Source organism: Phalacrocorax carbo, chromosome 3, assembly GCF_963921805.1.
Source record: "Phalacrocorax carbo chromosome 3, bPhaCar2.1, whole genome shotgun sequence".
NCBI classification, from domain to species: Eukaryota; Metazoa; Chordata; class Aves; order Suliformes; family Phalacrocoracidae; genus Phalacrocorax; species Phalacrocorax carbo.
In genome coordinates this window covers 99,077,846-100,231,278 of record NC_087515.1, presented here as the reverse complement: position 1 = coordinate 100,231,278, position 1,153,433 = coordinate 99,077,846, and the positions used below count along the sequence as shown (strand labels likewise).

The 1,153,433-nt window shown below is 38.2% G+C and overlaps 5 protein-coding genes and 2 long non-coding RNA genes across 14 annotated transcripts; 4 read left to right on the top strand and 3 right to left on the bottom strand.

The window, feature by feature from the left end:
• Window positions 1-68,964: 68,964 nt before the first annotated feature.
• Window positions 68,965-89,435, bottom strand: LGSN (lengsin, lens protein with glutamine synthetase domain). Of its 2 annotated transcripts, XM_064448637.1 has the most exons (4): window positions 89,406-89,435; window positions 81,324-82,320; window positions 72,594-72,772; window positions 68,965-70,345 (listed from the first exon to the last, which is right to left on the bottom strand). In XM_064448637.1, the coding sequence occupies exons 1-4, from the start codon at window positions 89,433-89,435 to the stop codon at window positions 69,146-69,148; spliced, it is 2,406 nt and encodes an 801-aa protein (XP_064304707.1). In that variant the 3' UTR covers window positions 68,965-69,145. The 2 variants fall into 2 exon arrangements, with proteins under 2 accessions (XP_064304707.1, XP_009498529.1); XM_009500234.2 differs by lacking the exon at window positions 89,406-89,435 and having other exon boundaries at window positions 81,324-82,404.
• Window positions 89,436-172,810: 83,375 nt separating this feature from the next.
• LOC135312653 (uncharacterized) lies at window positions 172,811-173,892 on the bottom strand. The gene is made up of 2 exons (XR_010372296.1): window positions 173,796-173,892; window positions 172,811-173,234 (listed from the first exon to the last, which is right to left on the bottom strand). It is a non-coding gene; the product is annotated as an uncharacterized LOC135312653 (long non-coding RNA).
• A 187-nt stretch (window positions 173,893-174,079) lies between these two features.
• LOC135312652 (uncharacterized) lies at window positions 174,080-182,231 on the top strand. The gene is made up of 2 exons (XM_064447855.1): window positions 174,080-174,214; window positions 182,094-182,231. Exons 1-2 carry the CDS (start codon window positions 174,176-174,178, stop codon window positions 182,187-182,189), a joined length of 135 nt encoding a protein of 44 aa, XP_064303925.1. The 5' UTR covers window positions 174,080-174,175; the 3' UTR covers window positions 182,190-182,231.
• A 274-nt stretch (window positions 182,232-182,505) lies between these two features.
• PTP4A1 (protein tyrosine phosphatase 4A1) lies at window positions 182,506-189,310 on the top strand. The gene is made up of 5 exons (XM_009502677.2): window positions 182,506-182,645; window positions 184,205-184,297; window positions 184,675-184,805; window positions 186,423-186,497; window positions 187,712-189,310. Exons 1-5 carry the CDS (start codon window positions 182,541-182,543, stop codon window positions 187,827-187,829), a joined length of 522 nt encoding a protein of 173 aa, XP_009500972.1. The 5' UTR covers window positions 182,506-182,540; the 3' UTR covers window positions 187,830-189,310.
• Window positions 189,311-203,535: 14,225 nt separating this feature from the next.
• Window positions 203,536-254,989, top strand: PHF3 (PHD finger protein 3). Of its 7 annotated transcripts, none has more exons than XM_064447849.1 (17): window positions 203,536-203,676; window positions 222,182-222,336; window positions 222,565-222,638; window positions 222,900-223,061; window positions 224,124-225,942; window positions 236,762-237,089; window positions 238,107-238,284; window positions 240,691-240,841; window positions 240,960-241,116; window positions 242,158-242,274; window positions 244,757-244,888; window positions 245,344-245,476; window positions 245,865-246,060; window positions 247,683-247,830; window positions 249,200-249,289; window positions 250,547-250,742; window positions 251,929-254,989. In XM_064447849.1, the coding sequence occupies exons 4-17, from the start codon at window positions 222,920-222,922 to the stop codon at window positions 254,106-254,108; spliced, it is 5,967 nt and encodes a 1,988-aa protein (XP_064303919.1). In that variant the 5' UTR covers window positions 203,536-203,676; window positions 222,182-222,336; window positions 222,565-222,638; window positions 222,900-222,919; the 3' UTR covers window positions 254,109-254,989. The 7 variants fall into 7 exon arrangements, with proteins under 7 accessions (XP_064303919.1, XP_064303921.1, XP_064303917.1 ...); XM_064447848.1 differs by lacking the exon at window positions 203,536-203,676 and adding an exon at window positions 213,377-213,510; XM_064447847.1 differs by lacking the exons at window positions 222,182-222,336; window positions 222,565-222,638 and adding an exon at window positions 213,242-213,510 and having other exon boundaries at window positions 203,543-203,676.
• A 1,999-nt stretch (window positions 254,990-256,988) lies between these two features.
• Window positions 256,989-1,145,760, bottom strand: EYS (eyes shut homolog). Its single transcript, XM_064448569.1, has 43 exons — window positions 1,145,532-1,145,760; window positions 1,140,159-1,140,329; window positions 1,087,141-1,087,245; window positions 1,086,731-1,086,870; window positions 1,079,340-1,079,506; window positions 1,069,666-1,069,961; window positions 1,057,411-1,057,515; window positions 941,652-941,774; window positions 927,988-928,092; window positions 902,906-903,028; window positions 901,402-901,515; window positions 900,112-900,225; window positions 899,546-899,659; window positions 880,912-881,109; window positions 878,408-878,529; window positions 837,483-837,604; window positions 806,207-806,466; window positions 795,833-795,929; window positions 794,679-794,786; window positions 793,861-794,006; window positions 767,934-768,105; window positions 767,344-767,422; window positions 750,502-750,701; window positions 673,979-674,103; window positions 667,405-667,529; window positions 658,239-658,488; window positions 578,941-579,122; window positions 577,100-577,191; window positions 561,437-561,587; window positions 524,654-524,766; window positions 501,620-501,849; window positions 451,229-451,393; window positions 435,616-435,769; window positions 390,842-390,950; window positions 387,112-387,332; window positions 324,135-324,307; window positions 309,404-309,586; window positions 299,115-299,281; window positions 298,772-298,916; window positions 291,923-292,097; window positions 284,546-284,718; window positions 268,763-268,924; window positions 256,989-259,381 (listed from the first exon to the last, which is right to left on the bottom strand). The coding sequence occupies exons 1-43, from the start codon at window positions 1,145,758-1,145,760 to the stop codon at window positions 258,183-258,185; spliced, it is 7,704 nt and encodes a 2,567-aa protein (XP_064304639.1). The 3' UTR covers window positions 256,989-258,182.
• LOC135312651 (uncharacterized) lies at window positions 775,968-780,714 on the top strand. The gene is made up of 4 exons (XR_010372295.1): window positions 775,968-776,222; window positions 776,377-776,413; window positions 777,796-777,949; window positions 778,929-780,714. It is a non-coding gene; the product is annotated as an uncharacterized LOC135312651 (long non-coding RNA).
• Window positions 1,145,761-1,153,433: the final 7,673 nt, after the last annotated feature.

Below are 1,153,433 nucleotides of genomic sequence, written 5' to 3'. Positions count from 1 at the left end.
AAATGTGCTCCTTCTAAAAAAGCAATACTTGGCTTCCCCCCAAAAGCAAGCTGTTCAGGACATTATCACTCATCTAAAATGGAAGGATAAACTGAGAATAAGAAAAGATTATATAATGATCAGCGTGTCTGTGCATGGCCTGTAAACTGAAATGGGAGCTTACCTCAATGAATACATTAGCTGCTAAGTCTTAGATAGAGTGTCCTATGTAAAGACTTGCTTTGGCACTCTGCCATATTTCTTTTCTTTTGGAGCAATGCACTCATCATGACAGCCACATATTAAATCAGACACTGTCAAACAGGAGAAGGTTAGATGAGAGCAATAAAAATTATTAAAAGCTCAGAAACTAGGACTGATGAAGAAAGGTTAATAAACAGGACTGTTCAGACTGGTAAAAGATGGATGAAGGGAGACAGAATTGGCTACAGATGCATAAGGTGATGTAAAGACACGAACTAGGATCTGTTATGTCCCTAGTGAACACGGAAAGAAAAAGTAGTAATAGATTTAATCTATAAAGGACAATCAGATTAAATAAAGCTATTGATCAAGTATGGCAATTGAAAAGCATTTCCAGGAAAAAGTGTAGTTTCACCATCCCCACAGATTTTGGGTTCAGGAAAGATGTTATTCTTTTCAGGTTTGTTTAGAGATATCTAAACTAATCCTATCTTGTTTTCAGGGAGTGAAAGAGCACTTCTGCAACCCAAACCAATTCTGTGATTGCTGAATTGTAAACTACTTTATTGCTGAAACAATTCTGGTATGCTAATATCGTCCCTGCATTATGTTATCTGATAATGTTGAGACTGAATGCTTGAAGGTACTCACTAATTTTATCGATACATGTACAAAATACAAGCATTTTCTGGGACAGATGCACCTTTTTTGATTTTTACAGCTTCAAAAACACTTACATGTAATTGTTATTTGCCAGGTTATTGTAGCCACCAGCAATGCATTAATATGTATAAATTTGACTAGCCTTTCAAACAGATTTGACCTTTTTACCTTAGTAGTCATGCGCTTCTAAAGCATGCTCAGAATACGTTAATTATCTTGCCCACCTGAGATTTACGTACTTTCGATAAAGCCTTTAATTTCCTGTGAGAAAACAGTAGCAAAATCAATAACTATTTCTAGTTCCTATGCTTACCTGGAAAGAACCATTATTTAATATACAGAAAAGATAGCCCAGCATTTTGGCCTGTGAGAAAATGATAAGTCAGTGTCATATATCTTTCTGAGACAGTCATCTCTTCAAATGAAACTAATGTAAATTCACTTCTAGGACAGCAAAGGTAAAGATTCTGGCAAAACGGAGTGAGCACTGGCAAACCATTGTGACAGTTATACATGCATAGAAGATTTTGCTGCTCTTTTCATTTAGCTAAATAACCTTTAAGTTATTTGTCAAACAGGTTTATGAATTTACCTTTATATCCTTATGCATGGTCATGTTGTTTTCTGGATATCATGAAGAATATTCTGATTTGCTATGCTTTCTCTAAACATGAACTGAGTAACACTTGAAAGAAATATTAAACTGTATTAAAGTTTCTGAGTTAATTTCATAAAAACCTATAGGAGTTTCTTGTTCCATTGTGGATAGGTTTTATGTCTTTTCTATTAATGCCAAATCTAAGATGATTAATATTAAACACGATTGTCTATAGTTATCCTTTTGAATATTTTCTCTTAAATAATAAAGAATATTAAGCCTTCTGAACATAATCTCCATTTTGCTATCAGGCAAATTTCCTAGAATTTGGAAAAGATTCAAGTTCACTCAAATTCCTAATGATTTTTTCATTACCAAATGTCACATCAGAGCCTAATGTTGGATTCCTTGGAGCTGTTGGAACCAGATACATAAGAAGTTTAACGTCACAGACAAGAGAAGCCCATTTGAACTTATGGCATGTGAAATACAACCACAGTTGTGAAAGGTTTAGCCTTTTCACAGAGTCACAATTTCACTTGAAAACTGATTTTAATGTTGTTGTTTTTTTTATTATTTTATGGGGATCAGTTTGAATTATAAATTAGTAAGTACAATAGTACTTACTGGTTTGGTGTGTGTATATTTTGTATTGTCCAAGCCCATGTTCCAGACACATATGATTGTAACATTTTTTCTTGTCACCTTATTGAATAATAAATACCAGGTTTATAGATTAACCAGTATGATAAAGTCACTGATGTTTTTGTGTTTTAATGGTATGCATATGATAATTTTTGTGGCTTAATAAAATGAGGGGAAAATGTGTGTGAGGGTACACCAGCTGTAAAAGGGAAAGAACAAATACAAACATACATTAAAAGGAAATCCTTAGAAGCCCTTGGAAAAATTATTTATACTAATGACACTTGAAAGAGATGCCTTTCATGTATGAAATGAAAAGAATGAACAATGAATAGAACCTGCTGCTTACGAGAATACATACTTCCCGAGATGGCATTAATTTGTTTTTGATTAAATGGAAAAACTGTTTGAAGTCAGGACTTGCCTTAATGAGAACTTGCAAAATCAAATGATAAAATACTAAACTAATAACTCTAACACATTTGTAGGTATCTGAAATACAGAAATAAGATAGTAAATGAATACATGAAAGCAATGTGTTACCCTGTCTAACATCACTGATGCAGTGAAAGTTTGACATATTTTTATAATTATTTATGATCAGGTATTACACTACTAAGAATGTTCTTTTTCAAAATGTACACTAAAAAAAATTTTGAATATTTATTGAATTCATTTTATACAGCTCTGTAAAGATTCTGCTAATATAACCCTCACTTTCTGTACATTTTTGGCTGTCATTATAATCATAGTTTTTACTGTAAGGTAATCATGTACCCCACACAGCCATTTGAACTTCTGAGGTTCGTCACATTTGGATATACAAGTAATAGCCTTAATAAGGATAGGGTTGGGTTGAGACCTTACTACTTAAAATACTGTCTAAGAGAACGAAACCCGTGTTAAATAATAACATTTAAGTTCAGAAGTGCTATTAATTCAGGAGTTGTGCAACTTGTTGAAACTTCTGATTTTGAGGTTAATCAGTCCCTGCAGCAAAAGCTGGCCGGACACATGATTCCCAGAGCTCTCTTGGAAAATATTTCTGTAATATTTTATAGTATTTTTGAGATAGGCTGTAAATTGCTGAAATAGTGAAGATTTTTCCTTGTTACTGTAGCAGTTATTAGTGGAAGCTTGATGATAAACCCATTCAGTGGTGTCCCTGTGCACATAGACTCTACCCCTGCGCCTGCCCACCTACCTACATACCTATGTACCTGTTAAAGTTGTCAGCAGAAAGTAGCAGGATGCCAAAAGCAAGACACAAATGTAATTATGGAGACCAGTCTACTCAAGCATGCAAATGGATGAGTGCCTGTTACTTTGCCTGTGCAAGATGACAATAATCTACAGAAACTCAACTAAATATGCACATGGCATAATGGGACATACCTGTAGTGAATAACCAAATGAGGCATATATTTAATTCACAATGAATTCTCCTACAAATGTGATACAGCCCCTTATTCACTGGCTATTTATTTGTGTGTTCTGTTTATAGACTCTCCATTTAAAAGTAATCTTTTCTTACTTAACTTAGTCCCACTGACCTGTTTTTACATTTTTCCTAACAAGATCACATATTTGTCCAGGGATGGCTATTCAAAGGTTGAAAAGCATGTAAGATCAGTGTACTGTATTTGTAGACTGTTTTTTTAACCTTCATACTAAAAGATGTGGAAAACTGACATCTCAGAACATGAATTTTGATCTAATCTTTATTAGCTGGCAAAGTATGCTGATCCATTGTCCCTGTGAACTGCAAAACCAAAGAGAAAAGTGGAAAAGTGACATGCAATTCAAATCTAAGCTTTCAGCTAGCTAATTTCTGGAATAGAAGGAATTGCTAGGTAGGGAATATAAGGTTTATGTTTTCAGCTGAAACTCTTTAACGCTTTCTGTAAACAGAAAAAATGGCACCATAGGTATGTTTCAGTATGGGGCTTAGGAAAAAAAGAAACATCCTTTTTGGCCTTCATATGGAAATTAAATCAGTCTCCATCCTAAGGGATATCTAGCTTGTTACCCATGTTCTCTTTTCTTGCCTCTAATGGAAAAAAAAGAGTTATTCCCTCTGCTTTATGAAAGAAGTTGATTCAACTGCACAGAGTGCAAACAATTTCCACAGCACTATGTTAGATGGAGGATAAAAATATCAAGAACTCTGTGAATTTTTCTTCAAACCTGCCATTTCCACTTTGTTTCACACAACAGAAACTTTCCCTGAAAACTCAAAGATCTATGTGTTCCAGGGACAAAATTTTACCATTAGATTAACACTGAATCTAATTACCACCAGTTTAATTTGGTTCAGCTATATATAGGGACTGCCTTCTAATGTGCTGAGCAACTCTTCAGCAATGTTGTCAGATAACATTGATTACTCCTGAACTACCCAAAAGTAGTGAACATCTAGCAAGATATAGTCTTGGGGGTGGGGTGGGGAGAGGTGGGGAAAGCACCCAGGAAAATAAAAGGATGCTGTAAGCCAGACCTGAGATCTCTTAATTAATGTGAAAAGAAAAAAAGTAATGGATAATGAAAACTTGAAAGGAGTAACAATCATTAAAACATCTGAATTCTGCTGTTGAAATTATTTCTATTATGATGTCACATGGCCTAAAAGTTAGACATTATAGTGTATTCCCTAAGGATGTTTCATAATATATTCTTGCCAGTATGAGAATGAGAGACAGAAAGGTGCTTGGGAAAGAAGGAAGTCTTAAATGTAGCAAACTAAATAATCAAAGGTCTGCTATTGACCAGTCCATGTGTCTAGAACTATAGAGCAGAGTATGTATACCACCAGACTTTGGACACATAACTTAATTTGTCTGTCTCCCTTGGCTTCATTTATAACTGAAGGAGAGCGAGACCCTCCTTCAAAAACTGATTTAGGGTAATAAATTTCAATGGCCCAGGTCTGATTAAAAAAGGCTGTGGCCAAATCATGCAAAGTGCAAACTGGTATAAATTCTCCCTTTCAGCTGAGATACATTCAAAGCAATGCATAAATAAGATGGCTATTTGAGGTGCTTAAGGTTTAGCTGTACATATACTGCCCAGAGTAACCACCTGGCAACACTTCATTTCAGTGGAAATGTGTCATTCAGGCTCTTCTTCCTTAATCTCTCTTGATTTCTGCCTCAGGTATCCAACTGATATATGAAGAAAGGGAAATATTCCTGCTTCCCGCTAAGATTAGAGGAACCAGTGGAAGGAAAGCCATGCATCTTTAGTACTGGCCTGGGGCTGGGGGCTCTGTGATCACCTTCCCCCTTCAGTGCATAGCACAGAGCTGGAGACTGGAAATAGTAATGCTTCCTTTTCCTTGGGGTCTGTGAGATCCTCTCGTAGAGATGCTACATGGTTAGGCATGATCATCACAGAAAAGGGAAAGGAGGACCTTTAAAGGTCCCTTCCAATACAAACTATTCTATAGTTCTATAGTTCTATAGTTCTATGACTGTTCATACAAAATTGTGTCAGATGGCCTGGAAAGACACAGCTCTTCACCTGAACTTGATGGGGGACTGATAAAATGTCTCATGCTTCCCTTTCTGTAAAGTTTCCCTGGAGTTGTAAGGCACTTAAATTAGCTGCCTACAGATCCTTTCCTAGCTGCTTACATATCTTTTTAGCAAATTGCTGGAAAATTCTGTTCAATATAAAGCATTTAGGGGAGGGTGGAAGACTTGGAGCACATTGTTGTACACTTTGGAGAAGGAAACAGATGAAACTTTTGCTCATATACTTCATTGTGAGAAACCATCTATGTTTGAAACACAAAACCTTCTATCCTAAGTCCCTCTGGACAGTCAAAATCTATCACTGGGAGGTTTCTTACCAGAATGATAATGCAGAAAGGACTAGTGGACTTTCCTAAGGGTAAAGGAGGCAAATCCTGACTAACCACAAGATATCAATGCCCCTATTCAAATGTACGTGAATCACTCCGTTTCTGCAAAGAAAAAAAAAAAATTCTACTAGTCTGCTTCTTGTTGGGGAAAAAAGAGCATTGAATATTCTACGCTGTTGGAATAATTTCTAATACAAAGTGAAAACTTGGTTTATTTCTATCTGTGAAACAACCCATTGCTAGGAAGTGTCTCTTGTACCATATGAATGAGGAAAATGAATGTCTCATTAGGGTTAAACAACTCAAAAGGAAAAATTGTAATTATACCAATTTTGTGAACTTCCTTTAGTAGCCATAATAGTAAATGGCTGGTAGACAAAAAGAAGAAATGAAAAATCCAAGAGATAGTACAAAATGACAGAGTGAGAATTACAAAGGGAAGAAGAGGAGAATAACTACAGTGAAGCAATTAGTGTGAAAGACAAGTCATCACTTATGCCTAAAATTCTTATTTTAAATCTTATTTTAAATCTAAACAGTGATAGTTGTTATAATTGCTTAAGGACCATAAACTTGCCAGCAGGTCAGGTTATACCTGACCTATCTGTCACTGATGTTAAAGGAGCCTGTATATACATGCCAGAGTACGTATGCATTCCAGAAACACAACTTGCTAAATTTGTCAGATTAGAAAGCTTCAAAATCACAAAATCACAGAAACACAGAATGGCAGGGGTTGGAAGGGACCTCTGGAGATCACCTTGTCCAACCCCCCTGCTTGAGCAGGCACACCTAGAGCAGGGGGCACAGGAACACATCCAGGTGGGTTTTGAATGTCTCCAGGGAAGGAGACTCCACAACCTCCCTGGGCAGCCTCTTCCACTGCCCTGTCACCCTCACAGGAAAGAAGTTTTTTCTCATGTTTAAGTGGAACATCCTGTGTTCCAGCTTGTGCCCATTGCCCCTTGTCCTGTCGTTGGGCACCACTGAAAACGGTCCAGACCCATCCTCTTGACATCCACTCTTCAGAGATTTGTAAGTATTGATAAGATCCCCCCTCAGTCTTCTCTTCTCCAGGCTGAACAAACCCAAGTCTCTCAGCCTTTCCTCATAAGGGAGATGCTCCAGTCCCCTCATCATCTTCATAGCTTTCCGCTGGACTTGCTCAAGCAGTTCCCCGTCTTTCTTGAAGTGGGGAGCCCAGAACTGGACACAGTACTCCAAATGTGGTCTCACTAGGGCAGAGTAGAGGGGGAGGATAACCTCCCTTGGCCTGCTGGCCACACTCATTTTAGTGCACCCCAGGATACCATTGTCCTTCTTGGCCACAAGGGCACATTGTTGGCTCAGGGTCAACTTGCTGTCCACCAGCACTCCCAGGTCCTTCTCAACAGAGCCGCTTTCCAGTAGCTCAGCCCGTACTGGTGCATGGAGTTGTTCCTCCCCAGGTGCAGGACCTTGCACTTGCTCATGTTGAATTTCATGAGGTTCCCCTTGGCCCAGCTCTCCAGCCTGTCCAGGTCTCGTTGGATGGAAGCACAGCCTTCTGATGTAGCAACCACTTCTCCCAGTGGGTTTAAAAACGTGTCAGAGTTTTAGCTGGGATGGAGTTAATTTTCTTCACTGTAGCTGGCGTAGTGCTGTGTTTTGGACTTAGTATTAGATTAATATTGATAACACACAGATGTTTTGGTTGTTGCTGGGTAGTGCTTACACTAGTCAGGGACTTTTCCAGCCTCCCATGCTTTGCTGGGTGCACAAGAAGCCGGGAGGGGAGGGGACACAGCCAAGACAGCTGATCCAAACTGACCAAAGGGATATTCCATATCAAATGTTGTCACGCTCAGTATGTTAACTGGGGGGAGCTGGGTGAGGGAAGCAGTGATCATGGCTCAGAGATCAGCAGCATCAGGTCAGCAGGTGGTAAGAGGTTGCATCACTTGTTTGTTTGGCATCTCCCCCACTGAGGTTTTGCCTCTCTCTCTCTCATTATTTTCCTTTTCATTATATTATTATTATGGTTGTTATTATTATTATTACTGTTACTGGTTTTTTTAATTATTAAACTGTTCTTATCTCAACATGTGAGTTTTCTTACTTTGATCCTTCCAATTCTCTCCCCATCCCACAGGGATGGGGAGAGTGAGCAAGCTGCTGTGTGGTGCTTCGTTGCTCACTGGCGCTAAACCACGACAAAGTGAAATTAAAAATACAACATGGTACATACTTGAAAGGAAGACAAAAGATTGTGAGCAAGCTTGTCTCTAATACGAATGCACATTTTTCATGTTAATAAACATACCTTCTGGAACATTCTATTTTTAAGCCCAATTTTCTTGCTCTGCCAAATCACTGAAAGACCAAAGGCAGTCTAGTTGAATCCCCAGTCTGTGTTTGTGTCACTACCACCTAGTCTCAACAACGCAAGCCAATGGAACTAAAAATTCCATGCACCTTAAAAAAAAAAATGTATTCTCATTAAGAGAGTAAAACTGCAAAGAGGGGGCTTGTTAGCTGATCCATGCTTAGGTCAGTTAGGCTAACAGACCACCTGACTACTACCAAACACTAAGGCAAGTTCTTGCTAAACACAGCTCCAGAGTCCAAAGAATAGATGCATAAGCTGCAGATGCAAAGAAAAAGTAAAAACAAAAAGCAGGAGACTGCAGTCACTGTGATATACACTTTATTTTCTGCTGTCTGTTAGGGTGAGTTCTTTAATTATTTGGTTAATCTCATTGCTTGATTCCTATTTGTAAAGAAATAACTATTTCTTTGGGTCTGAATATAGCCAAAGTAATGCCATGTTATGTATGTAGTAGACTCTATTTTGCTTTAATGTATAGCCATATACTGGATTCTCTTTCTTTCTTACTAACCCTTTATATGAGGAAGAAAAAGCAGCAAACTGAGTAATATCCTTGATTATTGTGGGTAGAATACCATAAATAAGTACATGTGAGACAAGAAAAACAAATGGTAGGGAAATATTATGATAAACATGGCATTGCAGAGGCAGAGTTTCTCAGGAAAGCAGTTAAAGTAAAAAGAAATCTGTTTTATTTGGATATTTCAATGACAAAACCACTTAAAGATAGTTGATCTAATGTTAGTAACATTGACCTGTAGTAACAAACAAAAAAACCCCAACAAAATGTTTAGCATAAACAGGGCAGGAATTGAACTCTGAAGAAGTATCAGTCATGTTATAAGAATCCTTCCTTGTCTTGCAACCAGAGACCTGGTCAACAGAGCTGTGAACAAGTTGCCCATCTTGTATAAAACAAAGTATATTTGGCGTTATTTAATATAGCTCTAAATCAGAATATTGCAGACAACTGGAATGGTCTGGGATAAATCTGTCAGTCCAGCTAGCTACACTAACATGTTATTGAGCTAGATGCACAAACAGAATAAAAAGAAAGTCCTTGCTCCAAAGAATTTAAATCTACATTTTAAAAAAAAATAGAAAAAAAAACTGATAGAGCATGAAAGTACAGATTCAATGAAGCAAAGAAGAGGCTGCTTAATGATTTAACATGTCCAAAATAGAACCCACCCAGTAAGGTTGAGGAGTAAATTCTTGATACTGATCCATGAATCACATGTAAAATTATTGCCCAAAATAAACGCACACAGAAGAGCACACAGCAAACTGTCAGCAGGTCAGCAATGATCAGAAAGGATAAGCAGACAGAAGGAACAGGTTACTAAGAAGAGGTTACCACACCTAATAGATAACTGAGGTATGTGAACATTTTCCATAACTGAGCAATGTCTCTCCGTTGTCATGCCAACGAAGTATCCAAGCAGAATTGACAAATGCAAAGCAAAAGAAAGTTATTGTATGGGCTATAGAAAAAGAATGAACATATCTAATAAGCATTCTGTTTTACTGCACATAGCGATTGTAAACACTCATTGCCATCTTATCAGTGTTTGGAGATGCAAGAAGGGAGGCTAAGAGGAAGCACAAGCAGGAGTACTGGAGTTTATATGAGCTGCAGTACTAAGCCTGCAATTTTGTAAGAGGTCTGCTGGAGACAGGAGAACCAAGGGCTCTGCAATTCTATTAGCACAAGTTGATGATGGGCATACTACCTCTCCTGCCAGGGAAGGTGCTGCATTGGTGCATAATCCCTCTTTTTCCTCATCCCACCATCATCATGACTATATCTGTGTGGCTTCCTGCCTTTCAAACAGACTGACTGACCTGGAAAAGTGGTAGATACTGGTATTTTACGCTGCTGTGATTTTCGAACCAGATAATAACCCAAACAAACAAACAAAAAGACATGAAACATATTTTGGGGAAAACTTAAACCAATAAAAGGTAAATATGAGTAAAAAAGATAAAGAACAGCTGTTATTTGCTGATTCGGAGACAAGAGATCCGTATGTGTTTATTCTAACTGCAGTTGCTGAGGAGCTAAAAGATACCTTGGTATAGTTTCTTATTCATTCTCTCTCTCCAGAACAGGAAGCAGAGACATGAAAATGCACCTTGAACATAAGAGTCAAGTAACCATTAACAAGATATCACATATTCAGCCTCCTCAGATTCTTATTCTGGTTCCCCTTAAAAGACTGTAAAAACCACCCAGGACCTTGAAGCAATTCTTGCTTAAACTCCAAGACAGGTGATTGGTAAGATCCCCTACCAGGCTGGAAACACAGCTGAGAGTATTTTGGCAGTGATGAAGCACAGCCACAATTTGGTAGGGTGGCCTCCCGACTTACCTGGGAAGACTTCAAGCTGAGGCGAGAATTGCTGTCATTGCTCATTCAGCTGGCCAAGTTATTGCTGAATACAGTATGTACCTATATAGATTAAATGCAAGAAATAACCTGTTCCTTTTGCAAAGGAATTATGGAAAAGAAAAAGAAATGAGCTGTACAGACCAAAATATTACCGTGTTGGATGTTACTGGACTATGGAGGAGGAAACAGATCAGTGGAAATAAGTTGAAGTTAGTAGCTGGTCTAATCATTCATCAGACTTCCACATGAGTCTCAAAGGGAAAATACCCAAAGTCAGAAAGGTTGAAGTTGTGCCACAGATGGGCTCTGGGCCAGGTGTTTATATCACAGAACTGTGAATAAAGTAAAACTATTTTTTTTGTCTGTCTCACCTTTTTCTTCAGTTTAGAGTTATACTAAATATATCTTTTTGTTTTGCTTTCCTTCATATATAAACATGATCACAACTACAAGTCCCAAACAACACATTTTTTTCATCCTAAGTTAATGTTTACTTGCGTGTTATGGTGTGGCCAATTTTAAAATTTTCATAGGGATGAAGTAACCTGTTTGAGCTACTGTAGAGCTATTTAGGAAGAGGTTTATGTATGTTGATTCATCAAAGATGAACCTTTTGCAGCTCTTCCACCCTTCTGACAAATAGTTAATGGTTCCTATCAGAGACTTCCCTGTTTCCTGATGTCACATAGACTGAAGTGCCTGGCAACCTCAGTTGGCGAAGTAAAAGGCTGCCCCTAAATCTGGGACCCCAGATCTTCCTCTATATAGGATTCAAAAATGCAACTATTTTAATGGAATGTCTCAGGATTTTCTGTTGAGGAGCTGAACTTTGAAAGCATCGAAGGCATGAGAATCCCAGTTTGATGCCAGGACAAACATTTTCCAGGCTTCTTACCATGAATGTGGCAGTCACGGGGGCTACACCGTACTGCCGTGTTTGAGTGAGTCGGTGATGCTTAGAGAAGCAAGAAAGAGAAATTTTTAATGCCACACATAAAAGCTTAAACTCTGTTCTGAGAGCTGTCTTTTTTTTAAATCTTGGCTTCTTCTAGCCATTTCTTCATTACACACTTTTGTACACCTTATTTTGCTGTGAATTAATTCATGATTGCTAATACATCAAGTACATTTTCTTTTAAGAAAGTTTTCTTTTTGGGACCTGCCCTGTAAATAGGGTTCCTCTGATGTTCAATCATGTATGCACAGCATTCGTTTCTATCATAAAATACACGAGATCTATAATTTTAGCTTTGATGCATGACTGTAGAAGTACTAAGATTTAAAAGCCTTGAGGTCATGTTGAGTTCATTATAGGGAGCTGGCAGCGCTTCTCCCACCAGCTAAAAGAAATTTAATTACTGACATCTACAGGAAACAGTTGTGTTGACTTTGAATACTATGATTTCCTTTATAACCTAGCTAGTTATAATTTCTGTACTGTGCGCTTTCCCTGAATGGATCTGGTACTTCAGTCAAGCTTTTCAGCAAGAAATCATCTTAACAATCATCTTTTCTTTATTTTCTTATCACAAGAATAAATATTAATCTGATGCTTGAAAGATTTCTGAAGCCTGATGTCAGAATTTCAAAGGTCTTATTTATTTGAGATTTTTCAGCCAAATATCTGTTGCTTTCCCTCTTTCCTGACTCTTTGGCTGATGTAGAAAACAATCACTATCTATGTGAGGTGTTGTTTATTCTATTTATAAAATATATAGCATTTTTCATCGGAGTGAGGTTGCAACATTATAAATGTGTTGCAAGGCTTTGAGGTGACAGTTGATTGCTCCAAATTAAATAACTTTTTCAGGAGACTTTTCTTGGTTATGTCTAAGAGGAAAACTTTAGCCTAGTCTACTTCTCTCAAGGAAAGAGAGAAGTATATATATGTTTTATATATAAAAAGTCTGGCTGACCTTGTTATATATACTTTTAACTACTAAGTCCTCTCTCTCAGGAATAAACCCAACCATTGAAAGTCCAGCCAAAGAAAATGTCCAAGTGCTGGTATTGAGAAAGGAACTGTAAAATAATTTTCTCTCAAGCCAGCGGGTAGGGAAAAAGTGGGACTTAAGAACTCATTTGTGGGTGTGTGCATGTATTTGCTTTCTGTAGCATCTTTGGGGATCTCAAGACATTCTTTGGCATCAGTTCAGCACAGGCTGTACGTGTTTTGAATAGGAATGGATGTAAGTAGTTCCTTATTTTTAAATATGCTGCTTTTCTGAAATGGGCCTTTTGTGAGTGTAATGAGAATATTGATCAGACTGAAGTTATATTTAATTCCTAGATTAAATTTCTGTCTTTACCTTTAACAATATAAGTGGAATTTCAACAAAATCAGTTGCTCTGTAATGCGAATGGCATGCATACTGACAGTCTTCAGAGTCTGTTAGTAGCTGTATGTCTGATCTGACAAGCCAATTTGGGCAAAATGCCAATTGACTTTAATGGGAGTTTTGCTTGTGTAAGAATGTAAAATGAGTCTCTTTATGATTATGTGACATTCTGAATATCCACTAGCTTAAAGCATTAAAAAAGCTTGCAGAATACTTTTGCAGTAGCAGCTAATCGAGGGCTAAAATAATCCTTGGTGTAACTTAGCTGGGTGATTGGAATTTTACTCCATGTGCATTTCAAAGGATAAAAAAAAAAACCAAGATGAAAGTAATTTCTGAGCTGTATTTTATCCTACAAGACATCCAAGTCCTATTGCCGGTCAACGTTGACCTGCAAGCCTGATCATTCAGTGGAGTAGATATGAACCTGACAGTTCCATGGCGCAACAGCACGTCCTGGGATATTGTGTGTAAACATTTAATATTTTGACAGAAGGTAGCTTCAGATTTTCTAAGCTGTTATTTACCCAGGCTGAACTCTCCACTCATTCTGTGTATTTGAGTAACTGCTCTACTAAACCACATTCCAAGACAGATTATACATCCTGATGTGGTACTTTAAAGCCCAGTAAATATATACAAGGTTTCTAGAAAATCTGAAGAGACATAAATTAAGAACAGATTAAAAACATGCATTCTTCAGTGTTTCATTCAGTACAACCAAGAATTTGAGACTGATGTCAAAAATAGAAGCAGCTTCCTATCAGCTATGTCTATGTACATAGGCAGGATGGTTACTCATCTGGAAACTGTTCTCTACATACAACATAAGAGGGAAAAATCTGCTCTCTGCATTTGCATTTCTACTGATGGAAACAATTCGTTCACATTGCAGTTGTCTTTGGCCACGTGCACTGACGTTTTGACTAACATTTGTACACTGATATTGTAGTTTTGCACTCAGTAAACCATGCTTTCAATCCTAATGTTTGGTCTGCAAAGACCTTCAAAGGCTTTTGTACCTTCTCAGATCTCTGGATGATTAGCAGCCAGCCAATATTTGGGAAAAAGGAGAGAGGATTAATAAGTTCTAAGATAAAAGGAACTTATGCTTCCATCCAGATAGGAGAAAAGGTATGGGATGTATAGCAGGAGAAGCAGGAACATAAAATCATGACACATAGTCTTTTTGGAGAAAACTTTAGATAGCAGTGGTTAAAAAACAGACAAAAGATGAGAACTTACCAATTTGTAGTGACCTACACACTGAGGATTGTGTGGAAGAGAGAGGAGGGCAAATCTAAAGGAATCTCAGCCGTATTCCTTTTGCCCAAAAGAGGCAACAGGCTTTAAAGGGAAGAAGGTAGCCTCTAGCAATAGCTTGGATGGTCAAAATACTGCAGTCTTCTGTAGAGAATATCCCTGCCACAGCCAGGACTGCAAGAGGTAGCCTGGCATTTGATGACAGTTGAATGTCAAAATACAGCCACTATCCTCCTTGGATGCAAGCATGCAATGTAGAGCATATGGAGGGATCTGAATTTCCAGGAGTTAAACCAAAATCTCTCTTAGTGTTTCAAAATTATCACTAAACCATTGGGAGTGGTTGGAGATGAGGGCATCCTATTTACAATCTATTTAACTATTGCTGAAAATTAACATAACATTTTCAAAAATATGTTAGAAATCCAGTATTTTGTTCCTGGTTGATAAAGTTAATTCAAAGCCCATCATTGTTTGTGCAAAGTTCAGGTTACTTTTCCCATCTGCATACTTTACATTTATTGATGTTGAATTTTATCACTTACTGTCAGAGATCCTTTGCAACTTTTCTACGTCAGTACTCATTTGTATCATTCTGGGTATTTTTTGCATCATCCAATACCTTTTTCTAAGGCTATTAAAGAACGTGCTGTTACACAGATCCCTGGGATTACACTGGTGTCCTTCCTTCACTGAAAAAACTGTCCCTTACTATCCGTTTGCCAACACTGGGTTGCGAGTTTGAAAGAAGTGAGCTTGGAAGCTGCTACACAGGGATTTCTGAAAGAGAGAGAGTTGTTTTGGGCTGTGTCTTGAACTACAGGAATATCTTGGATGTGATGTCATTGCCTGAAAGATATTAGTATTTGATCCATGCCAGAGCATCTGGAGATGGAAGGAAACTAGACAGTAATAAGAAATGGAGAAGTGGATATTAGATAGAAATCACTGTTTGTAAGAGGAGTAGATATCGCAAAAGAACCAACCACCCTGGAGTTTAATGATGAAAGAAGTGAATGTAAAATGTGAACCAAGAGGGATGCCAGATATAATTAAGTTATGGATGGAGAAGCAAACCCACTTTTGCATGAAGTCCAGTTAAAATAAGAGATAGTGTAAAGGCTTGGATAAGGTCAGAAAGAATAGAATAGAATAGAATAGAATAGAATAGAATAGAATAGAATAGAATAGAATAGAATAGAATAGAATAGAATAGAATAGAATAGAATAGAATAGAATAGAATAGAATAGAATCATTTCAGTTGGAAGGGACCCACAATGATCACAGAATCACAGGTTGGAAGGGACCTTAGGGATCATCTAGTCCAACTGCCTGACCACAAGTTGAAACATATTATTATTGGCATTGTCCACATGCCTCCAACACTGACAGGCTTGGAGCACCAACCACCTCTCTAGCAGCCCTGTTCCAGTGTTTGTCCACCCTCCTGGAAAAAAATGTATCCCAATATCAAGCCTCAACCTCCTCTGATGCAGTTTTAAATCATTCCCATGTGTCCTGTCACTGGATACCAGGGAGAAGAGCTCAGCACCTCCCTCTCCACTTCCCCTCCTCTGGAAGCAGTAGAAAGCAATGAGGTCACCCCTCAGCCTCCGTTTCTCCAAACTAGAGAAACCCCTAGATAAAATGGTCTAGGGCCTTTCAGCTTGGAAATAGACAGATGAGGGGGAATATTATAAAAGTATACAAAATCTTGAAGTTCACTAGAGAGTGTTCACGAATCATAACTCAAGAGTTAAAGGTGAGAGAGTAGCTATACAATATAAAAAATTGTTGTCATACAATATGGCTTTAAATTATGAAACTCATTACTGCAAGGTGTTACTGATGCCAAAAATATAAGATGAATCTATCAATTGCTGTTAAACACATATGTAGATACAACCTCAGACTCAGGAATCCCTAGGCTTGGAGTCCAGAATACAGCAAGCAGAGGCTGGTCCTGCTCTTTTATTTCCCTCCATTTCAATTTCAAGTGGCTGTTGCAGAAGATGGGATATTAGGATAACTAGATTTTGACCTGATGCAAGTTTTCAAAATCCTAAAAAAAAAAAGTCTTAGAGGTATTAAAAATAAGGAAATGTTTGACATTACTGTAAATTGGAAGAGTCTTAAAAGCAAACGGGAAAACCATAATCATTACTAGGAAATACAGGTAGAACATTCAAACTCTTACCTCAAAAAGGAAAAATTAATTACATGTACCATTCAAATGAAAGGAATACAAAAAGGAGAATTTCCATCATGCTGTATGTCCCATCATGTTTCTATGAAGTTCCATGTACATCACACTTCTGTCCTTTTGTCTCCCGTGCCATCTTTATCTGTAATTGTTCTTTTGTTTTTTCAGTTTTGTTGGGGTTTTTCTTCTCTTTTATTTGTTGGTTCTTCTACTTCCCACGCAGTTTCTTTCACATCATCTTATCCTTCCATCACACTGCTCCTTTTCTCTCCTCATTTAAAAATCCATCAAAATGGTATTACATGTGACTGCATTTTTAAGTAAGACCTTAAGTCTTTTTATCTGATTTCATCTGATATAGATGCAGTCACCCTTGCATTGTTAGTTGACTCACTTCCTGACTCTGACAGAGAGATCTATTCTTCCTCTTTTGCTGTGTTTTTGGTTTTGCTTTTGTTTTTTTCCAAGACTATTACTTAGTTTTCAGAATAATCTGGGAAAAAAATTAGTAAATACATGGATCACTATGCACAAAACATCTTTATAATTAAACTTAGTACAGATTTTTTAAAAACTTCATTTTTTTCCTGCAGATTACTGTTAAAGAGGTTGAATTTTGCTGGGTTTATCTACTGTATCAATGTATTGAAGGGAAGTAAATCTAGACTGGTTTTTTCCCTGGAAAAGACTTCTGGCAGTTCCTTTCAGGGATGAGTAGAAAAAAAAAATAAAATGGAATAGTGCAAGGTGAGACCTGCTTTGCTCAAACTACTCCCCAAGATACAATAGAAACAAGTTAGCTTGCACGACAAAGCTCAGGGTATTGACCATCTGCATATTGACCATCTGCTGAAATCTCAGACCTAGTTAAAGAGTAAGAATAGACCAATGAGTTGTTTTCCACCTCAGTTATATGGAGACACAGGTTTCATAATAGATAGTAATAACAAAGAAAGTATCTTGCCAGCCTGTGAGCTATGACATAATCATCAAAGAAACTGTCACTGCACAAATCTGGTAATCAGAGTAGAATCTAGCACAAGGACTATCCTTAAATCAGTAAGGTGATACCAAACTTACAAACAAGCTTACAAACCTTCCATGGGATAGACTTAGCACAGTCTAGTTATTACATTGTCTTAGCTGGGGAACAGAATGATACTGATTACAAACCTGGTATCTACTTTGATTGAAAAAAAAAAAAAAAAAGTATTTCAGTCTTGTGCAACAAAATGTTTGCATTTGCATGGTTGTAACAGCTGGAGGCCCCAAATAGGTGATACTGTGCTTGATATTTTGTGTGTTATTGATGCTCCAGTGGATTATTGATTTATGTATATTTTATTTGAGAGGAAAATAATAGTGTTGCAAAGTGCTAAATTCCTACCAAGTTTTTTTTCATGTGCTATCCCAACATTTAAGCATCAAAAGCCATAATCAGCCACTCAGAAAAAAGTGATCCTGGATCTCGGTACCTCAGCAGAGAATGGAAGATGTAACAGTAGAATGACAAAAGCAGGCTTGGGGCTGTGCAAACTGTCAGGAAAAGGAATGTTCAGAAGGTCTTGATCTGTAAAATCTGTTGTTGTCACACTCAGGATTGCTACAAAACTATGAATTCTGTTGAACCTGAGAACTGTAAATGAATTATTCACATACTGCATTGCTGAGAAACATAGCAAATCAGTGTATCATGCTTACAAATACTTTACATATCTTGAGTTACCAGAGGATATTCTCTTGCCCAGTAGCAAAAAGCTAACTCAGAATAGGCTAAGTAAAGATGGCTGGTTAACTGTAAATTGACCTACCCTCATTCTTATTTTTTTCTTTGTCCTGAATAAACAAATTTCAAGCCTTAACAGATAAAAATCAAGCCAGGTCTATGACAGTATTTTGGATGATCTTATATCCAAAGTATGCTGTAGCAGAGAAGTCAACAGGAAATGAAACAGTAGTAAAGATGGTTGACACAGGCATTTCAATGTCTTAAAGACGGATGGAGAAGAGCTACTAACAAGGGAATACTCCAAGATACATCTGATAAAGATTATTCTACTCAATCTTTTCCAGACAGAGATAGAATTAGCTGTTTTAAAGTAATCTGTTAAAATTTATCAGGGAAGGATTAAGGGGAAATATGTATATATAGGAATGTTGATATCCTATGAACTCCCAGGTGAATAAAAATATTTTCTTCCAAATATGATAGTTTTTATCAGTGTAATGAAACACTGACAGTACCCAGAATGAAAGAGATGCAGGTACCAAGTTATGCATATCATGCTAACTTGCCTGAAAAACAGAGAACCTCTAGCCCAGAAAGTGAGTCTTGAACTGTATCATTGTGCCTTTGAGAAAGGGGTCTCTTGGCCTTGGGCTGTTGGGTTTGTCTGGAATCTGAGTGTGACAGAAAGGGCTGGGACGAACCTTACAGCTCATGCTCATCCTATAACTGGTATTGCTTCCTGCTCCTTTCCAGACCAGGACAGACCTTTTGATTTTTTCAGATGTAATTCTTGGATTCATTTTGGGAGCCTTGAAATATTTGTCTTTGTTCTGGATGTGAGGAGAAGAGCAGGGCCAAAGTTCTAGGGGTTTTTTTGTTTGTTTTGCAGTATAAACTTAGAAAGTAAATATAGTGTGAAATAGAAATACTGGACAAAAATGTGGAATGTAAGAACAAACTTTATTCAGAGATGGTCAGAAGAGATCAAGAAGTGGTGTCTTACAGAAACAACTATGAAATCTTCTCTGTGATTTTTAAAACTGGTCCAGGTCTCTGAAAATCCCTTGAGTTTATGGATAATTTTTTTGTACCAAATGAGTTTGCATATTGCTAGTTATAAAACTAGAAACCATATTATCAACCGTGAAACTATATAATTAGTTTCTTTATGGACCTGCAGTTTTTGCTAGATAAAATAAAAACTGTCACCAAATGCAGATGCCATTACGAATATGACAGGTCATTTATGGAAAAAAGGTTGTGTAGAATAACATCTGATAATTTGTTGGAAACATTAGCATATAGATGGCTATGGGATGTGTGAAATATTATCAGAAGAATTCTAATCTAAATTGCTGCAATGACCAAATAGGATTTAGTGTTTTGTTACTATAATGCTCATAAGAGTTCAGACTTAAACAATTTATAGACCTAGCATTCAGCTGTGAATAGAACCATGCACTCTTTTTCCCTCTTAAAATATTGAGAGCTGTTGAGTTGAGAGCATAGATTACTGTTATTATACAAAGATATGTGATCAAGTGTTCAAAAGTCACTAATAATCCTGAGGAGAAATGATGATTTTTTGCTCCAAGAGGTTTGTATAGCAGAGGCAACTTTTTATTTCTACTGTTTGGCTAAGATTGGTAGGAGTGCTTTTACAATTCCTGCATCCCGAAGATCAGGTAAATATTTCCTGAATAGGAAAAGTGTTTTTCCATAACTCTGCTCCATTAGGGGTTATGTTAGAAAGTAAAGAAAAAACCCTCTAAGAACTCCACAAAAGCCCTGGTAGCAAAAATAATACTCTAACAGCTGCATAGATGTATGTTACTTTGGTCTTTTGCTCCAAAACTCAACATGGGAAAGTAAAGCCCTTTGCCCAAATGCCAGTGTCTGTGGCCAAATAGCAAAATTAAAAAATCCCACAATGCATGGAAGCTAAAAAAATGATTGACATAAATTCTGCCTGCTAAATACGTTGTTCCATCTCCTCCAGGACTATGCCTTTGAATTGGAATTTCTCTCTATCGGTTTGTTTGGGTTCTGTGGGCCTTATAGTCAATACTAATATACTTGCATTCCTTCTTTTTTAAGTAAGCACACATTCTTTCCAATGTCTGCAAATACATAGGGAATATAATCTTCTGCAGCTAAGCACATCCTAAAAGAGCTTGCAGACTAAATACGAAGAAACTAGATTTCATCTTGCTTATTTAAAAAGGAACCTCCCTCTAAGCATGCCTTTCAGTAATGGGAAATAGGGATTAATTTCTCAATAAATGAAGTAATTTCACATATTTGCATGTAAGTGGGTCAGAAAATAAATTTAACTAATATGATGGACAGGACCTAGTTCTGAGCTGATCTGGGGGAAAACTTAAGGTTTTTAATTATGAATGTAATTTACTGTGATAAAATGTAATAACAGTTTCTGATTTTTTTCTAGATTAAAAATCATTAAAACACTCAAAACTTTTTCATATTAGTGTTGCATTAATGGTAAGAGTCTGAGGACTGGCTGGGGGAGACCCTATCATTGAATCATGAGGTTCAGAAAGGACCCCCTTGCTTTCTAAACTCCTTCTCCGAGCGGAGTCTAGGTGCGGCTAAACCCAGTCTTAGTCTCAGACTTGGTCAACGGTTTATTTTCTAAGGATTGTAGAAGTAACCATTAATCAGGGTATTTGTTGTTAATAACTAGTTTGCCAGATGCCCTGGTGGGTAGCATTCAATGAGAACGATCACGGCTAGATTAATGAATAGTAGAATTTATTAAAGCAACAGACACACAGGTTCTTTGGATCACCGGTGATGAGATTGCTGGTTATAAGACACACAGAAATACTAAGATGATGAGTAACACTGCTAGGCTACAAATGCATTAAGCAAATATGAAGCATTGGAGACTTAAAGTGAAGCTATAGAGAGGTTTCTAAGTTTTCCCAGGGAAATACTTGGTATAACCAGATGTTTTAATCTTACCCAAAGGTGTCCCAGTGTGGGGGGAAGGAGGCTCAGCCTGTCGACTGGTCCCAGAAGTCAGAGTGGTATGTGATGGTATCTTCCCCAACACCCTCTTTCTCTTCACACATTTTATACTATTTTTTACCTTTCAGGTGGAGCTTGAGTGACTCTAGTTATACATACCTTTATTAACATTGGTGTAAAATTTCCTCACTTTACTTTTAAAAGCAGAGACTAGAAGAAATTCAAAGCGCATGCCCAGTGAGGGGTAGTTGCACCTTAGAGGTGGGTAACTTCCGGGATGGAGGGGTGTTTTGGTATTACAATGATATTATAAAGAGCAAAGTTCACCAAAAGGACAGCATTTTGTCAAAAGTATGACAGACTGTTGGCCCAGGGTGGCAAATATGCAGTGTACCAGCTCCATGGTACCTCGAGTTCCCATTTATCACACAGCCTGGCCATGATGCCTCTGCACCACTCCACCCTCTGGAAAACTCCTCTTAGAGTCAGTACACCAAGTTCTCCTGGCATTGCTGACATCTATGGTTACTAGGGACCTTCCATGGAATGGATTCCTCACAGAGCAGCTGCACCTTACCCTGACTGCTTCTTCAATGCTGTACCCTATTTCCAAAACGTAAGTTGAAATTCTAGGTCACCTCCAGCAATTATTCCACAATTAGTTCCCTTATTTAGGGTAGGAAAATGTTTTTTTATAGAAGAAAGAGTGGTAGAGGATATGTGGTGGTTAGATTTTTTGTATTGTTTTTAAGGATCTGGTTAATTACTGAACTAGACCTTACATAAGATAAAAGATGATAATCAGACTTCCAGGCATGCATCTCAAGTACATCCTGTGTTTGTTTTCTTGGAAAAACACCTACCTATACTCCAGCTAGAAGATATTTCAGATCATTAACAATGCAAAATTATTTAGGGACACTTCCTTAATTAATTAGGACCCAAAGACTGCCCATTCTGAAACTATTTGGCCGCATTGACTGTCTTAAATGTACGGATCCAACTGTTTGACTCTAAGATTATCAATACCTCAAAGAATGCAGCACCATGTGATCTTTGAAAAGCAAGGATGTTCTCTAGAAGTGATATTGTCTCCCCTGCCACAGCAGTAATGTCTTAAACTACGTGTTCATCCCTACCAAGTAACTTAAAGGAATACAAGATGAAAAAGCCATATCAATCTGTTATTAATTTGAATTACATTACATGTTCTCCAAATTCCGGACTTCTAATGATGACTCTGCATTACATGGGGAATAAGGGAAAAAAAAGAACTTGAGCCAGTAGCTAGAAACAAGGAATTGTGAAGTTGAGGCCATAAAGATGAACTTAGACACTGTTTCATGTCTGTCCTTAAAGTAAGCATATGAATATAAAACGAACATTTTCATTCCTTTCTGACTAGGTCAATTAATTGCACTGGTTGATTGTTAAAATGAGTGTTAAGTGACTTCTGTCTCAAATTTTCTAATACAAGAGTAACACAAAGTAATTTAACTTGATTACTTGCTGTGTTAATTGGTGGTTTGATCATTTGAATACATTGATTTATTGATTCAATTTTAATTGTGACTTTGATTGTCACAGTTATGATCATCACCCTGTGCCACTTTTAATTAGCTCTCTGAAACTGTAGTATATCAGATTGATAATGTGTTTGTTTAGTTTTATTAGAAGGATGAGCAAGCAAATATAAAAACCATAAAAAGTCCACAGGTTTGTATTTCCTCTACCAAATTACCACATGGGTCATGTACTCAAGGGCAAAGACGATATTAATGTACTTGCAAACTACTTGGCTCCCCTTTGAAATTAATATTAAGTTGCTCTTATTTGACTTAGTCAACAGAAATGAGAATGGAATATGCTTCTTTAATCTAAAGATTAGATCATGTAGATTAAATATTAGGTATCTAGATATTTCACACTGTTTTCTTTGGACTATTTTAAAGGAGCCTGGTTTGGGATCAAAATATTTTTTAATAAAATTTCCATTTTACTCAATGTTTTTTCTTTTTTCTGATCAAGTGAAAACTAAAATTGAGACATCTTTGGGTAAAATCTCTGAAATCTTGCTGAAACTTTGAGTTTGAAAACATGAAACATTTTTATCAATGCAAGATTTGAAAATCAGCATTTTGAGAACATGGGTTTCTCTTAGAAAATAATTCACTGTAGTCATGGATCTAAGAAATATCAGGAAAAAGAAGCTGGAATTTCAAATCCAGCCAAAACACCATTTTAATCCATTAATATTGCTTTTATGCCTCAGCCTCGTCATTATCAACAAATATGTTACATATTTTCTGTATACAAATATGTATATATATTTTGCCTCTTCATGGAGCATAGCTATGACTCCCAGGAGTCTAAGCACACTCCAATTATTACCCTCAAACAAATAACTAGGAAATGCCTGCTTCCTTTCAAATTTCAAAACTGTGAGTAATCTCCTGGCTTTAGGTGCCAAAGATAAGTCTGGAGAGCACCTACTCCCTTTCCTTCATCGTTAGCTTTTCTAAGACACAGGAGTCATGCAAGAAGCAGGGCCAGGACTGCATGGTGTCTCCCGAGTTTGCCTACAGGCCTCATGCAAGAGCATTCCAAGCACAAGCCTAGTAGACATTTTCCACAGGACAAGAAAAATACTTTTTTCTCTTTTACATATTTAAATATGTCTTTAAAACTACACGGATTCAACAGACAAAATTATAAGAAGACTTTATTTCAAAACATCCTGTGTCCTGGTAGCTTGAGCACTCTCATGGAAATGGGAGACCTGAGTTTTAAAACTTAACCAGGGTGAGAAATCCTGAATCCGGGTCTCCAGCCGATAAAATGAGACTGTTGTTGAGAAGGAATGAGTACTTTATTACCACTAAGTACCTCACTGGCACTCTGACTTCAGTACATTCATAGCACAAATATTAGAGCAGGAAGCACAAACAATAGATCAGGTAGGACTGGGAGAAGAGTATTTACCTTGTGTTTCCCATGAAGCTTAAGTCTGAAATAGGTGCCATGTAACTTAACCATCGAGACCTGGATGCTTTCACACACCTCAACAAATAGATACCAGTATCTAATGAACTTCACTGATTGAAATTTCCCTATACAGAAAGTGTCGTGGATAGATGAGTGGTTCCAGACATTTATGTGGGGTTGTGTATCTAAAATGGCAGGTAGTTGCCCACATAGTCCAAGGGACAGCCCTGTGGCACAATGGTGAATGCACCCAGACCCAAAACCAGAGTTTTTCTGTAAGGCAGATAAGACACCAATAAAGACACTGACTTCTTGTTTGTAACCTCACAGAGATCTTACTGTCTTGGGAGCTGAGCACCTTGTCCTCTCCCTGTGCTGTCCCCATGGCGGCTGAAATGTGCAGGGTATGGGAACACTCTGAGCACCCCTGGCATGTAACCAAGGAGTAGTTCGTGGTGGCCACCTCCTGCTGCACTCTGAACCCTTCAAAGGGTTGTGAGGAAACATCTGAAGATGTGTTTCTTCCTGTTGTTCGTATTATTGAAATATTTGTCAGCTGCAAATGATGACGGGCCAGGGTCAAGTTCTAACAGCGACCTCAAGATCTATCACTTATCAAAGTACAACAGCACTGTTATTTATTCAAAGAACCCTGAAATTTTGCCTAGTTGCTAAATGAGAAACGCTGCATCATTACAGCATGATTATGCTGTAGTTTTGGTTTACAACTTTTGGCTGGATTACAAGCTGAAGATGAAAGGAAAGTATTGTTTCTGAAGACGTTAGCAAGTCTATCAAGATATTTCTCTTTTCTTTCCATTCATTTATATTATTTCATTATGCAACGTTAAAGCACCAATTAAGTCACAGAAAAGGTTCTAGGTCCTCATGATTATTAATCTTTGCTTTTCAAAGAACTAACTGAATTACTGTGGTATAAAGCCAGAACATTATTCATGAGGCTGTGGCTGAAACAGCATTTCTTTCAATCTTCAGCAAGATCAACCATATCCTTAATGAACAAGAGCAAATGGGAAATAAATCCAACAGAAGATTTTGATATCAAATTTGAAAATACTACAGTCTATCAGTCTGGGCAAAAGAATTGCATGAAAAAGAGAAAATTTGAATTATGCATGCTGAAAAGAAAGAAGGAAATGCATCCTGGTTGCATGAAAACATTAGGAATTCTGTGATGATCCACTTGGCTGTATTCACCTCACAAATATTGTTAGGCACACCTTTCCTACTTCATAGCATATCACGTCAGGTAAGTATAACTGATTATTACGACTGCATGTTAAACGAAACCCTACTTCAAGTTTACAGGAACCCTTGCTTTATGTCCTTGAATAAAATCTCACTGATTTTATTAGTGACCCTCTAGTATATTTAGAACAGTATGCAACAAATCTGAGACTGTAAATGAAAAGAAAAATAATTTCTCTCATTTTAAGAGACAAATTTAGGTATAATTTTTGCATTACGTTGTTTCTGTTAAGGCAGTCCCTGCTGGAATGGTTCAGTGCATGATTTAATCTGAAAATCTACTTTTTTCTCAAATTCCTTTCCATAGTAAAAGTTAATTTGCCTCCATGATGACCATTTCTGCAGCATATGCACCATGCCATAATGCTACACTACTTAACTGCTTTTAGCACCCACAAGTACACAGGCAGGCTATGCATGTCAGTGGCACTCAGTGCTACATTTCCACCCCACATATAGATGGAGGTGAATCCTTGCCCCTGCTGTAGGACTTCCATATGAAAGCTGGGAGGGGGCAGATACCCCTGCAGGGCTGAAGGGGAGGTTTCTGTCCCCTTCACTCAGGCAGACAGGTTCTCCTGGAGACCTCCAACTACACACAGTCTCTGCACTAGCTGTATGGCATTTTTCTGTACTTCTGTGAGGACTTTACTACAATGTATCGGAACCTTAGACAGAAATTAGCACCCATGTAAAGAAAACTTGATCATACCCTTCAGTTTATTAATTGCCTTTAATTACCACACTCACATTTGTCAACAGCAGCTGGCTAGTCTATGCTTCACTCAAAAGGTATTTTTATTCACCTGCATTAACACCCCAATCACTTCTTTCTGTTAATTGTGTTTTGTCTGTACTGCAGCAATGCTACAACGGCATCAGGGCCCCTTTCTGTTAGGCACTGTGTACTTTTTTTCAATGTCTATTTACTTGACAGAGCTTGCCACACAAGTACAACATCGCAAACGGATACAACAAAGCTTGGAGAGTCCTGAGGTAACAATGAAATTATTATAATGTAAGGAAGGAAAAAGGCTCGTGTCAAACCAGCCATAAACCTAACCAGCTAATCTGAAGACTGCAATCGTATGAAATCTGTATGTGAGGGGGGACCACACTAACAAGATTCTGCTTGCTGGTTTGTCTTGGAGGGTGTTGCTAAAGCCATGTTCCTATTCCTTTGCAGAGGAGTAAAGTTATGCCAGTTTTCGTAACTTTGAAGGAGATGGAATAGACTGATGAAATGAACAGGTTTAGAAGGAACTTCAGTCAGTGTCGCTGAATCTGCAGCTTTCATAGGAAAATAAATTTTAGCCCACATATTTCATTCAGTTCTATTGGTGAACAGTTACCTTGACCATGGACAGGAAGACATAGAACATGTTTGTATGTCACTCAGATTTGTCAGCTGGAGCACATTAATCATTCATAGCTGCTTTGGCAAACCACCAAGGAAGCCTTACTCTCAGACATGTGCAGTGCTAATCTCACCAGAAACTTTTGTATAAAGCAAATAATTAAATAGATGTGAAGTAAAAACAGGAGACAACATAGATGCAGAGCTGTCACCTATTAGATTCTCTCTGTGGTGAGCCCAGCTTCCTAAGCAGTGTTTGTTTTTAAATAGTCTTTGCTTCTATGCTTAGGTAGAGTCTGTTACTAAGACACTCTATTAAGAAGAGAAAGAAAAAGAAAACTCTTGTATAGGGTGGGGGTGGGGGGTGTCCAGCTAATTTGTGTAATAGTGCTACATCATTTGTACCCAATTCAGTGACAGGCTTGTAAAGGGACTTTATCACACTCTGTGCCTGCAACCAATTAAGGGGAAAAGGGCCTTTGTTCAGCTAATCATCTGAGTGTTATCAAAATGATCCTTCTGGGCCCCATTTGGAAGTCTAAATACCTCTGGCAGTTGAAGTGTAGTGCATGTAAATAATTATGTTTATAAATATAGCTAAACAAATGGAATTGCTAGTGATCTGGTAGCTTGCCAATAAACTCTTGCTCAGTGAATTCGCTGAGCTGAGAACAAGAAAGAAGATGCTGTAATCGGACAGCATACGGCAAAGTTATGTTTAAAGTTTCCAAGAACTGTTCTTTTTCTGACTCACATTTAAATGATGTGCTATAGACACAGAGGGTATATAACCCAGCTTGTGGTAGAAGACAGATGTTCCAGGCAACAAGAAATTAAAGGAATATACTGCAAGTATCTGACTTTGTGCTTTTCTTTGTTTTTTTATGCCTCAAAAGTAATACCACAGATGTCAAATGTAGGACTTTAAGTAGTTTACTGATAGAAGTCATTTTACATTCTTTAATAGAACACACCTCTTGTTTAAAACAATTCAACGAGCTTCATGAATTAAACATGTTGCAACTGCAGGGTCTCACTTGATTTTTGTTTACTTCTACTATCTACTATTATTACTACTAGTAATAATATCTTTATATGCAGTAATATATGACGTACAAACATCCATTTATTTTTGCATCAGAAATAGCCAGAGGTGAGTTAAAATCAGAAAGGCAAGGAAGTAAAAGCACTCTGCACAAATATTTATCAGACTGTCATTTGATCTGGAGTGATGGTTTACAGGTCCAAAACTTTTTTCAGTGCATATTTTGGAAACATCGGTGGATTTTGGTATTCAAAGATGTGAAAATTCACTTCCACTTAAAATGCTTTATTTTCTAAGTGCTTGAGCAGCACCTTAAACAAACAATTTCTTTTTCTATTTGAATAGAATTTCTTCAAAAAAGTCATCTGCTTGTGAAATGTAAATAAACAAACTAATAGTTTCAGAGAATAAAGAAAACCTGGCCACATTCTCATATCACTTATATTTTGTGGAACTGTGATTAAAAATAGTGCTTGCAGAAATAAGATTTACAGCATGACACCAAATTCTGGTCACCCACAAAAGGCTACACTGGATGAGAAAAACGACCCACCATTATCCTATCCCCAGCAGTAGCCATGAACACAAGCCTAGGGAAAAGCAAAAACAGACTAAGCATTTATGGTATCACCCATGAGTACACTCAGCCCCTTCCTGTTTTTTGCTCAGGGTGGTTCGTGAGACTGATGTGGATTGTTATTTAGTTCTTGTCATCTGACCTCTCTTCAAAGAGCTTGTCCAGTAACCTTTGAATCCATGCAAAATATTTGCTTCCACAAAATCCTTTGGAAAGGATTTCCATGGGAGTAAGACCCACTGCAGTGCCCTTGTTCTCCTACTGACAGAGGTAACGAACAGTTTCTAAATATGCTCTCTGTGTCTCCTATCATTCTGCAGATTTCTGTCAGATTCCCCCTACATCAGCTCTGTCTGGGCTGCAGCAGACACTTTGAGTCAATCTTGCCTGACACAGAAGCTGTTTCCTACTTCTGATCATTCCCGTCCCCTTTCCCTGAATCTTTTTTAGTTCTAATACAACCTTTATTAGAACAAGGGGATCAAAACTGCACACCATGGATGGGGTATGGGAGAACTAAAAAATTTACTCCAGTGGCACAATTATATTTTCTGGATTGTATTCTGTTCTTTTCCCTACAATTCCTAACTCTGGATTTTGTTAGACAGCTACTAAGCACTGAGCTGATGCTTTCAGGGAACTACAGGACAGAACCTCAGATCTTCCTCCTGCGTGGTAACAGCCATCTCAAATGCCTTTTGACCAAATGCATTATTTTACATAAAACTGAGCTCTGTCTTTTATTTGTGTGCCTAATCATAATATTTCTCAAAGTCTTTTGCAATTCTTCACAACCTGCCCTTGTCTTGTTACTCTGAATAATTCCAAATCACCAACAAAGTTTCTCCCCTCACTTTACACCTTCCTTTATAGGTCATTACCATGCAACATCTTAGGCCTGTCCAGACTTCTTCTGCCCAAGGTGATACGACACACTAGGATGGAATAAGTTCCTAAACTAGTCCTTTTCCAAGTCACTTCCTAATAAAACTGTCTCCCGTCAACCTTTTCTATCTGTTCTCATAGTTATTCTTGTTTGTTTCTGGACAAAGTCAGCACATGAGAAGAAAATATATTTAGCAGGCTGCTTGTGAGGAACCTTCATTCCAGGCTCTGGTGATAAGTGGCTTTCCAATTGCAAGTTCTTGCAAATGCATTTGGTACATTGTAGACACACTTAATGGTCTGGGAATGTTGCCTTTAAAATCGCAGTATGAAGATTGTGACTTTTGCTACTGAGGAGACAGTAGTTAGTTACTTTCCATCTTTTAAGCCTTGGACCAGTTTTGGTGCCATTGGTTGAGACAAATAGTTCTTGAAAACCTCTAAAAGAGCATGTGCTGGAAGAGCTGTTATTCACCAGTATTAACTGTGGTTAGTTATTATATTTATTAATTATTCTGGTCAACATTCATATGTACTTCCTTTTTTCATGGGTTTCTTCAGATAGCTGATTAGATCAGTTTTCTTGTCTCATTTTATGTCAGTATAACCAGCCAATGTTATTCTTTCTCTTTGGTTCTTCTGTGTTACTTTTGTAAGAGAATTATTTTCTGTTTCTTCTGTTGATTTTGACAAATTTTCCTGGGAGAAGTGTAAGGGCATAATCCAGTAAGAATTTTTTTGGAATTAGAGACTACTATAGTTATTTACAACTCTGTGTATTATAAAATTATGTATAAAAGTTCATCAAACTGCAATTAAAATAGAAATGCTGGAAAAAATCTGAGATAAAGAGGTCTACAAATGCAGAATGTCAAAGGAACTTTGCAGGGCATCTGGCATTGGTGCTGCTAAAGTTATTATTGTTGTGTAATCTTATGATACATTTTTAGCTATTGATTTTTTTTTCTCCCTGTAAAGATATAATATATAAATTGTCAGGAATATGATGAGGAAAGAGCCCAATATTAAGAAAAGAAAAATCTTGGAAAATAGTACCCCCTTGACATTTTGTTGCAGGAGAACACTGATTTTACCTGTCATGAAATGATAACTCCAGAGGTCACATCAGATATTGAGAAGTGACTGAATATAGAAGAATTCAGTGTCACTTATCCATCTCATTCCTTCAGAAGCTGAACAAATCCATAGGTCAAGTTTTTCAAAGAAGGGTTACAGAGGTCCAGTTCAAAAATATATATACACTGAATTAAAGGTCTAGACATCTGTACTAACTCCTAAATTCCACGAGATATTACTGAACTCAGGCAGAGTTTCCAAGGTGAGCATACACAGAACTGAAGCCTCATTAACCTGCTTTTCAAAAGATTGACCATTCAGCAGTTCCCACTGAAACTAACAAGGCATGCTGAGAACTTGGCATTTCTGACAGTGCCACTTTCTATAAGTCCAGCTGTGAGTCAGGACTTAAGTTAAAGATCTTACAATACATTCCCAATATGCAAAGAGATGATGTGGGAATCTGCGATTGCATTTAAAACATCTTTACAGATGTTTCAGAGCTGTTCGTCCATACTGCATACCATCTTCATTTAGTGTGTTAACTCTTAAAACTAGATTCCTCTCTTCATTTCTGCCAAACACTATATTCATTCTCCTAATCTAAATTGAACTGTGTGATGCAGCAAAGTACATTTCCTCAATGATAACTCCAGACTTACATAATTTTCTCACATCCCAAGGTCTAATGTGAAGGATACAGCATGAAGTAATGCTGCTTTTATAGATGGGAAAGTAAAATTAAGATAAAAATACCATTACTTTACTTCAGGGGAAAATGTAATTGCAAGGCTTGAAACTAATTTGAATATTATTGGAGAAACGGGATGACTGTGTGCAGAGCTCTGCAGGACACGGCAAATATACTTGTTACTCTCTCCCCTTTGAAAGATGCAAAGGTAAAACATGTTAGCCTTAAAGTGGAAGGCATTGGGGGTTTTTTACATTATTTTTCTCATTCTTCACCTGAGCAAGATAAGAGTAAATTTTTTTTTTCCCTGGAAAAAAAGAACAATTTAAATCAAGTTTCCTATCAATAGGAAGCTCTAATAAAGATAATCAAGACACAAATTTACAAGAAATAAAGTAGTCAATGGATAGAAAGCTTCAAGAGCCATAGTTCAGCTACTGACCTGTCTGTTTACATGATAAATCCTTATTAGGCTGTCATCACTATAGCCTCTGAAAAAATCAAAACTGTAATATGCTTACCCTCTGTACATCTCAATCAAAGATGGAAGTAAAGAACTGAGCTATGGGGAGGTTAAAATTACCTTCCTAAGGTCACACAAGGCATCTGAACAGGGACTTTCTCACTGTTCTTCTGATTTTTCTGTTTAGGCTACAATCTCTTGGGATTAGTGACTGGTTTTTTTCTAAATCATATATATGGTCTAACATAATGTGACCTTTGTGCAAGTCTGTATTAAGTGCCAGTCTGCTAGGTGTTAACATGGTAAAATCCTAAACAGTATAATTTATCAGAAAATGAGAGAGAAAAAACTGTAGAGGGAAATTAGAAGTCTTAATTTAATTTTAAATGTTCACCTTTTAATTACTCAAGAGAAAAATCAATTTAGATAATTCCATGCTTCATTTGCTTTGGAACATATAATTTTAAATGTTTTGTCTTGTATGTTGTCTCACTTTTTGTACTACTTTTACTAGAAAAGTATAGAAGTTAGAAAGAATATGACAAACTTATTTTACTTTGTTCAAAACTTTTTCACAGAAAGAGAAAGAAAAAATGTAAGTTAAGTCTATTTTTCTCTCTAGTTTTACAAGTTTCCCAGGCTTTCTAGTGGGAAGAATGAAGAAAAGGGAAATTTGAAAATATTAGAAATAAAATTACCTCATTATTTTTAGAAACACACATTTTCAGAATTCCTTCATCAGATATGAAAAAAGAAACGTTGTGAGAATTAATATTTTTCAGTAACTTTTTGTTTCAGTTAAACTCAGTGTTTATGCTTGTATTTCTTGAAGTAAATCTCAGCAACATTTGATAATACTGATGATAATGAAAGCTGTTTCATGTTAATTGACTGGCCCTGAGCTAGTTTCATGACAAAAATTATTCAGAGAAACCAATAAAGTATTCTCTTTTAAAGTATTTCAGTCTTCCTTTGTCTCCTGCCTTTTCTTCCCAGCTCTCAGTCAGTCCCACCCATGCCCTTTGCTGTGCCAGAAAACTGATTGAAGGTCACACTGCACACCAGATCCTGGACTGGAGGCACACCAAGAGGGTAGCATAATACAAGCATGAGACCAAGGGATACCCTTTGTGCTGTGAAACCAAGATGTTAAGTTATTGTTAAATAAGTTATTGCAAGTAAGTATTCACCTTTTTTGTCCACCCAAATAGCATTTGCCCCAACACCAAGCGTCTGAAGTTTGGGCTACTCTCCTAGGCTCTCTCTATACGCACTGGAAAGAAACAGATACAACAGATTGTGTACCACCTGCAAGTCAGGCTCTGCAGTACAGAGGGAGTGATGGCCTGCATTCTAAATCCACTGTCTTAGGATAGATGAATAAATCTTTCAAGACCCATATTTCTCTTTATAAAAAATTATTTACAATTAAATGTGTAAAGTAGGTGAGATAATTTCCATCTATCACATCATTCTTGAATATAAGGTTTTGATGGATGTTTATAACCGTACGTATGTAAAATACATGTATAATCTTCAATGTGTAGACAAATAAGAAAAAGAAAGACGCCCCAGTCCCTGGCTTAGGAATATCCCGCTAAGGAGATGACATATAAATTAGAAAGAGAGGAAATAAAACCAACAGACTAGTAAAGTCATATATATCTTTAATGTTGGTAATTCAGTTCTTCTGAGTTGAAATTGTCTTTGCATGTTTAAATATTAAGTGTTTGGAGTCTACACATTTGAAATGCAGCCCATTACCCCTTCTGTACTGCAGAGCCTGACCTGCAGGTGGTACGCACAAAGCTTGCACATGCCCAGCTTCTACACCGAAGAACAGAACTGCAGCAGTGTTCATGGGCATCTGCACAGGATACCAGATTTACAGAATCAAAATATTATGATTATTGGTGCATATGAGATAAGACCATCATAATATTAGTCATGGCATAGATACATGAAAATGCAGTTCGCCCTCCCGGAGCATGATGTAAGGTTACAGGAAGAAACAGTGGGAGGTTACATTCAGGCAGATGAGGCTTATACACAACACCAAAACTATTTTGGTCAATGTAATTGGCTTAATCTATCAACATTGGTTCAAAAACTGCAGGCATTGAAGCAATCACCCTTTACTCCTCCTCAAATCTATTATCAACAGAGGCTGAAATGGTAAGAGGTTCTCAGTGTTGCACTGCCATACCTGCATGGTGCCTGAGATGTTTCTCCCAGAAGCACTGAAGTGGTGAGGCAGGCAGAGCAAAGGCAGGACCTGCCTCCCCCCGGGCAATCATGCCGTCCATGTGCAGTCTAAGAACCCTTTATAAAATTATGCTTCTTCCTTGTGCACAAACAGAACAACAGTTGCTTTATGTTTCCTGAGGACAATCAGTACAGCGAACGTCTGGTGCACAGAGATAAATATACATGTACGCCATCCAGCTTGTTCCTTTGTTCAAAATGGATAATAACAATATGAGCTCAGTGTTGCTTGATAAACTCAATCAAAGCACTCATTAAAGACAAAATATCCTGAGTTCTGATAAATATTCATAATTCTCAGTAAGTCAAAGTAGGCTCTGAGAAGAACAGTGCATACCTTTAAGGGTATTTTTATGAGTGTTTTGATTCCCTAACAACATTGTCTTAAAGAGACTCCTTATGTCACTCTGCACAAGGAATGAATTTTACTCTTTATAATTAAATCTATTTAAATTTACTGAAGATTAGTCCATTTTTTAGTCACAATAAAAATTATATTCTAACATCTTCCTTCTACTTAGCCTAGCAAGCAAACTGAATAATTCTCCTCTGAGATATATTTATATAGAGAAAATAATTCATTTAGCTGTAAATGCAAACAAATTATTCTGCCAACATGATCTATGGAAAGGAAAGCCAGAAAAAAAAAAACCAAAAACAAGAAGTTGTCTCAGATTTCAAACACCTTTGAATTCCAGAATGCTTTGATGAACGTAATGTAAAAGCACATGCCATCTGCAAAATTCATATTTCCTATAGACTGATTGACAGGGAGAGTGGATAGTTGGTTCCAGACCATGTGTGAGTGGGTGGCAGATTTTGTTCTCCACAATATATTTAACAATACCCACACTGACATTTTATAGCATTATCATGCCAGCACATGGCATTATGACTAGAAGATTAAAAAACATTTAAAGCATTTAACTGACTTAATTCCAGCAACTGACCTTTGCTGACATTACTTAAATGCTGTTTTTCAAAGAAAAAAAATGTAACTTCAGTTGTTCACAGTCTGTCAGTGTTTCAAATTACTTCAGGAACAAATCCTTTTTTTCAGAAAACTGGCAACTTTCCCATTGGCCTGCATATAGGGCTGGTGAACAAGCTCAGGCGCTGAAGGAGAAAAAGGAGATGTTGATAATGCTGTGGGAACACCTCTAGCAAAAGGTTGCTCTTCTTCTGCTGTCCTCTACCTAATCTGAAAGTTCAACATATTGCCAAATTCTTTCATCAGAAACCCAACTACATCCCCAGTTTTTCCTTCAGCTGTTTTGGTCTAATAACACTGTTTGACATTTCCAGGTGTTTGTTCTGAACTGTGTAACAACTTCTGAGCTGCCTCTCCTCCAATATCCTACTGGGAGAAAACACAAGTGCCCCAGCAAGTGCCGTTTATTGTAGCATTTCAGACACAAATGGAATAATTAAGCACAATTTTAACTGTTGGTGGGAAGGTATTACGTGGTTATTTAGACTAAAAATTAAAAGAATCGTCCCTATTTTTTTCATTCAGAATATCAGATTTTTAAATAGATTCCTAAAAATGGAGGATGGTGGAATGGATAGTTCGATAGTTCCTCCTAGTTACTGTAACTGCTTTAATTTCCTTACTTTATCTCATGTGTTTTTCACAAACAAAAAAAATCATGAGTAAATACCAATCCAGTTTCTCCTGGCATCCTTCTGGTCCTTTCTCTTGTGGTAAAACTCAAAGAAGCCTTTTTTGCCATTCATTCATCTGCATTTTCTTCTGACAAATACTTAAAGTATATTTTTAAACTTTAATCCTAGTTTAGAAAAATTTATATTTTAAAGGCTAAAGTAAAAAATACATTAGAATTTCTGTGCCTTAAATGTTTAGTGATAATTAACATTTTTCTAAACCTGAGTATTTGTGTCTGCAACGATCAACCAGGTTGACACACATAGCATCAACTAGCATTTCTAATACCTGCACAGGTCATTACACATCCTATTTAACCCCTAACAACAATGATTTATGTGCATGATCTTCTTTTTCATTGTCCTTGTCCACCACCATAAACTGTTCTGTCTTCCTAGAGAACTGTCCACTTTGGTAAAATTTTCTTATCTAAAACTAAACAGAATTCAATTTATCACACTATTTAAAAAGAGCATTTGGGTATGCAGAAGCAAGTAACTTTTCCAAAGAAAAATAAGGGCAATCAAAGGCATGAGGATGGGCTGTCTTCCTGCTATTCTTCTGCTAGGGGCGAAACAGATCTTCAGCTAACACCAATGATGTGGAAGGTTTAACATTTCCTCATAACTTAAGAAGGGCTTGTTTCTCATTTTTCTTTAAAATTTAAGTCAGAAATTAGTCTGCTAATTTAAACAGGTAATTTAAATGAGCCCTCATTTTTCATTTAAATGAGTGCCCTACTCTGTTGGATGTGTATCAGCAAAAAGGAGGACCCTTTGTACCGACAACACCTAGATGAAAATACAGAGGTATGATTACTGATGTTTGTATGCTTCAGATTTAATAAACACTGCATAGCATCTTGGCATTAAAAGCTGTGCTTCCTGGTAGCTTTGTCTACGTTAAGCTAAAGTTATTGTAAAACATAGTGATTTTTCAACCCCATGGCACTTTGAAGTGTATGTTAGTACCAGGACATGCATCCTCTTTTGAAATCTGTGTGGGATCTCTCTCTACCTGCTGTGTTTAATTTCAAAATCCAATGCTATCATTAGGGAAAAAGAGCTGTCTCCTCTTTTGTCAATGTGCTCTTGTTCACACCAATTTCATCAAAAACCTTCCACAGTTCTTGCTATAAATTGATCCTGTGTAGCCCTGCCTGACCTTCAGACCCTACAAAGTTATGTTTTTTAAAAGTTTAAAACCTTGTGCTATGACAGATCTAAATAACCAGGGACACATTTGGCCCTGTTGTAATTCCATTGAAACTGTTTCATTTACAAAATGAATGAGTTTTTACAGAAGCAGTGCATTTTTCTAGCAGTTAGTGCATCCTTGCTCACTCCAGTATTGTGCAGAGCACAAGCTGCTTCATTCATTTGATTCATTTGACTGGAAAGAAAGGAGAAGAAGAAGGAAAAGAAAACCTGGTCTCACCTGGTCTCACCTGGTCTCACCTGGTGGTTGCTGCATAGGCAGAAACACCATTTGAGAGTTTGTTCAACTTGAGAATTTGTGTATTTGAGAGTTGCTAAGGTGGCAGAGTTGGAAGCTTTGCTGGATCTTCATGGACCTCACCACTGTAGACAGCCTGTACTAAGTTATATCCTGGAACCCATCTTGCTTTTCAATTTATCTTATTCTTCAATTTATATTTTCATATTTAAGTGCAATCATCTGTTTATAATACCTGCTTCTACAGGAAATATTTTTAAATATCCTTTTCCTAATATATTCCTTCCTTAGACTTCTAGATTTAAAAGCTGCTGTTAGGTACTGCTGTTCAGCAGTTTTCCTTAATAGAGACAACGTTTGTTTGGCCACTCCCCACCTGACTTTGATAAACTCTCTAAGTAGGCACATTTCTGTGTTTCAACTCCAAACCTGGGAATTTCCAAACTTAAATACACGGTTTGGGTTTTACCTGTTATTAGGAGAAAGATATTTTTATGATAACACAAGTATTATCAGGTAATGATTTTGTACAACATTTTTTTAAAACACATTTTTACCAGAAATTAAATACCTTGTTAGGCAAAAGCAGAGTAGGGAAGGGGCTGAACAGAAAAATGTTCTTGAATATCCCAGCATGGGCAGAGCAGCTTCTACAGCTCCCCTTACTGATGTCCTCCAAATACCTCATGTGAGCACTGCATTCCTGGGAGAAAAAATATGCAGCCTGCAAAGTACTCTGAGAAAACCTTACGCTGTCTACCTAAAAAGTAAGAACTCTTTTTCTCTGACTCCAGAATGTTTCTGGGTGAGGAAACATGATTAACATGGCTCTGAATAATAATTATAATAATAACAATAACAATGATAAAAATAATAACAACAACAACAATAAAAAATGAGGTCTGAAAATACATTATAGGTAAGAACTGATTCTGAATCTGTTGTAAAGACGTTGTTAAAATAAAACCCTGGAGTTTCTTCAGATGGCTCTGTAGTGAGTTTTATGGGGTACAGTCAGACAAACAGCATTAACTTCATTGGTCTGCTGGGCTAAAAATATCAATATTGACCTAACTCCACAGTTCTGATTAGAGAGGATTTCAGTGACAGTTTACCTGGAATTACAATACTGGATTCATGCCCACTGTCTCTGCAAAGTCAAAATGGCACCACAGACTACTAAACATGGCTGTTCCCATATCAATGGATCCATGCAATATTTGCTCTTACGTTTGCTTTGAGAATGTCACAGTGACACAGATGGTGCAATTAGGTGGTTGGCTCTGCTAAGTTGCATCTGCTTTTATGGCTTCACAACATAATGTCTCTGGCCATTTTATTTCTTGTTATGTCTTTTTTCAACTGGTGAAAAAGTACTTCTTGTTGTTTGCATTGCAGTACTTCTATGGCTGCAAAGTATGTCTTTACAGGAATATAGAGCCACTTTTTTATTTACTGCTGCTAATGGGACCATACAACTTTTACTGTCAGCTGGAAAATGATGCCACAGTGTGATGTGTGAAACAAAATTGCATTTTGCACACAAATGCTTTTTCTCAGTGAACTCAAAGTCTGCAATGACAAATGTTCTGGCTAGTAATGGCAATCTACCTTTTTGAATTAAAATAGAATATGTGTTTTAAAAAGGAGTTAAGGAAAAAAGAAAAGATAAAATGTGTTAAGTGCTGTGGCTAAACAAAAGTTCTGGTTTCCAGGTGAAGCCTTTTGGTTTATTTCCCTAGACTACAGGGACGTTTTGACTGCCCTCTGTCATCAGCTAAGAAAAAGGAGCTCGTTATTTTCACAATGGCAGTCCAAGCTTTCCCAGACCTCTGGAATGACTGATCCAGAGGTTAGTAGACACAGCAGGACTCAACAGGGATTTGGAAAAAATTGAGAGCTAATGAAAGCCATAGCTTGAACCAAAGATCAAGGATAAGTCTGTCTAGGTTTGAGAAGACTTAGAAATTCTGATCACTAACAGAAACTTTGTCAGCCCTGGATAACCTGGGAATGAGCCCTTGATCCTGGGAAAACCCTTGCATTTGGTGCAACTACTGGAAGTAAATGTCTTTAAGGAGATCATGCTCAAATTTCCTCCCCTTTAGATTGCTAATAACTAATCAGAAGCTTTTCCTTAATGTTGTGTCTTTTTCCCAAATCAGACAATTTTCCTGTGTCAATCAAAAGACTTTTCTGATCATATCTCAGCCCTCTACAAAACTCTGGGAAATATTCATTACAGTCTATTAAAATGTAAAATGTAAATTAGAGTTAAAATACCAATCAGAAGAATAACGTATGTGATTTTTTAACACCCTTTGCACAAAACACATGTAAATTCAGCAATTAGTTAAATTTAGCTGATTTTTTTTCTTTTAAGACTGAATTGATAACAAAGATCCCTCTTTCAACATTTCTTTTGTCAATCAATCTATTTAAAAATGAAGAGGGAGACTCTCAATGAAATCATATAGCCTATTGCCTTTCCAACTTTTCCTGCAGTTCTTCAAATGAAAATATTATTTCAGAAGTTTTTATATTGCTTTAAAATTGTACAGAACAGAACACAGGTCACCTGATTCCCATTTCACAGATAAACCACACGTAGCCTGCATTCAGATTCATACCCTAGTGTTTGATAGATGTGTCTCACTTCTCTCTAACACATGCAACTTTGGTAGTTGTAGCAGTGGTAATAGGGAAACATCATTTGTCTAAAATGCAGAGAAAAGGAAGTCTATATGTCTGACTGGTAGCAAAGTTGGACACATGGAACACGAAAATCTGTGTACTTCCTTTTTCCTTTATACCCCACAAACACATGAACAGATCTCCCTGCTCTTTCTCAGACCATCTAAGTGTTCATTCAAGACCAACTCTATGCTTTCTTGTAGTTTACCTTGCATCTGTATGCGTTTACTTTTAATAGGAGAATCATGTCTATTAATTGCTTCTCAGAATCAGCATCCACAAAACACACTGCACACACAAGTCCAAATCCAAAGAAAACTAAACATATATCAAGTTCCAGACTCTAATGTAAAGGCACAAAGAAAGAGTATTCAGGCCTCACCTCTTAAATGTAAAATTTTGTAAAACGCATATTTAAAAATATATTCTCTGCATGTGTGTGTGTGATATACAGTATGATACCTTCATATTGTGTCATATAATTTCTCCAGTCTTTATGAATGACAAGCCAATTAGCATGGTTATAGACCAGGGAAGTAGACACTAGCAGATAGTATTTTTCTCCACAATGTGAACTGCAGGTGTATTTGTTTTTCAAAATACAAAATATTTTATTTTTTAAAACAGCCAAGAAACTCAGAGAAGGTATAAATGGCCACACAGGTCAGAAATACATGTGTCCAGTATGTTATTGGACATACATATGGCCCATACGCTCCCCCTACTCAACAGCACAGGGGCAGGAGGTAAGATGAAAAAGCTCGTGGGGGAGGTAAAGACAGGGAGATCACTAACCAGCTCCCCTGTTACAAACACCTTGACACCTACGCCTATATGGTATGTGAGTGTGTAACAGTGTGTGTGATGGGACAGCCAAACTGATAATGCTAAGGAGGAACTCCAGGACAGCCATTAATCAGATTAAACAGTAACTATGAAATTAGAAAGAGCATACTGAAACGGCCTAAATAGTATTGTAAAAGAAACATAAATTTGTAGGTGTTGGGAGAGGCCTTGGAGCTGGGCAAAGATTAATGACCCTGGTTGGACATTGCCAGGCATCACCCTACGGCATCCCCATCCCTGCCTGGGCCAGTCCAGCAGCTCCCCATGGGGTACCCTGTACCCAGCCAGTGACCCAGAGCACACAGGTGGTGAGGGGGCAGCCCTCCTCAGTATGCATGTGGGACCATGTGGGGCACCTGTCCATGACCCCAAGCAGAGGGTCACCTGGGGGACCTGCACCCACACAGAGGGGAGGGAGGGGTATCTGAACTGCCGGAGGGTGAACGGCTGCACGTAATATAGGGGGGGGACACATTAGTTACAGAAAGGTTTTCGGAAATCTGTTGGGTTATATTAACATTTTTCAAGCAGCTGGGATTGAGGTTTATCTATTGTGTTGCCAATATCGAACCTGAATGTATAGTTCACTGATTGCCAGTTAACTCTGTCATTAATAAATCAATAAACCACTTTGATCATGATTTGATTTAAACCACTCGAGTTGAGTAGCTTTTCCCTGTGACATATATGATCTATTGCTACACTGTTTCAGAGGCCTGAGTCCCACAGAGGAGGATACAGGACCACGCTTATATCCATAAATAAAGGCTTTTAGCTCAAATGGTTCGGCAGTGGCAAGGTTAAAAATAGTGGAATACGGAGGGTATAAAACTCTAGAAAACAGAACCTCTTGTTATAACACCACTGCTAGGGAGAGCAATTTCAGAAAAATTATACAGCATGTTTTGCAAACAGCAAGACTCCATATGCTTAGTAGTTACTATTTTTTCAGTTTATTGAAATACCACATTTTCCACCTGCTATTCACTCTCAAGCTAAAAAGTTTGTGACTATTTTGGCTTCCGTAAGGACAGAATGGATCTCAGTTACTAGTTTTGAATGTTGGTGCTTCGTTGCCAAGTATGACTTCAAACACTCACAGACAAGTTTGGTTATCAAATGCAACAAAGATATACAATGGTAACCACCAGGTAGAATAGACAGGTTAAACTGAAGAGAGGGTATTACAGCAAAATCTTCAGTTTACACTAGGGACAAACCACTCCTACAGCAGGGCGCAGAGTCAGCCCAACAGAGACATTAGTTAGAAGGAATATCTGAACTCAGATTTCTCACTCAGAAAAAAATTGTGTATGAAAAGTTGTCTGAATATTTATCAGGGAGAAGACTCAAAAAGACCAGAAAGAAAACTGAATTTTAGAAAATTAAATACTAAAAAGGAACAAAAATTATATGGAAAACTTCTGCCCTGAATCATTCCTAACAGAATAAGGTTTCATGTGAACAGACAAAATTTCCCAGTGCTTCCAAAACACAGAAACAGAGACATCCCAACTGGCATGCCTGATCCTAAGCAGAGGCTGTGGGGCAATTTGTTAGTCTAGGCAGAAGTGCACAGCAGGAACACACCATGGAGAGCCGACTGAGAAAAGCCCATTGGGAAATCCCTTCTTGAGACCAACTCGAACCAACTCTGCTCTTTAAATCCACTCTTTTCTGAACTATGTAGGCCATCGCATCATCCATAACACATAGCTCCTATGATAGTGTGATAAATAATATGGAAAATTCTGATAAATGTACTATGCTCTGTCATGCTCTGCGTAAGAACAGAACAGTGTGTGCAATATAGAATTAGGTCTGGGAAGGCAGAGTTTTTCTTTGTGTTATAAGAGTTGCTTTTGGAAACTGTTGTTGAAGAGGATTCCAACACAGCTTAAATTAGGACTGACCTTGTTGAGAAAGAAAATTTGCAAAAGGTTGAAATTTTATATTTTTTTCTAGTGTCACTGACACATCCATCTTCTTATTAAGGAGCATAAGATGGGAAAGGATGCCCTTAATTCTCTGATTCAGTTCCTTTCCTTTGCAGACAACTATGCTGCATAATCACTTTCAGACTTTATCAAGCTCAAATTTATTAAGAAATTTGTTAATTTTCTTGTGCTCAGTACTCCTATAAGGACAGATCCAACTTTCAGTGTTAACTGGTAATAGACAAAACATCACACAGTTCATGAGTATTGTTTTTCCTCCAGTTTCATCCTCCAAATTACAGACAGGTCTCTCTCATGCTGCCAGTCTTCTTCTTCCCTACAGGTTCTGTAGTTAAAAATGGCTCTTCTGTGTTTCTCTTTCTTCAGCAAGCTACATTTCCCTCTGAATTCCTTCAAGTTTTTCCAGAATTTTTCAACCACAGAGATTTTTCAATACATGGCACCTATGCTCAGTTTCTTTGCTCTCCTGGGGATTTACCTCTCCCTAAACTCTAATGTTTTACAAGAAACTACCTTTACCTGGAATGCATTATCGTCATCTGTGTGGTTTATTTAGACACTGATGAAAATAATTAACCTGTCACAGGTAGACATAACAGCACTACTCCCTTCTCATCTCTTTGCAGCTCACCAACCAAAAACATTAAGAGACATTTTAGGGTAAAGACAGGTAAAATAAAAAGACAGAATCATGCCAGAAAGTCAAACTGGAATTCATGAAATATATAATGCTCATAATGCATATTGATTTTACCGTCCCATCAAATAAGAATACGACATTGGGATGTCACTAGGATGTTCAAAAAAGGTTTTGCAAATAAGAGTTTTAGAAGGACTTTTCATAATCCTTTCTTGTCTCAACTTTGTCAAATCCAGATGTGCACGTCAATATCAGAAAAGTAAAGAATTGTACAAGTGTTTTTTCTTGAACCCAGTGGGAAATATAGCTTAATCAAAATTTATTATAATTTTTATTACCCTTTCACTGATTATTTATCCATATCAATAGAAATAGTAATATCTATTTTTAAATCATTTAATTTATTTTGTAATTTGATCAATTAATCAATTCTTTAAATCAAATGTATCAATTTCTTCTCTGAAAGTTTTAAACTGCTTCTAAGACCCCTACAAAAGAGATTACAAAAAAGCAAAAGGAACGGAGGGAAATTCATGTATGCTAGACAGCACCATATGCATGCAAAATATTTGAAGTTATCTGCAATTCTACTACAAAGCCTTTAATAATCAGCAAGTAGAAAAAGTTTGAAAAACACTTAGCTATACAAAAGTTAACAAATCCCACTCCTTCCTGGAATTAGCCATGTAGCAAGTAAAAGAAACATACATCAGGAAAGAAATAATTACCAAAAATATATTAGCACTATTTTAGTGTAAAAGAAATTAATTACGAAGCAAAGGCTATTTTAGTATGTAATATTAATACTACAAATCATAGAGTCATAGAGTCATAGAACAGTTTGGGTTGGAAGGGACCTTTAGAGGTCATCTAGTCCCACCCCCCTGCAGTGAGCAGAGACATCTTTAACTACATCAGGTTATATCAACTTATATCGCTACGTTGGTGTGCAACACTCCTTGCTACTCTATGAAGTGTGTATTTGGAAACTGGTAGCCTAGAGTTACTCAGAAATAGAAGGTATAAAATATACACACTGAATGAGAAATAGTCATGGTCACAAGAAAAAGCTGACATTAGTCTTCATGAATCCTACAGCTCTCTCTTCTGTTTGCACCCAAGCCAGCCACTAAAGCGAGTTCTAAGGCTTTTGATTCATTATTCAGAGCGCTGGCTATTGTTGGTTCACCAACAACACATGACAGATCACATCTCACTTTGTAACTTCTTGGAATGAAAAACATAGGGAAATTGAGAAGAAAAAGTATTTTTGTGGAATTTTAAAAGAATAAGTTGCATTCCCTTTTCTCTTATGCACAGGCAATGGAAGGATTTCCAGCTGTATTCCACAGTCCTGAGCTGGTCTGTGTTCATGTATTCAGGAGAGAACATTGCTCCTCTGAAAGATGTCATTTTCAAAACACTTTCTCTTTGTCTTAATAAATGTGGACAGGTACTTTGCTCTCCATTTTATGACAATGATGTTTGAAAACTTGGAAAGCATAAATCCTAACACAGGTTGCCCTCAGCCCACTCTCCACATCACCTACCTACCTCATCTTTGCTTGACCCAGACACAACAAAATGCCAAGCTCTGAAAGTTCACTTATTTGAATTAAAAAATTACAATGAATCCTGACAGAATAAAACAGGTCATCTCTATGAACTGTACATTTCAGTCACCTTAATAAAAAGACTTTTGAAACCTTCACACCTGTGAGAGAAACATTACACTCATGCTTCATGGGTGAAATATTGCGTATTTATAATGATTCACTGAGCCATATTCAAGCATTCTGGAGTGACAGAGGTAGCTGGACTATTTTTTTTCCCGAGCACATATGAGAACAGAGCTGAAACATGGTGAGCACAATTTATGATCATTTTAATAAGGAATTCAATAGCTTTGCTACAGTGATGTTATCAACACTGTGACTTTAATTAGGGAAGTGCTAATAGAAACTTGCATATTGCATGGTTATTTAGATACCTTCATCATTTTTTTTTTAAGAAAAACATAGGTTAAATTCCACATTAGATTTTGGCAGTTTGTTTCATGTTCTAGACATTTAACACAAATGCAGATCTTTAAAGCTGTGTTTATCAGTGTGCAAAGTATTAAAAAAAATTGAAAGAAGATATGGTGGAAGATAAAAACTGCCTTTTTCTGGCATGCTTCTACATATTAACATTTTTACTTTCTGCAAAACCATAGACATATTTATCTTTCATGAGCTACCACAGAAAAGATACACATAGACAAACCAAAGCACTCTTTGCTGAAGATCAATCAGTTGTATGATGCTGCAAATCATTATAAATATTAAGGATAATTTGTTGGTCATAGCCTAATGAAGAAAAGTGCCCTGCAGTGCCTTTCCCAGCTGAAAACTTGAGTATTTGGAAAATAGGGTGATTTGGAGCTTTATTGTCTTCTTAATGTCTTGTCTGACATTTTTTCAGTAATGCACAGAAGAGTATAATTTAGCAGGACATATATAATTTAAAAATAAACACACTTTTTATTTGGATTGCCATTATTGATCCAAATATCGGGTCTCCAGTCCAAATACATCTAGCTTTATAAGGAAAGTTATGGTATCTTACATGTGTACTGCATAATTCAGTAACAAAAAAGCACTAAACAGAATTTGCTGGAGCTGAAATAGTACTGACAGAATTTTTACAGATTGCCTTCAGCAATTGAGTGTAATGACATTATTCTTATCAGATCTATATAAAATATACAGGTAGATTAGATGAGCAGGATTAATCTGTCCAAATGAAGATGCTTACAATATGAATGTCTGAATTCAAACTAGACCTTGTGGGATCTCTATGTAGTGGATGGAGATAAAATAAATACAGTAGGGTACAATACGTCTAATCCTGAACCTGAAATCTGTAACAGTTCAGATGCATCAAAATCAAGAAGGAAAAGGAACCAGGACAATCAGGTTAGAGGTAGAGACCCACATTTTGTACTTCTAAGGTAAGATGAGATGGCTGATGTCCACCTCATACAGAAAGGACCAAGACTGATCTAGTCCAGCTACATACCTCAACTTCCCTGAAGCTGGAGCCCAGAAGAATTCATTCAATGGAGAAATTACTCAAAACAGCTCCAGCTGAATTCTGGGAGCTATTGATTCCCATACTGTTTTTTTAAAGAGAATTCAAAATTAATTTAGATCTAAAGGAAAGTAGAACTGAAGAAAAGAGACTAAGGATGAAAAAATATTCCTCAGCTCAAGAAAACAGCTTTGAGAAATAAAATATACTATATGTCCCATTAATACTCTTCACTGCTGCTTTCTTCCACAGATACACAATAATGACCTCTGAGTTACACAGTTTAATAAACTGGGGCTTTATACTGATCCCCAAGCCAGAAAATTGGAAAAACATGGAAAAATGTCTGAAGACATAGGCATATTCAAACTTTTGTGAAAGAAAATAAATGAAAGTAAAATTTCCAGTTGGTCTATGTAATGGTAAGCCTGACAGGACATCAGCACCACTTTTCTCATTCAAAACTAATGATCAAAGACTTTTATTTCTGGCTAGCCATGGAGAAATTAGGACCAGCAGAAAGAGTTTGTGTGCTCAGTAGGCTCGCTGAGGCTTGCTAGGATTGGTAGCATCAGGTTCTGGGCTAGGCCGGTGAAGAGGCTGGGTGGAAATGATACAAATAAACACTGAACTCATTCGCTGAAAAGAGCATCTCCATCTCAGCTGCTGAGCAGGGGGATGAATGTCTCTAATCTTGACAGTAGCAATTCAGTCTGCAGTTAGGACATTCATGAAATATCACTGAGAACCAAAACACACATAAATACACATTGTTCCTAGAAGGGTATGTTATGTCAGTAAATCGACACTGGACACCATTGCTTATCTCGTATGACAGGGATTTGCATTAGCAGAATAGAGAAGACCTGATGTAAATTTCCTTAGGCACAAACCCTGAATTCTACCTACCCACTCTAAAGGTTAGTGACTGAAATACTTAGCACTATGCTAAATACTATGGTTTTTGGTTCAAGCAATTTCTCCTATATGTCAGAAGTGAATGCGTGGTATGTGTACGCACATGCGTGTTTGTACACATGATCCTTTCAAGCAAAGGATTTTGCTAAGAAAGCTGAAAAGGAATTTGGCGCTGGCAGACCTTCTGGAGGAACAGGAGAAAAAGCACTTGTATAACACTAACAGTAATTGCAATTTATTCCATTCCTGCCTTGGGGTTCCTAGGTGCATTTTAGTGAATAAAGTCACCGATAAGGCAGTATGTGCTGTCCCTGGGTTGAAAGCATAATGTATTATCACCAGGAACAGAATCCTATTTGAGATCCAACTTTTCTGACAAACTCGTTAGTCTGGTTCTTGCAAATATTTAAATATTAGAGATGCTGACCTGAGATACAAACTTGAGAGGCCATTTCCTGTTATCTTTGCTCTATCTTCCAGCTTATCATATGCAAGTGAGACTGTACTTGAATACATTTTGAAAGCATCTGTCTTTTCATGGAACAACAGAATTAAGCTCTCTCCTTTTATCAGTAAAAGACCACACTTCTACTACATAGCAGTCACGTAAAACTTTTCTTTTATGAACATCAGAAAGAGCGTACAATGTGCAGAACCTACCATGGGAAACACAAAATGTTCATTCCCCCTCTTCACTGCAGAGATTGGAAAGAGGTGGAAATCCATCCTAATTTAGAATCTGCTTTTGTCTTCCTAACATTTTACACTCCATGTGCTGTAACTCTCACTTTAAAGCCTGTCAAGCTTGTTTACAGAGCATCATCCCTAGAGCAAGCAAGATAACCAGAGCTAACCAGTTCAGCAGTCAGGGAAGAAAAGAATCTCAAATGTAGGATGATGGGGTTCTGCAGGGTGAACTTGGATTCCTTAATCACTTGGTATTTTCTCTCAGGGGGAAAGTTTCTCATCTATTCCTTTTTCCCCCTTTTCTTACCCACAAAGAATGCAGCCTTCTTGTCTTCTGATGCCTACCCTTTCCATCCTCCCCCACTCAGGCATCTGAATATAGTTCTTCTATAAAGTACAAGCAATAAATTCAAAGGAGGTATAAAAAAAAAAAAAAAGAAAACGGGAAGATTCCATTTTCCCAAGCATTCCACTGATCATTTTCCCTCAAATGTCTACATTTTTTTCTGTCTGTCCCTAGTTGCTCTCATGGCCTTGTTGCAAGCTTTTTAAGAGCCAAAGAGCCGGCCAGCTGGCTGCAGACAGAGCCTCACCTCCATCTGCCTCCTGTAGGTTCAGCCCTCCCTCAGAGAGATGGATTGCTGAATTGCAAGTCTACTGTGCCAGCCTATTGTGCAAGTCTATTGTGCCTTTGCAAGTATGGTAACTTTAGGGAAAACACTGTTGAATATGAGAGACAATTTCAAAATAGAGCTGTCTGAAGCATTCTATTTAATTCAGTAAAATGTAACTGCAAATGGTATTCATTAAAAAAAACTTCATAAGGTGGTATAAAAAAATCAATAAAAAAAAATTTCCCTAGTTCAGTTGCATCATTAGAAAGCTATACTTTTTGGATTCGTATCTATGGGACTTTACTAGTTTGATCCTAATTCAATCTTATAGTATTCTTCCTTAAGGAAAGCAAGAAAATTGACAACAACAAGAGGAAAAAACCAACAGTGTTATAAGGTCCAAAATACACATTTTACAAAAATACAAAGTCTCAGAACGTAATGTTCAGTTCCAAATTGTTGTAAAATATTATGTCACTGTCAAGGCAATAAACTCTAACAATGAGAGACATTAAATTTCAAAAGGTATATTTTTCAATCATCAAATTACCTGTTTTCTTAATCATTTTGTCAGGTAAGGCAAAAAGGTATGTCTGATGCAAGGTTTGAGGCTGAAATACCTCTACTAATATAAACAAAGCTAACGCATAATAATAAATGCATAATAAGAGGTTCCAAGGCCATACCCTTCAAATACAAAAATCAAGAAGGATAAAAGAAGAAAAATACTATTTTTTATTTCACCATCCTCAACATGAGATTGAACATATGATATAAAATGAGCTTTTGAACATATGATATAAAATGAGCTTTTATACACAGAAACCTACCCAGTTCTGAAAATGTGTTTGTTTAGATTTCCAAGCTAGTACAGAGGAGCACCAGGTCTCCTGGCAGAAGAAACAAGCATGCCATGCCGAGAACTTTTCACTGATGCATAAAGTCCCTTAGCTCTATCTAGTGGATGGAAAGGCACATACTGCTTTTCTTTTAAGAGCTGCTTAGTGCTTTTGCTTGCATATTTGAATGTAACATAAAGACCTTCTCTTTTCACTTTGAATCTAGTTATACTGTCTATCAATGCATTCAAACATTAGCATAACTGGCTGTATTATTTTAGAGGAATACTTCTGTTTTCCTTTCCTTGCCCCATGCAAAAGATAGGTCTTAGCAAATAATAGTAAGGTGGGTTTATAGAAAGAAATAGTATTTTATTAAGCAATAGATTTTATTGGACAAAACCAGGACTTTTTTAGTCACACAAGTTCTTCTCTGGAGCTAAACCAAACTTATATTTTGGACCAAATCAGATCTACACTCCAAAAGTATTATTTTTCTCTTTTTTCCTCTCTTTTCTTGCATTACTAGTATACGGTCATAAATGTTTTGTTTACAAAGATATTGTTTGATTCCTCCATACACAGTCTTGCATAAATGTCATGACTATGTCAATAATACAAATATAATAAATAATTGGAGGGTTTTTTTCTACTTTTCTTAAGGCAATTTAATATGGCATCCTTTTTCATCATTTTGATATACCTACACAGACACAATAAAAGACAATAGGAGATGAAAATGTTTAGACATGTCTATTAGATGCTAAGAGACCCTCTTGAAACTTCGCTGCAAATCCAGCCCAGGCTTCCAACTACTCCTACAAACCCTTGTGTGAGCAGGTGGATGTGCATGTGGGTTTCTGTGCCTGGAGCACAGCAAGGTCAGGCCATGCAGAGCAGCCCTCACTGTGGGCTCAAGGGATGGCAAAAGGCCTGGTGTGGGATGAGAAGGTAAGACTTTGGTCAAAGTAAGGGATCCTTTAATGTCCTGGGGGAAAATATCACCTTTCTCATTAAATTTGAAACTAGTTGACAAGTCCCCTCATAAAAGCAAGAGGAGTCCAATGAGATTTCATGTGAGGTCTCTCTACATCCTCCTAAGCAAGTATGCTCAGTTCTTAACATAGTATTTGTTACACTAAAGGATGTGGGAGCTAAAGTATTGTTGGATTTCTTGTACCATTTCATTGTCATTGTCACGCATTGCACAGGTTTATGTATATCTGGGGCCTCCAAAATAAACTAATGAGATGTTTGCCACATGAGCTATTTTTTAAAGCCTGCAAGAAACTTATACTTGTGCTGAATGTAGCTGCCAACTTGTTTACTGGAGTAAGAAATAAGTGTTTCTCTTCTGAGGACTCTTGTTTAACTCTGCACAATGTTTGGCTTTTTGTTTTGATCTGTAAATCCCTCTATAGTTGAAACTTCGCGCACTGCCACAGCATTGATCTACTGAAACATTTTAACTAACTTTCTTTAACTTTCCCACAGAAAGGCTTTCAATCTAGAACAAGTTTGAGAAGCCATCAAATCCTTGATGCATTGCGATATCAGCGAAGGACTGGTGCTGTAAAATTCTTGGAAGTGTAAGTGCAATGAGAACCACTCAGATCTAAATAAACCAGGACTATCTCAGGAAAGGAAAAGAGAAGTGAAGGGAAATGAAAGATCATAGACTTAGCTGACATTAGAAAAAGATTTATTGTCAGCTATGACAAGAGATGTTTCTAAGTTAGATGTGTCTTCTGGCAATATAACATATCCAGCTGCACTCCAACAAACTAAAAAGCATTAGCAATTTTTTTTCCCCTGGCATAGTTACATTTACTTTAAGATTTATAACTACAAATATTACAGAAAACTGTACTGCTAAGTATTGTGATTTATTTTAGGTGATTTCTTTAGACCAACTGACATAGCTTACAAATAATAGGCAAATTTTATCTTCAGAAATGAATCATTATTTTCAGTATAAAAGTTTATCTAACAAAGATATCCCTTCTCCTCCCAGAGTTCATACCCTCACAGATACAACACTAATACCTGTAACTAGTATCACCATTTCAGAAAAAGATCCTAGCATGGACCTTGCCTTAAATCTGTATTTTTAAACTTTTTTCCCTAGTGTTTTTCAAACTATAGACACTCTGAAAGGTTTTCAAGTGGAGGTAATGGTTCCTGTAGAGCAAATTTTACCTTAAAATCCTTAATGAGCTTTAGCAGACTTTTGTTTAGACCAAAGATCTTGAGAGTCCCATGGAACCACAGATATGAGTTAGATTAACCTGTTTTGAAACAGTAGACATATACATCACAGTTTTCATAACATGCAGTTTTACCTACAACCAATCACAAAATCACGGAATCATAGAATGGGTTGGGTTGGAAGGGACCTTTTAGAGATCTTCTAGTCCAACCCCCCTGCAGCGAGCAGGGACATCTTCAATTAGGTCAGGTTGCTCAGAGCCCTGTCACACAGACTCACAGAACGGTAGGGGTTGGAAGGGCCCTCTGGAGATCATCTTGTCCAACCCCCCTGCTTGAGCAGGCGCACCTAGAGCAGGGGGCACAGGAACACATCCAGGCGGGTTTTGAATGTCTCCAGGGAAGGAGACTCCACAACCTCTCTGGGCAGCCTATGCCAGTGTTTCACCACCCTCATTGTAAAAGTTTTTTTCCTTATATCCAGTCTAAATCTACCCTCCTTTAATTTAAAACCATTAACCCTTGTCCTGTTACAACAGGCCTTGCTAAAGAGGTTGCCCCCATCTTTCCTGTAGTCCCCTTTTAAGTACTGAAAAGCCACAATAAGGTCTCCCCACAGCCTTCTCTTCACCAAACTGAGGAACCGCTGAAGATTAGAGAGCAAGTAACTGGCAGAGATGAGAAGAGGCAGCCTGGTTTAGTACTTAATTGTACACCACTCAAGTCTTATCATTAATTATTGGTTTTGCCTGAAGCTGAAGAGAATGTTAGAAAAAGACTGGTGAGAGCACAGTGCTATCTTGGGAGGGGATGCTGCGAAAAAAATTTACTACAGTGAAGATGCTATTATGCTGGGGGTGCGAACATTTCTGTTCTGTTTAGTGCAAGACCGATGTCTATAGGGATCATATCAACTTTAACATGTGGTAATATTGTTAATAATACTAATATTTATCTATCCTGCTAATATTGTACACGCATTCAGATCTTGTTGATTTAGCTTGCTTCCTAAGCCAAAAAACATATACATATTCATACTCTCAGGTTTATATAAGCAACTAATTAATATTAAAAGCTAGAATGAAATTAGGAATATTACCACAGTTTTGCAATTCAATGATCTTACAGTCAAAATTCTACAACATAGGGAAGGGTTGTAAAGCTGGAAACGTTAGAAATCTATTTTGATGAAAAATTCCAACATTCCTAAGACATTTTTATTCTTCGGTGGAGTTTTACAAACAATGTTAAAATTCTAAATATAAGTAGATAGCAGTAATTTATTCTGCATAGACTGTCACTTAATTGAATTGTAACTAGCATAGTTGTGGCTACACCCTGAGGACCCTTTGAAAATGAGGAATTAACCCATCAGATTATTTCTTCTCAATTAGGAGAAAAAAGAGTGCAAAAGCCTCTACAAATCCTGAATCCTTTTGTTGACAAAATGAAGTAGCTGTGCATAATGCATAGGTACTGATTAGACATTTGTTTGATTTACTGCAACACTGCTACTTAACAGTTTGCAATGCATCAGCCGCCTGAATGGAGGCTCAGACTGTTATGTGTCTGTGTAGATAAATTTTATCTTCACCATTGTGAAAACCTGCACTAGGAACTCCCAGAAAAATGGAGTTTCTGGTCTTCGGCCGAAACATTTTTGACATTTATTTCTCAGACCTTTATATGACGATTCGTTATATTGGTGAAGGGATACCATTTCACCCCCACCTTTTTGAATTATATAAATAGCTACACAGATTGTAGGCCGTATATTTCTGTCTCCAGGTGCTATCTCTATTGTACCTTGCCTATTAGGATTTAGTCATTACTAAAAACCACGGGCTTCATTCCCAAATTGTTTATGATTGCAGCTTCTCTTCTTGCTCGCCTCCAGACACACAACTGCAAATACAGTAAAAACCAACTGCATTTCTTATAACACTCCCTTATATCTCCTACTATCGCTCTGCTTCCAGTTGTAATTCCTGATTTGCAGACTACTGCTGTAGGCAGCCCTGCAATACAAATAATGAGTCATACAGAGCAGTATAAAGTGCCTAGGCAAGCATGTGAAATAAGTTACACGCTCAGGAGTGCTGCAGTCAGTGAGGCAATATGTAGGCTTTAGACAGTGGCCATATATCTAAGGTATAGCAGAAGATATAAGCCCTTTCTCACCTAGTCAGACTGCAGCTGGGGAGGATGTAATTCGTTATGGGAGCCCAGGCAATCCCAAGAGGGCAGTAACAATGAATCAGCAGGAACAGCCTGCCAAAGGGAGATCAGACAAGAGGTCCCTGTCTAAACTACGCTGATAGAGGGGAGCCATTGCATGGTAGGGAATGAACCCCTTCCATTGAACATGAAATTGTTCAGCAATGAGGAGAAGGGGAAAAAGGAAAGAAACTCTCTCTTTAAGGTCAGTGTACATGTGGAAGAGGATATATTGTATTGGCACAGTTCTGAGTTGCAATTTATACGGAAAAACTAGCATATCTGATTCCACCCTCTCTCTAAGACAGATATGCTAATGTAGGAACATCTAGCAACGTCCCATAGGCATGGTCTTCAGTGCTATATCTAAACTGGTAACTGCAAGACATCTTCCAGCCACCAGTTCCTAGGCCACACCCTGTGTTATCATTACTGGGATGTTTACTGATGTGCACCAGCTTCCTCTCATCCTGCTTCATCTCAATTTCTGTGGGATGGCAATCTGGGCATCCTCTGCCAGAAAGGGACCAAAGCATGTTTTAACCCTTTCCCATTCTGGATGATCAGGGAACAAGGACTCTTGTCCTTTTAACTCTTGTAAACACAGACATATATATGAGTCATGACTCGTATTCACTTACCTTTTAATAGGGAAAATGTAATCTACTCTGCCAGCAAGCACAAAAATCACTCCTCGTCACACCTCTGACAACATCACTGTGTCAGCAACACTTTATAACACTACAGCTGGTATTTGTTCCGTGCGGTTTCTGGAGACCCAGAGCCACCCCTCAACGATGCAGGAGCATAAAAGATAAGAGTCTGTGCTATAAAGAGCGAGTATGGCAAAGCCTGTCCTTCCTGACTGTCATCCCTTGCACTAGACTCACCTGAAGATCTGATGGTGTATCTTCAGTTTGCTGTGTAGAAGAAAACAACTAAGGTGACCATCCATGAAGATGAAATTAAGGACAGAACTGTTTAGTTAAATTCAGTTATTGCCATGGTGTATGTACAGAGCAGCTCTACTCAAGTAGGTAGATTTAAACTGATGTAAAATAAGGATAAGTAAAACAAGGGACAAGCCTCCAAACACTAAGGAGGCTTCCCACTGTTGGTTAGTGCAGTGTAAAATGAAGGCATTCAGGTGAGGATTTTGAAACAAAAAGGCCTGAAGAAATAGTACCCTTACACAGATCAGAGAGGATTTTCACAGTATAAGGTCTGATTTGCAAAAAGCTGAGACCATAGCCTACTATGTCAGGAATCATGTTTAAAGCATCAGATGAGCTAGAATAAATCTTCTTAAAGCTAATAATTGCTTTCATTGTTATAATTTACTCAGCAAAATGACACATTGGTTTTAAAAAAATCAGAAGGGTGGGGAGTTTTTCACCTCTGTCTTTAGAAATGTAAAATCTTGCAAGGCAATAGCCTAGAGAGGTGAAAAGAAACCTACAGGTTAAAAGAAATCAAGGCACTGAATGCTGTAATTATTTTGGGTTGCTGCACTAAAATAAATAAGATTCCGTCTATCTCACTGGAGGTGAGAGTTGCTTTCTGTAAGAATCTTACTTTTTTTTTTCTGAAGTCTCCACATTGAAGTTCTTAATTATAATGTCTGTTCAAACAGGTTTTAGGATTAAATACACATACTTGGTAACTACACTATAACAGGTGAAAGAAACTTTTCTTAAATGAAAAAAGCATCATTTGCTTCAAACAGAACTGTAAGATATCTCTGCTTGCACTGTGTAGAGAGGAATGGCTATAGAGTCACTCATCCAAAATCCTGAACAAAGATAAAAAATGTAGTCAGTTATTATGCACTCAGCAGAATAGCTCTTAAAAATAAAAATGACAAGCAGGTATGATTAAAAGAGGATATTTTAAAACCTCTTAATTTTACATAACTTTTAACAGTATAATTAATTATAAATATGATAATTAATGGCTCTGATTTTGATTGGTATAAGAGAATACATAAATATTAAAAAGTAATATTCTTGAATGGAAAAAAAATGCATGCATAAGACACAGTGGTCCACAGACAAAAGACTACGAAAATACTGTTTTTATTTTTCTTTTTTCCAAGACCAGGATCCAGAAAAATAGAAGGAAGTCAATGAGAATAAAAACAATCTTAAAATTCTTTTCTTTATTAATAGGTGGCAATTAAATTTTATGATTGTTTTAGGCTTGATACTCTGCTGCTTAATCATGCCTTTCTTCATGTTCCCATCCCCGCTTGTAATGTTGCTATAGGTAAAAAATATTTTAATGGTTTTGTTACAAACAGGCTCGCTTGAATAATTTGGCCTTACTAAAAAAAAGCTATTTAAATATTAGTAGTACCTTAAGTTTTGCAAGTCAGCAAGAGACACTGCAAAGTTAAACCTCAGACTAATTTCTTCTATTACCCAAAAATCTTTAAAATAAAAGCCTCTTTTCTTTTTACGACTCATAGAGGTACACCTGTAGCCACCAAATAAACTAAGCTGGATACAAATGTGAATGCCATAAAAAGTGTGTGTCTTCTCCCTTAATCTCTGAAATTGGGCCAGTAAAAACCGCAAAAAATCAAACTGTATCGTCATTCCATTAGATCTCACATCAAAGAAATAAACCTCATGGGAGCTTTTGGGAAACATTTTGTTGCTACAGAAATTGTACACTGTACTCTGAAATTTGCCAGACAGGCATATTCACATGGTGGCAGGTTGCACAGAACTGCTGGAATAGTCATCTATTTAATGAGACAAAATTAAGATGGTGACAACATTTGACTGTTAACTTGGATATGTGCTGTTTGGAGTTTCCTGGTCAAATTTAGATTTGATTATCTAAATATTTCTTGTCCTCAAAATAAGATATGATGTGACAGGAGCAAGCTGTATGGACCTTCCTTCTATTTATTTTGTTCTGTTTATATGGGAATTTGTCCTGTATGTGACTTTGTAAAAAGAATCTCTAACCTCATTTTTAAAAGGAATTATGTGTCTGATGTCTGGGGAAACTATTGTGCTGAATCCAGCAGCCCAAGGGAGGTGATGCTGCCACAGCTCCATGCCACAGGTCCAACCACTAGCAAGACTGAACATATATACCCAGTAGGCACACACACACCCATGCAGAGCACACATACAAATCTCCTCAGACATCCCTGAGAGAGGCCTGGACAGAGTATCCCTTCCTTTGAACCCCTAATTTGGGTTCTGTCGTGGTTCAGCCACGGTTGGCAACTAAACACCACACAGACGCTCACTCACTTCCCCCACCGCTGTGGCATGGGGGAGAGAATCGGAAGAGCAAAAGAAAAAAAACAAAACAAACAAACAAACAAACAAAAAAAACAACCAAAAACCACCAAAAAACAACCTTGTGGGTTGAGTTAAGAACAGTTTAATAATTAAAATAAAATAATAATTATAATAATGATTATGATAATAACAATAATGATAATATAATAAGAAGGAAAAGGGAAAAAAGGAAAAAAAAACAGAAACACAAATGATACAACCGCTCACCACCCGCCGACTGATGCTGCCCATCCCCGAGCCATAATTGCTACCCCCCTCCCCCTGGCCAGCTTCTCCCAGGTAACACACTGGGCATGACGTTATATGATATGGAATATCCCTTTGGCCAGTTTGGATCCACTCTCTTAGCTGTGCCCCCTCCCCTCCTGGCTTCTTGTGCACCTGGCAGAGCATGGGAGGCTGGAAATGTCCTTGACTAGTACAAGCGCTACCCAGCAACAACCAAAACATCTGTGTGTTATCAACATTGTTTTTCATACTAAGGCCAAAATACAGCACTGTGCCAGCTGCAGTGAAGAAAATTAACTCTATCCCAGCTAAAACCGTGACAGGTTCCCACTTGCCTTTGTGCTCTGTGGAGATGGGCCTCTGGTGGGCTGATAGCTCCTAGGATGGGCCTGGGAGGACCCAGAGCACTGTATTATTTGGGCTCCCCTTCATGTGCCATTGCCTTTCTGTGCTGCTTTAAGGGTGTGCAGATGAGCTTTTAGCACGACATATATGTGCCATTGTTCACAGAAACTAATTTGTATCTGGTAGCTGATCAGCCTCAGGAAGTGCCACACTGAGGATGTACGGAAGCACAGAAAGTCTTAGTAGGGTTTGCCTTTGGGATTCTCTTTGTTCCTAGAAGTTTTTGGACACATGACAAATAAACCTCTGCCATGAGTCTGCCAGCACAGTCCCCAGCCCCAGGACTGCGACAAACAAGCCAACATTTCAAGATCTCTTTCAATGTAATTTCCACAACTCCACGATTTTATGGAGCAACATGTTGCCAGCTCACACAGTGCACCCAGGGAGACACAGCACCCTCTGCTATCACAGAAGGATAATAGTTGACCTCTGTCTTTTCACAGGATTTGTGGCTTGAAACAGTGGATAAAATGGGCCGATATTGCATGATGTTTCAACAGGTTTCAACAAAACCAAACAGGATTTGCTTTTGCATGCTGCAATTTTTGAAGATGCACGAGGAGGTACATAAATGGACAGCATATCTCTTACAACCAGTAAGAGCTGCATGGTGTATTCTGACAGGATGGATGCAAAGACCTGTTCCCCTGCTATCAAGAGAAGCGATGGTGGCAACATCCATTTCTGTTCATTACAGTAGCAAGGTGGATAGCAGACTTTCCAAGTATATACTTCCTTCTGGGCAAGTAGCCCAGATCCACAAAACCAATCCAGTGATACTTTGTGGCATCTAAAGACCAAATGAAAATGATGCCAGGTGACATTGGCATTTCCCCAGTCATTCCACAGAGTTGCTTCTGAAATCAGCACTGAGCATTCACTTTGTGTGGTACAACAAGAAAAATGACAAGACAGAGGTGTTACTGGCATCCAAAATGCTTGGTATAAAGAAGGCTACCTGTAGGCTACAAGAAATGGCCTGTATGGAGTCTAGATTTTAGAATACATTAATGCCTTTTCTTTTATATGAAAGATAAATAAACTAAACAATGTATAGATCAATAGATACTGCAAGTGATTTTGTCTGGGTACTGATCCAAATGACAAACCACACTGTCATTCCTGGAGTCAAGCACAGAGGCAAGGGGATGGAAGCAGCATTTCAGCTGCAAGGCAACACCCATGGGATGAAGCAGGAAGCTTTTGGCTTCTCAGATTCAGCAGGATTCAGCCGAAGTAGCAGCTGAGCAGACGAATAACTGCTATCTGCAGGATGCCATTGCAGTGCCTGCCTTTATTGGCTCTTCGCTGAGTTGGTATAAATCACATGCCAGTCCTATAGCATGCAGTGTCTCTTCCAGTGCTTAGAGTCAAATCTGTTTTAAAACAATAGATTAAGTTGTCATTTACACGTAAGGGAAATCCAGAGGAGCTGAGTAACCATTGGTCTCTATGTAGCTTCTATACTAGTGTCTGGTGTTTCAGCACAATGATGTCATTTGACACTGTTGGTGATGTGTACTTCAAGGTCAAAAACATGCTCTGAGTGGGGAAGCTCTATCAACATACTGAACTTCCCAAAGCTTTGCAAGCCATATCCAAAATACTTCCACTTGGAAACTAGGTGCATCCTTCCCACCCACTTCTTTGTTGGTTGGTCACATGCCAGGTATTCAGTTGGGTGAAGGATGAACCCTTTTGGCTGAAACAGCCATATGATCTCTAATTGGTTTCTTTTGCTTTCTCATTATCAACATCAGCTTTTCTTTCTCATTCAGCTGGCTTTATTGGTGCCTGTCTAGCTGCATGAATTTTCCCTTTCTCCTTCCAACCCCCAGTACATCAAACTTACAGTGCAAACACTTCTGAAAGCATATATCTTTAAGAGTAGTCCCCTAAGTTTTCAATGACATTATTATGAGAGGAAAATGTTAGTGACTATGATCTGAAACTACTCATCAAGACAAAATTAAAGTAAGCTTCAAACTGATGTTTTCACAGTGTGTCTCGCAAGTACTGTTTTGCCAGAAGACTTGACTGAATGGAAAGTATCCCCAAAAGAGAACTGAAAGTTTCTTTCAACTTTTTACTTAATGAATGCATATGCTGCTAAGGCAACCTACAGATCCCCAGGATCAGTTCATCCTCACTGTCAAGTGAGGTCAGCAGTGATGGAGCAATGTGCAGAATACCTACACTAAAGAGACCATCTCACTGTCCTTGGATGTTCAAAATTCTTTTGTTAATATGTCTCCATGTGGTGCAAAGCTACCATGTTTCCAAGCAGCATTGTGAGCATCCCAAAGGAAGCACAAATCTGAATCAACAAAAGGTGGCCACATTCAATGTACATCCTCAAAGTCAAAGTGATTTGCCATTTTCCTTAACTTTACCTGTCAATGACAGATGCCACCATATTATTGCAGCAATAATAATAGACCAAATAAAGAAAGGTGCTTGATAGACCTTGCTGTAACTTAGTGATTTATCATATATCACATGGGAGCTTAAAGGTGAACCCTATTGTGAATCTCCATGATTTAGCGTATACTTTAGTGTATAAGAGAAGCTTAGCATGTAATTCTGTTGTAAATTTCTATTGATTTGCTGTACAGTATACAGAATCTTATGGTAGCTTCATTGTGAGACTCTTCTTACTTCCAGTATCATGCAGCTGTAACCGTAAATTCAGTGTGAAACGCTCTGATTTACTAGGGGGCACAGGGGATTTCACTGTGCAGCTCTGTTGTGACCCTCTAATGATATGCTCACTGAGTCCTGCTGGAGAATAAGCTGGACTTTAACAATCCACTGATGCTGCCATGTAGCAAAGGATGCCTGCAGCCAATGAAATGTCTAAATATAAAAAGCAGCCTCTAGAGCACTGGATTAAAACACATTTGCTGCTAATCAATCCACTAATAAGGTGTCATACAGGAAAGATAATTTTCTCCAAGATATCTAATTCCCAGACATAGGCAGTATACTATGTGTGCTTCACATCTCCCAGTTTTCAAAACCCTCAGACTTTTCCACCTTTTCCACAAAAATCCTAGTATTACTAATGCGACTCATCATTATTTCCCCTCAAAAAACTCCAAGATTTTTAGCTAATGCACTGTCTTTCACCTAGGATTGTCTTGGGCCAGGGGCACAAGTATGCAAATCACTCTTTGTGGGTTGACTGTGGCCAGCAACTAAGCACCCATTTATTCACCCCTCCACCCCCCATCATGATGGGGAAGACAACCGGAAAAGCAAACACAAGAAAACCTCTTGGGTCACATTAAAGACAGTTTAACAAGTGAAGGAAAGCGGGGAAAAAAAAGCCAAAACATTGTAAAGGCAATCACTCATCACCTACCACATGCAGATCAATGCCCAGCCAATCTCCTAGCAATGGCTTCTTTGGAAAGACTACCTCCCAGATTTATTGCTGAGCACAACATCATATTGTACATGATAACCCTTTGGCCGATTCAGTTCAGCTGTCCCAGCTGTGTCCCCTCCCAACTTCCTGTCCACCCCAGCCTACTCACTGGCAGGGCAGAGTGAGAAACAGAGAAAACCTTGATTATGTGTAAGCACTGCTCAGCAGTAGCTAAAACGCTGCTGTGTTACTAACACTGTTTTAGTCACAAATCCAAAACCCAGCACCATATGGGCTGCAAGGAAGAAAATTAACTCCAGCCCAGCCAGACCCAGCACACTGTTGAACAATGTATAAGAAAGCAAGTTTCAGTTAGGTTGTCCTTAGCCTCAACTTTAAAGCCACTGCAACAGATCTTAAACAACAAGACAAAGAAAATAATATAATATTTTAGTTGCTCTTTGGAGATGTCTATCTCTTGCCACTAAGTAACCTGGGACCTATGAGAGCTATGCTCCTAACTGTGCTGGTTTTGGCTGTGAGAGAGTTAATTTTCTTCGTAGTAGCTAGTATGGGGTTGTGTTTTGGATTTGTACCAAAAACAGTGTTGATAACACAGGGATGTTCGGGCTACTGCTGAGCAGGGCTTACACAGAGTCAAGGCCTTTTCTGCTTCTCACCCCATCCCACCAGCGAGCAGGATGGGGGTGCACAAGAAGATGGGAGGGGGCACAGCTGGGACAGCTGAACCCAGCTGACCAACGGGACATTCCATACCATATGACATGGCATGATGCTCAGCAAGTAAAGCTGACGAAAGAAGAAGGAAGGCAGCGGACATTTGGAGTGATGGCGTTCGTTTTCCCAAGTTACTGTTACACGTAATGGAGCCCTACTTTCCTGGAGATGGCTGAACGCTGTCTGCTCATGGGAAGTAGTGAATGAATTCCTTGTTTTGCTTTGCTTGCACATGTAGCTTTCGCTTTAAGTATTAAACTGTCTTTATCTTGACCCATGAGTTTTCAAACTTTTACCCTTCCTGTTCTCTCCCCCATCCCACCAGGGTGGAGTGAGCAAGCGGCTGTGTGGTGCTCAGTTGCCGGCTGGGGTTAAACCACAACACTAACTGAGGTATACAAATTAAGTGCCTAAAATTCAGTGGGATTAATCTGTGCCAAATAGCTTTGAATTCAACTTAATATTCTACAGAAAGAACTAGTAGAATGTGTATGGGAGAGCACATAACAATGTTGTATTAACTGCAATCATGTAAGTGGTAACAGGGTCCATCTCAGGTATACAGTAGCTTTATGAGCCAAATGGAAAAAAAAGCAGTGAAAAACTAAGGACATAACATTTACCAGGATGGAATATCATAGGCAGTATGAGATGGTAGAAAGCACTATTTGTGGATGTTATGATGAGAGTTTAGTGTCAGCAAAGAAACCAAAAAGCACCCTTAAATTACGGAATAAATTGAGCAATTGTTGCATACCTTCAATCAAAGAAAATTGCTCTGTAGTTGCAAAGTCATCAAAGTGGTTTCTCACCTTCAACCAATCATTATTCATCCAGGAGCTGGTCTCCTGACCACTACTTTCTGGATTTTTCTTAGGTGATGAATTAGAACTTACACAGAGCACTCTCACTGACTCAACCCTCCTCACATCTTTCTCCCCCGGCTCTAGCCTTACATGTGTAGTGGAATTGCTTGTAAATAGTTCCTCTATCCATTACTTTCTTTACTGCCATATCCTGGGACCACGTTAGTCTGTTTTCCACAGATAGTGTATAAAAATGCTTCAAAACAGCAGAGTTTCAGACCAAGTAAATTAATGCTTTGCAACAACCTTGCAGGATCAATTTTTCTTTGAAACATTTAAAGAATTTTGAACATATTTGAGCTCTTTAAAAAAATCAAGAATATATTGCAATAAAACGGTTGCAGGAAGTGGATTGTTAAGGCTGCTTCTGCAACTTTGTGAAGAAATTTAATACATGAAAAATGTGATGTGGGGAAGCAGACTTGCAGAGCAAAGCCATATACATAAATGTAGTCAAAAATTACTTTAAAAGTGTCTACACCATGTGATGATTGATATCTAGACTGTATAGCTAAATCCCAATAATTAATCCAAAAGTTTTGGGTAAAGTTAGGTTTCTGCTCAAGAATAGAAAGCTGGTTGGAACAGGTGTGTCTAGGGTGCATTCATTGGCTGTATATGATTTTTCTTCAGCAGACAGGAAAAAATTACTTCGAAAGGAAGGGAATTGGTATTGGTAAAATGGCAGTCCCTAGAAGCAAGTAGGCTTCCCAAAGCTTTTTAATAATATACTGGAAGTATGAAAGAACTTCCAGTGGCAGCATACATTCAATTACAAATACTGAATACTGCCATTAAATTACTTGTGTTTTTGTTGCAATGTTGTTAAAGACTACATAAAGATGATACACATATGCATACACACACACATATAGACATACACCTTTTACTAGATTAAGGCTTATATAATGTTAAGAATGAAAATAATATTTTGAGTCTTATAGTGCATCCTTTACTGAAAAGGCTGCACAAATTCAGCAGCTAAGTTTAGCTTAAAGTTAAAATTAAATTTAACTAAGTTTAATTAAACAAATTACAAAGTTATGTATTAGCTTTCAGCTGTTATACTACCCTTTTTTAAAAATATTATTAGTACATATATAAAATATATAGGTATATTTTAATGTGGTATTTTTCAGCACAGCATGAGCGCTTGAGATTCCCAGAGGAAAGTTGCGCAGTACACTGCTGCCCTCTGGCTGGAGCCTGAAAAAGGATAGACTGAGTATCTGTGTACACAATGCCAGAAGCTTGACATGCTGGAGAAATGTTAGTTAGTAAATCAAATTCTGTTTTCATATCTCACAAAACCTGAAGCCTTTAGATGCATGGCATTTCCAAACTCAAAATATGCTACCGTATAGAGCACTCTGTAGATTTTGTGTTATGTTCTGACACTATATCACAAAATAGATCAAGACATGATGTGTAACAAGTTGAGTGAGATACCTTCATTGTTCATCGCACAACATAAAGTTTACCTGAGCAATGATAGCACAGTGTTTCAATACATTTTCACTGTGTTCTGTGTTACGAGCACAGTCTAGCAGTCTGTTCCACAATTACACAGCAACATGAGACCCCAGCTTATTATACCCATAAACATCATGCATCTAAGACCGTACTATCTTGGTACATCATAAATTACACTTCAGTGTCCTTTATCAAAATTCTGCCAGTTGCCACAGACATCCACCTGGTACCTGTTAAAAGCATGTTGGTGACATGAAGATCACCAGTACTGGAGACTCTGCAGTTTTCCTAAATGTCAATTCTGTTGCTTCATTCTCCTTAACACTATGAAGTTTTCCAGATTGCCTAGTCTAAACCTTCCTTGATACAAGTCTGTTCTAACTGCAATGGACAGGGAGAAAAGATTATATTCTGCTTCTTAGCAGCATCTCTTACATGCTTGAAAACCATTATTAACCCCTATACCCTGTCTCCTCTTTCTAAGCTAAACACAGTCATTCACTTCTTCCTAGTAAATTGGTCCTAGACTTATGATCATTTGCTCTGGTCCCCTCTGATTTTCTCCAGATATTCTACATGTGTTTAAACTGTGGCACCTCATTATCAAATCCTGAGATGAATTTAATTGAGCAAAAGGATCAGTTTCTGGTTCTTGCAAGCTATACCCCTGTTTATATTTCCTGATCTGCCTCAAATTGCTGAGCTGGTGAAATGGAACACAGCCCAGACTCCTCGCTGAACAAACATGTACTTAGGCTCTTCACATCCTTGTCTCAAAGTAGTATCTTGCACTTACCCTTGTTCAAGTACATTTTTTTTCCAGAACATTTCTCCAATTTGTTAACACCATTTTTCATTTTTATCTTGTCCTCTAACATAAGTGGAGAAAAACCCCCAACTTTGATGCTTTCAAAAACAGTAAGCCTGTTCTTTGTTTCATTAGCCAGGTGATTAAGAAAAACAATGAACAATGGACTCCAGGACAGATGCCTGTCAAATCCTATTCTATATATCCTTCTATTTTTACGGGCAAAACTTTTTTAATTATTCATTTCTCTTTTTAGATTTTTCTGTAAAATTTACTTCATTTGCTGTTCCACTGAAATTATACACTGAAGTATCTTCATGCTTGCTACTAGTCTCAGACCAGCTGTTGTTCTTGTTAATAAATTACTTTTTTAAAGTATCACCTAAATTTACAATCTGTCTCTCATCAAACTTATAGTCTTGCTTATAATATGAAGTGGGAGTTTTTCCACAGAAAGTGTACCCCAGGTTTTTAATGAATAATAACTCAGAGCACTTATCTATATTCTATTTTCTTTGAAAAGATTTGTTGATGTATAGTAATGATGCAAATTCTAAATACATTATACAACTTATGCACTATGGAATATTCTTCCATAAAGCCTATATGCCTTAGCTAATATTGATAAAAAAGTTCTCTAACTTTTCTGATAGAAAAAGTCCTTTCACTATTTTGAAGGAATGTTTATTTAATGATTATTAATGGTATTGATCAAAAAGCATAGCTAGCCTAGCAACTGTTTATTTACCTGCATATATTGAATTACAGACTACCATAATGCTTTTACCATGCTGGCATTGCAAAATGTATGTTAAAATGCTTAGGAGTTTATAGCAACATTCCTCGTAATTCGTCTCCATGTCTCCAGGAACCAAGGCCTGGAATGGACAGACATGTAGAAAAAGAAAGCAGTCATGACATAACACAATGTCAAAAGTAATACCACTTTGTCAACAAAGATATAGTCTGCTTAAAGCTGAAAAGATTAAATATGCTTTATTAATATCAGAAATTTCTTATATAAAGCTTTGCAACATCTGACTGTAGCACGCTGGAAAATCAGCAGCGCTTATGCAGAACTACAGATTTCAAATATCTTTTTAATGTATAGCACTGCACAAGTTTAAATTTTCTAACTAGAGAGGCTCAAAACATTCATCTTGAACCTGTAGAACAGTGAAGAGTATTTTCAGACAACACTTCAAGATGAAATGTTACCAATATAGTAGTCAATAGTAATTGATTTCAGTTGACCAGTACAAAGTAGTTATCTTTTTCTTGTTGCCTTTCTAAAGAATATGCACGAAAATTTGGTTGGAGATGCATACAACTTTAAAAAATCATAACTGCTTATTTAGGACACACAAGCTTCAAGCTGCATTTTTTAACCTTATTTAAAAAAAAAAAAAAAAAAAAAGCATTCATTTGCCAGATACATGAAATATTTTTATTTAATCATATAGTCACTGTCTTTTCAGAGCCTATGTCATTGAGGACTACTTAGAAAATACATCATGTAGATATATCTCATATATTACCTCGCTATAAGATAACCTGTAGAACATCAACTCTAGTTGGTTTTTGTTTGTAAATAATGTCTTTCTATAACCGAATTTAATCAGACAGTAGGATGTATAAGGCAAAAAGTTTAGGTTTGATGTTTTTATTTCTTCAATGTTGTTATAAGAAAACAATAAGGATAATACATATATATAATGAACTTAATGTTTATTAAATTCAGTTATAGGTGTTCATTATATACTGTCTCTTAAGAAGTGACTGTATACAGTAACACATAATTATAAATCCAAGATGACAAAGTTTCATACGAACACACACAAAAATTTATTTGAAAGTTAGCATAGTAAGCAGCAGCATGGCTTCCTATTAATGTATCTAAAATATTAAGAGAAAAATACATGTTTTTATCTGATACTTTCATTCATTTACCATCCCTATAATCAGGTCCAGAAGAAGTATAATGTAGAATGTGAACCTAAATATCTTCTGAGATTTCAGGTTAAAAATGTGGTTGGTGTTATGCCAGGGTAGCTTTCCAAGTCCCAAAAGAAATGAAGAAGCAGTGTAACTCCTTTTTATAAAGCATTTAATTGAGAAGGTTGAGTTAACTTATGCTTTGTTTAATATGTTTTATTTTTAAAAAAATAATTTGTGGAAAGAAAGATACCAATTTGAAATTGGATTTTAGAAACTCCAGTGTGGGAATTTGTTTCCATTTCAAAATCACCTTCTAGATAAACTTTAAAATTAAGATCGGTATGCCTGTAGCTGCTTAAGACATGTTCCATAGCCATTTCTGGTAGACCTTTATTTAGCCAGGGTATTTGCTACCATACAAAAATCCTATCACATTAACACACATCATGCATGCAGTAATGTGCTGTATTACATCCTTGCCAGTTGAAGAACAGGGAAAGCTATTAACCTGGGTGACTGTTGGAACTAAATAATGAGTATGGTAAGTAAACTGTCTGTGCAAGGAAAGTATTTTTATGAGTGTTTTCTGCCAAGAACTTGTGAAGATGAGAGTGGGAAATAACCAGAAAGAGAAAACAGAAGACAAGTAAGAAGAGAGACAGATTTCCAGAGCCTCTGAAGAAGTGTTGGGGCAGGAAAAGAGAAGCATTATTTCAGAATAGGAAGTTCTGCTTAAGTGCAAGACCAGACGTTCCAAAGCAAATCAGCCTGGAGCAGAGAAAAACAGTCCCATGATCTGGGGCACCCAAAAAATGTGTCAGGTGAGTAAAGGAGAGAAGCAGATGCACCCACCAACCACAGACTGAGTGAGACAAGAGAATGCGTTTATCATGATTCCTTAGATTATTTATTTCCTCTTGCTACCCAAGTATAAAGTGGTTTCTTCTTTGGAATCCTACAAAGTTTTAGCATACCAGGTGCTGAATCCTCTGTAGGGGAAGAGTGGAAGATCCATCAGTAGACAACTAGCACATTTCGATTCGCACTTTCTAGTTCTGCAAGTTGACAGAGGCATTGACTGAATCTTGTTTTCACTCCACTGACGACCAAACACTTTCACTCACAAATACCTACATTTAGATCAAAATATTGTGGCAAGATAAAGTTAGAAATCACTGTTAATGTGGAGGTGGGGTATGATGCAAGAGCTATCTTTAAAAATAAAGGATGAGAGCAGCAATGGTAACAAAAACAGAGAGCAAATCTAAAACCCACCTCCTGCCATTCCAAAAAAATTTATTTGTCTTTACACCATCTGCCATTTCTAATTTTAGGATGAGTCTTCTCTTTCTCTGTTTTAACCACGATTTTCCAGTCTCTGAATTCACATCTTCACTCATTCTTTCTGGTTTTAACTTACTCTTTCTGTTCCTCTCTTCACAGTCATCTTCCTCACCCTTGATACCATCAGGTTTCTCAATAAAGTCCAGTTTAAGCTCTTAATTCTCTGGCTTCTTTCCCTCTTTTTCCTCATTTGCCGTTCAGCTCTGAATTAACCCATTAACTATCAACAGACATAATACCATCTCCTTTTGTATTGCACAGTGGCCTGACACTCTTGGTTTTCTACGAATCATTCCCTCTTCAAGCCACCATTTTATTTATTTTAATATCTGTATCCACTAAAATTCTTGCAAACTTCATTCAGCAGCAGAATTCCTGATGTATAAATTATTTTATAATTCTTCCTGTCTTCTTATTTATGCCCATTAAGATACTGATTCCTGACTCTCAGGTTCTACAGCCTCAGTCCTTCCCCTCTCTCTCTCCAACATTCATCATTCTAGGCTAAATTTTAATTCAAACTCAGATTCTCCTGGTTTAGCAACCCTTCAGCTACTGAATAGGCTGGGAGAAATCCTATAACCATGCTGAACAAGAAATTCCCCTCCTTCCTCAGTTCTCCTGTCCCCCCGCACCACCCCCCTTATTCTTACTTTCCTGCACATTATACAGTCCTATTACAGTTGTAGGGTTGCTCTTCTCCATTTCACCTTCTCTTTTCTTCTTTCCACCAGCAGGTCAGTTGACTTAAATTGAAGAAAAAAAATACTGTTTTTAAAAAGCCTGTTAATGTTTTTTTCACTAATATCAGCTTTGCACTGTCCTGAATGTACACAGACAATAAAATGTAATCACCACGTGCTATACAAAAGAGGAAAAAAAATCCCAAAGCACTACAAACTTTTTAAAGTATATTTACTAATTAAAAGATTCTTAGCCATTCACTGTATGCAATTACATGTCATCACTACTGTAGCGTGCTCCTTCTAAATAAAATACCCCAGGCATTTATTCCTTTCACTATCCATTTCTTCAGTTTCTAACTCATAATGTTTCATGGCAATAAAATATCGAATAAAAGTTTCGCCTAATGCTTCCTTAATGCACGAATCTTTCTCAAGTGCAAGAAGAGCATCTTCTAGTTTCAGAGGGACTGATGAATGCTTCGGATCAGCAATGTGATTTTCTTCTTGGAGCATATCATCATACCTAAGTCCTCTCCTTACTCCATCTAGACCCGCAGCAATAGTAGCAGCAAGCACCAGGTAGGGGTTTGCTGTAGCAGAACTTAATTTATTCTCTATATGGGTGCCTTTTCCACCATGACATTTGACATTAAAGGCACAGGTGTTATCATTATATGCCCATTTTGCATTTACGGTCTCTTTTGATTCTTTACTATACTTAGAATAAGGTTTACGGCAGCTGGTGGTAGGAGCCATCAAGCAGCTGATTGCTGCTGTGTGTGCCAAGAGACCTGATAACCAATTTTTTCCAATATCTGAGAGCTCCTCAACTCCATAACCAGCAGAAAACAAATTCTTCTGCCCATTCAAATCCCACAGGCTATGTGACAGAGCCCCTGAATTGTAGAATCCCGATTCTGAGAAAAAACTAACCACGTAGTTATACTTCTTAGCCACCTCTTTAATGCCTGTTCTAAACGTGAAGGCACTGTCAGCAGCATCTATGCCAAATGCTGGATGAAAAGTGATCTCCATTTGCCCAGGCCTACTGGAAGAGGAAAAGCTTTCGATGTTGGCACCAGCATAATACATTCCTTCAATAAGCTCCTGAATGAAAGTCTGGTCATGGTTATTTAGTATCGTGGCTGCAGGAAAGGATATTGTCTTCGAATTTACAACCTCAGTAATGCCATAAATGCAAAACTCATAAGTGAAGGCAGAGTGTAGAGAAAAGCCATTGTCCTGAAGCTGGCTCAGCTGTTTCTTGGCAATGTGCCTCGGTGCGGTCATTAGCGGGTTGCCCAGCACGGTGAAGGAATCACATATCACTCTTGCAGTCTGCTCAGTCCAGGGCAGAATTCGAAATGTTGATAAATCAGGGTTCAGGATTACATCACAATTAAAATTGGTTGCATTTATGTAATCCAATTCATTGTCTTTTGGATTCAGTGTCAGCTCAAGATAACTTCTGGGCATGGCAACCCCATGAATTGCTTTCTCCTAAACACAGAGCAGAATGACATATTACCAAATGAGAAAAGAACTCAACAGTATTTTTATATATGTAAAACATAAAACTCAGTTTCTCAGTACGAATAATAGCATTTTTCCTAAAAGAACACTAAAATGCCCTGATCACTAAAGTGGAGGGCAGCAGCCAGTTACTGTTACAGTTACAGAAACAGAAACTTCTACAAGATTGATATGAAAAGCCTGGTATCAAGTATCCCAATGGCCATTTTTTTTAATTTCCACAAAAAAAAAAAAAAAACTGAAAAAAATAATTCAACATCTATCTTGCATAGTCTTTATACAATTATGGGCTTCACCAGTTAGGTGCAAACTTTGCACGTCAAACTTCTATCCATAGTTACTCCATAAGGTGTTCATATCCTCTGAGTGTTTGCTTTACATAGATCCAAGTGACCACACAAGACTCACAGCAATACAAATTCAGGCTGTGACTTCTTTTTAAATGCCATAACACATGCGTCACCATTTTTCAGATGCAAAGTTTAACTGAAAATTCTCACTTTCTGGACTTAACAATTTTGGAGATAAAATACAGGGAAGCACTCCCAAGTGAGAAATTAAGAATAATTTCAGTGCATTTCAGCGCTCCCCTTCTAGATAGCAAACGGTATAAAATTATAATTATACTCTTTTCTCCATTTGAACAGAGAGATTCTCCTCATGCAAATGAAATGTAGATAGGACCCCAAGGAAGGATCATCTACCTTCAAACAAGCACCTTTACAACTTACCTTACATTCAAACTTTAGTTGATGAAAACTGCAATTATGTCAAGTTCTATCAAGTGAAATCTGGCTCATGTTTACATCTTACCTTTATTTTTCTAAGGGAAAGGATTACCACCTGAGTGAGCAGAGGAGACAGAACAAACCTAAAAAGGAGCAAGCTCAGAGCTGAAAAAAACCAAAGTTTTGCCTATCCAGATGGAAAAATGTTGAAATACTTAAAAATGCGTAGAGTGGCTTCTCTTAAAATAAATAAATACAAAGTCTGTCTTCTCTTAAGTAGGTGGCAGTCCAGTGGTAGCAATTCTCCCTGTGTGACACTCATAACCAAAACTGCACAGTATGATGAATACTGCTCCAAGATGTCTAAGCTGTCCATTTGACACTGAAAAGTTGTTGAAGGTGATTACCCTACAGTACTACCTCTCCCCCCTCCAATGCCTCAGCCAAAAAGAGTATTAAAAAAAAAAACCAAACACCAAAGAAATTACTCAGTCACTCTGTATGTATACATGTGTGTGTGTACACATACACAGTTATTTATTGTCCAAAAATTTAGACTGTCATCCAAAGCTCCAATTTATTCAGTTGGTAAGGTAAACACAAAAGACGTTTTTGAATAAGCTGATCTAGGCATTTGCCTAGATCATAGCAACTGAAACAAAAGTTGCAATTAACCTATCACCCCGCACAAGAATTAAAATGACTGAAAGTTTATTTTCATTAAATCCAAATGACATCTGAAAGAGCAAATTGTATCTAGATGATACAATTGCTGTTTATCCATATTTAAAAGGGAAATAATGAAAACATGGCTTAGGCTTTAGAAAGAACTTGAAACAAAGTACTCCAGATCTTTCCATGTTCATAGCTTTTTTGGTGATTACTCAGTAAAGCTTTAAATATTTATAGTGATATGGGAGTGAAGGTATAATATAGTTACGTGCATGAAGTATCACAGAAGCAATATACTGAAAAGGCTGATAGGTCAAGGATAAACACAGTGAGGATTGCTTCCTAATTTGGTTCTTATTTCCTGAATCATCAATAGGGCAAATATTGCTATTAAGTCATCCTACAACCCAACAGTATTTTCTTATATGATTGATGACTACAAAATTTCTCACAGCTAAAGTGATTTTCAGTCAGCTTTCTTTTAGAGTTTACTCCTTTCTTTTTGCAATTTACTGATGTTCAGTAAAACAAAATCCTACAAAGCATTGAACCTGAAAAGATAATTCTGAGGAAAGAGGTTATTAGAAGTTCAAAGAAATGAAATTAGTAACCTTATTTAATTAGATTTACAGAGGAATAGAAAATTGCAGTGATGAAAAACATCCAGATCCTTTGGGAACATTAACAAGTGGGGGGAACAGATGATTTTTTCTAAGTTTGAGTTTCTGCCTGCACTACGAAAAAAAAATAAAATAGAAATTAAGGACACAGCCATGAAAATACATAAAGGTACAGCTAGAAACCAGAAAACTTACGTGAAAAAAGCGAGACGGAACATTCTTTGATCTTGACACACCATGGAGGTCTGTTGATTCAAATCTGACAAACTGTACATTGTCCCTGGCCATCTGCTGCTTAATAAATTCAATATGAGAGAACAGGTGAAGGAGAGTTGGAATTCCAAGGCCGTTTACATCAGGCTCTCTGCTGGATGCTATAAGTGAAGAGGAATGTTCACATCAAACAAAATAATGAATGCTGGAATACAGGCTGTTCTCCTAAAAAGAGCGATAGTGCGAAACTACAACATGAAGTGTAAAAACAAAAATAAGAAAATTATATGGATCACTAAACATTTCTGTAAATAAACACACTTTTTCTCCCCTGAGGACTTATATAAAATGCCTTATTTTTTGGAATGGCCTATAACTTCTATGTTTTTTCATGTTGATAAAACAACACAGGGTAATCACATGGTAAAGCCAGGAATTCCTGAGGGATACCTCAGCTGGTTTGTTGGGTGTTTTTAGGAGCACAAATAGCAGCTGATTACATATCTCCCACTGAAAGCTGATAGAATTCACACGTTATATTTCTTCATTGACTTTGAAAAGAACATGGATACAAAAATGTGATAAAAAGGGCACTTGTCTTCTATGAAAACTTTCTCAAGACCTCCTGAGGAGACCTTCAGTCTTCACCACCACAGGTAGCAGACTTTTAGGAGAAGTTAATTCATTTATGTGTTTGCTGTTATGGAGTTGTCTTCTTAACTATATTACAGCAGCTGTAGGACTCTATAAAATTCTTGACATGAAAGCAGTAACATCTGCGTATAAATTCTGTAACGGAGCAGAGAGCTGGGCACAGTATCTTCCTTTCATAAACTTCTTGATCTCTCAGCCTGCTTTTCTTTTTGAGTGTCTCTGTATTGCTATTATTTGAGTTAAACTACCTAAGGTATTAATTTCCATTTAGTACAATAAACTAGCTAGACAGATGGTAACATTTGAAAGTAAGACATGAAAAAAATGTGAAAAAATGCTTCTTTCTACATTTCTGGGATGGAAGTCCTCCATTCTTCCAAGAAGGCTGAGAATATGATCAGATGAGTTTTTGTAAATCTTTCAGATCCATAGTGGAAGATCACCAACAGTAAGCATTCATCACTACCCTTCAAGCAGAAGTTAAAAGCTTCATGCTGAGGCACTGCACAGGTTGGCAGGAGCACTTTCAATCTCTCCAGTACCAAAGTACCCAGACTGGAGTATATCTCCTTTAGCAGTAGCCAGCAGGAACAAACACATCTTTTCTGACATCTCCTTAGGGGCAAGTAGGACTGCCAGCTGCGAGGCTGTAAGGAGGCTCTCCAGCTAGCCCAGCACAAGGCTGTGTGATTATTCCCTGAGAAAGCAGCATACTCATCCACAGTCATAGACTTCTCAGAGCCTTTGAATATTACTGGAGCATCCTCCAGCTTCAGATGGCAAGGAGGTGACAAAGATACTTTAGGTCAGTAAAGTAAGAAGACGTTAAGTAATAACAGTGGTCCCTGAGGAATGACAGGACAAAATTTTAAGTAAATATAAGAGCCTATAGGAAAACAGAGTAAAAATCAAAAAGGTAGAAGGAAGAAAAAAAGAATTTTATCACATCCACTTCTCCTTATGACATCTTTCCCTTTGGTCTGCTTCAGCTGTAAGCTGCTTATGAAAATAGCTTTTTCCTCTGTCTTCTAGAAACACTAAGGCACTATGTCCTTAAAAAGATGTGCATTAAATAAGAAAGTCCTGTTCAACTATTTTGCATAACACTCACTCTGTTACAGACGCTGCCAAAAGACAATAGCAAGCAGAGAGGATATGTAAACTGGCCTTATTTTGTGTATGTCATCCAAGTAACAGTTATTTGAATACCACTTCAGGCATGACGTAAAGTTGTTTCACAACCTTTACTGACATTTAGCACATTTGACCCCTTTATGAACCTGACTATCAATTAGAAGTTTATTAACAGCTAATAAACTGAGGCTATTTATTATATTGTTAGAGTTTAAAAAGATTCTGAAAATCTTCCTACGGTAAGCATTCATCGCTTTTATGTGAATTTTGCAAGTATTTCTTCTAATGTTCTAAAATGTTGCCTGTTAAATTTGCATCTACTGAACAAACACTTTTCAGGTAAAAACATATCATTCATGAAAGACAACAGCTTTAACTCTCACCCAAATAATTATTTACATCAGTATTCCTATGAGAAATAAATTATATAAAATCAATATGTAAGAAAAACACAAATGTGATATGCATACATATTAATGATGTATGAATTTGTTTAAAAAGTAAATCTACAAATATACTTAATTTAAATGTCTACCAATGGTAGGTAGTTTTCCAAATTATTTGAATAAATGCATAAATACATAATTAGATTATATGAATTAACATAAATTAATAGAAAAATCCCATAAAGTAATGTTTTAAAGAACATTAAGTAAGAAAAAATTATTAACTAAAGAAGTAAGAATTTATCTTCTCCAGTTGCATTTGTTATAATTAATGACAGATCTTTCTAAATGATGAGACTAAAACTTATATATTGGTCTAATATTAGTCTAAAATTAGGCTATATGCTAGTCTAGACAGCCCACTAGTCCAAAGACTGATACTTATTAATTTACAGTGGCCTTTATCCAAAATCCGTTAGTCAGTAGAAGCACTGCCATAGCTTTCACATACTTTTTACAGGCAGTTCACCTTTTACATAATTTGCATATTTCCTTTCCCATTGAAATAATAAGTTTCTGTAAATTGTGTGATAAAAAATATCATGACAATATTTCTGACTGATTTTGGAAATATGAAAGGGGAGTTGTTTCTTAAATAATATTTAATGAATAACTACTGACAACATCTACTTTTCTCCAGCACTGGTCCCCAAAATATATTTTCTTGGTAGCCACTTAATAAATCATTGACAAACTAAGTCCATGATGACTAAGGCTGGGAAAGGTATAGTAGGGAAATGAGTACTGTCTTTTCCGTTTTCATACAGTCATTTTCCAAAGCATTAGTTACTGGAGATGAGGTAGTTGGTAAGTAAGTGTTAGACGAGCCTAGTTGATTTAGATAGACAGTCTGAAAGTATTACACTCTTACGAGGGAGGATTGTGTTAATGAGTATATCTGTTTACCTAGCTCTCCGGGCCTCCAGAAATAATGGCACCTTGATTTTATTTTCAGAAAATCTGTTATGGAAACATGTATGTAAATGTCACAAAATGCTTAGATTTTGGTTCAGATTTTCATTTAAAAAACCAAATATAAATCCAGACTTTCTTAAAGCAGAATGATATATACAGATTCTTAGATATCTATATCAAATCACTACTACACAGAAGTTCATTTTTCTGTAGTTCTATCTGTATTGCCCATTTAAGTTACCACTGAGAAACAATTAGTATTACTTGTGGGTTTTTTGTAATTAATGTATCTACAAATATAAACATATTATCTTCACAGATTTAAAAAATATGAATAACACAAACCTAAAAATATTACCAGAAATTACAAATTATACAGATGATATTGTTGTTGTTGTTGTTATTATTATTATTATCATTATCATTATTTCTAGTGGAAGTGTGGTGTCTTTCTTAGATTATTAATATTGAAATCATTCATATTGCTGAGGGCAGCTAGGGCAAATAGTTAACATCAGCATTATCTTCTCAGCAACAGAAAAATGCCACGACAGAAGAAAGTGCACACGTCCCAGATCAATCTGTCATTATCTGCTTGTTCAAAGAAATCCTTTCCCATGGTCCCTTATTAAATCACACCACATTTAAAGCAAACAATTTCTCAGCTCTATAAGAGGAGACTGTGCCAAACTGATGAAACTAAAAGAACGTGCTACATGTAGCCAGGGGACTTGGCAATGACAGGAACAAATGTAGTAATATTGGAAACTCTTTAGTGAGGAACACGACCACCAATTTAATGTAAGGCAATAACAGCAGACACCAGCAGGTAGACTCTAGATACAAATCATGCACTGGAGAAGGAGATGTGTTCCCATCAGCCCTCCTCCAGTTTCTTCCTCCCACTCTGTCTCCAGCTGTGCCAGATGTGCTCCCTCCTGAAGTGACCCTGCTGCAGCCACGCAGCAGATGCGCACCCTCCTCCTGCCCTGTGAGACAAGGTCTGGTCACACCTGAGTCTCACGCAGCGTCAGAGCACACATCCCTGTGCTCTGTGGCATGTTGTGGCACTTGTTACTATCTCAGAGCAGTAGGGAAATGAAAACACCTTGCAAGCATAGGAATTCCTTTGCCAGTCAAGACAGCTTTTCATCATGCTAGGGCTGTCTTTGGTATTGGCTATTAACAGGAAAGATAAGATGTTCTTTGCAAATCAATCTGCCTAAAGAGAATGGGTTTTGCAGTTCCTCACTAAAAAGGTAGTCTTGTGGTTAGGAACAGAAGGGTCAATATCCACATTTTTCTTAGTTTCTTCTTCGTCCTTAGAAATGTAACACAGGGCGCTCTGAAGATCTACGTGAATTTTGACCCCCTTTATAAAAACTTTGTGCTGATGATATCTACTGGCAATGAGTCCCACAGGGTAATCACACATCTACACCCTTCTAACTCCTATGGAAATTCCTATCAGTACTCATTTAAATATCTTTACAGGACTCTGGTTTTTGTATTTAAGAAGAGACAGTCTACTTGGTTTGTACGGTGTGTTACTTAGTGTTCTCATTTTTGTCTTCAAACATTAACAGTCTCTATTTCTCAAACTTCATATCACAGCTTTTCCTGTGCTAGACATCATTCTTATTGCTAGTATTTAGAGATTCTCTTTCCAATTTCCATCTGTTTTTTAGCATGGTAAATAGAAATGAGTACTGGGTTACATTTGAATAGTACTTTTGAAATGAATAGTGGTCAGAAGCATTTTGAGATGAAAACTTTATGTAATTTACACTTCTTTTTTACCCGAAAAATAGTTTCACAAAAAATGTTTACTGGTAGGTCAGTAAAGTATTTGATTTCTGCAGTAAAGTACATAACAAGGTGTTTCCTAACTCTTCTTTTTGCTCCCCTACAAAACCCCTAACTGGGGAATAAATATGTAAGTATACCAGAAACCTATCAAAGCATGGAGACAGACCAAGATGTACAAAGGGAATTTGAAGCCTCAGGTGACAGCCTGATTCCCGTGCGTTGCTCACCTACAGCTACCTGGAGGTACTGTTGTCTCATAAGGTCCAAAAGAGAGCTTTCCTCTAAGCCTGTGTAGTGGCACCAGGCTCTGCAGGTCCCTCTGACTGCAAGCAGTGCAGGTGGCTGCTGAAGCCACTTGCAGTCCCTGACTCTGGCAGCCCGCTGTGACAAAGACGACCCCAACAGAGTGGTGTATCATGAACCCTGGGAACTTCACTTGGTTTTAATATTTTCTTTGGCTTCTTCTCTGGCTACCATAGTATAAATGTTCCAATTCAGTAGCATGCAGAGCAGCATGTGATAAGGTCTGAGTTCAGAGAGTTCAATATACACTTACGCTATGTGCTATATATATTATACATACAGTACCTGCACACATTCTTGTGTGTGTATATGTACATGCTATGAAGTGTTATATAATGCTACATACATGAAATTTCACCTGAATTTTTACTGTTTGGAAGCCTCGCTCTTCTTCTCCCAAGAATGCAGGCACCGAACAGCTTAAGAAGCACGTGGTTGTTAATGACTACATACAAATTTGCAGAAGTGCACATCATTATCATATATAGATACTTATGCAAATAAAATTCATAAATTCATGTTAGTGCAGTCACTATATTTGCCTAATTAGCTACATGTGTTAGTTTCTATCTTTCCATGGTAATGAGTTAAATTAAAAGAGCTTCAGCTTTAGCTCAGCTCCAGTTTCACTGACACTGTCCAAGTAATATTTTTCATATTGACCAAAATATCTTGTATGTCTGCCTCTTTTCTACTGTTTTTTATCTATGTCCGATCACGTCTTTTACAAAAGACCTGACAAAAAATACACAAAATGCACATGCAGTAATATTTCCACAATTTACAATCAGAATTTTGGAAAAAAAAAAGGTATGGATTTATTATTTTAGAGAGATGCTAACCATGTAGCTAACACGACTGTATTTCAGTTCTCTGCATTACACTGAATCACTAAAGCTCAGCCGCATGTCTTCACCGTTCTACTGCTGCCCTCTAGAGATTATCACTTAACTGTGCCCTTTTAGAACAATAAGGTATATTCCTGCTTTGGCCATGGCATCCAAGCATGCATAGTGCTCAACATAGTGACTAAATGCACTGGGCACCGTTTATGCAATAATTATGTATATATGTATAGTCATGTAACTTCAATGCTCCCTTACTTTGTATTCCATATTAAAGAACCAAAGAGAGAGAGACGACAATTTACTTCTTTATGTGCATTTTTTAAATCAAATGTTTGGAAATTTTTTGGATCAAGATTTCTAGTTTGAGCAAGTTCAAATACTTGAAAACTTGCAAAACACAAGAGGTTGTATTTCAGATCTACTCAGTGTCGATATACGTTTAGATCCAAGACCTGTTCAGTACTTTGGTAACTAAAATATTTAAGATAATATTTTAGTCACAAAAATAAAATATTTAGGATTTTATCTTATCAATCTTAATAAATTATCAATGACAGCAATGAAATACTCTTTATGCAAAGGCTCGTTAAAGACTCCAGAATGTTATCTAAAACTTTCTTCTCTTCAGTTAAGTTACTGAATGTATTCAATGAAAACTAGATTTCAAGCACATATATTTCTAATTAAGTAGAAACTACTTCTGTGCATTCCATTTCCTAGTGGAAAAACACACTGAACCCTACAGTTTGTTTGGTCAAAACTAAATGGAATCCAAACTTCATGAGATTTCAAAACTCTTGGCTATGGATATGTTTCTGATGGGACAAAATAGTTTCCCCCACTTCCCTTCATAGTTATTTCTCATCTATAGTTCTCTTACAGTCATTGTTATTGCCAGTGATACAGAGTAGGTTTAACCACAAGTAGCTTCTATGTATTTCAGAGTTAGGCAAATAATCTAAACTAATCATTATGGGACTTCTTCCCCATTGAGTGGAAAGAGATGCCCACCTCCAGAGGTCAGTTTCTCATCACCTCCTAATACCTCTTTGAAGACAAAATGCCTGTCTTTCTCTACTGACTAGGTAATAAACTCAGATTAGCCACTTCGCTTTAAGTGGCTAAAATCAGGTTGAAATCTCCCTGTGGAATTTACAATTAATCTCATCAGTTCCAAGTACCTTGTAAACGGTGTTAAGACAAAAATAGGTATTCCTATATTTTAAAATTTATTTGCTGGTTTTGCAGACAATGAGAGAACAGTAGTAATCTAAATCTGACAATGCATTTCACTAGCCTTTCAGTGATGCTAAAAGCAGTATAATCTGGAAAGGGAACAGCACCAAGTGTGGGCTGAGAACTAATCCTTAACCCCTTTATTCTAATAGATATGAAGAGAGAGTGGTTTGAGTGCAAAATATCTTTTCAAAGCTTTATATATCTCATGCAGTTCCATGAGTTAACACTGATAATGTTCATGGATATCTTGTTCAGACTTGTTCAAACTGGGTAACACAATATGTCTACTGACAAATCCTGCTGTAGCTAACAACATTTGATATATTCAGATTGTCTGTTTTCAGAGTATGTATAGCAATATTTCTACCCATCTGAAAGAAGACTTTAAAAAAAAGCAGGATAACTTAATGTTGTTGTACAAGTTTAATTGCTACCATTGCTACCAGTTAATGATGGACAAGGTATTTTATCAATGAAGAGATAAGATCCATATTTCTTGTATCAGTGAGGTAAGTTGGAGGGTAAGATATCTATACTGAAAAGCTCATAATATGTTCTGAGCCTCATGCTCCTGGAAATTTATTAATCTTATATCTGTTCAATTGGCAAATTGTTGTTTGTGTGCTTCTTGTAATAGACACAAAACAATGAACTGCTCAAGCCCATTACATTATCATAGCTAATAGTAGCTTTCAGTTTGCTGATCCAGCTAGCCCAGAAGTACAGCCTTTACAAAGAAAGGTGTTTTCTGTGCTGTGGTTTCTTCTTTTCAAAGAAACCACAGAGTATTAGTGGCAATTAATTGGCTCCATAAACACTTCCAAAATGGACTTATTGAACAGCATGAAGATAAGTGGGAGTTCTCTGCCTCATTTGCTTTTCTTTCCCTATAGTTCATATTAGATGTTTTTGCATTCCAGTCCTCTCATAGAATGGATAATTGAAAACATCATCCCTACATGGGAGCAATTTCCACTGCTGGAAATGTTAACAAAAAGGAAATTTTAAGAAGCCCAGAAGCCATCAGAGCTTTACAGTGTCTAGCAGACCTCTGGGAAATGTTGCCTGAGCTCAGTTTAAATGAGGAAATATTTCAGTTTTAGCGAAAAAGACATGACTACTTGTGCATGGCAGTTTTTGGCAGGCAGCTGGGCTTCATAAATGCCTTACTTTAAAAAAAAAAAAAAGCGAGCAGCTTAGGTGTAGAGTACAACTTCTGATCTGTCCTAATCATGCAGAAGCCACAGGTGTCAATTCTCTCATGCACTAGCTCTGACTAAAGTTTGCAGCTTAACAAAACCCCACAAAAAAACCCAGTAGCATTCTCTTTAACAGGACAGCAGGTGATGTTTAAATATCCTTACCGGCGTAGCCTGCGGAGGAGTCAAACTGAATCTCAGGAGCCATGCTTTCTGAATGTGTAGAAGCTGCTGGTAGTCTCAGAATAAGTTGTTCCACATCGCTTCCCACTGGCGGCTGCTGATCAGACCCAGCAGAGCTGAGGACCAGGAGAGGTTTGTTCTGCTGCCCCACTCCTTCCTTGTGGAAGCTGCGGTACTTTCGATTCTCCTCTCCAATATGAGGACTATAAGTCTGAAATGGTTGGCCCCGCTTGTCATCTATTTTCTCCCGGGCCTTCGTATTTTTCTGAGAAAAAGGGCCACCTGCCTTGCCACTATAGTTGGGCCCATAATCAGGCAGACGACTTTCTCTCAGCAGGTTTTTCGACTCTTGCAAACTTTGTTTAGAAATGTCAGGTGTCCCTGTGAAGGACTCTGCAGTACCACTTCCTTGTGTGGCTGCAGTACTGCCCAGTGACCCCATCTTTGTTATGTGAAACTTGATATCTTTTTCTTCCATTTCACCCTGTTCTTCTTGCTTACTCTCTGCCTTCTTACTGCCGTCTCCCCTGCATGCTGCCTCTGCGCAACCAGCTTTCCCTGCGCTCCTTGCAGGTTGCACGCCCATGGGTAGCTCCGTTTTAGTTGGTGTTTCTATTTCTTTGTGCATTTTTCCTATTATTCTTTTCCCAGTGTCAGCATTTTCCTGGATTTCTCGTGTTTCTCCAGACATGCCTTCTTTCATGTCACTGCCAGCATGGGAACTGTCACAACCCCCTCTGTCCTTTTGTACTGGAGGAAAGCTAGTCAGGTTTTGAAGCGGCTGGTCTGATGGTGGTTCTGAGCAACCAGTGGTTGCTTGAAGATGACAAGGATCTGGGATTTTTGAGGTGCGGGACAGCTCCATCTTCTCATTTTCTAAAGGAGAAACATGCTTTGTAGGACCTTTGACTCCCTTTTTCTTTCTGAAACCACATATATTGTTGCCATCAACTTCTTCATTGTCACTTTCAGATGTGTTCTGTAACCAGCGATAAAATATACAACCAAATAACATGCATGAATGAAACAGAACATGACAATGGAGTACTACCACCAGCTGCATTTTCGTTGTAGCATTTCCATTACATATTGCTGATAGAGGTGTCTGTAGACACTTACTGACCCTCAGATTCTGCTATTTTGATTTTTTAAATTCTCACAGAATTCTTTTTCTTATGTTTTAGAACAAAAGTGTTGAAAATGCCTTCATAATATAGTTTTTAGGCAGATTAAAATATAAGACACAGTACACCATGTAACATCATTTGTCAAACATGTGCCCTTTAAATGTGAAAAAAATGTATTCAAAGATTACATTTAAGTATATTATTGCTCATATTAAAAGCATTTGTATCTATAAAGGGAATTCGTTGCCCTGAAACACAGAACATTGGCAATTCTTATAAGTATGGGAAGCGAAACCTGAAAATAGACAGGTTTTAAATGAATTTCAGGATCTAATTTGGCCAAATAACTGAACTTCCAGGGCAGCGGTCAAAAAGACAGAACTGCACACAGCACTCGAGGTGAGGCCGCACCAGCGCAGAGCAGAACGGGACAATCACCTCCCTCGACCGGCTGCAATGCAGGGCTTGATGCACCCCAGGACACGGTTGGCCCTCTTGGCTGCCAGGGCACACTGTTGGCTCATGTTCAGCTTACCATCGACCAGAACCCACTTTTTCCTCTCTGCAGAGCTGCTCTCCAGGCTCTCATTCCCCAGTCTGTGTGTACAGCCAGGGTTGCTGTGCCCCAGGTGCAAAATCCAGCACTTGCCCTTGTTAAACTTTGTATGGCTGGTGATTTGCTTGCTCTCTAATTTGTCTAGATCTCTCTGCAGGGCCTCTCTGCCCTCAGGAGTGTCAACAGCTCCTCCCAATTGTGTGTCGACACCAAATGTAATTAGCATTCCTTCCAGTCCTGCGTCCAAATCAGTTACGAAGACATTAAAGAGTACTGACCCTAAGATGGATCCCTGCAGAACCCCACTAGTGACTGGCCACCAGCTCGATGTAACCCCATTTACTAGAACCCTTTGAGCCCAACCCATCAGCCAATTGCTCATCCATTACATTACACGTTTATCCAGCTGTGTGCTGGACATCTTGTCCAGAAGGATACTGTGAGAGACAGTATCGAAAGCTTTACTGAAATCCAAAAAGATCACATTGACTGGCTTTCCTTTGTCAACTAGGTGGGTGACCTTTTCATAGAAGGAAATCAAATTTGTTAGGCAGGACTTTCGCCTTGTGAACCCGTGCTGGCTAGGACCAATGACTATGGTGTCTTTCAGGTGTTTTTTTATAACTCCCAAAATAATCTTCCTCATGATTTTACCGGTACACAAGTGAGACTGACGGGCCTATTGTTACCAGGGTCATCTCTGCTGCCTTTCCTGAAGACTGCGACAATATTTGCCTGCTTCTGGTCAACTGAGACCTCTCCAGATTCTCAAAAGCATGGAAAAGTCATTGAGAGAGGTCTCGCTCTTTAAGTACCCTTGGATAAATCCCATCAGGCCCCATTGACTTATAGGGATCCAGGTGAGGCAGCAAGTCCTGCAAAAGTTCATGGTTGATTGGGAGTTTATCATTCCCACAGTCATGGTTCTCTAGCCCAGGGCTCTGGGGGTCCCTGAGCCCACCATTGGTGTTGAAGACTGAGGCAAAGAAAGCATTAAATGTCTCTGCCTCAACTATGTCCCTGCTTGTGAGGTGACCGTTCTCATCAAGCAATGGGCCAATGTTACTTCTGGCCTTTTGCCGTAAATGTATTTTAAAAAGCCATTCTTATTGTCCTTCATGGTACTAGCCAGCTTCAACTCTAACTGAGCTTTCGCCACAAGTATTTCCTCCCTGCAGTGGTGAACAGCATCCCTGTAGTCCTCCCATGCTGCCATGGAAGTATATTGCTTCCACTGGCCATATACTTTCTTCTTAATCCTTATTTCTGGAAAATATCCCTGGTCAGCCAAGCCAGCCTTTTGCCTCACCTGATTGACTTCCTACTTTGGGATTGCCTCATCCTGTGCTTTTAGGAGGTTCTACTTAAAAAGAACCAGCACTGATGGAACACAGCACCTTCAAAAGCTTTTTCCCAGGTGACCTTACTAAGCAATTCTCTGAACAACCTGAAGCCTGGTCTCCTCATGTCCAGAGTTGAGGCCTTGCTGGCAGAACTTAGAATTAGCCATTCTAAATGATTTCATGAACACAAGGTACCATCCCCACTTTATAAGCTTTACCAAAACAAATTCCTTCTGAATAGAGATGAGTAGGATAAGGACTGACCACTTGTAAACTTGTTAATGGAAACATTCATTTGCAGTAGATGTCTAATAACTAATGTGGCTATAGTGGCTACTATACTATACTAGGTTATAGTATTCTGCAAAGGGTTTATCCACCGTAAGGAAATTGAGACTATTGTACTGCATTTTGATCATAGACCTGAAAAAGATACTGCAGCCATTCCTCTCAAACAAAACCAGTGAACATTTTTACCTTCAAATAAAAAAAAAAAATATATCTTACAGAGACCAACCTATGCTTTACTTAAGATCCTCAGCACACGGCACACGTGACTTTGTGCATGAGAATGACTCTTCATTTCTACATAAACTCAGACAATTATGAGCTTTCGTTTAGAAACCATTAATAATACTTTCTTCAGTGAATTAAACAGTGCCAGATTTGTTACAAGGTACAAATACAGGATCCTTTCATATAAAAAATTGTCATACACATGAGTTATGACAAAGTCTTACTGTTTATTAGTTCATGTGGTGTCAACCAGCAGAAAAGGCCTAGTACTTGTGCACAGGGGGGAGAGCACCCAGGAGATAGTACTTAAGAATTATCTCCTTAACATTTTATTTCTAGCAAGTTTTGTTTACAGAAGACAGGGATGATTAAGTAAAATAGCAGCTTGAAAGAATTACACTACAAGTGAGCTGGATACAAATTGTGACTTAATTTCATGGAACCATCTGTCCTGCTGTGCCAAAAGGAAAGCAAAACTGTCATGGCATTAATATGGCAAAAGTTTGGATTATTTTTTATTTCATTGCTGAATGTTCCTACAGTTCTGTTGCTGCGTGGCAACCTTAACAGGAAATACTAAAGCTACTTGAAAGTTCTTTTAGCCAGTACTTGTTCCAGCATCATTCAATTTTTGTTTGCTTGTTTTCAAATATTTACTGCTACCCTAAGTCAGAGGTCTTGAAAGTTTCAAAATTTGCTTTTCTTTGTTAGGAAGTGAACACTTGGGTGGTGAGTCAAATATCCTTGCCAGAAGGATTAGGTCCAAAATATAAAGTGTGGGCCAGTTTATGCAACAAATTTGAGTTTCAGATTTTCTTTCTAAAAGATGTATCTGATGTTAACCATCATTGATAGGTATTGGTACACCCCCACGTTCTGATTTCCATCAGGACTTATTGCCCTAGTGCTGCAAACTCGTGCTAGTACACTGATCCCCTCTGTACTGGGAGTTTGAACCTGGTAAGGTTTCTGCAGAGGTAGACCAGTGCAAGTCCTACAACAGGCAGCAGGATTAGGGGTGGATCAGACTTCATTTCCCATTATGGATGTGGAAATTATGGATAATCTCAATTTATACAAATAACAGCTTTGCTTGTCTTCACTAGATCCTACTGTATCACTTCAGGTACACATGAGCCTAGACATCTATGACTATCAACAAAGCATAAGGGCTACACTTGCTCATTACAGCAGTGTATTAGGGCACCATGCAGGGCAGGAAGAGGAGAGAATAGAAGACAGTTTCAGCAAGCACATATTTCAGCACAATGCAGGTGAAACCGCTTGTTCTACTTAACCCAATTACATGTCACTTCTGGCAGGCCATCAGGCTTCTACAGCTGACAGACATTTTATATCTTGTGGTAACACAGAAAACATACATCTAAAGCAATTTTTCTTAATCAGTTTGTGTTCACTTCTAGGCTTTGTACAAGCTCTGAAGTGGAACATTAACTGTATCATGAAATACAGCACTGCCAAAAGGCAGTTCATCTGTAAACCTGCCAATCGGCAAGCTAAGAACATTTGGAAATGTAAAGTGTTGCCTTTGGGAGGAATAATAAGTGCTAAGATTTCTGGTGTGTGAAACGCAGGTGAAAATCCAAGGCAATTATTGAACTTTTGCCTTAAAAGGTTTTTATAGGTGACTGAAAATACATCTGTAATATTCTGTGAGACAAATTCAGAGCGGCGGAGACGACCTTCTATTTTTCTCCTATTTTTCTCCTTTTTTGTTTGCTTCATGACCTCAGGCAAGACTGCAAAAGCTATCGGGATTTATAAACCTCTCTCAAAAATGTATTGACAAAGAGAGACAGGGAAATAAGAAAAAGAAACTCACATTATAGCATTTGAAAGGAAAAAGAGGGAGAAAGGGACTTAGTTTAGAAGATGCTCTGAGTAACCATAGATGAATAGCTGCAGAAGGATTTCTATCACAGAAAAAGATGAAAGAGGCAAGGTGCAACTCTAGCAGGAGCTTTTATATATCTAATCAACAAGATAACCCAATGCTCCTGCTACTGGCTACCCAGAACAGTGATGCAACCACTCAGCAAAATGCACTGGGGTCTCAGTCACATTCTCAATTTCTGTTTTGTTTCAGATTATTCATATTATTTCAGCCATTATTTTAACTGATTGTTAAGAGGTCAAATTGTGATTATCTTCCTGAGTTATTACTAAAGATTTTTCAAGAACAAAAGATTACTTTTGCAAAGAACATAAAAATCTGGTATAACTAGGAATTAGAAAAACATGGGAAATCCTCCTAAACAGAAAAGCCAAAAATATGTATGGTTTGGTTGGCTGAATTTTTCATTTATGAAAAGTTAAACTGCTTCACTTAGGTTTGACTTTGTTTTTTTCTATCATATAAAACAATACTGAAAAACTGAAACAAAATGTTTCCAATATAAAAATATTGTTCAAATTGTATTGACATGTGATATTATTCACACTGTTACTTTCAAAAGTAACACAGTTTCTTAAAGTATTTCAATCGCTGTGGAACTGTAAATGCTGAGGAACTTTCTCTGACCCACTTTGGCTGTTACCAGGTTACCCTTTACAGCTCCTCTAGGTTGGTATGTTCAAGTTTAATTAATCTTTTCATGCGGTAATGAATCTCCAGAACAAGAAGTCATGTCTTAACAAGAGATTTTGCTTAAGACCTTAGACAGCAGCGCCCATAAAGCAAGTATGCCTGTGCCCAAGTGCGTTCTCTGCCCTTTCCTCTGATGCATGGAAAGCATTGCCCAGCTGCTCACCCAGTAACCAGGCAGTGAAAGAGCAGAGGATGCAGGAACAAATTTTCTACTGCTGGGAATTAATGCAGCTTCACTGGAGTCACTGGAGCTACCCAGGTTTGTACCAGGAGGGAATCTGGCCCACGGAGTCATAGGGAGCACAATACAGACAATTCCAGGGAGTAGCTCCAGGCACAGAGAGAGGTTTTGGCTCTTGCCCGGCACTAAAACAATGTGTGCTATGATAAACAGACACTGATGCCTTGTAAGCTAGAGACATGAAGATCACAGCACATTGTCAAGATATTGCTGTGACCAATTTCTCTCGTAGTGACCTTGTTTGATGAAGCGGTTCTTTGAGAGTGATATACTGCCGCAAATACCTCCCAGTGAAGGACCTGCAAGTAGCATAAATATTAGGTATATGTGATTATTCTGCTGTTAAGGTGAAGCACAAACTTACCGTAGGTCACAGGAAGATGTGTGGTAATGTTAGGAGCAGAAGCAAAGTCTCCTTCCTTCTTTGAAACTTTTAAATATACTCAAGATTATTAACATACTTCATGTGAAAATGAATGGAATCAGTTTAGCTCACAATCCTGTGTCACATTTTCACATTATTTTCACATCTGTCATCTGCCTTTATCTGTTATTCCCATCCAAAGCCTTCATACTATACAAGCAACTATTAGATGAGCTTCTCAAGGTCGTTGATTCTCTTGCTGTTTCAAAGCAGCAGAGTTGTCCTTGTGGCAAGGTTATGTGCAAATACTTTCCCTTGGACTATGCCACCTACACCATGTAAAAAAAAATCCCTAAGTAAGATAGTCTCAAAATGAAGAAGCTGATCCTGCCTTCACAGTGATTTGGGACCACAAAAGCACACTGGTGGTGTCATCTCCAATTTGCAGCAGTGTAAATGAGTTCTAAAAGCAGGATCCGTTTAACAGTTGACTAATCCTCAGGAAGACATTTGCAAGGGAATGGACTTAATGATCTACAAGACTTTTATGTCTAATTTCTATGACTCATTTCATATACAAAGATGGTCTAGGATGCAGTCAGTGACTCAAAGTAGGTGCATCTCTGACATATAAAGTATCTATTTGCTCACCTTGATAAAAATGTCTAGTAACCTCAGGAAGTCTGCCTGCACCATCAATTGCAAGCCACATTACATCTTTCTCAGTATTTTTAATGAACTGTTTTAATTTCACAATTTTACAATGAGATCTTCTGGACACAAATCAAAATAATAGGTACTTTTTTTTTTTTACTTTATTTAAAGCATATAATACAACTTCAGGACCAGAATCTGTTTTAAAAGGCACTCCTACAGAAACTGAGCAGCTCCACATAGGTCAGTAGCCTGAACCAAGAGTGTTACTTTTTAATTCAGGTCAGACTCTGGTCCACAGATTGTAGTGCTTTCATTCACATTACTGAAGCCAATCCGTTTTCCCACAAATATTAATGGGATCAGATTTTTGACCTTTATTTCTGTTACTTTTGATAGAGTTATAAATGAAAGACATAGGAAGTTAAAATGTGTCAGGTTTGCTTCCTAAAGCAAATGGTTTTTCAGCTTAAAGAAGAAGCCTTTCTTTGACTTGCATTTGCTTCAGAATTAGACCATGCTCTATAAACATGCATTAAGAGCCTTGCACGCAATCCACAATGAAGTATTCACTCACTTGAAATCTTGAAGTGGATGCAAAAAGTATTTTATATCAGCGTATCTGCTCGGAAATCATTCACAGTCAGTCTCTTACCTGCTGAGTAAGATCTTCCTTTTTGTTCATGTCCACTTCATTCTAGCTCATGTCATCATTAGAAATGGCCTAGTAAAAATCTAGTAGAAAGACATCCCGTATTTATAGGCACAGATACAATAAAGGTTAGTTAAAACAGAATTGCTGTACAGTTCTTTTCTCAGAAGGCCATGCAGATGATGAACCATAAAGAACAACCCCAACATGTCATGGCCAAGAGCACCACTTTCTGGAACAGTGTTAAAGTAGTAAACTGACAAATGCACATTACTAGCTGCCCGTCTGTGTGGAAACAAAGACAACTGAGCATAAAACTGTTTTGCTCAACTTTTCTCCACACAAAAGGCTTTTGTCCTGTAACAAGCTATTTCTGTTCTGGAATAGAAGCTATTGTTAGGCTCCTTAGAGGTAGAATCTATATTGGGCATTATAACAACAGTATGTTATTGGGGCACATGGACAGGGATTTGAAAGGCACAGCACACTGCAAGAACAACGTGCAGTCCTAGCCTGTTATTCTAGGTTCTTGTATGTTGTCAATTAATACTGGTGGATCTGGTTGCATTATAATTGGGGTAAGGGGTCTTTTTTGTATTACATCTCTAAAAATATTTCAAAGATTAGATAGTTAAGCTTGTTTTTCTTAGTTAAACTTGTTTTTATTATGCTTTTGTTATTTATCAGATTTAACGTCACTTCAAAGCACCATGTTTAACTGACCTTTCATTCATTCAAGTTCCTTTAGCTGACATAATATTACAGGATGAATGTATCATGTGTGCTTAGAGCAGCCCTTCCCAACAACTGGTCATTCAGTAAACTCAAGTAAGCATCATGTTAAGAATGGCATTTAACCTTGCAAAAATGCAGGTTTGGCAATTTTTTATACTACTAAAAAATAAATAAATTTTTTAAATGAGTTTGTTAAAATTACTCCATCAAAATAATGACTATGGGTTAGGAGTTATAGTTCACAAAAATCTTTGGCGTCTCCAGTGAAATTCATAAATACAGGTGCCCAGGTCCCAAAGTATGATTCTGAAAATCCTTCTTCATTTTGGAGGCACTGAAAGGCCACAGCTCCTTACTTTGTGACTCCATCTGTAGAATTTCTGTAACTGCCCCTGTTCTGAACTGCACCACTTGTCACAGAGCAGAGCAGGCAACAACTGAAAGTTTCTTAGTATTCAGGAAATTGTCTTACTCGCAAGACTTGACATTTTGTCAAGCAGACATTAAAAAAATCAACACCCAGCACACTCCATAGGACTGGGCTCCTGCAAGACAGGTAGGATGGAAGTCAACATTTTCCTTGCAGAATACTTTTTACAAAAATGTTGCCCTCAGACTGTCATCACACAACAGTTAGCACAATTGCACAGATGCCTTTTTTAGGCAATGTACAGGTGTTATGGACCTATATCTTGCCATGGCACAGTTGCTTGTCAGTCTGTGTTATGATGAGCTGTGCCAAGCGGAGAACAATTCAGAGCAGGACTACTCAGATCAAGTAGTCTGAGAAGCAGAGGCCAGGCAGAAACAGGCCTTCTGGCTCTCCAGTTTTTCATTTTAAATGCAAACCTGAACAACCTCAGCACATATTTTGAAAACAACACATTTTGGGTTTAAAATCTTATTTGTCAGAGCAAGATAAATATTCCTCACAAGGGTGGTCAAACACTGACACAGGTTGCCCAGAGAGGCCATGGGATCTCCATTCTTGGAGATATTCAGAACTTGACTGTACAAGGCCCTGAGTAACCTGATACAACTTCAAAGTTGGCCCTCATTTAAGTGGTGGATCAAACCTGATGACTACCACAGATCCTATCCAGCCTAAATTGTTCTATGATTGTACATCTGGCTCATTTTTACATATTTTTAATGAACTTCATTTCATTTTTGCCAGTACAAAACATCTTTACCATACTTTATTCTGTTCTGCTAAACAGAACATAAAACCAAGAAAGAACAACTTGTGCCTTGAAGAGTGTAGTTTCTGAGGCACCACTCTGGCAAACACCATTACTAATGAATAATCTTTTCATCAGCACTGGAAGGATCAGCTATTTCCATCTCAAGTGCCTATTAGATCCTCCTAAAAAGAACGTTGTTTTGTTTCATTCTGTTTTCTGGACAGAGTGAAATAGGACATGGAGAGGGTTCTTTGCCAACACGTGCTTGCAAGAGGCTGCTAGTATCAGTAGAACTGTGCTGATCAGAGAAGTTGAGAATCTGATCCAGAAACTGGTGGAAATCCATTTCACATCTACCACAGTACATGGACTACTGCAAAGAGCACAGTTAGTTCAGTAATACCATACTCCCACCTTTGGCAAATAAGTTAAACCAGGCCAAATCTACTGTATCTGAATGAGGAATATCCAGGGTTTTGTAAAGAAACTGGCTTTTTGTATGGATTCAGAAAGACATTTTCTGTCAGTAAGCTTTTGCAAAAAAAACTGCTTTCACATGGATGTGGGAGTATCGTTTCATAAAAACAAACCTCTCTACAGTCTTTTTCCAAAAACAGCTCCAGAGAGGGAGGCATCCTAAGAGGGAGAAGTATTCTGTTACTGTCTAACAGAAAGAAGGGAAGATAAAATGAATGGGACTATGCTGATTTTACATTTATCACTGAATTCCATGTGAGAGGCATTTCTGTTAAAGGTAAGTGTATTATAAAGTACAGAAAAGTTTATAATTGTACAGAAGTCTTTCATAACTATACTTATCTATGTCCAGAGTGCATGGCCATTGTTAAATGAGGCAACAGCCTCCAGCATAAAGATGCAAAGTTAAATGGCCTAAAAAAATAAGGTGGGAAGAAAATTTTTGTGTTGGCCACCAAAGAAAGGGTCAAAGAGTATGGAGTGATGGCTACTGCATGATCAGAGAAACACTTTCAAGAAACATTTGCACCACCCTTATCCCACTGACCTTGGTTCCTGGCAGATGAATGGGCTGCAGCAGACCTGCCTCTCAGGCTCTTCCTTTTTCAGCTGCTTTTCTCATCTTCCCTCCCCTTTTCCTTTTCCAGATTTTTCCATTTTCCAGATTACAGAAACACTTTTCCCAGTCTTTAATCCCGTCAGGTAGGTGTAGCAAAATTTAGTTCATATTCCTTGTTAAGAAGCCTTCAGATGGTTTCAATCTTAACATTAGCATAACTCTGTGCTAAAATTTTTTTTTTCCAGCCTATACTGGCTACAAATCATATTTATCATTGTTATTAGTAAATTCAGTTCCTCAAGGGTATGTATCATGTAGTCTAATATTTTGATAGCTATATGTTCTTTGTAACATCATTGGAAAGGGAGCCTCAGAAGAACAGCCCAGAAGAGTGTTTTCCGGAGGAGAAGCAGAGGTTTGCACAAAATCACCCCTTTCTTTTAGAATGTAGTACTGATTTTGTGAGTGTGAGTAAATATTTAATTGAAATATGCTGAGCTTCAAACACAGTTTATCAAATACTAATCTAAAAACCTAGACACTTCAGAAACATGACACAGACCAAACATCACAAAAGTGATCACTTAATATTTTAACTTGAGATACTTTGTATGCACTGTCTATGATGAATAAGTGGTAATGAGAAAGTACAAACTGCTCATTATCCCATTAGCAGCTCTTCAGCAGCAAAAAAAGAGATACAACTTCTCTGATGACAGCTAGTGTGACAAATAACTGCCAATTCAGGGGAGCTCTCTGCTGGCAAGCTGCCAGCAATCTTCATACACATAACTTCACCATCATTGTGATTTAGAGCTACCTCTGATGCCAGCTACAGTTGTCAGGGTTTTTTTCATTTATTTTCCAAAAACAAGTTTGTACTCTCCTCCCATTCAAACTGGTTTTCCAGAAGGGCAAATTTCTGTATACTCTGAATGAACATTGTTTTAAGCAGCAAAGAGTCAGGCCTCAGGGCACCCACCAGGAAACATTTTTTTCTCCCCACTAAGGCAGGTTACTTTCAACTGTTGATTTCTGTGGATCCCCTTCAATGCCTAAATTGTTCAAAAGAAACTTTAGTGGATACAGATTTTGTAGCTGGGATAGGCCTTGGATAGTGCCTAATGCTTCTCAGGTTGGAAGAACCTGAGAAGAACCTCAAGGTTACATCCTGTCATCTGTTCATAGGCATGGAAAATTTCTCAGTATAATTTTATCACTTCTTTTTATCACCTAAATTTTATAGGATGTGGCCACCTCCATTTCTTATCCTGTCAGGCATGCGAAAAGACACCTGTCTACCTTGACTGGCCTCAAAAGTAGTCCTCACCTTAAAGACAGCTAAAGGAGGTAACTAAAGGTTAACAAGAGAAAAGAATTCAAATAGAAAATTGTTTCCTCCAATTTCAAGAGCCTTAAAAATAAAAGGCCTTTTAAAGACTTCTAGCATTCTTATAACATGCGGAGATTTCCAAACTGGTGCCAGCTGGCTAGTGCCAGCTAACATCCATGCTACACAGTACTGTACAGATATACAAGCTAAGGTGGACTTTTTTTAAAGACCTATCTCAGGAGCTTTTGAGAACAAAGACCCTTGACCTCCCTAGTTCCAAGGCTGGCAATTACATGGCCAGCAAAAGGAGATATTCACTAAGTCTCTCCCTCACCACCATAAATGTATAAAATTCTGTACTAATACCTAGAGGCTGCATTACAGACCTGAAGACGAAATTCAAACATCAAAATCCCTTCAGGAAAATCTAACCTAATGTGTTCCTTCAGCAATAGGATATATAACTGGTTTTACCTCTAACTCTGTTCCTTGCCATCATTATTGAAAAACATTGTAGGTTATCTTGTTCAAAGTGTCTTCACCATTTCTTCACAGCTGACATAAAATATTATTCAGCATCAAGATTTGCAAGAGACCTCAGATAGTCAAATTCCAGTTTATATTGCCACCTAATTAAAAAAAAAAAACAACAGAAACATTATTAGAGCTTGGAGCTGTACTGATCCTTACCTAGTTACAGTAGCTGTCTTTTTGCTAGGTCCTCTTTTAGAATTTCTGCATATGGTTTTCTCTTCCTGCATTCTCACAAGTATACCTTCCCTATGTGTGACTGCATTTATCCAGTATCCCCCATTTATTGCCCAGTGATTTATACTCCAGTTAGGTAACCAGGCATACCCCAACTAAGCGCTGCTCACTCCTTTATTTGTAGGTGCCAAAAGATAGGCAAAAATGGTACTCACAGGCAAGAATAGGACTGAGAAATTGGCCTAAGATGTATTAGAAGTTAATGAAGTTAACTTTTACATCAGTGGCATGTATAAGAAATCTTCTCAGCAGGTAATAAGAGATTATTTTATATTTTATATATTTATTTTATAATTACAGTTGTCAGAAAGGTTGATTATTTGAAACTGTAGCATTATTTGTGTTTCAAATGAAGCCTTAATATATGCTTTCCATAATTTCAGAATTAAAATGAAATGTTAGACCTTATTACACCTTTCCCAGTTCTTGGACTTTTATATATCAAATGTGCAAACAAAATGCAGGGACATTTTACTTATTTTACCCTTGCCAACATGTTGTCTGAAAAGCAGATCTGTCACCCTGTGTGCAATGAGTCAATAATCACACACTCAAAAGAGACATTGCTAATTTATTTCAAGGTTGCACAAGCCTGGGTGCTCAGTGGTTTTCCACAAATCAAGCACACCAAAGCCAGCTACCTAATCATATTTATACAATAAGTTCTTACATATTCTACCTATCTAATATATATTCATTCTAATCTACAAAAGTTATATAATGGCACTGAGTCAGTCTTCTTGGCTCCACTTTGGATTCATCCACGCCTGCTTTCCTCTCTTCAGGGGTCTTTGGTGATCTTGACGGATGAGGTATCCTAACCCTTGTTACATAAAAACAACTTAAAGCTATTTTGTCTTAGCAACTCTCATTTTTCTTCTAAAAAGGAATGCTTGTCATTAATTAAATGAGTGAGCTGATGGCCAAGACACCCCATCCGCAGCCTTAGATTAAATATTAACAATGCTTAATCAAAAAGGAAAGCATCCAGATTCATGCTAACTAATCATATACTATACCCCTTAGATTCACACGAACTAAACATATACAACACTCCTTGTATCCAAGGAGGAGGTTGTTCTCTCACAAACACATCTGATTTCTTTTCTACACTGAAATTTTAAAATTACTATTCAAATTATAAAGAACCACAGATGAGATCATAAAGAGTCTGTCAATTTGTGAGTCAAAGTGATAATCTTACACAAAAAGACAAGTCCTTGTGAGTTTGTATCATTCCTAATAAGAGAAATCCAAATATTTTTTCATCCTTTCCATTGCTTCCTCTGTCTTATTAAGTGACTGGAAATTATTCTGTTTCTTTTGTCTATTGCTTTATTTTTTGCTTTCATTCTCTGCCAAAAATAGGATTTCTCTTCCAGTTTGGAAGCCAGTCTGTTCTTCATATATTAAATAGAGCCTTGCGCCAAAAGTTTTTCCTCATAGGCCAGCTTTTACTTGCAAAGCATATGCTACTGTACTTGCTCCTGCATACAGCTGTCACTGTAATAGAATTTGAAAAAAAAAAAAGTTACAGAATAATATTAAGGGTTTTAGACAGGCAATGAAGAATATTAAATTGGAACCAAAATAAGACCATAGCTAGAACAAGAATTCCTGTCCCCTAGCTCTGCCCAGTACACCTTCCTCCTCCTCCTTTGCCACCACGGTGGCAACATATGCTCACTCTCCTGGCAGTCACACACTGCCACCAAGCAGATGTTGCAGTGGGTGAACAGCCACAGAGCCATGCAGCAGCTAGAAAATTGTGTTCATGGTTTCCCATGCAGCCTCCATCATGGCACCAGGCAATAAGGCTGCCTCACAGCTCATCACACCTACCCCATGCTGAGGCATAACGTGTGACAAGGTCTGCGGAGGGAGACCAACAAACAAGGCACAAGACACTCCTCCCAATGAACCTTATGGCTGCACCTGGCTCTGCAGACTGTAATTAGCAATTAATCTGGATTAAATTAAATCCAGGTAATGCTTGAATTTCTACTCCTGCAAAATATGTCTTTATGACCATCAGTAACAGTAAACTGTGATGCTGTCTAGCTATGACACATTCTCTGAGGTGAACTGGAGGAAGCTGCACAACACAAACTGCACAACAGAGGCACCAACTCCATCTTCTGCAGCAGCTGAGATGGATTTTCCATATTAATTTCCCGTGCAAGTTCCTGGCAGAGGTAGCAGATTTTACTTGATTTATCAATACAGCAGTGTCACAGGCTGAGGACCTGTAACTACAGACCTTTGCATCCTGCGTAAAGTTTTGATAATTGATTCCAGAACTGTGCTAATTCAGGAGGCCATTAACCCATGTTGGAAGAAGGTTAGACAGTTACCACCTGCTGTCAGCAAGGACCATGACCAGTGCATCATGATTTGACTCGTTACTTGCTACCACCCTCGACAGCTTTTTCTTTTCCATATCCAGTCTTCAAAAGCCTTTTCACATTTTGCCTACCAACCCCATTTTAGCAGAAGGTTGGGAAAAATTCATCATCCTTTTACAGCCTCTATGGCCTCTAACCTCTTATGGCCTCTATGGCCTCCAATCCCTTATAGCCTTTGCCTTTGTTCACGTCTACCATACCCTCCAGGTAAACACCACAAAATGCCTATCATGCCTTAATCATTACAATTTTTTCAGAGTTACCCCTATATACATTGCCCTGCCTGATGCAGAAACAGGAGCAAAATTACGCTTAGCAGCCTTGGCCTTCCACTTAAACTTAGGAATGGAGTTTAGATGTGCCTCTGACACAGCTTCCAAATTCTCCCAGGTTAAACCAAACAGCAGACTGCAAGCTGCCATTTAAATGCGTAACATTACAATGAGAGGTGCTCCATGGCACTACAGCAGCAAAAGGAGACACATCCTTCAAGTACAGCAGGAGCAGACTGATCCAAACTCTGTGCAGTGGGCAAATATTTCTGCCTGCCTGGTAGATGACTTGTCAAGTACTTTTGCTGAGGAAATAGCAGCAGTTTCATAGCAGACAATTGTGCCAATCATTTAAAATAACGACTTATGCCATAGGAAAATTAGGAAATCTAGTATGTAATCTGAGACTTTTAACAATATACATGCAAGACATTCTCCAGTTCTGAATTTTCTAATTGCCTGTCCAAAAAGTATGTGCATATATATATATGATTAATAAGGATAAATTAATTGTCTGCTACCTTAATTTGTAATTATAAACTGGCACGCAATAAAAAAAAAAGTACATATTTGCCCACATTATACACTTGTTTTTAAAAAAAAAACTTTATATCTGCTGACTTCAGGGTCTTTCTCAGGTAACATCTGAAATCTTAAAACAAACCTAAGGGAAATTATATTTAAGATTATCTCTGGAAAAATTTATAGTAGTTTATAGATGGAAAGGAATTCTGTACTGGGTGATCATGCTTACTTTAAGCTTCTGCAGTTCTGCTAATTAAAACATGACCCCAGCTTTATTAGCCTAATTGCCTAGATCTTTTGATGTGTTTGTGCTATTGCACTATAACTGCAGTAATCTTTATTTTTATCTCCTCAGTAAATCTGTCCACTATGAAAATAAATCCTCCTTTACATACACAGAACTTGCACACATACTCCTTGCATACACAGAACACTCTGGTTTACTTGTTGTACTCATATATACTTATTCCTCTCTCCCTAGTAGACCATTTGTGTTGTTCAGACAGAAAGCAGCATGTACTTTTCATTTGTTCAATAAAGTATACTTACCTAGGGTACAGTAGGTATGGTTTCAGTTCAACTTGTGCCTGAATGGGTCTAAATATATAATTCTACCCTCCATACCAATTCCCTTAACAATCGTGTTCAAATGCTTCAAAGCTGAGTCAGGGGAGATTCAGACTTGACATTAGGAAACATTTCTTTACCAAGAGGATGGTCAGACACTGAAACAGGCTTCCTAGAGAGGTGCTCAATGCCCCAAGCCTGTCAGTGTTTAAGAGGCACTTGGACAATGCAGAATCACAGAATCCCAGGTTGGAAGGGACCTCAGGGATCATCTAGTCCAACCTTTCTGGGAAGAGCACAGTCTAGACAAGATGGCCCAGCACCCTGTCCAGATGACTCTTAAAGGTGTCCAACATGGCCGAGTCAACCACTTCCCTGGGGAGATTGTTCCAATGGGTGACTGTCCTCACTGTGAAAACTTTTCCTCTTGTGCCCAATCGGAATCTCCTCAAAAGCAACTTGTATCCATTAAGAGCAACTTGTATCCATTTAATGCCTTTAATAACATGCTTTAACTTTTGGTCAGTCCTGAGGTGGTCAGGCTGTTGGACTACATGGTCATTGTAGGTCCCTTCCAACAGAAACAGCCTCTCCCTCTCCTTCTCCCTCTCCCTCTCCCTCTCCTCTCCATCAGGCCAAAAGCTGCTGTTTCTAAAGGAATAGGTGACAAAGGTGCATAATCTTCCTTGTTAAACTTGTTCCACTTGATGTAAACTGATTACAAAATTTTTGGGTCAGATAAAGAGAAGAAATATAAGCTTAATTCTATATATCACTAGTGTAAGACTCCTAGACAGAGGGAACACCAGGTTTAATCTCTGACTTGGTAAAAATTATATATTTTATATTGTTGTTTTCTATCTAGCTTTTCTGCCAAGCAGGTTTTGAATTCTATTAGCACAGAATAGATGGTGTGGGGTGCTTTCTGTTTGGATGTTATTATTTCAATCCAAGGGGATTACGCTGTGATCTCAGTCACACCAGCAGGAACCCAGTGATATCTACAGGATTTTGCTGAAATGATTGGGATGACATTAGTAACTACACTCCAAACCAAACAGTTCAGTTTTTTAAATGGTTATATGAAAAACATACATCAATGACCTTTCTCTTCCAGTCCGCATAAACTGTGGTCTGAGAGAAGTAAGGGAAAATCAGAAAGTCATTCCAGGTTTAGTTGCACTTGGACATATAGTCTTCAAATTCTTTCCTAAATAGGACATGAAAACTAAAGCAATCATAAGAATACAGGGGCAAACTGACCACAGCTCTAAAAATGTAATCCTAGTTATGTGAGTTTAAACAAAATTAACCTCCAAAACCTAGTTTTTTCGAGGGATCACTGAAAGCAGAATATGGTTCTGATTTACTTATAGAGAATCAACAGTATCAAGCAATTCCTATGTTTTCCTGAATTCCCATAGGGAACAGTGTAAACGCATATTATTAACAGCACTCTATAATATTATGAAAAGTGTCACAATAGCTTTTGCATTTTCTTGGAGCCCCAGTGACACTGGGCAAGATAATTTAAGAATCTCCACTTTCATTTAAAAAATGTATTTCTATCTCATGTTTTCAGGGAAGCCTTGAAAACAAGCCAGCACCAGAGGAAACAGTTTCTTTGAGAGTTTCGTGGTCTAGGGGGACTTTTTTGGTCTTGATTTTAATTTATTTCTTGTAAAACCCTGTACTAAACTACCCTTAGCTATGACTTTTATTTTATGGTGTCCAGATTCAGTTGTACACAGCTTGCCATTGACATTAGTGGGCCTGCCTCACCGATTTCAGTGGCCCATTTGACACTATTTAGTCCACTCTGACCTCATCTGCACTGATCTGGGCTAGACATGCTCTGTATTGCATGTGGACAGAAATTCTTCTGTTAGATTTTATAGTCTGGCACAACAGCCAGCTCTGCTGTACCAGGGTCAGCTGAACTATGGAATGATATGAGGATGTTAAGCAAAATATAAACCCCAGGCAAATTGCCTGGTTTAGCAATAAAAATGCTAATTCTTTCTATGTGAAGGAAAAGCTACTTACAATGCGTACTAGTGGGGTCAACGAATAACATAAAAAAGGTCATAGCTGTGTCAAAATCCCTTTCATCTGATGACTTGTATGTATAGATAATACTGGACCCCTTTTATCTGCAAGCTGCATAACGATTGAATTTTTGATTCTTCAATGTCCTGTTCCCAGTCATCTGAATATTGTGCTTTTTTATCCATCTTCGTGTGTCTATAAAGAGGTGCTCAAAAGACCCAAAGAATATCACAGTGATGTTGAACATTTAATATGATTCTACTCATATAAAGGGGATTTTTACCACATGAAGCAATGGTTGTTTCTAAGCCTGTTAAAAGCGCTCACGCTCTTAGATGCAGCGATAAACAGTAACCTTTATGTTTTCAAGGTTGAGCTAGGGAATTAACTGCATGTTTTTGATAGCTTTAATGAAAGTCATGTGGCTAAAATGTTATTCAGCTGTCTACGATCACCACACCTGAGCCTGGAGAGAGAAAGAGCAAGAGGACCAGTGAAAAGAAGATGTGACTGTCTAGTTGATGAAAATGTCCATCCACAGTCACAATGTTTATTCTTTATTTATTCATAACTGTGCTTGGGATGTTTTTTAATCCTAACCATAACTTTAGAAACAAGCTCTAAAAAATACCCTGACACAGACACTCAGCCTCACCCAAACCACCATGACTGAATGAACTTGCTTGATTACGTGGGAAAAGGTGAACAATTATAGACCATTTACAGAATTTAAAAGACGAGGGTGCTATGTCTTGTAAAGCACTGTATCAAGCAGCTCAGCTTGTATCAGATCCACAGTTTCCATACTGATTATCAAAAAATGGCCTAAGAAGTACAGCATCTGAAAGCAGGTCTCCATAATGCCTTTCTTCAAGGTAGGTACATAATCTCTCCTTGCCTTTGTACAACTTTAAAATCACTTTTCCTTTTATGGAGGAATCTTATGGAAAAGATTCTTTAAAACACATTTTTAACCATGTTCAGCCAGAGTTGAGACTCAATACCTAAAGTTACAGCAATGCAGAACAGGTAAATTTTTGCAACCTACAATACACACTCTCAAAATCTGAATTGACTCCACTGGTGCAAATGGCAGCAGCACTAAGTGCACACAAAGGTGTACACCAGTGACTGGGCATGATCACAGCTAAGTCTGCAGCAATGCAGGTGGAAAGAACATAGTTATGGAGGACATGAGAGCTGCTAGTCTATTAGGCTTTCTCTGAGTCATTTTCCCTTGTTTCTTCTCAGCAGGCAGAGTATCTATTAAATTCTGCTGTCTCCTCCAGCAGTGTTAGAAAATGTTCTCAGGTGATAGATTAATCCCACTGAAGCCAGGAGAGCTGCATGCAGCTAAACCTAACAGATTTTTAGTCAAACATTTTCTGTATTTTATATTTTAAAGACGTAAAGTAGTTCAAAACATATTGATGAAAAAAGATGAGAATATAAGTTAATCTTGTAGGAATGAGACATTTTCAGTCATTCTATGGAAATCTCTGGCAGAATGGCCTTCCAGATAATTAGGCAGAAGGAAGAAAAGAATACTAAAGTCCTAACCTTTCAATCCCAATTCGTAATTTAACCACGTCAATAAACAGAAAATAGTTGTCATGTTCTCTGTTTACATTAGGTGGCACCATCCTCACAGATTTATGGTTTACATCAAAAAACTGTAAAACATTCATTCTGAAATTGAGTATGAAATTCCTTGATACAGTAGGTACTTGATTTGCAACCAACAGGAACATCTTACATTGTTTAGACACAAAAAAGTACTTAGTTTCAGCATAAAAGAAATCTCTATTACTGAAAAAAAAAGCTACAAGGAATAGCTAGCAGGAAAGTAGAAATGCCAAGGGATTTTACTAGTAAACCTTGTTTTGTAATCAGCTTATTATTAAACCTGCAATGCTCTCTCCATCTCTAAACAGGTTCTGTTCTCAGAAGAATAATAGCTAAAACCCACTTATGATTCAACTTATTTAGCTGGGTTATGATAATTTGCCAGGACCCTTATATTCTTCAGTTATTAATGGAGGAATTCCTCAAAAAAATTGAGAAATTGCCAGTTCCATTTTGTAACATTCCTCACTATTTCACAGTGTGGTTTTCCCCTTGCTAAAATGAAGTCAGAACTTCTAAAACACTTTTAGAAAAGGAATGAAGGAGGGGGTAAATGGTGACATCAACTGACTTCAAATTCTATTAAGATCAGCCTCTTCTCAAATCACCTACATGTCAGGTAAGACATGGACTTAGGTGTGGATATCCAATGCCTCTAGGTAGTACCTGAAAATGAATGGTGATGGGTAAGAAGGTTCCCTGCCCCTGAAGAAATTAAAACTTTATATATTCTTAAACACATTTCTGCAAAATATTTTCACTCTGACATACTTCAATACTTTTGTAACAGTATTCCAGCTGGCTGTAGTCCTATTTCCATATTGTTAGTCTTCCGTCACATTTGAGAATCTCATCAGAAACTAATTCCTACAAGACTCATGACACTAGTGTTCCTGGTCTCAAGGAAAACTCTTGGAATAACTGTACTTGAAAGCTTGGGGTTTAGATTTGCCAAAGTTAGAAAAAAAAAATACAAACAGATATCAACAGACGGCTGGGAACTGTCTAAGTATTTCAGGAACTCATAAGGGGTATGACTTTCTATTTCATTGCTCCCTAACAGCTCATGCACTCAGTTTAAGTAACCCCTCTTTCATGGCCTAAGAAGTTAGGGCCAAATTTCTAAAGGCAATAGATGCCATTTGAAATTTTCATCCATACATCTTATTGCTCTTATTGCTGATGATCCTCTGATACCAAATTTCCCCTCAGTGCAAGCTCATGCCATTTATCAGTGCTCACAGAGACAGGTGACCCAAACAGCCTGTGACTTAAATGGAATTTAGATAACAAAGTTTTTTTACAAATCTTCTGAGGGCCCAATATGCAATTTTAGATACCAGGTAAAAACGGCCTCTGAATCCTATTACAGCTGGTGCTAGTGGGAAGGGTTTTCATAAGCTTTAAGATTTGACTCAGTAATGTTAAACATCCTTCCACTCTGTTTATTTCCAGATAAAAAAAAGCTATGCTCATTTGAAGTTATGATTCGGGGTAGGTGATTTAGGTTAAAAAAGCATGTTAAGGTATGGAAGGCCCTAAATCCTACGCCTTAACTGTGTCTTGGGATGACATCAGGCCAAGGGCAATGCAATTATTATTGAATGCATCATAGTATTTCAGTCTCAGGTAAGACTGGACTGATTACAAGACACAGTCACATTGGGTTTTTTGCTTATATTGCTACTTAAGAGCTGAATTGAGGATAACCAATCTATTTATTAAAAAAAAAACTTGCCTCAAATAACAGAAACAAAAATTAGTAAATGTTGATAAAGAACAAAGAAAAAGTTTTTCTAATGGTCTCAACGCATTGGTATCAATGTTAAAGAGTTTTCAAAGAACCACAGCAAAATCTTGCTGAAAATACTTTTGGACAACAATGGTTACCAGGTGACTTTAAAGTGCCTTTCTGAGTTCCTTCCTATTGTCTGTAAGGGTCTTTACAGAGCAGATGTAATGAGATTTATATAATCATAGAATCATTAAGGTTGGAAAGACCTCGAGAATCATCCAACCATCAACCCAACACCACCATGCCTCCTAAACCATGTCCCTGAGTGCCATCTCTACAGGTTTTTTTAACACCACCAGGGATGGCAACTCCACCACCTTTCTGGGCAGCCTGTTCCAATGTCTGACCACTCTTTCAGTACAGAAATTCTTCCTAATATCCAATCTAAACTAGTTACTTGGGAGAAGAGACCAACACCCACCTCACTACAACCTCCTTTCAGGTAGTTGTAGAGAGCGATAAGGTCTCTCCTCAGTCTCCCCTTCTCCAAACTAAACAACCCCGGTTCCCTCAACCTCTCCTCATAAGACTTGCTCTCCAGACCCTTCACCAGCTTCGTTGCCATTCTCTGGACATGCTCCAGCAACTCAGTGTCCCTTTTGTACTGAGGGACCCAAAACTGAACACAGTATTCAAGGTTATAAAAGTTACAAGTAGTCTGGATATGTTTTCAGTAGAGCAAACCACAGTAGTCATGGAAAGCAGATTTACTCGCACACACCTGTGCATATCCTACACCCATACCAAGGTAATAATACTGTCTACACCTAGAAGGAGGAGGACAGAATCAGAGGCTTTTTCTGTAGTGTACTGTTACTGGGACTGTATCTGCAACTGTAGAAAAGAGATCTGGCTATAGAAAACAACCATTTGAGTTAAAAGTAGTTAATATGTACAGCAGCACATACTGCAGCTGAGAATATAATGAATGTTTACCATCATTGTGCTGCAATTTTGCACATGTACTTGAGTCAGGCAATATCAGCAAATTCCACAAATGCCATTTATCATTTTTCATACTTGAAGCAAACATCCTCAAGGTTGAACCACTGAATTAAATACTCATTATCTATAATAGGAAAGGAACTGGACAGAATGAAGTTAAGGCCTCTAATGCCTCATAATACATATACTTAGAATTTCTTCCTTATCCATTGAAATACCACTGGTTCAAGACTACACAAATAGATTTATTTATTGTCATTACTGCTCTTTTAGTCAAGCCTGATGATTCATACCCTGACAGACCTCCAGACAACGGTATGGAAACATCCACGTGCACAACAGGTGAACAGGCAGAAGACATATAATGAAATCAGTTTGGGAGGCCCTCTAATTGTGGCCTATCACTCTTCCTTCCTCCACCAATAAGCCTGACACAGGTTTGGTACATGCCAGGTGGCATTCCACTGAGTCATGCCTTGGCACAGTTCAGGGTTTAGCACAGGCTAATAAGTGACTTAGATAAGAGAAACTTATTTTAGAAGGCACGAGAGATTAGACATAAGGGCATGAGTCATGCTGTTACAGTTAACCACAGGATCCAAGAGCTTTATTTGGCCATATTCATATACTGGTTTACAGTTAGGCTGACAGTCCAATGGGGCAAAAGGAGGTAGAGATGGTATAGCACACAGGAGGCTATAAAATGTTCTAGCCTCCTACAGCTCTTCAGCCTTTAGGCTATGAAATGCCTATGAACTGTGCCATGAGTCTTTGAAAGAATTCAGTTGCCAGATTGTTTCCTGCAACTCTGATAATGGTGAGGGACTCACTCCCCTGTGCCATAGTCCAGAGCATATTTAGCACTATTTAGTCCATATTTTACAAATCTTGAGCCTTCCTAATAAGTTGAACAGCATTGGCATAGATTGCTAAATAAAGGCTTTGTGTAGATGTAATTTCTGACCAATGTTCCTCATTGCCTCATCGGGCCAGTTCACACCTTCCATGCTTCTGCCTTCTCCGAGCTGATTAGTTACAGTATCATAGGCAAGCTCTTCTTTCCCATATCCAGTCCATAGGTTCAAACTCCCACTCACAAACAACTCCCTCTACCCTGTAGCTACTTTTAATAATGAATGAATACTGTTTGTAGACACCTGCTTGCATCTTCAGCAAGTACCTGACTGTCCTTCTAAATAGGATCCAGGGAGAGTATGAGGAAAGGCTCCCTACCTGCTTACATGAGCAAGAAGAGGTGCCAAATCCCCACTTCTTGCTTCTGATTCAGTCTAATCTAGAAGACAGGGTTTTTTCCAGTGATCCATAGAACAGGCTGATCTAGTCAAGCATAAGGATGCCAGGTGTAGGAGCCCAAGGTAAGAGTCATTACAAAGCCAGCAGAGAGTAACCTGACCTTGTAATAATGAGACAGTGACTGTGCTGCTGCCAGGCTACACCTGCCTAGAAACAGGTTTAACACGAAGAGTGTTAAATGATGTGCTTAAGCACATCATTAGTGTGATGAGTGTTTGCAGTGTGACCATTCTCATTCTGAGATGTGGGAGAGAGAGAAGAAGCTTCTGCTCAAGTAACAGCTGCTCCCAAAGCTACGCAGGTCTGCTCTCACAAAATTCCCTGCTCCTGTTTGCAGAGGAGCACCAGAACCTAATACTCTTCACCACACACCGCCACAGCATCTGCAGGTTCAAGAAGATACCTGTTGGGAGGGCTATGGAGAGTGAATGTTCCCTCCTTACTGGTTCTAGGAGAGAAAGAATAGGGTCAAATGAGTGCCAATGATACTTTGTATCAGGGCAAAAATTGGTTATATAAAATAGAGCCGTTTTTGTAAATTATTTCTTAGAAGCTAGGTAAATACATTGTTACTAACCACCAAAATCATTGGTCACTACCTATGTGGCCTGGATTTATAACTATGAATTTTAGGTAGAAAACTCATCACCTCACTCCTTATCTTCCATGGTAAACAAAGCTTCCACTTTGACTCTCTCCCGAGACATACCAATATACAAACAATACTGGTTAGTAAAAATATATTTTTCTGATGCTATTCACATGAAAGTATTGTATATGGAATGACGCAAATATATCAGGTAAAGCCTCAGAATAAACACAATTCCAGTACAATTAAACTTCACGCAGTGTAATTCAATCTTTTTTCATGACAAAAAAAAAAAAAAAAGATCATTTTTTTAGATATATCCTACAGAAACTAAGGTTCATTGCAAACTTCACTATGCAAGATGAGTGTCCACTGCCTTGCCTTCTCCAGTGTAAACACACAAGTAAGGGAGGCCTACCAAAACAAAACACCATTCAAAATATACAATTTGATCCTTGAAAAGGAGGTAAAAAAGGAATTAACTACTGGCAAATGATATAAGCATGCTCACTGAATTGCTTGATCTTGTGCTCCTTATTGCAGTGTTGAGGTAATAGAAAAAAAAATCTTTAATAAGCTACATAGAAGACAAAACACTATAAAGATACAGGATGACCATTTTAAAACTTTCCGAGTTAGGAAATCAGAAATTAAATAACACTAGAATGAAAGATTTCTATGTAGACTTAATTGGATATTCTGGTATACATGTAGTATAATACATTCTTTGCATTTACAGGAAAACATCCTAACTTCTCCCTTTATGTTTCCACAAGTATTTGTTTGTACCGAGAGAAAGGACAATCTCTAGCATCTTGAGTTCCAACCTCTGGAGACAAATATGGTCCAACAACTTTTCTGCTATTCCTTCTTTAAGAGGTTCCTCTTGTAACATCTCTCTTTCTATCACCTATCTCTCTTTCCATAATTCAAGGTACTGCACTCCTTTCCTTCTTCTCCTAGTCCTAGTCTATATACCCAGCATGTTTGTTCTAGTGTCTTTACCCAGTCATCCTAGTTCTCTACTCCCAGGCTCATTTCTGACCCTAACACAGAGGGTCCCACTTTTTTCATAGTCAGTCTCCAGGAAACCTTTAGCTTCCATTATGAAGCTGTGCCTGCAGCTGCCACCTTCACTTTCTTCCCCACAGACCCTCTCTCACCAATTTCCTTTTCTGCAATTCTTTCCTTCCTCAGCCAATCACTATTCTATGTTCCTTCCCCTTCTACATACAGAAAGCCAGTACAGGGGTAGAAGAGGCCCAGAACATGAAAGGTTCTCCTGAGTTCCCCCAAAGTCATTGATTGAAGCATAGTTTGTGGGGAAAGTACACATAACACATAACACATCTGGACAGCTAAGGGTAAAGTAACAGCTTAAAGTAAAAATGAAATTTGCAACAATCCTTAGTTTCTCTAGGAGGTATCTAAAAGCCTAAAGTAATAGCTTTCTCACATCTTTCCTGAACATGTACAAATTGCAATTGACATAATTATTAAGACTTTGAAAAAAAATGGGAGGATTTTCACAGGTGTGATGGAAGGCTTGTTCTTGACACAAGAGCTATCCCTCTGCCAAACTTAAAATCCCTACTTCAAAGCAGGGAGGTGCTGGAGCATTTCAAAGAAAAGACCTCGAAGTACTAACATGAGCAAAGTGGCATTTTGTTCCTAGGCTCATTCACTGAAAGAGATGAATTTTTTGGCTGAAATATTACAGAATTCAGCCAGGGGCACAGGAAGGGTATGACAAGTTTTGCCTTAAGCTCAGTGTTTCAGAAAGGTATAAACAACTAAAACCAGTATTATATGACGGGAATGAAGCCTGCCTTCACTGGTACTTTCAGTGGTGCATAATAAGCTGTGCTGCCAGCACTATGTGCAACAGACAAGAGTTCTGACCCTGCTTCTTCTCTTTCTATTATCGAAGCAGGGAAGAGGATCTTTTAATAGAAATACCAGAACAGTTCAAACCGTCATTAATGACCCATTCCATATAATATTCATTTCTCCTCCACCTAGCATTCCATTTTAATTAGGAGCTCAAGAAACAACCAGGAAATAAACATCATCTCAGGGTATTCCTAGCAGACCGCAGTCCTCCTAAGCCGTGAGGGACAGGGAGAGATGCGAGGAGTGAGAGATGCATATCAGTCCTTCCTGTATGCCAGCTGAAGTCAACGAGATGTACCTGCCACTATGACTCAGCAACAACAAACCTGCAATTTCCTGCAGGCATTGGGCATTTGACATCAGAATGACTCAGCATCCATACGGAGAGTCGAGGAGTCCTTTGTACAGCTGCACCAGAGCATCTTCAAAAGTATTTAGGAGAAATAACTAGTTTTCAAGGTCTCCTTTTTTGTATAACTTTTTTAGTTATTGCAGTAACCTTCCTGTGATTGTTTCGACAATGAGATACTGCTGCACAGGGCTGGCTGTGGCTCCATGACTCTTACAAAATAGTATTGCATGTCCTTCTCTGAGAATTTCTTATCACACCATCCCTCCCACCAAATCTTTGATATTTGGCAATACTAAAATAACTGAACACACAAATATTGTAAGGTAGGAGTCATCACTGAATTCTGGTGAAAAGAAGCTGAGCCACATCTTACAGGCTGGGCATTTTTCATGCCTGTAAATAAGAAGCAGAACACACTTTGCCCAGTGAACAGCCTGACTTCAGCACCAGACCAATCAGCCCCACAGTTGCTAGCACAACCACACAGCGAGCTCAAGGACCTCCACCTCTGAGTGAGGAGTAGGAATGTGTGCTGCTTCTGGCTGGGATAGTGTTAGTTTTCCTCCTTGTAGCTGGTATAGTGCTGTGTTTTGGATTAGGCATGAAAATAATGTGATTACACACTGATGTTTTAGTTGTTGCTAAGCAGCGTTTATAGTAAGTCAAGGACTTTTCAGCTTACCGTGCTCTGCCAGTGAGGAGGTGCACAGGAAGCTGGCAGGGAGCATAGCTAGGACAGGTGATCCAAACTGGCCAAAGGGATATTCCATACCATATGACATCATGCTCAGTATATAAACTAGGGGGTGTTGGCCAGGGGCAGTGATCGCCACTTGGGGACTGACTGGGAGTCAGTCAGTGGGTGGTGAGCAGTTGCATCAATTGTTTTTCCTGGGTTTTGTTTCTCTCTCTCTTTTTGTTGTTTTCTTTTTCATTACAATATTATTATTGCTATTGTTATTATATTTTATTTGAGTCATTAAACTGTTCTTGTCTCAACCCACAAGTTTTCTTACTTTAACCCTTCTGATTCTCTCCCCCTTCTCGCTGTCGGGGTGGCGGTGAGCGAGCAGCTGTGTGCTGCTTAGCTGCCAGCTGGGGTTAAACCATGACAGAATGGAAAATATATGCTAAAATGAGCAAGATCCCTTCACCCGTGTATTGAAAGGAGGCCACAGCTACCCATCCTCAATCAAGAAGTCCCACACAGAGAACAAATTCACTCCACAGAAGAATCACTGTGTTTCTCGTTCTCCTTCATACGGCCATCTAAGCACTAGCACATGGGTTCATATTCCCAGAACAGATAACAGGCTCCTATTGTCCAAAAGTCAGATCTGTCAAGTTTTGACATCAGTGATGTGAAAAACAACTGAGGGTTCAAACCTGATGATGGAGATTCTTACACTGTCACGTAACAGAAGTTGTTTCACACATCTTTTCAAGCCAACAACTAAGGAATTAACTTCAAAACTAATATGCAAAAAGAATATTACTTAGGTTGCAAGTTCTTTTGCTGTCATTTACTTTTTTAGGTGCTGCTGCTCCTAAGCAAGCTGTGCTTGTGCTGTTAGCTACATAGATACTGGTCAGCTTCGGTCCAGATGCTGGAGAGTCATTTTAGCAGTCACTCTAGCAGCCGCTTTAGTCGCTTTAGTCTGCTTGACTTAAAAAGTACAGATGAGAGCTAGTGTGCGACCATCGTCGGGAACTGAGATCTGACACTGGAAGTCAGGAAACATCAGATAAATTATTTCCTGGCAACCTTTATACTGTTCCCTCATGCAATTACATTTCAATATACTCTTTAATTATGTAATCACATCTTATTCTTCCCCTTTTTTGCCTCTTACATTTAATGTAGAAAATGAATTTGCATGGTAACTAAATTAAGGTTTTGGAAGCAACTGTAGGTGTAGTGATCCCTAGCTTCTGTGCAGCTTGACCCTTCATCCTAAATTATATTTTTGGCATAGTTTGTTTTTTTTTTTTATATGTGAGTTTATATGAACTCATAACATCAAAGCCAGGTGAATTTTGGTGTCCTTCACCACAGCTTTGCAAGTGGCTAGCAGAGGCAGTCTTTGCTTTTCATGCATCATGAGCTTGAGCTCCAACGTGCATTGCTTTGTGAAAAGCTTCAGTATTTGGCTGGTTTCTTTCCAGAAGAAAATTGTTTCTACTAAACACTAAAATGTGATCATTTTTCATGTGAGATGTTGCATTTTCACTGAAAATCATGGAAGAAAATGGGATACGAGCAATTGAGCTGCGGTTCCCACAAGGCATGAAAGTAGCATTCCACATATAAAAAAAACAGTTTTAAACATAAAAGTTTGAGGCTGAAAATTGATGAGGTCAGGTTCAGACCTTCGGCATCCAATATTTCACCAAAAAGCCAATATTTTCTTTGAGGGAAGAAAGTCAATCCTCCTACTAATTCTGTTTCCAAGTGGTAGCCAGCACTGTTTGAAAATGTTACTTGGCAATGGCAGGACAGGAGAGAACAAATGAAACAAAATTCTTTTCTCAATGTACTTTAACTTGCATTTGGATTTTAAGAGAAGAAACTGTTTCTAGCTTTGTTTACTTAGCCTGTTTCAGCTCTTTTGTTTATAGTTTTAATGAAGTTCTAGGGGCAGGATGAACCTCCTCAAAGAACACTGTGTTTCTCTCCCTGATAGTCAATTGCTCCAGGGACTGAAAACACAACACCATGCTTTACTTTTGGCAATTTAAGAAGCTTTAATTTTTGCTGTTTATGTTTAATGCCTGTTTAAAACTTCTTTCCAACACACCACTGACCAGACCTGAAAGCTTTTTTGCACTGTCCTGAAAGAGTTTATTCATTCTGTTTCAATCTATGGATAGCTAATGTGGTCTCAATCTTAGGTTTGCTCTTTTTTGAACTAGGTGACTCATCTGTCATGGCTACTTCTATTCCGGTCTGTGCATATCTTCAGCCTCTTTTTCTGGGTTTGCCTGCAGTTTGTGCTTGGTTGCCTTCAGGCAGATGTTCTTCATTTCGGGTCCTCTTTTCACTCTCATAAGTCAGCCTAAAGTGAGAACATAAAAGAGACCAAATAATCCAGGAATGTGATGAAAAAAAAAGCTTTCTTAGAGGTCATTAACCTGTGAACCTATTTATTCAGTCAGGGAGATTCAATGCTACCAAGGAACACGGGAAATATTTGAGACCTATTAAGTTTTACTATGATATAAAATTTTGGTTGATGGGCTTTTGTATTAAATTCTTTTATGAATATTTAGGAAAACAGATTTTTCACTGTACAGCCCTGAGACTTCGTTATGGCTTGCACCAGACATCCTGTGCCTGGAGCTAATAAATAGCTGCAATATCAAAATTTAAAAGGCGATACTATGGATTCCTATGGGAGTCCTCCTTTCCAAAAGCCCTTCGTGCTACTGAAATGACTTTACCCCACTAAAATCAAGATTTTTTGAGAAGTGGCTTGATGCAGATTGCTGATACTATCTCATTGATGTATTAGTTTATGGGACAGGGAACCCACCGCACACAAGAAAGACCTCTAACTAATCTGTTCAAGAAATGACAATTAGTAATTGTTTTTGTTTATCTGAAACAAGTCCAGTACTGTGCACTGAATAAGGCTCTTTCAGAGAATGACCGTTGCTTTGTGGAAACATTTTTTGAGAAAAGCATTCTCCTTTTACAGTGTGGTTACAAGGGTTTTTTTATTATGGCTCTCATTTTTATTATTATGAAAATAAACATTTACATGAAAACAGGATCTTTATTCTTTAAGAATTATTCATAACATCACCACTTTCTTGCATTCATTTAATTATTTTCATCCTTGAAGAGCAATAAAACATCTGTTAGTTACTACTAACTAGTTACTATCTACCATAATACTATAGCATAAATCCTTTTTCCATGAACATCACAAAACATATATGTGACATTGCAGTAAACTGTCACGAAAAATACTATTTTCACATACATGTTTTCAATAATTTTACATGGGAGATAAATGAGTGCCAGAAGTAGAACTTTCACACAAATGTTTCTAATAAAAATTATAAAGGAACGGCACAGCACAAAACTTACCAACCTTTGCTGCTTTCAGACTACTTTTGTTTCGTGCAATCCTGCTTTGGAGTCTTAATGTCATGTGTAAACAAGTCTAGGATGCAGGAATATGAATATTGTGTGTAGAAGATACTAAAGGAAAAAACCCAAACCAATAATTTTTATTTTTACTAGCGACTTGTTCTCATTTTGTTGCACGAGTTGGTGCAACTATTTCAAAACTGCCACAAATAAAGAAGCATTGTTAGAAATTAATGTTCTATGAGAATAAAACATACTGTTAATTTTTAGTGAGCAAAATAACATTATGAAAATGCCTCCATTTTTGACATTTTTGTGCCTTATGAAGCTTCAGACATTTAACATTAATTTACAGAAACATAATACTGTAATCAAAGCTACTGTCCTTTTAATCTTCACTTTCACATAACGAAGGTCTTTAACCCAGTTTTTAATTTTCAGGTCCAGTCTTTTCTTTTTATGAATACAGACTAACTGCTGCCAAGGATGTAAGGGGGAAGTACAGGCCATATCATATGTTCTCTTTATGATGTTTCCTGTTAATCAACACAGCATAATTTAATCACCTAAAAAGAGAAAAAAAACCTTAAACAGCTGTTGGTGCTGGAAATCCACATGAAAAAAATGGGTGATGCATCATAATGTAATGTTTTCTTTACATTTCTCAGTACATCCTCTTACATATAAAGCAAACATTTCATCATCCATGCTCTTTCCTTTTTCTTTACTAAGGCAGGATTTCCATTTGAAGAAAGATTTCCACATGATTTAAAGAATCTTTTGGACTTTTCAAATAATCCCTCAAAAGCTTACCAAACTCCATGTCTACAGTCTAGTTCCAGAGGTATCAAGGAGGATCTTCCGGTTAGTTCTTCTTTCCCCAAAATGCTCTACGTGCTTGAAAAACTAAAATCCTTTCTGTGTATACCTACTACTTCTTCATGTACTGGCCCTCTGAAATTCACCTGCCTAACAATTTTGCCTGTGACTTTTGAACCATAGAATGATTAATGTATTCTGCAGAAAAATGGTTCTTTTTCATGGAAAAAAAAAATTATTTAGCTCTACATGAAGATAAAATTTTGGTGCACTGAAATGTCTGTTTCTGAACTTTTTTGTTGTCATGTAAATTAATGTTCTCAGCCTATCTCTTGCCAGTGTACCTTCTCTAGAAATTCTTCCACTGTTGCTGATTTGTAAAGATAATTTTCCTACCAAGTTTGTAATTCACGGCCAGCTCACCAAGTGGTGCTTTATCATAGAATCGTAGAATCATAGAACCATTAAGCTTGGAAAAGACCTCTAGGATCATCAAGTCCAACCGTCAACCCAACACTACCACGTCTCCTAAACCATGCCCTGAAGTGCCACATCTACATGTCTTTTAAATACCTCCAGGGATGGCGACTCCACCACCTCTCTGGGCAGCCTATTCCAATGTCTGACCACTCTTTCAATAAAGAATTTTTTCCTAATATCCAATCTAAACCTCCCCTGATGCAACTTGAGGACATGCTAGTGACCTGGGAGAAGGCACCAACACCCACCTCACTACAACCTCCTTTCAGGTAGTTGTAGAGAGCAATAAGGTCTCCCCTCAGCCTCCCCTTCTCCAAACTAAACATCCCCAGTTCCCTCAACCTCTCCTTATAAGCCTTGTTCTCTAGACCCTTCACCAGCTTTGTTGTCCTTGCTTTCTGGCTGTTTAAGGTGTGGGACACTCCCAGTGAGCAGGTCTGAAAGCACATGCTGACCCTATCTAAATCCTTACCAAGTTGAAACCTGGGAATGCCTCAGCTCCCCCCAGCTTCCACCTGAAAGCAACCTGTGTACCTGAGCTAGAACACATTCCCTCTGCATGGCAGCAGCACCCCAACCTGGGCTGTGGGTCCTCCCAGAGAACAATCCCCCTTGATCAGACATAGCTGAAGCCTATGCATGTGCATGAAGGAGGAATTTGGTTAAAACAGCTCTTTATGGCAAACACAGTTTATGCAAAATCTGAATGTTCCATGGAAAAAATATTTTTTAATGAAAAACACTGAAACACTAACTCTAACTATGGCTTCAGGGGCCTTGTTGTCTAGAAGCTACTACCTTGCTTTGTCTCCTGTGAAGCTTCCTGGCCAGACTATATTTCCCAAGATTTACTGGAGACATCTCTTACTAGAGTGAAGAATGGCATTTCTTTATCAGATCACAGGTTTCATCTGATGAGTTTTTTATTCTATTCCTCTTTCCCCCACTATTAGACCATATTTCTGAGGTGGAGGACTAGGGCATCCAGGGCTGAAAATCTTTTAGAATTTACAAAGTCTTCAGGCACTGCCGGGGCTTGGAGAGCCGTGAGTTGCAGCTCACTGTGCTTTCCCTATGGTAAATTCACAGCATCAGCTGAGCACCCTGTCTGCTTTAGAGCACCTGAGTGCTGCCTTGCTCCAAAGATTGGATATAAAATAGAAAGCACACAATACATTTTCTTGTGCCATGAGGCTCCAGCACACTGTATAGCTTAGCCATGCATCTGGAAGTCCTGGATCCACTTACATATAACAGCTGCACAGTTCCCCTTTAATGAATCCAGGTCCCAACAGCCACAGAAAACAAGCGGAATATTTTAACCTGAGATTGAGGTCCAGAGATTAATAATACCGCTGATGGGCAAAGCCCACTTGCCAATGATTTTTTACCAATTAGGAGGATTAACAGAGAGAATAGTATTAAATTCAACTCCTTTCACTGTTTAGTTAAACTAATCATTAATTCATTACTATCCACTTATCTTCTTGATGGGTCACTCTCATCTGTGGCTGAAGTGCCACATATTTCAGTCTGACTCATCGCTGTTTAAGTTCTGAATTGTTCTGCCTCACATTGTTTTCAGCTACGTTGCTAGTCTTTGCTTACTCACATTAATAGCTTTGCCATGGCCTTATGCCTCCCTCCCCAGTACCCTCCTGGCCCCTGTGGGCACAATCCAACATTTGTGGTCTGAGGCAGACTGGAAGATTTACTCCCTCACCCACGAAAGAGGAATCCTTGATCCTTTGGAAAAGCCAGTCACAGCTTTATCACTCCTTGCTGCTGAGCGTACACTACAGCTGATGTAAAAAAGCCTTGGAAGGTGCTTGAGAACCGAGCTGCTGGCAAGGCAAAGAAGTGGCAGTCACTCCCCGCCCCCTCCAAGAATTCAAATTCTGCAAGGGGGATTTTCCTCTCATTTAAGCCTGAAAACATTCCTAAGAGGAACAGTTTGTCCTCCAGTTGGCATAATGTTGCACTAAACATTTCCCACTTACTGTTCTGCAAGCTGTTAAGCTTCCTGTGAAAGCAGTAAGATACCACAGAAGCACTCTTTTGTAAACAGAGTCCTACATCATTTTATTAAAATACTGTGGCAATACTTATCTGGGAACAAAACAAGGGGAAGTTGCATCAGTTATGTGGGCTGCAAATGGGGCAAGGGGAACTATTATCCTAAATTAACACAGAAAAACAAATTATATTAAACCAGGAAGCCTTTTACAAGGAACAGAATGTTGAAAGAAGAAAATACAACTCTAATGCTAAGCATAGGATATAGGTTATACAGACAGAAAGGAAGGAAGGGTGTAATTTGAGAGTAGTCCTGACATGTAATTACAATGGAGAATAAAGAGAAGAAAAACAATGAAAGTTTCAATAGGCCCTGAAAAAGGCATAGAAATAAAGGAGAAATGCACTTACAAAGATTCTGGACAATATTCCAAGTCCCTTCTTTTCTCACTGCACAAGGACACCAGCAGCACACTGGGCAACACAAGTCCCTTGCTTGGCTAGGGCAATTGCTATTTCCTTACTGAACTGTAGAGCTAATTTGCATCCTTGAATCATAACCTTATTAGCTATGCACTTTACGAGCACCCTACTGCTAACAGTCTAATTACAACACAAGAATTAACAGATAAATGCAGATGAACATCACTCAGTGGATCTAGGTGATCCTTTCTAGTCTAAGATACTCTTAGAAATGGGAAAGGACCCTGAGACATTATTGTTCACCATGACAGACATTGGTTGAAGAACATCTGCACCCAAACCACCAACATCTGCACCCTGACTGCCAACAGTTTTTAAAGGTTTCTGATTTTCTGAATGGGTCTCATGAAAATTAGCAGAATAAGCATCCCGTACTTCTCTGTATCTCTGCAAAAAGTGAGCAGGCTGACCCTGCTCAAGAGGTGGCAAGTAAGCAACTTGTTGGAACAAACCAGTTAAAGAACTACACTGCTTTGCAGAAGATTAAACACACCCAAATCTTCTCTCTGATACTGAAAACAGAGAGACCAGAATGTCCTATGTCTGTACTACCAACCACTCTTGCTCTTCAAAGTGTGGTAGCTGCTTCCAGACTGCCTAGAGGGAATAACTTCTATTCTGTACTAACTCCCGAGGAGTGCCCAAGAACTGTTGGGACAAGTCTGAGCTGATCCAGACTAAACCAGGGACCAGGTGCATGATCTAGCACTACAGATGAGCTTATTACTCCAGAAGATTTAGCGTAAGAGATACCACCTATAGCACTAACCTCAAGGAAGTAATGAGCAAGAATTAACTGAAGGAGAACAATGGTGCTTTCAAGAACTTACTGCAAAAGCACATTAACTGGACTGAATGTCTGTATGTGCCAGAGGCAGAAAACATATTGATACTCCAGAAAGCAAACTCCTAAAGGAGCTTTTGTTCAGCAGAACACTGGTTGGAAGGGCAAAATCAGGACTCTAAGCATAGAAACGATTTTCTTTTGTCTGTTCCTACTGCAAGGCAATGGGTTTGTTGAGAGCTGCAGAGGGGGAGGCTGAGGAGGAAGACAAGGGCATCTCTATTTACACACAAACAATATTGCGCTTAAAGTGCCTGGTTTACATAATCAGTTTGTCCTCCTGTTTGTACAAGCTGTCCAGCTAGACTACAATACCATCCCAGGTGCTCAGGTGAAAAGTGGTTGCAAGTCATTGTTCTGAGAAAACACTCTGAAACACAGAGCCCAAGGCTGTGACATCAACCGCAGACCTCTGCGTACCAAGACTGGATGCTGGTGAGTCATGGCATGCATAAAACAGCAGCATTTGAGAAGCCCTTCATAACCAAGCCTGGTAAAATTTTTTGTTCTTAATTTTCAATTAACTCAAATTAAGTTGGTATAATTGGGAGAATCGGACTTGTAGCCTGTTTATAAGTGTATTTTTACATTATAAAATAAATTAATTTTCTGTTTCTGAAATTACATAAATGAGCATTACTTGTTTCTAAATGAAGTGATGCTGCATTTCACCCAGTAAAGGAGCCAGACCCTCGTTTGTTGGTATTTGTTCTGTGTCTGGGTTGAGAAAACAATTGACACTCTTAAATTCTGCCCCAAATGAACTTTTGTGCAAACTTGTGTCTTACAGCACAACTGAGGCTTTACATCAACACGCTGAGTCAGATCCTGCCTTAAGCCACAACTGGGTATATGTTGCCATAATAGAGACCATAGTTTGGCTGCCTCGCTCTTTCTTTTTTTCAGATAAACACACCAACTCCAGTTCTAATCTCCTGGACTGCAAGATAAACTCAAAACAACTTGTTGTATGTCAAGGGAGCTGGTCTGGGGTGGCAGTGGAACGGGGCTGTGCTGCGCAGAAGTGGCATGAGAAGGAGCACGCTCAGCAGCATAAGGCATGTGTTGCTAGGCAACAAAGTAACCATGGTTACCTGCATCCCAAGCGACCCACGGATTTCCGAGATTAGTCATTCATCTGGGAAAACACTTTTAGAAGAAATAAAAATGAATGTACCACAATACAACACTGTGTCTGCATAACTATTGTAGTAATACGAGATGCAATTAAACAGATCTTACTTTACTGGGACCCGTTTGCTCTGCCTCACACTCGGAGAGATCTAAGTCACTCACTTCCAAATATTTGGGGCTGCAGCATTAGCGACACAACCAGACCCTTGGCCAGGGGTCAAATGTTTTTAAAGTCTTCATTATGGAAATACTCAAGAGAGCTTAAAATGCTACAGGAAAAGCAGTAGAGTTCTTTACATACAAATTGCCCATAAGATTGACTGTTCCTTCACCAGAAAAACGTCATTGGTGTTCAGTTGGTATGTATGATTGTTGATTAACATCAAAGCTGCCAGTAATCACGTGCCCACACTAATGCTTTCACACTTGCAATCTTATATGTACTGGAGATTTCCACAAAGCACAGGGTACTCAGAGAGAGCAGTGTCCAAAAGGCCTGAATCAAGCCACAGCACCAGGGACAAAGAGAAGCCAGGGTCACCAACACCTTCCCTCCAGCACTTGCAGGAATGTGAGTGTGTGGAATACACCTGCATGATTTTAACAAAGCCAGAAAACCTCCAAAATCCTTGCAGTCCGTGGCCACTACACCCCTGAGCAAAATTCCCTCCCAGATCCAAGCCTGGGAACCCGTTCAACCCTGTATTTATGTGTCTTATTGTACACATCACTTGAGATATTAGTATAACCAATCTTTTTCCTACCACTTCTTTCACCTAATGCTAAATAGTTGCATCAGTAAAATCAATCTGTAGTTAGCATAGGCATTCATAGGAGCATGGACTGGTCCTTGCACAAGGGATATACTCAAAGTGATTAGCTTAGTCATTTCTTATAGGGGCTTGTAAACCAATTATTGATTCCTGGGTGTTTGGGGGATGCTAATTAGAATTAGAGTTTACAACTCTCCTTACTACATCAGAAGAAATTGTAAAAACATATCAAGGAGCTCAGCTGGTATTTAAAACATAATCTTTCTTAGCGTCTGTAATATGTTGGCTACTTTAAATATGGATGTAAAGCAGTGAACAAGTGAAGTAATGATAATACACATGCTATATGTAACCTATCTTGCCTTGATTAAAGTAGTTTACTTTGTTTACCATTGGAATGAGGCAGCCCCTGCAACTTTAATCTACTTATTCAACTTCTTTATTAAAATCATGCTTTTCAGCTGTGATCACTAAGCCAAATAATACACAGTGTGAGCAAAAAGCTTATGAAAATCTGTATAAACTATTTTGATCAGTCTTAACCAAAAGTTGAATTGGGCTTCAAACAATGAGCCTTTTTTTCTATGAAGCCTTTTAGGAAATCCCATTGCAAATATTCTTAAGCTTAAACGGTAGCTACTGAGGCTACCATTTGCATACTAGAAACATTAAATTTGATTTACTGTGCATTGCAGAGAAACAGAGGAAAAAGTAGGAAAACTGACTCAGTGGTACATTTGCAATACCAACAGAGTCATACACTACACTTTGATCAATCTTGTGGTTGGGCTTCAGTGATGTTGGTTTCCTTGGTCATAGGCGTTTGGAAAGAGCTCCATAATTTCATAGACTTTTTGCTTTTGATGCCTAAATGTACATGCACATCTATACAGTTTCCTTGCAAACACTCTCACGCATGGTTGCACAGTTAGCAGATGTTCTGATATAGTAATCAGGAAACATTTTTTTCTCAGTCAGAGATGTGAAGAAGGAACAAAGTGACTTAAGCCCTAGCAATGAGGGGTTGCTTTGTAAATGATGTATCAAGGGAAGAGAAAAGTCTTAGATGAGATAATTAGAATTAATATATCTTATACTAAGGTGACAACCATCTAGGAACAACCCAAAGAAAGACTGGAACAAGACGCGCTATAATGGAGGCTTATTATCAAAACCTATTTGATTTAGAAGCTGGGCTGCAAACTTCATAACAAATATATTTTCACGTGACTGCCCAGACTTTCTGCTTTAGACTGGCTCAGAAATGCCTTGGCCTTTCTCACAGTGTTACTGCATTTCTTCTCTCAAACCCAGCCAAAAGCAGAGGCAGAGCAGACTGCAAAAAAAAAAAAAAAATGAAGGAATAAATTATTTACTAAGCAAAACAAATCTCTTCCTGAACATTGAAGCTAATAAAGCTTGGTTTCCTGTAAATCTGAGCCTTGCACTTGATTGACTTTTGCCAGATGTAAGCACTTGAAGCGCTGCTTTTCACACACCGTGCTGTCCGAATGAAGTTTTTCATTCCAGGCTCCAGGCTTCTTTTTCATGCACATTCTAATAGATTATAAATTTCTACTGCGGACTTTAATTAACAGACTTGCTTTCTTCTAACTGTTCATTTCTTTGCATAAAACTTGGAGCTTAATTATTTTTGAGATCTCTACCATTTTGCCAAATGTAATAGAAATAAGTCAGGACTTTCCAGTTATTAGGGAGGATTCAGAATATCACCATATATGCAGAGTAACATCAGCACATACAGTTGTATAAACCTCTTTTCTGTTTGACAAAAAAAAAAAAAAAAAAAAAGGTGGATTCCAAGATTGGTTTGACTGCATTAAACTGAAGATTGCTATATTAGCCTGGGTCTGCACTGCAAAAGATTCAGATCTGGATTTGAAATGTGAGGGTTCTTGGATCTTAGGACCTGGAGCTGCCCATAGGACTCCACAAATCTGCTTTGACTTCTTTGTGCCATTATCACCTGGGAAGTTTTTGAAGGTAGATTCATGGTTCAGATCCCCCAGTGGCTGCTATTAATCTCTCGATACCTAAACAATCTCAAAAAGACAGAAAGCTTTTTCTCCCATTTTCTCTTCATTATTAATCTATTCGCTGAAGTGTTGGTATTGCTTCTGAATGCTAAGGAGGAGCACCTCTTGGCTTGCTAATGAGGACAAACACAACACAAGTATTTTTGCGAAATCCTAACAACTGTGACTAGCTTTAGAAGAATTTTCTCAGGTGATAAAATCAGTTCTTTATATAAAGGGGTGTTGAACTTTCCCAGATGAGGAAAGTTTGTGTATGTTTGTTCTTGGACAGCACTGCAATATTTATTTTTGAATGCAGCGTTCGAGCACACAGTTCACACAATGTGATCTAGTACAAGTGCTTTTACATTTCAAACTGCATTAAATGGATCATATCTCACCACTACTGAGCTCGTGGCTGAGCAGATAATAGATTTGTCCCCAAAGGAATGCCTGCAGTTATCTGTTAGTTTTGATTTTTCTTAATAATTTATTTCACCACTTAATGTCCTTCAATTTAATAGGCTTGTATCAGTAATAAACTGCATTTTTAACATCTGTTTCACAACATTTTCCCCATGGGCTACAATGAAGTCCAGCAATATTACACATAGTTTGTGAAATACAAGAGTTCATGGACAAATTCAAGTAGACTAGAATCACAGTGGCCAAAATCAATCTCACATACCTACAGTCTGGATTTTGGGGCTGAATGTGCCTGGACCAGAAGTGACCTCTCATGCTGCTGAGATTCCCTCACCTGCAACCACTGATAGAGGTGCTGGGCTGGAAGGGGACCCTCAGGCCTTTATCTATACCCAGTTTGCCCACATTTTGTGCCTTACAATGTGCACTAGCCTGAGAGGGAAAACAAGAGGGCACATATATCTACAGCCTTTTTGAGACAACATTTCTCATTCTGGTTCCTGGTGTGGCCTTTGCCAGTGCAATAAATATTTAAGAGACATGGGATAAAAAGCACAAACTGTATCAGAAATAGATATTTCCCTATTCCCCATGAATTTTTCCTCTTCTTGGCTTCATGGATTTTTTGCAGTCTTTTCTGCACCGTGGTCCAGCTTCATCCACACCATAGGTTATCCAGCAGCCAGGTGCTCCCCAGACTCTAAGACAAGGAAGGTGTGGTTTCAGCATTCCCCAGAACGGGTGATGACCAAGGTCTTGCATTTCCTGGACAAGTACTCTAATTCTGGGGCTGCTGAGCAAAGGTAGGTATTCCTTCAAAGGGAACTCAGGACTGGGAAACCCCAACAGGATGTGCTTTCCTGCTGTGAGTCCCTCCATGCCAGAGTTTTAGCCATTGAACAAAGAGTAGAGTTGGTGACTAGGCTGTGCCCAGTGTCCATCTTGATGAAAATACTTTTCTAAATCTCTGGAAACCTCTACCTTTTCTTCAGAGGTCAAAAGCAACTCTGGCTCACATAACACAATGGAAAATTGCCAGAGATTGGCTCCTCACTGACAGGCCTCCTATAGCGGCAAAGTAACAACCACCCATCTAAGATATTTAGAAACAGTAAGATGTGGTGACAAATCAATAGAGTGGTTTTTACTGTCCATTGGAAAATATTACATAACACAAATCAAACCTCAGTTAGACTACAGGAAAAAAAACTTACAAAAAATTGTCCGTTTTGCTAAGCTCATTTGACATTGATTAGAGTTTTGTAGGTTGTATATTGGGGCTTCATTTGTGCAGGTTGCTGACCTTGGCAGGAATGTGCATGGCATCTTGTAAGAGTACAATCTGACTTACTTAGCTCTGATGTGATCTTTCCTTTCTATGTGAAATGCCAAACAAAACCAATAACTGAGTCAAAGATAGACCCTTAAGCTTGATATTTTTGCTAATTGTGTTTAGCTATCTTTCTGAAATTCTTTTTCTCTGTGTAATTCTCTTGCAGCTTCTGAAGTCACTAAAAGTAATACAACTACATCATCACAAATACTATCTACCCATGGCAGCACATGCCATCTCTGACATCACACACTAAATCGTTTCATGATATCTTCCATGAATAGAAAGTGTTAATGCAACATTACTGAAGGAAGAATTTTTAAGAGGTGATAAGTCAGATTAAATTTTCATTGGTATTTCAGTGAAATGAATGGAAGATTTTATATTTGTCCTGATATTTTATTCTTTATAAACATGAGTAGCACATAACAGAGACAAGTAAATAGTCCACTTCTGTATATGAAAGCATGTATCTAATATGTATTTATTAATATCAAATATCCAGACACATATAAGGAAGAAGGAGGTAAAAAATTGCCAGTTCTCCCAATCTAGCCATCTTAAATTGCAAGACAGACTCACAGATTTCACCTCAGAGGTGATACTGAGAAGTCTGGAGGAGGAACAATTGGCAGTTGAAATTTATTTTAATCAAATTGCAATATATTTATTGTTTCATATTCCACTTTGATATAGCTTATTTTCTGCTTGACATGTCTGTTAAACTGCATTTCAGAACTGTTCTCAGTGAGAATCTGAAAGTACAGATTACTCACCTCCACCTAATTTGCTAATGCCAACATCAAGTACATTTGTATTCCACTATATTTGCACCACACCTGAAACAAACATACCTCAGGTCACAAAGCATACAAAAGCTAAAAGGTAGCATTACAAAGCTAACGAATTAGGTAACGGTGAACTTTCATGTAGGTGGTTGAAAACATTGACAGTCCCAAGTTGGTCTGTCTCTTGGAGGTTGCTGACCCCACAACCCTGCTGTGGGAGGAATGCTGTGAGCAATCTCCAATTTACTTCAGGCAAAGGTCTGGGCTGGTAAGCGGTACTGTATCACCAATATCACTGACTACCTCTTCAATCTTGCCTGAAAGTAGATTAGAAAATGAATACACAGCCTTTTGGCAGCCAAGTCGTAAAAAACTAGGTAGTACATTTGGGCCCCTTAACGTCTTCAGCTGAGACAGGTAGATTCAGAAGGGATGATTGCTTATAGCTTGAATAATGCCTTTTATTTAATTTATATACCTCATCTAGAGTCTGAGCTTTCTGAGGGCAAAAGATTTGTATTGGATGCATTTTGAGTACCTTTGAGATCAGTACAGAAAATATTTTTTTGCTAAACAATCACCTCCCTTTGCTGTAAGCTTTCTAAAGCTTTTTTCTTGTTTTATTAAGGCAAATAGGAGCACACGTGGTCATATTCATGGGTTGTGACAGGATGTGGTACAAAGAACTTCCCTTCCAGGAATTAAACAGTGGTGCAAAGCTGGGGTATCATTTTCTAAGTCACCTGAACACACATGCCCACATCCAGGCACAAAGATACAGTGCACTCCAGGGCTTACAGTAGGACAAAGCAGCCAACATTATTGATGCAGAAACTGATTAGCAAAAAGCAAAACAAAATGCTAAAGAAACTTCGCTGGTTCTGGAGGCCAAAGAAACTAATTTAGGACAGCTTTCCTTATCATTCCCACTTGAATATTGAATTGTTCATAAATGCTTTTGCCATAGCCACATCCTTGGACAGCATATACTGAACACTGCAGCAAATACTACACTTAGCAAATGAGCTACACTTAGCTCATTTTATTACTATTTCTTTTCAGCTGGAAATACGTTTTTTTAATCTAACATTTCAACATGACAGTATTAAGTTATGCAAAGCAAACAATTAGTTAATAAAAAGTTGCACTTAAGCATTCTGTGTGTATTTTTGCTAGCTCCCTATTTTTCCTTTTTTTTTTAAACCAGCAGAAGACTATTATCTCTCTGCAAATCTTCTTTTTTATTTTGCAATTTTGGCAAAAATTTCCTCTTGAAATTACCAGTTCTAGCTACAAACATAGATGAAATACATGCTCAGGCATGTAGAGAAGTAGCCACCATGGGAAGGCAAACTGGGAGACCGGGGTGACTCCAGCATAGGTAGCACCTCACCAGCAGGGCACAGTCCCATGGGGCTGGTAGCAGGGCCCTTCAACAGCCACAGACACAGCAAGAGATGAACCAGGTCCAGGATCCATCCAGGGAGCTCAGTCATGAGCAAAGGAGACAGAGCTGAAGACAGGTTCAGATATACATCTCATGAGTCCATCCAGGAAACTAGTCACTCACAGCATAGGTCTAAAGTCCACCCCAGAGATGGCACACCCACACCACAGCTCAGCCTTCAGGACAGAAATGAAGGACAGAGAACCCCAGGGCAGAAGGTGGGGGTCCCAGGTGAGGCTAGTCAAGGCCATTAAGTCTAATTAGTGCTCTCAGGGCCCTGACATATCTCACCATGAAGTAGCTATAATGCATATTACAAGTCCTTCCTTGCTGCAGCTTTTTTACAAGAATAAAATTTTCTGCCCAATGGTTAAACCAGTATCAGTGGGATCAAAAACATTTTGTACAAGTCTGACAGTAGAAAGTTTTATCTGATGTTATGGGGTTTTTTAATCTATCTTGAAAACATTCTAAAAAACTATTATGTGTCTTAGTACTAGATATATTCCAACACTGGCCATCATTTCTTATCTTGCCAGGTATTAAACTATTATTATTTATCCCTTATAGGTATTTCAGTTAAGCTCTATGTTGCAGGTGCTGTATAAAATAGAAAACCTTCTACCCCAGCAGAAATTAGTTCCTGCCCACAGTAAGCTTAGCTCGAGGCACTACAGTAAATATAAGTTGCAGAAAAAAATGGAAAAGGAAAGACAAGGGAAGTTAGGCTGTGTGTTAAAAAAAGACAGCAAAATGCATCTGCATCATTTTGGTTTAATTCTTCAGTTGGAAATCACACCTAATTATCAGAAATCCCCTTTGGCTGTTTATCTCCAGTAATATTTCTGGAATACTGTTTTAGCTCAGCATAAAGTTCAAGCCACATAATTATTGTTTTATTTCTTTGCCATCAAATATTTTCTAGTAATAAGAATTCCTGTCACTGAATTTAAAACAAAACTGTTTTTCTTAATTGCCCTAGGATCTGACCTAGCATTACCCAATGTGCTCTCTGCTTACTGGCTAAGGCAGTGTCTTGTAATAATGGGAAATGTATACAGATCTGCTTTTTCTGAAGAGAAGCAGCCAAGGAATGTGAGACATATAGCAGATATTCTGCTTTTCTGTGACAAGCTGGGGACACAGATATCTCTGAGGTATTCTCTCTTAAATTCTACAGATCTGTTAATTTGGGGGATGAATTATATATTAGTCACAAAGTTTTAATATATACAGAAATTATTTATTAAAAATAAACACTACAATGTCTAGCTTAAGTATCTGGTCACCCCACAACCTTCTGTTAGATACCCTGATTTCATAAATATCCTGTAGAAAGAGGTATTAATATAGATAATGGAATCACCCCCACCTCCCAATGTATGTGTGAAAAGGAAGTTTTCTGAAGTCAGCCAAAAATGAGCTGGTCTCTCCTTTGGAGATTTGGTGCCTTTCTCAAGCCTGCAGTTAAGTTCATTTATCCCCAGGTATCAAAAACTCAGGCTTATCTGTGGAGGGTTTGTTTTTGACATAGTCTAAACAGCATAAGCCCTGTAACAACTTGTAAGATGATATTAATTAATGCCCTGAAATCTGAAATAAATTAATTCCATTTTTGTTGGGACCTCTACTTACTTTGTAGTCTTGTGTTCCTATATGTGTCGGCCTTATTCCCACACATCATCCACATAAGTGAGTGATCTATCCATATCAGCTGTACCTGACCAGAGGGCAGAGAGCTTAATGCACTCTTCCTTACAGCAGGAAGAAAATCCTAGTCAAAAGCAAGGCTTTTGGACCCTTAATACGAAGGCTTTACTATAGTTACTTTTGGCAGGAGGAGGATCAAGTACGCTTTAAATCCCAGGACTGGACATTGGTCCCACAAATAAATATAAGCAGGTCAAAGGAGTAGCTCCAAAGTCCAGGCCAGCACAACCATAGATGTCAGGTGACATTAAGGAAACTAGGAATCCTTAAAGTCAGCTTGTATCCTCCAAAAATACCAGTAACCAGAACAAGGGCAAAAGTTACTCAGTTTTAGATTCAAATTACTGCAGGCTGTGAACTGCTGACCTGGTTGGGCATGTAACTGGGGTTAGAAAACATTCCTCTGTATAACCTGAGGAATCTGAGGAAATCTGTATGCTTTTCTGAGGGAAAAATATATGTGAATTCTTACAGGTCTCCAAAATTGTTCCCTGGTATGAATCAAGCAATTTTTTTCCTAGTTTTGCTTCTGAATACAGTATACATACCCATTTTCTGCCTCTCCAAAAGCTGTGCAAGGCAGCCTGGCAGTCTGTGCTAAATGAGAGGCAAACAAGACTCTGTGGTGCATGGCTGGGGACTTAAGCCTTTCTAAAGTGAACACGGATTGTCTCAAGGGAAGAACGTATCATGGCTAAGTTCTTTTATATCAGCTAATCCTTTCAGAAACCACACTGAAAGTCAAGAAATGAAACTGAGTTGCTATACCTTGGTCCAGATTTTCACAAAGAAATAACCCTTCTTTCTAATCCTCATGCAAATAATAATACAAGGGGTAGCTGCAAGATACAATAATTGATTCTAATAGGAGGCTCAGCTGGTTTTCTAAATGTAGGATTTTACATGCGAGCTCAGGAATCAGCGTCTGAGATAGCATGAAGCTTTTAGCAAATTACGTTGTTTCCTAGTGTTTCTTTAACCTCTTCATTTTTTTTTCTTCTTTCTTTACTCTCATTTCAGAACAAGCCATATGTACATGCAGTGTTTAATAACATGGATTCTTTAGTTTTTCATGAGTCTGTATTTTTCCTCACACATATGCAAAGGACTACAGATTTATAAATCAAAAGTCTGTGAATTCTGAAAGTTTAATTCATTTTAGTGTGAATTCTGAATCAATTAAAATTTTACTGAAAGCATAAAATTTAGTTTTCCCCTTTCAGTATACTCTTCATAAGTCTGTCTTCCAACCAGGCAGCCAAAACAATATCTTGTGCTGTAACCTCCACATGCTCTCATCTATACTGATATTAAAATGAAGATTCTGTGCATATTGGCCAGGACTGTTTAGGGAATAAGGAATGGGCAGAGTTGGGAATTGCCCCGAATACTGATTGAATAGCAAACTGGTAGGAATTTTCTGGATGCCAAACACAGTGACTAGAAAAATACTGGATGCAGCATCAAAGAGAGCACTTTAGCTTACAAATTATTTGTGAAATATCTGAATGTTAAACATGTTTGGATAAATTAGGATTACTCTGGTAACAGAAACAGACTACATTCATCAGAGAGCTTATTTAGCAAGGATGCTACTTTGTCAGCAAGTCCTTATCTGTGGAAAGAGTTATTGAATGTGCCTCATTAATTTTTATTTTATTATTCTAATCTCAAAATTTAGTGTTGACTTGAAGTCAACAATTCTGCTCTATTCTTGTAACGAAATTCTATCTTGCATAACAAGACTTTGAATCATACGTATATTCAAATATATCCAAGTTTAGGTGCATAACTGAAGTCTAAGAGGCAAAACACAACCATAATGAGGCTCCAGATGTTCAATAGAATTAATGAAGAATAAGTACCTAGACTTCTTTATGTTTCTTTTATGTTGGGTGGTAGAGTAAGAAGCGGTGCAGCTTTATTACATATTTCTATTCTGATGTATTTTCTTCTATAAATCATATTGAATTTCAGCCCCTTGAAACCCTCATTTTTATTTATGTATATTTTAACAGACTACACCTTTAAGAACATGCCAGTTACAGATATTTAAAACTGTTTTGTTCTTCTAAGATGTCATCCCTTATGAAACAATCTCCAATTCCCATTCTCCATCTAAACCTTCCCTCAGTTCTGTATTTTTCACCCAAGCATAAAAATTTCTACTCATAACCAGCTCATATTTGACAGACACCATGCACAACATTCTGACATCTTTTCACAGACTAAAAAATTCTGTCTCCACAATAGCTCTAAAGATGGGTCATAGTAAATTTTGTCTATCACTCAGAGATTAAATACTGTCTTATTTCCAATTAAGAATGGCTATCAGCCAGTAAAAATATGAAGAAAAATATTAGAAGGTTTGGCAAGATTTCATCTGCCTCTTTGATTAAATTTAGGTATCCCTTGACTTGGTAATTTTCACACATTGAAGCTGAGATACACTTGGTTCCTATTTCCTGCAGTTAAGACTATAAAGATTTACATTTTGTGACATCGCTGCCTCTCTGTTATCCCACAATCCCAAATGGATCTCTGTTACCAACATACACTGCTGTGTCTAGCCTATAACATTAAGGAGCAAAAAAAGAGGCCAAAATACAGCTACAGGAAAAAAAATGTCTCTGCTGGGGAAACACAATACCTTGTGGAGCCAAGACTATAAAATATAGAAACTGTAGTCTCGGTGTCCAGTAAAATGGGAAGAGATTCATCAAAATCTCATTCCAGCCTCGCTTCTCATCAGTTTGCTGAGTCCTTTTATAGGGTACTTTTCCAAGAAGCTATTCAATCTTAGGAAACTACTTCTGTCTTCACAATCAAGAAATATTAGTGAAGATTTGCAGTGAAATGGTTACTGACTTTTATCTCTGGTTACAGTAGTATCCAAGTCCTCTAAATTGGTAGTTACTGTAGAACTGTAGACACTAGCTACCTGAAACTTGATTTTTAAAAATATAGTTTCCAGCTTTCCTCCTCCCATGTCAATCACCAACATGGAGTTTGGAGTATTGCTTAGCCCACTGTCCTCCACTGGAACCACAGAAAGGTCGTCAACTGAAAACATTGCTCAAAAAACATCCTCCTACTACTTCCCTGAGATTTTCTTCATGATAGATTAGACACTAATAGGTGTCAAGCCTGCACTTTTTGGCAGCATAAGCATGGCTGAATCCTAACCCCTGATCGAGATCTATGAATTATTTCTATTATCATGAGCAATAGGCACCTGAAGGAATTAGTACTGAAGTCCTCAATGAATTTAGATTTTCAAGAAGTTCATGTAAAGATTCTTTGACAAAAGATTCTTTTAAAAGAGGAGTTCAATGTCAAGGGAGGAGGAAAAAAAGTCCTCTTCCGGATTAGTAACTGGTCAAAGAACTATCAATAACAATTATGAATAAAGAGTAGATTTTTCACAAAGAAGGAAGGTACCAGCAGAGTCCTTCAGATATCTGTGTATAGACATGTGATATTAAGCATATTCTTAAATGATCTGGTTAGGGGTAAGCAGTGATGCAAAAAAAGCTCCAAGTGGTGCAAAATTAATTACAAGAGTCAGCACTGGAACATACAAGGGAAGTTGCAGAATGGTCTTATGACACAGAATATCTGCATGATAGAATGGCAAATAAAATTCATCCTTGATGAATGCAAATGCATACCTGTCATCATGAAGGGAAACAAACCATAAGTTGACAAACATAATAATAGATTTCAAATTACCATGAGGAAGGTGATCCTGAAAATATATCTTATGAAAAGCTCTCTGAAATATTTTTCCAATGTTCAGAAGTGATCCAAACAAAAAATAGAATAGCAAGGACAATTATGAAAACAGCAAAGAATCAAATGGAAATAGGGCACTCTGATTCTACCCCCAGAGAAGCACAGTAAAATGAGAAAAGAAGGATAATTGGGGATTTGGAATGTTTCTGCACGGGGAGAGATCAAATAAACTAAGACTCTTCAGTATGGAAAATAAATAAATATGGGGAAATTGGAGAGAAGTATTTAGAAACTGTGAAAGGCATAGAGAGGGTGAATAGGGAATAACTATTCACTGTTTCCTATAACGCAAAGACAAGGTGGAACAAAATGAAATTAACAAGCAACTGGTTTAGAATAAATAAAAGGAAGTATTTTTCATCTGACACATAATTAAATTTTAGCACTGACTGCCATAGGATGTTGTGAATGCCAAAAGTATAAATGGACTCAAAAAGCAATTAGATAAAATTAATGGAAGAATTCATGAAAGACCTCCATTCTGAAAGTCCCCGAGTCTCAGATTGCTGAAAGCTATAAGTGTATAACCACGGGAAAAATCATTCTGTGCTTGCCTTGTTTTATTGTCTTTCCCAAAGTATCTACTAGTAGCCATTGTCAAGAGACAGATCAGTGAGCTAGGCAGATGTTTGTCCTGATCTAACAAAGTTGTTCTTATACTTTGGCACAATGATTCAACTTTTTTTTCATTTGAAGTATGAACTTCACTCCTATTCTAAAGTAAGCATGTTTTAAAACAAAAGTTGTGGCTGGATTTTTTATCAGTGGTTGGATAGTAGTTGCAAGCCAGTGATGAAATTGCTTGTTTGATGCTGTCCTAACTGGCAATTTGTAGAAGATCGTGTCATTTTATGGCTGTTTCACTCTTATATGATAGAATAGATGGGGTCAGTCTGATTTCCAGGGATGAGATGACTGCATCCTAAAGCCATATTCACAATTAAAACTCCAAACAAAAAGGACCTTGATTCAATATACTGCAGCCCTCTTCTTCACAAAAAGGTTTGTCAAGCGTTGGAACAGGCTGCCCAGGGAAGTGATTGAGTCATCATCCTTGGAGGTACTTAAAAGACCTGCGGATGTGGTATTTAGGGACATGATTTAGTAGTGGACTTGTCGTTGTTAGGTTTACAGTTGGACTAGATGAACTTAAAGGTCTTTTCAACCTAAATAATTCTATGATTAGGAAGGCACATTGACTGGGGTACATCACAATGCTTGCACTGACAACCATTGATTATGTGCAAGGTCTTAGGATGTGCTTCTGTAAACCCTCAGTAATGTAACTGGAAAGTAATTTTCTGAGAATGATTGATACTACCCCGGTTTATTCCCTGCACCTATCAGTCTTCAGGACTGGGGCCCTCCTCTAATTTTAATTAGTCTAGAGAATGAAAATTTCAGAGACCATTTCTCCTTTCAGAGTCTATGGAAGGGCTTCAGTCTAGACAAAAGTAAGTGATGTGCAGGTGATAGTATAGGGAGTATCAATGGAGCCCATGTTAGTGGATTTCATTAATTCCAGAGGTGAAGCTGAACTAGAGTTTTGCCTATTCATTTAATATGTGTTTTCCTAATGGGTAAGGAGGTGCTGTACTGTTAAATAGCCAAGGGAAGGTGATGGAGTAGTCAGGAAAAAAGAAAAAAGAGAAGCAGAGGTCTTTTCACATCTTTATTACTAATGCTTTAGTTTATATTATGTCCCCTGAATGTAGTGGAGGATTTAGAAACCATTGAAAACTAATAATTAGTTCAGAAAAGACAATACTACTGAGGTTTCATGCTGATAATAAACTATTTCTGGTCTGTTATTTTTTACGCTGTAGCTTGTAGCTCTTTTTAATTTCTCTTCATGTTTTGTGTATGAGTGTACTTCCTCCTTGACTACTCTGAGGAATTTAAACACTGTAGTCATTATTTTGTGGAATATCCCTGTTTTTCATCAGCACTATTAAATAATGTTGCTTGGAAGCCAGGCAGATTACTGGACATGCGGACTCTGAGGCATGTCATGCTCTGTAGAAACGATCACTAGTGGTTCAAATAGCACAGATGATAAACCAGATACAAACAAGCAATGGATTTTAGATCCCTGCCAAGGAAAGATGTAGATCAAGTTCAAATGGTTACAACATTGACAAATCCACAACCGTGAGGTTCAACGAGAACAGAACAAACAAGCCTATTTTCTAATAGTTTAACATGTTTTAGTTGCTAAATGTATTTGGAGGAGGCAATCTCTTGATAGCTGTAAAATTCTAGATGGTCTGAGATATGACTACATGCTTTCTGCTGGTTTGCTTTAGTCAGATTACTGCACAGACAGTAATTCAGGCACCAGATAGTTGTAAATTTGCCAACAACGTCAAATCTTTACTTACTGCTGAAATGAGTCTATGAAATCTGAAGTCCAGATGAATAGGGAGCAGAGGGATGATGGCAGGAACTGCTTACGCAGACGTGGTGCTGGGGATATGTTTCATGGTGATCAGCATCTGAAAGAAATCAGCAAGCAGCTAATTGTCTGTAAATTACTGTATTTACCAGTTCAGCAGGGCAAATTCTAACCTAATGATATTTAAATTCAATATGCCTGCTACACAACCAGACAGACCATAAATTAATTCTTTTTAAATTACAGCTTTCTCACTACAAAAAGCAAACAAATAAATGAGATAAAATAATGTTTTAATTTGCTCTTTCAAAGCTAAAAGTTCATCGTTTGTAGTGTTTACACATTGATGGACTACTGAGGTATAGTGTCACTCAAATGCCACCTAACAATGCTGCATACAAACTGAAAAGGACAGATTTAGCTGGAATCTTGAAAGACGTTTTCACTCCAACTGTCCATTTCTGCCCTCTCGTGAGTTAACTGCTAACTTAGTGCTAAGTGGCAAAACCAGCATGCCCACAAATATTTTGATCATATTTTTCTGGTTTTGGTTTTACCTGTGACTTAGAACTAAAGCGCATCTGCAAAAGGAAGGGATCAGTTCTGCTCTGTAAATTTTTAGGAGGCTGACACAGCTATGAAATTGGGAATAATTTGTTTATATCCTATTTCTCGTTCCCTAAGGTTATGAACGCATCACTTTCTATCATGCTCCTGCCTTGAATCTTCCCTTTGTTCTGAAACTAGTTGGTTTGCCGGTCTAGTATTTCAATCCTGCTATGTCTTCTGTAACTTCAGAGGCACACAAATAAATTGTTTAGTCCTCTAAATACCATGGAAGTGTTTCTGCTTGTTCTTTTGCTACAGTTTATTGTCTTTGCCATGTCATACTTGCCTACTCAAGCTCTTTGCAACCATGTTTCTTTCCCAACCCCTAAGCAAGAGAGTAATGCAGCCACCATTCCTCCCATTTTTTTCCTGGTAGGTTATTAGTACTGAGGTGTTTGCAATCACCATCAGTTGGCAACACATCTTGTTAGAATTTATGAGACATGAAATATCTCAATCCCAAGGCAGGTCTCCACTGCACATTTTGATAAAATGCTAATAAACGTAACCATACATTCTGAGTAGATGGTAAATACAGTAAGATATAGCTTCATGCTGATGTCTTTCAGACACTGATACCTCACCCAGAAAAGCTTCCTTCTAAATAAGTTCCTTGCCTAAGCACAACTGGATCAGCCAAACCACAGCAGTTCCATGATAATATCGTACACTGAACAGCAAAGACTCTGAGATACAGAGCTGGTCCAATGAAAGTGTATACTTCTGCTGCTGCCTTTTATCTGTGTCCCCTGTATTAAAGCCATATTCAGAATAGTCATCTAGTGCTTTCAAGTTTGATGCCCTAAGTGCAGAGGAGGATTTAATGAATGTTTGAAGCTGTTACTGACTTTAGCTGTTTGCCTCACTTCTCTGAAGGACCACCATGGACACCCGAGGGATCTCAGGAAAGAAAGAACATTTTAAGGGTCTGCAGGAACTCCTATCAGATCTTCCAAGTTATGAGAAGATGGCTTCATCCTTCCTGGGGATGAAGACCTTGTTTCTGGGTCTGTTAATGGATTTCCTGAATAGCGCAGGAGCATCTCCTAATGAGTACGGTTATTTTCTACAGTGGTAGCTATTTGCTACCAAGGAAAATTAGCTTCAGTGTTTACAGGGGGCTCTACAGCTAGCCCAGGTGGGCAGTACTGTTGGTCTTCTTCTATGAGCATGTATATGCTTTGGTTTCTAACTGTTTTCCATTTTATGGACACACAACTGGGCTCAGGGTGTTCTGTGAACAGGGTCATCTTATCAGTTGGACTTATATTCTGCTTCTAGAGATACATTTATGAAGTTAGAGCTACGAAGGCCAGCCCAGAATCCTACCCCAGGCTCCTTTTCATCTCTGGAGCTGTGGCCTGTCTGTGCAAAGCCCACATGTACCCTATATATCAATCTCCCTGTCACATTACGGCCACTGAATGACTGACTTTACAGACTGAACAGGCTTTCCTTCACAGACAGGCACCAAGCTCTTTACTACAGCTCTTCACTCTCTTCCACTTGACCTATGCTATCACCTCTGGAAGTTTCTCTCCTCAAGGAGAATCAGTTAATCTCCAGGTAAGGAACAATAACCCCCTCCCTACAGAAGGATATCCAGCAGACACAAACGTGTTGCAAATCATCTCATGGTATGCACACTTAGCAAAATTTTCCTTTTCCACTGACCCACTGATGATAATATTTCTTGCCTGGGTGTTTGTCTTTCCTTTCAGTCCCATGTTTTGAAACATTACTAGTCATATGTGTCCAGTCTTCTCGTGGCTTGAGCAAATAGGCATTTTCATATCCTTACCTGAAACAGACCAATTGCCCCCCTTGCTGTGCCAGGGTTGACCACAGTCTTACGTATTGCAGAATATCAAGGAGAAAGACACTCCTGAGCTCACAGCAGAGCATGGCAGGAAATTAAAACACTTACCCAAGTTCTAACACAGGCTCAAGTACAGAACTGCTAACAGCCATTCATTCTTCCTTAACATGTGATACACAGGAACATCACTCTCCCCATTTGAAACTTCCACATCCATTCACAATAATCTGCTAACACTCATTTTTCTCTTTAAAAAACTCAGAAATTGAGTGGAATAAAGATGGAACCAGCAGAGGTGGTGATGAAGCTAGCAGGTCCCAGCCAGTCAGTCTGTCTGGACTGCTCAATTTCCGTGCTGTAAGTGACCTGCTGAGCTCAGCGGTGATGCAGTGGCTGGGCACATGTCAGTACTCACATGCGTGAAACAGAAATATCACCTGCCAAAGTCCTTCTAGCACAGTGTTTATGCTTTCGGTACAGCCCAGGTGGGAAGTTATATAGAAGCAGTGGCGGTGCAGCTGCCTCCTGGGGCAGCAGTTGAGCTCTGAATCAAAAAACAGACAGAAAAGTGCCGGATATGGCAGATTTGTGGAAAGTAAAGGGAAGGCTAGACACAGGACAACCCAAAAGATCGCATAAAATACACAAGAAAAATGGGCACAAAAGCATAATATATGATCTTTTCAATCCAGGCAGTGAGCAGTCATGACCTGACCTTGCAAGTACATGTTGAACTGGCCCTAATCTGTTCTACCAGATAAACTGGATCTGCACAGATATGGCATAACTGCTTTTATCATTAGACTTCATAACTATGTCTAAAATAAAATAAATCCTATGTACTCAAATCTGCAAGTTTTATAAATTCATGTTACAATTCCACCAGATACAAAATACTTTGTCTTATTTTAATAGAACACTCTAGATTCATTTTTGTTGAGACTTATACTTACTGAAGAATATAACATGAGAAAGAGCTTTTGCTTTCATATCTCTTTTAAAACATCAGCCTGAGAGATTTTTCACTGACTAACAAACTGTGTACATATATATACATATATACATACACATACTACTATATAGACATGATAACCTCCTGACATTGCGGGAATTTCAGCATCCTATAATTGTGACACATACATGATACTAACAAAACAATTATGAAACAGTCCTGGACTGCATCTCAGAAGGTCATTTAGACTTTCTCTCTCCTGCAGTGCAGGATCAGCTTTGTCACACTTCATGAAGTTAGTCTACTCTGTCCTTAAAAGCTTTCAGTGATGGATATGCCTTGGTCTCCATAAAAAAAGAAAAAAATAAACCTCAGTACTAAGGTTGGAATTAAAACATTACATTTAAAAATCTTCAAGATGGAGTATAGCCTTTTTTTCCCTTTTTGTTTATGCTTTATTATAACAAAGTTCGGTACATTGGGTTTTGCTTAATTTGAGGATTAAAACCAATAGTCCTGAACAAAAAAAGGACTTGGGTGGTATTGATTACAATGACATAAAATTCCACTAGCCTAAATCCCAGTAGAAAGAGTCAGAAAGACTCTCATTTACCTAATGAGAAGTGCATTTACTACAATTTTTCAAATTTTTCAGATTTCTATTTACTAGAGTCTTTCTACTAACTGTAAATGCTATCCTGAAGTCTCTTTCAGATGGGTGAGGTGAAGCTGGTGGTAAGAGACAGGCAAGTTAATAAGTTTAACTATTCCACAATTAAAATTGCTTGGCTACCCCTGTGAAGTGAAAGACAGCTTTACCTTCATGATTGCTCCAACAGTGGAGAGTTGTAACAGAAATACTAAGATTGGTATGATTGAATTACACACAGGAAAGTTTGTGTGCAAAAGCACCAAAAGAAACAACAGAGCAAGAGGTAAAACAAGGGCCTGTGTTGATGGCTGCTGTGTTAATGGTAGGAGTCTGAGGAGTGGCCAGGGAGAGACCCTACCATTGAGTCATGAGGTTCAGACAGGACACAGTTGCTTTCTAAATTCCTTCTCCGAAAGGAGTCTAGGTGCGGCTAAACCCAGTCTTAGTCTCAGACTTTGGCAATGGTTTATTTTCTAAGGATTGTAGAAGTAACCATTAATCAGGGTATTTGTTGTTAGTAACTAGTTTGCCAGATGCCCAGGCCGGTCGTGTTCAATGAGAACGATCACGGCTAGATTAATGAATAGTACAATTTATTAAAGCAACAGACACACAGGTTCTTTGGATCACTGGGATAAGATTGCTCGTTATAAGACACACAGAAATACTAAGATGATGAGTAACACTGCTAGTCTACAAATGCATTAAGCAAATATGAAGCATTGGAGATTTAAAGTGAAGCTATAGAGAGGTTTCTAAGTTTTCCCAGGGAAATACTTGGTATAACCAGATGTTTTAATCTTACCCAAAGGCATCCCAGTGGGGGGGAAGGAGGCTCAGCCTGTCGACAGGTCCCAGAAGTCAGAGTGGTATGTGATGGTATCTTCCCCAACACCCTCTTTCTCTTCACACATTTTATACTATTTTTTACCTTTCAGGTGGAGCTTGAGTGACTCTAGTCATACATACCTTTATTAACATTGGTGTAAAATTTCCTCACTTTACTTTTAAAAGCAGAGACTAGAAGAAATTCAAAGCGCATGCCCAGTGAGGGGTGGTTGCACCTTAGAGGCGGGTAACTTTTGGGATGGAGGTGTGTTTTGGTATTACAATGATATTATAAAGAGCAAAGTTCACCAAAAGGACAGCATTTTGTCAAAAGTATGACAGACTGTTGGCCCAGGGTGGCAAATATGCAGCGTACCAGCTCCACGGTACCTCGAGTTCCCATTTATCACAGAGCCTGGCCACGATGCCTCTGCACCACTCCACCCTCTGGAAAACTCCTCTAAGAGTCAGTACACCAAGTTCTCCTGGCATTGCTGACATCTATGGTTACTAGGGACCTTCCATGGAATGGATTCCTCACAGAGCTGCTGCACTTCACCCTGACAGCTTCTTCAATGCTGTACCTTTTCTAAAAATATAAGTTTAATTTCTAAGTCACCTCCAGCGATTATTCCACAATGGCCAAGGACAAAACTGTTAGCAAAGACTGAGGAATGTGGTTTTGTCAAAATCAGAGGGCCCATGGTCTGATAACAGGAGGATGGCAACAAGTTACACCCTATTGTATTATTCCTGTTCCACTCATCCTAACAGCAAAGCAGATTATAACCTTAAAAGTACCTCAAATGAGGAAACAAATACAATGGGCAACACATTGTCTAAGATTCATGGAAAGTGAAATTACATTTTAAAAGAATCACCCTACAGTAATTTTTTACTTCTAAATGGTATTGAAAAGCAGTCCAAATACCTGTTTGCTATCACCAGTAAAGAGGAAGCCAAGAGAGGTAGTGAGGAACCAACACCCAATATCCTTTTTCATCCACCTAACACACAGACGATCCTTGCCAGATCACTTCGACATACACATCTCTGTGCTTGTGAGTATGTGGGTATGAGAGTTAAAACCTAGGGCTGACTGAAATCAGTTTTGTTTAAAATAATTTTCTGTTAATTTCTCATATCGAGTTTTTTTTACATAAACTTCCTACAAAGCTGAACAGAAAAGGGACGTTCATACTGAAATAGTTGTAAATGGCCCCCAAAGACAGACCAGTTAAAATAAAATGTATAATCACTTGAACAAGTAACTTCAAGAAATTTGTTGCTTCTGTGAGTGCCTTGACCATGAAGCAATACAGTCATAGTGCTGACAATTATTTCATGATAAGAGAATCATTATTATCACTTCTATTAGCTATGTTTTAGAAAGTAGAGCTAGAGCTCTGATTGAATTTGGAGGATCTCGTATCTTTATTGCAGTTAGGCATATCTGGACCATGGTTTTCAGACTAGATCCCTCTGAAGTCTTAACAGCTGTTTTGGGTAGGTTTCGTATCCTAGTACAGCAAAGGTAGAAGCCAAACACTGAGCTGCTTAAATGGGGCAGTGCAGAAATAAAAACTCTGAGCACCAAGGAAATGGTGCTGAAATGAAGCACGTACAGCCACCACATTAAGGTTTTGGATGTATGACTGCATCAAGTAGGAAATTAGATACCTAAATTTAACTTCTGCAGCTTGTTAGTTAGCTAAACTAGTCCAGTTAAGCTGTGGAACTGTTTTATTTGCTAGCAAGCCTTAATGTCTACTCTAAGGTGAACTGACCGGCTCTTTAGACTCACTAACTGTGTTGATTAAATTTCCATCAACTATAATGGGGCCTTAGGTATGTCTGCATGTGTCTAAACATAAAAATCAAAATTTAAGGCTCTTAATGTCTAGCCAAGTATCACTTTCATGCATATGGCTTGCTCTAGATGCCATTGGTCTTTCTTTGTATGTGACCCTAAATCCTATTTCTGCAACAGTTTGTTTATAAATGTCCCTGTTTTTCCCATGAGCAACAATATTTTTACTGTGACAAATTTGTAATTTTTCTCACTCTGTTCAAATAACAGCATTATATTGTTAATTAATACCTAAAATATATAATTCTTAAATTAAAGTTTGATTTTGTGTAGTAGAACTGTTTCACACAGTTAAAAATTGGCATATTAATAACTGCTCTAGTTGTCTGATGGTGTCCATGATTAGCTTAACAGGATACCATACTCTGATTTCCTGAAAGATTAACAATGTACAGACTATGTGCCATGGAATTCAGTATATCTGGAGCATTTATTTACTGTTTAGGTCCCATAAATTTTCCATTATTTACAGATAGCATACTGTGGAAAAATGTTCAGAGATTTCTATTGCAACAGATCATATTGCATTTTTCTTTTGTAGTGAGAGCAAACTCTTGGTCTTGGAAGTCCTGACAACAATGATATCTGAAATCTTCTGTTTAGTCACATAGCAACATTCATATCCAATGATAAAGTAAATTTCCCCCACATTTGGCTGCCAGTAGTTTCAGTGCTAAATAAAATACTCCCAGTTTCCAAAGAATGAGACTAAATCTGCCCTTTTTTCATGCTATTCTTGCTTGTAAGCTCACTATGACTATACAGTGTTAGAGTAGAAGTAGAAATAAAGACTTTGGGGTTTCTTAATAGCAGTTCTTTGATGATGACCGTTCAGACCTGTGCAGTCCCCTAACTTTCATTTCTGTTTTTCTTTGTGTGTGCTATAATCCAGACTCTCATCTAATTCAGCATGAAAAGAAATGTTAACAAGTGATGTAGATGTCACAATGTTGTTTTTTAAATCTATTTTACTCATCGTAAATATCACTAAGGTGTTGATTTCTGAATGAAGTCCTGGTTATTCTTCCTGCTGTTACACACAAACACCCTTCAAAACTTCATTTTGGTTGTGTTTATGTTTGCCTTGGTTTGTGTTTGTGTTTATGTTGACCTGATTTGGGTCACTTTACAGAGCTCCAGGAAGAAGCATCTGCTTTGTCCCCTCCCAGTGGTTATGGTGTGAAGTCAAGGAAAAAGTGCTGCACAGGCAGTGCAGGAGGAGCAGTCCCATGGAAATACTTCCTCCCAAATAGGCACCCCTTCTCCATTCCCTTAACTGGAGCTGGAACCTGTGGAGTTTAACAGAGGGCTTAGCATCCTCCCACCCACACACCTTTGACAGAACTGAACCTGAACCAGCTCTGAGCAACCTGATCTAGTTGAAGATGTCCCTGCTCACGGCAGGGGAGTTGGACTAGAAGACCTCTAAAGGTCCCTTCCAACCCAAACTGTTCTATGATTCTTTGCCTCTTTGCTGATTACAGCACTGTCATCTTGGATACTCCTGCATGTTTTTAGTCATGTTTTATTTCTTTTGGTTTACATCCAAAAGGCATATGTCTAAGTGCGAGGGAAATGAGCTCTAGCAGTGGTATGGACAGCCCATATATATCCTGGCTGTGGTGTAGACAAATTTTAAAATCCCATCATCAATTTTTCACGTCTGTTAGGAGAGCTGTGATATAAAAAACATCTATGGAAAATATAAGATGAGTGGCAGAACATGAAAGTCTCTTCTTTCTTGCTTGCGGTAACAGATTGGGGATATCCTGTTTCCATTTAGTTCTGCCAAAAATGCCAAAAGTCACTACATAAATTAACCTCCAGATAGGTTTTCATTAGCCTAAAGGCTGAAGTGATTCTTCCTTTGTTTTGATACATCAGTATCTGTTAATATTTAATACCTGCCTACTGTGATTTCTTAAATAAGTGGTTTTTTAAAAAATTGTAGACTTTATCCTCTGCTTATATAAATCAGTTTTAGTGACTTGTTCCGTTTTGCCCAATACTACAGCTGAAAGTCTTACTTCTCAAAGTTTGTGCAAAATACAAAACATACTGAAACAGAAATCTAGGCCTAACTCTCCTATATCCCAGTTTAAAAATACTGCATTTTCTTGTCTCTGTACCAGTGAATAATTACATTATAGAAATGAAACTGTTTCAGTGTGTTTTTATTCTCTCCTCTATACTCTGTTAATTAAGGTGTTCTCACATAAAAGGGGGAGACTGCTACAGATCCTGATATATTAAAATAAAAATCTGAATATATGGGGTTTTTCTCATGAGTGCCCCAACTATTGCTTTTTTAGAGGGGATGTGTATATCCACTACCACATAGACTATCAAAGTCTTTATCATCCATCAAAAAGGCACGAGAACATCCTTTAAATTGGTTTCCTAAGAGAAGACATCTGGGAAGATGTCTGGTTTGGCAATCCTGTCAGGAGATAGTTTTCAGTGTAGGTCCCCAAGCAACGCAGTGACATCCAGCATAAGGAGGCAGAAGGACCTCAGTGGCAGAAATTCACACAGTACACAAATTGCAGGATTATGGGTCTGCAAAGCTGAGGAAGTTGGGACTACCTGAGTAAAAGACTTTTGCATTAAGCATCTTTTGGTACTAGACCTCTGCCTCAGATAATGGAGAAAACTGTAATCTACCCACCTTGCAGGAACGGTGAGGAAATAAACACCTTAAAAATTTCAAGGCTCTGAGACCAACTGATAAACAGTCTTTCACATAGCTTTCTAGGATGACTCATTGTGTTCAGGACTTATGAGAAAGTGCTTAGTCTAAACAAATAGACAATGCAGAATAGTGGGGTGGAAAATATACAGGTGGCACAGAAATATTCTGAGGAACAAAGCCACCATTTTCAAGTATAAATCCTCAGAAGCCATGCACACAGTGAAGGAAGCAACTTGTCTGAACGAAGGTGCTCAGAAGTGTTGGCTCCACCAACACAGACTGCCGCTTGTTATTTATTTCACGTTTAATTCTTGTTTTAGGACTTAAGTGAGCATTCAAGCTTGAAAATGTCATCTGTTGCTCACTGATGCTGCTTCAAACCAGGAGTAAGATAGGTCAACCAAGTCATGCTGTGAAATACTCACACATAGTAGCTGTTCATAGAGCCAGACTCCCAGGTATCACAATTACTATTCATTATCTAAGGAGGCATTAGAGCATAAAGCACTTGTTACACATGGGCATCAACTGATCACTTTGGGCAAAAATTTCTCCCAGGAAAATAGCAAACATGAGGGTCTGTGTTAAAATAATCGAAAGACATTATAGCAATATTCTCTTTCTCTTCCTTTTTCCTCTTCTTTCCCTCTCTTTAGTTTCTTTTCCGCGTTGCTTGTTCCATTTTTTTATCTCATTTAACCTCCTTCAGAAATTGCATTCCCAAGCAAGCCTTCTATTTCCCTAATCCTCAGTGAGTAACTCCTATGGTGGTGTAAATCAGGCTTTGAAATCAGTGTACTGAAATCCTCCTGTGACTGACAAGTCAATGGATCAACTGTATTCAGATTTCTGAAGGCGGTATTTCCTATCTCTGACTGACAGAATGAGTTCAGGATGGATTTCAACCTCCTCTCATATTTTTTTCTTCTTGTAGCCCAGCTCAGATATTTTTTTTAAACTTAACACCTTATAACATTACAATTTCTCAGTTCTCTTCCTTTCCTCTTCCTGTCTTCTTTCCCCAATAATGTCTTCCCAGCATCATCTCTTAGCTCCAGGTTTTTTTTTCTTTATAAGAAAAAAAACATATTAACTTACACTATTTCTTTATTGTTCTTATTTATATTTAAGAAATAAAGCTCTCTGATAGTACAAGGAAGAACTTTTTTGTTTGAATAGACTCACGTATTTTTAGAAATTATTGACAAAGAATGATACAGTATTTCACTATCTTCATTTATGTAGTTCACAAAACAATGTTATGTATGTCAGAATATGTATCAAAACATCTGGTTACATGTACACCATACATATACATATACGTATATATGCATGGAAGGATGGGCACATGTATGTATGTGTGTAGATATATAATATAATTTTACTGGACTTAGCAAAGCCTTTGACACTGTATCCCACAGCATTCTCCTAGAGAAGATGGCAGGTCATGGCTTGGACAGGTGTACTTTTTGCTGAGTAAAAATCTGGTTGGATGGCCAAGCCCAGAGAGTTGGTAGTGAATGGAGCTAAATGCAATTGGCAGCCGGTCATGAGCAGGGTTCCCCAGGGCTCAGTGTTGGGGCCAGTCTTGTTTAATACCTTTATCAATGATCTGGGTGAGGGGATTGAGTGCAACCTCAGTAAGTTTGCAGATGACACCAAGCTGGGCTCGAGTGTTGATCTGCTCAAGGGTAGGAAGGCTCTGCAGAGGGATCTGGACAGGCTGGATCAATGGAACGAGGCCAATTGTATGAGGTTTAACAAGGCCAAGCACTGGGTCCTGCACTTTGGTCACAACAACCCCATGCAACACTACAGGTTTGGGGAAGAATGGCTGGAGAGCTGCCTGGCGGAGAAGGACCTGGGGGTGCTGGTTGACAGCCGGCTGAACATGAGCCAGCAGTGTGCCCAGGTGGCCAAGAAGGCCAACAGCATCCTGGCCTGTATCAGGAATCGTGTGGCCAGCAGGAGTAGGGAAGTGGTCGTGCCCCTGTACTCGGCACTGGTGAGGCCGCACCTCAAATACTGTGTTCAGTTTTGGGCCCCTCGGTACAGGAAGGAGATTGAGTTGCTGGAGCGTGTCCAGAGAAGGGCAACAAAGCTGATGAAGGGTCTGGAGAGCAAGTCTTATGAGGAGAGGTTGAGGGAACTGGGGTTGTTTAGTTTGGAGAAGGGGAGGCTGAGGGGAGACCTTATCGCTCTCTACAACTATCTGAAAGGAGGTTGCAGCAAGGTGGGTGTTGGTCTCTTCTCCCAGGTCACTAGTGATAAAATGAGAGGAAATGGCTTCAAACTGTATCAGGGGAGGTTTAGATTGGATATTAGGAAAAAATTCTTTACTGAAAGAGTGGTCAGACATTGGAACAGGCTGCCCAGAGAGGTGGTGGAGTCGCCATCTCTGGAGGTGTTAAAAAAACGTGAAGAGGTGGTGCTTCAAGGCATGATTTAGGTGGCAAGCAAGCTGGGAGAATGGGTTTAGAAAATGCCCAGACAGCACAGACAGAATATGTATTCTCTTGATGAAGGAGTCCCAGGAGGAACAGCAGAGATTACACTTGACACACACTGGTTATTAAACTACATCTCAGGGTTTGTACCAGAAGTGTTTTTGCCAGCCATGCTTCTGTTAATAAAGACGAACTGCAGTAGCTACCTTACTTAGTAATTCTACTGGAAAGAAAGTTAATTAGATTATATGAAAAATATGAGTTCATGGATGGGGATCAGAGAGTCTCGGTTGGTGCGATATTGCCGCCGGTGCACTGTTGTGGTGGTGATCAGCACCTGTTGTTCTTTGGCCATCAGCAACCCCACAACAGAAGGGTCCTTCGAGAGGCCAGGCAAGGTAGACAGCTGTTTAATTTCCTCCATCTCCAAGGCAGCTACACCAAAAGCGTACCTGTACCCTTTTGGGTCCTTGAAATACCCCCTCCTGAGGTAGTCTAAGCCAAGGATGCACAGAGCCTCGGGACCAGTCACAATGGGGTGCTTTTGCCACTCATTCCCAGTTAGGCTCACTTCGGCCTCCAATACAGTTAGCTCTTGGGATCCCCCTGTCACTCCAGCAATGCTGATGGGTTCTGCCCCTATATAGTTTGATGGCATTAAGGTGCACTGTGCGCTGGTGTCCACTAAAGCTTTATAATCCTGTGGGTCGGACGTGCCAGGCCATCGGATCCACACAGTCCAGTAAGCCTGGCTATCCCTTTCCTCCACCTGGCTGGAGGCAGGGACCCCCTAGTCCTGATCATAGTATTCATCACTCACTTCCTGTAAATATGAATCACAAGTGTCTTTATTAAGATCAGACAGAAAATCAGCGCTTCTGCTCCTTTGTCTGGGGAATTGTTTACTGGAAACTGGAGCAGCAGCTCTCCTGGAGAAACTCCCGAGTGATTGTATTCCCTTGCAGCTCACGTACCTGTGCCTCTAGGGTCGAGGTAGCTTTTCCATCCCAATTCTTCATGTCCTCTCCATGGTCATGCAGGTAAAACCATAGGGTGCCCCGTCGTGAGTATCCCTTCTCTTGAGCAAAGGGGCGCTTACTCCTAATGGCTGAGATACTGGTCCATACTGGTGGGGAGGCGGACCTATCTTCTTTGAGTTGCTGGACCTCTCAGGACAGTTTCTCAACAGCAGAGACAAGCAAGGAAGAGATATTTGCTTCATACTCCCGGAGTTTATCAATCAACTCAGCCACCGTTGGTGTCTCATCATCTTTCCAGGACATGACTGCCAATGAGTTTGCATACGAGGATGGTGCGCTCTGTACAAACTTCCGCCACATGGGTCATGTGCACTTGGCTTCATCTGGATCTTTGGACGACTGTTGATCGTCCAGGTCACCATAAATCACCTCAAGCATGGCTAGTTCCCTCAGGTACTGGATACCTTTCTCCATGGTGTCCTGGTTTCAGCTGGGATAGAGTTAAATTTCTTTGTAGTAGCTAGTATGGGGATGTGTTTTGGATTTTTGCTGGAAACAGCGGTGATAATGTGGAGATGTTTTAGTTGTTGCTAAGTAGCAGTTACACTGGTCAAGGACTTTTTCAGCTCCCCGTGCTCTGCCGGGTGCACAAGAAGCTGGGGGGGACACAGCGGGACAGCTGACCCGAACTGACCAATGGGATATTCCATACCATAAGACATCATGCTCAGTATATAAAGCTGGGGAAGAAGAAGGAAGGGGGGACATTTGGAGTGATGGCGTTTGTCTTCCCAAGTAACCGTTACGCGTGATGGAGCCCTGCTTTCCTGGAGATGGCTAAACCCCTGCCTGCCCATGGGAAGTGGTGAATGAATTCCTTGTTTTGCTTTGCTTCCGTGCGCAGTTTCTGCTTTACCTATTAAACTGTCTTTATCTCAAACCATGAGTTACCTCACTTTTACTCTTCCGATTCTCTCCCCCATCCCACCAGGGGGGAGTGAGCGAGCGGCTGCGTGGTGCTTGGTTGCTGACTGGGGCTAAACCACGACACATGGTCATCCATTTTCCCAGGTGAAATACAATATCTTCTTTGAAGGGGTACCTTTCTCTCACACCTGACAGGAGTCACCTCCAGAGGCTGAGGGCTTGTGTTCCTTTTCCAATTGCTTTATCAATGCCCTCTTCCCTAGAGAGGGATCCCAGTTGTTTGGCTTCCTTCCCCTCTAATTCCAGATTACTGGCCCCATTATCCCAGCATCGGAGTAGCCAGGTGATAATGTGCTCACCTGAATGATGCCCGAAATCTTTCCATACATTCAGAAACTCACTCAAGGATAGGGATCGGGTAGTTTCCATTTCTTGTATACATGCTTCCTCTTCCTCCTCCTCTTCTTGTGATGGCTCTGTTTCTTCATAATCTCTTTCTAAACAAGTTGACTTTCTCTTCCAAGATTTCTTCCTGAGTATAGGGGCAACAGATACTGGCACATGTTGGTCCTCTGGTTTCGCTGCAACGCTTGTCACTGGGGTTGGAGTAGCTGCAGTGTCTGTCGTGGGGTTTGGGTGGCCGCAGTGCTTGTTGCTTTCCTTGTCTTTGTCTTTTTAGGTCCAGAGACTCTCTTCCCCTTGGGAGTACTGAATAGTGTTAAATAGGGCTCGATAAGCATGAGCCAGGCCCCAGCACATTGCAGTGATTTGTATCTCTCTGGAATTGCCAAGGTGACAACATACTTCCTCCAAATATTCTACTAATTTTTCAGGATCTGCACTTGTTCAGGGGTGAAGTCCCACACCACGGGGGGTGCCCACCGCCTTAGGCATTTGCCCATACTATCCCACATACCCTGCCACACATAGCTATCGAGCCTTGGGGCAGATCTCTGGATTATGTTCTTAACTTGCTTATTAACCTTAGACAGAACTGACACCACCTGCCAAAGCAATACCAACAGATGTATCTTAACTACCCAAGGATGTTCAAGATACTGAAAAGTAGTTGTAATGAAGGAGGAGACATTATATAAGATGGTAGCTAAGGTGCCATTCTGTATTTCCTCCATAAAAAACCTCTCAGAGGAGGAGGTATAATTGCTAATTGTCTCCATGAGGTGGTAGCTGAAGTACAGTAACGGCTTCCATGCAAGACCTAAATAACCAATAACGGTCAAGGCCAGTGTTTTAGTAACAAATCTCCTAGGCAAAACATCTCTAATCACTGCAGAGCACAGCAAACTACAAAAACCAACAGCAATTTTTAACATGTACTTTACAATCGGCTTTGTAAAGACTGGACAAACTAATATTGAGAGCAGATGAATCAATGCTGTGACCAGCAACTGTTATTATCTCAAACCCTTCGTGCCCCACATTGGGCGCCAAAATAGACTGTCGTGGTTCAGCCTCAGCTGGCAACTGAACACCACGCAGCCACTCGCTCACTTCCCCCACCCCTGTGGGATGGGGAAGAGAATTGGACGAGCAAAAGAACTTGTGGGTTGAGATAAGCACAGTTTAATAATTACAACAAAATAATAATTATAATAATGATTATGATAATAATGACAATCATGTTAATATAATAAAATAGAAAGGAAGGAAAAAAAGAAAAAAAAAACCACAGAAACACAAATGATACTGCCGCTCACCACCCGCTGACCGATGCTGCCCATCCCCGAGCCACGATTGCTGCCTGCCTCCCCCGGCCAGCCCCTCCCCGTTAACATACCAGGCATGATGTTACGTGATATGGAATATCCCTTTGGTCAGTTTGAATCCACTCCCTTAGCTGTGCCCCCTCCCCTCCCGGCTTCTTGTGCACCTGGCAGAGCATGGGAGGCTAGACATGTCCTTGACTAGTACAAGCGCTACCCAGCAACAGCCAAAACATCTGTGTGTTATCTCAACATTTTTTTCATGCTAAGTTCAAAGCACAGCACTATGCCAGCTAGAGTGAAGAAAATTAACTCTACCCCACTAAAACCATGACTCATGGGCTGAATATCCTGGGGATAACTGGTCTTACTGTTAAAGACTGAGGCAAAGAAGGCATTTAGTAACTCAAAAGGTATGGATGCATGGAGCTGTTCTACAGGTTTACTGCTACAACTATATCAGGAAATCTTTCCAAGCCTAACCAAGCTGACGACTCAAGCCAAGGTCTGATTCCATACTCAGTAGGAAAAGATAAGCACCTCCTGGATGACATATGTCACCCATTTGAAGATAGCTTCACAACTATTTCTTCCCATGATAGTTCGAATTTAAACAACCCATTTCTCTCCATCCCAGCTGTTCACCTCTGTTTGTGTGCTGCTCCCATTGTTCTGTTGGTTCATTTATTTGTGTGGCCATGGATGAACCAGGTTGAGAAGATAATCCAAGTTAAAAATAAACCAGGGAAAAAAATTTACTATTTTAACCCAGTTATTTGCTTGATCCAGTTCACCAGCTTCAGAAAGGAAACTAAAGAAAATTTTGCTTTCTTTTCTTTTTTTTCAGAATGTGCCTGCATGCTGGCACACTTGAAAGCCACTCCGGATATATGGTCACTTCATGTTAAGTCTTCTGCAACACATTTCCAACCCTTAAACACAAGGATATAAAGTCTGATGGTAGTGGTGAAGAATTTACCAAAAGACAACATGCTTGGGTCATTCCCAGAGATTGAATTAATGGACAGCAGGGATGATATAGATCACTTAGATCTAATACCTAAAATACATTTTTAAATAATTCTAATATTTGCAACTATTTTTCTACAGTAGCTATAAACAAATTATCTATTTGAAATGTGTTATAAATGTCATTTAAGTATTCATGTTTCTTTCTTGAAGAAAAAAATGGAAAGTTCTAAAGCATTTTATATTTTCCATTTAGATGTGTGATGAAAAAAAAATTACAAAAATACGTTAAGCTATTATTTTAGAAGTTCATTATTAAGATTATAATAAAAAAAAAAAACAAGGAATTAAGAGGTCTTCGACTAGAGTCTGTCAAGAACATCTTGAAATCAGTGGAAGGGAAGACAGTTTTTCTATTAAAATCTTCCTGGATTTCTATTCAGATAATGCTTCCTTGAAATTAAGGTTATTATTTTCTTCAAAATATATAACAGTAATTCATATGTGAATAACTTGTACAAATGTGAGGAAATATTTCAGCTATTTAAACACATGTTATGGTCATACTATAAAACTCACATTTAGGAAAACATATAAATATTTCAACAACTGCAATAAATTATTGTAAGCAGTAGGTAAGCCTTATCTGTTGTACATAATTCCTGATTCCTTGGGATCAATACCTTCAAAAGAAGGTTAATCTGTTTTCTATAAAATTTATTTCTAAAATTGTACAGTTTTGCATATTTATTTTTAAAGCCATACAGTAACATGTATCACTTATCAATATTCTACTGATATTATTTCATTAAGTGACTTTGTTGTTTAAAAAAATTAACCATTTTCAGAAGAATATGGGTGAGGCAGAAAGGGAGCTAAGGCCTCTTGTATGTTCCTTCAGAAAAAGAAGCTAACTCCACGCAACTCTCCTTAGAGTTCATAGAAGCCTTGACAGAAGTCAGTAATGCCTATAACGCCAATCATTTCACAATATGCCTAATATTTTTATCAGTTCCTGAAATTAATAATTTCACAGGAATGTAATTAATTTTAAAATTAATTAATGTTTGCGTGAGACCAAGTGGACTAATCAGGTTATCAGCAAAGACAACAGACTGAATGTTTTCTGTGAGAGACTAAGAAGTCACAATTCAAAGGAAGGATATAGGGAAAGTAAGACAGCTGCTGCTATGACAAAAAGCCACTGCAATGTATGTGCATGAAAGATTTGACTTAGCTCCAGATACATACAAAGTCCAAGATGTCATCTGATACTTTTAATTTCCAGATTAGTAAGAAAATAAAGGCAACATAAACAGGATAAGAGTCATCCTAGTCTTGCTAAGACACTCTTGTGCTTGCTACAGCAGAAGTAAGGCAAAAGTCAGAGTCCTGACTATAATTCTTCATCAAAACAGATTTTCTGGACAATGGAATTTGCCTAGAGGGACAAGACACTCACAGATATTTAGCTTCTTACTTTAGTGTACAAACAGAAAAAAAGGGGGAAAATATGCTTCATTTATCATAACCTGAGCTTTTTTTTAGTTCAAACTCATGACTGTTCTGTCCTCTTTATTGGCATACACTTAAGTATTATCTTCATATCTGACTTATAGTTGAAAATAGAATAGAAACTGTCCTAACAGGGTTAATTCCATGTAACTTCATTAAAATTAGTTCACTCCTCTCATTTGCCCCAGTTTTTAAGTCATGTATTTTCTTCTATAGCACTGAAATAACTCCTGATTTACACAATAAAAGTGCACAAGAACTCTGGTCCTTTAGCATAGGATTGTTATCTTATGAGCATCAGTGGATTTAATTCTAAAAGTTATATATATCACTTCTCCATGTGCTTTAGCTGAGGGATTCATCTGGTTTTGGAAAATAAATATTTGATGTAAATTAAATTGCTTATCTGGGATTTCTGATTGTCAGGATGCAGATAATTGAAGGCAAGTTGGAAAACAAGCTGGGCTTTCTTCTAGAAAAACTGCCAGAGTGTGTCTGGAAAAGCAACTACACGTAGAAATACTTGCTAAGTACTTAACGAGGCAAAAAAGCCATACTTCATTACCTCATTTTTAGCTGTTCAGTATTCACTACATTTATATTAGGCACTACACATTTCTTAAACAAAGAAATTATTTAAAATAATTTTTATTTGACATTATTCTGATTATTTGATATCACTTTTGCACTGATGCTATTTCTTAAAAAAAAACAAAAACAAAAACAAAAACAAAATTATTTTGGACTTGTGTAATTTAATGCTGAATGAGGCCTCTAGAATTACTGGAAGGGCAGGTGGCTGAGATAACCATAGCCAATATTTTCCAACAGAAGTTGGATCAGTTATTTTAAATTTGCCCAACAAAAGCTCTTTAAGCTGACAGTTTCCATACCAGAAATCTGGCTGAGCCTGGAAACTTAGAAAATGTTAGCAAAAACACTTTAGTTATTTGTGTTATCTGTCTTCCCCTCCTCCACACTTTGTGCCACTCTTTTAATCTTGAGCAAGATATGGATATTTTAAGAAGGACCTGTCGCTCTTCCTGTGAAATACCATCTCAAATGGCCACATTATAAAGCTTTAAAGTGCCACTCACATGCCCATAGAGACCTGTGAGAAACAGCAGTCAAAAGCCTTAAAAATTCTGTACTCACTGAACGCATTAAAGCTTTACAAGGCTTGTAGTGATGAGTAGGCTGCTCCTGCACAAGCTCCACAAAGTGAATGACTGAGCTTATACACGGAGTTTCGGAAATTTTTCCCTTTCCTGGCTGTCCTCAGCTGCTCTGCCTCAGAGAGGTTCTGGTACAAGAAGTGAAAACTGCAGCCACATAGGCTGACTTTTAAAGTGTTAAACACTCAGACTGTAACAGCTGTCAGAGGGACCTCTGCTCTAGACATACGAATTGCTAAAAATACCACCTTATTTGAAAAATGAGGCCTCAGCCTTCTCAGTTAGACACATGAAATTAATGGATCCCTTTGACCTTAACCCCCCCTATTTCAGCTTACCACATATCGAACAGGGAGAAAATACTCCATTATTTCACATGGGCATTGGGAAAATAAATTAATGAATTTTTGTGGTGATTTCAGATGCAAGCAATACATTTCATAGAAAAATCTGTGAGAAAGGTAATGATTCAAAGAAGAATTAAAACAGCGTGCACTGCCAGCTGTAATGAATTAGGCCATATATTAAATACGTGCTTCTATATTGTGTCCTGCTCTGGAGCCCTCAGCACAAGACAGACATGGAACTGTTGGACGAGGTCCAGAGGAGGGCTACAAAAATGATCCAAGGGCTGGAGCATCTCTTCTGTGAGGACAGGCTGAGAGAGTTGGGGTTGTTCAGCCTGGAGAAGACAAGGCTGCAGGGAGACCTTATTGTGGCCTTTCAGTACTTAAAGGGGGACTATAGGACAGATGGGGGCAATCTCTTCAGCAAGGCCTGTTGTGACAGGATAAGGGTTAATGGTTTTAAACTAAGGGAGGGTAGGTTTAGACTGGATATAAGGGAAAACAACTTTTACAATGAGGTTGGTGAAACACTGGAACAGGTTTCCCAGAGAGGTGGTAGATGCCCTGTCCCTTGGAACATTCAAGGTCAGGTTGGACGGGGCTCTGAGCAACCTGGTCTCTGCTCACTGCAGGGGTGTCAGACTAGATGACCTCTAGAACCCCCTTCCAACCCAAACTATTCTATGATTCTATGATTTTCTATCATAATACATAGGCATTTGGATGCCAAATTCATATTGCAGAGGCATTTTTTATTCTGGTACTTACAAATTTTTTAGTGCTTGGTTTCTTAACCTTATTCACATTTTATGTTTGTCTATAGTCTTTTAAAAAGTGGATTTTGCTGCTGCAGCACTTTAAATTTGTAGTTAATGGCAAATTCTACAGACTGAACAGAAAAGGACTTATTTATGGCTGCCACAATTTTTTCTCCCTGTAGTTGTTATTAATTACTACTGACTGTAGTTTGCTTTTACAGTCTGTTTTCTCACTGTATGCCCTACCTTGCATGTTTGTAACTCTCGTGAGAGCTGAAGAGTCACTTCAGAGACAATGTCCCTCATTGCTTTGCAACATGCTCACTGCTATGTAGTTGTTACCTTAGCACAGAGCTCTGTTTATAAACATTTTAACCTTTCAGTTGCTGACCATAATGAAAAATAAAATGCTGATATAGTAATGGAGAAAGGATTCACTCCCAGATTTTTGCCAACAGGCTATGAAATCAGATAAATGAACAGCAGAATAGATAACAGTTTACCATTTCTTGTCCTGTTTCACCTCTAAGGTACATTTTTATAGACCAGTGTGTTTTAGCATCTCTTGACTCTGAGGAAGGTTAGAAATTTCAGACTGTGCTACATGTCAATACACTCAATTACATTTTTAACTGTTGCCAGCTAAAATCAGGCATATAAATATGTCCTTGATGTTAAATCTAGAGATGTGAAGGGGATTAGCAGGAATGTATTTTCTACTTTTTGTCACTGGTTTACTTTTACAGGTGTGGCCCTCAATTAATGAAGGAATAGATTTACTCCATAAGTGCCATTTTTACATAAATATAGTCCCAGGAAAGTTATAGCTTGACATTGTAATTAGAATTTGAATAAAGTGGGAATGGTAATATTCAATAGCTTGATAACAATAGATAGAAAATACAACATGTCTATACATTCACTCCAATACCATGATTAAAGCCAACGTGGAAAACACCACAAATAACAGATGCTGTGGCAAATTCTGCATATCGTCAGAAAGAAGACTTGAACTGTTGTTTTATTTGTATGCTGTTCAAGCAGGTAGATGTCTAGAAAGAGCCTTTTAAAAAACAGCATAGCTAAAAAGACCGAGTCTGGGCATTGTGATAGACAAATAGGTCACCAACAAAACAGCAACCAAATGAATGTAAAACAGAAATAATCCTGAAGATGAAAACTAGACCAAAAAACTCAGGGATCCAGCAGAAGCAATCATTTAAATCCTAAGAAAAAAAAAACAGGTTATGCAAAACAATTTCTCTAAGAGAGGTCACTATAAATCCAGATCAACAAAGATTAAAATAGCAGCAGGAGAAATTCACCATAGCAAATCAATTTTACAAAGTAAAAGTCCTTTATCTCAGTTATAAACTAGAGACAAACTGAAAGCATGCAGGAGAAAAAATACAAAAGAATAAATGCAATTTGGTACAATATATCAAAGTTCAGTCTAGAATACCATCCATATTTTAGTAAGTTTAAAGATCACAAATGTTACGAGAGCCCAAAACTTTTGATGAATCCTGAGATCAGGATAATTGGGTGTACCAAATATAACATGCACATTAGAAGCATCCCAAAATCCCAGTGAGAAAAAGAATCCCATGAACAAAGAATATCTGAAATCACAATCACCTTTCTAAGCAACACACTATGAGCAAGATAGAGGCTGACCTTGTTTTATTCACTGGAGCTTCTATGCGATAGAAATGGGGTTTTTTCATTACATTTGTTGCACTGCTGCAAGTTTGTTCATAATGAAGGTCCTCAAATTATGTGTGTTAGGATAGCATTCAAATACATGTGTAGGCATTAATTAGACATAGCAAGCTGCTAGGGACCAAATACAACATCACTGTTCCTTACACATCGCATAAAAGAACAGCTTTTGAACATCACAGCCTAAATTTAATAAAAGTTAAAATTCAGTTAACTGTGTACTGCATTGTGGTTCCCATGTTATATCAATAATGGCAGTATGTTTTAAGCTTTCCTACAAAATACATAGAGACAAATTTGTACTACAGTCAGGAGAGAGTTTGCATCCAACATTTCAAGCACCATAACAAAAATGTTCTATCTTCTGTCCTTCTAAATGCTTTGTCAGAATTCCTGAAAGATAAAAATTACAGGAGCTTTTAAAATATACTGAAAGATAGAAGTACAATACTGTTAGTATTTTTCTCTATAAATTCACTGTAAATGCTAGACGTGCTGCTGCAGGCCTGACTTGATCTTGTTTCTAATCTGCCTGTACTTTTCATTTTGTGACAGTATTATCCAAAAACTATTCCACCTGTACATTTTTCTATTCAATATCTGAATCAGATAATGATTGTGATTCCTTCAAGTAATTGTAATATTTGCAACTCCAAATAGCTGCCATCAGTTTTACAAAATACCAAAAAAAGCTAAGTAGACAGGATGGACATAAAGAATTCTGAAAGGTCAAGCTCTAAACCCAAGTTTTAAAGAACCTTTGTGTCACCTCTACAGTTTTCAAAAGACAGTGAGAATGGAATTTGAGTAAGCTTTGCCACATGCTTTCTTAACTTCTTCTGATTTACATAATGAATATACAAAATTGATGATGAGTTTCACCGAGATTACTCAAACTGATTGGAACTAAAGGATCTAGTGTCAACTATGCACATATATATGCATTAGTGTTTATTTATTCTTTTTGTATATATGAAAGCAGGTGGTTCAGACTAAAGCTTTTGAAGCACTGACACAAAAGAGTGACTCGGATTTGAAAAATGGAAAAGAAAGAGTTCTTATGCCTTCAATAATCCTTTACTGAGAACACTATATTTCATTATGGGGTTTTGTTTATATAAAAGATCATTTGTGTTTGTATAGGTAGCCATTTATTATTTATTGTTCCCTATCAAAATTATCCTCAAATACTGCCACTTTCAAATCACATGATAAAAATTAATAAATTATCAAGAGATACGGAATAAGCCCATAACAAACAAGAAATTACTGTAAGGTTTAGACCTGCTAAGGATTTGACTTCTTAGAATCAGTGATTCAGTCATAAAAGCAAGGATATTCAAAGATGACTGAAAAAATTGAACAGACTCCTTTTGAACCCTTTGAAAATTGGAGGTATGATCACTGAGCAGATCAGCATTTGTTTTTCTCTCATACATTAATGATTTAGCCAATCAGATTAGAAGACAGCAACAACAGAAAAAAGCAAGAGGTTTAGTAACAACACACATCTCTTATGACTTCGATTAATGCAAAGGTACTTAAACATAGTACAGAAGTAGCAGCAAGGTACATAAGTGAGGGTGATTGTAAAGAGCATTGGACAAATTCAGCTCATGGGGTAATGTATATTTGTAGGATGTGCTTCTAAACCACAAACTTCAGAAACGGATTACCTACAAGTTTCCTGCCCCATTCTTCTCTTTTTTAATAATCATTGTCTATTTACATCTTACTGACTGAAATTGTAAGGTCCTGTCTCAGTAAGCTCTGACCTCAAGAGAAAATCTTCAGTGGATTATCTGCAAAAAGTCTCCTTTGATTCTTCAAAATTAATTCAGTGTCCTAACATCCACGGTCCACTCTTTCAGTTACTCAACAATGTATACAAATTATGCTGGTCTTGAACTATGTCAGTTCTCTGTGAATATCAATATTTGTAAATTTGTTTATTTGCAATTATCAGATAGCAACGTCAGTGGTTTTGTTTAGTAATTAGATGAGAGTAAAAGTTTACCTAATCCTCACATATATCAAAAAGGAAGTTTACCCATTTTTTCTTTCCCTTCATGTCATTGTTCCACTTTTTTATTCCATTATTTCTTTTAAGAAGCTGGATAGCTGAATTTAATATTTCCCTTTGCCTTTCTCATCTTGGATCTCCAAATCACTAGACAGTGACAAAAGGCTATTGGCAATTATTAACTGGGAATTGTCTGTACTTGTTTTACATTTTAAAAGTGCTGTATAAGTCCCATTATTCTTAAATGTCCTTTTTCAAAAATTGAGAAGCTATCAAATTCTTAACTATCTTTTTCTAATCATATCCATGGAAGTGTTAAAAACAGTAACAGCTCTGATGCTGACTCATCCCCCATTGCCTCCGAAGGCATTTGTGCTGAATGAATATGAACAGTAGGTTTAAAAGGTTATTTTGCCCATGAACTGTGCAGTAATGCATTGCTTTTAATTCCAGTTCCAGAAGGTTGTAAATCAAAACTGCAAACTCCTTTTCCATAATTTTAAGAAGGGAATCAAACATGCCTGACAGTTATTGTGTTGGTATGCTCAAATGAGAGGCAAGTATCTTGCCAATTTTGAAGAGTTTTGACTGATTTAAGAATTTCTTCTTTAGAAAATCTAAAAATATATCTCTTTTAATATATAGTTCTGTAACATCTATTCAACAAAAGTAGGTGGTGCGCTGGGTTGCAGGTTTCTGTTCTGGTAATAGAATCTAATAGTTTGGTGGGAGGTCAACTTGACACTAAATCAATCTGCTTCTACCTAGTGTTTCTACAACAGCTTATCCCAGCGTATCCACAGTGAGTGAAAAAAGCTTGTCTTTGTTTTCTTTTCTTTTTTTTCTTTTGTCTTCTTAAAAGTCAACATTTGCGAGGTAATAATTCCAGGCCAAATTGCTCCAAACCAAATACCATAAGTGTTTTGTCTTAGTGGCATATGAGCTGGAGAAGAATTTTCGTCTAGAAAGTTTTGGAATGACACCATTTGCAAAGAGTAACTAAGACTGGAAATGTGAGGTTCCCTACTCCCTTGTGCACTGTTTTCTTTTTCCCTAGAACAAAAGAAAGGAGAAACAGAAAAATAATATCTGAGATGCTCATTTGCAGGCATAAGCAGACTACCTAGAACTGTACTACATTTTCTACCACTGCAAGGGTGTTGGAAGACATGTTTTTTTTTCCATAATGCATCTACCTGTCCCACTCAAATCCTTACTCTCTCCTCAAAATAACTCAGTATTCTAAGAAACACCATTTGGCTTTCTCTGGTAAACTGCTTGTATTTTCTGGTGAACAACCTGTCCTATTGACTAATTTCTTATAGCTAAAATAAAAACCAGTACTCAGCTTTGCTTTGATCAAAAAAAGGTCACTTTAACATAAATTGGTTTGTTTTTATATGTAAGAAGAGATAAATCACTTGAAGCTGGGCCTGTGTCTGAGAGACTTCAGTCCCTAAAATACCAGTAGTATTACAATCATAAAAACAGGGCTTTGTAGAGGCCATCCTAATTTATCTAAAGTACTGCTCCCCTGACACTGTCATTATATGAACAAAAAGCTCTCCTATTCTCAGCTCCCACCTGCAGTATATAAATAGCTGTGGTGCTCTGTGGAAAAACAGGTTGCAAACAAGATGGAAGGAACCAGTAGTGGGAAATAACCTACCTTTTTGCTGGGGTCTAATTATTGTTTGTATTACTGCAATGACCAGAGAGTCAAAGCACTTGAGTGTTTGTGCTTTAGAAATGAACTATGGTTTTTTTCTCTTCTTTGGGATTTTGTGGAAATGATTCATAAAACAATATTAAAGTGAAGTCCGGTAATGGTAAATCAATCAAAAGAATAGTTGAGATTAAAAATAATTTTCCTCATTTTTTTCCACACTACCGCTCCTTCAGATTTCTTCAGGCAACATTTCTGCCTGGCACTGTCATGGGATGAGAAAGCTTGGTGGGTTGAGGGCAAAGGAGCACATAATGTCACTATGGCAATTAGGAGGTGCCCAACACCTTCCATGGCAGCAGTAGTACAAAGAGGACCTACCAGCTACAGCCATTGGCCCACAGCCCGTGAGATCTGGCCTGCCTGAGGAAAGGCACTGTCAAATTACACTTTGTCTGGCCAAGATCTGTGGCACAAAGAACAATTTGTATAGGAAGCAATGATCTTAAAAGTCCCAATAAAAAAAAAGATTGGACTTCTGCCAAGCAGCATATTGGGATCTTTCAGAGCTTTTCAAGAGATAAGTTTCTTCTTGCAAGGGAATTGCCCCACACATGTATTCTTCTTCCTCCTTGACTGTGTTTTTAGAAAGATGTTATTAACCTTGCAAAAAGGCAGCAAAACCCAATAAGCCTATAGTCACAGTTCTTCCCTCAGAAAGCTCACCATAGTGTCTACCAGGTCTGCTCCTAAGAATGAATAGCACCTGCCTTTCCAATACAGTTTGTTCCTGTGCCCTCCCTCCCCCTGGTATTTTCAGCTGGAAACGCTTAGCCTAAAATCACATTATATTCTCTATTCAAAGACAATGTGAAAAGAGACCCAAGAAAAATATTTAAGCACTTGGTAGGAGTAGGTTTCAAAACTAAGGATTTGGCATCCATATGACATATATAGCACATAGCAATATGTGCCTCAGAATGACAACATAAAAATTTGACACCCTGCTGCCCAGACAATAAAAAAACCTGAGGATAGTGACATGTCTGAAATACATCCTCTCCAGAATGTTGCATGTAATACCAGACAACAGTAAGGCATTCCAGTCCACTCGTGATCCTGTCTTGCTTGAGAGTAGGCTGGAACTGGATTTATTTCTTTCCTTCTAGACTGCAGTCGAATACTTTCTGCATAACCATCTTGAGGCTAACACACTGCTAAGGGAATCACTGCCTTAGGTTTAAAATTTGTCTTTAATCTCAAACCCATGCTTCCTATTTTCTAGAGAATTTTCTAATTGTCACACTATCTGTAGGAGGTAAATAAGGTTCATAACATATTTTAAAAGGAGGCAGAGTGCGATTTATGAACTTAGGAATTAGTCAGCCAACTGCAGTTCTCTCAAAAATACTGCAATAAACAACCAAACAATCTGAAGGTCTCTAAGGCATAGCCTAAGAGATTTGTAGGGGATCCCCTATATTAAAACAGTTTAATTTCCTTCTGAACCAGGAATAGGCCTGTGGATAGGAGAGAAGCAGAAAAGATCATATGCTCATGATACTTTCATGAGACTTTATTTCAAACAATCAAAGGCAAATATCTTAATGAAACTAAATTAAGAAAGATGCAAAGTGCTTTGGAAACCATTTTAACTGTTTTTAAAGGTAAATTTAAAATTAATTGATCATTGTCCGAAGGGAGGGATGATTGAGTATAAAACCACAAAAATGTTCCTTACGTTAGGTACTATTCAGTAATGTAAAATCAGTAAATTAGATCATCAAATAAAAGAGTAATTTATTAGAGTTGTAGTCTTCATTAGGTTTTGGAGAGTGTATAAGCAGATTTAATGACAGAATTAGAATTAGAATGCTTGAACAAATTGGAGAAAAGATCAGTACATTAAAAAAAGAAGACAAGTTCAAAGTATTAGTCTGTTTAGGGTTTACTAAAGTATAACTGCAAGTTGACTGGCAGAATTTCTTCAGAAAAGAACCTGGCAGTCACTGTGGTTCATAAGCCAAGGTGAAAAAACACTGCCTAACTATTGTGAAAAAATAAAATGTACTGGGATGCATAAATTATGCTGTTGCAGACAATGCTATATGAAGTGGCGTTTCTGCTCCCACAGACACGGATAGATGCTTGAGTTGAGTACTGCATCCTGTTTTGGGCATCTAACTTCAAGAAAGGAGTTGGAGCAACAGGAGCAGTACAACAGGCAAAATATGTACTTTGGAGCAAAAGACTGAAGGAACTAGGTTTGCTTAATTTCAGAAGAAACCTAAACCTATAGAACTCTAGCAATGATTTAGGCAGCCATTTCACTAGTTGCTCTATAAAATGACCAAAACTGTGTCTGAAGCACTACGAAGTATTAGTTTCCTTCCATTTTTGTCCCTCTGAGTGAGAAAACACAAACTGAAAAGGTTTGCTTTTGGGGTGGCCATATCATCCATTTCTAAGACTGCAAGGAAGTGATTGCCTCTGGGTTTCCACTTCTTTCTCCTACTTACCATGTCTGGCTTACTTGCATAAATAACCCCATCATTAGAAATGTAAAGTTGGCAGAAAATGCACAGAAGAACACAGGCTGAAGCAGATATCCCAGACCTCAAAACAGTAAATGGAAATGAAAACAGATTGGGGTGGGGGGGGAAGTAGTAACTTCAGGCTGAAATGCAAACAGGAAGAAAAAATTAATACCAATTTAATATTTAAAATATTTTATCTACACTTGGAAATATAGTTTAAAAGATCAGTTTTAGCCCTTTATAAGTTAGGGGAATATTAATTGAAAACCAAGGTACTTATGCAGCAAATCTGTTTTTAACCAAACAACTAACTACTACCAACAGGAAGGAGGGCACTAGCGAAGTCTTGCTTTTGATGTTTAATCCAGCAGAGGAACTTTGACAAAGGGTCATTAGAAATATTAATGTAACTATTAATTTGAACTTGGGGTTTTGTATTATATTTCATATTTAGAAAGGCCTTCATACAAAAATAAGAAGTTACCATATATTTTATCCAGTGAGCAGAAAAACTGTTTACTTAAATCAAGCAAATTTTATTTTGTATTATGGGACCTCCCTCCCAAATTAGAGGGAGATCTCAGACATTACTAATCAACAAATATAATTTGTTACAGACAACAAAATGTGTGGGAAATGGTGCTTCCTAAAGTCTGTCTTTAATGTTAAAAGGCATAACAAATGTAAACTCTTTGTTCAAAATCATACTTGAAATCTTTTATTTTAACACCATGTACATTTGAAACTGTATTTTCAGATGAATGTTTAAAGACTGACCTATTGCCCCTTTTGGATAAACAGCAGAAGACAAGGATTGAATTTGGCTGAATGCCCTCACCAGAAGGCAGTAATCAGAATTAAAATTCCTCATTTTGTGTCCCACTAACTAAAATTATGTCCATAGTTCAGGTCAAGTATATTCACAGCACAGAACTTCATCAACACTACAGTCTAGGGATTTGTCTCTTCTAAACTGACATTAAACTCATTGCCAGCCTTTTAGTGTTCAGTCTTATGCTGAATTGCTTAAAATATGTTTGAAAAACACTATACATCCTTGTTTTTTTAAATCCAGCAATAAGAAATAAATCACTGGTTGTTAATGTACTATCCTGGAATGTTGGAGACCTCTGTTTAAATCATTATCTAGAAACAGACAGACCTAACTTAAAACCAGGTTCCTGTTTCTTTAATCACTGGTCTATCCTGGACCATCCTGGACCACCGATGATACTGTTCCACTATGGATATAATGCATAAATAAGCAGTGAGTCAGAGAGAAAAAGAGCAAGAAGGTAGACATTTAGCTAATAGGTGTGGCACATGTGTTCCAGCAAATGTTTTTACATCTTGTTAGAGAGTGGAAGAATAACAGGAGAGAACAGGAGGCCCTAGTCACTCACTATATACTAGAGATGCGCTGCAGTCTGAGGATTAAGGGAGTCTTCTGAGAGATGCAGGCTCTGATCCCAGAAGATGGAAGAGAGTATATATTTAAGGTCTTGTAGCCTCAACAAGTGCACTGACCCTGCAGTATGCAGCCAAGACCGCAATATAGTTGCTTTTGGAAACCATATGAGGTCCTTCATTTATTTTGTTTTTCTTAAAAGTACAAAAATCATTTCAGGTCAAATGCACCTTTTTATACTGTAAAAATGAAATTCATATGATTTCTGTTCCTTATGGTTTCTAAATGTTTTCAAGGTAAGGATAATAAAGAACTAAAACAGGTGCCTAAGAGGTTGTAGTATCCCAAATATTGGAGCATGGTCAGGAAAGATTAGAAGAGCATCTGTCAGAAATTACATGCACTGATCCATAACTCTTTGGCACAGAAAAATGGACTATGTGACTTCCTGAGGTTCTTAGCTAGTGCCATTTTCCTCTGATCTTCCGTCCTTCAGAAGGGATCAGACTGGTTTTAATCTTAGCAAAAGCAGAAATTTTTCCCACAGGTTTAAAGATCACAATTTCATTTGAAATATAAGAAATTTAGATTCAATTGCGTAATTTGAAATATGGACATATGTTCTTAGAGCTTGCAAGTACTCTACCTGTCATTTTAAATTGGTACTCTAAATACAGTATCACTGTTTAACTTCAGGATGATGAGTTAAGAGAACGTACTGAAATCTTGCAGAACAAAGGTAGAAAATCACCTCCTGTGAAATAGTAGATGAATTGTGTCAGCTAACTGAACGTATTTATCAATAGTCACATTTGATTGTGCCACAATTCTATCAGTTTTCTACACATTAAGTATTTTTTAAGAAAGGTCATGATTCCTGCATTACCTTTCATTGTATTTTAGTCAAATCAGAGAGAGATTGGTAGCTTCTATCTTGTACGAACAGTGCTTGGTTCTGAACGCTTCTGTTCAAGCCCAGACTTACTGAATCGCTATCAGGTGGAGAGGCTTCAGAAAATGTATGCTTCACAGAGCTGCCTTATAAGCCTAACAACACAGGCAGCAGAGGTTTTCAGGCTTTTATTTGCATTCACTGAGCAGTATAATGTGCTTGTTTTCAGAGGGTAGCTCCAAAGTTTGCAGCATTAATTCCTAGAAACAGTGTCTGCAGAGTCCTGATATCACATTGCCCAGACTTTTGAAAATGTCTCTAGACTTTCTTGCTTGCTTACAGATGTTTAAATAAAATTAACTCTTTAAATGTATCTTGATGCTTAGATATCAGGAGTTTCGGAATTTTATGATGTTTTCTGCAATGGAGTTTATTTAAAAAATGGAATTTCTAATAAAATGACAAGCTAAAAGAAAGATGTCAGAAAATTTTAGAATCTGGTTTCTTTAAAAAGTATACTTTGTGTAGTGAAAATATAAAAGTCTGCTTCTAAGCTTCTTTAGTTACTCTAAAGCACTGCAGAAAAAAAATTATCAGTTTTACATTCATCTTGTCTGTATCCTAAGAATTTTCTTCTGCTGCTAATGAGAAAGACTTTGCTTGGAGTTCCTTTTGGTGTACTGAAATCTTTCAAAAGTGTCTGGGAGAGGCTTTGCAGGAAATAATGGCTCTGTTGGCATCTCAGAGAGCTACTTCACCTCCTTCTGTCATTGCAAATATTGTTACATTTCCTGAATTCCTTGTTGTGACCTATTTAGTAAGACTTGGCACTTAGCTCCGTACCTTTCTCCTCCTTTTCCCTCCCTTCCAAAGGCCAGCTTCAAGGACATGAGTTTCACTATGTATGATTACCCACAGCGGGTATGTCCACAAGACATAGTATTTTCACATCTACTAAGGCAACTTTAATCCAAACTACCTCTGATTATCTACAATTCCATAAACCAAGTATATCCTGAATACTCACCAGTGCACTTGCTTACTTCAATAGTTATGACGGTATATCCCAGTTTATCTTGTGCCCTTCTGAGTGGTGTGTCTTTAGGAACAAAGGAAACGTACTATTTCTCCCTTATGGCTCTAAGAACAGAAGATACTTAGCTTGCCACCACACACACATGGGGTACTTCTGGCCCCTATAGTTCTTACTGTTCTCCATTTGCATCATAGACACATTAAATGTGCTGCCTTCAGTTCTAAATGTTTATGTTATGATGGAGACATCCATGCGATGCTTGATGCCTTTTGGGCAATACAAGAATGCGAGAAGATGCTGAAAAATCAGAGAAATGACTAACACAATATTTTTATAACAAATTGGAAAGCCATGGAAAACTGATGCAATTGTTACTCTATCCCCAAGTACACACTAGTGTTTCAGGCAGGAATTGTGCAATTCTGCAATGGGAACATTTAAACACAGATAGGGAATAGCTGCAGTGGCTCCAGAACTTTGCATGGTGAGACTACACCAACGCTGAATAGAGCAGGATAATCACCTCTCTTGACTGGCTGCTTATGTTCTGTTTGATGCACCCTGGGATGTGTTTGCCCCCTCGGCTGCCAGGGCACACTGCTGGCTCCTGTTGAGCCTGCTGTCAACCAGCACCCCCAGATCCCGCTCTGCAGGGCTGCTCTCCAGCCACTCCTCTCCCAGTTTGTACTTCTGCCTAGTGTTACTCCATCCTAGGTACAAAATCTGGCTTGTATTTGAGCATCGAACAGAACTTCAACAAACTTTCTGTCACCAGCTTTGGCTTCAATCTTTCAATTTTTAATTCAAATCTCAGAATTAAAATTAAAGGTGACAATTTTTACCAATAATGAAATTCCAACCGCTAATGACAAGATGAACTTTGAGTCTAGTGACAGTACAGCATACCAGTTGACAGAAGAATATACTCAGTTATACAAATGGACCTGTGAAGTTTTCCTGTCTCAATAACTTGTTGATATTTTGCTACACAAAAAAAAAAAAAAAAAGGAAAAATCAATGAATGTTCCTCCTTAGCAATGGAGGGGAAAAAAGCCAGGAGCAGTGTGGAGAGGATGCTGTACAGGCAATGAGTGACTCATAGCTGCATTAAAGAATAAGGAATAAGGAAGTCTGGGAACTTTTCTACAGATGTTTTCATGAAGTCATTTAATCCATACAGCCCTGGAATACTGAAAGCTAATGGTACTTTTTCAAAAACCTCCACATTCCCACAGTCTGAACAGACTGAGCAAGAGAGCACTGTTTAGTTCTGCCTGCAGCACTAACAGCACAAGGCAGTAAAATCTGTAGTTAACATTTTTGAGTGAAACCATAAATGAACTTTCACACTCATCCAAAAAAACTTTTCAAAAGGGAATAGTTATGAGTCCTTGTAATTGCCATATGCTCTTGTAATCGCCATTAAAATGTCAAATATATGATTATTAAAGTACTGGTTTAGCAGTCTTCATGAATAGCATTGCTGAAAGACAGTAACAAAAAAACCCAGAACTAGATTGCAGTTTTTTAACAGCAGATGTATAGGATCTTTATGCCACAATTTTCTTCATACACAGTCATAGCAAATATGGAAAGCATTATTAGCGCCAAAGGCTCTGATCATCATCCCTATGGTTAGGCTCTGATTTGCCCCCTAACATGTTCTCAGAAAATATTCACAGGCTGTCAGCTTGAACGGCTGGCTGAGATAAATGCCACAATACATCCAGAATGTCAGATCATTGGACTGTTTTAAAAGGAGTGTTTGGAGAAAATTTAACTTAAACGAAATCAAAAAGGCCCAGCTTTCCTAATGTATAGGCTTAATCTACTTCAATAGGAATAAATAAGTGGACATGTTGTAAAACTGCATAACAACAGAGCAATATTGTGCAAGTTTTTTTTAAACTATTCAACTTTAGGATTACTCCTGTAATACTTAAATCACCATCTACTTGGATTATGTGTTTTCCCAATATATGTTTTCCCTGAATTTTCCCAATAAATAACTGAAAAGGGACTTCACAATATTTGGTTGTATTTGTGAAGTATCCATAGCAGTTCTCTACTCCTTCTAACCAGTCCATGGCCAATGCATATAATGAGAGTTCTAGAAAGAAACTGAAATGACCTTCACTTACAAAATCAGAAGCAGTTTTAGGAGCTGAAAATGGGAAACAACTCTCATTATCACTACAGCATATACACAAGATCTAGCCCAAGATCATGATGCTATACCAGAAACCTGTAGCATACCACACATTGTATATCAAGTGCCTTTTTACATTAATGAGCGAAAAGGTCTGTACTAAATCCTCATAATAAATTCAGAGTGTTTTTTATAAATATGCATGGACAAAGAAACCGTATAAATATGAAGAATCCACTGCAACTCTTTCCATTTTGACAGTGCACTAAAGCAACACATGTAAAGTTTCTACAGTAAGCTTAATTCTGTATCACTCTTCAACCACATCATTTTACTCAAAACCACAGATACATCAAATATACCTCCAGTACATCAGCAGAAATTTCCATAGCAGCAAGGTTTCCCCCTCTAGCATAGACCACACGTCTGTTCCATCAATCTTCTGCTAGAACAGTGTTCCACAAGCACTATATGCCAGCAGCAGAGGGCTTGAACGTATGCTGTAACCATGTGGGCTCAGGCTATGGAAATAGAACAGGCTTCCTGTTGCGTGATTGAGCAAAACCTGGATACAGGAAAGAAATGAACTAATGTTTAACAATCATGAGACCTTTTAAAGGACAGAACAAAAGGATGCAGATCTGTTGAAAATAGATTTTGACTGAAGATATCCATCAAAAATAAAGAGGAAACTCTGCTAGAGGGGGGAATAAACAAGACCAAGCCACAGAAATGAAGCTGACATAGTAAATATTGACAAGAACAAGAAGCTAAGTAATTTAGAACTATTACATATACACATCGAAATGATCATCAGTGGAAAAATATAAAGAAGCATTCAGTTAAGTTGTAAGTATTGATGAATTTTAGAAACATTAAAAGCAGACTTTCCAGGTAAGACAAAATTTAAGAAATCATACACCTCCTTTGTGTTATAAGTACCATGAGCAGTTTGGATTAGCTAAATAAACTCAAATAAAGGATCTTCTGTTAAAAGTCTGCTTTTCCCATTAAATTTTCCCCTCAAGACATGAAACCCCATATTTTGTAGTTTATGACATCCTTTGTATCAGTGTATAAAATTTCATGCAGTTATTCCTCTACTGAAACCAGTAACTTATATTTGTCAGAGCACGTAATTTGTCAGACATTCCTCATCCATTCCACCTTACTATTCAAATTAAGAAACCTTTAGAAGCCTACATTTTCTCCTTGTGAGATACCACTGATTCTAGTTTTTTAGTTAAACAGGAAAAGTTCTTTACACATCTCACTAACTTCTTCCAGTCTTTCTTTGAATATTTTTGCAGCTTTGCATTCTTACCAATACATCACTGTCTCTTCTAAGACATGGCTGTGCATCTATCACATCTCAAACACAAATTTTACAGAAACAATTGGCACTGCCCTGCAGTCTCTTCCACTCCTGTACCCTGTTCACCAGAAAATCCAAAGATCACAGAATTTAAAAGACACCACTGCACTGAACCTAATCTGAAGAGGGAGGAGAAAAAGGGCAAAGAGTAGGAGCAGGAAGTATAAAGGAAGGAGTAGGTAATAGGGCACCTGAAAAATGCAATACACAGGCTCCAGACACATTGGTGGGGGTTTCATATCAGAAAACAGGGTAACTTGAGAGGCCTCTGGTCAACAGAACTGCTCACATATTGGGTTTGCATGACAAGGTTTTGGTAGCAGGGGGCTAAAGGGACGGCTTCTGTGAGAGGCTGCTAGAAGCTTCCCATGTCCAACAGATCCAGCGCCAGCCAGCTCCAAGTTGGACCTGCTGCTGGCCAAGGCCGAGCCCATCAGCAATGGTGGTAGCACCTCTGTGACAATGTATTTAAGCAGAGGAAAAAGTTGCTGCACAACAGCAATTGCAGCTGAAGGGAGGAGTGGGAATATGTGAGAAACAACACCACTGGCACCAAGGTCAGTGGTGAAGGAGGGGGAGGAGGTGCTCCAGGTGCCAGAGCAGAGACTTCCCTGAAGCCCATGGTGAAGCCCATGGTGTGGCAGGCTGTCCCTCTACAGCCCATGGAGGTCCATGGTGGAGCAGATATCCACCTGCAGCCTGTGAAGGTCCCCATGCTGGAGCAGGTGGATGCCTGAAGAAGGACTGAAGAGGACTGAAACATGCCTGAAGGATGCCTGGGAAGCCCATGCTGGAGCAAGCTCCTGGCAGGACACATGGAGAGACGAACCCATGTTGGAGCAGGTTTACTGACAGGGCTTGTGTCCCCAGGGAAGGGCTCCACACTGCAGCAGTTTGTAGAGGACTGCCTTCTGTGGAAAGGACCCCACACTGGAGCAGGGGAGGAGTGTGAGGAGGAAGAAGCAGCAGAGACAACACATGATGAACTGACCACAACCTCCATTCCCCATTCCCCTGTGCCACTGCAGGGCAAGCAGAGAAAATTGGGAGTGAAGTTGAGCCCAGGAAGAAGGGAGGGGTGGGAGGAAGGTGTTTTAAGATTCGGGTTTATTTCTTATTATCCTACTTTGATTTTGACTGACAATAAATTAATTTCCCTGAGTTGAGTCCATTTTGCCTGTGACAGTAATTGCTTAGTGATCTCCTTGTCCATATCTCCACTCAAGAGCCTTTTGTATACTTTTTTTTTTCTCCCCATCCAGCTGAGGAGGGGTGTGATAGAGCGGCTTGGTGGGCACATGGCATCCAGCCAACATCAACCCACCACAACATGGTACTTCAATAGTTAGTATTGAAGTTATTAAAGATAAAAATTTCTCTACCCACCTCTCAATTTCATGTTCTGTATCTAAGGATCAATAAGGATAATTTTTACTGTTACCACAGCACTTCCCTGGGAGTTCATATTGACTTACTTGTCCATATAATCCCTGGACTGCTTTTAGAGTAACAGAAGCATTCTTAAAAACGTATATAAATCTCGTGTTCCTGGCTCTAGCTGTATGACTTTGCATGTGTCTGTACTAAAACACATTTTTGAGTGAACACAAGTTACTAAAAAATCTAGATTACTCTGCATAGCTATGTTGACATCATTGACACTTGATATTCATCACTTTGCATCAGTCACACTTGTTTTTTTCAGTGATCGTTGATTACACTCCTTTGATAAAACTCTTCAAAAACATGAATATCTAGTGTCACAGCTATGCTGTTACTTTTATGCCAATCTTGTAATCTTATCAAAGCATTAAGTCAGCTTTCTTTACAATAGCTATTTTCCGTAGAATTACACTGATTTGCATTAATTAAATTCTTATCCTTTATTTCTTTTTTATTTTAATCAGGTTAGTCATGTGTGAGTTTGCTATTAGATGACAGTCTAACCCAGTCATAGTCAACTCACTTCACCTTTTTAAACACTGGCATGACATTGGCATAAAAACAGCTTTCAAAAATTTCACCACAAAAAGCTACAGTTAAATCAGCAAATCAAAGATCTAACCAGCAAACCCTGAAGTATGAAAGTTAATTCCATACAGATAGGCTAGTAACAGACATGACATCAATATTTATACAAAATCCCAGATTCCATTCAAATTTAAAATAGGATAAGTCCACATAAACACAGTGAAACTACATCCAACTGATACTTAAGCAAATTCAGATTCTGATATTTCTTTCCAGTATACAATTGTTTGGCATTCTTTTGCCCTCATGTTATGATACAGAAGACCCCCATAAATGTCAGTGACAAATTACTTCTGTCTAGAGGGACTAAGGCAGTTAAATGTCTGCAAAAGACAAGCGCATTAAGAAACAGTATTTTTATTTAGTCTTTGAGTAATATTTATATTAGTTCATACATAAAGATATATATTTCAAACATAAGAGTAGTATTTTATAGTTTAACTTTTGCAAATCCCTCAGAAGTAAAATTCTCAAACCAGACCACATGTACTAGCAAGAAATTAATACAAACCACTTCAAAGTGATGCATGGACACTGTGTGACTGCATGTTGAAGACTACTTCCTGTTCTGGTCCCTACAGTTAAAAAATAACAGATTTTTTGTAAGTACAGAAAGGTCAACAAAGATGATCAGAAGTAAAAAATTGCTTCCTAATTATACTAGGATTCTCTTTCTTGACAAAAATGGCTAACAAAGCATCTAAAGTATATACACTTTTACATAAAGAAAGTGAATAGAGAATTTTTTTCACTGTTGTACTTAAGAGAACAGGGCAACATCAAATTATAAGACATTACAGAACAGCAGGTTTTATAAAACAAAATAAGTAATCATAAGGTATAACTTAGCATTTTGATTTTTGAAACCAGTATTCTTTAAATTGGTTGGTTTAATGCACAACTTCCTATTAAAACTTTCAAAAAATATTTGTAATAGTCAACTAGGTAAGTGCTAGACATTCAGGCTATGCCCAAATTTTATTTTTGACTCACACTGCTTTAAAAATATATTCAATCTTTGTCCTATCATAGTCTTTTGTCATAAAAGTTGTATTAATCTTCCTAATACCACAATAGTGAGGATCATATCTTTGCTTGTCAAACTGTTAACATCAGCCTTCTGAATTCGTCCCACAGATTTCTCTTTACAAGGATCTTTTATTCTTATCTTTAAAGTTCTTCAGGAGTCTTGTCTCTTTTGGTCACTTTCTATCTCCTCAATCCACTTTGTGTCATCAGTTCACTGGCACCTTTGTAGCTGGCACCTTGTAACTATCCACTTGTCAATTTCTCCTATAAATGTCTTTGACTCTGTCCCTGTTACATGAAACATGGTTACTTTGCTCTAAACAAAGTATCTCTTGTCATCTTAGAGCGTAAGACACAGGGACTGCATCTAGTGCCAACTAGTGTGACATAATTAACCACAACTAGGGGGTCCAGATAGGGCCTATCCTAATAGAAATGAATATTACATAGTTAAAATGACTCAAGCCCCCATGCATTTCTAGACTAAAAGCTTTCTGAGCTAAATCCTTTCTTCCTAGGGAATACAATTTCAAAGAAACTGCCAGTTACTCGTATTTCCAGTGTAAACTACTGTGCTACACTACTGAAAGGATGTTGCAGCAGAAAGTAATTTGACCCTAAAATCCTGATGAGTTTAATGTGCAATGAAACAGTACACAAAAGCTTGCATTGATGGAGGGAAAAAAAACACTAACCAAAACAAAACAAACAAAAAAAACACACACAAAAAACCAGCAAGGATTACAGCAGGTAAAGAGCTGTTTAATCTGTCTCAGAACTCTATCCAGAGCAAATTCCTCAAGCTTTATTGACAAGAGAGAGAAACCATGTTGACTTTTTCTCTTTTTTCCCCAAAGCCCTCCTAACATTCTAACCACCAACAAATAAACAATATTCCAAGCATCAACTTTGGGGTCATTTTCTTATTTTATAGGATTCTGAACACGTTTTCAAGAAGTTTTGCATGGAGAAGTGGAAACAGCTATAAGTTCACCAGACGCATGCTCCAAGTCAGTCAGTCAATACAAAAGGCAAATGTAAATGAATACAGCCCAGATGTATTTATAGACCAGAAAAGCTGCATATATTATCCTAGTAGAGATATGTCTGCTGGTCAGAAGTTAGCTTATGCCCACCTGAAGCCAGGTGGAGTGAAAGGCAATACAGACATGTTCTGAATATCATATCTCTCATGTTGGTTACCATTAAAACCTCCTCTGTCCAAACCATGGCTTCTGCAGTTAATAGAAAAATAGAAAATTTGGCCAAGAACACAAACCAGTCATGCCTTTGTACAAGTCAATACAACCTGCTGAGATTCAGAATTGAGCTGTTTATTGTATAGATCAAAAACAACTTCTGCAGACTCTTGTAATCTCTATAGTAACAAAAACATAACACGCAGAAGAAAGGCTTAATCAGTTAAATCTAACTAGAACAGCATCAGACTAACTGAAGCTAAAAATAGCCTGTTATTTCATAAAGCCAGCGCTGACCCACATTAAGGTGTTTTCCAGGTTGACGTGTCCAGCTGGGGCCTGACTCCCATGCCTCCATCCGCCACGCACAGCAGCGATGCCACCGGTGCTTCGCACCGCCAGGTTTCACCCGCGACACGCCTGCCTCTCGGCAGCGCCCGTGTCGTGGGAGACAGCGTTTCCTAGGAGCGAGAGAGAGCGCGGGGCTGAGAGGGTCCATGTTGTTTCCCACACCACGTCCGGCCTACCGGCCTCCCATCTGTAAAACCAGAAATCGTGGGTTTATCTCGACTTAAAAGCACGGAACAATCCGCGTGCAAAACGCGCCAAGGGCTTCCCGTTGGCGTTAAACCCGCAGGGAGAGGTTTCGCAGCCCGGACGCGACGGGGCTGAGGGCTCACAACGCCAGCAGAGCCGCCGCTGCCCCGCCGCCGCTCGTCTCCGGAGGGCCGCAATACGCCGCGCCGCGCCCAGCCGCCCGGACGGGGAGCGGCGCTCCCGCCTCAGCCCACCGCCGCGCCCCGCGCCCCCTCCCGCAGCCCCCCGCCCCGGGGAGAGCCCGGTCGCAGCCGGCGGGCCGTCCGCCCTGCACCGGGGCCGCGGGGAAGGGTCTCGAACTCGGCCCCCAGGGGAGCAGGAGGCCGCGCCAGGCGCGTCCGGTGAAACCACTGGCAACTGCCAGCGGGAGGGGCTCCAGCGCGGGGTGGCCCCTGCCCGGCCCCCGGAGGCGACCGCCGCGCCTCCCCGCCTGCCGGCGCGTCCCGCTCTGCCCCCGCCGCGCCCCTCCCCGGCCCCGCCGCCACCCGCTCCATTCACGAACCGGTTCCCGCCGGCTGCCTCCGCCTCCCGGCTCCCGCCCGCCTCCGCCCAGCCTGCCGGCGCCACGCCCCCTGCTGGCCTCGCTCCCGCCCCCGACGCGCTGGCGGCCTCACCGATTGGACGGGCGCGACGCTCGTCGCCGACGTGCGTGAGGGAGGGGCGGGCCCCGGGGGCGCTGTGGGGGAGGCGGCGCCGAGTGTCCCTGCTGGTGCAGTCGCGTCCGCCCCGCGCAGCCCGCAGAGCCGCCCGCCGCCCCAGCTGTATGGTCCAGCCCCGCTTCTCCGCCGAACCCCCTCCGGCAGCTCCGCGGCCTCCAGCGCCTCCGCGTCCTCCCGGTTCTGCTCCTCCTGCCCCCGGCGGTGGCGCCCGCACCCCGGCTGTATGATCAGGCTACAGTCTTCAATGAGTAACCATATTCCTGTGAGTGCCGCCCGGCCGCCCGCGTCCCCCTCCCCGCCCGCCTCTCCCGGCCCCGCGCCCCGCCGCGCCCGCGCCCCGGCGGCTGCCCGCCCCTGCCAGGCTCCCGCGCCTCTCCTTCCCCCGTCCCGTCCCACCCCATCTCCCCCCCCCTCCCCCGGTCTCCTCCATGTTGTCTCTTTGTTCTGTCGCCCGGGCCAAGCCGGCTCCGGGCGGCTTCTCGCAGCGCCGGCCTGCGGCTCCCCTCGGGCGGGCCGCGGGAGGGACACGCCGGCCCGGTTGCGGCGCGGCGCGGCCCGGCCTTCCTTCCGCCCCCGGCGCCCCACTCCTGCTCCCGCCCGCCGGTGCCCCTCGCTCCCCGCTCTGCCGGGGGAGGAGGAGAAGGAGGAGGAGGGGGCGACTTCTCCGCGGCTCCCGAGCGGCCCGGCCCGGGCACAAAGCCGCTTTGTGAGCCTGGCTGCCGCCGGCCCCGCCCGCCGGCCCGGCCTCCCCCCGCCGGTGTCTGTCTGTCTGGTAGCGGCTGTCCGGCCGGCGGGACCTGGGCAGGGCAGAGCCCCCGCAGCCGGGGCTCCCGCGGCCCTGGGCCGGGCCGGGCTGGCGGCGGGGGCCGGGAGCCCCCTGCCGTGGGGAGGCCGGGGCCGGGCGGCGGCTACGGGGGACAAGATGGCTCCGCGTCGGGAGCCTGATGGAAGCGTGATGCGAACCCGTGACCCGCCGCAGCCGGGGCGACGGCACGGCCCGCGGGGCGCTGTCGCGGCCGGAGCGGCGTCCCCTCGCCGGGGGGGCGGCAGGCGGCGAGCAGGAGCCCGGGGCGCTGGGGGCGGCCGGAGCCCCGGGCTAGCCGGGGCTTGCCCGTGGGCGCCCGCCAGCCAGGTGGTGCGGCGCCGAGCGCGGCCGGGCCGCGGCGCTGGCTGGCTAGCTGCGGGGCGGGCTGGCGCGGCCGGTGCTCTCCCCCCGCCGCGGCCCCACGCGCGTGGCCGCCAGGGCGAAGGCGACCGAGCGGCTTCTTTGTCTCCGGCGTCCTCGGGCGGGGAGTCAGGACCGGCTGGGAGGGAGGACGTGAATCCTTTCCAAAATGAGCTTTATGCAGCAGAGGTCGGGTATTGCCCGGACTCGCGCACGCAGCCGGCCTTGTTCGCCTGGGCTTTCAGGTGGCTCCTCAGCGGGGAAGAGTCCGCAGGGGAGTCATTTGAGTATGCCTTGAAGTGGATATTTCTGTAAAAGCCAGCTATTAACTCTCAGCAGCTCACGAATGCTGTCAAATTCCTTAATTTTGACGGAATCTGCTTTTAAGACCTTGTTATCTGCCTTTTCAAGGAAGGTATTTCCTTCTGGAGGCGAATCACAATTCAGCGTCAAAAGTTTTGCTTTCTTCACATGCTTGCTTTTTTGGTTTTTTCTTCCCCCCGCCCTAGTAATCTCAGTGTCTGTGCTGCCTAACATCGCTGATCACAGAGCACAGTGTATTTAAGCACAAACAATGCAAGGCTTGCTGGTGGTAGTATGCCCTGCGAAAGAGAGAAGCAAAGAAAGACAAAGCATTGTCAAAATCAAGTAACTATCATATGGTAATAGTAGAAGCAGGATTAATGATGTTAATACGTAGGTCTTAGTTGCTGTCTGGTAGCCAGCAACACATGTTGTAAATATTATGAGCTGACAAATGCCCAAGTCTTTGTGGCACAAGGTGTTTCTTATTGCTGCTGGAGACAACTTTCCAATATGTCTACCTGCACCTGCAGAGTCTTTCCAAGGTGGTGACTCAGAAGTATGAACACTGTCTCCTTGTAATCTCATAAAACTGTCAAATCAAAAAACCTGAAGATGGCACTTAAATGTCAGCTCTTATTCCATTGATGGAACAGCAAAGGGTTTTGAAATTGTCTTAAAGGAACAGAATTGTTTCAGGGGGAAAACATGGAAGAAGCAATACAGAAATTGCACAGCCATGGGAGGAAATGTGAGACTGAGAAAGAAAAATGAATGACAGATGTAACAGGAGCCAAGGGAGAAGGATGTCATTGTCTTACTGAAACCAAATGTGTCAGTAAGAGAGTAAATAAATAGAATTTGGCCTTATCGAATAACTTCTATCTTGTGAAACCTTCCTGTTCTGACAGAATACATGCCACGTAAGAATGCTGGATCCATCCCAGCATGTAGACTGACTGTAAGTGATCACTTCTCTTAAAGATTAACCAGAACGCCCAGATCAGGGTATTACTGAATTCTAAACTAGTAACAGATTATCACCTTATATTTAAAAAAAATTAAAACTCACTCTGCCAGATCAGTACAAGAGGTATCTCTGTGTTAAAAGTAAGTCCATAACTCCTTACAGCTTTCTTCACAGACACAGTGCCTTGTTTGGCACTCATACATTTATTAGACTTGATAAAGTGCAGCAATAATTGTCTTCACATATATATGTTAAATTTCATATGTTATTGCTTAAAGTAGAATGGAATAATTTTTGAGAAGGACGACAGGACTTACATAGTAGACTATTGAAGCAACAGTGTTAAGTCATTTTGAGACTCCTTGCTTTCAGAAATTCAGAAACAGATGCGTTAGCCAAGAAGGTGGGATGGTTTCTGTGATGTCTTATTTCCCCCAATATCTGTTCAGGGTTTTTTGCATAGGCTTTTTTCATGGTCCAAGCAGAAGAGCTAGGAAGACAGTCACATGGCCTCAGTTTCATCATCTCTGGAAGTTGCACTGGCTTGTTATACAGGAAGTTTTGAGATAATTTTTTTTCTTCCCCTAAACTGCATACTTGAGCCACAAGAAACATCCGTCCTTCACAGAGCATGTTGTAACAAACTTATGATAAACCTTTGCAGTCTACCATCTGTGATAGGTGAGTGTATTAGGCCATGGGTCGCTTTCTGTGGTCCAAAATGGGTAGTGTTATCACTGGTTATCAGAATACAGGTACTCATGTGCCCAGTAGATAGGAGGTGCATCTTGTCAACACTACGTAATGAAGGTGTGCATCTACCTTGCGTAATGGCTCCACGTGATTTGTACCCCTTAACCTCCCACTCTTCCTGGTCTACCTTAGCAGTTGCTACTTAGGCCTTGAGTACTAAGAGAAAGTCAGGAGTGTTTGTCCCTCTGTCCTTCAGTAACTTTTTGTCAGGTAGCAAGTTAGAACAATGAACTCACTTGCAGGTGTTCTTAATTGTACTATGTAGTTTATTTTAGTCTTCTAGTTTTGATTCTGTGGTTTCTGTGGGTGTGTGTGTGGCAGGTCTTGACTTCAGAGAACACAATCCCATGTAGCTGATTCTGGGTGTAAATGTTTCTGGTCTATAAGTAGGTGGATTGAGCAACTGTGAACAGTCTTGCCTATCTTCTGAAGGTAAAAGTGTCATGTAACTGTGTAAAAAGTACTTTTGTTTGCATGCTTCTCAAGATGCTACCAAGTTGTGAACATGTCAACAGTATGGGGATGACCTTACCGCCTCTCTGCTTTCCACATATCGGTAACAATCTAATAGATTGCTTTCATACACAGTTTTTGCCAGACATGAGTGATTGTTTGAAACTGAGACAATCGGCATACATGCGACTCTGCTTGTCAGAAAGAAGAGCGTGAATTAAAAATGTTGTTTACAAGATGTCTTCCTCTTGCTTGTATAAACTATTCTCTAACTTCTCCTAGCATAAAAGATAGTAGGTGGTGCAATCATAATTAACATAACTTTGTCCCATTTTGGACAGGATACTTTCTCTTAATAGGTGGTCCTGGCATATTAACCCTAGCTTTGTTTTCCAGTTTTATTTTGATGGATTTCACAGTCTAAATGGTGTTTGGCTTTCTGTTACTAATAGAAACTGTTGCTTCTGTTTCCAAAATCCTTCAATGTTAACTTTCCTCAAGGAAAACTCACATGTACATTGACAAGAATATGCTGGAGTACCGAACTTGATGGTACAATGAGTTGTTGTCATTCTGTTAAAGAAACTTCAATGTACAATACTATGCATTTGAGTTTCACTTATGCAGCCTTACGCTTTTGTACACTGCCTTGACTTTTTGATAACTACTTGGTAGGTAACCAAAAAAGCTCGCTGTCTGAGACAATACAGCAATCTTAAAGTAATTTTAAAGCTGTATTTCCAAGCTTGTCAAAAGTTGCTCACATCAAGTTCCCCCTAAGCCCAAGGTAGTCTTAATTACTACAACACTATTTTTATAGCCGATTTCTTATCTTCCAGGTCTTTTTGCTGAAGATGGGTGAAGCCTTATACTCTGGCTTAATGCCATAACATAAACAGCATGCCAATCTACTACTTGCGTTTAATTTTCATTTGGCTCTGGGAACAGAACTAAACTAGGTTGGCAAAGCTGTCATAGGATAGTACAGCATGTTGCTGCCTTAAGGAGTTCGTCTGCATGTGGAGCTTTCTGGCTAGCAATGGTGACAAGTGATGGCATTCACATCAAAGGAAAGTGTGAGCTTTGCTCCTTTATAATGTGGCAGCAGCAGTTGCCAAGGCAAACAGTGAGACTCAAACACATGCTTGGTTAGGTCCTTAGTTGTGTGAATTAGTAAGGTGCTGATGTGTCTAATTGCTAACTGTTAAGTCAGTATTAACGAAATGAATTCATTTGTAGGGGTTAATTACACATAGAACTCAAACTTAACATTGTGTAAGTGTATATGCATATATAAGTATTAACTTTGGTTAGTCACATCTAGAAATTTGGTGCACAGTTCAAATACTTATACAATCTGCATTTAAAAAGTAGGTTTTATTACTTAACTGATGCCTTGCTGCCTGCTCTCCTCCTTACCCTCGCAATGAGTTTGTCTGGTATCGTATTGAGTACTCCTAGTTGTATACTAAGGGCAGCCTGCCTGCCAGGCTGGATGAATCCTGATTACTACATACTTCCTACTTGCCCCGGTATGGGGTCATGTTAACTGTTTCAAATTACTCTACATTCTTTTCGCTCCAGATTGAAAGGTCTTTTCTTTACCCTAGTGACCCCATTCTATCTCCTCGAGCTCATTTGTGTGCTTTTCTATTTCTGTTTCTGACAGCCTCCACTCCCTCATCCTCTACCAGGGAAAAGGACAGGCTAGGATTCCTCTTAGCGGTCTTAAGACGAGATAAACATGAGATCTGCCAGTGCATGCAAAAAGCTGCACAAGACCTTGTGCAGCTGTATCTGCTTAAAGCTGTCCTGTCCCTCTTTGCTGTTCTGCTTCTTAGCTTATTTAAAGTCACTTTCAATTAGTTTAAGCTATCTTCAGTTCTTTTTTTTCAGTTGCTATTTTCGATGTTCCCTTGGTCTGGTCCTAAGAGTCTTTTTAATGCATACCTACCTCCTGCTAGGGCATGGCTGGTGTGTCAGATGATGATTCTTGGAGTTCTTCCGAGTCTGAATTTTCCTGGTTCCTGTTACTCTGTTGACCTTTGCCTTCAGAGGATTCTTCTTACTCCTTTTTCATGCCTATTATATTTAGAGTTTTCACAGTCCTTCAATTTATTACAAAGCTGAAAGGTTTTTTTTTGCAAGTAACTGGCAAACTTAATCCTACAGTCTTTACAGAAATGGTGATAGTATCTCTGAGTGGCAGCAAAGTGCATGTGAAATTGTCCTGCTAGTTTCTTTCTGCTAACTTATTTCTTGTACTGGTTAGGAGGGTTTTGGGGTTGTTTTGTTTTTTTTGCAAAACGTACCTGTGATTAAGGTGCATCTTTAAAACTTCTTACCAAGAAGCTGTCTGAAAACATGAAAAGGATGCCTGGAGGTGTTTGGTCTGCTTTTTCTAAAAGTCCATTGTAACACTGTGTGATGCAGCTCTACCCATCTGCTACAGCCCAAATTCTTAATTATTTTTATCTCTACTCCTTTACTGAACTTCCCCTTCTCTGGATTTAATAACGGAGCAATGCCATGTCTACAACATAAAACGCTTGCAAGTCTTTAAATTGTAGGTGGCTTTAACAACTCCTTGACTGCTAAGATAACCTCTTGGAAAAGTCAGCATTTACTAGCCTATCAATCTGTTGTGATTTCTGCTTAATACTAATCATTTTTAGATAGACATGCTGTAGTCTTACGGTATAGGGTTTAGTGCCTGCCCTGGAGTCTTGGTCTGACTCCAAATCCTAGATGCCAGTCAGCAACCATGACTTATTTGCATGTAGCTTTTTCTTCCTGCCCTTTTGTAAAGTGTTTTAAGACATTGGCTGTTACCAGGACTTATTGTACAGTTGTCTTTAGGACCCGATCTTTTTGAATTTGCTTTCTCATGGTTGGGAAGCTTTTCAGCACAGGCTGGTTTTTCTTGGTCCTTTGAATGGAACAGTTTGAGTGTAGAGCACTGAAATACTGTCTTTTCTCCTTATTTCCTCATGTACACTTGCCCTGATTATATATGTGGATGCATGCATAGAGCTGGTAGTTGAAAAAAATCTGAATGTTTCTACAATGAAATTACATCTTCTGTTTGCTGGAAACTAGGAATCACATTTTTAAGAAAGTAAGTCTGTGATAGCAATTCTGTAACACTGAATGCTCAGCTAACCCATTTCCAAAGTGTCTTGGGCAATGTTTTGTTTGGGCATGGAAATGCATGGATTCTTTCCAATGTTTGGGGTTGACTAGACAACATAAGTCACTTTTTCTGCTAAATAGTTGTAGGATCAGTGATGTTTCTCTCTAGTACCTAAGTATATTTAGTGGGGATTTGGGTCAGCTTGTACCGATCTTTTTGGGAAACAAAACTCTTCTTCCTTTCTGTTCCCTAGGCAGGTATCAGCAGCAGCACTGGAACCGCGGCTGTGCAGAAAACTAACTTCTCTGCCCTAAGGTTCCACGGTGCATAAAAGCATATATTCTTGGCTCATTTGCACAGCAACCTCTGCAAATGAATACACAACTAAGAGCATCTACACAACTCATCAGCTATCTACTTCCTAGTTGTGCGTCTTGCAGTAACTTTATGTGTAAATTTAACCATAGCAAAGTAGTACACCACGGGACAGGAATAACCTGTTCAATAAACTTACCTGTATGTGTTTTTTAACTAGACTATCTTGGTATATTAATAAAGTCATGGTGTAGAAAGGCAGTTAAAGGCAAGCGAAGGTTGCCGTATGCCTTCAGTATGTGAAATGTTCCTTAGTTAGAAATCTGTGTGCCTTGAAAGTCTCAAAGCATGTTCAAAAGCTCACATTGTTTTGTTAGACTGCAAAGACTTTGCATTTGCTTTCAAGGCCTCGTATTTGAGACAGGTGGATTTAGGTGCACTTTTTTCTACTGGCTGATCTGTATGTGAATTAATGATGTTTATATGCAAAGTAGATCTTTAGCCTTTAAGACAAGCAATTCTGTGTCTGTGTAGAGAGTGGTAGTTTTGTTTAAACACTAGAAATTTTCTTATGTTCAGCTTGAATATTCAAGGAATCTCATCCTGGCCTTCATGGGACTGCTTAAGGTTAGTGTAACTTTCATCGGTGTTGCAACGTGTCTCAATTCAGAACAGAAAATACAGTTGTATTGGGTATACTGGAGAAGCTATGCTTTAAGTACGGGCGTTCTTAAAACTTGGTCTCTTGTTGCTATGTTTAGCACATCTGAATTGGTATTTTAAGAAATCTCAGGTTTTCATGTTGAAACAGCCCTATATGGAAACTTTGTAGTAAGTAAATATATTTATTTTCAAGTAACCCTTGCTAAGAAAGGTAACTGGATTCTTATGCAAACCTAATTCCTGGATTGAAAAATAAACCTTATGAAACTGCTTAGTTGCTCTGCTTTTATTTTTTCGTTTTATAATGCTTGGTGTCTTCAAAATAACCTTGTTTCACCTGTGCTCATTATGCTTTCCTCCCTCCCCACCCCTTCTTCTCTTTACAGCAGTTCTGTGGTGTTCTTGGTCACACATTTATGGAGTTTCTGAAGGGCAGTGGAGACTACTGCCAGGCACAGCACGACCTCTATGCAGACAAGTGAACTGTAGAAATCCATTACTACTCCACCAAGAAGCCCCCCTAAGAGTGGTTGACCAGGATAAGAAGTATTGAATTGAAATTGGCAGAGCATTTAACAACAGAATTCAGACCTGGATGGGGTAAACCTCAGTGCACTGCCTTTCTTTTGCCTCAGTATTACTGGATTGAAGAATTGCTGCTTCTTGTTAGGAGGTTCATTTCATTTCCCATTGCTCCCAAATTCATACTTCCAAGCACTGAGAATTTCACGTGGAGTATAGTGAAGTAGACTTCAGTTTCTCTAAATCACTTCTATATTAGAATTTTTTTTTGAATCCTTTCATAATCTTGTTGCATGTTTAACTAAATCAATATGGCCCGAATGAACCGCCCAGCTCCTGTGGAAATCACCTACAAGAACATGAGATTCCTAATCACACACAATCCAACCAATGCAACCTTAAACAAATTCATAGAGGTAAGATCAGGACAGAATTCTTACTGATGTGGGTTTTTTTAATGCCTGAACAGCATGCTATATTAACAATTTCCTTCTTTACTAGTTGGTAACAGCTGTGGAAGCTATATGAAGAGGGACTAAGACTGTTCATATATTGACTTTGTTTCAGATACTCATGCCATGCTTTGAAGACCTACAGGCAAATCTATTCAGATATACTTGGGCATTGACAAAAACATGCATCTGAAAGTGAAGCAAAGAAACAATTATACTGTCTAGTACATTGTACATTAAGTACATTGTTTAGGTCTGAAAACAAGAATTATCTGGCAGAGTTATGTATAGAACAATACAAAGATCTGCTAGTAGTAGGAACTCATATGGATTCATCTAAAGTGGTGTAATGTGTCCTTGCACCTATTTGCATAGTGATTAAAAAAGTAATAACTCACTATACATTGTGAATCAGAACCTTAGGAACAAACAACAGGATTGCAATATGCTTTCACTGCCTATTTCCCTTCAGTATTAGCAGATCATGGTTCTAGTGTAGTTTAAGAGAATCCTCTGAGTGTCATAGTGTCTACTTCAGCGAAATCTGTGGTAGTAGGCTTGCTCTGCATCCAGAGCTGCTGAAGCTGCTTTAAGTGTTTTGGTACATGCTGAAATTCTCACCTAAACCTTGCATCTAGCATGCTGAAGCTACAAAGTGCACAGTTAAAAGTATGTGCATGTATGCTAACAATAGGTTCTTCCAAAGTTACCTTCTGATAAGGTCTGAGTTTGTAACATAGTCATTAGCAAGATTTTAGGTGTATTATACCTCTATCTTGCATACAGTGTGGAATAATTTACAAGAAGCAGAGTGACATAACATTTGCGTGCCTTTATACTCTCACAACTAGGTAAAGTTTGCTTAGGCTATGCTTCAGTCATTACCATGACAGTTACAGTGTGAATGATGGGTTGTTGCAGAGAGAAGGAAGGAGTGTCTTTTTTCTTTTTTTTATTTTAATAAATAGAAGTTAATAACAAAATGGAGAGGTAAATGTTGTTACCGTCTTGTTATGATAACTCAGACACTGGAGTAAATTCTTTCCCTGTGTTCACAATTCTTATCAGTAAGAGGTGTTACAAAACTGTTGTTTAAGTAGAGGGAGAGAAGGGGAGGATTTAAACCTCACTCAGAATCCTTTTAGTGACATATTTGGCTTTGCAAACCAGGGAACTTCCTGGTCCTTTAAAAGGAACGATTTTTTTGGAGATGAACCACTTATTTCATCAGTGCTTATCTGGATTTGATTTTAAAAGAGAAAAGTCGGATCCAACATAACAAAACTTAATCTTTAGAAATGTTTGCAGAAGAGCTCAAAGGTATCTCGCATTAGCGCACACAAGTTTTCCGTTATTTGAGCTTTCTGTGTTCTTCACAAGGTGGCAAGCATTTGTGCAAGTTTACTTACTGAAACTTTTGGAATGAGTTAATAAGCTAACCTATTGAGAAAATTAAATGGTAAGTGAAGTCAGTTTATTCCTAATGCTGGTGTTCTGGGGTGTTTTTTTTTCCTGCTTCCTAGGAACTTAAGAAATATGGCGTTACCACAGTGGTAAGAGTGTGTGAAGCTACTTATGACACTGCTCCGGTGGAAAAAGAAGGCATTCAGGTTTTGGTGAGTAGTGTAGAAGCAGAGTTAAAGAACAGCCCACCCCCTCACCTCCCCCAAAAAATTTTCTTTCAGCACCGCCTTATTAACTTCTATAGAGTATTCCTGCAGCTGGTGGAGGCAAAAGCTGTACAGACATCCTCTTTTGTCAGGGAAAAAATCCTGGTTTTAGCAAAATCATTTACTTAATAAAAACTGATTGAAAGGAATGTATTCCTAATATTGCTATAGTTATACTATTAAAAAAACAATAAGGTTGAGTTGTTCCCTTAGCTGTCAGCTCTTTTGTCCATTGTTTCCCCTACTTTTTTTTGTATACACACAGCATACAAGCATAAAGATTTCTGTCTTTATGTATTTATGTATGTCATGCTATATTCTAGGATTGGCCCTTTGATGACGGTGCTCCACCATCCAACCAGATTGTTGATGATTGGCTAAACCTCCTTAAAGTTAAATTTCGTGAAGAACCTGGTTGTTGTATTGCTGTACACTGTGTTGCTGGTCTTGGAAGGTGGGTAAAGTTTTAAAGATAGGTTGAATTGCCATCCCTGGTCAGACTTGCTAAAAGTACAAAACTTTATTTGAGGCAAATGTAAAATAGTCACATAGTACCGGAATGACCTCACACTTAAAAGTAGTTCAGATGACAGGAAACTATTATATGTATATATTAGACATAAATGCCTTTTAGTCAACAGATTATGCTAGTATCACAGCCCCTGTACAAAAACTACTGAATGAAGTAAACAAATATATTCTTGTGCCAAACATATTGATGATTTTCCCACTGATATTTTTTGTCTTCCCCTTTTTTTCTGAAGGGTTTGGTTTTTAGTGACTCACCTGTAAGTTTCTTCTTCATCCCTATTTCAGCAGTATTGTCAGTCTCCTTGTACCAAGGGTATTGTAACCATTAGCCACAAACAAGCGGGGTGCTCTGGCACATCAAGACCAACTTTCATCCCTGTTGTGGGATGAAGTGTTCTCCAAAGTCCCAAAGCTCTGTTTCTGTATCACTTCTAACACCGAGCCTCAAAATTTTTATGGATAATGCTAAATATTCTCCTCTTGGACCTGTTCCTTCCGTCTGCTGCCACTATCTTAAATACAGTTCCAACAGCTGTGAGAACATAATGGTCTTGCTGCTATTGTTCTAGACTACCTGGGAACTAGATCTGTTCAAAAAGCAGTTGCCATGTTCTAGTCATGCATTTCAGCATTTCCAATATAAAATGGAGGTTTCTGGTCTTCCTGTCCATTAGCCTGGCTTATCCACTGTTTGCCGTTATGACTTCACATATAACAGAGTTGACTGTAGTGGTGAATGCTACCAAAACAAGTCCTCTCAGCTGCTTACAATAATATCTGGGGGTTTTCCTCAAAATTGGGCAGTTAACTAATTGAAAAGAAGATCCTAGCTCTTTATCATGTGAGGTTTTTTAAATCCCTGAACGTACAAAACCACTTAAGCTTGCTACTAGATGCGCAAGTCTGTTGCTAGTGTCTGGCTTGCAGTTTTGTTTTGGGGGTTTTGGGGTTTTTTTAGCCATAAATTGTTAATGTGTTTCAGTTTGGTTTGTGTCAAGCTTTCTTAACTGAAAACTGTTCTGTCAGATGAAGGATACTGTTGCAAGCAAGGAAATCCTAGGGATTGGGCAGCATCCTGTGGATTGCATCTGTTCCTAAAACCTGTGACACTAGTTCTAGGACCTGTCAGGTCCAATCAGAAACAACATCTCTTCTGATCTCTGCTTTGGGCTCCTGACTGCTTCTGAGGATGCCTGTTTGTGGGAATACAAAGTCGTATGCAATTCTTCCCCAGAATCAATTGGCTTTGAAACAAATGGGTAAAGATTACTTGTATTTTATTCCTGCTGTCCTCTCCTATACCTAAAGTCAGATGAACAAAGCTAAGGTTGACTGGAGTTAATTTAAACCCATTTCGTAAGGATGGGTAGCTTGAAAATATATGGTATAATGGCTCAGTTAATGTAGAAATGACTTCCACTTGTCTTTTTTGCTTCCTCAGGGAAGAAACATCAGATAGACACAGAAGGGCAGAAGAGGGTACTGGAGAAAGTACATGCTGGCAAGTGCTAAACTGAAATTATTTTTTTTTTTTTGCCAGAGCTCCAGTCTTAGTTGCTCTTGCACTGATAGAATGTGGAATGAAATATGAAGATGCAGTGCAGTTCATAAGACAGTAAGTATGGAGCTAACATCTAGCTGTTTCCAAGATTTCACACATTGATATAGCCTTGGGCACTAAAGGAAGTTTTGCATGCTGTTCTTGTCTTACTTTTTTTTTTGTAAGGTATTTAGTACATATGAACTTTCTAACACATACTGCATACAGTTAGTGTTGTAAGACTTGTCCTGTGGGATGGGTATTTTCTGTTTCTGTGGAAACCAGAATTGGTAAGTAATTATTTGAGCAAGTTTAACAACAACAACAGAAAAAAGCAACCAAAAAAAACCACCCCTAATCTTCAGTTATGTCTGCAGAGTTGTCCTTTTGTTGTTTGTACGTATGGGAGGCAGAATACCTTTAAAATTTAAGTTCTGCCTGGTAGCTAGAGCTAACATTCACATTTGTGGATCCTTTCTTCTGTATTAGATCAAAGTGTGCTAAACAGTTCCTCCTAGTCTTTTCTGGTAGTCTACTGAAGAAAATACTTCCTTGGATTTTTTTTTTGTAAATGTAAGTTGGACAAGAACAATTTTGGTCTCAATGCCTTAACTTTGCAGGTTTCAACTATATTTAAAAGAAGCTGCAGCTCATATAAACAATATAAAAATACTACTTGCATAACTGCTAAGCCTTTAAAGAATTAAATTCAGCTTGTACATCTTAACAGGCTGGTGTATATAATGTGAGGAATATGAAGCCAGGTACATATTCCAAACACTCAAAAAAAAAAAATGTACCCTTCTTTCACACACTTCTGGTTTAAGAAAACAAAGCAAGATCAATTTCTGTCAACTTCTTATTACGGGGAGTTATAACGTTTATGTACTTTCTTAATATTGTACTATTCTTCATAGATATTTTAAGAGACTGAACAACTTCAGCTTTCTTAAGACTGTATCACATCTGCTCTATAGCTTCCTTTTGAAGTTTCTTCTAAAGATCTTAATGTAAGATCTTTGGCTTATGTATATCAGTGGCTAAAAGCTAAAACACTGTCTAAAATGCTATGTACTCCTTCGAGCGTGTGGTCCAATGAGGTATTTGTGAAAGGAAGCTACCACCCTCTTTCCTGGCACGTAACTTTTAATTACCCTTATTTTGGTTACAGTCTTGACTTAACGGTGGTTTTTTTAAGTGACCTAATAATATTTTTCTCTGGTTGGTGATATTATTTCACTGGGCAGTAGATTAATGTTCTGTTTAAAATATTTTTTTCCTCCATCTAGGAAGCGGCGTGGAGCTTTTAACAGCAAGCAACTTCTGTACTTGGAGAAATACCGCCCCAAGATGCGCCTGCGTTTTAAAGACTCCAATGGTCACCGAAATAATTGTTGTATTCAGTAAAGCTCAACAGCCTATAGTACTTCTTTGGGATTAAAGGATGGAAACTAGAATTAAGCAGACTGCATGCCAAAGACATGAGTCTGATAGTTTTTAGTAGCAAAGGAAGCTTCCTTAGGAGTATTTAACAGGCTAAAGGCTTAGTAGAAATGCAACTTGTATGTTTAGATAAATATCCATCTGTTTGGAGACCCAGTAAATGTTTTTGCTGTACTCTGTTTCTGAGCTGTCTCCTTGTTCATCAATTACCTGCTCAAATATCCTTTAATCATGCCATTGAGTCTTACCCACGTAGTTTCAACTACTAAAAATTGGGGTACTAAAATCAATCTGTAGAGAGATTAGGTGCCAAAATACCCAGCATATCAGCTACATGTCTTTCCTTATAAATGAGCATAGCTCTGATGATGTGAGAACTACCAGCTTATCTGAACCTTACTATCTTTTTTTCTACAGTCATTTCAATATTGAAGAATATGGCCTCTGAGATAGTCTTGCCTGCTCACTGTATGTTTTGTCTCCCACAATCGCACTAGAATATCAGGATTTGCACAGTCTGTCTTTTTTAATACTATGAATTACAGCAACTTTTTACCCCGGTGTCTGTACTTTTTCTGTTATCTGAACTTCTCCATTTTACAAATCATTACTCTCTGGTTACTCATTTAGAAAATCTTTTAAATTGTACAGAAGCACACAAGTCTTTAATGTCTCCAGACAAAAAGCCTTACATTAAAATTAATGTTGGCACTTCATGTGCAACTTTAAGAGGGCCTGAAAAGGTTGGGAGGGGCTATTTAATATTTCTAGTAAAATGTTGCCTTTGTCTTGTGCAGGAAGTATAGAATATGCCCTTTACTTCAGTAAATATTTTTTTAAAATGTAGAAATGCTTTGTTATTGTAGCTAAAAATTCTTAATCAGAAAATTTCTGAAAAATCTTGTAGTTTCTTTTACTGTACCTATTGAAAGTTGTTTACCAACTATTGCTTTGTTGACAGTGTGATTTCTTTTTTTTGTTTTTTTCCTCCTTGAGTTTCTGCTATGACTTGGGCAGACCTCTGTAATATTTTGTATGCCTTTCAAGCTGCGTAACTTAATATTTGGATACTTGATAATTTGTTTTATTATGTAATTGATAAAATGGTGATGTGTATTAATGTTAGTTCAACCATATATTTATACTGTCTTGGGAATGTGTGGTTATAGTTCTGTGGGAGAAATAATTTTGCCAGTGTTCACCAGCTTGTAAAATCTAGTGCGAGAGCTTAAACATCTAAATAAATACTGAAATGCACTTACGAAGTTTGCTGAAACGCTCATGACTTTCACTTATTTTTGTGTACTTTGTCGGTAATCTTGAGGTGCCTGAATTCAGAATCTATCCAGGCATCTGTTTTCTTTTTTTTGAATTTGGGCCTGAATGTCCCCTTTGCTGTAATGTTTGCTGTTTGTTTTACTCAAATAAATGTGGACAAAAATTAATAGCAGAAGGTACGGTATTTCTTTATGTAGTTTACTTGTGACTGCCCTTCCCCAGTACTAAAATAGGTTACTTGCTTAGTGTTCCTCAGACTTGGAAGTTCTTATCTTTTTTTTTTTTTTGCAATAACTCATTTACTTTCAAGCAAATGCAGAAGAGTATTCATAGTTGTAAAGTTTGGAGAACACTTGTATCAGTAGCATCAGAATTTAATTAGAAAATAGTATGATACACTGCTTCACCATCAAGATGAAGCTATGTCTAAGCAGAAGATGTCCCAAAAGTTGTGTGAGTGAAGACCTGTGCAAGTTTGACTTTCTGGAGAGAGGTGACCAAACTGCCTGCTGAGAAGTGCAAGATGCTCTTAGTAGCTACCTGAGGTGCTGTTCTTGCTGATGATCATAAGCTCAGGACCATATCTGCTTAAAATTGTGCTCTGATTAAACATATCTTGCCTTTCAGAATGGTGAAGTGGGATGCTATGTACAGCATAAACTTCAGTGAGACTTCTGAGGGATTGCTTTTGGAAAGTTATTGTCTCATTATAAAGAGCAGTTTGAAATTACGTATGATTTTAAAATGCCTGAAACTGAATATGATTTAGCTTAGTATGTAAAGTAGTTGAATAAACTCTTAACTAGTTTAGTTAAGCTTTCCTTTGGAAGTTAAACTTGGTTTAAAGGGTATTTTGATTAAAGGAATACAGCTTCATTTGGCTGAGGAAATAAGGCCTTTTCTTTTGGAGCGATGTCCAAAGTCACAATCCAAGTGATGACAGTCTTGACTGTCAAGATAGACTAGACTTCAGGAGCAATGGTAAAGGGAAAACCCACAACAATTCTGAAACTCAGAAGTTCAGTGAGCTGACAAAAATCATAGAATGATTTAGGTTGGAAAGGACCTTTAAGATCAAGTCTACACATTAAGCAACCACTACCAAATCTACCACTAAACCATGTCTCTAAGCACTTCTACATGTCTTCTAAATACCTCCAGGGATGGTGACTCAACCACTTCCCTGCGCAGCCTGGTCCGATGCTCAACAACCCTTTCAGTGATGAAGTTTTTCCTAGAATCTAACCTAAACCCTGCCCAGGTACAATGAGACGATTTCCTCTCATCCCATCACTTGTTACTTAGGAGAAGAGATCAACACCCATCTTGCTACAACTTCCTTTCAGGTAGTTGTTTAACACAGATCAGTATCCAAATGCCTGTGAATTTTTTACTTATTTAAAATTAGGGCAATTTTTTTAATATAGATCAGATTTTGCTGTGTCTCCACAGGATTTACATAGGTAGGGAAGGCTTTGTTTAGGTTAAGAGCTCTAACATTAGTAATGGGAGCTTGGTCCTTTGAACTCTAAATTTGAGGCTGGGCTTGACTTCAGTTGATTTCAGTAAACTGAGATTTCTAAACAGGAAAAACTTCTGCAAAATGAGTGTGTGTCTGTTTAAAGCAAAGATAAGTCAACTTCTGAACTGTTTCCACATTTAGATGTGAATCCCTAAGGAACAGAAAATATATATTCCTCTTTTGTTGAACAACTCTGTTAGGTTTTACGGACTGAAATGTTGACCATACTCAAAATGTGAAGAGAGCAGGTGGAAGTATATAAAGCAAATTAAATAAAGCTGTATGTAATTTACATGCATTTACAAATAAAGGGGAAGAAAAAAAATTGAATTATTGTATCTTCACTTAAGGCTGAAGCCTTGCACGGAAGATTGGCTCTACTGTTACATCTAATTCTAGATGCTTAGAATGACTATATAACTGTTTTGTCCTTTCTTCAAGAGTTACATTGTGGCAGTACTTAATTACATGATGGCACATTCTTGTCTGTCTACTACACTGTTTTGTGCGGTGGGCCTAATGGCTTGGGTGAGTATGTTTTGTAAATGGTGGTAGTATATAGAATTCCTTAGCATGTAGCAGAAGTTAAATATTTATGGGAAATGGGGGGAGGGGGAGAGGGAGAGCATGATTTTGCAATTAATGCAGCAGAAAACTGATGGGTTCTTTATATTGTTCTGTATTGTAGTCCCTAAATAATGCTGGGGAAAGACAGTCAAACAATATATTCTGTAACCGGATGTCCAAAACCAGGTATAATCTAGGATTTTTTTTCATCTGATTTTTAGAAATGCTGAGCAGTCAGTTTCAACCAAAGTCTGTTAAAAGTGCACTTAAAATATATATGAAATTATGTAGCACTACATATTTCTGAACAGTCCTGCCTGAAGCATTTCAGACTGAGTACTCAAAACTAGTTAGTACTTCAGATCGTTAATCTCTCTGGTCTTCAGTTCTCCCCGCATAAAAGTCCATTCATTCCAGTCCTCACATAAGGAGGGCAGTTGTGGAGATAAGCAGTAATTTCTGAAGTAATCAGACCCATCTGTATTATTACAGAAGAAACAGTAGGAAAATGGGTAATTCTGTATTGAGTATAAATGCTAGGTTAGACTTAAGAATTTCTTTGGCCATAAGAAAAGTAGTAAAGCACTGCACGTTCGTGTGACAATTGTTCATTCTTGCAAGTGAGATGGGGGAAAAAGCGTGTGTAATTAAGTATTTGTACAGACTAAGGTTTCATAGATGGCCTTGTATCGTATTTAAGCTTCTGAGTGCTTGACTGCAGCATTAATAATGTGGTTTTTCAATGTTTTTTTAAATGTGCAACATAATCTAGATAGTTACTGAGGAAGTATTCAAAGCAATATTTTAGTTTGTTGGGATTTTGCTGTATCATTAAGCAAGTATTTTCTGTACGTATGGGGGAGGTTCTCAAACTGGTAATCATAGTAATCTATTTGGAACAATATCTTTTTGTACATATTTATGTAAACCCTACCGAGGTTATCACCACTATAATGAAAAAATATTTGTACTTCACAAGCTGAATTCAAATCTTAAAATCAGGATGAAATTTGGTGGATTTTTTTAGTAGGCAGGCAGAACTCACATAAACAAATAAGGCCTTTTACATGTTAATGATGGAGGCTTCCCTTACACTCAGTGGAAGGGATTCTGCACTTTTCAGATAACTAATCATATGTTAAGAGATACCTAAAATTATTAGATGACGAGCTCTCTGAAGGTGCAAGCATAGTCTGTAAAGGGAGCATGGGACAGCAAATTCAGTTTGCAATGATCACAAAATCCCAGAATCACAGGTGGAAGGGACCTCAGGGATCATCTAGTCCAACCTTTCTGGGAAGGGCACAGTCTAGACAAGATGGCCCAGCACCCTGTCCAGACAACTCTTAAAGGTGTCCAATGTGGCCGAGTCAACCACTTCCCTGGGGAGATTATTCCAATGGGTGACTGTCCTCACTGTGAAAAGTTTTCCTCTTGTGTCCAATCGGAATATCCCCAAGAGCAACTTGCGTCCATTCCCCCTTGTCCTCTCCATGTGACTCCTTGTAAAAAGGGAGTCTCCATCTTCTTTGTAGCTACCCCTTAAGTACTGGGACATGGTGATGAGACCCCTCTCAGCCTCCTTTTCTCAAGGCTGAACAAACCCAGCTCTCCCAGCCTATCCTCATATGGCAGGCTTCCCAGTCCTTTGATCATCTTGGTGGCCCTTCTCTGGACCCCTTCCAGCCTGTCCACATCCTTTTTGTATAGCGGGGACCAGAACTGTACACAGTACTCCAGGTGTGGCCTGACAAGCGCTGAGTAGAGCAGGATGATGACTTCATCTCTGCTGGTGATGCCCTTTTTGATGAAACCCAGCATCCTGTTGGCCTTCTTGGCCACAGCAGTACACTGTTCCCTCATGTTGAGCTTTCTGTCCACCAGGACCCCCAGGTCCCTTTCCACAGAGCTGCTCTCCAGCCAGGTGGATCCCAGTCTGTGCTGCACTCCCGGATTATGTTTTCCCAGGTGCATGACCTTACACTTGTCCTTGTTGAACTTCATAACGTTCTTGCTGACCCACTCTTCCAGCCCATCCAGATCTCCCTGCAGAGCAGCTCTCCCTTCTGGAGTGTCTACTTCCCCACTCAACTTGGTGTCATCTGCAAACTTCATCAGGCTACACTTGATGCCGTTATCCAGATCACTTATAAAGATGTTGAATAACATTGGGCCCAATATTGATCCCTGGGGAACTCTACTTGTGACAGGTTGCCACTTGGAAAAGGAGTTTTTTACCACCACCCTTTGGGTGCGGCCTGTCAGCCAGTTCCCCACCCACTGCACAGACCACTTGTCTAGGCCATAATGCATCAATTTCTCCAGGAGGAGACTGTGGGGGACCATATCAAAGGCCTTGGAGAAGTCCAGGTAGACCATGTCCACGGCCCACCCCATGTCAACCAGGCAAGTCACTTTGTCATAGAAGGCCACCAGGTTTGTCAAGCACGATCTGCCTTTAGTGAAGCCACGTTGGCTTTTCCCAATCATGTGCTTCATTTGACTTGTGGTGGCCCCCAGGAAGATTCGTTCCATAACTTTCCCAGGGATTGAAGTAAGGCTGATGGGCCTATAGTTACCCAGATCCTCCCTCGAGCCCTCCTTGTAGATAAGGGTAATATTTGCCTTCCTCCAGTCCTCTGGGACATCCCCCGTTCTCCATAACTTCTCAAAGATTATGGAGAGTGGCCTTGCAATGATGTCAGCCAGCTCTCTCAACACCCTCGGGTGTATGGCGTCAGGGCCCATTGATTTGTAGGGCTCAAGCTCCTGTAGTAATTCGTGTAACTAACTCTTCCTTCACTGATGGTGGGTTGGTGTTTGGATCAACCGGCAATTTTGTTCCCAAAGCCTGGGACCTGACAGTGCTGGTAAAGACAGAGGTGAAGAAGGTGTCGAGGACCTCTGCCTTTTCAGCCTCATTGGTGATTGACTCTCCTTTTCTGTTTAACAGTGGGCTTATGTTTTCCTTCATTTTCTGCTTATGGTTGACATACCTGAAGAAATCTTTCTTGTTATTTTTCATGTCTACAGCCAGTTACAATCTGAGTTGGGCTTATGCTTTTCTAACTGCATCTCTGCACACTCTGGCAATGCCCTTGTAGCTCTCGATGGATAATCCTCCACTCCTCCATCTCTGGTATGCTTCCCTTTTGGATTTCAGTAGATCCAGGAGGTCATGGTTGAGCAGTGGGGGCCTCTTGCTCTGCTTACTTCCCTTTCTTTTGTGGGGGATAAATTTGCTTTGTGCTTCCAATAAAGAGTTCTTGAAGAACTCCCAGCACTCACTAGCTCCTTTGTCTTCCATGGAAGCTTCCCATCGAATCCCTCCCAGTTGAGCCCTGCGTGAACTGAAGTTTGCTCTTCTAAAATCGAGAACCCTTGTCTTAGAGCTGACTTTCAGCACACTCAGCAGGATCCCAAACTCCACAATATTGTGGTCACTGCAGCCAAGGCTATCACTAACTGAGATATTACAAAGCAGGCTTTCTCGGTTTGTGAATAGCAAGTCCAGCAGCGCCTCCTTCCTGGTTGGCACATCTAACATTTGTATCAGGAAACAGTCCTCTCTACATTCCAGGAACTTGGTGGATGACATGCGAGCTGCCGTATTGTTCTTCCAGCAGATGTCTGGGTAGTTGAAGTCACCCATCAGGACCAGGTTCTGTTGGCCAGAAGCTTGCTTTAGTGCCCCAAATATTGCTTTGTCGGCTTCATCATCGTGGTTAGGAGGTCGATAGCAGATGCCCACTGTGAGGTCCTGCTTGGAGATGACCCCTTTGACTTTAACCCAGAGGCATTCGATAGAGCAGTCGCAGTCACCATAGTTGACTTCAATATATTCAAGGTTTTCCTTAATGCAGAGTGCAACTCCTCCACCTCTTCTACCTTGCCTGTCCTTACAAAAGAGCCTGTAACTGTCCATTGCGATCACCCAGTCATCTGAGTTGTCCCACCATGTTTCAGTTACTCCTATGTAATACTTTTCTGAGTGGGCACGGAGCTCCAGTTCCTCCTGTTTGTTACCTCGACTGAGTGCATTTATATACATACTCTTGAGGTGATTCCTCTTCTGTTTCACCTCTTGGGAGACAGCTAAGGAACCTTTACCACCACACTGCTTGGCCTGACTTACTCCCCCACTGGATGTGCTGGTGTGAGCGTTTTCGCCATGGATCCCACCCCCCAAGTCCTTCAGTTTAACGCCTGCCTCACCAAATTAGCCAGCCTACTGCTGAAGATTCTCTTACCCATTTTAGACAGACGGATTCCATCCCTCCCTAGCATGTTGTCATCATTGAAGAACACCCCATTGTCATGAAAGCCAAACCCCTCACGGTGGCACCAGCCACGTAGCCAGGAGTTGATACACATTATGCGCCTGTTTCTGGCTGCTCCTTTCCCTCAAACTGGCAAAATGGAAGAGAAGATCACCTGGGCATCAGTGTTTTTCACTTCCTCCCCCAGGGCTCAAAAGTCTTCCCTGATTTTACACAGGTTATGGCTCTCAGTGTCATTCATGCCTACAGGAAATAGTAATAGTGGATAGTAGTCTGTTTTCCTGATGAGTTGTGGCACCCTCTCAGCAACATCTCGGACCTTGGCTCCTGGGAAGCAGCACACCTCTCGTGACTCCCTGTCAGGTTGGCAGATGGGTGCCGCAGTACCCCTTCAACAGAGAGTCACCCACCATGAGCACTCGTCGTTTCTTTTTACGATGTCCACTGTGTGTTGCTGGTACAGTTTCCCCTTGTGGGGGACTTTGCAGACCTTGCTCTTGGGTGTCCTCAGTCATTAAGGCTTCATACCTGTTTCTGATTGTGATGGTGGAGGGTGCAGGCTGATGTGGAATCCTGCCTCTGTGAGTCACCAGGGTCTGCCACAGGAACATGATTCTGAAACCACCTGTCTCTCTCTGCCTCAGCTCCTCTAATACTGCGCAGCCTCTTAACCGTTTCCTGCATTTCAGCCACCTGACGTAACAGGTCATCAACCTGTGCACACCTTGGCAGGTACTTACCTTTTCGTCAGGAGAGGGGTTGGGGGAGCTGCCGCAACCCACTGCCTGTACTGGTGTGTCCTTTCTTACCAGACCCGTCTGGGTGGATGAGTCTGACATCTCAGGGGCTTTTGCTGCACGAACAGTGGTTTTAGCTCTGAGGCAAGTACTGACCATTTCGCCAGAGACCAAAGCACTTGCCTGAGATGTTGATATCTATAGATGGATTAAATAAATCTCACCTAACTTTTCTAAGTGCAGTAGTTCAAGGTATCAGGTAAAGTATTGGGTATTTCTCTCAACATACCCTGCTCTTATTGTGTAATAAACATCAGCAATTATAACCTGATTTGATTTTTATTTTTATGGATTTATGCTAGAAGTAACAACAGCGAGCCTTATTAGGCATTATTTTCCTCTTGATGATGGTCTGTATGAATGCTGTTAATTTTTACAGATATTGTCCTAATGGATTCTGTCCTCAGAGCATTGATAATTAATTATCTCAATACCGACACAAGTTACTTATCGGTGGAAAACATCTTTGCGAGGTAATAGTGGTTAAATAGTGATCTGACAAGAAATGATAAGGACAGTGCCAGAAGATCAAGTTGCCTCCTTCAGTTTCTGATTCCAATAAGAACTCTTTCAAAGCATAGCTGAAGAAAACCAGACACCAGTGTGTGGATACATGGGAATGCTCAACATAGAAATACTCAAATAGTAGAAGACATTCAGTCTCAACACTACATATAACCTGTGTTGGTGTAACAAAATAACTAAATACGTATATGGAAAGGGTATTTTTAGTGGGCTGGAGTCTTAATTCAACTTTATTGCTGGAGTAACAGCAGTATGAGGTCCTTATCCTTCACATAAATTTGCACATGAAAATACTTTGTCAGCAAGTTGCACAGATGTTTGTTCTGAAGAAGACAGAATATGCATTACATTTGGGCTTTGGAAGAGAAATAATTGAAGACAATAAACGCTTCTTCCCAGTCCACAGGACCCTAGTTATGACAGTGATTCAAGCAGGACAGTGCCACTTCAGCTTTGTCACACACTTGATTGGCTGGTACTAACAGAGGGCTACAGGCTACTTAGTTTGCCTTCTTCAATTCCCCCGTAAACCTGTGCGTCACAAGGTAGGTCATACAAACCCTGATCTTACCTTTAACATTTCAATTCAATTCTACAACTTTCAATTCATCCTAATAAAAGCACATAAAGACAATGGGGGCATAGTAGGTTTGCAGAACCGTGAAGGAGTTCCCTTATACTGCAAGTACCATCACCTCTGTAAGCTTGATATACAAGGTTTTCTATAGTACCCCCCCCATCCCATGGATGGGCTACCATACTCTCATCTCCACCATTTGGTATAGCAGGATTCTCACTTCACATGGATGTGAATACTTCACATGGAAGAAATTCTGAGGAGCTTTATTTCTAGTTGGAGAGACTGGAGAATGTCAACCTCCAAATTCAAAAAGTACTGACTCTTCACATTTCAAGTTCAGAGGCAAGAGGTGCTGATACCATGGCATCCAGTGATAGGATGTGTGGGAATGGTTCAAAGCTGCACCAGGGGAGGTTTGGACCAGACATCAGGAAGTATTTCTTTACTGGGAGGGTGATCAAACACTGGGACAGGCTTCCTAGAGAGGTGCTCAATGCCCCAAGCCTGTCAGTGTTTAAGAGGCATTTGGACAAGGAAGCTAATAACATGCTTTAAATTGGTCAGTCCTGAATTGGTCAGGTAGTTGGACTAGATGGTCATTGTAGGTCCCTTCCAACTGAAATCTATTCTATTCTATTCTATTCTATTCTATTCTATTCTATTCTATTCTATTCTATTCTATTCTATTTGTGTACCATGGCAAAGTCAGAGGCAGGCACCCAGGGGCACAGTTTTTAGTCTCTATGTAGCTAAGGCTGGGATTGAACCATGCAACTGCAGTTGTCTCCCTACATACCCAACCTCTGCCCCTGAGGAGTGCTGGGAACAGAGGCCCGTCTGTGTTGGCAGGATGCTGAGGCTAGGAATGGATGTACTGCAGAGCTGAGTGGGGCACAGCCAGCATCGCTATGAGCACTGCATATCATATAATATTTGTGATGCATAGCTTGAGGTTCCCACTCATTCAGACTGCAAACATAGTACTGTACAGCTGGAGGTTAGCAAGTTCAGTATCTATACATAAGAATGGGAAAAAAATTAGTAGGGCAGCTTTGGGCCTGTGATAGTAATTACAGCTTCTGAGGGGGAAAACACAGGTGGAATAAAATGCAGAAGGGATTTTCCAGAGGTCATTATGCCACATGAGAAATTATTAATTTGGAGAAGGAGATTTAGTAGAATGGTTTTAAGGTAGAAAAAGCAGTAGACAATAACAGATAATAATGGAAGGCTGGAGAGAGGTTGAGTGGAATTTCTCAACAATTGATTTGGGAACTGCACTTTTTTGTATATGTATATATAATAATAAATATATAATACATAATATGTAAGCCTATATATAATATATAAAAATATATAGATATAATTAGTTAATACTATTACATAAGGCCTGGAATATGATCAGGAATTGTGCTGAGGAAGATCAGAATGGCACAGACAGTCCTGTTATGTTTGCCCAAGACAGATGAATTCAAACTAAAGCATGTGTGCTTAATAAGATTTCTTCTCCAGCAGCCTGGAAGGACTTTTAACAATATCAAATTCAAACTTTGAATCTTTTAAGGTCTTTCATTTGATTTTGCTTTCCAGAGTGATGTATCATATATCCTTCATTCATAAATGAATTCATTTTATTGTGTTTTTCCTTAGTCTTTATTTACATTTATCTTCATTTAGAATCATGGGATTAATAAAAACTTCGCTTATTTATGTACAGTGTCACCTTAAGGTCTCTTGGTTGTGTGCTCTGATATTCAACAGAACAGCCCCACAATTCAGCAATCCCAGTAAAAAGGCGTATTGCCAGTCTCTATTTCTAGCACCACGCTTGTGCCCCTGCTACTTCATGCAATATCACACTTGTTGGCAGGAAAAACATTTAAGACAACTGGTTATTGAACAGGGGTAGAGTGTAGAGATGAATGGAGAATGTGTGCAAAGGAAATACAATGCTCAACCTTACTGGAAAAGTGGAGAGGAAATCTCACAAGTCAGAAACCAGCCTTACAGAAATTTTGTACAGATTTTTAATGCAAAATATATCATGTACACACTACAAAATATATTAATAAAGCCATAGGAATACATATAGGAAATTACTTATATGAATAAAATTTTCTTAAACTAATAATTGATGCTTTCTCAGATCTTGCCTTATAAATACACAGAAAAAATCTGATAAATTATCAAATGAGCATTTATTCAAAATAAAATTATTTTTAATTATAATTTACTACCACATGATTGTCTCCACAGAAGATAAAAATTAAGGTAAGCAGTACTGGAGTAAAATCTCAGGTATTCAGAGGATTAGTTACTCTAGGAGCAGTTCCACAGGCAACTGCCCAAACTAGTTTGGAAAATAAGTCTCAATGGCCTGTTTTGTGCTAGCTATTGTAGTCTGTTTTCCTCTAGCGCTCCAAAACTTCCTTCAAGGAATTTTTTTTCCTGGTTTACACAAATCTTTGCAAATAATTACAATTCTGCCTTGTTTTCTGGGATAAAATGTCTATTTTTTTTCAGTCTTGAATCTCTGTATTCCATTGGCTAATTCTTAATAAATAGCTTGTAACTTCTGTATGTGTCGTATCTCTACTAAGATCTACCCTTAGTCATACATTCAATGGGTAAACATCCCTTGCCTTCAGAACCTCGCTTTTGTTCACCAAGCTGTTCTGTTAATTTGAAAAGCCACAGCCCCTTTCGCCTGTGGAACTGAAAGGTTTTCTGCTGCTTTCTAGTGTATAACATGCAACTGCTGTTTGAGCCAATGACTGGCAGCTGCTAACTAGTCTTTATGTGGGGAAAGAGAATGATCTAATCTTAAACTTGGTGGAAAGTGGGTAAAGTGGAACATGTTACAGTTCCTGTACTAACTAAAGCAAGGGAAGGTGGACAATGAAAGGAAAAATAGTGCCAAAATCAGATATTCGCCATAAAAAACTGCACATTTTCACTATGGGACTAGAAAATTTTAGATTATTGGCTGTTATTGTTCTGCGTTTCAAGAAGTCAAAGAATTCTTATTACAAGAAAAAAAACATAGAAAAGATCTGAAGAACTAACAGTTTTAAATTTTGCTAAGGACAGTAGTTCACAATAATTTACATCCAATAGGCTTCAACTGAGCTAACTGCGGAGCTTCCTGAACTATTCGTACTGGTAAATGCTGGGTGTTGTGAACAGGCAGTCTGCTGTTCACCCTGGGAGAAATCATGGCAAACGTGGTATAAAAGGAAGTTATCTAATTATTAAGAGGTGCAAATCTAATGACTTTTCAGAAGGCAGACAGCAGAAAAAAAATAAGCTTGTTCAGTGTTGCAAATCCAGTTGATAAATGCAACCGCTGCTGTAGTAGATATACTTTAATTTCTTTCAGAGGTCTAATTCTGCTTTGTATGACATTCTAGGAAGTTATGTAATTTACAAAATAACTGCAACGCTTGGGTTTTAAAATAATTTAGATCAAGTATCTTGAGAAAATTCAAGCCAAAACAGATGTTCCTGTGAGACTTTGCTTGAAGAGTTATTGGCCTACCTGCTGTAACATATCGCAGCTTCTGACAGTGGCAAATACTACCCTGCAGCATGGGAGAAAAACTGTCCAGCTAAGCGTATGAAGCAATCTAACACCTTTCTACATTTTTGGCAGCTGGAGAACTAGCAATTAACACTCAAAAGCGAGCCATGTTTAAGACCAGTACGGTATCTGACTGTGTATAGCATATTTTCAGAGATACCGTTTAGAAAAAAACATGGAAGGGCAGGGGAAAGCTGTAAGGAGAATCATTCAGGAACCTCTGGGAAAGAGTTTGTGGCTGAAAAGAGACTTGGAACTATAAGCAAAGAAACCGCCTTCTGCTGCTGCTGCTTTCTCTTGTGTTCAGGGCACTAGTAGACTGTTTCCTGAAAATAAATAGGTTGCTTTCCAGTAGAAACAACTTGCAAGATCTGTACTATTACCAAGCAGCTCATGTGGAAAGGGATGACACGATAAAAACATTGCTAGGAAAGATAGCAGATGGTGCAGTTGTAATTGCGTGTAACTGATCTGTCGTTGTACACAAAGACCTCTGTAATGCCTATTACACTGCCCAGCGTGGTGTTTCCCTGTTTTTTGTTTGGATTTTTTTTTTAATGTTAAGTTAAACAACATAGGTTGTGATTGCCCATAGGTGTGCAAGCTCACTATGTATGTTACAGGCAATTGTGACTATAAAGGGACTGGTGCAGCATGGGTCATGGAAGGAAAGTATATAAACTCTGCTAAGCTGAGCTGGGTCACTGGAGTTACGTGACTCTTGCAAGTGTAAAGAAAGAACTGAATAGGGCAATGAATAATGATCAGATTACTAGCAGTGCTTTGTCTGGTGCTCCTGTCAAAAGTAATGAGATCAAAAGGCTTGAACGCCAGAAAATTTTTGCAATGCAGTGGGATGCAAATGTGTTTAACTGAATTTCACTTCAGACAGTAATTTCATTTCTTAGTATAATCTTTACAATATATCAGTTTCAGTGCCTTGTTGAAAGACTGTGCCTGAAAAGACTTTGGAGAAATTAGTGCAATCAGCCCAGTAGCCCAGTTCCGTGCCATCGTAAGAAGGAGGTATTTTTTTGGAGATGCTTGCCTTGGAAAGGAGAGAGAATTTCTGAAACTGGGAAAGCACAGGAAGAAAATAGGAAAAAAAAAATTTGTGGTGATTTGCATCAAGGTGATCTAAGAAGGACAGAGAGAAAAATGTTCAGGTGGGTTAAAAACCTGTGTCCTGCTTCAAAAGTGTTACTATCTTGCTGCAACTAACCTGCATAGTGGCTGAAAACGTCACTGTGCCGCTGTGCCTTCAGCTCAAAGCCTCCTTACTTACTGCGATGGTAGCAAGAGAAATATTTATTTCAGCCTTTATGGCACCACAGCAGGCCCTAGAGAACACGCACCTCGAAGACTCAAAACAGAACTAAAAAAACCACAGAAAACCCAAAGGAAAACCAACCTATTTTAACTTCCTCACCTTTATGTTAACTCTTTTTGTCCTGACATCGTAAAATGTTTGCATTTCGTTACAGAATATGAGGAATATGTAAAGGCAGTATTAATATATGGTCATTCAGAAGATTTATTTGTTAGAATTTGATCATTAGAAATAATGTTCAGAACCCACTTCTCTTCTGGGGGTGCGTTTAATTTGAAGCTTGGTATATGCCATAAAACCCCACTACCGCACTTCATGCTGACCATCCGGCTGAAGGAACAACGACATGTGCTGCGTTTAACTCACGCTGCGAGGCAAACTAGAAGCCGTCCGTTCCTCGGGTAACCTTATGTAGACATTGCGTTACTGCAGGCTCTGGCGACCTGGTGAACTCACACGGGGAGAGCCTCTTGGTGGGGACCCGTGCCAGCGCGTGCCGCAGGTACCTGCGGCGCACGTGCGGAAATTGTTATTGGAAAAAAAGGAGGCCAAGGGGAAAACGCACGTGCCGAGGGGCGGCACGAGGCACGTCTCCCCGGGACTGGCGGCTCCGGGGGCTGTTCCCGCTCCGCCCGCGGTAACCGACGAAGCCGGCCCGCCGGGAGCTGCAGAGAACGGCGCGGGGCCGCCGGCGGGCAGGACGGACCCACAGCAGCAGGTTGCGTACCCAGGGCCGCACCGCGGCGGGCGGCGGCTGCTCCCTGCGGACCGACGCCAGGGGGTGGCACACGCACCGGCCAGGTGCTTCGGGTTGTTTCGGCCCCCAAACCCCGGGAGGGCGCTCGGGACCCCCCGGGAGGGGCGCGGCGGCCGGCTCCGGCTCCTTGGCGGGGGTTGGCGCGGCTGTGTCACGGGGCGGCGGGTGCCGCCGGGAATATGCGGCACCAAGCACCCGCACGACCCCGCAGCAGTGCCCGAACCCTCTCCCCGCCGCGGGGGCGCGCTGCCGGCCACCCCCGCCCCGTCCAGTCCCGGCGCCCGCGCATGCGCGGCGGCGCACCCTCTCCTCCCCCCCCCCGCCGTAAACAGCGCCGTCACGTGAGCGGCCGGGCCCGGCGCGGCGCCGCTCGCCTGACGCCGCGGGGGCGCGCCTAGGGGGCAGCGGGCACGCGGCCGGCACCGCCAGCCGAGCCAGGCCGAGGCGAGGCAGGCCGGGACCAGCGGAGCCGGGGGAGGGGAAGCCCGCGCGCAGCCCCGCGGCCTGTGGGAGCGGGGGCCGCCCTCTCTCCCTTCGCTGCGTCCGCCGCGTCTTTCCTCCGCGGCTCCGGGGCAGTGCTGGGCGGCGGAGCGGGGTGAGTTAACGCCGCCGGGTCGCGGCAGGGGAACGGGGGAAGGAGGGGGGAAGGAGGCGAAGGGGCTCGCTGCGCTGCGCGGCCTCGCCCTGCCTTCGCCGGGGCGCGGCGGGCGGCCAGGCGGGGCCGGGCTGGGCTGGGCCTGCGGTGGCGGTGCTGTCGGGGCCGCGGCCTGGCTTGGCCTGGCCCGGCCTGGCGGCGAGGCCCAGCGCGGCGGGCCAGCCCGGGTGGGAGCGCGGCCTGCTTCCGCCGCGGCGCCGCCGGCACAGGCTGGGGTGCGGAGGCGGCGCTGCCACCGGCGGCGGCGGCCTGTGTTGCAGCGGCGGCCCGCGGCCTGGGTGTGGGTCCGGGGGCGCTCCCCGGGCGAGCCCCGGCTGCCCCACTCCGCTCGGCCCGGGCGCGGCCCCGCGGCGCCGACCCTGCGGAGACTGGGCCCTGCGGGTCCTGGCCTTCTTGTCCTGCCACCGGGCATGGCGCTCTGGCTTTGGCCTGGCTGCCTGCGGTGGCCTCTCCCGGCCCTCACCCTGCCGCAAGCTGCCTGCCCGGGGCCGTGCTGCCGCCGGCTTCTCAGCACCGCCTTCCCCGCCCCGCGTTTGCTGGGCCGTGCCCCTTCTTGGCAGTGCTTGTCCCTTCCCACTCCTTGAGCCGCTAATGCCTCCTTGCCCCATATAAACCTGAGGAACAAACACCAATTTAGACCCTGCTGTTCTTCCTGCTATTGGTCTGACCTGTTCTGGGCTCCTCCTCCTGTCTCTCAAACTTAGCATCATCAACAATTTCTGTGTTTAACTCTTGTGTACAGTACCCACTGTAGGAAGTGCGGGAGAGAACGTGGGCATCGGTGTTCCCCGGGGGATTCAGTGGCCTGGTGGTATTTCCAGATCCTATTCTTGGATGAGATGCTCTTTCTGAGGCAACTTGTCCACACTTCTTGCTTGCTACTTGAATGCAAATAATTAACATAAGGCTTTGGAAGAGCCATTGCTCCTGTGATTGAGGGTGTGCTTTATATATGGTCCACACAATGGAGACCCGTTGTAGCCATGAGGTGAGGGATTGGAAGAAGAGCACTCTGTGCTAGGTTGAGTAAGTAGAAATAGCCTGCAGAATGAAGTGTAAAAGTGAGGAAGGGAAGGCAGGAACGTGGGATGGCAACAGCCGTACCATACCAGTTGTGATGGTGTCTTTTATGTAGCTGTTAATCCATCATGTAATTTCTGTACATTTGCTTTTATAAAAATGGATGCTAACATCACGACAGAGTGGAAATATTGTCCGGTTAAATGTTAGGATGGTAAGCATCTGGCATCTCTTTAACACCACAAATTTGCAGGTTTTTTTGCTTAATAAATTAAGGTTCAGGGCACACTGTAAGGGAGATCTTGAAAACCTGGATTTTATGTTTCTTGGAATAATTTAACTTTGAGTAGTCTTTACGCTTAGTGTGTAGCCCACAAAGAAACTGCTGCTCAGCTCTTTTTTTTCTTTACTGAGTAGCTTCTGCTTTTAATTTCTGTAGTTAGCTTTAAAGATGATACATAAAAATACAGAGTTCTGAACACCTAGGTTTTTTTCAGCTGTCATTGCCTGTTAGTCATTCAGTTTTTATATGCATTTTACATTTGCAAACCCTCAGGAATTTCAAGCATCTGAAAGGGCACCTAACTACAAACCATGTTGGCTAGATCTGATTCAACATAATTAACGGCAGTAATTCAGCACAGTGGTAGTGTGTTTCTAAGAAAGCAAAAGCTCTAAAAAAACCTGTAATTATTATCTGTTATGCTTCTGTGACCTCTTCTTTGAAGGCTTAGTTCTACCTCATGGAGTAAATACACTCATGTTGTGCAGAGAGCTGAGCCAATGTAGGCTGTATGAAATTTTTTAGCTGTTTTTTTAAATGGAAGTTTGTGTTTTTAAAAAATTAATTTTCCCATGTCAACTTAAATATTGTTAAATCCAAGTCTTAAGCATACTGAGAGGAGATAAATTTATTTGTAGGAAATCATAAACTTTCATTGTTTCATTATATTATTCTGGCATATTATGTCAGAAACTTCTTTTGTGGCAAGGGAATATTTTTGAAAGGTAATATTGTGAAGTAGCAGTGACAAAATCCACTAAATTGGGATATGAGTGTTTATTATATAGCGGCAAAAAGTAAAAATTATGGACAGCTTATGACATCTGCTGGAGCAGTGTCAGTATAGCTGTGTGATGGATGGTGTATTTCTGTGGAAAACTTCATGAAGCTTAGCCATTAAGCTTATAAGTATTTCTGAAAAATCTAATTCTAATGTGTGTTTCCGTATGAATCATTATCAGAGAGAGACTGACAAATCCAAAAGGTATTGCAATTGAAATTACTCTGTCTGGGGTGACTAACAAATAATCGGTGTAACCTGTTACACAGCTTAACATTTATACTATGTTCAAATGAGGGGTTAAAATAATAAATAACAAATAATAAATAGGGGATTAAAATAAGGTAACAGGTGGCATATGGATACTTATGGGTTGATGTTTCTGGTGTATAGCTTTGTTGGTGTACCTGGGCCTTCTTTACAGCAATATTGATGTTTCAAATAAACCTGTTGAATACATGTTACTGTTAGACAGGTCTTTGACAGTGTCCTGTTTGTTGCGAGACGGGTGAAGGAGAAAGATCAAACTTGATTATGGTCAAAGGCCAAAGCTCAGCAAACCATATTCCATCCAAGGGATGTATCCTTTTTTGAGAAAGGACACTGAAATTTTCTTTAACAGTTCCAAATGCATTTTTGGGGCTATATTGCAATGCATATGTTCGTAAATCAAATTGCTTGTCCTGTCAAAAATCTTTTGTTGGTTAATTTAATTCTTGAAGACTGCCCTAGATGGTGGGATTTGAGCCAGTGTGAACCAGAGTAGACAGTGCACTAGCATGAGTGTTGTAAAGTTGAAGTTTTCTTATCAATTCTGCCACTGATGCACTGTCTGGAATTGACTTCCTTTTTTATCACATGATGTGTTTAGACTGTGAGCTCTGTTAGCCAGAATCTGTTAACACAGAGGACCTGGGTCTCGGTTCTGGCTTTTGGTGCCATAATATCCATAAATGTTGTAAGAACAAATGCAGGTTCTAACAGTTAAAACATGGACACGTGGCAACTTAATGTTAGTTTTCAGTTAGATGCTTGTGACCTTAAACTTTAAGGTTTTGTATACAAGGAAAGAGGGGATTTGATTGTAAAACTTGCCTCTGCTTAGCGTCAGCACTTTGAAATTACATTGATTGGTAGGTGGGTTTTAAGTGTCAAGGTGTCGGTGAGCACATGGGGTTGTCCAACATCACAGCTCTGTGAAAAAGGTATCAAGTTGATGAACTTGATACCTTGAATGCTCTTTTTTGGTACAGTAATTACCAAAAGACTCAGGTGAGGGATTTTTTTTAACTGCCTGTGTTGTTAGCTAATTGCATGTCAGTTAAGGTGCAGTTTCCCTCTTTTGCTGAAAAGTTTTTGACAGTTACTGTTACTTATAATTTGATTCCTCTGTGACAGGCTGAGTCAGCTTTTCACATCTGTTTTGGCATCTAAGGTGTTATTCATCCAAATAGGGCAGTTCCTTTTGTATACTTTTCTGACCAGCATTTATTACTACTACTTGAAGAAATACAAGTAATATGGATTTTTTTATTTAATGGAGTCTATTACTGTTATGACTAGTCCTTGCTCTTAGTCATTTGGTGTGCGTAAGCTGAAGGAAGGTGTTTACAGGACTGCAGGCCAAGTCTTATATTTTGAGTGTTGCAATGTTTCCAACACTAGTTCAGTCAATAACTAGATTTACAAAAGCTTTTAAAAGCACTATCCAGATTCAGTGAATTGGAAGGAACAGATGCTATTCAGAAAGGTACATAAATGAAATGGAAGGAATTGTGATGTTACTATGCTGCCTTCAGCAGCTTCAGACTCACTGATTCAGGTAGGCCAATAGAGTAGATAAGATCTTCAACACCTGGGATTTTGAGTATCCTAAATAAGGAGTGTGAGGTTTTTTTTCCTTTCTTTGATTAGGTTCCTTCAGACTTTTTTCCCCCTTGTTCCCAATTTAGGCAATTTAAAAAAAAATTTTCTATGTAGAAATATTTTATTTTTCTGAAGTCCAACTTCTGAGGATGAGATTTCTTTCTAAATTGTCAGTTATTAAAAATACAGGAATTTCTATTTTATATTTATAGGTATAAAATATAAGCTAATACATGAAAGTCAAATTTAAAATGTAAAATAATAAGTGAAAGTCACCCTCTGGGCAGAGAGGGAATGAGAGAAAGTAATTACAGTGAATGCTATTTAAAAGTATGAAACCTAACTTTTGCTTAGTAAAATAAATGGTGTAGGGACACTATTAAAGCTGAATAAAACATGTGTAAAGGAAAATAATAAAATAACAACACAAATATAGCTAATGGAAATCCAAATATGTAGTTGGAAAATTAAACACCCCTGGTGTTTAAAGGGAGACAATTTAGAATGCAGTGAAAGACAGAGTGTGTTTGGCCTGTACATCAGCTAAGAAACACTCAGGATTTCTACTGGTATATACAATTTGTGATCACCTCTGCTTGAGGTGGATTTTGGATAAGGTGGTAGAGACATGCTGATGCAGTTGGATATCTTTGCTAAACTGTTCTGATAAGAATAATACAACAGCAACTGAAGTAATTTTTTGCCTCTTTCATAGACAAACTAAAAAATGAGAAATCTTAAAGATGTACAGTATCTCTTGTCCAGATATTAGTCTTCCTTCCCTTCCAAGATGAGTTTGAAAGGATATGCTTGAGATCTCTCTTCTTTCCTTAGCAAGTGATCATTCTGCCTATTTATCTTTTAATTTCAGACAGTAATTTAGAGCTGCTGGAGACGTAGAGATAAAAAGTAGTAAATGGGGAGAAGGTAAATATCTGCCACATGAGATCCTACAACACGTTTATTTCATACCAGTATTTGTTGGGATTTGAGGCAGTACGATGACATACCTAACTTAAACTAATTTAAAAACTAAAGAAATGAGTTTTATAAGCTGGAAAAGAAAATTATTTGAGAGCATGAAGAGAATAATAGAATGATAGAATTATTTAGGTTGGAAAAGACCTTTAAGGTCACCTAGTCTAACTGTTAACCTAGCACTGCCAAGTCCACCATTAAAACATGTCCCTAAGCACCACATCTACATGTCTTTTAAATACCTCCAGGGATGGTGACTCAACCACTTCCCTGGGCAGCCTGGTCCAATCCCTGACAACCCTTTTGGTGAAGAAGTTTCTCCTAGTATCCAGTATAAACCTCCCCTGACACAACTTGAGGCCATTTCCTCTTGTCCTATCACTAGTTACTTAGGAGAAGAGACCAACACCTCACTGCAACCTCCTTTCAGGTAGTTGTAGAGAGTGATAAGGTCTCCCCTCAGCCTCCTCCACACTAAACAACCCCAGCTCCCTCAGCTACTCCCTCCTCATAAGCCTTGTTCTCCAGACCCTTCCCCAGCTTTGTTGCCCTTCTCTGGACACACTCCAGCACCTCAATATCCCTCTTGTAGTGAGGGGCCCAAAACTGCACACAGTACTGGAGGTGTGGCCTCACCAGTGCCGAGTAGAGGGGCACAATCACTTCCCTCCTCCTGCTGGCCACACTATTCCTGATACAAGCCAGGATGCCATTGGCCTTCTTGGGCAGCAGTGTGCCCAGATAGCCATGTTCAGCCAGGTGTCAACCAGCACCCCCAGGTCCTTTTCCTCCAGGCAGCTCTCCAGCCACTCTTCCCCAAGCCTGTAGCGTTGCGTGGGGTTGTTGTGACCCAAGTGCGGGACCCGGCACTTGGCCTTGTTAAACCTCATACAGTTGGCCTCGTTCCATTGATCCAGCCTGTCCAGGTCCCTGTGCAGACCCTTCCTACCCTTGAATAGATTGACATTCCCGCCCAACTTGGTGTCATCTGCAGACTTACTGAGGGTGCACACGATTGAGATTTTATGGTAAACATAATGTGAGAGAAGTTCTGGAAGTTGTGTTTAACTGACATTTCCTCTTCAATAGGGTTAATTTTAGTGATGGATCACTTAATAATGAAAGAGTTTGGTTGGTGGGTTACTTCTGTGAGTACCTGCTGTTGCAGTGGGGAGGGATGATTGAAACAAATCAATCTCAGGAGTATAAGAGAAATGCACTTTATTTAAGGAATTGAGGGGAATACTCTTTATACATTTAGCTTTTCTTGATGGTCAGATCTCATTGCACCCACGCTCCTGTATCTTGCTGCGCTGTGTGATGTAGCAGTCTCAGTACATGCCCCGCTGTTCCAGGAGCCAGCGGGTGGGAGAAATTCTGTGTCTGGAACCTGGCTGGGATTTCCTCCTCTGGCATTTGCTCTTTTGCCTCATTCATGAACGCTCCTCGCTGGTTCTCAATACATGAGACTTTTCATATTCTGTTGCTTCTGATTAACTACCCAGTGGGAAAACATTTTTGAATTATTGCGGGATGGGAGTACGCTTGGTACGTGCACTTTTGCTGTGAGTGATGCCAAGCCATTGGCCTTTAGGGTTCAAGTGGAGGACACAGCTGTGTTCCAGGGGAACGATACATTCGTCGTCAGAGCTGTTAGAGTTATCTTTGGAAATAAATGACCATGAAAAACTTCACTGTGTTTTTACCTATACCTCTGGCTATTTTTCCTGGTGTTCAGTGTTTCAAATGCAAAATAAACTGTTCAAAATTCAGGCACTTCAGGTATTGTAAGGGAATAATTTTTTATTTTGTATCAACTGTTCCTAACAATTGGCTGTCCAGCAAGAAGTGTGTCTTTCATTGTGGGTCCTGTAGATTCTACACTTCATGTATTAGTTCATCTAGTAATGCTAGAAATAATTTTCTAAACTTGGTACTCTAAAAGTTATGCAAAGAATTGATGGTGATTTCTTGAACCAGGTAAAGCAAAATTTTTTGTGCTTTACTGGGATAACCTCTCTAACTATTTTTAAGACTGTAGAACAAATTCTTTAATCGTAGATTTTGTGGTGGTAGGAATTTTATGCATAACCATTTTGTTTATATCGTTACAATGACTTTTTGATCCAGAATTTGGATAGAGCTTATACTTGGTCATAGACTCAAGTTCTAGAAATAAACCTTTCAATAAAATTCCTCTTGAATTTTCTCTAATAGCTAGTTAGGTGCTTTTGAAGGTGGCTGTGGCCATTGCGTGTATAGTTGCTTGGACAATTAGTTATTTTGCAGTGCTTTTAGTGTTGTGAATGGCTGCATGGTAGTCTTGCAAAACTGTAGGTATTCTTTTTCATCACACTGCTGAAGCCACAGGTTAATTTCTGTCAGCAGTGATTTTTGTTGCAGTGCTAACGTTCTGCTTGAGCTTTGCTACTTAACACTGCTCTTACTGAAGTGGTCAGCACTGCTTTGGTAACAGCAGTGTTAGTAACAGTTATATGAATGTTCCCCTCCTGTCCAGAAAAAACTTGAGATGTAATATTGCATATATGCCTAAAGCCCCTGCCACTCTTCAGTTTTGGGTACAAAAGGTTTCTTGCAGTAATTCGTGGGTGTTCTGTTGCAGTGTTATTGGCAGTTAAGTGTCAGGGTTCACCATTGTTTTATCCTGCGTCTGTCACTTCTGTACTTGTGTCATGCTTATATGAAAAGAACCTGTTGTTACAGGAAGGTGTTTTAAAATACTGGATTGGGGTATTTATAGTTATTTACTTATGTTGAGACACTGCAGCTCTTGTAGTTTATCCAGTATAGTATAGTTGTAACTAGATGGCATAGTAAAAATAGATTATACAGTGCAGCATAGCACTTCCTGTGTTAGATTGCTGCTTTATTTGTTGCAAAATTTGAAAATTATTTTGACAACTGTGAAAAGAATGTGGACTGCTATAGGTGCTGGTTGGCCTGGTATATATGTAGATGCACTGCATTGCTTGATGAAAAAATATTTTTTTGGTTAGGGAGCTTTCAAATTATTATGTACTTGCTGCTGTAAGACTGTTACGTGCTTACTAAATTCACCTGACTTGGCCTGACTTTCCTTCTTGCTGGGTGTTTGGTCAGTAGGGTGTTGTGTATTAGACTGTTGTCACAGTTAATGTGTAAATACTGTAAAGACACCATGCTCTGCAAAGACATAGTGCCATACCTGACTATTGTTTTCTTCTGAGCTGCACTATGGGAGAATGAAAGAGACTGTTGTGTTTTCAAAACAAAACATCTTTCCTGCTCACCTCTGGGTTTTGTAAACTTGTGAAATTAAATAAATTGGATAAATAGGGTTGAAACTGTAGCAGAGCTCGGATGTGTGTGGCTAGGATTTTCCCTGTTGATTGCTAAAACAGAAATGTCCCGTTGATGTATATAAGGAAGCATACTTACTGTTCTAGTAAGCATGAGCAGGTACTGGATTTATTTAGTGGCAGATTGCAGGAACAGAGATATAGGAAGTAATTCAAGCACTACAAACTCTAAATCTCACTTTTCCTTTAATTAATGAGTTCATTAAAAAAAAAAAATCCTGTCTAGCGTGTGGGAGGAGGGTGATGAAGGAAGGAGCAGGAGAGAATGTACATCCTTTTTCTGCTTCCAGAAGCTTGAACAGCTTTGTGTGTGCCAGAACTGGTCTCCCAGACTTTACTGTATGCCAAATTAAGCCAGGCACTACTGTATTACTCTGTTTTCCTTGCTCCATGACCATATTGTAATTATCTCTCCACTCTAAGTATATGCTTATGCTAAACTTCTGAACAAACATTTTGCTGACTTTTTTTGATTCTGTTGTGTAGTTATATATTCTTATTAGTTGACTCTCTGCTGCCGTAGTTGCATTTCTGCTATATTGCAAAAGAAGTGATTTAGAAAATAGTGAATTCCTTCCTGTAGAACATAGGTGCCATCTTTGAATGCAGTTTCTTAAGTTTTACATAAACTTCAAAATTGAAATTTCTAAAAGCCTCTTGGCCCTTTTGAAGCGAGCTCTGAATTCTCATACTTGATTGAGGTCAGATTTTCATATAAAATTTCTGTAATTTTGTTGAATGTAATGATAGGTGAAAAATAGTAGTGATACGGCCTTGCAGCTGAAAATAATTATTTGATGTGATGGACTTGGTAGTTCTTCTATGAATGGAAATATAGTCCGTCTCAATTTTGGGCCTAGTAGGTCAGGCGCTCGGTTTTCTCAGCTCCACTGGTGTTAGTGGAAGCTGACCTCATCTTTTTACATTTAAAGATGCGTGCTCACAATGCTGCTAAGCAGGTTCGATTGTTCTTGATAGTGTAGTTTATATTAACTTAGCATGAGATTTCTTTTTAAGACTAATCAGTTAGAGAATTGATTTTTACATATGCAGTGGGCCATACTAAGCCGTAAGCAGATTTTTTTTTTTTTGGTTACAATTCTAAAATACCTTAAGCATTCTTTATAAAAAACAACAGCCAAAACAATTTGCTGGTTTCTTAGGTGTTTTACAATTTGTAGCTTATTTTCTTATGGTATTTTTCTTGTCTTTCTATAGGGCTGAAAGACACACAGGAGTCTTCATGGATATAGTTGATACATTTAACCATTTAATTCCTACTGAACACTTAGATGATGCCCTATTTCTAGGATCCAACCTGGAGAATGAAGTCTGTGAGGATTTTAGTACAAGTCAAAATGTCTTAGAGGATTCGCTGAAGATCATGCTCAGCGATAAGGATCCTATGCTAGGATCTGCAAGTGCCCAGTTCTGTTTGCCTGTTTTGGATAGCAATGATCCCAATTTCCAGATGCCTTGTTCAACAGGTAAATGTTACAATTTTTTAAGATTACGATTTCAAATGCAGTTATACTCTAGTACCAACCCATTTTCATAATGTAGAAATAATAATTTGGGATTTCTGTCTCCTTCCTGCCCTTTTTGTTGTGCTGCTTACATGCCTGGCATGTAAACCATGTGCAGCTCTTTTTAACAATAGAAGAAGGCTCCTAATCTGGATCAGAAGTAATTTAGGCTTTGTCTTGAGTATATGTAAATTATTCCCAATTAAAGCCATTATTTGTTTAGTGTAAGTACTGTGCCTGATCAGTGAAGTTACTAGTTGTCTTCAGAAAATGTAATAATTCTGGATTAGCAGGAGGAGCATGAGAGTTGTACAAATTACTGCTCTGACCTCAGGTTTATTCTGTTGTTGCTAGACCTTCTGGTACTGGGCTGATACTGGATTCTCGGTGTTCTGCTTTGGTTGGCTTCAGACAAAACCCTGGAATGAAAATACAGTTCTCTTTTACTGTTTGGAAACACCTGATTTGGAACCAGTTTAGAGCAAAGTTTTAAATAAAAATAATCTTAGGAGTTGTGGAGTAGTTTTGGAAGCTCAAAAAAAAGTCATCCAGTCCCTAAAATTATTTCTGTTGATTAATAGTTGGAATATGTACCCTGAATTTGGTGTAAGAGACAAAAATATACTCTAAGTTTAATAGTTTTTTATTTGACTGTATATAATAAAAAATACCTAAAACCTAAAAATAATAATTTTTTTAGGTTCATTACTGAAGTGTTGTAGATTAATGCAGATAACTTTGATTATATCAACATTTAGTTTTTTTCTAGTAACTTCTACAAACAGTTTCTGAAAATCTTGATAATTTCCTGATACAGTATGTATTTTGCTTCTACTAATAGACTAAATTCTCATCTTCACTAAATTTAGTAGTATAACAATGTGGACAACTGTAAATCAAAGGTGATATTGACTGAGGCAATGAAAAAGTGGACTGCAAAGCCAAAACAAGAAATTTGATCTTTTCACTACTTCAGTAGAACATCATTGAGGCCACCCTTAATGTTTTAATTTGTTCTTGCTGTAGTCTGTATCCTTATATGTTTTTGTCCGTAACCCAACAAAATTGTATCACTCTTAATGTGCGTAAGACTGTACAATGTATACAACTAAAAAAATTACTCCTGAGTTTTTTCCTTCCAGTAAAATAGTGATGCAGATTCTTGTTTCACACTGCATCCTGTGCATCCTCCATTAAACAGATACTGCATTTAAAATATTTTAATTAACTCATAAGGTACAGCTGGACATTTTGGAGGTTACGGGGAGACTTTTGTCGGCTTTTTTGGCACGTATTTCTCCTAAAAGTGATCAGCAGTGCAATAATTAATACTACTGATAATTAAATAATAACAGTTTTTAAGGCTGCTGTCCATTCAAATAAGTGAGCTGGCTCATTTATTTGGGTTCTGTTATTTCAGGCTGTCTGCAGAGTAAGGTAATCAACTGATTTGATTTACGCTAGGTTCATGAATTTAATGTTTTGGGTTTTTTTTTTTAATCTGAAGGCAAGAGCAGAGCCACATATCAGTAAGTAAATGAAAACATGCAGTTCGGAATTAATGTAGTAGATATCGAAAAGGCGATGGAGTGTTCTTGCTGTTGCTTGTTCTTTGTAGGTCTTGATAAGAACTGTCCTTATTCAGAGATAGTAGGACTGCGGTATGTATTTAAATTATTTATTAGTTGAGAAAGATTATCAGTTTGAAGCAAAGTTTCTCTTCTTGTCTGTCTTCTTTGAGCAACCATATAGCTCATGATCGGTTTGATTTGTCTGGGGCTGTTCGTGATCTAACAAAGTTTATGTAGTCTGCTGGTAAGAATGCAGTTGTGCAAGATGATAGTACCCTCGGTAAGAATTACCCATACAGAGGCTGTTTTTTCCAGACAATATGCGTGAAAGCTTATCTCTACACCAACGTCAATTGTGTAAAAAAGAAAAAAGCATGACTAGCCCCAGAAAACTTGCCTTACTTACATCCTTAGAGCTACAACACCATTGGTGTGTCATGCAGAATGATAGTTTGCTATATTTTGATTGTTCCAGTTCTTCCCTGCCCCCGCCTTCCCATAGCATTTCACTATGAATATATTCTGCATTGCATGAAACGGTATGGTAACAAAATGGTTGGTTGTTGGCTCTTCTCTTATGCTTCTAACCCTAGTGGAAGGTTATCTTGTTTTGCTAGGTTTATGTATACTTGTTATCTGTTTATGTTAAGCAGGGCAAGACATAGGAAATTCTGAAAGCAGATGGTTGTATTTCTTACACTTTTTATTTCATTTCTGAAGAGTTAATTTTTTTCAGAGGCACAAATTCATTTACCATAATTTGTTTTAGACCTTCAAGATGTATTTTGCATAACCCGTACTGAGATCATGGAACAGTTAAGGAGCAAAATGCTCATGGAAGTTAGTTCAGAGGGCCATCAAAGGCGTGCTGCTCCATGAATAACTGGAACATACTCTATTCTGTTCAGTTTTTAATGTGGTGAAGATTTCATGCTACAGCTTATTTGATTGCTGTGAGCAAGCTGAAGAGATAAAGGTAAAAACAGTTGGACTGAGGAGGTGATTTGGCGAAAATGGTATTGGGTCTCACCGATAAAGTGGAGGAGCAGAAGGCATGGCTCACTAATACTTGTTTGAAAGCCTGGTTTGAGCAGAGTTCAAGAATATTTGTAAACCTATGCAGAAAACAAGATACTATCTTTATGTACCTTCAACACAAAACTTGTACCATGTTCTAAATATGAAATTTCTTGCGTGAGTGACAGGAGCTTTGAGAAAGGCTTGTTTCAGGCCTGTTTACCCACATACCAAATTTCTCAGGATTGTGACAACATTGTATCTGCTTTACTTCAGAGATCAGGTCTTTTTGTCTAAGAACCCCTTCTGTCTTGCTCTTAACTTGGAGTGTGTGTTTGTTTTCTGTTCTTTTTCTTACTGCTGTATTGACATTGGCTTTTGTTCTACCCTCTTTAAAACCATTTCCCCTTGTCCTGTCATGACAGGCCCTGCTAAAAAGTTTGTCCCCATCTTGCTTATAAGCCCCCTTTAAGTATTGAAAGGCCACAATGAGGTCTTCCTGGAGTGTTCTCTTCTCCAGGCTGAACAACCCCAGCTCTCTCAGCCTTTCTCCATAGGAGAGGTGTTCCATCCCTCTGATCATTTTTTGTGGCCCTCCTCTGGACCTGCTCCAGCAGGTCCATGTCTCTCTTGTACTGAGCATCTCAGTCAGCAGTACTGCTATATGCAAATAGCAAGGAGCATGAGAATGGGTGTCTGTTGTCCTGTTGATAGGAAGAACTATATCAGTACCAGTAAAGTAGTCTTGTGTTAATGTCTCGGCCCGAATCCGGTTTGTGTTGGATCTAAATGGTTTCTTCAGTTGGATGACGTTGTTGGTCTTTGTCTACTTGGTCAGCTTGCTCTGTAATTGCCACTGTGTAATAGAATGGGGTTGTCTTGTTCAGCTTTGATTGACCAGTTACATGTTTGGAGAAGACAAGAAGATTATTTCCTGGTGATCCTGGTAATGCCTTTGAGCAGAGGTAGAGCTAACTCTTTATGACTGGCTCACAGGCTGGAAAGGGTATGGGTCAAATTAACAGATGTTATGCTGAAATACTTGTAGGATGTGTTTGTGGAGTGACTGCTAAACTGTAAAGATGTAGTTGGGTTGTTGGTTTTGTGGGGTTAGACTGAGCAGATTGCTGCTCTTATATCGCAGTTAGGAAGCTTTCTGTTATGTCGGTGAATCAAGGTACAAGCTTTTCGTAACAGGGGCCATATATTGTCCTGAAGTAGGTATTAGCAGATGGATGTAGTGCCGATAGTGGAAGTGGATATAACTGCACTCTTTGCAACTTAAACGGCAGAATTTGACAAAATGAGGCTTTTGAGAATTAAATGAAACCCAAGTTCTTGGAACAATCAGAAGTGTCCCATATCTGTTTTAGGCGTCTCTTTGTTTCTGTTCATCAGTGTGGTCAGGTGGCAGTTCTTCCAAGACCTGAATGACCAGCATAGGAGGGTAGATTATGTAGAACAGCTCTTGGGCGTCTTTAATATTTGGGCGGTGTGAGTGGTTGTGGATGTGTGGTTTTGGGGTTGCCTTCTTTTTTTCCTTTCTGAGCAATTCCTTGATCAGAAGTGGAAACTGAAGTTTAGGCTATGACATGACTCTTGAGAGCAACACCTTTTTTGAACTTTGGATGGTACCCTAGTGATAAGTGTTCTGTTTTGTTCTTTTGTGTCTTGCTGGAAGCTTATCCACTAGTTTTGTAAGCTTGTGAGCATAGCAGGTCAGACTGGTCACATGCCAGTGAACTAGATAACCAACATTCATACTAAATTGGTATTTCTCAGCTATCATGAATTCGGTAGCTTTTCAGGATGTCATTTACTGGGGCAGTTTGATTTATTATACATGTAATAGAGGGAATGGAATTTAAATTGCATATCATCTGGAGACATTTGTGGATTTCATAATAAAATCAAACTTTTAACCAATTTAGTTTATGGATATGTTTATCAAATCAGGTATTTCTTACAAAAGATGAGGAAGACTGACCCTGTAAGAGGGTACAAAGACTGTTGGGGACATCTTTTTAATGGACCTTTTTTCCCTGTCCCTCTGGATTGCCGCTGGGAAAGTGTTCCCCCAAGTGCAGTCTGTTCTTTCTAGTTTTAGCCTGTGTTTTCATGAGCACTGTTGAAAGCAGCATTACCTCTCTTAAAATTGAAATTACCTACTGAATCTTTGGAGCCAAACCAATTGTTCTGACATCAAATACTTCTTTTCTTCATCTAGTGTCCTGTCTGGCTGTGTTAGCCATTTCAGGCTCTTTTCGCTAAAGCCAAATACACATGATTTTACCTCCTGCATGTGAAGTAATTTTGAATGTAACCTTCAGATTGTAACCCAAAATTGGGTCTACAATTGTTTCTCTCAGTTTTCTTACCTCTTTATGCCTTCCTTCCTTCAAGCTGTCCATGTGAACAGTTGCACAGTGTCTTGTGACCAAGGTAGTAACTTTCCTGTATAAAAATTTTACATTATTGGTATTATATTGAGAACTTGGTATTATATTAAGAACTTGGAGAATGTTTATTTTGCATGCTTTTTTGTTCTTAGGTAACAAACTACCAGTTTTCCCTATTTTAGGTCCTTCTGAAGAGTTTAGGTTTTTATTCCTTTGGATCGGTTTTATGAAATTTAATGGATGGAGAGAGGTTGGATCTGTAATAGGATTTGCAAGGCAGTTTATGTATTTATGAATCACAGAGCTCATCTAAAGGCTCTCTAAATCAAATTATTTTATTAAGAAGAGTGCTTGGCTTGATGCTGTGTTTTTACTTGTTGGAATTTGCGCTTTACTACTCTTTTTTTCCAAAGTAACGGGCTCATTACTTTGAGCTTTATGAGCTAAAGAACCATAAATCAGTAGTCCTGTGATGTAATGCCACCTTTTTTTTTTTTTTTTTGAAATGGGGGTTCAGTCCTCTGTCAGGATAAATGCTGTATTAAGTTTATTAATCAACTGATTTTCATAGGTTTTAATTCTAAAGACAGGAAAAATCCCTCTTTACAATTTCGAGATTAATGGAGAATGGGAGTAAATGTTTAGTTAGTATTTCACACGGTATTTATTGTGTTTTTTTTCTTGCACTGGGCAGTCAGTACAAGGTACTCGCAGGCAAATTCTCAGTTAAACAGGTTACAGGCTTACAGAAAAAAAATCCATAGAACAGTTGGAATTTGGTGTTTTCTTATGCAAGTTATCAATGATCTAATTTATCTTGAAAATATTTTCTTTAACAGCATTTTTAATTCTGTTGTTTGAACATATGCATCACAAATGACAATAGGAAAAAGGTTACACCATCTTCATTTACAGTCTTGAGACTTAGTGATATTGTTTCAGTATCAATATATATGTTTCATTGCTTTACTAGACTTTATTAGTTCTTAAGTAGTATAAGTAAGATTATAAATTCTTACGTAGACATGTGTTACTGCTTTAGACTTTTTTTTCATTGAAACGTGATGTTAGGTTTTTATGTTATCATCGGCATATGACGTGGTAGAAACTTTAAAACATTCATCCATTTCCATATAATTTGTGATGCGTGTCAAATTAAAATATGGAATCCACCAGGGACTTGCTCAGTCCCGCTGTTAGCGTGATTCAGGTGGATGTAGCATTTACCACAACACAAAACAGCAATAACAGTGGAGTTCTGTTCCAGGGCTAACATCTACAGGAAAAAAAAAAAAAGTATTTCTACACTTGATATTTACCTTGACCAATGTGTCAAAGACTTGAATATTTCTGTCAAATTTTGGCTGAAAATAATCAAGGGAAGACTTATGTTAATAAAAATAAAGGTTTTTAAATTTCAAAGGTTTTGATTATGTTTTTAGGAGTATTTTATTCTCCTTTTCTCCTCTTCCCCCAGCAAATAAGGCTTGTTTTCCTCAGTTTTACGTTGCTGGAGAATTAAAACATGGTCACACTTTTGTTTTAACACATGGAAATTTTTTACTTCAAATTTGCAAGTCAACTATTTTTACTATATGTTCTATTTTGTATAACATATATAAAAATGTGTCAGCATGGCAGGGTAGTTTGGAAATTTAAATACTTTACAGGTGACAAAGACTCAAAATATTAAGTCAACAGCCACTGGTGCTTCTTCCAGTATAAATATGTTCAACATGATTCGTATTTTCCTTATTTGCAGCTTGTTCAGTTGTACACTGGTGTACAACTTTTCTATTCAGATATGTTTTTTCTTTATTTTTTCCTTTCTTCTATCTTTTATCCTTCTGTTCAATCTCTATATTTATTACTGAGATAATATTTAGATATTTATTACTAAGATCGCCTATATCTTTCTTTTTAGTTCTATTGGGTTTTGCCTTTGTTGGTTTACTTTTCCTAGTGCTGTTTCTCTACCTCCACTTCCCTTTCATAATTTAATTTCCTAGTATCCTCTGTATCTATTGCTATTCTCTGTCACTTTTTCTCTTCCCACCAGGGACTGTGTCGAATGTTCCTCATCCGGGGGCCTCATGGGGCTGTACTAGCTGAGTTATAGCTCAGGTGGTTTGAAATTAGCAAGGTTCTGTGCTTCAATTTCCTCTGTAAAATTAAAGCTACAGCACAGAGTCTTGTAAGTATGAAAATACTTTAATTCTAATATTTCAAACTGTCTGTTAATAGTAGACTGAATGTGTCCCTTTTGTTATTAATAAAGGAGGGTGTGTAAATTCAATAACTTGAGCAACAACATTGTAAAACCCCACTAAGCCTCTAATAGCAGCCCTGAAATCTACTCCAGAGTCATTTCAGAAGTTGTCAAAGTAGTTTTTGTCACGTTGTCTTCAGTAGCTTAGTAGTTTAGTTCTACACTGAAGAAACAGAAGAGGATCTGAAAGGAGTTTCCTTTGTCACAGTCTGTTCCTGAATACCAGTTCCACGTTTTATAGGAACACTCTTCAATGAGAATTCTAACGTCAAAGTGCGCTGCTGTTGGGAGAGCATAGTCTTTGACAGTGTAAGAATGGGCAGCTGGAGTTAGGGTGAGGGTCCATCTTGCTCAGTGTTCTATCTTGGACGATAGCTGATATTAGATACTTAGGAGAAAGCGAAGTCTGACAGGGCAGTTACAATGTTGTCTTTTTGCCAGTGTGCCCTTTGCCCCATATGTAGCTTAGAGCAAATAAGTGATTAAGGAATATTTGGATGAGTGGAGTAAGACCAGTGTTATCAATCCTCTGCAGCTTTTACGTGATACCTGTGTATATATGTACACATGCACAGGCATAAGGGTGTGTCTGTGGATTGGCAAGCAAAAGCTGCCAATAATTTCTGGAAACACACTTTCCCTGTAAACTGATGTATACAATGCAGTAACTAAAAAATATGGTTAAAATAAAGTTACTATTATGTCATAAAATGACAAATTATCAGCTCAAGACTCCTAGCTTTCAGCTTCTGACAGCCATCTAATTACGGAGGTCCAGAGTGCCGACTATCTGGTGCCAAAGTCAGTCTTCCTTAAGAGGCTGTTTAAAACGTTTCTAATATTTGAACTTTAAAATTAACAGGTTGGTTGGGTTTTTTAACTATTCTTCATGACAGGTGATTGTGGATGGAATTACAGTATTGATAGACCTGATTATTTGTCACTGTTTAGCAGTGTTTTACAACTTCCAATTTTTGTTACTTTAAAAGTATGCTCATTTATTGTAGTGCCTTCACAAGCGCATTATTTTTTTACGTTTCAGTAACATCAGACTTGAAAAGGAACAGGAATTGACACATATTCTGAGACAGTCTAAAAATTCTGACAATTTTTAATTTCTGTTCTTGCTTATTTTGATATCTAAGATAAATTTACTGATTTAAATCAGTTTTAGGTAAGCAATTTTTAGAAATTTTTAGATATTTCTGTCATGTGAGTGAGTTTATCTTAAAAATGCTTCTAGGTAGGTGCCTGAATAGTGAAAAATAGGCATACTTGGTTGTTTGGAGTCTGTGTTGTATTTGTCAGAGCCTCCTACATGTTTTGTAAAATCACTTGGGTGTTTGGCTTGATCTCACAGATTTCGCATCCCACAGGGACCAGGATTCATTAATCACGTAGGATCTTTGGGATAGGAGAGGCTACCATTGCAGAACCAAACTTAGAGAAAGTGAGGAGAATGGCTGGTACAGTGGCCTGACTGCCTCTTAGGAAACCTATTTTCAGGAGCAACCTCTGGGACCCTTCTCAGGTTAGTGGAGGATAGGAATTCGACAAAGACAATGTTCTCTGACTCTCCTGGGAGACTAGTGCATGCTGCACTCAATGTTCTTCCAAAAAGGGGTTGCAGATGCAGATATGTGATGTGGGTGGGGCTTAGAATTTTAAAATTGTATCCTATGAGAAAACTGTGATTTTAAACTCTTTGCACTTCTGGATCAGCTCTTTCTGCTGTTTATCTTTCTTCACTTTTTCTTAGGTGGGAAGGGACAGTGAGGGACAGCTGATCCTCTAAGACTGGGGACCTTCCTGTGGCAAAAAAACAATAAAAATGTGAGTCCACCAAAAAGCTATAAGGACTATCTACAGAAATTTTAAGCTTTGGGTGATAGCTTCTTCTACACTGAAACTGCCTCACATGGGAATTTTCTGTCTTGCCTTTCTTCATTTTTTCCCCTTTTGTTTGTTTTTAGATGACCAATTTATTTATTTATTTTTCCCTGTCTCTTCCCTTGTCTTGCTCAGCATTACAGCTGCAACTTTTCTTGATCATTTTAAGTTTTAGGCTCTTCCTTGTTTGTTTGTTTTTTCCAGTTATTGGTCTTGATGATATTATGGATGAAGAAGGCGTTAAAGAGAGTGGTAACGATACCATTGATGAAGATGAGCTTGTTTTGCCTAACAGGAATTTGAGGAGCCGGTGTGAAGAAACACCCGTCACATCACCAAGAAAATCACCACGTTTAATGGCACAAGGTGATAATTTATAAACTTAAAGTAAAGCTTTGCTATTTGGTTGTTTGAATTCAAGTACAGACACTTCCTTTTTTATAAACTGGAGCTAGAAGTTGGCATCCATAGGGTACTACTCAATTTGAATTGCTCTTTGTTAAATAATTCATGTCTTCTCTATGGCCTGTGGGCCTAAAACTCGTTTTTGAGATTTTGATCCTTTTACCTGCATCACGTTAGCACTGTGGTTCTTCACCAATAAAAACATGTATTTGCAAACAGCATTGGACTATTAGGTTAGCATGGCTCTTTATTTCCCATTAAAATTTTAATTCTGTTTATTTTTATTTGTGTACTTTCTTTTTGTTTTAAATTGGATTATACAGTTGCAGGCATAAAATCTTTCATCAAAATATCTCAATATGCTTAAGTATTTTAATCAAGTATTTAAATTCTATGTGGTAGCTGATTGATTGTGGTTAGGGTTTTTCTAACTTGTTGAACTGGTGGAGTTACTGACAGCTCTGCTTTTTCCCCTATATAGAGTAGGCTGAGTTACAAAGACAAAATTACTTAATAGGGAAGTCAGAATGTAAATAAGAGCCTGTGGTACAAAGCTTGTAAATGCGCTGTTTAAAAAGGCACTGGAATTGTTTCTTGATTAGAAAATATAAGAGATGTCATCAAGTCAGAATGTGACTGCATCTCAGTTTCATATACTGTGTTCACTAGGAGCTTTGTAAACTTCACAGCTATCATTCTAATCACAATATAACTAACTTGTGCAATTTTTACTTGAGGTAGAAAAGTAGCCTGAGTTTTGATTGTCTTTTTATCATTACTTCTGTTTTATATATGCTATTCAGAACTTTCATAGCCCTTAGAATAATGAGATTTCACATCCAAACTGGCAGTGTAAAATTGAAATGCAAGTAGTTTATAACTGTTTAAAGTAAAGAGCTGGGGATTTCTCTTTGTGTCCAGTAAGCTAAGGCTCAGGCTAAATCAATTCTATTCTAGGTAAGTCTTGTGTTTGCAAAGAGGAGGACGCAGTATACCTAAGACATTTTCTTTTTCCCTTCCTAGAACCAGTACGGAGTTTGCGACAGAGCACGCTAGCCAAACGTTCAAATGTTGCACCTGTTGTTAGTACTAAGAAATCATCTGTAAAAGGTGGATCTGCTCCAAAGACCGGACAGAAACAAGAGAAAAGTCCAGCTAAAGAGACAGATGTCGCTGCACCCTTGAAAACAGAACAGCCTAGAGAAGTTAGGCGTAGTACAAGACGATCAGGACAGACAGAAGGAACGGCAGCAGCAGTAACAGCATCCCAAAGTAATACAAAAAGTCTTCCTGGTCCTGAAGAGGTGAATGAAATAAAGTCTAAAACCCTTGAGCAGGCAAAAGTTGAGGAAACATCCCAAGAGTTAAGTTGTACAAATTTAGCAGGTCCCTGTTCTCTTCCTCCTGGAGAAACAAAGGAAATAACAGAGGTTGCAACAAAGACTGAATCTGGGAATGTTGAGTCAGTTTGTTCAGTATCTGCAGATACTGAAGTTACTGGAGTTAAAAATGAAGCAAATGATATGATTGATTCAATGGGCTCTGAAACTTCTTCAGAAGAAAAGACTGAAAATAAAACAGAAGAATCGGAGAAGAAAACAGATGAGCATGATCAAAGTGGCCTAACTGGAAAAGCTAACGATCCATCTAGTGTTTGTGTGAATCCAAGTGAAATTTGTGAGACCTTTTCAAATTTGTCCAGCTCTGTAGAAGAGGGGGTTGATTGTAGTTTAAGTTCCCACAATGTGGAAGTTCCTGATGAAAATACATCTGTAAAGGAATGTGTAACAGAACCTGTAGATCATGACAAGGGAGTGGAGAAAACTGTAACTTCATCTGAGAAACTATTGGACAGTACAGAATTTGATAATAAAAACTTCAAAAGTGAACAGTTTACTTCTGCTGACCCAGGAAATAGCATTTTAGACAGCGCTGTTCTTGACCAAACAAGCCAAAACACACAGCAGCAGATCAGCAGTACTAAAGTAGAAGGCCCTGAGGCATCAAAATTTCAGAATGATGATAAACAAAACATTTCATCAAAATGTGAAAAGAATGTTAGGCCCCGGCATAGTAAATCTATAATACAGAATAAGCAAAATGTAACTCCAGGTACTCGACAGAAATCAGGTACAGTGCAACAAGAAATAACACGTTCAAGAACAAGAGCTGGCCTTACCGTTTCAGGTCTTCACAGTCCATCTTCAGCAAGTCTGAAGCGGAATGCAGATGAGCAAGAGAGTAATCAGCATCCAAATAACCCAGTTAAAATTAGGAAGAAACAATGTGATCTGGGTTTGAAAGCAACAAGCTGTGTTTCAGGGATGACTGGAAAAAAGCAGACCAATGCAACGCTGAAGAAAATACCCCGGGTCCAGGCTTCTGGGCAAGTACAGAAGTCATCAATTCAAAGAGCAAGTGAGAAATCTCCCACTCATCAAAGCGGTTCTAAAGACACCCACCACTCCATGCATCCATTATCAGGGCATGTTTCGACTCCTGGTCAGAAGCAAGCCCAGGGTCAGAAACACCAGCTTGCAACTGTGGTAAAGACAAATAGCTCCACAAAGGAAGAGGCAGAGGCAAAAGATCCCTCCATTACAGAATATCTGAAGGAGGATGATAAAGAAAAAAATAAATCAAAAAGAACTGATAAGAATCTTCAACCTCGCCAGAGAAGAAGTAGCAAGAGTCTTTCACTTGATGAACCTCCGTTGTTCATTCCAGATAACATTTCAACTGTTAAACGGGAAGGCTTGGAACATGCCTCTGCTAGTGAAAGCAAATATGTTTGGGTGCCCAGCAAGCAGTGTGGCTTTTGCAAAAAGCCACATGGCAACAGGTGTGTGTGGATTTGTGTCTGAGGAATTTATTATTGGTCTTAGAAGATAATTTTTTTTCCTCTCTTACCAAATATATCATACTGCTGGTGCCAAAACAAAAAGGCGTAACTTCATAATGGAAGGCTGTGTATTATACTGTCAGTTAGCTTCCTTTGCACTCATACCCTTTTATTGGTGGTGGTGGTTTTTTTTTTCTCTTTTAAGTAGAGCTTTATAAACTAGTTTGGTAGTTTAGCCAAAAATTTTTACTAGAAATGTTTTATTATATGAATACATTTTTGAATGTGTATTTCTGCTATGTTGTTAAAACATGTACTTTAAACTTGACTTTTTTTTCATAGAAAAGAAATAAGACCAAGATGTCTGTGTTCCAGATTGTAATTTTCTTCTTTCCAGAGACCTCTTAAGTTGAAGGATCACTGTCAACCAAAAGAATCAAATAGTTGTTTGCATGTGACTTATCATTTGGTAGAAATGTGTTTCTAATACCTAGAGATTCAGAGGTTTTTTCCAATTTGTATAATCACTGCTGTGAGGCTTTCATGTAACGGGAGTAATGAATTAGTTGGGAGGGGGAGGAGGGAGAATATTAGTCTCAAAAAAACCCTGTAAAACTGCCATGTGGGCATCTCTGAAATTGCCTTTGACTTAACCTAATAATGGGGTTGCATCTGAAGTTGATAATGTCTCTCTGTGACGAAAGTTATTCTTCCACACTGTAAGTGAACTGAAAAAGGCCACTGGGTTTCACTAATGACATATCAATCCAAGAACAAGAATTCCTTTATTACTGCTTCTTATTTTCTGGATTTAATATTGAAATATTTCTTTGTAGTTGCAGTTTTACCTGCAACTTTTCTTTTTCTTTTTTTAAAATTAATTTCAAATCAAAGACATTTCTGATTAGTCCTTTGCTAATGTGAGAGAAACTTTTAATAGCAATTTTCAGTGAGTGTGCTTTAGAACTCCATATATTGGAGTGAAATATGGAACAATTTGGTGCCTGAGGTTTTTGTAGCATTCATTCATATCTAAGAAGAGCCCTTGTGATTGTTATTGACTTATTATATCATATTTAGAAAACAAATACATAAAACTAATTTGCACATTTACGGAGCAGCTATAGTAACAGCATCAATGTGGCCTATTAAGAGAACTAATGCTAGGTTTGCTGTGCATGGTTGGTGAGAATTACCTGATTGAAGGGGCACTCAAACCAAAACCACACAGTTTGGGTGGTTTGTTGTGTGGGTGTTTTTTGATAATTTTTTTTTTTTTAAATCCTTTTATTGTTAGCATTGTCCCTTTACCATTCACGTCTATATAATAGTGTTTAATTTTACGCAGTTTGCATTTCCTTAGTTTTTATCTTCTCATGTGTTACTACAATGGTACATGGGTAGCCTGTATTTTAGTGAATTTTTTTAATTCAGAAAGGCTGCTTCTTGATAGGAAAATGCTTATGTAGATATTTTTAAAGCAAAATATGTATATTGGGGTTTTAAACTGCTTTATATCTGTTTAAGCTTTGAGTTGAACTTTTCCTGTTTACTTTGTATTTTTGCTAACATTTTAAACATTCTGTGGGTTTTCTTACTCTGAATGTCTTGTCAGAGTTCAGAAGGTCTTTTTTTTTTTCTTTAATAATACAAAATGGATCTAACCAATACCAGGAAGATAAACAGCAGTGAGGCAGAACTAAATCTGCTTATTTTAGTTTATAAAGTCAAAGTAATGCTCCAGAAGATATACATACTGTGCATTGATACAAGATTAAATGCAACATACCAGTTTTGCATCACCAGCTCAAACTGCTGCTAGAAGAATAGCGTAATGTATGGATCACTAGCTGAGCTCGGATTGAGAGAGCCCATGAATTGCCACAGGTGGTGATTATGGGCATCCTCATGTTTGTAATGTCAGTCTTGTTACTGATTTTTTTTTTAAATATGTCTACTGTTGACACAGCCAACAGTTTCAGTGGGAAAAGATCAGATTTGCTAAATGTAGAAAGACGCTTAGTACATAAACACAGAATTTTTGTATATAAAATGTGGCTGAGGCGCAGTAGCGGAGTGAGGAAGCTTGCGGTGTTGAGCCCCATGCTTAATAGAAGACTTAAGACTGTCAGTCCAGCACTTTTTATCATCACTTATTCTAAAAAATGAAGTTTTAATTTGTTCAAATTACTTTTAATTTGTAGTTGTATGCTACAAATAACTCTCGAACCTTTCAGATTCACTCGATGTCATTAAGATACAAGAGGAAGCAAAACTCGTATCTCAAGTGCCTTGGCAGCTTTGTACTTGTTTAGTTGTGCAAGAACAAGAAAATGTTTTCAGTACAGTGCAAAAAGAAAAAAAGCTTAACATGATAAATTTCACTTTTATCACTTGGAAAAATATCAAAACTATCAAAATTGACTATAGCGATAAGGTTTTTTCATTCACATTGTGGACTGCTTTTCAAGGAGTTTTTGTTTCCCTTTTGTAATAGCCTAGCTGGCCAGCCTGTTTCCTTTCTCTCTGCTCATTGTATAGGAGAAAAGGAGAAAATGCCAGACACAAATATTGTTAAATGACAGTAAATTCCACAAATGTCAAAGGCAGAGCTAAGATCTGAAACAATATTTGTGTTTATATCCTGCTCTATGGTTAATTCAACTGGAAATTTTTATCAATGCTGCAGTACAAATTGCGTAGAAAAAGAAGTTGAACTGAAGTTGCAGCCCTGAGTTGGGAAATAATGTGCATAAGACCTTTGCAGTATGTTGTGTTAATGAAACACATTTAGAATTCAGGCTGCAAAGCAGTCATTACTTGAACCTTTTTGTATTCCCTACAATAAATGCAAAGCCACTAACTTGTTGATAATGTAATACTAAGCTTGGAAAATTGATTCAGGTCAAAGATAATGTGTGGAGATCGTTTCATCAGCCTTGTTTGTGTACAGAATCCCCAAAGAGGAGTACTTACGTAGGCCTTTCGCATCTCTGGAGAAATCTTGCTGTGCCTGCTAGAACAGTAGGAGGAGGATGGTACTTCTATGTTGTTTTATTTCAGAATCAGCATCTGACAGATGGGTTCAATTTATATCTGTAAGAATACATGCAATAATTTCCTGACTGCGTGCAAAGTCAAAGTGTGCTTACCTTGCACTGCACATACAATGCATTTGGCTGGAAAGGAGGAATCCTTTTTTACAAACATGTGACTTACATGATCAAAAAAAAATTTACAAGTTATAATGTGTCTTGCTTTATGAGAGGCATGACTGTTTTTTTTCTGTTAAAAGATAATAATTCTTTGGCACAGATTTGAACTGTCACTATTCATGCTCTGATTTCTACTTGTCTGGATGCTTATAAGCTGGAACCAGTTAGTTGTTTTGTATTTTGTATATTCCTTACCCAGAGAGTGGGTGGTCAGTATTTGGCTTTGGGACTGATTGTTTCAGTCTACTTGATGTATTGTGTTGATTCCCATTGAGATTTACCCTTGCAACATAACTAAAAAACGATTATTCTTTCATGTGAACACTAAACCCTATGTTTCTGGGCAAGTCAGATAATTATGCTGTAACTTTTTGTACTTAGTAATTTTCAGCACATCGGAAACAGGTGGTTGGTTTTTTTTTTATTCCCCAGTGCAGTTTGAATTATTGTTGTTACTCATTATAGCATTGCTTTGAAATCGTTTAACTTTGCCATGGTGTTCCCATATTGCTGTCAGATGTTTTCTCATCAGCTAATAACATAAATCATACACATACATTTTCATTAATCTGTTTATAGGTGTAATGTGTATGGATATGCATATCACAGAAAAAAATGTAACAGACTGAAGTTACTACCTCAACTTCTTAATGAGTTCAAGTGATGTTGAAAATACTAAGCTTGTCACAAACAATTGTTGTTTTTCCTGAAGACATATCAAGGGTTTTTAAAGATAGTAGAAGAAAAAAATAATATTTAATTTCTTGGCATGAAGCTAGATGAAGATGGTAGATTTGCAGACATTAAGAAATCTGCTAACATAAGATTTCTTATTCTGTGCATCATATGCATCCTTCTGGTATAAGGGTTCATACTGTAAATTTCTCCATTTTTTATTGTAGGTGTTCAAATTCCCCGCAGGCTGGAGGGCTGAACTCATTCCTTTCTTGTACAGATAGACAAAACCTAATAGATAATTTGCAGTTTGTCTCCCTTGTCTTCACTCCATCTTTTTAATGGGAGAAATTCCACCAATTTCTGATTAATAATTCATACTACATAACTTGAAACATTCTGTTCCTAAGCAAATTTTCTAGAAAGCATTATATCACGAGGGAAGTTGGTAGTTTTAATTTGTTGCTGGTGACTTTCTGTTTTGATTTCTATGATTCTAGTAAGGGTTTTTTAATTGGCTGTGGGAGTTCGGGCATTCTCTTTTGTTTTGTGGGTTTTTCCTGTTTGTTTTTATTTCTTTATTTTATTTTTTTTATTTTACTGTTGCTTGACATTTGATCATGCATTTTGCGTAGTCAGACACAAACTGGCCTTGTCAGAGTGCACAGAAAAATTGTGATACAAGACCAGAATTTTACTTAGGGTCTCTTTTTTTCCTGTCGTTTCAACTCTGCTTTAATAGAGAGGAAAAGTTAGTACTATTATAAAAGGCAATTAATTGGAAAGCACAGGAGTTGATTTAGCAAAGACATAGTATTCCTGATCTCTTGCATACATGTGGTCACTAAAAAGTTTCTGCACAACTCTAATACAGAAAATTACTTCAGCTGATGGATGAAGTTTAAAAAAAAAATCTGAAAACTGTCTTTTTTCTATAGTAAAGACTATTGTTAGAACATTTGTTCTTTGAAAATAGTGCTAATACTTCACTAAACTATTCTGAAACCAGGCTATTGTATAATTTGCACAACCAGTACAAAAGAGAATGGTTGAGGAAGGAGATGAAGGCCCCAAACTTATAACTACCCTTAATTTACACGTGCATTTTTTTTTAGGGGTGGATGCATATACAGCAAATGAATCATTGTTGTGACAACATTCTTCACAAGAAACAGTAATTAGAATAATTATGATGCCTTCGTTCTAGTACATGTTCATTGAATATTATGAGTATGTGACACTGCAGATTATGCAAGATGTCATCAATTTACAGTCATGGATGATGCTTTTAAGTTTTCTGCCTCTGTTACTGCTTTCTTTCTCTGAAAAGCCTTCCGATGTTAAAAGCTATCATCCATGTCCACCCACAGCTATAGAAAAACTGAATGACAGTATAAACAAAATAGCATTGTCATGAATAATTAAAGAATGGAAGGACTTCAATGGGTTTTATATTTACAGCTGTATCATTTTATTAGTACTTTTTTATATGGATTGTATTACTTTGCTGCAGTATTGGTAGGATTGTTATTAAAACCAGTACCATAAGGGAATCAGGCAAATGGATAGCATGAGTTGTCTTAAATACATAGTTTTAGAAAGTATGTATGTATATGTATGCAGTTTATAGAACATATGATCCTGATCCTGCAAGATGCAACGTGTGCATAGAATCCACTGGTAATAGAGCTTCCCTTAAGGATTAAAAAAAAAACCAAAACAGATTTGAGATTTATTGTACCAATGTTTTTTTTTTTTTTTTTGGTTTTGGGAAGTTCAGTGATTTTGATTTTCTTGTTTTGTTGTTGGGCATATTTCATGCATTCACCTTTAGTTCAAAGAGCATAGGGTTGCTTGTCTCCCTGCTTGTTTCCTTTTTGGAGAGGTTCATGTAGCATGAAAACCAAAGAAAATTACACCTTTAAGGCAAAAAGAAACTTACATTACTTAAACTGGGGTATTGAAATGTAGTACTTAGGAAATAAGTTTGCAGTGTCTCTTTTCTATGCTGCGAATTCCATGTAAAGACATCTGCTGATAGCGTTTCTATGAAGATGGGTCGTTCTTCTTTCTAGAAGATCAAAATCTGAAAAATCACATCACCTGTGTTAGACTTGTACAAAAAGCAAACGAGCAACTGCTCGTGTGTATGTGCTCTGACAAGGTAGTGCAATTTTTTTTTTTTTGACAAACACTCGTTTCACTTGAGCTTTGAATCAAGCCCCTACTACTTCACTGATGTGGAACATAGGCTCTGCTAAAGCTGCTGTGAATATCTTCTCCACTAGTAACATCTTTATTAGCTGAAGGAAAAATAGTTGCCTCCATGCAGTGCCTCTGCTTTATCATTGAGTGGACTGTAGCATCAATGCAGATGAGGCACAGTTGTAATGTTAATACAAATTAACAACAAATTTTATAGAATATTGGTGAACAGTGCCATTAAAGGGGGAAAAATGCAGGTGTGGGACATGCTTTAAATACTCAAGTCCTTCAAAGTGCATGAACAGTGGTTTTACTCTTAGGTGAGTTCAGGGCTAGGGTGTTGTTTTGAATAGTTTCTTTTGCATTTTTTTTGGTCAAGATTTCAGTCCTGTTGGTGTGTTACACAAATGCAAAGGACTAAAGAGAGGGAATTATTTCTGAAGTAAATTATTTTCTGTGGCAATGTACCTCACATCATTAATCTTAAAATGCTGTTTACTGGCCCACACTGAACTATTCTGACAGCTCCCAATTTTTTGTCTTTCATTTTACTCAAGTATAGCTTTACAACAAACAATTGTTTTATAAGATGGTTTCCACCCATTTTACTTGTAAAATCTTATTTCACAGTAGTGGCTTTCTCTGGAAACTTGCTTTTGATACATACATTGAATGTATGTAAATTAATTTTAAAACGTGGCCTGTGTATTTTGAAAATAATCCAAGCATGAGATTTTCATCCAACAGATTAATTTACTACAAATAACACACCAAGGAAAAATCTCACAATCCTAGGAGAGCTTCTAGAAGGTTTTCATTTGGATTGTGTCTCTTTCTGTGTGTCTCGTATATTACTTTCTGATATTAAGGTGCATCTTTTCATGCTGAGGTGTGGACTATCAAGAGGATTCTTTAAAAGGAAAGAAACAATAACATACTCTATGGAAAGGTCCAAGTGAAGTATAGTACTGTATGCTGTTACATGTCTGCTCTTTCTAGATTTCTCTTAAAATTTTGTTTTTGTATTAGAAGTCCGGTGAAAGCAATTCTGTTATTGAATGTGGCATGATTTAATATTTTAAAACACATTTTTCTTTCTCTTTCAGCTTTACATCTTCCAATCCAGCCTTACAACATGGGTAAAACTCCTGCACTTCAAACTTGAAGCAGTCTGCAGTCAGAAACTTTGGTGTTTTAATAGTCCAAGATATCAGAACCTCTTCAGTCACAACTGACAGCTGTGCAAGAGGACATCCTTGATCCTTCAAGCCAGGCTTCAGTTTCCCTTGACTCCTCCTTTTAGTCTTTGAGCATTGCCCGTTACCCAGTTATAACTGCTGTTACAAATCATAACTGTTTTGTGTGCAGATGGGTGAAATAGATAAAGTTGTAATTGTGGCCTTATAGTAAAAAGGCTTATTTACACTACTGTTATCAAAATCAGTATGCTCTCTCCCAGCCTCAGAAGTCAGTCTTGCAGTTGACTAGTGTGAAAAATACTAGTAGAAACAGTGAACTTTTTAGGCAGGCAGCACCAGTATTTTTATTACCATTTTGTACAACTACAGTTAAGCAAGACAACTGTAAACACTACATTCTATTTTATAGTACAGGCTTCACGGACGTTTCCAGAATCTCTTTGTAGTCTCAGTTTCTGAATCCTGAATTCTGAAGTTTAATTGTGTGCCTGTATATAGTGTAATTGAAACTTTATTAGACTGGAACGAAGCCAAATGGATATTCCATCTTCAGTAGTTTGCTTAAGATGGCTTGAATGATATCTGTCTGTCTTGGTGTATATTCTTAGTGAAAAATGGTCTGTTTCTGAGCTGAATTCATACAGGGTTTTTTACTTTTTTTTTCTTGATAGACCTGAAAATAAAGATGTAAGACTGGATGTCTATCTGGTGCTTTCCTCATCATACACTATCCCTATTGCCCACTTATTATGTGTGAGCTAAGCTGAAAAATTCCCTGTGCTGTCAGTTTGAAGTTGAAGATGTGCAGCATGCAGCATCTTGTGTATTTTAGTCTCCGGAGTTCATCTCTGCTTTTTTGCAAATTTAGCCTCTCTCCTAAATAATCACAATTTTGTTTTGGTCGCTAAAGGTTGCAGTCTGCCTTGCTTGTTTAACAAATGCCCGAAGTTCCAAACGGGGGGGAAAAAAACCCCTTTTTTTAAAAATAAAAATTCAAGTAGTAGTTGTGGCTTCAAGATTCTTGATTTCCCTCTATTTTTGGCCAAAAGGCATTAATTCATTAGTACATTAAAGTATCCTTTAACCTCTGTAGAAAATCTTACGTTTGGAATTTTTGTAACCAGTTTCAGTATTCCCAAATCTTTAGTAATATTTTCCTGCTGTGGTGTGAGATGTTTTTTATGTAAAGCATCCTCTTGTGGGTCCTTGTAGTTGTGAAATAGGCACTTGTGCTCTATTTCCTGCCATCATGCGTTTGGCTCTGGGCTCTCAGAAAGGAGCAGTCACCTTTGTGCTAAAAGTCCCATCGCTGCTCTGTGGTTTTCCTGTTGTGTTTATGAATGTTATGGTATTACTCTGGTAAGAGCATCAGAAGCCGTTGTCCCCTAATGTTACAGTTCTTTTATCTTCACTTTGCTGGAATGTGGGCCTGGAAAGATTGAGGTACTGCCAAAATGTGAAGGAACCTCTGCCTTCCTAATTGAAATTACTAAATAGATGGGCAGATACTGTTTGCTGGTCATGACTAATACCAAAAATGTACTTGCAGCTCAGAAAAAAGAAAATATAAAAAGATAAGACAGTTTTCTTCACAAACTAGATTAAAAACTGGTTTATTCAAATCTAGCAAACGGCATCATAGGCTAGTGAAGCTGGAAATGACATTTTTCTCAAACTGCTGGAGCTTTAAAGCTTCTCACACTCATTTTGCATCAAAATACTGTTTACTTCAGCAGAATTTAATCCTGATTTATTTTGGGTAAGCAAGGACAGAACATAAAGCTACAGTGTTTTCTTTCCTTCTCTTGTCTTTCAAACAAACACCTGCTGTTAAATAGATATTTCATCTCTTGAGATACCTGTAGTTTCTTGAATATAGTACTGGCATCAAAGCATCTGGAGTGTTCATCTACAGTTCTGGGGAATGAGAGTTCCTCTAAGCAGGTTCTGTAATATTTATATGGTTTTGCAAAGTAGGTAAGTCAGCAGATAGCAGATCCTAGCTTTAGTAGGAACATAGATACATCAGGAATAATTTTCTGTAGAATCATCTTATGAAAGAGATTTATAGGATATTATAGAGACATGGTTTGCCGGTCAGTGTATTTAGCTTGTGGAATATAATGCTGAAACAACCAGCATTTCACTGAATTACTTCTTAAATCAGGTCTGCTATGGAATTTAAAAACTAATAATTCAGTAAATTTTTCAGTATTAACCAAAGCACTCACACTTTTCATAATACACTTGCAGTCTTTCTGGATTTTCTTCATCCAGGCAATATATGTCATGGTACATATATTTATTATATTTTATGCAAGCATAAAAAAAAATAAAAGGGGAAAGAGAACTTAAGTGGATAATGCAGGAGATCTTGCTACATTATTTGAAAGCAGATCTTTAGTAATGATTCATTATTATAAGAAAGGATTGTAAACAAAAAAAAAAAACAAACCCCAATATCCCCCACAAACTACCAGTTAAGTCTCCTGAAATAGATTTATTGAGGTGTTTAACCTGTCTAACTTTGAAATTCCACATCCTTCCAAAATAGTTCCACTGGAAATTGTACCTTTCAGTGCAGTTAGGTACTAGTGATACCTAATGAAGTTTTCAAAATGCTTCTGCAAAATAGACGGAAATTATGGTTTTATTTTAGGTCCAGTAACTTTTACACTTTGAAAATCTTTTCTGTACCTGAAGTTACTTTTACCTTCAAAATAATGGAACAGTTTGTGACTGTCAGATGAAAAGTATCCTTTAGATGATAATCATTTTAGTGTTTGAAACATTCATTAAACTTTTAGCTCTGAATCAAATAGCTGAAGAACACAAAGTGGGATGTACCTTATTTAAAACCAGCCAGTCAGTCACTGTGAGCTAGCCAGATGTAGTTGGGAGCCAAACTCCTGGCCTTGTATTCACTAGTAGTTCAGTATAGTGGTCTAAGGAATGTGATGTAAAATACCATCTCATTCAGAGTGTCTTGATATTTCTGTACTGATCATATTTATCAAAACACTCAGTCATCTCTTACTGCTGTGGAAGACTGCAGTTGATACATTTCTGCTGTAAGGATGATGATCACATTGGAAGGAAAGCAAGGATAATAAGCTCTTGCAGGAAAACTTTTGAATCTTAACAAACAAAAGTTTATTGGTTTTGGGAGTTGTAGATTTTTGGTTGGGTCTGTTTTTTTGTTACATTCCTATACGTTTTTTTAAAAATAGTAGTCTGAAAAAATCCTGTTGATAGGATTTGGGGCCAGGTTAGAAAAAAAATATTGAGGTTGTGATATTCTCTTGGACTATTGCAAAAGGCAGAAAGGCAAAAAATGTGTTTCACAGGAAGATCGTACCATGTCGTAAGGCTGGAGTTGGATGTAAAGCTTCAAAGAAAATCACTTACCAGGTAAGAAGGAATTGTTGAGATGCACAAATCAAAGCAAGTATAGAACATTCTGTTTCAGGTGCTGTATGGTCTTTTGTAGCCTCTACACTGACTGACATCTTATTTTGTTTTCAGGTTCATGGTAGGCTGTGGTAGATGTGATGACTGGTTTCATGGTGATTGTGTTGGACTGAGTCTTTCTCAAGCGCAGCAGATGGGTGAAGAAGATAAAGAATACGTGTGTGTGAAATGCTGTGCTGAAGAAGACAAAAAAATGGAGTGTGTTGATCAAAGTATACCAGATACTCAAGTGAAACTTGAAATCCATAGAGAAGAAAAAACAATTGAGTGTGAAAAACCAGGAATGTCGAAGCAAATGCCTACTTGTAATCTAAATGTACCAACTGAAAAAACAAAGCAAACAGAAGACACTGGGAAGCACAAAGTCAAAATATTCAGACGGGTGAGTTGTATTTAATGCTTAAAGTTTTGCTAATCGTTGGGGGTAGGAGGAGTTTCCTCCTAATGCCCTGCTATTTAAAATACCATATTTCAAACATTTCTGTAAGTTTTATATTAAACTTCTCTATTATTATTTTCAGAGTTACTTCATTTTCTAACTGACTTTTTTGATATGGTACTGCTAAACTCCTCTGACATTGATCAGGGTCATGCACATGTCATATGTGTGCGTGTATTTACACCTTATATATAGGTGTATATAGAAATGGTGAAACTGCATTTTTCTTATTTCTAAACATTTTTACAGGATGTCTGCCAATTTGCTGTATGATATAAACCACATCTCTTTAACATATCTGTAAAACAGTATGAAAACTGTTTTAGTTTCAGTTTTGATTATTCTAATGTCAGACTCTGTATGTGGAAGAAAATGCCTAAAATTTTAATTAGGGCCTTTCTGCTTTCTTTGTCTCATTTTATTAACCAAAGTATAATTTGCAAGAGCAGTGAGATGTTTTTATTACAATTCTTTAGACTCTTTAACTATATAGTCTCATATTCGTCATAACTTAATCATCTGTAATAATTTTTGTCTTAGTTCTGAATAGTAGTACTGTAATTCTGACATGTAAGCTATTCTGTTTGGAAACCACATGTAAACCAAAATTAAACGTAAGTGACTTCCTGTGGATACGTGGCTAAAACTGGTTAAGAGGTACTCATTGGTATCCCTGACCTTTCAAAATGTCTGAAAATATGGTGGTTTTCAACATAGAGCTTAACTGCAAACTGCCCATGATGTGTCTTTGGCCAATATTTCAAAGTGATTGTTAAGCAATACTTGGCAGTATTTCGGGATGTTGTTCAGTAACTTTTAAAAAAATGTTATACAACAGTGCATACATCCAGGGAATTTGTTATACAGTACACTTTAAAAAATGGAGAAAATATGTGTAATTACGTAGTGGTTCATTGTAGCATTTAGTAGTGTGCTAACATGTGTAAATGTTTATTTCAGGAATCTGGTGATGTGAAGAACTCATCCGAGTCCAGGGACTTGGATACTAAAAAAGGCCAGCACGTTCCTGCTCGAAAAGGATCACAAACTGCTGTAATTCCTCGGCGGTCCCCTGAAGATAAAAATGAAAAAATAAGCAAAGAGTCTCTTAGTGGTGTTGAAAGGTCAACGAAATCAGGTAGTGAGGTTTGGTGGAGTACTCCACGCTGTATTTCGCATAGATGTTCAGTGAAGAATGCTGACTTTTGTTATAGTAACAGTTTTTCAAACCACATGTGATAGTGATCTGAAGAGCTGTTAGCTCTCATGATCTTTATGATCTTAATTTCTCATTTCTTTTTAAATTTTATTTAGCTGGTAAATGTTTCCTGTGTAGATGTGTGCATGTTTCCTGTTTGAGTAGTAGAGGATGCTCATGTAATCAAGAATGGGGGAAGTACACAGAGACATCTCTGTACTAAACTTTATTTCACATTGCAGAGAACTGTGAAATACTCTTCCATAAAATACTGTGGAAAAACTTAATGTACATAAAAGCATGTTAATTGCTATATGAATTATATTTTGGCTTACTGATGTCTCTTGCACAAACTGACAAAAAATTGTATTGACTAATGTCAAAGGGGGACGTTATATTGCATACTGAGCCATCAGATTTTCATCTAAGTTATAATTGAAAGGTTGAAGGGATGTATTTCCTCTCCCAGCAATATCCATCCCCTCCCCAGCTCCCTTCTGGGAAGCATTCTTCTAAGATCATGGCAATATGAAATCGTTGTCATTTGGGACTGAAATCTCAGCAGCAAAGGTAGTGAGATTTTGTGAGAGAACTGTGTCTTTAACTCCTAAACTCAAGCTTTGAAATCTTGCCTTATTAAAAAAAAAAATCAGCTCTTCTGGTCTGATACATTCTAGAAACTCTTTTTGGTGGAAGAAAACTATTGAAAATGTCAGGGTTAAATGTAAATCTAAATGTAAGTATTTAATACTGAATGGTATCTTTTAGACTTCCAGTACCTTGTTCAACTTTGAAATTCTGAGGCACAAAATAATTGACATCCTTTTTTAACTGCAAATTACATGGAGTGAAATGAGTCTTTGGCATCTGTGAAATAATTGAATTGTTCTAAAATATATTAATTCAACTAGGAGATGACAAAAATGTTTTTACAATGACAATTTCAGAATAGGAGTTAATGTTAAAAATTATTTTTACCGGGGGGAGGTTTGGCAGTCTCATTTAGGACAATTGGCATAAAATTATTAAGCAGCACATTTGTCTTAATCTCTTAACTGCTTTAAATTATGCTTATAGTGGCATTGTTTATTGCTAATCTTGCCCATCACTTCACTGCTACAGAACTGTGTTTTCAGATGGTTGAAACTGCCAAAATGTTGCTGGTATGTGGAGGTTTTCCATTGCCCCTGACCCCATCAGGCTAAAACTTTGAAAAGGCTTTAGTCTGGTTCTTCACCATCCTTCTGAGGAGGACAGGAGAAAAAAAAAAAGGAGCAAATAAAAGCATTGTTAGAGCTGCTTCGCTTAACAAGCTGAACATACTCATCATTGAGATCACAGTGCAGAGTGGCAAACAGCCGTCTCTGGTCGGTTCCACCTTGCTGGTGAGGAAAGGGAAATCAGTAATTTTGATAGGGGTCACAGTTGCATTTATGAGAGAGTTGATGATCCAACCACATAGTCTGCCCAACAAAAAATCTGTCTTTTTCTGGCTACTTGAAAGTGTAGTTAGTTTGCTTCTGGTATTAATGTATTTTAAGTTGCACTCCACAGGTGAAAGTAATAATACAGAAATACTTTTTATTGTCAGACACTCAAGCTGGATCTTTCAGTCTTGAATTTGTTTCTTTTTTCAAAGCAGAAAGTGAATTAATATTGTTTATTTCCCATTGCTTTCATAAACAGAAGGCTACTGCTCTAAGTTAGTGACATGCTCACAGGCTGAGACAAATGAGCTTTCAGCTGACACTGAAAATTTAACTTTGAAGACTTTTGGGTTTTTTGCTTTAATGATTTTAATTTGCTTAGGAAATTCCATTATTTGTATTATTTATGACACAAGCCTTGTCACCTGAATCAGAAGCTGAGATTATTATAATGGAAATAATTTTGATGGCTATCAATTTTCTGCATCAATTTTGATTGATGCTGAAATTTTAAAGTGAAGTTTAATATACCTGTAATATGTGCTTCCCAGTATATTATTTCTCAGTTTACTTATTGAAAAATTAATGCATGCTTTTACAAAAGTTCAGAGTCAAAAATCCTGCTTAAGATCAAGCTAGTAAGCACTGTATGGTGCAGAAGAAAATACCTTAATTTAAAGAGCAAAAGTCCTGTTTGTTTCTGCTAAGAAAGTTTTTTCTTGATTAATCCATGTAATACAAAATCCAAACCAAATAAGGGAAAAAACAACCAACCAACCATCCTGTGAGTCCATTCCTTGTCCTTGAAGGTCAATTCTTAGCAGTTTAAAAATAAAGCTTAATGGCATTTAGCAACAGTAAAAATTTATAGGGGTGGCTTGAGTAGCTTACAATTTTTTAACTGTCTGTGTTTTGATAGGTGTTCATGAGAAACAAGAAATTAAGAAAAAGAAAAATGAGAAAGGTTCCGTTAGTGCAACGCACCTGCCAGCTGTGCCAGCATCCAAGCCTTCTGCTGATCAGATAAGACAAAGTGTCAAGCAGTCTCTTAAGGAAATTCTGATGAAAAGGTAAAGATACATTATTAAATGAAATTAGTAATTTGTGTTTGTAATTCTTTTCTTTCAGAAGGCAGAGAAAAAAATATTACTTGAAGCATTTGGCAATTTCCCTTATGTTTTCTCACAGATTGACAGACTCCAGTTTAAAGATTCCCGAGGAGAGAGCAGCAAAAGTTGCCACAAAGATTGAAAGAGAGCTGTTTTCTTTTTTTCGGGACACTGACTCAAAGTATAAGAACAAATACAGAAGCTTAATGTTCAATCTAAAAGATCCTAAAAATAATGTATGTATTACTTGTCTCTTGTGCTTTACAGAAATCTTTTATTTGCTGTATATTAAAGGAACAGTCTTCTATGTAGATACATTATTAATCCTTTCACAGTCTATCCTGTTTATTTTTTTTCTGTAGGTTTCCTCATCTCAGTGATGTTGTTTGTCCTCTTGTGCACTCGGTGTTCTCTGTGTTTCACTTGTTCTCCACTATTAATTCTTCAACTCCTTGCTCCCAGTGTACTTTTTATAGTGGGGATTCAAAGTGTAGTGGATACAGCTCGCTTACTGTCTTTACCACTGATCTGTTGTTTGGGTGTCCCTGTCCTCCCGTAACTCTTTCCTGCTTCCTGTAGTTATTTTTGTTTCTGTCCAGTAGCTTGTATCACTGTGCTTTTTCATACCCAGATTTCTCAAGCTTGGTCTTCACTCTCTTTTCTGCTTTCTATGAGCCCATTATTCAACATCATACTCACCGTCTCAACTTCTTCTATGTTTTGTCCTTTCATCAGTTATTCTGATCAAGTTGCTTTGTCCATACTATTTTACTATTACAGTCAGACAACTATAAATTTTATGAAAAGGCTAACTTCTGTCACTGACTTCCCTTTGCTCATACTGCTAAATTATGTGGGGTTTTTTACCCCACAGGAATTCAGTTCAGTCAGTCAAGAAGCATAGACATCCTCTTTAATACTAGTGTCTTTCTGCTGTGTAATACAGGGGATTTGCAACTGTACAAAAAAAAAAAAAGTCTGAGTTACTGCTGCAGTGGGCATAAACTCACTTTCTCCTTTGGAACAACAGTTAATTATACATCTGATCATTAAGGGTATATGTAGATACATTCTGTTATGTAGAATAAATGGAGCTCTGGAATTAAGCTTTTATGTTATAAAATCCAGTACTGCTTCCTACAGTGAGACAGAACTACAAAACCACATGATCCGTGTAGCTGTACGGAGTATGTTGTATGTTGCTTCTCTGCTTTGTTTCCTGATGAGAGCTGGTTTTTGTCTTGATAGCTGTGGTTAACTTTTCTTCTTTCTTCTAGATATTATTTAAGAAAGTGCTGAAAGGAGAGGTTACTCCAGACCATCTAATAAAAATGAGCCCAGAAGAACTGGCTTCCAAAGAACTGGCTGCTTGGAGACAGAGAGAAAACAGACATGTGAGATTTGTCAACTTCTGTTGTTTAGTCAACTGCATAAGCATATTTAACTTCTGTTTTCAGGTTAAGTGTATGTAGAGAGAACAAAATCCATGTTGCACAAAGCAACTCTTGACTAATCAGGAGGATCTTTTCTAATTTATTTAGTATTCCAAACCCAAAGGTGGTGTTAGGACAGAAGTGAAAGAAGTGTAGTAAGTTCCTGAAGGGGGGAAACCATGCATTTTCCTTTGCCATGCAACTTTGTTGCTGCTTGCTCACTCTTTCTTCTGTCTCAGGAGTGAAGGCTTCTTTGTCCTTATTTCCAACAAGATTTTAAAGCTCTTGCTGGAGCTTTATAGACACCAGTTCTTAGAAGGGGAGAAAGATCTCTTTGGACAAACCAAACTGAACTGGTGTTGTTTATAACTTACATACTGACGGAGCGTGACAATTCATCTATGAAGTAGAAAACATGAAGCTGAAAACTTGATCTGCCAGTCTGAAAAGCAGTCTAAAGGGAAAAAAACAAACCAAAACAACAACAAACAGAACAAAGTGTAGGAAGTTTTAGATTAGTTAAGAGCATTACTTTTCTTGAAACAGAAAGTCACACTTTATTTATAGCTGTGTTGACAATTTAGAAGGAGAAACAGGAATATAAGGAGCTGTGTAATTTTCATAGAGGATGTTTTTTTCTTAGATATATTATCAAGTTTATTGGGCAGGTAGTTTGATAATAGTTAACTGCAGCCATTTAGAAATGTCCAGCTTACTGCATCAAGTTTTCTAGTTTACAACATCTGGATTTGTGTCCGCAGCACCTCTGGTGTTCATATGCCACTTCATAGAACTGAAAGGCACAAAATTTGGGTAGTGTTGACCGGTTTGAATTTTGTATTTGGGTTTTATGATACTAGGAATTGTGGGTTATATCAGATGACTTCATGGCCTCAGGCTGTGTCAGGGGAGGTTTAGATCGGATATCAGGAAAAATTTCTGTACTGAAAGAGTGGTCAGGCATTGGAACAGGCTGCCCAGAGAGCTGGTGGAGTCACTATCCCTGGAGGTGTTAAAAAACCTGTAGAGGTGGCACTTCAGGACATGGTTTAGGAGACATGGTGGTGTTGGGTTGATGGTTGGACTTGGATGATCCTAGAGGTGTTTTCCAACCTTAATGATTCTATGGTTCTTTGACTTCAGACAAAAAATCAATGAACAGGTAGTGTAACATAGAATATATTAAAATTCATCCTCTTGCATTCTGGGTGCTCGGAATGAAAGAATATCCAGTGATAACTGATTCAGTACAGTGGGCTGCTGTTCTTGAGACTGTGACTTGCATTGCAGCATTAATTGTTCCTGGTTTTTACCTTTTCTTTGCATATTGCAACTAGACCTGTTTATGAATCATGACAACTTTTTGCTAGTTCCTATGCAAAAACAGCTGTTGAATTATTCTGTTTCCAAAGTTGTTTTGAGGGTCTTAGAAAGGCATGAGAAGTTTGTTTATTCTGCAGCTATATAAAGCCCATCTTTTATAGTACAGCTTCATTACATTTATTTTACAAACATCAAGCAAATACTGAAAACAGACCATGCAAAACAATATTCCACTGCTGTGAGGAACAGCTTCAAAACAAAGCATATACTGCTCAAAAATTACTGAAGAGTCCTAAATATTTCAGAGAAATACTTCAAAATTTCTAGAATTCGGAATGGAACACAACATGTAAAATAAACAGCAATGTATCATTTGGCTATATTTTTCATTTTCCTATTTAAGCAAGACTTTAATACTTTTATTTAGTTTTTTTTCCCGAAGTTTTCCCAGTGTGTTCAAAAGTAACTGTAGGCATTTGGCAGACAGATAAAGCAATGATAGAATCCTTGTTTCCTTATGAAAGCAGGCTTAAAGTATTGGGGACAGCCAACACAAACCATTTCTGGTTTAAGAAGTAGAAAAATGCTTTAAGAAGCGATTTTAGAAATAATGGTTTATGTTTTATTTTTTGCGACTGAGCAAAGCAGTAGTGCTGATCAGAATTAACACATCCATTACTTGAATAATACATTTAAATATTGTTATTGAGGTAGAGCATTATGTTTATGTACTCAGAAACAAGCTCTTGAAAAAGGATAAAAATCTATATGTATTTATGCCTATGTTGGCCCTATTATTATTGGAAAAGAGTTGGTGTGGGTTTTTTTTTTCCTTTAACTCTTGGAAAATCAGAATTACCTGTCTTTTAATGTAGTACTGGAGGTCTGCTTTATAACTTTTTTATATACTTGCCAGGTAACTACTCGCTGTACTGAAGGTGAGGTTAGACTGACTGCTTGTGCGTTTGCTTTATGAAACTACTTGACACTTGCAAAATAAGAATGTTTTCTTTTTTTTTTCTAGACCGTTTCCTAATTGCAGTCCTATTTTCTGTTATCTTTGTAGATTTCCAAATTTTATTATATGGAAGTAAATATAAATAACTTCTTGTTTTTACAGACAATTGAAATGATTGAGAAAGAACAGAGGGAAGTTGAAAGAAGACCTATTACAAAAATTACTCACAAAGGAGAGATAGAAATTGAAAGTGAAACACCAATAAAGGAACAAGAGGAAGTTATGGAAATTCAGGTAGAAAAGAGAAAGCATGGCAACACAGTGTATTTAATTCATAGATAATATGGTTGTTCAGACCTGTAATTATATACTAGGTCTGTTTTGATTTTAATTTTTTTTATCTTCATTGACTTTCACTTCTGCGACTGGTGGGTGTGGTTTTTTGTGTTTTGTTTGGGTGTTTTTGTTTTTTTTTTTTTCCCATGCTGTGTCCGTGATGGTATGATGAATTCTGGCAATAGTGGAAAATATTCTAAATCTTATCTAAAATATATTTAGGAATACCAATTCATTCTTTTAATGGATTTGTAGATTTTGTGATAGTCTCTTAGATTACACAGCTGAAGTGAGAGTTTTCTGCCTGAAGGGAAGAAAATACCATTAAATATTTGAGCAATATGAATAGCAATATTGGGAACATTAACAGAGGGGGAAAAAAGTCTAACGGAAATATGCTTGACTTTTCTTAGGAACCTAATATGAAGTTGTTTGAGAAGTCAGAGGAAGCTGAAAAAGATAAAGAAATAAATGAATCTGCATCTCCAGACACCACAAGTCAACATAAGAATCATCTCTTTGATCTTAACTGCAAAATCTGCATAGGTAATTTTGAAAAGCATGTCAAAATAAACACATCGTGCTTCTATAATGCTTTTCAGTCATAAATCTCAGGATACCTCAAGTAAATATATAAATGGTGGGGTTTTTTCCCTAGTTTGCTGTCAAAGATGTGGAAGGAGTATTTTACTTCATGATTTACAAAAGAGACAATATTAAAATGATAGGCTATTGGCATAAACTTCTATCAAAATAAAAAAGACTGGAGAGAAAGAACGGGTGTACGTGCTATTGTTGATTCCTCATTTCTTTATTCTATCCCACTTCAGTGGCTATATGTAGTAGTTTTGGTGCACCTTTCATGTCTTTGAGAGGAAGTCCTATTTTACTTCTTTAATAAAAAATGAAAACCATTGCAATTCATTCTCTGCAGGCCGAATGGCACCACCTACTGATGATCTTTCTGCGAAAAAAGTGAAGGTGTCTGTTGGAGTGGCACGGAAGCAGTCAGACAACGAAGCAGAGAGCATTGCAGACGCCCTTTCTTCAACATCAAGTATATTAGCTTCAGAAATACTGGAAGATGATAAGCAAGACTCATCAAAATCATCGTTCACACCTCTCCCAAAGTAATATAAACTGTAGAAACAGCACTTGTAAATGAAACACGTTATTAATCTTGTTAAGCTTTCATCACTAAAATTAATTTTATTTTTTAATGGCATTTCATTAATCCATTTGTGTACTAAGAAGTTGTACACCTCCTCTTAGGAGGGTTATCTGCTGGAGTAAATGATGCTATGCATTCATATAAATACTACTATATATGTTGTTGTGATTACAAGCTTCTAATTACCACATTTTCTTTTGGGGAAAAGTGAACTACCTTATGCTTTCTGGTGCAATAAAGCCTAGAAAGGCAGTGGAGTTCATATTATGAAAGTCAGAATATAGATTTTATATTGTATTTTGCTATTAAGGAACGTAGTATGTACAGTGCTGCAATTAAATGAGCGTGTGTGTTCATGTATTTGTGTATATATAAAGCTAGAGTTTGAAATTGCTCTAAACAGAGCATTTACACTGATAAATCAGGCTAGTTTCAAATCTCAAAGCAAAAGTTTTCTAGAAATTAAAGTTAACAGCAGCTTCTTTGATGTTTTGCCATATTTGCTGTCAGCTCTCTCTTCATTTTCTTCCGCACTCTACTCTGCTACCCACTAAAGAGGGAATCGCAGTTTATGAGGCTGGTTTTTTTCTGGTTTGAGGAGGGCGCTGCTAGAAAAACATTGACTTCCAGATATGTAGAATTCATGCTGAAGTTCTGCCTTTATCAGGACAGTGGGATCCTTTACCGAGGACAGTGGGCTTTGTTTTTTGAACAGCTTGCTGAAGATTCAAACAAGTAATTTGTGGTGTAGACAGAAAGAAGCTTAGGTTACTGTGTTCCTGTAACAGCACATCTGGTACAGCTGGGCAGCCAGCTTAAAACCGCTAATAGCACGCCTAGAATATTTTGGTAACAATGTGTTGCGAAGCGTTGAAATGTGGCTGTAACCTTTTCCATAAGGAAGCCCCAGGCTGAGAAACACCCTCCTGTGAAATTATTTAAGTCTGACAGTTTATTCCTTGCAGCTGCTTTATTGACAAAACTGAGGCTTTTTTTTTTTTTTTGAAGGGGGGGAAAAATGTTCTTTTGTTTAGTTGATATTGGAATTGGAAGGAGGTGCTCACAGAAGCTGTGGAAGCGATGCATGGGTGAGAAGAGATGAGGAGCCAGCTTGTGGGGCAAGGGAAGGGAAGAGGGACGCAGGTATTCAGGTGGTGGACAGATGGTGTTGCAACAAAATGTAGGAGCTGGGAAAGCAGGGTGAAGGTAGGCCAGCAGGCAGCCTGTTGTCATCCCCTCCCCTCCCTGTGGCAGGGGAAGGTCTTACTGGGACTGCTGCACCTATATGTGTTTGTGTGTCCTCTTCAGTAGTAGCATTTAGTAACTCTTGGACCAAATAACCTCTCCATTCTCAAAAGAAGCAGCACATTAGCTCACCACTGTATATCTGACGGTCCTTAATATAGCATGAGAAACATGGTTGTCTGCCTATCTCTTTTCACTGACCCTCAAGTATGCTTACCTGAGAAAGAAAATTCTTAGCGACACATAATTTCTTTTATGAAGAAAGATTGATTTACATGATATTACATGATATATCAGGTTCTAAACAAAGTGGTTTTTTGTTTGTCATTTTTTTAGGTCAGAAACACCTGGTACTGTGGAATGTGAAAGTCTGTTTCTGGCACGCCTGAATTTCATCTGGAAGGGTTTTATCAATATGCCTTCAGTGGCAAAGTTTGTTATTAAGGCTTATCCCGTTTCTGGCTCTTTTGAGTATTTAACGGAGGTACTTCTATTTACTGCAAAGAATGAAAAATTAATTTATTAACTTTAGCAACTTGTTTATCTTGTAGACAAATAGTATAAAGATGAAAGGCAGTGAAGCACGATCATTGTACTGAGTAAAGTATTTGCGGGAGGACAGAGGTTAGGGTATGTATTTGTAAGTGAAGTATTTTCCAGTTTGTCATACATGGACCCATAGTTCATCAGGATTCAAGTTCTTTGATATATTTTAAGATGTTTTGCTCTCATCTCAGTCTAAGATGTTTCTTGAGGATAAGCAGCAGTATTGCCAGAGCTGATTTTATAAAAGTTGAACTGTTTTTATTTATTATGGAGCATCTCCTGTAGCATAAAGTACTAGGGAAAGATAGGACAAAATCTCCTAATGAAATAACCACCTTGGTGTTATCCATTTTCTGAATTAGAGATGAGAATTTTGTACCACAGTTATGATTTCAAAGCATTAAACTAGTCGATAAAAATTTTTGAAAGAATCTACTGGTGGTTTCTGTTGACAGTGCAAGAAGTCTTCTCATCTTCTAGAACAGAAACCTTCTGTTGTAAGACTAAATTGTCCCTAAAGTTTATGGAATGTTCTCCTCAGTGTCTAAGAGGCAGGGAAAGGATGCAACTGCTTATAGTTGTCTTTGTGTCATAAAGATTGGAGAACTCAAAAGGCTCAGTGTTCTTTCTCACCAGTGACACAGGACATATCAGCTTTCTAATTAAATGGACTTAGGTCTTCTATTGATGTGATTATCTTTGCTGTAAATCTTCAGTGAAGTGCAGGGCGTGTAGTACCCTTTAATACTAAAGGATTGTTTTACAAATATGATGTGCTTTTCTCTCTGCAGCTTTATTTCAAAAAGACCTAATTTTTCTCTGGTGTTTCTAAATGATTCTGAAGGTCTGTTTTTGTTACTTGGGGATAGTGAACACAATAATATCCAAGAACAAGTTTATGTCTATATATGCACATGTGCGAAGGTTCTGTGTTTATTATATTCCTTCATAGGTTTGGGGCTTTCATAGCAATTCGATCTTACAGATAACTTGAGTGTTTCCAGAGCCCAGTACAGTTATGTTTGCAGCTAATGGTACTGAAATAAAAAGGTGGAGATGAACTGTATTGAATGATAACTAGTTCAGTACAGATCATTAACTTTTCACTGAAAAATCCTGATTTAAATATCCAAAATTTAAAAGTAAATGAATTTGTTTCTACAGTTGTAACTTCTATTGATATCTTAAAATTATAATTTAAGAACTATAAGAATTAAATATGTTTTAAATGCATGAAGTAGATACTGGATGAAGGATTTACCACAATTCTTACACTGGATTCAGATTTCTGTTGTCCTTTCTCATAGGACTTACCTGATAGTATTCAAGTAGGTGGCAGGATATCTCCTCACACTGTCTGGGAGTATGTAGAAAAAATCAAAGCTTCAGGGACCAAGGTAAGAATTTTATGTATTGAGGGCTTGCTGTTTAACATACATCCTTTTCACCCCAAAGATCTTCTCTCTTCCACCCCCCACTGCACCCCTCCCCGCCTCCCCCCGGCACATTGTGAAATACATGACACTTAAGGATAACTGACGGTTATGTTGAATGGGATGGATGTCAGCTGATGGTGTTTATTTTCCTACTATCTAACCATAACCTGTCATTTGCTGTTTGAAAATACTTGTATTCCTTTGAGGCAGTAACTCATCATGAATGTTTGGACACCACTTCATATGTTTCAAGTGTTACCCTTTTGTTTCGGTATTGTTACGGTGTGCAAAGCCATCTCAGTGGTCCTCTGCAGGACTTGCCCCGCTGCGCAGGTTGTCATTGGGCTGGGGAGCCCCAGACGAGATAGCGTTCTCCAGGTGTGCTCTCATGAGCGCTGGGTAGGAGGGAATAATCGCTTCCCTTGGCCTGCTGGCTGCTCCGGTTCTGACACCCAGCGTGCGGTTGGCCTTCTTGGCATGGGTGCATTGCTGGTTCACATTCAGCTTGTGCACCAGGACCCCCATGTCCTTCTATGCCAAGCTGCTCTCTAGCCAGTCAGTCCCCCGGCGCGTCCTGGTGCGTGGGGTAACTCCGTCTCAAGGGGCAAGATTTTGCATTTGCCTTCATGGAGGTCAGCCCGTGTTTTCAGCCTGTGAGGTCACTCTGAATGGCTGCCCACACTCTTCCGCTTACCAACCACTGCCCCTAATTAGGCGTCATCTCAGTTCTGCAAAGTGTCTCCTGTCCCATCTTCCAGGTCGTTAATTTTGCTGTTAAACAGCATCAGCCCCAGCATTGACTCCTGAGCTGGGCTTTGGTCATAATTCTGGGATCTGAATACTGGTCTTCCCCTAGTATTAATGGATATCATAGACACAAAATAAAGCTTTCTAGTAATGTTAAGGGTGGGCAGGGGAATAATTAGTTGGAATCTGGCATGCTTCCCTAAAACTTGTTATTTAGCTGCCTGATAAAATGTTGGCTTTTCTGTCTTGCACTGTAATTCTTTTTTATAATACTGAATGCCTTTTATTTCTTTTCTCTAGTTTTCCATAATTACTTTTGGCCCTGTTTCTGCTCCTTCTGCCTCCTCTGTTCTCTGCCTTCTTTTTCTCCTCCTCTAAATTGTGCTTTTAAAATAAAGAGCAGTCACTAAATAAAAAAAAATCATAGAAAAGTATATCCGACCATCTTTTTCTCTCTCTTTTTGTGAACAGGAGATCTGCGTGGTCCGCTTTACCCCAGTAACTGAAGAGGATCAGATATCCTATGCGTTGCTGTTTGCCTATTTCAGCAGTAGAAAACGCTATGGTGTAGCGGCCAATAACATGAAGCAAGTGAAAGATTTGTACCTCATCCCTTTAGGTTCCTCAGATAAAGTCCCACATCATCTTGTGCCTTTTGATGGGCCTGGTAAGTACGGCTTGGAATTTGGAACTTTATTGTCATAACGCTACTTAAAGATTACAACAGAGATATAAGAGAAAATTAAATTAAAGAACTCCAGCAATTCTGTTCAAACATGTCATGAGTTTTCCATAGTATTATATTAGCTTCTTTTGAAAAGACATTAATTTCCCATTGTAAGATTATTCTGATACTTTAAAGTATTGTTGTTGAAAAAAATTACTTTGCATGACTTTTTTTTCATCTTTACTACGTTAATCCTCTAACCCAGGTAGCTTTGAAGGTTACAACCCCAGTAAATTCAGTGATGCAAGTGAACAATGATAGTCGTCATACTGAGTTCCAAATTGATAATGTAACTTTAAAATAGTGTTTTTCATTATTTGAAATGTGCTGATTCCAGTTTTCTCAAGTGTTCCAAACTTCCTTGAGAGGGGGAAAAAAAAGACATGGAAAGTTTAAAAACAGGTGGGCAAGGAAGGAAGGGTCCTGAAATGGCTGTCAGTTGCTCTGCTTACACCTGAGTTCTTTTGTATCAATTTATTTTGGTTATAAAAATTTGTGTATGAGTTCTTCTTTTGAGATAGGCAGGGCTGAAACGAAGAGAGGATGAGCTACAACTCATAACTTACTTGCAAGAGCCTAAATTATACAGAACAAAATGCACAGTGAAGAGATAGCTGATAGTACACCCTGAAACCCAGAGCCTTCCTGAAGTGAGGGAGGCGTTTTGGAAAGTCACTCTTGGTAAACTTTGACGAAGTATGGCTAACACAAGTTGGTTAGGAGAATTTGTGGTTGCAAGACTGCTATTTACTTTTTTGCCCCCCTCTTGTGCTTTGCTACCACTGTAGCTGTGTTAGGCTAATATGATGTTTAACTTCTGTGCTTTTTCTTACGTGACTAGATGTCCTCTGTAACTGTCTCGTATTCTGCATTTGGAAGTTATAGTGGACAATGTAGTTCCTAAAGCAATTTTAGTTGCAGTGTTTGAAGTCATAACTTATGTTGGAAATACGTGTTTTCATTATTTTAAGTATTGTTTGTTATGCTTAATGATGGAAATTTCAAGTGTCACAAAAATGAGTACTTTCTAGAATATATTGCAGGAGTATGGGGATTGTTTTTGTTAAAATGATTGCCTTAACCAAAACATGAGGAGATGATAAACTGCTGTTACGATTTTGTACAGGGATTGAAATACATCGACCAAATTTATTACTGGGATTGATAATTCGCCAGAAAATGAAGAGGCAGATTTCTGCTGTTGCAAGTGTTACTAGTAGTTTTGTGGATGACACTTCTGAAAGTACCTTGAGTAACTTGCCACCAGAGAAGAAAAGCAAGCCAAACAAACCTGAAGTCTCTCATCATGAGCTGGCACTAGAAGAGGAAGAGGAAAACGATTTTTTTAATTCCTTCACAACTGTGCTACACAAGCAGAGAAATAAACCTCAGCAGTCTAATGTAGAAGATGTTCCAGCAGTTATTGAACCGTTGGTGGAAAGTACCAAACATGAACCACCGAAGCCTCTCAGATTCCTTCCTGGAGTCCTGGTTGGATGGGAAAACCAGCCTTCTACTCTGGAGCTAGCAAATAAACCCTTGCCAGTGGATGACATTCTCCAAAGCCTGCTGGGTACGACAGGGCAGGTGTACGAACACAGCAAGTCAGAAGCGAATCCCAGTGAAGACATACCATTGTTAAATGAACAAGCAACCTCAAAAGAAGAAAACATGGATGTTGCTGAGGTAACTGCTGAAGTTAGTGAAGCAAAGACCAGTTTGGATGATCTGCAAGACTCCAGTAATGCTACTGTGACTGTGGATGCAGCAGCTGTGGGGACCTCAAGTTCTGCAAGAAGTGCCGGATCTCTGATAGGGCTGAGTCTTAAGGGGAAACCTCCAGATGTCTCCACTGAAGCATTTTTAGCAAATTTATCTGCTCAGTCACAAAATAAAGAAACTGAAGAAAGTAAAGAAAGTGACCCAAAGAGGCAGTTACCTGACAAGGATAACGTTGCACAGGAAGTTAGAAGGACTGCAAATGCCAGCTTTTCTTCTTCCTCATCAAATGCAGGGAAAAAACCCAACGAGAACAATGTTAATGCAGGCTCTGCTGAAGGTACTGCTGCTAATACCTGTAAATCACCACCATTTATTAATCTTAAAAGAGACCCGCGACAGGCAGCTGGACGAAGCCAGCAGACTAATGCTTCGGAAAACAAGGAAGGAGACATTAGCAGAAATGAAGACCGACAGAACGCTTCAGGAAATGATCAAATGGAAGCAGAGAATAAGCAGTCTTCTGAAGCGGGCTTAAACCTCTATCAAAGTGATGCGCAAACCAACGAGACGCAGTACAGTTCAACTGCAGCAAAAGCAGATAATGCAGGTGCATCACAGGCAGAAGATACGAAACGCTCACAGGACGATGCACTGATGCAAAGCATTGAAACAGTGAACTCATTTAGAAGAGGACCAGCGGCAGCTTCATCTCATTTTGAAACGGAAAACTCTTCTCGTTCTGAATTTATTTCCAAAGTCCCAAGCCCTATTACAGGTGGCAGCTTCTCATCTGTTAGACCTCCACAGCAAAATTTTCAGCATCCTAAACCTAATCCACCTGGATTTCAGTTTCAGGCTCCTGCACCTCATAACTTCCCCCCGCAAAACAACCCTATGTTTGGATTTCCACCTCATTTACCACCTCCACTACTTCCTCCTCCAGGCTTTGGCTTTCCTCAAAATCCGATGATGCCATGGCCACCAGTAGCTCATTTATCAGGTCAGCCGCCCCACTATGCCGGACCCATTGCACAAGGGCTACCAGTGGCTCACAAACAATCCAGATTTTTGGGGCCAGAGAATTTTTTTCAGAGTAAAGACAGTAGGAGACCAGAAAGACGCCACAGCGATCCTTGGGGCAGACAAGAACAGCATTTGGAGAGAGGGTTCAGTAGGGGCAAAAATGATCAACATAGACAAAGATTTTACAGTGAATCCCATCACCAAAAGAAAGACAGACATGAAAAAGAGTGGAACAACGAAAAATACTGGGAGCAAGATTCTGAAAGAAATAGACGCAGAGACAGAAACCAGGAAAAAGAAAGAGAGAGGAAGAGTAGAGAGGAAGGACAGAGAGACAAAGAAAGATTGCGATCTCCACACAGTGATAGGGCTGCTGATGGAAAAAGCCCCAGAGAGACTAGAAATCCAGAAAAAAAGACGGAGAAGCCTAAAAGTGAAGAACAGGCTCATGAAAAAGATAAGGAGAGGGAGAAAAGCAAAGAGAAGCATAGAGAACGAGAAAGTGAAAAGAACAGAGACAGACACAGGGACCACAGTGACAGAACTAAAAGCAAACGGTAAAAAGATGCAGGCAGTCTTTTAAAATCCTATTTAAATAAACTGTTAGAGTAATGTCATAAAACTTTGTATTAAAAAAAAAAGCAACCAAGCCTGCTAGGATTGTGCCATCTTTTTTATTCAGTGTTGGTGTTTTGCAGAAACAAGTCTGTGTTTTGGTACCGCTCGATGTACCAATACTCATCCTTTTTTTCATTATACCAACTATCGCTAGAAGTAGGAGTTTAATATTTTTTAAAATTTTACATTGCTGTATATTCAAAATTTTAAAGATTTCTTTTATTAATATGCAATAAAGGCTTAGAAATTTTCTTAGCTGATGAAGTTGGCTTTAGTCAAGTCTGCAATATAGTTGCTGCCTTTGGTAATTTGTGCTCTCTTCTGTTTTAAGATGCCCTGATAATTTTAAAGGTGAATTTCATACAATAACCTTCTTTTTAAATTGCACTGTTTTTAAAGACTGTAGCAAAGCCTCAGAATCCACACACGTTACAACAAAATAGAATATGCTCAGTGGTGTGAAGAGTTTTGGTTTTTTTTAAATTATTCAGTAATAATTCAGTAAAATAATTCGAGTGTATTTCATTAGTTCTTCAAGTATTTCCGAAGCATCTGAAGCAGTTTGTGACCAGAAATTGGAAGGCTGAGCTGCTCGAACGTTATTGCTTTAAACTGCACTTGTTTTAATAAGAAAGCATTTTTAACCTAAATTCTTGAAAATATGATTTGTAGTAGTAAATTCATTTCTCCCGCCATTTTCCATGCTTCAAAAACTTGAATACCTAAGCTTGTACATTACTTTGTGTTTTGCTATCCTTTTTACTGTAAAATGTAAATATTTTAAGGGATATTTTGATTCTAAAATGATAAAACTTTCTCACATACTGTGTGTGTTTGATTTCATAGGTGTGAAGCTGTAGGCTGAATGGCTATAGCAGGCTCAGTTACAGGATGCCACATTTGTTGTACACTTTATGGCTCGGTTGTTTCAGGGGTGACGGGGGGGGGGAGAAGGGCAGAAGGGTGTTTGTACCATTGGGACTTCTAGTACCTTGATATTTTGTAGCGACTGCCATCCACTGGTGCAAAACTAAAAGAAAAAAAAAAAGCAAACCTGAAAGCAAACTAAAGTCTCCTGCTCTTACAGTTCTTAAAATACACTGGTCGTTTTGCTGAGTCTGTCAGAAATAACAAAAATATTCCACTATATAAAGAAAAACTAAGGTTTATTGTTCTGTTTTTCAGTGTTTTGTTTTCACTTTGGGTACGTGACCTTATGTACTGATGCAGCATTTTACACTTTGCTGTAGAAAAGCCTCATCTTTCCAGAAGGGTCTTTCCAGTTTAACAACACAGTAATTTTTAGCTTTAATGATGAATATATTTTAAGGTAAAATTTCGTTTGGATACTTTGCAGGTAGCTTCATGGCCAGATCGACTAAAATTAAAAGCCTTGCACCAAATAAAAGGGGCGATAGGCTTTTATTGAGTAATGTTTCTTAGACTTCTATTTGAGAGGATTCATAAAGAAAAAATCTTCAGTATGTTATTAACAAGAAGCAATATTTAAACTTCAATAGCGTGATAACATGATGCAATTAAATTACTTTCCCAGTTTAACCCCATGGTCTGTTTAGCAGTAGTGCCATTGAATACATCTGCTACCATTATGCATGTTTTGTTTAAATATTTACACCAGAGTTATTTAGACACAGAAGTGCACCAAAGCATTGTTCTGGTTTTTGGAGTAAGTTTTAAGTTGGCAGCTCTGCTTGTGAAGGTTTCCTTTTGACCTGTCCAAACGTACAGGTCCACTGGCGATCCGTGGCTCACATTCACGCCCTTTTGCGCTCTGAAAACAAACTGGGAGCAATGCAAATCACATCTGTCTCTATGGAAGGGACGGGAGTGCTTTCTGCCAGAACTACCCGAAATAATGTGTTTGGAAAGAATATGTGAACATTTTCCAGGTTTGCCAAGTGCTTCACTACCTGCCTCTTCCAGAGCCCAAAGAGATCTACAGTAAAACAGCTCTTGAGGGAGTGTTTTGTTACGAGCTTAAATTACCAAGCAGCCACAGTGCCCAGGGTTTGGTCTTAGAATCTGAGTTTAGTGTAATGGGAATAAATCCTGCTGCTACAGGAATAAAGGATGTCGTCTCCTCCGTTGCCTCGGTCACTCTCCTTCCAACCCCCGTGTTAGCTGGAAGTGCTCACTACTTGCTTTGCACTGAATCGCTGCCCAGGCCACAAAAAGCAGCGTGCACTGATGAGGAACTGGCAGTACACCAGGAGCCCCAGAGAGAACAGGGTAAACCCTAAATGCGCTCCCTTCCCCGGCATCACATGGCAATAAAAGACTCTCCTAAGAGAAACTGGAAGAGGAGAAGAATCTGGAGCTGTCTCAGATGCCAAGGGGGCTTTGTGAGCTGCCTGTTGGGAAGAGGGGAAGAACCTCTATTGCATCGGGCTGGTTGCTCGAGGGCCCAGGGCAGCTGAAGAGGGTAGAAAGAACCTCACAAAGATGTTTGCAGATCCTTATTAAAACATCTCGGGGTAGTTCCATCACACCCACCCACCCCCACCCCCCCCCCGCCACCTTGGTTATCTTCAAGTCATCTGTAACTGACTTGGCAGTGCATTCGTTGCTACATACTAGTTATGGGTGTGCGGAAAGTAATGTGTGTCACCCGGCTGTACTGTGCTCCTTGTCTCTGCTCCTATCTGCTTTGGGGAAAGACAAAAAACCACCCCAGAAGCAGTTACTTGTTTCTGATAGGTACCCACTGATGAGTTGTATTCGGAGCACATCTGTGCAAGGAGGTGATGATTTATTACGTGCTTTTGAGCAATAGTAAAGTAAAAGAGGAAAAGATAGGAATCAATCGCTACTATTTTTATTGAAGTATTTTACTTATACACTAAGCCATCAGTCAAATGAGAAATGTAGATACCATCATAAATCATTTGTTCAAACCTGTTAAAATATAACTTGATTTATTTGGTTTTTATTGCTCACTGAACTAGAATGTAACCAAGCTTTTTCAGAAGGAATAGAGGTTTTGCATTTGTATATGAAGAGCTCTATTTACTTTTGAGATTATAAATTAATGAAAAATATAGTCATGGAAATCCAATTTACTGTGGCCAAAACCTTTGTCTAGTAAAATTTCAAGATCTAATCATTTAGGGGCATATAAGCCAGAAAGGCATAGCTAAAGCAAAGCAGTTCTTAGACTTTCTAGTATTTTTAAGCTGTTAGCAAGAGGAGTTACCTGTAGGCTGCCTGCCACCGTCCCACATTCCACCTGTGAACGGTTAAAACAAAAAGTTTTCATGTAGTCAAGCAGGGGACACCTCTGCTGGAGAAAATCAGCAGGCGTGTTTGATGTCTGCTCAGCAATGTTCTGCCCTTAATATAGTTCTTTAAGTGTACTAATTAGGCGGGAAGACAGGCGTGGGGTCTACCCTTTTACATAAATGCATATGTGATGGGTAGAGGCTCAGAAGGGAGGGAGAACAACTTTGTTACCTTTGTGGATTTAGCCAGTAATTACAAATGTTATGATTTTTAAAAATTCACATTGCTGTGAGTGCACTTTTTGCTCCAAGTACGGCTTTTCTTCCCTTCCCCAATTTCTGTTTTTTACACTTGACCTTGATATTACGAAATTATAAAAGAGAAACTGTGTTCTAATAAAATTCAATAGTTTTGGAGAAACAGGTAAGTTCTCTGTTCTCATATTGCAACAAACAATCCTGGAGTGACAGTTGGCTTCATAACCTATTTACTGCCTACTTGTCTACAAAACTATTTTCAGCACAATAAAGGAAAAATTGCAGACTTTCCCATTGTTTTAAAATAAATGCTAAAGGGTACGTGTAAGTGATTCTGTGAGTAAAACATTGGATTGCATTTCATATGTGCTATTAATACTCAATATTAAAAAGAAAAAGGAGCTAGGGATGATTTTATTAAGCGCTTGCTTACGTTGGTTCCTGAGCCTTACACTGCCAGCTAAAGCAACAAACAGGAGGAAAAGGAAAGTCATCACTTCTAAAGAGTCTTCAACAGTTTTCAATTTCCATAATTTCCATCGTAAACGTTATACCCTTCTCCTGTCATTAGCTGAATCTTCTTAGAATCTTGGAAGAGCACAACATCTTTTATTTTACCAACAAATTCCTTCTGAAAAAGCCCTGCAGTGACTATACTGACTTCCCTGCCAATTTCAAACCCACCAAAATAACAAATGCCACCATAGTTTAAAGCAGTGTATTTTCTCTGTGGATCAATATCTTCAAAAAGGATTAGCTCCTCATCAAGATATACCTTAATACACGTTTGGTTTTGAACTACAGTAACGAAATGCCATTTTTCATCACAACAGGTGGAGTACTTGCTATGAATTAGAGGAACAGAGATTCTTTCCCCAAGATTAATCACAACTTTTAACGTTCCATTGGCAAGACCAATGGCAAGGAAATCATTATCTTCATCTTCACCTTTTCCCATCCATACTATTAAGCCTTCAGTTTGACTGGTAGTAAAATTTAACGAAATGCGGCTATACTGGAGGTCTCTCTTTCCATAATAAGGATCTGTGTATTTGATGTAGGAGTTGCCGATGAACTTTGCTATAAAAAACCTGATTTTGCTATCGCAGTACTTGCCTGACCAGCCTAGTGCGCACACACAGACATACGAAGCCGAAGTAGGTTGAGGAATACAGAGAGCTTGAGACCCGCACCTGTTTTGCGAACAGTGAATGGATTGTTCACATGTGCTCCCTACCCACTCCTGTGGGCAAGAACAAGAAAAGCCCGAGTTTTCAACTTGACACGTTCCGTTGTTTTTGCACACTGCGTACCCACAGACTGTTCCGTCACAGTCACCAACGTTGGCCCCACCGTTGGGGTCGGTCACGGTAAGCTTCAGTTCCTTGTTATTTATAACGATTTCTCGTATACAGCCGGTGAAACCTGTGGGTTCATTTTCTACTGCCATTGAATTAACAAGGCTTAAGGAGGACACCCCTCCAACAAAAAAATCCGTGTGCGCGTCCAGCGCGTTCATCCCGGGACTAGCTTTTTGAGTGATGTTGATACCGTCCAGGTCCAGGTAGCCTTCGTTGCCAGCTCTGCCTGCTTTGAGTGAATGCCATGTATTTCCATTTGCATGGACCTTCTGAAAGGTCTGTAGGATGACTGTCTTGTCTCCGAGATTGTAGCGTAACTGTATAAATCCATTTACTAATGATATACACAGAAAGTCACCTGTAAAAAACAGCATAACATAGTTTTACTTTTTAGAGGCAGCACACTGAAGAACAGCATATTCATAATTCTGATGCTTTCGTGCCTGCGCTACCCCGGTTCAGTAACTTATTTTCAGTAGCCTTGTACCATCGTCGTATATAAATCACACCGGGAAATGTTCCCTAAGGAGCTTCTTGTGCCCTTTTTTATTATTGGAAATTGAGCTTATGTTGCTTTAAAATAAAAAGCCCAACCTTATGAAAAGCTCTGCTTTGGTGCAGACACGAGGTAACTGTGACATAGGAGGAAACAGGACCACTTTGGCAGCCAGGGAATGCGAGTTGGTGTTCCCACAAAAAGCAATCAAGTTTTGGCCAAGTTACAAATGCCAGAATACTCTCAATTCCCATATGCTTAATAAAGGCTTAATGGATTTGTCAGTTTAATGCACTGAAGGTTTTTCTGCACCAAACATAACTTGGCTTTCCCTGGAGCTGCTTTTTGCAACGGGGATGTTTTGGGTTTAATAATCTGACAGCTGTAGGAACAGATAAGCTTTTTATTAAATTGTCCTTCTGGAGGCCTCCATGACAGGAAGTATTAGGAGGGTTACGCTTTCTTGTACCATCAGTGTTTCTGGCCTTACAGGCGATACAGAAGGAGAGAGAGAACCACTGCGAACTATACTTAGAAACATTAAGAAAAGCTGGGAAAGGTTAGGAAATGGGAGCTGGAAGGAAGGTGCGTAAGGGCAGAGAGAGCGTCTAACGGGAAGGTGACAGGGAGGCAGAAGAGGACAGCAGAGGGATCTGCAAATGGAAGTCACATTTTCAAACTTTTTGATGTTTGCCTGTGCAATTTAACTTTAAAAATATTGCTTTTGGAAATGGTAGGCATAAGGTTGTTGGGTTTTTGGTTTTGTTTTTGTTTTTTTTAAAGTAGGTTTGTCAATTAAATCGATAAGTATGTTTGTTAAATTTGAATGTAAGCTTTCTCTCCTAGTAGTTATCAGTAAAACTTAAGTTTCATGTAGTATTTTACTAACGGAGAAATACTTTTAAATTTGGAAAGTACAATTTCGTTAAAGACTCAGCATTCTTAAGGGTGGACCTGTTAGTAGAATGATGAAGCTTGCTTCTTGGGTGTTTACTTTTGAGTATTTCTAATCCTTGCATTTTAATGAAGTTAAAAATTAATGGCTTAAGTTAGTAGAGGCTTGTGGAAGTTATACCTCTCTTTTTTTTAATTGTTGAGGTTCCCATGCAGGCAGGGTGGAGACATCTCAGTTGTATTAGTGGCTGTAGAGCACATGCTTCGTGCCTCACCTTCCCTGTCCCAGATGCCCATGGGAAGGACAAGAAGTCACCTCATTCTTCTCTCAACTCCAGTCCAGCAATGGCAGAGCACTTCCTTCTAGCTTGCTAGTTCCAGCTGTGATGATCTGTCTTGTTTCCCTGTGTTTAGTGTTCTTTTTGAGTATCTTGTTTGTTTCTACTTTTTTCAGAAAATAAGTATCATTCTCTTCACTTGTGGTTTCTCTCACTTGGTGATGTGGCTTTAAGCTTGCTTAATTTTTCAGTGCATAGTGTGAACGCACTCATCTGACTTGTTTGTTTGAGCAATGTACATAACCTGCTTGGCTATTTCTTTTATTAGGACCCCAATCCTAGGGTAAGAAAGCAGCATCAGAAAAAGTTTCTGAACTACCTCCTTGGCAGCCTTCAATCCCCTCTCCTACCCAGGCATGCAGGCTTGTGTAGGGGCATGAGTACCCATTCTTTGCTGGCTAGGAAGGAGGAATGCATCCAACCAGGGTTACTTGCTCACCTGTCTTGTAATCGGGAGCTGGAGGATCTGGAAGTTCTCCAAGACTTCTTGGCCTGCCGGGAAGGTTTTGGTAGTTTGGCACGTTCGACAAGTGGACACGGTTTCAGCAGTTAGTCATAGTGCTTCTGACTCAAGCCTGATGATGTCTGTTGCTAATGTACTCACAGTGAGTTTTGGAGTCTTATTTAATCCTATTACAAGATCAAATCTGTGTTACTGCATCTGCTATCTACAGTGTAAAGAGAGGTTACTGCCGAGTACTCTGGATTATGTTCTAGCACAGATTTGAGGCCCCTCTTCAAATTGGAGTAACTTTCTTTTCTGCTAGTTGTGAACACAATAAAGTTAGCAATTTCAGTTCTCCCTGAGGCTCTCAGGGCACTTTCTTACCCCCCTGGTTAGATCCTCTTTGCTCACAGATGACTTGCCATTTGAGTCTTTGGGAAGGACAGCAGAGTGTTGAGATAAATTTTATGATGTGGATGTTGATCCCAGGGTTCAGCTCAGTATTTCTCTGTGAATTATGGGCTTGTCTTTGTTCCTCTTCACTTTAGCAACCAGTGACATTTTCAACGAGGGTCCTCAATCTGCCATGTCTCTGAGGGACGAGTCGCAAAGCTGAAGCCCGTGCAGGCCTATGCCATCATAGGAATTGCATCGCCATTTTAAACAAATGGCATTCTTAGCACAGAATTTCTCCTCGCGGCAGTCTCAATATAGGAGACCATGAAGCAAGGTGGTTTCCACTGTTTCAGTTTAAGCATTATTCCAGCCTGTCCCATATGACTGTAACTGAGGCCAAAGAGCTTTCTGGGGAAGTTTGCTTTTGTTAAGCATGAGGCAGATGACACAGTCAGTTTTTACAGGACTCGACTTTATAGCTGGTCCCTACTTTCTAGAAGATACAACCTACACATAGGACACACAACTTTGCTTCCAGCTTTTCAGATTAGCATCTCCTCTAATATGGACTATTCATCCCCATCACTAGTGTCACAAAAAAAGCAGAGAGACTCCCGAGGTAGGGACTCACAGTCATTATTTTATTGTGCACGCAAGCCTTTGCCCAATCTCTTTGATGGTGTGCAAGGAACTGTAATGCAATCTGTCTCATTAAGGTTGAATCTTCTTTGAAAATAGACTACTGTAGCTAAGCTGTGGCTTGAAACTACACCATGTCAAGACCCTGAGTGTTGAACAAAATCTTCAATGGTTACAGCATTCAGTTCTGTTCTGATGCACCTTCCTGCCCCTGTCATCTTCTCTGTTTCAGTAAAATGAAAAGTAAATTTTTTTTTATAGCCCAAATGCTAAAAGATTGTTTCTTTGTCTTCTCAGGAGAAGGGGATTTTGTAGCAGGAGTTGCCTTAAGGAAGGAACTGTTCTGGACCTAAAATAACACTTTTACTTACAAACCCAGTACAGGGTTTTCACCAAATGACTGAAGGTTAAAGTTGCCCCACCCCAGGGTGGATTGTCTGTTCTGTAGTAGAAGCCAGAGCTCCAAAACAGGTATCAGTTTTTCTTCATCACTTTACTTTCCAGGTTTTACTATTGAATGTGCACAAGTCTCGGCTGCTCCCATATCAGACGTCAGCATTCCCAGAAACCAAGTCAACAGGCAGCTGACTGAACAGGCAGTTCCTAAAACTGGGAGTTAACAAAAAGTCTCCTGTAGGTACATCCAACTACTACTGTGAGATCTGGCTTATCCCTGATGCTATCTGCTTATAGGACTTCTTATGATGGATTCTGAATGCATCACAAAAATTTGCAGCTTGCTACAACTCTGAATACGTATGTAAGTCTGTAAGCAAGTTGGATATGGTCTCCCAAAAGCTGACAATGCCCTTTCATGTTCAGCCTTCTTCTAGACATGCAGGTGTGTCTCTCTCCCTGTCTAGAGAGGGGATCATGCTTAAGCAGTATCAGGTCACCATGTTTCTACGTTACCACAGGAAACTCATCTACATTGTAATGTGTCAAAGCTTTGTACAGTTGGAAATGCATGCTAGGAATGCTGCCCTCTATTTTGAGATGTCCTATTCATGCCAGAAGCATTACTGTGCGTAACAAATGCAATAGTATTAAATTTACACACCTGTATTGGGCAAAGATCTCTGCAGTTACTGCCTTCACTATCAAATCTGCCTAATGCCAATATATTTCCTAGGGGGACTGAACACAACGTCAGAGGATCTTAGGCTGACAGGTCATGGGCAGGGAGGGTACCTTGGATGGTATTTTTAACATTTCTCTTTCAGGGTCTCTTCCCCACAGTGACTCAAAGTCTACCCTTGTGACCTGTGTGCATGCATACAAGGCAAAGCCTTTAGTACCTGAATTTATTCCTACACTTCATTGCAAATTGACAATAAGAAGGATCTCCCACTAGGTTTTAAGGCCAAAGGAGCTTCCAGAACATCCTTTAAATAACTTTGCAAGCAGTGGATGCAGTCTTCTCATCAGTGGTGTTCACTTTTTTGATGCCGTTGTTGTGTCCCCAGCGATACAGAGATGCAAGTGTCTCTGAAGGCTCCCTGTTTGCTCGAAACTCACTGATTAGTTCCCAGACTACTGAAGATCTAGATTCCTTTAGAAAGACTTGTAAGACATCTGATGTTTGTCCTTTTTTTCCTCATCCTGTGTTACTAAGCAGAAGCCTCTCTGCTATGATACTCTGCTGGGGACAGAGGCTTTGATGACTCAGTGCTTCAGCAGCTTCTTCAGGGTAGGTGTCTCATGAGCTCTAGGAAGGGGTTTCCTGGTTACTGAACACCTGTAGTCTTGGTTCCATTAGCCATTTTGAAGCCCTGAGATGGCACCTTTGGCTGTATGTTTGCTGGCCTCAGTCTATGCCTTCTGTTGCTTTTACTTCACCTTTCCTTCCACCGGCTCAAGGCCAGAATGTCAGTTTCTATCATTGTGGTATCGGGTAGCATTTTCCCCCACCTCCTTCCACCTTCTTTTTCAGAAACCTTTATTGATCATTAGCACTGTCTCAGTGACAGAGTGAACATTTGAACCTTATATTGTCATAAGCAGTAGCATTCACAGGACTCATTCTCAGTTAATGAAAGGGAACTCTTTTACCATAGATTGGTTTCAGTATGTGCTCGTCTTCACTCCGAGTCTTCACTCTTTAAGCCCATAATAAAGTGCCTGTGACTCCAACAGTATTATTGCTTCTTGTTGGTATGATTCATCCTATAACCATCATAGCTCCAGATGTATCTTTGCTCACTGCTCTTTCCTGCCTTGCTGAACTCAGTTCACATTGCTTTCATTCTTCCTTTTATTGTTGTCATCCTGTTCTTCATGGTTTTCCTTTCACCCTGCTATCTTGTATGATTTTCGTGGACCCAAATGTTCCCTTACACTGTGACCCTTTATATATTCATCCAGGAGCAGAACTTTTGTGGCCTACTATGGCTTGAATAGCCATGTCAGCCTCGAGCTGAATGGCTGTATTCTGTGGCTAAGGAAGGTGAGGCACTGTGGTCACCACATGAGAGAGAACCCAACTGATCAGTAGCTGTCCTTCACAGCTGGTCTCCTGGGCATTTCCAGGAGCCAGAATAAGGCCCAGGACCAAGGAGAGAAAGCAAAGCAGAAGAGGCAGGGCTATAAACAGGTAGAACAAGGGAATGAAGGACAGAGAGAAGAGATGAGCCTTATTCCCACCCTTCTGCAGTCTCTGCCACTAGTTGCTAGCCAATAATACGTCAGCATGGCTGAAGTTTGTTGTCTCAGCTTAATCTCTATCTTTTGGTGCCTTCATTGTCCTTAGGGGTTTGTTAACCTTGATTCTGTCTTTGCCATGGTCTGAGTGCATGAAACAGGTATCAGTCAGCTGACAGGTTATAGCCGCTTGTTGCAGCTGTTGTTACTTGATCTTTTATCTAACGATGACCATAGCCAGTGCCTCTAATGCACATTTATAGAGGCTACCCATAGATATGCTTTCATGCATTTCATGCATATTTCATGCATATTACAAAATTATTTTACTCCATGTATGGAGCCACATCCTACAGCTAACACAAGACTGAGAACGCTATGAAGCCAAGCCTGTAAATCTCTTAAACCATGTAAAAAAAAGCACTGTGGCGATAGGTAGATTCCAGCTTCCACTTGGAGCATCATCCCAGAGCAGAAGGGCATAGCTAGGATCCAGAATAACCCTGCAGAGAGAGTGGTGCTCATGCATCAAGAAGGGGTGGGCAGTTACCTATTTGTAGGTTAGACCATTCAGCCTCACCTTTCAAAAAGACTGCTGTCCTTGGTGAAGAAACTTTTTCTGCTTCCTTTAGTCACCCCGTCACCCTGGCATATTTCGGCAGCCTGCAGAAGCCACCTTCCTTGAGCAACCTCAATTTGCCAGCCTTTTGCAAGTGTTTGTTTGCCAGTGGTAAATGGGTAGCAACAACCCTTCATACGCAACAGATTTCAAGACAATGGGGGTGACTGTTCTGTCACACAGATAGCTGGCAGTTCTGCTTCCTAGGCGGCTAATTAAGCCCATGTGAATGATCCCAAAACTAGTAACAAAGCAGAACTGATTCCCCTGTCAGCTAAGGAAACATGGCTGCCAAAAGAGAATACTTAACCACTCTTAAGTTTCTCTTCTAGAAGTGGGTGAATCATCAATTTATTTCTGATTAGGATAACAACACTCCTCCCTTGTGGGTATTCTAGAAATTCCGAATATTTCCAAACTGTTTTAGTCCAATTCCATGATTCAGTTTTCACCTTAAACAACGTCTTAGAAAGCCATGCAGACATGACCCACCCATACTGTCTCTGCTTTAAGTTTTTAAACTGAAATGCCTTAAATATCAGGAGTTACAGTCCTGAGGTTTTTCAGACTAGGTAGGTAACATAATCCTGTTAAAGAGAGACAGAGCACTGGTGTTGCAAATGTTGAGTATTAAATGTAGCGTGAGTCATCCCATTCTGTTTACTAACCTGACTTCCTTCTTAGTCACTCAGCATAACTGTTCTTTCTCATCTCGTCAGGGAACAAACCTTTCTATCACCCTGGCCTGAACTCTGGATATTCCACCTTCACAAACAAACGTAAAGCTTCAGTAATGCTATGACTCAACGAAAAAGTAATGCTTCTTACTGCCTTTTATCCAGAGTGCTAAGTACTTCAAGTATATAGAGTGGTTGGTATGTAAATGGACTGAATTATACATTGTTCAAGTAGTTGATGGTCATCCAGAAAACCCTGTCTGAATTAAAGGCTATTTATGCAATGGGACTCTCACACTTTCATTGGTAGAAGTAGGATACACTGGGCTTGAGAAAATGTGAAGTGGGCTGGCCGCCTACCGACGCTCTGCTGAACTCCACAAGAGTGCTGTATTATTTGCAGAGACCTCGCTCAGAAGCAGTGCATACAACTGTCTGCATGTCCCACATATTTACCTCATTGGCATAAAGCAAGTAATCAAAGAGGGAGAGAAAAGCCCCCTTGTCTTTCTGTCTGCCAGTTTCCAAACTAAAATATGCACACACAGCTCGCTTGTTTGTGTTTTTTTTTTTTTCCCCCCAGTTTATTGCTAATGTAGCTAGCCACTTAAAATTTTGCCAAACTTTGGATTAGGAGCTGCAGAAATTAATACTACCAGACTTAAAGTCATGATACGTGTTCAGAAACAGCTGACAAACCAAGAAAGCTGATGACTGACAGAATTATAGGATATTTTGCTAACAGATAAAAATTCATAGGATGTTTTCCATTTTATGCCGATTTGCCAGGTGTATAAATGTGTGCAATGAAGTAATCAAATTGTTAGAGGAGTGGAGGCTGGAACCAGCAAATCAATTTTTGAGTAAGGTGACTAGCCAGCCACCCACCCTTTCTGGGCAGCGGTATGTCCCAGAAGGGAAAGTACCGGTGTAGTGTTTACATGGGTGACAAGCCAAGCCAATATGTACAACTGTGCCACTGTGAGATGCTACATCTCAGTATCATTGCTAAATTAGCTGCATAGTCAGAGCTCATTTCTTTTAAAAAAACAGCATTGCCTAATGAGGAAAAAAAATGTTGTAATTATTTCCTATTAGAAAGGAATTTTAGAAAAAAAAAATCCTGTGGTTTCAGCAATCAATTTATTAAATCTTACATAACTGTGTAGAAGAAAAGGCTTTATATAAAGTGCTTTCTAAACTAATCCCCAGCAGAAAGCTCTTTCACATCTGCTGGCTGCTAAGAATACTTCTGAGTCTTCCATCAGTCTAATTCTGTCTGGATTTGACAGGATTATATGAAGGCAAATATAAAGAGCCAGACGATTAGCTTTTCCTAAATCTTTCAAAACTTCAGGACAGTGAAAATGGGAGTTGGAAATTTGTAAAGAAATTAAATTACTCTATAGAAGATGGGTTTTGTTTCAAAATGAAATTGATATGATTCTAGAAAGTGATTTAAAGAAAATGTTCCTTCCTGTGCAAACTAAACATTCATGAATGGCAATAGAATGAGGGCATGCTCATGCTAAACCACTCTTGGACCAAGTTAAACAGACTTAGCACTCTCTTTGATGCTTCCAGAGAGATATTTAATTTCTTTATATGCTTGCTGCTTCCATGACCTCTGACTATTCTTTTAAGAGAGATCCTTTTTTCAATTCTATTTTTCATGGCCCATGTAATGCTTTACTTTATACAGGAGAGAACTATTCCCTGAGAATCTCAGAATTTGGCCTGTAAGTGAGAGAATTACAAAAGATTCATTGTAGAAGACAGAGGTCTTTGCAAATAAATGTATTTGTATTACCGATGTTTCATATATTTTTCTTCGAAGCTGCTTCTCTGTGTGTGGCTATAATTAGAGCAAGGCAAACAGGAGGTGCCAGCAGCATATGATGTATTACCAGTCTTACTGAATAGCAGCCTGTTAAAACATCTGTGTACAGAATAAGAAGGTGGTAAATTGGGCGTATGTGTGTTTATATGCATGCGTGGCTGAGCATGTTTATTGAAATGTCTCAGAGCTTTAGGCTTTGAACAAAGGAATGTAAAAATATATGATAAATAGTTAAGTGCTTTTTTTGTCATACAAAAGCCCACTGTTGCATAACACACTATTTAATACAAGTGGAAAATTTGCTCTAAGAACATATTATGAATGATATGTAATGCTCTGTTTAGAAATGTGCAAGACACTACATAGATGCAATATAAAGGTGAAGTATGTTAATAGTGTTAATTTTTGGTCATTCTAAAACACTGGGCCAAACCCCCAGACTGTGAATCCTAGTGTAGCTGCACTGAAGTGGTGGGAGCAATGTCAGTAAATGTCTGTTGAAAAACTGGCTACAGTTACTTTTCAGGGGAAAATTATTTCCTGAACCACTTAATTAAATACTTGCTGGCTTTGGACTAATCCAAAATTTTGTTTTGCATCTTTTTTCTTACGAACTTGATTATTCACAGTCCAAAACCCAGTCGCCATGGGCAATGAGTTACAGAGACTGACTGCATGAATCGCTTCAAAGTACTGCCTTTCTTTTTCAAAAAACTACCTGGGTGTATGTTACCAGCAAGCTGGAATACTCTTACCTGACTGAGTACCCAAGTGCTGTGCAGTGTAAAACAGGATACCGTCCGGAGACAGAGGCTGAAACTGTAGTTTGATATGGGTCTTATGCCGGATGTAAAAGGGTGCAAATGACATCCATGATGATTCATTACTTCTGAAAGATGGATCACTAATGGAAATATCTGAAAAAATACAAGAAGAAATATCTTCTGAAAGATATTTTGAGAAGACTGCATTATTATGGCACCAGTTGTCTACAGTTTTGTACAGTTCACAAATGCTGTATATAATACTTCCAATTCTTCCCTTTCCAAAGGCTAAAAATAACCTAGATACAGAATAAAACTTAGATAACAGCAGATCAATGCCATTTTGTCGTCTGTGTGCCTTATTTTCATTAACAATGAAGCCCGTAGTTGTAATGCAAAAAAAGTGTAATCTTATCAATGTTCATTTTCACATAAATATAAGTGTAAATTTTGCATTGTTTAAAAATTCAAATACAAAATACTTTTGCAGGAGCTGGAATAAACATTTATTTCTTCGCCATATGGCTGAAAACCTTAGTCGAGGATTTTTAATTAACTGCTTTATGTGTTATAAGAATATACATTTTAACTGGAATGTGTTCATTAATTGCTGCTGAAATTTGTTTTTAGGATAATCATACTGAGATGCTTGATGATTCAAAGAATCATAATAGAATCATTAAGGTTGGAAAAGACCTCTAGGATCATCAAGTCCTAACCATCAACCCAACAACACCATGTCTCCTAAACCGTGTCCTGAAATGCTACCTCTACAGGTTTTTTAACACCTCCAGGGACGGTGATTCCACCACCTCTCTGGGCAGCCTGTTCCAATGCCTGACCACTCCTTCAATAAAGAAATTCTTCCTAATATCCAATCTAAACATCCTGTGGCGCAACTTGAGGCCATTTCCTCTTGTGTTATCACTAGTAACTTGGGAGAAGAGACCAACACCCACCACCAATTCAAATTGTCTTACCTTACACTGAAATGGAGCACTTTCACAGAATTACAGTGAACATACAACGTACACTTTGGAGCTATACACCGCTCCATCATTCTGACCTACTACTTCTCTCAGTGCTGATTGTTCATATACCCCTAAGAAATTGGACTAGTTAAACTTCCTTCAGCCAACTGATTAATGATTATACTTACCTATGCTGTTTATGTTGAAGTGGTTTCCAATCCTTCCCACTAAAACAGCATTACACCTTTGAGATATAATGTTAGTTATTAGCTAATTCATTATCATGTAGTTGTCAGTTTGCTGCATTTGTGGGTTCACTGAAATAAGTCAAGCTATTTAGATGTGCAGGGTACATTAAGACCCATGTGTGATCAGCCCTTTTTACTACTTAGTTAACAGCAGTACTAAATGCCTGACCTGTAAATGCTGCCCCCCTCACTTCTCAGTCTTCCTGTGGAAGCTATGCTGTTTCTGTTCTAAGAGGCCAACATCTTTCTTCATTTCGGTGCTCCCTATTTCATAGTTTTATAGTAACGTGCTTTCCATCCAATATACCTTTGAGATCTCCTTGTAGTGCATTCCTAGGCAACCTTCTGGTAGCCTTCCACACTCAAGTTTTCTGCACAAGGTCTGCTCGTGAAGCCACTTGTCACCCACTTGTACTTTGTATTGCCTACTGCAGATGGGCCTTAGTTATTAGATTGGTATACACTCAGCATGCTGCAAGACTTTGTAATTTGTCTATTTGTCACACCACCTCACTCAGAATAGGATTCAAGGTGTTCCTGGTGGACTGTGTCCAGCAGACAGATGCACCATCACACAGCATCCAGATCTCTCACCTGCATAACGACTTCAAGTCAACATAATGATGTGAAGATGCCACTTGAATAGGCAGTAACCATGCAGCTGGCCTTTTTGTTCATTTCTTCCATGAGATTACAGTTAATACTTCTGAGGAAGGTGCATGGATTTAACCTCAGAAATTCTCAGTAAATCTAAAACTAAGTTTTAATCTCTGGAATAACAATTATAATGGATTTATTAAATGCTTGAATGATCAGAATCAGGTTTTTGATGAGCTGTAATTCAACCTATGTATATATTCTTATGCAAACACATTACATTAACAAATCACTCCCATACTAAGCATCATAATAGCTGTTATGATATCCAGGCTAGACGATGTCTGTAGTAATATATGCCAGAAATGTGAAGTTCCTAGCATCTATACTTAAAAGCTGACATAAATAAAAATAGTTTTAAGAGTACGAATTATCCTGGAGAATAAATAGTAATAAAACTTGCTAAACAGACTAGATGATGTCATTTATATCACTAAAACTTATGAACACTATCAGGTACAAAAGACATAATAATACTTCATAGTTTTAGTATGGATTTTTAGGTGCTTTTATTTTTTTCAGTAGGTAAGAGACAATGGTCTCCATTAAGGGGTAAAGATGTAGTCTCTATACTGATGTCGTCATATTTAAAAATCAATCAAAAATAATAATTCATTTTGTACATATACATTTTTACTTTATGCATCATTTGGAAGTCAGGCTTCTCTCAGCAAATTCTTGCACAGCGAGACTTGCATATGGAGGAACTGTGCCACAGCGGCCAATCTTATATTAAAATATGCTGCTGCTTAAAAGGTCAGACCAGGTTACGTCTACAATGAAACATCTGAAAGTCTTCATGTCAGATTCATTTTCACTTTGTCAATGTAGTTAATTCTCCACTGCTTATGAAGGAAGCATGGCCAATGACTAGTGTGAAAGCACAATGTTCAGCTGCAGCAGGACTGAAATGCTGCATTGATTATCACTGGAAGGTATATGAAAGGAAGATCGCTTTCCAAGGAAAAAAGCCTGGAGCAGAGTGAGAGAGCAAGGATGAAAAAAGGTGATTTTTTTATAGTATCACTCAGAGAATGAAATAAATCCATGGCTTTACATAAAAAAACTGTATTTAAAAATAACAGCTACAACTTCAGCAGCAGATGTCAGAATGCTTTAGAAAGGAGGTATTATACTGATTTATAGATATAAAATACTCCATTTAATACACTTCATTCTGGAACTTTCAAGATGCAAATATTTTATTCCCATTTTGCTAAGAAAGTGGTTTTATTCCCAATAATATATCCGAACAGATGTCAGAAAATGACATGTTTTGCCACAACGCAGCAGGACTAACTACAGGAAATACTAGAATGACTTCTAATTTGCTTGTAAATTATCTGTGGATCCTTTAAGTACAGATTATATGCATGGGCAGTATCTGACTTGACAGGTACCTGGAAATGTGCACCCATATCTCAGAATAGAATGCCTTAACTCTACTGCAGTGCACAGAGATGATCAGTATATAATTTCAGTTTTATGAAATTGCATCTATAGATAGACAAAATTTTAGGGTGAAGAATAAGACAATTTAAGGTTTTCAATTTGCTTTTATGGTAGGCATATGCAAAACTAACATGTCATGTCAAATGCTGAGGCACTTTACGGTTGTTTTCTTGGCAACAACCTTGCTTTTCCCCCCAAGATAAGAAAATAAGAAGCTTGGTTAAACTTGCACAAGGCTGTTCCTGTATTACATGTGCTTACTCCAGAGAAACTTTTTGCTAAAACAAATGAGGTGAATGGGTGTCTTTGCCAGTCCTAAAAGCTAAATTTGTAGGACTTGTGCTGTGTGACTGCTACATTACTCACTAGGGTGCTCAGCACTGTGAGGTGCATTGTAAGCACAACAGGCATTTAAGCAAACATTTCTATTCTGTATCTGATTAATGGCTCACTTTTCTAAGCTGAGTACTAGTATCTGATGAAGCTATACCTTTCCAAATGATACCAAGAGAAACTCTAAATCTCTTTAGACCAGTTAGAGCTATGAGAACACAAAGTTCCTGCAAGTACTATTGCTGAAGTGCGCTTTTCTTTCCCTCTACTATGCATTAATACCTTTCAAGTTCCTCCTGCTACCCTCATTTGATCAGCCCTGTAATGCTCACACATCCTATTCAGCTATTGTTATGAACCAATCTTTCTAGGTTGTTCTTGCGGCTTAATTCCCACTATTGAAGCAGAAGTGCTTGTACACATCCCAGTCTACATTTTGATGGCATTACATTTTGATAGTTTCTTCAAGCAGCTTGTTGCCTCAAAACTTTCAGCAAGCCCATTTTGCTATTCAGCATGTCAAGGAAAATTGCAGTGGAAAAGTCGCAGTCAACATGAGAAAACTGAGCTCAAACTTCAAGACAGAAGCACAGTGGCTGTGGAAGCAAGGATAGGCTATCCAGCAGGAATACAGAGCCAGTGCCTGGGTTGAACAGGGATGGAGTTAGGAGTCAAAAATCAGCAGGAGTTGAAACTGGCAAGGGATGTGAAGGGAAACAAGAAGGGCTTCTAACAAGAAGGCTGAGGAAAACGTGAGGCCACTCATCAAAGGCATGGGGACCTAGTGACAAAGGACGTGGAAAAGCCAAAATACTCAAAACCTTGCCTGGCTCATTTTTCACTTGGGAAAGCCTGATTAAGCCTCCCAAGTCCCTGACCCTGGCAGCTGAGCTTGGGGAAATGAAACATTATCTATGGCGGAGAAAGAATTTGGGAGCACATCAGCTGATCAGACATACGCATGGGCAGGGCACTGGCCAGGATGCAGCCCTGAGCACTGAGGGAGACTGCCAATATCATCATGAGGCTGCTTGCTATCAATAAGCTTTGAAAGGTCATGGCAATCACCAGATGGTCCTGATGACTGGAGGAAGGCAGAACATCATGGTTTGGACGGATGGGTCAATCAGTGATACTAATTAGCTATATCAGTTTGCTTTTCTTCTCTCAAATTCTTTTTGCAACTAAATATATCAAACAAGATTTTTTCATAGAACTCTGTCACTTATCAGTATTTGCTATGTACCATCTACAAACCCACTGTCCTGATCATAAGCCATAATTTTGTCTCAGTATTTGTTTCATTTTGGTGGTGTTAGAAGCCAGGCTTACGGTCAGGGAGCGGTGAGGGCTTGGAGCCAGGGGCTGGGAGTGATATAACATGGTTGGCAAGGCAGAGGCCTCTCCAGCCAGGGTCCTGCCCAGAGTGAGGCAAGCAGGACAGGCCCAGGGGGAACAGCCGTGTCAGCTCCAGAGGCCAGATCACCAGGCAGTTCCACAGTGATGAGGCAGGTGTTAAGGCCAAGCCTGCAAGTCAGTCTGTGGGTCAGAGTCCACGTCCAGATCAACACGGCCAGGCAAAGCATGGATGTGATGTTGCTGCAGGGTAGTTCAGCAAGGGATCAAGGGCAGGAGCCTCTATTTAAAAGCTGCTCTTGAGCAACACAGGAGGAAGCTCTTGCTGGGGCTTCCCAGCAGAGCTGTTTTCGGGACCAGACACCAGCCCCATCTCTGGGCCGGCTCTGACACCAAGCACACAAACCGTCAGCAAGTCAGGGCCCTGGCACTTACAGTGCAACGCTCACAGTTCATTAGCAACAAACACCTGCCTGAAAGCTTTAAACCGCACAGTCAGAAATTTTCAGTGGTTTCATTCCTTCATACAGAGAGAGAGCAGCTCCACCAGTTACTTTTTTCATTTTGGAAAACAATGACAAATATGGTTGTATGTAAATCTTCATCTGAAGATGCAATTTGCTTAAGGTTCTAGCTTAAAGATTACTGACAATATATGGGCATTTTTTTCTTTTTTCTGGGCAAATATTTGGAAAAACTGAAAAAATTAATTTCACCTTATCTAAATGGAAACGTATTTTTTCTGTTGAATTATCACTTTTTATTTAACCTTTGAAGAGCTAACTTTTCATAAATCATAAACTAATTCACGTACAGAAAAAAAAAGTGTAGTTCAACTTCCATTTTTAGTGCAGTAACAAGTAGAGCATGTTAACAAAAGTATCTATTATTAACACAACTTGAATGCAACAGTTCGAACAATGTACTCATGAAAGCTGTAATTTTGCCAGACCTGCAGCCATGAGTAATTCTTGCTGTCCCTGAAGAGGAGAGACTGAAGCAATCATTATTCTGAGCAATACTGGAACAAAAGATCACAATTTTCTAAGTGAGGTCTACAGTTCTGTTTGGTTTGGTTGCAGCAGAGTTGTAATCTCTACTGTCAGCTAATTAGAGACCTCACTAGCTAAGAAGTAACATCTAGGAGCATATGGCTAAATCCCTAAAGAGATTTCTGGATTTCTAAAGCCTAAAATAGCTATTACTAGCCAAAGCTAAAATGGTACACCTCGGTCTTTCAATACAACACATAGTAGGAGATGAGTGCCTAAGAACAAGTTATGTGGGCCAGCAAATGGTACTGGAAGCAGCTTTGAAACCTCAGCGCTAGGAAATCAATTGGACCAGAAATCTGAACCTGATCCTCCTGCACCTCAAGATGTGGATATTATAGCCAGGATATAGATAATTTCTATTTCTTCTGTCCAATTAATATTTCAGTAAACAAAAATTGAATGCTTAATCACTAGGCAATTAGGAAAATGTGATACAAACCAAATCTACAAATATTTAATTCTTGCCTGGTTTTCGTAGTAAACTTATTCTAGGTACTGAAATGCTCTGAAGATGCTTTCAGGATGAAACGTGCAAGAAGAAACATCATGCCTGAGTTTCCCTCACTGGGACCATTTCTGCACTGGAAGCCTTCAATTGTCTAAAGACTGGAGCATTAAGTGGGACTGTAAGTGTCTCAGTAAAGCCTGATAAAGCAATCAGTAAAGAATTAAGTATCTAAAACTTTGTCAATCTAGTTTCGAACTGAGTTCTACACGTACTCATTTCTTAGACTAGGTTTGGTCTGATAACAGTGAAAGTGTGCTTTGTGGACTATAAGAAAGCTGGTATTCTGCATAGTGTTTATGAGAGTAATTAAGTCAGGGAAATAGATTACTATAAAATTGGAGGGACTAATTTTGGCATTAAGACACTTACATTTAGCTGTCTACACATATTATTTATAGGCATGAAAATACCCATTATGGTCAACTATGACATAAGACAGGATTCAGTTGCTTAAACATGTTTGTCAATTGCCACTGAGATGCTTTAGCATATCCAGGCCATCCACATGGGCCTGGCTGCTGCAACAGCAAATGCAGGACCTGCTGCAGTTGGCAGCTGAAGCTGTGAGGGGTGTATGGCAGCATGTCATCAGGTCCTATTTTCAGGCAACTGAATAGTATCGCTATATAACACAGTCAACAGAACTAGAAAGAGATTCACCTCTTCCTGAAGTAGCCTCCTCCAAGGCTGCATTTGGTTTCTTAAATATAGGTACCTACTGTTATTTTTTCACAGCCTCTATTGCCTTACTTTCACGAGCCATTCCAGAAAGACACAGGTGCCCTACAGGTTCTGTGCCATATCTATGAACCCTGTCTGGATGTTTTTGGATACAAGTTGGAATGCCAGGGCATCTCAAACAGCATTAAACATCTACCTTTAGAAAAATGTATCAGCTAAAGTGCTTCACTGACTTTATTGACTAGACATTCATTAATCATAATGGTAACTTATGTATTGAACTTTCTACATGTAGATACTTAAATCTAGGTGCCTTGCCTTTAAAAGCAGTTCCTACCCTTGACACAGTTTCTAACTCCAAACATCTTCACAAAGTAAGGTGACTAGCATATTTTCAGCAAATCATCCATGCTCATAGAGGAAGTCTGAAAAATAATTCTAGAGCCATGCTACTAAGTGTTAGTAAGCTGGCTGAATCGTGTTCTTATTCAGTTGGGTAACTGGTGGGAATGATAAGTGCATAACTGAATTTTTATTAGGACATCACATCACTCATGTCTGACTTGGTATGGAGGGTATTACTGTTGTGCTGCATATCAATTCCTTCATTTTGTCATGCATGACTTCCACTTGAGTTTATATATGATTAATCCATGGCATATATTTAAGTAGGCAACTCACTTTATTCTATTTGACATTTTAAATTATACAGAGAAATTTTACAAATGCATGTTTTCTTGTGTCTATCATGAATATTAAGTTTACTGGACTGTTACTAATAAATCTGAAAGTTCAGATTGCTTTTTAGCTAAAACTTCAACAGCACTTTTTATCCTTAGAGGACATGAGTGCTGTAGCTACTTTTTAAAGATTTTTCTCATGTTGCCACAAGATTTCAAAAAATAATAGTGGAAACAGAAAGCTTGATGGGATCAGTGCTGCTTAAATGACTAAGAGAACGCAATAGTCTCTATGACTCAAAACAACAACCTAGTAAGTGCCTGCAGTTGTCCTTTAAATGGTTAAACATAGAAGCAAAAGTTTCCAAATAATAACTATGAAATAGTTTGTGCATTAAGCCAGCAAGTCTAACCTGCTGTCAGATATGTGCACACATGTATGTGTGCTTGAGTGTTGGTATGTAAGGTATCTGGTCATGTAAGTCTTGAGCTACACCACACTGTGAATTAGCTTCAGCAAAGTATGTCAAGTAACATTCTAGACCATGTAGAAAGAAAAATATCTTTTCAGTAAAAATTATTCCAGACATCAGTTTCTTCCATTTTTTAATTCATCCATCATGGCTATGAAGATGGATCAAATAGTTATAGAATTGTTGCTACTTTTTTCCTTTTCTGTCAGGTTATCAGGTATTTTCAAAATTTTGCTGTATTTTTGTATCAGAAAAATGGACTTTCACATCAGAATAATATCTAGAACATTGACGAGCTGATAAACATGACCAAAGGAAGTTGTTTGCCATTTGTTCATCAAGGAAACTGCTATATTGCTTGACAAGTGTCTTATTAAACTGAGGATAGAACAATGAAAAGCTCTTTACATTTGCTTTCCTTTCTTCAAGAGCTGTATGCTGACAGGCAGTGTTTGTAGTTATGGAGTTCAGAGACTAATATACAGTTGAAGAAATCTATTAACTTATTTCATTGTGAAAAGGGCAGTAGCATTCTATTATGATGCCTTGAAGTCAAGAAAAATTATTTTAATAGATTTTATGAAAGTATGTGGCACAAACTAATCCTGCTAAAGAAGAAAACTGCTGAATAATTTAAAATTTATAAAAATATTGTTATACAATACTGGCAATTCTTCTCCAATACTGCCATCTATAGAATCTTTCAAATATTACAGTGCTGTCCCCTTCAGTGAGAATACTATCAGGTCTGTGAAATCTCACTATTAACTAGTCTGAAATTGTAGGTCTTCTTCGTTCCTCTGCGAAATCAAGTAAATTATCTAGTACATAAATTTCATCTCCTTATTAGCTAGAGGAATTCTAGCCTATGTGGAAATATATCTCAATGCTTAACAGAATGTCAGAGGAACTTCATTGACTTCAAATTTGTTTTTGCTCAAGTTTTCCACTGCCTTACATGATACTCTTTATATCAAGATGAGAGACTTGATTTAATCCATTAAAACAAATGACAGGAAAAGAACAAAAGATATGCTAAAATGTTTAGATGCTAGAAGACTACTTCAGGGACATGTCATATGTAGTTGCTGGGTTAAACTTTTCTCTAAACCTTCATTATTGGCCACTGCTAGAGACAGTCCCTGCTCACACAGGGACGTTGTTCTCATAATAATAATGTCCTATAAATCAAACTATCTGCAGCAAGAGGGTTTTAAAATGTTACTTCTTCCATGGGAAGAATCACCCTTGACACTTGACCTTGGCCACTTTTTCTTACAGCAGTAGTCACACTGAAGCCAATAGACCTACTGTATGCTTGCAGGAGGGTTTCAAAAAAACAGATCCTTAGGGATTTCTCCCTCTTCAGAAACCCTAATTACAGAAGACCTAATTGGGCCAAATGGAATAAGCTGGAATTTGGTGTTCAAAGCTGTGCAGTAGAGTCTCCCAGACAAAGTTGTTGGTTTTGAACATTGTGTGTTAATGAAATAACTAGACTGAATTACATGCTGCTCTGGGCTGAAGCTTCACTTCTTAATCAGAAGACACTTTAGAGATGTTTGGTACTTCAGTTGCGAACTTTACATCAAATGAACAACAAATTTTGTTAACATCATATTTTGCTGTCCTGGAAAATGTAACTACTTTTAAAAAAACCCTAGATAAACTACCTCCCCCATAATCCTAATCGTTGTTATGGGAGTGCTAAGAATTAACACTGTGCCAGATCTTGGCAATGTTTGGTTGCCATTTACGCACTTCAGGATTTGGGCTGGTTTTCCTGTGCTACTGTTGCATTTGTGACCTTTTCAAACAGTAAAACAGAATAATTTGTTGCTTTGTGTGTCATGAACAGTCTTAGAAGTGGCCTGAGTCTGGATGGCAATGTTAATGCTAAGTAAAAGAGACTCTTGCATAAATTTTCCATTTCCTTCCCACTTCAATACAACCACTCCTATTTCTGGCAGTATAAATGAATCATTATTTGTTTATTTACATCTCTGTGACCTTTAGAAACCTAACACACTTGAAGCATCCTGTCTTATAAGGGTTAATGGGTTCGGACAACAGAGTGCACCCAAGAAGTGGAGCTTTAACTTATTCTGGAATTAATGTATTGCTCTGCCTTGCCTGGCAAGGCTTTGCTCCTTCTACCCATTCAGATCTAATTTCCAACCCTCTCCTCTCTTCCTAGTGCTCCTTATGGATGCTTGCCTTTCCAAAGTAGGTCTTAAATTTCATAGGCATCTTCCTATGGCACTTCAGCCACCAGTACAATGCTTACCTGCTAAACCTCTTGATCTTTCTCCTAGAAAAACAAGCCCTGGCACTTGCTTTGGCAGGTTGAAATATGCAATGAAATATTTGCTCGCAGAGTGTCAGACCAAAAAAATGTCTGTGTACTACTTGCTGAGTATTAATTGATCATGTACAGTCTATAGGAAATGCAGGATAACAGAAACTGCTACCCTCTGTTCATCAAGTGGGTTGTTTTATTTTGATTTTCTCTACAATCCTACTGCAACCTCCTGAGAGTATTGCTCAGTATTCATACTTCGGCAATGAGCACTGTGAGAGTGAACCAAGTACGCACTGTGGCTTTCAGGCCATATGATCTGTTAGAACTATGTTCTTTAACTGATCTTGCTCTCCCCGGGTTTACTCTTTTTCTAACTTAGTTTTCCAACTACTGAACATCTGTTAGTGTAGCTCCAACTTCTAAAGCTTAACTATAATGTACCATATATCTGTGCTGACAGTCATTGCATCCTTGGTGGTTTGAGTCACCGCTCTAAGGAGGACACATCACGTTACACTTAAGTACAGTTATATACTCATCTGCACATATGCTTTCATCTCTCATATACATAGTTCATAAAGAACCACAAACATTTTTAGTGTTTGCTAGGCAAGTTAGTGTGTGATTATTGTCAGTTTATGTATAAGTACCCATAACATTTGTGGTCAGAGTACTCTTCCTTATTATTGTGGTTCTACCCCTGCTGCCCCATTTACTCACTTCACCTGACTTGTTCTCATGCAATCCGTACTGTTGTACTGTATTTACCAGTTGCTATTATTTGGTAAGCCCTATTTGTTCTTATTCTTTGTTATTCTCCTTTGCTTTTTGCCTCATAAATCTCTTCTGTCTTTTTCTCACATTTTTTTCCTTCTTGCTTGCACATTCATTAGTCTCCATCATTTAATTTCCCTTTGTTCTCTCCTTGTCCCTTGGGCTGTTCATTGCTCTCTGTCTCTTTTTCTTTTGGCTCCAATAACCACCATCAATCCAGAGATGAGATATTCCATCTTGATAAGCAGCTGTTTTTTAGCAATTTGCCATCCACTAAAAGTGCAAACTGCGCTTTGAAAAATCTCATGATAATTCATTATTCTGCCAGAGTAAGGTGAAATACAGGGCAAGGCATTTGGTCAGGACCCATAGTCCCTATTCATAAAAAGAAAGCTTTTAAATAAAACAGAGAGGAACCCTCTAATGTGTTTACCAGGTGGAGGAATTACTAAAAGGATGACAGTCTACAAGAAATACAATTTTCTGTTGCTCAGATATAAGCTATTTGTACGGTAATAGTGGCCATCACAAGAAGATCCAAATCTATTCTGAAACTAAAACACAGGAGTGTTTACCTGATTAATTACCTGCTTTATGTAAAGCACATGTCCTGTTGATCAGTGTCCTGAATCCAGATGGCATTACTTTTGAAAACCTCACTTGAAATGAGAATTCAAAGTTGAAAAGTTCATATAAAGAGCCCTGACAAGCTGTTGCAGCAGAGGCAATAGAGCAAGCACATTCTTACATGGAATAAAGGATTTCACAATGACTTCCCAGAAGCTATATTCTCTTTGATTTGAGCCTACCAATTGCAAGTGCTTTCTCTAATGGGATTTTAAAACTGTATCCATCTATAGGGTGACGACTGCAAAGCAGGTCAAATGCAGTTCAGCTTGTCAGTTTTGTGCTTGAAGCTCACTCTGTAGGCACAACAAGGGAGGCTGGACCTTGGCAGGCAGTTTGAAAAGCTATTTAACAGTAACGGGAGTTCTCCAAAAGATGTAAAGAGAGCTTCTCGAAGGAAAAACAGAAGCTTGTACAATATTAACTTTAATCTAAGAGCTGTGGAATAGGGAGTGCAGACTGTACTACATCCCTTGCACACAGAGGTGCTTCAGACACTTACAGGAAAAGTCCTTGAGCTTGTAGCACCTGTGTATCCACATTGCTAAATATTCATTTGTGCAATCTCTCAGAAAAGAAAACAGACACATAAAGGATTCCCATGCATGAGGGCAAGAAATGCAAAACCAGCAAACTGAGACATATTTTGAGGGTGACATGATGGAAGAAAGACAAGGAGAATGAACAGCGATGTTTGCATCTTTTATCATCATTCTCAGTGCATCCCTACCCACCAGCTGGTGAAGTCAACAGGAACCTCTCCATTAGTGTCAGTAGAAATTGGATAAGGTCCCAGATGCTTCCTACTTCTGAAGTGTACGCAGAAGTGTACTGCTGAGCTCTTAAGTGTATTTCTCAACACACTTTATTATGGTAAGCTTGGGAATTGATCTAAGCACTATGCAGCTCTGCAATACTCCCTGTCCCCTCGGTATTCGACAATGCAATGCTGCCCGTGAATTTGGTTGAATGATTTGAAAAAAATGAAGGAACAAATGGGGTTAAAAATAAACAGTCGGAAAACAGTACGTAACAATTCATAGCTTTAAATGACTTGATGTTGTGGATTAGCCAGCAGCTCAGCCCCACACAGCCACTCGCTCACTGGAAACTAGAGCAGCAGCTTTCCTGGAAGAACCTCCCTGGGTGACTCTTCTTCCTTGCAGCTCACGCACCCGTGCCTCTAGGGTTGGGGTAGGCTTGCCATCCCACCTCACCATGTCCTCCCCGTGGTCACGCAGGTAGAACCATAGGGTACCCCGTGCTGTGTATCCTCTTCTTTGAGCCAAAGGATGCTTATTCCTGACAGCTGAGACATGACTCTGTAGAGGTGGGGAGCAGGACAGATCTTCTTTGAGTTGCTGGACCTCTTGGGACAGTTTCTCCACAGCAGAGACTAGCGAGGAAGAGATATTTGCTTCATAAACCCAGAGTCTATCAATCACCTCTGCCGCTGTTCGTGCCTTGTCATCTCTCTGGGCCATTACTGCCAATGAGTCTCATACGATGATGGTGCACTCCATACAAGCTTCCGCCACATGGGTCGGGTGCACTGGGCTTCATCTGGATCTCTGGATGAATGCTGATTGGCCAGGTCACCATAAAGCACCTCAAGCACAGCTAATTCCCTTAGATACTGGATACCTTTCTCCATCGTTGTCCATTTTCCTGGGCGATATGTAACATCTTTGAAGGGACACCTTTCTATTACTCCAGACAGGAGTCACCTTCAGAGGCTGAGGGCTTGTGTCCCGTTTCCAATTGCTTTGACAAAGACCCCTTCCCCAGAAAGGGATCCCAGTTGTTTGGCTTCTTTTCCCTCTAACTGCAGGCTACTGGCCCCATTATCCCAGCATCGGAGCGGCCAGGTGACAATGTGCTCACCTCAACGATGGCTATAATCTTTACGCATATCTTGCAACTCACTCAAGGACAGGGATCGGGTGGTCTCTATTTCATTTATGACTTCTTCCTCCTCTCCTCATGATGGCCCTGCTTTTTCATCGTCCCATTCTAAATGAGTTGATGTCCGCTTCCAAGATTTCTTCTTGTGTATGGGGGCAACTGATACTGGCACGGGTTGATTCTCTGGCTCAGCTGCAGTGCCTGTCATGGGGGTTTGAGTAGCCACAGTGCTTGTCCTAGGGGTTTGAGCGGCCGCAGTGCCTGTCACTTTGCCTTTCAATCCAGAGACCTTCTCTTCCCCTTGGGAGCACTCAATACTGTTGAGCAGGGCTCGGTACACCTGGGCCAGACCCCAGCACGTTGCAGTTATCTGTGTCTCTCTGGAGTTCCCAGCGTAACAACATACTTTCTCCAAATATTCTACTAGTTTTTCAGGATTCTGCACTTGTTCAGGGGTGAAGCTCCAAAACACTGGGGGTGCACACTGCCCTAGGTATTCGCCCATGCTATCCCACATGCCCTGCCACTCGTAACTATCAAGCCCTGGAGCAGATCTCGGGATGCTAGTCTTAAATTGCTTTCTAACCTTAGCCAAAACCAAAAAAATATGCCCAAAAACTAACAATAAGTATATCTTAACTACCCAATGATGTTCAAGATACAAAAAGGTTGTTGCAGTAAAGGTGGAGACATCATAGAAGAAAGTTGCAAAGATACCATTCTGTATTTGCTCTATGTAAAATCTCTCAGAGGAGGAGGTATAATTGCTAATTCTCTCAGTGAAGTGGTATCCAAAGTACAGTAACAGTTCCAGCACAAAACCCAAATACCAGATAAAGCTGAAAGCCAGTGTTTGGATAACTAATCTTTTAGGCAAAATATCACTAGTCACAGCAGAACACAGCAGACTAAACAAACCAACACCAATCTTTAACATGTTCTGCAAAAACAAGAACACAGTGCTGTGACCAGCAGTTGTTATTATCTCAAACCCTCAAGCCCCATGTTGGGTGCCAAAAGAGACTATTGTGGTTTAGCCGGCAGCTCAGCCCCACACAGCTGCTTGCTCATTCCCCCACTGGCAGGATGGGGAGAGAACCAGAAGGGTAAAGCTCGTGGGTTGAGATAACAACAGTTTAATAATTAAAACAATAATAAAAACAGTAATGCAATGAAAAGGAGAATAACAAGAGAGAGGCAAAATCTTGGGGGGGAAGGGGGAATGAACAATCAAAACAAATCACACATGACACAGACACTCACTGCCCACCAGTCCCATGCTGGCAGTCCCCAAACCCCAACCACCCCCCCACATGCCAACTGCCTCGGTTAATGTACTGGTCATGGCGTCACATGGTATGGAACGAACATCCCATTGGCCAGTCGGGGTCAGCTGTCTTGGCTGTGGCCCCGCCCCTCCCAGCCTCCTGCCCACATGGCAGAGCACGGGAAGCTGGAAAGGTCCCTGACTACCACAGGCGCTACTTAGTGACACTGAGCTGCTGCTTAACAGCAACTAAAACATCAGTGTGCCATCGCACTTCACCAGCTACAGTGAAGAGAATTAACTCTATCCCAACCAAAACCAGCACACTTGATTTTTCTCATAGAAAGGAGCACCACTTAAATAAAAATTATTTTGTACTTTGTGTCTCTATGTCACATTTCATTGACATATTATAAAACAGTGTGGTTTTCCACCTGGATGTTGTTGCATAACTGTATGTACAGTGTACTATCCACTTGACATACCTGTTTCGCAATAGGTACCGGTTGTTCCAAGAGGACAATGACATGTGTAGCCATCAGGCAGCGGTACACAGGTACCACCTTGCTTACACAGATGTGGAGGATTGTGCTCTGGTTCACATACTGACACCGTTTCTGTGCAAAATGCACCTTTCCATCCAGTGGGGCAGTCACAGCTGTGGTGGGTAAGGAAGTGAAAGGAAAGAATGCAACATTAATACCGAAAGACATCAACATGTCAGTAGCAATACAAACAAGATTTTCAAGTTTGGATACCTGTGTTTAGTCATCTGATCCAAAACAGTTAAGAAAAATGTGTAGTAACAAAGTTTCTCATCTAACTTTTTCAAATTATTATTTTATTACAAAAAAACCCACTCAATAGGAAACATTTGATTTTGAATCTTAACATTACAATATTAGCATTTGCAAAACCCCCCAAAAATCTAGTGGCTTTTTTGTGTTTTGCTCTACATGTAACTCAAAAAGGCCTTGGCTTCATAAACTAGGAGGAGTCAAAGTGGAAATTAAAAGGGAAAGGAAAGCAGTGAAAAGCAGCCATAAAAATAAAACCAGATGTCAGTATAAGGAAACTGCTAGGAATTCCAAATTTTAGCTAGTAACAGGAGTCAGCAACTGCCTTTCACTTAGCCATTATTCATTTGCTAAATTGTTCTAATTGGCACATCAGAGGTAGGTTTGATGAAGCACTTGATGGAAAAGAGGATAGTGGATTTGACTATGAAAGAGGTGGCAACTATGACTGTAAATCTATGCCATAAGCGAATTGCCTAAACTGACTGAATCATTGGACTTCTCCTTATGCCTTCCTTTCATCCCGGCCAGGAGAATGTAACATGAAAATTCACACTAACCTGTAAATTTAAAACTAGTATGTATTCCTTAGAAATTGTTGAATACATAATACATTTGGCATTGATGTTAAAAAATGCCCTCCTTGCTAAGACGAAAAATTTTCAAAATAGTTAAAACGAAATATGTTAGGCCTATTTGTATTTTAGAATTTAGTGACACTTTAGGATAAAAAAGTTCTCCCCCTGAATAAAAGCACTGATCGATTTTTCCCTGAAAATTTTCTGTCTCAAGACTGAATGAAACCTCATATATTTCAATTGATTCTTAGCCCCTGTCTTTTTGTATACGTGCAAAATCTTGAATTTTTCTTCAAACTCACTGAGATACACTTTCTCCATTAATCAGCCCACTGTTTCTGGGCAAAACATAATGAGGAGCCTGTGAAACTGCTGTTTCACCAAACCTTTGGATCAGACAACAACATGTAAACAAAGCACAGCCAACAAGCCCTTCAGGGTGATAAACAGCTATTTGGAATGAAGGGGAAAAGAGGACCGAACCTTGCAAAAACAACAGCACCTCAATTCATCAAAGTCAGCATCAGAATGCTTTCTGCCTCAGCTATAAATGTTATGCTTTGATGCATGAAAGCTACTGAGAAGGGGAAGTAATTTAACTCCCCGAGTGGCAAATAGAAATGTCCATTTCTTGTGCTGTGAAGCAGGTTGTCTGGAGTACCCGAAGGTGTTGGGCAGCATACACAAAGGTTCTTCCCCTTTCCCTTTTGCATATCTGCATATGTCTAAGTTTCTTTTCATTCTTGTCTTTTAGAACCTAATAAAAGTTAGGTTTTTTAATTAGTTGAAAATTATTTGCACAGAGTGGAACAGGTTTGCTATGGCATACAGTGGTAAAGGTCTATGAATGAATGTAACCTCTTCTACTTAACACTCCTAAGAAAGTTGGATTGGGGTTGAGTAGTTTACATCCAAAATTTCCTAACCTTTAGAGAGATAAGGGAAGAGGCAGCATTTCAAATCCTTTCCATCATGTGGCCTGCCATGCTGATCTAGGTTTCTCTATATGTTCTTGTTGTTTTTGCAGACCAGGAGAACCAATGGCTTGCCACATCACCCGTGCCTTGATTCTCCCGGATTTAAAGACCCATTTAGAATCACAGAATATCTCAAGTTGGAATGGAGCCGTAAGGATTGTCAAGTACAACTCCCTGCTCCTTGCAGGACTACATAAAACTAAATCATATGACTAAGAGAATCATCCAGACATTCCTTGTATTTCTTTAGGTATCAGAGATAATATTCTAAGATCAAGACACCTAATTTTATGTCACGTTAGGTGCCCAGATGGCCTCCAGTTGCCTTCCTGGAGCTATGTGAGTGAGGCACCTTTGACCAGGGAGACAAGATTCTGACAGAGACCATTGAATGCTCAGGTTTAGGCAATGTGATCCTCCAGTAGGTGCCTGAGCTCGTATGCTAATCAACAGTGAATCAGCTGAAACAGTCAGGGGAGCTGGAGCACTATCCATCCCACAAACCAATACATGTATGACTCTAATGATGAGATGCTGCATTCAATTGCCTCAGTGCAGCCATTTAGTGCCATCTGACATGCCATGGTGTATCTGAGAGATCTGTGTTAAACTGGCAGATAAGACTGAACAACTGCGGAAGACTTGTGCTCTTCTGGACACCCTATGAAGAACAGAAAAGGTATCCCAGGATCTGTGTCATTAGAATGTCAATGTTCAGACAACTGGAAAGGCCTGGACCTCCATTGACTGTGATGGGATCTTACATATTTAGCTCACCAGAGACACTAAATCTTAGGAGCTAAATCTCACTGCAAGGTGCTTTCCTAATTTCAGGGTTTCTGAACAGCATGGATTCAACTGATTCTCCTATACTGCAGCTTTTGAGTTTCTCAAGAGCAACTGCCAGAATGTATGTTATTTTTCCTATAGCGTATTTTTAGGTGGGGGAAGGATAGGAAGGCTTTCATGTACAACTTTGATAAGGTGTCTGAGAGGAAATTGGACAATTTTGAAACCCCTAGGTTTGCAGAGGACTCCTAACAGGGTGCACTTCACAGCACATTCGTGGCAAAGTCAGCCAGTTTGTGAAGCAAGAACTCTCAAATTCACAGCTTTCAGAGAAACACAACAAAAGATTGATTTCAATTCTGGAAATTCCAGATACCACTTCAAATTCTGTAATCTTTGTATTTAGGAAGTTAAAGTATGGTTTAATTTAATGTCTTTTTCTTGTTTGTTTCTTGTCAAATACTTAACAGTGACATGCAATTTTCACAGAATGGCTTTTCAGGTTCAAAGTACCTTACCAAAGCCAAACTCAGCTCTGAAACAAGTAACACAGGTCCTACATAAGGAAGGACAAGAAGTTTATGTCACTGTTGATTATAGAGCAAACCCTGAAATTTATTATATAAAAATTCAATCAACATTTTAAAAAAAAAAGTAGTTTTGTTTTATAAACTATGTGAGCAATATGTCTGTATGTCTGTATGTTACTACACAAAATCTTAAACAAACTTAAACAGGGAAATAACTAAAGATCCTAAAGAACTTTTGTGAAGGAACTGAAAGGTTTGCTTACATCCAATGTGGTTTCCTAAACTAAACAAAGAGCATTCTTACATTAAACATAAAAAATATATCATTTGAAATGTCATGTTCAATGCTAACGAACCTTCAACTTCCTATAGTTATGCAAATGTGGTGTCAAATCAAACAAGTATTCTTATAGCAGTAAAGGAGGGATTCAACCCTGCAAATTTAGGTGCCTACATGTAAGACGGCTTATACTCAATGGAGATCAGAGGTCAATTAATTTGTACAACTAGTTAGGCCAGCTGAGACCAGGCAGATGTTTGGTGCTATTTGAAACTCCCTGGGGTATCTCACCTGGCCTCCAACTACTATTTCAGAAGGAATTGTCACATTCGTCAACATCATATGGGTATCTCAGATACTGCAGGACTTCTCACATTCATAATGGCCTGTATTGACCACATCAGGTTACCCAAACTGCTGCAGATTTCTGGACATTGTTCTTAAATTTGTATTTTATTGGAACTGAAAGATGCTAAGCAATGGAGGAGATCTCTAAATAAAAGTGGCTTTAAATTCAGGCAGTAGAAAAATAGACCATCAACAAAAACCAGTCTATCTTCAAGCTAGAAGGTAAAACCAGTCTGAAGAAAGTAATATTGGAAGAAAATTAACTATATTTAAACAAAGAGAACAACTGAATGCTGCAAAAGTGTCCTATTAAATAAGCCAAATTGGATGACAACTTTTAGATAGCAAATCTGAAAGCAGAAACTTTTATTGATCTAGTCCATAACAATTAAACAGTTTCCCTTAAGAACTATAAAAGTATGTCCTTGCATTAAAGATTGGTTCCTTCCTTGCACTGAAAATTGGTTCTATTCGAATCTAACCTAATAATGAAACTACAGCATTGCATTTAATGGGGCATCCTTCTACCATATAGGGGTATGATATAATTTCCTAAACCTAAGTGGATGGTGCTATTTGAAAGCTATAGAGTACTAAGAAATCCACATGAGGCTTGGGGGTAGGACAGAAAATTTATGCGAGTCCTAAGCTCTTCTGAAGCAGCAGCTGAAGCCCAAATGGTCTACCCAGGAGTATGTAGTGCCAAGTGGCACTACATGCTTACTTTTTTGCAAACGGAATCCTGCGCATTATGTCTGATGTTCTGTTCAAAGTGCACACATGACATACTTTTTCTTTGACTTCAGCAACAAGCAATAGCCATAACACATCACAGACAATCTTGTTATTTATAATTTTCTATTGTCTATGACTCTGTGCCATAAATAAAATAATGGAGGGTATTATTGTGCCTTGAATATAAAATTCTTCATTTTATTATTAAAATATTTCCTCTTTATTTTGTTAAAGCATGGTAGTTGTGCTCTGTTGCTGGCCAGAATGTAAAGTTTAATGCTGTATATTTCTGCTTCTATTTAAATCAAAGCATTATCCCTATAGCAAGTGAATCTACAGCTTAATGGCACTGCACACTTTCTGGCAGGGTGGTGAAGGCAAGACATACAAATAGCTCAAAACAATAACAAAAACCTCTGGAAAGATCTTCTTTCAGGAGGAAAAATATTGGGAACAAATACGAGGGGAACAAATCCAGTTCCCTCAAGGAGTCTGCTCTTCAAACAGAAAAAAGTTCCCTCTGAGAAAACATGGGATGGTATTGACAGCTCCTATACATTGACAAAAATGATATGCATGCTATCTCCACAAATCTTTGGCAATATTTCACTTTTTTGTGAGAGGAAAAGAGTGGCCATTACTGGTACATGCATGCACATATACATAGACTGTGAAGACCTAGCTGTCCTGAAAAATGTATGAGGAAAGAAGTATAATTCAGTAGTAGGTCACTACAAATTTAAAACAAACAAACAAACAACACCCAGAAACAAACAAATTAAACCCCCCCCCCCCGTTTTATAACAGATCCTAAACAAATCCAGAATACAAATTATGATACTATAATGATGAAAAAAAACCTGACTAGAATATCAAGCTTCCAATGTAGCTATGTCACCGGCTGCCACTCTAGCCTGCCACCTGCTTTCCAAATGTTCTTTAGGTCTTGGTGGTGGTGGCTCTGTGTACCTTGCACACACAGAGATGACTTAGCACTGCTGGCTAAGTTGCTGAAGCAAGGAGTCAGGGTGGTGTAGATGGACAGATGGGAGTGGATGCTTCAGCCCACATTTCTGATATTTTTTTTCTTTCAGTTTTGGATTTGTATCTCTTCTACTATGCTCACAAGTGAAAAGAATGCCATTCTCCCTTCTTGTTCCTCAGGAAGATCAAACACTCTGAATGTCAAGGGTTTAATGGTTCTGGAAGGATTCTGCAAAGTGCAATACTTGGGACATACTGTAGTGCAACAATCAGAAAGCAATCCCAAATCACATCTTTCAAAGCATTTTCTTCATTACTGTATTTAAGAGATTATAAACACCTTTGTAAGGGGAATGGGGAGGGAACTGTATGCTGAATCTCAGGGGTGAATTTTCCAAATTTTAGTAAAGCCTTACTATCTTAGAAGCACTAGTTTTGTACAGGTTTTCTTACAGGTGAAGATTTGTCTCAGGGGCAACAAAACCAACTACCATACAATGCTCTCTCCAACCCACAGTTAGTAGATTGTTTTTAGCTTGATAGGTATGCAAACTTTTCTTTGTAGCACATAGTAGGACAGGCCTTTGTTGTTTTGAAGAAGAATCATACACAAAGGCTCCACAGTGCAAAGTCTGTCTTTTTCTTCTTATCTGTATTGCTGTCCACAGTGTTTTCAGTGTCTTCAGATGTTTTAAATCAGCTCTTTTCTCTTTTTAAAAAAACTATGCAAATAGGTGTAAATAAATGAACACATGCAGAAGCGCATGAGGGGAAGCAAGCATAATTAATCTCAGCAGATACTTTTAAAATCAAAAGCATTCCTCAGCAAAGGTTTTACAGCTGAGTGACAAAATGTTTGAAAACAAGATTTATTAAAATGGAAGTGTTGACACACATCAGCAATCTGGAACTGCAAAGATACTTCCTTCTTGTGTGCCTTACAGTCTGGACACTAAGATCCATCTACACTTACTGCTAGGGCATGAAACACCATAGACTCATCTTCTGGGCCAGCTGATCCCGTAGATCAGCCAGGTGAACAGCTTATATGATGAACTGAAGTAGTTCAAACAATTTTAATATGAGATCCTTACTAACACACTTTATTTTGTTTGAAGCGTTAAGAAGGTCTTACATGAGCAGACCAGCCAGCAGGTCTGGGAAGACAACAGTGAATGAACACTTGAGAATGGCACGAACAGTGACCAGGGAAGGTGCATTTGAGAGTCAGGAAAGTAACCACAGAAATCACAACTGGAAGGCACAGAGAACTGTATTAGGGAGAGACTGAGGAGGAGATAGAATGCACAGGTGCTGGGTAAGGGAGCTCCTAAGGATTTAAACTGGCTCAGAACTTTCTGATGTTGGGCAGTCATTGGTTTACTCCAGAAAGGCGTTCTTAGATGAAAATACTAATTTCCAGGAAACAGAATTCACCTATTTTTGCCCCATCAGCCATGTTCAGACATCAAGACAGTCGAGCTCGCCTCTTCACTACTTGTTCTCTGCTAGCTAGGCTGCTCAGTTTTAAAAAAGTCTTTCCTAAGTATCTAGTTCTTCTCATGCATTTTGTAGTAAGCCTGGATACCAGTGAGTTCAGTGGAGGGGAACCAGTCCAGGAATTGTTCCCCAGGAAGTGTTATAACATAATTTTAATATTTTAGTTTTGATTTTATTATGGTAAGATTAAAATTGTCTGTGTAACTGAATGAACCCGTCAGCAGTTTTCTTTCTAATAATTGGATAGGCTTCTGGAGACTTCTGTTATCAAGACACTAAATTATCATAGTTATTAGTCTAGAGATCAGTCTATGCTGTGGTCTACAAAAAAAAATTATACTTACTAAACAGTAGAGCCACCTTCTATGCACTTCCCACCATTTCTGCATTTTATTAAACTGCATGGGGAATCTTTACATTGTCCAACACTGCGACCGGAATTGGGGTGACCTTCTGGAGTTCCTGGTGATTTAAACTCTTGATTCATGCTGGTGCGAACTTGAACATCAAAAATGCAACCTCAAAAGTAGAAAGAAGAAATAAATGAAGTTTAAAACAGATACAAGGAGTCAAAACAAACCAAACAACAGGACAGTGTCAACCCTCAATGAGTGTGTTCCACCAGAATGTCTTCAGTGGACGGGCAATCATACCATCTACATGAGCTAAAGGTATGCTGGTACGTTTGGTTCAGGCAAATCAGTGGGTGATTTTAGGTTCCTTCATTTAATGATAGGTAAAACAACTGAATTAATTTCTCAAGGAATAGACAAGAAGTCAGTGACTAAGGCGTGACTAGGTGCAATTTTGTGTTTATGCACACATGTTCTTACAGGAATGCATCTGCATCAGATAAAAGTGGTCAAAGAAGAAAACCCAGAAAAAAAGAACAGAGACCAAGAAGTCTGTTTAATATAAAATATGTAAGAATCCAGAGAATCCTGACAAATATAATACAGGCAGGGAATGTGGACTTGAATTTCCTTAGGCTGAAAAGGGCTCCTTTAGGGAAAGAACCAGATTCTCCCATTCTTAAGTGAATGCTTCAGTCCATGGCACATACAGATCATGTTACACACGATCACATTTTAAAGTAGATGAATGCTGCTCCTTCAGGCCCTTGATCTCAGAAAATAATTCAAAAGTTTAATGTATACTAGTAAGGTAAATACTTCCACGGCTTGTTACTTGGTCCTGCAGGCAAGTGATCTAGCATAGTCATGATTATATTACCAAATTTTTATTACTTTCCAGAACAGTATAGCAGCATCCAGACTACTGATGAGAAATGGTCCCTAGGTTATGTTAAGTCCCTAAACAGTGAAGAATTGTTTGAAAAAATAATAGTTGTCACAGACCAAATATTTGCCAGGGACCATTGTAAGAATTTATTTGTAGAGATGATTGAGTGCCAGTGCCTGGATCTATGCCCTCACATTCTTTTAATTTGCTAATAAATTGGTATCTCAAGTGCAAAGAGGAGCCATAGCTTCACAGTGAAGCAGAGGTGTTCCCTACTCACTACCTCCAGGCAGCTCCTGCTTAGCCTGTGGGCTTTCTGGGGATTGTCCCTTTGGAAAGTCTTTGTTCTTCTAATGAAGAATGCTCTTCTAGCGAAGAATGGCTCACAGGATGGTTAGCCTTACAGGTCTAACTTAACTCATCAGCATTTCTTAGTCATGTGTCCAGATCCATGTGTATATTCATGTACTGCAAAGCTGAAGATAATGCCATATATTCTATCTTCTTGGGTCAAACCCTAAGTAACTTTTCAAGAAACACCTGAACGTCTGAGTGACTTAGGGTCACATTTAAAGGTAGCCTTAAGCACTTTTGAAATGTCACCCAGATCTATACATAAATATATACAATTTTAAACTAAGAATCAAGTTTAAAACCACTTTAGTTAAACCAGAACAGTAAGGTATTTGGAAATGCTCATACCTTTCTAAACCTGATTTATACAATTTAGCTGAGATATGGTGAATTCCCGTAGTGCCTGAAATCATGAGAATAGTAGGTATTCAGCAGTGCATTCCAGAGGCTCCGCTTAATATTAAAAGCAGGGAAAGGAGATGATATGGAGATTGCAAGTAATCATCACACTGTTTTCTTAAAAAATCACTTTACATGAATATGAGCTTTTGCATAATTCACTGAAATAACAAAAGAAAGACTTGCAACTTAAAGACACAATGAATGTCCAACTGTGATTTTTTTATAATAACGTAATTTGTTTTGAACAAAATATAAGTCATATTTATATCACAATAACTATTTTAACTATAGTTAGAACAATGTTAGTAAAAGTAGCTTTCTTAGTCAGCCTTTTCCACATTACAGATAGTTTGTAGTTCTGTTTATACTGATGCATAACCCGGAATTCAAAAACTCATATTGAGCAATTTAAAAATAACCTAGTTTGATGATTATTTGCAATCTTCATATTATTGCTTCTTTGCTTTTTACAATGTTGGTTTTAGGCCACTGTATGCTTGGTAAATGCTAACTAATGTTTCATCTGATTATCAGTAGCAGATAAAGCATGTTTTGCTCTCCTGAGTCTTGCTGGAGTACTAAGAAAAAGCAGCCCAGAGCTCTGTGTAAACAATGGAAAGCACAGTGAGTACCCAAGAACTGGTAAGGTCATAATGGAAAATAAACTGGCATTTGTGTTGATGACTAGTTTAACTGTACCAGCAGAACATCTAGGGTAGAAACACTTCTTGAACACTTGTAAACAAAGCATACAGTAGGTACAAGAGGTTTTTTTGGCCCAGCTTTGAGAGTTCAGCTGGATTTTTAATTTAATTTTCTTATTTCTTCTAATTCTTAGTGGGATGCAGATAAAGACTCAGAGCAGCAATTTGACCCTGTCACAGCATGCACCATACAATCTACTGCAGAGGCATCAGCTGATGAATGTGCCTTCTTTCTGACCTGAATTCCCTTTGCTCTGCCAGTTCTGGGCCTCTTTTAATGACTGACTGCCAACTATTCTGAATAGTGGAGAGGTTTTCTGACACAGCCAAGTCTGTAAGAGGAACTCAAAAGAAGTTTCTGAATTTGTGAGCTAAACTTGGTTTGATCCTGAAGATAAGAGTTTGATCCAAGTAAGCTGAAATCAGATGCAACAAGACAGAGGAGGTACTACCTTTTTATTTGTAACTTTTTGTCTAGTGACTCCTTAGACCACACTTAGAGCCTTTTGTCAATTACTTTTTTTTTTTTTACTCTTGAGTTAATTTATAGCTTTCACCCTGGTCTAGCAGAGCTCACAAACCACCAAAGAGCTACCAACGATGAATTAAGGAAACTTCAGAGATTATAATAAAAAATATCACTTAATTACTCAGCTTTACTTTTTTTCCCAGATATATCCTTATCACACAAATAATTTTTTCAAAAATTTCTCACTAGTCTCCCTTACCTGCTTGTAAGCACTTGGTACTAATTTGACTAAAAATTACACAAGCAGGTGTTTTCAAGCAGATGTACTAAAAAAGGAGCAAGAGAACTGACAGAAATAGATACATAGATAAACTGTGGTCTACCTGAATGCAACACTGAATTTACACATTTCTAAAATTCTACCTGTCCTAAAGTGCTTTGCTTTTTCCTTGTTTTTCTTGACTGCTTGTGAGTAGTGGGGTGTTTGTCTAAAAGAGAAGGTACCCCCCACAATGACTACCCAGTGCTGGTCTGAGCTGTAAGCCACACACCCAGAGGGCCTGTATTAATCACACCAAACTGCGGTGCAAGAGGCAACACTGATTAAAAACTACTTCAGAAGTCACTTTCCTTCTGTGACATCTGTGATGGAGGAACATATAAAAAGTAATCTTTGTCCTGGAAGGCTTGCAATGTATTCTAGCTTATCATGAACACAACATTGACCACAAGGCTACATTTGTATCTATTTGGAACTCAACTGAGTTCTAGGTTTACTTTATTTTAAAAAGTGACTGCAGTAGCTGGAATTTTATTTACTTCTTTGCAAAATCATTTATATGAAGAGGTGGCTTCTTCAGTGCAAAAAAAGTTCCTCACCAGTTCAGCTTTATGGTAAGAGCTTCTTTTGCCTTTTACTCCTCCATTTAACGCTATTTGCTGTCAAACAACAGATTGCTTCTATAGCCATACTTCACCCTATTTATGGACAGGACCACAGCAACAATCAGTTGCTCCTCCCTCTCCGCTCTTCACTTATTTCTAGATGCAAGACCTGGCTCTCCATCAATTGCTTCTATGGTTAAAGCCTGCATCATGGTAGCACAGAGCATGAAACATCAGAACTTTCCCTCTTTTTTGTTCTCCCTGACACCAGATTTCTCTTTGCCTGTCTCAGAGATGTGAGAAATTCAGCTGTAACTTCTGGATTTTTTCCAAATAATTCTCTATCTTGCTTTGTGTAGGTGACTCATAGCATTGAGTTGTGCAGACCTGAACATGAGGCAGTTGGTTTTATACTCCATTTCAGATTGTCGATAAGAAGCAGGCTGGGTCTCTTGGGCCACAAGACTTGCAGCTACCTAAAACCCACACTGACTTTTTAGAGCAGCTGCAGTATGCTCTGCTACACACCTCAGAAAACTCTCAAAGGTCTCTTAATTACACTGTTATAGGACAATAAAGAAAAGCTGCATAGTTAAGTAAACAGTCCTACCATGTTCCTATTTACAAAAGGCTCCTGTAAGCCCACAAGGAGCTACAAATTCAGATGAAGCTCAGAGTTCAGCGTGCCTTAAACTCCACATGAGCTTGGCTGCTTTGTCTGAGCTCTGTCTTTACTAGTTTCTTTATCTTCTCACAGGGGCTGAAGGAAGTTTTCTAAATTGCCTAAGGTACTATCAAACATTCATCAGCCGATCGAAAGAATCTGTAGGTGCTGATCCCCAATATTTCCTAAACTTAAAATTCCTAATCTTTTGATTATTAAATTAGAGTTTTTTAATGACATTCTTTTCAGTTTCCTCCTCCCCCATGGAAATTACTTGAACAACAACTGCTAAAGACATGCAGCTGAGGGAGGAAATGGTCTGAAACAGTAGCTGTACAGAGGGAAAATGCTAAATGAGTGCACACTGACACTGGGGACAGTCTGCAGCAGCAAGGCTGACCTCAGTGCTTCTTGATCCAGTAGTGATCCTCTCCTTACAAAAGGAGAGGTACACTCCGGTATTAGAAGAAAAATGGTTTTAATAAATCATGTCTTTAAAAGCAGACAACACCAGCCTTCCAAAAGCCTGAGTGGTTTAATCAACTATGTGCTAGATAAATTTATCTTGACTGTCACTTCCAGACTTTTTCTGTGGGCTCCCTATAGCTGCAGACTGGCTGAAGTAAAATGGTTCAAATTTTTCTTTTATGTTAGTGGTACTGCAGTTCCTACTCTGGAGAAGGGCTATGGAGGTTTATTTCTGATCCTGAGGATCCTGAGAGCTGGAATTGGGGAGATTTCTGAGGTAGAAGAACAAATGAGATGCTGACTACATAAGAAAATGTCATAGGAAATGGTCACAGGGAAGTGTAGCTTCCTTGAAAGTCAGTATACTCTGGAGAACAGAGAGAAGCTGCTGCTGGGAATTGGAGCACGGAATGGATTAGTAGACTTAATACCGTGAATGACAGGGACAAAGAGAAAACTGTTTATGCATTACATGTTGGACAAAATTTTGAGGTAGAAACTTCTTTTTAAATGGTAAGAAAAGTCAATAAATAGCATGGTAACTAACAGTACATAAACTTTGAAATATTTTTTATTTTCTGGAAGAATATTCATGCTGCATTTGTAGAGATCTGCCCATCACAATACAGTTACAACATGGGAAACCTATAAAACTGGCAAAAGGTTTGCAGTTAAAGTGAAGCACCAGAGATTCCTGCTGGTCACCCCTAACATTAACATGTCTATAAAAAAAGTCTGAAGTACTTCACAAATATTGACACTATTAAAATACGTGCATAGACATTATGTTTTATGATATGACAACTTGCAAGCTGTTAAGAAGCTATGAAAAGTATAACTTTTCAATCCATACTTCCTGAAAAGATGGAGACAGATGAAATGACACCAGAGGGAAATTTTTCACAGTGAGGACAGTTACCCATTGGAACAATCTCCCCAGGGAAGTGGTTGACTCGGCCACGTTGGACACCGTCAAGAGTCGTCTGGACAGGGTGCTGGGCCATCTTGTTTAGACTGCTTTTCCTAGAAAGGTTGGACTAGATGATCCCTGAGGTCCCTTCCAACCTGGGATTCTGTGATTCTGTGTGATACTGTGAAATGTTAATTCATATGACTTTCTGAGTGAAGAGTTGATTATATGGTAAGAAATTGATTTTGAGGAAGTTTCTGTATAAGTAAGGTGATGGCTGGAAATGAGGCGGTTACATAGTCTTAGTGGAAATGGCATGTAGTAGCGTATGAAAGTGAATTTTATTGCTATGGCTGCCTTTTATAATGTGCCTCCAACTTTGTTCTGCCTTGACAAAATGTTTTTATTTAATTTCAAAGGCTTTCCAGTGCTTAAAATAAATTGTTTACCTCACAAATACTGAGTCCATTATTTCTATGGAAATAAGGAATGCAAATAAAGAAGCATTATGAACAAATACTTTGCTTCATAGCTGTTCTGGTAGGAGTTGAATTAAGATTTTTACAGAGCTTCGAATATCAGTTTCAAGATAGGAATTATTAACTGTTAGATAAATAGCTGATATATTCCTAGCAGGAGTTACTTAGGTCCTGTCTAGAGACCTAGATCATGATGTCAGGGAAAAAATTTAGATTTCATGATGTCCTATCAGAAAGAAGTTTTCAGCATGAAAACCATTACCCAAACCAGCACTGCCAGTGACAATGGTCAGAGCTAGCTGGGAGAAGAATCTAAATTATACCACAGAGAAAGCAAGTCCTTTTGGAGCAATGCTGTAGAACAGGAACAGATAAGAAGAAATGATGTCATGGAAAATTCCATTTTTATCAGAAACAGAAGTATTAAAAATATTTAGCAAAGACTCTCTTGCATCATGTTATTGTAGTGAAATAATGAAAAAGCCACAGGAATCTCAGCCAAGGATATCTTAATTTGTTTCCTTATAAAAGACAGAGATTTTAGATCTTTATTTCATAGGCAACTGAAACAATCTAATGTATGTTTTAAAGGAATTGAAACCAGTAAAATGTTTACCTTGAAAGCCATCCTTAAATCTGTATCCTTTTGGTAGGAGTTCTGGAGTATACTCGTGAAAGCCTCCTAAATAAAACTGACTGAAGACATTGAGTCCAACTAGTCTCCCAGGAGAAGTGACAGTTTTATTCTTCTGATCATCCACCTTTCAATGAAACATTTATATTTGTTACAACAAAGGAATTTATCTCATCTAGGAACTCCTAGTGAAGACAGTCCTCCAAACTTAACAGGGAAACAGAAAAGTAATTTTTAAACTCTACATGTAAAATGTGCAAAGAAAAAAAAAAAAAGAGAACACTTTCATGTAAGAGCAATTCTTCTAAACAAAATAATTTCTTACCTTCAGCCAGCCTTTTTGGAAATATCTGCCAAGATGGACAACATGAATATTGAGTGTCAGATCAAGTGGTTTACTAGTGATTGTTGCTGTGCCAGAACCTAGATTGTAGCTATATACTACTCTGCCATTACGGAGGCCTAACTCCAAGAAATCATCTCCACTCAGACCTGAAAAGACAAAAATAGAATAACTACTTATTCCAGGATTTAATGAAAACTGACACATAAAATATTCTGCAAATCCACAGAAAATATATCACTTTAGGAAAATCAGCCAGGATGGTTTTAAGTTTTGTATATATTTTTAATATTCTCTATTTAATTTGTAATTACATTTCCAGTATTTTTGTGGATTTAAAATAGAAACTGCTGAGATTTTGAACATATTTATAGGCCTTTTGGAGGAAGTTCTTTTTCACACCAGAGTAGGTTAGTGACATCCACAAAACCCGTTCAGCCTGGTGGATTTAGCAGTCATTGCTGTTCCCTCTCCCTGCAGCATAAATAAATTCTCAGCTTTCTCCAAAGTCTTAAAAAAAGCAAATTGAAATTCCAAGTTGCATGTGAGAATTACCCATGACTTAATTCTATCCTACTATGCTTTCAGCTGTCATGGTAGGTACTTTAACAGCCTCAAAACTTGAGAGCACCTGCTGCTGTGAGGTAAGGGCAGCAGGGTGGATATGCGCCTGAGGAAGCTCTAGCAGCTTCTATCAAGCTCAGTCAGCTGCCCTTGAACCAAGAGTACTTGGAGACTTTATTGCAGCTGCCCCTGGTTAGGGCAGCTCTAGAGTATTTGTTACTGAAGTTTCATTGGTCAGAACAGCCATATGCTTTAATTCATAGATTCATAGAATCATTAAGGTTGGAAAAGACCTCTAGGATCATCAAGTCCAACCATCAACCCAACACTACCACGTCTTCTAAACCATGTCCTGAAGTGCCATGTCTACGTGTCTTTTAAATACCTCCAGGGTTGGCGACTCCACCACCTCTCTGGGCAGCCTGTTCCAACGCCTGCCCACTCCTTCAGTACAGAAATTTTTCCTAATATCCAATCTAAACCTCCCCTGATACAGTTTGAAGCCATTTCCTCTCATTTTATCGCTAGTGACCTGGGAGAAGAGACCAACACCCACCTCGCTGCAACCTCCTTTCAGATAGTTGTAGAGAGTGGTAAGGTCTCCCCTCAGCCTCCCCTTCTCCAAACTAAACAACCCCAGTTCCCTCAGCTGCTCCTCATAACACTTGCTCTCTAGACCCTTCACCACCTTCGTTGCCCTTCTCTGGACACACTTCAGCACCTCAATGCCCTTGTACTGAGGGGTCCAAAACTGAATACAATATTCAAGGTGCGGTCTCACTAGTGCCAAGTCCAGGGGCATGATCACTTCCCTGCTCCTGCTGGCCACACTATTCCTGATACAAGCCAGGATGCTGCTATTGGCCTTCTTGGCCATCTGGGCACACAGCTGCCTCATGTTCAGCCACCTGCCAACCAACATCCCCAGGTCCTTCTCCGCCAGGCAGCTTTCCAGCCACTCCTCCCCAAGCCTGTAGTGTTGCATGGGGTTGTTGTGACCCAAGTGCAGGACCCGGCACTCGGCCTTGTTAAACCTCATACAATTGGCCTCGTTCCATTGATCCAGCCTGTCCAGGTCCCTCTGCAGAGCCTTCCTACCCTTGAGCAGATCAACACTCCTGCCCAGCTTGGTGTCATCTGCAAACTTACTGAGGTTGCACTCAATCCCCTCATCCAGATCATTGATAAAGGTATTAAACAAGACTGGCCCCAACACTGAGCCCTGGGGAACACCGCTCGTGAATGACTGCCAACTGCATTTAGCTCCATTCACCACAACTCTCTGGCCTCGGCCATCCAGCCAGTTTTCTACCCTGGGAAGAGTACACCTGTCTAAGCCATGAGGAGCCATCTTCTCTAGGAGAATGCTGTGGGAGACAGTATCAAAGGCTTTGCTAAAGGCCAGGTAGGTACCATCCACAGCCTTTCCCTCATCCACTAGGTGGGTCACCCTGTCATAGAAGCAGATCAGGTTGGTCAAGCAGGACCTGCCTTTCATGAACCTGTGGTGGCTGGGCCTGATCCCCTGGTTGTCCTGCACATGCTTGTTGAGGTCACTCAAGATGAACTGCTCCATCTCTGAAGTCTTTGTAAACTTTCAGGTTAGCACTCATTCATGTGCAAGTTTGCAGTAAATAATTTATCTTCTTTTATTTAGGACTACACACTATAAGTGGAGTTTGTGCTTTTCAGGTACTATACTATAAAATCTCACCTGAAAGATTTTAAGTCTGACATAAAGCCTATGAGTAAGAATTAAATTCCTGGACCCATTACTGGTCATCCAAATAAACAGATTTTTACACTGAAGAGGATTCAGTACCTCTTCTCATGTTGGGTAGAGTGGAACCACCATTAGTTAGAGAAAACATGATCAATCTGTTTCTTTTTACAACCCTTGCCCTTTCTTTTGTACATACTCTTACTACGGTAAAAGAACTGGATACAAACAATGGTAAAAGGGAAGAATGTTATCAGTCATGGATTAGGATGTCCTGAATTGAAATTCAAAGTCATCAATTACTTTTTACAACTCTCCTGTGAATTCAAGCAATTCAATGCTCAACTTCACACCTGTAAACTGTGTTTTATTTGATATTTTCTTCTGTTTTCATAAGGCTATCTCATTTTGTATTTGTTTTAGGGAAGGCCTCTTCCTATTTGCTCTTGCAGTGTCATATGGTGTCCCTCATTTCAAACCTGTGTCTTGATGCTTCTGCCCAAGCGCGTGGGGAGTTTGCTTCATTTGCGAAAGATAAAGTGGGCTTTTCCCCACAAGAAGCAATGATATGTATATCTCATCCTCCCACTGAAGTTCTGCATCCTGCTGTTTTACATCCAAAACTGCCACATTTGCCTTATCTTGCATGCTGCATTAACAATGCAGGGATGGCAGAGGGGGAACAGTACTTCTATACATAAGTTTGATTTTTCTATACAATTACTATTTTGATGCAACATGAATATATATAAAAAGAAAAGATTATTCCAAAGATTTTGAATACACAGCTTCTGTACAAAATGTGCAGTTAAATTCAGTTAATAGAACACAAACACTGCTCATTTTTATTACAATGATTTGTTCATGACCTATTGAAACCCCATTGCCTTCAGTTACATTGGCACATTAGCAGTGAAGGACTTCCAAACTGTAAATAACATTTTTTTAAAATCATTACCAAAGTTTCTATTTTCAGCAGTGTCCACAATGTACTTACGTGATTTGGCCTGCAAAACTAGGGGAGGCATATTAAAGACAAAGTGTCATTTAAAATGCTGTCTGCACTTTTTTAAACACTTTCTTGGAAATGAAGTACACAAAAGAAATACAACAGCGACCTGATGGTGAAGATAATGTTAATTAATAGTCTGCACAAATGAGATGGCTTTTTGATTCCTTTGTCTTACTCCTTGTCTGTACCAAGAATGGGAGGAAAACAGACTCCAGAGTAAGCTTCAAAGAAATCAGGCCATCTGAAATTCATATTCTTTTTGTTGATTTCTGATCTACTTATTTAGGGATTCAAAACTGTTTGATTACCAGTTATGTACTAGTCTTACAATGGCATAATTTTATTGATTTAATTTTTCTAACACTAATATAACTACAAATAGAATCAGATCTCAATTGTTTTAACAATATATACTTTCAAGGCTGTAAGTTAAGTGACTTAAATATTTTAGCTATGAAATCAACAATGGTTATTTTGTAGAGTATACACTAATAGATGGATTTTGGGGAGGAAAAACTTCCTGCCTTTTCTGATTTTGTATCTGTTATTAGCTCTGGAGTATTTGTTCCTGAAGTTTCTCTGGTCAGAATGGCTTTAATTCTCTGAAGCGTTCTTAAACTTTCAGTTTAGAACTAATTTCTTTAAAAATATGAAGTAAATAATTTCTTTCAATTTAGGACTACATACGCTATCATTGGCAGAAAATCTTCAAAAGAAAGGGTTTTTTGGGAGGGAACAAGCACAGTACCTTTTTATTGCAAGAGGGCAGCAAATGAAACTTGGAATTAGCTGGTTTTTTAGACTGTCTTATATTTAAACCCTGTAGCTGTTGAAAAATCAAACTTTTATACATACCAGTTTTAAGTGTCCTGCAACATAGGACTACAGTAAACAGCCTTTAAAAATAATTTACACTGAAAGCCAATGTTTGGTATGTATAAATAATCTCACACTTGAGTTGTGAACAGCACACTCAGCAGCACTTCCTTCTTTTTAGATGTGTGCTTTTTGAAACCATCAGTGTTTTAGTGCTTTTAATTTTGAAGACTTTTCTTTGTATTCAGTGTTTTTCTATTTCCTGAAAATAATTTCTTTCTAATAAAGTTAATAACATAGCTTTCTCCTTTCAGACTTCCTTTTTTTCTGCCTAATAAAGAGCACATCCATATTTATACACGTACATATTTACCTTCTCTTCTTTCATAAGTAAAGAACCACACTTGTAAGTTTTTGGAAAGGACAGATTTGTTTATTCCAGTTTGAAAGCAATGGTAGTTAGCATGTATCCAGCCTGAATTGATCTAAAATTTGAAAAATCTTATTTTGGAAACAGAAGACAAGAGCTACCACAGTTTTGCAGTGCTGCTATCTAGATATCCACAGGGCAACCGGTACAGGTGGATTTGCTTTTGTTTTTACAGTATTACTCCCATTTATAAAGTCAGTACCAAACAACTATTTACAAAAGCTCAACGTACATTAAGGCCCCACTTCACTCCTTCACTCCAAACTCCTCTTTCCCCGCCAATACCAAGTGCTGCATGGGGGTGGAGGTCTATGGTACATGGTGGTTTATCTCTGCTGCTCCTTCCTCTTCACACCTTTCCTCTGCTGCAGTTTGGGTTCCCCACGGGCTGCAGTTACTTCAGGGAACATCCATCTGCTCTGGCATGGGGTTCTCCACGGGCTGCAGTGTTGGTAAAGTGCTCCTGTGGAGGTGGCATGGAGCTCCTCCATTTCCTCCCTCTCTTCCTCCTCCTCCTCCTCTGACCTTGTGTTCCCTTGCTGTTTCTCACTCTTTGTTCCCTCCTCCTCCCTCTGTGGTGTTTTCTCTCCTTTCTTAAACATTCTTTCCCAGAGGCACCACCACCGCGGCTGCGGGGCTTGGCCGTGCCCTGGGGTGGGTGGGTTGGAGCCGGCCGGAACCGGCCGTGCCCGGCACGGGGCAGCCCCGGCCGCTCCTCACAGAGGCCGCCCTGCACCCCCCAGTGCTGCCAGCGCCTGGGCACCTGCACCCAGTACACATACAGACAGAGGCAACTTTTGTCCTCGCTTGTGGGAAAAGAGCTGTTTTTCAAGTGTTCCAGGGGTCAGCCATAGCCCCAAGACTTAAAGAAGAGGGTGTGTCCACTATGATCAGGGGAAATTGAGAGAACTGTTCATCTGACTGCTGTTAGAGGTTTGGTTTTAAGTTAAGTGAGTTGTTAGAACTAGGGTGACTTTTGGCTTATAAGCTTTGTGGGGATAAGAGGAAGAAGATGTTACACACCCCTGCATTAGACAGCATTTAATAGTGCCTCACAAGAGGTTAGCCACACCACCAATGTCCATGCTTTAGGCAGAGATGACAGTGGAGGGGAATCAGGTAGGGTACTGCAAGAGAATGCTAACGATGACAAATGGGTTGAAATGGAGAAAAGGGAAAACGTAAACGCAATATTAAAAATACTCCCTTGGAGCAAGATCACAGGCTGCAAAAAACCTCACACTCCTCACGGTGAGAGCATTATTGCTTGATACTTGGTCAAAGAAAATTGTTAGTACAACAGCATCTCCTCTTGGTGAAAAAAGCAAAGTTCACTTGGTAAGAAATAACTGCTTTCTAGTAATTAAAACGGGGGCTACTCCCCAAACATTTAAACTAAGGAGAAAATAAACAAAACTGTGACACAGCAATTTACCAGGCACCTCAGTGTTTCTCAGCCTTGCCCACAGCTGGTGCTCTGCTGCCCACCCACCATTTGACATGAGGCTGCAGAAACACATTACTACTGTATGGCAGCGGTCAATGAAAAAAAAAATATGCAAAATAATAAAAAGCCAGTTTTCTGCCTGGCAGCTACATAATAAGCCCAGAATGTTATTCTGGTTAATAAAAATGACATCAGAAAGAATTTTTTACTCAGTTCAGCTACATATTGTTGCAAGACCTAAACTTCACAAGGACTTTGACTTTACAGGGTGCACCCGACAGGCAAGCCTTTTTGAGATAGACTTTAGTGCAATGTAGCTGTTTTATTTTTAAGATTTTTTTGGTATTCTCCTTTGATTATTGTAGCTGAAAAAAAATCAGGTTATTTTGCACAATTGGTGCTCAACGTTTCATATGTGCATTTTTTCTATCCTGAGTAAAGACAATGGAGAAATTGGTATAATTTTTGTTTGGATACATTTCCTATAATTTCTGTATTGACAGTTTGAAATCCAGTTCCCAAGATTGCAGAAACATGCTTGAATGCAGTGGTTAATTCTTGTCATTGAAAAGACTGTTCTAATGATTCATATGTGTTTGTATTACAAAAGAACTATGTATTATTGTTATAAAAATTTAATGATGGGGACACTGGCTTCTGAAAGCTGCTTTCTGAATGACTAGATGGAAATGTTTTAGGTAATGTGTCAACTCCATGCACCATTTCTACTTGGCTACCCAAAAAAGAAAGACAGTATTTCCTCCATCCACAACAATAAATAATCAGTAATTGAAAGGAAAAGCTGCCTGGGAGTGAATGGTGACTGCCGTGGGAGTAAAACGAGGCATGAGTGTTTTTAAACCTGAATTTAAGTAAAATACTGTTGAATACAGTTCAGTTAGCAGGATCACCCAGGCCTGACCATATTTTGCTGAAGTTTGGAAAACAGCTTAGCAAAGTCTGGTTCACACACAGAGGCAGAGCAAAATTACACTCAGATAAATTAAGGAAATCAGTTTGTGGCTGTTTGTCCCTGTGCTGTATTGGGGTATCATGGCACATTGAAGTGCAGTTGATCAGCTGAGCTGCACTAGCTATATTTGACAGGAACTTTGCAAATGAAAAGTAACAGACTTAATTATATGACAGATATGTAAACCACCAAGCCATTCTAAGATAACATGTTTTAGTCTGCATTGTAATAGACTAACAGTCTGACTCTCAAAGTCTACCACAGGGAGAAAGGGGAAGAACCCCCAGAGCCTACAGGAACTTAAGTAAACAAATTTAACAGAAAACAAGACCTAAGAAAATATTCTGGCAGAGGTCCTCGACACCTTCTTCACCTCTGTCTTTACCAGCACCGTCAGGTCCCAGGCTTTGGGAACAAAATTGCCAGTTGATCCAAACACCAACCCGCCATCAGTGAAGGAAGAGTTAGTTACACGAATTACTACAGGAGCTTGAGCCCTACAAATCAATGGGCCCTGACGCCATCCACCCGAGGGTGTTGAGAGAGCTGGCTGACATCATTGCAAGGCCACTCTCCATAACCTTTGAGAAGTTATGAAGAACGGGGGATGTCCCAGAGGACTGGAGGAAGGCAAATGTTACCCCTATCTATATGAAGGGCTCGAGGGAGGATCTGGGTAGCTATAGGCCCATCAGCCTTACTTCAATCCCTGGGAAAATTATGGGACGAATCTTCCTGGGGGCCACCACAAGTCAAATGAAGCACATGATTGGGAAAAGTCAACGTGGCTTCACTAAAGGCAGATCGTGCTTGACAAACCTGGTGGCCTTCTATGACAAAGTGACTTGCCTGGTTGACATGGGGTGGGCCGTGGACATGGTCTACCTGGACTTCTCCAAGGCCTTTGATACAGTCCCCACAGTCTCCTCCTGGAGAAATTAATGCGTTATGGCCTAGACAAGTGGTCTGTGCAGTGGGTGGGGAACTGGCTGACAGGCCGCACCCAAAGGGTGGTGGTAAAAAACTCCTTTTCCAAGTGGCAACCTGTCACAAGCGGGGTCCCCCAGGGATCAATATTGGGCCCAATGTTATTCAACATCTTTATAAGTGATCTGGATAACGGCATCAAGTGTAGCCTGATGAAGTTTGCTGATGACACCAAGTTGAGTGGGGAAGTAGACACTCCAGAAGGGAGAGCTGCTCTGCAGGGAGATCTGGATGGGCTGGAAGAGTGGGCCAGCAAGAACCTTATGAAGTTCAACAAGGACAAGTGTAAGGTCATGCACCTGGGAAAACACAATCCGGGAGCGCAGCACAGACTGGGATCCACCTGGCTGGAGAGCAGCTCTGTGGAAAGGGACCTGGGGGTCCTGGTGGACAGAAAGCTCAACATGAGGGAACAGTGTGCTGCTGTGGCCAAGAAGGCCAACAGGATGCTGGGTTTCATCAAAAAGGGCATCACCAGCAGAGACAAAGAAGTCATCGTCCCACTCTGCTCAGCGCTTGTCAGGTCACACCTGGAGTACTGTGTACAGTTCTGGTCCCCGCTATACAAAAAGGATGTGGACAGGCTGGAAGGGGTCCAGAGAAGGGCCACCAAGATGGTCAAAGGACTGGGAAGCCTGCCATATGAGGATAGGCTGGGAGAGCTGGGTTTGTTCAGGCTTGAGGAAAGGAGGCTCAGAGGGGATCTCACCACCATGTCCCAGTACTTAAGGGGTAGCTACAAAGAAGATGGAGACTTCCTTTTTACAAGGACTCCCATGGAGAGGACAAGGGGGAATGGACACAAGTTGCTCTTGGGGAGATTCTGATTGGACACAAGAGGAAAAATTTTCACAGTGAGGACAGTCACCCATTGGAACAATCTCCCCAGGGAAGTGGTTGTCTCGGCCACTTTGGACGCCTTCAAGAGTTGTCTGGACAGGGTGCTGGGCCATCTTGTCTGGACTGTGCTCTTCCCAGAAAGGTTGGACTAGATGATCCCTGAGGTCCCTTCCAACCTGTGATTCTGGGATTCTGTGATTTTTCTGATGTATTAATTTTCTGATGCTTTTCAGCGTAAGTGTAGGGTTCCCACAAGTCTTGGGCCATATCTGCCAAACTCACATGATGTTTTGGATATGGTAAAGCATCTACTGTCGCAGTAGACTTGTATTTATGTAGCTAAATCACTCTCCTACTGTAATAGGTTTAGACCTAAAGACACATCACCAAATCTCCCTCCTAGGCTTTAAAAATCCCACAGGACAACGGCAAACCTAAAAGTTAGCTCATGTTCCAATTGCAGAAACAATTGAGGTAAAAATAAGCAATGTTTCCTATGATCTATTAAATATAAAGTAGTTTCTACCCTGACTGCTTTAAGTCTGCATTAACATTTCATTAAATTTTTCTCAACTTTCATCAGTGTTATAGGTCCTCTGCAGGCAGTAATGCTAAGATGGACAGAACACAGGTAGTATTACTATTTTACCCCATTTCAATGCTGAGGTCATGTCAGTCTGCAACACTGAGGTGCTGTGAAGAGATATGTAAAACATAGCTAAAATCTTAGTACAAATCTTGTAAGTAGATTTATATAACCTACTTCTCAGCAGTGTTAATCAGACCAAGTCGAACACTTCACTATACAGATTGTAGCACAACTTATTCATAGCTAGCTTGGGTTAACTTGCATTGAGTGACATCAGGGGCTAGGGTCTCATATTTTACATAAGTAACAGAATCCAGTTCTGGCTGCCACAGGGCTGGATTTCAGTGTTGAGAGTCCTGTAGGCCATGGAAGTGCAGCCACTGTGACAAGTAAGCAGCAGTTCATGGCTGGTCCCACAGCAGGTCATTTAAGGACACAGGAAGAAGAAATGGCAGGGTGGCTGTGGCACGTTGGGTGGACGGATTGATTTTCCAATAAAATAAGTATGAGTGGAAAAAGATTTGAGGCAGCATCTCTCAAAACTGGGCACCAAATAAATGTAATCAATAATTAAATTTATGTTTATGACAGAAAAAAGAACTTTAATCTTCTGTTTTCTATTTATTTTGTTCAGAAATATGCTACCTCAAGCATCAGATTAACTGTTGACTTCAATTACTTGAAGGAGTTATACTTCTTAATGAAAAGAAACATTTATACAATCTCATTATTTACAGTGTGTTTACGAAACAATAAAGTATTGCAGAGATTATTTTTCTCCTAATGAAATTATATCCTAATAATAATCAAGAAAAAGCTGTGTATATTTTAATGTTACTTGTTTAATGAATTTTTGAAAGCTTGTATGATCATCTAATAAAAATAAAGCTTACCTTGGCCCTTCTGTCCAGTGAAAAAAATCAAGTTATCTTGTAAAGCTGAGTGGTGGTTTGCCAACTGAAATTTCAAGCGGAATTCGTAGTAGAAGGTGATATTTGGGATTGTAGAATAAGCTAGGAATGAGGTATAACCGAAGACATCTGTGCCACTAAAACTAGGTTGGGTAATATTAATAGCTGGATTTAAAAAAAAAAAGAAATTCAGTGTTAGGGCAAATTCTTTAATATATGTATTTGCAAGTTCTATTTAATAGCCCATTTTAGGACTGAAAAACTAATACATGATACTGATAATTTGATATGTTGTAATATTTTACTCACCTGCAGACATAGTTTGGCTTTCCTCTGAGTGTAATCTCTATTTTTTTTAAAATAGGTTAAATAGATTTATAAATACTGTTAATAGTTTTATAAATATAAATTTTGTAGACTGCTTTTACAGCAGAATTATTGGCAACTACTGCCATCTCCTGGATTCTAGATAGCATTGTCACAAACAGAAGTACACTGCAACATTTACTCAAAACTCAGACAAAAGAAAAAATACAAAGAAATTATCCTGTTAAAAGAAATGCTTGTGAAAGCAAGTACAAGGATGTGCTGAAGAGGTTAAGGAATAACAGTTCTTCAGAGGTAGAGAAATAATAAAAGGAAACATCATAAAAGAATGAACTTGCAGCACAGTGAATAGGACCTATATGAATCACATTTTCCACATTATTTGCTCCATCATTTGAACTGTTTGAATATTCAGGAACTGAGTATCCAAAAATGTATAATTCACAGTACTGACAAATTATTTAACCGTTTTTTACTGTCATTTAGGTTCAATTTAATGAAAATTCGCTTTATGCTGGGCACTGATCAAGCAAAGCATATAGCTTTTTCTAAAATACCTTTGCCAACTATATCCTCCTGCTTCCTCCAAAGCTGTGAAGGCTACAGGTTCATTCAAACCTACTGGTTTTGTGACACAGAAGTTTATACTTTATGCTGACAAAAACTGTGGGATTAAAAAATCAGATAAAAAGCAAATAAAATAAAGTTATACACATAATCTGTACTGGTAAGTGGTCAGTAGAGCACTGGTACTAAGCACCCACATGGCCCCAAGGACTGCCGGCTGGAGCCAAGTAGTCAGGCTGCTGTGGTCAATTCTTGTAGTCAATGCTCAGAGCAGAGGTAACATAATGCTCATATTGACAATATGGGTTAGTGAAAAACAGGAGCGAGAGGAAGAATAGCTGAGTAAAGCTTAATCCTGAAAGACTGGGTATGGGGCTAGATGTAAAAGGTTTGAGCAGTTATCTCCAACCAACCTGAGCACCAAATGTGGCTGTATCCAGCTTTACAAAAGAAAGCAGTAGGAGGGACTGGGGGAGGAAGGACTATATAGCTGCACCATGAACAAAGCAGATTGGGAAGCGCTAGTAAAGAATTATAATCCTCCCCAAGTAAATCTGTGTTAGCCTAAGTACCTTTAAGCATCTGGCCCTAAATACTTATGGTGTGGGAGAAACAATCACACATAATTGTGAAAATGGTATCACCATCTCTAGTTTGTGGAATCTATTTCTAAATTTGCAACCTGGGAAACCTGCCATATTGGCACTGAAGCGGCAGACATTGCCTTAGTATCTGCGTCTGACAAAAGGTGCAGGCATAGGCTCTGACAAACCTTTTCTAGCACAGACTTGGAGTCTGCAGCAATACAGAGTGTACCGTCCCATTTATTAAGCACTACTTCACACATGTGGCACATTATGCCTTGTTCTGTGATTTTAAATGGGAGCCAGGAAATTTCCATATGAAACAGTGATTTTGTCCTAATTAGAAGACAACTGGCAATGAGTTTGTTCTCAACTTAGTCTGACTGAACATAACCTCAAGTCTCAGACCTTTGTGAGTCAAGTCCTGCATTGGAGGATAAACACAATTCTCACATATTAAAATTGGTGTTGGCTGCAGTCCACTAGTATTCCCTCAGACTACCTGAACATGCCTGAGGGAGGCTCAAATTCTGCATTTTTTGCTTCTCCAGAAGCTATGACAGACAGGCAGCTCCTTTAATGTGAAGTATTCTTCCTTTCTTTCTTTTTCTTTATTTCTTTCTTTTTATTTATTTAGTAAAACACAAAATATTTGAGAGAATAAGATTTTAAAATAAAGGAGGCCTTTGTGTTCATTGTCTTTTCCTGCTTCCCTTTATAATGGGAAAGACAAATTCTATCACGTACCTCCACAGAGCCAGGTAATTTGGTTTGCTGACAGAAATCACTGAAGAGTGTATTCCTGACAAGTTATTCCCAGCAGGGTAAAACACTTTATTCCCAGGATGAAGTATGCCACTGCCTCAGCTGCTTCCTTGGAGCTTTCTAGCTGAGGAGGTATTTTCTTGCCTTTCTACTTGCTCCTTTCAGCATTGCATATATAGATGGATTAAACATTGACAAAGGAACATCCTGCGAAGTGATGTACAACAGCAGGACCTGGACAACAGAAGGATGCTACTCCCACTGACCAGGTGCTGCACAACATACAGAAAATTGGTTTTTTAATATCTATCTCTCTCTCTCTCCATATTCTTAGATCATTACTACATACCAGTTTCAATTTCACTGCAGTTTTGACACATCCTAGAACAAAAGGCTCACAGATCTCAATTCATACTTACAACTAAAGCATTTAAGCCAGAATAGTTTTGGCCCATGAGCTGGGAGAGTTCGGGGTTACTGAGACAAATTCGGGGTTACTGAGACAAGACTCATCTTTTCTCTGTGCATTTCCTTAGGTAACAGAGTGATAGATTTAGTGGGTGGAGGTTTTGTTGGAGTCATGACAAACTGTGTTGATAACAGAACTGTTCTTATTTAAGGTTATTTAAAAAAATTATTTATCTTTAAATAACTTTACCTAAAATGAGGGGCATGCAGCGTGGCGGGGGGGGGGTTGGGGCTGGGAGGGGCGGGGCCATGGCAGGGGGCGGCTGACCCCGACTGGCCAATGGCAGGTTCATTCCGTACCACGTGACACCATGACCAGTATATGAAGGGGGGGCAGCTGCGGCTCGGGAGCGGTGCGGCGTCGGGTCGGCGGGCGGCTGTGGTGTGTGTGGTTTGTTCCGGCGGTTCGTTTTCCCTCCCCCGGGGCTTTGCGCCTCTCGTTGTTCTCCTTTACATTGCATTTCTGTTGTTGTTTCTTTTAATTTTAATTATTAAACTGTTTTTATCCCAACCCACGAGCTACCCTTCTGATTCTCTCCCCCATCTACCGGTGGGGGAGGGAGCGAGCAGCTGTGTGGGGCTGAGCTGCCGGCTAAACCACGACACCATTCAGTATTAACTGTGCATTTTGCCGGGGCCATGAAGTACATCCGATAACATACCCAGCATTGCAGGGGCTTAAGACAACCCTGCCATGCTATAGGTTCCAGTTGTGGTAACAGACACCACCAGCTTTTGGAATAAACAATTCATCTCAAAATAACAGCACAGCAACAAATACAAATCAGTAGTACAGTTACACAAGTCAAAACGACAGTAAATCCAGTATATCACTGACAGTGAGCTAAACTTAATATCTGGGCACACAAAGATTTATGTAACAGTGGTTACCAGGAAGCTGGCAGGAAGCAGGGCACGTCGTCTTCTCCAGATGAGCAACTCAGACCCACCCATGGGTTTAGGGAATTTCAAATTCCCTGATCAGACTGCCTTTTTTTTATTGTTGACTTGCAGAAGCACTACCTGCACTTGTTAACCAGCTGTCATACCCCATGCATGCTCCCCTCCGTGCTGGTCCTCCCCTGTGTGTGTGCACAGTGCTTGGATGCTACCTGAAATAGTGCGTGACCACCATATGGAGCTGTACCTTTATAAGGCATGTGGTGACCAAATGGAGAAATACTGTATAAGGCAATAGGAGCCCCACAGGCATGTTTTATGAAAAACATTATGCATTATTTTGGTTTACTTCTCCACAGGTTTCTCCACAGTGTTGAAGTAGTTTCTCTCACCTAGTAAAACTTCCTTAGCAGGAAGGCACATTCAGTAAGTGTTTGTAAACAGTCCTCCCTATGCTCATCTCTGGAGAGTAGAATATGTTTAGAAATGTTAATTAATCATGAACCAAAAGCTTATATATGTGGCTAATTCAATTATATAGCTTTACAGCTATTCCATATATTTATCTGTTTCTGACACTTATAGATTTTATACCATATTTTTAATCATGTTTCTTCTCTACACTAAGGATTATTTTTCAAGAGTTCTCTATCCAATCACATCAAAAAGTTAAAGGTTATCAGTAATTGTGCGTCAATGTAAAGCATTCAGTCTTTGAGATATCTTTTGTGCAATGACCTTCATTAGTCTGACTTTAATATAGACTAGTTTGCCAAACTCTTACATATTTTTCACTTAGCAATTAAAAAAAAATTAATAACCCTGTAAGTAAAATACACTTACTGGTAAAATTGTGTCACACAACTCCACCTTTTCCTTTTATTCTCTTTCATTTAATTATAAAGCTATGGAGCTAAGACTGTGCAGAAAAGTTTATGATCTTATAGTCTTCTTTTCCTTGAAACACAGTCCTTCAAAACATTATTTATAAAACGTTTGGGGCTGGTTGAAATAGCAGAGGGCACTGCTAACCACATGGGGTTACTTTGCTTTTCCTGCCTAGACGCTATCCAAGTTGATTTCCACTCTTGCTCTTGCAGTGTACAGTCTGAAGTGGTAAAGAACAGAGATGTGTCCCAATAGCTCCATTTATGAGCCATGCAAAAACACACACCAAATTAGCGCTGTGTCTAAAATACACACCGCTCTGACAGAGTACTGAAGTCTTTTATCAATGTTTTGTCCTTGATCTTGTCCTCCTGTGTCTCCCTGTCAATCCTACACCATTCATCACTGTCCTTTTCTGCATTCCCACTACTGAACAAGTAATAAGGTGTGATATGTCCCATTGCCTCGCAAACAAATAATGACAAATTATCCTGTTATGTAAATATATTAATATGGTTGGCTACCTACTTCCCTAACATTGTACACCTTATCAGAGGTGAGCATAAAAGTAGGAGGTAAAAGAAAAGCTAACTATAATTTGAAAAAAAAAATCTTAACAAAGAGAATAAAGTGACAAAGAAGAGAATAATGGTTTCATTGTCTTTGAATTTTCTGTTATAAGTTTAAATGAATGTTCATTTCAGCGTCCACTGCCAATACATCTTGAACCACAGCTTTACAATATATTGAAAAAAATAAGATAGAAAAAAAGGGATAGAAAGAGATGAAGACTTCAGGCTACAGAATTACAATCAGATAGTCAATTTTTTTAATGTTATCATTGGCTATCTTTGAACAGTTATCAGCTCAGTGCCTGGCTCCAGGATCAGCAGCCATACTGTGGGATGAGTATTATTCAGTTCTAAATATGAGCTCACATATTTGCAAAGATAATATTGAAAAAGGAATGGAATTTTCTACCAAGCATTGTATTTTCCAGTCTTCCAAGCTCTACAAAAGTCTTCAGAAAAATGCCCTTTTCATCACAAAACTCTGCAGCCACTGTTTCTCTTACTGGTTTCCAGTATAGCTCTTAAACCAGAACTTGCTCTTGAGTACAGAGATACTGATGAACAGAGTGCAAAATGTCTTCTTAGCTGAGTTTAGAAAAGTTATTTTAACAGTACCCAGGCTATTCCTCCTCTTATCCGTCATGCTTCTAACGAAGCAGAAGGCAGGTTGGATGTTTGAGCTACAACACATGCTCCTGATGGAAGTAGCTTCCTTAACAAAGATAGATGAAGCAAAGTATAAATGCATTTCTATAAATTGCCATACATTTACAATCACCAATTTTAAATACTGATTTGCTTGCAGACCTCCGGCACAAGGTTCTGGTAGGAACCTCTCTTTGCATTGCAGTACATTAGAAGGTATTTGATGAGGTACTGCAGGCTGATGGGTGAAGGAAGAACTTGCTGCTGCAATTCCCTTGTCCTTTGTGCCTGGAAATGCAGAGAGATGGAGAGGACAGGGAGGTATCCAGGGACGAACCATGGAAATGAGGTGGAAGGCCTGCTGTATGGACATGTAATATATGTAGCATAATTTGGGAAGGAGAGGCAAGATGAGGGAGCTAAGCTGCAATTTAGAACAGAACAGAAATAGACTATTTTAGTTGGAAGGGACCTACAATGACCTTCTAGTCCAACTGCCTGACCACTTCAGGGATGACCAAGTTAAAGCATGTTATTAAAGGCATTGTCCAAATGCACCTTAAACACTGCCAGCCTTGGGGCATCGACTACCTCTCTAGGAAGACTGTTCCAGTGTCTGGCCATCCTCTTGGTAAAGAAATACTTCCTGATGTCCAGTCCAAACCTCCCCTGGCACAGCTTTGAAACATTCCCACATGTCCTGTCACTGGATACCAGGGAGAAGAGCTCAGCACCTCCCTCTCCACTTCCCCTCCTCGGGAAGCTGTAGAGAGCAACGAGGTCGCCCCTCAGTCTCCCTTTCTCCAAACTAGACAAGCCCAGAGACCTTAGCTGCCCCTCACAGGACATTCCTTCCAGGCCTCTCACCAGCTTTGTTGCCCTCCTCTGGATGCATTCAAGGACCTTCACATCCTTCTTAAAATGTGGGGCCCAGAACTGCTCACAGTACTCAAGGCGAGGCCGCACCGACACTGAATGCCGTGGGTTAGTCACCTCTCTTGACCGGCTGGTTGTGCTGTGTTTGATGCCCCCTGGGATGTGTTTGCCCCCTCGGCTGCCAGGGCACACTGCTGGCTCCTGTTGAGCCTGCTGTCAACCAGCACCCCCAGATCCCGCTCTGCAGGGCTGCTCTCCAGCCACTCCTCTCCCAGTTTATGTTCATGCATGGCATTACTCTGTCCCAGGTGCAGAATCCAGCATTTCAACTTGTTAAATTTAATCCCAGTAAAATCATCGCCCAATGTTCCAATCTATCCAGATCCCTCTGCAAGGCCTCCTGTCCCTCAAGAGAGTCAACAGCACCTCCCAGTTTGGTATCACCAGCAAACTTGCTAGTGGTGCATTCAACTCCTGCATCCAGATCCCTGATACATGTATTCAACAGGACTGGCCCTAGCACTGAGCCCTGAGAAACAGCACTGGTGACCAGTCACCAGCCAGATGCATCCCCATTCACTACAACCCTTTGAGCTCTGCCCTTCAGCCAGTTCTTCATCCAGTGCATCGAGAACCCAACCATCCCACAGTTGGACAGCTTGTCCAGAAGGATGCTGTGAGGGACAGCATCAAAAGCCTTACTAAAATCCAGAAAAACTACATACACCTCATTTCCTTCATCCATTAGGTGGGTGACCTTATCATAGATGGATATCAAATTAGTTAAATAGGACTTTCCCTTTGTGAACCCATGTTGACTGTGCCTCATGACTGCATTGTTCTTTAAATGCCTTTCCCTAGTACCCAGTATGATCTTCTCCACAACTTTTCCAGGAACTGAGGTTAGACTAACAGGTGTGTAGTTCCCTGGGTCTTCCCTTTTTCTAGATTGGAATATTGAAATATTGGAATAGCATTGGCTAGCTTCCAGTCAGCAGGGATCTCCCCAGACTCCTAAGACCTTTGGTAGATGACCAAGATGTGTCCTGCAATAACATCCACTAATTCCTTCAGAACTCTGGGATGAATCCCATCAGGCCCCATGGACTTGTGAACATTCAGCTGATACAGCTGTTCCCTTACAATTTCAGTGTCCACAAATGGAAAGTCACTGTCCCCATACTTGTGGTCCTCCAACTCAGGGGCAGCCCACATTGTATCAGTTTTATTAAAGAGTGAGGCAAAAAAAGCATAGGATGTCTCCACTTCTTCTTCATTCCTGTGGTCAGATGACCACCTTCAACAAGTATCAGCCCAATGTTTTCTTTAGACCTCTTCTTCGTATTAACATACTTAAAAAATCCTTTCTTGTTATCTGAAACAACATTGGCCAGTTTCAACTCTAACTGAGCTTTGGCCTTTCATGTATTCTCCCTACATATATGAACCACAGCTCTGTACTCTTCCTGCGAAGCCTGACCTTGCTGCCAGAGATCATACAGTTTCTTTCTCCTCTTGAGCTCTACAAGGAGTTCTCTGTTCAGCCAAGCTTGTTGTCTGCCCTTTTTGCTTGACTTATAACACAGTGGAATTGCCTGGTCCTGTGTATTTAATTTATATATATTGCTAGTTCTGCATTAAAGCTCTTTTCTTTAATAGGTAACCCGTTTCCTCACTGGAAACTCTGGGCAATGCATGGAGGAAAAGGTAAGGGGTGTCGGAGCTGCAGGGCGTTGCAGTGCCAGCTGAGTTCAATGTGGTAGTAGAAGACTCTTGACGTCTAGAAGACTACTGTATCAGGAGTTAGTGATCTGCATAACAGGTAATTCAGGTGTATGCCTTCTCCTCCCCACCCCCAGTAAATACTTAGCTATTCCTTTTATTTGTCTTGTGGTCATGGAGCCCATAAACCCTATTAGCTTAGCTCATTTCTGTAATCATATGGACTGGTAACTTGTACTTGATTGGCAGCTGAGATTTGAAATAATAAAAGTGATTTTGTTGCTCAGGGATGAAAATATGAACGTGAAGAACTGGTAATACAGCAGTGACATTAATAGTGTGTGCCTATGTGTGTTTTGTACAATTTTTATGACATTCCTCACATTGGAGGGGAGGGGGAAATTAAGGCCCAGCTAAAAGCAAATGACCCAGAAAATAAGTTCTCTTGAACAGAAAGAGCACCCTGATCAGCATTCGCCAAAGTCTCTTACCACTGAGCAGAAACCTTGTGATGCAGTTTTTTTTTCATCTGAGGAAATTCCCTTTGGGCATCTGCTGTCACTGAACTCCAAGATTTAGTCCACAGACCCAAACAACTCTGACGGCGACATTGTATACCAAACATAGCTGCACAGAAGCAATTTGCTTGCAGGCTGATATTCACCCTACAGAGCTTGGAGCAAGTGACTATTCCCACTTCAGCATTTTGAAATGAATTTTATAAATGGGGGGAATACATCCTACAGAAAACCTTCTGTAATCATTTGGACTGTGAAGCACTATCACAAATGTTGCTCAGAAATGGGTCAAGTAACATACATACAGATCGCTGTGAACACATGCTGCGGATCGCCTGTCGGTGTGTGAGATGACCATTCTGTGATTCTGTGTTTACTAAATACTATGGCACAGTTAGGACTCTGTTTTATGTTGTCTCATATGTACATATGTGAAACACATAGTGAAACTAAAACACTGAGCTTTGATCTAAAACATAGCAATTGACACAATTACTCATCTTAGCAGTGCACATTCCTTTGAAATCCTTCTTTTAAATTTACCTGGTTGCTTTTAATTCCTGGCTTAACAAAATGCTTCATATTATGACCAACAGCTTCCCAGAAGGGCTCAGTTTCTTGTATTAACAACAACATCAAGAGTTTAGAACTCCAGGTGGTTATTTCCTTTCCTGATGAATGAACCACTTCTGCTTCTCTCACATTTAGGAGTCCATCAGAACACTGCAGTACAATGATACCCTGATATTTCCTCTTTAAAAATTCTGCGTCTTATATATCAAATTTCCTTACACTCAGGTATTTCAAACATAGCAACCTTGTATTTTACAGACCATATCAGTTTCCTGTACCAACCAGGGAATGCTCCTGGTTTGTACTGAGAGGAAAGTATTAACAAAAAATAGAAAAAAGAAAGAAACACTGATTACAGAGACGGTAGCAACTGAACAACCCTCACCCACCCCTTTTTTTTTTTTTTTGAGGTACAAGAACAGTGTCCTAAACTCTCTTATTTTAGTGACATACAACAATAGTATTTTTAATAGTTTAGACTCATTAAAACGATTTTTTATTTCATGTTAACAACAGTGATTTGGCCACATTTATATTAAAAACATTATAGTTAGAATTCTCCTTAATTTTAAAAGAGTTGAAGCGTGGTGATATGGACATCTCCCTAACTGTCTGAGCTCAGGCTTTCTCTTTGGATCAAGCAAGCACCACAGATTTTCATTTAAGTCTTAGATTCTATGAAATGACAAATCTCTGCGGATGACAAGCAGTTCTAGTGCTAACCTATCTTCAGTTGCTTCCATAATGAGATGTTGATATGTCTTCCCGACCAACTTTTAAAAGTAGAAAAATCAAATATATAGGATGCATTGTAAAAAGCATTTTACAGAAAAAAAATGTTCATAGCGCTGTTGGAGAATGAGTATTCATTTGGTCTGAAATGGTGCTATTCGTAAACACTTTCATTCACAAGTGTGGTCCTAAATACTGAAGGAGATTTACAATCTGCAAGCAACTTTTTACTAAATTAAATATGAAAGGAAATATATCAGACTAGGGCTTGAATGTTGGCTGTTTTCACACAAAACTACCGAAAAGTCAGAGCTCAATAACTAGACTAAGTTTAAATGATATAGATCCCTTTATGTACAGCTTAAAAAACCAAAGACCAGAGTCACTTGGGAGATTGAGTAAAGCTGCCCATGTAGACATAGTCTCTGTTTCAAACTGTTGCATATTGATCATGTGCATTACTAAATCTTTACTGTTTTCTATTTTAGTGACTATATCCTTGTTTCAGGCAACTCCACCCCCCTGAGCTGAAAGTCATGAGGGCGTTTAACTCCTCAAATCAACAGTGTTTGATTATGTGATAAATGCTCACCTGCACACCCACAATGCAGCACAGAGGCACAATGGCAGGTGGGGGGACTCAATTAATACTCTGCCCTCCCAGCCCTATCCCAAGAGCCATCAGTCCACCACAGGTCCATCTCCACAATCCCAGAGGAGCACAGAGCCCAAAGGCAGGCGGGAACTCAAATGAAGGATTCAGAGGAAGGGACACGGTGCCCAGCCCCTCCTAGGGCTGTCCCAGGAGACCCTCAACTCCAGTGTCTGGGTGTGACACCCACCACAACACTGGAGCACCTTTTGGACAGAGGGGTGTAACTGCCATGGGGTACGGGACACGTTATGGGATGCAAGTGAAGAGCATTTTGGAATAGCACAGGACTTGTGGATGTTTAAGGGAGAAACCAAAGGTGGGGTAAAGGAGGGAATTCGGTGATTTGGAGAGGGACAAGTGTGGAAAAATAGAGGGATACAGGGGTAAAAAGGGCCAGTCATACATAAATAGCTGGCTGGTCAGTACACTTGTCTGGCCATGTCCTTCGCCTGATCAGCCTGTCCTCTCTTCTAACTTATCATCCCCTGTCCCTGTTGGCCCATTATGCCTTAGCTATGTAGCTTCTTGAGAGAGATTGCAATAAATAATGGTCAACTTGCAGTCATAATAACATGGTCATCTAGTGATAAAAACAAGGGAGGATGTGTAGTGAGAGCTAATGCATTTTACTATATAAATTTGGAAAAATGGACATGCTTTTAGGAAGCTTTTCTTGATGTCTGAAACAAGTGTAACATAACTAAGATAAACTCAGAGCAATTATTTCCAGCCTGCTTAGACTGCAGGATGCTCCATCTGCTTCAGAAATGAAAGAAAAGTCCTTGTTAGTCCCAGGAGCTTGTCTGGTTTTCCATATTTATATAGGTTTGTTTTACAGAATCTACTAGCCGTCCTTAAATTTTTGCCTCATTTATCATATTCACGGTAGGGCTATGATTTTCTCACTTTTAGAATGTTGTGCATTCCCCATAAAATGATGTATTTTTAACTTGTTGTGCCAAGCATTTTGATTTTGTTGGTCGCCCCCCCCCCCCCTCCCCCCTCCTTAATAGTGCCAACAATAGTTTCATTATCACTTTTTCTTACAAATTTGTAGGGATTGATGTTGTTCTTAGTGTGTCTTCCAGCTCTTAACAGATAGCAACTGGAGCTCTGACCTGGGCAAGACCTGTAGCAGTAGGGTCATTTGTGGCTCTGGCCACATCTTTACTTATCCTTACTTTGTCTTTTGTAAATAACCTCTTTTTGTAGGAGCAGCAATGCTGGCATGATATCAGCAGTTCTTTTTGGTACATTTGCTATATTCACTTTACCAAATAATCACTGTAACACCTTGCACATTTCTTGTTGATGAAGATCAACTATTATTTGATAAACATTTAGGAGAAACAAGCTTTTGTTTGGTGTTTCAGACACAAAGTAGCAAGTGCTTGCTTTCTAATCTTAATAGTAGAGACAATATTACTGTATCTCTCCAATGCAAGATGATTTGTTAAAAATGCGTGTGCCTAGACTTTAAATTTTATGGACCATTTCTTTCTAATAAATTTATTGCTTGGGCCACTCATTTTGTTATAGTAAAGAATTAAATTAGTCTTTTTTCTAATATAATTTACATTGTTCTACCATTGTATTTAGGCAATCTATCATTATCTTTAAATACTCCACCAAATGTATGGATTTGATGCTGCTGGTGCTGTCCCTAAGGCAGCACCCAGCCTCCACTGCATTGTGGCACTGTTCCTTCCCTCTTTGTTCAGTTTTAGACTATGTGATAAAAAAGACCTTTTGCCGCTCATTTTAAGTTTCAATGCAAAGTCCAGTTTAACAAGACTTCTGCCTATGCTCAGTTTATTTCTAGTCCTTCTAAACTCTTAAGACATAGTTCAGTAAAATGATTTTTCATATGTTGTGGGCTTACTGATCGTAGATTTATACTCTGTCCTATGAAGCTGGGTGTTCTTGCTTGTTTTGCTTGCTTACAGTGACGATCCAGAGATTTCCCCTTCCACTCAGTAAAATTTCATTCCTTCTGTGCTTTCAAAGCCTTCATCGAGGCTTGTAGTCTGATCAAACTAACGAATTTATGTACTTTCTCTCAATTTAGGCTGTCTCAGTTTTTACTCAGAGTCTAAATTGAGAGACTGCTAACTACAAAGGGTTGTGGAAGAGCCTCATTGAACAATTACAGGGAAAAAAAGCATTAGATGATACTCAGTACTGACAGATATAAATTGAGGTAGATTACAGAAACAGTCCTAGCCTTAGATACAGAATGGTGGGCTCTGAACTCACCATCAGCACTCAAAGGAAGAGGTGTTACGAGTTCTAATAAGCAGTTTCATGAAAACATCAGTGTACTCATAAAAGGAAACAGAATGGGAGAAATGGTTAAGAAAAGGACGGAGGGTAAACCAGAGAAATGCCAAAGACCACTGTATAAAGCAGTGGCATTATCACACCTTGAATATTGCGGTCAGCTCTGGACCCTCATTTTAAAGATGATGCAGTGGAACTGAGAAGGACCAAAGAAAAGCAGCCTGGATGACTAAAGATACAGCATGGCTGGTGTCCCAAAAATGAATGAATAAATTGGATTATTCAGAAATAATTTTGGGAGGTTTATAATACAGATATATATAAAATCAGGAGAGGCATGGAGAAGGTGAACTTGGAAACATTCATAAAACAGGGAACAACACTGAAACATTCATTCGAACACAGAAGCTGGAGGCATTAGTGTCATTAGCAATTGGCGCAGTGAAGCAAACAAGTGGAAGTACTTCTGCACAAGCTATCTGCTTAAGCTCTGGAGCTCTTTGCCACAAGATGTTGTATACCAAGTTTACATGGACTCAAAGACAAATTAGAGAAGAAGTGCATGGAAGAAAAGAAATCTATCAAGAGCTATCCCAGATACCAACTCCCAGCACATGAAGCCCCAGCAGCTGTGCTACTGCAAGTTAAGAAAGATTGCCAAGGAAGTATGCATGTTTCATACACTTGCCTACATGTTTGCTATTGCTTATCAATTATCAGGGTTAGATGAAAGCATGGATTAAACACAAACAATCTACTGAAAATTTTGGAATTTAAAATCTTAAATAAGAGGTAAAGGTGTATGTGATGTGAAGAAAAAGACAATGTAGACTTTGATCAAACTTGAACCTTAATATTTTTTTTCAAAGGCACTTCATATGCACTGCTGAATCAGCTCAGAACCAGTGATTATTTTCTATACGCAGATTTTTCAACCATTACTTCTTGCTACATTGAGTGTTAGGGGAAAAGTATACCCTGGATGTTCACACACAGGAATTTCTGACCTAGGACAATCATTATAATCAATGCTGAGGAATAAAAGCCCTTCATCTGATAATATTAGTAAAAATGACCTATACTTAGCTTTATTAACTTCCCTTCATCCTGTCTCCTGTTTCATAGCAAAGCACTTGGTAAATTTTAATTTGTTCGTCTTTTTGACCTGAGGAAAGAATAAAATTATAGCACCTGGTGGTATTTTTACAATCCAGAAAATATTGTTTATACACTCCTTTTATTTACAAAATGTACAAAGTAATGCTTCCCTAAGTAGAGTGAAAATCAAACTACAGGAGGAATTAATTTCTCCAAAGGAGCTCTCAGTCAAATCTCTCTCTCAGCTTTTCTCCAGGTAAATTACTAAAACATCAGACACTACCTGGTATTTCCTATCTTGTCTACTTTCAGCTTCTTTGATCCCTCTGTCTCCCTTTCTCTGGCTGACACTTCTAGGAAACAACATGGGGGGAGGGTGTTCAGCTCAGACATTCTCTGCTTGTGACTGGATTTTGGGCTGTGTTGCAGGTGGGGAGGTGGTCGCTTTCCGTGTCTTGCCTTCAAAGCATTTGACCTGTTTCTTACCACAGCTTCTACGAATTATAGAAGCTCTGACCAATACATGAAGAATATGGTGCTTACCATCACTGCAGAGGATGCCAGATCTTCCATATGGACAAAGGCAAACAGCATCTCGCCTGGACTTTGGAAAACACGTAGCACCGTTTCCACATGGATTTTCATCACAAGTCGCGAACTGGCAGAGTTTTCCAGAGTAGAGTTTAGGGCATTCACAAAACCAATTTTCTGCATCACTGACAAATTTAAATTAAAAACAAAAACAAATTTATAAGTACCAAAATGCACTTAAAGAAACAGGATGAGTTTTACACTCACAGAAAATCAGTGAGATTTCACTTATGGTTGTAATATATTTGTTTTTATTCTCTTAACTTTTTTTTTTTTTGCTTGGGTTCTTGGCATTAGAGATGACAGTATGCTTTATGGGTAACTTGAGTTGACAGGTAATTTTGAGTTTAATTTTACATTTTAATTTATCTTTCCTTTCATGGTAAGATATGTGACTTTTCTAATGTCTCACTAGTTATTTGTGCTACTGCTTTCATAACACAGTCAAAATAACAGCTACAGAAAAACAGCTCTTCTGTTTTGTCTGAAAAAAGGAAGGGAAAAAATGTAAAGTTATTAAACTTTGCAAATGGAAACATCTTTGTACATTCAGGTTTTACATATAGCTTTTGACAACACAGTAGGCTGTAAAGAAAAACTGAAATATGAATACTTAAAGTAGTGATTATATTGAAATTGAACCAGAATAAACAGGTAATATGTCTGCTTTCATATCTCTCATGTTCTCAGTCATAGAAAGAATATTAGAATAGGGAGGGGGAAAAATAAGTTGTAATCAGTCTTGAGGGGTGATAAAAACAAACAATCAGAAATCTGCATATTCTGTTTGTATGAATTATCTTTTTTTTCAGTATACAAAGATAGCACAATGACAGATATGGTAGGGAAACCAAAATCAGATAGGAAAGGCAGAAGTGTAAGACATTCCCATCTATCACTTATTATAAATATAATTTCATTACAGGACTTATTTTATTTTCCTCTTGTTTTATGACTGAAATTAGATGACAGCTAGATAGGTCAGTTCATGTGATTACTGCACATCCTCGCTATTGAACAGAAACATGTCTCTCTCATACTTGATAAGGTCACATGTGCCCGTGGGTATGAAGACATGCAGAAGCCATGATGTGAACTGTATCAAAATGCAGTCATTATGTTTTTACAGATAATAGCATGATCATTAGAATATTCAGTGATAAAATGTCAAATACATGTGAGTTCTAAAAATCTGTTCACTGCTTATAATACCCATACAATCAGGTTGAAGAAAATAATCTGGAGCCGAGAGAACTCGTGTATTTCTTAAAAGAGGGAAACAAATAATTCTTGTGACAGTCTTTGGGCATAGCAGCTGATTAGTGTGTTTCTAAACTGACCACCTGCGGTTCTGGGGAGCGAGGATCTCAGCTGGAGAGTCTACGCGACTGAATCTCATGAATAATGCCTCCAGACACCTTTGCAAAAGAAAATTGCTATCAGCTGCAATAATAAATTTCTGTGTGTAGCCTATTCTATTTATAGATCTGCTTCAGACACCAGGAGAGGAATGTAAATGAGATACTGGATTGCTTTCGTTTGTGCAGCATCAAGATGCCTGCTTTGAACGGTTTTAATATCAGCATTACAGAGTTCAGCTAATTCAAAGAGCAACAATAAACTGAATTCTTCCTGGAAATCTACAATTGATGGTGGTGATCTCTAAAATTAGTTATCAAATGCATTTCTGTTTGTTTATAGAAGAGAAGACAGATCATTACTGCTGACTGCCAAAATACAAGGACTTCAGGCTTCACCTTTAAAAAACCCAATTTTCATACATTCTTCTATTGAGCTGTGTATGCCAACATCAGCCATTTCTTTTTATAGTCTTACTTTTGCTATTGTGGAGAAGATTAAAAGGTAACAAGTGTCATAAATTGTGAGGAGTTTATTGTTATCAAAATGAGCAATGTTCTAACATTTCACTATTGATGCTATAACACCCTAATAACAAAGAAGAGTGATTCCCAATGAGACAAAGAAAACAGTTTTTAAGAAGTTCTACAAAATGATACAAAGCTTGAAAATATAACAGCTACCCACATAGAAAAAAATACCACAACCAATTCACAAGAATTAGTATACTGAAATACAAATTCCCGAATGACTTATTATTCTATCTCAAAGTGGTCTGTCACTGTACTTGGTTAAAAGGAGGACAAGGTATCCCATAGTCTGCTGAATTAATCTCAGCTACAAGAAACACATGAATGCTCGAACGACCAGGGCCTTCTCTCCTCCCGAGTGGATTTCACAATTTCATGATATCCTGCTATGCTTTATAAATGCAAGAGGCAAATGAAAGGGGACAGCAAATCAGCACGGTAATATCTTTTGCCTATGCTGTACACATGTGAATGGCTCCAAGAAAAAGTCACTGGCTAATTATATACACAAGCTGAAGAAAGTGAAAAATGCGTGAAAGAAACATGGAAAATAGCAGAATTTTGAGGCTGAAAAATCAGAAATTAATTTGGAGTGTTTTGCTGAAATGTCTTATAAGTCTATATTAGTTTTTGAGTTCAGATCCAGAGCATGGTTTTGAAGCAAACTTCCTTGTTGTCGCCATTTGAAATGCCTTGGTTCACATTGTGGAGTGGTCTCAAGCATACATGAACTCAATGTCTTTCAGATGAGCCTGCATCAGATGATTGTCTCACACCTCAGGTACTCCAGCTGCTAATGGGCATTGAGTCCATGGGACCAGATCAGGTCTAGTGTGAGTTAAAGCTCCCTGAAACATGAATAATGGGGATGTTGGGTCCTCAGCACTAATTGATTTGCCCTGTAAATCCAATCCTGTTGAACTAAATTATCTCCTAATAAGGATGCAGGGTTATAAGCCATCAAAACAAAATTAGGCAGCCAAAGGCTCCAGATTTTAAACTGAAGTACTGACAAACTCCAGAAGTAGATAGAGAAAAAAACCTAACCATCCAGAATCATATGAAGGAAGAATGTCACAAACTGTGAGTTAAAACAGGAGATGAGACAGAAGTAGTGTAGAGAAGGAGTGGAAGAGACAAGAACGATAACCCTAGAGCACCATCACCTCACTTTACCAGCCTTATGATATTTGAAGAAAAAAGTGTAGGGAAGATGAGCTGTTCTCTGACATTCTTATAATCCTCTTCTGAAATGGTAGGGGACACACTTTCCATTACCATTTCCCATGTTAAAATATTCCTTTGAACTTTGGTCTAGACATTAGACTGGAAAGAAAATCATCAAGAAGAATTTGCGTGGTATGACATGATATTGGTAATTCAATAATACAAATTCTTCTCCTTGAATCAGTACTACATCAGTGACCTGATTTAATGAAATCAAAGTTTTGTACAAGATTGACACCTTTGGGATGCCAACACAGGTTCTGATAACTTTTTTTAAAATACTGCACAATGGAGAGGAGACTAGATTGTAACACATTAATAATACAGTCACAGCTGTATTTAACCACAATTTCTGCCTTGTAAACTAATTCTTTTTTTAAAATAAAGTATTTTAGTCCTTCTGTACAATGTTTCATAGACGTCATTTGTACTCTAGGGATAGAGTGCTGTGGTTCGCCAAAGCAGAGTATGATTTTCTATATGCCAGTGCTTTTTCCATCCCTAAAGCGGGAGCACTATGCTCTGTGATCCCACTCAAAGCACTGTACATACCATTTGTGTAGTCATCCGTGAGCAGGCTTCCCTGAAAGGAAGTGCCCTCAACACCCTTTAATCGTGACAGTGCTAAGCTGAGAATGTCAGAAACTATGTGTCGCAGTGGCTTCAATATTTAATGACACAAGTTCTTTCAGAGCTCTCACTGTATTATCTGGGACAAAGCTGTGGGAGTTGGAGGGAACAGCTTCCCAAGCTATTTCAGTTAATAAACAGTAGATGTAATTGTGTTTATTTTAAAGTTGTTACTATTATTTATTCCTAGTGCCATTTTGGTTTAAATTACTGGAAACTGAAAGGACCATCATACTTTATTGGTTTAAACTTTAAGTTGAATTACACTTCATGCAAAGATTTGTTAAATCTCTTTCTAGAAAATATCAGGATAGTGTAAAGGTGATTAAGATCTTTCTTTGAAAGCTTTGCGTAATAGACAAATCCACAAAAACTCATTATAGCCAGAAGGATAATGTTATCTCACCAATAATCTTAAAAATATCAAAGGACAACATACAAAGGAGGCACTTCTTCCTTGTGCACAGCAGGCATTTTTCTAGTGTATAATATATCTGCCGATCTTTCCTTGCATTATACAGCTCCCAAAAATCAATTCAGCTTTCCTGCTGCTTTAGTGCTTTCACCCAGGTTTCCTCAATTATGGTATCTTCTCTAGATCTGAATGCTTTTGTTAGCTTTACTGTTTTGAATCCTTTTTCCCCTACCAGGAATTATTATTCTGCAAGCTCTGGTGATTCACTTTAAATTTCCTTTCCTTTCACTGAAAGCACTTACGAAACTGCTTCCCTTTATATAAACAACCACTGACAGGCTCTCTTTAAACCAAGTCTAAATCACTTGAGAACTAAATTGGTTTTGAAAACTCCTAGGGAAAATATTTCCAGATTGGTTGGGTGCACTCATGGAAAAAAGCTTTTGCTTTACATTCTCTTTGAGGCAGGCTTATACTCAGAGTTATACTGGTTCTAGCATGGACTAAATAGGTGCTCACATTTAACAGATACTTCCAAGTTCTTTGATCTAGGTTAAAAGTATTGAAGTGGGAATGTTCCAATTCCACTTCAAAAAGGAGAACAGGAGTAACAGAAAGGTTCTGGCACCTCCCTTGCCTGATGCCAACATACAAGAAAGAGACCATTGCATACCAAATGGTACAGCTCAAACAGAAAATTAATTTATAGGACTTAACTAAGAAATTTAATTAAACAGATCCCTAATCCATCCCAGTCAGACAACAATAAGCATCTGCTTAATCTTATAATTAAGCATATGTATATGAGTTTCCTTGAAAAAGGATCCACTCCTGAAACAATATCTAAGCCTTAGAAAGTTTGCTGGATTTGTGTTTGAGTGAGCAGCTGTGTGGTGCTTAGTTGCTGACTGGGGCTAAACCCCACTTGGGAAGGACAGAATTTGGTTTATGGAAATAATGAAGGAGGACGAGCTCTTGCTTATTGACAGAATATCTATTTCAGACCTACAAAGACGTCATTATTTTCAGGAATTTATGATTCTTAAAATTTATTTTAAAATGTACTAATTCAGTTATCTAACACAACACTATCTAACTTTTAAGGATCGTGAAGCCTCCTCTGGAGTCTTTTATAAGCCCTCTTTAACCTCAATTTTCCTCAGTAATAACCTCAATATTCAGATGGTGAATATACAGTTGATTCCCTATCACAGGAAGGATATGCACCTATTAAAAAGTATGATGCATAAGCAGTCCTGCCCCATAATGTGACAGTTATGATCATTCCTGTCACACAAGAGGATACACAATTGTGGTATCAAGCACTTCTGGACACACAACACTTAAGGGTGGATGGTTAAGGACTGACCCCTCAGGAAAAGGTACGGCAAGCAATGGTTGGTGAGAGCAATTTATCTGGGCAGCAATCTGTTCCCTGGCCACATCTAGGGAAAGAAGTAATGCTCTGTCAGGCTGGGTCCATCACAGGGCTGTAACTAGCTCTGACACCACTCCTTTCCCCAGTCTCCTCTGTCTTTCCAGTTAAATCTATATTTTCTTCTTTCTTTGTGTTGTATGGGAAAAATACTAAACAGATGTTATCTGCTAAAATGTATTTATAAAAATGAAATGAAAAATTTTTAAAGAAAGTTGAAACGCTATTATTTTGATAAAAAATATTAGCACTACATGAAATGTGGCCAGGGAAGCACATAAACTTTTTCAATAGCATAAGGTAGAAGCCAGATCGCCACCTCTCATTGAAATCACATGCTGCCTAGCTTCTGATCGTCCTTGAAAATCTCTCATAATTCCTTATGATAGAAAGGTTCCAATTGCTCCCAGCAGTCCTTGGAGCCCTGAACAGCCTTTGCTTCAATATATCTACCATTTGCTGCAAGACTTGTGAGCACCATATCCAAAGCAGTAACACTAAACATTGGTGTGCAGCATATTACTTGTTGCACTGTTTTCATTAAACATGCATTGTGTACTATTATTCACTTCTGTTAGAATTTTAAAACAATCTTCAGCATAAAAACATCCATTGCTTCAAAGGTAGATGAATTTATAGGTTGCAGAACTATGTAACTTAGTAATTTCCAAGATTTCAGTCTCCTCACAGAGCAACTGCAGTTTGCTACACTGACCGTGAGGAGATGGATTACAACAAAATTGAAGAACAAAATCTTGAATAGTTTGTAAAATAACAGCATTTACTTTAAATTCACAACATAAACATTTTGAAACATAATTGTTCTAATCTAAATCCAGAACTGCCTACTGTGGAAAGAGAAACAAAGATACTGTAAATCTATGTGTTTGTTATACTTTCCTCTCTTCCTCAGTTTATTCCTAATAATTTTCTTCTGTTTCTAAAACAGATTTTTGATTTATGTATTTTTTATTTTAAGCCTTCATAGATACAAACTGTTCCAATTCCATTCTGAATTCAACTTACAGAAAGAAGTTCTCATAACTACTTCATTGCATTGTCACTAGTTCTACTGATTTGCAACTCTAATAATCAGAGGCTCAGCATTTCCTTCGTATCTGTTTAGTACCCTTACCTTTTCTTTTTTAAAAACATTAATAATCATAAGGAGTTGATCATTGGTACTTTCTTGTAAGCCTGGTCTTTGTGCAAGGCTGGAAGCCAGGAATCTCTTAAGAACTCACATAAAAGGGTATGTTAGGCTTTGAACTTGCAGGACATCGTCACTTTCCCACAGTGATTTGCCCTGTTCACACAATTACTTCCTAATACCTCCTGTTAATTCAAATGAACTGCCTTATTTGCAATCCTAGGTACCATCTTGGGTCCTTCTAGTTTCAACCAGTCTCTGAACTTTCTATTCCTAGCTTAACAAAATGGAGATCATTTGACAATATGCACGTGATACAGTGTAATATTTACATATAGGTATTAATATTTATAAAGCGTGTAAAGTGAAATGCAGCCTAAGTTATGCATAAAAACAGCAATTACAAAATGCTCTATGAAAACCTGACAACACCATACTTAGACAAGGTAAACCGTAGCTGCTTTGAACTGACATCATCTTTACCATTGACTTTGAATACTCCCTTTTCTAACAGTTGTGCAAATGACACAAGAGAAATTCTGAATGAATGAACTTCATGGAGCAGAATCTGAACTGGACTTTTCTTAGAGCGTCCATCTTTCCACATTATATCTGCACCCAATTTTTCTCACTGATTGCCATAAGAAAACTTGTGCCTCGCTTGTTCATTTCTTAATGAAACCACAAAACTGGGTGCACAGGCATGTACTCTGCTTTTTCTCTGGACAGCTAACAGAACCACAAGAACTTTAACAGGGTCAGAACAAGTATTATGATAATGCATTTCCTTGCAGGGGGATGACTATGAGCCATACTTCTAGAACCATATTTTAACATTAATGAGAAAGTCATATCTCTCCACTTGCATGTAGTTTCTATTTTTTAATTTTATTTGTTGTCTATCCATAGGCCTTGAGAGCTTGCTGGTTTTTTTCTGATTCTTTAGGCTGACACAGGAGAAGATAATAGCCCTCCCTACAAATCATGCCTCGAAGCAGTAAGCATTTGTGGACAGATATTCTCTGTGTTTGCACAATGGCTAGTGAAATGTAGCCCCTTGTTCCTTCTGCTTATGCATTACAACAAATATTATTAAATAATAACATAAACTAATATGTATTAAAAATGTACTTTTCTTGAACCATGTGATGGTGCAATGAATATATTTAAAATGCACCACTGACATAATCAGTAAAGATGGCAGCGCAGGATGCTGCCTGGTCTTCTACGCATTCTTTGAAAGAGCGTAACTTGAGATATAACTAAAAGTAATTTGCCTCTAGAAAATATTTTTTCAAGCTCCTGGTCAAATGAAGTAAATGACTCTATATACAGCATAGGAAGCTGTAGCCCCTCAAATATTTAATCCTAGGAATGGTGTGGGCTGACTTAATTTCTATTAACACCTGAATCTAAACCTATTATGAAGCTTGAGGTGATAAATGAATGACACAAGCAATTGCACTTACAATATTTTCTACAGATTTAGTGTTTACAAAAAGTGGTAGATTAGTTGAAATTCTTTGGTTGCCACAAACTAGAAAATGTAAGTTTCCTTGCCAATGACCAAGGGAATTTCTCTGCCTCAGAAGGTAATTCACACCTCTGTGCCTTTTCAATCTGTGCTTTCGTTGACTGACAAGAGCTTTAACTCTAATATAGGTAACTCCTAGAGAATTGAAATAAGACTCTGGGAAGTTGCCAAAGAGCTTTGTACAGCCCTCAGTCACATGATGTAACTGAATTGGTAGGTCATGTTTGAAGAACCTTGATTTTCACGAATCACCTCACATATACTGGGAGATAAAGTCTAGAGCTAATTCTTATCTCAGCCCCAACAGTGGTGCTTCATCACTGGAGATATATCTAATTACATCGAATGTGTGGTGCTGATATCCAGAAAAAAGAAAAATCTAAACACGCTAGATCTTTGTGGTTCTTAGAACAAGAAGAGTAAGATTGGTCTCTATCAGGTATTGCACTCTCATGTTGAATGTAGTATAAAGGCTTCCTTCCACAACAAAATACCTTTTTTTTTTTTTGACATCCACAATAAAATATCTCTTAAAACTTCTGGGGTCTATCCTCTGTCTGTCTCTTTCTTCCCATCTCTTTGAGATTCACTTATTTCCCCATTATAGTCCAGATATCTTCCTCTACTGTCAGGAATAAGAGAGGAGAAGAAAGCCACAGCACTGTCTTCTTGAGCTCTGGGACGCCACCAGCTCTCAGAAGGAGTAAGAAAGCCGGGCAGCACAGGGTTTCTGTTTATAGATTAACTGAACTGTAGGAGGTTAAGGAAAACTTCAGAGATTTCCTTTGCCCATAGCTCTATCTGAATAGCTACAATTAATTCAGCCTAAGCTAATTCTTTAAATGACTCCAAAGGTAGGTCACAAAAACTGAAAAGAAAAAGCAGTGCCAAATCTTAACCTGCCTACTACAGTTTTCTCCTACTACAAATTAAAGATAACATATAGGAGACAGCACAAACCTTTTTACAAAGACTAATTGCTTAAGCTTGCACAACTATTTGAACATGAGAAGGGCAAGAGAAGTGCTGAGTACTAGGACGACTGACAACATTGACTGAAGTAAAATGTTAGCGTTCACTGTGTGCTTTCAATTCTTTACAATATAGTCTTTATCAATAGCTTGAGTTGTTCTGTCTTGTAGGTTGACCTTTTACTTTGACTGCTGCCTCAGCTCTAAATTTCACACATTTCCGCATGAAGGCTATGACTTATGAAGGATATAAGGTGCTGCCCTAAAAACTGTGAAATCAAATGCTATAAAACTGTGTGTTGGCATTTTGCAAATGTGCAAGAACTGTTAGAGTTGTTTCACTGTTGAGAATTAGCATAGCTGGGTGACACACCAGGCTAAACTAACGCAAAATGCAACAGAAAAAGTCTGTCTTGCAGCTGGCCTTTATAATTGGTAGAAAAGGCCATTCGTGTACCATTTTCTCAAACAGATCTAACTTAAAATGCTATGAGATTAGTCTCTCTCTAGCTTGCACTCAAGAGGTCAGAGAAGCCAGGTAGTCTAACTTACTTGCAGCAAAAGGTAAATGACTATCCTGAAAAAGTAAATTACAGGAGAATTTATGTTAGAGGAAAATCATTGCATCGCAGCATCATTAGCAGTACTATTGTTGCTTCCAGAATTCCTTCAGAGAAACGAGTCAGTTCTTCCTTGATATAATGATGCCAATCCATTTCTTTACATTTATGCAGAAGAATAACAGGAAGATATTCTGTCAGTCTGGCTCTAAAGGCTATCTAATCTTGCAAAATTCAGGCAAATGGAAACAAGCCATTCTTTTAAATAACAGACTTGAACTTACAAATTAATAACTAAAGTAACCCAAACTCAGACTGGAAATACATATGTGATCATTTACATTTAATGATAGGGGTGTTTAGAGTAGTTTTGTGGAAGAGCATTGCTTTTCTGGATATAGGCCATCTATAACTAAGGTTTAGCAAGACAGTTTCTGTGACAATGTTAACCTTTGAATGCAAATACGTTTTTTCAGGTCTTCTGAAAATTTTTTTATTTTCCAGCGTGCATGTCATGGTTTAACCCCGGTTGACAACTAAGCACCACGTAGCTGCTCGCTCACCCTCCCCTGCCCCCAGTGGGATGGGGGAGAGAATTGGAAACAAAAGTAAAACCCATGGGTTGAGATAAAGAGTTTAATGGGATAGCAGAGGAAGAGCAAATAACAACAACAATAATAATAATCACACAGAATCACAGAATCACAGAATCACAGGTTGGAAGGGACCTCAGGGATCATCTAGTCCAACCTTTCTGGGAAGAGTACAGTCTAGACAAGATGGCCCAGCACCCTGTCTAGACAACTCTTGAAGGTGTCCAATGTAGCCGAGTCAACCACTTCCCCGGGGAGATTATTCCAATGGGTGACTGTCCTCACTGTGAAAATTTTTCCTCTTGTGTCCAATCGGAATCTCCCCAATAGCAACTTGTGTCCATTCCGCCTTGTCCTCTCCATGGGACTCCTTGTAAAAAGGGAGTCTCTATCTTCTTCGTAGCTACCCCTTAAGTACTGGGACATGGTGATGAGATCCCCTCTCAGCCTCCTTTTCTCAAGGCTGAACAAACCCAGCTCCCCCAGCCTATCCTCATATGGCAGGCTTCCCAGTCCTTTGACCATCTTGGTGGCCCTTCTCTGGACCCCTTCCAGCCTGTCCACATCCTTTTTGTATAGAATATATGAAACAAGTGATGGATAGTGCAAATGCTCACCACCCACGGACTGATGCCAATCCCATCCCCAAGCAGCGATTGCCCCCCCCTCCCCCCAGCTAACTCCCCACAGTTTATATATTGAACATGACATCATATGGTATGGAATATCCCTTTGGCCAGTTGGGGTCAGCTGTCCTGGCTGTGTCCCCTCCTGGCTTCTTGTGCACGCAGCAGAGCATGAGAGGCTGGAAAAGTCCTTGACTACTAAAAGCACTACTTAGCAACAACCAAAACATTGGTGTGTTATTAACATGGTTCTCATACTAAATCCAAAACACAGCACTATACCAGCTACTAGGAAGAAAATTAACTCTACCCCAGCCAAAACCAGGACAGTTTGAGTTGATCTGTACGACATCTATCCATGTAAAATGGAAGTACTGGAACAATTGTTAATAGCAATCTGATATTACACTATCTCATTTTAATATCTGAATATTTTACAGATACGGCTCTTTGCTGCTGGGTACAATGAGTGGTGCTTAGGTCTCTAACATAGGATGTACTCTTCTGACAGAAAGACTTCTGCTCCACTGATTCAGTAGCAAAGGCAGTGATTTGAAAGGTTTGTCAGTATTTTTGCCATAAAGTTTCGAGGCTATGTCTACACAGCAGAATGAGAAGATCATGGAAGAGGAATTAGACATATTCAACTTAGCCTTAATCTACATTAAACTACATTAATACAACCTGCAGTGAAAACATGTTTCATTCTGACTGCTAAACCTTCAAGGAAAACAGGGCTTTTATTCCACTGACTAGCATGTATTGATATTACTATTCATTCTATCTTCATGAAAACTACCTTAGTTGTGCCTTTTCTACAAGCATTATCTGTTTATTTTGCTTTATAGGCATGGCCTCTCTGTATCCATAGAAACAAGCACAGAACAAACTGTGATGCCTTGTGGTCACACATTTGTTTTGAAGTCACCACATAATGGAAGTGAGAGTGCCTTAAAAAAAAAAAAAAGCACGGAAAAAATAAGACAAAAGGCTAGGGCAGCCAGAGGAAAGAATATGTTTTAACCATTCCTGTTTACTTCCTTCAGTCAACTTATAACAAACATAGTTACCAAATCCCTATCAGCTGCAATAAGAATGGAGAAATTTCTTCCTTTGATATCAATACTCACCTAAGTGAAATGCACATTAGAGCTAGTAAGCATGACTGACTATTCCAACAGCTCAGTTAATAGGCTGGGGAAGAAATTTAAATGTCTTGCTTGTGGGTACACAGTGATTTGGTAATGATAGTAGGTGCTTGGAGTTTTCCCAGGCTTCTAGGTTCAGGTGGCCAAATGATGACAGCTCTACTGAAATCTGTGGTGCTCTTGAAAAGTCACAGCTTTGCACACACTGTAACTCAGACAAGCATAATTAGAATCAGAAATTTAATTTTGGGGTGCCCACATGGACAAAGGCAAACTGGAATCCCATTCTCTACTTCTGGACTGCTTATGCTTTAATATTAACCATTTATTGACAAAAAGTAACCCCGGAGTATCGACTAGAAGGTCAGTTCTCTCTATTTCTGTTATATGTCTGATCAAAGGTAGGGGCAGGTCCCCTAATGATTGTTCCTGGTCTGGAGCAACAGAATTTCTCAGTCTTGCACTGCTGGCTGCAAAGTTCTTCACTTCTGAAGAGGAGGTGAAAAATGCCCCCAGAAAGCTTCTGAGACACTTGGGTACTTAAAGATTAACCTACAACAGGGCACAGAGTCCAAAAGTTATTTGAGACCTGTACCATAAATTACCCCAGAGTCATGAGAATTTGATAGAATCTGAGGTTAGGTAGCATTTTTATTTCACAGGTGAAAAAATTAAAAATACAAATGTCATCTGTGCTAGCCAAATGAATTATACAACTAGTAGTCAAAGCAGAACAATTTCTTTGTTAACTGACTCCATTTGCTGATGTGCTGTGTAAAGCCTTTTAAAGAGATTTAGGGCTGGAAGGCCCTGGAGTTGAGGTCCCCCCACAACTAAATAGCTTTCACATCAAATAATATGTTTCTCTTGAAGCTCCTACCTGTGACCGAATTTTCAACACAATAGCTTTTAATGTGTTGAAGAGCCAGACCATGGTGTGAATGTTCAGCTTGTGTCTGAACCAGATGACTGGTTTCACAAGGATCATAATCTTCAGCACAGTGGCAGATGCTTTAATGCAGACAAAGATCTCCATGAAACCACTTAGCAACTACAGAAACTGGTAAAACAGCTGAATTCTTTGATGCGTGTCCTTCTCCTCATTGCAAAGAAGAGGAGGGAAAAAAAAAAAAAATTCTTGCTTTACTAAAGGTTATGTAATCCTGAAAAGTTAATACTCAAAAATGTGCTGTTGTGTGACAAATCAAGATGTGATGCAAATCAAATGCCTCCAAAATCAAAATAAAAACTACTGGATTTTTATGCAGAGTTGGAAAACAAATTCTATTTTGTGTTGGATATTGATGAAAAGGGTGCAAGAAGGCGGGAAGTCCTACTGGCGCACAGCCATGATTGAATTGTATTCTCTGTGGTATATAACCTCTGTACTAAATCTATGCATTCAGGGTTAGAAAAGTAGTAAATGACATATTGTGATCAAAAACACGTATAGTTTTCCATTTGCTTTCCTGTAATTTTTTAAATTTGATTTGTGAAGAATTGTGAAGAATTTAAGAATCACTTAGAACATTTTATATGTTATCTAATATAAACATGGAATATAATAAACAATGAGATAAATTGTTAGGTCAGTTTGACATTGTATCATCTATGAGACAAGGCCTTTAAGAGATCTTCCAACTGCAACTCATATAAAACATAGTTGATTATAAAAATTTATTAACCATTTTTCTACTGAAGTATTTAAAATGTAAAATCAAGAGTTAATTAGTATCTTCTATTATATGATGAGCAAATTCCTTTAAAATGTCACTTTCCTTTTGTATGTACAGTGCCATTTCTTTTTAAAGGTGTCAAAGTGATGAGTAACTGAACTGTTTTATAATATGTTAATATTAATAATTTTTTACTTTGTCAAACAGCAATAAAATCTGTATCAGAGTGGTATTTGTGGGAAAGGGACCTCCAGTAGAGGTTTCTGCTAATGCAGTGAAATGTGGCGTATCTTCACTGGGATTGAATCTGCGTCGTGATGGTAAAGAAAGCAGAGTAAGAGCAGTTTGTGTTGCAGTGGTAAGAAGCTAGCTCAAGTCCTCCAAGATTTTGCAGTGCACAAAATCTTTCCTGGCAGAAATTCCTGTAACTCCGATGGCTACCCTTAAATGTATTTTCTGTGTGTAATGTAATTCTATGTCTTCTAGTATAATCTAAAACAGTGTTTATGCCAAGGTATCATTTATGGGTTTCATGTGTTCCAGCAATTGGATTTATGCTGGACTGGAAATTGCAGTACTGGAAGAATGCAGTGATTCATTGTTAGGGTGTTTCTATGGTGAGCTTTTCCACTGCTGTAATTGTTCAACTCCACAGGTGGCAGCTATGGCAGCATCACTTGTGCAGAGAGAATACCATGCTGCTTCTGATGTTTTAAGGAAGGTTAATTTTTTTTATTGCTAAAAGCAGTCCTATGGAGCACCATACTTATATATGGCATTAATTACACTGTTACTATTAAAGACTAACTCGTGCACAGTGAGAGTGTGTGTAATAAATGCTAAAAATAGAAAAAAGTAGATATTACAGAGTGACTCAGTAAAGAGAATATTTGAAGTTGTACAAGTAAAAGTTATAAGCAGAAGACATAAAAAGTGGTTGACATGACTTCAAAAAAGCTTATAATATATGCAACTGAATTGGTATTGGTTTTGGTATATTTGTCCATTTTGTCTAAGTGTCACCTTTACCTCCAAAGTGGTGCAGTTATGCCCCAAACATGCAAGCTAATCTATTTTACACAGGACTCCATAAATCCCAAATTTTAGAAGACAAGAAAAACATAGCTTTTGTAGAGGCCCATTAGCACTCTATTTGTTATTTATCAAATATATTTTTGCATACATAGCTTAGCTATGCTGCTGATGTGATACAATAAGATGCAAGGAGCACTAGGACTATAAATTCATCTAAGAATCACCAGCATAAACCATACAGGATCACAAACCATACATTAATCACTCCTTCCTCATATATCATCATCTGCCAGGGACAGCCCTCTCTCATTCTTAAACAGTTGCAGGCAGTGCCTGAAATAGTATTATGCCCTATTTTATGAAGGTTAAGTATTCTGGAGAAAAGGCATCGTCCTCTTACTACCCAAGCTATTAAAAAGCCTCATCCCCCCCATTCATCATAATTTCAAAGAATACATTGCTCTGTAGGCACTGAGCACTCCTGCCTGCCAGGGAACGCAACCCTCTGAAGAGCACAACCTGCAGCACGTTCCTACCACCTGTCATATTGCAACAGCAGAGTTTTTCCAAATGCTCACCAGAGACCCTGTGAGAAAGCCCCAAAACACACTTCATAGAAGCCAATCTGATGAAAAAAAAAAAAATTCCCTCCCACTGTACCAGAAGAAATTAGCACACTGTTCACAGTGGCTTGCAAGATTCACAGCTGTGCTCTGACCTATTGTCCTGGTTCTGGCTGGGACAGAGTTGATTTTCCTCCTAGTAGCTGGTATAGATCTGTGTTTTAGATTTAGCATCAGAATAATGTGATAACACACTGATGTTTTGTTGTTGCTAAGCAGTTGTTGCTATGTCAAGGACTTTTCAGCTTCCTGTGCTCTGCCAGTGAGGAGGTACACAAGAAGCTGGGAGGGGACACAGCCATGACAGCTGACCCCAACTGGCCAATGGCCAACTGGCCATACCATATGACATCATGCTCAGTATATAACTGTGGGGAGTTGGCTATCGCTGCTTGGGGACTGGTGGGGTGTCAGTTTGTAGGTGGTGAGTAGTTGCATCACTGGGTTTTCCTGGGTTTTGTTTCTCCTTTTTGTTGTTTCTATTTTGATTAAAATATTATTGTTGTTATTATTATATTAGTTTTGTTTCAATCATTAACATATTCTTATCTCAACCCACAAGTTTTCTCACTTTTACCCTTCCAGTTCTCTCTCCCTTCCCACCATGGCGGGGAGGGTGAGCGAGTGTCTGTGTGGTGCTTAGTTGCCAGCTTGGGCTAAACCACAACAGTTCTTTTTGGTGCTTGACGTGGGGCTTGAAGAGTTGAGATAATGACAATCTGACCAGAGCATGTTAAAATAAATTTATTATAAGCATTCATTACATTAGTTTAATAGTTGCCGGTCACAATGTTGTTTTATTAGTCCACATGGTTGTATTATGTAAATCCTTACTTGCAGTATGTATTCCCTGCAGTGCTTTTTATTACTTCTGGGACATGAATCAAGATTATAATTTTCCTGTACTGTGTAACATTGACTTATGATATGATAATATTACTGTTTCAAGGGACCTGCGCAGGAGATGCAGTTTTTAGGAATAAAATGGCAAGATGGACATCATCAGATCCCAATGGATGTGATCAACAAAATAGCAGCTGTGTCTCCACCAACTAGCAAAAAGGAAACACAAGCTTTTTTAGGTCTTGTGGGTTTTTGGAGAATGCATATTCTACATTACAGTCTGATTGTAAGCCCTCTCTATCAAGCAACCCGGAAGAAGAAGAATTTCAAATGGGGCCCTGAGCAATGACAAGCCTTTGAACTGATTAAACACAAGATAGTCATGCAGTAGCTCTTGGGCCAGTCCGGGCAGGACAGATGTAAAAAATGTGCTCTACATTGCGGCTGGGGAGAACGGCCCTACCTGGAGCCTTTGGCAGAAAACACCGAGGGGGGAGCTGAGGTCTGCCCCTGGGGATTTGGAGTTGGGGATACAGAGGGTCCGAAGCCCGCTTTACTCCAACTGAAAAAGAGATATTGGCAGCATATGAAGGAGTTCAAGCTGCTTCAGAAGTGGTTGATATTGAAGCACAGCTGCTCCTGGCACCCTGAGTGCCGGTGCTGGGCTGGATGTTCAAAGGAAACGTCCCCTCCACACACCATGCAACTGATGCTACGTGGAGTAAATGGGTTGCACTGATCACCCAGTGGGCTCGAGTAGGAAACCCCAGTCGCCCAGGAATCTTGGAAGCGATCATGGACTGGCCAGAAGGCAAAGACTTTGGAACATCACCAGAGGAGGAGGTGACATGTGCTGAAGAAGCCCCACTGCATAACAAACTGCCAGAAAATGAGAAGCAGTATGCCCTGTTCACTGATGGGTCCTGTCGCCTTGTGGGAAAGCACCGGAGATGGAAGGCTGCTGTATGGAGTCCTACACGACAAGTAGCAGAAACTGCTGAAGGAGAAGGTGAATCGAGCCAGTTTGCAGGGGTAAAGGCCATCCAGCTGGCCTTAGACATCGCTGAACGGGAAAAGTGGCCAGTGCTCTATGTCTATACTGACTCCTGGATGGTGGCAAATGCCCTGTGGGGCTGGCTGCAGCAGTGGAAGCAAAGCAACTGGCAGTGCAGAGGCAAACCCATCTGGGCTGCCACATTGTGGCAAGATATTGCTGGCCGGTAGAGAAACTGGTTGTAAAGGTACGTCATGTGGATGCTCACGTCCCAAGGAGTTGGGCCACTGAAGAACATTGAAACAACCAGCAGGTAGATCAGGCTGCCAAGATTGAAGTGGCTGAGGTGGATCTGGACTGGCAGCATAAGGGTGAGCTATTTCTAGCTCGGTGGGCCCATGACACCTCAGGCCATCAAGGGAGAGATGCAACATACAGGTGGGCTCGTGATCGAGGGGTGGACTTGACCATGGATGTTATTGTGCAGGTTATCCATGAATGTGAAACATGCACTGCAATCAAGCAAGCAAAGGTAAAGCCTCTGAGGTATGGGGGATGATGGCTGAAATATAAATATGGGGAGGCCTGGCAAATTGAGTATATCACACTCCCACAAACCTGCCAAGGCAAGTGCCATGTGCTTACAATGGTGGAAGCAACCACCGGCTGGCTGGAAACATATCCTGTCCCCCATGTCACTGCCTGGAACACTATCCTGGGTCTTGAAAAACAAGTCCTGTGGCAACATGGCACCCCAGAGAGAATTGAGTCAGACAACGGGACTCATTTCTGAAACAACCTCATAGACACCTGGGCCAAAGAGCACAGCATTGAGTGGGTGTATCCCATCACCTGTCAGGCACCAGCCTCTGGGAAAATGGAAAGATACAATGGACTGTTAAAGACTACACTGAGAGCAAGGGAGAGGGTGGGACATTTAACCACTGGGATACACATTTAGCAAAAGCCACCTGGTTAGTCAACACTAGGGGATCTGCCAATCAAGCTGACCCTGCCCTGAAGAGGGGGATAAAGTCTGTGTAGTGCACATAAAAAATATGCTGGGGAAGACAGTCTGGGTTACTTCTGCTTTGGGCAAAGGCAAACCCATTCGTGGAGTTGCTTTTACTCAGGGAGCTGGCTGCACTTGGTGGGTGATGTAGAAGGATGGGGAAGTCCGATCTGTACCTCAAGAGGATTTGATTTTAGGTGAGGATAGCCAATGATTTGAACTGTATGAGGTTAAATGCTATGTAATACTGTATGTCATCACCACTCTAGTTCCTGTATGCCATATCAAGGTATTACTGTAAGAATCGCCGAGATTAATGAAGAAGGAACTTTGATGAAACTGTGTGAAGCAAAATGGTGATGGAACCAGAATGGGCTTCAGCATGTAACAATCCAACACCACATGTCATCTCTTGTGCCCTGAAGGACAGTTATGACAGATAGAGTCCACAGCCATGGACTAAATGAACTCAGTGGATATTTTAGAGGGATGGCCCATAGACTAAGGGAATGATATCTGTGTGTATGTATATCAAAAGACAGGAAAAGTGGTGGTGATTAATTGGAATTTATTGGAAAGTATGGGACCTGGGCATTACATAAATAGTATAGAATAAGGGGTGGGTACTGTCCTGGTTCTGGCTGGGATAGAGTTAATTTTCCTCCTAGTAGCTGGTATAGTGCTGTGTTTTGGATTTAGCATGAAAATAATGGGATAACACACTGATGTTTTTTTTAGTTGTTGCTAAGTAGTGCTTGTACTAGTCAGGACTTTTCTAGCCGCTCATGCTCTGCCGGGTGCACAAGAAGCCGGGAGGGGAAGGGGCACAGCTAAGAGAGCTGATCCAGACTGGCCAAAGGGATAGTCTCTGCCATATGACATCATGCCCAGTATATTAACTGGGGGGAGTTGGCTGGGGGAAGCAGTGATCGCAGCTTGGCGACCGGCAGCGTCAGTCGGTGGGTGGTAAGCAGTTGCATCACTTGTTGTTTGGATTTTTTTTCTCTCCTCTCAAGGTTTAATCTCTCTCTTTCTCTCTTGTTATTTTCCTTTTCATTGTATTATTATTGTTATTGTTATTATGAAATTATTAAACTGTTCTTATCTCAACCCATCAGTTTTCTTACTTTGGCCCTTCCGGTACTCTTCCCCATCCCACAGGGGTGGGGGGTGTGAGCGAGTGGCTGTGTGGTATTTAGTTGCTGAATAGGGCTAAACCATGGGACAAACCATGACAGTTGTTTTCTTTTTCATTACAATTTATTGTTATTTTATTTTATGCTATGCTATGCTATTTCAATCATTAAAATGTTCTTACCTCAACTCATGAGTTTTCTCACTTTTACCCTTCCAATTCTCTCCCCCTTCCCACTGAGGTGGACAGTGAGTGAGCAGCGGTGTGGTGCTTAGCTGCCGGCTGGGGTTAAACCATGACACATATGAATGAAAACTAGTGATTTCCCAGCAAAAGAGTTGTGGCTGATCAGGCAATATTTTACACTCTTCTGAGATATAAAAAAGAACTAGTGATCTATGTGACTTATTTTTTACATGTCTTATTAACTCAGGGGAGAAACTCAGAACCCTTTCTTCCTCCAGGCAGACAAAGCCATACTCCTTCTTAGCTTAAGTGACATGCATTCTTCAGATAGGAACTTTTCGATTCTAAGACCATTCCTGTGGCCAAGACACACTGACATCAGGATATGTCTCTGCACCTGAAACGGTACAGGGTAGCAAAGACACATGCCATTTTTTTTGTTTTGTTGCTCTGTTAATGTTTCCAAAATTAAGAATTTTGAAATATTGTGAGTGGCAAAGAGCAATGAGGTGAAAAGTGAAAAGCCCAGTTATTTCCCCAGAAAATGCTTTCAGTTAAAAATGTTGATATTTTTGAAGTGAGCTTTTACTGTTATTATCCTATTATTATCGCCATGACACTTCTAATACTGCAAACATTTCACACTGATGAGATGGTCTGCCTTGTGACAGATACTAGAAAAAACATTATTTTCATTTCCTTCTGAGTTGAATTTTATGCAGGATTTGAAACACATGAGGTTTTTGTTGAGAACTAGCATTTGCTAGAGCCTAGCTAGGTCCCTCATTCATTAGATTTAGGTCAAAGCCTGTACTTCATTTATTCCCACCAAAGAAGCCAATAGCTGCTGAAGGGACAAAGAGTGAGTACATTCTCCTCCAAAACCTAAACAAGACCTAAAGCAGGTGGATGTGAACGCTATTTATGATTTTATACATTGACCTATTACTGAAGTGGAATCTAGATATTTCATTGTTCACTACTGTTGCAAGAGATCAGAGAATTAGTTTCTCAACATTTATTCCAGCTAGCTGTACTGGGTCTGGCTGAGAAAGAGTTGATTTTCTTCCTAGCAGCCCCTATGGTGCTGTGTTTTAGATTTGTGACCAAAGCAGTGTTAACAGATTAACGTTTTGGCTGTTGCTGAACAGTGCTTGCACAGCATCAAGGTCTTCTCTGTTTCTCACTCTGAGTAGGCTGGGAGTGGGCAGGAAGTTAGGAAGGGACACAGGCAGGACAGCTGACCTGAACTGGCCAAAGGGTTATCCCATACTGTATTAGACCATGCTTGGCAATGAAAACTGGGAGATTGTCTTTCCAAAGTAGCTGTTGCATGGAGACTGGCTGGGCATTGGTCTGCTGAGGTTAAATGATTGCTTTTGCATCATTTGGGTTTTTTCCTTTGTTTTCCTTCACCTATTAAACTGTCTTTATCTCAATCCACCAGTTTTCTTGCTTTTGCCCTTCCAGTTGTCCCCCATCCTGCTGGAGGCGAGTGACTGGGGAGGGGCTTACCTGCTGGCCAGGGTCAACCCACCCCACTGAGTAACTGACAAATTCCAAATGGGCCTGGGAGCTACTGGAGCAGGAACTGCAATACAGTCACTCCAGAGGAGTTTGCATTTGGCGTGCTATTCAAGGGTGAATGATGTGGCCCAAGGACTGGAAAATCTGGACTCTGCAAGGGACATTAACTTCCTGCAATTCTTCCACATTTTGATAACAACAAACATTTGTCAGAGTGAGTTCACTAGCAGATCAGAATTTGTGTGACAACCAGGCTGCAACACATTTAATAAAGAAATAGAAAGCAGAAATCCTGCATATCCTTCAAGGCTTTCATATTTAATTTCTGAATCTGTTCCTGCTTGCCCGAAGACCCCAGCAGACTCCTTGCCTGGATTCTGTGATGGCAAACACAGAATACCCACTCCCCTGGAGTCAGTAAAAACCCCAGTAGTATGCCCACAGAGCTATGAATATGTCCTTGGAGTTGACACTATGGGCAGCTGAGCAGCCCACCGAAATATGCAGAGACTTTTTGGTCTGGCCTGGCGTAGCCCTTGAAATCCAGAAACAAAAAGGACTGCAGGGGAGGTGGGCTGCATACTACCAAGGGAATCATCTAAGATGGGGAACATGCATCATTATTGAGCTGTTTAGCAACTCTCACCTTTGCTTAACATCTGTGATCTTCTCAGAGTAATTGTAAGCGTTCTTGTACAAAGAAATACTGGAGGGTGAGACCCAAGAGGATGGACAAAAGCACACCAGGGACTTAATTCTGTAGGGCATTTTGTGATACTTACAGATACTAGCTTGGAGAATGAGGCAGTCTTGCTTCACATGTAATTTATAAGAGTATTTCAGAGCACTAGGAATGAGAAAATTGCTTCCACTATTGGCAAAAGATGGTCAGGCAGAGTTCTGGACTTGCTGATCTACACTGGATGGTAGGTGTGTCTAGTGTCTAGGACCAACAGCATCTAAAAGCCATTGAGTATTGACCCAAGATTTTTAAGCAGACCAACCAGCAAATTACAGAGACTTGCAGGGAAAAACATACAGGAATGCTATACCTGGTGTGATTATATAAGAAGATAAATGTTTAAGAATGGCTACATCACGTCAGTCCAATGTGTACCATTATCTAATCTCTGACAATGGACAAAACTGTCATATCACAAAAGAGGATAGTTAAAATGCAACACTAAGTGATATCCATCTTCTTGTGACCTGCAACAAAGGACGCCTTGAACCAGATGTGTTTCAAAGTCCTTAATAGATACTTTTTCTCCATGAACCTGTCTGATCCCTTTCTAAATCCATGTCAACTTTGAACACCTACATTGTGTGGCACTGTTCCACTGCTTATGTATGAAGTATTACTTAGGTATCTACCTCTGCTCTGTTTGAATTGCAGTCTCCTTTTTTCATGAGATGCACACAAGTTCTTCTATTAGAAGATGAACAATTATTGTCTATTTGCTTTTCTCATATATCTCCTGATGTTGTAGACATCTTTCATAACACTCACTGAAGTTCTCTTTTCCGCACTAGAAAATCTTAAGCTAATTCATTGAATGGAGACATTCCATTTCTTCCATCATCCTTTTCACCTTTTTTCTTTTAACTTCATCAATCTCCTTTTTGAGATGAGAGAACAAAATGACAAAAATAATGTGGAGTAATGTATCCCTATCAATTCATATTTGTGCATCATGACAGTTTGTTTGTTTTGTTTTGTTTTCTACTCCCTTCATAAGGATTTACTCTTTGCTTTCTTAATTGCTGCTGAGCACAGAACTGGTATATTTCATAGATTACTCAAAAACTGTTTCAGTGAATATTAGAACCTATAAAGTTTCAAAATCTTTCCTGAGAGGTAGCTGCTGATTCAAAGCCAATACTTCCATTCGCAAAGTTAAGAACTTCCCCTCTTTTAATATGTTTTAATTCTCAATATGTATCAACTTCCTTTATATTGAATTTCCACCTACATTTATTTATCAATTACTTGGTATTGTGAGAACTCTCACACAATTCTTCTTGGATGGCTATGGATCAGCCTTTAGAGGTAAAGCATAAGGTAATACAAGCAAAACATTATAGTGGATCTTGAGCAGGGTCAAGCACCAGCTTGCAGCAAGCAATATTGTAAGGATGGCTTACTTACCATGGGCTTTGGGAAAGACAGCAAAGACTCTATCTAGTGAACCATATGCTCTAATTCTTTGCCCTAAGTAGAATAACACCATTTTAATATTTCAAATTCTCTCTCTCTATATATATATATAAAAATGCAGTTGCAACTTTTCCTTTTAATATCAGGTCACCTTTTATGTCTGTATTTCAGTTTCTATTTAAAAGTGATTATACAATCTTTAAAATACACATCCTGTTAAAAATAATGAACTAAAGTTAAGAAAAGACCACATTCTGTATAGCAAAAGCAGTGAAAATGACATCTTGCTTATGTCACACCCTGCTGGCTTTAAACCATTTAAATGCCTGTTTTAGAAAGTTGTTAATTATATTCTAAGACACTCTGAAGTCCAATAATATTAAGTCTGTTTCTAAAAGTGTTTCCATTCAAGGCAGATCAAGGCACTTTATCTCAAAGAGCTTGTGTGCAGAGATGTAAGGATACCAACACATCCTAATTGCAAAGGGCTATCGGCCATACCTGGATATAGAGGAAAACATTATTAAGAGTTAAGGTTGAAAATGGTGATAAGAAAACATGACATTCACCTGAAATCTTGTAAATTTACATTTTCATCTATTTCATCTATCTCACATCATTTTTTTCTAGAAATCAGCTAATAGAGCTGCTAAGGCAGACAAAATTGATAAAATTTGAACTAGACTTTCTGCTGTCTAATCTCCAAGCGTCAGTAGCAATATAGTCAGTGTTACAAATGTCCTAAAGGCATAGGTGTCTCCTGCTCTGACAGCTGTGATATGTCTCATTTCTCAGGAAGAGCAGTTGCCATTGAAAATTACATTTTAAAGCTGGTAAATCTCTAGAAAGCAAAGATTTGAAACCATCAAAAAACAGATGACTGCCAGTCATCTGCATTTTGAAGAAATGCTTCTGATGGTACAAGGTTCATTACTGTTCAGTTTCTGATGAGTCCTGCTGTATTTATGCAGAAGATATGGCAGTGTTAGAATGTGCTAAGAACCGTGGCATGGGAAAAATCCTTTCCCTTCCACAGATTTTCAGACCTTGGGCAAATCTCTTTTATGTTTTCACTGAAGAGCATACTTAAGACAGCAATACCTTCACTGTGACATACCACCTACAAAGCAGATGAGATTCTTTTGCCAGCACAACCAACTTGAGTTAAAAAGACCACCATACATGAATTTTTGGTAGTAAAGGAATTCAAGTTAGAGGCAAGACTCAAATTTGAATAATTTTTCACCTAAGGGAAGAAAAGGCTTTTTCTAAGATTCTTCATCTGTATAATTAGTATAACTTCATTCTTCTGAGTGGGTTAAAAATATCAACATGAAGCACCACGGAAATATGACCCAGATAAGTCCTTAATGCATATTTGAAACAAATACTGTTACAAAAACTTATGTTGTCTGCTCATAGACTCATCCAATGCTAGTGACTGAATGAACTAATATTTCTGCTTCCACATAGCAATATTTGCTCCTTGGCCTCACTTTCAGTGTGTTTGTGTACTGGCTGGAGAGAAACACTATTTTATTGTCTTTCAACACTGAAAGATTTTCTCTTGGAAAGGAAAGCTGAAAATTGCTGAATGCAAAATTACACATTTTATTCTAAATTCAGGAAATTACTACGATTATTTTTGTATTTGTATTTGAAGTCAGGCTCATAAATGCAAAGTTTCAGAATCAAAAGCAATAATATCACAGAATCACAGAATCACAGAATGGTAGGGGTTGGAAGGGGCCTCTGGAGATCATCTTGTCCAACACCCCTGCTTGAGCAGGGGGCACAGGAACACATCCAGGTGGGTTTTCAATGTCTGCAGAGAGGAGACTCCACACCCTCCCTGGGCAGCCTGTTCCACTGCTTCTCACTAGGGTGGAGTAGAGGGGGAGGATAACCTCTCTCAATCTGCTGGCCACACTCCTTTTAATGCACCCCAGGATACCGTTGGCCTTCTTGGCCACAAGGCCACATTGCTGTCTCAGGGTCAGCTTGTTGTCCACCAGAACTCCCAGGCCCTTCTCAACAGAGCCGCTTTCCAGCAGGTCAACCCCCAGCCTGTACTGGTGCATGGGGTTGTTCCTCCCCAGGTGCAGGACCTTGCACTTGCTCTTGTTGAATTTCATCAGGTTCCCCTCAGCCCAGCTCTCCAGCCTGTCCAGGTCTCATTGGATGGCGGCACGGCCTTCTGGTGTATCAGCCACTCCTCCCATCTTGGTACCATCTGCAAACGTGCTGAGGTTACACTCTATCCCATCATCCAGGTCATTGATGAATGTGTTGAACAGGACTGGATCCAGCACAGACCCCTGGGGAACACCACTAGTGACAGGCCTCCATCCAGACTCTGCTCCATTGATCATGACCCTCTGAGTTCTGTTGTTGAGCCAGTTCTCAATCCACCTCACTGTCCAGTCATCCAACCCACACTTCCTTCGCTTGCCTGTGAGGATGCTATGGGAGACAGTGTCGAATGCCTTACTGAAGTCAAGATAGACAACATCCACTGCTCTCCCTTTGTCAAAGCAGCCAGTCACGCCATCATAGAAGGCTATCAGGTTGGTCAAGCATGATCTTCCCTTGATGAATCCATGTTGACTGTTTCTGATAACCTTTTTGTCTTCTACATGCCTGGAGATGACCTCCAGAATGAACTGCTCCATCATCTTTCTGGGGATGGAGGTGAGGCTGACTGGCCTGTAGTTTCCCAGGTCCTCCTTCTTGGACTTTTTGAAGATTGGAGGGACAATTGCTGTTCTCCAGTCCTCGGGAACCTCTCCTGTCCTCCATGACCTTTCAAAGATGATGGAGAGTGGCTCAGCAAGAACATCCACCAGCTCCCTCAGCACTCACGGGTGCATCCCATGGGGCCGATGGATTCGCGAGGATCCAGTTTGCATAGGTGATCTCTGACCCAAACCTCCTCAACTGATGGTAAGTCTTCCTTTCTCCATATTTGTCCTCTCTTCTCTGGGGTCTGAGATATCTGAGGGCCAGCCTTAGCAGTAAAGACTGAGGGAAAGAAGGAATTCAGTAACTCTGCCTTCTCTGCATCCTGTGTCGCCAGGGCCCCTTCCTTGTTCAGCAGCAGGCCCACTGTGTCCCCAGTCTTTCTTTTACTGCTGATATAATAGCATTCCTAAAGTTTTGTAGGGTAAACTTACTAAAGATATTTACACACTAATGGATGTGTGACTTACTTTACATTAGTGTGCTGAAAATGGTTTTAGTGCTAGCTGAATTAGCCAAACATCACTGGTATAATAGGGGCTCCAGGATGTTCTCTACAAGCCTGCCTGAGCCCTAAGTATATTCCCAGGAAACTTTTCTGTAAAGCTGTATTCCCTTCACTGAAGTTCATACACCAGCTGTCTAGCTTTGATGTGTCTACTTACGTTCCACTACCTTTAACTGTTGTTTTAGAAGAAACAGATTTTTTTTCCTAAAAGTATAGGAACTTGAGTTATGAGCATATTTTTAAAAAAAATCTGCTTTTTTAAAAAATATGCTTATATAGAACAACGTAATTCTGCTTACAAACAATCAAAAGAAACCCTGAATAGTCTGAGACTTTTAACTCCAAGCCACTGCTCATATCTAATACAGATCAGAAGGGACAAAATTGACAATAACTAGTAGGGAAGTATCACTATCCCCAGCAGACATGCAAATTTATCAAAAAGCCAAGCAGATAGACCTAAGACTATACATGATGGCATGCTGGATGTAACTCCATAGGAAGTTTCCTTTCCGCTGCTTTTTTTGAATAGCTTTCAGTCATTAAAAAAAAAAAAAAAAAGAGTAGCTGTTAGAAAAACGCCATAAATCCTGAATGCAGATGATAGCGAAACCTCTATTAAAAATAACTTGCAAATAAAGATTGACACTTAGTAAGTGGAAGAAGAAAGCTCACCCTCTGAAATAATATTGGCATTCATCTTTCAAAAGTTATAGCTTAGGAAATTCAAACTGAAAATGCTGCTGGAAGCAATTGGATTAATGAGTCTGTTTTCAGACTCTCAAAACTGAAATTAAAATACATCTCAAAGACTGTAAAGTCAACTAAAATCATTGGAGTGGCTTACAGAAATGCTTGACTTCTATTTACTTTACTCCAGGTTCTCTGTTGAGTCTGAAGACTATTGGTACCATATGTATGCATTTAATTCCTTTTGAGAAAAATGGATAGTATGCATCATAATAGAAAATTTCCCTTGTAAAAGCCTCTTAAGATAGTTAAATATTATTCTTTTATGCCTTACTTTGCTTTCTCCTTTTCCATGTTTAAAAGAAAACACCCTCCCACCCCAATCTGAAGTGATGTATCAATGAAAGTGTGTTAACATTATATGTTAGCAATCACTCAGGCAGTCCCTTGTGAAACCATTGAGGGCTCAGTCCTATTATAACAGGTACTTAACACCCAGAAAGAGTCAGATCTGGCAATATAATATTTGAACACCATGGTAACAGATCTGTTCATGCAGTTGCTCAAATACCATTGAGATGGCAACGATATAAACAGATAGCCTGAAGATGTCAATAACTTGGTAGCTTTTACAGTTCCTGTGCTTTCTCTGTAGGCTGGAAAGATGAGGGGGCTCATATCTCACTGCTGCCTCCCTCCTCAAATCTATCTGTAAGCAGGAGTGACAAACCTCACCCACAGTTCATATTGCTGAGCATTTTCTGTACATGCTAGGGGTTCTCTGTGTCCCAAAAGCCTGAGAACAAGATTTGTACCCCTAGACGGTGATTTGTAAGATTATTTCATTACGCCTAAATGCTTGAAAAGTTAAACAACAGTCTGGTAATTTCACTGTAGGTACAATTGGGGAATGAATTTGTTTTAGCAAATGAAAGTCTGCCCAGCATGTTACAAATGTTTTGTGTATTTGCAATTTGTTACCAGAGTGTAACTGGCTGTTTCTAGCTTTGGTATCCACAGCAGTAGGCTTAAGTACAGGCAGCAAAATCGAGAGCCTTCGTCAGTCATGTTTCAGAATTGCTTTATGACAATTTACAATATTTATGATTCTGGCAACTGTCTGTAATGTAAACTCTGTGGTCATCTGGATAAAATAATGCTCTTATACTAATATGATAAATCAAAACTACTATATAGAATTTATTACATATATTATGATGCCCTTGGTTTAGCATTATCTTAATGTACTCCACTGCAATAAGGCTCTATACATTTGCAGTAATATACTGCAATTTTATACAGTTACATAAAAGCTTCATTGAAATAATACTGCACAGCATTTTTATGCATTTCTTAAAATAGCAGAGACATAATGTAACCCAAAAATCATAGGCTATTTAATAATGCATGAGATGTTAAAATTATGCCACTTTTGTATTGTAAATTTTCCTTTTTTTCCTCTTCTTAGTGTCTCAGATGTTCTCTTCAGCAGTGTGCTACTTTAGCATCCTTCACTGATCTCAGTGCAAAAATGTATCATTTTACAGCACACTACTGTTGTATTTTTCCTGCCAATCTATAATGCATTATAAGAAGCAGTTAAAGAATAAAGGAGTTCCTTTTGCCCCTGCTTCCCCATTTTCTTTGCTTCATTTGCACACGTTCAGAAAAAGCTGAAGGAACCACCGCGTTCATCTTGCTGAATGCTATTTCAGACCTTATAAAATCAAGGGAGAGATTCAGGGGTCATGCTAATCTTACACATAATTTTGTTGTCCTTCGGACATCCTTAGATGTAAAAAGCTCTGTTCACAGAAACAAAAGGCTTTTTTATCTGCCAGTCTAGGAGCCTGTTTTTCAGTCAACGTACTGATATTACAGAAGTCAGTGCTTATATAGTTTGCGAGAAAGGAATCCCCTTGCCTTTTCAGCGCCTGAAGTAGTCAGGCGTTTTCTTAAGTGTACAACAATTTCTGTCACGAGGGGACCCTAAAGCAGTACAGTCCCATTGCTTAGCATTATCAAGCAAACAAGATTAAAACCAGTTCTCTTCATCCTATTTTCCTCTGCCTCGCGCTTTTTCCTTTTCTGAAATATCCACAGGCATTTTTGACTAAGCCATACTAAGCTTAAATCCAGTATGATAGCCTATATATTTTTAAATAAGAAAAAGGCACTTTTATGAAATCCTTTAACAGAAGTACCAGCCATTACTGAATGTTAAAAATTATTAGACTGCTACTAAACCAGAACAATCCACTTAACAATGATGTTTGTGGCAAACAAAAACAGCTGTCAGATTCAGATTCCTTAAAAAATAGATAAAATAATACTGTGCCAGAAGCAGAATTTCTTGTTCAAAGATCACAGAAGTAGTGAATGGCTGAGGTTGGAAGGGGCCTCCAGAGGTCACCTGGTCCAACCCTCTGCTCAGGCAGGATCACCTACAGCCAGTTGCCCAGGACCATATCCAGACAGTTTTGGAGTATCTCTAAGGACGGAGACTCCACAATCTCCCTGGGCAATGTTTAGCTAATATGTCTAGCTAATAATGTAGTACAAAGCAAGTTATAATAACTTCAGAACATATTTTATTGCTCATTTCATTCCTTATCAACGTAGTTTAAGGAAAAACCGAGATACACAGACAATGGCAAGCTGACAAACATTCACTTTAATTTCAAGCTGGATTTTAGCTATTAATAATTATAGCAGTCAGCCAAATGGAAGTTGCTTACACAGATGCAATAACATTAGAGCAGTCCAAACAGACAGTAAAAGATGTTCACAGGATTTTGAGCATTTTCAATGCTGAAAATGCTTATTTGTCATTTGGCTCACTTGCATTTATAATCAAATTTTCAGACTAGCTGTGCCTGGCAAACAAAGGCCAACTAAGACATATTTTTCAGAAACTGTAACACCTAGCTATTGAACTGAGCGCTTGTAATTTCAGAATGTTCAGTTTTCCCAGCATTTTATGTTTATCAAATGGTTCAAATGATAATATTTCATATTCCACAGGAAATGGGAATATTAAAAGAGTGTTAAGAAATGTATGCCTAACACTTAAAAGTTTGCACAGATCACAGTTTAATTGAATGGCTGTAAAGAATTAAAAGAATTTATTTAGGTGAGATAAATGATGCTGAATAAAGAGGCAGGGTCAAAAGAGCTGAACAATGCCTAAGAGAATACACAGCACATAGAGGGAGCTGTGTTACACAGGGAGAAAGTCTTTACTGTTAGAAAAATATAGTCTATTTTTTTTTTTCTCCCTTTTACATGACACTTTTAATGACATGGCACCTTTTTCAAAAATTTCAAATTTAGCTTGGCTATATACTATAAAATACACTAGGTGGCAGCAGAAAGTAAGCTAACAAATCCCTGACGTTAAGGTACATCTCGAGAATTAGTACAGAAAACCTGCATGAGTTCAACAGGGAACGAAGGTGAAAGAAATTCTAGTTTTCTTTTGCTTAGGTATTTTCCATCAAGTAGTGCAACGCTTAAGCAAGTTGTCCATTGCACTACTTATTATTCTATCACAAAGCTGAGATGTTCACAATATTCTTTCAAGGAGAATTAAATGCAGAGTCACGACGTGGCTCAGTGCAAAGAAAGTCAGTAACAAACCCAATGGTGCTAATAGATGCACAAATGACTATACCACGCTCCCAATGCTTTGGGTCAAATATTTTAGTTAAAATGATATGCCATACTTAAATGTATAAAAATGCTGAGAACGCATGGCAGAATAAGGCTCTGTTTTCCAAATTACTTGTACTGCTGCCTCCTCTTCAATAGATTTTTAGTTTCTGTAATTAGGATTTCAAACTGCAGTCATGCAGAAGACTCCAAGAAGATTTATAGATTGATGAATATAGTCTGATTAAAAGTGGATCTCTTCCCTAAAAAAAACCAACAGCCATGTAAAGCTGTAGCACTTAAATCTTATCTAAAATGGCTGCCAGAATGTTAGGTATAATACAGAAGACAGCTGTAATCACATTACACTCTGAAAAACGTTTGGAAGCTGTCATAGAGTACTTACCATGGCTTCCATTAAAGTTAGTTACGCATATCTAACTGCTTGCTTGTCTATACAAGAGACACAAAAAGTTAACAACTAAGAAAAGATTAATATAATTCTTACTATCTCACAAGAAGGAACCCCTTATAAACGTAGCGCTATTAAAAGAAGCAGGGAACCTGAAAATGGATCAAAAGATAAGAGGCAAGCCATACAAATACAAACATGCATAAAGCAGAGAACTTGCTATTTATAATACTTTTTGTATTTTTATCTCTTCCTAGCTTCCCTTCTATCAAGGTACTACAAACAATGAACCATTTTCAGTAGCTCACACTTCACATCCCAACATGCTCTTCTGCATACCCATCTCTCACAGGGAATGCCTTGTCTAGGAGAGGAGGAATAGGGAAAAAGAAATCAGACCAGAAGACTGTTTAAAGATCACAAGAGTGACTTCTTGAATTTCAGTTGCTGTAGTATACACTGTAACAGGCATTAAATAATCTTTTGAATAATTCAGGATCAGACATGACAGAACCTTGTTGCAAACTTGTATTATTTGGCAAATTCATCATTTGTAAGAATAACACAACTGTGTCAGAATGTGCTTTTTTTGGCCGTCAGCTGAAATCCCAAATAACCTATAGACTGTAAATTTAAACTACAGAGCCTGGTGATTATTGTGGCAGAAAGTAACAACACTGTACGAAAGAAATTTCAATCCAAGTGTGTAAGTAAATTGATAACTGATCTTAAACATCATCTTTAATATTAAAGAACATCAATCTGAAACTCCCATTGTACTAATGAGGGTATCATTTCATATCCAAAGAGGAATTTGACCTGTAATGTTTGTTATTTTATTGTAGTCAAAAGCATTTTTCATCAAAATATTCCCTTATATTACCCTTAATACTGTGGTTATCCAGTTTTGTTTTCAGAAAGGCTGACAAAACTTTCCTACAATACAATAACTGTCTTAATCAGAACAGAATTGGATGGTTTCTGGTGTCCCTGTTTCTGTGCATGTGGCTATAGACCTATGTTCTCTATTCCTTCCCTGAACTTTCTATACCTTTCGCCGTGCACAGAACTTGCTCTTCTCCATTTCCCTAAGAGTTTCTTGCTGATGCAATTTTCACTGAATTCAATCAGTTGAAAGGATATTTATGTTGAAATAAGTACACACACAAACACACATCCATATTATTTCTAAATGGCTTTTAATTAAGATTAATTTTCATTAATTTTGTGCAAAATAAAGCTGCACTGTTTAACTTTTCATTCTGGAAATCTAGTTTTTCAATGACAGCTAAACACAAAAAAAATTGTTTACAGAGAGTTCCATGGGAAATTGTCCTGTTTTAAAATGGTTGTTATGTATATTTGGATGAAGTTATGCTACCCTCTGGAGAGATGAGGATTTCCTTTTCTATCAAAGGCTGTCATGAATTCACAATCACTAAAAACAGCAGAAGGTGGTAGAGAAATTCTTTGTGGACTTTTGCAAAAGAATATTTTCTTCAGCTGCTGCTAAAAGGAATAGAATCCCAGTTACAAAGAATTTTAAAAAATTTGTTTTACCACCACCTCTAAAGAGAAATAACTCTTCAAATACAGTCAATACAGAAGATTTCTGCAAGTTTTATCTAGCTAAGAGGTTTTGCTGTAATTGGAAAAAATGTTCCAATACAACAAATGACACTTCTCAAAGGACCCATTTTAAAATTACTTTAATTAATATGTTTAATTTACCAAAAAAACGTTGACTTTTTAATCAAGGTAGGGATATAACTTTGGTGATAAATTGTATTCTGAATGTATTCTGTATAACAAAGTGACTGAATGCCTTACTCATGTGTGAAGCTCATCATGGCTTAAGCTATGGAACACCAAACTGCAATTTCTGAAGTTAATAAATCAAATTGAAAAGTATACTTAAAGGATCCTTTTATGTACCACTTGAGTCCAGTCTTCTTTAGGAAGGAAAACAATAGTGGCTTAATGAGAACTGAACATCTGGGCAGGAAATCATCATTTATTTGGGTGTGCATGCAGAACTGCAAGAATTCCTCTTGTTTTCCAGACAGTATGTTACTCCTGTGTAAATCTGCCATATGTATTTTTGAAGTATCAAAAAACCTTTAGCAACTGAAAGCAAGTAAGGCTCGTACCTAAGGTCTCATCTGAAAGAGAACTGTTATGTTCCTTAACATCACACTAAGACATTTAACTGGAACTGATTTAAAGGGATGAGTGTCCTTTGCTGAATCAACAATGATGATTCATTGCCACCTGGGTTTTCTGCAGAGGTTTCCTGTCTGAGCACCAAGCCAGCATCACACAGCTTAACAGTTCTGACAGTCTCACTGCAAAATACAATAGGCCTATACAGTATGTGCACCTTTCATACTACTCTACAACCTTTCTTTCTGAAAGGCAATTATTTCTTTTTTTCTCTGCTTCCCCTTTTGGGTCAGGTGGACCTTGTGGAAATCTTTTACTGATATAGTATTGCAAACCACAAGGTCTGCTCAGATAAACACATTTATATATGCAGCTTTAAAATGCTATGTCAAATTTTTGCCCATATTTCAGAAGCTTCCGTGGAAGGTAAGTATATAAATCTGCATTGAAGAAAATTTATTTTTCCAATATATAAATAAATTGAAAGGAAGCTGTTATGAATGATTTTATAATCATCCTTGAGGCAGAAACCATTTAGAGCAATGCTAGTAGCATGGAGACTTCATACAAACTCAAGAAAGCACTAAGACATTTATGATTGTTGCAGCAGAATTCCAATTTACATTGGGCTAAAGTGAATGCATGATTTGGAATTACCAAGTGTGCAGATAAGTTGAGCAGGTCAGAACAGGACCAGTGTCATACCTTTGGGTATGTCAGAAGTAATGTGTACTAATGTATTATTTAAAGGATTTTAATGAAAACTGAATCAGATGAAGTGAACTGTTTCTAATCAGATTTTCACTGTATTAGGCTAAGCCCTACTCTAATAATAAAGCCCATGAAATCTAAAGAAAAATAAATAAACAGTGATCAGCAGAGCGTAAAAACTTCAGTCTGCAGGGCCAAAAGTCGAGCACTAACTTTCTGTTATTAGTTAATTTCCAACTTTCCAAAAGACTAACCTATACTTTAAAGAGAAATTAGCCATTGATAAAAAATGCCACTTTTCTCCACCAAGGACTGTCAAGAATTACAACCCCTAGTTAGGATTTCTCAGGCGGAATATGCATTATTAGTTTCTTCTTCTCACCATCAAATACTCCCTCAAAACTGGCACTTCTTGTCCTTAACTAACAAACAGAATGCAAGGTAAAGTGCCACAAGTCTCAGTTGTGCAAGTAATGATGTGAAACTATTTCCACAGGCTCCAGTTCTTTTGAGGAGAATAAAAAGGCTTTATTATATGACCTTCTCCAGACCATCTCAGACTCTATTCCTGCTTCTCTCCTACAACACGGTCCTCTGAGGCTCTGGAAGACTGTGAATTAATAATACTGAATTTTTTTGTAGTAGCCAGATGATTCAGAAAACTACATCAATATTTCTACTAAAATAATTTTTTTCTGTGGTCTGTTAGTACTTCCTCAGGCATTTCAACCAAGTTCCTATGAAGAAAAAATAGTCTCAAGAACGCAATTACATCGTGCAGGGACTTATAAACTGGCACTTACATAATAAAACAGTTACATTTTCAACCTCAGGCTAATTTTTGGCTAATTTCAGCTAAGATAAAGGAACACTTTGACTTTACTTGACCTAGTGACTTCACAGACTGACCAACTCAGAAAGCTTTTGCTTGACCTGACCACTGACCTTGACTGGTGAGAAATATATATTGGCAACTTCTTTCTTTGCAACATTTATCAGTTGTAAATTTTGAAACCTTTCATACTAAAATTGGTAAAGACAAGGTAAGCATGAATAGTATGTGTATTTCCCACTTAATGTCTTGTCTAGTTTTAGGAACTATATTCAGACTGTTTCTAAATTATGAAGGAAACAAAACCTACTCTCAGTTTCACAAGGGTTTCAATCTATATTTTGCATTAATTAATCATAATTTGTCTCTAACCTTGCTTCTTATCTATTATGTTGGCTTCTCATATTTCAGCATCTTCTCCCATCAGCCTCAGAGGCTGATTCAGACCTTCATATGTTAGCACTACACTCTTAAATATTGCAGCTTGTAATACTCATTCCAATTATTTTTATGCAAATGGATATGACAACAACCCATGTCTATCTTACCTTTCACTAATTAGATTCTAAGTTTTTGAAGGCATTTTCAGCCCTTTTAACTCTGCACCATGCTTGAAAAAATATTATTTCTGTAACATTCCAGCACCACAGTCCAGTCTTTCTAATAGTTTCCAGATAATTCCTTCCTGACATGTTTCTGCTATATGATATGTCTTTCCCTCTGGGCTTCTTTAAGGAAAAATATTCTCCACAAGGAGCTCAGGAAGACATTTACTGCATAGCTGCAACTGCCAAGAAATTACTATTCTTACCATATAGCTGCTTCTACAGACAGGGTACGGCACTTCTTTCTATAAACTCAGACATGCCAGTTAAAACTTGAATGCCCAACTTCATTTTTATTTTATTAATTTTGGGCCACAAGCTTAAGTTTGACCTTGTACTAAATATTTATAGGTGCATACCAGATGCAGTGCCATGAATCCTAGATGACTATGTAAAAAAAAAAATAATTCTTATTTATGTTTCACAACAATGGCAGCAATTATTTAGCCTTATATCTGTTGTATCCATACCTCCCAAGAATACTAAATGAGATTTAAGAATAGTGTTTCCAGGCTCTACATTGCCATTTGCATGCAGACTTTCAACAGTTAAGAGTCCAAAGTCAGAAAATGATTTTCTGAAATATGCCAACATATTTGTGTGCCTTGGAGACACATGGGTACTTGGGCCAAAACCACCTGAAAACAAGTCAGAAATCCTGTGTGATAATTAGCTTGGGTTTTGGTGATCGAGAAAGGGAGCAGATCACTAAAGGAATGTCAGCATGTACTAATGAAAATTAAAAAATTAATTACCCATACTTTCACTAATTTAACAAACTAAATCTATTCCATTAAGGTATAAATATTAAGTGATGGTCAGGCACGCAGCAATAAATTTTTCCAGCTTCTGAGAAGTTATATAGAAGTGTCCAGTTATGGAGAAGTGTCACCATTATCAAGTGTAAAAACTTAAGTGCAAAATGCAAAATCCATGAAGGTAAATTCAGGTCTTACTTAATGAAACACGTAAGGCTTAGCAATGAAGACAGAGGAATGACTCTGAAACATGTTAAGAAAATGTAATTGTAAGCAATTTGTGGGGTCACCAGTTTGCCCAACTTCTAGCACTAGCAACTCAGCATGCTAATTTAGCACTTTCAAGGAAAAGAAGAACAGAAATTCTTCAGAATGTTTAAAAATATACAAAGATGGTGGAAGAAGGAACTTCAGCATAATTAAGAAAAAACTATCCTCTCCAGTTACACACTGACCTCTGAAATCCAATGCTTTCCTATATTCATGAGATGGAACACTCATTAACTTTAATTTATGAGCCAGAAAAGTAAGAGTTAGTAACTATCAAACACAACATTGTCAGTGTGGCTCTGACACTCGTTCTTCAGCACAAAATGAGAAATTTCTTCAATCAAATATGTAGCAAAGAAATATTTCCTATTGTTTATAGATTTGTCCTACATGCTTGTTTTGAATGTCCAAGAGAAAAGGGAGCTCTGTAGTCTTCCCTGGCTGTTTAATGTGTGACATATTAACTTCTTATTAGTGTACTTAGTAAGTCTCTGTATGAAATATCACCAATGAATAATAAAATACAATTAATGCAGAGATTAGGTATTACTGATTTAAGTAACCAAACATTAACTGAACCTAAGTTAAACTTTACTGGCACGTAAATCTAAAATCTAAAAAATAGCTAATCTTTTCAAAGTCTTAAAAATATATATTCCTGATAATAAAACTAAACCCACTAAGTAAAGTCCTGTCTTATTTGACATCTCTTCACCAAATCTTCCTACGCTTTTTGTAGACACATATATGTATGAACTAATACTTAATTTGAACTCCATAAATAGAACAGTATGCACAGGAATTTTTATCAATATATAGAGAAATAAAAATATTTGCATTTTGTTTTTTATATATAAGCAAATAAATTGGATCTGAAATTGAATTTTGGCCTTCAGACTATAATGTTAACTGTATTGAATGTCTGAATGTGACATCAAAGTCATGACATGTAGATTAGAACCGTATTTAATTTGAAATCAGCTACTCTCCATATTTCGCATGATATGAAACAATACCTGACTACACCCATACAACACTCGTCTTCCATTCTACATGGAAAATGATTAAAAATGGTTGTCAGAAAGGAGGAAATAGAACAAGGCAGATGCAATCTTTTTTAGTAGAGAACAAAACCTCAGCTTTCAAACACATGCTGAATTGTATTTACTGAAGAAAGTTTGAAAGAAGAATTAGATGTGATGTATCATCATAAGGCTAAACCCTTGACTATACCATCTTCCTTGAGTGAAGAGCAGCACTGCTCTGTCTCAGGAAAGATAGAGGTTCATGAGTCCCACTGACTGCAAATATTACTAGTAGATAACTTTTGCTGCTAAAGTGGCAGAAAGCACAAATTATGTTGGAGCAGTAAAAAGAACTGAATGTATTTTAAGGGATATGCTACTGCTAAAGCAAAAATAACAGGCATATCAATAGATTGTGATGAAACTGTTGTCTATGTTATGGAGTAGTTCAAGCTAGACAGTCTCAATGATCCATTTGCCATTAAATCCATGGTTTCAGTGGACTTGCAAATATGATAAAGTACTTCAGTTATTCAGGATATAAATGGAAGGTCTGGTTATCCCAATTAATAATTTGTGATCTTAAAAAAAATAGCAAAAACCCCCATCAAACCTTGCAAAAAAATGAGAGGGGGGATAAATTACTGTCCTATGTATGGGATTCTCTCATCTCTAGCTTTCACAGACTTCATAAGCAGTCAAACTGGTTAAGTATCAACTCCTCAGTTGTCAGTACCATGCCCTGTAGGAGATAACACCACCGCAGGACAATCCGCAGGACAGAATGTGTAACCATGGTTCAGTTGTTCCTCTTCACAGCTCAGTACCTTAATACAAATCCACCTGGCTTACACTAAAATGCCAAACTAGGTGAAGAGATACAAGCATACATTCCTTCATCTGACAGAGAAGTGGAGCAGGCAGCTTGAACAGGCTCTGCCAGCATTATCTGTCAGAGCTCTGAATAAGTTCACCTAGAACTGGAAATTTATACTGGACAAGGGCAAGTTTATGTGACACCTTTCTTTTTGGACTCTGTGGGTGTATCTAATTTGGAAAACAAAGATGACAGGCTACCCTAAATAGCTAAATAATGTTCATGCAAGTGTATTTGCCTACAGTTTGGGTTACAAATGTTAAATTATCATCTTCTGCCTGCTTTCTGCTGCTATATATACATTACTTGATATCTCAGAGTATGTTCCTCTGGTCCTTCTTGTTATAACTTATTGCACTGTCATGCTATATGTGATGCTACAGAATTCTCTTTTCAAAATCTCCTTCAAAATTATTTTTAAACAATGGACTTTGATGATCAGACTTGTGTAGCAAACACAACACTGTACATACTAATTTTTATGCACTATAAACAATTCTTGCAGTTCCTCTATTGTTTTTAAAGTGCAATCCTTTTTTGTTGTTTTTCAATAATTCTCTGATCAGCAAGAGATCACTTCAAAACTGAATCAAATGTTATCAAGATGCCTTGCTACTGATGTTTTGTAAGGTACCTATTAATTGCTAAGAGACTGATTCACTACATCATCAAAAAGGGTGAGAATCCTCTTTTAACTTGAGTGGTCTGAAAGTTAGACAGCTAGACCAAGAAAATTATCCACATATCCTTGACAGTCAAATAGGCAAAAAAGTACTTCTGGAGAGGGGTTTATCAAATACCAAGACATATGCCTCAGAAAGGTGGTATGTTCCGCCAAAAGTGCCTGCAAGTCTGTACTGACTTGGGAGGGAGCACACACACAACTTAGATCAGACGTCTTCCTTGCTGGGGGCCTGTATTGGTACGGTAAATCCCATCCTAGTGGCTCACCTGAAGGTTTAATGAAACAACTGTTACCTGAAATTCAAGATTTTACACCTTGCATAGCCTAGTAATGCTAGCTAGTTCTGTACTCACTTTAAAATTAAAATTTTAGTTTTATAATTTTTTATAATTTTAAAAATCAGAGATTTTAAAGATCAGGTTTTAAAAACCAGAGATTCTTAAAATGATTGCAAGTTTAAAATACAAATTCTAGTGATTAAGTAAAAGACCTAAGAAAGTGTGTGGGGGGTGATTTAATAAATTAGCTGCTACTTAATTCTGGTAAATATAGCAAATTAAATGAAGGTACAGCTACAGACCAAAAAGCTGATGTCTTGATAGCTTCAAATATCTTTTATACTATGACATTGAATATTGTTATAATTTGCATTTGGATAAACTGTGACTAATATTATATAAGTTACATTATATGAGCTGTTTCATGTGTCTGTCAGAATTGTAAAGTCAAGGAAGAACACCTGCAATTTGTCACACCTTTGTCACATTTTCATTAACATCAGTAAATTCCTGCTGAGAAAGGGTTCTGTATATTATAACAATGTGCTCTGTCACACCATTAAAACGAAGAGTTTCAGTAAGCGCCCCTGAAGATTTCAGAAGAAGGTAGCCTTGATCCAACTGGAATGCAAAGGAATGCTTACAGGAAGCTTCCTCTCCTTGGCCTTACAAGAAACCAAACCATACATTCCACATTGGTACTGATAGTTTCCATGGACATTTAGGAAGTCTGAGCCAATTCATTGCTGATGTGAGCAGGTGCCACTCCACTGGAGTGAATACTGTCCTATCAAGAGTGAATTTGGCTCTAGGTATCATAATAGCCAAAGTAGTCCAGTTAAATCTAACTGCAGAGAACAGCTATGAAATGCAACGAAAACCTTCAACAGAAACTAAAAGCTTCAAGAGAAAGAAGTTAAAGGTGAGATGTAGTCGCTAGAATTGTGTGGTTGCAGCAGTTTGGGGGCATGCAGAAAAAGTTTACTCAGGTGATTCCACCTGAGTATCTGGAACAGTGGATTTTTGGACTGCATCTGGCAAACTCAAAACTAATAACAAACAAATGAGAGATACACTGTTTATATCCTATTTGTATATAAAGAAAGCAAAAGTAGGTATGCAAAGAAACTCCAATCATAAACTAATACCAGCAATAAGAGGACAAATACCAAGAAGAAAACATAATTAACAAGAACAATAATCAAGCAATTTAGTTAGCAAAATGACTGCAATGGAGCTAGGAGAGTGGGTATAGGCAGTGAGGAAAATTATGACCCCTAGATATTTTAGTATTACAACATGAAGAATTTAAGCATTACAGAGGAAAAACCAAACAGCATCAGCAGACCATAAAATCTGATGCAACAGAAATAATAGAAAAATACTAGAACTCCTGTTTAACTAATTTGACATCCTTCTATGATAAGGTCACCTGCCTAGTGGAACAAGGGAACACAGTGAATGTAGTGCTTCTGGATTTTAGTAAAGCTTTTGATGCTGTCCCTCACAGCATCCTTCTGGACAAGCTGTCCAACTGTGGGATGGTTGGGTTCTCGATGCACTGGATGAAGAACTGGCTGAAGGGCAGAGCTCAAAGGGTTGTAGTGAATGGGGATGCATCTGGCTGGTGACTGGTCACCAGTGCTGTTTCTCAGGGCTCAGTGCTAGGGCCAGTCCTGTTGAATACATATATCAGGGATCTGGATGCAGGAGTTGAATGCACCACTAGCAAGTTTGCTGGTGATACCAAACTGGGAGGTGCTGTTGACTCTCTTGAGGGACAGGAGGCCTTGCAGAGGGATCTGGATAGATTGGAACATTGGGCGATGATTTTACTGGGATTAAATTTAACAAGTTGAAATGCTGGATTTTGCACCTGGGACAGAGTAATGCTGTGCATGAACATAAACTGGGAGAGGAGTGGCTGGAGAGCAGCCCTGCAGAGCGGGATCTGGGGGTGCTGGTTGACAGCAGGCTCAACAGGAGCCAGCAGTGTGCCCTGGCAGCCAAGGGGGCAAACACATCCCAGGGGGCATCAAACACAGCACAACCAGCCGGTCAAGAGAGGTGATTAACCCACTGCATTCAGTGTCGGTGCGGCCTCGCCTTGAGTACTGTGAGCAGTTCTGGGCCCCACATTTTAAGAAGGATGTGAAGGTCCTTGAATGCATCCAGAGGAGGGCAACAAAGCTGATGAGAGGGCTGGAAGGAATGTCCTGTGAGGGGCGGCTAAGGTCTCTGGGCTTGTCTAGTTTGGAGAAAAGGAGACTGAGGGGCGACCTCGTTGCTCTCTACAGCTTCCTGAGGAGGGGAAGTGGAGAGGGAGGTGCTGAGCTCTTCTCCCTGGTATCCAGTGACAGGACATGTGGGAATGTTTCAAAGCTGTGCCAGGGGAGGTTTGGACTGGACATCAGGAAGTATTTCTTTACCAAGAGGATGGCCAGACACTGGAACAGTCTTCCTAGAGAGGTAGTCGATGCCCCAAGGCTGTCAGTGTTTAAGGTGCATTTGGACAATGCCTTTAATAACATGCTTTAACTTGGTCATCCCTGAAGTGGTCAGGCAGTTGGACTAGAAGGTCATTGTAGGTCCCTTCCAAGTGAAATAGTCTATTTCTGTTCTGTTCTTATTATTTCTCAGGAAAAATAAAAAAGGGTGCTGCTCCCATAATGTAAAATAAACATAAAATATCTGGACCTCAGTAGATAATTTACTCAAAATAGCTAAGCTGTACAATAATTTTGGGCTGGGGGTGCCTACTTGGCCCACCTTCAGCAAAATGTCCTCAAAAACAGCAGCTGATAACATAGGGGTGTGAGTGTGTAACAGAGTGAGTGATGAGACACCTAGAACTGCCTGAGTGTTTGTCCCAAACTCATAATGCCCTAGGAGGAACTCCACAAAACCATCAGCCTGGTGAAGAAGTAACCAGGGAATTAAAGAGAGACCGTTGAAACAAAGGAGTCAACTTGTAATGCATTGTAGAAGCTGAGAAATTTGCAAAAGGTGCTGGGAGAGATGGGCTGACCAGAAGCGACCCTGGTTGGGCACTGCCAGGCATCACCCATGGTATGCCCAGCCCTGCCTGGGTGAGTCCCAGCAGCTCCCTGTGGGGCGCAGGAGCAGCCTGCACCCAGCCAAGGACCCACAGTGTGGGGGTGGCAAGAGAGGACCTGTCCTCAGGGTGCACGTGGGGCTGTTTGGGGTGCCTGCCTGTAATGGTGCTCAGTAGGGTGCCAGCAGTGGCAGCATTGGAGACTCAGCTGGAGAACCCACATCTCCACAGGAGGGTCTGCATGTGGGGGACCCACACTTTTCAGTGTTTGCAAAATCCACACTGCCTATGAGGGGCTGGGTGTGCACATCCTGTGTGACTGTGTGGATTAGTTACAGAAAGTTGCTTAGAAATGGGTAGATGTTTATTAACATTCTGCAGTGTCTAATACTGGTCTATCTGTGGTACTGCTGATAGTGATCCTGAATGCTTAGTTCACTTATTGCTGCATCATTATTAAATCAATTATTACACATCATTAATAAATCAATAAATTACTTTGATCCTGATTTAAACCACATGAATTAAGCAGCTTCTCCCTGTAACAAATATCTGTAAAAATTTACGATAGGAAAAGATCTGCCAGTATACGCTACACCTAGCTTCTTATACTACATAATGCTGAACATGCACAGGTTGTTATGCTTATGTATCTAGGAAACTCTGTAAGTCAAAATGAAAGTACCAGATAATTTTACACACCTCTTGGAACTAGGAAGTGCTTGATAGCAAACGATCTGAATTACTGTCTGAGAAACACTGAAGTTTGTCTAAATTGAGAAAATAGGTGTAGACAGAAAAAATTGCAAATGTGGACATCCAAATAATTATCCATACTGCAATGTGGCAGATTTATTTCCAGCTGTATTGAACCCAGATGAAAGCACTTAATGGGACAAAATCTTTGAAGCATTCAGTTGGCTAAAACTAGATGCAAAGGTTCACAGTCATGTTCTCTGTAGAATAAAGGAGAGCCCTGAATTAGACTCCCACTTTTCAGACAGAACTAATTGGTTATTACTTAAGATTCTGTTCTCTGGAAAAAATCATCTCACTTTCCTTTTTTCTTGAAAAAGAATTATAGTCAAATGAGAAAGAATACGGCAAACATAAGGCTGTTTACCAGTAGCTATGGTGACTGCTTGTAGGAAAGGGTAATATGTTCACAGGGGAAAGAAAAAACCCTCACTGTCTCCTCCTTAGAGTAAAACCAAGCCAAACCAAACCAGTTCATTTGTTAATATATGTTTCTTTACTCAAGCGAGCAGAGTGGGAAGGGAACTAACTTCCTATGGTTCAATGCATTAATTGGAAAATTGTTCTAGGAAGGGTGTCGTAACACTTCAGGAATGCTATGCGATATCATTAGGTCATCTTTCTGCACTAAAGATCTTTGTAATAGCTGACAGCTTTGTAATAATTAACTCCTTCCGGAAAGCAGGATGATAGTGAGGAGGGAGATGTTAATAGTTCATGCAATAGTCGGGATTATTGGCACACTATCATTATAAATAATTGAATCAAGTAAGTCTCCTGGCTGTAACATATCCTTGAGATGTTGGATTCTTGTTCATATTGATGTGCTTCTGGGACACAGTATTGATTTAATCATCCTTTTCTATTAAATCAGTGTTGAGAAAACAGGCCAGGTTTATACTCCTTTACATGTTTATTCCAAAGTAGGGAGATCTGAAAGTGTTTATTTGCAATTGCTCTCTCTGTTTGCACTGCACTTATGCAGAAGCCATTTGTAAGCTGGAGTACAAAAATGCTGTACTGCTTAATCATGAGCTAGTATGCATTCAGCTAACTTAGTTCTAAGGAACACTTCAAGTCATTGTATTTCAGCAACATTAAATACATATTAATACCTAAAATATTGGAAGACAAATGTGACAGAATTGACTTTGTATTAGTTCAGAGCTTACAGTCTATCCTTACTGTTATTAATCAGGCCTGCATGGATCACTTAGTCGCTCTATGGTAAGGGTTGCAATGTCATCTCAAGATGAAAAGACTCTTTTTTTCAAAGGATGAATTCTCAGACTTCTCAGCAACGCATACACTTATCTATGACTGCTATTGCTAGAGGTAGAACAGGTTTTGCCCTTTCCTTTGTCTCAGAAGTGAGAGGCAAGTGGATTTCTCTTTTCCGCAGTTTCACTTTACACTGACATCCATAGTGACACATGCTGGTAGCAGCAAGCCAGTGACACCATAGCAATTTCTCTCCTACAGAGCCATTCATCCAGCGGTCTGAAATGACTCAAACAGCACTTCATTGCTCTGTTTTCCATCTCTCATTATACCGCACTGTCTCTCCCCTATCAGCTGGCTATACTTCTCTGAAAAGAATAATAAAGGCAAAGTTGGGCAAATTTTTAATCAACAAGACTGCAGTGGTTTTGGTGATATCTCCTCTGCTCCCAGTCTTTACCTTCTATCCATAGAAGCTACTTAATAAGTTCAAGACATTTTTATGCATGCTTCTGACTGCAGGTCCTTCATTGATTTCTAAGGATGATCCAGCCGAGTATGGCAATGAAACAAGCACCTTAAGAACTTTTATTAAGTTCTAAATGAGACACTGTTTCTCAGATTTCCCTCCTGTTGTTTTCTGTTCAGTTCTATAATGCAGATCAATACAATCCAGAGTTATCCTGGATGAACAAAAAGTTGTTGAATGTATCCAACTGTGGGCTTGATTAGATTTTCACTTCACTGGTATAAATCAGAGTAACTCCACATAAGGCAAGGGAATCTCAGCAGTCTAAAATGGTGTAATCTCAGATGTAAAGCGAGAACCAAGCTCCATTTTTTTTCTTTTTCCACTGGCAGGGTTAACTCAAAATCCTGCATTGAAGGATGAAGCTCCTTTACATGTAAACACTGAATTGTACAATTACTAGTTATTAATGATTACAATATCTGGGCAGAGAGGAATATGCTCCTATCATCTGCTGCCAGAAGATAATTGGAGATGCTGCCCGAAAGGATATGTACTTCTGCCTCTGTGACTCAGATGTCAGTGCATAATTCCTGTTTGAAGAAAGGCATTTTGAAGAAATGCCTGTTACAGGCATAAGTTAGCTCAAACAAAAGCCGGTTCAGATGGCTGGCCGGAATATGTTGATTTTATTTCTTTAATAGCAGAATGTGTTCCTGTGTTTTTTCTTATGCTCATTCTGCTTTCAAAAATGGGAAAAAAAATGTCTCAAGCTTAATTCTTATATTATAAATGCTGGATAAACCCCCATGTTTTCTGTACTGCAAATAAAAATAAGGTAGCAGTGCCATGCAGGCTCTTGCCTATGTGCTTACACACTTCACTGCGCAAGGATACCTTCACGAACATAACATTTCCACTAAAATACATCATTCTCTAAATCCCACTGGATCTACTTACAGAAGAAATCCATTTGGGAGTGGAGTAGCTTGATCAGCCCACACAGAGCACTCTTCTTCAGTTTAGCATAGAGAGGGAAATGAAATCAGGAAGAACATAGGAAAAAAAACCTCAGATACCACAGTAGTGGTGAAAAAAGAGGATACACTTGAATGGAAACAAACAACAACAATTTCCCTTCCTTCCCATGCACGCAGAATCTTTCATGCCAATATTTACTAGGTTAAGCAGCACAGAGCAATTATCAGAAAGCAATCCTGATTTTTCCTTACTGAAAAAGATACTGCAATAAAGCACAGAACAAAAAAGGTGGGAGCAGTCGCAGAAAATGGCACACCACTGCTGGGCATTATTATTCCTGTTCTCCTGAGGTTTTAATTCAGATTGTGCTTTTTTCCTTCTATTTAAAAAAAGAAAAAACTGCAGAGATAAAAATGCAGTGGGGAGGAGGGACTGAGTTTATAGGAGACAAAGAACATTCTAAGTGTCTTAAAATAGTTCCAATACACAAAACCACAAGGCCCCAACACAGTACAATCATTTTTTTTTTTTTTTGTCTGGTAAATCTCAGAGCATTTCAAATGTTAGCTGACATAAGGATTGTCAGAAGCTGAGTTTTTTCCTCCTCTCTATGAAATTTAAACTCTGCAACATTTCTGCCAAGCTACTGCCAGTGGGAAGGTGCTTTTATGAGAAGAAAATTGCTTGAATATGCTACAGGGGGATTTACTTTCTCTGTAGCCCTAGTTTTATTTAAATGTCATAAAAAGCTGGCAAAACCCAATTACTACCAGCTCTGAAAGTCCTCCTTTAGCTCACCTCTAAGAGCTGCTGCATTTTGTCCAGAGGGGCTTTAGTGCAAGGTCCATTTCTCTAGCTGTGAGTGCGTGGCATTCCAGCTGTAGGTGGCAGTAACCCACAGCTCTTCTGTTTCAGAACCTAGCAGAAGACGAAAACCAGCCCAGACACACAGAACAGCGTTTCACTGAGATGCAGCAGAACAAAATATGGATAATAAGGATTTCTCCCAGCCAAGGACCCCAGGGTTTTCCTGGCAAAGGACAGGCGTTTTTGAAGCACCCATTTACTTAAATTATGATCTCTCTCTCTTTTTAAATTTTTTTTCTTTTAAATAAATAAATAAATCACATATTTTCTTTACCTCAGTTTGTTGGTGTTTGGTTGTTTTTGTTCTTTTTTTTTGAGAAACGGGCTATTTTGCATACTCAGGCTCTTGGACAGCATATATTCAAATGTCTGCAGAGTAAAAGATGAAATTTGATGTAATTTTGTCTCCAATTTTATTTTTTGTAAATTACGGTAATCTCTGGTGGGTGAACTCAGGATGCTCTGGGTATTCTTTTGGTTTTGTGGCTGAGGTTGCAATGTTCTTGTCTAAGGGAAGTTAATTGTACATGTACCTAGCTTCTTAGTGTACAATAACAGAATACATACACAATCTGTGCCAAGGACTTGAGAAATACACAAAGTTACTAAAAATGCATATTACCAAGACTAGCCTACAGAAAATGGTTGTAAATTTAAACATCCAGGAGTTAGGAACTGCCCAACTCATACTGAAAAAGCCCCACCCCAGAATATGGACAAAACCATACTGATAAACAAAATCATTATACATTCATACACACCAATTTATCTATGCATACACTTACGTAATAATGCACAACTGTTTTTGCTACTAGACAAATATTTATCCATAAAAAAATGGATCAAATCTGAGGCTTTAACTGTATTAGTTCTAGGCAGAAAAAAAAGATATGTTCATTTCAATTACCATTTTGTATACATTCTGCACCTACCAAGATTGGTTCATACCCAGAAATGCCGTCTTGTTCATATTAAATCACAGCATTTTACCATCAAAGTACAGGACAAACATCCTCTCATTTTAAAACTAAGTGTTATAACCCACATCTGCTCCTAAATCATCTACCCAGCTTTAAAGATTGAAAACGAACAAGCAACTGTCCATAAATACAAAGAGTGCCCTGATATTGAATCCTGCTCCATCTCAGTATTGGCTCTTGCTTTGCAGTAGTTCATATGCAAAACATGCTCTCCTACAGATGGAATCCACTTGTCCTTGCTATTAAGCGAAACACAGCAGGACCCAGAGAGCATTTGCTGAAGCTGAAAACTGACTTTATAATTTAGCCTTGAATCTTGAGCTGGCATAACTATCACATTATAAATCTGGATGCTGAGTATCAACACATGTAAAGCAAATAAAATAAACTCCTGATTGCTTTGTCTTTTTCCTTGCAATTTAAGCATACATACTAAAGCTAGATTTTGGTGTTAAAAACATCTTATGTTTGTCCACTCAAAGAATTTCAATGCCTAACAATTAAATAGGTATCTGCCAAGAGCAAAGCGAATACAGCTTGTCCACCTCACTGTTTTTCAAAGCAGGGAAAATAGTAAGGATTCTCAAAGACTGCATCAGTTTTTAAAAAGTGAGCGGCTACATTTAACTTACTGTGAAACCAGATGCATGTTTATACATTGCACTCTTGCTCCGTTTTCCCTGCAAGAGTGAAAAATGAAGGAGCTGTTTTTCCACGGAGCAGTGCAAAGCTTGTGTCCCACTTCAACTCTGCTCCCAGGGTTTAAGTGAATCTTAAGTAGGCAAATTTCACCCTGGGGAAGGCGAGGGTATAAGAATCCTACTGACAGAATTAGAAACCAAGAGGAAGCTCTGGGAACAGGAAAAGGATTGTAACTCTGTTTCCATGTAATCTCCAGGCTGGGGGATGGCATTTAGACCTTCTGCCTAATTGACAGGTTTGATATAGTCACCAGGAAGACTTCTTTAGGATACTGTCTTCTGGATAAATGAGAATAAGGTCATATCAGGCATGAATTAAGGGAAAAGAAATTTAATCAAATTATCAGCTGTAAGTGTATCATATAACTTGGAGTAAAAGCACCTTACAGACCGTGTGTCCGGCCAAGCAGAAGGGGAGATTCCAGCCCTTTAGCAAACTTTCATCTTAACTTCTCCATCAAATTTGCTTAGGGGAAAGCTAAAAAAAGGTTAAAAAGCTAGACACCTTTACAATACACAATGTATTTGTTTATGGTTCTTAACTTCAAATGGCTTTCAGTCCAATTTACCCTAAATTTTTCTAAATAGTTTCCCATACATTCCTGTATTTATCCAGGTAGCGACTCTGATCCATGTAACAATATAATGAATACTAATGAAAACCAAGAAAAAAATCTGGATTACATAAAATAACATCATGATGAAAACAAGCTTAGCTTGAATTTTGGGATTTAAATCAATCTCTGATTATTTTGGTAAGGTGTGAAGTCCATAATTAATCCCTGAAGGTATCCAGGAAAGGGCTTAAATCCGGGTTAATGAACTACTGTGCTTGGTTTCCAGCCTAGAAACATACTGCACTGTTTCTGAAAATGGTTTACAGAATGGAAAAGTAGATGAATAATTGGGCAAGTCTGACAACTGAAATATAATGGTGCTATACTATTGTATTATATCCTGCTACAAAAAAGATTAATTCCTGGATATTCTTCAGCCCACAGATAGCAGCAGTCTTCATGTTTTACTTGAAGATTTGTGTTAAAAATGCTAACTGCTTATAACTCAAAACCCCTTGTTGTTAAGAAGACTCTTCTGAGGTTGAACATCTCTGTTATTGATGCCATATCATATTTCTGTATATTTTACGGTGACTTTTCTTTGGCTTTTCCAGACCCCTGATCTGAATAATTCCGAAGAAAATAAACCAAATTAAAGCTATGAATAGTTGCAGGGATAAGACTGCCATCAAGAAAAATAGAAAAAAAAAGGTTATTTACAGGACAACAGTCATGCATCTTGAACAATCGCTGTTCATTTATATTTCATTAATAGTATTCACTCCCAATGTACTCCAGTTCACATGCCTTTTTCCTTGGTGTCCTCATCTTCACAGCTGGGGGGAGATAAAAAATAAATCCAATTGCCCTTAGCACGCTCACCAACAATATATTATAAAACTCCATAGTATAATGAAGAGAAAACAATTATGAAGAAAGGAACAATACTTATAGCACAACTATAGCTGCCATATAATTAAATTGTTTGAGTGCATATATATACACATGTGTTTGTTCCTGTGTTCCCACACAGATATTTAATCATGCTTCACCAATTCCTGATGACTGCAGCAAAGATAATAAGACGGTAACTAAGTTATGGAAGTTCACATCCTATTAGCAGCTTCAAAGGGTGTTTGGAAACAGAAAAGAGATCTCATGACCAGAGCTTCTGGAACTGAAGCTTTACATAACCCTCTGCAATCTTGAGAAAATTTGTGGGGGAGCGTAGAGAGAGATCTCTAATGTAAATAACAGTGCTGCGCAGAGGAGCCCTTATAACTGGCAGTTTCCATAACTGTTTAAAACAACACTCCTCATGCTGAGTAACTGTTTTCTGTCTGAGACATTTCACCTGGGGGGATTTCGGAGGTGCTCCCTCCCACTGGACTTTTTCAGAACTCGATCTCATTTCTATTACTATTCAGACATGAGTGTGAAAAGCTGCTAGCACTTCTGTTATCCTTTCATGTACACACCAAAGTAAAGTATCTGTTAAAGTACTTTATATGTGAATATATATTGCAGTGGTCCAGGTAGAGAAATGAGTAGGCTGTCCAAAAACTCATGACTATTTCATATGGCCCACTTAAAATGTTACAACCACATTAGAAGATGATAAGAACCAGCATGGTCAGTCTTCTATGTAGCTTCTCTTCAGAGCAATGAAACGTTTTCTTAGCTGTCTGTAGAACTCCTTACTGAGGCAATGTCAGAAGAAATCTAGTGCACGTGCTGACCTCCAAGCCAGATGAATTCTCCAAAGCACACAGTAAGGCTAAATTGATGGGCATACTGAGAAGGTGACCTGAATACAAGACAACACAGCACCCCTTACTGAACTATCATGCATTGAGGAGTAATACAAATCACGCCTTGATTCCCCTGATCCACTAACTCATAACTCCTAAGCACTGTCTGATTTTGAAGCAGAGAAGAAGCAATATCAGCTGTACTCTTACAAGCAGGCAAAAAGCATACTTTAACTGGGTATGACTAATAAATCTGGTAATAATACAAACACAACTATTAAAAAGAGTAGTATGTCCCTAAAGAAAACATTAAGCCTTTTAAAGCTATGCAGGACTTTTTTTTAGTAATAGATAGGTAATTGAAAAGTATTGATATTGAATAATAGACAAACGAGATAGAAAATAGATAACTATTACTGAAAATAATGACATCAGGTTTCAAGGTGCTGCTGTGAAATGGCTTTTATTGTTCCACAGCTGGTCTACAGCAATGATAGATGACCCCATGGATTATGGAAGATGCCAATGGACCCATATTAAGCCTTGCACTGACCTCTTCTACTATGATTTGGGGTAACCCAAGGAAGGTTCTGGTGAAGGACAAATGGATTTTTGTGGTTCTAGTGTCCTTTTACCTTCTTATCTCCTAAGATATTATAGGTTACAGAGAATCAATCTTCAGAACCAGTTGTTTTATTAGTAATTTTGTCCAAGACAGTCTTTTTTTGAGTCAGGATGGACTAATTCTCTAGAAGGACACCAGATAATTTTTAAATCTCTGATCGTTTATGAAAAACATATTGATCTTCTATGGTCTCCTTCACTTAAGAGTAATACACAACTTCAGTAGGTCTTCCCTAGCAAAAAAACCCAAAACATTCTCTGCTTTACAACATGTAAGGCTGATATTTAATCTGAAATAACTGGAGCCAATTGTGGGGATGACTGTACAAGCACTGCATGTACTGACCCATGACAACAGGCAGTGAGAAAAAAGTAAGGGATTAGTAGGGTCACCTTTGCCTTTGAATAGTCAGCTGGACACCTGCAGATATTCTGGGTACAGGTAGAATGTCTTCTCTATTCCTGTCTTTCTCCTCCCTAAAAGCTACCTTTTAGCTAGGTTTGGCTAGCTAAAAGAAGCCTAATCTAAATGCGTTATATGCATGCACACACAGCATGTAATTCCCTTGACTATGTGGGTACCACTCTTTGTATTTATCTGTATACATGATCACAAAGTTGGCTGGTTTTACTAAATCCAAAGAACAGGGTTACTGGTAAATAAATCCCGTTTCCTATCTTTCTGAAAAAGCAAACTTAAGTAAAAGCTGTTACTGAGAAAAAACACATTTGGTGACACGGTAACCTTCTGTATCAAGATGATACCTCATACCCAGACTTCCCAAATTCTGTTTGAATATTAAATATGTTCTCAAATTCAACAAGATACCAAAGGTGAAGAAGGTTTCTCTAAACCATAATCAAAATCTGTTCTGTTATGTGACCTCACATAAATGTCACTCCTCCTTTCAATGATAAGCTCCCCAAAGCAGGGATTCAGAACAATGATGTTCTCACCCAGTCACTCTCCAGTCAACCACGCTAGTCAGGACAGAAAGCTTATAATTTTTTTCTCCCTTATGTAATTTTCATTGCTTGAAGTGTAGAAATTTATCACTAGTAGGTAGGTGTATATGTTAGGTTAGCAGCAAAGGAATAAATGTTCTAACATATATTACAGATAGTGCATTATTAATCTTCAGCAGTACCAGTCTTGTAATTTTATTGTGATAACTTACAGTAAACAGCTAGAGCATATAATGTGTCCTTATGGAAAACTTATACATTTCACTGAAAGAATTATCTCTGTGGAATTTTGGAAAACCATTAGTACAAGGAATATGGCACATTTATCATTTTTCATACACATACTACATGTGATACAACTTACAACAAACAGTACCAGCTATACTATTTGTCAGGATTTATAGCGGAGGGAAATTGTTACTAAGCATCCGTGCACTACTTCTCCAGTCAGACAAATATGCACATATTTCTGTATACACTTAAACATCTGACTGGCCTTGGAAAAAGATAGTATTCAATTCCTTTTGCTGGTATGTTGTGTTTTAAAGCTACTCCAAACAAGATAGCTCTTCTGGAATCACAGCTATCAGAAATGCTGATTAGGTTGTGCTGTAACTCTCAAAAATAATGTTACATAGTATTTCTGGGAATTGAGTCAAAACATTCTAAGATGACTAGTATTAAAATGGCACTTACTGGTGTTTCATTACCCACATTAAAATTTTAGCCATGGCAGCTTCTCTGATTTAAGTACAATTGAATTGAAATGATGTATAAACATCACGTTTAACAAATTTTGTGCACAGCTTGCACATTATCAAAACAGTCAGGAATTTGAAGTCCTATTTATATTTGGAACCTTGATCTTCCTGAATGGCCTGTTTTCAGCATGTTACTTTTCACACTAATCGAATACTAAATCTGTGGATCTGAGAACATAAAAAATTGATTTTTCCACAGGCATTTTTAATAGAGCCACCACTATACTGCCTAAATGAAAAACAGAGAAAGGTTTGCTCTTTGAACATCACTTTTTCTAACTTGTTTGCTTGGATTATTTTTCAATTGGAAAATTTGTTATTTCAACAATACTACGATGGTAAAATGACATTCTGAAGCAAACAAATTCTGAAGAGTGTACCACATTTTAGTCATTAGTAAAGAAGCTGAATATTTTAAATGCTTAATTAAAAAGAACAACAGTCCAATAAAACTTATGAGTTTGTATTCTGGTATTTCATACATCATACATTATCATTGCCCAATTTCCTGGGGGTTTACAGATGTTTTGTTTGAAATCTAAAACATCAGCTCTTAACACTGCCAGCTTAGTGGAACACAGCTTCGATTTCTTTGTTAAATGTCTTCTCCGTACTATCTGAGAAATACAATGCCTAAGAAATAAAGTGTGATAAAATGGGAATCTGTTTCTGATGCCAAGAGTCAGACACACCTAGATCAACTAATTCAGTCTTGGAATTGATATCATAACACAACTGTGGATTAGAGCAATTTACTAGCTAAATTTCAAGGGCAAGAAGCTGGCATAAAAATTTCAGTTTTCTGTTTTCCTTTAAGGAAAACTAAGGTGGGAGAAATGCAGATTTAGTTCAGAAAAAAAGTGTGCAGAATTTTTATATGGGGCTTAAGCCAAATGCAACACCTTTTACCAGAAAGGTCGATGTGGGTAAATGAATATTTCTAAATACCTAAAGGGCAGGTGTCAAGAGGATGGGACTAGGCTCTTTTCAGTGGTGCCCAATGACAGGACAGGGGGCAATGGGCTCAAGTTGGAACACAGGAAGTTCCACCTTCATATGAGGAAAAACTTCTTTCCTGTGAGGGTGACAGAGCAGTGGCACAGGCTGCCCAGGGACGTTGCAGAGTCTCCTTCCTTGCAGACATTCAAAACCTGCCTGGACGCGTTCCTGTGCCCCCTGCTCTAGGTGTGCCTGCTCAAGCAGGGGGCTTGGACAAGATGATCTCCAGAGGTCCCTTCCAACCCCTGCCATTCTGTGATTCTGTGTAGCTCTCTGTCTGTTAATACCTAGTGTTAGGAAAATTGGAGATGAAAATGTCTCTTTTGCTTACTTGACTTCCCTGTGAAAATGTGCTGTAACAAATACATGCTTAACACGATTTTGGTCATTCTGAGAAGCTCAATGGCATTATTTTTTATATTCCTCAAAAATGACATGAAAGATTTTTCTTAGTAAGAATGGCATTATTTTTTCCTAAGATCATGTGGAACCTGAAACAATGAACAATGTCTCTGCCAGAAAAATAAAACAGTTTGGAAATAGGTATAAATGAATTTTCTTCACCAAAGCCCAATTTGAAGTAAGCATTAGAAAAAACAATGGATTTCCAAACGTGAATCTCTTCCATAAGTACCAAACTCCAACTATACTAGCTACCTAATCCCATTAAAAGTACAGGATCCAAAAAATGCAAGCCTCCAAACTAGTCTCCCTAAATAAAGGTGTGTGTAAGCATGGACCAGAGTAATACCACCAGCAGTTTCTGGAGTTGTAAAACAGGTAAGCATCTCCAGTACTGACAGATCTGCCCTAAAGTCAGCCCTTTAAAAGGAAGCAGGTTATCTTCTTTATAGAAATCAGTATTACATAAGTACATATGGTGCAAATTCTGAAAAGGTGTGAGAATACACATCTCCCATCTGGAAATCTTCCCTTGCAAATCAACTAAAATGAAGTTTAATCTCTTTGTTTGCCTTATCTTTCTGCAAGAGTTGAATACAGTGGAACCTAAAATATTAATTCTGGACTTGATATGGATCTTACTGAAGTTAACTAGGATTTAGATTTGTAAAAAACCCAATAGATGTTCTAGATAATATATTGGCCTGAGTCTCTTAGTCTATAATATAGATCTATAAAAAGATCCTTGATATATGATCAATTCTGCTATTTCTGAGTAGCTGGTTCCTTTCTTACCCAGAAACATCTACATCTAAAGCAGTGATAGGAGATCCATGTGCAATTCTAAAAATTCTGCCTGCAATGCTGTGAGCAGTTTTGGGAGGTGCTTCAGTGCTACTTGGTTTGAAAATGGGCACTTACTCATTCTTGTGTAACAATTTTATCTTTAGTTCAACAAACACACAAATCAGATTTTGCAAGCTGGAAGCAAACCACAGCTCTGTGCTAGAAATGTGAGAAAAGCATTAATAAGGGCATAAAAGCCTATCCTTAGATGAATACCTTCAGCCAAAGCCTAACACAATATGCATTTTTGGTTTATGGGCACAAGGAACCACAAGAAGTATTTCTGACACACGATCTGGGAAAGGTTCATCATGGCTACCCTTTGAAATGGAAAATGAGACGTAAAAAAAATGTTGAAAAGAACATTTTACTGTCTCCAAAGTCTACAGTTTGAGCTCCTTCTTTTTTTCTAAAACCAGTCATACTCATAATGACTTTTTCTACTTTTAATTAACATTGTGGTTATATACTAAAAAGAGACCACAAAATTTGTTAAGTCACTTCACCTGGTCTCAGTATCTGCAACGTATAGAATTCTATCACTTAACCAAGTTCAACTATAAAATTTCCTTAAACTTAAAAGAAAGCTAACCTAGAACACATTTGTAACATTAAAAAAAAAAAAGGCATTCAAAACCTTATCAGATGATAAGTTTGGAAACAGTTTGGATGGAGTTTTTCATTTGGTCATCGGTTCTTTAAGGCTTAAGAATTGCATGATGCACCAGCACGCAGAAAACAGACAGTTTCTGAAATATTATTTAAAACATGGCTTTTCCTATTTATAGCTTAAAAGGTACCTTCTGAAGGAGACCTACGTATCTAGGAAGGTATTTCTTACATTACCAGGGGATGAAAATTGAAAAATTACATTCCTTGTGGGTTTTTTTTTTGTGATTACAGCATTCATGGTGGTTGAAATCTGAAGATAAGTGTCTCTCTATTAAAATTTATTGCTAATTGAGTTTGATTTTTCAGTCTTGGTTAATTGATTAACATTAATGGACCCATCTGCTGCACCAATACATGGGGAACAACAACAGTAAGAATAATCACTGTGAGAATAGTCTGAGACACTGGAAACATGATTGTTTGTGGGAGCAATTACCTTTGAGATTTTACTCTGCACTATAAAAGCTAAGCTTGTCTATGTTTACATTTTCTTGAGTCTTTATAAAATTTAAAACAAATATATTAACTATGAGTGTAGTGGCTGACATAATTGTCAAATCACTGATGAAGTAATTTTATAAGTTTATTTCCCACACATGGATGTGTCTTCTTAATTAACACTAAGCTTTGTTTGCAACATCTGGCTCATACGATCAGGGGCCCACACAGAATATTAAGAGCTTCCTTCCTAGGTTAATCTTACCATGCCCTTTTCAGACACATACTTCAAAATCCAATGAGCTTTGAATTCACAAAGTTAGTCACAGAACTATGTGACACACTCAAACTCTACTTTTACTGAACAATTTTAATTTTTTTCTACTGAAATTAACCAGTCTCTGGAATTCTACATTAGCATGTATTTAAAGTACAATAAAAGAGCTACTGAACTTGCAGAAGTGCTTCTAAAATCAATAGAAAGTTTACATAGGAGAGTACTTTGTTTTTAAAAACTAATAAAATAATGGCTATGTAAAGAATTAGAAATTCAGATTTGAACTGAACCACTCATCTGATACAGCACATGTTTAAATACTCTTGAAACAGAATGGCTTTTGTCTTATTGTGCTAGTTTTGGCTGGGATTGAGTTAATTTTCTTTGTGGGAGCTAGTATGGGGCTATGTTTTGGATTTGTGCTGTAAACAGTGTTGATAATACAGAGGTATTTTAGCTATTGCTGAGCAGTTCTTGCACGGAGTCAAGGCCTTTTCTGCCTCTCACACCACCCCACCAGCGAGCAGGTGGGTGTTCACAAGGAGCTGGGAGGGGACACAGCTGGGACAGCTGACCCAAACTGACCAAAGGGATATTCTACACCACACAATGTCATTCTCAGCAATAAAAAGCTGCGGGAAGAAGGAGAAAGTGGGGATATTTGGAGTTATGGCATTTGTCTTCCCAAGTAACCGTTACGCATGATGGAGCCCTACTTTCCTGGAGACGGCTGAACCCCTGCCTGTCCATGGGAAGTAGTGAATGAATTCCTTGTTTTGCTTTGCTTGTGAGCAGCTTTTCTTTTACCTATTAAACTGTCTTTATCTCAACCCATGAGTTTTCTCAGTTTTATTCTGATTCTCTTGCCTATCCCACTGCAGGGGAGTGAGCAATCAGCTGGGTGGTGCTTAGTTGCTGCTGGTGTTAAACCACAATACCTATGCACGGACAGATATTTTAGTCCAAATATAAATGGAACCTAGATAACAGGGGCTTTTTAAAATTAAAGTGGAGTGGAGCTTAACTTAAAAAGGAATGATGATAACTAAAGGTTTCCAGTTCCACAGTATGACACATTCAGCAGTTTCGCAGTAAAATGATGATTGTGCAGCACATCCCCATCACTACAGCCCTGCCTAGTCATCTTGGGGCTGCATCTGACCCTGGTTCCCCTCACTGGGCTTGATCCTGATCCCCCACCAGTGGACTGATGTCCCAGCCAGGCCTCAGCCTGTCGCTATCCCCAGGGAGATGCCCAATGCCTGGGGCTGGGGCTGCCCCAGTGCCCCCTGGCTGCCCTGCTCCTGGCTGGGGTGGTGGGGTGGGCCCTGTCTGCCAGGCCTTCACCTGAAGGACCCCGGGGGAGCAGCTGATACAACCAATGATCAGACAACAGGGAGTTGCTGGCCCCTGCTGCATCTTGAAATTTTGTATCTGAAAACTAGGTGCATACTAATCCCTGTCTCTTGCTACCAAAAATATAAAGAAAAGATTTTTTAAAAAAATACATTTCCTCTGCATAATTATTGCAATAGGTAAACATTATAATAGTATTTTTGTACTCTGATGATGAGAAAAGGCAAGTAATTTTCTTTTAAGAATGACTGTAAAAAGTGGGTTTTTATGAAACACACCTGTCTATGCCCAGCAGTATGTGTTGACAAGCTCCAGTGCTCATTCTAAAACATGGCTGTCATATTTACTATGTCATACTTCATGGCCTTTCAGAAGCAAAAGCTCTAATTAGTTGCCAAGCACCTGAAGAATAACATGCCATGAAAAATCTTTTTTTTTGCCACTAAACAGTGTAATTGAAACAACTGGCAAAAATCTCAAACAAGTCAGTAATAGTTTTATATGAATCATCAAACTCCATACGGAAATGGACAATTAATGGTGTAGATGGGAATATTTTTAACACTGTAGATTATTTATGGCTCTCATTGGCTGCAGTCTCATGAATATAAACTCAGTATCTGAAGATAACACAGTTGTATGGTCCACATGCACCACTCAAACACTGGGACTAAAGCCTGGAAACGCTTCCCCATAAACTATACACAAAATGTCCACCTCTGGATTTTCAGTTCTCCTGCTCTGCATGTGACATGGTGTGAACCAAGCTGATGTGACAGGTTGATGATGAAGTAATTAATCAAAAGGTTGCTAGAATAAAGCAGCTAATAAATTAAAGTGGAGCGAGGGGAGAAACTCACATCTTTCAGCTACAAGATGTGAGCTAACCAGGATGTTTGTAACCAAAGCGCTGAAGGAAGAAGGTGAAAACAAGCCCAACACAATTAAAATTGGTCCATTTACTGAGTAGAGTTTCTTACAGTATGCCCATTTACTAAATAGATTCCTAGTATTAGCAGGCACTGCCTGGAAAGAAGCACAGAAAGAGTCTATAGCACAGGATCTCTCATCATTCTTTTCCCCAACTGAAGTGCTGCACTTAGGTCTTAAGACAACAGATTCAGAGGAACAAACTTTGCAGAGTGTTCAGGTCCAGATGATGGAGGTTCTGGAGCCAGAGCCACCAAGGCAGATCATGGGGTATACAAGTCATTGTTTTCTCATATGTCCCCAGTCTGCTCAAACCTGTGGAAAATGGAATTGGTATATAGCAAACTGAAGCATTCCCCAAAGGGGTTTCTGACCCTGGCATTCTGTCAGGCAGAGTCTGTGTGAAACACCTGCTAGTAGTCCTGAAAAAGAGCTGCCAGCACAGGCAAATTTATATCTCTGTTTACATTGCCTACAAGGAAATTGGTGCAGATAGGTAGACGACCTGTCAAGAAGTGAATCTTTTAGATCTGTCACACTTCTCAGAAAAGCAAAAGTGATTTGGTTGATTACATGTTATACAGTGATGGAGCAACCTGTTCTCACATTTGTGTTTAACTCTCCAGGAAAGACAATGCTGCAGGCACTGTGGACAAAATGAAGCTTCAGGACTTTGGGATGCAGGAATTGCTCCTTTAAAGACCACTACCTAGTAACCTATTGAAGTGAGACCTCCAAATCCTCAGAGATAATCTGTTGTGATAGTTTTTGTTGGCAATCTTGACAGCTAAGAGGAATGATCAGCCTCTGAAAAAGCAAATTCTGTTCTGCCAAGTCAACAGTATGAAATAAGAGCTGCAGAACTTGGATGTGAAACATGGCATCTAGAGCTTCCTAATAAGGTGAAACTTACTGAATATGGGCAGTTTGTGGACTGACTGAAGAATGTATGTACATACATATGAAAACCAGCAAACCATGACCGAAGCGAGGGAAAGAATGACCTCCCTTGACCCACTGTCTCTTTCTAATGCAGCCCAGGATGCTCTTGGCTTTGTCACTAGGGTGCATTACTGATTCATGGGTCAAATAGTAGTCCACCAGAACTGGCAGGTGTTTTTCTGCAAGGCTGCTTTCCAGCCAGTCAGTCCCCAATCTATACTGGTGCCTGGGGTTATTCCACCTGAGGTACAAGACTTTGCACTTCCCTTTGTTGAACAATATAAGATTCCTGTTGGCTCATTTTTCCAGCCTGTTGAGGTCCCTTTAAATGGCAGCAGACCCATCTGGTGCATCAATCACTCCTCCTTGCTTTGTATTTAACCCTTGTTTCCGGGGTGCACCCTGTCCCGTCATCTAGGTCATTAATGAAGATAACGGTATTGGCTCCAGTATTGAGACTTGGGGTACTCTGCCAGTGATTGGCCTCCATCTGGAATTTGAGTCGCTGATCTTTTGTGCTTTTTGAGCCTGCCCTTCAGCCAGTTTTCAGTTCACCTTACTCTGCACTTACCTAGCTTAATCAGTTTGTACTTAATCAGTTTGTACTAAAGATGTTATAGGAGGCAGCACTGAAGCTTTACTAAAATTGAGTAAACAACAACCAGTGCTGTCCCCTCATCCATCAAGCCAGTCATCTCACTGTGGAAGGCTGATAGTTTGGTTAAGCACAATTTTCCCTTCATAAATCCATGGTGACCACTCCCAACCACTTTCTTGTCCTTCATGTGTTTGGAAACAGCTTCCTGGACAATTTGCTCCATCAACTTCCCACAGATCAAGGTGAGGCTAGCTATCCTGTAGTTCCTCAGATCCTCCTTCTTGCCCTTCCTGAAGGTAATTTAGTTCTCAGGAACCAATCCCAATCACCTTGATCTTTCAGAGAATATCAGGATTGATCTTGCTATCACATCAGATACCTCCCTCAGCACTCATGTGTGAATCCCATCATGACCCATGGACTTATAAGTCCTCGGTTGGTTTAGATGTTCCCTAATCTGATCGTCTTCCACCAAGGGTAAGTCTTCCTTGCTCCAGACTACTTCCCACAGGTCTGAGAGGAATAGGATTCCTGAAGGTTAGTCTTATCAATACAGACTGAGGCAAAGAAGGCACTGAGTATTTCAGTCTTTTCTGGATTCTTTGTTACCAGAACACCTACCCCATTCAGCAGCGAGCCTACATTTTCTCAAGTCTTCCTTTTGCTGCTGAGGTACTTGTAGAAGCATTTGTTTTTGCCCTGCATGTCCCCTGCCAGATTAGTCTCCAGATGGACTTTAGCTTTTCTAACCCCATATCTGCATATTTGGACTTTTTCTCTATATTCCCCCCAGGTCACCTGGCCATGCTTCTACCTCTTCTATGCTTCCAACTGATGTTTGAGTTTTGTCAGAAGCATCTTGTTCATCCATGCGGGCTTCCTGCCACTTGATTTTCTGCTTATTGGAATGGATCATTCTTGGGCTTGGATGTTATCCCTGAAAATCAGTTGTCTGCTGTAGAAAATAATGAAAATCATGCTTCTATAGAGCTGCTTATCCCTGGTTTGCACATGCACATACTTCCATGACTCCTCTGGACAGAAGACCAGTGGCCTGTTTCAGAACAAAAGCATTTCTGAAATGGGCTGAGGCCAGCAGCTGGAAAGCAGAAAGGCAGGAAACAAATCCAATGGGCATGAATTATTCAGGACCCAAGCTTTAAATGAAACAGTATTCCATAGTGGTAGATGACAGGCCAATCAGTAGAATGACAGAGATATAGCAAGGAACAACAGAGGAAAAAGAGACTCATTACTCCCAAGTACACACTCAGATTTACCAGTTCAGTAGAACAATTGTGTATGTCTTCATAAAGTTGCCTTGTTCTTATTTGTGCTCTAGTCAAACAAAGCTTAGAGATCCAAAACCTATTTGTGTTCTTTGTGTGCTTACATCAACAAGAGAGGCAGAGAAGCACCTCAAAACTTTGTTTCAAGGTCTCCTCAACCTAAGAAACACACTTCCAGAGCTTTGAAAGACTTTAGATTATTTTCTGTTCAGCATTTACCTTGAAGATGAAGTACAATTTGTAAAATAGATGTGGCAGCTACTTCACAAGTTCTATCAATTTTAAACGGAAATGTGGTTCCTAAATGCTGAGTGCCTTAGACAATGATCAGGTTACTATGGCTTACTGTTACTGTGCTCCAACTGAACCATCATCCTCTGTGCTTTTAGCCCATGTCTCTTCTGAACCTCATTTCCTCTTTCAGCATGATGCACTTTAACTTTCAAAGGTTCTTTTACAATACTTCTTCACATGTGCTGAAGGTGCTGACTTAACTTATTGTTTTCATAGCATGATGATGAAGCCTAGGCTGTGTACCTGGGAGCACACCATAAAGATGGGTGAGCTTACAAGGCCTAGTAAGATAGAGTTGTTAGATAGAAGAATAAGACAGTATGTGTTTCTGTCCAAACTATCTATACAAAGACTCTGATTTAGTCACTGAGCCTTCTAGGGGAACTGATCTAGTCGATCACAAAGGAATTCTGGCAGCAACCCAATATGTATGCAATGTCAGCAAATAAGGTATAAATCTCTCTGTATAGACACGAAGATGTCACATTTTCTATTTAATATTATCATGACGAAAGAGTGGTGATTACTTAACTACACAGAAAATTATAGTAATTTCTCATTAATAATGAACCTACTAGCCACAGAGTATAAAGAGATGATAGAATGATTAAAGAGGTAACCCTTACCTAGTGCAGGTCCCACCATTGCGACACGGATGATAATCACATATCGGAACATTGCAGTTCTCAACATTCCTCCCCCCAAGAGCCTCATCTATAATGAACAACTCTTTGTTGTTAACTTGAAAATCCCTAATGCATCCTTTATAGCCATGTATCTGCCCAGCACACCGATGAACCTCTTCATGAACAGGAACATTTCCAAGGAAGATTGATCCAAAGGTGATCTGCAGAAACAAGAAGAGAATAAACAGAAAAGAATGCAATTTGTGATGTTACTGCAAGCAATGAATGAATAATAATTAAAGGAAATAGCTGTTACTTAAAGCTGGCCAAAAACTATGATATTTGCTGAAGAGATTCTTTTTTAAATGTTGTTCTCTTTTATAAAAGAAAATAATTCATACAAAGAGAGTGGTTTGTGTGTTTGCATATGTTCAAATATGTAAGACAATATATACCCCATGAAACACAAATTGGAATTCTCAGCCTTAACCACAATGACCATGGTAAGGTTTCCTCATTGCTTCCCTCATTTCTATACTATGAGTTTTACATTCATGGTTGAGGGTTGAGACTTATGGTTGAGACTTGAAGATAAAGCTTTTCTTTAGGATCTGGGACCAACGGGACCCCAGGATAAGGGGAATACAGAAACAAGATTTTGCTCTTTTTGCATGAGTCACAGAAAAGAGACTGCTATACTGAAGCCCAAGGGGAAAGGTTAAGTTTTAGGTAGTAAATTCTAGAGCCACAGATGCCTAGAACTTCCTCATAAAGGTGCCAAAAACCACCCACAACTATTTCATATTGGGACTGACCAAATTATATTAGTGCTCAATATGGTACTTCCTGTGTTACCTGACCTAGGAGTCAAACCCTTGACCATCACATATAAAGGATCTGTGACTTGTTTAGCACTGTGAATTCTACTCCTCAAGCTGATGCTTCACTTTCTGGAGTTCTGACACGGGGTGTCACCATTCCTAAGTTCCTTTGCTAAATGCCTGTCATTAAGAATTGAAAAATAATACTTTTTTCATAAGTGTATCAGACTGTGATGCATTTATTTTTATGATACCATCAATCCAGAAAGTGGGTGAAACTTAGCCAATTCAAGTCAAGCAGGAGTAAACCCATGGAAAAAAACCCCATATATCACAGCACATGTAAAACAAAGAGATCATTTACGTAAGGAGATAATAGTGAAGGAGTCCTTCACTATCATATCCAGACATCAACTGTAAAGAACTAGGAACAGGAGGAAAACATGACATTGACTTATCTGGAATTCATACACGCGTATGCTTTTGCTTTGCCATTTCCTGTCTTGCTTTTAACAGTCCTGAAGCTCTATTGCTGACAATTTCAAGTGAAATTTGGAGATACAACGAACGTGAACACCTCCTGATATTCCTCTACTTACCATGTCTTTCATTTAGAAGGGAAAGGAAAAAAAAAACTACTTCTTTTAGAGCATGGATAAAACTAAATCAGATTTTTCATGTGGAAGGAATATAAAGACATCAGCTCAGCTTGCCGAATTCATTTCATATCACTTGACTTTATCCCCTTTCAAACAAAGCTATAAACCTGCATAGCTATGGACAAGATTTGTAAGTAGTGTTTGCAGACAGACATTTTCTCTCTGCTTGTGAACCTGTTACAAGAATTACGTAAAGCATTGGACTGGAATGTAAAGTGTCTATGCTTAAGAAAAATGTTTTAAACATTCCTCTTGCAACACAAACTTTTTATTATTGGGCTTATTTTACAAAAGCACTGGCCTTGAGGGCAGATCCAGTGTACCACAGAACAACTTCAGTAGGCTCTGCTCAGTTTCTCGCATCAATGGATTTTATCATAATATGTTAGATGTTCAAACCCATGCTAGCACACCACAATCCACATTTCTTTCTGTAAAGTCCTGGTCTGAATTTAAGTGACTTAACTAGAATATATTTTAAGGAAGCACTTAGGAAGCATTCCTGTAAGTCTTGTTAATAACAGAACAGGCTTAAAAAACCCATTTCGTTAACTTCTGTAATATTCATGCTTAACTTTTCAAATACTAATTTGAAAATGTCCTTCTGCACTTGGAGCCTGAGTGGTAAGAAGGATTAGCTTGGCCAGTAACAACAAGAAATTCATTAGTCCTCCTAGAGATAAGGAATTCCTTTTTTCCTTTGCTTGTGTACTTTGTAAAGAAAATAGGGGGTCTGGGAGATAAGGAGCAGATCTGTAATGTATATAATTAGTCATGAGGATATGACATTCATTCTACATACCATGCAAGGGGTTATTCTGGATTAAGTATAATTTGGTGCCATGATATACACGTTAGTGGTTACAGCAGATTAAGTGCACTCATAGAGAGCATTTTTTGTACTGTTTTATCCTAAAACAATTTAGCTGGCATGCTCCAGGATTGCTCTGCAACATGAACCAAAGTGTGACAAGTGGGGATGACCAGAACATTCACTTAAAAAACCCACTCGTGATATGAACTCAAAATTAAACATGGACCGCCACAAAAAGAAACAGGTAAGAGTTGTGGACTTCCTTAGGAACCAAAGAGATTTCCTGATTAGGGGCAGAAATATTCTGATGTACGATCGTGGTGCATGACATCAAAGTTGGCTACCTGCAAGTTTTTCAGTGAGTAAGGCATTGCTGGCTTCTTTATAGAGTTAGGTACTGATAGGTAAGATCTTTCCCCAGATTCTCTACCCAGAAGCTGCCAGCAGTGTTAGCTTTACATTCTGCCAGACTTATGAACTTGAGACATAAAGGGAGACAAAGGAACCTTCTGCAGCAGAACATCAGGTTGATCATCTGGAAGCTATGAACAGACAACTGATTGGGCTCATAGCAGTATCTAATACAAGTTAATTCTTTATATCAGACTAAACAAACACCTAAACACTGACTCAGGGAAGAAACAGAGAATAAATTCTATTTAGTAACTGGCAGTACATACCACGATATGCACATCATGATTAGCATCTCTACAGCTAACTGTCCTGCCTTCCAGTGAACAAACTCATAAAGTGAGCTGTCAGTCACAGTTGAAATTCTCAAGTCTAAAAACATTTAAAATGTATCATTCAGAAATAATCTTGTGATGAAAGGACACATAACAGAGACACGATAACATGGAGACAAAGTATAACACAAAAAACTCAAGATCTGGGAAAGCATGCCTATTGCCCATTTAAAATGAGTCTTCTGATACCAGTTTCAAAATGGAGACAGTAATTTTTACAATAGTATTCAGAAGTGAAGTCATAGCAACAATAATGACATCAGGTTATGTCACTGATGATTCATAACTGCCCTCCACTAGACAGTGTGGCTTGCAAATAAAAAGTAACCAGAATTACCGCTTAACAGTATCTAAATTGTTTCTAATAACACCATGACCTAGTTAAATGACATGCTAACATATTATTTTTCTTCTTGCACTATCAGTGTCCTTTTCATGGACTTTAGGCAGTTGAAATAGAGGTTTTGGAGTCAGGTGAACTGAAGAATTTAATGGAAATACTATAGATGCTTGATGTGAAAATATGTATTAAAGAGAAGTTAAGTACATATAATGATATCTGAGGAGGAATTACATTTCCTTCTTTAGAAAAAGTAAGAATGCCTATTCTCCTTTGAGAATAACTAAAGTGTGTACGCTGATGAAACATTCAAAGCAATTAGCTATTTTTTTGATGTTTTGCAGACTTACCCGAGATGCTCGATACGAGAGAGAAAGTCTGTGTTGTACAGGATGATTTCCATTTGCAGCCATTTCAATCATACAGTGACCTTCAGGACTGCTCACAGGCAACATATAGCTGGAAGTAAAGAGAAGATCTCATTATTGTTTATACTCTTGACAGCAGAGTATTCAAACCTCTCACAGCAAAGGCAAGGTGAAAAAGATGCTTCTGCCTCCATAAGGGATGACAATCTTTGGACACTAATAATTCCAGTTTGATGGCTACTTGGACTACCCAGGAGACAAAAGATGTTTCTTCTACTAATGTCCTCTTCTATTTGCTTTCCTACTGTTCTTGACTCTAGTGTTTGAAATGTATACAGAGGCAAAGAAGAAAGAGATCTTTACATGCATAAGTGGGTATTGATAAATTGTAAGTGCTAACTGTGGCTGACATATGGTCTCCCTAGTATAGAGGATTGTTGGACAAGTAACATCAATGTTGAATGATGCTGAACTCCCTAGGTGGAAATTTCCTTTTCCTGCCCTACAGGGGAAACAGAAATGGAATAAGAAATGAAAGGCTGCATACCTCTGCGCAGCAAGATTACACTGTGATACAGTTATCACTACTTGGAAAGCATGCCGTTAATGTAAACTCTGGTACTGAGTTTCAGAGATAAAGAAGAATATAAGGTTAAGGGAATTTGTAAAGTAAATACTAGCAAACATTCAATAAAACACTGAGAATTCTTCAGGTTCTTTCTATGATGAGATGTGATGAAACACTATTAATATTATCAGCAATAAAAATTCAATCCAAATGATTTTCAAATATACTGGTTTTGTATTGAGAAGGGAAATTTGCATAAACATTATTGCAGCAATAGCAGAATAGGAGAATAGTAGGTGATAGATTCTTTAAAACTGAGCTCTGCTATTTCTGTAGGAGCGCTCCCCAATTCCGCTTTGCCTCAGTTTCAGTTTTCACATGCTTTAAAAGAGAATGTGATGGGCCTCCTTTTGGGAAGCATGACAAAGTTTACTGACTACATGCACTGTGCACAAGAAACTCTGATCAGACAAATCCATATAATTAGATTTCCAGAGTAAGGCCTTTAACAAGAAAAATGTTACTTTTTTTTTTTTTTTTTATATTTCACAAATGTTACAGAACAGGTTTTACAAAAAGTTTCTGAAAAATAATTTATACATTTATATGGACTGCCAAGTTTTCCATTTTTTCAGCTGAACAAATGCTAAAGGACAATGGCAGGAATCGCAGGAACTATTTTGAGCTGGGATTTTTATGTTAGGCTATAGACATATGAAAGAGTTAACATATTTTAAAGCCCATTGTGTCCTGAGCACTAGAAGCATATATTACTAATCTTAGAAATGACCTCAGCCCTGCCAACAACAAATTTACTCCTGGATGAACCACATCAAGACCCACCATGCTCTCAAATACCTGCCTTTTCATATATCACTACCTGGTTGGTTGTGTGCAGCTGCCATGGTATGATTTATCCCATCTTATGCCTTGAGCTTTGCTTTTCTACTCCTGTGTCTACAGTCTTACTATTTTATTCTCTTGTCTGCAGATTCAGTATGAAAATTAGAGTCTCAGTTTTCTCCTCTGAAGTTACCGGGAACATTGTTTTGACATAAATGGATATAGTATTAGGCCCCTAATGAATATTTATAACATTCACTGCAGTGCAGTGATTTCTGAGTGAGCATCTTATAACAAAAGCCTCATAGGCAGAATCTCTGTATCAGCAGGTGATGCACCCATATTAATAAACCTACCTTTCTACTGGTTGTATTGCTTCTGGTTCCAGAGCTAATTCAGTTAATACTAATTCACTGACTTCACTGTTCTCTGCTGCATGGGGATGAAATTTGCTAAATTATTTCACCTTTGTAAGTATGTATCACTCTTCCTATTTTTGAACCGGGAACAATGTTTTAAATTCTTTTAAAAAGACTGAGATATTGAATGGCATATTCTGACCTCTTGAAATGTGATCTAGACCCCATGACTATTCAAGTGAGTTTGAGAAATGCTCATTTTTCTTTCTTTCTTTCTTATTTTAGGTTAAACAAAAAAGTGTGTGGTTTTTAGGTTTTTTAGGTATATTTTAAGTTCCTTCTTACGTAGTCTAAAGTTAGCACAACATTAGATTAAAACAGCAATGTCTGCTGTTTTAAAGATCAGCTAATTTTCACAATTTCATTACAAAATGCAAATTGAGTAAACAGAAGTTCTTCATTCATTAATAATAATAATAATAATAATGGGCATATTGACATATAGTTTTGTCATTTCCTTTTTAGATACTTGGAATAAGGGCAATTTTAGAGAAAGTACTTCCATCTACTGTGATTTCCAACCAATTCTTGGTATGTTAAATACATTCTGAATTTTATTTATTATTCCTACTGATATTTCAGCTGCTGGGAATTGTCCAGGTAAATCACAGTGTATACAGATAACTTTCTCAGGTAATAGAAAATCAGCTCATTTAGTATTTTCTTGGGGAAAACCAACTCATAACTTTCCGTTGATGCTTTCTACTCTGAGTGGATATTGTAGTATAGACCTAACACACTCGTGGCTAATCTATGCCATGCCGTGCTCTGCCCTTGCCTTGCTTTTCAGGAATGTTTCTGAAGTCCACATCTGCTGCAGTTTCTAAATAAATTCAAGGCTTAAGCCCTTATATCATGTATTATAATAGTCTATCCCACAAAGAATGAAGGTTTAAGTGACGTGGCAAAGTTAATAAATAAGAATGTTCATCTAATGGAAAAGAAAAAAACAATATGGTCTATGACAGTTTGATCATCTTCAAGCAACGAGCCATCCAAGCCAAATCCAGCTTTGTAAACTTTCTTTGCTAATGCCTGGCATTCACACATTCTCACTGTTTTGTAAACATAGTTTCTTTTATTTTGATTCTTTGCCAGGGGAAAAAATAATGGAAGAATAAAAATAGGTGCAGGTAAAATAAGCCTTAAATATTACTTGATGCTGTCACGGTCTTTACGGAGGTACCTTTATGTAGAGAACCCCAAGTATCCTAAATTCATGTAGATAATAACACAGTCATCCCTACACAGGCACAGCTGGTGATCCATTCTACCTTTAAAGAAATGTGTCAGAAAAAAAGGAAAAATAAATTCCAAAGAAAAAATAAATTCCAAAGGGAAAAAAGCGTATCTATAGACAGCAGCTATTATACAGTGATTTTGATCATTAGGTCTCAACTTCACAAAGGACATAAGGCTATATTTTTTTTTTAAGATTCAGCAATGAAATCTCAAAGAAAGGAACTGGTTTGTTTGATGTCAGCCGGTAGATTAGTATCTGAGTTGTGAGAAAAACCCCACAGGCTATAGGCAGCAACCTACTGCCCTGTATTCTGGAGCGCACATTGGGAATGCTACCACCACTTTCTTCAGCATTTGTTCCTTCCTCTGCAAGGATTTCCAAGCAAGTTATACTTGAAATTTCTCTCTGTCTTATGCCATAGAAAGGAAAAACTGTCATTTGAAATGTGAACAAAATGAATATTTTTCATGCTTACATTACCACAAAATTAGGACTGTTTGAATTTGCTAGATTACTCAAATATGCTTAGAATAGCTTTTAGAAAGAGACAGAGCATGGAAAATTACAGCCCAATAGACAGTTCTTTGAGAAAATGAGGAAAATAATGAAAAATGGCAATTAAACCAGAAATGCTGTCTCTATCTTTACTATAGCATTTAAAACCACAAAGTGCTACAATATGGACATATGCAAGACATAATTACACTAGTTTCTAAAAACAATGATGGAAAAAAGAATGCGCTTGAAATATTCTGTAGCAGAGATGACCTGAACTAAAACACCACTTCATGTAGCTCTATAACTTGATAATGTATTTCTCATAATCTAAGATTAAATCTGTCTTAATCTTGCAACCAGATAAATGTAGTTGTATTATCGGACGCATCTCATCGAAGATTGAAATCCATTATCCGCATTAAAAAAGATAAAATGAAACTGATGATTTATTCTCTTGACATTTTTTCTTTATTTTTCTAATTAACCTCATTTTATGAGATAGTGACCTCACATTAAGAACACCTGAGATGAAAGTGGCTAATCACTGACATCTTTAAATTTTGAAGTATTTTTAGTTCAGTAGTGCTTTTTCACTCGTTTAGATGCTGAAGGCATTTCAGTCCATCTGCCTCACATCTCAGTGGCATATTTCAGCTGCACTCAAAGCCAGCTTATTTTTCCCTCCAGAGGCAGTGACAGGAGAGAATGCAATATGATTCCTATTGCAGGATTATTTTGTCAGGCACCAAAATTGTGATTCATGCACAGCACAGTCATAATGATATAAAAAGGATTCACAGAGCAGTAGAGAACTGGGTGTGCAGGGAGTAGGTATGGGAAACGGGTATGTGGGGAGGGCGTATGGGAATGTTATGCAGAATAATCTAATTAGGTCTGAAGCCATGTGGAACCCAACTTGTTCCTGTAGATGCTAAGGTACAGGCATGATGTAGTTGAATATTTGTTTCCACAGATTTGAAATAAGAAGAGGTTCGTCCTTCTTTTCTGTGCTTGGCTTAGAATAACATGATTTTTTCATAGCTGCTGTGGATTTTATATAAGCTCGTTAAGAATAAGAATTAACAAATTATTTACTACAGGGGCTGTTTCTTTTCAAAAGACTCACGGACCTCAACAGATGCAAACCCGAAGTTAAATACAGTGCTTAATGCTGTTACTAGTTACATCTTGATTAATTATATGCATAAACACTGAATTTCTAACAAAGTGCAATGTTTACCTAACATGCTCATAGCGATGACATAATTGTGGATATTAAGTATTGGATTAATTTAGACCTAGAAATGATATCAAAAGAAATTCTCTTAAACTAGCTAAGATTGAGGCACTTCTAAATCAAATGTTACCTGGTACAATCTTGCTCAAGCAAATGTTTTAGTTAAATTATCACAGACACTTCTCCACGTGAGAAATGCAATCATACTTTTTTTTTTTCTTTCAGGTTAGTCACCAGGTGGCACTAAAGGAGCACAATAGAAAACATGAACGCAAATTCATACTAATGTCTCTGCTAATGATTGGAAAGGCTGACTTAAGCCCTAATTGATAGCATGATTGCTTCAGCTTCCAGTTTATATCAAGGGAAACACAGTAAAGTATCTTAAACTGATTACGTATTTGACAATACGGATGAGAATAGGTTTGGAGACTGGAACTTCTGGAAGACTTTTAACTGCATTCTTGCATTATAATTACCTAATGTAATCATGTAAAAATGGTGCATTCATGGTTGTGTAAACATACTTAAGAAAATTTAGTTTATAGCAATTATATTTTCTATATAGTGAGGAAGGTGCAGATTAAGGAAAGGCATAACAAAATTAAAATGTCAGATCATCAAGTATAAAAAAACCCCAAGCATTATAAAGAGAACCAGCCTCTGTTCTTATCCAAGCTAAATTATCATGGTAAGTTTTTTTCTGAACAAAGATCTCACACTGCTAGCAGACCAGGGTTTCTGGTCTTCTGAAAAATGATTAAAAAGTAGTTATTCTACTGTCCATTTTCTAATGCCACAGCTGGAGGATTACATTTAGAACTATCTGCTGTTTTCCTCCCTACAAGCTGACAAACACTACCCCAACTTAACAGCACATCATAGGAAAAAAATCCCCACAAAAATCCTCTTTACTGAAAAAAGTGTTGATATTAAAGACATGATCTGAAATGACTCCTGCAAAACACTGAAACAGCGGCTTCATTTACACCCTTGATTAACCAGAGCAGTTGTCAAGGGAACATCTAACCAGCTGTCAAGCAGTACTGGAGATTTTTCAGGAACAGTGATTTTACTTTTGACTGAGCACATTCAATTCACAAGTGTGAAAATCAGTACTGTGTTTTACAGTTTTAATAATCACTTGGTACTTCTTTCAAAAATCCTTGCACTTACTATTTTTTCTTCCTTAAAAAAAAAAAATTTTCATTATTAAAAACGTACCTTCTCTTCCCTAAATTAATTTCAACATATCGCTTCCATGGAAATATTAACATGTCTCTTCACCCTCTTCTATTCCAACAAGGTCAAATTTTGGTATTTCTTACCACTTTCAATTACAACACGAAGAAGTGATAATTATAAAAATGAATGCTTCATTTTATGTCTGACATTTTATTTGAAATCAGTGAAACATCTGTTGTAACCTCCAGCCATTCAACACCAAATTTCAGGTTTTCTAGTGGCTATGAGCTCACGGAACTATAAAAGCATACCAGGAGAGGAGAGGGAAAGAAAGACAGACAAGGGAAGGGGGTACTGAAAAGTACGGAAGATAAAAAATCCCAAATGACTTTGACTCCTCACAGTGTCTTGCAGTAATCCCTTGATGCCCTTTTCTTTTTTTTTTTTTTATTATAAACTCCCAGCCGACCCTTAACTTGTTCCAGACTTGCAGCTCCAGCTGGATGCACATATCTATGGGGCCTGATGGATTTCATCCCAGCACACTGAAAGAGCCAGCCAATGTCATCGCGGAACCTCTCTCTATTACTTTTCAATGGTCTTGGGAGTCTGGAGAGCCCCAGTTGACTGGAAGCTGGCAAATATTGTCCCAATTTTCAAGAAGGGAAAGAAGGAAGACCCTGGTAATTACAGGCCTGTTAGTCTCACTTCAGTGCCTGGTAAAATTATGAACAAGATTACATTGGGAGTTACTGAAAAACTAGTTACTGAAAACCTAGCAAGCACGGGTTCATAAGGGGAAAGTCCTGCTTAACCAACTTAATTTCATATTCTGACAAGGTCACCCATATAGGTGACCAAGGGAAGCCAGTAGATGTTGTGTTTTGGATTTTAGCAAAGCTTTTGATACTGTCTCTCATGGCACCCTTCTGGATAAAATGTCCAGTACACAGCTAGACAAGTCCATAATACATTGGATGAGGAACTGGCTGATGGGTCAGGCTCAAAGTGTCATAGTAATTGGGGTTACATCAGGCTGGCTGCCAGTCAGCAGTGAGTTTCCCCAGGGCCCAATTTTAGGACCAGTTCTCTTCAATGTTTTTATAAATGATCTGGATACAGGAATTGATTGTACATTAAGTAAGTTTGCTGATGATACTAAACTAGGAGGAGCTGTGGACTCCCTTGAGGGTAGAGAGGCCTTACAGAGAGATCTGGATAGACTAGAGAGCCGGGCAATCACCAACCATATGAAATTTAACAAGAGTAAGTTCCAGATTCTCTACCTGGGATGGAGCAATCCTGGTTATACATAAAAATTAGGGGATGAGAGGCTGCAGAGCAGCCTCATGGAAAGAGATCTAGGGGGTTGGGTTGATGGCAAGTTGACTATGAGCCAACGGTGTTCCCTGGTAGCCAAAAGAGCCAACCGTGTCCTGGGGTATATCAAGCAGAGCATAGCTAGCCAGTTGAGGGAGGTGATTGTCCCACTATACATTGCACTGGTGTGGCCCCACCTCAAGTACTGTGTGCAGTTTGTCCTCAATGTAAGAAACTTACCAGTCTTCTGCAGTGTTACACTGAACATTACATTCCCTGTTATTGATGACACATTCCTTGTATCCACACATTGAAGGCTGTTCTTCCTAACATTGCTAAAAAATAGATTCTGCTATATTTATTTAAACTCCTCCCTTATTCATTGATCAGTTTTACTAGAATATGTAGGAATAAAAGAACTTAGAAAAATACACAAAGGTGAACAAAGTTGAGAGAGTGAGCCCTTAAAAACTGCCAATTAGCATATGTAAGAGTGGACATAGTAATGCACGTGAATAGTTTTGGGGGTCTAGCCTTCTTTATGAATATAAGCAGTTGCTCTGATATATTTGTGTCCAATAATAAGGGTACTATAGCTAGGATACAAATGATATTGCTCATCTACCTCTATGCCTTATACAGCTTGGTGTATTTGTATGGCAGAGTGGTCCTGCAGTACAGCACTGATTCTTCTTGATTCAAAAGGACATTAGAGGTCCTGTTACTGGCTACTGCAGACAGTGAAAAATATTTCAAAGTGAACTGGAATTTTTTCCTACTATTGTACATAGCACTCTGTCTTCAGCTCAGTTCGATCCTAAGTGCTCCATATTGCATTGTTGCAAAATACTACTTTTTGTTTTCAATGAAGAGTTGCAAAAAGGACTGCATAAAAAAAACCTGAAACTGAGTTTTTAGAGCACCAACCCAGATATATTATACTTTGACTTTGAAAGTGTTCTGATCACTCCATTTTCTCTTTCTTCATTGTGGATGCAACCAATGAAACAAAAAAAGAACTATCTAGCTGTCGTCTGAACACAGATACACAGTTTTATGGAAATACCAGTCTTAGGCACCACTTTCAACATAAATTTCTTTTTAAATTAAATGTCTCTTATTTGTATTTGATTACAGGTTTATTAAAGCGTTGTTTAATCCACAGAACACACTTTATTTTCTGCCAGACTTCTGGATTTATCTGTGGGAAATAACAAACATTTCAATCAATACTTCAAAATGTATGAGGTTTGAACTGCACCATACATACAATATTCACACTAGAGCTCCTATGTAATACATGAGTGATTTGCACAGTAATATAATAATTTTTGTACTAAATGCTTCCTTTTCCCCTGTTTTTCCACATAGGTCTTTTTAAAAAATTTAAGTGTCTGAATGAGAAAAGCAACAAGAAACAGAAAAAACTTCTAGCTCTTCCCCATGTGATTTTGCATATTTCAGGAGGTTAACATTTTCTTAACAAAAATCTTACCATATTAATAAAACTGGTGTTACATTACCATTTGAAATTTTTCCTACAGACGTTTTATACACTTTCCTATAAAGATAATACAGTTTGACATTAAAAAGGGCTATCTGCCTTTTGTTTCTTAGTAGACTTTCAACCAGCATAATTTGCTGTATTTGGACAATGCCATTTGTCAAAATTCTGACTTTGAAACTGCCATCACAGTACTTGCTGGGCCTACTGAGAGCAGGCCAAATTCTAACAAAGAGTATCACATGTCAAAGGACTTGCATTAACACAAGAGAAAAATATGGCCAGCTCTTCCTCAGTTCTGATTAATCCAAGAAGAATAATAGCATCCTTACAAGGCTCTCACATTAGAGTTGCTGAGCCTTCTCCAGTCATACATATATCAAGCTATAAGAAATGAAGTATCCATAGAGAACAACACTTCTTGGTTTTACATTATTAACATGCTGTGAGAATATATTTTAAATACTGTCAAAGTGTTAAATTTCAAACCTTACCACATGTGCCTCTATTCTACCTGGTTTTAGTATGAAAAGATTAGTCAGTCTGACACTGACTTTTTGCCATTATTTTGTTGCACAGAACCATTATTTTTATTTTGAAAGGTATTTTAAAAATGTTTATTTATTCTAATCTTCCATTCTCGTGACATTTTATTTGATTCAGAGACAAATGAATATAATAAAGATTCACCAGAAATGGGCTTGATGAAAATCATCAGCTTTCTTCCAGTTAGCTTTTAAGGGGGTGTTTTGCTACACTTGTTGTCATGTCCCTTCATATAATCTAGTAATAATTAAACTATTATTAACATAATGATCACAGTGCTTAATATGGCATAATAATTATACGGAAAACATACTTCACTGTAGATTTTGAAAGCTCCTAGGACTTGGATAGGGTTATACAGCTGATAACAGTTCCACAGTAAAGATCCTTAAGAGCAGATGATAAGTTGAAAGTAAGTCAACAGTGTCATCCTTGTTCTCGTGGGAGACTTACAACTTACCAGATATCTGCTGGAAATACAACACAGCAGAGAGAAAGCAGTCTTGGGAGATTCCTGGAGTGTGTGGGAGATAACTTCCTGACACAACTGGTAAGCGAGCCAACTGGGGAGGTGCCCCGCTGGACCTGCTGTTTATAAACAGAGAAGGTCTGGTGGGTGATGTGGTGGTCAGAGGCTGTCTTGGGCTCAGTGACCATGACATGACAGAGTTCTAGATTCTTGGAGAAGTAAGGAAGGGGTCAGCAAAATCACTACCCTGAACTTCAGAAGGGCAGACTTTGGATTGTTAAGGAGCCTGGTCAACAGAGTCCCATGGGAGGCAGTCCTGAAGGGCAAAGACATCCAGGAAGCCTGGATGTTATTAAAGAAGGAATCCTCAAAGGTGCAGAAGCAGGCCGTCCCCATGTGCCGTAAGTCAAGCAGGCGGGGGAGAAGACTGGCTTGGCTGAATAGGGAGCTTTGGCTGGAACTCAAGAAAAAAAGGCGAGTTTACTGCCTTTGGAAGAAGGGACAGGTGACTCAGGAGGACTACAAGGATGCTGTGACGTTATACAGGGAAAAGATTAGAAAAGCAAAGGCCCAGCTGGAACTTAAACTGGCCGCTGCCATTAAAGATAAAAAATGTTTTTATAAATATATCAGCAACAAAAGGAGGGCCAGGGAGAATCTCCCACCTTTGTTGGATGCGGAAGGTAACCTTGCCAGGAAAGATGAGGAGAAGGCTGAGGTACTTAATGTTTTCTTTGCCTCAGTCTTTAATAGTCAGATTGGTCATCCTCAGGGTTGTCAGGCCCCTGTGCTGGGAGATGGAGCTAGTATGCAGAATGAAGTCCCAGTTGTTGAAGAGGTGGCAGTCACCAACCGGGCTCCTCAACCTGGATGTTCACAAGTCCCTGGGGCCGGATGGGATCCACCTGAGGATACTGAGGGAGCTGGCAGAGAAGCTTGCCAAGCCACTCTCCACCATTTATCAGCAGTCCTGGTCAACAAGGGAGGTCCCAGATGACTGGAAACTAGCGAATGTGACGCCCCTCTACAAGAAGGGTCGGAAGGAGGATCCAGGGAACTACAGGCCTGTCAGCCTGACCTTGGTGCCAGGAAAGGTCATGGACCAGATCATCTTGAATGCCATCACGCAGCACATGCGGGACACCCAGGGGATCGGGCTCAGCCAGCATGGGTTTATGAAAGGGAGGTCCTGCCTCACTAACCTGGTCTCCTTCTATGATAAGGTGACCCGCTTAGCGGATGAGGGGAAGGCTGTGGACACTGTCTACTTGGTCTTTAGTAAGGCCTTTGACACTGTCTCCCACAGCATTCTCCTGGAGAAGCTGGCTGCTCACGGCTTGGGCAAGTGCACTCTTCACTGGGTTAAAAACTGGATGGAGGGCCGAGCCCAGAGAGTGGTGGTGAATAGAGTGAAATCCAGCTGGCGTACGGTCACGAGTGGTGTTCTCCATGGCTCAGTGTTGGGGCCGGTCCTGTTCAATATCTTCACTGATGATCTGTATGAGGGGATTGAGTGCACCCTCAGTAAGTTTGCAGATGACACCAAGCTGGATGGACGTGTCAATCTGCTGGAGGGCAGGAAGGCCCTACAGAGGGACCTGGACAGGCTGGATCGTTGGGCCAGAGCCAACGGTATGAGATTCAACAAGGCCAAGTGCCGGGTCCTGCACTTGGGTCACAACAACCCCATGCAACACTACAGGCTTGGGAAGGAGGGGCTGGAGAGCTGCCTGGTGGAGAAGGACCTGGGGGTATTGGTTGACAGGCAGCTGAACATGAGGCAGCTGTGTGCTCAGGTAGCCAAGAAGGCCAATGGCATCCTGTCTTGTATCAGGAATAGTGTGGCCAGCAGGAGTAGGGAAGTGATCGTGCCCCTGTACTTGGCACTGGTGAGGCCAAACCTCGAGTACTGTGTGCAGTTTTGGGCCCCTCACTACAAGAAGGACATTGAGGAGCGTGTCCAAAGAAGGGCAACAAAGTTCGTGAAGGGTCTAGAGAACAAGTGTTATGAGGAGCAGCTGAGGGAGATGCGGTTGTTTAGCCTGGAGAAGAGGAAGCTGAGGGGAGACCTTATTGCTCTCTACAACTACCTGAAAGGAGGTTGTAGCGAGGCAGGGGTCGGTCTCTTCACCCTAGTAACAAGCGATAGGATGAGAGGAAATGACCTCAAGCTGTGCCAGGGGAAGTTTAGGTTGGATATCAGGAAAAACTTCTTCACCAAAAGGGTTGTCAAATATTGGAACAGGCTGCCCAGGGAGGTGGTTGAGCCTCCATCCCTGGAGGTATTTAAAAGAAGGGTGGACGTGGTGCTTGAGGATATGGTTTAGTGGAGGACTTGGCAGTGATAGGTTAGCAGTTGGACTCGATGATCTTAAGGGTCTTTTCCAACCTTAACGATTCTACGAACATCAAGTGTTCAACTCTTACTGCATCCTGTTACATCTTGTTATGTGTAGATAAGTATAGAGACAGCGGACTTGTAAAGCATTTTTCTGCTTTCTTCCGGAGTAAGGACAATGAATTATGTCATATTTCTTAACAACCCACTTTACTAATCAGCAAGTTTTGCTCAATCCATTTGCACTAATCTCTGATCTGTTCCCTTAGTATCATCAAAATATTTGGCATCTGCATTCCCTCATTTCTATTGTTGCTGCTGCATGAGGCATGCTAATAGCCTTCAAATGGTGCATCGCATTAAAAAATATGTGGGCCAAGAGAATCAAGAGTAAAAAACTGCTTCAAGAACCACTGGAGATCTGAGAAAGTGACCTGCAAGGTAAGTTTAAATCCAGGTTTCATCAAATCCAAGATATACCCTTCAGTTGTTAGCATTCTTGCAGTGGATATCTGATGTTGATAACACTGAGGCAAAATCCAAAGAGCTGATGAAGAGAAGCCTAATCAGATGCACAATATAATCTCCAAGGACATGGAAGGCTGCTACAAACAAGAAATAAGTAAACTTCCCTTTGCCTCCATGTCACACATTGTAAAAAATCTCTCTAATAGTACAGATAATGAGGTAGACTGCATGGGTTTGTACAGGCTCCCTCACTGGAAGTTTTTAAGAAAGGTTAGACAAACATGCATCAGAAATGGCATACACATTTCATTTACAGGTGTGACGAATATGGCACAGGTGTGTGGTACTATGGCAGTGGTGTAGACTAGGTGATCACCTAAGATGTCTTGCAACCCTACAATTCTATAATTCTAACATTTCTATCAGAATAATTACATACAATTCAGTGAATGCTGAAAAATTTGTCTCAGATTTGGTAAAAAGTGATCTTAAAATTAATATGACATTTACAGTCTTTCAGATAATTAAGCCCATCTACAAAGTAAAGAAAGAGTGGAACAGGTCTCATAATAGACAAACAACAAGACTAAATTGAAGTGAATGCAACAATCAGTGTCTGAATTTATATAGGACTAGATTCTATTATACACAAATCTAATGTTACCTACTTAAGAAAAGATATCTTTCCAGAGAGTGCTGAATGAAAGGGAAGAAAGGAAAATGCTTTTGTTCACCTTCAAAGTGTATCTTTTATATATTGCTACGGAGATACTAGTAGAGTTGGATAGCATAAGGAGACCAATACACTTTATCTTGCCTAAAGTTGTCTACCTTGCACAGAAGTTGCAATTTCTTTACTTAATGTTGGCATAGAGTTTTTCACACATTAGATAGAATGTAAAAAAATCCCAGAAATGCACGTTTGTATGCTAGCACATTACTAGCTGAAAATGGTAATATCTGCTTTAGGTGAAAGAGATACTGTTTATGCTAGGTTCTACTTAGCTTGTTTTATGCCTCACTTACCCCAGCTCTGCCAGTCCAACAGTCAAGTATATGATCCTTTAGTAGACTGGTTAATGGGACTCTTTCTGTTGCATATATCACTGAGCATGCTACAGACAGCATGCACCAAGGATCATTTACTTCAATGGAATGCTTTTCTTCAACATATATATTTTATGAATCGTGACTTTAAAGATATTTGTTCTCAGACTGGCTCCTAACAGGAAAGTGTAAATTCTGCCCTTAATCATATCTCTGCAATTCCACTGGCTTCACAGGGACTGCACTGGTGTAAACACAATACATCAGCACACTATGACAACAGCCTGATAGACTGTGACACTGAGGACAGGAGAGGTGCCTGAGGACTGGAGGAAAGCAAATGTCCCTCCAATCTTCAAAAAGGGCAAGAAGAAGAACCTGGGGAACTATAGGCCAGTCAGCCTCACCTCCATCCCTGGAAAGGTGATGGAGCAGTTCATCCTGGAGGTCATCTCCAGGCATGTAGAAGACAAAAAGGTTATCAGAAACAGTCAACATGGATTCATCAAGGGAAGATCATGCTTGACCAACCTGATAGCCTTCTATGATGGCGTGACTGGCTGCTTTGACAAAGGGAGAGCAGTGGATGTTGTCTATCTTGACTTCAGTAAGGCATTCGACACTGTCTCCCATAGCATCCTCACAGGCAAGCGAAGGAAGTGTGGGTTGGATGACTGGACAGTGAGGTGGATTGAGAACTGGCTCAACAACAGAACTCAGAGGGTCATGATCAATGGAGCAGAGTCTGGATGGAGGCCTGTCACTAGTGGTGTTCCCCAGGGGTCTGTGCTGGATCCAGTCCTGTTCAACACATTCATCAATGACCTGGATGATGGGATAGAGTGTAACCTCAGCACGTTTGCAGATGGTACCAAGATGGGAGGAGTGGCTGATACACCAGAAGGCTGTGCCGCCATCCAGTGAGACCTGGACAGGCTGGAGAGCTGGGCTGAGGGGAACCTGATGAAATTCAACAAGAGCAAGTGCAAGGTCCTGCACCTGGGGAGGAACAACCCATGCACCAGTACAGGCTGGGGGTTGACCTGCTGGAAAGCGGCTCTGTTGAGAAGGGCCTGGGAGTTCTGGTGGGCAACAAGCTGACCCTGAGACAGCAATGTGGCCTTGTGGCCAAGAAGGCCAACGGTATCCTGGGGTGCATTAAAAGGAGTGTGGCCAGCAGATTGAGAGAGGTTATCCTCCCCCTCTACTCCGCCCTAGCGAGACCACACCTGGAGTACTGCATCCAGTTCTGGGCTCCCCAGTTTAAGAAACACATGGAACTGCTTGAGCAAGTCCAGCGGAGAGCTACCAAGATGATCAGGGCACTGGAGCATCTCCCTTATGAGGAAAGGCTGAGAGACTTGGGTTTGTTTAGCCTGGAGAAGAGAAGACTGAGGGGGGATTTCATCAATACCTATAAATATCTGAAGGGTGGGTGTCAAAAGGATGGGACCAGACTCTTTTCAGTGGTGCCCAATGACAGGACAGGGGACAATGGGCTCAAGTTGGAACACAGGAAGTTCCACCTTCGTATGAGGAAAAACTTCTTTCCTGTGAGGGTGACAGAGCAGTGGCACAGGCTGCCCAGGGAGGGTGTGGAGTCTCCTTCCCTGCAGACATTCAAAACCTGTCTGGACATGGTCCTGTGCCCCCTGCTCTAGGTGTGCCTGCTCAAGCAGTGGGGTTGGACAAGATGATCTCCAGAGGTCCCTTCCAACCCCTGCCATTCTGTGATTCTGTGATTCTGTGATCTTCATTTTACACACGTAAAAATGGGAATAGCACCAGGATACTGGAGGAATTAGCGTTAACATTTATGCAGAGTTTTGGAACTACAACAAAACGTAATAGTTATCATCATCATCATTATGGTAGTTATTGTTATCATTATTCATGATCATGACAGTATTGGATGGATTTATTGTTACAAAAATGATCCTGACAGTTGGCACCAACTCCTACAAAAACTTTATATTGTAATCTGAGTTTTGGAACAACTGTTTTTTACTTAGAAGAATGGAGAATATGTACTGTGCTTGTGCTTATGTACTGACTATTCTCTGTTGAATCGTAATAGGCTTCTTAAAGTATTTTTGTGGGCTTTTTTCTGTTAGATGAATTCATGGTACCACCAGTTTTTAATGCTGATAAAACCCTGTGTTTTTAGACCCAGTAATCCAACTTCAAGACCGAATACTATTGACTTCTCCTGCTTCTGACAGCATTGCCTCAGGTTCATGTACCAACTGGGCCTTTGCTGCACCTGGACAAAGCTGTTTTAATTTTCATTATGACTACCCTGAACTTTTCTTTCAGCCTACATTATACCAAACAGAAAGACTTCTACTCTTCTGCTCATTGGAGCTCCAGAAATGAATACTTCTCAAGGAAAGAGCTTGCAGTCTTTTGCACAGCTTGTTCTTATATTCTAATCTGGTTTCTCTCATTCCCTGCTTTTTAATATAGATGTAATCACATTCAAGCAATTTTATTAAAAATTATGTAACAACAAAAAGGGAAGTTTGCCTCCTCCTTAATTTAAAAATCTTCAGTGAAAGCCTATACAACACCTAATAAAAAGTGTGGAAGACATGGAAAAAGTGAGGGAAATTCAACCATAATCTTCACTGCAAGAATATTCTGATGTGAAAAGAGTGAAACCTTTTACATGAAAAGTCATTACATAATAGGTTTCAACCTGTTCTTCCCTTAATTTGAAGCCTAAATTTGATTGCATGGAGCAGCTGAATACTCGCTTTACAAGAATACTCTACGAAAGTACAAGACTTGACCAAGACAGAGATCTTTTATTCTTGAGAGAAACATGACTCTCTGTCCATTATCAGCCACACAATTCTCTTTAAGTACAAAATCACTTGTAGCTACAGTGATTTTGAACACAGTGAAAAAGAGTGTTGGATCATGTTTCCATTTAGGAAACATTAATATCAGTAGAAGCAGAGTATAAGTCTATATAAGAAACATTCAGTATTATCTCCTGGTGAGCAAATTAACATTGTTGTAAGTTTGGCTAAATATGAAACAGAGTAATTGGTAAAACCTCAATTTTTGAAAAACTATTTGGATACCATCCACACTGTTGCATTGCAGACTTTGATATCATGTCTTAAAACTCTTTGTTAAATCATATATCTACCTACCAACTTAACTGAATGTCATGCATATGAAAGTACTGGTGAAAATAAAGAGAAACAAGAAATCAGTGTATGTATGTACAGAAGCAATGATCACATGTTAAATAGCTACGAGATACACAGTGATACAAAATTGAAGAAAATACATGCATACGTACATTTCTGACAATGACCAATGCTTACCTACAATATGGTTATAATAACAATTTGCCTACAGTGGTAAGAATTTTTCTGTGTATACATAAATTCTGCTTGTTAGAATGTTTAAAACAGAACAAAGAAAAGAATAAAGGAAAAGAATAACGTATCCAAAATATTTTTTTTTGTGGGGTGTGGTGGGTGGGTGCGTGGGGAATCAAATCAAGACAATAAGGAAAAAGGTAAATTCAAACAAATGTTGAGGGTTGATTTGTCCTAACACCTCACCAACAGAACACCTCAAAAAAGCATTTGAAATGTGCTTGCAAAGATACATAGTAGGTAATGTCCTACCAATTATGCCTCCTCTCCCATGAGGGAGGGCTATCACTCCCAGCAGCACAGTGACTCTTCTGGAGTTAGCAGAAGCTTAATATTGCACTAAAATACAGGAATTAATTATTATGTTGAGCCATCATCAGACATAGCCTTCCATTTAGTGTCTCACATAAAACTGATCCTATGAATGAAAATTAGGACGCCACCTGACACATGAATAAAGCTGTATCAATGCAATGTTATACAGATAATGATGCAATACTGCAATGACATCCAGCTGAGAATCTTCTATTTTCTTACTTATTACAGGTAGAAGAAATACATAATATATGTTATTCATTTTGGACTTGTTGTACTCATTTTGTACTTGTTTTGTACTTTTGGAAAGCAACCTGACCATGAACCAACAATGCGCCCTTGTGGCCAAGATGGCCAACGGTATCCTGGGGTGCATTAAAAGGAGTGTGGCCAGCAGGTCAAGGGAGGTTATCCTCCCCCTCTGCTCTGCCCTAGTGAGACCACACCTGGAGTACTGCATCCAGTTCTGGGCTCCCCAGTTTAAGAAACACATGGAACTGCTTGAGCAAGTCCAGCGGAGAGCTACCAAGACGATCAGGGGACTGGAGCACCTTTCTTATGAGGAAAGGCTGAGACCTGGGTTTGTTTAGCCTGGAGAAGAGAAGACTGAGGGGGGATCTTATCAATGCTTACCAATATCTGAAGGGTGGCTGTCAAAAGGATGGGACCAGACTCTTTTCAGTGGTGCCCAATGACAGGACAGGGGACAATGGGCTCAAGTTGTAACACAGGAAGTTCCACCTTCACATGAGGAAAAACTTCTTTCCTGTGAGGGTGACAGAGCAGTGGCACAGGCTGCCCAGGGAGGGTGTGGAGTCTCCTTCCCTGCAGACATTCAAAGCCTGTTTGGACATGGTCCTGTGCCCCCTGCTCTAGGTGTGCCTGCTCAAGCAGGGGGTTTGCACAAGATGATCTCCAGAGGCCCCTTCCAACCCCTTCCACTCTGTGATTCTGTGATATTGCTTCTACCAAGCACTACTAATTAATTTTCCTTTGCCTACTCTGATGGTCTAAAGTGAATGGCTACCTCCTCTATACATGGGAAAACTCAGAGAAAAACAGGTTAAGCAGTGTGGTTAATGAGAAAGCAACTCTTTAACTTGAATGCCAAAGAAAGAACAATTTATATATTTATACTGGAAATTCTGGGAGGCTCTAAAGAATAAAATCCTTCTATTGCAAACCCTGAGGTTGAGGCTGGCATCTTTGCTAATACAGGTGACCAAGAGACATCCTGCTGGTATTTCAGTTTTATTTAAGTATCAATTAGAAAAAAAAAAATTTCAGTTTCAGAGTCTTTAAGGCTCATGCCTTTTAATCCTTTGTAACCTTAAGTCTCTGGACCTTGGAGCTACTCTCACATTGCCCTAATTGAGACTTAGGGAAGTTTCATTTTGCCTGCTTCTCATAGTGATATTCAGACAGCCTATTCTTGGGCTCTGCTGACGACATTCAAGTAATTTGCTTCTTCACATTCTCAGAAGCATCCTAGTTAGAAAAAAGGAAAGTGCAGACATCTAATCTCTTATAATTCAAGAACAACGGGTGAAGCACTTGTATCCTCTACTCAACTCTTTTATAAAGGTCTAAGAATACCTAATTCATTTTAATTACTCTAAGATCAACTGAAAATATGGCAAGAGAATATTAGTCAGGGCATATGGAGCCCAGGACAGCCTCTAAAAATAGGATATGGAGTTCTCCACTGTACTGCTTGGCTGGGGGAAGAAGCAATTGTGGCTTGGGGACCGGCAGCATCAGCCAGCGTGTGGTGAGTGGCTGCATCACTTGTTGTTTGGTTTTTTCCCTCCTCCAGAGGTTTCACCTCTCTCTCTCTCATTATTTTCCTTTTCGTTATTATATTATTATTATTGTTATTATTATTACTACTACTACTATTACTGTTTTATTAAATTATTAAACTGTTCTTATCTCAACCCACAAGTTTCTTACTTTGGCCCTTCTGATTCTCTTCCCTGTCCCACAGAGGTGGAGGGAGTGAGCAAGCGGCTGTGCGAGGCTTAGTTGCTGACTGGTGCTAAACCACGACACACATTTAAGATTTATTGATTTGTGAATCCTAACTGACAGGCAATGCAAACAGCTAATTGCTTTTTTGAAAAACTGTTTCTTGACTGATACTTATTTCTTTGAACACACAAAGGAGCCAATGGAGCAGATCCATGATTTCAGAATACATACATAGATTCAGAATTGCACAGAACTTGAAGTTTTCCGTTGTCATCTAAACCAATTAAAGGGATCCACTCACCTTTATCTGGACCAGTGTCATTAGCTATTTTGTTGCAGTCTGCTTATGATAACACATATGCAGTGTTTTTCCCTAATACTAAAAAGGTATTTTCCCTAATACCAAAAAAGCCATTGGAACAGGCTGCCCAGAGAGGTGGTGGAGTCACCATCCTCGGAGGTGTTCAAAAAACATGTAGGCGCGGCACTTCAGGGCATGGTTTCGCAGGCATGGTAGTGTTGGGTTGATGGTTGGACTTGATGATCCTAGAGGTCTTTTCCAACCTTAATGATTCTGTGATTCTGTGATTCTAAGTATGAGCTTTATAACTGCTATGTCAAAGAAATTAAGATACTCATAATATTTTCAAATATACATTGTACCTGAAGCTGTCTAAATCACAGCATCCAACATGAACAGCTAAGAACATTTTGCTAAGCTATAACAAACTATTTAAAAAAAAAAAAAGAAAAAAGAGTCTGCTTTATGGTGATATATTTATACACATTTTAGCTGCAATCTTCTTTAAAGCTACTCTTAAACATACCTGAAAGTTCAGGATCATAATGCTTATTCCCTATTTGAATATAAAAAGGTAAAATATAGATTATAATGTCATTTGAATCTTCCTCAAGAGAGACTACTTAAATAGCCAGATGTACATTTTATAATGTATTACAAATGCCTCACCTATTTTTTTCAGTCACTTTGATTAGTGATTTATATTTGAGCTGAAGCGTAGTATTTGCAAAATAAATACTGCACAAGAATCATGAATACTGACTGCAAAAAAAAGAAAAATAAGGTAAATATCATACATTTAGCTTGTATGAGTAAATGTGTGTTCATAGGCCACCCTTTATTAAGTTTTCTGTTTTCTAAACAAGATAGATCACTTTAATCAGATTTTAGAAATAGAAACTATGAGGTGTCCATGGAAAAGAGCAATCTTGTATGATGTGAAATGTTCTACATTTCTTCATGGGTAAACAAAATCTTATGTAGGACAGTAGCCTTTTGACAAGATTATATTTTATGGATGTAAGCTGTTAAGGAAATTATAGAAGTATAAACAAACACCCTAATGACTGTTGCTGTGTATGCACAATTTGGTTTTCCTTACAGATGAGGTGCTTTATTTCTTCATTTTGATGTCCACTTAAATATTATGAATGCAAATACACACATACTGAATTTGGAAATATTAGAAAATATTCACTACAAGAAAAAAAATGAGATTAACTATTTCATTTCAAAGGGATGCTCTGCATTCTTGACCATGTAGATATTCTAGATAAAAATTCAAGCACTGAATAAAGTTTCAATTTATCAGAATAAACATTTCTACCTGACAAAAATTCATTTCAGATTAAGTTGCCTCTGATTTGCAACAGTGTAGATTATATGCACAAATTAAATCGGAGTCAATTTAACGACCCTATTAAATAATGTGAAATCACGAAGTTCCCACCTGGACGTGTGAATTCATTCAGATTTGTTCCCACAGCAGGAATAAATCCCATTTGGTTTGATCTTATCCTTCAGTTGATCTATTTAGTAGTAAATTGCACTTTCAGTGAAAAATTAAGAATGTGAAAATGTTCAAACTGCCTGTCTTTTTGGTAAAAAACATAACATTTTGGAGAACTACAAAAAAATTAGAGTTCATAAACATACCAAATACCACATTTGTCAAAACAAAGCTTACCACAAACTTTACATTTATTACTGAAACATAAGAAGTGTTTTGAAAACCTGTGTCCTCCAGTGTCTGTATAGTGTCATAATAGACAAATATCACAGGAAGAAGAATACACACATAGAAGATAGGTTCGGTAACTGCAGAAACCATTGGTTTGAGATAGTTTAACTGTTAATTACAAAATAACCAAAGGTCATACTAAATATTTTTATTCAGGTGACACTCAGCATCGTTAGTCAGCATTCAGTTCATCAAACTAAACAGGATTATTCATAGAAGCTGGATTTTTTTGGATATGTGTGGGGCTCTGGATGGTCCTCCCTGGTCACCACAAACTTGTCAGTGACAAATGCGATGCAGAAGTTTTCATGGCTATTAGCTGTAAGGAAGTGGGTCACTAGGCATGATTCGTGGGAAGACATCAACCATGTTTGCCTGGAGATTAGCTACAGCAGTGGCACAAAAGGAACACGAAGAAGTAAATAACTTTGCCTGGAGACTGGTACAAAAAGTAACATGAGGAAGGAACCAGCAATGGGAGATCAAAGGGATGACTGGAGGAAATCACTGAAATTAATATTTGAGTGACCGCATAATGCTCAGACCAGGAGACTGCTTATGCGAACCCACCATGGTACTACGCAAACTTTGATGGGACAAAAGATGCTCTGAAGACCCTAGAGGAGTCATCACCAGTAGGTCCAACTTGTACTGCCTCATAGGAGGAAGTACTGGAGCCTTGATCTCATTGCTGGATGTAGGACAAAGTAGACCACATCTTGTATTCTGAACTTGACCAGTCAGGACACAGTTTGGGCCAGGTGCTCCATCAAAGCTGTGGTGTCAGGAGCCACAGGAGCTCCCTGGGGCAGCAGGGCAGGGTCTGGCAGCCAGGGCCTGTCCCACCGCTCCAGCCAGGAGCAGAGCAGCTCTAGAAATGATGAACAGAGTTATTTTCTTGCAAGAAAATCCAACAATAGCTCGAATGGTCAAAATGGGGTAACCCTTTCACATATGTGACCTGCACTGAGCACTGCGCTATGATCAGAGACCCATTTGATGCTGCACAACCCAGGGTTACCAGCATCTGAAGGGCCATAAGATGCGTGTACTATCCTCTACTTTTTTAGAGTGTTACCCCTGCTAAACAGCATTCTAAATAATACTTCACAGATTCTGAGTGTCTTTCTTACTGGGATCATATCAAAATAGCACCTCTTGTGCAGATGATGGGCCTATGCTGAGTCTAGGCTGGGAGGTCAGCCCATGGGTTGGGATTGAAGTTGAGAACTGAATTGGTGGGGCACGTGACCAAGAACAGGCACAGTGGTGGGGCTTCAGCTGAAAGCAGCTCCTAGTGGACTGGATTAGCCCTGGCTGTGTTCACGTCACAGCACTGTCTGGGAGCAATTCCCCACAGTCCTCAGTGGGAAGGGTGTCCTCCATCATGCAGGCTCTAAGGTGGCCCTGGGAACCAGACCCCGGGAAGGGGAATGCGTTCAGGGCCCCACTGGGATGATGATTAGCATGGTGCATGGCCTCCCTGCCGCAGCTGTGGCATGGGCTGCAGACAGCATGCAACACTAAGAGGTCATATTGAAATGTGTATGCATTGTGTTGTTACTAGGTACTGCTGTTGTTCAAGTCGTGCTTTCTCTGGTATTCTTGCCTTTCTAATATTAATTATTATTGATTTCTTAATCTTAGTTAATAAAATAAGCATTAAGTGAGGTATCATCCCTTTTCCTGGCATAACCACACCCACACTAATCAATCAGGCACATCAAGATGAAATCTAGCATGCAGGCAGAAAGTACAAGAGGTAGGGGAAGCCACAAGCTGATCCGCATGTTTCAGCACCACTGCTGCACTTTGACAAACTGGTGGAGAATGCAGGCAGCACGAAGCTGTCCTTGTCACACTGTGCATATGAGTATAAAAATACAGTGCCATATAGAGCAATTAGGCAGTCCATGTAAAGAAAAAGTCTGTTTCGTAAATGCATATTAAAACTTGCAGAGTGGACTGAGGACTAACTAATCTTTGCAACAGCCCTATAAATAAGTTCATTATTAATCCTTTCATTTGTCAAAGAATTGAAATGACTTGCCCTGTGTCAAACTGCAAACCAACAGCAGACCAAGGGTAGGCTAGCTGATGTCAGAGATCCACCTGCACATAACCCATAGGTCCACGGACATAAATCGTAAAACAAACTGAATTCCTCTGAGCCCAAGTCTGATAGAAAAGTAAAACGAAAATATCAATTTAAATAAAACCACAGACAGACTACTGAAAAGCTTTGCATATGCAGTACGCAAAACATTTAACTTCATGTGTAAGCAAGCTTTGGAAAATGAAGGTTTAGAAAAACAAACCCAAAAACCATTTTGACACATATTCTCCGGAATCAACAGTGTAAATTAGGCATCTGTGTTTTATTCTGAGACCCAAAGGTGGACAGGATCTCCTTTCTGCCTCACAATCACATAATCACAGAATTGAGGTTGGAAGGGACCTCTGGAGATGGTCTTGTCCACCTGCCCTGCTCAATGGAAGGTCAGCTACAGAAGGTTGCTCAAGATGGTGTCTCAGAAGTGTCCTTCAGTATGTAACCACACACATGCTCCAGATGCTCCTACCCTGAGCACCTCATTGTTTAGCTGCTTCCTAGGGCCCCTCTCCTACAGCTTTACAGACAGACAGCTAGTTGCCCAAACCCTGTCTTCATTCCTTTAATGAGCATGACCTGTTAAGTATGCATAATAGACACATGTGTTAAGACAATCATACAACATAGTAAAAAAAGGTGTTCAGAAGCCCATTTTATTTTTTTTAAAAAAAGTCTCGTGGTTAGGGAATTTGGTTAGCAGGAAAACATCTGTCTAGTCTTTTTCAACCATAAAGTGTCAGATTACACACTCCAAGAGAACAGCCTGGTCATCCAGGTGGAAACTAGAATGGGCTGAGATGGAGTAGGACCACTTTCCATCCTTCTCACTGAAGGCATGCCACTACACAGAAAGGAATGTATCATTTGCCAGGTCACAGGAAGAAACAGGAGAATGAACTTGAGCTTGTACCACTGTGAAGGGGACTCACCTCACCCAAGAATTTCTTACATACTCTGAAGTCATCAAGGTAATATACACTGGCCTGAAGTCAAGCTGTTTATAGTTTCTCTCTGGTTTAATTAAACTTTTTTTCTGTATTGGAGGAATCAATATTCAGTATCCCACAAGTGAGGAAACCCCATTAGTGTGGGTGTGCATCAGGCCTGTCCCATAAACTGTCCTGTTCACTAGCAACTAATACTAAATGCTGCAACTCAACACGTGGGAGTGACACATTGTCACAGAGGTGCCTGGCTGCTTCTGCAGTCAACAGAAAAAATAACTCACTGAAGTGGTATGAATCAGCTTGAAGGACAGACAATTTTTAGGCACCCTAACACCTAAGTGTCCTAAAAGGGGCCTAAAAGTAGTCACCCTTTTAATATGGCCCACCATAAAGCCAAAGATAAACTGATTTTTATATTTCAATGCTGTTTTCTGTATGTTTGTTATTCATGATTCTAGCTGGTCCTATCACAGCATTCCTTGTCCAAAGGTTACTTTATAGGTTTTTTTTACAGCAATAGCTAAAAGAATACTCGGCACTACAGAAAAATGGATGATAACATGATCACATTCTGGAAGTCACTTTACTCAGAGGATTCAATGTTGATCAGCAGCTGAGTTTCATCAGATGGCTTGTAGAAAAAGAAGTCTTGCTTTAGAAAGTGGAAAAAACCCGAGAGTTGTCTTTCATTTGAAGTCACTCTCTCAAGCTTTAAACACCAAAATAGCAATAAAAAACCAAGCTCATTAAAAAATTATCAAAATAAATATATCAACATATCTAAGCCTACATATCATATATTTGCAAGGTTCGGAGAGGAGAAGAAAGCTGTCCTTCAAATTTAAATAGGAAAGGAAAAAAAGGATAATTTCAAAGAACGCAGTATAGTGAAAATATTTCTAGCCTGGTCAGAAGAGCATTCATAGCAGTACACTTCTGACATGGCCGTGAAGAAATCCCTAGAAGGCCATGCTGGAGGATTCTTAGATTCTTTTCCTCTGAAGGACCCAAAGCACTACTTCATTATCTCTTTTGGTCACAGTATTGTGCACTAAGGGATGCTACTAGTAACTGACTGGCAGGTAGAGTATGCACTGCTGACCATCAATTTTCCACCCACTTAGCTAATCTGGATATAAGGATTATATGGGGGACAATGATGAAAGTCTTGTTGAAAGGACAGAAAGGTTAAAGCAAAGTCCATCTGTTTTTATAGGTTTTAACTGAACAGCAGTGTATTTTAAGAAACACCTTTACCTATCAGACTTAAGCTATTTGTTTAGATTATTTTAGTTTTCGGCCATGCAGCTCAGCACTTTGTGATTATTAATTTTAAAATAACAAGATCTCTGCAAATCTTGTATCACAGGGAAGGAGCTGAAGCAAAGATAGATGAAAAGACTTGCCCAAGGTTATGTCCAAGGAATACCAAATACATCACGTACAGAATCACAGAATCACAGAGTGGAAGGGGTTGGAAGGGGCCTCTGGAGGTCATCTTGTCCAACCCCACTGCTTGAGCAGGCACACCTAGAGCAGGGGGCACAGGACCATGTCCAAACAGGCTTTGAATGTCTGCAGGGAAGGAGACTCCACACCCTCCCTGGGCAGCCTGTGCCACTGCTCTGTCACCCTCACAGGAAAGAAGTTTTTCCTCATATGAAGGTGGAACTTCCTGTGTTACAACTTGAGCCCATTGTCCCTGTCATTGGGCACCACTGAAAAGAGGCCGGTCCCATCCTCTTGACAGCCACCCTTCAGATATTGGTAAGCATTGATAAGATCCCCCCTCAGTCTTCTCTTCTCCAGGCTAAACAAACCCAGGTCTCAGCCTTTCCTCATAAGAAAGGTGCTCCAGTCCCCTGATCGTCTTGGTAGCTCTCCGCTGGACTTGCTCAAGCAAGTTACATGTCCTTCTTAAATTGGGGAGCCCAGAACTGGACGCAGTACTCCAGGTGTGGTCTCGCTAGGGCAGAGCAGAGGGGGAGGATAACCTCCCTTGACCTGCTGGCCACACTCCTTTTAATGCACCCCAGGATACCGTACAAGTTCTGTGACTGTCATGATTATATTCACTAATTAATCATTCCTATAGAAGTTACTAGAAATTAAAAAGAATCAATCCAAATGCAACTTGCTTTTAAAGATCATACCCACTGTACTGATTAAATTGCAGCAGTAAATATTTATCTGTCTTCAGTCAATATTAAGCGCTTTGCCTAATGATGAATCTGGAAAACTTCCCCAATTACACATCTGCCTCTCGTTTGCGAGCCAGAGGAGGAGAGTGGGCAGGAAGATACACTGAGCAGGATTAGAACAGCTAATCCTACCACTGCCTTCAGTAAACAGCTATTGGATTGTTTTTCAAATTGAAAAAATAATAACAAAAATAGGCTACTGTCTGGTCAGGGAGGAAAAAAAATAAACCCAAACACCTGTGCCTGGCATATGAACAGCTGGGTGCATGCTGATGATGATGCAACTGTAGTATGTGCTGCATATAATTAGATAAGCAGAATAAGTTGTGTGGGGAATCTATTATGGAAAATCTACTGCATGATTAATTAGCTTTATTTGCTTTTCACTGTCTTCCTTTTATCACCCTTTTCTCATTCAGGAAGGGTTGGTGGAGCAAAGTTCGTTCTGTGTTTGTCTTCTATTGTCACTGCTGAATGTTGATGTAACAGTTTGGGTAGGTAGGGAAGAAACAGCTCTTATTTGGTTTGAATCAGAAACCAACCCTACAATGACATCAACAGACAGCATGCTTATTTTCAGAGGGAAAACTGCAAAGGAGAGAGTAAGAAGATTATTAGGCAAAGTTTTTAATACTCATCTTTGATTAATTCAGTGTTTTGGAATCTATTTGTCCTCCATCCATGATGATGATTTAAACCAACTAGTTTTATAGAAGTTCTTTGGAAGCCATAGAAAACCATCCTCAATTATCCGGGATTAAAAAGAGCAGGGATACTCTCAGCTGCTGACATCTAAAAGATCTCAAATGTTTGAATATGTAGTTTGGAGGAAGAGAATCACTGAATATTTGTCTTTCTGTTGTTTGAAGTTATGTAATGAGATCTGAAAAGTATAGAATATGTATCTCCAATTTTCCCAGTTTTTAGGCAATTTAATTTGTTTCATAATCTCTAGATGCAGGAGTACTATGCCGTGAAAGTTGCAGGTGGCAAAATGTTAGTTCATGTTTAGTTCAAGAACTTGTGTAATGTGAGGTGAGATATATCAGCTTCTTGCACCTTAGCTTGAATCTAAACTGAACAATTCCATGCTGCTTCATTTCCTACCTAATGTAGCTGTAAATGTTTTGGCCCTTTGGTCTTCTGTATTCAGTGTGCAACCTCTGGCATACTTAACAGTCTTCCTGCTCATAATTAAGAAAAATGACATCTTATCCTTTCTTGTCTTCTTAAAGTAGATTTTGAGTAGTTTATAAAAAAAAAAAAACAACACAAAACAAAAAAACCCCAAACAACAAACTCGCAGAAAGAATTCTGAGTGAGAGCAAAAATATATGTTCTGCATTTAATCACTATTTAGTACTACATGAACAAAAAGACCACTAAGACTGACAATACCTTCCCGAACAATGAGGACTTCAATTAATTCCAAAAGCTGAAAGGTGTTGATCAGTGTAAAACTCACAAGAAAATAAAATGTCGCAGATGTTATATTGGCTCAAAATACTTTATGCTGAAATGTAGTATATGCAATAATATACAGCCATTTGCCATTCAGTATGAAAGGATGTTGTGTGTGTTGGAATGTGTGAACAGCTGAATGCCGTAGGATTACTTTTTAGCATTCTAATATTATTTTGCAGTTTTTATTAGAGACTGAGTAAATGGTGATGCCTATCACTTCTCTCTATTATTAAACAGGGAATTTCCCTATTATTAACTATGTGCTCTGTGTTTTAGAAAAAAAACCCCACAAACCAAAAACCAACCCCAAAATTTTCTGGCTTAAATTTGAGGCTTAAAGAGGTAACAAGGAAACAGATGGAATAATATAGGCTTTAGAAAGCATTTCTAGCCTTTGGAGCAGGAACTGGGTATTTAGCAGGACCAGCAATGTGGCATCATTGGCTGTGGGAACTTCAGTGCATCGCTGCACTGAGTTCTAAAATTGAAAACCACATATATGCATTTGGCATAGGCTGCTGCTGAGATTATTGTCTGCATCAAGCAACCAGCAAACTCCTCTCATGTCACTGTGAGCCTGTTTTATCTTACATATCTCCACCTTATGTTTTCAGTAAAACTGCTTGTGTACATGCTGGTCTACATGGGAAGTGAAGAAACACCATTTACAAAGTGGTACAATAGAGGTGCCAGATTCATTACCTACATGAAATACAGTTAGAAATCTGGGGTAAAAGAGACTCTATAGAAAGATTATAGGAGTACGTATTTGTTCCAAATAAATACACTAAAACAAAGTTGTATGTGCTTCTCCTCTGTTAAAGGTGAAGGAAGAACTCACAATCTTAATAATAATCACCTTCCTCTCTGGCTGGTTCAGGAGGAGTCCTTTTCATCTACTTCAGCCAAGCAAAGAAATGGTCAGATCATGCCTTGTCTTATGTCAGCCACAAACTGGTGTTTAGATTTGTATTTTTCACAACATTTGCCATTGAGCAAAACTTACACCCTCCCCCAGAAGGCAGGCGAGCATAATCCTGCTATTTTCCAGATGGGTGAACAAAAGAGGTTGCAGAAGATTGTTTTTGACAGTGCTGGGAACAAAACCCATGGGCCAAACCACCTATCAGATTTACATAAAATGTATTCAAATGCAAGAGAAAATGTATTTTCTGAAGGTGTTTTGAGCAGCTGCTGCTGAGAATTTAGTGGCAACACAGCATCCTACACTATAGCTCCTACATTCACATCTTTCATTACTACTAGTCCCTTAGGTGCTGGCAGCTCTGACAAGGCAATGCGAACTGTAGGGGGGATAAAACAATTTCTGTAACAATGTATAGATCCCTAGTTCCTGGTGTTCTCAGTAAAGCCCAGCCATTCACTAGGAAGTCATATCCACCATCAGTGCAAAAGGCTGACCAGCACCGTGAACCACACAGAAGCTGTAGAAGAAAAAACACAGGGACATATATCCCAAGGCACAGATGTGAACTGGTGCTATATAGGCACCATTTCCCCAAGTGGGGGAACATACAGCAAACATATGATATTGCAGTTGAGCAAAGCCTCCAGGAAAGGCAGTCCACAGCCTGGGGAATAATTTTATTTTCACGTACTCCAAACCACCACATTACATGTCTTTTTAATACAGTTCACTTGGAGTGTACGTTCAAAAGCAGATTTGGTCTTAAATAGTTTTGTCATTCATAGCAAAGCACAGCGTTTCCACAGACCCAGAGAACCTGTTTGCAAACTATGTTAAAATAGCTTCTATATCCTGAAATACCTTGTAATGCAGCAGATGTTTTTCATGCCTCTGGAAAGACAATAGTGCTAGACATTAATTACTTTTCTATGTTCAGTACATGCTAATACATATAATGTGACTACAAGAATTCTACAATTCACCTTTACCTTCTGCTAAACAACAGAAGAATAAAATCTTATCCAACGGAAGGCACCATTAGTCATAATTTAAATAAATTCCAGAGGTCACATATTTATTACAAAGTTTTGCCCACACAACTATGTATGCAAGGAATATAGAAAAAATCACTTTCTGTATCACTTCACAGTTCCTTCTGTGCTGAGTTGACCCTGGCCAGCTGCCAGATGCCCACCCAGCTGCTCTCTCACTCCCCCCCTCAACATGACAGCAGGGGTGGGGGAATAAGATGACAAAGCTCCGGAGATGAGGTAAGGACAGGGTGATCACTTACCAGTTACCATCATGGGCAAAACGGACTTGGCATGAGGAAATTTAATTTCATTTATTGCCAATTAAATAGATACAGGTGGTGAGAAACAAAGAAAAAACTAAAACTCCTTCTCTCTAACCCCCTTTCTTCCAGGCTCAGGTTTACTCCATTCCCAACTCCTGTATCTCCCCACCCCAAGCAGTGCAGGAGTGGGATGGGGAATGGGGGTTGTGGTCAGTCCGTAAGAGGTCCTCTCTGCTGCTCCTTCTTCCTCACACTTTTTCCCTGCTCCAGCGTGGGTTCTCCACGGGCCACACTTCCTTCATGAAATACCTACCTGCTGCAGCACTAGTGCCTCCTCCCCTCCTTCTTCTCTGACCTTGGTGCTCACAGGATTGTTTCTCTTTCCCCCTCACTCCTCACTGTGCCTATGTGCTGTTTGGCCCTTTCTTAAATACTTTTCAAAAGAGGCACCACCACCGCGGCTGCAGGGCTCAGCCGTGCCCTGGGGTGCGCGGGCTGGAGCTGGCCGTGCCCAGCACGGGGCAGCCCCGGCAGCTCCTCACAGAGGCCTCCCTGCACCCCCCAGTGCTGCCAGCGCCTGGGCCCCTGCACCCAGTACACCTTCTTTCTATAAATTTTGCATGCACTTCACTAACAGATTAAGCTACTGACTTAATGTGGATGTGAATTTACGAGCTGAAAACCTAAGTGTCTTATTGTACAACCTTGTCAGTACCAGTATGACAGCAATGCCTTTGAAAACTAGTCCTAGCTATTTTAAAATATCTTTATTTGTTTTGAACTGCATGATGTAATGCTAGCACAAATCTGCACATCTAACCTGTTTCTGGCGAAGGTGTCTGCCCTCTAGTTTCTGCTACATTTAGCCACAGCTTAAATTTCCATCTGCAATCAGCCTCCAGTGAAGTACATTTTTGTTTAATTCTGTATTTCCAGCCACGTCAAGAACAAGATCAAGTAATGGTCACAAATGACAAAGCATCTTTGGATGAAAGTGATCACAGATGTAACAGTAGCATCAGTAACTACATAGAAAATAGATCAACAAAGCTAAAGAGAGTGGGACAAAAGGCAAGCGGCACACAATGGTGAGCAAGCAAAGAAAGTTCCATGGATGGTTTATGGTTTAATAAAAAGCCAGGTCAATGTGTGCTTCAAAGGACAAGCAAATGACAATAAGGACAGTCAAGGTGGTGAGGAGATGAATCAAAAAGCTTTTCCCACCTGAATTAACTACATTCCAGAATATGAATTTGTCACACAATTGATGTACTTCAGTCAAAGGGAGAAAAATACTTCCTCAGTTTTGTTCCTTAAATAAGTTTCTTTCAGACTTTCACAAAAATGCAGCTCACATGTCTCTTTCTCTAACCTGACTACTAAGCAGGACTACTTAACAAATGTATGGGTAAATTTTACTCAATACTCTCTTTAATCAAGTGATTCAATTTGCAGCACCAAATTTTCTTACTGCCAATATGTAAAACTAGACCTAAGTCTGGCTACTCTTGAAACAATCAGCTGTCTGATATCCTGTTTTGTTCCTTCTTCTCTGCATATGTGCAAACTATGTATTAAGTATCTCCCTGAAATTTATTTAGAAAGCGAGAAGTTAGGAAAAAAATATAGCAATTAAAATAAAATAATAATAATAAACCACAGAATAACCTTTGCTATTTCTTCCTTCCCTCATCCCCCATGAAAAAAAGATTCCCAATGAACTTAGGAAACAGAGATCCCAAGTTAGTATACCTGAGGTCCTGTGATGATTTTGGGTCACAGGGCTGGACTGAGCATAGTACAAAATACAGATCATGCACCAGGATCTCAATGCCCCATTTTTAAAAATCTATTTAAATACTTAACTTGCCCTCTGAACTGCGGTAATATGAGTGTTTCCAGATCTCTAAATACATTTAATCTTTTGAACAGCTTTCTGAGATAGGTAAGTACTACTCCCACTTTAGAGCCATCAAACTAAGTAACAAGCTAACATTAACCAAACTCTTTTAAAAAAACACCTGGGAAGTTTGCTGCTGAGCTAGGAGCTGATCACCTAGATAAAAACTGCTCCCTTCTCCTCAGCACAGAGGAAGAATCCAGCTAACCCCACAGTAGTCTGGACTGCACAACTTCACTGCCAGTTTTTTTGTTTGTGGAGACCTGCCCTCTACAATTACTGGTGCTCATGACGTATCAAAGAGAGCCAGTCTGGCTTGTTGGGAGATATATTTTCATCCCCCTCCCTCCACCACTCCTTTTTTGGACACTCATGCAAAGGCTAGCTGCCTACCGGTTTTTAAGTTTTACCAATTTTCAGTGTCCACAGAGCAAATAGCACTTCCTATTGCTTTCAGCTAAAGCAAACCTGTAGAGAATTGCGAGCTGTTACAAGCACACTGAACCAATTTTATTTCTGTATTGATCTTCCACTTAAGCAACAACAGGCTTGAGGAAAAGAGTTTTAAAAATTGCTTTGCTTTCACATATTTTTTTTTGGTTTAGCTCTTCGGAACTCACAAATACTCAACAGTGTAAACATTTACTATCATCTATCTTCTTAGGAAGAAGACAACATGGCACCTTCATCAGCTATTTGGCAATCTACTCTATTGCTACATTTCCACGTGCTGTACCAAACTAACAGAAACCAAACAGTTGTCTGAAAAGTCCTCTGTGTGAAGCACTGGCTAAAACAGACAATCAGCTGTTGAATTTTACAGAATTCTATATACTTTAGAAATAAGTAAATAAATATTGAAACTATGAAAATATTGAGTATTGAAAAAATATGTTTCAATATATCAGGTTATCTTGAATTTTAATAGTTTATGATCTCCTCTATCCCCCTCTAAAAAGTAATTCAGTGATTCCTTTTTCCTTCAAGTCACAGGTATCTGCATTGTTTCATGCAGAATATCTAGCATCTCTTCAGTAGCACTGAAATCCTTTTCTACTATCATGTATGTGAAAGACCTGTTCTTCCTTCCAAGCAGATCAGAAGGGCTCTGCATCCTGCTTCTTCCCTGGAACAGAGGAACAGCCAAGTATTTTGAAACCTGTCATGCAGTCTCAACCAGCCACAAGAAGACGAAAAAGTGAATCACATGAGATCATGGAGCAGAAACTATCTATCTAGAGAAACTGCAGTGCGTAAGCAATCACATGAACTGTACTTTGAATACAATGCTTTGTGCAGCACACAGGGAAAAAAAAGGACTATGGCACACTTGAAAGGATCAGTATGCACCAATAAAGCAGTGTCTCCTTTAATACATGAAGGGAGAGTTCTAAACAGCTTAGCAAAATTCTGGAAACTTAGGTTAAATGCAGTTTAGAGTTTCCACGATATAATAAAAAGAACACTTACAAATGCTTTCACTGTCACATTGATGAAAGGCAAAGCAGATGTATCCAGAAAACAGGAATTGGGCTACATAGAGTATTAGAAATTTAACCTTGCTATTTTCCTTGCAGAAACAGAGAGATTCTCTGAAACTTGGAATTTTAAAATCATAACACAGAGCCCAGACTAAAAATAAAAGGTAATGAAATGTGCATTCATGATATTTTATAATGTATACCTTAATTCTAGTGAATCCGCAGCTCGTTGTCTTTAGAAGACCAAGTGAATTGTGACATAGAGCTTCAGTAAAATCACATAAACTAAAAACTGCTATTAGCAACATCAGCCACTAAGAAAGTAATAAATAACTATTGCAATTATCAACAGTGTATTGAAACTGTGTCTTTAATGTGATTATTAATCCTAGAGCTGTCTTTGGAAAATGAGATTTTCTGATTTTTCTTGATTCTGAAAATTACACTAGCTATTATTTATGTCACATTTTATAACAGGGCTTGCTAAACAGGAACATGTTAGAATGCTCTGAATTATACAATACTTTAGTTATGCTTTGTGAAGGTTTTAGTATGAAAAGCTAACAATCTATTCACTTATCTAATTACCAACATATTTGTAATATGCGTAACAATGAAATGCTGAACATATATTAGAGATTACCATGGGCATTAAACATCTGATCTTGTTTAAACACATGAATATGACATAGTTTGTAAGAATCCCTCATTAGTCCTATTCCTTTTACCATTTCAATTCTAGCAGGAAAAATAATAAAGAAAATGCTGTCTCAAACCACTTGGTATTTCTTTACAATAAATAACTGACAGCAATGAAATTCAGGGTATGAGGGGTATTACTGAAATGTTTGACTTATCTTAGGAAAAAAGGACATAATAACAATAGTGGTCAAAAATGAGAATATCAACCTTCACTATTATTTTTGAGTATGGTCCTCTAGTTTAGAGATAGAGAATGGCAGAAATGCAATGAAAATATTGGCTGTGAATGCACCTTAATCACCGGAAAGATTAAAAAAAATTCCATTCTAACATGAGGCTATACAGGCACTCTCACTGGGACAGTCAGTATAGGAAATACAAAGCTTGACTCATGTCAAAATGGCCACTGACAAGACAGAAGTGGCTTCCGAAGTATTACTTTTTTCCCTCACCATCATAAAACATTTCTTTGTATTTCTTTTACATTTAGTGAAAATTTAAATCTTCAAGTCTTTGTGGTGAATGATTAATTATTTTACATATTTATGAGACTTATGCCTGCAGGCAAGGAAAATAACATTGCAAACTGAGAAACAAAATATATATCTCTATTTTCAATATAAATGTTGTCTACGAAGTAGAACAACTTTACTGAACTCAAAGGTCATCAGTTGTCACAGGCTTGAAGAAAGGAGCTCACAATAGTCTTCCTTTGATATAATATGTATATAAGTACACTATAAATAAATCTATTCCTAGGATACTATATTTTTGCAAACAAAACCACGGATTGGTAGAATTTATTTCTTGTGCTGACTTTCAAATGATATGTTGTTACACTGAAAGTCTATAAATGAGACAGGATTTACCAGTCTTCTCTTCTTTTAGGATGACCTAGTTCATCCTACACAGGTAAATGGAATCCAAAATGAACTACTGCCAAAATTACCATGACTTTTTTGTATTACCTGATTTTGTTTTATTATGCTAAGTTGAAAATGCTTAGACGTATAAATACCGTCTAGCAGCATTAGTAATACAAATGAAGTATGTTACATTCTTAAAACAGATAATAATATAGAATCGTAGATTCTGTGATTCCATTATTCTATGATTCCTAAAACAGATAATAATATTGGTAAAAATAAGAGCTATCCTTGTTTCTGATAGGGAATACAGTCATCTGTAGCATCTCTGATTCTATCAAACAACAAATTTAAATTCTAGTGGATGATACCTTGAGGAATCGAGGTTAAATTATGGCCTCTTTTTTCAGGACACCGAAGGGCAGACAAGAATTTACTATGTCAATTTCAAGCTCAAGTTCAGAGTGCTTTTTTTTTGAGTTAAAAGTCAGCATTTGCCCCTAGACAGAATTTAATTTAACAGAATGCCAGATCTGACATAAAATTTGATTACCTAAAATTACCAACAGAATCTAATTTTTCAAATTCTGTGTTCAACAAGAGATTGGAAGCTGCGCCATACTAACAGGGCTTAAGAAAGAGAAATTTGTTTAAAATTTAAATAACTTTGTTAGTGTTTGCACTATTATATTTTGTGGTACTAAAGATATTTATAAAATGTATTCCTTTTATCATTAAGTCTCACAACATCAGAACCTTGAATTGTCACTTAGATTTGAAGCTGCAGTAATTGCAAGCAGAAAGAAACGGTCATCAATGGAGGAAAAGACTGTGAGAAAGAAAGATATTTTGTTTTGTAAGCCCATTCTTTTATTTGTTCAGAATGTTCACCATTGAAACAGTGACCTCTATACTTCAATGGAGGTAGGTAAACTAAAGACAAGCTGCTAACATTTAGCTGAACGGCAAAAAGGTCTGGTAGGCAATAATAGTCTGAGTACTCTAAGAATTTTTATTTTTGCCATAAATCCACATAGTTATACAGACAAACTCATTTAGACTAGATACCTAACTTGAAAGCAGGTAAAGTTAGATGGAGTGAATACAACTTAGATTTTTTCTTGAATAACATAAGCAATCAGCAGCCTCATATTTTTTCAATATCTTTGCTTTTGAAATACAGTAAATATACTTTGCTTTTTTTATGTTACCTCTGTGGCTTCAGGTAGGTCATAGTATTCCATCTCAGAGTCCAGTTCAGTATGATGGAGGGTGCTGATCCTCACAACTGTGAGAAGCAGCGTGGATGCCTGCCACTTCAGGAAAGGCAGCTGACAATGCTCTACAATGCTACTCAGTATTACTGAACTGTTGCTACAGTTCACTTTTAAAAAAAATTTATATTGATATGAAGGTATTTGAAAGAGAATGAAGAAAACTCATACGTAGCAACAGAAGTGGTTAAACCTTCTCTAATGCACTGTTTTCCATCAGTTGTTTTAGCTTCTGGACTACACATCCTTGCAGGTGTTCAAATGACATTTACTGCAGCTCCCTAAATTACAAATAAGAAAACACAGCAGATATCACTTCTACAGTGATATAGCTTTTTTATCTGAGATAAAAGTAGAATGACATACTATGAATGGGGAGATGAAAATATTGTGACTCCATATGCTATGAGCTGGTCTGTGGTGAGCCACTTTGGAATAAACCATCCCAAATCAGTTAATGATGGAAATTCAATTTCATATGAGAATAAATCTACCCAGCTAGATATTATAAAATGCAAAATAAAATCACAATTGCATTCTTAAAAATCACATTGTTCAAAGGAAAAGAAAAAAAACATCATGGTCAAAGCACATGTTACTTTTACCCCACCCCTTCACACAGCTGCCATAAAAAGCTCAGTGAATTACCTATGTTGAGGATAAGTGCATAAAAAAACCGAAGGTGAAAGAAGAGAATTCTTGTCAGTATGTACTGTTTGGAACTAATAAGAGAGCAGTCTGCAAGCATTTATCACAGAAATACTATTTAGTGTGTGTATAGGCTTTGCCCATGTTGAGGAGACAAAAAGCACCACATCCAGTGGGATCTACAGTTATTTCATAATCGAATGAAGAAATCAATCTGGTCATGACCCAATTAAGACAGAGATGCAAAAGCTCTTGGCAGAATTTTCAGACTAGAATCAGAATTATTAACCACCCAAGTATCTGCTGGAAGGACAACAGACCAGGGCTCAAGCCATCTGGAAGATTTCTAGTGTGCATTGACAATCTCATGGCACAGGTGATCAAGGAGGCAATAAGTGCAGGTGCTCTGTTGGACCTGATACTTACAACCAAGGAAGAACCAGTTGGAGGCATAAAAGTCAGAAGCAGCCTTGGCTGCAGTGACCATGAGATGGTAGATGCCAAGATCCTAAGAGGAGGGAATAAAGCAAAAAGCAGGAGCACAACCGTGGATGTTCGAGAACAGACTTTGGTCTCTTCAGGGATCTGCTTGGAAGAAACCCATGAGATATGGCCATGGAGAGAAGAGTGGTCCAAGAGACCTGGTTGATATTCAGATATTACCTCCTACAAGCTCAAGAAGGGACCACCCAAACAAGTCGGAAATCAAGCAAATGCAGCTAGGAGGCCTGCACAGCCAAACAAGGAGCTTCTAATTGAACTCAGACATAAAAAAAGGAAGTGCATAAGGCATGGAAACATGGGCAGGTGGTCCAGGAGGAGTATAGAGTTGCTGTCTGATCTTGTAGGGAAAGAGTTAGAAAAGCCAAGGCTGACCTGTACTTGACTACGGCAAGTGACATGCAGGACAACAAGAAAGGATTCTAGAAGAACATCAAGCAGCAAAAGGAAGACTTAGGAAAATGTGGGCTCACTGCTGAAGGGGGAAGGCAATCTGCTGACAAAGGACCTGGAAAAGGCTGAGATACTCAGTCCTTCTTTATCTCAGTCTCTACTCTCAAGACTGTCCTTCAGGTGAAAGGAGGTACATTTTGCCCTCTCTTCTGCACTGGTGAGACCACATCTGGAGTGATGTATCCAGTTCTGGACTCCCCAGTACAGGACTGTTCAGACTTACAGAGTGAGTTCAGCAAAAGGCCACTGGAGCCTCCTTCAGATATTTAAAAACTGACTGGACATGGCCCTACGTGCTCTATGTGACCCTGCTTAAGCAGGTGTGTTGGACAGGATGATCTCAAGAGGTTCCTTCCAACTTAAAAAATCATGTGATTTTGTGTTTCTGTGTCCTTGAGATATTCCTGTAAGGTCAGTTAATTCAAGAAGTCCTAGTCTAAGCCAGAGTATGAAGCATACAGGAATTCAAACATCTGCTCTTCAAGTCAGTAGCTAATGAACTGGAATAGCCATAGCAGTTGCTTTGTTGGCTTTCACAGATCACTGATGAAATACAGATTACTGGTGCTGAATGAAAGCAAAAAAATTGTTTCAGAAAGTAACATATGTTTCTAAACACACTGAATGTTCTGTTCAAACACAAAATCTGAAATTTAAATGAAAACAGAAAGTAATCTTTTCTATAGTCTTTATAAGAATCCATTATCTTATTTGATTATTTCAGCTAGCAGGCCACACAGAATAATTTAACTGGTTGATTCTAATGTTCTATCAAATGATCAATTTTAATTGCATATACAAGAACTTATATGCATTAGTTTGACGTAATGCATGTATTATGGTACTATTTTTGAAACTGAGTAACAGATGCAGTGATTTACCTATGTAAAACTGTAACAGCTGATTTATGGAACAGGGAATAAGGTTTTCAAAGAGAGTAAATATTATATAAGCATACATTGCACAAACCCCCCTGTCTCACAGTGGCAAATGCGATGATGATTTTATGAAATACATACACATCACAAACTGAACTGAACTGAGTCCACTACTGTTTTTACAAGGCCTGATAAATGGTCACCAACTGCAGATAACTTCAGTGGAAAATCATCTCTTTGAAAGCCATTTTTAGGTTTTGTCCCACTGACACTTATGCTGAGTTAGCATGATTTCTATAGAAAATGCAATAAATATGTGTAGTTGTATATACAGTCCTAAAAGTAATTTCATATTAAAATAAAAATTCACTAAACCTCCTTAATGACCTACAGCATTTCCAGTTTTATGCAACACAACATTCACATGGGTATGATTCACGTGCTGACTTCAAATTTAATATTAAAATATACAGTATGTAAGATATTCTATTTCAAAATCACATCTAAATGTTTTATCAATTTATAAATTCATATGATAGAATAACAATTCTTAAATCTCTCACAGACTGTTTTCACTTCAAAGAATTTTGAAAAGGGAAGGTGTAATAAGATGATGGCGATATTGCATCAAGTTGGCTCAATTTACTTACAAAAACATCTTTCTATTTCTCATTCATCACATAATCGATTATGTTGGAACTCAGTATTTCAAGTATGAAGCTTAAGAGTATTTGAAGGCAGCAAAATGTCTTCCACACATCATGAATATAGGCTACACTATATACCTGTTCAGATACAAAGCCACTAACTTTTACATAGAGTTGCTCAGATGTTTCCAATTCATCAAATAAAAAATTCCTGTATTCCTAGGTAACTGGTAATGTTGGAAACAATAGCAAAATGTCAGAAAATTAGTACTTTTTTGTTTTATTGATTTAATGTAATTTTTGGTAATACTTGAACTGTAGAAGACCAATATATGGAAGAACAAGCAATTTAACACCAAGGCTGACTTGCAACCCCCTGGAACAAAGAACTGTATGAAACGTGAGCTTTGCAAAACAGAATTTAACAGTCGGAGGAGGGAGGTGAGAGATAAGGAGGCATTTGTTTTATGACTATAACCTTGGAGAAGGACTGAGAGACTGATAAAAGGGAACCTTCCACCTCAGCCGGCTGATAAAGTGTGAAGTCAGTCAAAAACTGTAGTAACTAGGGGAAAGGTAAAGGCATCAGGGGGAGATCGTGTCCACTGACTCAATTCAGGACTGAGAAAACTTGGCCCTCCTCCTTTATTGAGCACGTGTGCTAATTTACAACCTGCATGAGACGAAGCTCGATAAGGGCACGGGGTGGAGATCCCTTGAGCCTTTCTGAGGAATGTCTCAAACACTTGCAAGATGCAAAAATCCTGGGGGGCAGACAGGTGATCTCTCTCTGCCCCCCCTTGCCTCTTTCTTTTGTTCTTTCACCCTTTCTTAATAAGAAACACAAGGCTTGGGACCAATAAGGAACACAAGACTTGAATTAATTAGGTAACACAAGACTTAAGCTAAGAAGTAACTTTTGCAATATTGTTGGGCCCGTCGATGCAATTACAATTATACATAGTAAAAGTAATGATTGTGTATGGACCTTGAGTGTTGTTTCACCTTAATTCACACTGAGAGGATTGGTGAATCTGAGTCACCTCTCCCTCCTTCCCTGGAGGGATGTGACATGCACACTACGCACAGCACCCAGCACCTGCAAATACTAATAAATGATGATTTAAATGTATGCAGTAATATGAAAACATATATATCTCTGGAATGGTGAAATGAAATAGGTAAACCCCAGGACTCAGAATGAGTCAACAGATTATATGGATGGTGATTTACATATTCTTTTTAAAAAAAAAGGTTTGCAGAATGCACATGCAATAAAAAAACTTTGCAAGTTCAGTTCAAACAACTGCTACTTCTGTGGAAAAGTGGGAAGTGGAATTGTAGGTAAAAACATGGATAATGTAATCATGCAGTTTGTACTCAGTACATTATGTCTTGCCAAAGTTTCCATGTGGAGTTATAAAAACATGTTTAGGACTTTCACAGTTCGGAACATGCCATCTGCTTTTGAAGCACGAAGACAAAATAATAAATTTCAGTAGCTTCTGAAAAACTGCATGGTCTAGGCTAGAACTGGCCAAACAACATTAACTAAATAATTTATTTAACAAAGAAATGATTTTATGGACAGCTAAAGGTGCCCTTCTCAGCCATGAGTAAATGCTTACATCCATACTACTAATTAAAGTGTGACAGAAAACTGGAAACAATTAGATTCAATATGTTCACTTGGAAGATACATGAAATATTAATGTACATAATACAACAATAAAGCCCTGTGGGGACTGGCACTACGTTCATTAAATTCCAGAACAAAATTCTGACAATTCTACAGGTAAATAAGATGGAAGGGAGTGACACTACCTATACGGGCAAGATTTTAATGCTTGCCTAGAATCTTTCAAACAGAAAAGATTCTGGCGTCCCCCACCACTGTCCATAACAGACAATCTAAACTTTTTAAGGAAATGTAAGCTAAAATCCATCCCACTATCTAAAATAAGAAAAAATAATCTTGGTGACTTGATTATCTCAAACTCTTGCTTGTTATAGTTACTTTCCTTCGACCACTGAATTGAAGAAATACCATCTGGCCCCAGTGACAGTCACATCACTTTAACCACAAATAACATACAGCAAAGTTTACATCGGGTAAATGGATTTCAGAACCCGCACATGGAATGAAATGTGTTCAAACTAATGGTCTTTGAATAATTTTAAAGAATAAATCCAAAAAAGCAATCCAAACTACATCTCAAGTATGTGCTCAAAGCTTTAACTGAAAGTTCTATACTATCTCAATTATGAAATAACAAAAAATTAAACTCAAACAAATGCACGTTTTCAAAACCATTGATCAAATAATTATAAAATAATGAGAAATGGAAGCAGTTAATAAAACTGGATTGAAGAAGTCTCTAGTTTCCTCAGGCAAAGCAAAAAAAGTAAACAGTCAAAGGTTTGTTTTTTTTTTTTTATAAAGCTGTTGTTTCACAGAGACTGTAAAGAAAATAACTGAACTTTTAAAACTCATTAGATCTTTATCAGGTTTGAAAGAAATGGCCATGTGTAAGGAAACTAATCATATAGTTAAGAGAAAGTAAGAGCTGTAAACTATGAGGATATCTTAGCTTCCTGTATATGGTGGAATTAGAAAGAAAACGTTTAAGTTATTTATTCCAGTCTGTCTCTTTTCCTGCATTACAGGGGAAAAACCTCATTAATTTTGCAGGTAAAACCATACAGATAGAGTTATCTATCTTCAACAGTCACTAAGAGAACATAAATCAGCAGTTGTGCCATGGATTCATATTTTATAGCCTATGATACAAGATCCTGGGGGGCCACAAATGGCTTGTCAAGTTTGCTTTTTTTTTTTGGCAGAGGTTAAGGATGATTGCTGAAGGATTACATTTTTATTGCTGCTTGGTGAAGGATTTACTGCTCTCTCTACATTTCAGAAGGACCCACAAGAATAATCACTAGTCATTTTGAAGGCCAAGCCCGTAAACTCAGGTGCATGTAAATCCCTGCCAGTCACAGTCTACAATCACACCTTGCAAGTTATTTAGTATGCCACTGTTTTAAAGATAGCAGTATAAATTCCAGTAAACAAAGGTAATGTGTAAATCGAACTGACATTACTTTTTAGTGTAACAACATGGAGAATGAAGCCATAAATATACCGGTGTTAATTTTAAGGTAAAAAAGAGGGAAATGAATATATTTTTCAGTGTGAACTTGAACTCTATAACTAGAATCAATCTTTTCAATGCCATTTAGCTGCATTTGTTGCTAAGATATTATTAGGCTTTGAAATCTGTACAACATTTTAATGTCTTAATCTTATGAGGCAGAGACAATGCTACCACAGCTAATACAATGCAGAGAATTCGCTGACCAATGTCTCACACAAGAGTAGTCTCTGATTAAAAACAAACTTAGAATTGTTTGTTAGTATTGAGCTGTATGCTTCTGTCAAGTGTCTTCTAAGAGAAAAAAAATTCTTTATCTGTTGGCTCCTAGGGACAGGCAGGGATAGAATTTTCTTTGTAAATTTTACATACATTTACAATTTGTACAAAAAACCTAAAATAGATTAATACACTGTAAGCTAACAGTATTTACATTTGAATGTATGCTATGTGACTTTGCTTCATTAATAGTAGGCATCAATACTAATATAGAATAAAAAGAAAAAAAACCTGTTTTAAATGGAGCATGAGAGTAATATACAGACCTGTGGCTGAGAAGAAATATAACATGGAAATGAAACAGTTTCTTAAATGGTAGATCCTTTATTGGTAGATCCTCCTTTCCATATATTGAGGTTTTATATTTATATTCTGAGATGTTTATTTCTAAAAGAATATGGTAAATCTTATGGGGTGAGCATAAAATCTAACCAAAAAAAGCCTAAACAGTTTCTTCTCCCATACCAATCTACTCTATGTACTGAGATCATCAAACCTCTTGGCATGAGCAGCATTTTAGAATTTTGCAATATATACATCATACACAAACAGTTCAGAAGGCAAATACAAAAACCTTGAGATGATGTTTTTATTTTCCTTTTTTGGTAGTAAGAAGGTAATCTTGGGAACGCTGATGTCCATGTTTCAGGGTAACTTTTGCAGTCTCCTTCATATACCATCCTCTAACAGCAAAAATGGTCCCAGCTAAAGCTACCTTTAATTTAATAACTTGTGCATTAAGTTCCTTCACATCACAAATGCTTATAGTTATCTCTGATACTTTAACTATGAAATAAATAAAATAATACCTTGATCAGGGTAACCTGAAATTTTATATGGTCATCAGAATTATTTCTAAAATATTTTTAAAGCAAACCTTAAATACTTTACCATTAATTTAATGTTACTTATATAAATGTTACACAATATCTATATTATTTCATTCTTACCTTGCCATCCTAACTTGCCCATATGAAAGCCCATGAGTGATAAAGAGTTAATCCATTACGAGGGCATGATACCAATACCTTTTCCAAAATCATAAGTTAGACATTCTGTGAACTATTTTTTGTACTAGATGAAAAATGACAGTATTGGTTAGCCTCCATTGTATACTGCTGACAGTACAGTTGCATATGTGGATATCACAGCTTACTGCATTGCGAGATGTTGTTAGCATGCTAATTTTTAATTTTTCATCTTAAAATTAAACAATAAATTAGTCCTATATTTAGCACTAGAATTCTGATGGCAAATGTAAATTATTCAATGTGTAAATTAATAAGCATAGATTATGAGCTACCCATTTGTAACCTCCAACATTATGTTTAAATCGTTTCAGTTCTCAAATTGACTTCATCTGTATCTGTAAAAGTGTGTGGAGTTTGAATGATTCATAGGTTCTCCAAAGGACTGAACCAATCTGTGTGAACTAAAATGTATTTTCAATCAAGGACATTATCTTATGAAAAAAGTTTCCAAATATGCATACAATTTTGCTTTCCAATATGACTTGTCTTTTTATTGTAAAAAAATAAGTTAAGTCAAGTCTCACTTTGTTGCTCAATATATATGACTAAAACTCTTTAGTGTAACACAGTGGTAAATTCTTACCTTATTGTGATAGGGATGGGTACACCCTTGTTAATGGATTGATTGACGGATACAGTCAGAATGTTCTGAGAGTTTCCACAGCTGAATCGAACTGTTGGTCTTCCTTCCACAAGATACAAGTGAAGAAACTGTTCTCCAAAATTCCTTTCACTAGCTTTGAAAACAAAAATGGAGACAGTCACACTTCTGAAAGTGTAGGACCTTCTAAAAATATTCCACACTACTGGAATGCCATTGCCAGGCATAATGCCTATGTGACATTGAGGAGTCTTCTATCCATATACAGGACTCTGCTTGAGTAACTGTGAGAATAAAATTAAATGCTGTATCAATAGCTGGTAACAGGTCAAAGTAAAAGAAAATAACCAAAAGACAAAATTTATTTTTATACCACTGTAGTTGCATAAACCCTATGGAGATCTTTACATTTATTGAAGGTGAACTTTTCTCTATATCCAGCAATATCATTAAGGTGACAAAGGTGGCGATAAAAAAACAAATCACAAAAATTCAATAATATCATGATCTACTATTTAGTTCAGCCTTTCAACCATATTACAGAAAACAAAAATTATAAGATAACACCCCCTTTTTCTCTGTAAAGTTTATGAACAATTCACCTTTCCCACTTAATGATACATTTCAAATGATGAGAAGAATAATTATCTACAAAACACCAGACATACTGTGTAACTTGCACTGTTCAAATTAAGAATAAAACGATATTTTTTAAAAAAATCTTTCTGTTCATTTCCACTAAATAGGATATTGTAAATATGACAGCAAAAAGTTTCTATTTAAATGATGGATGGCACATGGTTTGTCTACTAAAAAAAGAACTGATATCTCAATTTCAAATTATCTTTGATGGTTTTTTTAATGAATTTGCCCTTTGAATTGAACTGTATTTACTTCTTATCAAAGGTAATGCAGTTCTTGTTTAGGATTTTTATTCCCCTTTAAGACAAAGTGTTAAAATGTTAATCTGTTTTTTTGCACTATATTTTACTGTATTTAACTGAAGTAAAAAAGACTCAGTAGCTAGGTCATGAAATGGAATTTACTGCATATATTTGTTCAGCAGTATGAGCATAAGATTACTATGTTGTTCTTAACTTCCAGAACCACGAATTTTGAAAACCTGGAACTCTGAGTTCCAAAATCATATCTGTATCTAATTCTCTAGGTTGCCTGGAGCACATCTCCCATCCACTGTCTGTAGCTGAGATGATTAAAAAAAAAAAAAGGAAAAAAACACAACACATACACTGTACAAATAAACTTTTTATGAGGGTATGTGTTAGGACAGAGCATTTGCTTCCCTAAGGTTATCTGATCAACAACCTTGTCAAATGATGATAAGGAAAAGGGGAAAACCAAAACATGAAGAGGCACAAACCTGACCAACAAATGGAGATAGTAACAAGAACCAAACCTGGTTGATTACACTAACTGATACGGGCATATCGAGTGCCAGAATGCTATTTTTAGTAAGATTATCTGATTGAGGACCCTGTCAAAATGGGATGATAAGGAAGAGGGGAAGGCAATAAGCAAAACACAGACATGACAAAAAGTAACAGAAACAATGACAAGAAAACAAACTTGTCAGTCACGCTAATGGATGGGCTATTGAGAAACTTCAGGCATCACTTCGAAGTGTGTCAACCCGGACTTTGCAACTGAGAAGCGTGCAAACCTCGGGATCAGTGACACAGGGGCAGGGTTGTGTTGGTGGAACTGCACAAACCAAAGAGGCAATGTGTACAAAAAGGGAACTGGGGAGGAAGAAAGTAGGAACAGATCTGAGGGGGTGTAAAAGGGCGGGGTTGCATGTAAAACAGGGCTGGTCAGCATGCTTGTCTGACTGAGTCCTGCACCTGACCACCACAGTCTGTCCTGTCTTCTTATTAAATCTTCTCTGAACTATCTCTCTGTGTAATCTCACTCCTATCCCACATGTTAGAGTGCTATGAGGACTAAGTGCCAGCTACTTGGGGGACCAGTGTGAATGGGTTTGGTGCTGGCTACTGGAGTCAGACTGGGGGTATAGACACTCCAGCCTGTAGTGTCAGCTAATGTAACCAGTTCCAGGGACTCAGTGCCAGGGACTAGAGCAGCTGGGGGGTCTCAGCCACCAACCACTGGGTTAGTAATGTGGTGTGTCCCAAAAAACAGCTACTGGGAGAGACCAGGATAAGTGTGTTTGTGTGTAGGGGGAGGGGTGGGGGCTGCAAGGCCTAGGTGCCACTAATGGATGAGAGAGGCCTGAGTGGAGGAGAGAGGACCCTGAGGGGAGAGCAACTGGAGTCAGACCAAGGGTGCAGGCACCCCCACGCCTGTGGTGCCAGCAACTGCAGCCAGCGAGGGTCTCAGTACCAGCTACTGGTATGGGTGAGGATCTCAGCTGCCAGTCGCTGGGAGAGACTGGCGTGAGTGAAGTGAGCAATGGACTCAGTGCCAGTGGCTGGAGTGGGACCACAGGTCCCAGCTTGTGTGCCTTGTGCCAGCTTCTGAGTGTAGGTGAGCATATTCGTCAGCAAACTTTGAGATGTAATACCTGTGAGTAGGAGGCCCCAGGTCCAGGCATGGGTATCAGATAGGTAGAGGGTCCATGCTGGTATTTGGGGGACCCCCAAGTGTGCAGTGCCTGGGGGATGGCTGTATGAGTGCATGTGTCTGTCTGTGAACCAGAGAGTAGGAGACCCGTGGGGTAGGTAAGAAGGCCTGGGATCTGGGCAGGGCTATTGGATGGACACAGAGGGGCATGCTTGTACTTGGGGGATCCATGAATGTGCACGTGCTTGTGAGTCTAGCAAGTGTCATGTGTGTGCCTTCACTAGTGAACTTCCATCTCTACCAGCCAGAGAGGAGGAGAGGACTTGGCTTTCTACAGTCATGTTTTATGTGAGTCCTCTAGGCAGGTGCTGTTGAAGGCAGTGCCTTGCCCATGGCAGCCTGTGTAGCCAGCCATCTCATGTTCTGTCTGCCTGCGTGTGTGCACATGTCTGCGTGTCTCTGGGCTGGGTTCCAGCAGCTGTGCAGGAGGGACTCCCAGGCCTGGAACTGCTGAAGGTGGCCACTGCTTAGAACATCCCTTAACATTTTTATTCAGACAGGTATAAGGCATGTGGGTGTACTTGGGACAGCTCCTTGCTGGAAAATCTACTAATTTGTGAAGAGAAAATTGTCAACTTTAATTTGCAGGACAAAACAGAAAGAAAAAAGATAATATATTTTAGCAGACAGAGAGAAGCAACAGATGTTTGCAACTGCCTGACCATTTGCTTTTGTATAGTTCTTAGCAGAAACAGTTTACAACGTAAACTTTCTCCTTGGGAGCAGCTTTCTAGTCAACACAGGGTTTCTTCAGTCTGTTACAAATCCCGATGACCTACTGAAAGTCTTTTATGCTTAGACATATTTTGTATTCCAAATACCTAATTAAATCCAAAGCTACTTTCATTTGACTGGATTTTATGTCTTTGGCTTTCATGATTTCCTTCTACAAAAGTTTGATAATTCTCTTTCAAAATGTATTGTGCTATCACTTTTTAAAAAGTCACAGCTTTTTAACCCTAGCATAACTGATACATGCACACCTTGCATCATTTGTTCCCTTATCTTCTCCCTGAACAGGCTGTTCCAGGCATTTCCAGTTTCTACCAACAAGTAAAACTGTAAGTTACATTGAATTTAGAGAGAATGAAGTGGGGGAGGGTTGTGAATGTAAATACTGACAACATGTCTTGAAGAAGTGAAGTTACAGATTAATACCTTATTTCTCTTCTCCCAGTGACTCTGTCTGCTCACATTGTCCACTAGTGAAAACCTGGAAGAAGGTTCTCCAAGCTCCCCCAACAGTAGCATTACCTCAGTGAGTGCTACCTCTTGAACTTGTCTAGGGAGTGCTTGTAAGTCACACTTACAGGTGACTAATATCAATCTTCTTATTATCTGCTAGGTGGTATGAGATCCTTTAAAAGGAAGGTCCTTTAAATCTTTCTACAGTGAACATGAGAAGGCAGAGTGTCCCTCTGAAGAATTTTGTCCTGGCAATGTAAAGGAGCATATGCTACCTAGTGTATATGGTGGGAAGTTGCCTTCATAGGAACAGTCTTAAGAGTCTTAAGCAAAATAGACAGGTTCTGGGAACAGACAGAGATCAGGAACCATCTGAGTAAAAAATCTTTTTGGGTATTAGGGGTACCTTATCTTGACCTTAGTGGAGATTATGTGAGGGGAGCAGGTCAAAGAAATCAGATCTCAGCAATCATTCTTTCATAGGAAATGGCAAGCTGGAGGGCTATTTTTGTACATCAGTATGATGGCAAGCAAGCAGCCACTGGCCTCAAATGGCTGCCTACCTAGAGAAGACATTTAAATTCCTATTAAGCTATAGGGTGAAGCTTTATTAGGCAAAAAACATATTTTGACATAGAGGAAGGGTACTATGAAATGCTCTGCTTGAGAATGCCAGCTGAAATAACAGACAAATAGACTGTGAATGAATTGCTTGAAAGGCCCATCTTTAGCTTTAGGAGGATAAGTAGAATATGGGTAGATCTGGGGATCAGAGCTTCTGAGAGCACAGGAAAATAATTTATGAGCACAACTTATGAAAAAGGAGCTTGTGTCCTTAAGGAGTGCTATAAACATGGGCTGTGATATCTGAAATCCAATTGTCAGAAGTTATAGAATACCATATATAGTAGAAGTTAAACAATCTCTCCTTGAAGGGATTGTGAACAGCATTATGCTGACTCTGTTAAAAGTGAAAATGATGAAGTAAAACTTTATAACTATATCAGGGTTTTATGACCACTTGCAATTTATTTTGCTTTGTGGCTAAATATCAAAATTTTCTTTGACATGCTGATGAAATTAAATCATGCAAAAAAGTAAAATCAATAAGGAATAGAATACAAAATTGTAAGAATGCATACTGTATTCAACAAAGAAATATTTCTCAAATGATGGCTAATCTTTATTGGCACAAATGTAATAATTGTGTATATTTTCAACCTTTTGCTCCTGACATATCTAAGAAGAAATCTCCTCACAGTCTGCCACTAATTTAAACATAAGATAACTGCAAAAACTCCAAACAATTTTAGCCCATCGACTGTTACCATTCGTATGCTTCTTAAATACATACTGAAAACAATTAGGGAAACGTTAAGAAGGTAAATACATTTGTCTTTGCATTAGAGCAGATGATGGTTTATAATCTATTAAAAATGGTGTGCAAACCAATTCCTCTGACATATGTAGTAATTTTCTATAAATCATCCTATGTTTTTAAGAGACAACCTGTTTTTTGGCAGCCTCTACAAACAACAGTTAGTCCTTAGTATTTGTTACTCTCAACCAACCATTGATAAAATCCTTGATAATAAAGGTATTAAATAGGATAATGCTTTTCAACAACAATATGATGCAATTTAGTAAAGTGACATGCCCAGCACAGTTACTGATTCTCGTATTCTGACTACCAGTTAGCCCATAAATAGGCTTGTTTGCTGTATATATATATATTTTATTTTTCTTATATATATTTACATTAACTGGTAAAAGGTATTACAACAATGCATTGGTACTTTCAAGTGTTCACCTCTCCTTATTTTAACACACATGAATGTGAACAAGTGGAGAAGGCACAGATCTCCTTTTTTGAACCTCACTGGCTGGTATACTAAGTAAAGCTATATCCAAGTTTCAATCCTTTTACATTTTCCCTTAAGATTCTGACATAAATATTATTCTTATGCATACTTTCTGATTCAAATCCATTTGTATATCAAGAGTATCTTGTCTGAGATTTCTCACTGTAATTAAATATTTACTAATTATCTGCCAGAGAAATAGATGTAACCTCATCACCACCTGGTCAAATCAGGTGTGTTTGTAAAACGAATGATCTGAAAGTAGACTAATTAAAAAAAATCAACATATGTAATTATTTTCTAGTAAAATACACCTGAAACAAGCAGATCACTGCTATTTTCTTCCTATTTTAAAAAACGCTTTTGACAAAGATAGAGGATTTTTGCTTTATGAATGTGAGAAACTTAATGCAACCTTAATTATCAAGCTATTACTAACATCAATATATTAACAGAATATGAAAATGCCAGGAACATAAATGCTTTTTTATAATTCTGTAGTTCTTGTACATAGTGAGTGCACTAGCCTCAAGCTGACTTTCTGCTGACAGTTCATTTCTCAGCTGTTTGATTGTAGCACAGCTTCAAAAAAGCAGCAGCAGAAGCAGGAGTTGTACTACTATTAAATGGGCACAGCTGACAACAGTAGCTTCTCTTTTGAAGTTGTTCGAAGGGAAGACGAAAGATAGAGCAAGGAGCAAAAAGCAGGCATGAAGGAAGAACAGAGGGAGCATATGAACTCACGAAGGATATTATGTTTACCTGACAGAACTACAGAAGAACTTGGTGCCTGCATACAGAAATAATAAATTACAAAATTCTGGATAATCTGTGTATGCACATAGAATTAATTCACAAAACACTGGAGAGATTTTTACTTTACAAATGTATATAATATTGTATTTTACATTAATGTAAAACTAAATTAGGATATTGATATGGACAATCATAGCAAACATTTGTGTTATTTGAAAAGGAATCTAATTACCAGAGACACATAGAACAAAAAAGAGCAAAAATAAGGGAAAGAAACTGGTGCTATAGAAAAGGAAAAAGAGTCTGAGGACGACAAAGTAGAAATGCAATGTAATGTAACACAATGTAATGTAATGCAAAGTTGTAATTAATATTAAATGCAGTATCAGAGTTCCACAAGACGTGCAGTCCTCCACTACTCTCTGTGTCTGTGCTCAACAGCCAGGAAGAGATCCAAATTATTATTAATTTTTTTTTATCTTAGCAGAGACCTAACCTTAGAAGAAAACTTGCTGATCATTAAAGGGTGGATCTTGCAAGTCAGGTAAAGCCCCATTTTAGGGGTAACAAGGGGAATAGGAATGCAAGTATGATGTGTTACTGGGAACCAATGAAGAAAAAGCGAGCAAAAACCTTCTAGAAATTATGTAAAAATTATCCCAAGTTCTTGGAGCTGTCCCAGCTCAGTGTCAGGGTGAGAACTGAACTCATACCACTGCATCCTGACAATCCCATCTTCCCTCTCTCTCTGGGTGCATGAAGGGACACGAAGGGAGCTATGACACAGTCCATAGATATGGATAAATGGAAAGAAAACAAATGCATGGTTCTCCACTAATACCACTCTATCTTTCCAGAAAGTGCAAAGTTCTAAAGAATGTGACATGCTCAAATACTGCTGTAGCAAAATCTCTGTAAATGTCTCAAAAATACTGTATTAACAATTTTCCCCAGAAGGTATGACCTGATAGCTGAACAGCTATTAGGTTAGATGCAGGATAAGTACATTATCTAGAAAAGAAAATACCTTCTATTCTGAGACTAATAATTCAAGTCAGATAACCAAAATAAGAGAAAATGTTTCAACTGTCTGAAATTCCAGCCAATCATTTTAATTTTTGTTGGAAGAATCTGGAAAGTGAAACTGGAATGCAAACATTTCTTCATATTTCTATGAAAGTCAAGAAGAAGGTATGTAAGTGGGAAATGGCAAGAAATACCTCAGAAGATGGAAACCCTTAAAGAAGTTTTTTAAGGCACACACATACTGTGTCAAAATATGTAAGAGGAACTAGAACCCATGAAAACTTAAGGAAAAACAATGTGCCCTGGCAGCCAAGATGGCCAACTGTGTTCTGGGGTGCATCAAGCCCTGCATTGCAGCTGGTCGAGGGAAGTGATTGTCCAGCTCTGCTCTGCGCTGGTGCGGCCTCACCTTGAGTGCTGTGTGCAGTTTTGGGCGCCAAGGTACATTAAGGATATAAAGCCACTAGAGAGTGCCGAGAGGAGGGCCATGAAGTTGGTGAAGGGTTTAGAGGGGAAGTCATAGGAGGAGCAGATAAAGTCACGTGGTTTGTTCAGCCTAGAGAAGAGACTGAGGGGAGACCTCATCGCTGTCTACAGCTTCTTCACAAGGGAAGGAGGAGGGGCAGGCGCTGATCTCTTCTCCCTGGTGACCAATGACAGGACCCGAGGGAATGGCAGGAAGATGTGCTGGGGTGGGTTTAGGTTGGGTATTAGGAAAAGGTTCTTCACCCAGAGGGTGGTGGAGCACTGGACCAGGCTCCCCAGGGAGGCAGTCACGGCGCCAAGCCTGGCAATATTCAAGAAGCACTTGGACAACGCCCTCAGAGATATGGTGTGAATTTAGGGTTGTCCTGTGCAGGGACAAGAGTTGGACTTGATGATCCTTGTGGGCCCCTTCCAACTCAGGACATTCTATTATTCTATGAGTCAATGAAAAAAGAATCTCTGCATGTATCAAAAACTACAGTCTCTTAACTAAGAACACAGAGGACTTCTGTGCAGGGATAGTATGAGAATTCAGCTCAAAACAAACATAAATTCAAGGTACAATTGAAGAGTAGTAATTCTGTGAAATTGGGATCAAATTAATTTAGGTAAAAATTGAAGTAATAATTTTCCTATAACAGTAAGCATTAAACATTTATAATTCATATAGGCACTGGTTTTGAATGGCTTAATTATTTTATAAGCTGAAAACTACAATTTTTTGTTTTCTGTGATTTAACTTCATGGTTATGTGTCCTGGTTTCAGCTGGGATAGAGTTAAATTTCTTTGTAGTAGCTAGTATGGGACTATGTTTTGGATTTTTGCTGGAAACAGCGGTGATAACGTGGAGATGTTTTAGCTGTTGCTAAGTAGCAGTTACACTGGTCAAGGACTTTTTCAGCTCCCCGTGCTCTGCCAGGTGCACAAGCTGGGAGGGGACACAGCCAGGACAGCTGACCCAAACTGACCAATGGGATATTCCATACCATATGACATCAAGCTCAGTATATAAAGCTGGGGGAAGAAGAAGGATGGGGGGACATTTTGGAGTAATGGCATTTGTCTTCCCAAGTAACTGTTATGTATGATGGAGCCCTGCTTTCCTGGAGATGGCTGAACCCCTGCCTGCCCATGGGAAGGAGTGAATTAATTCCTTGTTTTGCTTTGCTTCCGCGCGCAGTTTCTGCTTTACCTATTAAACTGTCTTTATCTCAAACCATGAGTTACCTCACTTTTACTCTTCTGATTCTCTCCCCCGTCCCACCAGGGGGGAGTGAGTGAGCAAGCGGCTGCGTGGTGCTTGGTTGCTGACTGGGGCTAAACCACGACATTATTATATTCCTGGAAGTACAAATTAAAGTGGGTGAAGATTTGATAATCTCTCAAGCAGGACTAACCTAACAGCTTTAAACATCTTTGATCAAATTTCTATGTTTTAGGTAATTGGTCTATGGAGTTTCTGCTGCTAGCAGTTGCAGATTTTCTGAGGGAAGAACTACTTTGTGTACTTTTAGAAGTCTATGAAGAAGTTGTTTTAGAAATCTGTGAAGAAGATGATGAAATATGCTCCAGACTCTCTCCTAATGTGAAGGAACCTGAGAAGTACTCAGCCAAAAAAGACACAGGGTAGAAGAGGGTGTAAACAAGTGAAGGGTTGGCAGGATGGAAGTATAGGGAAAATAAGAAAGTGCCACAAGTAATGTTTCTACTGAGCCGTTATTTCTCACATCCAGGATGATTAAGAATGTTTGTTCTATATACTTTAATAAGAAAACTGAATTTTAAATATCTGGAATAGTTTAGATTCTATTAGATAAATATGTTGCAGAGGAATTCAGTGGTAGTATTAAAGCCATCATTTGTTCTACTGTTCCTGTAATACCCTTCATTCCCATTTATATCCTTTTGTCAGCTGGTCTGTACTTCTGGGTCTCTTTTGTAATCAGGAGAATGAACCACTACTTTTTAGCTGTATTGAAAAAAAATTAATTTTTTTTCTTTTCACCAAAGATCCAGATATACAGATCCAGATATACACTTTTCACCAAAGATCCAGATATACACTTTGATTAACAGCATTTACAGAAACATAGAAGTTCATTGAGAATTGCACCTCTAAATCCATGAATAATATTTATTTCTGTGACATATCCTTAGTCCTTTTCAAGAAGGATTGAAAAGACATTTCTAAATCTACCCTCCGTAACAAAAGAAAGTGTACTCATTTTTCACAGCCTGAATTTCATGGTACACATTCATTTGCCTTTCCTTATTACAGTCATCTTAAGATGGGCCACAGAAATTCAAAGGCTTGTGCAGACACTATAGAATGCTTAATTTTTCTCCTTAGATATTGATCTTACTTCTGATTTGCTGCCACTCACTCATGGTCTGTTATATGTTATTGTCCTTAAGCTTTCTTTCAAGATCAGAAAGTGCTGTGAGATGGCCAGTGTTACCTGCCAGGTGTATTTTCCTACATGAGTCAGGGGTTCAGACAGAGGGAACTACAAATCTGCAGATTTTAGTAAGAATCATTATACAAACCCAACAGCAATCACTAGGCAGCTTGAAGGAGTTCAACAAATAAGAAAAGTACATACAGTAAGTATAAATATTTGGGATGCCAATAAAAAGACATTAAGACATAAATATGTTTTCTCTTTGGATATTTTTTAGTCTTTAGCTTCCCAGGTTCTACCCACATCAGATAATCAAATTCATATGCCTATGTAGCCATTTCCTGGTGTGAACAGTGAATATCTTTGCAAAGATATGTGGGAAAATAAGTGAAAATGGCATCATTGCTAATATACAAATGACAGATTTTCATACATAATTGCTGTATATTATGAAAATGTATCTCTCAATTTTTAACTTGGAGCTGAAACATTCTTGGGAATGTTAACAGTTTCTTAGATGTAAGTTCTAGCAAAATGGAACATTCTATTAGATCTTAAAGCATCCGTCACAAAATCTTAAGATCAAAATCTCAAGACCAAAATCTTAATCCTTGCACTCACCAGAACCCAAGAGATAAGGGCCTGCTAGGAAGCCCATTTTCTTGCTTCTCCTTCCACTGTACATCTACTATTTATATAATTTCTAATAAAAGGATGACAAATCATTTTTACCACCTGATGAAAACTTTTAAAAATCATTCCATCCACCACTGATATGAAAAACAAATTTTTTACAGTTAGCTACATTACTGGAGAAGTTTAGATTGGAAGTAAAGAACAACAAATTGAATAAAGGCTAGGGAAAAAATTACATAGGTTAAAGACAATTCACGTGCTCTGGAACTGTATAAAGAAGGTAAAACTAAGGTTGGCATACAGGAAAAAAACCCTTCTAGAATAACTATGGTGGGAGCATTCCATGAAAACCCTTCTGACATAGCTTCAAAGATTTTTCTCCTAGAATACTTAAAATTCTGTTGTTTGCTAAGCAAAGAAATTATAACATCAAAACTGCTTTAATTTTTAAAAATGCTCTTACTCAAAAGAGTAATTTCCATTGAAATCTGTGGAAGGACTTATGGGAGGGTCATAAGCAGGAACTGAAGGCTTCCAACCACTGCCACTTCTTCAGGATTTCCTTGGAGCTTTTCATTGTATTGACAAAGAAAGAGATATAAATTATGAAGTGTACATATGTGCTACTTTTCGCTCTAAAATCACAATGAATGCTTTTATTATGATAATATTAAACTGGTTAAATAGTGGTATTAGCTTGGATTTATGGAGCACACCACTGTGCAACAAAATTCTACTCTTCTTCCTGGTATTACTTTTCTTTACTTTTAAAATAAAAGACTTTTACCCCAAATGTACACATGTGACTCGTACAGAGCTAGAAGACTGAAAAGACACAGGATCACTTTGGTTAGTAGTTTAAAAATATTTTTTTCTCATTGTCAGTATTCCTTTTGAAAATTTCTGCAATGTGTTATCGGGTCTAAGTTTCATGGTGGACTACTCGCTTTTGAATTTCATGTTTGGTAGGAGAAAAATGCATTAGTTTCTACTTTTGGTACTGAAAGATTTTGTCTACTTTTACACATGAAAGTAACTTTAACTAAATGCAATTAGGAGCATTAATTTTTTCTCTGATATTCAAAAGCAGAAATTGCTTCAATTACAAGGACATAATCTGAGAAAAACTACAGAATTTGTTTTGAGGCAGCAGCATCATGAATATATTTGGCATGATTCTGAATATTTCAAAAACACCTTATTCGGTGTGGTTTATTTTGCACTGACTGAATACAAAGCAACATTCCCAGGACTTGCACCTGGGAAAACATAATCCAGGAGTGCAGCACAGACTGGGATCCACCTGGCTGGAGATCAGCTCTGTGGAAAGGGAGCTGGAGGTCCTGGTGGACAGAAAGCTCAACATAAGGGAACAGTGTACTGCTGTGGCCAAGAAGGCCAACAGGATGCTGGGTTGCATCAAAAAGGGCATCACCAGCAGAGATAAAGAAGTCATCGTCCCACTCTGCTCAGCGCTTGTCAGGCCACACCTGGAGTACTGTGTACAGTTCTGGTCCCCGCTATACAGAAAGGATGTGGACAGGCTGGAAGGGGTCCAGAGAAGGGCCACCAAGATGATCAAAGGACTGGGAAGCCTGCCATACGAGGATAGGCTGGGAGAGCTGGGTTTGTTCAGCCTTGGGAAAAGGAGGCTGAGAGGGGATCTCATCACCATGTCCCAGTACTTAAGGGGTAGCTACAAAGAGGGAGACTCCCTTTTTACAATGAGTCCCATGGAGAGGACAAGGGGGAATGGACACAAGTTGCTCCTGGGGAGATTCCGATTGGACACAAGAGGGAAATTTTTCACAGTGAGAACGGTCAGCCATTGGAATAATCTCCCCAGGGAAGTGGTTGACTCGGCCATGTTGGACACCTTTAAGAGTCGTCTGGACAGGGTGCTGGGCCATCTTGTCTAGACTGTGCCCTTCCCAGAAAGGTTGGACTAGATGATCCCTGAGGTCCCTTTCAACCTGGGATTCTGTTATTCTGTGATCATCAAAGCATCCCTGGAATTACCCAGTATTTGTATCCATATAACTGAATTAGGCACAAAGGAACTATATTTTTGTTAAATCAGTACATTTTTTCTTTTGGATGAAAACAATGGTAGAAGCAGATTCACCGGGATACAGAGAATGAAATTAAGAGTGTAATACAGCTATCAGTTGTGCCCCATTATGTTCTCCCTTGGTATACAAAGAAGGCATCCACACCCTCTCTTCCTTTCACAGCATCATTTCAGCTCCAACTAAACCCTCAGTACATAATTCTGAGGCAGTCTGCATGCTACATCCCATGTAGCCTAAGATACTTAAATCTCCAGGCACTGTCTCCCTAAAGTACTCAGCCACAATTGTGAGACATAGGCAGTATGTGCAATTATCTGCCTTATCATACTAGTTGGTCAGAACTAAACAAATAAAATGTGGCAATTCCTAGGTTTCTCAAAACAATTTAAAATCTTACAAGCAGCAAAGCAGCAATTCCACCAACCACATAGGTCTATATCATAGTGTGAAAGCTCAAGATAAGACTCATTTCTGATCCTCAACAGTACTCTAAGGAGCCCATTAATTCCACATACAGGCTAGCTCTCACCTGACAATTGCAGAAACCTAAAAAGAAAAGGCAGAGGCATCTCCTAACAAAACTGTAAAGTTTAAAATGCTTTTCAATGCACTGTCATTTTAAACAACAATTGTGAATTGAAGTGTGGGACACCTGCTACTTACTAAAGCTTAGGTTGTACCTCTGCCTTGTGTAGCTGGATGAAAACAAAAAGAAAAGGATATACTGTTCATCTTTGTGTAATTTCTGTATAAAATGCAATGGAAAAGCAAGTATCTTATATTAGTTTGTAATCATGGGAAAGCATAGATAGTGAAGGAGTTGGAATTTGATTTTCAGTTACAAATTTGGCACGTTTGATGTTTGTAAAGATAAACAAATTTGCTATGTGTAAAATAGTCGAGTTCTAAACGAGGCAAACAGCATCCCACACTGCAAATTCTGTTCCAAAGCTACTCCAACGCCCATGCCTCCCAGCTTTGTAAATTTACTACTCTCATATCAAAACTTTTCCAACAAGTAGTGATAGAAAGAAATTTGGCTTTGGTTGTAGGAGTACAGTACACTCATCCAGGTTTTCAGAAAACACCATTCCATCCTACCAATAGCAGAGAAACTTCCATATTGGATTTTTTTTTTTTTTTAACAGACATGCTTACTCATTAGGGCTTATGGGTAGATAGCAAACTCTACTTTAACTTAGACTGGGAGGCAACTACTTTGCAGTGATGAGGCAAGCAAAATCATTAAATGCCAAATAAATTCAAAGTACTTCCAGTGACCTTCCTTGAATTCTTCTTGAAGGACAAATAACTCCTCTTGAAAATGAAATACCTAACAAGTATAAAACACTTCAACATAAAGAACTGCCACATCCCCACTTATCCATGGTTCTTAGCAAATTCTGCAGCCAGGTAGCTTAGGCAGTTGCAGCAACAGCCCAGCTATAACATGCAAGGATTTGAGACAGCATTTTGAAAAGCACTAAGCATAAATGTTTAATTTTGGGCTACAGTGTTTTACATCTAAAGAGTTATACAGATAATAATAAAAGGCATAATTAAACAATGCCATGAAGCTTACACTGCTTTTAACCCTGGCTTATAAATATTTACACAGTGCAGGTGAATTCACATATATTATTTCCAGATTAATATAAAAATAACAAAAAATTGAACAAAATAATTTATATTAAATGAACAAGATTTCTTTGTGTAGACAAACCCTCGGAAGCTGCAGTGAACAGAGAATGCCCCTAATGATTTTGTCTTTGTGGAGTAAATCTATCACATAGTTTGCACAAACATATTTTTCTAGCTCTTCCTGTGTTTAGGAAAAAATCACTTCACAGTTTTTCATTTGGATAGAAATTATACGGTAAAATATATAATTAAACATTTAATTGGCAGAGAAGCCTATTTTTCTTACTGACTAGTGAAAAGCATACTGTCTAAGAAGTTCATGCCATATACTGAGGAATGAAATATGCAGGCAAGAAGCAATATTCTTATGTAGCATTAACAAGCATAAGTCCATGTCTGCAAGTATACTCTCCAGGGGCCACAAAAGAATCCTCTGAAGTGTGAAATCACAGTAAATACACTGTAACATGTAAAATTTGCAGAACTTAACGTACTTCTGCAAGTCACAAATTCTTTGGAACAAAGATCATAATTACAATAAAAAGTGAGCCTCAACCCAACTATGCAGAAGCTGTTTCTCTGTAATAAATTGTTCAAAATTTCTTCAACATTTGTATTTTAGAGCTGTAACACTTATTACTGGAGTCATATGCTTACTATGTTCTTTCTTGTCAGGAAGCAGCATTTTCAGTTGTAAGTTATGTTTTGCTCAATGAGTCATAAATTAAAGAACTTTCCAGAGGAACACAAAGAACGATGGTTCAAATTTTATAATGCATCATGCATTAGAATACCAAAAGGCTTCTACTGCATTTTAATGACTCATTTTGCTGCTGAATAGGAAGTGCCAGCTGATGTACACTAAAGTTGATAAGGACCTGAAGGAGCTAAAACTGATACTTAGCTTCAAGTATCATTGGTACTCACTGTAAAGAATTGTGCCATTTAGAGCAGTTGTTTTCACTGTCAAGTACAGAGTTGTCAAATTGTGTGTTTCCTGCCCAGATGCAGTCCTGGTCTCAGATACAGATGTCAGAGAAGGTAGTTCCAAATAAGAATTTCCAGTGAAGGATGGAAAAAACAGTGCTGTGTCTGAAATGAATAATCAAAAGCTAATTTTATTAATTTATTACAAAATAAAGTAGTAAAACACAATATAATCAGCAAAGCACATTTTAAAATATCCATTCTTCTGAATACCTGTGAATAGTGTAATCAACTATATTATTCACAGAACATGCATACAAATTCATTTGATTTCAAACATTCAAGTTAAATACACAAAAAAAGAAAATGTTCTAGTATCTGGAAAATTACAGAAGTGAAAAGACCGTTATAGGTCTTTTCCATTTATCATTAAGTCTACTGCTAGAAGATGCAATAACGTTCAAAAGATTGTAATAAATTTTCATCTTTACAGATGTGTCTGTGCAGAGCTTTTGTCCTACGACATCCCTGTGAAGTACTTCTGGTTTATAGCTGTAGCTAAGAAAAACAGGTTTTCTTCATTTTGAGGACACTCAAATGTTCTAGGTTTGAAATTATGATAAGGGTGCTGTTGGGCAGTATGTACATTTTCCACTACACTACTCCTGTCTTGAAAATAAATTGCAAGAGAAAGTTTTTAACTATGAAGGTTTAACATTTGCAACATTTACTGCATTAATTACCTTTGTCGTTATGTTTTGGGGATTTTTCCCCTGTAGCTGTGATAATAATATCACTCAAGCAAGAAAACATGGAGTAAAACTAATTGAGGCTAGGCAGAATGTCTTCCTGATGCCTTAAGCATCCTCATTAAGCAATGCTCCTTGAAGACTGTCCAAATTCATCACGGGTATATGAATAAGGAATGAGCAACAAGAAGAGCAGTCTGAATTCAGGTAATATATTTTTTAAAGAAATTTTTAATTCAATGAACTGAAACTACAATGGATTTGTGACACATAGACATGACTAATACATGGATTTTTTTCCAGGTATTTTATTAACTTTTTTGTTTGTTTGTGAAATCTGCCCATGGTTCATTCTCTGCCATTTTTATTGGACTTCAGAAGAAAGAACAAAATGAAACCCCTAATTAAACAAGCATATGCTGAAGGGCATTAATTAAAAAAAAAACAAACACCATACCCTGACAGCAAAAGAAAGGCAGGATGGAAAGCAAGAAATAGTTATGTTTCTAAATGGTAGATCTGAGAAAGTCACGATTGTTGGAGAAAGTGAAAAAACTATGGGATGAAAAAATTCCCTCAGAGGCTGAGGTAAAGGTCAAAGGCGTTGCAAATCAGAAGCAGAGCTACACAATTATGAGAATGCTGTTTGTCTAATTAAATGCATTACTTTCAAGGGAAATAGTAGTAGCAGATCTAGCTAGTCTAATGCAGGGTCACAAACATGATTAATAGACTGGGGCCTCTTTCATATGAGGAAAGGCTGAGAGAGCCAGGACTCCTAAAGCTGGAGAAGAGCAGGCTCGGGTGGAACTTATCAGTGTCTATAAATACCAGATTGGAAGGGATGGAGAAGAGGAAGCCAAACTTTTCTCAGCACTGTCCCCTGACAGACAATGGGCACAAATCAAAACACAGGAAATTGCACCTGAACACGTGAAAACACTTTTTCACTGTGAGGGTGGGCAAACACTGGTACAGGTTGCCCAGAGAGGTCTGCAAGTCTTGATCCTTGGAGATTTTCAAAACCTGACTGGATGTGGCTGTGAAAAACCTGCTCTAGGTGACCCTGCTCTGCTTGAGCAGGTGGCTGGACTAGGTGATCTCAAGAGGTCCCTTCCAACCTTAACGATTTGGTGATTCTGTAATTTTTCACAGAAGGGCGCTGTGCAGACAACATTAATTCTTATTCTTCAAATGTAGTGCCTTCAGAAACCTCAGTGTATTATAGTACTCACAATATAGTGGTACACATTGCAGCTAAAGCTATTAAAATGTCTTTTATTAGGCAGTTTTCAAAAAATACTCAGCTTTGAGATTAACTGATACAATTTAGTTTCTACTTTTAAAATAATATTTTGTGAGGTTTCTTTCAGGTAGCTGAGGGGGAAGGGGAGGAGAGAGAGAAGGGAAATGGAGCACAAGATATCCAGGCAATCTTGAAAGGAAGGACAACTTCATCAGTCCTTTAGCTGGGATAGTTTCCTTCAAAGGAGAGATCTTCCCTAAAGACCTGCAACTTTCCAGGGAGTCCAGCACCCTGCATCCACAGGTCTCTGCACTAATGGATAGCCAAAACTACTGAGAAAAATGCTATTTCAACTGTTGTGACTTAACCTGTAGTGCTATGCCCGAAGTAGTCTAGGCCTCCATCACGAATCCAGTGAAGCCCTCTCAGGAATCAACAGAAGAGATATAGCAAAGACAGACACTTCACCAAAGACTTAAACGCACACCTGGTCAACATAGCCATCCAGAACTGCAAAGATGCAGAGTACACCCTCTTCCTGGTAGTGTGCAGACTATTAGCCTGCTGACCCTCAACAGTCATTCTCTGCCCTAAAGCTGTACAACAGTTGCAATCTGTCACAACTGTACCGCAGCAGCAAAAAAGTCACCGAAAGCACAGGGGTTAGTCCTCTCCTTGGATGAAGGGCCTAAGTGGGATAAAACTAAACAGTGGATATCTCCTTGAGCTTTCATCTTCACACAAACTGAGATTGATTATCTGCAGTGTGGATCAGAAGAAGAAATACAAGCTCTACAGGTAGCACAGTGAAGCAAAGAAGACACCAAAGGCTTCTTAAGCACAAGACATCAAGAAAAAGCTCCTACCAATCAACAGGGATCAACTGTGAAGCACTGCAATCCAATAGCTGGGAAGTACTGAAACAGGACATGGTCAGCTGTGCTTTCTGTGTCCTATACAGCACGGGCGGGAGAGGTCTGAATAGCCACAGATCCAGCAGGGAAGAACTTCCCAGCCTCAGGGAGTGTGCTCTGACAGCACATCCTCTCTACAGGAAAATGTACCACGAAAACTCTCCAGAGCACTCTTCTCTGTCTTAAAAGCTAACTCGCAAGCATCACAAGCTAGCTGGAGTGCTTGAATAGCAGAGGAAAATCTTTACCGTTAATCATACTAGTTTGTCAGTTTATCTTTTGTAACTTTGTTCTGTAACTACAAAATTGTTTTTAAGTACACATATTTAAAAATTGACAAATAATAAAGTTAATTCTGAGTAAACTCATACACAAATGAGAACTCAATTGCAAGAAAAGGTCTGGAGAGGAAACTGTAACTCAGTGGCAAGCATTAGTCAAGCAAGTAGCCCAGCATCTGACAAGACAGGGAAGAGCATGTAGGAACCCCAGCATCCCAAGGACACCTCTAGCAATGTTCACTAAGTCTAAGTATTCTTGTCTTATCTTGCATACGGTGGAAACACATTTTAAAAACCCTAAATATTTGTCAAGCAACAAGCAATGCATTTTCAGTATTGCTGGATTTGGCAAAAGTAGCAAAGTCTAAAAACCTCTTTTGAATAATTTTTCATATCTCATGTTTTATCATTAACAGAATTCATACATACAGCTAACTGTAGACCCAGCATTTGAAATTAATTCAGTAACAGCAGCAAACAGTTTGATAGCAGGGAATAGTTTGATGCAATGGGAATAGTTGTTTGCAGCAAACTGCAGCCTTACACACAGCATTACCCTTCCTAAAGCTTATCAGGATCAACCTAATGACACTCACAGTATTTTTGGAAGAACTTAGTAATAACCTTTGAGAGATTTCATAAAGATGTGAGCGTTAGGAGATCTGTAATCGTGGAATATTGTTATCAAAACTATAAGAAGTCCATAAACAAAAGAAACACCATCATTTTAAGGGAAAACCTTGTCAAGTTGCTGTTATACTATACAACTATACAACTGTTTCATAAGGCTATCTTAAATAGTACTACAAAATTCCCTGACACAGGGCTCTAAAGAAGGTGACATTCTAGGCACCATAAGGAATCGTTAATGTGTCTCAAACGTATCAATGCTTTCAGTTTATACATATAATTGGTAATGGCAGACAGTGAAAAGACATCTTAAGTTTAGCATGCATGCACAGTACACAAAGACGGTTATTGTGAACTCTCTAAAAATTAACAAAATAATAGCCTTGAAACAAACACCCATACAGTATGAAAAAAACTTGTAATAAAAAGTAACTTTAAGGAAAAAAAATGTAGAAAATGCATGCACTTGCAACTAGAACCTATACTAAGATAGAACCATGGTTCTGAAAAATCAGTTGTTGCTCCTTGATGTAGTTGACTGAGTCTGTGTATTAAGGGGCTAAAATCTTTAGGTTTGTGATGAAATACACAGGTAGTAGTATGGGCAAAGCTGCTTGTCTGGAATCGCTTCTTCCACTTCCCTCCTTCTACTGAACTCTGAATTATCAGGAATTAATACCCCACGTAGCACCAAGCATGGGTGCACACTGGTAGGTCCCATGAATGAGAGCCAAAGAGGGCATATGCTGAACTACAATAAGCTAGTAACAGAAATGCTATTGATGTCTGCTACAATGTACATATAAGACTCTGCCACAGTATGAGAGTACTTTATGCTGTTTTCTAGTAACATTTACACACCTTCTTATTTTAAGATGGTTGCTGGCAATAAGTGATTTTGCACTTCATTTCTTTTTTGTACTACACTTATTTCACAGGACAGGCTGACAGAAGAAATGGTAACTTTCTTCCCTCCTAGGACTACTAACCCTGTCAGCCCTGTCTATGACCCCAAGGAACTGTTCCACCAGGACAGCGGTCTCCAAAGCAGAATGCATGCACCCCAGGGGTTACGCAAGGCAATTCACCCAGGTGCAGGAAGAAAAATATAAGAACTGCAGTAGTACATATATGTAATTTATAAATAAATACTCACGCACATTGGTGGGGTGTCCTCAAAAAGTTTTTACTGATGGAGTGCACAGTCAAAATAGTTTTGAGACCACTGTGCTTCACAGAAAGAGAAGGGCAATAGGGACTTACCAACCTTACAAGAAGGAGAGGGAACGTAACGGAGTCACTAGCACAGCAGTTCTATAATGTGGAGAACTTCTACGAAGAAATTGCATTATGATTCTTCAACCTACGTTTAAGGTCTTTGAGCAGAATGTAACTTTTTGAGATATTAGCTGTTACCACAACTAAAGAGTGACAAATATGACACTATACCAATAGAGGATAGTGAGAAAACTAATACGGCACAAATTCTCAGCACCATACAGTACTTTTAGAGTCAGAGTATGTCCCTGTTTCAATAAGCAAAATGGCTTAATGAATTCTAGTCCCCAAACTGTATTTTTTAGGATATATAGCTGTCTAAAACCTTAACTGATCAAACTCATGTCCCTGTCTGCATACAAACGTCATCATTCGATACTAGAATATGTTAGCGTTCAGGAAGCAACATAATACAATGATAAACAAAATTAATATATGAAAAAGACTTTGTAAGTACAAGTCACAATCAACTATAAGTAATGTAACAGTTTTACAGGTTTCAATTAATCTGGAAGAAATTAAAAATATTTCTAACATTTTAAGGGTAAAAAAGGAGACTACAAATAATTCAAGATACAATGCCTGCAAAAATTCTTAACAGAGACTACAGAGTTGAGTCTTAGATTCCCTGAACAGCACATGTAGATTTAGACTATATATAAGGAAGAAGATTTTTAATGATGAGGGTGGTGAAACACTGGAACAGGTTCGCCAGAGAGGTGGTAGATGCCCCATGTTTGGAAACATTCAAGGTCAGGTTGGATGGGGCTCTGAGCAACCTGATGTAGTTGAAGATGTCCCTGCTCACTGCAGGGGGGTTGGACTAGGTGACCTTTAAAGGTCCCTTCCAACACAAACCATTCTATGATTCTGTGATTCCGTATTGCTAAGAATTATACTTTAATAGTTTAACTGAAGGCTCAAATTTTCTCCTGAAACAGACAGGTTATATGGGATACTACTGACTACAGTTTTCATAATAACACATAGTATAACAAGAAAATCTTGAGAAAACTTTGACAAGTTTCTGTTATGATCCTAACTGACTTTATCTTAGTTAGAAAATAAACAGCAGTAAGGGGAAGAATACAATTTTCCACTGTTAGTAATTTGGAATCTGTCTGTTTCCACTCCTATCTCTAATTTTCCATTTGCATTGTTTGCTTTTTGTGACAAGTTTGGCTTAGTACTGAATTCTATTAAGTTGTACTGAATTCTATTAAAAGTAGTCTTTTTAATCTTGAATATAGTAAGACCCATCAACTGCACCAGCCATCGCTAAATAAATTCAAAGGAGAAATAAGTAACACTTTCAATAGTAAGGATGAGCATCAGAACAAAAAGCACACCACAAAACCCTACAAAGGGAAGTAACACATTCATCTTCTCATAGGAGACATCCAGCCAAACATCTGACCAAGCTGTCTACATTCTACAGGGTAGATAACTGGATTGAAAGTCCATGGTCCTCTTTCATTAGAAGAGAAATGGGTAATCCTAGGTTGTGATTCTCCTCACCTTGCAACAAACACCTAAAAAGGCCAGGTGAATCATGATCTAAACCCACCTATTTCTCTCCACTTGCTGTAAAAGGACTTGAGGGTCACTAGCTTAGCTGTAGTCATGCACACCAGCAATATCTGAAGTTAGATGAACAATCTCACTCTTAATGTCTGTGCATCAGAACCAAATGGCCTGCTGGAGGATGTTCTTCAGGCAAAACCAAGTTAATACAGTAGTTCTGAATTGAAATGTTAGAGATTAGATGTTCCCTGCTCTAGGTGTACCTGCTCAAGCAGGGGGGTTGGACAAGATGATCTCCAGAGGTCCCTTCCAACCCCAACCATTCTGTGATTCTGTGATTCTGTGATTCTGTGACTCTGTGAGATGTGAACTGAACAGGATATCAGAGTTAGTCAGGGGCTTAAACTCTGAATTTATTATTTGTAATTTTCACTTATAGGGTGAACTTCCTATTACAGAGATCTGAAACTAATGGACAGATTCTGTGCTTGTTCTTCTTTTCTATCACTCAAAAAATATCGTAGAAGCACAGATGAGAAAAAACTTTGCCGACTAGTGCAGCAAATCTCCACATTATCAAGAATGGAGGTGTTCCTAGCTGGCAAAAAGTCAGTTTAGCAGCAGTATCAAGGGACTGATGAATACATGACTTGCTCTATCCATCTCATGCTCACAGAATATCCCAGGGAACCGAATTTAACTACCTGAGAGTAATGCATTCTTTTATCCCATGTTCACGGTGGGAAGAAAATCAAAGTGAAATAAATAAGATTCAGAAAATTCCTAGGGATTATGTCTGGTACATACAAAATCTGACTTGGGTATTTCATAAAGCATCACACACACCTACAATAGTATCGAAATACAATAACCATTTCCTCAATGACTGTAACTTTAGAAAGCTAAGAAATAATTGATTAGGCAAGTTCAGCTGTTTCCAGACAATAAAATATGAAACAAAATAAATCTCACCCTCACTGCTTTCATTCATTTGTTTCAATGCACAAAAACCTTCCACTTTCTGTAACTGAACTCCTACACTGCAAGGCAAAGAATCCTTATGGAATAAAATGTGCAAGTTTTTCTTTATCAGGCCAGCCTGGTGCCTTGTTGATAATGCTCTCTGCTGTCAGCTGGGAGATCTGAATTCAGATCACTGACTTAATCTCTTACTTTGCAGATAGCTAGCGGCTTCGAATGGCAGAAAGACAGTATATTTAATCATGAAGACTCGGTGGAAGCACTGAGAGGCAATGGGTCACATAAGCAATCCTTAGGAGCAAGACACAATTTCTTTTTCATTGAAGAAAACTGCCATACAAATGGAGCAGTATTAGATTAAGAGAGTTTTAAAAATTCTAGGAAAATAAAGCAGATAATGCCATTAAAAGTCTCTTCTGAATTTTCCAAGCAGCCTGGTAACATGCACCTGCAAAGGTACAATGAAACACAGAACAGAAGCAGGGATAATCAAAGGAATGGTATGGCTTCCAGAGTGAGAAAGAGATCAGGCCTATTCAACATGCAGAAAAAAATGTGAAAAAGAAATGACCACTTAGTTTTGTAACACACAAACAAAGGGCACTCAATGTTACTCTCAGGTCACAGGCTTGAAAAAAAAAGAAAATTATTAATAACTTTTCACAGGATGTATATTTGTTTTGGATATTTTATTGCCACAAGACATTATGTGGGTAAAAAGTATTAAAATTTTTTAAAAATATGAAATATTAAGAAAAATACAGGAAAAGCAACCCACCAGACTAGCAGACATAATGGAAACACAGCTCAGGAAATCCTAATCTCACTGACTGGTGGAAGGTGAAGTAATGTACTTTGGGAAAAATTACAGTTGTCCTGTTTTTTATAACCCCTTCAAAGTATTTGTGACTGGTTTTGCTCAGAGACAGGATGCTGAGCTAGATGACCTACCGGTCTGATCTAGCCGGTAATTGTTATGTGACTTGTTCTGCATGCCATATCACTGCTAAGATTGCATGACAGAAGAGAGATGCACACCATTTAACATAAAGGAAGTTAACGATTCCATAGTTTTCTGAAACATATAGCAATTGTCATTACCTAGTGCCTAGAGGTAAGTTACCCCCCTCTTTTGGTGGCTGCACCATAATAAGTAGATCAACCCAATATGAATATTTTATTAGTTTTATTTCAGGAAAGCAATTTTACATATTGATAGTCTTAGCATTCCTTAAAAACTGATAAGCTCAAGAGTAGCTGCATGTCTGATAAAACAAAATCATAGTAAAGCAGCTTGATGTTCCTATGCTTTGGGAAACATGGAGCCACAAGAATTAAAAAATATTTTCATATTCCTATTTTGTAGCCCTCATTATTCCCCTTACAACCTCACATTTTAGGAGGAAATAATGATTTTTTTTTTGGCCTAGACCTCAGTTGCTGTACATCAGCAAAGTTATAACTGCAACAGTTTACTGCAGATGAGAATTCAGTATTTCTGGCCAACTCCTGTGTATCTGTGGAATGAAGAAAATCACCTGTCTCACAGAATGAGAAGCAGCTTATTCAGTTAATGGCCATGAAGCATGCTAAACTGTCCAGCTGAGAGATGCTGTGTAATTATTAAATTCTGTGATTTTTTAAATGGATATTACCTAGGCATGTATGGCAAGACCAGATGTGTAAGTGGAACAGTCTGACATAAGAAAGGAAAAAGGAAAATTATTCATTCATATTCAGTTCAAGATTTTGTTAAAACAGGTATGACAGTAGTACCTCAACAGAAGGTATAAAAAATAGTAAAGAAGTTGGGTGTTGAGAAAGTCCTAAACAATCTAGTTGTTAGACCAAACCCTCAAACAAAATTAGCATCTTACTACCAGGTTTTAGCAGCTTTGAAAACAACCCAGTCATTTATCTTTTCCTGTTTGATTGGTTTAATCTCCAAAAATTATTACTTTGCTCCTAAGTGTGTTGGATTTTGAAAGTGAAAAGAATGTTCCTAATTGATAGTAGTACCTAATTAAATGTATTTTACCACCTGGATTCAAAATGATGCATAAGTGCTTAGCTCTTTTCCTGTATTTGCCGAAGAGGAAATTGGGAAGCTATTATCTAATATTTTCTTCAAGCTCAACATACTTGACAGGAAATATGATCTTCCTGCAAAAACACCAGGGTTTCATCTGTTAAAAAAAAAAAAGTCCCATCTAGAAGGGAAATGAAGGTCCTTTGTATCTTTGTTTATATTTTTCAATCTCTCCCAATTACAGGAAAAAATGTAAAGCAGACTTTGAATATCAAACCATAACTGACACTGGAGTTGTCATGATGCACTACTATATTTGATGTTGAAAAGCTGGTTGCTTTTAAGGTCACTGTGACACAGATTATGGCAAATTTTAATGAAGCAAGGACTTGCAAAAATCTTTTGAAGTTCACTCATTAAAATATTTGTTCTGTAAAGTATCACAGAAGGTCTACTTGAACGTTAGCGTTCATGTTTTTGATTCAAGTCTAATGAACTGGTAAAAGGAGTGAATGAAATAAAGTATTGGTTTTCAGGGGAAAAAGGCTGCTGTCGGAACTCGTTCGGAAACTCAGACTTTTTCAACATGTTGCTTTACTAGAGGTCGTATATTACTCATTGTAATGAGGCCTGCTTGGTTACACAAATGAATGTGACCCAATAGCTTCATTTTCTGTTGTTTTACAGTGAGTTTCAGCTAAATGTGTACATATTTTATTTGTATATTTGTAATTCTTATGTTTATCAAAATTCTAAGGCCATCTTTTTGCTTTATGAGATACCAATGTATTTTCAATCACTTTAATTTTATTTCTGCCAGCTAAGTTTAATTTTATTCTCTGCAATGGTGCTTGAACACATAAACTAACATTCCTATCCCAAAGGATCAGAGAAATACTTGACAAGTAATTGGCTATAAAAGTTTAATTTGGACAAATATTCAGAGCTTTTCAGTGTGTGTCATATTTAGTCAGTTGAAGAGGAATCTTCCATCTGAATAGCACTGCAGACTAATTTGTCATATAGTTGGTATCAGATAATAGATGATCAATATTATATGTGAAATGCAGGCTGTAGTTCTAAGCACACTAAATTTAATGTGCTCGTATAAATAACACGGTTTATGTATTGCTACACTCCAAATTTATATTACTTTCCTAGGAGAGTTTGATTAGGTTTTGATTACACTTTCCTATTACTATTTTGACATATAGATGCATAATTTACAGAACTGTTAAATCTAATCTGAATTCTAATCTGAGCTTGTTTTCATAGGTTTAGGGTGCAAAGGTAGTTCCTGAAACTTCTCATTTTCTGCTTATCAGTACCTTCCCTGTAAAAGTAAGTTCCCTCTGCAAAAATGCAGGGGAAAAAAAGAGAATATAGAGTTTCAGAGGTACTACTACTGTGTTCCTATGAAACAAAGAAGGTTATGTTCCTACTAAAGTTTTGGTAATACACTGCTGAAGTTCATTTGAACTATTTATGAATTATCTCCTAACCTTTTAACAAATATGGCATAAAATGGAGAAATTAATTTGGTAGGGTGGCAAGTGGTTAATCAACCAATGATCAATTGACATCCTTCTACCAATGCTTTTAATATAGAAAATACTGATTAGACTTTTTCAGATAACTGCTTTGCAATTAATGTCAGTCTGCTTCCTAGGACTTTGCAAGATCTCTAAACCACATTTACAGGAATATATTCACATTATGGGTTTTATGCCTCCCTTTATTTCAATACACAATAATTTGTGGTCAATACGTTCAGTGTTTCTCCAGAACACTGGTTAAATTTTATTCTTAGTAAATACTTTTGGTTTGGTTTTGTTGTGCTGTTTGTTGTTTTTGTTTTTGCTTTTTTTTGGGGGGGGGATAGTGCTTTTATATATAGCTATCTTACTTAAAAATATAAACATACTAAACAACCATGCAGATTGTTAATGCAAATAAATGGTGAGAATATTGTCCAGCATAACAAGTTGTTAATAAGCTACTGGAACACAAAAAAAAAAGAAAAAACAAAACAAGCCAAGACTTAAGAGCAACGTGATAGGAAAATGATACAGGTCATGATGCAGGAAAAGTAAATATGTGATATTCAGTGGAAGATTGGATTTCAAAGGCAATTTCATAACTTGGGATCCCATTTACAAAACTAATTAGGAGGCCAGACAATAAAATCAATAAAATCCACTGAGCTGCAGTAAAATTTAAAAATAATCACTGCCTTTTGGCAAAAGGATACTACAAACAAAAACACCAAATTTATCAAGAAGTCCTTCTAACTTCTTGAACCAGAGAGTGTAAGGTTTTCTACTTCATAAGCTTAGAATGAATATATTTAGTTGATTCTACTTAATTACAGTGAGCCAGTGTATTGGTTGCAATGTTTTAATTTGTTTTAGCTAGCATCTCACAGTTGTTTCTGAGGCTTGGAATTGAGGTGGGGGATGTTTCAAGGATTTTGGATTCAAATCAGAGAGTTATGATCCTATTCTGAAAAAAGCCTGTTTTGTCATGTACGATAAGATCCTGGGATTAGCCAGTGACAATAACTTCTGGTTGAGAATGAGCTAGGTTAGAAACAATGTGAAAATAAACATTGTTAATTTCTGCTCTTTCAAAATGTGAAGTTTTAAGACGAACAGTGAAAGCCAGAGAATAGGAATATGAAAAAAAATTCTTCTCCACCTCCCAATCATATTAACACCTTGCCACGGCTTCTTTTGGGAATCATGTAGCTAACTCTAGAGTTTGGTGAAAAAAAATCAACAAATTACAGACAATGAAGAATATTTAAGGCTTAAAGTTATTAACAAATTAAGGCAGATTAATCTTCAGTTAGCATCAGAGCAGGAATTAGAAAAACAGATATTTCAATGTATTTACCCTTTCCTTTGAGGATTCATGAAACGGTAATTTTCTGCCTCCCCACAGTTTTGTTAATGTAATTCATTTATTTTTAGCCTGAATTTTCTGATAGAAGAATACAAAATTATAAAATTGACATCTTTATTATTCCTTTTCCTCATTTCCTAACATTTGCCACTGTTATATTAGTTTGGAAGTTCCAAATTATAATTAGAAATACCACTTACATATAATGATCAGTTTAGCATTTGCAGTAGACTGTATCTAACACTGAATGGTCTTAGAAAAGTATTTTCCAATTGATTTTAAGATAATATTTACTGTGTTAATATTTAATAATAACAACAGTAATAATAATAAATCTGAATTGCATTAACTTTGGTTGTTATTTTGGCAATTACAAGAGAGCCACATTTAGAGGAAGCAGGTACATTTGCAAATATGCATGTTCACTTACTCCCGACAGCAATACTTTCAAAGTGGTTTAATTGGGCTCAGTGTTATGGGCACACAACCAGTTCAGCCACATGAAATTGCAAGAGAATGTTACAATCAAGTATGCAAATTTGTCTGGATTAAACTAATAAGGTGGCCAATGGAAAACTCAGAAGCGCATAATCTCTTGCACAATGTTTTATTTTTTTAGCAGCCTCCTTCAGCCAAGATGTAAAAGCAATTCTGTTGCTGGACTAGGTAGTTGAGTTGGACTAGATGACTTTTAAATGTCCCTTCCAACCCAAACCATTTGTGATTCCATGCATCTATGATTACTATGATTCTATGATCTTGTTAAAGCAGAAGTGACTGAGCAGTAAAGAAGAAACTTACTGCCTTGCCATAGCTGTGTAAATCCCTTCTGAGAAGGAAGAAAGCGGGGGAAGACTCTGCTTCTCAAAGGAACAGCTAATCAAGCTCCATTTGGAGACTGAAGAAGCCTGAAGCATGCTGTGAACACAGACATTCCCAACCCCATCTCTCCTCACCCTCCATTCTGCCCATCCAAAAAGGCCTGCCTAAATTTAGTCCCAAAGGCAATAAAAAGGGCTATGAGAGTTTCAACAAACCTAGGAAGCCACCCTTCTTGAACAGATCTGTTTTCAAATCTTTTTAAACTTCTGTGCAGTGCAGATCTGACTTTCATGTATACAAAGAGTTATTTTGCTCTAATTTGGTAGTTAATGTTCTATGCAGAATGACTTTAGACAAAGTTTCCTTTACTGTTTTGGGGTGTTCTCTCTGAAGGAGAAGGAAATAGTGTTTTAACTCTAGGCTGAGGATTACTTGGGAACCTGCCAAGTGGTTACTTCAGATTATAAGCTCTTATTTCAGAACCATTTCTGGTACAGTTTTCCAATTACTGCAAAATACCACATGCCTATTGATTTCAGTGAAGCATTACACACCACCTAAGATAATTTTCCTTTTGTTTAACTGTACAGAAATAGATTTTAGCACTACTGTAAGTGCCTTTGTGTTGGTGTAAGTAGGTCTATTCAAACAGGTTGTTGATTTGATTTTCAGCATTAGTTTGTAAATATACATAGTTTAGTTAAATGAATAGTGAGGTGGTCAATGAAAGAATAGAGATAATTTTATCCTACAGAAAAGTACGTGTAGACAAAAATTTCCTTTTCTCCATAGCTTCACTGCAGAATTTAAACGCATTAGTTTCAAGATAAGCAAAACTTCTGCTTGATAATGATTTAACTCCAGGTGGCTAAGCTACACCACCAGAATAGAGTCTGGAAAATACAGTAAGTGAAATGACACAAATGCTGGAAAGCAAACAACAAATTATTTACCAGTGTTTGTCAACATTAAAGAAACACTTCCTTACTTAGGATCTAGAAATCTTCAGATCCCCTGGCCTCCAGCTCTGGGGAAGGAAATCCTACACTTCAGGGCACCCCTCAGATCATCCAGGGGTTTCCACATTATGGAGTACTAGGTCTGGAAACTGATGAATTTCTGCAAGACGGAAGAACCAGCTGGCTCAAGTTTGGAAAAAGCGTGATGAGTTTACAGTAGCAGTAATCTCAAAATACTAGGTCCCAGTAACCATAACGTTTTCTTTTTAATGTTCCAAATTAAAATTAAAAGAAAAAGAACTCCAGATTTTTTCACAGCTACAGAACACATTTCCTAAGAAAAGTTTAAAAACTATTGATGAAAGACCACACACTGATTTTTTTGCTTGTAGTAATTTGTTATTCTGTATTATTTATTACTTTGTGACACTGCACATTTTTTTGTATGATGCTTCCAAGAACCAGGAGAAGATATGTGAAATAGTCTACCTTTTCTTCACACTTGTCTTAAAAGGGAAATTTTCAGGCCAAAAGTTTAGATACGAAACACAGACATAAACCCATCCTGTAAATACTAGTGTTAAAGACAGAGTGGAACTGTATGAATTTGCATAAAATCTATTCATTTACTTTCCATATTTAGACAGAAATGTTTTAGCAACTCCTAGTTATTAATTATTTAACTCGGAAATCTTTCTCATTAGCAACTTCTCAAGGATACCCAGGGAGGTTTTATCAACCTAAAGCATTTGTATCCTATGGGGCATCTTCAAAGACAAGATTAAAATGTAGCAAATAAGATAAGAAAAATGACATTATAATCACTGCAAGGAGTTTTCAGTCCAGAAGCATTTTGTAGATGTGGTCCAGAGAAAGAAAAGTGATGAAGATATGAGGGAGAAAACACAGCCCAGAAGAGAAATATTTTTCACTCATGGGTATAAAAGGCAGATGGAATCCATCTCTCAAGTCTGAATAGGAAAAAAAAAATCGTTTCACTTGAGTGAACTGCTTAGACCACAGCCAAGTGGCTTTGTTAGAAGTACAAATCATGTTGTACAAACTTACTCTTCGCTTCATATGAACCTATAGAACTAAAGTTCAGAAGAACAGATCTGTATCAGGATACTATACCAAGAATCCACATCAGTTCAAGACTTGGAGAATTAATTTCTGTTTACAGGTGAGTGGAGCAATTGTCTGCTTGAAGCTGTTGAAAACTACAGAGACTGTACTCAGTAAAAGTGTTCTTTTATCTCCTTTTCTCATTTGGATCATTGCTTTGAACAAACAAAGCACACAAAGTACGATGGCACACAAGAACACAAAGTCTCAGGACAAGTAATTTTACATTATGCTTGACATTTGCATGTCTACCAATTCATACATCTTCCTTGGCAAGCCACAAATAATAATTTTACACAATTCATTACATCTTAATTAGAGGTTTAATGTTCTTTTCTCCCAGCAAACTCTGAAAGGTCATTTCAAAATGAAGCTGCTGATGTTCTGTGGCAGTTAGGCTGTTTTTCCCATTTTTAATAATATCATAGACAACTAAGTAAACAAACCCCATTATTATGTTAGATATTTATTTCTTTAAAGCTAAAATAAATCCAACTGTACATTCCATTAGAATATTACTTCACATGTTACACATAATCTTACTGGGAAATCAGTGAGACTTAATACAGTAAGCTAAGAGAAAAGCAATTTCTCAGACTGGAGGGGTGAACACACCTGAGAGAGAAACACTGACTTCTCATTATATTTTGTGAAACTATTAAAGCTGTGATTGGATACAGTATCAGAAATCGAAAAAATTAATTAATGCCTTGCTTTTATAAGTAAGCGTTTCTGATTATCTTCTCTTTCCTCCATCCATTATGACTTCAGAACATATATTCTCATCAACTCCAAGATTTAGAGATTAATACTTCACTTCATGTCTGATATCGATTTTAGATTTAGCTTTAACAGTCCTTCAGTGAGCAGCTGCTAAAATCAAAACTGTACTAAGGCGGACAGGAATGCATGAGGCAAGATGATAATTGGGACTACGTGATTTCAGAGAGCCTAAACTTTCGGATCTAGAAAGTCTGCTGCTCTCACCAATGCTAAGTTTCCAGCTTTTCAGCTGGTGTATTTCTATTTTTGATCTTAGAGTTGCTCACAAAGCACTTATTATATCCAACAGAGCTAAGCAGCATTTGTTTTGCTCTAAAAAACCTGATGCCTATGTTGCAAAAGCAGTTAATTTGCAGAACAGGTTCAAAACTCAAATACTTCTGAGTCTAACCTTGTGATATAATATTACTGGCATGTAGCAAAATAAACCCACAGTCTGACATACTGATAGTGAAATAATCCAATTTTTAGGGATTGTTATTTTCTCCTTTGTTTCATTTATCACCCATCTATGGCTGATACATATTAAATAACAGATTATCTACCATCTTGCACTAACTCAATTCTATTACCTAACACATTGGAGAATACTATCAAAATATGAAAAGCTTAAACTTGCTTTTATATAGCTAAAACTAACTACTAATCTAGAACAGCATTAATTGTTCTATGTGCCAGTCTTTTGCCATGTTAATTAGAAATTCAAGAGCTACTTCACAGAGTTCAGTACTTTTGTTGTTGTTGCTGCCTATACCGTTATTTCTTCACTTTTAAACCTCTGATGTTCCACAGTAAATGTCAATGGCATGACTGTTCTGGTTCTGGTTGGGATAGAGGTTTGGTTTTTTTTCTTAACAGTAGCTGCATGGTTCTATGTTTTGGACTTGTGATGAAAACAGTGTTTCCCACTTTTACCCATCCGATTCTCTTCCCCATCCCACTGGGAGGGAGGGAGGGAGCAGCTGGGTGGTGTTTAGCTGCCTACTGGGGTTAAACCACGACACTGTTCTACAGAAATGCCATCTAGAAAGCATTGTAATGCTGTTTGCTGTAATTTTCAGAAACCAACTATTAATAGCTATGAAAGCAGGCAAAGCTCCTTGTTCAGCCTTGGATACTGGAAATAATAGCTGGGAAGTGTGCGTAAGTCCATCTAGAGTCCTAAGATGAGACACAGAACTTTCAAAACAAACATAGTAAGATCCTCATTGACTGACAACTGAAAAAATTTCTAAAAAATCTGAAATGTATCTGAAATGTCTGAAGTAACAAAATTCAGAACAATAATTGCTAGAATTATTAGCAAAAAGGAGGTGTCGCTCCTCTTTTGACAGGCTTGTTTGTGTACCAACTGTTTTTTTCTTCCATCAGACTCTGAAACGTCATTTCAAAATGACAGACATGGCCAAATGCAATAGAAGAGAAGAAACAGGAGATAAATAATATGTCTAAGAGTCATTGCAAAAGCAAAATAAATCACACCATTTTAACTGCATCACTGGCACAACCCAAGAAGAATAGGTAGAGGTTGCACCATGAATTTACTATATTCATTTTCTGGTTCACAAACACAGCTCAAGCAACACTTAATTCTTTGTCTCCAGAGACTATGGGCCTGAACTGTGTACAGTAGAGCCTCTCCCAGGATCTGCTCTTATATAACAAAACACTCTTACTAACAATTCCTTTTTAATATGACGTGGTACTTTAGGATAGGAAATTGCGTTTGAAGTCGTTGGCAGGGCTGAGTTAAGTTGCATTTTGAGAAATACCTGCACTACCGTAGAATTATTTTCCTGTGTATTTTTCCCAGTCTGATGAGCAACTGCAATCGTAAAACAATCTCGCAGCAATGTCACAGTTCTGACACTAACACCACATGATATTATGGTTCCCTAGTACATGATAAAGAAAACAGGAAAGCAGTGAACAAAAAAATACTGAAATCACATTTACTGTTACTTTTAAACACATGTTCCCCATCTCCCTTACTCATACCTGCTTGGCTATAAATAATCATCTATGAAATTACTTCTTTTTTAAAATCATGGATGAAAAATGAATATGGGAGGAAAAAACAAGGCCGAAATGAACTACCATTTGGCATAGCTCAGACGCAGTTTCAAGCAGTAGCTGTGCTGATTATTCTTTTGAAAGAAACACAATCTCAAAACACGCTGAGAGTGAGATAAAATCAAGATATATTCACAAGAACATGTCCCAGGACAAGGAACATCTGCCCTTTTAGCTTGTGGTATCTAATTATTAACAAAGGTACATTCTGTATTTTAGTGCTGTCTGATTCTTCCTCTTTGAACCATATTCTACCTTGAGTCACACCTCAGATATTTTCTTCCTAACAGTCAGTGCTGATGGATTTCAGACTGGAAAATGTAATTGCTTTTTCTGGGTTTTTACTACACTCATTTGGTAACAAACCTACTAAAAAGTATCACAATGGATGAACTGCAGATAAATGATCCAAGACAGATTTAATCTAATTTATCTACTAAATCACTTTAATTAGTTTTGGACTGTCAGCTGTTACTTCTGGATTTTAAAAACTAAAAAAAACCCCAAAACTCTAATCTGAAATAAGACTACTACATACTTTCCTCAAGTCATGTAGCCTCCCAGAAATTAAAAAAAAAATCCCAAACCACACGTCATTAGTATACCACTTCCAGTTTATAAGTTGCATATGACACAAAATAACATCTGTCACCTTGAATTGTTCTTTACCTTTATTATCTAATGTCTAGCAGAGTCAGACATTGAGCAGTCTTCTTTAGACTGATTTAAATTCACATTTATTTTAATCCATGCTTATAAAAACTGAAATTTGCCATTTGATTTGTTTTTCTACATTTCTTATTCATGTCAGATACAGTAGTATAAAGCCAAAATAAAGAGTCTGCAAACCTAAGTATGGTAGTGACTGCTACCACAAAGTGTGGGCAGCTGTTATTAACAATAGAAATTATCATAAAAATGTACTTAATATCTTTTTGTATCTTGGACCAACAGAATGAAAACTTGCTTTTTTTTTTTCTTTTATGCACAGCATGTTAATAAACAACAGATGCTTAAAACCTCATTATACAGTGTGTGTTCCTTTGTTCCTCAGCAGTAGCTGTTTTGAAAGGAGCTTCATATTGATTTTAAAGAATAAATTGCATGGAATAAAGCCATTATTTTAACAGTAAAACATTTTCAAAATTATACCCAAACATGAAATGCATTTGTAAATTGTGTTGGCATTACTAAGAGCACACAGTCTTACTCAGTTACCACGTTGGCTTTCTTAGACTTGTTTACAATTTTTTCAGAGTAGAAGGGGAACAAGAGAGAGAAAATAATAACGTGAACATAGACTGAAACTGATACCTTCCCCAACCACCTAAGTCTTACAAGCTGACATATTTGCTTCTTAATCTATGGGATATTTTAATTTATATTAAGGACTGTGTGACTTCCTTTTTTTATTCTTTGGCAATAAATGAATATATCTGCTACTACGGCATACGACTGCTATGGAACAGAAAGTGTGGCAACAGAACTGGTACTACTGCTATAAAAATGTACTGTCTGGTCTTTAATTAGATTCACATATTTGCATAAGGAGGTATCTGCAGCCAAAACATGTTGATTCTTCTTTGCCTGTGTTTATGCATCAAGGAGATGAAAAACAAAGTCCTGATGGATCAACAAAATAATAATAATGTTCTCTTCAGTTAGAGTGGCAACCCTTCTGTTTTGCTAGGGGGGCTGGGAAGGGACCAGAGGTGCAGCTGGTGCAGGCCATGGATTAAAGCTCTACTAAGAGAAATATCAGAATGGATGCTTCCAAATGGGGAAATATGAAGGAGGTATCTGAGATATAGTATCTTCAGATATGAGAGATCTATGGTTAGAAATGTCGAGGTAGTGAATCTGTTCTCAAGTGCTGAGCCCTCCAACACACACAGGTTCTCACAGCCATTCCATTCATTTTTGCTGCTAGAAATAGACAAGCTGTAACACAGATGAAAACTTCACACGAGCCAAGCTGTTACATGAGTAAAATCCTGGTGTCATAAGAACAGATAGTCCAGCCACAGCCTAGCCCAGGATTGTGTTTATGATAGGGGCTAAGAGAGGATGCCACAGAAGAGGATAGGAACTTGGCAAGTACGTAGTGATGCTACTACTCTTCCAGCCTCCAACAATTTGCAACCTGTGGACTTTATGAGCCAAAGATTTTGTCTTTACATTTAATCTCTTTTAATGAATCTTTACCTCAGTAATCTATACGTGTTGCTTTTTGAACCCATGCAATCTTTAGTATCCACAATATCCTACAAAAAACTCCCACTATTTAATTATACTACACAAAGCATACAAGCAGAAGAATCCCCAATGATTTCAACCGGGCTAAGGGTCCTTAAAAAGGACAAAACAAATCATAACTTATCTTCCCTAATATGCTTAAGGACTTAGCTAAAAAGTACCATTCCTGTACCACGTAAAAGCTGTGGGAAAATCTGGATTCCATGAAGTAGATCTTTGGGCTTTGCTAGCAGTTCTGCATCACACCCCAAGAAATTAGTTCCAAAACTGATTTTTTTCTTTTCTGAAGAACTTTGTATTTATCTTCAAAATCTGAAAATGAAGAAAACCCATTATAGGATTCAGCACATTTGCTGAGAATAATGAGATAAAGCAACTGATTCTACTATTGCAGATTACAAATAAAAAAAGTCTTGACTGAAGACTGTATAGACGTAACAAAAATACAGCCGACTACCATTCCTAATGTCAAAAGGAATGAAAGACAATATTGTCTGTTAAGAAATTAGTTTCTACTAGCATAAACTTACAGGGAGAGCTCAAGAAGCCCTGAGCCCTCAATGATTTCTCCACGCAGTATGCATTGTGGTGTCATGGGAGAAAATGCTGTTCAAAACCCTCATGTTCATACAGACGTGTTTACCCCTCATCTCTCTATCTGTAAAAGTAAATTTAATTTATGCCTCAATTCATTGGATTTTTTTCTTTTCACATATACTACCATCTAATGAAAGAATTGAAGTTCAACTAACTACTGAAAAAGAACATCAGAGGACATATGACAGAGAGCAAGAAGAACTCGCTAATTTGAAATGAAAGCAGGAAAATCTTTCTCTAAATGAGCTACAATTTTGGAAATAGTGGAAATGCTGAGACTATACTCATGTTCATTTATGAATTAGATGTAGTAGCTTAAAATGTTACTGTTCTTCAGCTGCTCATTACTCTGCCCTCAGATAAGATCTCCTAATCATGTGAATCATGAACCCTTTCAGTACGTTTCAGTGCACAGTAAAACATGTTAGCTTAAATCATCTTACAAATGAGAGCATTACAGCGTCATTTTTTATCACCATGATTACAATAATATCCTAAATTAGGTGAAAAATTAGACGGCAGACTCACTTTTTACCAAGGCTCTGAAAAATCTCTAAAAATGAACCTTTTGCTTCATGAATTCAACTTTGTGCTCTCAAAAGCTAAATAAGCATTCGGCTTTTAAGAAAACAGAACACTTCACAGTTTAAAAATTTTGTTAGCTCTTACGCAAATCGTGAAATGACTACTGCCTCGGGGTAGGCATGTGGAAAGCACAGCTTTCTAAAGAACCAGAACGCCCTTGATATCTTAATTAGCCCCAAATAGTAACAATAAACCCCCAACACACACTCAGCAGAACCTTCTATGGTCTTTGTTTCCTGTTCTTATTTAACTCATGCGTTCTGCATTAGATTATGTATTACGTTAGTATAATACAATGACTATCATAGCTAAACTCAGTTTTTTGAAAGCTCTTCCTTTCTTCTGTTTATGGTATTTTGCCATGATCCTGTTCAGATGTTTTCATACAAAAATAAATAACTCTCAAGTATCACAAAGAGGTTTGTGGTGGTTATTTTTCAGATAATCAAAATGGTACTACTGCTGCATAAAATAACAGGAATACATTGCAACACCTTTTGTTCAGGATTTTGTGTTTCATAGAGAATTTTTAGCATCATCACCTCTTGTGAGAAAGTTTTTGTCATATTTATGGAAGAGCTGATATGGAGCTCCAGTCTCTATAGGTATGACATCGAATACTGATATAAAGTGAGCATTGAAATTTAGTATAATAAAGTTTGGAACAGAATATTTATATTTCTTTGGCTCTACTACCCATAGGGTAAGGCTAGATATTGTACCATGGTATCAGTGGGGCATTACTTCACAGTTCCTTAGAACACAGTTTCATTTGTTCAGCATGTGGTTAAATGAAACAAACTGAAATTTTGACCTTGTAAAGTCTGACTCATGTCCCAAAGATGTCACTAGAATGATAGAATTTAACCAAAATTCTAAGATTGAAAGGAAAACAAGAAAACTAATATTCACAGATTAAGTCTGGCTAAACTTGTATCACCTTTATCTCAGAAAAAAATGCCCAACATCCACGCTTAGAATCATAGAATGGTTTGGGTTGAAAAGGACCTTTAAAGATCATCTAGTTCCAACATTCACCACTTGAGTGAGAGCTGTTAAGGGCTGCGCAGACAGTGGATATTTCCATGCTGCATATAACGCAGGGAGGTAGACCTCTGGTTACCACATGTTCATAGTGCCAAGAGCTGCCCAGTCCCAAGCTGCTTCTGCACACCAATAAACTGTGTAAAATGTGGCACTGGGGCCTTTCTACGGAAGTGAGGAGATCACTGTGAGATTGTTTTCAATGTTGATGAGTTTTCAATGATCTACAGAAAAAGACTTGGTGGTGCTATCCCATTTCTGATGCAATGTCAGTACAATGCCGTAACAACCTATACTATGAATAATTTTAAACCCATCAGTTAGCTTGGAGGCAGATTTGTCATGTCCTAGAGATAAATGCTCTAAATGTTACTGTCAGAAGTTCAGTGAAGATGCTAGTACTGATGGAGCACTTGTTACAAACGCACTGCTTATATGGAGAAAAGAAGCAGGGATCTTACAGTTTTGCTGCATGACACTCTTCGATCCTAAAACCCAGCCTGCCATTGCAAAGGATAAATAACTTTTAAGGAAGTTCTGTTTGCTAAATAGCTTCACAATTTCTTTTCTCTCCATTTTTAAAGAAATCCACTAAACACCATAATTTTATAATGAACAATGAAGTCCATATTTCTGTCACAGAAGTATATCATGGTGCCAAAGAAGTAGCTGTTAGGACTGGAATTAGCTGTTTAGCTTGCAGACAGACACTGTTAAAGGCTAGTGAAAGCACATTTAAGACTCTGCTACAACATTCCTAAAAGATTTTTCTCTTTAACTTTTCTGCTTTTTTGACCAAGATGTTCGGGTCAACTTACACGACAGTTGCATCAAGGTGTATTTTGTCAGCAAAATCAACGGGTTACAAAAATATGGCTTTCATTCCCATCAACAGAACAAGACCTGCATTTGTTCCTGAAGAAGAGTATATATTATTGCATCAAATTATGGATAGATCCCTTGAAATGGATCCTAACACCTAAGTACGCAAGCAGTAGAATCTGTGTCAACAGGGATACTACTCTTCTGAAGTGTACATCATTGTAAATACTTTACCCCCCTCAGATAAATAAAAATTACATGAGGCATAACTGATGATAGAGAACACTGAAAATGAGTGGAAATAGTATAAAGTAATATGCCAAAGCCAAAGACAGCAACTAATTCTGTCATTCTGTCACATTTAAAGGACTCATTAAATGGATACTTCATACATAGTTACTTTTATCAGTTTGTAAGTGGTTCATTAGGACATCAAAGGCAAAATATGCAAATAATGAAAATAATATGACAATTTATATATGAAATATATGCAAGTGACAACAAACACTGAAGTACCTTACGACCTTGAGATGCATGACAGCATTTTTCTCTTGTTCAAGACAGATTCAAAGCATTCAGTCCAGAGACTTTTCTACTTAGCAGTTGGGTCAGTTCTTTCTCTGCAAAGTTTTCATGACTACGTAGTGGGAACTAAAGGTACATCACAAAATACAGCTACAACATGTTTCGAAGTTCATCGTTTACTGGGAGAGAAGAGAGTTTCCTCCTTGAGTGGCTGTGTGTACATATTTTATTGCTGATGATCCACCGCAGTAGGGTTTTTAATAGAAACTCTGACAAAAAAAAATTACCTATACAGTGTCCCAAGCAAAAAAGTACCAACCTTTCTATCACCAGAACATGGGAACAGGAATGCATTTAGTGACAGGACATTAAAAAAGATCACACATCCTGAAAATATCCAAACTAAATAATTGTCTGTGCCCAATGCCTGTTCAATGGGCCCAAGTCCTAAACCAAAAAGCTGCAATTTTGCCAGAAGCAGCGTTTCAGCCATGTGATGATATAACCTGATATGTCCAGATATTCCACTGGAGATCCCTTTATTAGTGATGGACCTGTATTTTATTCTTCAACCATATATTCTCAACTGTCCAGGACATTTTCGAAAATGTACCTGTCTAGATAGAGTGAAAAGTCTGCAAACGCACAGTAATATAGTCTGTGTTCTCCTTAGCTGAAAGTCATTTGGAAATGCTGGCGAGGTGATAGGTTCATTTATGAAGTGACACACAGCTAACTTTGGCATATGTGTAAGATGCAATTTCACAGAAGCTTTATGAAATATGACAGGAGATTCAGTTATCAATGTCTGCTATCCACTTCTTTCATGGAGGTGTTGCCACTAGTAATGAGATGCAAAATAGCTGTAAGTTTGAAATGTGGGATAGTGAGGTTTGATGAAGCCAAATGCAAATATAAACTCAGTATACTGCATCCACTTAATGGACAATTTCATTTAAATCCTTTGGAAAGGCTGTCATTTGCTGACAAAATGCTGAAAAGGCCCTGCAATAGACGATACATGGCTGAGGTAGCAGCTAAATATACTATTACCAAATCCAGTGACAGGCACAGCTGCTTAAGCAAATAGTTTAGGATATCAGGAATCTGAGATAGTCTTAGTAATGGATGTTATTGTGGAGAAAATGACAGACTGTTTTTTCACTTTGCAGGTATCTAGGTCTGCTAGAATTGCTTCTGTTATGTTCAGACCTCTGTGGTACTTCTGAAGCATGCACCTTGTCTTGAGGAAATCATGCACTGAGCCTCCAGTAAGGCAGGCTGCAAGATGAGCTGGAACAAGGCTTAGGTCCACTAAGTTACTTTTATCTTAAAAGGACTGTGTTCTGAAGTATATGAAGCATGGGTGGCCTCAATGAGTAGCTGTTCACAAGCTATTTAAACTTTATTATTATATTTCAGAACAAACACAAGATGATTACACTGCAACTACTGCTGACTGTATATAATGGCAGCATGCTTTGAGCATGAAAATAAAAAAAACCTAGCAAAACCTCTGTTATCTATTAAAAAGCAAGAGAAGACGTGAGAGTCTCCTATGCCCATAGAGGGAAAAATGGCACAACCCCTGAAAAGAGAACAGTAGTCCACAGGGGTTGAAAGGCTTCTGTTTTGTTTAGGCTTTATTACCGTGTGAAGATTGGCACTCACAATTAGTCAGAATTTCCCAGAAGTGAAAATGCAGTAGCAGCTGCATCACCATGGGATAAACTATGCCTGCTGTATTTGGCAGCCTGGGTTAGTGCCAACAAAAAGAAAGGGCAGAGCAACTGGGAAAAGTGATTTTAAAAGTTAGGTGACACTTAAGAACCTGATTGTATAAAGTGGTTAAAAGGCACTTGCAGATTGCCCTTTTTTTTTTTTTTTCCTATAAATGAAAAACTTCAATGCTTAAGCAAACAACCAGAAGTGCTAGAGCTGTCCTTACATGACCCTCAGGCATGTTTGCAACCTTTTTTGCCTTTTAATGCTTCTGTACATCTCATGTCTTTAAAGAGTGTCTGAGGGATAAAAAAAGATCTTTTTTTCCTGTATCTCTGCTTCTATTCAAAATTCAGAGTGTTAGGTTAAAGTAATAATGAAAAAAATGCTGTTGTTGTTGCCTTAGGGTGATGTTGCAGCCTCAACTAAATGAGGCCTCATTATCAAATTTCCTGTTTTATTATTATTAGTGTTGAAAGAATCCAAATAATGTCAATATGAACTATATGCAGATCATAGCTGAACAAAGTCCAGTGAAATATAACAATTAACACTTACATATGAGTTTACTATTTCAGTGCCATAAAACAACAGCCAATTATCTAATATTCCTCTTAAATAAGAATTACCTTCATTTTATAGGGGAAAAGCAGTGTTCCTATTCAAGTATTTATACTCATGAACAGCAGCCAGTCATGCATATCAAGGCAATTTAGGAAACCTGCACCTTCAGCAATGGCCCCACAAGCTCAAACACAACACACTACTGTCTGGATGACAATCGAAATTCAGTTCTTGACTTTGGGCTTTGAGTTTAACTCTCTGTTTACTGCAGCATAGGGCTGGTTAGACCCTGTCAATCTTCAGGCAACCCCCCCGTCGCTGACTGCTAAAGGCAGCACTTACCTGGCAGTGGAGAACCTTCCAGAGCAACAGGCGGGGAGCACCCACGCAGCGGCAGCCAATCAGCAGGTGCTGTGGGAACTTGAGCCAATCAGAACCGGGTATTCCCTCTCTGCTCCTGTGACTGACAGAGGCTGTGGTGGCTGAGGGAGGGAGCGGGCAGGGGCCCCGCAGGAGGTGCCTCATCGCCCCTCCACAGCAACCACCACCACCGCCAGCACCGCTGCTGCTGCCGCCGAGGGGCTTCTCTCCCTGGCTCTCCCATCTCTCCTGCTGTGGGCAGGGAGGCCTGTAATTCATTAGCATTAAATACATATCTGTGATTAAAGCTGCTTCAGTCTCTGGGTCCATTTAGTCTCGACACTGTCAGTTCAGTCTCAGACACTTGTATATCCTGATTTAAACACCAATTGTTTATAACGTTACCAATGAAAGGTTACTAGAAAGGGACTTACGGACAATTAGAAAGTGATTGCTTATACTGCACTTATTGTATTAAATTTTAACAAAACAGCTCATTGCAAAGTATGCTTTCAACAAAGCTCATGAACAGCGTGGCATCAGTACACATTTTCTGCTTTGGGGCAAAACCAGATTCACATCCAGCTGCCTCCAAGCACACATGATACAAGATTGACTCCAGCTTTAAAGGACTGTAGAGACACATGCTTTTTGTAATGTGATCTATTGCCAAAAATTTCCTTTTATTTGAGTAACAACAATTTAGAATTTGTTTCAATATTTTCAGGGTTTCAGTCTGGCTTTTACATTTTGAATCAAACTTGTCTCCCACTCATCTATAATTTTCTGTACAGTTCTCTCACAATTGTTTTGCTTTGGATTGTTCATAAGAAGAGCGATCTCCATCACTGAAGACTCTGGTCTAAATCTTAACAGTCAAAGCCTAAAGTCTTCTTCTCTAAGAAAGTATGTACAGGCAGACAGGTAAATAAATATCCTTACTCCCACTTTTTGGAGTTATAATGCCCACGAAAAATAGGCTCCTGGTGATTTAAGACTGGATGTCTTATTTCCTGAATTAATTTAGTGTCTTAATACTATTATCAAAACCAATTCCTTTTACTTCTCTTGTATGTCTTTAGGGTACAATACAGCTGATGAATCCTTCCTACCAGTGGTCAGCGATGACAAGAATATCCAAGCAGGTAAGCAAGCAAGCAAGCACGTAAGAGGATACTAGGGCAGTTACTTCTAAAACTCCCTCAGTTTTAAGGAGTTTAAAATTGTATTACTTCCTGGAGTAGCACTGCATGCACAAGTAGAGAATGAGGGAGAGAAGGAAAAAACTGTACTACCTGCTGTCCCATTTCTGATGGGCACTGATCTGTTCAGAAAACTGGCTCTGCACAGTGCTTTGTAAAGTCAGAACCACCACGAGTTTACAGAGACTCCCGAACAAATATGTCCACAATTTTGGTGCTGCAGTGAAATAGGAAGGGCATAATCATAGGGAGGAGATCAATCACTGAATATTCTTATTAGCAGGTAAGACAGTGACCTGACAGGCATATAATTGACTACACCTGGCTTGGAGCTCAGTATGGAGGAAAGAGTACCTATGCAGCTATGTTGAGGTATAACTCATACGCAAACCCACAATGTACATTCTTAATCAATTAAAATATGACTTTTGGCAGTGCATGAGCAGTAGGACTAAAATCTGTGCAATCGATCACTCAGTGAGGAGCATATTTTTCATATATTGGAGGAGCAGAAAACATTGGAAGATTGAAGCCATTGTTGTAAAAAGTTTTTCTTCTCTTAAAACCTGATAATAAGAGCTAATGTAAAATGCATCACTAATTTTCATGAGAATAAAAGAAAAAAACAACCAGCACCTACAACTGAAAAAAACCCACCTGATTTTGGTTCCTGGCCTGACTGTTGGCATTAGCTGACTGTCTTTTTAAGCTCATGTTCACCAGACCCAGTATGAATTATTCAGGCAGACTGTTTCTAGTCAGTGAGTGGAAATAGCCACACTGAGTGCCTGATTCCTCTGAACCATTTTAGATGGATGAGCTAATGGATGCCAACAAAATGTCTGCTTCTCTTCACTAACTAAAGGAGTCTTGGATGGCTAGCTCAGATACAGACATTTATACTGTAAATACAGTTATGTGAGACAAACTCCACTAGTAAGCAATGAGGTACCAAAATTAAGCTAATTAACCATAAAGCAAATTGAAGGCTGCTCTAGATCCTCAGTTAACTACTTTTTTGTTAGGGTGGCAGGCTTACAAGCTTCTGTTTGTGTGAGTGAAGACTCACTTTCAGCTTAATATCACAAATAAAATCCTAAATATCAGAAGAGCAGAGTGTATTCAAGCCTGGAATCTAACTCCATAGGACTTCACTTCTTTTCTCTAACTATGGTGAGAGATTTGACAATGGTTGAAGCCCCTGGCAGTTTTGAGCTAAGAAGAGAAGAAAATTATCCAATCCCTAGAGCTTACTTTCACAGAGGTACACCCTGGTAGAGACGGCTCTATTCACATAACTGCATACAGTTAATATTTATATATAGTTATGCACCGAAGTTTCTTATCACAGTTTGGGTTCAGTGCTCCCACAGCTAGCTTGCTACAAGTAGTTGTTAACTGTGACTGCAACACAGATATAACCTATGTATAGGAATGTAGGCTTAAAGATTCATAAATGATTTGCCACGTTTTAAAATTTTATCATATGGTGTCCGTTACTCTCTGTTTGGTACATCAATACAGCTATTTACAGCTTGTGACCAACAAGGATGCAATTAATATCAGTGCTATGTTAAAAAAAATTAAAATGAAAAGTTGATGCATACTAGGGAAAAGTTACCCAATCAGTTTTTAAACATGCTTTTTCAACTCTTGTTAAATATTAACTTCCTGAATCCTTCACACCCAGAAATCCAAAGACTTGAAATATTGTTCTCACTAAATGAGTCTCATTAGGAATATGATTAATATCAGAAAAAAGTTGCAGTACATCACAAGGTTAGTTTGATCAATTGGTAGAGCAAGCACATATCCTAGCCAATTTTATAGGCTGATGATAGAGAAAGAGACATTTTTCTTTTAAAATTACACAGTATAACCTCACTGAGTATCGGGCAGAAGAGATAAGTCATGTGGGCACCCACAAAATGCCTCATCTTAATTAGTAGTAAGGACACTAACACATATCACATACCTTCACTCTATGTTCACTTGGTTCTAACTTAAAAGTGATGCAAGCTCAAAGTCTGTAAAGACCTCTTATTTCATATGTAAACAATTTGAAAGCGAAGTATTTGCTTCTAGAAAGCTGGGAAGATGTGTTGTCTGCCTAAAAACTATTCTTCTCACATTCTGCATGTTTTTTTAGAAAATAAAGCTTCCTTCCTGTTGAGTGAAAACTGGATACGTAGCACTGTATATCAAATAAAAGTATAATTAAAAAAACAATGCCAGGAGTGACAGCTTAGCTACTTAACCTGCTGTCAAGTTATAGTTTACAATCTTCAAATGGCTGTAGCTACAAAATTGCTGGAAAACTGTATTATTTTATCTAGCAGTAAATAATGTTTGCAGTGTTTTAGTTCTGTGCCCATCCATCTTTTTTTTCCCTAGCACTCTTGCTAAAATAAAGCTCTCCTACCTAGTTTTCCAACGCAACTTTCCATTTTTACTCGTCTTTTATAAGGGCGTACTCTCTCGGGCAATGGATTTAAGTGATTTACACAGCGTTAGACCAAGGGGGAAGAAATGTCTGTGTCCCCCAGAGCAGCCACACTTTTAATCAAATATAGCTCGTAAATCACATTTACAACTTTCAGAGCTCAATCAATAGGATACTTTATAGTCTGTAACAAAATTATCTGGAAAGAAGTAGAAGTACAGGAGGGATGTTACTGAGGGACCACACACATCCAGGCTCTGCACCCTGTCTGCCTTTAGGGATTAAACTGCCAATTCTAACAATGAGTGATCTGTCCCAGAACTCTAATGCATTTATAAGAAACACATAGTTGGCTGATAATGGAGCATTCTAGGAGGTCATAATCAATAGTACCAAAGCACAGCAAGTTTCCTGTTCCACTTTACCCTAGTTTGGGGACAATTATTAATACTTTTCTCATTAAACTTTAGTTAAAGACTTTTGTTCTTATGGGAAGAAGTTTTCATGGCTTTGTTAACTCCACTATTAAATTTCTCAGAAACTCTCTCCAAGTAAATCACAGAATACCAGGGACTTCTCAGTGCTACTTCAGTTACATGTCTTCCTTAAGTTCGATTTGCATATTTAATATAGCAAATTCTTCACTGAGCATTTAGTTTGTATACTTAGTACTGAACAGTCTCTGTCTATAAAATGTAGTAAAAATTACTTCATTGTTGAATGCATAGAAGTTGCTATTTGTACAGTACTTCATCTAGGACTGACGTACATAAGTCAACTCCGAGTTTATAAATTACTGCTAAAATACCCGCATAGCTTCAATTATTTATTAGATAACTTTATCATAATTTCTGGAGTATACGGTAGAAAATGAGAGATTAATCATGTCAGATTAGGTGGTACTTCAAAACGTGTTGCCTACTTACATATTTCACTAATGACACAAATGCACTGTGTGTATTTTGTGTTGAAGATTTATTTGAACTTTTTTTTTTCCCCTGAAAAAGGCACCATATGAATTCTTATACTCTGTGCTAAGAGCACAAATAACAAAAAGTATTGGCTCGACCTCTTGAAGATCTAATGACAGAAGCTTTTATGAAATTACAAACTTATTCCTGCAGCTGTTGTATCAATATTCAAACTGCACACATACTCCAGTGATAGCAGGGAGGGCTGGCTAAGTGACTTCTAAGTGATAGACTACTCACCAGCAAGTCTTCATTCAGATGAAAATCATGTTAACAGACCGAGTTCAGACAGCTTTGCCTTTCATTCCTTTTTGAGACCAGCCGAAAGTATTGGCAAAGGTCTGGATGATTTCAGGTTTTGAAGACAGAAGACCAGAACACACTAAACACTGAAGATGTGAAAGCTGTTACCAGCTCTTACAGAAAACAAAGGGTGAAAATTAGGAAATAGTACCGATACATTAAGATTATGCATTAAAATGTATTTCCATTATTATTTTCAGCAACTTAGACGGAAATTGCTTGTAAAGACAGAAGAAAAGGGAAGTGCCATCATAGCTCAAGAATCTATTCTCTTGCCAAACTACAAGTGACTTTTAATGCTATGTCTATTAGGGATCATGTTGCCACTGATTTAAGACAGCTCTATAGGCTAAAAATGGTAAAGTAGTGTCCTAGATGTGACTAAGTCTTGTTTTGGGTTTGTGTGGCAAGGTTTTGGTAGCGGGAGGGTGACAGGGGTGGCTTATGTGAGAAGCTGCTAGAAGCTTCCCCCATGTCTAATAGAACTGATGCCAGCTGACTCCAAGACAGACCCACTGCTGGGGGGAAACTGCTGCACAACAGCAGCTGGGAGAAAAGACTGAGAACATGTGAGAGAAACAACCGTGCAGACACCAAGGTCAGTGAAGACGGAGGGGGAGGAGGTGCTCCAGGCACCAGAGCAGAGATTCCCCTGCAGCCCCTGGTGAAGACCATGGTGTGCCCCTGCAGCCCAGGGAGGTTAACAGTGGAGCAGATATCCACCTGTATCCTGTGGAGGACCTCACAGCAGAGCAGGTGGATGCGCCCAAAGGAATCATAGAATGCACCCTGTGGAAGGGACCCACGCTGGAGCAGTTCATGAAGAACTGCAGCCCATGGGAAGGACTCACATTGGAGCAGTTCGTGGAGGACTGTCTTCTGTGGGAGGGACCCCACACTGGAGCAGGGGAAGAGTGTGAGGAGTCCTCCCCGCTGAGGAAGGAGAGGTGGAAACCTGTGCTGAACTGACCACAACCCCCATTCCCTGTCCCCCTGCGCTGCTGGAGGGGAGGAGGTAGAGAAAATTGGGAGTGAAGTTGAGCCTGGGAAGAAGTGGGGGATGAGGCGAAAAAGATTTAGTTTTATTTCTCATTATCCTACTCTGATTGGCAATAAATTAAACTAATATCTCCAAGTCGAGCCTCTTTTGCCCTTGAGGGTAATTGGTGAGTGATCTCTCCCTGTCCTTATCTCAACCCATGAGCCTTTTGTTATTTTTTTTTCTCCTTGGACCAGCTGAGGAGGGGAGCGATACAGCAGCTTTGGTGGGCACCTGGCATCCAGCCAAGGTCAACCAACCTCAGGTCTTTAATGGGTTTAAACACCTAGACTTTTCAACCAAATCTTCAACAATTTTACTTTAAAGGAGGGTGGGAGAAAGTTGTTTGACACACAAAAAAAAATGGAATTGATATTGGCCAAATAATCTTTTACCCAATTTAACGACAGACTGCTCTATTTCAGTTTCAATAAGCACTCTAGGATGTAGGGGACCAAGGCAGTCATAGGTGATAGGTTAGTGGTTGGACTCAATGATCTTAAGGGTCTTTTCCAACCTTAACGATTCTGTGATTCTGTGATTCTATGATTCTAAGGTCTCACAGGTATCATAAAGCTCCTGAGATATCTCCGGAAGTAACATGAAAAGTATCCCTTGTACTGCAGGTCCTACGGCTTTCTGATGAAGGCAAGTGAATGTGTTTGTAATGTCTGTAAAAGGTTCTTAATTTATTGATAGAACTTCTTCATTTTGTGACCAGAGATTCAGGTGGAATAGCAGGACACTGAGGAGGGAAGCTGAAAGGATTTGAAGTCTTGAAACCAACTGTTTGAACCCTGCTTGACATCCACATTTTAGGAACTAATCAAAGCCTAAATATACACATATCTAAAGCTAAATCCAAGTCTTTAAAAGATATTTTGATATCCCCTTTTGATTTCCTACTTACAGTATGAAGAGAGTATGTCTGCTAAAGTTTTCTATTCTGGTGTTCTGCAGACCTGATGGCTGAATCATGGCAAATATAATCTGGTGTAGGGTGGTCAGCTTCCAGACAAACCCTCTTCTTGTGGATGAAGAATATAGCATATAATGAAATTGCCATATTTATCCATTTTCTATCATAATTAAATTCCTCTGACATATAGACATATATGAAAATGTTGGCAATAATGTCGTTCCGGTATTCCAAGGACAGCAACCACATGGCCATACAGAGGCCTGTCTGCATGATCTTGTGCAGAAAAATACCTACTAATTCAATTTCTAAACAAAATTGGCAGGGAATGAATCAGATCTGTTCTGAAAGGCATGATGCACTAATGCATACAGATGGTAGTCATTTTCCCAAATGTGTGAATTCCCATGCTAATAATATCATATTATTTATGATTTCTTCACACACTGCTTCAAGACCAGTGATTTCTCTCAGAATTCAGAAGAAGAATAATGGAATCATAATCTGGAATATGATATGATAAAACGTATCATATCATGAAACAGCTATATATTCTAGCCAGGCAAGTAACACTTATAATGTGGGGTCTGGATTTTCTTCTGATTGCAAGATTCTGAAATCTGTACCAAACTAGATAAACTATGAACTTAGATTTGTCTCGAGAGAAATCATGTATCAGAGCTACTACAGGTTTCTTAACATGTTTAATATATTCTGAGTATCCAGTTAATAAGAGGATGTTTTCTCTTGTATCTTTGTCCTGAGGGAACTGGCTGATGTAGTTGCCAAGCCACTCTCCATGATATTTGAAAAGTCATGGCAGTCAGGTGGAGTCCCAGGGGACTGGAAAAAGGGAATCATTGTGCCCATCTTTAAAAAGGGTAGAAAGGAGGACCCTGGGAACTACCAACTTGTCAGCCTCACCTCTGTGCCTGGGAAGACCATGGAACAGGTCCTCCTAGAAGCTGTGCTAAGGAACATGGAGGACAGGGAGGTGATCCAAGGCAGCCAGCATGGCTTCACCAAGGGCAAGTCCTGCCTGACCAACCTAGTGGCCTTCTATGATGGAGCGACTACATCAGTGGACAAGGGAAGAGCTATGCATGTCATCTATCTGGACCGCTGTAAGGCCTTTGGCATGGTCCCCCACAGCATCCTTCTCTCTAAACTGGGGAGATACAGATTTGATGGGTGGACTGCTTGGTGGTTTAGGAATTGGTTGGATGGTTGCATCCAGAGGGTAGTAGGCAGTGGCTCAATGTCCAGATGGAGACTGGTGATGAGTGGTGTCCCTAAAGGGTCTGTAGTGGGACCAGTACTGTTTAATATCTTTATCATTGACATAGTGGGATTGAGTGCACCCTCAGTAAGTCTGCAGATGACACTAAGCTGAGGCCTTTCAGTACCTGAAGGGGGACTATAGGAAGGATGGGGCAATCCCTTTAGCAAGGCCTATTGTGATAGGACAAGGGATAATGGTTTTAAACTAAAGGAGGGTAGATTTACTGGATATAAAGAAAAAAATTTTCAGAATGAGGGTGGTGAAACACTGGCACAGGTTGGCCAGAGAGGTGGTGGATGCCCCATCCCTGGAAACACTCAAGGTCAGGTTGGATGGGGCTCTGAGCAACCTGATCTAGTTGAAGGTGTCCCTGCTCAGTGCAGGGGGATTGGACTAGATGACCTCTAAAGGTCCCTTCCAACCCAAACCATTCTATGATTCTATGATTCTATGAATCTATGATTTTATGATCAGCTAATCACCAAGGAAAGGTGCACCAAGATAAAGTTTTTTAATTATATATGCATCTGATTCCATTAAAACTGAGGAAAATTGCCTTTTTAAATTACTAGACTGATAGGCATATTTTTTATTAATAACAAATAGGATTTGTTGCCAAGAATGAATTATGCATACTTGATGTACGTGGATAGTAATGATATACAGAAACAGATATTTTAAAATTGATCAGTGAAAATGAATCCTCAAGATTCTTTTTGCACATTTTCAAATCCAAGCTAAGTTAAGCTTTCACCTGAGGAAAGAATTTTTCTTCTGGGATAAGAAAGAAGGAAAAAAAAATCACTGATAATGTACACATGCCTGTTTCACAGAAACAAAACTAAAGGTTTTTGTTCTGTGAAAATGTATGATGAATAGGATCCTTGAAAACACATGGAGTATCTGTGGTTGGTCTTAAGGTACTGGGTAGAGGTTTTAAAAATGCTGACCAGAAATACCTGCATCCACAGTCTAAGTTAGTTTCTATTGCCAAACATTCTCATGAGAATGAATTTGTCTTTGCTGACTGTCCTGTACTCAGTTAAGGACAGCTGGTTCTGCCTATGAAAACACAGCCTCTCTGGGTGATCTGCTGAAAAAAATGCAGGATCTGCAGGAAAAAATGTTTAGGAACTTACTTTTGTGGGACGTGATTGCTATCAGAAAACATATTTCAGTATTCAATTTGAGGAACCTGACAGATTACAGTAGGTGCTAAATCACTGAGCCTCATGCCCTTTAAGATACTGCATTAACTTTCAAAGGTAGCTGATCTGAATTATCAGACCTCCCATGATTAGAAAAGGACATAAATAAGGACCTTCCTGAGGCAGCCCTGAAAATCTTAACAAAACATCTACATAAAGAATGGAAAAGTGAATTATCACTTGGCAAGCAGAATCACATGATCATGATTCCATAAAAACTATGGAAGAACGTGCAGCAAGATTTGCAGTGAGGGAACAGAAGTCTAAAGCCATAGTGTCTCTGAAGCTATATTCACGATTATAGCAGGGCTTGATTTTCAGTCTCCTATTTAATAGTAACGGTTTCTCTATAAAGCAGTGACCTTGTCAGACTACAACAGAAAAAAATACATCAGTAACTGGAAAATCAGTTTCTTGCAGAGCTTTCGTGGAGCTGCTTCTAGGGTCCGGAAGCACTGTTCCTAAGTCACTCCCAGGAACCGGCTTTTGCTCTACTAAATTATCGTAGGTTTACTTTGGGTTGGATGTGGGGATGCTCTTTTCACTTCCTTATCTGATTATTCTTTCTTTCCTCAAATACACTCTGTGTTGACTGAGAAGCAGTCACATTCTTTGATTTGTGACAGTCTATTTTACTTTTCTTTCAGTATATTTGTTATTTCTTCCCTTACACTGGACATTGTCTGGGCAAGTACCTCTTCTACTGCTACCAGGAAATAACTGAATAGTTGGCTCCAGGAAACTAATTCTGCAAAGCTACATGACATCACCTTTCTCCAAAACATCTCTCTTTCAAGTCAAACTCTCTGGGAACTAATCTCTTTCTATGTTCCACCTTGGTGAGGGTTTTTTTCTTTGCTACCTTTAATTCAGCTTTATAATCCACTAAGTATAGCCAAAGAAAACCATTTCTGTGGTCTCACTGGAGCGATTCAGGCCATCTCAGAATATATGTATTATTTTTCCTCCCTAAATCCCTTCCCCCTTTCCTTTATTCTCATTGTAGATCTGATATGACATGTGCAGAGCACCAAGCTAAGCTGGGTGGTGGATTCTGTTCTCTGCTGTATCACATATGTGATGGTCCAATGGTCACAAAAGCAATGAAAATAAGCAGCAAGCTACTGCACATTTTGAGAGAAGAGCTTAGGGAACCAGCGGAAAAACACAAAGTACGGACTATAGATTTTGTGGTCAAAGACAGGACTAGTAAAGCACAGTAATTACTAATGTTAAATTGTAAAATAAGTATTTGGATGTATTTTCTGAAATACTCTCTGGCTGATAGCAGTGAAGTTACCAGCTTTTTATTAAAATTCTTCAGTCATTTCCTAACATTGTTTCTTTAGGTGACCAATATGTTAACAAAATTTCAACCCCAACTTTCCATGAAATTTTCCATTTCTCCTTCACCACATTCTGTTTTTTTTGAACATTGTGAGAGCTGCTAGTTCAGCCGAGCCTTATGCTCTTTAAGATAGTATATCAGCTTTCAAAAGCAGCTGAACTAAATGAGCAGACATCCCAGGATTAGAAAAGGAAGTAAATAAGGACATCATAACACTGTGTGGTGAAATACGGGATGCAAAAACTTACTGATTTTATTCTACACATGCTGTTGTCCAAAAACATTAAGGGCAAAAGAAACAATATTAATAATCACAAACATTATGAAGGTATTTGAAGGTTAACCTTTTCTCAGTTTTTGCTTTCATCATTATTCTTCTGAGTAGTTATTTAATAGTTATGCTGCCATACCTTCAGCGTACCACAAAGTTTTCCATTTTCTGCCAGAAAAAAAAAAGAATAATTAAAGCATAGAAAATATAAATAGAAACAACAAAAATAAAGAGCCTTCCCCTCCTGCAAAAGGAAGAAACTTCATAGCTCAGTCTTTATTCAGTGATGATAATAGGGAAACATTCATGCTCTTTTAAGAAAAAAGTCTAAGTTGGACTTGTTTGGACTCAATTTGACTGGTTTTAGAATTGCACCTGGATTTCCACTAAGAGACAGCTGACTTCAGATTTGAATTCGGATTTTGTTTACTGTTATCTCATTTTCAAAGTTTTTGTCATCATCTTTTAGAAATAACCACAAAGCATACTAAATGTGTGCAGTTAGCATATAAAGGCAATGGGAAAACTGAAGGAATATTTTATGTAGAAGTATTTTGTCCACTAAGCATTTAGTAAAAACATCAGTCATACAGAATCTTACTTTAACTTCTCATCTCACCCACATTCTCTATTAAATGGGATGCGGTGCACAACAGTTCTACCAGCCTGGCCTTCCCACCACAGGGGCCACCACAACCACCTTTAGTCACAACCACTGTGAACACTTTTACCACAGAATGCATCTCCTGCTGACTTGTGTGAAATGGGCAGATTAGTTCAAAAAACACTGTTTGAGGTGAGCAAGCTGAGCAACTGCTGCATGGCTCAGACTGCCTCACAGAGCAATGTTGTAGCTGATACTCAACACACCTGCATATGCTTTGCTGTGTCTGTAAAGTCACCTTTAGATGAAACTGGTTTGGACTGGAGATGAGAAATGCTTTCCACATAACTGGACTACAAGAAGAGCAATGCAAGTTTGTAACAGTAGGAAGGCACCAGGCAGAAGACATCACCTTCCCTCCAAGCAAGGATTGAAAACCCTCAGACCAGGTCTCACTTTTTTCTGGCAGGCTGCCATACATGTAAGAGTGACAAAGAAATTGTCAAATACAAGATGTTAAAAACGTCCCTATCTTTATACTGTAGCTCATAAAAACAGAGGTGCGCAGTCAGCCTTTTTCTGTTCTGTTCACACTGCGCTGGGGGGGTTTGGCAAGTCACAAAGGACTGCAACAGCTACAAAAAAAAAGGGAGAATAAGCAAATGAAAAAGGGTGACAGGAAAAGAGACAAAACTAATAAGAAGTTAAAAATATAGTGTCTCTATATGGTTTTTTGTGTATTATGCACATATAACGATAGCATATAACCAGTTTATTATTATTTGGGGGAGCAAAGCCGGAAAAGAAATAAGGACATAATATCAATATTGCACGGTCTGTAACATAACGTTAAGAAAGATAAGAAGAAACTGTGTTGATCAGGTGCAGTAAGAAGCATTTCCATTCTTAGAAAAGACACCACTTTTAATGACTTTTCACAGTATTTCCATAGATGCCTTCAGCATTTTTCTGCCTTACTTTTTTTTTTTTTTTTTTTGTAGGCTGGCATTGTCTGATTATATCTTCACTTAAAGACTCATGAATCAAAAGTTAAGTGGAAAGACATTTTTTGTTAGAAGAGCACCTTTTAAAGCAGAGAATGAAAATAGCCATGTTATGAGCAAAAAACCATGGCATAGATAAATGAAGATACTGCCAGAACTTATAAAAATCCTAATGTCATACAAAATGACTATGCCTTATTGATTATTATGAGTAAGCTTCACCACTACTCATAGAGTTAGAGCGCTATATACTTCTGGCAGGTTGTTTATGTGAAAAATAAGATACAGCAATATAATAGTATAGTAATAATCTACTGCTTCTGAAACTGTTACAACTCAGCAGGATTTCAGTGTACCACTGCTGGAGCCAGAAGAAAGAATGAAGAACGACTCTGTTCCAGAAATGCAGAAAACCTGTGATGTATTTTCAGAGGTAACAGAAAATGCAGGGGCTGGTAAGGTCCCTGCTGAAACCTCATTTTAACAACAAAGTAGTAGACTACCTCTGCAGTGAGATACGATGATAACACCACAAGCTGAAAGACTTTGTGGCAGATGTCAAGTATAAAACACTAGTTTCCTTCCTCAGATAGTTCTGAGTCGTTATTAGGATTCTCTGTGTCTAAGATTTTTTCCTTTATTCTTGTAAAATAGCTTCACCTGGATTAAGTGTAATGCTGATGAATACTTTTTTTGGAACATCTCATTCAAGTTTTATTTTGCTTTTCTAGATTAGTATTTCAAGAATATTTTCAGTGTTGATTCGCCTTATCACAGAACCTTAGAAATGTGTCCTGCCTGCTGTTAAGTGACACAGGAGTAGTTTCTTTATCCTGTTCTGCCCTCTTTTCCTTAAATGTCATCAACTTTTTAGCATATTTTACAGGGACCAAAGGCTTAATCACCTTATGAATGTACCTAAACTGCTGTGAGACTAAATCTTTGTTGTTTTACGAACAAAATAAAAAAAAAGCAAGGATGACCTTTGCATCAAACACATTTTGAGCCAATAATTTGGATCACAATGTTCAGTTTTGGCAAAATTTATTGTTACTGTTCCTTTTAAATCTTTTGCCTCCCAGCGTATTTGGATAAATTTCAGACCCTCAAGCATCAGCATCTAGATTATTCATGGAAATGTTCAGGCTTTAAATCTGAGCTGACATTCTTCCCTTCATTCTCAACTGCACCCAGTCTAGTCTCCAGAAATGTCAAGAAATGGGAGACTGATTCTGATAATCTAGAACATAATTTCATTTTATCATTTCCTGTCTTGAGTCTGTCTGGATTCATCTTTAAAGGAAGAGATTTATGCAGTCTGCTGGATTTCAAAGAGCAATGAAAGAAATGTGCCTTCTTACTCAATTTTTTAATGCATGGAAATGCTTGATTTTCTGCACCTTTTCTATGCGTTAATATTTTTACGAGTGATTTAAAATGCTTTTATATCAAGAGCAGAATTAACGTAATAGGAGTTCCTATAAAACCTACATAAGAATCCCCAGGAACAGAGAGGGTTACATACTGATTCTACTATGCCATTTAATTAAGTACATGCATATTTAGTAGGAATACTCCCATCTTACGGGAGTTTTTTGCTATTAAAATAACAGCTCCATAATTTAAACCTCAGATGAACCTGCAGTGGTAAACCTTTTTTGTTTTGCAACTGTGCTGCAAAAAAACCCACAACCCAGTAGCAATCTCCCTGTTATATGAGAAAACATATGTGAAGAGACAGGTGCCCAACAGGGACTAGGCTTCTGCTGTTAAACACTAAAAGAAACTTTAAATGCTGTACTTTGCCACATTGCACATAATTTACTCATATACGCTTTTGGTTGATTTATGGTCTTTATTTTGCTAAAGTTCAACCAGTTTCTGAAACATATTGTCCATATGAATAAAAAGAAACAGTCACTACAGCTATGATTTTTTTCCATTAGAGAGTATTAAGAACAATGTCATGTGTTGGAAAACATTTTTGGAAGTCAGATGAATCTATAGTTTTCCATTCTGATTGGTAGAGGCTAATAGGATGCTTGCCTTTTTTTTCTTGGTTTTATTTCCCATATTTGCATATTTTCCATAGTATTAAATATTTTTTATTATTTATTTATAATACAGTAGTTTTATTTAATCTTTTACAGGGCTAAAGAATTCATTAAGGAAAATTCGTGATGCAGGGCAATACGATTCACATAGGAAAATTGTTTTCATTTATGAAATTTCCTGTCTTAAATATGAATATATCAGAAAGTAGGAATCTAACAGTAATTTCAATTTCTGTTTGTGCAATGCCTCAACTCTACTCTGATGACGCATTCAGTATTTTCACTAATTCCACTGAAACACAGGGGGACTCTATGTGCTTCCAGGCTTTCAAACCTTCCATACATTCTGCACAGAACTGATACACATGTATGTAGAAGGTAAGTATATGAGTATATTGTACTATTAGGAAATTCACCTTTTGAACCTTGACTTTCCTGGGTAGCTAAATAGCTAAAATGTTTTTGCTATATAATTACTTGCATATTTTGTCACCACAAACTGTTATTGCAAAAAATGTAAAGAAACTACAAGGGTGGGAAGAAAAACTGACTATTTATATTACATAAAAGAAGCTGACTTCTTTTCCTCAAAGGAAGGTTTGCTGTCTTAAGGAGCCTCAAAACAGTGACTTCCTAACATTTATATAAAAAATTTTCATCCCCTTTCAACAACAGTTTGATATTTTAAGTAAACACAAACACCAGTGTTCATAAAGATGCATGAAGAGGAACATGTCAGGTACTCTTAATTAGAAAAAATGGTGGTTTTCATGCTTAAGTCAGAGTTTTATGCTTAGGCCAGGAAACAGCAAAGCCATTTCCTCTGTAACCACATCATGTAAGTAGCCAGTGTCCTCCCAAAATGACCACTTGGGATCACTTTGGGAGGTGATATGAAAGGATCTGCCAGTCAGCATGGCCCTGAGCAGGACACTTTAGTGAGGTCCCTAGAGCATCCTGATGTTCACTCTGCACTCTCAGCTAGCTGAAGTTCCTGAGGGTAGTCTGGGAGCGGATCAGCAGCTGCACACCTTTGCATCCAGGAATGAAAACCTCCCCTCTGTTTTTAATCACTGCGTTCTTGAAATCAAAATGTCAAGGTAGCACAATATACCATTATCCTAACTCGGTAACAGAGGTGATTTCCTTGGTAAAAGGTCTAACTAACTACTGTTTATTCTGTGCTATAAAAGCAAACCCAGTCTTTTATGTCTCTTTCTTACAGGCTACGTAATAAAGCTCAAAGACATTATTTAATACCTCACCTGCTTTATTACATGGTATTTCCTGTGGAAGAATGCAAATGAGTCAAGCTCAGAAAATAAGCATTACCGTACTGCCTGGGGAGACACATAACATTTCCGCAGATGACTTGATTATCAGCAAATTAGCACCAGCAGAACAAATGGCAGCTATTCAGGTGTTACTGAAAGAAGGTCCTTCCAGAAAATGCCATAAATGGAGAAGTAAAGGAAGAAAAAAAGCAAGTATTTGTCACCTGTGCAATGATGGTTACCTTTGAATGAAAAATTACTCGAAGGAGCTGGGAGGTTAGCAGCTGAATAGGTTACAAGCTTTAGAAGAAATCAATTTTTATACCGATGTTTTCAAGTGGAAAATGAAGGGAAGAAAGCTTGTTCCCCACAAATTCTAAACTCCCCATTACTTCATTTTCTGTTATGTGTTCTTGTGCAAAATAGTGTTTATTAACAAATTGTTTCAGCTCTCCCAAAGATTACTACAACAAGAAAACTCATCCACATTAAAGAGTGATTCATAGGACTAATGCTAGAAATGCCAAGATTTCGCAGGTCCGATCTACATGAGGAGACAAAAAGGTTTCCACTGCTTTTATCAATTGTTTTTCCCAGAAATAAAAGCATAACTTCATGAAAAGTGCTTATTCTTGCAAGCCTTTATAATAAAATGCTACAGCCATCTCATTTTTAATAACATCCAAAGGAAAAAAAAAATCTTTAAGCAATACTTAAAGACAATACTTAATTATTTTAAATGGCTCATGACTGTATGTGAATGGATGTGAATACAAAAAGGAGAATGTATTAGCAAACTGACAACTACTTAAAAAGTTTCTGTCACTATTAACTGTTTTCACCACAATCTTTCAAAGCAGCTAATGCCCCACAGAGTCCGTAAGGTTGTTTCCTAGAAGAGGTTTGTGAAATTTATATTAACTCTTTGTTCAGTAAGAGAACCCTACAGTTCCAAAGTATACCCTATAGCAGTAGACCCTATAGCTGCTTTGAAGCTCCTGGTTTGGGGATAGGTGGCAGTTGCAATGGTAAATAGCTTTACAGAGACTGGAATGCCAGTTGTTAGAGTTGGTTGGTGCTCTGAAGAGCTCTTTCCCTATCTCAGCAAGCTCGCTCCTTCTCGTTACCTTCCCTCTAGCTATAAATAAAGTGTATCTTAAGCTCTCATTTAATCATGTTTTTAATCTAATCTTAATAATCATAGAAAACTGCCACATTTAAAATTTCATGAAGTCCTCTAGAAGGGTCTGAGCTGTAGGTTATTTTTAACTGATAAGCTACATAAATGACCAAACTAGGAAGAGAATGGATGGATCCTAATTCAGGATCTGGTGTAGCAGAATACCTGCATCCTGAACATTAAGCATATGAATCACACAGATTTCTTATGCTCTAACAGTCAAATATATGTAAAGCTTACATGCTCCACTGGACCTGGGACATAATTTCTAAATTAGATTAAAACATAATATTAAGTTGTATTAAAGCTCAGTTAAACTGACACTTTCTTCTGAGGTGGTAAAATTCTACAGAACTGCTCAGGAGGGCAGAAGAAAGATTAGTTGAAAATTGCTTCACCACTTCTTTATGAACCCAGCTGCTTTTCACTCAAAATCCTGTTTTCCTTCAATTTCAAAAACACTTCAGCAAATTAACCCACATTAAAGTAAAAACCTGATATGTAGTAATGGATAAAACAAGATGGCATCAGATTGGAGATGTTTTAGACATCTTTATAAACTCCATAATTTTGCAAACTAAGAAGGAAAAAAAGTAAGGACTGTATGCTAAGCCCAGGTGACTGTGCAGCTCATGTGATTACTCACAGATGCAGGGTATTATGAAGTGTTAACAAGTTACACTTCACAAGATTTGCCTAGTCTCATATCAAAGTGCAAGATTATATCCATGAGTGAAAGTGCAGAGAAGAACGTTTATGATAATTTAGGTAACTCCTTTTCCAGTTGCTCACCAAAATACTACTTCTGTTGAATTTTACTGTATCAAATAAACTGTATGGGAATGGCTAGCTGTTTTCTATGCACAACTTTATAATTGCTTTAATGGCAATTAATGTATCAAAGCCATATATATACAATGTTATTTAACTTATGATTAAGTCCGTGTTTGTTCTTAACAAGCCCACTGTGTTCTTAATTTTTAAAGTCATCCTCTAAAAAACCATTCTAAATCTGAAGGGGAAACTTACTACTTTTTTTTTCAAATTTAGCCCAAAAGCTAGAGAGTTCATGTGAAGATTTTACATACATACACACAAAAATAATTTTGTAGGAAATCAATAGGTATCTCATGAGTTTAGACATTGGCTGTGGTTAATGACATCAAATTAATTACTAAAGTTCATACATTAATCTCTAAACACATAATTCTTTTTCTGCTCACAGAGTCTTACAAGGTTATGAATGATTTTGAGGGAGGACAAAATGGGTGAAAGAACGCTTGAATTCTGGAAACAACAGAATATATGGGGTAACAGTATCCTGTTTTTCTTTCTGGGTACCTCAAACTGAGACTTGAATGTGGAGATGAATGCATGGTTGCCCTTCCTCACTTGTACTTCTTTATATGATTCCCAGTTCCTTATCCTTCTTTTTGTTGAAAATTGTCATAGACTTGTTTTAAATCATACATACACAGTATAAATTGTATTAAGGAGATAAACAGATCTATGTCCTACTGGAGACATGAGACTGTACACTTCTAAATGTGGCCAAAATCACAGGAATTGGACTAATTACATTTATTTTCAAAACCACATACACAAAGACAAAAAAAATCGTCAGAGATGAATGATACTAGTCAATGATGCAAGTTAGAAATGTTAAGTTAGGAATAATGTCTGGAAAATTTACCAGTAAGAATGTTCAGGGTGATATTAGCAAGTATTGCTCAACAAATCAGGAATTCAACAAGTGTACCCCAGGAAACAAATGTAGCAAAGTCTCCAGGATAAATTCCTGTAACAGCCTCCCATTTTACTCCTGGTTTTGCAGCTTTGTCAAAGGAGTTGACCTTTAAGTAATGAACAGAATATACACAGGCCACATATCAAATTAAACAGATTCCCTGCTTTTAACACATGATATTTAAATGTTCTTTTTATTGAACAATTTATAAAACTTCTACAGAATATTAAAGAATTTGGAGACTTTAAAAATGTTAATCTTATAATTAACAGTCAGGGACATACTTTCTTTGCACATGCAAGACAGTGATATTCCAAACCTATCGCTATGAACTTTACAGTAATAGACAACCATCTGCCTTCACGCTGAAGCAGAAGCATTATGTTTTTCCACCCATGCGTAGGGATTTCACAGCGAAGCAGATACAACAGCTTAGCTAATAAAGAATTGTTTCACAGAGGAAAGAATGATACATTTAATATTAAAGTCAAAAGCTTTACCAGGAAAGGAAAAAGGAAAAAAGTTAACTCAGAGTACACTATTTACCCTTCACTGTATTCCCTATATACACAATCCTCCCTTTCTATTGTATGACCTAGCACTCACTGCTCAGTAATAAAGATTAAATTTACATTAGCAGCAAATTTTCTATGCTGCATGCTGCATTTAGAGTTTTTAAAATAAAACCTGTAGGAACTTCTCATTTCCAGATAAATTGGCAATGCGTAGTAAAGAAAAAAAAAAAAAAGAGGAAAATACTGAGAGCAGTACTAAAGGGAACTGAGGCCTCTGATGGTTGCAGATATAAGCTTTAGACTAAATCCTTACTTTGTATACTTTGGCAAATATCCAGCGTTAATATCTTCAGTTTGACTTCAGCAAATACACTGGTTCATACACCTAATTTTCTGTTTCCTTAGAAAAATGGAGACACATTTCCAGTTTTCAAAACTGTCATTTAAGGACATTTCAGATTTCAGAGGTATCTGATTGTTTAGAGTAAATACACTATGTATTTAAATAAACTGGCTTGGCCTTATGTATCCATAATGACAGGACTTGAACATATTTCTTGTAAGGACAGAACAAGCTGTTGGAGTTTATTAGTTAAGGAACAATTGAATAGGAAAATGTAATATTGCATATAACAAAACACTATCAAGCTGAACTACATAACTGAGATAATGACATTCATTTGTCTTCTCTCTAGAAGATGGTCATATAGGCTGTTGGAAATACACAGTTGTTAGTAAGAAACTAAGTGGTGTATCTCAACCTAGATATGAAAGAAGCAAACGCACATATACTAATGAAGCCAAGATGCCTACACAGGGTTTGTATATAAGACCCTGTGATATACCATGTTGAGTGTAAGATATATTCTTGCTGAAATTTAATTAGGTACAAGGTAGATCACCAAGATGATTAAGAACTACATTTACTGAAATGTACAGGTATACGTTACAGCATGATTAAATCAGACCACAGCTATCTTTAAGGAGTCAAGAGACAATTTCCTTGACTGGAACAGAGCTTCTGAATTGCATAACTGATAATTTGCTTTCTCCCTTGCAAGGTCTATAGTAAATAATTATAAAATAATTACAGGTGCCCTTATCGCCTGTAATTATGAGTTCTTTCCAGAGTTCTTGAAGAACTGGTTCCTGAATATCAAAGGTTTATAATGATAATTCGGTTGGGAAATTTCGAGTCTCATTACACTAAGTTATCAATCTCGTTGAAACTTTAGGATTAGATAAATCACATTATGTTTCTGTTTTCAGCTGCTAAATACAGGATACATGAAATCTCATCCTGATTTATATAAACATGCAATGTGACAGCACATGCCCTGGGTTGCAGGTGCCCCAGTGAGCTGCCAATGTCACATACCACAGCCCTGGCTGATGCGGGAGTGCTAAGCATGAAGCGGGAAGCTGTTCCCTGTGTTGACAGTGGGATTGTAGAGGGTAAAAGCAGAGCTCTGTGAAAAGAGGAACTCTTTGATTCGTCTTCTCCACACAAAAGGAAAAAAGAAGATAAATGTTCCTCTTCCAGTGCCAGAACTATTTAAAGACATCCTATGCAGAAAAATGGCTTGCTGTCAAAATGTCATCATCCAGCATGACTGCAAGCTTCAGAAAAGCAAATGACATCTCTTCCAATTTTAGAAAAAATGAACAGGTATTTCAGGGAAAATAGACACTCAACAGTTAAGGATAAGGATCATATGATTATATAGCTGAGGTTATATTCTCTAAAGAAGCTACCTGTTTCAGTGTCTTCTTAAAGCTTGTATTCTGATTTTGTTGAATGGAATAGTTACCAGTGTGTCTAACGTAGGATGCTTCAGTCTTAATCACCAGAATTTTGGTTACAACTGCTACTTACTCTAATAGTCATAGAATCACAGAATCATAGAATGGTTTGTGTTGGAAGGGACCTTTAAAGGTCATCTAGTCCAACCCCCCAGCAGTGGGCAGGGACATCTTCAACTAGATCAGGTTGCTCAAAGCCCTGTCCAACCTGACCTTGAATGTTTACAAATATGGGGCATCTACCACCTCTCTGGGCACCCTGTGCCAGTGTTTCACCACCCTCATCGTAAAAATTTTTTTCCTTATATCCAGTCTAAATCTACCCATTTAAACCCATTACCCCTTGTCCTGTCACAACAGGTGCTAATAAAAAGTGTGTCCCCATCTTTCCTGTAGTCCCCCTTCAAGTACTGGAAGGCCGCAGTAAGGTCTCCCCACAGCCTTCTCCCACCCACGTGGGAGAGCATTTAATTTGCTTTTAGTTTGCTCTTCAGGTAGTCATAATTCAGTCATATTTTCACACATGATTTCTGGATTTCTGGAACAAGGTCACAGAAAGAGAGGGAAGGGGACACCCTTCTTTACACAGGTAAAATAAATATGTGGAATTCCCTTGGCAATGTAGTTAGAAGACAGTCAACTCATTCCATTGTATGAACTCAGCAGGCCTGTACTTATTCAGCTTCAAAGGAGAAAACAGTTTAGGATGATGTATTTTTGAATGAGCAACTCAAAAATAGCCAGTTCAGTCAGTGGCCCAGCGGTACTTCTACCAAAGTCTGTGGCTCAGGGAGGTACGTACTCAGCCCAGATAATATGATTCAAACATAGATTATAACAGTTTTCATTAAAAACACCAAACTGTAGAAGATTCCTGGAGATTGACAGATCAACTGGAAGGTAAGACTAGGTCAGAAGGCGGCAGCGATCAGACACCAGTAGAAGGCACCAGTGGAGTCCAGAAAAGGTGTCACCCAACAGAGTGGTTGTGCATAGACTCTGATATGGCCTACTACCACTGGACATCTATCAAACTTCTTAAATTTAACATTGCTTATTCCTGGCATAACCCTTGGGAAAAGCCAAAATCTGCTGATACAAAGGATGCCAATTGCATTCCTTGGAACACAGAAGGAAATTCTGGCACATAAAATGTATGTAAATAAATAAAATACTTTATTGAAATATTGAAAATACTTCATTGAAACACACACTGAATAGTAACTCAATCTGTTCTCTTTGAAGGAAACTCGCTATTTTCATTCCAACCCACTATTTTATGGTGCAGTTTGCACAGCTGCCATGTATTGAAAGCAAGTGCAAATAGTATGCCTGGATACCAAATGCACAGAAGATATTCACAGAATTCAATTTTAATACTGACAATTTGAAAAAAAAATATGATTTAATTTCTTATAAACTTGGGAAAGGCTGAAAGGTAAAATATGCTCTGAGAGCTAAGCAACACACGACAATTATTTTTTTGAGCTCACAGTCATTGATGGCTTGCCCGTATAGTGAGTGTAACGACCTACTGTCAGACCGTAATGCAAGGTGATATTAGCTCAGGTATACTGGCAGTCTGGCAAGGGCATTTTTAACTCTAGCTGCCTGTATTTCATACCATGGGAAGTTTGTTAGGAGGATGTTACAGTTAAACCACAATCTAGACAACTTTTTTCATCTTTTCCTGTACACCAGTAATGGCCTTTTATACTATGAGAATTGTCCACTGCCACCTATAACCCACAGTACATTAAAAGTTAAGTTTTTGAAGCCAGCCATAAAATCTGTCATGAAAAAAAACTTTCTGAAAAGCAGTAATGCAAAATAATTCCAATTACAGAACAGAAACCCTAGAAGTTATTGATGAGTTTGTCTTGCAGCCTTGATTCTTTTTATGAGGAAAGAAAAATTATTCAAAGGATTATTTTTCTTCAAATTCTAATTAGATTATGTTCATTTCGCTAGTCTGTGCTTTATGAGCAACGGTAGTACAACAGAACTATAAATGAGCTATAGAGTGAAAAAAGCCTTTTTCAAAAAAGGACCAGGCACAATGGTGAAAAAACAGAACTGTAGAAATGGAAACCATACCACCTTTTGAGGCAATCTTCTCCTTATTTTCAGAAGTTAACGTCCTTCCATCCCACAAATCCTACATTGCATAACATGCATTAACATGGTGAACAACTTGCACAAATAATACAATTTTTTTTTTTCATTAACTCAAGCCTGCAATTCTTACTGGTGTGCCTGACTGATATCACCTCTCTTAACGCTGCAAATAAGTATTATTCTAAATACCTCAGTGAAATGCTGAGTTACCAACAGTAGCTGGGATGAAAAGCAGAGGAATGTGCTTATCATTACTTCTTCCCCTTTTCCTGCTCCAGAGAAGTGTAAGACTTGCATTTTACGACTAATAGAGAAAGAATGAACCACAACTACCTTTTTCGCAGAATCTACCAGTGAAATGTAGTGGGCAGTCGCACTGGAACGAGGTGGCCCCAGTAGGCAGGGAGAGAGGATGACAAGTCCCTCCGTTATGGCACAGTCCTTCCTGGCATACGGACGGTAATTCGGGGGAAATCTGAGAGGGCACAACAGGCTCAGGCACCTCAGGCACATCAGAAGAAACCACAGGGAGTTCTGTTGACAGACGTGGGGGTACAGGGATCCTGAAAGGACAGAGACAACATATCAAAACAAAAAAATTGTGAGACTGAATTTTGCCACAACACTTCAGCTTCATTTAAAACAGTAGGGATTTTTTTGTTTAGAAATTCAGAATAAGAGTATGTGAATACATTAGTAATTCCCAAATCAAGCCCCCATCCTGACATCCAGCAAAAAGATAATGAAGGTATTTTATCCTGTGAGGGAGCAGGAAATAACCTGCACACATGTAGCGCAGTTTGTACGTGCTCACATAATTCCTTTTTGCTGGATGTCAACAACGGAGACATAAATAAATACAGGTTTGTATTATTAAATATTTTATTGTTTGAAGTTACCAAATCTCATAAGGCTGTTCTGGAAGATATTACTTCCACAGAAGTCGGCTAAGCATGCATACGCAGAAGGCAAATGCTGTAATACAGCAATACAATATCTTTTAATTCATAGAAATAACTATATGGGGGGAGGGGAGAAAAAGAGAGATGGATTTGTTTTCATTTCCCCACAAATTTTCTTATTTAGAATGACATTATGTCTCTCTTCTCCGTGTTTGAGTTCTCACATTTAATAGACCGATATGGTAATCAGTTGCATCCTTTTTAATTATTTCCTGTCTCAAAGTTGAAATTAGTTAGCAATACCACCTGTTTGTCCTAATTATCAACTCTGTTTATCACTGTTTTGTCTTATCCAGACAGCCAAACTTGTAATTCACTAAAACTGTACAAATTTAAGGCTACTCATTTACCGCCCAGAACACCTTATGTGCATCACACAAACTACTCTGATGAGGGTAAAGCAAAAGGAATCAGAAGTCACAAGAAGCTTTATGACTATTGAGTAAGCTTGCACAGATAAAAAAATAGTTTCCACTAAATTTTACATAAGAGATAAACATTCTTCTTTCATTTTATGAAGTTCAAGAGGTTCCACTTTTTTTCAGGAATCAACTTCTAATCCTGAAAATTTGCAACAGTAATCTAATAAAATGCCTTACTATTTTTACTTCATTGGTAATTTTAAACTTTCTGAATACTTCTCTTATGTCTTAATGTTGTGCAAAAAAAAAAGCCATATTAGAGAAAGGAAGACTAGGTTGAACTGAAATGTCGCTAACATTTTGGACAAAACAGAACTTAGAAATTAAATACTTCATACAATGGTTTATAAGCATCACAGCCAGTGAAAGTCAGCATTGCTGTCAATGTGTTAAATATCAACAGCCCAATTCTTATTTTGGTGAAAATTGTGGTATAAACCTGCTTTATAAAAAATAAAATTAAAAAAATCATATATTAGCTCCTGCTGCACCCTCCCCTCTCTCCTTGTTACTTAATCTTGTATCAGCTAGAACTTCTGCTTCACCATATTCTAGAGGTTGGTGTATGCATTAAAAAGAAACATTTGAAAGGGATGATGCATCATGACAATAGAGCGTGACTGCAGAAGCAAGGTAGATGGGGACACAGCAGTGTGATGGGACATCTTTAGTGTGACTTTGCTTTCTCCACTCCAGCCATCTGTCTTCTTAAATCCAGCTTCCAAATTTTCACATACCCCATCTAGTCATGACAACATGAAAACTGATTTTAATAATTTACTTTTTGAAATCCATGTTTTAGAAAGTACTAACAAACCTCATAATATTCTGAAAGAAAACAATATAACACATCCCAAGTACGTTGTCTGCAAATCTCACTGACTGAAAAATCAGTTCTCTCAATTATCAGTACAGCACCCGTACAAAGGAACGATCAATGTTGGTGTATCAGGAGCTGGTAGGAAGCTGGAGAGAGGAAAGACAGAAATACTTCAAGACAGAGTAAGTATCTAAGAGGACCCAGAGGAAGGCACAGTAATTGAGAATGGAGTGGAGCCTGGGAAAGAACAAAACGGGCACAGGGCTTATTTGACAGCCAAGGGGAGACATGCAGAGCAGTAACGGAAAGGGAAGCATTAGAAGGCGATACTGAAGCAGGGGCACAGGCTGCATCCAAAACATAGGATAGCCAAAACACACACACTGTGGTGGTTAGAAATGAGGACACAGGGCTTTAAAGGCAGTTAAAAGCCATCCATTTTATATGAGAGAAAAGCATCCAAAAAGATGGCAGACAATAAGAAGGCTGAAAACAAATCCCTAAAAGAATTTGGAGGCTGAAGACTTGCTGATAAGAGGCTTGGAATTTTAAGAAACTTCCTGTTTCTTTCCATTTGCATGAATAGAAGAACAACATTTCCATTTATATGAATAGAATTACAACAAAGAAATTGTTGTGTTTATAACCATCCTTTTCTCCTAAGGGAAATAACAAACATGATCTTCATATGGGCTATTCCATTCAGAGCAGCATTAACAGTGCACTAACATGTGTGCTCTCTTCTACCTGGCTAGCACAGCAAATTGAAAATCCTTTGTCACCTGCTGCTGAGATTACAACCACTGATTAAAAGAAAATATCTTAATTTGCTCCCTAAATACAAACTAAATGTTTGAGAAACTGTGAACTAATAGTAGGCTTACATAAAGAATCAGACATTTACAGGAGAAATTCATTGGGGAGCTATTACTGGGACTTGGGGTTGATTTTTCTCTTCCTCCTGAAAAAAACAAACAAACAAAAACAAAAAACACCAACAAAAACTAAATAAAACTTGGGGAAGAATTAGGGCATAAACTAAGCTCTCACTACTAGCTATTAGAAAGGCCATTTCTCTAATGACAGATAATCCTACAGATGACCACTGCAAAATTTATTCCTCTGAATCTGGTCACAGTTACTGTCAGGGGTAAAATACTGAATGAGAGGGAACTGCCTGACTGGCAAATTGTGCATTCTTGTGTCCACTGGAAGCACCGATTTCCAGCTGTGGAAGTTTCACGTCCCCTCTCTGTCAGGAAGCTAAATATAGCTCTAAAATAGAATCACAGGAGTGTGCTTCAAATGAAATTTCATGAGCGCAAGTAATGCAGCCTTCCTTCATTTTTTGGTTGACATTCTAATCCACCGAGAAGAAAGAAAGGAAAGCTCCTTGGCAGGTTGATTTCTCCCCGGTTCATTTGCTAGTCTTTCGCAGGGTGTCAGCCTTTGCAGTGTTGTTCTGGATGTTTTGCTTCTAGATGGTGCCTGACTGCTTATGTGTCAGCACCGCTTCCAGGCACCCTGCGGCTCGCTGCCTTACTCCAACGGCAGAGAAGAGTTTGCCTGAGCTGGTTAGTGGGACAAATGTCTGCAGCTGCACTCGCAAGCCAGTCAAGCTGCTGCTGTGAATAAGGAATGACCTCAGCTCAACGCAGTTTAACCAAAACATTCATTTGAATAAAGAGTCGGGAAGTGTTTAAAGTAATTTGGTAATTGAGGTGTTAGAAGTTTTGACAAAGTGTAACAAAAATAAATCAGGCAAAACTTGATTCACTGATACCACACAACAAGGCCACCATTTTCTGTTTTTTTTTTTTTTTCCTTTTCAATTTCCCAGCCTGTCACTGCCTCTCAGGTCAATAATGCACATGAAGATCTTCTAACTTGCTGCGAGCATCAACACATTCTTTTTAATCTTAAGATGAGCTCAGACAGGTGAGTTTTAGAGGCCTGTAACCTTGTGTTTCATGCCTGAGTGCATGTGAGTTTGAAATGCTGGTCTACGTATAGATGTTAGTGCAATTTGAAGTCTTGTTTATGTTATATTACATTCTTTACCACTCAAGGTGATGTACGATCAACTGAACGGCAGGAATATTGCCCTTACAGATCATGCTCGATGTTATGTTGTTAAACCAAAAGCACACACAGACTAACCAACTGTGCTTCCTCCTCCCCTACGCTCTCCTTCTCTTTTCAAAAAAAGCCTGAAATTATTAGTGTGTGGAGTTAGAGGCTTTGCGGATTAAAAAGTTAACATGCTGGATGCCCCACAGTGCAGGGGCTCAGCCTCTCTGGGGGCTGAGCTGGGTGTCGCTGGTTTAACCCCTGCACCGGGGCCAGTGACTGGGGCCGAGAGAGCTGCGTCTGTTCAGCTGGAGAAGGGAGGGCTCAGGGAGATCTTGTCAATTTGTACAAATGCCTGAGGAGGAGTGGAGGGCAAAAGATGGAGCCAGACTCTTCTTGCCGGTGGCCAGTGAAAGGACATGGGGAAATGGACACAAACCGAAATACAAGAAATTCCACCTAAATATAAGAAAAAAACTTTTTTTTTTTTTTCTTAGGGCTGATCTATCTGCATAATGGATTTCAAACCGAGACCTGCAAAGAGAGCAGACTTGTCCCCAAAGTAATTCATTATCAGGCTGACGGCAGCCACCTCTGCAGAAGCACTCTGACATTTTTCCATGAAGCAGGTTGATGAGACATGCAATGGCATGGGGCTCCCAATGATATGATAACATCTACACTGCCTATATCTTCTGGTACTCACGCACTTAACATTTTATTACTGAAGTAATGGATTTAGCCTTATCTGATATGAGTGCGATAAGGAAGCTTGTATTTTTAGCTTGTCAATAAAGTAATTTGTGCAGGGAAGCAACTGCTTTTATTTGCAATTTTCTTCGGTGGGGAAGTACTTACATGTCATTTCTCTTAGGTTGCGACAGAATATTATTTTAAGCAAATGTTTTAGATTTTTAGAGCCAAAAGAAAGATTTTTCAAGGGCGTTAGTATGCATGGTAGAATATAATTTTAAAATCTTATGAAACTGACAACAACTGCATTCCATGGAAATGTTGGTTTAAACAGGAACAAAAACCCTAGTACCTTGCATGTAATTTGGCAAGAATGACAAAGCCTTTTACAGGCTGTTTATTTCACTGTTCACAACCATGTCAGGAAGAATACTTTAAATGGCATTTCACTGATTTCAGTGAATCCGCAGAACAGTATATCTGCACACTTACCCTACTGGAGAAACCACTTAAATCACTCGACACAGTAATTGAGAAAACAATTCAAGAGATTACCAGAGAGGGTTTATTTTTGTTCGGCAGTTTGTATCTGAATCTTATTTCCTCACCCATCCCAGTCTTTGTTTGATTTGGAAGAATCAGGTGACTGTTTTCCTAATAGAGATGACTTATGATCAGGCATATCTCTTTAAAAAATGCAATTCTCAATATACGTTCCAGGCTATGAGCCCAGCTTCTCCCTCCTACTAAGCACAACATTCGGTAGCAGAACTCAGTGATACTGTAGTTTCAGCTTTCCATTTAAAAATTCGCAGTTGGTATAACATAATTTGCAACTGCTTTTGCACACACAGCATCTCATTTAATGGTGCAAACTCTTAGCAATGCAAATAATATATTCGATATACAATGCAGCCGAGGATGTGAGAATGCAATTAACAGATATGAAGTTTATGAAAGCTCGGTTTACAAATCCAAAGAAAAACTCCAGGATGCATAGCAGTGCCAGATGTGGGAAGAAATGTAAGGTATGGAAAGAGAAATGAAAGAGAAAGAAGGAAGTACATGTACAAAGAGGTACATTCCTGTTCTGTTTGCTTTAAAGCATGTAGGTTCTATAGACTTTGAACTGATAAATACGTTAATGTGACACAGGATTTGCAGCAACAACTTTACGGTGAAAGTGTATTAGCAAAAGCCTTCCTAAACAAGACATTAAAGCAAGTCTCCCTTAGATGAATCTTCTCTAGATGATATTTGAAAAAATCCCTCTTAGTCCCTAAGTTTAGGACATGACAAATAATGGTTGTGCTAGAACTGAATTTCTGTACCAACTCTAGTCCTCTTATCACTTGGTTTACTTGCAGAAGTGAGCGAGCACTGAATCTCTCAATTGTTCACACTGATCTTTACTTTGGCTTGGTTTTGCTGTTTCATAGCGTTCCCCATCCTCCTATTTAAGCCCCTCAACTTCCTATCATCCACACATTAAACTCAAGAAAAGGAGAGCAATCAGAACTACTGAGCACTGAGTGGCCCAATGCGCAGATCTTAAACTTTCTGAAGTTTAAGTAGATCTCAAATCTGTCTAAACTTTAGCTTTCTGTTTTACATTTAGTCAATAGTCACAGTTAGAAAACCTCTTCCCAGTTTCATTTTAGCTGCTGTTTAGAAAAACAGCACTTGAAATGCCCGAGTACTGCATCTTTTTGTTGATTTATGCAGCTACTTTTGTTTCTTGAAACTAGTGGTTTTGAATGGGAAATATACTTTCATTCCCTACTTGAAGATTCTCTCAGTAGATCAGAAATATTATTTTTCTAACATGGCACTGTACTTGTCCTTCTGAAATGCCTCTGCATGGTTAGAATGTAACCATTCCATCTCCGTCCTAAATGGCTGAGTTAATTGTAGTGGGTAACTTAAGGTCCTGTAACAGAGATGCCATGAAAGCTACCTAAAAAAAAATAAAAAAAATACCACAATTCCAGAATGGAGTCACTATTGTTTACCAAAGCTTCTGTCTAGCTTCAAGGGCTAAAGACATTCTTCTACCTCAGTGTTATCATCCATAATTTAGACTCCAAAATGGAAGATCTACCTATGGAATATTATTGCACAATGTGTCTGTGGGGGACAAAGGAGAATCACTTCTAGATCCTGAACATGCAGCTGATTTCCTGAGTAATAATTAATCTCAGGCAAGACTTCTGCATTGTAACTCTCAGTACTGTAGTAGCCAAACCTTTGGTGTTTGCCCACAGTGAAGATTCTCCAGATGGTTAGAGCCTTGCCTTGCCAAGAAGGAAAACAAAGTCCTTCGAGAGGTGGATACAGTAGAAAAATCCAAGTCTGTACTCTGATGAATATTCTAACCCAAGGGATGGGGAACCATATGTAAACACATTTCATTTCACCACTCAACCCAATGAATGCTTGTTCCACGCAGGACAGACAGACCAAGGGACTGGTCTGGGGAGTTCTTACAGCACTTCTGGTAGCAGACTGGCAAGTAATTCCAACAAGTTGTGGACACAACTGAAGTCAAGTATCTGATAAACCAGAACAGTGCTCTTACCATTGATGTGAAGCCTAAAAAGGGAAAGCAGATGTGTAGCACCATTGGGTATGTCTTGTACAGTCTCATCTCAATTTCTTCTGGGCATGCCTAATAGATCTTGCCCTCTGTAAGGTACACTTTTGAAGGATGAGTAGAGGCATTCTCAGACCCTAACTGGAGTGAGGGGGACTCTCAAGAGATTCAAAGTTCTTACAGAAATGCATGGAAACACACACTTTGGCAGACTGGACCTTCAATGCACCCTGATTACATTACAGATAAAAGGCAGTTTTGAAAGTACATACTTTGGTTTTAGGTGCCTCACATAAGAATAGTTTAAGCATCTAAACAATTATTACAGACAGAGTCCTTAATATTTTTTTGCATTTGTTTCCCAGTGTACTGAAGATAGTTCTTGCCTGCATGCAATGTAGGGGAGGCCTACATTGCTTTATAAACATTAATTAAGATTGCTGGATAGAGAGCATTTTGCTATTCAAAGACTCTGGGACTGGAGAGAAATGGGGATATAAAAAGGCACTGTATATCACACACTACTGAAATTACCATGAGAGCTGGCCTGCAAGCGAGACAGCCAAGTAGAACTCATCAGTACAGGAAGAGTTAAAAATGCAGAGTACTGTTATGTATTATCTAGTCTTTCTTCCAGACTTAATTTCTAATTATATCTTAATGCTGGAGAATGGCTGGCATGCATAAACACAAACATCATTTATTCATCAGTAATCTCGCATTTAATTAAAATATTACTGCATTCTCATTGAGTGCATAAAGAAGAATGTTGTTAATATGATAGGTCAAAAAATCTCTGTGATATTAAGAGATAGAGTAAAAATATACACTGCTGAAAACTTCCTAAATAGTATTTTACAAGGTAACAGATGAGGAACTAAAATAATAGGTCTTTATGGACATTTTTTTTTTATGAGGGAAAAATGACTTTATAGCCAATAAAGCATGTGTCACAGATGAGAGAGTAAACAACAGCCCATAGTGGATCTGAGTACTGGGATTTACTTAAGAACCAGTAAGATTAGAGCTTTTACCCTGCTTGATTATCTCACACACTCCCTCATGCTCTCACTCCACCCCATGCCCCATTATATTTGTTAGGTTTCCACTTTCCTTCCCAAGAGGGAAGTTGTTACTGGTCTGGGAAAATCAGGTGGAAAGTCATGTTGATTCACACTGAGCCACTGCTCATAGTAAATGTTCTTTACTGTAGTAACTGGTTACCAGCCACGGTCCCTGTGCATCCCCTGATATTCATCTCCATGCCTCTTTCTAATCTTCAGTACCTTCGCCACTTCCAAAATCTTTTCCTCAGCCAGGATGTTCACCTCCTTCTTTCATGGCCCCCTTCTTTTGTCCAAGACCACATCTTGTTTTCAGCTCTTATTTTTCAGCACTCACTTTTCTCTCAAGGACCCCAGCACCCATTTTTCCCACTCTAAACAGTCTCTCTGTACAGAAGCACAATGTGAGATCAGCCTCCTAAATGGTGCTTTTATCTCATGTCTCTCTATTAATTGGAGGTTTCAGGATATGCTACTTTTCTTTGGTCCAAACATTATCAAAAATTTACAACCACCTCATACTGATTGCAGCTATCAAGTAGGAGGCTTCTGTTTGAGGATTCAGAAGTTCAATTTTGGATATTCGTGTGTGTGTGTATGGTTACGTGCAATTATCTGCTGCCTGCTCTTGTTTACAGTTTAATAATTTCTTTTTTCCTAAAGCAGTATCATCTTTTAGAGTCTCCTAGTGCAAGAGGCAATGCTGGTAGATGTCTTTTCTCTCTTTCTCATATTAGCATGAAATGACTGTAAGGGTACGCTAAACAAAGTTATGTTCTTATTAATGGGATTTTCCTAAAGGAAAGTTGTTAAATGCTGGAGTATGGAATATTCTTTTTCATGCAGTTGGAAAACTATTTGAATTTTGACCACAATATGTTTTTGTAGTGAGCACTCTCATTTTACTTGAGAGTGAACAAATAGTGTAACAATGACAAGGACAGCAGCAACAGAACAATCAATAACAAAGTAATTAACATGTTCAATATTATGACCTCATGTTCAATCTCTTTTCAATTCTAAATTCTCCAAGACATCAAAATGCCACCAAAGTAGCCTTTTCACTCCTAAATATTTGAAGAAATTTCATCTGCCAATAAAACTCTTAGGACAGAATTCACTTTGTCAAACATTATCTGCCTAAGAGTTTGGAAACCTGCCTGAGCTGATCACCTTGGTTCTCTCTGCAGATGATCTATACGCAGAGAGAGGAATCTCCAGAATACCCCGTAGTAAGACAGGTGAATACCTTTCTCCACTGACTACAGATGGAACTGAACAACTTAACTCTGATGAATGAGGACAAATTCCTACTTCATTCTACTCACTATGTCACACTTGAAATCATGCATGTTTTGGTTATATAACTGAAAAACATCCCAAAACATTTTTAGGTATTCAAAATATTTGCTGAAAGCATTCCCTATGAATTGCCTACCTTTACAGCACAGGATAGAGCTTACTTTACCCTGTTACAACCTAAAGCCATCTTTCTAAATCTTTAAGCAATTTAAGTTTGCAATGAAGACATGGACATGACATTAATATTAGCAAGAGAATGTGACCCTGGTTTAGCAAAATCTTAAAACATGGAAAGATAGTAACAGGCAACACTATCAAGACTGCAGCTAGGAATTTTTGTTATTAGTGTGAACAACTCGAAGAAAAGCGTAACAGCTCACAAAAAAAGAAATGAGAGGAAACTCCAGGTGCCTTGTCAGCAGATGTCTGTCTTTGCACAGGAATCAAGCAAATGTCGCAGAAGAACAATGTACCACTGTCCTGCACTAAAGTATTCAATTTTGGTTAGGACTAGGAAAACTTAAGGAGCTCCCTTTTCTTTATCTGGATAACTGTGCTGGTTTAGGCTGCAACAGAGTTAATTTTATTCACAGTAGTCTATATTTTGAACTTGTGCTTAAAACAGTGTTGATAATACAGAGATGTTTCAGCTGTCGTTGAACAGTGCTTAGCCAAAGTCAAGGCCTTTTCTGCTTCTCACCCCACCCCACCAGCGAGCAGGCTGGGGCTGCACAAGGAGCTGGGAGGGGGCACAGCTGGGACAGCTGAGCCCAGCTGACCAAAGGGATATTCCACACCCATATGGTGTCGTGCTCAGCGTATAAAGCTGGGGGACGAGGAGAAAGGGAGGCCATTTGGAGTGACAGTGTGTGTCTTCCAAAGTAACTATTACAGGTGATGGGGCCCTGCTTTCCCAGAGCTGGCTGAACACCTGCCTGCCCATGGGAAGTAGCGAATGAATTCCTTGTTTTGCTTTGCTTGTGTGTGTGACGTGCTAAACTGTTTTTATCTCAACCCATGAGTTTTCTCAGTTTTACTCTTCTGATTCTCTCCCCCATCCCACTGCAGGGTGGGAGTGAGTGAGTGGTTGGGTGGTCCTTAGTTGCCAGCTGGTGTTAAAACATGACAGTGGTTTCTTAACAGAATAATGCTAAAAATGGATTTATTCATACCCTCCGACCTTCTTATCAGCCCAAATACTGTGACATAACAAGGTCATAGGCAGGCAGTGAACATATTAAATGAAAAGTAGGTTGTATTGAAATTAACAGGTGGCCAACCTGTTTGAGTGTAATATTTGAGTAAGCTGATATTTTGCGTCTATTGATCCTAGCAGCATTTGGTTATCTTAAACACTACCTGAACCCAAATGCTGTGTCATTGGAGGTTTAAGTACCTGGTTATTGACAGAAGTCATTGATCTTTCCAACTACAAAACAAGTTTCAAAGCAAGAGACAAAGAGGAACCCGAGGCAAACCTGGGACAATATTCTCAATGGCAGAATGAGTGAATACTTCTCATTGTTACCTTCAAATTGCACTATATTTCTCTGCTGTTCTTTCATCAGTAACTTTAAGTCATGAGGGGCACCTATATTTAAATATCGATATTAGCAATTTAACAGGGTCAGATTTAAGGATATCAGCCAAATCCTCATCACATCAACAAAAGAAGGCTTTTATGAAAGCTATCATCTGAAGACAATCAGGAGGTTAAAAGATACAAGAGATTACTTTGCTGTGTTTACCTTCTTACTTTCTTTTTTTAAAATTTACTTTCTTGGTTTTCTTATGACAAATTTAGACAACTCATTCAGCAGTCAAGATTCAAAATATCTAACCTTTTGATTTAAATGATGAAAATGCAGTCATGGCAAGTAGATTGTGCTTTGCCCATTGCAAAGGGCTTAGCAGGGCTTAGGAGATACAAATATACCTTTTTTAGTAAAAAATAATAAGTTTCTTCAATTAGTCAAATATAATGAAAACCTGACAAAGGCTTAATTATATGGCCATATTGCCAAATTAAAGCACTTACCTTACTCTGTTTATATTAGAAATGTATTCTTGAGGAAAAAATATTTACTCTAAATAAAATTAATCTCACTTGCCACTAGAACCATCTTGCCACTTAAGAGTTTGGAACTGGTGAATTTCTTTCATATACTTTAATTCAGTCGATAATATTTTAGATCTTCTGGTTTATGAAATGGATTTTATAATTGGTAAATGCTGGAAGGCAGTTATTGATGTCACACTTGTGTTTAGTGCCCAGAAACTGAAGAGATCTAATCACTTCCCTTCATTTTCATACAATACTTACTCAATTTTATAACATCAGTGAAACATGTTAGGCAGTTAGTTCTAATAAATTACTACATTTTCAATTGGCTAATGTCATTTGGCCTTCAGCTTTGCTCCTTACAGATGTAAAAATTTCATATTACCTCTTGTTAATTAAAGAAGGAATTTTTTTTTGATGGTTAAAAAATGCCAACTCACACTTTTATGTCAACTAGGACCTTGTATGAATACTAGTGGTGGAGCACCTTCACCTCCTATGTACCTCTTAATTTTAGAGCGGGTGGAGAGAGGAAAAATGGGGAAATCTGGCTTCAGAAAGCTGGTCAGGAGCATGTATATCTCAACAAGTTCTTGCACAGCATAGAGACAGGTGGTTTTTTGAAGTTCATTTATGGCCACGTCCTCTTTTTGACACTGCTTGTAATTTTAACATCTCAGGGTCTTATGAGCTGAAATCCTTCCTTTTGTACGTACATCCTACATGTAGATGACTTAAGATTTCTACTGTTTTTATGACCAACCACTGCTTCCTTTAAACTTCAGAGCTTCAAAAGAAATCCTCAAACCCATAACTATTATTGTTTCTAGAAATTTACCAATGACTTGAGAAAGATGTGAGTAGGAGCTGAAGACAACACAAATTTCAAACTTCTCTTTATATTGTATGTCTGATTTTGAGTGAATTGTCAAAGATATACATGAATACCTACTGCGGTTTTGCACAGATAAAGCAGTGATTCCTGTATACTCTGAACATTCTACACATTACAGAATTTGATCTTCTGAGAGCCAGACTTTCGTTTGTAACTATTCATGTTGAAGCATACACATATATTCTGAATTGCTTCTGCTTCTGGCTTCTGCTTTTCATATGCCAGTTTTTTTGAAGGAAAAAAAAAAGATTTCTTTATTCTCACACATACAAAAATCTGTCTTGATTTTTAGGTTAAATTGCCAAAGCATTTTCTCTTTACCCGAGAGCTGTGATTTCACTTTTAAAGAAGCAAGGAGAAAAAAGGAAAGGATACAACAGGATTTAAAGCTGTTCTTGTTCTGAATAGTTACTTCAACAAAGATCAGCAGCACTTTTTTTTTAAAATGTTATACTAGTGTTTCAAGGCTGCAGGGGGCACTGATGCACTGTTTATCTACAGTACTGCAGAGCAAGAGTCAGACAGGATACGATTTAACAGTCCTGCAGGTTACAGATACAGAAAAACCACATAAACTATTTATAATCAATTTAGGTTTTGAGAAATTAAGTAATTGTAAAATATTTATATAAATTTTGGAGAGGAATTAATGTTTCTTTTACTGGTAAATATATTTGTTTTTCTGCTGCAATCGAGTAGTTGTAGGGGTAACACTTTTCTTAACTTTACAGCCAAGGTCCCTTGAAGGATGATACATCTTTCTACTATTGTATTACTTAATATTACGGTCTTAAACAAACAATCCCCATCCCCTGTAGAAAATAAAATTTTGCTTAGCAGCTCCCCAGAGAAGCCCATTTATTGTCTGTTGATAATAACTTGTTTATATATTAATCAGCCAATACACATTCTATCTGATTCACAGACACATTTAACTAAGAATGTATTACATTAAGAAATAATAATATATTTTAAGAAATAATTGTATATTTTATCAGTTTATTCAATATTTTCTATTTTAGGACCTAAGAATGATGGCATCTAAGATGCAGAGATTTCCTGATAATAAGAATGTATGACAATTTATCACTTAGCAACATATGATAGACATGCAACCATGTCTGTATCATCTACTTTACATTCAGTACTACTTATTTATTCTTTATTTCCTTTATGCACACAATTCCTTTCTTCTTTTTTAATCCAGCTTACATCAGAGTTTCATTTCTTCTGTTCATCTCAGATCTTCATATTTCCTGCAGTTACAACTGTACTAAGCCTAATAAGTTATGGCTCTCTGGAGAATCCTTTCTAGAAAGACATGTGGTCTAATTTTAACACAGCAACAAATGAAGAAGCCACCACTTCCATTGGTAGTTTGTACCAATTATAATCATCATTACTGTTAAAGCTGTTTTGGTTTATTACCAATTCAGATGTTCTGGTTACAGCTTTCGGCCATTGGTTCTAATGTGCTGGTCTCTTCTGAGCTAAAGAAACCTCCTCTGTGTCCAGTGCTTCTCCTCATTAAACATATGTGTTATCTTTGTTTACACTATAATTGCCTCAGTCATATTTTAGCAAAAAACCAAAGAGACAAAGAGACTGAATTCTTGAAGTATCTTTCTGCACACCTTTTTTAAAAATCCCACCAATTTCTGTGAGGATTTTTTAATTACACTTTTCACCCTTTGTACTTTTTAGGTACTGCTCCAGTGCACACTAGCACACAATGAAATACTGTACAACCAATATCAAAATCAATAGTGTAAACTGAAATGAAATTGTGTCCCTACTTTCTTGTTCAGACACACTGAAATCACATTTATCATTTTGCTTACATTGAGTTGCTTGTCTACATTAACTAAAAATAACTCTTCAGGACATTGTTCTTCCTTTGGGGATTGGCCAGTTTAAAGAACTACTTCAGATATGAGGTTTTATACAAACTTAATTTCAAAAAAGTTACTACATATTTCCTTTTTTTAACCTTTCCTTTTGTTGTAATAATTAAACCTGCAATGTTTGTGCACTTTTAGAGGAATTTAATTTTGTTGCAAACACCTAATATGAAGTTAATTGCATATTAATATGTCAAATTATGATTTATAGGTTCACAATGCATATCACTACAATGGACACCTTTTGGATATGAATCAGGGACTTTAAAAAAATCTAGCTTTAAAACTTGGATTCTTCAATAATTTTTAGATCTGAAATGGACCGTTGTTATTAAAAGTGCTCTGCCAAAAACAAGATCAAACCAGCTTTTTAGTTGTAAAACATGTTCAAAATATTTTTCAAAAAGTGGAATATTATCTGTGATGGATTTTATTTTCTATAAAAACACACAAGGTTTTATGATGTTGTTGATTGTTTCACTTCTAGCTTTGTTAAATGAGATTTTTACAAACCCACAAATACTCTATAAGTCATGAAGTCCTGTGGTCTATTCACTGACACAATGAAGGACACTGAATGGACGCCAGCAGAGAGCTGCTAGACAGAATATAACTGAACTTCCAAACTTTTTCTTGACATTCTGGCTGTTAGCAGTTGCAGGCAACACTTATGATTTCTTATTACTTCAAATTCAAAAGTGAATCTCAAAGGTGACAGAAGTCAAAGAGAAAGTATTATACTGATTCAAGCTTCCAGTAGGCTAATTATTCCTTTCAGTAAGACTCTCATTCTTACTTATTCTATCTAATATGCCTCTATTCACAATACAGCCTGGTATAATAAAAAGAGAAACTACATCTCCATTACGAGGCACTCTCTGCATGTAACTTGGAAGTCATAGAAACCTGCTCCAAAGTTTAATTATTTGTGAGTATGTAACAAAATGTTTTTTTCTTTATTTCTAGATTTCTGTAATTGGAATGACATCAAATCCTAGCACTAAAGCTAAGTGTCACTGTGTCCAATAAGGAAAGCATGCAAGATAATTTCTTTTGCTATTAGATTGTTTTAGATAATTCCTCCTGTTATATATTCAGATTTTCTGAATCACTGCTCATATTAAAATTAAGAGCAGATGTATAGGGAAATATTCTTGAAACAGAATTCTGTCAAACCATCCATGCACCCATCTGCAAGGTTTAGATGGGCAGATCAAAACTGAGATTATTTTTTCTATTCTAAGACAGTACAAGAATAGGGGTTTATTATTCACATACCTGTCTGGCTAGAAGCCCAAGCGATTATTTCAGGAAGCTACTGAACCATACCACTTGATGTCTTGTGTCACTAAGATAATTTTTCTTAAGCATTAAGGTAAAGTTTCCACAGAGTATTTCAATGGCTATGGCACATGATATTAATCCTGTGAAAAATACATGTAGTGAAATTTTAAGAACTTTGAAAAATGGCTTGAAATATAGTTTTTAATTTGTGAATCTGCTCTGGTTTTTCAGGAAAGTTGGGATGTTCTCAACCCAATCCTTTTTTTTTTTTTAATTCTAGAAAAAACCTATTTTCATGTTTCAAATATTTTTTGTTTTTAGGGGAAGCTGTGCTGAAATCTGAAATGAAAAAGTTACATTCATTCATGAAAAAAGAAGTCTTTCTTGTAAATCTTAAAAAGGTATTTTCTTGATGCAAATTTTTTCATGGTTATACATTTCAAAAGCTAACATGTTCAACCACAGCTCTTTCACTGACAGAATTTCTAGGGAAGTATAAATACTCAAAGCAATTTAGCAGAAGGTAATGAACACTGTCGGTAACCTAGAGAGCAACCCAAAATGTGGCAATCTGTAGGGTTCCTGCAACTATGATCTTTGGTGTAAAGCAAAAAATAGGGGATCCTCCTCATTGGCTGGATCTAAAAATACACAGCTGAAATCGTACACCTCTCCACCCATCAGATTACCATACAATCCCCAGGTAAGAAAGGCTGGAAGACTGCAAAAAGCCTTTTAAGCTATCTTGGCAGCCTTTGAATTTTGATCACTCTTGACACTGAAGAAGCTCCAAGTACAGAGAATTCACCGTATTGTCCTTTAGACTGTAATGCCCCCCCGCCCCGAATTTCCGTACTGCCCCATGCTGGTCCTCTGAGCTCTGTCACATCCTTATATGTCTTATCTGCTATGTAAGAGCTTGTGGTGATCTACTGAACAGGCACCTGATAGGCAATCTCTCTCATTTCCATGTTTTAAGAATGTGCTGTGAATGGATACGGTTACTTCATACACTAAACAGTTGTCTGTGGGACTTTGAATCTATGACTCAATGTAAAGAGGCCAAAGCAGATACAGATTTTTTTGTAGTAACAGAAGTCTTTAAAACATATTTCTCCTTCCTAAAGTATTCATGTAGCAAATTCAGTTCTATGCTATGAGTGTTCTGATTAAAGTTTAGCACTTTATTTTACTGATACATAAGGGGATCAATTTATATGCAATGGTTAAGTATTTGGGGTGGAAGAAGCTTTATGCATTCCATTAATAAATTTAGCAATCATATGGAGTAAGAATCACCACTAACTGGAGATATCCAATATTATATAACTGCACTAAAATAATACAAAGATGTGACATGAGTGCAAAATAGCATTTCTCCAGCACTGGAACCTTTTCTTTAGTGCATGCAACAAAATATATTATAAAATAATGAAGTATACATCAACAGTAGTAGAAAGAAAATTTCATTAAAAAAACAATGAGACTTACTCATAACAAATTTTCCTTTCTGTGAAAATGTGTCAGTGTTTTCCAAAATATTTAATTGAGATATTACTGATTTGTAGTAACACACTGCCTCAGACTTATGCATTGGCATGCATACATTGACATATATACTTGCAAATGGCTCCTTGATAAAACCAGAAGAAAATAATGCATCGTATCCTTTAAGTCCTGTCTTATTAGCTTCCGTGCAGGTACCTGGCAATTCTAGCAGAAATCAAGATCTCATTACAATTGTTCATTACAGACACAACTAAGAGGCAGTGACTGCCACTGAATTCTGTTGACAGAATTAAGAAACAATCCTCTGTTGGTATAATACACACACCTAAAGTTACAGAAGGGTAGGTAAGGTCAAGATAAGCATCACCAAATATTATTGTTAATCTTTTAGAAATAGAGAGCTCCCCCAAGAAAGACTGGTGCTAGTTTCCTGGTATGCTGATGAGAGGCAACCTTTTCCAGAAATAGGGAGAGAAATGTAATATTTACAGACACACATTATCTCACCTGCATGTATTTGACATACAGATTTGTCTAATATCCATCACAAACAATTCTCACAGAATACTTCAAAAGGCTGAGCAAAAGGCTTACATAACAATTTACAGAGATTTTGAGGATAGGTAACAGTAGGAAAGATTAGATCTGTCTTTTTTTTTTCTTTCCTTTTCACCATTGAAGTCTGTATCACTGAAAAGTCATCATCTGAACAGGAATGCCAAAGAAGGAAGAAAAAGTAAGAGAAAAATACCCAGAATTCATGTACACACAGAGAACAGAAAGGAAATTGCACAGGACAGCAAAACTCACAAAGGAAAAGAAAAAGTTGCAAACAAATGTTGTAAAAGACGAGGGAAATCAAGAAGGGCAAATCAAGCAAAGAGGATGAAAGTCTATAAAAGCAACTCAGGCACTTGGAAAAGGCGGAAGGGGCAATTAGAAACACAGAAAAAAGGTTATCAGGTAGCAAAAGCACAGATGAGAAAGAAAAAAAGTAACAAAATAAATGCATAAAGAACAAATGCTTGTTACCAATCTCTACGTTAGAATTGCACAGAATTGTTATTAACGTAATATCAAGCATCATATATGTGGTGAATACAAATGAATGATATTTCTGAAGCTTTATCTTCAGTTCTGTACTTCTATAATATTTAGTCCAATCTCTATGTTAATCACAGAAAACACAGAAAACCTGTTAAATAAATAAAACTAAGCAGTGTCAGTATTGTCCATTCAACCATTTTCTTCTACTGTGTCAAGGAGCACTATATATATTTTTTTTTTTTTTGGCTGTTTCAGAATTAAGCACAGAACTCCAAACTGTTAACGAAAAAATATGAACATAACTACCTATGCTAAGATGTACGAGTACAATTTAAAGTCTGAATAATCTATCTTTCACATATAACAGAAGCTCAATGCTTCTCATAGGACCTTCATTTATTCACAAACTAAGATGTAAGTAGACAGAGGAGCTTAAATTTGGAATTCTGTGATTTCCGTTTCAGGTGTAAGCCAGCTTATGCATTTGATGGAATTTAAGTTTTTCAGCTGAGGTGGATTCATATGAAGAAATTCTTTAACCTTACCTGAGTCTTGTATGGGGTCTTAGGATGAACTCTAACGTACAGTACGCACCACTATAAGCATTTCTCCTTTACCAGGTGTGGAATGGTAAACTGTTTGACTTTCACAACCAGCTGAAAAATAACTTTCAACAGGCCCAGCTTTCCAAAGTATGAAGTTCATTCCAAGGACAGAAATCAAGCACCTCAGACGCCTGGTGTTAGATGCTGCAAGCTGTGATGTTTTATAATATTCTTAAAAAGCAGGAAGTTCCATAAAGGAAGAGACATGCTGAGAAATTGCACAGGAGACTGAACTTCACAAAGCTGTTAGGGGTCTGTTGGGATGTTTGTAAAAATATCACAGAAAACTACAGAATGGAAAGGGGACTACTCACACATAAGGAAGGGGATTTAAAGCTTGTTGGAAAGCGGATAAGTGAGGGGAAAGTGGAACTGAGGGCTTACTGAAAACATGTAGAGATTGCCAAAATGTATTGCAAAGCTCCTGAGAAAATTGCCATGCATTAGGAAACCCATCAGTTCTCTTGATGGAATGGAACTTGGGTAATACACATTCAAGAGCCTCTTTCCTAAATGCAAATAGCAATCAGAGTATTCGCTGAAATGAAGCTCAGTTTCAGCCTAGAAAAAGAGATCTTAAGATAAATTATCAGCAAAATAAAATATTAAAAAAAAATCAACGAAAAATCTGTCTAATGGGCAGTAATTAAGAACTCAGCTTATTAGCTCCTGTCTGTGAGTGCAAATCAACCTTGTACATTTGCACTCACCAGTAAGACTTCTCTTAGGAAAACAGGAAACGGTATTTTTCTGTTTCCCAGTAAGGAATTTCTTCAAAACCTAAATAATCATGGCTTGGATGGATATATGTATATGTATATGCATATATGGATGTATATGTATATATTTTATATACGTGTGTGTGCTTGGAACCTTTGGATTTACTACATGCAGTAAACTCTTAGTGGAATATAAAGCAGTCTAGTTCCCAGACACCAATACAGAAGCGAGCCACAGTAAACACCAGCTCTTAATACTGGGACTCAAAGCTTCATTCGTATCTGCTAGCTGTACTCTACCTGAAAGTGGTAGCCATTTTTCCTGCAAATCTATTCCCGTAACATTTTTCTGAAACACTTAGAGAAGCTTTATATTGCATTAACATATTGCAAGTATCTTACTTGCTTCAGAAGGAGAAGAAAAAAATAAAAAAAGGTTTCACTTCTTAACAGATCTCATCAGATATCCGTCATTTCCAACTGTCTCTTCTGCTACTGTTGGCCATCATACAGCCGCTTTCAAAATTGCCTATATATTCATAGCTCTGAGACAGGAATAGTTTAAACAATCTTAACATAAACTTTTACAAGATTTAGATAAGTATATAGTCTAGTGTAGTTCTAGAAAACTACTTATTGGAGGCTGACCTTTACTGACTGACAGGATTCCATTATAACCTTTCCTGAAAGCAGAAGCTGCATAGCTCAGAGGACTTCGATGGCTGAAAATCTGCTCTCAGAGAGTCAAGCTTAAATTAATTCTCCTGCCCATACTGTTATTCTTCCATGTCCTACTCCACTTTGGTTACATCTTATGGCAGGAAGCCCTGATGAGCCGTTAGTACAATACAGCCCTCTTAGCTGTTCTCTCATCCCCATGGTATCATGTGTTGCAGCATACCTATGAACTCCAGGCTTAAACAGTGATGCATGTGATTAGCAGAAGGTCTGAGCCATGACCTTACAGATTAACTGAGTTAAGGCCTCACACCTGAAACCTCAGTGCTTCTGAGCATGCACAGAAATCCTGCATCTTGCAGAATGATCAAGGTTATTATAAGTTTTAAGGTCTTTGATTTATCCAATTGCCCAGTGCTACCTTTACCAATCACCCTCTTGAATTTAAGCATAATTTAGTACCTGCTTCCAAAATTACATGAAAGGCAATTTCCACATTGTCCCCATCTCCCATTTAGGTCTGCCAAGTTACAATTATTCTCCTTCCTTTGCAGTGTATAATTGCATTGCAAAATGTGAATGCTAAAGGAACGAACAACATTTTTGCTCTATATATCTAGGCATTTTAGACAGCAGATAGTGATACACCTATGCCAGTGAAATTAATCTTATTACTTCATTTTTTACGTTTCTTAATTCTCAAAAATTTTTAAACAAAAACCTAAATTGCATTGATCTCTGAGACTAGCAATGTGGAGTATATACTATCCTACGAAAGGTACTGACTTGTCCCGAAGTAGTGATGCCAATAGTTTTGAAAAGGTTAATGAACCCTATCTAAAATTTGGTTTTGAAAGCTCTCTATATTCCTTGCACAGATTAGTTCATCCTTTTAGTATTTTAACATTCAAATAGACCCAGTTAAAAAAACGGCAGAACACATTTGAGTAAATTTCAAACCTATTAAAAATTCATAACCTTAAAATTTACTCACAAGCCCATACACTTTAAGAAGTTTCTGCATGTCTCCCTTTGGCTGACCTTCTACACCACAATAATGAAGTAATCCATGCTGCTGGGGCACCAAGAAGTAAAAAATCCGGCAGGGTAACTGAATGCCACTAGAGTACAGCTAAATATGCAAAAGCAGAGGTATTCAAAAATATTAAAAATCTAACCCCAGGTGATGATAGGTTGAAGATCAATTAAAGAAAAATTACAACAGCAAAACCAGAAATACTTAGTGCCACTGGATGATAAATACAGGGATGTTCTTTCAGGAAGAAATTGGATTGCTTTGTCTGCCACATTGTAGAGTACTCCGTTACTGCCAGGCAGCTCCAACTGCAGCAATATTGCATCAACAAAACCATACGAATTCTGCAAACACTATGTAAGTACCCCAGGCTTTCTACCAGTCGGCAGCTACTCATATTTGCAACATATATAATCCATTATTGCCCTTTTAAGCAACTTTCTTCAAGCACTTTCTCCTTTCTTCTCAAAACAAGTGTCCCTTCCCAAGAAGCCTGTCTTGCAAAAACACAATGGCAGATGTGCTTCCTACACACTTTCTGGGAAGCAGAATCTCTATGTAAGAATTCATAGCCATATTATACTGTCTTCCCAAGTAACAGTTACACGTGATGGAGCCCTGCTTTCCTGGAGACGGCTGAACACCTGCCTGCCCATGGGAAGTAGTGAATGAATTCCTTGTTTTGCTTTGCTTGTGCATGTGGATTTTGCTTTACCTATTAAACTGTCTTTATCTCAACCCATGAGTTTCCTCACTTTTACTCTTCTGATTCTCTCCCCATCCCACTGACGTAGGAGGAGTGAGTGAGTGGCTGTGTGGTGCTTAGTTGCTGGCTGGGGTGAAACCATGACAAGGGGCTAGTGGTAGAAGTGAGTAGAGTCTAGATCTCATGGATCTTTAATTAATGATCTCGTCAGTTACCAGTAGCTATCTAACATACTGTTTAATCATGTGCACAAACATTAATTAAACTACTCTGTAAATTTTAGGGAAAAAAATAAAGCCATATAAAAAAAGGCTTATGCAAAATTCTCCAGGGATGCAGGACATATGTCCTATGACTAAAATCATACTCTGTTCTGGAAGACTTCATGATCTACAAATGCAATTCATGTCTACTTTCGTTTTCCACTTTTCCATGTTCAAACCTTTTATACGCCAGAATTGAATCCTAATCTACACCATTGTCTGTGTATAGCCTTTTATTTCAGTCAATGCATGACCAACAGCCATGTGAATATGCAAAAATGAAACCAAGTGGGCTTTTTTATGTATTCAGAAACAATGCTTTCCAGCATTTTTCACAATCTCATACACAGTAAGCGTAGCAGGAAATCATCAGTATTTATTACAAGATTAATGGAAATCCCCAAACCATCAGTAGAAACACAACCAGCACATCAGCCTGCTTCCCACTCCTGTATTTTGTTGTGGATTATCTTGCTTAGTACACTGTGTTTCAGCATTCTTGTGTGAAAACTCACTCTATATAAGCTGTCAAGCTTAATTGAACTACTCTGCAAAAAACATCTTACATAAAGAAAAGGCTTCAGAAGCATAAAAGAAAGCACAATATCCAGCTATATAATTTTTTTTTTGGTAACCATTGTTGAAATTATCTAAAATGGTCACCCTATTTAAGGAAGAAAGCAAAATCATCACAAACAGTTTCCTCTGTATTGAAAAGGCACAGAGGGTAGTTTACCTGCAATTGTCAACATTATTTCTTCCCACAGCATTAGAGAAGTTGAAAGGTCCCACTTTATTGATTTCTGTGACTTGTATACAACCAGTGAAATTGTAGACAGGTCCAGGTATCTACAGAGGAGAAAAAGCACACAGTTCTTTTGTTTGTTGCCGTTGTGATCAGTTTTAAAAATAATTAAGTTTCTGCAAAAGATTTGTAAAATAGTTTAACCCTACTCCTGAAGAACCCTCCTGGTCTCTATTTTTCTCTAATGAAATTATATATTTTTTTTAAATAAATGTGAAAGGAAATCACAGCAAGATAAGCAGTACTGACTGAAAAATAAACTCAGAGTTTTGGACATAGAGGCAGCACCATAGGTATAGTGAGACACCAGCAAAACTGGACTTCTTTAACTTTAATTAGGTATTTACTTTTTATAGATGAACAGAGGTTATGGGGAATGGCAAACACGGAAGCTTTGAAAAGTCTAATTTCAAGTTTACTACTTCCCTGCTGAAAAGATATCTAGTACCACTAATCATGTTTCAAAGATGCCTAAGGACCTACTAGAAATGAGATTCACTTGTAGATGCACTGAAAAAACACGGAACAATAAACTGTTATGCATATCTTACCATCTAAACAAGTAACACTGACACAATATGTTGAGACGTTATATAAACAAACCACCCAAAATGCTGCCACTGAATCTTTATGAACTGGACCACTGGACTGGGACAGGTTCCTGGTCACACCAGATCACATGTACCTGTCCTTGGGGACACATAACAGGTAAAACTCAATAGTTTATGTAATAAATTTCACACCAAAATAGGAAAAAAGAACTGCTCGGACTGTCCATGAAGATGAAAGTCATTCACACATTCGAATGGGGCCTTGGGAGACTAGTCAGGAAGAAAACACCAGAAGAGTGGAAGAGGGCATGACCTGAGGCACAAAATGGCTGCTGGTCATAAGCCCACAGGAGGAAAAACAAGTCTTGGCTTGGTCCCTAACACTGCAGAGGACCTGTTCCTAACACTGACCATGAAGTCAGTTTTAGATACCTGCAGAAACAACAACAAAAAGTCATTGAGGTCATCATTTCATACAGGAGGGCTACCTAAAAACAAAGGGATTTTTAAAAGGAAATTCAAAGGACTATCTCAAAGGGTAAAGCACATGCAGATGAATACTTAAAACAAGCTATCAGAGGTTCACATAAAATGTAAATAAACTACTAGGAAAAAAAGGCTTTAGAGACCCTCAAAACCTGGAATGCTTAAATAGCAAGGTACAAAATGTTTATAATGGCTAAAAGACATGCTTTAAAAGTTGAAATCATGTCCAAATGAAGGAAAATAGGAAGTTATATAAATGTTGGCAGTGAAAAAATCCAATAAAGCAGTCCAAGTAAAGAAAAATAAAAAGATCTTGAGGAACAATTTGCTAAAAGTGTAATGGTGAGCAGTAAATGCTTTTAAAAACCCAACAGGAGCAGTAAGGCTGCCAGAAAGGCTGTAGGGCCAATAGACCATCAAAGTATAAAAGGAATGTTCAGAGATAAGGCTCTAGCAGGAAATGTAAATGAACTCTCCAAATCAAAATTTAATGTAGAGGAGCTCTAGGAGGTTCCTGTGCCAGAACTGCTTTTTAGTAGGGATACATCAGAGATCTCAAATTCAATTATTACTGGAAAATGTTTTAAAATAAATTAACAAAGTGAACAGTAGCAAAAAAAAAAAAAAAAAAAAAAGAAAGACCAAATAATGTTTCTCCAGAAATCCTAAAGGAAATTACTGATTACTGTGGTCATCACTTAAAATTACATCTTAGACACGTAGACATGGATTTTGAAGGTTTGGATTTGTTTGGTGGGGGGTTTGGATTGGTTTGGGTTAATTTGCTTTTTATGATTTGGGAAAGGGGGACAAGACTAGGGAATGCAAGGGCACACCTCAAACTATGGATCAGTAAGTCCCGGTTCCATTTCAGATAAACCATTAAGAACTACATTAAAGAACAGAAATAACAGAAAAATAGATGAACATAGTGTACTGGGGAATAGTTGTGATGGTTTCTGAAAAGGGAAATCATAACTCACAGGAGGAACATTGAATATGTGAAAAAGGATGCCTTGGCACATAGCCTTTCATTTCCAAAAGGCTTTTAACAAGTTTCTGTGCTAAAAGATTCTGAAGTAACTCTGTCACCCTGGGATTACAAGGAAGGCCTTCAATAAATGACGAGAATGGTTAAAGTAGAAGCAGAAGAAATGGGAATAAATAGTGAGCTTTCTCAATACAGAAGCCCCTAGAAATTCCCTCAGTGGCCTGTATTAGGGTCTGGGCTCTTCAGCGTATTCACAAGTAGCTCAACATTTCCTGCATTACTCATGATAACAAAAACAAAATTCACAATATGCAAAAATTTCACAGCATGGAAAAACCATAAGGTATGTAAAGATGATAATACATATAAGAGTTCCTGAAGAGAGACTGACTATATAGACTAGGATTCTTTATTCAGGAAAACCCACTACCAAGGAGAGGTAGAACAGAGTAGTGTACAGACGAACAGAGAGTTTTCAGTTTCTCGCAATACAGGATCAAAAGGACATGAAATTACATAAATTACTGTGAAGATGAAAGCAAGCTAAAGGGCATACTTTTCGTACCACTCAAAATTAGGCTGTGGAACTCTGACATAGGGTGTTGTGGACAGTATAAATCTAAACGGGGTCAAAAATTGGTCAAATTAATGGGAAGAGATTTATCCAAAATAGTCTTCCTCATGTCTTTTCTAATCATTAAAGGTCACAAAAAGAATGATGGTCTCTAGCCTGTATATTTCCCTTCTTCCTTACCAGCCAGTAAACCATGTTTCATATTGTGATGGCTTCTTGCTGTGTGCAGAGCCTTGAGGCAAAGCCACCTGCTCTTTTCATTAAAGGAAAAGAGATTTTGAAAGACTGAAAGATTTTAAAACTAGGTTTTACTAGAACACAGATTACTAAATTAGAACGTGGCAACCATTTAAAAGATTTCTGATGTGCTAGGTGAGATAGATAAATCTCCCACCTCCCTCTGTCTTTGCAGGAAGGGTCTTTTCCTCTAGTCTTGATTTTTTAAAAGTTTAGTGACTTTGCTGTCAAAAATGTTTGGCGTTCCAGATGAGCACAGTTGCTTCTGGGTCCCAACGAAAATTTACTTTTTGCCATCACTTCTACAAGATGGCTAAGAGTCACCTCCAAGCTTTAAGTAAGCACCCTGTTCCTCTCAGGACTGCCCCAGGTTCCTTTCCTCCCACAGGCTTTCTGTGTGGGGCTCCCACGTTGCCCAGAGAGGTGGTAGATGCCCCATCCCTGGAAACATTCAAGGTCAGGCTGGACGGGGCTCTGAGCAACATAATCTAGTTGAAGATGTCCCTGCCCACAGTAGGGGGGTTGGACTAGATGACCTTTAAAAGTCTCTTCCAACCCAAACCATTCTATGATTCTATAATTCCCATAAAATGCTCCCAGCTCTCTCAGGAAAAGAGATATCGCTCCCTCCCAGCAGAGAGATGTGCTGCACAAGTACGACACAGCTGAAACAAGGCAAAATGCTTTCCTCTGCACTGTTCAACCACTCTGAAGCATAACACGCTGTGCCATGCCGCACACAATAAACAAAATGAACCAGCCTTCCAACCCATGGGAAGGGCTCAAAGAAGTTCATTAACAGTTCATCATTTATTTCCTTAGCAACAAAGGCTTAAGGGCAGTTAAGACTTTAAAGCAGATATTTTACTACAGTGCGACATCATGGAAAGTTATGTAACTGTTTAAGGTGGCATTTGAAGTCAGTAAAGTTCAGGTGCCGGAACATGAAAGGTTGGCTCTCTGTATAGCAAACACATTTTAGAGGATTGCGCTGAGGCTTCCTGGAACGAAGAAAGAAGCAAAACCCTCATTCAAGGACTGGATGTGAACACCGCCCTTCTCAAAGTTACATTTTGGATATTAAAAGAACAATATCTTTTGATAAACCATGATGACTGACATAGACTATTGATATGGATAATGGACAACCTAAGACTCTCTTCCATATGATTCCTTTATCAGTTACTTTGCCAAGAAAGTAAGTGCAATGAACTGCCAAGTGTTATACTCAGCAGTCTGCTGTTATCATGACAAATTATACCAGGTAATCTTTGAAAACGTATTGTCCTATTAAGTTTCACACTTTACTTTTTGTAAGAGATACTTGCTATTATTTTTTCCTGCCTTTTATGAATAGAAAATAAAAGAATTTTCAAATTAACAGGATGCAGGATCTGTTGAAAATCTAATATGAACACGGACAGAAACAGTTACAGAATTTTGAGTTGGAAATGACATGGGACCCATAACATTGCCTAAAAAAACCAAAAAATTGAACAGTGTTCTAATATTGGCTGCATAAATCAACTTGTTAGAGCTCTGCTGCTTCTTCTCTCCCTTAACCTCTTCTGAAGTTTCACTAAAGCTTAATTATGATTGTTCCAGTCACACCATGTATATTTTTCAACAAAAGCCCTCATTCTTGGGTTTGTAAAAACAAACAAACAAAAAACAGGAAACAAAAGGAACCAATAAACACAAAGGTCAGGTACAATACAGTTTTAACATTTACAGCAGCTACTGTGCCTGGTTAAATTCATTCAAGACTCTGAATGTCAGGTTGGTATAGGGAAAATTCACTATGGCAACCTATGATCCATTTTGCATGCTGAACAGCAAATTAATCGCTTGGTTTGAGGATAAACATTTATCTGCGTATTCCCCCAAGCACTCTTATCTGTGAAAATTTTATCAACATGGTTTACTTCCCCCCCAAGACAAACATACCGATTGCGATCCTAATCAACTCTCCTACATTGATATGTGTACATTTTGAATGCAATGTGTTCCTCTGACGTAATATTAAATAATTTGTTTTGTAATCATAACTACATCATAAACACTTTGGTCAAATAGTTACTTACCTTTGGAGTGCTATGCTATCCATACAAAAAAATAATGTCTTATTAGACATATTTAGGAATGAGGGCTATTGATAGAAATAATCAAAAGTAAGCAGCTTTTATTCTGCTATTTTTGAGAACAGACACCTGTTTGTGCTTAGCAGACTATTAAAGTGTAGGCTTCACATGTAGTTTGGTTTCCTTCCATTTACAAAAATACATTAATATAGAATCAGAGAATCACAGAATGTCCTGAGTTGGAAGGGACCTGCAAGGATCATCAAGTCCAATTCCCCTACCTCCATAGGACAACCCCAAAATATGCTGACAAACTGTAATATTTAAATTACATGAAAATGTCAGGGTCATAGCAACACCAGAAATTTAATTTAATACAATTCACTATTCAGAAACTATGCAGATATGTTTGACATACAGTAACTATGCTCTTTAAATGCCCTTTATACTTGACAAAAATGAGTACAGATACTTACCTGGTAGGAAAAGTTCACACATATATGTCAAACCATTTATGAACATCCCTCACTGACTAGCTCAAATTACAGCTGCTGTTAGGTAGAATTAACCTAGGACTGAGTTCCTCGTGAAATGAGCTTGCATGCTCTTATTTCAGTACAGATTGATAAATAATATAATGAAAGTTTAGTTTAAGAACACAGCATTTACTAAAAAAGTATCATTAACTCAAAAGTAAACAAAGCATATGACAATCTTTCCTCATTTCTCTCCACTCAAGATAGGTTTTATATATCTTAAAAATTCTCACTATAAATTCCTGTGAAATATGCCTGATTTTGGAATCTGACTTGTAGAACTCTCCCTAAAAGACTGTGACCTTTTAAACAGAAACAAAATGGCTCACATACACATTTTTGAATACTCTAATAACATTTTTATTTATGTTTACTAACAACATGATGACCAGTTTGGAAATTAATTCATAACTCCAAGATAAAAATAAGATAAAAATGAGATAAGTTTCTCTACTCCAGTTCTGCTTCTTGCTAGTGATTAGAATCATACATAATGGTCATAATGAATTCTGAAATTAAGCAAGTTCTACTCTTAACTCTGTATTCTCTTCAGATTGGTCAGAGTGATAAATTTGACTAACTATCTCAGTTTTAGCCTGCTTGAAACCTACTGCAACTGAACTTCAATACCAGACAACACCAGAAAACCAAAAATAATCTCCTTTTTTAAAAAGCCTAAATTCCTTGGGAGTGTGTTGATGTTTTTCCTTCCCCCTAAAGAAGAATTTGTTCTTTAAGAAATGTCATTTTACAATCCATGTTCCTGGGTTAGATATTTATTTAAATACAGCACAAAATAAACCTATACAGACTACCAAATTAGCACCAAGGCAAACAGAACATGCTTAATCCAACAGGACCTTATTCCGCCTTTGTATGCCATTTAGTTATCACTGAAGATTGTCTGCATTCAAGGCAACATGCTACAGGTAGGATATGTATTTTCTCCAGTCTCTTCAAGCCACCAAATTTTCAGGGATTTGTTAAAAAGCAACATTAGTCATTCAGAAATCACCTTGACCAAAAAAAGTTAACACCTTTGTTCTTGCTGGTTTAAACTTTTTAAACACCAATTAATAAAAATTAAACCTTGTGCATTTGAACTCCAGTAGTTCAAGCAAAATGGACAATGTTATTCTGGTTAATTTGTATAGCCACTAACTAGAGAGGAATGCACCTTCCTTTGACAAGTGTTGCTGAAGTAGACAGTGATGGTGGTGGGGTTTGATGTAACTATGCTGTTTGTTACTGCACTTTCTAATATTTACTATTTTTAATACTTTTCCTACTCAGTTCAATTTTAATCCACATGTATTTTTATTGTTAGATAAGATAGTATAAACCAATTTTTATTAGAGTTTAATGACCTTCCAAAATGTGTAGGAAAATGAAAAGTGGTACTGGTTCCAAAAGCAAAAGTAATCACAGAAAAGACTTAAAATACAGGAGAAGGAATATTGTTTCAGGTTCTGTACTAGTATTAGTACAGAAATAGGAAGGAAAAATGGGAAGGTGTACTGACAAAATTGCCTACATGCTGCCATATGTAAAATAAAGTGGATGAAACACAAAGGAACTGAAACCTCTCCTACATCCTGACCAGTGCTGGTCATGAAATGAAATACTGTATAAACTGACACGTAATATCCAGGTTTCATTTAATTTATATGTTAATATAATAGATGATTTTACACTGAAACTGTGATTCTGAACCAAACATTCAAAAAATCATTTTAATTCAGTTATTCTAACACAACTAAAGAAGGGCTAAGAAGCAAGTTAAATCAGGATTATTTTTTTCATGTAGCTGCTTCTACTGAAATTTTAAAGAATTTATTTCGATTATCCTGAATCTGCATTTATCATATCTGCCATGGATATTGAACCGTACCACAAGAGTTTCATGAAACAAAATTGGTAAAGCATAATGAAATAGACAGAGGAGGGGGAAAAAAATTCCCCAAACTGTCTAGGGCGCTATGGGTTTACATTTCTGCTCTTCATTTCAGATTTGTTCTAGCAACTCAAATGAGATATTGCAAAACTTGCTACCCTGGTAGTTCTCCTGCTATGGGAAAACAAAAAGTCAGGAGTCCTTCCAGTCTCCTGTGCTGTAGGGCAAATAACTGAGACTATGCCCTCGCACTGGATCTGTAAGCAGACCAGTATAGGTAAAACACCTTCTGGATTTCTGTGCTTTACAGCGGGAACAAGACTGGTCATCTGCCCAGTCTCAGACTCTGATGGAGCCAGCTCACCATATAACGGACATTGACATTCCTCTTGCATCATGTCCTCACCTAAATTGACTGGCAGGGTAAAACTTGTGTGTGTTTCACTGTCAGTTTCCCATGATTCTGCCAGTTTGTTCTGGCTCAGAATGCTTCATTAAGCCACAAAGGATTAATTAAAATCAGTAAGTCTGAAAGATTCAAAGGTACTTGGAAATTCCCTTTCCATTTTTATGAAAGTTTGTCCTTGTCCAAGATCCTTATCTTTTAAACTTGCTCTTCCCTTGCAGTTAAGCAAGTGCAATGTTGCATTTCAGAAGTGATACGAAGACTCTGAAGTAAGGAAGGAACTCCCTAAGTTTTATGGCTAGCAATGTCTGGCCCTTCTGTAAACAATTTCAGTGTTTATGCTTATAAGCATAAAGCATGATTTACTTAACTGTGTTTGCTGTTGCAATTCTTAGTAAGTTCTGTAATTTATCTTTTTTTATTTTCTCCTGTTAATGTGGTACTATACCTTGCCCATGTACAAGCTGAAAAATATTTTGGCCCGAGATGACTAGAACATGTAGAATGAAATTTGGAAAACAGACTTATGTTTCTTATCTAGTACAGACTCCTTGAACTAACTGTGGAAATCAACTCATCTCCCTGCACTTTTGCTTTTCAGAGTGATGCTGAAGTTAAACATATTGTACACTGGGCTACACCAATATAATACAGGACATTAGAAGAAAGATGTTTGAAGTCCATCATCCTGAACTAGTTTTTAGTCAAAGCCAGTCCACTTCTGTAGGTCTGATTCTTGTCCAGTCAATAACCAATAGCTCAGACGTACAAACATTTGACCCAAGAGACGTTTGTGTCAAGTATGTGTTTATGTACTGATGGATTTAATGATACCCATGGGTCTCTATGATCTCTAAAATAAGATTCAGTGTGAAACACTTCTTACTGAATCTTAAATGTTGAGTTACAAAAAAGGGAGGGGTTGAAGCAAGCAGTTGTACATCTTCTGTCTGAATTAAAAGAGAGAACACCTTACTTGAAATAGAGACATCTGCATATCGAAGGAATTAATACTAATATGGTGGTCAGACTATCCCCCGCATAAGGAAGAAATACATATGTTTCAGGGACAATGACTGTATTTATCTGGAACACCTGGAGGTCTTCAGAAGGAAAAAATGGCTAAAATGTTCCAACAAAACAGGCTTTCCTTTGGTCGATTAAACCTGACATATATGGTATTCAGAAAGGGTTCATTTTGTCAGAGTTCTAAGAAAGTCAAAAAACCTGAGCTGAAGAAGGGAGAGACAAGAAGAAAATTTCTTCATAAATTTTTATTATTTTGTGCTTGCTTTTATCATGCCTGTGCATCTTTTATAAACATCTCTAACTGGATTGTCTGTTTTTGTATACTGTAAATAAGTAATTTTATTTTTCTAGTTCAGCTTGTTTTAAGACAAGAGGGGTCTCAAGGTAGCTAAATACTAAACACAGTATTCCTCACATAAGATGTAAGGAATACATCAGCTAGCACACTACGCCTTTCAACAAATGTCTTCAATTCCCCAAGATAATTCAGAGAATCCTAAGTCTAACAGTGTGGCATATATAAGCTATCAGAACCAGGTGAGAACTGGTATTACAGTGGTTTGCAGTGTTAGGAACATAGAAAAAAGGAGAGCTGCCTGATGGATAACAAGGTGTTTAGGAGCATGCATGTATTCCAAGGCCACCAAGATATTAGTCACGTGTGTTTAAGTGACCAGAAGTGTATCTACAGTAGACAGATCACATAGAAACATTAACTATGTGTGAAGAAGGTAATTAATCCATGTACTTCCAAGATGCATTTAATTCTCTTTAGTACGACAAGACAAATTTTTGTGTTCCAAAACCAATGAACTCTACCAGTGAGTAAATATTTAAAACCTTTATCAATTTTTGATGAGACAACTGACAGGTTACTATGCACTGTTGTCTGCACTGTCTTTCAGCTAGATGCTACTGCCCCTGTGACAAATGTAACAGAATAGGAAAATAAATCTATAATTTAACATATTAGCATAGATTTAGATTAATGGCAGTTTAACTTTGAACGACTGAGATGTGGACCCATGACCTGTTTTTTCATGTCTCCTGAGGAAACAAAAACCTTTAGCAAAGGAGTGAGGTAAGCAGTAGGATTTGGTTACCTAATTATTTGTTTTAGTTTTTGTTTTCCCCCCAGTTTGAGTATCATAGTCCTGAGACACTTATGACAATATGTGTTTCCCCAGAGCTGTGAACTATCCCTGTACTTCCTACTCATTGTCAGAGGGAGATATTGGTTTATGTGGAACATCTCCTCTTGTTCCAGCACTCATTTCTATCTCCCCCCACCTTGACCTGTATACTGTTCATATATCTGTGAAAAAACACACCTAGTCTGAGAGTTTCATACGTGGCCTGAGTTTCATGCTCTTAAGAGTCACTGTCTACAGTATTTAGAATTTTATTTGGAACTGATATTTTCCAGGAAAGCCAGAGTAGACAAGAACATCAGATTCACATTAACCCACATTATGCGCTAGGTGATCTAGAGGAGAAACCAAACAATATTCTAAAAACTGGAAGTATGAAGTTCTTCATTTTAAATAAACTGAAAACAAGTATTAAAATAATTAAACGTGCATTGCAGATTCTAAACTGCTTCCTTGCTCCCATCACCCAGATCCTGGAATTGAGTTCCCTCCTCTCCCTCCGTAGCATCACTGTAAGACTCAGTGATGACCTGCTCTATTCTTCTCAAGATGAAGTCTCACCTCTTTTATTTTTACTGTGAACATACCTCAGGCTGTTATTCAGGGCAAACACCACAGGGTAAGGCACATTCCCTTTCTTGAGAATCTAATGTGTTTGTATTCTTTCTCTAGCACATTCCTTCTGGTTGAAAAAAAAAAAACAACTTTCCAACTGTCACAAAATTTTCAAGGCTTTAGAATGATATATAAAAAAAGGTGTTCATGCAATATACATCTTACTAAGCTAACAACATTTAGTATTCCAGTCAGACTTCACAGAGATTACAAGTGTTGTTAATAACAGTATAGAGATCTGGTACTCAGAGAGCATTGAGCCCTCCCTTCCACTATTCTGCAGCCATTGAGGATGCTTCAACTGCCACAACAAAGTACATCTGACGATAAAAAATATTTTTCCCCCAACTTTCTCCTAGAAACAGCAATATTAGATGAGAGTAAAGAACTATCTTCACAAGGCACTGAACCTCTATCGTTTATCTCCAGTAGCAACCAATACAGGATGCTAGAAAAGAGAATAACTAGTCACGAAGGCTGTGGTATGTCACAGAATCACAGCATGGCTGAGGTTTGAAGGGACCTCTGGAGGTCATCTTGTCCAACCCCCCAGCTGAAGCAGCGTCACCTAGGGCCGGTTGCTCAGGATCATGCCCAGATGGCTCTTGAATACCTCCACAGATGGAGACTCCACAGCCTCTCTGGGAAACCTGTGCCAGTGCTCAGTCACCCTCACAGTGAAAAAGTTTTTCCTGATATTCAGATGACACCTCCTATGTGGGCAGTTTGTGCCCACTGCCTCTAGTCCTGTCACTGAAAACCACTGAAAAGAGCCTGGCTCTGTCCTCTTTACACCCTTCCTTCAGGTATTTGTACACATTGATGAGAGCCCTCTCTTCTCCAGGCTGAACAGCCCCAGGTCTCTCAGCCTGTCCTCACAGGAGAGATGCTTCTGTCCCTTAATCAACTTTGTGGCTCTTTGCTGGACTGTCTCCAGTATGGGCATGACTCTTATGCTGGGTAGCCCAGAACTGGACACAGTACTCCAGGTGTGGCCTCACCAGTGCTGAGCATAGGGTAAGGATCACCTCCTTTGACATGCTGGCAAAGCTCCTCCAAATGCATCCCAGGATACCATCAGCCACCTTTGCTGCAAGAGCACATTGCTGACTCACATTCAACTGGTCCCCCAGGCACTTTTCTGCAAAAACTCTACAAATCACAGGATGCCTGATGATCTCAGGCATTTCTTCGGCAGGGAATTTTTGCCATGTTAGTAGAAGGCTTTTCACATGATATTTCAGCTATTAGAACTTCAGAAGCCAAAAGGAATAAACTTACATATATAAACATGTATATACATGCACATGCGTGTGTACACACACAGAGGTTTGCATTCATGCACTCATTTACACTGTTAACCAGGAATCATTTTTTAACTAAATACATCTGATTCATTCAAATCCCTTTCCTCAACTCCAGTAAAGGGTTCAAAAGTATTCTGTTGTATTCGAGGAAACTACCAGAATACAGACAGCGGGCTTGCAGCATGGACAAGTAATTTTTACCATTTTCACAAACTGATTACAAGGCAAAATCAATAGCCTTGTTTTTCAGGTATTGAGTACACATGAGCTCAGAAATGGTAAACAATACAGGATCAAGTGAAAAAGCGGAATACTACCATTTCAGGTTTACATTAACATTTCATCTTATAATTAACTTATGTTAATTTTTAAATACATTTTATAAATATATTTGTTTTTAATTTTTTCATCTGATTTTCCATACTATTCTGCCTGCACTGAGAACAATAGTCTGTAAAACAGCATTCTGTAACCTGGAATGAGAATCTGTATACTGAGACAGTGACACAATCAAAGAATGTTTTTTTCTGTTTACTATTACATACAGAGAAAGCAACTCTCAGTAGATGACTATATAAATATCAGAATCTAGTAAACACTGCACAGTAAAGTAGGTAGAAGCGAGGTATGGAAATAAGAAGGAGGTTTAAACCACAGAAGAAAGTGACAGGCACTGACATAGTTGCTTACTTTTAGTCCTTTTTGCCTTCAAAAAGCATAGCATTAATACTAATAAAATAGGAAATTAATGATTTTATGCTAATGTTCCCCGAAGTTCCATTTTATTAAATGTTTCTTCCTTCTCTACTCTTTCATTTCCAAATCTCACTTCTGTTAGATGAAGGAGCACAAAATAAGAGGTACATTTCCAATGGTTTAACATATAACAGTTGCCAGTTCCTTTGTTACTTTCTTATTTTTATGATGCACACCAAAAATCACAAATTTACAAAAAATGTGATCACCATGTTCCTCTCAATACTGACACTTTCTTTATAACACACAGCTTAGCTGGCTTCTACCTTTAAGAGCAGAGTGCACTTCCTGCTGGCTTGGCAAATGTGTTATTTGTCTATTTTTCAGGCTCAGAGGCTCAGCTATTCGCTGCATGCCCAATAGGTACATTCAGATACTTAGTTTAGAGTGAAGCCATTAAGCAAACAGCACTGAAGGGCTTATTTGCCAGGGATCAGGAATGGCCTCCATTTACTATAGTTTTCTATAAAAACTGCCTCTGCTACATTGCTTGCAGTTGGGAAAAGAAATGAAACAACACAGTGAAATGTCAAAGCTGCCAAGATACACAAAGTCAATTTATTGTTACTGAAATAATGGAAACTTGTACGTAGAAGATCAATGAGAGTGGAAGATCCTGGGACTGAGAATGAATGTGGAGAGAGCTCGCTAATGTTATTAGAGAAGTAGGTTCTAGGGGAAATCACACAACTATGAGATGAACTTAACATGTATAACAGAGGACCAAATACTTTGATATTTATAGAGTCTCTACTCCTCAGCTAAACTTTTGATTTTTTTTTATATGCATCAAATACACATTCAGCCTAAAAAAGATGATGATGATACCTTGTATTTTAATTTGATAAATCTCAAGGACACTACAGAAACACTAGTCACCCAGATTAACTCTGGAAGGACCAAACAGAAATCACCATAATTTAAACAAAGAAAATCACATCTTCAATGCAGATTTTCTCTTTTGGAAATAAAATGCACAAAATTAAAAGAATCAGTTAAAGAACTGAAATTGTCAAAGATGGGAGGTGTGAAATTTTCTTTATTAAAGTGGCAGAAGTATCTGGCAATCACCAGCTAGAGGACAGTACAAGGAATAATGAAGAACACACACAAACATACACACACAAAGAAGCAGCAAAGAATGATATGTGTTGGAAGTAGAAAACATAAAGATGAAATAAAACTTGCAAAGCTCAAACTGAGTTGGACCTTACACAAAATTTAAACACAATGAGGAAAGAAGAGTGACTGACAAGTGAGGGGAGGGACCAAGGTACAAATACTGTGGCTGACACTAAACCCCTTTGTCTTACTAACACTGGAAAAGCACTTCTGTGGTTCTCCTAGACTGTCTTGTACCGGTGTGCTGCTGCAATAGGCTGCACATTATATTTGCTTCTAATTTAAGTCAGCATTATGTTCCCTTAATAATAACAGTTATCCCTACAGAAAGGGAAAATATTATTTATTTCCATAAGGAGCCACACAGTGGGCTGTGGTTAAAAGAAAAGTTCCAGAGAACAACCCAGATGGGAGTCAACAGGCATAGCAGGGAAGAAGCAGACTGCAGCTTAAGCAGAGAAACTGAAGCTACTGTTAGGAGAGCACAGAGGAGAACCTGGGCTCAGAGGTGATGGATAGGAAAATAGGATCAAAGAAGATGCAAATTCACCAAACTTCATAAAGGCAGTGAGAGACTGAAAACTCACCTGCAAGATCGTGGTGGGTGGGGGACGATTGCATCTAGCCTTTTTTCTCTTTTTCATCTGACATGATGCTAAGCTTTTATTACAAAGAGGTTAAATCGTCTAGTTTTCATGCTACTAAAACATGGGTTGTTTCTTATTTTGAAGACTTTTGGTCTTCTTTGGTTAAAGAAAAGCATGCAGAATATCATGCCCGGGTAGCTTCCTGTAATTTGGGTCAGATCAGGAGGCTATCAATCAACTCTGATGGTATTTATACAGCCCTGTGTTAGGATTCCACAAGGAAACCCCGTATTTCAACACTCCCCTCACTGAAAGATTAGGGAAAGTATATAACTTCACATGACTATTTTCTTGATGGAGTACCTTTAGTATAGCTTCCCGGAATTTATAAACCAGATACTTCTACTACCAGATACTTTAAGATATCGCTTCAAGATACTTCAAGATAAGATATCACACCAATTCCCAAAGAATTATTAATGTTCTTTTAATTTCAGAAATGCTGATGTTTATTGAGTATTGCCAGGCTAAAACATAACATATCTAGATAGTAAAGAGACCTTCTTAGTGGCTGTCACAGTATTTCTTTATAAAGGCATTTTTAGTTCCTTGTGAAAGAAACAGTTCTTTCCAGCTAGTCAGGCAGGGCTCTCACCTCTGGACACACCTTTAACTCACTAAAAAGACTACTACATATAAACTTACAAATAAACAATCATACCTAACAGAAGAGAGAATACTGTGGGTGATTCATTGTGAGCATGTGGCAGAAGTTAGCCACAGAGGTCCCTCTGGGGGTGGCACTGAGGCTGAGGGAATGTGGTGGGTTGAGCCCAGCTGTCAGGCAAGGTCCCCTCCAGTCACTTGCTCACTCCCCCTCAGCAGGACGGTGGAGAGAAGGGCAAAAATGAGCAAAGTCATGGGTTGACGTAACATACATTTAATAAGTTAAAAAAACAAAGGGGAAAAAAACCCCAAAGGATGCAAAGGCAATTACTCACCACCAGCAGAATGGTGCCCAGCCAGTCCCCAAGCAACTGCTACTTTGGAAAAATGCCACCGCACTTCAGTTTTATTGCTGAGCATGATGTTATACAGTACGGGATGTCCCTTTGGTCAGTTAGGGTCAGCTGTCCTGCCTGTATCCCCCTCCAGCTTCTTGCCCACCCCCAGCCAACTCATGGAGCAGTAAGAGTGAGAAACAGAGAAGGCCTTGACACTGTGTAAGCACTGCTCCACAACAGCCAAAACACCCCTGTGTTGGCAACACTGCTTTGGTCACCAGCCTAAAACACAGCACTATATGAGCTGCTATGAAGAAAATTAGCTCCATCACAGCCAGACCCAGCACACAGAATCAACACGAATCCAGAACTTCTCAGACACATGACAAGAGTAGTTGATGTAATGTTTACTGTGAGTCAGTGCATGGAAAAACAAACAAGTGCCACTGAAGATGTTAGTGAAATGCAAAGTGATGCAAACATTACTTTAGTGATAATGGTGAAAGAGGTGAGAAATAAACGCCAAAAATTTCTGTCCCAGAACATTGTAAAAACACATCTATGAGAGCAAAGGATTTTTTTATTATTATTATCAATTCAGGCAGCACAATATAGCTATAGAATAATAAATAAACTATCTTAATATACTTTCTAACCACATGTATGCTTTTGGTTACTAAGTTTGTATTTATCAGAAATGGCAACAATTTGCTCCACTTGCCATCCAAAGCACATAAGTATAATCAGTAAAAGCCATTTTAGTGGGGTTTTGTGGACTTAGCAGCAAACTATCTTCTTTTTTCTTGAAGAAAAACTCATGGATTTGCATTTTAGTAGGATGGAGGTGTATGACCAAAACTTCATGTTTGTGGCATAAAACTCTGCTGTTGAAAAAAATTGAAGAAAAATCACACATAGATAAAATAGGAACAGATGAATATTGGTTTTGCCTATTAAAATGTGATAAAAAGTTTGCATAACATGCTTTTCCGCATGTAGCTTGAGTTTTGTGGTTAGATTGCTACAACTTCTGCCTATACACCGGTTATCAAAAGCAAGTTAACAGAGGAGTAAATTGATAGCTAAAGGAGATCAGCTCTTGATTTTAGTTGTGTGTTAAGGGAAATGCATAGAGAAACACAAGGTAAGATTCATACATTCTCATCAACTGCAGAAAGAACCAATCTGCAAGAGATGAACTTAGAGTTCCTGAACACACACAGGAAGAGTGGACAACTAATCTAGGGAACTGCTGAGTGATAGGGTTATTCGGGTAATTATTGCATTAGTTACCTGGCTGCTACATACATTCTGTTAAATATATTTCCCCCTTGTCAAATGGACTGTAGTCTGGTTTCTCCCAAAGCTGAAAGGGTCCTACCTAAACTACATGGAAGTAATTGCTGTCACACAGTTCCCTTTTAGTTTTACACCACCAGGCTGTATCACCACAGGAACTGCAAAGATTACAGGCCACTGACTGGTATGCTTGGTCAACACATCCCCTTTTCTGATGGGTAAACACCCTAGCTCTTCTCTGTTCTTCGTTGTTTATAGGGAGAGTGTAGTGGCCACCATTCAAATCTCTTAGATATAATTCTGCCTTGAAAAAGAGACTGAAGTGGAAGGGTAAGCCAGAATGAGGAGCCATACAAATGTAGTTGTGGACTGCATGTGAATTCTCTGTGTGAAAACTTTTTTTCTTTTCTGCCCAGGAAAGTGTGCCCCTATACATTTTCAGTCCAAGTACATAGTCTGCCATCAAGCTTCTTACAGAAGATCTTAGAGTACACTTATGCAATGAACGATTACAGCCTATCCTCCCAAGCTTTGGAAGGCCGCTTGGGAAGAATATAATGTTCAGCCAGTGTTTGGAAGGAACTCAAAGTGATCAGATGACAGATATCTGGGAAGCAAGCACTGAAGAGCACTGCTGCATTAAGTCACTTCACCGTATTTTCTTTAAGCTTTAAGCTTTGCTGGAAGGGACTGATACCAAATACCTCCTCTAAGGGCTCATAAAAGTTATATGCTAACTGCTCAAGCCTTACTTCTCACTTATCATCAACCAGATGTGCTGAAATTTTCCAAAATGGTCTCAAAGAGTCACACAAAGGAATTACTGAAATGTCATCTTCACAGATGATGCCATCTGTTGAGCTCCATTGCTTCCAGACAAAGGAAATTCTTTCTTTTCGTTGTTTGTATGACGTGCATTGGCAAACCTATACTTCAAATTCTCAAAGGTATATACATTATGAATTGCATCGACTTCCAAGATGTCAATGTGAAGGCACAGCTCCATCAAACACCACAGATCCCGTGTAGCAGATTGCTTGAATGTGCTCTCCATCCCATACTACTATGTGCTGCCACTTTCAAGATACCAACCACTTTTTAAAAAGCAGGTCCCAGACTGGACCATGAACAATAGGCAAACAAAGGTGAAGCACCTGACAAGGTGCCTGAGAAGGTGTTATGCACATACACACTGCCAAATTTCCTGGTAAGTCAGTTTGGGAACATGGAAAGCTATTGGATAAAAAGGGCTGAATATGCTCAGCAGAAGATAAGTCATCCCAAATGTCTGTACCTGTCCTGAATTTTGCATGCTGAATAGGAAGAACGGACAAATCATAGAATCATTAAGGTTGGAGAAGACCTCTAGGATCATCGAGTCCAACCGTCACCCCAACACCACCACGTCTCCGAAACCATGCCCTGAAGTGCCACATCTACACGTCTTTTGAACACCTCCAGGGATAGTGACTCCACCACCTCTCTGGGGAGCCTGTTCCAATGCCTGACCACTCTTTCAGTGAAGAAATTTTTCCTAATATCCAACCTTAACCTCCCCTGATGCAGCTTGAAGCCGTTCCCTCTCATTTTATTGCTAGTGACCTGGGATAAGAGACCAACACCCACCTCACTACAGCCTCCTTTCAGGTAACTGTAGAGAGCAATAAGGTCTCTCCTCAGCCTCTTCTCCAGACTAAAAAACTCCAGTTCCCTCAACCTCTCCTCATATGACTTGCTCTCCAGACCCTTCACCAGCTTTGTTGCCCTTCTCTGGACATGCTCCAGCACCTCAATCTCCTTCTTGTAGTGAGGGGCCCAAAACTGAACACAATATTCAAGGTGTGGGCTCACCAGGGCCGAGTACAGGAGCACAGTCTCTTCCCTACTGCTGCTGGCCACACGATTCCTGACACAAGACAGGATGCTGTTGGCCTTCTTGGCCACCTGGGCACACTGTTGGCTCATGTTCAGGCAGCTGTCAACCAACACTCCCAGGTCCTTCTCCGCCAGGCAGCTCTCCAGCCACTCTTTCCCAAGCCTGTAGTGTTGCATGGGGTTGTTGTGACCCAAGTGCAGGACCCGGCACTTGGCCTTGTTAAACCACATACAATTGGACTTGGCCCATTGATCTAGCCTGTCCAGATCCCTCTGCAGAGCCTTCCTACCCTTGAGCAGATCAACATTCCCGCCCAACTTGGTGTCATCTGCAAACTTACCGAGGGTGCACTTGTTCCCCTCATTCAGGTTATTGATAAAGATATTAAATAAGAGTGGCCCCAACACTGAGCCCTGGGGAACCCTGCTCATGACTGGCTGCCAACTGGATTTATCTCTGTTCACCACAACTCTCTGGGCTTGGACATCCAGCCAGTTTTTACCCTGAAAATGGTAATAAATGGTTAATGCTGCTAAGAAAAGCAGAGTTGTCAAAGAATGAAAGCATCACACTGCCACTGAATATTTTCTCCTGGGACAATTCCCTCATGAGCCCACACATCAAGGTAAGAATTCAAGGGGATGTCTTGCCAACAAAAATGGCTGTAGCTGTTGCCAGGATCCTGTTGAATATGTGGGAGCTGTGGACAAATTAAGTGTCAACATCAACCACAGACCTAAGATCTTACAAGCAGGTCAGCCTGGAAGCTATGGGAAAATAAGTGCCCTCACAGTTGAAAGACCAAAAGTGACCTTGGAGCCATGCCAATATGTTCAAAGAGAAATGATCGCCTGGACTTGAACTTGCAAATTCATAAAAGCAACTTGCATGGAAGTTCAAAACAGTGTCATTCCTACAAAATGTTCTTCAATCTAAGGAAATAATCTCTACAGAAACAGAATCGTATCTTTGCACATCATCAATTCATACTGTGGAGTATCACCAAAACAGCAGCTTTCTTGTGCTAAAATTAGTGTCTCTTTGTACTTGGTACAGGTGACCAGGTGCTGGCAGTGGGGGGCTGCAGGGTGGTTTCTGTGGGGAGAGGCTGGGGCTTCCCCGTGCTGGACACAGCTGGTTCCCACCCCAGGGCACGGCTGATCCCTGCAGCCACGGTGGTGGTGCCTCAGGGGAAATGCCACAAAGGCCAAGGAAGCATGGAGGAAAAAAGAGAGAGAAACAGAAGTGTTAACATTAAGGCCAATATATGTTCCATGGTGCCAGAGCAGATGTTTCCCTGCAGACCATGGAGAGAACCATGGCAGAGCAGGTGGATGTTTCCAGAAAGAACTGTGGTCTGTGAAGAAGATCCACGCAGGAGCAGAGGAAAAGCTTGAGGAGGAAGGAGCAGCAGAGAGGGGCTGCTATGGACTGACCACAACCTTCCTTTCTCCCTGAGCCACTTGAGGTTGGAGTGGAAGGAGTTGGGAACGAAGCTGAGCCTGGGAAGATGCAGTAGGGTGTTGGGGAAGGTATTGCTTTCATTTTGTCTTTGTTTCTCACTACCCAAATATATTTCAACTGGCAATAAATTAAATTAATTTTCCGCAAGTCAAGTCCATTTTGGCCATGTTAATCGTTAAGCAATCTCTCTGTCTTTATCTCTACCCACGAGCTTTTTCATCTTATTTCTCCCCCCGTCCAGTTGAGGAGGGGGAGTGGGTGAGCGGCTGGGTGGGCATCTGTCCCGTAGACAATGTTAACCCACCAGACTCCTGGAAACTGACAGAAGCTTAGAAGGTAATAGGATAGTGAAGTTAATCAAATGACCATTTGTATCTAAGGTCAAGCAATGAATATAAGAGGACCTTAAGATGGCGGCTGATATTGTAGTTGCATACAGTAAAAGGTAGAAAGGAGAAACAGTATCAAAAGTCTTCCAACACATACTTAAGGGTGCTGATATGCACGAATGATCTGGTGGGAATGATGCAGACAGTGCATGATGGATAAAGAGCCGTCATCCATGAGGCTGGTTAAATGACTGTTGAGGTTAACCTCGAGGAGAACCTAGGGGAAGGAGGTAGAAACTGTCTCATTCTTACTATGAGTCATTAGAAAGATTGTGAGGGAATATAGGATGACATAGCTTTAAAGGAGTGAAGGACTTAAATCAGTTCTCTCCTGTAGATTCCTCCATTCCCTTTGGGAGCCCTGTGCAAAAATAAAAGTACAAAGGGTACCAAGAGGAGGAGGTACCTGATAAATCATGAGCAGTTTTCAGCACTATGGAATAATTGGTGGCGGTGGCTGAAAAGTCCTCTAAGGTACCATTCAAGACAGATTCTGCAGTTGCAGATACTCTACTGACGAGTTCTTACTGGTGAACAAAGCCCAAACAGCTCACTAATGAAATCTGAGGGATATAGGAGAACAGTCTTTTTCTTCTAGCAGTCAGCCTCTTAACCCTCTTTCCTGTGAGACACATGCCTCTAAATTCCTCTGATGCAGCCATGGAAGTTAAGGAAAAAGACAGCAGAAACCATATAGGTACTCAGTATTCCTGGGCATTTAGCAGTTGTAGTTCGTTCATTTTACAGATGACAGTAAAAGGGTAACAATTGCCAAATTGCCTGGTCAGGCTCCAACAAGGCCTCACTGATGGAAAATAATCTTGCATGGGCTAATATAGAAGAAAATTTCCATTACACTGTGTCTGCCCTAACCCTTTGAATGCTGGATAGAAGTTTCCAGGATCAAGTTGCACACTGGATTAGCAGAAGGCGGCAGGCTGAACCTGATAACCTTCAAAGACCAAGAATAACACATCTACAGGCATGCATGCCAGTAAGGAGACAGGTGTATCTGTCTCCTCACTGGCCACATTGCCATACTATGACAATGCACAGAAGATACCCTGGGGGGAAGTTTCAACTTGTGGCTCCAGAGCAAAAGACACAGTAGAGTGAATTACCAAGGAGAGGTGCAAAAAATAGGGTTTGGATATGTGCTTTGGCATTGACCCCCAGTATCAGTATCAGCACTGTCTTTGGTGGTTAGAGCAGATATGCACCGCAGATTCACAGAAGTGCTTACGTTCGAAGGGACTTCTGGAAGTCTTCAAACTAGGAATGGCGGAGAAGGGAGAGTTACCAGCAGCCCTGTGGGGGACTAGTGAGCAAAGCCCTCTGTGGGTTGATAGGCAAAGGGCCTGGGGTGATGAGGCAGGAAGGAATCACAAAATTGAAAGAACAGTCCCAGCTCTTTCAGCCTTTCCTCATATGAGAGATGCTCCAGTCCCTTAATCATCTTTGTGGCCATGTTATGGAGATGCTCCAGTAAGTCCATATCTTTGTTGTACTGGGAAGGTCCAGAACATTAATTCAGATGCATCCTCACCGGTACTGAGTAGAAAGGATGAATCCCCTCCCTTGACCTGCTGGAAATGCTCTTCCTAATGCAGCTGCAGGATACTGTTGGCCTTCCTTTGCTGTGCGGGTGTGTTGCTGGCTCATGGTCAGCTTGCTGTCCATCAGAACTCCAAGGTTCTCCAGCCAACTGTCCCCACCACGTAGTTCTGCATGGGATTATTCCTCCTCAGGTGCAGGACTTTGCAATTCCCCTTGCTGACCTTCATGAGATTCTTGTCAGACCATTTCTCCAGTCTGTTGAGGTGCCTCTGGATGGCAGCACAACTCTCTGGAAAATTAACCACTCCTCCCAGTTTTGTACTGTCTGCAGACTTGCTGAGGGTGCACTCTGCTCCATCATCCAGGTCACTAATGAAGATGTTGAACAGTATTGGACCCACTATTGAATCCTGGGCTACGCCACTAGCTGCTGGCCTCCAGCTAGACTTTGGCCAATGATCACAACACTCCAGGCCTGGTCACTCAGACAGTTTTTAATCCACCTCACTGTGGACTTATCTATACCTGTACTTTGTCAGTTTGTCTACGATGGTCACCGGAGACACTGTCAAAGACTTTACTCAAGTCGAGGTAAACAACATCCACTGCTCTCCCTTGTCCACCAAGCTCGTCACCTAATTGCGGAAGGCTATGAGGCTGGTCAAGTATGATCTCTCCTTTGTAAATCCATGTTGATGACTCCCAGTGACCTTTTTGTCCTCCATGTGTTTGGAAATGATTTCCAGGAGGATTGTATGCATCAGTTTCCCAGGGACTGAGGTGAGGCTGTCTGACCTATAGTTTCCCAGATCTTCCTTCTTGCCCTTCTTGAAGATAGTGATATTTGCTCTCTTCCAGCCTTCAGGAACCAGTCCTAATTGCCATGACAATTCAAAGATAATTAACAGTGGCCTCACGATAACATCAGACAGCTCCCTCAGCACTCATGGGTGGAAATGGTCAGGCCTCATGGACTTATATATGACCAGTTTGTTTAAGTGCTTCCTAGCCTGGTCCTTCTCCACCAATGGTAACTATTCCTCACTCCAGTTTCCTTCTGGTCTTAGGGTCCTGGGATTCCTGAGGGCTGGTTTTATGCCTAACAACCAAAGCAAAGAAGGCATCAAGTACCTCGGCCTTCCCTATGCCATGTGTAGCGCATTCTTCTGCCCCGTTCCACACTGGACCCACTGTTTCCCTAATGGATGAACAAGTGAATGTCCACAATGGACCTGTCTTGCCAGATAAGACTTGAATCACTGGTGCTAGTACAAAAAAAAATGTATTTCAGGAAATGGGGTACAAACCCACAGCTGTCACAAAGCTGAAAGGAGTCAAAGCTGAGTTCCTAAAATTCAAAAGTCAAAGACAACTTCAGAGAAAAATAATACCAAGTAGAAGAGCATTTCAGCTCAGTACAGTGTGAAATGGCTGCAGATACTCTTCTATTTTACATGTTGAGAAAAGCATTTTACATTCAAGAGAAGAGCTTGAGCATATCCTCTAAAGGTACTGCAATAGAAAAACCTTCTGGTGTCACACAGGAATACACAACATGCACTTTCTTTCAAAAATATATATATTTTTACAGTGGTATATTGTGCTGGTTTTGGCTGAGATGATAATTTCCTTCATAGTAGCTAGTATGGGGCTATGTTTTGGATTTGTGCTGAAAACAGTGTTGATAATACAGAGATGTTTCAGCTGTTGCCGAGAAGTTCTTGCACAGAGTCAAGGCCTTTTCTGCCTCTCACCCCACCCCACCAGCGAGCAGGCTGGGGCTGCACAAGGAGCTGGGAGGGGGCACAGCTGGGACAGCTGACCCCAACTGACCAAAGGCATATTCCACACCCATATGGTGTCATGCTCAGCATATAAAGCTAGGGGAAGAAGAAGGGAGTGATGGTGTGTGTCTTCCCAAGTCACCATTACAGGTGTTGGGGCCGTGCTTTCCTGGAGATGGCTGAACACCTGCCTGCCCATGGGAAGTAGTGAATGAATTCCTTGTTTTGCTTTGCTTGAGTGCACAGCTGTTGCTTTACCTATTAAACTGTCTTTATCTCAACCCATGAGTTTCCTCACTTCTACTCTTCTGATTCTCTCCCCCATCCCACCGGGGTGGGAGTGAGTGAGTTGGGCTTGGTTGCCAGCAGGGTTAAACCACAACATATATCAATTCATCTTAGTGTGCCCACCAGTTGCCTCTAGAAATTTAATAATATCACACTAATTACCTTTTAATTTATCTGTTATTTCCTGAAGCCTTCTTTCCCTCTATAGGAAATACTAGTCAAAAAAAGAAAATGTTTCTTCCATACTAAACAGAAATCTGAACTCAAATCTCTTATTAAATTCTCCAAATACAGAGTTTGTTTGCATCCCCTTCCCCCATATGTTTTTTTAAAAATGATCTCAAGAGAGCAAGACAGAAAGTTTCAGTGATGCCTTTGTATCGGTCTATTAATTTACTGAGGATGCTCTCTGGTTAGCTTCAAGCATTTAGAACACACAAATCTGAGTTCAGGCACTGTAAGTATGAAACAATTAAAATACTTTTGAGAAAAATACTTCCATAAAGTCAAATTCTGAGGGGATTGCAGTGAGACAGTGGCAATCATCATCATTCAGGGTTAGCAGGAGACTTTGCTAGTTTTTTTCTTTTCCTTTTCTTCCCACACTCCTTTAATTTCAGACTCAGAAGCTTCAGCAGTTTGATTTCCCTGTACACAAACAGAGGTCTGGTTATTTCTAACTGCATAAAAGAGCTTCTAGAGAACTAGGTTAGAGCCTTGCAAATCAAGACTCATATACAAATAAGAAACAGGAATAGTCTATTTGGCTCAGTATGCTGATTCTGCCCAGAGCTTTGGAGTGCAAACCCATTGTTTTTAATATTCTGATTCAGTGTGCCTGCTCCTAGCCAAGGCCTGCTGCACAGATGGCCTGGGGCACTGAACATCTTAAAGTTCACTGCCTTCTTTTCTGAAAGAATATAGTGTAACCATAATATCATTGGTTCAGGTGATCTGTAGCTCTGTAATAAGTATAATGAACTTGGCATTCTAGCATTATCTAATGAGACCGAATTAGATTTTTAATCTTGCTTATAGTAATCAGTTTATACTGTGGACTGCTGACATATTATATATGTGGAACGCAAATGAGTTTTTTTTCATGTAGAATTGTTGATAGTAATGAGATTTTTAGACTTCTATAAATCCCAGTCATGTGAAAATATATCACTTTTTATATAACCTTAAGCATCTCCTTTAATTTGATGGAGAAGAAGATCTGAGAAAAGATCTTGATTCCTCACCAGCAGAACTTTCTGGTCTATGTACTTAACACAGTGAAGGATATTTTTTGCTTTCTGGTTTGAGATTATTTTGTTATGGTTTTGGTAGATTTTATGAAAAAAGGTTAATAATTATATAAAATTAATACAATGTATTAACATTATATTAATATCACTATCAAAAGTTAATATAATTATATAACACAAAGAAGTATTTTCATTACTATTTACATAATATAATACTAAATAAATGCATATATACACATATGAAATTCTAACTTCTCTAAAACAACTCAAAATTAAAAAAGCGCTAAAAATATTACAGAATATAGCTGGAGAAAAGGCAGAAGAAGGTGACTGCTTCTAATATATATGTTCACAATCAATAAGAAGTCTGATATTATGAATGTCAAAAATACTTCTCTCAACTATCTTCCTAATAAAATATGAAGTGCAATCTGTAAGTGGTAAAATCACCCAAATTAATATGAACTTTTCAATATAGAGTTATCGAGAACTCTTCAGGAAATTGTTCTAGTAACTGAATAAAAAGAATTGAGGGGTCTTTATGGTCTTTGCTTTTATGTTTTCCATTCTGCATTTTCAATATTATAAATTTGGAATTTATTAGGCATACTAGAAAGATGTATTGAACATTTTGGTTAATATATTCTAGGTTTAGATTTTACTACAACTAGCAGAATCCAAAACTTACGGAGCCTGTACGAGGTGGGATGTTTTTTTTTAGCTTTAAGGATCATGCAGTACTAATACTGATCTTCAGCAAGAATTCAAACTTGTTTCAAGCAGATAAATCAATAATAAATTCTCCAAAACACTTACATGAGCATATTCAGATGTAAAAAAGGTATTAACAAATCAATAATATGCCTATTAGCATACTGATTAATCTAATTAGAAAAAAATAATAATAGAATGCGGTGCTATTCGCTACAATGCTCTCTGTGCATACCTCTTTTCTTTAAGTTGATATCTCAAATACTGCAATGCCCCAAGATCTTCATCTGCAGACTTTACAACACAGATTGACTTGAAAGGAAGAACACAAACAACTAATACACTGTTACAGGACTATATTAGATTTTCCTTGACAGTATCACTTCTCTGTATTGTTTAGCCTTGAAGAACTAGCAAGATCACTCCCTTAGAGGGTAAGGGCTACTGGCACACTAGTAACGAAGAATCTTAACAGGGAAGCATTGTATACAAACAGAACTTGCAGTAAAATATCTTAAGTCTCATTTATATTTACTTTTGGATCAATGGGATTAGGCAAAACAGTATATTACCATTATGTAGTAGCCATAATTGCAGAACATCACAATTAGATTAAAACTGATTTATCGATCTAATTCCATTATATCTCTCTCTTTATCTGGAAAATCCCTTGTAAAAAAATCAAAGATTCACATTCAAAATGTACATTGTACAACTGAGCTAGGTAAACATGTTACAAAAATATGTAATAAGAACAATCTGTGTGTTTTTAAGTGCAACTGCCTTTCTATCAATCAGTAAACCATTATTTCTTTTCAAAAGACAAGTAAAAGCCTCTGGAAAAATATCTGAATTCTAAAAAGAAAAAGAAGTGTTCAAATAATATGAATACGCTAACCATCTTGATGGTAGAAAAATACACACTAGGATATTATGGTGAAAGAGTAAAAACCATGTAAGGCTTAAGCTGCACCAGAAAAAAAGAAAATATAAAGAAAACAGTCAAATATAAACAAACTAGCACAAATCCTTTTGCACTGAAAGTTCATGCAGAAAGAAAAAACGATATTAAAGCTACATTATACATCACCTAATCAAGATGATGATAGTGCTTGTTAAATACTAAAGCAGGTTAGAAAGGTTAAGGCAGAAAACATAGTAACAGGAGACTTTAATTACTCCCAAGCAGTCTGGTAAGAAATCATGACAAGATATGATGCAGGGACTACATTTTTAGATGCTGTAAATAATGGTTTCTTGGAAGCATTAGAGAAACCACAAGAGAAATAACTCTTGATTTTGCATTAAGCCAGGCAAAATATCTCTTTCAATATAGAACCATCAAAAAAACATTTAAAAACACTGACTATAATGTACTGAACTTCAGTGTTCTTTTGGGAGTAAAACACACTTAAAAACCCACCAAAAATAGTTTAACTGCATAAAGGAAAAGGCTAGGTAGGAGAAAAATATAAGGGAAAATCTAGTGGGTAAAATGCTTGCAGGTTACAGCAACACACTTTCATTGAGTTCAGATAACTATGTACTCTAGCAAAAAAAAATTCAGGCATGACTTCTAAAAAAAAAGCTTGAATGACAAAATAGCGGAATAAAGAAGACCATTAGATGACATCTTTTAGGCCAAAATATGGGTGGAGAGTGTAAAGGGAATGTATCTGGTAAATTAAATTTAAACCCATGCATATTCAAAAGGGTGGTGGATATAACTTTTTTTAGGCAGAAAAAACCACTCATAGAACCACAGAATCACAGAATGGCCCAGGCTGGAAGGGACCTCAACAGATGACCTGGTCCAGCCTTTCGTGGGAAAGGTACTCTAGATGAGATTAGCTAGCGCCCTGTCCAGTCGCATATTGAAAACCTCCAGTGATGGGGACTCTACCACATCCCTTGCTAGATTGTACTCATCAGAATGATCTAAAATGTTAAAAGTAGGAAGCCTGGAATTGTTCAGAGATGGCAAGTAGTTTTTCATTTAAATTGCATTTTGTACCAAAATACAGGAAAGTGTCAAATATGTTACCCATTTTTTTTAAAAGGGACAATGAAAGGCCAAAACGATTTAAGCAAAGTAGAACCCAGCAAATCTATATTCAGCAGCAATTTCCTAAAAGTTGTAATAAAGAACTCAAGTAGCAAAAACATGGAACAATATGACATAAAGAATCAGTGTAGAAGTTTGTAAAAGGAAGTTACGCTTCCGTATTAATATTCCTTGAACGCATTACGGTCCAATACAAGAGGATCATTGAACAATATAGTTGATTGAATTTCCAAAAATATTTTGGCATAGTTCCCCACTAACTCTTTAAAGAAAATTAATAGTCATGGAAATACAGGAAGGTCTTTTGGGTTAATAAACTGGTTAAAAGAAAGGAAACAAAAATTACTAATACTAGGTCAGTTTTCACATTGGTTGGCTATCACAAATATCACCGAGTCCTGTCCTGTTAAACACGCTCGCAAATTATCTGATAATATACAAGTACTGAGGTGAAAAAGATTGCTGATCACAACTATTCAGAACAGTCAAAACAGCAGTTCCCTGCAGAGGACTGCAGAATGATCTCTTCACTCAAGAGACAGGACCCTTGATTACAAGGAAATGATTAATTGCATGAGAACAGAACATGCAGACCATGAGTTCTCAATCTAAAGAAGAATGTGCAGCAGTGAATGTGACAGCAGTCAATAAAATAATTAATACATGTAAAAGATTAATTTTTGGTGATGTGACAATATCTACCTAGTCTCTATCTGTATATTCATATAAAAGTACATAAATACATAAAACAGCTTGCAGAAGAATAAGCAAAGATTTTAATTAGAATAAACATTCAGGTGATGTGAAGACAGATCCAGAGCATATCCTAAATAGGACAGTAGAAAGAAAAAAACTCGTCAGGATCTAAGGATGTCATGTCAAGATCCAAGAAGAAATCAGACACTCATCAGGATGTGTAATGCATTTCAAACCAACACTCTGAAAAAACCTTTCTGAATACTGTAATCACGAACCTGACAACAGAGCAGACTTAAAAGACATGTAATGTGAGTAAGGAAAGTCAAATTAAAAGGGAGTGGCATAAATGCAAGGACAAATATTTTCATCCATTTTTTTGAAAAATACAGGCTCACATTTTCTGCAGTGTAGCACTGAAACCACATGAGATAGAAGAGTAAACATTGTTCATTTTAATTTTCTATATCACGGCAGACCCTCAAACTTGAGTGCATAGCTGCTACATGCTAATAACCTATATTCTACTCTACCTTGAATGAAGACTAATGCCTGGCAACTAGCTCATACTTAGTCTATTTGGAGCTACAGCTTAAACTCATGGAGCAGATGATGCTTTAAATGATATCAAATATTAAATATCCTTTGAACAACTGCCAAGCAGATTTATGATCTAATGAAAAAATCTATAACCAGTCTACAGACCTCATTGTATACAAATCATATGATTCTTAAATATTAAGTATGAAAATTTCATATGTGCTGTGGACTGACAGGAGATTTGTGGAGGTTCAAGAACTGGCCCCTCTAAGGTTTGACACTACCCACTCTTGCTTATACCACTGTAGGAAATGGTTGCAGCCATGTAACTCTCTAGTATGCTTTGCATTCCTATGAAAGATTGGATATCCTTTCCTTACTTGGCTTCTCCAGGTATCTTCTCAGGTTGAACACTGCAACCCAGGGGATATTAGCTGGGTCAGGACCACTGTCATTTGCTCACATCCAATGGCTACTGCAGCAGGATGTTAAAGCATCATGTAAATATATTATTATACATCAACCTGTCAGAGCGCCATTCTGCAGCTTTATCAGATAAGGTGAATGCCAGATAATTAAACCTGAACACTGTGCACAGATTGTACTAAATTCTCCCACTACTTTGCAATGCTCCATCAAGGGAAATGGATCATAAACTATGTGTAACTAGACAGTTACAGAGGGATTACTGTTGCTTTGGTCTATGGAAGCACAGCAGCTGTGACATACAGCAAACTACTTTCAGATCATTCCAAATTAAGGGCCTGATTCTGTATTTTGTAACACCTGTTTTACATTGTCTGTTTCTTCACTCAGTCCATTGAATTCAGTGGAGGAGTAATTGCAACAGAAAGAATGTTATTATACCTTTAAGCAATCATTTATTAAAATGTTTAAAACATTTTTATGTACATAACCTGAGAATATTCTGAGACTAAATGAGAAGTTTCATAGCATCGTATGATTGTGATATCATGCTCTCTCTTTTTCATACTGTCATGGTTTTAGCTGGGATAGAGTTAATTTTCTTCACTCTAGCTGGTATAGTGCTGTGCTTTGAAATTAGCATGGAAAAAAAAAAAAACTGTTGAGATAACACACAGATGTTTTGGGCTGTTGCTGGGCAGTGCTTGTACTAGTCAAGGACATTTCTAGCTTCCCATGCTCTGCCGGGTGCACAAGAAGTGGGGAGGGGAGAGGGCACAGCTAAGAGAACGGATTCGAACTGGCCAAAGAGATATTCCATATCATGTAACGTCATGCCCAGTATGTTAACTGGGAGGGGCTGGCCGGGGGAGGCAGGCAGCAATCGCGGCTCGGGGACGGGCAGCGTCGGTCGGCGGGTGGTGAGCGGTTGTATCGTTTGTGTTTCCGTGGTTTTTTTTTTTCCTTTTTTTTCCCTTTCCCTTCCTTTTCCATTTTATTATATTAACATTATTGTCATTATTATCATAATCATTGGTACTATTATTATAATTTTATTGTAATCATTAAACTGTGCTTATCTCAACCCACAAGTTCATTTGCTTGTCCGATTCTCTTCCCCATCCCACAGGGGTGGGGGGGGAGGTGAGCAAGTGGCTGCGTGGTGTTCAGTTGCCAGCTGAGGCTGAACCATGACACATACGAAAACTATATGTTTTCTTATATATTCACAGCTTTTATTTTATACCTATGGATTTAAAATATGTGTCCCCACAAAAAAGTTCACCAAGGTATGGGCTAGCAGTCTAACTGAGAGACTTTAGGTGTATAATGATATCCCTCTCATCTTAGTTACAACACCAACATACTACGATCCTGAGCATATCACTCAATTATCTGTTTCCATTTCCCCATTGGTAACATGAGGATACCAATGCCCATATATGTATTTGCATACTTTCCACTTCATCTTTTATCTTTTCTTTATTTAGCAGATTGTTCTCCGGGTACAGAAGCTTAATTTCCTTCTGAAAATTCCCTGTTTGAATACTCGCGAAGTTTAATTACAGAGAACTGCTTATGTTGAAAAGGAATATGAAGATATAATGACATTTCACATTCTCAATACTAAAATACTATTAAGTCTAGAAATATAAATTATTGGAGCAATTAGAGCAGCAGAAATGACAGTATTACTGCAATCAGCTCCTGCTGTAGGTATTTAAAAACATTATTTAATTTCCCTCTGAGTGTACCAATCTTATCTTCTATGCAGAGAAACAAGCTGTTGTAAACAATTAATGATACTAAAGCTAGCATGAAATTATTTATCCTGAAACATGCCTTGAGATTTCAGAAATAACACATGTTTTAAAATTTCTGATTTAAAATGTCTTTTTTCTGCAGGTAATTTGGTTTCTATTCCTGTCGTTGATTTTTGAGTCTTAGAAAACAGTTTTCATAAACAGCTTAAAACAAGTTTTGAGAAGATGATGCTATTTAACTGTTTAACTGATTTTGCTGTTTACCTGTTTCTTAGATGTGACAAGTCTGAAGCATTCCCATCACATTCTTTAATGAAGAAATAGGATATGATTTAAAAAGAAGTAATAAACGAAGCTGTCACAGAACTGAAATAGAATTTTTTCGCTGCGTAGAGACAGCGGGACGAAGTGTCTGCCAGCCATCTATTTACAGTTTAGTTTTCCTCCTGATTGTTCAGCTCTGCCTTCCTACACTGTCAGATGAATCCACTAAACTTTGGAAAGGACAGTTTACACAGAGTCATAGAAACAATTTCTTGCTGTGCGTGAAAGTTTGCAGTGTTTGAACTTGGATGAATTCGTCCAAGCTGTTTCAGCACTTGTAGACCTTTTCTACCCACATCTTCAGATCCTTACCCTCTAATTCATATCCAAGCAAATACTTTTTCTATCTTTTGCCTGTGGTACCTAACATCAGAGAACTGTAGGTGTGTATGAGGAAGAAGTGGCAGAGACAAGCTGTCATGGACTGACCACAACCCCCATTCCCCATCCCTCTGCACTGCTTGGGGGGGAGGAGATAGAGAAGCTGGGAGTGAAGCTGGGGAAAAAAGGTAAGGAATATCCACTGCACTCCCTTTGTCCACAAAGCTAGTCATCTCAACATGGAAGGTAATTGTATTGGTCAGGCAGAGTTTCCCCTTGGTAAATCCATGCTGGTTGTTCCCAAGGACCTGCTCGTCCTTCATTTGGTTCTACAGTTGTCTCAGGAGCTGAATTGTGCCATTTGACTGACAGGCTCATGGTTACCCAGAACTTCCTCCTTGGTGTTTTTGAAGATGAACGTGACGTGACATCACATTTGTTTTTTTCCAGTCATCAGGGACCTCCTCTCATTGCTCTAGTCTTTCAGAGGTGATAGAGAGTGGCCTTGTGACGTCAGCCAGTAGTGCATGCTTGTATGCATCCCATCTGGACCCATTATACTTTATATGTCCGGTTTACTTAAGTAGTCCATAACTTTATCTTGCCTGCTGTTGGTAGCGTCTTATCCCACCAACCACTGCCACTAGAAGCAGAGATCTGGGAGGTCTGATAACTTCTAATTACTGAAGAAATCTATTGGGTACTATGGCATTGCTTCCCCAGATGTCACAGATGTTCTTTTAGATATATCACTGCCTTGAGGGTAAGTCTGTAATCTGTTCTTCTGAAGTACATTCCCAAGCTGTGGCAGCAACCAGAGAAATCAGTAGGTGACTAGGAAGGAAATTCAAACTTCTGTTGATACTGTGCTAAATCTGTTATTACCCTGGGCAGTGGAAACATACATGGTTGGTGCTTATCAAGCCTTCCAATCTAGAACTATTATGACTTTGTTTACTGATATTTCTATTCAAAATGGTGTATAACAGGCAAATGCCAATTGGGTTCAGAACAGACTCAGATCACCTCAATCAGTACATACAGAGAAACAGTAGCTTCTCCTAATAAGTCCTGAAAGACCCTAAGGTTTCCTAACTGGTCTTTAAGGAAGACTGAAACAATCTTCTCCCTTAAAGAAAAGAGTAAAAGGCTACCCCTTCTAGTACCCATTATACAGAATGGGATCAAAGAATGAAAAGAAAAGCAGTCAAATAGGAAGGCAATTCTCCTCTCATTTTTGGAAAAGAAAGCTTCAACTTTTTGAGACTGAAAGGCAGAATAATTGTTGCACTTTCCCTTACATGTTGAGGGCATTCTGACTCTAAGCACTACTGAATAATAAACATAAGACAACAAATATGTGGAAAAAATGCATGGACTCTTGAGAGCTGATTAGGAAACTGCAGTATAGGAGCTCCTCAGAGGACACAGTATTTTACCCTGAGGGCTTCACAGATCACATCAAACTTCACTCATACAGAAAGGAAGAGGAAACTAGCCTGGAAATTAATAGTGTAGCATGAGCCAATTCCAGTAATAGGGAACTCCTGTGTCAACAGTTTCTGGCACTGACAGCTAGAAGTTTCTGTTAGACAAACTGAAGCAGTCTGGGATCTGAAGTCACTGCTTTCTACAACTTCCACAATATCGGAAAGTAGGAGAGCCAAGAGCAGAGTGAACTACTCCAGTGGGAGAAGGAGCTCATCTAAAACAAGACAATGTATTATTAGGGAGATACTACGGATATCACAAGGGTCATTATCAGACTTGACTCCAAGAGTGATCAGAGCATTTTCCAGAAAAAGCTGAGTCTCAGCTGGAGCAGGAATTTCCCTTGAAGCGAACTGCAGGACAAAGGTCAGAAACAGACCTTTTCTGTTTCGGGATGATGAAGGTTTTACAGTAGAAAGCTGACTGCCTGGGTCAAAGCTGATGAGAAAGAAACTTCCTGGAGTGGTTTCCTACTGCTGGAATTGAAAAGCCCACATAAAAAGAACTTGTGCAGATGGTTCTCCATTCCCTGACAAAAAGGAAAATTGTAGCCTTTTTAGACTGTATGTGGCTTATAGCCAACAGACTTTGTGGGGGAAGCCAAGGAAAATTAAATTTGCCCAAAGCTACAAAGAAGTAAAAATTAGGCAAAATGAGACAGTATGATCAAAATTAACACAAGAAATCACTAAGGAGCAAAGAAAATGAAGTGAAATAAAAGGCTGAGGTAATCTCAAACAGAAAGGAGTGAACCGCAAAAAAGCTTCACGGAAAACTAGAGAGGCAACTGAGAGTCAAGGATGGATTTTTACCATTGGGGAACTTATATGCACATACGTTTTCTGAGTACACAGAGGTTAAGTATCACCAGCTTGAGCACTTGCGCATGTCCCACATCTTTTACCTCATCTAAATAACAAATGTGGACTATAACATTTCACCTATTAATCCTGTATTAAGAATAGAATAATCTATTGAGCTGCAACACCCTTAAAGAAAGAAAGCCTCTCTTGATATGACAATCCAACAAATATATGGGCAAAATGTTTTAGCAGTAAATTACCCTTAAACCATTGTGTTTTATTGCTATTTTAACTTACCTAAGATAAACCTGTTGTTCTGGATTTTATTTTGCTTTTGGCTGGTGAAGAGCTCTTTACCATCTCAAACTTCTTTCTCACATACACATGATTATGTATATCCTCCAAACAAATTGCTTCTGTACCTTCTCCTAAATACACCCCATGGATCGAACTTATCTAAGCCTTCACTATAAATTCTTTGGGGGATCCCAAAAAACATTTCTTTTAGCTTCTAGAAGACAGATAATTTAAATATTGAAAATAAAATTTTCTTACTTCTTACTAGTATAGAACATTTCTTGAAGATATGTTTCTATAGTAAATACAATTTTGTATGCAACTAATAGGATAAAATATTTCAGATGCATGGATAGTTTGAATATGAACATTTGAATTAAGGGAAAAATTATATGACTACAAATACTATTTGACATACTCTTTTAATGCCAGTATGAGGTATTTAGAAGTATACTTTTGGATGAGTATTTTGCAACCCTAAAAACACCTATGCACAAGAACTTTTAAGTTGGATTTCAACAGTATTATCACTTCATTGGTTACTGTCCAATTTGTTACAAGGTGAAAGCAATCTTGAAATGCTGCATTACAGTAACAGCTTGAAATTACTGTATTCACCTCATTATAAGATGACCTTCACTTACCAAAGAACAGAACAGAAATAAAAAGGTTAAAACAATTATCACAGGGTGAAGCCTATCTGAAAGTATGGCTCAAAAAAATGAAAACTGGGCTACATAGTCCAGCTCTGACTACATGATTCTGCTGTGCACTGGGAAAACAAAAAGCCTGGAGATTGACTGTGTTAACAGTTGTGGGGTGACACGTACCCAAAGATCACTGCGCTGATAAATGAGACCTGGAATACACCAACCCCGTGCTAACAGTTTAGTTTACTCCACTATGCATGGAAGAAAAAGGCTCAAAGATCATCTTTGTTTTGTAATGGTGAACAACTTTATACACTTGTAACAGATTTGGGACATGAGTCTAAAGGGTGAAATAATCCAGGTAGCAACACTGATTGGCTTTAGATAAGGGGAAAGTCAGAGATTGACCTGGGGCAATGTACTTAGGCCAACAATTTAATTTTAAAACTTTATACATAGTTATGACAATAACCCCTTGGGTGCAGAGGGGGACTCTGTACTCAGACACCTGGCAAGATGCAGAAGGCTGAGACAGCTGGGAAGTGTTCTGCACAGGGATCACACTGGCAGGAGCCAGAGTGAGTGTCCCCTGGGTGTACAGTGCTAGTCTCAAATGAATTACAGGAGCTGGGACTTTGGTGTGAGTTGAAGAGTGTGAGTGTCATAGACTAGAACAGAAATCACTATCTATACTCATCCTGCTTTGAAAAAAATATTTAAGTTGGAAGTTACTTATGTGAATTCCTCCATAACAACAATTCAGTAATGATCCACGTCTCTCCAATGCTCTGCATGACCCTGCGTGTACTTAACACCTTCACAGCTCACTTCTTCCCTAGCTCTGTGCTAGCCCTGTTGCATATTACTTCTCACTCCTGTCTACGCCCTTACCCTAGCTGCATACGGGACCCGAGTTTAAGTTCCTGTACCATAACTCTTATTCATTAATGCGGTTACACAGGTTAACTCTCCCTTGCTTGGTCCATTTTTACACACACCTGTCTGTACCAGCACGGGATGCAAGCGGAGAGCCTCTGGTTATAGAACCCAGTGCAGTTATACTTTTCACATCTTCATGCATGATACCTGAGGTAACAGGTACCTCCTCTGAATTTGATATTTGCTCCTTAACTCTGTCTACTCAAGACAAACAGGAATGCACATCATAACTTCATGCCAGAATGCTGTTTCTGTTTACTTCACTTACCAAAGTCTCAGGCACCAGCAAAACTCTGCAGGGGACCATACACATCCCTTAGATGTAATCCTCAAAATGCTGGAAGTAATTTTTATTTTTTGCATAGTTTAAATCTCTTCAGTTACATCCTATTCAACATGCCACTCCCAAAATAACACACACCTTAAATAAAAACAAATAATAAGAAAAAAATACCTGATTTATTGCATAATGATGAGGCAAACCACCAACAAATAAGGATCCTGTTTCAAGCCAATATGAACTGGACCAGAAATTGCTAGACATACTTGTCTTTGCAGATATCCCCAGGACTGACATTTCTGCTTCACATGGTACCATGCCTTGCCTGCATAAATTTAGAAATAGGCACAATTTACCACCATATATAGTTTACATTACTGTCTATCTGACAAATTAATCAGGCTGTTACTAAGCCAATGAGGAAAGAAAATCAAGTAAATAGCTGTTTTTATACTAAAGACTATAAATGTAAAAGAAGCTGTTTCACAAGCTGTAAGCTGGCATGTCTTTGGGGTTTGAACATCCATTAAAATTAAGCTTATTTACATTCTTACAACCAGTTGGCAGCAAGCACTCTATCTTCATCAAAGAAAGCGCAGTGAAGAAATATCAGAACTAGAGTCTCTCATATAGGAATTTCTTTCAGCATATCCTTTTCTCTGCACACAAAACAAATCAGCATTCATTCAGCTGTACATTTAAAAACGTTCAAGTGCCTTTGTAATAGAGGTGTCACAGAAACTCTATGTAAAAATAGCATATACCAAACCAAAGTATAAAAGCAGCAGTCTGTAATTTATCTAGGATGCTTTTGGTAAAGTATGAATTCAGTTTATCTTTGATAATGCAAATTTAACTTCTGAAACTTATTAGTTACGAAAAGAGCATGGAAAGTTTTCTTCACTGTCTTCTGTCTGATAATGATATACAAAGGTTTTATCACATACTATTTGATAAGGTCTTCTATAATTTTTTTAATTCAGAGGATGGAGACTTAACAGTAGCAACATTTGCAAACAGCTCTCCATGTTTGTTTTCTCTGTAATTCTGGTTTTGTGATACTTTCTGAAAATATGCAAACATGGTATTAGCCTTTTAACAGACAGGACTATAAATGTTTTTGCAAGCAAAATGGCCTGTCCATCCTATAGTAAATAACTTCAGATGAAGAATATGAAGTTCTGTTTTGTTGTTAAAATCAACATTAAAGAAGAGAAATAAACTGGGGTTTTAATTCTGCGGGCTAAAAATAAATTTCTTAAGGGATCAGTTCAAGGGATTTTTTTCTTTTCTCCTCATTTTTTCCATAGTTTTTTGAAACTTGCTAATTCATAGCTAATATGAATGAGAAAAAGGGAAAAGTTTTCGCCAAAATTGCAGTCAAGGGAAGGAATATTTTCCTACCACATTTTGTAGATATTATGCAATGGGCGTGTCTCTCAGCACATACACAAGGTTCTGCAGCATACCATTTTCATTATTTGCTTACAAATTAAGTTTGCCGATAGTGTGTGTAACTCATACATGCACTCTCTGTAGCTCTGTTTGCAATGATCAAGCACTTTTTCCTAAGGTTTGAACCTAGTGTGACATTTTGGATATATTCATTCTACAGCAGAAAGCTTTGGTGAGAGTCCTAAGGGAAAAATGAATATCTAAAATTTCTTCCTATTCTGATAAAAGGATATAATATATATGAATAAAGGCATAATAAGAGGATAGCAATCTTTCTGAAATATTTTAAATCACACTTGTTTTAATGCAACACAATTCTTAAGACTGGAGTGGAAGATGGTCAAAAGGGGAACTGACAGGCTTATTTGATTTTTTTAAAACTAATTAATAGATGTGCTAAATGAACGAAAGCTGCCTAAACAACTTTTTTTTTTTTTTTTTTAATGACTATTTCTTCTACACATTTTGAGATGCTAATGCTGTAACCGGTTACGTGACCACATATGTACTTCTATTACACGAGCACCCTACTTACAAATCTAGTTCTTTTCATGGTAGCTTTAGACATATTTGTTAGCTTGTCCTTAATAGCTTGTATGACAGATATGCAAAGGTATTTTTGTATGCATATATAAATGTATTTTGAAATTAATTCCCAGTACTTTATGTCAGAAAACAAGTTAATGCAACTCAATAGCATGAGCTGCCTTTGCCCTAAGCTTGTTAGAATGTCAGCCACGCGCCTTTGGTTGTGCTTGATTGAATGTAGCAGGGTCTGGCCAAATTAGAATAACAACCTTAAACCATTATTGTTTAGCATTTGCTGATGATACAATCACCGGGTCATACATGCACTCTACGAAATTTACATCAGGCTTTTAAAATACTTTTTCTACAATCAGCACATTGGGTGCTTTAAAGGTCAAGTAAGAAGACAGAGCTTTTTGCATAATTATAAATGTGGAAATGCATACAGCCACTCTCAAGCACTTTTGCTGGGTAAGCTACCAGTAATTGTGCCTCAGTCCAACCCAGCAGTAATAGTTCACAGCTTCCTCATTTGTACTCACATAAATGTAATGATTAAATACTGGCCTATTAATTATAACCTGAAGATGAGTTCTGTCTAAACAGTATTAAATCCATTGCCCAATGCCTCGCAGGTTGGAAGGATGGAAAGGTCAGATAATAATTTGATAACTGTTGGGATAATGGTACCTAAACATGACAATATCTGCATGAAATCAAAATCCTTTTACATAATGTCCTTACTTGCTGACATTTGTTAGTCATGATTAAGCGACGTGTTTGCGATTATCATAAAATGATAGAAAGGTAATAAAACAAATGGGGGAAGATGAGGAGGGAAGAGGGGATGCCCAGATAAAGCATTGTGTCATTCATGCTGTGCAGCATTGCTAGGAATAAAGCTTCTTTAATCGTGTTTTCCTAATAAGAAAGGGAAATCTCTTCTTCTAGAAACAAGATTGAAACTTTCAGCCATCTCTAGCAATTTCACTTTGAATGTGATCATGCTAAACGACAATAAAAACCTCACTAATTACCCTTGAACTATTTAGGATGTAATGTTAGCATGCAGTCTGTTAAACAAAAATAAAAGTAGGTTTGCAAACAGCTGTATCAAATATGAGTTGTGAACTACAAGAATTAAAGAGAAGTTTTATTATTATATATTCTAAAAAACAGTCCCAAAGTTCCCTGGTTTTACTGAAGACAACTGACTCATTAATTAAAGCTGAGAAACATATTTCATTTTCACTGTGTTTAATTATCATTTTTACAGGTTTCTTAGCTTAAAAAAATCAAAGCCACCTCCTGTTTCCCTCTGTTTTCACTTAGTATCTAGTAGATTTCATTTTCCAGTTTCACACTCAAACTGCTCCTTGCAGTAGAACATTTATTTTTGTAAAATTGCAACAAACCAACAGATATATTTTGACAGACAATTAAGAGTTACATTTTCTTAATGCGCATTTAAAAGGTGGGATCAATGTCGACCCAGTACTGGTTTTAAAAACCGTAAGGCTTTGCAAAGGCATTTGAGATAACTTTGAGATTGAAACAACCCTGGACCTCTCTGCTCAGAGAGGTTGTGCAGGTTTCACCCTTGGAGGTTTTCAAAACCTGACTGAACAAAGCCCTGAGCCACCTGGCCTGACCCCCTGGCTGGCCCTGTTTTGAGCAGGAGGTTGGACTAGAGACCTCCCAAAGTCCCTTCTAGCTCGAATTATCCTATGATTCTTCAGTCCTGTGACATTTTTCTTTAGCAGAAAAAAAACCCCAACCAACCCTGCAGTAATAACATTTAGAGAATAAGGCAGAATCTTATATTACCCTCAGTAGATTTATTTAAATAGAAAATATGAGAGTTACACTCAGAGTCATTAAATTGTCTCTCCGCAGTAAGATGCATCATTTTAGACTGCTCACACCTGTTGGTGCCGACTGTGCCCTACTGAGACACCAGGTAACACACACTTTCATGTTGCTGATGAACTAATGAGTCAACAACATATTTTTTTCTCATTCCCTCTGACAGCAGACTCATATTTCCTGGACCTGGAGCTGATTTTTTATTCTGGTCTTAGAGGATGATTTAACTAAATAAATAAGAACAACGAAGCTAATGACAAGGCATGATGCAAACTTCTCTAAGAATACAGGGGAAAAAAAAAATCTTTGTTTCATACTCTAAGGAATGAATAAATATGGTACCCCCTCATTCTTTTCACAGAGGTTACACTTATATTACTAAACTAAAAAGGTCCACAACATGAGTTTAAGTCCTGACACAAAATCATCCGTATTTTTATGAAGTTATCACAGTTCCTGTTACAGTTGCCACCCAGGCTAGCTATCGCCTCCAATTCTGAAACAGAAAAAGTTCACTGGTTAGTGCAATTCAGGAATCATTCCTAATTTAAATGTTGCCAAACTATTATTTTGCAGTAAGTATTTTTATAGACATGATCTGGGACTTGTCAGCTGGCCTCAGGTCCAGAGAACAGCCTTCAGACTTCAGTTTTATTTACTATTATAGATTTAGCCAGAGAAAAAAACAATAACCTATGCCTCTGGCCATTTCTGTCTTTGCAGTTTGGAAACCTTCAAGTTTCTTGCTTCTCACATTGTAACAACCTTAAATGCTATTGACAGAAATTAAACTTAGAAAACAATATGCACTTCTTCCAAGTTGGTGTAGATGCTAATACAGGTTCATTTATGAAAAAGCTTGGCTCAAATGACAGTACTATATTCAAGCATTCAGACAGTGGCAAGTTTAGAGTTGGATCTAGATTTGCAACACTGACATTTTATTTCTAGTGAAACTGAAAGACTGCACTGAATAAGAAGATAGATACACAGTGGGAATTCATATTTACATCAACTCTGCATGCCAGCATTATTTTTGGTCTCTATACCCTGTTTCTGTTCTCCTTAAAATCATTCTATGCTTGTGACATGAAGCCAAGGGAGCCACAGAACATTGAACCCACTTCTAGTGTATCCATAAGTATCTTTTGATGTTCCTCAGAAAATAACATAGAACAAAATTTTAGGTATGCTGCATGTTATTAGAGTCTTTATGGTTTTTATGTTTCTGTCCCTGCAATAAGTTGTTTCAGAAGTTGAAGTAGAACATTTTCGTTCTTAGAAGTAAGACTAACAAGCTCTTTTGAGATCCAAAGGATAAGGAAGTAGCAATGACAGAAATATTATTAGTATTTATTTAGTTAAATAATCTAAGCAAGAACAGATCACTATACACTACAGATTTGTCCCTTTGATAACTCTAAATTATGACTTCTGACTGTCTGATGGCAGAGTTCTGAAAAGGTGTAGAATGCGATTTGTACCCAAGATTTGGCATGACTAAGTAAGCATTTATCTTAAAGAGGCTGTAAAACAACAGTTTGTATCAAACTAATTGGAGGTATTAAGTTACTATTAACTGTTATTATGATCAATTTAGTATAATTAAATCCATTGCATTCAATTACATTGTTAGAAAAAGGCAGTTGCTTGTTCTCTGTTGACTCATATTAAAATTATGATAAATAGTCACTCTTTGTGGAATATGAAAAACATGCCCAACATATTGAGGTTCAATTTCATGATGGTTTTTCACTCCAACTAAGATTACTTTATATTGCATTGATGTAAAATAAAATATTATTATTTAGCTGCATACAAATGCACTTAGTTATAACCTTTTGTTGTATTAGAAGATTTGATCAGTGCAGGTTTTTTTGTATACTGAGACAGATATGCAAGATGAAAGTCTAATTTCATTCTCGTCCATTTCTGGAAACTAACTCAAGATCTGAAAATATTAATGCCAAGTTTTTCTGTCATCATTTCTCGGTTTTGTCCATTTCCATTATTCCTGCTTTCTCTGGGAAACCTTAGTTCTTGTTGAATGAGTAAAGCACTTGTAGAGAATTAAGAATAGCAAAGGGTATTCTGACATGTCTGGCAATGCAGAACTGAGATTTTTACTACAAAATGTTTGAAAGAAGCATGCTCATGTAACATCAGCACTATAACAGCATGATTTTTTTCTGAAAGAAAGCTTGTTTCTGAAAGACACTTATATTGCTCATTTTAAGAAGACAAGCTTTAATATTTTAGAGAAATTCTGAAAGTGAATGGAGGACTGTTAATATGTACAGTAGATATGGTGGAGCTTGGATCATCTCACTGGCATTTCTTACACATCTATAGGTGTGGTCTGACTGGCAATTTGGGTAAAGGACTAAGTTCCAGCCTTTATTCCATGGGCATTCATATGTTCCATCTCTGTTCTTTGCACAGCAATTTGCATTAAGGAAATCATTCAGCTGAAAACAAACAAAAAAGCATGTATTTTTAACTGGATCAGTTCTTTATATAAGGTCTGGCCACATGAGCCAGTAGCCAGATTAAAAAACCAACCAAACAAAACAAAAACAAACAAACAAACAAACAAAAAACACACAGAGGGAGAACAAAGTAGCTTGAACACAGAAAAAACCACCATGTTTCCCTGAGGCCAATAGCTTTCTTTTGAAGGGACTCTGAATTGTCCCCCTTTTATTGAAGTGACCTCCAAAAAGACATAAAAGGGATCCCTCTTTTTAAGACAGACATTGTTTAGAGCACAAGCTAACCTGATTTTTAAGAGGTAACTTTTTAAATACTGAAAATGTAGAAATAAGTGTGACAGATTAAATAAAAGGCTTGAACGCAAATTTATTCTCTGACTTGAATACATTCTTTACTATTTATTGTTGGTCTGAAACAAAATCTCCTTTCTTCTGTGACCTTACAAGGCTCACCTTAGTGCTTCCTTCCTACAGCAAGCAGACACACTTTTTTTTTTTTTTTTTCCAGGATTTTCCCAGTCTGCGTTGTTGCTGCAGACTCTCTGCAGGCTCCATGTCCTTCAGGGAGACAAAGCTTATTTGCTTTCAGAAGAGGAGCTATCCCCCTGACTCCAGATGACTGTGACTGAAAGGGTATCATGGGATAAAGTAGCAAGACAGCTTCCTTCTTACTAAGTAGGAGTTACAGTGCATAGTATTCATACAGCTCTGAATAAAGAAGACAGCTATACTCCTTGTCCCGCTGTCTGCGTATCCCTCTTTCTGCAGCTTGCATCATCTTTCAAATACTCATGCTGCCTCATACCTGCCTCAGTACAATGATTTTCATGAAACTTATGCCTCCAGGCTTCTGGATGCAATGCACAGTGCTTAACAGCATTTGTCCCCCAGTATAGAAGTGGCCAATTACTTTTGTTTCTCCGTTCTCTGGGACATCTTTCAAATAGCAGAGCTTGAGTTTTGTGGTGAAAGGGTATCTAGCAGGTGAAAAAAGCTTTGAGGTGAGAATGAATTACACCTCTGGGATGTCTGCTACTGCCTGTTCATATAGCCAGGGTCACGTATCTGAGACACAGGGTTAGCATGGTCAGAAAGGAATCTTCACCCAGCTTTTATTTTCAGCTTTCACTGCAGTACTGGTTGGGGTTTGCCAGCTGGAATCATTTGAATATAATAATTTCTCACCAATACTATGGGTTTAGGAAGAGGTGACCACAGTAGAATGTAAATTAGGAAAATATTTAAGAAAAAGGGTTTGATTTGACTGATGACTGTGGCTTTCTGAACAAAATATTGATCATTTATGACATAAAGGAAGTCAACCTAGTGGTTCTTTGGTGGTCAGATGAGTGGTCCCTTCTGGTCTGAAACTCTGAAATCAAGAAATTTTAGACATTTTATTTTAGATAAAAATGGTAGCCTATGGTATGTTTTTCTGAAGTTTTCAAACAATATAACATGGTCATCTATAAACAGGAAAAGAAGTCCTATAAAATATTATCTAAATGCAACACTGTTTGTTTCTGGTGTATTTATTCTTAATTAGTATGCATATATTGTATAAAATACATTGACATCACATGTGAAAACATGAGGACTTAGAATCACTTTGTTTAGGAAGTCAAAGGGCTCAGCACATTGAAGTATGTAAAAGAAACTACCGGATTGTGTGTATTATATATATTAGGTCTGCTTCCCAAATAACAAAAACCATTTGGAAATAGGGTGTTGATGTGTTTGATTAGTTTTTATAAGAAAAAAAAATATTTCAAATGTATAAAAGATGTCAGTCAATACTGTAACTACTTCGAAAATTATCGATTTGGGCTAGTCTGAGGGTAAAATTATGAACAATTTGGGAAACAAATAATGTGAAGAATGGAGTTAAGAGTTACTATAGAGATCACATGGGATAGAACAGGATTTAAATATGCTTAAACAGACACCTAGCTAAGGACATATCCTGAGGAAAAGCCTCCGGCAAATACATAAATTATTGAGACAGTATATCTAAGAGATATGGAATTTAGTGATATGCAGCAGCCAGTAAGAAAGAGCATGTTGTTTCTTTACTTTTTCTACTGAAGACAGAGAAAGAAAGGCAATTATAAGTAAGGAAAAAATGAATAGTTTGCAAATCTAAAAATAATAATATAGTTTTGTTTTTTACGATAATGATACTTCAAAGAACAGACAGTAGTTCTACTACTGAAGTTTAAGATGTTCTCTTTTCAGAAAAAAAGAATTAAACTAACTGGTACTATGACAATACTTAAGATTAATAGAAGATAGCTGCATTGATACACTGTACATGAAACTAATTTCTGGTATTTGTACGCAAAAATAATCTTCAGCTACAGAAATCAATGCTTACTCACAAAGCAAACTGGGTAAGTTCAATTTCATTGATTGCCTATCCCTTTCCTTAACGTTTCTTCAGCAGCATATATCATCGATGCATCCTCAGCATTCAACCTATGTAGAGACCAGTTTGCTTATCTATTATTGTTCAATAGTTCTGATGATTTTTAGTGAGATGCTGTATTTGTGTTTACATTGCTATTCCTCTCTAGCATCTGCAAAATCATTATTTCCATAGTGCTCTAAGTCATTAAAAAGGGAGGATCAGGTTTTTGGGAAAAAAAACCCAGTACAATCTGAAAACCTTTATTGATTAACCATTTATTCTTAGGAAGCACCACCATTTATTTTGAACACTTGACCTCCAAATAGAAAGATACATTAAGCTACATTTAAATTATCAAGTATTTATGAGATAAAGTAATGAATAAAATTAGTCACAGGAGGGAATGTTATTAGCCCAACTCCCCTTCTACTTATCTGTGAAAGGATTAAAATACAGTTAATTCTCTCTAAATCTACTGCACAGGTTAGTAGAATGAACTGGAAAACACATAAAGATAGATTATGACTAGAAAGATTTCAGAACTTTTTCTCTATTTACTGTTTTTTATTAAAATTTTGTTTTAATCTCACAGTTCACAAATCAGAATCTCCTTTGATTCTCTTGCTTCAATCCAGCGTTCCCTTTTCTATGGCACTGTCATGCTCTGCTAGTGGACAGTAATAGTGTCATCGTGTAACAGAAATCTTCAGCACCTAGATACTAGTTTCCCATTTTTTGAGCTATTTGTGCCAACAGCCACTCTTTGTTGTTGCAAAGTCAGTACTTTTTTACTTCCAGATGTATTCCAGAACATCCTTTTTGAGGGATATTCTTCACTTCTTTCTGTTATTCTGTGTGATACTCACCATAAGTATTTTAGGTCAAATTTCTTTATCTCTGTCCTAAAACCCCAAAACAAATCAAAAAAGAATCCTTCCAGTTTTCTTGATACTTCATGATCAACTCATTCCTATTTTCTGCCTTACAAATCCAGGTCTTGACATTAGTATCATTATTTCAAAAGTTTCTATAATTTGGTTCTGTTTTAAAAAAAAGCCTCTACATCTGAAGTATATTCTCAAATCAGTTTTCATTGACTTAGCCTCTCTGCAGTTGGATATTAGACAGTACATAGCAGATACAACCTAATTAGGAACCAAGATACAGTGGAATTTAGGAAACAAGAAATGCCATATTATTACCAGTGTTAATCATAAATGAATTAGAATAAATGTAATGAACTGGACTTTTTCTGAGTAAGACCACAGAGCTGGGAAAAGTTTCAGACTATACAAAAATTAGAAATTATGAGGTAAGTCAGCAGTTGTGTTGTATTTCATACACCCCTAGTTTTACACTAGGCACTTTAGGAGGGACTGAAAAAAAGACCGACACAGACATGGCTAGGAAAGTGTGTTTGTAAGGACCCCATTAGTGGCCAGTTTAGAGGTCCAGCTTCCTAGATCATTTGTATTGGTAATAAATATAAATCAGGCTTAACCCTGGGTACGTCCAAGCACATCAACAAATGTTTTGCAGCTGATGAAGTCCACTGATTGATAGCTTCCTTGGGAGAGGCCCAGAAAATGAAAAGAGCATAAGCTATATTCTACCAAGAATACACCCCTTATGGCATTATATAAATATTGAATACAATTCTACTCTAATTTAGCAGCAGCCATTGCTATTAATATCTTGTGGCTTATGCTGCTTTTTGAGGAGATGGCTCATTAAGCATGTTTTCCTTAAGTAGAGTATAAGGCATTTACACAGTACATGAAAGAACAGATGGATGACCTCTTCACCTGTCATGTTAAAAATCAAGGCCAATGTTCAGCACCTTTGTGATAAAATAAAAACAGGAATTTACAATAAAAGTGAAATTAAAAAAAACAGGGAAACATCTGCAGATTTTTCTAACCACTTTATCTATCATCTGCTTGTCTTACCTGCCTGAAAGCCCTAGGGAAAATATGATCTTTGTAGCGTATTGTGAAGGATAATAAATACAGCATATTTTGCACCATATGGGTTATCTCAGGCCTTCATAAAAAGCTATCAAAAACAAGCAATATACAGGCTCCAGAGCGAGCATGTGTTGCATTATGGCATGATTAGAAAGACCTTTTTCTGACTAGAGGAATTAGAAAACATCTATGTCTCAAAACCAAGAAAATCAATCACCAAAAGTTATACAGTTAACTACTGCAAACTTCAGATTACAAACATTATGAGTTAAAGGAGAATAACAATGCGCTCTTTAAAAAAGCAAATCACCACATTTTGCTGTTGATTTCTAGACTGATGGAGCACCTGAACCAGTTTTCTAATCTTAATGGTTATTGTTGATTTAAAAAATGTTCAAAGTGGATAGACTTTTTTAGAAGAAAGAAGTTGTACTGGTGACATCTACTGCATAATCAATTTATAAGCTGATATATTTGCTAAAGCAATTGACAAATGTGATCTGAGATTAAAAGTAAAATTAAAAATGTTCTTTTATTTAATCAATGAAATTAAGACACTATTATTAGAAGTACTGAAATAATTGTTGAAATGGAGCATAGCAGACCAAGAAAAGGACACATTTACAACAATGCTGCTGCAATTTGGCCTGTTTCTGTGATACATGTTACTGTATCAACTTGTTTTGATGACAAAGATTGAAGAAGATAAATCTTAAAGCAGTTAATGAAGGCAGTTTTACAAGGACTGGAATGAGAAGATTGCGGTAGAGCATCCTCTGCGTCGCCAGAAAGGTAGTGGTATCTTCACAACAAAACCCAACATGTAAACTTCCCAATGCTTGAGTCCCTTTAACATTTCCTTCCCTTCACAATACCCTGCAGAAATCCAATCCCTGTGGCATATTGCCCATTATCTGTTTTTCACTGTAGCTCTTTCACTTCCTTGGTAACATTCTTAAGAAACGAAACCATACAATCATATATGTGAGTGAAACAGCTGCAATGATTTTCATTAATAGCTAGACTTGGTAAACAACCGCACTAGCTTCCACATAAAACAGAACTCTCAGGCACTGCTCTGAGGCAAACCTTGGCAACATGTTAGTTTTAGCAGCCAATGCCATAAATAAAGACTAACCTGATGCAAAAAGTTATGCCCTATCCAAAATTATCAAGTTATCCAAGACCTTGATGCAAATCCAGTCCTCTTATTATAACCAATTTTATTAAATTGTTACAACTGTTGTTACCACAATATTCCATCATCATGAAAAACGTGTTTCAGCAATGCTGCTGTTTTACTTTCAGCATAAATATTCTGGTGAACTACGAGAACTGGATATAGGGTAGTGTCTGACAGTAATAGGCACGTTTATTTGCAAACATTAAAAGGTGTGACATTTCTTTTATTCACACCAAGAATTATTTCTGTGGGATAAAGGAAGCAATAAAATGTTCCCCTGTAAGCAGAAAAGGAAGATATTATCACTATATAATTTTCACTGTATTTCAACTTGTATTACATAACACTCACTACCTTTAAGTGTATTTATTTCATTTAATATGATATTGTAGAGGCAGTATATTCTTTGCAGATGGCTTATCTTTAGGAGCTGAAATGCACTGCTTTTACTGAATTTGAAAGACAAAAATCTTTACATCATAAGGCCACATCAAAAGGGCTCCAAACAATTAAGAATACTTTAACTAATGAGAATGAGCAGTTTCTTTCAACAAGCCAGTACAAAACATTTTTTTTATTATCTGTGATGTCCGTTCGTAATACTTAACATCTGCATAACAAAGAAAATCCCACACTGTGCATACCCACTATGTTACAGCAATCAGTATCTCCTACATTCCCATCCTGACTTTGCCAAGTTACCAGATACAATTGTTCAAAACTTAACTTACTTATCTCACTGCAAATCAGCTCTGTGAAGACTGAACAATGTTTGCAAAGCTCCAGACAGCTGCTGAATAAGCTATGGCAATTTTTCAGCAAAGCTATTTTAAGTTTTACTATGCTGTATTATACTGCAGTTCATTAAATTAAATGTTAACTTCATAAAAGAAGTAACACGTATTTCAAGAATGACTCTATCAAATCTAATTTTCAACAATATATATTTAATTGTTAACAAAGAAAAAACTATGTAAAGCAGTGGTTGTTACACTTTTCCGTACACCATATACATTTCCTGAAGTGACTCAAGCACATGTGAAGATGCCCTAGATGAAAATAAGAAGCAACGTCTAACCAAATCCTTCTGACATCTGTGCCATTAAGATTTTAGATCTTAGAATCATAGAATCATTTAGGTTGGAGAAGACCTTTAAGATCACAGAATCCAACCGTTAACCTAGCGCTGCCAAGTCCACCACTAAACCATGTCCCTAAGCACCACATCTACATGTCTTTTAAATACCTCCAAGGATGGTGACATAACCACTTCCCCGGGCAGCCTCTTACAGTACTCCTGCCCAACTTGGTGTTGTCTGCACAATGTCGTCTCAAAACAATGTCTAAAACCATTTCCAGTCTATTAAAGTGAGTAGAGTGATTAATTAATAATTGTTCACTAATTAACCTGAATCCCATAAATGGTATGCATTCCTTCTCTTTCAACAGCAAAAATCAGTATGGCTCATCTTACCTGAGCTGTCCTGAAATAATTACCATTCTCTGCATATGAAAGAAGATGACTCTTTCTTCCTTTCTTTTAATTCTCAAAAGGAACACCAGAAATAGAAAGCGGGTTGTTTTTCTCACCAGCTATTGACATAGGCTGATTTATAGATTCAAGTTATTTGCTGCTTGATGGAGTTGTGGGAAAATGCACTCACATCATGATCGTTAATATATCCCTCAGTAACATCAATGACATGGCAGTTCTAATGCTGTGGCACCAGGGGAAAGGATGTTTTTCTTCAAGTCTCCTATAGTACCGAGGGTTTGGGTATTCATACATTTGTTTCCTTCAGGATCTTAAATCTTTCTTAAAATGAACAACAACGGAATAACAATATAATTCTAAAGGATTAAATTAGCTAACAGACTAAAAATTTTATGTCTCAAGTCCTTTTCCACTTTCTTTGTGTCACTTGGGGTTTTTTTAGACTTCTTTGGTATTCTCCCTCAGTTGTCTTTAACAGACTTGCAGAGTCCTTGATTAGTCACTGTTCACACTGAAGCTGCTTAATGCCTTTATCATCTTTATATCTCTTCTGTAGAAAAAAATTCTAGTTCTACTTTCTCTATTTTGAGGTTGAGAAAGAGTCAAAAGCAGAGAAATAAACAAAACTGCATCTGTTATTTGAGATTTTAGATTATCCCACTTTCATAAGTGTCATAAAGATGTATTCTATTCTCTCCTGGTCAGAGAGGAGCTTATGCTGCTTTTAGCTTCCAATAGTATGGTTTGGTTTTATGCTATTCCCTTTTTGGGTGATAAGCACAAATGGAGTGAATTACTGGCTTTTGCTCCTTGTGTTAGTTTGCATTGTCTTACTGTGTGGACTGGAGCTTGAGCCTGGTACACCGTGCTGGAAAAATATATGACAGTGATGATAGCTGAAATGCAGCAACAAACTGTGGTCCTTCTCACTGACTAGTCACTGCCACATCTGAGGCAGCAAGGCACAATACAATGGATACAATCACCACTACAGCTTCCCATAGAAGCTAAGGGTCCAGTTGTAGCTGTCCTGCTGAAGTGCTTCATTTAGCCACATTCGGACAGATCTAGCTATAAAAGGCTTACTCCAGTAAGAGACTTTTGTTCCTTCTGTACCCCTTCACAAACTTCTAACAGCTAGTTCTCTTTCTTCTTGCTGGACTTGAGGACATGTACCTATTTTAATCTAATAGGAATTAGACTCACTAGGACTCATGTCTAATGTTACTATAGAATGAAACCAAAACTTTCTCTTCCAAGTTCTTAAAAGGTTGTGGATTCTAACAGCACAGACTTTGGTCATTAGACACATCTATGTACATTTGCTTGGTTAAAAAAAAACCCAAAATACATGCATGTCACCATTGCTCCTGTGCAAAGAAACATTTTTTCACAAGTATTTGAAAAGGATCGACTTTTTATTAGTGATCCAGATTCCCAGTTTAACTTAGTAACAATATTAGTGCACCCTGGTAACCTCTAACAGATGTCTGAACTGTGTTTAGACAGCCATTTTAGAGGTCTCAACTATACAAAAACCTAACTTTCTCTTTTTTCTGCCTTTTTTTTTGCTTGTTTTTGAAGCACAGATGTCCTCTCAAGATCAAATACAGTTGATTTTGGTAGGTCAGAATTTGGTAGGTCAGAATTACTTTGTTCAGCTTCACAGTACAATGGAGTCACCTATGAGTTTGATTACAAGGCTTGCTGCACTTTGGTTTTCTGCATACCTATTTCCAGACAACACCAGGTGCTTTTTCCTCTTTGATTTCCTGTAAGATATCCAAATGTGATTGCTTTCATCAGCCTTCTTGTGGATTCTTACAATGGCAAGTATTTATATTATTTCAAAACATACATTTGTCTTTCCCACTACATTGCCATGACAGGTAACAAACATAATCTGGAAACAAAGAACATGGAAAACCTACTACCTACCTCATTTTTCTTTCATTTTATACTCCTTCAGTTGCAAGTATTGTTACTTTTACAGGAGTAATATACCCTATTATGAGTTGTAAGTCAGTGACGGCAACAGAAGTCATAGTGCTGCTTCTGCCTATCTATTTTCCAGTATTTTTCTATTAGTCACACTCTCATTGGAAATTCAACTGTTTCCTGCACTAAGTAGCTTTGACCTACTGCACAGTACCTCCCTGCCTGAATATTTGTCTTTGCTATGGTACCTCCTTTTAGTGAGAATAAATTTATTTCCATTGAGTACTTCAGTGATGTGATGAGCACTGTCCCACTGTCCTGTAGTTTTAAACATTCTTTCCAAGGGTGTGTTGTACTCCACACTGCCATAAAATTATTTAACTGCACACCTTCAGGTATCAGTCATAGCTAATGAGATATAATGTCATTGGAATTTACTAACTATCCAATCTAGATGATCTTTGAAGCAATTATAAACACAGATAACAGTAAAATATAAAACTCACCTAATTTGTACTTTATACCAGTGTCCATCATCCACTCTAGCAGTAGTAGTGATGTTTTTGACTTCTGCTGCTTCATCACATAAAAACTGGTACTACAGTTTGGGAAAAATGTTTTTATTACATAATTTCTAATAATTAAACAGTTAGAGGCTTAGAAACTTGAATTTAAAAATAAATGGTTTCATAAAAACCTCAAGAATGTAATATATATCAAGGAAAACTAATGTTTCATTAAAGATCTGGATCAGGAAATCCTTTGTACCAGAAATATAGAAGCACACATATATGCTTTCTAGACTGCATGAAAATGCTTTAATCTTTGTGTGTTGTACAATCAGATATTATGAGCCTGATCTGCAAAGAAGTTGACCATCTGCAGCCCAGCTGAGATTAACATTGGCCATGGGTGAATTTTACTTACCATTTTATGGCCTCCTTACACTTCCAAACACGTAATGTAGCGTGTAGGCTTCAGCATTTTGGAACACCATTTAATTTCCTATACTAATGTGAACAAGCACTTGATTTCATGGTTTGTCTACTTGTAATTGTAGCTTGATTGTGAGCTTAGAACCATTTGTTCATTGGGCTTTAAATAGACATTTAATTGACCGGCTTTGTGAATGATTAAGTGAATTCAATTAGTTTTAACATGGCACACTGGGATCTCTGAATAGATTTTTGTCAATTAAAGTACTTTCATATTTTATGGTGCTTATGATATGTTAGAAAAATATTTTTCTGCATCATTACTTTACCATGAATACAAGTAAGATGGACTTAAAGCTGTCAACATTTTCTAAACCTTGGATAACTTCCTGCCCCTGACTAATCTCATTTCCTCTGGATGAAGATAGTCACAATATAATAAAACACAGTAAAACAAAATATAACAAAATAAAGTAAAAGGTTATTTTCTTCTTTTTCTGTTTATCTGCAATTTATATATCTTTTTAGTATGATCATGCTTTTTAAACATGAAGGCAAACAGAACTCAAATTTGTTCTTCCTAACAGTTATTTCACAGTCCTTGCAGAAGAATATAATTACAGTCAAACTTCTGGAAATTTTTAACAGATAAATGGAAGATCCATTATGAGAAAATTAACTTATCTTTTACTACCTTTTTTATAGCCTCTTTAGTATCTGCCCATCTCTCAAGCTTTATCTGGTCCTCAGAAAAGAAGGAATAATTTGCCAAAGGTAAAGATATACGGGGATGCACACTTTAATGCTTAATGTTTATAAACAAATGTATTCCTGTTTAGTTTGTTCACGAAACCCAAGCAAATGTTTTTTGGGATCCTGTGGAACTGTGAATTAACATGATAGATCAAGTAAAAGGTTTTTTTCCACTCAGAGCCACACAATAACAGAGACGCACTTATTCCCTTGAACAGTAAATTTTCCTACGACAATTCACTCAGTTCCACAGCCTCCCTTATAACAATTTTAATAAATTTGCATGTGAGGAGGTTCAGTAAGTTTAGGCTTTGTATATAAAATAGAATACCTTAACTCATACCAGCTGTAAAGACAAAATCTACATTCTTTCTTTTTGTCTTTTAATATGTACTTTTTATATGAGACAATCCAATTATAATCACTATTCAATTTTCCTCAAGCACCACCTCTTGTAAGACATATTAGTCATTTTAGTAATGAGTTTGGACTAACAGTTAGCAAGTTTGACAACTATTTTCCTTAAAATACTGAAGGATATCAAGTCTCCGTATCTCTATCTACTATCTTCTATAGTAGGTAATAGAAAAAAAATTACAATTTTTATAGAACCTAATTTTTACTTACTTCTCCTTGAGTGGGCAATTTTGAGACCTTACCTGTAAGGTACCATGATTGATGAAAAGCTGCATTAAAAAATGTCCTGGGCCTTGTTCAATATACAGGAGGAGTCCATGAGGATTATAGGTCTTAAATTCCAACTGGATGAAGTTTTGCATGTTCAAATGCAAGCCTTGAAATTCCAGGTAAGAATCACCGTGATAGCGAGCATAACTAAAATCTGTAAATAGAATTTTGCAAGATATAAGGATACAAAGACATTTTTCGTCCTCACCCAATGCTCTCTTATTCTGCTAATGGTAGCAAAGATATAGGATACTCTTTTACATCTGTCACAGAGACAGACAGGAATGTGAAACTGATGTTTTCTTCTGTCAAAGATTAATGCTGAGAATTTATAAAACTTGACATAAAGGTTTAGATTATATTAAGCGGACAACTAGGATCAATGCCTGAAAGAAAAGGCTATGAAGATGATAGCACTTGGAACATACCTAGCAGCTTTGGCTCCCCATAAGTGAAGAATAGTTTTTTCAAAGTTAGGCATTCACATAGTTTTTGATGCAAGAATGAATGTGTTTGAAGTCTTTGCAGAAACAACATAGTATGGAAAGTAAGGAAGACATTCCACAACCTAATTATGAAATTGCCACCTTAATCAAATATGTCAACTATTTCTGTCTAAAACAAACAATGGGAAGTTGCTAGGGTGAAAGCTAAAAATTCCCCTTCTGACTATATCTAGCTTGTCTCTTTGATTTATTTAAACCACTCTTAGCCTCCAGCACCCTGTGCCATACCCAGCAAGGGCAAACGCAACTCTTATTTCAATGAAAAAATGTGAATACATGGCTGCAAGCCCATCAGATTGCAGAGGAGTACACTTAAAAGGGGCTTATTTTTCTTTTTTTACTCCTCTCCTCTCCTCTCCTCTCCTCTCCTCTCCTCTCCTCTCCTCTCCTCTCCTCTCCTCTCCTCTCCTCTCCTCGCCTCTCCTCGCCTCTCCTCGCCTCTCCTCGCCTCTCCTCGCCTCTCCTCGCCTCTCCTCGCCTCGCCTCTCCTCTCCTCTCCTCGCCTCTCCTCTCCTCTCCTCTCCTCTCCTCTCCTCTCCTCTCCTCTCCTCTCCTCTCCTCTCCTCTCCTCTCCTCTCCTCTCCTCTCCTCTCCTCTCCTCTCCTCTCCTCTCCTCTCCTCTCCTCTCCTCTCCTCTCCTCTCCTCTCCTCTCCTCTCCTCTCCTCGCCTCTCCTCGCCTCTCCTCGCCTCTCCTCTCCTCGCCTCTCCTCTCCTCGCCTCTCCTCTCCTCTCCTCGCCTCTCCTCTCCTCGCCTCTCCTCTCCTCTCCTCGCCTCTCCTCTCCTCTCCTCGCCTCTCCTCTCCTCGCCTCGCCTCTCCTCGCCTCGCCTCTCCTCGCCTCGCCTCTCCTCGCCTCGCCTCGCCTCTCCTCGCCTCGCCTCGCCTCTCCCTCTTTCCCTTCCCTTCCCCACCTCCTTTTCTCTCTCCCTTAATTTCTTCTTTTCATTCCCTCTCCATCCTTTCTCTCTCATATATTGTGTTTTTACAGGAAAAGAGTAATCAACATGCACATAGGTACCCACTCATGCAAAAATGCAGTCATGCACTTAGGTTTTTCACTTGCCAGTACTTCAACTGAGCCTCAGATCAGTACATTTATCTGCTCATAAGGAATTAAAAATGCGTGCTCTCTTCCACACATACAACATGAGGAGTTTGGTTGTTTCTTTTTAGGACAGCTACGGTATTTTGATTTTTGCACAAGCAGAAATCTGCTTTAGTCTCACTTGAAGAATCACCTAGCATACAATTATTTGCTTAATCAACTTCATGAGACTGATAAAAATTTGAAGTAATACTAACTCACCCATCTTGTTAAAATAGTCAGTGCAACAATATGAACCTGGATACAATGCACAACACATAATAACTGAATAATTCCATTTTGCTTGGCTCCAGTTTCACTGAATCATCTATACAGTGATTCTAAGTATCTTTGAAGGTTACAAACCACATTTCTATTTTCCAACACAGGTAAAATTTTAATCTCTTCTGACTGTAGCTCCAATAGCAAATACATTACTAAATATGCTTAAATTCTGAACATAATTATACCGGGATAAATTACAAACTATTAATGCTGCCTTCCCGTATATGACTGTAAAAGTATGCTGAATTTTACTCTTTCATGACTTTTCAGAAACCTATTTACAAAATCAGAGTCACTGAGGTCAAATCCCACACAAAGCTCTTAACAAATTCTAAGGAAGAGCCAAAAAGAGAAACAGTTACAAATCAGTATCAGTAATACACGTACGCATACAACACACAGGAAAACAAAGCAAAAATTTCAAGCAATGCCAATCAATGACCAGTGATGCAAAAAAGATGACTTTAAAATTTTAAATATATTTAATCTTTAAAAAATGTGTTTTGAAATATAACCCTGTATGTGTAAATTTCAGAAAACTAGAAAAACCAAACCAAACCAAAATTGCTTAGAAAACTTCGTTCATTTTACAAAAAGGACAATTCCTCTAAGATAGGGCAGACACAGCTTTAGAGGATTACCTCCAATCCCTAACCTTTGTTTGTTTCCCTTCCTAAGCTCGCCACTGAACACTAAATCTTTCCCTCATTCCATTTGCCCTGAACCGCCCCTGCACATGATTTTGCTTCTCCCATGGAACCACTTACTTATCCCCACACTCCTGAGATACTGATATCTAACCACCTCTTTTTCTTGACTCTGTTTAGAGATTAGCTTGGCTGAAGGTCAGCAAAGCTGCATGGAGCATCCCTTTGCCGCAGTCCTGATTTCTTCTGTACTTTCTCAGGTTTTTGGAGGTTTTGTGGGGGTTTTCTTTGATTGTTCAGCACATAATTAAGTGGACATGTGCGAACAGGTCAAAATTAGGTCAGTTCTTTGGTGCTTTGCTAACACAAGGCATGTGAGCCCCTAGACACCTTACTAGAAGAGAGTATAATCTGTGAGGCAAAAAAAAAAAGGTGAGTGGGGAAACAACACAGTTTACTCGCAATTCCTGAAACTACCATCTAACTCTGGTAACTGAGCACAGACTGGATCATCTACTAAATTTCAAGAAAGACCAAACAATCAAAAGCTAGTCGCTTCTATCTTTAGCTATTCTACATTTAGCTATTATACATAGAAATGTATAATTGTAGTAAGTACACAGATCACTGCAGACAAAAAATTTATCTTCCTATGGCCACAAATGATGTTGTCTTGCAAGACAACTCCATTTTTCCATGGATTTGGGGCCAATTTGGCTTCTAATGGGAAATATACTCATGCTGCTAACCGGAAAGCTTTTTAAAGAAATCAGCTTGTTAGTAAAATTGCTGCAATTGTTTGTGTCCATAAATACAAAAGAGTTAATGAGAGAAAGTACTGAAGAATATTTAGCAGACTCCAGGTCTTTTGTGAAACCCCTAAAAATGTGCTACTTAAATCACAAATGGCTACATACCTTCTCACAATAGCTATTAACATAACCCACTGCTGTGGTTTTACCTATAAAGATTCTCACATTGTTTGAAACAGTACAGAATCTCTTTTTATAGAACATAAGCTTTGCTTATAATCCTTCTACTGCGCTTACATGCAGCTTTTTCATTTGACCTCTAGAGCTGCCTTCCTAGATTGCTATTTGTCCTAAAGCAGAGTGCTCATCACCGAAACCTTTAGAAAATAAATAAAAAACAACAAAAAAACGAAGCTGTACTTTATCTTTGACTCTGAATGTCTAACACTTGCTTTCCTAAGAAACAGGAAAACCCTTTGGCCTATAAAATCCTTTCAGCTATAGCTCGTTCCCCTGTGTACGTACAGCTCTCCGTGTTTTTCTGTTTACATGAATTCACATTAATGTCAGAATGTTAAAAGGTTTGAGACTTAGGTGTAACAGTAAGGCTATAGGCAGGCAGGTTTGCAGCCCAGCCAACTGGCAGGCTTCATTAATTCTTGCCAGTACCTACTGGGTTTCCTCCATTCCAATGATCTTCCGCTGCATCAGCTTCAGAATAGAGGCTTTCGAATTTAAAACTTCTTGAGGGCTAGACAACTGTAACTCTTTTTTTAAAAGGCAGATAGAGATAATAAAAACTTTTAATATGCTCATGAGCATATGATCCTGTGGAAGATGGTGTTTCTGTCTCTGGATTTTTCTGTCTAATGCATACTCTGCAGTTTGTATGGATTCAGGCACAGAGAAGATCTTAATAAATGTTTTTTCTACTGCTCTTCTTTTTTGTTATGTTACACCTTAGATAAAACACTCCTGTTCAAGCTATTGCTTTTTCCTCTTTCATTGACACATCTTTTACATCACTTACTATTCCTTTAATTAGAAATACCTTACAACATTCAAAGAGAAGGCATCATTACCTATGGAAAGGACTCTCTCATGCAAAATATGAACTATTAATTTGCTATTTGGAAATTTTATTTCCAAACGGCTCTCAGAACAGAACAAATCTTGTACAACAGTGTATAACTGTGGTCATAAGAAAGTTATATTTGTTTAAAACTGGGCGATGCCAAGTGACAAAAAGTTTTAGAAAAGTGAAACGAAAAGGTCAGAGCAAGGACTGTTTCACTGGGCTGGCTACAGACCCTGCCAGCCCAACAGCCGACTTCCAATGGCAGCCCACGGCCCAGATTTAGGCTGTCCTGGGACAGCCTCTTAGCTTCCACCATGAATAACGTTGTGGCTTTCTCAGCCAGGGTGTGTGTGTGGCCCACCACACCGGGCAGCCACCTGTGCTTACCACCTCCCATGAGTCTGGCTGGCAGGCAGCCTAAACACTTAAGCAGTGGCCCAGTGTCCTGCCCCACCAATGGCCACACCAACAGCTGCCCCATGCGCCACGGCCCCCTCCATCAGTTCCTGATCGACCTGCAACTGCCCAGGGCACTGCTGAGGACAAACAAGATCTTCAGGAGCCAGCTCAGCCCACACCTTGTGTGTGCAGTAGGGGGCAAGGGCAAGTGAGACCATTACTGAAGGGTCCCTTCTGCAGGGTATGGAGGTGTCAATCTGCCAGTCTGACCTGATGTCTCCAGATCCTGGCAGGGCCAGGATCCATGATTTTGCATAGGGACCCACAAGGCTTGTCCAGCCCCCACAGAGTTAACCCTTGCCACTCTTCCATGTGGGCACTAACAATGCTGCTGGGGTAACCAGAAGCATCAAGAGCTCTGGGCATGAGGGAGGAAGGCATGGGTGCCCCCAATCCCACCAGCAACGGTTCAAGTCCTGACCAGCAGCTGACTCATCCAGCAAAACACCTGGATGTTTTGCTGACACATCTAACCAAGGTGGAGCAAGAGTGTTTTTGCTTGTTAACCTAATGAAGATGACTTTAGACTAGGTGTGCTGGGGGATAGTTACCACAACCTGAAGAGAAGTGAGGGAGGAGGAGATGTGTCTGAGCAACAGCATGATGAGAAGTTCTTGCAAGTAAGATGAATTTAAATCAATATGTGCTGGTATAGGATGGACAAGCTCCCTAACCACTGACAACTGAAGAATAGTACAAGCACTAAAAGAATTACAGACAGTAAGTCAGTTAAAACATCATTATATTTAGTTAGTCCTCCCCACCATTTCATTCTCCTCTGAGTATTCCTAACATCATCCTTTTAAATCACAAGGACACCTACAGAAAATTGAAGTTTAACAAATATTATTGTGAATGTATTCTTGGGGAGATTAGTGCTGGCAACAATTCTTCAATGACCTTGAAACTAATAATTTCATTTTAATTAATAAATAAGTCATCCAATCAGGATGGCACAAAGCAAATTTAGACATGATTCTTTGCTGAGAAACTCTCTCTGGGCTTATTTCTTTACTTTTTGAGGAATATGGGAAATACATGGACAAAAGTAAACTTTATTAGTATTACTTTGTCCCTGAAGTTGACTATTGGAAGAAAAAGTAAGGAGATTTTAACAACCAGTCTTTCTTCGCGGTAAAGCTGCTTAGTGGGAGTTCCATTTGTTGCTGGAATTTATGTCTTTAATAAAATATTACCATTTTGCACCCTGAAGGTTTTCAAACAATGACTAACTGCTGGTAAATACAGTTAAATATTTTGTCAAAACTACAGTGTATCTAACCTTTGCACTTAATACCAATAAATCACGTCAAACACTAAACTGTCGTTTGCACTTCCTTCATTCAATATTTTTAGTGTACAATTGTGCTCGTAGCCATAGTGGGAATTCAGATTTTCCAGGTACATAGTACCTTCTCCATACTACCAACAGGTATGCCCAGTCTTAACAATGTGATTGGATTGCATTTCAACCAGTGCTGAAGGTTCCCACATGCAAAAAAAGCTTCACGTGAGGAAAAACAGCTGCCATGAAGGAGCAAGGGTCCAGCATTATGTTTGTGCTGAAGATGAGAAACCTTCAAGGAAAGCCTGAGGGGGACCTAACAGCAGCCTTTCAGTACCTACAAGGAGGTTACTGAGACAGTCAGGCTCTTTGTAGACAGGAATGAATAGACTATGAGAGAAAACAGTCTCAAACAGGTAACTTACCACAGTAGAAACATGCTTGCTGTCCTAACTATAAAGAATTTATGCCTCCCCAGTTTTCTGAACTCTGACAGAATATAAAAGCAGACTGAATGGATAATATTAGTCATATGAGGCTTTCTTTTTTCACCTTTTTTAGAGCCTCCTGTCTCAGGTGGCCTATGCACATAGCAGTGTTTTTTCTTCACTCTCATTATGCTGAAAGTACCTCTTTCATTTTCCTTACACTTCTACATTTCATCTCCAAAAACTGCAATTCTTTGAGGTTTCACATTTAATAAGTCATGTCATCACTCTCTTCTGCATTATAAAATAAGGTCAGTCATTCCAGTGAGTCCTGGAGGACAGCCACAGCAAAATAATCCATAACTTTTATTCTTTATTCCCTTAAATACAATAACCTACTTCATATTTGTAATCAGTATTTAAAAGGTTTTAGTTTATTTTCAGGTGAGTCTCATGTCGTTCCGTATGTTTTAGTCTCTTCAGCTGAAACACCTTAAAGAGCGAGCAGAGCAATGATCTTCGACCATTACTTCTATTTCCAGATGCAGTGCTATTTCACTGTGATATGCCTCACCTTTGGTGCCACATAATGTACCGACAGTTACAGTGAACCTATGTTTTATGCTGTCAAAGAAGCCTGTGCTGCATGACTAGCAGAGAATTATAGTTATGTTTTTTTCTCAAAGTTGAAATGTTCTCTAATGTGGCGTGCTAGACAACAATAAAACATGGTTAACATCCAGAACCATTGCCAGTGCAGCCCACAAGCAGCTTTCAAGCAAAGAAAAGCAACAGTTATGAATAAAACCTCTTTACTGTTCGTTCGTCATGCTCACACAGAGCTACAGGTTCCAGTAGACTGCAAAATCCTTCTGAAAGGAAAACATGGCTAGTTTAGAGCTGCTGTAATTCACTATGTCTACAGGTCTAGCCTAAACATAAACATACACACACACATGCACAAACACATGGGTAGAATTCAGCTGTGTTAAAGGGGTGGAAATTCAGACCCTAAAATCCAGGAAGCTCCTTCCATTTTCCTACAATTATTGTGTATCTTTCCTTTGCTCACACCTGTTGATCTGTGTTTTCATTCTTAACTCCTTCATACTCAAAGAGTCAGTCTGCAGTGCTGTTGGTAGTGAGACCTGCACTTACTCCCCCTGCTCACTCTATAAAGGGGACAATTGGCTGCATTTTCTACTAATTCTCAGTTCTCTGCTTGATTCTGTTCGAGAGTTATAAAATAGAGTTGGAATCAACAAAAATATCTATACATACAAGATTTTCTTACTCAATACATTTTTCAAGTTGTTTTTCAAAAAAGATATATATACAAGCAGCATAGATCTTTAGAAGGAAGGGAGGTTTAAAGAAGCCAAGAAACAAACAAGCTTGAAATTTGGAGATTTCTAATCATAGAAGTAGCAACATTCTTTAATATAGACTTATGTTATGGGAAGTGGAAGTAAAATCTCTTGTTTAAAATGTAAATAATCTGTTTATTATTCACAGCATTTGGATACTGTGGGAAAAATAGGCATAAAACTTATTTATATTCAAGAAAAACAGCAGATTATATTCACAGGAATAATTTATATTTCCTATACTTTGATATATATATATATAGAAAAAATATAGATCAAATTTCAATATGTATAAAATACATAAACCTCACACTTTTTAAAAATCTCTTGGGAAGGAGGAGAAGAGTTTCTTTTAAACTATTCTAAATATTTTGCTTAAAAGAAAACTCACTGAACCCCAGCAAATAGCTCTATTTTTGTCCCTGTTCTATGACTCATATGGGCCAAAAAAAGAGGTTCTGGAGAGTTCCCCATGTAAAGGATGGACTGGAATACTGGACTGTGCCCAGCAGTGTGGACTATGCTTCACACTGGCATATGCTATGTGCCAGTAAAACATTTTTCTCTAACAATCTTTCAAAACTATAACTTCAATGGGTCCATTTCAAACCAAATGGAAATCAGACACCCCTTTTTTTCCCCATGTGTAACAGTTTGGAGAGCTCTAACACCTGTACCTTTATTCACTAATGCAGAGAGTTCCTGAATTACTTTGAAATTATTTTAAGATGACAGATACTCAGTTGTAACACCTAAAATGAAGCTCCCAGTTTCTGTTGATTTCCATTCCAATTTTCATTGGTGTCTGCATTCTGACAGCCAAATTGATGGCCATTTACAGATGCTCAGATCAGCGCGTCAGATTCGACATCTTTCCAGAATCACCTAGTGCTGGTAAACTGGCTATGATCTACTTTGCCAGGTATATTTTTGCCAGGTATTTATTCTTTTAGTTTTAATACTAAAACTACTTAAAATACCTACAGATTAAGAGGAACATGACAATCCTGAAAGTTTCCAGCATTTCTGCTTTAATTTGGTATTCTACTCACTCTTTCTTTTAAAAAGTATTTTTCTGTCTACAAATAAACACCCATAATTCATTTTCTAGAAAAGAATAGGTCACACATGCAGCAAGAGCAGTGAATGCTGTATGTTTCTGTATATATTGGAGTGGAATAGCAGCTATTGCCTGATTTTTCTTAAAAGTACACATAAAACACTAAATAAATCAGCTATTTACCATACATTTAAAAATAATATTTTCCCTATACCTTTTCATACATATATTATCTGCAAAGAACTGAGAACACGGTAGATCTTAGCCTCTTCTTGAACTCAGGGAAAGGGGGGGTGGAGTCCTCTAGCGGTATTTATTTAAATTATATAAGGCATTGAAATGTAATTCGGGCAGAAAAATTGTTTTATTATTATCATTAAAGTATAAATATAGTTCCTAAAACAGTATTCTGTTTCATGCTTAAGTGTGGATTTTAACATCAAATACACTGCATGACTAGATCAATTAATTACAATATTAGCTTAGTGAGATGAACTGAGACTTGTGTGACTGCTGTCTGCCAGTCACACAAGAGATTTCAATATGTGGGCTAGCTCAACAGCATACAGATAATGGAGAGAGATGTTAAGTTTTGCTGCAGTCACCAGGTCAGTAGAAAAGATTCTTTCACTGAAGGTATAAAAACATATATATATTTAAAAATCAGGAAAAACTCAGCTGTGTGTGGTTCTGTGTCAGCTAAAACCTGTGTTGTTTCTTTGCTATTGAAATGTACCACAAGGAACATAGAGAGGATCAAGCATTATTACAGCAGAAATCAGGAGCAGCTCTTACCTTGGGGATAATTTGGCCTGCTCTCAGCAGAACTTCACAAGCCTTGCTAAAATCTTTCCGTTCTGCTGCCCTTTCTACAAAGTGCTGGCAGCTGGCACACAACCAGCACCAAGCCCAGTGCCACTGCTTGCATGTTGATAACCCCACGGCTAGAAAGCATTAGAGCCACCACTGGTAGAGAAGCAGATGCATCCATAAAAAAAAAACAAGTGTTTTTCACTTCTATTTATAAACCAACTTGTTATCTTCAGTCTCTTACATCTAGACTTTGAAAAAACAGAAAAGAACTAATTTTAATGTCTCATCAACCCTTTCAAATATTACAAGCAATATCAATGGTCACAGCATGAAGTGTATATAATATGGCTTTAAAATGTCCTTCACAGTATTGTAGGTTACTCCAGAAGGCGGTTATATTCCCCATTATTCAGAATAAATAATACAGATGGGAATAGCACAATAATAAAAATCTTGCAATGCATTGCAAGGACTGCACACTGAAAGCACAAGGTTTTAAGTCTGTAACACAAGAAAAATTAGGTCAGTAACCATCCTTCCCCCCTTGCTCCCTAATACCAAATCAATCACTTAAGCAAGATTATTTTCTGACTAGAAAAAAAAAATCATTATGAAAGCCAGAACAAAATGATACTTCTATTTGGCAAAATCAGCTGGTAGAAGGGATGGATATTTTTAAGTCTGTTTCATGGTGTTTAGTTTTTTTCTAATGCAGTCAAAAAAATCACCATAAAGAAGATGTGTGGACTGTCCAACTATAGGTGTTGCCTGAAAGTGGTACTTACAATAATATTTTGTATTCTATGCATTTACTTGAGGGCGCATGTACAGTATCTACTGTAGCAGAAGGATAATGGAACTCTCTGTGAATAATTTGTTCTTGTTCCAGATCCAGATCTTCACAGATCCAACATTTAGCAATTCAATTTGAATTTGCTTAGCACTACGCTGCTATGGGAGATTCAGGTGACTTGCTGACAAGTATTCTCAGCAGTGTGCTGCTTCTTGTTGAAGGCTACTGAAGAAATTCTTGTAGAGTCCTAAGATTAAAACTATCCTCATCCTGAAAACCGTCTCTCCTCAGTCACTCATGAAATACTGTGGCAAGATGGCATTGTAAGGCTTGCACAGCAACTATGCTTGTTTCTCATAGGTAATAGTAATTACTTTTACCTCTTAATGCACACCTCACTAAACTGACATCTAAGTTTTATCTGTTCAGTATCTGTAAGTAAATATGTTGTATTTACTGCAGTTGCAACTTTGCATATGTCCATATTTTCCCAATGAGTTGCAGTTAAATTGGCCAAATGCACGTCTCTACCTTCAGTATGCCTTGTTTTGGTCATGGTTATGTATGCCAGCTCTCAGAGTGGTGCCACTACTGTTACTGGGCAGGTATTTCAGCTGTAGAATCTGTCTACCTTGGACATACGGAACCCATAAACAGTCGCTACTAAAGCTGAACCTTCAGACATGGATAGTGTCCACAGTAGTGCCCTATCAAGCTATCTTTTACAAATGGGGCTGATGGTATTCATCCTAACAGCAAAGCCATGGTGCTCTGAAATAATATTTCATTCACCTCTTCTGGTGAAGTCGTCATTCTTTCAACTAATATCTTACATAGAGTACTGTGTTCAGTCTGTCTCTCTCTCTCTGCTTTCCTTCACTCCAATGTACTTTGCAGTGCAAATATGTGGCTGTCTTATGAAAGAAATGCTAAAGCACTCAATTAAGAGCATGGTGAGCCTTATTTCTACTTCCTTCACCTTATGTCAAGTATTAGAAGCCTGTAGGCTGTCTTTTATGCTGGTATGCATTTTATTCCCACTTAACTAGTGAGTTCTAATAAAGACCTGCATGCATGTAAACCATCAACAAAGAACCACTCTGAATGTTAAAAACACTCATCATTCACAGTATTCACTTCCTTAATGATGTCCAATAAAGGAGGCATAAGATAAATGCATATGACATACCATTTTCTGTTTCACTTTCTGAGTCATAGTGGTCTGAGGTCTGCTAATGTGAACAAGTACTATGCTGCCATGAATATTTAAGAATATAAATAAAGAATGAATCATTAATAACACAACAGACCAATGTTACACCACATAAAACTCAGTGAATGTTTGAAGGTCAAACAAATGAAACTCTGATTAAAAACAGGATCAGGAAATGTAGTAGGCATCATTTATGACACATAACCTATTAGAGAAAACCAAAACTCAAAACCTAAGATAGACAGTTCATAAATTATATATACATGTATTATGACATGTAGTCCCAGCTGCTTCCCCTCTAGTTTTGTATGTGATCTAGTCACTCGCAACGTATAAATGAAAAATTCTTATTCTGTAGTCTCTTACTATGGGAACTAGCAGCTCAAAAGATGGGGAAGATTCAGAATGATAGTGCTGCTTCGGTAATTTATTTCAAAACATATATTTGAAGGAATTTCTATGCTGAAAAATTTTTAAATTTGGAGTTCTAGTGTAAGTACTGTAGAATAATTTCCCCTGTGTAGAAGAACTTACAGTGCAAAAGGAAGCCACACAAATTTTCTGTAGCAATGATTTTGCATGAATCATGAAGATAAGATTGAAGTGTGCAGACACCTTCCAAAATAACTACGTGTATGGAATTTGTCAGTGGTAATGAAAAATGAGAAACTTCTTGTTGCTTCAGAGGAAATACATGTTTGTGTTGTGCTTGACTGTAGTGTCTTTGGCTTAAACTCAGATTGGACTTTGAAAAAACTACACTGTGGTTGGGATAGAGGTTTATAAACACGGATTTGTGGAAAGTTTCCCACTTTTGATCATGATATCCAGTTAAAAAGACAGCTAACTGCAAACCTAACTGAGGGGACAGGGCTGAAAGATAAATGGCTTAAAAATGCTGGCTAGCTAGCAACCAGGGCTGCAAAACAAATAGCAGTTACCCATACACCTTTATTTGTGAAGGAAAAGTATAAAAGTAGATAAAGACGTCTGCTATCAAGATGACACAGACAATTAAGGTGGCAAGAACAAGAATTTTTGCTTCTGAAGAAATGACGTGAAATACATAATATTTGACTCTGTTATAAAGGCATGTATTTATATATGAAGTTTTTCCAATAGATCTCAAAAATGAAGATGACAACAAAACTTGGAAACATTGATCAAATTTAGAATAGATCCGATGAAGCAAAGGAGATGGTGGTAGAAGATGATACACACACACATCCCCAAGATATATGAGAAATTAGGAATATATTGTGATTCAGATAAGCTAGCAATATTGAGGAAAAGACAGGAAAGGACCCTACCTAGTAAAAGAGAGATAGTAGGGAGGAGAAAACAGGAATGAGATGTAATGGGAGCAAAGTCACTAATGCAATCTGAGAGGAGCTTCAGTCTAAAGAGGAATAGGAATAGCATTTCTGAAACTGTGAAAATGAAAAGGCAGGATTATCTGTGATCAGAAGTCAGGTGGAAGCTTATGCAAAGTGGTTATACTATCCGGCAATCTGCAAGAGCAAGAGAATTAACTTAGTGTGTAGAGGTCCTTGCCAGCTTTATGTGTATGTTTGCACTGAAGTTAGGTGAGGCAAGTAGGGGCAGATTTGGATTTCATTTCACAAACACAAAACAGCAATAGGTCTTCTTGCACTGATGGCATGGTGCTGAGTCCTCCACAACTAAGAGGAAACCAAAGTCAGCTCTGGAGATTTTAGGAGATAAGTGAGAGGCCTAGTATCTAAAAGGATCTTTCTCTCCAAAGGGACCTGAAGTTCTCAAAACCATCTGCCTAGTACTATTATTCAGATGGATGTCTTCACATATCTTATTCAGATTTAATTCAGAACAGTCATAAAGTGACGGCCAGAATAGAACATGCCATGCTAAATTTTAAATTTAATTCCACTTGGTCTGGAATTAGTTACCACCTCCCCAATCCTTTAAGTGCAACAGTTACATCTTAGAATTAGGAGAGAATTAGGAAGAAGATGAGTAAAAACAGTATCAACACTTGATACTGTTTATCTCTAAGGTAAAAATGAAAAGAAACCTCAATTTTTATTTTGCAGGGAGTAAGATTATTTTTAGGTCGGTATAACAAAAAAAAATCTTTGTTACATATTCCAGTTCTTATTGTAAGCAAATGTCTCCTTTATATCAAGTGAACTGTCTCTGTTCACACATTAGAAGTCGAGTCATACTTTTGTAATGTACGTCATCCATTTCTGCTGAATATTCTACCAAGAGGATGCCATTTCAAGTTCTCCACTATTTTTCCTCATACATATTTAATTATAAAACAAAAACTAATTTAAAATCTGGAAAAGCACCTGCTTCTCTGTTTAGACTTTGCAGCCACTTTTGCCAGAGGTACAGCAATACTCTTTGCTGATGTCCATATTAATCAGAGTGATTCTCTTGCTTTGTTCTAGTATACGGGTGTAGTTTATCAACAAATTCTGCTCAAAAATGTTGCTGGAGCAGCAAATACCAGAGAGAAAAAAAGAAAGACATGTACAGTTATTTATGTTTGAGCACATTCTGAAGGACAGAACGGATTTAGAATTAAGGTCAATTAAAAGGATCACTTGGTCAACGGCTAAGCTATCTAATTTATCCACACAAAAGCTGGAAAGCAGCTCTATATTGCATTGCCTTCCTGTTCAGTCAATGGAGAGGGATGCCCGGTGGGAAGTTCACCCCATCCCAAGACAACTTTCTAAAAGAATGGAAAGAAAATTCTGCAAAGGCTTCTTTTTCCACTACTGAAAGATCCTACAGCACCATATTATATTAGTCACTTGGATAATGTCTATATGGAAAGTGTCTTGCCCAAGAAGACAGAAGGAGTTTTTGTTTCATTTTATAAGTCCCTGTGCATCCAGGGCCACTACAGCTGTAGTCTGCTTTAGGAAGAGCCCCTCACTGTTGTGCCTCTGAATGGACCAGATGTCTATAATTTCAGATCATGTATTTCTTAACATGCCTACCCTCTTCTAAGATAAGAACTGGCCATCAATAACCAGGTTATAGAAGAATCACTGTTTCAACTTCATACTTATTCCTTAGAAGCTTTTACGTAATTTTCTGATTACTATTGTTTATATTGCTGAAATTATATTAAGTAGGACTAAACCCAGTGTTTTCAACATCTTGTGCATACCACTAATATTTTAGAAGTCTGTATATTTATCTTCTAATAAAAAAAAAAATCTTTGTAAACAGGGTGAATGTAAAACATCATCTTACCTGCTTCTGATGTCTCCAATCTCCACAAAATGGAAACAATCAAGACAAATATTTCAGGAATTCAAGGAAGGTATGAGCTACAAAATTACAATTTGTATAGGAGCTGGAAGTAGTATCATTTCACAGCCAAGTCCATGCAGGATTCTTAGTTGTTGTTCTGTTATTAAATTTTCTGCCCAATCTGGCAATATGCCAAGCACTTCCATCTAAAGGTACTTGTTAACACTCACTGAAATCTGAAATTCACCTCTGGTAAGCTCAGTGTTTACCTGTCCTATATAAAATACCATTTAAGAAAAACAATGTTGTCCCCAATGCCTCCAAGTAAAGATTACTCAGGAAAATCAAACTACAAATACTGACTTATGCTTAAATACCACACAGTAGCAGTCACTGAGGAATTCTTGACAAACACTGGATTCTGTTTAGATGAAAACAAAGAGAAAAAATCTGCGAAAATAGATGACTATTTGGGAGCTAGAGCACATTGTCAGCAGTTACAGATAAGGATGGAAAAACTCCACATTTACACCAAATAAAAAACATTCATTATAAACTTGAGTACAATGATGTTTCATTTACTGGACTCTGTTTAGAATTCTCTCCAAAATCCTAGTCTGATTTATTAGAAATGCTATGCATGAAATGCAAGCAATTTGAAACAAGTATTTTCAGATATAAAAAATATAAAACCAAAGAATAGCTACCTGCTATAGATACTTGCATGATATATATGATTTTCACCAAAAACATTCATATGAAAATCACTTGGTTAAAGAGAAACACGATAGGAAATAAGATTTATTGTTTTCAATTGTTAATATGCCGAAAGTCACAGAATAGTTGCAGTCTACTTCATAACAACAGGAGCATGTGCTGTGCACACATCTGGGGGAACAATTATTAATGAAAACCAGAAAGCGCCTGGAATACAAAAGCTTTGTCCTGAAAACTGGTGTTAGCTCAGCACATAAGAGATTTACAGTGTCATCTATAGTATCGCAGTATGCAATGCTTGTATTACTTACGAGGATCTTTCCAGCGTTAGAGAAATATTGAAAGCACTGATTATAACTGTTGTTGCCATTCACTGTGTCTTCTTTAATTGGTTTGTAAAGGTCCTATGCTTCCTTCTCTTCACGGGATGGGGAATTTTATAGTCAGTTTGGTTAAGTTAAATAAAATTTCAGGCTAGCAAATAATGCCTATGCTTAACATCCGCAAGTGAATTTCTTTCTATCTAATATTACAAATAAACGTTATAGAATTACTGAAGAACCAGAAAAGAAAAAGACCACCCCAAAATTAAGGACATATAAAAGATCTACCCGGTGTCTTTTACAGCCCACCCCCAAATTATTATTTTGTCGCTGAATACATTTAAACAACTTGATGCTACTTGATCCAAAACATCAGAAATTCATCTTATGTCTTTCAAATATCCAAATTCAGGGTTTTACGTGAAAGTAAAATCCCAACACTACCAATTGTTAGCATTAAAATCTAAATTCTCAAGAATAAGAAAACTCCATGGCTTATGTTTTCATCAGCTTCATTATGAAGCTTTTCCTTCTGCACAGGTAAAAGTCTTACCAACTTGCTAAGGACAGAACCAAAAATGCCCTGATGTTTAAAACTTTATTGTTTTAAAAGTCTGATGAGGATCAGCTTCTTACTGTACAGGAAATGAGTTAAAACAGCATTAAACTAATCAGCACACTGAGCTTTGTGCGCAGCTTTAAGTTCTAAGGTCTTAAAACCAGCTCCCCTATTTAAAGTACAAAGCAGCCTTCTCCATCCATAAGGAGCATAGTGCTAAGCCCTCTGAAGGAATGAGCTGCATTTTCTTCTCTTATATAGAAAGTGGGTATATTTAATATATGACAACAATTCACATGTACACATTATAACCAAGTAAGAGACATATATTATAAAACCCCTGAAGAGGTTTAACCTACAGCTCTTATCTTCTTTAGGAGTGTTATAGATCATATTGATGTCTTAATAACGCTATTCTGCAGAAGTGAATGCAAAATCCACTGGGACAGAGAAACAGAGAGAGATGTTCAAGACTTCTAGCTGTAGCCTAGTGAACAAGGCTGTCAACTGGCTAGAAACCTCAGAGGACTTGTGTATTGTAATGGGATTTTGACTATATGACTTCAATTGTACCACAGATACAGAGAATACTGGAATTTAGGTCATCTTTTAACACTAAGGAAATCTATGTTGTTAAAAGGATGCATCATTTTTGGATGGGGGCTGAGAAAACATTTGTAAGAATAAAGAAAAGAAGATACATTTGCAACTGAAGTCTGGGAAAGATTATGCAAATATGTTGTTTTCTATCAGTTGCATTATGCCTAGAAAAGCAAGGAAACAAATAAAAACATAACATAGCTTTAATGGGTTAAACCTCATATTTAGTCTGAAAAAGGTATAATCAGATATTCTGGCCTTGAAATAATCAAATCCAATGAAAAAATAGCTATCTAAAATTCAGTTTGCCAAATAATTATTATTATGCTTTTGGGTTTTTTATATATAATTCAGGGAATTACTGATTCAGCACCATCTCCACTAGAGTGATCACAACCAAATCCCTATACTGCGGCTTTCTGCCCCCTAAAATAGGATCAAGAACTATGCAGTACTTGGGAAATTAAGCATTTTCAAACAATAATCCAAAACCTGTGTATGAAGGAGGAACCTATCTAATGCTAGATAATAGAAACCAGGTAGGACAGTGGCTGGGACTCTGACCCCTCCTCAGCTGCCAGCTGTCTGATTAAGGATCGCACGCAGATCCGTCCACCTAGAAGCTGAAGGCCAGAATTTCTGCTGTGCGTTGACATGTACAATTGCACTTTCAAAGAACTAAACAGGGATCATTATTTTCCTTTACAGCAGTGCCACGGAGGTGATGGTAGTGCCGTTGTTCATCTTTTATGCTACAAAGCAATTATTATACTGTTCAGACAGTGAGAGACGGGATAATTTTTTTCTCTGTCTAGGACTCAATATCTGTATCTTCTATATATTAGCAAATGTCCTAGCTACTAGATGGAAAGCTAGCCCAGAGGGCATTTTGTCCCTCAGAATGGCAAAATTCATGAAAAACATAACTGAGGAGGAAAGTATAGATTTTGTAGCCTTAGATGAGGGCACTTATCTGAGAGCAGGGAGGCACAGGATGATTCGGATTTGCTTTATGGTGGATGGAGAGAGAGGAACTTCTATTACATGATTTATCTGAATAACTTTAGATGCATTCCTTGAGATGAATCACACCCTAAAAACATCTATTTCTCTGCATAAAGGCAATCTAGTGTCAGACTTCAAATCCTGCCATAGGCACAAGAGAAAACACCATTTATATGGCACCAAGAAATCAGGGTTTTAAAGGTCTCATAGCACATATTATCTAATTAATACAGAAATCCCTCATTAATTAATATAGTTAAAATTGTTATACAGTAAAGTCTTACTAGTATCTATCCCTTTTCTTAGCTGTTATGCTCATCCCTCCTGTGTCCTGCTGGGCCCTAAGGTTGACTCTCTGAAGTCTACCTCAAGAGTGACAGGGGTGGGAGGTTGTAGGTGGGTCACAAGTGAGCTGTCAGCATCCTCAGGTCTTCACTAGAAAAAGTGTCACACTTCTTTCTCCTCAGGTTTGCTTGGGCTCTGCTTTGGGTTCTTTTTGTATGTTTCCCTGTCACAGCCTGTTTCCTTCTCCCGGGCTGCCAGCTGCAACCTGGCAGTGGCCCCTAGCACCCAGACAGTGACTGTCAGGGGTGTGTGTGTCACCCCCTTCCCAGCAGGGCCATCCCCAGAGCTGAGGCTGGAGCAGGGGAGGCAGCAGTCACTGGCACTGGTGCAGGGGTTAAACCAGCGATACCCAGCTCAGGTTGCAGCGAGGCTGAGCCCTTGCACTGCCAGGTCTGCACAGAGCCAGGGCCACCCCCTGCTGAGGGCAGAAATCATGTTTATTGGGCTGCACCTAGCTCCCACATGGATATCATCATAAATCTCCCAGGTTAGCCATGATGAAGTCTGTCTTTAGTGTCTGAAGTCTTTCTTGCTAAGGACAAACTATGGACTATTAATGATCAAGTGTAAGACAAACTATCTGTTGCAAAGTAAGTCAGCCAAGCTGACTTTTCTGATATGATTAAGTTACCTCATATGTCCTTGAAAGCAGAGGAGAAAAAGAAAAGGAGTAGGATGGGGCAACGTTGGCACTAACATGGCTGGTTGGTAAAAACAACCGCACACCTGCAAGTTCTGAGAAGTATCTATTCACTCATGTGCAGAAGTAAGAAAAGTTCAATTAATTGAAAGAAATCTCTACCTTCATCTTACCTCACAGTTCCCTCAAATCCCCTAATCTCTCAGAGAAGGGAGGTTCAAATACAAGGAATGTGAGATGAGACTGAATTCAATGAACTTTAAAAATTAAACACTATGTTTTTCCAGATAAAACAAAGTAGCAGCCTGTACTACTGCTTTGGTGGATATTGAATTAAAGAACACAATATCCAATTTGTCTCATATATTCACTCAATCCATTCCTACTGATGTTACTGCATGGATCTCCCCACCCCCTTCTTTTCAGCTGTTTATTTATAAGTCATCTGAAGCACTAAATTGAGTACTTGCATTGTTGTTAGGAAAAGTCCTGATCTTTCTGCTCAACTGAAAGGCTAGAGAAAGAGATATCACATCAGGATTTTACTGATCTCTGAGCTGTTTCTGGTCCTAAGTTCTATGTTAACCTAGAAAGTAGCAATATCTGGTAAAACTTTATCCATCAGTGATTCCAAACAGAATCACAGACTCACAGAATGGTAGGGAGACCCTGGAGATCATCTTGGCCAAACCCCCCTGCTTGAGCAGGGACACCTAGAGCAGGGGGCACAGGAACGCATCCAGGCAGGTTTTGAATGTCTCCAGGGAAGGAGACTCCACAGCCTCCCTGGGCAGCCTGTGCCACTGCTCTGGCACCCTCACAGGAAAGAAGTTTTTTTCTCATACTGAGGTGGAACTTCCCGTGTTCTCAGGCCCCTTGTCCTGTCATTGGGCACCACTGAAAAGAGTCCGGCCCCACCCTCTTGACACCCACCCTTCACATATTTATAAGTATCTATAAGATCCTCCCTCTGTCTTCTTTTCTCCAGGCTGAACAAACCCAGGTCTCTCGGCCTTTCCTCATAAAGGAGATGCTCTAGTCAGAAGCCTCTGACATTACTGAACCAGAAAACTGGGAAGACATCTCATATTCTATGAAAAATAATCTATTACAGAAAAGTTCCTTGCACCTTCTCCTTTGTTGAGCAAATTCTTAAAATTTTAGGAAATGAGCACAACCATTTTTTCAAAGCCTTGAGAGACAAAGTGTTTACTTTTCAGTCATCAGAGCTGAATGGAGTGTGTCTAGAACCTGGACTCTATTAAATACATACATTTTTAAATTGCTAGTAAAACCAAGGTAACAAATAAGGTCATAAAAACAGTAGCAGTGGTATCTTATGTTACCATTGTATTTGGTTACCATGATGTTTCATGCATTTTTAAGTCTTCTGTTTCCACATGTGCTGATTAATCATGAAGTTTTAAGACACATTCATGTCAAGAAAGAAAATAAATTTCTGTATTTATCTACTAGAAATGCTGCAGTAAGAACTGGTGTCAGTTCTTATTCTGTAGCCAGGTTTCTTAGGATTTCTACTACACATCAACTTCAATTCAAAGTAAATCAAAAGTCATATCTATTTTTTAAGTATTCCAGTTTCTACTGGAAGGGATTCCAGTACATGTTCAGATGCATCTATGGATTAGTAAGGAAAAATTTTATTTTAAGGTTAATTCCAAGCTAGCAGAAAACTCAAGAAACCACCTATTATATATTTTGACTGTACTGAGTTTAGTGTTGCAAAATGTCTTTCAGCTGGGCCAAATCTCTCACAAGAACAGCTCAGAGATTTCAGCATGGTGAGTCCCAAACTCTCGCTGTGTTTTGATCTTGGATATGATTCCTAGTAGAAACCTAATCTAAATGAAAACACAGTCTGATTAACCAGTCTGTTGTTAGTTTCTGTAAGTTAACAGCTCTATTTTTATATGATAAGAAATAGCAGCCTTCTACAATCATTTAGCGTTGACTCTACATATTTTTACATCCTATGAAGGGGAAGGGTACGTATCAAACTAATTTTATAGATTTTTTTTCCCTCTATCCTCATCTATTGCTTAGTTTCTGACAGAAAGACAGTGTCTTAAAAATTTCATATATGTAATACTGTAACAAAATTAAACTTTGTCATACAAGCCTATTGTCATTTATGTCTTCTGCTGCTCTTAAGACTTTTTTTGGCAAAAGTTGCCTCTAGAATATTTTGGTAACAATTCACACAGCTTGTTCAGTACAGATAACCCGTACAATGAGGAGAACCGTAATAAAGAACAACTAATTTTAAGATTACTAATTGTCTCAATTAATTTTAAGGCAAGAAAAAAAATGCTGTAGTAGTTCATATCAAATACATGTAACAAAACTGCTGCAGTTGCTTGGCAACCAGGATCAGACTTTTTGGAGAACAATAAATACCTACAGCAATCTGTAGAGATTTGCCCATAACACAAAGAGGGAGCTGATATTCATTGGCAGGCTGGTTTCCCCACTGTGTGGGTTCTGTCTGTGTGTCTTTTTGTGATTAACAGTTTGAATTTCTCTGTTTAGATTGCTGATGGTGTTATATTCACTTTATTCCTTTGTCTCGACCTACATTGGCAAACTAGCAGCCATCAGGTGAATCTGCTGAGCAGATCCTCCGTCCGGCTTCCAGCATGACTGTGAAGGTTTCCTGGAGCACGTACATTTGCTTATTCAAGAAGTGACTAACTTTGAGCCACTGCTGCTGGAGAGAATTTTCAGAACAGTATTTCTTAACGTCACTGTAAAGGGTTGTGTTTGCTTTCACAGCACATTTCAGGCATCAGCATGTAGACTATGCCCAAGTCCAAACCTCTCTGGTTTCTGTGCTGTGAGGACCAGAGGCCATGACTAGGTCCAGATTTGGAAATCTGCAGGGAACTATAAACAAGATGACCTGCATCACTACTAACCTCAAACCAAGATGTGAACCCACCTGCAGTATCATGGTTGGAGTACTTTGTGCCTGGCCTATGTGGCACACACTTTTGTAGCTCCTGACCTCCCCAGTATGAAAGAGCCCCAAGGCTGCCTGCTGCAAAAGTTGATAGAATTTGTAGACAATGTAAACCTAGCTTGCTTAGGCAATATCTACAGCTGTTCTTCAAGAACAGCAGCATGCCCTTAAACAGCTGAGTGAAGGAAACTGCGACCTGAGCCTTCTTCCTGACCTGGCACTCTACCATCAGCATAGTTACAGCCTTTCCTGTAAGGTGAACTATTTCAGAGTTTTGGAGGAAGAAAAAATGTTGCTCTCAGCAAAAAGTATAATATATTAACTTGGAATAACTGCTTTCTACACAGATGCTCCATTGCCTCCTATGTTCCAGATAAAACAGTTAATCTTAATGCGCTCATAAAATATCCTCTGCCCTGAAGTAGCAGTAGATCATTTCATTATAGATTAACCTCATCTCTGCTATCTGCTTTGTCATGTGTGATATAACAGTGCTTACATTAGAGGTATGAACTTCACTGAACACATGGGGGATTCCCTTTAAAGAGAACTTAACTCTCTCTGGACTGAGTTCTCATCATCAGTGCAATGGAAGCTCAACTTACAAGGAGGAAAAAAAAAAAGGAACTGCAGTGCAAACTTTTCTTTTTTCTTGTTGAGGTTCATTTATCTAATCAAGTGTAGCCTACTCTGAGTCAGTGCCTATCATAAAGACTTCCTCCTGTTTTATCACAGAAAAGAGCTAATTATTCAGAGCCAATACGAATGATAAAAGTACCATGGTACTCTGGTACCTCTAGGTAAAGCCTAAGTTTATTTTTCCTTTGGTTATGGAAGACTTTTGTTTAAATAAATGCATCTGTTCTCTCACAGTCTTCCCTTTCAATTTTCACCTTTAAGCTACTGTCTAAGGCTTCAGATTACTGCTGATGTCAAGAAAAGTCTTTAAAAGGGAGGAGAATATGGCACCACAATCATGAGAAGAGGAGAATTCATTTGCAACCTACAGCTATACAGACTTTAAAAGCGTTTCCTCAGCAGGTTAATGTTCCCATCCTATGGACAGGCTATCTAACGATAAAGGACAAGAGTTTAAATAACACATTTTTTTCTCTTAGGCACTAAGAGAAAACTAAATAACTTACCAGACTAAATATTCTTCAAAGGGATTAAAACCAGACACAGAAGTGTAAAACACTGCAGAATAAACAAGAGTGTTTTATTATCTTTTTCTTCAATTTGAATACAGTGGATGAGTAAATCTAAGGTAACTCCATTTTGTTTAACTGTCTGTGGAGAATAGTATGAAACTAAAGCAAGCCATAAAAAAGTAAGCAAAGATTCTAAGTGTTTCGAGTTATTATGACACATACCCAGATGCCCCACATTTCATTAGTGCATGAGTAGGATACAGGTGGATATGCTGCAGCTAAGACCTTTCTTTTCTATTTAATACTCCTATGTCAAAGAATCAGAATAAAGTGTTTTCCATTAATGGGTCCATATAGATTGTGATTTCATAGAAATTCCTTATGGCTGTTTACGACAATGCAACTATTGATGGGACTGCAAAAGGAGGTTCAGAATTAGTTCCTATGTACTAATTTCAAATAATACACTCGGTTTTTATTATCTCCCTGGAGTTCACTCTACCTTTGATTCCTCATTTAACATAATATCACTGAGCTGTAATACTGCTTCACATATGAAAGCTTCTGCAATTTTACTGTTTTTAGTGGTCTTAAAGCGATCATACCCATAATGCAGAACTAGAAAAAGCCTTTCGATGCTTAACACCTATAAACCTGTCATTGTAGATCACAGAAAATCTATTATACCAGTGAACACTTTCTGCTTCAAAAGGAGATGAGCAGGCAAACCTTTTATGGAAATTTGAGAGGCATTTAATGGTGTGAATCACTATTGAGAGTTTTTTTATACATGTATTAAGTCCAATATAATACTTGAGCTTAAGAAGGTGACAAGCATTAGCTAATAATTCTTTCATTTCATAGGTTGTACCAAGTGTTAATGAAAATGACATTGGAAGACTTTGCAGAAAACAAAACAAAAAATACAACAGCTACTGCATGCTGTCGTTTGAAAACACAACATTTAAGTGAGGTATTATTTAAAACATTAGAGTGCATGGAAGAAAGAAAAAAGAAAAAAACAAGGAATGAAGAATCTGGATGTGAACCTTATTTATTATTTGTTAATGGCAGTAAACCTCCCATCAATCAATATACCTAATACTTCCTCAAAACAAGCTCAGCTAATGTATTGGACTCTACTTACAGGAACAATTTGATAATTCAGTCAACACCTATCCCATTACTAGAGAAGAGTTCTCCATCTAGAGCCTTTGATATACTTCATAAAGTTGCTAACAGATTTAATAAAGATAAAAAAACCTAATCAGGTAGTGCTCCACCTCTTTATAGCTACAAAGGTCTTCACAATACCTGTGCTAGTAAAGCTACTCTGATACCTGCACCACAGCAGGTTTTTTTAAAGCTTGGTCCTCTGTACCTACCTAAGCTGTAGTCACACCTTTGACTTCCCTACAAAAAAATTCTGTTGACAGAGATTTCACAAGTTCTGAGAGCTTTTTCAGAAGAGACAAAAAATATATTAGGGATGGGATTCAGTTCAAGGTATACATGCCTAAATGGAAGCGATTTGATAAATACACAAAGACATACTAAATTCTCACTATAATCAGTGGAGCTTTGTAGTGCAGACACTTAGCTGCCTGAACACAGATATTTGGTACCGTTTTAGATTCCATAGAATACCCTGCTTGGTGAGGATACCTGAATTGTATCTTCTAGCTCTTCAGTATACATAGGATATTTGGAATGTCTCTTAATTAAATGTTGACAGTGCAAAATGTGATCTCTGATGATATACATAATGCTACCCCATAAATGGATTCTTTAGAATAGAGACATGAAAACCACAAGCATCTCAGTGGAGAGATTTCCATGAAAATTGCATTCAAGAGCTGTCACCCTTTCTAGGTATTCTCTGACTAAATCAGAATTAAAATATCTTTTCATACTGAAATGGAAAACAGACTAAATCTCAATATGGGAGCTCTACAATTCTCATGCAAATGGATCAGCCCTGCAGAATGCATGATGAGGACTGTAGCAGCAAGTTCATGCTCGTCCTGAAGAATGTCACTGATGCTTTGCAGCTACACAGAGCACTGAATCATCATCTCTGCTTATGACTTGTCAGCTAAAATTGTAAATCTCGCAGGAGACTTGTAAGAACACTAAGGTCTGGGTAACAGCAAATAAAGAGAAGATATTTAATTTCTGGGACATCATAGTAGCAAAGTTTCCAAAGTTTCCATTTCTGACACCTGATTTCTGAACTTTTCTGATCAGAAAGGTCCTTGAGATACAGGCACAATTCAGCAAAGCTGAATTTTATTTTGAAGTCTTTGTTTAGTTTCTGTACATCTCAGAGATGCTGTAACATTAAAATACAGCATTTGTAATAACTGACATCAGTGACAACATTCACTTCCAGGTCCACTGTGTTTCCATACAGTTTAACCCAGAATGTGTTTAGAATTTTTCATTTGTACCAAAGAACCTCAGCAGTGTCCTAAGATGTCATAGTCTCAGCGTCTGGTCTTACTAGATCTCTGATAGCATTCAGTAACAAATCTATCCAATCCATCTACTTGAGTTGTTAGGCTACCATAGTAGTTAAGTATTAGATGACTACAATTTGCATAAAAATATAGAACTAAATAGAACTTATATAGAAATAAAAAACTAAGCTCCATTACGTTTAAAAGCAGCTCTTGCCTTTTCAGGTAAAAGAATATGGAGCTTTGTGAAACTAACTGACCTACTCACAATTAGACAGGAATGGTATACAAAACTAACATTCAGCCAACTCTCCCATTTTCTGCCTGGATCACATGGAACAGCAGGAGTTCACAGAATTTTCTCCTTCTTTCATTTGATGGCACAAACTTGTTCTGTTTTAGTGAACAACTGTCAGCCTCAGTAACTATGTGATCAATACTCTGGGGTAAATAAATGTAATTTCATGGAAGACTGTGCAAAACAACATCAGAGAGATGAAACTACAGCCCAAGCTAAATGTAGGCACAGAAGAAAAAGTAATCTCATAAAGCTGACAATAGTTGAGGAATTCTGCATTCTGTTCTCAACATTAAGTAAGCACAAATAGGACTCCTGTAGAGAGACAGAGACACCACTATTCGTCCATCTGTAAAAAGGGACACTTAAACAGTGCATGGCAGGAAAAAACCTCGCCTGATCCTTACAAGGCAGTCCACATCCCATAGGCTTGCACTGTCCCTCTCATTTTTTGCCACTGTTTCCTGGACTCTTTTTTGTTTTCAAAAGCAAATCTTCCTTCACCACATTGACTGAGCTTGTGGCAAACATGCAGTGACAAGGCCTCTGAGATAATTAATTAATAGTAGTGTTAGAGAATGTATTGCTTCAGGAGGTAGACTGGATGGTTGATTGAAACAGGGTGTAACAGCAAGCACTTAGAACTGCATTGGGATACAGTGTTGAAAACAACAGTAAAGCACTTCTGCCAGTGTAAAGCAGTCTGCACACCTCTCAGGTGCCATGAGGAACATGTAGGTGTAGAGGTCATAGTTGTAAAGTGTCTAATATGTCCCTATCCAAGCCCTACTGCTGGGGATAAAATGAAATCAATTCTCTTCCACTGCTTAAACTGTGCTTTGTTTCAGTAATCATATTTGTCAGTAAATTGAAATGCTTAGAAGCAGCATAGGCCGAGTTGTTTATAATTGTAATAGCAGCAACTTTCCTTTACACATCACAGTTTGCACGTTGAATGCCAGTCTTTTGATAGTCACTCATCTACATGTATCATAACTAGAAAAATGATTTTTTCATTTGCAGTTCAGCGAAGGCATAAATTATCAGCTGGGCTATCTCCCACAATGTTAATTCCCTGAAAAAGGAATATATTGTAAAAGGATCCTCTCACGTAAACAGACATGATTTTTATTAGACAAAGATGATCTTCCTATGGAAGATAAATAATGCTTTAAACATGGTCATTATCATCACCATGGACTGTGAGGAAACAGGTAGTTTCTGGAATGAAGGAAGAGCAGGAAATCCAATTCTGCCATTGATATGAACATCATTTTTTGTTGAACATGAAGGATTTCTGTGCAGAGTGATACCCACATCCACACAAGGGGAAAAAAAAATACACTTTATTTTATTGTGATGGTCCAGCTGAGTAGTACCTTTTTCTTGATAACAGCATGCTTTAAAGCCATACTGACAAGTGTCAGTTTATTGTCATGACCAGGACACAGAAACCAACAAACCCATACCTGTCTGTCTTGGAATTCTCACTTTCCTTTTCCCATCCTACTTTTGCTGATCTCCTGTATGCACTGACACATTTACTGCCAGCTCTATAGGGAAAGGGACCATGTTTTCCCATGTCTCTAAAATGCCAAACTCACTTAAGAAACTGCACAGGTAACAGAAAAAAAAAAAAGTCACTGTGTCATTTCAGTTAATTGAGTTGTATCTTTCAAGTTTCACACTTTAGACAGCTGCAGCTGGAACCTAAAGCAAGCAGCAAACCAGCAGATACCTCTCTCCACTTTCCTGCCCTCCACCAGCCTCACATTTTTATAGGCAGTGCTAAAGAAGCCAAAATAAATGGGAAAAGGATTTGGAAAAAGGAGAAAATGTGCCCTTTCCTACAGTGTATCCTGTTTCAAAGTTTTGGGCTTTTTTAAAAAGAACACAACCAACCAAACAAACAACAGAACAAGTTCCTGCGGAGATCAGGGTTATAATTTATCTTTTATTAATCACTTCATTGTGATATCTCTACTTCTAGTCCAGTTCTTTTGTCTTAGTAATTTTTGTCTTCTACTTAAATATTCACCATCTCTACCTATATAAATGCATTCCTGCAGCTACATGCTGGAATTCTTGTACCCCCATCTTTCCATGCTTCACAGAAACTTGTGAATCACAGCTCTGTTCAGTCTAGCCCCACTCCCCATGCAGCTCTGTCACAATCACAACATACTGTAAAAATCCCAAAGACCAGCCTGGGACTCCACAGCAACTCTTTTATCCAGCCCCTGGACTTCTCACCATTTCTCTGGTGAGATCCTCTCCAAGTTCAGGGCCGTACAGGTCATCTGCAAGTCTTGCAAAATGACTCTGTTCCTTGCAAGTTTGAACTTGCAAAATTTTCCCACAGAAACTTGTATTATTTTTCCATACTAAATGTTTTTGCTTTTACCTAAACCCCACAAATTCAGGGATTTTTTGTATGACTGCAGCTGCACATTGCAGTTACAGGACATAATGAGTCAGAAATCATTCCAGACACCCATCAATCCCATGACTGTACCGTTGAGTGAAGACATGATGGCTGCAATCATCACTACATTTTATGTCTTAAATTCAGTGAAGTCCAAGGAAGAGTTAAACATAGTCTCAGTTTACATTCTTTATCTAACTTTCAACTGAAATAACTCTGAAAAGAGTAGTGTGTCATCCAGAGGGACTGTTGTACGGTTATAGAAGTCACTGTAGCATCAAAGAAGCTTTTATCCCCAAAAACATACTTTTACACACACACACAAGGAGTTAAGCATGCTTGTATCTTGAAAGGCTCAGGCAATTCATGACAATCAAGATTAAGTGAACTGATGCCCACCTCAGCATTCCACATTTTACATCTTTTTCACAGCACAGGGTCAGATCACTTGTTTCTCCTGCTTTTGTAATGTGACAAAGACTGACTGCTGGAAGAATCTATTCTGCCTGACTGATAACCAATCATTGTAACCCACTAACAGTTTAAAGAAAGCACAGGAAAAAACCCTAACGAGTATCAGAGAAATCAGAGTAGGATTTATGTGAAGGATATGAAAAATCTGCAATAAAGACACCATTTCCTTTTTAACTGTGGTCAGAGAACTTAAAAAATCATTGTGGGTAAATATACATGCTTTTGTCAAGGGAAATACACAGATCAGTTTTAAGAGTTCTTGGGAAAAAAGTTCTAGATTTTTTTATCTTAGAGTCTCTAGTTTTAAAAGGAAGATTGTATGGGAAACAATTCTCTCTAGGTAAGATAAGACATAGCCAAGTGCATCTTGCAACCCAAAATTACTTAAGGGCACTGATGTTACTGAAATCTATTTGCGTTTAAGAAAGTTGCATTTGTGTGCACACTGCATGGTGTTCCTTTCTCCTCTCCTGTGACAAAGGGGTTCCATGTTTTCTACCTTGTAATTTATTTATTTTTTTTTTCAAAGATGGGAGAAAGTAACTATTTATATATGAAAAATCTAAAGGAATTAAGCACACAAACTGATTTACTCTAGCTCTCTTGTGCTGTATCACAACTAAGTTCCCACAGAGCAAGAACCATTAAGAATATAATTTTCTGAGGACTTCTGGACTTCCTGCAAGTTGGACACAGAAAAAATGTCTCTCTTCTCAGCTTCTAGAAGAACAGGGTCTGGAAAGACCTTATTGTGGCCTTTCAATACTTAACAGGGGCTTACGAGAAAGATGGGGACAGAGGTTTTAATAGGGTCTGTAGCAATAAGACAGGGGATAATGGTTTTAAATTATAAGAGGGTAGATTCAGGCTAGATATAAGGACGAAATTTTTTAAAATTAGAGTGGTGAAACACTGGCACAGGTTGCCCAGAGAGGTTGTGGAGGCCCCATCCCTGGAAACATTCAAGGTCAGGCTGGACGGGGCTCTGAGCAACATAATCTAGTTGAAGATGTCCCTGCCCACAGTAGGGCAGTGGGACTAGATGACCTCTAAAGGTCCCTTCCAACCCAAAGCATTCTATGATTCTGTGATTCTATTCTGTTCTGAATCCAGCATTGTGACTTCAGTAATGGAACCAGGTATGTACCACAGCCACCAATACAAGAAATACTGGCTTCCTATATATTTCCTTTGTAATTGTACTTACAAGAAGAGTCATAGACAGATTCTCTTCACAACTGCACTGAAAAAAATCGAAAAGGACTTTTATAGATAGTGCTTTCCTTCCAAGCCACTTTTCTTTGATAAACAGATATGCAATAATAAGTTATTTTATTGTATGTTTCTACCACTGGATCTCAAAGCTCTTTGCTGGCAAGATCTAATATATTAATCACACATTGTAGAGATGGGGAAATGGAGACATGCTGAAATTACTTTTATGAAGTCAGCACATCAGAAGCAGGAACTGAAAACAGAAACAAGATGGAAACAATTGATGCTATCACTGAAAAATGATTTATACGGTCTTTTCTGAGAACCCTAGTAGGACAGCTGAATTACTGCCTTGTACATTTTAGGGTTTCACTTGACAGTCCTCAGATATCATCATTTGTATGTGGATCCATTAATCTACTCTTCCCTAAGAAACATGACACATCTAAGAGTGAACTCAATCATGCCCCTACCCCAATACAGCCCTGAGACTTAAACCAGATTTTTTTCAAATGAAGAAAAGAAAAAAAATTGAACTCACTCTCAGACAATTTGAATTTGTATTTATTATCTGTGCGATACCTGTGGAACAAATTGTATTTCCTAGCTTTCCTTTTTTTTTTTTAATACAATCTAATTTCTCTGTGGGTTGTTAAAATCTCTAGGAAAAAAGTTGTCAATTGTTGAAACATGTAATTCTTTTTTTATTAAAAAACAAGCAAAAAACTAAACACCAAACTGTCTTCCTTTGTAGTTTTTATAAAGGTTGTACATTTAAAAAAATATTAAAAATACCATGAGTGTAATTTTCCTAATTTAAATATTGAATATGCATGAAAAATTAGTAAAAGTAGAAATGTGTTTGTAAGTAGGAAGTTTTTTTGCCCAGAATTAATTAAATGAGTGCAAACATGAAAAATACGCAGCTAATCCATAAATAGTACTTAAAGGCAAGCCTAGGAGTAAAGTAATGCACATTAATCAGGAGCTAGTGAAAAGAATTAAGAATAGAGTGGAATTGTACTAGGTCTTATTAATGAATCTGTTGATTACAGTTCAGGGATCATGAGAAATCTTCTGAATTAGTAATGATTTACAACCTGTGTCCATTCTAAACAGCTAGAAAACAGAACTGACGAACATATGAACTTTATTTTATCTTTTTAATTTGTTCTCCATATAGACTGCAGCTGAAGAGAGAATGAAAGTTATAGCACTGAACTATAAAGTAACCAAGAAAAAATTGACTGTTCCTAAGGTAGGTCTGATACGTTACCGATATCACAAAATTAAAGAAAACGTGCCCACAGGAGGGATTTTTAACCTGGCAAATATGTGTAGGCTACACTCTTGAGCGGTAAAGGTAGATTTGTAAATTCTTGAAGGAAAAAAGTTTCTTAATAGTATTAAATCATTTAAAACAGCAACAAAGCTTTCTATAACTTATAAGCAAATATTGGTACCTAAAATAAAAGAGGGTTGGAGAGAATGGAAGCAGCTAAAACAACACTTTCCTCAAAATAGTTAAGTGTCTGACACATTAAATTTTCAATTAGTTTGATTTTCAGCTGCTCAGATCCTGTAGTCACAGTGGACTTTGTAGCTGTATTGGCATTACCCAGCTCTTCGCAGATTATTTTTGGTGTGCAAAAGATAGGAAGATCCTGTGGATGTCCAATAATAAGTGTCTCATAAACAACTCTTTTGCAATTGAGATGCTATTATTATAAGGAAACATTGCTATGCATTTCATATTCTCCTTATCAGATATTTCTTCCTATGCCTTTTAATAATATCTACTTTGGACTGTGAATGTCATTAAAATCCTAGGCATTTATAGCCTCAAGAGGAAAAAAAAAAGATAACATAAAGCTTCTAAATATCAAATGTCTTCAGTGTCAGCCCCGCCCCTGCCCCCCCCCCCCCCCCCCCCCTTTTTCTTGAAGGTAGAAGGGAGAGAGAAATGTTAGCATGGGCTGACACCCATATATACCTTTAAAGCCTTTAAGGGCAGTTAAAGGTAAGCAGAAGAAATGAAGCTTTAAAATGAGTTGCCAGGAGTCTACAGGCATCCTAACATATCAGAAATTCATCAGCTGTCATCAAATTTATCAGCTGACTACTGTAACATCTTTAGACCAGCCACAAAGTATGCCATTAGTACCTATTGCTAACATTATTCTTATGGATCCTGGTGTTTCACGGAAAGATTTATGGTAACTGTTCACATGAATGAAAACACGTTCAGCATTATTAATTGGTCCTGACACAAGCAGTACTTTTGCAGTACACAACTGAGCAAAAAGCCTTACTCAGTGCAAAGCTTTCATCAAATTATCTACCACTGAAAGCTGAAAAGCTGATTGAAAGTGTCAGAGGAAGGGGGAGGTGATATATAACAGCACAATTTTCATTGCACAAAGCAATATTTTTAGCCCTTACAATTTGTACTGAAACTCATTACTCTTCTCCATTATGGGCAAAGGGGAAACTATGTAAGTGCCCAAGTCTGTGACTTCTCTAATTTTAAATCTACCTCAAATGACTGCTTTCCGCAGGGAGATGACTAAATGATATACAGCCGCTCAACAGACATTTGTCTCTTGTTCATATTCAGGGCAAGCTATCAAGAATTAAACTCTGTGCAGTCATTAGACTGGTGGGAATATTAAAGTTGGGACTGTGCTGGATGTTGCATTGCAGTCGGTCTAGAATTGATGTCACAGGACAGATGCCTGTGTCACAAACAGAGAGCTACAGCACTGTAATTTGGTATCTGCTCTGGATGAACACTTCTTGACACAATAACTTGCCATCCGTGTGGCCTCCTTGTGAGAATCCAAACATGCTGCTGGTTTTTTATCACAGCTGGAATTTATTGAACTGCCTGGACACACCTGTATACAGAATGGTCTAAACGGACTCATTATATGCACGTAAATGAGAAGATTATACTATTATTATTATTAGTAGTAGTAGTAGTACCTGTTTTACATCTATGTGTTAGAAAAAATCACATCCACAAATTGAAGCCAAGTTTTTTCTTGACCTGATATTTCCCATTGTACCAGGCAATGAAGCACATATAAGAATTCTCTAACAAGAAATGTCTAGTTACAACAGATGCCTTCAATTTAAAATAAACAAAAAATAATTAATTATACTTCATTTCATAAATAAAGTCAGTTATTTGCAGTTTTTGCTTTAAACCCTAGTTACAGTAAGACTGTATTGAGACAAAGAAAGCAGCAGTTTTGACTTTGTAGCACTTTTCAGGGGATAATCCACTTAAAGCCACATGGCCACAGAGGGCAGAGAAGTATCTTAACCCAAGGTCACACAGGAACAAAGTCCTGTACCTGACTTTCAGATTAGTAAACTATTTGCTATACTGTGCATGAAAAAATACCCAAGCCTTGCTTAGAAGCAAGAAACATGAGAGCCCATGGCATACAGTGACAAAGGTCTTTGCTTCTACATGGTTGCATGTCTTCCTTTAGCAGAATACGCATTTTGCTTCAAGTTCCTCACTTCCAATGCAAAGTGAACTGAGATACGTTTGCTACTCAACCGCAGAAACAAAAATGAATTGTACCAAGGGAGAAATTGATCTTGCTACTTTCTCTCCCCTAGTACTTCTATATTTTAGGGTTGAGGCAATTCAGGAAACCAGTCCAAAACAAACCCACCTGTTGTCGTGACAAACATCTACAGATGAAGATTAGCAGCACACACAAACAGTAGCTATTAAAATGAAAATAAACCTACAAACTTCTAAGTCACACTAGAAGTAAACTACAGCAAATTCCTTAGAAACCAATAAATTTCCATTAGAAACAAGAAACTGTTTTAGCAAGGAACAAAATCACGTTGTTTTTTTTTTTCCCTCTAGGGAAAGAGACCATTAAGATTCAAAATTTTCACTGAAAATTTGCACTTGGGACTCTTCCATTTTGTGTGAATGTAAAACCATGTGTTTTGCACTGGATGATCAGAGAGTCTAGATGGGAGCTTTACAGGTCCTCATCTTGACATCTGTTAAATGCTAACAGCATTATTTGATCATTTCATAGGAAGACTGGGACTCAGACTTTTGTCTACTGGCTCTAAACATGAATAGACCATTATGTATATATATATATGTATATATATATAAAAAAAAAAAACAAACAAAAAAAACCAAACCAAAACAAACAAACAAAAAAACCAAACAAAACCACACAACAAGCTCAAGACACTGAATATGGGCAACTATGCACGTGTAACCTTCTCTTGTCTCAGAAACGTAGAATTGAAGGTCCCTGCATAGGTAGTCGGTGGTCACCTAGTGACTGCAGTCCACATGACAGAGGCCAGCAATGCCACCTCAGGAATGACAATACTAAAACAGGTGGCAAATTATCTTGTAAATTCTGTGCCTGGTGGTGCATGATTGTTCAAAAGTTCGTAAGGTAATTATTTCCTTGGTGGAAAGAAAGAGGTCAGGATCTGAAAGTTAACTTGATACCTAATCAAGAAAAAGAATCTCAAGTAATAAAGTTTCCGCAGGTCAAGTGTTTCCTTGGGCTGCTTCTATGGAATATGACTATTCCCAAAACAGACTTCAAATTATGTCTTTACAATTCTATTTTCTTTAGTATGGTAGCATCTGAGGGTGTAATTTGAAGAGAAATCAGTTTGATAAAGGATACTGCAAATAAAACTGAGTTCTGATAACTATATACAAAATAAAATACAATCTAATTCAATTTTACATTCATATTGATTATAAAAGATCAGAGGAAAAATAGGTAAAATATGCCAGTAAAGTAGGTAGGAGCATATAAACAAGTAAACGAATGCAAATTCAGTGACTTTTTTTAATATAGTCATTCAGGACTGACTGAACTTCATATTGAGGGAGAAGAAGGACTTTTTATTTTCCCTCTGTTGTTTGTCCTTTGCCCTGGGTACTGGTCAAAGATTGCTCAAAGCCATTGTTACTTGCCAGCGGCAGACTAGACGCTAATATTAAAGGACAGTTTTCCGAACAAGAGCTGTAAAGTACAGGAAGGTATTCACACATCAATGGGGTTACAATATGCAATGGTTTCTAATCATCATCATATTTTAATGATAATGAAACAATCAACAGCAGGGAATTCTGAATGTTGTGTTACGATCTCATGTACCTGTAGAGGTAGCTGAACATGAAGAAAGAAAGAATTTGTAGAAAACCAAAAAAATAAACCACAGCTAAATTAGGAGAAGAAAGGAGTGAGTTGTGTGAAAACTGAACTCCTGCCTTAGAACTATAGACAAGATTTCTCCTCATTAATATAAAAAGAAAATAAAACCAGCAACAGGAGGAAAAATAAAGTAAGAAAATAAGAAAACAAGTAAGAAAAATAATATCATATGTCTGGAAGAAGAAGGAAGTTAGTTGAAAAGATTAATAATCCAATGGTAAAGAGTGTCAAAGACAAACTTTCTAGGGCAAGTGGTAATTCAGCAGCATTTGTTCTCTGTCTTGAAATTCTCCGGCAGATACTGCTACACATCCTTTAAGAAAACGTTCTGCTATATCTAGGTTCATTGAAAAAGCACTCAGTATATTGGTTTTGCTACCTCTGTTTCAGCAGGGTTTTCTGTTAAGACATTCTCAATGAACTCTCAATGAGAATGAAAGCTTTAAAAATTGTAGAAGATAAATTAATGTTAACGCATTATTCCCCCGAACTCCAAATTTTTCCTATTTACCATGGGTGTTTTTAGGGACTTGCTTGACAGTATTATTTTAAAACTCTTCCAAGTTCCATAAAAAGTCTGAAGACTATTTTAACTATCATACTAACTTATTTTCTTGTCAAATTAAAGCTACACAATCAAGTGGAATCACTGTTTCCCAGTACAAATTTGTTTATTCTATCCAAGCTAAGAATCTATGTTTTAAATATATACATATGTATATGTATCTCTCTTAAATCATTTTAGTACATGGATAAAGTTACTGGGTATGTTCAAACTTCCAGGTTGAAGAAAATAACCACACTATAGAATCCATGCATAAATATATCCTACCATAAAATGTGAACTCTCAAATAATTATTCCATTTCAATTATTATTCTTCCAGTATAGTTTAGATTTTTTTCCTGACCTAATTGAAAATTACTCCATGCACACTTCAGATCTATGTCAATTTATTCATGTTCTACTACAAATTCAATAAATAGAAGAAAAACAAATCAACTCCCTAAAATACCGATTCCACTCAACAAAGAACTGAAAAGAGGAAAGCATGAGGAATGTGGAATTGAAGACTATTTAGGTGTTGCAAGCATTTTCATACTTTTGAGAGCTACCTTGTCATAAATTGTGTAAAGGTAACCTCTGACTAGAAGCATCATAGGTAAAGGACAATGCCTTTCTAAAAGGCTTTTCAACACATTAGACCATAAGAACTATTCTTCAAAGTAAGTGAAAACCTCCTGTCTTTCTAAAGTGCCTCAGAATTCAGACTTGATCCCTCACTACACTGGGGGAAGTTTTCCTCACTGACTCTTTGGGACTCAGAATGACCATTATTCATTCTTATTGAAGACAAACAAAATGAAGTAAAGCATTCTTGGCCACAAACTCAGCCTCCGTTTTGATGCACATACTACAAATTTTAAAATATCTACTTCTTGATATGTCCTAAATCAAAAAATATGGGTGATAATAGTGTACAAAAAAAAAAAGGAAACAACTTTTTCCTAAGAACTTTTTAGACAAAATCAGCCCCATTTACCTTTAAGGAGAAATGTATTATTGAAATTCTGCCCTGACTATCCTACTAGTACTGCCAGTCAAGCTTGAAACCACCAGAAAGTACCTGAGGACACAGTATCTTCCCCAGCCTGAAGGGGAGGATGCTTCATGCAGACCAGAGGGAGAGCAGGACATTCCCTCTATCAGCACTTTTTGCTTAACAGACTTCCTTGACCTCTCCAAATTAAAAACAGAAAAGACAAAACTATAGCAAGCAAATCAACTGAACAACAAAACCAAGAGAAATAATTCTTTAACTATTTATCAGGTGACTAAGATTTCAGTAAAAGTTGGAGGAGATAATATTTTTAGCAAACTAGTAGAACACTTAAGAATACTAAGACCCTGAAGAAGTTTGAATAGCAGCAATAATTTAGTAACAATAGGCTGGATTTCAAAAGGAAATATAAATGTACTCAGAGTATAGAAAATTAATTAGCATGCTGTAAAATAGCTATTTGATAAATTACTAATGATAAAGAACTTCAAGGTTACAATTTTTATAGATCATCTTGATTTCTCTTATATCAAATGTACATAATTTATGCTCAGATTTCATTGGTAATTATTTGATGTCTTTCTTACACAGCAATACCATAAAGGATTCACAAATCTTGACAGCTCTGGTACTTTTCAACTTTCAAGTTTTCTGAAGAAATTAGAGCTTAGCATTTCATTTTCCACTTCCCTTATAAAGTGAAATAGCTTTTACAATATGTACCATAGTGGACATATTTTAAAATAACTGTCTAAAAATCCCCCAAAGAATTAAGTATTTCTGCTCCTATTTGGAAAATGTTCTTTGGTACTACACATAAACTTTTTAACAAAAAAAAGACTTAGATTGACATTCAGAAATTGAGGTTACATGGAAACAATATGCAGACAACATACAATCAATTTTGTCACTGAAGGATGGATATGCAGTTTGTGGGTGGATGAGCAGGCCAACGACCTAGGCTCAAGTGCAGCATTGGTTGAGCCACCGCCAGCCTGACTTCTAAACTGCCTTCGCCACCTTTGCAGGTTGGTGGTGCCTAACCTCCGCTGGCTAGAACCAGATACAGCTGTGAACTTGAATCTGTTTAGTCTGAAACCAGATCATGTATCACTGAGCGGCACTGAAACCCCATCAAAGAATTCTGATCTCTAGCATGGCTGTAGGAAGGCTAACATATGTGAGAAAAGTGGATCTTTTCTATTAAAATTGTCACTAAAATTTTTATTGTTCAATATTTGACATAACTCCTTTACCCACTGCTCATAACTCAACAGCAACAGCAAAAGCAAGGCCTACAATGAGCACCAAACTTCTCTTAACTCAAGAATTAGCAAAAATGAAACTCTGGTTTTCATATGGTCCTTTTCAAGTTTTGAGGATCAGGCATTGTTTCTACAACCCCTCCTGATGTCAAAGAGCTCTTGTGGTTATTTTTGATCCCAGGAAGACTGACCCCTACAATAGAAGATCTCAAACCAGCAAAACACAGCTTCTGTAGGTATGCACCATGACAGTGAAGGGTAATTGCTGAGGAATGCCAAAACCTTACTTTTAAGGATTTCCCCACATTTAGGTAAAATTGCACACAAGATGAAGATAAGTGAATAAAGATTACCATTAGACACTGGTTAGAGAAAAAAATGGAATATAAAGTTTTAAAAATGCACCCAGATTAAGTATGAAGCACTTCATTGGAAGTTTGTATATGTTTATCTCTAAATAAGCTGAAATTCGTTTAAGATTCAGGTGAGAGAAGGGGTAAGTAAAGGCTTCCAATACATGCAGACACCTTTCTTCCATCTTATTCTAGCCCAGTCTTCCAGTGTGATTTATTCTGGTTTATGAAAGCTTTTTTCTTCTGTATTTATCCAGTAACATTACTACGAGTTTCAGCAAGGGATATGATTATATCTCATCTTCTCTTTTCCTTTTTCTGAGAGTTTTGATTAGGATTTTGTCATCACACTTAATACATGCCTCATTTCACCCTGTTTTCTCCCTTCTGAAAATACACTGTGTATTTAATTTTTTTCAGAATAAGCTTTCCAATGATCTTATGAGAAAGAACTTGTGTGTGTATGAATCTCAGAAAGATAACACATGAAGCCAAAGATGTTAACATTCAGAAATGCATGCTAGGTTGAAAGAGACAACCACCTATTTCTGCATAAGCTTAGTTTTACATGATCCTGTCAGACTTGGGACACTGCTTTGGCTTCAGTATATCTTATAATGAAACTTCAAATTACTCAAAGACAAGTTAGAGTTGTTAGAGTTAGAATACAGAAATCACAGTAGCATGTCCATAGCTGTAGACTATTAAATCCCTCCAGATTCAGTGCTAGTGATTCAGGTGACAGCACATTAAAGCAAGAGCAAGCGATACAAGATAATACAACCTCAGTACCGTGAAATATCAAACCTAAAGCTGCTCTAAATTTTGATGTCATTTTGATGAGGCCAGGAATTAACTCTTCAGTAAAAGGCAGAGAGGCAGCCATTCTGTTTGACAGAGAATTGAGTATTTATCTCATTTGCCAGAACAGTACAGAAGGTTCCAAACCAGCACATTTTTCTATTTCATCAGGCTGTAGTGATTTGAATGGAGTTTTTTGGCAGATATATAGACACAGACCTCTGGGAGCTCATACAGTTAGTCTTAGTGTAGAAAGGATTTTCTCCAGTCCTGTTCCTAATACGGGTAGCTGCTGATGACTGAAGAGGTTAGTTTTTGTTATGCATCAAGACACGTTTCATATAGCCTGACAAGCTTCTCAGGGTTGTACAGAAGTATTCTTTAGAATTTATTTTGTTGCTTAGATTCCCTTTATTAACCTTTGGGGTTCTCTCAAATGACCAGATGCACAAAAGGATGTAATCAACTAACCATTTGACATGGTACTGCTTAATATTTACCTTTCTGGTTCCTCACTGTCCTGGTTTAGCTGGGATAGAGTTAATTTTCTTCACAGGAGCAGGCATAGTGCTGTGTTTTGGATTTAGGATGAGAATAATGTTGATAACACACTGATATTTTAGTTGTTGCTAAGTAGTGCTTACACTAGTCAAGGACTTTTACAGCTTCCCATGCTCTGCCAGGTGTACAAAAAGCTGGGAGGGGTCTCAGCCAAGGCAGCTGATCCAAACTGGACAAGGGGATATTCCATATCATATGATGTCATGCCCAGTATATTAAGAGGGGGGAGTTGACTGGGGGCAGGCAGCGACTGCAGCTTGGGGACTGGAGGGTCATCAGTCAGTGGGTGGTGAGTGGTTGCATCACTTGTTTTTCTCCCTGGATTTCGCTTCTCTCTGTCTCTCTCTCGTTTTCATTGTCACTGTAGTTGTTGTTGTTGTTATTATTTTAACTATTAAACTGTTCTTATCTCAACCCATGAGTTTTTTTACTTTTGCCCTTCCAATTCTCTCCCCCTTCCCACTGGGGTGAGTGAGCGGCTGTGTGGTGTTTAGCTGCCTGCCAGGATAAACCACACCACTGGCACAGAACCCCAAGTCTCTTTGCAGGTAAATGCTTTACGAACACCCCATGTCAACTAGCTGAAGAATCACAGTTACTGTTAGGGAGGATCAGGATAAAGTTCATCTCCTGTCTCATGTTGTCTAAACCATGAAGCAGTGGTCCAAGACTGAACACTAGAAAGCTATTTTGATTCATTGTTTTAATCTATAGATAAAAATAGATCGTGGTAACACAAATACAAAATAGAATGTGTAGTAACTGACAGAAAGGGTGCTGGTTTTAAAACCTGACAACACAAGCCACTGAGATCAGATACTGAAAAACTATTTGCTTACTCCCTATTTAATATTGTTTCAAGTGGTACAATAAACCACAAGAGAACTATAAGGACTTGTGAGAACACAGCAGCAGCTAGCTGCACGCAGCTGTACTGATGGGCCTTTTACCAGGACTACTTGTTTGAAGAAATCCCAGTTTGCCAGCCATCTCCCTTAAAATGAGGACACTCTGGTTCCAAACTATATTTATAATTTCTTTTATTCGTATCATCAGCTACTTTGCAGCATGCTTTCTTTGCCCTTACTGCAGATTCAAACTGGAAACAGTAGTTTCTGCTGCAGCTTTAGCTGTAGCTTCTGTAGATCCAGTTTTGTTCCATTACATTTCCCCCACTCCAAGAATATGGCTGATACAACAGTTTATCAGAAACTGTTGACAGAAAGACTGATACAACAGGTTGTTTTTTGGGGCTACATGAAATGATTTTGCAGCTGTGGTATACCAGAGAAGCTATAGCCATTCAGAGGTCAGTAGACTGTAGGAACTAGCAATGACAAAGTTTACTTTCTGAACATGGTGCTGTGTCTCATATAAGCAGTTATCAGGATCATATCATTAAAACAGAAAGCCTTTGGAAGATACAAGGTGCCAGTCACTATATTTTCAGTATTTCCACATAACACAAGACATTATATAGAGTTTTAGAAGGGTGCTGTGTTTTTTTTTTAAAGCTACAGTGTGCATTAGGAAAGCTAAAAAGTAATGGCCAACACATTTATTAATAACCACCACATTCCGAGAGTGCTTTCCTCTCCTAAAACAAAGAAGGAAACACATTTTATTGTCACAAGAGGATATAAAACTGTCTATAAGCCAAGCATCACAAAAACCATAAAAGTTATGTACCTTGCTTATAGCTCTATCTTTACTTCTTACTGTGATTGAGTGCTCATCTCTTTTACTAACACACCTTTTTAAAACATACCTATTGATCAAACTTTGCCTTCCCTTTACCTCTCTAACGATATGCCAGACATTTGTCATTTTTTTTCAATTTCTTTCTAATCTCATCTCTCTCATCACACTGATGAAATTTTCCTGTGTGCTTCTTGCATGCTAAATTGATTTTCTAAGGTGTTTAGACAGTGAATGGTGCCGCTTTACCACCACGAAAAGCTTCACTGGATCTAGTCCTTGAACAGTCAAAGGTCTGTGTTTGCACTTAGGTTCATTCCACAAATCTCATGTGAGGTCAGGCACCAAAATATGTTCAGAAAACTGCTGAGAGACAGTTGGTAGGATGACCAGAATATACAGGTACTTTTGATTTACTGCTGCTGAAGGCAGGCTCTATCTGCCAGATACCCTCCTGAAGAAAGGGGTCAGGGTCTCTCTGAATGTCCTTGGCAGGAATTTTGGTTTTCTTTTTAAGAAGGGCAGTGGCAGGGGTACTGTAGCAGCTACCTACTTTTCATATATTTGCTCAGAGTTTATGAAAGCAGATTTCCAACTGTGTAAACTGAGAATAACTTCAGAAGCCTGAAGTTTTCACCTGGAACCAGAAAGACAGTAGCCAACATCAGTGAGGAATCAAATCTTGCTGGTGCATGCTAAACTGTGAACGCAAAACTGACTGTACCAAAGAGAGCAGAGGAAGAGGAATCATTACTTTTCTGCAACGTGATGAGGACTAGCCATGTGCCACAGCAGTGCTCAGTGCTGCCAAGTCCCTGATACAAAAAGAAATCTGCTATAGGCTTTTGATCAATCTGAAAAAGAGCAGTACTGAGAAGGGGACCAGTCTGAAAGGGCCTACTTTAAAACACTTAAGGATGATCAGATTGATTAATGACTGGAGGACATACTTAAAAAAAACACAGCACAGCTGTGATTTAGTATGTTGCTGCTATCTTGTATTGGCTAGACATGTTGCAACACTACCTGTATTTCTCTCTTTTTTGAAGAAGCTAGAAATGCTACTATTCCCTCCTGCAGCTTCACGAAGTCTCACTTGTGTTCTGGTTTGAACCTTTTTATTTTTTTGGAACTTTCATCTATGGGGGGATTGGAGGGGGGAAGAAGGCACAGACATTTTTCTGGTTTTATCTTTCAGAGTAAGAAGTCAGTTGCCCTAATTGCAATTTTTTATCCTGTATAAAGGTTGCTTTTAATTACAACTGTATTTATAAATACCTGCATCAATAATGACTCTGCCTTTCTTTGTATTCTGAGAGCTTAGATTTAAATCCCGCTCTTCTTGGGACATTGCTTTATTCAAAGTAAAGGATCTGATGCTGCTTCTACCTCTAATGGAGACCTGGCAATGATGAAGAGAGTGACTGAAAATAACAGTCTGATCATGAGAGCAAAGGGTCAGAAGTCTAGGCTGAGAAGAGCCTGATCCTGATGAAGAGTGGCTGATAAACTGCATAATGCCAACCTCCATGAATTCTATCTTATTGTTCTGGAGGCAAGAACAAAAAAATTCATTTGTGTATACATGTGCACACATAGTTTACCGAGATTTGTAATAGGAACAACGGTTAAGGAGAAATTTGATCACAAACAGTGAGAAACCCAGGATAAAACAGTTGCTAAACTTAGTCCTACAGTGAATAATTTATACAGTGCAGTAAAAGTCACCCTGACCAAAGAATAAACATGCACTTCCACTTTATTCTGTTTTTAAGATCAAATGTCCACTGTGACTCTTCAACCTTCCAGCTAAAAGCTGAAATAACTCTCTTGAACCACAGAGCTACATTTCCTCCTTCAGTTCTAGCAGGTCATGATGGTTTAAGTTTCTGAGCTGATGCTTGTTACACCAAGTGAACTGGAAATAATGTAGAAGGATTTTGCAATATTAACTTACAGAGCAATAAAATGGTAAAGTCAAAGTAGGTAAGTGTGAAGTGATGTTAGACCCTAAGAATGTAAAGACAAGGAAACAGAAAGGATCTCATTAGGCTCGTGTATTGGTGATGTCCCCATATTATGAATATTGAGTGGTCTTGTCCCCCATCTCCTAGACTGTCAGTGTAGAACTGGAAAAATAACAAAGAAGGATGATCACCTTCTTACTAAATAGAGTAGGAAGGATGGAAGAATAGTATGAGAGAGGTCTAGAGTGCTATGTGCTACATGAGAAAGGGTAATGAGGCATTCACCATTTTCCAACGGGAAAAAAAAAGGAGGCATTATCTTAAATCTATCTTGGCTGATCAAGGCAAACTACCAGCAAATGTACTAGTTTCTTATAATTTCTACAATTTTCAATTTTTCAAGCCAGCCAGTATTGTTCTGCTCTCCTAGGATTTGTTATGGTAAATATTCAAAATTGTCTTTTGGAAGACGAAAAGGAAACATTAAGTTCAGTGTTGAATCAAAGTGATTCAGGAGTGCTTTAAGCTTAATTAACCGCCCTGAGCCCACAAAAATTGTATATTCACTTTTTTTTTTTTAAATGCGCTTGCAACTGCTACCTTGAAGCATAACATTTATCAAATGCCTTTAAACAATGGTGCAGAGAAAAAAAAAAAAACAAATCAACCATTTTTCCTCACTTGTGCAATTAAGAAGTTGCAGTCACTGGTCTTTCAGTGAAAGCAATATTGCACTTGTATTCCAGTAATTTTCTTGAAATAGTCCCTGTGTCCTCTGCAAGCTGAAGCAATACTGTCATACTACCACCAATGCACCGAGAAGCCACAGTTCCAAAGGGTGGGGAAAACAAACACTGCAGAAGTACTTGGAATCTGAAAACTTTACCTCCAAGTCTGCCTACTTAGTACATGCCCAAATGAGCATCCTTCTCTGGGAATCCTCTCTCGTGCATGAGCTTTATCACAGTAGCCAGTTTTCATGAGGACCTGCTCAAACTCCCCATAGGTTTTCCACTCTTCCAATGCTATTAGCGTTGACTGGATCATGCTTTGGTCACGGACAGGTGCTGCACACTAACTGATTAAGCTTTGCATATGCATTTTATTGGGTTCCCTACTGTAAACCAAGAGATACAACCAATAGGTAGGAAATGGGGAAAGGAGGTGATTTGCATGCCACTGGCATTTCCTTCCAATGAGAACCTACCATAATGACACCATCAGGATTTGCAGGAGCATGGCCATGACAGTGACAGCACAAGAACAAGGCAAACATCCCACTACCACACCTGTGCACACAGCTGGCTCATGCTCAGCTTGCAGCCCCCACGTTCTTCTCAACAGAGCTGCTCCCCACCCTGCCGGTCCCCCATATTCCCCTGTTAGAGCCTATAACAATAATTTAGTTCCCCTGTTCCTACTTCACGTACACCAGCGCATTAAATCCTTTGGTAGCACCATTTCTGCCTGAGTTTGTGCTGGTTTTGGCTTCCCCACAACCTTGTATTCCAACTCCCTCCTGATTATAGCTACCTCTCTGTGATAAGGAGCCACCCTCATTCACACAGCCCTAGCTCCCTCTGTAATTGCACACCATTTTTAGCAAAACCCCCTCAATTTCAAATCTTAATTTCAAATTACTTATATAGCTATGAGTTTACTTCTGACAGCTTTACCCACTTTTCAAAGAAGGATTTCCAAAGATCTCACTTCTTCTGAAACATTCCTGTATATGTAAGAATTTGATCCCGGAACTCAAATATGATGCAGACTGACTGGTTCCACTATATATTACACATAATTATTCTGTCTTTTGAGCTGTAAGCACAGGTTTTAAAACCATGTTTTCCACTCTGGCTACACGTAACACTCTCACCTCACTTACAAAATCAGCGGAGCTTAGCAGCCTGTTTTAATATAGTTTACGCCAGTCTTGTGCATCATATCCCACAAATGCCTGGACAATTTATACTCTGAGATGGGTGCCTCATTAGTTGACTGGCTAAATCCTGAATAAATATTCTATACTTACAGTCAGAATAATGGTCTCCTGTCTGCCACAAGAGAAGGACATCATCTCAGTTTCTACTATATATCTTTGCAAGCAGAAAATTGTTGATTGAGCTTATGCAACTGCAGTACTTCATATGCTGCTTAGCATCATTACGACACACCTTTCTCTATGAATACTCTATCATAGGAAGTGTAAGCTAGCTGAGTGCAACAAGGAAATACAGAATATTCAGGACAGTATGTGGCATTATGACCACTGCCTGTATGGAACCACGTCTAACTTTCCAGAAGGAATCAAAGGTATAAATCCCTCAAACTTCCCTGTTCACCTCGCCTCCTTCTCTGCCTAAGCAATATCATGCCTATTGTCTAATACATTAACCTTTAAAATATATTTTAAAAAAGTAGTTGATGCCCCTTTACATTATAATGACACTGAGATCTAATAGAGCAGTGAAAATTGCCTCTTATGGATTAAGAGAATAGTAAGAACTAGATTTTCTTCAGTATTCCTTTTCTAATTCATTCTGCTACTGTGAAAGGGGAGAAAGAACACTACTGCTTGCAATTGCAATTTCTGCTTTAAGCAACCAACAAATGACAGGGTTCAGAGAATGTGATATGACAGTTATAAGAAGGCAAGTTTGTTTCCTTCTCCCTTGTAAAAAATTAGGTGAAAATTAAGTCAGCATCTATTAAAGGGGTTTTTTTGTGTTCTTTGGTTTCTACTAAAAGGTAGATGCTGCCTGAGAATTAGGTCAGGTTAAAAAGTCACAAACAACGAAACAAGCCCTTGCAACTTCATGTTCTTTTTTATAGAATTTTACTGTGTTTGTCAAACAATATAATTTATTGTCAACTAAGACTGATACCTTCTTAATTCTTTCTCATTCATGTTTCAGCCAGTGATTTTGAAACATGAATAACTAAACCTTCTTGGAAATATGTAAACCACTGAAATGCAAAACAAACAAAAAAACCCCTCGTATCACTGGTCAGTGTAAAATAGGTATTGGCAACTGGTTGGCTGAACACTTTCAAGCAATCCTATTGTCTCTATTCAAATTGAATATTACACAAGTAGCATTCTCAAAATATTATTCAAAAAATAACTGAATTGTTAAAAGCTCTATTCAGGTACAGTCACTATGCTTTTTTCAATCAACACGCATATGAGTGGATTTTTTTATTATCTGGATACTTGCACAAATGACAGTTTGCCCTTTATACACCCATATACTAGTACAAACAGAATCTGACTATTTATACAAATATTCTGTGATGAAATTCTACTATTATATCCACTGACTTTCCATAAAGTCAATGGATATTAACAAAGCAAAATATGAATGTACTTGCTGCTGTATCTCAAGGTTAGAGGGTAGATATCAATATTTCATAGCTCTGAAATTAACTGCTGTGCCTCTTACAACAATCTCAATATGTGGCAGAACTTTTTTTTTTTTTTTGAAGCTGTTGACAATAACATTTCAATCTTAAGGGAGAAGAGTTTTGTTTGGCATTTCACAAACAGTTACATTTTGAAGCATTATCACACAGAGAAAAGGATGGCATTCACTCATGTCCTGGTGCTAAAACGTACTTCAAAGGGAAAGCAATTCAGCTGAGTCCTGAAGGAGGATCACTTGTTTATTTGCAGCAGGGGCATCATTTAATCACTATCAGAAATTATGGGATTTTAAGACACAATATACTGTGAATAAATTGATTAACTTTTGATCAAAGAATTGTAGCACAAGACAAAGAGATTCAGTTAAAAAAAAAAAAAAAGAGAGAGAAGGGATAGAGAGTAACTCAGTGACAAAGGGGAGTCTAAGAAGCCCAAACTACCTTCTCCTTCCTTGTCACTTTACCTCCACCCTATCTGCCCCCCCAAACCCACATACTCACTAGATCTAATTAATAAGTTTGTGAGCTGATATAAAGCACTCACAACTTCTCACTGACTTCAGGTATACATACCACTGAAGACATCCTCTTGAGAAAATATATTGGTTCAACTCATATCTTGTTGTAAGACAAAACACTATCTAATTTCTCATACTTTTCACTCTGTAAGATCCCTAGAGTACTTTAAGTTCTAGGTCCTGTATTTTGCAGTATTTTCTTCAGTGATTGCTTATATGAATAGCTCTTTTCAATTAAGTCAGTGAACATTTATCCTACTTCTCTGACATCCATTTTCTCTCCCTTCCCTCTCCACCTCCAGAAGACTTTAACCAAAGTTTACTGTGCTCAAGGACAGACTCTTTGAAATGTAGAGATGAACTTAATGATGACAAAGACTTTCTCTTTTTTGTTTGTTCACAGTTTACCTTTAGAAGGATGAGTCTCAGCAAAGAGGAAATAACCATTTGCTTTTGCCTGGCTACTGCACTACCAGTGAGCAGAAACACTGCAGGCTGAGGAATGAGGAGATTGGCACTTCCTCAAAAGCAAACCTATTCCACTGGGATAAACAGAGCAAGAGATACTGCAAGCAAGGAGTTTGTAACAGTAACAGAGAATGGGAGGTATCTAAGAAATGCGGGAAGCAGGGACATAGCTGTACTTTAGTGGTGACAGTAAGATTTCTTCCAAGGGTCTCCACAGAGACTACACAGAGATTTTTGCTTTCAAACATAGCCTCTAAGTTTTAAACTACATAAACCTTAGAGGATATAAAAATTCAGTCCTTACATAATTATAAAACTTAGTTCCAGAGAGACTCCAATGTTATAAGACCATGCACTACACAACTACACTTTCAAGTAGTCTGTCCTTCATTTCTCCAGCCATAATTCTACTTCACATAAAAAGATAACAAAGTCCTGTATCAGTGTTAAAGCAACAGCATCTCTAGATTTACTGCATCCTGATTTTGCCTCATGCCAATATGGATTTTTCTTTTCCTCAGTCTCAAAAAAACCACACTGTCCACCTTCTCTCCTACACTGGGACTCTGTCTCCACCCTCAGCCTCTTGCTCATCCTCTAGTTAATACCAGCAGAACAGTACTTGCTCTCCCTCCTGGCAAAACAACAGGTATGTTAATAGAGTCTCCCCAGAGAATATGTCATGTAGAAAGTGTTCTAATTATATTTGTAGAGAAGACCATACTCTGCTTATTGTTCCAAGCTATCAGTAGACTCCAGCAGACATTACATTTTTGAAGAAAATCCAGGGAAAGGTGTAAGGGACCAGAAACTTGTCTCAACGCTGTTGGCAGGACAGTTGTAGCCACCAAGGCAATCGATCAGACAGTTTAACCACCAAAACCTCATCACCACAGCAACTAGGACAGTTTGACCGGACAGGAACACATATGCATCCTGTTGCCTCAGAGCACATAGCCCTAGTCCTCTGCACATGCGCCTGGGCCCAGGGTCAACTGACCATATATGGGGGGCTCAGACCCTCTAGACCCTCTAGTGACGGACCTGGGCTTGTGTCCCCATCACTGAATGGGAGGCATGGGTATGCAAAATAGTTCTGAGGACAATGCTATAAAAGGTGAAACCAGTGGAGATGGGAAGGGAAAAAGAAAGAGAGGGAGAGAGGAGGAGGAGAGGGAGAGAGGAAGAGGGAAGGAGGGAAGGAGGGAGGGAGGAACCAACGTTCTCCCACCAGATTCAAAGATACATTGGACCGACAGGATGCCACAGATCTGTGGTGGCAGGTATCACAGCTCGCTCTGTCTCTCCCTTTCTCACTCTTTTCTGTCTTTCTCTCCTTTTCTCTTGCATACTTGTTGTTGTCCAAATAAAGTACCTTGGAACTTGACTCAGTTTTGACTCTTAAGTTTGTTTCCAAGAATGTAAAAGAAACCTAGTCACAATAAAACATTTGAGTTAATCAGAAGTCGAGCCCAGCTGCCCCCAACCACCCAGAGCTACCTGAGGTTGGTTGGAAAGCAAGGGGGTTTAACCTCTGCCAAATTGTTCAACACAACAGTGACAAAAGGGACTAAAAAGGTCTATAAGTAGATTGTACAGCCTCATAAATACTATTATTCCATAAATTTAGAAGTCCGCACAAGCGCACACATTTAGCATTGGTTCTATTAAGTGAAAGTTGATCTGGCCATGATCATAAAGAAATGAAAAATTTAACACACAGTTATATGGAAAAAAAAGGTAAAATATATCACAAGAGCCATGCTGCCCAAAAGGTCCTATTTTCCTATTTGGATCTCCTACACTGTCTTTCTTGCTTCCTGTTCAAACAGGTTTTTGCTCTCCTGCCATTTCCCATGACTATTGCAACTCAGGAGTATTCCCAACTCAGCACTCCACTACAAGCCTCCCTGTCACCTCCTCCCCACTTCCCTGTCCCCATTCCATCCCTCATCCATGTGTTCCCTGTCTTTCAGTACCTGCGTTTCCTTTCACCACAAAGCCAACTCTTGTTTCATCACTTGGTTCCATGATACAGCTTTCTTATTCTCTTCTCCATCTAGATTCCTGTTTAAACTCAGTTTCCCTCTCTGCATTTTCCACCTTCCCTCTACTGCTCCCTGCTGAAGCTTGTAAAGGCTGCATGGACGCACAGCAGGAAAGATCACATAACTTTGCAGTAGGTTTTAGAGGTTTTGTGAAGTAGGTTTTCACTTCGGGACATGACTTAGGAGACACGGTGGTGTTGTGTTGGTGGTTGGACTTGATGACCTTAGAGGTCTTTTCCAACCTTAATGATTCTATGATAAGAAGCAGTTTCCATGTTAAAACAATGCTTTCTGGATCAGGACAAGAGCCATTGCTGAAGGCTTTCTTGGGGTTATGGAGGCATCTTTTATGCTAAGACACAGTTAGGTTTCCCACATAGTTCTAGTTTACCTGTAAATATTTTTTTTCCATGAATAAAGACAATCAAGACACACCCTTATTCAGAAAAACAGTAAAGATATGACAAATACAGAATAAAACTGTATTGCGTACCAGAGGTTCTTAAGAAGCTCTCAGTGATCCCTAGCAAAAAAAAAGGAGAATTTCTTGCTCAAATATAAGTCTATATAGCATGTATTCAATGCTTATAAAAGCCTAAACCAGCATTTCTATGTTGAGCAAAACAACCCATTTTTACTTCAAGTGTTATTTCAATGTAACGTTGAATTTAAGCCAAATTCAGGTTAATCTGTACCTTTCTGATAGAGAACAAACTTCAATGGTGCCTCAAGAAATATGGCATAGTGATGAACAAGATGATAAGGGTTCACTGCACTTTTCCCCAGCATACACAAAGACAGTATGACAAACTACTGATACCTTTTCCTCAACCCAAGAGATATAGTAATCATGTTCTGCAACTGTGTGGGCCTAGAACTATTCGCATTCTGAGCACTTTTGCATACATACCTATTTGTGAGGGGTGAAGCAGAGCTATTACTCTGCAGATGTCTTGACTTCAATTGCCCGTGCATTCAGCTAATTAGAATCCCTGAATTTTAGGCAATTTACAACCTAAAAATACTGAAATCTCTGTCCTCTGCCTGTCGATGATTAGATTATAAGGATACTTTCCACCCATCCTATGAAAGATGTGAAACTGTTGTAACCCAGAATATGCAATTAATGGGCTCTGTCATCAAGTAAGCAAACATAAAAAATTTCAAAAAGTAAAGCAGTTTAAAAGCTTACAAAGGAAGAGTAAGGAGCTTGGCACTATAGTCTGGTGGCAAGCAGAAACACATGAAATAAACCCAAAGGGCAAACTAGAAGTCAGTGGCTTTTCAATACAAAATACACACAAAAATCCTGGAAGAGAGGGAACGCAGGACTCTGTCTTCTTAGGTGCGGACATTTGTATTGGTCACATTCCTAACTATGAATATAGTCAAACACTTCCAATCTCTGTTTAAATATTACAGCCTAAGGAACTGCCATTACTTTAGGTGATATTAAAAGCAAAATACACGGCAGAAGAAGCCTCCCCTCTCACATAATACTAAAATGAAGAAATTAATAAACCCCCCACCTTTTAAGAGGTATGTTTGCTCCTTATTTTCCAGAGTGATTTTGGTAGAAATCCCCAAATCTTGAACAATAGATTCATGTTTGACTGAAAAAGTCTTTTTCATCTATAGTTCTCTAACCAGCCCGAGGGAGTTCAAAATGCTCCTAATGATTCATGTAACAAGGTTTACTCACCTCAACTGTCAAGTACAATTTCAGAACAAGTCATTAAACCAGCGTAGCTACTGCAACTTTCCAACCTGACACTAATAATTATAACTTAGTGCTTATTTTTCAAAAAAAAACTTAATTGGCATATTTAGTTTATTACTTTAACTGGCCAAACTTGCACTGAAAATTTTGATGTGGTACAATTGCTTCGTTAGCCCATTAGTTAACTCTGTGTGTTCCTCTTCCACTAGACAAACCTATCCTATAGGATTTTCTGCAGAGAAAGACAGAGTGAGATTTTTTGACATTAACTGTATTTCAACAACTGTCAAGACTTGGGACAATTACTGCATTCTTGCTGTCACAAGGAAGCCAAAAATTTAAGCTCTGTTTCTCTAGCAAAACCAAATTTTTAGGAAAAGTTAAAGTAAGTCCCAGGTTTCATGACACACTTTTCAGTTTCTTTATCATCGTGTTGGTTAAGACAAGTCTCCTGGAACACTTGTTCCAAATTCTTGCAACACATTATACCTCTGGCCTGGAAACTTGTACTCCAGGGGCTGCAGAGAGCAGAAATCAATATGTGAGGCAAAGAAGCCATATGCCCTTCCCTGCGAAAATCCTCAAGTCAGAAGTTGTCCCCAGGAATAGAATTCAACTGATTTTAAGGCATCTTTGCACTAGAGATGAAAAAAAAACAAAAGGGAGGGGAGGGATGGAGAAGGATAACATAACCAATTGTTCAGAGCTGTATTGCAAGGATCTTAAAGGAAGACACTAAGTATTATAAATAAAGATTAACAGTTTGAAAGTCTTCTTTAAAGTAGAAGCAAAATTATATAAAAAAAAAGCATGTTACTGTAAAAGTGCCAGGCTATGTTGGCATTACAAGGTAAAATAAATCAACTATTGAATTGCACTAAGACAAATGAGCGAAAAATTATTTGTTCTTTTTTTTGTTTGTTTGTTTAACACTGGTTTATGACAAGCAATCAAGAATTCTATCAGACTGAGGATGGAACTCCAAATTCTGTCACAGGAAACATGACAACACCCTTATTGCTTGAAATCAGAAGTCCCTGTTCTCCAGAAGTATTTAAAATGAATGACTGTAGAAAGGCAGGAACAGATCAAACATACAAGTCTCTCTGCTAGTCTCCTATTATTATTCTTTTCAGATGTAGCTTTGATGGCTTTCACACTAATAACTTGAATAATCTTCTCTGATCATTCCCAATTCTAGTATATCTTTTTAAAAAGAGATAGGAAGACTAAAACTGCACATAGTATTCAAGATATGAACATCTATGCTGTGTCTATGATGTTATAGAATTCCCTATTTATTTTCTTAATAAATCCTAACACTTGCTTTGGGAATTTTCTGTGATTACTCAGCGCCGAGCTGACACTTCATACAAATATCAGGCACGAACCCCAAATACTGCTCCTTAGTCTGCCACTGTAAACTGAGTCAGGATTTTTTTATCTTCCTTCTGTGCCTGTGGACCATTTCAGACATATGCTGAATTTCATTATGCCATTTCATAATACAGTCCCACAGTGTCATAAGGCTCTTTCTTCTACAGTTCTTCAACTAACTCGATCTCTTCAGTGAACTGTTTTTCATTGTACTGATTATTCCATTTCCAGTGCATTAAAGAACTTACCAGCTTGTATAGTTTCACTACTGATCTCCAGCTGCAACAAACATGTACTGTTTTACTGTTTCCTACCTTTTAGCTGCTCAGTTTCCTTAAAAGTCTGGTTTATGGGTCTTTTAGAAATTTAGGAAGCTTCCATCAATCCCTTACACCTAACTCTTCCAAGCCTTCCAATAGGTTTTAGGGTACAATTTCTCTTTAAAAAACCCCAAACATGTTGACTGTTCTTAACGTAATATTTGTCTGTGTATTCATCAATTCTATTCTTATATATTATTTCTGTTACCTCACACGATACAGCAGGACATCAATCTTACGGCTTGTAGTTTCCTGAAGCTCTCCTTAAACCTTTTCTGGCACCACAGTAATGTCTTGCTTAAAACTGACTTGGCACTGAAGACACAGAAAATTTCTAATGTTCATTTTCTCAGTTTACTCAGCTGTCATTGATGTAGTTTATTTTTCAAAAGGAACTTTTGAAGACTCACACTCAAAGAAGGGATCTAACCGAAATGCCTCCTCAGTTTCTTGTAAGTGAAGACAGAATAAAGACTGTAAGGATGTAGAGACTGATTTCAGTTTCTCTCTAATGGCCCTAGCTTCTCCTTTACTCCTTTTTTACCTTTATCTATCAACCTTATAGACCTGCTCACTGACATTCTGCCCTTGAAACACAGAAGAAAAATGTGTCATTAGATTAGACACATTTTGCTAGTTGCTCTTCAAAGCCTTTTTGATCTGCCTTATGTTTAGCCTGCCAGAGTTTCAGAATTTAATGTATTTAATTTTCTTCATCTGGACTATATTTAGCCATAGTAGTCTTCTCTAGCTCTTTTCTAGATTGTTTCTAAGTACTCTGCAATGACAGACAATCTCTACCATTGCTGCTTTAGATTTGTAGAAAAGAACACTAAATAGTCAGAGAGGAAAGCACCCAACTTTCTAGTGTTGTGACTAGAACAGCCAGAAGAACGGACTACTGGTTCCCAACCCTGCTTCCAGGGCTTCCACAAATTATCAACAGATTTCAAATGGAAATATGAGCAATATGTGATATGATGTAAATATTAACTCAAATATGAGTTAAAAAACAGGGCCAGATGAGCTGTAGCTGACTAGGTTCTATTCTCCTTCCTTGGTCGGTATATTCCAACATGTTGCACTGAACAGGAAATGATAAATGTTCGTATTTTTTAAGGTGCAATTTTTTATCTTGACAGTCTGTGATACTTGATACCTGCTAAATATGAAGTGACAGGAGATGAAATCAACACCGTGAGGCATCACGGTTGGTATGCTTTATAAACAATAAAACACCAGGCAGACTTTAGCTAATTTGGAGACTGGGCTTTGATCACTTTTGGAAGACGAAAGTTGTATGTAATGTGACAAATAAGTTATGAACCCTGGCAGTAAAAAGCAATCTCTCATTAACTCCCTTGCTTTGAAAATACTTGGAAGGTGTGTGTGTTTGTTTTGTTTCAATTTTATATTCAACTGCCTCTGCCTTGCTCAGAATATCCAATAAACACACCTTATGTTATGCTAACCGTTTCTTAAAACCATGTTTTTCCCCTGCATTAGAAAACAGGAAGTATACAAAATAGAAAGCTATCTTGATGATAACTTTAACTCTCAAGGAACTGTTATTACCTTTGCAGAAGCCCTGACTAGTTCTGCAATTTCCAGGTCAGATATTTCACACACTTATTTCCGAACATTTTTGGATTCACTAAGAATTCAGGAACTAAGGCAGTAGTTTTTGTCTTTTATTAAACAGAATTTTCTAATATATTTCTAAGAAAGTATTTTTAAGCCATGCATTTGTGCTTAGGTCATTGCCAGGGGCTTCAGCAATTAAGAAAATCTATACGCTGCTACTGTTTGCTCTTTTTCTGTTAAATTTAAGTGTTGGAACATGAAGGAAGAGAAATCAGTTCAGCAGCGAGGGCTGGTATCTTGCCTATAAACAAAAAAGTTACTGATGCTTCTCATCAGGATAAACAAATTCAAAGACAAAACAGGTCAGAATGAATGATATTTTGGTTATGTAGCCTATTTTTATAATCGGCTTCATAATCAGCAATTCATGGAAAATTTCTCTTCTTCTGTTTCATACATCGACAGGAAAGAGCCTAACTTTCTGGGACATTGCAGTTAGTATACTGAGAATAGTGGTTTATTCAGAAAGTTACAATGGTACTTAAATTAATGTAACTTCCTGAGAAAGTTACAATGGTATTTAAATTAATCAATGGGGGTTTTCTATTTTGGTTTTATTTTTAAATTTAGAAGTGTTCTTTAGCTGCCAACCTAACATCTGTTAAGCTAATTTAAAGAAAAAATTCAAGAAACTGGAAACAAAAGGGACAGGGAAAGTCCCACAATATTCAAAGGCAGTTTATTTTGAAAAGTTACTAAAGATAACTGCTTGGTTTTCCCCATCCCATTTCAAAATTTTAATTTCTCAATCTAGAAAATTCTGACTAAGATCCAAAGCAGGAAAAAAAGAGTTGAGTTCTCATGAAGTGTTTAACAATCTGCCACTTTCAAGCCCTTTAAAGGCATTACCACAAAACTAAGGCAGTGGGAATGGCTGTACCCACCCATCAACTTTCTGTGTTGATGAGCAGAACCATATGCACTCTGCCCACTGTTATACTAGCAGGAATCATAGAATCATTAAGGTTGGAAATGACCTCTAGGATCATCAAGTCCAACCATCAACCCACCACCAGGTCTCTGAAACCATGCCCTGAAGTGCCACGTCTACACGTCTTTTAAATACCTCCAGGGATGGCATCTCTACCACCTCTCTGGGCAGCCTGTTCCAATGCCTGACCACTCTTTCAGTAAAAAAATTTTTCCTAATATCCAATCTAAACCTCCCTTGATGCGACTTGAGGACATTTTCTCTCGTCCTATCGCTTGTTACTTGGGAGAAGAGACCAACAACACCCACCTCAGTACAACCTCCTTTCAGGTAGTTGTAGAGAGTGATAAGGTCTTCTCTCAGCCTCCTCCAGGATAAACAACTCCACCTCCCTCAGCCACTCCTCATAAGCCTTGTTCTCCAGACCCCTCACCAGCTTCGTTGCCCTTCTCTGGACATGCTCCAGCACCTCAATGTCCTTCTTGTAGTGAGGGGCCAAAAACTGAATGCAGAATTTGAGGCGCGCCTCACCAGTGCCGAGTACCGGGGCACGATCACTTCCCTACTCCTGAATCAATGACTTTTACAGTCAAAGCAGAAGTATAATTTAATGCAAAATCTGAATTTATGTAACGTTATGTAACAGTTGTGCTAGAATTATTCTAAACATAAAGTTAATACTTTTTCCAAAATGGAAAATGTTATTTCAAAGTTCAGTTAGTAATTTAATGTATTTATTTATTTTTAACTTTGAAGTATATAGTTATGCAACTGAATGTAAAGGAATCAAGTACGGAACAGTAGCAGGGTGCAGTACAATATTTTTTCCTTGAAATACTGCATTGTTGTTCCCTTGAGCCTGCTGGGACTTTCAATTATGAAATCATATCTCACCTCATCATCTGTCATCTCTTGGGAAGAAAAGTATGTTGACCTACAAAATAAATAAAATTACCTCCCACTGCTTAGAAGGATGAATCATTTATTTGCTTCGTTTCCATGGATGCAATGCACCTGTGTAAGCAGTTGCTTACATCTCATAGTCCAATGCGCAGCAAATTACATTTCAAGAGATTACGCTATGCATTAGGCAAATGCTTCAGTACTTGAAGAACTGTTAGTGCTCTTCTTACCACTCTTAAAATTTTTTTTTTTCTAACACAAATCTGAATTAAATGGTTACCAGGAATAACCTAATCAAGTTTGTATCAAGCTTGCTTAATATAGTTATCTTAATTGTTTTGTAAGTGAAAGCTGCATACAGCAGCAGCCCGTAGCACTACAAAAATGAAGAAATTTTTAAAAAGTCGGGCATTACCTAAAAGCAAAGAGTTGGAAAGAAAGCATTGAGAAATTTGATAATGATCCTGTTGATTATGAGTGGATACTTCACAATCTCATTGAGTTAATGCTTTATTATTATAACAGAAGTTATTTTACTGCAGTAAGTGTTGGTATTGAAAGGTTTTCCTTTGAAATTAGTCAAGAGCAATGATTAACCATCCATTGCAAACAGCATGGATTAAGCTTTAATAGCTCCAAAATATACAGAACAATGTTTATAATGCAGAAGTTCAGTGAAATGGGTGTTTTAACTGCTTTTTCAAATTAAGTCCAAGAACATCTCTATCATTTGTATGACCCACACTTGCTTACCCTGCAAATAGGGCATGATAATTTCAGCTACTATAGCAATAACTTAATAATTACTTTTAAATAGCAAAAAAGGTGCTTCAGTAAATATCATTTAAAATATACTCATCTAACTATATTCCACTGAAGCTTCAACAGATATTTTCTGTTTTCTAATTTTAAAAAAGTACTTTTGATAAAAGCAACTTTCAGTTACTCACTCTAAAGTCTTGGAAGAAGGTATTTACATGAGCCTGAAATATGATATACGTTAAAAAATTGATCTACATTTTAAGCAGATAAACTCATAGAGCCTACAAAGATTCTAAAATTGATATAATAAAACACATACAGCTAGCTGAGGCTTAGATTCTGCAAATCACATTACAGTAAAATCAAGTTCATGACAGGAAGCATTATGCCCGTTAGTAAATGCCTGCAGGATTATACACAGAATTTGCTTTCCTATGAAACGTATACATACACAAACACGTGTGTGTGTGTAAGTATATATAATTTTTTTAATCTTGTCATAACATTGAGGAGCAAAAAGAGATGCCCTGCTTTTCAGATGAGAGTTCTGCTAATGAATTGGAAGTCGTATCTTATTGTCAGCTTTATGAGCTCATCTGAACATCACTTACATCTGGTGTTATGGATATGTTCCAGATCAAAACAGGCTCAGAAAAGCAAAACAAGAGATCTAAATATAAAATTAAAAAGTACCCCAAATTAATTAGTTCAACAGCAGCCTTAGGTGGAAGCACCAATAAACTTGTTATTCTTATTACAAAGAAGACTTCCAGGAAAGAAATGTCACTCTCAGAATATTATTTATCTACCAGATGGGAACTGGAAAGTGTGAAAGTATATTGTAAATAATCACAACAATTAAAATACGTCCTGATTTTTGTACTTGTACCTTAGAGAAATGTTTTAATCATCTGCTGAATGTGCTCATGTACACACTTGTGTCATTTTCCTTTGATTCCAGGTCAGTAAATATTTTAGTGAAGTCAACATGTTACAAAGAAACATAATTTTAAAAAAGACTGACTGCAAGATTATTTATAGTTGGGAAACAGCAAATCACAGTATGTGTGTATTTTTCACTTCTTTCTGCACTTTTACAGACTCTATTATTAAGGCTGGAATAGTTTCAAGCTAGCAGTTACTGACATTAATTTAGTAATGTCTATTATAGTCCCATTTTTTCCAGGTAGCTGCAAATACTTGATTTTTATTTCTATTAGAAAATAGATTTTTGTGTAAAAGTAGTTATCTTTACTACAGCTTTGGTATAGAAAGGAGGTTCTAGCTATCTTAACTTATGACAACATGCAAAGGGAAAGAACAGTCACTGCACTAAAGGCACGGCCCCATCTATACCTACCTGCTGTATTGTTAGAGCATCCATTTTACACAGTTACGTACATGCAACAAAAGTAAGCCACTCACTGATTTAAGAACAAAAAAAAAGAAAGATCTCCAAAACCCAGGAGAAACACTGAAGATACTCTACCTGCAATTATAAAAGCCACAAGGACAAGAAGATCCCTCTTTTCAGAAGCTGGGAAGCTGGCAGTAGTAGCACTTTCCAAGACTTCAAGATTCACAAATGTGTTAGGATGCCACAAAGCACAAATTCTACCTCAAATTATGGAAAGCAGCAGCATTCCACTTCATGAAAGCTCAGTAATTCCAATCAGTCCTAAGATAGTCAAACAATTTTTTCAAGTGCTTCCCTGTGGTACTGTGTCAGACATATTAGTATGCATTTGAAGAGAAGGGGGGACAGAATGGGCATGATGTTGAACTAGAAGGGAGTTCACAGCCATTTCTGTCCCGTGGACTCAGACATCTCCTGTGACCCCAGCAGCAATTTGGGGATGTAGGCTGGAGCAGGCAGACAAACATAAACCCTAAGATGATAAACAGATGTAGAAGAGTGCATCTCAATCTAAAACAATTCAGTGCATACAGTTCCTATGCCAGTAGTGCCAATCCCAAATAACAAATACTAGTTCATGGGAGAATAACTGAAATGAGTGGTCTAGCACATTATCTAACCTACACTGTTCTGGTAGGAGCAGTCAAAGTAAAATACACTGAACCATATAACACACAGTTTTTTTAATATTAAGCTTAAGTCACATTTACAAGTGAAACTAAGTTTGAGAGCTGATCTTGATTGTTTTCTATTCAATCTCCTGATTTTAAGAAGAGAAGTTTATATACAAAACCTCAGAAACCACTTTAAGGAAAGACACTCAACACCATCTTTTTCAATTCTCCTTTCTATTAAGCTAGAGTCTCTACACAGCGTTTATGTCCTATTTGATGGTAACATAAGCTAAGTTCTTAATCTGCTTTCCCATTTCAGGGTCTCTTCTTTTCTCGATTTCAACAAAGCTATTCAGACACACATTTTTTCTCGAATTCCAGACTAATTTTATTAACACTGCAGTTTGTGACAGTGCTGGTCATTCACTCTTTGCCACCAAGATAGGGGAAGAAGAAGAAGAAGAAAGATGTGAAAAACTCCAAGACAGATCACACATGCTTTCAAGTCCTTATATTCCACAAAAATTATGATGGAAAATGTGGGACTCCATTCTCCCAGAAGAATATTGTTAGTGAGATTAGTAATCTAGATGTGTTGCAAACTGATCATATATACAGAGGCAACCAAAACAGAACTAAAGGAAAGGAAGATTCTAGTCATACAGAATGCATTAATTCATACGTGTGTGCTTACAATATGGACATTGAAAGTGCTAGAACCTGTAAACTGAAAAGCTGCATTAAGGAGAGGAAGAAGAAGAAAAGATAGGAAAAATAATATTTGAATACATTACTTTGAAAAACTTCCACGTTATGCGGAAAGGAAGTTAATCGCTGCATATTCTTAAGTACCCTAGTGAGTACTATTTGAAGTATTTTAAGAACACTAGGCAAAAAAAAAATATGAAGGATGAATTTTTAACTAAGCCATTCTGACATTCTTGTTTATGCGAGCTACTGAGGTTCATCACCTGGACTATTGACCACATAGGGGTGTAAATTCCGAGGTTTTGATAAGTCCCTGTCATGACATATTATTTTATACAATTCCTGAAGCTACTCTCTTCAAGTGAAGAGAAGTTCTTTCCTTCATCTTGAGGTAGTCTATTCAATGCAGAAAAAAAAATATCTAGTGAGGCTACAGTGAAAAAACCTTACATAACTGAGGAATTTTGGATGAGTCAGTATTGCAGAACTTGGCTCTATTTTTCAGTCTTCAACAGGAAGCTATCTTTCAACATGATGGTTCTCCAGTAGTCTTAAATAAAAACTACAAGAATTAATCGTTCACCATTTTAGAGGTGGTCAGGATTATAACTCAGCACCACAATATTGCTGACAGGCACTCTATTTCCTTTGTACCTTTGAGGTTAAGAAAAAAGGAGGAATAAAAAAGGCAAATGATGACTAGAAGAAAAAAATGACTCGCATACTTTAGATAGAAGAATTAACCTAAGAAATAGGTACAATAATAGATATATCCACTTCAAAGCATGATGTGGGGCGAAAAAATTAAATCCCTTCACTTCTTCCACCCTACCCCTTTTTAATATAAACTAATGAAAAAATAAATGTAGTCAATGCAGCCTACTTCTAATCCTACTAATGTAGTTCTTAATTTACCTTTTTTACTTTCAAAACTCAAGATTTTGAATACTGAATTCCAAAAGACTAAAATACATTTAGTAAAAATAGATGTCTTATGGCCTAAAAGAACCTCTGTTATAACCACAGTCACAGGAACCGTCAGCATGTGAAGCCTGTTTACCAGATATCATATGAGCACAGCTAAAGCTTCCGTAACGGTGGCTAAACTGGTACTGATTCTTCCTCTTCTGAATATTGTGAGGACTCATGCAGAGCTAGGTGAGCTAATCAGGTACAACCATGTGAATGCCTAACATACAGAAGAGGTGTACAGTTCCAGAGACTGACTGCCTTTCAGATCTGGAAATCATTAATTTTCTACGAAGTTCTGAAATATACTCTACCTATATGAAAAGGGCTCACAGAAGCCTCAAACTCCAGAAGAACTGAAAAACCTGGTTCCCAGGTTAGCTTTCAAAGGAAGTACTACAACATTACATAATATGAAGTTTGAAACATGCCCTTCAGAATCAAGACCATGTAGCAAATTGTCCAATATCGTATAGTATTTTTTCTCTCTTTAATAGGAAAAAAAACGTTGCCTGGATAGTTCTTACTCCTCTAATCAAATATAGATATATGCAGTCATGCTGAGGTTAATTCATAAAAGAATGTTTAAGATAAATATCTCATTTTCTATACTGAAGTGTAAAAAAAAAATCTAGACTGAGGTTTCATCACTGAACTCTTATTGTTTTATTAATATTTTATTATGCATCTAAATTCAGAAAAGATTACTACGTAGGTCAAAGATTAGGTTTGTATATTCATTAAAACATGGGAGTATAAAAATTTTAAAATGTTCATAGGTTTTTTAACACAGCGATCCATTTGTCTACCGAAATAACCTCGAGAAGTCTGCAGAGGATGAACTGGATACATTAATCCAATCAGATCTCACTATTTCTGCATTGTAGTCATTTGCCCTTATGAACAACTTACTTTTAGAACTTACAACTTTTAGTGTTTGTATTTGTAAGATCAAAATGCAGAACGTACAGCACCTTTAGCAATGAAAAAGGCATACATCTTTTTCAAAGTAACTCAAGTCAAAAGAGAGTTGAACTGATAAACTAGAAGGGCTTCTATTTAACCAGATTTCATTCTTGGCAGTGTGTGATTTCGAAGTATATCTAAAGTATCTGATGATTCCTATTTCCTCAGAGGCCCAGGGCTCTCTCTATGTTCCTTACACACTTCCTAGACAGTCTGAAACGTTTAAAGTAGCCTATAAGAAAACTAAAATATTCATGGGAAAAATTATCTCCTTATATCCTTAGCCAATCCCCCCTGCCAAATCCACAGTACGTTTTTTTGATAGAAGTCCATGGCACAAATCTCATGGAGTAAGTATTATCAAGGATTCCACATCCATGTTCTTCCCTTTGTGACAGAGTTCACGTCTCTCCTTGCCACAGCTGGGGTTAGTGGGGACCCTGCCTTTCTGGTCAGTGTCTCCATTAAAGACATGTTAGTAAGAATTCTCCCTCCTCCCCACAGGACACTAATCCTCAGACCCCTTATGAAGAGATGATGCAGTCTAGCCTGCACTTCACTACAAAGCTCAGTAGAACTGGAAGTAGATTTCATCCTCCAGGCTTTGCTGAAAATTTGTTCTCACTGACTTAGACAGAGAACTTTGAAAGAATCAGAAATTAAAAGCCCCACAGCAAAAGAACAATTTTTTTGAGGGGAGAGGGGAGGGGGGAGAGGGGGGGTCTTCCCAGTCTCAAGTCCTAACACTGTATTTTCAGACGTGACTGTTACTCAGCTGCCTCTACATGTAGGTAGAACTTAAGTTTTGTCATATGCCCAGAAAAAAAATATTTTAGATTTCCTTCCCTACTACCAGTAATTCTGTCTGTTTCTTGTTTTAAATTCCACTTCCCTTGAAGTGCTTTTATATTAAAGTATAAAAGCAATTAAATTCCTCTCATGAACAAAATAACTATTATTTTTACTAATATTTACAAAGATAAATACATTCAAAGTCATTCATTAAAAGTCTTTGTTAAGTAAAATTCCATCCTTTCCAGAAATAGATGTGAAATATGCACAATATTGGAGACAAAGATATCTCATACTTCATAATCCTAACTTGAACTACAATGATCTTTAAACTTTTTCCCAATACCCCCATCCTTATGTAAATATTAAGTGGCTGCATGCATTAAAAATTAAGGTTACCAAGGAAAGTAACTCTGAAGAGATTAGAGAAAAGCAAGGATGTTAGCGATGGTATGTGTACACAAAAAGAAGAAAAAAGGAAATAGGAAAATTTGTTATACTGTTCCACGTCCTGCAATTTTTAAGATGTGGTATTTAAAAAACAGATCCACAGAAGACAATTTGGATAATCACTGTTTTAAGTTTTCCTTTAAGATATTACTCTATCGCAGTTATTTCATTGAAATAAGTAATTTTACAGATTTAATATATTTACAAACTAAATACACTGTTAAATATACTGTTGCGCTGCACATGTTTAACGCTCCCTTTTGCTTAATAGTTCTAAGAGATCTTTAAGAAGACTGAATAAAACTGACATGAATACTGGTAACATCCAGTAGTCTCCAACAATTAAGGGGAAATGTTATATACTAGGATATTTGCCAATACTCAGTGAATTCTCCAAATTAGTACAAAAACATCAACATTTAAATATTCAGGAAATCAGGAGGAACTGAGAGTACCTGTTGCAAAATGTATGTAGAGATGCTCAAGCATTTAGACACGCTGCTACCCATGGCAGAAGCAATAAGTTGGAAAAGAACTGCTATTTTGTGTAAGGAAAAATATTCTGATTCTTTCATTCCTACTTCTGTCATGAAAGACATGGTAGACTTTTAGCTCATGTTTCTAAAGCGACTATCTTCAGTATGTTTTATCCCCTCCCAACTTCCCCGACTCGTTTATTGTGATACGAAATAAATTCTGAATACTGAATAGTTCTAAGCACAGTTATCCTCAAATTATTTTTTTAGAATTACTAGTACAAAAACTTCTTGCGATACACACAATGACTGAATTGCCATATCATTAAATGGTTTTGATACTTTACAGCACTGAGTTTCTTTGCTATTTGTAATATATGACAGTTTGCTACAATGCAAATCATGATGTAAGTAAAGATTAACAACCTTGCAGCTGCCCAGCTTGGAAAATAAAATAAAAAAAGCCTCAGCAGTACATTATGTCAGAAGAGGCTAAGCCACAATTTTTCCCCGCAATATAGTAAAGAATGCCCAAAAGCTGAAGGCTAAAACCTTTAGCTGGGGAGCAGCTATACCCAGTCAATAGAAGGTTAAAACATTTTTCCTCTGGTATATTCTTGGCCTATTCAGGTATGCAGAAAAGGCATAGCTCCAACACCTCTTCAGCTGTCCTATTTGTCCTCTTGTAGTAACAGGCATTCATCATCAACTATTCAGTTATACACACACTGGCACTGCTAGGGATGAGCTATATAAAGGTATTTAAAGTACCTCTTAACTTCAGAAGCAGAGCTGAGAGAACAAATACTTCAGAGAATGTGCTCCAGGACCACACTGTGTACTTACTAATAAGGAAAAATGTTTCGCATCTTCCTTTCCAAGAAGAAAAAAGAATAGCTATTTATGACAAACTGCTGACCAGGCCAAGTCAAGCCACAGGGTGGCTTACTGGTAATCAGGCATAATTATCTCAAGAGTATTGAGTAATCAGTTCACTCTTTATGACAAAGTGACCCATGAGACATCAAAGATAAAAATAGGATTGGCTTATGAAGTCATTTTATGTTTCCCATAACTGCACACAAAGATTTACTGGCTACTTGAAACATGACAACCCCCCTGGTCAAAGGTCTGAGGTGTATAATCCGCTCTTGCTCACAATTCTCCAAGCCTGTTAAAATTAGAGTTATTGAACAGGCAAAACAGTGAGCCTACATGACACATCGTAGGACTACTACTTTACTCATCAGAAGGTATTGCTTCTTGTTTCCACCAGAGTAAATAAAAAGATTTTTACGATTAATACATGAGCAGAAACTGAAGGGAATCTGGGAAGACTACAGGCACTCTAGTTTTCTTCAGGACCAATAACCATTTCATGTCTTGTTCCTAAACATGTCATCCTGAATGCTCTCACATTCTTGATCAAGTTTCCTGCTTGATTCTTATGCCATTATCAACCTCACTGTGCACCAACTTCTGCTTATCCTGTCCTGACCCTGCAATGTCCCCCACCCTTCTACCTCACATTTCTCTCCTTTTCACCCTCCCCATCTTACAACTTCCTTCACTTGCAAACACTTATCACAGCATTTTAGATTTTTTTCTTCTTCTACTTTCAAAAGCACACGACCCTCTTTACATCTGTGCAGATATGACTGAGTTGAGAACAAAACTGAGTCTTACAGATAACGTTTAGCCAACAGTTCCTCACTTACTCTAACGTCCATGCAAGAAGAGATCACAATCAAAGGAAAAGAGCTTCTGAGATCCACTAAATCAGGAAAGAGTTATTTTCCCTTAAATATTGATTACCTTTTCTTAGCAGGATGAAGCCTGAGCATTCACATTATTTAACCTTAAATAAAGGCCTCAAAGTTTGCTCAAAGTTACTCAGAAATATTACGGTTATCATTTGCAAGGAAAATCATACATCACCCACCCTTAATTTTTTTTTCCTCCAGTCTTAGATGGGTAGTAGCTGTCATACTTTGCATTCATCGTGCAACAGAACTTAAATGCCGATGCCTTTGAACAAAGTTTATCAACTACAGGACTCCTCCAGACATTGCACTAGAATCCAATAGTGCACCCCTCCTATTGTAGTCTTTTCTCTGGTCCAGATCGCAGTGACTATTATCAGAACTTATCACTGCTGGTGGACAGTTACTTGCTTGAGGGTATCTTAAAGGAACCACTTTAATTCCTCCACTAAGGTGAAGGAAACATTGAAGCGGCAGTGTTTACACTTCCTCAATGCTGCTAAATCATCCCTAAGTATTACTTAACTCCAGGGCATGTAACAGTTATCTTTGAAGAGCAATTTGTACATTTGGGATGTACCTCATATTTTATCAAATAAATAACATAAGAAAGTCTTAGCAGGGGGTTCTCATGACTCTAAAACCTTTGTTATTTTAAACTACAGAGGTTGATAATGATGTATTTTTAATACATTCAACATATGGGCTTAAGAGCCAAGCATAAGTAAATTCAGTAATTGCATTAACTGCTGTAAAATGTAAATCTGAGATGCCAGCTACATGGAATTCCTCATATCTTTCATTTGCTGTTCTTCAAAGAAAATTAAACCTAATCTTTTTAGGCTTTTCAGAACCTAGAGCAGAAATGACATTTTAAGATACCAGAACAGTACCCTTGGCTATGCTGATGAACAGCAAAAATGCTGTATAGTTTGGTTGGTCCAAAAATCTACAAATTAAACCAACATACACACACAACCTTAACATAGAATGCTCATATTTAACAAAAGCAGAAAACTCTTTTGAGTCACTGGGAAAACAATAGCTTTCCTAACCCAGAAATACTTGTTCTATTCCACTTGCTCTTTTTTTGTTCCTTTGTTTTTTTTTTTCCTTTTCTTTTCTTTTTTTTTTTTACCATTTTTAATCATGCCTATAGAAAGTTCCTTAGAGTACTGTCTTTCCAAGAAAGAAGATGCTATCGGTGAGGTATCAGTCCCAGGAGTAGATGCTGCTCGTAGATCCCACTGGCTTTGAAACTCAAAATGACAGGAGCTACTGACTGTCATAGATACTGATCTCAAAATGGCTTCTATATACCCGACACTCAAAATCTGCTACCATTGGCATGCATGACAAGAGTTTTATTCATAAAATCATGATTCTTTCTGCTGTAAACTAACATAGTCCTGGGAGTATCAGGCAAAATGAACCTCTGTGCAAATGGACAATACAAAGTCTAGAAAATGTTTAAATATTACTGGAACACTTTTGATGGTTAGAAAGCGGAATACAGTTGTCAACTCAAAAGGGAAATTTAAACCATCGCAGCTAAGAATCTGGCACCTATAACTATGATCTTTTTTGCTAGGACAACAATATTCTGTCTACATTACCAGCATTATTTCTAAAAGCTAAACCTAATTACATGTGTGGGAAATATACCATTATCACTAAAGAGTTTATTTTGTGATTTGTACAAAGTATTTCTTATAGCTGTGAATCACAGCCGTCAGCAAAAAGGCTTTCACTATAGATATATCCTTGTATGCAATCTCCTTGAAAAGTCTGCTTGTTCATTTTTATGGAAAGAGGCTAGTCTGTATACTCTAATGTCAGATATTACAGGATACTATATTAGTTTCTCATAGTTGTTTTTAAAACATTTAGCAAAAAGATTACCCAAAGTCATTATGACTCTGTTACATTTTTGAAGTTTTATATTGTCCTGGTTTCAGCTGGGATAGAGTTAATTTTCTTTGTAGTAGCTAGCATAGGGCTATGTTTTGGATGTGTGCTGGGAACAGTGGTGATAATGCAGAGATGTTTTAGTTGTTGCTAAGCAGTGCTTACACCGGTCAAGGACTTTTTCAGCTCCCTGTGCTCTGCCGGGTGCACAAGAAGTTGGGAGGGGACACAGCCAGGACAGATCACCCCAACTGACCAACAGATATCCCATACCATATGACATCATGCTCAGTATATAAAGCTGGTGAAGAAGAAGGAAGGGGGGACATTGGGAGTGATGGCGTTCGTCTTCCCGTGTTACGTGTTACGTGTGATGTTACTGTTACGTGTGATGGAGCCCTGCTTTCCTGGAGATGGCTGAACCCCTGCCTGCCCATGGGAAGGAGTGAATGAATTCCTTGTTTTGCTTTGCTTCCGCGCGCAGTTTCTGCTTTACCTATTAAACTGTCTTTATCTCAGCCCATGAGTTTCCTCACTTCTACTCTTCCGATTCTCTCTCCCATCCCACCAGGGGGGAGTGAGTGAGCAAGCGGCTGTGTGGTGCTTGATTGCTGAGTGGGGCTAAATCATGACATACATTTTTATGTTTTTTATGTCTCCTGATAACATAGAAAATACAAATTGAAAAAAATCAAGGTAAAATATTTCTGAAATGAAAATGAGATGACCCAATTTAACAGACAAGCTTAATGGATCTTAGTTTCATATGACTAAGAGTGCATGACAAAAAGGAAAATGTGAAGGATTTCTACTTAGTCAGGAACATTAAATTATTAAAGTAGTAGACTTTCTTTAACCTCACTTTCTATGAATCCTGAAATGTCCCATTACCTGATCAACACCACTTCTATGCTCTCCAGATACATACATAATATTAAAAATAATTTACACTGTAACAATACTAAGGGGCTTACTGGACTTCATATGCATACATTAGGGTGGACTTAAACCTTACAGTGACTTGTCATTCATTTAATTGTTTAAACTTCTTGTATATTTTGACTTATAAACCACAATTTCACACTTTGGCAATCCCATTTTCTCATAAATGAGCTATCGATGCTATAATATTCTGTAGTTTCCACATATCAGATTGTGATTTTTTTTTTCAGATAAATAAAATTCATTCCTTCTACTCCTTCTGAAATTTCCCTTCCAGATTTGACTGTAATAAGACTATACCTGAGATATCACTTTTCCTCCACTATTACCATTTTACTTACATCAAAAAAGATGAATATATTAAAAAAGGATTGAAAATTAGACACATACTGATGTTCTCAAATTTTCTGATCATTCTGCATTGTTATGACACACAAGATGATAGATTTCAAAGTATGACATTAGCAAATGTTGATATTTTTTTATATACCAGTACAATACTTAAACAGAAAAGAAATATAATTTACTACATCAATATAGCATTTTAGTGAGATGAATACTAAGGATTATTGACCTGAGAGCTAAATATTTGAAGAAGTTAAGTCAAAAGTCAGTATTTTCAAAACGGACAAAATATTTTTCAATGTAACTGAACTAAGAACTGTTCAGACTGGTAGTACAGAACGTATCTATCAGGAGTACAGAATGTGTAAGTGTATGGACATTTCTCAGTGTGTTTGTGAGTGTATTTTACAAACTTCATAGACAACAGGGTATGTGTATACACAGTACATACTATTTACATATGTAGATTTTTACATGTCAATATATTCAGTTACTCATTTTCATTCTGATATAGAAACTTAGAAATTAAATTATGTATAATTTTTTAAAGAAAGGTTACTTTTAATTTGTTTACCTTTTCTTTGTTATGACACTCATGTACATAGAATTCCCACAGATTTTCCAATTTATCTTACTCACCTAGAAGTCTGAGTGTGAAGTAATCAGGGTAAAAAATGCACTTCAAAGTTACAGGCTATCAAAATACTTTTGCTTGCCGGGCAGCAGTTTGCACCTAAATAAAAGCAGAAGCAGGCCAGGCTTGCATTAACACTTCTACGTGTTCTTTATCAGATCACTGGGGAGAATGACTGCTCTGTGAAAGAGGTCTGGAAAGTTACCATGTTCAAGCTTCTAGCAGTTACAGATATAGTGCAAATACTGGATCAGGGTTCAATGCGTTCACTTTGTGTGAAATTCCATGCTAACCTATATAGCTAGCATCTTAACTATGTTAAAAGTATTTCCTTCCTTGATATAGTAGATATAACAAGACGTGTTTAAAATCAGCATATGATTACAGCTACTGAGAACAGGGAAACTAAAATGGGCTGAATAATAATGAAGTGTCTGGCAGAACAGATAAAAGACAAAGTTTAAAGGAATCATAAGAGTGATGGCAGGTCTAGTGAATGTAACAGACACAAATCAATATGATAAAACAGAATTAGAAGGCAAAGGTGTCATGTAATTTCAACATTTTTCAGAAACCTTGGCATATACTGTTTCATATAATTAGCATGAACTTGAGTAATGAGAAAGATGGAAAAGCATGACATTATTATGGAAAACTGTGTAAAAACAATGAAAGCTCTGAATTTTCCTTTCTCCTAGGAGTCTTTAATTAATAACAACTGAATGTGAACAAGTGAGAAATCAAAATTTGAAATTTGGCAGAGCAAGACTTTAAACAATACTGTGTATGTGCCAATTCGACTATTATTAATTGTATTTTCAGATCCCACTTGGTATGTTAGGCAGTTTTAAAGGAAACTAAGATACATATTAAATGCAAACAGTTTAAGCAGTGGAAGTACGTGGTGCAAAAGAAGGATGAAAATCCACTTCACTGAAGTATTTGTTTAATGTGTTATTCTCCATAAATAATAGAAGTCAGTTAGGTACTGCATAGTAGCTCTCCTTCTCTGAGATGTGTTGTTACCATTGATATCTGGTTCTACTGATCTCGGTCTCCCAGATATCTTTGTGAGCTCTACCATCCACACACATAACATGAACAGCCCAATATTCAGTTGATTTGCCAAAAACAAAAGTACAAAGAACCAAAATACTATATATGGAGGAAAGGAGAAGAGTTTACATCCTACCCCAGAATAGATGTCTAAAACAGGTGGTGCCATTTCTTTTAATTTACTACAGAGTGATATACCTTACACAGATTAACTAATGGATAGCTACAGGTAAGACGAACCCCACCCTTGGTGACTAACTAGATACTTTCATGGAAGTAAATACTAGGAGTCTTTTTAAACAATGTCTGTAATGCAATTCTCTCCTGACAATTACAGCATATCACAGAACAACTGAGGTTGGAAGGGACCTCTGGAGATCGTGTAATCCAACCCCACCTACTCACAGCAGGGTGAGTTACAACAGGTTGCTCAGGACATTGACCAGTTCAGTTCTGAATATCTCCAAGGACAGAAAAGCCACAAACCCTCTGGGCAACCTGTTCTAGTGCTTGACTGCCCTAACAGTGGAAAAAAAGGAAGGGCGAAGAAGCAAAAAGCAAAAGGAAAAGCAAAAGGAACGAAAGTCAGAAAGAAAAAAAATTAAGAATTTCCTGCATTTGAACTTGTGCAATTGCTGCTTGTTGTGTCAGTAGGCACTACTAGGGAATCTCTGGCTCAGTATTTATAAGGTCCCTTGGATAAGGTAAGATCATCTCCTGAGCCTTCTGTTCTTAAGGCTAGGAAATCCCAGCTCCCTCAGACTCTCCTCATATGTGAGATGCTACAATCCCTTGTCATCTTTATGGCCTTTTCCTGGACTCACTTGAGTGAGTCCATGTCTCTCCTGTACCGGGGCCAAAAATGGACACAGGACTCCAGATATGTTCTCACCGGTGCTTTACAAAGGGGAAGAATCAGCTCCCTTGATCTAGTCTCAAAACTTCCCCTAATGTAACCCAGGATGCTGATGACTGAACACAGCCCTTTGAGCCTGGCAGTTCAGCCAGCTTTCAGTCCCTCTCACTGTCCATTCATCTAGCCCATACATCGCCAGCTTGCCTGTGAGGACGTTATGGCAGAAAGTATGGAAAGCCTCACTCAAGTTGAGATAAGACAACATCTACTGCTCTCCCCTCATCCACCAAGCCAGTTATCTCATCATAGAGGGCTATCAGGTTGGTAAAGCGCAGTTTCCCCTTCCTAGCTCCATGCCAACTATTCCTAGTCACCCTCTTGTTCCTCCTTCCTGTATCAGCTTCCCAGGAATTGAAGTGAGGCTGACTGGCCTGTAATTCCCTGGATCTTCCTTCTTGCCCTGCCTGAAGACAGGAGTGGCATATGCTTTCTTCCAGTCATGAGAAACCTCTCCTGATCACCATGACCTTTCAAAGATTATCAGGAGTTGCCTCGCCATGACTTCAGCCAGCTCCCTCAGCATTTGTGGGTGCATCTTTGTATTAGGTACAACCTGTGTATGCCCATTTTTATTAAATGTTCTCTCACCTCATTGTCTTCAAGGGTGAGTCTTCCCTGCTCCAGGATTTCTCACTGGTCTCAGGGATACCCACTGTAAAGAATGAGCCAAAGGCAGCACCATGTACCTCGCCCTTTTCTCTGTCCTCGGGTTTCCTGCCTCATTAAGCAGAGGGCCTACATTTTCCCTACTCTTATTTTGCTGATGGATAGCCTGTACGGAAGACATTACTACACAAGTGGTCTGTAAATGTGCAGACCAAATTTCCCCAAATAGCCCTGCATTTTTAAAAATAGGCTTATTTTTCAAGCTGGGAGTAGAATACATTTGAGCTCCATAATATAGACCAGAGGCACCAAGTGAACAAAACATTACATGTCTTCATAGATCTTTGGATACCTGTGAAAACTACCTCTAAAGAAAATTTCTTTGACTATCTTCATGTTGAACAGCTTTCAAAAGTCAGATGGAAGCTTTTCTGCTATTATAGCTGTGATCAGGAGAATATTCACATCAACATGAGCGTGGTCCTATTATGCACAGGGATATTAAGCATGCATACAGAATTTTGCAGGATGCTAATAGACATTTCTATGTGATGAAGAACTTAGATCATTCCCTCTGGTCCCATAAAAGCTTTTCTATAAACATGTAGTTTTCTCAGAACAAATTTCTTTACAAAACATTATTTGCCACAAGCAATGGTATAGTAGTTGAAATGCATACCTGGAGACTGGACCAAAGAATATACTTTTCTGCCAAACAGATCCCACCTCTCATAGCCCTTTCCTAGAGGTCTCTGCTACTTTAAACCCTCAGAACTTGCTGTAATGTATGAGCTCATTGTCAGATGAGAATAACAATACTAAAACATATGAAAATTATGTAGTACATATATTCCCCATAGTGCAAGTTATCGATGGTGGATCATCAGTCTTTTTTTCCCCAAATGTTAGTAATATGGGTTATTAATAAATACACTAAGGCTAGTAAGCACAGAAGTATACAGCAGGTTGAACAGCTTGACACATTTCACATACTATGGATACCTCAGTGTATTAAGGAGCTCACTCATCCAAGAGCATTTCTCATTTGCCTTTATAATAGCCCTATTTTTTCCATTGAACAAGGCATAGATTTGCTTATGCATCAACACAATGGCAAATATTACTTTTGGGGATGCACTGTTCTTCCTCATTTATTCTTTCCACTACAAAAAACAACAACAACAAAAAAAAAAGGAATCCAGCAATGGAAAATAAGATTTTGAAAGATACTGCGTTTTAGGTATCTTTCTGTGTACCTCATAGCTTATGTATGTTCACGTATTTTGAATATATGGATACTGGAATCACAGCAGCAATAACTGTTTCCTTTAACTCCCAAGCAATGTTCCACTCAAGAAGTGAGGTCTAAAGCCCTTTTCTGCTTTCTAAGGCAGTCTTTTTAAGATAAATGACTAGGAATAAATCTCTCTGATACTTTTAGAAGAAAGGTGAAAGGAAAGTATGTGTCAACTCTATTCTTTGTATATTTGGGTCCCCCACTTTCAAAGAGGAAGCAGATGGTGGTCAACTAAACTGTGGTATGCAATACTATGACCTTGGTACTTTTAGGTGTTTTGATATTGTAGAAGCCTATAAACAGGATTAATATGGACCCCAAAGAGTTCACCTGGTGCCAAACAAGTCACAGGTGTTGAAAGAAACACTTAGAAAGTTATGGCATAATCTGTGCAAATACGCTTCACGCTGAGGGTATCAAAGAATCAAAGAATAAGAAGAAAAGAAATTAACAGACTTTGTTAAAACCTGAAACATGTTTTTCCTTCTTAGTTCTGAGGGAACCTTTTTAAGCCAGTAGTTATCCACTAGATGTGGAGCTTGAGATTTATTTCCGTGTTGATTCATATCTTGTGCCATTGGGATCCATTGGGAATCCACAGTGGTATACTCAACTTGACCTCATGAGTGCAGGCACTGTATCAGGAGGCACTTCTGGCAGAAAGAATTTGGTCTGTGTACTTATGTATGCATACTGAGCATGAAATCTACATGGACAAGCATTCACAGGAAAACAACTGTTATTCCATACCAAAAAAATTTTTGTTACTTGTCTTTTGGCACCTCTTTATACATAACTTTCATAGCCTAGAGCCCTTTTTAAACCTTCTATGTGATTTAAATTGATGAAATAAAACCATTTTTTTCCTACATAAACCTGCAAGCAAAGAATGAAAAGTAATAAAAGTAAAAAAACCTCTCCTTGGCTCGATGGGTATTAATTTTGTAGAAAGTATTTTTATAAAAGTACAGTATAAAAATGTAGTCCAAACCAATCAATGTTCCCTAATGTTTAATTCCAGAATTCATAGGGTTTTGTGTGTTCTTTTAATTCCCTGACTTTATTTTTGAAAAAGTTGTAATGGTCTTATAAAAGTACTGTTTTCAAAAATGCAGCCATCGTCTGCCTCATTTTGGAATGAGAAGTGTCAAGTTAATTATATTATATATAAACATGATTCTCTCAAGAGATAAAAATACATTTTTCTCTACACTTATTTTACATTCAAAAAGGTTAATAAACATACTTATATACTGCAAACAGAGATACCTCCTGAATTTATATGTAAATACGATGAAAGCTACACCCAAAATCCTGAAAACTTTACTGTAGTGAAGTGGAACTGTTCCGTTCCTGATTACCTGCCAGAGTTATAGCTGCCTCCAACCTGCTTCTATATTGATCTAGTAGCCTATGTGGCAGAACGTGAAGAAGAATAACCATCTGTGTCAGGTACAGCAGCAGGTGCTGTATCCATTGAACAGGCTGCTGCCTGATTACAATAAATCTCTTTCAAGCACCTGTCTACCTTGACAGACACTTTTATCTTCATATAAAAACACCCTACCACCTCAAAAAGTTGTCTGAATAGAAATTAGAAACTCAAGAGATAAAATCAGCTGGTAAAGTCCAGAAACTGAACCCACTGCAGATATACTGTGAAGTCTAGGTAAGACAGTGTTTAGATTTATAAGTTTCTTATCAAGCGAAGCAGTAGTGTCCGCTCATCTCATATGTTTCAGTACAATATTGCTAACATTCTTGTAAGGCAGAACTTAAAGTAGGGTAACAGGTATGGAAAGATAAATGCTTTGTCACTAACATTTTACAAATTTCTGTTTGCGCAGGCGAGGCTTGTGCAGATAAAACCAAGTTAGATAACTTGCCACTAGAAGATTTGAACAATGACAAGCTTTCAGGGTGTCTGTCAGTAAGCCTATACCTGAAGTTTCTTTAGGCAGAAGATATAACCCAAGAACACTTGACCAGATTGTTTTCAAAAATATTGAGTCTCACCTGCATTTATCAGTAGATGTGTTTTGAACTCAAAACTACTATTTACTATGCGGGTTAAAAGTAGTTCTTGAAAGACACTATTCAGCTGAATGTTTAAGAAAGTACACTGACTTAATGAATGATAGATCTCCACAACTGGATCATGCAGTTTTGACTCCAGTAATTGCTGAATTTCCTCTGTTGTCAGCTGCTCTATAACAGTTAATAATTTTGTCAAGTCCATATTTCTCTCTTTAAAGAATGTAAGTGACAAAAATTATGATTATAAAGAGATGGTCTTTGAAGCAAAAATAGTCAACATCAATTGAAATATGGAAAATTAGTATCAGATTGTTGTGAAGGAAAAGGCAGAAGAGACAGTTCTATCAATCAGAGATGTATGTGTATTTCCTGTAGTGGGATGCAATGATGGGAACAAGGATAACGGTGTCAAGTGTAGCCTGATGAAGTTTGCTGATGACACCAAGTTGAGTGGGGAAGTAGACACTCCAGAAGGGGGAGCTGCTCTGCAGGGAGATCTGGATGGGCTGGAAGAGTGGGCCAGCAAGAACCTTATGAAGTTCAACAAGGACAAGTGTAAGATCATGCACCTGGGGAAACATAATCCGGGAGTGCAGCACAGACTGGGATCCACCTGGCTGGAGAGCAGCTCTGTGGAAAGGGACCTGGGGGTCCTGGTGGACAGAAAGCTCAACATGAGGGAACAGTGTGCTGCTGTGGCCAAGAAGGCCAACAGGATGCTGGGTTTCATCAAAAAGGGCATCACCAGCAGAGACAAAGAAGTCATCATCCCGCTCTGCTCAGCGCTTGTCAGGCCACACCTGGAGTACTGTGTACAGTTCTGGTCCCCGCTATACAAAAAGGATGTGGACAGGCTGGAAGGGGTCCAGAGAAGGGCCACCAAGATGGTCACAGGACTGGGAAGCCTGCCATACGAAGATAGGCTGGGAGAGATGGGTTTGTTCAGCCTTGAGAAAAGGAGGCTCAGAGGGGATCTCATCACCATGTCCCAGTATTTAAGGGGTAGCTACAAAGAAGATGGAGACTCCCTTTTCACAAGGAGTCACATGGAGAGGACGAGGGGGAATGGACACAAGTTGCTCCTGGGGACATTCCGATTGGACACAAGAGGAAAATTTTTCACAGTGAGGACAGTCACCCATTGGAATAATCTCCCCAGGGAAGTGGTTGACTCGGCCATGTTGGACACCTTCAAGAATCATCTAGACAGGGTGCTGGGCCACCTTGTTTAGACTGTGCTCTTCCTAGAAAGGTTGGAAAGGTTGGACTAGATGATCCCTGAGGTCCCTTCCAACCTGTGATTCTGTGATTCTGTGATGACAGTTCTGTGAACTCCACTGATGATGTTATTTTGCTAGATGAAGAAAATAAATACCCAGAAGTAATAGCAGTAGCTCCCATTAGTGTGAACTAGCTGGTTAATATCACTGTGTTCATCCAAAACATCTCACCTGCTGTGCAGAACTTGGTCTGAGAATTTATGAATTTTATTCCAGTCAATGAACATGTTGCACATATCTGGCTTAGCTCATTTCAAGAATCAGCAAACTGTGATTTGAAGTTTGTGAGTCTCTGGATAATGGATGAAGCCAGATATTCACTAGGAAGAGATGTCTGCATTTGAGTGTCACGACAAACTAACACACTAAGAAAAGATACCTGTTTTTAAATACGTATCTTATTAGGGGAATGAGAAATTACTGAAGGACTTCAAAATCTCCACTGCTCTTCTGATGCTGAAAAGACACCCGACAATTCTTCAGGACTCTTTTGAGGCAACCTAGAGAGAACTGAAGCTGCACTTGTAGAGTCAGTGTAAACTTTAATCCACGGGAGAGTAATGACTCACGATTTACTTGTATTTCAGCCCCTGGTATATTACTAATTACTGAACTCATGCCTGTGGCAGATAAAGCAACAGTCTGGTGCTGCTCTAATCATACAATTTGTGTAGGGAAAACAGAAAGTGTCATTAAGGAACTAGTGATTAACAAGATTGTATCATAATTATGCTGGGGAGGAAGTACTGACCTTAAATCTGTGGAAATATCAGTAGCCGCGTATGGTACAGGTGTGATATTGGACTTTATTTGTACTAAGACCTAAACACCAGACCCCAGAAAGTGTGAAGAGAGAACATCTGTTGAGGTTTCTATCCTGAATACTGCTAAAGACTTCAGTGGCAATTAGTTCTCCTAGTCCACAGCTCAGTTTAGCCAAATTAGTTGTCAGATGTATCCTACAGCTGAAAATATCAGCCTCTTTCAGACCTTTAAGGATAAAAATGTAGGGGGAGGGGGGAATGAAAAAAACTACCAAAAAAAACACGTAAGAGAAAAGAAAAAATTAACAACTTTGGCGCTGAACTGAGTCTGCAGCAAAGTACATGGCCATCAAAACTTCATTCAGTCTTATCAGAGTAACACAACTCTGTAAATCGTATTCTTAACAGAAGTGTAGAAGCAGTTTTAGTGACCTCAAGAGCTGAGTAAATACAATCCTTCCCATTATTCATACTGTCTATGAGGACCAGCATCAGAACAAGTTTCACTGCTCAGAACAGAAGTATTAAATTTTCTAAATGAACCTGCCTCTGTGAATCAATATAAAATGAATGAATTACAAATCTTATCCATTGAGAACATCAGCAGACTAGCTGACATGATATTTTGGAAGATGTAACTGCATTTACTAACTGCCTTTCACTCAGTGTCTTCACCTACACCAAGAAAGAATATTACCTATTAAGAATGCAACCAAAGCTTAGGTATATCCCCAAAAGACTAGTGTACAGGAATCAAACGTTCAGAAAACTCATTTATCCAAATTAGAGAACAGGACTCCTGGCTTATTTCTTCTACAAGGAATTACTTTGAAAGAGTATATAAGCAAAAAAATCTGAAGCTAACTTTAAAGAGGATGTCTTATACTCACACTATTTGTATAATACTTAGCTTAATAAAATGAACAGGCCACAATGAAGCTACAGTCTTCAAAATAAAACACTGCACTTCTGTTAGTGTTGACTTTTCTTTAAATATTTTAAAAATAACAGCATAGGTAATTTTTTAGCTTCCCAAAAAATCACTATAAACTGTTAAAATGGCAGACATGTTGAGAGGCGTGTCCCAGCTATTTTTAGTGAAAAAAATATCTAGATGCACAGAAAAGGAAGCACTTGGAAAAGTTGTGAACTAGGAAAGGAAAGCCAAAGTCCCCATAGAGTAAGGCAAATTATCTTTCTGCTACTGACTAGCCAAGGAAGAACGGAAGAGCGGCATCAGGGTCAGAGGGAGCTGAACACAATATAAGGCATATGAAATTGTACACTCTAGCAAAGCAAACTGAAAATGAAGCTGAGAGAAAGTGCAATTTTCCTCACTGGATGTGTAAGGTGCTGGGAAAAATTGTTTTGATAGAAAAGAGTTATTTTTCAGTTACATTTAAGCACAATTAAGAAAGGTTAAATAAAAAGAATAGAAGGTAGGACAGGAAGCAGAAAACAACATTCTGAAGAAGAAAATGAATACATTTTGAATATTCTTACTATTTAAAAAGCACTAACAAGGAAAGAAGTTTGATATATGCAACACTCAGAAGCTTTTTCTACTTACCTTGGGACACCTCTCCTGTATGATTATCAGAAGTATGTTTAGACCAAAGTTCCATAGACACAGACAGGGCTGATGGAAGGTCATTGTCTAAAATCTCAGCAGGAAACTCTTCAGCCACTTCAGTAACAGTTTTCTTGCTATGGGGGATAGCAGGTAAACAGGTGATATTGTTTATTCCATCTACACAAAGGAACCCAGTGGAGCAGGACTGTATAAGGCAATCATTGTAATTAAGCTCACAGCTTCGTCCCTGAAAGAGAATTTTTAAAAAGCCATTTTTGAAGGCAATTTGCATTTCATAGTCACGTTAGTTCAAATTATTGCTTTCATTTGATTCTAAGATGTTGTTTACTTATATTAAACTGTCCACAATTTTAAAAGCAAATCTAATCACGTGGAAAATACTGCTTAACTAATTTAATAGTATAGTTGTATATTTTAAATTTTAACTAAATGATGTTTTGACTCTGACTTAGTATTACAATTTATCAATAAAAATAACTTCCCCACAGATTTGTAACTGCAAAGTATCGAATATAGTATTGTCTCCAGTAATAAAATGTGGTTAAAATAATGACCTTTAGTTAGCATTTAGTTATACAGAAAACAGAGGTCTTAGCTGTCTAAAACCCTACCGTTTGTTCTGACTGTCAAGTTAATGTTCTTTCTTTTTGTACACTGTAGCTCCATATTAGTTGCCTGTTGTTACCAAATCTTCACACAGTACCTTGTTAATACATTAAGTTCACAGATAGCTCTTAGAAAAGAAAAAAATGTAGTGGCAATCTCACGTTGGACCTGACACTCACTTTTTATTTTTTATGAAGACTAACAATTCATGGGAAGCCTGAAATATCCTTCCTAGTAATAAATTAAAAATGTTCATATCCAGTGGTCTGTAAAAAAGGCAAGAAATAATGCATTTTTTACAGCAATAATTATGTGAATTAAATGCATTCTTGAAGTGTGAAATAAATATATGCTGAAGCCAGGCCTGGGTTCATTTTATTTTCACTTCTGTTGTTATGAACTAATGGGCTATGTGAAGAGACACAGCTAACTTCACTAACCTATCCTACATATCTGGATAGCCATTTAAAATATGCACATTGTCATCCCTGAAAGACATGCATCTCTGCCAACATACCATCTGGCACATAATCGCACATAACCACACATTAGCTTTGGTAATAAACTATTGGATTTTTGAACAGGCTTGTTCGTGATTTTTTCATCACCATTTCCAGGCTATGTAATATAACCACAGTTTTAGCTCTTGCTGCCTCTTACCATCTGCTGCTTTAGACAACTCTGACAGAGATTGCCTTGAGGCCAACCATATTGTCAGGCCTTGGAAATCCCAAACTGTTGGTGGTTAGGTGTAAAGAATATCCTGCAATCACCTTTTGGTGACCAGAATGTCTTAAGCATCCAAGCCCTACTTTCAAAATAAAGAATGCTAGCTAGAGGGAGATGTATCCCTGTCTTTGAAGGAAAGAAGTAAGCCTGATCTCCTCCTGAGGCTTCTAATTTGTGGGCTCAGTTTCCTGCCTTCTCTTAATAGAAGTCATAAGAAGCCTGGAAAGTAAGGCAAAACTGTAAAGAGATCTAGAAGCTGGCTGGTGCAGTGTACAAAACTCAATTTTCAATCTTACCTCTAACTACTGTAAAATTGTTCTGCTTTTTTTTTTTTTTTACAATAAGAGAGAAGGCTCATAAATAGTAGATAAATCAAAATTTTACTGCTTATGTATTAGTGAACTATTTATTCTGTCAGCTGAAAATTCCAGAAAGCCAGCCCATAAAGAGTCTGAAAATTAAAAACTAGCAGTGAGGTCAATATCTGAATCTGACTAAGTCTTTGAAACACCTGTCTTCTATGTCATTTGTTTTAAGGAGAAGGTAAATATCTCAGGGATGAGTTAGAATTGTTTAGGGAAGTGTTCATTGGCTCATGTCAAAACCACACAGGTCCTATGTCATTCTAACTGCCATATGAAGGTATAGCGGATACTCTATAGGCTACTTCAAACAGCATTAGGTGCTTATGGTTAGGCAAACAAATCACACTTTTCGTCAAAAAAGTCAAAAAAGCTCCAGTAGCTCAATCGCCCTAATATAGACCCAGGACTGGATTTGGAAACCAAATTATTTTGGGATGCTCTTGTACCTCTAAGGCAGCTAGGTGGTGTTGGCAGATGTAACACAAAATCTGTAGAAAACTCACAGCCTTCTGCATGGTAGCGGGAAGCTGGGCAAAGCTCAAAATGGCATTGGACACCTAGATTTGGGCTTTAGGTGTCTGAGCAGTCAAACAACCCTTTTGGCCTCACTGACCATATCAGCTAGGTCTCCATTTAGAATAATGTGAATGTAGGTACTCAGGGCACAGATAGGCACCTACATGAATTTAGGTATCTGCGTCTCAAATTGTATCCCAAATCACCTGCTAAATCCAGAAAAGCCTTGCTATTGTCTGAAGCAGCATTTAGACTGCAAACAATACACAAAGACCTTGTAATCTTTCAACACATGCATTGTGTCATTATTTTATATTTCTGTGGTTTTGTTTGCACTTAGAATACTGGGGGAAGTGGTGAAAAATTAATATAATACTTGTATCCCAAAGGAAAATATTGTGAAAACAGTTAGCTGGTATCATAAATGTTTTAATAATATTGAAGCATTATGATGTTAGCCTCACAAATTAAATTCTCCATGCAAATAATATTGATGCATTGAAGAAATATGTTCTTTGAATACTATAAACTACTGAAGCCTGTTATCCTGTAACATGTGTCTTATGTTTAACATTGAAGAGAGATAATTTCTGACTGACTCTTCTTCTGCAACTTGGGCACATGTAAGAAAATTCAAGTAAATTCTCTAGTGCTCAATAAGCAAGTGTTCATTGCACACTTTCCCTCAGGCAAGACGCTTAAGCAGTCTCTCTCATCTGGTTAGCTGGTCTCTGCCTGGCTAGCTATTTACACAGAACTTGAAGCAACTTACATTTTCTGAGATCTTTATCAACTCTATTAAATTCATTTATGATATTAGGAAACTATAGAAGGTGCAAGAGGGAAAGAGGCAGAAATGCAGACATAGAAACTGAAATTACTTTTCTTACAAGTAGTCTAAATCATTCAGTATTTAAAACAGAAGAGGTTTTTCGGAATGATTTAGATACATCCATGTTTGTTTCAATCAAGTTCTTAATTTGTTTTGGCAAGCAGATGAGCTATCTCGTAAATTCATGGCATCTTATAAAATCACTCACTGTATCAGTATTCCAAAGCATGAAGGAACAGCAGGCCAATTTATATGTAGGATTTCCATACAATGATAAAAAAAACATCTCCTCGTTGCTTTTCTTTAATTCCATACATGGCACAAATGATCCATTTGAGTAAGATTTCTGTCTAATAATATTTCTTAGTCCTGTAAATCTTACACTTCGTTCTGAGTTTCACTGTGACAAATTAGTATATTTTTATTACTACTACAAGTAATGGTGAAGAGCATTTGATTATGGTTTTATGACTCATAGAAACAAAGCAGATGTGGATAACCTCCACTGTGCATGAAGGGTACATTAAATAGTCATAGATAAATTTGATAGCCCTGAAAGTGTCTTTAAATGCTTTAACAGTTTCCATGCAGGCAGACACCGCAGATTTCTATTTAAACGTAGGTATATGTCTATAGATGTTTCACTTTAAAAAGTAAACATTTATTCCATATACTACTGGCTCTGCTTTACTTCTCAAAATTTATAAGAAACTTCATGATCCATACTTTATGATGCATACTTCAGATGGCATTACATACAAAGACTACAGAAGATTTATGTAACACATACTGTAGCTGTAGCTGGAGTTCCTTGAGTGCTTATTTCTCTAGGAGTTCCACTGTTTCTACCCCACGCTTACAGTTAGGAACCAGAATCCATCAGGGGCCTACCAAACACATGTCTTAGGATGTTCAGACCCTAAGCCCTTATCTTTTGTACTGAAGATAGGTACGTTAAACATTTTTCTGGGTTTTGGGCTTTTTTCACATTTTCTTTCTCTACTGTGGACTTCCCAAAGCATAGCGGAATCTGAGGGACTGAAAATGGAACAGTGAATAATGGAATAAAAGCAAAGACCTTAAATTCTAGCTACTTCAGAGGTTTGTTTTCTTCTGTAAGGGCTTGTTCTACAACATACTGTACAGTTAATACCCAAGCTGTGTGCTCATAGAAAAGCTGCTCCTGTGAGTCAAATATCTATCTAGCTCCATCATCAGTGAGCTATTAATGAATACTTGGGGAAGAATACAGAATGAAAACAAGCACCGTTTGCATCTGATAATTCACCAAATACACCATTCCAACTTCTGGCAATAAGTAATTCAAAGACTCCCTATGCCAGGGTAATATTCAGAAGAGTAATTTAAAAAACGATGAAGCTATCCCTCCTTTTAACCCATTTTTGGACTTTTGGTCTCTACAGTATCATGCAACACTGACTTGTACCAATGAATTTTGCACTGAGTGAAAAAATAATTTCTTTATACAGATTTTAAGCTTCCTCTCTGATGATTTTATTTGGCATTCAGAAGATGCTTTTGTGACAAATAAATACTAAAAAAATACTGTAATCGATCTTCTCCATTAGAGTTGTTCCTGTAGGATAAGTATAAATACTTAATGAACAAAATAAGATTATTTTAACTTGTGGGTCTGACTGTTTTCCATATAAAAAGACTATATCCCTCAGCTGATAAATCCTTCATCATCACCTGACCCTTTTTGATGTCAAAAAGAAAGCAGTTTCTATGGACCGTAGGGAAGTATCAACTGTACCCATTCTAGTCTGTAAAGAGCACCCTACAAAAAAAAAAATGTATTAATTTTTATGGGCTACTCCTATTCTTAGGACAGTCAGTAAATTTAGTCAGATTACATGCATTATTAAAATTCATTTTCAACCTACCAAGCCCTTATGGTAAAATAGATTTTACAAAATTGTGGACAAATAGTCACTGCATCTGAGACAAATTCCTGGTAACTGGGAGAAAGCATAAGCCACTCCAGTCTTCAGGCAGGGCAAGAAGGAAGATCCAGGGAATTACAGGCCAGTCAGCCTCACTTCAATTCCTGGGAAGCTGATACAGGAAGGAGGAACAAGAGGGTGACTAGGAATAGTTGGCATGGAGCTAGGAAGGGGAAACTGCGCTTTACCAACCTGATAGCCCTCTATGATGAGATAACTGGCTTGGTGGATGAGGGGAGAGCAGTAGATGTTGTCTTATCTCAACTTGAGTGAGGCTTTCCATACTTTCTGCCATAACGTCCTCACAGGCAAGCTGGCGATGTATGGGCTAGATGAATGGACAGTGAGAGGGACTGAAAGCTGGCTGAACTGCCAGGCTCAAAGGGCTGTGTTCAGTGATCAGCAGCATGAAGTCCTGCTAGAGGCTGGTCATTAATGATGTACCCTAAGAATTCATACTACATCCAAGGCTGCTTAAGCTCTGCAGTAATGGATGATGGGACAGGGTACACCCTCAGCAAGTTTTCACTAGATACAAAACTGGGAAGAGTGGCTGACATGCCAGATGAGTTTGCTGCCATTTATACTGACCTGGAGAGGCATAGAGAAGTGTGCCCACAGGAACCTCAGGGAACTCAGTAAAGGGAAATAGAGAGTCCTGTACCTGGGGTGGAATAATCCCATGTACCAGTACACGCTCAGTGCTAACACACTGGATAGCAGCTTTGCGGAGAAGGACCTAGGGGTCTTGGTGGATGACAAACTGCACAAGCCAGCAACATGCACTTGTCGCAAAGAAGACCAGTAAAATGCTGGGATGCATTAGGAACACTATTGTCAACAGGTTGAGGGAGGTGACCCCTCACATCTACTCAGCAATAATGAGGCCACAGCTGGAATACTGCATCCAGTTCTGGGCTTCCCAGTACAGGAGAGGGAAGGACCTACTGGAGAGAGACACACAAAGGGCCAAAAGAGAAGATTAAAGATGGGGCAACTCTCATATGGGAGAGGCTGAGAGAGCTGGAACTTGTTTAACCTGGAAAACAGTATGCTCAGGGTTCAGGTTCTCATCAGTGTTTATTAATACCTGATGGGAGGCTCTAAGGAAGATAGAGCTAGACTATTCTCAGTGGTGCCCACTGACAGGAGAAGGGGCAATGGGCGAAAGTTGAAAGGCAAAGAAGTCTTTCTGAATATAAGCAAACACTTTTTCATTGTGAAGATGACTGAGCACTGGAACAGGTTGCCCAGAGAGGTCATGGAGTCTATCCTTGGAGACATTTAAAACCCAAATGGGTGTAGTTGTGGGCAATCTGCTGTAGCTAAGCCTGCTTTGAGCAAGAAGTTGGACTACATGGTCTCCTGAGGTCACTTCCAACCTCAACTATTGGGCTATCCAGCATCTATCCAGTACTTTACTTGCTGAAACAAGTTAAGATCTTGACTGAAATGAACATGGGTGTATCTAAACCATTCCATCATCAATTTGAAACACTCAATGCCTTAAACCATCTGTAAAAATAAAATGCCGTTGTGTTATGTTCTCAAGAAGACAAATGTTAACTCCAGCACTTGCTGCTGTGTGAACGAGAGAACTTGGGGCATCTTACAGAATCAAATCACCCACTTCAATAAGTGCTTTACAATTTTCCGCATTTCCCCTATGTTTTCTTCACAGAAGACACAATACTTGTGGAAGTCAGCCACGTTAGTATTTGTACACTAGAGAACTGACCTGTGGTGAAATATGAATCCAGTGCCACATTCAAACTGACCTTTATACTCCTCCTATTACTTTATTTAGAGAAAATCTCTGCCTCGACACAATCCTTTCTGTGTGGATTTCTATAGGGATATCTTACATAAATAAAGAACCTGCTGGTGTCAGAATGATGATTCTGCACTGTAAGCAAATAGGGGAGTACAATGGAGAAGTTGGTGGAACTGGTAGCCTCTAAATCTAGAATGCAGGGGTATTCTACTTTTTCTCATTTAAATTAACACCAGGAGTGAGGCCTAGCCAGAAAAAAAAAAAAAAAAGAAATAACCCAAAAGCAAACCAAACCCAGGGATGCCCTTCCACTGCTGGTTTCAGGTATAGTAAGTCTTCTGAGTCTAGGAAAGACTTACAGTTATATTGAGGTTAATGAGGTTGCACTGAATCCTTTCTCCACATTTTGGACTGTGGCCTATATGGATGCAGACTCAGGTAACTCATAACCTCTTATTCTGGAAGTAGATGTAAACTTCCTGTAAATATGGCAGTTTATAAAGAAAACCTAGAAAGGCTTCCATTTTCTGGTGCCATTTTATACCACACAAAACAACAGCCCTTTCCTCATTTACTACTAATGAAGGGAGCTCTTGGCATGAAGTTTGATTAGAATTGCAAGTTCCACTCTGAATATTTAGGGAGGTGTGTGAAGGACTTAGAAATGTCCTGTGATAAGGACTTTAACAAAATAGTCTTCTGGTATTTTAGATTTGAAGATATTATTGTCAAGGCCTTGATCCTAATTCTCTGCAATCCATCTCTGCAACCTCTTCCTTCACTCTCACAGGTTTAGCTCCCTCTGCTTAAGGCCAGCTCTGATACGGTGCAGCTATGGAACTTCAGATCAGCCTGTGGTGAAAAGAGCTAAGCTGTGAAGATAATGTGTGAGACGTCTCATCTAGGGCATTCATACCTGAGCTGAGAAACTTCATTTAAGCTTGGGCTCTTGCCCTTGATCTTTGACTAAGCTTACAATGAAGATAAAGCCTGCCATAGTAGGCCCAGTACTTTGTTGATCCTGACCTTGCCTTGCTGCTTTGACTTCCTATGGCTTAACCTTAGATCTGCCTTGTGATCATGGACTTGCCTGGCAGTATCTGGACTTCTGGAAGAAGTTTTTGGATGTTTATCACCAGTTTTGCTTTGCTATCCTTGTTCAGGTGCTATGCGACTCTACCCGTTGCCTGTAAGGTCATTGCCCCTGCTCACCTTGCTGCTATACTTGGCTCCCAGCCTGCCTTCCCTTGTGGAGCAGCCCACTTGACACTTGTACTCCTTGACATGTGCTGGCAATCCCAGCTTTAAGGGGATCCCCTTGAGAGAATGGGCATGGGACAGAGATTATTATGGTGCCTGACAAGAACCAAAGACAGAAGTTCTTTTCACTTGTTAGAGAAACTTTTTTCCCCCCACTTTATTGCTTTGTTAGTTTTTCCCTTGTTGACTGTAAATGAGTATCTCCTGCTGTAGAATGAAATCCTGAAACTGGCTAATGTCTGAAAAGTTACTAATTTCTTACTTGACTTGGTTGCACAGAATCTATGAAGGTAAATCTGAATCTTGCAATAATCTGTTCCTTCTATTTTACAGACATAAATACACCAAATAAATGGTGCATAGATACTAAAATAAGCATCATTGTCATAGTTTATAAAGAAAAGGCATTTAGATAATAATTTCAAGCTTGGAGTTGTAGACATAAGAATTACTAAAGTAAGAAAAAAAACCCCAAACCCACATACTCCTTTCTCTGAACAGAAAACTGACATAAGACTGACAAGAGAACTGGCATTAAAAGGTGGTGGCAGCATGGAAATTTGAACCTTAGATGAATACAGCACTGGCACTTAGCCACTCTCAAAGGAATCTTTTCGTATGTTAAACAGGGAGAATAAAACATAGGACCAAAGCCCACAGGGTCGAGCATTCAAAGGAATTGTTTGATTTAGTTTCAGAGAACTTGTTCTCAAAATATCTGTCTGTATGCAATAGTTTCAAGTATGTAAAAATATTAATTGGTATGTGAAATAAAAATATTAATTAGTATGTAAAAATATTAATTAGTGTTTAAAAATACAAATGTACTCTGATGACTGACAAAGTCATTATGTACACTCACACTTTTCCACTTGTTGTGGATATTAGGTAAACTATTTCTCTGGAATAGTAGAGCTCCTGTTAGTAAAACAAACAAACAAAGTAAAGAACAGTTACTAAATATTGTATTTTTCAGCAAGGCTGGGTTTTATATGGGTGAGGTTAAAAAGGAAAGGAATTACATAAAATATTTTCTGTGCAACAGTGAATAGTCAGGTTAAGGGAAGGAGAGGAAAGAATGTCAGCATCTCACCACAAATCCAGGTTTGCAAAAACAGGAGTAACCAAAGCTGGGCTCCTTCTGAACACAGATGCCATGTATGCAGGGGTTTGATACGCACTCATCAACATCTAACTCACAATGGAGGCCTTCCCATCCTGTCAGGAGAAAAAAGAAAAAACAAAACCAAAACAAAACCAAGACCCATTAAAATCTAAATCCATTTATAAAATGTCAGTCAAAAAAAGCTATAGGTAACTATAATCAATCCTCTCACATATATAAATACATGATATAGGATGGGCATGAACTGTTTGGGGCTGTGGTTTCTCAAAGTAGAAAAAAGAAAAGAAATAGATTAACAATAAACAAACACAACCCAAATTATATGGACTTTACAGTTATACTCTACTGAACATCTATTAGAGAAGTTAGTATTTGCTGAATTCTATTTCTGTACAGATATAAGTAAGAAAATAAGAGTAAAACCTAAATATATCCTTTTATTACTGAGTTAACTGACTTGAAAGGTTGCCCTTCACCTACAGAATTATCTGTATTGTTACCTCTCTTGTGGCTAAGAACTGGCAAGGGTTAAACGCTCCCTGAAAACCTCTTATCTCATTCCAGATCTGCATGATGCAACCAAAAGCATTTTTTTCCCCACCATTTAAACTGAAAGAGTATGGATTTTCCTAGCTTAATTTTTGACCTTTTTATCCTGTTCATTAGATTTGTGCATTATTGCCACACTGGGGTAGGAAACTGGAGGTTTAGATAGATCAAAATAGTCATAGTTACATAAAATAAAATAAAGGGAAAAAAGTTTAAAAGAGAAACTCTGAGACAGATTACTGTACCCGATAAACATGGAGGACAATTTCTGAGCAAAACCAGGTTTGATTTCTAATACCAGCAGAATACCATCTTCTTATACTTCAATACTCAGATTACTAGCATTTTTGTTCATATGCATTTCTTATAAAAATCTCCTTTACATATAAGTAGACCCATAAACTAGAGCCAAAACCTGATCTGAAAGCTGCTTTTCAGATGATGTAATTTGGGCCTATTTTCAGTTCCTTGGAGGCTAAGCTGAACTGGAAGCAACCCATTCGCTTGGTAAATACAAACCCAGAATTTTGTAAAATACAGCTAGCTACTGAAGAACACCAGACCTTCTGCCACAAACTCCCACCTCCCGTTACAGATATGTTATTTGTCCAATTAAATTTTCCCATTTATAAACAAATGAACTCCCACAGCCCAAAAAACCCCTGCAGTCTTCAGCTGATACAAATCTAGTTGCCCCTGTCCTGCATTTGCCTCAGAGCATGTGTCAAAGGGATCCAGCAGTTACATTCCAATCCTGCTTTAGCTGCCCTGGTAAAAGCGCAGCCTGCCCCAGCTAAAGACTTCAGCTGTGAGGCTGCTATTAGTTCCAACAGCTGAGCTGTCTGAGACACTGTTAGAATACAGTTTACATCTCTCTGTGCTGCTTCTGCACCTGAACAGCCTGCAGCTGCAGTCACAGATCCTAAGCATGCATCTATTATTCTAAGAGTACGGGTCCTGCTACTGGGACAATAGCCGACAAAATTCATGATTCATTACAGAATAGATTTGTCAGAGCTAAATAATCTCCCCTTTCTGGTATCACATGCTGTCACCACATGCTTCATTTTGTTCTCTGGAGGTTTTTGGAAAGCTGCAATAATCTGCCTTGTTCCTACTTCTGTCTTGCCACTATCCCTTTTCCATTTCATTAAATTACAACTGTGGATCTGTTGCTGGATATCTCAGACTTTCTGCCTTGTGGAAAGTTCTTTCCCATAGTTGCCTTTACAGACGCAAAATTACTCAATCCTGTCTCCATATTTCTATAGGTGAAAGTTACCAGAGAAATCCAAGACATATATGAATAGTAGCAGCCTGCAACAAAAGCAGATTTATTTTGAGAATTTCTATTTTCTGTGTCTGGAAGATATTTTTCTTTATCTTCTAATCCCTTTCTTCAGCTGTACAACTTTCCAAAAAGCTATTACTCCCAAAGGTTCCCCTGCATCTCCAAATTCACTCCTTTTCTGAGTTGTAACCTTCTCTTCAGCTGTTTCATAAACTCAAATAACATTTGAAAATACCATATTCATTTAAAAAAAAATACGTAACCGTGACACATATACCTAATGCATGTGGTTCTTTCACTGTGTCTTTTCCTGGTGGAGAAATAACATAGACATCTTTCACCCCTACTAATAAATGCTGTTTTTAAAAGAAATGTAAAAGAAGGACAGTTTACGCTATGGTTGGAAGGTGTTTAAAACACAGGAGAGAGTTCCAAGAGCCCAGAGAAGCTTATTCTACTTACATCAAGCATTCCCACGCACAGTTGCATAGAGACAGCTGTTACAGTCCTTGGCTGGCAAGAGATTTTTAAACGTCTACAATCAAGTATATTTAAGGTATTACTAGCTTTAAAAATGAGAAAAATTTTGAACTCAACAATGTATTCTGTGTGAGGTGCTGTAATGATAAAAAAAAGTATCTTCTCAATTCTTAAGTCATCTATATTTGTGAAGTGGTATATGGCCTTATGCAGTACTGGGCAGAGTGAGGGGAGATACAGTTTTATCCATGTGGAATGTCCACTGTGTAAATGTGCTGAAAGGGAAAAAAATATATAGTAGACAGGTCATGACTGAGGCTTTTAACATCAGAAGGGACTGTTATGGTCTGAATTCTGACCCTCTATATGGCAAAGTCCAGAAATTTTTCACTCAGTCGTTCATACATCAGGAGTATAGTGTCTTTCTCGATTACTGAATATATCTTTTAGACATTAAAAAGTTGCTATAAAAATATTAATCTGTCAACAACTTAGGCCTAAAACTAATTAGGCTCTAGTAAGCCAAAGATACTTCCATTTAAGTCTTAAGTATTAGAAAATCATTCCTCAGTACAAATCAAACAAATGAATAAACTGTCCATATTGACTCTCATTACACACACGCACACTCTTCCTTCAGCATCTTCCATACTGTGTTTTTTTTTTTAAATCTGTTACTTATAGTTTTGTAACCTCCACTAGGGACATTTCAGAATGAAAAAATATGTAAAATAAAATCTGATTTTCATAGAATCATAGGATAGTTTGGGTTGTGAGGGACCTTAAAGATCACCTAGTTCCAAAGCCCCTGGCATGGGCAGGCACACCTTCCACTAGGTCACGTTGATCAAAGCCCCATCCAACTAGGTCCAAAACACTTCCAGCATGGCACATCCACAACTTCTGCAGGCAACCTGTTCCAGTGCCTCACCACTCTCAGAGTGAATAATTTCTTCCTTATATCTAATCTAATCCACCCTCTTTCAGTTTACAGCCATTATCCCTTGTCCTACCACAACATCCCCTTGCAAAAAGTCCCTCTCCAGCTTTCTTACAGGCCCCTTTCAGGTACTGGAAGGCTGCTACAAGGTGTCCCCGCAGCCTTCTCTTCTCCAGGCTGAACAGCCCCAGTTCTCTCAGCCTGTCTTCATGGGAGAGGTGCTCCAGCCCTTTGATCATCTTCATGACCATTCCCTTGACTCGCTCCAACAGGTTCATGTCCATCTTATACAGGGGGTGCCAGAGCTGGATGCAGGACTCCAGGTGGGGTCTCATGAGAGTGGAGCAGAGGGGCAGAATCACCTCCCTCACCCTGCTGGTCATGCTTCTTTTGATGCAGCCCAGGAAACGGTTGGCTTTCTAGGCTCTAAGGGCACATTGCCAGGTCACACTGAGCTTCTCATCAACCAACACCCCCAAATCCTTGCTCTCAATCCATTCTCTGCCCAGCCTGTATTTGTGCTTGGGATTGCCCTGACCCAGGTGCAGGACCTCACACTTGACCTTGTTGAACTTAAGGAGATTCACACAGGCCCACCTATCAAGCCTGTCAAGGTCTCTCTGGTTGGCATCCCATCCCTCAGGTGTGTCAACCACAGCACTCAGCTTGGTGTTATCTGCAAACTTGCCAATGGCGCACTCCAGTCCAGGCAGATGATGTCAGTTGTTCTTCCCTTATCCACCAGTGCTGTAACCCCATCGTAGAAGGCCACCAAATTTGTCACGCACTATTTCCCCTAAGTGGAGCCATGTTGGCTGTCAGCAATCACCTCCTTACTTTCCATGTGCCTTAGTATAGTTTCCAGGACAATCAGCTCCACGATCTTGTTGGGCACAGAAGTGATTGACTGGCCTGTAGTTCCCCACGTCTTCCTTTTTCCTCTTTTAAAAATGGGTGTTACATTTCCCCTTTTCCAGTCAGGGGGAACTTCAAGTAACCAGGTCTCCCATTTCCTTTCAGAAAGGGCCCACATTTTCCGTAGTCTTGCTTTTATCACCAACCTATCTACAGAAGCTTTTCTTGCTCTTGATGTCCATGGCCAGATTTAGTTCTATCAGGGCTTTAGCTTTCCTAATCTGATCCCTAGCTGCTCAGACAATTTCTCTTTATTCTTCCCAGGCTACTTGTCCTTGCTTCCACCCTCTGTAGGCTTCCTTTTTGTGTTTGAGTTTATCCAGGAGCTCCTTGTTCATCCATGCAGGCCTCCTGGTGTTTTTGCCTGGCTTCCTCTTCGTTGGGATGCATCACTCCTGAGTTTGGAGGAGGTGATCCTTGAATATTAACACGCTTTCTTGGGTCCCTCTTCCCTCCAGGGATTTATCCCATGGTACTCTACCAAGCAGATCCCTGAAGAGGCCAAAGTCTGCTCTCCTGAATTCCAGGGCAGTAAGCTTGCTGTGCGCCCTCCTCGATGCCCTAAGGATCTTGAACTCCACCATTTCATGGTCACTGCAGCCAAGGTTACCCTTGAGCTTCACATTCGCACCAGCCCTTCCTTGTTGGTGAGAACAAGGTCCAGCATAGCACATCTCCTCATTGGCTCCTCTATCACTTGGAGAAGGAAGTTATCATCAACACATTCCAGGAACCTCCCAGACTGCTTATGCCCTGTTGTGTTGTCCCTCCAACAGATACCGGGGTGGTTGAAGTCCCCCATGAGGACCAGAATTGTGAATATGAGGCTGCTCCTATCTGTCTATAGAGGGCCTCATCCACTCAGTCTTCCTGGTGGGGTGGCCTGTAGCAGACCTCCACTGTAATTTCACCTGTCCCTGCCCTTTTTAATCCTGACCCATATGCTCCTGGTCAGCCCCCATCCATCCCCAGGCAGAGCTCCAGCACTCTGGCTGGTCATTGGCATAGAGGGTGACAACCCGCCCCCCCCATCTCCCCTGCCTCTCCTTCTTAAAGAGCCTGTATCCTTCCATTCCAACACTCCAGTCACAGGAGGCATCCCACCACATCTCCATGAGGCCAACAAGATCACAGTCCTGCAGGTGTGTGCACATCTCTAACTCTTCTTGTTTATTCCCCATGCTATGCGTGTTTGCATAGAGGCATTTAAGTTGGGCCCCCAGCGAAGCTGACCTGTGGTCCTTCTCCAGGCTCTGGGCTTCTACTGCTGGCACTGGCATCAAACTGGTAGGAGTGGGATGGATTGAGGTTCCCCTCCCCCAGCAACTTTAGTTTATTTTATTAATGTTCAATTCAATACGCATTTTCTTTTTAATGAAGGACAGGCATGGATATAAATCTATGTAAAAATTACATTAACAGGTTGCTAGAAAGACTGCAGGAAAGTTTTGTGTAATACATATATGGTCACTTGACTTCAGGAGACTTTAGCAAGATCTTATTGCTTGTAAGTGGAAACCAACAAGGCAAATGTACCTCATTACAAAGAAAATAAGCAGATCAGATGTACGAAGGTATCATGGGTGATTAGAATATTTATCTTCCAGAATATATCTAAATAACCTCTAAAATAATCACTAAGAAACCTTGGATCAGTACCATCAAAGAAAGTATTCAGCAGTGCAGGTCAGTACAACAGAAAACAATCGACTTAAACTGAAAAATTCAAGTTTCAGGAGGTAGGTACTAGTATAATTCTTAAATTAAGAATAACTGAATTATGGAGCAGTATGCTTTTGTATAAATACAAAACTCCTTAAATTTTCCTAAGTCACAAGACCTGTTTAAGTTGATCTATGTTCCCATAAGAAACCAGCTCCCATTTTTTTTAGAAAGTGCTTGTTTTCATTCTATTTATAGTTGTTCAGAAAAACTCTTTTCATCCCAGCCAGCAGCCCTAAGCATGGGTATGTGTGACAACAACAACAATAGTAAATGTTAGTTAAAAGATTCAGAATTTCTTTTCAGTCAATCTTATTCTGTAGCTAGTTAATTTATCTAGTCACTATACAGTGCCTACTTGACTGCTTGGTCAATAAATTGCATTACTAAACCTAGCTCTAATAATTCTTCAGACTCACTTAATGAGCTGATTTTAGTTTTAAGTCTTTCTAACACGCTTGTTAGACTACTTAATTCTCTTTAGATTTCATTCAAAAAGCTTGTCAAAGAGAGAGTTAATCTTTTTGTACCTTATAGGTTATATACAAAAAAAGAGCTTGATATAATTTATCAATTTTCTCAGTAGTGACTCTGGTAATTCAAAACTATCATTGTTTAAGATCGTTTTGTCAGATGTCAGTTACCTTGTTGACATTTACATGTGTATCCATTGATATGATCTTTGCAGGTTGAGCCATGTAGACAAGGTGATGAATTACACTCATTAACTTCTACTTCACAAAACAGTCCAGAAAATCCAGCAAGACACCTGAAGCAAACAACAGTCCAAAGTGTTATACTCTGCATAGCCATCATATAAAATATAGTTTGTGGAGAAAAAAAATTGTATAAAGTATGTGCATTAGCAAGACACAATTTCATATATTCCTTTCTGTTTCAAGGATTATTTTACTGGAACTCTTCCAGGTTTCACGTTTTAATCCATGGTGATCTTTTAGGGGATTTATGATGGCAAAACCCATCCACAAATTTCACATCTGGATCATAATCAAACCTAACGGTCTCAATTACAGTTTACTGGTTCTAGCAAGATGAGTACAAACCTTTCTTAATGTACTCTTGGGAGACTGTTTGTCTACTAAAATAGTTTATTTAGCTAAGTAACTTCAGACTATGGAAAACTGCTTGTTGAGGAATGTTGCACCATTAAATGTAACTACAGCATAAAAGCGAACCGTCAGGGACTATGCTTTCATTATCATTCTAGTTATCAAATATTAGTCATCTTGAAAAAACTCTTCTACTCTTCTGTATTTTTCTGGTTGTAAATCCTATGTGATCATTACTACCAAAATATTTCCACATTATTTCTACATATAACTATACAACTTACCCAAATAGACTCACAAGACCTTTAAAGAAGCTCAGAAATCTTACCGATCTCATTACTGAAACACATCCTTGCATACATATGCACAGTTTTACAGATACACTCAAATACGTTCTGCAAAACAGAGCCCCATAATGGTATTTATAACACTTACTCTTTTGTGATGTGTTGTACATGGATATATTTCACTTGAGGCAGTGTATTCAAAAAATTCTGTTAGGAACTGTGTGGTGCACATGTTGTATGTTATCTTGGCTCTAATGAAGATCATAAAACTTAATGCCCCACTTAGGGGAAGATGAGTACATTAACAAATTACCTTTGAGCAAATTAGAATGGTCATGTCACCTACTCCTCAAGGTGGTACATTGTGTGCATGTAAAACACGTCATTAGAATGAAGTATCTGCAGTGTCTACCTTAGCTTTCCAGATCCTGAGGCAAAAAAGGACGAGGATGGGCCATGGAACAGGTATGTGTAACACTTCCTGAAGGATCATTACACTATGTATCTGTATTTATGTTTTGGTTTATTCCTGCCTCGACTATTAAAATATGTTCGTTTCATTTCATATGGAATACACTCTGCGTAATGGGAATTTGGAATCTACCAAGACAATGACAGCAGAACAGATTTTCCAAAGTCTACGTCAACTACAGATGACAGCGATGGCAAAACTGCTTGGAAAATGTACAAACTGATGCACACGCTACTATTTTTCAATTATCTAATTATAATGTGTGAGACGAAAACCATGGATAGGGCTTAATGAATGAGCCGTAAGGCCACCTGTATAGCTCTTTGGCCACAAAACATTACACAAAATCTACTGAGAAGATGTAGTTTAGCCTTTCATGCTATTGGCAACCATCAAAGCCTAGGATTTAGAACCAGATTCATCCTACCTAACCTTACACACCTAACTGTAATAACCTTAGGATTCTCCTATGCTCAGTGGAATAAGGGGTGCAGAGGATGATTCTGTTCACTGGAAGCTTAAAGAATTTTCTAAAGGTACCTTTGTCTTTCCACTGGCTAGATACCATTTAAAATAAATAAAAAAAAATATTTAAAAAATGCAGTGACTTCTCCCAGATCTGGGAAGGAGGACCAGAAGGATGAAGGCCTATAAAATAATGGGTAGAATATTCTACTTCAAAAAAAGGCAACTACTCACAGGGAATACTGGGCCAGTTTAAAATCCATTCAACTTTATACTTCAGTGTCCTTATAGGCATTTCACTTAAAAATAAAAAAAAAGTGGTCACAACCCAAAGTGGAAGAAATATAAGTTTATTATGTAAAAATTCTGGACACAAGATACTTTTGTATCTCTAAGGTGAGTGGGCTTGATGTTCTACTCTGTAAAACTCAAACTTCGAAGAAAAGCTTAAAGGTCTTTTTAAGAACTCTCCTGTTGGCAGCTTTAAGTGGACACATTTTTATATGTGATGCATATACTTGTTGAAGAGTAGAACTCAGTAAAGACAAGAGCAGTTACAGAGTTACTGTGGTTGTAATTTGTTGGAGAAAGGATGGATGACTAGCGGAGCAGGTTGATGTTAACTCCAATGTGAAGAGTATCAATGGAATGGAATCAGTGAAGCTGATTCATATCACAGGATACAGCTTGGATGAGCTTTGGATGATTTTCTACTCAGCAAGGCTTGAGACTTCAGAGACTCAAGGCTCTGTGAAGCCTTGAGACATCTGAGACACAAACTATATAGCCATGGGCCTAACTCTTTAGACACCGAGGTAGAAAAATGGAGCTGTAACATGAAATACATATATAAGTATATGTATAAATGTTTGGTATAAGAATCTATTTTGTACTGAAAACTTTCCAAATATTTATTAAGTGTATAATACCATACAGAGTGACGGTGGCACCATCAAAAAAAAAGTTATAAAATTATGACTTTGCCTTCAAATTGAAATTTAGGTGGAAAACTCATGAAAGCACTTAGATATCCAGCAAATCAAATCCCACATCAATTTGCACAAGGCACCCTTTTTTCCTAAGACAGATAATCATTCAAATTAAAGAATATTTGAGAATATTGCAAATATTTCACATACTGATGTGGTTTGGGTTTTTTTATTTTTGTAAATGGTACAACACCACAATCTTCAGTTTGCTTGTGTTCAGATAGCATAATCAGGTATAAATGATGTTTCACAACTGTAGAGGCAGGCAATCTATTAACTGAACAATTCTGAGCAATTATGAAACAGCTAGCAGTAAGCATGTTTGCAAGTCATAAAACACCTTAATGTCAGCAGCTTTCCCAAACTTCCCAAAACTGCAACAAATTGTATGATTTATTGTTAATTAATTTAACGCTTCTTACAATAAGACAAGCATTTCAATAATTTCTTAAATTTTGTTTGCTCTCACCGTCCTTCATTCTTACTCTTTTTTTTTAATAAATTTGTATTTCTGTTCTGCCTCTTCACGTTCTCACCTCCCTTCTATCACTTCTTTTTGAGCATTAGGAGGGACAGAAGCAATAGACAGAAACAAGTGACATTAGAAAGTGTAAGTAGATATGGAAAATAATTCTTGTGCTATAAATGAAATTAAACCTAACTTCAAAACTTTGGAACACATTTGTATGTGGTGCTTGGGATGTGACCATTCTTCAAATGAGCAACAGGGTCTTTTAGATAGCTTTCATACCAAGGTATGACCACTGCAAATCTTGTACATTGATTACAATTCAGTAAAAAGCAATTTATGCCTTCATAAGTAAATGCATATCTCAGTTTAGCAACAAATAACTCTTAGGGCTTATCTGATAAAGAAAGCTAATACACTGTGAAGGCTGAGCTTTTAAACTTAGAAAAGTATCAATATAAGATCAATAGCTCAGTACTGAAAGGCAGCAAAAAAAACCCCCCTACTCTTTTCTTACAAGAATAATGCATTCACAATTTAATTATGACCAGTTTATAGAGATGATAGCAAAGATCTTCCTCTTTCCTATAATTCTTTACAGCTATTTTCTCTTGTATAAAATGCTGAGATAATGTGGTGCAAATATAGTCCCTTTTCTGTTGTACCTTTATATCAATCATTATCAGGAGTGACCGTCTTAATTTGGACATATGCCAATGTAACAGCTGAACAAAAGACTGAAAACATTCTACTGAATGGGGTGGATTTGAAACAGAAGAATGTAACTTTAGTACTTTTACACTGCAGTAAAGAACACGTATTGGAATAAGCATTTCAGCAAAATGCTTAGCTGAGGATTAGTATGGTGTAGAAGATGACAGTTCATTTATTTCTTCCAGAAAAACATAGCCAACTAGTCACCATTAAATATCCTATATATCTGTAGGAGCCAGTTCTTTGTAGATTTTAATCTGCATCTGACATTAACTGCAAATTATGATGTAATGATACTTGCAAACTTCCAATTTTGCAATCTTTCCTCACTCCCCATTAATCTCAGCTGGAATGGAAACTCTGCCTTCTACAATGATTGCATGAGTTTATTAAAACGACCTTGAAGGTCCTGCAGGAAGCTAATGGGCATTTACCCTGGTTATGACAAACACTGTTTCAATAGCACCTATGTTAAGTAGCACAATGAAGAACAGAACCGCATACATGCCTCTGTCTAAACTGCCTCTTAAATATATACACAGGTTTAGAATCAGTAGCCAGTTTCACCACTCATCTGGTAAGACCTATCTTATACCTAAATTAACCCCAAGCGACCTTGGAAACCTGTGAATTAAAATGATCCTGAAGTGTAACTGTAACATATTAGGCACTTCCAAGTCAAAATTCCTACGTCAGGAGCAGAGTTCACTGATCGTTTTGAAGGTGCTTCCTCTTTATGCTTGCTCTTTGGGCTATTGGCTGATATGAACACAGAAAAGATAGATAATGAGTAAGACATGAGTTTCCTTGTCAAGAATTATTTTACTGAATGTAAGTGTTGAGAGAGATCAGATGGGACATTTGAGAGAGAGCAAGAATACTAACAGAACAAGAGGCTGGGAACGCTTAGAGTAGGGAAATACAGGTTGAAGATCCAAACTCCAGTAGCCTTAGAACACAAGAAGGTCACTCAAGAAACAGAAAAGGGAAGTAAAGTTAAAGTATGGGTTTTAAAATAATATTTTCAGGACAAAAATAAAAAGCTATCAAGAAACAGAAAGAAGGGTCAGACCCTGCCCTTTGAGTGATGAAGCTGCCATGGCACTGCTCATCCGGAAGTAGGAAGAGCTAGTACCCTAATGATGCTGCATTAGGGCCATGACTATTTTTATGCCCCTTTCATCTAAATGTCTAAAAAGCAACAGCTCTGGGACAAAGACTGTCTATGCTTGACCAGTTTGCTCACCCTCAGTGTCAGTCTCCAGTCTTCCCAGTTACTAGTACTAGTCCACCTTAGGCTTCCTCTTCCTTGCCTGTACTCCTACCTCTCTGGAGGGAGCTGGGAGTGATCAAGCAGAGATACTTCCAGCCCTATTCTTCTAAAGAAGCCATGCCTCTATCACAGTTGAGTTTTCAAATTTGGCTTCCAGTGAGATGTTCAGTTTGAGAGGTTCATTAGTTACCACTAGATGATTCCATAACACAAATGTTGCACTCTCAACATCCCCCAAAGTGCAGGGATAGCAGAGATTGTCATGTTACGCCTCAATGACACTGAAGACCGTTTGGCTCATAGAGTTGGTTGGCAAACACATTCAAGGGTTTGTACCCTTCAGTCATAACTGATGTCACAAGTGGTTGCAGATTCCTGGGAAGATTCAGTCATTGGAAAGCAGCAAGAAATCTCTGCTGCCTGGGTCCTGAATAGCAGGGTTATGTTGGGAAGATTTATTTTGCCAGATCTAGCATTCAGCCTTTATTAAGATGATTTGCACTATGCTTTTCATTAAAATTCACTATGGGTTGATAGAAGCTGGTCTCTGTTCTTGCCTCACAGAGCTTTGTGGTACTTTGATTCAATAACAGTAGTGGCAACAGGCATGCACTGAAGGTCTTTTTGCAAAAAGCAGCTAGGACATTTAAACTGAGTGAGCCAGGCATTATACAGACTCCGGGAACAGGCAGGAAAGGGGCTGGAGAATGGGCCTGTAATGGACTCAGTATAAAAGCAATTTGCAAGTTTGAAGCTGGCCTAGCTACACAGTTCAGGCTAAAAGAAAGATGACTCATTCAGGGTGAGGGCTTAGCTGTCTAAGGGGCTGCCCATTAATATAATGAAGAATTGACCTTTTAACCTAAGAGAGCTGTATAGATACAGAAAGACAGTGGAGTTAATAGGGTGCTGTCTATATGCACTTGGCTGACCTATTTAGGAAAAATGAATGAGGCCTTAAGAAACATTCACATATTTAGTAATCTTAAATCACAATTTAAGCATTTAATACTATAATATTCATAGATGTACAGAACTCTGGGAAATTGTAATATTATTGATATTTTATCAATCAAAGGTCAGAAAAAATACCATCTACCTAATTTTAGTAGCCCTGTCTCACAGCATTGCAGACACCCAACTCCAAGGCTGGTTATACGGTGGACCAGAAATGGGTTAATTGTTAGTAATAAGAAAAACCCTTGTTTTATATGTAACATTTAACAATCTAATGCAGCAGCTGCCGCACTTATGACACTGATCCCAGGTCTGCACTCCTGCTCTTCATTATAGTAAACAAAATCATTAAAATAGCAAATGCAGCAAGGAAAATAATCAAATAAAAAAAAATACGGATACCTTAAATGTTTTTTTTAAAGTTGGACATTATGATTTATGAATCAATAGTAAGGTAGAAACACACACTTCCTGTAATGAATTCACAGAACTTACACTGGGAGAACGAAGTGGTTATTTTTTCATTAATCCAGAGCTTGTCAGATTGAACCTACAAACATCAGTGTTTCCACATCAAAGCAACAATCTCTCTTTTGAGATTAAAACTAAAAGAGCAGCAGAAGAATCTATTAAGGAATCAGAACATGGCTGAGGAAAGATCTGTCTGAATGTCTGCTTATTTCCTGAGTTCCTCACACTTCAGCATAAACTCAGCTGTTTATAGTCTCTTGTATAAATGATTATTGATCAAAATACTAACTGTGGAAAAATCTGAAACATCCCCACAATTGCTCTGCTCCTAAAAATTCTGCTAAATAACAAGCAAAGTTATTTTACTAGCTTATTATATAACAAGTGTGTAAGGTGTTTTTTTTAAAAAAAACCCTTGCAGTTTTTTAAACAAATAAAAACAAATAAAAAATATGCAACCGCTTCTACACAAATTAGAAATTCCATATTTATATCAGTATTGGAAAGAATAATCAGAGAAGGTGTAAGGGAACTTTGCAGACTTGTTCAAGTGTTTTATGCAGAGATGAAGTTGTTTAAGCCTAATCAGAATATTGCAATAACAATTTTTGGGTTACCAAAATATCTGTATCTTTTTCTAACACATTTCCATATAAAGAATGAGTAAATCGATAAGAGACTTCAACTCCTAGATGAAGTTTTCAATAAAAGCCCGAGATGCCCTATGTAAAACTGTAAAAAAGCAGCAGTGATGACTGCTGTCAGTTTTACTTCACGCTAATTCTGCATTCGAAGGGCTACTGGCATGTGTACATTTCTACCTTTAAAACAATTCTGAAGGGATCAATTGATGCCTTATTAAGATAATTAAATGAAGGTTTTTGATCTGTGACAATTATAGCTGCAGTCACAGTAAAATTTCTTCCACGTGAGTCAACTTTCAGCCTCGGAGAAAATCTGCAAGAACCCAAATGTCAGCCAAATTTTCCCCTACAACTCTAATTCATATCCTGTTGTAACTCATCCCTCTTCAAATCGGTTTTGTAACTCATTGTTCTTTGAGTCTATTCTTTATCTGTACCCTTTTTCTCTGCTCTCCCTCTCTTTCCTTATTTGCCTTGTAACCTTTTACAGCTTATGAATAATTTGTGTATCTGTGAGATAAAAGGTTCAGAAAAAACATGGTTTCTACAACACAGAAGTTTATTAGGTTTATCTGGGAGCAATGATTAACAGCAATTGTGCTTATAAGAGTGCATTTATGCTGTAACCTTTACCTGCCTATGTGACTCATTCAACCTGGTAAAATCAGTGAACTTTATGGACCAATCCACACTATGAAATTTTTGTTTGGGACATCAATTTTTCTTCATGAATGTTAACCTTGATGTGTGGGGTAATGTTGTGTTAATATCTCTTGGTTAGGTAATTAGGACTTTGGACAGAATAATAGATCAATGTGAAAAACACCTCTCCTGAGCAACTGCCTTCAGTAAAATAGTCTTGTAAATGTGCAATCTCTTTTGATATTGGTAATGATTTTTTTTTCTTTTTCAAATCTGCATTTTCTGTTCAAAATAAATCTAGTTAACTGCTCTACTGTAACAGGCCAGCTCTATCACTGCAAATTTACGCTGGGATTGCTATACATTATTAACAAGCTATGAAAAGTCACTGGCTAAATGTCATGGAAGCTGAGATATAGCAGCACCTTGGGATTCATATAGCAAACAGTTTAGTTTTAATCATCTTGGACCACAAGGTGCCTTGACATTTGCGAGGCAACTTTTTCCTTTTTAACTTCCACTGGAATCAGACCTCTATTATCTCAACCATAATTCTCAACTTCCAATATGATAGAAAGTTTTACCTTCTAAATTAAAAAGTGAAAAATCGATCAAACATGGACCTTATCATTCATTTAATCAATGCTTATATGCCAGCTTGGAAAGGAAAAAAGGAAGGGCAAGGGAAACTAGATAATTCAACCACCTTCAGGATTATTAGAGATGTTTCCTGTGACATACATGACCCTTACCTTAGCACTGCTCAGGCATGACCTTCCTGAGCAGTATTAACACAAATAAACTTCCGCAAAATCTTTTTAATTTCAAAGAAAAAATGAGGAAGAGCACAGATTCATTTTAAATATATGAATCATTACAACATGATTTCTTAAAGCTTTAAAAATTTATTGGGAAAATTAATCTGTGGTGCCAAGTAAATTTGCAGCTATTATCATACTTCACTCTCTAACAGCCAACCTTTGGATCGTAAGTTCCAATTTACTGGAAGCCAATGCGTCATTTTTGCCCTTTTAAGTAGGATTATTCACAGACAAAATAAAAAAGACAAACATTATTTTATTCAGCTGAAATGATTATTTCTCAAGAAATACAAGAGCAAGCCAAAATCCTGACCCTACCAACATTACTTTGAAAAATGAAATCCATTTCATTTGCAAGTTACAGTGCGATGTTTATAAACTTTTGAATGTTCAGATCTTTTTCTTTCTTTCAAACTTAACAGCTCTAATTTGTGGGTTTTTTTTGGTCTTATTTTACACATCTACCTAAACATTGTCTGTATTGCCTTAATACACATTAAAAAAAGATATGTTCCCTCAAAAGTACTGCCATCAGGCTACAGTGAATGACAGGAACCCCCCCATATCCCATTCCCCCTGCACCACTCAGGGGAGGGAGAAGGAGGTAGAAGAGTCAGGAACAAAGAAGTGAAGTTAAGCCTGGGGAAGGGGGGGGGGGGGGGGGGCGAGGGCAGCTGTTTTAGTCTTTGTCTTTGTTTCTCACCACCCTATTCTGTTTTAAATTGGCAATAAACTTAATTTTCTCCAAGTCAAGTGTGTTTGACAGTGGTCTCCCTGTGTTTATTCTATTCTATGATTCTGTGAACCAACCGCAAAGCTATATGAGATTTTCCATAAATTTCTACATAAATACTGAAATTCTCAATTGACTGCCCTACCTCAAGAATTCTCATTAGAGTAGTTAAGACAGAGACTAGGCCTCTTCAGAGCTTGCCAGAACATTGACAAGGAACCCATCTCACAAAACAGTAATATATCATGAATTTCTTCATGAACTGATCTGTACCCTAAGCATATTCTGTACCAAAAAAAACCCCAACTTTATGAGACAATGCAAAATAGCATCCTCTGGTGACAAGGGTTTTGGTGTGGTTTTTTTTCCTGCTATTTCTCACAATGCCATAGTTGATGTTAAAACAAATGGTCAAGAAAATTTGTATGAACCATTAGATCTGTATAGTCCTGCCCACTAACACATCACAGCCAATCTGAAAAAGGCAATATTTTCAAAGAAAGTTTGTATCTTAAATTGATACTTTTTTAGTTGTCTCACCCCGTAATCCTTGCTTTTCTTACATCCCTTGACCATCCATAACTATAACATTAATTTGATTCAAATAAAAAACTACTGGCAGTAAGATCTTTTACAGCATTCTTGTTTCACTTATTAAGTTACTGAAAGTTTTGATACATTTTTTTTTCTGAAAGTGAAATGAATAGCTATGGAGATGTTACTGTGAACATGTTAGAGAATTCAGAGAGGAAGCTTGTATAATTAACAATAACCAAGCACCTCATTGCTTTAGAAGTAACTTCTATAGGTAAATAACTTCAGCTGAGAAACCCTTCTTCCAGATATTTCACTATTCTAAGCTTTGCGTGATGTGTTTCAAACAACTTTATAGTGAGCTTTACAAGGGTCTTCAAGTAAACATGTGGGTGCTGGACAGGTCACACAATGAGCTCATCTTGGTGGAAACTCTCCCACACATATTTTACCAGGTACAGATTTTTGAACTTTTATCACATTTAGATCAGATGCAGTAATTGCCTATGGAGAACTGAAAAATCAAGGTACTGCATTAAAGTGATTTATCTGCTGTCTGGTCATCCATCTGGTCTGAAAATTGTGGATGCTGGTGATGATGCAGCAGATGACCCAGTCAATATGTATGCTATATATATTAAAAAATTGTAAATGTTCTATTGCTTTTAGATTCTGAAAAATTGATAGGGTGGAAAAACCCGCTGACTTCTGTATGCATGTGTGTGTGAACTCTTATTGAGTTCACAACTCTGAGATCCTATGCTGGATCAGCGTAGATCATTGTTGTTACTGTGGGTTCACTGTTGAGTTAAACTGATTGTCTCCATAAGCTCAAGACTCTGAGTTCAAAGTAATATGAGTCTGCTGTCTTATCACTAATACTACTGAAAATTGCTTCTCCTGATGTACTTTGAAGCATTCCTCTATGGAGAGAATTTGAGAAAGCAGCCAGTAGGGAACTTACAGGAGCCTCCCAAGAGAGCTTTTCTCAGATTATTTTCTCTAAAACCCTTCCCAAGGGTGATACTGTGATTGTTGACTTTAGAACATTGACAATGAAGCTTTCCCCAAGCTACAGGTCTAGCATATCACGTTACTGTTTTTCTTTCCCTTCCCTCCTCTGAATTCTCCTTGGAGGCACTGTCAAGAATGAAGCAAGTTTATTTACCTCTGAAGTCAAATTTTGCTTAGAATGAAGTAAAAATAAATTATAGCTCTCCATGGTTGTCAGGAAATGTTAGTTCTATTTTAAAGAATAGTGAATGTGAATCAAAAAGAAAAAAAGTAGTAATAACACACTTGAATGTATATTTGATTTTAGAGGGCTTTCTTCCATTCATTCATCTGCAGTTATGTTCCTGTCATATTAACACTGAAGTCCCTCCTAGACATTTCTAACCTAAAGTAACAAGAGTCATCTTTTTCCTTCTGCTTTTTTATGAGAGAAGTCACTCAATGATTAAAATATTTTTATTAGAGAAAAATTAAGTTGAAAAGAGGAGTCATATACATAGTCCAAGAGATCTAGGTTCAGATCTTGTAAATGTTCTGGTTCTTATAGTCAGGAACTTCTCCATATTCCTCATCAGTTTCTACAGAATGAAGCTTTGCAAAAGTAAAATGAATTTGAAAAGGGTAATTAATAGTGTCATTTCATCGGACAACCAATGTTAGAACAGGAGCTACAAACCATAAGGTTGTGACTTTACCCATATGTTCACTTTTAACAGCCCCAGATTTTCACTAACAATCAGAGCTTACCACAGGTGTACAGAAATCTCTGACTGGTTTGAAAATATCAGATGTTTATTGCTGGTTTTTGGCCCCATCTCTACTAAATATTACTGCCTGAGACTTATATTCACAGAGGTAAATGTAAGGAAGAATGAACTGATACATCAACACTTTATAAGGAATGAAGGAAAGAGAAACAGTTTACTCTTAGTCCTCTTAGAAAAGCCACCCTGTCAGGATACTATGCTAGATACTCTAGTGTAAGGTATCCTTCTTCCCTAGGGAGGAATGTTGCATGTAGCAGCCCAAAACAGATTCATGTAGTTTAGACAAGACTGGAGCTGGAAGCACTGCAACTTTTCAGCTTTCTTCTGTGCTTGAAAACAAGTTAATAAAATAGATAAATAATCATCTCTATAGCAAAAAAAAAAAAAAAAGAAAGGAAAAGACAACGTAGGGCAGTAAGGACAATATTCAGAGCTTTATTCCTGACTATAATAAGTGCAATGTGGGCTAAATAAAACTATTTTTTAACTACTCATGACATACAAAACTACTTAGGACATTGTCTGGATTTTTATTTATAAAAATTTCTGGCAATAAGGGTCTTTATTCTCACAGAACGCCTCAGGACCACCACAACACATACTAAACATTTGCCAATAAAAAGTTCCTTTCTTTCTAAGGTCATTCTCGTTATAAGAGACCTTAAACTTTCTCAGTCCACTTGGATACCGCCTTTATCTTCCCTATGAGAAAAAGCAGATTTTACTGCCAGTAAAATCTCCCGCTGTGGTAACATGGACATTCTTATTAAGTGATAAATTACGTACTTGCTAAATCACAGTTGGTGGGGTGTGACAGTGTTATAAGAAAGGTTAATCTGTGGAAGATCAGGCTAGAATGAATACAGTAAAATAACCAGAATGGCTAAGCCTTGATGAAAGTGTATTTTCTTTATTTTATTAATCTACCCACTTGGAAACTAGATGCATTTCTTCACACACCAGTAGTGTGGGCAGAATTAAGGGAGGAATTGGCACATGTGTGTGTGTACGTCTGTCCTCACAGGACTGATGAAAAGCCACCATTCAGCTATTTGCTGAAATAATCCAGATTTGTATTCAAATTTCACATACAGAAAAGCTATCATTATCTGGTCAATCCCTCCTCAAACAGAAGTCTCCCTGAGCTTTTTACTAATAGTTCTTGTAAATAAATGAGCATGTTAAGACAGGTTATTAGCTGATGTGAACTCTTATAATATCAGTCTTGAAACGTTTCTGTGGTATCCAGGCACTCATTCACAATATTGGATACAACAAAACAGATTAATATCAGACACTGTTTTCTTATTCATCTTTTATTTGTCCAATTTCCTTGGTTCACTTCAGATCCTTAAATAACTGTGTTGAGGACCATGCATACGGAAATGGAAGTTTTGAATTAGCAGATTTTATATAAATCCACTTAAAGGAATCTCTTCTTAATGTCTTAGTGATCTCCTTGTGCTGGAACAGCCACCAAAAGTAGCCAAAATGGTCTTCAGCCTATTCCAGCCAAGACAGAAAGTGAAGTAAAGCAATTTCTATTTGTACTGCTCCCCTCCCCCAGTCACCCAAGATCTCACCATTTTCCTGGGGGAAGACTGGTGCTTCCACAGTACAATCCATACCACTTCAGATATCTATCCTGCCTTGCAGTCTCCAGAAAGTGATTCAGCGGATTATTTCAGGGAGGAACAACTCATAGTTTGAGGGTGTAGAACCCATGCAACTTCTTTACACAGATGCCTCATTTTTGCAAAACAGATTTAAGCAAGATAGGTCTCAGTATTAGTGTTATATTACTTGGAGTTTTGTATCTGCAGTGAGATTTTGTATTTATAAAGTCAGTTAGCTAAAAACGTATTTGTTTGCTCTCTAAAGTTCCTCGTTACTCTGAGTGTCCTGACACTTAAAATTCTTTCCTGCTTATAACTAGCCAGAACCAAATATTGCTCATAAGAATTATTTTATTTTGAAAAGTCACAAATTATGGACAAGTGACTGCAGTCAGGGATTTGTGTTTCCTAACGAACATGCAAAGCACTCACTGTCCCAAGCTGAAAGCCATCCTGAGGGAGAAATCTACAGGACTATATACTGGATTATAAAATTCTCACTGAAAAGAAATGTACACTTTGCTATTTACTGTTTTGTTATATTTAAGCGACAGAGCACATCTCAAGGCTAAATCCAACCTGCTTTTTTCCCTTGGATCAGTCACACATTTCCTTAAGGATGTCTGGAATATAAGGATACTTGGTTTGTAAGGGTATCTGTTTAACAGCTATTTATCATAAGAAAAAAGGAGAAAACATAAGAAAAGTAATAAAATAAATAGGATGACACAAACCTTAAGGAGCAATAGATTACTGAGATGATAACAAACACAAAACCTTTCAGGTCACTAACTGATGGGATATTGAAAGAACCAGTCAACCACAACAGTGGAGAAGTTCAGCCAGAACCTTCTAACTAGCAAGAAAGGAAACAACATTATCGTGCATGTGATGGGAATAGCAATAGAAAGTAGCAATTGTGTAAACAAGCTTCTCATCAGTATGTTTCTCTGGCCAATCCCTCCGCCAGATTCCCATAGTTTGTGCTATCCTCTTAGTAAATTCCATTGCTAACTACTTTCTGCGTGACTCTTGCTCTATTGTGTGTGTGGACAGGAGCAGCCAGTGAACTTAAAGCTGGACTAGCCAGTGAGAAGACCAGTATCGGGAAAGATCCAAGGTCTGAGCTCGCAACTGCGTAAGTGGCCTATGGTATAAGTATGGATATTGGACTTTAGGTCCATGCTAATATTTGAGGTATCCATGAACACAGATTTATCTGTGAATAAAGATGGACAGGTTGTGTGCAAGTTCCACTAGTGAAAATCAAGACCATCAGCCAGAGAGGAAGAATAGGATCAGGTAATCCATGCTAATCATTTGTATGTGACTGACGAGTTTATGTGGTTGCCTGTAAAGGCATTGCTGTGTTGATCAGTGTGGCTGGTCGGCTAGAGCGCCTGTATTCGCATTTTGGGAATCTGCAGGCAGCCTCACTCCCGGCCAGACACGTAAAAGTGTAAACATCTAAAGACCAAGCAGACAAACTCTCAGCTTGCTTAAGATCCACCTGATTCTGCTCTCCCTTACTATGCCCGCTTCTCAATTTGAAGTATGAAGTAACAGAGCTTTGGGGAGTTGGTGTCCTTTCTCGCTACCTCAGAAACTTCCCAGAACACTAAGATGTTGCTTTCTTGGCCACTGTCTGCAAACTCTGCTCATGTAAATAGGACTGTGGGTTAACTTAATTCCACTGACTGCTCACCCCGTAACTGTTCTTTGTCAGCACCAGCAAAGGTTGGTACTTGATTACAGCTGAGGCGCTTAGTTGTGTGGAGGGGATTTGTTTGTTTGTATGGTTTTTATATTTTTTTTCATGCTGTTCCTTTTCTTCTGCAAACCACTACATGATCTAATGTGAGAGATCATTGCCAATATTTCATGCTGCTTCACGTTTAGTGCTTGACTTAAACTCCTTTGTGGATATTGCTTATGAAACAAGTGAAGAAGCTCACAAAATGCTAAAGGAGAACAGAAGAGATGTTACGCAAGGCGATAACCCTTCTGATGTTTTATATGTTCTGTACTATGCTCGTTAGTCTCATTTCGCAAGTACTATTTAAGGCCTCTGTATTTCCTAACTCTGATAACACAGTTATAATACAGAATTGTGAGTACCTCATTAGCAGGCTGCTATTTACTGTCAAGACCAATCTCCCTACCCCACCCACCCCCCGCCTTAGCTTATTGTTAGAATCCCCAGAGATCATTTCACAGCAGCTGCCTCAGCTGATTCTCAGTCATTTTGACTTTGGTTCAGAAACAAGTTCTTGTGGTTTAGCCCCAGCCGGCAACTCACCCCCACACAGCCACTCACTCACTCCCCCACCGGCAGGATGGGGGAGAGAATCAGAAGGGTAAAAGTGAGAAAGCTTGTGGGTTAAGGACAGTTTAATAATTAAAATAAAACAATAATAATGACAATAATAATATAATGAAAAGTAAAGTAACGAGAGAGAGAAAGAGAGGTCTGAAACCAGGGGCAGGGGCGGGTGGAGGATAAACAACCAACACCAACAACCGCTTACCCACTGAACAAAGGCACCAGTCCCTGAGCCACGATCGCTCCACCCCCCCAGCCAACTCTCCAGTTCATATACTGGCCATGACATCATACGATATGGAATATCCCACTGGCCAGTTTGGGTCATCTGAGTTGGCTGTGGCCCCTCCCCTCACGCTTGGCAAAGCACGGGAAGCTGGAAAGGTCCCTAACTAGTGTAGGCACTACTTAGCGACAGTTAGCCACTACAGAACAACTAAAACATCAATGTGCCCTCGACACTTATACCAGCTACAGTGAAGAGAATTAACTCTATCCCAGCCAAAACCAGCACACAAGTTAACTGTAATAATTTCCATTTGAGAATATATTCAGTTTTACAAATAATGTCAACACAGTTTGTCCCGTGTCTCACTTTTATAGTCCTTTAGCTCTGTAGATATGGTATTGCTGAAGGAGAAACCACAGGGTTTGTTCTAACACTGCAAGGCCACTGGACTGGGGCATATCAGGCATGATTTGTCTGGACTTGTCTTATGCTTGCCTAGAGCTTTGTTTTAGCTTTTTTAGCTCTAGCAGACCGTTAGCCAATTTGTTTGAGTTTTGCTTATCTTTGTACAATTGTGTGGTGCTGTGTCTCTTGTTATAATAATTCTGATATAGCTTTGCGAGTAACAGATAGTGATAACAAGTACTATTCTAGTGACACTTTATCATGCACAGAATAAATTATGTGGTTTTATGGAATACAAACACTGCAGAAGAGTAGAGGCTTTGAAAAATATAAACATGGACTGACAGGCCGAACCCAGACTGACTTAACGACAGTGGAGCAATAATGTCACCTGGAAAAAATGTTACTTGTTCACGACTAGTCACTGCTACTGTTTCTTTGGCTGAAGAAAGATAACACTGAAAAAATTCTCCCACGGTAGAGGTCAGGGGAGAAGGCTGGTGAACTACCACAGCAAAGAGAAACTGTGATACACAAAAAATGCCTCTAATAGCTAGGAACAACTAATTTAAAATCAAAACTGTTACCTTAGATTCCCCAGAAGCATGATGAGACAATATTGCAATCTGCCCAGATTACTAGTATCCACAGCAATTCTGTGCAGCAGACATTTTAGGAGAGCATATAGCTCCATTTAATAGCAGTAGAGGAGAACATTGTCAAATGAGTGTATGTATCAAGGGACATCTTTGACTGTTAACAATGTAGTTGAAACACTTAAAACCAGCATTCCAACTGAAGAAGTCAAAGCACCTCTCTGAATGGCTGGACAAAGCTACTATAGTTCTTGGAGAGGTGAAAACAAATTTGACACAATAAAAGAAAATAGTGGAAAAAGAGAGAAGTTGTGGAGACCCATTTGAGTGTAAACGTAGTAGCTACTGTGCTATTTTTAACATGTATTTATTGCTTTATTTGAGATGATTGTGGAATAATAATTTAGAACAGTACTACATGACAACTTCTTGGACAGATTGTATAGGTGTCAATGAGTATGAAACAATAACTGATTTTTAAATAACAGCTCCTCACACTAACTAAAATATTAAGTTGATTTTCTTCTTAAACTGTGCAATTGCAAGAACCTGTATACTGACAAAAAATACCTAGACTTTGTTACTAATATGTGCATTCCATAAAGCATGCAGAGACACCACAGCATTTGGTAAAAGCAGAAAACTAAAATAGATATTAAGGATAAACAGGAACACTTACAGAAATTAGTACTTGCACTTTTTAAGTGAGACTGAATGCAAAATATAACTTTTTTTTTTTCCCCATGACTTCACATCTTTCTTTTTCCTTAGTACAGGATATTCCCCTTCAGGGCAAGCATACCTATTGTGTGTGAGAAGGAAAAGCTTATGCCTTTCTTACATTGTCTAGTATCTTACAAATACCGATGATTATCTGTGCTAAGCTAGCAACGCTGCTGCCAACAGATCATCTCCAGTTCCTGATTTAAGCTAAGAAGTGGATTCTTCTCCCCTTCTCACTCCCCTACCCCAAAATGGATGAGTATTAGCATAAAGATGGTGTTAGGTAGTGCTCCGTCACGAACTGTATTTGTAAAATTTAGTAGTTGAAATAATATATTATCCATCTTAACCTATCACTTATCAGCACCTTTGACATTAATCCTCTCCTGTCATTTCAAAACACTTCTATTACAATTCAACTACTTTCGCACCTTTTAGGAAAAAGTTGAAGGTTCTGTTCAAGCCCTTATCTGCCTAAAATTGCATCTCCAACCTTGAACATCTCCATTATCTGCTCAATTTTGTGCACTCTACTTGTTTTGTTTAGAACTTCCTTTATACTCTCCAAGGGCTTTGTTTCTCCCATTTGCAGCGCATAGTGCCTTCTGCTTATTTGTTTCCTAGCCTTTGGTTGCTAGCTATAGTGTTATGGGTGGGATTCAGTCGCTTCCATAGAGATATCAAGTGGCAATTTAGCCAATCTAATGCATTCCACCAGGCTTCCTGCTACTTTTCCAGAACTGCTGAGCTTTCCCAGAGGTCCCATATTATATTTATTACCCAGTCTGTATCTCAGATTCAGAAGGAAAATTACAATTGCACTTTGACAGCTATTGTACTCCAGTAAATGTGATTTGTGCCATTAACGGTAGAAGGACACAAGGTCTAGATTGACCTGACACTGCAGGGTTTCAGGATTTGTCTGAGCTTGTCTTGGTCTGAACTGGATTTGCTTTGTGTAGCATCTATGCCGAGCTCAATGACTGCTGCCTTGCCTGCTCCAGCTTCAGTTCTGGTGATGGCCCCTTTGGAGAGTGCGTCACACACAGTCCCCAGGTCACTGCCAGACAAACCATAGACCTTTGTGGGTAGGGGTCTGTAGCTGTCAGCCTAAGAGAAGGAAGCACGCTGTGATGTGGAAACACATGAAAGAAACCCACGTGGAGCCAGAAAACTGAGAAGGAAGAAGCCCCCACCATCAGCATCATACCCCTCACAGAGAAGACATCAGAATGCTAATGGCTTATCACACCCTACCCGCTATTTTGTGTAAGGAAGTCTTGAAACACCAGCCTTTTGGACATGGAGGGACATTGGCAATTTAAGCATAACACCAAAAATACGGCAGATATTAAAAACTGTAACAACATTAACTGCATTTGCTAATGTTTTTCTCTGTATTAATTAGGTACACTGGAGCACTGGGCTGATAAAACTAGTTCATGGTTCCACCATATATTTTGGGCTCCCCTTTGCACATGATAACACTAATTGCAACCCTGTCCAGCCAAGTGAATCCCACCCATCACACCACAGGACAGTTCTCATGCCTTCAGTCATTTCCATTGCACCCCATAGCTCAAACCCCAACAGGAAATGCAGGGCTGTGCCTAATTTTATCTGATGAGGTAAAAAGCTTGCCCATTAAGCTACATAAGACCTTCTCCACAGAAAGCAATATTGAAAGTTAAGATCTCATGATTATGTACTCAGGAACAACAATCAGCATTTACACCTGAAGGCTTGATTTAACTGATTTCCTCTACTTTCAGTCATTCTTTCCTGACATTCAGAGATCTGCCATAAATATCCATTAAGAAAGCTACTTAAAACTTTGTAAGCCACTGCTTTAATTCCTTTTGTAACTTCTTCAGATCTTAATCACGCGAGGCAGTCACGTCCCATGGCTGCTATGCTTGACAACATGGCAGCTCACGAATGCGAGCCACTCCTCAGACATGCCAGGAGTCCAGAGGAAGGAGAAAAATAAACATGCAGATAATGTAAGCTTCCCTGCTAACACTCAGGAAAATGCACTTTAAGCATATCATGGCCTTCCAATGAAGATTATCTTATTCTATGAGTAGAAAATTTTACCTCTGTCTTCCATATTATAAAATTCAGCTGTGGGGGAGAGAAGGGGGAAAATGGAGGATTAAAAAATGGAAGCCAACTGGCCTATCAGGAAACAGCTAACAAGGAGGATCCGACCAATCCGGGAGCAGCTTGCAGAAGCTGTTAGCTGCGGAAGTCCCCAGTAGGTGCCGAAAGCCATGGTCTGGACCCAGGGCAAAGCTAAACCAGAACAAGAAATAAACAACTTGTGCCAGCAGCTGCCAAGGTGAGGAAAGGCTGCTGAAAGAAGCAGAAAACAAATTAAAAAAAACCTGACCCCCAAACTCACCTCTGAAAACAAAAAGCACAAAAACCAGACAAAAATTCATGTAAATGACCCCTGCCTACAGTTGTTGGAGGGAGAATGCAAAAGGAAAGGTAAGAGAAATCTCCCCACAACAAACCCTGTCCAAATAAATAAAGATCCATGAACTGTCAAAGAATGGGACCCCCAAAAATACTCCTGCTGAAAACAAGGTATAACCCCAACAAAAACTTGCTGAAAAAAATTCACTATCTGCCTGCCTCCTGCACCTGGATGCACCATGTAGACACTTCATGCCACGTGTTCACAGAAGGGGCCAATAGAGGAACGAACGCCTTCTCATTGCAGCGCTGGAGTTGGGGCATGGGTGTTGCAAGGCCACGCTCGGGCGCATGCCCAGAGGGCATCTCAGGCCATCCCAGATGGCGACCAGGAGTGTCCTGCTTTCTGCTCACCCTGTACTAAGGCTGAGCTAGGTCACTGCCCTCATGGAGACCACTGCGGGGGACATGAGGATGATGTTTTCTGACAGTCTGGCGAGCCTACTGATGGCGTGACCACCACAGGGAAGCTCCTTACCATGAAGGAGGGGATAGGGCTCCTTGCAGATGTGTCCCCTCTGATCACATCCAGCTCTGCTGGCTTCTCATCTCATTTCTCACTCCTCATATCTTGTCACTCACCTGGTCATTACTGAATGCAAAAGGGAAAGCAGTGATGACACTGAATGTGGTCTTTCCTGCATGCTATACTTGTCATATCCAAACATCAGCAAACAAAAAATACGACACCGCTTGATGATGTATTATAAAACCCTCTGGCATGCTCTGCAGAACTTCCTCTTTCTTCTAGGACCTAACAGACCTATAACTTTAAATTTGGCCAAGTAAAGGTCAGACTCTGTAAAGGTTCCACTGTCACCTTTATTTAACTAGAGAAACTGGGATTAACACAGAGGTAACCCCTTTTGGGAGAGGCTTTGTGTCAGAAGACGACATTAGCCCCTTATTTTCTCCTCATGGATTTTGTCAGTGAGCCAAATCATTAAAAATCATGAGTGTCCAGCGCCACCCTTAAATCTTTTTTTTGCTATGTAAACCTCACGCAAAACTTGTCTCCCCAGTCCCTCTGGAGCTTTTAAATACATTTTGCATCAGTGGCAAAGTGGCGGAGAGGCCAAAGACACTCTTTGTTGACTTTACTGACTCTGAAATTGTGCCGAGCATATATAGAGAGGACCAAATTTCTCCAACACCTACAATTCTTATGCTTCCCTTATGCCACTGTTCTCTCACTCCAGCCAATTTAGGATGCTGGGACCTTGCACAACAGAACTAAGTGGCTTTCTAAGCCTGACCTGCTCATTCTTTTGCAGTCAATAACGGCTCACTAGATAGAAGTTACAAGTAATATATTTCTCTCTGTGCCTCTTACTGACAACAAAAACCCCATTAATTTAACTTCTTTGGCTGAATGTGAACTAAAGTCTTAAAAAGAAGATGAGTGACTCAAACTACTTTGCTGCTGTTGCCCTGCAACTCTCAGAGAGACATGAAATACTGCAGGGATCCTAGAACTCAGTTACAGTAACTTTCACAGGAGTGAATAATTTCAGTTACAATCTGCCAAGCCATACAAATATACTAGTTCAGCTTTATGCACATTAAGTCTCCTTGACCCTGTTCAATTCTGAAAAGGATAAATATATTTAAGGGACACAACAAACAATTTATTTCCATTTGATTTCTCTCTGGGCGAGGAAACCGCTACTGAAGTGTTACTTTTTTTTCCTGTAGACTCAGAATAACATCACTGATACATTTATTGTTGTCACTGTTATTATTATTCTCATAAATGTAACAACAAAATAGCCAGATTAAGATCTGCGAGTCTGTACACGTGATAAGAGAAACTGCTAGCAATATAAACAGACAAAGCCAGAGGAACCGGAATGCAGTCAAAGAGAAGTGAGATACTCAAGGTCATCCAAAACATCAGTGAGAAGGAGCTGAGTTTTTATCCCAGTAAAAATTCCTGAATCATTCCATATGGTAGCCATTTCAAAAGTAACATAAACAACTTGCCAAATTAGAGCGATCTACATTTAGGATGTTATTCTGCATAATGTAATACCCTCTAGCTTAATCTTTTTCAATGACTCTATAGTGACTTGCTAATTCTATCTGACATAAATACAGAACAATAAGAAATAATAATCTATAACTCATTAATCCTGATGTTGGTTATGATGCTCACTATTATATTTCATCTTAGTGCCGTATAGCACATTCAGCAGTAATGCAAATTATTAATCAACATTAGTATAAATGGACTCCTGCTTTTTTAAATTTCATTTTGTTTTTACATGTATGCACTCAGTAGCACAATTAACACTCAATTAATTCAGAACTGTAGTACATTTATTAAGCTGTGTAAGCATTTGAGATGTTTACAACTACTTTTCTCATACTAATTAACAGGAAAAATATAAACCATCGCATTTTTTCAGGCTGCCTGTCTTAAAAAACGTTCCACAGATGGCATTTTTGACTAGTGCTGTGCAGTAATGTTTTATAAAATTGCATAGAGGCTTATGAACCCCAGTTAATATTTAAAGCCTGCTTTCCGTGGCAGCAGGAAATGATCCATCTACGTCAATAGTAGAAAACAGCAGCAACAAAAGTTTCCTTGGGAGGTATGCTCTTTTGAACACAGGGCAGTTCACTTATCTTGTAGGGAATTGTTCAGTGGGTATCCCGCATGCATACAGTGACTCCCCTTTTCGTGTAGGTTCTATTCATCACACTTCAAGTTTTGCGTATATCTGTGGTCTTATGTGGTAGACCTTGGTGAAAGACTGCACTCTCCCATTCCTCAGGAAGAAATGCCTGTAACTGCCATAGCTCCTGCTTGCATTTGAGAATGTGTTCATCAAGAATAGTGTTGAAAGCAGCTTAGGTGTTACACAAGTTTAAATATAGAGTATGAAAACTATGTTTCTGGATCAAGGAATAAACAGAAATTGGGGGTTTGGCTTCTGTTTTACATCTTTGACGCTTCCATGCCCTGAAATGTCTCAGTTAAGGAAGACACAAAATTAATTTTTCCAAATACAGGTATAGTTCTGTATTACTGCATCTAGAAAAACAATCAATAAAAATTAAAGTACATATAATAGGGAGAAAAAAAACTTTTCTTCTTACAACAGAATTCTACAGTTAGTAATCAATGTTGTTCTGCTAAAGGTAGAAACTGAAGACCTGAAATTAAGGAAAAAAATAAGTGGGAGTTTCATACTTCCCACTGTTCTTTTTCTCTTTTTGAGCATATAAAAAAATCTTATAAATAAGTGTACACGTCTACGCATGCATAGATTTTTGTGCTAGAATAAGCTCCTGCAGGTATATAAGCTTCTTCGGGTAAACATTCTAAAACAGGAATGGGATGCAACCTTTCAATAGTAATCACATATTTTTAAAAAGCATATGCAGAAACTATATATATTTGTACACATTATTAACTCTTTTTAATTTTGAAATACATACATACACTTACATCCACATAAACATCTGTGTGCATATTTCCACTGCCTTTATACAAGAAAACGGATTTGCCGTTACAAATGCTAACATTTGCAGATGTCTGTTACAATTTTAGCATTATGTGTCAAAAGAAATGCATTTGAAAGAGCTTATTTTCCGTTCATAGTGTTGACTTTTGAATGAAATACAAGTTTATGCTTTATGCATATACTCCAGAAAAGGCTAAGAAAGCACCTCAGAAATTTTAATACTTGGACATATCCAGACATTAGATCTTGTAAATTCATTAAACCCATTTCTAGGGCAGGCACTTGATTTGTGCATACAGATGTTTGCAACTTCAAAAGTGCATCTGCATGTTTAAGCACATGTATTGTTGCTGTGACCAGACACTTTCATGTAAATTGAATGCTGGATGTTCATTTCCTTCTGAATGAAGAAGCTGCAGAAAACCAGGCAGCAGTTATCTAAGAAGGCCATGTAGAATGCGGCTGAGATGTAAATCAGCAAAGATATCAGTCTCAAGAGCCTTGGCATACACAAAGCAGAGACACTGCTGTGCTTTTATGAAAAAAACATTTTCCATAGGCAGTTGTGTTAAACCTAGCAGTTGTCAATTATAAAGCTGCAGATGTTTCAAAATCTGATTAGGGCTGAGTGAGTCCTTTTGGTTTTAGGCCATTGATTTCAAGTGTGCTTAGAGATTTGCTAGAAGGCACAGTGTGCACATCTATATAAATAAAATAGCTGGCAAATTGCCATGGTATTACATATAATCTCATAATCCAGCAGGTGCTTGCCCTGGGAAAACAAAATGCTTCATGTGGCTCTCAAGTTTTCTACTGGCAGTGCCTGATATAAAACACAAATACTCTGTAGTCTTCTTTTTTAGATGGAAGATTAAAACATATGCACCTTGCATTTATCAGAAAGTATTATTCCAGTGTTATAGTATGAAAGAGCTCTGATTGTATGATCAGCTAGAGAATATTAATGGATGGTTTTATAACATAAACATATATCTAAGGCTTCAAAAAAGAAAAAGAAGGTATGGTTTTACATAGTAACTCACCTAGTATTTTTTTATTTTTCCAGCACCACATTACATTTTGATAATAGGTGATACTGACAAAATAATATGAATTTCCCAGTTACAAATAGTTCTTTGGCAGGGAAGCTGTTTCCAGGTAGCTTTTGTTAAAAGGGGAGGCTGGGTCAGGAACAAAAGTATTATTTGGACCTAAAAAAATAGTGAACATACATTTAAGAAAAACCAAAAAGCTAGAACCATGATCCAAGCATGAAATACTGATGCCCAAGGCAGAAAGTCAGTTTAGCATTCCTTATTAATACTTTGACCCGTTAAAGATATTAATTATAATCATACTAGAAGTCAAGTACATCTGGTTCTATGTTGCAATAGATATTAAAAATTAATTTCAACATGGATCATAATCCCAAATAACATTAGCATTTAACTGTCTTCCTTTCTATCTAACCCTTGCCATAGCCCTGCAGACTAATATATTCTAAATTCAGAGGGACTCCTACCCTCAGCTATTTAGATTTCTGGCGAAAAACAGATCATAAAACTGCTCCTAGAGATTTATTCATTAAGCCCAACAACTTCTGTTTAAACTTATTCAGTATATGTAGCCTCATTCTTTCAAATATCATCTGTTGGGTCCACCACTCTGCATTCAGCAGCAGGAATGATCACTGTTTCAGGAACCTTTTCAACACTCACAGGCAACCGTATGTGTTAGAAATTTCCTTCCAGTTGGTTTCCTTTATCATTTGTAGCATAATGTACACTTAAACACCTCTTCCACCTCAGAAAGCAAAATACTGTATACTACATTTTCAAAATGTTTTCTTTCATAATGCATTTTGGTTTACTTTGATTACTCTGACTCTGTTCTGATCACCTAATAAGGTATTCTGACTGGCTCAGAGATTTTACTCTACTAGTACTGAAGAACCCTGAAGGAAGACCATAATCAACGAAGACTATACCCTTTTCTAAGCAAGGGTTAAGCCTACTTTAGTTATTTTGCAGTGCTAAAATATATTGAGCTGTTTAGAAGTAACAGGCAAAGAGTTTAGTGTTAACTATTCAATGAGGCCATATCAGTAGTAGCCACATTCCCTGGGTATAGAAAATATTTCCATTTATTTCCTCTTACCTCATGGATATTTTTCTGGGTGTTCTCTGATGGACTATTTAATTCACTCATGGCTATGACTTGCAATAGAGGTGGCTTGATTGCTGATGAGCAGTCAAAATATGCTACCATTTTGTTTTACTTTTATTTTTATCCTATGTCCAATGCAGTTATACTGGTTAGAAAATGTAGCTTTGTATATAATATATAGGATGTATATATTATAAATATATATAAAAATATATGTTATTTATATAATAATATGTGGCTATATATAAAAATAGACAGATATGTCTTTCCATATATACATACACACATGCACATATATACTGTGTCTATATTTATACACAAAAACTCAGAAGGATGACAGAGAAATGTTCCATAGAGAGATTTAATTGAAAGAAAAGTTAAAATTCAAGAACAATTTATTAAGAGTTAAGATACATTTCGTGACATGAAATAAAGTTTTCCATGTACTTTATGTTCTTTTCTCTACAGTTAAAATATAGCTGTAAAGTAGTTGCATTCATTGTATCAAATAGCCCCTAAATTTATGGCGAACAAATGGGGAAACTTCTAGTTTTGAAGGTGTATCATATCAAGACCAAGAGCAAATTCTGTACTACCTAGAGAATTTAAATGTTGAATGAAGTGATTTGAAATATTAATTTGTGAAATTAATGTGTGATGAGACTGTAATTTATACATCACATTCCCTTTTCTTCTTATATATTCATATCAACTTAATATTTTTGTTAATTATATAGTTAAATGAATTGTGTTTTGTCTGTAGTAAATTTTTGCATCAACTGTTGAATTGAAGGCCAATAATAAATTTTCCAGGTATCTTTTCAGTCAAAGGCAGAAGATCAAATTATTTCCAATATCCTGGATGTAGGTAGCTAAAGCCAAGAGGAGACATACAGTAGAATACAATAGCTTTTTGTTACCACCTGTCACAGTACCAGCCCTGTAGCCTGTTCTCAGTGAAGTCAGTCAGATTGGCTTAAACTGTCAATTAAGCTAGTTTGAACTAATACAGTTGGCTGTATCTGACTTGCATTAGGGTAGTTTTACTCAATCCTTCCTGCTACTGGCAGTTATTTCCAGTCACTGATAACAATCCTATGGGGCACATAGGGTTAAAGACACCACTGATGAGCAATACTGAGCAATACAGACAGTATATTTAGCTGGCACTGTCATTCCTGAAGATGTGTGTCCACAGTGACCATGTCAGACAGCTCTCCTGGTCCCCTTGCCTTTGGAGGAAATGAAAATTGGACCATACCTATTGCCGTCAGAGAGTACTGAATTTGCAGAAAATACATATAGTACAAAATATGGAGAGACATGGACAACTTCACAAAAATACAGCGATGCAGAAGAACAATTCAAGTAGGACCTTTTATCAGGTTGAGTGGTTAATACTTTTGTGTATGCTAGGAAAGATTCACATTCCAATCTTCAAAAACTGAAAAAGTTTAGGTTTGTTGTTCCTGCTCTCCAATAGAATGGATTAATTTTCCATGCCTCTTTCCTTAAATGTTGTGAATCATTCAAATTACTTACTTTTGAGATGTTAAACATCTTGATGAGGCAGTTTGAATTTATCCTTGGATATATACTGAAAAATACTGAACTATGCTTCTTCACAAAAGGGAATAAAGTTTTAGTCACGTAAAAGTTCTTACTTCGATGAATACAGAAAAAAAAACACCCTAAAATCCTGTACCTAGAGCCACAGAATGAAACCTACCTGAACTAAATCAGACCTGCGCTACACCTGCCCAGCTCTAACTGATGAGATGATTTGCTGTGCACTGTGAAAACAAAGAAGAGATAATTGCCATGAGGAAGGTTTACTGAAACACAGTCATGAACAGATCTGACCCATCCCTACCCTGCTGTAATGCTGTAAAGCCATATGCTCTGTAAAGAAACAGCGAATCACAGATGAACTGCTAATAACTTTACATTCTTGCAGCACACTGGGGGTGGAGGCCAGGAAGTCATAGTAATCCAGGTAATGACCAGTAACTGGCTTATATGAGGAAAAAAAGTAGAGATTTGCCCAGAATGACTTGACCAGCAAGGTCATTTTGCTAACCACCCAAGTTAAAAACCAATGAGCGTGAAAACAGTAGTCCCTTGGGGGAATACATCTGCAAACACCCAGTGCTGCAGAGAGGGTCGAACCTGAAACAGAAGTGCTGCACATAAAGGCCAGACCACCAGCCAGGACCGAGCCCATCCAGGAGCGACTGTCCTGTTCCCCCTGCCAGGTCCATGGTGCTGGCCACAACCGCGCCGGAGGAGCTGGGGCCTTGCTCAGTGTGAATGTGTGTGCGTGTGTGTGTGTGTTTGTGGAGTAAGAATCGCTGTACAGTTGCTATATCCATCCCACTAAATGAATCTTATTTTTTATGTTACTGAGGAGTGTGGTTCTGTTCTTGCAGCCATCCCAGCCTGAATTTCCCTGTTACAATCTGTTTGGGTCAGCAGTACACCAACAATCAATACTAATCAAGAATGCAGTCTGCCTCTCTGATACAGCTTCAAATCAGAGTTAAACAAGGGTGCTGTGTAACAGATGGTATATGTACACTGGTAATTAATGCTTTAAAAAAAGTGCAGCCTTATTACTAAGCTGAGAAAAAAGCAAGTTTTTTATGGGGACTAATATAGGTCAGAGTATCGATTATAACATAGAAAGTCCATAACTCTTAAAGTTACGGTATAAAATTTTGCACAAATCAGATACTATAAAATTGTTATCTCTAAGATGTCCCCACTGCCTTTGGAAATTGAAGGGTTCTTAATCCAGTAGTTAGTGTATACTTGATACTAATACACAAGGCTAGGATCTAAATTTAGATGTCAACAAGCAAATATGCTTGTACCTAATAAGGTACCTGGGGCTTAGTCTAGGTTTGCAAGACATGTGGACGAATAGGAGAGGATTTGAAGATCAATAATTTGATTCTGAGGGTCTGACATCCATACTGTATGCATTCCATGATTTCATTTTTTTTTAACCTTAACCTAGTTATGGTCTAATCCTGTGGGCAAGCCTATTTGCATTTGGAGACCATTAGGTGTGGTTTTGGGGCACATCTTTTGGTTTAGTTTCATCCAAAATAGATCTATTGTGTACTCTGAGAGCACTCTGTTATATGAATCAAAGCATATTAAATCAGGCAATGAAGAGATATTTCAAAAGTGCACTCTACACAAACTAAAATATTAACGTATGCCCTTCCTAAGATCTGATAATATTTGATAAAGACCTAGCCAGTACAATTAGTTAGAGAGCCAGCTTAGACATGTAGTTGACTGTCCTTAGGGATACAATGCAGTACCCCACTGGTTTAGGGCCTGCAGACCCAGACTGCTACCACATCTGTCATAGATCTCCCAGAGATACTGTGTCATATCTGCTAGTCTGTTGTAAAAGTTTGGGGTACACTAGGGTGTTTGAAATGGCATCGATATCAATGTTTAGGCAACACAGCCTGGAAGAGACACTCTAGTTAAGCTCCAGGTCTCTAGGGAGGGTTGAATTGCTTTTCAAGCTACAGTGACTGTACTGAGTGGTCTTCAATGACTACAGCAGCAGCACAGACAGCTGGCTATATGCATATACCTAAACATAGACACATGTGGAAATTTAAATGTATATGTTTTATTCTGGAGCTGAATTGCTCCAGATGTCTGCATTGCACTCAAAAAGATGCAACACTGTGGGAAACTATAGGTTTGAATCAGCATGTGGGTCTCATGATAAGTTGTTTGAGATAGAAAGCGGGCTGGAGAGTTATAGGTATGCGATGGAATTAGCTTGACTACAGACCCGGCGTCAGACCCGCTGATGGAAAATTACAGAGAATCTGCAAGTCACCAGGAGGAGGGAGAAAGGCGAGAGATATCCCGGCCTTGAGAGCAAAGAAGAAAGGCAGGGATATCTCTCGGCCTTGAGAGCAAACGATGAACAAGAACAAGGAATTAGGCACGAAGTACAGAAATAGACTGTTTGTTAAGAAGGTGTCGCAACCTGTATTAGGTAATTGTTGAAGCTTGTTTACAAGAGCATATAAAAGCGCTGTGACTTAAAAATAAAGCTGAAGCTTGCTCTATCACTCACATTGAGTTGGCCGCTTGCTTTCCTCGCTCGCCGCACAACACCTGTAATGGTGTGTTGCCACTTCCAGTACTAAACCAAACATTAACATAAATATAGGACAGGCTAACTTTTGCTTCTTATCAAAACGGCTGGTCTTCACCAAGAGGTAGAATTTTATTGCTGGGGTGATATGCCAGATTTCTCTTCTTACTGCCTAGTCTATCGGAGCACAAAAAGATCTCATCTCCAGAGCAGTCTCCCTGACTAAGAAATATGACCTGAATTACAAGAGGTTTTAAAATAAGAAGTTTGTTGAGGTCTCACTCTATGTTAACGCGGTAGGGCTACCAAAGCACAGGGCTTTAAATAAGATAGAAGTGTGTGGGAGGGAGGAAGGCTGTGCTCAGTACACCATGAGAAATACTTTAAACAGATAGATGATATAATAGGTTCCTATCATCTGTGATTGATCTCTAGGGGTCTGCAGTTACCTGCAACAGCGCATGCATGTGTGTGCTCGTGTGTGTGTGCTGTCAGTGTGTAAACCTGTCCCTGACATGACCTCTCTTGGGCTCTCAGGGGTGGCTCAGTTCCACCTCAGCCCTTTGCTTTTATGCAATGTTGTATGTCTCTGTAACATTTGCCCCCAGTCCTTGCAACCAGACGTTGGCATGTGCCACCAATTGACTCAGCACATGTTCTTATCATGATACACCTTTCCAGCAGTTTCAAGTATCATTCTCCTGTCAGTTGATACACTGCTTGTACCAAGGCTCACCGCACTCAGTTCTTGTTCACCTTGCCCATCACTCATTAGTCAGTTACTCAACTCCTAATTGAGGCAAGGTCATGATGCTCCCCTTACAGTAACTTTGTTTTACTTCACACCCTTCTACCTCAATATGTGTTATAAATTCCTTATTTCTTTGATATCAACTTTTTCCCTAATTTTACGTTAGTCTAGATTATTCTTTGTGTGACTTCTGCTTCTTTTATTCAATATCCCTTTCTTCCTGTTACTAGCAGGACTCTGTATAAGGCAACTCATCCATGGAAGAACGCACTGGTTCCTGGCAAACAAGAAACTTCTAAGGTCTGTTTTTTAAATTATTCATCCTGCTATAACTGTGTTTCTGTGTGCAGATGTTTTAATCAATGCCATAATCTTCCATGTTAGTCTTTCTAATTTAAAGACCAAAATGTGAGAAAGAAAGTGGGTTTGGGGTTGACTGAACAGAACATTTAAGAACCTTGCTATTTAAGTGTGAAGAATTGTTTGTGGTGTTTTTGTTGTTGTTTTCCTTTTTCTATCAGTGAAAATCTCAGCTGGCAAGCAGTAATTTCAAAATAGTACAACAGATGAATTTCAGGTGACATATCTTGTCTCTAGGATTTAGCAACCAACTTGGCATTTCATTGTCAGGGCTGTCATGCCAGATGCATGATGCTTAGCAAAACACAACAGGTTGCTCCACATAGTTGCCTTGCATCTTCCACCAGCCGTTATTTTTCTGAAACCAAAGATGCTGCTTGTGGATGAACGTGCTATTGAAGAAATGTGGCTAAACATTTAGATCGTTTTCCAGAAAACTGACCCTTAAATACAGATCTGTATTGTCCAAAGAAATGCAGTATGGAATTCAGGTTCTTAATAATCAAACAAACAAACAAACAGACAAACAAACAAAATTTTAAAACTCCAGAAATACTTTAATCTGGAAAAAAACAAAATTAGTACAAATATTTCCTGACATAATTAAGGAATGGTTCTCTGAGTGCACTGGTAAATAACAGGACTGTGAGAATAGCAATCAGTGACCTAAAATTGCTGAATCATAACTTATATTTAATGGCTGGGCAAAAGAATGGAAGCCTTAGTTTCTTTCATAATTTCACAGGTATGTCAAGGGAGAACAGATAACAAGGAAAAGAAAAATTGTCATTGTGGTCCTTACACTCAGCTGCTTCCCAGACCCCAGGTTACACTACAGCACTGCTTGCCTTTCAGTGCATGATATGAAAAAACGTCTGACCACAGACTGAAGCATAAATCTTCGTAGATTAACGTGTATTTGAGGCACCAAGTAACACTCTAAAGACTCAGGCTTAAGGCTGCCTCTATCTACTTTTTGCCACTCTACTTTTCCAAAGCAGGTCTATATCCAAAGAATCATCCTATGGGGTTTTCCTCAAACAAGTAGGTCTTTGACCACAGTAACAGCAACTCTAATATTCTATGTCCCTGATTTTGTCATAAAATGTATTTATAACCCAGTAAAGCCCAGTTCTAAGCCTGTACTGATGACTAGTCTACTCTCAGAGAACTATCATCAAAATCTTGGAAGCCCAAAAATACCTGTAACAAGCAGACATAGATTTTTTTGTTTGTCACTGCCTGGAACTGGAGGTTTCTCAATTACCATCCAAATCACAATCCCTTTGCATGTATTTTTTTTATATACTTTTAAGCCACTGTTTTAATTTGTGTGTTTTTGTCAACAGCCTCTATATTTTCTATTTTCCTTTTTTCTGGCTTTTAAAGAATTGATGCCTTTAGAATCTTTTCTGGAAAGTACATGTACCAAATGGTGTTCTAAAGTCCCTGTTTATGAAGTATCTAGGGGGCAATCCAGTGCTGGAGAATCAGGTGGTCTGAACCACCTTTGGAAAGCATGTAGTTCACTTTGTGAACTACAGAACTGTGTAGTACAAATGGCTCACAGCCTCATTTTGCTTAAATAGCCATCAGTTTTATACGCCAGACGACTTCCACATGGTATCCTCATTTAGTTTTGTTGCATTATCACAGAAAAAACTTCAAAGACAAGCTGCAAAAAGTCATCTCAGCTTTACTAGTCCTATAATAAAGTTATTAAAAAGTCAGCAGAAATATTGCAAAGCTTCTTTCACGTAACAGTTTGACTTGACCAAATGTAACATTTTAAAATAAAATGTATTGATTTTTCTCTATTTCACTATGATTGGCACCTGGCTATGCAAACGTAAACATCATTGCTCCTACCTGAATCAAGCATTTGAGAAGGATTCATGAAATACAGCTAGGACAGATAGAATGAGCAATGTCTGGAGCTATTTCTCAGCAGCTCACCAATATAATACACATTTTATCCATTATTTTCAATTATATTGGTCTTAAACAGAGTTGAAAAAACAGGTTTGGTGTTATGCCTTGGCTGCCTGTATGAGTAGTAGGATTTAGCAGTAATAAAAAACTAGAAAAACCTGACAGGAAGAGACAGATAACAGACCTCATTTGCCAGGTAGCCCATAATCCAGGACCGGGCCTTTTGCACAGAAAGACAAATGAAAATAAAACAATAAATGAGTTAAAATTGTGTTAAAACAAATCCGTATTACTTTGAAGGATCTCCACAAAATATATTTTCTAATACAATACATTGTGTCCTGTCAGACAGATTTTTATGAGCCCAAACCTCACCAGACACTCAAAAATAAGAATTTTTACATTTATTTACTGTTTTTATAAGACATGCTTTATTTTCTAAAGTCCAGAGTCTACAGGAAAACAAAGTAAATGTTAATATATAACCTGTCATCCTCTTCCTACAGTTACATTTTTGTTATATGGGACATCAAAAACAAGTTACTTTTTTCCTGTAATGTCTTCTCCAAAGTATTTCAAGTTAACAGCTAGATAATTCACTCATTTGTGCTACCTTCCTTTTTTTCCCATTTCAAACTTCACATTTTTGCCTTTTTAATACTAAAATCTAATTCAATGTTTTATTTTCAGAATACTGTCCTCTATGCATGTATACATCTGGAAGCTTTCTTCAAGAAGCACAGGTTAGTTGAAGGCAGCAGAAGTTTATTACCTTCATATTGATATCCCTCTAGGTACATCCCTGGGGCACTGAAATAAGAGCAGCATACACAATGGTTCTTCTATACTGCTAAATCTCAGTGCCCAGTATATGTTCGAGAAAAACAAGGTTTCTGCAATTATAAACAAAGTCTTTTTCTGTTTAGAATTCAGTTCTACTCCATTCACATGCACTTGGAAGTTTGTAGTAAAAAAACCCCAAAAAATCTACGCTGACTCTAAACATAAACACTTCCAAGTTTTCACAATCCATTTGTAGAGCAAGGGAGTTTTTTAAAATGACCAGTGTAAATTGAAAGATTTCTAAAGAAGTATTCAATCTTCATATTTAAAGATTATGTGAAGGTGGTACAAAAACATGTTAATTCAGGAAAATTTTCTTTTTTATGCAAAATCATTATGCTATCATATATATTTCAAATTCTTCCTATATTTTAAAAGACAGCAAGTGCATTTATTGTAAATCACAGAATGGCTGAGGTTGGAAGGGACCTCTGGAAGTCATCTGGCCCAATCCTGCTGCTCAAGCAGGGACACCTACAGCAGGTTGCCCAGGACCATGTCCAGATGGCTTTTGAGTATCTCTCCCCTCATCCACCAAGTCAGTCATTTCATCACAGAAGTTTACCAGGTTGGTCAAGCATGACCTCCCCTTCATGAATCCACGCTGACTACTTCTGAATGACTTTTACGTCCTTCATGTGCCTAGAAATAGTTTCAAGGACTAGTTGCTAAATCATCTTCCCAGGGATTCAGTTGAGGCTGACTGACCTGTCTCCCCAGGTCCTCCTTCTTGCCCTTCTAAGAGACAGGCATGTTACAAAGCCGGAATGACATTTGCTTTCCTCATTTCCCTCCTTCCCACCCACCACCTGACAAATTCCAGCCCCCCTCCAACAGCACCTCTAGGCTTTCTCTTTTGCCCAACCCTAACACTAATTTCTACTTCCAGATGGGACTAAGTCCTCCACCTCCGGCCCACACCACAATGTTCCTCTCAGCACAGATCTCTCTGCTGCCCTAGCTTGTCTTTGGCCGCCCAATTATGGCCTCACTACAATGGCACTTCTAGGCTTTCTCTTTTGCTAAACCTTAACCATTACCCTAATCCTAACCATAAAAATGAATCACATCTTTGAAATAATTATTTAGGGGAAAAAATCTATACAATGTATTATATGCAGAAGCAGATACCAGCTTTCTGCTTGAATCAAATTGGTTTTAATTCTTTTGATTCTGTTAACACAAAAAAGAAGGCCACAACCCCTCTAGTATGATCTGGCACGGTGGCAGAAATGAAAAATTGCACGTAAGTGGATGTTCACATCAGCTAATAATTCTTCATAACAACTCTGGTATTTCATATTTATTTCAAACTTACTGTAATTTCTCATTACAGCACTTATAAATTATCAGCTTTTGGGATAAGGTATTTCTCCTGACATTTTTTTTTATTTCTTTATCTTCAAGCAGCTTAGAAGTAAGCCATTTTTGTTTATAGAGGTCAACTGAAAATACACTGCATAATTCCCATATCAGACTTTTTTTTGTAGAGTAGTAAAATATAATTTCTTAAGAATCTATTCAGGTACGTATAACAAACGAAATATCAGCTAATCTGACCTTATGCCCATAAACAACATGTATACACACAGACACACATTTCTCCACACACATACGCACAATGTATTTGCATAACAGATTTGTTAGAACCTAAAAAGTAAACAAAAATTCATGCTATTAGCCTGCATTTTGGTAACGTAAAAAAAAATAATTTAATGATTATATTTTTAAACACTGACTAGTTACAGAAAATGCAAACAGAACTCCCTACTAACTAGTCCGGAACAGCTGAATGTATAAGCTAAATCATTAATTGTAGTAATTCTATTACACTGAAAAACAATCTCCTGAACAGAAGGGTTCTCTACCTTCAATTAGATATAACTAATTTGCTATATGTGAGGTTAATATCAGGCAATTGGAGAGTCAAAGATGGCTACTTTAGAAGAGTAACTGTGTATATAAAGATGAAACCACTATGTAAATATTTTTTCTCTTGAAGTCAGAACTCTATGTTTTATTGTTGCTTTTAGTCTGAGTTGTCCCCGGGAAAGGGATGTGAAGTCACCCTAAGAAATCTATGCGAATATGGGTCTACTATTAACAATTTTACCACGAGAACCATATTGTTTGATTGAAGGGTCTTGGTGAGGTGACTCACTTCAAGACATTCACCACCTGTTTTCCAGAACTGCTCCTTCCTTCTAAATAAAATATTCCAACACATCTCAGTTGCCAGCAGTGCTGAACCAAAGAGCTGCAGAAAAACTTGATGGACGGCTGGATGAGCACAAAGACAACTCTCACCCAGCTCAGGATTTTGGAGCCTCAGAGAAGCAGAGGTTCAGCAGAATCTTCTTCTCTGTGCACTTCTGTAGGGGAATAGACAGGGATCGGCGACCGGAAGATTACGGGATGTGACGGAAAGATAGACTCCTCCCCATAGGAGTGGCAGGAACAGGAACCGCAAGAGCTATATAAGCGTGTGACGCAGCCAAATAAACGGACATTTTGTATCCATCATGTTGATGTCTGTGCATCACTGTCCCCAGGGCGGGCAGAGCCCTGTGTCCCGGAGGTATGCGGCCCAAGATAAGTTCTCCCGTAGAAGCGTACAGCTACAAGTGGTGACCCCGACGTGATCGGTGGGGCGGCTTGGCAAGTTCGCCGGGGGGAAAGATAGCTTGGGGCAGGCAGGGGCGGGACGGGGAGCCGCAGGTTGGCGGGCGCGCCATGGATTCAGTCGTAAAGGTACTGAAGGGATTGGGGAAGGAATATGGTACTTCGATATCGAAGACGCCTACCTCAAAGGCCATCCAATGGATGATTACGCAGGGGCTCATACGAAGTCCCGCAGACATATTTGATAAGGATAAGTGGGTGAGGATTAAAGAGGAGTTAGCCGAAAGGGCTATGATGGGAAAACCCCAGTACATACAGGTCTGGGGAAAAATACACGGATTACTATTGAAAGCTCGGGATGATCAGGAGACGTGGCGGCAGGCGCGGCGGTGCCTGCACGGTGTTACGGGCGACAGCAGCCCGGAAAGAGACCCAGGAGGGGCGGTGGGGACGCAGACAGAGACAAACAGAGCGGCGGTAGTGTGGAAAGAAGAGAATGGTTGGATGCGACAGACGTATGAGGAGCAAGGTAAAAGTGTGCAGTGGCTGGAGGCGAAAGCGCTAGAGATGGCCCTGCGAAAGGATATAGATCGGCATATAAATGTGTGCACAGACTCCTTATATGTGTATAAGTTAGTCATGTCCATGAAACGAGAGGGTGTACCACACACGGAAATTGCCTTGATGCTAGAGATTGCTTTATCACAGCGAGGAGCAACGGTGACAGTAATTCACATTCGCAGTCATCAGACGGGGCCTGGACCACTGATTGAGGGGAATCGCATGGCTGATGAGGCAGCCGCGGGAGTCTGGACCTTGGCGGAGGCAAAGAAGCTCCATGAACAACTGCACTTGGGTGCTAAAGCCTTGGCAAAGGAGTGTGGCATCTCAATAAGAGCAGCAAGAGAAGTAGTAGCCACCTGTCCTTACTGTCAGCACTCGCCATTGTGGGAGGCAGGAGTCAACCCTCGAGGACTGGAAGCAAATTCCATCTGGCAGACTGACTTTACTGAATGCCCACAGTTGGCCCCCGGAAAGCACCTGGCAGTTACAATTGATACTTATAGTGGAGTCATCATGGCTACTCAACATCGGAAGCAGACCGCAACGCACTTGACTACGCATTGGACCACGGTGATGGCGTGGCTTGGAAAGCCTACCGAGATAAAAACAGATAATGGACCATGCTTTCGCGCTCGAAATACCCAAGAATGGTGTAAGGCTTGGAATATTGTATTGAAACACGGCATTGCTTACAATAGCACAGGGCAGGCAGTAGTAGAACGCGCTCATCGCACCTTGAAGGCAAAAATAATACAGCTTGGGGAGGGGGAGGGGTATAAGGGAACTATACCCGTAGCAGCTCAGCAAACTATTTTAATGCGTGCATTATATTCGCTTAATCATTTTATACGCGGGCAGGAGCAAGTTACAGCAGTGGAGAAGCACTTTGGCAAAGCTCAAGCAGGCGAGCGCTATCCACAGGTACGAGTAAGGTTCCCAGGCAGTGAGCAATGGGAGAGAGGATGGAAACTGAGATGCCTGGGGAGGGGCTACGCCGCGGTTGAGAATGAAGGGCGCATAGAATGGGTGCCTGCAAAGTGTGTGAAAGCAGAACTGTGCAAGGATGTGCAGTGAATAATCCCTTTCTGAGTTGTCTCTTGCAGGGTCTGCTGACACGGATCCTCATGCTAGCCGTACCATTGGGAAAAGAAATGAGCTCCTTGACAAGATCACAAGCAATATTGCAACGAGAGCGACACTGGAAAGGGCGGCAAAAGAGAGATATAAACTGGAACTGGATAGTAATAATTGGGGGGATCTTGTTGTGTGTAGTAACCATGGTTACTTGTGGGCTACCATTGTTATGCTGTGTTATAAGACAAATCAAAGAGCGCCTGCGAGCGTTACATGAATATAGATCTGACCGCAATATGTATCCGCTTATGCAAGTAGCTTCGTAGAATTTTAAGTAGCATGGGGAGGGGGAGATGTAGGGGAATAGACAGGGATCGGCGACCGGAAGATTACGGGATGTGACGGAAAGATAGACTCCTCCCCATAGGAGTGGCAGGAACAGGAACCGCAAGAGCTATATAAGCGTGTGACGCAGCCAAATAAACGGACATTTTGTATCCATCATGTTGATGTCTGTGCATCACTGTCCCCAGGGCGGGCAGAGCCCTGTGTCCCGGAGGTATGCGGCCCAAGATAAGTTCTCCCGTAGAAGCGTACAGCTACACACTTCTGTACAATGCTTGCCAGAGCTTAGAAAAGATTGTTATAATGTGAGATCAGTCAGACATAAACTAGATTTTGCAGAAACAGCTGCAGGTAATGGAACTGCAGTTGAGGTTATATGTATCATTCCATATGTTGCTGCTGTTTGGCCAGGTAGAGACCTCAGCACGAGCTTTGTGAAAGGTTGTTCTCTTGGATGTTCTCCAGGATGTGCTGGCATCCATTGTCAGTTGGCTAAGAAGTTATATTTTACAGTTCATTAGTATGTTGTATCTGGAGGTCTTTATGCACATCCTAAATGGCTGTATTACTTCACATTCTACAGACAGGGCTAGAATAAAACAGAAGAGAGAAGATCCTTGTTTTTCAGAAAGAAAAAACAAGGACTCACAAGTCACTGCCATCTCTATTTGGAATATAGATACCAGTAAATATTTTATCATCATAGAGACAGTAAGAGAAACTGACTTTTAATTAAAACAAAACAAAATGAAACAAAAAGATTTAAAAAAAAAAAACCCAAACATAGGCAATGACTTGAAATGGTGTAAAGAACATGGGTAGTATAGAAAAAATCGAAGAATGCTGCTTTTGATCCATTGTACTGCAGTCAGGTTGCTATGTAGTTACATAGTCTATTTGAATTCCCATAGAAAAAAAATATTGACATTCCCTATAACATAAGATGGGGTGGGGAGGAATGGGGTGAAGAAACTCCTGGTAAACTCCTGGGGAAATCATAATCAAAGAAATAATTGATAAGATTGCACTAAATATTGCAGTGAATGGCCATCAGAGAAAAGTCAGGGTCACAAACTGAAGCACAGCTGCTGATATGACATCTTGAAGGTATTGAAAAACTATATTTCAACTAATTTTATGAAGTCAGAAGACACGGCCTTTTGATAAAAAATGTGACAGAAATTTTTGAAACTAAAAAGAAGGGGTTATTACCATATTATTACAAAGACAGTGTAATGAACTGCTGCACAGGGGACTGATGTTTTGTCATAGCTAATTAAAGCAAATGACACAGGACAAATTAGGACAATAATAGTTACTCATGCTTCATTGTAATCTAGAGGAACAGCCCATTCTGGATGTTAAGTGTGAATAGTTTCAGAGGGGGCTTATTTTGTTCTGAGCACAAACAAAATGAACAAAATCACCCTCATACCAGTGCTTATGCAGATTATTCTCACTGGCTTGATCATGCACACTCAGTATTTGAGAGCAGCTTTTCCTATTGATTCATGGCAAGTGCCACTGAGCCGACAGACTGAAAAGCAATTCCAGTGTAAAGAACCAAATCCTTTCTAACTGATAGAATATAGATGACAAGCATAGCTCATTTTCTAAAGATATGGTTATCTACCTTAACCTTTTGATAAGAAAGTCTTGCTTGAGCAAAAGAAACCCATCCTAGTTTTATTAATACATAGAAATTTTACCAAACTCTACTGTAATTTTGTTTATAAAAACATAACCTTGAAACCATGGGCCAGCGAATGCATCCTTGCAGCAAAGACGACTAATGGGAGGTGACCCTTCTCCACTGCTCAGCCCTGGAAAGGCCACATCTGGAGTGCTGTATCCTATCTGGAGCTCCCCAGTACAAGAGATGGACATACTAGAGAGAGTGCAATAAAAGGCCACAAAGATGATTAAGGGTCTGGAGCATCAATCCTATGAGGAAAAGCTGAGAGAGGTGGGGCTGCTCAGCCTGGAGAAGAGAAGGTTCATGAGGGATCTTATCAATGTCTATAAATACCTGAAGGGAGGGTGCAAAGAGGACCGAGACAGGCTCTTTTCAGTAGTGCTCAGTGGCAGGACCAGAGGCAATGGGCACAAGCTGTACACAGGTAGTTCTGTCTGAACATCAGGAAACACCTTTTCACTGTGAGGGTGACTGAGCACTGGCACAGGTTGCCCAGAGAAGTTGTGGAGTCTCCATCTGTGGAGATATTCCAAATTCATCTGTACACAGTTCTAGCGACCAGCTCTAGTGACACTACTTGAGCCAGGGCACTGGACAAGTTTACCTCCAGAGGTCCCTTCCAACCTCAACCATTCTACAACTCTGTGATTCCATGAAACCACTATAAACTGGTGTTCTGTAAAGTGAAAAATAGAATCCCAGTCTACAAGAAATAATACAATTATTTTAGCTATTTCAGCTCAACAGAAAAAACAAACCACCTCAGTGTAGCTAATGAAAACCAAGTTACAGATAAAATACAACTGCTACAATTTCAGATTTATCCCAGGGAGGTAACTGCACTGTAAGATGAATTTTACCCTTTGAAGGCTCCAGGTTATAAAATGCTATTACTCAGAATCTTAATCAACATGAATCCATGCAAACCCCAACTCCAGATAGTAATCTGTAATTTTTAAAGAGTTTTTCTTAGATAATATACAAGAAAAAGAGATTCAAACCAACAGAGCACAGATGTGATTCACATTTGCCATGCAGATATGAAAGGCTGAATACCAGTTTAAAGTCTGAAGCTGAAACTGATTCAACCAAGATTAACACTATGGAGTATAAAGCTTCACTTGAAATCTATGATAGTGCCAAACAGTTGTTGAAACTGGTTTCATTAATGAAAACTGAATTACCCATTCAACCATAGATTAGAAGCTGGCAAACAAAGAATAAAAAACAGAAGATACATGAGTTGGTTCAGTGAACTTATCTATAAACTGATCATAAAAAGAATGAAAATGTAGAGGTTCATGCTTAGCCTTAATTTTACGAAGAAACATGCAGCAGTGCTATTGAGGGCAATAACCCAATAATGAGGTTTTTTTACTAATTTAAGACATGAAAAAAAAAGCTGTGCAAGAAGCTTATTCTATAAGCACACTAGAAATTCTAGAAAAAATATTGTAAACCTTGTTGAAAGAGCCACCCAGTAAGATCAGGATTTTGTAAAAGACAGCATGTACTTAAGGTACAGCACTGACAACAGATTGCAGACATGACCAGGAACAAAAATGATCATGGGACAGACTATCAGAAGTAAAACGTGTCATGCTTCTGCTAGTTTTTATGAAGCCAAAAGATTTATACCAAAAATGGTCTATCTCTTGTGGGGTTTATGCCTATGGTCTCTTGCAGAATTTTTTCTTTCTTTGCTTTTTGTCTTCCCTTTTGGTTCTTTTTATTTCAGTTACAGTAAGAAGCAGGAAAACAGAGACTGTCTGTAACAAAATTATTTATGTTAAATAATCTGGCACTGATATCCACATAGATTGCTAGTTGTCTGATGAAAGCCGCAGGGTTTCTTTAGGGAAATACAGTAAAGTTAAAACAATTTTCATGAGGCTTTATGGAAGATCTGCCCCATAAGTAGTAAGCTGAGAGAATGACTCTTGCACCTGCCACTACATCTAAACTCTGGCCTTACTCTCATCAGATTTAGGACAATGATTTGAATAAATAAGAAGTTGAGCATAGCTATTACATACCTAGGGAGAGAACCAATCACTGAGATCACAGAATCACAGAATCACACAATGGCAGGGGTTGGAAAGGACCTCTGGAGATCATCTTGTCTAACCCCCCTGCTTGAGCAGGCACACCTAGAGCAGGGGGCACAGGAACGTGTCCAGGTGGGTTTTGAATGTCTCCAGGGAAGGAGACTCCACACCCTCACTGGGCAGCCTGTGCCACTGCTCTGGAAACCTCACAGGAAAGAAGTTTTTTCTCACATTGAGGTGGCACTTCCTGTGTTCCAGCCTGTGCCCATTGACCCTTGTCCTGTCATTGGGCACTATTGAAAAGAGCCTAGTCCCATCGTCCTGACACCCACCCTTCAGATATTTATAGGTATTGATGAAATCCCCCCTCAGTCTTCTCTTCTCCAGGTTGAACAAAGCCAAGTCTCTCAGCATTTCCTCCTAAGGGAGATGCTCCAGTCCCTTGATCATCTTGGTAGCTCTCTGCTGCACTTGCTCAGGCATCCTTGAACCTCTTAAACTTGGGGGCCCAGAACTGGACACAGTACTCTGCATGTGGTCTCACTAGGGCAGAGTAGAGAGTGGGAGGATAACTCCTCTTGACCTGCTGGCCACACTCCTTTTAATGCATCCCAGGATACTGTTGGCCTTCTTGGCCACAAGGGCACATTGCTGGCTCAGGGTCACCTTGTTGTTACAGAGGGACTGAAAAACGTTTTAAAATAATACAGCTTCAAAAAATTAGGTATCTCCAAAAGACGCAGCAGTTATCAGCTGTCAACTTCATAAAGGTAAAGTAAGTGTTTTTAATATTAATCTGATTTCTGTGTGTAGGAAAGAAAAAAAAAAAACATCAGGTAAGAACCACAGTGTCTGAAAGGACAAGCTAGCAGTGAACAATTGATTTATTTCTGTATGTAAAACAATCCTGATTGTAAAGACTGTCTTATTATAAACTTCTCATATGATACATAAATAAATTTATACCTGAAGATTAGACTGTCAAACAGGAATCTTTTTATAGTCACATTTACAGTGTAAGGCTTGACTATGCACTGTGAACTGAATGGGAAAGTAGGCACTGACTTGTATAGAAGCAGGATTAAGCTGTAGTACTTCAGGCAATATGTACCATTTCTGTGGGGATAACTCAAGTCACAAAGTATTATAGCAGGAAGAAACCAAATTCTTCACTGAGCTTTGCTGTAGGCCTGCCTGGTTCATTTAAATGTAACACAAGTCTAGCTTTTATAATGTATGTTTCCCGAGCAAAGTAGGGCATTGGTTCAGAGTGAAGCTAAAATGTTTGTCATGTGAGTTGTAAACAACAAGCAACAATAAGAAAAATATAATGGAACGAAAAAGCACACATCTCCACACTCTAGAGCACTCCAGTCCTGCTACAAAAATTTGGTTTAAGCAGAAAAATCACTCACTTTGAACAATGGAGACTATCTCATAGAAACAGCACATATTAATACTGTCACTGTGACAGATGGTTGTGCAGTACATAATAAAGTAAAAGACATTTTGATGAGAAAGAAGATGTATCTGATAATTTGCAAATAGAATCCTGGAAGCACAGCAAGAGAAAGATAACCGAATGCACGTTATGCTGGTGCATCTTTAATGTTTCACATTTCAAGACAATAAAGGAATGGAGGTGAATACAAGTACTTGGAGAACCTGGAGAAAGGGAAAAAAGGGTATGTTTATCTGTTATTAACAATCATACGCTGTAGCAGCTTTTGTTTCGAAAAAATACTACTACATTCCTAAGTAGGTCCATAATAGCTGTATGGGTTGGAATGTACACACTAAGCATTTTAATAAACAACCTAATTTTAAGAAATCATCCTTAAAGTTGACTTATATCTCAAATGTCAATGGTTCCAATTTAGCCACAAGTAAGCAAAAAACCATGCCTAATTACAAGAACCATTACTTTGAGCACTGTTGTTTTCATTTACAACATATAATGAGTTGCTCAAGATTTTTAGTCAGAGTATTTCCTCCAAAGGTACCTCTTCTCCCAAAATATCAAACAGACTTAAATTATAAATTGTATTTTCAGAAAGCTAGAAAATGTTAAAGTTGTATACTATGTATCCAGAACAGGAAGATATAATCTTGATAGATAAAAACTTGGTCAATGTAAATTGAATCTGGACGATGGCTGAAATGTTCAGGATTGTATTCACCAAAATCTCAGAAAATGGTAACACCTTCACTTAAATGCCCTTTCACACACCAGAACCCTGTTCTTAATCTGTGGAGGGTTCAGGGTAAGGCAAATGCCGAACCAATACTTCATTTCCTAGTCTAGCTTTCTTTAACCGTGCTAATTTGTTTTCTTTTGTTCTTGTGATAATTAAAAGATGCACAAAAATTCTGTGTTTCTTAGAAAATGATGTATTCATTTGCCTTACATCTTCCTTGGTGTCTATCTTCTTACTTCTGACTATTAACTGTTTCTACCACATTTTGAAGTATCCTTATAAACTTACACTTCAAAAAAACGAACTTAATCTTATTTGCAAGTGTTTGTCTCCATGACTGTCTGCAACAGTTACAAACCTCCAAACTTTGTTGAGAAGAAGAATACTTAGTGATCCACAAAGCGTCTGCTCAGAAGAATCTGGATAGAACATTCAACGTGAATATTGAACTTAAATGTATTATATAGTCCAAATCTATTTGCTGTTACTAAATATATGCTTATCTGTATTCCATTATTCTTCCACTAGCAGATTAAGGAGAAAAAAAATCTGTGACATATTTCCTAAAGGTCTAAATTTGTACTACTGTTTAGTAAGTTTAACTGAATTCTGTTTAACAGGGGTTTTTTTCAGATTAATCACTGAGACTCAAGAGAAGCTGGCAATAATTAGTATCATTCTCTCAGTATTTCTGCCAATATCTATCTATTCTTGTCAGTAGACCTCTACAGGTAACTCGTTATGAACATCTGCTATGGGCATCCATGATGAAAAGCGATCACATCAATGGATTTGGCTTTTCTCCTAACAAAAGAGGAGAAAATGGATCAGAGAAGTTCAATGAAGCTTTTAAAATAAATTTTAAAAAATTGTCTGTGTAAATATACACGTATTAAAAATTAACTGCTGGCAACAGTAGTACAACACCACAGAGGAAACAGAATGCGTAACCTTCTCAGAAGAAAACAGAAACAGCTGTTACTGAGTTTCTGAATGCTGTGTACCGCTCTCAGAAAGATTTATGTTGACATTTGAGACTGCAAATTTCCATTAGGGTCGGACATAGGGATAGAACTCTCATTTACGCTCCATAAAAATGTATGAGTCCTGCTAAAGGCATTTCATGTATCATAAGGATATGCGATAATGGTGCTCTGAGAATTACTGCCCACTTGACCATTTTATGATTACAAACTAATGGCAATTGTTAGGCACTAAACTTGTAGCTACGTTTAAGTTACTTATAAGCTGAGCACTATGAAGCGTTGCTCTATCAAGCACAACGCAAAGGTAGAGATGGTGTGTCTCTTCCCTTTGCAAGATATTCAAGTCAAGATTTCAAGAAACGTAACTGAAGTTAAGTCTCCTAGTTTACAGTAAATCACCAGATAACGTACACCAAATTACTAAGTTCTTAGGTCTACACTATCTAGGTCTTTCAAAGCTTAACACACTTATCCAGGTCTTCTAACATATTGTGTAATTATTAACTACCAGTGATTCATGCACATGTAGACACGTTCTCACCAAAGAAAACCACCAAAATGGTAAAATGAAAAACAGCACAATCTGCTTCCTGACTCCTGCCTATAAGCACTCAGCTCTCTTCCTAATTGATTATTTGAATTGTCAAAATGTTTATAAGTATATTAAAGATCATAAACTTTAAACGTATGATTTTGTAAAACAATAACCAAAATATTAAGTATGTTATCTTTATTCTTCTATTCCAGTGGTCACATAAGAATGAGGCAGTAGTGAATCAAGGACTTTTTTACAAAGAATAAGAGTTTTATATCAGGTATCTTGAGAAACAGAGAACAATGAATGATCACAGAATCACAGAATGGCAGGGGTTGGAAGGGACCTCTGGAGATCATCTTGTCCAACCCCCCTGCTTGAGCAGGCACACCCAGAGCAGGGGGCACAGGAACGCATCCAGGCAGGTTTTGAATGTCTGCAGGGAAGGAGACTCCACACCCTCCCTGGGCAGCCTGTGCCACTGCTCTGTCGCCCTCACAGGAAAGAAGTTTTTCCTCATATTGTGGTGGAACTTCCTTTGTTCCAACCTGTGCCCGTTGCCCCTTGTCCTGTCATTGGGCACTATTGAAAAGAGCCTAGTCCCATCATCCTGACACCCTCCCTTATGATACTACAGTATACAATGTAGAATTGTATAGAAGGTATACACTACCTAAATTTAAGTGCCTAAGTTTAGAGATTGGTATCGTGAGACATGTAATGTCAAGATATAACCAAAAGACAATTTAAATCAAGAGCCTGCCAATTCCATTTGACTGCAGGTAGAAGCTTGGTGGAACTTCATAATTTTAATTAATTCTCAAACGAATCTAATTTTAGGCACTTATTTCCAACAATCTTGGTTTCTTATGTTCTAACCTTATGCTTATTAGCCTGAAATTTCGTTAATGTCAACTGAAGAAAGCGTTAGTACCTAGTCCCAGGTGACATCTGACTCTTCAGAGCTAGGAATTAATACTCTGGTATTTCAGAACTGCCATAACTACAGGCTACATGCGGTCAGGTTTAAAACTTCACTGTAGGTTGTACAGAGAGTTGCTACACTGGTTTTAGCTTGGACAGAGTTAACTTTCTTCGTAATAGCTGGTATGGTACCACATTTTGGATTTGTGTCCAAAACAGCGCTGATAACACAGCAGTGTTTTAGGTACTGCTGAGCAGTGCTTACACAGCATCAAGGCTTTTTCTGCTTCTTGCCCGACCCCACCGGCGAGTAGCCTGGGGTGCATAAAAAGCTGGGAGGGGACACAGCTGGGACAGCTGACCCCAAATGACCAAAGGGACATCCCACACCACATGACGTCATGCTCAGCAATAAAAGCTAAGGGAAGAAGGACAAAGGAGGGGACATTCAGAGTGATGGTGTTTATCTTCCCAGGAAACCTTTAGCATGATGGAGCCCTGCTTTCCTGGAGATGGCTGAACAATTGCCAGCAAATGGGAAGTAGTGAATGAATTTCTTTACATTGTTTTGCTTCTGCACGTGACTTTTGCTTTACCTATGAAGCTGTCTTTCTCTTGGCTCACAAATTTTATCACTTTTACTCTTCTGATTGTCTTTCCCATCCCACTGGGAGGGAGGGAGGGAGGGAGGGAGGGAGCAGCTGGGTGATGCTTAGTTGCCAGCTGGGGTTAAACCACGACAGCTGCAAAAAAGTATTCTTCTCCATGAAGTATTAATGAAATTACTATTAAATTTACTATAACGCATAGACGTATATAAAATAAATAGCAGAAAAGCTACCCTTGAAAATAAGTCCATTTGCCTTTAGTAATTTACACCCTGTCTATCATGTTCATTTATTTTTTTGCTAATGGGTAAGCTACTGCCAGCCAGAATCAGTCAGATATCACATATAAATCTAACTGGTCAGCTCACGGCATTTTTCAGTCATTAGATTTCACATGCAGTATGGTATTAACTAGTTCTATGACTATACATTTGCCTATTGCTGATTACTGTTTCTAAAGAAATAGCTTCATTATTATTTTGTCCCATTTTTAGAATTGAACTGTCTTCTAATTGTCTTTTTTAGGATATTTCAAATATTAAATGAGCAGGCTCCATTGCTTTGTTCAGGATTTAGTACAGCTGATTCCAACATCCTGTATTATCAAGAATACAATGATCCAGAAATAATCTTACAATATATGAAATAATCTTTCAGGACACTGAGGCATGTCAGTCAGTGGGAAATAGCATTAGCACACAAGAATTCACACAGTGAAAGAAGTGAACTTTTTTGCTGAAGAAACAAATCAAACATGAAAAAGAGAAATTAAACTGAGAAAAACGAAATATTAGAACCATAAAAATGACACATTTCTAAAGAACTGGTTGGTCTGTGTAGTGGAGCATTTTCTTTCCTAAATGGAAAAGTTAGTTTTGTACAGTCCTATGTGACAAGTTTTAAGTTTAAATATCAAACACTGTAATATATGTGATTTGAACTCTGTGGATCCTGGACTTCAATAAAAAAAACCAAATTAAACTGTATTTCTAGATAAGCCTTAAAATTTGTTTTTTGTTATCTTTAGCAACTGTTACATACTTGTGCTAATGGAAGAACAGAAAGGAACTAGCTACATGAAAAAGCATGAATGAGAAAGTTATACCCAGCTTTGCAACTCACAAGACTTAAACTCAGAATTCTGTAGGAAAGATGCTCCCAACATTAAACTTAGATTTTTATATTCCTACATATTTTGGTTTATTCAGCAACAGATCCAACATTTTTCTTGTAGTTCTAAATATACATTAAAGGGAAATTTTCTGTTCTCACCACAAAAAATCACAAGCAAGCACTTGCAAGCCAGCCCCCCTCTTCACCACGTATGCACACATTGTTCTAGGGTAGACTTGATGATAGGGTGGAACATAGTTCCGTAAAGGGTCAGGAAAGGTACTCAGGTGGACAGTTAGCAGTTAATGCACTGGGAAGTTCTACAGACAATGAAGAATCATGAGAGACAGACACTCCAGAGATATCCAGTAAGGTAGCCTTAATGCTGAAAGTGATGGTACTACATATGTGAATAAAAGACTAAAATTAATTAAAGTAGAAATTGGTGAGAGAAATAGAGAAAGGATAAGAGAAAATAGAAAGGAGGCGGCTTAAAGTGCTATGGTGATAATTCCAAAGTATCCTGAAATATGGGAAATAAAGCAACCTTTAACACTTGCAGATGTTTGCATCATTGAAACTGTTCTTCCAAATGTTTGGGCTTAGAATACACATCAGTGCAGAAAATCCAGAGCAAAGACAACAAAATAACTATTTGCCTAACTTACATTAGAGGAGGAAAGGCTGTGGAAACCACTCCTATACATACAAACCCATTACAGACTGAACATCCAGTTCCACAGTAATTCAGGAGAAAAAACTATAAACAGGTATTTCTCTCGTTTTCAAATGCTTGGGTCAACTGAAGAAAGGGGTGTCACTCTGTTGCAGGCCACATGTATGTGTTCATACCTCGCAATTGGTTTGAATGCAGAAATGTCACTCTAACTTAATAGCAAGTGGAGAGTCAACATTAATTTCAAATAAGAAACTATGCTAATTTTGAAGACTCATGATTGAAAATATTATTTCTCTTGTAATTAATAAAATGTGAATTTGGCAGATGTAAGCTACAACTGACTGACTGAACAGGGTTATTTTGTCTTCAAATATATGAAGATAATAAACACATCCACTAGATTTATGGAAAAGATAAAATTAATAACAAATATCAAATAATACTAAAATATATTAATTTTATGCTTTATTTAACTTTGAATATAAATTTAACATTTTAAACTTTGTCTTCTCCTGCTTTCAATATTAGGGCCAGGATTTCTTCACTCTTAATGCTTGACTTTAAGCTGTTTTTTCCCAAACTCTGACCTGATACAGGGAGCTATTCACCAAGGAAGTGAGAAAGCAGGAACTGGCTCATTTAGCCAATGAGAAAGGAAGAATTACTTAAAGACAAAAACTGAAATTAGATGCATCTGTCCCCTTCCCTGTCGTTGCTGTTCCCCAAACTGGAAGCTAGCAGGATAAAAGCAAGCCGTGGTTTTCCTCGTTACTACTTGTACAGTTTGCTTTAGTGACAAGGAAGCAGTGTCAGTGGCGCACTGTGGTATCGTATTTGCCTTGACAAAATCTTTGTAAAATATACAAATGTTAGAAAAATACCCTAGATACTTCAACAGCTTTTCTGGCTCTACAGCTCAGTCCAGGAACAATATCCCGTGTCTCAAAGGCTCCTTTCTACCCATAAATGTTACCCTTAATAACTACTAACTTCTCTGGCTTTTACATTGCTACAAGATCAAATGATTTTGAGAAGTGAGAGCCTGAGTTGGAGTGGAACTGGACCAAACTAGCTGTTCTTGTTTAGTCAGCAAAAGGAGAACTAGAGCTCTCTTACTTTACACAAAAAAATCCGTCACCTTGCTTTAGGGGCATATGTTATCTCAGGGCAATTTACAAATAAAAGAAAGATGTATTATTTAGTTTTAATAAGACACATTAACACATACACCTATATTTTTAGAAATGGAATGAAACATTTCTTCCGGTTTCTCTCTTTTACAAATATATTGTGTTTTCTATTGTTTTGTCTAATACGCCAAGGAGTTGGGAAGAAACTAGAGTACAAGCCTGTTTCATTTGGGGGGCCATAAAGAGAACCGCTGACACCAAGTGCCTCTATTAAAACCCATCCCGCCTGACTATGAAATTAATTTCCAGAAAGCAAACAAGAAAATCTGCTTCACCAACCAGCTAAAGTTAAGTAATAACAATATACCTACCTACCACACCATTTTCAAACTGATCAAGAACATGCACAGTTAATGACAACATGAATCTTTTTCTGCTCCCACAATAAACATATTGTTATTTATGAGTAAAGCAAAGTTTACTAAGTGGAGCTATCTTCACAGCTGCCTTGAAAATTTTTTTTGCTCTTATTATTTGAATTTTGCCACATGTCTGCTAATTTGCAGAGAAAATTTATGTTTTTATCATTCAGAAGTAAACCTTTGGTCAGCTACCTATCCATATGAATAATTCTCAAACAAGACGCTAGGCTCAGGATATGGGCTAGGATCAACACAGGAGGTAAGAACAATCAGATATTTACCATGACTGATCTGTGCTCAAAACTGAGGTTTGCATTTCTGCTGAAAGATCTGTTACGTACTTGAACAAATATTTGTTCAAATTTTTGGCCTGTGATGATTATTTGGCCTGAGAAATTGGCAGAACTGAATGGTACTCCAAAGAGTTCTTAGTGAATAGATCAGCTCCTCAAAAAAGAAACTACAAAAAACAAACAACCCAAAACACTCCGTTGAGTATTTGGTGATGCTCTCCTGTCTGCCACTGTGACTGCGGGACACTGAAGCAATACTTGGTTTTGCGGTTGCAGGGTTACTTGATCACTGTGTAAATTAAATGGGCAGACAGTTAAAGTGTTGCTGAGAGCCCTGAATGCAGTGCTGAATAGTGGTATTGAAAAGACAGGGATAACAAACGATATAATTTGAACTGCAGAATCTTTAGAAGTGGAAATAACTTATGAAAAGGGAAAATGCAGCTGGACAAAACTCTAGATGGGTTTACACAGATAATGCAAATCTCACATAATAAAATTGACCATATACTTTGAAGGAAATGTGGGAATCAACTGTGTTAAAATTTCAGGAATATTTCCATATTTGGGTATTTCTTTTAATGTTTCCATTGCCTTGAAAAAATTGTTTCATTATATTTCCAGTAATGATCCTTGTCACAGAAGATGCCATAGTGGCAGTAACAAGTACGTATTCTAGTGGGAACATTCCTGCTGCACTGCTGGGCTACTTCACACAGAAGGGAACTACTTAAATGTAAATGAATAAACATAAAGGACTAATCACACAGCAGGACTTGTGCTTTGCACTACCTTGTGTAGTTAAAATCAGCTATTTCCTTATGTTAATAGTTTAATTCCATCTGTTGAAATCCCACCAGCCACGTCTAATGCAATGACAGAATTTGTACTTCAGAGTGTCATTCAGATGTCTACCATGCCTATGAATTTCTTGCCATGGATAATGCTATGGTTGTATAGAATAAACCGTAATATATGTGAAAATGGTCAGTGAAACATGCCAATGGAGAAGCTGTATCTTCTTCAAGGAAGGGAGACTATTTCTTTAAAAAACAAACAAGCAAACAAACTTGATTTCTTATCCAGAAAACAAAACTTGCAAGATAATTTTTCAATGAAAAAGTTAATATGTAGAAAACCAGGAAAAGAAAGGCTATTCAATTTGTATACGAATTCAATTGCTAGAACAGACAGATTTACAGTTTCTTGAGTAGTCTCATCCATCCTTGTGTATATCTGAAATATCTACTCAGTGCAGATGAAGCACCATTAAAAATAAAATCTGGCTACACAAAGACTCTATTCTTGCGACTATATATGATTTCCATATATAATGATTAGGCATTTTCTACACTTTAACGACCTGACTTTGCAACCTATACAACTGTCTTTTAGCATATTTTGTGTAAGTTTCCTGAGCATTCAGTTCAATAGAGATAAAGAGATACACACAGATATACATCACATGCGAGTGTTACGACTTGAATCTCCAGTCTTCCATATTATCTGCATATATTTCTGCATGTTTAGCCACATATTAGGCACAACTGGTGCACTTGGAGAAAGTTTATTTTGACGCAGAGGTGTACTGCTTAGACTACACCCAAGTGACTGTTGCAGGCTTCTCTGTTGTAGTCACACCTTCCTGAATTCTGAAGAAACTCTTGCACGGCCTGTGCCAGGTCTGCGGGCTGCAGGTGGTTAGAGCCAGGCATCAACTCCCCCCAGCTAGTGAAACTGCTCTGGCAACTCCCAAGGACTCCCAGTGCAGCTTATGCTGCTGCTGCAGGTGTTGCTTTGGCAGCAGAGCTTAGCTCTTAAAAATGTTCCTGTTCAGTTATCATTTTGTCAGATCGCCAACTTCTTTCCCAAGGAGAAAGACAAAATGGCTGAGGCTGAACTTTAAATGTTTTGCTAGCATAGATGCAATGAACATGGGGAAAAAAAGTATCACATTTCCATCCAACACAGCTAGGGACCAAAAGCATTTGAGTAGGCGTGATTTACAGAAGATTCCTGTTACTGCTACAGCTCGTGTCATTCAAGAAGGCAGTTTAATTATGGTGAGGAAAGAGTTCCTTTTGTGAGTAGGTATCTCTCCAGTAGAGGCTTTTTTGATATCCTTGCAAACTTGCTCCCATCTCACTAGTCTTAGAAATTCAGCCATAATACGGTGGTATTTTGTAACACAAGAAAAGACAGCAGACTTTTGTTCTTTCTCAGTTTTGAAGGCTACTTCAACTAAGTGAGTTAGACCAGAAAGAAAGAAGGTCAGAATAATCTCTAATAACAGAAAGTGTCAGTTTAAATGGAAATGTTGATTTCCGTGATGGCTTTACCACATATACATATGAATTTATACACAGAGCCCGCTCTTCTACATTTTCTGTACAGAAGTTCAGATACAGTTGGCTGCTGTTATAAAGAGCATAATGTCAGCTCCCATGTGGTTAAAATAGATTTAAAGAGGTGATTGAAACATCAGTGAACTTTCTATGCTGTATTGCAAAGGGAGCTAAAATGGGAAAGTTTCTTTATGAAATGTACGTTTGCCTCTTGTAACATCTTATTAAAATTTCAAAATCATAGTAAACATTATACTGTACTTAATGTTCAATTCTGAAAAACAGAGGGAGAACAGCGAGGATGAAATAGAATGTGTTTTATCATTCACAGATATTAAGAAAAGTAAATGTTGCAAAGTCTGACCAGAATGTTGTGCCTGTTTATCTCAACAGTTCCAGTTCTGTGCATCCTTGCGGAGAGGGCTATGAGGTTGGGTGGGCCTCCCTCCCTCTCTTCCCTGCACATCCTTACACTCAGAATCCAGAAGAGGGAGCAATATTCACCTCCCTACTGCTATTCTAACCCCAAGGATGACAAGTGAGGAAGGGCTAGGCAGGAAGGGGGTGGAAGCTTTGACAGTATACCAGCTAGTATTCCTGAGCCAAGGAGGTGAAAGGTTACAGTCCATACCTAGGAAAGGACTGATGCACCACGGGATTCAGGATGCTTCTCTGGGACTAAATTGTATTTCATTTATGATGGCATTCTAGCACCATCCCAACATACTTCTCCTAATTTGCGCTAGCTTCCAGACTCAGACCATGGATGTGCGATGTATTTCCTGTAGCATTTTCTTACTATTTTTAAAAGTACGGATTAGTTGCAAGCTCTGATTTGTCTGTATTTATCACATAAGCCTTGAAAGAGCAATCCTGCTACATTTTAAACAGACCAGTGTATTGTGTCTCCCATAGTCTTACCGATTACTGTGCTTTCACTTTCAACAAGTGTAAGGTTCAGCATGTGGCCTATGCTTAATAACGTCTAAAGCTTCCTCTAGAAAATTTCCAACCCCTACCATTGTGTGATTCTGTGATTCTGTGATTGATAGACACTCTTCCTCCCTCATCTCTGCTGTGGAGGAACTACCCCGAGAGGTCCAGCAACTCAAAGAAGATATGTCCTGCTCCCCACCTCTACAGAGTACTGTCTCAGCTGTTAGGAATAAGCGTCCTTTTGCTGAAAGGAGAGGATACACACCACAGGGCACCCTATGGTTCTACCTGCGTGACCACGGAGAGGACATGATGAGGTGGGATGGCAAGCCCACCTCGACCCTAGAGGCACGGGTACGTGAGCTGCAAGGGAGAACAATCACTCAGGGAGGCTCTTCCAGGAAAGCTGCTGCTCCAGTTTCCAGTGAGGAGGTCCCCAGACAGAGGAGCAGAAGTGATGATTTTATTTCTGAGCGTAATGAAGAGACTCTTGATTCACATTTACAGGAAGTGAGTTGCAAATGCCTTGATCAGGACTAGAGGGGCCCTGCCTCCAGCCGGGTGGAGGAAAGGGATAACCGGGCTTACTGGACTGTGTGGATCCGATGGCCTGGCACGTCCGACCCACAGGAGTATAAAGCTTTAGTGGACACCGGCGCACAGTGCACCTTAATGCCATCGAACTATATAGGGGCAGAACCCATCAGCATTGCTGGAGTGACAGGGGGATCCCAAGAGCTAACTGTACTGGAGGCCGAAGTGAGCCTAACTGGCAATGAGTGGCAGAAGCACCCCATTGTGACTGGCCCAGAGGCTCTGTGCATCCTTGGCTTAGATTACCTCAGGAGGGGGTATTTCAAGGGCCCAAAAGGGTACAGGTGGGCTTTTGGTGTAGCTGCCTTGGAGATGGAGAGAATTAAAGAGCTGTCTACCTTGCCCAGTCTCTCAAAGGACCCTTCTGTTGTGGGGTTGCTGAAGGTCAAAGAACAACAGGTGCTGCTCACCACCACAACAGTGCACCAGCGGCAATATCACACCAACAGAGACTCCCTGATCCCCACCCATGAACTTATTCACCAACTGAGGAGCCAAGGAGTCATCAGTAAGACCCACTCACCCTTTAACAGTCCCATATGGCCAGTGTGGAAGTCTAATGGAGAGTGGAGACTAACAGTAGACTATCGTGGCCTGAATGAAGTCACCCCACCGTTGAGTGCTGCTGTGCCAGACATGCTAGAACTTCAATACGAACTGGAGTCCAAGGCAGCCAAGTGGTATGCCACAATTGATATTGCTAATGCATTCTTCTCAATCCCTCTGGCAGCAGAGTGCAAGCCACGGTTTGCTTTCACTTGGAGGGGCATCCAGTACACCTGGAATCGACTGCCCCAGGGGTGGAAACACAGTCCTACCATTTGCCATGGACTGATTCAGACTGCACTGGAACAGGGAGAAGCTCCAGAACACCTTCAATACATTGACGACATCATCGTGTGGGGCAACACAGCAGAAGAAGTTTTGGAGAAAGGACAGAAAATAGTCCAAATCCTTCTGAAAGCTGGTTTTGCCATAAAACAAAGTAAAGTTAAGGGACCCGCACAAGAGATCCAGTTCTTAGGAATAAAATGGCAAGGTGGTCATCATCAGATCCCAATGGATGTGATCAACAAAATAGCAGCTGTGTCTCCACCAACTAGGAAAAAGGACACACAAGCTTTCTTGGGCGTTGTGGGTTTTTGGAGAATGCATATTCCACATTACAGTCTGATTGTGAGCCCTCTCTATCAAGTGACCTGGAAGAAGAATGATTTCCAATGGGGCCCTGAGCAACGACAAGCCTTTGAACAGATTAAACAGGAGATAGTTCATGCAGTAGCTCTTGGGCCAGTCCAGGCAGGACAAGATGTAAAGAATGTGCTCTACACCGCAGCCAGGGAGAATGGCCCTACCTGGAGCCTCTGGCAGAAAGTGCCACGGGAGACCCGAGGTCGACCCCTAGGGTTTTGGAGTTGGGGATACAGAGAGTCCGAAGCCCGCTATACTCCAACTGAAAAAGAGATATTGGCAGCATATGAAGGGGTTTGAGCTGCTTCAGAAGTGGTTGGTACTAAAGCAGAGCTGCTCCTGGCACCCCGACTGCCAGTGCTGGGCTGGATGTTCAAAGGGAGGATCCCCTCTACAGACCATGCAACTGATGCTACATGGAGTAAATGGGTCACACTGATCACTCAACGGGCTCATACAGGAAACCCCAGTCGCCCAGGAATCTTGGAAGCGATCATGGACTGGCCAGAAGGCAAAGACTTTGGAACATCACCAGAGGAGGAGGTGACACGTGCTGAAGAAGCCCCACTGTATAACAAACTGTCAGAAGATGAAAAGCAGTATTCCCTGTTCACCGATGGGTCCTGTCGCCTTGTGGGAAAGCACCGGAGATGGAAGGCTGCTGTATGGAGTCCTACACGACAAGTAGCAGAAACTGCTGAAGGAGAAGGTGAATCGAGCCAGTTTGCAGGGGTAAAGGCCATCCAGCTGGCCTTAGACATCGCTGAACGGGAAAAGTGGCCAGTGCTCTATCTCTATACTGACTCCTGGATGGTGGCAAATGCCCTGTGGGGCTGGTTACAGCAGTGGAAGCAAAGCAACTGGCAGCGCAGAGGCAAACCCATCTGGGCTGCCACATTGTGGCAAGATATTGCTGGCCGGTAGAGAAACTGGTTGTAAAGGTGCGTCATGTGGATGCTCACGTCCCCAAGAGTCGGGCCACTGAAGAACATCGGAACAACCAGCAGGTAGATCAGGCTGCCAAGATTGAAGTGGCTGAGGTGGATCTGGACTGGCAACATAACGGTGAAGTATTTCTAGATCAGTGGGCCTATGACACCTCAGGCCATCAAGGGAGAGATGTAACACACAGGTGGGCTCGTGATCAAGGGGTGGACTTGACCATGGATATTATTGCACAGGTTATCCACGAATGTGAAACATGTGCTACAATCAAGCAAGCGAGGCGGGTAAAGCCTCTGTGGTATGGAGGATGATGGCTGAAATATAAATATGGGGAGGCCTGGCAAATTGAGTATATGACACTCCCACAAACCCGTCAAGGCAAGCGCCATGTGCTTACATATCCCATCCCCCATGGCGCTGCCCGGAACACTACCCTGGGTCTCAAAAAACAAGTCCTGTGGCGACATGGCACCCCAGAGAGAACTGAGTCAGACAACGGGACTCATTTCTGAAACGACCTCATAGACACCTGGGCCAAAGAGCACAGCATTGAGTGGGTGTATCCCATCACCTGTCAGGCACCAGCCTCTGGAAAAATTGAACGGTACAATGGACTGTTAAAAACTACACTGAGAGCAATGGGGGGTGGAACATTCAAGCACTGGGATACACATTTAGCAAAAGCCACCTGGTTAGTCAATACTAAGGTATCTGCTAATCGAGCTGGCCCTGCCCAGTCAGAAATCCTACATACTGTGGAATGGGATAGAGTCCCTGTAGTGCATGTAAAAAATGCTGGGGAAAACAGTCTGGGTTATTCCTGCCTCGGGCAAAGGCAAACCCATTCATGGCTTTTGCTTGATGGACTGGTTGTACTTGGTGGGTAATGCAGAAGGATGGAGAAGTCCGATGTGTGCCACAAGGGGTTTTGATTTTGGGCGAAAACAGCCAGTCAACTAAATGGCATAATGCAAACTGCTATGTAATATTGTATATCATCTCTTCTGTGGTTGCTATATGCTATATCAATGATATCACAGTACAAGCCTCCCAATCCATGGAAGATAAACTTCGATGAAACAAGCAAAATGCAACAGTGATGGAACGAAGACTGACTCTGTATGCAGCAACCCAACACCACACACACTATATCTCTCCTGACCTGAAAGACAGATATGGCCTGCAGTCAATGGACATTTTTATGGGCATTTTACAGGGAAGGTCCATGAACTAAGGTAATGATGTCTGTGTATCATGTCAAAGGATGGGAAGGGGAGGGGTGGTGGGTGGTACGGTTGTATTGGATTGTATGGGACCTGGGCATGGCATAAATGGTATGGAATCACGGGTGGATAATGTGCTGGTTTTGGCTGAGAAAGGGTTAATTCTCATCACAGAAGTGCCTGTAGTAGTCAGGGACCTTTCCAGCTTCCCATGCTCTGCCACGTGGGCAGGAGGCTGGGAGGGGCGGGGCCACGGCCAAGACAGCTGACCCCGACTGGCCAATGGGGTGTTCGTTCCATACCGTGTGACGCCATGACCAGTAGATTAACAAGGGCAGTTGGTGCATGGGGGGCGGTTGTGGCTCCAGGACTGGCGTCAGGTCAGCGGGCAGTGAGCGGCTGCATCATGTGCAGTTTGTTTTGGTTGTTCATTCCTCCTTCCCCCCAGCTTGGGTTTCACCCCTCTCTCATTGTTTTCCTCTCTGTTGCACTTCTGTTGCTGTTGGTTTTGTTATTGTTTTATTTCAATTATTAAACTGTTGTTATCTCAACCCACAAGCTTCACCCTTCTGATTCTCTCCCCCATCCCACCGGTGCCAGAGTGAGTGAGCAGCTGTGTGGGGCTGAGTTGCTGGCTAAACCACAACATATATATATATTTATATGCATATAGAAACATAGAATCATAGAATTGTTAAGGTTGGAAAAGACCCTTAAGATCATCGAGTCCAACCGCTAACCTATCACTGCCAAGTCCTCCACTAAACCATATCCTCAAGCACCACGTCTACCCTTCTTTTGAATACCTCCAGGGAGGGAGACTTAACTACCTCCCTGGGCAGCCTATTCCAATGTTTGACAACCCTTTCAGTAAAGAAGTTTTTCCTAATATCCAACCTAAACCTCTCCTGGCACAGCTTGAGGTCATTTCCTCTCGTCCTATCGCTTGTTATTAGGGAGAAGAGACCAAAACCACCCACCTCACTACAACCTCCTTTCAGGTAGTTGTAGAGGTGATAAGGTCTCCCCTCAGCCTCCCCTTCTCCAGACTAAACAACCCCAGCTCCCTCAGCTGCTCCTCATAAGGCTTATTCTCTAGACCCTTCACCAGCTTCGTTGCCCTTCTCTGGACATGCTCCAGCACCTCAGTGACCTTCTTGTAGTGAGGGGCCCAAAATTGAACACAGTACTCAAGGTGTGGCCTCACCAGTGCCAAGTACAGGGGCACGATCACTTCCCTGCTCCTGCTGGCCACACTATTCCTGATACAAGACAGGATGCCATTGGCCTTCTCAGCCGCCTGAGCACACTGCTGCCTCATTTTCAGGTGGCTGCCAACCAACACCCCCAGGTCCTTTTCCTCCAAGCCGCTCTCCAGCCACTCCTCCCCAAGCCTGTAGCGTTGCATGGGGTTGTTGTGACCCAAGGCAGGACCCCGCACTTGGACTTGTTGAATCTCATACCATTGGCTCCGGCCCAACGATCCAGCCTGCCCAGGTCCCTCTGTAGGGCCTTCCTGCCCTCCAGCAGATCGACACTTCCACTCAGCTTGGTGTCATCTGCTAACTTACTGAGGGTGCACTCAATCCCCTCATCCAGGTTATTGATAAAGGTATTAAACAACACCGGCCCCAACACTGAGCCCTGGGGAACCCCGCTTGTGACTGGCTGCCAAATGGATTTGACTCCATTCACCACCACTCTCTGAGCTCAGCCAGCCAGCCAGTTTTTAACCCAGCGCAGAGTGCACTTGTCCAAGGCATGTATAAGTGTGTATAAAGAAATACGTATTTGTGTATATATATAAAAATATTGATGATGCAAGTTTTCATCCTGGAATAGGATTTTACTGTATGAATCATGAGGAAAGGAGATGTCTGTAATTATATACCAGAAGACAATGCAGGATTCTTCCACTGACTGCCAGCTATTGTTGCTTTCCTATCTGAAGGATAGATGTGGCTTGGAGAGGATTTTCTTATTGTTTTGAAGCAGTTGGCTCTGAGTGTAAAGAAAACATCATGCTGAGCTACCAGGAGCAGCATTCATTCTCATTTGAAAGCAGGTCATGCATTCAGCTTTGCTCTCAATTTCCAAATAATCTCAGCAACATGCACCACACATACTACTTCAGGCCTCTGAAAGGACGCACACTGGTAGCATAGAATCATAGATTCTTAAAATGGTTTAGGTTGGAAGGGACCTTTAGAGGTCATCTAGTCCAACTCCCCTGCAGTGAGCTGGGACATCTTCAACTAGATCAGGTTGCTCAGAGCCCCGTCCAGCCTGACCTTGAATGTTTCTAGGCACGGGGCCTCCACTGCCTCTCTGGGCAACCTGTTAAGCACCCTTTAACACACCTTATTAGTAGTCTGGGCTTGTCTTTATTCTTCTTCAGTCTCTAATTTTGCACACCTACCACAATGAGGCAATCAAGAATTCTGCCTATGTCATTAATATTGTCATCTTTCTTTTTGCAGGTAGAAACACTCAGCTTTTCCCCCAAAACAAGTGAAAAAAAGTATAATCACTGCAAATTCTGTCATTGCTTCTCTGAAAGAATCCACAGATACAAAACAAAACCAAATGAACTGTCAGAATAATACTCAGAACAATGGATCTAACTGGGGCATTGTCACCTTCAACACAACTTCTGTTACTGAGAGCACAACCTGGAAAGGTATTTAGATCCTATCCCCAAAAGTGGCTACTGTTGTATGTGGGTCAGTCACATACTCAGCTTACTATCCCAAAGGCCCTCAAAATCAGGAAGCATTGATTTTCACTTTTAGGTCTTCTATTTCTGTACTGTACATCAACCAACGAGGAAAAAGAGAAGACTTCGCAGCAGCAAATGGTAATTCAGCGATTTTCACTTGGTATATTGTACTCTATTCACGCAGCTCTAATGAAAGAACAAATTTAGTGAGGGAAATATAAATTGGGGGCCACTAAAACATTACACAGACTATTCTGTTTGTCTCAATTTGATTCTATAACAATTACAGCACTGATGATCAACTAAGGTGGTACGATGCTATTATATGATCTCTCCTACTCATCAGGAGTTCACTGTAGGTGTGGCTATGTTTGCGCCTGAACTATTAGACAAAATTCATGTTACTTATTTTACCGCCCCATCCAGATAAAACACCTACACAGCTACTTTGTGTTGATCCAGCTTGGTCTTATCCTGTGGGAAATTAAACCTTTCTAGGTTCTACAAGGTCTGTAATGTTATGCATACTAGCTGTTGGAGGCAGCCTGAGAAGAATCGGAAGGTGGATGAGGAGACAGCAAGACTAAATAACTGCTTCTAGAAGACTTGCCTTGGAGCAACTTCATTCCGAACACTTCTGTTCCAAATTTCATGAAGTTGTCAGACAAAAAAAAAAAAAAAAACCCCACCGAAAACTGGCAAAATAATCAGTGGCTGCAAAACTTCAGAACACCACAATGGGTTCCTTTACGGGGACTTGTAGGGAGCATTCCGCATGAGTGCAAAGATAACACTACCTGACAAAATACCCCTTTCCATTAAGAAGCACACCACCATCATCATCCAGAATGCCTTCAGTTGCTGTTTGCTAACCAAAAGGACAAGGGTAGATGAACTCTGCAGCTGTTAAAAATAATTAATACGCTGACACGTAAGGGATACTGCTACTATGTGTTACAAAGATTGTCAGTTTTTAGAAAGTGTGTACCTCAAGTTTCCCAACTGTGTTAGTGTAAATGAAAGAATCATAAGCAAAGATAGATACTTCCCTGTTGTGCCCCTATCAGTGGTCAGCCATGCACAGTAAATTAAAAAACTGTAAATTTGTCAGGAAAAGACAATGGCCGTTGTAGTACTTATAACAAGATAGACATTAACGGTGTCAGTGACCTTGGGCTATTTAATAACTGGAAAAAGACTGATATTTTGTTTACCTTTAAGAAAAGCGGGAAGGGAGACTGGGGCACAACACACCAGTCAGCCTCACCAGTCCCTGGAAAGGCCACGGGCATGGCCTCCTGGAACCCATCTCCAAACATACAAAGGTCAGGAAGTTAATCAGGAGCACTTAACATGTATTTACCAGGAACAAATATTGTTTGACAAACCTATTTGTATTCTGTAATGAAAAGTGTAGCTGTACCAATGAGGGGGCAGTGAGGGGATTTAATATATTTTGACTTTAGCAAGACTTGTGACACTATCTCCCACAGCATTCTCATCTAGAGGATGACAAAATCTGAGCTAGATGACCAACACCCAGCTAAAAATTAGCTGGACTGCCAGGCTCACAGGGTGGTAACCAGTGGCTTGACATCTAGTTGATGGCTGGCAATGAGTGGAACACCCCAGGTATTGATACTGTTCAACATCCTTCTCACCAATCCTGGTTACACCACCAAGTGTATACTCCACAAATCAGCATACAGCACAAAGCTGCATGCAGGCAGAGGCGACACTCTGAGTAGCACAATCTAATACAGACTTGATACGCTTGAGGGCTGGGCCCACAGAAGCCTCATGGAACTCAGTAAGGAGGACTTCAAAGCTCTGTGGTTGAGGCAGAGTGAGCCCATGCTGTAACACAGGCTGATGAGTAAGCAGTCCTGCTGAAATGTATAACCTGATTGCATTTGAGACATTCTTGGCAATGGTGTGGCTGTATCCGTAATACTACATTGGGCTTCACTCCCCCTCAAGCCCACCTTCGGTTAAGCAACAGAGTCCAGTTTAAAAAAACTGAGCACATAGGTGACATAATCTGCATGGAGAAGCTAAGGGAACTGCTTTGTTTAACCTTGAGCAGAGAAGGCCAGTGAGTGCTTGAGTAACAACACTCAACTAGTTGGAGTGTTACAAAGCTGATGGAGATTAATTCTATTTGAGTAATGACAGAAAACAGAAAGGCCAAAAGTCACAGACTGTGAGTAAGAAGGTTCAAGCCAGACATCTGGAAAAAAATTTCAGAGAAATTCCAGACAAAGCCATGACCAGATCCGGCACTGATGACAGTCCCTACTTTAAGGCAAAGGCTGGGACAAAGGACCTGTAGAGGTACCTTCAAGCCAAAACTTCTGTGATTCTATGATTATTTCCACTCCTTATTTCACTAGACTCTGTAGACCTTTTATTACCAGTCTAACGAAGCTTTTGGAGAGAAGCCGGACTGCAGAGGAGAAGACTCAGTCTCTAACTTTTATGTAACCTATTAAATGCTGCTATTTTCTGAGAGACTGGTCAGTAGATGGTAGATTTGCTTTAGTCTAGTTGAATACTAAGTAAGATGGTATCAACCTAATGTCTGCAGCTACACTGTCAAGCTGTTTTCAGGCAATTTTTTCCTGCTGGAAGGAAGGAGACGTATTGGGGCCAGTCATTTTCTTTCATAATTCAACCAGCTTCTACTAGAAAAATCCTGAACAGTGCCTAGTGTACCGTGTCTGGTAGACTTCCCATTGGAGAGTTTCAGGAAACAAGTCTGTGGATTGCTGGGATTGCATATCGACAATCTATAAATTTTTCAGTTAAAACTGACATGGCTTTCTGAACCTGGCAAGACTAGGAGCAAAAACCAGGCATTGCACAGGTTTCATACCATCTTGGCTTTTTAAAACTTACACCATACTAAGATGCCTTCAGTGCTCGCATTGCCAATGCAGTACCTAGAGTCCCATCTTAATTTCTGAATCTGGCCAGTTGCAGATATTGAAAACTGGTGAGAGAGATACAAAATGTAACACAAAACAAATTAAAGTCGTTACCTGTATAAAAGTGGGATAGAAAACTGCCTTAAAAGTTACAATGTTGTGCTGTAAGAAAAAATCTTTAAATTTTTCTAAGGCTTGCATCAAACATCACTAAATAGCTGGAAGGAATAAAAATAGGAGAAACCTCTCTGCTGATGAAAAAAAAAAAAATTCAAACATAGTCAAAGAATGAATTTTACCCTTCTGGTAAATGTCAGAGTGTATTTACCGAACAGGAATTCTGCAGAAGTGGAATGGGTTGTAAACACCCAAACTTTGGGATAGTCTCAGAGACTCTTCTTCATGACTGCCATCTCTTTCATCTCTTTGGGTGTTTGCACATGTTATTTTTTTTTTTAGTTTTTATTACCTTTTTCAAATCAGATGAATATTCAGTATGTAAATGAAACATGTTCATTCCAATAAGGCACCGGCAGTGACCAATTATGTCTGTTCCCGGTTTTCATCAACCTTGCAGTCAGCTAACTTCTGCCAGTCCTCTACATTTACCCAGAAAGCAAAGGTGGGCAAGTCACTTTCTAGAAGTCTCTCTGTCTATTATTTGAGAGCAAACAGCAGTTATATATCTTACTGTGAGACCATCACAAGAAGATTGTTGATGAGGAATGAGAAAAATCACAGGAATACTTAGCAGGAACCACAGTACCTAGTGTCTGAAGTACACATTCCCTAGTGGTCACTGAGAACAAGCCAGAGCACCTACAGTCTTGCAGGAAACAGTGTCTCAGGGGACGCCTATCCAGAATGACAAATACTTGTTTTGGGAAAACTGAGCTCTGGAAGAAATCAAAAAAGGGAGAAATATAGAGCAATGCACATGACTTACACACCACTGTTACAGATCATATTTATGACAGATGAAGGGCTTGGAAATTTTATTTGATACAGAAATATGCTTATTTAATGTAAAAATGTTTAAAAATAACCTTTAGGAAGGATCTTAAACTTATGCTTCAGGGCAATCACTGCTTCTGACCAGTTAGACCGAAACCTATATGTGGTGGTAGATGAAGAGGTGGGGAAAAAATTTGGTTTTCTACTAAGTTCTTCAGGCATTCCTCTGAAGTCTGGTTACAGTACAAGATCAGACAGAGAACACGATGAAGCTGAAGTCTGACATTAAACTGCAGTTTCTGTGTTCCATTTTCTCTCCCCCGACTCTCTAACATAATAATGAATGAGTACAGAGAACTATGCCTCAACATTAGATAGAAAGTTATTGAAAATTGTATCAACGATGCAAACAAAAGTTTTATAGCAATGCTCAAAAGCTGAGGACAATTATTTTACAATAGTTGTTTGACTTATTTCTAGCATTAGTGCTTCCTAACATAAGGTTACTTCTACATGAAGTAAGTCAACTGTATACAGTTGGAGAAAAAAAGATCTGTTCACGGGACCATGGCAGCCATTACCTGGTACTATACTACAGTAGCTTCTGAAGGGAAAAAGTTATCCCACTGGAATTAGTTCCTAGGGAAAACCACTAATTCTCCAGTGCAGATGAATGGGAGCTTGGTGAACTGTCCTACACAGCTGAAATTGAGAGTTTCAGCACGAAACCTTCAGGAAATAATGAAGCAACTCAGGTAAAACCATGCACAGAAAGCATATTTAATTCTAGTTGCGTTAATACATACAATTCATGACACTTAGAAATTCTAATAGAAATTCTTAGAAATTCTAATAGAATTACATTGTATGTCACATTTGGGCACAGAACACAACAACATACATATATATTTAAATATGAGTAAATAGAAACAGTAATTGAAATTACAGAAGGTTTTTGTGGTAAAAAGTATCTTCCTGCTACTATTACTCTGTCAGTTGGACTTTTTAATGCTTATTTATAAATATAGAGTCAAATTCTAAGGTAGTAAGTGACCACATTCATGCACACTGGCACACACATGCGCTTGTCTGAAACTATATGGCTCCCCTGGAGACTAATTCTGAAATGTCCATTTTCAATGCTGAATTTAGATGGAAAAACAATTTTTACTATTATTCTGGTCTTCAAAAATGAACAATTTACCTCAACAATGCCCTCCTTTCCCTTTCTCTTTCCCTTGCCCCTTTCTGAAAATTAACAATCTGTACATCTGAATGACAATGTGAAGCAGCTTGTACTAAAAAATAAAATGTTAGAGTGAAGTCTTTTATTTTTTTCAGACCTACTTTGTTTTCTTACTTTTTACATGCAGGGTATAACAAAAACAAATAGCCATAAGCTCCACTGTACTGTTTCAATAAATGCCCTTTAAAAATCAAACGAACAAACAAACAAAACATGTGGAAATTCTGCTGCTTCATACAATGCCTTGAAAGATACTGTCCTTCAAATTCTTTATGTGACCAAAGTTTATGGACAAGTGAATGCAGTTTAGAAACAGCCTTTCTTATACAGACAGGTTGAAACACTAATACTTCTATATTTGCTTTAGAGTAAGAAACAATATTTTCCCTTGCTTTTTTATACTTCTTGTGACTATTTGTATTGTAAAATTAGAACACATTCATTGAACTATTCAAAAATATCCTCAAGGATTCTAGTAAACTGTGCCCTCCTGTCTGAGCTAGCAGTTTTCATATAAAGTTTCATTTTTTTGAACTTGTGGGCTGTCACGCAAAATACAAGGTAGTAACATTTCTTATGTTTGCGAAATACCAGTGGATTGGAACTCTGCGAAACAGTAAATAAAAGATTTTAAACAATAACATATTAAACTTTTCCAACTACCACATTATATGCCTTGTGAATTTAATACAACCAAATAGACAAATCTTTTTAAAATGATGTTTTAACTTTTATGATAGGTTTATTGCTGGTTTTGTCAACAATCACTATAAAAAGGCAAAGTCACTGATAGCATAATATGTGCCATTTGTGTACACAAACTCAGAATATATATTTTACAAAGAAAAAGAAGATGCATGCCACAAATATTGGAAAGTTTTGAGGACAGTATCAGCAAAAATATCAAAGGTGATGTGTGTTTGAATCACCTGTGTAGTGTGCTTTAGTATTCCATACGGAATTCTGAATAAATAAGCAGCACATTACACTTTAAAGCACTGTGAAATTTTAAATCTTGTTCCAGGTGTTGGATTTTATTTGGGCATGCATGTTTTGGGTAATGTTGGATTAAATATTCTCTTTGTGTGGCTAGAAAAAAATGAAATGTTCTGTTATAAGCACATTTCCAACTGTTCAGTCACTGCTTCTCGTATAATGGGGATGCGAACACGATTCCCAGTAGCTATTCTTGTTTGGCTTCTGTTTCATGAAGTCAGAAAACAACTTAGCTAGAAAAAAACAAAAACAAAACCCAAACCCAATATATACATAGGGTAGAGGCATCCTGTGTCTTTTCAGGCAATGAATTTTTAAAAGGTTTACTTAAAAAAGCAGAATATAACAATGGGCAAAAGCCATTCAGATACAAGCTTTAAAATGGTTTTATTCCAAGACTGGGCAGCTGGGTGATTTGTACTAGATTTGTGTTTTGCTTTTGGGTGTGTTTTTTCCTACTAGTTTTTAGTGCCTCATTTACAGACACTGTCGTCTGCGTTTTTGTAGACAATGCTAATTCTCTAGCAGATTGCACTTTGCCATTGAATTTTAGAACTTTAAAATGGTAAGAAGAGTAATTTTAACTAGATGCAGTACTACCATTGTAAATATCACCAGTAAAATGCAACAAGACAGACTATGCATCTATTAAAAAAAACCAAACAGTAGCCATGTTTGGGATATGTTTATTAATGCCTTGCCTTTCTTCATGCTCCACTTTTACAGCCTCTTACTGTTTTCACTTCTTCCTGTTCCTATTTTGCTACTTAATTGGCAAAATGCCCCTGTAGATATTTAAAACGGTTTGATATGATGTTTGAATATCAATATATAAATATCCACTTCAGTGACAGAATGCTAATTTTTCTCTAGTTTTGCCCAGAAGCACAAGGGGGGACAGCTACAGAACCTATTCCATCAGGCATATTGCACACATTAAACATCTTCAGACACATTACTTGTTTGTTTTAAATACTCATTCCAAATCCTGTGATCTTGTCCTTCTGGTAGATTGGCTCCTATAGGAGAAACCTCTCTAAAATGGATGTGTTACCTCTATAGCTGTGATCTATACCTTTATGCTTCATGCAATATCATACGGAAAGAGCAACATACTAATTTGATCCAGTCTGAATAAACAATAGGAGCAATAAGGCATATATTAATCAAAACTTATTAGAAACAATGCAAGCTAGGAGCACCAAAGCTTCTTCTCAAAAAGATTTCTAAAAATATTTCTAAATAAATCAGAACTGTAATTCACGTGTAGTACTACTTTTTAAAATTAAATATTAACTTTTTTATAATTACAGTTCTTGGTTGAAAGTGTGGAGAGATGTTGAGAATACCAGGTAGCATATGCAGCTTATTAGAATCGTTTACTTTTTATTGGTCTGTAGGAAATAAAGACTACAATGTACTTGTTCTCCCTTCTAAGCTTGTCACATGTATAAGTAAGGAATTCTACTATATATCCAGAAAGTAAGAAAAATACAGGACATGATACACATTTTTATGATACTATTTCTTTGATAGTATTACAGTTGATATTTTTGACACGGAGACACAAGCATTTGTCGTTATGAAGTGGAATAAATGGTTATAAATGGTCATTAGCACAATTACCTATCCTTGCTCTGACAGTAAGAAAGGTATTTTGATTAAATAAACAACTGCAATGTAAAGAGAAATCACGCATATATATATTTATATGTATATTAATAGATAAAGTAATTATACATGGAATGGTATAGGAACATGTTAGCATGCCAATTTTGTCTAACCTTTCTCCATGGAAACTACAGTTCCGTGATCAGCCAGCTTAAGAATAAAACTAAAACACCTGTGTTCCCTCTCCTCCCAGCATCAATGAAATGCTAATTGTTTATTATGGGAGGAGCAGAGGCGAAAGAAAACATTATGCCACTATATAGATCACAGACTGGCCCACAGCTTGGATACTGTGTGTACTTATTGTTCCCTTGTGCCAGTGAAGAAAAACAGAAATTAAAAAGCCTTAAAAAAGGCAACAAGGATGACCAGAAGTTTGGGATGGCTTCTGAAGGAGGAAGGACTGTGAAAGCCAGAAATCTTTAGCCTGGAAAGGAAGAAGCATGGGGCAAGACAGCAGTGGCTCACAAAAGCAAGGGAAGTATGGCCTGTAATCAGCTTTTCATCCTCCTTTTCCACACGAGAATTAGGGGACATGAAAATATAGCTAGCAGGAGCAGTACTTAAAATTATAAATATAAATATGTACCAATAAATATAAATGGAGGGGCACATCTTTTCACACAGTGGAGAGAGAGAAAGAAACTGTGTACCGTGTACATATTCACAGCATATATAAAAGTGAGAACCTATTGTTTTACAACTTCCCTGTTAATTTAAGAGATTCCGATGTTCCAGTGGAGTCACTCCTTCCATATTATAAAATTACTTTCTTCTGACACTTATTACAGTGTTCTGAGAAACTTACATAGCTCTATGTAATGTGTACTCTGCAACTGTGGCCAGACCTTGCAAGCTGTCTATTAACAGCTGAACAAAATTAAGCTTCTCAGTTAACGAATCATACAGATTAACTCCTTTTGCATACCATGACAGAACTGAATAGCAGCTTTTTTTTATACAGTTGCCTAGGTTGCCCTATAAGACCTTGCAGCCCCAGGCTCCCCCCACAGCTGCTCCATACTAGCAATATACTGTTTAGCTTATACGTGCTCTAAGACTGACAATTCTACTTTATTGTTTCTTATGTGCAGTCTGCACACCAGAGCTACAGAGCAATATGTTTTTCATACCACTGATCACATATCATATTTTCATGTCACCAAACTCCAGTTTTCTGCTCATATTGCATCTCCACTCTTGAATTGTTTTAATCCCTTTCCTGGATCCCTGCAGAGACTAGTTACAAGGCCTGGTGCTCCAGTGGTACACTGTGCTCACACAGATAAAGCCAATTAAAATAGAAGGGAACTGGAAAAAAGATATTTTAAAATCTAAACTTTGCTTCCTCTTCAGTATAATACAAGAATAAGAATGTACTGGTCTTAGTTTATTTTTATCAGCTTTTCCTAAGCAGCACAAGAATAAGATTGCAGGACAGTTTCGGTTTTAATTACTTGTTCCATATGTGCTCCAACTGTGGCAAGAAAAACATTAAATAAAGACACATATAAAAGAATGTAATGCAGATGTTTTCAAGAGCAATTTGATTTTACTGAGAGAAAGGAAACAGAGGAATAGTTCAGGGAAGAATAGTTCAGAGAAAAAAAAGGTTTTTCTGAGTGCCAACTGGTACATGAAGAATCTCAAGAAAGAAAAAAATTTAAGATGGAGATGCACTCCATCATAATACTAGTTCCTTACCCTTATGAAAGTCAGAAGTCAGTCTAACTTATACAGATTTCATATTTTTTCAAGCATAATTTCTTTAAGGTGTCTGACAGGTATATTTTAAATATTTCTACATATGTTCCAAGGATACTATCTGATGTATATGACGTACTTCTATGACTGCTCTGACAACATTATTTGCCCCTTTAACTTAGTATTCAAGTAATTATTATATTATGCTAAAAAAGCTAGTGAATGCTTGGTTAAGTATGAGTCGAAGGTCCTTCACCCTTTTCTCATGTACGTGTGAGACTATAAACAGCAGTATCCAGCCATTCACTACTTATCAATGCTTTCATTACTATCAGTTCATAAACACAAATCAGAATGAGTGGTAGACATCATAATTAACATTTTAAAACAATTGCACTTGAATCATAGAATTGATTGGGTTGGAAAAGACTCTTAAGATCATGGAGTCCAACTGTTATCCTAGCACTGCCAAGTCCACCACTAAACCATTTCCCTAAGCACCGCGTCTACACGTCTTTTCAATACCTCCAGGGATGTGACTCAACCACTTCCCTGGGCAGCCTGTTCCAGTGCTTGGTGAAGGGGCCATGATCACGTTCAGCTGGCTGTCAACCAACACCCCCAGGTCCTTTTCCTCCAAGCCGCTCTCCAGCCACTCCTCCCCAAGCCTGTAGCGTTGCATGGGGTTGTTGTGACCCAAGTGCAGGACCCCGCACTTGGACTTGTTGAATCTCATACCGTTGGCTCCAGCCCAACGATCCAGCCTGCCCAGGTCCCTCTGTAGGGCCTTCCTGCCCTCCAGCAGATCGACACTTCCACCCAGCTTGGTGTCATCTGCAAACTTACTGAGGGTGCACTCAATCCCCTTATCGAGATCATTGATAAAGGTATTAAACAAGACCGGCCCCAACACTGAGCCCTGGGGAACCCCTCTTGTGACCGGCTGCCAACTGCATTTAGCTCCATTCACCACAACTCTCTGGGCTCAGCCAGCCAGCCAGCTTTTACCCCGTGAAGAGTATGCTCATCCAAGCCATGAGTCACCAGTTTCTCCAGGAGAATGCTGTGAGAAACTGTGTCAAAGGATTTACTGAAGTCTAAGTAAACATCCACAGCCTTTCCCTCATCCACTAAGCAGGTCACCTTGTCACAGAAGAAGGTCAGATTAATTCAAGCAGGACCTGCCTTTCCTAAACCCATGCTGGCTGGGCCTGATCACCTGGTTATCCTGTATGTGCCATGTGATGGCACTCAAGACGATCTGCTCCAGAACTTTCCCCAGCACCGAGGTCAGGCTGACAGGCCTGTAGTTCCCCAGACCCTCCTTCTGGCCCTTCTTGTAGACAGGCGTCGCGTTTGCTAATAAATGATGGAAAGTGGCTTGGTGAGCACTTCTGCCAGCCCCCTTGGTACCCCTGGGTACCGACCAGGTACCCCTTAGACCCCGTCCAGCCCCATAGACTTGTGTGTGTCTAGTTGGCGTAGCAGGTCACTAACCATTTCCCCTTGGATTATGGGGCTTCATTCTGCTCCCTGTCTATCTTCCAGCTCAGGGCGCCTGGCATCTGGAGGAAATGTAGAATAACATATTCCTATTTTAGAATTCTTTCTTACTAAAGTCTCATGAGCTGGAAGAAAAACCTCAACATTCTGTTGATCAAATATTCACTCTTACCTGCCCTTGGAATACAAAATTCAAGTCTATAGAATTGTCCTGTGAGTATAAACTGATCTCTTAAAGATGCTGCCAAAAAAGCTTCAGTTCCGAACTAAATAATGTAGTCAAATATAATCCAGAAAGATATATTTAAAAATCACCAGTCTCCCTTTATGCATCAAAGGGTATGATCAAACTTGACTTGTGACCCTACCCATTGCTAAGACCAACAAGGTTATCTTATATCACTAAATACATATAAATTCTGAAAAAATATTACTCAGAGTGGATAAAAAAAGTCAGAATGACATTAAAAAATTACCTCTGTTTTCTCTAACAAAAATATTACAAAACTCAAATGTGCTAGAACTTCCTGAGAAAGTAAAATGAAGCTGTAATATTCAACAACTTAATCTAAGACAAGGCCTATCACGCGACTGTTGACATTTCTTTCACCTGATCAGACTGAAAGCACTGCACAGATAATCCTTCTCAAGACAGTATGACTTATGAACCTAGTCAGCAGGAAGTACATGAAATGCACATTTGAAAAAGGCTCAATGCAAGCATGAGTGGGGAGGGAGGAATGTTTTAAATTATTATTGTTGTGTTATTATTATTATTACTTTTTTAAATCCCAAGCCAAACATACCGAATGGTCTGGGACAAAAAGATGCAAAAGTGAGGAATAACCACCTGTGGATTAAATATAATGAAAAAAACCCGAGCATTTTATGTGGAACAGTTTCTCTTCCTTAAAATCCCTGGAAAATACTATGAAAAGGCTTCGGAACTCCTATTACATACTCATTATATCAACTGTATGTAGGTTGGGTTGAATTATTTTCTGAAAGCCCCCCTGAGCCCAATGATAGATTTATTATTAATTTGCTAATTTATATATTGTGTTTCTTGTTGTGGCAGCTAGTTCTTTTAATTAAGAAGACTAAAATACAAAGCAAGGTAGGTGGGCATCCTTTCAGATGGTAATCTGTTTCCTGAAGCCCTGGTTCAGTGGCAGTCTGCCCAGGATAGAACTGAATTACAACTCCCAGCACCCCTCTCACTTCCAATGAGTTGTTTTAATTTTAAACCAAGGGTTTGAAGACAGAAAGATATCTCAGACAACGCACAATTCAAGGGCTATCCCAAATGGTATTTTTCATATTCTTTTCAGGAAGAAGCCTGTAGAGTTGTTCACGTAATTGATTCCCACATAATTCAAGACAAATGGAACCATTCACTATACTGCTGGGTAAAATAACACAAACGTCACAGCTGAAGCTGGCAGTGCTGCCCACAGTTAAGGCAGCCTGACACTTACCCATTACTGGACACTTTTGGTTACTTGCTATTTCCAGTTTTACCAGCCACAACAATGCAAACATCCCAAGCCAGAACCCCAAAACAAAGAGACTCTAAACAATACTGGAATTTTTCTTTCCTCCTGCCCATTCCACAGGAAGTGTGTAACAGGCATTAAGACTCCATATTCATTTGGGTGTTTGTGGCGTTTTGCTAGAGTAGGAGTTATTTCTCCCTTCCTTATTTTTCAGTTATTCTGCTTTTCCATCCTCTGTATCAGTCCTATTTTCAGTCTGTATATGAGTTTTGTTCAGACTGCTTAAAACAAGTGGAAGGCACCGTAGAAACTGAGGAGTGTTCACATCATAATGTTCACAGTACAGGAGCAAACCTGACTTAATATCTTTTTATGTTTCTTATTTCCACCTTGTACACATTACTTGGAATGACAGAAGCTGCTGAAGGGTAAGAATGAGTGGTATGTCTGTCTTCAGAAGCATACCAACATAGAAGAGGGTATCAGCTGAAAAAAGTCCTTTCCCTGTACCCCCTCAGAAGAAGAAATTTATATCATGTATGGCACTTCTTTCTACAGGATCACAACCATATCTCACATCAACTTACCTTACATCACCCATGAAAACCTTTGTGATCTCGGCAACACTAAAAATCCTGATTGTAATTGTTTGCAATTTTCCTAACTCTGATTCCATGAACAGCTCCTCTGGATGGCCAGCTGGTCTCAGAGGCAAGTACAAGGTAGTTACCCTCATAATGTTTGGCATAAATTCCCAAGCAGAAGAGAGGAGAAATATAAGTAATTTCACTTAATTCAGAAGATTCATTTGTGAAAGAAGAAAGGATGCTGCAGCACCCAAAGCTTGAAAAAAGAAAGCTAGACAGAACATGAACCAGGAAAGAAGAAACAGGAGAATTCACAAGACTGAGTTTTCAGACTGGTGATCAAACAATAGGGAATAAACTAATTACCAGACATCTGAGCCACAGAAATAGACTTTGTGCATGTAGAAGCCCACTGCAGAAGTCAGTTATGTGAATTATTTTAGCATGTATTGAGAGGTTTAAGTGAAACCATAACACATTTGAGTTATCATGGGACCAATAATATTGAATACCTTCATCGATGACACAGTGGGATTGAGTGCATCCTCAGCAAATTTGTGGATGACACCAAAATGAGTGCTGCAGTTGATTCACTTGAGGGACAGGATGCCATCCAGAGGCACCCTGACAGTTGAGGAGTGGGTCCATGCAAATATCATTAAGGTCAACAAGGTCAAGTACAACGTCCTGCACCTGGGTCAGGGCAATGTCCCAGTATCAATACAGGCTGGGGGATGAAGGGATTGAGAGCAGCCCTGAGGAAAAGGACTTGGCGATATTGATAGCTGAAGAATATGAAATGAGCTCGCAATGTGCACTTGCAGCCCAGAAAGTCAATCATGTCCCAGGCTGCATCAAAAGAAGCGTGGCCAGCAGGGCAAGGGAGGGGATTCTGCGCCTCTACTCTGCCCTTGTGAGACCCCACCTGGAGTGCTGTGTCCAGACCTGGAGCCCTCAGCACAAGAAGGACATGGAGCTGTTGGAGTAGGTCCAGAGGAGGGCCACAAAAATGATCAGAGGGCTGCAGCACCTCTCCTGTGAGGACAGGCTGAGAGAGTTGGGGTTGTTCAGCCTGGAGAAGAGAAGCCTCTGGGCAGACCTTACTGCAGCCTTTCAATATATAAAGGGGGCTTATAAGAAAGATGGAGACTTTTTACCAAGGCCTGTAGCAATAGGACAGGGGGCAATGTTTTTAAGCTGAAAGAGGGTAGACTTAGATTGGATATAACAAAGACTTTTTTTATGATGAGGGTGGTGAGACACTGGAACAGGTTGTCCAGAGAAGATGTGGATGTCCCATCCCTGGAAGTGTTCAAGGTCAGGTTGGATGGGGCTTTAAGCAACCTGATCCAGCGAAAGATGTCCCTGCCCATGGCATGGGGTTGGACTGGATGATCTTTAAAGATCGCTTCCGAACTCAAAATATTTTGTGATTCTATGATCATTAATATAATTATTGTGTCTCATTTGACATGTTGAGATTTTATCTGTTAATCTGTTTGTATGCCTCAAGAGCCACTGTAACTTCACCATTTAGTTGTGGGATAGAAATTAATCACAGATGATGATCCTCTCAGATTCTGGAAAACAATGCCAGCAATCAGTGCAAATATTTGCTTAAATTACAACAACAGTAATTCCTGGCTGTCCATGGGCTATTTGCCTTGTTAATTCTGTTGAATATTAATGAAATTCTGTAATTATTAACAGAAGGACACACAAAGGATCAACAGGTGGAAACTGAGCTACAGATTGGAAGTAATACATTTGATTCTTTATCTTCTTCATTTCATAAGGAACAAAATTAGTTTCCTTTCTTATAGTACATTATAAACCTACCGAACTGTTACACACAACTAAGAATGATCACTCTTGCCTTAAGGTTAGCAGGTGTGGTTTTTTGAATAGAACTACTATCCTTGAACTTCTTGAACTTTTGGCCATCAATCAAAATCCATATATTGAACACATGATTGCATAGGGGAAGATATTTATGCTTCATTCTTAAGTATGTTCATAAAATAATTTCTTAGTATTTAGTATTTCTACAAATGTAGCAACTGAATAGGGACATAATTGTGAGTTGATACATTTATTAGACGTAGCAGAGAATAATGCATACGATCTATAGAGTAGCTAATTTTAAAGGAGCTTCACTATATTACAGTGTATGCATGTCTGTGCACACATACTACACAAACTACCTGTCATCTAAATTTGATTGCAAATTAATTTTCTCTTTGAGTACAAAATGCAGGAGTACATACATATCTGTAAACATAATGATTTTAAATTTTTTACGGTCAGTTGAACTTAAAAGGTTACACAAAGGATTCTGAAAAAGCACTAGAAGGTAAGTTCCCAGATAAAGGGCCTGATGTTGAACAGTGAATGGCTTAAGATAATTATATTTTTGAGTACTAGTTTGAGCATCAAATCCAAGTGAGTTCATGTACTGCAAATAGTAACAACACTGCCCTGAGATCTTAGCAAAACAATGTGTATTAACTAAAGCAGTTATATAACAGTATTCATACTAACCTGCAATGAAAAGCTCTTCCAGGTCCATCAACACATACGCCTCCGTTATAACAGAGAACTGAGTTCAGTGTGGGCTCACTGCAAACATCAACATCAACTTCACAAAACCTGCCAGTGTACCCACTCAGGCAAGTACAAACAAATGCACTGACTGCATCTTGACAAGAACCTCCATTAATGCAGGGAGCAGATTCACATTCCTGAGGAGAGAAATAACAACACATTGACTACACAGCTTTAAAACACATTACTTATTCATTCATATGAGCAGCAAGTGCAAGAGACTGAACCTGCAGATTAGGAAATGGGTGTTGGACTTTTTTATTGTCTGATAAGCAAAAGTCTCTAAGTTGGGGCAATTTTTGTTTACATAGAGATCCTTTGATTACAACTTCTACTCAGTCTTGAAACTATGGTTGTTCCTGCTAATTAAGCTTGGAGAAATGCAAATGTGTTTTTATATAAGCAGTCTTGCAGACATAAGTATGTGCTTCCCACTCATGATTCCTTTATTAAAACTTTAAAGCACGTTTTCGATCCATAACAATTATTCCTCCTAAGTTTTTACAGTAGGGGCTATTGCAGTGAAAAAAGCCATATTAGTAAGACAATTCTGGACAGAATAAAAAATTACTTATATTAACCAACACACACAAGCCTTTTATCAGTATTTCCTGATAAATGCTTTCTTACTATCAATTAATGCATAATATTGCAAATAGAAACATGTGGAAATGTTTATGTGTTCACATAATAATTCTCTCTGATAAAGCTGATGTGAAAGTCATCAAATTCAAACTATGCATGGTAGCAGCAAATGAATGTTTCTCCAGAATTACGTGAGAGTTTAGCTAGTGCAATTGCCAGTGCAAAAAATGTAGTTTTGCCCTGGAGCACAGAAACCTAGTTTTTGCCTATATCCCAAAGGAGTTTTATTTTGCTGCTACCACCAAAATAGTCTAGCTAAATCCAGTATTTTGAGTTTATTCTCACACTCCTGTAACTTTAGAAGGTTTAATTCTTTAAGGATATCCAAGGGCACTCAGATTTTCTGCAGGTACTGCAGTTGCTTTGACAGAATGTAAATTCAAATATCCATGGAGAATTGTGAGAAAACAACTTATTTTCCTATAAGCTCTCCAGCTGGGTGTATAAAGGATGATTTATTAGTGAGCATTACTAAACTAATTGAATTATACATCCCACAGGAAGATGGGGATAGTTCTAGAGACTGCCAAAAATCCTGTGTCTAGGTGCTAGAAGTAGTCTTTTGCTATACTAATTACATTTGTTCTTGGCAAACATAAGGCTTCTTTGTTTTGTTTATTAAAAAAAAATCTCAATTCACAGTTCCAACTTTCTGGCTTTTTTTCTATTCCAGTAACTTCTCTTGTATAGTCTTCTTAATCTGTATTCACTTGTAACCTCTACTACTTCTGTTTTTACTTCTTTGCTTATTAGCAGAATAAATTTAAAATCTATCAATTAATGGATCAAATTTTTACCTAATTATAATTCAAAAGTTAAAATTCAAAAAACATCAACATCAAAGTAACTAAGGGTAAGTTCAAAGCTTGGCCAAATGTTCAGTTTTGGCTCAATACACCATCACAGTCATAGCAAGTTGCAAACTTAATGTAAAACTTTTTTAGTATTGTTGGAAAAATTTGCAGAAGTGCTAATTAGTTTTTACAGTAACATAAAAATGAGACAGTTTGTACGAAAGAAATCACACCTACTACTTTCCAGTATATTTTGGTACACTGCACTTAAAATTTCGTTATTAAACTTTCAAAAAACCAGAGTACACTCTATTACCAGAGGAGGCTAGTCTGCACAGTTCTTAACTCGGACAAGAAAACTGTTTCAGTAAACAGACACACAACTACGTTAAAAATGCCACAAATAACTCTGTGTGTGGTAGGTGAGCTACCACACCACCACCAAATGCTGTAACTCGTAGTCTAAAAGAACAAGGACATGACATGGCAAACTGAAGTTGCAACACAGCTATGACCAAGTCCTGCCTATCTTGGATCCTACCAGGGACTGACTTTACAGCTTGACATTAGGTAATAGCTGGCTCTACAGAAAATTCCCAACCACCCTGATTTCCTGAAGACAGGTTCACCTAACCACGAATGATACTTCAGTTTTGTCTTCCTTTTTATAATGGGAGATTGAATCTTAACTATGACCCCTAACCAGACAGTTCCTAAACCTGAGCAATAGCTGCAGGGACTCACAGCCTTAGAAATATTCCCTCTCTTCTCCAGTAGGGGAAAAAGACTTTCTTAGGAATCTCAGGTGCCCAGTTCCCAATCTGGTAAGATATCCTTTAAACTTTTCTTGCCTAGAAGTGACCAGATCCTGTCAAAGGAAAATTGCCTTTGAATAACTAAGAAACCTGGAAATTACCAAAATTATATTCACAAAGATAGGTCAATTTAGTTTTTCCAAAACACGAATTTGTTGAGATATGTGTCACAATTGCTCACTTCCTTATACTTCATTTTGTACCTTCTTACTTTCAACAGGGCTTTTAACCTTTACTAAATATGAAATACTATTTTGATTTGCATAATTTTTAAGCTTCAAAGACTTAACTTTACAGTATTCCTTCCAAATTTCAAATAACCTGAGTAAAACAAATATCACTACCTCTCCTGCAGTTAGAGAAAGCAGCATGGGCTTGGTCCCTTAGAAATGTATAATATTTAGTTGGCAGATACAGAGAATAAATACCAAGTTTAAATGGTGACAAATAGCTCAAGCTAACAGACTGAATGCTGTTCATCTGCAGATAAATATGGTTGACTGCATTTTCTTGCCATTAGAATAAAATGTTTGCCAGTAGCAGAAAAGAAACCTGTTTTGCAATAGCTCACTGATCATGAGGCTAGTTTCTCTCCTTCCTCTCCTCTCCTCGATCCCATTTTTGGGGGAAAGGAGATATACAGTGTTGTGAGCAAAAAGGAAGCTCTGTTACCATCACTACACACTCATACACTGATACTATTCCTGAAGTTGGCACTTTTATGGCAACTAAAGATTTGTAGATTATGTTACAGAACAAAAATGTACACTCTGATCTTGATCAGCAATCCAGGTCTGAAGCCCAAGAGTAATTTGACTTTCATTTCGTAGTGAAATCAAAGGGGAATAAACTACTTCTGGACTTGCCAGTGGTTTTAGATTATGAATGTTTCGGGTGCAGTTCTGACTGATGAGGTTCTTAATTCCTTCCTCTATTCCCTGCTATTTCCTCACCCCAAATCATGCTGCACTGTCTTAGTTGTGTCAGAATAATAGATTAAAATACATGTTAAAAACCCAAACCAAAACAGCAACAACAACAAAAACAGACCAGAGAAACCTTTTTAAAATATTTTTTGAAAGCCAGCTTTCTAATTTCTTTCTCAGCACATGACCCATAATCAGTTATGCAAGTGTAACCTGGAAACTATTGCGGGGGGGAGAACTATTTGAAGATGGGGACATATGGGAAGTTCTTAAGTCAGCACTGACACTTTGAAGGAACAGACAGAAATCATCAAAGTCTGACTGGAAGTTTTAAATTCTAACCAGATACAAAAAAAAGAGAAGACGATAGGTTGAAAAGGAATCTGTATTTAAGAAGTAAGAATGCAAGTCCTCTTGATAAGGCTTTTTAAAGTTGTTTTCTAAATATATTTATTTTAACTTGAACTACTAATGCTTGTGGAGGCAGGAGCAACTGTCTGCAGAAGTTTGTCCTTTGTTAGTGTGACATCACCTCTGTTTTAAATAGCCATGTGCAGGAATAGTGAGAAGAAGGTAACCATGATGCATTGCCTTAAGATTCCAAATGCCACAGCAGATACCAGTGTATTCAACAAAGTAGGCAGAAATCAGTATTCCCTTTTGACAGATAGCGTATTTGCAAGATGACTGAATGCACTGGCAGCATAAAAGGATCTCATGGGGGGACTTTATAATTTTCATGCTGACATCTGACAAGAAACACATGAAAAAGTTTCATTGGAAGGTGAAGAAATAAGTATGAATGTACCAGGATCAGGAGTAGTTAAACCAGCTCGCGGTTCCTGAACAGAACTGCCAGTCCATCTATGTGCAGTGTCACTTACTCCAAGATGAAATCTATGCGCATAGAGCAAATACTTCATTACAACATTTATTCCTATTATGACTGTGTAACTTATACCAACAATTTGCTAGCAATGAATTATTAAAAAAAACAAAAAAACCCACCCAAATAACAAAATACCAAAATGAAACTTCCCCCCAAAATCACAAAATTACTTTCAGTTCCCTGGTGGGTTCTCAGCAAAAATATTCCATTTGGAAAGCGGAGAAAGTGCTGAGATCTTCAGGTACCACCGAGCAGTCATAACACTGAAAGACTGAGGGGCAGTAACATTGAGGACAGCTTTTTGTGTTTTTTACTTTTGAGTCCTCAGGACTTTCTTTTTTTATTATTCTCTCAGATTTCTTTATTTCTTTCATGCAACATTTTCATTTTTAGTCTCATCGGAGAACACAGAAAATCTTGTCCTTTGGCTGGGGCCCCTTCAGGGTGTGAACAGGAGGCATAAGGCTTTCTTGTTGCTGCAGCACTGTATGGGTTGTGTGTATGACACAATCAGCCCGGCCTCGTAGGCCTACTGTACTCTTGCCCCAAGCAGTAACACACTATTCCAGGCCTTGCACATTGCTTCTTTTAAAAAGAGAAATTGAGGTAATTCAGATATCTCTCTGGTGCAATCCTGTTAAAACAGCTTTACGTGGCAAGGTTTTGTTTAGAAAGGGGGCTGCAGGGTGGCCTCTGTGAGGAGCGGCTGGGGCTGCCCCGTGCCGGGCACGGCCGGCTCCAGCTGGCTCCAACCCACCCACCCCAGGGCACGGCCGAGCCCCACAGCCGCGGTGGTGGAGCCCCAGGGAAAGCTTATTAAGAAAGGGTAAAAAACATGGTGCCACTAAGTGTGAGAGAGAGGAGTAATGAAAAAGTGTGAAAAACAGCCCTGCAGACGCGAAGGTCAGATAAGAAGGAGGGGGAGGTGGTGCTCCAGGCAATCTCTGCTGGGGATTCCCCTGAAGCCCCCAAAGACCATGGTGAAGTGGGTTGGCCCCTCCAGCCCATGGAGGACACAGTGGAGCAGATACCCACCCTGCTACATGTGTGAACACCACGCCACAGCAGGCTGATGTCCCCCAAAGGAAGCTGCAGCCCATGGAAAGAAGCCAACACAAGAGGATGTTTTCTGGCAGGTTGTATGAAATTGTTTTAGGTTTTCACAGACAGCAAATTAAATTAATCTTCCCCAAGCTGAGTCCGTTTTGCCTATGACGGTAACTGGTGACCACAACCAATCTCCCTGTCCTTATATTGACCCACAGGCTTTTCTTCTTACCTGCTCCCCCTGCCCTGATGAGGCAGGGGAGTGCAAGAGCAGATGGGTGGACATTTCGCAGTGAGGCGAAGTTAACTCACACACCTGTTTATTCATAGGCTGTAAAACTTTCTTTTCTGTCATATCTGAGCAAGTAACCTGTCCAAACGGGGCTATAATGCCTAGCTTTTTCTGTGGCCATCATTGCTCTCCATCTTTTCCCTTTCTGTTTTCTAGTTTGTTCCCTTCACAGGCAGCTTCAGTCAAATCCATGCAGCCCTCTACCTCCAAGGAAACCAGAAAGCCAGAAGAGGTGCCACTCAGGCCTCATCTTGTCAGGTTCTTCCTGCTCTAAAGGGGTTTGTTCCTTCCACTGTCACCAAAAAATGAAGATAAATGCCCCTTATTAACTTCAGTCAAGGTGCTCTCCTCATTCCTCAAACATCATCACATCTGTAAACGATGCCCAGTGCTCACACTTTACAGCATACCAGTAGTCCCCAGCTCATCTTTTAAAACAGCTTCAAGAAGCTCCCTTATAAATAAATGAAATTATACAACAAAATAGAAATTATCCAATTGTAATTACTTGAATAGAGTTTTTATCAACTTTTCATTTTGCCAGTATGACACATTTTATTCTCATCCAAGTATCTCTCAGTTTTCTTATACCTGATCTGCTTAGAGTAAATCAGGAGGGCTCCCTTTCAGCCCCACCCAAGTCTGTTTTTCTGTGAAGCATACACTTTTCCCATTTTGATCTAACAAGGAATCCTTTGAGTTTATGTGTTTTTAACAGGCAATGACCTTGGAAAAGATTTGAAAGTTATAATGGACAAGCTATCAACATGAACTCCCATTGCAATGCTATGGAAAAAATTGCTAATGCTATCCTTAAGTCTTCAGAGAGGGGAACTGTAACTTGCACTTAGACAGGTGATTATTCCTCTTTTTATGGCTAGGGGAAACTGAACCATTGTGCCAAGTTCTAAATTCTGTTTTTTATAAAGGATGTCAGAAAACTGATAATATAAAATGATTTAGATACCATGCCTAACAGGAAGCTAAGGAAAATAACACTTAACAGAATTTTTAGGATAGGATTTTTTTTCAAAAACATTATTACATCATATATCTTATTTTCACATGATACTGCTGAAAACATAAGTAATATTTATGTCTTAAAAAATGATTAGACAAATTAATGGAGTCCCAGTCTGTTTCTAAAAGTAAGTTATTTGCTATACGAAGTTCCAGAACTTTTGATGGTTCTGTGAGTGTTCTTAGGTTTAGTTTATCACCAAGAAAATTGAGAGGGAGAGACATAATGGAAGTGCATAGCTATTTTCACAAGAAGTATTATGTATTAACAAGTATTTTAACTCTCAGAGAAAGTCAGTACAAAAACAACTACCTGGATCCCCAAACCTAGATATACCCAGCTAGAGATAAGGTCCAACTTCAGTACTGAGGGTCAGCCACTGTAAAACTATCAAAAGTAGTTGATGCTCCACCTCCTTATGTTTTTAAATAAAGACTGGATATATCTCTAGAACATACGCTTTAAGCAAATGTAAGATAAATATAAGTATTAGTTTCCATGGTGCTGTAAACAAAAGGAATATACAGACTTCTGACAGGATAACAGAATAGTGATTTTTTTTGCTTTATTTTTATTGAATTATTGTTATGATACATGTAAGTCCTCATTGATTTTCTTAGCATAGCAAGACAATTTCAAAGTCAAGGGAAAAAGGTGATAGAGTATTAAGAATTCCAGTTATGCAACTCTTTTAAGGGTAGTTTGAGAATCCTTAGTTCAAAAAATGCAAAACAAGATCCACTACATTTACTAGAGCACAATAATTTATTATTTCTTGTTCTCTGAATGTCATGGTGTAGTAAATCTTGTTTGAACTAGGAAAGGGACAACTGTCCCTTAAGAGAGCCCAGCTGGCATGGAACAGTCCACTGGTTCTGCTGGCAGGGAACTGTTGTGAAATCTGGACTCCAGCAACTGACCTAGAAAGGCACAGCACTTTACTCAAGGCATAGTGCTCCCTTATCCAAACCTGTGGGTCCATACTGACATCTACCCTAAGATGTTCCAACATTCTACATATCACACTATATAATTTCCACAGTCACAATCCATAGCTTTAAATAATTATGAAGGGACACATTCTAGCAAATTAATAAAAATAGGGAAAATACATATTATTTGAAAGTTCAACTCTGTTTCTTAAAACAAAACCTAGAAGTGCAATTTAGAAGTTAGGAATTTTTTTTCCTTTTCCTACAGAAAGGACTACTTTTCATTAGCCCTTGGAAATTCTGATTGGAAATAAAAAACTATTTCTAACAACACTTCAGAGTTTATTTCTATACAAGAGATTCAAGGCAAAAAATATTTGCCATGATAGATGTATTTTTATTTAAGTGAAGTTTTGTTTTGTATCAGAAAAGGTAATTACAATGCGGACTAAAAACTCATGCAAATCCCCTATGAAGACTGCAAACATACATACGCTATTTTCAGACCTACTTTTTTACATATTTGTATGTGTGTGGTGTGTTTTATGGTCTAATTTCCTGTGAACACTTATCATATAAAGCCCCAAGTAGCATTTGCTGTTTCATTTCTTTGTAGACGACTATGAAGTGATTAACTCTAAGTGAAGGCTTGAAACAGAAAAAGGTAGTGGCCTTAAACACCAGTTCAGGGAGTGGAAGGAGGCATCCTGGTATCTGTGAGAAAACTGGGTTACAGGTAGAAGTCACTGACTTATAGAAGGCAGAACCAAACAGAGCTTTAAAACTTGAATTTGATGGAGTTGAAAAGAAAGAGATAAAGAAATTCAAAGATAGATACTGCACCAGAAAAGAAACATGCTTTCAGATGTCATGCTTCCAGTCATTTAATGATAGGACTGAGGGCAAAATTATTCTCAGCTCAAAACCAGAGGTTTTTGTGATAAACAAGAGCCATGTGGTTAAGGGTTTGGATTAGAGTAAAAAAAAAAGTAGGCAGAAAGGAAATCAATGCTGTAAATAAGTGCTTTGGAAACCAATTCATGTGCTAAAGCAAGGTGTTGTACATACAAAATATGGTATGCATATGGTTTTTAATGCACCCTGAATCTAGATTTACAAAAAAAAAAAAGCCTAAGTTTACAGTATTACTTCATAGGAAATGGACAATTTAATATTTTAATATGATTTCCTAGTTACGCAAAACAGCCATGGTTCAGTGCATTGGAGAGAAACTATACATATCCAGTTCTTTTCAAAGATATTCTACCACAGTATAATTTATCATATGTGCAACCATCCGATTTAATTACAAATGCTATAAAGAGACCAAAAGGCCCAGGTTTCCTTTCCTAAGTTTGAAATAGCACTTAGTTTAAACTGCGTGGTTCACAAAGTTATGGACTTTTCCATTCCTGTGGGAGTTTGAAGCGCACTCTTACTTTTGGGATAAATCTCAATAGTGTTGCTACCATGTAAAAGCCTGAGATTTACATTAACAATTGAGATGAATGCTCCAGATGCCTATTTCTATTTTACATTAAACAAAATTACAAACAAAGTGTATTTTTCTAACCAGCAGCATTATTACTCTGGGGTTTTTTCTGTAAAATTTTTGTTAATATCATCATATATACATCTTGTTTAATTATTAACTTTCTAAAGCTTTTTCATTTGGTGGATTAAATATACATACAAATTTTTTTTGAATGAACCACAAAAACTTATTTCCATATTTCAGAATGTTGCTTTTATCCAACACCATTCAATTCAAAATGAGTTAAAAATGCCCAAAATATTTTGCTTTGAAACTTTGCATTATGGACACCAGAAGAAGAGAAAATAATAGAAGTACACCTATTCTTTGGACAACAATACAGAGCAGGAACATAGTGGATCAGACCAGTGCTCTATCTCGCCCAGTATTCTGTCCATAACAGTGGTGGAGAGAAAGCCACTGTAGGGAAATTACGTGAACTTTGCCACTTCCTACAGTGTGTGTCCCATGCACCCTCCCAGCAGGCAGAACTGTCTAATCAGACATGATAATCACTACTTCCCTGACTGGTTAATTTATCATACATTTATGGACCTGTTGTCCCTGACTTGCCTAATTTTTCTGAACCTAGTAAGAGACCAACTGCCTCCCCAGCCTTCTGTGGCAGCAAGTTCTAGAGGCTCTCTGCCTTCTGTGAAAGAAAGTATTTTTATTTCCCCCAAATGTTTCTTCAACTATTTTCATCATGTCCCCTCCAGTTCTTTTACTACAGAATTTGGTGAAGAAATTTTCCATTTAAGCTTATCTACCACTGCCATAGTTTTCTCAACCTTAATTACAGTCCCCTCAGTCTTCTCTTCAAATCACATTTGGTCCAAATTCGGAATTGGGAAACCATGGCTTTCAGCCATTTAAATCTCTCCTTACAAGACAACTATTAAATACATATCACTTTTGTTGCCCTCCGCAGCCTTTCTAACTCTACTACATCCTCCTTGAGATGCAAGGTCCAGAACTGTGCACAGTACCCAACATGTGAGCCCACTCAGGTTTTATACAGCAGTAATACCATGCCCTCTCTTGTTTGCCATATCCTTCCTGATCATGCCCAGTGGGTTTTTTTTGTTCATCTTCACTGTGACTGCACATTGAGACAACAATTTTGGAGAACTATCAATGATTGCTCCAAGTCTTCCTTCCTGAGTTGTAACTGACAGTTCTGAATTCAGCTGTAGGTAAGTACTCGGCTATTTTCCCCTAGATACATTATCTTACACTGAAGCTTATCCACCACTTTTTCACTCTCTCCATTCTGTGAGGTCCTTCTGGCATTCCTCAAATGCAAAGAATTCACTGAGCTTCTCTTGCTATGGCCTTACCCTGAGTGCCCATTTTACACTTTAGCCATCAAGCAATCCCACCAGTTCCCTACCTGGCTTCCTGGTTTTGACAGCTGTGAAGAGCTTTTTACAAGTTAGAGTATCCTTTACAAAGCACTGTTCAATTCGTGTTTTAGCTTTTTTCAATTCCTGCCAATGTTTGAACTAATGTGTTTTATGGACTTTTCTGTTCTTCCCATGTGGGCAAGCTTTCCATTTGTTAAAATGCCAGTTCTTCCCTGTGACATCCTTAAGTTTTCTCCTTAAGTCACTCAGGGGCTTTGGACCACTTTGTGCTCTTGAATTGTGGCACATATTTTACTGGGGCTTTTAACATACTATTTGTTTAATAGCCCCTAGTGTGTTTGTAAGTTTCTTGTGGTTTTGACTTGCTCCTCTTAAGATACTTGACAATCCACCTCATTTTTACATAGTTTCCTTTCCTGAAATTGAATGTCTATCTGCTGGATTTATTTGGCATACTCTCTCATGCTACAGTCATAAACCTAGCTGTATTACAGTCACTAACAGACATCACCTCTGTCATTAACACCTCTTGAGCCAGATGCTGGTCTTTTCACAGCCATGCTGAACATCAGTCATGCTGAGATTTTAAGTCCTGTCATTCTTAAACATGCTCTTCTATACTTGGCAGCATTTCCCAAGCATCTAGTTTAAATATTCCCCTACAATCATTTTAATTTTCATTCAGTAGCCCAGTTCCATGATGATAAAAGTCCAATCCATTCTTGTACAGGCTCCTCCAACTTTAAAAGGTTTTCCATTTCCAACTGCATTTGAGTTCCTTTTGTCTATACCAGCATATTACTCACTCATGTAATGGGGCTGAACCTCTGTCTGCCTCTCAGGTCTCACATGGAACTACCTTTCAAAGAAAGCTACATGCATGTCCTACACTTCATTTTCCTGCCCAGCCTGAATTTATAACCTCAAGAACATCCCTCCTACACCTTCCTCCATTGCTGGTTATCATCACGGGTCACAATTACTGGCTCCTTTCCAGTACACTGAGGTAATGCCTCTGGAGATACTGAGAGACACACTACCTTTCCAGGTGCAAAGCAGATCACTTTGTACCCAAGGCTTCTTTGATGTCATAAACCCAGCTACCTGGCTAGCTAAAAATTGAATAGTCCTGGTTTTTAAGATACTCTGTTGCTAGAGCATCCTTGATACAAGAGCATACTGTGATATCAGTTGGTAAGCTTTTCTTGTCTAAGAGATCAGAAATATCCTTATCAGTGAGATGTCCTCCTCCCCAAGGCTTTTGTACTCTCTAGAAGCAGACGGCTTACCACTTCGGAGGTGAAACTCCTCTGCAACATTCTTGTAGGTCTCAACCATTTCTCTACTTCTCCTATTTCTATTCTCTATTTTTCTATTACTTCCCCATTTAATAGAATCTCCAATTCAGTCACTGCTACTTAAAATAAACTTATTACCCCAGGGCCAGGAGGTCCTTGCAGTGTTACACACACTGAAATTGTGCCATGGGTGGCTGATCACCCCTGTTGTGCTTTGTAGGATAAAGTGGCTATTTTCCTCTCCTCCCACCCTTAGATTTACCTATCTGCATCTTGAGCATAAACTACATTATTTTTTTGAAGTTTACACTAGTTTAGCTTCATTGAAGAAACTACTTATCTTGCTCAACCCTCTTTAAACTAGTTAGCAATAGGTTAAAAGTACTCAAGAGTGTGAAGAAGTCCTACACATGCACAAACAAGAGCATCCAGCTCATTTGAGGCTCTTTGTACATTCACCAATGTTTGCCATACACGCATATGCTGCATGTATACAGAGAGAATTCTGGGGAGGGGATTCTACTCTCTGGTTTACCTATTATAGCCCATTAGGACCCAGCCATCATGGTCAGCGGAGTCTTGACTCACTAACGAAATGCAAATGTCCATTTCAAAATCAGCTGAACAGCTCTGCAGATGTCCCTGAATATTCACCACATTTTCACTGACTACAGTAAGCCCACAGACAACTAGCTTTCATAAAGACACCTCAGGTTAGGCAAGCTGAATACTACTGTTCTTCCCAATCAAATTACAGATAATTACATGGCTGTCAAGTCTCAAGTCTTTCGTGCAATCTGGCAAGTCCTGAACAACTGCTTATTTGCTTGGACTAGCAGAATATTGTTCTCTGACTCCACATGTGCATCAGCTGTGTGCCTAGAAGATTAGCTGGTTCTCCTGATTTCCCCCTTGCTTGTCTTTTATGAAAACTGAGAGAAAAGATCAGTAAAACCAGACAAAATCATCCCAGGATGCAGTCTGATCACAGCATCCTATCAGATACAAGCAGAAGCACCAACAAGCTGAATACCCTCCTGCGTAAAACCTCAATGCACTTTTTGCTCCCTTTTTGACAGCATGAGACAGCCTTAGCTGAGCATGGAAGAAGCACAATTGCAAATGACTTCTCATCAGTCATAGAAAAAAAAAAAAAGACAAAATAAGTATGAAATAATGTCTGTTATTAATATCATACTGACCATCTTAGCAGTCTCTGTCTACCTATAGCAGAGAGAAAATATCAATTTCAGTTCTATACATTCATCTTACAATTTCAAAAATATGCAAATGCCAAAGGAAATAATGTGTATTGCAAATAATCCTTTTCTTTTTTTTCTTAGTCTTCCTGGAATGAAATCTATAAATGAGGGAACAATTGAAATTGTAGTAGATGGGAAAGTTCCAATATCCACACTCCATATTAGATATGCAAAAGTTATAGGTTGTATCTATAAAGATATGAAGTGCTTATTTTTTTCCTAAAAGTATTAGACAACCTGAGAAAGTCTTGAAGTGTATTTTCTGGCAAACTATATTACAACACATACAGAGGATGAAAAAATCCAAGATGAAAAATCTAAAAAGTCCAAGTATGTCTAGGGAAATATTTACATATGCACACACATAAATATATTTCATTTTTCAATTGGTTATTTGAATCAGCTTAGTTGCTGACCTTACCTGGCTGTGTAATGCACACCCAGACACTCTCTCTTTCCCTCCTCAACAGGACAAGGGAAGAAAAAATAAGATGACAAAGCTCATGGGTTGATAAGGACAGAGAGATCACTTACCAATTACTGTCACAGGCAAAACAGGCTTGACTCAGGGAAAACTCATTTAAGTTACTGCCCATTAGAAATAGATTTTTGGACAGTGAGAAACATACACTGCTCCTGCATGGGCTCCTCTCCACAGGCTGCAGGTCCTGCCCAGAGCCTGCTCCTGTGTGGGCACTCCATGGGCTGCAACTCTTTCAGCGAATATCCACATGCTGTGGAGCAGGGTCCTCCATGGGCTGCAGTGTGGCATCTACTCTGGCTGGTCCTCTCCACAGACTGTAGGGAAATATCTGCTCCACCAGAGTTCTTTCCAGGGTCTTCAGAGGAATCTCTGCTCCCGTGCCTGGAGCACCTCCTCCCCCTCCTTCTTCACTGACCTTGGTGTCTGCAGAGTTATTACACATTTTTTTCCTTACTCCTCTCCGCTGGTCAGTGTTTTCTACCCTTTCTTACTTTTCCTCTGAGGCTCCACCACCGCGGCTGCGGGGCTCGGCCGTGCCCTGGGGTGGGTGGGTTGGAGCCGGCTGGAACCGGCCGTGCCCGGCACGGGGCAGCCCCAGCCGCTCCTCACAGAGGCTGCCCTGCAGCCCCCCTCTAAAAGAAATCCTTGGCACCCACGCTCTATGGAGTTGCATAAACCTTAATATAAAGAAATGTATCTTCAAGTGAAGAAAATACTTAAGTGTATTTACCTGGATTAATTCCTGATTATTTTTTTTTTTTAAATATGTTATTCTAGAGGGAAACAATTACAGAGCACGAGCCTACCATGATTATCTAGATATGCACACCCCTACACAGTCAGAAAGCCTTGTTGATCGCTTTAAGACTTGCGTAGGCATGTCATACATCTAAGCAGGGTGAATGCAGTTTTGGAGCCTCTAAAATATGACACCTACAGCATAGTCTAATCTCGGAATCACACTGCATGCAAATAGAATGAATAACAAAAAATGAAGCCATCGTTCTGACAGACTTATGTGTCCGATGTATATGTATATTGTTTCTTCCTATGAATTTATAATCTATGCATTTTCAAACACCTCAGTATGAAATGTGGTTATCTTTTGAATATGATTTTATGCAGTTGTCTACAGGTCATTTAATCTCTCATTCTCTTAAAATGGAGGAAAGTGTAAATCATGGATGTTGCTAGAGAAAATATTACCCAAGGGTATTCTCTATTAGCATTGGCAACAGCTGATAATCATACAGATTTGCAATATCATATCATGATGCACACTCTGTTGAGTTGAATTACTTATTTTCTGACTTCTTTCTGTAAAGGAAGTTGGAAGATAATATTCCAGCTAGATTTACTCCTGTGTGAGACTGTCATGCATTTTCAACAGAAAAGTTATAGACCACACTTCCTTTCTGTAATATGAGATATTTTTAGTTATCTAGTACTTTCAGACATATATAAAAATCATGAAAGGTCCCTACATGCATACAGAAGTTCAAAAGAAGTTTGGATAACATTTTGGAATGTGTTTCTGATAATTCAGAAGCACAATATTAGAAGCCAGGTAACCCAAAGGGAGGCAGATCTCATGCCAGGCTTTCTCATGAGACCAAATACATTTAAAGGGATCACATTACAAGATCCGATTGAACTGTTTGGCACAGAACCTTAGAAAGTCTAAACCAATTCAATACTTTCACCAAAGGGTGACCAACATTGTAGGGGCTGGTCATTGTTACACCAGATGTAGTCAACTTCTACAAGCTGTTTTGCTGACCACAGTAATCTTCATGGCACAGACTCACACATACAGATGCCTTCTGATCCACAGCCATTCCCCATGATAATGCAAAAATATTCTTGAACTTAAGAGGAGGGAGTGGGCAGTGTATTTTGTACACCAAAGTCTAAGCCAAAGTATATTGGGTTTGCATGGCAAGACTTTCCTAGCGGGAGGGCTACAGGGGTGGCTTCTGTGAGAAGCTCCTAGAAGCTTCCCCCATGTCCAACAGAGCCAGTGCCAGCTGGCTCCAAGACAGACCTGCTGCTGGTCAAGGCCAAGCTCATCAACAACAGTGGTAGCTCCTCTGGGATAACATAAATACAAAAGGAGAACAAGAAAGAGAAAAAAAACACTGCGCAATTTCCGCTGGAGAGAGGATTGAGAATATGTGAGAAGAACAACCCTGCAGACACCAAGGTCAGTGAAGAAGGAGGGGGAGGAGGTGCCCCAGGCGCAGGAGCAGAGATTCCCCTGCAGCCCGTGGTGAAGACCTTGGTGAGGCAGGCTGTGACCCTGCAGCCCAGGGTGATTAACACTGGAGCAGATATCCACCTGCAGCCCGTGGAGGACCCCACACCGGAGCAGGTGGATCTGCCCAAAGGAGGCTGTGACCCCATGGGAAGCCCACACTGGAGGAGGATCTGGTCAGTACCCACAGTCCTATGGAGAGAGGAGCCCATGCTGGAGCAGGTTTGCTGGCAGGACTTGTGACCCCCTGGGGGACCCACACTGGAACAGTCTCTTCCTGAAGGATTGCAGCCCATGGGAAGGACCCACGTTGAAGCAGTTCACGGAGGACTGTCTGCCATGGGAAAGACCCCACGCTGGAGAAGGGGAAGAGTGTGAGGAGTCCTCCCCGAGGAGGAAGGAGCAGCAGAGACAGGGTGTGATGAACTGACCACAACCCCTCTTCCCCACCCGCCTGCACTGCTGGCAGGGAGGAGGTAGAGAAAATGGGGAGTGAAGTTAAGTCTGGGAAAAAGAGGGGGTGGGGGTAAAGTGTTTTAAGAATTTGTTTTATTTCTCATTACCTTACTCTGATTTTTTAATAAATCTAAGCTAATTTCCCCAATTTGAGTCTGTTTTGCCCACGATGGCAACTGATGAGTGATCTCTCCCTGTCCTTATTTCGACCCATGAGCCTTTTGTCATATTTTCTCTCCCTTGTCCAGCTGAGGAGGGACAGTGATAGAGTGGCTTTCATGGGCACCTGGCATCCAGCCAGGGTCAACCCCCTGCACACAGAATTCTACAACTAGCTGGATTTTGAAATTTTAAAAATGAGTCATGCCTACTTTCAGTGTAGAACACTGCATTTTGAGGTTTACTATTTAAATATACAGTTAAGCTATGGCAAATGGGGCTCACAATGCAAATTAGGTAGTTACATCAACCATCCTGAACTGAGGGATAACTGATTTTCAGGTAATGTTGGCTTAGCTGACTGTGGCTTTTCAGATTTATCATTCAAACGTCACCTGTAGAAGTTCTTCAGACATTTTCTCAATGGTCTTTTTTAATGCTGTTTCATGTAAGTAACAAATAATGAGCTTTTCAGATGGATTTGTAACAACTGAATTTCTGTCATGCATTTTCAATAAAATAACCTGTTCAGAAGTTACTTAAATAAGTTTCAAGTGGCTTATTACCCTTTCCCCTATAATTAAAATAAAATTTGAAGACATACATTAATATTTATCTCACATCTTGAGCTGGTCCATCCTGATTCACAAGAGCACTGATATCCATCAATGAGATCTATACACCTGAAATACAAAACAATGTTATTCAGATGAAGCTACATAATTCTAGATTCAGCACTAGTAGTATCATTCCATACATTTCAAAACAGCGGTCTGATATAACGTACTTTTAATTAGTTTTAATAATGAGTTTCAGATATGTATATTGTAGGTGCTGAGGCATTTTATAAGGATACTGATTCTCATATTAAAAGATGTCTTCCCATTTCAACCTGTTGGCAGGTAACAGCTAAAGATTCTCTTTTAAGTATATTAAACTCTAATTAATCCACATATACTGAAAACTGGTTTATGCTAATGAACAAAAATGAAAGAGAAATTGAGATAATGTAACAGTATATTACATTAGTTTAAGCAGGCAACATCTGTCATTTCTAAGTGTGCTTGTGCTCTTACTTTATGGAAGAGCATAATTAAAAGTGTATTTATCAAGCTTCCCATATCATTAAATCTTAAATATTGCTAGTTAGGTGCATTATATTAGAGATAATAATAGTTAAATAAAAATAGCCACCTTCCATGAAGACAAGGATCTGGCAAGCATTCATTAGCATCTATCTCGCAGTTTGTTCCAACAAAACCTCTCCTACAGTGACACTTATAGGAACTGATGTCGTCAATGCAACTTCCATTGTTGAGGCAAGGAGCAGATATACATTCGTCTATATTTACTTCACACCTACCACCTGTGTAAAATACAGAACATACAACTACGCTTTAAATTCTAAACTCAAACCGTTTATCTATTCTTATTAAAAATTCCACAGAAATTGTTTTTATTTACATACATTGTTTATATAGTTTCTTATATTCACAGATAAATAATATCCCACTGGAACCACCCATAGGTGCAAATGCTGAAAAAAAATTGTTATGTTGCAATATATTACAATGATAACATCTGTAATTGTGGCTTTGATAGCCAAATTGCAAGCAAAATAGTTAAAACAAGAAATGGAAATTTCAAGAGGAATTTTTTTACACAGTTTTTAGAAAGATGAATAACGCAGGTTCCCTGTAAGAGTAATACAGAATTAAAATTATTAATGTCTTGGTGGTGATCTAACTGTAATACTTTCTCAAACTGAAATTAAAATACAGGGGCTTTCAGTAAATGATACATGTAAAATTCTTTGAAATCTTATTGAAGACATTCATCATGAGAGACATGGTGGTGTACTTCTCTGCTTATACCTTTCCCACAAACTAGCACTACACATCTTCCATCTAAACATCCCAGAGTACTTCACAAAACACAAATTATCAAACAACACATACCTAGGACTCTTTGTAGTCAGCCTGTTAGGCAACTAAGCACCATGCGGTCGCTTGCTCACTTCCCCTCAGTGGGATGGGGGAGAGAATCAGAAGGGTAAAAGTGAGAGAACTCATGGACTGAGATAAAGGCAGTCTAAAAGGCATGCACACAAGCAAAGCAAAACAAGGAATTCATTCACCACTTCCCATGGGCAGGCAGGCATTCAGCCATCTCCAGGAAAGCAGGGCCCCATCACATGTCATGGTTCCTTGGGAAGACAAAATGCCATAACCCTGAATGTACCATTTACTACTTCTTCCCCCAGCTTTATATGCTGAGCATGACATCCTATGGTATGGAATATCCCTTTGGTCAGCTGGGCTCAGCTGTCCCAGCTGCTTCCCCTCCCAGCTCCTTGCGCACCCCCAGCCTGCTCACTGGTGTGGTGGGGTGAGAAGCAGAAAAGGCCCTGACTAGAGGCCAGTATACCAGGGTCAATGCAAGAATATTCTCCTAATTTTTCAGGTGTATGGGCCAGGGGAGGTGTGGACGAGAAGAAAAGAATGCATAAGACAAGAAGTCCTCCCCTGGAGCAGAGAAAGTATCCAGAAACCAGAATTTAAAACAGTTCCTCTGGCTTTCCATTTCACAACAAAAATGAAAGGCATTTCTTGCCTTTCTGTAATGAGGTATTTACTTGAGTGTCTCAGTCTCAACTCAAACCAGCAATATTATACACAAATTTGAAGAGTAAATTAAATGTTCCTATAGCTTTTTATCATCGCTATGTATGCTGGTTTTGGCTGGGATAGAATTAATTTTCTTCATAGTACCTAGTACAGGGATGTTTTGGATTTGTGCTAAAAACAGCGGTGATAAAACAGGGATGTTTTTGTTATTGCTGAGCAGCGCTTACACAGAATAAAGGCCTTTTCTGCTTCTCACCCCACCCCACCAGCCAGTAGGCTGGGGCTGCACAAGGAGTTGGGAGGGGATACAGCCAGAACAGCTGACCCAAACTGACCAAAGGGATATCCCACACCATAGGATGTCATGCTCAGTATATAAAGCTGGGGAAAAGGAGGAGAAAGTGGGGATGTTCAGCACTGATGCAATTGTCTTTCCAAGTAACCGTTACGTGTGAGGGAGCCCTGCTTTCCTGGAGATGGCTGAACACCTGCCTGCCGATGGGAAGTAGTAAATGAATTCCTTGTTTTGCTCTGCTTGTGCACATGGCTTTTGCTTCACCTATTAAACTGCCTTTATCTCAATCCATGAGTTCTCTCACTTTTACCCTTCTGATTCTATCCCCCATCCCACCACGGGGGAAGTGAGAAAGCAGCTGCGTGGTGCTTAGTTTCCAGTGGGGATTAAACCACAAGAGTCGTTTTTAGCACCCACCGTGAGGCTCAAACAGTTCTACATAATGACAGAATAGATTGGAATGTGCTAGATCAAATTTATAGCTGTTATTGCTGGTAGGCTATTAATTGGCAGGCTCTTATGCTTGCCATGGGGCTTGACTGCCCCACTGTATCTTAGAGTCTAGTGCTCATTAGTGGCTGCTTTTTGCTTTCACTGCTCGCTGTACTGTTTATTATCTTACTCTGCTGTGCCTGGGAACATTTTGGTAACAGCAATGGGCAGGCGCCTGGGCTGGCAGATGGCCAGGGCCCCGCTGCTGTTTCTGTGCTGCTGTGCCGGACAGGCTGGAACTCCAGTGTGAACTCGAGTCAAAGAGACTGTGACCTGTGGATGAGTCCATGCGGGAGCAGGACACCCCGAAGCACCTGTGGCTGTGGATAAGCCCACACCAGAGCAGGTACATCTTGAAGAGTCTGTGGCCTTGGATACATCCGTGCCAGGTATACCTCTGAAGGCATTGTGGTCCAAGGATAAGTCCACGTTGGAGAAGATACACCTCAAAGCATCTGTGGCTGTGGACAAGGCCAAGCTGGAGCACCTCAGATCACGTGGCCATGGATAAGCCCATGACACTATGCACCCAGCTGCTGGCAGCTTTTTAAAGGAAGGCATTCATAACAAGGAAGAAGCACAGAGGACCCTAACCGTTGTCTAGTCCATGTGTAAATATACAGCCAAAGATCAAAATCAGGCATTTGCAGTAAATCTATTAACATGCTACAAACAGATGTTACTTTAAGATCATGGGGAATATTTGTACCTAGTGAAGATCAGTAGTGTAATATTCACATTAATATGAATGTTAAGTATGTAAATATACTGTACACATCTGAGGAAACTGCTCTTTTCACAATATACTATCAGCCTCCTAATGGAGTCAAAGAGAATACAACATCCCAGATTCTGTGTTGAAGTCTGTGGCCTCAGCCCCAGCAGCCCTAGAGCACTGGAGTCATGCTCTGGTGGAAAGCGCAGGACAGGAGATTGGACTTGGCCTGGTACCCCCAGGAAAATTAGCTGAGGGGAGCTGCCGTGTGATTCCACGTTTGACCAGCTTTTGACACTATGGTATTTTCACTATGCTGAGCTATGTATTGGTACAAATTAGAAGGCAGTTCTGACACTTGTTTATCCCCCATCCCATGCAAGCAATCAGCAAACAGCTCTGATCTTTCATGCTCCTTGGACACTCACTTCTCAGCGTCACACTCTCTGGATCACTGGTGTCCTATTAGATATCACAACATATAAGAACTTAAAACTTTCAGAAATAGGTATTTTGTGAATATATTGCCAAAATCTAAATTCAGCATCAGAGAAGCCAAGTTCACCTGTTCTGTTGTAGACGATGTAACTATCAAAGAGGCAATTTTCCTTGTAAATCAGCATTACGGAAGAAAATTCTTAATCTGCTCTTTTCAAGGAACGCTTCACAAGCATTGGCAGGACGGTAGAGCTACACAATAATATACTTCAACTTCACTTGCAACTCTGAAGTAATTATTTCTCTTGTATCAGAATGGTGAGGGCATCTCTATAACATCGTATTTCTATTCTACACCACTACAAAAAAGAAAGGTAATCTCATTATTGTAGATTTTTTCATTTTCCTGGGCCATTTAGCAAAGACTGTGAGTTTTCAAATGTGATAGTCCCACGGTTATAGGTTTTTTCGATAAATGAGTAATTCCATTCTTTGCTCTCATAACCAACTGTACTTCCACTCAATCATAGTTTCATTCCTACCTTTCCAACACTGCTGATCAAAAATGGTATTAGCTCCCTATGCAACCAAAAAAGCCTGTTCTCCTAAGAAGTCTTACTACTTTAAACTTACTGAATTAGCGAGAGGGTGTATTCATGAAATTGGTAGTATTAATGTACACAGACTGCTGCTGGTTTTGTACTATGTACTCTTACTAAAACAATACAAGTTTTAAAAACTCACTTTCCTAGTTAACCACATGTTACTCAGGAGGTGCAGATCTGTATTTTAGGAGTTAGAAGTTCTCAGTTTGAATTTACTGATTTGCTTTTGATAATGAGATATATGTGAAAGCACTAATAATTAAAAAATACTTTTAGGACTTTATGAAATTTTATGGCAGATATTTCTGATCTTGAAGAAAGCAAACCCTAGAATAACTCTGTTCAGTTTTTTATTATTTAAAATAGTTTGCTTTATAAATAATGCAACGCAGTTCATTCTTACTTCTACCTTCCACTGCTTCTGTTTTCTATCCTCTGTATAGGTGCAATACAGTCACTAAAGGAAATAAGCCTGAAATCAAATTACATTATATTTTAAAAAATAATATGTTGCTAGTAAGATATTTAAATATTAGTTCAGCAATATACCAGTAGCAGGTTCCAAAATCACCTAATGAAATTTGATCTGACCATAATCAACCCATTAGAAGCTTGGCTGAGATACCACAGTGGCTGTAGCCTTTCATTTGAAGAGGTTGACACATATTGATATATTGATCCTAAAAGACTGATTAAGGGTTAAAGTAATCATTGATAATTATTCTATATATGCAATGGAATGCAATGCACATGTGCTTCCATTACTGCATAATCTATTAAGAAAGGAAAAATTATAGTTCCTTTAGATGATTAACATCTTGTAATTAAATAGATTCTGGTTTACACTCCTCACGTGCTCTTGTTTATGCTACATCGATCTACTACCTAAATGTCATTGAGTAAATTTTTGCCTGAACAGCTCAATGAATGCAACGGCAATGCAATGAAAATTTGTCACTTGACTGTGGGAAAAGAAGACTCAGTGCATAAATTTAATGTGTCAATAAATGATTACAAAAATTATGTGTCAAAAGACAAGGCGTACTGGGAAAAACATACTTCATATGTTCCTTTCATTCCTGGAAAAAAACCTTAAAATCATAACCTTGGAGAGTTTTAAAAACAGGACTCATTGCAGTTATTTCTTTTTTTAAAAAATACAGTATTCAGAATTACACACTCAGAATTACCAAACTGTGGAGAAATATTCAACATGGAGATTATATATTTTGCTGTCCTGTAACTTGAAGACTTAAACAAGATATGACAATATATTCAGTAGTCACAATAAAAGAGAACATGTAAATAAAATGCCACAGAATGCCAATCAAATATTCAACAGCTCTTAAAAGAAAACAAAATTAATAGGGTACTTCCAATGAAGTGCCCAAACACTTGCTTGGTTGATTTGGGAAAAAAGAGAGCAATGAATTTAGTAAAATTTTGATCAAAGTGCCAAATCAGAACTAGTTATACATATTGTTAATGCAAATAAATGGTTCTTTCTTGTACGATCTCACATCTTTTGTAAAGGCCTGCATACCTCCTCTTGGACAATCCAGTAAAATATTCATAATGAATTAATGAAAAAATAAACCCTCAGAGTAACTACGTAAAATGAAGAAAGTAATGTTTTTTAGTATTCTAGACAGGGCATGCTTATGCAAGATTAAAAACTTGTACAATTATTTTTCTACAAATACTTCATTTTGTGGAAATGACAGTATGCAGAATGTATCTGCCCATTCCTCAACTTCTGTGTGGCAGTGAAAAGAGCAGAATTCAGCTAATACTGTGGTAGGGAAGTCAGAATGTAATACATCCCAAATTTCAACTATTGTAAAATAAGCAGCTAGTTTAAGATATGTGTCTAAATTCACTTTAAAATGGATAAAGAGAGAAAAGGCTTTGAAGAGTGACCTGTATCATGTGTTGGACACCACTTACCTTGAATGTCCTAGTGGTGGCAATGACTGCAGAAAGAAATTAAATGAGTAATTTGGACTAGCTGCCTAGTTTTTAGAGGACTAAAATTAGGGGAAATTAAGCCTATTCCTAGTGTCAGCTGTAAACATCATTATCCATGTAATACAGCTTGCTCCACATTTTTAAAATCTACAATTTCTTTTTTTTTAAATGGTGTGTGTATAGGAGTTTTTGGAATACCAGCACAAGTCCTAAAACAGTGTTTCCTTAAATGAAGTTTTTCTTCTCAGCCTCAGTTCTCCTACTGCTTAGAGTTCAATGAGAACGTATCGCAGTAGTCTTCCTTTATTTCTGTCCAAACATTGTGAAACACTGTACATCAATTTTCAAGGCGATCTTTACTTAATAACTTTGCTTAATGTGGTGAAGCATCTTTAATCTCCAGGTGTATCTGAAATACACGAACCAACATTCATGAAGGGAACAACATGGGAAGCTAGAGAAATGCAAATTTTTGCTTAGTTTCTCTAAAAAACAGGTATCATGAGATGTGATTAAGATCCGATTCTGCCAAGAAAGACTGAATCTGATTAAAAGAACAGAAACACCTTCTAGTGATATTTCCATATTCTGCCCTTACTAGGAAAGCTTTAGCAATTATGTCAGGCAGAATGGACTTTTAGTCCTGCCAGTGTTGAAGTTTTAGACATAGGTAGGGACTAAAAGTCCATTTTGTCATTCCCACCATAAAAGGAATTTCTGAGATTTGCTATGAATACATACTACAACCATTACAGTAATTACTGGTACCACAGGCTTAAAGACAAAAATGAATATATGTAACAGAGGAAAAAAAATTAAAAAGAGCTAAATAAAAATAATGTAATTTTGAAGTATTAGATATAACAAAGAAAATAATTTGCTCAACGGTAAGAGCTAGTTCAAATGTTCTTGCCAAAATGCAATAATTAGAAATATTTCTGTTAGGTTTTATTAAAAATAATTTACATTCACATGCTAAAATTTCTTCTTTAAACTCAGCACCCATATTCTAATATCCTCTGAACAAATCAGGCCAAATATGTCCCTGGCATTAAGCCCTTAGCATCATTGGATTAATCCATTCTGATATGAATAAATGTTTTAATTTAAATTATTTCCAAGAGCAAGATGTACTAAATTTATAAGTTGTCACACTGTAGACACAAAAAGGCTGGTAATCATTCATGACTATGACCTAGACAGTCTGTCCTTCTCTTCCAATGTGACTGTTATTTAATTTGAAACCTGCCTTCTTTTTCAGTCCCTGTTCAAAGTACGAAATTGGGGATGCCTCAGCCTTCCTTGGAGCTCATTTGCACAATTCCACACCTACGTCCTAATCTAGAGATTGTCACATCTTCCATCAAGACTTTCATCCTTTCAACTGTAAACTCAAATAAGAAATTACCCTTCTCTGCTGTAAAGGATTTTTCCCACCAGCTTTAGATCCAGCCTAGGTTCTCTCCCTCTTCTGATCATTGGGCATTTATTCTCAGCCTTCTCTTAAAAAAATGATTAAGTTTTTGCATTTCTTCCCTCTGAAACACATCCACCCAACACCCATCTGAGTTTTTACAAGCTGTAGTGCACCTAACAAACTGAAAAATCAGATACTAGACTTGATCCTTGAAGTATTTCAGCCCAGGAAAGAAGGAAGTTTGAAATGGCAGTGGGTCCTAGAAGTTTTTTGTGGTTTTTGTTTTGGTTTTTTTTTTAATGCAAACTGTCATAGTCACAAAACCTTAGCTCCTCAGGAGCTTTTACCTTTCAGAAGGGCAGAATAGGGCTGAAAGCAGACATTATGAACATAAGAATGGACCATACAACAAACACCTCTGACTTATGTGTGATCTCTGAGATGCACAAGCATCCTTAGCTGTACTCTCTTTAAGCTTTCATCCTGTGGAATAAGTGAATGTGACCTCCCGTGACAGCACCGGAGATCTCATCGCCCTAGTTGGATGCAAGCCGTGGCATAGATAAACAACCCACAAAAACACAGAACTGAGGCCTTGGTATGTGGGACAGAAGGTCAGGGGCACAGCTGGAGCACCGAAGCAGGACAGCGCGCTTATCTATGTTTATACCATATGTGGAGCTAGTGTGATAGTACACATTCGGAGGCAGCGAGAAGGGAAAAACACTAGCTCAGGAAGCAGACTATATTAAGGCAATCTCTTGCTAATAAACAGCTTCGGCTTCGCCGTGCATGAATACGGAGTCCCTCTCATGAATCACCACATCATCCTACTACCAAGAAGAACAAGCCTGAAGTTTTTCTACATATTTTTGCATTTTGCCTATGACTGATGTGCTCATGCCAAGTTCTGCAGTCTGGGCAATGTACATAATGATTTATTTCGTTTTAAATCATTTAACTATTCAGCTTCATTAATTTAAGACCCTTTTCGGGTTGGTTTCTTTATACTGCATGCACATAACTTTGCAAAATGTTAATTTTTTAGACAGTAAATACCATGATTTTTTTTTTTTGCAGGAAATTGCAGTGATAATCTCTAGATCCTCCCCTCTTGGTAAGTAAGCTTGATGTTTCCATGACATTTTGTATTCAGATGCTTTTGTGATTATGTGTTACATCTCTTGAGAATAAAAATACTTTGATTTCTGAAAATATATATTCTGGTTTATTTGTTTATTAGTCCTAGAAGTCATATTAGAACTTACACATATTTTAAAAATATATAAAAAATCTATTACCAAATAAAAAATAATTTGATTGTTAGGCTAAAGACTGAGGAAGATGATCAGTTTTTTCTTTTCTAGGAGACGATAAAGACACTTGAGTGCTGTTTCATGAGATTAAAAATTCAATATATTAGTTTATGATAATGGATAGTATGAAAGGAGAAGAAAAGGAAGAAACCCAGATTTTTGTGTAAAAATAAAGTCAAAGTCATACTACCTGGAAGAGAAAAACAAACGCATGACAAAAAACTACTGGTTGCTGAGGGTGTACCTGAAAATGGAAAGGAATAGTAAACTACCACAGTATACTAATTTATACATGATATAGGAAAAAAAAAAGTAGGCCCTTCTATGGTAACTGAAAATTTTATATCCAGTTGAAAAGAGAAAGAACAGAGAGGAGACGTGTCCCTTCATCATCATCAGCTGAATCGCTCAGCAACACCTATTTCTTCCCTCACTGAAGTAAATTTTAGTATCAGCTAATATGATAGACTATTGACAACTATTTGTGGTCATGAGATGTCATAGCACATAGACGTTAATCAAAAGATCAATTAATAGATTTATCATATGGATGTACATGATGCACATTAATGTATAACCAATAATGAAGCCAAATATATATAGGTAAAGTTTGTACAGCGTAAGCCTAAGAAATAAAAATATTGCTCAACTTAAACATAAACAGAAATACTACAAATCATACTGCAGAGCATATTTAAATTACAGAAAAAATCAACTCGTTTGCTAAATAGTTTCAGCATAAGAGTGATAAACCCCAGAAGAAGTAGAAAATGAGGAGCAATAATATTTTCTAACATGCTTATATATCATAGAAATTGTGAACAATAATGACAATGCTTGTAAAAAATCTCTACATTTGTAAATGAATTTCAGGTCCTAGTACCATACTTATATGAGCTTATAGGGGCTTAACTAGTGGGGTTTCTTCAACTTTAATTTTTCTTAAGCCACCATTCATCTAACAGTTGTCCTCATTACTGACATAACTCCAAGAAATATGTAACCGTACACAATTATAAAACATCAACAGAAGTTGTAGAAAAACACTAGAATAGGATACTTAACAGTAGTAGTTATTTACAGCTTCAAAATCTTCATTTGGACAGATAGAAAATATGTATTCAAACATGTTCCATCCTGACCATGATCAAGAATGGTAACTGATCATTCTTACCTTTCACAGGAGGGAAAAACAAGAAAGAGGAAAAAATACATCAGCTGAGCTATCTGGGATCAAAAGCAATGGAAACATAAACTGGTATATAGAAAAACAATGCAACAGGATCTCATAATTAAAGCAAAACCAAGCTGGGATGATCACTAGGTGAAAAATTCAGGTATTTCACCTATTACAGGAAGATGCAGAAGATGCATCTTGAAAAAATATAGTAATGATTTCTACCAGCTATAAACTTATTTCCATGTCTTTTTAAATACTTTCTATAATCAATATATTTTCTGAATACACATATGTACAAAACCACATTGTAAATAAATGCTTTAATCTCCTCAGAAGACATTTTTCAGCAGAATTTATCTTTCATCTCCAATAAATTAACTTTGATACTATATGCCCCAACCATCATATTCTAAACCAAGCCTCTTACAAATCTAGAAATATGTTGCCTCTTAATATAACTAACTGCAAAGAACTAGTACTCATTTTGTCACAGTGACATTAATCTTGTGAACAGCATAATGTCCTTTTAACATCATTTTAGTATTGCCTCATTCAGCCTTTTCTGAGTAAATAAGCTGTAACAAAAGTTTTCTAAGTATGCTGCATGAAAAACTTGGGCTGATAAGGTTGCTGAGCTTGTTTTTGTTGATTTCATCTTAAGAAAGATTTATTATAGCATAGTGACTAATACCAGAGATTTACATTTTCTACTTCTATTGTATTTTGTGTCAGTAATAGATTTATTTCAGGCAATTATTTCACTTCCCTTATATTAAGTCAAGTTAAATTGGTGCTGACAGGACTGCAGAAAATTTGAGTGGTTCCAAACTATTTTGAAGTAAATATTGTTTCCTTTCTTTAGGCAAGGTTTGATTTCCACTCTAGATGTGAAATCAAAGAGAACTTTACCAGATTAGATTAGACCACAGGAAATCAAGTTAATTAAGACAAGTACAGATTAATTTGCTTGGTCTAAAACTTTTAAGATATTTGTTTTCATTAAGTATCAATTTTGGATCTTAGATATGCATGCATGCTTTCTGAGAACCCTATCTGCTCATTTAATTTAAAAGTGAATGCAAGAACCAGAGGGACTAAATACAAAAACATCACCTGTACCTTGCACTGTTATTTAGGTATTTGAACTCTGGACTGGAGCATGATGAGACCATCAGAAGCAGCAATCTACCTAAGCAAATTACTTCTCGGCTTACTGCTGTGCCTAGTCATAGCATCAAATCTTAGTGATTTGAACACTTTCTACTAAAAATAACGGAAATCCAAAAATTCATAATCTTGTGACAGGTGAAAGGGAACATAGCATACAGAGAGCCTAGAATTTAATGACAGTCCTATTAATGTTTTAAGACTGATACTTAAAATTATCAGTACTGAAAAGCAATTATATTAATATTGTTAAAATGGTTATACCAAAAATTGCCCTAAGCCTTGCCAGTATCTAACCCTTCCCACTGGTGGTGTGCTCATGCTTCAAATGTCCCTATGGGTCTAAAGTGTGACACTATGGTTTTCTCCCAGTAACTGTAAATAGGGGGTGGAGGGAGGGGCATTGCAAGGATTTGCCAGCATCATGATGTCTTTGCCAAGACAACTGTAATGTGCCTGGTGGGGAATTTCTTTCCTCTCTGTCTGAAGGAACATGATGTTGATATTTTCTTCTTCCCTATTCTTGGGCTCTGCTTGGGTTTCCCTTTACACCTTTCCCTGTCACAGCCCGTTTCCTTCTCCTGGGCTGCCAGCTGCAGCCTGGCGGTGGCTGCCAGCACCCCAGCCTCACGTACACGAAGGGCTATGGTTTGCCCAGCAGTGACTGCTGGGCGGGATGTCACCCCCTCCCCAGAGGGGCCATCCCCAGGGGTGAAGCTGGAGCAGGGCAGGCAGCAGTCACTGGGGCCAGTGCAGGCATTAAACCAGCAACACCCTGCTCAGGCCACGGCAAAGCTGAGCCCCTGCGCTGCTGGGTAAGGGCACAGCTGGGGCCTCCCCCTGCTGAGGGCAGAAATCATATTTACTGAATTACAAAACCATAAAATCAAGCTATACCTAAATATATCGCAGTTTAGAATTATCATTCAGTTCATAGATTAATAAACTTACAAAAAGGGATGGAGAGCAAGATAAAACTGAAGACAGTGCAAGAAAAATCTATCAATTCATGTCTGAATATTGGAAACATCATGACAAAAATGTCAGAGTTGTCAATATTGCCAGAGGAGGACACATTGTAGCTGGGCAAGCTGCAAATATCAATTCAATATTTACAACATTTTAACTTTGATTTTAAGAACATAAGGTTTTGTATGAGTAATTACTTTATTAAAATTGAGAAAAACATTTAAAACTAAAAGATAACTGAAAACTTGGAAGACAAATTTCTAAGAAGCAAAGTACCTCTAATTTGAACTAATACAGTTCAGTACAGAGAAAAGAACTGTATTGGTATGCTGCACTGCATATATAATGTATATATTTCATACATTCCGTATATATTAGTACGAACACACAGTGTCTTACAGAGAAATACCCATGGTTCTTTCAGTACAGTCATTGTTTATTAGCCATTTTAATTTTACCACTGTAATACAAAATGGAGTGTAAAAACAAAATTAAAATAAGGGAAAATTGGAGAGCTGTACTATATGGTAAAAGCATCAAGAAAATTACATTCTAGCATCCTCTAAAATAATATAAGCATAGTTTTGTCTAAAAAAAATCTATTCACATTTACCTCCTTAACACTCTATAACCTGAATGCCTCCAGAATATACTAATATTATTGTTACTACAGCTTTTGATTTTCTTCTCTATTAGGCATGTTTTATGTAGTCTGTAATGGTCTTATTTAAAAATGAAGCAGTTATGCATTTTTACAGTCAAATGATAATAAAAGTCAAAGTTCACTGTATAGCTAAAAGCTCATCTTTCTCTTCTTGGGTGTCCCACTTACTACTAATGAAGTAAAGTATTATTCATATTGCAGCTTAAATATCTCATCAGAAATGAGAATACTCTTCTTCGAGGTTTTCCAGACCCAACTGGACAAAGCCCTGAGCAGCCTGGTCTGACCCCACAGCTAACACTCCTTTCAGCAAGGGGCTGGACTAGAGGCCTCACAAGGTCCTACTATTCCTGAATTATTCTGATTCAGGAATGAGACTTCCCCTGGATCTTGACCCAGAAGCCCGCTTAGTGGCAAAATGCATGAGATCACAAGTATGCAGTGGGTGCAGAGAAGCAGATGACAATGCAACAAGAATTTGATCATGGTTATATGCAAAATTTACTTCTGAATAGCACGTATTTCATCATAGCCTAATAATTTTCAAAATTCTTATGCTATTTAATAACAGCCTGATCAAATTCAACCTCCCCCCAAAAAATCCCAAAAGAAGTATGCCAAAAAGGTAGGCTATTTTTTTTCTCCATTTGGGTGACCCTAATCACACACTGAGGCTCCATGCAGACAAGCAAGAACTAAAAAAGCTTGTAAATAATCTTAGTAACTGGAAATAATCTTAATTACTGATGAGAATATGCATTATTTAGAATACAGGTATGCCTTGGGTAGTAAGTTTAGGCACTGATGTTTGGTGCATTTAACTACTATAACACACCACCTTCACTATTTGTTTCAGATGAGAACTTGGCAATGTAGAATACTTCAGGATGAGAACTGGGAAATAAACCAGATCCAAGTCATGTAGCCGGTGAGACCCAGAGAGTTGCCCCATACCTTTTTCTACTACAAAGGAGGGAAAAAACCCAACAGAATTGCTAAGAAAACTACGAGATTCTTAGCATGACAGGTTAACTCACTCTACTTTAGTGAACAAAATACTCTTCATGAAGTCATCTACTTCTCTGAACCCTGTTGAAGATAAAAGACAGAGATGGCTGGCAAAGATAGCTACACAGAACCAAAAAAATCCATGATGCTACCACGGCCATGCTTTTCAGAAATAAGAAGCACAACTTTACAGTAACTGTTCTAACATACAGCATGTTGTGTTCTGAGAAGTGAAACCATCACCCAGCAGTCATTGCTTTAGATATTTATTGCTGTGACTGATTGAATCATCCACAGGTTTTTAAGTGATGAATTATGTGTTTTCATCTAACTAGTTCCCAGTCATGAATTTTTGAGTGCATAGCAAAAAACCACACCATCATAAATAGCTAATAAAATATTCTTATTTCATTTGTAACATTATCTTTTAGAAATACTACAATAATTTAATATAAAAGCTTTAAACATTAAGTATATTTATAACTTAGACAAAGCTCAAAGAAATATCGCAGAATCACAGAAGAATAGACTGGCATTATAATGCATAATGTTCCTCTGTGGTGTTCTAGCATTAAAGCTGCTTAAAAGTTCCTTTGCCACAGTATTTGTAGCAGAGTAATTTGTGTGGAAATTGAGATTTCAATCCCCTGGGCCTTGGTAACTCTCACAGAATAGAAACTCCTCTAAAGCATGCACAGTGGAATATTTGAATATGTTCAAAAAACCCTCCAAAGTTACACTTGCTGAAATGTAGAGACCTTCCTAGCTAGCAGTAAGAGCTAGGAAACAGCTCTAACAGTTGTATCAGGGCTTTCTCAATTTCTTGTACATATAATGTGAAGCACTGATTTTGGCTCTAGAAGCCCTAGATAATTTAAAATTCTCACCTAATAGCTTACTGTAATAGATGAGTTGTAGATATAATCACTTGGCCACAAGCTCTGAAATGTTCTCACTGCATAGTCCTATCCCCTGCATTCTGCATTTCAAGCAGCCCCAAAAAATATTCAGGGAAGGATTCTACATCTGCTTTACCCTGAAACACTGATCTGATAGATTATATTTATGAGAAGGTAAATTAGGATGTTACCAATTTCAGTTACTGTCTGTTTAGCTGGGAACTGTCTCAGTTTTATTAAATGTTCCTATTCTGTTAAATATTATGTCTGTGTCCTAAGAAAGATACTTCTGTGGTGTATATATAGTATTATAATCAAAAACATAAGGCAAACCGCAGAACTTCACAGCAGCACATCCATATATATGGATACAATGTTTAACATATTTCTGTTTAACGCTGTTAAACATATGTTAGTACGGCACTGTATCTGGCTTTACCACCATGCCCCTAAGGAGAACTCATTGGCTGACCCCATTCTGATGCAGCTAAATTTTTTTTGGCCATTCAGTCTAGCTTGCAAATTTTGAACTGTCATGTATAGTATGCTTACTGCTGTCAGCTGCATGAGTCTAAGGGAACACCTTCCTCCATTTTCACTAATGAATTAAAAAACTGTTCTCAAACGTTTCCAGATCTGCTTGATATGGAGCAAGAATGTTTCACATAAACTGACAGAATGCATGAATGGCTCACCTACTAGATATATTACATTGAAAATATTTCTTCTATTTTTTTATCCCCCACTCACTATAAATGATTAATATTAAACAGACGAGCTACAGAAAGAGAGAGAATGTGGGAGAGGATGCATCACCATAACCTTACATTAGGTGCAAGAATCAGATTCAAGACTTTGTTCTGGCCAGTATGGAGTAATGTACGCAAAAAGAAGCAGAAGTTATTCGAAACTCTTTAACAATGTTGTTGCATTTAGTAACCTCTATGAAGGTGCAGGAAACTTGGAGGAAAGTCTGTGAGAATCAAATTGAGATTTTCTCCCAATCCAATATACCACTTTAGGCAATGGGTACAATGGGAACTGCGTGTGAGTCCTAACATGTACATGACTGCATGAACAGTGTCCTTTTTATCATTAGAAAGCGTTGTCTTTTACATTGATGCTATTCTTTTCAGCAGTCAAAAATAAGGAGCAGAGATAGTTCCATTTCTCTTTTACTGACTCCTATAAATCCAGAAAAAGAAGCTGGTTCTGTTTGAGGATAAATAGTAATTAAGTGTACAAGACATTGGTGAGATCACCTTAGAATTGCTGTACTAAATACATTCAGATTAGACAGTAATGAGCATGAAGAACAAACACTTCATATTTAGATATTCTTTGCCAAAAGACAAGGATTCTCCTCCCTAATGGCACAGATATGTAACCCAAAACAATTATATGTTACTAAACAAGGGGAGTGTACTGTCATCCAAGTTCCTAATCACCAGATTTAATTTGTATACACAGTGAGAGTTGCTGTTGCCAAACACTCATTATGAATGGGCTGTAGCATCGCATATTTTGAGCATAATCTGTACAAAAAATGAGGTAGTTATTGACTTTGTCTCCTTAAGGACCAGAGACTTTGCACACACTATACAGACCTTTCTTTCTTACAAATAGGATTCTTCGCTGTTCAGTAACTTCACTGCTTTGAAACTAGAAATACATTTCTCCAGCTTTCTAGCTGGAGGTCACTGCTATGTGGTACAGTAACCTCTACAGACCACATAAAATGAATGTTTCTTCAAAGAAGAAAATCTGTACTGGCCTATCTTCTCTTGTTGCTGAAGCTGTAAATACAAGACTTGAAATAAAATTATCTAAAGGTCACATCCAAATAGTGAACTTGGATAACAAAGGTTAGGCACAATAATCCAACTCGGTTTCTGTTGTGGCGTACAGAACACTGGGCCAAACATAAATTCTTGGATTCAATCCTTGCATTCATTTACTTTAATTCAGTACCTGGTGGGCTGCACCTGAGGGTGCTGAGAAAGCTGTCTGACATCCTTGGAAGGCTGCTTTCTATCATGTCTGAAAGGCCATGAAAATTGGGGAAGGTACCCAGTGACTAGGAAAGGCAAACACTGCACTTACCTCCCCAAGAAAGCCAAAAGGATGATCTGGGGAACTAAGGCTAGTAAGCCTCACTTTAGTCCCCAGGAAGATCATGGAATGAAACCTCTTAGAAGCTATTTCTAGGCAACAGAAGGAAAAGAAGGTGACTGGGAACAACCAGCACAGGTTGAGAGCAGCCCTGCAGAGGACTTGTAGCACCTGTGGATGAAAAGCTGGACATGACCCATCAATGTGCACCTGCAGCCCAGAAACAATCGACCTGGCTGCATCAAAAGAAGTGTGGCCAGCAGGGCAAGGGAGTGATTCTGCCCCTCTTCTCCACTCTGGTGATATTCTACCTGGAGTGCTGCATCTAGCTCTGGAGCCTTCAACATAGAAAGGACATGGAAGTGTTGGAGCGGGTCCAGAGGAGGGCCACAAAAATGACCAGAGGACTGGAGCACCTCTCCTGTGAGGACAGGCTGAGTGAGTTGGGGTTGTTCAGCCTGGAGAAGAGAAGGCTGCAGGGAGACCTTATTGCAGCCTTTCACCACTTAAAGGGGGCTTACAAGCAGGATGGGGACAGACTTTTTAGCAGCGCCTGCTGTGACAGGAGAAGGGGTGATGGTTCTAAACTGAAAGGGGGCAGTTTTAGACTAGTTATAAGGAAGAAATTTTTTACAATGAGGGTGGTGAAACACTGGCACAGGTTGCTCCGAGAGGTGGTAGATGCCCCGTCCCTGGAAGCATTCAAGGAAAGGTTGGACGGGGCTCTGGGCAACCTGACCTAGTTGAAGATGTCCCTGGTCACTGCAGGGAGCTGGACTAGATGACCTTTAAATGTCCCTTCCAAACCAAATTATTCTATGATTCTATAGGTTTATCAAGGGAAAAACATGCCTGAACAATCTGATTACCTTTTATAATGAAAAGACTAGGTTTGTGGAAGAGAAAACAGCAATGAATGGCACTTGCCTTGATTTTAGCATGTCTTTGACACTATCTCCTACAATATTCCTATACCCAAGTAGAGTCTGGAAGGGGGGACAACTGGGTGGCTAAAAGATTGGCTTGCTGGTTGGGCTCAGAAGGTTGTAGTTTATGGATCATACTCTACCAGTCTTGTTAAAACTGGAGTACCCTCAACTCTGCCACTAGGCTCAGAAACCTGGAGGCTTGAGACCAGACTTTAGCAGTAAACCCTGAAAACAAGACAACTTTGAGCACCTGTCCTGGTTCAGCTGGGGTAGAGTTAAATTTCTTCGTAGTAGCTAGTATGGGACTATGTTTTGGATTTTTGCTGGAAACAGTGGTGATAATGTGGGGATGTTTTAGTTGTTGCTAAGCAGCGCTTACACTGGTCAAGGACTTTTTCAGCTCCCCGTGCTCTGCTGGGTGCACAAGAAGCTGGGAGGGGACACAGCTGGGACAGCTGACCCAACTGACCAATGGGATATTCCACACCATATGACGTCATGCTCAGTATATAAAGCTGGGGAAGAAGAAGGAAGGGGAGACATTTGGAGTGATGGCATTTGTCTTCCCAAGTAACCGTTACGCATGATGGAGCCCTGCTTTCCTGGAGATGGCTGAACCCCTGCCTGCCGATGGGAAGTAGTGAATGAATTCCTTGTTTTGCTTTGCTTCCGTGCGCAGCTTTTGCTTTACCTATTAAACCGTCGTTATCTCAAACCATGAGTTTCCTCACTTTTACTCTTCCGATTCTCTCCCCCGTCCCACCAGGGGGGAGTGAGCGAGCGGCTGCGTGGTGCTTGGTTGCTGACTGGGGCTAAACCATGACAGTACCTCATGCTCTTCCATGTCTTCTGTCACTAGGTCCCCCCCTCCCTACTGAGAACCAGGTCCACTCTTTTATTGGCCTTCCTTTTGCTGCCAATGTTCATATAGAAAGCTTTGCATATCCTTCTCTATGCTCAGCTCTAGCTCAGCTTTTCCTTTCCTAATTTCAACTCTGCATACCTGGGCAATGGCTTCGTATTCCTAAGTAGCTCATCCCTGCTCCGAGTTGAGTCAGGCATTTCCTATTCATCCTTGCTGGCCTTCTGCCATGCCTTCTTGACCACCCTCTTCCTTGAACAAGGATGAGCAGTAATTGGAACAAAGCTGCTACCAGACTAAGATTTAAGTAGTTAAAGTGTGGCTTAATGCTCTAGTTAGTAGATGGTAAGTCACCCTGAGAGGAAAAATAATCTTTATGTCCTGACCTTGGCTCTCAGGAGAGGGAGACAAAACTAGCAGTCTAGACATGGCACTTCAAGCTGAACACTCGAGGAGGCTACACATTACTGTTCTATGTTCTTTCTGGCCCAGGAAATTTTGCTGAAGTGTTGTAGCTCAACAAGTACAGCAAAAGTGCCCCCTCCTTTCCTTACAAATCAGGCTAACTTGTAGCATGGACATTATAGTACTTCTCAGGAAAATGCATAATGTAAATTTGCCCTTCATGATGGTGTACTCACTACACCTAAAATTCCCAAAACTTATGTGAATGTTCTAATCATTAAACTAAAAGACACCACTACCTCCACATTTAGTATAGAAACCCAGTTCCGCCAGTACACATGTTAAATTTGTTCTTGACATGCCATTCAGTTTTGGCCTCTCTTGATATGTAAGCTGCATCTTGCTTTGATATCTCAGGGAGCATACCACAAGATTCCTCCTCTCTGACTCTAAATAGATAGTCACTTCAGTTAGTAGTGTAGTTGCTGTTCTTCCTCTGGATATCAATAACAAGGAATACAGACAGAGGTTCAAAGAGTGCAGATGCAATCACTGCCAGAGTCAGCTGGCAGTATGAAGCTGTAGAAGTAGCTAGGAAGGTCAAAATGATAAAGAAAATTTCTCTCCCTTTTCATTGATTAGATCTTGAGGGACTTTCTTGTTAGGTCAGCCTATTGTGTAAAAAGCTGAGAAGTTTTCATTGTCATGTAGACAAGATGAACAGGAGGTTCTGAGGTGCAGGATAAGGAAGGCTGGGGCTCAGAGCTGGCATTAAAGATAAAATACAAGATGAGTTATTTCAGCCAAGGTTTTGACTTGGTTTAACATAGAACTCAAGTGCACCTTTAGTCACTTCCAAATGTCAGTTTGTACTAATCTCATAGAGAAGATGAGACTGTAAGAGTAGATCTGAGATTAAGAGAACAGCTTTTGAGAATGAAGGAATAATTTCTGCTCTGCAGAAATGATGACTGAAACTTCACAGGAGAAAGTGGTTTCATTGTACTTGGTCATTTTTAGGCATCTTTTGGATCAGATGTCAAATAATTGCCAGTTTGAACCAGAATTTTGAATTTATGTATTGCAGCTTAACACATTTTAGCTACTGAAATCTTATTTCAAGTACTGGGTGGAAGTGTCAAGGTGTTGGCAGGGGTGGGGGACAGGCGAGCTGCAAGGCAGCTTCTGTGAGAAGAGGCCAGAGGCTGGAAATAGACAGTTCCAGCTGGCTCCAGTGGACCCGCTGTAAGACACAGCTGAGCCCCTCAGCCAAGATGGTGGTGCCTCTGTGAAAATATATTTAAGAAAGGACAAAACACTGTACAGGCAAAGTGAGGAGGCACGAAGTGAAGAATAATCTGGTGAGCACCATGGTCAGAGACGGAGGAAGAGGAGGTGCTCCATGTGTTGGAGCAGAGATTTCCCTGCAGCCCATGAAGGACACCATGGTGGAGCAGGTATTTGCCTGCAGCCTGTGGAAAGCACTCCTGACACAAGCAGGATACCAAAGCTGCAGCCCATGGAGGACCCCATACAGGAGCAGGTGGTTATTTCCTGAAGGAACTGTAGCCCGTGGAGAGTCCATGCTGAAACAGGTGTATCTTGAAGGACTACAGCCTGGGGAAAGGACACGCAGGAACGGGGGAAAGTGTAAGGAGGTAGGAACAGCAGAGAAGAGCTGTTATGGATTGACCACAACCTCCCATTCCCCATCTCCCTGTCCTGCTTGAGGTGGGGAGGCAGAGGAGCTGGGATTGAAGTTGAGCTGGTGAAGGGGGGAGGGGGGAAGAAGGGAAAAAAGTGTTGCTTTATGTTGTCTTTGTTTCTTACCATCCAAAAATCTACTTTAATTGGCAATAAAATGTATTAATTTTCCCCAAGTCAAGTCTGGTTTGCCCATGATGGTAACAGATAAGTAATCTCCCTTTATCTCGACCCATAAATTCTTTCATCTTTATTTTCTTCTCCTGCCCTGCTGATGAGGGGCACTGAGAGAGTGGCTAGGTGAGCATCTGGCAGCTGGCCAAGGTCAACCCAACAGATTTTAGGAAAAAAACTTTAGTCTTTGCAAGAGATGTTAGAATTATTTAGTTAACCTCAAACAGGGAAAAATAAGAAAATAAAGACTTAAGAATTCCCTAGTCTGTCAATGAAGGCAGTAAGGACTTGGTAATCCTAGAATCCTTTAAAATGAAGCAATTAGGGATTATCAAACAAAATTCTACAGTCGAAAAACCTGTACTCTTAAACCCATTTTGCAGCAGACTTGGTGACCCAAACACTTATGATTTATACTTGAATATAAAATAAATTTTTGATTAATATTAAAAATATTTCACTTCAGGCATGTCTGAATCATCTGGATTACACTTTGACATAAGTTTGTTCAGATGGTAAGACTGATAAAGGAGAAGTGATTAACACCTCAATCATGAAAACAACCTTCAGGGTAAGTGATCATAATACATTATGTTTAATTACTTATTCCTTTTAAGATGTTACATTGCCTAGCTGAAGAGAAAGTAATATTAGAGTTTTAATTAACAGTTTTAAATATCAAACTCAGTGGAATATACATATATGTATTTTTTCTTGTTTTATTCTTTACGTAAGTGTGTACCACTGCTCATTCAGAATACAACATCACATTGATTTGCGATGACAAGTTATACTCATTGATTATACTTTCTTATTTTGCTTTTAAATTTAAATTGCTGATTATGTTCCATTTAATTTATAATTCCACAGTCATGAGTTCCATATGTTTTGCACTGTATCGTCAGATTCTCTAAAAAAGGTTTAGTAACTTATCAAGCCAAAATTAGATCTGAAAGAGCTTTTGGTTCTACTTTCATTTCCTTAGGTTATGAGCAAATTTCCAGTATTTATAGCAACATTTACGAAATCAAAGGATTCTGGAATCATATAAAGAAAAACAGTTCCTGAGTGAGACATATTTAAAAGGGTATCTTAATGTTAAAAGATGATTATGTAAGCATGGTGTTTTCTTACTCAAAAGGTCCATCCTCTATGTACATTAAGTCTCATATTTGGTACATTACCAAGCACAACGGTTAGAGTTGCTTGTTTCTTTACATTTGCAGTACAAATTCGACAGTTCATGTTACAACCATTAACATTCATCACGCCAGCCAAGGAATGGCTGGCCATTTAGACAAAACAGGTTTTAGATTCAGTGACTGAGGAGGTATCTTTCAGTTTTATGTTGTTATATCTAACACTCAGGTACCACCAACATACAGACAATAAGTACTAACAACTGTGATCTTGAGTAAAGAGCTATTCTACTTCGGACTTTCAGCCATGGATTTTTTTCACAGTTAGTTCTATAAACCAGGACAGACTTTTCTCACATAAAGACGGGAGGTATGGAACAAGAATGATCAGACCGGGGAATTAAAGAGTTCACAGAATTTTGTAGCTAACAGGTTACCTAGAGACTTTATGCTATGTTATTGTTAAGTTTCTTTGTGGTGCCTAAGCATTAAACACCAAAAATAGTGTTCCAGGCCTGCATCTTTCAACATGAAAGATTAATGCTATTTCAAATAAATCAACAGTTTTTTCCAATAGGGTGTAAAACCAGGAAAAATTAATGATATTTCTGTGTGCTTGGAAGTGAGAGGTCAAACTAACATAAGGAGACAGTTTGTAGTTTTAGTATGCCAAAGTCATAGTTCTGAAGGCACAACGTAAGTACTTACATAGATCCTTTTGGGCAACAAGGATGTTGTACACTGCATATATACAGTTGCTAAAGGGCAAATACAAGTTAAAGAACAGCAGCAGCTGATAGAGATGGAATAATTAGATCTTGCATTGTCAAGAGTACCTAGTGGAACTGAGCAGTATTGTTTCAGGGAGAAACACTGGCCAGCCAAAGCAATTAAAAAAAACAAGAGGGGCTAAACTGGAGATTGAAAGTTCATGTCACTGGGTCCTCCACACCTTTGAGGTGGCCTTGCTAGCCAGCGTGACTGAGGACAACTAAATATAAGGAGAAGGCTATTGCAGAAGAGGGGATGCACTCATCCCCAGAAGGTATTCTGCACAAAAAAAAATAAATGATTAGATGATTATTTGATATTATCCTTTTGTTACTTTTCTCCTTTTTCTAACACAGCACTGTTTCATTAATTCACTTTTCTTCTCATTTTGGGCCAGGAATAAAAACAATTTATTGAATGCCCAGATCACTTAGTTTTATTTTCCAAAGTATCTGGAGTGAGGACTTTAGCCAGGGTTTATTAGTGATATCTAGGGTTTAATATGACCATTGTTGCTGCCAATTACATCCTGTCAGAAAGGATACATCTGTGCATTTGTCATCTGAGCTGTGATTACTTTTTGTAAGAGTCTACCTGAGCTGCAAAACAGTAAATTTTATCTTAGCAGTGTTGAGAAAAAGTCATATTTTAATAGTTAATAAATTATTTTTAAAGTACTTTTGATAAAAAAGCTATTTAAAATGAAATAAAATTACAAACAGTGTAAAATAAGCCCAAAATAAGATAAATTTATGGAAGATGTAACATTTTGAGATCCATTAGCTGCCAGAATTTTAGAGTTTATAAAGCAGACATCAGTGTCTAAAGGCTCCTTTCTCTAAGACATTAAATTACATGACAAGAGAAAACATTCAAAATGTCTCATGAAAATTAATACTTTTGAAATTTTTTAAAAATTAAATATAGTAATATAATTTGGCCTAACCATTTAATGTATTGTAATTTGTTTTCATTCATATTTACAAATCTAGAATATTTTAATTAGTCAATGATTGACATTTTCTCTGTGCAAGTACAATAAAACATTTTTGAAAATCAAATGACAATTGAAATGAATACATGCTTTTATATATCTTTAAAGATGCCTTGTCCATGACAGAAAACAAATGCAGTTCATAGATTTATGAAATTACTGGGGATGAAAGTGGAAATACACCTATCTTTCAAAGAGTTAGATAAATTACTTTTGTTATACTGTTATAAATTCAGTACCTTAAATACTAACATTTTGTAGTTTTAAAGCATTTTCTTTCAGTATTTATAATTCTAAAGCTTAGTACTCTCAAACAGTACCATTATGTTTTCTGTAGTAGAGGTAACATAAAACCAAAAAACGTTTGTTAAATAATACGAAAAATGAGCTATTAGCTATTTGAATTGTAATTGCTAGAAAAAGTTTTCAGAACCTCAAACTATCAGAGAACTATGCTACAATTCTGTATGTTTGCCAAGGAAACGTATACTTGACACATGCTCTTTTTGCTTCATAATCCAGAAAAGCAGTATCTTGCTCTGCAAAGACCTTGCTTTGATATCAAATTACTTTCACTCACTTCTGGGCCTGCTAACACTACAACTTTGTTTTAAAGCCTTAGTTCAACTGCTGTACCAAACACTTCATATCCAATGAGTTATTCCTTCAGACTTAATCTAACTGGTACATTGCATAGCAGATGTCCAAACAGTGTCACTTTAAGGGTGGGCAAAAATATCACGGGTTATAATTTAGTGATGGGCAATCTACCACTAATTTTTGAGTAATGTTTCTGTGTTTGATAGACACCTGGATATCACACCACCCTTGTTAGTAAATAACTAACACTAAATAGTAAACAACTATTCTTGTAACTATACTAAAAAGATTTGTACCCGTAACTACCTACTTCTAATAGTAAACTACTACAGCTGATTAAAAAACCTTCTTACACTAAAAACCCATCATTCTATCCTTGTTGGCTAAATGTGTTAGGGAAAAGAACTCAAGTCAAACTGCTTATTCAGTAATGCAGTATCATGAAAAGAAAGCACACCCGCAGATTGCTTACTCCTTTTCAGATTACAGCCTCAGAAGCTCTTCAGGTACAGGTGTCTTGTCTTCTATGAATATAGCTGGGAATTCTTACAGGAACATATACATAAAGGGGAAGACAACGGTTTTAACATCTATTAGTTAAAACTATAAATCTGCAGCACCACTGCCTAATGAACCAAAGTTTCTGCGATAACCAAGAAGTGCTATTCAGAACACAGCCCTTCTAAAGAAAATGGGAGGGGGGGAGTGTTTGAAAGAGCTTTTAAAGTTTTAGGCAAGAGAATTATATAGATTTTTCTAATTTTTGCTGAAATGTCAAGGATAATTTTGAAGAACACTGCACAAGCAGTATGTGGACTGAAGTTTGTGGTGAATGGAAGAAGGATATACATCTATATAGATATTCCCAAAACTGTACTTGTTCTTTGTTCTGTGGAGAAATTACATTCCTCTCAGTTCAGTGGATGCGAATTGCATCCTTTCTGATCTTATGAATTACGTGGTATTCATTACAGGCTGGAATGGGTAGGAAAAAACCATTTTTTGCAGCAAGAAGGCAGCAATGATATAACTTGAGGCAGACAGCTATAAACATTTCCGCAGTCGTATGACCCCATGTGTTTTCAGGTTGCTTAAGCTGGATGTATCAAAACATTAAGTATGGACTACTTGTTCTGCAGCATGCAGATCATTTAAATAAATGTCAACATCATCTTACAGAGATTTTGCTACATCTCTACCCGTTAAATACTGTCATCAGTTCTCTAAAAACGTAAAGATTAACACAAAGTCAGCAGTGTCAGTCCAACAGGTCAGCAAAGTGTTACTATGGTTCTGTGCAAATTCAAATGACACAGTAGCATTTCATTATGTCTGTAAGATTTACTCTGTACCTATGGTAATACTTCTTTTTCTTGGTTGAATTCAAAACATTGATTTTCTTTGCACTATACAATCTCTCTTTTAATGTGTTTCAGCTGCATGTATGGGTGAATAAAGAAATCGTAAATCAAGCCTTAATGTAAATAACATCTTAGGCTACTTATTAAGAACTGAATCAAAGTTCTATTTGAATTAATATTGATTTATCCTCCAGTAAGCAGATGATCCTGTGTACTCTTCCTTGATTTCGTTGAGGCCACTGGTATAAAATTAAAAACATATAAAACCTGTGAAATAGCCTTCTCCACTGTGATAGAGAGCAGACCATACCTGTGAATCCAGGGGGACAGAAACACTGATATCCTCCAAGCTTGTTGATGCAGCTTCCTCCATGCAAGCAAGGCAAAGTTTCACACTCATTTACATCCATCTCACACAGAGACCCATAGTATCCAGGTGCACAACTACAGATGAATCTTCAGAAAAGGGAAAAATCAGGTAAGGCAACAGAACTAAGCAATATGATCTGTTCCAAAGTTCTGAAGCTGTATGTATGTCCTGATGTCAAGCTGGTGTCCCTAATCATCATCCATACTAAAATAATGAACAGACTTTTCTCATTTCCATGTTTCTGAAGCAGAGTGATCTACTCCTTTTTAAATCAGTAGAAAATTCCTGCACAATAATATTAGCTGAAGGTACAAGGAATGACTTAAAGACTAATGTTCTTTTGACACAAGTCTCTGAATAACTGAATAATAATAAAGTGTTGTGGAACAAACAAATTTTTTTCTTACTTACACTTAGCTTTTAGTAAACATTTATATTAAAAAAGGTCACTGTTGGAAGCTGAAGCGAGAGATATAGCAATCTAACTGAAGATCAATTTCCTTTATTTCACTCTTATTCAAATTTAAAAAAAAAAAATAAAGGTGAGGAAAAGAACAAGTTGTGCTGAAGACAGTTTCGCTTCTATTTTCCTCTCAGGTCACTTAAGAAACAAATAGCTAATTCAGTAGCATTTGCCTACCTCACTTTAATACAGAATCCTTGTCATACACTGAAGGTCCCACCCAGACCTCAAGGCAGCAAGCAGACTTTATACATACAGAAATCAGGGAATTGCTTTTCATTTAGTAGTAACTAACCTGTTTACGAGATCCAGGCAAGTTCCATTGTTTTTGCAGGGTCTTGATAAGCATTCATTGATCTCCACTTCACATACTGTCCCAGTAAAGCCATGTTGGCAGAAGCACCTAGTAAAAAGGATGTCATAATATTACTTTTTAGTTTAATATAAAAATATTTGGGGAAAAAAGTGGCAGATTTTGAGAGGTATGGGTTAGGTGCTTCCAAAATTTTTTTATTTTTTTTTTTCTGATCATTACAAAGTGCTGAATTTTAACAAGCTTCACAAGTACAGCGACTGCAGCCCAGGAAAAAATATTTTTGCCATTGTTAGTTGAAGGCCACAGGCTTTGTGCTGACCCCACTGTGCAAGGACTGAGAACTTGCCTTGGCCTGAGCTGGTGTTCACTTTTTTTGACACCTGCCCTGGAGCCAACTGACTGCTGCCTCTCATGCTTTAGCATCAGCTCTGGGAGTAGCATCTATAGTGAGGGTGTGACACAGTGCAATAATCACGGCATTACAAGCAATAGCCTTTTGTGTCCCTGTGGGCTGGGGAAGCTGGTAAATGGTGCAAAGGAAGAAAATTGTGGTAAGGAAACATACAAAAATAGCTCCAAGCAGACCTGAGACTGAGATGAGAAAACCCCCACCATAAATATCACACTTCTCCTGGCAAAGACTTCCAGATGCTGATGACTTGCAGTAACACTGCCAAGTCTTCTTGAGGAACAGTGAAACCACTGATCACAGGACCCAGACGGACATTGTGATGGTAATCGTAACAAAGGTAAGAGATAATTGCAAGATTTCTTATATAACAATTGTAACTACATTGTTCATTAAGCTGTTTTCTATTAATTTCAACTTAGACTATTAGTATTATTGTAACTGAACTAATAACATCTCTTCGTTATATTTTGATTATATTATTAAGATATTAATTAGCCCTACAACAGATCCTTGGGTCTACCATGTATAGTGTTCATGTATGCCTTTTTGTCCACAAGAAGATTTTGAGTGTCACATAACAGCGTCAGATGAGTCACAAAAATGACATATTGTATCACTGGAGGACAGCAAACATAATACAGGCAAAGTACCAAAAGAATAGCTAGATGATAAACACCCATGTATCATACTGAATATCTGTCATTCAAATAATTTTCCTCACCTGTAATGGTTAATCCCATCCACGCAGAGACCTTCATTCTGGCATGGATGTGAGATGCACTCATTACTGTTAACTTCACAGTAAGTACCTTCAAATCCTGAAACAGATTATATTAACTGTGAGTGAGTCAATTCTACTACCTAATGTGAACATAAGGGTCACAGATCCTCTTGGAGGTTTGGCTGCCTCAGCTCCGGACCAACTTAGACTATGCAGGTGGCAGGTCTGAAACACCTCAGCTGCCCTTGAAGCTGTTCAAGAGAGAGCTGACAGAAGCATCAGTGGTGACTACCCCTCTCTTGCAAGCAAGACATCTCAGGCTCTTTGCCCTTTGTATCTGATGGACCTGCGCTGCAGCCATGCACATACCTAGCCATGTACCTGCTTATCTCGATGCCGATGTTCGCCTTCAGGCTAGTTCCCTGGCTTGACCTTTGACCTGACCCATTCCCTGTAGACTTGACTGATGAGCTGGCATACTATGCTGATCCTGGACACCATCACTGGCCCTGTCCTGCTCGCCTCATTCAGATACTGTCAGACAGGACCCTTGACAGTGAGGTTCCTGCCCTGGCAGCCTTGGTAAGACCCTGGCTTACCTTCGCTTCTGGAGCAGCAAATCCTCACTGCTCTCTGACTCTAAGATCAGGGGCAGCAAGTGAGTGCAATCTTAAAAGAACCCTGTCCACTTATTTTTGTTCCTTAGCTTCAACAAGTTAATTTCCAGAAAGTATAAGAAGTCTTAACATACTTAACTGAACCAGAGAGAACTGATTTGGATGGAGTAACTAAAAGCTAATTCAATAATTAATATATTACAGAGTATAACAGAAGTCAGAGAGACCTCATCTATTCAAAGCAGTCATCAGTAGATGAGAAAAAATATTTAACTGGTTTTAATATTTAAATGAAGAAAAAATGTGATCAAGATGTTATCTGTCCAGTACACTATTTGCATAATACATTGCATTTACCTGTGTAAACATCCCAGAATATGTGCTGAAGAGAAATAAGAGATTTTTCAGTGATATAAGAATGCAACTTTTGCTCTTAAGACAGCATACTATGTCTTACAATATTCACATTAACAAATGTTCTACTAAATACACAGTTGTGTTAAAATTATATACAGTGGATAAACTATAGCTACTTAGTTGAATTTTGCACAAACTGAATATATGTTTCAACTGATGTAGTAATTAAACCATTACATCGAACAAACTATTTGCACTGTAGTGGCTCTAATACACATAAGCGCTGAGAGCAGACTGACTAAAGAGCATTTATGGTGTTCACCAAAGTGCTTTTGAACACCATTTAGATATCAAAATTAAATTAAAACAACTATAAAAACAACCACTGAAATTCAGTCTATATTATTATAAATATCATGAATGCTTTACTGGATTCTCTACTAAAACAACAAAAATTGTTATCATCAGTACCGTTTTGATACTGAGATAAGGATAGTAATGACTTTTATTGTTATATCATGTATTTGTATTTCAAAGTACTTCATGAAAGTGGGGAAATAATTAAAGATCAGAGTTAGAACAGTATAGCTTATTTTTACCTAAAGAAAATCATTACTTGGAGGAATTAAGTGGCTTGGTCAGAGCTGTAGGGAAAGCTGTGGACAGAAGCCTCTGTTGGCACTCCAAGGTATGGTTTAAACATCATCCCACATGAAAGCAGTTGATGTTTTCTTCTTACCAGGATTTTTTTCTGTTCAAAGTCCTTCCTGGCTAGACCTGACTGAAATGGGTTCTGAATATTTGCTGAAGGTTTCACAGCAGTGTCTGCTACGAAGCTGGAAAATAAAGCCTGGAACATATCTTGAACTAACCTTTCAATTATAGTCACTTACACTCATGATATTATTCTTTTTTTTTTCAGAAATATCTTGTGTGAAGTCATACCGTTATTTATTCCCTAGTTGTACGATGTCTCACAAGAAGTTTATAAAAGCATTGCCATTATAGGGGACAAAAATTCTCTGTCCCAGTGTATGGCTTTGAAGTAGTTCCCTCAGCAGAGGCAACCTTGTTATATTCTGAATGGTTTCATTTGTTATTTGCAAACGAGCCAGAACCAGAGTGAACAATCCAAATACTTTTCTTACTTGCAGCATGTGTAATCTGCATCTTAATACAGGAACTTGAGCCTTCATCTGTATCTACCTGAAGTTCAATTAAGGAAAAAGGAGATGTAGGAGGACTGTAACTTGGGCTGTGGCATGCTAGCTCAATGTTCAGTACTAAACCTGCTGACATCAAGTATACAGCAGACATACACACAAATCAGGAGTTGTTCTTTTGACACATGCTACCGCAGCACCACTGAGTAAGTGCAGAACAGGCAATAACTTGTTTCTCTAACTCCAGTTTGATTAAGAAATTGGAGGGCATAGAAAATGTGAGAGACCAGGACCACAGGATCACTTGTAGCCAACTTCCTCATCTGTGACTTCTCATTTATTTGTAATCTTTGACATTTCTGAAACTAAGTTTTGTTAGAGTAGAAGACTATGTCAATGGGCAGGGAAAAGGGGACTTCACTGAAAAGTAGTACACTGAAAGAAAGTAAACCTGTGTCATACTATAAATAACTCAAAGTCATATAGACAGTTTTTAGTTTTATAAGGTAATCAGAAAAGGGTGTGAAGATAACATAAAGTAAAACTTAAAAAATACTAAGAGAATTTATGTGGAATAGCTTCTTATTCTTTTGTGATACTATATAACATCTGAGCAAGCATCTTTAAAAAAAAATACACAGTTGTCAGATTAAAATACATAAAAAGGAAAACAGAGGGCATTCATCGTTCTGCTTCTGCCTGTTGTCCCCACTTGGTTATGGATGTTTTATAGTCTTTTTGAAGTAAATAGTACTGAAATGAATACATAAAGCACCATTTAGACACATTTTGACTGCAGCAGTACACATTTCTCCAGCCCATAGCAAAATATAGCTACCTTGAACAGACATAAAATAAGCAAACGTATAGCAGCCATGCTACTTTATCTATTATTCCTACAAATGGACAAAAATACCATTTTCATCAGAAGATTTTACTGGCTATCTGCTACATTATAAAATACGCAATCTGTGTGTTCAACTTACTATTCAATTGTCTTTTTAAACTGACATAAATTACCTCAGTCCTTTTTTATAAAAAGGTCATTTTTTGCTTAATGACATATACTGTTAAAAATTACACAGAACTACTTAGATGATTTTTTGATCCACAATGAAAACTTGTGAACTCATACGGCAACTTTTTCTATGGAATTTTAACCTTGTTAGCAATTTTTACAGAAGATTTCAGCAAAAACTTCTACTTTCACCTAAAACAACAAATCAGAAATACTAAAATGTTCTTAAAAGGACCTCAAAAATATTAGCATTGTTTAACTTTATTTCATTCATAATTTCTTCATGTCCGTGCTGTAGCATATCTGTAGTTTAAGAAGCTTGTACAAAGGATGCTTCAGTAAAAGCATATGCTAATAAGCCAATTTTAATTCACTCCTGATGCATGTTCTCAGAGTAAATTACAAAAATAAGAAGTGCAACACCGTGCACATCACTGGTACAAACAGGAGAGGTCAAACCTTGTAACATATACTATAATGTTAGGATTAAAATATTTTTTAAATGTTTATTTTATGAATATACTTAGACACCAATCATACTACTTACAGATCCAAAGCAATACTTAAAATGCTCACACTTATGCCAAACAGGTTTAAGGAAAGAATTAACTCGGTAGTTTATTTGCATAGTGCTTGCTGAAGCTATGAGATACCTCATGGGTCTAACATGCACGGATTCATGTCATTCATGTAGTTTACGTGATGGTCAAGCACAATTTAAAGGGTAATTAATACACTAGGTTATTTGTATAAGCTACAATTGCTGCTGTGATCTTCTGGGTTACTTAAGCTAAAATTAATGTATGGATGTAATTTTTATGGTAAAGTAGACATGTTTCCAAATTACTTCATGTGTTGCAAGAGGAAAGAAAAAAAGACAACACACGGAAATGAACTTAGAACGTTTAACGTGTCAGATGTACTACTGAAAAATTTATTCAGTTGCAAAGAGATCCGCAGTATGTAAAAAGACATTCACTTAATGCAGCCAACAAAACTTTAATGCCTAAGTTGTAGTTTATACTGTGAATACAATTAGTTCATTTGAATTGTAAAACAGTAATTTTTATTTTAAGCAAACTATTTCGTAGAGTGGTACATTACTGGAAAGCCTGAAAATATGCCTGGTGCTGTAATGTATTGTTACTGTAGCAATATTTAGTACTATGTGTAAGAAAGTAATATGCACATTTAAATGCAACTACTTGCTGCCTTTGCTACTGCAAATCAGTCAAACTTAAGACCCAAACTATAAATCAATAGCACATGTAAATGATTTGATGTAGCTCTCCAGCCATATACTTTACAAGGTAGCTTCTCCACATGTCAAACCCGAGTGACACATTAAAATTGCAGTTTTTGACCTTAGTGTTTTTTATGTGGAAAACCTGAAAGTTTTCTGAACTCAAGTCAAACCATTCTGAACTTCTAAACTGAAAGATGCATCTAATCAATGTGGAAAAGCAAATGGCACACACTGTCACTTGTGAACACAGAATCCACTAGATACCTGCTCAATATTTCCAATATTGAATTCAAGAAACGAGGCTTTTTTCTTTTCCAGGTGGCCAATACAAAAGATAGACAATGTCATTATAAAGTCTGACAAATAAATGGGTTTTCTTTGTCAAAAATTTTACAGTGTTTTTCCTGCCACATTAGAGAAACTGAAAATGTAAACAGAATCTTTTAAAATCACCGGGAGACAGTACTTAATTTAAAATATTTATTTGTCATTCTAAGGAAAGAATATAGGGTTTTTGGAGGAAGTGAAATGTATCTCAAATGTCATCAGTTTTTGTAGTAAAGGATAGCAATTTCAAGACTTTCAGAAATTAACAGAGATGAAAAACAACTGAAAATCATTGCAATTCTTTGCATTAGGCAATTTACTTTTATTTCTGTATTTCTAACAGTTCGGGTAGCATGAAAGTGACTTTGATAATATGAGCTCTAAAAATGGCTGTGTTCTATGGAGAACATCACAAAAGCAGCTCATCTAATCTCAAGCCCTACTTTTCTCATAGTCAACATTAGCACTACCGGGTATGACAGCATGCTCAAATTTGCTTGCAATTTATGCACCAGCAGAATGACATAGTCATTTTAATTTACAGGAATTCCAGCATCCCTTGGTAGCTTTGCTGTCAATGGATGAAGCATTAAATGCTGTTACTTAAGAGGGGAGAGATCCTATTTTTCTACCTGTTTCTCTGAAATACGGGAAATGGCTACTGTGGATCTCAGAGCTGTCTATTGGACTTTGTGAGCTATAAGGTGCAGGAAATTGCAGGAAATTGCAGAGTGTAGAAGCTACACATCTGCCATGATAGTTACGGTCATTATTATCATCTCCTTATTCCACTGCAGAGAAATATCACAGAATTTACCTCTGCAGGTAACACAGAGGACTAACAGGAATCTTTCCCCATAAAATAAAATAAAACAGTAGAGAGTTTATTCATCACTACAGTATCACAGATTATATTTGTCTCCTTATCATGAGCCACTTATCAAGCAATGCTTGCAAGCAGCAGACATATTACAATAGCCCCATAATCATTAGTACTGTTATATAGGTTATTCAGTATAACATAGGTAGGTACATATATCAAAGGGTGATGTTAGGGATAGTGATGATAAAAATCAAAGGCACATGAAACATTAGACATGGTGAAAAGGCTACTCCCCCTTGTGAATTATGTAAGCATGTGTCTGCCACTGAAGGGGTCAGAAATCTGACAATGGCAATCTCCAATTTATCTAACTTCTGCTCTTTAACATCTACTTATTAGTTCTGCTTGATATTACGAATATTTTTACATTATGATAATTTTCCCTTAGTCTTATTTGAGGTATGGGCTGAAAAATATTTTGTCTCAGTTCAAACTTCTAGCTGTAAGATGCTACAGACCAAATAATCATTAGCACACTAAGACAAAGGGTCACCTTAGAGATGACACAGTACTCTCCTTAGATCTCATTAACACCTTTCCCTGGAACAATACACATAATTTCCCTACACCCTAAAACTGCTGGTTGTAACCTTATGACCCATGTAATTCCTCTTGCATAAACCAGTTTTTCAGCTTCTCAGCTTCTAGCTTTATTATCTTCAAAGATAAAACAAGCACAAATAAGATGACAAAGCTTTTGACTACTTGTGTGCTATGACATAAATTGCTGCTCTCCATTCTTTTGTTTTATTCCTCTCTTAAAACTGTGTGCTTCCCAGAATGTAGATTAAAAAAAAACCTCTACAGAAATAATAATCCAGGCAACTGGTAAGGAATTCAGCCCAACTACTATATAAACAAATTGTCCTGTGCTGCCTATATAGTCAGAGTGACATAAATATTTCTATAGCTTTAGCCCCTTGACTTTGTATGTCCGCTTTTGGGTGAAACGGATTACCTCAGGAAACTGTAAATGGAGTACAGGGGAACTTCCTCAACACATACAGTGGACATCTACATCTGGTCAAATTAATCCAGACTTTTTCATGCGTTTGTTTCAACAATAAATACAGTAGTACATTGATTTAATTTCCCTTCTGAGTTTCCTAACTCATTAAAAAGCCATTGAACAAATGCTGACCAAATAATCCATTCTTTTGAACAGAGCAGTTAAAGCTTTGGTATGAACACTCACTCTCTCTCTCTCTGCAACATATATTTATATGTTTCCTGAGAACTTTCCCATCACAAAACTAAAGGTAAGCAGAAAATTGCTTCTACTGTACTAAGGAGACTGCATAAGCATCCTGAGCTGATGGTATTGGACTAATGGAGGAAGATCTACATTCAAATTCCAAGAGATTAATTCCTACCTTCTATTATAAGAAGCAGGAATTCTAAAAACCCTCTGAATTCAACAACCATGTCCTTCCCTTCCCATCTTTACATCAGCAACAACTATATCTGCTGCTCCTACTAACTTTGCCTTGCTTTAGGTCCTAAAGATATCTACTAATAATTCTTGCAGAATAATAAATCACTGTTAAAGAAGTCTTACTAAAAAACACGAGATGTTTTCTGGCCCACGGTTTATGTTGGCAAATTATTTTTTGTCTTATTGATTCTCTGTAATATTTATGTGCCTGCATTTCCCCAGGTTTCACATTTCTCCTTGATAACTATTCCCTGTTGTCTCCCATTTCATCATTAAGCCAGCCTGTTGCTATTCAACAGTCCTAGCCAGAGAGCTGATCTTGCACTCTGTAGCTGCATGCCCTCTCACAGTTTTTCTTCATTTTGAATGTATCTTTTTCAGTAATTTGTTCTTTCTTGGAGTACAGCTGTTCTCAGAAAGCTGCACTGCTCTTACCAAATGGTTCTGTCTTCCCTTCGGCTTGCCTTCACAAACTAACACTTTTGTGCTTGGCATTATCTGGAACAGCATGGCCTAATGTTCATCCTCTATCTTATTTACCCTCTAGTGCACTTACATATGCAGCTAAACTGCTCTTTAGAACTTTTGCACGTAGACCTTCCAGGGAAATTATGAACAGTTGCCCAGGTTCAGCTACAAGTATTTCAATATTATTTATATTCTATAGCTTTGTTCATGTTCATTCTCTTTCGTTACATTCAATTTTTTTTCTATTATTAAGATTAATCCCTGGAAAGGAATTCTTTACAAATAGAAAAACATGTTGATAAATTAGCCAATAAGGCATTCTACTCTTTGCCCTAAGTTGTCCTTTCCTCCTCTGTTTCATATGCATTTAGTATGTAGCATTTCAGGAGAAACTAATGGAAGGATTCAATGCTGGGTATATGCATAATAAATCAAAAAGCCATCTCCTCCCAACTGCCTTGATCAAATCATGGCTTATCAATGACTGGCAAAGTATGTATGACGAGGTGTTTTCTGTATACTTCTCGGGCGATTTGCTCTATTGCAGTGATTCCTAAACTTCTTCAATAATGGCCTACCCTACAACATTCTTTATACCAGCATACAATTATAGAGATCACAATTTTTTAAACTCTTTAACCTGCCTGTGTGGACAACTTAAACTCATGGTCCCACACTGTTCCATAATCAGTAACGTGAGAGCCCAGTTTTGTGTTAAAAACATGTTACACACGATCTCCTTGCAGGAAGCAAATCTCTACAGCTAGGGAAGACGCTGCAAAAGAAAGTTTTACATTTACATTATTTATAGATTTTTTTGAAATCTTTAAAGCAAAACCAGACAACTGTAACTCCCTAACATATATATAAGAACAAAGATGCATAGTTTTGCTTTATACTACTATTAATCATGACTTCATTAGCTCCCTACCAATCTGCTGTAATAATTCCGTCCTAGGTTAACATCCTACATCAAGTTTGATTGCACCGAATTTATACTCTATCAACTTTTGACTTCTCTGCCCTACCACAGCACCCCAATCCCAGCTCCCTGTAGTCAGTGAATATTCTCTTTTTCTTCTGAAGTACCACCACAGTCAATAGCATGATTTGTGGTCCTATTGTACCCATCCCAGATATTGTTTTCTACAGATAATCTTTGGAATTTGGTAAGTACAGCTACATTTTGCAACTTCTGCTAAACCAGATTCATACCTTCTAATGACTGGACTGTTTACAACTGGCAAGTTTTTTAATCAATATGCCATTTGGTACTAAGTCGAGTATCTTAAGAGTAATCTAGCTATGTCAGCATGATTGCCCTGTGTGATCAGATCTGTAATCACGACAGGTTTATTGAGAGAGAAAGGGAGGCACATGGCAGACAAAAATAGGAGAATAAAAGATTACAACTGTAGAAACAGATTTCCATAAACTGCTTTCAATTGCATTTTTGTATTTTACTATCTCTCCTTTTATGATAAGAGTCCAGAATAAACGGTTGCATTTTTCCTAGAATTATTAATTCATTTCATGAATTATGCCTTCTACCCCTTTTCAATACTGAGATTTTTCCCACCTTCCAACATTCGTTAGCAATGGATGTTACTGGTTCATATAACTCCCCTGCTAGTTTGCTGAAGATTCCTAGCTGCAAGCTTCAAAAATCCTTGACGATTCCACCAAAGTTCCCTCAAAATCCTGGCTGCAAGTTTTTTGGATTCTTGAGAAACTGCACAAAATTATGTTTTGAAAAGATTACTTTTCTGAGGACCATTAAGAAAAGACTTGAACTACATGTCTCCCTACAGATAATTTCTGAAAAAGGTTTCAAAATCATTGTATTAAGATCTGTTTTTAAAAAGCAGCTTTCCTAAAGGTGCTTCAATAAGCAACTTGCATATCTCCCCAGCGACTATTTTTTAACTCGGCAACTTGTGGTAACATTTTCCTTAATAGTAAAAGACCCAAGATATAAATACTGCTGACTTCTGTGTATTATCTCCTCATCCTTGTAGCTCAGTAAACAATGAGTAAGACCACTGTGGTATAACACTACTATTAATATATCTGCTATCCTTGGTCCCTAAGACACCCCTACACCGCCGACCATTTCTAGGTATAAAAGCAATGACTTCAAACTCCCGCCTAAATTCCAAAGTCAGTAACTGTACTCTCCCTCCTTCAATTTTCACTACAGTTTTAATTAATGTATTCTTCAATTCCTATGCAGAATTGCAGAGTGATGCTCTGCATAGTTAAACTGTTGCTCTATTCCACCTTTGCAGTTCTTGTACATCGAGGGAGAGATCGTGTCTTTTAAGCCATAGCCCAGGAAAGCTGTCAGCACCTGCTGTGATTTTGCTTGTTGTGCATATGGAGAGCAGTCCGCTCTATCCATTAAGCGGGGGAAGATTACTCCCCTGATATGCCAGGCCTTCCTGACAGCTCAGCAGGAAGAGGAACCATTTCCAACTTGCTCCAGTTTTTGTACTTCTAACAACTTGCATATATTTTATTTCTGCCTGTTTTGTCAGTTTAGTCTGTCAGCTCTGCCCACCAGGTGTAAGTCTATCTCTACATTGTTTTAGCAATTGACTCAGAAGCAGTAATTCTGAGTGCTAGAATCCAAACAGCCATAGATTTAATAAGTACTATAATAAAATTAATAGTAGGAAAACTGACAGCTAAGACTGGTAAGAACCAGTCTTTTAACATCGCTGTAATTCACGAAGGTTTTACCTGCTTTGAAAGGTATACATTGTTACTTTCACTGAAGATAGCATTAAATTCAACGCGTATTTGCAACTTTTCTGTAGCACAACAGACAATAGAAAAGATTAACTATACCAGTTCTTACCTGTTTTGCAAATGCACATTGGACTTCCATCGACTTGTGCCAAGCAGGTTGAATTATTTGTGCATGGATTGTAAGGCAGCTCACAGGGACTGAAGCGCTGATGGCAGAAGTCACCAGTATAAAATGGAGGGCAAATGCATACGAACTGTCCCTGCTTCACAGATTCATAACAGGTGGCTCCATTCAAGCATGGTTCAGAATCACATTCATTTATATCTTCACTGCAGTCTGGCCCTGTCCACCCTGCTGTACATGTGCATCTAGGAACAAAACCAAAAAAGTCAACTTGGTGAAAGAATGAAAATCCAACAACTTAGCCCAATCAATTTCAGCTATAAAAAAAAAATAATCAAGAATTTTCTTCTGTGCATAGCTTTTTTCTACCAATTTTATCAGACTGCACTATGAATAAAAGTTATATTCAGGTTATTTGTTGTGGTTCAGCCCCAGTCAGCAAATAAACACCATGCAGCTGCTCACTCACTCCCCCCACCACTGTGGCATGGGGGAGAGAATCAGAAGAGCAAAAGAAAAAGAAAAAGAAAATTTGTGGGTTGAGATAAGAACAGTTTAATAATTAAAATAAAATAATATTGATAATAATATTGATTATTATAACAACAATAATGATAATATAATAAAAAGGAAAAGGGAAAAAGTGAAAAAAGCCAAAACAGAAACGATACAACTGCTCACCATACGTCGACCGACGCTGCCCATCCCCGAGCCGTGATTGCTGCCTCCCTCCCCCAGCCAGCTCCTCCCAGGTAACATACTGGGCATGACGTTACATGATATGGAATATCCCTTTGGCCAGTTTGGATCCACTCTCTTAGCTGTGCCCCCTCCCCTCCCAGCTTCTTGTGCACCTGGCAGAGCATGGGAGGCTGGAGAAGTCCTTGACTAGTACAAGCGCTACCCAGCAACAACCAAAATATCGGTGTGTTATCAACATTGTTTTTCATACTAAGTCCAAAGCACAGCGCTGTGCCAGCTACAGTGAAGAAAATTAACTCTATCCCAGCTAAAACCATGACAGTATTCTCCAACAACTCAAGCAAAAGCAAAATGAGTTACTCTAAATCACAGAATTTATCCACTTGGAGAATAACCTGGTTTAGGTAATACTGACAGAATTATCTGTGGATCTTCTTTACAGTGAAACACTACCAGATCATATCTGGAATATAAGTTTCTTTAAGATTCAGGATTAGAAAGACATCTTTTCACATTTGTGAAACTACTAAGCAGGTACTTCAGTGTTTAGGATGCACCAGGTAGCATTCAGTACACTATTAAGAAAGAAGGTAGGAGGTTAAAGGCACAATAAGTGATAGGAGAATCCTCTTTTTATGATGTTCTTTCTGGTTTTGTATGCTCTTGTGAAAATCTGTTATTGACAAAAGAGAAGAGAAAACTTCAACCAAAATCTACATTACCTCTGACTGTAAAGAATCTATCTTCAGGAATTAGATAAACATCTGGTTTTACATACAACATATGATAACATTCTAAATATTCAAAGATGACAATTCACTAATGATTTCAAAGTTTACAGAGAAAATTTCCTCTTTAGCTGCAATAAAAAAAAGCTCTATGTTCTTTAAAAGGTCCACATTCTTGTTACTTTCACTGAAAATAGAATTAAATACAACACACATTTGCAACTATTTTGCAGGACAACAGACAATATGAAAGATTACCTACCAGCTCTTACCTGTTTTGACTGATGAATGGTTTCATGCATTAAACCATTCAAGTACAGCTTAATATTTCTAATTTGATAAAAGGAATTTTCTTAAATAACAAATAGGTTGTTCAATGGAGAATCAATTAGGTAGTTCTGTTTTATAAGGCGCAGGTATTGCTTACCGCACAAAAGGCAAGCTTGGCCTCTTTAAAACACAGAGTTTTCTTTGACATTTTTAATGTTCTGTGTGATTGGTAGGTGGGGTATAATTTCCAGTTCACATGAAGTGAAATGGGTGTTACTAAGGAACTTTCTCATTTGAAAGTCCTGAGTACTTTAGCAATAGGGATTCAGAAAAGAGGTTATTCTATATTTTTAATGGGAGGAAAAAGTTATAATTATCAAAAGGCATTCAGGCATTCTCTAAAGGAACTATGACAAAAACAACTGTTCAGGATTCATTTAGCAGTTACAGCACCCAAAACACATTTTTGGAAATATGGTTACAAATAAATATGTTTTGTTAATCTCTGTTTAAGCACAACAAACATCTGCTTTTGCTATACGTGGTAGCATCACTTTGTTATCTGGAGACAATACCCAGTGAATAACAGTGCACCCACTGCTCAGCGCTTCACTTTTCTCATAGTCTATCTATAAAAGCATGAGTCTGTATTAAGTATTAAGTATCTCCAAATCACCGACACTGGACACAGTAGAACACACTGTCGCAAGAGATCAGAACAAGTATTATAGATGACATTTGTTTTACAGGTGCTCTTCTTTTTCTTGACTTCATTTATGAAGCTCTGAATAAATTACTACCCATTAACTCCTCCGAAGTGGTAGGTAGTGCTATGACTATGCTCCATTTGTAGCCTGGAAAGCTTATTAAATAGAGAGTATTTCACTTTATGTTAGGAGAATGGGGTTCAATTCTTATCTGGTCCAACTGTTTTGGCTATAACTGAGGTGCAGAGAAACAAATAAAAAACCATGTTCCCAGAATCACAGAATCACAGGTTGGAAGGGACCTCAGGGATCATCTAGTCCAACCTTTCCAGGAAGAGTACAGTCTAGACAAGATGGCCCAGCACCCTGTCCAGAAGACTCTTGAAGGTGTCCAATGTGACCGAGTCAACCACTTCCCTGGGGAGATTGTTCCAATGGGTGACTGTCCTCACTGTGAAAAATTTCCCTCTGGTGTCCAATCGGAATCTCCCCAAGAGCAACTTGTGTCCATTCCGCCTTGTCCTCTCCATGGGACTCCTTGCAAAAAGGGAGTCTCCCTCTTTGTAGCTACCCCTTAAGTACTGGTACATGGTGATGAGATCCCCTCTCAGCCTCCTTTTCCCAAGGCTGAACAAACCCAGCTCTCCCAGCCTATCCTCATATGGCAGGCTTCCCAGTCCTTTGACCATCTTGGTGGCCCTTCTCTGGACCCCTTCCGGCCTGTCCACATCTTTTTTGTACAGCGGGGACCAGAACTGTACACAGTACTCCAGGTGTGGCCTGACAAGCGCTGAGCAGAGCAGGATGATGACTTCTTTGTCTCTGCTGGTGATTCCCTTTTTGATGCAACCCAGCATCCTGTTGGCCTTCTTGGCCACAATGTTCCCTCATGTTGAGCTTTCTGTCCACCAGGACCTCCAGGTCCCTTTCCACAGAGCTGCTCTCCAGCCAGGTGGATCCCAGTCTGTGCTGCACTCCCGGATTATGTTGTCCCAGGTGCATGATCTTACACTTGTCCTTGTTGAACTTCATAACATTCTTGCTGGCCCACTCTTCCAGCCTATCCAGATCTTCCTGCAGAGCAGCTCTCCCTTCTGGAGTGTCTACTTCCCCACTCAACTTGGTGTCATCAGCAAACTTCATTAGGCTACACTTGATGCCGTTTTCCAGATCGCTTATAAAGATACTGAATAACATTGGGCCCAATATTGATCCCTGGGGGACTCCACTAGGGACAGGTTGCCACTTGGAAAAGGAGCTGTTTACCACCACCCTTTGGGTGCGGCCTGTCAGTCAGTTCCCCACCCACTGCACAGACCACTTGTCTAGGCCATAACGCATTAATTTCTCCAGGAGGAGACTGTGGGGGACCGTATCAAAGGTCTTGGAGAAGTCCCGGTAGACAACGTCCACCGCCCACCCCATGTCAACCAGGCAAGTCACTTTGTCATAGAAGGCCACCAGGTTTGTCAAGCACGATCTGCCTTTAGTGAAGCCACGTTGGCTTTTCCCAATCATGTGCTTCATTTGACTTGTGGTGGCCCCCAGGAAGATTCGTTCCATAACTTTCCCAGGGATTGAAGTAAGGCTGATGGGCCTATAGTTACCCAGATCCTTCCTCAAGCCCTTCTTGTAGATAAGGGTAATATTTGCCTTCCTCCAGTCCTCTGGGACATCCCCTGTTCTCCATAACTTCTCAAAGATTATGGAGAGTGGCCTTGCAATGATGTCAGCCAGCTCTCTCAACACCCTCGGGTGGATGGCATCAGGGCCCATCTACTACAGGCTCAAGCTCCTGTAGTAATTCGTGTAACTAACTCTTCCTTCACTGATGGTGGGTCGGTGTTTGGATCAATCGCCAGTTTTGTTCCCAAAGCCTGGGACCTGACAGTGTTGGTAAGGACAGAGGTGAAGAAGGTGTTGAGGACCTCTGCCTTTTCAGCATCATTGGTGATTGACTCTCCTTTTCTGTTTAACAGTGGGCCTATGTTTTCCTTCTTTTTCTGCTTAGGGTTGACATACCTGAAGAAATCTTTCTTGTTATTTTTCATGTCTACAGCCAGTTACAATTCGAGTTGGGCTTTTGCTTTTCTAACTGCATCTCTGCACACTCTGGCAATGCCCTTGTAGCTCTTGATGGATAATCCTCCACTCCTCCATCTCTGGTATGCTTCCCTTTTGGATTTCAGTAGATCCAGGAGGTCATGGTTGAGCAGTGGGGGCCTCTTGCTCCCCTTACTTCCTTTTCCTTTGTAGGGGATAAACTGGCTTTGTGCTTCCAATAGAGTTCTTGAAGAACTCCCAGCACTCACTAGCTCCTTTGTCTTCCATGGAAGCTTCCCATCGAATCCCTCCCAGTTGAGCCCTGAGTGAACTGAAGTTTGCTCTTCTAAAATCCAGAACCCTTGTCTTAGAGCTGACTTTCAGCACACTCAGCAGGATCCCAAACTCCACAATATTGTGGTCACTGCAGCCAAGGCTATCACTAACGGAGATATTACAAAGCAGGCTTTCTCGGTTTGTGAACAGCAAGTCCAGCAGCGCCTCCTTCCTGGTTGGCACATCTAACATTTGTATCAGGAAACAGTCCTCTCTACATTCCAGGAACTTGGTGGATGACATGCGAGCTGCCATATTGTTCTTCCAGCAGATGTCTGGGTAGTTGAAGTCACCCATCAGGACCAGGTTCTGTTGGCCAGAAGCTTGCTTTAGTGCCCCAAATATTGCTTTGTCGGCTTCATCATCGTGGTTAGGAGGTCGATAGCAGATGCCCACTGTGAGGTCCTGCTTGGAGATGACCCCTTTGACTTTAACCCAGAGGCATTCGATAGAGCAGTCGCAGTCACCATAGTTGACTTCAATATATTCAAGGTTTTCCTTAATGCAGAGTGCAACTCCTCCACCTCTTCTACCTTGCCTGTCCTTACAAAAGAGCCTGTAACTGTCCATTGCGATCACCCAGTCATCTGAGTTGTCCCACCATGTTTCAGTTACTCCTATGTAATACCCTTCTGAGTGGGCACGGAGCTCCAGTTCCTCCTGTTTGTTACCTAGACTGCGTGCATTTATATACATACTCTTGAATTGATTCCTCTTCTGTTTCACCTCTTGGGAGACAGCTAAGGAACCTTTACCACCACACTGCTTGGCCTGACTTACTCCCCCACTGGATGTGCTGGTGTGAGCGTTTTCGCCATGGATCCCACCCCCCAAGTCCTTCAGTTTAACGCCTGCCTCACCAAATTAGCCAGCCTACTGCTGAAGATTCTCTTACCCATTTTAGACAGACAGATTCCATCCCTCCCTAGCATGTTGTCATCATTGAAGAACACCCCATTGTCATGAAAGCCGAACCCCTCACGGTGGCACCAGCCACGTAGCCAGGAGTTGATACACATCATGCACCTGTTTCTGGCTGCTCCCTTCCCTCAAACTGGCAAAATGGAAGAGAAGATCACCTGGGCATCAGTGTTTTTCGCTTCCTCCCCAGGGCTCAAAAGTCTTCCCTGATTTTACACAGGTTATGGCTCTCAGTGTCATTCATACCTACAGGAAATAGTAATAGTGGATAGTAGTCTGTTTTCCTGATGAGCTGTGGCACCCTCTCAGCAACATCTCGGACCTTGGCTCCTGGGAAGCAGCACACCTCTCGTGACTCCCTGTCAGGTTGGCAGATGGGTGCCGCAGTACCCTTCAACAGAGAGTCACCCACCACAAGCACTCGTCATTTCTTTTTACGATGTCCACTGTGTGTTGCTGGTACAGTTTCCCCTTGTGGGGGACTTTGCAGACCTTGCTCATGGGCGTCCTCAGTCATTAAGGCTTCATACCTGTTTCTGACTGTGATGGTGGAGGGTGCAGGCTGATGTGGCATCCTGCTTCTGTGAGTCACCACAGTCCACGGTGCCTCATTCTCAGCGGTGTCTGCCACAGGAACATGATTCTGAAACCACCTGTCTCTCTCTGCCTCAGCTCCTCTAATACTGCGCAGCCTCTTAACCGTTTCCTGCATTTCAGCCACCTGATGTAACAGGTCATCAACCTGTGCACACCTTGGCAGGTACTTACCTTTTCGTCAGGAGAGGGGTTGGGGGAGCTGCCGCAACCCACTGCCTGTACTGGTGTGTCCTTTCTTACCAGACTCGTCTGGGTGGATGAGTCTGACATCTCAGGGGCTTTCGCTGAATGAACAGTGGTTTTAGCTCTGAGGTGAGTGCCCATCATTTTACCCAAGGCCAAAGCACTTGCCTGAGCTGCAGACCTGCAAGTGGGCTGCAGCGTCCCTCCTGCCTGCGCGAACAGCCGCACAAACTGCCGCGCCACGCCCTTCTGATGCCACGCCCAGTTTGCCTGTCCTGTTTGTTGCGCTCCTGGTCGCTCACACTCCCTAGGGGCCGTTTAAATCTCCGACCATTGCTTCTGGCAACACCCCACGCCGTGTCAGCTGTACGTCAGCCTCGCTCCTGAGAGCTGCCGGCTCCTGGTGGGTCCCTCTGCTCACCCTTGGCCTTCTCGGGTACGAGGAACTGCTTTGCCTGCCCCAATCTAGTGCTGAACCACAGGACTTGCCCTTGCCACCACTGTGTTCCTCGTCGACTGATTCCCTTCTTTTCCCTAATGAGTTTCATAACTGCCTTTCAGTTATCAAAACTATTCTGTGTGGCCACAGGGAACATTATGTAAAATAGGGATCACTGAAACACGTCCATTATCTACACTACACAACTACCCAGTCCTACTCTGGTTTCACGCCACCTACCGACTGAGATGCAAAGATCAATATTAATGCAAAAAAGACAATAACATAGTTTTATTGTACTCTTATCTGTATTATTAAGAAGATGCTGGTGTCCTCATTAAATGTGAAAAAACACATGGAAGTGTCTATCCTGAGGCCCTGTTCTGAGTCAGGACAACATTTTGTCTTAATAAGAAATGTTATTTAAACAAGGTAAGGAGGCGTTAGAAGTATTAAAGAGAAAATAGAGCAGAGGTTTTTAACTGTGGATTATCAATTAAGATACTATTGCTGATATTCTTGTAAGTTATCTGATCAAAAGGCAAAAATTCCAAACTGTCTTTTTCAAAATGACAAAAAACCTGAAGATGATTTCCGGGCTCCTCAAAAAAAATTGGATGACAAAGATAGAACAGTCATTGCTCAACTTCTTTCTGTTCTTTTAGCACCTTGTAACCTCAGATAAATTCTAGGAGTTCTAGCAAAACACAAATTTTTTATCTTTCTAAAGAGAAAAAGATAAATATGGCAGATGTTCTGTATGCAACTTTATGTCTTTATTCCTAAATTGTTTAGGAATGATATAAAGTTTTTTAAACATACATGCCAATACAGGGTGTTTAAATAATGCCAAGTTTTATAGAAGCAAGCTAAAATTTCAAGTTTTATATATAAAAACTATCATATTAAACAAACTAATCAACATCTCTTTATGCATACTTACAATAATGAAAATATATAGCACAAATTGTATCCATGGTTTTGTATTTTATTACCTGCTTAAACATTAAAGTCAAAGTTAAAAATTGCAAGCTATGCTCTAATAGTTATGTTATAAATTCCTCTATCCCTATATGATGAGGTAAGTATTAAATCATTTGGTTCGCACCTGCTTGAAAACTCCCTTTTTAATTCTCATATTGCAGTGAAATATATTGGTATCACCTATCTTATGTTCTACCTTACAGGTTTTAAGGAATCAAATAACAGGGAAGAATCTTAAGAATCCCTGAATGGTTGGTGTTGGAAAAAGTCTCTGAGACTCATCTAGTCCCCCTTGCTCAAAACAGGGTCAACTAGAGGTTTCTCAGGTATGCATCCAGTCTGATTTCGAGCACCTCCAAAGATGGAGACTCCACAACTCTGTGGGCAACCTGTTCCAGAACCTGACCACCCTCATACTAAAAAACACATTTTCTTAATGTAGAATTTAATGTATTTCAGCTTTTGCCCACTACCTCTTGTCCTGTCACTGGATACCACTGAGAAGAGCCTGCCTCCACCTTTTTCACTCTCTTCCATCAGTTATTTACCCACATTGGCAAGAGCTACCCTAAGGCAAAGTCATTTTTTTAGCATACCAACCAGAACTGCAATCTGCTCTGAACCTTAAGAGTTCTACGGTGACTTTCTATCAATAAGAAAAGCCTCTTGATGGGTTCATTGCAACCTATCTCAGATAGAAGCTCTGAAGAAATACCAGAACTTGAAAAAAGCAGTAATGCAGATGATTACACCAGAGCAGAACAAATTTCATAGAGAGACTTTTTTTGCCTTCAGACATCTTACAGCAGAAAAACACAAGAAGCTGGTCTTTGCAGTCATCTCTATTTTGTGCCAAATTTTCAGAAAACATCAAAGCACTTGCCTTTGCCACAGATACAGGTGCTTCGGGGCGGGGGGGGCAATATTTAAGATGTAGCAGAACTGTTTTTTCCCTTAGTGGTTCAATCAAAGCAACAGGTATCCTAAACTGAACCCACAGATACATTGTGCCCATCATTCACCTGCCTCTGCCTCTTTATTTAAGACGATCTTACCAAGAAATGGCAGGATGTTCAGTGATATTTAGGTCAGCCTGTTAGCTATGTTGTATGTGCAAAAATGGTCCATTCTACAGTAACAGACACATACTACAAAGTTCCAAAGAGATACACTTCCAGTCACCACAGAGGCTTCAAATATTTAGGTTTTTTCTCTCCTCTTTCAACACAAACATCTTTCATTCTCTGAAAGCTTACTGCACTCTCTGTTCCTCAGACAGCTATCTGACTCATCTTACATACTCCACCAGTGTTCACCTACAAAAGCCCCAATATGTGTTTATCTCTGATGTTCTTCTGGTGCTACTAGCTCTCCACTCTTGCATGTCACGCCTAGATGTTCTTCTCAAATTTCCACACACATCTCCTCTACCCCAAATTCATCTGAGCTTTTCCCTATAGCTCTCCACTTATAGCCAATCAAATGTGACACAGGTGAACTAATTCAAGACATCAAGATTGATGGCAGCTTGGGCTGCAGTGCTCATGCCCTGACAATTCAAAATCTTGAGGGATATGGACAGGCTGATAAGCAGAATCAGGACCCTAAATTTCAGGACAGCAAACTTTCAGTTGTTTAGGGAATTAGCAGATAGGACCCCTAGGAAACTGCCCTCAGGGACAGGGGAGCAGAACAGAGCTGGCAGATCTTTAAGAACACTTTTTTTAGAGCACAATAGCTCTCTATTTCCACATACAAGAAACTGAGCAAGGAAGGCAGGAGACCAGCATGGCCTAATAAGGATCTCCTGGACAAACTGAAGTGTAAGAAGGGAATGCACAGGAAATGGAACAAGGAGTATGTACCCTGGGAAGAGTATAGGAATGCTGCCTGGTTGTGTAGGGGTGGGGTCAGAAAAGCTATGGCATGTTTAGAGCCGAATTTGGCAAGGGATGCAAAGAATAATAATAAGAGCTTCTACAGGTATGTCAGCCAGAAAAGGAAGGTTAAAGAAAATGTACCTCTGTAATAACTAAAACAGGAGAACTGGTGGCAACTGACACAGAGAAGGGTGAGTTACTCAACAGCTTCTTTGCCTCGGTCTTCACTGACAACCTCTCTTCCCACACCTCAAGTGGATGGACCAAAAGATGGGGACTGGGGGAGCAAAGTCCCTCCCACTGTAGGAGAAGATCCGGTTCATGCCCACCTGAGGAACCTGAACATACACAAGTATATGGGAGCCAATGAGATGCATCCCAGAGTCCTGAGGGAACTGGCTGATGTAGTTGCCAAGCCACTTTCCATTATATTTGAAAAGTCATGGCAGTCAGGTGAAGTCTCTGGGGACTGGAAAAAGGGAAACATTGTGCCCATCTTTAAAAAGGGTAGAAAGGAGGACCCTGGGAACTACCATCCTGTCAGCCTCACTCAACTCTGTGCAACAGATCCTCCTAGAAGCTGTGCTAAGGCACATGGAAGACAGGGACATGATTTGAGGCAGCCAGCATGGCTTCACCAAGGGCAAGTCCTGCCTGACCAACTGAATGGCTTTGCTGAATGGATTTGATGGGTGGAATGTTTGGTGGATGAGGAACTGGCTGGATGGCAGCCCTACGGAGAAGGACTTGGGGATACTGGTGGATGGAAAACTGGACATGAGCTGGCAATGTTCACTCACAGCCCAGAAAGCCGATCATGTCCTTGGCTACATATAAAGAAGCAAGGTCAAAGGAGGTGATTCTGCCCCTCTGCTCTGCTCTCGTGAGACCCCACCTGGAGTCCTGCATTCAGTTCTGGGGTCCCCAGTACAAGAAAGCCATGGACCTGTTACAGCAGGTTCAGAGGATGGTCATGAAAATACCTACGGAGAAAGGTTGAGTTGGGGTTTCTCAGCCTGGAGAAGGCTCTGCAGAGACTTTTCAATAATTAAAGGGCTCTTATAAGAAAGATGGAGAAAGACTTCTTACCAGGGCCTGTAGCAACAGACAAGGGACAATGATTTTAAACTGAAAGAGGGTAGATTTAGATTGGACATAAGAAACAAATTTTTTACAGTGAGGGTGGGGAGATACTGGAACAGGTTGCCCAGAGAAGTGGTGGATGCCCCCTCCCTGGAAGTGTTCAAGGTCAGGTTGAACAGGGTTTTGAGCAACTTAATCTAGTGCAAGGGGTCCCTGCTCATGGCAGAGGAGTTGGAACCAGATGATCTTTAAAGCTCCCTTCTAACCTGAACCATTCTATGATTCTGTGATTCTATGACTTTTGTGACTGCTTGTATAAGGCTGTGCAGTACAGGGGCTCAGCCTCGCCATGGCCTAAGCTGGGTATCGCTGGTTTAACCCCTGAACTAGAGCAATGACTGCTGCCTCCCCTGCTCCAGCCTCAGCTCTGGGGATGGCCCCACTGGGGAGGGGGTGACATTCCCACCACCACCACCACCTGTAGTCACTGCCTGACAAATCACAGCCCTTTGTGTTAGGGGGCTGGGGAGCTCAGCCAGGCTGCAGCTGGCAGCCTGAGAGAAGGCAGTGGGCTGTGACAGGGAATGCCCAAGACTGAGGATGAAACTAGTTGCTTAACCTGTTCTGCATTGCAAAAGTACTCTTAATTTTTATGCCACTCTTTTTTTTACGTACTCTTAACATGGGACATACAGAGTAATCTTTATGAACAGTAGCAATGGGGTAGAATTTTTTCAACGACTGAGGCAAAGTCATAAAGGATAATAATGGCAAAGACTTAAACACCTATTCATTTTATTGCTGTGGTTAAGAAGGCAGGACCAATTAACTCCTGTAATAAAAATGCTGTGTTATAAACTTGCTCACTCGTTGCCCTTTTCCAAGGTATGCCAGAAAACTTTTGGTTAACGTGAATAAGAGGAGTATCTCTTCCACACCAGTGTTTTCTACTTCAAGCTCCTGAACTGAATCATACAGTTCAGTGCAGGTATATAACCAATCCCCAAGGTCTCCCTGACTGTTGTAAGGAGTGTTGGGTGCTGTGAAATAACTGCAGTATCTCAGCTTAGGGGACCATCTTTTGTTTTTTAAGAGCCGCATGCCTTGTTGCTTGCATTTCTCCTGAGCAACTCTGAAGTTATTAAGTTATAACTCTTAAGTTAAAAATAAAGTAAAAATACAAATATTTGTGGTTTAGATAAATTCCAGATGTGTTTAGGTGCTGTGCGAGTCAACAATGGCATGTCAGTAGGCCAGATATAAGCCTTTCCGCTTTGCCTTTGAGAAATACTAGGACATCCTTCATTATTACAATATCATCCTTCATTATCACAACTATTACAATAGTCTCCACCACTTTTTGTAAACTGAGTTATCAGTCTGAGCTCAGAGACTGAACTATCCTCTCATCTTCTCAATTCAGTGCAAGGAAGTGGTATTAAACTACCACTGCTGTGATCAGTCAATAAGGAGTTCAGCTCCTTGGGCTGTCAATCTGACAATGCGAAGTTTCATTAGCAGTGAAATAAACAATAGCTTGGTTTGACTTCAGTGAAGTAGTTCAGGGCATAAAAAGATTCAACAAGGGAAGAAATAGTCAAGAAGCTCATCCATTACCCAGTGGTTTTGATTCCTCAATACACTCATGTCTGCCATGACCAAATGATATCTTTCCAAATTGTGTGTGTACAGCAAGAAAGTGGCCACACAAGAAGAAATATCACCTCTTCCCCCCTCACCTCTCTGCAAAGGATTAATCAATAATGGAGTAAAGAGCAGTTTGACTTTCACAAAGTAAACTGATAGATGAATATCAATTTCATAATTAAATTCTAAAAGAAATTCCATCTGCCTTTATCAGCTGTTAGAATAACAACAGGAAGCTGAAATTAAGGAAAACGAAATTGTTACCTTTGTCATACATACACCTATAATTTCTTAGTTTCACAGAGATGTAGATGCTGGTTTATGGGAAGTATATGCACCAGCTGCAGTCTTCAAGTTGAATCTGAAGTGGGGGCTAAGAAAGCATAGATAAAATACAGTTACCATAATAATAAATCCTTTTTCCTTCTAGCTTTAGGTCTTCCTGAGTACTGAGTCTTTAAAAAAGCAAGCATAAAACTGAAGTGTATCAGATATATAACTCATAGAATCACAGGAAAGTCTAGGTTGGAAAGGACCTTAAAGATCACCTAGTTCCAATGCCCCTGCCATGGGCAGGCACACCTTCCACTAGGTCAGGCTGATCAAAGCCCCATCCAACTTGGCCTTGAACACTCCCAGGGATGGCACATCCACAACTTCTGCAGGCAACCTGTTCCAGTGCCTCACCATCCTCAGAGTGAAATTTTTTTTCCGTATATATCTGATCTACACCTTTCATCTTTCAGTTTACAGCCATTATCCCTTGTCCTACCACAACATCCCCTTGCAAAACAAATCCCTCTCCAGCTTTCTTATAGGCCCCTTTCAGGTACTGGAAGGCTGCTACAAAGTGTCCCCGCAGCCTTCTCTTCTCCAGGCTGAACAGCCCCAATTCTCTCAGCCTGTCTTCATGGGAGAGGTGCTCCAGCCCCCTGAACATCTTCGTGGCCACTCTCTGGAATCGCTCCAACAGTTCCATGTCCTTCTTATATTGGGGGCCCCAAAGCTGGATGCAGTACTCCAGGTGGGGTCTCATGAGAGTGGAGTAGAAAGAGACAGAATCATGTCCCCCGCCTGCTGGTCACACTTCTTTTGATGCATCCCAGGAAACGGTTGGCTTTCTGGGCTGTAAGAGCACATTCAGGTCATGTTGAGCTTCTCATCAACCAACACCCCCAAGTCCTTCTCTCAGGGCTGCTCTCAATCCATTCTCTGCCCAGCTTGTATTGTGCTTGGGATTGCCCTGACCCAGGTGCAGGACCTTGCACATGGCCTTTTGTTGAACCTCATAAGGTTCACACAGGCCCACTTCTCGAGCTTGTCCAGGTCCATCTGGTTGACATCCCATCCCTCAGACACCTCAACCACAGCACTCAGCTTGGTGTCATCTGCAAACTTGATGAGAGTGCACTCAATCCCACTGTCCATGTTGCCAACAGAGATGCTGAACAGCACCAGTCCCAATACTGATCCCTCAGGAACACCACTCATCACTGGTCTCCACTTGGACATCAAGCTATTGACCACAACTCTTTGAGTGCAATCACCCAGCCAATTCCTTATCCAGTGGGTGGTCCACCTGTCAAATCCATGACTTTCCAGTTTAGAGACAAGGATGTTGTGTGGGACACTGTCAACCACTTTGCACAAGTCCAGGTAGGTAACTGTTAACTTTCATTACGTCCTACTCAAAATAGGTTTTATGGTTCTGTTTATGGTAAACAGATGGCTCAATAGCAACTGGCTGACTTCTCCTTAGTTTGTACTATTTTCGAAAGCTGGACCTGTACTTTTAGAGTATATTCCTGATGCACATGTTAAAAAAGCTATTTGTATTTTCTCATTCTGAGAACAGACTGATACATCTTTTTCTGCTTTTATATTTCTGAAGTAGAAATGAGAAGGATTAACCCTTTTACGTAGAAAACATGAAGTACAATATAAATAAGTAAATAAACTCTGCAAATACAAGCATGCTGAACCCCTTCAGCTTGCTCTTAAAGCTAGAAATGGAAGTGGACATTGACCCCCCCTAGAGGGGGAGAGAAAAAGGATTTGGGAAGGACATTGCTGGAAAGAGACATTTCTGCCACTGTAGTAGTGTGTAAGTGTGCCTTTGCACATATGATACCTAGAGAAAAACTTCAGAGGGCTCAAGTAGTTTTCATTTCCTTCCAGTTTAATTGCTTCAGCATTTTTATCCTTGCCCTTTTCCTCATTTTTTAGGATTTATTTTCTCTATTCTGTATACTTTTACTCCCATAATCCTCTGCTCACATCCTTCCTTTTTTAGCAATAACTAAAATGTATTCCCAATATTCTGCATATTCAGGGACATGACAGAAAGGAAAAAAAATGTTTTAGAGGTACCAATAGACAAATTTCTATTTGCTTGTTTTCCAGGTATTTCTTCATTAATCCTCCATTTGAAGCAATGAGTTCACTCAATCACAAGGTAACATTCAGCTCAATAAGACAGCAAGCTGTATTTCAGCTTTTACTTTAAGCTCTGGTTCAGCTGCAATGCACACATTTCTGTTTCAGGAAACAAAATCTTATGTCCGACAAAGGGTATCACAACTTTCAACTTCCAATATTTTAATGCAGCTTTTTTCTTTTTCCATTTTCCTAAATCAAAATACAGATACATCTTACATCAGACTGGATGCAACTTTCAGACTAGTGGACCACAGACATGAGGTACACCCAGTTCCTTTCCAGATCAAACAAACTATTTGCATATTGATTTCAAGAAGGGTTTTGCAGCAAATCCTCCTATCTACAAAGCCAGATTAAATTAATTTGTTTTTTCTTTCAGCTGGGAAAAAAACCCCAATTAAAAATCACCAGTATAACTGTCACTAGAGGGCAGTCTCATTAGAAGGAATGTTTGTGCTAAAAACCCCACAAACACTGAATACTTTGAATACTTTTAATTAAGGAAGATGACAAAACAAGTAAAACTGAGCATTATTACTGTCACTCAGGTCATATGGCTTGGAACCAGAAAATACAATATGGTTTGGTATCAGCAGTCTTGTTCATAGACCATGACCATGTAGTAAAGAGTTGGTAAAGTGCCTTCCCGTCAGTCTTACCTCCCAAAACTCTTATTTTAGATGCAGCAGGAAATAATTAGAAATTGAAAAAAAAAAAGATTTTTCATATTTTGGAAGGTTTTTTTTACTTTTGCTTCACAGTTTTGGTTGTTATCTAGGGTGCTAGGAAAAACTACTTACCATGTTCAAGATGTCTAAAAGAAATTATACAAAGATTAAAAAATACTGAATCACCCCCGAAAAAACAGGAACTTCCTTCTCCTAAAGTCCCCAAATTACAGCAGAAGGGTGTCATAGTCATGTGAAAATTTTGGAATGCAGCTTAGGAAGTTAACACACAATGCAGGGTAAAGGGAAACAAAGATCTGTCTAAATCTGTGTTCAGTGTGTAAAATTATTTTCTGAGTAGCAGCGTTAATTTCTTGAATTACTGCACAGCCCCATATAGGGTGTCTATCTATTCTGGCATGTAAAGCTGCTCTTTTGAGTAACATCATCTAGTAAGTAAATCTGCTTTACACTTCCTTCCGTTCCTGACTAAATGCAAAGGGAAAAGGACATACGTTCCTTTTTAGCTTACCATCTGTTGTCACTAACATCAAGAGCTGCATTATTTGCCTATGCGTCCTTCATCCCACACTGGAACAACAACAATCAGTACAACAGCACAAGGTAACTTAAGACGCCATCCAGCAATCTGGGGGAAAATAAATAATTTGCGTCCTTTTTAACAGGTAACACTTCTCCAAAGATTGAGTCTGCCAGAGACAAAAACCTTCATTTGTGAAAACACAGCATCAGTAAATCAGTGCTACGGTGAACAGAAAGTAAAAAATCTACCTCCAGCATCTTGGAGGGTACTGATTCACTTTGGTAGAGAAAAAAAGTAGTATTTCATTCTTTCAAGGATTAGAGGGAATAAGTTGTCATGCTGTGTCCAAGAAGATGATGTTACATAAAGTTAACCTGTTAGAGCTCAGATGTTGAATAAATCAGCTATCTGGAAGACTCTCCACCTTTGAAGGATTCCTGAACAAAAGGCTTCCATCTCCCTAGTCGCCTGTTTGCTTGTGCTCCTCCATCTCAATTTCATGCCAGTCTTTGATAACAATCTGGCTGTACTGGGTTTATTGCTGCGCTTATGGGAACTGGTACCTTCAGCACTATTTTCCTTGGAAATCTCTTCCTCTCTACTAGGTTTCAGTGTAAAGGGCCTAGTTGTTATCGAAATTAGCTCAATGCCTTTTTTGCAGTTTAGTATTGCTCTTATATTTTCTGAGAGTTACAGGTAACTCTTACTGTGTTCTAGTACATTGATTTTGAGACAAGTCCTCTTTGACCTGAGAAATCTGGAAGGAACAGGAATGCTGCACTGAAAAAATAAAAGCTGTCACCTGCAAGCAGGTAACAGCCCCTGCAGGAGAGACATTTGTTAAATCTGGAAGGTTTAGCAATGCAACAGTAGTTCTGTCAATTGACCTCAAAGCTCTTCACCTAGTATACAGAGATGGCACTGATTACAGAAAAGAGAAATGAACTCTTCAGGTAGAGTGCTAACAACAGAAATACTTTTGCTCTAGGCGGGTAAAGGAGATCTTTCCTGGTCTGTTCCTTCTACCACAGGCAAGAAAAAAAGATCAAGTAAAGGTAATTACAACTGCTGATCTTTATTAGCAGTAATTAGCACAGCAACATGAAGTGATAAATGGTATGCTGCAACTCTGAAATTTCATGAAGCGCAAGCAATACGAATCTAACCCTGAAGATTATTGAGACATTCAGAAAATCTGACATGAAAAAATAATTGAATGTAATGCATGCCAATTCAGAAGTCTATGTAAATTACTTCTGCGTAACAATTTGAATGATTTGAATGGATGAGACAAAGAAACATTTCTCTCCCTCATGTTTCTGACTGCTCCTGAACTCTGCATACACTTTTGTCATTTAAGCAAGATGTCTTTATCAGCTATTTTTTTTCTGATATTGTAAGCCTATTTTTTAAGCTACTTTCAGGATCGTCACTTGATCTTTACCTTTGATCTACTCAAGCTCCAAGGAGGTATATCACAGAAGAAATCGTATGTCTTTGGCTCAGTCAGACATCAAAACACTATCAAATCCAGGAATGGAAATGATGGCATAAAAAACCATGTCTTTGAACAAATGGATTAATGCTTCATGTTAAATAATCTCCCTTTATTTTTTTTTCATTCCAAACATAGAACACATTGAATACTTTATGCCTAGAACCAATTAGCTGCCTGTAAACAACTGATAATGAAGGATAGCTGTGGTACTTAGTATAACAAAATGCATTAGGTCACGAGGATATCACTTAACCATATAGTACCAACATTTATACATTTTAAAAGCACTTTTGAAGCATTTTCAACACTCAGCAGTAGTCAATTATACATCAAAGTTTATCTGATGAACCACTTAGCATGTGAACAACTCTCACAATGCTAATTTCAACATTATAAACTCAGATTTTCAAAGAAGCCTATACGAAATAATGCATTTGGCAAGTTTGTCATCATCAATACTGTCTCAAAAATATTTCAGAAAAAGATTAAGAAGCAAGGATGCCTCTGTTCTCACATTTGTTATTAGAATAATTGAAAGAAAAGAAGAAAAGGTTTTGCACAAACTGACCTTCATTAATGATTTAAGCTAATACACCACATTATAATCTGTTAGCGTTCACCTCACTGCGTATGAGGATTGTAACTTCCAACAAATAACTGAGACAGTAACACTTCATTTTGCCACAGCTAAATTTATCAAAGATCACCTAACAGAGGCCTTGATAAGTTTACTAAGAAGACTTAAGTAAACCCATGAAATATTTTATAAAGAGTGCCACAACTTCCAAGCATATAGACAACAGGAAAAGAGCAAAAGTAAGCATTTTTAAGTTCAACTCAGTATTTCTCAATGCTAAATATATAGGTTTTTTTTTTCATATATATATATATGCGCTGCTCAAATGCTGCAGTCACAAGATGAGGTAGACATTTCCCTACTACAGATTCTGTTACAAAATAAAATCCTACTTGTTGTGTGTCCTGGTGACCAGCATTTCAAAAGTAGCTTTGTCCTTAAAAACACTATTGTTCTGATATAAAGCTACAAAAGCAAACAACAAAAATTATTTTCAATTGGTCTCCAAGAGTCACTTATATCTTTATCTACCTTTGATATCTACTGTAATATAAACAATCCAACTTTCTACTATGGCTGTCTCACTGAGTTATTTCAATAGAGCAAACCTATGAAAATTTTATGACTGCCCCTTCCAGACAGGGAATGAAAAGGCCTAAGAAATATACATAATAATACTTGCGGCTGCTCATAGAGAGGTGTGACTTTTACATCTGTGCTCTCTTTTCTCTACCTGTGACCTTCAAAGACAAAGGCTTCCTATTATAACTGTGATAGATTTTTTTTTTCTTCCACAAATCCAAACTGGCATTTGGTGGAAGCAAATATGATAATTACAGATCAGCATTAGTCTGCTTGCTATTGCTGAAGAGCGAGAACTGCTTTGTAGAGGACCTCTAATACTGTACTGTCTGTAACTGCAGCCTAAATAAACTTTCCTATAAGACTTCTATTGATCTAACAGAACAGAACAGTTTAAATCCCAGGCAAACCCAAAAAGACTATTAACCAAAATTTGGTTACCCATAGAAACTAGTGGTGGGGAAGACAATGTCAATTTTCTAGTTATGTATTGTGTACAGTTTACTCATACTAAAACCATTTCACATAATTTGTACATGTACAATATTTCATGGAATCATTTAGGTTGGAAAAGACCCAATCATCAAGTTGAACTGTAAATGTGCCAAGTCCACCACTAAGCCATGGCCCTATGCACCACATCTACACGTCTGATGCTGAGCAAATGCCCCAGCTGCAGTTTTATCAGAGGGGTCCTCCTGTTTCTGCAGCACTTGCATCTGCTGGCATTTGCAAGGAGCCCGCCAAGACAACAGTGCATGTAAAACATTCAGCCTCCAGCTGGTAGGTCTTTAACCTAGATTTGGAAGAGCGACCACATTGTACATATTGTACTACCATATATAAGTAATCATTTCAAAGATGCAACCACTCTAGCTGAGTAATTCATGAGTTTTCAAACATGTATTTTCTGAACATACAATTCTCCAAAACTAATTTTGTAGTTGCCAGCACCACCTTTAAAAAAATATTAAAGTTTTATGTTAATTTATCACTTCTTAAGTGGAAAAACAAAACAAAACAGGACTCTCTTTTTAATTCCATCAGCTATAGGCCATAAACTGCCAGTTTCACATATGCTAGATTTTATTCTATTCTGTTAATAGTCTTGCAGAATTCTTTTTCATATACGTTATCTTCATCACCCCAGTGACCTAACGACAGTAATATAATCTACTCATCTAAAGTATCTGAGCACCACTGATGAAAATCAATGCTGTCTGGGTTAGATAGTATTTCACTACTGAACTGCTTGACAGAACTAAAATGTATTCACCTACACTACAACTAAATATATAGTCAGGCTCCATTTTCTCCTTCTTATCTCCCAAAACAGAGAAAATGCTGTCTGCCAAATAGTCTTGTACACTGTTAGTAGTATGGAAATTGTGACTGCTAGTCTCCAAAAATCTTTCTCTACTTCAGAAGAAAATGTCTCATAGTTGAAGATGAAACCTTGCTTTTGTTTTGGCTGGAAAGTTATTTCAGTACAAAATAAACACAGGTAACACCTTGGCATTAAAACTGACAATTCATTTACAAAAACTTTTACTCTTAGCCACTTTAGAATTGCTATAAGAAGGTACGTAAAAGGAACAAAACCTACAAAACCGATGAAATTGGTTCTGTTTTAACAAGTGCAACATGTAGGTTTTACTAATGACCTTTCAAATCTAAGAAAAAAATACAGATTTTATAGTAAAGAGAAAATGGGATGTACATCCTGTCCTTTTATGTGGAACTGTTTATTACCCATTCTCCATGGTTCAACAGGATATAATGTCAGCAGCAATGCCCATAATCCTTTCTAAATTTTGTTCCTTTGTGCATGTACAGACACTGCCGATGCATGAAATATCTAATCTGTAGCTAACAATGACAGATGGTTTTCCTGTTCATTTCTAATGAGCCATTTTTAAAGTGTCAGCACCATTTTTTGTTAGTTTGTTTAAACTTCCTATTTTAGTAAGGTTTCCTGAATTAAAAAAGTGAATGTGCTTTTAGGGAACTGTTAAATGAAGGGCAAAAGAAGAAGCAGAAGTGAGTCTATTATGAATTATCTGCAACAGAAGCATTAGAACAGATTTGGATTAGAAATAATGAGGTAGTGAAGTCTGTCTTGAAAACCTTTTCAGCCATTCTTCTGTTCATTGCCTACCTTATTTCTATCCATTCTAGTTTTAATTCTCACTCTCCCCTCCACCAAAGAATACTTAGTGGTGGCAGCATTTTTGTTACTGCCCAGAACTGTAGCCTCACAAGACAAGCCACTGAATTTCAATTTTAATATCATTGCTATATAACATGATGGGGGATGACTTCCATCAAAGGTCTGTCAGGCAGAAAAACGCCAAGTATTAAAAGTTACATACTCACTTTAAGGTAACCATAAATAAGTTATGGCAAAATAAATACATTTTTAAAAAGTAATCAAAGGAACAATGCTATCTGTTGTCATTTGCATTGAAGGCAACAGGGCATATTTTTGTTCTGTTTTTTTATTTATTAGACCAAATCTCACTCAGCTTTCTATCTCCCTTGCACTTCTCCTTATGCTTTATCCGCTCTCATCTAGCACTTTAGCTCTGCCTTCTAACCTGCCTCCTAACGTACCACCATATTATCTTCAAACCTGAACAACAGGAATATTCTGAGATGGTCCAAATTGTTTTTCCAAACCTCTGCTTCCTTCACCTCAATGCTGTTGAGCAAATTCTGAATTAATTTTTTGAACAGTTCCTTTTTTAAAAAGGAACTCCATGTGGTTTTCTAAGCTAGTTTTGGCAAACTCCTGCAGAGTCAATTCTTCCACCTCTGCAAACTGACTCCTACTATTTTTAATCTTCATCTTTAGATGCATATCAGTTCTTTTACATGCACCAGAGTAGTGAATTCACCTGTGCATACAAACTTCAGGCTGCTCAGGGTGTGCTTGTAGAGTTTTAAAATTGGTCGTTGCAGATGACTGACAGATTTCTCCTTTGGCCCTCACTCCTAGTGTCCTTACAATTGCATGTATCCACCTTTCAGTCCATTTTCTCTTCCGCAGTGACCTTGAAGTCAAGGAGCTTAGGTCTGAGGAACGACGAGAGGTACCTCAGTGTGCTCTAAGAATTTGCCCTAAGGCTCTTCCTCAAAAGGAAAAGGGTACTCAGTCTACGTGTTCTCCACACCCTGTCAGTGCAGGGGTAAGAACCAGTATGACCCAGTATTTCTTCTCCAAATCGGTTAAAAATTATGCCAACCTATGCTAACAGGAACTGGCATTTCCATTCCACCCCATCTCATCATCTGCAGGAGGAAAATGAAAGGGAAGTTTACATGCACAGGTTTTTTCTGCATTCTCACTTCAGCCACCAGAGGAGAAATGAAATGCAACGGAAGCACAGTTCTAGCTTGCTTTCTTCTTCAGCCCTTTCCTTCATGTTTGTGTTTTAAATGTTTCCATGCAAATCTTACGACCAGAAATTATTGAATTAACACCATTTTTATGTATGTAGTCCACTACTTTTATTATTCCTGACTATAGTAATCACACGTATGATAAACATCTTAATTTATGGGCATATATGAAACTTGCTATTTGAAAATGTCAAATCCCAGAACACGTACCAGAACTGAAAAAATGCAAATATAAAACTGCACATATTTCACATACATTAAGCATAGGAGTAGATGGCATTTAAGAGATTTGAAATGCAGAGTAACTGGTGTTTATGTATACTTTTGCCCAATTTTGCTATCAAAATCACCTACTTATGCCCAAACCTGGAGGGATCTATGCATATAAACAGACCAAAAATCTGGATCATTTCAGAAAGAAATAGAAATGCACAAAATCTCTGAGGTTGGAAGGGACCTCTGGAGATTGTCCAGTTCAACCCCCCTGCTCACAGCAGGGTCAACTACAGCAGGCCCCTCAGGACCTTGTCCAATTACATTTTGACTGTCTCCAAGGATGGACACTGCACCTTTTTTGGCAACCAATTCCAGTGTTCACACACCCTAACAATAAAAAAGATTCTTCTCACATTTAAATGAACTTTCCTGTACTTCAGTTTGTGTCTGTTGCCTATTGTCCTTTGACAGGCACTGCTGAGAAGAGTCTGACTCTGTCTTCTTTACCTCTGCCCTCTCCCTGTCCCCCTCGCCCCACCAATAATGCACACGCTGATCCTGCTAAGTCTTCTCCTCTCCAGTCTAAACAGTCCCAGCTCTTCCTGCGTTTCGCTCCTATGGAAGTGTTCCAGTCCCTGGATCACCTTAGTGGCCTTTTGCTGGACTGTCTCTAGTTTATCCGTGCCTGTCTCATACTGGGGAGCCCAGAGACACAGCACTCCAGATGTATCTTACAAATACCGAGTAGAGGGGAAGGACCACCTCCCTCAACCTGCTGCTGATGTTCTCCTGATGCACCCCAGGATGCTGTTGGACTTCCCAATTGACCTCAAGGGTACACCATCACTGACTGACCACCAGCTGGTCTTTGGGTCTGGAAATTCAACAAGTTTTGTCTATGAGAATATTACAGTAGATAGTGTCTGAAGTCTTGCTAAAGTCAAGATAAACTCCAACAGCTCTCCCATTTTCTGTCAAGCCAGTCATCTCATTGAATGCTCTCATCAGGCATGCTTCTCCTTTGTAAATCCATGCTCCCAATCACCTTCTTTTCCATCACCTGTGTGGAAACAGTTTCAAGTATTATTTGCTCCATCACCTCCCCAGGGATCAGGGTGAGACTGACTGGTCCACAGTTTCCCAGATGCTCCTTCTTTCCTTTCTTGAAGATAGCAGTGACACTTTCCATTTCTGGCCTTCCTTTTTCTGCCTTTTTCCATTCCATTCCCTAATCCTCAGCAGTCTCTCCCAGTCACCATGATCTTTTAAAGATAACAAAGAGCAGCCTCACCATGACATCAGCCAGCTCCCTCAGGGCTCACATAATACATCCTATCAGGATCCGGCAGCAGGGAGTCTCCCAGTACAATCACTCACCCTTTCTTCCTGGCACTGCCTCATGGCTCAGTTTCAGCTGACTCGGATACTTCACTGGACAGAGCTTCTGGTCCCTCTTCTGCTACCAGGCCACTGAACTTACTCTGTAGTTGCAGGCAGGACAGGAGCCCTCATCCTGCTGTCGATGTCACAAGCTTCCAGCCTTCATCATCACTGGAGTCTCCATTTCCAAACTTCCTAAGCACAGACTCTGCATGATCCTCCTTCACTGTGGTTAGGAGTTCAGGTTCCTGTATCTGTAGGGTCTTGGAGAATATGTTGTTCTTCTCATCATCTCTGAAGCTGTGGAGTCTGCTGACTGCCTCCTGCAGCTCATTTACTTGGCAGCACAGATCCTCCTCCAGCACTCAAGTACCTCCTGCAGGCAACAACTCTGCTCCCAGCCTCAGCAAGCAGCCCCAGACACCTCTGCAGCCCCAGGCCTGCAGAACTACATCCCCCCTGAGGAACTCAGTCTGGTTTGAGGTCTCTAATGTGCTGAGGTAGTTGCTCCTGTGGATAGTCGGGGACAGTGCCCTGCAGCACCTCACTACCTAAGTACATAGTGTCCTCACCACAGTTTCTGTCCCCTTTCTACACTACCCCCTCTGTTGGTTGTGCTCTAGGCTTGGTAGTTAAATACGCTCTTTAGAGCATTTGCTGAAAGGATGCTTGACTATACCTAATGAGGAGTCAGCAGGAAACAAAAAGCTCAAACTCCCACTGATCAAGGGAAGTTGAGAACAAAGCTTGTGGGAAACTGCTACAGCTTGCTAAAAGTCACAGACTCTTGTAGCTATCCCCTCCCAGGAGCATCAGGCACCCTGAAGCTCCTCAGAGTTCAGTCCTCTGCTGACCCCAGAAGTAGTTCCCAGAAAATCTAGCATATCTCAAGCCAGAACCCACAAACTGCTGTGTAAATTGCTTCATCTGTTAGCTGTCTATGTTAGATGTGCTCATGTATTTGTACATTATTTACACTGAAAGTGTTTAACTGCCCTAAGCTATGATGAATTTAGGTAACTTTTATATTACATTTCACGCACTCTCAAAGCTATCCCTCAGGTACCTCATTACTTCAGAAACTGTTTTGTACTCCCTCTGTTTAACCTGTGAGTTCATCAAATGATCATTTCATGTCTCTTTGGGTGTCTGTAACTGAAAGGTATTATAAAACATTTATTTCAAATATGTCACCTAACGATTAAATATAACAGAAGCAGCAACTCTGCTGTTCAGGGAACAAAAGCTTCTGAGCTGGTTTGGAGGGGGTGAGGGACGTATTTTCCATGTACTTCTTGTGTGTTGTTTTAAATTTAATGTTTCATTGGGATTTTGAATAAAAATGCCACTGTCCTTTCAGAAAACTGTTGAATAATGGCCAAAATATGCCCTAAGGGATACAAAATGTCAGTGACTTTTTAGAAGATGCTACTGAGATGGCACAGCGAAATTTTGTTGCTTGCCTAAGGCAACGAAAACCTTAAAGCTCATTTCACACACTGCAGTATAACAAGCAGCAAACTATGCATTTCCAGTTGTTAGCAGTTTATTACCAGAGATGAAACTATAAAACACTTGCTATCTTTGGAGGAAACGCTTGTTTGCGCTTTGACAAATTTCTTTACCTAATTCATTAGTAATGAATTAGGCATTAGACATTCCTGACTGTCCATATAAATCTTTTGAAGATGGTTCTGAGTAAGAGGTGCATACATAACTTGGTACTAGGATGAAAAAAAAATTACAAGACAGAACTAAAGGTAAGTCAGAAGCACAACAGACAAATGTCTTGGGAAGCACCTCCGCAGCAAGAGAGGAAGAGCTGGCCAAAGAACCCTGAAGAAATGCCAGCTAAGAAGCCAGATGCTGCTTGCAAAAAAACGTTCCAGAGTTTGGCATCTGGGACCATTAAATGCCAAGCTGATGCCCATCTGTGGGAAAAGCTATTTACTGCTTCTGGGGGAGGGAAACTAAAAAAAGAGTACAGCAGTAGTTTAAAGGAGTGCCAGTAAAAAGAGAAAGCAAACTGAACTCAACATTCAAATTATAATCATATCACAATTTACTTTTGAATTCCATTATAGTTTAAAATCCATTCATTTAGAAATAGGCATATCTTAAAAATATACTGCATAAATATGGATATTTCAGATATTCACCCATCCCTGATTTAGGAAACGCCTGCTTATACAACTTAGCACAGAACAATCCTTGCATAGTTCTGAGAAAATGCAGAGGCTGATTTCAACTTTGCTTTTCCAAATAAATCCTCTCCAGAAGGCGGGGCAGGAGTAGGGAAGGGGGGAAGAGCAAAACAGCATGCTGCTTTTCTGTACCAGTACTGTAAGTTCATGGCATGCATAACACTGAATACACCTGATAACATAAGACCAGTCCTTTTTTAAGAACTCAGCACAGATAGATGAGAGTTACACTAACGAAAAACTATTTTTTAGTTTGTAAAAGATGTGGCTTCAAATGCTAAGAAGCAAAGAGGGTTGCTACAGAGCAAGATGTTGTATTTGGGAACGGACTGAGAAAATAACAGGAAGGAGACAGAGTAACTCTAACTCTGGTTGACAGTATGGTTACCCGAACTGTCAGCTGACATAAATTACTAAGTAAAGATGAAGAAAAATGATTGTGGCATCCTTACTAATTGAAGAAGCATTGCTAAGGCAGGCTAGCACAGTTTGAGATGAGTTCTGAAATTACTCAAAAGAGCCTCAGCTACAAACACAACTCATTATTTCAACTGGAGTCTAAAGTTATGCAGGAAAACCAAGGCATCTTACAGGACAGGATAACAACAAAATGGTTTAAATGAAGAGCATTTTAATACAGACAACATTTTTGCACGTTATCAATGATTTCTCAGAAGTGCTTAAGGAACTTAAGCCTCATATTTAAAGGTAAATTGGCATTTAACAACTTTTGTCTTGGCAGAGGTTAGTGGGACAGAGGTGATTCAGCACTGGAGTCACCTCTGAAAAGAAAAAGCCGGCTCCTAGAATCAGAGACATACAAGTACCATTACAAATCCATCTACAGTTTTTTACTAAGTACCTACGTGACCCAGTCATGACATTAGACAAAACTCAGGTCTGTATGATATGTAGCCAAAGAGGACCACTGCACTCCAAAAAGGGTGCTTGGAAGCAGGCTAAAGTAACTGTAACTAATATTTGTTTCAAGCATAAGCACACTAAAATAATGTAACTGGGGAAAATTAATAAGCAATTAATAATACTGTAACACTACATCCATAACTGTGAAGCGGTAAATGGAGACCTGTGATATAGCTGCACAAATACGGTATATGAGAACATGTGCCAGAAGTAAAAACTAAAGAATGAGCAGGCAGGAAATACGTCTGCCTCTGCAAAAATAAATGAAACAAGTAGAGGTCCTGATTCCAGTAGTAAGATGTCAAGGGGAGAGAAGATGACACTTTGCTTTTTGGAGAGGAGGCAGGAAGCATAAGACTGTGGTTCCTGCATCCCTCACAGAAGAACTCTAGGTACCAACTACCTTGACCTCCACAACTAAGAACCATCAACAGCCACAGCCAGCAGTAGTAACTAAAGAGCATCAGTTCCACAGTATTGCATGATTATATGAACATAAATTATAAATAGACAAATATAAATAAATACATGAATAAAAATAATACTAGTTTGTGAAGTTACTAAAGCTAAGGACTAATGGCATTGCACATGCAAGGTAATGATACACAGTGATTAAGAATTAACCTCTGGCAATGTGTAATGTTAATGAATATCAGCAACCCAGTAAGGAGACATTCTGAAGTTTGGAACGTGCATAGTTTGTCAGTCTTTTTAAACATTCCCATCACAGAGATCACTAATTTCCTAAGTGATAGATGTATCTATATATTCATTTGCAGCAAACTTTTCTTTACTGCAGTTACAATGAAAGGAATTTATACTTTAGAGTAAAGTCATAGGGAGTAGAGATCATGGGTAGAGCTCTGGTAATAAGGACTGGCACTGTTAGACTGACTAACACAGTCAGCATGTGTCCCAATCAGCGAATCAAGATATTGTATGGATGACTATTCCGTATTTTTTTAAGTTTTTTAAAAAGGAAAATGTTAAAGAAAAAGTAACAAAGAGGAAAAAGGATAAACTACAGGTATAAAAACAGAACTGCACTGCAGTTTGCGCAGAGATTATAAAATGGTATCTCAGTGGATGGATTCAACCACTGACAAAGGATAACTTTACTAAAGCAAACACTAAAACTGTTATAAAGAATATAAGATCAATAGATGGCATAAGGAAATATACTTGGAAAGTCTATTTTCCTATTTATTATGGAGAAGTCCATTGGTATGTTATAAAAAGAAAAGCAGCAACAACACACCATCCTTATATCCTTTATAACAACCTCAGCAACGAATACTGACAAAATATCAAATATCACGCCAACATGGATGTGGGATTCAATGTGGATACACAGAAAGAATCAAGTACTTTGGAAAGACACTTGGCTAATTCTCCAAATTTTAATGTCATAATGATTACAGCTGAATTCCAAACTACTCTATATCATTAGAAACACCGGTTCATCCATAAAATTATGTTGCCTGTTATTTTGCAAGAAGAGCTGAAGAGATTTTCACTTAAAGCTTCCCTGCAAACTGGTAACAGTAAAGGAGACACAAGGGTTTTAATTAGGGTTTGATGTTATTAGGGCAAAACCTCAGAAATATCAGGAGATATGATACAATAGGATAGAGGAGAAATAGGGAATTCAGCTGATAACAGATGCACCTGTCTATAAATGTTCAGAGACATAATTTGAGAGATTATGCTATCGTGAGAATTAAGAGTGAGGTTCACAGGGTACTGGAAATATATTCATGAAACTATTCTAAATTCATTTCTTTGCTGTACCATGTGCCAAACTGAAAAGTGAGAAGGAAGAAAAAGAAATTTCTTACTTTATCAGCTGAACAAAAATTAACTCGAATGAAACAGGAATTACATAACAAGTTATTCATATTTAACAATTAAGGCTTAACTATTGACTCAGTATCCTTCTTATTTTGATTTTATAAAATAAAAATATGCAACTGAGAAGGCTTTTCATTTTTTTTCCCCAACAGCATGCCATTTATCTTCCTGTGATGAAGGCTATAAAGAAAAGCATTCATTTCTGGCACACTTGTTGATTGTTCAGTTTTGGCAGCAAGTTTTCATATCAAGGTTCAAAAGTGAATAGCGCCAGATGAATAAATGAACTTCAAAGACAAGTTTTCAGTAAGTAATTATTGTTTGAATTATTATTATTATTAAAGATTTGAAACTTGGTACAAAAATCTCTCCTTTTGTATTATATTCTTTTCTGGCTTTTTTTTTTCCTGTACAAAAATATATTTTTTATTTTGTTGCACAATAAATTACCTAGTTTTTCAAGAACTGGTGTTTTCAGATCGGATCTGCAAATACTTAAGAGACAGTAAATTAATGAGTATTAGCAAAGGCAAAAAAGAAAGCTATGTTATCCATCCTTTACATTAAGTTAGAAGTGGTATCAGGTACCAGCAGTGGTGTGGCCAAATTCAGAGAAATTCAGACAATTCTGAATGTTGCACCAGCAACTAAACTCACACTAGCAAAACAAACTCCTCCAGAACATGGCCACAGGCAAGGAAACTGCATTGTCTATCACTGCTGCATTCTCAAAGGACTTCCTGGCCTGACTTTTGTCCAGACCAGCTAGTGCTTGTGTAAAACAATGCCTAGGCACAGCTCAAGAATACCAGTGGCCTTGTCTACTAGTCTGTTAGAATCCAGTTATCCTGTTTTAAAGACTACATTAATTTTAAAGATATGGCTGGATGTCATCAAGATCAGATACTAGTCACTGCCACAGCTTAACAACCGTGAGATGAACACTTTGTCTTCTTGCTGTAATTTTTAAGAGAGAAGTGTTAAGAGGTAGTAGACACCAAGGCTTTTTGATATTAAGTAAGAGTAATTGTGAAAAAAATCAGAATGTCTTTTAACATCTGTGAGTATCAACTCTCATTAGGACAACTCTAATGATTGACATGAAATTGCTTTAGATTATACAACAAAAACATTGGTCTAGACTCATTTTCCTTGTAGTTGCCAAGTCTTAGACTGCCAGTTTCAACTACAGGTATCTCTAAATAAGTTGGTTTTGTTTGGCTTATCACAACCCTTGTATATGATGATTCAATGATACATCTAATTTTCCTGCTCTGTTATGTCAACTAGGACAAATAGCTCTGAGGAAAAATATGTGTGGTGCTCATGGTTCAAACCACTTTTCTTGTAAACATTTTATTTAACAGTTCAGTATTTGCCAAATCCAGAAAAAGTACTTTTTGAGCATTTTTTTTCCTCATTAAACAACAGGGAGTCCTTGGACGTGTTCATATGTAGTTGACCCAGCTTTGAATAACATCAGGAGAAGAATATTACGTTCTGCAATATATATAATGCTTCCAGAGGCTGAAGAAATAGGTAGAATATAAGGACAAATAATGATACACAGCTGCAAAATATTCAGGCACCCAGGATTGTCCTTGAGAATGTGAAACTGTACATATGCCTATTCAATCCATTATATCATGTAGGAATTCAAATCGCCATAATGTAACATAAACAGTATGCAGTAGGTTTTCTTTCTGATTATTATCTGTATTATCAGGAATATAATCACTGCACAAGATGACTGTACAGTCATTACACTTTTTTTTAATGCAGCTCTATCGTATCTATTGAGAGTTTACATTCAGATACAGGACTCTTCTAGCACTGACATCATAACACAGGTGAACCCTGCCTACAAATAACAGAAGATTGTTTATGGAATCCTTATCTTCACAATACTGAAACAAAATAATTTTTAAATCATAAATGCATGCATGAAGTAAAGATTGGGGTTTGAGTTAAAAATAATACAGATAGTGAGAAATCCTCATGCTTTCTCCCAAGGTGGCTGTAAATTTTAGTTAATTACTGTTTTGTTGTCATTGTAAACCACAAGGTGGCAGCAAAGATATAATCTCTTCATCTAAGACTGTACAACTATGTCCACTCCTACTACTTTCACTATTAAAGTATCTCCTCTGCTTACAGGGCATATATGACAGAAACAGATCCTATATTTTCTTTGACAAAATACAGTTCCAGATTAGATTACTTTAAGTGTTCTGAATTGAGGCTTTTTTTTTTTAATTTCCATCAACAATTATTACGTCTGCTGACTTCAAATAAATGTGCAGTGAAGTAGTGCATTCACGACACAAGTGTTTGCTCATCTTTGTGTAATAACCTTTCATTCCCCAAGCTGAGAAATGAAAGAATAACTGGATGCCTAAGTCTGAAGTCTGTCTTTCCTGGAACATCATCATATAGTGAGAAGATGCAACACTTACCTATAGCTGTTGAAAAGATCCATGCAGGTGCCGTTGTTTTTACAAGGCCCTGAATTACATTCATTTGATTCATATTCACAAAACGTTCCTTCCCATCCAGGCAAGCAAATGCATTGGTATCTCTGTAATGTATTAAGTAAAATAAATGATCTGTTACTTTCTGTATTTTTAATATAATACAACAGGTATTTTTAGAGATTGTGCATTTTGTTGTCTTCTAACATGTGCTTTGTCATTTCTAAACTTGAAAAATTCATAAATGTATGAATAGTTTGACCTACTAATATTATTAAAAAAAAAAGAGGATACGCGTTAAGAATGCAACACTACTTATTTACTATCCTTTTGTATAACCAACCTGTGTACCCCAAATCCTTTACTACCTCTTCCTCCCTCCTCCAAGTTTTTCTAATAAATTATGCCTTCTATAAAACCACTTCACTTAGATATTATACTGCTATGCGTAAAACACAGGTATTTACAGCTATCTGAGTTGTACCGTTCCGCATGCAGTCCAAGCAAAACTCTACATAAAATAATTTATTATGAAAATTCTCAGGATTATATAGCTATCCAACTTGCTTAAGACCTTTAATATGAAACTGTGCATCGGTATCTTAATTAAGCAGTACTAGAAAACTCGTGACATGAGAAATACTGTGTCCCATACAGTGTATTAGATAGAACACAGGCTGTATTAAGTAGTAATCCAGATAGCATAAATACAAGTCTTCTAGCTCGATGGTGATAGTATTAAATAAACTAATTCTCAGGTGTTTTGAGTGCAAAATTTCTGACTGATTAAACTTCAGCAGAGCGTATATCCACTTCAAACTGACATGTTTTATAGGACATTTTTCATCACGCTGCAAAGCTATTACACCAAATTGTAACCACACTCCGGTATTATCTCCAGGTTGAAAAATTATCTGGTACCTGCATACAATGGGTTGTTTGACACAGTCTCACAGAAGTGAGAAGCATAAAGCATCTTTTTCCTATGTTCTACAAAAAAAAAAAAAAAAAGGAGAAAGGTGAACATCTGCTGAATTGATTATTAATTAGAGAGAGGCAACAATGCAAACACTTCTATTCAGCAGTAGCTTTAATTGATTCTTTTGTAGCATGCTTGCTTCTAACAAGGCTTCTTTCTACCAAAACTTAGGGAACACTTTAATGGTAAGCATGACTAATGTGAACTATTTCATTACTTGCTAAACATTGCAACAGCCTTCAGGGTGGATTTTAAAGCCTATTAAAATCCATGTAAGTTGGAAGCCATTAACAGACAGCAAAAATGGTTTAGGCATTTTTTTTAGGGGCTGAGTGCATAAATAAACTGCCACAGCATGATGATCAAATATGTAATGCATCAGCACTGTGGCACCTACAGGTGTTTATAGCCTGCAAATCATATTGCTGCATTTTAGCTGTTTTCAATCTACACCTTGGAAACAGAGACGGACAATTGTGTCTCGAAGAGATAGGGGCTATGAGCTTTCTACATTAACAGTAAAAAGAAATTATTTAATTTCCTAATACAGTTTAAAAAAATATAGTAAGTTAAGCATCAGAACTCTGAAGGAAATGCATATTGGGCAATTGTCCCAGACCCTTCTATGATGATACTCTTACCACCTGCTGCTAAATTAAAATCTTAGAGTACTGTATTGGAACAAAGGTAACAAAATAAAAAAGGAAGCTAATGTCAGTAATTAAGGGCAGTATGATTGTCTTGAGGTGTCATATAGTGTGGAACGCCTCCACTGTTTCCAGTACTTTAAATTATTTGCATATATATTCTACTGTAGCTGGTCAAACCAACTTTTCTGCCAACCAATTTGTACATAGTATATTTGTGATTTGTATTTTTCCCCATTTGTTTTGTGCTCATGTTGACTAACACAGATGCTATGCTTGCTTGGGACACACCCATGATTTCTGTACCATGGATATTCTGAACCTGCTGAGTTACACTTTAAAAGCCAGAGAATAAAACTGAATGGTATCTTTCTGAATTAAGATAGGGCATCGTGACAAACACTGAATGTCAGTACCTTATTTACACAGAAAACTAAAACAATAGAAAAATAATTGCATGAAAGCAGGCTGGACACTCAAGATGACCTCAGTATGTACTGATGAGTTAACTACATATTCTAGTCAAAAAAAGAAAGCAACATTTTGTCTTCCATGTTTTACATAGGCAAGGCTATTCCATGCAAGTAAATACACTTGCAACCCACAGACTCCATCTGTTAAAAAATGAAAAGAAAAAACTTAATTGATAGTTTACTGTTACTGCTCTGTACTCCTTAACTCAGGCTCAAGAACTGCAACATATTCTCTGTGAAGAGAGAAGAAAATTGATAGCATGAGTCCAAGAAGTAGGAAATATCTGAAGTGACAGTAAATCAAAACTAATACAGGAGACAAAAAGATTTTGTTAAAATTTTTTTTTTTTAATAAAATACTGAGAGATGAACTTGGAAAGTGAAAACAATTTTCTGGGAATTGTGCCAAGAAAAGAAATAAGAAAACACACTGAAACAAATTACAGTACTAGCCCACATGTTAATGTTTTCTGTTACATCATAGCCACACCCAGATTAGTTGTTAAATATTTTAATGAACTGGAACTTTTTTCTGAGATTTCCTCAACTCTTTGCATATTTATCAGTGCTGTGAAAGGATGCTACAAATACAGAAGGTAAAAATGGGGACTACTCCATACCCACAAGTAACTATCAGACACCTCTTACAAACTATTCTACTGTCAGGTTAGGTTTTCACATAAATCAGGAATGTGGGATAATGACTTACTTCCAAAAAACTCTTCCAGAAATTATTACAAAATTAGAAGTGAAAGGAGGCTGCCAACAGTTTTGTTCAGAAAGCAGCATTTTTTCTCGCCTCACTAAAAGCGGGTATCAACCCGCTACTGAAATTCCATGCTTTGCAGACTTCTTATTACATGAGGATTGTCACATCAAGCATTACTCAGCATTACTCACATACATGTGTATCATGCACAGGTACAGGATACGTAAACTAAAAAATCTTACATAATATTTCATCTCTGTGTAGATTTAGGGTAGCTTGAAGTGCCATGTTACAATAAATTATATGTAAGTATAGGTAGATTAAAAAAGGTATTGACAGATACAAGACTTTGCAGAGAAGAACCTGGATGTCCTGTGGACACCAAGTTGAACACGAGCCAGCAACGCACCCCTGCAGCAAAGAAGGCCATCAGCCTCCTGGGCTGCGTTCAGAGGAGTGCTGCCAGCAGGTGGAGGGAGGTGATCCTTCCCCTTTCCTCAGCACTGGTGGCGCCACACTGCAAGTGCCATGTCCAGTTCTGGGCTTCCCAGCACAAGAGAGACATGGAACTACCGGAGAGGCTCCAGGGAAGGGCCACTAACACGATTAAGAGACTGGCAGATCTCTCATATGGCAAAAGATTGAGAGGTGGGACTGTCAGTCAAGGCATAGTATACATCAAACAACATAAAATGACAGCAAGCTGTGTGGTGGAAAGTATGCAGTGAATCAAGCAAGATTCAAGACTCCAAGACTGGAGGAATAGGATTTGATACCCTTTATTGTGATTATATATTACTATCCATTGTAGACAGATTAAAATACATGGTACATCTGAGTTCCTCCAAATCATCTTTTGCTTGTCCTCTAAAGAACACAATAAATGCATAAATAAGACCAGTTATTCCTTGTTATTCCTTGTGCATAGCTCTCCCTTGCACAATATATAGCACAGTATTTATAAAAGTGGGTTTTACCAGCTACACACCAGGTCAAAACCTGTAATTTTTTTAATCTCCTGCATACGTACCAAGAACCATATATGCACACTAGCATGTCGTTACCCAGTTAACTGTGTGTGTGGTAAGAAAGTGTTATTTAAGAGTATTTGCATATTTCCCCTTCTCCAACACTGTAAATGCAAAATTAATCATTTCCTTAAGCCCCAGTCAATGTTACTTTACCAGAAAATGGCAGCTGAACATCTGGCAAATAGAAACTACAATGAAAAAGGCTCATCATACACAAGGATCTGAATTATGAACATGGCAAATCTTCAGCCTGCACTTTGCATGTGTAGGTTGAGCAGAATTTTTACCATACAGATATATACTCCAGGTACTTTTTCCATGTCTAGATCAAAATTTGAATGGAAGTAATTTCATTTTTGAAGATACTATGGAGTTGGGGCATTTTGGGGGACTAAAAAATACCTTGCCTGGAAACAGAAACACACAAATGGAAACACAGAAATCTCCCTTTATTCCCTGTGTTCCGAGTTCTTCAGCCAGACCATGTTTCTTGTGGTGCAACTCTTCTTCCATTAAGGCTGAACAGGATGAGCGCATCATAAGACTATGTATCACTGGCACATAATGGGAGATGTGCTCCAGCAAGAAACCCCAGGTTTGCCTGTGAGATTTTTTTTTTTCTCCTGAAAAATGATAGTCTTTTTGCCTCTACAGAAAACTTTTCATCACAAAATTCTATTCTCTTCGAAACAGGGCTTTTTACTACAGAAAACCTTCATGCAAGAATTTTGTTAGTGCTAACAGCAGTTCATTTAACCTTGTGAAATAAATGCGAACATAAAAACGTAAGCATCTGTGAAATCATATTTGCAATTGCTCTAAACTATATTGAGTTCCTAACATTATTTATGCAGCCTTTTTTGTTAATTTAAGGGTCTTTTCCGAGCTGCTACTCTAAGGTTTCACTTTCAAGTTATTATTGATTTAACCATTTACATAACCATACATATTCACTAGCAAAACTAGAATATTCCCATTTTTTTTGTTGACATTGTTTTCATTATGCAAGTCTGCATTTATATCCCAAAAAAGCAAGCTTATTTAAAAAAAAAAAACAACCACACACACACACCAAAAAAACCAACAAAACATAGTACCTGTTCATCTTCAGCTGGTTTAACCCTTACTTTAACCTTTACTGACGAAAACCAATCTAAACTAAGATCTGTGTAGAGTGAAGTCCCAGCAACTATACTACCTTTCAATCTTCTGGTAATGAATTATTTACGTGTTCTTCACAGTATGTTGGAACAGTGCATGTATGAACACTGTTACTCCACAAGAGAAAGAAAATTTACTTCTGAGGCATGAAGAAAATTTGCAGTTAGCCCTGTTTTTCCTAGTCTGAAAGTCATACGTGGCTTGCTCCAATATTAGTTAATAACTCTGTAATAGTCAGACTGCCTAACTCACAGGAAAAAAACCACTTTTTGGGGCTATGTACCATGAGGTTTATAATGATAATTAATACTGATACTAATTGAATGAACAACTATAACAAACAACATTAAAGACTAAGGTAAAAAAAAGTATGAATTATGGATTCAAAAGTTTAGAAATACTACAATAAGAAGTCTAATTTCTAGACAGTGCTACAACAACTGAATGGTTCTGATAAAATCACTATTTAAAAAATCACCAAAATCAGTTATTTGAACTTATTATTAGAATCACTAGCTGTCCTATTCTTCTGTTACTTTATTAAAAAAAGGGTTTATTTTACTCTTGCTACATACACGAGCTATGTGATTTTTGCACTAAGCACTGCAAAATGTGAAATACTAGGATAAATAATATAGTACTAGCTATCTACAGAAGTTGAGACAGCATATGGATTTTTAAAATGTTATTTAATATTTTTATTCATATATCCTTCCCTAAACAGCTTGACATATTAAAAATGCTGACCAGTATACTTACTTGTCCTTCCAAACCTACTGATATTTTAATAACCTAATAAGTCTATGTTATGATAAATTATACAGTATCTGATATCAAGGATAAAACAGAATTTCTTTTATTCAAATTTTAAGCAAGACTTTCAGGAGAAACAGATAACATTTTTAATTTGCTTATCTCTCCAACCTTTTAAATAATAAATTAGTTAAATTAGCAAGAAGGACCATCTTTACACCAGCTAGTACACACAAAGTTTGATGAGCTGTAATGAGTATTGCCTGACACCGTAACGTTTCTATCTGTGTATATTAAATGCATGTAATGAATGTGTTAAAAAAATACAATTTGTATCTTATTTCAATAGCACACCAGTAGTAAAGACAAGTTAACGTTTTCATTCACTGCAGGCTCAAGCTTAAAATATGGCTGGTATTTAGACATGCTGCATATTTACAACTCTAACTGCACTGTACTGTTGTTTGTGGCCACAAGGAAAATTATCTTAAATGGGAATACTAGTTATTTGCACTGCATGTCTTCATACGCTACCATTTCATTAAAAGGTAGCTTTGCTAATAAATTCATCATCATCGCTGCTTTTGATATTGATCATTTTGAAGTGAAACATTTGTAAAAATAAAATACTCTGCTGAAAGTTTAGTGCTCTTTAAATTAAATCATGATTAATGCTAGCAACAGACTTCAAATTATCTTAGATTTCATATTCCCACTGCAAACAAATGCTGGCCTGTGCCTTCAGAATTTAATCAATTATTTCCACCATTGCTTAGATATGACAGTTCCCATAATCCAACGGAAATCTTGTCAGGGTTAGTTTTCTCTGTGGAGATTCATCCGTAACATGCTGAGGCATACAGACATGCAAATAGCTTTTACTCATACTTACACAGGTTTTCCATTTGAGCATGGCCAATGTTAAACATTGTGTTAGGTTTGCAGAAAAAGGAAAAATACTCAATAACAAATCCACACCTCTGTGATGTTATGTTTTTCTATATATTTTAAAATGTTATTCTAGGAGACAATACAAGAAATATGAGCATTAGAAGACCATAGTAAGTATTTAAGAATAGTCATTAAAATAAACAACTGTGACAGTCAAAGTGTTTAAAAATTGTTGCTGCAAATTAGGAAAGATTCTTCTTTGGAAAACTGAAGGATTTCTGGGAAAAATTAAGTTTTTATTTGAATTTTTTTCACTTTTTTTTTAAATGTAAGTATGGGCCTAATCTAACTAGTCTAGAAGTAATTTTATGACAACAAACCAAAGTCAGTTTGAAATCTTTTACATGTTAATAATTGGTGATAAATTATTTTTTGTCTCTATTTCTTGACCTCTACTATTTATTCTATTTATGGCCCTTCTTTCCTTCCTCTCCTAGAGAGCTTACCAGGAAACATATCGAATCACCTTCAACGTGTCAGGTACTGAATAGCACAGAAAAACTACTGAAAAACAACAGCTTTGTTTGTGCAAAATAAACCAAGTAACTAACTAGGTCCAGCTAGTGAGAGACATTTGAGTGTCAGCCTTTGATGAGTGTATCTGGTTTGACATTCAGCTCAATTGTTCAATGAAGAGTTAAAGGTCATAAACACATTCAGTACTGACAGAAACTTGACCCACCTAAAAGCTTGTCCAGAGCTTTCGGTTTGCCCCTGGATCTCAGGTAACAGCAGAGTTATGGGAGTTAAGTTTGATATTATTCCAAAGGAATAGTCTAGATATTGACAAAACAGAAATAATATTTTATTTCTGAATTTCAAGCCTTGTGTTGCTTCTGGTAGCATTTTAAATAAAGTAAGAAAAAGCAGTAGAACAACTACTGTTTTCCATAAAACAAAGCTATATGGTACCTTAACATAATAGTTGACTCAAATTTATATCTTAACCATACGACCATTACCACATCAGTGCAATTCAAACACCACAAAGTGCATTTCTGCCAACCTCAGGCTTAAAGCTAAGAGGAAGTTAAAGAAACAGGCAGTTCCGAAAATACTTCAACCCACATATCCTTAGAAGCATCCAGACATTCACAGAATTATTTTATGTCGTTTCCTCTTTTGAACTTTCACTTATCACTGCTTTAAATTTATAGAGCATTTTAGTGTAATAGATCACATTACAGATTAATGTGCTGCCTCTATGATATCTAAAACAAAGAAGCGAGTTTTTCGAAGTGCCAAACTTAGGCACTTATGCCCTGCTCTAAATACAGTTGGCATAAAAACCACCAGCTAGACAGCTAATAGACAAGGCTTGAGGAAGAAAAGATGATTCTCTAATAAATTTTATTCAACCTAGTCTGGTGTTAATATGTATACGCCAAGACATTTTATTCAATCTCATCCAATATTGCTCCAGACTAGAACAAGGCGGCTTCAAAATCATACACACAAGCTGTAGAAAAAAGCAATGTCATTCCCGGGACTAGATGATACAAGCATCAGCTGTAGCAATGGACATAGAACAGCTGACAGTGCCTGTAGACTAGGTAAAGGAAGAACAAATTATGAGAAGGCGCGGGGAGTGGGGGGGGGAGCATGATGTGACCTAACATAACAAACATCAAGAAGCAACATGTCAGAAAAAACCACAGAAACCCAGGCTTTTTGTTACAAAATGAGACCTGATCAACCACGATTAAGAATAACCTTCCTCCTTAGTATTAGATTATTACGTTTATCCCATTGTCTCTGAAACTAAAAGCATGGCGACAGGCTGGTCACACGGTGACTCTGCATTTCAGGATCTCATGGTAATCCAGAATAGCTGTTTGCTCTCACTGAAAGGATCCGCTTGCTTTTTCCCTTGTAAAGGACCAAGAACACTTACCTATCTGGTGTGGCAGCCTGGCACAAGGTGAGAACTGCCTAAGCCTTGCTACGCCGTCACGTAGCTCCCCTGGCACCAGCTGCTACCGGCAACGCTCGCCTGCCTGCGGAGAACCTTCCAGAGCGACAGGCGGGAGGCACCCGCCCAGCGGCAGCCAATCGCCAGATGCCGCGGGAAATTCAGCCAATCAGAACCGGGTATTCCCTCTCTGCTCCTGTGACTGACAGGAGCTGTGGTGGCTGAAGGAGAGAGGCGACAGAGACCGTGCGTGGGGTGGTTGGGGCGCGTCAGGGCTTTGCTGGCGGCGTGGAAGGGACCGGTCAGTGGGGTTAGGAGCGCTGCCCTGACTTGCCTCAACTCTGTCGGCGCCGCATCGCCTCCCTGCACTCCCAGCGCTGCGGGGCAGGGGCGTTGTGTGACCAGCTCGTACACTGGCCGCCCGGCTTCTCTCCCAGTCTGCTCCCTCTCCCCGGCTGCGGCCAGGGTGGTGTGTCATTCGTTAACGTTAAATACGTATCTGACTAAAAGTTCTGTCACATCGAGCACAGTTAGTTCTTACGCTGTCAGTTTGTTCTCAAACAGAATGGTTTGGCTCAGAGTCTGAGTGATGAGTGCTCCTGTCAGCAGCAGCTCGGGCTGGTGTCTGGCTGCAGCCCTCAGCTGGCGCGCACTAGTTATCTGCAGGGTATGTCTTCAGATAAAATAGGTGGTGCTAGTGTTAAGCTATGAGCATGCAAGTGAAGATACAAAGCTCAGAGCATAAACCAGTAGGAAATCATATTGCTGTACCAATGCAAAGATAAAAAAGGCTTGCAGTGGGAGTTAGGTATTTGAAAGAATGAGAGCACAGATCCACATTCACTTGGAACTGAATTTGCAACTCGTGGGGCTTGACTGTGCTCATTTTCAGAGCTGTGTCATCATTGTTTGCTTTTTTAGTTAGATCAAAGTGCACAGATGTTTAAAATTTAGTGGAAAGTCCCCCACGTATTTAGCTCATACACCTAGGTGGTTACTAATGTCCAGGTAGCACTGTGCATGCCTTTATGAGAAAGTTCAGCATCTCTGTTGCTGAGAGTTTTGTTGTTCCAAGCCCAGCGCTGCAGCTCCTGGAAGGCCAGTGAGTGCCTGGGGCTGGACGGGCTGGATTTCCCGAAAGAGGAATTCCAGTGTCCCTGATAAATGCAGCACAATTTTCTAGAATTTATCCCAGGACTAAAAACAGCACAGTGGTGCAGATGTTTATGTTTGATACATAGCCTCTGTATTGGAAACCTCAGTACTCTTTTCCCTGTTCCCTCACTGACAGTCGTGCATTGCCAAACCTAAGAGTACATGGCTGTCTGATAATGCACACCTGAAACTGGTTCATCCGCTGAGAACTTGGAAGAGCCTGTTCAGAGTCACCTGGTGATAGCTGCATTCACAGGTGAAAAATTCATAGCAGTTTCTGATTGCAAGAGAATTCCTGTAACTAATAGTTATGGTCTCAGAGTGGCTTGTTATAGGAATCAATACTTTCTGGGAAAGGCACAAATTATGTCCAACAGTTTAATTCTCTTGTTACGTAACACAATTTATAAATAAGTCACCTAAAGTCAAAGACAAGTACTCTTTTGGAAACCAAATTATTTAATTGAAAAATCAATGGGAGTTTACTTTTGAGGCTTCTAAAAATTTTATGTCAATTAAAATATGAATAAAGAGGCTGTAGAAGAGGACACAAAAGTTAATGCTGAGATACATTTTAATTAAGGGTTGTCACCATTTTAAAGATACAGTTTATTAGAAGGAAGAGAGAGAGAGAAAAGGGAACTGTAAAATTGGAGACAGACTAGATAAACTGAGCGATGGCACCGTAACCAACCCCCACCATCTTTAGAAACTTTTCCTAGTCTGAGCTTTTTCCTCTCTTTTTGAATGAGTTTCTCTTGAAAATCAGGACATGATTTTAACAGCAGCAGCTCCAGACTTTTCTGTTGTCTGTTTCTCTTTTTCCTGAAAAATGCAAGTTAATTCTAGATTTATTAGCATATTAAAGAACTGTTAGGAAGGGATTTCCATTATGAAACATTTATACGGATAAGAGAAGAGGGAGTAGGAGTATTCTTACAATAAAATCCTAACTTAATACTTTACATTCAAATGTTAAGAACTGTGTTCTCCTCTTTCTCTGTTTTCCTAACACGTAGTTAAAATGAATTTTAATAGTATTTTGGATGAAGCAATAAAACCATCAATTATTTGTACTGTAATTAGAGTACACTGTGATCTTAAGGAAGTTATGCTTTAAGAAATTATGACTGGATTTTATGATTCTCTCTATATTTGGTGTGGTAGAGGTTAACAACTCTTTTTACCTGTTAGCTCATATTTCATGAGAGAAAGAAAGGGCTTTTCTCTCTGTTTGGTAGCAGCAAATTTAAAGGCTTTCATTCTAATCTTGTAAGGATGTAAAAATATTTAATCTTAGCTATAACTTTTTCTGTCTCATTTCCACTCCCTGGGAGAGCTTGATCTTATTAAGGGCAATCTTCTATAATTTGCATGTTGTGGGCCTTCCTGGAGTTTGCCTCTTACTACTCTAATTAAGTTCTGTTTCTGAATATTGAGGGTTCCTGTCTACAAGACTTCAGGAGGCTCCACACCTTTTAATGGTATTGCAAGCACCGTACCCAGTACCCATACTTATTAAATCTATTACAATTTATGTTGCTGGTGCATGGTTACAGCTTTTCTTCATTCTTGGGATTTCAGCAGCATATTGATGAGACAGGCAATCTCATCAAGAAGCCACAAAAAGGTTGTTTGTGTCTGAAATTTGTCTACAAATGTGATAAATTACATTTCTTCTTTTCCTATCTGTGTAATTGCAGTTGTGTCATCATTAGGCCACTGACCCTCTCTTTCTTTATTCTCCCTCCTTCTCTCTCCACTGCCAAAGGTGCACCCGTTTCTTCTACTCATGGAATCCTACCCAGGCCCTTGCAGGAACTGGACAAAGGTGTGGATTTGTGCAGCCATTGCAGCTAATGGGACAGTAGGAAGGGTTACTGTAAGCCAACAGAAAAAAAAAAAAAAAAAAAGGCTGAAGTGCAAAACTGGTAGGAATGTGGGGAGACAGTGGTGGACCCTGGAGGGATGCACTGACTTCGGGAGCTTTAAATGAGGGAAAACAGTAGCAAAATAGGACAGGAAAGTCAGGTAGGGAACTGAAGATTCAGAGCAACGAGAGCATGAAAGGGCATAACCTCTGAGTAAGCAATCTTTATTGGCATTTGCAGATCTTTTTCAAACCTAATTTTGATCATCTTCTGTTAATGGGTTACATTGTGAATGGACAGATCCTGTGGAGAAACACATTTTCTGCAGGTTAGAAGAAAAAGGGTGCGAGAGCACTCTGAGAACTCTGGATTTAGGAGATTGCCATGGTGTATTTCCCACCAGCCATCTCAGGGACATAAATTTAGGACCGTGGTTTGTCAAGACACATATGCAAGATCCCTACTCTCTCTTTTTCACCTACAGTGTCATCTTTTTTTGTTCCTGAGGTACAGCAATGCTATGTGAAATAAGATGCCAATATCTGGAAAACATAAACATGTATGCATATACAATGACTCCATTTGGCTGAACAAAGAGAAAACAGAAAATTACTTGTCTCAACGCAGTCTCAAACAGAGTTATCCAAAGAATATATTACCATTAAATATTGTTCTCACAAATTACTTGTTTTTTAGGAATTCCCCCAAATTTTCTGCTTCATCATTTCCAAAGCACAGTAACCAATGTCATGGTCCTCCTTCTACAAAACTTTAGTATGCATTGCTTGCTGAAACTCATTCCACTCATTTGTAACTATATTTTCAAAATAATGTTTTAAACCAGAGGAAGAATGGGACAGAGAGGGCATTTTTGCATGTACAACATAGCTTCTCTTAAAATATTTTATTAAGGATATTGAGATACAGCAGAGCAGACACTTACTGTAATCTAAAAAAGTTACATTTCAAATTCTTTTTACTTCATCTATCTTTCTAAATTTTATGTTTGGATATTTCACTTTGATTATATGCCCAGAGGAAAGTAAAACATTAAGTTCATTCAATGGCGTATGATTTAATTTAACTTTTGGTATTAACTAAGTATTATAATGGGCATAGTTGATTATTTTTCTTTCTCTTTATTTCTTTTTAACAGAAAACCTTAGTATTTTCTTTTAAGAACAGTATCAGTGTATAAGCATGTCTTAAAAGGGCCAGAGCCCTGAGCCCTCTGGTTATAAAGTGAAAATTGTGAGAGTCCCATACTGAATTATTCCATTACTGAGACAGAAGCTTAATATATTAAGGACCAATTATTTTATACTGATCATCTAGTATTGGGGCAGAGCTCTCTCAAAAGGGAAGCATATATCTGAGACACTGTGCAAAGCAAGCGTAAGAATTTTTTCTTGGATTTAACTTGCCGTCAAAGTGGAGTCAATTTCCTCAAGCACGGAAAGGGTATACGTTCCCATTAGTAACAACTCACACACCAGCATAGGCCTAAGGAAGGTAGGGACAGGCTGTTGTAGTCAAAAGATGAATGAGTTACAGTTGCAAAAGTTTACACCAAGAGCTGAAGGTAGGGGATAGGAGGGGTGGAAATTAAAGACTGAATTTAAGTGGGAAAAAATTGGACCAGCTTCTTTGAATCAGATGTTTTAGAAAATAAGTGGATAGTTGCAGAATTGTTTAAAATACAAATGTAAATAAGTTATTGTTCTCCAATTAAATGATTGTTTCTGAAGAGTGTATAAAGAGCTAGAAAATATCACCACTTAAAAACACTGAACATTGAAAGTTATTTTAAAAGTAAAAATGGTTTCAAGAATTGTTCCTGTTCTTATTTTCATTTGCGTAATGTGTGTATAAACTGCTGAAAGATAATACAGCAGAAGAAAACAAAGCAGAGCTCTGTAACATTCTGTGCATTGAGGAATCATGAGATAATGAAGTGCAGCAGAGCATCTTGCTGTTTTCATTAAACATGCATACTGTGAACAAGAATAAAGAATATTTGTTTACTGATATGTATGGAAAGAGCCAGCATAAGCACTATTCTGGATTAGTTGCCACCGTTGTACTCAATAATAGATGAGGAAGGAGGTCTCGATTTTATAAGGCAAACAGGATGGTACTTATTTAGAATACAAACCCTTAAATCATAGTGAAACTCTTTATTTAAAAATGAAGGTAAGAAGCAGACTGGGATCTTTATCTAAAATTTTTAAAAACCTAAGTTTTTTAAATTAAGAAATTAAAATTTTTCAGAATGACCATTCTGTTAGTAAGCAATTACAGAGTAATAAAAAGTAACAGTACACATGCAGATACACACACAGAATCTTTGTAGGAGACAATGACTTTCTGTTCATGTTCAGTTTTTTCCAGAAATATATCAAGCTTCCTTCTGTGTACTGCTATACTCATGAAAAGCACAAATATATTTAGGAGAAAGGAGGAAGAAGCTCATTTGCCATCTAAATGCCTAAAAAGTCAAATGGGAGAGACTTAAGTTTACATTAATAAATTTTGACATTATACAGGACAGTACAGAACTGAATTGTAAAGATTCTGTAAGTAACGATAAAGCAGCACTGTGCGTTAGGGGCATGTGACCAAAGCAAGAATCAAGTCTAAAAGTAGGGTCAAGAGGTGTGAAAATCGTCAGGGATAGGATGAAAGACTGTTGTTATTCTAAGCAAGAACAGTGTGAAATAACAAAAAAGAGCGAACTGGACTAATGGCTGCTTCTTCTTCTCTTCCCTCAGCACACGATTCAGTCAGAGAAAACCTGGATTTCTAGTAGTAAATGGTAAATAAAATTCGATGGCCCAAGGGCAGTGCAGACAAGGGTGGAGGAGGCAGGAGATGGACTTGCTTGAGTTATCTCACAGGGATGTGGTTCAGATTTTTGGGGGAGGGAAGAAGCTCATAATCTGCCTGCTAAACTCACTTCTGCATACATGTGTGTTTTTAATGATACAGATAAGACAATCACATAGTGACGCTGGATGATAAGACTTTCTTTGCTATTTTAATACAGTGATCCTAGAAAAGGGAGAGAGTATCTCTAAGCTTTCAAATTAACGATTACTAGTAGTAAATAGTATTAAAAAAAATCTTGTAGCTTCAATCTCACTGATAAATACAGATAATTTTTTTTACATCTTCCTAAAAGAATCAGCTTCCTCTTTTTCCTCCATCCTTCTATCGGCAATGCAGTGGGCAAAGACTTATTTTTTTTCACGTCGTTGCCCAAGTAGTCTGAAGTAACAGCTCTGTCTGTGCTGGTGGGTTAAACAGTACCAGGACATGGACAGTGTCCCAGCACTGAAACTTTATAGCTTCCACCATTAAATCATTAGAATGATCTGGTCCCTAGAATGCTTCCTGCCTGGGACAACTAGCGTGCTTTCAAACACTTCGGAGGAACAGCTCAGGAGTAACCATGACCAGGGGACATTCCCAAAATACAGTTTCTCAGTAATAACCATGTAAGTATTGCTGTGACTTTTACACTTCTGGGGAGTGATATTTGCCTGGAAATTAAGTCTCTGGTGCATTTTCTCTCAACTACAGGTTAGAGACTGAAAAATGTAACAAAGATACTCTGGTATACCTTTGCTAAATAAAACTTGACTATGTTTGACGTGCATTCTGCTTATCTGGCAGTTTAGAAACAGAAGGAAATTTTGCATTTGAAAATCTAGTACATCATAAGGAAGAGAAAAAAACATACGTCTGACAGTAACAGTGAAATAATCGGGGCAATTCAATAAAATAAGAGATTTAGACAGCTGTTGTAAGGAATTCAGTAAAGGCAGAGGAGGAAAGCCTAAAACTTTGTTGAAGTATGGGTCTTCTTGCATTGGCATGCATGAGATTCAGTACACATGAACTGGATCAAAATTAGTATTATATTAAACTTAACTCTTGTATATTAATTGCCCAGTTTTATAACATATTTCTGGTTCTTTTTCTCCTGATACACATTTATTTATAATTTTTTTTTTTGTCTAAACCCACATTACTTTTCTGCATCTGCCACTTGTATCGCTTGGAGACTCCAGAAATTCCTACTGAACTGGTGTTTTTCCTACTTCACTTCTTGATTCATTCATCATAATGCTGAAAGCTTTGGTAACTCTGTCCCCAGTCTTTTCTGCCAAAGGGAAGGGTTTTATTGCTAAAAGATCACACTAAAAAGCTAGTTTCTTTCACACAGTTCCCCTCCATCTCCTTAGTGAGCTACAAGTCAGTATTCCATAGAACAAGCTCACAGAATTATTTAGCTCCCTTAATGAAATGTGTACAGATGCTAATAGAAATAGTGCAGATTTTCTGACATACAAAGATTTAGTTGAGAAAACCTGACAGTCTGGAAGACAGGAATTATAAATCATTTGGGAATACAGCCAAAACCAACAGAAGCAATATAAAGATGGGAATGTGGAAGCTACAGGTATACATAATTGTCATGGTTTAGCCCCAGTCAGCAACTAAGCACCATGCAGCCGCTCACTCACTCCCCCCACCCTGGTGGGATGGGGGAGAGAATCAGAAGGGCAGAAGCAAGAAAACTCATAGGTTGAGATAATAACGGTTTAATAATTAAAATAAAATAGTGACAGTAATAATGCTAATTATAATAATAATGATGATAATAATATAATTAAAAGGAAAATAACGAGAGAGAAAAATTAAACCCAAAGGGAAAAAGAACCCCAAGTGATGCAGCTGCTCACCGCTCGCCAACCAATGCCGCCAGTCCCCAAATGGTGATTGCTGCTTCCCACAGCCAAGTCCCCCCAGTTAATGTACTGGGCATGATGTCATATGATATGGATTATCCCTTTGGCCAGTTTGGGTCAGCTGTCTTGGCTTTGCCCCCTCCCCTCCCAGCTTCTTGTGCACCCAGCAGAACATGGAGGCTGGGAAACCCCCTAACTAGTGTAAGCACTACCCAGCAACAACTAAAAATCAGCGTGTTATCAACATTATTCTCATACAAAGTCCAAAACACAGCACTACACCAGCTACAGTGAAGAAAATTAATTCTATCCCAGTTAAAACCATTACAATAACGGAGACTGAGAAGTAAGTCATATATGCTGTAAGAAGGTGTATTTAACCTATGGCTCATAGCTACTCTTACTAATAAAATTGGCATATTTAAAGCATGTAAAAAAACAGCATCTCAATTATTTTTCATTCCTCAAGCACGGAACAACTATTAAAATATGACTAACAAGCGTATATCCACAGCCAGAGAAGACTGGGAAAGTTGCCTATGTAATAAAATCATGTTAGTTTTGGGAAAATGAAAATGCCAGACCTTTTGATGTGCCTTTTGTGTCTTTCCCCTGTGTGCACACATGCAGCATGTACATTATTGTTCTCTATAGCACCAGGACTTTTCCCTGAAGACTCTTTCCAGGCTTGGACTTCTTCAGTACTCATTTAGTGCCAGTCATCCCAGATGGATAGCTAACCAGCAAGTGGCAACAGAGTAAAACAAGTAGTGTATTGTGTTTTGCTGTGCTGTACAAACTACAGTTTTTCCTCCGAACAAATGAAAAAAACAAAATTTGAAACTGTCAATTTTTTACAGTTTTTACAGTATTTAAGGACTAACCTAATTTTAAGATTAACATTCCTTAGCTGATTTTTAAAAGTGCTGCAGATATTCTGTTAGTGTCTTCAAACATGAAAATCAGAAATCATCTTCAGCATGAACCCTCTTGCATATGAAATTGCTAAGAGTTTTGCAGATCCTGAGATTTTTTAACAAATATTGTAAAGTGCAGATACTTGTTTCAAAGGAGGTTTCAGACATAACATAGCAAGAATATGAGACAAAGGAAGTATATAGTATAGGTAGGTGTCAGAGTTATCCATTTTAGGACTGTCTTGTACAGTTGTGCTATGATTAAGGTAGAGTAGTAGATGTAAACTATTAGAAACGAGACCAGTTGAAAACTTTTGCAATCCTTCATCAACAGTCTTCTTTTTTCTTCATTATATCTTAGTGATTGCATACGAGTGAAACCGGAATGGCAAGGTTTTGAACACTACTCAGCACCCGATGCATTGAGAAACAGATGTACTAAGAAACAAAATATCTGTCCTTAGTACCCAGAATCAAGGAACCGGAAATTTCTCCTTCCTAGGATTCTATTCCGTACCATTAACTGAGCTACATCCAGACAGATGTGGCACTGAGATATAAGTCAAGCTTGTCACGCAGTGAAGCTACCTAAAGCATCTAGTTGTTCACCTTTAAAAGAAAATGCACTTTCTTTGATATCTGCTGGCGCGGTGCAGTGGTAACAAGTAGCTGTTTCCTTCATGGTTCCATTTGGTTCCATAGTATACCTCTGCCAGTAGGCAGATTGTCAGTATGAACCGCCTGAATTTAGTCTCCTTGTTCTGATGTCTTTTAGGGCTTGGGACAATCAGCAGAATGGTTTTTAAGCGTGAATGATGAGTTTCATTTATGTTTGCCACATGTGAACTGGTATGAGATGCACTGTTACGGACCAGTAAGAGTTAAATTGTTTCAGTCACTTGGCACATGTTGTCTGGCTCTGTTAAATGGACCACTGATTTTCAAGTGGGCACAAAACCAGACAAACATATGGAGAACATTTATAGGCAATCAGTACACTTACACATAATTTGAGTATCTCAGCTGACTAATGAGGGACAGACTTGAAGCCAGAGATTTCCAAGCTGTTGTCCATACTGAGATCAAAAACTGTTGTTTCAGAAGACTTGTCCTTTATCAATCTATTGGCCCCAGTAACTTAAAAACAACCATGTGTTCATATGTTTCTTACGGTCCATAAGGTTCAGACTCATTAGTGTTTTAGTTTAGATCAGGACTATGCTTTTGACATTAATTTCTCAATTGTCCTCACTTAACTGGGCTTTGCCTCACATCACAGGGTGGTCTCAGTTTGCACAGAACAGGCCACTTTTGAAAGAACTGAACCAGAAGATGTGCTTCAAGAGCACACCTAATGCTCTCCAGACTTAGTGCACAGGACTATGCTTACTATGCTTTACTAGTCCAAAATAGCAAGCCTATGCCTGAAAACATATATTGTTTGCAGCCAGGCCTCACCTGCCGTTGTTTAGGTGTTGTATAGGTGTGAACCACCTTTTGATCATTTCTTAACGTATAATATTTCTGCAATGCAATTCTAGGGCTATATTATTTGGGTTTTTTCTATACCTTCACATCATTCCCATATAAATTTATATCACTGCAGCGAAAGGTGTGTATTAAACTGTCAGTGATTGGATCAGATACAGGAATCAAGCTTCTTTATTACAGAATCATAAAAGAGTAGATGCTGGAAGGGACCTCTGGAGATTGTCTAGTTCACACCCCCTGCTCACAGCAGGGTGGACTGTAGCAGGCTGCTCAGAACTTTGTCCAGCTGGGTTTTTGATATCTCCAAGGATGGATCCTTCACATCTGGGCAACTCGTCCTAGTGTGCAATCACCTTTACAGTAGAAAAGATTTTCCTTATATTTAAATGGACTTTCTGGTATTTCAGTTGGTGCCCTTTGCCTCTTTGACTGGGCACCGCTGTGATGAGTGCCTGGCTCTGTCTTCTTTACATGCTAATGTGATGCATGTGTTAATGTACAGGTACTCAGTGATGGGCACTCAGTTGTGCTCATTTCTCAGAAAAGGTATGATAGTTTCCTCCATAATGCTATCCTCTTGTCATCTCCTTGTTTTTGTGCATAGACCAAGGTGGGCCCTCTGCAGCCCTAGTGTGTTGATCAGGAGGTGTCTCTTATCTACATCACCTTCACCCTTTGCTTGACAACTGAGTCCATCACTTCGTCACTTGATTTTGGTTGGCCAACCTGTTGTCAAAGATACTTTTGCCCCACTTCGTCAAGTGGATCCCATCTCTTCCTTGCCTCAACCCTGAGAGAGGGTCCCTTGGTCCTGAAAGGTGAAACCCTGTTACGAACACCAGCTATGTAACCAGTTGTTGACCAACAGGATTTATCTACACCTCCTCAAGCCCTTTCTCTCACTGGCAGGATCGGGGAGAAAACCATGAGGGATGCCATGCCCTTTATCATGTTCCTGGAGACATGCAGTCACCTGTGGTATGTTCCAGGTCTGCACTGGCTGTATCACTGGTATCTACATGGAAAAGCAGCAAGATATGACAGTCCCAGGGCTGGAGAAACCTTGGTAACATCACCACAAGGTCCTAAATCCAAGCCCTTGGAAAGCAGTAATACTTCCCAGACAGCAGGTGCCATTGGCAGATGGAGGCCTCCATCCTCAGCAGGAGTCTCCCACTTGCTGCTTCTTTGTAGTGCTGCTGAGTGGCTCAGGCTCAGCTGGTTTGGATGCTTTGGTGGCAGAACTCTCAGCCCCTCATCTGCTACCAGGGCAGCGAACCTGTTCTGTATATTCATTAAATAAAAAATACGATAAAATCAATAAGTTCTTTCCAAGTTATCTTGCTTGTTGGTTTCATTTAATGGTGATTTCAGATGAAATTCTATGATATGGGGTTTTTTTTGTTCCCACTAGAAAACGAAATGTGTTCCCACCTGCTGGCCACATGTCTTTTGATGCAGCCCAGGACACAGTTGGCCTTCTGGGATGCAAGTGCACATTGCCGGGTGTCGTGGTTTAGCCCCAGCCAGCAACTAAGCACCACACAGCCACTCAATCTCTCCCCCCACCCCTGTGGGATGAGGGAGAGAATCGGAAGAGCAAAAGAAAAAAAAAAAAAAGAAAATTTGTGTGTTGAGATAGAACAGTTCGGTAATTAAAATAGTGATAGTAATAATGGTAATGATAATAATAGTAATGAGAATATAACAAAAAGGAAAATAATGAGAGAAATGAAACCTGGAAAAAAAGTGGAAAAAAAACCCCACAAGTGATGCAAATGCTCACCACCCGCCAACTGATGCTGCAGGCCCCCAAGGGTACGCTTTCTTTGACCGTCTTTTCTGGCTGACATAGCCGTAGAAGACCTTCTTATTATTCTTTGCATCCCTTGCCAGGTTCAGCTCCATCTGCTCCCTGGACTTCCTGACTCCATCTGTACACAACCGGGCAGCGTCCCTATACTCTTCCCAGGATACATGTCCCTGCTTCCACTGCCTCTGCATTTCCTTATTGCCCTTTAGTTTGTCCAGCAGGTCTCAGCTGAGCCATTCTGGTTGCTTGCTCCTGCTTTCTTACACCTGGGTATTGAGAGCTTTTGCACTCTGTGGAAAGCATCCTTAAATATCTGCCAGTTCTGTTCTTCTTCCTTCTCCCTGAGGGCAGTTTCCCAGGGGCCCTATTGACTCACTCCTTGAAGAACTGTAAGTTTTCTGTCCTAAAATTCAGGGTCCTGACTTTACTCTGCCTGACCCATATCCCTCAGCAGTGTAAACTCCACCAATGCCTAGTCACAGCAGCCCAGGCTGCCTCCAATCTTGATGTCAGTGATTAGCTCACTTGCATTGGTGACCAAGAGGCCCAGTATCGCATCCCCTCTGGTGGGGCTGTCTATTACATGTTTTAAGAACTTATCCTGAATGCACTCCAGGAGTCTCCTGGGTTGCCTACAGTTTGCCATATTACTTTTCCAGCAGATGTTGGCGTGGTTGAAGTCCCCCAGCAGGACGAGAGCCGGCGAGTGTCATGCCTCCTGTAGCTGGAGTAAGAAGGCTCCCCTTGATCAGGTGGCCTGTAATAGACACCAACCACAAGGTCCCCTTTGTTGCCTCGGTCTCTGATTCTTACCGATGAGCTTTCAACCTGCTCATCACTATTCTTCAGAGACAGCTCTTCACACTATAGTCATTTCTTGTTGTAGAGGGCAACACCTCCGCCCTTCCTTCCTCACCTGTCCCTTCTGAACTTCCTGTACCCATCGACAGCTGCAGTCCAGTCATGGGATTCATCCCACTGAGCTTCAGTAATGGCATCTAGGTCATAGCTTTCTAGCAGCACGGTGGCTTCCAGCTCCTCCTGTTTGTCGCCCATGCCACATGCATTGGTGTAGAAGCACTTCAGCAGGGCTGTCAGCTGTGTCACCTTCTTAAAGGAACACCCCTTAATTCCTTTGGGGTATTTCACTGGTGTTTCCCTGTTGGGTCTTATTACCTCAGGAGCCCCTGGCCCACCTCTGTAAGACTTCAGGTGTGCTGCAGTGTAGCCAGCATGTCTCAGAGCAACAGGTTGAGTGCCCTCGCTAGCACCCTGTCCCTCTAACCTTGGCATGTCATCCCACAGCTTCTCATGGGCAAGCCTGATATTATCCTGTCCACCTTCAAATCTAGTTTAAAGCTCTGTCAATGAGCCCCACTAGCTTGTGAGCAAAAACTGTCTTCCCACTTTGAGAAAGGTGAATCACATCTGATGCCAACAAGCCATCCCATTATTGAGAAACCCAAAATTGTGGTGGTGACAACAGCCATGGAACCATGTATTAATTGACTGGGTGTGGCTGTTCCTTCAGGCTGTGTCACTGCCAGCAAATGGAAGGAGAGAGGAGAAAATAACCTGTGGTCCAGATCCCCTTACCAACCATCCCAAGGCCCTGAAGTCTCTATCAGCCTCGGACTACTTGTTGCAGCTTCATTGCCACCCACGTGGGAGGCCAGTAATGGGTAATAGTCCAAGGGCCATACCAGGCTAGGAAGTTTCCTAGTGATGTCCTTAACCCGGCCCCAGGGAGGCAGCAGGCTTCCCTAAGAGGAGGGTCTGTCTGGCATATTGGACCCTCTATTCCACTGAGGATGTGTGAATGAGTGAAAACCAAATGTGAAATTTGACCCAAGGAAATTGCAGTGGTCTTTATAACTTAGACTACATTATGTATATTTATTATGAAAGTGGTAATTAAAAATGATGCGACTTTAAAACTTAACATCATATCAAGCAGTTTTGCCACTTGACTGGACGAGAGACTTAGCAGCAGACATTAAATAACTTTTCCAGATTTGCTTAAGTTATCATTGACAGAATAGAGACATCTGAATTATTACTATGGAATTTTTTTTCTGTATTGGTGAAATTTCATCTTGGCAGGGTGTTACTCAGCTGATGATGACAAGAAATCGTAAGAGCAAAGTATCCAGTATTGTATATGGTTCACTACTGAGATTAATAAAATTTTATGCTTTCTTTTTGCATTAAAAATGACTATTTATTTCAGTGAGGTAGTGCTTATCTCAAAAGATAAGGAGCAGGTTCATGATACACATACGGTCTAAGTAATAAGTAACTGGCAAAATTAAAAGCCAAGTCATGGACTATATGAAAGAACACAAGTGTAAACCATACAGAAAGAATTCTTGAAACACAACTGCTTTTAAAGCACAAACATGCAACTTAAAATCTCCTGTGAGTAACAAGAAAAGCAAGGAAAAAGATGTAGTGAAATGAACAAGAAAGGCAATATTTCTGAGGAAATTGAGTGAAGCTGTTTGTTTTACAAACTTATGGGATCAGCTGCAGGCACAGGTCTTTATCCAACTGCTGACCACATTGGATCAGTGAAACTTACTGTTGGTAGAACTTGATCTTGCTGTAAGAGTAAAGATAGATTCAAACCATAATAATTTATAACAAAGTATTTAAAAACTGACTGTTTGGTGCTAATTCTTAACTTTCAATATCCTGCTATGATAACAGTATTTTTGCATACAACAGTAAATATTTTACAGTATTATTTGACTGCAAAATTGTAGCTTAACAACTTAGCTATTCGGATGTGTTATTTTTAAAATAAGATATCATTTATGATTGTGAGGAAAATTGGAAGTTTGGAAAGTTAAATGCATTTTTACAATTTTACGCCTCAGAATGTGGTAGGTGCTTCTCAGAACAAATGAAGAAGCATGGTATCCTCTTGTGTTGAGAGCTTCTAAGGACAAAACGGGAGAAATGGAACCAGGAATCAATTACTAGCCAATTGTATGCACGTTCATTAGCGACCAGCACACAGCCACCCTGCTTTGGTTACTAAAAGTGCTTGAACAACAAGATGTGCTAGGCCAATTGATCTTAAAGCTAGGGAACAAGCTCTGACATTGTTCAATTTACTATTTTAGTCAATGAGTCTACATTAAGATGGTGCAGTTTTTGTTTCAAGTAATCTATTTTGTCTATAAATAGAAACTTAATTCTATACAAATGAACCTGGAAAAGAGTACTAGACTGAAATATGAGGGATATGATGCCTGACTGGAACAGAATTAATCTGGGAGGAAACAGAGTTTTTTGAGATGTTCAGGGAATTTCTGGCTGGTATTGAAGCTGCACTGAAACAAACGTAAGAAGGCATTTAGGCAATATATCAACTCAATCAATATATCAATATATTGCCTTAGTATAAACAGATTCAGTAATTATTTTAAAAGTTTGTAGAGAACTCTAAAAAAGCTTTCTTTTTTATAACAGATCCAGAAGGAGGTGCAGATGCCTGTGATTAATTAATTTTAAAGTCATGGTAGCATTCCTCAAAGAAGCAAGTACGTGTATTATTACTGCTTCAGAAGGTTCTGGTTAAGTCAGTGTTATGACTGGGTGTATGTGCAAGCATATCCCTGCATACGGCTGCAAATAGCCCTTACACTGGACGCTAAATGCTAGTTGAAAACAAGTGTGAAGGCAGATAAAGGAGAGTAATGAGGCTATCACAATTATTTTGGAATGAAATTTTGGTCAAGAGTTTTGATTTCAAAGGAATCCAAATCTTGTGTAATCTCCTATTTTCACAATTCCCTAATAGTCCTGCAGAAATTTGTTGTTATGGTTACTCACTGAATGAATATAATGTTTTTCTAAAGTCAGAGTCAGTTCTTCTGTAAAAGAATAAGCTATTAGAAATTAATCATGAAAATTACTATTCCTGCGCAATATCTCATCATGTTTCAGGTTTTTATGTTACTGAAATACAAGAGTATACACAAACAGAATATATCTTTAATATAGTTTGGTTTTAAAAGTTCTCTCTGAAAGACGATAGATAAAATACAGAAATAAGAACAACTGGCTTTTATGACAAGTTACTCAGTACCAAATATATGTATAGGACCTGCTACATTGTGAGAGGTCTTCTTCAGCTCCCTCTTTTCCATTGTCAGAGACAAATCATAATGAATGAATAAATAAATAATAATACAAGTTATGGGCTAATTTTAAAATATTTAAAGGGACAACTTCTCTACTTTTTTTGAACTTTGAACTCTACTTTTTTTTTTAAATTTGCCTGGCAGGACTCGCTTATGGTCCCTATTAGCTAATTTTAAAAGGAATTCCTTGGTTTTTCTGTATTACATATTGAAGTTTTTGCTTGTATGATACTGCAAGGTAACAGAAATAATATTTCAAGTCTTCCATCTAACTTTTCTGTTATTTGCTCATTTACTGTCGTGTAGCAGAAGTCCATGTGCATTTATTGCCTTTTTTCCCACTCATTTCTGAGCTTGCTATAGAATATAAAATCATCACTGAATCTAATACATTAGAAAAATATTATTTAGGGAATCAAATGAAATGTGTTGCAGTGTTAGTCTTGAGAGCCCATGGAATCTTTTTGCTCAGTCTGAGTGAATTAAATTCAAAGATGTAAGATAGAAATAACTCTCTGTATTACTATGCAAGAAGTCATCACTGCTGTTTTCAGAAAAAGCTTTTAGCAGAAATGGGCTTTATGAGGTAAATTTCAGACACAGTTTTTCAGCAATTGTATGGCTTAACTCTAGGCATCATTTTGAACATTTGAGGGTACATGCTGTGCATGTGTGGAGTAAAATAATATTACTAGACTGGCTGACATAATTTACTTTGTAGCAACATCAGTGGTGAAATAAGCGTATTGGCAGATATATATATATATCTCATAGCATATATCTCCTAAAACCTCCATGGCACACAATTTGTTTAAATTGTATACCTTTAAAAGCAAATAATATGTAATATAACGTAACCGGGCTGGATGAATTGGGCTGTATTTTCATGAAACTTCAAATGACTGTAGCTACGTCTACACTAGCAGTTAGCAATAGCAACAAACCCCTGAAAACTGTTGGCACTGAGGACCCAACATACACACTACGTGGGTTCTGAGGGTTTTACTTTAAAATAGTGTTTATCTAAACCCACGGACTGAAAATTGGTGATTTGAGCACATTATATTCATGTGTGGAGAGTGTTTTCTGGTTTAGTTTCATCCAAGGGAAATCCTGTTTGCATCCAAGTCTTCTCCACAATGCAAATTATATGTAGTAGGTGGGTACAGGTGGGAGATTTGCTTCAGAAGTGTTCTTCTAATACCAACTGAAATGCCAAAGTAAACATATCCTACAAGACTCTTTAAAGGATTTGGGCTTTTTGCTTGTTCATTTTTACTCTTGACTTACAAGATGGAAACAAGTAGAAATAATTTGTTTTAAAGAAAAATTTGTTTAGAAAGACGGTGGCACAGAAGGAGGAAGAAAAAAACAAGTGGACAAGGCAAACATTTGTCCACAGAGCAATTTGGTGCAAGAAAACTGAGTTAGTCTCAAATTAGCTAAGGCTGAATCCACACTTAGGAATGAAATTCAGAACTGTGAGCGAGAACATTCCCCAGTGAGAGAAACAAGCTGGATTTGTATTTGTTCTGAATTAGTGAGCTAAAGCAGAGAGCTATTAAACAGTTTGCCCAGTGTTAAAAAAGCCGTTTTAGAAGCCTGTTAAACTAATCTGAGCAGTTGTATTTCCAGAACATCTCTTGTGATCACACCTTTACAGGAAGAAACATTATCTCTAGCCTGAGACCTTTGACATTTTGTCTAATTAAAGCAATTTCTATGCTTTAAATGTAAAGCAATTTTCTATGCTAAAAGATGAAATGCAGTTTTGTGACTTAGTGCTTAGTGTGCATATGGGAGGTATTACTTATGAGAGATATTGTAGAATATTTTATTTTGATACGATAGAAAACCCTCTTCTTCATATGCATCAATCAACATGCTAGGCACCTTGACATGTTTTTATCACAGTATAGACTTTGTAACATTAAACTAATCAGTTAGCTGACTACATGTGAGATTAACCTCTCATAAAACTTAAGTTTTCCCATGCCTTTAGCCCTCCCCCCAAAATATGACACATTTTAGAGCCTTCATGGCACATGACCAACTTTTTATACTTTTCATCATTTAAGGAGAATTTAATGGAGCCTGAAACTGTGAGAAATACATTTCAAGCTGGTGGCATAGCTTTTTGTAATAAAAGACAGCCAGTGCTGAGTGGATAGTCTGAGTGAAACTATAAGAATATGTAACAGTCAGAGAGTCTAATCTACTTGGCTGTCAACACTGAACACCACAAGGTCTTTGTAGTTTACATGTATTAATTTAACTCTGCACAGACAGGCTGTGAAAATCCTAGGTAACTGGATTCTACAAAGTATATTTCTTAATAAACAGGTTGTTGCATTCTCCACTGTTTAAATAGGTTAAATGTATAGGATTTTATTTTATTTTATTTTATTTTATTTTATTTTATTTTATTTTATTTTATTTTATTTTATTTTATTTTATTTTATTTTATTTTATTATTTCTTGAGAAAAAGATCTTATCTAATCTGGTAAAAACTTCTGTTTATCACATGGTCTGGCAATACCCTTTTTATAAAAGTGCTGTGCAATAAAACAATACCTTGACTAAGGAAAAAGGCAGAGGCAGTCAACACAACAAATTTTGTCACAGATTTTGACTGGCTACATGGTACATGGTATATCAGAACGAGGTACACAAATAGAGAAGATTTTCAGTGTGGAGAAAAGGTAACCATTCAATATGATGGTTTAGAAATGTCAGTAAACAGTGATACAGTGAAGTCTGCATATGACAGCAGCTTAGTAAGGACTTAATGAAGTTACATGAATCAGCAACATCAGCAACAATAGCTATAAGTCAATGTTTATTAATTATTGTTGATAAATAATGCTTCGAATTATTTAAGCTCAACACATCTATGAAGAAAGTATGGGTTTTCTTGCTATGAAAATCTGTCCTCACTAGTGAAATTAGAACAGTATAATGGAATTGAGAAAGGTCTTCTAGTGAGATGCCTTAGAACTTGGGTTTTTTAGTAAGAGCTTTTAAACAATGTAAAAAAATATTATTTCTGAAGAAACCGAATGGTAACATCCTCCTGTAAGTATAGTTCTTCCAGGTGTGCTTTCCATACGCATGCTACTCTAGGTATGAACTCAGCCATAAAAAGAAGTCTCCTGTCAAGTCTCATGTACAGCACTATCTGTTAGTGCCCATTCCTGTATGCCTTTACAACTACTTAGTCAAGATGAAAGGATGCCAGAAGCTTGGCTTTTCACTCACATTTTTTGAGTCAGAATCCCTGGAACAGAATTTTAAAATCTAAAGGAGGACAGATCACAGAACTTGCAAATGGCGTAACCATTCTTTCTCTGGGCCAAGCAGTTTTTACAAGCCTGAAGGTAGTTCTAAATAGAGATTAGCAGCTGGAGAGACCTGCTAAAATTAGCAAATGACCTGCTAGTCTGTGGATGACAAACAAAAGTAGTTATCAGTTCTACATATTTAATATTAAATATTTCACATTTTTGTTATACAAACAGGAAGGAGAAGCTGTTCTTTATTTCTTCAGGACTTACTTTGTTACAGAAGAGACACCATAGTCTAATCTATAATTGATGGAGTAGAAGTAATGTTCAAACTTTCTTTAGAAATGCAAACAGTTTGAGTCAGGTACAACACTATTTCATATTCTTTAAAAAAAATGAGAAAACCACTCCCACTACATGGAGAAAATGTGGGGGTTTTTACCCGTGTAGAATTTCTTTTCAGAGTGAAAATATTGTAAGGCTTGCAAGGCTCTGTGAAGTGAAATGAATGTAGCATAAAAGGACCTTTGACTGCAGCTTCAGGGGGAATTTGTTTCTATGACATAACTGTCCAATGTAGCGACCTAAAGGCTTGGGTGTTCTTGGGATCTCAGAAGTAATATTGGTTCTTGTCAATGAAAGCATTCCTAGAAACAGGCATTTGCAAATGTGACAGTCCAGTCCTATGCTTATGTCCTGGTTTTGGCTGGGGTAGAGTTAATTTTATTCACAGTAGCTATTATGGGGCTATGTTTAGGATTTGTGATTAAAACAGTGTTGATAATGCAGAGGTGTTTTAGTTGTTGCTAAATAGTGCTTACAATAGTCAAGGACTTTTTCAGCTTCCCGTGCTCTGCCAGCTGCACAAGAAGCTGGGAGGGGACACAGCCAGAACAGCTGACCCAAACTGACCAAAGGCATATCCCATACCATATGGCGGCATGCTCAGTATATAAAGCTGGGGGAAGAGGAAGGAAAGGGGAGCCATTCAGAGTGATGGCGTTTGTCCTCCCAAGTCACCATTACACGTGATGGAGCCCTGCTTTCCTGGAGATGGCTGAACCCCTGCCTGCTGATGGGAAGTAGTGAATGAATTCCTTGTTTTGCTTTGCTTCCATGCACAGCTTTTGCTTTACCTGTTGAACTGTCTTTATCTCAACCCATGAGTTTTCTCACTTTCACCCTTCTGATTCTGTCCCCCGTCCCACTGAGGGGGAGCGAGCAAGTGGCTGTGTGGGGCTTAGTTGCTGACTCAGGCTAAACCATGACAGCTTATAAATATATTTTCCCTCAAATATACACTCCAAAGTAAATGCTTTTATACAACTTAACGGACATTTATGAAGAATGTTTTATTTCTATTGTTATTCTCTCTAGTGTTGAAACGCTAGCATCTGTCTTTTTTAATTAATTTTGCAAACAGAGCTGCATTTTCCTTGCCTATCCAAGCCAATCCTTTGGAACTGGAAAACTATCTTGCTGTCCCCCTTACTACCACCTCAGTTCTTTGCTTTAGAATACAAAATTTTCAGTATAAAAGTTTCTATCTTGAACCAATCTTGTACAGAAAATGGGCAACACTAGATCTAAGACCTGGATATGATTTCTGAAAAAGTCAACCAAATACAATGATCAAAAGATCATCAGACAAGTAGCCTAAGGGCACCAAGGTATTGATAAATCTAACAGGGTTCTTAAACTTCAGAAAGAGAATAGTCAGCTGCTTTCAGGGTGCCCAAAAAACAAACTCCCTGCTGACCACGGTACAGTAATTGGCACAGCTGGTATTAAAGGACCAGTGCATGATATTGCCAGGGAAGGATTATCAGAAGACTTGATTTTGTTTGATGTTTGATTATCAGTTTATTATAACAGCACCCAGCAGTGCCTCTAAAGTTAAATATCAGATGCTTTTTCCTTTATGAAGCACTTGGAGAAGAATTGATAATGTAGGCAAATTTGTTTACAGTGGAAACTTGGTATCCTTGGGTAAGATCTCTTTCATTAATAGAGAAAACAGATGGAGTCTATTTTCGTAAATAGGAATGTTTTGTGGGAAACAGATAAAGAGATAACCAAAGCTGGGGTCAGAGGTATTTTAGAGCCTTGATTTTTTTTCTCCTTTAATACTGTACTTGTGAAGAAGATAATCTATGGATAATATTCTGGACCTTTTTGGGGTTGGTTTTTTTTTTTGCATAAAGAAGGTAAAAGATTTCATAGAATCATAGAATCATTGAGGTTGGAAAAGACCTCTAGGATCATCGAGTCCAACCGTCAACCCAACACCACCATGCCTCCTAAACCATGCCCTGAAGTGCCACGGCTACATGTTTTTTGAAGACCTCCAGGGATGGTGACTCCACCACCTCTCTGGGCAGCCGTTCCAATGCCTGACCACTCTTTCAGTAAAGAATTTTTTCCTAATATCCAATTTAATTTGCTTGGCAAGGGGTTATATACATGAAGTGTCTGCCACTACACAAAAAACTGACCCTGGAACTAGAATATACTTGACTGGTGGAGCTCTGAAGTCAACAACAGTTTTTCTGTCAGCTACAGTGGGAACAGAGCAAGGCCAGGGCTGAATGCTGTTCAGAAACTACTGCAAATATATGTAGCATCTGCTCACCTTTAAGGGTTAAAACCATCTACTGTATGGATGACAGAAAATGGTTTCCTTACCAGAACCCATCTATGTAATGGTTTGGATCCATTACATTTATTTTATATAAAAATGTAGGGTAAAAGTAAAATGCAGGAGTTGCAAAATCATATACACTCAAACCTTAGGAAATGCCAGAACCGAGGGGTTTTTTATAATACATTAGATTTAACCCCTCTCCACTTAAATCCCATGAAAGAGTCTTTACCTACATGGATTAAATGATTTTCCAACACTTCATTCTGTGCATAAGAGAGCATGAGGAAACTGGTCTGCTCTAGAGGTGCAGTAAAGGGAAATATGTTTGTTTCTATTCACTTGTACTTAGAATAAAGAAGGAAACCAGAACAGTTAGGTTTATGGTTTCAGTTGAATGTTGCCCTAAGGAAATTAAAATAAATCATACTTCAGCTGAAGTTGGTTTAGCCTAGCAAGTATCTTTTTATATATAGAAATTAATTCCTCCTTTTCTTTCCTTCTGCATTTTCAGCTTAAGGTGTGATTTTCAGAACTGCTGAGCACTCAACACCTGCAACTGAAGCCAAAGGAGCTGTGTTTTAAATTAAAAAGTAAATATTTGCAAGATACTTAGCTGCTTTGATGACAAATGTCACAAAAATACATCATGAGAAAATGAGCACTGCTGTTCTCAGAATAGGGTGTAGATGAGGCTTAAAAATTCCTATCCAGAATCATCTGGCTTGACTTTAGAGACAATGACTTATTGCAATAAAAATTGGGGTATGAAATTACAGCCTGAGAGCTCCTTTTCAGTAATTGTCCTGATGCTCAGGCTTATCCCACAGTAAATGGATTAGTTCTTCATCCTTTTACTCAAAAATGAATTTAATCTTAATTCTCATGTGCTGTATGGTGAAGACATGTATGTGGGCAGTTTTCAAAGACTGATTGATGACCTATAAATGTCACCATTTAAGTTATTTCCCAATAATTTCCTTGTGGACCCATACCCTTCTGTGACCTTCTGCTCTATAAATCTACAAAATTCAGAGAATTTACAGTATCCAGTTCTCTGCAGCTAAATCCTCTTGTGTAGAATTCTCTTCCATGTGAGTCAATGAAGTCTCTGCAGTCCCAAGTCTCTATAATACCACTGCCAGTCTTTTAATGCTTTCGAAGGTACAAACACTTCATATCCCGCCTCAAACAAAATGGTAGTTTCTGTATCATGTAAAAATTCAATTTAGGGTTATGCTTTCCAGAAACAGGCTGCTGTTCTCCGGCCTGTTCCTTAAGTTGTGAAGTTCTTCACTTCTTTTGCTGTTGCTGCTTTTCTCTGTCCAGCCTCCTTGCTGCTGGCGGAACTTACAGTACACCATCTGGGACCACCTTCCTGTATCTTTATCACATTGATTTGCCCATTTCTCATTGGAAAGTCCATCTTTTAACTTCCTCTTAATCTCCCTTTCCTCCACTTTGTAACAGTTTTATTCAGTTCTGCAGAATGTTTCAAATTCAGTTTATGAAAAAGACAACAGAAGGCTTTTAGTCCTGTGGTATTTACTGACATTCATGAAAGCTAAGAATTTTCATATACGTCTGCAATTTCATTCAAAACATAAAATAATTTTAAAATAATGTAATAAATTAAAGAAATAAATGGAAAGTTGATGCTTGTTTGCTGACTTCAGCTTTCAGTTAGATGAGTAAGGCGTAAGACATCATAATCACTTTATCCAAGCAATGTATATATAATTCCACAGATCAATATTAAGGACATTATCCTAAGTCAGTAAATCAATAGTTAATTTTGTGCATTCCAATGTCTTTGACTTAACTGGACTTATTAGAGCATAAAGGAGTACACCTCGTAATGACTAGGTTTTCAGTCTCTGTACTGCTGTATCCACTAGCTCTGTAGTATAAGGCAGAGGAGGGAGTTATTTCACTAGATCTTCTTCAGAAAACTTTTACTGAAGGACTATGAAGACACCATTCACTTTTTGTAACTAAATATAGGAAGATGAAATATATCAGGGATGGCAAGTCAAATCTTCAGGGCAGCACAGTGAGTTGTGTATGCTTTGCAGAAGTACTGCTGCAGTTGCTAGTTTCTTAAGTGAACTCCAGCTGCTGTATATATAGCTCTTCTCTGGGATGCGTAATTGGTAATCTGAAACTGATTTGTCAAACAGCACATCCACAATTACCACACGTGGGTTGTCTCAATGAAGTCAATGCATAAGTTTAAGTCATGTACAACTCAACTTGAAATTATGTGACCTGGGAACTGTGAAGAGCTTATTGCTTGTTATGTGCTGTGTGCCATTCATGCTATGTGGTCTGACCTTTAGTTAAACTGAGGTACTCCTTCAGACCAATTTCAGTGGCAGAGCTTGTTTGTTTTAGTGAGACCTTAGAGAATTTCCACTCCCACAGAAATCTGGAGATTTTTCAGTGATGCAGGCCTATCTAGTCTTTATCCTAATTTCAAGTGTCAGACCACCTGCTGTCATCAGCTAGGAGGAAGAGCCTCCTGAAGCTCAGGTACTTCATCATACCTTGAGCATCTCTGGATGTTCTAAAATAAATTATAAGTTTTGGAGAGGATTCTTTTTCTTCTCCCTGTTCAGCAGAAAGTACAGGATATTCTGTTTTAAATGGAAATTAAGGGTGGATGACAAATTTATTAAATTATCTTGGGTTAGTCCAAAGACCTGACTAATTTCTTTTTGGGTAACATAAACTGTTAACAGTTAACTACTCCTTTGCACCTTAATGCCAGAGTTCCTTCCAATTAATCCTCCTTTCACAATTTATGTAATGAGCTAACCTACTCGTGGGTTATGCTTTTGAAGTATGATCCATGGAATAGATCTCCTGTCAACTCTGAATATTTTTCTGTAAAAAAAAAAAATTGTGAGAGTACTGTCTCTCCATCCTTCATATAAACCTTCCCTCGTCCCAAAATATAAGTTCCTAAAATACTTGAATTATTAAATTTCACCTTGTTATAGGCCTTTTTTGTTCGCACTTTAAAAACAGAAACAAGACAAGTAATCATTGCTTCTTTAGGTTCAAATTGACAGTCTTCTCTTATTGTATTGGAGAGCTCATTTCCCTAACATCACATTTTACTGAAAGGGAAATAATTATGTTTTAAATCAAGTAGTGATAGAGAGGATACAGGATTGCAGTAAAAGCACTATTATACAACTATAACTTTACCTACAGTTTATATTTTGTAATTTACTATCTGGTAAGTACACAGAAATAATAGCTTCTAGAAACAAAGCTCTGAAGAAACATCTATTACAATTTGCTGCATGGATATCCATATACTAAAGTGACAGGATCTGCCTTATATTTTGACATACAGAAGAGTACAAGCAAAAACTGAAGTCAGAGTTACTGTTACTGTGAAGCTACAGTTACTTTTTTAAAAAAAAATGCAAATGCCCCCCCAAAATGTTTTAAGTTATATAGACTATATGCTCCATCTGATATTATAAAAATGATTAGGGACAACATCCCAATTTTATACAATACTTTGAATTAATTATTTCAACTTTTTTTAGAAGAATTTGCAAATTACTCTGCGTAAACCTTGCCTTACCATAAGCACAGCCACAAGCAAATATTCCAAATTTTATTTACTTACTGTTTACTAGCTGTTTTGGTAAAATATTTTGCTGTTTATATCTTTCAGTTTTGTTCTATTTTTATCCATTACTGATACAGTGAATGCAGAAAGTTTCACCCCTTTTCCTTGGTTACTGAGGACTGCACCTCTTTCTTTTGCAGTGACAACACTACAGCCTTTCAACCATTCTCTCATTCTATTATGTTGATCTATCAGTTTGACTGAACAATTGAGTTATTTCTACATGCACGTAAATCTGAGACTTCACACTGGTTTACATAGGACTAGCCAAATGTTTCTTACTACAGTGAAAATAAAATCACTTAGACCTCAGTCAAGAATGTTTCATAAGTAACAACAACAACAACAACAAAGATCATTGATTTATGAAGGGCAACTAGTGTCAGACCAACCTTCCCAGCATCATTCTCCTTTTTCAACATCAAATGACAATTCTGTTTGAGCTGACCAATGATTGAGAATATATAGGATATGCATCTGTGCTCGTAGGGCTAGAAGTATTAACAGCTTTTAATTTTTGCTGTCCTAGGTGACCTAATGAAGGAAGTGTCTCCTCTAATTGATTCCTCTTACTCATGTGTCAGATTAGTTGCCATAGGTAAAATTACTTCTTCCATGGCACTTCTATAGAAAAGCACTTTATAATTTGTCACATGCTTTAAGATAGATGGAAGTTGATATGTTGGTAAGATGACTTTTCTATTTTCTAAAAATCATCAGTATGATGATTCTTGTCTAAAATTCTGTATGTCTTGTTGTCACTGCTTAATACTCTCTTTCCTTAACATCACATATGACCAATGTAATGCCCAGCCATCTCACTATATGAACAAATTTGGGAACTGAATAAACAATAGATGTCCCAAATGTTATCTGAGCAACTCAGACAGAGTGGTTTTTGAGTCCTCAGTTATAACCATTTGCCCTTATATTTTGGCATGCAGTCTTGGAGCACTCCACTGTTAGAATCTTGAGAATACAATTGGTGTGTTCCCACTGCTCTCTATAGTTGGTTAAGCAAAACACTTCGCGTTTTTATGCTTCTTGCTGCTGCCCACTGTGTGTCTTACATAAGCACTGGGAATACTTTTTGGATGGGAATTTTATGGTATTGAGAATATTTATCACAGAGAAACCTTGAAATTCTGAATATGTGTCACAGTTTAGCCCTAGTCTGCAACAACGTACCACACAGACGCTCACTCACCCTCCTCGCCCCCAGTGGGATGGGGGAGAGAACCTGAAGAGCAAAAGTAAGAAAACTCGTGGGTTGAGATAAGAACAATCTCTTTGTAACACAGTAATAATAGTAATTAAAAGGAAAAAAATGAGAGAGAAACAAAACCTAGAAAAACAAGTGACGCAGCCACTCACCACCCGCCGACTGATGCCCAGCTGGTTCCCGAGCTGTGATCTCTGCCCCCTGGCCAACTCCTCCCAGTTAATATACTGGACATGATGTCATATGGTAGAGAATATCCCTTTGGCCAGTTTGGATCAGCTGTCTTGGCTGTGCCCCCTCCTCTCCCGGCTTCTTGTGCACCCAGCAGAGCATGGGAAGCTGGAAAAGTCCTCGGCTAGTACAAGCACCGCTTAGCAACAACTAAAACATCAGTGTGTTATCAACATTAGTCTCATGCATTATACCAGCTACCAAGAGTAAAAAATACTCTATCCCAGGCAAAACCAGGACAATATGCCACCCAGAAAGAAAGACTAATCTCTTATGGTGTAGCAGTATATGTTAGAGTCATTTAGAAGCTTTGGCTATATCAGAATGAAGGGGACCACGTCCTTGGAGGGACTGGCCAATATATTCTTACATAAATATTCTACAGACAGTTTTTACAAACCAGACCTTTTAAAACATCAGGAGCTGCATCACAAACCCAGCTTTTGTGATTTCCCACTGTCAAGTTTAATCAACCTCCTTTTGTAGAATTCTGTTCTGTAGTAGGTCTGGCTGTTACGGAGTCAATTTTCTTGATAGCAGCCTGTATGGTGCTACGTTTTGGATTTGTGACCAAAACAGTGTTGATAAGACACCAACATTTTAGCCATTGCTGAACAGTGCTTACACAGCGTCAAGGCTTTTTCTTTTTCCCACTCTGCCTCCTCAGTGAGCAGGCTGGGGATACACAAGAAGCTACCAGGACAGCTGACCCAAACTGACCAAAGAGACATTCCATGCTATGTAACATCATGTTCAGTAATAAGAACAGGGAGGAGGTGGGTTTGGGGAAGGTCATCATTGCTTGAAAGCAGGCTGCGCATTGGTGTACATGTGGGAGGTGGCAAGTGATTGCCTTTGCATTTCTTTTTCTTTCTTTCTTTCTTTCTTTCTTTCTTTCTTTCTTTCTTTCTTTCTTTCTTTCTTTCTTTCTTTCTTTCTTTCTTTCTTTCTTTCTTTCTTTCTTTCTTTCTTTCTTTCTTTCTTTCTTTCTTTCTTTCTTTCTTTCTTTCTTTCTTTCTTTCTTTCTTTCTTTCTTTCTTTCTTTCTTTCTTTCTTTCTTTCTTTCTTTCTTTCTTTCTTTCTTTCTTTCTTCTCTCTTTCTTTCTTTCTCTCTCTCTTTCTTTCTTTCTCTCTCTCTTTCTTTCTTTCTCTCTCTCTTTCTTTCTTTCTCTCTCTCTTTCTTTCTTTCTCTCTCTCTTTCTCTTTCTTTCTTTCTCTCTTTCTTTCTTTCTCTCTTTCTTTCTTTCTCTCTCTTTCTTTCTCTCTTTCTTTCTCTCTCTTTCTTTCTTTCTCTCTTTCTCTCTTTCTCTCTTTCTCTCTCTCTTTCTCTCTTTCTCTCTCTTTCTTTCTCTCTTTCTCTCTTTCTCTCTTTCTTTCTTCTTCTTCTTTCATTTAATTATTACACTATGTGAACACAGAAATTTTCTCGCTTTTGCTCTTCCTATTCTCTCCTGCATCCCATGGAGATGATCGAGTGGGTGAGTGGCTGTGCAGTGCTTAGCTGACAGCTAGGGTCAGCCCATCACACAAGTGTCATTTTTTGTGCCTATTTTTGCTGATGTATTGTTAAGATATCATGGTTATCTAGTTGTAAGGCTCTGTATTATACTACATTACAAACAATGAAGAGGAAGAATACATATTGCAAGTGTCATTCTGGCAATGGTAATTGTCTCACTTTGACTTAGAAAAATGCATTGAAGGTATTTGAGCCGTTGGACTGTAGAATGGAACTTTTATTAGCATTGGGGTAGCTAATTGACTATTCCTGAGCCACCAGAGGGTCTAATATGACTGAGAGTGGCTTGTGCTGATATGTAGTAGCTCCTGGGTGACTGGAATTCTCTGGTGCAGTAGAAAATCGAAGCCTCCTTAAGCTGACGTAGTTGTGTCATTCAGCTGTGTACTTCACCTATCCTGATCTCATCCCATGGACTAATTGCTTAATGCCACCTACTGCCTGGAGAGCCAAGGTAAAGGCTGTGAAGTATATGTTGCAATTAGAGTGTATATTGGAATTCTTTCTCCCATTAAGATCTTTTGTCCTTGACTTGTATAATAAGGCTAGAGTAATATGTCTTAGGAAGAAAATTGTATTTGATGGAAAAATTATGAAACTTCTGAGATCTCAAATCTTTTTAAGACTTCCTTGATCATGCCTCAGTTGCTCCCAATCCCCTGGTTTATTACCTTTTAGAGGAGGAGGAGGAGGAGACCCTTGAAATGTTAAAAATTCATTCACTAGGGGATTGTTATCTCAATATCTGTTTTTTTACAGCTGCTCTGGTCAAAGAAGAAGAGGGAATGGGTCTTCTTCCATTTTTATGAATATATGTTAATTCATTAATCCTCTGCATCACTGAGGAATCTTGGTGTATAAAACAGATTCATTTGATGTGGAAGAAATTCAGGACTCTTTCATACAGAATACAATAAGAAGGACAATGTATGTGGAATAATACAGTCACCTACAAACTGAATAATGCCATCACTTAGTGAGTGGGTCTCTTTTGTCCCTTTCTGGATTCAACTTAAAAGATGATCCATATGAGAATTATTTCAGAAACTTATATCAGAAATTTTAGTTTAAGCAAATATACTACAGAGAAGAATAAAGGAGAAAGTATAAATATTGAATAGCAATGCATTATTATTGCTATAGCAAAATAAAACACTAGCAATTCCCTAGTTCTTGTAAAAATATGCTGATACTAACTTTTCAATTTAGCAGAGGCCATTCTGTATTAATTCTCCTATTTTTTTGAGCAAAAAATTATGTTGCTATCAAAAATGCCAAATAACAGTCCTCTTATGAGAAAATACTGAAGATTTTTTATCTGTGCATTAACTAACATCAAAATGAACACTTTAGTATGAACGCTTACTGTAATGTTGACAACATAGGTGAACTATGTTGAGAAAGTCATTGAGGTCTGAAAAAGGTCAAATCCAATGTCTGAAATGACACCTTACCACTAAGTTTCTACAGTATTTATTTTCTGTAGTTATTAACTGAATCCACATAGATTAGATTATTTTAATGTCAGGCTTTCTCTGAAACAGTGAGTCTGTATGGTTCTTGCGGATTTGCTGTGTCACAGTCCATTTAAAACAAAATGGCATAGGTCTGTGGCAAAGATGAGAAATGTACAGGTACTGCAGGACAAAAATAAACACAAATTAATCAAGAAAACAAAAGCATGAAAGGTATAAGAAGAAAAATCTAAAACAGTGTTAAAAATTGCAGTGAGCTACCATTCTTTGTCAGGTTTAATTTTGCTGAAATTAAAAAGTCCCCCTGGATCAATATTTGAACTCATTCAGTGAAGCTTAGCAGACATTCTTGGCAGAACAATATGTTTATTTTATAAAGAACCCATAGTTTTTTCAATTTCTGATATCTTACGGATGTTGTTTAAACTTCTGCATATACAGCTCCATTTTATCAGTCTCAGTTAAAGCATCAACTGCAGTTAGGAATAATACCTGGAATGTCTACATATACAACATGATTTCATGGAGGATAGGCCAGTACATGCTTTGTGAGCATAACATTTATTTCTGGAATGCTTTCTAACCTGATTTTAAGATGACAGTATGTGTCCAGTATGACAGCTTCAAACGTTAATTGCAGTCTACTGGTTAAAAAAAAAAATACACATTTGCAATAGCATCCAAAGACAAGAACAAAAGTGTCACAAGCTCTGCATTCTCTATATCAAGCATTTAATTTTTGCCAGGCATTTAGTAGCTCTTGAACCATATTTACAAGAAATTTTATACAATACTAAAGTGTTTTAACTGTGAAAAGAAAAAACAACTCTGGAAATCAGAGAAGAGGATTTGAAAGAACTCTCTTGAAGCATGTAACTTCTGTTCTAGTTTAGGAAATAGTGATAGCTGCAGGTTGCCACCAGGATTTGTCAGAAAGTGCGATTTGTTTATGTACATACTTAAAAAAAAAAAAGGCAAAACAACAAAAAACCAACCAAACAAAACCCCAGAAACCCACACACCCCTCACATACTTCTGGGCTTCTGGGATGGGATTCAGTTGGAAACGCAGACACCTAAAACTGAGTGTCTGCTTCAGCACCAATGCTGCCTAGCTATGCAGTCAGTGGTACCTACAGGGTTGTTCAGTTCACCCAAAGTGGACATCTGCAGGATGGGCAGCTGAATCACTCTCTGGGTTGCACTCACTGCATCAGCTAGGATTCTAGCACCTTTGGTGGGTGCTTAGATCCTTAGCTCATACCATATATAGACACCTACAGTTAGGCATCTTAATATTAATCTGAATTCTACTCCTTGCTTTATCATTTTATTAGTTTAATATTCTGACAAACATGCATGGGAGAAACTAGAAGAAGGAGAAAAAAGCCAACCTTTCTTCCATTTTTTTTAACCACCCCCAATTTCTCTGACAGTCTGAATGTTTCACAGGGACAATATTCACACTGTAGAGTCTTAGTGTCCCTATTGAGTACGTTGACAACAGATCGGTTCCTGACAGATTCCTGGAGGGAGTGACACAGAACATGGGCCAGCTCTAGTGCCAAAGTTTACACAATGTGAATGTCTGTCTTCTCCTTTCCTCCCATGAAGGAATCAGTTGATAGAATGCTTTTATTTCTGAGAAGGCATAAGTTCTTTTTAACGCTTTTCTTGTTTCAGGAACTAATATAGCTGCAGAATTTTGAAAATAAATGCTGAAGTACTTAAAGTAAAGCAAGTAAAGCCATTTTGGGGTGGGTGGGGGGAGATACTTTTTAAGCCCCTTTGAAGCCAATGTCATTGGTGTAAATGAGTATTCCTATCACTTATAATGAGGCCATAAACACACCTAGCTGAAAATATTCTACTCCTTTCGAATTCCTCAAATAACCGTGTTGACTCAATAACTGCTTTTAAATGATAAAAACATTCCTCTTTCCCACTGCCTATATCATTACAAATAAACAAAAAAAAAACCCCAGATACTGGAAAGCACGATTATAAAACTGTTGACAGGTGTATGGATTAAGTAGAGGTTTAGAACTCACAATAGTATTGCTTTAGATTTCAGGAAGAAAACTTAGCAATCATTTTAATTAAAAAATATTCTCTACTAACCAGATGTAGATCAACACATGTAGAATTGTGTTCACAAGCATTGATTATGCAGTCATCAATGTCCTGGTCACATTTCAGTCCTGCATATCCTGGGTTGCACAAACAGTAGAAGCCATCTACAACTGTAACAGAGATAGCATTTTAGTAATAAGAATGTTTCAGAAAAACAACTGAATGTGGTAAAACGAGGTAAGTTGCAGTTATGGCTACTAGCTGGAAAAGATTTGGACTGGCTTTACCTGAAAGGTGTGGACATTTTAAACGATTGGGAAAAATTCTCAATATCTCAAAATACCTTTTTAATATGGAAGCAGATTTTACTTAAATGATTCAAATATTTTGACATAAGAACTATAACTCAATGACCCATTACTAGCTTCTAAAAAAAAGTGATGGCATCTTATAAGCTAATGAGTACTTTCTATCACACAACTGTATACAAAGTACATAAGGTTTTATCTTTGATATTGTGCCTAAATGAGATGGGGCAGTTAGCATGGTTTGGTTTGTTGGGGCTTTTTTTCGTAAGGAATGCCTCATATCATACATCCTTTAATGGAAAACTTGCTAGAGTTTAATTTGGCAGCTCAGCCTATAACGTATTCCATGCTTCACTTTAATCTTAACAAGACAGCAATAAGAATCCGCTCCCTTTTTCATCATTAATGATCCAAACGGAGAGGAATTTTTTAGTGCTATGTCCATTTAAGGAGCATGTGACGGCAGTAATTGAGTTTCTTGTAGTCCTGCATTTATTCTAACCTCAAAGAGGTCCCTGGATTGTTCATTATCACTGAGATTTACCATGGAATCTATTCTGCCATTGTGCCTGTACATATAGCTGCTATTGTATTCATTAAATGCTTTAAGTCCTAGAGAACAGGAGCATTATTCATGTGCTAAGAACTTCCTAGCTTCCTCAGGATTCCAGCTTTCTGCAGCCAGTGCATATAGTGATGTCCACATGACACAACTCAAGTTCAGAGGCACCACAAAGACAAGCTATCCCCAAAGGATCTGGCACTTTGTGAGCATGAAGGACTTTACTGCAGCTAATATAAATTCCTGTTCAAAAATATCTCTGAACCAATGTGGAGTACATAGAAAACATCTGTGAACTTGTTAGGAAATACTCTTTAGCAGATAAAATATTAAGCAACTCACCTTATTCCCATGTATGGAAAGATAGGATTCTTAAAGCTTATTAAAACTGATTTTCTTTTTAAACTAGGAGTGTTTTAGGCAATGATATATTTAGTAATTTGGGCTCAGTTCTTTAAGATTTTATCTGAAACCAGTAACTGATGAGATCTTCTGAAAATTTGTGTAAAAATTTTGAATTTCAGGGAAGTTGTCAAGTCATCATTATCATTTTAAAAGGCATGCGTGGAAACAGGAGAGAAATGTACCAGAAGCCAAATACGATTGCTCAGTGTTTAAAGTGTGGTACCTATTACAAAATGTTGATTCAGTCGGGCTTGCTTTGTATTAGTCCCTTCAGGGAAGGGTTAGTAGTTAGAGGGCTATATAACAATAACTTCAATGGCAGTTGCACAAATGACAGAACTGAATTCCTCTTAGCAGTGTTAGATGATATAATAAGGGGCAATGGCCAAAAGTTACAGTTTAGGAGATTCAGATGGGACTGGAGGGTGGGGGGATCACTACATGCATAGTGCATAAGTGGAATAAGCTGTCCCAAAGAGTTTGTGGAATTTCTGTCCATCCTTAGAGGCTTTAAAAACTCAACTAGAAAAAGCCCTGACTGACCTGTTCTAGTTGATAGTCCAGCTTCATGCAGGTTTGACTACATGACCTCCAGGTGTCATGCTGCTTTCCAGCCAGAATTATAAGATTCTCTGAAAATTACCACTGTTACTTTTTTTTTTTACCAGGCGTAGAAAGTTATAGGTGGTAATAGCCCCATAAAACTTTCCAGGAAGTACTCCATACATGACGGGTGCTACTAAACTTAGCCTGCCAATCCAGACAGAATATAGTAGAGTAATTCATCATCAAGCTGTTTATAAAACCTTTATCTATCAGTGAAAGTGTGAGTTACATAGTTACATGATAGAAGGAGCTTAATAGTAAACAGACACTGCATTTTGCATCAGTTTGATATTTAATGCAGTTTTTGGACTCATTAGAATTACGATATATACTGCCTAAGTGCTCCACAAGCTCCTTTTCAGCACCTGACTATTCTGTCATTGAATGCACAATGTAAGATGTGTTTGGCTAATTTAGGTATCAAAGGAGACAGCACAAATCTCATTAAAATTTCTCATTAGCTGCAATTCTGACCCCTTGAACACACAATGCCCAGTGCCAGGAGTTGAGGCATTTTGGCAAAAATAACCCTCCTGATACTGGCTGTGGAGCTTCAGACAAGCTAAATTTCAGTAAATTATCCACTGTTCTCCCCAGAGCAGCTCAGTAGCTACAGACACTTCAACAGAAAGACTACTCTACATTAAAGTGAGTAACCAGACTGAACTCACTGTCATAGCAGTATCCGTGGAGGCAAGGGTTAGAACTGCACTCATTGACATTGATCTCACAACGCGGACCTGCAAAGCCTTTCACACACTGGCACTGGAATCCAAGGGGGAAAATGTCCAAATTCATTTCTTCTATGCACACAGCTCCATTCTCACAGGGATTGCTGGCCTCACAAGGCATAAACTCACAGTTCAAACCTGGAAAGGAAAATAGCAAAAGCTGTCAGTGTTTAACTAATGAACATATCCCTGCAGCTGCTGCCTGTTATGAGCTGTATTTTCTTTATATTCCTGGTTAAAATTGAGTTGGAGGGTCTCAGAGGTATGTAAATATATATTACCATGCAGAAACATTTATTTGCTTTGTAGAATTACAAACAAAAGAGACAATTTTATCTGATTTGTTTATATAGTGACATTACATTTTGAAATCATAATAGCTATCTCAATATATTTTATAGTTTTTCCAGTTTACCCTTCTCCTCTAAAACAACTCAAAAAGCATGTTTAAAAATAATTAATGAATTTTGTTTTAATACTTCCTGTTATTTCTGCCTGATATCCTGTTGTCACAGCTACCATATGAACTGTTCATACATTAACCCATAATCCTGAAGTGAATGAAATGCAAGTAACCTTGTATAATTGTTCTGCTTGCAATTCATGACTACACACAAGTTATTTTACTGAAATTATGTATGTATTTAATAATAAGTGACTGCTTCCATCGTTTATAAAAATTCAGTGCTGTAGAAAAACTGACACAGTCCATTTCTACTCTTTCCTAACTGTAGTGTTTAACGGATTATGCATGTTTATCTGGGCTAATCAAGGAACTATGTGATGGCGATCTTGGGCCACAGATGCCCTCATGTAAATATTTAATTTGCAATAAATAGGTTAAAAAAAATTTAAAAGGCCCTTTAAAGTGACTCTTAGTTTATTAGAACATAAGCAAGACTAATTCATGTTTTCCAGTAATGCAACTTGAAACGAGGGCAGAAACAACAGAGATCAAATGGGTTTGGACTTGTAAAGCTGCCTCCTTTTTCCCTCAGTGTTCCTGAATGCAAGTCTGGTTTTTTAGGCTTAGTTTCAGATAAAGCTCTGCAGCTTTTGGGGCTGCAACAAACTGTGTACAAGCCCCTTTGAGCACCTTTGAAGTCCATCTGCCTTTCTGTGACCACTGAGGCTGGGCTGTGTCTATGCTATGCTTTCTGGCAGAGCTGCCCAGAGTTTGCTCTACTCCAGGCCTTCTGCCCACTTCCCTAGTGCCCTTGCCCCAGCTCTGGTTGCCCAGCCATTCCTTCCTGGAGCAGCTTCTCCCTGCCCCAACAACCTCCCTCTTCCTTAGACAGGCTGTAACTTTAACCCAGTGATGGACAATGTGACACTACAACATAAAGCACCTGGGTAGTCATGAGGAAAATCAAATCCAAACAGTTACATTGTGGTGGGTTGACTTTGGCTGACTGTCAGATGCCCACCCAGATGCTCTTTAACTCCCCCTCAACAGGGCTGGTGAAGAAAATAAGATAGAAAACCTTGTGGGTCAAAATAAAGATAGGGACATCATTTACCAGTTACTGTCACGTGCAAAACAGACTCACCTTGCAGAAAACTGATTGAATTAATTGCCAATTAAAAATAAATAGGATGGTGAGAAACAAACATAAAACTAAAAACACCCTCCTCCATCCCCCTCTTCCTAGGCTCAACCTCATTCCTTTACTCCAGATTCCTCTACCTCCTCTCCATCCCTGAGCAGCACAGGGGTGTCCTGGTTTTGGCTAGGTTAGTTAATTTTCTTCACTCTGGCTGGTATAGTGTGTTGTGGACTTAGTCTGAAATAGTGTTGATGGCACACTGATGTTTTCATTGTTAAGTAGTGGCTAAGTGTTGCTAAGCAGTGCTTGTACTAGTCAGGGGCTTTTCCAGCTTCCCACGCTCTGCCAAGTGCACAAGAAGCCAGGAGGGGAGGGGGCGCAGCCAAGAGAGCTGATTCAAAGTGGCCAAAGGGGTATTCCATACCATATGACATATATGATATGGTATTCCATACCATATGACATATATACCATACCATATGACATCATGCCCAGTATATTAACTGGGGGAACTTGGCCATGGGGCAGAGATCACAGCTCAGGGACTGGTGTTGGTCAGCAGGCGGTGGGCGGTTGTATCACTTGTTGGTTGGTTGTTTATTCCCCCCTGGGTTTCCTGTCTCTCTCTCTCTCCTTATTTTCCATTTCATTATATTATTATTGCTATTATTACTACTATTACTGCTTTATTTTAATTATTAAACTGTCTTTATCTCAACCCATGGGTCTTTTTACCTTTGCACTTCCAATTCTCTCCCCTATCCCACCGGGGTGGGGAGAGCAAGCGAGCGACTGTGTGGTGCCTAGTTGCTGGCTGGGGCTAAACCACAACAAGTGGGATGGGGAATGGGGGTTGGGGTCAGTCCATAACAGTTCCCCTCTGCTCCAGTGCAGACCCGCCATGGTCCACAGTTCCTGCCAGGAGCCTGCTCCACCACTGTCTTCTCCAGAAGATGCAGGGGTATTTCTACTCTAGTGCCTGGAGCAGAAATTCCCCCCTCCTTCCCCTCCCCCCTTCCCCGCTCCTTCTCTCACCTTGGTGCTCACAGTCCCATTTCTCACACTTTTTTCCTCACACCTCACTCCCTGTGCAGTATTTTGCCCTTTCTTACACAGTTTCCCTGAGGCACCACCACCGTGGCTGCGGGGCTCGGCCGTGCCCTGGGGTGGGGGGGCTGGAGCCGGCTGGAACTGGCCGTGCCCGGCACGGGGCAGCCCCGGCCGCTCCTCACAGAGCCCACCCTGCACCCCCCAGTGCTGCCAGCGCCTGGGCACCTGCACCCAGTACATGAGGTAAGTACTGAGAATTTTCAATTTATTTTCAGGGTCAAAATTTCAGACAGGAATTCCTGACAAAGAATCAACCAGTGTTACAGGTCACCTCTAGTATATGGCATCTTTAAGTTTGTAGACCAGTTGCTAACTAACAGAACTGGCAATTCATACAGTTTTTTGGATATAATTTGTGGGAAACTGAATCAGTTAAGTAGTTAGCTTATTCTGGAGGAAGATATTGCATATTTTATTATGGTTTCAGAACAAGACTTTAACTACAGCACAGTGGTTAAGATCAATCTACAGTGCCACTTAGTGCCATTATGTGACTTGTCTGAAAGCTAAAAATTTCTTAAATTTGTAGGATATGGTGAAAGGATGAAAAACACTCATTGGATAACTTCAATATTAAGGTGTCCAGGAGCCTGAATGTTATTTAACTTTAATATGGGAAATGTACTTTTATATTTACTGAGGTATGTTGTCAGTAAAATGGCTTGGGCTCTGCTGTAAGAGAGGACAGTCAGGCACACATTTATTATGTGCTTAGTATTGGCTGCAGTCAGTTGAATCCACATATCTCCTCCTTTGCTTGGACCGTCAGTATAGACCATTATTGGCCAATTCAACATTAGCTACCTTCCTTTGTTTTACTTTTAATCACACAGTAACCGTTAAACACATAGTAGCACACTGGCTATGCACAGGCCTTCTTCATGATAACAAAACACGCACTGTCCAAAATGTCAGCAGCATTTTAGGTGACCTGATTCCTTACTATAAGACAGGCATCTGAGGGCTGTGTAGCTGTACGCTTCTATGGGAGAACTTATCTTGGGCCGCATATCTCCGGGACACAGGGCTCTACCCACCCTGGGGACAGTGATGCACAGACATCAATATGATGGATACAAAATGTCCGTTTATTTAGCTGCGTCACACGCTTATATAGCTCTTGCGCTTCCTGTTCCTGCCACTCCTATGGGGAGGAGTCTATCTTTCCGTCACAGCCCGTGATCTTCCGGTCGCCGATCCCTGTCTATTCCCCTACAGGGCTGAAGTCTTAAGGCTTCTAATAGGAAAAGCAATAAGTAGGAACAGAATTGAGGTAAAAAAAACCAAACAACTACCCTTTGACCCCAGTAGTGATGCTGATAGAGGAGAAAAAGAACGACACAAGTTGTTCCCTGTCTTTATGTCACCAGTGGTCTCTCCAGTGCAGGATGATCTTGCCATAGGCAGCCAACATGCTCAGATCTGGAATTCATAAAATTGCACAGCAAAAGCAGCCATATGGCACATTGAGATTTTGCCCTGAAGTTTTCATCTTTGCATCACAACAGCTTGACATGGGTGACAACCCTGCTGATTCCTGAAGTGGAGTTCACACGCATATGAATAAGCTTAACACATGGCTCACAGTCGTAAGTGGAACTGTCAGATGACCCAGTAATGCAGTACTTGGTTTTTCTCTGTATTAGTGGAAGAACCTTTAAACAGATTTGTCTATCCTCTTACATGCAAAGTGTTTGTGGGGGTAGGCATTTCTGGTACATAAAGCAAAAGTTATATCGTAGTGCATCAGTTTTCCCCTGCTGTAGTATTCTTCTCCAACGCTAGACACTTCCACTTTTTGGATGAGATCATAACAGAGTTTGGTGACCAATTGGAAAATAAAGAGGCAATAAGAAATAGTGAGGACATATGTCCTGAAGGTCACGGGTTTATGTTATTTTCAAATATTTGTCCAGTATAACTAGGACTGTACACATTTCTGTCATATGAATGCTAATGAATTTTAAGTTTTTAATCTCAATATCTCGTGGCAAAGTTTCGTGAGTTGATTATATATTTCTGGAAAGTATGACCTTTTTTTTTTAAAAAAACCAACACCCTCAATATACTCCCAGACCCCAGGCTTTTATGTATGATTTTCATCTCAAACATTTTGTTCTGCTGGTTCAATAACTTATTGAGTTTCTTCTGCCTTTTCTTTCTACGCTCTGTGTAGAAAATTGTATCATTGACCAAAGAGTAACTGAACAAATTTTGTCTGGTTTTAGTCTCCAAAAACCAGTGATCTTCAAAGAACTGTGGATAAAAATGTGTTTTGCTTATTCAGAAATTCATAATTTATTTCAAGCGTCAGCTGAAGATGATTCTTACTATCTCAAACACAGTTTCTGAGAAGATTTTTGGAAATACTGAAATGTAAAATGTTCAGTGTTAGCAGACTCAGAAAGGAAGGTATAGGGGTAACCCACACTGTCAGATTCTTTTGTTGCTTTCATAAATTTTAAGACATATTGACATATTTATTGCCTCAAATCTAGTTTATCATCACTTAGATGTTTCTATTCCTACCAGCAGTGCTGTGGAAAACTCTGGCTGGGTCCCCACTGCCTTCACCCTTGCTGCTAGAGTCCACTAGTCACTTTTGATATGCTCAAGGTCTCTGTTGGCAGTGTCATTGGTGCCTGCATGGACAAGCAGCAAAAGGTAGTGATCTGGGCATCAGACAAACTTTGGCAATTTCTTTGCCACATCCTGAATCCAGACCTCTGACATGCAAACCAACGTTCTCAGAGATCAGATCTGGTCAAAAGTTAGTGCAACTGTCCCTCAGAGGAGGGAGTCATCTTATCTATTGTCAACCATTGCTTCATTTAAGTGGTACTGGTGAGGGTGTGTGCATCAGACTTGGACAGCTTACATGCTTCTCTAGATGAAACTGACTCTTCCTCACCTGTTGTCATGACCCAATACTTATTCCATAAGTGAACCTCTGTAGGTGAAGAGAAAGTCTGCCTCAAGCTGTCAGAAGTAATAATCTTTCAGCCTCCATTATTGTAGAGTCTGTCCCCCCATGCCCAAGTGTATCCTCTACCTATCCTTTCCCTCTCCTCTGATCCTGCTGCTGCGGGTATCAGGCTTTTGTCCCTCCATGGTCTCTAAGAAAAAATTCCTCATCTTCCATCTTTTCATCAGTGATGCAGTGTAGCCTGTTCTTACTCCCCAGCTCCTTTCCCTGGGAGCATGACAACTCAACCAGGATGCATGTCCAGCTGGTAAGGAGCTCATGCACTTTCCTCCTGTGCTAGTCTGCAAGCAGGAGCATGGGTTTATACCACTTCTTCAGGTTCTTGATCAAGGCAGCTCCCCAGAGGGTATGAATGCCAGTGAAGATTGTACTGATTTGAAATTACACCAAAATTGTTGCCTGACAAAAAAGGCTTTTTCCATTTCTTTAAGGAATTAGTGGAAACATAAATTACTGCTTTTGTTCTAACTACAGTAAAGAGAAACAGCACAAAGCAAAAAAATATATACATTATCCTGGCATTTATAAAGAACAGTAAATTAAAATCTGGTCATAAAGTTAATGATCTGGGTTAACAATCCTATTTAACAAATGAGGCCAAAATATGTGGTATAATATTAATTGCTAGTAGTATTCTAAATGCTTTTTTTCAGTGCCTTCTTTCAAGCAACCTTCACCATTCTTTAATTAGAAGTTCCACCTCTTTTTCCTCCCACCCATCTTTCCTGCATATCACTGCATGGAAAATCTTTTTCTGCTACTGACAGAAATGGCAAAGATTTCATTCATATTCAAACTGGAAGACTGGAAAAGCAAAACAACAGGAAAATAAGACTGTCTTCCACCCACTCAGTCCCTTTCCCTGAATCAATTACTTTTTAACTGTCAGCATTGATAATTAATAATTTAAAAGACCATTCCTTCACTCAGAGGATTACAACTATTTACATTATTTTACAATACAATCTGAAAATCAGTCATTAATAAATAATTGATTATTAACGCTAATCAATATAAGTAGCAAGAAAACAAGAAAAGAAAGCTGGCTAATTTAAAGTAGATTTTTTTAAAAAAAATGTATATTCACACAAAGATGAAGGTTGGATAGTAATAGGCAATGGTGGTCACATTTTAGTATCACGAATGCACTGCTGCTGTTGCTGTCATATCACTTTTTTTTTTTACAAAGCTGTAAATGTATGATTAAAGTTATTTGGATAAGTCCAGGAGCAAATAGGTTATAGGTGAAAAATTTCTTTATGGAAGTATATTAATCAGAATGCAGAATTCATATCTTCTATATTTTTTCTTTATTGTAAAATATTTGTTAGAGAATTTTTGTGCAAATATAGAAATATTAAATGTCTTCTCCCACTGATATATCAGGATTTTTAAATTGGCCATCACAGAGTAGAAAGGTAATATTCACTAAATACAATTAGCTGACAAAAAAGAGAAGGAAAGTATGCCCAACAGATCAAATGTGAAAGAATCACAGTTGTTCATTAATACTTTAATAAGTTCAGCACATCTTTCCAGCTGTGTTATTTCCATTAGACCACTTTAACCTTTTTTCTTGTTTAATTCTTGACTATATTTTATTGATTACAAGAATAGATAGATTGTCTTTACTTTACTAGAAAATTAAAGGCCTCTCTATTAGAATAAACCTGAACAAACCCCAGGAGAATATGCACAAATGATTAAATTATACAGTCAGTTGAAGGACAATTTCCTTTTCAGTGGCAAAATATATTGGATTAAATATTACACCTCTCTATATACGTAAAAGCATATACTCATAGTATATACTATGCTTCTCTATTAGCATACAATATTTATCAAATAATGAATAACGTTTGGAAAATTGTCATATTGTTTGTTTAGGAATGAGAAGCATATTGCATATTCAGAAATGTCATTCTGCTAATATTTATGAGTTCTGTTTTCTACTGTGTTTGCTCATAATACTTCTACAGTAGAATCTCTAAATATCATAAATGAACACTGAAAATAGATTTTTTTTTTTCTACTGAAAGGGACTGTTCTGTTAAGGCTATTATTAAAAGTCAAAAGCATAATTTATAAAAATGACATAGAAAATAAATTACCTGAGATAAGTTTTCATTTCTTTATGTGAAACTATTGACATTTGTTTGTTCATTTTATTTGCTCAGCATAAATCTCTACATGAAACATTTTGATGTGTAGTACAGAATTCTCTTATAATCAGAAATGGCATGTCTTCAATGTTGTTATTCTTTTTGGAAAATAATTTAATAAAAAAGCCATTCGCTACTAACAATTTAAGAAATTAAATCTGACAACAGCTTTCCAAGTCAGCATTTTGCTGTAAAAGTACGGACTGAATCAATGACAAAATATATCTGATTGCAAACTGCTGGCACGATTACAGCAGTATAGTAAAAATAAACTGTCTATGGCTAGTATCAGAACAAGGGTGTCATTTGGATGGCAATTTCCTAAATAATACCAAGTAGTCTATTACTGGTGTTAAACATGCACTCACAAGGACAGAAAGCTTTCAAGGCAGACAAAGCGCCGTCATTGCCAAGTGGTCTGTGTAGGGGTTTGGACAAGAGAGGAATGACCAGCCAGGTACCAGCACCTACCCTTGGGCCCCCAACTGGGGTCAGAGGAAGTAGTTGCGCTGTGAAGTTCTGAAGTGAGTGTCACAGTCCCAGTTCTCCTAGCTTCTCTGACGGAAACTGTGACGCTGATCTGATATTTTGTCATGGTTTTAGCTGGGATAGAGTTAATTTTCTTCACTGCAGCTGGCACAGTGCTGTATTTTGGACTTAGTATGAAAACAATATTGAGATAACACACCGATGTTTTGGTTGTTGCGGGGTAGTGCTTGTACTAGTCAAGGACTTTCCCAGCCTCCCATGCTCTGCTGGGTGCACAAGAAGCCGGGAGGGGAGGGGGCAAAGCTAAGAGAACAGATTCAATCTGGCCAGAGGGATATTCCATATCATGTAATGTCATGCCCAGTATGTTACCTGGGAGGGGCTGGCCGGGGGAGGGAGGAAGCAATCATGGCTCGGGGACGGGCAGTGTCGGTCAGTGGGTGGTGAGCAGTTGTATCGTTTCTGTTTCTGATTTATTTCACTTTTTCCCTTTTCCTTTTTATTATATTATAACAATAATTATCATAATCATTATTATCAATATTATTTTATTTTAATTATTAAACTCTTCTCACCTCAACCCAGAAGTTGTAGGTTTTTTTTCTTTTGCTTTTGCTCTTCCGATTCTCTCCCCCATGCCACAGTGGTGGGGGGAGAGAGTGAGCGGCTGCGTGGTGTTTATTCGCTGACTGGGGCTGAACCTTGACATCTTTGTATCTGATCTTTAGACACTGGCTAACTAAATTATTTATTTATTTATCTATCTATTTATTTATTTTATTGGCATCCAGCTCCAGTAACCTTATGACACTGGTATCGTTGGATTTCAGTAGCCTTGCCTATAGTCTATGTGCCATTGTTAAAAGTTTGATGAAACAGAATGTGTACCATATGAATGAAGGTAATAGCATTCAGCTTCAATGAAATGAGAAAATTACACCAGCTTAAAGGAGGTCAGTAAGGGAAGAATATGGAGAAAAATCTACAACAGACTAATTTTATATGGCTTGCATAAATCCATGAAAAATTTCAAAATTTCATCTTAACTAGGGAATGTTTTTTTTTAAATTTACATTGTTTAGATTATATGATCAGGTTCAGAACACAGAGACCATTTTTTCAAAATGACACTAAATTAATTTCATATATGAAGTAAAAGCCAGTGACTGATGTAAATCTTCCACAATAAACATGTTTTCTTAGATGTTTTCTGTGTTTTCAGTTTTTTGCTTTGTCATCACAATGTCACTGCAACAGCGTTAAATTTCAGTCTTTCTGTAACTCACCTTTCAACAACAGAGCTAAAAGACTCTTCTAACATTAAAGTGGATCACTACAACTTTGCAGGGTAAATTAAGTAAATTGAATGTCATTCAATAAAAGTAAAAATGTGTTTAGTTGTAGGAGGCAATCTGGTATACAAAGGCACTATAAGGCTATATAAAAATAAAATTAAAAAAATACCAAATCTCTGCCCCCAGTCTATATGCAACTTTCTGTTTTCCCGAGACTGTTCTTCTGAAACTAGTAGACACAATTTTAATTAAAAATATTATTTAATCTTTGGTTTGCTTTTCATCAAGCGTATACATCTCAATGGCTCCGACCCCCAAAGGCTTTCATAAACTTATTGTAAAATCCCAGGAACACTAATAAGCAATAAGTTAGATGCCTGAAATTTAAGGTCCCTGCAACTCTAAAGATTAAATGTCTTTATGCCAAATATGAAATTGTCTCTACTAAAAGCTCAAAATTGTCATTTTCTATAACTTTGAAAAGTTTAGATGTACCTCTAAGCTTGCCATTATTTTATAAACTGGCTGCTTAACTTGATTTACTTTGTGGCATAAGAAAACAAAAAGGCTTCCACAGCTGAGATGATTAAAGGCTAGTAAATGTAAATAAAAAACCAGAAGTACCCTGGAAGTGGATAGGAAGAAATACCTGCAGAAGCATGCATATATTGATATTACTTGAAATTAAGCAAAGTATCACTCTAACAGTTTAAAAATATAGCAAGTCTTTTCTTTCAGTTAAAATTTATAGCAAATCCGTTCTTTTCCTTGGAATGCTAATTCTGCTTTCCATGAAAGGAATTGCTTTGTGATTCTATGTATAATCTGTGAAAAGGCATTTTCTGCAGAAGTCATACTAATTGAAAACCAGTGAGTTTGTCTGTTTGGAAGGTTGTTTGAAAAGCAATACTTTGCACTTTTCAAGTAAAAAACATTTCCTTATTTCTGTATGATAATGCAGACCATGCAACAGTGTTGGAACAAAGCATGAGATGGACCCACATCACAAACTTTAAAATGCAAATCACACAGACATGCACATATTATTGCTCCATACCTGTATAAATTTCTGTAAAAATAAACAAAAACAGAAGTTGAATATATTATTTAGGTGCATTTTTTATTTTTAAATGTACAAGTTTATTACTACTAAACAATGAAGGTATGTCTGTATCCACATCTGTGCATTTCAGGTTTCAGCATAAAAGCATGCTTCACTCTTTCTTAGGTAATAAAAAAAGAATGCTACTAAGGCAAACAATTACCACAAATTCATTTCCTACTGAAATATATGGGAATATATGGGAATGATTTCATTCTTTTATCTTACCACTGTTTACTACGTAAGAATTAAAATGAAATTACTAATATATGCAGAAAGCTTACAGAAAGACTCAGTTTTTGCTTATGACCTAGGACCTGTGGTTGTCGTTTTAGTTCAGGTGGCCAAACCCTTCTGTGTTTTGAGATCCTATTTTAATTTTCTTAAAATTTAACAAATTGGCCAGATATTATTTGGAGCAACTGATACCAGCTGCTTTTATTTGTGTATTAGCAGATGACTCTACACCGTAAATAGGCCCACCACGCAGAAAAATAAAGCTGCAAACATTTGTTTCACTGGCCAAAAAAAAAACCCAAATTTGGTAAACTTTTCTTTGAGCAACTGCAATGCCCTCATAATTTGTAAGGCAGCCAGGGAAAACATAACAATGTTGTAAGTCTTTGAAAAGTTGTAGTTTGCACATTCTTTCTGGAAAATTAAGGGCCAGATGCATACAGATTCTCATCTGCAATGAATAGATGTTTTATCATCTACATAACTTAAATCTCCTCCCTGTTCTTATACACCATTCTTCCAGAATGATTAATGAACTTCAAACCCCTTATCTGCTGTAGATGACTGGATTTACACATGCAGTATTCCCAGAGTACTCACGGCTGTAAAGGCTTAGAAAATTTTTCCTGTGGATCAAGAAGTGTCCCAAGGTGCAAACCGAAAGCAGAGCTGAAACTACAACACATACCTCACTAAATTTGTATGGACAGAGTTAAGCAACCAGGACTTTTAGAGATGCCTTTGTGTTCTCTGTGCTGCTGTGGAAGGCTGTGGCTCTCCTACAGATTTTGTCATATCTGCCAGACCCCTGTGGGTATCTAACGTACCCAAGAGTGTCTAAGTTGACACTAGAAATGGCTAGGCAAAAGACTCACTCTCTGAATTGTTTCATTTTGCAGGAATGCCTGAATTTATGTATCTAGGTGGCAACTTTTAAAAACAGTAGCAAATTTGGTAGAAATACCAGAAAAAATTTCCAAAGAAGTTCTGCAGTGACTTCATATATGAGCCAACAGCAAGTCCCAGTTCATACTGATTCCCACTTAGGCATTCCAGAGCCTCTTAGACCAACCTTCTTCTTTATTGCTTAGTCGCAATGTATATTTTCTAGTTAATATACTGCAAACGTTGCCACTCTGCTTCTCTACCCACCTCTTCTCTTTGCTCCTGTGTGCAAAATGCCCGTCATAGCTCTATGCACCAATTTCACTTTTCCTCTAAATAAAATTTTATTTGGCTGTTCAGTGTCAAGAGACCGGCAAAACCAGATATAAACTGATGTTGAACCGGAGATATTCTTTTACGGTCTAACACAGAGAGATGCTAGAAAGAGCCACAGGTCCTGCAAAACTGCCTTTTTGCATGGGTCTTGGCACAGGAAAGACTGAGATTTGGCCTATGAGCACTGAAAAAGTAATTGCTCCATTATCTCTACTCTAGTTTTTTGCCTTCATGAGCACTTAGATTTCTTACTTATTATCTGTTTTGCAATTAGCTGTTGCCATAATAGTGTCCTATGCTGAAAACTCCATTATTACTCTTGCTTTTCAACAGACTTAAGCATTTTTTTTTCTGCTGAGTTGTCTTTCTTACTAGTTTACTTTCTTTTGCAACATGTTTAATGGCCAATTACCATTTTTGCTTTGATCTTAATTGGAACACATTTGGAGACATGTGTCATTAAGGCTGCAACAAATAAGTAGACATTTCCTCAGAACTGAATTTCAGTTTTCCTCTACAGTTACGTATATAGTTACATATATTTGATTAAAAAGGTCATACCTATTAGCAATATCTAGACCAAACACATATAGTGCATTTTTTTAAATGAGTCATGTAATAATTTGGATCAAAGGATAAACTGCTTTGCTCCATTTATTAAAAGAAGTTACTAAGTAGCTTTTTTTTTTTTTTAAGGAAAAAAATAAATATTCATGTCAACTCTTACCAGGCTATCACATACCAAATATAGAATCTCTACCTGAAAGGGACATTTTCATGCTTTCTTCCTTCCTGAGCTTTCTTTGGGAATAACAGAACGCTGGCTCACTCCATGCGTCACAGAAATGTTAGTAAAGTAGTTTGGTTCACCTTTGCCTTAAATACCAATGTAGAAAATGGGGAAAATTTGCAGTTCTGGTGTGAGAGGGCAAGATCTGTTCTTAGCTTTCAATCCCAAGTAAGAACAAAGCAGCCTTATAAATCCTACTTTATCTTCTGTAAAAATGAGCTGGTCTAGAAATTGTAGTGGGATCATTCTCCTTTTGCATGCTAAGAATGCTGAAAAGCAGCATGCCTGATGCGGGGACAGTCCCACTTTATATGCTCTCAGCAAGCACTGACAGAATCATAGAACCTTTAGGGTTGGAAAAGACCTCTAGGATCATCAAGTCCAACCAACAACCCAACACTACCACGTTTCCTAAACCATGCCCTAAGGTGCCACATCTACACATCTTTTAGATGTCTCATAGTTATGAATAACTTCATTGATGTGGCTGTGTGATACGTAAAATGTTGGTGCTTCAGAGTTGTGAACAGTAAACTTGCATTTATTACTATGGACTTGGCTGTTTGTTAGAAGAATATTTGAATATACCACAGGTTCTTAACAAAACACCAAAAACACCAATACATCGAAATATGGATGAAATGGCTAATGATTAGAGTGAAGCACCTAGAGGTACTTTGAAAGTAGATACGGAATACTAGAACAACCAAAAAGTGTAAGAAAGACTCCGCTTCTACGTGGTGGGCCAGTTTTACTAAAATCGATGAACCAGTGTTTTATCAGTGGAGCATTTGAGCACGTCTTCTACTAAGATATCTTTGAACAATTGAATGAACTGCAGGCATGACCTCCCCTTCCCTTCATACAACTGAGCAAGAGCCAGATAAAATCTGTAAACTGTTGTACTCCTCCAGCTGTAAGTTATAGGAAGACTTAAAACCAAGGAAAGCAAATAAAACTAGCCGTCCAAAAAGACAGTTCTGATTTTCCTGGCATGGATGGAAGGATATAATCGGTGTGTTTCAGCCTTATAACAAAAAAAATATCTTAAGACAAAAATGTACCTTGCTAAGCTATAATGGAGACCAGCAAGGGCCTGAAAAATATGGTAGGTTTGAGGTTTGGAAAATTTTTTTTTTACTCCTTAGCATGGAGGAATGAGAGGTCTTTCTCTCTTTCACTGAAAATGAAAGGGCATATTGATTTCAAAATGTGATAATTATAAATCTCTGCTTCCTATTATTCTCTGTAAATAAATACTTTCAGGTCTGCATTTAACATGCTTCCACATGGAACAACCAGTATGGATGTAAATATAGATAAAATATAGGTATATATTTTATATATATAAAATATAACAATGGGGACTATAAAGTTTACTAATTGCACTGTTCTTGAAGTGTGTATTAATTTTTAATGGATCATGACAGTATTTCCTGACAGAGACATGGGAGCTTTCATTCTACCTTGAACAAAACTGTTAGGACCCCTAAATGAGATACAGTCTCACAATGTTTCTCATATACTCTGCTCTCTTTTGAAGCACTTGATATCAATTCCATAATAGCTGTGATTCTATTATAGAAAGGCTACAATTGTAGAATCAATATCATAATAGAAAAGTTATTATGATAACTCCCCAGCTAGGGCTCTGTAATGGAATCAAGCTCATAAGAGGGCTGAGAGGCCTGCTTAACACTGTAATAGATAAATTACTGCCAAAGACACTATCAGTGATAATGTATTGGCCAGAACTGTAGCTGAATATACGTCTGAGCTGTTTGTCTCCTGTTGCTAATATTAAAATCTTTGATTTCTCCTGCACCCAAATCAAGTTTATCTTCCTTTCTGCTCCCAGTTCCAATAGTTACTTTGCCAGTAGGGAACGCAACAGAAAACCAGCTGATCCCCTTTCTGTGTTTCTGAACAACTTAACTTCAGAATGTCCTCTGATAAAAAATGTCCAATATACATGCCTGTCAGTGTTGTACCTCAAATATGATAGAAAACGGGTGGAAAAGGGAGACACTTATAAAATAGTAGTATATTTGGAAGGACTAATGCTTTAGAACCAGGCAGAAGCAACTATACCTGATATATACTTAGGTTAAATCTTGTATGAAAAGAACATTATACTACAGTATCTGTAAGAGGCAGCACAGTAAATAGCATTTCAGCATTTAAGTGTGAGGTGTAATAGTGATTTGTACTATACAAGTCAGGGACAGAGCACTAGTGAAAGCAGACAGAAACAGAGAACTGGACCTTAAAAAGTGGACTGTCCTACTGGGCTAATTAGAACATATTCAAAAGCACATACCATATTTGTGGCCTAGATAACTATTATAAATTGCAAAAGTATATTTTATAAATCTAGATGCTATTATTTTTTCCCATTTGACCTTAGTTACAGCACATTCTCAGTGAGGCTCAGTTTCTTCTAGGATTTCTGTGTGGGTTTACACAAGAATCTTTTCAGTAATAACATAATCTGATATAGATATTTTTTCTTTAATAAAATCTTGAGCTCCTTCCAAACCAAGGTCAGAAGAGTTATGATATAAAAATATATGGACTTTGAAAATCATTATTTTATACCTCATCAGGACTACAGGTAAAGAAAAAAAGAAATTCAATTTTCTCCTCCACAGGACAAGGAACTTGGCTGAAATCGGATGAAAAGACTTCAATTATCATATTTAGTAATTAGAACATTATTAGAAGTGGACAAGGATGTTATTTCTTATCTGGAAGTCTTACAAGTTTCTTCAGTTTTCTTTTGAATTATGCATAGATGGACTGCTAGTACCCTCAAGCTGTTTAGCTGAACATTTGGGAAAAGTCAAAGGTAGCAATTTCAGTGGCAGTAGTCCCAATGACATACTAGAATCTATAGAAAGATCAGTGATCTACACTAACTGTGGGGAAATCCTCTGTCAGGGGAACACTGATGGAGAGGAATGCATTAGTTTTTTCACTGTTAGAGTTACAGCAACACCATCAGAAGACATCTTCTCCCAGTGCTCTCCATGCATTGACTTTACCATGGAAACTGGGTTTTCTAAAAATGTTTGTGCCCACAGGAAAACTAAAATGTCATTCACAGATCAGGTTTATAGAGTTAATTTGCAAAGCCCGGGCTGTTGGACATCTGAAGAAAAATCCAGATATATACTACTGCCCAAAGCTTGAGGTATCTTCCAGTATTCTGTGGAAGCCAATGGAATGTGTTAAAATATTCTGCCAAAGTAGACAGATTCATGCTTTAAAACAAAGAAACAAACAAAACAAAGCACACAAGAAAAAGACAAGAAACTGTGAGTATACAATAATTAATAAAATTTCAGATGAATTTTTATATTAATATAGGACTAATGTAAAAGTGTTTAAAATACAAAAGTACATATTCAGGATATCAAGAAGTTTGCACCACATAAAGGTGAGAAGTAGCTATACTTGCTCTTAAAAGAAGGGAAATAGAAAGAAAACAAAAATGTGAAGATTTTTCTGTTTTCTCTTTAAAAAGAAGAGGAAATAAAGGGGAAGAAAAAGGAATATGGAAGAATCAAAGCTTTCTGCTCGTAGGCTTTTTGCATAGTCTCCTTGTCAAAATAAACAAATGAGAATAGTCAAGAAAAAGAGGAAGAAAGAAAGAAAAAGATATGCAAACCAGTTTCTGTAGGTAGAATCCATTTCTAGCTTAATCTGACAGGTTACCTTTTGTATGAATGCACCTGAGTGTCCAAATTGTGCTCTGAATTCCTTAATTCTACATTCTATATAGTGGAGGTGTGCTGTATACATCCTGATCAACTGGTATATTATATGTTCCTAATCGTGGTGCATACCCTTCAAGTCAGATTTTGTGATGGGAAAATCAAACCACTACAACGTATTATGGAAACACAACTTCAGATTGCTTTCCAAGGAAATGACAGCATTCATAAAACAGCATTTATGCTTTACTACTGAGAATAACAGAAGCAAGAAAATCTGTGAAAATATTCCAAAAACAAAACAGATATTCCTATGTAACTTCCACTATTAATATCACATATGTACTTTCTTAATGAAGTAGTTCTGTTACCTGTAATTAGTGCACACAAAAATATTCTTTACAATAACCTGAGTATTTCCACACAATTAGAAAACATAGTTAACTCCCCGTTATGTTGTCTTACTGTGAATCTGTTAAAGACTACATTTATAGCAGTTTATTACTAAATAAACAGATGGTGTGAGATGGAGTTAGAGTTTTCATATGAAACTAATTCCACTTTTATTTACTCCATCATAAATCTAGGTAACATCAGTATAAGAAATTGATCTTGAAAGGTGCTGAGTAAACCTGTAAGGATTTAACCAGTCTCAAAAAAATCTTTTATTTCAAAAAGAATCCTATAGATTCTAGACAACCTGTACCAAGAATGCTATGTTTTCAGAGGTCTCATTTACCATTTATGAATCTTGCCAGCAGGGTTTAACTTTTCCACTGGGAGTGTTAGACACAGCTTACTTCTTGAAGGATGACTACAGAAATGTTGGCTTTCTGAAATTTTATTCACTTACTTAAATATCTGAATACCAAAGTTTTCTGAAAACTTCGCTCCTTGTGAAGCAAGTACTTAAGAGACCAGTATTTCCAAGCATGTACTGAAAATGATTTCACATCTTTCTGCGAACAGGCAATTCTGATACTGCAGTACTCATTTACTCATTATTATACTAGATTTTATTCATCAGAACATAAATTAAAACTAATAAAAATGACAAACTAAATTTTGACCATTAACTACAATAATAAGAACAAACATTAGAGCTCACTCTTTTCTCATGAATGATGAATTTAATGCAACCATATTCCCTAAAGGAGAAAAGCCCTGCTGTCTCAACATACCAAGAAAATTGCCTTTTAATGATTATTCTGGAATTGGAAGTATGTATCATTATATTAAATCATGAAGTATGTATCATTATATTGAAATGCAGGAGGAAAAATGTGTTTATATTTATATGATTTATAAATCAACAAGTGGCTTTAATTGAGATTATTACTTGAACTAGATTTGCTCAAGAACACCGCACAATTAGTTATTTTAAATTATTTTAGCAGTGAGTGTTTAAAATTGAACCCCAGAATTTCTATGAGAAAGGTCATAATAAAGCTTGCATTTTAAGTGTATTTCCTTTAAAAACATAAACAGAAATAATCACGCACAATTTGTGGATTCCAAGATAAACATAAATTGTTTTCTAAGAATGAAAAAATAATTTTAAAAATGCCATGACCAATCAAATTAAAGAGAAAAATATGTGGAAAAGCAACCAATCTTTGTGATGGCAGCTTAATGGGCATATGCCTATCATTTTGTAAATAATCTTACTCTGTTCACAAACTGATTTTAAAGTATCCATTTTGATTAATAAATAAATGCTCTTAGTAGATGTATAAACAAAGTTTACTTCACATTACTTGCAGCCTCAGGCATAATTGGCTGGTCAGTTTAAAAGCTTTCTTTGAGAAAATGAAGGACTAATAATGCTGGAGGAAGAGTGAAATGAGTTCAGACAATTGACAGAAATGCTTACTAAAGTTAATTATGTTTGCTTTCCCCTCTCCCTTGGTGTTCATTACCTTTAAACGGAGCCACACATTGGCAGAAATAATTGCCAGGTTGGTCAATGCAGGTGGCTCCATTCTTGCAGGGAAATGAAGCACACTCATCTATATCTGTTTCGCATCTTGCACCTTTGAAAAGATGAAAGATTTGTAAGCATTTAATAAGACAATCAGGTGCCAATTTCTAATTCATTTGCACCACAAGAATCTCAAGGAACTTGTGAGGAGAAACTAACATAAATCAGCCAAATAAAGAGCCACATAGACTCATGTCACCATCCATTTAATTCTTATCACCACAAATACATAACAACTTATTTCTGAGTTGCTAAATGGTAACTAATCTTCCTGTGTGTGGAAGCTTTGAGGGCCTTTTTAAATGCAGACTAATTTATCTTGTGCTATTTAGTTTACAGATGGAATCAGTGTTCCAGTTTGTTGGAATGCAAATGAAACATTAGACCAGGGCAGATAAAGAGAAATGAGAAGGAAACACAAGCAAATTAGTCAGTGATGTCTTAATGGATGCTTTGTGGATTACCTCGATGTGGAAAGCAAGGTTTACTATGAATACAACTCACCAGTAAAGCCAGGTAGACAGATGCATTCATAGCGACCAATAAGGTCTGCACATGATGCATTATGAAGACATGGAGAAGAGTGACATTCATTTATATTTGCTTCACAAGTCGTGCCTATAAATATAGAATCAGGCAGAGGGGAGAGAAGTTACTGCATAGCACATAGAGTTAAATATCAACATATTTTTTAACTGAATATAGCTCACACACTGGAATGTATTTGACACCCTTTTTATATTTGTATTTGGGTGTCTATGACAATATGTTGATATTTTTAATGTTTGAGATATTCACTAATTTTCCCAAAAGATTAAAAGTACAATCATTGAATAGATTCCTAAGGCTTAAAGCAGACAATGTTCTTATTATAATAATATAGAAGAATAGAAAACAAATTACGTTAAATATAATAGACTGCATTGCAATGACATGAGAGGAAATATTCCTTGTGTTCATGATAAAGCAACAGATGTATTCCCAGAAAATGGAAGAAGAAATCTGATGTAGAAAAGAATGCAATTTATTCCAGTCTAGGCTGTAGCTAACATAACCACATAGCTACTTAAAGTATAAGAATAGTCTCTTGCTAATATTTCTGAGGGAACTTAATTTTTTATCATTTGAAGAATAAATGAAAAATGACATCAATTGTGAGGTTTGGGAAGTTCAAAGAATTTTAATAAATAAAAATCAAGTGTTAGGTGTTCTGAATATAACTAGCAGTAGAAATGTAATATTTTGCCCTGTAACATTTGAATTATAGATTGCTTCGTATTTCAATGATTAAAAATCCATGATGTTTAAAAAATGATGCACTAAAAAGAAAATGGATGCACTTTAAATTCCTAATATGCACTGAAAGGAAAGAATAGCTGCAGATATTAATGCATCCACTTATCAAAGTGATTACATTTTTCATATAAATTGTACAAATATGCCAAGAACAAAACCTTTCCCACAAAGGTATTTTCTCTGATTCTATTAGATTAACTCTGCCAACAGTTTAAAAAGCTTACAGAAAACAATATATGCTATTTGCAGAATTTCACTGAACCCCGCTGATCCATTTTCAACAGCTAAGCCACCAGCCAGCAGAAAACACCTAGTTCCATGCTGTTGTGGAATCCAAGTAGATAACTTTAGTCAAGATGTACTTACGCTGAATGTACATGTTTATAACTTCAGGTGACACTAAAATAAGTATACATGCATCTCATCTGATATGTTAAAAAATTGGTGTAAGACTCAAAGTAGATTTACGAAGTGATACTTCTGTGGATCTTTTAATACCTTGAAATCCATGCTGACAGATGCAACTGAAGGCATTCAGATGATCAATACAAGTAGCTCCATTGTGACAAGGGTCACTAAGACACTCATCCACCTCAATCTCACAGTTATTACCTGGGAACAAGTGAAGGATTCACTTCATTAGGAACATGCCACCGGTGAGTCACCAGTGCAAGCAGCAACAACAAAACGAAATAACTGAGGTTAGGTACAGGGGACTTTAACCAATGAGCTGTAAATTGTCTTTGGGGAATTCACTTCTTGTTGATTAAAGGTAGAAGTGAAATTTATATATTATATACAATGTTCAACAGAGACCTGGTGGGAATTTTAAGGATGTATTTATAGGTGTACTCAGAAATTTGCATCTTTTCATATTTTAAGCGCAGTGAAGTCTTGAGTTCTCCTGAAACATCACAAAAGCATATGTTTTGTAAGACCAAATATTAAAATATCACAGCCGTTTTCTGTAATATTCTTTTTAATTCACTAATTAATTTCTGGATTTGTTATGAAGATTTCTATGGGAAATACAGGGAAAGGATTCCATTATGGCCAAATATTTTACTAGATTTTTTTTAAACTAATAATAAAAATGTTAGCTATTGCCATATATTTTTAAATATGCAGAGGAAAAAATTATAGATGCTGATTTATAGTTGAGAAAGATGTACCTAATTTTTTTTTTCTGGCCTTAGAGGAAGAACAAAGCTCAGAAACTATTTTCTGCATTTTGTATATGAAATATCCAAACAGATGATAATGGCCTCAAATTCAAGATCTGAATTCTGGTTGCCTGTGTCCTCCTTGACTACCAGGAGAGAACCCTAGAGTCATCCTATTCCTGCTTTGAGACCGTCAAAGTCCCTGCAGTTAGACAGGATGGATCTGGGCTGCAGAGCTGACCTGCCACTCAGGGAATTCCTACCGCACTTGATTATTTCATCATACAGGTGATCAAAAAGATTTGAATCTGTCTCTAGAAAGGATTTTTTTTTTTTAAACACTGCAATCTGGAATTACCATAACGGTATGCTGACATGACAAACTAATTTTAATCTAGTCAGGCACTGTACTAATGACAGTGACCTGCAGGGTAGGTTTAAGCATGAGCAGTTAAACCTGCCCAGGATCTTGGATGTATATTTGGCAGTTGAGGCCCTTGTTACTGCAGCCTTATTTTTACAGGAAGCACAAAGCAGATAAATTAAGGCCAGCTTGCACATGGCTGGGAGTTGCAATCACATCAGTGTAAGACAGACCCTGTCTAAAATAGTGTAAAGTAAGAGTTATTGGAGTGAAAATAGTCCCTTGTAGTCAGTATTTTTTACAGCTGAATACTTTTACACAGCCAAGTACTTTTTATGTGCCAGGGAACAAAAGTTGCTTCTGCCTGAATCAGAGGCACACTGCTAAATTATAGCTATTGCTACTTTTGAATAACCTTCTTTTCTGTGCTTTAGGACAGGCTTAAACATGCTAAACAACACTCCTTTGAACCCACCTATAAAACCAGGTGCACAGAAACAAAGGTAGCCACCCAATATGTCTTTACAGATGCTGGAGGCTCCACACGGTTGTGAGAGGCAGGCAGCCACACCTACTTCGCAAAACTGACCAGTAAAACCTGATGAAAAATAGAGTAACAGAGGACATAAAAACTTTATTATCACATTTAGTCTGAGAAAACAGACAAGTGAGAGACCAATTTGGCTAAGTAGTTTTGTGTTCTTATATTTCAAAATTTTATTTAGGATAGAGTAAAATAGTTCAGTTTCTTTGAAAGCTTCAGTTTCATATGCAAAGCACTTCTAAGTGGAACAAAAGAACTGTATGAGAAAGCAATAGCTGTAATAAGAATAAAAACCATTCAAGAAACAATGGGTCTTCAAGAGAATTTGATAGAAGGTCAATATCTTCAAGTGGTTTTATGCAGATACTCCTATTTTTATTGAAGTACGAGTGAGCACACTGTTGATAAAGCCTCCTCATTTTTAGTGTGGTGTTCTATACACCACACTAAGAAAACATCCTATGCTTCCAAGCCAAAAAGAAAATTGTCCCAATCCATTCTGTTATGAAGCAGGTATTACAAGACCTGGCACATTTTGCAGCTTATTGGTATTGATTTTTTGAACCAGTTAACTTATAGTTAATAAGAAACCTAATCTTGTGAAACATTGAGCATCCATGTTTCCTGTTGAGGTCTACGTATGCACAAAATTTAAAAAAGAAAATCAAAGATAAAATATGAATCTACATTTTACACTTAGGGTATATTGGCCATGGTATTATAGTTTCTGAAGCCATCATCCAGCAAGAAAATCACATGGTTCATTGATGACAGCACCTTTATTTTAGAACATACACAGTAAATAATTGCAAGAAATATACTTTGTTTGTCTTAAAAATAGCTGTTTTCAAACCCAATAAATATTTTTAATTAATTGATATACAGCAATTAAAAAATCAGTCATCATGTGTGGAGCTAGGATCCAAGTGCTGAATATAAACGCCAGCTTTCAAATTTAAGACATTTTTGTGGTAACTTTTGTTCTAAAAAATCAGTGAGTTAAAGTATAAGAAGTATAGATTTCTGTTCTGCTATTAACTGAGGCCTTAAAAAGTTTCTAAAGATTTTTAGATTCTTGCAAAAATAGTGTTCCAGCAAAGATCAAAAGAGACTGGACCAATTTATTATAATTTAACAATTACAGCATGAAAAGCCACTAAAGACTTAAAGCAGAGATTTGGTTCAGTGAGCTAAATATAATTAATTCCAATGTCTTACAAACTTGGATACCAAGTCTGGCTGAAGATCTGAACTTCACATTTAATTTTAAAAAAGATTTATAAAGGAATGCCGTGCCTCAGTAGCATAGGTATTGGAAGAACAGATGCTAGCATGCCATTGAGTTGCCCCAAATCTGACCTTGTGTTCATCAACGTTTTACACAACAAGGAGAAAAAAGAAGGATCTTCGGTCAAAGATGTCCAAAGAAATCTGTATTCCTACAGTGTACTGTGATAGCTTTAAAAACTAGGCATAACCCTGTTTTTATAGCATTTATGAAGTGCAAATCCAGAGTAATACATTATTACAAAGTTTTAAAAGTTCAGTCCTGCTTGGGCCTAGTTTAGCATAGTCTTGAAATTAAGTAAAATGTAAACCATGTCCTTAGGGCATGACTGAAGAGCTCCTGATAGGGAAGATGATTTTTTAGTTTTTGAACAGCTGCTTAGATGAGGTAAGACAGCAACTTCTGACCATCAGGGTAAATTGCTGAAACATACTGCTCTTTAGAAATCCTGGCTTGTATAACAACCCTTTTAGGCATAAATACAAGACAATGCATATTAAAACTGCCCTACACATGCAGTTGTTTTGGTTTCTAAATCAGTAGATGCAGAAAGGTGTCTTCAAGCTATGTTTCAACTCCATCCCAAACACCAGCTGTGCAATGTTCTCATACAGCTGAAGATTTCCTCCCTGTTGATTGCTGTTAAAAATGTAAGCATCTCTCTCATTTTTGGATTCATAAATAGCTGTTAACATCTGCTTACTGAAGTACTACATAAAACTAATATAAAAAATTACAAAGAAGTAAAATGGAAACATTAATCAATGATGGTAACAGTTATACAAAGATATATGTAAAAATCCTACATGTGGTTACGTGATTTTCATCCAAGTGGAGATACTGAATATAGAAAAGCCAACATGATTTTTTTGTTTGACAAACTAAAAATAAATATTGATAACAACTTTATAGTTGTTAAATTAAATAAAGATCTTAACCTATCTATGCTATTATTTCTGTGTTTTGATAATTACCAAAGTGTTGCAGCATGGACAAATATATCTGAAGTTACTATACTAAGTTGAAGAACAAAGGGTGGTTTCAGGGCCCAATTTTAATATTAAACGTCTGGTTTTGTGTAAAGTTTCTCATCAAAACAGATTCAGCAACAATACTTAAGAATATACTATTTCCTATAAAAAGAAATGAGCAAGTGTCAGTTTATTTTTGTGCTACAGCCACTCAAAAGATACTTGATGAATTTAGATAATGGAAATTTAGGAGCAGAGTATTTAATTTTTTTTTTTTTTTTCAGAAATGACACATTTACATTCTTCAGACATTTCTTTCTGATAAACACAAATGCCTCATGACAAAAGTGATTTTTACTAGTCAGACTGTGACACTTAAACTCTCCAGGGACATCATTGCACTGTGATCCATTCTGACATAGTCCAGCCACAAAGGGATTTATGGCAATTTCACTACATGGCTCCTTATATTCTGGATGGCAAGTACATCTGAACCTATTAACTGGAACCTCACATTAAGGGTTATTGTCAGGGCCAGAAGGATTTGATATGCATTCATTCACTCTTATTGAACAAATATTACTTCTGGGGAAAAAGTTACATGGTTCCTGTTAAAATTACAGCTGGGAAAAACTTAAAGAGACTGAAAGAAACAAATGTCAGAATTTAATAAACTCATTTAAACCTGGATAATATTTTCACCGTTGTTAAGATTCTTATACACAAACACATTACTAATTTCTCCTTATTGGCACTGGATGTGGTAATAATAATATACGAACCATTTTACTAATTTTGTTTTTGAGATAGAGTGATTGTTATTGTTTTTGTCATTCAACACCTATCATAATGAAATCTGACTTTTGTGTGGGTCTTCTAGAATTTCTAATATAAAAACTTTACTTATTGCAAGAAAAATATGTAAAAATTGTAAAAACTATTGAACTAAGCATAGTTGAACAAAATAGAGAAAGGGTAATGAAGAGGAAAAATCATCACCTTTGGATGAAAGACAGGGAAAAAATGGTGTTGTTGCCTCAGACAATACAACAGCAAAGTGTTTTACTGTGACCATCTGCTCTAATAAACACATGTGGTTGTTGTATTGAAGTAACCAGTGACAACTATAAACGACACAGTGGAAGGTACAATTTTCTCTGTCGTATCCTTCTCACATATAGGGTTTCTGGAACTCGGAAATCAAGACCCACTAATTCTCAGTGAAGACAATTCAAACTTCAGCAATTAGAATAGAATAACAGAATTACTCTAAAAGTTTTAAAACAATCATATTCTAAAATCAAAGAGACTGAGAAATGATGCACGTGCTGCTTTAAGAAAGCTTCTGTGTTCTCTGAAGACTGCTCATTTTCACAAGCAGGCTTCCTTATCTGACAACAGCCGCAATCTCAAAAATGGTATTCTGTTCCTGTAAGAAATTCAGTTGTCATTTTATTTCCCAGTCTAGCTTGGGGACAAGTCAAAACTTGTGTTTATGTACACATAATCTGAAAGAAAGTTAAAACATGTTGCCAGAATGTGCTATTACAAGTATTTAGGGTGTTTGTACTTCAGTTTCTTACCTACATATTCCGTTCCTGAAATAAATAGATAAATATTCTAAGGCAAAATAATTTCAACAGAGTTACAATTTTCTGTCATTTAGGTTTGAAGTGAAGTGTTTCAACAGTTTTAAATCTTTTGCAAAGTAGTAAGTGAAAAAAATAAATCTCCTAGGCCAAAAGAGTTTCTAGTGCATCATGGCAGCATTTTCTGTTGAAATAACATTTAATTGGATATTCCTAAAAAAGCTCTACAGGCAGCTGAAAAGTTATAATTACAAATTGCTTTTAATTTTATATTATGATTTTCTGACAGGAAGACTGATTTTTTTTTTCCTAGCAAAAATTGAAGCTCAATGTAGTCTGGATAGGAATGTTAAATAGCAGTCAGTCCACCTTCTGCTTACACTTGCTCAATTTAGTATCAACAAATACATGTCCATTTTTAAATATTCTTGACACCACACAAGTTCTGCCTCAGTCATACTAGGTTGTTTACTATAAACACTAATGTGGCAATGATGGCAAGCTGATGTATCTGTCACTGGCAATAAAAGGCTAAAGATATCTAGGCTAAAGATAATATATATTCTCAAAGATGGATTTGCTCTAAGGCTGGGACCGAATGAAGCTTGGTTGGCCTAGATCAATTCTGATTCAGATAGTTCCCAGTGGACAGACCTCACAGGCAGACCTTGCAGAGCTGGAAGCGTACCATATGTGAGCCTGAATCCACATGCCTTTCTGGCCCTCCTCTAGGCTTTTACTAAGCAATTACTGTTGTCCAATTTGTCCTAGTCACCTCTGTGCTAGGGCAGAAACTCTGGGTGCAGGAGCAGTAATTTCCCTTCACTGATACATTTGCAGTTGTTGCTCAACCCTGGAGATATGTTTTTACCTACGCATGCTTCAGGTGTGCTCCTACACAGGAGAGTTAAAAGACATTATTTTCATTTCATGAAACCAGTCCATTGTGGAATCAGACTGAAATTCCAGGTTAGTATAAACTCTATGTACCTGAATGTAGGTTATCTGGCATATTTACAAATCAACAAGTTGTCAGATTAAACCGAGTTCTGTCAACAGTAACAAACTGTTCTCTAACAGGTTGGTCACTACTTTTTGAACGCCAGTGCTTTTCTGACAATAATCTTCATTCACCAATGAACTCTAGCAGTATGAATAATAATGACTTTTTTTCTAGGTTTCATGATCAAAATCTGAATATCTACAGTTGCATACAGAGGCACAAATCCTTTACAGCAATAAATATTAAAAGGCTTTGGGAGACGGGTAATGGTTGGCAACACACACATTCCATTCATGTCATGTGGTGACTCTGTGTGGCAGCTCTACATCTTACACTGTAGTGTAAGCCAGTACTGTGCTCAGCTAGGTTTAGTTTAATAATTTTAATCAACTTTTATTCTTCACATAAGGAACATGATGGCAAGGCAGGCAGGGCACAACCTCACTGACAAGCAATACAGTCCCACAGTAGCTAAATAAGAAGGTCTGAGGAGGTCCAATGCTGGTAACCAGGGTCTGCCATGGCCCAGTGATGACCAGACAGCCTGCAGTAACAAGGTAGGTCTGAGATGAAACTGGGAAGTCCAAGACAGCAAGGCAAGGCCAGATTGGCAGGAACCTGCTGGTACACTGGCATATGGCAGGGGACTACATAACTTCTTGCACAAGCAGGACTCCTGACAAAATATCTCAGCATGGAGATTTCTTTTTCCACAAAACCAGCACATTGCTGAATCCCATTCAGCTTGAACTCTCTGGATCCGTTTCTGCAGATTACTGCCCAGTTGTTCCAAATTTATGTTTGTTTATCACTGCCAAAGAGGATGTGTCTTTGCTCAGCTAAATCTTTCTTTTCCAGACCATTACTAGAGGTTTTTGCCCGTCTCTCTCCCAGATAGGTGTCATCTGCAAATTCAGTCACAATATTCCAATTCCATCATCCAGGTCATTGATGAAGAACACTGATGAAGAGCATTAGTGGAACCAAAACGCTTCCAGTGAAATTCTTTTCCACACTCAATCACTATCATCTTTTACTATATTTTCCCAGTGAGTTATGTGTCATTTAGGGGTAGTTTCACTGACACAGTGTTCCCTTGGCTTCTTTATAAGAATGCTGATGCACTCAAGGTATATATCACCTACTTCTTCCTTATCCAGAAGGTTTATTACCACCTGAGAACAGAAAGTGCAATGGTTTCACACATTTTGCTTTTGAGAAATCCAAGTTGTCTAGTGACCGATTGTCATCTTTTTGTTGGTTTCAGATGCTTATAAATAGTTCATCATTACATTTTGTCTAATATTTTTTCAAGAATTCAGGTTAGAACTGAGAGTTCTATACTTCTCTCTGCTTTTTTCTGCCTTTCTGTTATTTGACCTATCCACAAGCCAACAACTCTGAAATTGCTCTGAATCGTTCCTAAAAACCACAGCTGAAGTTGTGGCCAAACAGACTTTAAATTATGCATTTTCATCTAAGCATTTTCTAGATTATTCTCTCTTTTTTATGGTCAAAGATCCTACTTTAGACAGTACAATATAGTTGACATTTTTTGTTCAAGATCAAGCACAAAGGATGTTGAAAACTTCTTGGCATCGTACGTCAACAACTTTCTTTGTTAGGAAAGAAGTTGACATTTTCCTTTCTCTCTTCGAAAGAATTACCCAAATAATAGCTATACATTTCCTCCCATCCTTTTTTTTTTTTTAAGGGTACTTAATCTCTTCTTGAATATAAAGCAAAACAGCAGAACAGAAGTTAATTATCCTGAAAGTTCTTGTAAAAGGAGTGACTTCGCAAACTCTGCTGCTAGTGATCTTCACATTTCTCTGTAAGATCTCTGACCTTTCTGTCACTTTCTTTCTCTTCATTCTCCCCCTGTCTAGAATTTCTTCCTGCCAGTGAGGGCTAATGAGTGCATCACTTCTCCTTTAGCAGCCTGACTTGAATGACCATTTTTACTGCTTTGGACAAGCTGGACCTTAAGCCATACAATTTAATGAGAAGATGTAAGAGAACTATTGCTCTACAGTGTTTTTCTTTCAAAAAAATCCTCAAACCTAGGAAAAGGGCCACAAAGGCCAAATACATCTTCCAATACTGTAGGAACATATTTGTCAGTTCCACTAAAAGATGGATTAGACCTAGAGAAGAAGGATTAAGTAGGAACAGAGGCATACTCTATACATCTTACAGAAATACACCAGAAGACTTATAGCTATTACAACAGAAGTTTGATTACTGTACCACAGCAGGCAACTTCAGATTCTCTATTATTTACACTGAGAAGCCACAGAATAAGTTTTTATTCTGGCTGTGCTTGCTGCCTTGGAATGTGTCAGACTGTCTTATCATTTCATGGTATGATGCATTAGAACAGGATCTAATGCTATTTTACAACTGCAGAATAATATAGCCACAAAAGTAGAAAGGAAAAAGAAAAATCTTATGAAATAATAGCAGTCATCCATTTTCATTTTACCAGAAGGACTGCAAATTGGCCAGTGTTTGTGGCTTCCTTTGGGGGGACGTCAAGACATACTGAGAAGGTGATGTATATTGCAGTACATACCTTGTTTCTTATTACCTCTTCCTATATATCTCTTATTGTAATTTATATGCTAAAACTATGGCATTTATAAATTCCCTTATGCATAATGAAAAAAGGAGAGTAAGAAATTGCATAGTAGAAATAGTTTGATTTTTCCATATCATTTTTAGTTGCATAATCTCCCGGATCAGACTAATAGGATATCACTTAATGAAACATAACTACAGGTCCTGAAAAATGGCAAAACTTCTGCAGGTAATTAAAGCTAAGTCCCAGAGACATAAACCTCTCCTCCCTCTATAAAGGAGTGACTGTACATGCTACTTTGATATTTTTTAAAACAAATTATGTGTAACAAGACCAAAATAAATATTTGAGGTATTTGTTTCCAAAGCAGGCAAAACCAGTTACAATCAAAGAAAATACAATGCTGCTAGCAGGTCAGTATGTAATAGCTGGCTTCAGCTTCTAGGCCAGTGGCATTTTTTAAACATAAAAAATAATAATAGTTGACAGGAATAGATTAATAATCTAAAAGTAAAAAAAAAGTCTTACTACTCAAATGTTGCTAGAAAATAAAGAAAATGTTGTTAGAAAATAAAGAAATAACATGCCTTGATTCTCACCTGATTTAGAGCACTAATAGCAAGCTTAACTCAAATTAAAATGATGGTGCTCCACCTGTGAGAAAGCAGAAGGGAGCCATATTTCTTCTTTAAAAAAGAGGAAAATGAGGAAAGAAAAGATTCTTAAAGATTTTTCTTCAGAATGCCTGTTTTCTAAAAGTGTATTTCTTAGAGGAGTTTCTGGTTGATTTTTTCCCCTCTCATTGATAGCTTACAGGTAGATTACACAGGAATATTTCTGCTTGTCTAGAATTAAAATAAAAACCAATCACCTCTTTCTCCTTGTGTCCTTTTTTCAATGCTGATACATGCAACAGTCATGCTTTAATAGATTATATAGGGGATGGCTGATGTTTTGAGGATTTTCTTCTGCTTTAATACTGTTCTTTGATGCTTCCTTTAATTGATTTCTAATTACTGCTATTACTTACTTTTAGTGATGTATATTTTATATCCAACATCCATTCATTATTGACAGCCTTACCTAAATGTGTATCACCGTCAAATACTCTCTATTGTGTCTATCGTGCTAACCTATTTTTTTTTCTGAAAAAGAATAGGAGGCTTTTCTAGTGGAAAGAATTAAGATTTAATGAGGAGAAATAGCTCTTTCATTCCCTCAACAGAGTACAAAAAATTGATTCATAACAGCAGCTCCTTAAATCCAGTAATGGAGACTGATGGAGAAAATCTACATATTTTTTTGTGCCCTCAAAGCTTATATTTATTTGGCAGGTCTATATAATTTCCCAACATTGAATATTTTTTAGAAATAAATACACGTGAATTTTAATAAAAACCAAATATATGTGATGAACTATGTTTTTATATAAAAGCAATATTAACAATATAAACAGTAGTAATAATTAAGATATATTTTCTAACTTCTGATAATTACACATAATTTAACTGAGCTTAACATCTCTGAAAAAAAGATCAGTGAAATATGAAGCTGCCAGTAAAATCAGCAGACGCAGTGGGCAGTGTTGCTGTCCTCCATCAGTCACATCTCGGCGGTATTGCCTGCCTTTCAGAATTCATGTGACACAAATAAGGAGGTAAAAGGATGAGCTGCCCCCAATGGTGTGATCTCACACCAGATTAAATAAAAAGCTCTCCAGTTCAAAGGTTTTTTAAAGTAAAATTCAGGAACACAAATAAGCAAATAAAAATAAAAAGACATTAGCCTGCTATGCATGTCATTCATGGTATTAAGGTTGGCAGATAATATACAACCAAAATTTTGGGTTGAACCATTTCTTAGAATTTGCTGTTAAGCAACCTGTTGGACAGAGAGAAAGCACGTAGGCACCACATTTCATCCATCATTTATTTTTTAGTTTATGATTTGTAATTTTCAAAGATAATATGATTATAAAATCCAAATATGATCCTTCATTTCTTAACAGACAGGAACACGATCTGATACCAGAAAGCTGGAAAAAAACCCAAGACTGTTTCTAGTAACAGATAAGTAGAGGACAAAAGAAAAAGATCACAGAATCCCAGGTTGGAAGGGACCTCAGGGATCATCTAGTCCAACCTTTCTGGGAAGAGCACAGTCTAGACAAGATGGCCCAGCACCCTGTCCAGACGACTCTTGAAGGTGTCCAACGTGGCCGAGTCAACCACTTCCCTGGGGAGATTATTCCAATGGGTGACTGTCCTCACTGTGAAAAATTTCCCTCTGGTGTCCAGTTGGAATCTCCCCAGGAGCAACTTGTGTCCATTCCCCCTTGTCCTCTCCATGTGACTCCTTGTAAAAAGGGAGTCTCCATCTTCTTTGTAGCTGCCCCTTAAGTACTGGGACATGGTGATGATAGGTGATTAAAAACTATAAAGCAATAGCTATAGACTGAAGGTCTGGCCAGGCAATTCCATAAGCTGACAATATCAAGAATTTTATACAATATTTTTACTCCTTAATAATGCAAATAGAGCCATAGAAAATGAAAATTGAACAAATGTTAAATATTTTTCCATCTATTGCAGGATCCAAAGTGGAAGATTATTTTGACAGTGGATTGTTGAAGAAGGGAGTTTTTTTAGAGAAGGGTAGGAAAGTGTAAAGACAGAATAAAAACATAGATGAAGAATTAAATGAGTGTATGGAAATGTCAAAGGAAAAGAATAAATGTTGTCCAGAATAAGGAATATTAATATTTCTAAAAAATTGGCAGTAGAACAAAGCCTGTTCTAGTTTTGTCCATATAAATACACTACAGATTTTTTTTTCTTTTAGACCAGAGATTGCCATAAAAGATAGCAGATCATAATTACAAACCGTTTAGATCTCTGTTTAGAAATTTGAATATATTTATGCATGTATTGGACAAACCACTTATAAGTTATCTACTTTCCAGAAATAGAAGTTTTGGACTAAATAATTGTTAAACATATAAATCAAATGTCTAGAATTTGTTTAGTAGACACAACACACTGACTTAGGAAAAAGACCATAGTTTGATTATCACTTAAACTGCTTTACAGGTAATACTGACCAATATAGGTAATACAGCATACTGACCAAAAATTTAGGTGTCTAAAGCTGTTTCCTGGAAAAGGATGTCTGAAAAGAAGTGTTATTTGCATTTCCAGTATCAGAAACAGAAGAAGACAGAGAGGAGCCAGAAATTGCATCAATGTGAAGTACTGAGCAGAGCAACTGGTAGAGTAAAACTCAAGCTTCAGAAGTTTGTAAAATAAAGAAATCTAACAGAAAAAAATGCTGGAAAACTATGTGTGTGAGTGCTGGTGTGTGTGTTTATATGCCCCCATACCTCACCCCATGCACAGATATACTTTTTTTGTTTTTTTGGTAAGGTGAAAATATGAGTGTTCCTGCTTACTAACAAATTATTTGTTTCTCAACAAAATGGAATCTCTAAGTGGGATGCATACATTACTGGCTTAATTTTCCTTTAAGGAGCTGTCTTGCGTAGCTGTTTTGTGAAGTAGTGTCCAAGATGGGCTTGGGGAGGTGTATTGAAATGGAATATAAAAATACTCATAAATCATCTAATCATGTCTGCCACCTTCTGGCCACCCATGTTTGACAACAAGAAGGGAAATGAGGAATTAATCGTTATTAGAATCAGAGAGTCATAGAATCATAGACCAGTTTGTGTTGGAAGGAACCTTTAAAGGTCATCTAGTCCAACCCCCCTGCAATGAGCAGGGACATCTTCAACTAGATTAGACCCGTCCAGCCTGACTTTGAATGTTTCCAGGGATGGGGCTTCTACCACCTCTCTGGGCAACTTGTGCCTGTGCTTCATCGTAACCCTCAATGTAAAAAGTATCTTCCACATATCTAATCTAAATCTATCCTCTTTTAGTTTAAAACCATTACCTTTTGCATATCGCAATAGGCCTTACTAAAAAGTCTCTCCCCACCTTTCTTTTAAGCCCTCCTCAAGTACTGAAAGGCTGCAATAATGTCTCCCTGGAGCCTCCTCTACTCCAGGATGAACAACCCCAACTCTCTCAGCCTGTCCTCATAAGGGAGGTGCTCCAGCCCTTGGATCCTCTTCATGGCCCTCCTCTGGACCCACTCCAACAGTTCCATGTCTTTTCTGTGCTGGGGACCCCAGAGCTGGATGCAGCACTCCAGGTGGGGTCTCACTCAAGTGGAGAAGAGGGGCAGAATCACCTCCCTCGACCTGCTGGCCATGCTTCTTTTGATGCAGCCCAGGACATGATTGGCTTTCTGGGCTGCAAGTGTACATTGTCCAGTACAATACAAAAAATAGAGTACACCTAAGTCTTTCTCTGCAATCTTAGAAAAGTGCTGGTATCATCATGGGAGTAGTAAAATATGATTTTTTAAAAAATACAAAATAGTAGTTATCTATACTACTATAGATTTTGTATGGCATGTAATACTCTCCAGACAGTTCTTCACAGGGAAGGTGCTAATAAACAGTTTGAGTACTCTTTTCTGGGACATCCTTCAGTGTCTTACCTTACTCCTTCTCTTTGTCACCAATGACAGTACCCAAAATAAGGCCATGTATCCTTCCACATGTATTCAGTTTTTTAATGCAAGTGATCTTTCATGCTAACCCTTCCATTTAGCATTATTTAAGTTTTGTTCATGGTGGCCTTGTTCTAAACACGCATATGATGATGAAGGTGTCTATTTTCTACATAAGGGTGTAGTTATAATGACATCTGTGCTTGCAGTTGGCTAAAGGATCATACGTACTGAAGAATGGGGTGTGAGAGATCCCATTTTTAGGGTACATGCTGGAAAAAAACCTGTGCGGTAGAAATCTGGAGCTGCTACACCTCAGATTCTTCTTGTCCACAGGGATTATATGAATACAAACAAAGCTTGAGATTTCTCACATGCAAAAGGGAATTAAGTGACCTTCTGGATCTGATTAATTTATTTACCTGAGTAATAAAACTTAGGGGGTTTTTTTTGTTTGTTTGTTTTTTTTTTTTTTTTTTGGGGTGGTCTTATTAATTTCTTATTATTTGTGAATGGGCTCATTTTATCAGCAAAAGGCACTTAGTATGGTAACATATTCCATTAATGTATCAACATATTCATCAATGACCTGGATGAAGGGACAGAGTGCACCCTCAGCAAGTTTGGTGATCATACAAAACTGGGAGGAGTGGCTGATACACCAGAAGGCTGTGCTGCCATTCAGCGAGACCTGGACAGGCTGGAGAGCTGGGCCGAGGGGAACCTGATGGAATTCAACAAGAGCAAGTGCAAGGTCCTGCACCTGGGGAGGAACAACCCCATGCACCAGTACAGGCTGGGGGCTGAACTACTGGAAAGTAGCTCTGCTGAGAGGGACCTGGGAGTGCTGGTGGACAGTAAGGTGACCTTGAGTCAGCAATATGCCCTTGTAGCCAAGAAGGTCAATGGTACCCTGCGGTGCATTAAAAGGAGTCAGTCCAGCATGTTGAGGGAGGTTATCCTCCCCTTCTAGGCCACATCTGGAGTACTGCGTCTAGTTCTGGGCACCCCAGTACACAAAAAACAGGGAACTACTGGAGAGAGTCCAGTGGAGAGCGACAAAGGTGATCAGGGCACTGGAGCATTTCCCTAATGAGGAAAGGCTGAGACAGCTGGGTTTGTTCAGCCTGGAAAAGAGAAGACTGGGGGCAGATCTTATCAATACTTATAAATACCTGAAGGGCAGATGTCAAGAGGATGGGGCCAGACTCTTTCCAGTGGTGCCCAATGACAGGACAAGGGGCAATGGGTGCAAGTTGGAACACAGGAAGTTCCACCTCAATATGAGGAAAATCTTCTTTGTTTGGAGGGTGACAGAGCAGTAGAACAGGCTGCCCAGGGAGGTTGTGGAGTCTCCTTCTCTGCATTCAAAACCTGTCTGGAGGCGTTCCTGCCCCCCCTGCTCTAGGTGTCCCTGCTCAAGCAGGGGTGGTGGACAAGATGATCTCCACAGGTCTCTTCCAACCCCTGCCGTTCTGTGATTCTGTGATTAGACAATAAGAATTAAGATACTAAGAATAAGATATAGGAAGCAGCAAATGAAAAATTCATCAACAGTTGGGTAGTTAAATCCTTTATAGAAGAATATAACTTTGGAGAATTGTGAAATACAGCTATAATGGTTTTAAAAGGTCTTTAAAATAAGTGTTTAATATTGAGAAAACAGATGATTCCATTTCATTCTGTTACCACTGTTGTAGCAGTTTTAAAAACAAATAGACTCAAGCTAGAGGCTGTCATAGAGGTATTTCTTCACCGGGGGGTTTGTAATGGGTTACTATAGTATTTCTTGAGACTTCACTGTTTTGTGTCTGCTTTTGTTAACAGTAACTCAGTGTCTTATTATCCACTTTGAAATAAATAGTGTTGCTTCTGTTAGAAAAATGTCAAATTTTTAAGTCATCTCTTAGGATTGGAGGATTGAATTGACATTATGAATGAGCTGTTAATCAATATAAAGTTTTTTCCTATATTTTATCCTCATAAATGACAGCACATTTTTTGAAAAAAGAGAGGAAGCCAGAAATTTTTTCTTGTTCTATTGCAGGAAAGTTTCTCTTTCCACTGGCATGAAGCACTATACTGATAAAGATAGGGATACGGGAAGAAATCTGGAATTATAAATGAGAAAGTAACTTAGTAAAGTTATTACACCTAATAAGTTTGGATCCTTTCACAAGACTGAGAAATGTGCTTTCTTAATCATAAGTTCATAGAATCTTAATCTTAATGTGCTTACCATGTGCTTTCTTAATCATAAGTTCATAGAATCATAGAATCATTAAGGTTGGAAAAGACCTCGAGAATCATCAAGTCCAACTATCAACCCAACACCACTATGCCTCCTAAACCATGCCCTGAAGTGCCACGTCTACACTTTTAAATACCTCCAGGGATGGCAACTCTACCACCTTCTGGGCAGCCTGTTCCAATGCCTGAGCACTCTTTCAGTAAAGACATGTTTCCTAATATCCAATCTAAACCTCCCCTGATGCAGCTTGAAGCCATTTCCTCTCATTTTATCGCTAGTGACCTGGGAGAAGAGACCAACACCCACCTCACTACAACCTCCTCTCAGGTAGTTGTAGAGAGCGATAAGGTCTCCCCTCAGCCTCCCCTTCTCCAGACTAAACAGCCCCAGTTCCCTCAACATCTCCTCATAAGACTTGCTCTCCAGACCCTTCACCAGCTTCGTTGCCCTTCTCTGGACATGCTCCAGCACCTCAAAGTCCTTCTTGTAGTGAGGTTCCCAAAACTGAATACAATATTCAAGGTGTGGCCTCACCAGTGCCGAGTACACGGTCATGATCACCTCCCTGCTCCTGCTGGCCACACTATTCCTGATACAAGCCAGGAGGATGCTATTGGCCTTCTTAGCCACCTGACCACACTGCTGCCTCATGTTCAGCCAGCTGTCAACAAACACCCCTAGATCCTTTTCCTCCAGGCAGCTCTCCAGCCACTCTTCCCCAAACCTGTAGCGTTGCATGGGGTTGTTGTGACCCAAGTGCAGGACCCGGCACTTGGCCTTGTTAAATCTCATACAATTGGCTTCAGCCCATTGACCCAGCCTGTCCAGGTCCCTCTGTAGAGCCTTCCTACCCTCGAACAGATCGACACTCCTGCCCAACTTCTGAAAGCAGGTATGAAGAGATTCTGTACATATGCACATACATAAATGAATATAGAGTGGTATGCATACTGGTATAGTATATCTGTTTCAAATGACAGATCTTACAAAATTAAATACAATTACAAGAAAAATCAGCTGAGATAATTTAAACTGAAAAATATAAGTGATGAGAAGGAATCTTTCATGAAATTTTAGTTAGCTAAAGCTAGGTGCTAGGTGCTTAAAAACATCAAACCTACAACTAAAGCATATGTCTAGATAAAATACTGTCAAAAATGAAATAGAGAACAATCATAAAACTGGATAAGTTCATAAAAATTAATATCAGGAAGAAACTGGAAGTTACAGAATAATAATAAAAGAGCCTAACAAGTAAAAGTAGAAAACTGTGACAAAAAAAAATAGAGACATAAAGAAGTTTTAATGTATAAAAGCAACCAGAGTGGAGTGGGCTGACTCCAGCTGACAGGTGAGCCCTCATCCAGTCACTTGCTTACTCTCCCCAATGGGATAGGGGAGAGAACTGGAAGGGCAAAAGTGAGAAAACTGTTGGGTCATGACAAAGACAGTTTAATAAATGACGAAAAAACCCCAAGTGGTGCAAAGGCAGTAACTCTCCACTTCCTACCAGCAGAGTGATGCCCAGCCAGTCTCTGAGCAAAAGCTACTTTAGAAAAAGTCTCCCCCCAGGTTTTATTGCTGAGCACAATGCCATATGGCATGGGATGTCCCTTTGGTCAGCTGGGGTCAGCTGTCCCAGCTGTGTCCCCTCCCAGCCTCTTGCCCAACCCTAGCCTGCTTGCTAGCAGGGCCGAGTGAGAAACAGAACAGGCCTTGATGCTGTGACGCTGTGTAAGCACTGCAATAGCAAAAATACCCGTGTTGGGAACACTGCTTTGGTCGCAAATCGAAAACACAGCAACATATGGGCTGCTATGAAGAAAATCAACTCCATCCGAATCAGACCCAGTACGCAGAACCAATCAATTATTTGTTTGGAAGGAATACCCATTAATGACTTAAAATACAATAGTCTTTATTTCTGAGTCCTTCTGTTCTGATGATGAGCAGGTCAGGGACTCTTTTTAATTATATCTCTCTCAATTCCAAATAATGAATAATAGTGAGTTGTTTTGGTTTGATTTTTTTTTCTTAATAAAACAGTGACAGAGAAAAAGGAATAAGATACTGAAGGTATAGGTAGACAACTTTTTTCACATTTTCGGGATCCGAGCCTGCTGGATGGTATGGGTAATGTTCTGTGCAGAAAGGACAGGTTATACATTTGCATTCTAGATCCTGTCCTAGGTCCCCAAATGGGGCATTTTTTGCTTAGCCTTGTTATTGTCTTCCCTCTGTCATTCCCTTGGGTTCAGGCTAGTACTGATCAGCATTCTTCTGTTGTATTACCATGCTTAATTTTGTCTGACATTTTTGCTGATACATACATAAAATTCTAGTAACCACCCTCCTATAGTAATGCATGAGTTTCACGAGGACATAATGATTTATTCACTGTGTTATTTCATACATCTTAGAAAGCTAAACTAAATGGCACTCTTTCCTATAGCAGGCTTAAATAGTGTGAGGTAAACGTTACTGGGGAGGAGAACGGAAGGACAGGTTAACCATTACACTGCAGAGTGCAAAAGCAAAGAACGACCTAGGAAGACTACATCACTCATTGCTTCCAGGTACTGCTTTTGCAAGATTCAGGTATGTGGCAGGTCCTGGGGAGCCAACTACATAACTTTTGCTTCTCCAACAGCTCTGACTATCAGTGACCTCAGCGTGCTTCCTGGATGGAGAGTCAACAGTGGTATGTCATGGATGTGACTGACCACAGAAATTTCAGTATAAAGACTTTGCAAAAGAGCTAACATCATGTGAATATATTAACCTCTATTTCCCTAAAATATTGAGTACTCTAACAGCTGCCTTCAAGCAGTTCTGTACTCTTTTGCTATATGAATACTCAAAGCATTTTCTGTAAGTGGTAGACTGCTGAATAGCATTTCTACAGCTGATTAGATGGACTTGTTTAGAAAGAATACTATCCCACTATAACTTAGGATGTTACAGGTATAAGAAAAATATATGACTTACAAATTGTATAAATGAATTTTAACTTGGAGCAAGAAATTGATAACAGGAATTTTAAACTACCCATCGGTAATCTTTTTGGTAAGCTGAGCAACAGTTTCATGTAAAAATGCTAGACTTTCTTAAGAGGCAACTTTGAAATCAAAGCAAAAAAAAAAATCCTTACAAATTCTATGTTAAGAGTGATTGTGCAGTAGCAGTGTGAAGGACTGCTGCACTCCTAAACGTTTCCCATCTGTAATCTTGATGATTCCCTTTATTTTTTGAGTCACAGCATGGAACACTTTTACACTTTTCCTAGGGCCTCTTCCTGGAGTGAAAACTTTCATGTATAAGCTTCTACTTCATAATATGGGTTCCCAGAAAGGTTTGAAAGAAAGTACAGTCTTATTTCATGGTACAGTAAACTTTAATAACGGCAAACCTCCCAAAAAGGAAGAATTTGATTTACAATTTTTCTGTGTGTGAGTTTACTCTTAATCAGAAGTACTGCTCCTTTGATTCAGTGTATTAAGTTGAACAACAATTGATTCTAGGTTGAATCCATCAATCCAAGCATCTCAACTGACAGGATTTTCTGCTTCAAAATCAGTCTGCTTTAGCAATCATGCTAATCATCCACTAATCCCACTGAAAAGAAGAAATATTTATGTATTCAGTTAAGTGTAGCAGGGAAAATACATCACTGAGGCATGAACAGGGATGGGGAAGAAGCTGTATAGTAGATATAAGGTTTTGTAAAACACAGAAGCATGTCCTGTAAGAATCTAAGCAACACCCTGTGTTGTCAGTGCAATGGTGCATCTAGCCTAGAACTGTCTGAGAAAGGGAAAAGAGAGGCCATTTAGGGAGAGCATATTAGATTAGCCACTTCCAATAGTCTGTTCCCTTTAAAACCTCCAAGCATTTAGGTGTATTAAAGAAGTCAGAGGATCCTTTAGTATCCACTTACAGCCTTTTTGGTTGTAAATTTGTCTAATCCCTTATCAAACCTTCTAAATAAATTCTCTAACTACATCAGATTCTGTGGTAACAAGTTAAGAAGTGTAATGGCATCTGTTAGAAGTTCTTTTATGTGTTTTAGTCCAAAATTCCACTAGGTTCAAGTGCCTTCTTGCTTCTTGTGAACATGCTTCGGTGAACAACAGTTCTGCTTCCAGCTTAGCCCCTGCTTTCATGATTTTGTTTCTAAGCTTTCTCTCTTTCCCTCATTCTTTTCTTCTACAAACTTAAAGGGTCCTTGCTTTTTCATAAGGCAGTTGCTCTAGTCCATTCATGACTTTGTTGCCTTTCTGAATACATTCTACTAATCCAACATCTTCTAGATTAATAGTTCTTTAAATATCAGATTACCTGGGGAGAAATGATACACTTTAAAGAGAGACTTCTCATTTTTTCCTCAAACTGGTCTTCTCTACTTTACCATTTCAAGGCAAGATATCCAGATGACAGACTACCGTTAAAATAAACTTCTTGCTACACCATTATAGTACTTGTTTTTAATTTTGTTTTTCCCTTGTTAAAATTCAGTATAGATATGAAGCCATTTCCTAGTGGAAAACTAAATTAACACAAGGGAAAAAATTATGTTTGAGAAGTTTTAAAATATTCTTACAAATTCTGGCTTTGGAAAAGCATTGCATATAAACAAACACTTTTATTTTTTTCAGCTACAAAATTGATTGATAAAAGGTGACACCCTAATAAAGATTATGGAAAACTTTTAGATATGGCCAAAAACTTACAGTCTCAAAGACTGTGCATATAGGCACAGGTAGTCAAATTCAAATTAAATGTAAAGTATTAAATTTGTGAAGTACACATAAAATTGGGCAAAGATTCCTTATTTAGTACTAGAATCACAGGATAATTTCTGTTGGAAATAACTTCTTGAGGCCATCTAGTCTAATCCTACTGAGAGCAAGACTAGCTACATCAGCTAGTCTTGGAACTGTCCTGTCAAGATTTGAATATGTCTCCAAGGATGAGGATTCCACAGGCTTTACAGACAACTTGTTCCAATAGTTAACCACCTTCATAGTGTTTTTTTATCTCTCTAATATCTAATCAGAATTCTCCTGCATTCCAACTTTTGTCCATTGCATCCTCACTTTTGAGAAGAGACTTGCTCTGTCTTCCCTGTATTCTCATGGGAGGATAGTTATAGGTAGTTGTAAACCCCAATAAGATCTTCTCTTAGCCTTTTTTTCAGGCTGAACAGGTCCCATTACCTCAACCTCTCCTTGTACATCAGGTTCTCCAGGTCCCTTGCTGTCTTCATGGCCCTCTGCTGGACTTGCCTCAGTATGGCAATGTGCTTCTTCAGTGGAGAATGCAAAACAGGCACAGCCCTTCAGATGCAGCTTCACAAGTTATGAGTAGAAAAATAATCATCTCCAGACTTGCTACGTACATTCTAGCCTAATGCAGCCCAGGATGCTTCTTTGCTACAAAGACACATGGCTGGCTCATGTTCTAATTGTTGAACACCAGGACCCCCAGGTCATTTTTTGCAAATCTGCTTTCCAGCCAATTGGCCACCAGGCTCTACTGGTACATAGGATTATTCTTCCAAAGCCGTTCTACTTGCATTTCTGTTTGTTGAACTCTGTGAGATTCCTGTTGACCTGTTTCTCCAGCCTGTCAAAGTCCCTCTGCATAGAAGTCCTAGCCTTCAGCATATCAACCATTCACCCTGGTTTTATACCACCTGTGAATTTCCCAAGAATGTAACCTGTTGTCCAGGTCACTAATAAAAACACTAGTCAGATTTAATTCCAGTATCAAATAATCATGAATGCCACTAGTTACCAATTGTCATCTAGGCTTTGTGCCACTTACCACAAATCCTTTAACCATGGTGGTCCAGCCAATTTTGAGTCTATCTTACTGTCCACTTTTCCACTCTGTATCCCTCATTTTGTCAACAGCATTACTCAGGGATGTCATGTCAAAAGCCTTGCTAAAGTCAATTGCATCCACTGCTCTCAATTTCTCCACAGAGCTGACTATTTCATGATAGAAGGCTACCAGATTGGTTAGGCATGATTGACCCTCCGTAAATGCCTGGTGACTGTTTCCAGTCACATTTCTGTTCTTCATGTTCTTGAACACAGCTTCCAGAAGCATTTGTTCTATAACTTCCCTTCTGTTCCCCTCAATCCCTTCCCCTCAATCAGGGATTGAGGTTAGGCTGACTTGCCTGTAGTTATCTGAATCCTCCTTTTTAGGATGGGGTTGCTTTTGCCATTCTCCAGTCATCAGAAACCTCCCCATATCTGTATGACTACTCAAAGATAATAGACAGCAGTCTTACAATGATGCCAGCCAGCTCCCTCAGCACCTGTGGATGCATCTCATCAGGTCCCACATACTTATGTATGCCTAATTTGTTTAAGTCCTTCCTAATTATTTTCCTCTGCCATGCATAATGCTTCACTCCCACAGATTCCGCCTCTAGGCAGACCAATCTGAGACACCTGAAGATGAACTTATCAGTAAACAGAAGCAGCGAAGCCATTAATAAACTCTCTCTTTTCCATACCCTTTTGTCACTACATGCACATCATTCATCATGCTTTCTTCATCCTTCTGCCATATCTGCTCAGCTTCCTGCAAATTGGAACAGACCATTACTACGTTTGAGAAGGTTGTCCTGGGCTCCTCTGCATTCCAACGGTGGGGATCCAGTCAGGCAGATTCCTCAAACAAAATGAGCTCACCTTAAATTCAGGGCTGTGATTCTGCTGCTTTTGTCTCTCACAAGATTTTCAACTCAGTCACTGGGGCCAAGGCTGCTTTACATCCCTCACCAGTTTTTCCTTGTTTGTGAAGAACAAGTCCAGCAGAACATCTCCCCTATCATCATGCTGATCGCCTGTATCAAATTTTTTTTCCTCAACACTGCAGGTGTCTCCTGGGTTGCTTGTGCCCAGCCCTATTAAACCACTGGCAAATACTGTGGTCACTGAAGTTACACATGAGTATGAGGGCCTGTGATGGTGAGACTTCTTAAGATGTTTAAAGAAGGTTTCATTCACTTCCTCTTCTTGATCAAGTGGTCTATGGCAGATGCCCACCACACCACCTGTGTGGGTTTGCCCACTAATCCTTACCATAAGCTCTTGACTGGCCCATCATTCATTCCAAATCAAAGCTCAATATATCTGAGGCTCTTCTTTGCATAGGGTGAAACCCCTCCTTCTCACCGTCTCAGTTTGTCTTTCCTAAAGACCCAGTATCCTTCCACTGCAGCAGTCTGTTTGTGTTGGCTATCCCTCCACATCTCTCTAAACTCCATGAGATCACTGCTGTGCAACTGCACACACACTTTTAATTCTTCATGTTTGTATCACATCCTGCATGCATTTCTGCATATGTACTGAAGAGGGACCCTCCTCAGTCATGCTACTTTCACAAGTGTGAGACCCTCCCCCACTATTCTGTCCCCTGGGCATTTTCTCATTGTCTTCACTTCTCTTCTGGTTAAGGCAATCCTCCTGTGGTCTATCATCTAATTTAAAGTCCTCTCATTATAGTAGGAAGCCTGTTGCCAGAAATGCTCTTATTCTACTTTATCAACTGGGCCACACCTCTCACCAGTAGTTCTTCAGAAAGGGTACTAAAAGCTAGAGACCTGCCTGCAATACCAGCCAGGCAGCCAAGCATTCACCTGCATGACATGTCCAAACCTACCTAAGCCTTTTACTTTCACTGGAAAGACTGAGGAAAACACCACATGATCCCCCAGGCCCTTCTTCACTTTTCCTAGTGATCTGTAGTCACTCTTCTATTTGTTCCAGGTCTCCCTTGGTAGTACTGTTGGTTCCTATTTGGATGGGCAACCAGAGGTAGCAGTCTGAGGGCAAGATGAACATCAGCAGTCTCTCCAAAGGATCTGAGATCCAAGCCCCTAACAAGTAGGAAATCTTCCAAGAAATGAAGACAGGCAGATGGTTTCCTCCATCCCCTGCAGCAGGAAATATCTTCTGATTATTACCCACCACTTGTGCTTGGTGCAGACAGTTGGTTCAGGTTCTACTGGCCTCAGTGCCTTTGACAGATTTGCTTTGTCCTCACCTATTCTCTGGGCGCTGTGCCTGTTCAGTAATTGCAGGTGTGCAGGCAAAGAAAGAACATTCCTTCTGTTGCAAGAGTAATAAGTTTCCACCATCCCCCATCTTCCTCCATCCACTACTCCTTTAAGCATAATCTCTAGCTGTCTATCCTTCGTTGCATCACGTGGCTCAGGCTTTTGCCTCTACAGGGCGTGTGGAAAGACCTTATTGCTCTCCCACATTCATTCTCTGTGATCGTGTGCAGTCTGCTCACCTCTTTCACAGGTGAGGCCACCATCACCCCCACCCCAGAAAGAAGTATTGTCTGCAGCTCAAAGCCTACATGGCAACATCATGCTTCAGGAGTACTGCTTACATCAAGGCTTCTGTTTTGCCTGGGGTATTTGTTCAGTTGATGCTGAAGGCTGCCCTGTAGCACACTACCACCATCACTGCGTAGATCTTGAGCACAGTTTCAAGGACCACCTTACAACAACTGCCAGACCTCCATTTTCTGCTGTCCAGGAACAGTGCTTTTACTTACCAGATTTATATCTGCTCCCTCAGCTTCAGCTCAACACTCCTTGATTAGCAGTCAGGTGAAAATGGTGTGTATAGGCACTCCCTGAAGAGGAAACAGCTAACAGAAGCAAATCTATTCCTCACCCAGCATAGCAGCCTGCCAGATGATGTTACTCAAAAAAAGAAGATCCCAGAAGATACTTCCTGCAGTTCATTAGAGAATCCTGGAAACTGCTGTAACAACTAGTAGGTCTATGTTAGCTGTTCTGTTTTCTGTGCTCATAGTCCTTATGATACATAATTATCATGTATCCTTTGTTTTCTGTTATTTATAAATGCCCTTGCTTTCTTCTTTCAAATCCAGCACAACCATGCATAATCTCATACCTTCCTAGACTAAATACTATCTAAATCATTAATTTTCATCCTGTATCTTCCAGATGTGTTAATACTTCACAAAGGCTGTATCTAACAGGTGTTCAAAACTATCAGGAGAAAGTATATATAGTCTGTATGTGTACTTCTTACAGCATTTGAATAATCATTTCATGCATATGATCTCACTTTTTCAGTCCTGCAAAACAGGCAGGTGTTTTCATACTCATGTTTGTGATTGCACAAATCAAAATACTCTTTGACAAAATAAGGTATGGTATTTGGTTTATCCAGCATGGAAAGACTAATGAAATATAGTCACAGGCTTTGCAATTTAAAAAGTAAACCTAGCCTATTACATCAACATATAAGAATCCAGTCTTAACAAATCAGCCATAGTAATTAATAACAACAATAACAATAACAACAACAACAACAACAACAACAACAATAATAATAATAATAATAATAATAATAATAAAAGACAAAACTTCTGCATCCTGAAAGTCTGTTGAGAGACTTTTGGGTCTTAAAAGAGGCTGTATGTATATGTGTGTGCATGTATAATACACAGATGCATACACTTCTATATATACTAATACCCATATGTATTTATGTATATATTCAAGATATTTTTAAGCACATACACCATGATTTAGTGGCAGTGCTGCCTGTTAGCGCTATTTCTATGTTTCACACTTCAATAACTTTCCAACTATTTACACATAAGACTTTAAATAGCTTGTACACATTTTTAAATCTCTTACATAAAAACTTATATATTTCTTAGAGGGACATAATAATTTTAACTGCTTCTTTTCCTATCTGTTATAAACAAATATTTCTGTCCAAATATAAGTTTGATCCTTTTACCATGATATTGCTAACTTGATGTGATGGAACAAGGTTTAATGCAACGTGACCTTACATATTTAAGTGTAATTAAGTGTATATAGTAAATGTACCTGTAAAAAGGTAACTAAGTGACCTAAGAATATGAAAACTGCAACTCAAAAAGTACTACCATTTCATGTTTTATTTGCTACTTTCCAATCAGAGGATGGCTAGTTGTCCCACAATAAAGATAGCAGGAAAAAAAATCAACAATTAGTTATACTATCCAAGTATCATATATTTAAATTAGCTGGTTATATGAAAAGATATTACATTCCAATATATAGAAGCTGGCCTGTAGCACCAATCTAACTCTGTAGAGAAAAAGCCACACTGAAGCATATAAGTTCATGTATTTATAAGACACTGTATATTTGATAAAAATTGTGTACGCCATATGAGACAGAAAAATTGGTCTGATATTATTGATGACTTAATTTATTAATAGATTCTTTCACCACTGCAAGCAACCTCTTTGACAAGTACTGTATGAATTCTTCCATTTTTTTCTTCAATGTATAATAAAAAATTTGAAAAATAACTCTTGCTAGTAGAAAAGAAGGAAACAAAACCATGCTGCATTCGTGGAAGGAAGAAGATTAACTTTTGCAAATATTTAGATATTCAGAATTGCTCAGAGATTCTGGGGTGAATACCGCTGACAGCGTTGGTTGATTTCTAAGACTCTTCATTCATCAGTTTGCAAGGCAGGACTTCTGGTACCCAAGCTAAGTTTTGTAAATTAATTTTGCTGACACCAGCCACACAACAGTTGTAGAGTATGCTTAAAGAATACTTGCTCAGTCCTTCTCTCTTTTTCAGGCAAAATAAATGACTACTTAGTTGTGTGGTTATGAAAAACTATATTTATTTCTTGAAAACCACAGAACATTTCTCACATAAATATCACCTGACTTCTTACCTGGCAAACAGCTACAGTAAAATTCACCAATCAAATCATGGCAATGTCCTCCATTTTTGCAGGGGTTGAAGGAACATTCACGAATATCCGTGGAACAGTTTTTGTCTGACAGGAAAGAAAATTAAACATTAAAACTATAAATCATGCTGGGTTTGGGAAAGCAGAAAAGCTACTTCACAGTACAAGTGACAACTGCATAATTTAATTTTTCCAAGTTGGAAACACTATTTTATTTCTGCTTGGCAGCTTTAAAACTAGAGATATTAATAGATCGTTGTTGACAGTTAACAAATATTTTAAAAGAATAAGTATAAGCTATATTTACAAATATATTCTTTGTGTATTCTAACATTACATCTCAGTACTGTAATTACTAGAACTGCATGCCACAATTTTAAAACTATTTTAGAGATTTAATAGCCTCATGAACAATAATAAGCAAAATATTTCTCAAGGTTGCTTCCATGTTTAGATGAATAAAGCCACCTCTCAGATCCCAACAGAAAACCACAAATTCACTCATCTGTTTCTTAATTTTTCTTCTTTTAAAGATATTTAATTGAGCTTCAATTCAAATTAATTCAAATCTGAACAACAAAAATATAGGAGAACATACACAAGATACATAAAGGAGAATATTTAGAAGACAATGTAATAGGTGGCTTATGAAAACAATTAACTCGCTGGACATACCAAAGAAAATCCACAGTCCTTCATCTCTCTAATGTGCACTGCATTAATTTAGAGCAAGCTCTAGCCTGTTATAAATTATACTGGGATCTTTCTGATCCAAAACTGATTCAAAATCAAGAGACAACTATAGCGATTAAGAGCTCCTATGAATACCAGAAGCTACTCCAGTGACAGAGAAGGAAAACTGTACCTGTCACTATGTGAGTGAGCAAAATGCTTGTTGTTATTCTATCCTGAAAGTGATGGAAAACAACATCTTGGAAAGGAATAATTAAAAAATACAAAGATTTTTTAATGTGCTCTTAGCATTTTTTTTCATGCAATAGTGGGAAAGGCAACCTCAAACAGAGATTTTCTGGAATTTGTTTCGAAGTAAAGGGCAAGAGTAATCTCTGAATATGTAGTAAGGAATGTAAAGAACTTGGGTGAGACCCATCTACATCCATGGGAAGGGATAGGAGATGGTGATGAACAACATAAACCCAAAGCAAATTAGAAAATTGCAAAGAATGCAGAAAAGTTCTGATGTGAAAACTGTTGGCAGGCTGAACTAAACTAAAATGGTAATTAAGAAAATTACTGCTTTCTTGAAGTACACCAGGACAAACTGTCTTTTTGTGGGGAAAAAGACCCTGGGTATTAGGAGACCAGCTTGGCACTTCCTGGTTTTTTCAAAGGATGAAAATGCCTAACTAACAAAAAATAGGTAAGGTTACTAAGGATATCCTAAGAAGTACAGCATAAATACGTAGGCGTGAAATCAGACCTGCAAAGGCACTGAGTAAGATGTAGCTATCATGGGATGGTCAGGGTAACAAGAAATCATGCTGTAAGTACTTCAGCATTAAAGATGAAGGAAAGTTATGGTTTGCCATTCAATGGAGAAGGATGGCCACTGATAATGGTAATCATACCAAATTGTTCAATATTTCTTTTGCTTCAATCATCAGTAGAAAGGTCAGTTGCAAGCAGATCGTTATCATAATTGATACCTATGATCAAAGGGCAAAACTTCAGTGCTGAATAGAGAAGGCAGACTGCAGAACTATGAAATGAGTTAGATGTTCAGGTAGGCTGGTGTGATGAACTTCACCCTTGGGTACTTCAAGAGCTGGCTGATTAAAAACTCAGTAGTTTTCTTTGTGAACTTGTGGAAGATAGGTAAAGTACCTGAAGACTCAGTGAAGTCAGTCTTTTAAAAGGTGTGAAAGACAGAGCCTTGATACTACAGATCCATCTGTGTAATTTCAGTTCCTGGAGGAAATATGTGAAAAAGTTACTAAACGATTACTTGTAAGAACTTGTAAATATAAAATAATATATTAAAACAAGCCTTCTATAAGCATACCAATTCCCTTCTAGACCAGAGTTGTAGGCCTTGTGAGTAAAAAATCAAAAGTATCATGTGTTATATTCCTTTACTTCAGTAATGCTTCTACTGCTATCTTGTGTGAAATCCTAGTAATTGGACTAGATATGAACTACAAGAGAATATTATCAGATGAATAAAAATTGTCGGAAAGCCGTAGTCATACATTAGTTATCAGTGGTGGTTTTACTACCAAAATGAATGAATGAATTACACAGATTTTGAAAGAGATCTGCTGTCGTCTAGTTCCACTCCATTTTTTCAGCAACAGTCCGGATGGTGGACAACAGAGTAAGCTTATTGATGGGAACACAAATGGAGGACAGGATTAGAAGTCTTCATAAATTTTGACAAATTGGAGAAGGAGTTTGAAATAACAAATGTTATCGAATCAGAACCAGTGGAAGATATCATCATACAGCAAATCACAAGTTAAGTAGGAACAAAACCCAGAATTTTGTTCCAAATCAAATAGTGTGCTGGGATAGATAAAAAGCAACATATCCAGTTAGAAGCATATTCTCATCTAGCTGGAGGAAAGCTGCATTTGGAGTGCTTTGCACTGTGCAGTGAGCTACATGCAAGGAATATGTGGACCAAATGAAGACAGTCCAGATGAACATGACAAGAATGACAAAGAATTCAAAAGCATGACTTCTTAGGAAAAATTAAATGAAAGGGGCTGTAAAGCCTAAATAAGGAAGATTTGAATAGAAATGTGATGACAGTCATAAAATAAGAAAAGGCTTTGCAAATGTCTTTAGTTCTCCATGTTCATAGCGGACAGGATAAGAAGTAATGCATTTAAACTGCATTGAAAGTCAGATTAGATGTTAAGGAGCTCCTAATGATTAGTATAACAACACAACGGAAAGATTGCCTGAGGGGAATAAGGAATGGTGTTGGACTTCTTTAAGATGAGATAAACATATCAGGAGTGGCACAATATAGTATATGTTTTCTTCTGGGATGGGAATGGAATAGATGATCTTTAGTGTTTTCTTCTAGTGCTATGATTATGTAATTTACAGGGCAGAAACAATGTTTATAACACAGAAGAAGGTCCAAAGGCTTTTATGTTGATGTAGTGAGTGCCAGGAAATTTGCTATGACTCACAGTAGTGTAAAGCAGGACAAGTATTCTCTATCTGTGGTCATGTAAGGAAGGACCAAGAGTCATCCATACCAAAAAGTGTAGGAAATTTAAAATAGGATGGGAAAGATTTTAAGTTACTTGATGTGTAATAACAGAGCTCCCACTTTGAACCTATTGCTTCTATCCCAAACTGTATCTCCACTCTGTCTCTCCATTAAAACACATTTCTGTATTGCTCAGATAAGAGAGAGGTGAGTCCAGGCATGCAGTAGCCAAAGAAGCAGAGGACACTCAGGCTGTGGTAAAAATATTAACACTAGCAGGCAGAAACAAACACATTCTTCATACACACCGTAAATGTACATGGTTAAAAATACAAAGGGATAGATGGAAAGTCCTACTCTTACGAAGAGAGCAGTACAGCTTTTGGCACATTCAACCTATATTCACCCCTCAAGTCTTTCTCATGAGAAAATCATAATGAGATACATGAACCACTTCATCCTTCCCCGAGCCTCTTTTTCTATAGGTGAATGTGAAAAGACCTTACTCTATTATTTCAACACTGACTTTTAAAGAAACTGCATTTCCACTCTCACTTTCCTGTGTCTCCCTGCTACATGACAGCAAGCGTATGCACTAACTGAAATCTTGTGATAACTTTTGCTTAGTTAAAGAGTATATTTTTCAATGTACTGCAGGTCACTTCTGGTCACTTGCAGCTGCCAGATACAAGCAAAGAAAAAGATATGTAGGTTATAGCTATTGAACTGTAGCTGTTCTGTATGTTAGGAAACAACAAATGTGATCTGAGAAGGAAGATCTGAGAAGACCTTGGCATAAAAGCACTATTGCAGTGCTGTAACCAAAAAAAAAAAAAAAAAAAGAATTCTCAGTTGTATTTAAAAAAACCAAGAAGGAATATTGATGTGTAAAATACCTCTGCATAAAACATTGACTACAGTGTTCCATATTTAAAAATAAGTGGGAAAGATGCAGGAAAAGCTACACAATTTATTCAACAACTGAAGAAAGCATGCTGTCGGCAAAGGCTTAAAGAGCTCCATCTGTTTCATTTAAAACAAACAAAAACAAGAAGCGACTTGATTACAGTGTATAAGTGTCTTTACAAAGAGAAAATACTTGGGTAGTAAGAGGCTTTTTCACTTTGTGTAGAAAAGGTAATGAGACTCAATAGCTTGAAGTTGAAGACAAAAATTTAAATGAAATATTTAATAGAAATCTCTAAATCTGATGGTGATTACTGCTAGGGAAAAAAAAAGGCCAGTGAAATTCTGGCTTCTCTTTGTGCATTCAAATCAGGATTAAATGTTTTTGGATTCAATGTGTGCTTTAATCAAGACTAAGTAATTAGGTTCAGTACAAGGTGGTTAATGGGCAACATTAACTGCCTTCTGGTATACAGACCTAACGTAGAGCATACAACCAGAAATCTATGGGTTGTTAGAAGACTTCCAGAATAAATCCGCTCATCCTGTAGCCTTCTGTGGGTCTTTCCTGGGAAAACATCAAGACAATTCTGCGAGCCAGATATATTTCTGTGACGGCAATAGCCCACCCCAAGGCAACTGGGCCCTGTAGCATCATTGTCATCGTGTGGAACGTGTATGTCCTGTCCTTGGAGGTTCTCAGGAAAAGTGGTTGTCAGGTGCTGCTCTGCTGTTACCAGAGCAAATAATCTATGCAATTCTGTTTCTTGCCTGACTGCAAAAGTGCCAAGGAAAAAAGTCGTCTTATAGAAGTTGTATAAACAGCTTTAAAAACATCACTCTCCTTTCAACGCTTTTCCCTTCCTGCCTCCAGACTCCTCAGATCTGGGCAAGCAGTAGTGTCTGGTCAACCTACTGTTTAAGTGAAGTGAGTCAAGCTGTGGGGTAATGTCCCAGTCATCACCACTACAGCCCTGTCGCCCAGTGTGTATGGCATTGCCATTACTAACGTTAGGCTACAGGTTTGGTGTCAAGCTAAGACCAGAGGCCTCAGGGCCTGCCTAGTGGCCAGGTAGATCTTGCCTCATTTGCTTTAGTTTTCTTGGTAGTGGTCAATGGTTCAATGTCCAGATGGAGATTGGTGATGAGTGGTGTCCCTCAGGGGTCTGTACTGAGACCAGTACTGTTTAATATCTTCATCAATGACATAGACAGCGGAATAGAGTGCACCCTCAGCAAGTTTGCAGATGATGCCAAGCTGAGTGATGCAGTTGATGCACCAGAAGAATGGGGTGTCATCCAAAGAGACCTAGACAAGCTGGAGAGGTAGGCCTGTGAGAACCTCATGAACAAAAGGCCATGTGCAAGGTCCTGCACCTGGGTTGGGGCAATCCCCAGTATCAATACAGGCTGGGGGATGAAGTGATTAAGAGCAGCCCTGCAGAGAAGGACTTGGGGTACTGGTGGATAAGAAGCTGGACATGAGCCAACAATGTGCGCTTACAGCCCAGAAAGCCAATTATGTCCTGGGCTGCATCAAAAGAAGTGTGGCCAGCAGGTCGAGGGAGGTGATTCTGCCCCTCTTCTCCACTTTGGTGAGATCCCACCTGGAGTGCTGCATCCAGCTCTGGGGTCCCCAGCACAGAAAAGACATGGAACTGTTGGAGTGGGTCCAGAGGAGGGCCACAAAAATGATCCGAGGGCTGGAGCACCTCTCCTACAGGACAGGCTGAGAGAGTTGGGGTTGTTCATCCTGGAGAAGAGAAGGCTGTGGGGAAACCTTATTGTGGCCTTCCAGTACTTGAAGGGGGACTATAGGAAAGATGGGGACAGATATTTTAGAGGTGCCTGTTGTAACAGGACAAGGGTTTATGGTTTTAAACTAAAGGAGTATAGATATAGACTGGATATAAGGAAAAAAATCTTTACCATGGGGGTGGTGTAACAGTGGAATAGGTTGCCCAGAGAGGTGGTGGATGCCCCATCCCTGGAAACATTCAAGGTCAGGTTGGACGGAGCTCTGAGCAACCTGATCTAGTTGAAGATGTCCCTGCTCACTGCAGGGGGATTGGACTAGATGACCTCTAAAGGTCCTTTCCAACCTAAACCATTCTATGATTCTATGATTCTTTAATTTTGTACAATTGCATCATGTTATGCTTATTGTTAATAAGATGTAGACATGAATACCAAGTAGTTCTGATGTATGGGATGAACTAATTATGTCCCTAGAGTAAGACTGCAGAGTGAAGGAGTACAGGGGAGAGAGCAGAGGCCTTGAAGGTACATTTGTAGGATGGTACTGGACCCTCCGAGGCAATTAACAGCTCACTTGTGGTCAGTTACTGGTGTGAAGCAAACATAGGAGCTGGGCAAAAACATTTCTAGGGATAACAAAATGGACACAGAATAAATGCCTAACATATGTGAAATGTCTCAAATATAGCAGTATCAGTACTTATAGGGAGCTGCAGACCTGAGAAAGAGAAAGGTGAAAAGAAAGAAAAAATCAAGATAAAGAAAAAGGCCAAAATGTGAAGGAAAAAAAAAGTCAACTGTGCCGCCGAAGGTGGCACCAAGTATGGCTACTACTTAGAATGGTCATACTAAAACTGATAGTGTCATACCTTTTATAGTATGGCTCTGTCAAAGAAGAGGTGCCCAAAGGTAAATTATTTCACTTGTTAAAAACACAGCCCAGTATATACTGGGAAATATAATTTAGCATCAAAACCTCTAGTACAATGCTAGTTGGTATTGTAAAGGCAGTGTTGAACAACAGACTTTTTCCAACATGAATGATTTGGTGAATTTTTTTCAGAAAAGGAACCATCCGCTATAAAAAAACTAGAGAAAAACCATTCTTACGTAAGATGCCCCTTCTATTTCTCAAATTCATTAACAGAAAGGAAAATGCACTGTGGAAGTTTGCTGGAGGCAGATTTTCCTATGTCAGAGTTCATTCACTGATTTCTCATGTCATAATAGAAAATTTAGTCCTAACAGATTAATCAAGGCAGTTATAATAAAAATCTTGATACAGTAGGAAGTTCTGTCTTGATATCCATACTCCAATTTAATCCATTTTTACAGGTGCACTCAAATGTAAAAATTACGCTCACTGTGCTGGCATATTACTGTTCGTAGTATAATCTCATCGATGACCGTAACTGTTTAGAATATAAATGAAAACACATGCAAAGAAAAGGAAAAAAGAGAAAAAGTTTATAGAAAAAGTATAGAGTCAAGAAAAAATTTGGTTAATTTCCCACCGTAGCTTAGGAAGACTAAGAATTTCAACCATATATTCCAGAGTCCTCTGTGTTTGCTTTAATCACTGTATAAGCTTTTCAAGACATGATTGCTTTCCATTTTTTATTTGATAAGGGTCTCCCAGCAACTAACAACATTTTTTTTAATTGAAAAAGAAGCTTATTAATATTAAATGATTATGGTCCAATTTATCTAAAATTAATTACATACACTTACACCAAGAAAGATATTTATGTATGTTCTACATACATTAGATTATGCATTACAATTGGCAAAATTATTGAAAAAACCCATTATATTTAAAATAAAGAAGATAAACTGAAATACAAAAATAATTTCATAACACCTCCAGTAGAGCAATGATAAAGTAAATCCCATATAAACTAATTAAATTTTTGATTGAAGAATTTACTTATCTTTTGTCAAATGTTCCAACTGTTACTATTCACCCCCTAATTTAAATAAATCATGCTTAGTATTTGCAGATGGAAAACTATTGGAGAAATGTGCCATTTGATTTCTCACAAAAAAAAAAAGACTTTGCTTATTTTTTAGATGACTGGAAAAAACATTGCTACTGAACTATAATTGATTTGTTTTTCTTTCATGCAATTCAATAGTTTTTATGTATTAGTTTATCAAAATTTGTATGTAATGTAATTTGCAGCATGATGAAACTTAAACAGACTTTTCTGCACTCTACTTATTTTTTTTTTCCCCCACTCAGTGTTCTAACCTGAATTCCTTCCAGGGGAAGCAGGCACATTTACACATTCGATGTGATGATAAACATTCTCTAATAACCACAGAAATACATATTGAATAGATTTCCATGAATGCATAAATAGTGTTTATTTTCCGGCATGTTAAGTTTGTGTGCCCAACTGTGGGAAGCCTGCCCTTGGCAGCCCACTTTCTGGACTGTTTCTGAAGACCAGCAGCTCATCAGCACTGTCCCAGCTGAGCAGGGGGAAAGGCAGTCAGCCTTGTGCTCTTATGCTACCATGGGCCCGCTACGGGTCAGAGCTCTGTTGGCCAGGAGCTGGGGGAACCATCCCGCCCTCTTCCGTCTACAGCTTCCAGGTTTTGGGATGGTTTGGAAAACCTTAGCATGTTTGTTTATATGAACTTGGTCATTAGTGGACACCAGAGGAAAGAATACCTGGCTTTTGGGCTGCTTCTATAAGGGCCATTGATGTGGAATGATAATCTGTTGCATGGGATGCATGCGAGACTGAGTATCTGTAACCAACTCTAAAGACGGGTAAGCACAAATAGATTTCTCAGGCCTGTTCTTTCCTTTGAATTATTGAGAACAGGACTGGAGATGATTAGTATGAAATGGAGGATGGAGTGACTCAATGATTTTAAACTGTGCAGTGGTCCTGACAACTAAAAACATCTGGGTCAGCCAAAATCTGCCTAAAACAGCTTTTGCAGGCTTACTGAAAACAAAGCTTAGAAAGCCTTTAAAAAATGCACAGGGAAAGATTTTTGAAAACACAAAAAAGATACCACCTTTTGCCTTGTGATGGAGTGAGTTGAGCTAGAAGACACCGGACATCCTTTTACAATTTTTTTTTGAAATGTTCAGTATTGCAGGGACCAATTGTTTAGCCACAATGGCTACTACAGGATTCCAAAAGCTTATATGATACATGACAGAGGAAACGATATAGATTTGATGTTCAAAAAGCATATTAAAAGGCTCGCAAATTATTTTAGTCTGCTGTGTAAAGCCTAAAGACTTATTTAAGTCAAATTGTGACTGATGGTAGATTTTGACTGTGATTCACACTGCCTCATGATAATGATAAACATGAATTAGACACAGGCAAAACCTAAAACAAGGATCGTGTTACGCATAGAAAATTCATATGTACCATGATATATGTGAGGAAATTGGATTAAGAATATCATGCATATAAATTACAATGAAATTCAGTGCTAAGTGCTAAAGTAAAAATCACTTTGGAATCATGGTTTTTCTACCCAGTGTTCACTGGTGTCACCTTATTAGCACAGGGATCACTTCTGCACTCAGGAATATGTGCAGTTTTGAAATACATTTAATTAATAATCTCTTCCAAAATTTCAGATAGGCAAAAGGTTTATAATGGACAAAATGTAATCCCACCACTTATTCAAGTTGAAAAAAATATGCCTTTTCATTCCAGAACACTGACTTTACAAAATTCTTGGGTTACAGGCACTTATACTACCAAGGGAAATCCAACCAAATATGAAAACAGTCAGTAACCAACACCTCATAAAAATGCCTCCTCCTTCTGTATCACTGCTGAATTCCATACCAGCCCACCTGACTGATTCTTTATTCAAGGTATCTTACTACTTAAGGTACTAAAGGTGTCCTACTGTACAGTGTTCAAATACCCTACTTCACCTATCTTCAGGTTCTGATAATGCCCAGAATTAACTAGTCTGGATGTGCTGAGCAAGTCTTTTTTTCTAACTTTTGAGGCTTGCCAGGTTAACAGACCTGGACTGCTTTTACCTACTGCAACTGACAGATGTTCTTGAAACCCCTCTCATTGATAAAATGGAACAAAACATTGTGAGGGAAGGAGGTGGCAATGCCACCAACCGTCCATTTGTCCAGTAGCTCTTTACTATGGGAAAATTACGGTGATCCTGTGTATGCTGATTCCCACAAGAGGTCATCTGAGAGCAAGCTTTGATTTAATAGGAAGTCTTCTTTGTCTTTCTCAGGAGCTGCTTCTCTCCATCTGCCTATCTTGCTCAGAATAAAGGGAACTCCATGCAGTAGGTTGCAAAGCTGCCAGAATTCAGGTGCTCACCCTTTCAACAATAAAATCTGCACCTGGGCGCAGAAGCTGCAAGAAGTCTCCCTGCTCCTCTCAGGACTCCCAGTTGTTATGGCTGTTCCTGTCCTGCTTGCTTTCCTCATCAGGACAGAGCTACTCCCTCCATCCAGGCCTGCTCCCTGCCACACATATGGTGCTGACATTTTCCGGCTCTACTCCCAGGGAAGGAACAAGCTCCTCAGGCTAGAGGGGGCTCCACTGCCTGTGGAACACTGCAGCCAAGGCCATTCAAACATGCAGCTGTCGCCCTCCTGTCCAGTGCTGCCCTTCCAGTAGAGTGTTCGTGCACAAGGCATGAGACACCAAACTGGCTTGATGCTGCTTGGCATGGCACGGTACTGATAAGGGCAAGACATGCATGCGGCAAGGCCTAAGACCAGCTCAGGTACTAAGGCTAAATTTTATTTGGAAATGCCTTTTAACATGCCAGGAAAACAAAAATGTATTTGAAAGAACTGAAAAGAAAAAACCAGTCATATACATTTACTGGACTTTTTCCAGTTTCACTTCTTTGATGAAGACTCATCAGAAAAAGTTCAGATGCAATCAACGTGGACTTCACAGATCTGTTAATGAACCTTCTAACCTGTGCCTCCACATAGTCAGAGCTACTGTTGTAGCCCAGTAAATAAGATTTCTGCCCTCAGCAGGGGAGGCCTGGCTGTGTGCTGACCTCGAGGTGGCTTGAGTTGGTTGTCACTGGTTTAACCCCTGAGCTGGGGCAATGACTACTGCCTCCCCTGCTCCAGCCTCAGCTCTGAGGATGGCCCCACTGGGGAGGGGGTGACATTCCCTGCCTATCATTGCCTGACAAACCATAGCTCTTTCTGTGCCTGGGGCTGACAGCCACTGCCAGGCTGCAGCTGGCAGCGCAGGAGAAGGATACAGGCTGGATGAGAAAGTGTATAAAAATAACCCCAACTGGAGCCCTGATTAAGGAGGAAGGAACTCATACTATGAACATCATCTTTCTCTTGGAAAAGGGCTCAAGATGCTGATGACTGAGGCCTAAACTCCCACACTCCTTCATGAGGAGACTGAAACTGTCACCTCTAGGACCCAGAGGGGCACTGGAATGTTGAACTTAACAGCCAAGAAAATGGGCAGATATTAATAAGTTTTCTGGTATAACAATTTCGACTGTGCTGTTAATGGTGCTTTTCTACTTTCATTATATAATATGGATTTCTACATGGCTTAAATATTAACTGGATAGATAAAAAATTCCCATATATAAACTATGTTTCTGTTTGCCCTTAAAAAGGTTTTGAGCGTGTTACTGTTATTATGGCAATATCTTCTTGGACCGTTTACATGAGTCCTGGAACTCAGGACATGGAACATTCTTTTACCAGTCTTTGCTTTTCTTAGAAGACAGAAGCTCAAATATTCACTATTTTGCATCAAAAACTCTTTCTGAGGAGGCCAAAGCAGTTGTTGGGAGGCCTGGAGAGAGCAGACATAACAACTTCCACAAGGGCTGACTGTGCATTTATTATACAAAAGCATGAGCACAGATGAAAATATTCAGTGTAATTGGGAGGATCCTTATCCCCATTTCTAATTCCAGTCAGTAGACTGGCTGATTTGTTTTCTTGTGGGAGTTGTCCTGTCTCACAAAAAAAGCTGATATGAAGTGAGATCAATAGCACATTCATGATGAAAAGTCTCTCACACAGGAAACACAGGAGAAACTAAAGCCTTTTTGTATAGGCCAATATGCAGTCTTGTGAACTCTATGACTTCAACATAGGCCTCAAGGTATCCATTAAAGTCTGCACATAACTCACCGGAAACTGTTTTACTGTTGACAGACTTGACTCCTTTTTGCCTTGGAATGGACAGATACGTCATTGGCAAACTATTTGCATCAGTATGGATCTAGGATAAAGCGTTCCTCCTCAGGAGAACACACCCTGTTCCAGGTTGTCCTGGTGACACCCACATATAACATATAATAAACATTAGTTTATCCTTTTGGTGGCTCCATCATATCCCAAAGTAGTGTAGCTGTATTTTCAAAGGAACAGCTTTTCCTGCATTCCCTAGTTCAAACTGACTGTTTGCAACCTACTGCAGAAAAGTTAGATGCATTCCATTTTGATCCTTACTGTATAGCAGTAAGAGGTTTTTAAAGCTCCTTCTTTTAAAATTATTGCGTTAAAAAATGCTTCTTTTTATATGAACAGATACTTTCTAATCACCTCCATTATTTTCATGATTGACACAAAATAGTATATACTGTGCAAACTCATGACAGTGAAGCCAGTTATCAAAGAAAGAAGAAAAGGAGAATAAGATCTTTTAGGAAATAGAGCACATCTCAGTTTTGTAATGCTGAATAATATTAGAATATGTTGGCACAAATCAAGCAAAATCACAGACATCTGTGGGAACTGCAACTATTATCACTTTCACAGATTCTAAATCTCTGTGCATCATGTTACAATCCTTATGTCCCATCTGCCTATTTTTAACCATTGACAAAATATGTATGAAGTGCTCCTAAACTGGATGTCGCTGGTGTTACTATCAACCTGAAATGCTGTATTTACTTCTAACTTAATTTTGCTTTCTCATCCTTCACTGCTCTACTTGCTTCTTTAAACTTTCATTTCCCCATAATAGATCTCTCTAATTTTTTTCTTTCCTCTCCATTGGTCACCACAAGTTTTGATCTCTCTGTACACATCTGTGTGGCTTTTTATTACAACACCCGCTAACTGTGACTGCCACTGCTTGTCTTCCTGTTACTGCTTATGACTAATGCTGCTCCGTTTGCCTCTCTGAAATCAGCAGCTGAAAGTCAGTGTGTTCCAGCCCCTGACATCACAGCATATTAGTGGTTAAGATGGCATATTTTTGAGACAGTTTTATTGATTTCCCCATGATCCTGTTAGCTGCTCCTGGCAGAAAGTAGGGCCATCAAGACTGCTCCTGATGTAAGAGCTATTTTCTTAAACCTGTTAGACACACAAATAATTGTGCAATTTGCAAGCTATTTATCATAAGGATCTGATAGTCTCTTTCTTGAAGAGAACAAAATGTCCTCTTGCTAAAATTGTATTCTCATTTCTGTCTCAGTCAAGTATGGTTGTGGTACAATCTTCTGAGGACAACAGCACCAGTTACAGCTATCATTGCTCACCTATTTTTTTATAGACTAGGTGGGTTTTGAACAATTTTTTTTCTAGGTAGAATGCAGCTTTGCTTTTCGTCAATTAATCAAACAGCATATACACTGCTTTCAATTTTTATCCTACTAGTAGGGAAATTAAAGCAGATTATCAATACCACAGAACACTGACATGAATTTATTTTTATTAACATTAAAACACTGAACAAAATGCATTTAAAAAGAGTTTGCTTCATTTTCAGAAAATAAAATAAAAAGTTTAACTATTTAATGTCATTTCCAGAGTTAAAATAAATCTTACCAGTGAATCCTGGAGGACAAACACAACTGTAGTCTGCAACCAGGTCTAAACAAGTTGAATTGCTTTTACAGAAGCCATAGCTGCACTCATCAAAGTTGATTTCACAGTTCAGACCTTCAAATCCTTGGTTGGAAAAAAACAGAGCACCATGTATTCTTCAGCTATATCTATGTCTTCTTTTATAAGGCATGTCTTTGGGTCCCTTTTTCTAAAAAGTAGTTTGTTTTCAATTTACCCTTGTAATAAAATTATTTTGAAGTCTTATATTTCAGACCTCTCTAAAAGCTTTTTCTGCTCTGTCATTAATAGGAAAATACTTCTGACCATCAAATGTACTTTCAAATGAGCTAATAATTGAAAGAACAAATGTAGGATTCAGTATTTTCATTAATGTGGTTGAACAACTTGTTTGGCAGAGACTTAAGAATATATATATCTTCTGCCATTTTGAGAACATTGCAGATGAAGATAAGTGATGCTGGGATTTAGACATCTGATTATAGTTTTAAAAATAAACTCTCAAATAGTTACTTCTCTACTTTTTCTCTATTTGTTTCTTGTGTCATAGTGACTTTTAGCAAACTCAGAAGTCCAACAGTGTTTTTTTGTACTTGAAATTGCTGGAGAATCTCCACTACAATATCTGACATTTTACGCTCTTGTAAATGTATTCTAATTCATGGTCATGCTACAAAATGACTATCATTAGTGCTGTCACAGGCCATGGCTGCAGGAAGACCATGACTAATGCCAAGCTATCAGCACCCTCAGTGCAAGGCATATTCCCATAATTTCTCAAACTGACCATGGAACCAATTTCCACTGATCCCTAAGTCATGAAGCTTTAGAATTACCCTTAGTTCATCAATAATGTATACAGTAAGAGTTCTCATTTGCACTTAGAGTTTAATCAGATCCATGTCTCATAGGTAACAAGTAAGCCACAAAATTATCGATGTGGGTGCCAAGATTTATTTTTCTATAAGCTGGTCAGGCAGACTAAACAGCAGAATGATCTCTTCCAACCTAAAATTTCAACTGCCTTCCAGTGTTTGTTTTGGCTTCTAATTTAAACTAAATAATGATGGAGTTTGTACTTATAAGAATTATTTGTAGAAATTTTTAAATGAGTTTCTGAACGTATCATCACTGCTAGAATGCTTGTATTAATATATAAATACCTGAAATATTGTAAGCTATGAAATCAAGTCACCATCCATCTGTACTTTCAAAATAATACTAGTTGAAGATTAAAATAAAACAAGTATAAGGAAGTTTAAAATGCAGAAACAAAGTACCAGGTTATAAATCACAACCTTTATTTTTAACTAAAAATCAGATTTAAAAAAAACATACAAATATCCAGAAGAAACCCAGCTCTGGAATTATGTCAGAAAGGCACTATAATTTAAAATGTTTTAAAGTATTTTAGTTTTCCCTTTACTTTTTTCTTCAAACCACTTATTTGTTCATACAATTCTGATAATGCTGAACAATATGCATTTTTAAAGAAGCAGACCAAAAATTCTGAAAATCACATTATTTTTGTCTGTGCAAGTTTTAATAGATTTTTGTACTTAAGGTATATTACAGTCATTATTATGGCCATTGTAATTTGCTTGCTATGCTCAGTTCCAAAGCTGCAAGTTAGTACATCAAGATAAAATATTTTATTTGTAAGTTTATTGATTACATTTTCTGTGGATTTCACATACTGCATATTTGTGTTTTCTCCACTCCTTCAGACTTTGCTAATATCATGAGGTTTTGTCTGAAAAAAAGTAGTACTTACAAGTATATCTGTCTCCATTCTTTATGAGCATGCTTGTTTCTTTGGGTGCCATGGTAGACAAAGATGCAAATGAGACTTCAGAAAAGAATGAATAACTTTCATAGAAAGGAAATTTTAACAGTTGTTTTGAAGACTGTCAAGAAGATGTTTTGCAGACTGCAGGCAATTTTGAAAATTGTCAAAGATAATAAAAATAAATTATTTTGAAAAACTTACCTTCAGGGCAAAAACAGTCATAGCTGTTGACATCATCCTGACAGACAGCACCATTCAAGCAGGGAGCTGAATCACACTCATTCATTTCTATTTCACAGTACCGGCCTGAAAAACCTGTAAAGGAAGCAAGATAAGCTTTGATTTTCTTCAACTTTATGTTTGCTGTTAACATTAAACTTTTATTCCTAATGTTGTTCTGTAATTAAAAGGAAGAGTTGTTATGATCCATATTCCCCTGTAAAAGGAAGCTGGAAGTCACAGCTTCTGTACTTTATTTACAAAGAATTAAATTTCACTGGTTTCTTATTGAATATAACAAATACATGTCTTTATTGCTGGAATAAAGCAATAAATTAAGTAGGAAGTACTTCCAGAAAGTAAGAAGACATAGCAATATGGAAACAATATATGGATTTTCAAGTGTTTTGCTTGTATTAGAGTCACTTTAGTGTTTTTATGATAACTTTTTTGAATTTTGCCATGTTGTTATAAGAGAGAGTACATCTATTATTTCTCATCCATGTCTGGTGCTGTTTACTGCGGAGAGGAGCAGTAAAAAAATACAGAGTACAAATACATTGAGGTATAACAAAACACATGCCATATGAATCAGGTCTTCAGCATGTGTAAAGTGCAAGGCTTAATTACAGTAGATGAGGGTGCTGTATATGTTACTAGAAGAAGAAAAGTAGACATTATTAAAACAAAAATCTAAAGACTAATGAAACTTACAAAAGGAAACAGTAACAATTTTCTAATTTCTTATAGATACTTAGACACACTGTACTGGGTGCAGGTGCCCAGGCGCTGGCAGCACTGGGGGGTGCAGGGCGGCCTCTGTGAGGAGCGGCCGGGGCTGCCCCGTGCCGGGCACGGCCGGTTCCAGCCGGCTCCAACCCACCCACCCCAGGGCACGGCCGAGCCCTGCAGCCACGGTGCCTCGAGGTGAAATATATTTAATAAAGGGCAAAAACATGACACAGACAAAGTAAGGAGTGAGGGAAAAAGTGAGAGAAACAAATCTGCAGGCACCAAGGTCAGAGAAGAAGGAGGGGAGGAGGTGCTCCGGGTGCCTGCGGAGAGGGCCATGCCAGAGCAGGTATCCACACTGCTGTGCTGCCCACAGAGGAGCCCGTGCTGGGGCAGGTGGATGTGTCCTGAAGGAACTGTGGCCTATGGAGACCCCATAGAGGAGGAGGGGAGAAGTGTGTGGAGGAAGGAGCAGCAGAGAGGAGCTGCTATGGACAGACCACAGCCCCCAGTCCCCCTGCAAAGCTCAGGGTGGGGAGGAGGTAGAAAAGTAGGGAATGAAGGAGTGAAGTTGAGCCTTGGGGAAAAAAATGGGGATGGGGAAGGTGTTGTTTTAATCTGTCTTTGTTTCTCACTATGCATACCTACATTAACTGGCAATAAATTAAACTGATTTTCCCCAATTTGAGTCTGTTTTACCTGTGACAGTAACTGGTAAGTGATCTCCCTGTCTTTATCTCTATCTGTAAGCTTTTTCATCTTTTCTTCTCCTCCCATGCTGATGAGAAGGCAGAGTGAGAGGGTGACTGGGTGGGGGTCTGACAGCCAGCCAAGGTCAACCCACCACACATCTATAGCTTTGTTCTATGTTAATTCCAAATATCACTCCTAATCTTTGCACAACCATTAGCACATCCAGTTTGATTGGAAGAACAAAACAAATAATATCTTAAGTGTTACAAAAATTAAAAAAACCACCATATATAAAATGAAAGTGTTCCTTTGAATGTTTTTCTTCTCTTCTTCTGTTCATTTTCTTCCCATGTAACTTAAAGTAATTATTTGAATAGAGAAAAACATTTGGTACCCAGGACATTAATTGTGAAATTTTATCATGAAAGTATGCCACACTGTTAAACAGATGTTTATTTACGTAGAACAAAAAAATCACAATTTTTTAATGTGCTTAAAAAGTTACTTTTAAAACTACCAGATAAAAATAAATTGATATATTAAAACAATTGTATATGTTAGGAAAGAAAGATGATTTTACATCTTCCTTCCTATTTTATATCATCTTTAAAGTCCCTCAACCTTATCTCATTTAGAAAACAAATCCAAAGGCCTTCAGAATCATCATGAAATGTCAAGCTATGATGCATTTGTGAATACCAGAAAAAATAATTTGTATACAGTTGATATTTGTGTCAGCAAAATAACAACAAATGCAGATAAATAATGGTGTGTCCCAGTGCAATCAATGTGGAAGTTCTTGTCCCTCTTTCTTGTAGAATTTATTTATGAATTCTAATATACGGTTGAGTTCTCACATAAGACACAGAGCACAACCTGCACAGAATACAAGAGAAGTCAGATATCAGACATGCTTTCAAAGAATGTCCTTTTCACTCGTCTTAGACTGAACTTTTTTGGAAGGCATCACACAATTTGGATTATTCTGGATTATTTGGTATCATATATTTCCCATGATTTTACCTAACTATCAAAGAAAATATAGATAATCCACAGTAGTTAATATATTGGTGGTAGAGGGTACAAATCATGCAGATTAATATGAAGAAAACTGTAATTCCTGAGTTCATTTCACAGATGTTATAATTCACCAGCATTGTTAGCCACGTTGTTATATTTGGAAATATGATTAGTCTCTACTTTTTGAAAGGATACATTACTAAACATTAATGATAAAAGTATCCTCTAGGGAATAGTTTTTTGGTTAAGAACACATTTTTCCCAAAAGCTTTCTTCCTGAAGTGAAACATTGTTTTATTTGCAGATGTAATAAAACCAAAACAAGCAGTGCTGTTCAGGTTGAAGCATTGTTAAGGTCCAACCAGGGAACTCCACACTGTTCCTTGCAGGTTAGTTTTTTGTCTGTTGCATTGTGGAACTGGCCTCAATAACCTAGATGTCCCCACTTGTCCTAAGTTCCAATGAACTTTTTTCCCCCAACACTTAGATAACGGATAACAGACTTCATTTTCTAAAAAGTATAAGTATCATGAAATTATTTTACAACATTCAAGTCCTGAACTAAGTTTGTGTAATTTAGCTTTCACTACTAATTGTTTCCTCATTAATTGGTTATCTTTATTCATATATATCTTTACTGTTGATTCCATTTTATATGATATTATAAATGTGGCTTTTAAGCCCATAGTCAAGATCAAAAGTAAACTAAGATCTGAAATATCTGTATGCAGCTGCGCTCCCAGGAAGAACACAGCAAGGGAGCAAGTTAAATATTGCACTAACCCTTCATGTAGGCTCAAGTACACATCTATGTCCAGTTCATTTCAGTTGAGGGTAGGTGAGCTTTCTCACAACGAGCCCACCCTACATGCATTGTTTCAATATCAAAATTGCCAACCTGGTTATCTTTCTTGAAGAGGAAAAACCTACAGCAAGGTATTATAAATTATAGACTGCCAAACCATAGGGACTAAGAGAGTACATTCTTGTAACGTGAATGTTTGAACCCTAAAATACTCAAGGTTCCAGCATGAAAAGTGCTGGTCACCTTTTTAATGCCCTCCTCACTAACATGTCTGTTGGCAAAGATGTCCTTGAACTGCTCTTTCGGACAAACCTCTCTCTTCCCAGCAGTCTCATTCCTCAAACAGGGTCCCATGGTCAAGGAGACAAAACCCACTATGTGACACCTCCTACAGAACCAGGAACTGGTTCTGTTGAATGTAGAATGCATAATAAAATCAGAAATTATGTTTCTGTCTGTCTCTTTCATTTATCACCTGGAATCAAGCATGCTTGCTGTTCCTGTGTGTTATAATGTTGACCATGTCACCATAGTCCACCCATAGTTCAAGAAGAAAGTAACTCATAGAGATTTAACCAAATTGATCCTTGGTAACTTTTCCTGGGGACAGGGTCCACTGTTCCTATGTGCCAGTAGCCTCTGTCTTCACTATTTCTGGAGGTTTTCATCAAATTAGGCTTTCTTACCTCAGTTAACACTTCTGGCTTACTTGCAAGGGATGTGGAAAATAACTGATTTCCCTTCTCTTTGTAGATTTTTTCATATCTTGATTTTTTAACGTACATATCATGACTGATGTTTTCACTCAGTCTTCTGTTGCTAAAAAACCCCTCAAACAAACAAATTCCTTCACATTTTCTCATTGGTCTTGTTCATTAGATCTCTGATGGGTCAAGTTCCTGTCTTTTCTGTTCCTGTAGTCATGTACAATAAAGTAGTCTAACTCAGGCTGTAATGTGCAGTGTATCCTTACATATTACACTTCTCAGAACAATATTTCTTATATTTTCACAACTGTGCAATGTTTGTGAATCATGTCTGCCTTAAATTACCTATAGCTCCTAAATTGCCCTCTGCAGAACTACAATCTTAATAGTGTTTCACATTTTTTATTTGTGCACTTTATTCTTGCATAGGTATAGTCTTTACACCCATGTGTATACATAGATTGTAGATTCTTAGATCTCTTCTTGAGATTATATAATTCAAAACCCAAACAGAATTGCAAATTCTCATTGCTTGAAAGAGTCCAAAAAAGGTTGATATCTACTTCTAAAGTATTTTTAGTATGATCCCATTGACTTGTTTGTTTTGTGGTCTTGTAAAACACAGAACATTTTTTGTTGAACTGAAATTTGCTAGTCATTGTCCAACTTATGATTGCATAGCTGGTAATTCTGAAGGGGTTTTTTTGCATATTCCATATAGACCTACTTTTAATTTTTTATTTTGTCATTTATCATAATAACTTTGTATTCTTCCACAAATAGAGCTTTGAATATCATAAACTTAGATTTGTTTAAACTGCTAAAATCAGGAATTGTATGTTTGATGATCTAATTGCTGAGATAATCACTGTTTTAACGCTTGGCCACTATCACTGGCCATTGTAAAGAAAAGAAAAATAAAAGAAACTCAAAACAACTACATATCCCAGTCCATTCATAGTCACAAGTGATTTCATATGCAAACACTAATGTTAGGAAGTGTGTCTCCAAACCCCTTCTAATAATGATTACTAGCTGGAAAGAAACACAATAGTCAGCAGGTGACCAATGTATCTAGTTTCTACAACAAAACTGGAGGTTACGTAGGAAAGTTCCTTAGATTTCTTAGGATTACAGGCCATGGACGGGTCGTAACATGAGCAGTAACAACTCTGAAATTGTATTTTCTTTCCAGAAGATCTTCTATTAAAAAAAAAATAAAAAAAAAGTAGCTATGGAGGAGCTTGCATATGTTTCAATTGGGGAAATTTGGCAAAAAAGCTATAGCCTATTCAAAACAGTCTGACTATGCTTTTGAGCTATCTTTGAACTTACTAGACCTGATATGGATGGCACACAGCATAGCCACAGCTGCTCACACCTCTTAATGGGATAGCTGCTTATACGAAGTGTCTAAGCAAGTGGCAGAACACAGGCTGAGCTCCATGATGTGATAACACAGTTTGCTTATATACCTGGTTTGAAGATACCATGATCTCACAGATACACATTGTCATGTTTACTTCCAAGGCTAATCATACCCAGTCTGACTCTTTTCCAATTGGGAGTTCAGAATAGGCAATTTGGCTATTCTGATTTGTGTCAGCTGATAACCTCGTGTCAAGAGAAAATGGAAAATAATACAGGAAGAATGAGATTAATTGCTGTTGAAAAGACATTTTGAGAGCCTTACGCACTAATACGTTTAACAGCAATGTCCTTTAATATAACTGTTCCACAGCATATCCAAATGCAAAACTGCATATTTGTTTATTCCTTATGATTTTGTCATCAGAACAGTACTTTGGGACTAGTTAGAATGTAAATAAAACCCTCATGATGTAAAGTGGTAGCCGAGAGCAATTTTGTCTGTGCAATGATGGGAACATGCTCAAGTACTCACCCTGCATATTTAATATGCAGTTCTGTACACAAAGAATTTTGCTGTAAAAAGAACTTAAAAAAAATAATTATAAAATTGGAATTGATTCAGAAGCTACTGGATGGGTGCTGTTGTTTCAAACTTCCGGTGGAAAAGCTGACAAAATTACTTAGTTTTAAAATCTGTTTTACATGATCTATCTAACTTCCTAATGAGTGAAGGCATGTAAAACAATTGTTCATATTTTAAACACAATCATTTGCCAATGTATTATGAGATTAAACGTCATGAAAATGAAGCTGAGAGGCAAAATTAATGAATATAAATCCTTTATTATATGTTCTAGAAGACTACCTACATGAATTATCACAAGTTTAGTTTTTTCTTTAATTAATATGGAATTATTTCTTTAATTTACTGTAAACTGGGAGCTTTGAAGAACATATCAGATTCCCAGGGAATTTATTAGCTGTTTCACAGGACTCATCAAAGTTTCTAATTGAAAAGTGCAGAAGAGTGAGTTTGGAGGCACACGTAGTGCCAATTGTGACATGCTAAAATTTAGTATTTTGAGTTTTACTACAACATCAAGTTGGCACTGCAGAAACTGCAAAACTCTGAGACCAGACCCTTTCTCAAAGTAATAATGAGAAAGTTGTTTCTTTCTTAAGCAGCAAATATGTAACTTCAAGTTTTTGGTATTTATACATGATTCCTCTGCAGATGCACAATGAGACATTCAGGAGGAGTTCTAAGAAGATAACTCCTGCCAGCTTCAGATGATAGAATAAATATTCAAGAAGCGAGATTGTTAAAGACAGATGTTAAAGACAGACCTTTATTCACTCTTTTTATATATATACAACTTTCTCAGAAACCTTTTCAAAAATCTTTCCTCAGGGTACAGGTAGAGATACCTAATACCTGATTTCTCAAATCTTTCTTGTTTTATTATATTAATTGAAAGGTAGAATAAAGCATTATTTCTTCAGCAGATTTATTTTTACTATCATTTACATTTCCTTCTGCATTTTCTATGAAGTTTGGCCTACCCCTTAGTAATTTTCCATATGGCACGCCTGAAATGAGGAAAAATGAAACTTTTGCCACTTATTCTCTTTAAGAATTATTAACTAACAATTGTTATTGTCACAACTTCTTGCTGCTTTTCTTTCCTGGTAGGAGGAAGATAAGAATTTCCTGATGTCACAGAGCAAAAGAGGAGGGATGGGAAACAAAGCTGTAATGAAAAGAGATATTTCTTTAACACGGTGAGAGATAAAGAAAATCCTTCAATATGTTAGCTGCTGTTGTTAGTCACCAAAATGTCAAGTTACCATCACTTTTATTTCTTATAATAAAGAATCTTCATGATTTGGCCTCTTTGAACAATTTTGTATGGAAAAGATGAGAGAACACTACTGTTCTGATAATTTCTCATCTTTCACAGTAGCAGTAGCCATCTTTTATCTTGTGTTCAACAAAGGGGGGTCACCAACTAAAAGAAAGAAAAATAGATATCCCAACTTATTAGAAGTGCTCAATAATAGAAGAAAAAAGAAAAAGTATTGAAGATCTCACAACATTTTTCTACAATGTGGCATTACATCTCAGAGGAAAAAAAAAGGGTTTTCAGACTAACAAGGGACCCACACAAATCACTGGGGAAAAAATGTCTCACTTTCTGAGAAGCCCTCATTTGGAAAGCAGTCCTGTTAAACTGTGACTGACAATTTTCTTCCCTGCAAAGGTATTATGAACCATCACTTCCATATCGTTCACAAGAAGATGCAGAGCTCAGATTACCTCCAAAGATTAGGCAGCTGAGATCTCTTGTTAGATTTCTTTAAATAAAGATTGAAAAGAAGAGCATCTGCTTCCCTCAGAATGGAGAAAATGTCAAAGACAGAGAAAGAATTAAAAATACCAGTCAGAAAAACAAAATAAGATTTTTCTTAAAAATGCAATATGAAGATTACCTTATCTGGAATATCATCCCAGTATAAACAGACAATGGCTTGGAATTACCTATCCTTAAGGATTAATAATGATAATGATAATAATAATAATAATAAATAATGAAATAGGAATCCGCACTTAGGAGTAAAATAGAAAATATATTCAGATTTTCATCAAAGGAGAGGAAGTTACAAGAAAAGAAGGGAAAAAAGCTTGAAAGTGCAGTTAATTTTGAAGGCAAGAAATGGAAATCCTATATTTTTCTAAAAGGTCCCTATATACTTGGAGTAGACAAGCAGTAAAAAAGGAAAGAAATAGAACAAAAATTCTGCATTACCAAAGGAATCAAATCAATAAACTAGAAGACCTAGCTGTCATGGTTTAACCCTGTCTAGCAACTAAGCCTCACAGAGCCGCTCACTCAATCCCTCACAGTGGAATGCAGGAGAACTGGAAGGGTGAAAGTGAGAAAACTCGTGGGTTAAGATAAAGACAGTCTGACAGGTAAAGCAAAAGCCATGCACACAAGCAAAGCAAAACAAGGAATTCATTCACTACTTCCCATGGGCAGGCAGGTGTTCAGCCATCTCCAGGAAAGCAGGGCCCCATCACCTGTAATGGTGACTTGGGAAGACAAAATGCCATTACTCGGAATATGCCCCCTTTTCTTCCTCTTCCCCCACCTTTTTATATGCTAAGCATGATACCATATGGTGGGGATGTCCCTTTGGTCACTTGGGGTCAGCTGTCCCAGCTGTTTCCCCTCCCAACTCCTTGTGCAAGCCCAGCCTACGCACTGGTGGGGTGGGGTGAGAAGCAGAAAAGGTCCTCACTCTGTGTAAGCCCTGCTCAGCAATAATAAACATATCCCAGTATGATCAATACTGTTTTCAGCACAGATCCAAAACATAGCCCCATACTAGCTACTATGAAAAAAATTAACTCTATCCCAGCCAAAACCAGCACCCTAGCCAAGCTTTAACTTCTAAACTACTGAGAATATAAACTGAAGTGGGTATGCTCATGTTTCTAATTTGTCAGGAGACAGAATCATACTGCATTAGGACAGTCTGTTTTTAGCAACATTTGCAAACTGGCAGGAGCATACAGTCTTCAGCGCATCTCAATCCAGTATGCAGCTCACCTACTGATCGAATGTGTAGTGTGACATTTATGGAAGTGTACTTTTTCAACCCTGTGAACAATACCAAGGTGGAGAAAGATGTGACAAGAGAATGATTCTCACGTCACAGGTTGTCCTCATTTACTTGTCTTATGTTTTAGTTTACTATTTAACTCGTTTATTTATTTTGTTCAGTTCTTTATATATTACTTGGCTTTGTATCCTCACCTGTTAACAGACATTAGTCAACTGATCAAACTGCAACAGTAAAAATGCTGTTCTTTCTTTAATTTTTAATTTTGAATAAACTACAGGGTTTCACTGACAACATCAACTGTGAAGGGCAAAATTCCTTCTCCACACACTTTAAATTTTATAGTCCTTGTCCAAAATTTTTCCTAGGACCTTGCCTGCATGAAACATAAAAACATGTCAAATCAAAGTAAAACTTATTTATTTCTATTAGAAATCTTAATTTGGGTATGGATTTCCCTAGAGAATATTGGGAGAAAAAAGAAGAAAAGAGATGGATCTTAGTCGTTGTCATCTCCACAGAGAGTAGCTTGTTGCAGCACACGGTCATGCAGCCTCCTAGGTCATCCATTTGATTAAACCTGCATGTATCTCAGTTAATCTTTGTATTGCTACACTCTTAAAGTAAACAAAAGTATTTTGTATAGGGTAATAGCTTAAGAATTCACTACTTTATTGATATAATGGGATGTGACATGTTTACTGTGTATAGATCATGGTACTTTGATGATGTACAGAATCATAAGATAGCTCACATTGCTAAAAATGGGATAATTAAAAAAACTATAAGACTGATTCTTCCCTCACTTAAGCCATTGTAAATCAGAGCAACACAACTGAAATTCAGTGCAGTTTCCTAATACTGCTGTAAAACTCATGTATGTGTATTAAACCATGACCTATGTTTCTTCAGACAGCACAGTGTTTCTAAGCCAAACACAATGTTAAAAAAATTCAAGGATTTGGCAATATTTTCTTTCTTACCAGTCTTTGGAACCTATAAAAGTAATAAGGACATTAGGATGTAATAAAAGGATTTTAACAGCTAATTTGCTCATGTCAATGCATGTCTAATATCTAAAAATTTTTTAAAAATACAATACAATTTGGATTCAGTCAGAAGATTTCTCAGTAGTAGTATAGTGTATTAATTCTTCAGGAGAAAGATCCTTCTGAAACTTATATATGTAGAGGTATTTTTTTTCCCTTCCCTATATATCTACACTTTCTGGCCACTGTCTCACAGGCTTGAATCCTATTTTCCCAAATTTATATTGGTTAACTCCATAGTAGTTGAGTGTCTGTGGCTGTCTGTTCTTGTATCAATGATGCAATTTTGTCCAAACATCAAGGGACAAATATGAAAACATCATTACTCAGAACATTGCAAAACACCACCCTTCTAAGGCTTGGGATGTGAGAATTTGACAAGCCTGTGTTCAGACTATGAAACGGTTGCGAGCAGTGATTGCATCTTCCTAAAGGATTTTTCAGGTGAGGCTTAGGAAGCAAAGAAACGGTGGGACAGGAGAGAAAACTGTGTTTGATCACTCCTTTTCTTTGAAGAATTACTTTCTTCTTGTCTCCTCTCCATCAGGGAGGAGTTATAAATTGGGAGGAAACAAGAAAATTCTCCCAGTCACCTTGCCTACTGCCTACTGCCTTCCAAGTCCCTGTTCTTTCAGACCTGCACCTGTACGGCTGGCCAGCAGGGACATGCCAAATCATCAGGGAAATTTGAGGAAAGAAGGCAGAAAAGAGATGACTGTGAGCAATGTTAAAGGAAGATAGGAATGAGGACAAGTTCTTTCAGGTAAACAGTCTCCTGTCCTGTTTACTGCATCCCACTCCTGGTTCCTCCAGTTGCCTACCACAATTAGTCCCCTTATTAGCTTTTGCCTTATTTCTCTGTTTTACTAAGCTGTTACTCTTAAATTACCTGTTCAATGGCTTTTTCCCTCTAAATAACCTCCCTTTGATCCTCCTTTAAGGATTCTTTAAATAATTCTTTAAATGTGGCCTATAAAAATAAATAACTGAAGTCTATGCTGGTAACAGCTTTCCTCAACACACTGTCTTGTGGAGGAGAATGAATAGATGGAAATAATTTTGCAGGAAAACATCACTATGTAAAGAAATAATTTTGCTTTCAGGTGAAATTATTGAACATGTGAAATTGTTTTAAGGATTATGTTATGTGATTAAAGACTAATCTCCACACACATGAAGGAGCACAGAATGGCAGGAGGGGCATCCCAATATCCCAGTCAGAGACATCCCAATACCCCAGTCAGGGACATCGTCCCCCACCTCAGCTCCCCAGTCCCTGAGTTGTTCCAGGAGAGCCTCAGCCCCAGGGGCCAGGGAACACTCCACACCAAAAGTCAGCAGGGGCAGCACCCCGGGCACCTCACAAACTGCAGGGGATCACTGCCCAGGGGTCCAGGGCCCATTGTAGGGTGCAGGGGAAGAGCATTTTGAGATTGTACAAGACTAATTATGGGATGTTCAGAGGAGGAAAAATGAAGGAAAATAAAGAGATAAGGGTATAAAAAGTGCTGGTGACCTGTAAACAGGTGCTCGTCAGTGTGTGCATCTGACCGTGTCCCGTGCCTGACTGGTCTGTCTTTTCTTCTTATTAAAGTCTATTTCTAATTTCCTGGATGAGGGACTCTGTTCTGTGGCCACGTGTGTATGTGGGGTCTGACTGTCAGCAGTGGGAGCGGGATTGTGGGTCAGAGGGGCTCTGTGTCTGGCGGTCAGCAACTGGAGAGACCACGGTGCATGTGCATGGTGTAGGTGCTTATCTCATTGTGTACAAACTTCAGACTGGAGTACCCAACGAGCAGGATAAGAGAGCATTTGTCTGTGTGTGTATACGTCTGAGTACCACCAGCTGCTGTGGTGTGTAGCTTTGGGGTCTTATGCCCACGTACTAGCAGCAGGGGAGAGTGGGATCCAGGGGCAGCTACGGGCTACGCTGAGTGGCTGAGCCCAGATATTAGGGGGATCCATGTTGTGTGTTTGTACATATATGCATATATATTTTCTACTAACTATAATCCTGGCTGGCCAGAGAAGCGAATAGGATGAAGCTGTTGGTGCTGTTTGTGTTTGTGCAAGTGCTGTGTTTCCTGTCTGGGTTGGTCTGCATGGGTGTACATGCATATGTACTGTATTTCTGTGAGCATCTGCCTGTTAGGAAAACCCTCCCAGCCTCGCTACTAGTTGGACCTGGGAGCATGGGACTGCACCAGTGTCACCACTGTTGGGCTACTGGCTTTGGCAGCTCATAACAGATCAGACCTGTCTCCTCAGGAAACAGCCATTTGTCCTAAACTTCAGTACTTTTCAGCAAACCACAACAGCACAAGATCTGTGTTCTTGGACATAGAAATACAAATTTTAAACCACAGATATTATCATGTAAGCTTTGAGCCACTCAAGCTTTAACTTAGCTCATATTCCACTTTGTGACAATTTTAAGTGTATGGCTGCATGGCTAAAGCTGGTAACAGTGGAAGGCATTAAACTGCCTTACTGTTTCTCCTAGGAACATGGAGCCAGAATTTCAGTTTGGCAGATCTACAAAACAACAAAAAATTTAAATTAGCTTTCACTGTGAGAAAACAGGGCAGAGCTAACCCACTTGCTCTTAACTTACATACTCCGGAGAAGACAGGATAAATTGGCATTCTCATAAATAGCAACCAAAGGTTCAAGAAGTATATCTGAAGTATAACGAAGAAGTCTGAACCAAGACATATATATTTTAATTTGTTTTGATGATACTCAACACTGAAGAAACTTGAAAAAATGCAAAATACTGGAACCACTGAAATGAGCTGATGCTTTACACATTTAAAGTGTAAAATGAGGAGCAGAAGAAAATACAAATAAAAAGCTTTTTTGCATGGGAATGTATTAAAAAACTACAGGAAAAATTCCTTTTGCCTGTACTTTTTAACATTTTGACCTTTAGGGAAACAAAGGTAGTTAGACATAGCTGCCAACCTGCCTTAATGTAGTTGTACCAAGCCATTTTATAAAGTTTTAACTAGTTAGAACTGTTTCCCCCTAGCAGTTACATCCTTTTGGAAATGTTAGCATCTTACACTTTCTTAAAGTTATCTGAGAACTAGCTATCTAGGTGGAAATTAATTCAGATCGAAAACCTAGTTATCTGTAATCTGGCCCAAACAACTTATTTTTTAATTCTACAAAAATGACAGTCCTACCATTGCAAACCGTGTGAAATCTGAAAAAAAAATTATAGTGGCTCAAGAGCTCCCAGCCCTCAACATGTCTGGTTAGGATGTTGCAACAACTCCCTGTGACAAGTCATGGCAGGAACACCCTTCCTCAGCAGGGATGTAAATGTCCAGCATCTGTTCCTGACATTCTGAGGATATCTGTTACAGGAGGACTAGTAGACAAGAGGAAAAATCACAGGGGCAAGTACAGAGCTGCAGATAGCAGAGACTGTTTTTTAAAGGTTTTCATTATATGAAAATAATAATAATAATAATAACTGTTCACTTCATGTCGTTGCAGCGGTTCAGAACTGCCTTTGGTATCTAACAAAACCTAAGGACTGGGAGGGAAGGAATTAAAGGTGTAAGTTGAATGTGTCTTTAACAGAATTGTTTGGTATACACAGTGTGAACAATCCACTCTGAAAGATTTGAAAGGAAAACATACTGATAGATTTTTATTTCTTTGTCTCTGCCTTGTCACATTTTTCAAAGAATCTGTCCTGCAGACAAAAAACAGTTAAAATATAATTTCTACTTATCTTAATTTGCTTCTGCTAAAGTAGGTTATTCATTTTCAATATAATATCATATACTTTGATTATGTTTATTCCTAACTTATCAGAAAGCTCACAAATGACACCTCTTTCACAAACATCTATCTTAATGTTCTGGAAGAACTTGAGGAAGACTAAGTTTCATTTGTATTATTTTTAAATCAAGAACGAGTTAAGGGGTGTTTTTAGCTATGTTATAATGCATGTACTCACACTTAATTACCTATTTTTAATATAATAAAATAGTTTTATTTTATTTAAAGAAAATAGAATAAATTAGTGAACTAAAATGTAAATATATCTGCATGCTTGAAATTATACCAGCTTGATATGATTTTAACTTGGGATACCATACAAGTTTCACTAGTTCCGTACACATGAAAATATGGAAAGAAATTGATGTGAATGTTAACATAGAACATAAAATTATTGCTAGTGGGCTAGTACATGAAACACTGTGAGGGGAAATAATATATTTGTATTTAATTAGTTTCTGGTAGTGAAACTGTAAAATTAAATATCTAGTTAAAGTTTGTAGGTATAAGAATATGAATGTTAATTCAAAGATCATCATATGTATAAAATATTCCTATTTTACAAGTATCACCAAACAATTCAGATTTGGAAAATAAGGTAACTTGATAATGGACTACTACAAGAAGAAATATAAAAAGAGAAATTTGTGCAAAATGCAAACAATATTAGGATTCAAATCTGAGACAGCTGAGATCAAACCGCTTTTCTTCCCACTTGTAAAGGCCACAGGAATTAAGCATGCAGCTTTGTGATATGAATGCATCCACACCAGTATTTTGCTGTACAAATATGTCAGCAAAGACTTTCAAGGGTATGCTGAGCTTATGATATCACAGTCAAAATCACAGAATCACAGAAAGGCTGAGGTTGTAAGGGACCTCTGGAAGTCATCTGGTCCAAACCTTCTGCTCAGACAGGGTCACCTAGATCTGGTTGCTCAGATTCATGTCCAGCTTTTGAATATCTCCCAAGATGGAGACTCCATAACCTCTCTGGGCAACCTGTGCCAGTGCTCAGTCACACTCACAGTAAAAAAATGTTTCCTGATGGCACCTCCCGTATTTCAGGTTGTGCCCGTTGCTTCTGGTCCTGCCACTGGGCGCCACTGAAAAAACCCTGTCTCTGCCTTTGCACCCTCTCTTCAGGAATTTATATACACTGATGAGAACCCACTGAGCCTTCTTTTCTCCAGACTGAACAACCCCAGCTCTCTCAGCCATTCCTCATCGGAGAAATGCTCCACTCCCTTAGTCATCTTTACAGCCCTTTATTGCAAGGTCTCCAGTAGTTCTGTGTTTCTCTTGTACTGGGGAGCACAGAACAAGACACAGCACTCCATGAGTGGCCTTACCAGTGCTGTGTAGTCAACATGAGGTTTCTTTACCAAAAAACCCCACAAAACTGTAAGTCATGAATATGAAGATGACAAAACTAAAGTATCTTTGTATTCAGATTATCTGACTTTAGGGAATCAAACATGATTTTAATTCCTGCAGAGGTTATAAGTTTATTACTGTATTTTAAATGAGACTTTTAAGTGTTTTCAGGCATCAATACTGCAGTAGCAATGAACATATTGTATTAAGGAAGTTATAAAATAGAACCTCATTTATTCAAATATCACATGTACCAGTCAGTAGCACTGACAGTAAGCACCAGCTGTTTATTGTTTCACATGCAGAGGCACAATACATATTTCTTTTACCTCCTCAGACATGCTGCTATAACAAACCCTCGCCTTTCATCTATGTGGGTACTCCAAACCTTTGTCCTCCACCCTTTTATCCTACATGGTGACTTTGGCAGCCCCAACACTATGCTTTATGAACTAGGAAACAATTCTGTTCCTTCATCCACTCAACTCCTCTCTCCATCAGCCAATGTTAAGTGCTATCAAAGAGACACCTGACCCATGAATAAAAATTTCCATGCAGTCCAGTGAAAAGGCATGTGTCCTGTAAGTAAATACTTTTGTGCAGTCAAGAGAATATTTATAAGAATCTTTTATGTAAAAATGTATTGATGTAATTTGTGGCTTGATTTATAATAACCTATAATCTAATCTAATAACCTATAACATAACATAACATAACATAACATAACATAACAACATAACAAAATAATGTATAGTATACTATAGTGTAGTATAAAACACACTGTAATTCAGAGCTTGATAATAATATATTGTGTTTGTATTAGCATAAAAAGTGAGTAAACAAATTATGATCGGCATAAATATTTTGACATTGCCTTTACTAAGTGGCAAATAGCTATCGGCAGAACATGTAACAGATGATGCAGCTGCTACACAACTTTTCTCTACACTGAAAACTCAAGGGTGAAATACATCTGAAAGATTAATTAAAAATATTAAATTAGCTTACTTCAATTATTGCAAGGAAGGAATTTGTAACTGACAGTTTCTGGGGCTGCAGGTCTGGAAAAATATAGCATAATTATTTACTAAGGATATAATTTCATATTTTTTTTCCCAAGACACTCTTGCACCAAAGTAGTTAGTTTTGGCTCTCAGGCTTTATAACTCTTTATTTAGACTTCATCCTCAAGATGGGGAGGAGACCTCTGTTTCCACTGATACGAGCCATAGTTTTCTCAGCTAATGGAACGGTAAAATAAAGCATAAATAGTCAAGAAGAGGAACAGAATTCACTGGGAAGTGATTTTGTGAAAGCAGTGTTGTTTGCAAGTCTATTACATATACAAAGATGTTTAAAAATAAGACTAATTTTTATAGAATTGTAGATATTCTGTGAAGACATATATGCAGTCAATTGACTCACAGTCATGTTTCATATGTCAAAACCTCAGTATTATTCTGTTTCTCAGAGACTAATGTTAAGGAATAAATCATAAAAGGAAAAAAATATTTTCAGTGTGTCATAAATAATCCAAGAAACTCTGGGTCAAATCTAAAAAATGCAGTTGTTTCAATAGAAAATATGGAATAAAAATATGTTTCTAATATTTGATACTTGAGAATTATGAGTCCACCTAAAAAACAGGTCTAATTAATTCCTTCTCATTCTTAACAGAAAGGCCACAACCACAGAAAATGTAATCTGCATTATTAACGTCAGAGAAATGAGAGTCCTGTAGGGCCCTATAGGCATCCTGCTTAACAAGAACTCCCTGAGTGCCTAAATCTATTACATGACACCCTTACTCACTAAAGGCAAGAAATGTTTGCTATTAAGTTTCATTTTTAATAATGCATCTATTTGTAAAAAGGAAGCAATATATGTCTATCTTTTGTAAAACTCCATTAGCTTCTACAAAATTACACTAATACAAATGTGGCCTAGGTTCGCAGGAGCCTTTACAGCAAAATAATAGTTTTATAAAGTGGTGAGACTCCTAGACATTTTCCAAGGATGAAAGCATAAAACTGAAAAATATTTTACGTTACAGTCCTTAAACTCTCAACTCTTAAAATGCCAAACTAAGCCAGATACTGAAGTAGGTTATATGTGAATCTCTTGTACACAGGTTATTCACTGAAAAATAAGGTGCATTTGGAAACTGAACTGTCTACACCTCCAGCAATGATATGTGAACTGTCCTTGTTAGGATCACATTTTTTTATGTCTTGGTTCCAAAGCAAGATCATTACTTTATTAAAAGCCTCCTCTGAGAACAAAGGAATGAAAATTCCATCCACAGAACTGGTTGGATAGAAAGCCAGAGGAATGGCACAGTATTTTCTATTTCAAATGCGTATTGGCAAAATAAAGGAAGGGTCTCACTAGAGGAAAGCGCTGCTTCCAAGAAGATGTAAGAAAACAGTGTTTACAGTGAGAACATTCAATGGAACAACCTCCCCAGGGATGTGGTGGAGTCCCCATCACTTCAGGTTTTCAAGTCGTGACTGGACAGGTGCTACATAATCTCATCTAAGCTCTGTTTCCCATGAAAGGTTGGACCAAATGATCTTTTGAGGTCCCTTCCAACCTGGGCTGTTCTATATTTCTATAATAAAAATAAATGTAAAAATAAAAAATCATGTAAAAAAGCTAGTAGAATGACCAGGGAAGTAGAAAGCCTGTCACACAACATAAGACTCAGAAAGCATGTGTCTAGTGGAGCAAAATGTAGGCTGAAAAGAAATATGTTTCTCCTAAATCTGTCAATGAGAAAAATCACTAAAAAAAAGGTAAACAACCATTTAAGTTAAAGGATAAGTATCACAGGTACAAAGTGATATTGATTTTTCACAAACAAATTTAAATTACACAGTAGAAAACCATGATTGGCAGAGAGCAGTGAGATTCTGGAATAATATTCCAGCTGGAACGGTTAGGATGAAAGCTCACTGACTGTGAAAAGTAATTTTTACAATAGTAGTTGCAGAAAGTCAAAACTTGATTAGAGTAGGAAAACAGATTGCTGGTTATCATCACCAGAGACTGGAATTATCAGTTCAGAAAGTCCCTCCTAGTCATGCATTCATGAGATTTCTTTTGGGTTTTTTCCTAATTTTATTTTAACGAAGTTCAACCATATGAATGTTCTACTGAAAAGTCTGGGAGTATAACAAGCATGAAAACTATAGCATAATAATAATAATAGTAGTAGTAATAGTAATAATAATAATAATAATAATATCAGAGATAAATAAAGCACTTTAACAATTTGACAACAAAAAATTTGGCAAATTTGTCTGGTCACTGAGATTTAGTTTGCTGCTTTCCTTTTCCCTTTTTCTTTCTTTACTTTTTTTGTTGTTTTTTTTTTTTTTTTTAGAAATGGTAGGTTATAAAATTTGGATTGCAAGTGAACAACAGGAAATATCTGTACATGATTGTGCTGTTTATGATTTATGTTTACCTTCTTCAGAGAGCTTCATACCAACTTAAGCTATTTGACAAAAGACACAGGATTCAGTTGCCTAGATGTTCCTTCTGCTATTTGAGATGTTCTGGAGTGTTAGAGACATCTGCAAAGGATAGATGTCTTTGGGAGTCTTGGGGTCCAAAATGTTAGTAGATACCTATATTTAGGCAACTGAAACCCCCCTTTGCAGCACCTGTGTAGTTATATATTTGACACATCATCAACCTTAAAGTCAAACATCACAGAATCATCAAATAAGTTAATTTGGAAGGAACCCCTGGAGGTCATTGCATCCAGCCCTCTGCTCAAAGCAAATCCAATTAGATCAGTTCCTCAGGACTTGGCTCAGTTGAGCTTTGAGTTTATCCAAGCATACTGATTCCACAGCTACCCTGGGAAACCTGGCCCATCCATCGTGGAAACAAAAAACCCCAAAACCAACCAATCAGACAAAAAATTTCTAATCAGCATTTGGAGACTGGAGGGGTCTGTTACCTCTTCCCCAGTCAGTGGCCACTTCTGAGAAGACTCTGTGTCTGCCTTCTCTATAGTGTCCCATTAGGCACTTGTAGACAGCAATAAAATTCCCTTACTCTTTTCTTCTTAAGGTTGAACAGACCCAGTTCTCCCAGTGTCCCATGTATAACCTGCACCAGTCCCTTAACCATCTTGCTGGCTCTCATTGGACTCACTCTGCTATGTTAGTGTCTTTCTTGTACTGGGGACCAAAGATAACAACACAGTCAGGGAAACAAAATTATTTCCTTATTCACCAATGTTATTAAATTACCTAAAATAATATTACAATTTATTTCAGACTAAAATGCATAAAAATATTCTAAGAAGATAAAAATTATATTTGCTACTGCTACTTGCTGTATACATGTATGCATTAGGTCTTTTCACAGAAGTACTCATCATCTTTCATGAGCTTCTTAAATCTGTATAAATGAATTGTGATAGTATTGGGTGTTAATGAGAGGACATAAAATTGCTTACATGACAATTTTCATATGATAACATGCCGACTTTATATTAACAACATATATCAGCAGCCTGAATGTGATAGAAGAAAACATTTTTCCAAAAATCAAGATTCCATTTATGATTGACTTAGCACTGCACCAAATACTGTTCATAATAAAGAAGTCTCATCAACTGCTAGAATCCAGGAAAAAAGCAGAGGAAGTAACTATTCCCTCTTAATCTAAAATTTAAAAAAATCCTGTAAACAGAAGACATCTGTAGTATTCTGGAATTTAACTGCCACCGAAAAATATTGGAGTATATGTGTAGAAACATCTACTCTTGGGTTAAATGTATTGTGCATTCTTTAAGCAAAAAGAAATGATGCAACTTCAAATTATAATGGATTTGCACAGAGAGGAAGAGAGAGAGTACAGGAAATCACACCGGCACCATTAATTCTGGCTTTTCCAGATTTTGAAACCTTAATCATTCTTATAATACAGATTGTGGGTATGTACATGATAGTGCATTCAAGTATTAACAAGGAAAGAACAAAGTCCCCAGTCATACAAGGATAAGATATGGGCAAAATACTATGCTTCTACAAAATTCCACTGACTTTCATAGGATGAATTATGCCAGCTGAGGGTGTCCCTAAGAAACATACTTAACTTTTTGGTTACAGTACTAATCTAAAACAAATGAATGGAATACTGGAGATTAATCTAGAAGCATTAAAGAACAGAATCTCATCTCCCAGATGTTTCAGTTCTCTGAATCTGCATCAGGATGATTTGTTTTAAATTTCTGGCTGTTCAGGGTTAAGCCATTACTAACTCCATGAGGTTAGGAGGGGAAGGGGGGCATCCATAACTTAGCTATCTTGTCTTCTGCAAACCACCCTGCATCCCTATGGGATTTTATGTCATATTTTTATTTTTTAAGCACTCTTGAGTCTGAACCTAGGATACCAAAGTATCAGAAAACTTCAGAACAAGGAGAGAACAGAGACATTAGAATATTCCAGTACAAGGGTTAGAATTATTTGTACAGGAGATAAAGCTTTCTTGACAGCCAGTTCAAGACTGCTGAACAAACTTCAGTAGGAATTAAGAACAAACATAGGGCAGCAAGTACCTGTATTCAATTATTTAAAAAAAATCCCTGTATGATTTGCCCTTGCAGAGAAAAATAAAGACAGACTTGCATGTGGGAGATGCTAGTCATACAACTATAACGTAGGCCTGAATAGAAAATCATGCCCCCTGACAAGATGATTGTATAAAAACTGTGCAAGCTGAGGATTACTGATTTTACTTATGCTACAGCAGGAGATCTTCCAGGTTTTTCTTTCAACCCATTCTAATTTTCAAATGCTCCGTGAAATTTTTGTTTAAAGATGAAAAGCATCAGAGTGGCTTCTTCCATTCCTGTTAAGAACAGCATTTTTTTCTTAAACATTAATATCTGTCTTTTTGAGAGGATGTCATTACTGCAGACAAATTTATAAAGCCACATCAAAACTAGGGATGCATGAACAGCACCTGGGTACCTCCCACGGATACAAAGCTACAGATGCCAGCACAAAGAGCTCTTTTCCAAGCAAGGTGCTGAACATACCTGTTACCACGGTGAGCACAATAGACAACTATTGTTTCATTTCTATCTCTGGGCCTGAGGAACCTTTTCCTGCATTTGTGATTTTCAGGACTTATAGCTTGAGTGAAAAGAATAACAGGATTTACAGCTTGAATAAAAAGAAAAACTTACGAAGCAGACAAAATTGTAAGAAAATACCACACATCTACACAGCCAAAAATTTCCCTGGAGTAAATATATTAAAGGCAATATATTTACAAGGATTTAGGGAGCTAATTTTGCTTGACATTCTTCTGTTAGGGTTTCTGCTTTCCTTTCTTATTGCGGCTCTTCTGTTTTTTTGTAGTGATGTCTTATTCTATATTTATTTTTCTAACAGATTTTAAACTTAAATCAAACAAAGATATTCTTGACTAATTCATTGTGGAAGAAACAGAATAGACAAATGGTATTAGAAATAATAACTGTGCATCTGGACTCTAATAACCAGATGGGAACTCTTCTATCCCAAGTCTAAAATTCGCATGCATGAAACTGTGTTATTCTTGTTGCCCACCAGATGCACAACATGGATGCCATTTTGTCCAGATAAATATCTCAGGGGACTTGGAGCACTGTTAATTTCTTCTACATAATTCAACAGAATATTAATAATTCCACAACTTCTTAGATTCATAAGTCTGTTTAAATTAGCTGTCCTTATAATAAAAGTATTCAGGACATAATTTTACCCTAGGAAAGACTCAAACATAAGCTTAGAAATAGTCCAGAGACTAACCTTAAATCTAAATGACAAATAGTTCAGAGTATGTAGCATTTGAACTAGGACTTGAATGTTAATTTTTGCCTCTTGCTGGTGTGCCTCTTGCTCTTGTGCTGTGATAGAGTAAATTTTCTTCATAGTAGCTGGTATGGGGCTATGTTTTGGATGCGTGCTGGAAATAGTGTTGATCATACAGGGATGTTTTCAATACTGCTGAGCAGTGCTTACACAAAGTCAAGGCCTTTTCTGCTTCTCACCCCACCCCACCAGCGAGCAGGCTGGGGCTGCACAAGGAGTTGGGAGGGGACGCAGCTGGGACAGCTGAGCCCAACCGACCAAAGGGATATTCCACACCCATATGGTGTCGTGCTCAGCATATAAAGCTGGGGGAAGAGGAGAAAGGGGGGACATTTGGAATGATGATGTTTTGTTTTCCCAAGTAACTGTTATGTGGGATGGAGCCCTGCTTTCCTTGAGAAGGCTGAACACCTGCCTGCCAATTGGAAATAGTGAATGAATTCCTTGGTTTGCCTTGCTTGTGTGTGCAGCTTTTGCTTTACTTATTAAACTGCTTTATCTCAACCCACAAGTTTTACTCTTCTGACTCTCCTGCATTCCACTGGGCTGGAGTAAGTGAGCAGCTGTGTGGTGCTTAGCTGCTGGTTGGGATTAAACCACGACAGCCTGCACAATTTCTATCTGATAAAGAATTAATGAAGGCTCCCTAAGTTCCCATAATTTATAGAGGCAAAGATGCTAAATACAAATCCCAGTGAAGCTCGTTGAATTGACATCCTTGAAATTTGATAACCATTCATCACAAATAGCAATCATTAATGTGACTGTCAGAGAAAAAAAAAAGCTTACACTGTAAATGCTAGCAGACAGCAGATAATTATGGATGTGGGTGTAGGTAAACATTTCAAGCAGAAGCATGCAACTTGTTAGCTGCAGTCATTGTGTGGCCTTAATGTAAATTTTGATAACACCTGGACAAAATAATTGCTGCATGTCTTGAATCTTACAGTTGATGGAGAGGCATGAAAGAACCTCACCCACATGATCACCTGTTGTGCTTCTGCACAAAGACTGTTTAGGCTGGGAAAACTGGGGGGGTTAGGCTTTCAGAGAGAAGAGATGGTGCTGAAAAATATGAGCTTCTGAAAACAAGAAGTAATGTAGTAGAGAAGGGGGTTGGAAGGAGGTGAAAATCTTGATTGGAGGATTACAGAATCACAAAATCACAGAATGGCAGGGGTTGGAAGGGACCTCTAAGATCATCTTGTCCAACCTACCTGCTTGAGCAGGCACACGCAGAGCAGGGGGCACAGGACCGTGTCCAGGTGGTTTTTAAATGTTTCCAGGGAAGGAGACTCCACAACCTCTCTGGGCAGCCTGTTCCACTGCTCTGTCATCCTCACTGTAAGGAAGTCTTTTCTCATGTTTAGCTGGGATTTCCTGTGTTCCAACTTGCACCCATTGCCCCTTGTCCTGTCATTGGACACCACTGGAAAGAGTCCGGTTCCATCCTCTTGACATCTGCCCTTCAGATATTTATATGTATTGATAAGATCTGCCCTCAGTCTTCTCTTTTCCAGGCTGAACAAACCCAGGTCTCTCAGCCTTTCCTCATAAGGGAGATGCTTCAGTCCCATGATCATCTTTGTAGCTCTCTGCTGGACTTGCTTGAGCAGTTCCATGTCCTTCTTGAACTAGGGGGCCCAAAAATGGACAGAGTACTCCAGATGTGGCCTCACTAGGGTGGAGTAGAAGGAGGATGACCTCCCTCAGCATGCTGGCCACACTCCTTTTTACGCAACCCAGGATACCATTGGCCTTCTTGGCTACAAGGGCACATTGCTGCCTCATGGTCAACTTGTTGTCCACCAGCACTCCCAGGTCCTTCTCAACAGAGCTGCTTTCCAGCAGGTCAGCTCCCAACCTGTACTGGTGCCTGAGGTTGTTCCTCCCCAGGTGCAGGACCTTGCACTTGCTCTTGTTGAATTCCATCAGGTTCCCCTCGGCCCAGCTCTCCAGCCTGTCCAGGTCTCACAGGCAGCATGGCCTTCTGGTGTATCAGCCACTCCTCCCATCTTGGTATCATCAGCGAACTTGCTGAGGTTACACTCTGTCCCTTCATCCAGGCCACTGATAAATATATGGAACAGGCCAGGACCCAGTACAGACCCACAGGGAACACCACTAGTGACAGACCTCCATCCAGACTCTGCCCCATTGATCACGACTCTCTGAGCTCTGTTGTTCAGCCAGTTCTCTATCCACAGATAGAAAATAATCTATCCTGGATTGTTCCTTAAAGAGTGGGAGGAGCCTGGAGATCAGAGATGCACGGAAACAAATACCAGGGGATGTAGGAGTACCATGGTCAGTAATGCCCAAGACTGATAACTTTGAGCAGCAGCTCAGCATGAACCAGCATGACTTTCTGCTTGAGGTTCCCACAAAATCAGAACATGGTAAATGAGGTGCTGAAGGAGTACAAGTGGGTGAGTGTGTGGGATAACCAGGGATGGTAAGTGCTCTGATCTGGTCCATTCTTAAATAAACCCCATTATAGAGATCCACTATGGGCTGTCATTTACAATGTTGCCCATGACAGTGGCTTGACTGGCACCAGAGATGTCATTTTGAAGGGACTGAAAATATGTGACCTCCCTTGACAATGTCACTTTACTTATGATAAACAAGGAGCATGCTAGATGGCAAATTTATACCTAAAAGCCTATATCAAGCTGACTAGGCAAGTATTCTTTGCAAGGTTTTGGGGATTATGACTCATGAGATACATTCATTTTCATACTGATAAAACAGACCATCCAGAATACAGCTGCATATCAATGTAAACTGGTCATAAACTGTCCTGCTGTTTTTACTGCTGCCATCATTGGTCTTGATGGGTGTTAGCCCATGTTTGGATCACAGAATCATACAATCAAAGAATCATAGAATCACAGAATCATAGAATGGCTTGGGTTGGGAAGGACCTTTAAAGGTCATCTAGTCTAATCCCCCTGCCGTGGGTGGACATTTTTCACTAGATTGGGTTGCTCAAAGACCAACACAATTTGACCCTGAACACTTCCAGGGAGGGGGAATCCATGGCTTCCCTGGGTAACCTGTTCCAGGGTCTCACTGCCCTCATTATAAAAAATGTCTTCCTTTTGTCCAGTCTAAACCTTTCCCCTTCCAGTTTAAAACTGTTGCCCCTTGTCCTGTTACTGCAGTCCTTGGCAGAATTATATCTGTCTTTCTTATAAACCCCTCTTCAGATATGGAAAGGTGGCAATAAGGTCTCTGGTGGATGTGCTTCTCTTATTGTCCTCCTGAGCATGTGACAAGAACAAGGTCTTCTTGAAATTCTTATCTCACTGTAATTTCAGTATTACTTCAGAATAGAAGTAGAGAGTCATACTCATTACTGATGATGGACCCACAGAGGCAGACTGTGGTGACAGAATATTGACTGCTGTGTACTACACAAGGTAAGTTCCACTACATTTCACTGTAGTGGCAGATCCAGTTTTTGAACTAATTTCTTGTGCTCTGTGTTTTGTGTTTCCGTCACTGAAAGAGTTGTTGACATCAGCAAGGTCATCTTTATATTTGGGAATTTCACTGAATTCCCAAATAAATAGTGTAGCAGAAGAGATAAAAACTATAAGATTTCAAAAATAATAATCACAAAAACATTTTTAGTCTATTTTCTAATGAATCGTTACTACTTTTAGTGTGAATAAAATTTTGCCTACCACAGTTAAATAAGTTTTACAAGTTGTCAAAGAACCACCATTATATTTCCAGCTATATTACTAGTTCTAATTAAACTTGAGTGCTGATAAAGTAATTCTAAGAAATATAATAATATATTAATTATTTTATTCTAGAGGGTACTTTAATACTGAACTCCTATTTTGTTCTTTTTTTGGTCCTTAAGAAATCGAAGTGGCTAACAGTTTGAGTAAACTCAGTGATTAATTGTGGTTTTCTAGAAGAAATACGGAGGTGGTTGAAGGGCATTCTTGCTGAGTGGTTTAGCAGTGTTAGAAAGACATTTATCAGAAAGAAATGTAGTTTATTATGTTTTAATTTCTTCTACTAGTTATATGCTAGTTAATATACAGTCCTGCAACTAACTGGGCTAAAGACTTACGAGCCAAAGATAGCCATCAGCATCTGAAATAATGTACAGTCTAAGTCTAAGGTGAGAGAATGGGGTATCAAAAATGGAAAAGACAGCATATACTGTGATGGTTCAAAATCCAATAAATTAATAAATGGCAGAAATATTTTAAGTACCACAAATTTAGATAATATAGAAATATTAAGATGATAGTTCAGATGTATTTTTCTGTATTTGTAAAACAAAATAATTGTATTGAAATAAAATAGGAAAACTGTATTATCGTCTGTCTTTAACCTGATTATCATAGAATCACAAAATCATAGAACAGATCAGGAGGGAATGGATTTCAGGTAATCTCCTAGTCTAACTGCCTGTTCAGATCAGGGTCAACTCTAAAATGAGATAAGGTTGCTCAAGGCTTTATGCAGTCTTGTCTTGAAAACCTCCAAGTGTGGAGAATGCATGACCTCTCTGGGCAGCCTGTTCCACTTCTTGACTGTCCTCATGTTGAAAAATTTTTCCTTATATCCAGTCAGAACCTCTCTTTGTTCTATGTGCTCGTCCTCAAGCCTTGTCCCTTCACCAGCAGGATCAAGCAGATTGCCACTGGTGCCCCTATGCCCTGGATGCTCTCCTCCAGAGCACATAGGTGCTCTTAATACCCTCAAGATCTCCCTGACATTGCTGGTGCCCATGTGGAAGAGAAGCAGATGCAATGTCCTGAGGCCCAGTCAAGCCTCAGCAGTCTCTTCACAACATTCTGGGTCCAATTGTCTAGACAGCAGTACACCTCCATGGACATAAACCAGGTGAGCAAATATGTGACTCCATTCCTTGCAGAATGGAGACAACTCCCCACTGCTGTCCCCTGCTTCAGCCCCAGGGGAGACACCAGGCTCTGTGTGCCACCTGAGACCTGGATGGCAGCCTCTTGCCCTGGAGCCCTCTCTGGGTTGAGGCTCCTGGTGTTCTGGGGACTGTGCTCCTTCCAAGACTGGAGTCTGTGCCAGATGATGCCTCACCACCATTGCTGTGTAGGCTTCAGCAGGGGCCTCTCCTGGCCCACTCTGCAACCCTGCTGTGATAACTGCTTGAACTCTCTTAGCTATGCTCTCGGTATAGCCAATATATTTTGTCTGCTAAGTACTTAAAGAGTACTTTTAGCTGGTACAGCTAAACAGATACTGCTTTCTACTTGTTTGATTAAAATGTGAGTTTTTATTAAATAAAAACGATTTTTACCTTAGAACCAAAACAATTTGAGTCAGTCTAATTTCTTCTCTTGCACCAACAGGCTAATAAATTTCTCTTCCATCTGGGATCTCAGTGAACTGGTGTGAAGCTATGGTCAGGATACAAACAGAAAAAGAACACTGAGAAATGGATACCCAGAATTTTAAAAAATCAAGTAAGTGTCGCCTGAGGAGGGTAGCTGAGCTATACTTAGTATGAGAAATTAAATAACTATAAGGAAAAATTGCATGTTTGGAGTATATTTAAAATGGCTTGAAAATCAGGGCAAGACAAAGTACAGGTACCTAGAAACAGAAATATGGCCACAAACTTTAGTAATGGGGTATTAAATTGTTGGTGTGATTGTTTTCAAACAGCTAAACAAGCAACAAAAATAGTTAATCTCTACCATCGCTTACTACTGAAAAATGTTTTTCCCTCCCATTCATGAATAAGAGAGTAATCTGGCTTTATAGAACCACTAAGTATGGGCAATGAAGTAGTTATTTTTCACAGAGCTTAAGATGTACCATCACTGTTTCCTTAAACAGAATTTTAACAATGATGTGACAGTTTAGTGCAAGACCATGGAGACCAACTGCTTTCAATGCTGTTACAAGGTGAGATAACCATGACAAAATGATTTCTGTATGTGTCTATAGGGAGCCCATTATGAGTCTATCATGCTGGCATTACAGTGTGAAATTATGATGGGGAAAAAAAATAATTCAGATTTTACCAAATGACAATGTTGTTGCAACATCAGTTAATGATATATAGCAACTGAAATGCAAGCCCTTTTTTTTTACTGTATTCTGAATAGAACTCTGCCTAACCACAAGATTTTGATTCACAGGTAGCGTAAGAGACCTTGATATCAAAGTAAATTATCAGAATTACCATCAGTTAATCACATATTCTTCTCTACTCAGTGTAAAAATTCTGCCTTTAGGCTAAATCAAGATGTTTCTTTGCAAATTTACCTTCAACAGAAATTCACTTTGTACACTTAAAATATATAAACAAACCCACATTACTAAAAATCAATTATTTCTGCCCCCATAATCTAAAAAAACAGAGTATCTGCTCCTCACTTACTCAAATTTCCATTTGCTTTGTCCAATCCAATTATTCTTATGCGTCTGCCAGCTTGGAGTTCTTTTGTTAACAATATAATTTTAGGCTTGGTCTTTCAGGTGTACTAACAAATCTATTTATGTGTATATTTCCCAATATTTCATTATTTGCTCTTCATAATCAGTGATTTTCTTTGTAGAAGCAGTATTTCATTACTCACAGATCAAAGGTGATTTTATTTTTTCTCATAAAAGCCTCACTTACCTGAAGTATTTTTTAGTCAAAATTATTTTGTTCAATTTATTAATGCACCTGCCTTTTCTAGGACTTCAAATTCAAAAATATGTTTCATGCTGTTTCTAAATTGTGAATTTTCTTGCCTACTCCTCTGTCCTTTTCCATTTTCCTAAAGATTTAATTAAATTTCACCTCTTTGCATAATCCATATTTAGCCAAGTTTATTTCTGCTTTCTTTTTTCAGAGAAACACTAGTCTGAACTTCCTTATTTATTGAACAACTAAGAACAAAATGGTAGGAAGTCTGTCTGTTCAAGATAAATTTACACAGCATTAAAAACTCATTCAACATTGTTTCATATCTCTTGTGCCAGGTAACAAGAGAGCTTTCTGATATTGTCTGCAAGGATGCTTGTTTCCCCAGTAGGTATGGGAATAATTAAAGAGTGTCTCAAGTGTGTTGCTCCATGGCACAAAACACCGGAGCTTGAAAAGCCAAGACTTCTGTATTCTCTTAGTTATGTAGTTAAAAATGTTTCATTTAAGAAGTGAGCATTGAACTAGCATTGTCCTTAAATACAGGCACTTAAAACAAGTTCAGTGACGTCCTGCAGGTATCCTAAACAGCGTGACTCATTAAGGTTTTGGAGGGACCTCCTCTGAGAGCTAAAATGGATTTTGTCTTCCAATATCTGTTATACTTTATTATTGAAACTACCTAGTGGGAAAGCATGACATGGTAAATTAAGAAGCAAACCAAAAGAAATAGCTCTATGGTCATTTCAGTATCAGGGAGAAAAGGATCACTTGAATACTAATATAGATTTGGGATGTGACAGATGAAACTTGGCATATTACTGTCCACACGCATCCTACAACTAACTTTCACTTTAGGTTTAGCATTCTAGGTGAATTCTTCATAAAATACATAATCCATAATGGAAATTAAAACAGTCTACAGATTGTAACCGATTTTGACCTTTCCAAACTGAACATGGTTTCCTATAAGTTTCTTAAAGATTTTTGAGCATTTTTACATTTCTGAGCAGTTTTGTGGCTTATTAATATGATTACACTAATAGTAGTCTTTGATTTAAAGATTAGAAAACACATCAAAGGTGATAACACATCTTAGAAAGACAGTAGGTATTTCTTCAGGGAAATGTGGGAATCAGCTAATTTTAGAAGCAGCATAAGTCACAGGAACATATAACTGGCAGGAACTACTGGAATCATTGAACCAGTCATCTCCTCTTTTCTCACTCTTGAAAGCTGCTGATCATGAAATAAATGCTTCTTTCAGAAAAGTTAACATTTTCTTCACATCTCCTCAGAAATCTTTTCAGTACACTCTCATAAAATTAAGACCTGTGCCAAAAAAATCAATTGTATGGTGGGAAAAAAATTAAAGATCAAGAGATTGACTAAAGTCTTAGATACAGTAACAGAATTTGTTAGATAAAATTCCCTGATTATCTTAGGATCTGAGAATGGCCTGTGGTACAGAGGAAGGTTAAAAATATTTAATATTTATAAAAGAACCTGACAGGGAAGAAATCCTGAGTGCAATTAATAAAGTAAGATACTTATGTATGTGACATGTGGAGTTACTTTCAGTAGGACTAAATGAAAGGTACCTGTGGGAGTTATTCCCCACCTACTTTGTCAGGGAAAGTCAGGTGTTTAACTGCAATTAGCAGCCAGTGGAAATCAGGCATCTATGTCCTTAAGGGGCTTTGGAAACTGTCTCCTTGAAGATGGAAAATGAGGAATAGCAGTTCTGCACTTTCTCATACTTGAGATTTCATTAAAGCATGTTTGATAAGGTAAATTCACATGGTTAAAGTTAATATTAAGACCATGAGAATCAGCAAGGATCAGCTTCCCAAAATATAGCTAATGTATGTTATCCACATGCTTTTAAGATCATAAATTTAATTTTAAGAATGTTCACTATGGTGTATTAGAAAATAAATGAAACATTAAGAAAGCAAATAAAATCTGAGGTCATGTCAGGAACTAGAATCCATCCAAATCGGTACACAAGAGATGCCCAGGCAAGCAATTTATATATTGTGTCTTTCATACAGGGTTTGGTCCATATTAAATTTCACATCCTTTCACTCTTCTTCTCAAAACCTCATGTCAGTCTAATAGACACACAAAGTGGCAAAACACTCTATGAGATACCAACACCTGATACAGTTTCTTTGTACTTCCGTTATAGGAATGTAGGAATTCAGCTTTGTTGTATAAGAACTTAAACCAAATCCATTACAATGAGCTGATTTTCATGAGCATTGGTTCAGCCATAAAGTTTCTATTTCTGATTCTTAAATTTTTATTCAAAGAATGTATCCTTCAAACTGCTTTTAGCACATACATTTCAATCACCTTTTCCTGTGATATCAAGTTTATTATAGGGTCTTTTTGCACCTACTGGAACAAAACATGAGAACTTACTATTTTTAATGAACTTTTCCTCAAAAGCTGTATTTTTTCATTCAAAGACAAAATTTATTTCTAGGGAATCAAATCTAAATGCCTGACTCTGAGTACTCCTACACAAAATTGAGGACAGTTGTGACTATACGATTGCTGCTTGATTTGCCTCAGCAATCCATTCCAGCAACAACTGCTTAAAAAGTAGCTGACCAAGAATATAATATGAACTTAAATTGCTCTCGAGCAGGTGTTGGAAATAGTGTTTGAATAGGTGCAATTTATTTACTTATAAATTAACAACACAGGTGCTCTCACCCACCATGCACCTCCTCTCTTTTCAACAATGATTTAATGGTTTCTTGTACAGAACTAGTCCAAGACAATTAAAAAGCAAATAAATAGTCACAGTGGAGGGTAAATTGTCTTTCCTGCTTTCAGGAAGCATGTGTGTGGCTATAAGATAAGATGTTGTCAATGTGTTAAAATCTCAGCATAATCCTTCCTCATCAGATGTTTATACCATAGTATATCTCAACATCTTACTATAAGTACTGAAGGTCATTCTTCCATACAGCGTCATACCTTGAAAGCACAGACAAAACAGTATTACTTATCGCACTGCAAATATAAGGAAATCATGTTAAAAATCCCTGACTTTAGAATTTACTGATACATCAATTTTATGTCATCTAGCTTAAATGCAATTACAAAGAACCACAACTAGGATGAAAATTTAAATTAGCAATAAGTGAAATACTTAGTAAAATTAGTAAAATACTGAAAAGAAAAATGTTTTATATATGGACATGTTACAAAATTTTCATTAATGCATGCAAACATGTTTTTCCTTATCATTGTTAAAGCTTTTGTTAAAAATATTGTGAACCGAAACCAAAAAGAGAAGACTGTTTTTTCCTTTTAACTTAGGAACTATTCCTATTTTTACTGTGATCATGAAATATTTTCTTTTTCATGAGTGTGAAGGCTAGCACTAGAAGATGAATATTCAATTTACTACATTGTCAGTCTAGGAGGTGCAGAATTCTCATTCAGATTATTAAAAGAATTAACTGAGTCATCTCTGATAATATTAATTGTAACAAAACTTAGAATAACAACAAAAAACTTCAGAAGGTTGGAGGGGAGAGGCACACATTTTACTGTGACATTAGAAGTCCCAGTAAGAGGCCTCTTAGAAATTTAGATTTGTTAGCTTATTCCAGAAAACAATTATAGTAAGATTTGGATACAACTTAGAGAAGAATTGAAGGACAGCAATATCACTGACATCAGTGATCATTATTTTAGCAAAATAGGCAATATCGAATATAATTTACACTTATGGCATGATCACAAGTACAGTAAAGAGAAAGCCTGCTGACACAAAAAAATATATTTCTATATATTTTTTGGCTTAGTATCATAAAATATGCAGAATAACACATTAATGCTATGCAAAATAAGTGGTCCTCAGTTTTAGTGAAATTAAATTTAATATTTAAAAAAGAACCTGACAGGGAAGAAGTCCTGAGTGCAATTAATAAAGTAAGATACTTATGTATGTGACATGTGGTGTCACAAGCAATTTTGACTATGGAAACTCTGCAGAGCAGGAATTTTTTAGTCAGTTATGGAAGGGGTCTGTTCTTAGTCTAAAGATGTTCAGTATCTTAATAATAAAAATATAAATAACAATTAGCAAAATTTTCACTTGGAAGTAAGGCTAAAAGAGTAATAAATATTGATGGAGACACGGAGGTTATAAAAATTATGTTGCTTTGTAAGATGAGCGTTTGGACAAACTGTTCCAAAATCAAATGGTTAAAATAAGAAAGTGGGCTTCACTTGCAGGCAAGGATTAAACTGTAGTTCAGAAATACTTACAAAGTGCTTATGGATCACAGTAACATCTCACCTGTTGCAAAAAAATATGATGTTGTATGCAAGAAGTTGATGCATGAAGCGAGAGAGGTTAAGTATGAGCAGGAAGAACCACAGCAGTGAGACCATTATGGCAATCCTCTACCTAGTCCTCACGCTGATATTTCTAAAATGATTTGGGAAAGCTTTAGGTCTTCAAAACTTTGTCTTGCAAGGATAATCTTAAGAGCCTCAGTTAATCTAATTTGTCTGAACAAATACGAAATACTGCATGGAATACAAAGGTGTAGAAGACAACCTTTATCAGCAGACTTCATATCATGTATAATTTTTGCCCATTCAGTAGTCAGAACAGGTTGTAATTATTACTGATTCTGTTTACTTTTAGATATTGACTTCTCAAATGGAAATTTGTAATGCTGCCTTTCAGCCAAGCAGCAGTTCTTGCTTGGACTCACAAAAAAGACAAAAGCAGTAAGCTGTATCACTCTGTTCAGGTCTGAATGAAATCTGTATAAAACTCCACTGTAATTCATCTTAATTCATACAGGACTATGTAGAAAAAATATTAATTAAATATGTTCACATTTGTAATGAAAACAGGCTTTGCAAATTATTTAAAGGGAATCAATGGACATTTTAAATTACACGTTGTTTGTTTATCATTTTTATTAATGTGATCCATTGACTCAATCTGACCTTATGAAATGAGCATGCATCTGAGATACGAAAGTTTTCCAGAAATAGCCTTTTATTGTTACATTTCTGTAAAATACAAAGAAACACATTTTCTAATAACAGTATTTTAGGCCTGAATCCAAGAAAGCACTTAAGTAAGGGTACAATTTAAGTGTGTGAGGAATGGTATTGATTTCAGTGGAGGCACTTATGTAATTAGAGTTACTCAGGTGATTAAATACTCTACCAGACTTGGATCCCATTGGCATAGCATAAAATTCACCTTTATGCAGAAATGCAGAGTCAGCTGAATGAAAAAAATATCTCATAAAACTTTCAAAATAGGGACTCCAGTGTGGGCTTACACTCAAACTTTTCATTTCTGGAAAACAGAACACGAGCCCAACTACAAAACAAATCACATGGCCAAAGAATGATGTGGCTGTGTAGCATCTCTTATGTTTCTTTTAAAACAATGGTTTCCTCTACAGTAATTTTTCAAACCAGAGTAGGCCACACCAGATGTACCCAGTGTAACCTAGGGAATAATCTCTGCGACTGAGCTTGCAGAAGACACTGAATGAGTGCAGGAAACTGATTTATTATATACCAAAGTGAGAGAATTCATGGGTCATATGCTGGGAAGAGGCTGTCAGTGGGCAAGCGGGTAGATTGCAGACTAGAAACCTGTCCACAGATGGGTGCCCTTGGATGCACCCACCTATTTCTAGGAGAGTGCTAAAGGGGCTTCTCTGAGGTTGAGTTATGCAGCAGTACTATGCTGCAGACTTGTACCAAACAGAGACAGTATTCCACTCAGAAACTGGGCCAGAAATCCCTATGTGGCATTGCAGAGTGGAAGAGAGGGTATGGCACAACACTGTACATAAGAGCAAGACAGGGGACTAGTGGCAGGAAGGTCTGGGACAGGAGCTGGTTACGCAAATGTGACTCACACTGTGTGGGACTTCCTCCATCCTAGTGTCAGTCACTGTAATCAGTTCACCATTTCTCCTCATCTAATATTCTTCATGCTGGTTCAAAGTGGGAGATAGAGCTATAACATAGACATTATAGCATTTTACTGTCCTTTGACATTGTTGAAAACAGGCAAGACACCATCTGGGTCCTAGGTCTTTAACGCTCTCTGTTGAAAGTGTGTGCTGAAAACAGATCAAAGAGTTTATATAAACATCATTAGTGGTATTAATTTAGAATGCCACAGCATTTTAGCACATGCCTGCCTATAGAGCTTTTAAGTGATTGACTTCAGCATACATGTGTGGAATTTATTCAACAAGCTTCTCTTTGAGATTACGAGAAAATAAAAAATACTGTGTTTTTATCCAGTCTGATTCAACCTCAAACGACTCCACCTTTTTTCCTTTTTCCCAGAAACACTCACTGAATACTTTACAAAGCCAAAGAATTGCTGAAGCAGTTTGATGAGACAGATTCATTTAAAGTTGAGTTGCTTCACAATGTAGTAATTAATTGATTCCTGTTATTAAAACTAATTTACATAACCACGTAATTAATTATATGAGAAAATTACCCAGCACTACTCCTTTAAACTGGTATTTGAAAGATCTACGGCTTTGGAATGCAGACATATCAACTAAACCATCACTAGGCTGCAATTACTCTCATCTTGTCAACATGTATTCCTTCTTGTGAGTCTACAGCCAGTCAGTCGCTACAGGACTTAATTATCTATTCTTACTTTTGGAGTTTAGCCATTTCATGCCTGAAATTTTAGATCTTTATATTCAATTTTTGTATTAGAATAGTTATCTGAAATACTTTTCATAAAGTTCTATTCAAAGTGCAGTTATCACTCAAGGATTAACTACAGTCCATTCACTTTTCCTTTTTCTTTTTTCTCAGCTTTGCACTGAGTCCTTTATTTCTATTGTTTTTGTTTTATAACTGTCAAAACTGAAAAAGTATTTTAATAATTCTTCTAGGCAGCTTTAATATCAACAAAAGAAAGAGTAAATAAATTCTATGAAAAGAAAATAGGCCTTTAGCTAAAAAGAAATAAGCTTGCTGATAAGAGATTTCTAAGTTTTGTCCATATTTAATCTTTCTTTCTCTTACACTTATTGCTGTTTTGTTATTAGTTTAATGTGTTGCAGATTCCAGTTTGTTCAGATGTTTAAATTAATTGGCCTAAATGCTGGTATACATATGGCCCTTATGAATATGTCTGTTCTAGTAACTTAGAAAAGACAGGCAAAGTAGGGAAATAGAAACAGGCACACAAACAAGAAAATTAGTTTCTCGTATCTTGACCAGATTTGAAAAGGCAATCTAGGTTTCACGTACATCATTCATAGTTCTGACTGTGTTAGTTCTTGTTTTTACAAATGAGAAAAGAAAATGAGAAATGCAGTACAATGCCTTCAGAGAGAAAAGAGGAATCTAAAAACCAGTAGGTTGCACTGCAGCTCATTAACCGCTGATGAAAATGATGCAGCTGAATCTTTCTGCAAGATGCATAAACAAAGATGGAACAGAAAAGGTTTGCAATAGCTGTATCCTGAAGATGAATGAGAAATAGTTCAAACATTGTCTTCCATGTCAGAGCTGTTCAGACAGGCAGTATTTAATACCTAGCCATTTGCAGCTGGACTCCGGGCTAGCTGGATCGTGGCTAACAGCTTTATGCAAGTGCCGATATAGTGTCCAGCAAAAATCAACATTTATCACACCCAGATAACACACCCAGATTTATAATCTGCCATAATTATTTTTATTTGAAGAAAAGAAGAAAAGTAGAACATACGCTATACTGTATGTGAATTGAGGCTATATGCTATTAAACAAGGAGTGCATTGAGTACAGGGCCAGATTTTTCATACTGTTTACTCCTGCAGCTGTAGCATAGCTGAACCAAATGTATAAAATCATTGGACGGCAAGAAAAAGCTTAAAAATGTAAGTATTATGGAAGTAAACACTGACAATAGCTTTATTCAGTTCATTGACCTGTATTTAATTTGCTTCATTCTAGGTTTCTTCACAGCTTTATTTTACAGTGCTTTCTCTTCTACGTGCATCCTTGCTTAATGCTGGTTAACTACAATACAATTCTCTTTCTTCATTTTACTTTTTATGTTGTAAATGAACGGCATATTTGGGTTTTCTGAAAATTTATAGGGAATTCTTTGGCATATATTTTCTGTACATTGCTGTACAATGGAGCCTTACTGCTTCTACTGAAATATTTACTCTCAACATACTTTAAATTGCAAATTCTGGATATAGCTATTGCTCTTGCCAGATCTGTCGCTATGTTTACTCCCTTTCCATTTGTAAATTTGCTTTTAGCATTCCTTATAACTATATTATATTATTTTAAAAATCACAGTATAGACAGAAGGAGATGCAGGCTATAGCAAAGAGAACTTCAAGTTTTAAATGCTTAAAGACCTTAAACTCTTTATAGAAAGAGGATTTATACTTTTGTCTTGCTATAATACTGTACAGTTTCACATAATTATTTATACAGGATAATTTACAATATCTACAGAGCAACTCACCCTCTATACTTTTGTTCCAGTCACACACCAATAGCTGACATAAGCTACTTACCCTGTAATGTTGGATTTAGGGCACTTTTCCTCGTACATCTCAAAACAGCTATAAAATTAAGATTATTGCTATTTGATGACATGTTTTATAAGGGCAGAAAACCTAATCTTAGCCTGATTACAGGAACATTCACAAATAAACCGTCTATGGTACCACATATTTTAACTGTGGCTAGCATACTTTTTCCAGGTATGCTGCTAAGTCATTTTAATCTATATATTATGTCTAAGCATTAAGCAATTTGAGAAGACCAGAACAAATCTCTTAAAGACAAAAAAGAGTAAAGTCCAACTATCTGAAAGTTTCAGATAACTGAAAAACCTTGATAACTTGAGATATTAAAATCCAGACAAGAAATGCAAAAGTTTTTTGATATATTTTTTTTTAATACAAGAAGACTTAAAAAATGCCCTGTCAGGCAATTCCAGTGCCAGCTGGTTCGCAAGTGCCAGCATGTGCTGAGGAGGCCCCACTGTATAATATACTACCAGAAAATGAGACACAATACACCCTGATCACTGATGGGTCCTGTCGCCTTGTGGGAAAGCACCGGGATGGAAGGCTGCTGTATGGAGTCCTACACGACAAGTAGCAGAAACTGCTGAAGGAGAAGGTGAATCGAGCCAGTTTGCAGAGGTAAAGGCCATCCAGCTGGCCTTAGACATCGCTGAACGGGAACAGTGGCCAGTGCTCTGTCTCTATACTGACTCCTGGATGGTGGCAAATGCCCTGTGTGAGTGGTTACAGCAGTGGAAGCAAAGCAACTGGCAGCGCAGAGGCAAACCCATCTGGGCTGCCACATTGTGGCAAGATATTGCTGCCTGGGTAGAGAACCTGGTTGTGAAAGTACGTCATGTGGATGCTCACGTGCCCAAGAGTCGGGCCACTGAAAAACATCGGAACAACCAGCAGGTAGATCAGGCTGCCAAGATTGAAGTGGCTGAGGTGGATCTGGACTGGCAACATAAGGGTGAACTATTTCTAGCTCGGTGGGCCCATGACACCTCAGGCCATCAAGGGAGAGATGCAACATACAGGTGGGCTCGTGATCGAGGGGTGGACTTGACCATGGATGTTATTGTGCAGGTTATCCATGAATATAAAACATGCGCTGCGATCAGGCAAGCGAAGAATTTAAAGCCCCTGTGGTATGGAGGCCTATGGATAAAGTATAAATATGGGGAGGCCTGGCAAATTGACTATATCACACTCGCACAGACCTGCCAAGGCAAGCGCCATGTGCTTACAATGGTGGAAGCAACCACCTGGAAATGTATCCCGTCCCCCATGCGACTGCCTTGAACGCTATCCTGAGCCTTAGAAAACAAGTCCTGTTGTGACATGGCACCCCAGAGGGAATTGAATCAGGCAACGGGACTAATTTCTGAAACAATCTCATAGACACCTGGGCCAAAAAGCATGGTATTGAGTGGGTGTATCACATCCCCTATCATGCACCAGCCTCTGGGAAAATTGAACGGTACAATGGACTGTTAAAAACTACACTGAGAGCAATGGGGGGTGGAACATTTAACCACTGTGATACACATTTAGCAAAAGCCACCTGGTTAGTCAACACGAGGGGATCTGCCAATCGAGCTGGCCCTGCCCAGTCAGAAATCCTACATACTGTGGAAGGGGATAAAGTCCCTGTAGCGCATGTAAAAAGTATGCTGGGCAAAACAGTCTGGGTTCTTCCTGTCTGTAAAAGGCAAACCTGTTTGTGGGATTGCTTTTGCTCGAGGACCTGGGTGCACTTGGTGAGTGATGTGCGAGGATGGAGGAGTCTGATGTGTACCTCAAGGGGATTAGATATTGTGTGAGAATAGCCGATGAACCAAATGGTATGCGGTGAATTGCTATATAATGTTGTATGTCATCACTCCTAAGGTTGCTATATGCTGTATCAATGGTATCATAGTAGGAATCTCCCAAATTAATGAAGAATGAACTTTGATTAAACAAAGCAAATTGCAGTGGTGAAGGAACAGGGACTGACTTCAGCATGCAACAACTCAACACAGTTCACACCATCTCTCCGGCCCTGAAAGATGGTTATGACAGATGGAGCCCAAAGTCATAGACTAAATGAACTCAGTGGACATTTTGTGCACATATGTGGATATTTTATGGGGTCGTCCGTAGACTAAGGGAATGATAAATTATATTTATGTATTTTATCAAAGGATGGGAAGGGTGGTGGTAGTGGTTATTGAGGGTGTATTCCATAGTATGGGACCTGAGCATGACATAAATGGTATGGAATAAGGGGTGGATACTGTCATGGTTTTAGCTGAGATAGAGTTGATTTTCTTCACTGTAGCTGGTACAGCTCTGTGTTTTGGGCTTAGTATGAGAATAATATTGATAACACACTGATATCTTAGTTGTTGCTGGGTAGTGCTTGTACTAGTCAAGGACTTTCCCAGCCTCCCATGCTCTGCCGGGTGCACAAGAAGCTGGGAGGGGAGGGGCACAGCCAAGACAGCTGATCCAAACTGGCCAAAGGCATATTCCATGTCATATGATGTTGTGCCCAGTGTATTAAGTGCAGGGAGCTGGCCTGGGGAAGCGGCAGTTGCTGCTTGGGGACTGGTGGCATCGGTGGGCAGGTGGTGAGCAGTTGCATCACTTGGTTTTTTTTCCCCCGGATTTAATTTCTGTCTCTTGTTGTTTTCCTTTTCATTATATCATCATCATCATCATCATCATTACCATTAACATTATTACCATTAACATTATTACCATTAACATTATTACTATTACTATTGTATTTTAACTATTAAACTGTTCTTTTCTCAACCCATGAGTTTTCTTGCTTTGCTCTTCTGATTCTCTCCCCCATCTCACTGGGGTGTGGGGAGTAAGCGAGTGGCTGTGTGGTTCTTAGATGCTGACTGGGGCTAAACTACAACCATCCTCCACAACTTCTCTGGGTAACCTGTTCCAGTGCCACCTTCAGAGTGAAGAATTTCTTCCTTTATCTAATCTGAATCTACCCTATTTCAGTTTAAAGCCATTACCCCATAGCCTATCACTACATCTCCTTGTAAAAAGTCCCTCTCCAGCTTTCTTATAGGCCTTCTTCAGGTACTGGAAGGCTGCTATAAGGTCTCCCTAGGGTCGAGTCTTCTACAGGCTGAACTCAACCTTCTCAGCCTGTCTTCATAGGAGAGGTGCTCCAGCCCTTTGATCATCTTCGTGGCCCTTTGGACTCACTCTGAAAGATCTGTGTTGTTCTTATGTTGGGGGCCCCAGAACTGAATGCCGTACTCTAGGTAGGGTCTCATGAGAGTGGAGTAGAGGGGCAGAATCACCTCCCTCAAACTGCTGATCATGCCCAGGATATGGTTGGCTTTCTGGGATGCAAGTGTAAATTGCCAGGTCATGTTGAGCTTCTCATCAACCAACACCCCCAAACCCTTCTTCTCAGGGCTGCTCTCAATCCATTCTCTGCCCAGCCTGTATTTGTGCTCGGCATTGCTCCGACCCTGTGCAGGACCCTGAACCTGACCTTGTTGAACTCATGAGGTTCACACGGGCCCACCTTTCAAGCCTGTCAAGGTCCCTCTGGATGGCATCCTGTCCCTCAGGTGTGTCAACTGCATCACTCAATTTTGTGTAATCTGTAATTTTTCTGAGGGTGCACTCAATCCCACTGTCCATGCCACTGATGAATATATGAAATAGTACTGGTTCCAATAGCGACCCCTGAGGAATGCCACTCATCACTGGTCTGCACTTGGACATCAAGCTATTGACCATAACTCATTGAGTGCATCCAGACAGCCAGTTCCTTACCCAGTGAGTGGTTCATCCTTCAAATCCATATCTCTCCAATTTAGACACAAGGATGTTGTGTGGGACAGTGTCAAATGCTTTGTACAAGTCTAGGTAGATGATGTCAGTTATTCTTCCCTTATTACCAGTGCTGTAAACCCATCGTAGAAGGCCACCAAATTTGTCAGGCACTATTTGCCCTTACTGAAGCCTTGTTGGCTGTCAGCAATCCCCTTATTTATCATGTGCCTTAGCATAGTTTCCAGTTGGATCATCTCCACAATCTTGCTGGGCACAGAGGTGAAACTGACTGGCCTGTAGTTCCCCACGTCTTCCTTTTTCCCTTTTTAAAAATGGATGTTATGTTTCCTCTTTTCCAGTCAGTGGGAACTTCACCTGACTGCCATGAATTCTCAAAATAAAATGTAAATTGTCTTTGGCTCAGATCTTAAATTCCTCAAACCAAGACCTCCATAGTGAGGATTTCACCTACTAGTCCAATACATAGCTAAAGCTCAGGAAGATGACACAGTACTTCATTGGGAAGTGTCTATTAAACTTCGGATAATAAGGACTGTTTTCAATTTCAATTGCTCCACTTTATGATCAGAATAGCTATAACTGTGCATGAAATCATCTGGCAGGCAATCAGATATTTCCATAATTAGATGTTAAAAGATGACTTATCCAACCACATCTGCTATACTTTTAATGTTTTCCACATGTCCTTATATTTATGACACTTTCTGTGATAAATTCTCATGACTCATTAGGCAGAATGTAGTGAAGACTACATACGGAAAATACTGGGAAGTCAGCAATTAGATTAATAATGACATCAAAATAAAAGGATTTGTAATAAAAAGAACTGGTCTATTCTTCATTCATAAAACTTGTTTGGAAGGTCAATGTTTTCTGTTACATATAGTTTTGCTTCTATTTGAACAGGATATACTCAAGAATCCTTACACAGGTATAAATTCAGTGTTGCTTTTTAGGATATTAATTATGTGAAGAAAATTACATTTCAACACTATAACTACTTTTGCAAGATAATTGCCCTAAAAAATAAAATATCAACAATGTAAGGCTTTGTATCATAATATATCTTATCTGATATTTAATGTTTAAGCCAATAACTTCTTCAGTTAAAGTAAATTATTTTAGTCTCTTCTGTACTGGTATCAACATGTTAAGACTACAGGAATTCATCTTAATTCCTCCTGACAGCTCAGTAGCAGATAAGTATCTTGAATAATCGCATCTTTTTGTGTTTTAGGGCATTGTTCTGCATTCCCCATTCACACTCAAGTCAGTTTAAGTCCCCATTGTATAATGACTGTAAAAAGAGGTAATTAAATACTTTCCCAGGAATTCTTTGTTCCTCATTCAATTTTATTTCTACACTGAATGTGCTTAATCAAGGGTGAAAAACATTTCATGAAGAGTTTCATATTAGAAAATCAAAAGTATCCAGCAAATTAACTAAAAAGTGGACTGCATCAGGTGCAAGTGAGAGTATAAACCCAACAGTTAAAGTGAGTACATGCTGAGATAAAAAGGAAAGAAAACATAGAAAATAAAAACCTGTGACTATTCTCCTTCACCGGGTGCTAGGAGCATGTATATTCATTTAATTGTTTATATTAGGAGAGAGGATAGATGACTGCAGTAGGGATATGCAGGCTGTCAGATTTGCCTCAAGCAAAATACATATAATCATAAATGCACTGAAGCAGTATTTATGAATTTTGTTGATCTAACAGTAAATGAGGAGTTACAATTTACTAAATGTTTCTAATATGCTGCACTTTAGAATTTGTGTGGATAATTATGTAAACCATATGACTAATGACTTGTCTACTGCAATTATTTAACACATCAAATACCAAACTTTCAAACTTTTAATGTTTAGCGTTGGGGATATGGGGATATTTATCCAATAGGAATCAAAGCAAATATTATTATCAATCCATGAAAGACACAAGTTCTCTAAAAAACCCTCCACTGCTTAAAGTCAATGGATAACTATATTACTTTTTCTGATAAATAATGTTCTTCTGCCTATTTCAAATATCTCTTGATTTTTTAAAATTCTCATTGTATTTACATTTTCATCTCATGTTAAGCAAATATTTGGCATTATACTAATTATCAGCATGCATTTTATCTTGACACTGTTATTAGAACTGGCAACTATAAAAATAGGTGTACACACCTTTTACCAGTTTGAAAAAGAAAATCTGCATGTGATTAACAGACCTGATCTGAATTTAAAGTTGGCTGGGGGGTCACACATAATGTCAAATGACTTTGTACATCTGGCTACGCTGTGCAACAGAACAGAGTTTAACAACAGAGATCAGCCATGAACAAATCCCAAGAGCATGTGTGTGGAACATCATGGATTTGAAAGGGCTGCTTTGGGGCAAAGAGCTGTCAAAGGTCGTTCTGGTGCAAACAGGAACTAATCTGCTGCAATCAGGAAGAGAGATGATTGCAACTTTGCCAAAATCATGATAAGTAGGTACTGTGGCATAAACTAATTTGACAATTTACTGATTATGCAAGTTAGATTTATTAGGCAGGCTAAGCAATTTACAGTGGTACAGTGCCCCTCTGTCCCTGCGACAACAATTTGTGCCTAGGTCGCAGGATGGGAACGTGTCTGTGTTGCTGTCAGATGTACTTTCCCTACACAAACAGCATTGTGACTCAAGAGCTGCAATGGCCATTAACTTGTAAGCATCTAATTGGAAAAGATGGCTCCAGACATGATAGGCTGAAAACAGGGGATTGTGTTCATCTGTTGTGGAATATGCGAAGTTTTACTGATGTCAATGTACAATTGTGAATGAGAAATGTTAGTCTCACTGTTTACAGGTTTTCTCTCTGCAGATAGTCTGGATCTGTTTGTTCCTACATAAAGAAAATATGCATAAGGCACAAATCAGTTCTACCTTACTGAAAATAACAGGGCTAGTAGAAAGCATCCTGTATCATACTGTAGCATTGCCAACAGCTGTCAAGCTGGGGGCAGGCTAGGCAGATGCCTCACCTTCCTCCCCTGTCCTTTAACTGTAATGGCAAGAAGTACAGAAAAAAAAATCACAACAAAATGAGGAAATATGCAAAAATATCATGCAGTCCTTCTCTCACCTCTTCTGTTTCTCTCAATCCTGTTCCTCTCAATCCTGTTCCAGCCATTGAGGGCAGACCACATCAAAAGCAATGGCATGGGCTAAAACAATCTCTGTGTTCAGCAGTCCAAAGTGATTAAACAGGGCTATCTGCACTTTCTCCTCTGCTTTTCTCCTTCATACTGTGAGGGGAACTGAACAGGGTGGGGAAGAACTTGCTCCAAGGCAACAAAATGGGCAGGGTGTAGACCACCTTAATGCAATGCTGATTAAGGCAGAACAGAAGAAAAAAATTCCTTCTTTGTGAATATGAGAAGGAGAGATTTTCTGACGATTGTTGAGGATATCATGGGTAAGGTCTGGCATTGGGCAGGATGACACCTAGAATGCAAAGACTCTGGAAAGCTTCAAATGAGGCACACAAGAGGCTTCATAGGCAATGAGGCAGTGGAGGGGATCTCTGCTGGCAGTCTGGTAGAAAGGAGAGAGGTTTGGGCTGGTCACCATTAATGTCAGCCAACATCAGGCCTGAGGAATTGGAACATATGGTGGAAAGTAATATGGATTGTTAACATACAGATTGTTTGACTTTGGCCAAATTATTAAAATAAAGAAGAAAGGACATATAAAAAGCATGATATCATTAAGGGCAGGAGGGGATACCGCAAATATCTTATGTAGATTTATTCAATTCAGGCTGAATTTTTATTTTCACCTGACTGTAGTCAGGTGTAGTCAGGACTGAAGTCAGTTTACCATTAAATTAATAGAGCACTGTTGTGGTTTAGCCCCAGCCAGCAACCAAACACCACGCAGCCGCTCATTCACTCCCCCCTCGTGGGACAAGGGAGAAAATCAGAAGAGTAAAAGTGAGAAAACTCATGGGTTGAGATAAAGACAGTTCAACAGGTAAAGCAGAAACTGCGCGTGGAAGCAAAGCAAAACAAGGAATTCATTCACTACTTCCCATTGGCAGGCAGGGGTTCAGCCATCTCCAGGAAAGCAGGGCTCCATCACGCGTAACAGTTACTTGGGAAGACAAACGCCATCACTCCAAATGTCCCCCCACTCCTTCTTCTTCCCCAGCTTTATATACTGAGCATGACATCATATGGTGTGGGATATCCCTTGGGTCAGTTTGGGTCAGCTGTCCCGGCTGTGTCCCATCCCAGCTTCTTGTGCACCCGGCAGAGCACGGGGAGCTGAAAAAGTCCTTGACCAGTGTAACTGCTACTTAGCAACAGCTAAAACATCTCCACCTTATCACCACTGTTTCCAGCAAAAATCCAAAACATAGTCCCATACTAGCTGCTACAAAGAAATTTAACTCTATCCCAGCTGAAACCAGGACAAGCACATTTAAATAATTCCCTTTGACATTTCTTTCCAGGGTTTGTTCATGTCTCAGAACTTCACAGAATGATAGACTCTACAGAACTGAGCAGAAAGTCCTCCCTGTCATCAGAAAAAGACCCACAACACCATTGGACAAACTGAGCATCAGGAATCTTGAACATAAACCTGAGGGAGAACAGCTGACGGCTTGGAGCCAACATCTGGTTGTTTTTGCTGAATGCTTCAAAGCAGGGAGTGGCTGAACATACTCAGAAACAAGGACAGAAAAGAACCTTGGGATTGTTTTCTTTATAAAGCAATTATTCTTCTTACTGATTTACAATATAGTAAGGAAAAATTATACTGATATTGTAAGCCAAGTCAGTTAAAACTGTCCTAGTGAGGGCAGTATCTGTGAATCAATTTTCTCTTGAAGTATATTCTGATAGACAAACCTCATTTATAGAAATAGTTCAATAGAGTTAGATTGTTTTCGAAAGAGAGAAAATATTTATTTATAAGCTGATACTCTGTAAATTTATTGAATTTTCCATAAATCCCTGGGTAATGAGTTAAAGGCATGGTAATTTATGTTTGGTTACATTACATAGACTTGCAAGAGAAATCCACTTAATAATATTTTTAAAATATTAAAGCAAAAAAAACTTTCTGAAAATAAGGTCCAGGTTGATAAGGGCCAGCCATGCCAAACTCATTGAAAACATGACATCCAGAGCAACACCAAGAACTTGGTGTACTTCATTTTCTCACATAAATGATCACTGACAAACATCACCCTTAATGTGTGAAATCTCAGCTATAATTAAAGACAGTTTGACATCCTTCCTACCATTTTTACTGTCTGGATAACAGACACTCATTCCAATGAATCAGATACTCTTCAGTCAGATTCACTTAGATTAATTATAAACTGGGGGAGAAAATGATAAAAAGAATAAAGAAATAGTTGATAACACAGAATAAGCTGTCAAAAGGATTGACTAGCATCAGATTTTCTTTATATTCTCAGAATTTTTGTTTGAGGGAAAGCCTCACAGAGGCAGATTTTGTCTTCTAGAAGTTTCTGGATTGAGTCCTTCCTATGTGTTTTTGGCAGAACTAAGAATCAGCAGACACTGTCCTGAAATCATACAGTCTCTATTTTACTGCTGGGGAAATCAAAACTGTGAGTAAGTGACCGAGATCTCCGGGAAGATGCAGTGTCGGAACTAAGGCTGAAACTTACTGCTGTGTAATCTTCACTCCATGTAATCATCCAAGCAGTATTTTTATAGTAAAACCATTTGCCAAAATACTCTAATGCTATTCCACTTAGTCTTCTGAAGGAGCTTCATACCCGACTGCTCTGTAGCTCCTTTACTGAAGTGTTTAAGTTTTTGCTTAGTGAGACAGGCAATCTGTTGGGATAATTTTGTTTTCCATGGATTTTGTTTTGGGAAGTGGTACTGGCCGTCTTATCTGACACAGACTGCTCTGCAAGCTGGTGGGAAGAAGGGTGGCATCAAAATATACATCCAGCCAAAAACACTAATTTGCTGATCACCTGCAAAGGGCTTATTTGTACTCTTCTGTTCTCTAGCTATGATCAAGACATCTACAGAAATTTATGTTAACTGAAACTGGATACAGTACAGGCTAGACAGGATATGGAACAGAGAGCACTAAAATCTTTTGTTTCTGTACCCAGCAAGTGTATCCTATTTATGTACTAGTGGTCAGGCTGATAACTGGATTTATCTTTGAGAAGGAATTTTGACCTATGCTATATTGGCAGAGATCTCAAATTTTGGCAATTCTCCTTCATATTAGCATTTTTTTAATGACATCGACATAATATATTCTTTTTAACCTGTTTATACCATTGCAGGGACCTAAGACTTTTTAAATCTATCTTCAGATTTCTTTTTCATAAGGTGTACCCTACAACTGTACCAGGGGACTGCTATGTTAAATCTTCGTGATTAATGTAGAGATGGGAGGAAGATTAGAACCTGTAATATGAAAGTGGGAACAGGTGTTTTGATAATACCTTCTGGCATAAAACTCTGTATAGCATTTCTTCTTCACCACTTGCTCCCACAATTAAAAACGGAACAAAATAGAAAAAGTTTATATTCGTATATGATGAAGAATTTCTCTGGATTATTAACAGACAGCAAGGCACCATCAGGAACTTTTGGCAGAAATTAATGTCTTCTTACGTCATCACTCCACCTGGATTTATGGTTATCTGCTGTTCTGGGTAAGCTTATTCTTCTAATTTAAATAGATTGCATGTAAGTGGCTATGTGCACACCCTCCAAACTCCTTCTTTAAGCTTAAGTTGTTTGACTCATTTTCTGAGTTGCTCTGGCATTATCTTTTACTAGTCTTCTTTTTTTTTTTTTTTTAATATATCTGATAGCTATAGCACTTGCTTTTATCAGAAAAAAATAAGTAATGCAAAGAAATTTTTTCCACTTGAAATATGGGTTCTAGGTACTTTAATCAGCATTGTGTTTTTGCCTTTTAACTACATTGGTGATCACCCATTTTTAAGTATTATGTCTGTGAAGATGTAAATATGTAAAAATAGGACCCAAATTAACATAATTTTCAGAAAAATCTGTGAGTTGCCACATTGCACTGCACTCTGCATAGAAAGATAAAAGAGAGCACACACCAGAAGTAATACTGGAGCAACACAAAGGTCAGATCACTGTACGCTCTAGGAAAGCTTTGGTTCCTCAAGGAGAAGTAACACAAGATAAAATATCTTTTTATTAAAAAAAATAAAAAAGTAAAATGAAGGCTGAGCTTGCAATTGTTGGTGCTGAATGCAGCACTTAGTGCATCAATTTTGTGTACTGTGTTTTGGAATAATCTCTTCATTAAGTCTTTAATTCATGAGTGACTGAGAAGAGACTGTTCTAAAATGGAGTGGAATCTAGACTACACTTAAATTTTCAGTGTCTTTAGTGAAGCAGGCCTTATAAGTTAGTGCCTATATTTGTAGTATAGTAATTCAAAACAGGTGCTTTATCTTGAAAGGATCTATCAAGATAATTTGTTTACCTAACTTTAGGTATGCATTTTATCAAATTGCATCCTGTCCCCAGTTTTAAAATATTCAGGATATGGGACACAGTACAGTGATCATAAGCAGGCATTTATGCCAAGAAGGTATACAGCTGACATCTAAATTAGGAGTAGCACTACTCAGCATGACCAATGTCACATGATGTAGGAACACATGGTCCACTGGTCTGCACTCATGATTAAGTTATACTCTGTCATGGTTTTGTCTGGGATAGAGATAATTTTCTTTATAGTAGCTATTATGGGGCTATGTTTGGGGTTTGTGCTAAAAACAATGTTGATAATGTGGAGATATTTTCATTGTTGCTGGGTAGTGCTTACACTATCAAGGACTTTCCCAGCCCCCCGTGCTCTGCCAGGTGCACAAGAAGCCAGGAGGGGAGGCAGAACAGCCGAGACAGCTGATCCAAACTGTCCAAAGGGATATTCCATTCATATGACATCATGCTCAGCATATTAACTGGGGGGAGTTGGTCAGGGGAAGCAGTTATCACTGCTCAGGGGGTGCTGGTGTCAGCCAGCGAGTGGTGAGCAGTTGCATCGCTTGTTTTTTTCCCCCCTTGCATTTAATTTCTCTCTCATTATTTTCCTTTTCATTATTTATTATTATTATTACTACTGTAATTATTTTCATCATAATAATCTTTACCATTATTACTATTACTATTTTATTTTAAATATTAAAACTTCTTTTCTCAACCCATGAGTTTTCTTACTTTTGTCCTTCCGATTCTCTCCCCCATCCCACTGGGATGTGGGGAATGAGTGAGCAGCTGTGTGGTACTTAGTTGCTAACTGGTGCTAAACCGTGACAACTCTCAGCCACTTGACTTAAACCATTCTGAAGCGAGGAATTATAGCACTAATATCAACAAATCCTCCATGCTTCCAAAAACTAACACAAAAATATTTTTCTAATAAATTGTGCTACCTTTGACATTCAAAACTTTAGTAGAGTGCAGAGTTACATGGCAGAGAGCAAAGGTGAGGTAGGCACTGCTTTTGTCTGTGTGCATGAAATAATTTCTATTGTACAAATAGCAAATGCATTGAGAGAGAATCCATCTTTAAAAAGCTGCTTATTTAATTCAGAACATTCCCATGCTAGCAAAATCATATTCACAGTAATACTGTGTACATATTTTCAGGAAATGTATGTTATGATACAGTGAGAATTAAAGTAATATTGACATCTTAAAAAGTAGCAAACCATCTACTTCAATCTTATGAACACAGACTTATAATAAGGATTATTTTGCCCTATATGACCTTTTAAAGTAATGTCTTAGTCTATAAAGATTCTTTATCACAGATACATGATAAAATTTCTAATCTGGAAATAACTATGCCAACTGTAAGTAAACCTAATTTTTAATATATACATTTTGTGCATCAACTGCCTACTACAATTATTTTTGACAAGAAATAATTTTTTTTTCTTTTGAGCTGTAAAGGTCATCAAAAGTAGTGATGCCAAAATTTAAGATTGATTATCTGCCTATAATTTATCTTGAAAAGAATAATTGAGTTAATTTCTTTCAGTTCAGCTGTAATTGCAGATACCTTGATCTGCATAAATACTCTTTAGAAACACTTTTAAATTTGCCTTTATCAGAAATAAGTTAATTTCAATAAGTATTCATCTTAATTCCTTAACTCTTTGTCCTGTATTCAGAATCATGCGAACTTGTTTGCTGCCACAGATACCAGGATTTGTAGCAATTACTATTGTGCACAATCTTGCTTTTTCCTTTAACAAAGCTTGAGTGCTCCTTGGCAAGGTCTCTGCATGCAAAACGTTATTCAGCACAAAGGGAACTTGATTATCTATTTCTTAAAAGCTTTCATAGTCATTTCTACCACTGTAAAGTGTGTGTGGTGTCTTAAATTGTTTTACATAGTTTTAGGGGGACTATGGTCACACAGGAAAGAGATTGTATCACAGATAAAGTACGTTTAGTAGATTTAGTAAATTTGTGTGTTTAAACCCCAAGCATTAAAAAATCAAATGTAATTGGAAGAGAAAGAAAATGAAGGAAAAAACAAATGGAAGAAAAGAATATTCTAATGATTGATAATAAGAAACTCTTAATAGATTACCGAGCTATTGATAGCATCATAGAATCATAGAATGGTTTGGGTTGGAATGGACCTTTAAAGATCACCTAGTTCAACTACCCTGCCATGGGCAGGGACATCTTTCACTAGATCAGGTTACTCAAAGCCCCATCCAAACTGGCCTTGAACACTTCCAGGGATGGGGCAGCCACAACTCCTCTGGGCAACCTGTTCCAGTGCCTCACCAGACTCATCTGCCTCATGACCCTCATCATAAAAGATTTCTTCCTTATTTCTAATCTAAACCTACCCTCTCTCAGTTTAAAAATGTTGCCGCTTGTCCTGTCACTACAAGCCCTGGTAAAAAGTTTCTTTCCATCTTTGTTATAAGCTCCTTTTAAGTATTGAAAAGCCATGGTAAGGTCTCCCCACAGCCTTCTGTTCTCCAGGCTGAACAACCCCAACTCTCTCTGCCTTTCCTCATAGAAGAGGTGTTTTGGCCTTCTGATCATTTTCATGGTCCTCCTCTGGACCTGCTTTCTTGTGCGTGTCTTCTGCAGGGGACCCCAGAGCTGGATGCAATACTCCAGGTGAGGTATCAACAGAGCAGGGTGGGTGTGTGGGGAATTTCTCCCATGACCTGCTGGCCATGCTTCTTGTTATGCAGCCCAGGATCATAGAATCATAGAACAGTTTGGGTTGGAAGGGACCTTTAAAGGTCATCTAGTCCAACCTCCCTGCAGTGAGCAGGGACATCTTCAAGTAGACCAGGTTGCTCAGAGCCCCGTCCAACCTGACCTTGCATGTTTCCACGTATGAGGCTTCTACCACCTCTCTGGGCAACCTGTTCCAGTGTTTCACCACCCTCAAGGATATGATTGACTTTCTGGGCTACAAGCACACATTGCTGGCTCATGTCCAATTCTTCATCCACCTGTATCCTCTCTGCAGGGCTGCTCTCAGTCCATTCATCACTCAGATGGTACTGATACAGATCTAAGACAATAACCTATGTCTCCAAAGAAATCAACATATGTGAAAAAATATTTTTACTGGTAGATACTTGACCTTGGACAAGCTATATTTCAGTACTCACTGGTTTGTTTCTCTGCTCTACCATTTCTAGTGAAAATATTATAATCTTTAGAATGAAAAGCATTTTAACCTTGCCCTTGTGCAATGTAAAAATCAAAATGATGATATTTTACCCTCTAGATAGGTCTAAAAAATGAAAGCTTATAGTATAAATAGAAACCATGCAAAACCTATCTTAAAACACTTACAGATATTGTCTGTGCAGTTTTTTAAAAATGTAAACTAGTTTATCCAGTGTTTTTCTGCTGCGATGACCCCAAGACTGATAAAACCAGAATCCTTAATCATTCATTTAATAATAATTAATACATTAAAAACCTGTTTGAAAACAGAAAATTTGAAGATATCTTTCTTGTTCTTGGTTTGTTGAATATTTGATCAGGATAAAGGTTTGGTGATAGTTCATTATAATTTACGTGGACAACCGATAATACATTTTCATCTAGATATGTCAAGATAAGTATTTTTTATTGTCAGCTGCACTGATTAACAGGTATCTTCTGAATTGGTTCAAGAGCCATACTCTGTACTGTTACACATGGTCTGAAGAATACAAAGACAGCATAGCTTCAAAATGCCTTTGCAACTAACAAATATTTAATTAAGTTTCCACCTTTTTAAAACGCAGGGTATTAGTCAAATTATGTACCAAATAATAATAATTATAAAAATGTATACTGTTATGAAAAGAATTTAAATAATTTAATTGAAAGATTAAAAATCTAAAAAAATTTATTAATTCTGTGCAAGTTTTTAATGTAACTGAGGAAAAAACTGAGAAATTTTCTTTGCAAAGGACTGAGGGGGACCAACTCCCTACAAGGATAAAGGAATTACTGATGTTTGGTTGTAACTCATAACACACTCATCTTCTGTTTTTCCATGCATGATAAATATGAAGGATATACACAAATATATGTATAATTTGTACATATGCATACTTGTTCACGGATATATACATGCACATATGCGCACACACACACCCTGCACAAAGATCCATGAAGATATTTCCAGGAAGCCTAAATTAACCTGTAAGGAACATCATGCTGATGGTATCCATACTTCCAATTCCTGAACATGCTCATTTGGTGTCCAGTATAGGAGGTTGTTATATCCCAGGAAGATGTAGACCATTTCCATCTTTGTGCATAGAGGATGAAACTCTTCCCTTATCATATTATTTTCTTGATGAAAGATTAAAAAACATATTTTGAAATAATTTTGTAGGCATGCAATTTAAGCCTGATTTGCTTACTCAGTCTTTACTTAGGCAAAAGACTGTTGACTTTTTTCTAAACAGTTTCTTCTTTTTGTAATGTATGCTGTTCTTTTTTATTGTCAAGAAGTTAAGCATGAAATGCCACATTATTTCACCTAAGTGGTATGGGGGGTTACACCAAATCTTTGGATCAACTGTTGTCTTAAAATTAAATATTTCATGCAAAACCATTTTCAATCAATTTCAACAGATAATCCAATATTTTTAACAAAATTATTCCACTGATTTAGTCTATAGCTGAGAACAGCATATCCAGAACATCGATACGGAAGCAGTTTTGCATCAGTTAGGAATATGAAAGAGAAAACCAGCAATAATATCAGAATAGATATAAATACTCATATTCATTAACATCCTTTTATAATGTTAGTTCTGTAACTGCATTATTGAAAATGACCATCTATAGAAACTGTAATAATGTAACAGTATTGATACTTCTACAAATATTTCCACAATAAAAAACTCTTGTGTTCTTTAAAAAAAAAGAACTTGTCAATATGTGTAGAATTATTTATGCATGGCTATAAAAATTGTAACAAAAACACATATTAATAAATTTGAACAGAATTCAGGACATGTGCCATGAAGGGATCACATACTTCTTTCCTTAAAATTAATCCATCTCATTAAATTTGAAAATTACCTGTACCACTGCTGCTGCAGGTATGCAGGCTATTCTTTTTTATTTAATACCTGCCATACGAGGATAGGCTGGCAGAGCTGGGTTTGGTCAGCCTTGGAAAAGGAGGCTCAGAGGGGATCTCATCACCATGTCCCAACACTTAAGGGGTAGCTACAAAGAAGATGGAGACTCCCTTTTTACAAGGACTCCCATGGAGAGGACAAGGGGGAATGGACACAAGTTGCTCTTGAGGAGATTCCGATTGGACACAAGAGGGAAATTTTTCACAGTGAGGACAGTCACCCATTGGAATAATCTCCCCAGGGAAGTGGTTGACTCGGCCATGTTGGACACTTTCAAGAGTCATCTGGACAGGGTGCTGGGCCATCTTGTCTAGACTGTGCTCTTCCCAGAAAGGTTGGACTAGATGGTCCCTGAGGTCCCTTCCAACCTGTGATTCTGTGTGATTGTGTGTAATATTAATTAATTTTAATTTATCTATTGGATACTAAGTAAGTTGAATTTGCAGAAGCTTTCCAAAAGGAGAAAAATTTCAAGAAGAATAATTTGTCAATAATACGCCAGAGAAAGTCTGTTTGTTGTTCATGTGGAGAAAAAATGTCAGCTGTCAACTTCAGTAGTTAAAGTTACAAGGCTTGCCAAGTTAGTAATAGTCGTGAAAATCAAGCGGCACCGAAAAGCCCAAGGTGGCTGCCATTTGTTCTGGTGAATTTCCTGAAATCCATAGGTTAGCTAGTTTAACCTCCTATGTCTAGTTCAGGAGATAACAAACCTGGAGTTTCACACAAGAAGGAGAACTACAGAAAGCACAGTCACACAAGTCTAGGATGGGCCACAGAGCAGGGCTCAGTCCTGTACAGCTGCTACTTTTGAGCTGTTGTGTGACTTGGCAAAATCCTTCTCATTCTTTTTCTCCCTTAATTTATTTGGTTGCCCTCATATGCAAATCAGTTGTTCCCAAATACAACAGAGGACTCTAGCCCTAAGAAAAACATGTTTAATGATACAATAGCAGCCACAGACATTATTTATGTGCTATTAGAAAATAATAAGGATCTTAGCCATTGAAATTCAGCCATTTGCCCGTGTAAACCTGCTGTGTTCTGGACAAGTAGCTGAAGTTGCAGGCAACATTTTGGGGTGTGTGTGTGTGGTCAGAAGATCTGAGCAGGGGAAAATGAGCCAAGGACTTCTTCAAGTCATCAGGGTAGCTTCCTGAGGCAGTTCAACACCTTGTGTTTCAACCTGTTGATATGGATTTCACAGGTTGAGAGCTGATAAACTGAGAGTTAGGTCACACTACATCTTAGATTATTTTAGAATATTAATAATTTTTAAAACCTCCTATGGAACAGAAAGCCTGGAAAAGAATAATTTGGGAAATAACTGTCCATGATGTTGACAAAATAATATACATTCCTTTTTTGTGAATGTTTTAAAATGAAATTTGTATTCTTTTTCATTCCAGACTGTAATGAGTATTAAAGGATGTAGTTTTCCGCTCCACTCCAAAACCAAAGGAGCCTGGATACTGAGTGACAGATGGGATTTTCCAAGGGCATCCAGGGCTATCAGACCTTGGGATCTTTGTTAGAGCTCCTGAAAGCCCTGGAGGTTCCCTTCAAGCCACAGGATCACAGAAGAGTATTTAGAAACCCAGGTGATTTTCACAATGATTAGACAGAAGTTTGTTGAATTCAAGATGTCTCTATGAAATATTTGGCTTCTACAATCCAGAACAGAATTAATAAATAGACTTTTGCCAGGAAATTTACAGATAATTCTGGTAGTTAGGCTCACAACTTGAAAGCACTCCATTGTCCAGTTCCAGTGTTTTTAAATTAAATTGAAAGAAAGAAAATGCTAGAAGAGAGGTTCAGCATTCCTTGGCTATAGTTCTGCATATACATTCTATCTAGTAGAAATAAACATTAATCCTTACTTTAAAACCACAACTCTTTTTTTTTGTGTGTGTTAAATGTTAATGCTTTTGGGCTTACTGTGAAGCAGTTATATAAAAAAAATAATCCAATTTGCAAGGTGCATCATTCTGAAAGCTCACACAGTGCAAAGTACTTCTTGCCATCATATGCTGCAAACTGTGTTTGAAATTAACCTTTTCATTTTAAGTGGTATTATTAAACTTCCTGAAGAGGACCTATACTACTAATAAATGGTATTTTTTAGTTCAAAATTCAGTTGAAGGTTCTAAAAAAAGATAAACAATAATCTTGACCATTTCATAATTAAGACATAAATACCATAGTCTGAGCCCCTGAAATTTTTTTATTTAAAACTTTGATCAGATTATTGGTTAAATTTTTTTTGCTGGAACCTGTATGAATCAGAAGTTATCCCTAAGTTTATCCTGTGGCAGACAGCACAGAGTATGATGCAGCATAGATCTCATTTAGTATGATCATCTTCAAACATTAAAACTACAGCAAAGTAAGAATTGAATTAGAAGCAGAAAAATTAAGCAAAGTCAATATGAAAATTTTAGAAATTGTATCACTGACAAGAAGAGTCATTTAAATACCCCATGCCCAAACAAACAAACAAAAATTATTTTATCTTGTACAGTGGTACAAGCAGATAAATGTATATCAGCTTAGCTCAGGATAATACTAAATCAATCAAGGCAGATTTCTCTTAATGAGGTTTCCCGTTTTCTTAGATTAATCTGAAAGCCATTCCTTCATGAGAGAAAAATGGATGCGTATTGTGAAGCTCTTACTGCTTACCAAAGAATGATGAATCACAATCACTTTTCAAGATCAGAGGGTAACATTAAGTTACCCCAGAGAAATAAGTAGCTGACACCATTTAATATCATTAGAAATCTATGCCTTTACTTTGAATGGCCTTGGTGTTCAGTCATCTGGTGAAATATTAGAAGCTTTAACATGTGAAATGGATAACTTGAAAAAGTTACGAAGTAGCCCTGCAAGCTTGCTTGCTTTCATTTATTTTTTTTAATTTGTAAAAAAGGAAAAACAGTGAATACATTTTTACTCATATCTCATACACTTTATTACACTTCCAGTAGAGAACTTCCTGTTCTCCCTGTTTCAAATGCCACATGAAACTGAAGGGATGCTTCAGAAAATATACACATATATAAGAGCAGAGAATCTAGCCTGGTATGTCTATAATACAAGGTGAAATAGAAGCTGCCTCTGATTCATAGCAGGTCAGATACAGTTAGTCCTACTTTTTTTTGCAATAAATTACACTGTAATTTCATTAATTACATGCTTCTATAGTAGGTTTATGTAGAAAATTAATTCCACATCTGAAATTCTTATGCTTTGTCCCAAGATAGGGAAAGCCAAGAGAGCTGCAAACATTCCAGAAAGCCCAGAGATCATCTTCAAACATCTTCATCTCTGTAGAAAAGGCTGAGGCTCTCATAACCAAGCGAAGTTTTCCCAATATATATCCAACAGAATGAATGAGAGAAAGGGCATTTGGAGACTATGAACAATTTCAGTTTGCTCTCAGGTTTACTCTTCACACTCTACTGCAAACATGATCACAAGCTTAGAGAATCAGTAGCTAGCTTTGTTTCAAACTTAGTTTCCCTGTGTATCTTCCAGCTGCTATTTGGACTTTATACCCACTTCAGGAAAGCTCCAGAGCAACAGGCATTTTAATAGTCCAATGAACACCTATACTACTCATGGGCACAGTTACAAAGTCAGTTCAGTTGAAATTCATTGAATCTGAATGAAGAAAACACAATAGGAAACCTCCTCGGTAACTAAAAACAGCTAAACAAGAATTAAGTGTAAAACCAAACAGTCCATTTGCTCATCCTGAATTACAGCTGTTTTTCTCATAAAAAATGAAGAAAATAATTTTTAATTTTAAGGTTCTATATGACTAGGGTATGACAAGAGAGAGCAGTCCCCTCTCTCCTTGTGCAAAATCAGTTTTTGTTCTAGTGTTAATATGAGAGTTTTTTACTATAATCTGTAAGTAGGGCCAAGGTATAAAATAAAGACCTGCTTCCGTGAGAGTGATACTTCATCGGAGTCCAGTTTGACTGGCTCACTCTGCTATATAAAGCATTGGTAAGATGCGCATCCCTCTATAATACCTAAAAATAAAGGCAGCATCCTACTGAAGGGGTACATAATTCTGGGCTGCATGGCAATATGTGTAATTAATCAGACTGTTCTGAGGTACTTGGAGTGACAAATATGAGTAGGTGGAGAGGCTTGAATTTTTTTGGTGGATAGAAAGATTTAGGAAAACTGGGATAAAAAGATAAAATAAAAGATAAAACTCTTAAGTAGAGTTTTATAAAAATAGAACAACTGTAAAGGTTTTGGAATTTAGCATTTTAGTACAAAACACGCAACAATATGTGTAAAAATATGTGTGTTTTCATGACATTTATATACTTAATAATGACTGGTGAATTTCTAATTCTAATTATAATGTTGACAGGCAGTTCAGGAGAACTGCTCAAAACTTTGTTTTAAAAAAGTATTTAAGCTATGGATTCTGAAAAAACGGGAAGGATAGTTAACTGCCTTTGTTATCATGCCTTGTTCATGCTGTGAACATGTGAATGAGTCTCCAAATGTGGTATTGCTTATGCTGTGTAATTTCTTTTTTGGTCCATATAATATTGGTGTAATTTCCTTTGCTTCAGAAGATCCATTTTCTAAATATCTCTTGTTTTGCTTTGAAGATATGAAAGATAATGAGAATGATGAAATACTTTTTCACTGCTTAATTACAGAAAAAAAGCCCTTTAAACAACTACAAAAGAAAGGAAGAGTGAACATAAATCCCATAAGAATAGTGCTGTCTTCTACAAGCTCTGCTCATAAATACTATGCATTGCTGCACACTGGTATATACTACTTAACAGTTAGAATTAGTTTTGCGTATATTAAATGCATTGAATATGATTTAATACAAAAATATTTTATAAGCAGCTTCAGCAGAAGTGAAATGCTGGGGATTGATAATAAGCATGCAACCTTCTTAATGGAGGAAATAATATTTTTAATAGCTAGAATTATTTTAAGTACTAATTCTTCAGTTGCATTTGACAACAGCACCCTGTATATCATACAGCATAATTAACACTTTGCTTGACAAGGTCTGGGGAGGGGGATGGAGAGAGAGAGAGAGAGAGAGAAAGCAATCAAGCGCGAGAACAGGATTCTTAATAGCTACAATGTATAACAATAAGGACACTTTGATAACAAAGTGTTCCTTTTTTAATGCCTTTATATTTACTTTCAGGTACTTATTTAATGTATTAATAGGTAGCAGTACATTTGGTATTGTTTCCAAAATAAAATTCTATACTAATAAAAAAAAAAAAGCCAAGATAAAAAGTAATTTAGAAAGAAAAATCCAATATAGTTTAAGTCACACTGTTCTCCCTGTTTTTACAATTGATTTCCTATAAGCTGAGTCTCAGCAAGGTGAATAAACGCACCTTTCCAGCTGCCCTGCCTATCTATGCATGTCTTGAGAGTAGGACATGTGACTCTGAACATTTCAACATGAAACTGCTGTCACTTCCTGAGCTCCTTCCCCTCCAGAATATTCCTGAATCTCTTCCAGTCTTCTTCCAGAATTAAATTGTACAAAGCTTTCGAAGAGTCCACAGTCCTTCAGCCACATTGAGAATATAAACTGAAAAGCCATCAGTGCCTTTATCCTCAACAACACTTAGCAGCCTTTAAAGTCAACACACCTTTGGGTGTTATTCTGGTGAACTTTGTTGTTATTACCAATGTGACTTTTTAATTATCATGCCTTTTACTTTTTTCCTTTTCATCTGAAAAGCATTTCCTGAGAAACAGGCACAAGACCCAAAATACCTGTTAAATGTCCTAATCTGTAAACTAGCAGTTACATTCCCACCAATCTCATCTTACTCCCTTTCCTTGAACTCTTCTCCCCAGTGACAGCTGAGACTGAGGAGGTTCCCATTCCAGCTCCCCTGGTGACTAGGACAGGATGTCTAGAATTTGATACCTGCAGGTCCTTGGTTGTTGCCTGGCTGTCTCCGGCAGGGACTCTCCGAACCAAAGCTCAGGCCTGAATTTTGAGGTGGTTTATTCCAGGGACTGCGCCCAAGAAACAAAACTGAAATTAATGAAACAGTTTTGGCTCTTTCAGCTCTACAGAGTCCTCTGTGACTACCAGAAGCCTGTGCTCTCAAACGCTGCCACATGCCTTCATATTGTATTCTAAGGTACGTAACACATATTTCTGATTTCAAGCTATTTTGCTGCATTAAGGCTACAAAATTTTGTTGGGCTACAATGCAGTTTTCATGCCTTTTAGACGCTTTGAACTGAAAAATAGCTCCCATACACGGAGTTCAAGAAAACATGTCCAAGTGCAGCCAGTCTGGTTTACATGGATCTAGGTACACTCAAAGTGGGTACAAGCCAATCTGTGGTGCATACATATCCCCAGAGCTGCAGCTGGAGCAGGGGAGGCAGCAGTCACTAGCTGGGGTTACACCAGTGACACCCAGCTCAGGCCATGGCAAGGCTGTGAGCCCTTGCACTGCAGGGCCAGAGCACAGCCAGGCCTCCCCCTGCCGAGGGCAGAAATCATATTTACTGGGCTACAATCCCTGTCCTGGAACTGACTGACAGGTGAAATTTCATTCATTTTAAGACAGCCACCTTTTCTGAAAATTTTAGCGATGCCTACATATAAGCTCAGGAGCCTAGCTCCAGACTTTTATTAGGGTAGTAGAACATCGAATTAATAAAGGCAGGCCTCTTTCTGTGAATCAATCCCTATACTTTTAAAGTAGGAAGAAATGATTTTTCAATTTTTATTGAATGGAAATTCTCCTACCTCCTAAATGGAACGCTACACCTAAATGTGGTAAATTTATAATAAGAATTTTGGCGCTTTTATCCCCTAATTTATTATAAGTCATGGATTTGGGAAGTATGAACTGTAAAAAACCTAACTAAATCTAGGTGAGAAATATATGAGACCCATAGTACACTGCTGAACAGAAGTCATAGTAAACATCCTCATGCTGATAGATTTTGAATTTAAAGAATGCTCTGAGGGACAGGGAAAGTAATAATTGATGCTTTGCAATTACACGTGATCTATTATGTAAAGATCTTGAGTACTGCACATTATTATCTCATTAAACCTTACAACACCCCTGTGAGGGAGCAAAAGTGCTTTATTATATATATTTTACAGATGAGTAAACTGAGGTATTCAATTAGCAAAAAACATGGAAGCTCAGTAGCAATATTAGCCCATATTGCCACAGCAGTTAAAAAGCAAATGCCACGATATTGCCCATTAAGGAAGAACAGAAACAAATAAAAAAGTGATTAAAGCTATTCTTTTAAAAAGAGGACAAACCTTCATTTAGAGCACTTATTTGAGTTTAATAGCTTAAAATAGTGCTTTGGAAGGACAGTTTAAGATGGCAAAGACAGGGAATAGTTGCCCAGAGAAGTTAGGGATGTTCTATTTTTAGAGATTTTAAAAAATTTACTACATAAAATTCTGAAAAACTTGAATGTATCTCTGTTTTGAGCAGAAATTAGACAAAATAATGTCCAGAAGGTCCTTTCAGACCAAATCTTGCTGTCATATTTTATAATCGGTGTTACACTTCTGATAATGAACTCTCAACTACATAACAATTTTTAATAACAATCCTCCATCATGGATATTTCCAAACTACACAATATTACAGAAATAACCTATCACAATTTCTACTTCAAGGACAGAATAAATCTCAGATTTTAAAAAAATCCATTAAGAATTATGCTATTCCGTTATTTGCAAACTTAACAGATGCTATTATAAAAAACAGAAGTAAACACACACAAACAGAAAACCACAGCCATATAAAATATTAACTCTTATTCACACATGTCTGCAGAACTGTGTTCTTTCTATTTTAACTATGTTTTGATAAGTCATTAGAGACCATTGCACTTCAGCCAGGTAATTTTATGATTTTCTTAACTATATCAGTTAGAAAACAAGTCTTATAATCTAAAACATTAAGCTTAGACTTAAAATCTTTTTAGCTTTTAAACTTATTTAGTGTAAAAACACATATTTTTGGAAGGCCTTCCATTTGCCAGCTTTTTAAATATATAGTAGTTTCCTTAAAAATTTTATACTTAGAACTTTTAGAATATAGACTCTTTTTTCCACTATAAAAATGCCAATTAACTTATCATTTTTTTCATAAAATATAATGACAGCTCTCAGATGGTATGCCTGAGAGGGAAAATCACTAAATACCTTTCAAATTTTAATTTTCCTTTTTCCTTCCTCAACAGTCAGAGAAGAATGAAACTAATTGTCCCCGCTAATTGTGTCATTTTCTCTGGTGCAAATATTTAATGTCCACTTAGCAACATTAGAACTTCCTTCTGTTTACTACTGATGCAAAAATACATAATGCAGTGAACAGTTTTATTATTGATTTAGATTATTTGCAAGGATAGTGATGAGTGAAGTATGGTATGTGTAGTGTTTAAAGACAGAAGGGACTTCAACCTAGTCTGACTTTCTGTAGACAAATGGACATTATATTTCACTTTCTTTCTAGAAAGATATGTAGCCTGATTTACATCTGCAGAGCTAAGGAATACATAGGTTCATCGAACGGTTTCTTATATCTTTATCACTAAAGAGACCATTGCTGCCTGTTTTCTACATTGTGGAAGTTTTCTTATGATGTATGACACAACCTTCCATTATTTCTTCCTGATAAACCTAACTGTTACAACTTTCACAATAAACTGTTTAATTAATTTTAGACTTTTAGCATTGTTCACTCGAACTTTCCATCAGAGTTTTTAAAAGAGCAGACAGTATGCTATTCTGACAATGTCTCAAGGGTGAGGGAAAGTGAATGTCCGTACTAAACAGGCATTAGCTTACCTATCTTGTCTAGGCTAATAGATAAATTTCTAGTAGACTGGAGAACTTCATTACACTATGGTTATGTAATGTAGATGCAATGGCAGTAGCTGCCTTCAACCATGCTAAATCCATCTTTAGCATTGCTTACTGGTGTTATGTAAGTTTTGATATGACATTATAGTTTTAGCTTGTCCCCTTTCATTATAGAGAATAAAGAAGGGAAAGAAGATATAATTTTTGTAAACTTGAAGTTTTGAAGCGGATGGACTAATATTTTTAACAATAACACGAGTTATAGTTTCTTTTAAAAAATGAAACAAAATAGATCATTGGATTACACATTAAAAACATTCCCCAAAGTTAAATTTCTAAAATATATTTGCCTGGATTTAACTATGAGGCTTGGGCTTCTAAATTACTTAAACACTTTCGACAATTGCCTTTTTAAACACCTAACGATTGATCTGTTTATAAATTATCCATGGTAAAGAGAAATGTGCCTATTGGAGGACAGATTGCTCTATTAGAACTGTTGTTAGCCCAAGAGTTTTTAGGCCATAATTCCACAAATGCCACTCTCCCTTCCCTAAGAAAGGAGGGAAAAAAAAAGACCTCGTTTCTAATGAATCTATAGAGGAAGAGAAGACATAACACAACTTATTAATTCTGAAGAACTTTGAAGCACCTACAAGAGAAAATAGGTATCTTGGTTTTAGATTGTTGTTTTTTGTTTTCTTCCAGTACTGCTTTTAACATGTGCCAAGTTTTAATGTTAATGTTTCTTCCCAAAGTACTAAGAGTGAATGAATACAAGTAACAAAGGGAAATACAAGGTAGTGAATTGAATACAAAATTAGAAATCAGAGACTTCATAAATAAGCTAAAAGCTCTCCTGAAAACATAAAGCAAAGTATTTTCAAGTGTCAAATTTTAAAATGGTTACTTAAATGAAATATTTTTGCTTTCTCCTTTTAACAAGGGCTTCTTTATGTTATAATTTTCCTTATGTACAGATCAAAACTGGTTTGTGCAGGTAAAGACAAGGAACATTTGGCAGACAGCAAAACTTCAGTTTTCTTTCAGGTATCTAACATTTAAAGGTTTTATTTTTGATAATTTTATTTTTAAAAGTGTCACTGATAGGTGACCATACTCCAATGAGTGAATTATTGTGTATCTCCATGCGACTTTCTAGACATGCCCTCTTCTGACTCAAACTAGACTATGCAGATTTTTAATGTGATGAAGTGATTATTTTTGATCCTTTCCACTAAAACCTAGCCTGAAGCTTTTAAGGACTGGGGAAGTCCTCAAAGGCGCATGAAACAGCAGAAACAGAAAGGAGAAAAACTGCCCTTCTGGAGGCCCCAAAATGGAGATAAACCAGACATTTTACATTTTTACTGTTTAGTTTCAGGCAGAACAATCAAGCGATACTTCTCAAGTCAATTACAATTCATAAAATAAAGCTACAGTATTGGAAATGTAAATGTCCAACTTTCTATACTTTGGATTATCCTGCCTAGTAGTTATCAGAAATAGTTTAAATTGTTTATGTTTCTTTCATGTTTTGCTGGCTATGCCTTCTCACAGATAACCCCACCCCTCGAGCTCTAACCACCACCTCTACAAGTTATGAGATCACTGGTGGATGAGAACAAAGTCCTTCCATAATTCTCTTTGTTCCCATTCTTCTTATTGTTCTTTCTAGGACAACATTGTTAAACTGTATAAGGAGAAAGCCACATTGCATCTGCAAAAAAAAAAACCCAAACAAACAACAGATAGTATCAAGTCAACTTTCTTTTAAATGAGTTTTGACACTGCAGGAAAGAATAGAGGAAAAGGCTGTTGTGCAGGGAGGTCAGCCTCACCTGTCAGTACATATCACTTCAGATGTATTTGTTCTCTATTTTCAATTACAACTGTCATGTATATTGAATCTAGTGAATCTTTGCATTCCATTTAAGACATCCAATTCTATGGAGGGCTAGGAGTTCAGACTAGCTTGCTGTTGACTTTGTATAATCCTCTTTTTACTAAAATAAGTTTTTGGTTAATGATCGTATGAATAGAATAAAGAATAAAAGGTAGTTTGATTTCCTGTTCTTCTTTTTCATTGTTTGGTGTACAGTAGAATTTTCTTTTTTTTTAACATTTACTTTTTTAAAACATTATGGCTTGGGCTTGATCTAAACCCTGTGAAAACATAGCCCTTGCATTACAACAAAAGGAAGGCAAATCAAATTCCATTTTATTTACTAATAATCTGTGGTTTAACTCCAGCCAGCAACTGAGCACCACACAGCACTCATTCGCCCTCCTCTGCCCTGGTGGGATGGGGGAGACAGTCAGAAGGGCAAAAGTAAGAAAACTCATGGGTTGAGGTAAGAAGAGTTTAATAACTGAAATAAAACAATAATAATAGCGATGGAGATGATGACGATGATAATAATAAAAATGTAGTGAAGAAGAAAACAACAAAAAAAAAGAGAGAGGAACAAAACCCAGGAAAAAGTGATGCAGTCACTCACCACCTGCCAGCCAATGCCCAGCCTGCCCCTAAGCAGCAATCGCTGCTCCCCGGCCAACTCCCCACAGTTTATATACTGAGCATGATGTCACACGGTATGGAATATCCGTCTGGCCAGTTCGGTTCAGCTGTCCTGGCTATCCTCCCTCCGGCTTCTTGTGTACCTGGCAGAGCATAGGACACTGAAAAGTCCTTGACTAGTACAAGCACTACCTAGCAACAACTAAAACATCAGTGTCTTATCAACATTATTCTCATACAAAGTCCAAAGCACAGCACTACACCAGCTACAGTGAAGAAAACTATCCCAGCCAAAACCAGGACACAATCAAAATAATAGAGGCCATTGTACTCAATTTCAGCTCCATGGCATGACAGAACAGACTCTTAGAGGCTTAATGTACTTTCCAGGAAATTATATAGCAAGACCAAATCTAGCATATATATTTGGCACTACAAGAGATGACGATGTTTAGAGATAAATAATGCAGTCTCTTAAAAATCTTGGAAGAACCTCCCTTGTTTCTATAAAAGGTTGATATAGCCCTTTAGGCATTTACTGATGTTTGGCATAATCATGGTAATTTTACTACTTTTAGCCTGAGATATTTGACCTTATCCTGAAACATCTAGATCTTGATATATAAAGATGCAGTGAGATCATGCCAGCAAATGAAATTAAGAGTTTTATTACTAAAGACTACCTTTATAGGCAAAAATCCCAGGGAGTGTTGTTAATAAACTTTTGCTCATATTAAAAAAAATTCTTTACTATATAAACCATTCTGCCAAAACAAAAAAGGCTAATTGTGGAGGTAGCTCATAACCAAGATGAATAATGACAACCACAGGTTCACAGTAGAAAGGAAAAAAAAACCCTACTGAGCAGCAAGAGCAAAAGAGACAAAACAGCGTTGCAAACAGAGATTATCTTAGAAAGAGCACTTAGCAGTTAGAGAAACTTGATAGTTTTGCATCTCAGGCAGACTTTGGTCCTTTTGCACGTAACACTATAACATTTTATCTCGCTATACCCTTTTCTTTACTAGATATTTTTTCTTGACTGTGCAGGCATAAAACAGAGCTAAATGCAATACCCATTTAATAAATTTGCGTTTGGCATAGAATATGAGAAAATTCTTCTAAATTCCTGATATTAAGGCAGTGGAAATTAAAAACCTTTTATGATCTGTTGTTTTATCTCATAGCTCAATTCTTCCACAATCCATATGCAATCAGATGAGATTACTATTTAAAAAGCAAATACCTCTGAATACTGGCACAAAGGCAACTCCTTAACTTTTGTAGGTTGCTATGAATGCATTTTAAAATATGTTTTATATACTTTTTACAAAACATTTCCAATATTTGAAATTCAAATTAATTGCAAACTATGTAGAATTCAGTGAAATGTTTGCTGCTGTCACTAATATTGCACATTTACTTTATCAACTCTAATAATACAGTTTTGTTTAAGTGAATGGAAATCTTAGTCTTTTTTCTTTTTATGACATTTATTTGAAACTAGAAAAATGCTTTTCGTACTTTGCAGCTGAGTAAATGTTACAGGAGGGCATACAGTTGTGGTTTTAAATTTGCAAGATACTGAACCCTAGTTGAACTGACAAATTTCAATACCTCAGTGCAAGAGAGCTTTATTAGTATCTGGAGACTGCACTGGTTTATTAGAAATTAAAAAGTCAAATGGAAACAAAAGAATACTATATTTCTTCTCAAAACAAATTAAAATATTTTATTCTTCAGCTTTGAAAAGTCATGTTCTGTACTGCAATTAAAGACAACTGTGAAACAGAGGTACTGCAGGATGTTGTTGACTATCTTCACTCTGTCCTTGATTCAGTGTGACAATTTCTGCTTATCTTCAAAATATTTATGCTTTCCTCCTAAAATTGCAGATCTTTGGAAAGTCATCTGTCACAAAGTCAGATGACTGTGATGACAGTCCTCAATAGATGACCTTGATGCTAAACTTCTGAAGTGGAATACTGAGATTTCCATACCAGGATTTGAGGCGACACTGGTACTGTGAAATGGAAAAAATCATATATCGAATGGGGAACCACCTGGAACTGGGTGATAAGAAATATCCCTTGGTGACCATGCCTTGAATCCATGTCATCTCTAGCTATCTGCCTCCATCCCTTTCAAGAGTAAAGCCTGCAATCCTTTACTGAGAATCAATACCTTTACTCATCTTCTTTCAGAGTTTTAAGTGATAAGACACCAAGAAAATGACAGGTGTGTATCAGGGCCCAGAGAGCACCAACAGCCCTCTTTGGCCCTGCCCAGCCTCCCTGCTACTTCCTCTGTCCCCTTCCCATGGGCCCAAGAGCACCATTTCATCCCAGTCCCTGTCGTGGTGATGCTGTAGGAGAGTTGGTCTCCAGCTCTGTCTCTGCTCTGTCTCCTGGATGGACTTCAGCCCTACACTGTAGGTAGATGGACCCTTCAGACCCACCTTGTAACTTTATCTCTGGTCTTGCCTCTGGTCCTGATTCTTTTCGCTCCTGGCTAGGCTTCATCGACAGACCCTGGACCTGGTTCCTTGCTCGCTGTGTCTGAGCTGTACCCAGTAGCCCACAAGGCTCAGCCCCTATTTGTGGAGCACCGTCTATGCTGGTGTCACCCTCACTGCTCTCTGACAGAGTGTTCCTATTACTTTATAGCTTTATGACTTGAATATTAACCAATGAGATGATTGCATTTTGGGTCTGATGTACCCCTATTCTGGCTGAGTCTTGCATTAAACTTGTTACAGAATTTAAGCCTTGAGCCAGTTCCTTATATGGCAATACTTGGCACCTATCTCCCAGTGATACCATGGATTTAAAGTAATAAATAAAATTATAATAAATGCAAAAGGTTGTTTTGCACACTAGCTGAACACTCAAGGTGGAGTAATTTTAAGACCACGCCTGAAGGTTTTCTCTTGCCTAAAGACATTTGAAATCTTCCAGGTAAGCTTCTTGCCAGTTTGCACCTACAATGAGCATTCCAAACACTACCTACCACAGTATACTTCAGTGTAAAAGGTTAATAAAAACATACTAGTTTTAACATGCACTATAAATTACAAGGTCTGCTAACAGGTCAGCCATTACGTGTATATGGTATAACAAATTCAAAACAGCTTACAGTATAACTGTATCAAGTCATTTTTATGTGAAGAATGGAGTTTCTTAATACCATATTGTCATTTTGGATTGTTTTCTGTGCAGTTATATGTGAACTATAATGATCTGAGAACTCTGTATCAGTAAGCTTACAGAAAGTTGAGAAGACATACATTACAAAGCCAGAAAGAGTGAAAGGGAGAAAGACAGCCTGAATGCTAATGCCACTGCTTTTATAATGCATTGGTTCAGAACAGCAGATGTGCTAGTGTTTGCTGATACGCTGATAAGCATGAGATACTCAAAAGTCAAGGAACAGAGCAAAATACATCTGTATCTCCTATTCATGCATACACAGCCATATAGGTCCAATCTTTTCTTTTTTTTAATGCATAGGAAAAATTAAAGATTTATGGAGAAAAGTGCTCCTTTTCTCAAAAAATCCCCTGTGAAATTAAAAATCATGAAATATGAATATCTGCAGATAGAAAAATGTGGAATAAAAATTACCAAACACAGACACTAGCTCTAAGCAACATCAGCTAGCAAATCATCCACCTAAGATGCAGTGGTAAGGACATCATTTCAAGCTACATTGAATACTGCATGGTATAATACAAGCCATTTTGAAAGATAATTAGATGCATAATTTCCTATACAGACTGCATGAGAAGCCCAATCAAACTAAATTTGTCATTCTACTGACACATTTTGCTATCCTTAATGTCAATTTGCTGCAATTTTTTACTCCCACTGTGCTGTTATTTTTGGTGAGGAAGAGTGCCACAGAGCCCTGAGGTATATTTTGCACAAATCAATATATCAGAATGACAGCTATGAAATTCATTTACAAAAAGAAGTACATAAAGTTTGAAGAAGAGACTGCAGTGGGCAGACCCCTGAATTCATGTTTGTAAGACTGTCTCTCACTCTTCTCATTTGCCTTACATATATTTCAGTTTATAACAAAGGTAGAAATTTTATGAGTAACAGATGATATAGACCTTTATAATCCCATAATAGTGATGTCAGAACTGAAAAGGTCAAATAAACAGTGTGGTTTCACGATGACCTTATGAAATATAACAACAAAAAAGATTCTTCCAATTGACTTCCAATTCCTATGTCTTCAATGTTTTCCTAGTAGTCTTTATTATAAAATCTGGGGTCAAATAGTGTAAAAATGGTGTAATTCTGATAAATCAACATATAACTTCCTGTCTCCCGCTCTTACACAGACATACTCATAGAATTCTCCTCAAAATATGTTCCTCTTGTTTATGGTGATAAATATGTATCCTTAACACTAAGCATAGTTCATTTATTACAGTGTTCATTATATTTATTAGAGCTTTCAATAACCATAGTTTATAACTTTTGCATAAGTAAGCCTGCACATGTCGGCTGAATGTCATTTATCTCTGTGTCCTGTTTTCTTCAAAAGACAATGTTCAATGATGATTTTCTCAACTATTTTTTTTTTCCACAGGTACTGCCATAAAATTATGTTATTGTTGAGTTTTAGTAGACCTAGTTGTTGGATATCTGACCTGCCTAAGTGATACAATGAAATCCACTGCTCAAAACTGTGTCTCTCTCTGTAAGTGGGAACCAGACAGCCTGTAGCTATCAGAGCACCAGGCAGCAAGCTATGAAAACAAGTCCATAGGAAACAGGGAAGTGATTTCTCTTTGTATTTCAAGGAGCCTGTGTAGAACTGGGATGCACATACCAGAATGTGCAAGACAGGTACTCAAGTCATCTGTTCTTTTAAAGTAAAGTATATATAATGTGTATCCATTATAAAGTTCTGTAATGGAACACTCATGGTGTAAGGCGGAGATACAGCATCAAGTCTGTCCTCAACCAAGGATGTTTAAGCTTGACTGTTGCAGTGTAAGCCCTGTACAACAGGGAGTGTTCTGAGGTCTCTGTGCCCAGCTTCATTCTGGAAATAAGCAGAAATAAATGCAATCTTTGGGAAAGAAAAATGGAAAGTACAGGCGTGTGGCTGGAAGTTCTTGCAGGGTTTTGACTATAAGTGTTTTAGCTGATCTCTTTCTATGATCTCTTTCTATGACGCCTGATCTCCTTCTATGACCAGGTGACCCACCTAGTAGATGAGGGAAAGGCTGTGGATGTTGTCTACCTGGACTTTAGCAAAGCCTTTGATACTGTCTCCCACAGTATTCTCCTAGAGAAGGTGGTGGCTCATGGCTTGGACAAGTGCATTCTTTGCTAGGTAAAAAACTGGCTGGACGGCTGAGCCCAGAGCGTTGTGGTGTTGGAGCTAAATCCAGTTGGCAGCCAATCACAGGCGGGGTTCCCCAGGGCTCAGTGTTGGGGCTTCTCCTGTTCAATATCTTCACTGATGATCTGGATGAGGGGATTGAGCATACCCTTAGTAAGTTTGCAGCTGACACCAAGCTGGGTGGAAGTGTTGATCTGCTGGAGGGCAGGAAGGCCCTACAGAGGGACCTGGACAAGCTGGATCGTTGGGCTGGAGCCAATGGTATGAGATTCAACAAGGCCAAGTGCCGGGTCCTTCACTTGGGTCACAACAACCCCATGCAACGCTACAGGCTTGGGGAGGAGGGGCTGGAGAGCTGCCTGGAGGAAAAGGACCTGGGGGTTTTGGTTGACAGCCAGCTGAACATGAGGCAGCAGTGTGCTCAGGTAGCCAAGAAGGCCAACAGCATCCTGGCTTGTATCAGGAATAGTGTGGCCTGCAGGAGCAGGGAGGTGATCATGCCTGTGTACTCGGCACTGGTGAGGCCACACCTCGAGTACTGTGTTCAGTTTTGCGCCCCTCACTACAAGAAGGACTTTGAGGTGCTGGAGCATGTCCAGAGAAGGGCAACGAAGCTGGTGAAGGGACTAGAGAGCAAGTCTTATGAGGAGATGTTGAGGGAGCTGGGGAGCTGTTTAGTCTGGAGAAGAGGAAGCTGAGGGGAGATCTTTTTGCTCTCTACAACTACCTGAAAGGAGGTTGTAGTGAGGTGGATGTTGGTCTCTTCTCCCAGGTAACTAGCAGTAGAATGAGAGGAAATGGCTTCACAGTGCATCAGGGGAGGTTTAGATTGGATATTAGGAAAAATGTCTTTACTGAAAGAGTGCTCAGGCATTGGAAGAGGCTGCCCAGAGAGGTGGTGGTGTCACCTTGCCTGGATGTATTTAAAAGAAGTGTAGATGTGGCACTTCAGGGCATGGTTTAGGAGACGTGGTAGTGTTGGTTTGCAGGTTGGACTTGATGATCCTAAGGGTCTTTTCCAACCTTAATGATTCTATGATTCTGTGATTGTATGATTCTAGCTCATACCTGTTTCAAGTAGAGAAAAAAAATATTTCTGGGAACAAGGGCTGAAGGCATGTTCATACTCTCAGTGGCAATATGTCAGTGTTAGGCTACTGAGGAGCACAAATGCTCTTGCATGATTTTTTTTTTCACACCTGTGAATCCTGAAAGACTCACTGTGCTGTAGTCTGGTTACTACAGAAAAGATTTATACATCTTGCCCAAGTCATATGCTAGTCCAACAAGTAAGGCTTGACATTGTTCTCAGTGTTGGGAGATGTAACCTGAGTGGGGAACCAAAATTTTTTATCCTTCTTCCTGTATAATTGTTCAAGTAAATAGTGCTGTTACAGAAAAAAATGCACTATTTCTCTATTTTGTTATTAAACAATGGAATATGTCAGTTTTGTTTGTTTCATGTAGGTTTTCTGTCCTCATCTATCAAAACTATACCCTTTCTGTGCATGTTCTCAACTGTACTGTCAAATTAATGAATGCCTATGGACATTAAAGAAACCAAAATGATAAGCAGGAACTTGGCTTACAAATCTATGGCTTAGTCTTTCTGATAGGAACAAGATGTTTGGTGGAACATATATCTGCTTAATAGGATGATAAGAAGGCTATTTGTACATTTTTTTTGCCAATATAAAGACTGCACAGCTGAAACATTTTTTTATTAATTTCTTTCTTGCTATTAATTTCTCCATCAACTTGCAACTAATACCTAATACACAAAAGCATTAAAAAAAAGAAAGGAATAATTTTTCACCACCCAGAGCTACAGTTTTATGCAGTAAATACTGAGAAATATAGTGCAGTGATTCGCTCGATAAATCACTAGACATATCCTATTCCAAAACTGGCAGTGGTTGTTGTTTCTTTATTCTTTTTGCCTTTGTTTATAGGCTTTGCTTCTGCATGTGTCACATTCCTGTCAGAGACACTTTGTACCAGAGGGAAACTACCTCTACCTCATCTGATGTACTGTGCTAGTTTTCTACTACAGAATGTGTTAAATTGCAATCATTCATCTAGTACTGCATTTTCAGTTTCTGTTACCTAACTATGTCTTAATTATACCCAGCAAATGGCCAGCTATAGAGTATGCTCCTTATCACCAGACACACAGAAGCAGAATATCTTTGTACTTACATTGTTCTCTTCTAACACCCCTCATAGGTCTGATTTGAAATGGTTCTCTACAGGGAGCCTAGAGAGATGCTAATATAATTGTTTGCAATCTGAATGTAAAGAAAATGCATAATAGGCTCATGGAGGCTGCTCACAAAATGACTGTACTTATTACAGGATTCAGCATTTATGAATGCATCCTGACCTAGTTTGTTATACAGAGTTTTCAAGGCGAGGATTGTTGCATAATGGTAACTTCATTTAGGACATACCGATCCAGATTCTCAAGACTGTATAAAGCAATGAATAGAACTTACTACTAGAAAAAGACCTGGCATACTATGGTTAACTTTACACAGGCTTTAAGAAATCAGTTGGGTATCTTATGACTGAATAAAGTATGGCGTGAAGGGACTCTGTGATGACAAAGCCACTTTCCCCATTCTGTGCCTGGGAGTGAATTGTAGCAAATGTGACACCCCTCTACAAGACAGGTCAGAAGGAGGATCTGGGGAACTACAGGCCTGTCAGCCTGACCTCGGTGCTGGGAAAAGTCATGGAGCAGATCATCTTGAATGCCATTACGTGGCACGTGCGGGACAACCAGTGGATCATACTCATCCAGCATGGGTTTATGGAAGGGAGGTCCTGCCTCACTAACCTGGTCTCCTTCTATGACCAGGTGACCCACCTAGTGGATGAGGGAAAGGCTGTGGATGTTGTCTACCTGGACTTTAGCAAAGCCTTTGATACTGTCTCCCACAGTATTCTCCTAGAGAAGGTGGTGGCTCATGGCTTGGACAAGTGCATTCTTTGCTAGGTAAAAAACTGGCTGGACGGCTGAGCCCAGAGCGTTGTGGTGTTGGAGCTAAATCCAGTTGGCAGCCAATCACAGGCGGGGTTCCCCAGGGCTCAGTGTTGGGGCTTCTCCTGTTCAATATCTTCACTGATGATCTGGATGAGGGGATTGAGCATACCCTTAGTAAGTTTGCAGCTGACACCAAGCTGGGTGGAAGTGTTGATCTGCTGGAGGGCAGGAAGGCCCTACAGAGGGACCTGGACAAGCTGGATCGTTGGGCTGGAGCCAATGGTATGAGATTCAACAAGGCCAAGTGCCGGGTCCTTCACTTGGGTCACAACAACCCCATGCAACGCTACAGGCTTGGGGAGGAGGGGCTGGAGAGCTGCCTGGAGGAAAAGGACCTGGGGGTTTTGGTTGACAGCCAGCTGAACATGAGGCAGCAGTGTGCTCAGGTAGCCAAGAAGGCCAACAGCATCCTGGCTTGTATCAGGAATAGTGTGGCCTGCAGGAGCAGGGAGGTGATCATGCCTGTGTACTCGGCACTGGTGAGGCCACACCTCGAGTACTGTGTTCAGTTTTGCGCCCCTCACTACAAGAAGGACTTTGAGGTGCTGGAGCATGTCCAGAGAAGGGCAACGAAGCTGGTGAAGGGTCTAGAGAGCAAGTCTTATGAGGAGATGTTGAGGGAGCTGGGGAGCTGTTTAGTCTGGAGAAGAGGAAGCTGAGGGGAGATCTTTTTGCTCTCTACAACTACCTGAAAGGAGGTTGTAGTGAGGTGGATGGTGGTCTCTTCTCCCTAGTAACAAGTGATAGGGTGAGAGGAAACAGCCTCAAGGTGCACCAGGGGAAGTTTAGGTTGTATGTTAGGAAAAACTTCATAGATTGGAACAGGCTGCCCAGGGAAGTGGTTGAGTCTCTGTCCCTGGATGTATTTAAAGGAAGGGTAGACATGGTGCTTAGAGACACGGTTTAGTGGTGGACTTGGCAGTGATTGGTTAGCGGTTGGACTTGATGATCTTAAGGGTCTTTTCCATCCTTAATGATTCTATGGTTGTATGATTCTATGAATGCCTTTCAAAGAGAAAACACAGGGGAGGTGCATTCTCTAAATATCCACAAGTTTAGCCTTAAGAAATAACCTGCAGTTTGATTTTCCTGTGTGCAGAACAGACAGTATGAGAATAAACATTTCTTAGCCTTACTGCTCTTCTGCTGAATGATAATTGAAATAAGGACCCTATAAACTAGGTTCTACTGGAAGGAATAGTCTGTGAGGTAGCATCTGCATACGATGTCAGTGAAACTTCTTTATTTACATTGACATGGATACATATGTGGATGCATAGGTATGTTGCAGCATAGACAAACCTCTCTTGATGAAATCTAAATCCAATCACCAATATCTAGTTCCTGAAAATTTACTCTATGCAGCAAGATTAAAGCATACACCATGTTTTTGTGCTGCAGCACACCTAAATAAAACCCAGTACAAGTAATTCTGATGAAAGAATATATGCACATATTAAAAAAAAATGCAAGGACATATCTATAATAGGTGTTGGAGGACAGAAACGAAATTAAGAAATCCATGACCTAGGTATGTTCTGAAATGTCAGGATCCAAAAAGTCAGTGAGACAATGCAATCTCACATATTTGCACAGGAGTGCTATTATGTTCTGTTCTAGCACTCCAGGGGAGCAGGCAGGCTGTGCCTATCCCACCAGGATGCATGAGTCAGCTACAGTAATCTCTGATTTGGATCTAGGAAGGCTACCCATGAGATGAATCCAAGTCTACCTGTTCTGGTTGTCTGTGAAATAGTACTATCTTATGGTGCCCAAAGAAGCAAAACTGGTAGATCGTCACACAGCACTTCTTTCTTTTACCTAATTGCATGCATATCCTTTTCTCACTTTCTATTTCACTGTTTTGGGATTGTTCTTTGCAGAGAAGCTTTCTGGGTTCAGTCATGCATGGACATGATAAAAATGTATTAAGACCACTGGGGGGTCTATATTGATTGAAACAACAGCCATGTAGAACTCTGACTGCTAGTAAAAAAAAAAAAGTTGGTTTTATTGTCTAATGCCAGCTGAGCAATTCATTATCCTATAATGACCAGTCTGTGCCCTCCCTTTACCAGAATTCTGGATATGGAACATCAAAAAAAAAAAACCCGTAATGACAATAGCAAGACTTCTCCAGTGCTCAGATGTCAATGAAGGAAGAGAAAACTGGGCAACTATCATGGCTATTACACTATTAATAAAGATTAAAATGATAATATTAGAACAACTTTAAAGAAAGTAAAACCTACCATTTTATTTTGTGATAGGCACCTTGTAGGAATATATATGAACCAACATTGAGAAATAAACCTAAGAATAAGAACTCTGTGAATCCATACTGGGCTTTGCTCAATGTTTAGCTCATGCTTCCCAGATCCCGACAAGGCTGATACACCTGTGAGTTTTGTAAGAAACAAGGTTTGGGGAACTTATAAGTGGGACATTCATTCACTTCGGTACAGAAATATTGGAGTTTTGCCTATTTTTACTAAGTCTTCTAATAAGAAAAGCTTAAAATAACTTTAGCGAAATAAAATAAATTACTAGCAAACTAATCCATATCAATATTATAATAACAACTGAACATGGACAGGCATTATAGACAGATATACAGCATTTCCTATGAGGAACATTTTCCACTAAGCCTTGTTCTTCTGTACAGATTTTTTTTCCAGACCGCAAAATCCCCTTGCATAATGTTGCTGGACTGTCATTGACTACCTCAGACCCACAATCTGTTGCAGCACTGTGTGTAGAATTAAAATCCAACCATGCTGCTGATTTGGAATGTAAGAGGAATACAAGATTTTCCTTCCCCTTCCCTTCCCTTCCCTTCCCTTCCCTTCCCTTCCCTTCCCTTCCCTTCCCTTCCCTTCCCTTCCCTTCCCTTCCCTTCCCTTCCCTTCCCTTCCCTTCCCTTCCCTTCCCTTCCCTTCCCTTCCCTTCCCTTCCCTTCCCTTCCCTTCCCTTCCCTTCCCTTCCCTTCCCTTCCCTTCCCTTCCCTCACTCTACTTAAAGGTCTAGCTTTAAGCTTTACTATATATGGGCTTATACACATTGTTGAGAATTAAATAATATTAAAACTCTAAGAATGCTTAACCACATGGAACTGAATACACAGATCTTTTAATGCATGTATTCTGAACAGACTGAAAAGAGGAATTAAAGAGGGATATATTTGTGACTTCCTCCTGTGTGGATTGTTTTCTCCTATACAGTTATAAACTTATTATGACTGATTGTAATAATTTATTATCACTCTTTAAATTCTATGAACAGAGGAAGTATGTGTTTCCTGGATCTCATTTACCACTGTCAAGTTCAAAAGGTATGTGAGATTATAATCGATGCATCAGAGACTCCCTATTATGTGAATAAAAAGCCAGCAAATTAATATTGGTGAGATGAATTCATGAATATTTACATTCTCCTTGAAATTGATTATGAGAAAAATAGTCATTTGTGTGAAATTTATCAAAGCAGACAGGTGGAAAAAGATGATAAAATGTATTTTTATGAATATAGGAATATATTTCAATGCAACTTATATTACAAGATACAACTTTCTTATTCTGACTAGAAGGCCAAACTTTCATTTCAGAATAGACTGATAAACCTGGCAACAGTAAATGTCATGCTGAAATGCAAAGTCAATGGAAACTGTAAATGAAATGTTGGAGCACCCAATATGCAGTTATTCTGAAATACAGCAAAATAAACATGTTCTGAGTGCTGTGAAATACAACGCAGTGTTTATCAGATGCAAAATAACATATTTATAGACTACATAAGTGGCAGCACTGTATGGAAGAAATAGCTGCAAGGTGCACTTAAGTTTTTTAGAAGTCTGTTTATCTGAGAAAAGTCTGAATTTGAGTATTTGATGGAAAATAAATAAATAAGCTTCATGAAGCATGATACTTATTTGCTTCCAAAAATTTGATAAGCTATAGAATTATGCAATGCATAAGAAGGTAATTAACATATTAAACATATGCAAAGAATATATAGTTCATGCTTAGACAAGAATTCAGAGGAACTAGAATTCACTTACAGTGGTTAGATTACAGAATGAATAAAAACTGCCTAGTAAAATCAGGAACTCATTAGCCTGGTATTGGCAGGTGAAACTGATCATCTCCTAGAGACCTGACAAACCCAGGGCTGAGTTTGTACATCAGCAGAAAAATTGGATAGGATTTGGTCAGGATGCATAGCTATTCCTGTAGTGAGATAGTTGTCTTTTACAAATAATATTATGTACTTGGCTTTCTCTTAGGAGGCCCAAATCAGCACACATCTTATCCCTTTGTCACCTATGAATTATTATATCTTCATTCCCATCCATTTTAGAAACAGTTTTCCTCTTCATATGGTGCCTTGTGACCCACACAAATTATATATATATATATAAGTATATATATTTTTTTTCTACCTGTTGTACTGATATATATAAACTTCATATATATATATGAATCTTGTATTTTAAATATGAAAAGATTATGTATACCAGAACAAAAGGACAGAATTTTTTTTTTAACAGGGGAAGGATCTAGCTATGTAGCACATTTGTAGCACAAAAGAGGTATAAATATTATTTTCTCCTTAAAACATATTTCAATAAAAAGAATAATATTGGCAGAGAAATAAACTGGTATAAACAGGTTGTGATTGAATAAAAATAAGGTTGCAAGTCATCAGAATGACTGAATTTCCAGAATAACTTTACACAAGTCATGGAAAAAAACTTTACTACTTTTAAATGGAATTTCATTGTTTTGTGAAAAGAATTATAAAATTTACTCATCTGCAGTAGCAGGAAAGCAAGTTCAGACAGAGAAGACAATTTCTGATACTCTGTTACTTCATAGGAAATTCTTTTTTTGAAATGTTTAAGATAGCTGGTTGCTGAGCAGCCAGTCAAATTGCATGTGGAATAAGAAGATACCTGCAGATTTTGACAATCGATTACTCTCAAATTAGGTTTTGGTAACCTAGCACATCTCTAAACAAGCATACACACTGATTTTTCTTTGCTAGGTTTCTAGTAAACACTGTTAAAATGATTCCTACCACAGTAGCTTATCATTTAGTGATTCATGCAGTGAGCTTTAACAATATCTTGAGGTCAAATGTATAATCAGCAACTGAAATACCACTTAATTCTACAATCAAATTTTATGTCTAGGTGTGAATGCTGATAATGGATGGATGAAGAGGGAAGGAGAATGTGTAGTTAATGCTACTGTTATTGGTGATTGTTTTTCTAGTGAAAAAAATTAAAAAATATATATTTAAAAATAGATTTTAAAATTTCAAACAATTTTATGCATTTTTTGTATAACTTTTCCCTACATTACTGTTTTTCATGGGAACATTGTTTAACAATTGACTCATGAAATGAGAAAATCAAGACAGTGAAACAAGTTTCCTACTTCGTGTTGTGTGTAGGCAAAAATAAAATGGTTTCAAGTCAGATTGTTAAAAACGTGTTAATTCTGAAAAACAGACCCGTATATGCAATGATCAAGCTTGTGGGTAGTCCAGTTTTAGCTTAATCAGTGGCCTGAATTACTCAGCACAATTTTAAAAGAAACCATAATTGAGTTGAGTCTCTGGGATACTTGCAGAGCTTACCATTACCTTTCTTTGCATTTTCAGGCCTCGACATCTAATTTTTCTCAGATTTTTTCTTCTCAATGGCTCTTCTGTCCAGGCTGTTTTTTGAATGCCTGGTTATTTCACAGAGCCAATTGGCTGGCAGGAGAGTCCAGCCCATTATTTTTATTCAAATCTGACCTTAGCTGAATTAACATCACCAGGTCAGCACATGATCATTCAAGAGCAACATCTTGTCAGGCTGTTAGTACTGTTTGACCCTCAGCCAATAATGTCAATATATTTAGACTAAATATATTCAATTTTTTTAAAAACAAAATTAGCATCTCTGCATTTGGACTGATAAAGTGTATTTGTAGTATGATTTAAAACGGCTGAGTCATAATGTTCTTGAAAATGAAGGTTAATAATGAAACCATGGAAAGACACTTGCATACAGCAATAGTACATAATGGCTCCATGATATCACACAGAATCACACAGAATCACAGAACCCCAGGTTGGAAGGAACCTCAGGGATCATCTAGTCTGACCTTTCTAGGAAGAGCACAGTCTAGACAAGATGGCCCAGCACCCTGTCCAGACGACTCTTGAAGGTGTCCAACGTGGCCGAGTCAACCACTTCCCTGGGGAGATTATTCCAATGGGTGACTGTCCTCACTGTGAAAAATTCCCCTCTGGTGTCCAATCGGAATCTCCCCAAGAGCAACTTGTGTCCATTCCCCCTTGTCCTCTCCATGGGACTCCTTGTAAAAAGGGAGTCTCCATCTTCTTTGTAGCTACCCCTTAAGTACTGGTACATGGTGATGAGATCCCCTCTGAGCCTCCTTTTCTCAAGGCTGAAAAAACCCAGCTCTGCCAGCCTATCCTCATATGGCAGGCTTCCCAGTCCTCTGATCATCTTGGTGGCCCTTCTCTGGGTCCCTTCCAGCCTGTCCACATCCTTTTTGTATAGAGGGGACCAGAACTGTACACAGTACTCCAGGTGTGGCCTAACAAGCGCTGAGAAGAGTGGGATGATGACTTCTTTGTCTCTGCTGGTGATTCCCTTTTTGATGCAACCCAGCATCCTGTTGGCCTTCTTGGCTGCAGCAGCACACTGTTCCCTCATGTTGAGCTTTCTGTCCACCAGGACCCCCAGGTCCCTTTTCACAGAGCTGCTCTCCAGCCAGGTGGATCCCAGTCTGTGCTGCACTCCCGGATTATGTTTCCCCAGGTGCATGATCTTACACTTCTCCTTGTTGAACTTCATAATGCTCTTGTTGGCCCACTCTTCCAGCCTATCCAGATCTCCCTGCAGACCAGCTCCTCCTTTTGGAGTGTCTACTTCCCCACTCAACTTGGTGTCATCAGCAAACTTCATTAGGCTACACTTGATGCCGTTATCCAGATCACTTATAATGATATTGAATAACATTGGGCCCAATATTGATCCTTGGGGGACTCCACTAGTGACAGGTTGCCACTTGGAAAAGGAGCTATTTACCACCACCGTTTGGGTGCGGCCTGTCAGCCAGTTCTCCACCCACTGCACAGACCGCTTGTCTAGGCCATAACGCATTAATTTCCCCAGGAGGAGGCTGTGGGGTACTATATGAAAGGCCTCGGAGAAGTCCAGGTAGACTATGTCCACCGTCTACCCCATGTCAACCAGGCAAATCACTTTGTCCTTCTGGATTACCATTAAATCAGTAGAGGAGTCAGCCTAGCAACCATTCATGGTCAACTGGAAGTTGCAGCTCATGTTTTTTCACAACCGCTTAAAAATCGGCATGTAAGTGGAATAAAAGAATATGGGGAAAGTGGTAGGGGATTGCCACAGACAGTGAAAATTGAAGGAAATATTTCATGGAGTTCAACTTCCCATCAGAAGGCTGATTTAATTTTTAAAAGGATATATAAAAGAAAACTCATATTCTCTTTTAAAGTTCCTCACCATTTTTTGTTACTCTTTTGCAGTATCCCTGGACTACAACTTCATACCTTATGAAGAGCAGTCTAATAGAAGCTTCATCCTATCACTATTTGTCATCATTTAAAAGGTTCCTCAGGAAAAGACACATTAAAACATCTTCAGTTCCTCTCACTGGTTCAAACCTTTACAGAAGCTCAATTTTACAGAAATTGTAATTCAGACAATATGTATCTGCAGTATTACAGCATGCAAGCACTTTACTTCAGCAGGCAGCAAATCCAAATGACTCATATTTGCTTACACAAAGGTTTCACTTCAAAGGTAAAATCACATGGAGTGTTCTTTTATTCTCTTAGCTCCCTTTCAAGGAGCTTAAAAGACCTTCCTTTTTTCCCTTTAAACAAATAGTGTCTTTAAATGTAACAGCAGAAAACTACTAACAAAACCGTGTTCCCTGAAGAGATACCAGTGCAGGTAAATGAATTCTCTATCAGATAGAAAACAACTGTTTGTTAACTTTATCTGGGAAACTGCATGAAACAACTGAGTTTTGCACTAATTGTAAGAAGCAGATCCATTATAGAAATAGTGTTAGAAACAGTTCAGAAAGTTTCACAAGAGTCTCTGAGTTCATGTATTTACATTCATGTTGTAAATAATTCAGAGGAGAGAGTCTTTAAAATAAAGAGAAAAAAAATTTGTGTTGTGCAGGATTACACAGAGAAAAAAAGTAATGTATTTTCTTCCAAACTGGTCTAGTGGGCAATAAGGAGATGTAATAGCCAGGTGTGTTGAATTGTGGAGTAATTTAGGTTGGAAGAAGAGGGGTCATCTACTTCAGCCTCCTGCTCAAAGCAGGTCTACCTTCAAAGGCTGATGAGGCTGCTCAGGACTGTGTCCACTTACTTTTTGGAAATCTCCAAGGATGGAGGTTCCACAACCGCTCTGGAAGATCTACTACAACTTTTGACAATCACCCTCTACCCTTTTGTTGAACATGTCAGAGAAAAGTCTGCTCCATCTTCTTCCCATTAGAATAGAATTAAAGCCTCCCCTGCTTGACTTATCTTCCCTGGGTTAAACAAACAAAGCTCCTGTGTGTCTCCTGCCAAGTTATGTATTCCAGCTAACTGCCTTAGTGATCCTCTGCTGGATTTGCTTTACTTTATCAAGATATTTCTTGTACTGGGGCCCAGAACAAGACATCTTATTTCAGATGTGGTCTCCCCAGTGCAATAACAGTTTCCCCCAGCCAGCTGGCGATGATCCTTCTAATACAGCTGTACTAGGTCTGGCTGGGATGGAGTTCATTTTCTTCATAGCATCTGGTATGGTGCTGTCTTGAATTTCTTACCAAAAAAGCGTTGATAGCATAACAGTGTTTTAGCTGTTGCTGAGCAGTGTTTTCACAGTGTCAGGATATTTTCTTTTTTCCACTCTGCCTCCACAGACAGTAGGCTGGGGGTGCACAACAAGCTGGGAGGGGACACAGCTGGGTCAGATGACCCCAACTGACCAAAGGGATATTCCATACCATATGGCATCATGCTCAGCAATAAAAGCTCAGGTGAAGAAGAAGGAAGGGTGGGAGGGACATGTGCGGTCATGATGTTTGTCTTCCCAATTAACCATAATGTGTGCTAAGGCCCTGCATTTCTGGAAGAGGCTAAACATCTGCCTGCCGATAGGATGTAGTGAATGAATTCCTTATTTTGCTTTGCTTACATAAAGCAAGTCTTTCACACTTTTGCCCTTCTGATTCTCCCCTCCATCTTCCTGCAGGGGAGTGAGCCAGCAGACGTGTCCTGACTTAGCTGCCAGCTGGGGTCAAGCCACCACAGCAGCCTTCTGTGTGTTTAGCCTTTATCACCACAAGAGTTCAGTCCTGGCTCATGTTAATTTGTTCATCAACCCACCCACTCAGGACCTTTGCTGCAGCGCTTTTGCCTGGCACATCAGTCCCAGAACTGATGCACAAGATTGTTCTTTCCCAGAGGATGAACTTTCCACTTGTCTTTGTTGAACTTCAGAAATTTCCATCGGCTCATTTCTCCAGCTTGGTTGGCTCACCCTGAGTGGCAACCCTTCCCTCCAGCATATCAGCTTTATTGCCCCAATTTGTTGTCATCTGTGAACTTGCTGAGGGAGTCAGGTGCAGTATTGATCCCTGAGTTACTGGAACAGGTCACTCACAGAGGCTGTGGCATCTCTGTCAGTGAAGATTTTCAGATCTTCACTGGACAAGCCCCTCAGCAACCCCTAACTTTCAGGTTAGATGTGCTTTGAGCAGGAGGCTGACATAACTATTATCCAACCTAAATTATTGGTACAGACAAAAAATACAGGAGGAAGCCTACATTTTCTCAACTTATTAAGTCATAACAGCCTACTACTTACAGAAAAAATAATGAGCTATTTCTGGAAAGAATAATCAACTCTTCCCATTCTGACAATGTTTTGATTACACCTCAGATTGGTTATATTCATATACAAGTGAATTAAAAGAGGTAAGACTTGGCCAATCCCTGATTTTCTACAGGAAAAAATGTGCTAATAGGAAGATAGAAGTAAGACACCATAAATCATAGAATCACAGAATCATAGAATCATTAAGGTTGGAAAAGACCCTTAAGATCATTAAGTCCAACCATCAACCCAACACTACCACGTCTCCTAAACCATGCCCTGAAGTGCCACATCTACACTTCTTTTAAATACATCCAGGCAAGGTGACACCACCACCTCACTGGGCAGCCTGTTCCAATGCCTGAGCACTCTTTCAGTAAAGACATTTTTCCTAATATCCAATCTAAACCTCCCCTGATGCACTGTGAAGCCATTTCCTCTCATTCTACTGCTAGTTACCTGGGAGAAGAGACCAACATCCACCTCACTACAACCTCCTTTCAGGTAGTTGTAGAGAGCAAAAAGATCTCCCCTCAGCTTCCTCTTCTCCAGACTAAACAACCCCAGCTCCCTCAACATCTCCTCATAAGACTTGCTCTCTAGACCCTTCACCAGCTTCGTTGCCCTTCTCTGGACATGCTCCAGCACCTCAAGGTCCTTCTTGTAGTGAGGGGCGCAAAACTGAACACAGTACTCAAGGTGTGGCCTCACCAGTGCCAAGTACATGGGCACGATCACTTCCCTGCTCCTGCAGGCCATACTATTCCTGATACAAGCCAGGATGCTGTTGGCCTTCTTGGCTACCTGAGCACACTGCTGCCTCATGTTCAGCTGGCTGTCAACCAACACCCCCAGGTCCTTTTCCTCCAGGCAGCTCTCCAGCCCCTCCTCCCCAAGCCTGTAGCGTTGCATGGGGTTGTTGTGACCCAAGTGCAGGACCCGACACTTGGCCTTGTTGAATCTCATACCATTGGCTCCGGCCCAATGATCCAGCCTGTCCAGGTCCCTCTGTAGGGCCTTCCTGCCCTCCAGCAGGGCAACACTCCTGCCCAACTTCATCTCATATGCAAACTTATTGCAGGTGCAGTCCATCCCCTCAACCAGGTTATTGATAAAGATATTAAACAAGACTGGCCCCAGTACTGTGCTCTGGGATCCCCACTTTTGACCAGCCACCAATTGGATTTAGCTCCAACACCAGATATTTCAAATGCAACTGGGATTCTGTTATATGGTATTGATGAACACCACAGAGTAAACCAAATTATGTTATTTACTCATTGCAGTCAGCAGGCTTTCATTCCTGTAATTTCTTCCCAAATTGACCCAAAAGATTAATATATACTGGCTATAACTGTCACTAATATACCAGAAGATTTAAGCCTCTCTGTGTGTTCTCATTGTGAAATAACATTTCAGTTCTAACTTTCCTTTACAGAATATTTTAAAATCATACCCAAAGGCATGTGTATAAATTATTTTTCCTCTCCCACTACTCAGAGATGTTAGAATTATGGTTTTATTCATGAAGGAAAGGTACTTATAGCTCAAAGGATATAATTTGAAATGCCTTAGAATAGCCATTCTCAATCCCTGTAACTCTCTGAATTAATTGGCTAAATTGCACACTCTCTTATCTTTGCGGTCCTGTTCCAGTGCACTAGAAACCCAGAGCAGTCCAAGTTGAAGTATAATTTTATATCTATGTACATACACACAAACACACACAAAGCCTTAGGAGAGAGATTTCACATAGATACAGGGAGATAAAATTATTTTCTTGCAGACATCTACATTTTCTGAGAGGAACCTGTTCAGGAAGTTTTTGAATGTGATTGATTTAATCCAAAATAGACTTCTAAAAATGATGAAATGAGTCGTTCACTAAAAGTACCTCCTTCCCCCTGCTTACTATGCAGCTATGTCATTTATCCATTACTATTTCAGAGAAAGATAGCTCAGGCTCTCTGGCTAAGGACTTCATATTGGGAACTGACAAGATCGTTATCAGGGACTCTGCACATGCTTCCTTTTCTGAAATCTTATCTACTAGGTCTGGTGTTCTTTGGGATATTACTGGGGTGAAAGCTTCAGTGTGGTATTCACCTCATCTTACTGAATATGTCTGCAATGTTATCATTACCATGTCATGGAACTCCAGCAGCAGCTAAAACACCTGTTGTTTCTTGAGTGAATCTGGAATACAATTAATTTCATTTCCAGTACATTGTGAGGCAAAAAAGAAACCATGGAGCTTCATACTCACAGTTCTTACTGTCACTTAAGTACATGATTCCCCAGCTCTAATTAAAAGAAATAGAAACTTTTTAACTCTTAAGGTGGAAAAAGAAATTCTTATTTTATATAATGTAAAAAGACTGAGTGAAAGAATACACAGTTCATCCATACATTTAAGTTAATACTTAACATTGAGGTTGCCAAGTATTTGATTACCTTCTATTTCTTGGGCATTGTACTTGAAATATCTAAGTATCTTTCTCCAATTCAAAACAAAAAGTTGTTTTACAGTCAAGTTGCCTGAGAATTAAATTTGCAGTAGGAGGTTCAAGTATTGTGACTTACCTCTGAATTGACCTGGCATAATAAATTATCAATAAAACTAAGTATATGTTCCCAATCATTGACAGATTTATGCACATAACTTTTATTTGTTGTGGCAAGATTAAGAAAGCCATATGCACTCATATTACATAACCGCCTGTACATATATTGACAGTGTACAAGTTTGGATGCATTGGTTTCTATTCTTTGCTTACACTCTTAAGACTAGAGACTATGGAAAGAAAAGCTTAGAAGTACAAGATTCAATGCAAAACAAACAAACAAAAAACCCAAACAAAAAACCCCAAACAAACCACAAAACCCCAAAACAAAACCACACACCCCCCAACCTCAGGAAAAAACCCCTCTGTGCTATATATTTATTGCACATCTCTGAATAGGAGAGGAGATTGGGTTTGGTTTGTGGTCTTTAGCTAATTTTCTATTTCCCTATGAAAGCTGAGAAAGCCCTTCTCCTAGTCAGCAGGGCAAATGGTCAAAGCTGAGATGCTGGGATGAGAGAGGCAGTGTAGAGAGAACTGGGAGTGCATACTGGCCTGGCTACACCCAAACTGTTACTTGCACAGAGAACTCCTGGCAAGTGTACAATGGCTTTCTGCTGAGTGACAGCCCTGGGGCAGAGGTCGCAATATAAATAGTGATAACAGATGCAACCTGTCTGGTAAACTACTATAAAAGGCTATCTTGTATATGGAACAAATACTCACCTTACCTGATTTTTTTCAGATCAGTTATAGCATTCTTTCCTGCTTTCCTTTGTTTATTATTTATTAAAAAAAAACAAGTTCAGCGTAACTATTGCACCTACTTTGCTTTGCCTTTTCAACTGAGGAGTTATTTTGTGTCCTTTCTTTATTAGCACTTTGAAAAGGGACATCTGGGGCACAGGGAAAGGGGAGAAATGTCTCTCTTTCTGGAAGATTAAAAAAGAGAAAACCTTCTGCGACTCAACACTTCCTTTTTATATGAAATGTATTTCCCAGCTAATGCAATGGAAAATATTGCTACACTATTAGCTTATTTATTGGATATATTTCTTCATTCACACTTGTATGACATGTGTGTAGTCACATACTTTATAAGATGTACAGTCAGCACACCAGATCCTCACTAGGAAATGGCTTGGTGTAGAATGCACCAAATGATTTATTCACACTGATGATGCTTATCCTTTATGCCTGGTCCTCCTCCTCCATCCTTTATTTGTAGTACTGAATTATTGCATAATATTTGTACTGTCCTTAACATGCTCACTATTAAAAAAATCAATAAATCTAAATAAAATTTATTTTCAAATATAGCCTACAGGGTATTCTGTGAGAAATTATACCCTGCTTGGCTAGGCAAACTGTTTGGAATTTTATTTTAAATAAATGAATGTTTTAGTTAATAGATTGAATTTCAATAACTGACTTCCAAAAATACCTTTTCTACCTTTTATCTTCTGCAAACAAAGAGAGATTTATTTCAAGCAGAGAATGAAACTGAACAGCTGGGGTGAGAGTTTCATTATCCCTATTATGAGATGAAATCTTGTATTTTCAACTTAGGTTTATCCAGGCAGACTTTAAATACAATATAGTATGATAAACCCATGGAATTATTATTTTTAGGTCATGCATAAGGATTGACCAAATTACAAAATTTATAGGTTTTGTATGCAAGAAGATAGTGGTATTGGACTAACCAAATATTGTAATAAATCTCTTCACAAAATGTTCAATATCATACTTAAAAGGTCAAGATAATTTCCAGTTGTCTATATACAAGCATCCTTGCAACAAGAGGACATTTTTACAGTGAGGTTGGCTAGAGATGAGAGTAATTGATTCTGTACAGTGAAGTGAGGTAAATTAATAAAGTTGTTTTATATTTAGATTTTGGTGAGACAATGACCCAGCCCATGTGTTCTAAAATACATAATAATTATAATTAGGTGAACAGACCAGTAGACAATACATGGCCAATGGATTCGGTATCCATCTTTATTAAAAATTTACAAGAAATAATTTTTTGTATTTCTGTATAATATTCTGTAAATCTATAGCTTTTTAACATGTTTTTTGCAATTATTACAGTGTGCTGGAAGAATTATTTTATGTATTCTATAAGTGTTAAATGCATACATGATTCTGCAAAGTAACGCCATCATTTTATTAGTGCTTGATGAAAATGGGGTCCTAGATATTTATTTACGGAGTGAATAGAAATGTAATTAAGTGCATTATATGAAGTACTATGAAGTATGCCACTGCAGATACTGCAAGGCCTATTGACCTGTTGCATGTAATTTTTATACAGTAAATTGTTTTGTATAATATTTTAAGTAATTTACTCTATCCAGGGATATATTTCAGAACATAACTGGATATAGTGCTATCTGCACAGGTTGATATGTTCAGACAAAATATCTTTTAAGAACTAACATAGGAGAAGCTGGGCATACCAGTGTCAGTCCACCTCTATACAAACTTTGACTTCTCAGGGGATGTTCAGAAAGTACTCAGACTTCAGGAATGGTTATGAATAATGAATGGTATTGCAGCTCCAGGAAACAAAGGGTCATATTTAAAAGCATAACTGGTCTTCAATCTATTCTGAAAAACTGTATTTGGAAAGAAACAACCTTCCGACCTGTTAGTGAAATATTACCAAACATCTATTTTGTGACATAATAGTAATGAAAATACTATTTGTAAGTGTTCCTGTCATTTTGACCAAAGCTAAGTAAGTTGTTAGTTTTGTGCAATTCCGGTATTCCCTTGTGTCTAGTCTGCTTCTATTCTGACATGACAAAAACTTGCTATTAATTTCAGAAATTATAAATTTAGTAATATCATATCAGACACATCAAGTTAGATCTAAGATACAAAGTAAGTCCATACGACTTAACAAATTTGCAAAGATATAGGGTACCACAAATGCCGGAACGGATGTGCTCTGTTACATTATTTTCACATCAGATAACAGCTATCAGAGTTGATGAAGAATGCTATGTCTCCCTTTGAGGATCTTCTCATCCAATTAGTCTTCAAAGAACATCCTTATTTATACAGTAAATGATACTGAAATAATCTGTCTACACTACTTTATAGAATCAAGTTACAAGGAAGTTGGAATTAATGTGTACTCACAGATCAGCCTACTTTTGTGAGTCTTTGATGTTCAGTGTAGCTCACATCCTACATGTATGCAACCTACAACCAGCATTTCTAGATGCAACTAGTGGTATAGAACATTAGAAAAGCCTAGATCGGAAGAGATCTCTGGACATCATCTGGTCCAACTTTCTGTTGAAAGCAGGGCCTTAAATTAGGTTATCCAGGGCTCTGACAAGCCAAGTCTTGGATATTTCCAGCAAGGGACATTTCACCACTTCTCTGGACAATTTTACCAATATTGAATTGTTCTCATGGTGAAGATTTCTTTTCTTGAATCCAGACAGAATTTGCCCTGAATCTACTTATGCCCATTGCCCCTTCTCTCACTGGACATTCCTGTGAAGATAGTACCTTGATTTTATCTGTAACTACCTTTTAGGTATTGGAAAACTGTAACTATATCCCTCTTGAGATGTCTCTTCTCTAAGCTGAATGGACCCAGTTCCTTTGTTTCTTCAGCCTTTCTTCATATCTTCAATCCTCCAACCCTCTGATCATTTTGGGGCCCTCTGTGGGACACTTTCCAGTTTTCCTGTGGCTCTCTTCAGCTGTGAGGAACACAATTGGACACAGTATTCCAGGTGTTGCCTAAAAAGTGCCAAGTAGATCTGAGAAACTACCTACCTTGATCTGCTCACTGTCCACTGTATGTTGCAGCCCAGGATGTGGTTTGCCTTTCTTGCTGCTGAGATACATACCACTGGCTGAAGCTCACCTTTCTATCTACCACAATCCCAGTGCCTTCCTGACAGAGATATACCCCTACCTTCTCATAGGGATAAAGACCCCAGCTTGTGCTGCTCTTTGGGGTTATTCCAGTTGCAGAACTTTGCATTTATCCTGTTGAAATTTGTGTGACTTTAGTTGGCCCAGTTTTCTAGCCTGTTGACATCTCTCTGTATGGATGCTCTTCCTTCTGACTTATGTACTTCTCCCACCCAGTTTGGTGCCATCCACAAATTTGGTGATGATACGTTCAGTCCCATCATCCATATAATCTAGAAAGCTATTGAATACTATCACACCCTGAGCAAACCCTCTAAGGAACTGGTTTGACTTCAAGCCATTGTCACCATTCTTAGAACTCAGCAGAGTAGGTTGTTCTCTGCCAATTGTGGTCTATCTGTCCAGTCCATTTCTTAACCAGCTTGTCAACAAAGATGCTGTGGGAGACATTGTCAAACGCTTTACTGAAATCAAGTTAGATAACATCCACAGCTCTCCCCTCATCCAGTGAGCAAACTATTTCATCATTGAAAGCAATCAGGTTAGTTAAACTAAATTTACCTTTGGTAAATCTGTATTTGCTTTTCCCCATGAATCTGCCCCATAAGAATACAAAACCATACTACCCAGTAGTCAGTCTGTCTACAAACAGCTGTGATGCTTCCAGCAAAGTGAAAGGCTGTGGTTCTCAGTCTGTGTGGACAACAAATATAATGACAGTGTTGGAAGTCGCCTCAAGGATTATTTCAAAACACCATATAATCATACACACAGTGTGACTTTTTTTTTTTTAAAAAAAAAAATCAAACTCTAAATTACAGCTTTTCACTTTCACTGTGGTGGTAAAACAATTTAGCCCTATCCTGTACCTCACTTTCTCTCATACTTCTGAGAATCACATTGGGGCTCTACAAAAGTTTCTTGCGTTGTGATATTAACACTCATTTTTGTGGCAGAAATCAAGGCTTTAACTTTCCTTTCCAAATATGGATGAACGCTATGATCACAATTCGGTCTTACTTGAATGGTAATTGCACTTACTATAAACTTAAAAGTTTAAACAAAATAGAGAGCAAAGAGAGGATTCACTTAGTTATAAAGTGACTATTAAAGCAACATCATGCCATGTTTTGCAACGTATTTTAGTACATTCCTATATCATTCCATGTTCAAGCATGCATCTTCTTTGGGAATTCAACTCTTCGTTCTGATGCATATGTTCTCAGATCTTTAATTTTGTTGAAATATAATTAATCTTGGTCAAATAGAGGTATCTTACATAATAATTAAGGGTCAAAGTATAGATCCTACAGTCTCTATCTGTGTGGTAGGCAACCAAATCTTAAGGTTACTTTCCACATTTTCAAATAGCAGTTGAATTCTGTGAATATCATTTGTGAGTGAGGGACTACTAAACAAGCTGGTAATTGTACACTGTGATTAAGTAATCTTAGAAATTCAACTAAAAGAAAAAATCCAGTAATAGTATAAACTCCATTTTGAAGAATGCCCTTAACATTAAGAACACATGCAAAATCCTTTCAAAAATGTATGTAGCACCCAATAGTAAAGAAATACTGGAGCACTAGTTTAATTTAGCTACTTAACATCTTTATTCATCTGCTAATATGCAGGATGCCATAAAGCAGAATGGAAGTAGATTTCCTTTAAAAGGTTCTTAATAAGGATAAGCACCAAAATGCACAATTAAAAACACAAAAGTTAGAATTTTGGGGAAATTTCATGTTTTTCCTCATTGTATTTTTATTTTCAGGTATTTTATTTTTGCAAAGGGCATGCACCTATAGTATAAATCATAAATATGTTTGTTATGTTTATTAGCTACATTTATTGGAAGAAAGTATATCAAATTGATATGGATATGAGGAACAATCATTTGAATGTTTGTCTATGGCCTAGACAAGTGGTCTGTGCAGTGGGTGGAGAACTGGCTGAGAGGCATCACCCAAACGGTGGTGGTAAATAGCTCCTTTTCCAAGTGGCAACCTGTCCCTAGTGGAGTCCCCCAAGGATCAATATTGGGCCCTATGTTATTCAATATCTTTATAAGTGATCTGGATAACGGCATCAAGTGTAGCCTAATGAAGTTTGCTGATGACACCAAGTTGAGTGGGGAAGTAGACACTCCAAAAGGAGGAGCTGGTCTGCAGGGAGATCTGGATGGGCTGGAAGAGTGGGCCAACAAGAGCATTATGAAGTTCAACAAGGAGAAGTGTAAGGTCTTGCACCTGGGAAAACATAATCCGGGAGTGCAGCACAGACTGGGATCCACCTGGCTGGAGAGCAGCTCTGTGGAAAGGGACCTGGGGGTCCTGGTGGACAGGAAGCTCAACATGAGGGAACAGTGTGCTGCTGCAGCCAAGAAGGCCAACAGGATGCTGGGTTGCATCAAAAAGGGCATCACCAGCAACCTCTAGTATTTTTACCAGTAAAGCTGAATGTCCAGACAGAGCCATGTGATGAAATGAGAGAGGGTATTCTAAGGCAACAAGCCTAGAGAAATAGCAACATTTCTGTCTGCAAGCTGCAAATTATTTAGAATCCAACTGATTTTAAATGTTATAAGGTGAACTGATCTTTCCGTTTAACACATGGAAACTTCTAACCTGCATCTAATCAGTGTACTCATCTACCTAGCCTATTACATTCCCCTTAATGCAGAGAAACCCCAGTATGACAACATTATCTGTCTCATAATCTTATATTTCTTTATAAAAATATTTTGCATTCAATTTTTATTATTACCTTGAACATTTTTAAAAAAGTAAACATTTAATAATAATGAAGAAAATAGAGTGGCAGAAACTTGAGTAACATATAGAGCTAGTTATGTGACACAACATGTTGACTGTGTCTAGAGATGTCCTAAATAACGAATTCTGGGTGTTCTTAAATGGCAATAATTTCCCAATTTAAAAAAAAAATTGAGTGTAAAGACTTAAAGAGAAGATTACTGGCAGAGAGGGAGGAAAAGGACCTCAGTAAAAGGGTTCCAATTAGATATGTTAGACTGATTGAGATAAAACTCTAACCAAGCTGTCACACCCATAGGTGGCTACTGAGACAATGCATTTGACAAATTGCTATTTTCCATAGCTTCAGAACTCTGTGCACCTGATTTGTTGCCTGAGATTGTCAGAGTATCATATCTGTTCTCGTTTGTTACTGAGGAGGAAAGTTATCGTATTGGTTCCATGGCTTTAGTATCTTTTCCAACTGAATGTGTTTCCAGTGTTAGTATGCTTTGGCTATGCCACATCTATCTGCTGATAGCTCCACACTCTCCTATCTGATTCATCTCTCTGCTGTCTACAGAGCTAACTCAGTGTCACTTCAGTCAGCTCCACACCCCAGGCTTTACAGGTAGTATTCATGATCTCTTCACTTTTCCCAGACCTCTTCTCTCAATTGTTCTGTTCTGTTTTTCCAGGCAAGTGCTCACCCTTCTACAATACCTGGTTCCCATTTACTTCTGTCATTTTGTCAGGGCTAGCATTTACATTTTAACTTTCAATGATTCCATCAAAACAGCCTAAATTGTTGAGAAAGCTTGACTTCAGCATCCAAGATGTACCTGTGAGACTATGATTTACCACAGAAATACGATCAGAGATTGTAGGTTATGAAATAAAGAAAATGAAGCACCATGGCAACACCACTTTTTTGTTTGTTTTATTTTTGGCTAAAAGGCATTTTTCTTCCAACACATTTTTTTCTATCTTTTTTTTCCTGCAGAAAAGGAAATATACAGAAACTGAATGTTGTTTGTGAGCCAAGGCAACTATTTAGCATTCTGAAATTTTTCTGGTGCTTCCAAAGCTAGCAGTTCATAAAGTATGCTCTTTTTCAAAGCTATACTCACCTTGGAAAATACATGATTCACTGTAAACAGCCAATGAAGTCCATAAAGTTTCAACAGTCAAGGTTTTACCTTATCTTTCTGAAGTTTGGTATATTTTTTATAAGATACCAGTTCTGTAGCTACACCCAGTTATCGAACACTGTTGTTTTTTTTTCTTTCCCCATGTAAATACATATTACAGTAAAACCAGTTACCTACAATAAAAAAAAAATTCCAACACTTAGCACTACTGTGTTACTTGGCCTTTTGTGATCAAGCAACTTCCCTCTAATATTACCAGGGCTGGTGGCATTTTTGGGGGGCAGGAAGGAGGAGGGAAGCACATATTGCAGAACAGTGATAATTTTTATTATTTTCTATGGTCTATTCTTTTGGAGAAATACTTTGAGAAAGGAAGACTTTTAAATAGGTTTCTAGTGTCTCAGAGTATAGAAGTGAAAAGCTGGTAAGACCTTTCTGACTTCTGTCATATTAATTTGAAAATGAGCTAAACCATACAGTATCTTAGATGTAAAGAATAAAAAGGTCTAAATACCAGTTTCAAAATGACAGCAGGTACTTCCCCTAGAAACCTACTTAACTCACTCATAAAATTCCTTCCACTACTTTTAGGACTGTTCTTCTGGAAGCATTTCATGTGCGTTTCACTGAGTAATCAAGTCTGGTTGGTAATGATTGGTCTTTTGATGATTTTAAATGCATTAATTCTTCCATAGAAAATGAATAATTAGAAGACATTTAGTACAACTAATGATTTCTGTAGATTTCATTAAGTAGAATAAATAATTATTTGATCATTACATGCACAGCTAGCAACTGTGATTATCTGATCAATACACTTTCATAAATGACAGTGACATTATAGACACTGACACTTTTTGCTGATATTTTTTCAGATGTCCTGAAAACCAGCTGCCTTTATAAAAGGCAACAACATAGCTAGTGTATTCAACTTAATACATCCTGATAGCCTATCTTTTGTATTAGGTATCAATCTTCCTGAAATGTAAGATTATTCTGTTTTTTTCTCTTAACTCTAATAAAGCTTTTTATGAAATATCAAGTCTCATTATTTCTTGAATGTCTTGGCTGTTAATTTCTTCTTCTGAAGCAAGATAGTATTTTGTATGCTAGAATGTATACAAAATTCTGTTCCTTTTTAACTTGTTAAAAATTTCTATCTTTGTTATAAATTTGACAGATAATTAAAATTAGAAAATGGAGACTAATAAATAATACCCTAAGAATTTAAATAGTTTATGATTATTATCCTTATACCTTTATAAAATAAACTTTATGTGATAATGTTCTTGATCAAATAAACCTTCTATGATGATGCTTTTTGCATGTATTCATGAAAAATGCCCACTAAATTCACTGATCAAATTGACTTTCAAATTCCAAAAGTCACAAGTCTGAAAGTGCTATTTCTATATATTCCATGAAAGTGAAAGTTGCGTTCTGATGCTTCTAAGAACTGAAAAGTTTTACCATTAGCTCTTCTCTTCTAACAGCAGAGAATTCATGAGGGATTTTGACCTTTATGTGGCTAAAATTAGATATGTTATCTTAAATTTCAAAAAATTACAGTCAAACCAGTTGCTGCAAGTGTCTTCCTTCTCATGCTTGACATACAGCTAGAAATTGCAGGACTAGCTCAGAAGAGCTGGATGACTAAACTTTTGGTGAAAGTTATAGCATGAAGGATTAAACTTCTGCCTCAGTCCTCATCAAGTCACATGTTTAATTCTTTGACTACAGTAGCTAAGAATGTAGATAATGTATTGTAAAAGTTTTGACACAGTGTGGAAAGGAGGGAAGAAGGAATGAGCAAGTCTTTTGTTTGAGCTTTATTTTTTGATTTGGCTATATATGAGCCAAAGGAAATTGCTTATGAAATCTAAGCATGCCTTTTTCCACAAATAAGAATTTCTAAAATACAAGAACTGCTTTTACTAACAGCTGACTAATGCATGTGGCAGACTAAGATAACTGAGTATGCAATGGTAACGGATTAGGATGTTTTTGAAGAAGGAACTGAAAATCTCTTGGAATGAAATAAAGTGCAATATAAGCATAAGAATGAGAAGAAAATTATGTATTTTGAAGAATTAAGCCTCAACTAATGGGGAATTCTAAAAGATATAATATACAAGGGCAAGCATTAAAGATTTTGTAAATAATACCTTGCCCAAATAATGTGCCAGTTGCAGCAAGGACAGTTTAGACTTCCATATTTTTCCAAGGTAAATAAATCCTACCACTAACTATGAATGTACTGTCTCATTAAAGGGACCAGAATAGAATTTTACTTTCAGTCAGACACCTTCAGATCCTGGGTGACTTCAGTAATGTCTGTGTGTAAAGAACTAAGCTTTCCAGATGAAGTTCAGAGACTGTAAATGGCCAGTAAAAGGCCCTCCCTACCCATAAAACCCCAATTATCCCTTATTCATGGTAGATAAAGGGTTGTGGATTAATTTATACTTGGTTGTTGGGGTTTTTTTGGTACCATGACTGTAGATTCTAGAAGGGTGTTGTTGGTAATGTGCATTAGGAGAAAAAAAAACCAACCAAAACATTAGATGAAGCCATCACTAATGCACGTCTAGTAGATGAGTGAACATGACTATGGTCATGTGTTGCTGCAATAATTTTTGTGGCAACTTCATTTGAAGCATTCATATTGACACTTTGGACATTACTGAGGGGAGTGCTACTGCTAGCACTAACCTGCAAGGAAAAGCAGATATTTCTAGCAGTTTGGGTTTTTTTTCCATTTCTATCCCTACTAAACTGTAATCCAGGACTGTATAAAAGAACTGGCACTGGCTGAGAAGGTGGCTTTTAGTGTACCTAGAGATTTCAAAAGAAAAGTGTTAAATTGAAGTTAATTGAGTTAAAGTAATTTTGCACTGGAATTGATACATTATTAAAACTTGTGAGAAACGATGAGAAAGATGCTATTTTTAATCTGATCTACATTCAGGAAGATTTGGACAAAATCCTACATAGATTTTAGAGAAGAAAATTCAGGCATATAAAGGCTTGAGCATCCCTCAAGGCCCAATTTGCCTAAGCGATCCTTAAGTTTCTTTTTTTCTAAATCTCAAAGACATAGTAATAAATGTAACTCATAAATTATAACTCATTTACTAGGAAAAAGCAACAATATGTTTTGAACTGAATGCCATTGAAAAATGGAGGGAGATTTGCCACTATGCTAAATTTTTTAGAAATTGGTTAAATATTGGGCAATACACGTGCATATTCTTTGAAGTACTGTAACAGCAGACACTCCCATTTGGTCTTCTGTATTCAGCCACTGAACTAGTATGACCTACTCTCTCCCCAGCCCACAAAAGAAGGGTTGTAATAGAGCAATACTGAAAATTAAAAGAGGAAAAATCTTGCTTCTGATATAAAGGCTAGAGAACTAATGTAACCCACTTTCATTGTTGTCAGCTGGAATTATATGTTTATGCGTAATATCCTACATCATTTTGGCTTATTGAACAGAAAAACGTGTTTAAATCATGTTTTGATATACATTGTGTTTCATGTCTGAGAGAAAAGGTAAGTGAAATTTTAAGTAGGAATGCTTAATACTAAAAAGAAACACATTTTCAGCCTGTTTATGTTAGTCAACTAACTGAAACTGTTCTGATTCAGATGTGCAACTTGATACGTACAACAACCACTGAAGTTAATAGGCAGGATTTTTCCCCCACAGACACCTAAATAATGTAGATAAATACAGGGATGTTTGTGGCAGAGGAATATGCTCAGTGATCCCATGGCAATGTCTGGTTATTATGAAGCACCTAAGCCAAGTCTTTTAAAAGACATTGCTTGGGCAGAGTGAACACTTAGTAAGGCCACAATTATTATTCATAGGGTTTTTAATTATTATTCACAAATAATTTGCAAAATCTAAAACTCTGAGGAAAAAGTACAAAAGAAAAATACATTAAAATCTCATTTAGTTAAAACCCTTGTATCAGATTATCCAGCTATTGCCTTAAATTCTACATGTCCTGAAGGAAGAAGCTCTTATTCACAGGACTTCAGAGCTATTCAATAGATGTTAGATTATAGACAGAAAATTCTTGCAGTTTCCAGTACTGCATTAAAAGCATGCAAATAAGTTTAAGATGTTGTGTTCAGTTTTCTTAGTTAAATGAGAATAAGGAGAATAAAAGTTTCCAAAAAAGCTAACTGTAGCTAGTGATGCTAATCTCCCAATGTTCAGTTCATTGTTAATATGATTAGAAAACACTCTGGAGAATTATTCAGAGCAATGAAATTTAATTTCTGATCTGAACTGCCCACTGGAAAAGCCTCTCACTTTTTCCATCCATCTTTCCACAAAGAAGGGTAGGAAAGATAACATTTACACTAAGTTGCCAGTCTTCATGAATCCAGATTTAATATGGGTCATAGTTCTTACTAGCAAGACTTTGGCAAAACAGGCACAATAAATCAAAATCATTAGGTCCTTCAGAAACAAAAAAACCCACCCCAAAATCTACTAGCACTTGTTACTAGAAGAAAAATCCATATTCAGTATGAATCACACTAACCATGTTTTTCTTTGGTTTGTGTTTTCTATAGCTTTGGTTTGAAACAGGACCTTTACATTTTAACTGAGATACTCTGTGACAAAATACCAACATAACAATTGTACTTTAAAGTATTACTTCTACCTTGTTTCCATCCTAGGCTAATTTTCTTTCTGAAGACAGAGTATAGTCCTGTCATGGGCTTTTTATTCTGGAAAAAGAAACAAAATTTTAATAATCTTATTTAATTCATTCTTTTCCTTTAGTCTTCCTCAGAAGCTATGGCTATGTACCTGGATAAAGGTAATCCTCCTTTCATTATGAAGAGTCCTTGTATTACAGCAATGGTCCACAGGAATGAAATGAGTATAAAATCTTGCAAACAGGAGAAACCTCAAGAGACAGGATCTCTCTCTCGGTAGAGATAATGGGTGACCATGGGTGGCAAATTAGATATGAGTTTGCAGTGTAATATGACAGAAGAAAGGTCAGTGCAATTCAGCAAAAGTAACAAGTCATGAAGGATGCAGACAGTTGTCATTCTGTACGGCTTGTATGGTATCACACCCAGATGTGCCATTCTATTGCATGTACCTTGGCACCACAAAAGTTATTGACATAAGGGCTTGAGAAGATAATTTGTGTTGAAAAATTAACTATTTGAAGTAAAAAAGGGAAACTAGAAATGTGTAGGTAGGTGAAAGAAAATTATTCACTGATAAGTTCCTACATATACCTGAAGAATGGAAATGACTGGTGGGATTAACTATGTGTTGTGCTATTGGAGCTAGGCAACAGCTGAGCTAATTTTATCTCAAAGCATACAAGAATATGTAACAAATCTGCTTAACTGAAATGTACATTGATCAATGATAATATATTAATGCTTTTAGTAATCTTTAGTATATCACTGAACCTCATTTTAAGGAATGAAAACAGGGAGGAAATTATACGGTAATGTGGTTTGTTAACCCCAGTGGGCAGCTAAGGCCCACACAGCCACTCACTGACTCCCCCACAGTGGGAGGGAGAGAATCCAAAGGGCAAAAGTGAGAAAAACTCATGGGTTGAGATAAAGAGAGTTTAATAAGTAAAGCAAGAGCTGTGCATGCAAGTAAAGCAAAACAAGGAATTAATTCACTACTTCCCATGGGCAGGCAGGGGTTCAGCCATCTGCAGGAAAGCAGGGCTCCATCACGTGTAAGTTACTTGGGAAGACAAAACACCATCACTCCGAATGTCCTCCCCTTCCTTTTTCTTGCCCCACCTTTTTGTTGCTGAGCATGACATCATATGGTATGGGGTATCCCTTTGGTCAGTTGGGGTCAGCTGTCCCAGCCGTGTCCCTTCCCAACTCCTTGTGCAGCCCCAGTCTACTTGCCGGCAGGGCAGTGTGAGCAACAGAGAAGGCCCTGATGCTGTGCAAGCACTGCCCAGCAATAGCTAAAACACTGGTATGTTACCTACACTGTTTTGGTCACAAATCCAAAACACTGCACCATATGAGGTGCTATGAAGAACATTACCTCCATCCCAGCGAAAACTGATAATGTAAAGGTTTGTTTTGGGTGACAGGGAAGTTAATTCCATACAAAGGAAGTTAAATGGACTTGCTTGAAAAACACAAACTTGGACTGGACTAAGAAGTCCAAAGAAAAGCACTTTTAAACTAAATCCCACTTAGCAAAGCTGAACAATTCTCTTAGGATTAAACGCACTCTGTACTGTGCCCTGTTTCCTTGTCAGTTGATGTACAACCTCTCCATCCAGCTGTCAGAAGCATGCTTTTTATTCTCTGGAATTCCAGCAGACACAGCCGGCACAGGCTGTTACAAGCTTAGGGAAGCAAGCTGCTGAGTCCTCTCAGGGACTGCTGGCAGATGGGTTGTGCACTGGACTCCTGCCTGGTGAGTAGAAAGAATAACCAGATAGCAAATTTCCTATCTAACCACAGTTTATCCAGAATAGGCTGGAGAGAATAACCATGCCTAGCTATGCCATCCCTAGAAACGTTCAAGGTCAGGTTGGATGGGGCTCTGAGCAACCTGATGTAGTTGAAGATGCCCCTGCTCATTGCAGGGGGTTTGGACTAGATGATTTCTAAAGGTCCCTTCCAACCCAAACCATTCTATGATTCTATGATTCTACAATGACATGCTAGAAGTCCAAACAGATATTCTGCATTGCTAACCCCAATGGATTAATTTTATATTGTGTGACACAGTCCAGCAGCGATAAATTTGCCATTCAAAGTTGGTCTGTGAAGATATGAAGTATCTTTTCTCAGTCCTGTACCAATTTCAAGTCACAGACAGTTAAGAAGCAAAAAAATGTGGCAGGGTTGCATTACTGTACAGGAGTAAAAGCATTGTAATAAAAGAAGGTATAGAAATGTTGCGGAGTGATGGCATACTCCCATGAAGCACAGCATGGTTTATTATCCAGGCTCAAGCAAATAAAATGTTTTTTTCAATCAATTAAAAAAATACTAAGGAGGATAGAAGAATACTATGGGCAGGGTAAGTAAACAAGTTTATGTAGAATTTAGTGAAAGAAACATCTCATAAAGTTGCTTCCAATAAGAAAAATTCATCACCTATAGAAAAGATAAAAGTCAGTGTCTTTTCGTTTTAAATATTTCCCTGAGAAAGCACATATAGATCTTTTTCACCAACCTATGCTTTTGTTTTGTGAAGTCAAATAAATTTCCATAAGCATGTTTGATTACCTATATTAACAGTCACAAATAGATACTAATAACAGGTAGTTAGACAGGTACTATATTTTACAAATCAGTTTGTGTTCATATAGATATGTTTTTATTATTGATATGTAACTAACTTGAATTTCTAGGGATCATAAGAAATCCACAAACCCCAAACTAAAACTATATGTGTGACCAAGAATGTTTTAAGGCTATATTGAACCTCATTTAGGAAAATTATCAGTAAGGTACTATGTGTTTAAAAAAGTCAGTCTGCAACCAGGAAGAAGTATGCCCAGGTAGATGGTGCATAGATGAACAGGTTGTCTAACATGTACAGGCTATATAAGAAAATACATAATGAAGGGTAGCTGACATAACTAGTTCTCAAGTTAAAGAAACCTGAAATCTTTTGTGGAAAAATCAATTAACCTTGTAAAGGGATACCAATATAATGATGTAGATAACCATTAAAATTAAGCATAACTAGTAGCATGGGTAGAGCTGCCCCTAGTTTGGATACATAATGCTGTAGTAAACCCCAGTGACTTGTGCATTCTCTTAGGAAACAGCTATGCCAAACTGGTAACTGATGGCCTTTGTTTTATTGCTAATTATATCAGCATTTTTTTATTGTCATTTAAGTGAACTGTGTGAATCTAGTCTAAGGCCTTTGTGGTTGTGTTTGGCCTGAGTACCTGACCTTGAGGGCTGCCTATTAAGGCTGGATACAACGACTGATGAATAATGTGGGCAGCCTAGACTGTAATTTGGCTGCAGCAAAACCATGTTATTAATTAGTTGACATTTTTATTTTCAATTGTGGGAAGCATAACATATGCAGATAGTGTGCAGTTTGCCTCAAACATTGTCAGTGTACTTCAACAATTCAGGAAGTAGCTTCACTATTTCAGTCCTGAGTTATTCTTTAAAAAGGACTGCCAATTATGTTGAACTTTATAAAATTGTGTGGTAGATTTTGTGAGGTTTCGTTTTATTGAACTTTTTAATGGTGCCTTATTACAGCTTATTTTCACTGTCGTATAGGGACTGCAATTCTGCCCTTATCGTCCTGCTGCACATAACTTCCTTCATGTTATTTCTTTAATGATTCACATTTAGTTTTAATACATACACATTTTCCACTTGTCCTTTTCAGATCCAGTCAGTGGATTAAAGCAAAAAATTGTGCTTTATTAAAGTAGATGAACACTTATTGGAACCTTAAAGGTATAATGAGAATAACAGAGAAGAAAACTGTGTGAATCAAAAAAACCCCATCCCCAAAACTCAGTTGTAAGGATGGAAGAAAGGCATCAGAATAAGGCTAAAGAGACCTCTGTCCACTCTTACTGCAGTGCCTGTAGTGACAGAGAAAATCACTTCAGCTGGGATTCATCTCATCTCATCTACCTTCAGCTGTCTAAAATTTATTTTTCTAAATCTAAGCTCTCTCAGTTTAGGCTCTGGTGCAAGAGACTCGTACCTCTAGCAAAATGCTCATCCCACCTGTATTCATGTTGCCTCTACAACTATGAAATAGGGAAAGCAATACTTAATATATCCAACTATTTCCTATTTTGTTCACAGCAATGATGACTGCACTTAAAAACAAACAAACAAACGATCAAAACCTGTAGAACTTTCAGGATCAGATTAATGCCTATGCTACTATAAAATGAAAACACATGCATAAAGCTCATTGTATAGTTGTCCCTAATTTAAATTAGGCATCACAGACACTATTATAATACAAATAAAGAGATACCTTTTATCATGTATTTCACCTGACCTTTTTATATGGATAAAATAGAAATATCTATCCATTGAAATATCATACAATGAAAGTGATGAGTAGCACGGGAGTAATGCAGAAATGGTTTTGGAAACTCTGAAAAGGGAGGTTGTCATGGAAACAGCTGGGTTAGAAATCTTTTGGTCGCTACAATTTTATTTAGCTGCTGCTTAGTCTTTACGTTATTTTAATAAATTAATCTTCCTCAAGCCATTCATTATTTTATTTTTTTCAAAATAAAAAGCAATGTTAAGAACTCTTCAGATGCAAGGCAATGACTGATGGCATATTAATCTCTACTGAAATGTACAAAAATGAAAAGTTCCATTTCACTCCTACACTAATCAAGCTGAAAGATTAAAAGAGAAAGGTAAGTAAAAGAGTTAGTCACTCTCTCCATAAAAGGCTATCATGGCATTCTAGACAATGTTTTACCAAGAGTGAACAAAAGGAAGAAGAAAACATGCATAAACAGTCCCCCAAATTTGAAAAGCTTAAATTATTTATTCTATGCGAATGTAACATGTGAACTGAAAAGATCAACTAATAGAGCTTATCTAAAAAAATAAAGTAAATAAGATAAGTACCAGGCTAATCATAAATAGAACACAAAAACCCAGGTGACAGAGTAAAAAAAATGCTTGCTAACTAGTATTCCTGCAAGAAACAGAAGTGTAATTAGTCTGTATGAGCATACCTGCAACAAAAAAGAGTTTCTAAATATTATCATGAAACAAAAGACATATTAGATACCATTGGGAGAAGACTGGAAAGGGCAACAAGTGGCACATATTCATAAAACAACCTGAAGCTACGAATATAAAACAAACTCGAAAGCAAAAAATAATTAATAGTGTTTCAATGAGCAGTATAAGTTGTCAAAATGACAGAAAACATGAGGGACAAATAAAAACAATCTGAAGACTGAGCCACATAAAAGAAGGAGAATGTACAATGAAACTACAGGGCAGTAAAATATACAGGCAATGAATCCCTGGGTTTTGAAAGTGTGCATGCTATTTTTTGGAACAAAAGCAGATCTAACACTCTCCACTGACATTTTTTTCCTGCTAAAAATGCTGATTCACTGATAGCTAAAATGTTTCGTGGACATATTAGTCTTAACAAATCTTGGAGCACAACATAGGTTCAAATACTGTCCTTTAGGTCTTCCTTGGCAGTTAACTGCCCTTCAGTTTACTTGACAGACCAAGTGAAGAGTTACATTCACTCTGTATTGAGCCAACACCATATTAGCTCCAATATGACATGTTAAGTCGAATATCATATACTAGCTGCATATATATCATCACCAAAATTTCCTCTGCCATTCCTTCCGCCAATGAAGATAGAATTATGTTGTACTTCTATTACACTGAATTCGGAATGCAAATTAATCAGCACTAATCAGTCCTTATGTTTCTGATGGAAAAGATCACATGGAGACAGTGAAAAGAGACATACTGCTAATGCCTATCATGTTTTCCTTAGTACTTTTAGTTCTGGCTGGAGGTTTTCTGTGCTCCTATGAAAGAGGTAGGAGTTTCTTCCTATAGAATTGATGGAACACATCTTTCCAGTAGGTATTATTTAACAATGCAAGACTGCTTGCTGTGTTGGAACACAGATTTCAGACTTCTCAGAATTCCTTGCTTTTCCAGTTCCATCTTCTAGGCATATCTGCCATAGGAGCAGTGCTTGCCTCTGTCAAAGTACTGAGCAGGTTTGTTTAGGACCTTTCCACCCTGTTTATAGGGCTTAATGTTACAGTTCTTTCACCATATTTCCTGATTCTTAAACAGAATTCCTTATGTTAATTGTATCACCAGCTAACCTGGATTTAAATATTTTAGAACAGTCTTGTTACAAAATTTGCCCTTAGGTGCAAGACGTAATTGAGGGGGTTAAAATATGGAAGGTTCCTATTTTTACTTTTCTTTTTATTAAATCTGCTGATCCCCAAGACTGGTGCTTGTGGGTGTGTGGTGGGTTCACATTGAATGGTTGCCAGACCTGCACCCATCTGCTTTTTCACTCCCTCTCCTCATCATGACGTGGGGAGAAAATAAGATGAAAGATCTCGTGGGTTGAGGTAAAGACAGGGAGATCACTTACCAGTGAATGTCATGTAAAAAACAGGCTCAGCTTGGAGAAAATGAATTTAATTTATTGCCAATTGAAAATAGAGTAGGACGGTGAGAAACAAAGACAAAAACTAAACCACCTTCCATCTAAATCCCCACCCCTCTTTTTCCCAGTCTCAACCTCACTCTTTTATTCCTGACTTGTCTACCTCCTCCCACCAAACAGCACACGGGAATGGGGAATGGGGGAATGCAGTCAGTCCATAACAGCTCCTCTCTGCTTCTTCTTCCCTCTCACACTTCCCCTGCTCTGGTGTGGCTCTTTCCCCCAGGCTGCAGTCCTTCAGGAAAGAACTGGTCCTCCATGGGCTTCCTCTCCACATGACCCAGATTGTGTCAGCAGCCTGCTCCAGCATGGGCTGCCCATAGGCTGCAGCTTCCTTCAGGGCACATCCACTGCTCTGATGTGGGGTCCTCCATAGGCTGCAGTGTGGGTATCTGCTCCACCATGCTCCTCCATGGGCTGCAGTGGGACAACCTGGCTCACCATGGTCTTTTCCATGGGGTTGCAAGGGAATCTCTCCTGTGGCACCTGGAACACCTCTTCCCCCTCCTTATCCTATGACCTTGGTGTCTGCACCACTGTTTCTCACATATATTTTCTGCACTGCTCTCTCACAAACTTCTGTGCAGCATTTTACCTTTTCTTATATATATTTCCCCTGGGGGTCCACCACCGTGGCTGCGGGGCTCGGCCGTGCCCTGGGGTGGGTGGGTTGGAGCCGGCTGGAACCGGCCGTGCCCGGCACGGGGCAGCCCCGGCCGCTCCTCACAGAGGCTGCCCTGCAGCCCCCCAGTGCCTTGCTACAGACACCCAATACACTTGTAAAACCAAATCCTCCAAACCTCTCTGTCCTAGATATCTGAAACACGACTAGTGAATTTGGTGTGGCTCAATTTTTTGTTTTAGCTCTTTCAGTGTGTGTCTAATGATAAGTTCCAAAGTCATGACCCTTCCTCCATGAAGACTGGAAATTTGCCTGTGCATAAAAAGCTTATGTGCCTGGAGATGCTGTTCAGACAATGCCAATGTCTTCCAATCTGTCCACCATGGTCCATATATTGAGTGGAAGGCAGAAATCACTTTTCCAGAAGCTACTCTTTTAGAAAGGTATAGATATAGAAATAGATACCTTTTAGAAAGGTATGCATACATATATAAAGGTATGTAGATAGACAGGTGGTGTTCAGATTGTATATTCTATGCCCCTGGAAAGAAAGCCCTATAAAAGAATGCAGTCTTAACATTGTAAGAAAAATCTCCTTGAAGAAATTAACTGCTGATAATCATATGCCATGATCAACCAATACTGTTCATCAGCTAAATGGAAATACTATAATCTAAAATGCTAGAGTTCAAATATCACGCTTGTAAAATCTCCTGTATAAGAACATCAGAATATACCAAAGGCCATACTAGCAGTAACCAGTCACCCAACCTATATTATTTTAAAAATATTTTCCTGTTAAACACTTTCAAAAGATGGTTACAGTGTTCACCTGAAAGCCATGCATGTCATGTACACAGAGAGAAAAGGAACTACATAATGATGTCATCCAATATTTAAAGACATTGTCCAATTCCATTTTATCCATTTTATGTTTCTCATTGTCCTGTTTCTTGTCTTGAGATGAAAAAAATTTGTACTCTGTAACAAGAGTCCTATAGAAGTCCATTACTTAAAGTAACATACACCTTTTGATGGATGGGTTTCTTATGTGGTGATACAAAATTAAACTATAGTACAGGGAAATAAAAAAAAAGGGAACCCCCACCCCCGCAACAAACTGATAGCAAGCAAACACAAATGCTTAAAAGGCAAGAGTTTTCTCTAGTTATGTATTTTTAAAAATTAATTCTCTAATTCTGCCAGGTTTCCAAGCAATGCTGAGACATATTTATGTGAATTAATGATCTGTATGATTAAATGACCTCATTTCATTCTATTTAGTGACAATATCTTATTGACAGCAGGTTAGAGTACTGGAATAATTTCTAGGAATATCTCAGCTGTACCATGAAGAATTTTAATGAATTATTTTTAAAGATGCTGAAAGGAGATTTGTCACATGAAAATAATAATTTTAGTGTTAAAGCTGACAACAGGTTAAGACAATGAACTACCTGACAGTAACTAGTAAAGCATAAGATGTATTTCTATAAAATTAGGACATGTAAGTTGAATGTGTATATTTTAGATTTGCTAAATACATATAGTTCTTCTGATTTCTTAGGAAGGAAGAGCAATCCTGCTTCTCAAGGATGGAGGAACTGTATATGTAAGTTTGAAAACTTAAATGAAAGAAGGTTGGTTTTTGGTTGTTTTAACCGACTGTAGGATACAGAAGCATTCAGGGTAGATCTGGGTAGCTGTCTAGAGAGAGAAGTCACACTTAAACTGGCACCAAGGATCCAGGTGAAGGTTAGAATTAGAATTCAGATTTGGATGAGCAGAAGCCAGTGATCAGAAACCTCAGGTGAAAACTTTCTACCATCGGCATCGTCCTGCCATTCATATTAGCAGAACCAATTCTTTGACCGACGTGTGGTAATAAATACATTGTGTAAAAATTCACTCCGGAGCAATGTAGAACTTGCAGCAGGCTTCCTAAATCAAAGTTAATTTCTTTAACCCTCAGGCCATCCTTCCTTTCAGCTTTTATAGATGAAGGGTTTCCTTACCTATGGTCTCTTAGTTTCTAAAATGTGGGTTTTCTTTCTGCAATAAAAGAAGTTTGCTGTCATGTTTATCCCTACTGAGTCAGCAGCATTTTTGACACTGGATACGTGATTGAAAAAGGAATCCAGCATAGTCTTCCCAAATTTAAAGTTTTCTAGAAGTAAGAGTTCTTTTCGAGTTTTTATGCACTTCTGTGTTACTCAGTATTGAATTCTTATCTGTTACATTTAAATTTTTCAGCAGTCTGTGGTTATTGTGTATTTATTCCATCTACATGCTAATTTAAAAGTATGTAAATATTTATTACAGATTATTGAAGGTCATGGACTAGGAATGCCTACACCGTGACTTTTTTTTTATTTTTTAATTTTTGTTTATTACAGCCCTAAAGGCACTCTGAAGATAGATAAATACAGACATAGTCAAAAAAGAATACAGTTTTATGAAATGCCTTTTCTTCACTTTTAAAATTTTCCTTATATCCCCCCAAGAATCTTCTTCTAAGAATATTTAGAACTTCTTTATAGGATGCTCAGTGGAAAACAATGACTTGATTTCATATAATACACTATACCTTCCTTACAAAAATTTCAAATTACTAATACTTGTTTTGACATCATAAACAGCTAAAACGTATCACTAAGGGTGTACATCATACTTTACTAGTTTATGTTCACATGCACAGACTTACAAGTTCACCTGATTTCAGTTGAGACAGAACAAATACGAAGATTGATGTGCAAATTTTTCTGCTACTTTGCACTCACTGAATTATTATTTTTTACATTAAAAGAATGTAGTTGAATTTCTATGGCTGAAGAGAAGACATGTCCTTCTTTATAAGTATTTATCTTTTGAAAAACTTTGTGAATTTCTTCAAAGATTTTTTTTTTGAGAGGATTGGAGATAAGTATAATTTTGTAGTTTTGTATGAAGGTTAAAACATGATTTGACAAAAGACATGTTATATGAACTGCCAATGAATCAAAGTAGTACTTCAGTATTTATGTTACTGTTGTGACTGTAGAACTTTCTAGATCATCAATGAATCCAAGCTAGGCTAATCTCTTGAGCCATCAGAAGGATTAATACTGAGGTTCAGCTAACAGTAGCAAAGCTTTCAGAAGTAATCTAGTTTCTGGCATTTATGTAGGGAAGACATGCCTAGTCGTATTTTGGAAAGAATGTTTTCAGTGCATATGAGATAGGAAATATGAATCAGTAGTGTAAGAATTCAGTAAAAATAGTGGAAATGTAAAATTTCAGTATTAGGAAATTTTCACCATAAAAAGGGCAGAACTGGATCTCTAAAAATAAGCATATTTTAACAGTTTTGTTATTCATTACTGTAATGCTTTAAACCTATCAGTCTTATTTACTTAAATATTTTTATGTGATAAATTATTTCCCACAGCTATACTGAATTTTTTATGATGTGTATCTTACCAATTTAAGGCTATTTAAAAAAAATAATTATTTTGTTTTAGATATATAAAACTTATTCTGACATTATTCACTGTTGTTTTAATGATCATATATAGTACAAACAATCCAGTAATTATATTTTATTTTGGAATGGTCCTGTTGAAGTTTCCTATTGATTTATGCTTTATTTAGTAGTGAAAGAAATTAAGAAAATGCATGAAATATTCCATGACACCAAGGTCTCTTATCTTTATGACTGATGTAAATAATTTTTTCACTGATATTTTAGAGTAATTAAAAATGAGATAGTAGTATCATAAATCATTCAAAAAATAGGGAATATATTTCACATGCTTAGTAAAAACTTTAATGCATCTATTTTAATTTTTTTTTTTTCAAAAAAAAAAAAAATTGCGCTCCTACAGAAAAGTGCAGGGACCATGCTGAATTCAAATACCTTTTGAAACATAGTATAAACATACTATAAAACATAGTATAAAGCATAGTTTAAAATATTTAATACACTGAAGAACTGAAGTATTGTGAGGAAGTTCTCGTTTTAGCTGCATCCAACAGTATGTATTCAGTATTTTCTATATACTAATTACAGAAGTGTGTAATGTTAGTGTGCCTTGGTTTTTATTAACACAGTGACTGTTGGTGATTGAAAAACCCAACAGCTTTGGAATTTCCAGTGGAGAAAATACTGAGGTCTTCACATTTGCATTTATGACAATTTCTAAAAATAGAGACTGTCTTGGAAAATTCATACAGACATAAACATGGTAGACTGGATCTTGGTCTGTTGGATGATTGTCCTGGTAAATCAGAGGTCCCATTGTTCATTTTACATGCATTTCCACTTCAAACTCTTCTTTAAGTAAAATAAAAATGGAAGAACACAAGTCTCAATCAAAAGCCGTTTGATTAGTATATAAATGTTCTCTGACAATGGAATTCTCTTAACTCCAGCCAATGACAAGTGTTAGTAGTGCTGTGCTTCTTCAAATGTAGTACTTCATTAAGACACGATATCTGAAAGAGCTTACTTCAGTATTATTAACATAGCTTTCTTGTTGGGTTAATTAACTTTGCTTTTTAATCAGGCTAATTAGCTCACTTTCTTCAGATCCAACAAAATATCTACGCCCAGTACAGTGAAGAAGCCAGCCTTTCATTGGTCATGTTCACATTCTCATTGGGGCAGTTATGCATTACCAGATGCAACACTATATATCATGTGTAACCACATAAGATTTTGGGAAAAAACCCAATAAAATCTTAATAACAAAAATTCCTACTATTACCTCCACTTTGCATAAAGAAACTGTATTAGAGAAAAGAAGATATGAAACACTCCTTTCAAAACATAAAAGTTTACTATTTATGCAGCATCTCTTCATTACTAAGCCATGCCAAGATCACTTGTTAAGCTCTCTTCACCCACTGCTAATACAAAACTCTTCAGGAGTCCTTCCAGATTTATCTTAGCTTAGCCTTGAGAGTTTCTGAAGGGAAAAATGGAAATTCATCCTTTTCCATCTAAACTATACATCTAGATAACTTATGCTTTCATATCCACAGATAAATGGCATTACTGTTATGGCATAATTTGAAGAAAAAACTCATTAAATTTTAATGTTTATAACTCCTAACTATGATCATCTTTAAAATTTTTAGTTGAAGTTAAAAAATAGTGCTGCTCACTTTTGACAGTGCAGAGGTGTGACGGCCATATTTCTTGCCCAGCAAAGGTATCTTAAGCTGTATCTAGTAAAATAGAGTTACTATTCCTCGTAAAATAATAATTTAAATAAAAACAGAAATAGAACTGCATATGGAGGAAAGCTCTTTATGTTCATTATTTGCAGCATATTTGATAATATTGAACAGTCTAATTTGGAAAAACATCACCATGGACCTAAAAATAAGATGCAGTTGGAGACTGTTTCAGACAACAGCAGGCAAAGGAGAAAAGTGGAAAGATAACAGCCACCTACCTAATAAATAAAATATACTCCAAAGAAAAACAGGCACTGAAAAACAAGTCATTGGTAGTCTAGTCAGACAGACAGTTGCAGATACAAGTATTTTCATTTACAAGAACTTGATAATTTTTGTTATTGAACACCTGTGTTTTATTCAATGTTTTATTATTTATTTATTTACTGTTACTTACTTGCTAAAAGCCAGCAACTACAGATCCTGTGATAAACAAAATTGTTATTTTATGTTTGATTTTTTTCCCCCCAGAAATCCAATATGACACTGCTTGTCAGTGACAGTATGGAGGCATAAACTGTAATTTTTCAATTAAGGATTAGTTTAAGTTAGCTGTCTTGTCTTTTGAAGTGATACTCTTTTTAGAACCAGGCTAGCAGTAAAAATATCCAGTAAAGTAGCAACTTTCATTTTCAGGCAATTTACAGACATTATCTATTTAATCACTGCAATATCTTTGTGAGATGATTACATTTGTTTATCTACACCTTCACTTAGAGAATATGAACTGGGAATTAATTAATTTACCCAAGGGCACAAAGGGAATCTGTATCACATTTAGGTTATAATTCTCCTCTTTTCAGTTCATTGTTAGGTGTGCACATCACTACACAATTTCCCCCCTCTCAAATTCAGCTTGCCTTTATATTAATAATGTAGCTGCAGGTAGTAATACTGAAAGTCTTAACTCTTTTCAAAAATAACTGATCATTTCTACAGATAACTTCTGGTTCACTGTGAGTTACTTGATCCTTTGACTGATGATGCAGAATCACTGCTATGCACAGCATTTTGGTAGAGTCAATAGAACGAAATCCATAGTTTCTAGTGTATAGGTGCCCATTACATAAATCTCATTGTTCCAGATGGAATATCTGGATTAACCTCAGAGGCACAACACAACGGAATAAGGAGTTACAGACACTCAAACCATACGTGCACACACACACCAAGAATGATGATGAAAATTATTTGGATAAGGCCTCTATATAGAATGACTGACTTTTCTTTAAAGAAAGAGGCACAAATGACCTACTATGACAATATCATAACAATTTTCTTTCCTGTCACTGACACACATTCTGCTGTGTGAAAGTGATTGCCTTTCAGATCTGTGGAAGGAGGCTCAGGATGCTTCTGTCTAAAATATAAGAGTGTTAGCAAACACCAATGGGATAGCAAAGCAGTGCATTGAATGTGATAGTCTCCATCTCAGAAGAACAAAGGAGATAATGTAGTATTAATGTTTAGCTACAGCCCTCATTCAGTAAAACAACTTGAACACATGCCTACATTAGTCTCGATGAAACAACAAACATGAAAGCATCATCTTACCTTTGAAGGCATAACTCAGTATTGTCTTCAGTTCCCAGCTCAGCAGGATACCACCCTCAAAGCGTTTAATGATCTCTTGTTATTAAGTACATTGAAGTCCTCTTAAAACCAGTTCCTTTGCTTGAAAGGGATGGTAGGAGACTTGTGTTTCAGTACTCTGACATTTCCAGGTTTTACTGATGACTATCAGTTTCTCTTCTAAACACCCCAGTACTATAAGCCTTCTTAGACCACAACTGTATAAAATTAGTTTTTCTCACCTTATTGTCCATAGTAACAATAAGCTGATAAATGCATTTGTCAAAAACAAAAACCTTTTTAGAATTTATCAGTAATTTCTTATCCATATTTATGAATGAACTTACCGGTGGCTAAATCTCTAGCCCAGCCTCCTTTCCTCAAAATGATTATAAAAAAATGGCAAAAGCCTGTTGATCCTGGTCAAAGGATTTATAAGGTAACTAATTTCTAACCCACCCTTTTCTGTTTTCTTAGTCAACATAGAGTAACATGCAAAATCTCAAATTATACAGTATATATATAATAAGCAAAGTAAAATCTTCAATATTATATTTTTTTCTCAGTTTATTTTGTTGGGTCTCTTTACACTGTGTCCTTAGTCCTGTTGTCACTTGGCCTGATCCATCTTGGATGTACCTTATATCCTGTACCATATCTTCCAGCATCATACAATATCTTGGACACTTAAGGGCACTTCAGGTGGTACAAAGTGCACATGCTCAGGCAAACAGATTGAGGTCATATATACTTTAGAGCAGTCTTTTAGGTGTGAGTAATGTGGCTAGCAGAACAGGATCCAAAGACTGGTATTTGGATGTTTGCTCAGTTTCAACATCTTTTGCTGCCCAAAACCTACACTTTTTTGAAGGAATGTGCTGCTATAAGATGTCTATACAAATAGGCACTAAATAATTGGAAATCTCCAGTTCGCTCATATTTTTTTACCAGTATGTTCCAATACTACAAGTACTTTTTATTCTAAGTAGTCTATTATTTATAAAAGCTAGTCACAAATTGTCATGGACACTCATTGAGAAAATTTTCCTTTTTGTTAGTCTAAATAACTAGCTCTGTACCTTTCAAAATGAAAGCAAAATATTTTCACCATACAAGACTTTATAGCAGTCGAGTAACAAATGCAGAACTCACACGCTATGCCAAAGTAGAAATTGTACAAAAACTATAAAGCTTACCAAAGGGGCAATTGCATTTGAAGCCATTTATGTCCTCTTCACAGGTTCCTCCATTCCAACAGGGTCTGTCTAGACACTCATTCATGCGAACAGAACATGTTTCTCCTGAAATTTTAGATTAAAAAAAAAAAAAAAGACAAATGTGCTAGCATGTTCAAATCATAAAGACATATTTGTAATGAGAAAGGGCTATGGGATTGCACAGTCTAAATGCTGACCCCACCAGCCAAGGTGCACTTACTAAGTACGCAGAGATATTGATAGACATCCTGTGTGTCATGAATTTTTCTGCTTCGTTGGTTACAAGACAGTTCATTTTGACAGGCAATGTTGGAAGCATGACAATCAGGAAAATAGAAAGCTTTCCTACTGAGGGTATGCATAATCCTGGAGCTTTTTTCCATTATAGGAAATTACTATATTCAGGCAATTTTTGTACAGTTGTGTCAATCATTTTTTTTTTTTCATTTCAATCATTGTCTCCTTTGAAAAAGAATGACAAAGTAGCATTGCATATGAAAATCAGGCCAACACTAATCTACAGACAGTTACGTGTAAGAGTAGAGCTCAGCCTAAGTCCTACAGAAAGTTGTTGGTACTATGATACTGGATATTTCTCTTTCTCCACGTAATACAAAGGAGGATGACAATCGAATCACTGAAGAATATTTAATGAGGCAAAATACAGATGAGAGGGAATGAAATAATTAAGAATAAAGGCAGTAAGTATAGTGAAATGCAGATTTGTAATCTACAGTAGGGGTTGCTTTGATCTGCAACAGGAAAAGCTATTTACAGCCACAGGAACACCGAGGCAAATCATATGTTCAGTACATATCACAGGTCAGCGGTGTACAAAGCATGCTGGGCTTCCTGTGAACCTCACAGAAGAAAATAAAGCCAAAATGAATGCTAAAATTCCTCTGAATTCTTTGCACTACAAAAAATACTTGGTCTCTTATGTGCAGCACTCATACATGCCCTCTCACACAATCATATAAACCACGACAGCCAGCTTTCAAAACCTGTATTTTGTGATTCTACTAGATATAGAAGTCCTTCATTGGAGAAGCCCATAGTAACACCAAGGTTCTCTTCCACACATAAACTTATGACAGAGTGGCTCTTATTAGGGTTTATTCCTGCCTCTAAACATGCTCTGCATTTTCCAGGAGACTTTAAGATATCTGCATGAAAAGGGGGAGGCACAAGCAGAGACCAGTGAGAGTTCAACTCAGTAAACTAAAAAGCTATCTGCTAGCAGCAGCTGCTGAATGTTGCTTAGAGTGTGATGTGGCACCAGTAAGGAATTTGGACTGCCAGGACTGGCCAAAATATAAATCCTTTTCTAAGTTCTTTTAATTTTTTAATTTTTCTTTGAAGATAAGGTAACAGCACTATGTGCAAACTTTCTGATCTAATTCTGATATGCTCTCCTTATGTTTCCTAGTTCAGATCCATTTCCACAGTTAAGTCCCTGATTATGGTACATCTCTTTTGAGGAGGATAAATGAAAATGCATTGGCATCTGTTTTCTTCTGCATAGACAAATGGAGAATAGCACAGAGTTTACTCTAGAAGTAAATCATCTGGCCACAAGCCATGGGCAAGCTGCAGCACGTACAAAAAAAACTCCTTGAAAATTGTTCATGTCCCTTGAGTTGTTGTGTTCTCCTAATAGATGAAAGGTTAAAATAAAGCAAATGCAATTCTAAGGGAAATAATGGAATGAGATCATCTTCATTTACCCATGATACCCAATATTTCTGAACTTCTTACTGCCTTTATGTGATGATGGCTGTCTTCCTCTTGAATCTAAGGCAGAAAAGGTATCTTACTGAAATGGATACTACCATAATTTTAAGACATGTCTGTCTTAAAATGCTTTCTTTTTGGGCTAGGAAATTGGGTGTGGCATTCAGCAGGAAATGAGTCAACTACATGCAGGCTTCTGACTACAGATCTGTATTTTAAAACTGAGCATTTAGGGTGAAATTCAGTTCCCTAAATGTCAGTATCTAATGCAATATAGAATATCCTGTATTTGGTCTCAAGAAAGTAGTCCTTAGGGGATGAAATGAACAATAAGCAGAGACAGTGGCAACAGTTTTCTAACAGTAACGTAAATTGGTCACTCAGGCTGGAAATCCTGGAGTGATGGTAGGAAATAAGAGAAAAGGACAAAGACACAGAGGGCAGCTGTGAACTGAATAGTATTTCCAAAAAGGAACAAAAAAAAATAAGCTTGTACTAGGCAATGTGAAGCTTCTGAGGAATTCAAAAGCAAAATGACACTTGATCAAAAGGTTAATGCTGTGGCCATGTTTTGACTGAACTATATGAAAAGATACAACACCTGGGGAGTCCTGAGAGGATGATGAAATAATGAAAGCTAGAGGAATTTAGGACACGAGATGAACATTGGAGCTTTAGTTGTGCTGAGCACTAGTGACTAAACCTGATTGTGTGTAGAAAAGGTGAGAAGGGAGTCAAAGCCATTCTCCCATTCCAAGTCTGACAGGAAGCATGATGATTCTGTCAGTATGAGAAAAGATGCAGAAAGAGATAATTTAGTTTACATCTTCATTTGGAAAAAAATAAGTATCTGCTATGATATACAGATAAGAAATTCTCACCAGTGGCATCAGAAAATTAATTTAATTTCTGATATTGTGCCACTAACCCCCATTATTTTAAGACTTCAATGAGTATAGTTTTTCTTAATGTATTAATCTATACTGCAACACTCTATAGATTAAAAGATTTCATTCCAATTTAGACAATTAATCCCAAATGTCCAAAATAATACTGGACAGTAGAGATACATGTGCTATACTTGTTTAAGAGAAAACTATCTGGTTTCAGGTATTTTGGTTTTATGTACCTATGGCTGTGCTAGACGTGTATGAATTCCATTCCTCATTTAGGAGAACAAGGAAATGGGAAAAAAAATCCATACTCTGATAACAAAGGTGCTGATTTAATGGTGGAGGATGTTATTACATCTAAATTACTTCAGCAGACAAAGAAGCAATTACATGCCACTCAGCCTCATCCAAGTTATCAAGCACTGAGAATACGTTTCTCATAACTGATGAAAATATTTGTGAAAACCACTGACTGATTTACAATTTGTGCTTGCTAACAGTACTTGCAGAATGATTTAGAAAGATACCAAATGTTCTGAAAAATTTCAGCTGAAAATGCTGTTAACACATTAAATACAGATAGTTCACTCTTTTTCCTGACAAACTTGAAGTTAAGACTTAGTTTCTATACATCTCTGTGACCACTCATTCAAGATCACTTTTGTTTTCCCTCTAATGTTGCTATCTAGCCACTAAAAAAAATACTATTTACAGATAGGAAAAACTGATATTATTTTCATCTAATAGTTAACAGTGCAGTTTTGTTAGTTCTGTACATCTCAAAAAAGTCTAGAAGAGCATTTTTTGCCTATGAATCGTCTTAAAACTTGGAAAAGCCTTAATGTTTTAGTGCAATTTCTGACGATCAAATGCACATGTAGTGAAAATAAAGGTAATTATTTTTTGTGTACTGTAGACAATAACTATTTCTTCTCGTTATGTGCCATAACATGAACTGCCATTAAACTGGTAGTTGCACTGACAGAAGGCATGTCCCAAAACTTCTTGCAGACATTGACTAGGGAAATGTAAGAATTCATATCCTCAGAGCACAAGGGCAATATATGGACAGTATTTTTAAAATATTTCAGAGAGAATAAAAGAATCCATGAAGCTACAGTGACACCATATTTTCTGAGTATTCAAGGCACTAAAAAAGCTGGACATATACATAGAAACCTTTTTCTTTTCAGTATGCAGCTAATCTCAACTACGCATTTGAAATGGATGATGAGAACCTTCTTTGAACATCAGATAAAAATCACTAATTAGCTACAAATTACTTTCAACCTCAAAGTATGCTAATATAAATATTTTCTGGATTTACACTTTCAAGGTTAGCATTAATACAACATATCCAAACATAATTAGTAGGAAAATGTAATATTTAATTAGTTATTTAATAAATCATACCCTAAGGTGTGAATTCCTAAACAATTTACAGGGATCATGTCACCAAATTCTAAAGTACAGAGAGAATTTTAAAACTGATCATGAGCTAAATTTACTTCTATTAACTCTATAGTGTGTTTTGTCCTGTTTAAAATTCCAGTGTTCTTAAAATACATATCAAATAATTACAGCTGCTTATGAAAGCCTGTCACTCTTGCAAATTGTATGGCCTGATGTTTAACAACAGCATTTTCTACAGGCACATTGATGATACACAAGAGTCATTATTCTGCAGGAATACAAAGGTCTTGAGAAGAGCCTGAGGACCAGAGGAGGTGCATGCTAAAAAATTTGTCAAAGATATTTAGTCCTCCATCAGTATTACTGATGTAACTTATTCTGAATTTCTCAGGTAAATATGACTGGAGATCAAAACCAACAAAGAAATATTCCTTTTCATAAATATGATGGATAAACCTTTGTTGAATATTCCTTCACTTCAAAAATAAAAGCAACTCTGTACGATAACTAGTTTGAAAGTTTGTGCCCGTCAGTGGTTCAAACTTTGGATGTTTGATTTCTGCTTAACTTAAAGAGCTTAACTTCACATTTTATCTGAACTAATTGAACTATTTTTAGATTTTGCAGAATATCAAAAAACCTGATTTTTGTTTTGTTATCAGAATAAGTTTAACTTCATATCATTTTTTCAAATATAGTATTCAGACATTAGAATAAAACTGGAATTGACTTGAAAGCTTATTTTTTCATTGTAATACACATTATACATAGATATCTGTTATTAATTGCCATCACTACTCATAACATCTCTGAATTACAAAACACATGGAAAATTAACAAAATATGAAGTTTGATTTACATACTGTTTATACCAACTTCTCTTTTATAGGCGTAATGGAATATAAAGTTTGACAACACAAAGGCAGAAATAATGATGACAAATAATAAAAGGATGTCTAAGATATTTTTTTAAACTAAAACTCCTTACTTGAGGAAATATTACTTCAAGATGCAAGCTGAATCTTTCTATTCCCATATCAGATGAAAAGCAAATGATTTGAAATTCTACTTAATGTAATCTTAATAAAGTACTGCTGAAAAAAACCAAGATTCTTTTTAAAGTTCAACTATTATCAAAAATAATAACAATATATTTGAAGGTTGTCTTCACAATACTCCAGCCTTACTCTCCATCATTATGTAAAATATACAAAAATATAAAGCATTCAAGTCATGCACCTACAAACAAATGGTGTAATTTTGTTGGTTTCTAAGCAACATGAGTTATTGTGCTAAACAAGAGAGGTAACAGCATGAGTAGTTATGTATCAGTTATGAAAAAACAAGACAGACGGTCCAAGTGTGGCCTTAGGGAACTTAACTGACACTTCCTTTTCTCAACTTTGTGGTTCTATGCACTTGGTGATTTTTTTTTCTCTTATTCAAGTTCTTTTCTGTGTAAGAAATTGCAGTAGTTAAAAATCCAAAACAATTTTATTTTTTATTTATTAACTACATACTGTGTAAACGTTTCTGTGAACACTTATTCCAGATTGAAAGTGATTTATGTGATGTCTTAAACCACTTCACTGGCTTAGCTTCTCTGAAAGAGTTTTAACCCAGAGAAAGTGTGTGGCTCTTCAGCTGTAAACTACCAGGAGCCCAGCTCATCTCTCTCCATGGGATTACACTGGACATCTGACAGGCAGGCTGCACTGGCACAAGTTGCCAAAGATAATCAGTCTCCTGCAGCAGAAAAAGCCAGCCAGAACCTCCGCAGTGGCTGCACTCCTCGATGCCCTGAGCCACACACCCAGCCCAGCCCTGTTTGGCGCTGGAGATGTGGAAGCAGACGTGAGCTGTGCTCATAGGATGGCCTTGCCCTATTACAATAGGAACCATATGAACGGAAATGGAAGCAGGTATTTCAAATGCAGAAAGGGTATGCAAACAAACCAACTGAATACAATTGCCTTCCTTTGTGCAACAGAAATAATAATTTCATAATTTCAGGTGACCCTGCTAAGATAAGCAGATATCAGGACCCTGGGAACACTAATAGGCTCTTATTGCCATGAGCAGCCCCACCTGGGACCTTCCCACACACCTTGCCCATTGTCCAATGAGCTCTCGTTCAGCTTAGCTCTACTCAGCCGTAGGCATCCAGATCTGGCTTGAGCTATTCTGTAGATGTGCCTGTTTGCAGTCCTGTCTGTGGCCCTGTAAGCCTAAGAAAGGACTTCAGCCCGCAATGTAGGTAATTTTTCTCTTTGGATGTACATTGTAGCTTTGTCTCTGGTCCTGTCTCCTGCTGCTTCTAGTTTGCTTCCATGCATGGACTCTGGACTTCATCTATTGGTTGTGATGTCTAGTGCTTGTGAGGGACCCTGTTACTCCCACTGTTTCTGCCCACCCTGTTTAGATGTTGCAGGACTGTGCCCTGCTTAGTGATGGCACTTCCTGCGCGCTGGGGTTACCCTTGGGTCCTGGTTTGTGGCTCCCCTCATGGAGTAGCATTGCTCTTGCTGCTCCCTGTTAACAGGGTCAATCTCTGTTATGTATTAGGGTGTCATCAGCTGTTCTAGACTTTATTTGTACAAGGGGTTAAGCGTTCCTAAACTTACTTTTGTCAAAAAGGACTGGTTTTCACACAACTTCATATATTTTCCTTCAAGATTTCTTTTTCTTAATGGTATCAAAGATATAATGCTCACATCTTTCACAGAAGGGTGAAACTATTTTAAAAAAAACCATCCAAACCATTTAAAACCAATTAATAACTCACTGAAAGTACAAACACTTAAATACTTCCTTAAATAGACTCCAAATATTAAGTAGACTTGTCTGATGTATTTGTGAAATAAAAAAGTAAAAACAAAGCACAGAAATTTAAAGTAATAGAATGACATTAAAAATGTCCACATACCATTTTACTTTTTTTTTTTAAATAAAAGAGAGAATGCTGAAGAGCATTATATATAGAATATATTAATGTCAAACTCAAAAACCATAGGAAGGCCTACATTGGTGATGACCCTTAATGCTGTTATCTTTTCCTTACACACAGGTGAAGCAATGATAGATCAGTATCTTGCTATGTGAGATAAAGTATATATTTAGAATAAAAAGATTTTCCAAATCTTAACTATACAATCAATATCATATAGATAAAGACCCTCAAGAGAAAGCAATGAGGCAGTATTTCCCATCTACTTAGAGTTCTGAGCAGCTGTCTTCACACACTTATAGGCATCTAAATGAAGAGTTTTAATGAAGGATATGTTTGGATAAAGACAAACTTTTTCAAATTCTTCCAAGAAGAACTTCTTTAAACCAGAAATGAAGCACAGTGGTATTTGTCTGGAAATATCAGTCATCATGAAAGTTAGAATCATTTGATGTTAAACACAGATGTTTTGAGATAGGGATAACAATATGGAAGAAGGGAGACCCTGGGAATGACTTTGAAAGTGAACAAAATTATGCAATGTTTGAAGAACTGAGGCAGTAGACGGCAATACAGAAGATCATCACAAGATCAAAAGGATGGGATAATTTTCTTGAAAAAATTGACTCAATTTTTAAAGACCATACTGCAGACTTCCATGTTTGATATAGGCCAGATTCTCTTGTAGGCAGTGGAGAGTACTCCAGACATCTAGAATATGTCTCCATATTAAAGTTGCCATGACAAATACAGTTTACAGTTCAAAAGGAAAGACTGTGGTACCTGATGCTTTGAAGTACTTGTTTTTACTGTGCAAATACCCAAGCCTTGGATTTTTTTTACCAAATCAGGTCATGCTTTTTGTGTTGACAAATCCCATTACAGTGCCTAAGGCATCTCTAACTAATAGAATGTAAAGCATTTGAGAAATGCTGGTAAACATCAGATCAATCAGTCATCTAGACAGAGGATACAACTATGAGTTGTGTATGTAAAATTTTTCTTCTGAAATAAAAACTGATTCTAATGTTATATCAAACACTACCCAGGGATTCATTTATTATTAGGAGAGAAACCAAGCTGGTGACTGGCAACTCATGGCTTTTTTGTAAGCCTATGAATCCCAGTACACAAAGTGTGATAGTTCCCCAAAGATGTGCAGAGTCCTGAGCAGCAATTACTTCTGTTTCACTCTTTATTTACTATTGCCTTTGATACTTCCTCTGAAAGTGAATTTACTATTTATGAAGAAAAATGAAGTACATCTGGATATGTAAAAAAATTGAATTACAGATAAATTACATAACAAACACACAAACCAAACAAAAAAACAAATGAGATAATAAATGTGGGTTTTTTCAGTATTACGCTGAGATACTCTTCACTGATTCATAACATGCAGTTATGACCAAACTTCAAATCTGTTCTGTGCTGGAAAATATCCCAGGGTCATAAACTGTCAGAGACTGTATGAAAATGGAATTGCTAGGGTAGTAATAACATTTTTCTAAGTTTAAACAGTCTCTTATTAGTTGTTTGTGGTTTATACTCTCTGAAAAATCAGAATTCAATATATTCAGTACATGTGATAATGAGTTACACTAAATGAGTAATATTGTGAAATGTCTCTTTTCTTTGAATATACTTCTATGGGAATTCTATTATATAATACCTCATTGGGTGATAATAATAAAAAAAGTGTTTTCCAGTAGTATACCGTTATATTATTTATATAAGCAAGTCCTCATGTTCACGGAGTCACACGATGGTTGAGCTAGCTTCCCAGGACCATGTCCGGCTGGCTTTTGAATATCTCCAAGGGTGGAGACTCCACAGCCTCCATGGCCAACCTGTGCCAGTGTTCTGTCACCCTCACAGTAAAAAAAAATATATTTCCTGATGTTCAGAGAGCACCTCCTGTGTTTCAGTTTCCACATTGCATCTAGCCCTGCCACTGTGCACTGTTGAAAAGAGCCCAGCTCCATCTTCTTTACACCCTCCCTTCAGGTATTTACATACATTGATGAGATCCATCCCTGAGCGTTCTCTTCTCCAAGCAGAACAGTCTCAGCTTTTCCTCATAGGAGAGATGCTCCAGTCCCTTAGTAGTCTTAGTAGTCCTTCCCTGGACTCTCTCCAGTAGTTCCATGTCTCTCTCATACCAGGGAACTCAGAACTGGGCACCTAATGCAGCCTAGGCAGTTGCTGCCTTTGTCTTAAGGGCACATTGCTGGCTCACATTCAACCTGATGTTCACCAGGACACCCAGGTTCTTCTCAACAGCAAAAGCAAAGCTGCTTTCCAGCTGGTCAACCCCAGAATGTACTGATGCTTGGGGTTATTCCTCCCTAGGTGCAGAATTTGACACTTTGCCTTGTTGAACACCATGAGGTTCATGTCAGCCCATATTTCCAGCCTGTCGAGGTCCATCTGCGGCAGCAAAACTCCTTGGTGTGTCAGCCACTCCTCTCGTTTTTATGTCATCAGCAAACTTGCTGAAGGTACACTCTGCCCCATCAGTCAGATCATTCATGAAGATGTTAAACAGGACTGGACCCATTATTGACCCCTGGGGTACACTGGTATGTATACCACGTACATGTCCATGGCTGTATACTGGCCTCCAACTTGGCTTTGTGCCACTGATCACCACCCTCTGAGCTGGGTCGTTCATCCAGTTTTCAATTCATCTCATTGCTTGCTTATCCAGTGCATACTTCATCAGCTTTTCATGAAGATATTGTCAGAAGCAGTTCTAAAAGCCTTGCTAATGTCAAGGTAGAAAATATACACTGCTCTCCACTCATCTACCAAGCCAGTCATGTCATTGTAAAAGTTTATCAGGTTGGTCAAGCATTACTAACACATGGTGAATACATGTTGACTACTCCAGATGATTTTCTTGTCATTCATGGTTTCCAGGATTAGTTGCTCCATCACCTTCCCAGGGATTGAGGTGAGGCTGACCTGCCTGCAGTTCTCCAGATCTTCCTTTTTGCCCTTCTTGAAGATAGGAATGACATTTGTTTTTCCTCCAGTCTTTGGGCACTTTTCCTAATCACCATGTTAAAGTTTATTGACAGTGACCTCACAATGACATCTGCCAGCTCCTGCAGTGTTTGTGGGTGCATCCCATCAAGGCCCATGGACTTATGTATATCCAGTTTGCCTAAGTATTTCCTGACCTGAGCCTCTTCTACCAAGGGTATGTCCTTCTGGCTCCAGACTTTCCCTCTGGTCTCCAGGTTATTGGATTTCTGAAGGACAGTCTTACGAGGACAGACTGAGGCAAAGGTGGCATTCAGTATCTCTAAACTTTCCCATGTCCAGTGTCATCAAGTCCCCATCTCGCTGGGCAATAGTTCCACATTTTCCCTACTCTTCCCTTTGTCACCTACATACTTGTAAAAGCCCTTTTTGTTGTCTTTCACATCCGTTGTCAGATTCAACCGTATTTGGGCTTTGGCTTTCCTAAACTTACCACTGCATGCCCAGATAATGTTTCTGTATTTCCTTCCACGTTACCTGTCTTTGCTTCCACCCTCTGTATGTTCCCTTTTTTGTGTTTGAGTTTGTCCAGGAGCTCCTTGATCATCTACGCAGGCGTCCTGGCATTTTTGCCTGACTTCCTGCTGATTGGGATGGATCGTTCTTGAGCTTGGAGGAGGTGATAGGCTTTCTTGGGCCTCTCTTCCCTCCAGGGCTTTATCCCATGGGACTGTTGCAAGCAGATCTTATACCCTGCTGTATTGTCCCTGCAGTAGATATTGGGATGGTTGAAGTTCCCCATGAAGACCAGCAAAGCACAAAACAAGGGTTGAAGTTTCAGCAGCAAAATGGAAATATGTTAGATTTTGTACAGGTGAGCCAAGTATTTTTTCTCTTTGCTTGCAGTCAGATATTTAGTTGTGCTATCTTAATGGAATTTAAACCACCTCAGGGACAATCCTCTGTTTTGTTACATATTTATTAATAAATGAGAATAAAATGGAAATATCATCTTTTATGAAATGTGTGTTCAAATGACCAAGAAATTATATACTTAACTCAAATTGTGGAAAGCAAATCTTCAAATGTATATCACATACATATATATGTATATAAGTAAATTAATATAAACATATTTGAAATTTAAAATGTTTGTGCAGAAATGTTAAAAGTAACTGTAGCCAGTAGCTAGGAGTAAGAGTAGCCAGAATTTATAATGAAAAATTAGCACTGAAGTTATAATTACTTAATACCTCAGCACTTTGGCAGTGACCCAGAAAGATCCAAATGCATGTGTTATCTCAGTGGTTTAACTGGGACTTACAAATCTAGTACTACACATGCTCCCTGAATTGTAAAAAGAGCCCTCAGCAACTTGGAAGTATAAGCTGTAAATTAATGATTAGTTAGTTAGATGACACTGTGCATACTATGGTATTTCTATTTGTCTTTGTTAGTGGTAGTATACCACAAATTGTCAATAAAGACAGCAAAGCATTCAGAGCTATCATTAATTTGAGCTAACATTAATGCTCGTGCTCAATGATATAGAATAAAGGCTGGGAATGAAATTCTTCAGTATTGCTGAATCCAAAATGATTTTCTGCCTCCCACACGTAGTCTGAATATCAGGGTATTCGCACAAAACAGTAAATTAGGACAAAAAGGAATCACATCATCAGTTTGTGTGGGATTCATCTAACCCAATGCAGAAATCTAAAGACCATCTCATCCTAGAACAGATGTCTGAGATAGGCAGATGCCCTGTCTCTACTGAGTAAAAGGGGAGTCTGAAAAACTCTTTCAAATATAGCCATTTATATTCCACTGATGCAGAGAGATGCTGCTGCTGATCTCAGTCCTCCTCATGCTTAGATTTTCCTCTACCAAAACGTTTGTTTTTACCAGCCTGTGTATGTCTAAGTTCATGACACCTAAGACTGCATAACAGTGAAATAAAAATAATACAGTTAAATTGTGTTTTGGAACTTGATTTTTTTTTTTTTTTTTGTCAACAGCATCAAAGCGCGTGCTCAGAATTGTACATTTAGTGGAGGGAAGGTCAGCTGAGGAACAATTAGGAGACACAATCTAAGAGTTTCCATGCTAATTCACTTAAAACTCATATAAGTCATACAAGTGCACAAATATATACATATTTTATACATATATTGTTATTAAACAATCATATAAGCATCACTTACACAGAATTGGACAATTACAACTGTAGCATAAGGTACTTCAAAAGAAGAAACTTACCGTTGAACCCAGCAGCACAAAGACATGAAAAGTGGCCAATTAAATCCATACAGGTAGCTCCATTTTTGCAAGGTGAACTTGAGCATTCATTAATTTCAGCTTCACAGAAGGGCCCTTCATATCCAGGCACACAGTTACAGCTGTAATTATGCAAGTGGTCCTGGCAGAAGCCATATTCAGAACACTGGTTTCCAATGCAATTGTCTATATCAAGTTCACAAAATGTGCCAGTGTAACCAAGGGGGCATATGCACCTGTTATTGAAATGAAAGAACAAAACAAAACAAAAAAACAGTCTTGAATATAGAGCTCAATAATGACTAATAATGTTAACAATATTTCCACTTTGAATTACTCACAAATGAATTGCCATTTTTTTCAGTCTTCTTTCTTTACATTTAATTAGTCACCAAGTAAGTTTGTTTCACATAGACTGCTTGCAATAATTAAATGGAACTGTACAATAATTAAAATCTTAGCTATTTAGACGGGATAAATTAGTAGCTATATAGCTTTTAATATCAAGCTTCCAATGACAGTATTCAAACAGAAAATTAATGTAAACTACAAGTATTATGCATTTTAAGAATCTCTTTTCTGAAAATTATTAGTTGCTAATCACTAAGAGGAAAAACAATGTATCATCCTGTTTGCTGTGAACATAAAATCAGTATAAAAATGCATTTTCTTTAGAAAATAAGGTTGCAATTTCTGTCTATAACTGAAAAAAAAAAGCAGTCTATACAATTTTTAAAAAATTGAGCAGGATATATTTTTCCCACAATGTAGGATGACGTATAGACTGTGTAAGACTGGAGATGACTTTCTCATGCTTCCCTTCCTCCTTTTTTTTTTTTTTTTAATGTGTGAATGAAAACACAGCTAGATTATCTTATTGATGATCCACATCTCATAAAATTAGAAAATCCCTTGTACATTGCAATATTTCCTTTGATTGATCCTCTCCTTATCATGTCCAGAGGTATCCTCACACGGGAGGAGATAATGGTACAATAATCTTACATATTCTTGATATATAGAGAGGTTATCTAGAAGCTGGAAAGAACTAACATGTTAAGGAAGCCTTGATTATAGCAATTTTCCCTACTGATCCATCTGACAGAAAGGATATTTTTTTCTTTATTTCATTTCATTATTTATGAAAGAATGTTCATGTGGCTGTTTGCTTCAGTCCCTGCTTATTCTTCCTGCATATTTATGTTAGACTTGTCAAAATTTCCACTTAGATATTTTTATATCCCTATCAGATATTCAACAGGATAATTGTAAGCCAGTAGGAAAAAGACCCCATGTAAGATTCTGTGTACAGAGAGGTTCCCATAAAAGATAGCATGATGGTAGTAGTTATTTTGAATGTCATTTTACAAAAGCTTTTTACAGTATAACTTTTGGAATAAGGAAGTTATAACCATACCCACCACTGGTATAATTTGTTCTCTGTTCAGCTGGGCTCTAATTTTACCTGCAATCCTTCTTGGCAAGCAAGAATTTGAAAAAACGAAGAACTTCATCTGTGTACAAACTAGAGATTGAGAAGGGCAGATTACCATGGGTGCTCCTACTGAAATACTTCTGAAGAAAAAAGAAGAAGGAACATGGATATGTAAAAAATTAATAGCTGCTAGTGTTTAACCCAATTAAATATATTTTTTTTTCTTCCAGGGTAATCTGTTGACATTAGTGCCGCTCTGAGAGTTCAAGAGTAGCTTCAGAGCACATAGAAAATGAGGTGATTTTTCCCTTTCATGTTGTGACTAAAAGAAGCCAACAGTAAAGAAGGTATCTTTATAAGGAGATATTATTAGTTGTTATGTGGAACCCTACAGTGGCTTAAGTTTAGAGATGGTTTAATAATTTTTTTTATAATTAAAAGTCCTTTAGTCTATGGAAAAGCCAGGTATTATTAGAAAATCAAATGGTTAATTCTTTAAGCAGCAAAATCACCAAGTGATTGAGCCACAATTATTTTTTTATATGTATATAAACAAATATCAGCTGCTTTCCTTTCCACTGGCTCCTTGCAGGAAGGTCCAGGCTTCCCAGTCAGACTTTTGTCAACTTTGTGTCTTCTTGATCCCTAGGAAACTTTTTCATAATATCTGAGGCCCGTCTTTGTGTTCCCTCATGTCTCAAGGTGCATCTGTATAACCATTTTAGGTCAGATGATGAGAAAATATTTATGATTGATTTCCTTGCTGCTCCAAACTGCAGTGTTTGGTATCACATTGCAAAGCAGTATCAGGGCACGTAAAATTGATTTATTTCAGTTGAAGCTAAATCAGTAGGTGTGCTCCTTGCAGTACAGCTAATTCACACCAACTGCTAATGGTCTTTCAGTCCATGGACCAAAACAGAATTTTCTTGAAGTAAGTCCTCCATATCTTGTATAGTGTGTGGTTGTGAATTCTTCAGCACCACTATTTTTGCTTTACAGATCCATTGCTACTGCATTTTAATACCTACTCAAGTAGGTATAGCTACTGTATTCTCTCTCCAACCTCAGTCAATCCCTAGCAAAGGAGAAATCTTCCCCTTCCCCTCCTCTTGAGAGCTCCAGCTGATTCTGTTTCTCACTTTTTAAAAGAGTGAAGTTCACACAAATGAACTCATACAGTTGCTTTACAGATAAATGTAAATGTGGATTTACATAAAATTTTGTTGTATGTAAACATGCAAAGCACATGCACTTTTAGTTACCTTTAGCTGCACAGTTTCTGAATCCACCAGTATGTAAACAACAGTCATACTAACTTTTCTGGTACAGTTAATAACTTTATTTCCTTGGTTAACTATCATGTAGTCAAAAAGGTATTATTTTACAGCAATTATTAGTGTGTGCATTGTGAAAATGCAATTATTCAATCATACTTTGAAAACCCAGCTCTTAATCATTAATATGGAATAGAATATTTAACTTATAGCTCTCCTTAACAGGAAAGAGAAGATAAAGAGAAGGAATTTTCTATCATTTCCTTATTATTACTAGTTGTGTAGCTTATCTTCAGAGACCACAAAGGAACTACACAGAAACAGATGTAATGGAGAGTCTTACAGTTTCAGTTTCATGCTTCTGATTCCACACTACAAGCAATGATGCTATGAGAATTGTATTTTTCAGTGCCTCAGTGTCTGAAGAGATCTAAAACATGTAAGAATGGAATGTCCTTTGTTTTTCCTGGTGAAAGTATAACTAGATGTCTTTCAGTTTCATATGGCTCATCTCCTGCAGCAGATAATTTAAGCTCTCATTTTTTTAGACTCTTCATTTCATATTATTGCTCAGGAAAAATAAAACAAAATCATAAAGTTTTCTCTTGTCATTTGAGTGTGAAGAGTTTTCTGGGTTTATCTATTAAGTATGGGTAACTGCTTTCTTGAATACACAGAACCTGTTGTGTTTTCTTCGGTGTAAATGAGATTAGAAAATAACTTTAAAACTGGATCTTCATGTTGTGTGAAGCAAAGTGGCTGACTTACGCCGCTAGTCAAGCCCAAATCTATGGCAGTGGCCCAAAACAATGTAAAACTACAAACTAATGGTGCAGAAAGAGGTTTTATCTGTTAGTGTTTGCCAAACACATATATTAATGCAAACAGGAGTATTCTATTCCTCTTAATAACAAGCCAGTTTCTTACTGTGTGTTGAGGACTGAAACATCTAAGGATCATGCATTTATTGTTTATAATCCAGACTGAGCTTTAGATGTGATAGGATGTAGAAGGTCAATAAATTCCTTATAAACGTAATTTATAAAAACCTACATTAAATTCTAATGACATGTTTACAAATAACTTATATACATAACGTCATACATGGAAAACCTACAAAGGAAGGCTGAAACATATTTAAATGAATAAGTGAGTAATAGTCTTTATTTAAAATCTGTACTTGATAATGTGTCTATTTTTCAATAAAACCAGGATATTTTTATGCAGTAAAAGTCTAAACTAGTCTAAACTAGGTCTTTAAGTTTGGTGCATTTTCTGTTAATTTAACTGCATTACCACTTATATTAATGCATTATCTATTCAATGATACTATGTACAAAGCAGATACGGTTCGCACTGTGCATATTTCTTAAATTTTATGTATAATAGTGTAAGTGCAGGTCTGTGGGCTTTGCATATCAGCATCTGACTACATTTATTTGTAGCTTTAACATTTTTCTAAGTTTCTAAATGATCCAATATGTTTAATAGATGCTATCATTTTATCTCTAAGTCGATCTATGAAATGGGTCTTGAACACAGTTTAGTTAAATATCATGCTGGTATTACACTGACATAGCTGAACTTCAAATATCTTTTCCTGTCTGTCTTAGAAAGAATATCAGGACTAATGATCTCTAAGTAATTAAGTCTTTTACACTTGTTGTAGGAAAAATGCCATCACCACATTAGATTTTAATGAATATGACCTTGCATTTATACTTTAGCAGAACTAAAATACTGAACATGATATCAAAAGCTTTAAATTATGGATTGATTTGCAGTTTTCATTTACTGCAAAGCTGAAATGCTTTACGATAAATTCAAATTGAATATGTATACAGATTTATACGGTACCAGAATTTCTATTTGTGAGTGAATCTCTAGCTCAGGAAGCATTTTTTTTTTCCCTTATGAGAGGAATGCCTTGACTGTGTGCTGACACATGAGTGCAGGGGCTCAGCCTTGCCGTGGCCTGAGCTGGGTTTCAATAGCACAACCCCTGCTCTGAGGCCCAGTGACTGCTGCCTTCTCTGCTCCATCTTCAGCTCTGGGAATGCCCCTCTGGGGACAGGGGAACACATCCCAGCAGAGACCAGGAGATGTTAATGACACTCCCCAACTACTTTCTTACGGAAGTCTAAAATGTCAAACTTACAAACTGGGGGAACATTGAAAGGATGAGCTGGGCACCAAAGAAAAGGTAAATATGAAGAAGTTTATATTAACATTAATGGGAATAACAATAATTTCTTAGCTTCACATATGTCCTCTTTTGTCCATAGCAAAATTTTGAGTGTAACAGGTTCTAGAAGGGAAAATTCTAGGATGGTAAAGTACCTCAGTGTTTTTGCTACCAACATGGATTTTAGCAGTTGATACCAAACTCAAACCACAGTTACCCTATTGTGGATTGTTTTTTTCCCACACATGCCATGCAGATGACTGTACGTTGCTACTCCACTGACTAAATCTAGTTAACATTTCACAATAATTTGATATGCCTGTGAAATAAATGTTAAATGGAAATGTAGATAAGTCAGGCGCAGAATTTTGCCTAAGAAGGAACGTGTTACTCAAATTAAGATGGTTATGGCATAGCTGCAATATGTTTCTACCCATATGCAGTAGGATATAACTTTTTATCTCTGAAGGTCTAGAACAGCTGGTGTGCAGGAAAGCAAGTTGGTACTAGTTAGTCCAGGCAGGGCAACTGTCACAATGTCACCACAGACTGACTGCACTAAAGAGATGTAGTATGACTTGTCCCATTGGGTGAATATTTAAAATGACTGAAAAAAGCCAAAAACCAGACTCAAGATGTGGTTATGCTGATCTGTGCTAGGAGATGACCCAGCTATTTTTTATCTTGAGACAGAAGGCGCATAGGAGCACTGAAACTTGGCATTAGCAAAGACTTCCCAGTATGTCTCTATGCTTTATAATAAATGTTTGGGGTTTTTTTTATTATAGTAGTCCAAGCAGATTAACTGCATTTACTCAGTATTAATTATTTTGTTTTGTAGGTGAAATATGAACTGCACACGCATGCATAACTGGACTAAAACGTTATTTAGTTTTGGTTTGGTTTTTTATAAGCATCTATATTCTCTGCAGAAAAGAGGTTGTATAACTTATTACAGAGATATTCCCTAAGAAACTGCAACATATATTCACCTACCTTCTGGAGTTGTAGCAAAGTGAGAAAAAGTATTTTTCCTCTTTCTCTAGTGGAAGAAGGCTATTATTGCTACAGAAAACTGTGTATATCATAGCACTAACTTTATATGGCACTGCCAGCTAGGTCTTGCAGTCAAATTGCATATGTAGTATAGGATGAATAAACTTGAAAATGGAAAATTAGATATAAAAATATATTCTAATCAAACAGCTTAATTTATCCAAGTGGCAGAAAACGGAAAAAGTCAAGGATGAATAAACTAATAGAAGCTTTAAATTTTGTGATACTCAAAAGTTATCTAAGTTATTTTACCTTTCATAATCTTGCTGGCATCATGCAAAGAGTGTTTCATTTTCTAAAGCATTTTATTTAACAGTGTGTCACTAGGTAAGGCTTTACTCTTTCCTAGTGAGATTAATTCAAGATTGAATTATACATGCTGAAATTTATATACTGGATACTGAAAAATGAGTTAGTGATTCAAGCGTTACTGTAGACCAAAACTAACTTCTTAATGGGAAGTTTTCCTGTAGGAAAACTTATGAAATACTGACCTCAGAGCTATGTCTAGAGACTAAAATACATTTAAAAAACATATTAGTTTATCATGACCCATTAAACAGTGGTAAATGCCACAATACAGCTTCTTCAAACGTCTTAATCTAACAGTTCTCAGTCCTTCTTGCTGAGGTTTCCTAAAGCTATGATAAGTGTAGAACTTTTGAATAGACTGGACTGAAGAAACAGGACGGGTAATGGAAACTACATTGAATTTTAAATTCTGTATTTCCCCTGTGTCGCTCCCCTTCACTAAATAGACTACAGTAAAATACCTATTAGGACTTATTTCATTTAGGATTTTGTTGTCTGAAATGTAATGTTGACAAGGAATACATTTACGAGGGTGAAGAAAACAGAGTAATAAACCCCTCCCTTGTTTTTTAAAACAGGAGGATCAACTCCTTGAAGAGTTCTCTCACTTTAATTATTCATTAAATGCTTCTCAGGGCCATGTTAAATCAGTTCTTCCCTCTCTTCTCCTACAGGGAACATAATGAAATGACAGAGGTCCTTTTGAAGAATATTCAAATGCTGTTTTATGTAGTAACACTGCTTTTTTACTGAGGTAATGAAACTTCTCTGCTTTTTTTCAGAGGTATATGTGACCAAAGACCAAGAGATTCTTTTGGCATGTGGATGCAATTGGTCTTTTGCATAGTATCTGCCAGATTCATCATATCAACATCTACACCATCAACCCAGTGGCAGGAGCAGTAACTCTTTGGAGGAGTTACCACTTTAAATACATGCTGATTAACTTATGTTATAATATCTCAGACAGCACAGACTCAGCAGGAAATGCAATAATTCATTTGAATTAATAAGAGGTTTTGTACCAGTGTGATTGAAGCTGCTTTAGTTGGAAGAAAAGGCTCACTAAACCAAGAGAGTAAAACTCCTAAGACATATTATTTGATTATGTTGCTCTTATTATGTAGTCTTACTGAGTGTTATACTATATCATAGTTTTAAAGTCCCCCTTTTTCACCCAGAACAATTTCCCCATCCTGAACTCAAAGGAAATTCTCTGCATATATTAAATATACACCTATATGACAATACTGTCTGGAACAGTAATTTCAAAATGGGGGAGAGAAACAGAATATGCCATGCTAAGGAGATAGAAAGTTAGAAAAATTGCATACAGCTGAGTGCTTGTTTCCAATCTGGAAAAACCTGACAGCTTGAGCAATATGAGAGCTTAAAAGAAGGGGATGTTCTTGAAGCTAAACTGATACTTCCCATGTTTTCTTGGAATTGGCATTACTATAACAAGCCACCACTGGAACAATACTTTATGATCAAAGTTTAATAATTAGTTTAGAAGTTAAGATTTCTTAACTAGGAGAAAAGTCTAGAGTTTTACACTAATTTTCCATAAATAAAAAAACTAATGCGTAACATTTTGGCTTACTTAATAAGTGGAGGAGATTAAGGTAAGTGATGTTTTGAATGACTGTAATAGCTTTAAAAATGGATCTCAGTAGAGTTGTTAATGGCACTCACACATCTAATTCTCCATCTAATCTGCTGACAGCTTTCTTCTGTCTTTCTGAAACTACTTTGCACCAAATACAGTTCTTGATAACTGCCTTATCAAAAATGATACCCATTTTAGATAGAAATGCAAATTGCAAGAGTCTTTAGAGAAAGTTGTGTGACTACAGTAGTTATGCTCAGCATTTCCTCCCCTATTCTTTTGGTTTCACTGTTGTATTGGAGAGGGGAAATGGCAATTGTTTCACTTGTTGACAATAAATAACTTCTGGGAAATACCTTTATTTTAAAAGGAGGAATAGTTCAGTTCTCTTAAAAATGCTTTACTGTCACTGAGAAACAGCAATCCTCTGTCAACAGAGCAGGTATCATACAGTAAATATTCTGCACATTGTCTTTTCAAAATAACTGGTTGTGTTTCTCCGGGATCAGGTTCTCTGATAACAAAGCTGTCCACTAAGACATCTAGGATTGGAATCTTAATGATATATTTTCTTGTTCCTTAAATAAACAGACTGATCTGTCAACTTAATCTGTCTTTCAAAGACTGAAAAAGTAAGAATTAAGTGTTTTCTATCAGTAGCCTGAGTCTGGATTAGCAAGGTAAATTCAAAAGGTCTTATTTTACCAGAAGTCTTCAGACCTACTCATTTCTCAGTAAATGCTAGTGGATTTTGTAAGGTAAACACAGCCTTGTTCTTCTATCAGAGTAGCCTGGTACAGACTGGAAAAACACAGATTTACCAGTCAAATAAAATGTCAAAATATGGTCCAATAATTTCATATGAGAGTTGATTGCAAGCTGGCAAAAAGGAAGGATTTTTGCTTTGTAAGGTCTCTGGCAAAAATTCCTTTTAACTCTGGTTTATTGAGAATAATATACTTATCTGTATTTGTGTGCTTATTTGGGGAGTTCAGCTGTTATTACAGAAGACCCTATAAAAACAGAGGTGGAGTGGAAGAAATTTCTAATTACTTCTATTTTAATTTTGTCCACTATAGCAACCTTTTCTAAATAGAAACATTAAAGCATATTAATTATAATATTTCTAAGTACAAGACACAACATAAAATTAAAGCCTTTCAAAATGCATTCACAGTCATTATTGAGAGATTTTAGTTATTCTGTTTTTTTGCAGAGGAAAAATAAATAATTCAAGTGTGATAAGAACAGCTGAACTCTGCTTATTGAAGCAATCCTTTCCATTTTTTTTCCCCTACTTGTGGAGTCTCATTTTCAAATATCTACAGCATGTTACAGCTCACTAAGGAAAGAACACACTGGACAGTTTTGTCAGTACCTTAAAAAAAAAAAAGCCACAAATAATTCAACCTTTCAGCTATTCACTTGAAAATTATAATTCAAGTTTTAATAAGGAAAGTCACTCCATGTCACACTCTGGACTCATAAAGTGTTTACCATTTACTAAAATAGATGCTTTGTTTGTCCGAGATTTTGCATAGTGGGTTTAACTTCTTTGTCCAGTGAAGAGGAATATTTGTGAGGCCTCCCTGTGCAGTACTTCAGAGTACAGTCTTATTGAATGCGCATACTTGTTGGAAGTTAGTATTCATTCCATTTTATAATCTGATAAAAATATTACTGTACTAGCAACTCCCTTTGTAATCCTTGTTGAAAGGAAAAATATCTTCATACAGCCTAAACTTCTTTATGAAGGCTCGTATGAAAGCATCATATTACTACCTGTATTTATTAATTCCATCTTCACATGTGGCTCCATGTAGGCACTGGTTTACCTCACAGTCATTAATATTCTCCAGGCATGTTTGTCCTGTCCATCCAAGAGCACAGACACAGTGATATTTCTGGTTTTCTTCATCGTAGAAGCAGCTACCTCCATTTGCACATACCTGAAGATGAGAAGTACAAATACATAAAGAGGTTCGTCTTTGTGTGTTGAGTTTTTTTCCCAATGAGTTTAACTGAATAAGAAGTTGGTAATAAATGTGGTTATTTAATGGTTTTATGTTGTAATATTACAAAAGACATATCTCAAAGAACCAAAAATACTGAATGTCCTTAAATCAATATATCAATTAATTGTTTAGTTGGAAAGAGGCATTTATGATTCAATTTAACAGTGCCATTTTCATAACTGACCTTAAAATGTGCTTGTTTTAGAAAGAATGATAGAGAACTAGTATGTTATTTTACCATTGTAAGAGTAGAACAATTGTTCCTGTGTTTAAAATCTACATATAATTTAATAGACTTTATAGCTATCAGGAAAAAAAGACTGAATAATTTTTAAATTTTAACTATAATCCTGACTCCCACCCTATCCTTGAATCTTTTTTATTTATATATATATATATATATCTCTCACATCTATGCTCTGGGAAGGCCAGAATCTTCTTCCTTTTCAACCTGCAGATATTGAAAAGTTAAAAAACCTAGACTGGAACAGCATTTTTTTCTTTTAGCTTTTATTAGCTAATATCACTTACTAAAACAGTATTTCCTGTATTCTTCAAAAAATTACGAAAGTTCTAGGTTAAAATGAATGGTCCTTTCTTCGTTTTACTTTTAGGGTACCATTTCATTTCCATGAAAGTTTTGCCAGTGTAAAAACAGATAACTACATTTTCATTTCAAAGGAATTAAGACCCCTCTTTCTAATCAATTGGTTTCTAAAGAAAATGGTGTCTAGAAGATGAGCTAATGCACTAGTACTTCAGTTTGATTGAGTCTGAGTCTCTTTATAATGTCATTAAGATTTGTAATAATAACAGTTCTTGGCAGAAATCCTCTAATATTCATTTGGCTTTGATTAAGTTTTAAATTGACCTTAAAATTAAGAGATTTTTGCTACGTTCTCAGTACTGAAATTTAAGCTTAACTTGGGATCCTTTTTAAATAAGACAACTTCTTGAAGAAAAGCACCGTGCAACATAAATGCAAAGAAAATTTCTGTGTGTATAGTTTTGGAAATATTATCTTTTTTGATTTTTATGTGTCTTCTTACTTTTTTATTTAAATGTTTCTGCAGATTTTGTCCCGAGTCTTACTATTGTTCTCAGAGCTTAAAGAGCTCAAATAAAGTTACACTCAAAAAAACCAACTAGAAAAACCCTGGACAATTAAGACAAAAGTTATATCTCAGTATTGCCACAATATTATATTCATGGTATTCTTATGTTGTTTTGATATTTTATACTGAGAAGACAGGTGTTACCCTTTAAGATGTTAACACAATCTAACACAGCTTTAAATTAAAATTAAAGCTATGAAAGATATTTTAGCATGAAATCTGGTTAGTAGATTTCTCTACCAAATAGGTTTTCCTCTCTGCTGTAAAATTAATTCCCTTTTGGTTTAAATATTGTAAACTCTGAATTAGAATGATTAAGGATTTTAGAAAAAATTAAGGCTAAATAAATTTATTAATCTATTTCTAAAGTCAAACTAAATACCACAACATTGTGGTTTTCTAAACTTCAAACCTGCATGGAAGTTTTCTAAAGTTGCTACAGAGACTTTTTTGTTATTTTTTTAAATATAAGAAATACTTTTAAATGAAAATAAATAGACAAACAGATTTTTTGGAAAAAGCAGTATCCTCCCATCAATCAGCTTTTTCTTTTTCCCAAAGTAAATCTTCCTCATAGTTAGGATTAAACACAAATCTTATGATGTAACAGACCATAAACAAGGGCTCTTCCGGTCAGTCTGATCATCACATTTCTGTCTACAGCAAGTACTTTATAACAAATCTGCCTATAGCATCAGGAAATATTTTCACAGCAAAGAAAGATAGTTAGTCCTTAGATGGTTTCATTTTATTCTTCTCTTCTCTTCACTCTGCAGTAATTGAGGGAAGTAACCCTACTATATGGCTGTCTCTTCTCTACATATCATCTGTTGTCCATTGCTTGAGATAAGGCACTGAGCTAGAAGGATCTCAGTGTAATCATTATTTCCTAACAATTCTTCCATCTTACATTTCCTGGAAATCTCTGGAGTTTGAATGAAACTGTACTTTTTGTACACACACGCATATATATTTCCCCTTTCTTTGCCCCCAGCATATCATTTTACTGCAGCCTTCAGGCTTTATTACTGCAAAATTGATTGTACCTGGATATTAAAAAATTTCCAGAAGTGTAATTTTAGTCAATCTGCCATATGTTCTCTCCTGGACTAGTGGTACACTAAACAAGTAGATAATTTTTTTTCTTAAATAAAAAACAAAAAATTCCCTCCTCAAAATAAAAATATCAGAATTTCAAGAAATATTTGCTGAAAAGTCCAGAAGAAATTTTGAAAATAAAAAATGGAAAAGTATGATTAATATGAAAGAAGCACTCTGTTTAATTTAACTGCTTGTAGATTTAACTTTTACTTACATTGTAGATACTTTTAATTATTCCTTCTGAAGCAAATGCTTAAAATCCTTAGATTGCCTATTACCAGAACCTAATACCTTTCTTGGTCTCCAGAGCATGAGTTCTCCTGATTTATTCAGAGTCAGTTCCACTATGTTTCCTTTTATTAAATTCTGCTAATCTGGCTCCTGACAATCAAGCATTATTTTTCTATTCCATAGGTGAGGCAAGTACTGTTAAAGCAATTTCTGAGAAGTGAACATTGTAGAGAACTGTATAGAAAATATATTTCTACAGATGGCTATATTGCTCAGCATCTAAAACCCTACCTGCATTGCCTGCTAGCACCAGTAACTGAAGAGTAATTTAATTTCTTATTTTGGAGATTAATTTCACAAAACAATCCTGAAGTTCACAGATGTCACTTGTCTTTTGCAACTGTAAACACTAAATTCCATCCTACTTTTCCAGATCATTTCACCAAGGTGGTGTCAGACTCAGTTTTATCATGTGTAGTCTATTCCACCATTTAGAAAGTGGAACTTTCTGAGTGGAACTGGGTGCAAGCCAGGCCCTTGCAGGACACTATGTACTGTTTCCCATGGATATTTGTCCAGGAAACTACTGCTAGAATAATTGAGTATCATTATCTTATCCACTTTACATCAAGCCAGAGCAGGAGCATTGTTTCACTAGATTCCTTATGATCACTACATGAGAAACTGATCTATTTCAACTTTTGTAAGAGCTTTTTACTTTTGCCACTTTTATTCTTGTTATGGGAAGAAAATAAATTGGCTTGAAATTATTCACTTCTGGCAATTTTGGCTAACTAACCCTCCTTTTTTTTACTTTCTTACAAATAACATATTTCCCAGAAGCTTTAAATGGATTGATTATCAATAGTTTCCTTTGATAAATAAAAAGGCTTTATTTCTGAATATATGAATATATATAATCATATAAGATATAAAATAATGTCTGCCTTTCCCTACTTTTTCTATCTTCACTATCCTGTGCAGGTTCTCAAACATAAACACCTAGTGATTAAAGAACAGCCCCCTCCCATTTTTTTTGTGAAGTTCCCCAGAGCAATCTGAGTATTTTCCTTCTTGTTTGAATGTTGATTTTACCTTAACCCAAAAAGGCATAACTCAAAAACACTGACAAGATCTGAGGCCCATAAGCCTCTTTTTACACATAAAGTCATTAAAGAAATTGACAAAAAAAACCAACCAAACAAACCCCCACACAAGTTGTTTTAATGAAGGCATTTGAAATCTGTTTAAAAAAAACTGACAGTGCGGTATTTGCAATATGGCAGAACTGCAAAGCCAATCTCTGATCTTAAAGTCAGGCATCACATCATGTCACATGCATTGCAAGCAACAGAGATTTGCTGAAGAGCAACATATTTGCAGGTACAACTTCAAGGTTAACCAGAAAAGCTTTACTGAAAATTTTCTAGCTTTCAAGACCTTTTAGGTGTTTTTTTTTCCTCCTAACACATCAAGCTTAAAGACTTTATTTATATCAATCTTCCATGATTTATGTGATTGCCTTACTTTTACAGATGAGGAAACTGTAAACTTGCACAGCATGTAACGATCAGGACAAGCATGAAAGCAGCAGCTCCTGTAAACACTAAGTATGCCTTGAGTGCATAGATACTTCCATTCAGAAGGTTGGAACTGCCATCCTGATTGCAAATGTAACAGAGTAACTCGGGACCATTTAATTCATAAAAAGAGGAAACAATTTCCAAGTAAATGATGCAAGTGGAGCTCAATAATACAGTTCGATACAACTTTAGTACCATAAAGATATGGATAGACACTGAGAGGACTTTTCAGAGATGGTTCAGTTCCTAACTCATATGGGAATTATTTTTAACTAACCAAGTGTGTCTGTTTATATTTAAACTGAAAATAGAATTTAAAAAAAAATATATAATTGAATAGTGTTTTTTAACTCCTATGATTCCTTTTAAAAAGAATAACCATTGGACAACAACTTGAAGCTCCCATAGTTACTGCTACAATTTCAAATCTTTTCTTAGCAAATGCTAATGGAACTTACGATTTTGTAAGCTTGCTGACAGGATTTTGAAAAACTAGTGTTTTGAGATAAGCAATGAAATGGCTTGATAGGACTTAGCAATGGCCACTAAAAATAACCACACGTCTTAAAATGCCTCCACATTTGTGATTTTTTTGGGTCAGAGGTGGGCTTTTGATGTGAATAACGTCTCCAGGATTGTGGTGGAGTTCCCATAACTGGAGGTTTTCTAGATGTGACTGGACAGGGTACTAGGTCTTCTCACCTAGTCCCCCTTTTCCGTGAAAGGTTGGACTAGATGGACTTTCAAGGTCCCTTCCAACATGGTTTGTTCTGTGATTCTATGGTTCTATGATCTACACCTAGTATTTTGCGCTACAGTTGTTTGTTATTACCATTGCTCTTATCAATTATCTGTGAATTCCTCTTAATAAAAATATTGGGGTTTGTAGCATACATCTTATATTCAAATGGAACAAGGGTATTTTTTTTAATTTCTTCTGATGTCTTCCTAACTGAATGGTAGAAAAAAAGATAATACAAAGTGACTAAAGTTAATCTTGTTGGAAGTCATTAATTTAAAGATGCCAAAATTTTGATTTATTTGGAGGTCCTTCATAATTCTAGGTACAGGGCAGGCAGGTTTCATCCTGGTTACAAAGTTAATATTAGATTTCGAAATGTAAAGGAAGATTACCCCTGTTTTAATATGTTCACATTTCTTTTTATAATCTTTATTTTAATATAATTAAGAATTAAAATAATATTAAAAACAACCTTAAGGTTTTAACTGTTGTGCTGGGAAAGAAAAAAACCCAACACATTAGTATCATTATACATTTATATAGAGATAAAACAGCCTTGATGACTTAAATTTACTTTTTGTTTATTAAGAAAGTATTAAAAATAGTACCATTCTTTTCAGACCGTTGTGCCGAATACACGGAGATAAAGCAGTTCAGCACAACTAATGTACCATTAAAAAAGAAAAATACACAAAAGAATGCAAAAATATATACTTACTTTCCAGCCACAAAGAATATATGAAGAATTAAATTATTAATTATGTAATTTACTGAATAATATAAACCTTTAATTTCAAATTATTACTTACACTACTTCAAAAAGTATTCAGATTTATTTGAATAGGGCCTTTATTTTTTTCCAGTAAGCAAATTATATTACTTTAATGATCTATAGGCTAAGAAAATAAGTAAAATCCAAACATATCACTCCTTTATGTTAGCTTCTGTTCCCTTTCCCATTAGAAAATCTACTAATTATTCACATTATCCCCAAATTAAGTGCCTCATAGAGTGAGTGGGTATAGATACATATATATATTATTAAATTTTTCCAATATGACATTTATGATGGCCTATCAAGTGTTTGTATGAATAAATTATATATGTCTGAGGGCTTTTAGGCAAATATTACAGTAAAATGTTTTAGTAGCTCCCATCAGCACCCTTGGCACACCATCACTTCCCATCCTAACTAGCCATAATGATTATTGCATCATTATGGTGTTATGCCGTGTACAATAAATTTGCACTCAGTATGACACTTTAAATCATAAAAATGTTAAAATTTACCAGATGCTGAACAATTTAAATATAAACCTTTGAGCCAGCGACTATTTCAGTGCTACATTTCATATTCATTTGTGTGTACCAATGGTCTTCAAGGTGACATAAATGTTGATTGCTTCTTTGTAAACACATTGCCTGCTCTGCATTGTATCTTTTTATGGTGAATATATTTCAATAAAAGAATTGATTAAGCCTTTGAAACACTTGCTATCATGTTTGAGCAGCTGTTTGAAAGGGCTATATGGCATTGTGTACATAGCTTTCAAAATAATTATCATAATAAAAAAGTGCAATAGTATATTACTTTATCCTGTATTGAAATCTCAGTAATTCAAGGGCCTGGGTCTGTAGTCCACCCTGATGTGAATGAATCCTACCCAAACCAATAGTTTAACTGAGAAGGTCATTAAAGGGAAGTGAGAATGATTTATTAAAAACATCTGGGTATATAATGGAATCTCTTTTGGGCAAAGCATTGTCAGTATCTAACTTAAAGATTTCTAGAATACTTTGAATGTACATTAATAAAATTAACTACTAAATTCTGTGAGCAGTTAAGAGTAACTTGCAAGGAGAATTTTGATTTTTCTAACTGCATTTTCACCTCTCATTGCAGTGCAGTTAGTCTTGCTTTAGTTTTTTGGAGGTGGTTTTTTTTGTTTGGTTGATTATGGCCTTTATTTTTTTTAATGGAAACGAATCTCTTGTCATTCTTTCAGTGCACTGATGTACCATCAGTCTTCTCTCTAGTACTTTTTAAACATTCAAGGATATTTCATCTTAAGTTCCTACAAGTTTCACAACTTAGGAGCAGCAAGTATCGGATAGAAGGATGCATCAGTGAGTAAACCAGTAAAGAACAAGAAAGGCAAAGCTCAGACATTACACAGTTTGTCGGACAATGGCTGGATTAGTCACATCATACACTTTTGGATGTGCTTGTTACACATGAAAGAAGAAGGTTAGCATGGGAATATATCAAGAATGAGTACTGTGTTTAGGAAACCCATGGGAAATGAGGCTTCGTCAGCTCAGTGCTCTTAGAATAACTTGTTTGATTTCCCAAAAACACTGGCGGTCATATATCACTTTATCCTACCTCTGTGTTTCCAATACATAGTGATAAACATGTGTAATTAAATCCATGAGATTTATCCATACACAGTGCTCCTGGGGCACAGCTTATATTGTAGAATAGGCAGGCGTCAATATCCACTTCACATCTTTCACCTTCAAAACCTGCACCACAAAGAGAATGTTTAATCACAGTTCATTCAGAATATTGACGTTATGTCTGTTCAGGGTGTTAGCAGTTAACACCACTCTACTGGAGAAATTTGGCAGTTTTATTTCCTAAACAAAGTGAAAAAGTGGAATTTTTCATTAAAATGTTCATTGCATGCACTAAGATATATTGCTATTTTTATATTGCTATTTCTTAGCCTTAAACATTTGGATGACATTTTCTGTGTTCTGTTTAGAAAATACAATAAACTTCCAATGACTGACCTGTAGGGCAAGTGCACTTAAAATGATCTTCATAGTCAGTGCATGTTCCTCCATTGTCACATGAATTGGAACCACAGTTATCAATTTGCACCTCACAGAATTCTCCTAGGGTTGAAAAAAAAATCCTAAAAAGGTTAAGAATTAATATCATGTTGTTCAAAAAACCCCATGAACCATATTAATAATATTGTAAAATAACTATTGCTTTAAGTAATCTTTCTGGAATATTGGTTAGAATTTAAAGAACTTGTGTAAGTTCTTTAAGCTGGGACTCCTTTCCATTTAAATAATAATAATAAAAAATAATCTCAGGGTCTTAAATAAAAGGTCAAACCAAACTCTTTCATAATTAAAAAAAAAAAATTTCAAATGGGCTCCAAATGGGGTTATACAGCTAAAAAGGGAGGATTTTAACTGAAAATAATTATTTGAAATGGAGGTAATACCTTTGTGTTTTCTTCTACTTTTTACTTCTGCATGAGTCATCCCTGATCTCTACTGAAGACTTCTCATTCCATTATGTATATATTTCATTATGTCTTCTCTGGGGTCCATTTTGGCTAGGAAAAAGCTAGTCCACATTTGTTTGGGGTAACCTTTAGTATCATTCCATTGAATAATTACTTGGTCATTTAGCTGAAGACTTCTTTTTTAGCTCAGTGGAAAGAATTAACTGAATTTGTACCTGGACAGTTCTAAAAAAAATAATGTACTGAAGACAAATATATCTCTGGCAATGTGATAAGAGTCATTAAAAATGTCAGCTTTACCTTTAGTCTTGGAAAAGCTGTTAGATTTGACAAAAAAGAAAACACATCAAGGTTTTCTCCTTATTCTTTTTGGTACTGAAAACAACATAATGAATTCTGTGTAAAGGTTCTTGAGATTTTTTTTCTTGTTATTGATGTGCTATTGTTCATTTTTCTATTATAATTTTTTAAATTTTTAATTTATTATTTCTACAGCAGGAGTTCAATTTTTTTTCAATTTTAGAAAAGATGAATTGAGAAATGAAAAATAAAACAATATTTACTATTGAGAAAACAAGAAGGAGGTGGAGGATTTTTGAAAAGTTTCAAAGAGGAAAACTTCAGAAAGAAAATAATAGTAGATTACTGGTGGTTTTGCCATCAACTTGTTTGTAATCAGTGTTACTTCCCTCAGAAAAAAATGGAAGAGCTGTACAGGAGAAAAATGTTTGGGAGAGGTGTACAAGAAATTGGGGTCATTTCTTTAATCAGACAATATGTTCTGTAAGATGTGTCAAAAGTAAGTTTTCTATTGGAAATTCTTCATATGGCAAAAAAATTATATTTTTACTTCAAACAATTAAAGTTTTTTAAAATTTTTAATCAACCTTCCTTCTGAACTAAAGCCAGACACATCAGGAGAATATGAACTAATAGTACAAAATATGGTAAGAAATTAAAATATCTGTTTCAGTGAAGCATTTCTGCCAATTTCATTCACTTTCATCCACACCCAATATAAAACACTTAAGCTTTGAGAAAAATACACTGCATTTTTCAATATACTAGAATGGAGTGTCAAACTAATACCTAAAGATTGCTTTTTATGCAATTCTATAAATGTAAACAGTAGTATACTTATTAAGGCATTAATGCTGCCATTTGTTGGACAGAAATCCGTGTCTTGGGCCAACATGTGCTGAAGCACATGTACAATCTTGTATATTTAGAGGGAGGTTGACCAGCATGCTCTACAGGTTTTTAACACTTATTTTGCTCCTCAGCTAAAAGTAACCCAGTATTAACATACACCAATTTTTCAATAGCCAAGAGTATATCTTACTGTAAATTTTAAAGCTTATTGAGTTAGAAATAATTTTAAGAATATTATTACTATAAAATTTAGAAAATAGGAAATTAGACATTTCTTGTTGTTCATTATTATAATATAATACGTTAAATTACATGGACAACATGACCTTACATTTGCAAGACTCTCAGTTGCTCACTTTGTATTGACGCTAATGGCAGCTATATGTATCTGTATCTCTGGGGAGATACCGTCATCATTAATACTTTTAGAAAGCCATGTGATGAGCCAGGACAAGAGTTGTTATATGTAACTTTGTGTAATATTGGTTGGCAAAAAAACATGTTAAAAACATAAATAGATATTTTAATTGCAAAATCAACTGAATGTTTTGAGGAAGTTGCTACTCCTAGGAAATGTGGGGTTTAAAAAATTTTTTTCTTAATGAGGTCTGGAAGGCAAAACAAGGGGGAAAGAAAACTGAGTATAAACTTCAACTCAATATGTATTTTGGATCCATTTAAAAAATATTTATTCATGAGGGTGGAATGGTCTTGTCCAAGCAATCCTTATGAATAAATATTAGTACAAACTCACTTAAAGAATTATTTTGCTATAAATCTGATAGCCTTGTAATGTCCGTATCCTTGAGGCGAACTGTACAACTTTTCCCTGCCACAATGAGGTCAAGAAAACCTAGTAACTCCAAATTGTTATAAGATTTATCAGAATCTGAATACTGCTGAGAAATGCATAATTTATGGTATTAAGATCTGATTAAGTGTTAAATGGATGTCAGGAGAGATCTCCACAGTAATCCACTTAGCTTTTAATGCCTAATTATCACTTCATAGTGAGTGAGGGCTGAATAATTGAGAAATGCAATACTAAGATAATTCGAACAAGATTTTTGTATGCAATTAAACATGTTATTCTTCTATCAGGAATAAATTCAGAGGGTTCCAGGAACAAAGGAAAAAATAAAGAAATTATACAACAGAAGAGGGAGGGAAAATAATTTGATTAAAGAGTTTACTGTAGTAATGTTTATTTTTAAAAATTACCTTATGCATTTTTTACCTAAGCAGGTGTTCTTAAAAGATACATTGTTTAATTACAGTTTCTGTGCCCAAGATATCGGTGAAATAAAGTGTGACCACAAACGGGCACAAACTGAGGTTACGTGTGAACATCACATAACACTTTTTTTCTGCAAGGGTGACCAAGTACCAAACAGGTTACCCAGAGAGACAGTGGTCTACATCCTTGGAGATATTCTAAAGCTATCTGGACATGGTCCTGGGAAACCTGCTGTAGGTGACCCAGCTTGAGCAAGGGACAAGTTGGACAAGATGACCTCCAGAGGACCATTTCCAACCTCAACCATTCTGTGATTCTGTGATTCATAGAATCATAGAATATCTCAAGTTGAAAGGGACCCATAATGATAACCAAGTCCAAATCCCTGCTCCTCGCAGGACTACCTAAAACTAAATCATATAACCAAGAGCATTGTCCAGATGGTCCTTGAACTCTGACATGCTTGGTGTCATGACCACTTCCCTGGGGAGCCTGTTCAAGTGACCAACCACCTTCTCAGTGAAGAACCTTTTCCTAATGTCCAATCTGAACTTCCCTTGACACAGCTTCATTTCATTTCCTTATGTCATAGAATCATAGAAGTGTTTAGGTTGAAAAAGAGCTTTAAGATTATCAAGTCCAACAGTTAACCTAACACTGTCAAGTCCACCACTCAACCATGTCTCTAAGCACCATGTCTACAAGTCTTTTAAGTACCTCCAGGGATGGTGACTCAGCTACTTCCCTGGGCAGTCTGTTTCAGTGCTTACAACTCTTTTGGTAAAGAAATTTTTCCTAATATCCAATCAAAACCTCCCCTGATGCAGCTTACAGCTGTTCACTCTTGTCCTATTGCTTGTTACTTGGGAGGAGAGACCAACACTCACCTCACTACAACCTCCTTTCAGGTAGTTGTAGAGAGCAAAAAGGTCCCCCCTCAGCCTGCTTTTCTCCAGGCTAAACAACTCCAGCTGCCTCAGCCACTCCTCAAAAGGCTTGTACTCTAGACCCTTCACCAGCTTTGTTGCCCTTCTTTGGACACACTCCAGCACCTCCATGTCTGTCTTGTAGTGAGGGGCGCAAAACTGAACACAATATTCAAGGTGTGGCCTCACCAGGGCTGAGTACACAGGCATGATCACCTCCCTGCTCCTGCTGGCCACACTATTCCTGATACAAGCCAGGATGCTGTTGGCCTTCTTGGCTACCTGAGGACACTGCTGCCTCATGTTCAGGCGGCTCTCAACCAACACCCCTAGATCCTTTTCCTCCGGGCAGATTTCCAGCCACTCCTCCCCAAGCTTGTAGCATTGCATGGGGTTGTTGTGACCAAAGTGCAAGACCTGGCACTTGCCCTTGTTAAACCTCATACAGTTGATCTCAGCCCATCGATTCAGTCTGTCCAGATCCCTCTGTAGAGCTTTCCTACCCTCAAGCAGATCAACACTCCCACCGAATTTGGTGTTGTCTGCAAACTTATTGAGGGTGCACTCAATCCCCTCATCTAGATCATTGATAAAGATATTAAACAAGACTGGCCCCAACACTGAGCCCTGAGGAACAACACCTGTGACAAGCCACTAACTGGATTTTAGTCCATTCACCAGAGGTCTTTGGGCCAGGCCATCCAGCCAGTTTTTTACACAGAGAAAAGTACACCTGTCCAAGCCATGAGCCTCCAGCTTCTCTGGGATAATGGTGTGGGAAATGGTGTCAAAGACTTTACTAAATTCTGTGTAGACAACATCCACAGCCTTTCCCTCATCCACTAAGTGGGTCACCTTGTTATAGAAGATCAGGTCAGTCAAGCAGGACTGCCCTTTCATAAACCCATGGTGACTGGGTCTGACCACCCACTTGTCCTCTATGTGCTGCATGATGGCACTCAAGTTAATCTGATCGATAAGTGTCCCCAGCACTGAGGTCAGACTGACAGGCCTGTAGTTCCCTGGATCCTCCTTCCAGCCCTTCTTGTCTATGGGTGTCACATTTGTTCTCTCCCTGTTTAGCCAGTACTGCTGGGAAGTTATGGAAAGTGGATTGGTGAGCACTTATGCCAGCTCCCTTGGTACACTTGGGTGGATCCCATCTGGCCCCGTAGCCTTGTGTGTGGCTAAGTGGTGTATCAGGTCACTAACCATTTCCCCTTGGATTATGGGGGCTTCATTCTCCTCTCCATCCCTGTCTTCCAGCTCAGGGGACTGGGTAGCCAGAGGACAACTCTATTATTGCTGGTCACCAGAGAGAGGAGAACAACACCTCTCCCTCTTAAGGGAGTTGGAGTCTGGGATGAGGTCACCCCTCAACCTTCTCTTCTCCAAGCTGAAAAAACAAGTGACCTCAGGTGCTTCTCGTAAGTCTTGCCCTTGAGATCTTTCACCATCTTTGTTGCCCTCCTCCAGACACACTCTAATAGTTTGACGTCCTTCTTATATTGAGGACAAGCTGCACACAGTACTCGAGGTGGGGCCACACCAGTGCAACATAGAGTGGGACAATCACCTCCCTCAACTGGCTAGCTATGCTGTGGTTGATGTACCCCAGGACGCGGTTGGCCCTTTTGGCTTCCAGGGCACACTGTTGACTCATATTCAACTTGCCATCAACCCAAACCCCCAGATCTCTTCCCATGAGGCTGCTCTGCAGCCTCTCATCCCCCAGTCTGAATGTATTAACAGGATTGCCATATCCCAGGTGAAGAATCTGGCACTTCAATACACTTCAGTTCTTGAAGATAGGTTTGGCATTTAAGTTTTTCCAGTCAAGGATATCTCTAGCTTACCATGACTTTTCAAAGATGATAGTGACCTTATGATGGCATTGGCCAGGTTCCTCAGCACCCTTTAATATGTCTCTTCTGGTCCCATGGACCTGTATGTGTCTAATATACTTATGTGCTCCCAACAGTATCTTCCTGTACTATGGGTAATGCTACATTCTGAGACTGTCTGCTACTAGACTCAAGGAACTGAAAGGCAGCTGAGCACAAACCTCTGAAAACTGAAGCATATAAAGCAATTTACTTTGCATTGTACCCACTGCCCCATTGAGCAGAGGGACCTTATTTTCCTTGTCTTTTCTTTTGCTACTTATATACTTAGAGAAAACTTTCTTGTTCTTCCTGATTCTTGCTCGTTTCATCTCCAGCTGAGTTTTAGGTTTTCTAAGTCCATCCATGCACACTCAGGTAATGTCTCTATATTCCTCTCAAGCACCTCGTTCCTGCTTCTACTTTCTGTGCACTATAGGATGAGACATTTAACTACATTAGCATACTAAACATGAAAAAGTATAACTTGCTTCTCCTCTGGAGGTGAGATCCAATGGCGTTTTGGATCTGATGGGTGGAGATCATCCAATAATGACTGGGAAGAGACCAGCATGGCTGAGCCAAGACATGTTGGCCAAACTAAAGAGCAAGAGGGAACTGCACAGGCAGTGGAAACAGGAACAGGTGTCCAGGAAAGAATACAGGGACGCTGCCTGTTTGTAAAGGGATGGGGTCAGGTGGGCCAAGGTGCGGCTGGTGTTAAACTTGGCAAGGGATGCAAAGAATAATAAGGGCTTCTACAGGTATGTCAGCCAGAAAAAGAAGGTCAAAGAAAGTGTTCCCCCGTGATGAACAAGAATGGTGACCTAGTATCAACAGATGAGGAGAAGGCTTAGGTTCACCACAACTTTTTTGCCTCAGTCTTCTCTGGTAACCTCTCTTCTTACTCCTCCGAAGTCGATGGACCATAGGACGGAGACGGGGATGAAGCCCCTCCCACTGTAAGGGAAGATCAGGTTCATGACTGCCTGAGGAACTTGAACATACACAAGTCTATGGGACCCGATGAGATGCATCCCAGAGTACTGAGGGAATTGGTTGATGTAGTTGCCAAGCCACTCTCCATGATATTTGAAAAGTCATGGCAGTCAGTTGAAGTCTCTGGGGACTGGAAGAAGAGAAACATTATGCCCATCTTTAAAAAGTGTAGAAAGGAGGACCCAGGAAAGTACCAACCTGACAGCCTCACCTCTGTGCCTGGGAAGATCATGGAACACATCTTCCTGGAAGCTGTGCTAAGGCACATGGAGGACCAGGAGATGATTTGAGGCAGCCAGCATAGCTTCACCAAGGGCAAGTCCTGCCTGACCAACCTAGTGACTATATCAGTGGATGAGGGAAGAGCTACGGGTGTCATCTATCTGGAGTTCTGTAAGGCCTTTGACATGATCCCCCAGAGCATCGTTCTCTCTAGACTAGATTTGATGGATGGACTGTTCAGTGGATAAGGAATCGGTTGGATGGTCGCATCCAGAGGGTAGTAGGCAATGGCTTGATGTCCTCAGGGGTCTGTACTGAGACCAGTACTGTTTAATATCTTCATCAATGACATAGCAGAATAGAGTGCACCCTCAGCAAATTTGCAGATGACACCAAGCTGAGTGGTGCAGTTGATGCACCAGAAGAATGGGATGTCATCCAGAGAGACCTAGACAAGCTGGAGAGGTGGGCCTGTGACAACCTCATGAGGTTCAACAAGGCCAAGTGCAAGGTCCTGCACCTGGGTTGGGGCAACCCCCAGTATCAGTACAGGATGGGGGATGAAGAGATTGAGAGCAGCCCTGTGGAGAAGAACTTGGGGGTACTGCTGGATGAGAAGCTGGACATGAGCCAACAATGTGCGCTTACAGCCCAGAAAGCCAATCATGTCCTGAGCTGCATCAAAAGAAGTGTGGCCAGCAGGTTGAGGGAGGTGATTCTGCCCCTCTACTCCACTCTCATGAGATCGCACCTGGAGTGCTGTGCCTAGCTCTGGGGTCCCCAGCACAGAAAGACATGGAACTGCTGGAGCAGGTCTAGAGGAGGGCCGTGAAGAGGATCCGAGGGCTGGAGTACCTTGCCTATGAGGAAAGGCTGAGAGAGTTGGGGTTGTTCATCCTGGAGAAGAGAATGCTGTGGGGAGACCTTATTGCAGCCTTTCAGTACTTAAAGGGGGACTATAGGAAGGACAAGGGCAATCTCTTTAGCAAGGCCTGCTGTGACAGGTCAAGGGTTAATGGTTTTAAACTAAAGGAGTGTAGATATAGACTGGATATAAGGAAAAAAATTTTTACAGTGAGGGTGGTGAAACACTGGAATAGGTTGCCCAGAGAGGTGGTAGATGCCCCATCCCTGGAAACATTCAAGGTCAGGCTGGACGGGGCTCTGAGCAACATGATCTAGTTGAAGATGTCCCTGGTCACGGCAGGGGGGTTGGACTAGATGACCTTTAAAGGACCCTTCCAAACAAAACTGTTCTATGATTCTATGTTTGGAATCCATGATGCACTAAAGTCACTACATATTTCTGGTGTGGGTACCAGCCAGCTAAGAAACAAATAAACATACTTATGTCTGTACCTGATTATAAACTTAGCAGTGCGTTTAAATAAGCCATAACAACTAAGTTCTTGTAATTCTAAAGCAACTAAAATATGACATTGGTGAAGAACTGTCAGGGGCATGGGAGCAATCATTTAAATTGACTTTGTGACTAGAATAAGGAAAGGTAGCAGATGCAAGACAAATTCTGAAAGGAAACATGAGGGGTTTTGCCCTGTAGTACTGCAATGCAAAACTGCCACCGACAGCAGTAGGCCATAAGCTTTGCACTGAGTTTGCCAGGCACCAAGACTGAGTCTCATCAGGCTTTATCTGCCTTTCCTGCAGTGATATTTTAGTTGGCTTAACTGTGACAGCAGGGTTTTTTTTCTAATTATATTTTTTTTGTTTATCTTTGTATAGTATAACCATAGTTTTACACAGATGGTAGTAACAAGTAGTTATTCATGTAGAATGAGATTTACAACTCTAATGCAATGCTGCAAAGAAATGCAGAGCTGGTATGATACCAGAGGCCTTGAGAAGTGGAGACACAGGATGCAATATGAGGAACACAGGCATGGAATGATAAAAGATGGGTCATAGGTTTGACATTGGAGACCCCATGGGTATAAACAACTTGCTAGTGGTCAGTTAAAGAATGCAGACCTGGAGCTGGACAAAACTGGCCTTAAGTGTAACAAAAAGAACAAAGAAATAGTATTTAACATATTCTAAAGCTAACAAAAAATATAAATTCAGATACAAAATAGAACTGCAGCCCAATGAAGAAAAAGTGTAAATGCATTTTAGCAGATGTATAGAAATGACCCCAAGTGGTTCCTAGAGAGATGAAGAAGAAACCACCAATATGAACATCATATTCTTCCCAGTGAAGGCCTATAGATTCTGTAACACTGCCCCTAACACCACCACTTGAAGCCACTGACCTTAAGACCCAGAGGAGGAAGGAGAAGGGTGAGTATAATGTCATGAAAAGGGGCAGAAACTGAAGATTGTGTAAATCCCAATTTAAACTGCATTTTTATTCATTTTCTGTAGCAATAAGATCTGGCCCTATAATGATTATATTTTTAACATTTCAGTTACATTACCAATAAATTCTTGGGTTTATGGGTACATAAGGTGTGCTTCTCCCTTGCCCATAACCAAGATTTCAAGCATAATAGAATCAGCTAGAGATGTACTTACTAGTAAGTCTTATTTTACCAAATAACTTCCTGAACGTCCTTATGAAGAATATAACTTGTAGTTGCCTTCCATACTACAGAGTGTAGAAAAGTCAGCATTGCTAATAAGTGTGTTTCATTTTTAACTGACCCAAACATTTTAAGCTCCAAAATCATAATTTGCATTCCTTAGGACTTTATCTGAACTTGTAGATTGTAGAGATATTTTTAGTTTTATTCAATCTGCTTTGGTTATTTTTGCACTTCTGCTCTCAGTTTAATATTATAAATTTTTTTTTTGCAGAAACTATGTAACGACCAGTATGCTAATGAAGAGTACATAAAGATAATCTACACTAAGCATTTCCTATTCCCGATTTTATATGGCAACAAGCTTATTTAAAAATATATATTATGTGACCTAACACTTTCCAGTGCACAAGCACTGGGACTGAATCATAATTCTTTCTTTTCTCCTCTAAAACAAAAGTTATTTTAGAAGGCTACAACTGAAGAGTATATTTTATTTTTTCTGTTTTGAATGTAGATATTTTATAACACTCAATTAGATTTAGTGTGTATGTGCACACGTGTGTACATGTAGACATACACACAGACCCATTAATTTTTGACCATTTAAACCAAGAAGCTAGTAGGAATATTAAAAAAAAAAAAGTTATTTGGCAGAGCATGAGCAGTTAAGATTCACCTTCTGAAATGTGGCCCTTTACATCCATGCTATTACAATTACAGGCCATGAAAAACTCTTAACTTTCGAAGTATGATTTGTCTCATCCTGAACTCTAAATCCAGAACAGTTCAGATGATTGGAGACTTTAAAATTCTCATTGCTTTCCACAGAACCAGCAGAAAGCACAGAGTGACAAGCCTGGTACAGATGTTTACAGAGGTTTTAATGGATTCTGAATATTTCATCATTTCTCTGTGGAGTTGTGTAGAACTGTGCAGTATATATATTCTTAGAGAAATCTAGGTATAGTAATTAATACTCGTGCTTCTCAAAGTAAAGTAGTTTCAGTTAATGAGAAAAGAATTTTTAAAAGCAGAAATAAAGAACTGATCTGACAATTCACACATGTAGGTGTTAAAAGCTTTTGCCTGACTGTAACCCAGACAGTTGAACAGTCAAGTTTAAATGACTTCATTTTAACATTATAATTTGAAAATTCTATTATAGGCTATATGAAAAAAGTCTGTCTTTAATAAATTAGCTATCATAAATACTAAAATGAAGATTTATTTAGGATCAATATAGGTAGTTTTTCAGTCCTCTTAGAATAAAATATAATTGTATACTCATAAGAAAAGAAAGTTGTCTTGACTCTCTCTACAGCTAAACCTGAAAAACAGCAGCGTATAATTCATCCCACTGGTGGAGAGATTTCTGATAAAGGTGGGTTGAGGATGCTTACAACAGGATAATCTCCACTGACTATAGATGGAATCTAGGCAACCTGTTTAGAGTAAATTATTAACTTTTAGATTGCTAAAGATACAACATACTGAATTAATTCATTATTTATCACTATGTCTATCCCAAAATTTAATTACAAAAATAATGAATGATACAGCCATCTGAAATGGCTGTTGGGTTCTATCTATCTACAGTGGTATTTGGAAAATAATTTGTGATTATTATTTTTGTAAAAATTTGCAGTCTTAATTTCTCACTTATTTTACTTCCAAAATTCCTTGTATCTCCATTTTAGGGTAGTGTTTCACAACCCTCTGTGAAGGAGCGTTATTATTCTGTCAGGAAGGGATTATAGAAGGTAAATTAAAAAAAAAAGTTATGTTAATAATTTCCTAATGACACAGTTTTTCTAATTAAGATCTAAAGGTAATAGTTCCCATTAGCTCCTGAAAAACAAGGATTTGCTGGGTTTGGAGATAACAGTTCTGAGACTGGAACTCATAATTTACTGAATCTGATTAGGTGAAAGATATTAAGCACATTTACACCACACAGAGGACCAGTGTTCTAGACAGCTATTTCTCCTCTTACAAAACCAGTGTAAGCTTTTGAACGTGTCCCAGTTAGTGAAAGCAGCCAAAGTGAAACACGTACATTAACTAAATACTGTCCCAGCTTCATAGTCTAATAGACTATGAAGTCCCAGCTTCATAGACTAAGTGGATCCAAATTTTAATAGAAACATTTTTCAGTTGAAGTGAACATTAGTATGCTTATCTCAAATTTTATCAGCTAGCATTTTTTTATTTACATGGAGCTGGATTTAAAGCTTTTTGAAAAGATCAGAAAAACTTCCACTGGTCACATTCAGCTTATGACTTAGCCCCGTTGTCTACAGCTGCATGAATTATAAACATGGGCACATATTCTCAAATGTTAAATATGCAGTTAAACTTTCACCTTCTACTGGTTTAGAATGAAATGAATCATTCAAGGCCTCTTAGGAATAATCCTTCCTGAAAGTTCCTCTCTAGCTGTTGTTTTAGCGCACAGTCTTTAGCTGAACTACTTGTTCCAGAATGTCTTTAAATTTGTTTGAGATATACTTTATTAACCTTGGCTCCTAAATGAACTCATTATTCTTGAACATACAATTTGACTTTTGACCATCTAATAGATTATCTGTCCTTTCTCTTAGCAGCCTCCAGGATTTAGCTGGAAATCTAGCCTTAAAGATTCAGTCCTTCGCAAAGCCTTTTGTAGACCTGTCTTTCAAACAGTCTCTTATTCTCTTTTGGGGGGTTGTTTCCTTTTTGCTTTGTTATCAGTCAAAGTGCCCTTTGTATATCTTGCTAAAAAATCTTGTTCATGCACAAAACCCAACAGGATACTAGAAAATATGCAAAATATTGTTCATGCTTGGAACAGAGAAATTTCCCCTACTTTTATCCCCTTTCACTCTCTTTTAAACTCTTCCTTATCTGAAGGGAATTAGTCATTCATCATATGTGAAATATGAAGAAACACAGAACAACCACTCACAGAAAGAGTGAACCTTCCAGAATGAGAACGTTACCCAGCCTGGACAAAACAACACTGCAGGTTCCACTACCCTCTGGATCCCACAGACCACCTAACCATCCCACAGAAACTCTCCAAGGGACATGAAGGTGCTCCACCTACACAAGCCAAACGGTGAGAATGCAACTAGTAGAGCACTGATATTTCTGTATGGGCACTTATTGGATTAATTTTAGTGTTGACAAAAGTGGCAAAGAATTGAGTATTGCAAGAAGGCAGTGTGCTCACAGCTGTACCAGCAGCTATCTCAAACATGTAACTCTCCTAACTGGGTCTCTTCCTCAGCCAGATACCTGCTCTGGATGCCATCATTCTTCCTCTACCCTGGCTATAAAAACAGACAGTATAGTAGGGTACTTAATAAAAACTTCAGATTTTTAAAATAATAAGTGGTTTGTATGAGCTCTCCTATGATACCAAGAAAAAACATCACAGGTGGTGGAAAATTATACACATTTTCAATTAAATAGAATAATATTTTCTTTATTTAGTTGTGCAGTTTTTCACATTTTCCCCTTTTGCCAAAATTGTCTCTGCTTCATAAGTTTTTCTAACCATAAATATCTCAAAAGAATATTTTTGCACTTACATTAGAGTTTTCATAATCAATGTCACTCCAATCTTTTAAAATGTTTCAATGTCACTCCAGTCTTCAAAAAGGGCAAGAAGGAGGACCCATGAAACTGTAGGCCAGTCAGCCTCACCTCCATCCCTTGAAAGATGATGGAGCAGTTCATCCTGGAGGTCATCTCCAGGCATGTAGAGGACAAGAAGGTTATGAGAAGTAGTCAACATGGATTCACCAAGGGGAGACCATGCTTGACCAACTTGATAGACATCTATGATGGTATGACTGGCTGGGTAGATGAAGGGAGAGCAAAGGTTGTTGTGTACCTCGACTTCAGCAAGGCTTCTGGCACTGTCTTCCATAACACCCTCATAGACAAGCTGAGGAAGTGTGGGTTAGGTAAGGGGACAGTGAGGTGGATTGAGAGCTGGGTGAATGGCGGAGCTCAGAGGGTCTGGAGTCTGGATGGAGGCCCGTAAGTAGTGGTGTTCCCCAGGGGTCTGTACTGGGTCCTGGCCTGTTCAATATATTATTCCATGACCTGGATGAAGGGACACAGTGCACCCTCAGCAAGTTTGCTGAAGATATCAAGCTGGGAGGAGTGGCTGATACACCAGAAGGCTGTGCTGCCATTCAGTGAGATCTGGACAGGCTGGAGAGCTGGGCCGAGGGGAACCTGATGGAATTCAACAAGAACGAGTGCAAGGTCCTGCACCTGGGGAGGAACAACCACATGCACCAGTACAGATTGGGAGTTGACCTGCTGGAAAGCGGCTCTGTTGAGAAGGACCTGGGAATGCCAGTGGACAGCAAGTGACCATGAGGCAGCAATGTGCCCTTGTGGCCAAGAAGGTCAATGGTATCCTGGGTTGCGTAAAAAGGAGTGTGGTCAGCATGCCGAGGGAGGTTATCCTCCTTCTCCTCTACTCCGCCCTAGTGAGGCCACATCTGGAGTACTGTGCCCATTTCTGGGCTTCCCAGTTCAAGGCAGACAGGGAACTACTGCAGAGAGTCTGGCGGAGAGCTACAAAGATGATGAGGGGACTGGACCATCCCTCTTATGAGGAAAGGCTGAGAGACCTGGATTTGTTCAGCTTGGAGAAGATAAGACTGAAGGGGGATCTTATCAATACATATAAATATCTGAAGGTGAGGTGTCAAGAGGATGGGGCTAGACTTTTTTTAGTGGTGTCCAATGACAGGAAAAGAGGCAATGGGCATGAGCTGAAACACAGGAAGTTCCACCTTCATATGAGGAAAAACTTCTTTACAGTGAGGGTGACAGAGCAGTGGAACAGGCTGCCCAGGGAGGTTGTGGAATCTCCTTCTCTGGAAATACTCAGACCCCTCATGGACACGGTCCTGTGCCCCCTGCTCTAGGTGTACCTGCTGAAGCAGGGGGTTGGATGAAATGATCTCCAGAGGTCCCTTCCAACCCCCACCATTCTTTGATTCCATCATAAGAATTTCAGCAGAATGTATTCAGTAACCTCAAATCACCTATAGGGCAAATCTATTTAAAAAATGTACATTCCCCACTTACTTTGACTTTTTGAAATAAGGACTTCTCAATGGTATTAATAAGAATTAAGTTAATGTTTTTTTAAAAAAAGCATTAAAATGTTGTGTTTGCAAATGTAGGTAAAAATGCTATGAGAAATTACTGTTTTCTCAAAGTTGAGTGGACTGACTTTGCTAAGGATGGAAACAGAATCATACAATGTCTTGATTTGGAAGAGACCCACAAAGGTCATCAAGTCCAACTTCTGTCCCTCCACAGGAGAACCCCAAAATTCATACCTGTGTCTGAGGGCATTGTCCAAGTGCTTCTTGAATATTGCCAGGCTTGGCGCTGTGACTGCCTCCCTGGGAAGTCTGTTCCAGTGCTCCACCACCCTCTGGGTAAAGAACCTTTTCCTAATATCCAGCCTAAACCCCCCCGGCACATCTTCCTGCCATTACCTTGGGTCCTATCATTGGTCACCAGAGAGAAGAGATTAGTGCCTGCCCCTCCTCCTCCCCTTGTGAGGAAGCTGCAGACAGTGATGGGGTCTCCCCTCAGTCTCCTCTTCTCCAGGCTGAACAAACCAAGTGACTTTAACTGCTCCTCATACGGTTTCTCCTCTAAACCATTCACCAACTTCATGGCCCTCCTCTGGACACTCTCTAGTAGCTTTGTATCCTTAATGTACTGTGGTGGCCAAAACTGGACACAGCACTGGTGAGGCCACACCAGCGCAGAGCAGAGCAGGACAATCACCTCCCTCAGCTGGCTGCAATGCAGGGCTTGATGCACCCCAGGACACAGTTGGCCCTCTTGGCTGCCAGGGCACACTCTTGGCTCATGTTCCACTTGCTGTCGACCAGAACCCTCAGGACCTCTCTGCAGAGCGGCTCTCTAGCCTCTCGTTCCCGAGTCTATATGTACATACAGGGTTGCTGTGCTCCAGGTGCAAAATCCAGCACTAACCCCTTGCTGAATTTTATACAGCTGGTGATTGCCCAGCTCTCCAGTCTGTTCAGATCCCTCTGCAGGGCCTCTCTGCCCTCCAGAGTGTCAACAGCTCAGAAAGAGCAAGAGAGAGACAACTGTTAGAAAGAGACTTTTCATATGTTTGGCTGGCTGGTAGCCTCTACATGAAGGTCATTAGCAAAGAAACAATCCAACTAAGAGGAGCAAGAAAACATTTGCCTTGGCTCTTATTTTTGTTTACCTTAAAATGCAGGTGATTGCAAACATTTCTCTCCCTCTTTTCAAAATTTTCCTTGAATAACTTCAACCATGCTTGAGAGACTGAATAATACTCAGTTCCAGCACAGGTCAGGTGAAACGTTAAAAGGGAAAATAGCTTTTAACCAGATGAATTTAAAACTTTCAAACATTCAGACTTTTATTGCTAGAACAAAATTAAAATTGCATATACCTCATTGAAAACAACTCCCCTCTCCAATCACGTATGTAGTTATCCCACATAAGTTCATAATATAAGCTGATTAACTTCCATTTTAGCAAGAATTTTTCCTCTAATTTGGGAATCTGAAAGTCTGATACCTTTAATAGTTAGAAGTGGTTATGATTTTTTGTTTGTTTGATTTCTAGTATAAATATATTGATAGATCATTTACATTCATATATGCATATTTCAGTGCACTTACTCCACACCTTGACATAAAAGTTGGGGTAAAATATAATGAAAATATGCTATGTTCTCAGAAGGATCTTCTATATTTTCCATTTAAGACCCCATCAAACTGGAACTTGCATCTAACTTTCTTGCAATGGAGATCAAAAATAGGCCTATCTGTCAAAGATCTTTTGAATAGATTTTTTTTTTAAATGTTAGGATACAAGTAAGGTTAGTCGCTGGCTTCATTAGACATTCCCAATCTGCAGCTGGGGCTGCCTAAAATTAGGCAAAGCTAATGAGCATTTTAATCTCTCTGCATATCAATCCCCCCTCTATGAGAAAAGGATAATGGTACTCCCTTACTCAGAGGAATGTCATAAGATTACAGACTAACTGTGCCAGATGATAACAGAATTTGCTGTTGATTTCACAGTATGCCAGACATTCTTACGCTTTTCTTTTTACTCTCATATACTATCTGTCAGACTCCCCTTAACTTCTGTGCTCTAGTCTACTTCTGGACTCAGTATCACCCTTACAGATTCTGCTCTCATACAAAAGAATCTGTGTTCTATTTATTTATCTCTATATGTTATACTTTCTTCATCAAGCCAGGTAAAATAAAGTTTACACTTTTTTAGAAATAACATTTTACTGAACTGAAGCTATAGTGAAATATTTGGCTACACTTCCTTGTGCAGCACTGTACAGATTCTTTGTAAGGTGCCAGAGATCATACAATCCAGTAATGAACACCTCCTGATTCAATGCTGCCTGGGGTTGCCTGAAGAATGTATAGAATCAAGATACTGCCCAGTGTCCTTAGTACGACTGTGATACGTCCAACAGCAGGCTATTGTGGGTACCAAACCTGCCAGGCTTAGTCGCACAGCCAAACTTTTCACTCCTAAAGCACTCTATTTCCTGATTTGTACTGGCCAAGAGGAAAAATACTTTGCAGTAAGAGGCATGAATATCACACCTGGAGTTCCAGAAAGGTGGTGGGTTTAAGTTTTATAACAATTTCTTGGCAAATTGACCCCAATTATTTTGATACAAGAATCCTGGATTGAGAACAGGATGAGGTGGGTTATAAAGCTGGGGTAAAGTTGAATGTCAGGGTACTGGGATGGGAGCCCAAATTTACCACAAAGATTGATGTTAGTTCTAATGTTATTTAACGTTGTTGTTAACATTATTAATGATCTAGAAAGTAGATTAAACAAAACTTTAACCACAGAGTTTATACTAAATTGGTACCAAATACTGAGGAGAAAGTTATAATGCAAACAGATCTAAAGAGGTTAAACATTTTAAAGGAACATAATTTAAAATTGGGATATGTCTTGGGAAATAGAAATGGAAGCAAGTATATTTCAGAAAAAGAAAAAGTAAACCTGAGCTACAGAGAGAGTCCCAGAGTGAAGACCAAAGTTGTTGCTGAATATAAGTTTCAATGCAATAGAGGTTAAAAAGAAAGTGGATAGGTCTTACAATGCCTATGAAGACTGCTTATGTCACAGGAAAAATATACATCGATAACAGACATCAATAACAGATTAAACTATGCCTTCAGTCTGTCACATTGTAGTATTCTATATAGTATTTCAACAGAATGGTTCTTTAGTTGTTTGTTTTTTTTTAAGAAGGAACAAATACTGAACACCAAGCTTGAGAAATTGCATAAGAAAGCCTTCAAAATTTAGTTCATATGTTAGCATAATTCTAGCTTCAGTGGAGATGCAGTAGACTATGTCAGCCAATGACGTGGTACATTGAGGAAAAGTAAGCAATACATGGTTAAGTGTGGTTATCTGTATTTTAAAGAAGAAAGTTGATGTTCAGGTTGGTATAAGAATACTGTGGTGGACTGGTTTACTTGAACATGGTAAAATGGGTAACAGCTTTGCTTAGTCATGTTTTCTACACAGATTCTGTTATTATTTCTTCAGAAACACTAAACCCCAACTTGAATGCTTCCACTATACAGAAAGACTTCAGGAACTAAAAAGTGTAAGACTAAGACGTTTTCAAGAAATAAAATAGAGTTACAAAGATCATCTGTGTAAGGAGAACAGTCAGTCAGTCTACATGATAGAGTTCATTTCTCCAATGCATTTTCTATTTTTAAACATGCTATATTTACATCTACACTACACACCTTATAACGTTTTAAACCCATTGTTGTGATAGGTGATTTTATAGTGCTTTTGACAACTTTTGCACCTAGGTAAGCTCTGAAATGCTGTACTTGGTGGAGTTAATCAACACAGGCTCAGCTGAGAAGCGGAAAAAATGTCTCTATGGCTATTATAGATAATCAACTTTTTATACCACTTCAAACAACTTGTTATGAAGGCTTTTTGACTGAATTTACATAAAAGGCATACTTCCCTCCTGTTTCTTATTGATGATTTGATGATTTTTTAAGGTTTTTTAAGCTATTTAAATATACACTATTTCTCCAGCTGCCTCTCTGGATGCTTAAAGGAAGCTGCAGATTCCTCGTTTCCCTTGTCACTTACCACAGATTTATATGTTCAGTAATGAGAATGAATAATGCACTGCAGTTCTCTGTGAGATACTTAAGAAACTATCCACAAAGAAAAGATCTTAGATTCCTTTTAGGCTTTGCTCTGAATAAGTAAACAAGGAAAGGATAGACATCAATAGATGTAAAGCCAGAAGAGACAGACAAGCTAGAGCAAATCAGCAGAGTTCTGGGAACTCCCTGAGAGTAAATCTGGGAGTTGTATGCCTTAATAAAATGAGCTGTGGAAGGCTAGTAGGAATTGGAAAGAAGGACAATAAAGTGGTAGAGCGAGTAGTTTGCTTTGCATGCACCTGACTTTGAGGTCAGACTTTTACATGAACACATTGTGGTTAGGAAATACTCTCACTATGTCTCTGAAACTTTGCTACTGTTTAAATATTCAGTCAGTGATATAGAGCACCACTCTGGTTTGAGTGCTGGTCTAATAGTCCCAGAAGGTAAAAGGTCAAGGGTTTTGTACTTTGCTTAAAAAAATAAAAAGCTTGACGGTGGTTGAAAGTAATTTTTGGACTTCATGAGCAGATATAGCCAGCTAGGGTATTTCATATGCTAACTTTAAGGTTACATTTTTAAACACTTCTTTCAGTCGAGAACTTTACTCAATTATTTACTAAGAACTCCATAGGCATAGATACTATATATGCTTCTTAACAAACTATAGCATCTTTGAGTTAACCACATAATATATAGTTATTCTTCTATATTCTTCTTGGACAAGAATTCTTTCAAAATTCATTCTTATTCATATAGGCCAAATATATTCACTGTACAGTGAGTTAAAATGGAAACTGAAATACTGAAAAATATGAACATATTCATAAATATCCCCATACACTGGGAACATTTTGTTCCATTGTAAAAGCAGCCAGAACTTAAATACTGATATTATATTTCTCTTTGAAATATCAGGTAGAACATTTTCACAGCCTTTTAGCTTTTCATGCAATTGCTCTATGCCAAAGAAAAAGAAGTATTTCCAGCATAAAAAGTTCAGTAGCCTTACTGTTCCTAGTGGAAATCAAGACCTGAGAAAAATTGTTGACTTAAACTGCTGTAGGTCACAGTCTGCCTGGAGTTCCCACAAGTATGGTCCATCAGTCATTAGCCCTTGCTCAGTGTTCTAGAGTTTATCTTCTTCAAATTAAATGTTATGCCAACATGGTTTAATGTGTCATTTTTATTTTTGGACTGCATACTTCTACCCTTTTATCTCAATTAGTACAGTGGAACATTCCAGGTGGAGTGGAACTGATGTGTTTTCATGTAATTCAGCTTAGTACCTTCGTAGGTAAGAGATCTTTGTAAGGACCTGTACCAAGCTAAAACCATTTGCCTTTTGCCTAAACTAATGCTATTCAGCCGCACCCTATTCTAAAAGGCATTTTAAACATCAGGAAACATTTCTAGACATCTGTTGAAGAGTGTTAGAGATTTCATTATTTTGGTTGTTATTTTTGCTTTCCGTAAGTTATCACTGAAAATTCTTTAACAGTAAATTGAATCCTCTGCAAAACAGCAAGCTGCTCCTTTTTTTTTCATTTAATGAAGATAAGTATTCTGAGCGAATTCCTTTAGTAATACTTAGGAGGTGACTTCTTTTATTCTATTATTTCAGTCCATGGTCATTGATGTTTGGAATCTGTGTGCACTAACAATTTCTCTTTCAAAGGTGACAACGATAATAACACATAAAATGCAATGAACAAAGCTTAAAATGACAGCATGTGTTGCTAAGACATAGACTGCTGTGTAATTCAAGTGACACTCTTGTGATATAGGGGCCTCCCATGATGCTATGAAAATTTCTTTACCTTTAGTACAGGGAATAGAGCTGTGGAAGAAATGTTTTTGTTCTTTTTATCTGTTTGAGTTTTGATTCTTAGAAGTCTTCCACTGTACTTAAACATGAAATAGAGACCTTCCCCAAATATTCTGGAGGTGGCTGAAGACCTGCCTACAAATAAGAACTAGTGAATGAATTTATTATTTTGCTTTGCTTGTGCACACAGCTTTTGCTTTACCTATTAAACTGTTTTTACTAAACTTTCAAAAGTTACTTCTACCCTTCCAATTCTCTCCCCTATCCCCCTGGGGGAAAGTGAGCGATCGGCTGTGTGGTGTTTAGCTGCCCACCAGGGTTAAGCCACGACACCACTGTATTCTGGAGAACAAAAGAATTTTGAAATGTGGATTTGACAAGATAGAAGTGTTTAAATTAGGCCATGTAATTGTTTTGTTTGATACTATAAATGTTGTCTTAACTAGATTGTGAAAGATATAGCAACATTTATATCCCATACCTTTTTCTCTGGGACGCTAGCTATCATGGCACCAGAGATTCTTTCTACAGACTGTTTCAAACCACTTACGTAATTCAATAGCATAAGGTTCATCCAAATCTGTATATATTTATTTCCCATGTACCAGTAGAAATTAGTAGCCCTGTCTCAACCCAATAAAACTGATGGAAAGAGAAAAAATAAATTGTAGATAAATCTGTGAATTATCTTAATGAGTGTTTTAAAAGGAAAGTTTGAAGATGAGGAACAAGTATGTAACTGAAGTAGTACTTTAAATTCTTGTTGGTAAGTTGGCTTGGATGAAGCTCAGTTTAGCAGCAGTAAGATTATTTTAATTAAAGGAATTTTCTACCAACGAAATGAAGTGTCTAACACGCTCAGTCATTTCCTGCCAATATGATTGCTCTACACACAATGAAAGATAGTAATTAATTAGAGGAGTCTTCTTCAAGGACAATTAGTCTACTGTGGAAAATCTGCGAAATCGACGACATGGATTGTTTCCTTTCAATGTCATAAGCCATGGTACTTACATGTACCGTTGTAGATACACAGGTTTTTATCCACTTTCAGAAAAGAGAAAAAGGAAAATGAAAATAAGGACCTAACTGTAGAAGAAAATTGAAACTACAGAAGTCATGACATCTATTCAACAAATAACTATATTTTATGACCTTTTTATTCTTTCCTTTGAAAGTTTAAACCAAACACATGGATATTTTTCTAAGTCCATGCCCTGGTTTCAGCTGGGATAAAGTTAAATTCCTTTGTAGTAGCTAGTATGAGACTATGTTTTGGAATTTTGCTGGAAACAGTGGTGATAATGTGGAGATGTTTTGGCTCTTGCTAAGTAGCAGTTACACTGGTCAAGGACTATTTCAGCTGCCCGTGCTCTGCCGGGTGCACAAGAAGCTGGGAGGGGACACAGCCAGGACAGATCACCCCAACTGACCCAAGGGATATTCCATACCATATGACGTCATGCTCAGTATATAAAGCTGGGGAAGAAGAAGGAAGGGGGGACATTTGGAGTGATGGTGTTTGTCTTCCCAAGTAACTGCTACGTGTGATGGAGCCCTGCTTTCCTGGAGATGGCTGAACCCCTGCCTGCCCATGGGAAGGAGTAAATGAATTCCTTGTTTTGCTTTGCTTCCACGCGCAGTTTTTGCTTTACCTATTGAACTGTCTTTATCTCAGCCCATGAGTTGTTTCACTTTTACTCTTCTGATTTTCTCCCTTGTCCCACCAGGGGAGAGTGAGTGAGCAGCTGCGTGGTGCTTGGTTGCTGACTGGGGCTAAACCATGACAGTCCAAAATGTATTTTACATACAAAGACAAATAAGAAATGTAGTTTAAAATTGCATTTGTGTGTATAAATTAAGTTTCTCCAAAGTTTCATTAAAGAGTATGAAACCAAAATAAAAGGTTTTTATTACTTTTAAAATAAAATTTCTACTTTTTACAGCTGAGAATGTTACATCATGTCATACTTTCTTTTCCCTAAGATAAGTCCACTCAAAATATGATTTAAATGTTAATGCAAAGGCTTCAGCTGTGGTGTTTATAATTTATAAACACAATTAAGAACAATTAGATATGAAACTGCAATAGACTTTCTGGTTGCAGATATTATTTAATTCAGAGTCAAGTAAACATGCCAAAGTTGCCACTCTATTGTCCTTCCCTCTCTCCCTTCCCAGACATAAATTAAATAATAAACAAGTATAAAGGAAAAATACTATGGAGCAAGAGTGAAGGCATAACTTATTACTTAAAAATAGAAGGAAGTAAAAAAATAAATCTATTACCATATAAAGAATCTCTTAAAATTAGTTCCCATAAAGGAAAGACTGTTGACTGTATAGTAAGATGTCCCTGAACAATGAAGTCAGTTCCACCTGAACTCAGGCATAACTCAATGTTTAGTAAGGTTAAACTGTATTAATTGCATATATTTATTGACATTTACTATAGCCTGACAGACTTTTGTTTCATGATTATGTTGTAAAGTAGAGACCCTACTACTTTCTCAAAAGCCTGGAAGCATTGTAGTGTGTGCTGGTTTTGGCTGGGATAGAGTTAATTCTCTTCACTGTAGCTGGTGTAGTGCCGATGGCACATTGATGCTTTAGTTGCTGTTAAGCAGCGGCTCAGTGTCACTAAGTAGCGCCTGTGGTAGTCAGGGACCTTTCCAGCTTCCCGTGCTCTGCCACGTGGGCAGGAGGCTGGGAGGGGCGGGGCCACAGCCGGGGCAGCTGACCCCGACTGGCCAATGGGATGTTCATGCCATACCGTGTGACGCCATGACCAGTACATTAACCGAGGCAGTTGGCAGGTAGGGGAGGTGGCTGTGGCTTGGGGAGTGGTAGTGTTAGGTCAGTGGGTGGTGAATAGCTGTGTCATGTGCTGTTTGTTTTGGTTGTTCATTCCCCCGTCCCCAGGTTTTAACTGTCTCTTGTTGTTTTTCTTTTCATTATGTTGTTGTTGTTATTGCTTTATTTTAATTATTAAACTGTTCTTATCTCAACCCATGAGTTTAACCTTGTGATTCTCTTCCCCCATCCTGCTGGTGGGGAGTGAGTGAGCGGCTGTGTAGGGCTGAGTTGCTGGCTGAATGACAATGTAGTGAAACATTACTTTATTAACAAATCCATAATTTTGGTTGACATATCAATAAATGATAACCCAAGATTAGCCTGAAAAAAGGTCATACAGTTGGTGAAATGGAAGTGAAAAGAGAAGTTGATAGTTACTAGTGTCTGGGGTTTCTTTCTCAATGGCAATAGGTTTAAAGTCCATTTCCTCTATGTATTAATAACATTTCTTTAGAGTAATTTCATTTTCATTCTTTAGGCAATAAATATTAAGTTTCTATCTTTCCATTGGTTATTTTTTAAAATTCTGTAGATCTTTTTGGTACTTATCTTTAAATTGATATACATATGGCTAATATCTTTCCTTAATGTTACCTAAAACTGGACTAAATCATATTCAATACTTCTCTTTTGGTACCCTCTCTAAACAAAGATTAGTGAAGGATTGTAGAATCAAACTTAAATGAGATTCTTTTTAAAAGGTAAGGCTGGAGGAAAAGTTAGAAATTTTTTTCCTTGCTAGGTAAAAAACAAACCAATGTGGTTCATCTAAGTTATTTTTCTAGGTTTCTTATATAGTCGATAGAAGAGAAACACTCCTGAATAAAGTGTTCCCACCACTAACAGACATCTAATACACGTGGTCTTAATTCCCCTCTGAAAATGTTTACTTGTTGATGATATATGAAACCTTGAAGACTTGTTTACTTGACGTTAGAAGTCTAAAGTAATGTGAAGCTAAGTAAAGTGAATCAATTAATCCCACCCCAAAATAAGTTTCATAAGTCATTGGTGGCCCACCAAAGAATTAAAATAGGAAGTGGGATTAATCTATCAGAAAGGTAATTAAATCTATCTGAACAAATACAGGCTGATACAAAATAGCAAACTCCCTAGGCTTCATTGCTTCCATTAATTAGATCTCCAGGAAATATAACGAGAAGGCAGACATCTGGCTCGTGTGCAGAACTTCTACATGTAGACATACACTCTCTTAAACTGAAGCTGAAGCCTACTCTAGGTCTAGTCTTACTATAACCTTCATGTGGAAACTTCAAAAGTAATCTGTAAGTTTGATTTAAATTTTGTAGGCATCAAAGAAGAAGGCAGAAAATACAGAGATTACTCCTCCAAACACTTCTCAAATCCTTATTTTTGAAAATTCAGCATTCCCATACTAGAGTATTTGAACAGAAATTAAACTACAAACTTCTACATGATTTGTGTATGCCTTACCTGTGAAATCATGAGGACACAAACACTGAAACAAAGGTTGCTCTCTCAGTTGGCTTGTATCAATACAAGTTGCTCCACCAGAACAACTATTTGGGTGAATTAAACATGCATTTTCAGCAAATTGGCAAAATTCTCCTGTCCATCCAGGTGCACAGAGACACTAGATATGAAACATGCAAAAAAAAAAAACCCAAAAAAACAAAAAACACAACAAGTAGGAAAACATAAAATTAAAATGTAATGTGAAAGTTTATAGAATTTTCTTTGGGTCTTGTATTTTACTACAGAGTAAAAGTATGGTAAAATATAGAGTGTTACATCCAACTGAGACTATTCTTCATGCCTGTATTTGTAGATCATAAAACAGTTGAGAGAGGCAGAACTCATTTACTATCTTTGAAGTAGTGTGGGAAAAGAGGAACATGACTAGCAGGAAATGGCAAAGATGATTACTGGCTGTGAGTGATGGAGCTGCCTGCAGGGAAAGAAGAACTGAGGGTGAAGAAAGGATTGAAAAGACTTGGAGGTGAGGGAGAAACCAGGCAATGATACTAAAACTGCCTACAAGATAGACAGTGGCCAACCAATAAGGAGAAAACATAATATGGAACTTCTGATATACATTCTGGCCCTACTGTTAAGTAAAACAAATAAAAATAATTTATTCAGGGGAAAGAGGAAGGTGTGAATCTGTCCAATTAAGTTTTTAAGTAGAAGGCTATAGTTTCTCCTTTAGTTAAAAATAGATTTCTGGAGTAATGAAGGTATCTTTGGTAGTCTTCACATATTACATTGTCTTTTGTTTTGGGACAATACAATCATTACTCATTGGATGAAGAGTTTCATTTACAAAAAAAATAGAACTAAAATGTAGGAACAAACATGCAGCATTATAATTTTATTATTATGACAGCATTATTATTAAGTGTTACTATAACAGAACCATGTTGGCAGAGTCTTTTTACTTCAATATCCTTCAAGGACCAAGACACACCATTAAAAAAAAATGGAAGACATGGGTTATAACCATAACTCAAAAGAAAAGAGACACTGAAAGTATTTTATTGGAATACAAGCTTATATTAACTTCTCAAGAGAGTCCTATGAAATCTATAAATTACAAGTGCCCTGATGAAGATATAATTAATAGTAGCTTGCCTTGAATCCAGTTATAAGGGGAATAAAGCAGTATAGCCAACAGTAGCATAAAAGTATTTTACAACAATGGGAGAGTGTAGTCAGAACCAATGTTATGCTGGTTTTGGCTGGGATAGAGTTAACTTTCTCCACTGTAGCTGGTGTAGTGCTGATGGCACATTGATGTGTTAGTTCTTGTTAAGTAGCGGTGAAGGCTAAGTGTCGTTAGGTACTGCCTGTACTAGTTAGGGATTTTCCAGCTTCCCATGCTCTGCTATGGCACAAGAAGCTGGGAGGGAAGGGGGCCACAGCCAAGTCAGCTGACCCAAACTGACCAATGGGATATTCCATATCATATGACATCATGACCAGCATGTTAACTGGGGAGTGGAGTGATCGTGGCTCAGGGACTGGTTCCATTGGTCGGTAGGTGGTGAGTGGTTGTAGCACTTGGTTTTTTTGGATGTTTATTCCCCACTCCTCCCACACCCTGGTTTTTGCCTCTTTTTCTCTCTCTCGTTATTTTCCTTTTCATTATATTGTTGTTGTTATTGTTGTTTTATTTTAATTATTAAACCGTTCTTTATTCAATCTGTGAGTTTTCTTGCTTTGACCCTTCTGATTCTCTCCCCCATACCGCTTGTGGGGGAGTGAGCGAGCAGCTGTGTGGGGCTTAGCTGCTGCCTGGGGTTAAATCACAACATATTTGTAAGCATTTTGCATGACTAGATGTACAATGTGACCACGAAAGGGGCAGAGATGGGTGTAGCTGCACATCATGCAAGTAACAAAAATTTGCTAGAGAACAAGATTAGCATAAGGCATGGAAAATATGCAGGACATACTGCTGAATACAGAAGAATAATGATGGTCAAGACACAAAAAAACCCCAAGGCAAGTAATATCAGGAGGAACCTTCGTTTATTAAGGGGGGGAGGGAGTAAAATAACTTAAAACATAAAGTCTGAAGAGGAAGCATGGAGGAAAAGGAAGACAAGCTCACTTCAGTAGTGACATCAAAGTGCTCATGAGACAGATTACCTTGACCTTGGGAACTAAGAACCACTAAGGACTATAGCCATTAGCACTAACTATATGGCATCAGCTCCACATTATTGTATAATCACATATAATTTAGAATGTAAGTGTTGCAGAATAACAGTACATAAGTGTAGAGAGAATGACTAATAATGTGGAAAATCTTCTGGGATGAAGTATGTTGTTTATGAAATAATTCAGTAAAGTTTTATTTTAAAGTTTAAAACTGTCCCAACCTATCAATCTTCAAACCATTCCCATTAGAGTGATCTCTGATGTCATGTCTTTAGCTGGGATAGAGTTAATTTTCCTCACTGTAGCTGGTGTAGTGCTGTGTTTTGGACTTAGTATGAGAATAATGTTGATAGCACACCGATGTTTTGGTTGTTGCTGGGTAGTGCTTACACTAGTCCAGGACTTTCCCAGCCTCCCATGCTCTGCCTGGTGCACAAGAAGCTGGGAGGAGAGGGGCAGAGCTAAGAGAGTGGATCCAAACTGGCCAAAGGCATATTCCATATCATATGATGTCATGCCCAGTATATTAAGTAGGGGGAGTTGGCCGGGGGAAGCAGCGATCATGGCTCAGTCGGCAGGTGGTGAGTGTTGAATAATTTGGTTTTGTTTTTTTCCCCTTCCCCTGAGGTTTCACCTCTCTCTGTCTCATTTTTTTCCTTTTCATTATATTATTATTGTTATTTTTATTACTACTACTATTACTGTTTTATTTTAATTATTAAACAGTTCTCTCTCAACCCATGAGTTTTCTTACTTTGGTCCTTCCAATTCTCTCACCCATCCCACTGGGGTGGGGGGAATGAGTGAGAAGCTGTGTGGTGCTTAGTCATTTACTGGGGCTAAACCATGACAGTCTCCCACACTGTGAATCTCTGAGTTGATCTAATGAAACAGCAGATAGCTAAAGTGGGCTGTCATCTCCTGAGTGACCCAGACATAAGCAGAGCATGATATGCAACACAATTAGTGTGACTTGCATTCCCAGGGGCTGTAAGAATATAATGTTATTCAGTGTCTGTATATTCCTTAGTCACTATTTTCTGAATTCCTAACCCTGAATCTCTTTGTTGTGACAATACACATACATGACTCTGCCATTTCCTGATTTCATTCCCCTCAATCTCCCGAAACACCTGCCACTCCCTATGTACTGCCCTTGACCCTGATGTTATGTTTCATTAAATATGACACTATTATAAAAATGTAAAAAAAGGTGGCATGTTTTATGTGACTGCCTCTATCGGTACATCTACCATTGTCATTCAGTATACAAAGCCTCTCCCAAACAGAATCATAAAAATATAGAATCACAGAATCATAGAATCGTTAAGTTGGAAAAGACCTCTAGGACCATCAAGTCCAACCATCAGCCCAACACTACCATGTCCCCTAAACCATGCATGGAACTCCCATGTCTACATGTCTTTCAAATACCTCCAGGCAAAGTGACTCCACCACCTCTCTGGGCAGCCTGTTCCAATGCATGACCACTCCTTCAGTAAAGACATTTTCCCAATACCCAATCTAAACCTCCCCTGATGCAGCCTGAAGCCGTTTACTCTCATTCTATCGCTAGTGACCTGGGAGAAGAGACCAACACCCACCTCACTACAACCTCCATTCAGGTAGTTGTAGAGAGTGATAAAGTCTCCCCTCAGCCTCCTCTTCTCCAGACTATACAACCTGAGTTCCCTCAACCTCTCCTCATAAGACTTGATCTCTAGATCCTTCGCTAGCTTCGTTGCCCTTCTTTGGACATGCTCCAGCAACTCAATATGATTTATTCTGTATGTCAGTATATTTTACATTCATAGAAACTCAGAATAATCTAGGCTGAGAGAGGCCTTTTGAGGTCATACAGTCTTATTCCTTCAGAGAAAGTTAACTTTAAAATCCAAGCTGGTTGCTTAGGATCTTGTCTATCTGAGGTCTGAATATCTCCAAGGATGGCAGTTCTACAGTCTTTCTGGGCAACCTGTTGCAGTGATGAACTACAGTCACACCACATTGTGAACAGTTTCTACTTAATACTTAGTCAGCATTTCCCTTGTTGCAACTTGTGCCAGTTTGCCTCTCACTCCATTGCTGTGCACTTCTGAGAAAAGTTTGGGTCCATCTTATCTGTGATCACCCAATAGGGAGGTGAAGAAAAGAATTATATCCCCATTCAGCTTTCTGTTTTCAAGGCTAAACAAACCCAGATCCTTCAGCCTTTCCTCATACATCATGTGCTGCAATCCTTTCACAATGTTGATGGGTCTCTCCTGGTCTTGTTCCAATTTTGACAAAGTCTTTTTTTTTTTTTTTTTTGGTACACTGAAGCCCAAAATTGCACACAGTATTCTAGGGGTGGCCTCACAACTGCTGAGCAGAGGGGACTAATAATTTCACTTGATCTGTTGACTTCTCTTTTACTAATGCAAACCAATATTAATTGGAAGCTAGCCTTTACCGCCTTCTGATTACATTGATCCACACCCTCATCTGCTTTAGACGCATCCTGGTGAGCCCTTTGGACATATATATACCCCCTTTGCCTAAGTGATTCCTAGTTTGGCTTTCCTCTATCATTGATAGTACTTCTTTCCTCCAAATTTTGCCACTCAGCCTAGGGAATTAGGAAACTTGAAAGCAGATATTGCCAGTAAAAGGTAGGACAAAGGCATTGAATGTCAGCCATCTCATTCAGCAGTGGGCTTACATTATCCTTGGTCTCCTTTTTTCTGCTGTTGTACCTATAAAAATGGAGTTCATAGGATAGCTTCTCCTTTATGATTGCTTTTCATAAGGACAGTGTTTATTTGGAAATTCTCTTTGACTAAACTCAACCTTTTATCTGCTCAGTCACTAAACATTACTATTTACAATATTAGAACTATTTAACCAGTATTTTCTTTCTTTAAATATCTTATTAAGTCCATTCTGCAAGGAAGAGCTTCTTCAAATGAGTTCACTTAAGTTTAACCCTCTTCCTGGTACATACAGGTTAATTAAAAAAATCTATTCTCAGAGTGGGGAAAAAAATGCCAGACACTGAGTTGTTGTGAAAACTAGATTTACTTTTCATCTAGCAAAGTGGCTTTTCTACAGCTGGGGTGAAACATATTACTTGCAAGACAGCATTCAGGTATTAAATCACTCTTTCCAGATGATACCTGAATTGTTTTAAGGATAATTAAAGGGCAAATCCCAGGGGTGTTTAAGCCAGCACTTTACATGAACATTAAGTCATTTTTTTAAGCTGAATTGAAATCACCCCAACAGCATACTGGTAGTTTTGTTGAAAAGTGATATAATGACCTTTTTTTTTCTTCTCAGTTTTCAATTGCCTGGTCAGATGATTTGCAAAATGAAGATGTTAATATGTATAGGATACTCTGTTACTTTTAGAATACATGGAGAAAACCCCAACTGAGCCCAAAATGTAGAGATCAAACTGGATTAGAATGCTTTCAATTTTTGTGTTTTGTCTCATGTATTCTTTTATGTTGTTTTTTCTTACCCTCGGATTTTCTTGCAAATTCTCTATGAATTAATTTTTAGCATAAAAAGAGAAAACTATTTTGTCCTAACTTACTGTACCTGTCATTGCAAAGGGTGAACATTTCTTTTTAAGCATTACCTTACTGTCTTGCAAAGTATTCTGGAAAAAAAAAAAAAAAAGGGAAAAGAAAGATAGAATTATTCACTGAAAGTTTTTTAAAGTCTGCTTCCACGTTTATATATAATACTACTGTAACACATGGTGTTTTAAACTCCTGGAGCTGAATCATAGTGGTAGTACATTGCTTTGTCACGTGGATATCCTGCCTAAAAAATCCCACACAGTTAGAGGTTTGGAAACTGCAAGGGCAGAAATTCCATTTTCATAGCTCTCAAGTGATGCTCATGTAGGAACACCTGATTTCTTCTTCCAGTTCACAGACTGCAAGTATTCAAAGAAAATGTCCTGCTTTGGCTTCTCCTTTAACAATGTTATCTCAGTTAGAATATATTGGAGCTAGCAAAGTATGTAAGTGGAGGTATTCAGATCCCACATCCTGTATATGTTATATGAGCTATTATTACCCTGTTGTTTCTTAACAGCTGCTGAAGTGGCTCATCTCTGTTACTCATTTCATCCCAGATCTAAGCTGCTAAGGGAACCACAAAGGATATGCTGTGATGATAGTAACTCCTGTCTCTCTTCAGCTGCTCTGGCATATTTAGTCCAGAAAGGATTTTCTTTCATGTGTTAGCAGTGCAGTTTATGGAGAGGTCAATTTTTTTGACAGTGGGGGTCTCTCAGGTGACAGGCTAGCTCTGCAGATTCTTCAAACTTCTTTGGGAAGCCCAGAGCCCCTTCAGGGGAGTACTCTAGCAAGAAGAGTCACTTATTTTCCCCTTCCTCCCTTACCCTATTCAGACATCAGATGATCTAGAATTTTTATTAGAATGATTCTTCTTTTATGAAGTGTAAGATGTGCATATAGATATATAGCCATTGTAAAAAAAGTTAAGCAAAAAAAAAAAAAAGTTAAGCAAAAGTTATTCCACTGGAGTTTAACCTCTCACATTAACAGATGTTATGAGAGGTTCATCGCTCTGAACTTGGGCCAGAGCCTATGCCACTGATATCCAGTGTCATTAGAAGATGAGGTACATCATCTCTAATATGATACACTCATTCACGTCCATCTCTGATCTCAGGTAAAATTATTAGGTGTCTGGGCAGAAAAATGACATAGTGTGAATTAATTAATTGGTTTTAATAGAGATGATATTCTTTCATTCTTCAGGTGGACATATGAGGGGAAAACAGAAACTACATTTTTATAGTGACGAGTACTTCTCTCCCTTCTGATGAACCAGAATTCTATCCATGCGCATCTCGTTTAGGGAGGGGGAAGATGAACTTGACTTTTGTGTACCTCGAGCAGGTGCCACTTCTTTTTTCATCACTTTATAAAATAATGAAGTTTTATTAATATTTATACGCTAGAAAGGGAAATGAAGAATGTGCATTTTCTGAGTGTTTGGTAGTAAAGGAAGAAAGGTAGATACTGAAGGATGAAAAATAATCAGAAAAAAGCCGTAGCATGTACTAGAAACTTATAGTGCAGTATTGGAAAAAGCTGCTGAAGGCACCACAAAATTTATACAGCACATAGAGAATGTGTGTCTGATCTTACTGACATTAATAAACAGGTAAAAGAATTTTATTATCAGTTAGGTACTTCAGAAATACACAGTGCTGGGCTGGCTGGCTGAAATTGTAGAAATCTTTCTACAACCATCCTCCTTATCTCAAGGGGCCAGCTACTGATAAGATAGGGACAACAGAAAAGAAGAGGTTTGGGGAATCTCTGTATCTTGAAAAGTGGTTTAAACTTGAGCACAAGCTTGATTTTAACTTATTTGCTTAAAGAATAATTCAAACTCAGCTAGCTTGCCCATTCCTTAGACTTTTTCACGAGACACGGGAAAAGAACTTATTTCAGTGTTACACAAAGTTGTCAGTTCTGTATTATTAAATTCATACTTTCCTATGCAAGGTGTGGGGCCGAGCAAACAGCTTTCACAGTGCAAATGTGTGAAGGTGCAATGGTCTTATACAGTAATGTTTTGTTACAAAATTGTAAAATGGGGGACAGGTGGGGGAAGAGCTCACCTTTTCTTCTGCTATTAACTATCATGATTCAGCTGCTATGAAAGGTACCTGTTGTTCTACCTACAATGAAAATTTAGCCTACGGCCTTAATAAAAGTAAAGTCGTACAGTAGTAAAATTCAGTCCAGGTTTCTTTCTTAGGTTATTGATTATTCTTAGAACTCATAGGGCTCAGGGCCTGTTTTTCTTTTACCCAAAAGGAACTGCTCTTTTAGATTAGTTGAGTCACAAGAGTGTAAAAGGAGTTGAAAATGTAAAAGGCACAACTATTACTTTCTTTTCATATTTCTCATGAACAGACGTTACATAAGCTTTTTTGTTTGTTTACTTAATTTACTCCTACCTGTGAATAATCACAGCTGGAGTTCTCTAGTTTTCAGTGAGTATGCCTATTATCATCATCTTTTGCTATTTTGGGATGCCAGTTTAATTCCTGTTGGCCGAAGATCAGGACATCTTGTTTGGAAAATCAGTGCAATTATTTTGCAATGTGAAAAATGTTAAAAAATATTCTAACTGTTGTTTTAGTTAGTTTATGCAACCCACAGAAAAGAAACATTAGATGCTGTTTTCACTCTACTTGTTATTTCTGTTTTGGGGATAGCTGTTTCCATGTGATTCATTGCTTTGTTAAAAAATAATTCTTTGTATAAAGGTTTTGTGGAGGCTTTTTGTGATTCTGTTAAGATATTAAAAATGTTTGGTGATCCTGAACTACCAAATTCTACACTCGAAAAGGAAATTCATAAACCAGAAACTTCCAGATAAAAACTTTATTTTTAATTTTGCACATCTGTCTAATGACTTTAGATATAATCAGCTGAAGGGAATTCTGGTTACAAGCTGTCATTGTGATGACTGTTTAATATTTTGATTGTAGACATTTTTCGAGTGGGAGAGACTAAAGGACACTGATATATCACAATCTAATATAATATTGCATGTTTATGATTGTCTGCTAACAATGAAAGTATACCTATAGAAAAAATCCCTGAATATTTAGGGGCTTGACTATGACCTTGAGCTAGTTGACGCTAAAATGCACTTAATAAATTTTTAATGTACTTTGCTATCTATTATCATTAGGAAAAGTTTCTTCACTGAGAGAATGGCCAGTCACCAAGCCTATCAGAGTTCAGGGAGCATCTGGACAATGCTCTCAGTCACCTGATTTAGTTTTAGGTAGTCCTGCGAAGAACAGGGGGTTCGACTTGATGATCCTCATGGATCCCTTCACACTTCAGAATTCTACAATTCTATGTCTTAGATACTAGAACTAGGTAACTGTGGGGAATAGTTGATTAATCTGTGCATTTTGTATAAACTGTACATTTATAGTCCTAGTATAGCTCCCATTTAAATACCTTTGTACTCCACCATTGCCTAACAGTTTTAGGACAGAAAAATTTAGTGAAATTTTTACTCAAGTTCTGAGGGTATAAGAAGTCAACACATGCACTGGCAAGCGAAATGGAAAAATAATATTTAGCAATCACATTAATATTTTAAAAAGGAACATTATGTTATGTGATAAGAACATATTATTCAAGAATAGCAGTGTTCCGTTAGAAACATTTAAATTGGACATGTCATTTGTAAGTTGCTCTGGTTTTTTGTTTATCACCTTATTAGTGATTTAGTCTACACCATAGTACATAGAATAATTCAAGTAAGAATCGACATCAGGAGGTCGCTAGTAATGTCTCCTGCTTAAAGCATGGTCAGCTATGAGGTCAGAACAGGTTGCCCACAACTTTATTCAGTTAAACTTTGAAAACATCCAAGTTTGGAGGCTGGGAAACCTTTTCCAGTTCTTGACGGTGAAAATACTTTTCCTTACATCCAGTAGAAATGTCTCTTTTAGCAATTTGTATCCATTGATATGTATTGATGCAAACAAAGAAAAATCTCATGTAAAGACAACAAAATGTCTCTTGCTGGAGATCTTCTTCATACCAGATTAATATTTTCTGTTTTCTTTAATGCTTGAATTGCCTAGCTGCTATGTTAGGCAATAACATTTTATATAATTGTGTATGGTTGAATAAATAGGACCTTAGCTCATTGAAAGTTTACTTAATAAAGAACTTTTTTAAAGAGCTGTAGTTATTAGCATTATGGCTGTTAAATATCCAACATGTTAAACATTTATGTATGTGAATTCTGGCTCCACTATATTCAGTAAAATTATAATTCTTTACTGAAAAACAAATAAATTATATAGTTGATTGTTAGCATTGTCCTTTCTATAACATGGAAGTGCATTGCAGGCACTTGTATTCACATATTGTCCCTTTTTAATGAACATGTCATTCCACCCAGGTGCAGGTTTTCATTTCCCTTTATATATTTAACCTCTTTTCCATATAAAATTGGAGCATCTGGACTGTAGGCTGAATGGTCTTTGATATAGAAACTATTTCATAGCACAAAGTAACAAGAAACACTGCTGTTATTCTTATTTGAACAATGTTTTCTTGAGATTATTTTTCGTTTCTTATTGAAATTTGTGAGGTATTTTTGTCTTTCTATTCCTGTTGTGAAAATCTCATATTATTTGTCTCCTTCATCATCTCAAAATCACCTAATTATTTTTCCTCTACATACAATTAGTAGAAATGGCATTGCACTTTATCATTAAAAACAATGTTTTGTACTAATCATGTAGCACCTCTTGCACTGTAATATTTACCAACTTTTGTGTATTTTATTTTCATTATTTTTTGCTGGCTTCTGTTTTTGATTACTTTACTGACAATGGGTAAAAATGACTATGACATCTTCTCACAGAATTTTTTTTTTTAAATGAGACAAAACATTCTTATTGGCTATTTCTGGTATATTTCATGGTGTAATATATTATATGCTATCCTAGCATTAAGATACATTGTATAAAGGTATTACATGATCAAAGCTTTAAATATTTTTTCATGTAAATTAACTCTTGGAAAGCAAGATATTTAGTTTATTATCTGAAGAATTCTACTGTTCATTAAATTCTGTACTGCTCAAAGATACTTAACAGCACACATGAATTGCACCTGGGGTGCATTGACATTGTTTATTTCAATAGAATAAGAAAAGCAGGAAAAGGTGGTTTTGATAAAGTTCAAATTACATACAGAAGAAGCGCAAAACTGTATAGGATATTTTAAAATTTATGTGAACTCTTCTGTAGAATTACTGTTACTGTGTGGAAGAAAATGGACTAATTAACTTATGCAAAACTAGCCCCTAATGGAAGTATCTGACTTTGAACTACTGCTGTTTGAACAGTCAGCTGGAAGGACAAATACGGGAGAGACATCAGAGAATTAATGACAGTGGCAAAGTGGTTTCACAGAGATGAAACTGTATTGCTCAGATAGTCCATGGGGAGAAAACAGCAGGAGAGACTACATTTTTTTAAAAAAGGAAAATGACAATAATCTATTTTATATGTTGTACATAAGTATAAAAGTTGCATCTGAGAGCAGTAGATTTTGCAGTGCCAATTTTCATTCCTTCTAGCATTGCTAGTAGAGCTGTTATAAATATTCATAACAATTTTATCACTCCAACCAACTGCTTTAATATATAGTATGCCAGACATATTAAATGTTTTTTTCCTTACGGCTTTTTTATACTCAGAAAACAAATGTTGACTGCTACAGCGCAGAGGGCTTTAAAAAAGCCCTAGTGTTTTTATTTTTTTAAAGAACCACATTGGTTAAAAAAAGGTAATGTTTTCTCTCAGCTATGCTTCCTCTGCATTCTGGACATGCTGTCTAGAACTTATTTCTCCTCTCATGCAATAAATACAAATGGCTTCTCTAAGAATATGTCTGAGGCCTTCTTAGAGCTACGAGATCTAAGGAGTGTGACTGATATAGCTCAATTCTGGAGATTATTGCTAATTCTGCATACAGTTGCTCTACTTCTGGGTTATAAATGCAGGCAGAATACTGGGAATAAAGTATTATCAAAGAGTGTTAGGACAGAGAGTGGCTGCTCGGGGAAGAAATTACGAAGTGGCAAAGGGGAGGAGTGGCAGCAGAGTTTGCCCAAAGGCTGTTCAAGCTGATGTAGGGTATAGCACAGGCCTGAAGGGCTTGGCACTGCCTTCCGCTCTCCTGAAAAGAAGCAGATTGATTCCCAGCCTGACAGCTGGCTGATGGGTCTGGTTCTGCACCTACCAGGGTAAACTTCATCTCACTAGGGATGAAACTTGGAACTTTGTCTGCCTGATTGTCATTTCTGCACAAGTTCTGTTGAATGTGTACCATGTACTGGCTTTCTAACATCGGGAAAAAACACAGGAGAAACAGAGGTTCACCCCTCTCTCCCTCACCCCCTATGAAGGAACATATTGCTTATGGTGAAGACAGTTTTTATATTACTATATAAGTCCCTTCTGCTTTACCAGAGAACATGATTATTCATTTGTACTCAAATTTTACTTTATCAACCATATACCCTCTTGGTTTATACTTTGTTATTGAAATATCTCAGGTTCACCATAAAACTCCAAATATACAATGATCACTTTTTTATATGGTTGTGAGAAGAAGGATCAAAAGAATATAACATGAATAGCCACAGAGCCATCTGCAGGGCAAGATTTTAGATACCAACCTTTTCTATTACATTAATTTTTCTATCCTGTTACAGTGGATCATACTACTTGATATACACCATTAAATGCATGTCCATATAAGAAAGCAAAAATTCAATGACTGGGGAGCAATTATCTGAAAGGTATGCACGTTGGTACGTAATTAGGTGTTTTCTGGTTTGGGTCTGGTTTATTCATACAAGTTTTTATTAATCAGTATTCCCCAGGCATATGCAAACACCTGGTGTTTACAGAACACATATTCTGCAGGTTACTTATACAAGTTAAAAAACACTACTTTTTGCTTAGCTTCACTCCCCCTTAACAGCACAATCTACTTCACTGCACTGTATGAACACTAGCTGGAAATTGGCAGCAATTCCTGCTGTTCTTTTGGAAGGCACCAGGACATCCACTGACAATGATTCCAACATAAAATTTCATATTTAAGTGTCAGTACAGCTTCTCAAAGAAAATGTAAATATTTGCCTTTAATGATCAATAGTAGGCGTAATTGTAAAACCCATAATGACAGCATAGATTATTGTCTCTTTCTTTAACGCTGTTCTAGTGTTTATTTGCTTATCAACACAGCCTTGCTTTTCAAGCAATATGTATGATTTGCTTAGTCCTTGTCTCAAGGCTAGTGCATGCAAATGGAAATAGGCCTTAGAATGGCACTACCTTCACTTCATCTTTTAGCTTCAGCTTTTGTGCCTATATAACTCAATTCCCTTGTTAGCTGTAAGCACATAACCTTGCACGAATCAGTGGTTTGTCAGGATGATGGGAGAAAGGCATATTGACAAAACAGACTTGGATACACTATGCAAACCATGTAACTGGAAACATAGTTGCTTGTAACATACGAAGAAGCTGTTAGGCAAAAAAAAAAAAATAATGCTATGAATGAGCATTTTTATACCCTGCAAAAAAGTGGAATGCATTTTTAATCTGTGTGCCCTTCCATAGGAAGTATGTGGCAGAGCAGAAATTGGAAAGAGTGTGTAGCTATTCCAAATCTCCTGCTTGCAACTGCTGTAGGGCTGCACATTCTTTTCCCTCAATGCACTTCTGTAGGTAGTCATAACTGGCTTATGAATTCTATCAATTCTATGCAATTCAGTGGTTGAAACTAAAGAACACAATCTCTTGTGTCTCCCTAGAGAGTAAAGACAGCTGGTATGCCAGAAACTTGACAGTCTTCATAACCTTGACTTTCCCAATACTGTGTTTTCGAAACTGTTCATCTTCCAAAATTTGATAATTGACAGTTATGTTATTCTCATAATTTACACTGAATTAGTTTAACCTTTTTTTTCCCCAGTATCTCTGTTTTTTTTAATTTTAAAGTTTTTTTTTGTTTGTGTGTTGTTTTTTTTTTTCTTTAATACTAACGATTCTGGAAAAAAACAGGGGATCTTAAGCAGGGATAATTCTTTTGCCTTGATCTAAGCCACTGCTGTGGATAAATAGATATTTAGATACCCAATTCCCCCTTGGGACCTAGAGGAAAGCTTTACAGTCCCCAGGTGATTCCTTGTTTGCATTTCCTCTTTACCTGTTTTTACTGCCCAGTCTCCCTGTGCAAAAGGCTGGGTGGAGCCAGTCTAATTCACTGGGAGAACTCTACCCAAACCACTACATGCCGCCAGGTGGTTAACATGGCAGCAGTATGATTAGCATGAAAGAAACAACAGCTCTTTCTTCCCTGTCGGCTGTCCTTTGGGAACTGTTCATCTTTTCCCCTTCTTCACATAAAGATAAGGATAACAGATACCTATAGCCATAAATTACTTTAGACACTCAGATTAAAAGCACTGAGGAAATACTATTGACTTCAAATTAAGAACACTGACTTTTCTTTTATAAAATCCATTTAAGAAAAATAAAAGTTGCCATGAGAATAGAAAAGTCTATTGAAATGTGTCTCTGTGGGCAGATATTTTTAAAAATGTTTTTAAGAGGCAGGTTATCATTGTCAAAATAATGTAGATTAATAGTTTTATTGAATAAACTTCTGCTAGAATCTGCAATTGATTCACACTTTAGTAACTGTAAAAGTATGGTTTATGTTAAACCTGTTTTAATTTAAAATTTTCCTTAAAACAATGGCCCCTGTCTTCTAGTGCTGAGCAGGTGGAGGTTTTTAAGATAAAGCCGACAAATCAGGATAGTATTAATTAAGCTTTTTCTATTTGATGGATATCAAAGAGAAGATATATTTTCTTCAGAAGTTTAATAGTGATTATACAGATTTTAAAAAGTTATTCCAACACTGCAGCTGCAAAACAGGAAAAATTCAATAGCAGTGTTCTTGCAATAATCAACAAATCTATAGTAAATAATAAATTTTACATAGCTGTATTTTCTGAAAGAGGAAGATCTATAATATTCAAACACTCTATTTGCCACCTATTAAAATTATATGTTCAAATGATATCCAGATTTCTTAAACTGAGGCAAGGCTGCAAACTTATCTTTCTGTATTTTAGAAATTAGCTAACAAGATAAACGTATCTTTGGCCTTCTATAGACCCCAAATAAAGTGGTTTGGGTTTTTTTAATGTTTTGACTATTTATGCCAACTCTGGGAAATATAATCCTTCTCCCAACCTTTTAGTATCAGCGGAATGAGTCTGCCACATTGACTACTTGAAGAAATTCACAATAAGTTTTCCAGCCTTCAGCATTCTGTGGGAATTTTGGGTTTTGGATCTGACAGTAGTAGGCCCTCATGAAATGTAATGTCTGGTGAAGTTATTCACTAGGACAGGACAATGTGACCTGACCTTTTTGAGTTGATGGAAAACTGCTCATACACTATGTTACACCAAATTTTATTACCTAACAAGTTTTGAAAATGCTCCTGGTGTAATCAGTATTGCATAGAAGAAACAGCTGCACAGAACTATGCACAATGCTGTTAACACTTCCTTGCTAATCTGGCTTCAACATTTTTTGGTACCCAGAGTAAAATATTTTAAATACAGCTGTTCCTTTGTTTTCCTTCCAAGGAAAACTGATAGCCCAAGGACTGGCTTATCATTGTGAAACTGTACATATGTTTTGAGAATACAGCTTTAAAGTGCTGTTTTTCCGTAAAACTAATTGTTAATAAAGTTTTCCAGTTTTTCAGCCTTGTTAAAGCAATAGATGTACTCTCCTCTGACAGTCACAGAAGTATGACCGCTTACATATGGTACAATATTTTCAACAAAAACTCCAGTAATTTATATCCAGCTCTTCAGTATTTTTCGTCCTTTCCTCCCTTTGTCTGCTCAGTGTTATTTGTCAGTCCCAAAGGTCTGCCATACTAGTTTTCTATCAGGTAGTCTACCATACCATTCACTTTTGCAGGCATCAAAGTTTAAGCAAAAAAAATCCAATCTTTGCTATGCCAGTTCATTTAGCTCCATCTTATAGCCTAATTCAATGTCTGCTTAAGAAAGCATCACATCTTATACTGGTCATGGAAGTATATTTTTGGGGATTATTTTATGAAAACATTTAATGTTATACAACTATTTTGCTTGTGTTTAACAGTAAATGTTAGCACACTTACTAACTACACAAAAATTTGTTATCCAATTTTTGTTTGCTTTCCTAAAACTTTGTTTTTAAATTTCTTTTTGCATTCGATTAGTATTCACTTTGATATCTGCGTATGTCATACACATTGTACTCACTGATTAATTATATCAGTTTTGCAGTCTAATTGTTATACCGTAATTTTTGCTATTTCTTGAAGTAAGTAGACATAAGTGGCTGAAAGGAGATAAAAACAATTTTTCTCTTTTGAGTCTAATATTTCTATCATGTAGGTAAGTTAACTGGGAGACACAAATATTTTAAAATCAGTATACCTTTTCACTAACCTTTTTATTTTAGTGCAGCAGAACTGGACTCAGTATTTGTTTCATCTGCTATCAACCATTGAAGAGAGACAAATTCTCAAAGAGAATTCCTTGCTATCTATTTTATTATTCTATGGGTATATTACTAATTATGGATGTTTTAGCACTCCATTAGCATAAATCTCTGATATGAAATATTGTGCAAATTACCTCAGATCATATGTTCAAGTGCATTTATATGGTGTTCCTCTAGTTCATATATATCTATAGGTAGCATTAAAAATATTCTTAAAACACAAATTTTAAAAGAACTTTCATTAGACTTAAGAAGTTAGCAGATAGAGCATACTTATTTCTTTCAGTAATACAGCATTCATTGATTTCTGAAATAATAATTTACACATATTTACTTCACTAGCTTTATCATGCTCTTAAATAAAATTCTTGTTACAGATCTGATTACATATCTCTGGAAATGCAAGTATCTGGATGAGTAACAGGTCAACCTAAAGAGCTGCTCCTGGTAATTAAGACCAGGGACTAAGGGAAAAGGGCTTGATGCAGCAACTGGGAGACTGTGATGCAGTCAACGGTAGTATGACTTTATTTCTTAGTGACACTTGAAAAGTCCACAACAGTATCGGACTAGAATGTGTACACAGAACTAGGTGCAAAAATATGGGCTGGTAACTTTAAACAAATGATTGGAAGCTTCTTTTTCCTTTGTCCCATAAGTAAATAGGAGAAACAATCCTTGGTCACTGGTATATAGCAGTTTTCAGGTCAGGTAAGGCTCAAAGAATATGAGCAAACACAAGGAGTCAGGTGGAAAGCACTGGGAAGAAAATACCAACACCTCTTTAGCTTTTGTGACTACAAGAAAGGGAATGATATTTGGACTGAATGAATAATTACATGCAAGGAATGTTAGGAGAAACTGTCAGGACCTTGAGTGTGTCAACAGGTTCTAACTGCACTCTTCCTTGGTGACCTCTTTCCTTTCTCTCACAAATTTAACTGCCTGTGTTCAAGGTCAGCTCTGATGCAGCCCAGCACTATCACCTTGGATCATATTACTGTGAAAACAGAATTCACCTCTGAGGTGCCCAAACTTTCTTTCCTTTACTCATGAGCTGCATTTAAGCTCAAGCCTTTGCACTAGATCCTTTCCTGAGCTATTTTGTCACTATGCCTGTATCCAGCTTTGTATCTTGCTGATTCTGTTGACTTAACTACCCAGCCTGACTGTAAACCTGCTTCATCACTAAGGACTTGGCTGATGATTACTGGACTTTTGGCTGAATCTGTGGATCTGATGTGTTTTTGTGGGTATTGAGGGAATGTGCCCCTTGTTGGTTAGGACACTGTCTCTGTCAGCCTTGCTGTCACCCTTGGTTCCAGTTGTCTTGCCCTTACAGAGTGGGCTACTCTTCTTACTCCCTGAAGCAAGGAGTAACAGTAATCCTAATACAATTTGTCTGAACTCTCAAACAGATAAGTGGGTTAGGACTAGATAAATGGCTCTAGGTGTCCCTGTTTGTGCAGGGTGGTGGATAAGATGACCTCCAGAGGTCCTTTCCAGCCTCAACCATTCTATGGTTCTGTGATGATCTCCTGTTATTTGCAGAATGAGTTGTTGTTTAGAATAACCTTTAAATTGTTCCAAAATACTGCTATTGGAGAAACTATTTCCTCTTTTTTGACAAGGTATAGCCAGAAGAATCTTGGTTCATGACAGATCTCACTCAACATTCTCAGAATCCTTTTTGAGAATTAAACTAAAGAGAATTTTTTTTTTCCAAATTGTCAGTTGGAATCAACCTCACCGCACTGCAGTTTCATCATCAGACTTCTATGTTTGTATTAAGTTTAAATATGCTATGTTTAAATTAGTAATTTGATTCTGGTTAAAACAATGGCAACAGATGTACTCAATTCAAGTACTGTATTTTTAAAGGCCGCAACATAGCTGTGATTATCATCTGTGTAGATAATAACACTGGACCACAATTAGTTATACATTCTTTTTACTATAAAAATACTTTTCAGTTCTCTTACTTGATATAGTAGAAAACATGGTCTCAGTCGAAAAGTAATAAAAAAAAATCTATATTACCAAGTGAATTGTGTTTGTGTTATTGATTTAAATAAATAACAAACACATAAATGTATGTCCCTCTTGTCTCTTGCAGTAATGAATGCGTTTCAAGTTCTGCTTGTCTGAAGCTTTTATACTTTGGAGCACTGAATTAGTTTAACATGTATTAAATTACTTACAGTGAATCCTCCAATGATATTAAGACACAATCCTTCATTCAGACAGCTGATGCTGAGCAGCCTGCAGTAGTCAATTACTTCCTCACAGTTCTTTCCAGTGAATCCTGGCATGCAGCTGCAAATACACCAGTGTATTTTAGAGGACTTGCATTTTAAAAGTTAATTGTATTTAATTATATTCCATAATTCTATTAAATAATGTTCTTGTGGTAACAAAACAGACTTTGTATGTTAAAACAAACAGAACATGTTTTCAAGCAATTAAAATCAGTTGCATGATTCTGGGTATTTTTGTTTCCCCATAAAATATTTTTTTTTGTTGTTGATGAAAACATTTTCATAACAATGTTTCATGGAACCTTCTGAAACAAAAATCAATCTCGAATGAGGTAATATTTAACAAAAAGCTATAAATGAGGGTTTGGAAATGTATTAGAAATGATGGGTCAATCAAACCATCAGAAAGGAAAATTATAAATATGATGATAAATAAACTTTAAAATAGTATCAATGATTACTAGTGATTAATATAGAGTAGTCAATAATGACATGCTTAGGTGTGTAAGGAACAATGTAAGGAACCTGTGGAGAGGACAGTGCGTGGTTGTTTTTGTACGTGCTTAATTGTGTTGTAGTTCAGCCCCAGTTGGCAACTAAACACCATGCAGCTGCTCGCTCACTCCCTCCACCCCTCTGGGATGGGGGAGAGAATCGGAAGAGCAAAAGCACAAAAAAACCCCGTTGTGGGTTAAGATAAGAACAGTGTAATAATTAAAATAAAATAATTATAATAATATTGATTATTATAATAATAACAATAATGATAATATAATAAAAAGGAAAAGGGAAAAAGGAAAAAAAACAGACACACAAATGATACAACCTCTCACCACCTGCCAACTGACGCTGCTGGTCCCCAAGCCGTGATTGCTGCCTCCCTCCCCCGGCCAGCTCCTCCCAGGTAACATACTGGGCATGACGTTACATGATATGGAATATCCCTTTGGCCAGTTTGAGTCCGCTTTCTTATCTGTGCCCCCTCCCCTCCCGGCTTCTTTGCACCCAGCAGAGCATGGGAGGCTGGAAATGTCCTTGACTAGTACAAGCGCTACCCAGCAACAACCAAAACATCTGTGTGTTATCTCAACATAGTTTTCATACTAAGTCCAAAGCACAGCACTACACCAGCTACAGTGAAGAAAATTAACTCTGTCCCAGCTAAAACCATGACAAATTGTAATTAGTATATGTCTTTAAAGGAGAAAACTAACATTCTATTTTGTGACAGTTTGCTAGTTCCATGTGATGCCAGCTGAGGCATGGATAACTCTTCTGTGGTGAAAGGGACTGCAGACATTTATTCTGCTTCATGCAGCACTTGTCATTAGTACGAGACAAATCCTTTTCTTATCTAGGCCTCCAGTGTTTAAAAAAAATCCCCTATACAGAAAAATACTGATGATATCCAAATGGATAGTAAACAAGCGTTACTCAAAAACAATAGAAAGCATAGATGAAATATTTGAATATTTGTATCTTGCTCAAAATGCACAAAAAGTAAAATCCAGACTGCAAACACTCTCTTATGTGTTTTGATGTATACATAATCCCTGTCAAATTCACTAAATGTGTTCTTACACACATGGTTAGCATGTCTGTTTAAATGCTCTTTCTGGTAGATGGAAAGAAAAGATTTAAATAGAAGAGAAAGCAAATTGCCAGTTATCTGAAAATTTATGTTTGTGAAGGAACCTAAAAATAATAGATGGAAAGTTTCTTTAACTTTTTCTGAGAGGTACTTTGTCTAATGACTCAGCCCAGAAGCTGGAAATCATGAAGATGATATGGAATTGTTTCCAGTTTTTGTATGCTCTCCCTCCTAAAGGATATGAGATTCAGTAATTTTATGTTTCCTCATTTAAAAAATAACACCATCCCCGGTTTCAGAATGCGTGAAGACCCTCACAGTTATGTAGCACACAGAATAAAGGATATTTATTAAATTGCAAATGGTCAGACAACAACATTCAATAGAAAGTATCTGCCTTAATTGTGTTTTCTAAATAAGATAAAGATGCCTAAACAGTGGGTATGGATATGCCTCTGAGGGATGCACAGAAGCATCTAACATGTCCAGAAGCTTAAGCCACTTATTAGCCTTTGATGAAGTGTTAAATACGCTGAATTTCCCCAGAAACCCCCATGAAGAGCACCCACACTGCCCATGCATAGGACCACTTGGACAGAGGGAGGTGGATATGGGAAAATCTTCTCTAAAAAGTTATATTCTTTGAGGTTAGTAGAGACACAACCACAGGAGGACACTCTATACAAGTACCAATGGACTATATAATCCTCACCCTCCTATTGAAAAAATTATTGTATGTAATTCCTATAATTATATTGCTACAATTTCAAGTACTTGGAATAAAAATTCTTGCAAAGTCTATTCTTAAGAAATTTTCAGTTCACTTGTAGCTAAAAGGAGTTTTTCATAATACTTAGCTGCTTTTATTTCAGCATGTGCAAAAATATCAGATAGTTACATGCTTAGTTTTCCCTCTAAAGGGAAAAGTACTCATACCAACGTATAGCATATTTGTTGTCATTTAAATGATAGCACTATTCATCCATGTATTATATTTATATATAAAAGGAACATGAAGTAAAAAAAAAAGTATCTTTTGTTGTAATTCCATATTTAAATAACACTCAAAACCAAATCAGAGCAACTCAATTACGTTTCTTTTACAGATTTGTTTTTACCTATGATCAGAAATCAGGTGAAAGATCTCCTATGTTTCTCGGTTCAATTTTTTTAGGTAATCTATGACTGTTTCATAAAATAGATAATTTAGTAAAGCAGTTTTAGAAACTTCTTATAGTTTCTATATTTGCTCATTTTTCTTATTTTTGCTTTTGTTGTTGTTCTGCGATAGACATACCAATGTCAGTGAAGGTAAGTGTAAATTAACAGCACAAAAGTTGTCAGTAAGTTCCAAAGATGACACTAACAACAAATTTTCTCAGAACACCATTTCACATTTTTTGTGACTTTTTATTGTCCTAAAGAACAAAGATAATAGAAGATACAAAGTAAACAATCACAATTTATTGTGATGGATACCCTTGTTCACTGCCTATTTGAATTCACCTTAAATTTTGACATTTAAGAAAAAATGCTACTATTACATTCTTAGCAAAAAGTTGTATGTGATATCAAGACTGAAAAGATGGAATGAGGATACAAGATAGTCATACATCATAACTGAAGTGAAGCAAATTATATTGAGTCTGTTTGGTTATATATTTAGAATGGAAAACAACTGCTTTCCTGAAGAAGAAAGGATAAGTGGATAGAAGCTGAGATGGTGATGGATATAAGCAGAAAGCAGCTTAGGTATGAGGAGAAGCAGACAAAATAGGGGCAACCAAACCAAAACAAAAATTATTAAAAGGTCAATTCAGCTATTATTTGATTTGTGTATGCATGTGAGCTAAACACTATTACTTTTATTTAAAATGTTAAAATCCTGTAAAAGGGGATCAGATAGTAGTATTACACTGAATGAAACACACATAGTATTTTTGTGGAGTAACTAGGCGTAGTCATAAGCTACAGTATTTGGCAATGATTACCAAAAATTAAACAAAACCTTCATTAGAACTTTGAATGAGCAGCTCCAAACCTCCTGAACAAAGCAACATTGTTAATGGTAGGTTTCCTTTGGGTAAAATGAATTAAAACAGCTTTCTGACTGACAGCCAGCAAGCTTCCAAGTTTGTGACTTAAAGAAACTGAAAATCTTAAACCACTGTTCCTAGATCTTTCTGACATCCTCTGTTTTTCAAGTAGCTAAGGCAAGACATAAATTTACAAAGAGGATTTTGAATCCTAGAAGCAGTAAGACATTCTGACTGTTGGCCCTCTCCAAAACTTGACATGTCCTCTATATTTCAGCACTCTGACTTTGGCAAGACTGCAGTTCTCACAACTGAATTACTGAGTCTGGTCTCCTTGTGAAATTATGTGATTCATACCCCCTCAAAATGCTTTCTCTCACCTAAATGCCTCCCAAGTATACAGGCATACATATACACAGAATTTACATTTGTTAAATATTTGGGATTAAGTGGTAGAAAACTGATTTTATTTTCTCAAAAAAATGAGGAAATAAATTTCAGCTTATTAACAACAAACACTAAAAATTATTGCAATCACTAATTGGAGCCTTCAGTTACTCAATGGCAAAACTAAGGCTGAGTATTGAAATGAAGTTCCAGTGCTGCCATACTTACCTAATGTTAAAAGTCTGCAGTTTTGGTGTGTGGTTTAGGATAGCAGTTCAGGCTTTCTCTGTACTTCTGTACAGAGAAAATTCAGAACCTCCAGAATATGCTTCATCTCATTTGACCTGGATATTTTTCTTTGGAAGAGATGAGTAATTTCCTGGAGTTCTTCTCTTCCTTCACCAAGCAAGTCTGGTATGCAGCTTACATGCTAGGGAAAACTATGTGAATTGAATACTATCTAAAATTTTTACCTAAACAGCACATACAGGGCCAAGCACTTGACTTTGTACAAAGCTGAAGGATGCACTCTTCATTTCTCTATTCATAGTGTTCTCTCTAGAGTGTTATTTCCCTTTTTTAGTGTGTTCTTAGTGTTAAAAATCGTAAGCTTATAACCTATCCTATTTTTCAAACTAGCTCTCCACAAATGTGTCCTGCTTGTCTTGGCAAATATGTATTTTACGGATAGCACAATTGAATGGATGAATAATACACAAATATTAAAAGTAAAATCTAAGCACCACTGATTTTAATAGGATCTTAACGCTTGATATTAGTAGTAAGCATGATTGTACCATCTAATTCAACGACTAAAACCTCTAATACCTAGCTTTACCACAAAATGGAAGTGATTCTTTTGATAATCAATATAAATCATAGAATCATAGAATTATTTAGGTTGGAAAAGACCCTTAAGACCATTGAGTCCAACCATAAACCTAGCACTGCCAAGTCCACCACTAAACCATGTCCCTAAGCACCATGTCTACAGGTCTTTTAAATACCTCCAGGGATGCAGACTCCACCACCTCTCTGGGCAGCCTGTTCCAATGCTTGCAAGGTTTTCAGTGAAAAAATTTTTCCTAATATCCAGTCTAAACTTCCCCTGGCACAGTTTGAGGCCATTTCCTCTGGTCCCATCACTAGCAACTTGGGAAAAGAGACCAACACCCACCTCACTACAACCTCCTTTCAGGTAGTTGTTTGTAGAGAGTAATAAGGTCTCTCCTCAGCCTCCTTTTCTCCGGGCTAAACAACCCCAGTTCCCTCAGCCACTCCCCATAAGACTTGCTCTCCAGACCCTTCACCAGCTTCATTGCCCTTTTTTGGATGTGCAGTTGGGTTGTTAATTGCCCATTTTTACTTTCTGTTATATTGATCTAAATAATTACTCTTATTCACACATAGTATATCAATGGAAAGACTGTTAAATCACCATGCCTTTCCATAGTTATTTTTATTAACCAATTTCCATGGTGTAGTGAGGTTCATGGTACAGACCATTTCTACCACTGCTTTGTGAAATAGTAAATTATTCAGTCTGCCTTGCACACAGGGCCAGGATCTATTTTTTTATTTTTTTTTTAAAGAAAGGCAATATACAGCTTTATATTAATTGTTCTTGTTATGCATATTTTAAAATATAAGCTTCAGGCATTGTTTTGTACTAATTCATGCACCAGTACACTGTGTAAAAGACTGGCTGTATACTAGTAAATTATTAGGAGCTTACATCTTGGATTAAAGTACTGGAGAAAAATGATGACACTATTGTTCTGTGCTACACATATCTTTATGGGAATGTCTAACTGTGTATGTGTTTATGTGTGTATATGTTTCTATGTATTTATGTGTAAATATAAATAAACTTTTATTTAAAAAGTCTTTTTTTTTTTTTTTTGGGGGGGGGGGGGGAAATTGTAAACATAATTCAACTTATATTTTAATTTCCAGACTTCTCAACTGGATCTCTTCTGATGGACTGAAACTTTATGTTCTGTACTTCTGTTATGTATTTGCGGTTTCTAAGTTCCTTCATAATGTGTTTTCAGGCTTTTATGTACAACAGCTTTCAATTTTCTGCTTTTATGAATATCCTAAAATTTGAAAGTTGTTTACTGCACTTCAGTAATGCTTAGCAGAACTTACTTTAGGCAGCCAGATAAAAGCCAAGCAAATGTGAAGAGTACCAATTGTACTCCTTAGTGGTGTAAGAAAATGGAATGGAATTACATACCTACTGGGTAACTTCAGTTATTTTCAAATGGATAATTTTTAGCATGGTCTTTCTGAATGAAGCACTTTTTAATATGCTGCTTGAAGAATCAATCTAAGACCTACTAATGCATGTCTGTGAATTAGAAATTAACACAGTTGTCTTATCCTTTCAGAAACATAGCATAAACATCTTACACCCTGAATGGGAGCAGTACCTGTAGTTTGTCTCTTTTGTCATCAATGTGTCAGGATTTGTATATTTTATCTTACAGAATTAATGATGAAACAATTCATAACTCTTTAAATGTTTTCAAGAAGATTAACACAGTAGGGTACCGAAATTAAATAAAAAGTTGTTAAGAGAAAAGTTTATAGTTTTCTGTGCTCTCTGTGATTGATGATGTCTTTTCTTTCTGCAGTCAGTGGGATATCATCAAGTGATCCAATGAAGTACTGAAATAAATTAATTTCTAATCTTACCGGCAGTTATAGTTCTGCTGTTGAGCTACACAAGTTGCATTATTTAAGCAAGGCAACAATTCACATGGATTCAGTATTCTCTCACAGAACTTGCCAGTGAATATTGGCAGGCAGATACATGCCACATCCTATAGAAGAGAAGGAAATTAGAAATAATTGTTTATTGTAACCAAGGCAATAAAGAAATTAGAGTTTATTTCCACTACTATAGAGACCCTAACTAGGGCAGGGTCTCATATTAAACAGTTTACAAAGACAGAACAAAAAACACTCCTAGCCCCTAACCTTACAAACATAATTTATGACAAGTGGAATAGGCCTTCCAGAACACATTATACCAGAGTTGGGTTTGCTAGCTGGAAATATACCAGCCCTAAATTTGGCTGACTTTGTGATTTCATAAATGAATCAAGAAGGAGCTTTATACTTCATTTATGTTTTTTCCTCGTTTCTGAATTTGTTCCAATGTAATGTTTGCATCTGTCAAAGAGTAACGGTGCACAAGGCACTTCAGATACCAAACAGTATTCACTAACTAGAGTAGGAAAGAAAATGGTTTGTATCCTTTTTCCCCTTCAATATGAAGAAAGGAGATTGTATTTCTTTACGATGGTGAGAGACATCTGTCAATTACTGCAGTCTGTAATTTACACAGTAAGAACAGTAAGTTATTTTACAAAACAAAATATTTGACCTGACACTCTCTATTTTCTCTACAAAATAATGTTCTTTTTAAGCCTTTTGACATCAGAAAGCAAAGGAAAAATATACAGGGGCTTATTCCCCCAGTGAAATTGAAAGTGTTCAGGTGTTTCTTCAGAATCGGTCTTAAAGGCATGATCAGGGAACATTATTTTAACATCTGTTGAAAGATTTCTATATGTGTGGAATAAACTGCTGCATCTGTTTGTCTATAGAAATGATTGTACAAAATAGTATGTGCTAGTTTATCTACTAGACAAAATATTTAGACATGTTGCATAATTTAGAAATCTATCAATATGGCAATTTAGATGTCTCTCTCTGTGAGTGAGTATGTATCACTGGTAAATGATAACTGAGCTCTTGAACTTTTCTTTCACTATTTTGATTTTGTATAGTCACTTTTATTTACAATAGTCATGCTAATGAAAGAACATTGACAATGCAGTTTGAAATACTACTAGATATGACTCTATTATCAAATCTTTGTGAGTCTGCATGAATTTATTCTGTTTTACAAAAAGAAAAAAAGAAAGAAAAAAAAGAAACTAAAAACAGTTACCACAGGAAAAGAAACAATAGGAAACAACCACTAGGTAATAAATATGACTGATGTATCATGTTTAATATCTGCTTTATTAGAGAGAGAGAAAAAAAAGAAATTACATCGGTAGTTTCTAAACTGACCTTCAAGAAACTGAATAGAAAATGTGGAATTTGGTCTTTTTAACCATAGAAATATTAGAAACACTACACATTCAGACAATGCTGTGTTTCTTCAAGAAACATCCAAAGCTAATTTTAAAAGTTCCATTAGAATTAAATGTTTTGGTACTTTCATGGAACAGATCCTTCTAGAAGCTATCTCAAGTCATACGGATGACAGGGAGGTGATTAGAAACAGTCAACATGGTTTCACAAAGGGAAAAACATGCCTGACAAATCTAGTGGCTTTCTATGATGGAGTGACTGTTGACAGATAAGGGAAGAGCAACTGATGCTATCTACTTTGACTTCTGTAAGGCCTCTGACATCATCTCACACAGCAATTGGAGAGATACAGGTTTAATGGATAGACTATTAGATGGATAAGGAATTGGCTGGATGGCTGTGTCCAAAGAGTTGCAATCAACAGCTCAATGTCCAAATGGAGATCAGTAACAAGTGATACCCCTCAGGGGCTCATACTGGGACCAGTACTCTTCAATATCTTTAGTAATAACATAGACAGTGGGACTGAGTGAACCCTCAGCAATTTTGTGGATTCTACCAAGCTGAGTGGTGCAGTTGATTTACTAAAGGCAAAGGATGCCATCTAGAGGGACCTTGAAAAGCTTGAGAAGTTGAACCATTTGACTCATGAAGTTCAACAAGGACAAGGGCAAGGTCCTGCACCTGGGTTAGAGCAGTCACCACTGTCAATACAGAGTGGGAGATGAATGGATTAAGAGCAGGCCTGTGGAGAAGGACTTGGGGATGAAAAATTTGGATGAAAATTTGGACATGAACCAGCAATGTGACCAGAAAGCCAACTGTATCCTGACTGCATAAAAAGAAGCATGGCCAGCACTTTGAGGGAGGTGATTCTTCCCCTCTACACTGCTCTTATGAGGCCCCACCTGGAGTACTGTGTCCAGTTCTGGGAACCCAGCACAAGAAAGATATGGACCTGTTGGAGCGAGTCCAGAAAAGTGCCATGAAAATGGCTACAGAGGAAAACTGAAAGATTTGGGGTTGTTTGGCCTGGAGAAGAGAAAGCTCTGGGGAGACCTCACTATGGCCTTTCAATATATAAAGGGGGCCTAGAAGAAAGATGATAAAAGACCTTCTGCCAAGACTTTTAGTGACAGGACAAGGGGTAAAGGTTTTAAACTGAAAGAGGGCAGGTTTAGATTAGGAATAAGGAAGAAATTTTTTACATGGGTGTGGTGAGACAGTGGAGCAGGTGGCCTAGAGAAGTTGTGGATGCCTTAACATTGGAAGTGGTCAAGGTCAGGTTGGATGGGCCTTTGAGCAACCTTATCTAGTGGAAGATGTCCCTGCCTACAGCAGGAGGGTTGGAACTAGATGGCATTAAAGGTCCTTTCCAATCCAAATCCAAATCATCCCATGATTCCATAATTCTATGTTCCAGTAGGGATCTCTGAAATTCATACTTACATTTGGCAAATTGATACATGTACCTCTGTTCTGACATGGTCTTGAAGAACATTCATTGACATCAATTTCACAGTTGTGACCCAGAAAACCAGCAAGACAATCACAAACATATCCAGATTGATTATATTGGCATATGCCCCCATTCAGGCATGGCTGAGATGCACAAAGATCACTAGGTTCCTCACAAAATGGACCTAAAAGAAATAAGCATAAAAAATTAGGGATTGTTTGAGTGAATTATGCTTTCTGATATGCTGTCTATAAACGTTACATTGTCACTATGTTGTGTTTCCTTACTATTTCTCATTAATTCTATTTTTTGTTTTGTTTTGTTTTATGAGGTATTGAGAGGCTTTTGTTTATTGTGCTTTTCTTAAATTGTCTATGCTGTGAAACTCCATTTGCTGCCTGGGACACCTGTAAACTATCACCATTTAAAAAGCAAGGAACTTAGAATATTCCTGTATGTTTTGTTTGTTTTGGTGAATGAATGTGGAGAAACAGGTAGGAGTGAGTAAACTCATCTGTAGCAAAGGGAGGATGAGAACTGTAACCATAGACCCAGGAGACACTGACGAGTCGCTGAAGATCTCTTTTGCAGCAGTTATTATTAAGGGAGGTTGTTCCCTTTCCTGTTTATAGATCCAGCCAGTAGTGAAGCTGAATTGTACTTTCAGTAGGTGCACACACAATGATGTGTGCATGCACACACACACACACACACACATGACACAATACAGGCACAGTGACTACATGGATCAACAAGGAAACCAGTGTCTTTACCTGCACCACATAAACACAAAGAGCACTCATGTGAGTGTGAACAGCAACAATGGCTCAAACTTTTTCCTCCTCTCTGGGTAGTCAGTATTGAAGTTCACCAGCAAACATACACACTGCCTCACTTTCTAAATGCACAGATAAACCCACATTAATGGATCCATCAAAAGTTAGCACAGGTTTAGTCTGTCTGATATCCATACCTGCATCCCTGACCTCTTGTCAACTTGCTGGCTCAGACCTTGAGTCATTCCAGATCTGGGTATCATTCTAGTTGTTGGGTATCATTCTAGTGTGCAGCTTTACCATTCCTGCACACCACCGTGGTACTGCAGAAATGGTAAAGAAAGGAGACTGCAATGACCAGATGCAGGGCTCAGCCAGAGAAGAGTAATGAGCTGCAGCCTGCTTACACTCAGCTGGCCGTTTTATCACCTTTTACCTGCATTTTCCCATATTTGTACTTCTCCTGTCTACCTTGATCCCTACCTTTCATCACCCTTTTCTTCTCCCAGATAAACAATCCTTGCCTAAGTGTTTGTCCCCATTGGCCCCAGTTTTGTTACCTCCATATACGAATTCAGTATTTCTGATACAGTTATCTAGACAATCTTGTCTTTATGTGGGATTACTGATATCGTTGCCAGGCTTTGTTTGCCTTGCAAGAAAGTAATCCCTGAAAAGTCCTCAGTTCCCCCCCCCCCTTTAATTATCTGTGAAGTTTTCCTGCCTCACAAATTTTTTCCTTAACCGTCTGTGGAATCCAATCACTCTTACACTATCTGTAACTTTTGTCAGCCACTCACTCAGTTACATGTTAAACTCAGCAACTTCTCATGTTAAGTCCAGTAGTTTCCCATGTTCTGTTCAGTTATTGTAACCCCAGGCTGGTGTTTACTAATCTACCTGCATACCTGAACAGTTAGGAGCTGCTTAAGTATTTTGGACAATTAACTCTCTTTAATTGCACAACTTCAAAGATATATCAGAATTATAGCAGGTAAGAATTTACTTCCATTTACTTCTGGAGAATTATGTAACAAATATGCTTTTAACATATCCTGTACTTTCTGATTTAAACCACCTTGCTAACACATACTTACAGATGACATCAGAAGCATTTTTTCAGTAATTTGCTGTAGCAATAACATTAACTTCATAATAAATCCATTCTGAAGTAGTAGGATGTATTGATTCCACATTTTGTTAGTCACTTGAATAAATTGAATTAAGAATAGATGTTCATAAAATTATACTTTATAAAAAGATGCATATTTCTGAAATGGTAACAGAATATTTTTAATTCAGAATTGTAAACTTCCAGGTAAACATAGCTAATTAATTCTAAATCAATTAATAGATAAGTATGTGAGATTCTAATAATTTCCTTACCAACACAGAGTAGCTATATAGAACCGCTCTAAGACATAGAACATTTACGAGGAGATCTAAATATCACACTTTGTCTCTATTATATACCAGAACAGCTGATGCAACAAACACTATACAAGAAACTCCCATTAGCAGAAAAAGGGTCAAAACACAATTTCCTTTTTATCTCTCAGTTCATCGGAAATATTTGTTCCAATCAAGCAAAATGAATTGGATCTTTCTTTTAGGACATATTATTCACTTCTCTTTAGCATCAGAGGACATTCAAAGAATGTTTCATGAATTTGTTGCTATCCCTCATCACCATAGTAACCAAATTACAGTAAAAGTATATTGCAACTTGCAGATGTTAGAGCTTGCTAATAGGAAAAACCAAGACGGCCATTCCTCAGAACAAGGCCATTGACTGGTATTAGTGCACATATACAAGACCATTTGCAGCATGAAGTGATGTGGATTAGTCAATTGTTTCTTATTATTCAATTTAGTATTTAGCTGTCCTGTTGTACTTCAATACACTGCACTGTGGCAGTACTCATAGACCAGGTTACATATATCAATGCTTACCCTAATTTTTTTAAACTTTGATTAGCACTTTTGACAAGAATGGGTGCTCCTGACCCACCCACATTACTGAACATGGGAAGGCTAATCAGCAAAACAGTAACTCCAACTGCTCTACCCAAAGGAAGTGTAATTCCAGAGAGTGTAATTCCACAAGCCAAATGGATTAATGAATTGTTCCTGCCATTGCTTCTACCCCTGAATCCGTTCAGTCCTCCCCGTTTTTTCTGCCACTATTACAAACATATTCTTAGCCTTTTGTTAAAAAATGGCACTGGATGGGATTATTAAAACAGGGAAAGACTAAATGAACAAAATAACATAGAACAATGAAGGCTGGTTAGCGAAACCAGATGAAAGAGGTGCCATTTTGGTAATGCTATGACCATTTTAGTGAAACTAGGGAAAGAACATTGTTCTGTTAAAACAAAAAAAACAAAAAAAAAAAAAAAACCAAAAAAAAGAGATAGTGCAACTTTCTTTTAAGGAAGACTAAAAGTAGCTAGAAGAGGAATAGAGAAAAGCCCGAGAAGAAATAAGGAAATATTGCTAATCACAGCATGGGATCAAGGAAAAAATGTATCAAGGATGGCAAAAAAAGTGTTCAATTTCTTTTCTCTTTGACATCTCCTTGCAAAGGGCAAAATTTTATATTTTTTTCTTTTTGTTAATTTAGAAAAAAACCATTTAATTTAGTGGGAAATGGGAGCCAATTACCTAACCAGGTCAAGAGGGATAATTTTAAATTAAGATACCGAGGCAGCAAAAGCACTCATGGTCTAAAACACAAGTCACATCTTTCATACATCTACTTCGACTGAATTCAATAAAAAACTCTACCAGTTGCCTAATGTCTTTTAGGAAGAATTCAGTCTTGATCAGGAATGTTTCCTTAACCATTGATGCTACTTATGTCTTTGACATTCCCCTAATTTTTAATTTCTTGTCATCAGCATCTTATGTGAAAAGCAAGGGCAGTGCTGTTTCACCTGAACATCTATGCCTCATGGGTTTGACAAACCATGTCAATAAAAGGAATTCTGGAGAACTGGTGTTTTGAGTTTTTTATTCTATCATTCCCAAGCACGATGTCAGACTCAATCTTTTTTCTAAAGAGTGAAAGGTGATTTGATTACAGCCCTTGGATGGGGAAAATATCAAGCACTAAAGGGATTGTTAATTCAGTGGAGAAGAGAGTAACAAAAGCAAATGACTGAAAAGAGAAGCAAACCAAAATGAAGTTAGAAACGCATCACATATTTTTACCAGTGATGTCTCTCTACTAGACTACTATGAAAGAACTGGATTCTACAGTTGCTGATGTCTTCACATCAATGCTTTCTGAAAGATCCTACTTTAACCATATACAAGACAGAAGCCTTAATATATAGGCAAGCAATATAACAACCTTTGGTCAGAACAGATGAACAACTGGTCCTCTAAACCTGCAAATCTATTTATTTATTTTCATTCAAAATGTATACAAAATCTCTTAATAGTTGTGTAAAAAAAGAATTAATCCCAAATTCCCATTTAAAAATGTACACGTGTTTGTCGCTATGAGTCTCTTGTTTAGGTATGTTTATATAAATACGTAACTTCATAGCAGTGTTAACATTTACTGACTTCTTGAATGCTGTTGTTAGAAACAAGATAAAGAGGGAACAGGATAAAAATAGACCTGTGTAATCTGAAGCCAAATGTAAAACCCTGAAGTAGAACAATGTTTAAGAAAACACACAATCATAGAATTATTGAAATTGGAAAAAGCCTCTAAGAGCATCAAGTCTAACCTTCAAACCAACACTCATATGTCTCCTAAACCATGTCCTGAAGTCCCATGTCTACATGTTTTTTGAACACCTCCAGGGATGGTGACTCCACCACCTCTCTGGGCAGCCTGTTCCAATGCATGACCACTCCTTCAGTAAAGACATTTTCCCAATACCCAATCTAAACCTCCCCTGATGCAGCCCGAAGCCGTTTCTTCTCATCCTATCACTAGCGACCTGGGAGAAGAGACCAACACCCACCTCACTACAACCTCCATTCAGGTAGTTGTAGAGAGTGATAAAGTCTCCCCTCAGCCTCCTCTTCTCCAGACTATACAACCTGAGTTCCCTCAACCTTTCCTTGTAAGACTTGCTCTCTAGACCCTTCACCAGCTTTGTTGCCCTTCTTTGGACACACTTGAGCACCTCAGTGTCCCTCTTGTACTGAGGGGCTCAAAAGTGAACACAATTTTCAAGGTGTGGCCTATTTGTCTTCTGCAAACTTGCTGAAGGTGCACTCGATCCCCTCATCCAGACCATTGATAAAAATATTAAACAAGTCTGGCCCCAACACTGAGCCCTGGGTCATGACTGGCCACCAACTGGATTTGTCTCCATTAACCACAACTGTCTGGGCTCAGCCTTCCAGCCCGTTTTTTAACCAGGGAAGAGTACACCTGTCCAAGCCATGAGCCTCCAACTTCTCCAGGACGATGCTGTGAGAGACAGTGCAAAGGCTTTACTAAAGTCCAGGTAGGCAACATCCACAGCCTTTCCCTCATCCACTAGGTGGGTCACCTGGTCATAGAAGGAGATCAGGTTGGTCAGGCAGGACTTTCCTTTCGTGAACCCATGCTGGCTGGGCCTGATCCCCTGGTTGTCCTGCACTTGCCCACTGAGCACTCTCATTCCACAGCACGGCTCCACACCTGACTGGCCTGTAGTTCCTTGGATCCTCCTTCCGGCCCTTCTTGTAGACAGGCATCACACTAGCAAGCCTCCAGTCATCTTGGCTCTCTTCTGTTAACCAGGACTGTTGATAAATGATGGAGAGCAGCTTGGTGAGCTCCTCTGCCAGCTCCCTCAGTACTCTTGGGTAGATCCCATCTGGCCCCATAGACTTGTGAGTGTCCAGGTGGAGCAGCAGGTTCTAAACTGCTTCCTCATGGATTATGGGGGGTTTATTCTGCAATCCATCCCTGCCTTCCAACTCAGTGGCCTGAATACCCTGAGGATAACTGGTCTGGTGGTTAAAGACCGAGGCAAAGAAGGCAAAGCCTTTTCCTCATGCTTGGTGGCAGTGTTCCCCTCTGCGTCCAATAGAGGATGGAGATTATCTCCAGTTCTCTTTTTGCTGTTAATGTATTTGTAAAAATATTTTTTGTTATCCCTAACAATGAACAATGCAGCTGGGAACAACACATTAGTCCAACTTGTAAGTGCATATTGAAAATGTTTATGTGAATTCTGGAGACCCAAGACTTCAGTTAAAAAAATGTGAAAGGCAAACACTTTTAACTGTATAGATTTCATGCATAATCTCCTATTTTACTTTGATATCAATAACAACATAGTACAGGAATAGTATTTGACATAGTTGCTATGTATTTTTGTTGCCAGCAATTTCAACAGAAGTACTTCCCTCATTCAGACCCAAAAAGAGAGATTAGCTGAAAAAGCTGAAGTCCCTTTACTCTTCACTGATGAATGATTAGCTACTTAAAGCTATGATACATTGTTCAAATTCTTATGAAAATAAATGCAGAAACCATATTCTAATTGGAGATAGATGATTCAAGAACCTTCATTATGAAAAAAAACCCAGTTATCAGCTTGATTGAATATCCTGATTAAAGAGGAAAATTCAAGAAATTAAAGACTTCATTGGTAGGATTGGTTCACCATGGTCTTTCAATTCAGTGAATTCTTGTTTAGTTTTCTTCAATAAAATAAAAATTTAGGAAGATTAAAAAGCAAGAATTACTTAGTAAATGTTGTCCTATAGACCAATATGAATGATAATGAATTCTAGCTTAAGGAACTGAACCTTATTTCCAGTATTTTCTATTGCTTTTACATGTGAAGGGAATAAAACCCTTCACCAAAACCAAACTAAAACCAAAAAAACCCAGCCCTTCCTTGTTTGATTAGTTGTATCTCTTCTAGTCTTCATTATTTTCACTACCATATTATAATGATAATCCATTAATCCATTCCTGACACTTCTGATAAGCACCAGTCAGATCATTAAGATACCACATAGTGTAATTTACATAAATATCTAGGGTTAGTGATTGAAATAAATAGTTTTTATTTTAAATAGTCTTTCTGGATTTCATATTATACAACCATTTCTCTTTCCAAGGAGCAAAATATGTGAAAGATCATCTTACCATACTACACTTTAACATGATCTCAGTACTTTTGTTTTGTTATTCCTCTAATGAAAAATCAATATTTTCTAGAGCAGTTATGTATAAGGCACGGTAGACCATATTAGGAAACAGCGTATGTTACACCCATATACATTCATTATTTGTACTTTAGTTAGAATGAAGCAATAATATGTCAGGGTTAGCCTAAAAATGAACTATTTAGTGGGAGAGAGATTTATTTTCAGTTTAAATGAAACAAGTGTTTTCTAGGAGCTACAGTCAAGGACCAAGATACAGAGCAGGCAGTAAACAGAATAAAGCCTGGTAATGAAGACAAGCATGATAATTCAATTGTTAAAAAATACTGTTAATATTTTAATATGTTCAGTTTCACAACTGAAATTATAGAAACCCAACTTCTACATCATGTCCTTCTTAGGTCATGCCATTATGAATGTTTAGCACTCTTGTTCACTTTAAAACTAATTTCAAAATAAGGCCCTTCTAATCTGAGAAACATCAGATTTCAGTTGATTAGGTGAAAGTATTTCTGTAACTGAACTAATCCCTATCTGCATAGCTCAGTTAAAAATTTACTATAATTAGTCCAACTCTGTTCACTCTTTGTTTTTACTTTCCTGATTTTTGTCATACTTTTTCTGTTTAAAAATATCACTGAATCACAAGCTCTTGTCTTCTATATCTAGACCCTGAAATATACCAATATTTCTGATGCACTAAAAGCATTAATCTTTGAAATATGGATACAGCATTTGTATCTCCATATAAATTTATAATCAAAACCAATGAATGACACCTTTTCACCTGCATATGAAGTTTCAGTAAAGTTTGAATTGAAATCTACTTAAGGCACTGTAAATCTAGGTCTTAAAAGAGAATGAGTAAAAAATCTCCGTGAAAGAGTATAAGGGATACAATCTTAATTTTAGAAGAAATAGGCAGTATCAAAGCTCGCTGATGTGCTTTATACAAAAGCTCCAATCAGGACACTTGAAAATAGATATTTTGGAACTAAATGAATGATAAGAACATTAGCTTCTATCAGAGGAAAGACTACTCGAGAGAAAATTACAGTACTGCTGGAAAAACTCATCAAGAGCCCTTGTAAACTTTTAGTTTTACTTCTTATCTTGACTAGATACACAGTTCAGAAATTCTAAAATAGCTGAAACTAATAGAGCTGGGTTGATTCTGAGCTGATGTTACCCTGGCCACTGCTAAGGCAGCGGGCATGGGCTGTCACTGCTGCTGGAAGGCTTTTATTCCCTGGGGCAAGATCAAGGCATCACCCTAGTTAGAACAATATACTATTCCAAGCCTAAAATCCCCTTCTAATGCCCCAGTTTGTTGCAGAAAGGGTTGTCACTGCTAGGGGTAGCGGGATAATAGTCATAATGTTCAAATTGGCAGCTATGACTTTTATCAAGAACACTAAATCTGCCCACTCACAGAAAGTCTAGATTTAAAATTGCCTTCATTCTTGCTGCCAAATGCTGGAGTTTACCACATATCAGATATAGAAGAAAATCTAAGTGTATACATTAACAGTGAATTCACTAACATTCCACTGTTTTTACTACAGTAAAATGATATGATTATTTATCCATCTTTTGGGAAGGTCTTTTTAACAATGCAATGATTAATCACTCCTTTCTCTAAGTCAACAGTTTCTCCAGAGAGTATTAATTCACTTCCCCAGCTGCCCAACAAGTAACAAGACATTTCCTATGATCAAATGAAAGGTGTGCTCCTGATGGCTCACATATTTCTGTGAAAGGCTCAATTCTTCTGAATTCTGAAGTATTCCACCTCTTAGAGATGGGAGGCCTCTCCCGGCATTCATGGACTATCACTGTGCCTGACATTATCTAGTATGGTCTCTAAAGGTATGAATGGGAGATAAATGTTTTATTAAAATCCTAAATGATAATACCTCAAGTCAATACACTGAGTGGGATAGAAATTTTCTTCATTAAAATACAAAATTCTGTGTGATTTCAAACAGCAAATGTACAAAATATGAAAGTAAACCTGCATAAAAATATTAAGTGTATAACTGTATGTAAATGGATACCAGACACCAACAAAGTGTCAAATGCTTTGTGACCCAGAACAGAAGGAACTCTATTGGGCAGCAAAGCTAGGCTTTATTTGCTCACTTTTCAGTGGAGAACCAAATACTTTCTCATTTTTCACAGGAAATAAAACATCATAACCATTGGTGAGAGACTTGAAAGTGCTGTTTTATATACATCACTAATAAGACTAAATTATATACTTCATACCATTTTCAGTAAACGAGAGAAATGATACAGGGAAATTTAATACCAGAATGTCTCCCAAGTGAAGGTAGGGAGGCTGTGCAAGGGCACACCATGCTGGGCTGGGTGAAACCTGGGGATGCCACTGGAATAGAAGATGAATAACAGAGAATCCAAGAGGTGCAAGTTCTCCCTGGGTTTGCAGTGTACAGATAATGGTTGATTAATCTAGTATGGATGGGAATCAAGGTAGAACCACTGAGCAGAAAAAGTTATTTAGAGATATTTGGCAAGTTTCTTGTGGAAACAGAAACAATTTCAGTTATAGAATTTTGTTGTGGATAAAGCAGCAATAATAAATTGAACAGAAAAGAAATACACACAAGAGAAAAGGGATAAAATGACCAAAAGGACATCTTATCTTTAGCTGTTAATACTACTAATACAGGGATGTATATTTACTGATTGTCAAGAGCTGTTTCAGAAAATAAAAACATTTATTAACAAATGGTAGTGCAAAATCCTTAAAGTAGAAAATAAACTTATATTTAGAACAAATATGATCCAGCCCTTTCTGCTTTATTGCCTGTGTGTTTACAGCCAGCTAGAATTGAAAAGCAACATCCTTCCTGAAAAGCTTAATAATATGGGAAAGGGAACATGCCTCAAGGAACACTGTAAGTCTATTAAATTCTCAATGGGCAAGGTGTTACTTAAGACTTCTATGGATGTCTATAAAAATCCCATCAGAAACTGAAAGGTCCTGAACCTTTCTGTTCTTTGTGAAACAGACAAACCATACTTCCTTCTCTTCTGTTTAGTGGAGCAATGAGTGGTAACTTCAAAACTCCTCAGCAGCAATTATTAGGTGCCTGTTGAAATCCTACTGCTTCTGGTTTTTTTAAGTGGTGGAGATGTTAGGTTACTGTTTCTCTTTAGGGTCTGAGTTGTTCAGTTATTTTCTCAACTTGCCTCTTTTCCAGAGGTCAAAACAATAAAATAAGGTTATTCCATGTCCCATACATATATATGGAACTTAGGCCTTCTCCCTTGAATCTTTGAACAGCAATTTTTAGCTGAAACTTTGAATAAATGCTTTTCTGAAACTGAGATAACTTGATCATTATGCATAATGAGGATAAAATATTCTTAACTCTTTGGTCTGTAAACAAGAATTAAAGCAGATAATATTTTCCTGATATTTCACTCACCTAAGGGAAGAAGGGAGGGAGGAAATGTGGGAGGCAGAGATTTCCTAGTTGGGGCAGCTCTACTCTCTAATATTCTCCAGAGTAAGTGTGATAGGCACCTGCATAGACTGAACAAAATACTTCATTAGATGCCAAAGCATTCTAATCTGTAATTCAGGGTATTTTAAAGGTCTTTAATTTCTAAAATATATAAAAAATATTAACGGTGAAAATAGATTCTCAATTTATTCCAGAACTGATACACTAAAAACTTAGTAAGAGAAAGGTCCAGATCTTAAAAAATTTCAGGTTTTGTTACATATTTATCAAAGAAGATTATTTGTCTTCACATAGGTATATTTAGACATTATTACAAGTAAAAAAATTTACCTTTTTTATACTTCTGTTCATATTTACTGACTTGCCAGCCAATGCAGGATTACAAGGAAGTTAACCATTATATTAAATGAAAGGGCTCAAAGTAGATCAACAAAATAAATAGAATAGCAGTTAAAAATGAGCAAGCTTGTACATATTTTGACATAATCATGGTAACAATAAGATTAAGTTTCTATTTATTTTAACATTTTATTACTAAAAGGCTACATCAATATTTAGGTCTTTTATCTCCAAACAGTACACAAAATAAGAAATGTGATATAGTGAAAAAGAAAGAAAGAAGATCCTACTACTTAGTGGGAAAGACAATGTACATATAACAATAGAATCCCAAAATGGAGGAATCTACATTTTAAAGGCTTGTGTAAATGTACCGAGTAGGAAACAAAGAGGAAAATGTTGTGATTAATAAATGGATGAGTTTAAAAACAAGAAAGACTGATGATGGAAACATTATTGCAGGGGAATGGAAAAAAAAAGAAGCAAACACAATATAAACTTGTGTCCAATAATTGCAGCTCTGCTTATCCATTCAAACAGCCAGTCTGCTTGCATCACAATTAAAACATGCAAAAGATGTGTTATAAAGCATGAAACCTAGAAATAGATATCTTCTAATTTAATAAGAGATTCTAACCATTTGAACACAATTTGTGGTCCATTATGAGGTCAGGTAGATGTTGTAAAGTTATCAAATCTTTGATATCTGTAGTGGAAAAATTTACAGCAACATTTGAAATGTATATAAAAGATGTAGAAAGACCATACCTTCAACACCATGCAGAGTCACGCTGGTATATGTTTTCAAGACTATATTAAATGACTAAGTAGTATTTTTCCCCTAATTTTAAGTGTAATTTTGGCTCCTACACTCAGGTTTAATTACTTTTTTTTTTTTTAATTCAGTATCAACTATTTTGAAAAGCAGTAACTTCATGGGTAAAATAAATTTAATGCAAGACAACAACAAATTTAGCTTGATGTTCTTCTTAGTGAAAAGTGGAAAAGAAAATGTGTTTGCATTTGTCATCATCATCATCATCATCTCTGTATTTGTTGAATCCTTGAGGTCAGTAGAGTAAATGACAGACGGAGCTTGTCTGCTTCTAGGTGGGGCAATACACAAATTTCCTACATTTTTATTTACCTCTGTACTACTGCTTGAGATTCAGAAAATACACACGACACTGTAATTTTACCAGATCAGTACAGCCCTGATAAGTAATATGTATGGCACAACCAAACAATTTATTTTCTCAGATCCTGAAAACTCCATTTTAGTCACAAAGATTACCTTAAACCTTAGAAATTATAGTAATGGAAGTTGTTTAAAAATTAAAGCAGTTTGAGATTCCTGGTAATATACTGGTGAAGTTACCTCTTCAGTAGACTCATAAGGAATATTAAAAATACTCTACATTATTAAGCAAAAGAAGTTTTGTAGGAACAAAACAGCTTTTGTAGACCAAAACCGGGGTTTTATTTGTTTGGGGTTTTTTTCTCAACTGTTTCTGTCAAACTAATAAGTGTATTTTTGCTTCCACCAGTCTTGACTTGTAGATTTTGCTCCTCACAACTAAAAAACCTATGATTATAAAGTGGAAAATCAATATTTTTCTAAATTAAATTAAACAACCAATTAATTTTCTTATAGACTTTTAATTTTTCCTTATAATGGAGACTGACAAAGGGCTAAAAAGAGCAAAATCCCTTCAGAAGGCATTGAATGCACAGAATTTTTGACAAGATGCCTAAGATTATGTATATGTAGGCCAGAATTAGTCTGAGCCGCTCAGAACACCTTGGGACATTCTATTTTATAAATGCCCACGACAAAAATAACAATTTTAGCCACACTATGGACAATCTGGTTATTTATGATTGTTAGCACTTACCTTTCTATCACCATAAAACTGAATGAGATTTTAAAGAACACATAAAGAGCCTGAGTGACATTTTTGAAAACATGTAAATAACTTGACATACAAAATAATTGTGCTATCTGACATATCTCACTTAGGGGTCTCTTCTAGTATATCTAGACTATTTCACATCTTAGAATATCTTGCATGAAGTAGTGTTGGTAACTCCATATTGAATTTTATATTTAGTTGTTGAAGTGACATAGATACTTTGATATCCTATTAAGTCCCAATTTCAAAAATTATCTAGGCACCTTTAGAATGGAAATTCTATTGCTGTCATTGTAAAATATGCTGGTAAATGACAACTGTAGAGGGTAAAACACGTAAGTCAACCATATATTTTTGAAGTGATTGTTAACTCTGTGCTAACAGGTTTAGAGTTGTCTATATAATAATTTATTTTGACGGCCTTCTTGACACACCTTTTTTTGGTAAAGTGATTTAGTTAGTTTTGTTGAGTTATTTTTAATTCATTTATGCAAATATGCAGAATGACACACCTCTCAGTTTTGGGGCAGTCATAATTGTGTTTATTTGATAACTTAACTCAGTATCATCTCACAGAATTGGGTGTAAATCAGAAGACAACCTATACAACCTGATGAAATGTTGTTGATAA

What these genes read in the sequence shown, in the direction of transcription:
- LOC135312652 (XM_064447855.1), top strand. Translation starts at nt 174,176, where the DNA reads ATGATCAGGCTACAGTCTTCAATGAGTAACCATATTCCT. An exon ending in CAATGAGTAACCATATTCCT is followed by an intron (nt 174,215 to 182,093) that starts GTGAGTGCCGCC and finishes TTCTCTTTACAG; the next exon opens with CAGTTCTGTGGTGTTCTTGG.
- EYS (XM_064448569.1), bottom strand. Translation starts at nt 1,145,760, where the DNA reads ATGGGGCCAGATGGGATCTACCCAAGAGTACTGAGGGAGCTGGCAGAG. An exon ending in TTGTGCTGCTGGGTTCAACG is followed by an intron (nt 1,057,516 to 1,069,665) that starts GTAAGTTTCTTC and finishes CTAAAATTTCAG; the next exon opens with GAGAAACATGTTCTGTTCGC. An exon ending in GAAGGTGGCTCTACTGTTTA is followed by an intron (nt 284,719 to 291,922) that starts GTAAGTATAATT and finishes TACCCACCACAG; the next exon opens with CTGTGACTGCCCCACTGGAT.
- LGSN (XM_009500234.2), bottom strand. Translation starts at nt 82,404, where the DNA reads ATGCAGCTGGTGGTAGTACTCCATTGTCATGTTCTGTTTCATTCATGC. An exon ending in CTCCTCCGCAGGCTACGCCG is followed by an intron (nt 72,773 to 81,323) that starts GTAAGGATATTT and finishes CTTCACTTATAG; the next exon opens with CATCCAGCAGAGAGCCTGAT. An exon ending in TTCCGTCTCGCTTTTTTCAC is followed by an intron (nt 70,346 to 72,593) that starts GTAAGTTTTCTG and finishes CTCTGTGTTTAG; the next exon opens with GAGAAAGCAATTCATGGGGT.
- PTP4A1 (XM_009502677.2), top strand. Translation starts at nt 182,541, where the DNA reads ATGGCCCGAATGAACCGCCCAGCTCCTGTGGAAATCACCTACAAGAAC. An exon ending in AAGAAGGCATTCAGGTTTTG is followed by an intron (nt 184,298 to 184,674) that starts GTGAGTAGTGTA and finishes GCTATATTCTAG; the next exon opens with GATTGGCCCTTTGATGACGG. An exon ending in TGTGTTGCTGGTCTTGGAAG is followed by an intron (nt 184,806 to 186,422) that starts GTGGGTAAAGTT and finishes TTTTTTTGCCAG; the next exon opens with AGCTCCAGTCTTAGTTGCTC.
- PHF3 (XM_064447847.1), top strand. Translation starts at nt 213,267, where the DNA reads ATGGATATAGTTGATACATTTAACCATTTAATTCCTACTGAACACTTA. An exon ending in AAGTCAAAATATTCAGACGG is followed by an intron (nt 237,090 to 238,106) that starts GTGAGTTGTATT and finishes TGTTTATTTCAG; the next exon opens with GAATCTGGTGATGTGAAGAA. An exon ending in TCAAAGCTTCAGGGACCAAG is followed by an intron (nt 249,290 to 250,546) that starts GTAAGAATTTTA and finishes TTTTGTGAACAG; the next exon opens with GAGATCTGCGTGGTCCGCTT.